We start from the raw sequence: 1,031,425 nt of genomic DNA, 5'->3' as shown, positions 1-1,031,425 counted from the left end.
CGCTGGGGCCACCGCCGGTCTAATATCCCGCTTCGTAGTCGCGCCCCTCGACGTCGTCAAGATCCGACTGCAACTACAATCGCACTCCCTCTCCGACCCGCTGTCCCAAGTCGACCTGCGCGGATCGCCCATCTACAAAGGCACGATCGGAACGTTCCGCCACATCGTAGCCAACGAGGGCGTCGCCGCGCTCTGGAAGGGCAATGTTCCCGCCGAGCTGATGTACGTCGCGTACGCGTCGATCCAGTTCACGACATACCGATCCATGACCCTGCTCCTCCACCGGGTCTTCGCGAAAGACGGGAGTGGAGGGAATAGCACACAGAGCAGGCTCCCCAAATCCGTCGAGTCGTTCATCAGCGGAGCCTCCGCCGGCGCCACGGCCACCGCGGCTACGTACCCGCTGGACCTGCTGCGCACGCGGTTCGCCGCGCAGGGCAACGACCGCGTGTACGCGTCGCTACGGCACGCCATCGCGGACATAAACCGGGACGAGGGGATCCGGGGGTTCTTCCGCGGACTCAGTCCTGCGCTAGCGCAGATCGTGCCGTTCATGGGGCTTTTCTTCGCCGTGTACGAGGGCGCGCGGCTGCCGCTCGGAAAAATGGATTTGCCTTGGGGCACGGGCGACGCGACGGCGGGTATAATCGCAAGTGTCGTCGCGAAGACGGGCGTGTTCCCGCTCGATCTCGTGCGCAAGCGGATACAGGTCCAGGGCCCGACGCGGAGCCGCTATGTTCATAAGAACATACCCGAGTACGTGGGTACGGTGAGCACGGTACGCCAGGTATTGCATCGTGAGGGGGTTAGGGGGTTGTATAGGGGGTTAACGGTGAGCTTGATAAAGGCGGCTCCAGCGAGTGCGGTTACGATGTGGACGTATGAGCGGGTGTTGAATTTGCTTATTAGTCGGAGCGAGAAGGCTGGGACGGCGCAATGAGCATCGGGGTCGGGAAAATATCCATGGCGTTTGGCATATGCATATAGACCTAGGTGCATAGGTACATATATATATTTCCATAGACGTTGATGCGTATAGTTTGCATAGTATACGTTGGCTTTGGCTTAATCGGCTGTAGCCTAGGTATGGATATAATGGCTTAAGACGTTCAATTTGATGAATGAACTACGCACGTGTCTCTACGATTTACGTTTGAAAAATGCGAAGTCAACTACGTCTATAATTACAAAACCTGTCTGATGTTTCTGTTTCAAAATTCAAATATGCTCTCACTTTTATTTGACATCAATTACATAGGTATCTCCCACAAAACCTCGAACCAAGCAAAGTTTGTCTATTATGCATTGATCTATAGTACAAGGAAGCGTTCGTTCCACCGAACACCATCCTCTCTATTCCTCTTCCCCATTCATTTACCCTTCCTAACCCATCCCTCGACGATATCCCGGGCATCGCTAACCTTGTCATCCACATAGTTCTTGCCCACGTCAACATGGACCCTGGCGAAACGCCACGCATCCTGAACACCCTGCTTCGTCTTCAGGTGCGCGTCGGCTAGAGCAGGGAACCGTCGCTCGTATGTCCATAGTAGGTCGGATACGTTGGTCATGGTGACGGGAATTAAGAGCCAGCCAGCGCCGATGCCGAAGGCTAGAGGGATGGAGGCTCGTAGGAATATGTTCCGGTTTCGGCTTGCGATGCTGCCGGCCATCGACGCTACGAGCACGTACACAAGTCCTGGCATTAGCTTCTCGCCGCTCTCGCGGGAGGGCGCGAGGGAGGCTACGGTCTCGGTGAAGGATCGCTCGAGTCCGAAGGCTGCATCGATGGTATTGTTGACGGCATCTTCGGTCACGGTAGCGTACCTGTATAGGAATAGCCGCGCCTTGCCTATCTGGACTGCTAGCCTGTCCGTAGGCGTTGGGCTGTGCTGTTTGGGCTCGGGGAGGAGGAGCGAGTCTGGTGATGAGGCGGGTGGTATGGTGTCTGAGGCCGGGGAGGGGACGGGGGTTTTGCTGGATTTTGGAGGGAGGAAGGTCTCGAAGTCGTCGTAGATAGGCTTTTTATTGTTGAACTGTTGATTTGTGGTGTCAATAACGGGCTCGTTGATTCATAAGTAGAGGGAATTAGGCCGTACGTAGTCGTGTGATGGTGCTTCAGCCAGCGCAACCGAGGGAAATAAAGCTCCTCCGACCAGAGTTGCGGCCATGAAAGGCGCGGCGACACGCTGCATTTTTTATTTTGTCAGCATATAATTAGTTGTATATCATCCTTAGAAGAATATCTCACCCGTCGCAGCAGCACTCTCGCAGCCATGTTGCGCTCAATTGACGTTGGCTGTTGTCGAGGTATTAAAAGTATTAAATATTGAATTTAGAGCTTGAGGATTAATTTGGGTAGGACCAGACTGCAACGATGATGTACGTACTCTGTACCGTTACTAAAATTCCGGTACCTTTTTTTTCGCGGCGATTCCCGGACCGGTGGCCCCTCGGCCAAACTTTATCGTTGTACCTGACGTAGATGGTAGACCGGCAACTTGCAATTTCCAATCAATTTCAATGGATGAGGGTTAAGTTTCTTAAAAATGCTCCTAAGCAATAAATCGCCTTTATAGATTTTACAACTTTTTTTCGTCTTGTAATATTAATTGGCGACTTTGCTTGGTTATACACCTAGCTAGGTCCCTAATAATGTTCTATACGTCATGATAAAGACAGTGCGATCAGGTCTTTGGACCTGCTCAAGATGTCTCCGACAAACCCCTCGACTCCGGGTCCGAGATCAAAGACGATGGCTCTCTTCCGCGCCTGGTGCTGCTACTCAAGTCGATACACCACATATACCGATCGACCATTCTACCGATCTAAAGCATGACGACTCTCTGTTGCGCCAGATATTCGACTCCCCGCCAACGTTCAAAGACTTTACGAAACCTATCCTCAAGGTTATGAGCCGCGAAAACGTAGGGTTGTTCAGGAATAAATATTTAACAACGCCTCAAGGGTTTCTTATATTTGCTGATGTCACGGTGAGGAGAGCGCAAAAGGTGGTTGATAAAGTACTTAATGCATCAACTCTAGAGGATTATAAGGCCATCGTTCGGGACCTGGATAGACTGAGCGATCTTCTCTGCCGTGTTTTAGATGTATCCGACTTTGTACGAGTTACCCATCCCGATTCGAAGATACAAGACGCCGCATCCGAAGCGTGGTCGTTGGTTTATCAATATATGAATCAATTGAACACTGAGACGGGCCTTAGCAATCAGCTAGGAGTGGCTCTCGCCAACCCGGAAGTAATGGCCAGCTGGAATGAAGAGGAACGGACGGTCGCGAAATTGTTGCAACAGGATTTTATGAAGTCGGCAATACATCTTCCCAAACAGTTACGAGATCGGTTCGTCGACCTATCGCAGCATATCAGTGAACTGGGCTCAGCTTTTGTCGAGTACATGCACCCTGAACAGACGGTCATCGAGTTCCCAAGTAGCAAGGTATATGGTTTGGACCCCCAAATAGCCCGCTTACGCACCCGCGGGGGTTTGGTTCGCCTGCAGACGATGGCGCCCGAAGCCACGGTGGCGCTCAGAAATGTCCACGATGAGGATACGAGGAAAGCGATTTACTATGCAACTCGAACTGCGTCTGGCAAATCTATTCAATTGCTGGAAGCCATGTTAAAGTCACGCGCTGAACTAGCGAAGCTTTCTGGCTTTGAAAGTTATGGGCAAATGGCACTTCATGATAAGATGATGGCGAAAACTCCGGAGTCCGTTCATCAGTTCCTTTTAGCCCTGTCTAAGCGCAACGAGCCACTTGTCGAAGAAGAGATCGCGGTTCTACTCCAGGAGAAGAGAAAAAAGCTGCAATCTGCGGTAACAGATCTTCAACCGTGGGATAGGGATTATTATATGACGAATATACGTTTAGCTATGAGATCACGACGAAAAAATGACGATTTCCTGTCGGCTTATTTCTCACTAGGGACTGTAATGCAGGGGTTGTCAAGATTATTTACACGTTTATATGGAATCAGGCTGGTTCCTCGGGATACGCTAGCGGGGGAGACATGGCATCCGGATGTGAGACGCCTAGATGTTGTGTCTGATACCGATGGACACGTTGCTGTCCTCTACTGCGATCTCTTTTACCGGCCTGATAAGTCCCCTAATCCGGCCCATTTCACCGTGCGTTGCTCTAGAGAGATTTCGGAAGCCGAAATTCGGGAAGCAGCAGAACGAAAAGATGATTATGCGGAGGAGCTCCCTCAATTCGATTCACCTATCGACGCTGCGAATGACGGGATGCATGTGTCACAATCATCAGGCACAATTAAACAGCTACCAACAATTGCACTTGTGTGCGACTTTGAGGAGAATAAAGGTCGGAATAAACCTGCTCTCTTAGACTATTATCAGATGGAAACGCTTTTCCACGAGATGGGACACGCTATCCATTCTGTTCTAGCACGGACCTCTTTACAAAATGTGGCGGGAACTCGATGCGCAACTGATTTCGCGGAGCTGCCTTCGACATTGATGGAACATTTCTGCGCCGACCCGTCTGTTCTCGGCTTATTTGCGCGACATTATATCACTGACGAACCGTTGCCATATGAAATGGTGGTAGATAAACTACATATTGCGAGAAGATTCGAGGCTTCAGATAGAGAGAATCAAATCATACTCGCTATGCTAGATCAACAATACCATTCATCCTTGCCAAATGAAAAAAGTTTCGACTCGACGGAGATCTATCTCGACCTTCAGAGGAATTTCGGCAAACTTCCGCCTGACCCACAAGGGACTAGATGGCAAGGATTCTTTGGTCATCTATTCGGTTATGGTAGCACTTATTATAGTTACCTCTTCGACCAGGTGCTCTCGAAACGCGTGTGGGACGTCGTATTTTCGGCAGGCCAAAACGGCGCTGCTCTCGACCGGGCTAACGGCGAGAGACTGAAAGAGAACCTTCTCAAGTGGGGAGGTAGTCGTGATCCGTGGAGATGCCTCTCAGATGCCCTACAAGATGAACGTCTAGTTAATGGCGACGAGAAAGCTATGAGATTAGTGGGGAGCTGGGTTGATAGAGATGAACATGCCAAGTAGCTATTACATAGATGTCTAGGTACGGATGATTGTCTTGTATAAAAACTCACGTATATAGGTAGAGGTAGATTAGTGTTTATACGATTGTCCAGCTGTCATTTGACATAATAGATCCCTTTACTGTTGGCATATATTATAATTAACAAGAGGCAGCTTCATCCCTTATCTATAAATGGAATTCAGGGGTAGGTTGTCAATATCCCGAGAGGCTCCTGCCTCCTTTGCGAAATTCACATGTAAATTAGGTAGGTAGGTGTAAATGTTATGTCGGGGAATGTGCTACTCAATATTATGAAGTTATCTTCACCCATATAGACCCGTCGTTGCTTCTCACAGCTCTCTACGGCCCCATTTACTTATATACACGCCCGCTTCCTGCCATACACCATTTATCAATTGGCAGGAGCAAATCGGCGAAGGAAGCTGTACGTTCATTTCTCCTCTTCGGATGTCTGCGTTTTTTTTCCATCCTCTCGTTCACAACAAACGTTACTATTCTAGAATTCGATTACGTTGCTATCATCATTGCTGTTATTATCACAATTTTGCTTCAAAGCTTCGTTATATCGTGAGCATTCATACTAGGGCTCCAATAATCAATAATTTCTCGTCTCAAGGTTTCTCTCTAAAGATACGCTGCTCTAAAAGTCAACATATCCATCCATCCAGCTTCTAGTAGCTCAGACAAGACGATAGTCCCCCATCGCCTCAAGGATCTCCAAGAGGCAAGGTAGAATATACAACGACTCCTAATCCATCTGTATATTTGACACCCCCCTAAGAACAATGGCACCACACGCATTTTCTACTGGCACTCTCAGCCTCCTTACGCTGCTCGCCAGCAGCCCCCTCTCCTCTTGCCAGGGCAACTCATTCCCACCACCAGACCTAACCGAATCAGGAGTCGTCCCAACACTAACCCCCGTGCCTGGGAACAACAGCCGTGATGGCACCCGAGAAGGGCCCAACGGCCTCCGCATTATTGACGATGATGCGAAGTACCGCTACGCGGGCTGTTGGTCCGAGACTACCGAGCTCACACCCCACACCCGGGCTCTAGACGGCGTGTACCTGACCGTGGTCGGCCAGATGCAAGTGAGCCCATGCATCAACTATTGTGCCCACTCATACAACCACAATCACCCTGAGAAGAAGGGCTGGCAGTACGCCGGCCTCGAGTACGCCCGCGAGTGCTGGTGCGGTGATAACCTGTCGTTGAGGAGTATGCACCTCGCGGAAAGTGCTTGTGACACACCTGTACGTATATCTCCGCAACCCTTACCCCTTACAATTAATCCTCTTTTTTCAAAGCTAGACGTGTGAAGAAAGTGGAATAATCGACTAATCCATGTTCTAGTGCGACGGTGCCAATTCAACAGTGTGCGGAGGACATCTCGCCATCACGCTGTACAATGCCACATCCCCGGACAGCAACAAGCCAGGAAGTGGCAATCCCGGAACCGTTGAGCCACCGAAGACGAGCGGAGCACCTGTAGTATCAGGAGGATCGAAAACACCTGTAATTTCAGGAGGATCAAAAACAAGTGGTGCGCCCGTAATATCGGGAGGATCAAAGACGAGTGATGCTGAAAAACCGGCGCCGGTGGGCGAGGCTGTTGCACAGGCTGTGGGCGTAGGCCTCGTGGTTGTGGCGGTCACTTTTGTTCTCGGCATGGGATGCTTGTGAGTGGGGGTAGATGTGAGGAAAGAGGTGGTTTCTGCTGTTTGTTTCTTTTGTTGAGATCCTATGGATTTGTTCGAGTCGGCATTGAAGTCTTAATAACCTCGGTGGACGTTGGTGTTATAGAGTCGTTCCTTTAAGAGCTAGTTGTCGTGAAGAAACCTACCTACATATGAGACTCGGGGCGGAGGAGCCCGTTGCATGGAGTTAGAGGGAGGTGTTGAATAATGGATATGGAGGGAGCATCCATCCGCGTTATCCTAAATTGCCTGAATACAACGCTATCAATATTAGAAGACCCAGTCTCATCATTATGCTATTTCATCTCTCGTCGTCTCGATCGTGATAATACTATGCTTAGCCTCAAGTTGTTGAATAAACCACTTAGTTATTTGCAATAAAATAAATACCTTCATATATCTAGTGGACCCAACCCCCTCGACTTCACCGCATTCTGCACTTCCTGCCTAATATGTCCCACGACCTCTCGCCAGGCTTCTTTCCCACTGTACTCCAGCTCGTCGCTGCTGTCTTCTACTAGATAATCGAGCCACTTGACTAGTTTCGATGCTTTATCCATATCCTTCTCTTCCACCACGACACGGACTAGGTACTTTTCTAACATATCCACGTCTCGTTTATGCGGGCCTACGTCTCGGGTCTCGCGGTGCCATACGTTTAACATATCCCTTATTTCAGGCAAGGTCGTTAGTCCGTTCGTCGTAAACGCTATCTTCACAGGCTTGGGTCCGAAATGGAGGCGTGTCTGTCCGCCGGGTAAGGCGGCGTTGTCGTCTGCGTCTGCGTCTGGCTTTTTGTTGTTGTTGTGGGAATGTTTGGATGGTAGGTCTAGGCCTGATCGTTGTGCGCGCAAGCGACGGTGGTCTGCGATTACTTCCCGACGGACTTCTTCCGGTAGTTCGGCTAGGAAGGTCGGGTCTAGGTCACCGATCTCCGGGGGTTCGGGCTGGTGCTTGATGGTGGTTTGGACGATCCTCGCACTGGCATCGGCTTGGCGCTCGCGAACGCGGGCGAATAAGCCGGCTACGCGGCGTTTGGTTGGGGTCCTTTGCTTGGGCAGTTGGATGGCCCGGTCTCTGCGCGGGGATTGAGGGGCGAGGGGCGGGTTTTGCTGCCTGCTTCGGGGTCTGTATTGTTCTAGGACTTCTGCTTTCATGTCATCTGGTAGGGCGTTGAACACTTCGGGGTCAATCTCTGGTGGGATCTCGCTTGCAGGGATTGGGCTTTGGTCCCGGGATTTGGCTGTTGGTGTTTGTGCTTCGTCGCGGGCTCTGCTACCTTGTCCCATAAGCCGGCTTCTGATATCTGGTGGGAGTTCTGCAAGTACGGCGGGATCTGGGTTGGATGGCATAATAAATTGAGTCCCCGCGATATTTAAGGGGGTATTTGCCCTGACGTCATTCTCGCTTGCTCGAGATATCGTGAATGCTGGATGGCGAGCGTCTGGCTTTGGTTTACGCGGCGTTAAGGGTCCATCGGTGATAGGATCTTGCGAATCACGTCGATTCTGTTTCGAACTCGCCTCTTCTTCGCCGATGCCATCTTGGATTGGCTCTAAGGCCGGTTTCTTTGCTGAACCAGGAGTACGAAAGGCTCCAAAATTCAATTTCTTCTGGCTTCCATCGAGACCAGATAATGAAGACTTGATTGGCTCTAATTTGGTCAATTGTACGCCTAGACCGCGCAGGTCGCCGGGGGTAAACTTGTAAGAACGGAGGATTGAAACAGCCTCCTTTCCTAGCACCTTGTAGTCGTGAGTCGCAACACCAAACATAACACTCTTGTTGAAAGTGTCACATTTGCCATGACCTAAATGTTTCGGCGGATCAAGAGGTGCATCAAATGAGCGTCGCATGATTTTCATCGTGAGCTGCTTGCCTTTGACCTGCTCATTGAGCAGTCGTTTTTCCAACTCTTTGCATAAGTTGAGCACAAATTCCTCGGCTTCCTCTTGGTTAATAAACCGTATACCCCAATTGACTTCAGCAGAAACCGACTTTCGTATTGGTTGTTCGCCAACTTCCGTTCGGTCTATTCCACGAGCGTATTCCCAGAGCTTCTCGCCAGTTTTCGGTCCTAGAGTGTTGATAAGGCGCTCTTTAGAAGTCTGTCGAACATCGGTTACGAGCTTCACCCCAATCTCCTCTAGCTTGCCGGCTATGCTATAAGCAATTCCGGGCAAACTATCGACCTTTAACTCCCCAAGAAAGTCCAGTACTTCTTCTGGTTTGATTTGGTATTGACCTGCTGGTTTTGCTTTTCGAAGTGCGACCTTTGCCAAAAGGATATTACCGCCTATTCCAACGGAAACTGCACATCCTGTTTTTTCTTTGACTTGATCTCGTAAAGCTAAGGCCATCTGGTTTGCTTTCTCCTGTTCTCTCCATATACTACCTTCATCGACTCCAACGCCGTCGGAACCGACCGCAGATAGTATAATTGAGGTGATATCCACAAGAGCTTCATCAATACTGACGCTCTGCACGATACCACCGACTTCTAAGATGCATTCATAGAATGATTTGCTGGCTTCTTCGTACGCTGGAAAATCGTACGGGAGCACCTTGAGCTCAGGACATAGCTCTTTAGCTCGCTTCATCCACATGCCATTTTTGACACCGTACTTTCTCGCCGGGTAATTGCAGCTGGCAATCTCCGAACCCGCTCCCGTTCCGTGTGCGACAACAGCGGGCTTGTCAATAAAATCCGGTGCGCTTTTCAGCGAGACCGCACAGAAAAAGCTGTCAAAATCTACATGCATCACGTATCGCCTTGCGCCTGCTTTTCTTTTTATTGGCTTTCCCTGAGCGCCCTTCTCAGCAGCAAGCTTTTGCATTCTTGATTTTAACTCAGCTTTCCATGTTGACAAATGGTGAAGTCTACTTTCCGAGTAATACTGCTGTATAAAATCTGGATTTGCAGTCGATGACTTCCTCATTCGAGGATCTTGTAGTAACATGGCGTTATGTTCCTCGGAAGTCATTGCCTTTTGTTTTTCGATTGATCGTCCAGTTTGAACCTCATTTTCCATATCATCTTTGCTCTGGTGACCTGGCCTTTTATTGGAAGTATCAGGTGTAGAATCTGGAAAATCAACCATCATCACCGTGTCCTCATCCGACTGATCGGATATTCCTGGCGAGCCTCGCGACTCCTGAAGTAATCCCTCCGGTGTCATAGGCTCGCTAGACATAACCCTCTGAGCTATTTTGTCAACCGGCCCTGGTCGACTAGGTGTAATATCCCCAAGATGCTTCCCATTGATAGACTGCGCAATATCCTTCAGCTGACTTGTGTAGAAACTTGATTCGGTTTGTTCTCGATATCCTGCCAGCGGAGATGGGCTTGACTGAGTAGATATACCACTGCCATTTACTTTCAATGTCTTCTGTCTGGGGGTCTCCTCTATCACTCGGTAATCGGACCATGGTAGAAGTTTTCCGGCTTTGATAGAATCAATTACCCAAGCAGGTTTTACTATCCTGTACTTGCCAAAATCAACCATCTTTTTCGGTGGTAGTTTCGACGCTATGATATGAGTCGCCATAGTCTTGGAATCCAAATACTGTAGAAACCCGGCTCCATGTTGTACTAAATCATGGTGGAGAACCTGGAGCGATGGTTGTGTATAACCCATTACATGTGCGACTACTCCTTTGAAGATCTGAGGTTTATCGGTCGATGAGGTTCGTAGTTCGGAATCAAGATTTTGCAACTTGATCTTCTTGCGACGAAAGTAATCCCCAAACCCTCCGAAGGCGCTGGGTTCGTACTCGTCGCCCCCTTCATCTGAGAAAGTGTGATTCTCTATGCGCTTTCGCACAGAATTCGAGTTATTTTCTAGGCGACTCCCCATCTTGACAAGATTTTGCCGTCAGCATCAAAGAATATGATCTCTTATTTTAAAAATAACTTCTACTCGATTGCCTGTGGCGATCTTTCGATGGGAGGTCATCTTGGAAATAATACAATCGTGGTGATAATGACCATTAGTTAGAATATGATCTTGGGTTCTCCGGTGAATCCGAAAGAGATAGATGCAAAAAATTACGAATATTAGCTAGGATGGTCTCGAGCGGTAAACGCGTTGTAGAATGATGCTGATTAAAGAAGACGCGGACAGCGCGGGTAATGTCACGTCATCCCGTGACTAATTTCAATTAAACCTAATACAGTTAGCGTATCACCCCAGAACTCCTAGTGGGTCCGGGAAGCCATGTCCGTTATCTTATCACTTCTCTTACATAAGCAGAAAGCACGAAGGCTTCCAAGTTCGGACTTTAGCAAGCCTCTATTACGTACCTAAGTACCTATCTAGACCTTATTTTATTTCAATCGTTTTAGCCTTGCACATTGACGACAGAGTCGCGCGACGGAACTATCTGTCCTTTCGTATCCGTTCCATCTAGTATTCACCGAAAGAGTACAACAATGAACAACGAACAGTTTCGTCGCCTTGTCGGTGCCAACACCCCCAAGCCTTCCGCGGATCGCAATGGCGCGTCTCCAGGTGCAGCCACTCCGCGCGGAGTATCACTTGGTTCTAGGCAGAAATCAAGTATACCCATGACACCGTAAGTCTAGTACTAATCATATTTAGTTACGTACATTATTAACTAATGTAGGCGTTCAGTTGGCTTCCATAAACCCGATTTCGCGCGACAGTTATCAGACCAAAACAAGGGTCAGAAGCAACCTAAAAAATTTAAGTCGTATGATCCGAAAGGCAGCAAACTAGCAGAAGGGTACGTCGATCGTTCTCGAAATAGGGCCGCGGAAGAAGAAGATGAGCGAGCAGCGCGAATAAAGGCACTAGAAGAGTCTTTGAAGAAGGAAGAGATTGATCAAGAAACCTTCGACAAGCTCCGGAGTCAGATTGCTGGCGGAGATCTTTCCAGCACGCATTTGATAAAAGGCCTCGACTTTAAACTACTTGAGCGAATACGAAAGGGGGAAGATGTCTATGGCGACGGTGGAGAAGGCGCGAAAGAGGAATCTTCCGAGGAAGAAGCCGACTTTGACGAAGAGCTAGACAAACTAGGAGAAGAAGAGGTCACCACAGTCACGAAGGAGAAAACTAAAAAGAAGGGTCAATTATCAACCGCTCCGCTAAATCCATCGAAGAAGCGAACGAGAGACCAAATTTTAGCCGAGATGAAGGTTGCGAGGGAAGCTGCGAAAGCAAAAGAAGATACCGGTCTGGGCTCAAAGTTCAAGAGGATTGGCGCGAAGACTCCCGGAACGAGAATAGAGAGAGACAACAAAGGTAGAGAGGTATTAATCGTGGTGGATGAGGACGGCAACGAGAAGCGTAAAATACGAAAGACTCAACCTGCGATCGAGGAAACACCGAAAGCTGCGGATATGATGCCTGATAAAAATGCCAAACCACTCGGTATGGAAGTTCCGGAGCAGTATAGGAAACAGGCCGAAGAACCAGAAGATGAGGATGTTAATATTTTTGATGATGTCGGTGATGACTACGATCCTCTTGCGGGACTGGAAGAGGAGGATTCCGAGGACGAAGAAGCCGGCGAGAAGAAAACACAACCGCCTGAAGTTGGCAAAGAAGACAATATTGCTATGCCTCCTCCACCTCGTCCAACCACGACAGAACCGCGGAACTATTTCAAGGACTCTAAGACGGGATTGATATCATCAGAAACACTCAAGGCGCCTTCTATGTCTGATCCGGCAATACAAGCTGCTTTCAAGAGGGCCGCATCTCTCAAACAAATTCCCAAGCCAACCGACGAGGAGGATGAAGAAGCTAGGGCTAAGGCGGAGCGCCTGAAGAAATTATTGCAGTCGGACGACCGCGACGCGGAGGATATGGATATGGGCTTCGGTACGAGTAGGTTCGAAGACGAAGAGGACTTCGAAGATAAAACAGTTAAGCTATCAGAATGGGGACGTGAAGACGACGAGGATGGTCGCGGTGGGGGAGGTGGCCCTAAGCGCAAGAGAGCTCCCAAAAAGCGGAAGGGAGACGGTAATAATGCTGCGGACGTGTTACGAGTGATTGAGAAACGCCGAGCTGCGGAATAATTCTACACTTAGTCAGATCATAGATAATAACAATTGTAAATTGGCCATTCTCTCTGATTTACATTATTCCACATGTATCCATGGATGTGATGTGCTAATTTATTAGGTCGTAGGCTTGTTAATCCCCTCCATGGAAAAGGGGCTATGCGCCAACTTTCCCAGCCAAGTCCCACAAAGAAAAGCATATCGCATATCACTGCCCGCTGTTGCCCACCGCTGACTTGTCCAACTATTTTCCACTTTTAAGTTCTCGTAAACAACTTTCACTTTTAAATAAATCTCAACATCAATTGATTTCTCTAAGAAGCTAGTCCTAAAATATTGGTAGACGTCTTTACCCAATATCTTATCATTGCATTAAATTATCGCGTTAGAATAGACCTAGGCATCATATCAATATGTCGGAGCCCGTCCCACTTTGGCTAGACTGCGATCCAGGTCACGATGTGAGTTTGAATTCACCCATTACTTTTTCCCAACCAATCAACCATGAAATATCCCAAACAAGATGCCATGGTACTCCTTACGTCGGGGCCGCCGCCGCAATGTAGCATCCTGGCGGATCCATCCCGTGTTTCTGGCTTAGGCCGGCTTCGGCTCCGCGTCACGTTGCTACCCAGACGCCGCCGGCACGGCAACCCCGGAAACCCCCACGGAGTTCACCTCCTACACTACATCCTCCCATATCATATCACACAAGATCATATACCACAACCTTAAACACCACACTTACACGCACGAAAACAACTAACCAACCCCCCAGGACGCCTTCGCAATCCTCCTAGCAGCCCACCACCCCGGCATCAAGCTGCTCGGGATAAGCACCGTCCACGGCAACGCCTCCCTCGACAAAACAACGCGCAACGCGCTCTCCGTGCTCGCCGCAATCGGCAAACACGACTCTATCGCCGTGTACCCCGGCGCCGCGCGCGGACTCGTCCGCCCCGCCGTCCACGCCACCGAAATCCACGGGGCCTCCGGGCTCGACGGCACAACGCTGCTCCCCCCTCCTCCGCCGGACCGGCTCGCGACATGTACTTCCCCCACGCACCCCAGCGCGATCACCGCCATGGCTTCCGCGCTGCGCGACGCCGCGCCTGGGACAGTGTGGATCGCGGCGACTGGGGCGCTGACGAATGTCGCGGCTCTGTTCGCCGAGAACCCGGATTTAGTCGCGAAAGTAAAGGGGTTGACGGTGATGGGGGGCAGTGTGGGAGACGGGTTCACGGACGCGGTGATGGGCGTTGTGGATGGGAAGCCGCGGATCGGGAATTACACCCAGTGGGCGGAGTTCAATGTCCTAATTGACCCCGAGGCGGCGGCAGCGGTTTTCCATAACCCCGTGTTGGCGGCGAAGACGACGCTGATTCCCCTGGATTTAACGCATTTGGTTCTTGCTACGAAGGAGGTGCAGGAGTTGTTGCTGTATGGACCGCCGACTGAGAGGGGCAGGGAGGGCAGGCCGAGGGAGGGGAGGGGCAGGTCGGATTTGAGGGTTATGTTGGTTGAGTTGTTGAATTTCTTTGCGGGGACTTATCGGTGAGTTAGAATCCCCCATTTTGCGTGTGTGGGTTGGTGAAGACTGAGAATTGTGGGCGTTTAGGGATAAGTTTGGTATTACGGAAGGCCCGCCGCTACATGATCCGTTGACGGTGGCGGCGATACTCACGGGCACGGAATATGAGATCCCGTTCTACGACTACGATGCTAGGAAACCTGAGGGTGCTGATCGGAAAGAGCGCTTTTCGGTTGAAGTCGTGACAGAGGGTACACTTGAGGATGCTCAGGAACGCGGTACCCAGACGGGTCGCACTATTGTCAAGCTGTTGCCCCCCGGAAGTGAGGGTGTTCGCATACCCCGCGGCTTAGATATTCCGCTTTTCTGGAAGGTTATCGAGGAGTGCTGTGAGAGTGCTGATCAGGTTAACAAGAAGATACTGTCTAAGCCCGCGAATTGATGGGCAAATGATTACGGCTTACGACTCATGAGGATGAGACCTCAAGATAGGTAGAGAAAAGAAAGTGAGTACCTTGCTGATAGAATGATGACGAGTATATGAATTTGAATAGACTTATATTACACTCGGACAGTCTAAATTGGTAGTATTCGTACCGAAAGACATTCTATATGACCTATATTCCAGCGATTATAATGTCTATCCCACGAGTCTAATTAGTAGCTCATTTTCCAAACGTACTCCGGGTCGACAAAACTAAAAAATTACCTAGTATTCGAATAGCAACGCCAAAGATACAAAATCATCCAATACCATTCTATGTACCACCTAGTTCTAATATCATTTCTTCACCGGTCGTTCGCCAAGAAATAAAAGATCATCATCATCTCGCTCGCGTTTCAGCCCAGCGCCCGCAGACGCCTCCCCATTCTGACCGAGCTTCGGTCCCGAGCTCCAAGCCAAGTTCTGATGGAATGACGCAAGAGGCGGTCGCCCCGGCGGAAATTGGGAGTGCGGTATTTGGCCCTGTTGGTTCATCTGAACCATTCTGCCCTGCTCATGAACCGAGCCCAGTGTGGGTATTTGGGCCGGCACACCCGGATGGGCCGCGGGAGGTGGCATACCCGAACGCCATGCATTGATAACCGGGGGTTGCTGTGGTAGTCCGTGATTTGCTAGAGAGCATGATGGTTGGTCTTCGAAAATCGGTATTTGTGAAGTCTCTGTCATAGAAGGGAGACCATCGTGAACAAGAGGCTGTAGATCTTGATGTGATGATGTGCCCCCACGAAGATTGCCGGGTGGTAGCAATGCAGCTTGAGACATGGCTTCTGAATGTCCTGGTGTACGAGCCAATGGAGGCGCCTGCGCAGTCGTCGAGGGCGCAACCATCGTGGCGTTTATCTGCGGAGTTTTAAAACAGGATGGATCATTCCCAGTAATACAGAAATAATCGGCTTCATTTCCCAACACTTGTAACAGCTTCCTCTGATTGAATTTGGCTAGTTGCGCCCTGAAACTAGCCATCCGGTTATCCCACTCGGATTTGGCCTTGTCGTATTCCGTAGGAACCTTTCTGATGTACCAGGTCATAACCCCTTTTCCATTGGTTTGGCTAGTAAAGGAAATGTGAGACCGTGAACAGCAGTTTGCAATCACCATCCCAATATGTCTCTGGGCCATCTTTTCGCTTTCCTTGATTACCCAATTGTCCAGCTTGGGGTTGTGAAGGTTATCTTTCATCAACGTACAAACCCGACAGCCACAGGGATCTAAGTATACCTTGCAGCGTGGTCCTCTCCAAATCGGCTGTCCTGGGAGAGCGTATTGGTTCCAAAATACCACAACAATTGTTCTAACTAGTGATGATAGTACAGGATCTAAGGGAGATACTGATCGGTTTTCTAGGACGTCCATAAGACCGCCGGCGAAGGGAATATAGAGGTTGAGGAGCTCAAATGGAACGATTCTTCCACTTTGGTTGGTGAGCTTCCTCGCCAGATCACGAAGATCTTCTTCCATGTTCAGGTCCAATAACAATATACACAAATTGATGAGTGTCTGGCTAGTTACTGGCGGCGGCGGTGGCGGTGGAATTATGTTCCCATCTTTTCCCCCGTGAGCAGCTTGGTTCTGTTGCCAACAGCGAAAACCACCCACGCTCACAAGATGGTTTACATCAAGTCGCACAACCAGGGATTTGACGATAGTTTTGAGCCAGGCGAATGAATCAGGAACTCTCAGTTCATTTCGAGTAGCTTTAACATAAAACTCCCAACAGAATCCCAAAGTAAATGCAGCGTTCTCGCAGTTTTTATACATGAGAGGGCCAAGACTAGGTAGGTATCGAATGTCAGATTTTCATGAGAAATAAGTGATAACTATAAGACAACTTACGTTTTCAACAGCCAGTCGTAATCCCGACGACAAGCAATCCAGACAAGAACTTGTCCATCTTTCTCGCATAGTGAAGACGTGTAACAGAGACTGACCATTTTGTCGAAAAGACCGAGAACGTGCGCTTCTAATTCGTTTGGTAGTCTGCCACTAAGATCATTCAACCCCATGATGAAGCTGTATTGCTCGTCAAGGGTTTTTAGAGCGAAAATAGACCGATCGAGACTATCATAGTTAGTATTAATCAACCCAGTTTGTAATGTTAGGTTACTAACGCGGAGATCAATGTAGTAAAGGGTAGCATCGAAGACCCTCTTAACCTAGCCAATACCCACAAGAAGAACTTAGGTGAAAGGTTGGCTTCGTTATTGTTACAGATTAGATCGAACAGATATTGGCTTTGACATATTATCGCAGCGTCGAGAATTTTGACGATACTAGGCTCGGGAATATCCATCCTGCTATTCGACTTCACGCCCTTCGGGGGGAAGAATAACTTGCATAGACTAGTCAGTGTGTTTAAAAACCCGTCGTCGCCTCCGGACCTAGCACATTTTGATGAAAAGTATTCAAGCAAGTCGGCTGCTGTATAGTCGTCACGGGCTTTTGAGTTCTGTGTAAAATAGGTGACGGTCGTAGCTTGAGGGACCATTAGCAAGGCCTTGAAGAATTCAACGTTAGTCAATGTCTCAAGCCAATCCATTTTCCGATGATACTAACTGATGATTTATAATATCGTGCAAATTGATACATCTGGGTGAGTTAGCGAAATTACGTATGAGCCTGAGAATTGTTAGGACGGACATCCTCGTATTCATCACCCCCATAACTTCTATAAACGCGTTCGTCTTCGTCGGGATCATAGCCCTCGAAGACGTTGCCTTCTATCATAGCGTGGGGATCCACACCCAAGTTATATGGCTTTCTAAGGGGGGTTCCGTCAAACAGCGCTATTCGTAGAGTCCAATCTAGGTCATCAATTTCAATTATGTTGCCTGGGTCTGAGTCAATATCATCTTCATCCTCACTTTCATCACGTTCAAAGCACGCATGTGCGCAGTCCCCATAAATGGTTACTAATTCTTTCTTCTCCAATTGGACAATGAAGACATTAAAACGGCATCGAGACTCAAGACTCTGTAAGTAGCGGAACCGCGCCAAATCAGCCTCTATTAAACCCTCGGCGGAAAGGTCCGTGTTCGAAGACTTATTGAGCAAATAGAGAAATTCGCCAGTATGAGTCGGTACGTCTCGGGCGCTGGAAGTCCATTTCCGGACTAGATCTTCGAAGTCTTCGCGCCTGCTAGACAAGTCCTCAGTTCGTGATGGAAGTTTTTTGATCGCTTCGAGCAGCTCCGTCTTAGAATTCCTAAGGATAATGTCGTCGTTAGACGGTGCCATGACATCGATGGCGCTCAGCGGTTAGGTGGCTGCACTACTCTAACTTTACAAGTGTAGAAAAGAGTCAATGTAGTTTCCACATCCATTTAGTCAACATCATTAGAAGTCATCAATTTTATGATCGCGTATAGAGGTGGAACATTAGGTGACAGGGATTCTCGTGAATACCTAGCAGTCGGGGATCAGTCAAATACCCACAACTGAACAATTCCCGGACCCAATTTGGCCAATCGATAGAGCAGAATATGACATATCATTTACAAAAAGGAGAGTCCCTCAAGTGAGGCTGAAAACGCGTCAATAGCGTGTCGTCGGTGTGTCAAATTTGTCCAGGGTTTAAAAAATTGTTGATTTTTTAACCCAAACCGCTAACACCCCGTAAAATAAATAGGTATTGTATACTTGAATAATTCCAATATGAAAAATCTAATTTCTAAAGTTGTGAAGATTGTCAGAATGATCACCAGTAGATTCTTCACTGCAAAATTCTCTTGTCTCAATTGCAGTCACGTGAGCGAATAAATATTGAAGATATTCCCAACACACGGACCACCCCAGCTACAAAGGCTTGGTCCAGGCACGTGATGAGGGAAATGTAGTCAGATGTTAAAATTTATATTAGCGTTATGACACGGTAACATATTCTCACTTGATGTCTAGTTCCAAGATGTATATCATGAGCTGTTCGTCATTTAATCGAAGAAACTAATTTTTGAGTCCGTTCAGAGCATACCAAAGTGATGTACAGAATAGAAATATTTGGCTTACGACTCGGATGTCTCATCTGCCATTTACTAGATCGGATCCAAAGACTTTCCAGGCCAGCAATGAGAGCTTGGAGTTCTTTTTATAATATATAGGTATTTATCGTATTTATATGGAAGAATCAATTGACATTCAAGAGTACAGGTGCTTATACACTTTAACGTAATGCATTGAGCATGAGATTGGATTGCTGAAGAATGATTCTCAAACTCATTCATTCTGATCTCATCAAAGTTTACCCGCCCGCTCTCCGAATATCCCCCTGTTTCCAAGATCCAACTGCATACAACATAGGATGGATCCGTTATTTAGGTATGTGCCGATTGGTGTACATCGTAACGTCACTCGGACTTCGTCCTGTTGCAACTATCCACTCCATCCGCGTAACCCTAGGCTGACGGGGTGCCCCTTTTCTTACCTTATGGCCCCACTATCCCCATTATCACCGTCGGCATTAAGTCTAACTGAATGTTCGCTCCATAGTAAAGTCATCACTTTCAAGGTCTTAATTGGATGACCTTCGCAAGTTACTAGTAGCACTAACGCGCATCTTAGGCTTATATCCCTTCCGTTCTCGGGACATGGTCCATTGCACACTACTCTCTTGGCACTATTATCCTAGAACGCTTGAGGAGGTATTTAAGGAAACTCGACTTAGAATGTATATATTATCTTTTTAGATAGTATAAAGATATAAATTTAGACTTCCAATTACTTATAGATCAGTATGGCTTCCGACAGGTCCCAATCTAAGCTTTTCCAACCGCTAGCCATCGCCGATGGCAAGATCACTCTAAAGCACCGTGTTGTCCATGCCCCGCTGACTAGAAATCGTGGTACACCATACTCTGAGTCGACTCCGGAAAAGCCGAATCGGATATGGGTGCCAAATGATCTTATGGTTGAGTACTATTCTCAGAGGGCTACAGAAGGAGGACTCATCATATCAGAGGCCATCCCTCCTTCACTTGAAGTAAAGCAAAACAATCCTTAGATATACCTAGGTACTTTTCAAATCATTTCTAATGGATGTTTTAGGGAAATGGTATGCCTGGAGTGCCCGGTCTGTTCATCCCCGAACACGCAGACGGGTGGAAAAAGGTCGTTGACGCCGTCCACGCCAAGGGTGGCTATATCTATGCGCAGATATGGCATTCTGGGAGAGCAAATATTCCTCAGCTTACAGGTCCGCCACTTTTCAGGCTATCTCACCTCCGCACCTTCATGTGCAACTTGAAATGTCACTGTTAGCTTATCATATATGTCTGACGTCTGGTGTGACAGGTACCCCAATCTTGTGTCCCTCGAGTACGCCGTGGGATGACCCAAATGATTTTTATGGTAAGAATATCTAGAACATATTATCATAGTTCATATACCGCATACACCTATCAAAGAGATTGTGTAGAGTAGCAATGGTTCTGAACTCAACCTCAAATGGAAAACTCTTCTAAACCCCTAAGCCCCTAACTCCTAATCCCATGAAAACAACATTTACTAACTTCAGATCACAGCATACCCTCCGCCCCACAGTACTCAACAAGTCAAACTTGTGGATTACCCTCCAATCGAGATGACAATCCCCAAAATCAAAAGCACAATCCAAGACTACTGCAACGCCGCAAGACTAGCCCAGAAGGCCGGCTTCGACGGCGTCGAGATCCACGGAGCCAACGGGTATCTACCCGAGCAGTTCCTCAGCTCCAACATAAACCGTCGTACAGACGAGTACGGCGGAACGCCCGAGAAGCGCTGCAAGTTCGTGCTAGAACTGATGGACGAGCTCTCCCAGGTCGTCGGGCAGGAGAACCTGTCGATCCGGCTATCGCCATTCGGCCTCTTCAACCAAGCGCGGGGGACGCAGCGTCTAGAGACATGGAGCCATCTATGTAAGGAGATCAAAGCCAACCACCCCAAGCTCTCCTACATCAGCTTCATCGAGCCGCGCTTCGAGCAGATATACACGGCGGAGGAGAAGCAGAAGTTCCTCGACTCCTGGGACCTACCGGACATTAGCCTCGAGCCTTTCCGAAAGATACTCGGCGATACCCCCTTTTTCTCCGGAGGAGGGTGGAACGATAAAAATGCCTGGGGGGTTCTGGAGAGAGGGGATTACGATGCCTTGGTTATCGGACGATACTTTCTTAGTAACCCCGATCTGGTCGAGAGACTCCGCCGCGGCTTGCCGCTTTCGAAGTATGATCGCTCTACTTTCTATGGACCGCTGGAGAAGAGTAGTGTTGGGTACACAGACTATCCAACTTACGAGAAAACGGTACCGAACTGAGCATGACCGTTTGCTGCAGGGGGGTTGGAGGTATAGCAGGTGATCTAGTATCCATACAGGTTATGCATACTCCTTAGATATGTCTGGTCCTATATAGTCAACCCAAGAATAAATGCTAGTCCCACCATAGGTGGCCCAGAAAGATCTCTTTATGACAGCCATAGCAGTTCCAAAAAAAAGATTATGATCTCGCCCAGGCTCGAACTGGGGACCTTCTGTGTTCCGCGCACGAAGTTCGTGATGTTAGACAGATGCCCTGTGGGGAAGATATTAGCTTGACTGGATTTTTTATATGAGATCCACTTAGTGAGGGAAGACGTTTACTTACATGACCAACTAGACCACGAGACCTGTTAGAAGACTTCGATAATATTTGATATATAGTATCACGCTAGTAACGAGAAGAAGAAATTTGAGTCAAAAAGTTTGGCTTGTTAGAGCGCTAGCTGGTGAAGGTCTGTACACGAAGCTTGCAAAATTTCCACGATACACAGTTCGGGTTTCCTCTATAAGAGAAACATATTAGAACGTTCTAGCCTCATATACATAATTACATAGGCTATTTCAGTATTGCTATGTAGACTTATATACGGTTGTGGTGGTAATGGTGGTTGTGGTAGTTTAAATCGCAGGGTTTTGGGTGTGGTTACGCTGACTATTGGATGCGATGTCACTCGCCAATCTCTGACTATCGCGTTTTAAGCATGTATTATAACCACTTCCCTGACAAGTCTCTTTTGTTGAAATTGACTAGCTTCAGTTTGCGTACATGGGCTAGATTAAACGTTATACTAGGTAGGTAGCCTGCCTATACGATACACGCATATGCTCGGGGATAAGCCTTATTCGCGGCTCAAGATGAATAGGACCCTGATACATACCGGAAGTTTTGTCTATCTCCATCCATTACTTGGAGATTACTTAGAGCTTATCCCGGTGGTCATTATATCGAACCGGACATAAGCTTATTACTTATATAATAGGTCTAGTCCGAGTCTTTGTAAACTTCCCGGGATAGTCTATCATTAGCATGGAAGTTTTCATTGGGTGCCTCGGAACTGCTTATCGATTCTATAGCTCGGCCGAAAATAGGCTTAGACAAGGATTTCGTCGAGCTGGTCGAGATGGAGGTGATGTATGTATGGCATATATAAGGTATGATGGGCAAGGCGATGTTCTTGGAGTTCGTCGTCACATATTCATACATACGTCGACTTCCAACCTAACAAAACCATCATCATGGCTTCCGTCATGGAGTCTGCTATCTCTAGCCTGAAGGAGGCCGGCCTGGAGGACGTACTATACACGCCTGGCCACCCGGCATACGAGGCACGAGTCGGGTCATACTGGTCATTGACATCTCGTCAGCAACCCTGGGCTATCGTGCAGCCTCGAAACACGGAAGAGGTCTCCAAGATCGTGAAGGCTCTAGTAGGAATTGCCGGTTGCAAGTTTGCTATCCGCAGGTTAGTCCCAAGCTGCCCATGTCTAGTAGTCTTGCATATTGCTAATAGGTAATTACGTGCGTAGTGGCGGCCACATGCCACATATAGGAGCTGGTAATGCTATCGAAGAGGGCGTCACCATCGATCTTGGGCTTATGACGGAAACAACTTATCATCCGAAGACAAGGCTTGCGTCAATACTCCCTGGTGCCAAATGGAGGAATGTCTATGCAGATATGGAAAAGCGTAGGTAACATACTTGAAACAGGCGGGATGTGAATTTGTTGACAATTGATGTTACAGACGGAATGATGGTTGCTGGTGGCCGTGAAGGCTTGGTCGGAGTTGGGGGCCTCTTGACTGGTGGCGGATTGACTTTTTATAATTGTCGCTATGGGTGGGGCTGTGGTAAGTGATACCCTTTTTGTGTTGTGAGAATAGGACTGGATACTTACCTACTTTCCAATGCAGACCAAGTTGTCAACTACGAAGTCGTTCTGGGCGACGGAAGCGTAATCGAGGCCAATAAGACGATGAATTCGGATCTATTCCGTGTTCTAAAAGGAGGCCATAACAACTTCGGCATAGTCACGCGATTTGACATGCAAACCTTCAAGGCACACGACATCTGGGACGGGAGTTCAATCATCTCGCCAACTTATACGGACGAGGCCATTGACGCTTATGTCGACTTCTCGAAGAAACTTGCTAAAAACGCCAATAGCCATGCCACCATGATGTTTGCTTTCGTACCTTATGCACAAGAGCACATCATAAACGTTGTCTTTACTAGTCTCGACGGGGTTGAGAACCCAGAGACTTTCCAGAATTTTCTGAGGATCCCGGGTCAACAGGAAAAAAAGATGACAACAGTGGCCACGAAAGTAGCAGAATTCCTTCTTCCTTCAGGGAGGTAGTAAGTCAAACGTTCTTTGATTTTAATGTACGATACAGCGGATCCCCTTAGCTAACTTACTCGGTCAGTGACTTCTGGATGACCATCACTTTCAAGCTCGACAGTCGAGTCATTCGTAAAGCAATCGACGCGTACGAGGCCTTATTAGCAGACCTCAAAAAGGCCATCCCCGATAGTAACTTCAGCGTCAACATGGTCTTCCAACCACTGCTGGCATCCTGGACACAACATTCCGTGGATCAGGGCAGCAACATATTTGGTCTCGAACATGTAACGGAGGATTGCGTCGTGCTAGTAATTGCAGTCGAAGTCGCAACGTCCGAGTTGTCTAAGAAAGTTAGCGAACCTGCAACAAGAACAATGTTTAGTAAGGTTGAATCGTACGCTACGCTGCTTGACAAAAACGTTGGATTTCTGTATCTCAATTACTGTGATGGATCTCAAGACCCTCTTAAGAGTTACGGCGAGGAGAATATTAAAAGGATGAAAGAGGCATCGGCGAAGTATGATCCAGCCGGAGTGTTCCAGGAACGGGTTCCGGGCGGGTTTAAGATTTCCAAGGTGGAATGAAGGCACCTTGAATGAAGGTATCACGAAATCGAACAGATGATAGATGCAATGTGAAGCCAATGCTATGACCCAAATATTCGTTGCTTGTTATATCTAAGTAGGACGTGTCACCGTTGACGACGAGGCTCGCATCGAATACCTGGACAGGCTGTGTCGAATGTCCCTTAGTATGAGGCACCGTTTCGGTTAGAATCGAGGCGCTTATCAACCGAGCTCGTCGTCAAATAGTGTACTGTTGTTAGCAACTAGAATTCCATGCGATCTCCGACGGCCTCTTCCCGAAGCTTCCGCCCTAATTCATCCTTCTCCTGGATCTCCTCCTTAATCCGCTGCTCTACCTCGTCCCTGATAGGTCCGAGATCAGGTGGTATAATAGAGAATTGCACGCTGGGTGCGGACTCGACGAATCGTAGCTGCTCGCCGACGTGCTCTATAATATCATCGAGCTTCTTCTTAGTATTCTTGTTTTGGCGCGGCTCGCCCAAGATCTGTTGTAATGTGGGCAGGAGCGTGTCTTGGCGGAATCGCTCGCGCCACGGAGTGTGGAAGGGGATCTCCGTAGGGATAGTCTCTTTGTGTCCGATAGCCACAGCTGTCTCATACGCCCAGGCACGGGCAACGTTCCGTGGTGTGTAACCACCCCCACCAAACATGAGTAGAGGGATATTGAGGCTTTTACAGTACTCCACACATGACGCATGGCCCTGAACGAGCAGATTGAATTTACCTAATCTGTCTCCCGCTAGGGAGTCCGCGCCGCACTGTAAAGCAATTGCACCGGGCCTGAACTTCTCGATACATCGTGAGATAATGCTCTTGAAAAGCCACTCGTATTGCTCATCGGTAATCCCATCATTTAAAGGCACATTGATGGCATGATGGGCTCCTGGATTATGCTCGCTTTTAGGGCCGTTGTCGTCTAGGCCGCCCGTACCGGGAAAAAAGACCATGGGGTCGTACTTGTGGAAGGAGACCGTCATGACACGATCGGTAGAGAAGAATGCCTCTTCCACACCGTCGCCGTGATGTACGTCGATATCGATGTAAAGAACTCGAGGGTGGACGCGCAGCAATTGTAGTATACCAAGGACAATATCATTGATATAACAGAATCCTGAAGCCTCCGATTTCTTGGCGTGATGTAGTCCACCACCCCAGGATATGGCGATGTCAGATTGTCCCGAACATAATTTTCTCGCCGCATCTAGAGAACCACCAGCGGACATTGAACAATAGTCATATAATCCCTCAAAAAGTGGACAGTCACTACCTCCCAGATTGTACTTAAGATCTGGACTAGAGTTGTCGACGTCAAGTGGAAGTGGCTGAGGCTCAACCATGGCGAGAAAGTTGACGTATTCTTCCGTATGGAAACCTGTGAGCTCTTCGTATGTGGCCGCGCGAGCAGTGTAGTTATCCATTGCGAAATTCATACCGTATGATGACACCAGACTCTTGGTGAGAGTTAAGCGCCAAGGCTTCATGGGATGTGTCTGGCCGAAGTGATGTCTCTCCATTTCAGGGTTATAGTGAAATGAGACGGTGTAGCCCTTAGGTTTCGTGATGCCATACTCATGAGCGAAACGTTTGACTTTGTTGAGATAGGCGGCATTTTCTAGGTCGCTTGGGCGATCTAAAGGTTTGTAGAACTTCTTAACCACTGGCTGATCCACATTGACCTTGTGAGGCAGGTAGTTGGGTTTTGGTATCCGTAACGAATAATGATTTGCCGGGTCTACTTCCATCGTGAAAGCTTGCAGATGTACTGCTGCTGATTAAATAATTTGAATATTCAAACTGTAAAAAGTAATAGTGTTGTGTCTGTGATGGTTCGCCCGCGCGACAATCGCGACAATATTTATTGCTCTGGATGATAATTTTCAAAGGTTGAGTAAGATGGATGAGGGAGACGTTAAAAATCGATGGTAGTAGTGAGCGCGTCGCCTATCGGCAGTCAAGATTTCTCGTAACTCATTAGATGAAGAAAATTAAATGGCGTCCCTTATAACATAAAAATTAAGTAGTTTATCACTTGGAAGGATGTCTTTTCGAATGGCGATGAAATTGTTGTTAATTGTGACGAAGTTTGAAGATGGATGAAGGCGACTTTCAGCCGTACCACTACCAAAGCGCGGTAGTTACCGGCTAGTCCCACTGTAACGCACTAACGATATGCAAAATTAAAGACGCTAATCCCAATTGGTAACGAATTAGATCTGTGTCAGATATAGGTGTGGCTTCCTCCGCAGCTCCGGCGCTATGTGACCCACTCGGGCTGCCGGGTACCTTGAGAACTCGATACCCGCCAGACAAAGCCCAGTTTAAACTTTGGCGGCTCTCCATGGCGCATCTATAAGACATTGTTCTGGCTGGGGTAATTTCCCCATCTTCATTCAAATACAGGACTACCTCTTAACCGGTATTGTTTCAAACTCTAACCCGAGGACTTACACTATCATCTTCTATTGCTCTGTGTTCCTTTCAGGAGACTGTCAACAGCCTCACCACCTACGCCCTAGGCTGTCAAGTTAAGATGACAAACGAACAAAAGACATCCCCTGCAATGAATTTAGATATGGAAGCCGTTTCCAGCCATCAACTCACCGTCACCGTTCATAAGACATATATCAACATAATATCCTTCCTTTTCTAATGATCAAGGCATTTGAATTTTGATGTAGATCGACTGATGCATTAAAGTAATTACTGTAATGTTTTGTATGGCAGACCTGCCTCTTATGTAGATATGGTATAGTACCTATTACATACCTATATAAGAGTTTACTGCACCGGCATCATTCTTAAGTATGAATTTCAATTGGGATTAGGTACCTACCTACCTGATAAATATTCAGATAATGAGACCTATTAGTTAAAAAAGAGAAGAGAAGAATGCATAGATCTGTACCTGTTCAAACTTCAAATTACCTACAAATATCGCTTACTAATATGGCCACGTGACCGATTACTAAACAGGTCTCTGGATCTAACGCTTCAATTAGTGTATTATGCTGGATATAGTACTCTTCAATTTAAGGATTATACACTGATAGACCGGTATATGATGACGAGCCGAATTACGTAATTTATTGGTTTACATCCTAATTTTTGGCTCAGCAGTTTTCTTCCTTTCTATCATTCACTTTCATAATTTCATCCACTCGAAAACGACACCCCACATTGGCACTGGGGACTAGGACCACTACTCCTGTTTGCGCCTCCCGTGGCAAGCCATTTCGTACCTAGCGAATGCCTAAAGAAGCCATAATTTATTCCTTCTTTACGTATTCATAGTGGCGTCCTCATAAATTTGTATCGCGTCGTTCTTGACTTGAGAGAACACATTTTTGAGATCAATTCTTGGAACTGGTTAGGAAGGTGAGCCACAGCTCGAATTCACAACCGTTATTACAGAAAAAAAAAATCAATATGCATGTGATTGCCAACTTGCAACCATCTCTCAACCTTTTTCAATCTTCAACCCTCATGCCATTATTGTCACATTCCCTATGATCCCCAGCAAATATTGCGCACTGTTTCTGGGACGAGGTTACAAGCAACAATTGCGCAATCAAAAACAAACTTTAGAATCAATTAAAACACAGTACAAACTCAAGTACGGCAGAAAAAAACAATATCAACAAAACAAAACGACATTGCAACCTATTTCAGAGCAATTTCGTCTCAGCCTTTATTTCCCCCTTCTTCAGATCTCCCCTTGCACTTAAACAATCATGCGCATGTGTCGTTCACCTCATTAAACACTCCTCATCATCACTTCAAGCGCGCCTCCGCTTAGAGGGCCAGGTTAACAACCATGCCTAGAGACGACCTCTCTATAGACTTTGTGAAGAAGATGGCGCCCTCCGCCGAGGCCCAAGATCCGGCCGCCATCCTCGAAGACTTTATCTACCGAACGTCCAACCTACCCGAGGAACTACGCTTCTACCAAGACGAGATAGCATACAAAGACCGTTTATTCAACGACCATATCAAGATTATCGAAGACTGCGACGCTAAGATCCAACGCTGGATTCGAACGAACGGTAGCCATGCGCCCTTCCCTCGAGAGCAGGCATTGCGCGAAACCATCCGTAATAACTATGAGAAAGCCGATAAGCTTGCGGAGGAGAAGATTGCTCTGGCACATAAGGCTAAGGTCCTTATTGATAAGCATCTTCGACATCTCGACATGCAGATCAAACAGCTAGGTGATCGAGGAGAGCCCGGCTTCACCGACCCTGATGAACTTCCCTCCACGGTACGACCTAGCGCCGCGAACAACAACAACCCCAGTCTTCGAGGGCTATCCGTGACAACGTCTAACATCACGCCACTCAATCCTATCTCGACCAACGCAACTCCAACGACTTCGCGAGCCGCTAACCCCCAAATCCGAACAACCCAATCGCAAACCCACATCTCCAATTCCGCACCTACGTCCCCCGCCGCAAGTATGATCATGAGTAACCGTAACCAGCGCGAGTCCTCTGCTGGACCGTGAGTAACCTTACAATCATTATGTGTCCCCAACTACTGCACCATTTCAATACTTTTTGGGAGCCCCCGTCCCATTGTTGCAGTAGTCTCTGCTTATGATCCAAGGCACATTACCAATACTCATACCGATGATTCACAGAACTATACATAAGTTATAAGTACTAACAAACCATTGTAGTGGAAGTGGTGTCCCCAAGAGAGGGCCACGGGTGAGTTCTGGCCTAGGCAGTCTGCCTACGGCATCGAGTGGGTTGGCTCGGCATTCTTCTCTCGGGCCAGGGACACCCAAGGCGGGAACACCAGGAGCAACCGTTAGGGCTGGGAGCGCAGGACCCCGAGCCAGTTCTAAAGCAGGAAGTATAGGTGCCGGGAGAAGAGGCACGCCATCAGCAGGAGTTAGTCGTAAGAAACCACCAAATTCGAAATCGACACTGTCACGTGTGAGACGTGCTGGGATATCAAAGGGATCCCCGGCATCGACAGCAGATAGCGAGCTTTCCGACGCTGAATCCGTTCGATCGTCACGCGCCGGGTCTCGAGCCGGGAGCGGAACGCCTGTTCCCCGCCCTCACCTACATCATAAACACCGTCGTACTCACAGTAAAGTAGAAGGAGATGAAGAGATGCCAGACAGGGGGTCCGCGTCAGCAGGCTCTGGGGCATCGGATGACGAGGAAGACGAAGAAGGAAAGAAATATTGTCTGTGCCAGCACGTATCATACGGCGACATGGTAGCCTGCGACAACAACGCGTGTCCCTTCGAGTGGTTCCACTGGACATGCGTGGGCCTCAAATCAGAACCTGAGGGCCGCTGGTACTGCCCTTCTTGTACCGAGGCTATGAAGAAGAAGGGGAAGTGAAGTTGGTTCTTGAACTACCTAATAAGCTGTTGTTGGTATTTTAGGAATAATAATACCTAATGATTGGAGGGTGATGATGAGATTACCGTCAGATGAGGCATAAAGCTCACTACCGAATTCTCACAACCCTTACTAAGTACGCCACCCAGATGCGCTACTGGGATTTTCAACTAGTTTCGGGTAGTTATTCAATATACTCGGCGACCATGAAACTCAAAATCGCCACGATACAGTCAGACCCTTAGGAGAAATTTGTCTTGACCGACATGAATTTCCATTTTGGAAAACGGGAAGGGGCGTGAGGCGATTCAAGAAGGGAAATTCCGGGAGGCGAGCAATATGGGGGCGTATGGGATGAGCAGCGCGATGATGGGTGATGGCAAGTCTTAGTCTTTCTAGTAAAATAGGAAGACTTACACACCCAACCACTATATACTAGGTGTCCCAAAGGATATAGAGCCGTGAAAGGATCAGGACCATGTAAGACACTCAACCCTCACAATTATCTAGGTAGTCACATCGCATATCATGACTGGGAGCTCTCAACATCAATGAAGTCTCCGATTTTCTTGAAGGGTCAAATCTTCTTACATACCTACTAGGTACCTTGGTATGTATGCATTGATTGAAGTGAAGTAATCGTAGAATGCAAAACTCGTATACGATTAGATGATTTAGGTAACCGCCTCACTCCTCCTTGTGCAAGTAATCATCAGCAGTCATCATCACACAGCATCATACAAATCACTCAACGAATGAAGACTCGGCAGAATTATACCACATGTATACCTTTTTATTGCATCGCATTATCTTCCTGGCGTTTTTGCTCCAACACGCGCCCCATGTGCATAACATCAATCATTATCTCCCACATCCGTCCCATGATACCTTTACTACGGCTAGCTATCTCTATAAAAACCCCAAATCGCTAATCCCTTTTAAGGAATAGGAAAGAGGGAATGAAGTTTGCGGACAAACATTTGGGTCGGAACAAACGCTGAACAGAATGTACGGGAGTACTGCAACAACGATAAGAGTGAGAGAATATCGGAGATTAATGCTCCAACAGACGCAAGCTACCCTCGACAACCACGTTCTCCAAGATCGATCCGGGTGGGATGTCGATCGTCGAGCCTTCTGTCGCGACGATAATGACGGTTCCCTTTAGTTCCACTCCGCGATGCAGATTGACATTACCAGTGATCGTTAGGTGGTCCAGTTCGATGATCTTGGGGATTGACGGGATACGCTTCTGGAAGTCCGATACCTTCTTGAAGTCGCTGCCAAGCTTAATAAGCGGCGCGCCACCAAATCGGCTCGGGTTCAGTTGTAATTGGCCGTGCTTCACAGTGTACAGGTCAGATTTGACCAACATCAAATCTGAGCAGGTCTTAACCGGCAAGAATCGGCGACGTGGGACATTAACACCGTGGGCGTTCTTGAAGTGGCGAATGGCAGCACCAACTGCAGTCTCGAGCTGGAGAATAGAAATGTCTGACTCGCCCTTCTTGTCGCCAGCGATGGTCTTACCGTTCGGGATGATCTCCATCTCGAGCTCGTTGTTCTCAACAACGCGCTTGATGGCCTTGGTGTTCATCCAGATGTTGTTGGTGTTGAAGTACTTGAACTTCTTAATCGACTTGAACTCGTTGGTGTGTTCCTTGGGGACCTGGGCAATTTCTAGTAGGCGGACAGATCCCTCGTAGTCGATGATGGTACCACCCTTGACGTCAGCCTTGGTCTTGTTAGTCAACTCCATGATGTATTCAGAATTTGTCTCGACCATATGTTGTAGGATACGTAGGTCCACCACAGCGCCTAGGTTGTCGACGTTCGATAGGAAGATAATCTCGATACCGCGGTCGATGAGCTTATCAAGGAGGCCGGAGTTGTATAGAGACTCAAACACGTCACCGTGTCCGGGGGGATACCACTCGTTGATCGGTGAGTCGATGCTCTTGGGAACTGGCAATAGCGAGTCCTTGTAGATCCTAGGGAATCTCGATTGGTTGAAGGTAAGGATGTCGACATTGTGTCCCTCATACTTCTTAATGATGGCGGCAGTATCGTCGTGGGTGTTAAACGAGTTCATTAGGATGAAGGGAACATTGGTGTTGTACGTTCGGTTCAAGTACTCGACTTGTCGTACGGACATATCAAGGAAAGACATGCCATCGCGAACTTCGATAACGGACTTAGGACCGACGCAACCCATAGATGTACCCAAACCACCGTTCAACTTCAGGACGGCGAGCTTGTTGAGGAATCCTACGGACTCGGAATTTGCTAGGTCTTCGTAGTCGACGACCTGACCCTGCGCGGGAGGGGCAATACGGTCCCAATCACTACCGATCCAGTATTAGCACTCGTCCTTCTGTAACTCAGGTGCTACTTTGTTAAGAGTTATACATACACAGCATTGCCCTTAGCTTTGTCATTCAGGTATCGGCGGAAGAGGGTGAAGAAGTTGTCCATTTCAGTTTCGAACAACTTCTTCTGCTCCGGATCCTTGACAGTCTCCGCAAGCTCGGTTAAAGAGTTGCGCATTTGCGCCGCAGCAACATTAGTCGAAGCATTCTCAAAGGCCTTACAATCGTTAGCTACTAAAGGAGGCATTGTACTTGTTCTACCACCTCCAAAATAATATAAATTTAAGGGTAAAGGGAAGGCGAAAGATGAAAGATGAAGAGATAAATCGGCAGAAACATTTAGCAGATAGGATATGTGAATGTTTATAAGATGACCGTAGAGCTTCCTAGGCTTTTATAGAATCCAGACCTAGTGAATGATGATAGGGGAATGGGGAGGTGATTCAGAGTATTGAGTGTTCCACGGTCGTGTTAAGTGGTACATGATTTGCCTGATGTTGGAAGGATTCAAACTTCAGGTAGCGAGAGAAAAGAGAAACTTTATCTGAGGTATGTAATCGTAAGATGCGAAGCTCTGAGGCGGATACAAGTCAAATGCTTAGGTTGCTTCGTCATCGAGATAGGCGGAAAAACAAAGAAATAAGCTGTAAATAGTCTGTAGCTCCATTGTTCTCTGAGGGGTTAAGGGGTTCGAGGCATGAAAATCCAAGTGACTATCGATTTGACCCAAATGCTTGTAGATGATAGAGAAGTCATAACAGGATGTGGAGTTATACATACCATATGTGATCGAGTTTTGCCATGATGTCTTCCAGCAAACTCAGCATCCGCGTCCCTCCCGCCGGGCTTCAGATGGGAAGGCAACGCACTCTTAATTGCTTGAGCCATCGCGTGTGAATTGTGAGTCGGAGACAGGTAGGTACAGAGTAGTCACTCAGGAAGACGAGCACCCTCAAATTCGAAGGGTGCTTTGTTAATACGAAGTTTATAAGGAAGAAAAGGAGGTCAAGATTTAATTTTGTACTTTAGAAGGTAAAGGTTGGGATGATGATTGTTCCTTCTAAACTTTCGACCTTTTGGCTTTTGGACTTCGTAGTTTTGGGTAGAATGGCGGGGTAAATTTGGTTGGCGTCGGAGCTTTGGCAGCTACGGTAATTTTCTATAGGTACCTAAAAAAGGGGGGGTGGAAATGTTAGCTTGTTAGCTCACTTTGTATCGTAGAATGCACCATTGACGTAATGCAGTCTAATTTAGAGCAAGTCTCTTCCCTGCTTGTGCTTGCCAGCTGCATTTTGCCTTCGACCCTGTGCAGCCTTCCCCAGCCAATAAAACAAATTTCGTTCATCTCCATTTGCCTCATCAGTTTCTCAAATGAAACTAATGACAAAACGGCCGCACTCGCTAGCATCAATATTGTATAAGCTTCAAGCCGATTGAAGTTATACAAATCTTAATGTTATAATCCAATATAACATTGTCTAGCAATGTCTTGAACGCCACAAAATGTTTCTGTATCGTACTCTTTTTTTCGCCATTTCGCCATCTTGCCATCAACCCACCATGGCTTGTTCCTCTCTTTTTTTCGTGCGGCGTTCAATCACATGCAAAGACCAGGGCGGGGAACAAGCAAAAAACATGCGACGCATAACAGCTCAAATTATAGTAAGAGAAGATCATGAACGTACCTGGAGATAATCTTACACCCAATCTGGCCAAATCAGGAGTCTACGGAGAGAAAAGGAAGGTATAAGCAAATATCAAAAGCGAGCATCTTCTACCCTTTTATTTAGTTTCGTCCTAACTGCCCTGGACCCCCTGGATAGTTGAAAGTTGATGGTTGCTCCAGGAAATTATCGGTCGCCCCATTCTACGATCAAGCGGAGGTATTTTCTCGATATGCGGTGTATAAGTATTCTCCTTGTACCTGATCTTGACCGCGGAATTTCACTCATAAACGGATCATATTCCCAAAAATACCCCTTAAAACAAGGATAGGCTAGTACTTTTACGGCATTTGTTGGCATCGGCTAGACCCTGCTAAGTTAAGCGGTTAAAGCCCCTCCACCATACAGGTATGTATTTGATGCGGCATCCTAGCCCACGATATCGGATATCTACGCATAGTATCTCAAGCTTGACCATTCCAAGGTCTTTGACCTGGGCGATTCAAGCGCTTCAAGGCTGAAAAGCTGCTACGTTTCAAAGAGACCTATCACATTTTGTCTGGCACCCATGGTGTGTGGGACAACGGTTTAGGCTTGTATCCGTTGTTAAATCTAGCCTGACCGGACTTCAAGTGGGTGGGTAGTATTTCCAACCACTTTCGGCGCCATGTTGACAATACAAGCCACCACGATACTCTTTACCTAGCCATTTTCTATGCAATCCAGACACTTCTATGCAAGTGCCTTCATCAAGACTATCTGCCGCTTCGAGTAAACGACGCCTAAGTCCTGCGAGTCTTCGTTGGGCAAATTCGCATATTCGCCATATTTGATCTCGCAAGAGCTAGTGCAAGTATTTCTCTCCACCACGAACAGCTAGCTCACCCAATACATTGTTTTAATTCTAATCTAGCGGGAACTAGATGGGAGTTGGGTTCTGGAGCAATCCACTTGGTATGTGATTAATAAAACTCTTATAACAGTTGAGATTTCTATATTTAACTAGGTAAGGTAGCTTTGAGTATTGAAGTCATGTAGGACTTTGCAGTGACGGTAGAAAAGGGGTGTTCACAAAAGATTCCTACCAAATCATACATCGACAAAATGTGGAAATTATTCTTGCGGTAGATATGAAATTACCATTTATAATGATCAGATTCGTGAGTCTATGATGACGGAATCAGCCACGTCGGTTTGTAGCAAATAGATAGACGCGAGGATTCCACGTGGGGGTAGCAGCAAAAGCCAGTCAATCATGTATAAGCTGGGCTTAACGTCAATCTCGGAACTCGTGCTTATGTTGACTTGACATCTCATACGTAACCTTTCATCTTGGGTGAGATCGACACCTTCACGACTAAGATAAGAGCCGCATCTAGCTAACTTTAATAACCGGCCGAAGCTTGAGATGAAAAATCCCGAAGTCTTGGAATAAAGCCACAGTTGAAGATGCTGCCCAGTGCTCTTAAGTAGATAGGTACCAAGGTACTGGGTACACATAAGAAATATCGGTTTTCATGGTACCAACAAAACAAAAAATGAATATAAATCCCGAGACTTAAATTTCACAATACGAGCTCTTGTACCAAGATATTTCCTCATTTTGATACTTCTCCGAGAAACTTGCACAACTCACAATTTTCGGATGGTGCCGTGATGCCGCGATGGCGTCTGTAGCGTCTGTGGCGTTTACAGGCGCGAACCGCATCCACAAGCTGCGGCTTGACCGCCTGTCAGCTCAGCAGTCAACCACTGGGCAGTTACCCCTGAAACTTTCTTTATTGAACTCGAACGTGGAAACATCCACTAAGCTCTAGACTTCGTCGAACACCAATATTATCAATAAGTCCTCGGTCCGATCAATCTTTAACTTAGGTAACCTTCTTATCAATCGAGTCTAGACAGGCGAACTCGCTTCCAGAAATTCTTGTCAGCACTTACTAGGTACCAACCTACCGTTACGAACCGCCTTAGGTAATCGACTAGATCCCGAGTCATCTCTACCTATCAGATACTTCACATCCAACCGTAAAGGAAAGATGGGAAGTGTCAGTGACTTGCCTTTCTGGCAAGTCAACATTCCCGAAAACGAGAGGACAGAGGAATGCCCTGAATTTCTCAACCAACTGAGCCCTAAGGATATCGGCATCATCGGCACGCCCGACTTCCTCTACCACAGATCCACGTGGTCCGAAGTGCAGAGCATCGTGGCAGAGAACCGGCTAGATGCGTTCCGCCGGGTGCCATCCGACCTGAGGCGCTATCTTGAGTACACCTGGACTCTAAAGCGGGACCACGGAAGCGTCATGAATTTCGTCTTAAGTCAGCGGCTGCACTGGGAGGCTCCCGTGGCGCCCCGGGGCAACCCGTTTGAATTTGACGACGACGTGAAGATACTCTGGAATGATTGGCCGTATGGTATCGATGAAAGGATAGTGCATCTCGTGGTCTGGACCAAGTTCGATCTAGCTGAAGATCCCGTCACGACGGACCTTACAGACGAGGCGAGGGCCGCGATTGATGGGTACGTGCAGAAGAAATTTGGGTCTAGGGTGGCGAGGGATCGCGTAAGTGATATTGCAGCCTCATTCCCTCCGTAGTTGATTACACTAAGACGCCACTGTAGTACATCTGGTTCAAGAATTGGAGATCGTTGAAATCCGTCCATGCCGTAGAGCATTTCCACGTCATGCTTTTCGACCCGGATCCTAAATTCATTGATGAGATCACTAACGGTGACATTCCATCTTGTCGCAAGGTTTGACCTGTCATTATGATAGAATTAGACGATGCATGGCCACGAGTATGTGTACGTATAGTATACATTCATCGGATTCAATATGAGACTGTAACCACGAGGCATGACAATAATGAAAGAATACAGGCATAGAACAAGATGTTTCGTAGTGGAAAAATAGGTACAAATAAAATTTTGTTTGCTATTTGCATTATTCTCGTTTCAATTAAAGCGGCCGCGTCATTCATACAATTGAGGGATCTAAAGGCAAACTACCTACCTAGTAGGTAATGAACTTATTGGCAATGCACCTCACCGCTTTACGGCATCTCCAAGGTCGGCAACCTAAGCCCGCTCATCTTCCTGCACTCCGCCGTCTCGCTTCGCTTACTCTGAAAACATTTCAATACTGTCATAATCGACGCGGGAATCGTCTTCGCCAAATAAGGGTGTGCTATAATATCTCTATGCAACTTTCATGTTGTTTCAATTGAACCGAGTGTACCAATTATGCGAACAATGAAATAAATCCATATGCCTAGGCCAATATGCGTACTCCAGTCACTACCGCAACCCTCAACCTTTAGGTTACAATTTTGTATAGATATCGTGAGCCCCTTATATACTTAATGTGAACATTCTTTTCATTTCTCTTTACCTAGGAATTTTATGTAAAATGGCGAAGACTGAAGTTTGCGAGATTCACCAATACGGTGGTGTTGTTTCTCGCAATTGCCTTACATTTAGGGGCACCCAGAAGAGTAGCCGCAGATAGTTGTATGAGGGCATACATCCCCTCGCTCGACATAAGATCTTCTATCTCATAATGGAAGAGCAATATGTGTTGAACAGCTTCTTAAAGTTAGAATAGGAGGAACCCGATAAAAGATATTGCTCGAACTTACCCCGAGTGATCCTTGTCCATCATCGACAATGATACCAATTCATATATCATGAATATTGCCATCTCACTAAAAGGGGGGCATTATCCCATAGTCACTTCCACAGAAGGACACTCCGCAAAAGGCACAGCAATCGGCTTCTCGAGACAGACCTTGACCTTCCATCCTCGCTCTTTCATGGGCGCCGGGTTATCGCCTATTCTGAAATCTGATAGTATCCTATTCGCCACATGTGATGCCAGGGCTTCGAGCGTCTTGAATGACGAAGTCTCTATCGTCTGTACGAAAATGTCAGCGATTCCCAGCAATTTTTTCGATAGGTTGTTAAACTCAAATGCTCACCTCCACGATAATCTTCTCGAGATCACTATGGACATCCTCCACAACATCATACCGATCAATCTCAACATCCGCAACAACCATCTGCTTCGCCTCACGCTCATTCGGGTTAACGCCAATCAGCGTCGGGACATGCAGCCCCTGGATCCTCAGACATCTCGAGTACGACTGTAAGGGGTTCTTACTAGCCACCTTCTCCTTCTCCTCGCCCTTTCCCGCAAACTCCCCCCTAAACCCCGCCGTAACCGTCAAACTAACCCCAGCCCCCAGCAACGACGCCTTCGGCAACCCAATAGTCAACACTAACGAGCGCAGCGTCGCCGCATCCAAGAACGGCACCTGGTCCAACGGCAGCGCAACCGAACTCCCATCAACCACACGCCCCGTCATCCTCACCCACAACAACTCCAACACATCCGCCGTCCTAGGTGCTCCTCCCTCTCCCACACCCCCTACCACCTTCGTCCCCACACTTCCCGGCTTGCCACCCAACCTCAAAACCTCCAGCCCCGCCAACAGCGTCTTGCTCAAGCTCCCATAATGCACCGTCCCAGCATCCAGTAAATCCGTGTCGCCCGACGCCGAAACCCGCTCATCCCCCGCATCAGCGTTCCCAGAAAACGGGCGCGCGAACGAGACTTCCGAGGAAAGCAAAATAGGCTGCGCGAGCCCGGCACGGCCCCAGGCGTCGCGACCGACGGGGATCGAAGCCTGCAGGTTGCGGACGCGGACAACAGCGACGGGCTCGCCTGCATCTGCGCGCGCTTGCCACGAGCTGACGAGGGGGGCTGGGGGGTCGGTTGTGTCGTTTGTTGGGGGGCCGCCGGGCATTTTCGCGGGGGGGTTCCAGAGGGATGATAGCATTGTTGCTAGGCTACTAAGGGTAGGGTAGGGTAGGATAAGGTGGTTGGGGAGTTATGTATTGCTTTTTAGCGGACGGACGGGGCGGCGTAGAGGAACCCGCCTTTAATGACGCAAGGTGGGCTGTGGCTTAGTGGGGGTTGTTAGTGGAGGATAGCTAATGGGATAGGGGCTTTGACTTTCTGCGGAATGGTAGATGGGAATCTTGGATTTTAATATCTGAAAAGTCTTGATGTTTCTGTCTCTGTTCATTTGACACAAAATACTTAAATGCAAGATAAAGGTGAGATGAGATCCATGAGTGCTCAGGTAAGATCCGAGTGAGATGATGTATCCGGACATTTCTAGGCTCCACTCGGAGATGTACATATGTGTTGTCCTCGTACAACTCAACTCATTATGTTCAAAACTACATCTGATCTCTCATATTTATTCGTTGACTTGAAATATGTCTTTCTTGCGCCGACATCAATCTAAAGACTAGGTATTAGACGGATCACACATCATCGCCCAAATACAGTGCGTCTCCATAGCTCCCCATTTGCTTAAGTCGGTGGATAGGCATTCGATGTCATGGAAGCCACATCTCTTGTACATTTCATGGCCCGCCGGGGAAGATTGGAGGTAGGCAACCAGACCAAGCCTACGGGCCTCGTCTATAACTTGCCGTACTAGCATCCTTCCCGCACCGCGGCCTTGCTGTTTTGGATCGGTGTGGAGGAGTGCCATATCTTTACTTACTATTAGTGTTCTCATACAACATTTCAAAAAGCCACATAGCGACATCTTTCTCCTCTCCTATTTGTATGAATAGTATAGTCTCGAATGAAACATGGGGTACTTACAGACATGTGGCCTATCTCCCCAGAGACGCGCCCTCTGCTTCATAGTGCCACCGAACACCAATTCACACGCCTCAGCGTTGGATCCGGGACCGAACTCACGAAGAGGCGTCGGCTTTGGCGGCTCGGCGTGGATATGCCATTTAGAAAAGGCGATCATCTGCTCGCCTTCAGGCAAGTCGGTATCAACAACCTTGGACCATCGCACCGTAGCATCGTTATGTAACTCGGCAACTAGCCCTTTTGCTCTCCCATCAAATGCATCCGGCGGAGGAGGCCCTGGAAACAAAATTTCGCTGAACGAGTTTGAGGCGTACGCCACCCCTTCAATCTCTGCTGATCGGCGCGCGTCGGCTTCAGTGGCTGGCTGTAGTTCTAGAGACATCCTAGCTGATTGCTTTATGCAGTAACGATTGCCTGTACATATAAGCGAGTTGGTAAAACGAAGGCCTATGGATCGACGTCTGTACGGAAGCCTGCTTGACCACTAGCTTGATATATGTGGACAGAGAAGTAGAAGCTGCACTGTTTTCAGACAAACATTGAAGTGGCTTCTTAATATTGGATTCCTGACCACGCCTCATACCGGATGCCTACCTCATCACATAATCTTTGTGCCTATGACTCTCCAAATCCGTAGCTAAAATATTATATCTGTACACGCTATGCGATACGGGTAGTGACTCATTGGTCAAGTGGGGGTTGAATGTCGCTATGTTAGGTACTTAATTTTATGTAGGATTCGTTTGCCGGAGACTTTCGGCGAGTGTGATTGATAGATGCTTACCGGATGCTTGAGTATCGCCCTATGAAATATTTGATTTCCTCATGGTGCAGAAAACTCCAAACTGCAGTCATTGAAGAGAAGAAAGTAAGATTCATGTTGGTGGTGATCTAGATAACAGGTATACATAGACCCACAGTTCCAAACCCCCAGATCTTTCCGGGGAAATATTCTCCAACGGCCAGGCACATGTCCGAAACATACCGCTTTCCTTCCTATCATTCACCTTCTCACCTTCATCCTCACCTCTTTTTCACCTACACCGTGCCTGCATATATGACTAGGTTCATATTACATATTACATCATACGCCATTTGCCCCTTCTGCACGTATCTGAAAACCAAAAATCCACAGTCAAACGGGGGATACCAAACACCTTCCTGCCCATTCCCTACACCACCCATCTATAAAACCCCTGTACCTAGTCCCATCATACCAAATCCGGTCATACAACCAAGCCACCCCAGTCCCTCCATCCCATACCAACCCCCACCTTCAATCCAAAATGCTCACTCTCCCGGAAGGTCTAACCCTCCACCCCTCCACCCCGGAGCGCGGGCGCTCGGTCCGGACGACCCGAGCCATCAGCGCCGGCTCCACGATCGCAACATTCAGCGGCACCGGACCGCACTCCTCCCCCACCATCGCGATCCCAGACAGCTCCCGTCTCTCCGAAACCTGCAGCCACTGTCTGCGCGTGAGCGCCACCCTCCTCAACACATTAACCAGCGCCTCCAACGCCGTATTCTCCCGCACCGCCACCATCCCCAGCACCCCCCCAACCACCGTCCCGCGGGGGTCCGTCGCCGAAGTGCGTCTCTGCACCGGGTGCAAAGTGTCGCGGTACTGCAGCGTGGCGTGCCAAAAGGCGGACTGGGCGCTCGGGCACGGGAAGGGGGAGTGTAAAGCGTATAAACGGGCTCGCCTGGATGCGATGAAACAGGGGTTGCCGCAGGAGATGCCGACGCCGGTGCGTACGCTGATCCAGGTGTTGGTGCGTCCGGATATGCTGGACGCGGTGTATGAGACGGAGGGACACGAGGGGGAGCACCGGACGGCGCCTGGGACGCGGTTTTTCGAGATGATGTTGCAGGTGAAGGCGGCGTTGGAGTATCTTGGTCTTAAGGGTGAGGCGGACGATGTTAATATACCGAAGGGGTTGGATGTTACTTGTAAGGTGAGTGAGTGAATGTGTGGGTGGGTGGTTATGTTTGGGTGAAGGGTTACTTGATATAAGTACCTAACCTATGACGTTTTTTTGGTGTGCTTGTGGCATTGATACTTCGATTTGGATCTAACGACGACTAGCTACAAGTCAACTCGTTCAACCGGCTGGACTCAGACTTTGGACAGAGCGGCATCTACATGAACGCTGCGTTGGCAATGGTCAACCACTCTTGTATACCGAACGCCTATGTGTCATTCACGGGACGGGATGGTATCTTGCACGCGTATCAGGACATCAAAGAGGGCGAGGAGGTCACGATATCTTATTCAAGTGAGTTTCAAATCGATATATCTTCTACGAACACTACTAACAGTTGGCTTACGATAGACTGTGACATCCCTCGCTCGGAGCGCCGGCATTACTTGAAGACGCACTATTATTTTACTTGCAATTGTCGTCGGTGTCAGGACGATCTGGATATCTACCAAACCTGCCAGGTATATCCGAATCTGGAACTAAACTTGTCAGACCCGTTTAGTCTTGTCCGTGATATAGATGGGCTACGAAACCCTCCCATCAAACAATTCCTGAGCTTGAACAAATCTTTGCAAAACAATATTGCAGAGATACTTCCCATCTTCGAGACCAAACTGAAATTTTGGGACCCGGTCGCGATGCAACAACAAGTACGACACCGCTGGAAGCTGTGCGCGCAACTTCGAACAGCGGGATTGTATGCTTCAGATCCATTACTCCGGGTGCTTGGTGATGCTAGTCTCTGTTTCGCGAGAACAGGCAAACATGCCTACGCCTTCGCTATTGAATGCTTCGGCGCTCTGAACATTAGTCCAGTGATATCGCCTGCACCGTTCTTTGCATCGAGAGTAAAGAGCATGTTGATGCTCACCAGGGTGTTGAGCTTAGGTCCATTTTCTACACCGGCTAGAAGCAGGGAAGAATTTGCAACTAGGTTTGCCCAACATTTAAGTAAGGTAGACCAGGCCACTATGTGCCAGGCACTCTTAGTAGCGATCATACAGTATTGCCCTGCGGCCAAATCCGACGAATGGCAACTACGTTACCAAGCACAGGATCTATTAGATGACCTCAAATCCTTACCAGGCCGAGAAACCGAGAACGCGTTAGTCGATGCTTTCGCCAAGAATCCAAATGGCCCAGAAGAAAGGCGTTTCTACAACACCGTGGTTGTGGGGCCGATTCAAGAAGTAGCCGGGTTTGCCTTGAGGATAATGGAAGCCGAGTTTGGTGGATAAGTCTGGATACGTTGTATTCCGCACGAAAATCCGTTGCCGGGAGATGGGAATTCAGTCATTTGAGGCGGCATTCCGCAATGCGGCAAGCCTTGTGAGCCTCCTCGTGGTCCTTTTATCAACTGCACCTGATTTGGTGAGTCGTGGAGAATTGGGTGCCTGGGCACCTGATGTTTGGGCTCTAGTAGACGGCGAAGAAAATGAAGAATCACGGTTACTTGATGGGGAATCGGTCCACACCTTTCGCGTCGACTTTTTACTTGTCGAAGTAGTCGGAGACATAGGTAAGCCAGCAGCTCCCTTTAGTCGGGGACTGTGTTTCCTTTTCCGGCTGGGTGCTTCAGGTAGTGAATTAATGGAATGCCTATTTTGGTTCCCCACATCTGAAGCATCTTGATTATTAGATGTTGGCCCCTTATCCATCCTCTGAACTCGCTCTCTGAGTATTTCAAACTCCATCCGGAGAGCTTCAATCTGGTTTGCTCTTTGGCCAATCTTGGTGACATTTGTCGTAAGTATATCGATCTCTCGTGATGGAAACACGGTCTCTTTCGGCGCTGACTTTTGCGATCTTTCTTTAGCCAATTCTTCCTTGAGCTCCCTCAATTCGGCTTTAAGTGAAGCTATTTCCTTAGTATGGGCATTTTCTGTTAATATCGTTTTGTTCATTGTTTTCTTAGTTCCGTCTAAGTCATCCCGCAAAGCCCCCAAATTAAGTCGGGCAGTATCGAGGCCTGAATTTAATGTCTCGTGCTTTCGTTGTTGCTTTTTGGCCGATTTTTCTAGTTCGTCACTTAAAGATGTTCGGACGTCCGAAATCACCTTCTTGGCGGAGGCAAGTTCTTCGTCAAGACGGGTATATGCTGACTTGTTCTGAGACGTGTTTTTGACATCGTCGACGACGATTCGCAGTCGAGCAACGTCATCATCCATGCTATCAATCTTCATGAAATTGCCCCTCTGCTCTTCTTTTAAGTCAACCATGTCATCCCTCAACTTCTTGATTTCACCTTCAATGCGAAGCACAGCATTATCAAAAGAAGAGGCCATCTGAAACCCAGCTCGATTCAGTCTATGGGTTTCTTCCTTCTGTGCATCTAGTTGGGATTGAAGATGGTCAAGGAGATGACCTTGGATTTCTGAGGGACCGTCATGATCCATGAACATATTGGCACTACCCTCGGAGGCTGGAGGGGTGTCAGCAGCTGTGGATCCACCTTGTGAAGCCTCCTTAAGCTTCAGCGTTCTCTGAATCTTTATTTCAGCAAGTTTGCGAGTATTTGAGTTTATGAGTCGGATTGAAGAGAGCCGTAGAAACAATTGTCCACTGTGGTTATCAGCTAACTGCGCTTAAGCAACGAGATACATTTGAAATGCTTACTCGCGGAGAACGTGGTTAACTGGTGTGTCTAAACATTTGAGTCCAATGACTGCATCGCAGTTGCACGCCAAGTCTTGAAGATGGCTATAAGAGACCAATTGTTAGCCGAATTTGGCGTGTCATTGAATTCTGATAGGGTCCATACCAATTTTCTACCAGTGTTTGCTTATCCCCAAGTCGCACCGCGCCTGAGAGCGCGACAGACAATATTTGTTCGCTGTCTATAACGGGACTAATATAGCTTTTGCCAATCTTGATCCACTGATTAACGAAATCGCATAGGTATTCGTTGCAGTTTACGCAGCTGCAGATGACTTTCTCCATAGTAACTGAATGTCTGGCAAGTCAAGAGAAATGTTGAAGGATTCTGGAGGTATGGGCGTTGATGGATGCCCGTAGAGGAAGGCGGGTACCTGCATAAAATACGGGGTTGGTGGATTCAAATAGCGGGACATTATGATAAGAGATAAGGATTTGTCTACGCTCCCATATCTTCATATAGTGATCCATGGATGATAATTAAGAGGCAACAATAAATGTTATAGCTACCTATATCTAGATCTAGTTATAGAACCCTGAGACTACTGCATTGAAGCTTCCAACAGGTACACTCAATCCAAAAATGTGTAACTAGCAGCAGACGAGCCAATGACGCCAAAGTTGTTGATCAGATCAACTATCTTCTAATATATCAAGGATAGCACGTATCCATTGCAAAGAGTATGAAAATGGGGTATCTCTTAATCCCAATGCCAGACCGCACTCATGACTCGTATCTCATGCGCCTCACCTCCTAGACTTCCTTTCCACTACCTGCCTATACAAGCCAACAAAGACTGCCGCGATATACAACACCCCAAGACACAATTTACTTGACGCCGATGAACCCGATGCCATTCCGCGCAACGCTGACCGCCTTCTTCAAAGCCTGGTCCTCCCTATCCGTCCATTTGACGCTTAGGTTATCCCAACTACTGCCGGGCGCCGCGTACTCCTTCTTGAACTGAGCCTGCATAGCTTGTAGACGGCCCATCTCTCGGGGGTCGCCGGAGCCGCTGAACACGATAAATCCCGTACAGGGAGGTAGCATGTCGTATATGCGCTTGATACGCTGGGTGAGGTTCTGGACGCAAGTCTCAAGAGATATGTCCGACAGATCAGGAGGTGCAATATCGCTCTTGTTATTCCACCATCCTTGGCGCGCCTCTAATTCTCGAAATCGTGCGAAGATAAAATCGGCGCCGCCGAACGGTATCTCCTCAGCGACAGGGTCGCCTTTCACAGCGCGCATGACGCCCTCTTCTACCTCTTCATCGGACTTACATCCGATGGGGAACGTTGATGCTGCACCAGCACCCTTCATCGGGTCGCCCCAGTCGACCATAGCGCTTGTCTTGCCAACATGGACACCTCCCTTGGCTTCGACCCCACCATTCGCGCGATAAGCCTTGCCGGCGCGAGTTAATCGCCGGAAGAGATTCTCGCCTTGCGCTTCATGGTTGCCCCAAGATTTCCCCTTCTCGCACTTCTGTTTTACAAGATCCAGACATGCCTTGGCGTCTTCGATCGAATCATGACCGGCAACTCCTTTCTGAATCTCGCGCTTGAGAAATCGTTGGGTCAAAAACTTTAAACTATTCTTGAGCGGAGGCCCTCGGTTGTGAGGGAAGAGAATGGAGGTGTCGACGATGAAAGGGTGGGTAAGTCGTAAAGATTTTAGGTCGGCATCTAATGAGTGTCCTACAAGGATCGTTCGTGGATGGAGAATTTCGAGGAGCTTCGACTGTATATCTCCCAGTGTTGTGGTTACAGGGGCCAGCATTTCCTCTGTGATGCCGGAGAAACGGGTGACATAGTCGATTATTGGCTTGTCTGGTTTGACGAGTTCATCTAGGACCATAGTCCCGTCCCAACTCAATAAACTGATCCTCGTAAGAGAATATTCATCTGGGCCCGTAACACACATCTCACAATCGAGCGCGAGGATTTCTCGGCCAGCCGTGATACTTCCTTGTTGAATTTCTTCTTCTGGAACATCGCCATCCGCAAAATCCTCTACGTTGGTGTGAACCCAGCCAGGTAGATCTTCGAAGTGTTTGCGCCGCTCTGCTGGTATACAAGCAGGATGTAGGACATACCCATTTGCTTGAAAATCCTCCGGCATCGTCAAAAACTCTGTTATTCTTGTGCGTTGATCTTTCCAGCCCTTCGGCTCCTTCGCGGCCTGGACACCCTTACCCTTCTCTTCCTTAGCCTTCTCAACTGGCGCCGTGAGCATAGTACCTAATGGTGAACGTAAATGGCCAAACTTTTCGTTCCCCGGGGTCTTGACTGGCCAGAGATGGGGAAACATATCGGCGAAATCCTTCAAGATATCCGGAAGCTCGTCTTTCTTGAGTAGTCGTGGGTAGTAGTCATCCGGAGATGTCATTACTCGAGGTCTTTGATCAAGATCGAAAGGCTGGTCATTATATGTAGCGAAATCGACATCCTGCTTAAACATGGCTTCCTCCAGTCCCGGTACCATGATTGCGACAATCTTTCGGAATTGCGGCCGTTGGGAAATTGCGACCCATTGGGGCGCAGTTCCTTCAGAAAATATGTAAAGAATTAGATTCCGAAGAGAATCTAGTGCGATCTTAGATTGGAGTTTTGCGTTGTAGTTGAATGTGATAGAAGGGTAATTGGTCGATTGTGGGCTCGGAATCTTCTTCTCTTTCTTTTCCTTCTTTGACTTTTTGGAGAGACGATCTACAGTCTGCCACCCTTCGTCGGGTTCATCGTGCGGCTTTGAACGCTTAAGACTGCTAGACTCGCTATTGGCTGTGTCGGGTGACGCATCCTCAGGCAAGCCGGTGGGAATTGATGGAGGAGCTTCAATATCGATGTCAAAGGTATGCGAGGGTTCAGGATCGGGATCAGTGATAGACAATGGACCATCAATTATAGGAGTTTCAAGCGATTCATGCAGAAATCCTTCATCAGAGGGTGCGACGGGGTTATCCATTGTCGCGTTATAAATTCGCAATCAATTGTGTAGGAATCAATGCACATTTATAGTCAGAAACATGAAAGAATTGAGAAGTTGAAGTTTTGCAATTGCAGCGCGGCGTGCATGGCCAAGGGTCGACTATATTTTGGGCGGACCGGGTTGGATTGATTGAAGCCCCACCTGGAGCTTGCATGGATACCTAGGTATGTACCTGGGTACTTACTATGTGGGGGAGGCTGGGATTCGACAATCAGGGATCGTCTATTGACCCGCTTTAAAAGAAGCAAAGAGTTTGATTGGTTGGATCGTTAAGATATTGGCGAGTTCAAATCCCCCACCACTACTAGCAAAAAGTCCGAAGACTGCCGCCAAGTTCGTTTAAATAGAACATCTATATTGGTCCCTATTATATAACTTAGGAAGCAGAATAAATGATGAAAGTGGTAGAAAATCGAAGGTATCGGATGTTAGGTCGAGAGCACCCATAAATAAGTAGAATATAATGTAATTTTCTAGCATGAGCTGTAGTCTTCCTCCTACAAGAGACAAAACAGAAGATTTATAGATACGTGCGTAACTAAGAATATACAAGAAGCAAGAAGATCACTTTACTTTGTCTCGCCTAGCCTTGCTTCTCCTTGCCTACTCGTATATAGGAATGCCCATATGACCTAGACGAAGCTTGATTAATCCCCCCTTTTTTGAACGCCTGACAACGCAAACTTTATGTTTCTTCGGAACTTGGTCGTAATAGTCTCATAACTTGCTTTTGATCATTTCTGATTTCCCATCTTCAGATACCACGATTGCAATAACACAGATATCGTCGATCTTGCCGCCGTGCCAATTTTCCCGGGGGTAATATTTTTGGACTTCTTTCGCAAATGGCCCGTCGACTTCTTCGTTTACGCTGGCTAACTTGGCTGCCCCCGCGATCTCCACAGCTAATGCGCTCTGGAGTGTTAATGGAGGCCGTATCGAAGGGTCGTCTTGAGTATGCTTTATATCATCTGCAACTAGTATGCCACGCTTCTTACTTGGCACCCAAGCACCGAGGCGAACCATTAGTCGACTAACGATTCGGAGTATATCTTGGTTGAACAGATTATCCCATAGACCGTCACTGGCAAAGATGAGGATGTCCCCATGTTTGAGTGTATGTTGTGTGACGTCTGCATCTTTAGGGTAGTCACACAACTGGGCCCCACCGAACGCCGCGGCGCGTGCGAGCATGCTAGCTGGTACTATCGCCAGCTGAAAAGGCGTGTTGAATGCGTGAGTCTGCGGTTCTGAATAGTAATGCACCGCATTTAGACGGATGTGTACGAAACCCGAATCGCCTAAGTTAGCTACTTCGAGCTTCCCGTCTTCGTTTGCGATAGCAACAGAAGCCGTACTACCCCCCGCGTTTATAGAATTGTCTCTGCATACATCGTCATATCCTCTCTGCATAAGCGATTTTGCCGTCAGCAACGCTTCGCTCGAGACCGGCTTGTGCTCGTACGCCGCCGAAGCCATGTACTCGCAGAAACCGTGCGAAAAATCGGCTGGATCGACTCCGGCATCCTCCCAACCACCAACACCATCGGCAATACCGAATGCAACCGTATTCGTATCGCCTACCCGAGTTATGAAGAAAGCATCTTGGCCGCTAGCTGGACGCTTCGATTTGGGGCGTTTGTGGGTCTGGATTCGGTTGTAAGGGTTGAAATGGAAGACATGAGCATATGGGTCGAATCGTTTGAATTTTGTAGAAAAGGCAGCCGCAGCATGGTATACAAACCGACGTGTAGGTTCGGTTTGTGGTTGCGGGTCTTTCGATCGAAGGATAGACTGTACGGAGAAAGTCCGCATATGGTGATATAGTTGCGGCGAGGCAGGCGTAAGTCGCAGTGAGGATCTGAGTTGGGATTGAAAACACGGGATTAAATGTCTGAGTGGAACTCCATTATGTGTCTTCGAGAGCATCGTGGTTCAACTTGAGGATGTGGCTTTCCATGAGTGGCCACGAAGGATTATAAATTACCGTAAGCACCTCACCCTTTCCTCACTCTAATGTTATCCGTAAATAATAATCTACGGACTGAAAAAAAAGTAAAAAGTAGAAAGTAGAAAAGTGCTCTTGAGGCAAATTTGGACAGACGGCTGCCAGCTGCGAACTTAACCAATCCTGGAAATGGCATGATCTTGGCACGTGCTCACGCGTAAATCGTACCTGCGAATTCAGCTGTGGGCAGCCGCGCTAGCTGAGGTACAGTACAGCACTAGCAGCCTAGCAGCTCCAGGGCTGGTAGGTTAGAAGCCTTAGCTAAGGTGGTAGCTAACCCCCCGCGTTTCAATTAATGTTAGCTTGTGCAGTTCCTAGTTTCATTCCATTCAAACAACCTACAAAGCGAACGAATCCAAACATTTATTTTTCACATTTACTCACCTACTAAATGTAACATATCAAATCAATGCTCTTCGAACTTGATTACGCATCCGCACGTATCAGCGCCTACGATTCTAACGATGGCTCCCGCGAATTTGGGCGCAGTGCCCTTGGAGGTCCTCATCGAGATTACATCATATCTTGATACGCCGAGCTATTGTGCCCTTCGCCTGACCTGCAAAGGGATTGAAGCCGCGGTATTCAGAACATTTGCCCAAAAGTACTTCCGAAAGATCAGGTTCATGCGCACCGAATTCAGTCTCCAAGCCCTCGTCGATATATCGAAGTCTCGCCTTTCGACTTACCTTCAACACGTGATTATCTCGACGCGGCTTCTTTGCCCTAAGCGTAGCTTTAGCATAAAGCGACCCCCTATGGATGAGAGGGATAACGGACTAGTCAAATTTAACCAGCTATGCTCCGATCAACTAGCACTTCTAGAGACCAGCTACTATCAGGAGATGCTCGTCGAGGCATTCCGCAATCTCAATCTCCAGGTAGTCGAGGTCAGCGAACATACGCTTACCTTTTTTCCAAGCCGTATTCCTGTCGCCTATGGAGTGTCTCATATTTTAAGAGAGACTTCGGTCGACGTCAAACTTGATGATATTAGTAACCACTCCTTCCACCGGAAACTAAACACGAGTTGCGTACAGAACGTCCTATTTGCGTTAGGGAAAGCCGGTTCAAGGCCGAAAAGATTCGAAATTGAAATATACCATAACAAATTCGACGACGACACCCTTAATATCCCCAACTTCATGAGCAAGGCCGTCTCACCGGTCTTATCGAGTCTTGAAGCTATAGAAATCCGCGTTGGTCCTAAGACCATGGTATCGATCCCTAGCGGGCTGGTGGAGACCATATCGGACAAGCTCGACACGTATTACCTACGTAAATTTCTCTCGCAGTCCAACCAAATCAAGCACTTGCGCCTTGAGCAAATACGACATTTCGACGGGTTCTTCAAGTGGCTAACGGCTCCACGATTGAACGAGAGCTGTGGCAGGTTTCTCGGACCCGAACCAGCTCAACCTCCGATATTCGCAAACCTCCACGAGCTAGAGCTCGGCTGGTTCGAGGTCAATTTCCATGACATCTTGGTCGTTCTGAAGAGATTCTCCACAACTTTGCAGAAGTTGACCCTTCATGACATGACACTTATCTTACCTGACCCCTCTAAAACCGAGTTTGAAGAGTGGCCCAAAGCTATCGCCTCCTTGGCCCGAAATGGCCGTTGCCTTCAGAAGATACACCTTCACAGGATAGCTATAGGAGCAGGACGCGCACGCAGAGTAATGGTATTCGACGATGCGGACGATTTTTCCTACGCCGGCCCCAACATGGAAAAGGCCATAGGAAGCATGGTTGACATGTTACCAGAGGATGATGGACATGCATTCGGTGACTTAAGCGAGGATGGTGAGCATAGCAGATGTCTCGAGATTATGACTAGTACTAACAGATAGGTACAGACGATGAAGAACTTGATGCAAGCGATGATGACGACCTAGCAGACTTTGAAGAATATCTAGATTATGTCGATGAGTACGACGACCTCATTGACGGACTAGATGAGAGCCTTGCAGAGGACTTTATGTACCAAAGTAAGCAAACCCATGGCTCGTTCCTCTTCATTTATCATAGGATTATGCCCCTGTCCCATAAATCAACGCTATCCCCGATAAATTTAGTATCGATGGGTGCTAACTTTGATGGTACAGCCATCTACGGCATATAATCGTAAATCTCATGTCCAGATCTTGGGAAGATAATGTTCCAAGATTATCGAGATATCCGGATGGTAGGCGAATGGCGAGATATAAGGTTTCTGTATGTTTATGTCGTAAAAATGGGTGTTGCTTCTCCAATGCTGTCTGCTATCAATGATCTTGCAGATGTGGTAGGCCAAGGACTTAGCCAAGGAAGTATTGGGCGTCTGGCACGCGATCGCTATTCCAAGAGGAAATAATTGAGGGAAACGGCAAAGTAAAAGCAGGCTAGGTAGGGTATGATTAGAGGAAACGGGAACTAAGAGGGTAGATAAAATGGGTTTAGGTGCGATTCCTTTTCTACAGACCCCTCAATTACGAAAGCTTCATCTACCCAGGTAGCTATGCGATGGAGGTGTATGTTTTGGACCTCTAATAATCGATCACGAATAGTATCTTACGAAAGATGATATGATTTGTGACAAATGACTTGAATATTGAATCCATCATGCCCTCCGATCTGGCTCGTCCACTAACATTCTCATACATAAGAAAGAGCTTACTAGGTACATATTTGAATATACCTACCTAATACTAAAGGAAGTTCATATGTAGATCAATGATACATCTAAGGTTGTAGCTATTAGCTATACCTTTCTCAATGCTACATTCCTTTACCCCCCCTCTTTAGAGAGTTGGGGATAGGTACGCCCGCATGTAGGAAGATCCAAAATCAAATACGTCTTCCATTATTGGCTTGGTTAGGGTGGTGGATGTTCTCGGTGGCTTACTGAATGCACGACGCGATTCAGCGGGTTATTCAGCATATTATTTGATTGGTCGGTGTGGGGATTCTATTCGGACGGGTGGCACTGATGACGCTAAAGGCGGCAAGGGTCTTCATGTGGCAGCTGGTACGGAAGAAAAAACGGACCGCGTGAGTTGATTAATTGAAAGCATGTGATTGGCCGGAACTTTTGATGCCAATAGCCGAGGGCAAACCGGGTCGGGTGGGAAGTGGGAAGGAAAGTTCAATGATGAAGACATCCTTCCTTTTTTTGGCCACTAATTACTATTGAACAACCTTTACCAGAGGTTCGTTTCGGCCGTTGATTCCTTCTTTAACTTTTAATTCAATCACGCAAATACCTTAACATTAATCTCGTACACGCCACTCTACTTTATTCACCTATTTTGTTTTCTCCCGACGATAAGCATACCGAAGCAATTGATCGGTCCAATTATTCCCGATATTGCCCGCAATGACAGCTCTTCGCTCAACGTCGTCGCGACTGTTCGCGGCGGCTGCATCGCCGCGCCCAGCAGCACTGCCGTTGATGTTCGCGCGATCAATGGCATCAGTTGGTAGCGCTACCGTAGAAGCAGACCCAAAAAGCAGCACCGATTCGCGCCTAAAGACATTCCAAATCTACCGATGGAATCCTGACACTCCTGATGAGAAAGCGAGAATGCAAGAGTACACATTGGATCTGAATAAGACCGGGCCCATGGTTCTCGATGCTCTCGTCCGAATCAAGAACGAGTTAGACCCTACGTTGACGTTCCGTCGAAGTTGTAGAGAGGGTATCTGTGGTAGCTGCGCTATGAACATTAACGGCACAAACACATTAGCTTGCCTATGTAAGTTTTCCTAATATAACCGTTTGACAATTAACGGCGAAAAGGAAGCAATTAGATGGGTGGCTAACATGGCTTTCACATGGCAGGCCGAATTCCCACAGACACTAGCGCCCAGATGAAGATCTATCCACTACCCCACACCTACGTCGTTAAGGACCTTGTGCCCGACTTGACGCATTTCTACAAGCAGTACAAGTCAATCAAGCCTTACCTCCAGCGAGATACACCTTCACCTGATGTATGTAATGAATTCTCTCATAAGTCTCACAAATATGTTTACACAGCCAATACTGACTACCACATTCCAGAACAAGGAATACCGACAAAGCAAAGCGGATCGCAAGAAGCTAGACGGCTTGTACGAATGCATCTTGTGCGCATGCTGTTCGACGTCATGTCCTTCGTACTGGTGGAACTCCCAAGAGTACCTAGGACCTGCTATCCTGCTACAATCCTACCGATGGCTAGCTGATTCCCGCGACGAGCGCAAGGCGGAGCGCAAGGCCGCGCTTGACAACTCGATGAGCTTGTACCGATGCCACACCATTCTCAACTGCACGCGAACATGTCCCAAAGGTCTAAACCCCGGATTAGCGATTGCCGAGATCAAGAAGACAATGTCCTTCTAGGGGAAGGACTAATCCTCTTAGGTTAGGGTACACAGTAGTGAGAAAGGCGGACTTCAACGAATAAGTTGCGAGGGTGCGCAGTGAACAGAAATTGTGAGGATGAGCTATCAGCATGAGCTGTGAGCTGTGAGTCGGAAGATGAGTGGGGGGTGGAAGACAATTGTACAAAGTACGACGATGGAACATGTGTATGCTATATGGCTTGTTAGTCCAGCAGAGGTTGCATTTGGACGTTTTGAGCCGTGTCCTCTTTGTCTGCGAGCATGGTTGGAGTTGTGAGTCTTGAGATTCTTTACTATCCGACTGCGATAACAAAATACACAATTTTACAAATGATCGACAGGTCCCTTAGGTGCTTTTTCTAATGCCTCTTACGGCGATACTAACGCTAGACATGCATGTTCGGCCAATGAAATACAGGTACATGGGCGCTGAAGATTTATGGTTCAGCGAATTAACGGCCTAGATTACAGGCGACTTACAGGTGCGGCACAGCTATCTAGATCTCAACCAACTTCGGCTCCTCCTTTGGCGCCTCCGGTTTCCTCTGTTCTTGGCCTCCCGCTTTTCCCTCCACAACATCTTTCTTCAATTGCCTACTAGCTTCCGCTCTCCCACCAGCTTCAACCCCCCCTCCTCTTCCTCCTCCTCCCACTACTGCATTTCCCCTATTCCCATCCCCATCCCCCACCCTCCCCTTCCCCAACCCTTCCCTCTCCCCAATCTTCTCCTTCTCCTTCTCCTTCCCCTTCCCATCCCTCCCCTTCTTCCCCCCTCCCCCGTAATGCTTCCCACTTAACACCACATGATGCGGATGCGCGTGCGGATGTGGTGCCGGTGGCGGATACCACCCCCCGAACCCCCCGCTCCCGTACGCCATGTTGAACGCAGCCGTCCACCACGCCGGGTGGTGCGATAACCCTACCTCCCGCAGCCCCTCCGGCGTCGCCGGCATCGTGTGCGCGTATCGGCATTGTGCGCCCCAGCGGCAGGTGCCGCGGTGGCACCAGTGTTTGCAGTATATGCTGTTGCTGTTTCCGCTACTGTTGGTGGTGGAGTTGGGGCTTGGTTTCTGGCGCGTGGAGGAGGAGTTGGGGTTTGGCGGGTTGGGGGGGTTGGAGGTGCTGGTGGATTTGCGCGTGGGTGGGGTCCAGGAGTAGAGCATTCGGTCGGCGGGGTGGATTGGTGGTAGGGGTGCGGGAGGCGGGTAGGGCGCGTGTGGGTGGGATGGGGGATAGGGTGGTGCGTGGAGATGCGGGTAGGATGGGTGTAGGATTGGGTACGGGTTGGTGTTTGTTTGCGGCGTGCTGCCTGTTGCTGTGGGCGAGGGGAGGTGCTGGTGTATGCCTAGATTCATGGCGGGGGGTTGTTCGGGGGAGGTGTGGATGTTGGCGTTGTTGCCTCCTGCGGCTCTTTTGTCGGGATCGTTGGTGTGTGGTTGGTTGCCACTCGATACGGCTTTCGTGGCGGGATCCATGCGCGAGCTTAACGGAGATCCCGGCGTGGAGACTGTAGATGACGATATGGAAGGTGGACCAGATGTGGACATATCCGGAGGGACAAGTAGGACGCTGTTCCTATCCTCCCGATGCTCCCCTTGTCGCATCTGTATCTGTGTCCGCGGGAGCTGGCCATCTCGTCCGTAATCTTGGCTTTTACGACCTAGTGCGGGCTGCAAGTCGCTGTGCATGTACACGGTGTAGAACTCGGGGCTCCGGACAACGGTGCCCAGGTTGCTCAGTCCGACTGTCTGCTCGAGACTCAGCTCCCGCGGCACCCCGAATAGGTCTAGCCACTCTGGTAACTGGTCCACGGCGACGAGAGGCACGATAGGACCTGGGGTGGTAATTGTGCCTGACACTGTGTGCTTAGTTACGCCGGGACGCACGATGAAGTGCTGCGGTAAGTTGGTCTGGCCCTGACTCTGGATTTGGCTTCGATTTGGGCTTTCAGGGGATGAAGGAGCAGTGTTATTTGTCTGGCGAGTGGAGAGCGTAGATATAGAGGCAGTCCGTTGATGGCTTGTCGCTACTGCTGGTCCTCCGCTGCCGACGGTATTTTGATGGGCGTGAGTGGTGTTCATTGTCAAGCTTTTGTCGTCTTCTTAAGCGCCATAGACATGCTCTCAATTTTTTTATTTAGAAATAAGTTGGTATATCAGAGGAGAGAATAACAGCAAGTTAAGATTGAGCCTTAGGGTTGGCTACATGTGTCTAGTAGTTTGATTTTATGCTATTCATCTAAGATCGTATCGTTTGGGTATCTATTGCATCCGTTTGCTGTATCAGTGCTCGTTTGTATAGATATTCTAGTCAACCAATGAAAAATATGTTTGTCATATAGGCTAGAACGAAAAGCCGTACCTATGTATAGTAATTGTCTTGAAATACCTATACAGTTCTCATAATCAGAGATCGCCCATGTTGTTTTAAATTCCAGATAGCCTTCTATCTAAGATATTCATGACAACTCAAATGATTGTCTCTATAGACACAAACTGAGACTGGCCTGAGTCACCTAAACTCAACCCTGATTCTCGCCTCTAAGCCGTCAACGCAGAACCCAAGCTGCCGGGGCCCGTCTTGCAGCTCTACTTCCCGTTTGACCCACTTGCCAGGCTTACCGTCTGGTTGGGAGCTTTCCCCTAGATCGTCGACATCTCCCGCATCCCCCGCATCTATCTCTTCCCTCTTCTCCTCATCCTCTTCTTCGTCACTGTCTTCTACTTCGTCATCGAACCCAAAAACCGGGTCCCACTCCCCTGTTTCCCAGATCAAACGCAAGCCGAGCGGTTTCGCTCCAAACAGCTTGCCGACAATTCCCTTCACAGCATAGATGTCAAAGCTCTTTGGGATTCTGGTTGTTCGCTCTACAACCTTGTCCTCTTCGCCAGCTGGGTGGAAACTGAAGTGCACGGTAACTAGTCTAGCTTCTAAGAACGCCGGGTTGATCTCCTTCCGCCTATTGACTACCGGTGCTCCATATATCTCACACAGCTCGTCAAAGCGCTTGTGCTGCTTGATGACATCTGCCCCTTGGTCCTCCGAAACAGCGGCTAGATGCTTACCGATGCGGCCTAGGTAAAACATTTCTGCGTCCTGGCGGTCGGAGCTTGAGATTGTACCGAAGTTTAGAGTCTTGAGGTTTCCTAAACGACCAACTGTGAACATGTACGCTTCTTCTGTGACGCTCTTAGACTGGGTTGAGAATTCGGGATCGGGGTTGTCGTAAATAGGGTTGTGGGAGAAACGAAGGGATGCCAACCCTGGGAAGCAATGTGGTAGCATGTCGACGAAGGCCCATGATGACACTTTGTTGTATGATAAGTCTAGGTATTTCAAGCTTGTTGAAAATACCGGCAGGGTATGAGACGGGTCCTGTGTGGTAGTGGATATATGGTTGCCCTTGAGGTGTAGATTACGGAGAGATTTCAGTGAGGCTAAACTAGCGATATCGGTGAGGGTGGTGAAGTTATTAAACTCCAGGTTCAATGAGACGATAGTAGAGGCGAGTGTCGATAAAGCTAAGGGTGTCTCCGGTAAAAATGATAACCGATTCGCACTGGCTGAAAGTGTCGAAAGTGTTTGAAATTTCGATGCGACATGACATATTTCCTCCCAGCTCATGAATGTCTCCTCAAGAGCTAAATCTTTAATATCTTTCAGAGAATTCTGGGCCTGTTCTAGGTCATCATCGTTAAGTATGTCTTGGAATCGATTGCCACTAGCTTTGATTAGCGATCAAATACCCGGAGTTATAGTGAAAGGACTTACTTCAGTCGTAAACTCCGGAGGACAGGCAACTCGGAGCAAATATCAATAACTTTTCCAACTTTCTGAAATAGATTTCTACTGAGATCTAACTCAATTATCTTGGGGCAGACCTGACTAATAGGTTCGTCGCCTTCAGAATAGGCTGATGCGATACGGGCACCATCGACGATGACGATCTTCAGTTCAGCTAATTGGGCTTGCTTTCGCTGAATCTTTTCAAAGCCGACTTCCTCCGCAACTTTGTTCGAAAACTTGATCACGGCAGTCTTCGCTAGTTCACAGGCGTACTTCTGAGTTACCGCCGTCACGAAACTAAGTGGCTTTTCCGCAGGCCGTGTTGGCCGTACGAAGGATGCGGCATTTGGTGATTTGGATCGGCCTTCTTGTGTTTAGAATACGATAATTTTACCATAGATGGCTTATTTGGAAACTCACAGGTAAAATACCGCACGCCCTTATTAGAACCATCATGTTTTCCTCGTGCTGGATCATCCCATTCTACGCCAAGCCAACTGCCTGATGTGCCACTAACTTCGCCGATATACCGGACCGTGCAGACAGCTCCATCGTAGGATAATCGATCACCGACGTTTGGGTTAGAAGCCATGAGAGTCGAAAAAATATCATGAGATAGTTTATAAGATTTGCCTGCAGTGGCAGACAACTCAACTTTGCAGATATTGAGAAAATATAGTGGATGTAGACAGCAGGTAACATCAGGCAACAACTTAAGCGTTTATTTGGGGCTGCTACCGCGTTACAGAGGTGTTACTGGTTACAAAGTTTAGGTAACCCCTGAATTACTTGGTACCACTACATAGGTGGAGAGTTGGCGATAACGATAATAAACAGCTTCAATCATATTCGATAGCCAACTAATGCTAGATATTCGATTTCAAAATTCCATCTTACACACCGCTTCGAACTTTTAAACCCGCGAACTATTAAATACTACACTCAATTGTCCAATATTCTCACTTACAGCTTGCTCTTAGCTTCTCCTACAACCTTCATCAACGCTCTTCCGTTGCTCAGGCACACCTTTCCGCCCTCAACCTTCACCTCGAATCTAATCTCCTCCCATTCACCCTTCTTCTCGCCGGTTCTCCACACCGATGTAACAATCTTGTCGCCAGGTCTAACAGGGCTCGCAAACCGAGCCCCGAATTCCTTGATGTTGGCAGGGTCGCTGCCACCGAGCTTCTGCACCAAGGTGTGAGCAGCCGAGTTGAAAGAGTATAGGCCGTGGATGATGACGCCGCCGAAACCCATCTTCTTGCCCGGCTCCGGGTGTGCGTGCAGAGGGTTGTAATCGCCGTTGAGGCGGTATAGCAGGGGGGACTGCGGGGTCGTCTGATGCTCGGTTACGACGTCGGGCGTCTTGCCCTTAGGAGGAGGGAAGTTCTCGGTCGCGGGTCCCTTGGGACCGCCCCAGTTACCCTGGCCGACATAGAACGAGCTGCCGATGGCGCGCGAGTAGACCTCGCCCGTGCTGGCGTCGACTAGGTCCTGCTGGATCTCGACGACGGAGCCCGGGCGGCCCTTGTCGTAAACACCTAGGACCTTGGATCGGGACTCGAACTTTCTACCGGCAGACGACGTAGGGAGAGGCTTGAGGAATTGGACTAATCGCTGACCATCGACGACTCGTCGCGCATCGAATTCGGGAACGCTAGGGATTCGAATGGCCTTCTGCTCGGCGTAGAAGTCGATGACATCTTGCTGGTCCCTCTTGAAAGCTGCGCATTTGTTAGTTTAGTCGCGCACATGTCAACTAATTTGTGTCGTCTGCAAAGCGCTTACGGAGGATAACCGGGTAGGTCGGGAACACGGCGAATTTGGGGTCGAGCTCCTGCTAGGTTATTAGAATTTGATCCCATTGAAAATATGAGCATTTAAGAGGTAAGTCTAGTAGGATACTAACATATAAGAAGTGAAGCTCGTCGGATGTACAGCCTACTGTGTTGGCGAATAGCAAAACATCGCGCTTTGTCCACGATACCGGGACGGGAGGATATTCGAAACCAGCTCCTGGACCGCTCATTTTCGATTTATTTTAATTTAGTTTAATAGTTTAGAGTTCAAGAAATAAACGAGTATGGTGTATTAAGGTTTATACAACTTGGTGATCTATTACCTGATATGTGTCAATTGAAGCTCTCATGCAAAAGACAGCGTCCGGTCTTAGGAAGCCCCATCTTTACCCTTCCCAAGCCGAGGTTCATTGTTGTGGAGTATCGTGACTGTGCCTAAAGCGGTAAGATATGCAATCAGAGCTCCTGCCCTTGCGTCAACGGTACCTACCTTGGTACGACATACCGCCTACCTAAAAGATCTAATCGGCATATTGGTGGGGTCCTCCGGGCAGTTGCATCATTCTGCCAGAAACACGCCGCGGCAGCTACGTCGTAGATATTCGATATTATAAACCCACCCCACCAGTTTCTCCAACTTTTACTTTCATTCACACCTTCAAACATTCATTCATGAATTTCGTTTTGGTTGGTTTCTTTGGTCAATATTGGAAATATCTTGGAAACACCTTGGAAACATCCGATGTAAGTATGAAATTTCATCTTCCCTCTTTCCCAATCCAGATACTACTACCTCGTTCATTATCTCGTCCTCATATCGTGTTTTTATAGCGGCACGTCGCGAATAAGTACGATGACTTCAAATATTTCACATTATAGTTTATTACATGTCCTTCGACACGTCGACGCGTAGCCTTTTTTCACATTTACTTCATTGATACTCTTTTTATCCCATCCTAATTAATTGTCAACATCTCAACGAATTCATTCAAGAATCTTTGGAATATGTGATATCTGCTAACACTATCACTCAGTTAGTAATTGTTCATACCACGATTTTGGTATATTAGTTTAATCCAGGAAACATCTCAGACTATCCCCTGAATCATTTTCAGGCCTTTAAGTATGGGTTCCAGCAAGGACTTTCCTCCGGCACAGTCCGAGAGTGAGCATAAGAAGAAGACCAAGAAGATCGCGGACGAGATTTATCCGGATGGCACTTAGGAGTCCCCATCTGGATCAGTCTCACGCCCGAAAAACGAGGAAGATGACAACAGGGATGTCACCGTTAAGGAAGAAAACGAAGAGAAGTCGTTATCAAAGGTCCTCCCAAAGATAAACCGGAAGGAGGTGGATCAAAGGTGTCAGCAGTGGATAGCCAGTATCGAGGACCAAACTGGACGGACCTCGTCCTCTTCCCACATACCTCTTATTGAAAGCGACAGTGCCCGCTCTTCCGTAAGTTTCTTGTCACCCCCCTTGAACATCACACTTAAATAGCGACCGATTTGAATACTGACCTTACCCAGGGATATTCAGCACAGCGTTCCACTGCTGTACAGAACGATAACATGTTATATTTGCGTGAGCGAGCACGACGTGGATATCTTCCCAACCCGGATCCTTATCCTCAACCTCGCCTTCAACACCATAATCCTATACGTCATCCCATTTCCTCAAGACCTAGTATAAGGGAGTACCTTAGTGGTTTCAGAAACACGCCTCTTGATAGGGACAACAGTCGAGGTTATAACGATTCAACCCCGAGACCATAACCTAATCACGAATCGCCGATTCTATTTCATATACCTGCTTGCACACCTTTTACAGTTCATCCTCAACAGCACCTGGCTCCTTTACGTCCCCACACCACCCGCCAGCATGCTCCTCCTAGCATCACAGGACCTAGCAATGGAGATAGGGATCGAGCCATTCGGGATAACAGACAGTCTGCCGCTGAGAGGAACAACAATTCATAAGAACGAACGATGGAGGAATCTTGGGAATTGGAACTGTCGTATTTGACACAGCTACCTAATGTATAGGTGTTTCGCTAACGTCATATCTTGTATGGTAGATATGCGCTCCTTTGAGTATGATGGATATTTTGCTTTTTGTTGGGTTCTGCTTCTTTGTGTGCTCAATTCGGTCTGATAAGGCCTATGCCGAATTAGGATGATGTGAGGCTGACATTCTGAATGTGAATGTGGATAATGGTAATGGCCATAAAATCCGAATAGTATCAATTTTTAGAATGGTAAAATCGCCGTAATTATCCTAATTAGTGCTCTAGGATTAGTTTCTCATACACCTAGGTGTAAATAACAGGCAAGCTACCCCTTTATCTTTTCCACCAATAAAACCGACGTCTAAGCTCTCCAGACTTCGGCAAACTATCCAATAGGAATTACCTAATAGCTAATACCGGGTTTCATTCCCGTGGTAGTAGACTAGTACATCGCGGGGAGTTACTAAGTTGAGAAAGCCGATCGAGCTCCGGGTTGTAGCGGGTTAAATACAACCGAGAGCTCGAGAGCTTTCTCAATTCTATGATTTCTAACTTTTTATTTTTCAACAAAATAAAATTCATGTCTTTTAATTGTAAATGATAAGGCAGAGTATGTTATAGCCTAGCATGTTATGAAAATGTCGGATAAGCTCATCAGCGCAGAGGAAGGTAAGATATGAATCTGAATGATTCTTTCATCCAATCGATTTTCATAGGTTCGCTAACATTGCACGATCACTTAGTCGAGAAGCACACGAGTCGGGACAGTTGCTGGGTAATATTATACGGAAACGTCTACGACGTAACTGAGTTCCTCCCCGAACATCCGGGAGGCTCCAAAATCATCCTACAGCTCGCCGGCCGCGACGCAACGGAGGAATACGATCCTATACATCCCCCAGGGATCCTAGAGGAAACCCTAAAGCCCGAAGCTAAGCTAGGCCGCATCGATCCCCAGACCATAACTGCGGCCAGCGAGCCGGAAGCCAAAGAAGAGATGGAGGAGGAAGGCCCGCCGCCAATGGAGAGCTTGCTCAATTTGAACGAGATCGAGGAGGTCGCTACGAAACGCATGCCCGAGAAGGCGTGGGCGTACTACTACTCATCGAGCGACGACCAAATCTCAAAATCGTTTAACAACGCGGTGTACAAGGACATCCTACTCCGACCCCGCGTATTCGTCGACTGCACGAAATGCGACACCTCAACCTCCTTACTAGGCCACAAAGTCGACATACCGATCTTCGTCGCACCAGCCGCTATGGCGCGGCTCGGCCACCCCGACGGCGAAGCAGGCATCGCGCGCGCGTGCGGCAAGTTCGGCGCCATGCAGGTGATCTCGAACAACGCGAGCATGACGCCCGAGCAGATCGTCGCGGACGCCAAGCCCGGGCAGATATTCGGGTGGCAGCTCTACGTGCAGAACGACCGCGCGAAAAGCGAGGCCATGCTCGCGCGCATCAATAAAATGGACGATCGGTTCAAGTTCATCTGTCTTACGCTCGACGCCGCGGTCCCCGGGAAGCGGGAGTTGGACGAGAAGCAGAATTTCAAGAACGCGACGAGGGTCGCTTCCGGCGTGAAGACGGATGATGAGCCGAGTCGACCCGGGGGTGGGGGTGTTGGACAGCAGTTGTTTTTCGGCACGGCGTCGGATCTTACGTGGAAAGTCACCCTGCCGTGGTTGGCGAAACATACGCATCTCCCGATTGTGCTGAAGGGCCTGCAGACGCATGAGGATGCGTTCTTGGCGAGTCGGTATGCGCCCCAGGTTAGGGCTGTTATTCTGTCGAATCATGGTGGTAGGGCGCTGGATACGGCGCCCCCGGCTGTGCATACGTTGCTGGAGATCAGGAAGTATTGTCCTGATGTTTTTGAGAAGATTGAGGTTTGGGTTGATGGCGGGATTAAGAGGGGTACGGATGTGGTGAAGGCGTTGGCCCTCGGCGCGAAGGCGGTGGGGGTGGGACGGGCGGCGCTTTTTGGGCTTGGGGCTGGTGGGCAGGAGGGTGTGGAGAGGACTTTGGAGAGTAAGTTTATTTTGTTGCTGTGTTCATTGGGGTTCGGGTTACTGACATGAGGGAATAGTCCTGAAGGCCGAGACGGAGACGTGTATGAGGTTGCTAGGCGTCCAGAACGTGAGCGAGTTGGGTCCGAGACATGTGAGTATTATCTGCCTTTCCCCTTTCTACCTATACGTGATATCTGGGAGCTAATATAATGGGTTATAGATCAATTCAAGCAAGGTAGAAAGGGATATCTTCAACGGAGGAGCTGGTTTGGACACATTTGGCCTGTGGGATCAGGTCAAGTCTAAGCTATGAGTTACGACAGCCGTACGAGTTACAGACATGATAGATAGAGGTTTGGTATGTACGATCTAGCATTGGATATAACTAGAACAGCGAAATGATGATCTAAATTGGCTATTATATTTCAATGTCGGCTTTTAGCTGTGGTACTCTTATTGCACACGAGGCACTCGATTGAAATGATGGGTATCATATGGCACTCTTCGTGGTTCCAATATTCTATACGCACTTTGAACCTATCTAGAGCTAGAAGTACACTGTCCATCCTTTCAATATTACAATACACCGGATTTCCTTTTGGCAGTTACGAGATCGCACCATAAGCTCTTCGGCGTCCAAGAACTGTAGACGGCCCATTTCCCATTGTCAATAACAATGTCAAAGCACCATCCATGCCTGAAATAGGCTATTTTTCTCGCACCCTGACGATATATCCCTTTCCGCCTTTGGATCGTGTGCCAAATATCTCATACGATTACGGCGCCACCAGTCTTGCTGGCTTAAGGGTACGATGTAGTTGAGCCTAGTGTATATACTAGAAGCTAACATATAACTAATTGATTTATCAGTTATGTGCTCTCCGTCAGAAACCGTCGGCGTTTGACCCCCCGGGCGATTCGATGGGTACTGGAAAAGAGACGAGGATGGTACAACGGGATAATCAGGGTCTAATAATAATATAAACACGTTAACACATACTCATAACTTCCATCTCCGACGATACTATGTTAGTGAATACGTATAGGTAGGGGGTACATACTGCCTGGGATATAAAAGAAATACGACGGCTGGGTCAATATGCCATCAGGAGGAGTAATGATAGGCTTTCCGTTCTGCCCATTAGTCGGGGGATCAGTCGATAGATACCCATTCCACCGATACTTGACCATAAGACAGCAAGCAACACGCATTGTTTCATGGTGGAGGCCGTTGTTATCAACGGGTGGAACAGACATTAAAATGCGGTCCGACCGGGGATGATGAAATGTGATTTCATCCGCATATTCACCATTTTCCAAGTTAGAGTCTTCTGAGTATGAGTATTCTGAGTAAAAAAAAGTCTTCCGAGTTATAATCTTCCATTTCGTATTAGAATATTGATGACGATGACGATATTGCCACTATCGTGTATGAAGAATTTGGAATTGAGAGCGGTGCCTTGCTTGTGCTGTATTCATATAAAAAATTACCTCTTGGATTTCCAGCTTCAAACGGTTTGAAATTTGTGGCTTGAGATGCCTGCTGTAGAATGTGCCAGACATAACCTATCTGCAGGCACCCGAGACTACATACATCATCGCTTCGTTTGACTTCCAATACCTACACTGACTGCTTAAGAATCTCTCCATTATAATTTATCTCTTGCAGAAATACTAAGAATAGGTTAACATCATGGCCATCACTCGTTTGGTATGATGGACGTACCCGGACACCATCTTATTAGAAGACGTAGGTTGAGAATTGGTCAGGTTTCCTTCCCCAGGTTTTCTCCAGGTTCCCAGGTTTCGATGCGGAGGGAATTGCCTACAAGGATTACTTTCCAGGAAGGCGGACTTGACCCAATCAGCGTTTATATTCATGTTATACAAGACGCGCTCGACCTCAATACGTTGACAAGCAAACTTGGAAAGCTCGGAGTAGATGATTTTCATGTGCTCGTTCACCACGCCGAGGAAGAGAACGAACGCCATTATAAAATTTGCATGTCCCGACCTACTGCTCCTCTAATATCTCTGGGGTATTTAAGTTCGTGTTGCTTCGAAATAGGAAGGATCTCCTTTTCATTTTATCTTCTCATTGGTGGGCGTACTGTTGTGTAATGTGACTAACGCAGTATAGGGGTAAAGTTGGTAATTGTGTAACTGGGTCTAGTCAATTTCGCCGAACTAACAAGCCTCTTCTCGGGGGAAGCTGTGAAGGTAACTCTTACAGGTCGACGCCTACGGCAGTGGCAATCTTGACAATGTCTATCATAGGTAGGTACCTAGGCATGTAGTTATAGAAAGAAAGAAGGCAACAATATGCCGCTATGACCCTAACACATAGGACTTTCCAAATCCAAGATCATGGATTCGCAATGGTTGGTTGCTCATACACCCCTTACGAGACGCGGCTTTCCCTTTAAACATATGATAGTCCCTTTAGAAACTAAGTACTTCCACACCGGCTACCCTTCTTTTTATTGATTTCGCCGTAATTCGGTTCTAGCTTGTGGCTTATCGCCATCTCCCGAATGAGAAGAGCGCGCCTTGAGATTCGAAGAAAAAGAAAAAGGAGGCTTGAAACATGGCGGAAGCAAGTAACGCAAGAGGCGCAAATTCAGGAAACGGGACAAGCGGTAACAGTGCTAGTAAGAGCTCAAAGGGTCATTGCGGGAGATTTTGGTGGCTTTATGTGCTGGTAATACTCATCATCGCAGTGGTTGTCGTTGTGCCTTGCGTGTAAGTTCCACACATCGACCGAGTCCTACTAAGAACGCAATTAAAAATGTGTTCAGGATACTCGTAGCCGTCCCTAGGATGGCTCAAAAGAAGCTTGACGACGCCACGTTGACTATCGATGGCATCAGTGTCACTAACGTCCAGACCAATTCTCTAAACATGGCCATCAACTCGACAATCACTACGGACGGATCGACCCACGCCACCATAGATGGATTTGAGGGCACGATGTATTTAGCAGACGTCAACCCTCCCCTAGCGTTCGCCAAGATCAATTTTCCAGAGACGACGTCGGACGCCCATCAGACCGTTAATGTCAGTCAAGAAATCCAGATCTCAGACCAGAATGCGTTTACGACGTTCAATGAGCACCTAATCCAGCGCGAGTCCGTCTATGTGTTGGTAAAAGGGGACACAAATATCCATGTCCGTGGGATATCTCGCGCCTATAGTGCGACATTCAGCAAGACCGTTCCGCTTAAGGGACTTAACGGCTTCAAGGGCCTCACCGTCACGAATCCGCATGTGAGCCTTGCGCAATCCGACAATTTCAACGCTACCGCCCATATCCCCAACCCGTCGTCATTAACACTGGATGTCGTAAGTTTCCCTGTCTTCTTTTATATTAAAATTTCAAACACCAATCGCGCCAGGAAAGAAACTAATGTGCATTTCTAGGGCAATACTACTTTCCAAACATACTTGAACGGCAGCGACATCGGCACGTCGTACATTTTAAACCTAGTCCTACATCCAGGGGCGAATGAATTTTTCATTTGGGCCGACATTAACAACACGGCTGTCCTCAGTGCACTAACAAAACGACCAACGTGCGAGCGCAATGGCACCCTTACGTTCGAACTGTCCGGAAAGAATGTGACGAGCCTTGGTCAGCCCATACCGTACTTCGCCAATGCATTAGCTGCTAGCAATGTTAGCGTTGATATTCCGATCGGTCAGGCGATCAAGAGCGATATTGGTATTTCGGTCGGATGTATGGATTAGTGTGGATTTAATGTACTGTCTCTTGGTGTTTATATGTTTAAAACCAAGTAATATAAGCCGAGAAGTGGAATGGCAATGATAGCTCGCTGGCAATTGTGCTGCTGCTGAAAAGTTGTCTTTTCGATGCTGATGGAGTGAAGAGAGGCCGTTCACTTGTTACACCTTTCCCTAGGTAGAGAATTGAAGGTTATGACACCTCTTTCTTAACGAGTTGAACGCAATGACGCCGACTTTCCATATCGCCAATAGCACGTTAAGGATATAATCCAAGGAAAAATTACATTCGAAATCCTAAATAATTTAAATAAGAACAGTGAGACTAATTATCCCAAGAATCTAACATATGACAATCCATCTATTTCAATAAAGCTTTGTCTGCATCTACTCATAAACAGCCCCAATAATTTCCGTACGAGCAGAAAAAGGCTTATAGTCTTCGAAAGTTGGCGTATCGGCAAACAATCCCAGGGCATGAGAGGGCGGATATCGGGTACCATGGCACGACGCCGCGTCGACGAGCGACCTAATACGCGCAGTCTCGTCAGCGGTCAACGACACAGACGCAGCCGCGAAATTCTCCTCTAGGGCGGCGATCTTCGTAGTCCTAGAAACATAAATTGTTAGAATACGCAGTAGGTGTAGACAGATATCCACAAGATGGACATATACGTCTACTCACCCCGGAATCGGAAACACCTCGTCCCCCTGCGCCAACAACCACGCCAGCGTCAACTGCGCAGCCGTACACCCCTTCTCCCCCGCCATCCTGCGCAACTCCTCCACAACCGCCATATTCCTCGGGAAGTTCTCCGCCGAGAAGCGCGGGTAGTGCCGGCGCACGTCCTCTGCGCCGAAGTCGTCTGGTTTCGTTATTTGGCCTGTGAGCAAACCCCGGGAGAGAGGGCTGTAGGCTACGATCGCGACGCCGAGTTCGCGGCAGGTGGAGAGGAGAGAGGTGTCTGGCGACTCGATTTCCGTTGTGAATGGGCTGTATTCGATTTGCACGGCGGCGATGGGGTGGATTGCGTGTGCGCGCCGCAGGGTGCTGGCGGAGACTTCGCACAGGCCGAGGTGGTGGATTTTGCCTTGGCTTTAAGACTGGGTGTTAGTTTTACGTTCTGTGTGGTGGTGTAGGGGGGTTGAGACGCACTCTTTCAACTTGACCATCTCGGCGACGATTAGCTCGACGGGCGTGCTGCCGTCTAGTCGGTGCGGGTAGTATAGGTCGATGTAGTCGACGCCGAGACGCTTTAGGCTCTTCTCGCAGGCCTCGCTGACGTAGGCGGCGTCGCCCCGGAAACTGAATCGGCCGCCGTCTAGGACGACGGCGCCGAATTTGGTTGCGAGAAAGATGTCGGAGCGCTTGTTGGTCTTGGCGAACCATTTTGCTATTATGTCTTCGGAGTCGCCCTAGTATGGGGATTCGAGTATGTGTTAGTTTGGAAATGGAGGGTTGTAGTCGTTAGTATGGGGAAGAGGGCTCACGTAGAAGTCGCTGGTGTCCCAGAAGGTCGCGCCGATTTTATGGGCGTGGTCGAGGAGTTCGAGGCGCTGCTCGTCGGGCAAGGGCTTTCCATAGCTCATTGAGAGACCCATGGTACCGAAGCCGATTCGAGGGACTAGAGGGCCATTCTTGCCTAGTTGACGAGTTGGGACTGATGACATGGTTAATGATTTTGACTTGGGATTTAGGTGTATGGGTAGTGTCGATGGTATGAGAGTTGAGATAAGGGGGATCGATGACTTGAGAGGCGGTAGGTATTCACTATTTTCGATCTGAACTGGGCCAGAGGTATTTATATCACGATCATAAAGTGGCAATGCCAATTCCATCGTAAGGAGTTCGTTCTATATTATCCGTGTCTGTCATATGTAGTCCGCTCCGCGACTGCGGACTAGGAGTGGATCATCCTAGTTGCGGAGTTGCGGTAGGCTTCCCGTACGGAAGGAATACTTCTATTCTAGAAGTCTTCTGCTAGTCTCATAGCAAAACGTCTTCACTTCGTCCAAACCAAAAGACCTAAAAGACAAAAGTTAATCGCGAAAACTGTGATGATAATACGCAAATACTCACAATACCAAAAAGACCAAGGCAAGATCGTCTATGTCATCTCCTTTTCCAGTTCGCAGAAACTCGTCAAAGCAAAAGGCGTTTATAACCCACATAGGCTTTTCATTCCATGCTCTCCAGAAATCAAATGAGTTCTGAGCAGCCCATAGGTGCCTGGATAGAGTCCATCGGTGGATGTATTCCCAATTACCAAAGTCAGCTACGCTCATATGTCAGCTTCGGTATGGAAATACACAGATTAATATAATTACACTCATCGCCTTGGTCCCTTAATAGATCCCAGAATGTCCTGAGAGCTAGGCCAATGATATATGTCCTCCTAACACTTTCTGCAAACAACCAGCGCTAATAATGATTAGAATAACGTATTCTTTGGTGTAGAAGTTTCTTCATACGTACCTCCCACGACTCAGGCTGCTTTTTGCGGAGTTCAATCATATCTAATTCAAATACATCATTAAGGTTATCCCTTATTTTTCTTAGTTCTTCATTCCAGGCTTCCATGATGGGCATATCATTCTGGGCTTGCTGGTTAAGTGCGATGTCTCCATCAAACATACGAATAGTCTGGTAGGCCATAAGAGCGTGAACCCTTGCAAGTTTTTCTCGTGGTGTAAATGATGTACCACTAGCTGTGTGGATGAGGTTGTTGACGTTCTCCTGGAGAATCTTCAGGACAAAGCCACGAGTTGCAGCCGTCTGGCTCGTGTACAGAACGCACGTAGCAAAGGCCTGTAAGATCCATCGCGGTGGGTTTGATGCATACAACTGACCATGCATGTATATAGTTGACTTATACTGAGCGAAGGTAGTATGAAAATTTTTGAGGACATTTACTATATAGCAAATCCTAGTCGAAGGGTCCGTGAGTTGCCACGGTTCGAAGTCGTCCTACGATTAGGTATAAGCATCAACGTAGGGAAAGGTCTCTACACAGGGGTATATACTTACGCACACAGGTGCTATCTTGGAATAATCTATCCGTGATAGGGATTTACTTGTCGATGAAGGACCTGTTTGCGCATCTCGTCCTAGGAGGCCGGACAACTTGTCTGTATCATTGAATTGATTATCCGCCATTGAATTCAGTAAAGATTCTAAAGCCCCATCAAAATGTAGTGTCGCATCAGGAAAATCCAAGTCCATGTCGAATATGGCAGAGAACCCGTTATGCAATGCAGAACTACTTTCATAGACCGCTGGAGGACTAGCAACAGAGCCTGAACTAGAACCACTTGCGGAGTTTGAGTGGGATTGCATAGCCGATTTGCCTCCGTATGAGCAAGGGAATCTCCGCTTGAGACAGTTTCCGCAAGAAGGTATCTGTTTATCGCAACGTCGCTTGCTTTTTACGCAGGCATTGCAGCTCTTCTGCCTCGTCGAAATTCCGCCAGGAGCCATGGTTTCTGTTGCGGAGTAATGGTTAAAAAAACGAGACGATATACGGTATAAATAATGACAATAGGTAGCGCTAGATAATCTGCGTATAGAAGAAATCGAATTTATTTCTATGCTAATGAAATGAGAATGTGTTTTAATGAACAGGATAAAAGAAGGCATCTAGAGGCTGACGTTGGATGTCCGCAACTCCGCTGCCGAGTCAGGCCAACTCCGCAAGATCCACTCAAAGTCCGCAATCCTCTACACGTCAAAATCATGGGGTTAAACGACGACCTTATTTTAGTTGAAAACCTATATTTACTCTCTAAGCTAGTTTTTTTGTTGACATAGTACTCTTAATTACTTTTTTTCTTTGCAATATCATAGTAGGATTGAGTGAATGCTCCGGGAAATATTCAAGGGGTCTATGAAGAAAGCCTGCGCTTCTATTTAGTTCCAATACAACGACGACTTCGGTATATCTTGCGACGAGTTTTGCTAGTTAGAGCTGAAAATACGGTATCGCTCGGGGTATACTACCCATAAAACATTCGCAATATGGTATATATAGTGAGTACCTACCCATATTTACTACAAATTATAATATTCTCATATTTTGGAAGGGTTTACTAGGGACTGCTGATCAGAAACCCCTATTCTTCCTTACACAAGATACATGTGGTGCTATTAAGCACGATTGAGAATGGTGAATCGTAGCAATCGCCGATAAGATTCTTCCGTGTTCCCATACACTATACTACACACCCAGGTATGTTCTGTGTACTTAAGTTCGTTACGTACGACTTCATTATGCGGTCAGAATAACAATTAACCACAATGACGGGCACCAGGCTCGCTGCAGTTGCGCACATGTATACGATTCCACAGCGAGCGGTAGCTGATTACCTAGGTAGCTTGAATGTACTTCAAGTCACTTCATCATGCTCTGAAACTGTTACACCAGATCCCGAAAGCCACGGTGCTGGTGTTCCCAATGGCTTGACATCGTCGTGATTATAGCATGGCAACCGTTGTTTCAGCAGATGAAGAAGTTCAGCTTGTATATTGGTTCGCGAGGAGAAGCACGCTGGTATGAGACATTAGCCATGCTACGCGAGGGATGACTGATTGGAAGAATGCGATACTCCACAAGTTCACTGGCATGTGTGCTAAGAAAAAAAAAGAAAGACAGAGATTTTACTCGGAGGCCGTCTCAGAAATGACCCAGCTAGTCGGGACGCAAAAGGACAAGAGAAATTTAGGAGGCCGCTGGATCGCGAATTCCTGCCTATTCAAGATCTAGATTCGGCCGTCAAGCGGCATGGCGGGAAAGGCCTTGCAGACGGGACCCGGCAGCACTCAAGGCAAACCCGCCAGCTCCTTACAGGACGCGATACATCCGCGTCCGAGACATACGGGTCCCACGCTGCAGCAGCAGGCAGGTCGGACCATCGCATCCAGATCGCGCTACGTCGGGGTCTAGAAACGTGGTAGAGAAGGCACAGAATCCTCTGTCTGTGCCTCCTAAGTCCCATGTCTTACCTGCTACCCCGAAATTTTGGAAAAAAGGGGGAATTCCCATGGGATCCCGATTTCCTGGGGCAAAAACGTGAGGACAAAGATTCGTGCGAGGTGAAGGGAAGGGTTTAGTGGTCGGTCTCGCCAGCTTCTTCCCCTTAAGGAAAATAGGTGAAGCCATCGTGCCACGTAGGGCTTTTTGAGTCACACGAGATGAATTTTCGCGAGATAGCTGGGATGAATCAATGACGGTGAAGGCTGTTTAACAAGCTGAACATTGTCTTCATAGGGAGGTAAGTAGGTATGTATGTAGTCTAGGTAGATAGGTACCTATCTAAATATTCTGATATATGACCATGAAGCTTTAGTTATCCCCTAAGTTAAGAATTTAGCGAGACTTGACGGTGCTACTGTGTATTCTGGCACCGAAACTATTGGCCAGCTATGTGATAGAATGGTTGCGCTTCATACTAATCAATTGCCCCTGGCGTTAACTATTGACGAACGTCATCTCTCTGTGAGAAGCTGTATCTGATCATATATGCCGTATATCCGAGCAAGTCCTGTTTCTTCTAAACGTACGAAAGGTAGCATGGTTGGATTTGAGGGTATATGTTTGTTTGTTTGGCGATTTAGACCTCGAGTTAGAACATAAGACTAAGCGCCGAAGTTGTTCAAACCCCCAACACAATATCACTCTCACCACTCTCATCACTCCACCTTATTCACAAATGCGAAAAAAGGATTCAAGGTACCGCGGCTGTCTCCGAGCCTATTTATCCCCACGGCGGTCCCGTCTAGTGGGATGTTGAATAGTTGAATAGCGACATGGCTGACGCCAGGAACTAAGCGGCGGATTGTACAATACCTACATAAAAACCAGGGGTAATTCAAGCCGGGATTCGAATCATTCAGCTCGTGGTATGCTCGTCAGCATGCATCTGCACGATATTACATCACAGTCGTCGGTCAAGGCTTGCCCGGAGGATCAAATAATTCGCTTGTAGATTTAGCATCGTAAATAAGCATAGATCTAAGCGCAGGACATGGATAAACTGTCTGATAGTTAGCCTTTAAAGCTTGGCCCTTTACGCACGTAGAGCCTCCCACGTTGGCATCACAGACGGGATGGCCCCCCCGGCGGGAGTGGCGCGCGGATCCTATTCCTTCGGCGATACCTTACCAGACCGAGGTGTATCAAAAGGAAACTGGTAGAGGAGAAAGCAATTGATGATTCGGGTTCCGCAATGCCTTGATCTGTGCTCGGTATGTAGGTCTTAGAGAGCACGGGCTATAAAACGTACATATAAAAAGGCGTGGAAAATAATATAATCAAGTCAAGTAAGGGTTATTAGCTCTTAGTAACAATCAGCTGTGATGCAGTGGACCAGTGGTGATCCCGAGAGGAATCGGCTCGGATTAGGCGAAAGCGGAAGTTCCTCCATAAGGATCTTCCACGCAGCATCAAACTAACTATCGACTAATGAGGACATGGTATATATGCGTGCTTATTTTTGAATACCATTCGGGTGGAGGACGAATCGAGTTAAGGCGTTTGCTCATAACCTGTTACCTGTATGTAATACTGCATGTATGCCTAAGTCGGTAGGGTGTCCGTGGTAAACTCCATGAATTAGAGACGCTTCAGGGCTGTTGAAAGGCCGAGGTCTAAATTTGTTCATATTACAATACTGTGTAATGATCGAAGATGTGGCTTGATTCTATCACTTACCTCCCTAATACCTGATCACTTTCATCCGTCGGACACGGTTTAATTCCGCAGGGGGTCTGCAAGCGCTGTGTATCTCCCTCGGTAAGGCTAGATCTCTTAAACCCCCCACAACTCAGCACGTGTAAGACGAATAGTTTCAGTACAGTACCATGTAGGTACTAGTTCTAGTTCTCGTGGGAATAGTAAACTACGCACTACGCAGCAGCAACGCGAGGGAGACGTGTGCAGCGTGCATCGATCGTATTCATCATCTATCATACAGATATACATATGGTAGATCTCTGCCCCGTGCATTGAATCAAGTGCGGATATCAAAAGCAATGGCCGCACTCGGAAGTACCCATAATACCTGGTAGACCTAGTAGAGATCTCTTTAGGCGGAGAGCGGACGCCGTCTTTTCTTTTCTCGCATCCAATAGTTCAACGGTTCATTGAACAGACCCCAACCTTGCGCGAACCGCCGGTACGACGTGCATACGCGGATACCGGTTCGAAGGCAACCGTGAGAATATCGCCGAGGATAATCGAATCAGAGTAGGTAGCTTTTACATCGATTAATGTGCTGGTGAGGTATAGTATAGGTCCTAGCCCGAATAGATTGTAAAGCTGCCAAATAGCTTCACTTGCATTCTTACATCAGCTACACCTACATACCTGGTGTTGCACAGTCGCTATACTAATGTGTCCTATATCGTTTTACGAACACTACGCACTTAGGAATACGCGCGCTACTAATACATATTGGCTAGTCCGAAGTTGAAAGTTGCCATCTCTCGGTAGATGTTGCATGGTATCACACATTCGTAAAGGTGGCCGATCCTTGGGGAGCTGATCGTATCCTCTAAAATAAGCTTGGCACACTTATATCGCAGATACAAGATACAGTAAGCACAAAAGAGTTAATAAGCTACCTATATCGGTGTAGCGCGATGGAGTGCATGAGGCATTGTACGGGAGACCGGTTTAGCATTCTGTTCTGTAAGGAACAGAAGTGGTGGGCTTCCTAGACTCTTTTGATATTAGACCGAGAAGCATCCCATCGCGTACCTTTTCTAAGTAAAGAGGTGGGCGCGGTACAAATATCTTCAAACGAAAAAGGATGAAGTGAGCTAGCCCTGCTTCTCAAAAGCCCGGGGACGCGGCAAGGATGCTAACCACGGGCCAGCATGAGGCTTGACTTTTTAATATCAGATCTGAGTGCTATCGAATAATAGCTCGGCCAAAAAAAGATAGGGAACGGCCGAACCAGGACGAGGATCTCACTCCCGAAATGACGAGAATCACCGATTAACCCTGCTTCGTTGCTAGCCTTACTACTACGTAGGGACGATACCTGGTGAGCTTGGCACAGCACAGGGAATCAGGGATATGGCGGACGCGCTAGCGAAGGGAAAATTCCTTTTAAGTGTATGAGGAACGTGGCATGCCGCATGCCGCGCCCACACTCACACCAGGTTTGGGGGGGATAAAGGGATGGGGAAACTTGTGAGCCTGTAGGTCTGTGAGCCTAAACGGGGTCACGATGAAAAAATTTATGTAGGAGGAGGGAGGGGGAGGGGGGTGGGAACGATCACCGTTATCCGCCTTGCAGACATGGAACCCTGACCAGGTGATGATTGGTACCGATTTCTGTCTTTCCTGTAGGCTATCACATAGGCCAATTTACCTTACCTTTGCAGTACCGGCAGCCCCCAAAACCCTATGTGATGTTTCGACGATGATGTTATCTGATCTAATAAATCTTGATACGTAGGTACCTATTATACATATATGTATATATATACTGGGACTCGGAAGCTTCAAGTTGTGGTACTATTATCGGTATGTATAATTCTAGGCAGCTTATAAAGCCTTCGTAAGATGTCTTGTCTTAACTTGAGCCTAAAAGGGGTTATGAAGACACATTAAATAACATGTATGTATGTGACTCGAGTAATGTGGAAACGCCGTCAACCACGTGGAATTTCTTGACCTACATATTTTGAATCAGCGTGTACTCACTTTATACAATGCATTAAGCAAGCATTAATACTGTATAAAGCGGAGAAAAGTGGCTTGGTGAAGACATCCACACCCCCTTTTTCCTGCGCATGCAACATTTTACCTACGATGTGCCTCAAGTCGTACAAGCTTCTAAACTTCCAATTCGTCGATAGAGAAAGCCCTGGGTAAGGTCTCACCCAAGACTTGCATGAAAACCGCGGCAATTCTGCAAGACAAACAGAGATGTTCCCACCCTCTAATAGAGATACTATGTATGATGATAAAACGATATAGATCCGGACACTGTGCCCTCACTTGATGCCGTCCCTCTTGCCTCCCCGTCCTATCCCCATATCTCTTTACTCCGAGGAGAAGAAACTAGTAGGTAATATGTAAAACCCGGGCGGCACACCGAAAGTGAAATATGACAGATATCACACCGACCGATGGCAAGCGACAACCCGAAAAGTGCGTGTGGGCGTCCCGTCTATGTGTTTGCGTGCGACGCGTGTACGAGTCCTTGGCGAGACTCAGTGATAGGTCTCTTCGTCCCAAAAATGCAAGACGCTCGTGTTAAGTGGCGGCGGGAAGAGATAGAAGGTTCTTACTTACTTGCACACATCAGACTCTACTATCTACCTACCTACTTCAAAGGGAGTTGTCGAAGATGGGGATGTAACGCATATGTATATGGCACCGAATGATTTGTCAAACAACTACCGCCGTTGACGAAAACCATTACAGCGCATATCATATCTGACTAAGACCGATAAGTCTCCTTTTTCTCTTTCGTTGTCTCTGCAGGGAATCGACGATGATGGGGTGTAGTAGATGGATAGAAACTTGAGTCTTGAAAAGTCTCGTTTCTGAGGTCATTAAGTCGCACAGTAAGATGGGGTTGGCCTCATGATTGAGACGACTCCATAACCGAGCACATTAGTAGAACAAACCGGTCCGGTGCTTTAGGTCGCATGAGGGAGTTAACAAACCCGAGACAGCAGATCCGGGACCACATCTTTTTGGTCGACGCTTTCGCGCTTCCGTGATTCCACGGAGAAGAGAAGAGCAGAGCAACGTCGGCAAACTAGTTACACCTCGCCAGGGCTATGTAAGATGCCGTCGCTTGCTGTTGGATCGTGGTATACTGGCAGACTGGTGGTTCCCATCCTGTTTTTTTTTTGTACCGGCATCCCCACCGCTCACGACGTATGTAGGGGATGGACCCATACCTAATCCGGTGGAGAAAGGCTTCCAAGGTTGTCTCTTGCCGTAGATCTGAGAGATGGTGTGCCGTGAGGACGGCGGCATTAGAGATCCTGTCGTATATGTATGTATGTGTGAGGCATGTATGTATAATAGCCCTGCGAGTTACAAGATCATCCTTTGACAGGTTTGTCGGAAAGCTACCCGTTGGATACGCACCCCGCATAGTTGATGGGATATGGTGCATAACACTGTGCCGAACATCTCGTCAACCAACACAAGGTAGTAGGGGTAGTAGGGGTAGTATTAGGCTTAGTCTGGAGCTTAGCCAAGTTACTAAAAGGGTTTGTATGGTTAGTAGGTACCACCTCACGTGGCGGCGGGAGGATCGTAAGAAGCCAAGGTATCGTAAGATGGCTCTAGTAATAGGTCTGTAGGTAGTATGTAATTAGGTAGACTTCCGCTGCAGCGGATCCAAGCGAGCTTATTGACTTCTAGGTATGTAATAGTCTGCCAGTGTAGCCTGTGTAGGTAGGTGTAGGTACTATAGTAGGTAGGTAGGTACATCACTACTTCTATCCTTTCGGGCATTACTTCTTTTCAGGGACACCGACGGTAACGTACCCATACAGGATGCTTCACATCATCCTAGGCTAATTCACGAGCTCAATCCGAGCGGCGCTTGAGATTATAGAGGACTAGTCATGTACTTTAAGCCTATGCGTAGTAATGGTGAAGATATGGACACGCATAGTATTTTCGATATTTGTGTCTTACATACCTAGGTCCCAAGTCGATATGCTTGATTTGTGGTGCGATTTCAACCAGCTTTAATACAGAACAAACATAATAATAGCTATTATATCTGGGTACGCTGACTAGGGTACCTAGGTAGGGAGGTATGAACTGCCGGGAAACACGTTAATACGCTATAATGAGAGGTACTTACCTAGGTACATAGATTGTATCATGCGTACGGGTATTTTGTAACTGTTGGTCAGTCATTTCACATATTTAGGTAGTAGTAAATATATGACCATTTCGTGTTGGCGGAGACGGAAGTTCTCATACGTATTCCAATCACTTGATGCTTTAGGATTTAAAGCGATATCCATGCCTCGACGGTATGTCATCTATTTGTAAAACCCTACAAAGGGTTCCCCCCCTCGTTCCCCGTACAACGTACTGGGTAGCCTAGGTAGCACGACCCATGCTGGTACCAACCGCGCTGGTATCCGGTATTGGGTTCCAGCACGAGCCAGCAGACAACTCGTGCTTTTACAGGGCAGGGACATTGGGACGAGTTTGGCTTTTTGGGTCTCTTTCTTCCGTAGCCTGTCTGCCTGTATGGATGGATGTAGGTACCTTTTTAAGGTCGCTTGAATTGCTTGAGCTTCCAAGGTTGTCTAGCCCAGTCCGTCCTGTCAGTGTCCTTGACTCCTTGAACTTCCAGGCTCAAACAGACCACTATTTCCCTGGACCCGGGCGGGCGGCAAACTTAACTCGCCTCGATCCTATCCTGGCCTGGTCCGTTGACCATTGACACTTCCGTCGTTACTTCGTAGTAGAATACCTACAGAAATAGAAGGATGAGAATACTTCTACTTCTTATTCTTCTATTTCTTCTTCGTCTTCTTCCTTCGAAAGACCTCGCATTCCCTATCCATAAAAATGCCGATTTCTGTCCTCTCTTAGAATTCGGGACTTCCGATTCAAACGGAGAGTAGAAGGAGACGCCGTGGAGTAAAATACTTTTGGCCGTAGGAAAGCGAAAGTACAGCACTTGGTCTTTTGCTGACGCTCGATCCTATCCAGAGTTTGTTTTAATGCTGCTCCGATGCCATCCTAACCTCTTAACCAATACCTAATCGGGTACATCTTTCGTAGACATCCTACATACTTCTTTTAGTACTATTACCATAGTAGTTAGGTAGGTATTGTATGTGTATGTGTATGTGTATGTAGCATAGTGCTATGTAAAACCTCGACGGATTTTAGTTGGGGCCATCTATTGAAGCCAAGCCTCAGACATACATGTACTCAGGTACTTCTTTTCTGATGAAAGGAACGACATGAGATGATGTACCTTATTACTACCCTGCTACCTTGACTCGGCCACGGTGCCGCTCATGGACCTGCTCCACTTTACATGCACATGGACCGAGAACATCCCTGCTCAACCTTCCTCACGTGTGACCAGTACATCGCGCGCCACGAGGAAAAAGAAACAGCAAGCAATAACAAGCGGCGCATTAGTTACACGCTAGTCTAAAAGCGAGGATATCAAAAGTACAGAATACACATTCCTCAAGTATAGTCGCCAACAGTCTTCCTGGAAAAAGCCATGCGACAAATCCTTAGTCAGAGTAGTCGGAGTGTGTAATAGCCATGACCATCCGCGTGTATACAGCAATTGCAGCATCGCCAATGTCTTTATTATGTACATGTATATAGCCAGGTACTTTATACTTCATCTAACTAAATACATTCTACGTAGTATACTACATAGTCTGATAGTATACCGTAGTACATTCTGTACATTCTGCACTATAGTATATCCATATTATATGTAAGTACTTATGTACCTACTCTGTGTATGGAGACATGGAGACAGAAGGAATGGCCGTCCTCTCGGCTCTTTTTTTCACCTGCCATTTCTCTCTTGCAGTTCCTCCACGCGCGCAGGGCTCCATGGCTGCCTCCTTCGATCCAACAAGGGGGGGGGGGGGGGTGGTTGACATTTCTCTTTTCCAATTCTACATCTGCTTTTTACAATTCTAAGAGGCTTCCCCCCCCTAGTCAACCTAGTCAACCCAGCCAATTCTTCTCTCTTTAGGCCATTTCTCTTCTTTTTTAGAGAACATCGTCCATCATAAACCCCCTTGCGACCCTACCACCCTAGGTACCTACATACATAGCTGGATACAACGTACAAACCTGGAGTTACCTAGTACCTACGGGTCCCTTGTCCATCGAGCCTGTGCTGTAGTGTGCTGACTTGGAACTTTTGAGCTGGGGGGCTAAGATCTTTCCTTTGACATACAATTATTATTACAATTTCCTTTTTATTTTTATTTTTATTTTGCTCTTTTTAACTTTTGTTTCCCGCGCCCGAGCAATTAAGACCATAACCATCATTTTCAAGAGCGCAGCGCATCGTCGTTATGTCGTATGTTGCGTTCGGGTGCTGGTACCAAAATACGTTCCTAACGCTTTGTATCCTGCAGCTATCTTCCTTTCAGTTCTAGATTTTACCCATCGGCTTGTCCTCCAGCTACTTTATACAACATTACTACTCCCACTACCACTACCACCACTACCACTATCGTACTACTATACAACTACTAAACTACTACTTCTATACTACTACACTACTTCTCTACTACTACTCTACTACTACTACTACTACTAGCTCTAGTCTTGAGAGATCGTTTTCTTCTCCTCCTTCTTTTCCCCCACACAAACTTTGAAACTTTGGGACTTTGACGATCCAGTTGCGCGCCTGATTATAATTGGACGTTATTTAGTGTCAATGCTATTCTAACCCCGTTCGCCAATGTAAATCACCTTTGAACACCGCGTTCTAAGTTTTTCTATCGTCCTTTGACCCTCTCGAGGGCGGCTACTATCATACCACGAAGCTGTCTTACGCGATTATAACCTTTGTTGACTTCGATGACCATATCTTAACTCGACGCCCCTTCGAATTCTATCTTCTATTACACTACATCAATAGCTCTCTATCTTTCATTGCCTCCTTGCCTCCTATAAAGATCGCTGTTCCAATCTATTAAAATGGCGGCCGAACAATCTCGGCCTGCGTCGCAGAAACTCCCAGCCGGCCTGGCCACAGTCCTAAACGCCCCCGAGGAAAATCGGGACTCGGCGTATTACTCGAGTACAGATGCGTCCAGCAAGCGTATGTAGCTCGCTTACCACGTCACTTAAGCTGAGAATCGAGAAACTGGTTTGCTAACTATAGCCATATAGACACGTCCGCCGCGTCAGGCATGGGTCTCAATGTGTATCACTCTGCGCAAGACAAGACCCCTTCTCCTACAACAACAACTCTGGTTCCTCAGCCCCTAGTATCTCCCGCGAGCAATATGAGTGTGGCGGCGATGGTATCACCGACGACACCGGGTAGCGGACGTTTTGAAAGACCCCAATCGTTTGATTCTATACAGGGTACCACATCATTAAGTGCAGCAAGCATCGGACCGGATTCGCGACGGGAAAGCGTGGATAGTAGAATTAACCAGGGCTTTGGCGATTTACGGTTAGGCGGTTCCCCTTACGCGAGCCAGAATCAATCGACAACATCGATTCACGGGGCCTTAGCACAACAAAGAAACCCTCGTCCGGGCATAGAACATTTATCTGTACACAGGATATCTAATGGATACCAACCGAATATCGAGCGTACGCCTGATGGCCAACACCCTAAAGCGGCTCGAACGGCGCCTGCTATCACGGGCCCCGCTACAAGTACCATCGCTCGAGCCGCCGAACCAACCAAGGGTCAAGCCTGGGCCTTCCCCGAGGAGGAAATTCAGCGTCTACCATCCTCGATTGGTACATTTTACGATTCGAGGAGGAGTAGCATTGCGGAATCGATTGCAAGCAGCCAGTTCACGACTGAATCTCGGTTACCCCCTGGACAACGGCGACTCGATGATGGCCTTGGCCCGGACTTCCAGCAAACGATTCACCACCATACGCTTCAACATAAACAGCTCTCTGATCTTCATAGTGAGGAATCTAGTCCGCATAGCGGTAATCAACCGTATAGCCGGACGCCGGAGCTGCGTAAAAGTCATAAGCTTGCTGAACGGAAGAGGAGGACAGAGATGAAAGAATTATTCGAACAACTTCGCGAGCTCATGCCACAAGAGCGAGGATCCAAGGCTTCTAAATGGGAGATACTAACGAAAGGTATGCTGTTTCGAAAACCTGGCTCTTTTAATACATACTGACTTCTGTAGCTATCGCCGAACACCAGAAGCAGACGGACACTATAAAGTCTCTATCGGGACACTACCAAACTGCTGTTCAAGAGTCGGATATGTTACGTCGTGAATTGGACAGGTTGCGCATGGAAAATGCGCAGCTTCGTGGGAACGTGCCGCTTCCACCTGGACAGGGCGCACCGAATGCGCCCATACCATCTCAACCGCCTACGGAACACTATACTCAGGATCCATATGGGAGAGCCACGCGACCGGAGCTACCACCTCTACGTGCCTTAAACGCGCCCGAATCCATGACGGGTGTTCAGTACGAAGGTCAAAGACCCAATGGTTATCGACCAGACCGCTTCTAAAATAAACGCACCTACGATCATTCGTAATTTCTTTTGTTGTAAACGTGTCATATTTGGGAGGCGGCAGCCATAAAAAAACTAGAAACTTCCTGCGCATTTTATCGATACCCCGTGCAAGATTACGGTTGCCGTCCGGCTGAATTCTTTATGGCTGTCGACGAGCACCTCGGAACTTTATAGGCGCACTCGGACTTGGAACAGAGGATATTGTGTCGGGTTAAGGTTACAGTCTAGTGTTTTGCTACTTTGGCGTTGGTGAATTTGCGAGGCGGAAGATTCTTGGATCTCTTCTGGTCTGCCAGTGATTGCGAAGAATTCGATTGATGCAATACATATCTAATCATCTCGATCTGCAAATTGCGATCCCTTAGGAGATACTCGTCGCTTATCATATCCGAAGGGAGAGGGAGAGAGAGAGAGCTGCGCAATTTCTAATATGGGGGAACGGGCGACTAGCCGGATGCGCCATGGTAACGTTCAGCGGTCTCTTGTCTGAGGGCTAGCTTTGACGCATCACGGTCGTTTTCGTCTTCATTCCTATCCCAGCGTCGTTAGGTTTGTTGCAAGTGTATATATACATATACCCGCCGTTTTTTTAACAATTCGGCCACATTTGTGTTACGGTTATTGGACTGTTTGAGGATTACGAGCATTACTACCAATGGGGACATATTGGGATGGGCAAGGAGAGGGATATCGAGAAGGAAAAAAAGGCTTGGGAGTGGTGGGAATTGGGATAATGCGCTACCGAAACTCGGTCACCTGCCGAAGCTACGTGGATCGGATAGACCATGTCTCGGACAGTCAAGTTATGTGATATAGAGTATAGGAATTGTATTGATTCGGTACGAATTATCAAGAGGAAGTTGACGACTTGCGTGTGTATAGCAGATTAACTAGCCGCCGGCAGTATAAATGTTAGCGAGTCAATATTATTAAGAGTCGGAAGTCATGACTCGTGTCTATAATTCTTCCTACGTCTAGTCCGTTTTTCTAGTCCGTGACCCTGAAGACATTTTATATGTACATAGTAGGTATTTTCAGGGTTGATAGAGGTGTGCATCGGTTCACACCCGATAAGATGGAGAGGATAAGCGGATTTTATCGCGTGGGCAAAAACTAAAATGCTAGGCTAGGTACGGCCCACTTAATTCGCCAATTTTGTATTAGCGGGTGGATGTGCGGGAGGTTTGGTGGTTTCTTATCCTTTTTCTTATCCTTCCATTGATAAAAATCGAAATTTTTTTCTGTTAGAATTTCAAACCTTTTCAGTCAATTTACGACCGACGGTTTGATCTTACTACTCACGAATACAAAATTCAATTGATTGACGAAGTCTATCGACATTCCTACGAGAAGTATCCGATCAAAATGTATGAATTTACACTCCTCGGTCAGATTATCGAAATATGCTAATATTTTGATTTTTTTTTAACAGGCAGTCCATTCGTCGCGCAGCTGTGCGGGCAGCACGCTCTTCCGCCATTGTCGCTGTTCCTAGACAGCAGATTGCATCTTTCGCCATGCAAGTGAGCAAAGCCAACGCACGGCCTGCCATGATGCTGCCTCTCGCCCGTTTCTTCTCACAGACGTCGCGGGTTGCTCAAAATGAGAACTCTGGGGAGGGTGAAGAAGCTGATGGAGAGGTCACTGAAACTCCCGCTACCCCCGCATCCTCAGCTGAGGTTGTCCCGGGTACCACTGTCTTCGTTAGCAACATGACGTTCGATGCTACCGACATACATGTTCAAGAAGCATTCAGCAAGTATGGAGAGATCACCAATCTCAAGATTGCGCGAGATGGTCGAGGCTTAAGCAGAGGGTACGTGAGCGCATTAACCCACTTCGATTTTATGTTGGGGTTGTATAGCTTCATTTCCCCTATTGTAATTGAAATTTTCGTATACGTTTGAAATTGCTCACAAATTTGCAGGTTTGCCTTCGTCACGTTCCAGGACCAGGAAGCCGCCGATCGCGCCGTTGAGGAAGCCAACAACTCGTTCTGGCACGGCCGTCGCATCTATGTGAACTACAGAAAGTCAGAAGGATCCTCGACAGGAAATCGCAACGCGAACCCGCTGGAACCGACTGACTCATTGTATATCGGCAACATCCCGTATGAGACGTCTGATGCTGATCTGAACAAAATCTTCCGGGAATTGGACAATGTGACGGACGTGCGCGTGGCCGTAGACCGCAACACGGGCTGGCCTCGCGGCTTCGCCCACGCTGACTTCGCGGACGTCGAGAGCGCCATGAAGGCACACGAGAAGCTGCGCAATATTACCGTGGGAGACCGCACCCTCCGCGTCGACTTCGCCCAGAACAGGAAACCCAAGATTTAAGGAGTGCCAGTTCTGACATTTCTCGCGGCGAGCCTGGAGTTGTGTTCTCATTACTCATTACTCACGAAACGATATCGGTGGGATGATGAGGTTTGCGACGTGACCGAGAAGACATCATGATGGAAGGATGAAGAGGCATGATATCTATGAGGTCCTTGGCGGAAGTCCATTCAAAAGAGATAGAGGACTAGGCCACTGTATGTAACAACAACACATTCTATCTGTAGAACGGCCGTTTCTACGCAATAAGGCTCGGCGGTTGACACAAAATGAGTGGCATGGTGGCATGGTATCGATGAAATTAAATGTACAAAATCTCCCTTCTTCAAATGGCATGAATTATGATGTTTGTAGTTTTGACGATCTACCTCGTAATCGTAAAGTACTTCTACCTATATACCTACATGTGGTAGATAGAGTTCCCTTTATACTTACATGTAAGATAGGTAGGTACCTATCATGTCAGTCATACTTGCTCGATATTAGACGGCATGAGCATCAATGGATCTTTTTTAATGTTAGGGCTCAGGGTCCATGTACCTAAGATATTCGTGTAAATGGATTGGATGTGGCGTGTTTTAGCGCACCGACCACTATTTTTCTAAGCTAGGATGTCAAATGGTAGGTAACCACGAAGTTTTGGCGGGGGAGAGGGGGCAAACTTTGGACCCATTGACCTCGGCGGCAACTGAATGCACTTGGCTAGGTACTTGGTTACTTGGTGGAAATTATCACCGGACTTTCCTGCCCGTGGGGTTCCTCGGCAACTTTGGGCAGTGACCTCCCTCACATCAGAAAACGGCTTTGTAATAAAGAATAACGCCAAACCTAATCCACCACTGACTTATCTCTTACGTGAATCATTTTTATTTCCTGAGCTTTCTAAAGCTTCCGACGCTTCTAACACTTCACACGTCTTACATTCTTCATCCACAACCCACAGCGTCTTTGCTTCGTACACAGCGAGCTAGAGTTCCAATAAAACCTACCACCGCCGCCCGATAACGGCCTGATTTAAATATTTGAACGTAAACTATTCCGAGTGTCTACTATTATCTTCGACGACAACTAGACCTTGCACTGAAGCTGTGTCTATAGTTGTATTCATAAATATACCTACGAACTTTCGCATATCATATTCAATCCTCTAACTATGTCTTTCCTTGGCGGGCCTGAGTGCTCGACTGCGGGCAACCCACTCAGCCAGTTCACGAAGCATACCCAGGATGATAATACTTTACAAAGAGATCGCCTCAGAAATGGCACTCCCCAGGGTGGCATGGGCGGCTTTCGCACTGCTGCCCAGCATGGACCACAAGATGAGGTATGATGACGAGCAACTGTCGAGTATGAATTATTAAGCTGATGACATGTGCTCGCAGATGATGAATTCATTCCTACAACAAAATGGCCAGCTACCGAACATGCCTCTCGAGGGCATGAATCAGATACGATTAGATCACCCCGCACATGGCGTCCACCTCCGAGCGAACTCGACTTCACCGTCGTGGGCAAACGAGTTTCAACACAATCCACAAGCAGCGATGGAGTCAGCTTTTAAAGTTCCCCAGGGCACACAGTTTGGCCCCGAAGATTATGCCAAGTTCCAGCGGATGACCGGTCAAGCAAACTCGTCGCGAGCAAGCCCTATGCCCTCGGCCATGCAATATCAAAATCCAATGATGGGGATGGGAATGATGAACGGCATGAGCATGAACTACGGTATGGGAGGTATGGCGATGCATCCTATGGCCGCACGGCAACAATTTCAAGAGAGGACAAGCCAAGACAAAGGGAAGGGCAAGGAAAAGGTGGTGGAGCTTGATGACCAGCAATGGGAAGAGCAGTTCAAGCAGTTAGAGCTGCAAGAAAATGTGACCAAGGACGTTGACGAGGCCGCGGCACTGGAACCGGAATTGAATAAGTTGGATGAACAAATCCTGGAGTCGGAAACTAACGAATTCGGAGACTTCGAATCGATCTGGAGGGGTATCAGAGCAGAGGAAGCGGCCGGAAAGGAAATGCTCGACGAGGAAGAGTGGGTTGAGCAGGTAGCAGACCCTGCGGATTGGTCTGACCGTTTTGGGGATTGGAGTATGCCCGGCGCTAACAGCAGGTTGATGATGGATCCTGAAATAGAAAACTATCTCTTTGAAGAAGACAACCTGTTTAAAAACACAGGAAATCCATTCGAGGAGGGTATGCGGATCGTAGATGGAGGCGGTAACCTCTCTTTGGCCGCACTCGCTTTTGAAGCCGCCGCCCAGAAAGACCCCACACATGTAGAAGCGTGGGTCCAACTCGGCATGGCCCAGGCACAGAACGAGAAGGAAACAGCTGCGATTCGAGCTCTCGAGCAAGCGAAAAACCTTGACCCGAATAATGCCCCGGCGCTGATGACCCTAGCCGTCTCTTACACGAACGAAGGCTATGACAGTATTGCCTACCGGACGCTAGAGCGGTGGCTCTCTATCAGATATCCTTCTGTCATCGCACCAGGCGACCTCTCAAATCCGGCTGAGCTTGGCTTCACCGAACGCCAGCAGCTCCACGATCGAGTCACGAACCATTTCATCAAGGCAGCGCGGCTTAGCCCGGACGGCGAGCACATGGACCCGGACGTCCAGGTGGGATTGGGCGTGTTATTCTACGGAGCTGAAGAGTACGACAAGGCGGTGGATTGCTTCTCGGCAGCTCTAGCTTCGACGGAACTGGGGGCATCGAACCGACAAGGCCAAGTGCACCTCCTATGGAACCGATTAGGTGCAACGCTTGCCAACAGCGGCAAGAGCGAGGATGCCATCGCCGCTTATGAGAAGGCGTTAACTTTACGGCCCAACTTCGTTCGCGCGCGATACAATCTCGGAGTAAGCTGCATCAACATGGGATGTCATGCCGAAGCAGCCGGACACCTTCTGGCAGCTCTTGGCATGCACAAGACGGTCGAGAAGGAGGGAAGAGAGAAGGCACGGGAACTACTGGGAGGAGACGTTAGCGATGCACAGCTTGACGCCATGACAACGCAAAACCGGAGCACGAATCTCTACGATACGCTGCGCCGCGTGTTCACTCAGATGGGCAGACGCGACCTCGCGGAGAAGGTGTTGCCCGGTGTAGACCCGGAAGTCTTCAGGGGGGATATCGAGTTTTAGGTGAATGAGGGTTTGGCTTGGTATTGGGGTAGCAAAGGGGATCGGTGGATGTTGTAGGGATGGAGAAGATATTCTCTAAGCGAAACCTGAAGGCAAAGCGGGAGGAAATGGTCGTCTAAGCATTATTCAAATTTGTCACATTGAAGACGATGAATGACTTGTACGGCCACGGACAATGGAAATGCATGGTTCATTGGAGGAGGCTAGATTGGACTGGATGGGACTGTAAACCGAGTCTACGGATCAAATAGGGGGGCCGGCTTGGGGTCTACTACTTACCGTAGACACACTATACATCCATCTATTGCAATCACTCTGTTGTTACGCCGTATGACTGAATAAATGGGAATAGGAAATATGACAAGGATTTATGCTGCGATGACTTTGTGCTTGGCCGTGTGTGGTGACGGATATGATGTTGCTGTGTATTAGCTTTCTGTGTGAAGTGACTTGTTTAACTTAGATTCTGATAACACGCTCGCTTGGCCCTACGTACAGGTTGTCTATGTACGAGTAACATATCACGTAACAGTAACGGGAGACTAGAACGAGGTAATTCGCACTAGGCGTAGAACCTTTCCGTCTAGCTAGAGGACCATACCTTGCTGCCTTGGTATTTACAATAGCCAATTACGTGTTATGGAGGACCATAAACATACCTCCAATCCCGTATTCCCTTCAAGAAGCGCTTACATCCACGTAAGACCAGAGCGGTTGTATCCGTCCCGAGTCTCAACAGCCACCACAATCCTCGAGCCGTCGGCGCAGCACAAACCACTCATGTACACAGTCACTTACTACTGCTAGATACCAATAGCAAAAAAACGCTATCGATCGATCCTCGATTCCGGTACAGCTACGCGCACCCAGACGAGACACCCACCATCCATAACCACTCGTTATACCGCTACAACCAAGCCACGGTGACACAAGACGCGGCAATGCAGGCAGTGCATGCCGAATCTCCAAAAGCTGCACGTATCCGATGTCTCACCATCCCACCGTACCATACCGAGCCGTGCCGTGCCGTGCTGCGAACCGTAACATACCTAGGCATCCATGATCACCAAGACAGGCGGACTTCAAGGCTGTCACAGTACAAATATCAAGCACAGTATCCGTTCGCTGAGAAGATTATACATTTTACTCTGCGGGACAGACTTTTACGTATACAACAACAGGCGGCAGGATCCTGAAACCGCTATGGGGGGATTAGAAAAACATCCCCCTTTTAAACCAGCAGTAACGATTCCTCAATATCAAAGCGTTTCCTTTCCATTATACGTCCACTATCAAAAGTATGACATTGTACAAGCAGTGCGAGAAGCATATTTTATACAATGAAAAACCCCATCCCATCCCCTTAACGACGAAAGATCGTGCTGCTTCGGTCGAAGAATAGTCGGGTGCGCATCATGTTTAAATGAAGACGGCACCGACGGCGAGCAACATTGGTGCCACAAACGGAGCCATCGTCTGAGCAGCATTCGTGTTGGGCACGGCAGAAGCAGAGGTGGAGGAAGCAGCAGAAGTGCGAGACGCGGAAGAGGCTGTGTAATGTTAGCTACCTATTTCGTAACAACGTAAATACGTAATAATCTACTTACTGGAACTAGCAGATGTGGTGCTAGCAGAGGTGCTAGAACCGCTGGTGGTAGAGGCAGAGCTGCTGGTGGCAGAAGCGCTGCTTGAGGTGGTGCTGGAGACAGTGGTAGACGAGGCAGTTGAAGAAGAGGTGGAGCTGGCCTTGGAAGAGGTGCTGCTAGCAGAGCTGCTGCTGCTGCTGGCAGAGGTGCCACCAGTAATCTCGAACTGCTTGCTGTAGTTCACCTCGGTGCCATCGTTGATCTCCAAGGCGTAGGTGCCGGAGGCCAAGGTGGTGGAGGGAGTCCAGGTGTAGCTCTCGCCAGTTTGGCCGGCTGCGCGTTGTCAATAATGAGTACCATAAAATGATATAGTTCAGTCACGACTTACAGGTGATCTCGCCAACAGTCTGAAGGTTGTCAGAAGAGCCGTTCTTCAAGGTCAGGGTAACGGCGCCAGAAGCGTCGGTCCAGGTGATGTCGAAGGGCTTGCCGGCAGTGATACTATCAAAATTAGTGTTGGTGAATTGGACCGCCCAAGCCGGGAGAGCGGCGAGGAGGATAGTCGCGAAAATGTTCTTCATTTTGACTGTTGGTGATTCGTATTAAACCGTCTTGAACGAGTGATTAGAGAAGCTGTGAAAAGGAAGATAGATATTAGCAGGGTTCACCCGGTGAGAACTATGTAGAGCAGATGACAGCTGAGTGACGTTCTCCGAATATTAAGATATTAAGTGCTGAGTGGCGAAGGCATAACAAGTTAAACCGGGCGGGCTCAGCTGTGACTTCACGCTTGTCGATTTTAGGATTCATCAACCGTCGCAACGCCGCGGACAAGCAGGCAGAAGTGCGGAATATCTGATCCTTTGTCGACTTGCGCCGTAGACGTATATGAAAAATGAGTATAAGTCAACTTACCAATATTGATGACTGCTTTGGTATTAGAAAAAGTGTATGGGAGAAAGGCGGCGAGAAATGGATTTGGTAACGAACGTAATTTTGTGGGAAAAGAGTGGAAGTTGCTGAAATGAGCGGCTGATGTAAAAGGAAAGAAAAGACTGTGAAGGCTCATGTGCTACTCGGGTCGCCAGGTAGGTGCAGGAGAGGCCGCGTCCCGGGAAATTACCAAATGAAAATAACAAGATTTGCCTGGAATAGCTAAGAAGCTAGAATGCCCTACTACCATCCACTAGAATATGACCCACAGTCCACTTAATTGAGTTTTGTAGGGGGCAATTGGGGCAATTGGGGGCAATTCGCCTATAAACATGCTGTTATCCAGCATTCAAGCACATCATCTCTGTGGTTCTTTCCTTTTACAGAGATACAGACCTAGCTAATCTTGGTAGGGCCTAATGTAGTAGATCTTCTTCAGCCAATGAGACATTGCATCTATCTTCAGGGGTCCCATAGTTTGGTCTAGCTCAGGTCCAGCCAGTCGCGCACCTGGTACGCAATCACGGTGCTTGCCTGTTGGTGATAGCCTACTATGCCTGCTATGCGTACCGCCGGTGATACCCCATCCATTCCGAACAAACTTCGGTGAGGTACCTTCACCTTATGACAATAACTTCTATCCCCATCCTATCCATCTTATCCGCCGTATCCCTTGGCTTGACGATGACGAATTCAATCACCAATATTAGCCACATCCTTCGAAATCATAAACGCTGATACACGCATTTAAATTCCAAAATTCCGAGGATGACGTACGTCCACTGCCATTCTGTTAGGATGTCTCGGAACCGCAATCTTCATGCATTACATCTGAAAAGTCTCAGGAAGTCTTAGCACTTCAAGGCTGGATCACACGCACACGTTTGCATGGCGAAAAAGCAAAAGAGGTTTCATCCAGCAACCTCTAACCTACCAATCCTTCGGGACATAAGGCACATAACGTTCAAGCTCAACTTTATTTGGGTAATTGCTAACGACGCGCCGAAGCTTTGTGATACTACAAAGTACGTCTTCTATTATAATTATATTATAATTATAATTATATTATAATAATAATAAGTTCAGAATTCAGTCAAGAACCTATACAGTACATAGGTACCTAGAAATGGTTTGCTTCTCATATTATTACATATCACATATACATGTATGCAAGTAATAAGGAAAACCTGCAGCCACTAATAAGCAGGAATATGGAAAGTCCTTGTCCGGTTCGCGGCAGGATCTTTACTTGTCCTACTCCAAGCAGGTAAGCGGGGCCGAAGCAATTTCGCTAACAAACCACGCTATGTCAGGGTTCTCGGTCTTTGGTGATTGGTTCCTGCGTCGAGAACGCAATATGATCTAAACCATCAAGGGCGTTCCCTGGCAAATCCCACATGCAGCTTCCCCAGATATGTATCTCGATATGCAATCCAAGGGGGTTCCCCTCTTATACCCATCGAAGATCATCGCTGGTCTAGCCGGCCACGTTCCTTACTAGGTACGCGGTAAACTTTCTTTAGAGTTCGTAACTATAAGAATAGGCTAATGAAAGTTCTTGGAATCTCATTTCGTCCAGCAGATCTCATTCTTTTACGGTTGTTGCCAAATAATGTCGTTCGACAGATTCTCGACGCCCATTCGACTAGACATGCGGTGTGTTGATCTTCGACTGACACACTCAATTCCTCGGGTGGCCGAGGCAACCGAAGTGGGCTGATGCACCTTGACACGACAACCTCTGGACAAATTCTTTGAAACGTAAGAATGGAGTGAGAAGATCAGATACCGATGATCGAAAAACTGGATATCCACGTCTACATATGCTTCTATTTGTGAGCATCGCTCACAAGGTTGAAGTCGTAGTTTCGACTTCATCAAATCAATCAATTACGGTGGCATGGCTATGTAATTGTTTTCAAGCGCTAGCCTTATCATTCATCCACTCATTAATAGTAGGTAAAGCAAATTCATAGCTGCCGTGGAATGTGGAATGTGCTCAAGAGCTTCAGCTAAAGGTAATCTGGGTGAGAGAATGAATGATCTATGGGTCTTTTGTTGTCATAAGAAATGTCGACAACTTGGATTTACGTGGACCTCCGATCTCACCTTATGGATATGTGGATATTTTAAGGAAGGCTACAACGAACAACGCCACGTCGAACACCCTCTGTCTCCTCTCGAAGCTCTTCTACATCTGCACCTAATTCTCGGGCCTTGGCGACGAAGTCATCTAATGAGCCACCCACACCGAAGTAAAGCTTCTTGGCACCGACTAGAGCTTCTGCAGCGTTTCCTTGGTCTTTTTCCTGTTTTAGAAAGGAGAATACGGTTTGCGTGAAAGAGCTCAGCGCAAAGGGAGAATATATGGTCTCTGCACCAATAATGATAGTGCGTCGTTTGGCATCGTTTCTTGTTTTGAGAGTCTCCTTAGAACTCACAAGGTTGATGAACTCGGTTGACCAACCGCCGGAGAAGAAAGAAATAGAGATATTTCGAGCCGACAAGAACTCTTCAAAGGCCCCGATGACATCTGGTGTTAGGTCCAGTTCCCCCTCTAAAGAGAATGCATTCTCCAATAGCGGCAGCTCCCCTCGTTGGTGAAGAGCCCAACACAGGATAAAGTTGGGCAGTGTTACGAGTTGCAGAACCGTTGGATTATAGTCGGCCAAAACTATAGAGAGAGCGGAATTCCTTTGGGGTGCCTGAAGACTGAGGCTCCACTGAAAGAGGGCTAACGATGGGAGGGCCGTGCCACAGCCGAGCTACGGACATCTATTTAGTGTTCTATACGTCCTCGAAAGTTTCGGTACAATCGAAAAGACATACCTCGATAAGTGTCGGGAATACACTCTCATCAGCGAGGAAGTCCTTCGAGGGTGAAAGGACCTTCACAAGATCCACACTACTCTCCCAGGACTTAAATCCGCCTTCGTATACACCGGTTTTTACATCATGATTGCCCAAGCCAGGCTCGGTGTCACCTCCTTCATCCTCGGCCATAAGCTGGACTCGGACATCCCATAACTCTCGTCGGGGTAATTGGATGCTCCCATTGCCATCGAGATCTATATCCAATATGCTGTAAGCGACCTTTGACGGTAGCTGAGACAGCATGTGATGTAGGTCATGAGAAGCTGCAGGAAGCAAAGGTTTACTCGCCACGGGAAACGCACTGGCGGTCGGTCGCGGCTGCACAGATGCGCTGACGTTGGGGGCCGCGGGATTTAACTCGCCTTTGTCTTCTATGTCGTCACCAGAAAAGGAAAAGGAGAAGTTCCCGGACATATTAATAGGACGAGTGAGCCTAGTGCTCTACCTCGTTTCTTGATATTCGACGTTGTAGAGTTGCTGTATCAAGGTTTGTGACAAAGGTGCGTCTGCAGATCCTTAAAAAACTGATAGATCCATATGAATATGCAGAAATATGCAGAAATATGCACGCTACGTATTATCGTATTATACCTAAGCCTCTACTAGGGTTGCGTCGGTTGCGACCGGTGCGGGGGATCTTCGGGCTAAGTTGGCTGAGTTGGGAGCGCTTATTCATCAACTATGGGGGCATCGATTTATTTTTTCTATTTTCTTACAAAGAACTCTGACTGTATACTAAAAAAGCTTATCGCAACTTGATTGACCAACCAACGACGACGAACGACAATCCAAAACCCATCTTAGGTCACCGCTTCGGCATTACATGAATTGAGATCCTCTCATGAACTGTTGCCGCATTCGATTTCCATTTTGGCTGGTTACCACATGCACGCCTCGGTGGGACGAATGTCTATCATTTAAGTACTATGCGCACAATGCAGCACAGTTATGCAATGAGTGATGGATTTTGTGGAGTCAAGCTGTGGTTGGATAGAATACGATTCACTTCCAGCCCCATTCATGATAGCAAGCAAGACGACCTATCAGGCGGGGGACTCATCAATTCATGAGCTTCCTAGTTAAAATCCATCTTGCCGTTTTCTATACTAGGTGGCCAACTTCTCTTTCGACTCCTCGCATCTCGTCGTAGCCGTGAAGCTCCGTCACAATGGCACGATTTATCGATTTCTCATCCTTCTGCTGGCAGGGGGTGATTGTGGTAAATAAATATCACCCTCCCTTGTTTGGTGACTGGATACGAATGCGATGTAGATATAATCTGATCTGTTTGATGTGTTAGAGGGGCAAGAAATATATTGCAAACTGCCTCCCCCGTACGTAATCTATATGAGCAAGCGCTGTTTCGCTAACATAAGAGCCTACTACTTCAGCAGCTCCTTTCCTCTCTGCTGGTAGGCTGAGATACGTCCCTTCCCGTTACTCAATTAACTTACTTCTTCTCAAACTACACCTTTTGTAAGCCTATGGTTGGCCTTGCTTTTGAAACAGCTTTCAGCTGGAGCCTCCTCTCACGCCAGGGATACAGACTAGTGGTCTTCCGCCTATAAGGTACACCCATGTAATATCGGCCGAGCCTCAGCTTCAGATATAAAAGCCAGAGTCTCCTAACACGACAATATGGGAGAGTTTATAAGTTCAGAGCGTTGAGTCTCCCTATTTCAAGATATACCTATCTATCTACATATCCAACGAACATGACACGCCATAAAGTTCACCAAAGCTCGCGCCATGGCGGTAATAATAATGCCAACGGTACTAACATTCGTGGCCCCGTAGTGACAGCACCATATACGATTCGAGAAGAGCCTCTCGGAACTGCCAAACATGTCAGGATCGTAGGCATCGGCGCAGGAGCAAGTGGCATCAACATGATACGGACGCTCCGAAGAAATTTAACAAATTATGAACATGTCATCTACGAAAAGAATGAAAAGGTCGGGGGAACTTGGTTCGAAAACCGCTACCCCGGGTGTAGATGTGACGTACCAAGCCACAACTACCAATTCTCCTGGCGCCCAAATCATGAATGGACCAACTTCTTCGCACCCGCACCAGAAATCGAGCAATATTTGACTCGAATAGTCGAAGAAGAGCACATGAAAGACACTATTAAGATACGGCATAAGGTCGTTGGCGCATGGTGGGATGAAGATCGTGGAATCTGGGATCTAAATGTCCAGAATTTGGAGACTGGGGAGGAGTTCAGGGATGAGGCTAACTTTATCGTCGACGCCTCGGGCATTCTAAAGTAAGACACGACACCAATTATCAGATATATCTCCTATAGACTACACCGCTAACTACTAACCCCTAGTAACTGGAAATGGCCGAGTATTCCAAACATAAAGAGCTTCCGGGGAGAGTTAGTACATACAGCGAATTGGCCTAAGGATTTTGATTATACCAATAAAACTGTAGCTGTGATCGGAAATGGTTCGTCCGGCATTCAGCTGTTACCTACAATCCAGCCAGGTTGGTCGACCCCTATTCCCCTGATGTCTTCTCCACCTAATATTAGTAGATGTCAAAAAGCTTTACCACTTCGTCCGCACGCCCACGTGGGTCATTCCACCACGATTGGTGTCAATGAAGGTAATGGGCGGTCCCGCTAAAGATATAATCGGCGAAATAGAGCTCGATGAAAAGGAGAACTTCACTCAGCGGCAGATCGAAAAGTTCAAGGCGGATCCTGCTTTCTACCGAAAATTCATCAAGACAATCGAGCAGGACAGCAATGGAACCTTCGCCCTGGTATGTAATTCTTGCCGCATATACATACCTGCATCATCGCTAATCCGTTCGTCTACAGATCCAAAATAACAGCCCAATGCAAGCTTTCGCAACGAGCAAAGTAGTCCAATACATGACAGCAACTCTAGGTGGCGACGAGAAGCTCTGCAAGGCCCTAATCCCCCAATTTCCTCTCGGATGTCGCAGAATAACGCCGGCTCCGGGGTACTTAGAAGCCCTTCGGTCCTCGAACACGGAAGTGATAACAGAGGGAATCGCCGAGATCGTACCCGAGGGCATCCGACTCGAGTCAGGCGAGATCATCAAACTAGACGCCATCATCTGCGCTACTGGCTTCGACAACTCCTTCACCCCACGTTTCCCTCTCGTCGGCCGACACGGCAACGTCCAGGACGCGTTCAAGAACGATACTCCTAAAAGCTATATGTCGTGCGCATTCCCCGGTGTACCGAACTACTTCAGTAAGTCCCTTAATATAGCCAACCCTAAACGCCTACCTAGTTCTTTCAAGTAACCTAACCCACACACCCCAGCCTTCCTCGGCCCCAACGGCCCCATAGGCCACGGCAGCGTCTTCACACTAAGCGAGCACATCGCGCGGTACATCACGCGGCTGATCCTCAAATGCCAAACCGAAGGGATCCGCTCCGTGTCGCCTTCCGCCGCCGCAGTCGCCGACTACTCCGAGCACATCGCGGCGCTGATGCCGCGCACCGCATGGTCCGGGTCCTGCAAATCGTGGTTCAAGAACGGTGCCCGCGACGGTCCTGTGACCGCTCTACACCCCGGTAGTCGTGTGCATTTCTTCCATATGCTTGAGCGGTTGAGGGGCGAGGATTGGGAGTATACGTATGATAGCCCGGCTCGGAATCGGTTTTGGTACCTTGGGAATGGGTTCTCGCAGAGGGAGTTGGGTGGGGAGGGGGATCGGACTTGGTATTTGGAGGAGGATGCGGATCGGTTGTAGGTTTGGTGGGAATTGGGGGGTAGGTGGGTGTATTTAGGGAGAATAGGGGAGGGGAGTTTATAAGTGTCTGTATCTATCAATGAACAGGTTCGAGGACAATGGTTACCCTTTGGTCTATATACCTAGGTATGTTTTGATAGAGCACCGTATATACTGTTCCTTCATCCAATACCGGTTTCTTCGACTCGATATGTGAGCAATCCCGGATTTCCTAAGCCACGCTTGTTTTCGGTGAGTTTTTGTGATATTAATTTCGCATGCAGTGTCACGTCAATGGGAAAAGGAAAAGCCACTTATGCAGAGCGTGATGTACTGCGTACATGGTTAAGAGAAGACACCTACATATTATATCTCTTGTAGGTACATTGATGTATGTATGTACATCCCTAGGTACTCCTAGATGTATCCATACCTATACCTAAAGCGCTACACACAGCATGGTATAGGGTGGCGTATGATATTCTTCAATGTCTCGCGACTATCGACCAGGCTTTTACAATAATTCCAACGCCAATCGTTTCGATCAACTACAGAATAGAGACTATTTAGAAACTAACTGCTTGTCACTTACGCACGGTGTAAGCTGAGTTTACGAGTTCATTTGCACGAGGCATTCTCTGAGATCTTCGGGTTTCTAAACTTAGGTAGGTATCTATAACTACTTAACACCAACTCGCCAGGCTGCTCAGAAAGCCGTCGGGGTACACAGAATACCAGCCTATAGCGAATGAAGCGCTATATCTCAATCAGTAGCCTTACATATAATCCCATGAGTCTAACCTCTATTTACGTTCTTCTCTTTCACAACTTAAGTTCTTAGAACTTATTAGAAGATACCGTTTCGGTAAAAATAGCTCAGCAAAGATACATCGCGTCGAAAAACGATGGTACGCCGGATTGCTCCATACTAACAAGCAAGCGAACACAATGCGATCTTTAGACATCGATCTATCGTAGACTTACAGTGGGTATAAACATCAACGTCGTCCTTCATTCTATATACACCGACTTCCAGGGAAGGGGCAAGACATCATCTGCCTTCCATAATTTCAACAATCCAATCTGCTTGTATAGCGCTGACCCTCTTAGCATAACTCCTCTGCGTGAACACGTGCTCCAGAAACATGATCGCCTCCCTTTTCTGCCCATGCATCGCGCTCGACGGGTGAATAGATACAACATGTTTTCCTTGTATCGTGACATAACTAGAGTCCGGCGCTAGTAGGGCGCATTTTGTCCCGAACCCCTTCATGAAGCATTTCAGGAGCAAGGTTGCCCTCTCGGGAGACATCGGAACGAACGGTTGAGGATCCGGCGGTGGTGTATCCGTGAACATCTTTTCCTTCACGCATATGCCTCGAAGCTGTTTTCGGATATTGAGAGCCTGTTTCATATTCCGGATATTGATCTTCCGCTTCTTACACCACTCGATTCGATCCGCGTTTTCCGCCGCGTAGCGCTGCATGGTAGTCAGATAGGTGAGGATATCTCCTTCCCTGCGATATAATTCCTTGCGGTATTCTTCGACCTCTTCCCTTACTTCCTCTGATTGTAGCTGGTGAAATATGTTCTCTCCTGACGTAATGCAAGCTATGATGTCAATGACTTCAAGGAGGCAGCCATATTGGGGTTCACTTGCTGCAAGAAGTACTCTCCCGTATGGAGCGGAAACCGGGAAAAGAGCTAGCTTTCTCCCGATTTTTGTTATACTGCCATCATCTGCTAGTGCACCTAGGAAATGGAGATGTATTAATGCTTTTTCCACTGACTCGATATCGGGAAAGTCCATTAGCGGGAATGAGAGAATATCATTGATGCCGCGCGCTTTCATCGTTAAAACGGCGCCTAAGATATCATTGCGCAGAATTTCAGGTAAATCTGCGTCCTTGAGGGAATCGTACGTTTCCGAAGTATAAAGCCTGAAGCATTTGCCTGGGCCTTCACGTCCGGCTCGACCGGTCCGTTGTATAGCTGACGATTTCGATATCGCCTTAGCTAATAATGATTCCATCGCCAATTGTGACCGGAATTGCTTCACCTTAGCCTTCCCACAGTCGATCACGTAGCGGACGCCTGGAACGGTGACGGACGTCTCGGCGATATTTGTTGCCAAGACAACCTTCCGTGTGTAGCGATTCTTAGCAGGCTGAAATGCATCTTGTTGTGCCTGGATTGAGAGTTGGCCGTATAAAGGACAGGCCAATAACTTCGGCACATCCGAAGCTAATGTAGCGCTGTATTCTTCAATCATGCGTTGGGCAGCCTCGATTTCTTCTTGGCCAGTAAGAAAAGCTAATATGTCGCCGGGTAACGGCTCATGTAAATGGATGTCGAATATTTTCTTGAGAAGGGCTTCTTGGATATCTGGGACGGGTCTAGCCGTGTGTTTGATATCTACTGGATACTGTCTTCCTTTGATTCGGAGAAGTTGAACAGATGGACTTTGGTCTTGGGGCTTGAAGAAATCTTGGATCATTTCTACATCTGCTGTTGCGCTCATGATTATGACCTTTAAGGGGATGCCTCCCCGGCCGGCCCTGTCACTCAATAGGATTTGTTTTAGGAATCCAGCGATCAGATCAACGTCGACACTTCTCTCGTGAATTTCATCAACGATAATAGCACTATACTGTCGCAAATTCGGGTCTCGCAAGAGTTCTTGGAGAAGCATACCCTCCGTAAGAAACTTGATTTTAGTACCCTTTGGAACATTGTGGTCGAATCGAACTGAGTATCCAACAGACCCTTCACGGGACGATCCAAGAGGAGTTCCCATCTCACGAGAAACTCTGTTGGCTAGAGTCGTCGCGGCAACTCGTCGTGGTTGAGTGATAGCGATCATACCGCCAATATTCACCGTATCAGATTCGACCTGAACCTTCTTCTTTCGACACCATGGTTCGTCGCATAGGAACTGAGGGACTTGGGTACTTTTACCCGAACCGGTCTCACCGACGATGAGTAGCACGTTCTTATCACCCCGTAAACTTGCCCTGATTTCATTCTGATGAGCCCAAATAGGCAATGCCTTTCGAGATTTCAGCAGCGACGGATCTCCACTATTCGCAAGTCTTTTTGTCACATTTTTCTCAGGAGATGCTGGCTTGATTTCCTCTATAGGATTCTGTTGGGGTTCATTTGTTATGATGGGCTGCTGATTTATTGATGGCTGCTCTGGTGCTTTCTTTTGAGGATTTAGGTAAGCGCTTAAAGATATGATCTTGTCGCCGATTTTTACAACTGATGCATCATTTGTCGGCTTAGTTTTCCGTCTCTTGGGTTTATGCTCATCTTGAGCCATTTTGAGCTGTCGTCGGGGTGAATGAGGTTGATTTCTTCCAACCTTAGAATTGAAAAGTGAAAAGTTCAGTTGTAAGATCTAAGATAGTCCCACAATTAGATCTTGAATACCCCACACAGTGTGGCTTTACAGTTTCCATCAAGGCAGCCCAGCCCCTTCTACCGTCAGCCTAGGTACCTAGGTACATTTCATGTGATGGCAGGATACAAATGTAGATATCCTACGACGAACGAAATCGCCATGCACCACAATACTTATCTAACTACAATGACTCAAAATGTTCAGATATGTGGAGGGTCTCTTGCTCTGATTAAGATCTGTTAACAGGGTATTGAGAATCATTAAAATACCTAGGATGGCAATAGGGTATCGTAATGTCCTATCCTTATTCCTTGTTCCCATCTGCATGCCTCTTCCGTATGGCGTTCATGAGCTCATATAGTTGTCCTAGTTGTTGGTCTAGTGAACTCTTATTAGAAGATCGTTTGTATAGCAAGGTCAAGGTCAAACAAACCACTCATCTTCGCAACTTTCTCGGGATCTAATTTCTCACCAACCCATGAATCACCCTCGATCTTTTGAGCATAGAGTTGCCATTCCGTAAGGAATCCAATCTGTTGGCATTGTTAACAATTAAATTGAGTTAGATGGTAGGAAAGGGGTCTATACCAAATGTGCTGGGTTGTCAACATTTCTATGGGCGCGAAACTCAGCCCTGATATACTGGTCACCAAGCAGACGCATTTCGTGCGACAAATGTTTTCTGTGAGCTCTAAATAGGCGACGGTAAAGGGGAATCGGTGGCAATAATGCCATAGGCGCTGGCTTCAATCCGTTTCCAGCCGTCGCACTAGCTAATAATCTCCATGAAGGTTTCATGGTGAATGTAGATTGGTATCGGGTGCTGAACTTCGGATCTGATCTCGAGCTTCCACGGTTCGCAATAATTACTTCCTAGGTACAATACTAGGTACACTTGTACCTAGTAGCAGGCACCAAAATTTGATTTATACAGTGCATTCAAAGTATCACACCTAAGCGCATACTGTACATTTGCAATTCCCGAATCACTTATACCATCCATAGAACAACAAATGTTGGGAATATTGATAAATAGGACTTTCTAGGTTCCTGCATTAGGACTAAATAAATTGACATATTTTCACCGGTGGTTATTGATAGGGGTTCAGTAAGTACTCAGTAGGGGATGCAATGCCGTGCTATTATTATACGTTAGGGCTGTTGTGTCGTAAAAATACGTCATAGCTATAAAGCATGATGTATGTACGGTTTGGCCTCTCGGATGAAAAGCAAGAGACGTATTCAAGTGTCATCTGCTGATCTATTGCGACAACCCTTACTCTAGTTCCTCCCACGCATGGACTACTCAGAACTATAGATACCCAGGCCATCATGTAGAGTGTCAGTAATCCAAACGAAAAGTCTGTATTCAAACGTGCTTCCGTTGGATGGTAAATATGCACACACTCTCGGATCATCTATAACTCTCCGTTCATTTTCTTCAGTCTCAAGTTGGTCACTCTCAGTTGGTCATCAAGTGGCTCGGTCTATGATATAATTAGCTTAGCACCGGAGAATGGGGATATCATCAAGTTACATACCTTAGAACCAATTCTGTCGATAAGCTTGTTGCCCTGGTCGAGTTCGTCGCCCAAGGCTTTTGCAAGGCGGTTGAGCCTGAAAGTGCCATTCTGGAGTTCGTTCAGATTGTTCTCAATTTGGTCGTTGTCATTGTCCAAGTCACGCGCACCCTCCTCATCTGAATCATCTTCCAGGGTATACTTGTTCCTGTCGTTTCTGTTGGGTTTGGAGAACGACGAAGGTGCTTGTCCTCGGTTTAACTCGGCGAAGTTTGACTCCATGCGCGAATTCTGGGCAAACTTCTCTCTTCTGGTAGCCTCGCGAACCTCTCGATCGGCCTGGTTCTGAGCTATGACTCTCGTCTCTTCTTCTGCGGTCTTTCGCTTTTCTGTAAATGGGTTTTTTACATGGACAGCAAACATGCTTCGGTTTAACGTCTTGAGTTTCTTTGTTTGAGCATCAGCATGGCGTTGCTTCTCGATCGCGGAGTCTACGAGCTGCTCTGTGTTATAGAGTCGTTCGTTCTGAGCACCGAGTCGAGCCAGACTTTGCATGCCAACATCCAAACTTTGGTTCAGGGCTCTCATGGAGTTTTCGGTGGAGTTGACGCTGGCTTTAGTAGTCTCGTGGATCTCCTTCTTCAGATCCTTATATTCTTCGTACTCTTTCTCTTCCTCTGTGAGCTCACGTCGCTCTCCGTAACCACCGTATTTGGAGTCAGCGCCAGATGCGCCAGATGCGCCGGAAGCACCATAACCTCCATCCTGGTTGCCCTTTTGCTCGTATCGTTCCTGGGCACCAGAGAATAGCGCATCTCGGTTAGCATCTGTGCCGTTGCTATCGGTTCGACCGAGTCCGCCATATCCACCAGGACGTCCAGCTGAACCACCAGCGTTGTTCGAATTGTTGTATTTATTATTTCCATAACCCATAGACGAGCCATACTTGTTGTTGGCGTAGCCGCTAGGCGGCTGGTTGTTAGATTGCCCGTTAGGATAGGGGGGCGGGGCGGTGGCAGAGGAGGAATTGCTGGCGTTACGAGAAACAGGAGGGGGACCAAATCCGCTGCGAGGGCCAGGTCCGCTCGGGAGACCGACAGGTTGATTGTTCTGAAGGCCCGATCGAGCTTGTTGGTAGGGCGTCATATTGGCATACTTGTTGTTGTCGTTCATGTAGGGGTCATTTGCGGGTTGAGATTGGGCGTAGGGATTGTCCGACGGAGCTGGGGAGCCCTTCTTCCCAAAAAGGGCGGAGCGATTCGCATCGTCATCCCCATCGGATGTCTTCTTTCCGAGGAATCTCTTCATTATATTTGTAGTCGATTTGTATTGTTTGCACGTTCGATTGATTGATTGACTGGTTGATGAGTTTGTATTAATCCGACGAAATAGAGAAAAAGGAAGAATGTCGCAAGTTATAAGATGGCTTGAATTATGGAACTGAAGACACGGGACGTCTTAGGTTACGTTTCGAAAAGGAGGGGACCATAGGAACTAGGAAATGTGTAAATTGATTCGTCAGTTACTAGCCGCAGCACTGTATGTAGTGGGGTTCCCATATTTTATATAGGCGGTCAGGGGCGGTAAACCAGTCAGCCACTACATAGTATGGTGGCAACTACCATAGCTGACAACTTACAAGGGTGCGTATTCTAAGTTTGGCTCTTTTGAATCGTGCTAGTTGACCCGTACTATTGATGAAAATGCATCTTTCTTTGTACCTAAAAGTACATCAACCCAAATATCTTGACAAGCTCACCTTGAGTTAACTGACTCACTTCAACATGTGTATGAGGAATTGATAATCGAGTTGTCTTCACTTACAATCATTCTAATACAGTCCTAAAGGGTTTGAATACTATGTAACTGCTGCTTAGAAGTATGCAAATACACGGATCTACTTGCTAGTTTACCGAAACCTTCCCCTTGTTGCATGTACATTCTGAATGTATTCTGTTGGTTCTACGCTCTTGCCTGAGGCACCTATTATGACTGTTACGTCCATGGTACTTGTCAGCTTGTACACCTGGCATTAGATACATATAGGTACTTCTTCCCGTACCAAGTTCAAGACGTTCTGCTGATGCTTCGTAAATGAGTCCATCACCACTTCGTCTTGAAAAAAATATCATCAGCTGTAACTCGTCGTCTACAATGGCTGGTCTGACATTCTGTTAAACCTATTTTTTATACAAAACATATTAAAACTTCCTGTTCACATATTTGTGAGCTGTTAAGCTCCGGTTTATCGAAGATGATACTACAAATACATATATTTCATACACAGCGACTATCGCAAGATCATGCAACAAACCCAATACAAGAAGTCGTCATAGCGTCGAGTAGATATTAAATTAATTCAAGACAGCCATAAATCATAATACTTTTCAACAAGGGTCAATTTGTTCGAACTTACCTAAAACAACAGCCAACTGAATTTCATCCGATTTCCTCATTGGACACAGACTACTGAATACCATCATTTTCATGACCAAAGCCTACGATGGCTTCCATTTTCACTTTCGATCATGATCCTCCACGGGTGAATTCTCCTTGGCAAACTGCCCAAGAGTCGGGAAAGAGACCTCAGGTCGAGCGTTCTGTGACAACTGGAGCCATTGTTGAGTCAGACCAACTCTCTGATTCTCACCTAGAGAGACTTGAAGCTGAGCCACAGGACGGTCCAATCGAGTACAAACTACACTTATTGCTACGGCCTCGAAGGCGATATAATACTATGAGCACTGCGTTGAAAGTATCCGGGTCCCAGCAATCTAAACCAATGCGAGAAGCGAAACAACCGAAGCAAAGCGGTCTACCTCTCTCTTCTTCAAGCCAAACTACCAGGCAGAATCGTCTCCATCATTTAACTACTCAACTGCTTTGGAGACTGCAGCAGTCATCGCCAAATCATTCAACTGCGAGACGTGACCTCGTCATACCAAGATTACCGGAAGACATCGCTGATCTTACTGCTCTAGAGAAGCCAGGTCAACTGCTCCCAGGCCTCGAGGAATCCAATGGAGCGCTGTATGAAATAGGAGTAGCTGACGACGGAACCTTCATCGGCTTGACTAAAGACGAAATGGACGAGAGTATGACAACCCTCAAAGTTATGGCTGCTAGTCTGGGCTGCAGAGTTGAGGTGCAGCGCATGAAGGCCGTCGGGACCTGTGAATGGAATGACAGCACGTCGGAATCAGAAGGCGAGACTCGTGTAGCAGATCTTTGGGTTGCAGAAGCTCTCGTAATGCCAGTGTTGAATATCGAGGGTAACAGGAATGGTCAGCAAACAGACCAGTTGGATGCAACTCCTAGAAGAGGCGCTTCGATCACCGAACAACTCCGTGTTTCACTCATTGGGCCTACAACATCTGGTAAAACAACACTACTCGGAACACTTTCCAATGGCACATTGGACAATGGCCGGGGAAGAAGTAGGATCAACCTATTGAGGCACCGTCATGAGGTCGCATCCGGACAAACAAGCGGTATGTATTAAACCTTGTATCGAATAGTGATACTCATACTTTTAAGATGCCTAAATTTTGTGATATAGTGTAGCTAACGTCATAGCAGTGAGTGAAACAATTCTATACACCCGTCGCAGAAAACAACGCTTGGTATACCTTTGAAAGAATTTTAGACCGTCAAAATTGCTAACATATTATACTTCAATTCACTAGTCAATTGCGCAAGAACTTATCGGATATGAGGATCAAAGAATTTTCAATTACAACATCGATAATATCAATGAATGGCCAGATATTCACGATCGTGCAGAGAAAGGCCGTCTGGCCTTCTTGCTTGACTCCGCTGGACACCCGCGATATCAGCGAACCACCCTTCGGGCTCTCGTCGGCTGGGCTCCTCATTGGACCTTTCTGTGTATTCCAAATGAAGATGGTCCATCTACTTCTGGCGTCCATTCCCTTTCCGGAGTGGACGGGGCTCTGGGAGTTGGGATAGTTTCGATGGATTTAGCTATGGCTCACCTTGATCTGTGCCTAAAACTGGCCATACCTCTCGCCATCCTCATCACTAAATCCGAGCTAGGACAGATGGCAACCCTGAAGGAACATTTAGCTATAGTGTTCACTAAAGTCAAAGCTATGGGGAGGACACCAAAATTGTTGACTTCAGCCGCACGCGACGAGGATAATCTGACAGAAGTACCCGAAAACGACCTCCGCAAGATCCAGGATGAAGTCATTAGCCCTATTACCAAATCTGGTGACCCGCTGTCTATCGTCCCCGTGATTCTTACAAGTGCTGTTAAAGGTATAGGTATTGGGCTGACTCATGCTTTGCTAAGAAGTTTGCCGACTCCACCTATACCGACGGCAAGAGATTTCGTACCACTCGCCTTGAATCCAGAACAACCGGCTGCTCTCTTTCATATCGATGAGGTTTTTGACATGTCGTTGAGCCGCGCCCAGACTATTACGACCTCGGGGTCAGGGGAAAGCGCACCTGTGGTAACGGGTTATCTACGTTTTGGGAAGTTATCCATAGGTGATAAAGTCGTCTTAGGACCTTTCCCAGGAGATGACGAGGATGCTGGTGCTCTAGTTCCGAATGATCACCCTCCACCCGGATATGGTTTATCGATTCCTCATCCTTCATCTGCAGAATTTGCTCGACTTAGCTCTCGTCATACGTTATCAGCCTCCAAGGTGGAAGGCGAATGGCGCCAAGCTACGATCGTGAACATCCGCGATCTGAGGCTCCCTGTGCAAACTATCGAAGCGGGGCAGGCGGGCTCTATCCAGGTGGTCTTTAACGAGCCTAATGCGGAGATATCTGATTCTAATGCTACCCCTGGGAAACCGAAACTGTCTATTAATAGCCTCCGCAAGGGCCAGGTTCTCGCCGTGCCTAGTCAACATATGGTTGATACAGGGCTCTCCCTTCAAGCAGCTTCTAGTCTCATAGCTTCCTTCAAAACGTCGGACGTCAAGTCACTAACAGTGAATAGTCTGGTAAACGCTTACGTAGGAATGGTTCGTACCGCCGTTCGGGTATTGCGAGTGATACGTCAAAGGACCGAGCTTAATGCACAAAAGGATCCCACAGAAGATGACGAAGATATGTTTGGCATGAACGATCATATAGAGCTCGAACGTACTAGGTCAGAAGCGGACCTCGACGAATATCAAGCCGAATACCATGTCTCGCTGGAACTTCTGAATAATCGGGAATGGATCGAACTCGGTTCTCAAATAGTTCTGGTAGAAGGGGGATTTAGAGACAAGTCGGGGCTCGAAGGTTATGTCGGCAACGTCATCGAGATTGTAGAGTGAATAAAACTTCACCGTCATAGCGTTTCTATATAGCGTTTTTTTTTAGATATGGGAACATCAATAAGGACATACTGAAATTTCAAAATGATATTCGACATTGTTCAGGACTACTCTATCCATGCCCACGTGGTCTAGCCTAGCCGGTCATGAGTTCGTTGATGTATATCTGTTCTATTGCCAAACGCCTCGCAATCTTCCTAGATGAGAATAGGTAGTCCTATCAGGCTCTCACTAGACCGTAGAACAACGTCCACGTTAATATGTATCCCGCAAGTCCATTAAAAAGACCTCCTGTCCAGAACTCGTACTGCGTTCTAAAGTATCTGCTCGTATCGAAAATACCGTGGCCTGCCTTTAACGACGTGGGTGCAACGCGGATTGTGTAGAAGAGGACAGTGGTGAGGATGGTGAAGATAAAGTAGAAGAGGAATCCGCTGTAGGATTCGAGGCCTAAGATGCCAGCCGCAGCGCCGAATATGGAAGCAGTAAGGGTCTGGAGGTTGGATAGAGCCTAGCAGAGTAGAAAAAGAAGATGTCAATACCTGCAATACCTAAAGCAACGATGGATGTGTTGATAGAACTAACCTTTGAGTTGTGCATTACCGACTCCGGCACAATAGGAGATATCTGGAGCTCCCTTTCGGTCGGCATGGCTGCGCTCGTCTTTGTTTCTATTCTGATCTTTGTCCTTCAAATTTTAATATAGGCATCTGTGTCTCGAAATAAGACGGGGAATTTAAAAGCTTGACGTCTGTGGTATGTACATACGATGTACGTAATGTTTTAAGAGTAATGAACTATTGGACCATAAGCCGCAAGGCACTCGTTAGCGAATAGCGTGAAGCAACTAAAACCCCAGGATAGCGGTTCCGTTAGAAAGGTTATCTGACAGGTGGACCGCAAACGTCTGACTAAGTGACTAATTCGGCAAGCGGTGTGCGCAGCAGCCCTGTTAATCTGTTTAATCTGTACTACCAAACTACGCACATACTACGTATGTATGTACCTACATACGGCGCAGGTGCTCATGTGGTACGTTCCACGTTTCTAGTTTCCACTTTGCGTTCTTTCCACCTTTGGTTGTTTCTTTCGATTCTCTCGGGTTTTTCTATGGGGAAAGCTCCCCCTGCTCTCCCCTGCTTCAACGGGGGCTTCGGACATTACATAGACCTATACTTAGGGTAGGTACTTGCCTAATTAGAGAAGCATTATGCCAGGGTAATCTCGTACAATTTCGTACAATTCAAATGAACAAAGCGCTTGACTGGTAAACTTAACTTCCTTTCAATAACGGCAGCTTTCCTTTACAACAAACATTTCCTTTTACTAACTTTTGCTAACCCCCCCCTTTCTTCTCTATTTTCCTTACATGTTACATGTTTGATTGTCACTTTAACCAAATCGAACCGAGTCACTCCTAGTAAAGCTATTCGCACAACTGAGCGAATCACAAGCACTTTCGCGCCAGATGGACGCGATCCGTCGTGTGACACCTCAATTACATGGAGACTCACGTAGATGAGGGAACGCCTTTGAGCAACTACCTCGAGGGTATGTATATCTGTTTTATACACATGCAGTGCCTATATACCAGAGCTCCTAGTCCCCTTATTAAATAATATTCACAATATAATCGATATGTCTGAAGCTCTCAAATCCCTAACTGTACTTACTATAGGCACCGGAGAGAGAGACGAATCGCTGTGGCAGGAACTCGAAAATGATACCGACCACGACTTCTCACCGGAGTCAAGCCCACCACGAGATTTCGCTCCGAGAGGCTTAGCCAAGGTTCGGAAAAAGTTTCGGGAAAACTTGCCGAGACCCTTGTGTATTGATTCTAATACTTTCCCTTCCCGTATCAGCCTTGATGAGATTCACAACCACGCCTCACCTCTTTTCGATGTGCTACGACTCTTCGTCGAAGCAGTTACTTCATCTATCGACCATGCTAAATCGATCGGTTTCCTCGAGCGGCTGCGTCTTGCCATCATCCAGTCCCAGCTTCTAGATAACCCCTTGGTGCTAGGTTATCAACCGTCGATAGGATCCGACCCGTCGCAACCAGAAAATGAGCCAAATTTCCACGGTCTGACAGCTTCCGGTGCCGTCGCCGCAGCCGTATTCGGCTTCGGTGCGGCATCCCTAGCTCGGTGGTTCGTGCTTGGAGGATTTATGCCGACTTGGAAACGGCTCTTGGTTTCCACCGTAGTAACATCCCTAGCGCTCCTAGTCGCGAGGACATATGTGCGAAGGCAACTCCTGAGAAATATTCAGAAGCAGGGTCTGGTGGAGGCTTCAGCATTCTTTTCGCTTTCGCGGGAGTACGATTGTGCGAACAGCGCCGCCCTTAACTTCGTTATGGAGGTGGAATTGGTTGCTCGTGGATATCGACTGTAAGGTTCATTGTTCCTAAAAAGCCCCGATACAAACAGCTAATTTCAAACAGGAGCACGCCTATTCCCCCTATTAGTCGATTAGAGAATAATGGACAAAACGTCAAGTGCCTTCAATTAAGGAATGCTCTTCGAAACAGTCTTACAGAGGTTATCTCCAAGTACTACACAATAGCTTTCACAATTTGGGGATTTGCAGAACAGACCGAATTGATGCAGCTACAATCTCAATATCAGTTTACAGTTACCGATGTGGTGGAAAGATTTCAAGTGTTTTCCAGGGCCGATCCCCAGAATGCCGAGAAATTGCAACCCCTCAAAGATGCCGCATTCCTCTTCCATGATATCCGAAAGATGTTTTTAAGTGGTTTACTAGCTCTCCATAGCGCTGGCAATGACACCGACCGACTTCGTTTCTCGACGATATTAGAGGCGTTTAAGGAATTAAATGTTGCTACGAAGCAAGCGTACGTGCGAGTGAGAGATATATTGGCTGATAATGACTGTAAGTGAAGTATAGTTAGTAAGTATACTACGACTTTCTAATGATGAAACTTTAGTCCAAATCCCGAAGACACCACGGAGTCCCGAGACCCCTGGCCACGACCGATGGCGCCACCAAGTTCGTAGACTCAACTCGATGACTATGAACATCCGCAGTGTGCAGGCAAAGTTACACCTTCTACGCGAAGAGTCATCCAAAGCCTTGAACGAAGCGGACGATATCAGCGATCTTGGTCCATTATTTATGGCTCAGTATGATTCGATCGGGCAAGATCTTCGAGATTTGATGGAAGCATGGCAGACCGGCAAGGCCTCGCTGGCGTCTGGTATCGATAGAAACGAGAAGCGCCTGTCATCTATTGGCTCTACGCTTGTATCTCCTTTGAGTACGATGAGTGGACGAACGATTGTGGAAGAGGATGAGAGCAGCCTTGATGAGCATGATGGTGTTGCCGATGCATTAAAGAAGCTTACCGGAGACACTTCACCACCAGTCGAGATCGAACCTGAAGTTTTCGAGGCCATCTCGATCCCTCGGCCGAAGAGCTTACTTACGCGAGAAGAGAGGATTATCAGAATGAGAGAAGATCGTAAGAGCAGAGAGGTTGCCAAGGCAAAAGCCGAAGCGCAGAGGGGCATGATGCGAGAATTGCAAGGGGTACTGGACAGAAAACCCGGACGTGGCCGAGTCTCTCTTTAAGAAAATTTCCTTGGAATCTGTATCACTTCGACTAACAGCATTGACTGAGCCTGCGGCGTTGGTAACGATTAGATCATGAACTGGGCCATCATCGGTTGCAATACGGCGTATTTGGGATAGAGCGATTCGGCTTGAAGTTCTATTCACCACGGCGTGGTCTGGCTTGTTTACATAGGGTAAGGGGCGTATTCATAGAGAGCTGGTCATCCATACGATCTTTGCGCATAATGGTTTTTTTCTATGTCGCCGTATATATATGCACTATCAACACCTCCAACCTACCTATCTAGGTTTATATATAATAAAACTCATTGGAGAAGAAGGGATATCCCGAAATCTTCTCTTAATTATCTACCTAGACCCCTAGGCAGGTATCTATAGATAGTTAAATTTAAGGAATAATATGTATATTATGTACCTACTATTGATCGTACCTTGCAGAGTAAACCATAAATCTGGTAAGCGTCGACTGTCATTTTCAAGCAATAAAACTTATACAAAATATGGATAATTCTCCCACGGGCAAGAAGCACCCGTAATATTGTTTCCGGGGTCTCAATAGGGGGGGGAAGGTATACCCCTGCAACCCCAATATCTTATCTAAGGGAAGTGGGGCATTCGCGTTTGCCTTCAATTAAAGACGCGTCCAACCACTCAACGCGTATTTTCTCTAATGCATCCCACTATTTCTGAAATCGCCAGTACAGAAGAAATTACAACTCCCGACAACACTGTCAACTTTGAAGCAAAAATCTACCCACACAAAATCAATCTCGTTCTTCCCTCGCAATTTTACACCAAAAACCTATCGACGTGGAATTTTAACTTGAAATTTTCGTCATTTAATATTATCAAACCGTCATCATGTTGGAGGCACGATTAGAACAGGCCCAGATCCTGAAGAAGGTTCGTAACCTACAATACCCTTCCTATCTGCAAGCTTTGCTAACAAAATAGGTGGTGGATTCTATCAAGGATCTAGTACAGGACTGCAATTTCGATTGCAATGACTCCGGCATTGCACTTCAAGCTATGGACAACTCTCACGTCGCCCTTGTGTCCATGATGCTGAAGGCCGAGGGATTCTCTCCCTATCGATGCGATCGTAACATTGCCCTCGGCGTCAACTTAGTCTCCCTTACCAAAGTTCTACGTGCCGCACAGAATGAAGATATCTTAACTCTGAAGGCTGAAGACGCGCCCGACTCCCTCAACCTAGTCTTCGAGAGCAGCGAGAATGATCGTATTAGCGAGTACGATCTGAAGCTTATGGATATCGACCAGGAGCACCTTGGTATCCCCGAGACGGAGTACGCAGCCACAATTTCCATGCCTTCCTCAGAATTCAGACGCATCTGCACCGACTTGATGGCTATGTCTGAATCGGGTAAGTACACTAACCTTTTTCAAATATTATGTATGAATGGCATAACTAACATTTAAAAGTCACCATCGATGCAAGCAAGGATGGTGTCAAGTTCTCTTGCAATGGCGACATCGGCAACGGTGCTGTCACCCTCCGAAGCCACCAAAACGTTGACAAGCCCGAGCTCAACATCGACATTGAGCTCTCCGAACCGGTCGGCCTAACATTCTCTCTTAAATACTTGGTTAACTTCTGCAAGGCTCAAGCTCTGTCCAGCACCGTCAAGATCTGCTTGTCCAACGAAGTGCCTCTCTTGGTGGAGTATGGTCTGGCTGGTAGCAGTTTTCTGAGATTCTATCTCGCACCAAAGGTTTGTGACACCTCAGCCCTTAATAGTATACGTACCGAATTACTAACATTAGAACTACAGATTGGTGACGAGGAGTAATGGTTTAAAGCAACGGAACATAATGAATGTTATGATAATACCACATCGGCAGGAGAAAATAGCGGGTTAGTTATGAGACTTGCTTGCAGATTACTCGTGGCTATGAGATGGATACGAATGCATTCAGCACGGAAGACAATCAGGACAATGAGTCTACATTTACGGGCATATAGCCTTTTGACGTGCTAGGTGTTTATGCAGTACTACTCCTCGTATTTCGGGGTAATTAACACGAGATAATAATTTGTCTGCAGTTATAATTTACGTTTCTTTTTCCTGCCCCTCTTTATGTAGTCCCTAAATTGTAGTACTCGGGGTGAGATGTAAGAGGTGAACCTCGATGAGAGTGTTCCATGAGAGTATTGAAAATTTAAGTGGGTCTCTGCGGGGCTATCCGCGATGGCGGGGCACCTTGATAACCTTAGGTAAAGTTTCAATTGCAGATCTAGGATAGACCCTTCGAGAAAAGAGTCATGCGCCCTTCCATTACCGTATCGGCAATCGGCGGATGTGAATAATGATTAGGTACATGCATCTTCTAAGCTCTTTACCAATTTTTTGTCTTTCTTTTTTATGAACATACTTGAATGGCTTTGCGGTACATACCCAGTTCTTTTCTCTATAGACTGGTGTGACCTAGGATTCACATAGATATCACTATCACTTCCTTAGAATATACCCTGCATCAACCAAACCGTCCGCATGAGTACCGAACCTCCCGTTCCAGAGACGAGCGTCCTTGCCGTCGCCAGTCATGTAGGAAAACAATGTCTCTAGCAGTCAGTTTCCTCTTTTCTCACAGCTAATCCCTTACTTTGAAGGTTGTCTCAGGGTGAGATTCCTAGATTTTTACTCGTATATCGTCGTCGACCTATCCATTAACTCCAAATTTCCTGGGACAGGAACGTAGGAAACAAGATCGCCGTCTTCGTACTCCAGTCTATGGGCTGCGATGTATCCGCCTTAAATACGGTTCAATTCAGTACGTATAGACCCAGAGAAGAGTTCGCCTCTGAGTACGTTTTCAACGGTCGATTACTAAGTCACAACGGAAAGGCAATCATACCGGTTACAAACAATGGAAGGGCACACGGGTATCGGCGCAAGAGATCACAGACTTATGGGAGGGTCTTAAACAGTCGTACCTCGATGGCGTCGACATGATGCTCTCCGGCTACGTTCCCGGTGCAGAGGCTGTCACTGCCGTAGGTAATATCGGCAAGGAACTGAGACAGAAATCGGAGGAAGTCGGAAAGCCGGGAAACTTCTTCTGGGTCCTAGACCCTGTCATGGGCGACAATGGTCGTTTATACGTGGCGGAAACCGTTGTTCCCGCGTATAAGAGCCTGATACATTATGCAGACCTCATACTACCGAATCAGTTCGAAGCTGAGTAAGTCCCCTATGCTCAAGTAACCGTTTTGGGAAAGGGAAATGGCAAACCGGCATTCAACAATGACAACGATAATTGGTGGAGTCCGAGTTCACAAAATACTAATTAATAACTCCCATGTCTCAACAGGCTCCTCTCGGGCGTTAAGATCACCGACCGCGATTCCCTCGAACACGCCATCCGTGTCCTACACCAAGAATTCGGAGTTCCCCACGTCGTTATCACATCAGTGTCCATCCCACTCTTCAGCTCCTCCTCGGCCGCCACCCCGCAGACGCCACGCACGATGTCGGTTGTGGGCTCGTCGATGACGTCAGATCGGCAGCCACGCGTGTTCAGGATCTCGTTCCCGGTCTTCGAGGCTTACTTCAGCGGTACGGGGGATATGTTCGCGGCGCTCATGGTGGTGCGGATGCGCGAGGCCGTTGCGAACTACGATAAGCTGAGCAATGGGGTTGGGGAGGGGAAGGGGGCGTCATCCTCGAAGTTGGGCGAGAGGCGCTCGTGGCTTAGCGACGACACTATAGGCGTGCTGGATTTGCCGCTTGCGAGGGCCGCGGAGAAGGTCCTAGCTAGCATGCATGAGGTCCTCGATCGTACGTGTGAGAGTATGAATGCTCAAATGAGAGCGATTAGAGAACGGAGGGGCGACGACATAGACGAGACGACGTTGCATCTGCTTAAATCGCGGGCTGCGGAGTTGAGGCTGACGAGGAATTTGGGATGCTTGCGTGATCCGACGATAGAATATCGGGCGGAGAAGATGTAAAAAGCGATTGGATATTTCAGGGGATGAGGAAGATGAGAGGATGGTTGGGTCTCTTGTATAGAGGCGTAGATTACATAGACGATGCCTAAGATAGGTCGAGCTAACAGGATCATATAGAATAGAGAATAGAGACATGTGAACACATAGGTACCGTTAGTATCCAGTGAAGAGTAACGAGAAACGGTTGATGTTGCAATAGACTATGCGTTATATTGAGGGTAGCTCTTGGACAACTAGACTCATTCCCATTAGTAATCATCTAAACTCATGTGCTTTCTGAGATCTAGCCGTCCAAGATAGAAGCATGCGACCTAGCCATCCCCAATGCTCCGATCGTCTCAAGCAAGGGCAACTCCTCTAAACACCTCTATGCACCTCCCCTCTACCCGCCACACCCCATCTCTTCCCCCTCAACTATAGACATAAATAAGCCCAAGCATCTCCCCTTACTCATCCTCCTCAAAAAACCCCCTCAGTTCGTCCCCGTACTCCCAAACCCCCCAGCCCCACGCACACTCTCCTCCAGCTCCTGCACCTCCACCACCTCCGGCGTATAAATCCGTTCCACCACAAGCTGCGCCACACGGTCCCCCTCCGCGACCTCAAAGTCCGCGTCCGAGTGGTTAAACAGCAGCACCTTCACGGGACCCCGGTAGTCCGCGTCGATTACCCCCGCCCCCGTGTCGATGAAATGCTTCGCCGCGAGCCCGGACCGCGGCGCGATCCGTCCGTAGGTGTTTGCTGGCACGGCGATGCTGATGTCCGTGTCGACGAGGGCTTTGCCGCGCGCGGGGATGGTGGTGGGCGTTGAGGCGTACAGGTCGTAGCCGGCGGAGAAGGCGGAGCCGCGGGTTGGGAGTTTGGCTTTTGGGGAAAGCTTTTTTATGAGGAGGGGGGGAGAGGAGGGGATGGCGGTGGGGGTGTTGGTTGTGGACATGGTTGTTTCGGTGTCGGTTGTGGTGGTTTTGACTCGCTTTGCGGGCGGGGATGTTGGTGGTGAGGTTACGGAGGCGGAAGTGGTCATGGTATGTTTCTTTCGGATTTGGGCGTGTGGTGGTAGGAAGGGAAGTTGGGATGTGGAGTTGGGTTTTGGTGTTTGCGGTGTCGGCGGGATGTAATTGCGGTGAGGGAAGCGGCGAACGGGATGGTTTGCAGCGGAGGAAAGTGGGATATGGCGGTGGGACGCGCTGCGGGCTGCTGCGACGCGTTGAGGGGCGTGTTGGTTAGGGGTGCTAATTGGCCAATTATCACGGAGTGCTGCGCCAAGGGTTGTGCGATTTAAGCGTACGCAGGTACGAATACGTAGTGCTGGGTTCATGGTTGCATTTTTTGGTCACAGATAGATATGTCGTGCAGAGTAGATATTGCTGCACAGGTTATCTCGGATGCGAATGGTCATCTGGGTTTGGACTGCTAATCTGAGCTGATTGGTATTATATTCGGTATTAACAAAAGCAATTCTCGTGGTACAATGTGGCAGGTTGTTTCAGGTTTCAATATAAGAAGAATCGCCGATTCTTGGGCCAACAGATACGTATTTCTACCTTAGTCAATTTCCTTGTGCGACTAAAAACATCAGCATTGAGCTTTCTACCTATTGGATAAATACCCTAAGCTCCGAGCTCCGATATCATATCGGACTTTGAACAGAAAACGGGTCTAAGGGGTTAGTAACGAAAACGAGATAGAGTCTCCTGTTTGATTGACAGCCTCAACCTTGGTAGTGTTGTGCTTGGTAGCGTACGTATCATCATGTAATCGACTCATGACAAGGCTACCAATACGGTGGAATTAAACGTATTATTCGTCCAATTCTTTACCAAAGTCGATTAGTCGTAACTTTGTAGAGTCCCTAGGATGGAACTGCGCGACTTTAGATCGAACTAGGAATCTAGCCGCTGCTGACTCCCTGGGAAGCTGGACGTAGGCGGCTGAATTGTCGCCGTCTGATTGAGCGAGGCTGTTGAGCAATTCCTCCGTTAGATCCCGCATCTCCGCGCCAGCAGCCGCGGTCTCATCCCGGTTGTTACTATTTGCTTTCGCTGTCGGTTGATCACCTTCTCGTGTACCCCATATCTCGTCAATCCGCCGTTGTCTTTTATCTTGATCTGGGTTTTCCTTAGCCTTCTTCAGCTTGCCCTGAGAACTAAATCCGGCAGCAAGATCATCTCCGTCAATATCCATAATCTCGCCAACGACAGGACCGCCGAGTTCTTCAGCGGCAAGCATGCCTGCTAGATGCACGTCGATAAATCTTCTAAGCGCTTTGAGGAGCGTAGAAGTCTCTTTATCGTAGCGCTTCTTCTTTTGTTTCAACTCGTTGATACGCTCTGCTGCGATATCTTCCGGTCCCATCTCCATCCTGCTCTCCAGTCCATCCTGGAGTGATTGAATACGATTGCGTAAGCTCTGCGAGAGGGCCTTCTGGTCTTCAAGATTCGACTTTTCTACTTCAAGTCGCCGCTTAGTCTTTTCAACCGAGTCTTTATGGGATGCTAGGTAGGCTTTGGTCTCCTCTACTGTCTGATGGGTTTTCCTTAGGGCTAGGAGAGCCGGTAGTACAGAATCCGGGAACGGTAAAAATGGACTTTGTTCCGCCAGCTCATCGTAGGCTGTCTTCATAATATCCCATTGTGCCGTAGGAGGATGAGGTTGATCTGAGCGTAGTGCAGTTGGAGCACGGCGCAACTCTTTCAGCGTAGTCTCGCGAACCTTGACCTTCGCCTGGAGTTCTTGTAGTGTTTCTTTAAGATGAGATTCATGAGCTGAATCAGTATCGTTGCTCAGGCGCATAGTGGCGTCCATTGTGATCGAGGTATCATTCAAATTACCAATTGCCAAGAGAGGACGATTGATATGCTAGAAGACCTTCCTTGTAATGGGATAAAATGTGATGTGATGCCTTGCAGCTTGTGGTGGAGGCCTATCTTCCCATATTGCAGATAATATGCAGGAAGAAATGTCCGGCTAGGGGCATTGTCAAAAAGGTGCCAAGCACCGAGATGCTAGTAATGGAATTGCCGGTGGATCTGCGGTGCAAACAAACAGTTCAGGAGTATTTCTGATTAATTGGACCGAATTGTTAAATGATTCCTGAATATTCCTAATAAAGTTCAATATATAGAAAACAGAGTTGACAAGTACATAATCGGGCCATTCAACGTTGCTGCCGTTCACGCTTGGAATGACTTCAAATTGCATACATCGTGATTGAACGTTTAAGCTAAAGTTAATTACAAGATAAATATACGGAGAACACAAATAAATCAAAGTACATTCAAGGCTGACGAAGCGTTTTCAAGTATATTATTGCCTCACCGTATTATCCGAGTGGATCCAACCCGGAAGCGCACGGTGTTTATTGGACCAATTAGAAATCAATGACGCTTGGACGGTAGATTTTTTTCGTGTGGAGGAGACCCACCTTCTTTGCAACTGCAATGCCTGAGCCGGGTGCCCACATTTTACCTAGATCTTTCTTGCATCACCCTAAACCACGAACCTCCTTTCAACAACATCTGTCCCTTCATCCATCTTCTCGACCATCAAACCAGTCGCTTCTATCGTCTGCGTTTGGTTCCCCATAACCCTACGTCCGTTTCTATCCCCCGCAATTTATTTTATTCGATGGTGTAATATTCCCTCATTCTTTTCCCCCTTCTCCCTTGACCCTTTGATAAGTTTTTCCGAGCACATAGGTAGATTGGTGGATGACTACCTACTCACGAACCTTAACCTCCTAAAGAAGCTTACATCGCGCTGCATCTAACCGTGTTAAGAGCGATAACGATAGGAGACCAACTTCCTGCAACTGCTCGAACGCGTCAATTCGACTTGGTCAACTGCGAGGTTAAGGTACTACCTGCTAGGAAGGCTGCTCGCTAAGAGAAGAAGAAAAGTTGCGCTGTAATCAGGAAAGAGAGACCGTTGTCGATATCTCGTAACAGTTTCCCTTTGGCGGAAGAAAAAGGTTTGAGAACCAAATACGTCTCTAACTCCTGCCATCTGCCACCTGCCACCTTCCAACTTCCAAATCCTCAACTTCTACTTCGTTCATCTTTCCATCATAACTCTCCCGTCGACTCGGTCACTGCATCACCTGCTCTAGCTAAGCTAGCCAATCCTCTACTACCTCTACCAAGTTTCGTCCTCAACCATACCGTCAGGTCATTACCATCCTCGCCTCACTACGAACTCTTAAGTCCAACAAAGATCTCTCATATCACACTTCTCGTTATCCCTGTCGTCACATAGCCTGACGACCTCGATCTTTATCGTCCCATCCTCGGCCCTGCATCAACTCCGACCTCTCTTCCAGATCCCGCATACAAGATTACATCAACTTGAGGGTATTGCAACCACATCCGTCCCGAATCACTACACCTGCACGTTTTCCTTCGAAAACCCTCAAGGTGTAGATAAAACAAAGAACCCGATAATACAATCAATTCGACCGTATAAGGCACACGTAGCCCTTCTCAAGAGTGACCTGATAATAGAGCAAGATGTCTGCATCACCTTCTCACCCGACTAATCCGGCAAAGCGTCCCTTGGAGGATGCTTCGTCACCCTCTCGTGGTATTGACCAACCGGAGGCTAAACGACCAGCCCTCGACAAAGTTATGAACAATGGCAACGACAAGCACATTGATCTTCCGATCAACAGCATCGATGACATCCCGGTTCCAATTGGGGCCAACGGCACAGCTAAGGCTGAAGAAGCCACCAACGACAAGGTCGAAGTTAAGGATGACCAAGGAGATACTGTTGTTCCTGATATCGACGAGTCCAAGCTTGTCGTAGATACCGCCATCACCGGCCCTTCGGCTGCGACTGGTGCTCCTTCGACCAACACTCATGATGAGACCACATGGATTCACATTCGTGCAGTCATCTCCAGTCCCGAAGCTGCCACTATTATTGGCAAGGGCGGTGAGAATGTCTCCAACATCCGAAAACTGTCGAACGCCAAGTGTACCGTCAGTGATTACCAGAAAGGTGCCGTAGAAAGGATCCTAACCGTGAGTGGCGCGGTCGAGGCCGTAGCTAAGGTATTTGTCGTCTACCTATAACAAATAGAAGGATTTTAGCTAACACGTCTAGGCCTTCGGTTTAATTATCCGTACCTTGAATAATGAACCTCTAACAGAGAAGTCTAATTCCCAGTCCAAAACTTATCCTCTCCGGCTCCTTATCCCCCACGTCCTAATAGGATCAATCATTGGAAAGGGTGGTGCCCGAATTCGCGAGATTCAAGATGCCTCAGGAGCGAGGCTCAACGCCTCTGACTCTTGCCTACCACTATCAAGTGAACGTTCCCTTGTAGTCATGGGCGTAGCTGACGCTGTTCATATTGCTACTTATTATGTAGGCAGCACGCTCCTTCAGCAACTGAACGAGCGATTTGGTGGCCCTGCCGCTTCGGCTTATGCTACCCGCAGCGGCGGCCCTACGGGTGTTGTCCCCGGTGGTATGCAAGTCGTTCCATATTGTCCTCAACCTGCCGGCGGCAACTTCGGTCACCGAGAGAACTACGGACGACGACCTGATCCCCGACAACATCATATGCCACCTGCTCCATATGCGCAGCCCTACCCGCACACGGCTACTCCCCAACCTAACCCCAGTGTACCGATGCACTATGCGCCCCAGGCAGCTGGTTACGGCGCTGCTCCTCACATGCCGCCGCATCATGCTCCACATGTGAGCGGACCCCATCCTCACGGCGGACCTCCGGCTCAACCAATGCATGGTGGCGCTATTGCTGGAGCTCCAATGACCCAGCAAATCTACATCCCTAATGATATGGTCGGTGCCATCATCGGTAAGGGTGGACAAAAGATTAACGAGATCCGCCAAATCAGTGGTAGTGTGATTAAGATCAACGAGCCGCAAGACAATAGCAATGAGCGACTTGTCACGATCACAGGAACTGAGGAATGTAACAGAATGGCACTCTACATGCTCTATTCTCGACTGGGTGAGCAATCCAATAAGACGCAGCGAGGCTAACTCAGCCCGGCCGCCCCCCAAAGACACCCAGAGAACTAACCATACCTATGAAAAACAGAAAGCGAAAAACACCGAATCTAACGAGTTAGCACATACGACGGGTGTATTATACTACCGGCTCTCCCGATACCTTCGACTTTTCCGTAGCATAGGAGCTTCCTCAGGTTCTATACATGGCATTCGTTTTCATATTGGCCCCAGTGCCTCCTTGACGCATGATACTGGAAGGGAGGAGGGTCATGGTGGATGGCGGCGTTAGGTAGTTTTGTGAAATTTCAGGTAATTCATAACATGAAATTGATGGTGTTAAACCATAAGATGGTAGGCAGGGCACATCATGGAAAAGTGGAAAGGGGCTATACTACCTATTATACGCGTAGCTTTATTTGCCTTGCTATTAATCCACAGTTCTTCTCTTAACGAGTCTCGGTACTGCATCCTAGTGAATGGCGTTCGATTGCCCGAAAGATCATTGCTGCAAGGACTTAACAAACTTGACCTGGCCAGAGGTATGTATTGTACCGTAAACGCTAATGAGAAAAGGTATGTCTCTATCCACGTAGCAATGATTTCCCTCTCCTTAAGGCTATGTTCGAGGATATTGTAAGATCTCGCTAAGTCCAAATACTCTTGGGTAATAAGTATAGTTAAGTAAAGGCACGAGGTAAGTATGAGACGTAAGAAATAGGGTAATGGTAGAGACATGAAGAAATGATTCAACCATATAGCTACTGGTGCTCCTAGTATCAATGATCTTATAAACCCATTATCCTAGCACGGGAACCTCGAACTCACTCGCGGGAGTTGTTGTCTTTGATCGGAAGTTATGTAGGTATGGTAGTGTGACCTTACATGGTAGACATGTGAGATACTCAGGTTAGTCCACCTTGCGAATACTCTTTTAAAAATCCCTCCTTTACTAAATAGGACCATCATCATCGACGGTTAGCCTGGGTGTTGAACCGGGTAGCCTTCTTGTCGTTTCACCATCAGCTCCTTAAAGATTGAGTAAGTAGGTAAACTTAAAATTGAGGAAATGATTCTAGCAGGACTGTCATAAATAAAGGATAAGCTAGGACCAGTAGCCTATAATTGTAACTATATTGCCGTTCAAGATAGCCTACTGGCCGATCATGAAATGTTACAATACTCCATCGACCTGTCGATCTGTATAGGATTCGGCAGTTGCTTTTAGCAGCATGCTTAAACTTATCCTCGCTCAAATTAGCTAAACCACGGGTTGAACAAGCTCGTCTTGCCAGCAAACAGATATTATAATACGAATGGCGACACGAGCGAAACATCCAAGACAAGGCAAAGATCTGCAAGTTCCTAACAGAAGTGGTCGTATAATATATATCATTCTCGTCCGAGCACCTGGCTAAGGCAATGAGACGAAGCAGCCGTTGGAGTAGCACATGCTACGATGGGTTTAGTAATGTAGTATAGACGAGTTCAACCTTTCGTGAAACTTCATTCCCACGTACCTACCTACCTACCTAGGTACCTATGCCGCCCCTGCCCTTGCGTGCTCATATGACTTCCTCGATGTCCTTCCCTCACGTATTATTCTTCAGAGCACACGTTAGTGTAACTAGTATTCCCGCATCTGTAGAAGAGTAACCAAAATAGTATTATTCTGCATATAGCCTCGCACTTATTTTCTAAATCGGTGTGTTTGCAGTCTATAGCAGATATGTATGCGCTTCCAGCGTAAGGTAAGGCACCACCGCATCGCCTTAGCCTTCAGCCCTACGCCAACAACATGGCAGTGATATCTCTCCCTTCCCTTTCTCCCTCCTCTCTCGCCACACGCGACTAAACTAGGAAACTAGTTCGCTTACGACGAAAAAACTAACTAGGTCACTCCCTAATTCTTGAATAGGTAACAGGGGGAAGGGGGGTCAGCGCTACGACGAAAATACACGAACCATGCCTGTTTCGCTGGCTTTCTTTCGGCCGCGCAGGGGGGGAAGAGGGAAGGGGGACGGGATGGTCGGGCGCGCAAAACTTTAAAGGATTGCTTCTTTCTCTTGGCGTGTATGCAGGTTGGACTATGCAAGAGAAATCTGTGTAATACTCGCTTACGGGGGCGTTACACATATTCAGGCCAACGCCCAACAAACAAAACCCTTCCCGGGGAAGCCATCGTACTATTACCAAGTTTCTCATACGTCCGTTATTATTGCTTCCCCGGCATTACTCGCACAGGACCTCGAAGCTGGGGGGAGATGGGACGCGGGACGCGGGACGCATGATTTGGACGGCCATGGATGGGAAGCTTGGATAGGTACCTAGTAGATATCCCGAATCCTTCTAATCCGACAAGTTAAAAAAAGCTTGATAGGTCTATTATTACGATGATATAATAGGAGGTAAGTTAATAGGTATTAGAACGGAGCGCGTAGGTATGTTTAATCCGATAGTATGACATAGAATGCTACGCAGATATTACCTGCGTCACAAAAGCTTGATATGTACCTATGGTGAAGATGGATTGGGGAGGGTCTAATGCAGTCATTCCTCTCTCAGATGAGATAATTCTCACCCAGCCTTATGGTTGTGGGCAGTCTCGAGAGAGAGCACCACAATATAAAGAGATTATGGTTAGTGTGACCGTAAGCGGACAAATAAAATAGTCAAATGAGAAGGGGCTTGAGAGCGAGTCAGTCCACCTAATTCCCTGATGAATGATATTGCAGCTCTTGCAATTGTATGGTACCTGCTATGGTACCTGCATGTGTAAGCGGTAAAGGCGCAAACAGATCTGGCATGCTGAAAGTCGTGCTATTCAGCTACTGGATGCTAGACAGGGACTTTTTGCTGACTCACAGCACTTAATAGGCACTATAAACGCCGGGCGCCTTAAATCCCAGCACTACTGCAGGAAGGCTGTCTTTTGGACCTTCCAGACGAGTCGGGCAAGGCGCCAGGAATAAGGGCCTATGTTCCGCGCAGGTATCCGGGTCCTTTTGCGAAATAAGCATGTTTCGGGCATCGACGTTTCGACAGCCTTCTGCCTCCAGCCTCAATATAGGAGTCAGGAGTGAGTCTTCTACTTCTTGGTAAAGTAGGTAGGTAGATAATAATATGGAGTATGTAACATGTACGCTGTAACAAGGTGAATACTATTAGTCAGTGGTAACCAGATAGTAACCTTGAACCTAAACCCGAATCCGAGAATGGAGTTCAGTTCTCTCATTAATAATGGACATCTCTCAATAAATGCCCAGTAGAGAAACTAACGACTCATTTACGCCGTTGATCAGCACGCATGATATTAACTATGCGACCAAGACAGCAAGGTATTAAGTAAGTATTTTTAAGTGTTTCTCCACGCATCCACGCATCTTGACTGCGCGATAGATGAGCCGATGTCACGATCGAAAAGGCACAAGAAAGGCACCGGGTCGGCATGAAGAAAACAGGGTCACCCCTTTCGAAATGTAATGTTAACTTTCTGTTAGCTTTGCTAGCCTACATTGGTGGGTTCTGTAATTTACCTTTTTCAGGACCCATGAGATTGATCGTCCACTGATCAACCAGTGGAATGACGGAAAGCTGGACTTTAGACGCAGGTTAGTCTGCCTTAAAGTGGATACCCTTATACTTCTGAAGAATTCTTGGCGTGTATCTCTTGTCGATTGGAATGTATCTTTATAACGAATGGTTGGCGGGGAGGTACTTGTCGCATCTCGAGTGAGACAAACAAAAGATCTAGCCACAAAACCTGGCACGAACCAGCCTACCGCAACCTTGGACTGGACCTTGGAACTGGACCCCTGTCTAGGACTACCCAGTATGGGGAACAGAATGCAGTAGCGAAGTGAGAAGGTACCCGCGATGTAGGCTGTGCCACTCTTGGTCCTAAAGTAGTTCCAAGGTACCAGGGTGATTCTCACCAGTCCTGGGATCAGTCATACAATATCGTCGACCTATTTTTTCTCACATCTTTCCCTTTTCTTTTCTCCTCCTCTTCTACTCCATCCAGCCGCAACAATCCAAAGTCGCCTCCAGACTACCACGCTCTTTTCTAAACTCAGCCTCATCGGCCTATTACATTCTTTTTATTTAGTCACTCCTTCCCAGACTTTTAAGTCGACTTAATTCTCCCACCCCTTTAATTCCCATCCCACGGAAAAACACCAAACAAAATGCGTTCTACTACCGTTTTCGCCTCCGCCTTGGCCTTCGCCGCCTCGGCTTTCGCCCAGACTGCTGGCTACGCCGTCATGACTTCGCCTGCTGAGGGCACCAAGGTCGCCTCTGGCAAGGCCTTCACCATCAAGTGGGATGCTGGCAAGTACACCGGCCAGGCTACCGTCTCTCTCCTCGGAGGCGCTACCCCTTCCACTCTTACTCCCGGCCCCGTCCTGACCAGTATGTATACTCCTGTTGCTGAATGATATCTGGTATTTGGGTATTAACGCGATTTTAGCCGTCGACGTTACCGCTGGCACTTTCACCTGGGATGTTGACTGCTCTCTCGGCACTGACAAGACCTACGGTATCAAGATCGCCTCCGTCGCCGATGCCAGCATCTTCCAGTACTCTTTCCCGTTCTCCATTGAGGGACCCTCGTGCGGCACCGAGTCCACCAGCCGAAGCGCCTCTACCACCGCCGGTGGTTACCCTACTGCTGGCAGCAGCAGCTCTTCGGTCGTCTCCAGCTCCAAATCCAGCACTGCTGGATACCCCACCACTTCCGTCTCCAGCGCTCCCTCGTACCCTACCGCCACCTCCGTGAGCAGCGCGGTCACCAACAGCACCAGCAGCGCCGTTGTCCCTACGTACTCTGCCTCCACCATTGTCACCCCCTCAGGCAACCTCTCCGTCTCCGCTAGCTACCCGGCCACCACCATCGTGACCAGCGCTACTGGTGTCACCCCCAGCGCTACCGCCACCACCTCTGGCCCTGCGGTCGTCACCGGTGCCGCCGCTGCTAACGCAGCCGGCTCCTTCGCCCTCATTGGCGGTGTCGCTTTCGCCGTCCTCGCCATGTAAAGCAGTGGTTCGCGTTTTCTCTGGGACTAATGGAAAAATCGGGGGATAGGAATTAATGAACTTAATTGAACGGGCTCGTCTGACACGGACGACGGCTTAGGATTCAATTGTGCGCTAGGGATCCTAGGTAAAAACCTTCAGATGGATGCGATTTGGTAGTCGTATAATGCCCCGCACGTTTCTTGTCAATTATTTGATAGGCGCCCTGTCGCATCCTGAATATACCTTCTCAAAACTACTATTACTTTTTCTCCTCCCTCCCTTGCTTGACTTGTTTGCGTGTGATGTGTTTGTGTATGGCATGATTTTATCCCCCTTGATAGCTAGGTCGCTTTGATAGCTCTAGGTTATAAGAGGCATGTATATCGTACATATCGTTTCTTCGAGGCGAGTGAGGTGACATTGAGAGATGGTAAGATAGATAGATGGATAGGTGTATGTAGTTGAAATATACTTCGAAAGGAGAGACAACGTCGAATAAGTAACACATCAGACGTCCCTAAGGTTCAACTCAATGACTAAGACCCCATAAGTAAACTCGAATTAGGTTCAACCGTCTATCTTTAAATCTACCTAATCTATGGATGTCACTTCCACGTGGCCGCGCGTCCCCGACTGCTTGTGTAACTTCGTTAAGGTTATCTTTGCTTTATCTATCTGTTGATCTCCCCAATCATCGACGCCGGGAGCCCTTGAGACCGGGACAGATCGGGAAATCCGGAAGGACGATCGGAGGCGTTGCTTTTTAGGTTTGTCTGAGATGTGATATCTTAGATGGGTGGAGGATGCGGGAGCTACCTAGCTTGTTGCTGGGGATTTTTCTGGGGAAGAGAGACAGAGCTGTTTCTGGTTTGTTGCTTTCGGTATTATCTAACGAGCATAGCCTGCGGGAGATCATGTCTTGCTCTTGGGGTGCTGAATAGGTATATTACTCGCGCGGTTACTCGTTACGGATTTCTCCAATTGGTAGTCATTTATGAGCTATGACAATTCTCCGTACGGAAAGTCCGAGCTGCATAAGAATGAAGGGGCGCCCAATATTCAAAGCCACCGACGACAATTCGAATCAAATCAAGCAAATCAAGCAAATCAAGCAAATCAAGCAAATTAAACCACACCAAGGTAATCTAAACATATTATTGTTATCAAGATTTCATCTCCTAGTTTATATAGGAATCCTATTCCCAATACATTTGACAGTTATCTTATCCCATAACCCGACCCATTTCCAATTCCCATTCGATATAACATCCAATATCCATCTATCCAACCAACCAACCCCTAACGCCAACCAGGCTTTTTCCGTCTCGCACACAACAGAAACATCAAATAAAAGCCCGCCCAATTCAAACAGGTACCTATCCACCTAATGCCCACCAACCTGCCCCTTAGGAACAGGCTTAACCCAGCAGAGGCACAGATTAAGCACGATAGTCATAACCCCGATAACCCAAAACGCCCTCGCGTAATCGGTTCCATTATCCATGAAGCGGAAGATAACCGCGAAAATTACACCACCGAGATTACCCCCAGCGCCCGTCGTGCCGGCGACCATGCCGTTGGCATGGGGATGCACGTGTGGAACGAGAGCGAAGTTCGCGCCGTTGCCCGCCTCGAGGAAGATAGCCATTAGCGCAACGAGCCCGATCATGGTGGGCAGGTGATGCGGGTCGAGCATGCCGATGACGATGAGCATGGCGCCGGTAAGACAGCCGCATACGACGATCCAGACTTTCTTGGCCCAGAGGTTGCGGCCCGTGGCGTGGTACAGGACGTCGGAGATAACGCCGCCGAGGGGTCTAGTTATCAAGTTCATGAACCCGAACATGGCGGCCCATTCCGACGACACCGTCTGTCCGAGCCGCGGGAAGTTCTGCGCGTAGTAGGACCCGAGAATGGCGTTGATGGCTAGCTCGGCTCCGAACGAACAGATGTATGTGAGCACGTGGAATAGCGTCTGTGGCGAGGCGAGCACGCTCGCGATTATATCCCAGCCTGGCTTTTGGACTACTTCGCCTCGGGCCGTTTCCAGCATTTCTTCTTTCGAGAGCGCGGCTTCGTGGTCGTAGGGGATGGGCTTCCGGTCCTGCTCGAGTTCGTGGATACTCTTGTCACCTGCGGACTCCGCTTTGTCGGTGATGCTGCCTGGGATGTCGACGAGGCCGTTGGGTGGGGTGGAGAACAGACCGCTGCTGTGGGATGCGAGGTTTTGGTCTGCGTGGAGATGGCGTTCGGACCACTTGCCGGTAGGAGTGTCGGGACATAAGAGCAGCATAGATATGCCGGTCGCGATGGTTATGATGAGAGGGACGATGAAAGTGAGGCGCCATGCGACGCCATCCGAGTAACCGCGTCTTACGAAGGAGTCGAGGACGGCAGGCATGATGAAGTACGTGATTCCACCACCAGCATTACCCCATCCTCCTGTTAATGCATTGGCAGTGCCCACGACATTCTTATCGAAGAAACCGGTCGACCAAACCTGGCAAGGAACGAAGGAGCCACCGAGGATACCCATGAAGAAACGGCTGATATAGAGGCCTTGAGCGTCGTGGACGAGAGGAGCGAGACCGAGAGGAATTGATCCGATGAGAAGTGTACCAGCGAATACCCAGCGAGGTCCGAAATGGTCACAGGCAGGACCAGCCACAAACCGGATCAACAATCTCCGTCACGTTAGCTCAGGGAAACGGCCATTGCATAATGATGAATACATACGTTGCACATAACGAGACAATGTTGGAGTTGGCAACTTGAGCTGAGGTGAGATGAAGGTTGCTTTTGATGGTGTGCGTTAACTATAGGCAGTAGTGTCAGTCCCCTTTACCTATTCAGATGACATATGGTACCGAAGCAAGAAAAATGAGAAACTCACCAGAGGAGGGAATGTATACCAGCCCCAGAAGGCTACCATGAATCCCCACCAAGAAAAGAAGAAAACGCGCCCGTATACATTGAAGATATTTAGAAAAGGGACCGATCGGGCTTTGCGGTTGATCGGGTTGACCTCCGGAGCCACCCAAAGGTATGAAAACTTCATATTGAAATTTCTGAGTTGAGACCCCTGAGACCTCGCGATCAAGGATGTCTTTCTCTCAATTTTTATTATTATTAGGAGAGCGCTGCTTGACTAGATCCCAGACTCGACTTCTAGCGATCGTGGGCTATAGTCGTTTATACTCCTTTAAGTGCAACTTATACGCATATACTCTTTAGGCTTAGCGAGTATATTTGCTGTGCAATTGTGCATCTCCGGACAGGTCGTCTCGGCAGTGGGCCTTGAGTATCAACACCCGCACTAACGGCCGAATAATTGTTTTCCGCGGGAGACCCTCTGGTAGATAAGGCATGAAGGAGCGCCAGAATAGCGCACGGAAACGTTCGATTCGGATACAAACAAGATAATGAGTTGCGGTCGTCCAATTATTAAAGATGCAATTAAAAATAAGTGTTAGACGATGAAAAGACCCCTGACTAGATATCTATGTTATGAGACTGGCGGTGGATGAGGCTCAAGACCAACCTCGACTGGACTCGATAAATCGGAAGAGGGCTTCTGAAAGGCTATTATAGCAAGACTTTGTGTAAGATGCGCCGACCAGTCCAAGGCTCTGGCGGCCAAATGATTTGTTGCCCGAGAAATGTGCGAACGCAGCCGTATTGCTAGGTATGTGTGTATGTATGTTGGTAGGTATGATCGATTACTCAAGTTACACCAGGAGAGCGAATTTGGACAAAATGATTCCGTTCCACTGAATGGTAACCTGGCGGCAATGAGAGTTACAGTCCAAGGCCAACTTCGCATCTCCGGTGTTATAAACCCTCGTGAAACTGCGCGCGGGTGAATGCCTCTAGCAGTATATCAGCCATGATATAAGGGTAAGATTTGTTGCCGTTGGGGAATCGAATAAGAACGTAGGTAGATAACGAAACCCTGAAGTCTACAGCCAACCAATTTCAGATATCACGACGCAACTGTCCGGCGATGCACTAACAGTGATGTTGAAGATCCCTCTCCTTATCTCTGGGCGCCTGATCGATAATACATAACAAAATGAGTTGACTCTATTAAACGACAGCGATCCGCTTCGGTTCACCGGCTCAGAGATAAGAACAGGCGCTGTCAGTGGTCTAGTGTCCGAACTCGACTAGCCTAGTAAGATTTCTGCGGGAATGAGGCTTGCCTTAGCTCCACGCGTACCGTGTGCGTTAGGTGCTGGAACATCGATCTGAGGCAGGCAGGCAGGTTTCCCTGATCATGCAGGCTTCGGTTGTATTGGGGAGGTTTCCCGTGGCTGCTCGGGATCCGAGGGATTGGGCGAGTCCGGGGATAGACACATCCTTCGAAATGTCAGCTCGTCAAGATTCTTCGAGTTAGTAAAGGGGAAACGTCATTATAGGCGTTACACAAATTTTGTTTGGTACTACTCACTAGAATAGATGTGCGGCCTTTTGGATCGCTGAATGACTCGGGTATCCAATCCGAAAAGGACAATATCTAATTAACACGCTTGGGAGGACAGTGCGGATCTACCGACAATTTGTCGCTAGGCTTGTATGTACCTGGAAGGATTCCATAGATACCGGCAGCTCCACTAGATTGGACACCATAGATCCCTGTCCTATGCCCCCACGCACCTGGTTGGAGCTCTTGTACGATATCATGCGTAGGTATATATTCGCTTGGTCACCTACTGTGGTACCAATAGGATGGTAAAGGTGATATGTCATATATCAGCCTTATGATACACATGTGTTTTGGTGTGGTATAGCCAGACCCGAGTAACTTCATTTCGGCCATATGATTGGGAACATCTCGTGAATGGAGAGATGCTCTTCTCTTCATTGTTTCGGCGCATGTATGAAATGAGCCTAAAGGTCCTGGTAGCATATCGAACATGACAAATATTCACCTACCGTTCTACGAAGTAACATTCTCGAATACACTGTATACTGTCTCCAATCTCGACCGCAATTCGTTCTCATCGTCTAAGAACGCCATATATACACCTCGCCAGACGGGAATCTCGACTGGGCCTAAACATCGAAATACCGATTTCCTGGAGAATATCGCCCTTGAGGTCTTGAAACGAGACTGACTGCATTTCTTTCATAGAGTATATGTTGAAAGAGTGGCTGAGCGTTTTATATTGTTATACTATAGTTGTCGTGTTTCAAAGTATCCCATCGAAGCCGGAAGAGCTCAAAAGAAGCGTGATCAATTGCTAGATGGTCGACGAGGAACCGCAACTATTGGCTTCTCTTTTATGTTTGACGGTTTGGAGTCTTATTTGAGTTCACCGCTTGACTTGGTTTTCGTCGCTTGTCGGTGGAGTTGCGTTGCCGCCAGTAGAACTGAGTCACGGTTATCTAGTGATATAGGGATGACGATGCGGGATGAGATCCTAGAGTCGCAATCGGTTGCCTTCCTAGATGTTAGTTCAATGCGGAAAGGCTGAAAAAAGAAACCCGATTGCCTGGCATTCACTTTTTAATCGCTTCAAGCCTGCCGGTTAACCTCTATGTCAGCTGCTGCTGGAAATTGCCAAGCATTTGCTTTTGTATCGGCAGCTTTTCCGTAGGGCTCAACCGTACCGACTTGCAGGATCTTGGTTGTCAAAACCGCCACAATCATAGCTATTTTAACCTTAGTATGCCGGCAACGGCATAGGATTGTTGCCGTAACTTGATGTTAAGGGATGATAGATGCGGACCACGGATCTCGGGTATCCACTCGGTAGTCGGCACCTGGTATTTTGGCCTACGGGTAGTATTAAGTAAGAACCTAGATAGTAGGGTTCCGCAATGTATAATACAACTATACATTATGCGCATAATGTATTATACTTATACCGTATAATAGATTCATTATACGTATAACGGAACGGAAAAACCCTCCGGCCCCATATATCCACACATACAGGGGTTATTCATATAACACATACAATTTTATTTCAAAATAGCTTCAAATATTTCAATCAATCAAACTACCTAATTCTTCGAAAAATTACCTAACTTCGAAGAAATTAAATACAAATCTGAAACAACCCTATTCAATTCTTAAGTGATCTAGCAACTGTCCATAGCTTTCTTATTCCATGCGATCGATTAATTTGTCGGTAAAATTCAAGAGATTCAGAAGGCGCGTTTGTACGTACCTATACTACGAGAATTGACGTCAATAAACGCCAGCTTGTTAGTTTTGATCTAATCTAATCGATTCCTTATCTAGGTAGAGTCCTGTATATACCTAATTCTACGCCCAGAAAGCGCGTTCAGAAGGAATCGACTTAAAGATCGTACTTATAGATATCCTTTGATCAATTGAGGCATCGTATGTATTAGAAAAGGGAGAAAATCGTCGATAAGTGGAAGTTTTTGGCCTCTATACAACATTATACCGTCTATTATACAATTTTGTATGGGTATAATGGTATAATGGGGTATGTATAATGTAATACCGTATAGTGCCTCCATTATACGTATAATGCAGATCCCTACTAGATAGAACCTCCTTTGTTGAGGTCGGAATGGCACCTAAGACCAATAAATGGCTCCCGTTTCATTGGTCATGTTCCTCTTAGACATCTTATAATGTGGATACTCGCTGTGTAATGAGGATACCCTCATATGCCGTAAGACTGCTAAATGTGATGGGCGGTCCCAACGTAGCTTGGCAAGATGATACTGTTTCCCTATCTCTCCGATAAATCCCTGAAGTGCTATTATCTGCAACTGTTCCATCTTGTTGGCGTCGCGGTAGACAAAGAGGTTTGAAATAGGCTCTCGGGACGGCTCACTAGAGCCGTAACCCGGCAATCCTCTAAATCGGGCACGGATCTATCAGGTCGAGAAGTAATAGCGGTGTCGTTGCCAAGATCCATGAAAATCCATTAAAGCACCGGTTGAGGTTACGGTTCCCTTCGCCTTGCGGCGGTTGTCGGCTAACACGCCGGGGCAAGATACACTCACAACGGTATTCAGGTAATATTGGAGGAACGGCAAGTAATCAAATTTTCTTGACCGACTCCGGCTTCCAATATGCGAGTCGATTATCTGTCAAAGATTAATAAATTCAGTGTGATTCCCTTGACTTGTCACCCTTGCCGGGCTGTGACTCGCAACTTTCCCAGTTTGTGACATTCTTGCCCGAAGTTTGCTGATATTTAAACAATTTTGGTTGCTAGCCATCTAACCCTATCCAATTCTTGAATTTCAGAAAGCATGGCGGACCTAAGAGTCGATACTACCCAAGATCCTGAGCAAAAGAGATCGAATAGTATCCGGACAGCCGATTCCGACTCAGTTCTGTCGTCCGGTTCAAGCTCAATCATCTCGAGAGCATGGAATCACATGCTAGAGCCCGTTCGTCCATCTGGACTTGTTGAATCTGAACTATTAATTTTGACCTTGTAAGAGACTCCCCTGCCAAAATGAGATATTGAGCACAGGAGAAACTGGGTCAATGTTCATGATTGGTTCGTATGCTCGGATCGACTTGCTAATACTTGATTCATGTTAGCTGCATCGGTATCCAAGATGCCATCTCCTTCCCCGATTTCCACTGTTTCGCATCGAATCAGACAGGAAATACGGTTTTCCTCATGCTGGCGATCATACTGCCCCATTTCAACGGCGAGATGTTCATCACGGCAAACATTGGAGCAGCCCTCGGCTTCTTCTTATTGGGTAGCTGGATAACTGGTCAAATTGGCAATATCGTCGGTCCCCGGCTGCGGGTGTGGCTTGTATGCTGCAACTTCATCCAGTCGTGCCTAGTATTTGCCGCCGCGGCTATGCAGTACCTGCACGGTACGGATTTGGAAGGGTCAAATGCGTTAATTCCTATAGGACTACTGGCATTTGCATCTGGTAGCCAAGTCGTACAGTCCCGCGCCTTTCGGATGACTGAGATAAGCACGGCTATGGCTACAGCCGCTTGGGTTGACCTGGTAATCGACCCGGGTCTACTCAAATTAAAAAACCGACCACGCACAAGGCGTGCTATGTTCCTAACAACGCTTATCGCTGGATCGCTCGCAGGCGCGGGAATCTATCGGACTGCTGGATCTTGGGTGGCTATCTTGGTATCAGCTGCTGGGAAGATGCTCGTCACATGTATGTATTTGTTTAACAGCGCTGAGAAACCTAAGAATACCACGGGGGAAGATGCTTGTTAGATATCTAGGTAAAGATACGGGATAGGATGGGTAATATGAGGTATGAAGTATGAGATATGATAATATCAGGATACATAGACGGCGAATAAATAGGTAGACTTGATTTAAGGGCAGCCACATTTTATCTGGGTTGAATAGGTTACACTCAGCATACTGATCGAATCTTTCATGATGCCTCAATGATTCTTTTATGGAAAAATTTGATATTTTCGATTGGAGTAAAGTAAAGTTTAAGTTATTCTTAAACAAGATCATAAAATCAAGACTGAAGATGATTTAACATAGAACATGGCCTTGGTACTTAGTAAGAGTTATTCCTTCCTTTACGTTAATTGGTTGAAAGGTAGTATAAAAGCTAGGTACAGGGATTATATAATTACATAATCATATCCCAGATATGTACTAGCGCGGCATCGTTAATTGATTGTCACCTGGACGCGCGACTTAGTGTAACATGGCTCGAGCTTTTTGGGCGGGTCCATCGTAATTCCATATCGTGCGTAGTATCGATGCAGTACTGTCACATCGACACAAGAGGAGACAACCTACAATGCTTCTCATGGAAATCTCTTTCTACTAGGTACAGTTTCTCATGTCAATTGTTTCTAAAATTCCCATGGAGCTTAAGGGTTCCAATGCGTCTTCATGACTCGAAACAATCTTGGCGATCATTTACCTTGGCTTCTCGCGAATGTTGCTTTAAACGCGCTAAACGCGCCCGTTTTACCACCAGCTTTCAATCAATCATCCTCCGAACCCACATCTTCTCTTGATCGCTCTACGAATATACGTCCAGAAACGCGTACTCGACCTGTTACCGAATCACCTCTGTATCCAGTTCTTCCTGCTCCTCAGCCCGCCCAACCGGAGTCGACTAATGGGTCTACCAAACCGGCCGCGAAACCTCTCCAAGTACCCCGGGGGGAAACGGTAGCAGGAAGGGAGAAAGAAACGGAAAGCATGGGGCGTCTAACTTCAAAATCTGGTTCAAAGCGACCGACTCTCGTCTTACGCCAGGAACAATTACTTACTCCGACATCTACACGCGGAGGTGCGGGGTCCCTTGCGAAGGAATATACAGCCTTGCTAAAGAACTCAGGTCAGATTGCTCATATTTTGTTTTATTATTATTTATAAATATTGTGTGTGGCTAAATGAGAATAACAGGTACTGCAAGTTCAGCCAAGAAAAGAACCTCACCTCGACGCGAGTTCCCAACACCGGGTCCGACATTTGGGAGCGACCAGACCTTCGATACTGTCGATTTAACCGGAGATGATGAAATAACTTCACCTAATTCCGTTGCATTTGGAAATAATATTAGGCTATGGCGGGAGGACTTTGCTGCACGACCTGAACCGTTTCCTACTACGACTGAAAACTCCGTTGCATTTGGGACCGATATTGCGCTCTGGGAGGAAGAGCATGCTACGCGGGCGGAACCTATTCCTACGACCACAGAAAACTCGGTAGCGTTTGGGACCGATGTTATGGTATGGGAGGAGGAGCATGCTACAAGGCCAGTGCCACTGACGCCGAAGCGAGGTAAAAAAAGGAAAAGTGATCAAATTAGTCGACCGCCTGCTACCACTGTTGCTGACGCAGATGACTTCCCTGATATCTTCGAAGTTTTGTCCGAGGAAGAAGTTGCGTCTTCCCATCTAAAACGATCTCCAACAAAATCACCAGCAAAGTCGAAACTGAAGACAGAGGTTACTCGAACGCCATCGAAGCCCACAACTTCCCCAAAGAAAGAAACATCCCGTCGAGCTCGAAGAGGAACAGAAATCCCTGACGACTCGCCGTTCGACGCCGACTGCACTATAAAGCAGTCCCCACCAAGAACATCTCGGAAGAATAAAACTCTTCGTGATGTAACCCCTGCTGTTGAGAGCAAGGATACCATCCTTTCTAAGCATGAATCGTCTTCGGAGGCTCCCGAGACTCCTAGAGCACAGATGACTCATCAGCCACACAATCTAAAGAGTAAAGATCGAGTTATCGAGGATTCCGATGATGAACTCATGACTCCTCCTGCTTATAATGTACCAGGTAGTACGGCTCTTTCGAATAACCGCCCCAGAACATCTGTTCGGATATCTCAAGAAGACGATTTCGTCGTCGCCTATGACACGCCCTCGAAGCCAAAGCAACCGGCTATTAGCGAAAGACGTACACCATTCCGATCACCTCGGAAACATGAGCAAAGCTACTCTTCTAACCTTGATACAATAAAAGATGATGATCGCGATCTCCGAGCAGCTGGTCCCTCGCAAGGATCTGAAGTCCCGTATGAAACTTGTATTGAGATCGACGACGAAGAGAAAAACGCCATACTTGAATTATTCCTAGCTCAACCGTCAGCTATTGAGAGGAGAAGGAAATCCTTGGAAGACAGATTGCGGGAAAATAGGGAAGCTTACATGCAATCCTTAAAAAAGGGCGAACTCGCACCCAGAGGCCGTCTCAAGCGGGAGAAGGAACAGCTCGCACAGCAGCAAGCAGCCCTAGACGAGCTCTGTGGTGAGTATCGATCATATGAGGAAGTCCAACTCAAAAAAGAGGCTCTGATTGCGCGAATAACGGATGCCTACGATCAAGATTTGGATACACAGGACGACGAGGTTCGTCTCGAGGAATTGGAAAATTTGCTTAAGGGGCGGCAATTGTCCCTAAAGGATAGCATTGTGAAAGCGGGCATCGATAATCGAAATTTATTTGAGAGCGACCAGACTCACAATACCGAAGCGTACCAAACTAACCCTGTTGTGCAAGCAACTCAGCCAGCCAGAGTCGCTCAGCCGACGAGTTTGTCGCGAGAATCAACCCTTGTCCCACGAGGTGGCACGCAAGTTATCCTCCAAACACAGCTGCCTCGACAGATGGAACCTCCACCACTTCCTAAACACGACCATTTTGAATCCACATCACTTCTACAGAATTCAATGGGAAGACACCGTCGTCGGGTCCCTTCCCCTTCGCCCGATATCGATGCAATGATTGATGATCAGCCGCCTTTCACTATAGCTAGCAGCAGTAAGCTGTCAAAAACCCCAACCCGTCAGAAATCGACAATGTTTGTGGAGCCGGACCCCTACGGCTTCGACGATGACGATGACCTATTTGAGGAGCCGTTACCTCCACCTAGTCGTCGAACAGCAAAGAAAACGGCGGCCAATGTGCAACAGGCGAGCGTTAGAACACATAGGAGTCCAACCAAGGGAAAATCCAGCCGCCAGCAGGGATATCACAGTGATTATAGTGATGATGTTGACATGGTTCAGCTTGCAGAGGAATTTGACCTTCAAAATTCATCAGGGGAAAGCAGACAACATAGATCCCAGCGACCCGCGCTTTCAGAAACGTCGGGGAATGCGGGTGTACGACCCCAGAAGACAGCTGTCCAGAAGACCACAGATCCGACAAAACCAGGCCAGATTCCGCGAGAAATCAAGAATCGTCCATGGTTTAAAGACGTGAGAAGAGCACTGAAAGATAGATTTAGGATGACTGGTTTCAGGCATAATCAACTGGAGGCGATTGATGCTACTCTATCCGGCAAGGATGCGTTCGTCTTGATGCCTACGGGAGGTGGAAAATCTCTCTGTTACCAACTCCCGGCTGTCGTCACTTGCGGGAAGACGCACGGCGTCACAGTCGTCGTATCACCTCTTCTCAGTTTGATGCAAGATCAGGTGGACCACCTAGAAGCACTGAATATCGCGGCAGCTTCCTATAGTGGCGATAAGAAAGTAGGTGATCGTCTCAAGATTATGGGATACCTTCAGGAGCGGAACCCGGAACTTCATCTACAGCTTCTTTACGTCACTCCAGAAATGATAAATAATAGTAACCAATTCCAAGAGGGATTGAATGCGCTCTACCGAAATAAGAAGCTCGCTCGTCTTGTCATCGACGAGGCCCATTGTGTCAGCCAATGGGGCCACGACTTTCGCCCAGACTACAAAGAACTTGGGAGTTTCCGGGATAGGTTTCCCGGAGTGCCTATCATGGCCTTAACGGCTACCGCAACTCAAAACGTCATTCTGGATGTCAAACACAATTTGGGGATCGAGCAATGCGCTGAATTTACTCAAAGCTTCAATCGTCCGAATCTTTACTATGAGGTCTTAAAAAAGGAGAAGGACAGCGTTGAAAGTATTGCCGAATTGATCAATACAAAATATCCTGGGAAAACAGGCATAGTCTACACACTTTCTCGAAAGTCGGCGGAGAAGATCGCTGAGAAGTTACGAGGCCATGGCATAGCAGCTCAGCACTACCACGCCAGTATAAAAGTCCAGGAAAAGGTGGAAGTCCAACAAAAGTGGCAGGCCGGGCGGGTCAAGGTTGTTGTTGCAACCATCGCTTTTGGTATGGGAATTGATAAACCTGACGTCCGCTTTGTCATCCATCACTCAATCCCGAAGAGTCTCGAAGGATACTATCAGGAGACTGGCCGTGCCGGCCGAGACGGCTTGGCATCTGAATGCTACCTATACTTCAGTTATGGAGATGTCACCTCTATGAGGAGACTTATCACAGATGGCGACGGCAGCGAGGAGCAGAAGGAAAGACAGAGGAATATGTTGAACACCGTCACTGCCTTTTGCGACAACCAGAGTGATTGCCGCCGAGTTGAGATCCTCCGCTACTTTGGGGAGACTTTCGATAAGGAGTTATGTGGCAAAACCTGCGACAACTGCTTAAACAATGACGTGTTTGAGCAAAAGGACTTTAGTGAATATGCGATAGCCGTCCTAACGATCGTGAAGTCCCAAGGAAAACTCACGCTCAACCAATGTACGGATTTCCTGATGGGGAAGAGGAAGCTGTCAGATTATAAACCCGGGACCGAACACTACCGCGGAATAGCAAAGCAGATGCCTAAAAACGAGGTTCATCGCATCATTGATCGCCTCGCTGCTGAGGGTGCATTAAGCGAAGAGAACACTTTCAATCAAAAGGCTAGAATTGCTATTCAATACTTTAGAGTAAGTGTTCTCTCTGTATCTCTTATTCATTTCGCTAACCGTTTTACCATAGACTGCGTACGGGGCCCGTACATTCCTAAACGGCCAACGTAAACTTCTCCTGACTACCCGAGTTAAGAGCAAGGATAGTCAGGGAAGTACATCTAAAAGACAGACGCGGATCACTAAGCCGGCAGCAGCAGCAACAAAGCGCCTCGCCTCAGGCAATGTTCCATCTACTAATGTGTCATCGCCTATCCTAAGTAAGGATCGCAAAAAGAAGGGGAAAGCTGTCGCGATGCTAGACGACGACGACGACGAGAGCGACGAGGATTATTCTAGGTTTAGCAACGGATACGCTAAAGATGGATTTGTTGTGCCTGACGATACCGACGACGATTTTGAGACGATGTTCCCCCAATCTAAAGGTCGATCACAGCGAAAAGCCCTGGGTCCGCCGATATCACACGACATGCGGATGAATGACGCCGAATTATCTGACATTCACGATGATATCATCAGTAACTTTCTCAATGAAGCCAAGGAGTTAGAAGAAAACTTGCGGAATTCCAAGAATCTACGCACTCCTATTTTCACCGAGCAACAACTCCGCGAGATGGCTATACGATGGACTATAACGCTAGATAAAATGCGCGCGATCCCCGGTATCAACGGTGATAAAGTGGGTAGATATGGCAACAATTTCGTACCCTTAATCCGACAATACCATATCCGGTATGAAGAGATCATAGGGGCCGCCACTCCCGCATCTGGCTCCCGCAACGTAGTGGACCTCGTATCAAGCGACGAGGAAATGGAAGACATTGACTACGACGATGGAGATATGAACGATCAAAGCGCAATATCGTCCTACTTTGCAGGCCCAGACCCGGGTCCAGGTCCAACTGCGCGTACGGGGCGAGGTGCTTCCGCCACTGCCACAGCGTCTCGCGCACGCTCAACCTCGTCGGCGCCAAGGGCAAGCAAAGCGACTGCATGGCGCGGAAGCAAAAAACCATTCCAGCGTAGATCATCGGGTGCTTCTAGTAGGGGCAACAAGGCGTACGGGGGCGTCAAGAAGAAGGCCACGGCAGGAAGCCGGAAGACTACCGCCGGTACTTCCTCCACATCATTCGGCGGACCATCAAGGTCGACGGCGAAGCCGAGCAGAGGAGGCAGATCGCAAGGCGGGGGTGCGAGCCATAGCGGTATCGGGCTCATGGAGTATTAACGAATCGAGTTAAGGTGTTCGAAACAAGTGCGCGTTTTTACATACCCTTTCTTACTTTTTACGCTACCTACATTATCACGCCTCTTTATTTTTCACGGCTCGGACGAACGAACTAACTGCATGGTACGGACTATGGCTATGGCAATGGTGATGGCGAAGGGCGAACTGAGGGCATCGGGGATAGGCGGTTTGATATTTATATATGACATACAGTACGTACCTAGGTGCATACAGATATTACATGTTTGATTTGATTTTTTTTCCGTCGTCGTGATGTTTGTGAGTGCGTTGTTGTCGAACTATCCCATGCTACGTTGTGCTACCACTGCCGAGGTACCTAGATTGAGGCGAATAGAAAACACGCAGAGTTCTTAAAAGAAGCAGGATACTCATATTAACGAATGGTAATATAAATAGGAAGAAATAGTCAATTTCTACATTCCCAAGGTTTAGGGTTAGGCACCTAGGCAGGTAAAGATGATGCTCGATCCGTCATTCGTAGATCCATATCCATCGAACAAATCCCGCCTAAGGCCTCACGGCTACTTGGCGAGCTCCTATTCCACATACCCCCTCTCTCTATTTTAATACATCCCAAGAATCCAATAGGTAGTTTTCAATCGTCATTCTAAAAACATTACCGTCTAACACGTCACTTAACCAACTAAAACTCGTCACATGTCAAACAAAACACTATGGGGAATGTATGTAGGACCTAGGTAGTACCTTTCGACTTCAGCTCTCGAGTGGGATGGTTTCGATACCAATTCTCAAATTTATGGACTACATCTCCGTCTCCGTCTCCGTCTTCCTACTCTCGCTCAGACCTTCCAAAAATGCATCTTTCCTATCTCGACCTTCTTTCTTTCCTACGTTACTGCTTGCCACGGGCCTTCCCAAAAAGAAAAAACGGCCGATGGGTGGATTATGCAGGTAGGTAGAAGACGTTCATATCATACAACACAGCACCTCGCCTCGCCTATGTCAGGGTCTCCGACTGTCCGTCTTCATACGAGGGTAGAAGACAGAAGCAGATTCCCTGACATCCTCTCGCGCTTTCTCCCAGCCCTCCCCGCCTCTCCCTTTCTCGGCATGCTCAATCTATCCGCTCGTGTTATAAGGCGCTAGTTCGCTAGGTCGCTTGCTACGCTTCCTCGAAACGCTCGCGATTAAACATAGTAGGCATCTCGACGACGACGATGATAAAAAGACATAAAATAAGAGGTATCACTGTGAGAGTTGGGTCCATTTCCATGACGACCCCCCGTGTTGCTGGAAAAAAGATAATAAAAAAACACCCCGCAGACGATGACAAAAAAAGAATATCCTCAAGAACGCCTGGCCTGACCTCCACAAGTTTCGCCATGCTGCATTTCGCCCTTCGTTTCCGCGTCACGGGGTTATGGGCGGGAATGAACAATGGAGACGTGTGATAAATAATCCAACCGCAAGGAAAGAATCCATGTCTGCCATGCGTAAAATTTGCTTGCTCTGCTGTTAAACGAGATTATTGTCGGCTGCAAAGCTCGTTATGCAACCTAGGTTCCAGTACTTTCGAAAAGCAGTCCTTCGTGGTATCATTGGAGTAGAATCGAACACAAGGAGACGAAGTCCGTCTAGCGAACCTCTAACAAATAGGAGAGTTATAAGGGGTATGGCAAAATCCCCTTCTGCCGCGTTGCTCTTGGTGAGCTACAAATCGGATCGGAAAATAAAGCGAGCGTGTGCTACTCAAAAGTGCCAACGAGGTTTATTATCCCTCGGCTGTTTCGACTCCGTCATACTATTACCCTTTCGCATAGCGGCGCGAGCGGCAGCTGTGGCGTGCGGGCTATGGCGACCAGTTTCATCATCCGCCCTTGACTTAGGTTGAGGGAGTAAACTGCTGCGACGATTGGTTGTAGCCAGGGAACTAGCCGGCCGCTGCCTTAGGTCACCAAAATTGCCATTGATACTACTGCCCGGCCTTGGAGGTTGGAGTGAAGATCTCCGACTATCAAAAGAAGAATTAGATAGTTGTGTCACGAATCGAGGCTTAGCAGGAGATTGTCCGGAGGCAGCAGCATGGATGCGATCGCGAAACGAAAGTCGAGAAGTACTTTTCCTAGGAGGCGTATCCTCGGGGATCGGTGACGACGAAGTTGCCCTCCCCAATGGACTGCGGAGGGGGAGTTTAGAAACTCCGGAGGTTGGGGTTATCGATGAAGATGAGGTGGGGGTCTTTCTAGCGTACGGGCTGGGGGTAGTAAGGCTGAGTGGCTTGAAGTTGTGTCCAACGTCTGAATCGTTGGTGTTTGTGGACGCATTCCATCGAGGGCGGTTGTCAGCAACATTAGAAGTAGATCTTGGAAGTCGAGTCGCCATAGGTGTCGCGCTGCCGCTTCGGGGCGGCGTCGTCATCAAGCTGGAGGTGCTTGGTTGATAGGTGGAATATCGAGATCCGAGGGGGCGTCGAGAAGGTGGGGGGGCTAAACTTGAACTACTTCTGCGGGCGGTGGAAGGCTGAGGTAGGTGGCTACCGCCACTGGTGGCACGTCTCTTATTCTTTGATGACGGGGTAATCGGGTCCAAGCCTAGGCTGGACATAACGACGGACGATGGAGGCGAACTTCCCGGAGTATCGTTGCCACTAGCAACGGTAGACCTGTCGATGGACAGCATACTTGAAATCGAATCTCGCAGCTGTTGATTCTGCTTGTAGGATTGAATCTCATCCAAGACGACACTCATTGTTGCCATCGACTCTCTAACTTCTGCCCACTTCGACTGTAACTCGTTATGGAGCCTCAGAACTTCACCGTTCACGGTAAGCCTATCCTTAACACCTTTATCGATAATGGATAACACGCGCTCAATTGCTGGCCCGTAATGCATCTTTTTCGCCTCGTAGCTTTCGATCTTCTTGCTCATCGCCGCAGGGCTTGAGAGTTGCAACCCCTGGTCCACAGACTCGCGCAGTTTACCCATGCTTCGATCTACAGACTCGATCATCTTTTGGGCTTGCCTACCGGCACCACGGAATACCAAAACCCACTTGTCTTCCCCTAGCTCCTTTCTCAGGGACTCGGCGTCCTTCTCGAGCTTCACATAGCTAGCCTCCAAGCCTTCTCTTCTCATTTCTAGCTCCTCACAGGCTGTTGGGAAGGCACCAGAGGCTCTCGCCTCAAATACTGACAGCCTCATAGGTAAAAAGTCCAAGGATGCCCTTAAAGGCTGCATCCTTGCAAATAATGCAAGTAAACTCGAGTCGTCCTGGGTAAGAGTAGGAGTTCCTGGAGAGCTGGGGCTAAGTGGAAACGATGGAACGCTGTATCTGTTGTTGCGCATAACGGCCGGCGGAGTCTCCTCGACGATAGTCTCCAAGTCGCCAATGTCAACTCCATCCCCATTAGAAACCGCCATTATAGACTTGTGGCGTCGTTCTTCCATTTCAAATATTAATCGACTCAACTCATCCATTTCATTTTGGATGTCGCCGAGAACCATGTTCCATAGTTCCTCCCATTCCATGGCTGTCTCGACTTGGCCTTTGACGTTGTTTAAAGTAGAGCGGATTTTACTCCATTCGCTCATAATAGCTTCCATCTGTGTTACCGCCTTTTGTAAGTCATCGCTAGATACGTTGGCGATATCTCGCCGATTTTGGAGCTCTTCGATTGCGGTGACGTAGACGTTGATAAGTCCTTCAAATCTCGTGATGGCATTCTCCACTTCTTCATACCCCTCTCGACCACCGGCCGCCGCCCACTCCACATCATCGTCACTATCGAGACCTCCGATGACCTCGGAGGCCTTCGAGATCCAGCTCCGTATCTGTTCGGCGGCACCTAGCAAGGCCTTATTTGCAGCCTGGGCGGTAGGGATGGCGGCAACCTTGCTTGACAATAATTCAGCATCAGGCAGCTGTAGTGCGGTAAGTTGAGCTAGTTGGTTGGCAAAAGAGGCGCGAGATATTGTGTAAATAGACCCGGGCCGTTGAAGCCCAAGCGGGTTAAAATAAGAAGGTAGGTCGGATGTAAATTCGGCAGAGGCTGTCCCTCCAGGCGGTGTGTCCTTAGCTGGCACGGGAGGTGGTGTTTGGGGATCTTCGACTTCTAAGGTAGGGATAGGGATATCTCGCTCGAGATGTTCCCTACGCGTATCCAGCTGCGCTTTGGTGCCATTTCCATTCGTGTGGTCGGGCAATCGGTATTTGTTAGTGTCCATATCCAAGGGCGGTGCTTCAGTTATCTCAGGTAGAAGCTCAGGCTTGGAAGTTGATTCGGCCTGAACTGATAGAGGCGGTGATGGCTTCTCGTCCTCGCTCGCGGCGCTCTTCCTCCGAAACGAGTCGCGACTAGATTTAGATCTCAATAGCTGGAGAGGGGCACCGGCACCCTTCCAAGGACGACCGCGTCGTTCGATGACTGTCTCGGTTGAATTGGCTTGGTGCTTCCGATCAAGAAAGCGTAGTTGATCCTCTGGTAGGCGGCCGACGTGTTCGTGATTCGGTGTCAAGGCAGAAGGCGATGATTGTCTCTGAGTACCGAAGCCTAGGGCCTTAAGACGGGCAGCCAATCCAGGAGAAGGTTTACGAGGCTGATGATTTTTAGCTTTGATGGTAGAAGAATTATTGATGCTGTCGGCGGTGATGGCGTAATTGTCGGCGGGGATAGGTTTGAGCTGGACTAGATCGGACGGTAGGTCAGAAAATGCTAAAAGTTGGATCGATGGGTCGGCGGCATTGTGTTGTTGAATGTTAGTCAATCCTAGCTCCGAAAAAGCGGAGGCTGTCGGTATGGGAGATTGGCGAGAAGAGTCGGATGTAGGTCGGGTGATATGATGTTGGTTTTGGTTTTGGCTTTGGTTCTGGGTTTGACCTTGGTCTTGGTCGTTCGGTGATGAAGAAGAAGCTGGCGCCGTCGCTGCCGCTGCTGCATCTGGTGGTGCTGTTGCAGCTGGACCGGCTCCAGATGGGCCTGTCATTTACCCAAAATAGGTGATAGATATCTTGTGGTATATATCACTTTTTTTTCTTTTTTCCCCCCCTTCCTTTCTATCTTTATTTTCTTAATCCTGGAATCCCTCGCTCGCTTTTTTTCAGATGAAGCAACTGTCTGTGTTGTTGCCCACTTCTTACTGCACTGCACAGACACAGGCGATGGGCTCCTTGTTTCTCTATGCAGCCACAGTGGATGATCTCCTATTTTTCTGGGAATGGAATTAATGGAATTACACGTATGTGGTCGGAGACAGAGAGGAATTGGCGTGTCGGACGAGACGTGCAGGTTTGATTGGTGCCTTGATTGGTGGGGGGACGCGAATTTACATACCTAGGTACCCAAGTACTATCAGTACCGGTCACGTATCGAGTACCGGATGTACAGTACTTGTACGCCTATGGATGGATGGATTTGCTTCGACCCGTCCGTCGCAATTCCTTCGTTCGCTCCTACCTACACCTATACTTTCCCTCTCTTCTGTACACCGGGCAGCTAAGGATCACAGTACCTCCGAATGTTCCACTTGCACTGAACCTTATGCAATGGATGCAGCCAATAACTTTTTCGCTCTAATTCGTTTTTAATGAAATTTCAGGTAGGTACCCAAGGTAACACCTCCCCTTTTAGTATGCAGTAGCACCGGCAAGGGACATGCCAAAAGCTTCCACCATTTGACTTTATGAGGGACGGAGTGGGTCGAACCAAATTTGGAGCTGCGTTAGATCTTTAGACCTTGTCGTTTTTTAACATCCGTACTTTAAATCGAATATATCGAAATTCTTCGATATTTCAGTCCGAATCCTATTCCTCCCACTCTCTTTTTTCGGGCTCTCGACCAAGAGCAAATAATCGACCTTAACGTGTAATATATGGCACGAACTTGGCGAGTTTAAGATTCGTCTCGTTGTTGCAAGTCAGGAGCCGGCACTCGTTAGAGTTGGGTTGTAGCGAACGAACTGGCAAAAGGAACAGACTCGATGCTGGTTCAATACAAGAGTCTCTCCTCTAACAATTCATGAAAATGAAGGTAAAGAGCAACAAGATAACTCAAATTCGGCAGGGGTTTGTCGATATCCAACCGGCTTTCTTCCAAGCTTCGTTTAATGGTCTCGGACTGTTACAATCGGCCAGAATCAACCAAAAAGCAACAATTTGTGCGTTCGTCACAATCCGGTCAAATCGGTGTTGACGTATGTACAGATGATACGACACAATGCAATACATAAGTAACATCAGTAAAGGGAGACGAAAATGAAGGGGAAGAAAACGAGATAACACGGTTCAGTACAGATGCGCCTGTTATTGTTTAATTAAATAACCAGGCAAGCCAATTCTAGAATCAAGAGTATCCTCTCTCCGGGGTGATGACCATTCATTCATCAAGACCCAGTTTCTGGTAATCTCAATTCATTAGCAGCTCGGTTTCTTCGAGAAATATCCCCGGCAGCCCAGGCACTCAGCTAGCGCCTCATAATAAGAAAATTCGGCGTGGGGACGGCACGTCAGGTTAGCACTGCTACTACATATGTATGCAGCATACCGGCTGCCAGCCAAGTCATTGTACTATGACAACCCCATCCGATTTACGTCGCACTGCTTTCCCGAACAAGCGTAAAATTCATCGACTCTGTCGCCTTTGGATGAAGTTAAAGATTTCACTCCTTATTCCATGTAACCATTATGACAGCAAATATTAAGGAACTACGCCTGAGAGCGACTCGTGCGCGGGAGACCCCAAGCATGCCACATGGGTTAGATCAAGGCTTCTCCGAACCGTTGGTTAAGACTACTAGGACCAGGCTATTAACATATCATATCCAAGCCAGTCTTGACGACCAGGGTCGGGGAGGACGCAAAATGAATAGTGCAACGCCGCAGATTTTCATGACATGGCGATATAATTCTACAGACTAAATACGTGTCTACCTAGGTAGATATCTGGTATATCTGTTCATAAGTATATACCCTGCACGTATGTGCGGTCTTGGTAAGCTTATGTCTTAGGATAGCAGTCTTCTTACAAGACCTCAAAATAGAGGTCGCCTCTCGCTTTACGTCACCATAAAATTGAGGGTACTCGATTTAACTATCTAGGTAATCTACCTACAAGGTATGTAGGTAGTATCCAAAGACAATACCCAAGGCGTGCTACAAGCTAAACTAAAGCTTCTAGAAACACCCTCACATGCATTATACGTTACCATCCTGCAGCAAGTATGCAGTTGCAATCAGGTCGGAATCAGCTATGTCAGTACCTATAAGGTAGGTATGTACTAATAAAAGACTTGCTATCACTTGCAGGACTGACAACTGTCTGTGCTATTTGCGGGGTGATTGGGCAATGGGTTGTTACCTGGGTCTACTGTGCATAGTACAGTCAAGTATTGATACTTGCATTCTACCCAACATACAAGTTGGTAAGACGTAAATGGATACAAAATCATAGGTCCTCGATTTCGCAACATTCGACCATCTCGATGAACGAAGAAATCAAGGTACATACATAAATGGGATATCATGATGAACGGAAAAGGAGGAATCCATAAATACTATCAAAGACTTATGAAAAGAGGAATGTCGACGGATCTCGTTGCCCAGTCAGCGCCTTTAATTAGCTTCAATACCTCAACTTCTTACATATGCCTACGCCCGTATAACTCAAGCATTGGTGTCGAAAATCATCGGATCCTCTTCCTTCAACGTTATCCGTCTTTGGCTTCTTTGGCTGCATTGAATATGCAAAACATAAGATATAAATACCTGGGCATTTCAAGGCCATTGAATCCATGATTCAACAGAGAGTCTGCCGATACCAAGAAGAAAAAAAGGGGCAACGGGCAACTGGGAGAACGACGATTGGCTGATATCTCAGCTGTTTCGTTTTACGCGTCTCCACTAAGCCGAGGACCGATTTGACGCGATAGAAGGTGCGTTGAACGACCAATGTATTAATTTCTATAGCCCCTGGTCCCTTCTCCATCTGAAGTCCCACTCATGCTCACAGATACATTTACGCTAGGCACGAAGTGGTAAAATATCCCCCCATCGATCTCATAATCGAAATAGAGGAAGCGGCCACCTCTGTGTGTGACTATTCGTCCCTCCGACACAGAATTCGATACCAACTTGTTTCACATTATTTACATGCATCTTCATAGCGCTCGTTGACCCGACAAATATCTCACGGCGATTTAGATAACGCTGTTGTTTGCCATTTACATATATGTAATTCGAAAGCTGTTGAACAGCCCCGAGACACACTTTAGTTAACCACTCGTGCTCGTGCTCTTCCGCCCTTCCATTATCGATCCGAGAGTCGCTCTTGCGACTCGACCAACAACGAATATCCCAAAATTATATCGCGTCCTCCCTGTATAGAACCACCGAGACTCCTAGCTCTAAGAGCATCAAGCTATGTCAACCAATCAAGAGGAGCGGCCAACATTTCGCCGTGATTCCCCCTCGCCAGAAACAACGCCCAGTGTAGCCCGAGGCCCTAATAGGGCAAACTCGGAACGATGCCTTTCGACAAATTCGTCCATTTCCCGCACTTCGAGTGCCGATAGCTCATATAGAAATTCGCTAGGTGGTGATGCATTCTCCAGGATGTCTTCTGCAAGCTATCAGTCCCGAAGGTCAGATATCAGTATTGCCTCTTCGCGCATGTCGACCGGAAGCATGGACAGACCTCTAAAACGGCGTGGATATACAAAGCCTCAAGGGACAGATTTCGCATCAAGTGCAAGGCATCGAGAAAGCGTCCTGAGTTTAGGAAGCATTTCTCACCTTCAGTACTATTTTGCTAGAACTGGACTGTTGGACGGGAAAGGGGGTCAACTAGCAAGAAAACGGCACCCCCGGGCCACCTTGGACCTATCGCAATTGAATAGTCCCACATTGTTAAGTCCAAGACTCAGTCCAGCTGATGACTCCCCATACGCCTCTATGGGCAGCAGCCCAGAGCTCGGGGCCCAGAACTTTATTGGTGGTCTCATGGTCGAATCCCCCACCGAGGATCACGACGGGTTTTACTCGGACGAGTTTGAGGATCCAGATCCAGACGTTTTACCGCCAACAACAAGCACTTACAACCATCGAGAAAAGCATATCCCCAAACCTCCCACCATTGAAGAGATGAAGGCAGACTTGACAAAGGCGCTAGATTCTGCTTCGACAGTATTGGTAGCGTCTACACCGTTATCTGCCAGAGCAGCTGCGGTTCAGCCACCCAGAACACAGACATGGTACGAAGTTCAAGGAGTGCAGTTGCTTGACGTGATGACACTCGCCATACGCGCTGCGAAGATCTACTATACAGCACATGAGCATCCGGATCGTTTGGATTCTATCAAATCCGAAAAGGAGATTCGCTCAGAGCTGCTGTCCGTCATGGAGGTCTTGAAGCATATGGCAACTAGGAGTTTTGCCGGCGGTCCTCGTGGTGATGAGCACAAAACAATGACATCCTGGATTGAAAGCATACGCACCATGCTTAGGAAAGAGGAAGAAATCGAGAAAGCCGAGCGCGACGAGAGAGCCAGTTGGACATGGTGGAAGGGAGACTGGTCTGGGAGGGAAATTGAGCGCGAGATTGCTTTCTTAAGCTCGATCGATAACGAAGCTGAGCCATTGCCACCATGGACGCCAATTGATAAAGCATCACAGCTACCAACGCCATTCCTAGAGAGTATGCAAAACGGACTAAGGCTTGTCAAGCTTCATAATGCCGCGGTTAGGAAGTCTCGGCGACGCTTCGGTGCCATTGGGTCATTCCACACAGACACGCAGAAGCCTTACAGGTGTGCGGACAATCTCCGGTACTGGATTAAAGCAGCCGAACTACGGTTCGAAGTTATGTTGAAGGTAGACGTGATGGGCGTGGTCTACAATACCGAACCCCAAGTATGGGTAGACTTCGAGGCAGCAATCTGGAAATGGTGTCAGAAAGTCAGAGAAGAGATCACCGCCGAATGGGAAAGTCAAGAATAAACAAAATTCGAGATATTGTACGGGTTCACGCTTATGATGTTTCATCCGCGGATGTCAGAAGTTCTGTAGATGGAGCTTCATAGTGCTTGGCGAGCGGACAGTAACATATCGACGGTTAGCGACCGCCCTTGGAGCACACTATTGCATCACGATTTACAACATATACCCCAAAGCATAGCGTTGATGTTGACGTATTCTTTCAACGCTTTTTTTGAAAGATTCATACCTACCTACTTCAAGGATACCTAGTCATTAAACAATGAATTTTCATATTTTCAATCCAATTCCACCATAGCCTATACGAAGGTATTCTTAGTTTGTTTAGCTACGTATGTAGGATTCGAGATACATACCTGTTTCTTACCTCTTGAAGGAATGTCTAGGGAGATTCCAAGCTGTATATACAGATATTCCCTTTGTGACATGTGATATTTATATATATTATACGTCTTCATCTTCTTCGTTTTCGAAACAATTGCATGTGATTAATATCATTTCTTACGACCCCGATACCTAGTAGTGACTTCCAAGGTGAAAGATAAGTACCGAAGTATCTAAGTACTTCGATAAGCGGCAGAAGTTCGGCTCATAAAGTGGGTCCGAGCTTAGAATGTCCGACCAGGCAAGCGGAAGCTTCATCAGCTACTTACGGCAGTAGCAACCGCCTCGTCGGAAGCTCCATCATAATCTTGAACCTTTTTATTGACTTTCGCAAATAACCACTTCGATTATTCATACATCACATTTAATTTACAGCCTAGTCGATACCCAACCTTCCACAAGAATCCAGTCAACATTTCTATTCCGGTCCGGTCTCTCAATACTCCCTTCAACTCTCATCAACACAAACTATGGCGTCAGACCAAGAACGAGATCATGCGCTTCAAGCGCTCCGTGCCAAACTCATCGAGTCACGGGAGTGGGAATCCAAGTTAAAGGCATTGCGCGTAGGAATCAAGGAGTTAGAGAAGGATTTTAACCAGACCGAAGAGAACATCAAGGCTCTACAAAGTGTCGGACAAATCATTGGCGAAGTCTTGAAACAATTGGATGAGGAAAGATGTACGTCGTTACCACTGCTAGCAGCATATAAGGAGATAACATACTGATCCAAATCCATTTTCATAGTTATCGTCAAAGCCTCCTCGGGGCCCCGCTACGTCGTCGGCTGTAGATCCAAGGTGGACAAGGCGAAGTTGAAGCAGGGAACCCGAGTTGCGCTGGATATGACTACACTTACCATTATGCGAATGCTTCCTCGAGAAGTCGATCCTCTCGTCTACAATATGTCACTAGAAGACCCCGGTCAAGTCAGTTTTGCAGGTATCGGTGGCCTGAACGACCAAATCCGAGAGTTGCGTGAAGTCATCGAACTACCGCTCAAGAACCCAGAGCTCTTCGTAAGAGTAGGCATCAAACCACCCAAGGGTGTGCTATTATATGGGCCTCCGGGTACGGGAAAGACTCTCCTGGCGAGAGCTGTTGCTAGTAGTTTAGAGACGAATTTCTTGAAGGGTATGTAGGAGGTCTAATCCCTATACTACACAGCTACTACTAGATTCAGCGCTTTTACTCACATTTTTGTTTCTATAGTCGTCTCATCAGCCATTGTCGACAAGTATATTGGAGAGTCTGCGCGACTAATAAGAGAGATGTTTGGCTATGCGAAGGAACACGAGCCATGCATTATCTTCATGGACGAAATTGATGCCATCGGTGGACGACGGTTCTCGGAGGGAACTAGCGCAGACCGAGAGATCCAACGAACACTAATGGAACTACTCAACCAGCTCGACGGTTTCGACTACTTGGGCAAGACCAAGATCATCATGGCCACAAACCGACCCGATACTTTGGACCCCGCACTGCTACGAGCCGGTCGTCTAGACAGAAAGATTGAGATCCCGCTACCGAACGAGGTCGGACGTCTCGAGATTCTCAAGATTCACTCCCAGAGCGTAGTTACCGAGGGCGAAATCGACTTTGAGAGCGTGGTCAAGATGAGTGACGGTTTGAACGGAGCAGATTTAAGAAACGTGGTTACCGAGGCGTAAGTTCTTACATCCTGTCTACGAAACCTTAAGTGAAATACTAATATTGGTGTATAGCGGTCTTTTCGCCATCAAGGCCTACCGAGACGCCGTCAACCAAGACGACTTCAACAAGGCGGTGCGAAAGCTGGCGGAGGCCAAGAAGTTAGAAGGCAAGCTCGAGTACCAGAAACTATAAGACAAGCACAGCGGACATGATAGTAAGGGATAAGGAGCTCTAGTCATTAAGCTTTTTGATGCTCCCTTTCGAGGCACATGGGGTATACCAACCAAAGGGGGCATCACGAAAGAATTGCCATTGGTACTACATGCACCTAGCACAGAAATAGGGGGGTAATCAAACCAACTACATAGACTAAGTCCTCCGTGTAAAATTATGTGTAGAACCCAGGCGAGGCTTTTCATCAGTCTCACCTGTAATACGAATGATGGATTCTAGATCCTATACGTGGTCGTATGTTCTCGTTGCGCTTGCTTGACCTCTTTCTAAGATATAAAGAGTGCTTCGTGAAGCATACATTGTGCTTATCATGCTTAGGTATTGGTGGCTAGGTGCCTCCCCATATTCTCCTAGTGGAGCTAATATGGTTGGAAACCGATCTATACATAGTAGCCACGACGTTTAACATCTATGTTCAAGTATATTTCGTCTCGTCCCAGCTAATCTTGATGGTAAACATGGTATGGTATCCCTTGTCGACTGATTCACCAAAGTTCTTTGAGATGAATTTGGTAGGTATTCTTCGAATAGAAGTGACAGCACTTGGAAGGGTATTTGGCCATTCTAGAGGACAACGAGGTCCCGGTTCATCTCTTCACTGCCGTTGATCGTAATTGGGTTCTCAAAATGCGAGAATACACCCATTACCTTTTATGTCGTCTCGGTTTTAGATATTTTTTTCCTTTTTTTCCTCTCTAGAATAAACGGTCTGCCCCTTTTTGAAACAAAGTAGGGTGTGCTGGTATAAACACTTAATCGGACAGTTGTAGGCTCATAATGAAGAACTCAAGTGAGAGGCTCTTGTTCTAGACTCTTGGATTGACTACACTTACCTATATAGATCTAGGCTACGTAAAAGGTAGCATATGAAAGAAACGATGTAAGTAGCTAGAGCTGCGTGTTCTACGCTGTATCATGGTATTATAACGCATTCAGCATAAAGTTACAGACAGCCTACAAGTGAGGCATCTTCATCCTATCTGATGGTGTTGGTAAGACAGAATAGTTCGCCAAAGAATACCACATACAACCTAGCTTCTGTCTGATCATGAGACCTTAGTCGAAGTGTTACAGCATCATATATGGCACTATACAAGCGGCAGGAAGATGTCTCTCCTTTCTGCCTCAGCTGGATTTAGATAGGTACCTAGGCTGAGATCACCGTTATACACTCTGAAAGCTAGGTAGGTGGTTTACATGAGCCGCAGGCTGTCTGCCTAGGTATCAAGCGGCCCCCGATAGGTTATATGCACAAGTCCTGCAAATCCCCGCGGATTAGTATCATCACCTACCTAGTAAAGGACTGCATATTTAGGTAGGTGTAAATCTTTAGTCTCATAAGCTGACAGCTGCTAAATCGTTCATTGGCCAAAACATACGCACCTTTTCACCCTACCTATGAATTGTACATGGTCTAGGGGATATATAGAAGCATAAGGCTGAATTGGGAAATACAGGGAATCATTGGTATACCGTGGACTGGCTACTTCAGCTGCTGACTCTTATATGCTTGCATACTTGAGCTAGTCGATGGCTAACAACTTGCGCCAACGTGTACTATGCGTAGGTAGGTTGGGACCCGAAGATCATCCAAACTCGTTTGATGACATACCTAGGTCCTACATACCTATAGAGGTCAAAATCTCTGAATCGAGCCAAGCTTTATAGAGTATATTTTAATAACAAAGCAATGAACATACATATAGTCTACTGGGATGAACTGTTTCGCTTTAACTAGAGTTGTGGAGTAAAACTAGGGTATGACGGCTTCTTCTACTCTTTAGGCATAGAGTAATGATAGCTGGTCAGCTACTGTGACGGAGTCTATCCCAGTCAGTACGTTTGAGTATCCAAGTCGTCAAGGAGGCGAAAATACAAGCAATACTCGGCCATTCATACGGATAGCTCTGGTATTTTACTAGAGCTTTTCGTGATGTAATTCCAGAAATGCCCTCATGTTAGCTAGCTAACTAGCTGGCTAAAATATTCGCTAAAAAGCTCCTGAAAACTAAAGGGAGACGGTTGAACTCATTTTCCCCGTGTGGCGATCCCATTGGAGCTACGCGCATGAATCGTAAAAAAGCAAACGAGTAGCTTTGTAGATTGTAAAGTGACATTTACAACTGGTTATTCTCTGTTAACGAGAATTGGGTCGTATTGAGGTGTTGGAAATTTATCGCTACTCACGGTGAGACTCCTTAACTTGTCGTATCCCTCATATCGAGTGATATGCGATATTCCCACGTATGGTATGTGATGAATTACATACGATGCAAAAGACACGTTCCGACATCCACGAAATGCAGGCCTCCGGAATAAAGGACATGCAGGACTTTCCCTGTCAGTCTGACATCAGTGTGGTGGGCTGCCGGCAATGTTACATGGATTGCAACCGGTGCTCAGTTGTGAGCCTCGCAGGGATCACGATTGGGTGGGCCATGTCGCTTGCTATTCTTAGCTAACCTTGCCAGGCGCGCAAGGCGTGAGTCGACTAGCTAGACGACCGGCGCGGGTTGGTGATAGATATTAGCGATGCCAAGTTGGTTGGTGGCCCAGTAACGATACCCAAGCTATGGTACGGATGAAATGAAGGCAATTCATTAATCGAACACATTGGTGGATAGGGCGAAGAAAACAAAAAAGTCGACGTTGGTGTACTTAGTCATGACATTCATTGCCGAAGATCCTCACCGACCACCTGAAACTTAGAGTGAGATGAGAAAACACGGATGGACCTCGAATACGATAGTTAGTAAGATATTTCCCGATGAGCATTCCACAACGGTAACAAAAAGAAGAGCTGGCGGTAGTAAGTTATAAATGTCTTGATATTCTCAAGGATCGATAATTAAACATCAAGATCTAGTTGCTTGACGATGAACGTTCCATTAGATGAGAATAAAGCTTAGCCACTTGGTTAACACGATTGGCTGATATCACCAAGGATGATGGCGACATTCCTTGCAACGCAACTGGTCGGACTTCGATCAAGACTCTGACTAAACTTTGGAATGAATCCAATGGATACTCTGAAAAGATAGGAAAAATTCAACTATGCTCATATGATATAAATATTTATTTAATTGCCGCGGCAACTGTATGGCGAGTAAGAAACGAAATAAGCCGCGTCATTGTCATCACGCTCTGGTGACCCCTTTTCGACATGTCGTCAGAAGAGGTCGTGTTCGGATTGCTTGCTTTGTTTCTGATATCGGGACTTCCAACAAACTAGCAAGGAGTAGTAGGGAGTTTGGGGGACAGCTTGTGGTGGAGGGTAGCATTTTGGCCGACTCGGGCCAAGCCTCAACAGGAGGCCAAGCAAATTTGAGCTCAGGTACAGCCCCAAACAAGGGGCCGCGGCCAGGATGATGATCCGGCGGACGGCCAGCTAGCACTGCAGCTTAGAACTCGATCTTCATTGAACACGAAGAAACCAATGAATGGCGTTGACACCCCATCGGGTGGTGGCGCAGACATCTGGTTAGTATCTGTTTGATATTTAGTGAAGTTTTCAGATAATAATTTGTCTTTACGAAAAGAAGAATACGTATGAGATGCTACGTATGCCTTCTCCATGTACCCATATCATAGGTAACGTTGAAAGATTTGCATGTTGAATCCTTTTCTGGTTCTCGGGATCGGATCAGATGAGGAGAGAAGAAGAGAGCGGCTCAATTGGACAAAGTGTTGCTTCTGTAAGACAACCAATTATCGTCGTATCAGCAAGCTGAATATTGCCTAGACGATGAAAGGGTCGGCACGCTGCATAGACTTTGACCAACGATTGGCTGTAATAAATAAGAGAGGATATTAGGAGCACAAAGACTAAAATGCTAAAAGACAGGCAACGCAATGCAAAAAAACAACTAAAAAACATTTAATTGTAAAACAAGGGCTGACAAGCTGGATCCTGCTATTTGTCCATCTGCCCATCTGTCCATTTGCAATAAATAGAATGACGAAATTGGGAACCAGGAACTGGGAATTAGGAAACTTAAACCCTATATCCGTTGGTCGGTATTGCCTATATTGATAAGAGTCTGGAATAGAAAGAAGGAAATACTGGGAAGGAGTGAACATCGAAAATGCCAAAATAAGAGAGGATACATTAAATTGGTCGAATGGATTCTAGATGCGGAGAAGGTACGTATGTGTCTTCCTTAGCTGTACAACGGGCGCAACGGACGCGGGATGAAGCCAAAAAGCAAAAAATACATCAGAGGTTAATACTTCTAAATAATACGTAACTTGAATCGGGCAATCGAGGTATGAGGACCTCAGAGGCGGTAGACAAGGTAAGAGAGGTAGGTACGGTGTGGTGTCATTGATACGCTGCAACTGCATGAGGTAGGGTTATTGTTTAGGGTCTAGCCTTCGATAAGTACTACCCAAGTCACTTCGATGGCTGATAGGCGAAAGATAGGTAAATGATAGGCAATTAGATACTTGTCCCATACATTGCACGAGTAAGGCATGAATTCGATCGTAAGAAAAAACATAGGTACATCCCATTACCCCCCTGACAACCCCTCCTACCTCTGAGGTCCATCGTAGCCCACTAGTGGATTGACTATGGTAGCTACATCCTCGTACATGCTTGCCTCACCACCTGGTAACAGCCAAGTTCTAAAGGCCTAAGAAAGCACCAGTCAGGTTCAAGTCACCAAGTCACCAAGTCACCAGCATTCTTTTTCTAAAGGAGGAAAAAAAGCCATCCTTAAAAAAGCCAAACAATCCAGTTAAGCCAGACAAGCCATCCACTGCCTTAGCTCCCCTTTACCTTTAAAAGTCCAAGCCTGTGCCCTCCCAATTCCTCTCCGACCAAGTTCTGGAAACTCTATCCTTTCTTCTTCACTTAATCCCTTCCCCCCTCAACGCTCACCGCCATTGACTTTCGTTTTATCATTGATACCATTGATACCCCCCTCCAGAAGAATCCCTTTACCGTAGCTACAAAGGAAGACGGCAAAGTAGTCTAAGCCAGAGAAACACACCCCGTAGCCATTCTTGCTTTGCAACACCGAAACTAGAGGCAATATGTGGTATGTAAGACCCGCGCAACATCCAACGATCCGTATTCCTACGCCATCGAAAGACTAGATGGAAACTATGTTTCTGTCGAGTTACCCCAGCCCAACAACCCCCTGGTTTCGACTATTTCAATGCGGCTACGGTTACGGCCACAGCTCCTCAGATTTTGTGGCAAAGTCAGGGACAAAAGAGCTTATAGAGGAAGAAACAAAAGTTCATGTAATTAGGATCAATTCAATTTGCTAATTTGAACTTTTATTATAGTGGAATTTTCGGCTACATTAACTACCTGGTCGAGAAGGATAGGAAGTTTATCCTCGACACCCTCGTAAACGGTGAGACATGACAACCTGCCGTAACCCGTTTCTCAACGTCCAACCCGCATTTTACAACCTCGACGATTTATAGAAAGAAGCAATCACAAAATAATATTATAGGGAATTCAAAGCTGATGTCTGGTTCTTTTCGTTATATAGGTCTTTCCCGGTTAGAGTATCGTGGATATGATTCGGCCGGTCTAGCTGTCGACGGCGACAAGAAGAACGAAGTTCTCGCTTTCAAAGAAGTCGGCAAGGTTGCCAAGCTCAAGCAACTCATTGATGAGTCCAAACCAGATCTCACTAAGATTTTCGACTCACATGCCGGTATCGCCCATACTCGATGGGCTACTCACGGCCCTCCCTCTCGGCTGAACTGCCATCCCCACCGGTAAATACTCTTTATACCAGCAGAGCTTACGAGTCCCCTTGCTAATATAGCTATCGCTTTTTTCAGATCCGACCCCACATGGGAATTCTCAGTCGTCCACAATGGCATCATCACCAATTACAAGGAATTGAAGACCCTCCTTTCTGCAAAGGGCTTTAAGTTTGAGACCGAGACCGACACTGAGTGCATTGCGAAACTCGCAAAGTACCTGTACGACCAACACCCCCAAATTGACTTTGTCGATCTAGCGAAGGCTGTTATTACTGAGCTCGAGGGTGCTTACGGTTTGCTGATCAAGTCTGTACACTACCCCCATGAGGTCATTGCCGCTCGCAAGGGTTCGCCCCTTGTCATTGGTGTGAAGACCCAGAGGCGCATGAAGGTCGACTTTGTCGATGTCGAATACTCGGAGGAGAATGGCGTTCTACCAGCCGAGGCTGCCTCCCAGAACGTTGCCTTGAAGAAGCAAACTGGCAACTTCCTGGCCCCCAACGCTCTGCTTGGTGCCGCTGACAAGTCTCTCCTACACCGCTCACAATCCCGCGCTTTCATGACCGACGATGGCTTGCCCATGCCCGCCGAATTCTTCCTCTCGTCCGACCCATCTGCCATCGTAGAGCACACTAAGAAGGTCATGTATCTGGAGGATGACGACATCGCTCACATTCATGAGGGTTCGCTGAACATTCACCGTCTCAAGAAGGCTGATGGTAGCTCCAATGTCCGAAATATCCAGACCCTCGAGCTCGAGCTCCAGGAGATCATGAAGGGCAAGTTCGACCACTTCATGCAGAAGGAAATCTTCGAGCAGCCCGAATCCGTCGTCAACACCATGAGAGGTCGTCTCGACATCGAACACAAGTCTGTCACTCTCGGTGGCTTGAGATCATACATCGCAACCATTCGCCGATGCAGACGTATTATTTTCATTGCTTGTGGAACGAGTTACCACTCTTGCATGGCTGTTCGAGGTATCTTTGAGGAGCTCGCTGAGATTCCAATCGCCGTCGAGCTCGCTTCCGATTTCCTTGACAGAGAAGCGCCGGTTTTCCGTGACGACACATGTGTGTTCGTTTCGCAATCCGGTGAGACGGCCGACTCGCTGATGGCTCTCCGATACTGCTTGGAGCGTGGCGCTCTTACCGTTGGTATCGTTAACGTCGTCGGTTCTTCTATCTCGCTCCTAACTCACTGCGGTGTCCACGTCAATGCTGGTCCTGAAATCGGTGTTGCCTCAACCAAGGCTTACACGTCTCAATTCATTGCCATGGTCATGTTTGCTCTGTCACTTAGTGAGGACCGAGCATCCAAGCAGAAGAGGCGGGAGGAGATTATTGAAGGTCTGTCCAACATCTCTGCGCAAATCAAGGATATCTTGACGCAAGACCAATCGATCAAGGAGCTTTGCTCGAAGACGTTCAAGAACCAGAAGTCACTACTGCTCCTAGGACGTGGTAGCCAATACTCGACTGCTCTCGAAGGTGCCCTTAAGATCAAGGAAATTTCCTACCTGCACTGCGAAGCTGTTATGTCTGGTGAATTGAAGCACGGCGTGCTGGCTCTGGTTGACGAAAACCTCCCTATCATCATGATTCTGACCCGTGATAACCTCTTCACGAAGTCACTCAACGCTTACCAACAAGGTACGTCATGAATTTTCTAGCTTTGCGAATATGTTTCGAATTATACTAACGAGTTCATAGTTGCTGCCCGTGGTGGAAAACCCATCGTCATCTGCAACCCCAGCGATGAAGAATTCCAAGCCAGCCAAGCGCAGAAGATCGAGGTACCCAAGACCGTCGACTGTCTGCAAGGAATCCTCAATGTCATCCCTCTGCAGCTGATTGCCTACTGGTTAGCTGTTATGGAGGGTCTTAACGTCGACTTCCCACGTAACCTGGCCAAGTCGGTCACGGTCGAATAAGCATGGTTGCGTACCTATATGATTAGCCTCATTCTTGACGAGTTTGCGATATGATATGGGAGTTGACTATGAACCGATTTCACGGCGGGAGGATGGATTTGGGTCGCAATTAAGCGCGTGGTGGTTTTATACATGGATGGCAGCGGGATTGGGAGATGATAAGAGGGTTGCGAAGAGAAGGCGGTTACTATCTCTCCTGCAACCCCCATGATGCATAATGCCCCCACGCCAATTCTGGTGTGACACATGTACTGCAAAGGAAGTAGATAGATGACGATCTGTAAATCGGCTAGGACGATCTAGACGAGGATACCGAGGAATAAAGTAAAAAGTTGACAACCACAAAAAGATTGGGTCTAACATGATTGAGAGACCTTTTGTCTAATGATTTGGGCTGGTTCTTAGCTAGGAATATCATTCTTTCATAACTCGGAGATGACCACGTCTTTCAGCACTGATCAATCGACGTTGAATCTCTAGTAAAGTCGACGTGAATCATGAATGCCATCTAGACACGAGGCATTGTGCGCGCGAAAACATAGTATTATTCTTGTTCACATGTCTTGATTTTGCCGTTACAAGAGTTCCTTGCCTACCTACTCTACCTATGCTGCTCTTCTCTACAGACGACCGGGAAGCATCGTGACTTTATGGTGATGTAGTAATATACGTAATATCCTTCCCTCCCCCATCAAACTCCCTAGGCAAGCGTGATCTCGTATCCCGTCCCGTCGAGAATACTTTCTTTCTCTCCCGAACTACCCAGCCTAGTCTAGTCAACCATCCAAATCCATCATGTCGTCATGTTCGCCCACACGGAACCTGATGTCGATGGAGAGGCGACGGAAAGAACGCTCGATGGCTCCGGCGGAAGCAGGGTCTGCTCTCTACACGGTCTGCGTGCCGTAGCCCTTGATGCGGTCGGCGAAGGCCCAGCTCTGGTTCTCGAGCTTCTCGTTCTCGGACAGCGTGATGCCGTCCTTGGTCACGACGGCAATCGAGTACGAGTCTAGCGACCGCGCGTCGCGGTAGAACAGCACTTTCATGCATTCTTTGATCACCTCGATCGCTTGCTCTTTCGTCACGTTGGCGACGGAGGCTTCGTCCGGTACGTACTTGCGCATGATGGGCTGCGCGAGCATGCTCCCGTACCCGGTGGCGAGGGACGGCGAGGTGAAGGTTGTGCCGAGGAGGTCGGCGGCTGCGAGGAAGGGCGCGCCTTCTTCGTCGAGACCGGCGACTAGGAGGTGGTTCCACAACGGGTCGAACTTGGAGCGGCGGTGGTAGAGGAGCTTGGAGAGGTACTTGTGTAGAGAGCGGGCGTTCAGGGTGTGGGCTGACTCCTGATATGCCTCGTCGATGTTGAGCCCCGTTAGGTGTCGGTCCAGGTACTGCATGTCGGAGACGTCGCCGCCGAAGCCGACGAGGGAGGTCTCGGCGAAGGTGCGGAGTCGCTTTACGTCGGTGAAGCGCGCTAGGGAGCCGTAGGATGCTGGATGGGGAGGTGGTGTTAGCTATGGTGTACTATGGGGGGGTTGAGTTGTAGGGAGATATTAGGAAAGGTGGATATATTGAGGTAGCGATGGACTTATGTGCATACCCAAGTTATCGGCGGCCATGACTACGCCATCCTTGAATTTCATCGCTACTACCGACGTTCCCGTTACGACGGGGGATTGGGTGTGCTGGTTCGGACCGTTTGTTTGCATGTATGAGGCATCGTAGGCACCGTAGACATCGTCTCTAGGCTATCGATTGTTAGTTGACGGTGCCCTCAGTTCTTGGGGAACAAGCTACTTACACGGCCCCAAGCTTGTGGTCGGTGATCCATATTGAAATTTGGTGGGTATTGGTTTGGGAATTGGGTCGGGTAGCGAGAACTCGGATTAATGGCGGCGTGGTGAAATGTCGTTTTCGGAATATCGAGTTGTGAAGTTGTAAGGCTGATGGAGGGAAGCTGCCGTTTGGGAGTTGACCTTGACCTACAAGCTTGGAGCTGCGCGTCAGTTCTGCCTTCCCAGACAGGCCAATGAAGTACGTACCTGCCTACCATTACACATGTGGACAGCTGCTTGACAACTGAAAATTGCCTTGTGGTCCACTTTAAATCCGGGAGGCGCTAGGATACCTTGATCATGTACCTCGACTTGCGACGAAGAAACTCTTACTTCAATTATATGAACATGTGATTTAATGCAACAATTCGATTGCATTTTGACGAGATCTATTGAGCCCAAATTAAGTGAAGCTCAATTAGAATTGATATAAATCATTGAAAATGTCAGGCCTTGTAAGCTACGAGAGCAGCGATGAGGAGGAGGTCGAGCAACAGCCAGAACCAAAGGTATGAATGAGAACACGAGATGACATACAATATGACACCGGTAGGCATTGGACAGCACTGATTCAACTGAGGCCAGCCACTGAAACAAACTCAAGATACTACCGGGGGCACCAATGAGAAATCAAGTAAGTATTTATCTTAAGCCTTGGTTCCTACCTATTCAAGATATGTTTTCCTAACAAACGGTCAGAGCCTCTAATAGCAGAGCCCGCCACCGCGCTGCAAAAACCAGTCGAGAAAGCAGAAGCCATCATCGGGCCACAAATAGGCCCAGCTCCAGCTCCAGCTGCAGGACCCAGCTTCCCTCCACTAGAAGAAGCACCACTAGAGGACGACGAAGCAGACGCCGGACCAGGCCTCCCTCCCGGATCTCCGTACACAGCAACCCGCGCACTACTGCGGGACCTCACGCTCCCCCCAATTCCCAACACGGACATGCCGGCATCTCCGCCTGGATCACCCCCACCCGCAACTAGCGCCAAGTTCGAACGTTTCCTCGAGCTGAAGAAGCAGGGCGTGCATTTCAACTCCAAAGTCGCGCAGAATCCATCCTTACGCAACCCCGCACTAACGGAAAAGCTCCTAGCCTTCGTCGAGCTCGGCGGCGCCGCGGACCAGTATCAGACTACGCTGCCGGCTGATATATGGGACCCGGCTGCGTTCCCGAGGTGGGCTTACAAGGAACAGCTTAAGCAGAGCCAGGCCGATATGGAGAAGGCAAGGGCGAGGGGGAAGGGGGCTCCTGTTGAATTTGTGGCAGCGACAGCGTCTTCGGTCGAGGATGGACAGGGGGGTGGGTTGAAGACGAATACTGGGAAGCGGAAGACGAGATTTGATGCTTGAGAGTTCTGGGTTATTGGAAAATGTTACGAGTTAGATATGGCCTTAGAATAATTTGCAACTACGGGTCGTTTGCCTGGTACTCGATGAGTATATGAATCTGATACCCTTTTCACTTATCTACGGCGGATTCTTACTAGATACTGTAGGTAATTGGTTTATTGACATATGGAATTTAAGCGGGACTAGTGAGTCCGATAGCTACCTAGGATATCGCGACGATCAAGGTACAATGAGTGTGGTTCCTAGGTGTAAAGACAATACTACCATTCTGGCAATCTGACATGGATATCCCCTCCCAAACAAAACAACCGTACGCCTTCATAATTCATTTGTCAACAAGCAAGCGTTCAGAACTTTCCACGGGAGCGATCGCACTCCTCTAAGAACTTGTATATGCCCTCAAGGCCTTCGAAGTCCTCTGAGCAGTGTTCACCCGAGCTGATCGGTGGTGACATGCTCTCGTAGCCTTCCGGGTCAGCTGGCAGGGATAGCCATGGGTTATCTTCTAGATCGCTGAAGCCCTCTTCGAAGAGCTCTTCCTCCGCTCGGAAGAAGCTGTCCTGCGATCTGAGCGAACCACCAGGCGAGGTGAGCGTCTTCGTGTCGTGGCTAGCATCAGGAGCAAAAGGGAACTTCAGCGCCATGGTAACCCCGGTCTCGGCAGCGAAGTCGGGATCCTCCATAACGATGCCCCTCTTCACCCCGAGATCATCACACAGCGACTCGACGGTCTCCCTATCGACGCCTGGGAAGCGGACCCGAAGAGTATGTCCTTTCACGAGGTGTACCGGAAGGTCGCCCAGCGAAGAAAGCCTCTTCATATCAGCCAAAGTCGTAGTCAAGTCCTTCAAGGCACGAGCGAAGTCACCAGACAGCACATCGAGGAAGCCGTCAGTGTTAAGAGTCGTAGCGTCGAGAGCAGGGGCCTTGAAGCCAGCGGGCTGGTACGGGAACGCAGCCGCGAGGGGGCTGAGAGCAGTAACGGTCGGGTTGAGTCTGAAGTCGACGTACGAGCCCGGGACATCGCGCGGCAGCGCAGCCAGCTTGCGGGTCGTCTCCTCCTGCAACGCAGACACGGAGCGGTATTTCCTTTCCCCTCGGGCAGTCAGCCCGTCGAACTGTGCCTTTTGTCCTGATATCCAGAACGCGCGCACGGCGGCGGATACGTTCTGGATGACTTGGGCTTGGGCCACGGGCGTGTGGGAGAAGTAGCGGGCGCCGCCTACGCGGCCGGAACCGAGCCCGTACCCGCCTGCGGTACGGGGCAAGGCACCGCCTGTGAGGTTAGGGCGCAGGGTGCTCGCGAACGGCGCGCGGCCCGTGAACTGGGCGATAGCGCGGCCGGTCTGAGTGCCTGCGAACTTGACCCGGTCGATCCGAGGAGCGCCGGAGCCAGTGCCGGTGCTCATGAAGCGGCGGACGGCGGTATTGAAGTTTTGGTACGTGGAGTGCCATCGGCGGTTCTTAGACTGGCGGAGGAAAGCGGCGGGGTGGACGGGTTGACGGGGAGCGTTTCGCGCGAGAACGGGCTCGAGGACGGCGTTGTTGGCTGGACGGGCGGCGGCGGCGATCTTGGCCCGGATCAGCTTGCTCGCCTTGTAGGCGGCGGTACGGACGACCCGCAGCGCGGCGGGCGCCCATATGCCACCTATGGGAGCGGTCATCTTGTTTTGGTTTCCTGTTCGTCGCGATGAGGCGGCGAACGTTAAGGAGAGGGTTGGTCTGGGGAGGGAAGGAGGGAGGGAAGGTTTAGGTAGCGGTGGGCAATGACGAGGGTTATCTACACCGATAAGGTGGGTTAGGTAAGCAGGTGTGGCGCAGCGGTTGCCACAGTTTGGGAGGTTGCCGACGCTAACAGCCAGCGAATCTCCGATTCTTGAAACTGGACTAGTGGGGAAAAAACTCCACTACAATTTTTATTTTCTTCTTTTCGTTCGCAATTAGTTCTTTTGCTTCTTCACCACATTTTCCTTTCGTCCTTCGAAGCTTTTTGCACTCCTGTGCTCGTACTTATTGAGCTCTTTTCTTCCTTCAATTGTTTCCGTTGACGCTTGACGAGCTTCTAACCTGCTTATGATGTGAGTCATGACAATTGTTTGGTCTTGTTTCCTTGCTGTGACGAAGAAAAAATTGAACAATCCAAATCTTACAACACAATGGGGATCCTAGACTCTAGAATTACCCTGAGCAAATCTCATTGGCATATAGTCTTTTCGCGTACACGAGAAGACAAGGTGGCTAACTAAGTTCGCAATAGGTTCTTGCTATTTTTGCTGGTGTAGTGGCTATTACCCGTCCACCTTCGAATTTTTTATAACAAAAGGTATGCATTTTTTTTCTCTTTCTTTCGAGACCAGCACTTTATCCAACCCCACCGAGGAGTGATGAAGAAATCGACAAACCTAGGGAATTCCTCATTCAGAATATACTATGTAGATTTGTTTAGTTTCAGCCTTGTCTGACCTCAATACCTATTCCTTCATTTATTAGACAATATTTACTTGTATTCACAACTAACTCGTCTATTTGAATAGGTACATATGCTCCCAATTATACATCTATCATATTCACATGAGGATATCTTGAACGAACGGGCGGACATAAACGAACCCTCGTACCTTCTTCGTCAAACACAAGACTTTACAAACCTTGTGGGAGGAGGACCATGAGGGATTCTTGTTGAGAATTCGTCAACTGATTGTGTCTTGTTACCTCGAACATTGTATTGTCGTTGTGTCTAGGCTATAGCTAACAATCCTCAACAGGTACTATTCCATTTTTTCCTCAAATTACTATCAATGCATATGATGAACATTATTCACACTGTTTGATCCTGTCCAATGGGCATGGAAATGAACATTTAAACAAATCTGATTTAATGAGGTATGCTCTCCTGAGACTCACTATGTGTTCGAAGCTAACATGATCAGCCTGATAGCTTTCCATTATACCTTGGTTGTTCTGCAGCTGAGTTGACGTCGCTAACTCGGATGTTATGATAGGTAACAATATATTATGCGCAACTTAGCTATTACTATCTCCCTTAAAAGGTTAGTCAGTTTTCGCTAGTCTAGTCGAAGCCTCGCGGATGATACTTTTCCTGCATGATATCGGAGTTCTTCGTGACGAGACTTTTCCTTTCACCTTGGAGAACTGAAGAGGCTATGGAATATTATTCCTAGTTAGCGTTGCTTGATATAGCAAGAAGGCTGACATTTCTAAATTAGGTACCGTAACGTCGCTTCATGGTATGCGTTTGCGGTGTTGCAACAGTCCCCCCGTCTTTGATCATCTAGATCGTGCGACGTGTACTATCTATAAGTAGTTATTCGATATATGAGACAGGGATCTATTTGGTGGATATTTTCAGCCTTACCAGAATAATACAATGACTTTCAATAGTCTCCCGATCTACCTGTATCCTTACCAGATGTGTATTAACATCCGCGTGATTTCGTCCAGTGAAGGCTTACAAATTACCAATGACTCGGAGAAGCACTCAAGAGCGAAGCGATTAGGGACTAGGCAGTTAGGTAGGATTTTCTGGGGAAAGTGGGTCACGCTACCAATAGCCGGGCCTGGAACTTGTCTCCCCGTTGCATCATCGACCCCACCTCGCCGACTACTATCAACTCCGATCAACTCCAATTCTTACCATTGCAACTGCCACGCTTCATGCGTACGATAGGAAGCTGGCATCTTAAATGAATTGGGTCGTTCGACTTGGGTATGACTCGACTGATCTTGGTTCGAGATGAGTTTATCTCAATAACTAGGAACGAATGTTCATCTGGTCAACCCTTCAGGCACGGAGACCCCACTCTCCTCCCCCATCGCATCTATTTCAAGGAAGATCCATTCTGCGAAGAAGATGGTGGTATCATCCTCGTGCCACTTATTAAGGCAGCGGCAAGTGTCGATCGGAACACTCTGATTCGATCATTTAATCATCAATATAAGCCTCCACGATCTCCTTGTCTTATTCTTTTGCGGGGTAAAGACGGAATGTGCACATCTCTCTCCTATCACAGCAAGGATGGAGCTATACTTCGCCTATGACGTTGCTTCATTCCGCTCGCAGAAGTACCCTGCACCGCGTCATGTATTGACAACTTGAACCGACCTCTCCGGCCTGTACTTTCTTTGTCACCATTAATCATTGAAACGGCCGAGTACATTGCCTATCAGACTAGGGGACGCGCTACTCGTACGATTCAAACGGAAAGCTTTCCCCCAACGTTACCCCGATGGACTACCTCATTGGTGAAGTCATCAAGGGGAGCTTTCCCCGATTCTTAGAGCCTGGCTCGTTGATCAATCAGTCCCAAACGTTTGCTTCGGACAATTGAAAGTTGCAGTAGCGTTGGCTGTATCTAACGATATTGCTTATCTTTTATACATTGAGTAACCAGCTAGTTCTATGTGGGATTCTGCCGCCGTATGATTCGAAAGGTCGTGTGGTCCATTGGGCACATGTCGAATCTACATAAAGAGAATCCTACTCACCCTCCTTTCTCCTCCCACCTCCTATTCTCATATTATCCATTGCCTTGACATACTACAATCATCCTAAGTACTATTTCGTGAAACCGTATCAATATTACGTAGAGCATCATTAGTAACAAGCTACATATCTGGAAAATAAATACGCCACACAGATCAATATGGACAGCGCCAAGACAAACAATCAAACACCTACCAGCCCGACTCGACGAAGGGTACGTATCCCAAAGTACATAACTTCCATCTACCGATAACTAATACGTCGAATATAGGGCTCCGGACCTACCTTCGATGGTCTCATGAACCAGAAGCGTGGCAGCGACAGCACTTCCATGGCTAGACGAGCCAGTCTTCACGACCAGAAGCCCCAGGCAGGCTTCCTCGGACAGATGTGGCATAGGTGAGCGTTCCCGACTTGACAGGTTACATTAAGGTATAATATACTGATCTGTGAATTATTCAGTTTCACACGCGGTTCCTCAAGCCCTACGAAATAAGCCTATCCGTACACCAAGTACTTAAGACACGATTCAACGAATCGACAAACGAGGTATGCGCTTGAAGTTATCGGCGTACCGTGAGATTGCGGAATAGGGTCAATGGAGTTCCCGTGCTGTATGAAGAAGACTAGACGTCTATAGATTGTGCGAAAGAGGCATGTTGACGTCTATGTTGTCGGACCAGGAAACAAGACGGCCGGCGTCTGGTTGGTGTATTACTATTATGAACAGACACAGAATAAAACCATAAGAAATTTTGATACCTAAGTTTATGTCTTGATATTTTGTTTTATGTGTAAATTCGATGACGTCTCTTTTATCCTATCAGTGCCTGAGTACCTAGTAGTTACGATATCTCCTCCCACAACATGCCAAGTATTACAACAAAACAAATACTCGCCTTAGTCCTGGAGCACTTCAGCTTATGGTAGATAATCAATCTGTGTTGCCAATGTTAGGCATCTTAACTAAGGCAATCTTAAGTCGTCGACATAGTCTGACCCGAAGGTATCACCATCGCGATCAACCTCAACACACACAAGCAAATCACAGCACGAAAGGCAACCAAAAAATTGGGGGCAAGGCCTAGCTTGAATCTACGACATCCAGCTATTTACATTAGGAATCCCAACAGCATCCCACATGGACAGAGACCCCGCACCAGTTGCCCCCTTGACAGATTTTATCTTTTTTTTTTTTTAATAATGATTACCGATTTTTCTTTAAGAATTTTTGTCGGAGATGTTAGGAACCTGCCCGATTCCCGACCGCGACTTCGCGTCACGAACGGTCGCTTTACGTTGTGCCCGGATATGGCTTATTTGCAGTCGAGCTGGGGGCCTTTAGGACAGTGCGGGCGAACCCGCGAACCTGTCCGCAGAGAGACGCGACCAGCCCAGCCCCAAGTCACACAGTAGCGCAAAGTACATGCAATGAAATGCGTTGCATCCCCTTGCGCACGCTGTAGACCTCTTATCATCCTTCCAAAGCTCGCTCCCACGCCTCCGAGGGCTTCACACGGGCCCGACAGGCACAGGCACCATTGTGAAAGAGGCAGATTGTCAGCGTGGGAAGGGTTCTCCTCGGCCTAGTCCGAGACGCTGGCTCCAGAGCAAAGTAGCTTCTGCCGCGGTTCGCAAAAGGATTGAATAATTGATTCCCGGTGGGAAGAATCCTTTTTGATCCGGCATATTGCCCTTACTATCGCGCTTATCTCTTTCAGAAAGAACCCAAGCATATGGAGGTACACGCGATCCAGGCAGGAGGCTTCGGTGAACGGGGCGTGGTTCATGTACGCCACTCAGGTATGTTCCGGCCCCCCGATACACCAAAGCCTCATGGGGATCGCCACAAGATGCCGAAGTACAGACTGCCGACGCATCTTGGTCGTATCGATCAGCTCGACTGCGGAAAACTTCGAACAAAGAGGTACTCCGGATTCCGTTTCCCATTTGATCCCAACAAAGAAAAAAAATCCCAGAGCTGTTAATTGAACTAGCTAACTGGGTCGTGACATCGACTGGTACAGGTATACGAGGTCATATCATAACCGCCACCAACCACGATCGCAAGATCCGAGGCGCCTGGCGATTCGCGAGCATCATGTCGTGACCGGATACCAAGAAATAGTATAGGCCATGAAACTCAAGCAACAGAAACCACGATGTCAAGGAATTGACGAACAGGTCATGTCGTCGTTACCGGGCGACCAGCAACTCTAGGATTTGCACAGGAAAACAGTGAGTTAAAGCTTCGGTGTTTTGCGCGACAAGTCCGAGTAGGCGGTCAACTCGCCCGGTAAAACGTGGAGTAAGGCTCCCTCACACCACGTATCCTCTGGGGAAAAACGAGCCAGAGTTAAAAATAGAGCAGGCTCCCTGACTCTATTGAACTTCTCTAGAAAGTAGTGTCTAGAGAAGTGACTCCGGATGAATATATCCGGAGTACGCGAGGCCGTTTATCGTCATGCCTAGGACGAGACTCGTGGAGACTTACTTCTTGCTGCGGATGGTATTAGCGAGCACCGATTATTATTGAATTCATTGGTTGAGACTTACGCAGCACGGGCATCTGAAATTGCACCCAAAATTTAAAAAAACGCCTCAAATGCTTGCTTGGATGAGGAATTAAGTTGCCGTGCCGTGACTATTCCCATACAAGTATCTCCATTGATGCCAAGGTATTGTATCGTTAGCGTCGTGCGTACCGAATTGAACTTGACCGAACGTAGAAGTCCTCTAGATCGTATACCTATTCGTAGCGACTTGTAAGCCGACGCCTCGCCACATCAAGTGTATAGGGAGAGAAGGGACAAATGCTTACCCAACATGACGAAGAACGCCATCTACCTTCTATAATGCCGGAAACTCAAGAATCGTAGAAAAAATTCGTTATGTTCATACATCCCGTAGTAACCGTACATGCGTGGCTTTGTCCATTGATGCAACGCCGCCTCGCCAAGTCAGGCCTTTTACGGGTCGTGCCTAGGACCAACCGTGACGCCACTATCAAATAGAATCTCGTGGCTACTAGAAGGCCTTTTAAACTTCGTCATGCCTAGGACCGTCAGTGTCTGGAGTTATCCTTGTGCTCCACGACCATTTGGGGCCTTTTATCGTCTTGCCCAGGACGAAACGTCGTCGGGTCGAGGATAATGATGGACGTCAAGTCATTTTCCGATACTCATTATTGGAATGGGATATCGGAAGAATCCGGGATAGTCGTGCCCATTAGATAGGTAGATGTTGGAAATATCAGGAGGGGTCGGAGACGCCCTTTGATAGATAGACAATTACTTGTATCCTCTAGCTTGAATCTTGAACATCATGGTAAAAGACATCACCGATGGAGGTGAAGGTGGTACGAAAATCATGTTGGCCAATGACTGTTTCTTTGGCTTTGATTGGAAAATGGCGATATGCGTAGAAGTCCGAGTACCTAATAATTGTTGGGAAGATGAAAAGTAGAAGATAGAGAATCGAGGTCAAGATGCAGCTGCCCGAGTTAGGTACATGTATGTACCCGTGACCTCTGCCTAAGTTATGGAGCTCATTACGTAATTGTATGAGGTCTGGCTTGGCTTGTGGGAAATACATTTATCCGATTTCCAATAACTCCGATCCACTAAGGCTGAGGCTTAAATGACATGTGATCACCTCCTGACGTCTGCCAGTAAATTTACAATTCAGGACAATTCAGCATTTATGGTTCCGATAGAATACGCGTGTAGCATGTCGTATTAATCATAGACTGTCCTACCGAAAACCACCCATGACTACTAGCTATAAGCTAGTGTGTAACATGAAGTCCTCCCTCGAGATCGACGTCATCTCAGTGACCAGGTTTGCGTTCCTGGTATTGTCCCATACGCGTGTAACCTCTCCTGAGAAACTCGGCTGAGGTGGTGGGAAAGGTGCTTCCGTCTCGCATGGTCGCTTCGATGAGCTCACATGTTACCTCTACAGAATCTGGCGGGACGTTTCTGGAAACGGGGTAGAGATGAATGTGTATCGCTCCCCCAATCCATCTCTCTTGAGGAGCAAAACCCGCGTGCAACTCTTGCCATAACTTATCTATCCATTCATCCTGCTTCTCTCGTCGACCCGGCCGTTGATCAACAGCACCCGCGTAAATTGGCGAACTTGGCTTAAACAAGACAACTTGGTAGCTTGGATCTGCGTTGGGTTCTCTGATCTTGTTGATACGCAGCATCATTCCAGCTCGAAAGCAACCTCTCTCCCAGGAAATTGGTATGGCTCTGCCTCGTTTCTCTGCATCTGCCACAATCTCGTTCTTCTCAAAGAACCAAGGTGTAAGGAGGCCCATCACATGGTGCTTTGAGTTTGCTCCAACCTTCTCGAACTCGGCGCGAGCATAATCGATGAACTCACTGACAGTGGCGTAGAAACGAGATTTGTGTCCCGTGATCCTGTACCAGTCCTCACGCTCTTGGTGGGCAAGAAATGCGACAGGGGCAAGAAAAAGTGATGTCTTGGAAAGAGGTTTTGTCTCAACCAAAGACAGCCAGCAAAGGAATTTTCGGGCAACGAGAGGTTGATCCTGGTCATTTGGATACAGCGGTGCATCCTTTTCATTCAGTGGGTGGTTGTTATTTACACCATAAAGTGCTTTACGAGTTGCGGTCTCTGCTATGATCGCAATATCAAGTGGGCTAAAACGACTAGGAGGCCAGGCGTAACTGCATTTGGTGCCTTGAGGAGCCTTTAGGCCAGGGGGGCGTCTTGCAGATAGTGTACTGTCGATATTGTCGATGATTGAGATTGCTCGATCGACAACAAACGCCAGGTCTAAGGCGGCCTCGCTAGCTTCCATGGGTTGGTTCTTTACCAGGTAGCGGCGACGAGCGGCAACAAACAGGCCCACGAGCTGCTCGATACGAGCAGGGGGAAAGGGTGCAGCTGCGTGTGCCGAGTTCCAGTTTGCGAGCACTGTATGGATAAGCGTTGATTAGCAATCTCTTCATAGGGATATTAAGTCAGAATATCAAAAGTTTCTTTCAATCACGTTTGAATTAAATAGCTACGATAAGGAAATATCGCTACTAGGAAAAGGTATAGGTAGAACTATGGGGCGATTGATGTACGTACTTAGATAATAGAAGGCTTTATCGCCTCGGAGATGACGGTACACATCTTCGTCTTGAACGTAGATGAGAAAGGCGAGTCTGACCTGGATGACGAGTCTCTCCTGGGCTTCCTCTGGGGTGACCGCAATACCTTCGACATCAGTCTTAACAAAGGGCCTTAGAATGCTGTCTGGCGCCGTGCATAGCTCGTCGATTTGTTGGAACACAAAACCGTCTAAGCTACGGATGGCTTCCTCCAGAATCTTCGAGGTTTTCATTGTGCATGGCCTAAAATCAACGGTTAGAATGGTTGAATCATTGGAATAACATCTGAAGTAATTTAGACGACAAGATGGCAGTGTAAGGATTGACCCAATAGATTGTTCTTACCCTTCGTGGATGTTGGTGATGGAAAGGGTGCAATGATACAGCAATCGTGATTTTTTCTGTGATAAAATGAAGCAAAGAACATCACCAAAAGGGCAGATATAGGGAAGTGACGAGAGTGTGAAGATGCAAATATATTGTGGGTAGAATGGAAGGGACGGTGATGGGAAGAAAGGTCATCAGTGACAAATGGAGTGTCCGACAGCACAAGTTCTTGTTGACATGTCAGTGGATGTCACTAGAATAGTTTCATTGTGCATGCCCGTGATGACGGTCGATAGGGAGGCTAGTAAATTTATTAGGCATTGCCTAACATCCATGTACGGTACTCGTTACCTGCCTTTCTAATCAAAATGTAAAGGAACTTAACGAATGAATCATCTCTAGCTCAAAGTAATTCCCTTCGACAAGATATCGATTCAAATTTGATACCCCTGTATTTCTAACTGTCGAGTCAAGGTGGTGGAAGTTCAATAGAACTTGTGATCTACGACTTACCTGGTATCTGCTTCACTTAATAGGTACTCAGCTGCAAGAAACGTTAGAATGATTTTTTAAAAAAGATAATGACTGGCATTTCAAGCGGTTCTGGCAATCCAGAGTGGGCATTGGATCCATCAATATAAATAACGGCAGACCGTATTTGGAACTTGGCCTGGCTCTTGACCAGTACATACTCATATGATATATAACCCACTTGAAGGTATCATAGCTCTTAATTAAGGCTGTGCGAATGTAAACAAACTACGATGATGACTAGTGGATAGATATTAGATCACCTGAAAACAATGGAAGGGCCGTCGACATGAATAAATGGCTAACCATGATTAATATTTTGACTATATTTAGATTTCTTAAACAGGATCCACGAGTACTTTATCTCCCACTGAAATGGTAGGAAATTGGGTCTCCTTGGTACTAGTATTTGGTGAAGGTAGGTGACACATATGTGTCCCGAAGAATACCTTCCCATCGAACCTTCTCGTCTTGGACAAGGTGACGAACGGCTCCTCGTTTTTTTCTGCTGTTTCTTGATCTATACATATCATGTGGCACCTCCGACATGAACCTAGCATCTTGAAGTCTTGTTGTCCGATCCGCAGACTAGACCAGTGGTCTTCTGAATAAGCAAATCGCTGTGACCCCGCAGTCAATGGACCAACGACAATATTGGCCCGAAATACTTCTGGGGAGACTGCTTTACCTCCCTGTTCGGTAAGCAGGCGGTTTAGCGCCTCGAGACTGGACAAGTTGATAGCGAGAATGGGGCTCTCATTCGATAAGAGGATGCGCTGTCGCTCGGATTCGGAATCTGAGTCTGGAGGCGTGTCCATACCCGGGAACTGACACGGTATCATGCACTGCGACCTTCTATTGACTTTCTGATGTTTTTGAAGGTGAGCTTTGGCGTGTCGCATACTATTACCTAGGCCGCCGGGTGGAAAGCGGGCTAGTGCGCATGGTACTCCAAGAGCAGCTGTGAAGAAGTCATTGACCTCGCGGGAAGTGTATATCTGTGCTGATATTTCTTCACCACAAACCCTGGACGCCATCGGATTGGATGTCATACTTGCTTGAAAGAGACTTGGGTTTGCTGATAAGGGAACAGCTACTTCAGGCAGGATCTTCTGTAGAAGAGGTCCAAAGTAAGACACTCGCAATTGTCCCTTAGAAAAATCAATTACAGGCCGAATGAGAGCCATGCGAGGGTGGCGTTTTTGGCTCAAAGCTTGGCCGGTCCCTCGATGAACCAAACACCATTCTCGATCCCACGCAAGCCCTTCTGCTCTTACTTCCCACGCCACTCCGGTAGGGATGTGAAATCCCCCACAACTCTTGATAGGAAATACTGTAATGCCCTTCACAGACATATTCGGTAGGCTTGGAGGATCTGGTACTAAGGCTGGTGAGATGAATTCGGGTATATTTTCGGTGAGGTAAAACTCGATGATGAAAGCAATGAATCGATCTACGTCTGAAATTGTACTCATGCCACCCAAGCTCACTCGAATAACTCCTGTTGGTTTCCCACTCATGATATCATTATCAGTTCCGCATCTAAATCCAGCCGAGAAATTTCGTTTCATTTCCCAAGGTGCGAGATTAAGGGCATTTGCGATTCCACCGGGATTGCAAAGCCCTCCAGTGCGGACATGAAACTTCTTTAACACCGCAAGTTTCTCAAATTCAACCAAGCTGATCCACCCTCCAAGGTGATTTTGGAGATTGAAGGATACGACTGGTCCATTCCCTAAGGGAGTCCCTACTTGCTTTGATGTCAAGGACGGCTGCGAGTAAATGAGGCATACAGGTTGGCCATTGCTATGTTTCAAGGTAGCCAGACCGTCATATAACCTTTGACTTAGAAAGGATGTATGAGACGAGACATCTTTCATGGAAATGAACAATCGACGATGAACATCGAGGGCCGAGTCTAGAGCGATGATGCTATGTATCGGCAACGTCCCGTCTTCTAGCGACTCATGTAAAGCCTGTGATTTGGGAGCATGCCACTGCTCTCTGAGACAAACTACCATGTCGACTGTACCACCACCGAAATATTTCCGGGAGCGGAAGATTGGAGCCGCTTGACGTCTCACAATAAGTCCACCTAAATCCGGGAATCCAAACATCTTGTAAAAACTTAATACGGTAAAGTCTGGCGCCGTCTCTGAGTTGCTTAGATCTAGAGGGGATGTTGCGACGAATGCTGCGGCATCTAACAGCGTAAAGGTTGGCCGGTGTGACGCCGCTTGGCTTCTGCGAAACTGGTCGGCCCACTCAAGGGGAAACCGGGAGCCGTCCATGTTGGACTGTGCCGGATACGCGACAAGGAGTGGACTATCGTGATGACTTAGATCGGTAAACGGGTTGGTTCCTCCCAGCCAACTATCCACACCAGCGTTGTCGAGACAGTGATTATGCGTGGCTTCTTCTCGAACGCCTATCAAGCTGGTATGGCATGCTTGGTGGTACAGATAATCAAAGCCAAGGGCGTGACCTCGAAATGCCTCGGTTACAAGCTTGATACCTGCAGTGGCATTGGAAACAAAGACGAGGTCGAACTCGGATGGGTCGGCATTGAAGAATTGTAGGACTCGAAGCCGGACATCTTCGATACGCGAAGTGGAGGTTTGGGATGAAAAAGAAGCAGAATGCGGATTTCCAAATAGATTCGATGTCATATCCGCGGCAAATTTGTCTACAAGAGACTTCGCATATAACGTGGTCCCGGCATGATCAAGGTAGACCTCATCTACTCAGCTTATTAATTAAACGTATCTTGAAGAGAGAAAGTGAGGGCCGGGAGAAGCTTGCCTCGTAGCATAGGAAACTCATTTTGTCGGAAGCCTTCGATGCGGCTATTGTATGCCATATTACCGCCATCACCCGTCATATCGATGGTGTTAGAGCCGGAAGGAACCAAGACATTGAAGCCGTCCTACCCACCAAATATTTGACTAGTTCAAACTTCATTGACGAGGCTAGAAAATAAAACAGGCCAAGTCATGATTTGTGTTGCCCAAGAGTGGGATTCATGCTTAGGACCTTAGGTCTCCGACGGTAATGTGGCGATAGCGATAAATACCATAGATACCTGAGGCATGCGATTGCTAACAGCAGTATCAGGGCGTACCCAATAATGCGTGCCAATGATAAAGCAACTATCCGTAATTCACTAAGAAATAAGGAGCATTCCAGCGATTCTTTCAATTCGGAGTTCGCCATGCTCCAAAAATTGGTGGGTCATGTGATTATATAAGCATGCTTTTCCTACGTCAAAGGTGGGGGAGGCTAAGAATGAGCTCGCGCCTCACTACCAGCCCCATCGCCCCACATAGCATCATTTAGGTACCTAAGTACTATGTATCTCGCGCGCTGTAGCGTCAAAGCGGGACGCGTCGAAATCACTTTACGCGACTTCTTCGCGTATTATAGACCCGCATCATTTCCCCTTGCCGTTGCCAAGTCAATTCAACCTTAAAACATCTTCCCTTGTCTCCTTCTCATACGGTGCTTCGTACTTCTGTACACCTACACCTTCACATTCTATGTACCTTCCAGTTCATCAACTTGGAAACTTCAATATTTCGAACTTCATAGTTTTCTCAGTTACACCAGCAGTAACGATTGAACATGGTGCGATCCACGCTCGGAAAGAGAACTAGAAGTTCACAAAATACTGGTAGGGACAATCGCATTGTTTTTGATGCATTGTAACTGACACCGAATTTAGAGGTCGTAGATGTGCCTGCAAAAAGAACAAGAAGACAGACTCGCAACTCCGCCCACAACGATGAGAACATAGACCCGAAAGAAGCTGCTACAGATAATGAACTCGATTGCGGCATTGACGCGATAAATATCAAGTCATCTCCTTCCAAGCAAATCCGCGACGTAGAGATTCCTAAGCAAGGTAAGATTAGATTCATGATAAACTAGCTAACAAGGAAACATCATCTAATTAATTCTGTAGTAGAATACACACCGCTCACACCTTCTACGCCTCGCTTTCGAGATGCTCTTTCCAAAGTACCCGTCACACCTCGTCATCGGGTGATGTCTGCCGGGAGAGTCTCCAAGCGACTCTTTCCCACGACACCACTCACGCCTACCGCAGTACAGACTGTCTATCACCACGCTCGCCAACTCTTCTCCCGAAGTGCCGATCCTGGCCAATTAATTGGACGAGACAACGAACGTGCACAACTTAAGGAGTTCTTGCAACGATGTTCGAAGCCCGACCCCAGCGGATGCATCTACGTCAGCGGCCCCCCAGGAACGGGAAAGAGTGCGATGGTGAACGAAGTCACCCAAGAGCTGGTCGAGCAGGGAACTGTGAAGAAAGTGTACATCAACTGCATGAGCATAAAATCATCGAAGGATCTCTACGGCACTTTGTTGGATCAAATCTGTGACGAGTCTGATATTCCCGAAGGCGACGCGGCGACAATTGTCCAGAAGCTATTCATGCCACGCAAGAAATCAACAGATACCTATATGGTTGTTCTGGACGAGATTGATCACATCCTTACATTGGACTTGGAAAGTCTATATCAGCTATTTGAATGGTCTATGCAGAAGTCATCTCGTTTAGTCCTACTAGGCATTGCGAACGCGCTCGATCTAACGGATCGATTTCTCCCACGCCTGAAGTCTCGGAACCTGAAACCAGAGCTCCTGCCGTTTCTACCATACTCGGCCGCGCAGATCAAGACAATCATCACGGGTCGCCTGAAGAGCCTTGTACCCGAGGGTAGCCCTCTACCGTTTATTCACCCTGCCGCCATTGAGCTTTGTTCGAGAAAGGTATCCAGCCAGACGGGTGATTTGCGCAAGGCGTTCGAGATATGTCGGCGGGCCATCGACCTTGTGGAGATGGAAACGAAACAGAAGCATGAGGCCGAGATCAACGAGAAGATACTCCTCGCCACGCCATCGAAGAAACCTCTTGGAGAAAACGTGCACTTGTCGCCTAAGAAGTCGAACAGGGGCCCATCGGCAATGCTAGCCGAATCTCTGAGAAGCTTGACGGTGGAGACGGCACCGCGCGTGAGCATAGCCCATCTCAACAAGATCACCGCCGCGGCTTTCAGCAACGGGACGAATCAGCGACTCAAGACTTTGAACTTGCAACAGAAGGCCGCGTTATGTTCTCTGATGGCTTTGGAGAAGCGGAATAGAGCTGCCCGGACTATGGCTGTCCCATCTACACCGTCTAAGTCGCAGACTATTGCTCCTAGTGTCAAGTTGCTATACGAGACATACTGTCTACTATGCACTCGAGAGTCGGTTCTGCACCCGTTATCCAGTTCGGAGTTCCGCGAGGTCATAGGCAGTCTCGAGACCTTATCATTGGTCTCTGCCGTGGATGGGAAGACGGGTTCTCTTGCGTTGTTGCATACACCAAGCAGACGGGGAAAGAAGGGCGGATTCGCATCTGGTATCGGATTGGCGGACGAGAAGAGAGTGGCGAGCTGTGTGGGCGAGAAGGAACTGGAGCAGGCTGTGGAAGGACTCGGTGTTGATATTCTGAAGAGCATTCTGAGCGGAGAGGCGTTGGATTAAATGGATGGATGGATGGGTATGGGCTTGTATTAACATGGCGTTGAATTGCATTGCTGGCGTTTACGAAAAGCATTGCATAAATATTACTAGATAGATATGGACGGGCACCTGGATGAGGCCGCATCAAATGATAATGTGTATAGAACCCTATGATTGTTTTTTTGTGTAACTTGGTGATGTGTGATATGGTTTTTTTCTATTTTCTGAAGTTGAAAGATAGCACACCTCTGTTCCAAGTTGTTATAACTGGTTTGATTTGAATGTTCGAAGTATATAACTTAACTGCCTACGAATCAATTTTGGGGGTTTTCATATGGGAAGGGAGTCGCGTTCTGGTTTAGGTGCGGCGGATGAATAAAATAGGGGCAGCGTATATGTTCCCCGTTCGTTATAACTAGCTGATAGTTGTATATATCATTCTGCTTGAGTTGATCTCAGATTTGAATCATAAAAACTTCGAATAATAGTCCGACTGAAAGATAATTAAGTAGTAAATCTCAACCCGTCCGTCACGTTGCCCCATCGAGTGGTTGCCTCGTCAAGCAAACCGTAGATTCTTGGCTTCCAAGGTCCCTTTGTTCCATATCTGGGTAGAACGGGAGCGGCTCGCAAGGAATACGTCGAGTCTAGGCTCCATAGTCTCCGTGTCTCGAGAATACCTTCCTCTGGGAGTTGTGGGGTTATGGATTTGAGCCCCTTAGACCTCATCAGCTTCATTAGCCGAAGAAGAGTACGCGCGGTGTTGTCGGCACCCAAAGTCCACGCGAAATTCGTGTACGAGAAGAGGAAAACCATGTTGGGAATACCATCGAGCATGCAGCCGTTCCATATGAGTTTGTCTTCCCACTTCATCTTCTTTCCGTCAACCGATATATCGATATGTCCACCGAGTCTCATGGTGATTCCCGTGGCTGTTACGATGGTATCTACATTGATGACAGTACCATCTTGCATCTTAATCGCGTTCTCCGTAACCCTATCGATATGCCCTGTGACAATGCCGGTATTTGGTTTATGTAGCGTCTTAAAGAAGTCGCCGTCGGGGCATATGCAGAGACGTTGCTTCCAAGGATCGTACAGGGGTTTGAAATGAATATCGTGATCGCACCCCTTTGGTAGCTGTGGGATCGTCAACTTCCGAAGAAACCCTCTCGATTGCACAGGGAAAAAGGCGCAGATCAGTGCAATCATCTGATACAAGAACGTGACCCATAATCTTTCACAGCGATGTTGTATGGACAAAGGGACATGTAGGAATTCTAGCAGGGGCGACAAAAGCAGTCCTAGATGCGAGGTAGAAATTACGTAGGAAGGACTTCGTTGCACTATGGTTACTTGTGCCGCTGATTCTGCCAATGCTGGGAACAGACTGATACAGGTAGCCCCGCTTCCAATGATGGCTATCTTCTTGTCTCGATGTTCGTAGTTGGCCGGCCAAAACTGGGGGTTGATGACTGTTCCCCTGAAGTCTTCCAGTCCGGGGATCACCGTCTGGAGTGGAGTGTAGTAGTCGTAATAACCTGAGCCTAGGACAAGAAAGCTTGCTGAGATGTCCATGAGTAAATCATCATGATTGACGACCAATGACCACTTCTGGACATCCTGTGACCAATCTGCACTCAATACTTTGTGTTGTAACCGGATATGTTGGCTCACTCCATGCTGAGAGGCACAGTCCTTCAAGTATTGTTTTATGAGCCGGCCTTCGGCAACGGGCTGTGGAAAGGGCCAAGGGTGCCATGTGAAACCGTATGAATAGAGACTAGCGAAGGAGATAGTCAGTAAGTAGTTGTCTTTTTAGCCGTCTTTTATTCTACTAGGATACTAGAGGCAGAGCTAGGGGACGTACTCAGAATCTGATCTGACCCCTGGATATTTGAACAAATCCCAAGTCCCGCCAATATCTCCACGAGCTTCGAGAATTGTGAGTTTTATATCAGGGAACTCTTTTAGAAGCCAGTATGCAGTGTTTATGCCTGATACTCCGGCACCGACGATAACCACATCCACGGCCTCAGGGGTACGGCCCGTTTCTTTCATTGACGGCGGCATGGTGTGATTTTGATACGATAGTCTCTAGGTCAAGAGTTTAGGAGGGCTCATTGCAATGAATTTATTGTCACTCCGCCCTACTATCACTACCTCGGTACGTAGATAACTAACTTAAACCCGATCGACTGCATATAGCTGTCGTATATCACAGTATCCATCGGGGATTCATCCGTCGCGATATACTCATGATCGATGGCACCCTATGGGTTGCAACCCCCACAATCATGGGATATATGCACACATTCTCTCGGTCGAAGTAACACAAGCTTGTTATGCTCGCAAGAACACACCAGATATCGCAATATCGAGCACACGGCACAATTATGCGTGCTAGCTAAACGGGACGTAGACACCTAAAATAGCGAGAATGGTATCGTACCCAACTATCTTGCCGCGGAAGTAGAGAGTAGGTATACATGTTTATCGCGAAGAGGATCGTACGGGCGTCGATGATATGCATACAAATTAATAGCTGCTACGGCAGGCATGCTAGCGATACGGTCAGGGGAGTCGAATTCGAGCTTGGTGTCGCGTGCGCCAAAAAGGGATCACATCTCACCACCAAAGTCAAGACAGCTGCGGCGAGTACTGCGGCAGTGTGGTGCTCAGGTAGAGTCCCGAGGACTTCGGGAAGATCTAGTTGTCTTCCGTACCGATGGAAAACAAACAATACGACAATTCCACTTTCCGACTGCTTTGTAGGAACACCCGATAGGGTGAGTCTCTAGAAAGCTGAATAGGGTATGCGTTGTTCCGAGCGCCACATTGGACACTAAGGACGCCTCCAGTTCTGAAGGCTTGCATGAAAGACATTCATGATGTAGTAGCTCAATGGCACCGTGATGATGGCCAATCGATCAAGACTTTGTAATTGGAAACAACGGTATACCATGTTACTCTGTACGAAGCCGTGATCCGCTCCATCTGCCGATATGCGCTGAAGGTGTCGGAAAGCGGTCCATGAAAATGAAGGGAGATTCACTCCACCATATGTGGACTTTCATCAACGACGTCGAACTCAGTCAGATTTTGATATATCTGTTAGGACACTTGTTAGGCCTACTACTAAGCTTCTCCACAACCTCGGCAACGATCCCATCGTAATACTAACCAGGAGATTATGGAGGCGATAGTAAGGTCCACGATAGGAAAGAGGTTACGATGATAACAAGTCCAAAGAGGGTAGTATGCATGTACTAGGTACCTACTATAGGCAATTGAGTGGGGTTCCGTCTTTCACAGGTTTCTCGGAAAGCGGTCGAGGCCAAGCCTCAGGCGAATCAGGTTTTCGTCGAAATATACTCCATATGCGGCGTTGTCGTAATGTCTTGTCTCCTACATAAATGCAAGTTTTAGTTTACGGAAACAATATGCCAGCCCCCTCCTTTCCCCCCTCTTTTCTCACACATAATAGATCTCATACATACCTCCTAGGCTACTCATTCTATACCTACCCAACTCAAGTTGGTGTGTCATTGAAGGGTATAAAAGCTTGTGCTTCCCTCAAGACTTTGTGCTTAGATTAGAAGGAACCTTGCAAATGTAATTGACCCGGACTTAAGGTCGAGTTTCGTCCCTTTCTAATGCTGAATTTTGTGTCGGGAATGGATACATACCGAAAGACCGAGCATCTGCAGAATGGAGCTGCTGTTTTGGGGGCTTCTGCATCTTGGCGCAAGCCACACACAGCTTTACGATGTCTATATATGATAGGTAGGATATACGATATCTTTGGAGGGCCATAATTACGACTTAGGTTCATGATTACTTATTCACCTCTTTCTCAAAACTTCTCGTGAAATGATACGACATTATTTAGACCTTAAATATCAAGATTATGTAATTACCTACCAACCATGGTACATATTTAATTGGTTGATCCAGCAGACCTTTTCTTACTTGATGCGTGTCCATTGCCTACCTAGTACCTAGGTATTCGATGATATTTACGACAAACGTAAGTGGCACAGGACAAAAGAAAAGAGGATCATTTTTGTGGGTGCTCAGCTAGCCACTTTGACGCCTCCTATTCATAGATATACGACCAATCAACTGAACGAACACTTCGAAGTGATAACTTGGGTAGCTCTCGGGTACATGGTTTGTATTGTCTATAATATTGAATACACTTCATTGTATACTAGGTACCTAGTATCCGCGATAGTATTACTGAGTGACGTGTATTCTATTCATCGAACCCTATACGCGACATATATCATGACCGCCGTCTACAGGCAAGGCAATTCCTGTGATGAAACTCGATCTTGTACCACACAGAAAGAGGATTGCGTCGGATACCTCCTTTGCCGTGCATAACCGATTCATCGGGATGCCGCTCAAGGCTGTCTCTCTGTCGAGCCCGGGAATCACCTTGACAGACCTGTCAAACAATGGCGTGTCTACCCAGGTTGGGCATACGCAATTTACTCGAATTCCCGATCCTGCGTGGTCGATAGCTGTAACATAAATATTAGAAAGTGATTCCACAAAAACGAGATCGAAGCCAGTCATGCTACTTGCCTGCAGTCCTAGAAATTCCCAAGACGGCATGTTTCGACGCAATGTATGGAACGAAACCGGGTGCCGCCCAAGTAGCGAGTACGGAACCCAAATTGACAACTGATCCACGGGTACCTCCAAGATATGGGGTAGCTGTGTCTACTGGCTTTAACTCTTGTGTCTTCATGACCGCCAAGATGTGACTGTTGACAAGAAAAGTTCCATGAACGTGGTTTGTGACGAGAGTCTGGAACTCAGAGAAGCTAGCCTCAGCCATGGGTGTAGCGCTTTGTACAGTGATCTTAGTAGAAGTTTTAGCAATCATCCAAGATAGGTATCTGGGGTTTGCCAGCACTTGATACGTAATGACCAATGGCTAATGGCTAGGTATTCTGGAATTTAGAACTCACCCCTGCGCAGTGTACACAGTAGTCAATGCGCTCAAAGGACTGAACCATGTGTGCAACAGCTTTCTTCACCGACTCTTCGACTGAAACATCGATTCCAAATGCCTCGGCTCGGAAGCTGGGATTAGAGGCAATGGCGATAGCTTCGGCGGCTGTTGCTTCGGCAGCTTTCACATTGATATCTACTACGAGGATTCCACTAGCACCCTCTTTAGCTAAAGCCAAACAAGCAGCCTTGCCAATGCCGCTTCCTAGATATATCAAATTAGAGTCTATGGATTCGTGAGCTGTGGTCTAAAGTAGGTACTCACCTCCCCCGGTGACGAATGCATTCCCAGTAACGTCCATGTTGCTGTTTTTTTTTTGGATAGTTCGATGTCAAGGCCTGTCCCTCAACTTCAGGTTGTATGCGTTTCAAAGGTAATATCGAATGTATTGACACCTGAGCTTCTTCTAAATTCAAAGGGGGTGGAAGCTTCCTTTTATAGCCCCTGGGAGCCTAACGGTGCCCCACAAGGGTACTCCTAAGTCGCTTCTATGCAGCAGCAGCTGACACTCAGGGGAGTCGCGTTGGAGCATGTGTTACACAAGGGACACTCCGGTCGTGCGGCGTACGATGAGAAAAGCTAAAAGCTATACCTGACTGAGCTATCCATGCCATCTCCATTCATTTTACAAGGTACCTACTATCAAATACTTGAAAATGCTCAGGGGTTAGTCCGCTAGCATGCCCTTTTCGATAACTACCTATTCCTACACCCTGAAAACTATAATCAACTCTGGTAAAGTTGATTCCATCTAATTCGAAGGATTAGGCACCCATGGCAACTTACGAAGAATGTGTGAAGCACACTACTACGCCAAGGTAGGATTCGGAGATTATTCCATGCCTTGGTGAACCACATTTGACGATCTTCGATATCACTTTTACTTGAAATTTTCCCAATATTTTCCTAGTGATTGACCTACCTGGTACTTGGCGCAATACTGTGCCCCTTACCCAGTAAAGACACAAAAATAGCCCACTCCTTGTTGTTATCTTAGTTTTCAAGGGTTCACACCGTAGCTCTCTACTTAAATCACAGTATAGCCTCTTATACTTAATAAAAACCGATATTCCGATACCTACATACCTGTTGGTATATACTACTTTTTATGAATACTTCTAAACATCATTTGCGGAGCAAATGAAACTATCGTCAACCTTCTTGCTGCCTTTAATACCAATTACGTAATGTTCGGGACGTCCAAGTTCCTAGACAGTGCACTATTTATCAGGACTACCTGCGGTTAATTCAGATGACGATAAGCTTTTTTACGTCTAGATAGGACGTATATACAATGCAATTGCATAAACATCAACTTAAACGCACGTTAGCGTATAGGACGTCTAGAGCACCCTTTTTAGAGGGGCAGAACTAGAGTTCTATGTGAAGAAGAAAAGGGTGATCAATCCAATGCCTGCCCCCTTAACAGGTAAAGGGAAGAACCTTCTTTTATTTTCGTAAAAAGTGGCAGATAGGACATTACACAGGTGTTTACCTCTTTCAACTCCTGAGGGCAACGTTCTCTTTATATACCCTTATGCTTTGCTATAGCCTCATAGGGGCTACACAAAGGCTAAGCTAGTCTACCAAAACTAAAGACTCTTCACCCCTTTAGCCTAGCAAATATTTACTCTGCTAAGTAGGTAACTCTCATTGGAGAATTTTTGTCTGGGGAGAAGCCCGTAGTTGGAGACTGTGTCATAGAGCAGGTGATAATAGTAAGTAGCTCGTTATAGGTTTATAATAGGTTTTTGGAATAGTAATGATTAGGTTCAATGAATGACTACCTAACGTCTACCATCTTTCCTCTTTCATTCGATGAATAGAAGGCCCCTATTCGTCCGCGCATATTTTATATGATATATAGGTACCCAGTGAGGTAATACGCTGTTACCTTGTTTCTCCTTCCAAGCCCCTGACAGCGAAAAATGAAGTCAATTACATTAGGAACATGCTTAGCTTCTAGAGATTTGCGTTAAGTAGACTATGCTGACACTTGCCTTTACCTCCCATTATAACTCTTGGTGGATGGTAGAAGCTGTAGAATTAATCTCTTGGATTGCACCGTGCAAGATAAATTGTATAGGAGAAGAAAACAACGTTCCATATGTTGAAAAATGCCGAGGCAAAGCATTCTTTGTCGTGATATTTTTTCTGTCTCTAAGTGTCTTCAAAACTGGGCTATAAGCCGACGTATGTCACTCCTTGTTTTCTAATAGCTATTAGTTTTAAGGGCTACATGTTGGTAGAATCTAGGTAGGTTAGTTAACTTTATTTGGAACGACATCAAATAGGATTGGTGAACATACGAACTTTTCTAATTGGGTTATTCATATAATAAAATGACCCAGCTTAGAACTTACTAATCACACGCTCACCTCCTAGGTAGCATGTGGTTAAAATTCGAAGTTTGACAAGAGATGGCTAATTAATGTTATATCTACCTACTTACCTCTACTACCTAGTAGATACCTAGGTAAGGGAATCTGGGTATTGTGAACTTTGGACGTGAGTGAAGGAGCATGCATTTTCGTAGTTTACAGGGACGTCACACCTAATACAAACATATCTGCCACCCTTGCAGCGTATAAACCTACTGGAACAATGCCTCGTGGTAGTGTTGTACAGCCGACAATACGGCAAGGTATTTCTGGCTAGGGAGGGTTGGAACTTGCGTGTTTGAATAAAATGGGCAGTGACGTGAAACAATCATGTTTCCCTTGATGAAATACCTGCCTTCTTTCTGCCAAGTTATTTACTGGGTACTTTATTATAGGGCCACCCAGGAAAATATATTAAGTTTCCCTCAATAGGTACTTTTCACCAATAGAACGATTAGGTAGCTGTTTCGATAAATGTTGGAACACATTTTGAAGTACCTAGTATATTATCTACACCGACCCCGCGATGATATTTTTGTATCATTGTAAGCGGACCACCCGTTGAACGAAGTCCAATCCCCTCAAAGCTCAGGTGATCTCTAGAGTGCAGACGACGAAGCACAAACCGGTGAAAGGTCCAACGCATACATAAACGAATGATTGTCGATTGGTCATCAACTCGTGCCCATTATAAATGCCGAGAACACTTGAGTTGATCACAAACAACGCCTCGTTTCATTGACAGGTTGATTTTTGTTCTTGGGTATGTGTTTCCCCAATGCTCTTCTCAAGCCTCCACCTGGATTAAATTGATTAAATACCATATATGTTTCGTACCTAGTATGGTCGCATCTTAATGTCAAGCTTGCCCTTGGAATATCTTTAGGGCTGTGGTACCTTTCCTAGACGGACTGAAATATATTGAAAAGGAGTTTGCCGTGGTGTTAGAAATCACGTGGTAAACATAACCGATTGTGTGTGTAGGTAGGTATCTGGTTACTTACCTAGGTATACATCGAAAGGTGTATTTCAATGCTGCTTTTAGTTTTTATAATGATAATCTATTTATTAAGTAATTTCGAGATATTCCCATGGGAGACTTGAATATGATTGTGGTACAGCGCTAAATACATTGAGATACATTTGTAATTGACAATTAACTTTCCGGGGTCTAGACCTCGGCGACGTTACGGGGGAGCTAAGGGGACCCTAGATACCTAGTCATGCACAGATCCAATACTTTTCGGCTAGCTGCCGAAGGACTAAGCCCTATTTGGATGAGAAAGCTTGTCGATTAGCCTTTCAACATTTCCACTTAAGCTTTTGGAGTTAAGACTGGGCTGATTAGATTTAATCTGAGTCCACACTTGATCGCTTTGGTTTCTCGTGTTTACCTAGTTGGTATGAATTTGCAAAAGTGACGACAATGTTGGGGTTGAAGTATAGCCCGGGCTATTACCAGACCTTCAACTTCAAGACGGGAGTGTCATTGGAGTCTGAGACGCTGTGACGAGTTTCGACAACGTTAGTAGTATGCGCGGAGTCGGTGATCCTGGCCGGTTGGAGGATGGAACTGCACGACGTCAAATTTTACTACGCGCGTACATTTGGTATCAATGAGCGCGCACGCTCGAGGTAGATCTTGAGAATTCTTCTCTACATCCTTAACTCCGGTTGGTAGAGTTGACGATGGATAAGTTGCTTGGTTGCTGTGCCTTTACCTTCTTACGCGGCTTACTGAATATGGATTCTTATCTTCCAACGCCACCGAAGCACGTCCGTGGCAAGGTGGCGCATTCTGAGACCTTTCCATATGGATGCAATTGGATAACCTACCAGCCTACCTATGTAGGTACCTACATAGCTGATAGGTAGGCATCCAACTGAAGGAGATCATTTCTTCCTTGATGGTACCGAGTGCGCGTCTCTCATCTGAATAGCTCGTACATTGTACTATGCTGTAATTGGTGTCGCCTATTACTATTACTATTACTAGTTGGCATTAGTCGTCAGTAGCACAGCGAAAAGTATCTCGAAACCGAACTACCAGTGCTCATCCGATGTTACCCAATCGCAGAAGAAGACCTTTTTCTTCCGCGAAAACGTTTCATTTCGAGCGTCATGCATTCGTAAAAGATGCACAGCACGCGCTAGTTCCGAGTCTTGAGTCCTGAGTCTTTCCCCCTCCAGTTTCGCTAGCAGCTACCTGCTTACCTACCTATGTATTGTAGGTACATTATACTACCTACATACATAGAGCTGATGATACCGATCGGTACAGGGTACGTAAGTGGCTCGATGCCTACTACTAGGTAGACTGACTGTCTATCAGTTTACTTTCCGAGGCGTATAAATAAATCTAGCCGGGCAGCTGCCGGGAATGATGTCGACTCAAGCAATACCAAGATCTTGGACGCGAGAAGACTTACATATGTGCCTGCAAGTACCCGTCGATTCGTGACACAAGATGCCTTCCATGGATATCGTAAGTACCTACCTACATAGTACTAGGCATGTACCTACCTACTTCACAATGCGCTAGCGTGCCCCATACAATTGAGTTTCGAGAGGGATAATTCCCGGAAACTGTCCTCCAGGGCTGTCTTGTCCTACAACAATTGATTACATAAAGCATTATTAGGTTAGCCGTTAGAGACATATTAAACGTTGGGGTTGCTCCTTACCGTTGGGCTTTTTTTTCATACTTCCTAAGGTTATGGTTCAATCTGGCATGCCACGCCTACCAAAACGTTAAACCGTTAAACCATCTAACAGTTCCGGACTATCAATTTAAGGGCCGGTCTAAGCTCTTACGTATGCTGCACAAGTCCCCGACGCTACCTATTAATAATAATAAAAGCAAGAGGACCATCTCTTGGCAATCGCTCCTAAACCCAAGTCCTTTTTTTACCAAGCCTCTCCCACAGCTTGGCACATGCAACACCCAAGATCTTGGTGAACCCTCCCGAAAGCCAATTCTAACGAGCCTATTTCAAGACTCCTTAGTCTTTCCTCCCCTCTACATTAACAGATCTTTGGGTTGTCTTACGACGCCATAGGACTCCTATTGGGGTTTTTTAACCTCACCGTTGTTCTGTCGCCGATTGCGGCCCGACCGTTGCAACGGCTTTTCCTACTAATAACCTCCTGAATCACGCGGATCCCGAAACCTTCGTGTCCCCCCGCGTGCTCTTTGGCCTCTTCCCTTCCCATCTGCCCAACTTCTAATAACGGTCGATCGGAAATTGATGACGGGTTTCGTGTGGTGTCATGCCTGGCACTCACGCCGTTGTCAATTGAGACAAATCGAATAGATGGGTTCCGACGCCGACAAAGCGCATAACGTGTCGCTCGACGACTCGCCATCGAAACCATCCTTCTTTTCGCGTCTGACATCTCCCTTACGCTCTCGGACACGTAACCTAGCCGACTTCCACATCCGCCTTCATGAACCTCACCGACAATATTCCGCCGGCGAACATGTTAGAGGCCATGTCATTCTTTCCGTCGTTAAACCCATTCGCATAACGCACTTAACCGTCGCTTTACATGGATTCGTTCGTGTTTACAAGCATGCCGGCGCTGGTGCGCAGCTTAGTCCCGTCAATCCCGCCGTAATATCCCACGATAAGAACCGGAATGTTAGATACTTTGGCAACGGGCTGGCGTCTCTTTTCCAAGATGAGCAAGTTCTCTGCGGTGAAGGGAGGTTGAAGCCTACGAGATTCGAGTTCGAGTTCGACCTCATCTTTCCCTCAAAGGGACTCCCGAGTAGTATTGATGTATGGCCCGTGTGCTTAGTGATTATCCTGCTGGTGAACTGTACTGATATTGGGCATCTATAGTTTGAGAGGGGAACGATATCCTATATGATTACTGCCACCTTAACAAGACCAACGTCCATAGCTGCGACTTCTAGCTGCGAAACAAAAGTAGCGCTCGTCGAGAAGGTGGACATAGGCTTACTCGTCCCCCCGCGCGAACGAAAGGTGTGCATGCAGACGCTACGTAGACGACCCAAGAAGAAGAAGAAACCAATGCCGGCGGTCGCATCGACGGTCAGACAGGGCTCATTATCGACAGAAGCGCAGGAACCAGCATCGGACTTGGACTCCACAAGGGTGAACGAAAATTCAAATGGAAGTAGCGCAAGTCTCGGTGAGATAGCGGCGGTTGGACTAAGCGGAAGTAATCTACCCCGAAGTCCATTACGAAGCGATATAATTCCGGGCGACCTACAAAGCGAGATTAGTGGCGAGAGTGCCCTGAGTAACAACAGTGGCTCCAATAGTGCCAGAGGCGCCGATGCTAGTGGCGAATCTGTCGCTGCAAGTAGACTGTCGGGGAGTGATGACAGGGAGATCAACGCTACGGTTGAATTGTTAAAAGGAGGTTGTCTTGCCGGGGATATGCTAACGGTGAAAATTAAGGTTGAACATAATCGCCGTATGAAGAGCATGCACGGCGTCATTGTCACGCTCTATCGGCAGGGTCGTGTTGATTATTCACCACCGATATCGTTATTTACTGCAGATTTATCTCAGGAGGAGGCTAAACGACTAGAGCGCGAAGATTATTATCCAAGATCAAGAACCGGCCTTGGAGGGTTGTCGCTATCCTCTGCCGGCTCATGTAGTGTTTTCCGAAAAGACCTCTCACAAGCGGTTGCACCATTGATAATTGATCCCGCTACACTCACAGCGAATATAACAACATCTATAAGGGTCCCGGAGGACGTCTTTCCAAGCATAAAAAACGTTCCAGGAGGTCTAATCAGCTTCAAATATCATATCGAGGTCGTTCTTGATCTCGGAGGGAAGCTTGCTGGTCAATCGTCCGGGACTTCACAACAAACGAGTCGGATAGGCTCTTTAGGAGTTCCGGGGGGAAACCCTGCTTCAACAGCTGGGGCATATGATATAAAGCGACTTGCTAATTGGAATGGTACAATAGTAGACACCGATCACCTACGACGTGAGAAAGGAGTCATATCGGTATCATTTGAGGTTGTGGTTGGGACTATGGACTCTACTCGGTCACAGGGCAAATCTGTTATACGCCCAGCGCTGACAGTAGACCCGCCTCCGACTGAGAACGCCAATGGTGAGAATGGCGAATCGAATTATACTTGGCATAATGAATATGACAATGAGAACAATTATCATGGAGAGTACCCAGCTGGACAGCTTGAGCCATCACCACAGAGCTATTTTCCGCCAGGCGCATCTCCCCAGACCTCTTACTACGATTTCCAAGATCGAGAGGCCCATGCTCCGATTTATATACCACCGCCAGAGTTGCCCAATGAAAATGGGCTTACAGAAAAAGAGCGTGCTCGCCAGGCAGAGCAAAGATTATTGCCTAGCCAACCCCCCCAACTACCTTCTGAATCAGGAGCTGGTCCTTCGCAGCCATCCGCGCCAAGTAATATTTCCACCTTCCCGACAAATATCATTCAACCTCCCAATAGCTTACCAGCACTGGAAGAAGATATTAGGGAAGGACCATCAGCACCTTCGTTCGCAGATCTAACTCCAACTGGTCCCCCGAGGTCTCATGCCGACGATAAACAGGAACTTGAGCGGCAACGGCTGCTCCTGGAGGCTAGCTCACCTCCAGAGGTTCCGGATGATTATGATGGCGGGGGCCCGTCAGCGCCCCCCTTAAGCCAGCCAGGTGTTTTAGAGCCGACAGCTCCAGTGCTTAATGACAATCACGATTACGGTGCCCGAGATCCTTATCATGATATTGCTGGGCCTTCGAATCAAACCGCGGGTCATGAACCGTTACCGAGATACGAGCGCTAATTTAAAAATGCGAGATAGGTTGATTATTGATGGATAAGACGACATTAAGTGCAAATTCTGTGTCTTGTGCCGGATGGATGAGAACGACGTTCTACTCTGTCAAATATACAAGACTAATACCCAGTTTGCGCCTCACTCCGAGTGTTGTATGATAGAGCAACTTCGCATCTGATATGATGAACGACTTGCATAAAAAGAGCGCTTGAATTTCTGTCGCATTTACCACTATTTACATATACTTTGCGAGGATGTCGCGGAGGAGTTCCGGATATAAGAATTATATATGAGCCGCGGAAAGAAAAAAAGGCTTATCAAATGAGAAAATTTTATCGACCTAACCAAGAATCCAACCATTGAATTGGGTGAAACCTAGGACGTGAGGATATGAATGAAGTACATTGTGCGAACCGAATTTGGGGCTACAAACCCTCGATATCTATCGTCGAATTACCAAGTTAACAGAATACAGTATATTAGCACCCTACGGTCTCGTCTGATAGGTACCTAGTATCTAATTGCTATAAATAACCATTGCCGCCTGCTTAATTGGTTCTTACAAAACATGCCATTACCCCAGAACCCCGTACTCAATAGACCATCGTCTGTTCTTCGAGCAATATCTTTTTAATATGAATAGATTAGCCCCACGAAGCAAATCACGATGACGGACTGGCGGACATAGTTGAATCAAACAGGGACTTCCCAGGTACGTCATGCACGATCCCGACCCACATAAACGAGTCCAGAACGCCACGCATCGCGGACCAGGAGCGCACGCCGCACAGATCTAGATTAACGCGTAGCCAGGGCTTCAGCCACCTGTCGCCGTCGGAGGAATCGAATATAGATATGCGACCGATGGTAAGCAGCCACAGAAGGAGCTGAGATGACCATAATGGAGGCGGGTTGCTAACATCGCTACTATCATCGGATATGGTTGGGATACTAAGAGAAAGATCTAGGGACTTGAGATTTAGGTTGACGAGACAATCCCGATACGCTGCGGGGAAATGCGTATACGGCAACCGTACGCCGGCCCATTGAAGAAAGATGTTGGACACGAAGACTAGTATGCCTAGACGCATGGCTTCGTCGAGGGAACTCCGTGGGAAAAGCGAGGATTTGTGTAATAGCCGGTAGGCGACGGAGGCCATGGTGTCTAGAAGGTAATCCTGCGGAAGTTTGCTCCGTGTGTCGGCGGCGTGGTTTAGTAGTGTACTGAACCGTTTCGTCACTCGCCACGCGGTTGCTATCTCGCCGTCGAGGATTCCGAGGAATGGTTCGTCTTCTACAGCGTTGAGTAGGGGCCAAGCGGGGTCACATGCATGGGCCGCGAAATCCGGGTATGGCCAGTACGGTTCCCGTTCGAGGTCCGAGAAGAAAACGGGTCGGGTGCCGCTGTGTAAGGCCATACCGATGTCGCACCTACGGAGGAGTTGATTTTAGGACATGTCCGTGGTGTGGCACCCTTCACATGCTGGGAAAATGGCACACAAGCTTACCTAAGAACCTCTACTATGGCCTTTGCGTTATGTTTCAAGACTCCGAATCCCCCAGACAAGTCAACAATCCGACGTAACCCGTTAATATGGTGTCTAGCCGCGTAGTAATCGCCCGTCAGATGTGCGTGGAACGCGAGACAGAGCACTATCGCAGCCGTTTTGGCTAGGAACTGCATCATGTCTCCATGATCCACTGTCTCAAGTCTCTCGCGTAGTAGCCTAAGTGTCTTAACGACGTGAGGGTCTGTTAACGCGCTACTCGTCGAAGGCGCGCGGCCGCGTCGTAGATCGAAGTAGCCTTGTGCTGAGAAAGCCATGGCGTGGAGGTACGCGGCGTCTTTTGTGAGATCTTCCATCCATTCTCGTTTCTTGGGGCCGAAGTCGATGCATGATTCCAGGGGAAATAGGGCTTTCTTCGCGATGGTGGAGACTAGATGGGTGAATATCGAGTTAAGCATTAGCTGGCTAACTAAGAAAGGGAGTAGAAGGATGAGATAGGGTTCCTTACACTCTATTATGGTATTAACAGTAGGCTCGTCTATTTCATCCGCGAACCGTATGAGCGATAAGTCCGAACCGATATTTCTAGGAATGGCAGGGAGATATTCTGGGACTACTAAGCTCCAAGAACCCCCATTATCTAGCTTGGGGATATTTCCGTCCGGGTCTACTATGACTTCCAGCTCTACGGCTTTCTGATAGTTAGGACGGAGTATTCTTCCGCGGTTCTTGCCTTTCATAACGTGGCTCCTAATCATCTTCCGCAGCTCGGGGTCGGGCTTCTTTGTCCCTGTTGACATTATGAAAGGCATTGCCCCTACGTAATACGCCACGTGAGTTTTGGGTGCGCTATAGATGTGTACCTATGCATGATGATCGTCGTGTGTCTCACCTGAGCTTTTGGTGGTCGGCGCCATGTCGCCAAAATCAATAGGACTACCAAGATAGGTAGATAGCCGAAGATTAGGGATTGAGAATGGCAAGATTCCGAACCCGACCGGCTTAATTACCGCCGGCTGCAGCCCCTTAGTTTCCGTGAGCTGAGTATCGGTTGAGAAGTCTATGTATGTAGGCTGCCGCACCAGTCGCACGCCACAGCTCGGGATAGATCCTCGCCCCGAACCGGAGTTAGGTAACTTTTGAGCTATCTAGCTCAACGAATATGATAGCGCAATGCAATCAACATTGGCAGCCCAGATAGGAAATCAATCTGTGCATGAGTAGTAGGAAATGACAGGAATCTGATGGCTACTAGGTATTTATTCAAGTGATGACTTATAATCTTGACTTTACGTAGTCTTCATATGGACCACGCTAAACTCCGCGAGATCCACCTTATGCAGACATTGGTTGCCTCTTTAGGTATAGTGCTGAAGATCGAATAGGATGCATGCTATTTTGAGACAGCATCGAGCTTTCATTGGTTGGAATTAGATGGGCTATCCTTGTACCATCCTTGTATTATCGTCATGTACTTGTCTGTAGAATTTCTGTGCAAACAACCACGAACTTATCGAGTCAGAACATCGTAGAATCGCTTCCGCGGATAGAATAATCAAAGAGATATCATCGCCGCAATGAATTTTCTTTATATAATGGACCCAGTCTCACATTTTTTCATATATGATACGAATTTGATACAATACAAGGTCGCATCATCTCGGGTTTCTTACACAGCTGGCTAAAGTAAAAAACACCATAGCGTTACACAACTCTTACCAAACCCCTCACTCGCGATGGCTTCATCTAAAGACTTACCACCATGGGATATCCCTTTTTTTCCTAATATCTTCTTCAAGAACCAATTCTGTACCAAACCTGAAAGGCCGGCGAAAACAACGGATCTCACCGGGAAAGTAGCGATCATTACAGGGTCTAATACCGGTCTGGGATTTGAAGCCGCCAAACAGATGCTAGAGCTCCGTTTATCACACCTGATTATCGCGGTACGAAGCAGCGCTAAAGGAGAAGCAGCCGCCGCCAAGCTCCGAACTCAATTCCCGAAAGCAACCATCGAAGTCATGTTAGTGGATATGGGCCGGTACGACTCCATACAGGATTTCGTCCGGCGCATAGAAAGCCAAGTGCCCCGTCTCGACATCGCGATCCTCAACGCCGGTATAATGCACATGACTTACAATGTCGCACAAAGTACAGGCCACGAAGAGATCGTCCAAATCAACTACTTATCGACAATACTACTCGCCACCCTTCTGCTCCCCATCCTCAAGAGCAGATCCCCGGCCGGCACACCGGGTCGATTGACAATCACCAACGCGGCGCTAGGTCTAACCGCACCGCTGCCGACGACCAAAGGTCACAAATCCCTCTTAGATGCTCTCGACGACCCCAAGCTTTTCCCTAGCTACAGCGACAAGCAGTACAACGTCTCCAAGGTACTTGCCCATATGTGGGCTTACAAGATGATCGACTACGTCTCTGCAAACGACGTAATCGTGAATCTAGTCTGTCCGGGCTTCGTCAAGGGCACCCAGTTGGGCCGCGACGCGAGTTTCTGGATCAAGCCCCTGGCGGCCTTGTTCGCTGCCTCTGCTGCTAGAAACATAGGTGATGGTGCTTCGACGTACTTGGACGCGGCTTTGGTTCAGGGGAAGGAGTCGCATGGGTCGTTTATCATGAGTTGGAAGATTTCGCCGTAAGTGATGATCGACATGATGGCTTAACCCCTTTTTTGCTTGGTTTATCTGCTAATGTGGTGGCTTTGGCTTGGTTAGGTATAATACCTTCCTTTATACCCCTGAAGGAAGGGAAGCTGCGGATAAATTGTGGCAGGAGACTATGGATGAGTTTGAGTTTGCTGGTGCTAGGGGGATTATGGAGTCGATGAGGAAGCCGTGAGTCTATGAATCTGGACGTTAGCTTTTTAGGCCTAGGTATATATAGAATAGGGAGAACGGCATTTTGGTACTTTTTGTTGGCGTAAATGTTGGCTGTTGTTCACATGAAGGTCTGGGTAGGTACCTTTTCACATTTACACATTATCAAGGGTCATTGCAGGTGTAATATGAAGTATTTATTTTTAAACAAATTTAAACAAGCTAAATAAAATATATAATTAATTAATACCAATGGCCCAAATGACTTACCATAGCCGTAAAAGCTTTTCCATATCCTTGAGTTGTATCTTTTAGGGGGGGGTGAGTTCGACATGATAGTTGTGTAAAGGATTTGGGAACTGACTTCCCTTCGGGTATCAAACCAGATGGGGATAATATCAGTTCCACTGGGACAATTTCCAAGTAAGAAAAATGCCAATAGACAAAATATAAACCCAATTTTTAAGTTAATAATGCATGTACCTACTCTTCTCGCCATCTTAACCATATCAATTTAACAAAAATTATCATCTCTTACCAATGATCAAAGGCATCTTCTGCGTGATAGAATGCACTAAGCATATTAGATCGTATGATGCCTCTCAGCTCACTAAAGTCGCTAGGACCGAAACTCCTTGGGCTAAAGAACGCGCTCTCGGGAACATCTTTAGGGTACACTACTTGTGCCATTTGATGTGCTAGATCTTTGACATAGTCAACTCGGCACCATCTACAATAAGCAGGTACACAACCCCCCTCTGGTATAGTAAGAGGGAGCTGGCCTGGGCGGCGGAAGCGCGGATCATGATGCCTTAACTTTACCTCATGGCCACAGTATTCATAAAGTAGGGGGAATCGGCATACAGGGCAGTCGGAGCACCTGTCTTCGTCGCGGCATGTTGAGATCCATTTCTCTATACAATAAGCGCCAAAAAAGTGACCACATGGGAGAACACATAAAGGCTCCGTTTTAGCATCTTCTTCAGGAGTCCGTGGCGGGCTGACACACGTAGGCATCTCGAGCTTATTCCCGCAACATATGACACATGTAAGGTCACACATGATATGATTTCCATGCATATCATACCCCGACTCTAAATATTCGGCTAGATCGCCAAATAAAGATATGTCAGAGTTGTCGAGAATAACTGACCGGCCCCTCCGTTCTCTTAAGTACTCAATCTCGCTTATAGCCTTAGGCATTGTGGCGCGTATAAGTCCGGGAGGTGGGTAATTTGCATTCCCGCTCCACTGATAATCTCTGTCTAATCCGGGGGGAAGAGGAATTGAGGACTGTTGATACGCGTCCTCGTGTTGAGTCGTTCTATAATGAGGGTTGTCGACTCTTCTCCACGGAGGTAATGACATATTGGCGGTTACGTAAATTTGGCGGGGCGCAAGAGTTAAATACTGTGCCGACTCAAGGAAGGCAAAGCTTCGAAGAGACTAAGCCGCATTATTGTCGCATTAGCGGGTTTTTGGCTATTGTATAGATAAATCCGAGCGAAACAATGCACTAACAAAGACTCCACAAACAAAGGGAACAAGGAATGAGACCCGTCACATAAGCATTGAATGGGTATTGTTATCTAAGGAGAGGGGAGTTTAAAATCAGTCTGTATAAGGACAATATGAAAGTTTATCGCCCTGATATGCCTTGCCTTAACTTATGGTGCGGGAAAGGGGTATCACGTGACCGATTCTTAGTTTTGTGAAAAGGGATCACTCGAACAAAATAACATCTTCAACTCGCTCCTTCCTGTGACGATTTCCTAGTATCTATGTATTCAGGCACATAATAACTTCAAGACAGCCGACAAGAAGATCACGAGTACCCTTTTACTTGCTAGGTGTCAGTTGAACCAACGTACATGATCTATCATTTACAAGTGATTAGGTTACTTAGGTTAATTTTCCTACCTACAGCGTGGGGATAGAAAGACCGGATTAAGCGAACAAAGGTTGAAAAGCACGTCTACCCTGCTGGTCAGAGTGCGCATTAGAGACGGGATGCCGAGAGCCAAGTAAAGCACGAAGCTCCAAGGCTCGTATGAAAACACTAGCCAAGTCCAAGGTTCGCCTATCTCCTGTGCATGCAAAATGTATTTAATATATGCTCTTATAGGAATTACAATTTCGAATGTACATATAATAATGATTCATGTATTGCTGTCAAATTCTGGTTTAATATATATGACCTCGGAGTGTTATCAGTGATTATGTAAGCCATGGAAAAGGGGGAGAGTTCTTGGCAAAATGTGGACCACTATTGGCGACCCCTTTTCTTTTTCCTATCTACAAATGTGACACCTTTGGTAGTGTGATAGAAAACCCCCAAGAAATTTACTGGCCGAAGTTCTGGATAACCCAAACTATTGTTTGATTATAGAAATTTACTTTTTTTAACCGTAAACATTCCAGATTTTAATAATGTAAATGCATTTTTGATTCTAGGCGTGGCAACAAAACCATTCATGGAACACATGTACATAAGTTGAAGCTGAGATCCTCTTGTATTGATTTTCAACCAGCTTGTGATGTGTGGACCCATAGGTGCGGGGCATGGAACTTTTTCTTAGGCCACTTACCCAGTGCGTAATTAGATACTAGGTATCCAGAAGGTTAAAACCGAGATCTGATAGTGATTAATCCGCTAACTTCTAGTGGATAACCGCTACAGATCAAGCCTCCTTGGGAAGCTTAGCCACTAAAGAAAAGCGTTATATGGTGAGAGGGTATTTCAATTTACATGGTAAGTCATCAGTACCCGCAGCGTAATTTTTCCTACGACATCCACCAAAGTTGACCATCTTGAATCGCCTATAAACCGTGACGCTTCTCAAAAACTCGAAAATCGCATTGCTCATGAATCTCTTATCATTACAACATTCATTAGCCATCACGATCTAGTGGCGTCACATTCTTCCTGACGATCCTTACTTTGTCATGGACTTGAACCAACAATATTAGGTATAAATAACAGTGCACATTTCAGCCATAGGCACAACTTTGTCAACCCGACCAACTTGATTCTCCTTCATTCATAACATACTTATCACTGTATATAGAATCATTGCGTCGGCATATTAAATATCCTACGACAGTTTCATAGGCGATCCTATCGACGATGCTCTCGATTAGAGCAAGGACATACTTCGCACACCTCATTCAATCAAACACTTGAGCAAAAGATACCAGCACGCAACTAATCGCCATCATCAATCCCTCGAAGTCCAATATTACAATGACGTGTTCATAATCATCGCCTATCTAAAAGGCAAGTACTAATTCAATACGCCCCAGCACGAAGCATCCTAATGTACAACACCGGAGTTAATTGTCCGCCTATTATTCACCCAACCTCGCCCACAAGCAAGGAGTCGACGCCCACCGATCAATAGCAATTCAGCCACCCAGCCACAAACTCGGAAACCAGCCGCCAAGCCCATATTTCTTTTTGACAGCCCCTCACAGTGTCACTATCCGGACTTACTGAGCGCCACCGTTAGAAGGACTCCACGGCCTACTGTTCGGGTCCGAGTTCTGCGGAAAATCAGCCATGGACATCCAATCGACGATGAAATCATCCCGGGACTCGTGCGTGGCGTTGTCAGACTGCTGCTGCTGTTGAGGTTGCAGAGTAGTAGGGTCTACGGGACCGTTACCCGCAAGCGTCTGCGTAGACCCGAGGCCGAATTCGAGACCACCCTGAGTCTGCGCGCCATTCATCACAGGCGCGGGGTTCTGCGGCGTCGGGGCCTGCAGGAACTGCTGGGGCTGCTGGACCCCCGGCGTCACGGCAGGTGTCTGGTTCTGGTTGACCAGAGCCGCGTGGGGGTTGCGGACGGGCTGCGCCTGGATCTGCTGCTCGAGGAGTGTGACGCGCTGGCGCAGGATCTCGTTCTGGTTCTGCAGATGCATGTTCTCGTTCGAGATCTGCTGGATCGCGGCCTCGAGCCCCGCCACGTGGCTCTGCAGTCGCGCGTTCTCGTCCTCTAGATCCTCGACTTGCGTGCGCGTTCGCTCGAGTAGCTCGACTTTCTTCTGTCGGCTCTTCTGCGCCGAGACCCGGTTCTGCTCCCGTGTGTGCGCTTTCTTGGCTTCCGAGTACTTGTAGTTCCAGTCGCTCGCTTCCTTCTTCTCTTCTGGCGTCATATCGTCTGTGATCTTGCGCTCTTTCATGCCGGGCCTCCATCGGAATGGCGCCTTGTCTCGAGGCTTCGAGGATCGTCGGTTTTCGTTCGTGTTCGAGTCAGAGCTGTCCCTGGAGCCCTGAGCTCCGACGTGCCGGGTTGGGGATGAGGCTCCGTTGAAGTCCGACGACACCCCGTTATGACCCATAGAAATGTCAGGGTCGCCCAGATTTTCCATACCCTGCGACGGTGAAAACGGAGCTGGATAGCTGGTGTATTGACTAGCCGAACCGATTTGGTTCTGTTGGGTCGGGTCGGAGTTTGCTAGATTCGTGGATCCGAAGCTCTGAGATGCGTATACGCCGGGGTTTGCATCGTTCTGCTGGGCCGGCCACTCATTAAGCTGAGAGGTTGATGCGTTTCCCATCATGTTGTCTTTGAAGGTTAGTCTATATGCATCTTTCAGTTGTCCCGGGACGGTACTTACTGTTTTGCTGATGATGACTGTATGCGAACGTTGGATTCATCGATGTTGAGGTACTCGGAAGCCCCATATTGTTGGACAAACCATAGTTCGGGTATAGGTGAGCCATAGAAGTAAATGTTGAAGGCCCAGGAACCGATGTGGGGTATCGTGGATTCGAAGTAAGTGGCGCTGAACCATACGCGGACGACGTCGTTGTTAATTGAGGAGCTATCGACGTCGAGGTAGGGTTCGCTCCGTAACCGTTGGCAGCCTGTTCGCTAGATTGATTTGTGGGAGGTTGCATAGATGAAGTTGTCGAGGGTACCACGAAGGACTGAAGCTGTTCCCTTTCCTCCTGCGTAAGAGCATGCCTTGGCATGTTGGGGATCCTGTACTGTGTTAACTCTTGGAAATAAATACCAGGAAGCTTAACTAACTTGTCGCCCGGCCAAGGATTCTGGTTTTGACTCATGGTGATATGGTGCGTTCTAAACCTCGTTGTCAATGATGAGGGTAAATAGAGGTTAAAGTTGTGGAGATACTGATCAGCACTGGTGGTATGAAGGATTGTAAGTTCAAGAAAGGGTTAGGTTTCGAGATGAATATATACGAATGGAAAATGAATTCGAGGCAATGGGCAAGGAGAGTCACGCTTCCCTTTAACCAAACATTACTTCCAGGAAAGATGCAAGTGACTCCGATTAGGGCACATGAGCTTCCGCCATAATTCGGATGATGAGCATAAAAGGCATTGTAATACTTAAAGTCGTTAATTGCAACTATATATGTTACGAGTAATATTCTTCGACACTGAGATAACCATAAGTTTACAACAAACAGCACAGACCATGATGGGTAGGTTGTCCGAATCGGCACGAATCGGGAGGTCCTAGATAACCTAGATGAAGCAATGAGACTATCTGCGTTATACATGACGATATCTTCACTCAGAGCACGCCTTCAGTTAAAATGGGGAATGTTGGTTCTTCCTTAGAGATGTGTAGTAGCACCCATACTAATCCGTGTGAGTAGTGTATGAAGATAGAACAGCCTCTATCAACATATGGCTGTGTAGCTTCTAACCATCCCATCAGCAAAGACACGTGAAGAAGACAGCTAACTAAACATTACCAACGCCATAACTTTCTCCTTAGTCACTAAGAATCTTTTTTTAACTCCAAGAGTCGCGCGGGGCTGAGTATATCATATATTTGATGGCTAAGGTGCACATGTAGTTCGATGTATTAGTCATTTAGGAGTCAAGCGTGAATCCGGTGGCCATATTTGCCTACTTTGGTGAATAATTGCCAACTCCAGGAATTTGCCCCTAGGAACGTAGTACTGTAATACCTTGTTGGTCTGAGAGGGAGTATCGGAGAACCTTATTCTGCCAAATAGGTCAAATATGACCCCTCGTGATGCAATGACGCCTCTACGTGTCCAGGGACAACAACTTCGGACGATGTTTGCTTATCTACTGGCCCGTCACCGAACGCTAGATACCCCGAAGAAAAGGTGACGTCCTACACCTATCAGAGATAGTAGAACTTGTTTGATCAGTAGTCAAATTAACTTGATCTTGCATCTGATAAGATCGTCACGTTATGCTTAACCGATTTTCTATGTTTATAGGTAAACATGTTGATTTTTTAGATAACACCCTGTTGTTAGTGAAGGGTGAGCGCCGAATTCGGGTACATCCATCTCTTTACAACGGTTGGGTATGATTTATTGTGGAAACGCATGTGGTGCCTCTTTGTTTATGACTTAATTTAGGTAGTAGGGAAGAAATAAAAGACAGAATAAATTCAATATTTTGCAGAAGTTTTCTGCTTAAAGCAACCGCAGCTCCACTATTACGGGGGTTTTGATGCCTTGTAGATGCTCTAGAGCTCTAATAGAGACACGACATTATCGAAATAAAGTAGATATTCAATAGAATGTCCTACGGTCCTTTTAGAGAAGTATGGCCATTTGGGATTTGCGAGATCCGATCATATAATATTAGGGTCGAGGAGCAAGGATTTGACGTATCGGACATCTTGAGGTTATAAATTATTGAAAAGAACCACAAAAGTAGTATCATAGGTAGTCTAGGCCATGTTCAAACTTTGGAAGCATGCTTGGGTAGGTGGTGGCGGTTTAGGTGCAAAGTCCTTGAAAATTAATTTTCAAGTGCGATGAGACTCGACGTAGAGGCTCACATGAGCATTTTAGTGACTTATATGTGCATACCTACTTGCTCATAGGTAGTAAGTAGAGATAGGTGAAGGCGTTTGAGGAGATCGGATCTATGTGGACCCGGAATATCAGAATGTGCCCAGTGCCCAGTGCTTTGTTCCCTGGATGACTCATCACAGTGTTGTCAACATCACTAGATACCTTATATATCTAAACTACAAGCCCACCCTCCAAGAAGTCACTCGATGGTGCAGTGTAGTGCAATGGTCTGATGTGTGGACTTGAACTGGGGGCTCGGGGTTCGAGTGGCGCTCAGGGCAATAAAAGTCAGATCCATTGTACTGCAATTCCCACGACCATAATTACAGTGGGATTCTGACGAATGTCAGGCAGTTCTTACGCCTAGTAAGGCATTTCTTACGACTAGTAAGGCAGTTCTTACGCCTAGTAAGACAGTCTATACGCCTAGTATAGAAACCACACATTGCTCACTTTTTGATTTTTTTTATTCTCAATAATTTTACCATTATCTCTCATATGCTGAGATCTCCGTGGCCCATATTTTCCCACTTCATGAAGGATACTATTTGGATTTGATTAATATCAATGTTTCTAGTAGGTAGGTACCTCGTAGGCATATTCAAGCCGAGGTGACCACTAATTGAATTTATTTTTGCCTACTATGGAGGCATCGTTGACAAGTTTACTCTTCCAATCTTACCACTACTGGGTATTCCCCAAATCACGCATAATTATTGTTATTTAGTCAAACTCATTTTCTTGTAATCAATTTATAATATCCATTATGAGAAAGCACAGCAAAGTTATCGGGTCAAGCTATCGACAGCAACTTCTCCCTAAAGCTGCACCTTTCTTGCAAGAAACCCCATAACCATCATTGTCCCTAAGAAGTACGATTCTTCTTCTCATCGTGCCGCATAAGTTTGTAGCATCTCCAACAAGCGTGGAGACCACATCTTTTGCACTGTATGATGTACGAGGATACAGAGCGTTGGCATCGTGGGCATGCCACGATGTGCTCTACTCGCTCTTTCTTGGAATGGTGATTACAGCCATTCTCGGGTTGATTATCCCGTCGGGAGGGAGGAGGTAACTCGCTGGTCGTGGCAGGAGGGTTCGAGCCAGGAGGGGCCACATCAGCTGGAGCTGGATTGAGGGCAGCCGGATCGAGGGCAGCCGCTTCGGGAGCAGCTATGTCGGGAGGGGCCATTTCGGGAGGGGCTGCACCGCCTTCACCATCCTCCTGTACGCCATGGGCGGGGGGGCCGTTGTCCTTCTTACAAGTGCATTCCTCGATGTCCTTGGAGCACTTGTAGCAAACCTTTACGCCACAGGTACATCTATAGAGAGGCAAATGTTAGATTTAGTTGTCTTATGAAAGTGATGAGAAAGTGATGAGAAAGTGATGATAAGGAAAAGTAGAGGGATGGGAAATAAACTTACGCGATGCGATCGCAGCCATCAACCTTCTCGATGATATTGCCACATTTATAGCATTGTAGCCATCCTTCCTTCTTGGCGAGCTCTCTTAGCTCGGCCAATGGGTCGTGGGGATTACAATCCCCATCGTGGCATGGAGCTTTACACTCCATGCAGGTTAAGGATTTGCATTCGCTGCAAATGGCGAATCCAGTGAATCTGTATTCATCCTGGATGAAGGATCCGCAGTCGGCATTGCTGCAGTAAATGCGCGTGTCGGTCTTGGACTCCTTGCGCTTCGCAATGTATACGGACCAGATTTCTTCGCCAAGGGCGGTAACCAATCGCGGCGTGAGGTCGACTGGTTCGTTGCAGCAGCGAGGTGGAAAGCTTCCATCGCTCTGGAAGGACAGCCGAAACAACATGCGCGCGCAGTCGGCGCAATAAGAATGCAAACAGGGAAGCGTATGCATCTCTGTTGCGGGAAGGGAGTCGAGGCAAGATGCGCACTGCGCAGTGCGATCGCCCTCGGGGGTGGGAGCCGTCTGTTCAGACATGATTGATTGTAGGCGAGAAGAAGATAAAGTGAATGTAGGATAATTAAATTGGAACTCTAGGAGTACCTTGAAGTTGAGAGTCCAATTTTTTTTTCCTTGGAAAAAAAAAAGAAGAGAGGAAGGAAAAGGTGTAAGAAATTTGAGGTCGGTGACGAGATAACCTTGGGAGGTAGAGGAAGAGTGGGAAGAATAAATGTACGAAAATGCAGGTGCTCACTTACCTGCCTCGTACCTTCCCAGAAACAAAATCGTCACAGTGGAATCTGGCTGTTAAAGGTTGATTCTCATTTTACGTGGTCGTACTTGACGACAATATTGTATGTGAGTCATGTGTTTTTTCTCGAAAACATATCTAACCCCCCCAAAATTGTTAGCATATGGATATGAACATCAATAAGGCAGGAACACTGCAACTTACTAAATATCTTTCGACATCGTATACCTCAAGAAAGTATTTCTTCCCTTTCCACTCCTTTCTGCCTTATTCCCCCCTACTCCCTCGTATTTGGAATATTCCAAATTACATGGATCCTTTAAGTTAAACAAATGTCAGAACTTTATTTCAACCTTCTGAGTGAGGTCAATAGAAATGTATTCAACTCTTCCATGATCTTTGCCTATTCTTGATGAGGTACGCTGACATGTTGAATAGGGGCTAGGGGCACAAAGGGGGGTCACGTGCAGATAGGAGGTTCACCTTAAATCAACTGCAAATCCAGCTAAGATATGGATCTATTACTTACAAAAAACATATCCTACAGCTACACATACTCCATGTGCTTTAAGCTTCCCCAGATCTCCATCATGTGGGGGACCAGATGGCAGAGTGGACCCAATTAAGAAATATCCCGTCCACGACATCGACACTCCACCTCGGCCCGTCACCGAAGCAGATACAAGTTTCGTGAAGCTTGCACTCGATATTTTCGAAGAAATATCGTAAAGCGGGATCCCCTTCGCCTTTCGCAGCCGCCTCCAGACGTGCGAAGGCCTCATCACCGATCATAGCCCTAACCCGTTTTTCAATCCCCAAGGTGGATAGCCATTGGTTTGGATCCTTTCCTTGAGCGTAGTATTCTGCGGTAATTCGATCGCGCACCATCGTTCCCAAATCGCGTTCCGCGGCCGATGCGTACTGCGGACTTATCGACCCCGTCCGCCTGTACTCCTGCCTCGCCTCGACCATGGCTTGGATGTAGCTAACCGCCCAGTCTTCGGTAACTTTTGAGTGGCCCAAACCTCTCCGGATAGCAGTGGCATCGTCTGAGTGTGGACGCTTGCATTTATTTTGAGTGTGGTCCATCAAATCCCAGAAAAGAATCCCGGCAAGGGTCTTAGATCGCGGCCCTAGAAACGGTAGGATATCGTCGGGTGGTATGGATATGCGCATGTAATGTTGGTGGTCTAGCCATATACCACATCGAAGTCGTTGCGATGAAAATGAGGGTGATGTCGTCGACGGGTTGAAGTTAGCGTATCCCTGGTCGTCCTCTTGAGGAGCAATATCCCTTGTCGTAGGATCGATGGTTATGTCAACTTCCCCGCCAGCGTCAGACGCGGAAGGCTGTCTATTCCTGTATTTCGCGTGTTTAGGCCAACGCTGGACGTTTTCGCCGTCTGTAGGTCTTCGAGCATCAATGCCAGCAGCTTCGGCTACTTCGAATATGGTGTTGAGCAATTCTGGATGCTCGTCGCCACGGGTTGTGTTGATCAATTTTTCAATCGCGGCTTTCAGCTGGCGATTTTGATCTCGCATATGCTGATTCGACTCTGCTTGGCGTTTTCGGAAGCCAGCTTGGGATCGACGACCCCGTTCGCGTCGACGCTACGGTCGGATTAGTTCGGCGTTTGGTGGAGATATTTCTTAAACATCCGGCTTACCCGAAGTGCATCATCTGCGTCCCCTTTCGCCGCCATTTCTGCCTGTTGGCCGTTGGCAGCGGTCGACATGCTAAATAACTAAGTAATTCACGAGCAAGATTGAACCGATTACCTCAGCGGTTATGTGATTGTGGAATTGCAAAGATATCGGACTTACACTTGATTTTACATGCTTATTGTTCCGTTGGCGTTGAGGGGCACAGAAGGCGTAATTATGGAGGCTGGAAACCGGCTTGGCGCGGCACAATTCCGTCCGATCACGTAACCGTTCGCGGATGTTGAATCTTTCCGAAACCACCTTCTAACTAGATGGCAGTTACGTGAGTCCATCTCAATATGAATCATCATCACTTTGTGGCAGTGCTGCGCCGTTGTTGCGCTTCATTCTCAAGTGTAATAGGAGTAGGTATTATCTATAAGTATAAGTAGGATGGGTTTTGGAAAGAAAAGCAACTATGTCGGAGGAAATAGCCTCAACAACTTCAGCCCATTCGCAACAATTCTCAACAAATAATACCTAGTACTCATAATTACCGGTCATAATTACTGATCAAAATGGTCAAGGTGGCAATCGCGGCTGCTTCAAGCCGTAAGTGACTTATGTGGCGTTCTACCGCTAAACATACCCTCCTCCCCCTCTCTTCTACGTAAAGATCCCTACTAACATTGTGCGACAGAGCTAGCAAAGGAAGTCATCGACAAGCTTGTTGAGGCTAAAAAGCATGAGATAATTGGCTTAGTCCGAAAGGTGCCATTCCAATTTTTCCCATTTCCGATACGCAATTGAAGTTAATATAGACTCAGGATCCCGCCCAATATCCACCTATTGCTGGAGTTAAATATGTGCAAACGAAATATGACAAAAAGGAGCTTGTCGACATTCTCAAAGGCGTAGAAACAGTTTTGTGCTTCTTACCTGTTCATTCCGACCCGGGAAGTGTAATACAGAAGCGACTTATCGATGCCTCCATTGAATCCGGTGTCAAGCGCATCGCTCCATCTGAATGGGCAACGTAAGTATTCATTCTTCCAAAACAACCGATGACTTGGATTATAGAGAAACGGTCTTATTATTCATTTACTAACTGAAAGCCAGTGGCGTGAAGTTGGAGGACTCGCTTGATGTGATCCCGTGGTATGCGGGCAAGGTTGATGTCGCTCGCTATCTAGAGGAAGTCAACAAGGAGAAGAAGGTGATTGAATACACCAGATTCCAAGTTGGCTCTTTCATGAACTACCTCAGCCACCCACAGGGGGGCACGAAACATGTCTCCACGCTACCCTTCTTGTTCTTGTTCGAGAAACAACAAGCTTCCGCGATTGAAGGAGCTCTTGACGATGCCGTTTCCTGGATAACCGTTCAAGATATCGCCGGGGTGGTTGCCCGCGCGGTTGAGTATGAAGGCGAATGGCCAGCCATCGGCGGTATGGTCGGAACCCGAGTCACTGTTGCGGAAATGCTTAAACTAGGAGAGTCCATTGGTAAGTCTACGCCCATACCGTGTGTTATCTCGATTGAACCCGGCGCTAAGAACCCTCGCAGGGAGACCATTCACGGTCAAATGGCTCAAACTAGAAGACCTTGAAGCCAAGGCCAAAGGAGTGCCGCCGGCTATGAATGAGAGTTTCGACATCCACAATTCTGCGCCGGAGGATGTTGAGGCGTTCTTGGAATATGCGACCGAGAGCCTTCTGCAGGGGATCCATCGTGGCGCATACGATGTAACGGACGAGTGGAATAAGCTCCTGCCGGACTACAAGTTTACGCAGGTGGGGGATTACATTAAGAAATATTGGGGGCCAAAGTGACAGCTCGCATTACACTACATATACATGCACAAGAGGATTTTCGGGTGTCGTCTCTAGCTGCCTAGGTAGGTAGATTTGAATTGAAGGAATTACTGCCTAGGTACCTAACTACTAGCCTATTAGGTAGTAGGAGCTGCGCATGGGGGCCAAAAATAAGGAGGAGAGCTGAGAGCTGAGGTATATCTTGTTTAAGAATGTGACAGGTATTCAAGTTTATATAACATTATTTTGCCCATCCTTTCGCTACAGTAATTTGTTTTTGCGTCCCCCCTCCCTCATTCTATCGAACTCTGTATCTCAAAGATCCCATCATACTTGTTGAACATAGGGCAACCGAAATGGAAAGCCTTCGACACCAGGCGCGTGATTTATTTCTCCGCAGAGTATCTACCGTTTCAACACCAGATTGGAATGTAATCGAGATATCGGGTTCGGGGAATGATATTGTTTATTCGAAAAAATCCATGGCTACGAGTGAAGTACGGAATTATCTCCGAGCCGATTCCACTCAACCAACTTTCAGGTTGATCCGGTTTAAAACTCAGGTATGGTCTAAGTTTAGAAAAGAATGCGTGGATCTCGCTTGGGTCCTAGATATGCTTACAGAGCTGGATATTGAGATATACGGGCTTTTATCATTCCTTCGTATGATACCTGAATTTCATACGACGGAGCGGAATTTAGCAAAAGGGGAAGAGGTGCTTAATATAGTGAGCTACCTCTGTGAGAATGGCATTGCGGGTAAGCATCATGGGGAAAAAAGGGTAATAGTAGTGGCTCGTCTCCCATACATTACCTAATCTCCCTTGTGACTTGACCGTCTTCAGCTAATCGAAGCCCTGGCAGCGTCATACAACAAATCAACTAGATCTACAACATGCTTCTTTTTTGAACGCAACACACCAGCCGGGGGAACCAGATCACGGGAAATCTCGAAATGTCTGGAGCAGAACGCAAGGCTGTATAGGAACATTCATTTTTTGCCGTTCATCTTCATGAGCGTGTCAATGAAGTCCATTATCATCCACTTACCTGGATACACAAATGTGAATTATGAGGCTATCAACGTGGACAATCTTCTCGATTGGGGAAGTGCCCGTTTCAGGCTACGAAGGGCTCACGGAGAACTACATCTTGTTCTGGATATTGTCAAATATGTTCTAGATATGAGTGCTAGGCAGGAGAGTTCGGATACGCTACCCCAAGACATCGCCGATGATTATCAAGATATCAAAAACGCGGCAGAAATGATCGGATCACGCATTCCTCGGACTCAGTATCACATAGAATGGCAACTGCAGAAGAATCAAGATCACTTGGATCGAGTAAGGCATTACCCCTATCCAGGAACGTCTTAGAATACCCAATTAACATAAATGTGGCTTTAGATCTCGCGAGGGTTAATGCGAGAAGATACTATAGCTAGCATCGAACTAGCTAAGTCGAGTGTTGAGCTCACCAAGGCAGCAAAGATAGACAGTTCGTCGATGAAGGTGATCGCGGTAATGACGATGGTATTTTTACCCGGAACTTTCTTTGCTACGTTATTTGCAGTGCCGTCTCTGAAATGGGACCAAGACGACGTCGTTGGAAAGGACTTCTGGATGTATTGGGCCTTCACAATTCCTTTTACCGTTTTAGTGATCATCTTGTGGCTTGTCATCACCCAGCGCAGGCAGATGCGGAGTGTGTTTGATAAGTCCAGGGAACAGTGGCTGGCCAGGGCGGACGCGCTTAGAAACCGAGTGCGTAAGAGGAATGCTGTGGATGAAGAAGAAGAAGTAGAACTGGAAGATGTCTAAATGCGCCCTTGAGGTTATGGACGATGGCGTTGCGGAATATGGCGAACATGGAAATACGAGGGGCAGGAGGGGTCACTTCTTGAGACTTGGGTACAAGACCTACCTAGTATGTACCATGTACCATGTACCAAGGGTATATGGATGTCACGTGATTCCGGGTTTCTGCTTCAATTGTGAGACTTACCTTCGGGATTTTCATCGAAACCAACCTTCCCTTTTTTAAACCTTTCATAACGTTGTATAACTAACATCTTTTAAAACATGAGTTCCGAATCCCACAGAAAGACAATGATGCATTGTCTTTGTTTATTTGCAGTTTATTCTCATCCAATGTCTTAGTTCTCATTGATTAGTTTTCATTAATACCTTCAATATTTTAATAGGGGATCCGTCCCGAATTACCCCAGTTTGTTTGGTCATCTGTCATCCTTCATTCGTTCGACAGGGTACGACCCTCAATGTGACCTTCGATGAGAGACGAGTCAGCGTGTGTCCTATCAGCAAAGCCAAGCACTTGAGGCAGCTCCAGAGTAGCCTCAAAGGACCCTAGTTGCATAACATCAATATCTACAAGACTACAACATTTCCATTCCATTCAACCCTTCATATTGTTGCACTTCTGCTTTTGATTGTGATTGTGATTGACGATACCGACTTAGGTCTATGTAATACCGCATAAGACGACATAACTACTATTTCAATATCACATCATCTCCATCATCTCAATCATCTCTATTATATAGGTACCTAGGTATTTACCTACTTACATCTCTTTTGCTTTCGAGAAGGAGCATGACGATCCAGACCCGCACTCCAAACCTCGAGCGTCGAAGTCATTCATTCTAGCACCTCCAGGGATCCCCCCAGTACTTACCATCGAAATTCCGAGTCATTCCTTACAGGTACCTAGGTTCTAAGTCTTAAGATACCTAGTCTGCTGTTGAAATATCCCCGATAATCCATTTCAACACTTCCCACTTTATTTTGGCTTGGTCTTCTACATACCTAGCCATCATCCACCATGTCTTCTCTCGAGGCCAAGATAGTCGTCCTCGGGGCCCAAGGCGTCGGCAAGACATCTCTCGTCACGCGGTATTGTAAGGGAGCCTTCAATCCCGCACAAACCACATCCACCGTCGGAGCGAGTTTCATGACCAAGAGGGTCATCGACGGCGATACCGATACCGTAGTCCGTCTACAGATATGGGACACAGGTAATTCTCACTCTCTTTACTCCCTCCCACTCTCTCTATTCCTCTCCTCCCCTCCATTACCTTATCACCCAGCACCCCAAAGCAAAACCAATACTAACTCTGCCCTGCAACCTAGCCGGCCAAGAACGATTCCGCTCGATATCACGCCTATACTACCGTGGCGCCAACGCCTGCATCCTCTGCTACTCGATCACAGACGCACAGTCCTTCGCCGAGATGGGCATGTGGCTAACCGAGCTCCGCCGCAACCTCCCACCAGACATCGTCCTGCACGTCGTCGGCACCAAAGCCGACATCGTCGCGCGCGACCCCACCCGCCGCGAAGTGCCCTTCGAACGATGCATAGCCTACGTAGCAGAGAATCTAGCCCCAGGACTAGGCTCGACCCCGCCTCCAACCGCAACACAAAGCGGACTAACGAGTCTCCCGCCGGGGCCGGGGGTAAGCCAGTCGAGCGTAGCAGCAGCAGCGACCACGCCCGCGGCGTCGAGCGCCCAGGAGCCGCGCAGCCCGAGTAGCAAGCGAAGCAGCGGGTTCTGGGGGCAGGAGGTCGGGTGGGACGCGTGCCACGAGATCAGCGCGGAGAGCGGGGAGGGCGTGGAAGAGGTCTTCCGCGTCGTGACGCGCAAGCTCGTCGAGCAGAACCGCAAGATCCAGCAGGCTATCCTCGCCGCCACCGCCACCCCCGGGACGCCCGGCTACGACGGCACCGGTGCGGACGGCTTGCCTGTCGGTGCGGGGCCCGGCGGCAGCTACTTCGATGGCGCGAACCCGCGTGGTAGTTTTCGCGTGGGTAGGGATCGTCGGAGTTGGTTGTTTTCGCCAAACTTTTCGCCCGCTGTTACGGTTGAGAACCCTGCTAATGGGGGTGCGGAACAGCGGCGGGTGGGTGAGGACGGGGGGAGGAAGGGGCGGAGGTGTTGTTGATGTCGATGACCAGACAACACATGAATGTCTGATTGGCTACCGGTGGTACCCCTCCTACGGACCTTACGGGAGATAATTTGAAATCGCGAAGCTGGACAAGGTCGAAGACGTGGTATTACGGCATAACGACCGGATAAGGGATACGGAATGGGCGGTCATGGTCAATTTTACTAAGTACGGCGTTTGGACAGGCATATTTTCGAATCGGCATTCATCGGGTTCTGGTCTCATAGTATATGCATGGCGTGGTATGTGTAATCGGCATGGCCCTTGGGGGTAATGAGTAATGAGACGAAAGAACGAACGTGTCGACGATTCGCGCTGGGTCGGGTCGTGGTTTAATTGCATGGTCATAATCGAGTATAGTCTGGGTTTCTCTCACGAGATATGAATGCATTATGATGGATGTTCCTTTTTCTCATTCATTATTGAGATTGATTTTCGTGTTGTGACTGCTTATTGGCTTGCATTTAAAAACCCCAATACATACCTAGTATATATGCCTTCGCAGCTACAGCATGATATTCGCGGGTCGTATTCATCATTTATTCATGGATATCCTCATTCCTCATCTCAATCCAAAATTTGTCCTATAACTTAATCACGCCGCACTACCCTGCCCCTGCCCCTGCCCCTGTTCCCTCTGCTTCCCCTTCCCCTTAGACTTATCCACATCATCATCCACCGTCGGCAACGCCGGTATCTCTACGCCCATGACCCGATACTCCAAACCGATATACGCATCACTCAAGACTAAGACGTCGACCTTTCTCGCACCACCTCCCCTATCCGGCTCAGGCAACTTAAGCACCGTCTTAGCCGTCGGTCTCGAACCAACTTGAACACCCGCATTTTGCTGGGCGTTGTTGGATTTATTGGAATTGGGCCCCTTTTGGCTCCAAGATACGCGCTTGACGCCGATTACTTCGTCCTTAGCGACATCGCACACGACGACGAACCAGCCCTCGTTTTGGGGCTTGGGGTATCTGGGTGCGTAAACGCGAGCCTCCCGCTCGGTAATTGGATTCAGACGTTTCATGGAAACGACGAGAGACTGCGCTTTCACGTCCTCGATTCGGACGCTGACGTTAGGAAGGATAGCGGCCGCGCGTGTGAAGCGGGCCTGTTGGGAGCTTGGGACGTTTAGCTTGCGGGCTAGATCGTCGACTTGTGGTTTCGGGAGGGCGCTCAATTTCTGAAGTGTTGTCTGGTTGTCTTTGAGGCTGTCGGGATTGGTTCCAGGAAGGATAGATAGGGGCGCGTCTTGAGGCCAACGAGCGGATTTGATGCATTGGAGGAGTTTGATCATTTCGAGGCAGCTAGACAAGTAGCCTAATTCGGTGAGAACGTCAATGGATGCTTGAATGATACGGATAGCTTGGTCTAAGACGCTGGTCTGGTCGCCGACGTAATCCGTGATGGGAAGATCAATGCGTGCCATGTGCGCCTGGAGTAGGAGGAAGGCCTTGACGTGGGGGTCCCACATCGGCAATCCAAATGCATTGCCATCGAATGGGAGGTTTTTCGACAGTTCTGCGTTGATGAGATCCTCGTTGTGCCGGACGGGAAGTTCGTCGTATTCTATTGCACGAGACATCCAGGATAGGACGTCTAAGAAAGTTGCTTGTGGCTTTGCATGCTTGACAAGATGACGGATCGTCTTGTGTGAGAGATAGTAATAACTCATGATCTTGCCTAGGGGAGTTGGGTCCACATCACCATTAGGATAGATCTCGACACACTTCGAAGTATCAAGTTCGTCCAAGGATTTGTTTACCATGTCGATCATAAAATCATTCGCAAGTTGCTGAGCAGCCATTGTGTTATGCTCTTCAGCGGAGACCTCAAGTCCATAGTACGAAGGGTTCTTGTGTAGTCGGCGGAAGAAGAAAGTCCAGGTCAAGTAGTCAAGAGCATCTTGCTTAGTCGTAATTGTTTCCGCCGATACTTCTGCACACAAATGGTTGTCGAGAACTGTATGTAGAGACGATTCAACAGGGAAACCAGTATGTAGGAAATGTTTATAGAAATCCTTCTTTGCGTCCTGAGTGAAGATGCGTGCAACACCAGAGTTGTCGAATTGTGGACGACCAGCCCGACCCAGCATTTGCAGGACATCTGTTAAATCCATGTCTTTGTACCCTTCAATCTTTGCATCATAAAACTGTGTACCCTTGACAACCACCAGGTGAGCCGGAAGATTAACACCCCAAGCCAATGTACTTGTTGCAATCAGAATCTGGATCTTGTTGTGCAGGAATAGCTCTTCGGCTAGTTGACGATCGGATTCGACAAGACCAGCATGGTGAAGTCCGATACCGAAATTTATCGCTTCTTTAAGTGCATCATCTTTAACCCTGGCAAGATTAAGCTGGAGATCATCTTCTGACATGTTGACAAAGCGCCTAGGATTGTCTTCCATGCCACAATAGTTGATCAAATCTTTCGCGGTCAGTCTAGTCTGTCGTCGCGATGGTACGAAGACGATCACAGGCTTGTCGGGACTATGGGTTTTGACGGCTAGAAAAGTTGGTCGGTTCATGGATTGCATCAATGGGCAGAATCCCCTCACTTCCGGAAATCCGTCGATGTACAGTTCCAATGGTACAGGTCGTACGGAGTGTCGGAAGTTGAATAGACCCTCCTTGACTCCAAGCCAATTGCCAAGATCTGTCGCATTTGCGCAGGCAGTAGACATCCCGAGAAGTCTGACAGATTTCTCGGTTGATTGAGCAATGTAGTTCATACGGGACACAATGATTTCAAGAATCGGACCTCGATCTCCGGCAAGCAAATGGATTTCATCAATGATGACAAGTGCAACTTGACGAACATATCCTCTAGTTTGCCAACTACGGGAGATACCGTCCCACTTCTCGGGTGTTGTAATGATGATATCGGCGTCCTTGATAGTCCTGGTGTCTGGCGTATTGTCGCCTGTCAACTCAACCAGCTTAAGGCCCAGGGGCCCAGAAAGTCGAGCGCCCCAATCTTTAACTCGCTCACGAACCAAAGCTTTCATTGGGGCAATATATACCACTTTAGAACCCGGTCGCTCTCGGAATGCCCACCACATAGCCAATTCTGCAGCGACGGTTTTCCCACTACCAGTGGGTGATCCTAGAAGGACATTGGCTGGCGTATGGTAAAGCGTATGGAAGATCTGCGTTTGCATAGGATTAAAGAACTGGAATCTCTTCGCATAAACTTCTTCCAGTCCGGGATTTTTGAGAGCACTGATGGGCAGAGGTTGCAGATTGAGTAAGTCTGTATAGACGCTCTCTGTATCTGGTCGAATGAGATGCTGGAAAGAAACGGGATTGACGGTCTCTGCCCCCAACCACTTATCCGACACGGCCCTGACGTAGATTTGGTTGGGCAGGGGGTCTGATAGGGGGATCGTGAGGTTGAGTTCGTGGTCGTCGTAGAGCTTCCTTCGGTTAAGGATGAAAAATTCATGATGATAAATTTCAGAAGTTTCGGAATTTTCAACCCAGACATAGAACGACTCAGATGTGCCATGCATTTGGTCGTTCCACCTGAAGTCCGGCGTGATATAAAGCTTAATCCTCAATACATCTCGATTCAAAGGAGCTATCTCCGCGTCGATAGATACGGTTGGGAAATTCTCGATAATCCTAGCTATCTTCTTACCAGCATTGTCGTTGTGCACCAAGCTACCGATTTCGGCTGTATCCATATCGCGTAGAACCTCAATGGTTAGAGTTTCTTTCGCATCAATCTGATTGAGCACTGACTTAGGTAGCTCAAATTGATGGAGCGGGTGTTGAAAAGGCCAAATGCGCCTCTCGATGGACTTTGAGAGGGTAAGCAAGACCAAGCATTGGTGACCCCATCGTCTGTTTAGCGCAATCATAAAAAGTGCACGACAAATCCGGCCAGATTGCTGGGCCACGTAGTTAAGATCATTCCCGAGCGTAAAGTCCTCAGGTTGAGCCCGAGAGATATAAGTTTGCAAGAGAATATTGGTCTTTCCCTGGGGGGTATCAATTCCACTGCCAATATCACAAAAAGTGACTTCATCCCTTAGCCTAGTTAATTCTTTAGCTTCATTTTCTCGAGATTGGATGTTATCGAACTCTCCGCTCTCGCTGATCATCTTCAATATATCTGCTTCCGTTGAGTGGGGTCGCATCCTCTTGTTGAATATCTGTATGCTTGTCTGCTGGATGTAATACTGACTAGCAATGCGACCGATATCCTTGCTTCTTAGCTCCTCGGTTGTCTCGTTGAATATGACCATTTGGCTTAGTTGCAAAGTCTTGGCTGCCTGAATAGCAAGTTGTCGTCGCCTTTGAACAAGTGTTGGGTCATCTCGAATCTCGGCCCATTCGATTCCGTAAGATATGGGGTTTCTCTGCATACGAACAAATAGGTAGGAATATCCGATCCATTGCACGGCTTCCGGGATAGAAGTCACGGTGCCTAGCGCAATCTCGGCATTCAAATTGTCAACTAATTTCGAAGAGAATTTGGACTCGATGGGTTGCTGTGAAGTAACTGATTGCAGGTAATGTGGTAACCTGTCGATAGTTGTGCAGATCATGCCAATACCCACATCCTCGAACTGTGGTCGTCCAGCACGACCAAAGATTTGAAGCACATCAAGAATACCTAGGTCCACGAATTTACCCTCTTGGGCATTGTAAACCTGTGTTCCCTTGATAATGACCGCAGCAGCTGGTAAATTGACACCCCATGCAAGGGTTGCTGTACAGCAGAGTACCTTGATAACGCCCTTGGCGAACAGATTTTCCATGAGATTTCTATCCGAGCGAGTCAATCCAGCATGATGTATGCCCAGTCCCTTTGGCAGGAGGTCTCTAAGCTCGCGTGCCCTCGAAGACTTCATGTCTCTAATGGCCTGCTCATAGTATGGATGTCCTGCTGGGTCGAAGAGGTCCGTCGCCGCTTGATCAGAAGCTTTCTGATAAAGCATCTTGGCGGTAAGAAGCGTGTCTCTTCTCGAGTGAACGAACACCATTATTTGATGATCTTCCTCTAGCATGTCTTGAACCTTTTCAAAGGCTACCGTGTCAAGATTCTCTCTAGATATTTTTGAACCGGGTTTACCCTTGACTCCAACGAAATGTTGCTCAAGAGGGACTGGGCGAAAGGAGGCATCAAAGTAGAAAAGCCCGGCATATCTGTTAACTTTGAGGAAGTCGGCGACATCGACGTAATTTGGGAGGGTGGCACTGAGTCCGACAATACGGATCAGGGACTGTGTGCTCTCAACCTGCCGTTCCGTTCGTGCCACCAAAGACTCCAACACCGCACCTCGCTCATCGTGAAGCATATGGACTTCATCAATAATGAGCAGCCTAACTTTCTGCACAAGCTCAGTATCTCCAGTACCCTTCCTTGTAACAACATCCCATTTTTCGGGCGTGGTAACAATTATCTGCGTTTGCACGATTTCGGATTTGGTGAGATGCATATCTCCCGTATACTCGCGACATTGAATGCCAAGCCAGGCGAGACGCTTCCCTAACTTTCCGGTGATTTCGGCAGCCAAGGCCTTCATCGGAGCAACGTACACGATTTTGAAGTCCTGGGTATCGACGCCAAAATCCGTCGCCTCCATATTTTCGATCGGATTGGGTGTGACATATTGACCAATTGTTTGCAAAATTGTCAACATAGCTGCATCTGTCTTACCCGCACCGGTAGGGGCGCAGATTAACATGTTCTCGCTAGTCTTGTATGCTACTGGATAGACCAGACTTTGCATCCTGTTCAATGATTTGTACCCCTTGAATGTTCTTCGACAAAGTCCATCCATGTCGGCGATATTGATAAGCTTATGACCAGGGAGAAGTTTACCGGTTTTCCCTGCTGGGACAACAAACTCCTCGTATTTCTCCTTCTCCTTTCTTTCTGTGCCAACTGGCATACCATACTGGGCCCCTGTGTGGCTCAACGTATTTCCAGCATTGTACGCCTTGTATACGTGAGGATATTGTATCTCTTTATGCATGCTAGGAGCCAGAGTAGCACTCTTATGTTCCAGATCCTTTTGTCGAAGAGCCTCATCTCTCTCAGCTTTAGTTAGAAGTCGGCCAGTCGGCCTAATTGTTTCCTGAGCAGCGAAACTTGAGGTAATTTCATGCCTATGAGATAGTAATTCAATGATAAATTCGAAATCATCGAACCCGACGATATCGGCAAGTTGAGACTGTAATTCGTCCTCGGATCGTTGAGAGTTCAATACCTCCAAGACTTGGGTTTGAAATGCGTCGGGGGATAATCCGTTCTTCTTAGAGGCAATAACAGAGCACTGTTCTGAAAACCAAGTTGGCCCATATTGACCGTCACCGGGTTGTCCATTGGCTTCTTCGATGAAATCGCTGCTATATAAATCTTCTTCGCTGTCATCTATGAAATCCCAGACATCGTCGCCGCTATTTCCAGAAGTGAAATCCTCATCGTCTAGGTCGAAGTCTAGATTAAGCTCAGATTCGATAGACCGATTCTTTCCTGGAAGTTTTAAGTCTGCTAGGGCAGCCTTCATAGTAGCAAACTGTTCCCGCCATTGTGCTTCCGCCTCGCTCATAGATGAAGACATTTTGGTGATCAATTGACGAGGGCAAATAAATGAGACAATTTGTTGATTTATAGGTACCTACCTTGGTAGATTAAAGATAAAAGAATAGACTTATAGCGCTCAGAATTTCCTAACGATAGATAATTTGTCGTTAAATTTTATATGAGCCCGACATAATCACAAATTTGTGAAAAAAGATGGATGAGTCTTGAATCTTGATGACTATTACGCCGGGGGGCTAGGTACCGTAACTGCCCTCCAGGGCTGTCAGTGAGCACTGCAGGCAGTTGCGTACCGATATTTTAGCGCACTGATTGATTCCCCAGAATTCCAAGTCCCGCTATTGGGAGGTACTACGGCCACCACGGCCCCACTAAGTCATGTACTTACGCCTAAAGAGGAGCGTTGAGTACATGTGACAAAGGCTGTGACCGCTGACCTCACCTCCGGGGCTCCTGCTTGTTATCCATCCATGGATGTATCCTTGAATCCCTAACTTTCTTGGTTTCGAGGTTATGCTACTATCTCCTGAATTTTATGCTCCAAAGTCAACACCGAATAAACATCAACATATTCAGAATTGACCATTTCCGTCCTATCCATCCCTTCGAGTCGTAGTCTCCTCTATCTAGCTATCTGTCAACATGAAGCTGCATTACATTGGAGTATGTATACCTACATATCTACACCCCGGTCGCCAATCTCGAGCGTCGACAACGGAATTGCCTAGAAGACATACATACAAATCTACACATAGCCGTACCTATATGACAGTTAACTAACATGGCATTTTCATACAATTAGATCATCAAGAACGACAGCAAGCCAGGCATTGAAATATGCGCTGAGAAAGAGCTAAGCGCCTACTCGCGCTTCACCCGTGCAAAGTACGACCCGGCCCACCGCCTCCGAATACAGTATGAAGAGATAGGGCTAACCCGAATATCAACATAGCTATGGCGAATTCATGACCATGTTCGCGAAGACCGTAGCGGAGCGGACGAGACCGGGACAGAGACAGGATGTTGAGGAGCAAGGTGCGACCGCCAATCCGAAATCATCCCAGACAACACAATAAAGACGAACAGAAGAACTGATTGGCATTACCTCGCCGGAACACAGACTACACATTCCACGCATACGGACGAACGGAAGGCGTCTGCGGGATCATGATCTCCGACCACCAATACCCAGCCCTAGTAGCGCACCAGCTGCTATCGAAGGTGATGGATGAGTTCCTCGCAGCGCACCCAAAAACATCGTGGGCGTCAGGGCAAACCGTAACCATGCCAGAGCTGCAAGACTACCTGGTGAAGTACCAGGACCCGCACCAAGCCGACAGCATCCTCAAGATCCAGCGCGAGCTCGACGAGACCAAGATCACCCTACACAAGACCATCGAGAGCGTTCTCCAACGCGGCGAGAAGATCGACGACCTCGTCGCCAAGAGCGACGGCCTGAGCAACCAGAGCAAGATGTTCTACCGTACGTTTGATATCCCCCCCTCCTTACCCATTACCCCCCACCCAACATCTTATCTCTTTTCCCTCTTTTCCCTCTTACCCATATCCCCACTCTTTCTCCCCTTTCGAGGGTGATGCTGACTTTCCCCGTCACAGAACAAGCAAAAAAGCAGAACACCTGCTGTGTTCTCATGTAAACGTAACGCCATTATTGTAGCTAGCACTGGCATTGGCACCGGATGGATGAAGTGAACGGCATCAGTGTCTCATTTTAGCATAGCAACGAGACACGCAGTTTGGTGAACGGTTATGTGGATGGCCATTTTATTTCGTCTATCTATATCCGCGGGCGCTATTCCGCCCGAGCACTTATAGGGGAAGCGGTGGTGGGCAGAGTCATTCGTTGGCAAGTCAGGGAAAGAGGCAAGAGGACATTACCGCCAAGGTGTAGAGAGGCAGAGAGAATGAATGAGTTAAAGATTACGCAGACATGGCTACATAGAGAGCATCCCGACAGTCAAAGCGGGCAGGCATAATATGAAATGGTCACACATGATTACGTCGTTACGAAACTTATATATATTGGGGTGAAGGTGGTGTTTATTCAACCGCATAGGACCAGATTAGATCTAACTATCGCGAACCCGACCCCATCCCAATTACTCTCATCATATCTGCCCCAAGACAATCAGTCTAGTCATTCTTCTCCAATCCCATCTCTCCGTTCGACCTCCTCGGACTACCCAGGGTATCAAACGATTACCATCAAGGCACATCGTGCATTTCTCTCATTTCCCTCCGCGCTCTCGACAAAGTAAAAACGTATGGCATAAACGATGCGAGTCGCAGACTCTTTCCCAGATTCTATTATCCTCCGAAGGGTATATTCCCAGACACAAAGTAAACAAAAGCCCACCCCTCTTTTCCAAGGGAGAAGAAGAGGAAGAAAAAAAATAACAATAAACCCCCGAGCCGTTTTCTATAAATGCAAAATTCCTAGTGGGAGGCGCTACCGACGCCTAGAAGTCAAATGTAAATCGCGAGCAGATATGCAATGAAAAAAAAGTCGATGTGAAGATGTAGTAATTAGATATGGACCGAGCAATCTCATGCTCGTTCCAATACGACGCGCTCGCTCTTCCGATGCGCCGCCAGGTTAGAGTTGCTGGTTGTCTCTTCAGGCGTAATTAGAATCGGCGTCTTAGTAGTCGTTTCAGCGAGTCTCTCGTTCTGGCCTATAGCGATTTTAGGGACGGGGATTGGTTTAGAAGGGCTCCTCTGTGTCCTCGTAGCCGTTTGTAAGGGTCTCAGCATTTTTCGCTGCTGTCGAGATATCGAGATCTGCCGGGCGATCGATAACTCTACGGGGTTCATGTTAGAGCTATTCTCCAACAAGTCGTCCTCATCTTTCGAGTCCTGGCTTGTCTTCGAGGTTACGGATGTCGCCGGCGAAGAAGGCGGAGGCTTCCTATCGCTTGCCAAAGACGAGTTTGCGGTAGAGGGCGTTTGTTGTTGTGGTGTTATCATCTGCCACTTGGGCTCCTGTATGTACGAGGCTCTCGGACGTATAGACCCCGGCTTGACTACTTCAAATTCAGGAGACGACATCTCCGTTGGAGATTCCAGCACTAAATTCGACGAGTCGGGACTAAATTGGTATTCCTTAGGAGCATTGTTTTGCTCCCTTGCTCTAGCTAGAGTTGCAATAGTAAGCTTTCCCTTTGGATAGGGGCGACCAGAAGATTCTTTGAGATGATTATGCCTGGGCGCGTCATGAGATTGTATGTGATTATTAGGTGCAGTGTGATCGAAGGCCGCCTTTAAAGGCGATCGAAGCATTGCAGGAGAAGTATTAGATCGTGAAAGTGGTGATGGGTTAGAGGGTGGTGTTTGTGCTATTCTCTGAGGAGGAAATAAAGCAAATGCCGGCGACCCCGTCGCAGGTGATGTTACTCTCCTCGGACTCTTTAAAACTTCATGATGCATATCATGATGCTTTTCGCGATATTTTTCCTCCTATAGAATGAATTAGTACACGAATAATAGTAGAGTCTTGGATTTCTTACCTCTTCTCTTTCTACAGCATCTTCAATGCTCTTAAGCTTTTGAACCGTGGCTTGCCGTCTAGTTAACAGTGAAGGTTGTGACTGCAGTACGCTTCCAAACATGACGCTGTATCTTTCCATGGTGATATCCGGAATCTCAACATTCAGCAAGGGACTTGACAAACACTGATTAGTGTCCAATGCTATCGGGATTCTTCCAAAAGTCTCTTCGGTCTTCTTCCCGCTTGACCTAGATGTTGATCTTGGCACTTGTGGTGGGCTGTCATCATGAGGCAGTGTTTGAGACCTAATTACAATCGGTTTATGTTTTGGTGGTTTACGTGTACCAACAGTATTGCTCCTTTGCACATTTGAGTCGTACCAAGGCTGGGAAGTCATGTCTTGTGTCTGTTCTGGTTTAGACAAAACTCTCAGTTCGTTCGGTACCGGTCCTGCGAGAGATTGCTCTGATGGTTTCCTTCCAAATCTACCAAACAACTTCCACTTCGTCGACTGCTTCCTAGGTAAGGAGCCAGTAGAACTAATCCCAGATGCGGCAGGCGATACCAAAGATGGTGTCGGGATCGGCGGGGCGCGAAGAGTCGTTTGAGGTGCCCGTGAGCCACCGCTCACCGGGACGCTTGTAGGACTTCCAAGTGCCATGCCTATCTCCGAAGAACTAGTGTCGTTGAGAGACTCGGGGGTAGGCATCCTAACAGTTGGGACGGATATTTTGCGCGGAGGTGATGTCCGTGGGCTTATTTCTGGTGTAGGTAGTTGTCCCCGTGCAAAATTGTTGTATGATTTAAATCCAGCCCCGACCGCTGTTCGAGAGTTGATGAAAGAGTCGTCCCTAGATATCCTCTTGTCATACTTAAAACTGTTGTTGGCTGAACTATTGGAACTGAGGCCCCTCGATGAACTCGGTCTCACTGACATGTTGACTTCGGACGGCGGCGAAGGAGACTGAGTACGAGAGCAACACAGATTTGCACTTGCAAGAACACCCAGGTAAGGCGCACCACAATGATTATAAAACGGCTGTGGTAGGGCGGGATCTGATACACAACCTGGTTCCCAACCTAGTCCTCTAGGACGGGGTAGTCGGGGACGTGCGTCACGAACGCATCCGGACCTGCATGGCCCTCCATCGGCTGTCTGGCAACGGCACTAGCTAGGTACATACATACTCGGCTCAAATTGCAACCCCTACTTTGTACTACGTGTATAGTAAGTAGAGGAGTCAAATATGGACCTTGATAGATAGACTATTTGAGTTGTGGGTGCTGAGAGGTTAAACGTGTACTGATTCGTGGTCTTTACATATGAGGTAATTTCTATGATCATGCTCAATAAATTGGCCGTTCGCTGTTCGAACTAGGGGCAAGGGAAAGGAAGATACAAGCTTATTGGTAAGTGATGGACGATTGGCTTTAGTCCGAGGATTGTCAACGAATTCTTACCAGACGTCTGTTCGGATCATCGATTGCTTACCACCCACCATGAACCATCGGCCATGACGGTTGTGGCTGCTTGGGGGATTCCATTTCACTAAGATATGCAAGGTCAGAAAGGTGACAACGCTGAAGATTGTTTGAGGTTGATGGATCATGGGATGGTTATTTTGGAGGGGAGATCAACACGTAGGGTTCAGCTCCAGAATGCATTGTAGAAGACGTCAAGGGTGACCCATGTCTGCGTGGGTTCTTTACTCTGGAACCGGGGTGTTTGTTGGAATGATGTGAACGGAATCCCAGGGGGGATCGCGGGATTAGTGATGGTGTGGTGTATCAAGGCTAGCAATGAGCATTGATGGGGGATCTCCAGCTTGGTAGTTCGTTTGTATCTGGCCAACTTGACTTGGAAAGCTGATACAATACGCCCCTAAGAAACCGATCGAGCGAGAACAGACAGCTGCAATGTACTGTAAATAGTAGGAAATTGTTCGAGAAGCTTTTCGATACGGGGTCGCATTGCTCTCTGTACTACCAAGGGATGCCCTGAAGCAATGGTTGCTTGGCAGTTTGCCCCCGTGTTTTTTAAAATGGCCCGATGACCAAGGAAAGTCGACAGAGTCTCGGACGAGTGAGAAGCTCGGAGTTCTACCGAAGCCCATTAATGGTCGAGGTATGCGCTGTAATCTTGAAAATAAGAGCAAGGCTAGGAAATGAGAGGGGAGCCTCCTTTCATCTAGCTTGCAGCAGCGGTGTATAGAACTCGCATGGCATATTTTATATTACTCTCTTGTATTCTTCCATCTGATAGGATGGGAAACATGTTTGGCCAATAGCAAATTGTCAAATCTTGGTCGAACAAAAAGTTCAAAGATCCCTTGCAGTCGCTTCTTCCAATGGGATCGTCCATAGGAGAATTATCCCCGGAATTTTGTTTACTCATTTTAGAAGATGTCCCAATCAAATAAATGAATCGATTCTTGGGTTGTACGAGTTGACGGGCAGTATGTTTGAGCAGCTCTCGTATGGCTTGAGCCATCTTGCACATGCCGAGGCATAACTAGGTAAGCTCTCGTAAATAACTTGGAAGTTGATATCCCGTTATCAAATAGGTAGTTCGGCATTATGTCACGTAGCATTCCAGTAGCTTGTATGAATTATTATCCGCGTTAAAGTTCACCACCCGGTCCGGTTGAGATGACTTGGTAACTAAATATCGTTAGGACTGAAGAGTGACAGAGGGGTTGAGATCCTTGCTGGTGGTTTCGAAACTTGAGCTATACCCCTTTAGACGCTGTGAAACATGGAAGATTGCGAAATATGTACGTATCCTAGACTCCGAGAATGGTCTGTGCTCGGAGCTAATCGAGCTTGAAATCTTCAAATGTTCTTGAAGAAGGCACGCTAGGAAATATATTCCGACGAACAAATACTTGGGTACCTAGTAGGTATGGCAATTCGGGTGTTTTATCATCTTCGACGCGCGGCATCTTGTTTTTTTTTTTGTTGTTAGATCGGACTTACCAAGGTTATCTCAAACACGAGGATATCTTCCCAAGATAGAATTCACCTAGTATTTAAGCCTGATTCACATCAAACAACAATCTTCCGCAACTCCTTGTGATCAGTCCCGTCAAAATGGTATGAAAATGGTCCCAGGCGATCTAGCTCAGATCATTAGCGATTGACATACTAGCGATCGACATACTAGATCGCCCAAGACGATCTAACTTATGTACATCGTCGCCCATTCGAACCTTTAAATGGTTGAGGCGGCTACGCAAGGTTATGCTTAACGCCAATCGTCATGGATATAACGTATGTAGGTTATACTTAGTCCTTGTGGCTTTCCATCATCTCATGAAAACGATGCCGTACAATGTGTGGATAGCTCGGTCATGACTGGTGAAAGATCAGTATTTGACACATAAATTTCCGAATGGCTGAAGGGGACTATAAAAAGCATCCGGGTCTAAATTGACGAGATGAAATCCACCTGCTAAGTACGTACATACCTTGGTATAATTGTTAAGGTCGTCGTTAGGAATGTCGTATGGCGGGGTATTATATCATTGACACAAACATCATGATAGCTAATAGCCTCATGCTTAAGCACGTTGGCGGAATTTGAACCTTGTGGCGCCGATCTTACTATATGTATGCCTACATAATCCACATTCAAGCTCATCACTTCCTGGATGCTTACGAGGTATAACTTGCGAGGTTGAACCCTCCTCCGTGCTCCAAAAACCAATTGTTTTTATTAACATGATACCTATTACCACTACTCATAACTTGATGCTCTGTTCCCCACTAAGAGAATATCATATAGATAATGTTTGTTACTAATGATAGATAGGCTTGTGACTATCCAATGATGCCTTGACGATTTAGTAAGACGTTACCGAGGACCGTTACATATTGTATAATCGATGGTCCAAACACCAAGAGCTTTTCTTCTTACTTTATTACCTAGGTATGTCACGTTGAGTCGAAGACTTGAGATACTAACACTTAGAAGGCATCATCCTGGAAGATTGGTACGAAGTCCGAGGCTAGAATTCGGGTTACTACATACGTACATATGTATAACTTCGGACCTGTATTGTGCCTGACAATCACATCCTATTTAGGTCATCGGACTAGCTTTATCTTATTTAGGTCTTCGTCCCGAGTTTATTTTGACCCGCCGACAACCCGCTGGAGATATAGGTTCGACGCAAGGGTGAAAAGTATAATGCGAAGTTTATAACCTATAACCATGACTTTGCTTGAATCGGTCGTGGGGTAGAGCCATGATTACCTAAGTTCCAAGAGGTTGCCAATGCCGCCAATGATGCAATACCAAGTCAGCAATGATGGCGGTGAGTTGGTGGTGGAAGACATATCGTCAAACGGAGGATGTAGGATCGTCTTCATGCAGAATATTGGTATGGGGGCGGACAACGCGTTGCTAATAATTAGTAAACCATCCTCTCGAGGTTAGGACAAGCACAAATGGAGATGCCTGGTGGGAAATAATATTCGCCTATAGTGTTTTATGGTTTATAATGGAAATGTTGGTGCCTGATGTTAGTGTTCTTGGTAAGTATATTCTGTCTTGTCTGTGTGGATTGTGGATTACAATTCAAGATAGGCATCTTCGGGATCCGTTCAGTTACCATACTGCCACTGAGACAATCCATTGTCTCACATAAACAATTAAATAATCAAAATGTATAATTAATTTGCATGAATCATGTGGTTTCGAGTAGTACATGATCGTGAAGGGGAAAAAAAGCAAGTCGGCTTTACGTATGTGATGGTCGTACTAAGTAGGTAGAGATAATGGATATGATGGATACATAAATTGATGACTTCAACTTTTCATTGTTGTCTTTTTTATTTGGTCTTTCTAACCACTGGGCATGTTCCTTAGTAACCCGGTAATTGGAACTGACGTATGACGGCGGGGCGATGATGAGAGGATGATTTGTTGATTTGTGGCTGATAAATTGTGAGCTGCAAATATTGTTAGAAAATTGTTGGACTTTCCTTTCCCCCTTCTACCCCTGAGATGACGGAAAGCCACATAGTCTATTAATAATGCGCCACAATGTGGGCGGGCGGGCAGCAATCAAAAGTCGGTACCTGTAGGTACCTAGTAATCTAAACCCGAAAACAGCCCCTCCTTCAGGTCGTGCCCAGAGTGGTCACATCACCTAATCAGAACTGCGCATCCGTTTTTTTCTCTCATTGACATCTGAAGGCTCGTGCCAATTCTTCCCCCTAAACACGCCAACTTCCAGTAAACAACACATCGTCTCTTCTTCTTTCCCTCTTGCTCTTCCGCCAGCTACTCATCTCGAGATATACGCAAATCACCAACTCTAGCAACCATGTCGTGGCAAGGTAAATAGAACATTCCCCCCCTTTTGATATCTAGTAACCCCACCTTTGTTAAGGTGACAGGGCTGACCTTCGTCATAGCCTACGTTGATACCAGGTAATTATCACCATCGTCACCGTAACACGACGGCGTTATGCGTCAAACATATCCATACCGGTCTGCTAACCATTCCTGTCTAATGATAGCCTTGTTGGTACTGGCCATCTTGATAAGGGCGTCATCATTAGCGCTGCTGGTGACAGCGTCTGGGCCACCACTGCTGGGTTTACGGTATTTGATGATCCCTATTCTTTATCCTTCCTAACTTTTTCGACGAGATATATTGGGATAGGGAACAAATGCACACTTCGTTAAGTGTTATCGCGTGCGAAGGTTCCTGTGGCTGACTTATTTGGACTGATAGATTCAACCCGATGAGATGAAGAACTTGGTTAACATTCTAGCCAAAACTGGAGATGCCGAAGACAAAGCCTGGTCGGCCGGCATCCATGTTGCAGGCGAACGATACGTAATGACTCGATCAGAGGACCGAAGCGTCTATGCACGACAGGTGGGTTCATATAATAAACATCTTACTTTGATCAAATAGTTGACCGGAGTACGCAAAATCATAGGGCCGGACGGGTATTGTCATCGTCAAGACGAAGCAAGCGATCCTGATCGGCCACTACGGCGAGGCTCAACAAGTCGGAAACGCGACCCAGACCACCGAAGCACTCGCGGACTACCTTATTAAGGTCGGATACTAGACGTGGTATTCATTGGGGATAGCTCGTATCGTGTCGAGGGTTGTAGACGGGCGTGGCGTGTGGATAGCGCCAGAGTGGGATAGGATTAATGCCTGCTGTTCTGGGACTGCAGAGCAAGGGGGATGAGTTTAGCAAGAATTTTCTGTTGTTGATGTCATACAACGCCGAATGGCGGCGGCGAAGGTGGCCTTGACTGTTTCGTCGTCCCTTTTTCTCCGAGACTATCATCGCATCATCTGCCGGTTCCCCTAGACTCTGCATAGGCAAATGACAAGTGGCCTTCTTTCTTCTTCTCGCACCGTTTTTCTTTTCACATGTAAAAAGTTACACAGGCGCCTTCTTAGCTCATGGCGAAAAAATGATCTTCACAGGCCTTGCGGGCTCAAATGTTCTAGTTTGCTTCTGGGTATCCCCGAACCTAGTTTGGCACTCCCGAAAGAAATCCTCTATACCGTCATATACAATATCATACAGACCTATCCTACTTCCTCATTAACGTTTCCGCGTTGAAGCTGTGTGACATAAAGGCATCGCGGCTCGGCCTCGTGAATAACCATTTCAGGTAGTGTAAAAGGGGTAGGCGGGCGGGTTATGTAGCTAGCTACAGCTATAGAATAATCCATACTTGTGGTCGTTCGGTCTATACGGGTAACTCGGCGTTTCGCCGCCCGCCAAAACCAGGTATACGATCGATCAACATGCCGATATAGGGTCCAACAACGGGTGCGTTACGAGCGAAACTCGCTATTGTGCCGAGGAAGTCGCCAAACAAAACCATAATACCGTACAACTCGACGCAAAAGCCGATTAGAGGCCACCGCATCAAGATTAGTAGGAGTCCGAGGAAGAAAGCAGCAGTTCCCTTAGCCTTCTGCTTCCGTGCGAAAAAGAGAAGCGTTTTTTGCGGGCCAATAATTATCGTGAGTCCGATCAGGAAAAGGATCTAGGCTGACGGTTAGGGGGAGAAAATTCGTAGTCTTGATATTCGAGTATGGCCGAGAAATAAGTCAGGGGAAAGGAGAGGGTGGCGTACATTGCCCATCGCAAGCCTATGTGCGTGTAAAGAAACGCTGTTAGAATAGCAGTCGAAGCAAACGTGCCAAATTGAAGTTTAAGGAGATATCCCTAGATAGGCACCTACATAGCTCGATCAAAGAATAGCATAACACCTCCGATTAGGAAGAAGCCTCCTATGGAACACGGATAACACCCCGCATCAGCGCCGCCGTAAAATACATGCATGCATGTGCGCGCGAGGTATCCCTTAGAGGACACGCGAGCACAGCTACATTTCGAATATCACGTACCGCCAGAGCAGAAAGCAACCCCAATCTCTATACGCGGTGTTAATATTTAGTCCGTGCTAATCCTAGCCTCTTAAGGACCCGAGACTCTCATATTTTGGTATTTCTTACTTTGGGTATCTGATAACCACATTGTAGGCATTTTGAATCGGTCGGATCTAGGTGGAAAAGAGGGAGATGTAGAGAAGAGGACGGTGGTCCTACTACATAGAGGTCGTCGCAACAGGCGTACACGAAATAGGAGGCTTATCGGCGAAGAGATGGGCGCAATTGGTCAATTTGCCGAAGCTTTGGGACTCGGGAACTTGTAATCGTCGTAAATTTCGAAATATTCAATAAGCTTGCGTCAGGGGACATTTTAGTTGAATAGAACACGAATCGCGGAATGAAACCTGACCCTTAAACGCGACAGCCGTGGATGGTGTGAAACAGCTGGTGGCAGCTGCTAATGGCTAGCGTACTTAAACCTAGTACTTCCTAGCAGAATTTTAGCTTCTACTATCTTCTTCCACAATAGACACCTTTTATTAGAAACACTGTCTATCGCTTCTACGCATGTCTCTTGGAGTTAATATTCACGACATTTTTGGTTTGCCAAAAGCTCTTGTCTATACACACATACTTCAATGTTCTGTTCGAATGAATATGGGCTTGAGCTTCATATCACTGGAGCTTAATAGATTAGAATGATGGTAAGAGTTGAGAGTTTGGAGTTGATATATGTTTTTATTAACTGAACGCTGTCGAACTGGCCTTCCGAAGAAGGCCAATTGGCAATTGCTATGATATCCTGCCGCGGCGTCCTTAGCTCTCGAGCTATGGTCACTGAGATTGATCATCCCCATTCATTCTCGGTACCCGTCAGTTACAGGCGGAGAACAAACCCATTTTCCTGATCACGATTAAGCCGGAGCGTAACCTTACATCGGTTGTCGAGAGGTGACCGATGCGTAGGATAGGCTTGACTTTGTTGGTCGAACATATGTATATGTGCCGTTGTTCCTTTGGCCAATTGGCCTCTAATTCCCCAAATAATAGATATGCCTCTAAACCCTCTAAAGATTAAAGGACATTGCACATGGTGTTTGTCTTTGTAAATCCTGTAGCCGAGGTGGAAATGACAAGGCAGAATTAAGTAGAACCATAATGCTTGATAAAACCGCTTGCATACATCTCGAATCGCCGAATTCTCTTCATTTCAAGACCGTGTGTGCACCTCTGGCCTCCAGGTACTGCTCGGCTACGCCCTGTGGTAGAGTGCGGATAAAGCCGAAGACTTCCCTGCTGTTGTATCGTAGTCGACTTTTGGGATCTAAGTAAGGAGCAGGGAGACCAGTAACGTCGCAATACCGCTTCGTGTGTGCGAGTGAAGGTGCCGACTCGATGTTCGTGTACGTCGCGCTTGGTGCCGCCGAGACCGTCGCTCCTCCACTCCCACCAGTTCCACCCGGTCGCAAGCTCTTTTCAAGAACTAGCTTCGACAAACTACGTGAAGCCTGGGCAAGATTCGGCTGCAAGTTCGAGTTGTTGTTTGCACTAGTAGCAGACTGCTGCGCGGGCGTCGAAGAACCGCTAGTTGAGAGCCCGTCGTCAGCAGGAGTGGGAGTAACGGCACCGCTATTATCCTGAGGAGTAGCGACGATAGATGTAGCCTCCTTGCGAGAGGCATCGCCAAGGATGGTCTTAATGTTCTTGTTGCGCCGCTGATTAGGTCGCCAGTGAGGATTCCGGAAGCTCTTGTGGATGGAATGGATGTCGAGCTGGTCGATGAGCTCCTGATGCGCAATCTGTGCTTCAGTCGGGGCTGCCATTTTGGTCGATTGAAGGGAAATGTTGTTTTGGAATGATGTTTATCGAGGCTGAGATTCGTTTATGAAGGAGGTATGTTGAAGTTTGTTGTTAGATATAGTATGGTTCTTATTAGATATGATCGATGACGCCCTAGTCACAACTATTTAGGTACCTGGTATGCAGCTAAAGGTGCTAAAAGAGCTTGGAAAGAACCACGCAAATTCGATCGTCTTAGGCCACCGCTTATCTAAATGACCCATGCAACTGCGCTATTCCAGATTGTTAGTACCTACACCTGAACTCTTCCACATCCCACCAAAGAACAAGTCAACAATAAAGTATAAGCAAAAGAGTCAACTTGAAAAGATGGTATTTCTTTCCTATTTTATTGACATAATAATGAATTAAAATGAGCTGACCATGCATATAGGAGAGCCCTCACGAGCATCAACAGAACCTGCTCCTCTCGCGTATCATCACCAATGTTGTAAGTGATATATCATGGCTCTCAACCCCACTACAAGTCCAGACAGCTTATAGCATATAAAGGAGAAACTCAACGAAGCAATCGTCGTTATGAACAAAAGTCTTCAGGAAATCAACGTTCAGAACATGAATATCGAGCTTGTAGCCCAGATGTTCAAGAATTATCAATCCAACGTGCTCTTCCACTTAGAAGGTGAGTCGCATTTTACCTAATTGACCAGCAAATTCCAAGCTTGTAATTTGTTCTAAACTTCTCAAACAGCCACCGACAACTTGAAAGAGCCCATATAAGTTAGCTCAATACCGAGGGAGAATTTGGGTATACAAACTCTTCGACAATTAGGAGACAGTCCTAGGTGTTCTGTACGAAACTCGAGACAGCTATAATAAGCCTCGGTCTAGTAGACACTCGACCTTAAGTCTATAGGAACTCATGAAGTTTAGGAGTTTCTGTCTATAGTTAATGCTTTTGCAGTAGATCCTCGATGATTCCCGAATAATAAGAATCAACCAATCAAGCACAAATATTAAAAGGGCCACCTTCTACTCTGTGCCTACTAGTAGTATGTAGTATATTCGCGATCTTTAATGTGAATATTCGACTCCCTAGCCTAATGGACGCGATGCTTATACATAAAGTTTTCTTAATAAATAGTACCTATGTACAGCACCTAACCTTGTAGTACAATCTTAGTGGATCCCACTGAATATAGCTGCCAATGGGGATCTTTTACAGTGTCCCGACATCCGACAGTAGCAAGGGCAAGCTCTACCAAGGTTTGTCTGTTCGTCAGCCTTGCATCGACAAACGGTTCAGAGAAAGGAAGGAACTCGAAAAAAAAGTTCACCATTCATGTAACAGCATAGATTACGCACATAGATCGCATAATTTGTTATCAATTGATAAAGCAACTAATACAAGGTCAATCATAGTCCCATTTTTGAAAACCTCCAACTTGCCACCTACAACAACTTGAACTCAACTCAGCCATGCAACAATACTGCCAACTTCCTTAACTATCACGACCGCGTATCCCAATAATATGGCGCCCTCCGCGATCGATATTCCTGCGCTTCCCGTGCGCCAGGAAAAGACATATCCGCCCGCCCGAATCTACGATGCGAAGGAAACCAAGTTTGAGAAACCAACTCCTGCTCAGCCTGATGGTCTCGAAGAGGCTCTGGCAAAGCCTGCCGGTACCGTCGCTATCGTCATCGACAATGGGTCGTCTGCCGTTAGAGCTGGGTGGTCATTCGAATCGAAGCCACGATTGAGCATCCCTCCTATTATGGCCAAGTATCGAGATCGAAAACTTGGTAAGACCTATTCCTTCGCAGGCTTCGATTGTTACGCCGACACGACTGCCCGTGGACACATCAGAAATGCCTTTGAAGCTGGGACAGGCATTGTCAGCAACTGGGACGTGGAAGAGCACATTCTAGATTGGACGTTTCTGAAGCTAGGAATGAACAACAACGACGGTTCTATTGACTTGCCTATTGTCATGACTGAGGCCGTGGCCAACCTACCTTATTCACGAAAATGTAAGTTCTCAAAAACCCGTTTGCCTCAATCTACCTAACGTCTCATATAGCTATGAATGAAATCATATTCGAATGCTACCAGGCCCCGTCATTTGCAACCGGCATCGATTCTCTTTTCTCCTACCGTTACAACAAGGGTTCTACCGGACTAGTAGTCTCTTCCTCATATAGCTCTACCCATGTCATTCCCGTGTTCGATTCGAAGGCTATGCTAGCACAGGCTATCCGATTAAATTGGGGAGGATGGCATGCTGCGGAATACCTCCTGAAGCTCATCCGTCTCAAGTACCCGTCGTTCCCAGGAAAACTCAACGCCTCTCAGGCCGAGCATATGATCAGAGATCATTGTTATATATCCCAGTCATATGATGACGAGCTACGATCTTATTTAGACTGGACTGGGCTAGAAGACCGCGATGTCGTAATCCAATATCCCTTCACAGAAGAAGTGATAATCCAAAAGAGCGAAGAAGAACTCGCTAAGATAGCCGAGCGAAAGAAAGAGAGTGGGCGACGACTACAAGAGCAAGCGGCTAAGATGCGCTTAGAAAAGCTAATGAGGAAAGAGCAAGAGTTGGAGTATTACAGAAAATTACAAATAAAGATAAATGATGCGAACAAGAAGGACACGAAACGCCTTCTTGACGCAGAGGAGATGAAGGATGAGGCGCATCTTGAGCGTACAATTAAAGAGCTAGACAAGTCCATCAAGCGAGCCCGTACGAAGGACGTGGGTGGCGATCCAGAAGAGGAGCAGGAGGAACCCGACTTCAGCCTCCTTGAGGTGCCTGATGACCAATTAGACGAAGCTAGTCTGAAGCAAAAGCGGCATCAGCGACTTTTAAAATCAAATCATGAGGCACGAGCACGTGCTAAAGCCGAGAAGGAAGCCGAGAAAGCGCGTGCTGCAGAAGAGGAACGGTTGGACATGGAGCGACGGGTGAATGATCTAGAGGGCTGGCTCGACGAAAAACGAGTGGCGCGTAACCTTACGCTACAGAAAATTAAGGAGAGAGATCGCCTAAAGGCAGATCTCGGAAACCGAAAGTCGCTAGCTTCACAAATTCGCATGAAGTCTATCGCGAATCTCGCGTCGGATAACCCGAGAGGCAAACGCCGTCGCGGCGGAGACGACGATAACTTCGGCGCAAACGACGACGACTGGGGTGTGTACAGGCAGATCCAAGTAGGCGAAGGTAGTGACGACGAAGAAGGCGAGGAAGATCTCGAGGTAACCCTTAAGACGCTCGAGGAAGACCTACTTCGTTATGATGAGGGATTCACACACGAACATACGTGGGAGGCACAAAACGACTGGAACAAAAGCCTCCTACACGCATTTCTGCGTGGGCCCCGACCCTTCGACCCGTCTTCCCAAGCAGAAACCCATCAGATCCACCTTAATGTCGAACGCATACGGGTGCCGGAGGTCCTCTTTCAGCCTTCAATTGCAGGCGTCGATCAGGCGGGCCTTGTGGAGATTGCTGGCGACATCCTTACGCAACGGCTCGTGGGCATCACAGGACTAAACCGTGATGACTTCTTGAAGGATATCTTCCTAACGGGCGGTAATACGATCTTCGATAGTTTCGACAACCGCCTCCGCCAGGGTCTCACACCGCTCCTACCTATAGATGCGCCGCTTAACATTCGTCGCGCCGGCGACCCGTTGCTAGATGCGTGGCGCGGCGCCGCTCAGTGGGTTGGCACGCCAGCCTGGAAGACGGCTACAGTGACCAAGGCAGAGTATCAGGAGAAGGGACATGACTACTTGAAGGTATGTTTTTTATTGTTTGTTTTATTATTTTCTCTGTTGTACGGCGCCCGTATAATGCGTAAATTATCCAGCCGAAGATCTACGGCAACGTTGGTTGAAAAATAATCGCGACTCTTCTGTTTCGACAATACTCGATTTTGAGAACTTCGTCGACAGACGATCTATCCACACGCTCGCCGTAGATCTAGCAGCCCTTGTTCCATCCCACAAACAAAAATCCAACTCCCAATCCTATGTTTTCTTCAAGGACAGAAGACAAAAATAAACTTCGTTGTACAAGCTAGCTTGTTTGTTGTTTGACACTTGAACTAATTCCTGATTTAAATATAGGAACATGATATGGGTAACTCCTATCCCTAGAACCCACGCTTTCGGCAACGACCATCCGTTAGTCCTGCCCGATTCGGACCCACGACAGATCACGAAGGGTAAGGGTTTCTTCTGCTTAGGTTACGTCGAATCTCCGCTCGGAGAAACGAAGGACGGGGGGGAGGAGGAGGCGATGGAGGAATGACAAGGGGACAAGGGGAGGACAACGCAAAAAACGGAATGTGGATTTTTTACTTACATACTGCTATGTACCCTTCAAACGTCGCCTGCCTATCTACCTGCCTGCCTGCGCGCGCGCGGATCGTCGTTCGGAATCATGTATTTTAAATGGTTTTACCAGAGCAAAGCAGGCTGAGGATCGGGAAGTTGCCCGCTAGGCGGATCTGTCACCGCAGTCTTGGCGGGGATGGGACGATCCTTCGGACTAGGTAGGCTACATCGCACCATCTCGTCGCAGCGGTGTAAGCAAGGATAATATAGGTACCTATCTTATTACCTCTTATAGCTGGCGCGGATGCGATCGATTAATGAGGGAAGACAAATTTCCACGATATCTATAGCAAGCTCCTCGTCCTAGATAACGATAAATAATGAAATAAAGGCAATAGGGAAATCTCCATACTTATATAAGTACTTATACTGGTAAATTTTGATTTTACGACAAGAATGGAAAAGGACGTTTTACACAAGCAAGGAAGGTCTGCTTAGCAAATATACTTACGATGATTTATATCACGTAATTTACAAATCGCAACATTGCTCTCACATCGAGACCACGATAATATAGCACATAGAAATATCTCTCCAGGCGAATGCATATACCATTCAGAACGAAACTTAATTCGTTAAATTCCGTGGTACTCACTAAAGATCTCGCGAGCGTCGCCCGCTAAGAATGCTCGGCAATTAAAGGCCCATCTCTTCCTCCTCCAAATCTCGAATATCAGAACCACAACGTATTCGCATAGGCGGACGAGCTCAGCTCGCACCATAATACGTAGCCGACGCTCGATTCCCTGCCGAATAGTAGGTAACTCTCCTATCGTACCGCCTTTGTTGCCCCGTGGTCGTGCCGGGGATGCAGTAATAACCATCTATAGCCATTGCGAAACATCCGTCCGCCTCGGCACGGCCGTCGCAACCTGAGGTATGATGCTCTCAAACGCCTTAACCCCTCCAATTGTTCGAGAAAAATAAAACCATGCGAGCCTTTAACGCCACGTTATGACAGGTATAAGATTAGGCTCATAGCCGGGATCGAGATCTCCTGTTTTGTTCTCCCATCCGCCTTTCCTTCTTCGTCCCCACCAAGTTCCCACGATGGGCTCTAGATCCCATAAAAGCTGCCACTACCGGAACCATTTCTATCGAAAGGAACTCCTCGGAAATCGTTCAGTCCGGAATAAGTGTACTGCTGCTGATGATAATTGTCTTCTATACGCTGGTTTCCTAAACCGTAGGTGGCCTGTTCCCCCGTCTGAGATGACTAGGCTCGCAGTGACGAGGGAGCCGGTAACCCGTCTTGCGATAGCTGTCTGCGGATTTCTTCAGCAGTTTGCGTGTCTTCGTTAGCCTCTGCCTTATAGGCCGGTTTCGAGTACAACCCATCCGCTGAAGGTTCTCGAGCTCTTAGCCCCGTCACGGCTGCGGCGACATCCGCTAGAGTTCCGGCATTACTATTGCTGGAGCTCGGTTCAGGGGCGGTGCTTGCGTGTGCGCCGCGAGTGCTAGTAGATGCCGCGGTAGGAGGCGTAATGTTCATATTAGGCGGCGGCTGAGGTAATTCGACCTGCAATTCCAAGAGGCGAGACTGTAATTGTATTACATACTCGCGTAGCGCATAGTTGTCGTTCTGGATCGCCTTGAAGCTTTGCTCCATCTCTGAGAAATCACGGACTTGCTGTTCCAACTTCTTAATGTAATGCTCCTTTCTTTGTCGAAAGGCACGCTAAAAAAACAGGTTAGTTACGTAATGACACGCACTACTATGTAATGAGTCTCGACACGGTGGAGCCAAGCTAGTATGCACTAGCCGTGTACACCGAACAAGTAAATAAGATGCTCGGCTCTCTAACCGTATTGAATACGGCGCGGCTCCAGCTTGCAAATCATTGAAAAATAAGGGAAGAGGTCCCACTCACCTGAGCTGCTCTGTTTTGGGCGGCTCTCTTCGACTGAGATAATTCGCGCTTGGCCTTTCGCCCGTCGGTCACAGAATCATCAGGGTCGTGCCCTAGGAGGCCTTGGGCAGTCATACCGGACACGGGAGATCCAGAGACTGGACCGCCGTCGTCGGACGGAGGTGATACTCCTCTTTGCATCATATCAGATGCCGACACGTCCACAGAAGACGTTCTAAATCGAGGGTGAATATGCGACTGTACCTCTACACCAGAACCGCCGTGACCATGCGCTTTTGTTAATGGTTGTTGTATGGATTTCAGGGCGGAACAAGCAGTAGCGACAGTGGATAATGAAGGTGGCGCCGACGCGGATGGTGAGCTAGCTGAATAATTTGCGTCCTGATCGAGCTTTGCGCGCAATTCAGAATCGTCTGAAACAATTATGTTATGTCAGTAAAAAAATGAAGATCAGTGAGGAGCCGGGTATATGTCTAAAAATGGGAATAAGAGACATAAAAAAAGGTATCAGAGTTTAAGCCACGAAGCGAATGAGGCGGACTACAGACCGAATATGTATGTAAGTGTAGGTAGGGAAAGCTTGTCAAGGGTGTTGGCGGGTATTTCGTAATGGATGTGATATGGGGCACCGGAAAAGCAAGTGGATCAATCCCAGATTGACCTTGCAACGCGACCCCGAAGCCGTCAAAAGTAACAACAGAGAGAAAACTCCTGGCGCCAGCATATGAGGTATGTCTGATTACATGTTCGCAGCGAAGAGGTGACCTCAAGTGACTTAAAGCGACTTAGACGGTCAGGGCAGAAGCTGGGGGGTGATCCAAGGGTGTGTGCCTTGCGCAGTAATGCGGCGTCACGGTGGAGGGGTGGCTATAATGGTACAAGGGGTGTGGGGGTGTTCAGGTTTCGATGATGATGATGGTTGGAAAATCTAGTGTAGCGCCAGACAAAAGGACTAAAAAATGAGCGGCAACTTACCAGTTTGGCCGATGTTATTCTGCATCTTGGGTGTCTGAGTCAGCATCAAGATTACGATACTTTCTGTGTGTGGTGACGACTTGTGAGACCGTTTTACTGCAAGCGAAATACGCAGGGAAATACGGGGTCGCGGCAGGGACGGAAACGGTTCCGTCCAAAACGCCAAAACGTAGAGAGGAGCGCGCGCGACAGCTCCGCTCGGAGTAAGGACGGCGTTTATCGTCCAGGGGTGGAAAAGGTAAATTGAACACCGAGTACTAGGTACCCTATGTATGTGGTGCGTCCACCCTAGGATGTGTTTTATCGCACACCAAGGTTTGAGACGAACGTTGTGGCTGGAGTGAAGAAGGGGTCACGATAGTACCTGGGAATGTTTCTGGGTGTTTCTGGGTGCTGAACTGACCAACAACGAATAGTCCAGGTAGTAAGTAGTAATAAGTAGCGACGTCCTAAGGCGTACTTTGTCAAATACGGACGAGGCGACAGTATTATGGTTTTAATGTCTTAATAATTGCACGCGCCCGCAACTATGGATATCAATATCCGCCGATAGGTAAAATGTTCCGTACGTTCCAAAGGTTGAATGCGCCTAGCGGGGTGGCTGCCGAAGTTGATGAGTCAAGGTAGTAGTGTCGATAGTCAATAGAGGGAAGCTCGATATTTGCTGAGTACCCTGACAACCTTAGCACCGAAGGTATGTATTCCCGTATGTATCCCTAGTGAAATTCTGCGAGTAGGTAGCAGGACGATTAGACCAATGCGAGGCCCCGGATTTCCTAGTCGTATAGCCTACCCAATCTGGCGTCGGCAGAATTGAAAGTGACCTCACTGCGTCAAGGACCCAAGGACCCAGTGATACCCGTTGCTCCACGTGACCGATCTATGGTAGTAACAGATTATTCATCGATGTTTAATAAGTCAGGTTGGTTAATAAGTTCGGAATGGTGAAGTAGATAAACAAGTGTATGTAAGGATAGAACACTTCGAAAGGAAAAATAAGAAGGGACTGAACGTAAATGTGAAATGCTCGGTCCCGTGGCTGGTGCGCAGAAACTAAACAGTGCCACACAGTGTTTAGCTTAAAACCCGAGCTATTACCAATAAAGAAAAAAGTTAGTAAGGTGCTAAGTAAGTGGATATCGAACTGCTTGTGTTGGTTAATACCTACTTAGTACAGTACAGTATGCGGATTATGGATGACCGAAATGTCCGAAGGGGAAAAAGAAGGAGGCACCTACGCGCTAGGGTGAATGATCAGAAAGTGAAGTCAATGTGGTTTGTCAGCGCATGCAGCTGCTAATTGTGCCACTGACACCACTGGTACCCGTACGTAGCTTCCGTAGCTTCCTCCCACGGACTACTACCAGCCAAGCAATCAACAGAACGAATGGAAATTGAAATTATAAGGTATTATGTGGATATTGTGGATTTGATAGCTGACCGAATCCGAATATTTTACTAATTAACATGTGCATGTATGTATGTATGTACGTGTGTGTAGGTAAAAAATCTCAATTATCCATTTCATAGGATCCTAAAGATAGCTGGAGAAGTTTGCGTAACGAGAGTTTTCTAAGAGGTAGTTAGGTAGGTAGTTAGGTAAGTAAGTACCAGTGATTGAACTGCCGGAGGGAGAATTTGATTTTCTCTTTGAACTGGATGATGCGCGTTGGTGGTGTTGGGGTGTACACAATTGGAATGATGTGTGAATGAGTGGTAGGTGTTGTTTCTTCGTAATCAATGTTGGTTTGTCATTTGTGTAACCTGACTAATAGCAATATAACCACAACAATGAGGAAGTTGCAAATTGATACCCGAAACAGATGGTAATCACAGGTTAAAATCTCCTGTCTACTTACTTACTTCATGCTACTGTACATCACGAAGGCTGCTATGCAGCATAGCAGCTTCCTTCCCATCAATGATACCTCGCAAAACTCGGTTTCCGCGCTGTCGGCCGAGGCAACTTCTTTCAGTTCAAGTTCACTGCTATTGTCATGACTACGCTTGTACTTGATCCGTACCTGCCCCGTCTTTCATCCATCTGCCGTCGCACATAACTATGAGTCCCCCTTCCATTCTGAGTAATTCTTCTCACTCCACATTTACGTCCGTATGTACATGTACTTTCTTAGTACGAAACCACAACAACCCCCCAATATATTTGGAAGTACATAGCACCTTTGCTTCAATGTTTCGCGTCACATAAACAACCCTCGAGCAACCTTAAAAGTAAGCATCCATTCAGTGTACGCAGATTAAATACGCGTGGTATAAGAATGGATAAACATCTACCACACACGAAGTGAAATATTAGGTAAAGTATTTGTTTCCAAGTCGTGCTACTGAGGCTGAGTTGATGAAAAGACTAGTAATTAATAAAGATCGGACTTTTTTTGCCTTTTCTTTTTCGTCCCTTTGTGTGCTTTTTCGGGTTTGGGAGTTCGGTTGCAATTTTCCCAACTATGCGCACACCCCTGGCGTTAACTTAATACAGTTTTCGATGTTGATGTTCCCCTACACCTTGGTTTTTCTTGCTTGCAGGTCTTAGAAAGCTTCGCATCTTCTCATCCTTCTTGGTGCTCGCTTCGTTTACGTAAGGCGTGTTACGCGAAGTCAAATAAATCAAGGTCTCAAGATACATATGTGCTCGCACTCCTACATTCCTATTAAAGGACATACATAGGTATATATGTTCATCAACATATCATGATTTGGTACTTACCGCCTACCTGCGTGTTTTCCCACTATCTATCGTCGATTCAGCTCGAGGAGATAAAAAAAAAGTCAAAGCAAAAGTTCCAAACGTGTACTTACGTAATGCATCAGGCTAAAGATGCCCTCGCACCTCGTTCGAGTGCACGGTTTATTAGTAATAAACCATAAACCACATACATCCCTGTTCTCTTGGCGGCCTAGTATCGAGATGTACAACTTTTTATGTGCAGGGTCCCTTGCGACGCCCAGCTGATTGGGCAATGAAACGACGGGAGTTCGGCGGACTAGGTGGAAAAAGGGAATATCCAAGGGTGTTTTCCGTAACACGATCTGATTGATTTTCCACCGTACCGTATAGAAACGGTTAAGAACAAATGATCAGGGATTATGAATTATTTCCGGGCAGACTAGTGAATTTCACGAATCAAAAGTCTTGGAATTTAGTTGCCTCAATCAATGTTAGCGTATATCCACAATACTTATTAGGTACCTAGCGCGCGGCGCACCGCATAGTATTAGTAATAATGATCGCGTGGAAATCCGTAAATTATGTAATCTTCGCGCACTGCTGCTTTAGGTAATCTTCGAATGTCGATGAGATTAAAGTCCGGAGCCTCAAAAGCTTTTGAAACCTTGGAAGTGTTATTGATTTCCTTTTTAGGCAATATACGCCGTAAATAAGAATAAAACGCGAATATCGACTATTATCGACTAAGGATTGTCCCCATACGCCGTAATCAACAATGGACGATATCTTTTTGATGACATATTACATACTTAAGTAGGTACCTACTTCCATACTTCCTACCTAGTACCTATCTACCTACCTAATACCTACCTACAACATACCTACATACAATAATATGGATGTATAGAAGCATGTGTGTAGCATGGCATATAGTCCATGTATCTATGTATGTAGGTAGTTAGAGGTAGTCAGGTAGTTAGTTAGGTAGTATGCGGTATGTGGTATGTGGTATGTTGGATCTCGCATAGCACCGTCCAATCCCAAACAACCTACAAGAATCGAGATTGATTCGCAGGACAATATATTCCCGCACCTCCCCAGGAGCCTTGGCATTCTGCGGCGGTCGTCGGCAACAAGGACTTCCTCGTTTTCTTCTATGCTCCAGCTCAAGAACTTCTCTTGTCGCTCACCATATCTGGTTTTTTTAATTGCGCGTCTCCTACAGCTCGCTTACTCTATTCGCTGCCAAGAAAGCAGAGACATTATGGCGTCTACATACGTTACTAGGTAGACAACCCTAAGGCGGAAAGCCGGTTCTATCGCGTTGTTTCTTTAGTAATCCTGTCGATCTATCCCCTCCGCCATCCGCACCTACCAGATATTAAGAAGTTGTGTCACTTTATCAGCCATTTTTGCCTGATGTATTGGCGTCGTTAGGAAAATGCCATATTTTGGTAGGGAATCGTCCGGCTCTTAAACCGTCCCGTCCCGCCATGATCAACATAACCAGAACCAGAGCCAGGTCCAGAAGGATTCGCACAGTTACAATGCAAGAAAGGCATTGTTGGCTGATATTGCCTATGTAGGTACCTACTCACTTGTTTTCTCACTTGCTTTCTCACTTATCATTCTGTGTAACAGTTCTCTCATGTGTTGCTTTCGTGGATGACAAGACAATTGAGTTGCTACTAGGTATTCCCGTATAATCCTTCTTGGTTGCACAGTACTATGAATCTGCAACTTGACAGTGAGTAGTATTGTAGTATTGATGCCTGAAAATGGTTTGTTGAACTTTTGTTTATGCAGAAAACCTCCAGTCTCCGTGCCGCACGACCGCCCATTGCTTGAAATTGGAGAAGAATCCGGTGATGGAACTCCGCCAAATTCTCTTAACCCCGTCGCCGTTAGCTAGCGGTGTCCTATCATCTCTCATACCATTCAGTAGTTTACCCACACGCGCTTGCGAATTGAATACTAGCCCAATCTGATTTTGAACATGTCGGCTCAATTATAGGTACTAGTTTACTTATAACTAGAGTTGGAGATTATTAACTACTTTCGACGCTCGACGCTACTTCACGTCATGCCAGCATCACCAGACACATTAGACGAAGAGTTGATCCTGGATAGTGACAAGACGGACCATCCGATCAGCATAGGATTAGTAATCATCGTGTCCTATACTGACAACCAAGTCTTGTGTTGCAATTTGAATGCAGAAACGTGTCGCCCTCGGCCCGGAAATGCTGTACCACTGGGCGGCAATGACCAACACGCCAACACTGTTACGTCTCACGAACCAACGTTAAATTCAAATTTATACATAGCAACATAACATAAGCGAGATCAGCTCAAGACATCGAGCCTTACACTTTGAACGAAGTTTGAATAGGCTTTCCCAAACAATAGATATTCGGTGAGTGGACGGGAAGAGTCAGTACATCTTTACGGTTTGCTCTAGCATAGGGATTCCACCTTTTCAAGAGATCCATCTTAGCCACCCCGGAGATAATACTAACCCGCTTTCTTAGTATTGCCCGTTTAGGTCCTTGGTGGCTAGCTATGCCAATTACACAGAATGACTAATGAGCTCAGGACAAGTCATCTCTTAAATCCAGCCAGTCACGATCCGTTAGACTGTGAAAGGGACCGATTAGGAATGCGGAACGTAAGTTTATCAAAGTAGTATGGGCAACGTTGGTGCTGACATTGCATATTATATGTGTGTGATCTACGCACACCCGTGCTGGGGTTAGCTGTAATACCTATGTCACTATAGGGGTAATTTAAATATTACTGTGACTTAGCACCGGTTATGGCAACTTGTACGGCTTTTCTCTCTATTCGCGATACGGCAGCGTCTTTCATATGACTGAAAGTAACCGCATTCATCACACTTTGACCTACTCTTAACTACCCAGCCCAAGAAGCTAAGAATCTAGGTTGTGTGGCTGGAATATCAGAAGTCTGCGGAGTCAGCTTCAAAGGTGATAACGGACTAAATCACTTCTCGATAGAATAATGAAGCTCCGGTGGCGTCCTCGCTAGAGAATCACTTATCGTGGGCTGTCCATTCTGATACAAAACTTCCGATCGAGCGTTTAGCTTTGGGCCAGGATTATAGTTCCATTTAGTCGAGGACTTTGTTTTCTTAAATTTCCACCGAATTTGGAGTCTGGGGCTTTAGGAGACGGCGAGGCGATGGCTAGATTTTAGGGTTAAGTCGAAAATGCCGTCTCTCTCCTTTCACTAACTCAGTAGCCTCTTTTGCTATCCAACCTAGCAGCATAATAATCACACCCGCCGGTTTCCACAGCTTGTTGATATTCTATTAAACGTCTTCAAGGTGATTTCTTATATCTAAGATACACCTATAGAGGATAGTCCCGGTGCATCCCACCACTGAGTCGACCCCGGGATGGGAGTGAAGGATCCACGAGTCTGGAAAGCAAATCTGGGAATTGTGAACTACGCCAGCAGGTTTTTACTCAGAATCAAGGAGAAACTCAAGTGACATCGGAGTGCTTGTCGGGGATCAGAAGAGCCGCCGATTTGGAAGGAACAGACAACTTGATACTCTAACGTAACCATGTCGAATTAGGAGAGGCCTTGTTAGTCATGTGGTACATACAAATAACCTACATTAAGTATGTAAGACCCGTTGAGAAAGAGGTTGTTAACCCGCATTAGACCTCTGGAGCTTACGAACTATGCCTATGGGGGCTTGCATCGCTTGCCAACGGTTTAAATATCAGGATGAAGAAGCCTTACTGAGTTTCCAACTTAGGCGCTTTATGCTTCGAGAAGGCATTCGCTAGAGGAGCCGGGGCGCAAGGCTGGAAGCACAATCTAGTTATTTGAAACTCCGAGAATGGGATACCCTAGCGGAGGCTGAATCTTCGGAGTTTAGAAACCAGAAATACGATTTTGGACCCTCCGAAATTTGTCCCTTTTAAGGCAGCCAGACCGCTAGATCCCAAGAGTGAAGATGGGTAACCCTTCTAGCCTTCGGGCTTCTATCGACGTGAAGTCGACAGGATGCAATATTGTCACACCCGATAAGGGAACAACTCCGAAAATTGTCCAATACATTAGATATTAGATATTGGTGTCCCTGATTTTGATGGACAGCCTTGGATCCGGGAATGAACAGGTCAATCCCCCATACCGTTACGTGTGGCGTCTATCATCTCGACGGGAATGCCATACCTGCAGCGGGATAAGAGGAGACGCCCACGTGGGAGGGCTGGGTTGCTGGACCGGAATCCACCGAGTCGCATGTAAGCTGAAAACCACATATGATCACCTGGGTACATATGTATTGCGAAATTGATATGGAGGTATGTTTGCCGCCGTTAGAAACTGTAGTGTGAGGTCTCATCTCAATGCTCGTCTATTCAGGCGGTCAGTACGACACCAACAACCTGCCACCGCCGTCTGCTGACAGATCCGGACGAATACGGGTTTAGGAAGGCTGGAAAGAGATAGCTTACATAGCGCTGAATGGGGTATGATAACGCGACCCTATATTCCATGAAGCGGATGATCATACCTAGTACCTACTAGGTATGCAGCTGTTCGGTATCAATTGCTGGAGATTTAAAAGTAAAAGGGGAACCAAAACCTGTTATATACATATATATACATGTAGGTACTAGATATCGCCTTGGCAGCCTGTTAGGTGGTTTGTCATCAATTTAACACAGGCTGCACAGGGCATTAATGGAAAGGAAAGAGGGATCTCCAGTCACACAAGTGCTACTGCTACCACTACCTATAAACTGAGCACTGAGCAGGTAACACAGCGCTAAGCACAGGCCACTTTAGAGTAACTTGTATTGTAACTTAAATCATTCCAATTGGAATCTACAGTCTGATATCGAACTTCGCTTATCCAAACATAATCTATCTGCCTTATATCCCCACACGATCCCAACGGAAGCAAACCAGGATAGTTCGCAATTTGCTTCCTCGTCCCGACGTGCAACATACGAGCGGAGTTTGCATGTTACACCAAAAGCTGTCTGGTATCTAATAATAGCTACATCGCGCCTAATGCCCAACCGATACGCGCGCCCTCTGCTTCGCTGTGCCAGGGCAGCTGCCTCAAGCAAGATCTACGGGACGGCACGCATTTGTGTGCAGGGCGTCTCATACCAGAGCCTGCGAAATTTCTCTGGCTCAGCGGTCATGGCGATATCCCCGCAATCCAATGCTCCCCGCTTCTCCGCTGGCGTCGATGAGCCGGCCTTGATGCGGACCCTGGATCCTCTGCTGGCATCAGCAAGTCGCGGCGGCCGGTGGAGTCTAATTCCCGGCGGCGAGGGTATCGAAAGGAGCTTCAGATTCAAGACATTTGCGAAGACATGGGTAAGTCAGCCATCGGGTCCCGTCTCTCTCGTCGCCCCATTTTTCTAGAAACGGCATTGGATACTGTATTTGTTCTGTTCGACCGCAATTACCCCTGAAGTTCTCATTGGAGAAGCCATTGCGCCATGTCTCTCCTTACCTTACCCCTATACATATGATGGTGGGATGGGCTATGAGACTAGGCTGGACGAGGATGAGAACTGCCGGTGGGTTAAACATGCAAATTCTATATTGTTACCTTGTCGCTGGATCTGGCTCTCTTTGGTCGTTAGTTCGCATGATCGGTCAACCTTCAGCGTGTTGATGACGGAAGACCGTGATTAGAATCCCGCAGGGTGTTGCACTTCACGAGGATCCAATTTTCAAATCTTCAATCAGGAAAAATGCGCCGTGGTTTACCTACCACCATGTAACGCCATCACTGATCATGAGAGAGAAATCAATGGTCTCCTGCTGACGCCAACGAAACCCTATTCGCCGGTGTCGGTCTTCAGATTCTAATATCATTGATATAGCCGCCTGCTAGATGAATTGGCATCACTAAGGCCCCGGGGTAGTCTATCCCGAGCATTATTTGACGCCCGAAAAGTCTATATTATCTCCATAGCCGCATCACCACCAAAGCCGTTCCAATACCGCACCATGATCCATCTTAGGAGACCGAGCTTGAAGACGGGATTTGCTAATCAATATTGACCTACTAGGACTTCATGACCGCAGTCTCACTGCAATGCAAACTAAAAAATCATCACCCTGAATGGTCTAACGTAAGGCGTCCTCCGCTACCCCCATCTCTATAACAGAAGAGAGTTGCATCTCTCACATGTGCTACTTGATATCGATCTAGCATAAGTTCTAGAACACGCGGGTCAGCCTCAAGCTACGAATCGCCGCCGCCTTCCCGCACAGAAGTGGAGAGAGCAGCTGTTAGTGTTGTCACTCACGCTTCATCGATGATCTACTGGACGGATATAAAATCACATGGTTGTCCTCATCTTGCTTACCGATGGTATACAACTGCTGACTCATCTACTTCGTCATCAACGCACAGGTGTATAATACGACATATATCCGGTGGACAACCCATAACCCGAAAGGCCTTTCTACCAAGGACGTCGAGCTGGCTGCTATCTGCGATGGTCTTGCGAAAGACTTCGGTGAGATTATTGAGGAAGCTAGTGGCGGTGATGACAATGCTGTACTAAAGCAAGTGGCTGACCGCGCAGTTACTGATGCTGGCGCCTGCTGCACACCCAAAAAATAGAGGGCTCGAGAAGTAATACACGTTGAAACATCAGGCCATATCGAATACAAATTCGATGCTTATTCCAAATTTCAACCTATATGATATTCAACCTAAGGCTGACAACCGAACATATATGTAATACTACATATGTACTTACTCAAATACACTACTTATTTACGACCAAGACCATAAGTGTATATTCATAAAAACGGGTCAAGACAGTATCGTGAACTTTGCTTTGGCTCCATTGAAGGACGCCTAGCTTGATATTAATCTATGGTAGCTTTCTCTTCTCTTCGTTATTTATTAATTACAAGATGTATTAGGGCAGCCAGTCCGAGTCTATAGTATTAACGATCGACGCAAATCGTAGAATGGCTTTTTAGTTCCCGTGCCGCGTCTGCGCAACTTGATCGACTTGTCCTCCGTCAGTGGCCAGCAATTTCTGATAACCAGGAGCAAGTGTCCTCATGGGACTGGCGTAAAGTCATCACTAGTTGACCCGCCTCATATCCCAATTCGTGTATTCCATTGCGAGGCTATTATTGAGCCTTTTACTGCGTCTTCTTGCCCTTCTTGGCCAACATCCTCTCCCTGCGGCGCTTGGCAGCCTCGGGGCCGGACTCGGTGTCGAGCATCCAGTCCCACCATGTGAAGCTGGAAGCGTAGTTTCCGATGAACTTCTCATGGTGAACGTCGTGGTGGAAGGCACCGGCCCAGAAGGGGAAGAAATGCCTTAAGCTCCAGGGGAAGTCGTATCCGCTGTGCGAGTCAATGGCCTGGAAGAGACGGCCAGTGATCCACATGTACATGGTGAATAGGTGAAGTTCGCCGGTGATAGAAACCCATAGGATGGGGCTTCCGACTGTTCCGAGCGCAAGAAGCATAGTCTCAATTGGCGAGGCGTACTCAGCGGCGAGACCGAAAGGTGCGGAGTAAGTGTGGTGGAGCTTGTGAATCATCTTGTATAGAGGACCGTAGTGTAGAGCCCGGTGAAACCAGTAGTGCCACGCATCCTCCATGACAAAGAAGACTGCGATTTGTAGGGCCATGGTCTGGATCTTAGGGAAAGGGACGCCATAGTCCATACCGAAGTAGGTGGCGATAGGGTGGAAGAGCCAGATCTGAGGAAGTTCGACGGTAACGTGGCTAAGAAGAACTAGGGCTGCGCATTCCCATTGTTCCTTCCATGTCGGAATCTTCTGGTTCTGAATCTTGAATCGGTTGCAATAGGGAATACAATCGAGAACCATATAGGGTATACACCTTCCGAAGTAGATGATCTCGTGCATTAAGAAGCTCATGATTCCCGTCGCTAGCGTGTCATTCTGCATCCACAAGTACCAAGCCTAGTATACCGAGTCAGTTTCTCTATCGTGCCTGGCAGGGTGGTGCTTAGGGTGTTTAGGGGGAAGACTAACCGCCCACAGGCGCTCTACGATGTTGAGCTGGACATTGTACTTAGAAACCTCCTCGAAAACGCCCATATACGTGTCGTAATTGGTGAATGCACCGACGATGGTAGCATTGCTGTAAAAGCGCGTAGTTAGTATTTGATTGAAACGCGAACGAAGAACGAATAGGGAACTCGACTTACACTGTAGCCATTGTGGACTAATTATGCGGATATCAACGTCTTCAAAGGACCCTTCCCTCACTTCAAGACTGTCCCAAGTTGCCAAGGTACTTAGGTTGTTAGGATGATGTTCTGGAAGGAATGGGAAAAAAAAGTCGAGCAGACGACGGATATTTGTTGTAGTTCAAGAAATTAGGGGCGGTGGAAAGCGATAAGGAGTAGATTAGAGGTTTCGACTTTTAGGGACCCCTGACTATTACTAGACGTACGACCAATCAGTAGGATGCTGCCACAATGAGACCACCTGGAATTCGCTCTTCCCGTTCCGCTAAGTACTTTGTGGGGAAGATTTACTAGGGGACGCGCATTTGTCACACCTGAGTGGCTGTCGTATTCGTATTTGAAAATTGTTAGTATGCTGGTGAACTGGAGGTAATTTCCTATGTACCTAAGTATTGGAGACCTGATCAGATAACTTTATCGGATAATCAACGGCAATCCCCTCGCGCATGCCGACACATCATTCTTAGTCACCTGACCGGAACGCATCCTTTCCGATCAGCTCAGTATGTGCACTGTTAATTTACTGTACATACTACTGTGCAGTCCCTTGCTCTTACCTGACCCAAATTACCGTGCCTCTTACCCAATTAAGTCTAGAGATTCACTCACACTAAAGCTTTTAGCCTTGTAAATGGCGAATCGATAGCTTAGATTTTCCCCTTCCAAGATTTTACATATGACCTCATCCGACAGAGACGGAATCTTCGAAGTAAACATCGACTGACGAACGTTCGACCTGTGGGAAATATTCCACTTTCACACACCGCAATCTCATCTATCGTTTGATCCTAGCCTCGTCTCTCGAATACCTTACCAAGAATCGTCCAGACAGAGAGAAGAAATTTGCAAATTGGCGTTCCTATTGGATCGAAACAAATTTCCAAACCCTGCCCTAATTGTGGGAGGTTTTCCTTTTGGGTATCTACCGAGACAACGGAATACCGAAGAGAGCTCCTGGTCCCTGCCCGCCCTGCCTGCCATGACATGAACCAGAGAACCAGTTATGTCCGACCGTACCTCCGAGCATAGATCCATATAACTCTTTTAGAAAACCGCCGTCCCAGCTAACAAAGCGGAAAATGTCCCTAGTGGCAGAGTAAGTTCTGCACATCCCAACCCATTTCCATTAACCATGAAAATGAGGCTTAACGTTACTTAGCCAAGTCCGACGGTTGGACGCGCAGCTAGATCGTGTTCCTCTCAGCCACTTAACAAGCTATGACGCCACCCGAGCTGCCATAAATTTGGATAGTCCTCGCGTCAAAGACTTGTTGAAAATCATCAAATCATTATCGGCAGGCTCTGGATCGCAAAGTGTTCTCCCCGCACGGCAGGTCCAGTCTCTCCTATCTCAATCCAGCTTATTATCAGAACATGGTGAGGAGATATCAACAACCCAATATGAGGCAGAGCTCGAATGGATATTGGTCAGCAAGGCCACTGTTCAAACGTACGGTATCATTTTAGATACACTGCTAGATCAAATTATCCCATTGAGTGACCATATCTGGTATTGGGACGATATAGTATCATCCCCGACATACAGCAGTTTCTACTTGGTGCAAACTTCTCCTATCCGTCTTTGGGCTTGGTCTAGGGACATCTATCACGACAGCAAGATCAGATTCCAGCAATTCGCTAGTGGCGATGCTTCAATTAGGGAGTTCGAAGCTGGATCACACGCAGAAGCTATCCATGATAGCATTACCCAGCGATGGAGACAATTCTACGGCATCGTGAGAGAGACCATACGAGAGAAGTCGCTTCTCAACATACAACGAACGATTATGTCACCCGTTGCTCTTTGTCGTTCCGAGGCCCGCAACAAACAAGTTAAGTTGAAGAGGCTTAGAGAAATGACATCCAGTGGTCTAGGTGTTTTAATCGACGAAGGTCTTGTGTTCAATAGCAACGGAAGTGATGACGGAAAGAGCGATATGATCCTCTCGGCAAATCAAGAGTGGAAAGGAGTTGTGGAACGAAGTGTAGCTTTAATGGACATGGTACTCAAGGATGTCTTAACGCTGAACGTTGGGGTTGCCGACTTTGAAGATAGGGTCTTTGCTGGTGTTGAAGAAGATCCGGAGTTGTCAATCCAAGCCGAGGAGGACGGAATTACTCGTCCCGCCATAGTAGCCAAAAGGATCCAAGACTTGTTGGAGACCCATTTACCGGGACACCTCTCTGCAGCAGAAAAACTAGTGGCAGAGAACGGACGACCATCGAGACTTGTGAGGTATTGGCTGCCTGCCACAGTACTTCTCTTCTCTTCGACAACGATCCTTCGAATACTTGTCAACAAGAACCAAGAGATCATACATTGGATTAGAGATCTCGGGGTTACTGTGCGAGACTTTTGGTTCAACTGGATTATTGACCCTATTCGTAAGGTTATTGGTACTATTCGTCACGACGCGAATAGCGAAATTGCTATTATGAGCCGTGATAGCCTTCAGGCGGACAAGGAAAGCTTAGAGCGTATGGTAGTCGACTTCGCTCTTGACAAACCAAGTGCCGCAACCGGTGCGTCATCGTTGTCGGAATCGCAAGTTGCTGAGATCAGAGCCAAGGTTCGAGAGGGAGATGTGACTCCGATTCTTCGCGCGTACGAAAAAGACCTGCGCAGCCCTCTCAAGGGCACCGTCCGAGGCGACCTGGTCCGAACTTTACTTATCCAAGTGCAGAAGACGAAAGTCGACATTGAAGTTGCCTTAAGCGGTATTGATGCTCTCCTGAAGAGTCAGGAACTTGTTTTTGGCTTCGTGGGACTCACTCCCGGTATTCTTGTGTCCGTCGGAGTGATGCAGTACCTCCGTGGGGTTCTAGGAAGCAAACGTGGATTCCGTGAGACCCGAAAAGCTGGCAAGTGCGTCCGGGTCCTTCGCAACATTGACCGCATCTTATCCGAAGCAACACCTACACCAAACAACCTGTTGTCATACAAGGATCATGGTCTCCTTGTATGCGAGGTGCATGTCCTACGACGCCTCGCACAAAACCTCATTCCGGCCGACATTGAGAAGGATTTCCTGGAAGACTTGGATGACCTTGCTAATCTCAAAGGCATCCAGTCACAATTGCGGGCCTTGGATAGGATACGTTGGGCGTATTCTAAGTGGCTGAGATGAACATAGCAGTCTTGGTAGTTATGACCGTCTATTGAACTGAATGACAAAAGATTATTGACCAGTAGCGTACTAATCCAATGTTGGTGACAATATGTATTAAAAGTAGGTACTCTGTAGGTAGGTTACGCGTACTATTTGTCATTTGAACATTTTGAGTTGATACTCAATGCGGATCCCCCTTTGTCAGCTTAGTGGTTACTTATCTCTTGGTACTTGTACCGTAGCCCCTGACTGTATCAAATAACTTGTTGAGCAATGGCTTAACTATGAGTTATGTCTTATAGTCATCTTAGGACTCGGGTTAAAAAGAATTGCCTACTTCATACATACTATGCAACTATAAAATGGAATTCTAACATTGAATAAGCCCCTTTTTTACGTATCTCGATGAGGCAGCTACATACACTATCAAGGTAGGCCTAGTAAACTCAACCACCAGGTCCATCGCATCGGTATTGGTAAACGCATTAAAAGGTCCACCCCAAACTTGGAGGTATACCTTACATAAGCCCAGTACGTAGAGTGCAGCCAGGTGTATCCTAGCACGAACTAAAACCTTTTTAAGGTTCTAGACAATCATCTACAACTTGGAAGTAGGAGTCACCCAGAAATAGGGTCTAGAGCACAGACGGTGACTTCTCTTTAGATGCAAAGAAAATAATATGAGTATTAGATTGTTCGAAAGTTTGAGGCTACCTCGATTGGTTCATTAATTCATTTAAGTCTTCGCATTGTAGAGATGCACACCGTTTTTCGTCCGACTTAATGCATAAGGTCCACACTTTTAATCCATTTCCATCTCAATGTTCCACTAACATTTTGCGAACTTGAGCCCTTTCAAGGTTCCATCTTCCGAAAGTGCAGAAACTTGCACCAAGTACACCAAGCAACGCAAAGTGCTAGTACCAAAGAGAGTTAGACAGTTCGATTACTGCGCCAAGACCCAGAGCAACCAAGGGTACAACTAGGTACAATTAAATGTACCACTGCTGGCTACCAATTAACGCTACCGCTACCGCTACCTACGCTACATACGCTACCACTGCCACGGACGCTACTATTACCTACTGCTACTGCCACATCTGACGACACGTCTTAGGTTGTTTGTTCTAGAGTAGCGAAGAAATATCCTGAAACTCATCATTGCCTCCCTTAACAACCAGGACGAACGAGCGAATACCCCGTAAAGCATTCTCTGCCGTCTAAGACGAGCGACTCTGCCAAAATGTCGGGCAATCGAAACTATGACTTCTTAGTATGTTCACTCTTCGCCTTCTTCGCCCTTCACCCTTCACCATCTCTTCCTTCGAACTACCCGCCAAGATCAAGATAGATAGGGTATCTATGTCTAATATGGCTCTTCAAACATCATTCTACGTCATGTGTGATCTTCGAAACAAACTAGCATTTACTGACGATGCCCGATTGATATAGATTAAACTCCTTCTAATCGGCGACTCTGGAGTCGGTAAATCCTGCTGCCTGCTGCGATTCAGCGAAGATTCGTTCACGCCGTCATTCATCACGACCATCGGCATCGATTTCAAGATCCGTACGATCGAGCTAGATGGCAAGCGCGTCAAGTTGCAGATTTGGGATACAGCTGGTCAGGAGCGATTCCGTACCATCACGACGGCCTATTATCGCGGCGCGATGGGCATCCTCTTGGTTTACGACGTTACAGATCAAAGATCTTTCGAGAGTAAGAGCCGCCATACATGTCTCAACCTATTTCAACACTCTTGTCTACACAAGGCTAGCCTGGTGATTCAAGAGGGGCTCGAATGAGCTATGGGCACCAGGACGTGCTTATGTTCTATGTATAGCAACATTCAAGGGTCTCCAGACGCTGACGTAATGTACAGATATCCGGACATGGTTTGCCAACGTAGAGCAGCACGCCACCGAAGGCGTCAACAAGATCCTCATCGGCAACAAGTGTGATTGGGAGGAAAAGCGTGTCATCTCTACAGAACAGGGCGAGGCGTTAGCTAAGGAGCTGGGCATCCCCTTCCTCGAGGTCTCCGCCAAGAGCAACATTAACATCGACGAGGCCTTCTACAGCCTCGCTGCTGACATTAAGAAGCGCATCATAGTCACCTCCAAGACGGACGCTCCATCGTCAGGCGGCGTTAACGTCGCTCAGGGAGAGGGCAACGGCGGTCTAGGGAAATGCTGCTAAAGCAGGTCGCTGTCTAAGCAGGTTAAGAGATACTATTTCGAAACGAGAGACGGCAATTGTCAATGTGTAAAGGCGAGGCGAGGCGCTAAGCTAGGCTGATTTGAAGGACTGGCAAGTTTCTTGTTATCAAGCGAAGTTTGCAGTAGACCGAGGCATATGATTTATGGAGAGACCAAGAGCAACCCCTGATGGACACCGATGGAGACGAAAGGAAAGTGTATCACACCTGAGAACGAAAGAGGGAACGGAGTAAAGTCAGAAAGAGAAAGCAAGGCAGAGACTTTGCTTGGTACTTCATGATAGACATTCACACACAACACACAAACGCACACACATACGCGCAATAGGAAGAATGAGGCTGGGGGCTAGTGATGGCGAAACTATATTGGCGGAGTTTGGTTGATATGGGTCTAATACATTTTCCAGTCGTCACGCGGTCGTCTCTGTTTTGATTCCCCGTCCTTGCGAAGAGTCTTGATACCGATACCTGCATTTGATCGTCCCTTTTCTCGTCTTCAACTAAGAATAGCATGTCATTTCTGAATTCCGAAAGTCCTTGCCCCTTGCCTTGGACTGTTCGTTTAAACTGTGCTATGATGTAAAAATGATAATGAACTTCGATTGATTCAAGTACAAGGTTTTTTAGCTAGTATACTATATTTCTCGATATTTCACCACAGCACCGAGGTGTTCAGTGTCCTAGTCTCATCCCACCATATCTGTTCCTGATCCTCCCCTTCGACACTCGAGCGTATATAGAACTGCCTCCGGTGCCAACCCCGAACGAAACGATGTGCCTCTGCGCTATCCATGAAAGGCACGATGAAACGTGGATATCGTCTATACTCCCTATCATCCACGACCTCCCGCTCCCCCTCCTCACCCACCTGATCCAAAGCAGCCTTATCCGCCTTCTTCAAAACACTCTTCCCAAACGGCAAGATCCCATGCTCCAGATCCGTCACCCGCCACGGCAGATTCCTCTCCACCCCATCCTCCTCAATCGCCGTCCTCAGCGTCTCAACGGGTATCCGGCCCCCGTCCACCGTAACCAGAACCAAGTGTCTCGTGCCCGCCCGCTGCGCCAGCCGATCCACAAACGACATGTCCCGGACATCCAAATCCGCGATCCGCTCCCTCCCCGCCCCGGTCGCCGGCCACAGTCGGTACATCTGGCTCCAAGGCACGAGCGTAAACCCCTTGATCTGCGCCGCGACATCCATGCCCAGCTCATCCTTTAATAGTCCAAGCGGCACGGGTACTCTATTCCACCGTTTCCCCCGAGCGGTCGAGTGCGCGTGCTTCTTCGCTAGTTCCCACAGCCGCGCGACTTCGGCTTGGTAGGCGAGCGCGGCGGCGTCGCTGTCGAATAGGATGAAGTAGTGCCCGAGCCCGCGGAGGGTGTCGGGGTCGCGCGCTTGGATTACCCGTGACATCCCGTTGACCCAGCCTTCGACGTGGCGCCCTTGTGGTCCTAGGCGGAGGAAGTCGGGTTCCGAGAGGGTGCTGCTGGCGGCGCTGAGGATGAGCATTGATTTGGCGCGGAGGGGGACGTCGGATGAGGGGGTCGCGGGTGTGGTGGTGGTTTCGCTGGTGTCGCTGGTGTCGCTGGAATCGGAGGTGGTGGGGATGGTGGGAGGTGTTTGGGGGAACGAGGGGAAGAGAGGCGACGACCATGGGTTCGAGGCGAGGCGGGCTTGCCTTGCTTCGGCTGGGAAGAACTTTTCGAAGAGGGATGGGGTCGGGGATGGAGGTGGGTTTATGGGTTGCTCTTCGTCATCTTTGTCGGTCTTCGGTTCGGACTCGTTGGGTGACGAGGGTGTGGAAGGTTTGGATTCTTGTCGGCGGCTGCTACCGTGAAGCGGTGCGATGGCTATGAGTGTTGGTCGCCATGCTGCTAAAGCGACTACCGATCGTGGAGATGGTCGCTGGAGCTGTCGTAAGAGCATGAGGCGACGAGGTGTGATACCCAACGCATTGCAATGCAGATGTTGGAATTTGAATTGGTAGAAAAAGTTGGAGCTAAATTGAGTTTGGGATTTGGATAAGATAGTTGGGAGGGGTTTACCAATCCGCACGGTCTTACAGCTGGGATAGCGATCAAGGCTTACTTCTTAGGGCTATTAAGATGATTTCTATTGGTCATATCAATTGCTATAATACCCCGCACTGTACGTTTAATCCCACCATGCAGCATTTTAGTCACTTCACTCATGAGAAGTTTAACATTCTACTATAGACAGACATTGACTCTTGAGAGGAATTATCATTCTCGATATCTATAATGAGAGCAAGTCATAGCTACAAGAGTCACATTTTTAATAACGAGCCTCCTGGATACTAATGGCAATGATCAAATTTGCATAGGTATATCCAAATCGAAACACGCCAAAAAGTCAACCAGACTTATAAGCAATTATGGGAAAAGACGATTTTAAAATACGGCTTCAGCCACAGGACGTCGCAAACCAAAAGAACCCTACGCATAAAAACGCTGCAAAAATATTCATCCATCCAACCACCTTCGCTCAGGGGGGCTTTACCACAGCACATCTCTGCAATGTCCAGACAGATGGGGCCGTTCGATTAGAAGCAGTTGCTTGGCCGGCTCCAGATAAGAATGTTGCCAACAACATCATCTCTATTAGTCGAGTCTTTCAAAAGCTAGCTAGTGTAGAACTTGGTCAAATAGCTAGAGTGACTCCTGGTAATGGACCCGTTCCCGATGCTGCCGTCGTTGTTATGAGAGAGATAACACCTGATGCTGTCCCGTTACCTTCTTCAGAACAGACAAGATGGCAATATCATCTAGAAAGTCGGCTAGGTAAGTTGCAATATCGTTGTCTCTTACGTTCGTAATTTCGAGTAACAATGTCATTGCTTTTTATTCACAACAACTACCCCGAAGCTACGTGGGGTGAAAAGTAAATGTTTTTGTTAACTTATAAATATTTTCTTCTCATAACTTTTATCATAATTCTACTATCTACTATTCAATCTAACAGCATATATAGAAATAGCGGAGTTCATCTTACCTGAAATATCATTTGATGAAATCGTCTTAAATGGATCGAGACGTTCATTCGTAGTTACATCTGTAAACGGAAGAACGGATTGCGTTGCGAAATATGCACCAGGAACTACAATTGTCGAGTTTTCCAATGAAGATGCAAAGAGTACGGGGGGTAAGTTAGAAGTCAACTTACTCCCAGCTATGCGGCATCAAGTAAACGAACTTAACGAATTCTTCGACGACTTTGACGTTGAATTCGAAGGATATACGATACCGACTTATTCATGTGGCATCATAATCCATGGAAGCCATGGGACGGGAAAATCGATGCTACTTGACCAAATTGCAGCTACAAACTGGGGTAGAGTTATACGGCTCACTTATAATGAAAAGCCGTCCACCATTCAGAGTTATTTTAAAACAGCGCTCGAGCAGCGTAGTCCAACCATTATCTTAATCGACGATATAACGAAGTTAATAGGAAAGGATCAATCAAATCGCCAGGTCATGGTCGAGACTATTGGTGAGGCGCTTGATGCTTTAGCGAATAAGGCACGTCAACAAAATAGGAGACCACATGTCTTAGTTGTTGCTACCTGTCTCGATTATCTAAATGATATTCCCCATACTCTCCAACGCCCTGGTCGATTTGAGGAGCATATAGCCCTCCCCGTTCCAGACGCACAAGGTCGGAAAGAGATTATCAAGCATCTTAAGCCAACCTTTTCTCCTGATGTCTTCGATCAATATATTTCAGACCTTGGTGATCGCACACACGCGTATACTGGTGCGGATTTACGCAAAGTCCTATATAGGGCCACCAAGGCATGGAGGAAGCGAGTAGGAAGCCCCTCCAAGACACACCCCTTAACGTGGGATGATGCTGTGAAGGGACTTCAAGAAGTACGACCTACCGCTATGCATGACATAAATCTCAAGCCACCCACCGTGCGCTGGAGCGACATTGGCGGGTACGAAGAGGTCAAAGTTGCGCTCCAGAGAGTGCTTCGACATCCTACGGTACGTTTCCTATCTTAAAATAGGGTATTAACACTAATCTAAAACTCAGGGTTCTCGTGCGCGAATGTCAAAACCGCCAAAAGGCGTGCTACTCTACGGTCCTCCCGGCTGCTCTAAGACCATGACAGCGCAAGCCATGGCTACAGAATCAGACTTCAACTTCTTTGCCGTTAAAGGAGGCGAGCTACTCAACATGTACGTGGGTGAGACCGAGCGCTCCATCCGCAACCTGTTCAAGCGCGCCCGCGAAGCCAGCCCCAGCATCATATTCTTCGATGAATTCGACTCAATCGCCGGGTCGCGGTCGGGTCCTAGCGGTAGCGGTAGTAGTGGTGGCGTCCAAGCCCTCACGACACTACTAACTGAAATGGACGGGTTCGAGCGTATTGGCGAAGTCTTCGTCCTCGCAGCTACTAATAAACCTGAGCTCCTGGACTCGGCGCTGCGAAGGCCCGGCCGGTTTGATGAACTCATCTACGTCCCGCTACCAGATGCCAAGGCAAGACAAGCTATCTTTACGGCTAAGGCTAAAGAGCTCGAGTTCCCAACAGATATAGACGTTGCAGAGCTGGCGAGCCGCACAGAGGGATACTCCGGCGCGGAGGTTGCAAGGATATGCGATAAGGCGTTTTGGGATGCGGAGGATGAGACGATGCCCGCGATGGAGGTTCTGATTAAGGCGATTGAGAAGACGCCGAGGTTGGTCACCGGGGATATGTTAGAGCATTATAGGGAGTGGGGAGAGAGGTTTAGGTCGTAGGTATGAAGTATAAAGAGAATAACCTTAGAAGTCACCTACGTATAGTTGCTAAAACTAATTCCGATATTCAACATTTACCTATATATGTGGTATCACTCATCCGTTGATCTAACGACAACAACGCTTATGATAATGATCACAGCCAATTTGAATAGGTTGGGGTTAGTAACTGTGCAGACAAGGGCTATGTAACCAATCCCACAACCACAAAAAATAGTTCTTAAGGTTCAAGTTGCCGGAGGATAACGAAATAGAAAACAATTATAGAGAACAAAAATACAAAAAGATGATTTCGTCCAGGCTCGAACTGGAGACCTTCAGTGTGTTAGACTGACGTGATAACCAACTACACCACGAAACCAGGTGAGTATTCAATTCTCTTATGGATATTGTAACGGGTTCTAAAATGGCATTAAGTCGCTTGGAAACAACCTTGCATAAGTGGTGGCATAGCTAGTGGCTCCACTCCAACAAACCGGAGAAAGAAACTCAGCAAGCAGACCGGCAAATTCCTGCGGAAATAAAATACAATTTCAGCAACTCCTATCTACAACTCGGATTCTCCTTTGTATTACGTGTGCAATCTATTATTCTTTCCCTCTTCAGTGGAAAGAGACATGGCTTTGACATATTGACATTTCATGCCATTCTTACGCCCTCCGAGGTGGAAGCCGCTACCCACGGGATGGGACTCGCTAGGCGGTTTATGTAAGAAACCGTCGTTCGATTTATCGCGTGCTACGTACCTAGATACGTACAAATCGGTACATTTGCGGAAGGTGGAGCGGAGTCGTAGATCTGTAAAGAGCGAAGGTTTACCGACTTGTATCAGAATAGAAATAGCCAAAAAGTATATATATAAAGAGACGATATTCTAATTCTAACTCACAATTGTCGACTTCTGAATTATCTCATTGACATACGTTTGCATGTCTCAGATAATTGTCGTTTTATGAAAGATTCGCCTTCAATAGCTACTTGAAAGTAAGGCTTGATTAGAGTGAATTGGCCGCTATGGACTCCAAACAATTCCGAGAAGCGGCCATCTCGTCCATCGACGACAGCAAGTTTCACCCCTCCTAAAACCTCACTCAACCACCATAATTCTAACTTACCACAGTCGTCAAATACTACGACACAATTGAGGAGCGAAGAGTAGTCTCCAATGTCGAACCAGGCTACCTCCGAAAACTCCTACCGGAAGAGGCACCCGAGCACGGGGAAGCCTGGGCCGACATCCAGAAAGATCTCGAGTCGAAAATCGTGCCGGGTCTAACACACTGGTCTCACCCCTTCCCTCCCCCCCATGACAAAGCAAAGCTTGAAAGTAACTAACACTCCCTAGGCAATCACCCAACTTCCTAGCCTGGTTCCCCTCATCGAGCAGTTTCCCCGCGATGCTGGGGGAGATGTACTCGACGGCCTTCACAGGCGCAGCATTCAACTGGATCTGCAGCCCGGCGGTAACGGAGTTGGAGACCGTAGTGCTAGACTGGATGGCGAAAGCGTTCGGGCTGCCGGCATGCTACCTCTCGAATGGCCCGACCAACGGCGGCGGCGTCATCCACGGCACCGCCTCCGAGGCCATCGCCACGGTCCTCGTCGCCGCTAGGGACAAGTACCTGCGCGAGGCGACGTCACATATTACTGACGAGGAGGAGCGCGAGGACGCGATCGCGATCCGTCGTAGTAAGCTTGTGGCCCTGGGGAGCGCGGCCACGCACAGCGCGACGAAGAAAGCGGCGCAAATCGCCGGCGTGCGGTTCCGCGCCGTCCCAGTGCACGCTGAGGACGGGTACCGGATGACAGGCGCGGAGCTCGGGCGCGTTGTCCGCGAGCTGCGCGCCAAGGGTCTCGAGCCATTCTACCTAACAGCGACGCTCGGAACGACAGACACCTGCGCCGTCGACGACATGGACGGGATCGCGTCCGTCCTCGCCGAGCTCGCGCCCCCGGGAAAGGGGGAGATCTGGGTGCACGTCGACGCGGCGTATGCGGGCGCCGCGCTGATATGCCCGGAGTACCAGCACCTCGCGAAGCAGTTCGACAAGTTCCACAGCTACAACACGAACCTGCATAAATGGCTCCTCGTCAACTTCGACTGCAGCGCCGTCTGGGTGCGCGACAGGAAACATCTGACCGATGCGCTGAGCGTGTCGCTTGCGATTCTCAAGAACCAGCATACTGACTCCGGCCTCGTTACCGATTACCGCGACTGGCAGATCCCGTTTGGTCGACGCTTCCGTTCTCTAAAGGTCTGGTTCGTCGTGCGCAGCTACGGCATCGAGGGGTTGCGGAAGCATGTTAGGAAGCATATCGGTCTAGCGGAGACGTTTGGGGAGCTACTTAAAGGCAGGCCGGATCTATTTGAGATCGTGACGGGTCCGCGGTTCGCGCTGACAGTGTTCAAGGTCGTGGGGAAGAAAGGGGAAAGCACGTTGGAGGAACAGAATGAGTTGACGAAGAAGGTGTATGATCGTGTGGTAGAGGACGGTCGCATCTTCTTGTCGAGCACTGTTGTCGGTGGTGTGTTTGCTATTAGACATAATCCCGCCACGCCGCTGGTGGAAGAACACCATGTTAAGAAGCATTTCGAGATACTAGCTGAAGCGGCTGAGAAAGTGCTTGCTGAGGTATAGATATAGATGAGCATGTATTAGATAATGAGATATGTTCTATGAGTCATAGTATCCATGCCCGTTAAAGTCTAAATCTGGTATATTGATTCATTATTCATAAGATCGTAGAGTATAAATAGCACAATTATCCCGTGATAACACCGTTGCCGTCAATGAAGAAGTATTGGGGTCGCTGCTAAATGGCCATACTCCCGTTGTTAAATGTTGCCGTACTCCCTGCTTAATCCAATGTCTTAAACTATTTCATGCTTTTTGCTATGCACCGTCTTATCTGATATACTGTTCCTAATGAGGTATGCCCAATGCAAAAGGGGCGGATCGTATTCGATATAAGTGGTAACGAGGGTATGTCGTATCTTCAGAATGGGTATTAACAAGTATCAACTACCACGAATCGCGACGACTTCTTCCGCCGTGGTCGTAGTAGTCTTGGTATTTTTGACTGTCATCATATCCCCTATCGTACCTCGATTGTTCGTAGTACAGGTCGTCCTCGATATACCTCGGGTCCTCTCTTCGGTCCACCGACCGACCACGATCGCGGCGACTTCTTCTCCCCTTTTCGAGGTCTACCGTGTCTTTCGCCACGCTTCGATCGCTCCCTCGATCACTCCTACCGGCATGGCTGCTCCGTCTATCTCTGCTGCTCTGGCTATAGCTATCGTTGTCCTGGGCGTCAGGGTCGAAGGTGCCGTTGCGGATCTGCTGTTCTCTCCTGCGGCGGCGACGCTCATCCTTCTCGTTGCTTTCTTGCCCTTCCCTCTCCTTGCGCTCTTCGCGCTTCTTGACCTGCTTCTCGATATCCCAGGCTAGTCCGATGCCGATCATGCCTAGGACCAGCGGCCCGGTCCAGTCGAACGGATGCTCCTTTTCGAGCTCCTTGCGCGCAGAGCGGTGCTCTGGATGTGCCCGTGAGGGGAGGTAGGCGCGTGGGTTGGCAGTAGAAAGTTTTCCCATATTTTATTTATAGATGTGTTGACGTTGTTTTGTGTAGTAGATTTATAGGATGATTGTAATCACTTAAAATTGACTACTCCAAAAGATATAAATAGGATAATATAGATATATATGTGGCGATTTAGTTATATATTTGGCCTAACATGGCGTAAATATAATTGCAGGTTCACGGACTTGCCCTATATTATATACTTGGATACCTAGGTATCTATATGAACTGGAGATGGGATCGGGATACAAGCGAGTGTAAGGGGTGTAACTGATACACGCAGAGCACTACAAAAGCCTAAGTAAGCCTCATTGGCGTGGGTAGGTCGCCCCAAGGGGTGATGTACGTGGACATTGCGGGATGCCATCATCGAAATCGAATCAGAAAGATGCGGCGCTTTTCGATGAGGGAATTGGACGGGACTTCGCGAAAGCGAAGGATCAGGGGTCGAGACGATTACCGTGGCTGGGAGTATGATGTCATTCCCGACGTCCGGAAACACAGAAAAAGCCATGGTTAGGGATGTCCTAATCTCGATTCGGTTTGGCGTATTGATTTGGCGTCTGCCGTCACTCAAAATCGGACCCGTCCGGACTTTCATTCATCGAAACTCAACTTATGACGATGGCAACCTTTTAGTAAGAGAGACATCCCCAACCAACAACAGATTGATTCCCTGTCGTCATGTAGTAACCCACGAACAACGGATACCTGTCAACCACATGACATATCGTTGCTGCCACCCCGGGCAGCCCGGAGCATTATATCCATGTAGCCATGTTGGTGAGCGAAAATCATGCGAAGTAATCCAAACACAGCATCCGGAGCTGTAATTTTTGAGGCTAGATAGAGCCTTAGAAGCAACTATCCGTCTGAATGTCTTAGACTCATAGTTAGCTGAATGTCGCTGCATATACGCGAAACACGTACAATGTTACTCAGCATCTTGATCCCATTAGCGAATGGAGATATCCGATTAATTCCACTCTTGCAAAAGAATGATAGCCCGTTTAACTGCTGAAGCCACTAATGTTGTTCTATGCTACCAGGCGATGTCGATTTGAGTTTGACCGCCTAGTTACTCTCGAAATTCGAGGCATCAAGGTGATGTCTTGTGCAATCTTCCGAATTGTCGAACTTGATCATTAGTGGAATCTCGCCCGACAACATGTAGCCTGGTACATGACATCCGATACGAAGGGTTGGTGGTAGTTCCTCCATGTCTGTGGTTTACTTTTGTATTTATTTGGAGGAAGTTATTTTCTTTCTGAGTGCCAATCTTGTTCTTCACATTTATTGTGTCGAAGAGGTTGAGAGTTTTTGAAACAATTCTACAACCTTCGATGTGGTACAGACGAGAGGTATTTAACAGGACATTGGAATCCACGACATCATGATGATGAAGGTGTAGTTTCCTCTCTCCCATCGTCGTACGGTGATTTGAAATATACGCACAAACTTGGTCATTGTATCGTCATTCGCTAGCGCCCTCCAATTACAGAGCTTCACAAGGAAATCACAACCTTCGCCCCATCGCAAGTGCGAAACTATAAATGAGGTACTAGACATTTATCAAGTTGAACATTTCCTTAGCGAGGAGTACAATATTCGCCCTTTACACTGCTATCCCGACAAGTCCGAGCATGATACTCTGCGTGAAGGTCACCAACCCCCTACCTTGGGGGGTTTCCCGGGGAATTTTAACCGTATATGTACAGTATATATACGGCTCCAAATATGAACCGCTCAATTACTTTTATGGAACGTTGCGCGCAAAATTTTAGCTTCGGCTCCAGCCAATAATACGACTCAGAAAAGTTCAAACGTCACTAAATTAGACTAGCTCAAAATATTTAAACGTTTTAATATTCGAACGCTCCAATTAGAATGAGCCGTAGATATACCCCATTGAGCGGTTTGATTTATTGAACCGTTCAGATTTTTGAGCCGCTAAGCAGTTAAGCGGTTCAAACGCCCCACCACCTGAATAAAAGAAAAAAGGCATTTCCAAGTACTACTCTCATACTATTTGTATGGGAGTAATACTTGGATCATTTGGATTATTCAGGTTACACAGTTTAATTGCACAGTTTTTGGATATACTCACACTCGAACCATGGGTTTTACTGATTTTAATTGGATGGATGAGCTACGGTCGCTTTGCCACTTGACTAAGGACTACAAGGTTCACATGCGAATACTACGCGTAAGTGAATAAGGTTCTGTTTTAGTATATGACCAACCTAGAAAGCGGGGGCTTTTAACCTAAAATGGCCCGGTGCACGTGCTGATATTGCATTAGCGGTTCGAAATTCGAGCGCTCGAATAGTTTAAGCGGTTCAAATTGATTGAGCGGTTCAATCCAAGTTTGAACTGTATATATACGATTCAATTGGCTGAACGAGGAAATAACGATTCAATTAGGTTAGCGTTGCCAAATTCATGAGCGTTTTAGGAAAGAGCCGTATAAATTTAGCTCAAAGGTTGAGCCAATCAAATTTCGAACGTTCGAATAAGGAGCTGTTCATTGCATTAAGCCGCATAGATACGGTAGATATTTAATGAACGGAAAGGTAACGGTAAAGATAACCCCCCCCAAGACGGTAAGGTAGAGTCCTAGAAGTGGCGCCTAGGTAGCCACTACCATCAATCGGCCTCAAAACCCGGGTTTTGACCCGTACTACACAAAGTTGAGCAGTTTGATGAAACGGGTAATCTACATAGCGAACATGCCCTCTCATACTACACGTTTACGGTAAAGATATTGCGCTTCTATTAGCTATTCGGTTCATCACTAGCGGAAGACAATGCCTAAAGAAACTTATGATGGTCATAAAAAGAAACTGAATTGATGATAAAGGCTTCATAAAGAAGCAGTACAATAAACTTATGCTTTTAAACTCCAAATAAATCAATCTCCTTTTTGTTCCTCCATACTTTTACACTCAGAGTCAATCTCCCCTTTCCCCCCTATTCCCTATTATTAGGAAACCTCACCACCCCCTTTTAAAATGATAGGATTGTATTTAGGTAAGGATAATAATATTAATAGGTGCTCTGAGCATCCTCATTATCATCCTCCCCCAAAGCCGGCGACTCCTTGGTCTCGGCAACGGGAGCATCGGCTCCCATGGCAGGCGTGTTAGCCTTGTCATCAGGAGTCTTACTCCTTGCAGAAAGCCTCGAGGCAGCCCTCTGCTGGATCCTCCTCTCTATCCTGTCCGCGATACAGTACTCGCACTTGGTAAAGAAGTGACCAGGCAGAGCCTCGGTTATCTTACCACACTTCCCGAAGCCGATAGGTTTGGCTTTGGGGCATGTGTACTGGCGCACGACCGTAGGCTCGCCTACCTCGTGCTGACCAAGCGTACAGAAATAGACGTTGAAGCCTTGCTTGCACATTGTCGCGGTTTATTAGCTTATGCTTTTGAGTAGTGTTAGTAGTGTTGGTAAGGTAGGGTTGGGTATGAGAGTAGGGTAGAGTGGTGATCTGGCTACTAAAATTCTTAGATGCACGATGCTTTCCCCGAATATATAGACTATAGAATAGCTCTAAACGACGGCGTTGTTGAGTAATAAGGAGGTTGTTCAGGAAAGATGAGGATGTTTGCTAACGCCGATCAAGTATCTACGAGAGTGGTTGAAGAACATATATGACTGTCCCGAAACAGTTATCGGCCTGCTGTCTACTCTATTACTTTACACTATTGAGTCTATGGGAGTCTAGATGGTTTTCGAAACTCCTGTTCTAGCCACATTGAATCCACGCTTTCGCGAATGTCATTCACTCAATCCAGCGTCGTTCCATTACCAGTAGCATTCGAATTGATAATCCACCTTAACAGAGGACTCAGACCACCAACTATCTTCTTCTCGCCATCATCATTGGGGTAAATGCCATCTTTCAAGAATGTATTCGGAAACGGGTATATGTCGTTGACGTAAATAGGCGACTCAGTCTTATTCTGCTCCTGAGCCCAGTCCGGGATCATACTGTTGAGATTGTTCACTGGCTCCATGTTGGTTGGCAACGGAACTATGGTGTTTACCTGGAAGCATACTGTTCAGTGGCCAATAAAAGGGCTAAAATGAAAATGACAGGATATATCTTACGATGATTTTCATATACTCGTTGTGCTGCCTCATTGTCTTCACCATATTCGTATAAGCCTCTACAACATCCTCCAACCGTCGTCCTCGAGCGATGTCATCTGTACCTAGCATGAATGTCACGATGTCCGGCTTAGTCTCGTTAATCCAGTTTTCGATATGATCGTATGCGATATCAATGGCAAGATATCCCGAATGACCCTCGTGATGCTGTTTGGCAAAATCTTCGCCCGCCGTATCGCACCCCTGGGTGTTATTCACTGATCCAACAAACTCAACTCTATCCGTCATATTATTCGCCTTCAGGTCGTCCCATAGTTTTGCTCGCCAACAGGTAAGCTCGGTCAGGTTATCTCCCAGTGGCACTTTAGGACTGTGTGTTAGAATCGAGCCAGGAAGAGATACTATAGATTAAAACTCACTAATTTTTAATCTTGTTTGAGAAGATACAGTGGCTACCATGCAAGTCCCTGCCAAGAACCATCTCAACTTCATTGTTGCGACGCTTCACTCTAGGAATATCGTGCTAAATGTAGAAGGAAATGCGATATAGTGATAGGAGGAGACACCAGTTTCTAAACTTCGAATAAATAATAGATAGCCAAGAATCTCAATTATTTATTTCTATAGGAACTCTGACAGATGGCTTAATGGCACCTTGGTGATCCTCTAGACCTGTAACGGCCTTCTACAGCACTGAAGGCTCCGAACATCGAAACTGGCAATGATATTCGACTTCTATCCTTCTCTGGAATCCTAACTTGTCTGTTGATGGGTTGAGAGCAAGCGGGGTAGGGCAGGTATTCATATGACGGTAACTAAGAGTGATTGCTACGAGGATTTATTCATATAGCCTGAAAGAGAACGTGGTCACTGGAAGACACGACGTAATGTAACTATAAGGATATTCCAAGATTCTTCCGAATATTGTACCTTGCTCACCCTTTTTTTATCTGATATATGACACAGCACTCGGTATCCCCTACCAGCATGGTTGTTCTCTTTTCACTTATGTGTCACACGGTAGGGAATGCAATAGTATCATGTGATCTTAATGTGATGCGCCGACGTGTCATCGACAATATTATTACCAATTACCCTTACTATTAATGCTTATATACTTGCACGACGTGGTGCCATCGTTCTTCTCAATGCCTTCTTCGCTTCCGTCTCCTCAACTAACGGAAGCACGCCTTCTTCTTTGAGCCGGTCTAGGAACTCTTTGCCATACTTGTAGCCCAGCCCATAAATCTCATCAAACTTCCCGAAGTCTAGAGTCCCGTATTCATCAATTGGGGGACGCATGTAAATGCATCCTGGGGTCATTTTCGCCCGTTCCAGGGCGTCTACACTGGACACGTAGGCCAACCGAGCTTGGATCTCGGCCAGAGTAGGAGGATTAGGAATGCTTGAGAAGGGGTTCCACCTGTTGAAGAATGCCCAAACACCCGAAAGAGAGTCTCCGTAGCCTTGAGGTGTGTCATCGTCCAGAGATCCTACATCGATGGCAAAAATGACGGATGCACCGAGAGACTTCATGTGAGAGACGGTGAGATTGTCGATGTATCCGCCATCTAAAAGCATGCTGCCCTCATCGCACAACGGCGGAAGTAGACCGGCTAATGACATGGATGCTCGTACATATCGCCAGGCATATCCGCTGGTGTGGATTTCAGGTCGGCTCTTGCTGATATTCGTAGTGTTGCAATAGTATTCTAGCCAAAAATCTTCGATCTGGTGCTTACCAAAGGTCTTGAAGATTCCGCGGTTGAACTCGTGGCCGGTAGTGTAGGAGGCGGACGGATATGTCAAATCTAGTGCGAAGCGCCACATGCTCGCCATCCTTCCGGCGAACTTCTTAGCTAGACCAAACATAGGTACTATATCAGCATGGCGCGCATAGAGGGCGCCGATGAATGATCCGATTGACGTGCCGCCAACGATATCGATGGGAATACCAGCCTCTTCCAAGGCTTTGATTATACCAACTTGTGCAATGCCCCGGGCGCCACCCCCTCCAAGGACAAGACCAATCGACTTGCCACATAGTCTCCTTGCAAGTCTCTGGAAGTCTCCCTTATAGGGGGCGTCAGGCGAGTAATATGGCCTTTGCCGTATCTTCTGGACTGTATACTTCTGTATCTCAGCCTGCAGAATTTGTACACGCTCTTTCAGAGTCGGTCCACCCTTTCGTGCCGGCGGATGTGAGGAAACAGTGTTCGCTTCGAAGGCCATCTGTAGATGATAATGACCGCCATTAATCCAAACACGATTTCTCAACCAAGCTCTTGTTAACCCGGGCGGAGAGTATCGATCGGCGTGAAGGAGAACCAATGTTTTACGCGCGGTTGATTTCATACCAAGCATAAATCGTTCGTATTCGCCTATTTCGGGAGATCCTTCGGCTAGGCCTACAAGAAGAATACAGTCGGCTTGCGTGATACATGTCTGGGTCCAAGGTGAGGTCACACTCGTGTCTAGAAATTCAGGTTAGAATTGCACATGACTAGAAGCTTGACTTGAGATAGTATAAATGTGCAGTAGGGTCAGGAAAAAATTAGAGTTTAATGCCTTCATAGACGGCGCTCTGGATATAATTTGTTCATCATACCAAGGGGGAGGGATGCGATTAAGAGAAAGACCACTTACCGGCAACATAAACAACCAACCCGTATTTCTCTTCCAAATCGGCAAGGTAATGGGATAATTTCAAATTCCCCATTTTGTTGAACGCATGTTTACCGAGGTGGCTGAGAATTGCGGCTTGGTTGAGGGACGTGGCGCCATTTGGCGTACCAACTTGCGTCAGAGCATTCATCAAGCGGTTTCCGAAATCAACTACAGGTATGCCAGCTCTGACTGGAAGAATGGCCACGGTCCTAATATTGAGTGTCGACGAAATCTTGTTAATTGATGTACCAGCAGTAGCCTCTTTTCCCATGAGGTTAGATGGATCATCGACAAGTAGTCGCATTCGTGCTGCTATTATCTTTGATATTTTGATCGTGATATTAGGGTGTTCCTGAGCAAGGCTGTTGAATAGGGTACGAGGAAACTTGACGAGCTCTGTAGCACGGATGGCGTGTAGAGTTCCCGAACGAGTGGACTCGGTCATAACTTCCAGTTCACCAACACTGTCGCCTTGACCAAATTCTGCGCGGACATTCATTCCGCCATCCCTCCGGTCTTCTACTAGCCGTAATCTCCCGTTGAGGACGAGATAGATAGCCTCACTCTCTTCGTCTTTGTGGAACAGAACTTGTCCAGCATTGACTTGTACCCATTCAAGGGCAAAGTCGATGTGAAGAATAAGTTTTGGAAGTAGGCTGGTCAGTCGTTTTGCCATTGTCAAAAGCACAATGGGATATCTCTCCACGATCTTCTCTAGGGTTGCCCGAGGAATGAAGCCAACGTATACATCCGTCTTTGCAACTACATCAATGAATGACCTATATGACGAGACGGTACCGACGTAACCTGCAAGACCACCTGGTTTCACGAGTCCTACACGGCGACGATCCGGTCTGGTACTTTGTTTGCCGTTAGGGGTGCGATTAGAATCTTTGACTGGCCCGAGGGGTGACGACCTCCGAGCTTCCTGGGATTCCGCCCTGTGCATTGCGGTCGTTGATGTCCTGCTCGAAGAACTTAGGATATTACTACCCGAATCCTCTAGCGGAACACAGATATCAAGGAATCCATCAATGACATAGTAAAGCCCTGGGCTTCGCTCGCCCTGTTCGACTAATACAGATCCTTGTCGAAAGAATACAATTTCGACATCATGTTTCATCTCCGAGGCAAGAAATTGTACGTTCGGGGTACTCATAGAAATGCCCCCAGAAGTCATCGATTCAGCGTCCCAGTCTGTCGCGCCGTCAAAAGGATCCATAAACCCAAACGCATTGCTACTAAAAACCGCCTTCTGCCTTCGTTGATCGTAAGAGACAAGCCTTGGAGACCCTTCTGTGGATCCCGGGCCTCTGGACGATGACCCTCCACTGCTCATGCCTAAAGCCTTGAAAACGCATTCTAGTACGGATACTCGGAATAAATTGTCTTCGTCTACAGATTCGCGAGGGTCAATTGATAAACGAGCCCGCTTCTGTGTCGCGAAAGGGTTGAAAGCACGTTGACCTAGAGGACTCGCGTCGGCTTTCCGAAAAATATCGGGTATCTCTAAGTTGCCAGACGATCCCCCACCGCGGGCGATCTGGACATTAGCCAGTAGATCGCCTGGACTAGGAGAATGAATCGAAAGACGATCTTGTGGGGGTACGATTATAGAAGCCACCACAGACTGAGGACGAGCACGACTCATTGCTTGCAACGCGGCTTCCTTTCGTAGACTTGTCGACGAACTACGACGGCGAGCAGTCGCCGAAGCGTTGTGCAGAGCAATTCCTTTGCCACTTTCCTCTTCACCAGCCCTCTCCCTCTCCTGCTTGAATTTTTCCTTTAAACGTTCCAAGGCATCACCTCGGAGTATGTTTGGTAGCTGACAAGTTGTGTAATGAATCATATTCTTCTCTGTGTGAAGAACTTCGTTGGTTAAGCCGAGATAGTTATATGCAGTCGCCAGAGTGACGCGCTGAAATCTAGACAAGATCACATGAACTATATGAGCTGTGGCTTTGGGATATACTCGAATTAACCGGCGAAATGCACTTGCAGGTATTATCGCAATCGTTGTATCGACTGTTGCCCTAGCGATGATATCGGGATGAACAGATGTGGCGGTCCGTTTTGGAATAGGACGATTGGCCTTCCGAGGCATTGGTGAATCGTCTAAGGAAATGGGAGGGATTTTCGGTAGGGTGGGTTGGCTAGGAGAAGAGGGAGCAGTAACCTCGGACTCGTAGGCTACTGCCGACCCCCTATGAGCCCGGTCAAGATCCGTAGCCCCAGTTAAGAAAACTGGCATGTCGTTTTCATGAGTAAAAGTAGCACTAGATAAACGCTGATGGGTAGAATGTTCATCGTTGCCGCCAGGTTCTAGAGCATCTTCCGATGGTAGCTTGAGCTTGACATCTTCTGTGAACAGTGACATTATTGAAAAAAGAGATGACATAGGATTTCCATTTCGGACTTCGGTCAGGAGCTGATATCGTTGTTGACCAGGGACAGACTGTTCGTCGTCAGAGAAGGAAGAGGGCATCGAACTTCCATGAGGTGCAGCATATCGAGATGAATGATCGGGGTTAGAGGACTTGACAAAAATCTCCACAAGCCCATCTACGACGAGACAGAACCCCTTTTCCTCCTCCAGGTTTAGCGTCTCTCCAGCAATTAACTTTCTGGTCTGCATACTCCTAGTCAACTCGTGAAATACAGGACGCTCTAGGTATCCAAAAATCTTGATGGCACTTAGAAATTCGTCTAAGTAATTAGTGAGACCTGGTTTAGCTCCTTCATCGTGGCCTTCTGGGAAGAGATCTAGTTCGGGTTCTTTGCGCTGTGGCTCTGGAGGGAGGCGGGAGTACATGTTCAAGTAGCGATATCTCACAACCCAGGTGACTGCAGAGGCCATGAGTAACAATATCAGAGCCCTATCTTGAATGTTAGCATATCGAAGCTAGACAGGTTGAGGAGATCCTTACAATGTTGTAGCGTTCATCGTCACTGTCCAGGTAGTAGAAAACAGTGTGAAAAGCAACGTTGGCACAGATATTGTGGTAAGCTTGAGGCTCCAGTACAATATTGATGAGAGGATATGCAGTATGAAAAGAACTAATCGAGCAATGAGCCCGAGCCACGAAGAGGAACCCTGAGAACGAGCGACATCGTCTACCCTTGTCACAGCAGCTGCGACAGCGACCGAAGAGCTGTTTGCGATGGTCGAGACGGCCTGAGAGATGGCCATTTCGACCTTGGTGGTGGTGGAATGGTCCATGACCGTAGACTGTAAGGCAAGATATACGATCTATTCAGCTGACATTCAATACTTGTAGTACATCATAACTGAAGAAATCATCCTTCTGAACGATAGAAAAGCCAAGTACCGGCTTTGTCTACCGACTTGCTGAAGCTGGAAAAGTGTTTCCAGTGTATGTGAGGCGCCAGAGACATTTGGGCTGGTTCGAGGAGTAGATATAAAATTATTGAAGGAGAGAAAACTCCGAGACATGTGCAGCTGGTGGAGTGTTCGTCGAATTTGAAGGTACCCCCCCGGCCAAGTGGATCTTTTTAATTATTGGTCTATTGATTACGGCGGATGAATTCTTCCGTATATTCTAGCCACATATACTTAGGTACCTACTGGTTCTTCTAGTTAACTTTCGTCTTTTCTAGGTAGATCGTGGCTAATAATGTGGCTTTGAAATCTCATAGTACCTTGTAACCCCGCCAAACCTAGGAGAACTTTGGGTACCACACCCCACGCTCAGGTCATAAAGATTTCGATCATTGGCAAATTTGTGACTCCCGCCTTGCACAGCAAGAAAATAATTTATCAAGCAGCCTGGTTTACTACGGCGACGCGCACGATATTCGCAACACCACTAGACGAACTGATTTTCCAGATTCATCAATCAGACAAGAACGACTACTGGATTTACGACCTACAGAGAAATTTCAAACCCGCCTAAGCGCGCGATCTTGGGCCAACAATCGACTTTCTCTAATCAATCATATCAAGGTCGCCCATTATTATTCTCGCCCAAGATGTCTTTAACAAACTGTCGCTTTTACGAGGAGAAGTATCCGGAGATCGATAGCTTCGTCATGGTGAATGTCAAGCAGGTTCGTGGGCTAGCGCCGTACATAATATTTCAAGTTTGCCTAACACAATCTATCGTTTAGATTGCCGATATGGGTGCATATGTCAAACTGCTCGAATACGATAACATCGACGGCATGATCTTGCTTTCCGAACTCTCCAGACGTCGTATCCGAAGTATCCAAAAGTTGATTCGCGTCGGTCGTAACGAGGTGGTGGTCGTACTCCGAGTCGATAAGGAGAAGGGTATGTGCAGCAAGCGAGGATATAATGGCGCATGGCCGCAATGCTAATTGCAATTAGGATATATCGATCTCTCGAAGCGTCGTGTTTCTCCCGAGGACATCGTTAAGTGCGAAGAACGATACAACAAGAGCAAGATGGTCCACTCTATTATGCGCCATGTGGCCGAAAAGACTCTTGTTCCTATCGAGACTCTATACGAGAGCATAGGCTGGCCCCTAAACAAGAAGTACGGTCACTCCATCGACGCATTCAAGCTCTCTATAACGTAAGTAGTAGTTCTTTTGCTGTAATTCAATCATCGCGTGCTGTGGCTTTCTCGTGGCTTACATATATACGTAGGAACCCCGACGTGTGGAGCGATATCACATTCCCAAGCGAAGCGGTAGCGGAGGAGCTGAAGTCCTACATCGGAAAGCGCCTGACACCCCAACCCACGAAAGTTCGTGCCGATATCGAAGTCACCTGCTTTGAATATGACGGAATCGACGCCGTTAAGGCGGCTCTGAGGACAGCTGAGGCTCAAAATACAGCGGAAATCCAAGTGAAAGTACGACTCGTATCTCCACCTCTCTACGTTTTAACTAGCACGTGCCTGGACAAGAGCATCGGTATTCAGCGACTGGAGGAGGCCATTGTGGATATTCGCAGCAGTATTACGAGCGCGGGTGGTCAACTGGTCGTCAAGATGGAACCGAAGGCAGTCACAGATTCGGATGACGCAGAATTGCAGGCATTGATGGAGAAACGAGAACGTGAGAACGCGGAAGTTAGTGGAGACGAGAGCGTCAGCGAGAGCGATGACAACATTCCCGAGACCGTGTAAGTTGTCGTTGGGTACAGATAGGGGCATTTCAATTAGTTCTACAGTTCCACCGCATGGGATATAGGGCTAGGTCAGGGGTACCTACCTGGAGGTCTTGACTTTTACGGGACATAAAAGTACCTAGCATGCGAATAGAGCATCGTGATTTCGGAATGAAATAAAATTGGCGAAAATTCTACTTGTACGGTCTGAAGCTTGACATGTGGTAATTAGATGAATCCTTAATGGATATTTCACTGCCAGGGTATGGTAGGTATGTACCTGAAGTATCTTGTTGTTTAAAAACATATATATTATTATCCGAAGTTGATATCATGATGTGTAGCTAAGAAGGTATCCACTTCCAGCTAAATTTCACTGGTGGGGTTTCAAGTATTCGATTATCAAAGTTCTTAGCTTCAATACACTTCAACGTCTTGTTTAAGAGTTTAGATCTTATTCCAGATCAAACCTCCAATTAACTTGCGCCCGATGGCATTTCGGCCGGTATGGTCAAAGATCAAACGTGAACGGGGACGTTATGGTAGAATCGGATATCATTTATTCGCATTCGCAACATGGATTCCAATGATCTCCATGTTCCACCACTACATTGGCGAATTCGCATGGATTAACGGTCCCTCGATGTATCCGTTTTTAAACGCGGAAAAAGACCAGACAACGCGGAAAGACATAGTGATCAACTACAAACTCAATGCGCAATACGGGTTAGAGCGAGGCATGATCGTTACTTTCTGGTGTGTAACTCATAGTTTCTCTAAAACATGCCTGTGATTTTTCCTATTTGCTAACCATAGCTCGCTCCCAGGAATCCTACTGATCCGGAGCTCATTGCCGTTAAAAGAATTGTTGGGCTTGAGGGCGATATCATAAACACACGAAGTCCTTACCCGTCTAGTACTGTCCGAGTGCCTATGGGACATGTATGGGTTGAGGGAGACGGAGGCGAGCGCTTGAGTAGGGATAGTAATAGCTATGGACCAATTTCGACAAATCTGATAATTGGTAAGGTCACGCACGTCGTGTGGCCGTGGCATAGAGCCGGTAAAGTACGGTGGTGGGAATTCCCTAGGGACATTAGGAATTGAGCAATATAACAATTGTCTTATCGCTATTGTTGGTTCTCCCAATCCCTCTCCATTTTATACATACGGTCCTACTGTAGCTACATGGGCATGACGGCGTAAATCCACCATGACGAGAGTGCTGCTTCGACACAGATGCATATATCCATGAAGAGAACTACCTTGATAAATGCTTATCTATCACCGATAAGAGATAAGAATCGGATATGCGGATTTCGCGGGACCGTTGTAAACCGCGCGTAAACCGATCCCGATATCACCGATATCACTAGTTTTCTAAAGATTAAAATAATACGTCGAAAATTTCCCAACGCCTTCCCTCGTTTAGAATTTCAACATTCGCTAGGTGATCGCTCTCGGGCGCGGTCGCCTCGTACAATATACCATTTAAAAGGAATTTGAGAAACTGTGGAATGTCTTTTGGCGATTATATTACGGCCGTCTGCTTCAGTCATCAGTCCGGCTGAACAACCCGATTCTTCTGCAGGTTTTGGTTATAACGATGGACCTTAGGAGAACAAATCTTTGTTGTCAGATATCAAGTTTGCGACTAAGGCGCATGGTCATAAGATGACCCCCAACGATGGGGAATTGGAGGGACGCCCACCTTATATCCACGTAGGTGCTACCTACTGTCGCATAGAAATACGTTTTCTTAAGACTAACTCCTGTTCTCAGTCCATGATCGCTGGAGGGCTTGGTGGGACTACTGGTGATATGCTGATGCACTCGCTCGATACCGTCAAAACTCGACAGCAAGGCGATCCTCACTTTCCGCCTAAATATACCTCATTAGGATCATCATACTATACAATATGGCGACAGGAAGGGATTCGACGTGGGTTATATGGGGGTTGGCTCCCAGCCATGATGGGCTCGTTTCCCGGCACCGTTCTTTTCTTCGGGACATATGAATGGAGCAAGCGGCATATGTTAGACTACGGCATTCAGTCCCATGTCTCCTATTTAATAGCTGGTACGCACTGGAATTACCCTTAGTGGAACCTGTATTTTTTACTAAATTGTACCTAGGCTTTATCGGTGACTTCGCTGCATCGATAGTCTATGTCCCTTCTGAGGTTTTGAAGACCCGCCTTCAACTTCAGGGACGATATAACAACCCTCATTTCAAATCCGGATATAACTACCGTGGAACATTTGATGCCGCGAGGACTATAATTAGAACGGAGGGGTTTGCAGAGCTATTCTCCGGATATAAGGCAACTCTATATCGAGACTTACCATTTTCCGCTTTGCAATTCATGTTCTATGAGCAATTTCAGAGCTGGGCCCGACAGTATAAGAATAGCCGAGATCTCGGAGTTCGATTAGAACTTCTCACGGGAGCTGCCGGCGGAGGACTTGCTGGTGTTCTCACTTGTCCCCTTGACGTAGTAAAGACTCGATTGCAGACACAGATCGACCCAGTTCCAGTTGTAGGGAAACCGAAAGATCGCTCGGCTAAAGAGACTATGTCGGGACCTAAAGATACAACAGCGAAAGAAACCCAATCTTTGCCTCCACGGAAACAGCAGCAACGTCCTATATCAACCTCTTCGCCTTCAACACATACGCCGCGGCCGGGCGCCATTCCATTAGACGAGGACTCGATATTTAGGGGTCTCAGATTAATCTACAAGACAGAAGGTTTTGGAGGATGGTTTAGGGGAGTTGGGCCACGATTCGTCTGGACTAGTGTACAAAGCGGTTGCATGTTGTTCTTATACCAGACCATCTTGCGAAAATTAGAAGTATGGCTTCCGATAGAGAGATCTGATATCTCAGGTTAGATCACTTGAAAGGGTCTTTTCAAGCTGGAGTCCGTGAAAGGGGAAAGGGGGGTTATGAAGAATTGTAACAACTCAACACATCTGCACGGCGTTTAAGGATGATAGGTGGGTTCAAGGAGGGCGACAAAAGAATAGATATTACGATGAATAGAAATCTCCGGCTGTTTAATAGATATAAAATATGGGGTATCTGAACTACGGTATTACACATAGAGGATTTTTTACGATTTTGATTGTATTTATAATACCTCCAGGGGTATGGAATAAAGAAATTGGTAGCGACGATGAAGTTATTGTAGAGAGCGATATCGCGCTAAGTGGGGGTTTTAAAGTTCTTGATAATGTTAGGTAAGCTAATCCGCGCTGCCCGCTACAAGCTACAATAATCCATAGATCCAATTAGATTTGAACGATCAAATTGATGGTACGATTCAGACATCAGACATCAGACATTAAATATTGGATGAAAGCTCTTCAACTACCAGGTACCTACTAGGTATATTCTTGACCTCATTTTGATCGCACATTTAGACAGACAGTGTCGGTACTGTCTTCTCATAATTCTTCGTTTCAATCCGACTATGGAATAAGATAATGTCCAATTCTTCTTCGATATGGCGAAGCACATCCTAAAGCCATGCCGCCCCCCGTACCTGTGCCGTCGAAGGCTGCGATCCATGCCCTCCGAGGTATTGCTTTTGGTACTTCATGCGCCATTGGCGTGATAGTAGAAGATCGAAGACGGCGGATTAGCATATTGAGAACCGCCGTTTCGAATGGAGAAAAAATAAAAGCAGCAAAGCGCTACCATGGAGTATCCGCCGTCGCAACACCACACGAAGAACCCTCTTTCTTAGAAGGAGATGATTCACACCGACCCCCACAAAGCGATAGACCTAGAAGATACATGGACTTTACTTCACTCGAAGAGGAGCCCCAAGAGAATTCCACGCAATCGCCAACTTCGAGCATAGTGTCCGATACATCTTCAGAAATGCGAAATACTTTCGAACGAAAATCGAATATAAAACTCAGTATACCATCCAAATTTATTCATGAATCTTCGCGAATGGACCTCGCTCCAGCCAAGAAAGTTCGCATAAGAAATGAATTTGCCGACGCTGTCAAAGTGCTCCTGAAAAACAAGGAAGAGGATGGGTTAGACCGAGCCCTTACGAAATTCTTCGATGTGTCTCGATTATACTATTCCTTTCGAGACTTTGACGAGGACTGGCTTACCATTTCTGCTGAGCTTTCGCGGGCGTGCCAGGCAAAATCTAGATTAGACGACGCAGCCAAAGTCCTCACTACCACCATTGATGCTGGACCGCTCGACGAAGACCAATTTTATGCCCACGATCCTTTGCCTATCCTAAATTTTTATCTACATGAAAAACATGGGGATGGACGTTGTCCTCCGGAAACTATCGCCGCAGCTACACATATATTTCTGGCCAGGTTCAAAGACCAGCCCCGCTTGCACACCCCGGAAATGGATTGCATCGGACGGGAATTATTTACTTATACTATCTCGATGAATCAGCCGACCGTCCTCCATGACATATATTGGAGAATCTTTGGATCTGCCGTTTCTTCGACCGACTTCACAGGATGGGTCATCCGGGAGTTTTACCAATACAAAGACTATAGGAGTGTCATTAGATATTTCCTGCTCAATTACTCCAAGATGAGTCCGACGAAGGAGTGCTACGACCAGACAGTTGATTGCGTCATATCCTCCGTGGAGAACTTAAAAGCCTTGAAAGCTAGGCAGGTAATTGAAGCCCTTGGACGGATGGAACCTCCACCTACAGTGCGTTTGCATACTCGTTGGGTTATGAAATCACTACATGCCTTCTGGAGGCGTGACGAAGACTTTACAGCAACCAAAGAATTTTTCGATGACATTGTGTCCTGGGGTGTGATGGATAAAATATCCCACCCTCAAGGTGTATATTGTGCAATGGTCGAGATCTCCGTCAGAGCCAAACAGGATGAGATAGCAAGGTCCTACTCCGAGGTGCTTATTCACAAATTCCCTCGGATGTTTTACGATATTCGTCTAAGAGGTCTCATAGCCCTAGCGGCAGCTAATGCCGGGAATTGGGATGCTGTGTTTGAGACCTTTACTGAGATGCAAGCTCTCAAGGCGAAGCGGGACAAGGAGTATAGCATGGCTTTTATCATGGTACTCAAAGTTTTTGCGCAGACCCATCCCGCCGCCGAGGTTCGAGATTTCGTATCGAGTTATACCACCGATTTAGGTGTGCGCCTGCATCGTTATGCTGTCACGCTCGTTGCAAACAAATTCGGAGAATGTCGCGATATGACAGGCTTCATATCATGGCTCGCATACTGCTGCAAAGTTGGGTTTGCTTTGGACTCGGGTATCTGCAACTCGATTCTTTATAATTGTTGGTCCGTTTTCAAGCTTTCTTATCCCGAACTTTTGGAACTTTATTCGAAACTTCGACAGCTTGGTCCATCTCTCACTGATGACGTCACACGGAGAATTTTGAGCCAAGCGAGTAACACCGCCAGCAAAGGTGGCAGGCGAATAAGTCGGAGCCGGGGATTGCATTTAAGGACTGCAATGATGAACGAACTGGCATACAGAGGGAAGGCGATAGATCCGCGAGACGTTTTCGAAGCTATGAATCGGGAACTCCAATTAGAAAGACCAGCAACGGCAATGAGGATTTATAAGCAAGCCCTGAGTTCTGGGATGCCCTCATGCGAGCACTGTCTTCGCTTAGCTGTAGTAGCTTCCTCAAAAAGCCCCAAGCATGGGTTTGACTGTGCGATGGCCCTCATCCGGACTGCGTACAGTAAAGGTACTGACATTACCTCGGCAGTGGCAATGTTCATCAAGCTTCGTCTTGAACAACTCCAAGCCAACGCGCACGACCTCCAGATTCACATGCGGAATTTAATCGGTCAATTCGAAGCAGCGAACATTATCATCCAACCAGGGGTTATAATAAAAATGGCGATTATGGTTATAGATGTAGGCCAATTCGAGAAGGGGCTTTCATTGTGCACTTTCGCGATGAATCAACATGGATTCAAGAATTTCGCTTTCTCGAGACAATGCATCAGAGCCATGCTGATTGTCTACCTGAGGCTGCGAGATGTGCAAGGGATGAAGAAGCTCTGCCGTGATATTCTCGAAAGCGAATATGCTACAGACAAATCCGTGCTATCATATCTAAGATCTACCAGAAGACTCGCTGTCAAATATAAAGACGCTTCAGGAAATGCTATACTGGATATCCTAGAGGGTACCATCGGCGGGGCGACGAAGCAGCGGGCAGAAACCAGGGCAGCAGGTGCAAAGATTGCCCAAGAGACTCTACGGATCATGCAAGACGCAGTTTCAAGTATGCAAGAAGGCTTGAAGCCGAATACGTCAAATGATCCTATACACTAATCGCAAATCGCGACTGTCGGGCGTGTGGAAATAAGGATACATGCAGAGGCGAGCTCTCCTGGATTATCAGGCGCTCCTAACTGCTTTTACTGAGTTCTTGAACATACCTACATACATACTAGGGTCAGCGCTTTCATCAGATCAGTCAGGTCAGTCGAAGCCATTCAACTGACCTGATTGATTAGTCAGCAAGTAGTGAACTGATCTGATCAGATCAGTTAGTCGGATTGATCAGATAACTAATAAAAGTGGGTACGCACTAAGCTCTTTATACTTATTAAAATATTTATTTTGAAAAGGTACTTAGGTACTTCTTCTGTTTTATTTTAGCTAATTAGAACGCGTATATAAGTGGGACTATAACAAAACACCAAACTAACGCTACTAACAGTCGAAAAAAATAACGATTTAAACTGATCAGTCGAAAAAAAAAGGCAATCTGGACTGGTATTGACTTAGTCTGACTAAATCAGGTCAAATTTCGGACTGATTTGGTGGGAGCGCTGACTAGGGTACCTAGGTAGTTACCTACATATAGATATTCATCTTGTATATAACTGATGTGAATACATAAGTACATACCAACATAGGTGTATGGTGAAAAATACATACATACATATTACATACCATATAAATATTCGTCACGTTGTTCTGTATGAACTCGATCGCATTTCAGGGGCGTTCACATGTCTTTTGCGTGTAACGTGTTTAACATGTTTAGGGTTCAATAAACGTCTCTTGATTGGATGAAGGAATGTGGGGATAAATGGAGATTTACTTATGTAATACCGCCCGGCGGTATCCAGCAATTTGGCGTCGGGCTTGGCATAACATGTGCCTGCAAGGAACATGAAAAAATAACGTTTAGTCTAATAGAAGGTTAGGAATTGGTCGTGTCGAACCCTGACAAGCCTGATAAGGGGCAGAAAATGAATATCACTACATATGGAACGATGAGTCGAACCATCATGATCTGAGAGATCGCTTTTTTTCTAGCTTCATTTTCCCAACCCAGACCTTATTCGCCTTACGCCTTTACGTGAGGAGGGCCCCTAATTACAGTCGAAGCTCTAATAAATATTCACATTTGCCAACTCATTAGCTTAATTTTTACTCTTCAATTCCCTCTTCCGTCCCGTAGATCGCCCCGTCGAATCCTAAAGTCATAATCACGATTACCATTATCACGAGCGGGTTCCTAGACTTAGCTAATACGATATAATTACCTATTCACCGTTACCGTCACATTTACCTTAATCCGATCCAACTACATCCGCGAAGCCCGCACCCGACCACTTCCAAGCAATTCCTATGAGCGAAACTCTCATCGTCTTAGACTCGCTTGCCGAGCGGAGGTCTAAATATCACGAGGCCGATGTCGTAGTTGTCGGTGCCGGCGTCTTCGGATGCGCCATAGCGTATGCCCTGGCCGGGCAGGGAAGGAGCGTAATTCTACTCGAACGATGGATGAAGGAACCTAACCGCATCGTCGGCGAGCTCATGCAGCCAGGCGGTGTGAATTCGTTAAGAAAACTGGGGCTAGGACACTGCATCGAGGACATCGACGCCGTAACATGCAACGGATTCAATGTCTTCTTCTACGGAGAGAACGTCCGCATGCCCTACCCCCAAATACAAGGACTGCTCGGGATGGACGGCGGAAAGGCGAAAAAGACTGGTAAAGACAAGGAAGACGGGCCCCGACCCCAAGGCAAGAGCTTCCACCACGGCCGATTCATCACGCAGCTGAGGAAGTCGTGCCTTGAGCACCCCAACATCAGCGTGTTCGAGACCGAAGTCGTGAGCACGATCAAGGGCGACCACAACCCCGAGATCCTCGGCGTCGAGACGCGGACGACGAACGCGACGACCGGCGAGAAGGAGAAGGACTGCTTCTTCGGCCAGCTGACCGTCGTCGCCGACGGCTACGCCTCCCGCTTCCGTAAGCAGTTCATCCCCGAAACCGTCCCCGTCGTCCGCTCCAAATTCTACGCCCTCGAGCTTATCGACTGCCAATTGCCCTCCCCCGGCTTCGGCCACGTCATCATCGGCGCTTCGAGTCCCGTCCTCCTATACCAGATCGGCTCCCGCGAGACCAGAGTCCTAGTCGACGTCCCCGAGAAGCTCCCTGAAGCATCCCCAGCTAACGGCGGCGTAAGGGGCTACATGAAAAACGTAGTCCTACCAGCACTCCCCGAGAGCGTGCGCCCATCATTCAAAGCCGCGCTCGAGAAAGACACCAAGATCCCGCAGAGCATGCCGAACAGCTGGCTCCCGCCGACCCGACAATCAGTCCCAGGCGCCGTAGTCCTCGGCGACGCGTTCAACATGCGACACCCGCTTACCGGTGGCGGCATGACAGTCGCGCTGAACGACGTCGTGCTCCTCCGGGACCTGCTCGCCCCGCAGAACATCCCCGACCTCGCAGACACGCTCGCGGTCCGCCGCGCCATGAACGACTTCCACTGGCAGCGCAAGCGCCTCACGGCCATCATCAACGTGCTCGCCATGGCGCTATACAGCCTCTTCTCCGCGCGCAACGAGGAGCTTGCCAAACTCCAACGCGGGTGTTTCCATTACTTTAAAAAGGGCGTCACCCGCGATCCCATGGGCATGATCGGTGGGCTTATCCCCGATCCCCTGGTCCTCGCGTATCACTTCTTTTCGGTGGCTTTTGTGGCGATTTGGCTGGATTGGAGGACGACGGGGCTCTGGAAGGTCCCGGTCTTGTTCTGGAATGCGTTTTGGATCCTGTGGACGGCTAGTGTGGTGTTCTTGCCGGTTATGTACCGCGAGTTGCTTATCTAGCTTGTCTGGGGTGAGGTGAGGTTGGAGTTGGGAGGGGGGAGGAATTAATTGCCCTGAAGCCTACGATACATGTGCCATACTTCATCTACGAGCGCGTATTTCTCGACCCTGGTGAAAAGGGACGGGGTATGGGGAGTGGGGATGAGTTCCGATGCTAAACACATACATACATACACGCATGTCTTCTCTGCTCGATTGTCAGATCAGATAGCCTTGGGAAAATAGGTAGACATGTCCGGCGTGGCGTGGGACGAAGAATGATTAGAAGATAGATTTACGGGTTGATGTATATAGCCGAATACTTAATTTTAATGATTCAGAAGTACTGAGGTTGGCCTTTATTGTTGATTTGATAATCGTGCCCTCTTATATGATGTATTGTTGTCTCGATATTATGTCGAGGGATGGGCGGCGTTGTGAAGCTGAGCCCTTTAGCAGAGATATCCATAACGTTGTGATGGGATATTGTAATCAACTACCCATATCTTCTATTTCGTTCATCCCCAACTTACGAGTGCCATATTCATAATCTCCAATAGTACCTAATCTCATGTCAATTGCTAGGACTTCCAATTTCATCTTAAGTTACGAAGGACTCAGAATCAGATCACGACACTGGCAATACAGATCCTTAACAGACCAGAAAACTTAACGGAATTTATATCATTCATTCCATCTGTATAGTGTATGTAAAAGCCTACGCCGCGCATAACCCATGCCGCCTTCCATCATAAAAAAGGCAGTTCAGCCAGTCATCTAGCCCATATAAACCCATCCATCCCCCAACCCATCCCCCTACGTCAACCGTCGTCGATAAACCCCCATCATCCAACTAGCCCTCAGCACTGCAAGGCCAATAGCCATCTTGACACTGTCCTGGATGACATTAAGCTTGCTCCCGCCGACCTCGTGCCAATCGATGGGCACCTCGGCGACCTTAATACCAGGGCTGCTACCAATAACAGCACCGTCATGGCCGAGCACCGGGACCGCTGGCGCCGACTCCGCCAGCATCAGCATCTCGATGTCGAAGATCCAGCCCTCGGCGTGCATGTACGGGACGATGTGTGGTAGTGCCGCGCGCGAGAAGAGCTTGAACCCGCACTGGGTGTCGCGGATGCGCGAGGTTGCGGGCGGAGTGAGGATCATGAGGACCAGGTGGAAGGAACGCATGAGGAAGTTCCGCAACGCGGATCGCTTGACTACGGCTTCGCTGCCGACGAGGTGGCCTCGCGATCCGATTGCCACGCCCCGGTTCGCGCCGTCGACGACCTCCTCGCACCCTTCCAAAAGCTTACCTAGGTCCCCGAACTTCGACGCCCCGTCCGCGTCTGCGAAGAGCGCGTACTCCCCGCGCACATGTCGTAGACCGTGCGTTACGCCCCCGCCTTTCCCACGGTTGCGCTCTAGTGTTATTACTCTCAAGATATCGTGGAGCCCGTGCTCACGCGCGAATTCTAGCGCGACCTGCGCGGTGCGGTCTTTGCTGCCGTCGTTAACGACCAGGATCTCGTAGCCGGAAAGGTCGTCTTGCGGCGTATTCTGTATATGTCGTCTTGGGGAGCGCGCGCGCGAGGGCTGGGCATGGCGTAGATGTGGGTGCGGGTCGCGGCCGAAGGTTTTGTCGAGGTACTCGACGGCTTCCTTGAGCGTGGGTAGGATGCGGTCTTCTTCGTTGTAGGCGGGGAAGACTACGCTCATGCGTACTTCGGCGGGGTCGATGGATCCCGTGTCTGCGATGTCGAGCTGTGTCGGGTCGTCGTTTTGGGCGCGGATCTCGCTGGCTTGACGGTCGGCGAGCCAGCGGTCGTGCCAGCATGGTAGCTGTCGCGTTGCGGTGCCGTTCGGGGTTGTGGTTATGTAGCTCTTTTCGGATGGGAGTGCGGGTCGGGGTTTGGGTGCGATGAGATGGAGGATGGCGTAGAGCTGCAATTGAGTTAGCTTGGGTTGTGTGTAAGAAGCTTATATTGATTATGGGATGCATACACTATAGAAGGCGAAAATAACCAATGCTACAAAGGCCGCGAGTAGGGTATGAAGAGGTGTCTCGCTCAGGGTCGAGATAAGTAAATCCATGATTGCGATCGCAAAATGCGACGAGATGTTTAACTGCTGGCAAAGAACGTTTACATTGGGAGTATGTTGTCAAACAATACTCGTCTTGTCTCACCACGGTTCCTCACTAAGGAGGGACGTAGTTACGTAGACAATTGGTAAATTGTTGCATCTGTCACGACTGAAATGAATTGAACGTTGAAATGTTTAAGTTTGTTCCTTGCAACGCAGAATTGGTAACAGGTACTGCGTCGGGAGCTTAAGCTTAACACAGTAGCAGCTGACGACGCGGATGAAGAAGCCACGTCTCTAGGGCTAACCAATCACGGTTGCCGGGTACTTCAGCACTGATGTTAGGGGTCAATCACCTATCCCTGTTGAGGTTAGCGACCGGTAGACCCCTAGGGATCGACGTAATCTCCCCGCAATTACACAGAGGCTCTGTCGTAGCTACGTAATCCTAGCTCTCAGCCTCAGTTCTTTATGCCTTATGCCTTCCAAGAATGTTTCGTGGCATTGGCAAATGAAGTTGCGATTTCCTCTATACGAGCAGAGTGTTATTGCTTACATTATGTACCTCTAGTTGGCTGGCTACATGACTTACTACTGGAGATAAACTTAATCCGATCAACCATTCAGGTGCTTATGTAAACGTTCTATCTAGGATATCTTTGATTCTTTATCTTTATTTATTTGGGACATTTAGTTGAATTTGTCAGAGACGGTGTTGCGGGGTTTCATATATTCATTTACTTAACCACACCCCGATTTACCTACGCTGCTATGACTAGGTATGTAGCATGTGAAGAAGGGTTGAATGCTCATCTGTTTCCATATACTATCTCATTAGTACACTAGGAACATCTCTCTACAACTCGATGGCTTATCACCGGTGATCTACTGCCCAGGTTTCAGTTTACTAATATTTCAACGAAGGTACCTAGGTAGGTAGGTATCCAAAATGACTTGCAACACTTAGGTATATATCAAGAAAGCCGATGGCTAAGTATATCTCATTTGCCAGCAGCCAAGGATTTCCCCAACCTATCGGACGACTCCATCTTGTTGTTTCTTTTCCCATGCAATATTTGCCATTATTGATGGAGGCGTCCTATCATATATCATCGATCAAGCCCCGTCTCTGGTTACCACCGTGTGGCTTCACAACATGTACATGCAAAATCGGACACCACTACAACCCCAAAATATATCGTTTAATATGTTGTTGAGTTTCAGGTGATGTGGTCACTGACGAGGCGTGCTACCACCGTCGTAGTGAAGATACGTTGATCAAATGACTGGCTATCACCGATCTTGGACAGATCGTGCCCCGTGATAGGTTTATTTCGGCATTGAGAAATACTCTTCATTGGACAAGACTTTGACGTTGTATACAATATCTTGGAAGTTATTTATGTGTGTTGCAATCGTGGTAGTATGAGTCTTATGACGTGATTGATAGAATCTCAAAGACTTGAACACCTACTTTTATATATACGCCATTGAGATTAGTGGCGCACGATACCAACCTCTTCAACCCAGGATGTTCAACCCGGTTTCAAACGTGTGTATGCTGAATTAGGAAGGCCTTCGAAATGAAATGTAATAGGTCAGATGTAGTTATTTCTTATTAGTCTTCTGACTGCTTCTGAGTAACCACCCTTCGTTTTCAACAACTACAGGAACAGCCGTGTGGCCGCCGGACTCGTATTCGCGATTGGCACTTACAAGTCAGAGCAGACGAAGACTACCTAGGTAAATTTGTTTATTTTCCATCTGCCAGTTCTGTTGCCACGTGGAACGGTTGATAAGGCAAGGACACCTACCTAGTAGTGAAGAATGCAATCTACCTAGTAGAGATAGATTTCTTTGAAGATAATTATCCTGAAGTACCTAAGTCCTAGTATGTTTCGGTGCGTTGGCGTTGGTCATTCAGCAACGCCACATATCGGCCGAGAAGAAAAAAAGCCCCCAAGTAGTAGCGTTGGCGTCAGCCCCTAAAACTATCGACTGCAGGCTTTAATAGCGAATATAGGTGCCTACAGTAGCGAAGATGCGGCTGGTATTTGCAGCCAGCTAGGTCTATCATTGCAGTTAAGTTCCCTAACGAATCCCCTGTAGACCCCCACGGCTTTATCGTGGCTCTCCAATCGCGTTCGTTAGCGCTTCGGGTCTCCTCGAAGCGAAGCGAGATCGCCTCAGGGATCGATATGCGTGCGAACAGCGCTAAATAAGCAAGTTAAATATCGGTCCCGGATATAGGGAACTATAGGTCAGGTTGCACAGATAAGACGCCGGACAGAGGTATTTAATGGAAGAGATAGATACGTGCTTTCAGCTGCGGCCGTGTTGGCCGGAATTGTTCTGGAATGGGAGTATATTAAGCGAGGCTTTAAAAGGTGCTGCGCATGATACTTCGTGGTGTTGCATTCAGGGCTGATGCGCCGAAGTCTGCTTGCTTCAGGTAAACAGTAGCTCGCAGAATCGCTTGGCGGTACTTGGCATACCGGTCAATAGGATGTCCGACATTATGCTTCGTGGCATTCCCTCTGTCGTCAATGGCTAGAAAGATATTTTGGAAATTCGGGGCTATTGAAGCTTAGAAGCAGGAAATATGGGTTATGTATGTAGTCTGGAGATAAGACTCTTATGTATGTGGATTTTTCGAACACGGACTTGCGCCGGGTTGAGTGCTTTTGTCCGCTGACTGTACATATCGTCGGTTGCTTCTCGGCGTCTTGGATAGAATATGTTTGTTTTGAGGGAGGGAAAATTCGATAGATCAGTTTCGGAGCTTACAACGCAATATAGCTCGAACCACAAGCTGAGCTAAGATTACGTAGAACGAGTGAGATTCTAGATCTCATATGGCCCTTAGTTCGAAAATCAGGTCCGACCTATAGCAGCCGACCTCAATCCTCTTAGAGATCTTAGCGCGCACGGTTTCCATGATAGGTGTGTGTACATTCGGGACGACCCGATCCTCCCCTGATTTCAGTGTCACGGTTTCAGGATAAACATCCTCTCGATTTCACAAGGAACTATGATCAAATCCTGGCGTCCATCTCCCAGTTAAAATGTTTTAGCTGATAAAATGTCTCATCGGGAATCACAAAAACAATGGTCGTAATATGCGAGATTAACATGGTAGGTATGGATGGTCAGATTTATGTTAAATATGAAAAGATATAGACAAGGAGAGATATGGAGCCACGTATGTCATGGCATGTACATAAGATAGGCAATCTAAGCTATTCAACAAGTGAAGATGTTATCCAAGTCATAATGGTCGTTCCCCAATTTGCGAACCTGGTAGCTAGGTAGCTATCTAATATCTATCCGTATTAACCCGTTAGCTCAAGAACTGAGATTCCTTTTCTTGCACCCGCATGATTTTGGGCGGCGGCTAGGTATAATATGACAAAACATATGGAAATATAGGCTGTCGTGATATACATGATTATAAAGCATCTCATGCTGCTCTTTATAAAAAAAGGTTCATGATAAAGATGCTCATAGATGATATCGCGGTTTATAGTGTCGGATTTTAATATTATTCGTAAATATTGAAGGATGGATGGATCTTATTGTCATCCATGACTTCGTGTACTATTAGTGGTCCTTGTTTATTATTAGTGTGCAGTGATCGTAGGTGTTTTGCTGTTAGGTCGGAGCGAAAACCATCCTTTCCGACTCGGTTTAGTCTCTTTTATCTCCGGGCTCTTGCTCAATTTACCGTGAGACTTCCGCACGGATCCGGAAGTTGTCACAACTGTAATCTCTTCGACCTTTTGTTGAATAGTATTGTCGACCTTATCGAAATTACTCGCCGTGGGAGTAATAGCACTTAGACTAGGCCTGGCAGGACGTACGGTTTCGGCAGACATCCTGATGGCGTCGCTATTTGGAGGCTTCGATTTAGATAGTCTACGTCTCCTTCTCTGAGTTGGTGGCGTCTCGGGAGTAATAGTTTGTTTGCTGGTCTTGGTTATGGAGACATCTGTGGAGGATTGTATTTGTCCCGTTGAACTTCGTCGTGCTGACTGGGTATGAGATTCGTCTATAGTAGTGGTTTTTTTGGACTTTCGTTCAGGGGATATGCGATCTTTTGTGGTGGGTGGCGTCGATAGGGGTTCAATATCGCTAGGAGAAAAGGGAGATGCAATGGCGAGGCCGATGGAAGCGGTCGATGAAGCGGTGGAAAAATGACCAGAAACCGTCGATGAAGAAGCCGTCGAGTTAGAACGTTCGGTGACAGAGGCAGGCGGGACAGGCACCTCTGCGACGGGAACCCGTCTGCTTAAAGGACGAGGTGCTGAAAAATATGTGCTATGAGACCGGGGTGGATAGTATCTATCGACCTTTGCTGCCGGCTCATTACCCGTCCCTGCACTAGTGAGAGGTGTACGGTAGGATTTCTCGCTGGAGGAAGTGCTCTGCTGGGAAGCGCTAGAATGATAAGCGATACTCTGGGGCCGTCGATTAATAACGATCCTGGTCTTCATCTCTAGATCATCTTCAGAGCCACTAAGATTTCCCGTGCTACTATCTTGGGAGACATCTATATAAGAGTCAGCTGGGGTGTATAGATCTCGAGCATATGGTTGTTACCTTTGCTTGATACGGTACTGGAATGCCTTGGGGATCGTCTCGGGGCTGGTCCGATCGATCCGGGGGTCCGTACGTGATCGAGTCCCTTCCCTTTGGTACTTCCTCCGTTTACAGGCTGTGTGAAGTAGTCAGGACCTTCGTGGAAATTTGCTAATTGATCACGCCAGGACGTAGGCACGTTATTGTAGCTGTAGTTCCTAGGAAGAGGTACGACAGGAGTACCATAGACGGACGCGTATGAAACATATGATAGCGAGCTTCCTACACGTGGTAGTCCCGTCGTGTTGGGATCTTTAGCCATTATGGCAGTCCTTCGTTTATTCTGCTCCATGATTCTAGGTCTGTCGGCATGTTTCCAGCTTGAAGGAGCTCCTGATAAGGCATCACTGGCAGCATGCGAAACTACATGCCTGTAAGGTAATTTAACGGCCTCTTCCTTGGCTCTCTCAGCCTGCTTTGCGTTGTGCTCTTTGGCTTGGGCGCGGCCTCGCTTTATTAACGAGAAGACCGACATGGCGAATTTCGGCTCAGTGGGAGGTTACAGAGCCGAAGCAAACTCCGGGCTCTGGAACGAAGGCTTGGAGTGCGTATGTAATGCCCAAAGTCGCAAGTCGATCTCAAGTCGAATACAGGATCCGTCGGTGATTACACCGTCGATTGAACCTCGAAGGGAAAGGCGCCGACGGTACTCCAAGATGTATAGGTAAGCTTATAAGCTTGTGACTAGGTAAAAGGCAATATAAAAACTAAGGGAAGGGCGGATTCGTAACGAAAACTTGAAAATCCTAAAAACATGAAACGAGGCTTGGTATTCGCCCTACTCGTGGAATAGGGACAAGAGGGAGTAAGACTAATGATGGTCGCGTTACATCAAAATCCCAGTATGTGAGTGCCTAGAGAAAAAGAGCATGAACAGGTAGCTAACTGAGTGGCGGGTACGAGGCGCTTAACAAGAAAGCACGGCCAGTACTGGAGTTATTTCGAAAACTAAAACCTAAGACTAGACCTCGAAACTTCGAGTAGGGCACGGCTATCTTATGTGAACAGGCTCGAGGATACATAGACTGGAGCTAATGTACCCTGATATAAACTCTGGTGGCACTCGTTAGGATACTCGATCGGGGCTGGAATTTTAAGATTGGCGTAAATGGTTGGATCTGGCGTGATTCTTTTTTGGCCAAATACTTATTAGATGGATGGCTGACTCTCCGAGTAAGGGGCACACAGGACACTCGTTGTTACCCCAACGAGGCAAGGTCTGTTCTGCTTATCGTGTACGATGCAGGGTCGTATCGCTATTTCATCCCACGCCCGGGCGATAGGTTCAGCGTAAGCACCGCACCTCCAGTTATACGACGCAATGCCTAGGACCCGTACACACTATTATGGGTAGGTACCTAGGCATTACCTAGGCATGTAAGTAACTAAACTCATAAGCGAATTCAAAAGACAATAGCAGCACGGGGGAGGCGAATGAGAAATGAATAATTGACCCATGTATCCCACGAACAGAATTGGTTTGCATATGCAGAGATAGATGCATAGGCAATCCCAAAGTCTCGTATTCCGGCCAGATCCTTAAGCAGAGCCTTAGTTCGACCAAACAGTGGCACCATGCGCCTAGCTTCAATTCAGCTCATGTACTGCGTAGCTTCTCGGATCTGAAAGTCTAAGAAAGATAGCTGCTAGGTGGGAATCCAGACCCTTGGGTTCGCACGATACAGCTGCTACGTTGGCACATTAGCGACCCATATTCGGGCATGTTGTTGTTCGCTATCGAATATTGATGATGACTAGACCCCGACCGCTGTTCTGGCTGTTTTAGATATCAGTACGTTAATGCCACATCGAATCTCACGAAACAAAAGCATTGATGCTGAGATCGTCGTCTTTCCGAGATTAAGTGAGAGCATGACGATATACTGTAAATTATTCTGCGATTCAGTTTAGCTAAGATAAGGGTAAATACTTAAATATTGACTATTATTATTTTTATTTGCTCCTTGATAGGGAAGTAAAATGGGATGAAAAGGTTTAAATCGGAAGAACCCCACACAATAAGCTCATAATCAACAATATTTGCTTACCTAAGTGCTACTTCGAGGTCAAACCATACGTCAGGAACCACATTTAATGGCAATTAAGTTTCTAGAAAAAGATATTCTTTTGGTGATATGACAAGGAATTTCGAAATTCCGATTACTTATTAATACCATCATCTCCCACCTTTGCCATTTTTGCAGTCTTATTAGAGCAGCGCGGTGGTTATGAGAAATCAAGTTTCTCATAATCATTACAGCCTGCTTTTCTCCGTAAGACTTAACGACCTAGGCCATCAGACAAGGCTTAAATGAAGTCATTGGCAAAGTTGGATGAGATAGTATTCCAATTGCTTTGGATGTTGGACTTGGCAGAGATTGAGCAGGTTCTCTGTATATTTTACCAGAAATTGACGCGTCTATCAAATTGGAATATGTGTTTAGGAGAGTCACGACGACATGAGTAGCTGGTTGTAAGTTCTAGTAAATTCTTGATACCCGAGACTATTTCTCCCACGCGATCCGTCGAACCAATTCATATCAAGGAAGTGTAGGAGGTTATATTAATAACTTAGCGTGCTAGGTAAATACAATAGATAGATAGAACGTGAATTTGACTTGGAGCGATGGCAGATTTCTGAGGAATTGAGGCAAGTGGTAGCTTACTACCAGGCCTGAAATAGTAGAGATGTTGAACACATGAGTGGAGTTTATGAAACGTCTTAGTTAACTTTTATCGTGATTGAAAGTTCGCTCACCATGTTCGGATGATTATCTCGTTTTGTTTTTTTATTCGAGCATAAAAAACAATTCTATCTGGTTACGATTTCCTTTGTAAATAGGTAGATATCCCCTAAAGCATGCTGTTTCTTGTAACACGTGGGTTGCGCTTGGCACATCGTGGTAGAAATCCATGATCTGTACATCGTTCAAGTAGCTACTGCCGGCACTAATAAGCAAGGGTGATAAGTTAGTTCGCATCAGGTGCTGATCAAGCGGCTATAAATATTTGCTCAGGTTTTGAAGAGGATCGTATATGAACAACGACACATATGGATACGTTTTGTTTAATATTTCACAGATTGTTCCTACTAAGGTAACGTATGTAGTATGACTATGTTACAAAGTCGTTAGATATAAATATTTCTAATGAAATATCACAAAATTCACCTAGGTACGTAGATGATATAAATAGGAGGTATGACCAAATCCCCCTCTGCCAAGACCTTCAATGTTTCCAAGCAGATACCGAGTACATGTCACTACATGTGAACCTAGTATTTAACATAGATGTTATGTGTCTGTGCGGATCTCCTCAAGTACCTTTTAAGTATATGCTAGATTGGTAGGGACCCATCTTTGTAGCTGCCCCATCAATCGAAAGCACGGACCATAAGTCCGCCCATCTTAGCAATCCGAGGGTGTCCAAAAAATCCCGACAAGTCGAAAACTTACCAATTTAATCCTAGCCAACCTCTCCTTTGGTAGGCAAATATTCGTCGTCGTCGTAACTTTGGAGGAGTTCATGTTTCTCATGAGAAATGCATGCATTATCTAATTGAAGTCGACGATTATAGGATTATTTTTCTATCCATACCAGGTGTCGCCACCGCCATCTTCAATCCGTTGGTACCTATCTTACGTCTTTTCGCGCTTCGCTTAAAATACGTCACAACCCGATCTGAGCACGACCCCCAATGTGAACCGTACTCTTTGAACCCCCCTAGCCATACAACCATACTGCCATATCAATCAGACCAGTCAGAATTAGTTAAGGCAGTCTCCAGACAAAATCCAATCTAGACCCTGTCGCACGGAAGGACAATCCTGCCCTGGCTGCCTTGCCTAGCCCGACTTCTCGACATTTACATCTCACGTCGCCTCACTCATCCCAAACCGCAATCCCGCAATCCCATCATCCACACACCACGAGCCACAGAGCCCCATCTCTGTCTGTCCGTAATCAACCACACGCTACACCTTGTCTTTCTCTCGGCCCGCTCGTGCCTTTTTTTATTTGATAGTCATCATCCTCGTCTTCCACCCCTCAACCTATCCTTTTGTCGCGTGCGCGCCCGTCAATTAGCGCGCCAATATCGGGAAAAAGTGGCTGCGCTCACTCTTCTCAGCCAGGCCGATACCGAATTATCTCTTCAACAACATCTGGCTCTTGCACCGGACCTCCTGCAATACAATCGACTGGCCGCCGACACCGAATCTGATACACCGTTGACGATGGCGGCACAGCCTGTGCCTCATCTGTCGACGGACAAGAAACGAGTGAAGGTTTACGAGTTGCGCAACAATGACTGGTTTGATCGTGGAACCGGCTTCTGTACAGCCGCCTTCAATATTGTAAGTGCTTCTATTATCGCGACGCGCCTCGCGCAAACGATAGTCCCCCGTCGCAGTTTTTTCTATTTATTTTTATATAAATACTCTTCCCAACATAGGTATAGCCACTAACGCGACCAATGCTCGTAGTCCGAAGATGGCCAGCAACGAGAACCGCGAGTAATCGTAGAGTCCGAGGACCACCCTGATCGTGTACTATTAGAGACGAGAATTTGTAAAGAAGATGGCTTCCATAAACAGCAAGGTACGTTAAGGATTCAACAAAACCCCGTTGTGCTGCCTGGTCATTAACTATTTTCTCCAGAAACGTTGATCGTCTGGACCGAACCAACTAGTGGCGTGGATATGGCCCTTAGTTTTCAGGAAGCTGAGGGCTGCGCCATAATATGGTACGATTCACCTCAATCCCCGACTGGTCGCCGAAGATGTCTGTAAGGGAAAAAAAGTTGCTAACTATGTTGCAGGAAGTTCATCAATAGTATTCAGCAGCAATGCCATTCCATGAATGCGCCAGGTATATATCCATTAGCCCCCATTGACGTGGAAAGTTGCTAATCTAGTTGTATCAGAAGACAGCCTATCTGAAGATCTCGCTATGGAAATGCCAAATCCTGTCTCCCTCCCACACGCTTCGATGGCTAACCTTGCCGAGATCGAGTCGCAAATGCGCGGGTTTAGCGGAACTGCTAATGGTCGCGATGCCCTCACCAAATACGTACTAACCGAGAACTTTATCGGCAAGCTGATTCCACTAGTTTCTGATGCGGAGGACCTCGAAAGCCTGAACGACCTACATCGTCTTTGTAACATTATGAAGATCGTCATCCTTCTCAACGATACGAGTATCATAGAACATGCGGTATCGGACGAGTGCGTGATTGGCGTCGTAGGCGCTTTGGAATACGATCCGGATTTTCCTAGCCACAAAGCTAACCATCGCCAATGGCTCGAGGGCGAAGGGAGATATAAGGAGGTCGTGCGTATCGAAGATTCCCAGATATTAAAGAAGATCCACCAAACATATCGACTCCAATACCTAAAGGATGTCGTGTTGGCACGCATTCTAGACGATAATACTTTCTCCGTCTTGAACTCGCTCATCTTCTTCAACCAGGTCGATATCGTACAACATCTGCAGTCCAATGCGACATTCTTGGCCGAGCTATTCAACATATTCAAGTCTCCTCTACCCACCGATCCGAAGCGTAAGAAGGAGGCGGTGCTTTTTATCCAGCAATGTTGCGCAATTGCCAAAAACCTTCAACCTCCCGCTCGCCAGACTCTGTATAACAACTTTCTCGCCAATGGCCTTCTTCAAGTCATTAACTTTGGCTTGCGACACGGCGATGTGGCTGTCCGAGTTGGCGCTACCGACATATTGGTGTCCATGATTGACCATGATCCACAGATGATTCGAGCCATGATATACCGGCAACTTCAAGACAAACAGCCGCCTCTGACGGACTCACTAATCGACCTACTTTTGGTAGAGGTTGATCTGGGTGTTAAATCGCAAATATCTGATGCGTTAAAGGTGCTTCTTGATCAGGGCCCGCCACCTCAACAGGAAACATATACAAAAGCGAATGGTGAATATGGTGTCAGGAATGTGTCCAGGATACCACCGACCGCAGACCCACAACAGGATAATTTCCTGAACTGTTTCTATGAATTTTCGGCAAGCAGGCTATTTCAACCCTTGATTAACCTGCAAGATAGAACCAGCATGGAATTTACAGTCCAGCAAGCGTCTATGTTCACGTATCTGATTGAGATTCTCTGCTTCTTCATCCGCCAACATCAACACCGCAGCAAATTCTTCGTTTTAAATAACGATATTGTCGTGCGCATTAGCCAACTTCTAGGCTGCCCCGAGAAATTTCTGAAACTTAGTATGTTTTTCGTGGATGCCAGTTCTAGTTTAAAGCTAACTTCTCTACAGTTGCTATCCGATTCCTTCGTCAGTTAATTAGCCTGCAAGATGAGTTTTATATCAGACACGTGTCAGAGAAGAAGGTCATTGGCCCAATCCTTGACGTTCTCATCAAAACCATGCCGAGAGACAACTTACTCAGCTCCGCATGTTTGGAGTTCTTTGAATTCATCAGGAAAGAAAATATCAAGGATCTTGTTAAGCACATCGTCGAGAACTATCGCGAGAAAGTACAAGCGCTTGCCTACTTGGATCTATTTAGGACTATGTTGATCCGGTATGATCAGACCGGAGGTTTTAGCGTCAACATGGACTATTATATAGAGGTGGATGACGAACCTAGGAAACGGCAAAACATCATCAACCCAAAGACGGGGGCTTTAATGGAACACCTTGTCATGGACCAGGCCGAGGAGGAATATTGGAACACATCGGACGAGGAAGACGATGTGCAGGGAAGACCTGGGGGGCGGGCACCCATGAATGGAGGGTCACCAAACGCGAAACCGCTAGTTGACTATGCATCAGATGAAGAGGGAGACGAAAATTTAGAAGCTGGAGCACTTTCAGCGGATGAAGATAGACAAGATGATGGGCCAAGGAAGACGAGCCAAAGTTCGAGGAATGTCGCCCCTCCACTGGAGCGTTTGTCTGAAAAACGACGACGTGAAGAGGACGAGGAGGACGATCTCAGTAAAATGGTACAGCACAAACGTCGAAATAGCACTTCAGCTAGCTCTAATTCCTCCGCTGTGTCTGGTATCCTGAGGAAGAAAAAGAGTATGTCCAGTGCTCGAGATGCCGGAGGTGGCCCAAGAAAGATCGCCATTAGTCTTTCTCCAAACATAAAGAGCGGCAACGTACAGAGCCACGGTCGATCGGATGGCGAGGCGTGAAGAGGGCCAGAATCGACTAATTTCAATACCTCCTTAACGCTCTGGCATGATCGGGGTTCGGTATATCTATAATGATAGGGAAAGGGGCCGGCGTTTGGCGAGAGGATCCTTTTTTTCGAGCCCGCGTGTCTGACATGGATAAAGCCCAGGTGCTAAGGAAGGCAATGGAGGCGAGTGGTTATCCCGGGTCAAGACCAGTTTCGTACGTTTAACCAATCTACATATCGAGGTTGGTGCTGTCGAGGAAGTTTAGTTAACAAAGTGTGTGGCCTACTGTGTAACCTGGGTTCCGCAGGCTATGGAAATGTCTCGTCAGTGTACTATTAGGTATTGTTATGAGTTACCCCTGGCGAATAGCCTGGGGTCTGGTGATACGCGATCCGGGCAGAGATTGATAGGCGAGGTAACATAAACAAAATCAGAAATGCAAAGATAGTTCGGTGATCCATTTTTGGTCTCGATTTGGGTTAATTCTTCATGCTATGCGTCTAGTTTTATTGATTCGTTGCGAAATAATTGTCTAGTCAAATGCCATCTAAAGTTTTGCCTCCGCCTCGTCACCAGGTGAGGATATCTCGATGACAAGCTTACCGAATTGTTTCCCATTTTTCATGTCATCAAATAAACTGTCGATCGCCTCAATGTTATCCAACCCCTTTACAACACGACTAACGACCGGTCTTATCTTGTGCTCCCGCACAAACGCAACCATATCCCGGAACTCGACCCGCGACCCCATCGTGCTGCCCCGGAGATCGATGTTCTTCATCACGGCCTGCATCGTCCAATCCATCTTCGGACCCATCGTCATCCCATACACCGAGATCACGCCACCCGGACGCACCAGCTTCACGGTCTTGGACACTATATCCCCGCCCGCGCCGTCAACCACGGCGTCGAGATAGGGCCGCGAAGCGGGTAGCTGCGCCAAGAGCTGCTTCTCCCAACCCGCCTCCTTATACGATACTCCGCCAGCGGCGCCCAGCGCCTTCGCACTCTCGAGTTTCGCGGGCGAGCTGGAAGTCACGTAGACATTACACCCCAGCGCGACGCCGAACTGCAGCGCGGCTAGGGCCACGCCGCCCCCGATCCCGGTTATCAGGACATTCTTGCCCGCCGCGGACGCCGCGTCCCCGTTTAATCCCTTCGTCAACAGCGCCCGCCACGCCGTTAGTCCGACTAGTGGTAATGCGGCTGCTTCGTGGGACGTCAGGTGGTCCGGCGCGAGCTCGACTTCGTCTTCGGGCACGACGACGTAGTCCTGGCCTGCGCCGGCGTAGAGCACCGATCCGCCGATCACGCTGAACCGCGTTATGTCTTCCGGCCCGTCGGGTGTTGAGCCCCAGCCTCGCGAGGGGGTTATGAGGACCCGTTTTCCGATGAGGGATGGTGATGAGGGTGCTTCTACTACGCTCCCGGTGCCGTCGGCGAATAGGGGCGAGGTGAATGAGATACCCGGGTATAGCGCTTGCCGGATGAACAGGTCGCGGTGGTTTAGCGCTGCGGCGTGGATCCGGATGAGAAGTTCCTTGGGTCCGGGGACGGGCTTGGGGATTTGGTTTATTTGGAGGCTGTGGGATGTGAGTCTTGGTGGGTTGGAAGGTTATGGGGGGGAGGGAGCTTACGGATAGTAAACCTGACCGGGCTTGCCGTCGATTTTCTTGATGGTTAGGGCTTGTGGCATCTTGGACGATGTTTGAGGTTGATTAGTTCATGTGATCACGATATTATCAAAAAATATAACTGGAAATGTCTTGTCTAGATAGTTGAAAGTCTCACTTATACCCCTTTACGATGTGAAGGACTACTCGATGGAGTTTACGGAGTTCCACTTATGATGCTTTCATTTGTCAGCTAGCGGACGTCACACAATGTTTCTGGGGTAATTTTCTCCCCGCAATATTATACAACCTCGGTACTTCTAATCTTGGTATAACGTTCACAATTGTACAAGTTTACGATGAGTATCTATGAAGTACTTTTTGTCAAGTACATCCATTGATGTGTACCGTACCTAGTACATATTCACAACTTAGGTGCACCTACTATAAATATTTGAAACTTGCGGGAAAGTATGGGGATCGAAGACACTGTTCTACCTAGTAGTTTCCTACGAATAAGAGTGCCCTGTTCGAAGATTGCTTCTTACAACTACCATTCTTCCGTACCTAGTAATAATCGATGGTCTAACTCAGTGAGCTTATTTTTCTAAAGAAAAAATATTGCTAATTCATTTCCTTAATTACGAATTCAAGACAAAGGCTGCGGCACTAATTCCGTGAAAGCCACATGTCTTTGCTTGAGTTCGGCTATGGGACCGAAAAATGACGATAGGCAGTCCGAATCCTACTACCACTCTGAAAAAGAAGGGTGGCATCTAAGAACTAACCAAATTTATTTTCCGATACGTCTCCCGCGGACGACCATCATGTGGCACCACATCGAATTCAGCCACGGCAGTGATCGTCGATTCAATGGTGACATCTCACTAATGAGTAACTAGCCGTTGAAGTAAGGGCAGAATCTGGCTCTACCGAATACCTAGAGTGATAGGCAATTCGAGCTATTTTAGCACGTGTACCCTGTGGTATCGACCATCGCAGCATGGTTCCAGGCCTTTGGGACATTATTTAGCATTATTTCCACAGCTCATAGTGGCTGCATAATGCCTGTGCCAATAGTATAAGAAATCTGAGACCGATCCAAAAGGAATCCTGTCAGCCACCAACGTGGGTGAATGACGATCCTATGGACGCTGGAAACATATTTACTTCTAAATCCATCAAGATTTTATGCCACAGGAAAAGCAGACAAAGACGAGCTATGGATAATTTCCAAGCTTTAAAAATGGGAGATTATATGACTCGGTTGAACGTCAAAGACCCATAATATCGCCACGAGGTCCCCACGTAGTTCGGCGAGGCGCACGGATAAGATTCATGCGAGATCCCCGAAGCGAAGCCCTGTAGTTTCTTTGATCGCCGTCTACTCGTCAGCCTTAAGGAAATTTCCGAGCAGGATCTGGGGCTTGAACCATCATGTTTCACAATAACGCTCGAGAGATGTGACGATGTTCGAGAATTAGGGTTCGCTGCATGCAGGCCTTCGAAGTTGTATAGAAGCTCTGCTCGTGCAACCAATCCGCTCTTCCTTTGAAGTCTAGCGTAGCATACTCGATCCAAAATGGAATACGGGACAGTCGGGACTTGCCAACGAAGGTATCTACATAGGGAGATGGCGATCCGATCACAATGCTCTTAGGCAGGGAAGAGAAACAGGATATCAACTTGGCGTGACCCGGCCTAGCATGGCATAATGGTATGGACGCTGCCTCACTAGCTTCGCCGACCGTTAAGATCGCTTTAGAACCCACGCCGGCAGACAAGACGTGGATCTTAGCAATTTCCCAAAAATTCCACCTGTTTGGCACCTGTCTATATTAGAGTTACGGGTCTCTTCCTACCTAGTATAACTGACTCAAGCAGGGGAACTACCTAGTGAAGGCGATCACTTAGGTGGATTTATCGGCGACTGGCAACTATAAGATGACTAAATTATGATATCCTACCATCAAGATTCAGAAACTTGAACTCCTTTTCCAACGATCCCTCAATATTTTTCGATCACATTCTCTCTTTTATCGAATTCACAGTATTATCACGTCGATATCTAAGAAAATGCTTAGACCTTATGTGTCTGGAGCTGCCTTCGGTGCTGCCCTAGCAGCCGCTGGCATTTATCAACCAGATGTAATCGTCGAACAGATGGGTCTCCAGAACTGGCACATGGTCACCACGTTCTTGACTGCCTCTGGAACTAGCACGTAAGACAAAAATCTCCTCATGTTGCCAGATAATTATCATTTAAAAGAAAGTCGTTGACCCCTGAGACAGTCTCCTCGTCACTATCTTCCAACGACTCGGTTATCTCAAACTAAGTCCCCGTAATTATTCGACACTCAACATATTCGGATCCCTCGACGGAAACATAATAGGAGGCTTACTCATAGGCACCGGCTTGGCTGTCTCCGGCTCCTGCCCGGGGACTGTCTTTGCACAAGTCGGGGCTGGAGTTCGATCTGGTTTCTTTACACTAGGCGGAGCAATGCTTGGGGGTGTGATATGGTCAGGTCTCCTGCGGCCAGCTCTCCGTAGCCGGGAAAAGCCGGCTCCGGAGGCAAGTAATATCAAAGCTCGTTGCCTGACCATAGGCGAGTTGACGGGAACAAGCCAAACGAGCGCCCTCATCGCCGTCGAAGCTCTGTTCACAGGCATCGTCGCAGCACTAGTCTATCTTGCGTCACCGAAGTCTAGTGGCTTGGTAGGACCAGTGACAGGAGGCTTCTTGGTTGCCGGGGCTCAACTAGTCTCTATCCTGACACGGAGATCTCTCATTGGCACTTCAGGTTGTTTTGAAGAGGTCGGCGACTTTTTCTTGTGGGCAATAGGGCGAGGAATAAGGCCGAAGTCGTACAACGCCATTGTTCTTACTGCAGGCATGGCTACTGGGGCTCTAGCCGTTTCTTTGGCGTCACCATCTACGCAGAAAATACCCGAAATTACTATCGAACCCGCTAGAGCTGTCCTCGGCGGCGTGTTCCTAGCACTCGGATCTAGGATGGCGGGTGGCTGCACATCCGGCCACGGAATTAGCGGAATCTCTCTTCTTTCCGTCTCCAGCTTCGTTACAGTGGCCGCAATGTTTGCTGGAGGGATGGCCGTTGGTATGATCATAGGATAGTCTATATGTCGGTGAAAAGGGATAGGCATTTTGATGGGTGCATCTCCTTATCCCAACCGCCAAAAGGAGAACACCGAAAAAGAACTCACCTCTGTATATCCGGATAATAGTAACGATAGATCATTCGATCTATTGCAGTTTTGTTTTATTACCTAGGAATTCCTCTACTCACAGAAGAAACGAACAAGTTAGTCTATCGAGATCCGTACTTCAGCTCGGGAGAAACCCGAAGAGAGCAACATTGCGACACGTACTTGCCGAATCGATATCGATTTTTAGAAAGGTCAGCCGGATGCACATTTACGGAATATACTTGTTTTGATAAGCAAGGATTCATCGAATGCCGGAAAGGATCAGCGATTCTCGCAAGGTGGACATGTGAAGTCGGGCAATAATACGCATATGGCCAAAGTCACGATCCGGAGTCGCCGATCGAATATATTTATATGCCCCCTTTGCGGGCGTAGCTATCGATGTACCATCTGCGTCCGCCGTGCAACGTCGGCCTCCGGCATCGCGACCAATAGAGAACTTCCTGGGTAGCATCACGCGAATGGAAGAGCGGGGGACAGTCAGCGTATGAGCGTGCTGTCTCGGCCACTCACGAGGGGATACCTAACCCATACATCTCCCCTTTTCATCTTTTTATCAGAGATGCCCGCATAGAGTATATGTCATGCAGATTTCATATATATATTGGACAGTTATACATACATTATCATAGATCAATACCCGTATGAGTGTCACACAACCTTAGCAAAGTGTATATTTGATTTATCGTCTGCTACCGGCCATCACCAACCCGCGAACGCTTAGAAGCCCGCAATATCCCGGCGATTCACACATTACCCATCTCATTTACCGTATATAGCTCCCCCTTATATAACTCTAACTAGCGCACGTGCGTGCCTACATCCGCATATCCGGGACCCTCCGCTCGCCGATAACTGAGACAGCAGAGCAGAGTTCGTTCGCCGTCGAAGGCGGCTGTACACCGCCATACCGCTATATCACTCTAGGCTGCGTCCCATGCACCACCACAGCGATCCGTCGCTGCGCCCGCGTTGCGTTGCGTTGTCAGCGCCAAGATCATCCCCTTTCCTTTCCGCGACCTCTGCATGAACTATTGTACCTATCTATCCCCCATCAACCCCTATATTACGTATGATAACGACATCGAGAGGATCGCCGACTTATCTATACCTACCTACCTACCTATGTAAGCCTATCCTTAAGGAGACACACGTAAGTAGGACTAGGCGATACTAGTATGTAAAAGGGGAACCCTCGGACCCGAAGGAGACCATGTGGATTCGGAGACCCCGTTACATCGCCGTAGTCGATATTCCGTAGCTCAATATGCATGCATGTCGTGCCCGTTCTATCGGTCGAACTATGTAACTCTAGGTATGTAGGTAGTTAGGGAAGATTAATAAACAGGATAACTATAGGATGTCGTATACGTCTAACTTAAGTAGGAAAAGTCTTTGCTAGGTATCACTTGGTAAGAGGAGGCGGGATTTGAGTGAGGTGAAAAAGTCATGAGAATTCAAATTCCATTAAAGCCATGTTTTTGGTATGTAATGTACAAACACAAGTGACCAGTCGTCAAAAACCAGAGGACTAGGAGGGCAACTGCCTAGAGCCTGTAGGAATTGAGACTTTCGAAAGTGCGTTAAATAGCAAGAGCAAATGCAATGTGGTGATATGGTACAGTCGCAATATCCGTCTCATGACCCGTGCGTCTTGACCTAGCGACCTGAGTATGTCAAGCCATTACCTTGCATATCAATTTCCGTGGTATGAAGAGATCCAATGCCCATAAGCGTAGCGGTATGATTTCCCGGGTGATTTGAAGTGTTCATTGCCCAAGGCCTAGTAGTTTAGCTCACCGCCACCACCTCCCGCAACGTGGTCCAAATCTTCATAGCTTTTCAGGCTACGACCCTGAACCGCTTCACGGGGGCCGACTGCCGCTCCGCCAGCAGCTCCGTCGCCCCATCGACCAGCACCTCCTCGTCCGCGTCCGGCGCCCTGGCCATCCTGACCCCAACGTCCCTGTTGTTGGCGACGGTCGTAGGGTCCGGTACGGTTTTGGAATCGCCCAGCATTGGCGCCACCACGGCGAATGGGGCCAGTTCCACGTTCTTCACCCCCGGCGTTCCAGCCGGCAGCTTGGACACCGTGACCACCGGCGAAGAGTGTAGGCATGGGCGGGATACCCGGGAAACCGGGGAACGGCGGTACCATGTTGTTCATGGTAAAGTTCTGAAGGTTAAATCCACGCGGAGTGCCTTGCTGAGTCTGGCCATTAGAAGGTGGGAAATGACCATTGCTGTTAGCATCGGTTCGAGACGGCGCGATATGTGCAGGGTCTAGAACGTATGCGTTGATGAGATCGAACTATGTTCGTCGTTAGCTAAATTCACAAATCGTTAGGTAGTATTCAATTACCTCTTGCTTCATACCGTCCAACCAATCCGTGTGGCGTTTTTCGACATGTTTCTTCCAGAAGTGGTCCTCTTTGAAGAGTTTCGTGCACTCGGGAACCTTGCATCTCCACTTGTGCTCATCTTCCTGCTTCACAAACTTGGATAACTCGTCATTGAGGGCGTCCTCAGTTGATTTGCCGCCAAGCTTTCGGACATCTACTGATTCAGGCTCGAGGATTTGCATTATCTTATCCTCAAAAGTCCGAACCCATTTGTAGGCTCGTTCGAGTTGTTGTTCGGATTTGGGAGCATTGCGAAATTTGCGGTCCGGCTCAGTTGCTTCTCCTTCCTCCTCATCTTTAATCTCCTTCGGCTTCTTTGCTGGGAAAGCATCTCCACTAGCACTGGCACGGGCAACATTCTTAGCAGCAGACGAAAGTGTACTGCGAGGTCGGCGTAGATGACCTCCAGGACACTTCCTCGTCAACTCGTGAATAGAGTCGCTCTCAAAAACGCAGAAGAAGCAAAAGTTGAAGACGCGGCGAAGATACTCTATCATAAGATCGAGCTGTTTCTTCTTCACCAGTAACTCTTCGTCGTCAACTTCATCATCCACAGCGCCCTCTTCGTCAGACTCGCCCATTTCACCTTCTTCTCCTTCATCCATCGTATCGTCAAAGTCAAGGTTTCGATCCTTCTTGGACTTTTTGGTTGTTGTCGGCGTTGTTGCGGAGATCGCCGGCTGGAGACTTCCGACACTTCGTAGTGTCTCCACCCTTTCCTCAATTTTCAAAGTAGCATTGAAATCAGAACCGAAATCTTCTTCGAACTTATTGACGAGTCGCTGAGCGAAACTGAGGTCTTTTTCGATTCTCTCGGGTGCGGAGAAAAGATCCCACAATGCCTTCTTACGAGGGTTGCTAGGGGGATTATGAACACCGACATGACATACGAAGTCACCTCGCACTTCGTCTTTCACAGTCTTTCCATTGATAGCTTCAAGAGCTTTATCGGCGGTAGATGTTGCGACGGGAGACTCAATCTTGGCATCATCCATGTCATCATCGTCCTTCGGATCTGCACGTTCAACAGGTGCCGATGTCTCGGATGAAGGATGTAGCATAACCCATCCCATGCGGTGATACCTCTTGCTCGGGTTGGGGTCGCTCAGTGATAGCCATTTGAAGCCACCCTCTTCCTCGCCGAGATGTTCCTTACAGAAAGATTCCAAATTATGGCGACTGACGTGTGGCGCGATGGTTTTGATCAAAAGTGTAGGCTGATACAAATTCTCATCCCGAAGGTCACTACCGTTTGCAGGAACTAGGTCGCCAACTCCTAGGACTTCATTGGCCGCTGTAGCCTCACCTTCTTCCTTTTCGACTACACCACCAAGGCCATTACTTTCGCTTTTGGGAATCCCTTCAAGAGAAAATTCGTCAAATGTGCCAGATTCTAGATCCTGTTCCCATTGGCTGTATGCACCACGGCGGAATTCATTCATCTGCTTACGCAGAGCATCCCGGACTTCGGGAACATAACGTTCACGAAACCATTGCTCCTTCTTATGTTCGGCGACGAAGGTTCTCGCCATCTTTGCTTGAAGTTCTTCCTTGTAAGCATCATATGCAGCTTGGATCTTTGCCTTTTCCTTGTCACGATCTTCTTGAGTATCCCTACCACGTGGTCGCTCAGGTTCACGTCTTCGGCCGGTACGTACGCGCTCTTTCTCCTCCTTAATCTTCTCGTTGGTTCTCCACCACTCGCCAAAGTACGAAAACCCAACCTGAAAAGGCAACTTGACCGGATCGGTCAAGGGGTTAACAGTAGGTTGGGGTGCTTGGGCGGCGGCGCCGCCTTGGCCAGGAACATAACGATCAATATTCGCTGGAGGAGAAGTGATACGTCGTCGATCGTCTCGATCGCGAGTGCCAGCATACTCATCTCTACCACGACCTCTCGGTTCATATCTATCTACTGGTGGAGGCGAACGCGATCGATTACGTCGGGGTCGGTCATGGCCTATCATGGTTAGTTGTTTATATGTAAGTTAGATGAAATAAAATCGCCATGATAGGGGGTGAACATAGAATGAAAGAAGGGGAACCCAGAAAGGGTTCATCTGACATGAAAATAGCATAAAGAGCAAGATTTGAAAGAGACGGTAGGAGACGCACCAGGTGAGCGGCCGCGATAAAAGCTTTCGCCACGAGATTCATCTTTGACACGGTCATCTCGGCCGCCCCAACCACGATCGGGAGGGGAGCGCCCGGAGGCATCGCGATACGAGTATGAGTCCATATTGCCCAGGTACCTATTTATGATGATGCGGTGCGCATGGGATGCGTTGATCGGTCGGCTTTCTCCGTCACACAACTTCGGTCTTTGTAAGATCTACTGGCTGTAGAATATATGGGCTCGTTGTTGTGTATATGTACCTAGGTAGGGATCGAAAGCGGCGAGTGACGCGCCGTAGTAGGTATTGCCGATTGCTTGGGAATAAATTCGTTGCCTATTGTTTGACAAGGCGATTGCTGTTAGAGAAGCCATCTTGATAATGTTTGGAAAGAGCAATGAGAAGATGAATAGAAGGTATGTCTAGTAAGAGTGAGGGTTGATGTGGTGTAATTGGCAAGCCAAATTGAGAAGCTGAGCATGGGCAAGAGCGTGAGCTCTGCAATAAGCAAACCGAAAGTGAAAGTGGCAAGGAAGATATAAGAAGTTTGTCATTGTCACGGCTTTGTGGCTTTGGTGATACTAGGTAGGGGACTATTGATATGAAAAGCGGGAGATTGATAAATGATAGGTATATGTTCATGTATAGGTTGAGGTATAGGTTCAGGTATATGGAGATGAGATCGGTGAGGATCTGGAAGATCTGGAAGGGAGCGGTCGTGAAGAGGAGAGATGGGGGAATACAGGGGCTAGAAAGGCCATTGAAAATAAGGAATATAAGGAATTGTTTGGAAAAATAGGATTGACGAACTGGAAAGATGATGGCAGATGCTCCTAGAGGGCGCGATGTCCCAATGCAATATCCAGGATATCCACTGTTGGTGTTTTGTAGGAGTGATGAGAAAGATGGAAGAGAGTAAGTTTCGGCTACAAAGTACATACCAGCCTGCAATTAGAACAGTGGCTGATTCACTCGGCATCTATGATTCCGAATTTGTCACTGGTTCCACACGGGTCCTAGGGTGGTTGGAACGCGTTTGTAGTGCGACCTACTAGCTACGTTTGGCCTGGGTTGAGCTTAGTTAGTGGAGCCGTGACTCTAATCTGTTGGAGTCTGTACAAACTCTATCACCTCGTTACTTCACTTTCAAGACTCTAGGTACCTAGGTATGTACGGTGATATTTACTTCGTGTTAAGTGTAATACTCAATTTCTCAATTTTAAAGATATTACAATACTTGAATGTCATAATATTACATGTCAAACAGAGACATGTATAAGTTACCACCTGATACAAATTTCAGTTGCAAAATGAACCATAGCGGGCTTGAAAAATACAGAGTACCTATAATATAAGCACAGTAAAACCTGAGTACTGGGCTATGTGTTTATAAACAATTCGTACAAGCGGAAGTGCCAATACAAAATAACACCTATACTGTGCTATATAAGATTATCTAATATTTGCTATACGGGCAGTTGTAAAGAGATAGCAACATCTAAGGGGTAACTGATGGCGAAATCTAAACTTCAGCTCTAGATCGCCCCACAGTTGATTAAACGAATTGACCTACGTCACCAAGTCAAGTCAACTGAATATTCCAGTCTTAAGTTTTTAATAAATATTGGATAGGTAGTACTTCAAATCATGAAAATATTCTTTGAAATCATAGCATCTTGAATCAAAGTCCTCGAAGTTCAAATGCGTTATCACCACAGGTAGCTCATCCCTGAAAATGACCACCTCTATCCCTTCTCTTATTTCAATCCCGTATAATGTCTTCGCAAGCCCAGCAGCCTCGATCTTGTTACCTATCGCACTAGGTACAACGACAGGCCTTGGTTCTGGAGGTATGTCTGCTTTTAATTCCCAGATCTTTCACTCAGAATCGATTTCTAACGGTGTAACAGTCAAACAGTCGCAGACTGCGTACCATGCGATGAAACAGCCGCCTTTAAGCCCACCAGCCCAAGTCTTCGGTCCCGCCTGGACGCTTCTATATGGATTGATGGGTTACGCATCCCACCGGGCTATCACAATGTCACCGCCTTCCTCCGCCTCGACAGACAAGATGGGGGCTCTATATACTATCCAACTTGGCGTGAATATATTATGGATGCCTCTGTTTTTTGGGATGCGCCGAGTGGATCTTGCAGCGGCTGATATCGTGTTACTCGCTGGTCTAAATGGGTACCTAACGTATCTGTACTTTTCAGTCGACAACCTGGCGGGCTGGTGTCAAGTGCCACACCTGGCCTGGCTTGCGTTTGCGACGTATTTGACCGGCGGAGTGGGTTATCTGAATAATTGGGATATTTCCAAAGCCAAGCTAGGAAAGAGGGTATGAGTAAACATTTCGTTTAACTCGCTTTCAGTGTGTTGAGTTCCTGGCTTAATTTATGAGTCAAAAGTTGAGACTGCCGCAGGAACGGAAATCTGACCATGCTCATAAAATTGTCCCTACTCACTCAGCCAGACAATCGCACATATGATACCAGAGTCATAACTCCGTAGATCTATAATAAATCAAGTATAAATGACAAAGACAGATGAGATGTCGAACGCCAGTACCTCGCTTAATATATTCATTCCCCTCTATCCCAAATCAATGCATTTTTGGTATCTCATCCAAAGGTCATCATGAGCAGTACCGTCTACATCGGTAGGTATCGTTTTAGGCTGTCAAAAACGATAAAAATGAAGGCCGAGCTGGGCGCCGATCGTAACACCGTGATCCCACATCCACGATATAGTCCCTTTAGTCCATGCTGGTTCCATAGAGCCTTGCCTTCTTGCCAAAAAGTGCTGTTTTGACCAGAGCCACCAACAGGCGAAGTCTGCATGCGAGATTTGATGGTATCGGCCGGGAAGAATAAGAAGTTGTACGACATGCCAGCAGAGGCGCCAGCTACGGCTTGCTGCCATATTGGCAAGGCTTCTGTTGCCAATGCATCCTTTTCTAGTTGCGACTTGGCATTCTTTTCATTGAGAAGATAAAACATCTTGGTTACCGTCTCTTTAGAGCCAAACCAAGCTGCGCAGCCACCAGATTCCCGGAAGAATGTACCCAGCTGTCCGCGCCAGAAACCCTTTACGCCTTCGTGCTTATATACCTCTCGGATGACAGATGTTACAGTCGGAGGTTTTGGCGTCGATCCATCGGTAGTTGCGGGTACTTGGATCTTACATTTTACGAGTTCGATGGGGGTGAGGACGACGGAGGTAAAGGCTCCAGCGAATGCGCCTGTAAACCACAGCGCCGAAAGTGGGAGTATTCGGTCTCGCGAATAATATCCAGATGCATAAACCGCCTCCCGGCCTATGCGCTCAAAGAAGAAAAGGCTGCTTGTCTCGGCCGCCGCTCCGAAGAGCGGCGCGCTTATTCCACGATAGAGTCCCAGAAACCCATCGGCCCTAAAGGATTGTCGAAAGCAATCGAGCGGCCCGGTATAGCGGAGGGGGAGGTGGTCAGGTTGAGATTGTAATCTGACCTTGACGGTGTCGAAAGGATATTCGATATATTTACCCACGATACCGGCAATCTAAACTTGTTAGAACGCGCTAGAAACTTTTTTTGTGAATGAACTCACAGATCCATAAAGAATATCCTCTACAGATTGCATTATAGCTGATTTCTCCCGAATGGGAGTTTGTGAGGGTTTCGTCGCCATGGTCTCTACTCCCGTGGTTGCCATGTTCGCAGGTTAGATGTCCAAGAGGGTAGATAGATAGAAAGTGTGACTGTGTATTATGGCCTAGAACTCGAAAATCTGGCTTCTAGAACTGATTAGAGATGTTCGAGAGTTGACAATCACACACGACAGTAGTAAATAATCGCGACGAAACCCAGGTTGGACTACTGCTAGAACATGTCGATACTGTCATAAGTGAACTTGATGCTGAGGAGTGGAGCTAGTTCGCGGTATTTTTTTCTTATACGGAACGCGGCCGAGAGTCACTAACGGCCCCTAAGTGGATGCAAATGCCAATATAAAGGCTTCGTATATCGGACCATCTCGCAGGGAAAAGGGCGAAAAAGAAAAAAGTGGGTGAAATCAAATTCAATTGCCTAATTGAAAGCTATGTAGCATGTGCGACGTGTGGAGGTTCCGAGAAGTCTTCGGTCGGTGGAAAACTAACAAGGTCGTATGCAGTGGGTAGTTGGTAGTTTTGTAGTTGTAAAAGGTTCACGATGAGATGAAGATTTCCCGCTCACCTGAAAGTCAAACTACTTCCTGATAAGCGAAACTTCCAACAAGGTTCGTTAATGCGCTGCTGGTGTTACTCCAAGGCTCCATGGTGGCTTTTGGGGTCGAAATTGCCCTATGAAAACTGCCCGGGATGACTGGATGCACCACATTTAAGTTCCAAAGCTCGAAAATTGCTCTCCAGATAGGGAAATAGATCTCTTTAGTGCGGGGGAGGGGCTGACAGCTGTTCCCACTCGTTAAAAGTTCCACTGGGTATATCAACTCTTTCATACTTTAATAAATAACATTGCGATATATTAAGGATACCCTACCCTCGATGTCTCAGACAGGACCGTAAGACTGTTGACTGTATCATGGCGAAAGAAAAGAAGGGGAAGTCAGACGCTAAAAAGGCTAAACTTGCTGAGAAGAAGCAAAAGCAAGAGAAGAAGGCCCAGAAAAAAGAAAAGGCCAAAGCCTCGAAACTCGATGGGAGCGATGTCGAAGACGTCGATCTAGATGCGGTGCTTGCCGAGTATAAGAAAGCTCAGGAAGAGTTCGTCAAGATCACAGAGACTGTCTCTGAAGAACCCCCTAAACCTCGGTCATCCGCTACTTTCCTAGCCTCTCCTTCGAATAGTAACCAACTTTTGTTGTTTGGTGGGGAAACTTGGAACGGAGCCCTTGCCAATTTCTACAATGACCTTAATATCTATTATACGGATAGAGATGAATGGCACTGCGTGACCTCACCAAATGCTCCCCTTCCACGATCTGGTCATGCTTGGTGTAGAGGGGGAAACCAGAAAGATTCTGTCTTTTTATTTGGTGGCGAATTTAGCAGGTTGGTGATATAAACTCATATTATAATACCAATGGTAGTTATATGTCTGGTACTAACTCTTCACTCTTCATCCCCTATATAGCCCTAAGCAAGGCACATTCTACCATTATAATGACTTCTGGAGACTCGAGCCTAGTTCTCGGGAATGGACACGAGTAGAAACAAAGGGCAAGAGCCCGCCGGCGAGGAGTGGTCATCGTATGACTTATTATAAGAATTACATAATCCTCTTTGGTGGTACGTAATACCATCCATATTAACAGACTCCTATACATCAAACTAATATTGAATGAAAAGGTTTTCAAGATACTTCGAATCAAACGAAATATCTAAACGATCTTTGGTTATATGATACCCAGGTAAATAAGTGCTCTTCATAACTTATAGTTGCCAATTTATATTAATAAAATCATGCAGAACTTCTTGTGGCACAGTCCCACACTTCCACCAGCACAACTGAAACCGGACGCTAGGTCGTCTTTCACATTTCTTCCTCATGATCAGGGCGCCGTGCTATTTGGTGGCTATTCGAGAGTGAAGAAAACTGTATCAGCAAATAAATCAGCTAAAGGTGCATCTCAAGGTCAAAGGAACATTATGAAACCTTTGGTACACGAGGACTGTTTTTTCTTGCGGATAACACAACCTCCCGCAGACTCTCCGCCAAACACGCCACCAAACGTCAGATGGGAGAAGCGAAAGAAACCTGCGAATACCCCTAGCCCTTCTCGTGCTGGAGCGACTATGGCCTACCACAAAGGCCGTGGTCTTCTCTTTGGTGGAGTGCATGATGTCGAGCAGACTGAGGAGGGCATGGATAGTGAGTTCTTCAATCAACTTTACGCATGGAACATAGAGAGGAATCGATTCTTCCCATTGGCACTTCGTAAAGCGAGGGTTCAAAAGAAAGCCCCACAACAGGACCAAAGAGTTGGGCGACGAGGAAGAGCTCAAGCAAATGAAGAGGAATTATTGAAGCAGCTCGCAGCTCTTCAGGCCGGATCGTCTTTAGAGGACGCTGATACCATGGACATCGACCTCAAAACCGGGCAAGACCCTGAAGAACCGGTCAACCCGGTTCGAGAGATGCCAGTTTCTATGGAATTCCCACACCCACGATTTAATGCTCAAATAACGGTGCAGGACGATGTATTATATATATACGGCGGCACATATGAAGCCAAAGACCGAGAATATACGTTTGACGACTTATATGCGATTGATCTTGGGAAGATGGATGGCTGTAAGCAGATATTCAAGAGGGAGGACGATACTTGGGTTGTAAGTGTTCCATATTTGCATTCTTTCATTGATAGCAGAATAATTTTGGTTATTTTGATTCTTACATTGCTACAGGGCTCCGACGACGAAGATGAAGAAGATGAAGACGAGGATGATGATGACGACGAGGAAGACGAAGAAGGCGATCTTGATATGGATTATGAAGAGCTAGAAACTCCGGTATCTCCTAGCAAACGCAAGAAGAAGCAGATAGACGAGGTGTCGATAGCTGACACCATATCTACCGCGGAGTCCTCTACATGGGATGCCGAGTCAGAAGCTGATACAGTTGCTACTACTGTCGATGATGGGCTACCACATCCACGAGTATGTTATTCTAGTTCTGGTTTATTATGTACCTCGCTGCTAACTTATTGCAGCCTTTCGAGTCCAGAAGAGACTTTTTCACTCGTACCTCAAATGAGTGGCAAGAAATCCTGATGACAAATTTAAGATGGAAGAACATTCCACCTGAAAGCCTTGCAATCAAGGAGATTAAGACGAAGGCATTTGAACTTAGCGAAGAGAAATGGTGGGATTGCCGCGAGGAGATTACTGCCCTCGAGGATGAGCAGGAAGCTGCTGGTATTGGTGAAGTCGTCTCTCTAGCTGACAAAGGTGATTCGGGAGCTGGTGGTGTCGGCCGAAGGAGATGATGAAATATCGTCGCTAATCTAGCATATGATGGTGATATATGGAGTTATCTATTTGTAGATAAAATTCATTTTATCATATGCATAGCTGAAGCATATAGGTATATTGGCACCTGGATATAAATATAAGAAGGTAAATAAAGGGGTAAATGAAAATGTTCTAGGGCTGGGTCGGGGCTGTACTTGATAGTGAATTAGCGGGGTTTACAGCATGACCGCCCCCTAGCACCGATAACAAGCCCGCTGTAATTCTAGGCCTGAACAACTTCTTAAATCTCATCGTCACAGATCTTAACAAATCGTCTCAATCCATCTTCATAATCGTGGATTGAATTTTCATCGCCAACAATTAACCCTAGCGGAGGAAATCGTTGTATTGCAACTTATAGGGATACCCGACATAATTTGACATCGCATCTCTTCATTTTGCCACTTGCATTTATTACGTCTGAGAACGAACCATCACCTGGGCTGTGGTCCCTAACCTGATCGGAAAGCTACGATGCCTCTCGGTTTCGAGCGAATAAATGCAAGAAAGTCGCAGCCAAACGAGCGCATCGTATTCATCAAACCGCTTGCAGGACCTGACCAAGAAATTGCGCAGAAATACTTGGAACTAATCGCGGCGCAATGTTGTAAGCAATCCCAATGGACACTGATTACCGATCCTAGAACTCATCCACTAACTTCTATTAGTACCGGTAATGAGAGAAAACCATATACTGGTCACGTCATTAGAGGAATATGAACCAAATAGAGAGTTTGTTGGCCGTAACTTCAACGCAGGCGAAGTCATACAGCTAGTGCTAAAGTCGCTGTCAACAAAGCAATGGCTACCGTTCACCTATGTCCAGATGGTTATGATGCACGAGTATGTCTACAGAAGCACCCCTATATTTATATACTAACAAGTTCAACAAGACTAGCACACTGCAAGCAGATGAACCATTCCAAGGCCTTCTGGACGGTTAGAAATAATTATGCGGATCAAATGAGAGTTCTATGGTCACGCGGCTACACCGGAGAAGGCTTATGGGGGAAAGGCACAAGTTTAGAAACTGGTGAGTTTATAAAGAACACTGTGCTGTCAGACAAGGATCTTCCGGAGCACCTATGTGGAGGGACCTATCGCTCTAGAGGACGAAAGCGGCGGGCCAAGCCACAGCCATCTTATAAAGAGAGAAAAGAACGCCGAATATTGAAGAAATTCGGTGCTAATGGGGTTGCTCTCGGCGAGGACGAAGAGATAAAAACCGAACTGGAGAAGGGGAAGAAAACTCAGGGCAAGCCTCGCGTGGCGGGAAGCAAGCGCGGTCGAGAACTTAGAGCTGCTGCAGCCCTCGCACGATTTGACCAACATAAGAAAGAAGAGGAAACAAAAGAGGAGGCTGATATCAAGACAGAAGATGACAGCGGGTTTGAGACTTTTAGCGATACCGAGGACGAAGCCGCCACAGATATTAATGGTCGACGACTTATCGACAACAAGGGCCAAGGCATGGTCAAGGTGTGCGAGGATGAGAATATCAAAGATGAAGATGCACGGAATGAGCTGAAGGAGCTTTTCCAAACCACCATTAAATGGAAACCTGATGGGTCTAAAAAGCATGGTTCTACATCAGTGGCAAATGAACCTCAAGCGCTAAAGCCGGTTGGCCAGAGGGGTACTAAAACTGATTCGAAAGGTGACACAAAGGGAGCTTCGAAGGGAAGTGCTGAGAAAACAAATTCAGCAGGACCGAGCAATGGCAAGAATCTGGCCCGTGATAACAAGACGACACATTCAACTATGGGAGTTTGCGTTATGTGCTCGTTCGACAATGGCCCGGAAGCTCATATCTGTTGCGTCTGTTCCCATGTCCTGGATCCAAGCAAGGTGCCGGATACCTGGAAGTGCACAAGTCCAACTTGTCGAGATACTGTGTATTTAAATGCCGGCGATTCGGCGCTTTGCGGAGTTTGCGGCGGCCGCAAAGCCGCGTAGCCCCCGAAGATGTATAACAACTTTACATGCTCGTATCCAAGGACATGCTCTTTAATGTCTGTAAAACAACCATACTGTATGTATTTCATTGGACATTATGAAAGAGCTAGGTCCGTTACCCCATGGTAACTCGGCCTTACTCCGCATTTTCAGCCTCCATCGTCTAATCTTGTTCTAGTTACTTGCACTGCACACTACCTATGGTGTCGTCAGCCACGCGTGCAGGAGGTTACGAATATAGTGGTGATGGGTTGCTCCGGATCGTCACCCGTTACCAACCAATGTGATTTTCCGAAAGGGGTAAACGAACCCCGAACCTATCGGAGCTCAAGGGCCTTTGAAACATTGAAACAAACTCGGGCGTGGTCCGATCTCTGGCTTACTTAGGACAAGTTGTTATGGCCAAACCCCCTGTATTGAGAGGCGCTACCGTTTCACATCCCAGGGGCGCCCCCACTACCATCGTGGACTTTCGCATCTTTCCTCGTGGAACGACGCAGGGAAGTCGCTCATATGATCGCCAGAACTTACCAAATGTAGTTCGAGAGAAGAGATCTCCCGCTTCTATTTCTCTATCGAGATAGAGAAAATAACTAATCCGACCATCGTGTCGCTGTTTAATTCTATGCGTTCGCAGACCTCCAAATCATGCCGTTTACAAATTGCGCCTAGTTAAGTGAACTAGGTCGTTTGAACATGTCTTAAGTCGCTCGGTTAGTAAAGACAGGTAAGTAAAGCGTAGTTTCGCACCATTTTGCTCCTGCGATACGATTGGTTACCCATCGTACCTCTATTTCGAAAACGGCCAATGTTTGGAAGTTAGACCCCAGATGTAAGGTCCCAAGGGAAGGCCGTCACAGATGGATCGACAAAGCCAGTAACTCGGCCTAGATGCCGGGGTCAAGGGTTCTCCGTCCTGTGCACCCTCGGCCGCCTAGCAAGGATCCTTCGTCATGCTAGGATTCGAGATTCAAGACGTTACGCATCAGTAACTTTAACCGCACGGCAAGAATTCCTGAAAAACACGGCAGCTTCCTAATTGAGCTTAGTAAATAACTGCCACACAACACCTAATTTAGCAGTGTTTTTGTCGCACACCCGGTTGAAGTCAAACAAGTCTTTTTCAAAGTTGAAATAACTTAATAAAATTATAATTTCAACTTGATATATACTACTTAACGAGAAAAGTCGATTAATCGAGGTTACACTTTGATCCGACGTATAAACGTTGAGATATTAATAAATAAAGTTTAAGTAGATTGAGTGGATGAGTAAGCATATGTGTTGCCTCCGAGGGGTATCACGTGCAGTAAGAAAATATGACCTACTCACTTTCAACCTTCATAACATGTTCAATTTTGGCTGCATCAAAGCGAAACGTATATCAATCTACTCTTTAGAAAAATGGCTTCATAATGATATGTTTTATGTTATTCTTGATATCATATAAAAGAAGTTATTTGAAACTATATATTAGTAAGCGAATCATGAGATACCCTTCTTCAACAACACCCGCGGTGCGCGTTGAGCGGCTTACATAAAGTCAAAATGCTTATGTAATCACTAAATGTGGAGATTCGCTAGGTAGTTGAACCAATAATATTATTAGTTTATAAGTAAAAAAAAGACTAGTGTTATGTAATAATAAAAGTGGATATAACTGCTTAATAATAAAAGAGTTTTTGACGTTTTTACTAAAGGAGGTGTAGTGTCCGAGCTTTGAACTAGTCCAAATTAGGAAGCTGCCGTGTTTTTCAGGAATTCTTGCCGTGTGGTTAAAGTTACTGGTTACGCATGGACGGGTATCCATCGAGGCCGGAAGATCATGTTCATCTTTCGTCCCATCCCCTTTTAAGTCCTCCTATCCCAATTCTTTTTTGCATCTTCGATTCTATTTCTATTTCTAGCTTACGCCTCGATTTACTTTTACCTACGGCCGATCCCTTCGATTTTTCTGTGCAGGACACTTTCATTTCAAAAACTCCAGACCTAGTCGTCTATTTCAACGTTCTTTAAAGACTCCCGAGTCTCCTTTTTTCACCAGTTCCCTTCTTTCCGGTAGACCCGAGTCTTCAAACGTCAAAATGCATTCGTCCGCTTTCCTCCAGTCTTTCCTTCTCGCGAGTGCAAGTCTCTCCTTAGCTGGTCCAGTCTGGCCTCGTTTCTCGGTAGACAACACGCACTTGGAAGTCCTAGCACTACGAGCCTCGACGTCTGTGAACCCAGCCGCGGTGTCAGGTGTGACGTGTATCGACAAGAACGTGTAGGTACCCTTTAGACCCTGTGTCTCTCGTATATAACTAAACAATTTATAGCAATATCGTCTTCCACGACCAAAATGTCGCCGAGCTAGGTATCTGCGGTGGCATTGCAGGCACGATTCAAAAGTGTGGCGGGTCTCCTCAGACCACCACAGGCACATCCGGCACCGCTAAATTCACGCTGAAGGCCGCAACATCCGGCGCCACGATCAACATCTCCAAGGGCCGATGGGAGCAGTGCGTGCGCGCAGCCAGAGCCGTGTGTCCGACAGGCAGCCTAAGCGGGACATGCGCGGGCGGTGCATCGACAGGAAACGTGGATTTCACTCTCGCCTCGCCGTAGTGACACCCTCACTCTCTCAGCCACGAGCCAACCAAATCTCCTTCCAACCTAGAGATGTAAAAACGGGATAAAAAATAGAAAGAATGACAGGAAACGTCGGCGCGCGTCATGTATGAAGGGTCTCATACCCTAGCGGACTCCGGGCACGGGGCGTTCGGCGGATTCGAAAGGATCCATGGACGTCGGTTTGACGAAAATTTTGTATAAAAAAACCAATGGCCTTTTGGCTGAACCTTGAGCTTTGGTAGAATAGCGCAATCGAAGCTGTATATATCTTCCAACCCGAACATGACTATCCATCACGGGTGCTGCTTCTACCTCTATTGTGACTGGGTATCTTTCTCGATGATAACGACTTTTCCTTAAATATGTGCTTCCCTAAACCAGACTCCGTAAACTCCCACAGCCCTTTTAATTTTTCTTATGATAACCTTTACCCCTAGCTAGGCAAAGAGTAATACCACATCTCAAATCCCATACCGCGAAACACACTCCTCGCGATGCGTCTCCAAGCACTCCAGCGCACAAGCCCGCGCCCCGCACTTCATACACCGCACGCGGCCCCAATACCCACACACCTCGCAGAACGCGCGCGCAGGGTACCTCCGATCGTCCTCGGTCCAGCGCCCCCGCGCCTCCGCGTACGTCAACGGCGGAGCCTTCATTAAAGCCCGTAGCTCCGCGTCGGTGGGGAGGGGAGGCACGCGAGACATGATAAGCGGATCGGAATCGAGGGGGTGTGTTGGCGGGAGGCCGTTCGGGGGGAGGGGGGTTAGGATCGTGCTGCTGGGGGCGGCGTCGAGCATTTCGATGTCCGGGTTGTCTTCTTGCTTTACAGGCGCGGCAGCGGCGGGAGGTGGCTTCGACACTGATGCGGAGCGGGATATCGATTTCCCCCCGCGTTTCCCCTTCCCCTTCTCTCCGGCCACCGCCCCTTTCTTCCCCGCTCCCTGCGCTGCCGTTGCCGTAGCCGGGGCCACGATCCCCATCGCAGCGGCTTTATCCGCAGCGCTCAGCGCGTCGAAGTCATCGAGGTAGTTCGCGAATGTTTTCTGCGACTGCAGGATCTTGCGGACGTTAGGCGTGTGTTTCTTCGCGCTCAGCTTACCGCTGCCACCTTTCGCCGCGATCGGGATCGTCACGTCGCGCCCGTAGTTATCCCGATCTAAAGCTTCGATCTCCCGGCGCAGCTTCGCTTCCTGCCGCGCGTCGGCGTCGGCGTATAGAGCGCTGGTGCTAGCCGTGTTCTGGTTGCGGGCGGCGCGTTTGCGGTGCCCGGGCTGGATTGCTGCTGCGGACAGGCTGGGGGCCGTGTCTGGCACGTAGGCCCAGCCCGGGGCGTGTGTTGTTTTTGCGGTCGCGAGCTCGATCACGCCGAAGTTGTTCATTTTGTCGGATTGAGTTTGGGGTTGGGAGGGTGAGAGCTTCGGGAGGTCTATGCATTATGACGATCATTGGATTTTATGATGGGGCATTTACTTAGTAAGCTGGGGCTTTTGTTATATAAGCAGCGTGACTTTCTTAAATCCGATAACCCCGATTTCCCCTGACTAAAGTTTTACCTAATCATGGATTATCTAATATTCACTGGCAAAGTCTACGGTTTAATCAGGAGTCTGATGGTGCTCATAACACTTAAAAACAGCGGAAAATGATTTAAGTAGACTTTTTACTATAGGTTTTACCCTAATTGCCGAAAAATGCGCGAGTCCATCAAGGATCTGCTGCAATGCCATCGACCTGAGCTGTAAGCTCGTAGTCGAACACTCCCCTCCGTCACCATCCAGCTCAAGCAAAGCAAAGCAACTAGCCATGATCGTCTCGTGGACTCATATGCAACATGCCGTGCTACGCAAAACGCCTTGGCCATGTCCTAGAATAAGTAGGGTACTAAGCTTTTTCTTCCTCCTCTCCCAGCTTTTCCGCCTCCTTCTCCCAGTCTTCAACTTCCTCCTCGACAGGTTTATTCTCCTTCTTCGGTGTCTTCTTCTTGAGAGCGACGAAGGTGTTGCGTATCGGTAGTGTCTTAGAAGCCGGGGCGGCACTTGCGTTATGGCGAGAAGAACGGCGAATAACGGCACTCCAGCCCTTATCGTCAGTGCGTTGACTCTCCTTTTCCCCTTTCTCGTTTCGTAATACGTTCAGGTTATTGTCGACATGACAGAGTGACACGCTTTCGGCGTATTTGAGACTAGTGACCGTGTTTAATACGTCGGGTTTAAGTGCCGACATAGTGGACTCTAGATCTTGTGGTCTCCATGAACCGAACCCCTTGATGATGACTGTGTCGGATAGAAAAGCTGCCTCGAACTTGATATTCGGATAGGCAGCATACTGTTTCTTAAGCGCAGATTCCAACTCTTCAATAGTCAATCCGAATTTTGGTGCAGATAAGAGCAGCGCATTGAAGGGCTGCTTCCCTGGAAGACCCTCTCCACCCCATGCTGACTGTTCTACGGATGAACTTGTTTGTGCAGCTCTAATCTTCACGCACTGTGCTACCGTCTTCATTGGAGCTGATACAAATCTGGGGGTCTTGAAGAGGCAGACGTGTCGATTGGGTTCCGGATCGGCGCTTTGGCTGTCAAATCCGAAATCTTCGGCTAATGAATGGAGAAAGGCGCGTTGATGTGACTTCATTGGTTTGAGTCTGAGTAATTTCTCCCCTGGAGCAGCAGCGAAGACTCGAAATTCTCGTTCGTATGTCTGCGCAAATTGGGTGTATTCACTATAGAACTTGAGGGTGGTCTCGGAATAGGGAACATGGTCATCGGTGTGACTCTGCGGGTCGATATTGAGCGCGTTAGCTAAGAGAACATTCCGCTTCAAGCGGAGACACTCGTCATCGCATGGAAGTGTTCCACGGTCGGGTGATGGGTTTCTCTTAGTTCCCAAACACTTTACCTCCTGCTTCTTACGTTGGCACTCGCAAGTTATGAATGTCTTTGCCTGGCAAGGTTTGTCCTCCTTGCATGGGTATGGGGCATGGCACCGTTCGACATCAGAATGGCCACACGTCCGAATTTTCCCGCAAGGCTGGCTACATCGCGACCCGGCATCTTCGCATTCACCTAGACGATGGCATGTTTTCTCGCAGGTGTGGGCACCACACTTGAGTTTTCGGCCACAGGGTAAACCACAACGTGGCTCTTCAAACCAGCAAGGCTGGTTTTTAAGGGGTTTCTTCCCACAGACGCACCATTTCTCGACAAGAAATGGGCATTTTGGACATAACTCTTCATCAAGGTGGCAGTTATGTGATATCTGAGGGTGGCCACACGGTCGAGGCCTGGTACAGTCGAATCGGCAGGGTGGGGGTTGAGTACCACAGGGGAGCGGCGGCTGGAGGACAGTTCGACCACAATGACACCTAATCTCGTCGAATATAGCCTCGGGGCAAGAAGGACATGAGCCTTTGTGACATAATTGCTCACATAGATGTTTGCCGCATTTCAGTGGTCGCCCACAGGTGCGAAGACAAATATGTTCCGGTTCCACCTCGTCGTTCATGTAGTTGCCGTGTCTACTACTTTTCTTCCTCAACGCTGCTCGTTCCGCCGCTTTCTTTTCTGCAGGACAGCAATGCTCGCTATGCTCGTGTCTTCCACAGTTCAGCTGCGCGTGGCAAACTCTCATGCATTCGGGCTTTTCGAGTTTGCCTTGATGGCACACAGATCTCGTCGTTGTCCGGCCGCAGTTACAAGCAATATCTATCTTCTGTGTGCACGGCGTACAAGGACCTGTATGACATGCATCCTCGCAAAGATGCTCGCATGATAGTGGCTTGTTGCATCGTTTCCCGCAGCTGGGGATCAGGTCATCGCAATTCGTCCTGGGTTGGCTTATAAAGTCCGCTAGTGGTGTTTTGCCGCATGGGCAGCAGGTGATGATATCAGGGGATAGTGGACAATGTGCTTCGGAGGCATCTTGAGGGTGACATCCCTTTTCGCAATAGTGCTTTCCGCAATCGAATGCTCTGCCACAGATAGAATCGCACTCAAAACAGCCCAAATACCAACCGTCGGATAAGTCGTTGTTAGTCGAGGGACTCTCTTTGAGCTGCCCATAATTGTAAGACGGCTTTTTGTCAGTACGTTGGCCGCAAGGAATCACCTTTGACTCTCGGCCGCAGAAGCAGAGAGAAAGTACGGGAGCCGTGCAATTCCCGCAGTAATCCGAGTGGCATTCCTGTTGACATTCGTGCTCTCCGCAGGCAAGAGGCTCCCCACAGATCTCGTGGCAAGACCAAGTACTCTCGTAATCCGTATCACTACACGGTCTCGTAGATTTATGTCTGCCACAACGGCACGGCTGAGTCGGTCCCATAGCTACGCACGGTGGACAGGGTCCAGCATGACATGGGAGGTGACAAGGATGCAAGCAACCTTTCCTAGTCTTCAAGCACGGCTGGCCACAGCTATGGGGATTAAATCCGGGTATCGACTTGGGATTGGGCTCTTTGCCACACCAACAATTATACTCGGGCGAGTCGTCTAAGGTCGAGTTGCACCCTGGGCATCTCCAGTTGATTTGCTGCTGTTGTTGTCCGTCGGGAGGTTTGGGTCTATTGGCGAACCACTTCTTAACGCAGACTAAATGGGCTACAGTCCAACAGATAGTGCAAGACCAGATGTTCGAATTCGGGAGAACCTCGTTAGTGCATATCACGCATTCATATTGGCCATTGTTAATGTCTTCGTGAATTCTTGTAGAAAGGGCATCGGCAGTAGATTTTTGAGCTTTTCGGGAAGCAAAACTCTTAGATTGCTTCTTGTAAGCGGGATCTTGGTTGGTGGTGTTGTTGCTCTGTGTATTTTCGGGTATCGGTTGGCCTGGTACGAATTCCGGTGCAGCGATATTTAACCCTGTTGGGTTTGCAGGGCTGGATTCTTCTGACTCCATGTTGGTGGTTAAATGGCCACCAAATGATCGTGGTGTAGCTAGTGTTGTTCGTCGGGCATTCGAACTGCCTCCTCTCCTTGAACCTCTAGGGCCTCTCTGGCCTCTTCCACCTCGGGTGTTCTGACTTGAAGGTATGGTGGATGAAGAAGGTGGTGTGTTTGGTGGTGGTATCTCATTTGTTGTGGGGAGTTGTTGTGCACGCTGAGGTCTGCTATGGCGACCTCCACGACGCCCAGGGCCCCGAGATGATCTGCCCCCCCTTGACCGACTTCCCGGGCCCCCCGTTGATGAATCTGGTGGTAATTCCGAGCCTTGTGGACCAGCCATGGTCGTCCGTCTGATATGCAAATGCTAAGATATAATACGTGTGACGGGAACAAGGTACGTAAGAGCTATTCGTGAGAATTTTTATGGTTGCTATGTGAGTAATAATTATATTGTTTATATTGCGCTTTTTGAAATACAGCGACTTTAGACGATATAGGAGCTATGAGGTGGTGGATGAACGATTTGAATGTTTGAGCTTCGGTGATATTGAAGGAAAATGGAACGGAAGTGAGACGAAATGAGTGAAGTGAAGTAGAAAAAAAAAGGTAAATAAAGGGGAATTTCACGCGACTACTATTATATAGTAGTGGCACGATTTTTTAGTAGCAGCAAAGACCACGCTTTGGGATGACTTCACGAAATTGTTATGTGGCGATGAGAAGGTAAAAGATATACTCATGCAAGGCTACGAGAATTTCCTTATGAGTCAACTTGAGTCAAAATGACAATGTCGTCAGTGCTATTAACAGGGGTTAAGACCCTGTAACCACTGAGCACAGGGCTGTTGATCCGCTATCCGTTATTAGCTAGCGGATTCCGGAGAATTGGATCCCGGAACGAACCTTGCCGTCTCCCGTTACAGGGACCTAGACTTTGCCTAATTCGCTAACAACTTGGAAACTTAAACCTGAGCTGTCTCCCTCCAAAGTTTCAAACCACGAATTCCAACTTCATCATCTTTATATTCTGAGTACACTGAGCGTCCTTTTCTTCTTCTAACTAATCACCAAACTCTCGATTGCAAATGAAACAAAAGGGGTTACTCTTGTCTATTAAATCCTTGATAAATCTTCATTGCATATTACCCTAGGACTAGTATCTAAATTTACATTAACATTTATCAATCTCTCAGGAAAAGGAAGTTGACTTACTAAACGACAATTAAAACCCCTAATCTACCTCTTTTATCGATCAAGTTGAGAAATTAAGACCGGCTTACTTAGGTATCTACCTAGTACTTACATGCGTATAATACTTACTACTAGGTAGATTTCAGGTCCAATGGGGGTTTCCTACTTGGATTTGATGATTTCTTATTATCGGAATTATTGATGGTATGTATAGCATTAAACTGGCGGGTTTATCAAGACTGCATTTTACTATTCTATACAGCGGACTTGGACATAGACCCCATTAGATATGGGCGACCGGTTGTGAGTGGTTACCTAATGCAAGCCAGCTCTTAGAGCTGAAATCTTGCAAGGTTTTCGGCCCTTCTCAACAGAAACGGCATTTCTTCGACTGTCAGCTGTCGCCTACCTCAACACCTCCTTAAACATTCTAGTCATCGGATCTCACCCACTTAGCACCTAAACATCCATTCATATGCTCGGCTACTTTGACCTCAGTTGACCTGCATGCATTCGAAAGGCAGTTCTTATGCGGCCTCAAACACCAGGAATATATCTGGTGGCGCTAGGGATCTCGACTAATCCACTTGGTCATCATATATCACTGGAACCACATGGTCTCGAGGCATAGGTGGCGCGATACAATGCACACTGGGATCAAAGGGGCCAACGGCTAAGAAAGGTATCGGATGCTATAGCAGATTCGAATATATTCCTACACCTCCAATTATCAATACGTTGTTACAATACTGGTTAAGGAGGGTGTTCTCTTTACCAAGACGACCGCCCTAAAAATTAAGCGCGGGGTCTCCAATCATAAATGGATTATTTCATTACTACTACTGTGCTCGGCGGCTAACCTACACGAAATCTACCCGATTCTCTAAAAGATTTCTATCGGGAGCGGGAACTCATTATCATAGGGTGTAGGCTAGTTCAGAGCTGAGGTCGGTTGATCGTCAGGTTCACCTGCTGAAAAGGGGAGCTAAAGACAAGCTAACCATGCAGATAGTCGCGTATCTGCAAGAGTAAATAGTTGCCGCTAGCTTGCTAGTAGCAGCGGCGTCTGTCCTCGCCCCGTTACGCCTTTTGAGAATCTTTCTCGTCACCGTCTCTGCATAGCTCTCACCACATGCCCTATCTGTCCCGAATCGTACTGGCTTCGGCGTCGAAGCATAGGTATCAAGCAGCGTTTAGCGATCAATGAATGCGTTGGCCTTTCAAGGTTAAAATTAGTAGTAGAAAGCAACCATACGAGTTAATGATGCTACGGTTATAGTTATTAGACGGCGTAGGTTCCCTTGGCCCTACTTGTAATCTATATCGCGATTGGTTCAAATGGGATTGGGAAGAGATTTTACGGTCAAGGGACATGCAGCGGACCTCGTATGCACGTCTGACTGAAATCATTCGCCCAAAATGCAGCAAAATCCGACATAAACCGCATGAAACATCACCAACCTCTTAAGATTGTTTGTCGGATTAACGGTCATTATTAGGTACCTATCTCTACCTAGGTAATAGGTATCTTGGAGGCATGTACCTAGGTCCCAGGTATGTTGTGCTTCTAGATTTGGACGCTTGGCATTTTAACGCGAGATACCGGTATCTAGCATCGTATCTCTCCACCATACGGTGACAACAAATTTTATTGCTGACATACAGTATCAACTTTACTAGCTAAATCTAGAAAACCCACTAACGCTATCGAAATATCAGTCGAGTGATAGTGCCTCGAAAACAAGTGTTTCGGGATGCCTTCAATGTGACGATGCTGTCATTTACGCATGAAGTACGCATATTATATTAAGTGGCTGGCTTGGCTCGCTGAGGCTGATGTAGCCTATGTCATTAATGGCTTGCCCACTGACGGACGACGTAACGCGCTGTTAAAAAACAAATTTCATTTAAATTATCACCGAACTGGCTCTTAAATTCTTACATCTCGAGTTCTCCTAAACATCTCTTCTTTTTGTTTACCATCACAACGGTACAACTATCCCTATATAAAGCCTTGCAGCTGCAGGTAGTACATACACTGTCACCCTTGATCGGTCAGGGGTATACACATGGGAAGGCAATTGGAAGCCGGCGCTCTTCTAAGGGCTATATCTAAGGGTATATTATCCTAAGACTTGCCTATAAGATAACCCACCTTACCCTTGTTTGCCATGCGGGATCCCACACTTTTCTATGCCTCCCCTGAACTTCGTATCGATGATCCTGCCCCCACTATCGGTTAGTGCCCGTGAGTTTGATGGTTAATCGAGCCTCTCAGTGACTGGCTAGTATAAACGATGTCACTTTCTAGATTAGGGCTTCTCGTCAGCAGAGTTAGACCGGGAGACGAACAACGAAGATAGGAAAACAGAAAAGTCTTCCCCACGGTCTAGATCTTAACGAACCTCTAGCAGGTTTTCTTCATGTTAACTACTGGTTTACTACATGCCTTTCTATCTGCCTTCTCTTGTCTGTTCAAGGATTCGGACAAGGTATCTCCTATTTAAGCGAATCTTGATATGGCTCATACGTATGCGATAATCATATGAGAGAATACTATCAAGTGATAGTATGATTGCGGCTGTTGACCCCGGTATCCATCCTGATTGGGCTGGCCCATGTTGTTCTGCACAGTTACAATGAGGTCCAGCCTGATCTATCATGAAGTAGGATGGATGTTAGTATTTTTTTTATTGCGGTAGGTATTATTTATACCCTTGCCTGTCGTATTGAAAACATTGGGAAAGTATACAATACCTATCCCGAAGCTCGACAGCTTTCTATCGAGTCCGTAGGTAGCGTTGAAAGCCGTTGAAGGGGAAGCTTTCCATCATGTGGTCTATTCAGCGCTTCTCAAATCTATCTCTCCTTTTGTTTATCGCCTTTGTGCATATTTCTTCCGCTCAATTATTGGTTCCGAATCCCAGCCAGCTCAATGGAACATGGCAATACAGCGGCTGTTATGTGTTGGTGGCATACCATCTTTGGAAGTATGGGCTTGATACTAATTAATCCATTAGGGATATTGGTCGGACGATAAATGCGGCCTCCACCACGTCAGATAACATGACATTAGAAGCATGTATTGAGTTCTGCGATAACAAGGGATTTGCCTATGCTGGAGCTGAATACCATAACGAATGTTGTAAGTATATCCCTGATCCCTGATAGGCTCAAGACAACAACAACATTACATATCGACATGTTAACGAGGATCAGACTGTGGTAATGAACTCGCCACAGGGGCCGAAGAGGCGGCAGACTCGACAGAATGCTCGACAAGTTGCTCAGGCAATACCACAGAGGCTTGTGGTGGCCCTAATCGGTTGACAATGTTCTTCAACCCGTATATCACAGGGCCCCAGCCAAATATTGGTATCGCGAACTGGACACACATTGGTTGTTACTCGTAAGTCTTCCCATTATTAGCCACTAGTGTGACTTGTGATCTCGCAAGGTTTCATAAAAAGTAGCATTGAAGTTACTATATGCCGTGCATAATCTAAAAAGGGCTTTAGTGAAGGAACTACCGGTCGAGGTTTAACGTATGGCGCTTCCGTCCCCAGTGCGCAGATGAACGCGGAAAATTGCACAGCCGCTTGTCAAGTAGCGGGTTACATACTCGCCGGCACAGAGTATGGGGATGAATGCTGTAAGCCTCCATTCGTATATGTATTCACGTCGTATTGTTACATCCGCTTACGTTGGAATAGATTGCGGGAACTCAATCTTAAATGGCGCTGCACCGGCCGAGGATGGCTGCGATATGACTTGTAATGTACGGCTTACTTTTTTTTTCTTTTTTCTTTCCTTTTCAGATCTTCATAGCGATGACACCCTCGGCCTCCTCCGTAAGCAAGTAGCTTGCCCACAGAAGATGTTATATATCAACTAGTCTCACCCGTCTTTCGCAATAAACGTCGCTAACCGCCACCATAGGGAAACAAGTCAGAAGTATGCGGTGGTTCTAATCGCTTGAATGTATATGATTTCAACATGAAGTATACTCTTCCTAAGAGTAGTAGCTCTAGCTCCATCGCCGTTATAATATCGTCTACTATTAGCTTAACGTCGGCTGCTACCTCTTCCATACCCAGCACAACCGTCGTCTCCTCCGCCGCTGCGACTCCAACCGCACCGTTACAACCTTCGACCGTTGGTACTTATAATTGGTATGGCTGTCAGACGGAAGCTACTAATGTACGGGCCCTGAGCCTATTCACTTACGCCGACGATGCGATGACGTTAGATACCTGCGAAGCTTTTTGCAGTGGTAAATCTACGACATACTTCGGCGTCGAATATGCTCGCGAATGTTATTGCGGTAATGAATTCGGTACAGGTTCAACCAGTGCTCCCGCGAGCGACTGCAGCATGCTCTGCGCTGGAAATCAGTTAGAATATTGCGGAGCTGGCAATCGACTGTCTGTCTACATCAAGAATGGGACTTCTATTTCGACATCGAGTAGTACGTCTAGTGGTGCAGGCCCGACAGGGACCGATCCACCGACACCCGATGCCACAGGATTTCCCGACGGTTGGACTGATCAGGGCTGCTGGCAGGATGGACCGAATGGTCGTATCATGCCTACCTACCAAGCCCCCGACGACGCAGCGTTAACACGGCAGAAATGTGCGCAAGTCTGCTCTAGTAAAGGGTATAATGTATCCGGTACTGAGTACTACACGCAGTGCTTCTGCAGTAATGCTATTTACAATGGTGGAGTGCCGGATAATGATACGACGAAATGCTCGACCCCTTGTGGAGGTGATAGCAGTGCTATGTGCGGTGGTCCCGGATACTTGAGCATTTACGCAAACGGCAAGCCGCCCACCTACGCTGACCCTGCCCCAAAAACCAATATCGCCAATTGGACGTACCAGGGTTGCTATGAGGATAACGTCAACAATGCGCGAACTCTCTTCTGGGCGCTTACATTTGCCAACACTATGACCCCTGAACAATGTTTATCGAAATGTGCCTCCTTTGGCTATGCTGCTGCCGGCTTGGAATATGGCGATGAATGCTACTGTGGTGACCCGATGGACGTCGACGCTTCAGGTTCTACGAAGAGGCCGGAAACCGAATGTAATGTCCTTTGTGTCGGAGACGCGTCTTCGATTTGCGGAGGCGGTGCTCGTCTTTCGATATACTATTGGACTGACACAGACAATCCTCTCTACATATTCAACTACCCAGAGGGTAATGACGCGGGCACGTACTCCAACTTGGTCGGTGGTGTAGTCACACCTTTAATGACCATGCAGTCTATTACCGGCAAGGTCACTTTTCTGGAGAAATGGGGAACCGGTGCGGCAAACAGTACTGGCGCCTACGAACTTGACCTTAGCCAGCTTGGTAATTTCGATGCTGCTTGGAGGACTATGCACTTGAAGACTGACGTCTTCTGCTCCGCGGGTGTCATTCTTCCTGACAAGGCTGGGCGGCAGCTCACTGTGGGTGGTTGGTCTCTTGACTCGACTTACGGTGTGCGCCTATATGCCCCTGATGGATCCGACGGCGTTAAAGGAACTAATGATTGGGAGGAAAATGTTAACACACTCAAACTCCAGAGAGGACGATGGTATCCGAGCGCGATGGTCATGACCAATGGATCCATTTTAGTTGTGGGTGGCGAGATCGGTTCCAATGATAAGCCCGAACCTACTCTTGAGATTCTTCCTCAAGTTGGCCCCTACCTTCACATGGACTGGCTTGAGCGCACCGATCCAAACAACTTGTACCCGTTCCTAGCAGTACTTCCAGGCGGTGGTATTTTCGTTTCGTACTGGAACGAAGCTAGGATCTTAGACGCAGGGACCTTCGCCACAATAAAGACCCTGCCTAATCTTCCTGGTGCCGTCAACGACGATCTAGGCGGTCGAACCTACCCCCTCGAGGGCACATCCGTCTTACTTCCCCAGTATGCTCCTTACACCGATCCCTTAGGGGTTCTCATATGTGGCGGTTCAACCACTGGCCATTCCGCCATAGACAACTGCGTAACGACGTTCCCTGAAGTCGCCAACCCGACATGGACGCTCGAGCGCATGCCCTCCAAGCGCGTGCTTACCTGCATGGCTCCCTTACCAGACGGCACTTATCTCATCGCCAACGGCGCACATGAGGGTATCGCCGGTTTCGGTCTTGCCGACGATCCCAACTACAACGCCGTCCTATACGACCCCAAAAAGCCAGTCGGATCCCGCATGTCCATCATGGCCAACACGACCGTCGCACGACTATACCACAGCGAAGCCATCACCCTCCTCGACGGCCGCGTCCTAATCTCCGGCTCCGACCCGCAAGACGGAAAACACCCACAAGAAATCCGCGTCGAGGTATTCACCCCGCCGTATCTTCTCAACGGGATATCCCGCCCCTCCTTCACCATCGCAAATAAGGACTGGGGCTACGGCGACACCGTCGCCTTCGACCTCGAAGGAAACCCCACCGGAACCCTCCAAGTCTCCCTCCTCGGCGCAGTCTCCAGCACCCACGGAAACTCGATGGGCGCGCGCACCCTGTTCCCCGCTTTCAAGTGCGACGGCACCGTGTGCACCGTCACCGCCCCGCCGAACGTCAACATCGCGCCTCCCGGCTGGTACCAGATGTACGTTCTTGAGAACGGCGTCCCTGCCGTCGGCACGTATGTCAGGATCGGCGGGGACCCTGGTCAGCTTGGGAATTGGCCGCCTGGGGATGACTTTACGAGGCCGGGGGTTTAGATGTGGGGTTGGATAGGGAGATTACCCATGCTTGGATGGATGTGTTTGGTATTCTAGTGTTTGGGTAAGGTTGGTTACGGGTTACGTATTTGGTGTTGGAAAGTAATTCCGGTTTTGGCAAGGGAACGTTCCTGAGGGACGGGCTTTGTAATGGTGAAAAGGGGAGAGAGGGTGAGTTGATTAGTTAGGTAGGGTGGTAGTTGGTATTCCACTTTTGTGGGTTTTATGAAGAATCGATTTTTATAATGATTATTAGGTACCTATCTATTCTTTTTAAGTTGTGTGTGTATACCTAATGAATAGGTGGCTTATCGGTCTTGACGAAAAGAGGCGTTTGATGCCTTGGATTTACACCGGATTGAGCGGTGCTGGCAGACGGTACGGCTTGCACTTGTCAGATAGGCACGTAGGTTATTAGAAGGCGTTTGCGCCTTTCAATATATAGGTACCTATATATATTTAATGACACATATTTGTCTTAAGACGTCTTCTAGTCTTATATGCTGTCATCACGCCTCTTCCCACCAGCGCATACCTGCCTAGGTAGTTGGTAGGGTACTTACTAAGAGGGAGGAAGGTGTAACAAAACGTACCGAAATCATCGATGGTAAGTCCAGCCACAACGTAGGCTTCATGAATTGCTGCCTTAAATTAATATATATGATGTGGCTTTTGGTACATATTGTTTAAGTAGTATCAAGAGAACTAAGCTGAATATTTCCAGGTTTATCTTGGCTGGGCCTTTCTGGTCATGGCGTAGCGGCCACAGCTGAAATGACCAAATAGGTGTGTAAACGTACCTAGATAGGTACCTAGATACTATGCATCCACTGTATATTCGTCCTCTGTAAGACGCACAGAGGAACTCTCGTAACTTTTAGGATAACGGTACCTACCTACCTAGGTACGTATCTAATGCGCAGACCCTTTTGCCATAGCGACTAGATATGTGCTGCGCTAGATAGAGGTAAGGAAAAGACGGGAAATAGTGTTTTTAAGAATGAGGTCAGCCGACAATACATTATATACACCTACCTGCCTAGTAGGTAGTAAAGCATTGAATAGCAATAACCCTATTATAAGAAATAGTTAGGAGGTCTGTCATCTATATCCACCAGTCCGAGCTCCTCTTGGGGGCCAGCTGATCGAAAAATTAACTCCGGTTCCTGGCAGGTAAGTCATTGCGAATCACCGTGCGGGTAGTGCCGTTCTGTGGTCTGTAAGACCCTAAATTAAACTGCTGATGCTGGGACGAGCTTGCTGACACCACACCTCAGCTAGCCATCGGACTATTTTCTGAGATTTCGATATCAATATTTGGGAATAGTGGCAATAATGGCGAATGCCGTCAGGCTACATATTCGGTCGTCGGTAACCTATCCACAGCGCATTTCCGGAGGGGGGTGTTGAGCTTTAGTACCTCTTTTCTTTTATAGCCACATGTCTCAGTCGTCGGTGAAAGACTGCGGAACTAAATAATAGCGTCAGCATCCCGAACGGGGTCCCGGACGGCTCCCCATTTGTTCCTCTCAGCGCTATTGCTCACGCCACCAAAATATTAAATCATTTGACATGTTTCGATAATTTAAAGGGCTACCAGCCGCCTCGGAAAACGTCGGCGAGATTATCGATGGTAGTCCGAAGATGTACATATCGCCCCCGCTGCCGCGACGTCTTGACGGATCGGTGGGCGCTTCCGTAGGTTATGTACGAAATAGGGGAGTGGCCGGCCAGTGGGCAGTCATTTTTATTTCCAGGGGTCGAATGCCACATTCACGATGTACGTAAGTTCCCCTTACCCGAAACGTGTATACCACGTTACCACGTGCTCAGTAAGCTGCGGCGAGGACTTTCTATTGGGACGCAGTTGCTCTTGGCAAACTACCGGTAGCTTGAAGACCGTTTAGTGTGGAAATAAAATATGCAGGAACCCGTGGCCACCTTGGAGCACGCCCAACATTTTTGTTCTTCAATGCATATCTACGCGAATGGATAGGTTGGCGGGAATTGGACGTAGACCGGCCCCGAGACCGGCCTACCTTGGTGTGCCGGATGGTCGTTGACGCACATGAACTTCACACCGGTGACTATGCGTGTATCAGGTGAGCCACATCTTGTATATGAAGCCTCTTTCTAACGTATTGCCGCGACGACAAATGAACGAGAAATGAATAGGGGGTTGTCGGATACCCACTATTCAGATCAATACTAGGCAGGCAGATATTTGGCCTACTAGATGATATAAGCCCTTGTGCACAAAGCCGTGTATACTTGCGGCACTGCAAATCGTGAGATATTGCTGACGGTGAGCTGACAGGAAATCAAGGTGGCTACCTAGATAGTCTACCTACATTATGGTTAGCTGACTTTTCACAAAAGAGGATTGATTCCCTTGGTGTAGCGATGATTTATGTAAGTACTCGAGTTGGTGGTGTAGAAGACAGCTTCTTAATTTGTCTCGTCTATCTCAGCACTCACTTAAAGATGAAATGTAGCAGAATGTCATCCTATAATCCTGTTACGTTAGTGATTCCAAAAGTGTAAGCAATCACGAATACTTTCTTGGACCAATTAGCTTTCAACAATCGAGAGTCCGGGGCGCAGCGATTGATGGCCGAAAATCGGTATTTGTGTGCTAAAAGGCATACGATTGCCAAGGTAGAAGATATTTTTTCTTTTCTATGCTTGTTCCAATATCTGATCCAATTGAGATATTGCAGGCGCAAGAAAAAGCAGCAATGAGGACGGTGCAGCTCGTCGAAAATTGCCAACTTTGTCTTTGGATTCTGACCTTACGTAGCTAGCTCAGCTGGGAAGCAGTAGCTAGTAAATTCGGTAGCAGCCCCGAGTGGTCTGTAAGCCTCAGATCTGTTACACCTAACAATAGACTTGGCATAGCCACCCTAAAGCAGACCCTGCAAGTAGTAGGGAATCCTATTCCATGCCCTTTGGGAGCTTCTAGCTTCTTGTGATTGGGTTGGCAATTCCCTGTACCCCCCATAAGAGCGATACTCGCCTGATTTACTTGCGCCTCTAGTGATTTTGGGGGCATCGGCTTATAGCGGGCGTCGTCAGTAGGGTTTAGTCTAGATCGGGATCCTTAGCAATTGCCCGATGTTGCAGTAGGATTTCAGTTCTAGGCGTAAACGGTGATGTTTCGGATAAAAGGGCAGCTTCCAAACCCAGCTCCTCATGGTTTATAATGGTTGCAACGTTGGTCTTTTGGGAGGCTCCTTGATATAGACTCATCCGGCCGTGCTACCCCCTTGAGGCTAAGTAGATCATAAGCGATCTATCCAACCTAGATTCCCAACCGTACCTGGAATCCATCTACTAAATATTAATATACCCGTGTCGTCACCTTTCCCTCCCCTCTTAGGTGTGCACTTGATGCTTGTCATTTTTCGTCGTACGCTACTCTCTGTATAGCCTAAGACGTTTACCATATGGGTATCCGACAGACGTAATCTCATTCACGATGAGATCGATTGCTTCGTGCAATTTCGAGACTTGTCCGGTTGCAGCATCTCCGTATGGCTACCCGCCGAGCGCTGCCGCAGAAGTAATATTCTTGTTCATTCATATCGGGTCCATCCTCGCCTGTCTGCTCTACACATTTTATATAGCCGAGAGAAATAAATGGCTGGAGTTCAGCATCCCAGTCTCGATAGCTTCTCTTTTTGAAGCCATTGGTTATGCCGTTAGACTCGGAAGTTCGATCGACCCTTGGGACGTAGGCTTCTATGCTGGCTCAACTGCATTCCTACTAGTCGCGCCGGCCTTCATCTCCGCAGCGTAAGTTGAATAGCTCCTTTTTATATCCGATATCATGTTTGAGAAACGTGCTGACTAGTCTAAAGCATTTACCTTACTATACCCGAAGCTATCAAAATAATTGGCGTCGAACATTCGTTAATAAACGTCGCACATTATCCTCGTCTGATCTGGATCGATGTTATTGGCTTCGTCTTCCAGCTTATCGGAATAATTGTTTCCTTCTCAGACCTCTCCGTCGATACAGGCCTCGGCCATAATGCTAAGATCGGCAGTCCCATCATGGCTGCCGGCACCGCTATACAAGCTCTCTCCTTAATCATTTTCATATTTCTGTTCGTCAATGTATTGTTGCGAGCCGCCATAGCGAACAGCCAATTCGGATATACAACATTCCATCCGGTACACGGTTTCGTCCCCATGGCGTATAGATTCAAATTTTTCGTGGCAATGTTGTTAATATCCGCCATATGCTTGTTTGGAAGGGATCTCTACCAGGTAATAATACTGGCTGATGGATTAGAAAGTTGGAACGCAAAGAACCAGGCTCTCTTTGCGGGCCTCGACAGTCTTCTAGTGGCTGAGGCTGTTGCTGGTTTAGTTGTTGCACATCCCGTGAGGTTTCTCCAGGACGGGCTGGAAAAGAGAGTGCGAAGCAGAAATGCAAGTTCAATGATGGAGGAACCGAGAGTGAGCCGGTTTTACCTTCTGGGAAATACACCAACTCCCCCGACTCGCCCGAATCGGTCATATCAGCGAGATCATACTCCACGGAGTAGTACCTCATATTTTGAAGCATAAATTAAAAAGTTTACGAAATTCGTTCCATATTTTGAATGACCCATTGGAACCACGGTTTAGTGGTGCTTGTGAATGTTATGTCTCCATGCGAATGTCTTCATCCTTGGCGGCAGGTATGTATGCAACCAATGCCTTACTGGCGCCTTCGACGCAATACTGGACAACTTCGATCTTTGTTCCATCGGGAATCAGTTTGGCGACTTGTCTAAGATCGCTTGTACGTGGGAGGTAAAGCGCGTGATCCATGGTTCTGTAAGCTTCATGCAGCGTGGCCAAGTTATAGGGTTCCATCGTGCTTAGATCGAATATCTCGTCGGTCCTATAGCCTGGTCCGCCCCATGGTGGAGATGCAAACAAGGCCGTGGCAGCCACGTTTACCTGCAAGTCATTCTCGAGCTTTTCTGGGGAGCCTAGAAGAGTCTCTAAGAACTTGAAGCTATCACCTAGGACCCAAATGATATCATCAGCCACACCATGCAGAGACGCATTATGTTGCGCACAGGCGAGCGTGGCTGGGTCTAACTCGATAGCGATCACCTTTTCCCAGCGAGGTGTTGTGCCGTCTGGGGTTGTGGCAAGGGCAAGGCTGATTGCATTTGCCCCAACTCCAGCAAATAGATCGATGACCGTGGTCTTTGATGAACTAATTATAGAACCATGTTCATGTGCGATTTGGCTAGAACCTTGTTAACTCGTGTCTAAGTAAGGATGCTGCGCGAGAAGGATCGAGAGTCTAAGATGGATTCGAAATGTGGAACTCACTTTGCAACTGGTTCAGGGGTAACGCCGTACCAAGCAGCTTCGGTCATATAGATCCCCTCATTGTAGTAAGGGAAGATAGTGTACCTTTGTTGCCAATACCTAAAGGATTTGATCACATAAGTAAACTGGTTATTGTTGGCAGGTGGAATTGTGGACTAACTTACTTCTGTAAGTCCCACGGGACTTCACCTAGACGAGTCCAGTGATGGCATTCGTCTGTTAGAGGAAGCTTCTTAACTTGTTTCATCCTGACAGAGGTGGATTGGCATGCATGAGTTGCCTAATGAAATCAATTAAAAATAATAAAACCAAATTTCATTAACTCTTGGGTTTTTTTTGCAAACCAACAAGAAGTATGATCGTAAAGAGACTGAAATGGTGAAAATGTTGAAGAGACAAGATTTGCGTTTTACAAGACTCTTCAGGTTGTACTATTAGGAAGCTCCAGGGCTAACAATAGCTGGGGCTACAGGGGGCAGGCGCAATGGAAATCCGGTAGATCCACATCAGATAGCCCCGAAAGAAGCTTGGACCACGTGTATTCGATAAGGCTGAGCTGGAAACCTTAATGACAGCTTTCCAGTTGAATCCAGACACTCTTGATAGGCGGTACCTAGTGCCTTAGCTGCTTAGCCCGCATGTAGATCAAGAAATCACATTAATACTACCTACCTACAGATGCACGAGGCAGTTCACAGATCATGTTCAACGCACTAAACCGGTACCTATCGCGCCTCGACGGCGACGCGCGACCGCAGCAGCAGAGGGACGGCCCCGGATTCGGCTTCCAGGTCCTGCGCAACACGAACCTCGAGCTAGGGATAGAGCCGTGGTTCGACTTCATCGTCGGGATCAACGGCCGCGTCATTGTACGGTTTCAATCCCTAGAACCGCACATATATACACACTCCTAGTTTGAAATTCTAAGCAGCCTATAACTAACCCCCGTCTCCCCGCAGGACAACCCCGACCCCCGCCTCTTCGCCCAAGAAGTCCGCAACTGCGCCGGCGCCAGCGTCGCCCTCGGGCTCTGGAGCGCCAAGGGGCAACGGACCCGAGTCCTGCACGTGCCCGTGCCCGGCGACACCCGCTCGCTCGGGCTCTCTCTGCAATGGACGCCCCTGGCCGTCGCCTCCAACGTCTGGCACGTGCTAGACGTCCCCGCGAACTCGCCCGCCGACAACGCGGGGCTGTTACCGTATAGCGACTACGTGCTCGGAACACCAGACGGCACGCTGCATGGCGAGAGCGGGTTAGGCGAGCTGGTTGATGATTATATCGGTCGTCCGTTGAAGCTGTGGGTTTATAATAATGAGTACAATGTCACGAGGGAGGTGGAGATCGTGCCGAGTCGCGATTGGGGCGGCGAGGGCGCACTGGGTTGTGTGCTTGGGTACGGCGCGCTGCACCGGTTGCCGCCACCGCTCGACGAGCCGGTGAATGCGCCGGGGGAGATGTTGTTTGACGTGGACAACGGCGGTAATGTCGGCGCGGGCGCGGACCAGTTCACGACGCTGGCTCCACCGAGTGATGCCTCTACGTTCGTCCCCGCTGCTGCGCCGGACTTTTTGGTTCCCGCGCAGGTTGTCTCGCCGCCTTCCCCGGCACCGGGAAGCGTGCCGCCGCGGAGTAAGAAGAAAGATAGGCATGGACATGCTCCAAAGAGGATGATGGACGATTACTTCGCGGAAGAGGAAAAGAAGAGTAGGGAGCTAGATGGGAATATAGCTGCGAGCAAGACGCCACCCCCGCCGCCTCCTAAGGCGGCCGGCGGTCCTCCGAGAGGGCCCCCTAAGGCTGAGGAGTCGAAAGGGAGTGATGGGGATGGTGGGGTGGATTAGACATAGTATCACAACTACGGAGCACGCATGGCAGGAACAATATATCAAGGACCCTATGAGGAAAATGCAATGTTTTATCTTCCTTTTACTTTATTTACCCAGTTGTGACCCATTTTTGGTTTTAATACAGCGATTGCCCATCCCATTGCCGGGTCCAACGAAAACTCAGTTTCCACACTCTTGCCATCCTTGGTGTACGCCATGCGCCGTTGCTTAGTTTATGAAGTTGACACAGAAGAAGTGGAGGATCAAGCTTCCGACCACATAGTCTGCGAATGCTCTGCGAGAAAATGTTAGTCTTGTATAGATGTGAGAGTCGGGATGGAAGAGCACGTACCTCTCTGGTGACACCGAAGGGAATTCGGATTTGTTTCCTTGTGCGGTTTGGATACGTAGAGATGCTGTTTGTATGATTAATGTGTATTCCTTCACGCCTTTTGTTATTTCCGTGTAGAGTATAGACAAAACATACCAGTAAGGACGAATTGGCCGACGGTCGCAGAGAAGCCTGAGAGGAAAGCGTTGAAGGGCTGTGATCGTTGAAATATTTGGTTAGCTGCCAGGCGCATTCTCTCAATGAACAAGACGTGAATACGTACGTAGTTGCCCGCCAACACACAATACGCGAATTGTAAGATGCCCACGACCACCAGAAATCCCATGAACACATCGATCAGCTTCGTTCGTTGCGGCGTATTCGCCTTATAGTAGTCCCAAAGAGTCCACCAGACTGCTTTGTCCTCACTCTTAGTGGTCTTGGCGGTAGTGGTGTTAGCTGTGGTAACGGTCATCGATGCTGGAGTGACAGGTGCTGCCACGGTAGGAGCAGCAGCTGATTTCTTTGGCGCCATTATGGTTGCAATATTGCTTATGCCGTTGTGAATTGAAGTAGGAGGGTTACGTTATCGTTGAATAAGTTGATCGCAAGATGTCCAAGTTTAATGGGTCCCCGAATTGCGTGTAAGGGACACGAAAGCTTCAAAAAGTTCCAAGGTACCCCGGTCAATCTCGACAATGAAACAGCCAATGATAAGCCGTAGACTAGTCTGCCGTATGCATGCTGGGGTAAGGTGTGGCTGACAGAACTGAGAGCTTCAGCCACATCACGGCACGAAATAAATCACAGATGCGATGTGATGTCCCCACTTTTCTATCTAGGGATTGCTAAGGACCTAAGGTAGCACAAACCCCTCGGCGATTCGCGTGTAAGAGAGCATCGGGGGTCCGCGGGCTTTCAAGGCTTTGAGGCAGGAACCTCCCTCTGGCTACATTACAAATCAGAATTCCAACGACGTAATTGTGAAAATTAGTGACAATTAGTATCATTTCCATCTATCAATTCATCACCCCAAACGATAAGAAACTCTTGCAAGAAAAATGGTGAGTTGAATTAGCATATTTGATGATCAACTAAAGCTAACTAGCTCTGGCAAAGGCTCTAGAGACTATCGCATTTATCCTCGGAGCTCTGACCGCAGGCGGCGGTACGATGGGCTATGTTAAGACGGGCTCCCTACCTTCGGTTGCAGCTGGCTGGACCGTTGGAATATTGTGTAAGTCAACAGCTATTTTATTAGGTACCTATAGGTAGCTTGCGATTTGCATTAGGCTGACACAAATTCGAAATTAGACGGCCTCGGAGGATATCGCCTACAATCGCGCCAGTCCTACGGTATCGAGTTTGCCCTCCTAGCATCCATTGTTCTTGGAGGCGCATCTATCCCTCGAGCTCTCCGAAGCGGAAAGCCGGTCCCGACTGTGCTGAGCTTGATCTCCATATTCGGTCTATTGGTCTTTGGTAATGCTTATAGAAAGACTCTATAAGGGAGGAGCTGGTTGATGGGACCTTCGGACGTAGGCAAAACGACGATATCGGTTTGATGGTGGATAGCGTATTAAAATCGTTCCAAATAGCACAATTGTTAAACGAACAATCACTCTCCCACACGATTCCTAAAAACGTAATCCATTTGAGGAGAGAATGTCGCTTAATTATCTCCTGTAAAAGCCCTGCCTATATGAGCCACGCCAAACCTTATATGCCTTTTTAAACGCCATGCTATGCAATACAAGCGCCACGGCCATCAGCTTTGCTTTCGTATTATACAGACGATAGTCGGGATTTCTCATTGTGCGCGCGCTATGAGTTCTCGTCGATGTCGTCCCATAACCTTTTCACTTCGTCGCGTTTAGATCTGGCTATTCCTCGATTGTTTGCAGTGCGCTTTACTCGTTCGGCTCTTAGACATAACGTGAGTTTATCTTTGGTATCGGAACACATGCCCAATGATTTCCAGAGAAAGCCTTTGGCGTGGCATTCTTCAAGGGCATTCATAATGTCCTCGCAAGCTGTTGAAAACGCGGATGCTATTAGTCACTCCCTAGTATATAATAGGAATCAAGAAAACCTACCAGTGTTGTCTTTTGTGTGTAAGTGAGGATGCATCTTTGATTAGTTCCAAAACTGCTCTGGTGATGTTGTAGGAAAGATAGGAAGTGGGTTGAATTCTCACTGGCCACTCTCCGTCGCAAACCGAAAAATCCGTGGTGATGGAACCTTCCAATGGGCAAAAAAGCATGGACCACACAATTATAGGCTCCACATACCCCACTAGCCCCTCCAATGAACTATATTTCCAGGGCTCAACACAACATCCATTGATTTCAAAGGCTGCCAAATACAACTGATTTCATTTGAAAATAGTGTATTTTCTCATATCAACTTTATTCAACTTAAAAAGTCCATTTTGTTGCATCGGCAATCCTCACTCACCATGGCTACTAAGGCTATATCGGCCAAAAAGCAGCAAGGTACGCGACTATGAAAATCACTTTATTTACATGGGAACTAAGAGTCCCCCTCTAACTGTATACGACAGAGCTACAAACAACATATTCAAACTACAAGAATACGTTACAGCAACTAGCCCAGAAAATTGGCGACGTTGAACAGGAAGCCGAAGAACATAAGTTCGTGAACCTTTCTTCCGCTGTCCATATATTTTTCATCTCATTCCTGACATCATGGAACCACTTTCGTGAGCTCCCTGGAGTAGCAATGAGAGCTCGCATGACCTCAGCCCTACTAGGGTTTTTACCTCTAGCGCATAGGCTAGATCTTTCATGAACCTCACCGCTTCGCTTCACGAACTCACCGCTCATCCATTAACAATTCGTCTTACTAGGCTTGTTCTCGATACCTTGGAACCGCTCCCGGGGGACCGCAAATGCTTCCGCATGATCAACGGCGTGCTGGTGGAGCGAACAGTCAAGGACGTGATCCCCGCTTTGAGGACTAACGCCGAAGGATTGGAGAAGGTGCTTGATGATCTAGTCAAGCAATACAAGATCAAGCAGGATGATCTAGAAAAGTGGAAGGTAAATTGTCTCCGCAAACCCGGAAAGATGAATCTCGTGACCCCCACCCTTTATCGACTTGCGAAGTTGCCGACTTACACAACCGTTCGTACAGAAAAAGAACAACATCCAGGTTGTCCAGTCGTGAGCCAACCTCAACGTTACGCATGGCGGGAGTGGATGCGGAAATTGGCGTTAGGGCTACGGTTTCCATGGGGTTACGTCCTCGAAGGCGTATATGCGAGGTTCTTCGTAGACGGCTTGAGGCAGCCAAGCTAATGGATGGCTACCAAGTCAGAGAACATCTCAGAGCATCGATGCCTCAGAAGTGTTGGCATTCGGACATCATGACTGCTGTTTGATATGCGTGATCGGGATCGAGCTAAACTGAATTGTTGCACGGCGTTGAGTTGGATGAGATGGTGCCATATGCCCTCGCTTTCAGCCGTCTCGAAGCCCTGCGATATCTCGAAAGATGGTGTTGATGCGTTGTACAATCGTAGCTTGCAGGAGGTGGAGCCTAGCGTCAAGGGCGTCTCAGTGCCCAACGACAGGCTTTTGTCAAGGCTGCCATGATCAACGGTTCGCAAGCAGTAATGATTGGAGGGTAGGCCGCGTTCAGGAGTGGCTGTCTTGACTGGCCGTAAATGATCTGACAAGTTAGGGCGGCTTACGCTGACCCTGCATCTTCGAGGCACACTGATATAGTCCGTCATCGAAGCAACATCCTCACACCGTGTTAGAAATAAATAAAATAGGGCTAAAACATATTATGAATTATCATCTACCTCGTTAATCGGCAGATGATCCGAGGGCGGGGTGCTTAGCCTGCATTTTCAAGCTCCACATGCCACATGACAACTCCATGGAGCGCCGGCGGTGGTCCGGGTTAAGTGCCAGCGTGTCGTTGATGGCAGTTTGCGATCTGCCTGGCTGAAACAAGAGTGTCGGCCGTCTTTCTAGACTAAGTAAATGGTAAGTTACCCAACTAAGACCTGCAGGCTATAAGTTATAGCCAGATACCTAGGTATGTATAAATTCGTGGAGGGGAGTGACGATAACGACTACTACGATCCCAATTACAAACTCGGCCCAACTTCTTCTGGCTATCTGCAACTGCTGGGGTAGCCTCAATGTGATACGGAACTGACGGGCAGGCTGGCGGAAACGGAAGTTATGTATGCGCTTCGATCGAATACCTAAGGGTAAATTTGGAATTGGCCTGAATAGGGAATTACATACGAGTACTTTGTGAACTTCGCACGGCTGCACCTCTGCCCAAATGTCAGCAGGGTGATGATCCGGAGGGGAAGATGGGGGAAAATAATCCCACGTCCTTTTCCGAACCGGGCGGAAGAGCTTCGGGGATGTCAACGGACACCGCTATACACACCTAGCATAGTACCTACCTGGTACTAGGTATGAGGTCAGTAGTAGGTAAGTTGCCAATGAGTTGCTTTCCCAGCACACCGGTTCCTCCTATTTTAGTATATCTTAGAGCGAATTCCAGATACATTACTCCCAGGATACGCTTACATATGTATATAAATCTAATATCTTCCCCAATTGTAATAGATGAAATGGTTACAGGGTTATTCTTGCTTCCGACGATTGGGCATCCACGGGATCGTACGTATGTATGTAGGTTCGTGGGACACAGTTAGGCCGCATACGACGTGCAGGTCGGTAGCGTAGCAATGCGGGTTTCGTTAGAGAAAGCTCAATCGTACAGGTTAGGATTGTGCTTATACAATTGTGTGTTGCAGCAGCCTTTACAGGGCTGGCTGGCCAAGACAGCACTCCATCTTATGGGTTACCGGGATTGAGCGATTGATGACGGTAATTATACGCCAGAGCCTGGGAGGCCTTCAAAGCCTATCATTCCCTTCTCCACATTCCGGGAGAGGAAGATGTCCTGAACTAGAATTGAGCTTTTACTTCCAATCAAAAACTCAACCCGTTACCGAATATTACAATTGGTTGATATGGTGAATTAATGCGAACCCCTAGGTCCTCTTCATCTTGAATTGATTTAACTGTCGTCCAAACAAGTGCCCTGGCCCCCAAGATCGAAGAACCGCAAACCAGGCTGTGCTTCCTGTTCCTGTCGGGTAGGCACATATGTCGGACAACTATTTACCTAGTAGGTATTCGAGAGATTGTCAAATCAGCAATAGACCTCACCCTCCACTCTTTGTCCCGTCTCTCTGGTGAGGGCGCTGGGTAACACATAGATCACAACCGCAGGTATGGAGCAAGTAACGGTAGAGTTTTCAAATGTAGCTAATGGAAGGCCGATAATAGGAGGACAATGTAGGCTGTGATTTTTTGAACATCATATGTTCAATTTTCATCCCGTCTGTGGCAACTTATCTTCACACCGCCTCATGTATGAAATACATGGGTCGGTCGGCTCGACTCTGAGGTAAATATGCCACTTGTTGGTTCGGCGGATATGGTGACATACATCTTGGAGACGTAGAGCACTGCGTTCGATGGAACACGTACAGCGATTAGGAATAGGAAGATCCGCGGGGTTAATATGGCTCCGCATTGTTGTAGAAGATGTTAAATACATGAAATATTTGGACTTGTGTTGTAAATACGTAAAAGGTAAAAAGAACTTTGAAGCTTGTGTGACGAAGGTACCTCAGGGCGGCACTAAAGGGCGCTTCTAAGATTACTAGGTACAGTTTAACTTCCCGTCTCTAATAATGGAACACCTCCATAGTACTTTCTTTCTTGATTTTCTTATTTTCCATGTGGCAAGACCTATCAGGTTTATTATCTTCTTTGGTCTTTCGATATTTATTTCCGTTAATCTTATTCTCTTCCGTATACAACTAGCCACCTGTTCAGAAACATCAGTTTTTGATTAAGAATCTATTCTTAACATCCAATCCTTTTCGGACCTGTTCAACGTTCATAATAGTCTTCATTAAGGGGTTTCCTGCATGTACCCCACGTAATTGTAGCTACCTTACATACAGCAGGTATACAACTTTCCATCGTTTACGTACATGTCCATCTTTCTGCGGGTGTCCGCTTTTGACTTTTGACCTAACTTACCTACGTAGGTACCTAGGCAGTCTTGGGGACCCTGCATCTAACCTCGAAATACACCCAACTGTATTCTGTACATATTATGTAGGTAGTTGTAGTTAGTAGTTAGTAGATACTTAGGTATATCCCATCAACAAAGATCACGCAGTTGAGAGAAGAACTGAGAAAGGTTCCGGCTCTATTATTGAAGTGCCTACATAGGTACCTACGTAATCGTAACAAGCAAGTATGGGAATAATGAGAATACATACATCGTCCAACTTACATGCCGTGCTGATAACGCGTTATGCAGCCGGCCAGAAATCCACTCTCGTGCATCCAACATTGAACTGAGACTTTTCCAGAAAACTGCCCCTAGCCCGTTTCCGCCCCCGCCGTTATTAGTCGAGCCGAACCTCTCTGCTAAGTCGTAAATATTAAGCCACTGGAAGCAACTCAGGACTATCCGGTCCGTAGGTGTAACATATACACACTTTTGGAAGGTCCATCTTTGATATTAGGTACATATAGAAAGTACTGCTAAGTAGCAGGTTAATAATAATCAAGGAGGTAGGAACGAAGTAAGCTGAGAAAGCTGCTGGCAACAAACTAGGGCAGCCGCATTTGTCCATTGGTGGCCAAAAACACAGCATCGACATCTCATACCTTAAATACAACGTCTATTGACAATATCGTAACCTCATGTGTCGAATGTATAGTACTTAAATATGCACATATATACCTAGGCACACATACTGTACACTTATCTGAAATGCAGCAAGGCGATCTTGCTTTAGTCTGGATAGCCGCCGCCCAGCGCTAAGGAAGCAAACATAGGGTAAACATCCAGAAGCTACAGTAGAAGGAAATAAGACGATTGCACGGATGTAAAAGGAAACAGCGGGTCTCCTAAGTAACGCAACCCTCGGCGTCTACTAAAGAGAGTAATTGACCCACAAAAGGCACCCCGCTCGTCCCAATCCAAGCCCGGACCCAGTAAAGTGCGTAGAGTGCGCAGAGTGCGTAAAGTGCGGAAAGTACGTACCTAGGTAGGTACTCTCGTAACCCAGATCGCATGCTGCCCATTCCTTTCCTACATCCACAATCTCCATCAAATCAATCCACACAAAAGTCACGTCTGCCTTTGTACCGTACACCAAACACCACCACACTACAACACACTACACACACGCACACTCACACACTGCACACACTACACACTACACGAGACGCTACGGTATAGTACAGTATACCAAGACCAGGCTCTTTGCATACGCATCCTTACATCCAATCCATATTATATCACATCAAATATATTCCTTAACCGTTTCTGCCAACTGCAGATTCCGTCATAGCCCGAAAAAGTTCGCGAGAGACAGGGCTTACCAAACGCGGAACACGGGACACGGGAACAAGTAAATAGCTCTAGGCCATAATTCTGGGGACCCGCGACAGGGCAGGATTGACGCATTTCGTCTGCAGCTAAGCCGCTCTTCAGAGTTGCAAGCCCTACCTTTGCAACGTGTCAGAGGCAGGGACACATCATCTCTACCTTGTAACCAGCTGTGTGCGAGCTGGCAGTCCAAGAAAATTTTACAAAAGCTACCACCCGCTGCAGGTAGCCAAATATGTCGGACTCCCCTCAATCGCCTCCAAAGGATGTCGAGCCAGGTGTACAATCACCCGACGATGAAGCACAGATGAACGACCCTCAGGACCCACACGGCTCTGGCCTCGCCTATGAGTTCGAGGTAAAAGAGCAGGACAGGTGGTTGCCCATAGCCAATGGTGAGTTAAGACCCTCCGACGACTCTTGTCTCTGATTTGGTGCGCCCAAGTCGACCGTCTGCAAGCAAAGAAGCTCGTCGCTGAAGCGGAGCTCTGACCGCGGCGCGTCCGTCAATTGGTGCTTTATGGCCCCTTAGTTCGAGACAGCCGCGCATCAGCAGAAGGGTGTCCATGTCTCACGATTCGTCGTCTAAGTCGCCGGAAGCGCCTCGCGCCTCTAAAGCTGACAGATATGATATCTACGATGCTAACATACGAAACTTTGCTCCAGTTGCCCGTATCATGAAGACTGCCTTGCCCGAGAACGCCAAGATCGCTAAGGAGGCAAAGGAATGCATGCAAGAGTGCGTGAGCGAGTTCATCTCCTTCATCACGAGCGAAGGTAAGTTCTATTTTCTTGATCCTATCTTTATATATATTCATCTGGTCTATGTGACCGATGCTATCCCCCATCTGATATACCTAGTAAGCAAAGACTGACACCGTACGCAGCATCGGAGAAGTGCCATCAGGAGAAGAGGAAAACTGTCAACGGCGAAGATATCCTCTTTGCCATGACCTCTCTCGGCTTCGAGAACTATGCGGAAGCACTGAAGATTTACCTGTCAAAATACCGAGAAGTACTGTTTCCCCTGCCATCCCTTGCTTCGAGGCCTACGCATGCTGTGCGTCAGACCTCGCGTACGAACAGCGCTAACCAATGACCAGCAGTCTCAGTCAAACCGAGGTGAAAACCAACAGAACAGGCCGAACAGCCAGGGTTACGGAGCAGGTGCCCCCAGCGGATCTGGTGCTGCGGGAGGCTCTGGTTTTCAGGGAGGTGATGGGACCGGCGGTATCGGTGAATCGGGCGAAGGCTACATCTACACCCAGCCTAGTCACAACGGCGCGGCCGGCGAGACCTATTAAGTCTCGCGCTTAGCGTCCGTAGATGGCATAGGCATGGGTAGGTTAATATCGCCAACCTGATCTCGATGATGGATCTTGGGGTTTTCATGAGGCGATTTATGCCCCCTTCGAGTGTGTATAACTATTGGGATTTTGAGGGCTCCAGCACACTACTCTCGGGATAGGGATCTTCTGCCCCTGTATATGATGGGCTCATTATGGATAGGTAGTGATGGATGAGGCTGCGCGTAAAAAGGGTTACTGGTTCTGCACTTCTTCTCTTCGATAGATTCCCCGAGGCGTTCATCCCCCGTATTCGGTTCTCTGCGTTTCTCGGGATCAGTCTTGAGATTCTGCTTCAGCTTTAGTTCGACAGATATTCCAGCTTCCCGAGCATCGGAGAACGGCCCGATGCTTGGAGCATTACAAGCTATATAGCACCGTTTCGTTTTATTCACTTATGAACCAAATGAAAGAAGTAAAAAATATCTTTGCCAGACTAACTTATGGATCGTAACTGTGTATACCGAACATTTGGACGAAAAGGGATGAATGATACTGTTCGGTACTTTATTTTTAGGGGATTTGATTTCCATTGTTTATCGAGTTTAATCGTTGTCCATAATGATAGCCATTGTTTTAATTTTGGGAGTATAAATGAAGATGGTTAGAAACCTGAAGTTAATAGTGAAGATTGGAGTTCGTAGGTACCCGACTTACTTAAGTTTACTTAAGTACGCCCCAAAGCTAGGCGTCGATTGGCAGAAGGCAAAGTAGGAAAGCACAGACCAGGTCTTAGTGGAACGCACTGCCCCTCCTGTCCCCAAAGACCCCTGCCTTTTCCTGTGAGTGTTTGTGCGTTGCAATCCAAATTTTGTCATCTTCAAATCTTAGCTTGCTTTTTCTTAAGATTTTTTTTTCTTACTGCAGCCTCGTCGATAATTGATCGTATCAATATCGCGACATTCGCAACGTAAAATACTAAATTAGCTTAGGCTATCAGTATGCCGGAATACCGCATAATAGAATCTTCGACTACTTGCATACGGCATACCTCCTAATGAGATCGCAGACCTAAAGAGACCTATGTTTTCACTATCTAGATTCTCATGCTTCAACCCGCTATGACGAGCGCCACCCCGCAACTTGCTCGGGCTGCCGTGAAGGCTGCCATACCGCTCAAACCCATTCTCAAATCATCGTCAACCTTACTCGGCACTAGAAGGACAAGCGATGATGCGGGGCTTGACGACGATACTATGGACTCCCCGCAAAGTCCCCGCAAGCGCCAGAGAGTCGAGTTCGACCTTAATAATATCGAGATTCACGAGATTGGAGCACGGTCAGTGGAGGAGATAAAACAAGAGATTAAGAAAGCTCTGGAGCGCCATGACCAAGGAGACGATGAAGACTACGATTTATTGAAAGATACCCTATCTGGAAAACAAACATCGTCGTATGATGATGACGAAGACGATGATGTTGACCCTACTCTCCCAGCTAAGCGACGCCAGGAACTTAAGGTCTACCTTGTCTCGCTCGCAAGTTTCTCTCCTCGCCTGGGAAGATCATGCGACGGTATTGTCAAGAGCGTTCTACAATGCCAATGGCTTGGACAAGATGAACAATTTGCCAAGATTTATGTCCAGTTCCTCGCCGCTCTGGTCAGCGCACAAGGTGCCCGTCTAACACAGGTGTTATCGTCCATCATTGAAAGATTTACCGACTCGCGACCCTCTGACTGGGCCATACCGAATTACCCAACCGTTAGTAGAGATGTCGCCATGGAGAGACTGCATGTCGCCATACGATATCTGCTTCAACTATTTCCTTCTACCAAACCTGTTCTAGAGCATCTTATAAGTTCCAAATATCCCTTCCACGACGAATCCAAGCGAATGCATATAGCATACGTCGATAATCTTCTGAAATTACGATCGTACTGCCCTGATCTTAGGGCGGAGATAATGGATTTGGTTGTCAGTCGGCTAGTCCAGATCGATGTAGAAATGCAGATGAATCTGGACGACATGGACGACAGACTCGCCGCAATGGTAGCCATGGCCCTCAAATCTTCTCGCGAGAATGGCAATCAGGACGAAGAAGACTCGGACGAGAGCGATGCCGAATCTGTAGATAGCGACGAATCTGAAGAGAACGAGTACACGCGCGTTAAGACAGCAAAAGAGAATATTGAGAAGATGGATTCTATACTTGACACCCTCTTCGAGCTTTATACGCCAAACTTCGCCGATCCCGATTCGGATGAGGCTTCGGAGGTATTCGAAGATCTTCTATCTGAATTCTCTAACATCATTCTACCTACTATTAAGTCTAGACATACTCAATTCTTGATCTTCCATTTCGGCCAAAAATCAGAGAGGCTCATAGACGCATTCTGCGGCACTTGCATCAATATCGCATTCGAGTCACAACGGCCACTCATCTTACAGCAAGCGGCATCTGCTTATTTGGCGAGCTTCGTCGCCCGTGGAGTTCATGTACCAGGTCATATCGTGGTCAAGATTTTTGAAGTTCTCGGTTACCATCTGGATCAGATGCGCGCGGTATACGAAACCTCGTGTCGCGGACCCGATGTCCGTCGATATGCACCCTTTTACGCATTAATGCAAGCTTTAATATATATCTACTGTTTCAGATGGCAAGACCTTATCAAGTCTGTACCTGACGAAGTCGATAAAGATGACCCTTCGACGTATTTGGACCAGGAGATTGAATGGGAGCCCGAGATTAAGGATATCATGAGGCGCAATATTTATTCAAAACTCAACCCTCTTAAGGTCTGCTCTCCAGTTATTGTCGAACAATTCGCGAAGCTAGCCCACCGATTCCGTTTCATGTACGTGTATCCACTTATCGAGTCGAACAAGCGCGTCCGTCTGTCACAATTCGCATCTGGAGCATACTCTAGCGGAGGCGCCCTACGAGATATGTCATTCGACATGAACGATGAGAGCTGGCAACAGCTAGGTTCTTTTTTCCCATTTGATCCGTACCAACTACCAGTGAGCAAGCGATGGGTCGAGCAGGACTATATACCGTGGCGAACTATCCCTGGCCTCAACCAAGACGAACGAGACGAGGATAGCGATGATGAGCAAGAGGAGGGGGACGATGATGTCGAGGAGGATACCGCGACGGATGATGAGATCGGCGAGGATGAGTAAATAATGGTTTCTGTATATTGTGACTGCATTTTAATCGGCGTCGGCATGGGGTAAGGCGGTCAAAAAGGAAGATACCTGTATTTACGGACGGCGTACTAGGAGGCCAGTGGAATTGACTGAATGATGTTTCCTAAGCACCCGTGCCAACCCCCTTATTACCCTTGAGGTTACCATGCTTTCTCGGCTACAACCTGCATACCATATGCGCCTAATTGAGCGGATTCTCTACGTAGATGAGAAAGACAAATGGGTTCATTTTACCTCTTTTTTCTTCCCATGAGACTTCGGGTTTGGTTTGAAATAACGTGGTTTGAAAAAAAGTCGTTCGAGTTGATGAAGTTTATTAAACAAAAGCTGACTTAGGCGAATCCAAAAAGGAGAGTCAGATTCCAAATCGTCGATCTCCACCCCCTGGAAACGGTTCGAGAGCCCCACGTTGCTTACATCCTTCGTCTCCGTCATCTCTAGCCGCACCACCAAAGACGAAACCCTTCCTACCTATCGCGTGCGTACCACTACCCCGGATACACCCATACTCTGCGTCGCGGGGGGTTCGCGGACACCTGCTTTCTTTGCCGTCACAGGAAAATGGTCAATTCGTCATTGGAGGAGTCAAACGATAACGGGAGCGCCGAGACTCGTGGTAGTGCTAAAAGCGGTAGCTCGAGACCGTCTTTTACCGACTATTGGAGACGCACTAAAGAGGCCGCGAGGTCTATCACCTTCGTCTCAAGCGGTCCCGAGGCACAGGCAGGTATGTCATGATGGAATATGTTGAAATGGCATTGAGATCAGCGTCGATTTTCCTTGGACCTGGCCACTTATAAATACCTGGACACCTATTCGCCTTTCTAGGCTGAAATTATTTGTCATAGGTAGGGCTGAGATGCCCGCCGCCAAGCCGTAGTATCGGTTGGCTACAGGAAACCGCATCACATAATTCCATTCATTCCGCCCACTTCGTTGCAGGTCAATGATGTAAAACGTTGCGGATATTAGGGGGGTGTCTATGAGGGTGAACGGCACCAACCAAGCGGTCGCCTCCTTGACCCTTATAGCACCCTAACCGACCCGTACTAATCTACATTCTTGGCTCTATTCACTCAGCTGGTTCATCTTATATCACCTGCATGATACGGCTAGGGAAAGCCTAGCGCCAACACATACTTACATACACACGCCTCTTAACCCTACATATTCTTAGATAATAGTTACATACAAAGATATCCCGATCGCCTCGCCGCCATGCAGGTCAAAGCTAACTCCTGGTTCTTCTATCTAGGACCTAGCAAAGATGACGGCCATCACGGCAACAACAATGGACGGGAGTCGGATCTGGGTAAGTCTAAGGCTAGAAGGGCGCAGGTCCGAAAGGCCCAGATCCAGCATCGAGAGCGCAAGGCAAATTACACGAAGCAGTTGGAGATGGATGTAGTCCGTCTACGCGATCTGATCGAGCAGACGGAGCATCAGAGCTCGGCCCTCAGGACCGAAAATGAGGCGATACGGCATCGTTTAAGTCTTGGCTCAGCCTCGGCTCTGGGGATGATCCCGTCTCTCGGTTTTTCGCTCTCGCAGCCGGAGTACACGGCCAGTCTTCTTGCTTCGTCCGAGTCTCTAAGTACACCGCTCTACCAGGTTCAACGGATCCCAACGCCGTCGTCATCATCATCGCCGCATAGTGCCGGTGGAGGGGATTTTGTAGACGTGGCTGGGATCCCGGGAATGGTTCTGGGGATGACGATGTCGCAGGAACAGGTCGATCACGCCATCAACTTTATCTTGGAGTACGTGGGCCCCCTTTTCTATTTCCTCGATTTTTGGTACCACCGTACTATAGCCAAAGAAAATAAGCACAAAAACGAGCAAAGAAGTACATTATATCGAGCTAATAAACTATCTATCAAAACAGGCTAGAACATATCTGCTGGAACCACTTCCACCCCTCGTACTACGACCACAACGACTACGACCCAGAGGGCAAAGAAAACGGACACATGCTAATGGCCAGCGCCCTCGCGCTCCGCAGCGCACCAGCCGGGGCATGGGAGCAGATCGGCGCCGAGAAAGAGCGTCGGAAGCAGGCCAATCCCAACGCCGGCAGTTGCACGGGCACCGGTCCCTCCTATGCCCCTGGATTCCCGAACCCAACCAGCAGCAACGATGAAAACTGTCTCAACCCTAACATCAACACCACCCTAACATCCTGGCAAATCCCTCCTCGCCCCAACAACAACCACACCCAAACCCACACCCACACCCACAACCCCCAAACCTTCCCCCCCTCACCTACCACCAACCCCCCAAACCCCAGCACCACCGAACCAGCCCTAACCCTCGAATCCCTCTTCCACCTCGCCTCAACGCTCAACCCAGCCTCCGGCCCCGAACTCGCGCCCGTGCAAGCCTGGTTCGAAGTCGCGCGACTGTACGGCGGCGGGGTGGTTCTGAATGTCGGACTCATGGACCGCGTGAAAGCCGCGCTGGCGCCGTCGGTGGAATGTTTGCATTTCGGGGCCGTGATGTCCCGCGGTGCGTTTGAGGAGGCTGTCGAGAGGGTTTTGGGACCGATTCCTGGGCCGGCGATTTAGGGGTTTGGGAAGGTTGGTTGGGTTTAGGGGGGAGAGGGGGGAAGGAGGAGGTACATAGGTGTGAAAAGATGGGATGGTTGAGATGGTGGGGTGGGTTTGTAGGTATTTGTATATATGTGTGCGACGACAGGAGATTGAAAATAAGGAAGGAGTATGGGATGGTTGATCGAGAATGTAGGAAATATTGATTTATAACCAAAAGACTTTGTACTTACCTAGGAATTAAAAGTTTGGGAAACATTATACTTTATGGAAATTTCTACTGCGTTGGTAGGATGCTGATAACGCGTATGTTTCTTACCATGTCAGCCAGCAAACTCTTTAAGCAGGTAGGGAATGTCACCATATACTGAAACATTTCGAAGAATCGTGATTCATGTTATTCCGCTATGCTCATCTAACACCAACCCCAACCCGAACGCAAAACTACCTAGTACAGTACTAACTTAGTACCCGCGCATGCGCTTTTTCCACTACAATATCCATCCTCTTCTATCCCGAGCCTTTGGACCGGCGTTCGCCCCGTATTCAATACACTTAAGACTACAACGCCTTAACAATCGTCCGCTCATCAAATAAATCCTTCAACAAGCCATCGACACACGTCTCGATGTCCATCACGCCCATGGCATATGTGGACTCGAAGGCGTAGATACTTAATTGTGCAAAGAACGGCCTTAGAATCTTTGCGACGAGCTCGTCTTTGCGGTCTACGGATAGCTCATCGTTGATGCCACCGGGGTGGCCGAGTAATGGCCTGCGGAGAGGTAGACCTGAGCCGCTATTTGTCGCCGCCATCGCTGCCGCCGATTCTGTTTGTAGTGCTGACATGGTGGTTCCGGTGTTACCTAATTCCTCCGATAATTCGTCTACAAGGGCGACTGGCTGATAGCTGGCGGAGCGGTAGATGGAGTCAATTGTGTCGGTGACGAAGAGCCACTCGTGGAGTTGGAAGTCATCGGGAGCCGCGGTGATTAGTAAATCTAGAAGTTTACAAGCCTGGAGTACAGACATATTACTAAAGGTATCAGATGAAGTGCTATTGTCTGGAGCGGCAACGGAGGATATGGCCGCATGAAGTTCGGCGTTGATAGTTGGCCATAAAGCCGCAAGGTGGATGGCGGATGTCCGGAGGACAAGGGCACGGACTACCATATATATGTCGGCACGTGTAGTTGAAGATGGCGAAGAAGTGGATGTTGCTGCGAGAAGCTCGACGATACGCTCGAGAATAGTCGGCAAGTCCGTGACAAAAGTGTCCGTGCCACAAGCGAGAACTAGGGTTGCGATGCGGCGTAGATTGAGCTGTGTTCTGCGGTCTGCTTCCAATCTTGCCGAGGTGGCGCCCACTCCAAAGACTATGCCGGCTGTCGTAGGTGGCGTTAAGCGACTCAGTATCTCCGTCATTCGGTCCTTGTCCGTAATTGTCCAAAGTTTTAATAACGGTAACCAATCACTTCGTACAAGATCAACGGAAGAGTTGAAGAATCTTGAGTCGTTGAAAGCATCTCCAATATCCTTCTTCCAAGTTTTCTGATTGCCAGGAAGCCTGGTGAGTTCCTGAAGTAGAGTTAAGGCGCTCTTAGAGATAGTATCAGGAAAAGTCTTCGAGCGGATAGACGGGCCAATCACGTTCGTGGAAATAGCCCCTGCTGCTGTTAATACACGATCTGATTCTACGAGAATCTTCGGTAAGTTAGGGACTATATTGGATAGAATGCCGACGAGATCATCTGCTCTATCCGTAGGTGTGAGGAAACGACTCTCGCTAGCTTTTGACTGATTTAGATTCGAGGTCGATAATCCGTCTGAAAATGATGCGGGTCTAGTAGTGAAAATAGCAGTGAGTAATCGGAGGAAGAGATCCTAATGTCATGTTAGCAATTAATTCAAGAGCCCCTAGAATTTATAGAAAACAAACCCCAAGTTCTCTTCGCATCTTCCTCTGCTCTCCGAAATTTGTATTGTCCACTTTTTCACCCAAAATTGCCGCGAATTCCAGTAAACTGGGCAGTGTTTGTCTATGTGGAAACGGATTGCCCAGCAAATCCTTAAGGAAGATCATACAGTCTTGCCAAATTTCATCCATCGTATCGTCTTCAAGGGACCTAGTATAATCGACCAAGAAAATGACCAGGTCCGTGTCCTGTAATTCAACAGTCAATGTCGATTTTCGAGATGTCTCCAATGCGCTGGGATTTGTTCGACTATATATGGCATTGAATATAGCGGGGATAGTATGCCTCGGCCGAGACCCATCCAGAGCAGGGAGTAGGTTGAATACTTCTGAGTGTTTCGTTGTATCAGGATCACTTAGTGAAGACCGCCAAATATCAACAACCGTCTCTAGGCATTCTAGTGCTTCGGCTGCAAATACATGTTCTAGAAGTCGCCTGGCCCGGTTTCGCATACGTAACGACGTATAATTGAATGAGGAGGCCGAATTCATGTCGATATTGCCAGCCTCGCTTCCTTGCCCCCATGACCAGATTTTAAAACACATCCGGACTGCATCTTGGAAAGCAAGTAAAACGGTTAGTCGGTCATTAGCAGTCGCACTTCGAGATTGTGGGGCATCTGAATTGAAAACTCCAGACACCATATTCCCAAAAAATCCCTGGGGCTGATCGGGACTCTTCACCACCTGGGCCCTAGCCTCGGCGGCCAGCAACTGATCATGAGCTTTGGCTAGTACTTGCTCAAGCGCATTGAGTAGCGATATTAGAGTTGATTCCGGAGCGCTGGTCATCTCAGATGGATTCCCGTTCCGCTTGAATGTTGTCTGTAGGCTACTAAATGTGCTAGAGACTTGTCCACAAAGAGTTTCTACTAGAGGTATGAGAACCTGGAAAATAGAATCTGAATACAAGGGCAAACACTCTGCAAGAAAGCCCACCCAACTGTCTAGTACTGGCCGACTGATAGGCGCACTAAGACCTGCCTTGATACAACCCAGTAGCGCGGCCGGAGGTGGCGTCTCTATATGTAGGTGTTCGGGGGGAGCTAGAGACAATCGCATGCTACCGGATGGATAGCTCATAGATCGCTTCTCCCCAATTGGCGAGGTCGGTAATTCTGCGGGTGTGGCATCTCGGAGCTTGAGAGAAGCGAAAATAACATCCAGTAGAAGTACTTGAATATAGGGATCAGGCCCCCCAAGAGATTGTGCAAGTCGATCAATCAGAACGTCTTCTATTTTGAGACGCGACAGGGTTTCTGCAAAGGGGTTGAGCAGTATCTGGTGAAGAAAAGTCAAGGCGCAGCGGTGAAGCTGAGCTACACGAAGCGGCATCTGGCTGGTGTCCGGGAATTGATTGCCGCCGATACATCTCATGCAGACACAAACGAAGAATTCTTGTAAAGACAGACTATTTTCGGTACCAGCTAGATTCCGTTAGCAAAATATCAACAATTTCGAATGAAGAAAACTCACTTAATTCTATTATGCTCTGGTTAGGTTCTTCGAGGACGCTTGTTGCGAGGACACCCCAGAATGCATCAGGGGCCCATCGGAATATGTTGGATATAGTACGAAGATAGTAGAGTGCGAGCTCAACGTCATCCTCGTCTTCAAATTTAACAAACTGGCCCGATGTGAATGCATTGGCCGTCTGGGGAAACTTTCGCAGGAATCGAAGTTGGGAGATCTTTGCGACGAATATCAGGAAGAGCCTAAAAATGTCAGCATTAGCCAATACACCTCTTTACGCGTCTTACGAGACTGAAACTTACTTGTCAATGCCAACCATAGTATTCAGCCAATTCTTTACCATCATAAATAGCTGGGTTCGTTCATCTAACAGACAATCAAGCATCAAGAAAAGAGGCCTTGTGAGCATGACATCGTAATGATCCATTCCGGCCAACCGTGTTGTTGGCCTCACCTCAGCCGTAGGGGCTTTTGAAACTCTCCGGTCAGAATGTGAAGGATTGTCTTGCAATGTATGTGACCAGAGAATGGTAAAACTTCGACCTGGGTCGGCCGGCCGTATCGAAAACATGCCAGTAGTACCATTTTCTAGGATAAGGTCAGCTATCACAGCTTCAATATCGCGATTTGAAGTTGTAAGGGCAGTCTGCAGCTGCCAAAGACATCTGACAGCCTCAACGTGGTACTTGGGTTCTGTTAGGGATAGGAAGCCCCATGCATGGCGGACCAATGGTTCAACTAGGTTTGAGAGATAGGCGGTTGGTAGCCGTTCACTGGTGTAAAGTTGTGTTGAGAGGAAGAGGATAGATTTGAAGGAGACAAAGGGGAGATTAGGTGTTGAGAGTCGTGCCTGCATGGCAGAGAGTAGTCTTTCGGTATCTATAGTATACTCGTAAGGGATTTTAGATAGAAGTAGTCCTAAGAGTCGGCTTCTAACAGCCATTGATATTTCTTGGTTGGGCGCAGCAAGACTATCACAGGTCAAGCTACAAGCCTTTTGGGCTAGGAGAGCGCCAACAGTCCGCGGCGCAAAAGGCATTGGCGTAGCCTCAAGATTACCTTGATCAGATACATAAAAATTTCTGATCTTCTTGAGCATTTCGCTGTTTGTCGTAGATGCTACTACGGGTCCCTCTATGGAACCAACCGAGTTTCGCTTTTCTGACCTAGTTGGAAAGGCTCGTTGTGGGATAAGCTCCACCATATTTCGTGCAATATCAAGTGCTTGAGATGAAAGGCTGGGGCCTTCACTTTCGCTGTTAGATCTGGATGGATGTTTGCGTTCCTTCATTTCCTCCAACATTGCTAAGATGGATAAAGCCGCCAGAGGAGCATGGAGAGAAATCATTTCCTCTTCCCGAACGTTGAAGTATGTCACGATGAATTGAACAAGTGCTAGCTTTTCATTACGCTCAGCGTTTGTGGCGTTCCCTGGACCGATGGCCTGTGCCATAAGTCCAATGATTTCGCCATATATGAGTCCGCTTTCAACGCCGTCGAAGAACACACTCGCGCTGCGCAAAACTTCATTGAATTCGGCCTTACTCGACGCCTTCGACTTAAAATCTTTGACGCTTTCTATCACCGGGAGAAATATTTCTGGCACAACCAGGCCGCCTATCTCCCACCTATCCATGAGGGAGAGACAAACTCGATAAGGCCGGGCCCTTTCTATCGGGTTGCTGCTAGATGCGGCGGAATTGATCATTGATAGTAATGCTCGAGTCAGGGGATGTAAGCCGTACTCTTCGAAGTATGTCGTTTTAGAATTAAAAAAACCATGATGGTCAACTGGTGAGCTAGGCGACTCCAGGCCACTCTCATGTTCTTGATTTGGGGGTTCGGGCCCTAAAAACCAGGCCCATAGTCGTCGATTAAGACTCATCTCCCTTCTAGTGACAACACCAGCAGCAGCACGGAGTAGAAGTTCCAGATCATCGCTCTTAACCCTTTTCTGCAACACTTTGGAGTGCAAAGGAAGATGGGTCACTAAAAGGTCTAGGAACCCTCGCTGGATAAGAAGTTGCTCATCTCCTAATCCGGAAGCAAAACATCTGAGAAGTAAGCCAGGCTCCGGTGAAGTCACTAGATTCGAAAGCTCTGACGACAATTCCTCGGCCTCATCTTCTTGGGCATTTTTTGACTGGGCTTCTTGGGCGAGGGGGTGTCCGAGAGTGGGTAATTTACGAACAAGGTAGGCAAGCGCACCAGGTCGTCGACTCTGGCTTGTGATTGTAGCTAAAAAGAAGCACTGCCAGAAAAAATCATCTCCTGACGAATCTGTTGTTGTAAGGTCTCGGCAATTCGGAGGGCGGATAGCAGCCTTGAAGCTTTCTAGGATTTTTAATGTTCGGTCAAAATCCTCACTAGTTTCATCTTCCAGTCCAGGTAAAAGTGCCAAAATAATACTCTTCATAGCTGGTCGTAGTGACTTTGGACCTACGTGAAGGACATGTTGTTCGAGGAGATCAAGGAACGGGGCCCTGGCAGTGAGGGACGCAAACGACAATGTCGGAGCTAAGCCGGGGAGGTACAGAGGTAGATCTCTTGACAACCCATCCTTTCCTATTATCGAGAACACATAACTGTAGACTTCTAATGCCTTTTGGTGTACACCGGAAGGTAGTGAAGGATTCAGGCACTGCGAAAGGCGCTTCGCGACTAGCGTTTTCGATGGGATATTCGTCGTGCTCGCTTGGCGTGCTTGTAGCGCCTACAAAAAAGGAACTTCTCAGCATGATTTCAAGATAGCCAGAGCTAGATGTTTAAGTGAAACAGTCTCTTACTTTAAGTAGTCTACTTAGGAATGAGATATAGTCTGCCCACTCTTCTAAAGCTGTATCAAACAGCGACAGGGCTCGCTCGACACCTGACGCATATTTTCGGTAATGCTTGTCTTTAATTGGAGTATCCTCTATATTTCATATAAGTCAGCATGATGAAGGATATCAAAATGCAACATCGGCCCGTGGGTGTTGGTGTTGAGTACCTGCGCCAAGTTGATTCCTCCATTGTCTTACTGTGGGCGTATTCGGGCCAGAGCTATCTGGAGAGAGAGAACGACGAGGGCCGGGTTCGAGGGCCATAGTTGGTATAGTTGATACTAAGGAGGAACTGGTCGTAGGACCATAGGGTCTCGGTCAAGAGTGGAGGAGTCGAAGCGCATATCTTTGCTGAGGCGCATTCGTTTACGAGAATCGTTGCTTCGTTTGGAGGAAGAGAAAACAGATACACAGATCGGATTACACGGCCGTGAAATTGAAGCGCATGGATTGAACCTTTTCGAATTACGTTGCAGGTACCCGCTAAAATTAGTACACTTACCTGCTGTGCAAAGGCAGTAGGTACCTTAAAATAAGGTAGCCTGAATGCGTTTCATGTGATCTGATTGGTTTAACCCCCTGTAGTTTCAGGGTGTTTCCCGCCAGCGCATGCTAAAGATATCCCGAAACAGCACAGTTGAGATGGATGTTCAAATGACGTCTAAGCGATAACGATAAGAAGCCCCACCATGTCCTCTAGACCCCAGACCTTATTATTACCTAGTACCAGCTCACCTTGCAGAAAGTGAGTTACGGTAAACTTAACTTAATTCAACTTTACTTCACCAACTTCCTTTCTTCATGGCAACTTATTGTTACAAAGCGGGTAAAAGTTGACACCAGGCACGGTTGTCTAACAAACAATTATAAAAAGGATGATACAGTGCAGCCGGTTGTCACGGAAATTGAGGAAAGATGGGCATGGAGAATGCTGGCTCATCAAGCACCGCTACCGCTCCAGGCCATGAAAATGCTCCTCCTCTACCTCCTAGGCCCGCTCAAACATCAGGAAATGACTCTACCGCGACCACGACCACGATAGAAGGATCTAATTTACAATCGAAACCTACTACAGCTATCTCTTCTATGAATATTCAAACTCTCTCATTTCCTGATGGATCACGCGGTACCTTCTCAACGACTAATGAGAATAATGCCGGAGATAGCGAACAACCTACGCCCGCAAATGTCGGTATGGCAAATATAGGGTTCAATCCTATTGCCGGTGACATAGATGAGTCTATGAGCGTGATGAGCATAGCCCCGACTCTGCGGCCACCAGGTGACTTGGAAAGTTTACTTGTTGGAGATGGGAGCAAGAAAAGTGCCGCGTGGACTCTCTTACGCTCGCAATATGCCGCTGTTCCGCCTTTTGAAAGTATCAAACTTGAAGAGGATACAACCCTCGCTAATTTTGCCGACGAATTCGATGATATACCGGATGAGTCCGAGAAGAACTGGAATGACGAGGACAGGGTGAAACTTTGGAAATCGAAATTGAAACACTTCATGATTTTATCATCTGCTGGAAAACCGATTTACAGTAGACACGGTGACCTAGGACTGATTAATTCGTCGATGGGGGTTGTACAAACTATCATCTCATTTTACGAGGGTGCAAAGAACCCTCTTCTAGGATTTACAGCCGGAAATACGCGGTTTGTTATCGCGACAGAGGGTCCTCTCTACTTTGTTGCCATAAGTAAGCTTGGAGAGAGTGATTCTCAGCTGAGGGCTCAACTCGATGCACTGTACATGCAGATCTTATCCACCTTGACTCTTCCCGCCCTGACCAACATTTTCGCTAATCGGCCATCCACTGATCTCCGAAAACCTCTGCAAGGAACAGAGTCCTTACTTTCGTCCCTAGCCGACAGCTTCACGAGAGGATCCCCATCCGCTTTGCTGGGAGCTTTAGAATGTCTAAGGCTCAGAAAGTCACACCGACATGCCATCAATAATGCATTCCTAAGAACAAGAACCGAAAAATTACTCTATGGTCTAATAGTTGCTGGCGGAAAACTTGTTAGTGTAATTCGACCACGCCGCCATTCCCTTCACCCCAGTGATCTTCAACTCATCTTCAATATGCTGTTCGAATCTGGGGGCGTAAAAGCTGGGGGAGGCGAAAATTGGATTCCACTCTGTTTACCAGCTTTCAACAACCGAGGATATCTCTATATGTACGTGAGTTTCCTAGATGCTGAGCCGGAATCCGAAAGGGACTTGACCGCTGCTGGTGAGGAAACTGCAGTTATCTTAATCAGTACGGATAAGGAGAGTTTCTTTGATCTTCAACAGATGCGAGATGATGTTGTGGTCGAATTAAAGAAAAAGGGCCACCTCGATATTATTAAAACGGCAGTGCAGCAAGGACGTGCAAAGATGAACGACATTGCGCCAGGAACACACATCAGCCACTTTTTATTCAAGTCAAGGGCTAATGTCCAGTTCTGCATGCCGTCTCTCCTACCAACCTTCAGCAGCCTAGTGTCACACAGAAGGCTCATGTCTCTTTATCATAATCTACATTCAACCCTTCATGCCAAACATACTCATGTAAAGGTACTGCATTGTGTCGGAGAAGATAGCACCTCGCTTGCTTGGATTACACCAATTTTCGAATTCTACTGCGTTGCGGGACCCAACGCATCTCGAGCCGTCATAACACAAGGAGCAAATAAGATCATTCAATGGGCGAAACGAGAAGAGGAACGGTTGTTTATAATAGGCGGAGGCGTCTTTTGAATTTAAATGACTATGCATTTCTAAGATACCCTTTTTCAGGAGAACAACTGCACAAATAATTTGCATTTACAATTCCAATTCAATCTCAATCCCATACTCCATACTCCATTCCCATCCCAGTTATCACCATTACCAGTGTTATACCTTCCCACCCATTATTTCACTTTTAATAATAGCGACTTTATAACGGCATATAACTAAACCGTCGCATTACGATGTTATAACTTGTCAGCGCTGTCGAATTAGTTCCGACTATGGCGTCGTTCAAACGAAGCGATAAGGGATTCCGAATCGGTGTCTTCGCGAGCGGTACGGCAGTTTTTCCTCGCACCCTCCGCTGATGTCTCTCCCTCCTCCTCACGGTACTCCAGCCGGGATCGTCGGGTATACGTCGCAGGTACAATTTTCACGAAATACCCATTCACGACATCTTCGATACCCTCTGCAGTTACTTCCATCTTGGGCGTTGGCGTAGGTTGTGTCGTCACCGTCTCACGCTCCTTACCCTTCTGAACATTGGTCTGGACCTGTGCTATTTCAGCCATCTCAAAGACTTGGCTGGCTGGCTCGTTCTTCTTAAATAGGTTCTTGATCTTGCGGAAGAACCGGGTCACGAGCTTGCGCCCCTTGCCCCCGTGCCCCGCGTTATTGAAGCTAGATTGGGGAGGCGACGGCTCGGTGGGGGTGGGCTGATGCCCTTGTGCCTGACATTCCTCCTTAGCCTTCTCTTTCTCCTTATCCTCGTTGCTTTCCTCCTTATCTTCCTTCTTTTCCGCTTCCTGGATCCCGTATACCTTGTCCGCGACTGCCTGAGCGGCCTGCTTGATCGCAGGATACTTCTCAAGCCATGCCGGTGTCGTGCACCCGTGCTCGAACTCGTACTTTCGGAACAGGTCGACGAGGTACCTCACGTACTCGTCGCGCGTCTTTGAGAATCTTGCGTTCTGGCCCGATATTTTAGGAATAACCGTGGCTGGGATCCCGACGATCTCCGCCTCCTGCGGGCTGGGCTGCTCTGGTGCTTGTTGTACCGGCCCGGGTTGGCCTCCAGGAACGACGCCTGGGACCACGATGGAGTGCTCCGATTGATGTTCCTGGACTATGTTATCTTCCTCGGTTTCATAGTCGTACACCGGTGTTTCGTCATCCTCCACCGTATTGCCATTGGTAAGAAGCAATGGCGCAGGGGTGGCGTCTTGATTCTTAGGGGAGTCTGGCTCGGGACTGTCGATAAGCGGGAACCGAACCTTCGCCGGCTTAACCGTCGGGCACGCAAAAGTGAATGGCATAGGTTCCGGCTCCTTCACTGATTCCAACGACGCGACTACCTTCGGCGGCTCTGGCGATCTAGGGAACAACGATAATCTGCTCATACTTGTAGGTCTGCTCTGCGTGTCGGGCGTCAACGAACTTGAGCTCTGCCCTGAACTACTGCTACCGATCAAAGGTGCCTGGCTGTAGGGGTTGGGTGCGCTGACTGTCCTGTTGGCACTGTGTAAGGGACTGGGTCGTGGGCGTTTGGCAGGACGTTGCGCGGTACTCCGGCTTTGGCTCCGGAATGGAATTGAGGTTGGGGCTGATACTAGATCTCTCCCTTCCATTGTGACCCGTCGGACACGGAGAGACTCGAAGATTGTTTGATATTGTTTTAATGCTTCGATCTTGTGTTCAGACGAGTATTACTATGAGTCGGTGACCGAGGCGTATTTTTGCGTGCTGGTGACTCACGCGTGCGTTGGTGTCGACTACAGTAAACAAGTTACTGCGACAACGTGCAGATAACTGCGTTCAACTGTGACTAGAGAAAAAGGACAGTTCAATTTTGCCACTTTTTCCCTCATATAGCCAAAGAAGAACAACAAGAATAAGAAGAAGAAGTGGATTTACTTGACGTTCTGCTTCGAATTTATCTCATAGGAATTTTGCGGTAGGGGAACGGGGAACGCACAGAGGAGAGAGAACGAGGGAACAGACGAAGACGCGGCAGCAGACCGCTAAGTTAAATGGACGAACTCCAGTCCAAACTCTGCGATATCAACCAGGCGACTGAGCGATCAGTGGTGAGAAAATAGATACGGGCGACTCAAAATATTACGACGAACTCTCGCTTGGACGAATATGTCCAGACTCTTTATCAATATCAACACAGGCTCGGGTTAGAAGAGGCGCGTGAGGATCTATCTGATAGCAACACTGAACGCCACTGAACTAAATATAGGTGGTTTTGGTATTCTCACGAGAGCTTCTAGTGGTTTAGGTTCAGTAAACCACTCGGTCACTACCTCGGTAGTAGATAACCATGTGCCGCAAACTTCACACCACGCTTAAAAAGACGTCAAATTGAACAGTTCGTACACCAACATCGCTATCTCGCCACAGCCATATCAGCGCATGAGCTACGTAATCAGACGTCCTTTGTACGCCTCTACTTCCTATTATATGATAGATACACCATCACAAACTATATTTCGAATTTGACTTCAGCCTCAAATCATCTATAATGTCAGCAATCGAAATCAGGGAGCTAGCACAGATTAGAGTACTTTCAATTATTTCATTCATCTTTTCCGCTTAGTGCCTTTACCAAATGTTCTTTGAGACTATCATACAGTTCATGGTTAAAAAAGGGGGTGGGAGGGGGTCACCTTAGGTACATGACACCCCCTGTATTCCCCAATCCTCCTGCCAAAGGTGACTTTACCCTACTTCGGCGAGCCGTCCAATCCACCGCGGCTTATACCAAGTTGGCTTCCACATTATTACAGACCTTGCTACAGAAACAGGCCTCAAAAAACATTCCGTCGTCCAAACTTAACAGCTAGCGAGTCCCAAAATTGCTCCAAAATGGGTCTGTTAAAACTTTCTTCTGGTGTAATCCAATGCATGCTGAAACTTCGATCGTGGGCACCCAGAATGAGATAAGTTGCATGTGCAAAGCGTCATGCCCTCTTTTATACACCATGATTCCTCTTTGCACATGCTCGCACTGCTGCCTTTGCGTCCTTTACCCACTTCAGAAGCTTCGATCGCACTCGTCGACCGAAAGCAGTCCGATTACTATATCCTTGCACTGACCGATCGTCGCCGGTTGTAAAGTGCTTATTAGCAAAATTAGCATTGGTAAGATAGGCACCTTGATCTAGTCTATTATGCCTCGTGGCTTCCGTGGCCGAATCCGATGGCGTTGGCACCGAATCTGATGTCCTCGCCAATAAGAAGCGAAGATTTGAGAAACGTCTCTTCAAGCCATGAGGATGTTTTGTAGCAGAATTTGTACTAGCTTCCATTGATCTTGAGTCATAAGACGGTTTTCTCGGCCGGCCCAGACGCATAGACGCCGTCCTTTTTTCAAGTTCAGGTTCTATTACCTTCGAATTGATCTTATCAAGTGAGCCACTAGAAGGAGGCTGGTCAATCCGCGTCGGTTCCAATCGCCCTCTACTCGCGTGGGGTGTCGATGTCAGACTGGGAGGATAGGTAAATAAATCTCGTGGCCGACGTCGTGTAATATCCAGAACAATGTCAGATGTTTCTGTGGCTGCATTCCGGCGAACCGTGGCAGGTGCGGGAGGACTAGAAGTACTACTTCTAGAAGATCTAAGCTTTAGCCTGTTCCGAGTGCGGACTCGGGGGATGAGGTCGCCTTCTTGGCCCTCGGGAATTGGATTAGGAGTCCTGGAAGGCCAGCGTTGGTTAACATCTGGTTCAAACAGTCTCGTATCAGAGGTGACCGTGGCTGCTGAGTCGTTAGACGCTTTAGCCTTCAATTTTAGTCTCGGAACGTGCTTCTGTAAGCCTGAGGTCCGATCACAATTGTACGTCGTTTCTACTTTTTTTACGCCTGTATCCAAAAGCTGAGGGGAAGAAGACCGATCAAACTTGAATGGCGAAAGGACTTCAGAAAAGTCTTCTTCATTGCTTGATGTGCTTAGTATGCTCGGCGTTGACGGAGGAATGTAATTTGGATCCCCAGGTAGAGGCGGTAATGCCTTCATAAGTTGAGGGATGCTATTCTTCAGCTTCAGTTGGCGGGCGGGAGAGATTGGTTTCGGCGATACGATAGGTGTCGTGGAACATGACGGGGTAATGTACGGAAAACCTTCGTTGTCCTCCCTAGGTAAGCTACTGGTGCTAATTCTAGGAACTGCCTGATTTCGCTTATGGCGCTGGAACCTCTGCCTCTGTACCTGGTTTGAAACCGAGATAGTGACACTTTCTCCAATATAGTTGTGATTAATATTGGAATTTTCCGTGTCGGCAGTGGGCGCATCGGCATCACTAACCTTATACCGGAAGCCGCTGACGCCATTGGGCGCTACCGACCCAGTCACACCATGCATGGCGCTCGTTTTGCTATAACGCGAACTAGTACGGTCCATCGTTACGAGCCCGTGTTTATTATTAGATTGTGCCTCATGCAGAATCGGATTCCCTAAATAGCCAGGAGCAGGTTCGGAACATGAACGACGTCCGATAGAATTGCCTTGCGGACTGGTCATGACTTTTTCCTCGACCAAATCAACATCGGCACTATCATCTAACCCTTCAGGTAGAGTCTCGTCCTGCGTATCATCTCTTAATATCACACCTTGCTCACTTCGAATTGTAGGAGCTCCACTGCCTTGAACCTGGACCTGCCTCTGCGGCGAATTTACGTTTGTCTTTGGTGTCGTAGTAGAGAGGTAATCCGTATACCTATACGTGGGTACGTCTTTTGACTCAAGATCAAGGTTCGGGTTGAATGTGTCCATAGATTCTCTGCCTGCCTGTGATGGCAAAAGATCAATATCACTTCCCCTCCCGAATTTTCCATCAATCTCAGAATTATCGAACGCGATCGATCGGGTTTCAGAGCGTATGGAGGCAGTGCGACAACGAGAGGGAGCTCGATCTATGATTGCCCTACAGCTCTCGACACGAGGCGTATTGGTGCCCCTCATGGATTCTGCCGTGCCTGCCCTATAAGGGCTCTGGCTTTCGAGTCCATAGAATGCAGAATCTCGCTGTTGATACGCAATTGCCAAGTTATCATCGGACTCCTGTAATACAAACGGTCGTTGATAATTTGATGCACGAGTGGGGACTGGTGCGAACGGTTGAACTGGAGTTAAGGTACGCGGCTGTCTAGGCTCAAACCCTTCAGTATAGTCATAATAGCGTGGCACGGGAGCGGGAAGGCCACTTGGTCCAACTCTGTGCGGCATACGGTGATACATGTTTCCAACCGAGGTGAGGCTCGATGCTCTAGACGAAGAACTATCTACTCTTTCATGGTATGGGGCGGCCCAAGACACCATCGAGGCAGCAGAATGCGTCCGCATTGATGGAGGCCTTAGAGGACCATGGCGACTAGGTGGACCCTGCGGCGGTAATGAAACTGAGGAAAGGCTGGCAGAAGCATGAAAACCTAAGGGAGGCGGCCTCCGCAGCATCGGAGGATAGGCGGGTCTGTAAGGGCCATGGACAGTCCTCTGTAGTCATTTAGTGATCAGGCGCTTGTTAAATCTACACATCATTTTGGCGACTCACATAAGAGGATCGGTCAATTTCCACCATCCGACTATAGTCAATTCGCCCATTTTCTGTAAGTGCTGGCGATGCTGGGCGAACTCCAGGTCTTTTCAGACGAGTGGGATAGGGGAAGGGTGATCGTGGACGTTGAAGCGGCCCTCCGCTAGCTTGACTTTGAAGCGTTGTAGTTGATCTATGATGAGAAAGATGGCGAGATCCACACGTGGTCATCGAATATGAACGGAGCCCAATCTCCTCCGAAGATGTTGGAGTTAACGTGCTGGTCGCTGATTTATGGCTCTCTGAACCATACATGGAAATTATCTCCGAGGTCGTATCCCTATAGGAAGGGAGATGTTTGCCGTTATTTCGACGATGTAATTCCTCGATAGAAGGACGTGGTGATAGGCGTTGTTGGCTTAGTTCGGACAACGTATCTCTCCGCTTTGGTGATGGAGGTACTGGTTTGATGCTGAAGATCCCGATATCTCCCGTTTCAGTTGTGGTTTTCAACATGCTCTCTAGGGCTCCAGGGGAAGGCAGCAAGACAGAATTCTCATTCACACTTCGAAGAGGTTTATGTAGTGGGCGACCAGGAGGAGGGCCATGAGGTGGTCTTCCTTGAGAATAGCTACTACGCAGAGTTCCATGGCTCGAACTGTGCCTAGGCAAGCGATAAGGATCCATCAGGAGAGTTGTAGCCTGAGGCACGAGAGTAGCACAACGATGGGGGAAGAGTTTAGATTATGAAATAAAATGTAATTGGGTTCGGCATTTAGTATAAAAGAAGACCTGATAACTAATCCTAGAACAACATCGAGCCTATGATTTCAGAGTTGGCGGCTTCGATGGTCTGGAAAAGTTACCAGATGAGGCCTGATGCCAAAGTGGGACAGATTATGAAGATGCCTGTTGTGTTGCGAACAAACTCATTTAATTCTGAAAAGCTAGAAGAATGATGTAAATAAGTTTGGTTCTCTATAATTTGTTTACGGGGTCGTTGCTGTTGAGGGGAAAAGTTAGAAGGGTCAAATGAAAAGAATAAGGGGGGATGAGATGGGTGATATGGCAAGCGCATGACTTTAGAATCTCCTTTCAATAACACCAAATGGAAGCCACATCCATGAAATCAGAACCTGAACCTAAATCTGATCCCATCATACTAACAACCCTCATTTGCTCTTTCCATAGATTTACTAACCTTCACCTCCTTGACACTATATGTGCTTCGTGTTTTTACAGCGCGTTTCGACATTGTCAGGAACTTGAGTCGATATGAGTCAGGTTGACGCTATATTCCACGTCAACTGATCTTACTCCGTCGTTGTCCTGTTGATACCAATGTACGCATGTATATATCTAAAGATGTCTTCATACACATGGTCGTCGATGCGGTGGACTTTAGCAGATACTGTAGTATGCTTTAGCGGTAGCTATGCCTAATCCAGCTCGTCTTGGGATGGTCGACGTCATTTTTATTTCCTTATGTATATTGACCTTCCAATCCACGATAGCGCTCTGGGAATATACCTAATAATTAGTAAGGCCTAGGTACCTAACGAATTCTATCCTGTCTTATATCCTATGGATATTAGTTGAATTCATTCTAATGCGTATTAGGTATATACCAGATATTCAAACGTCATGATAACATGTGCATAGATCCATTCACTATCTAGATCCGAGCAAGGCTTTTATCGATACTGCCGGAGTTGATTGCGACGCTCAGGGTCCCGGTGTTCTAGAGGGGTTCCATTTTGAGGCTCGCTGCAGGATCATTGCGATCTAATAAATCTGGCAGCGTGCATTATTACACATCCCTTATGTGCCTAGGAATACGGACCGTGTTGATACTGTACCACTTTATGCAGGGTGCCTTGTTCAACGGTTCCTCGGTTCCTTAGATCGTGACAGGACAATATCCGTAATAACGTGATGGCCTTAGATCAAATAATATGACTAATGCTCCGGTTGGAAAAGTTAACAACTGGCTTCATTGCTCAGGTGGAATGTTGGAAAGGATAAGCATCGTATTGAGTTTGTCGGGTTGGAGAACCGACTCTTCCGAGTATTGTATTCGTCCAAATTCTCGAGCCCCTTCCTTCCGAGTTTACTGATCTGGGTTATGATCTGAGCCAGCGTGCCAGGTAATTTGTATGGACAGTATGGAGAGAATTGAGCCTCGATGTGGGGCATAAAGGCGGAGCGAACTTCGCACTCGATTTAGTGGACACCATTGGATTTTTTTGTTGCAGGGGTTCCCCAAAAATATTTGTTAGTTCAACTTTGATCCATTTTTATGTAGTGGTGGCGGTGCGTCTTACCTTGGCGATATGAGGGGCCATGACAGAACCTTCCTTGAAAAGAGAACACTTGTCATTATCAATTGCTCATCCATGCACCTGGGCAGCTGCCACCGCTCTTATCAAATCGACAAGCGGTGGGATGACACTTTATGTCCCTGCATTTCTAATTAAGTGCGTAAGCCACAGCAATTGAGGGGAACCTAGGTACCTCTTAGTTAAACAGAATTGAACTATTTGATGATTCAGCTGAATTAAGACTGTGGCCAGATATTCGGAACTATTCAGCCTTTTAACCAACATTTGGTCTCCTCCAATCCTCTTCCCAATTCGAGCTCCCTTCTACTCTAAAGGGACACATATGCTACTGTAGAAGAATACAAAACGTCTTCCTCTACATCTTGCATTGACGGAATTGTTTTCTTCCACTTTTCATTATTTTCACCTTATCTAGCCGGTGTTATATCATAGGTACGATTTGCTATTTTAGTAAATTACATCACCTACCGCATTTCTATTGTGCCTCCGTTTAGCTAGTATTTGCGAACCGTCTTCTAGACGCAAATTGCACCCGTTAAAGTGCCTAGCTAATTGCATCCTCACTTAGGCCCTTCGCCATGTACTCGGCATTCTTTCTCGGCCTTCTCGCGGCCGCAGGCGTCTCTGCAGATGCTGCCTCAGACGTCACTCAACTAAACAAGGACACATTCACTGACTTCATTAAGGGAAATGACCTTGTCCTAGCAGAGTGTAAGTTACCCGTGACCTTAACTTCTGCTAGATTTCTATGTATATAAAATAGCTTTAACTAACACGGCACTTTAGTCTTCGCTCCCTGGTGCGGCCACTGCAAAGCTCTAGCACCCGAGTATGAGGAGGCTGCTACTACTTTGAAGGAGAAGTCCATCAAGTTAGCCAAGGTCGACTGCACAGAAGAGAGTGAGCTCTGCCAAACATATGGTGTCGAAGGTTACCCCACACTCAAGATTTTCCGCGGTCTTGAGAGCATCACCCCTTACACAGGCCAAAGGAAAGCTGGCGCGTGAGTACACTCCTCTTAGAATAATTCATATCCACCTATAATTGCTGACGGGGTTCACAGAATTACCTCCTACATGATCAAACAGTCCCTTCCCGCCGTTTCCCTCCTAACCTCTGAGACCCTCGAGGATTTCAAGACTGCCGACAAGGTTGTCCTAGTTGCTTACATCGACGCCTCTGACAAGGCATCCAACGAAACCTACACTAAGATTGCCGAGAAGTACAGGGATTCTTACCTCTTCGGTGCCACAAACGATGCTTCATTAGCTGAGGCCGAGGGTGTCAAATCTCCTGCTATCATCCTGTATAAGCAGTTTGATGAGGGCAAGGCCACCTTCACTGAGAAGTTCGAGGATGAGGCCATAGAGAAGTTTGCTAAGGTTGCCTCGACCCCCTTGATTGGTGAGGTCGGCCCTGACACCTACTCTGGTTACATGTCAGCCGGTCTTCCTCTTGCCTATATCTTCTCTGAGACTGCCGAGGAGCGCAAGACTCTTGGTGATGCATTAAAACCCATCGCCGAGAAGTACCGCGGCAAGATCAACTTCGCTACCATCGACGCCTCTTCCTTCGGCGCTCATGCCGGTAACCTCAACCTTAAGACTGACAAGTTCCCGTCTTTCGCGATCCAGGAAACTGTTAAGAACCAGAAGTTCCCCTTTGACCAGGAGAAGGAGATCACCCACGACACCATTAGCGCGTTCGTTGATGACTTCGCTTCCGGAAAGATGGAGCCCAGCCTTAAGTCCGAGGAGATCCCTGAGAAGCAAGAGGGTGCTGTCACCGTTGTTGTTGGCAAGTCGTACGAATCCATCGTCTTGGATGACACCAAGGACGTTCTGATTGAGTTCTACGCCCCATGGTGTGGTCACTGCAAGGCTCTTGCCCCTAAGTACGAAGACCTTGCCTCCCTTTACGCCAACAGCGAATTCAAGGACAAGGTTGTCATCGCCAAGGTCGATGCTACCGCCAACGACGTACCAGATGAGATCCAGGGTTTCCCTACCATCAAGCTGTACCCCGCCGGTTCCAAGAGCAAGCCGGTCAACTACAGCGGTTCCCGAACCGTCGAGGATCTGATCAAGTTCGTTAAGGAGAACGGCAAGTACAAGGCTAGTGTTTCGGAGAAGAAGGAAGAGGAGACCCCTGTTGCCCCTGCCGCAACTGAGTCTACTAGCAGCGAGGCTGCCCAAGAGACCCACGACGAATTGTAAACGTGGAGTATGAGAACAAGCCAAGAAAATTAGGTGTACAGTCAATTTCTTTCTAGTTATATCGACCGAGCAATTCTAATGAGCCGGCACACTGGGGCATCCTTGGGACTGGGATATATGTTGACTTCAGGTAGTTCAGCATAAGGTTCATGAATTTATTGTTTGTTTGATGAAATGTATTGTGTTGGTAATGAAGATGAAATTATATGAATTTACTAGTACACATGATGGATTCAGTAGTGTTGGTGAGGTATTTATGTATCTTTTGACGAACATCAAATGAATAAAGAATGGCCAACCATGACGATTAACTCTAAAAGCTATCCCGAGGTTACACGAAGTTAAAAGTGTTGCCGATAAATTTCCGCCGCATTTTAAAAGTCGCCAGACCCACATGTGTAGGAAGTTACTAAGAACCCCAACTTAATTGAGATATTGAAGCCCTTTGGCCACCCAACCTGAATGAAACACCTCAACCATAATTCCTAGCCAATTCTCTCTCATACGAACAGTTGGACGTAGCTGCTACCTCAATCATGGCTTCGAGAATATTACTCGGCGGAGCTCGAAGCGTCTCCGCGACTACCGCCCCTCTGCGCGTCGCTACCCGAAGCTTCCACGCGACACCACGATCACTAGCCGAAGCGACGGCCACTCCCTTACCAGTTCGCAAGCCCGTGGGCGCTTTTCGTGGAGGGTGAGTGCGGCGCATATATGCGCCCTAGGATTATTATTATGGGCGAGGCTAACCATAGTTTGCGAGCCATAGGCTCTTCGGCTTCCTCCTCGGTTCGACACTTGCTGGTGCCGGTGTTTACGGTTACGTCTTGTTAGTGCATTCCAAAGAACTCTAATAGGCTCTATCCCACGGCCTTCCATACTATTGCGCATTGGCTATACTAGAATGGCCAATGCCCAGTGCACGGATTTTGGTCAGGGGTATCCTACATGGGGAATGAGCGATTTGCTAATTGTGTGCTTGATAGACGAGAATACAAGGCCTCGAACGAGCTATTGACGGAGGATATCTATGTGCGTTTCTGCATTTGATTATTCCATGTCTTCTGCTGTTCATCATCGCGGTTTCGGGAGCAACACTTTGGCTGACCTGTGTTATTTCGGGAAAACAGGCTCTACAGGCTGCTTGCCAACGACTAAACACATACGTCCAACAACTGGAAGAGAAGATGGATGCGGTGGAACGAAAAAAGAAATGAGCGGGCGTTCGGCTGGTATGGAATACGGGTATGAATGAATGGATGGATTGTGATGATGTAGGAATAGGGTGCCGTATATGCATTTCTCGGCGAGCAAGCCAGCACGCAAGAGCTGGTCACATCAAAAAGAACTTGACATTTTTTTCTGCTAGCAGGGAGTTCAGTGACGGCAAGACTGTACAAAACATAAGCACACAAGTAATGGTTTCTGCAGGGCTTTGGAACGATGCATATCTCTCATGCCACTCAATTTCTCAATCCCAAAGATTGTACATTGTACATTACAAGGCGAAGCTACTTCCAAGTTCCTTTTTCCGAAAAGAGAGTATATATTCTTTCTACTGCAATACGCTACTTCCTAAGTTTGATCGTACCGGTCCGAAACTTAACCTTGGACTTCGGAAGTCCCACTTTCGACCGGGTCGGCCCGCACCTTCTACGGCCGGACTCTGTTTCGACATCTTCGACCGTGGGACGACTTGGACGGTAAACAGGCTAGTTAGGGATAATGACTAAGTTTCTCTATGGAGTTTTAGTTGGTAGGTTCGAGTACCTAGAGCCAGTCATACGTGCTTCTAGACGGCTAGGAAACTAATTTTGACTTAAAGGTCTTAGTACTTTCAGGTACAGTTGACTATAATCAAATCAACAAACATGTTCCTATACTATATTCATAACTTACTCGATCTCTAAGCAAGTAATAATTTCGCATCCACAACCTTGAATCCTTATGCTTAGAGTTGGCAATTACCCTATTGGCTGAACATCACTAAAGTTTGAAAAAGTCGATACCTAGGCTGCTGGGGCAACACGAGCTGCGCAAGCCACAAACCCGGATTATGAGATGTGATAACTCGTAACAATGTTTGCAAACACTAATAGGGTAGCCAAGGACGAACGTACATATGTGGCGCGGAGCCTGCTTCTGAATGAAAATAATATTGTCTCGGCAGCTCGGGTACATACTTCCAAGTTGCTGGGGTTAGTCAACTAGTCTCTACTGGAAGTCGGGAAGCAGATCAAGATCCATTGCGTGACTAGTCCAATCTGGTTGAATTTCGGTCTTCAGCCCTAGAAATACATATGAACCAGCGCAACCAACGATTCGCTCGTGTTCCTCACAAGGATCGTAAGACGAGCCTCCAATGCCGCGATGGAATTAGGAAGGATGGCGCAGCCTCTCGCACTCCAGCCGATCGAGGCTTATGTCATCCTCAAACACATGATTGTACTGAGAGACTTTATGCGATAGTCTTTGGAGATCCATTGATTGGCCTATAATATTCTATTATTGACGTAGCGCCTATGAATATTACAGGTTACTCTTTACGACGATCCATTTACATGTGGGCCATTCCCTGCAACAGGTAACACGTTTAGGTAAACCATTACACCAATTTTATATTATTATCGGGGAGTGGCTTTGGCTATGCCAATCAAGAGCAGGTAATATGTTCGCCAAGCGGGATCCAAAATCACACTGTACGTCACTAAGTTTTGAGAGTCGAAATTAAACCGACTACCAGAAACAGAAAAAGGAAAAGTGCCCCAGATAAGTTGAAGCAGCTAAGAATCCTTATCATGTAGAAGTCAAATAAAACTGATCTGAGGTGGTGCGGGATCTCGTCTCTTCCTTCAACATCGAACTATTCCCTCAGATAGCAATGTATCTCGATGGCATCAGCGGACTACCCCCATGGTTCCGAACCATACAGCACGCTCGAAGTGCGTAGCGTAGAGACATCGAACCCCCAAACTCTTGACGGCTCGAATAAGGAAGTGGTGTCGAACCCGGATCACAGCTATCCGCAGGTTGTTGACCCACAGACTCAGACGGCATGGGATGCTCCAAAACCAGAGTCCCCCTATGCGGATACAGAGGCGACAGCCGTCCAGGGACAGCCTAACCAGGCCACGAGGCGAACGATATGCGGGTTGTCACCGCGCATATTCTACGTCATTCTAGCCGGCGCGATACTGATTGTCATCGGTGCCATCGTCGGAGGCGTCGCCGGAGGTTTAGCCGGCAAGAAAAATTCATCTAACGCATCAAACTCGCCCGATTCGTCAACGCCGGGCTCAGGAACGACAGCCAATGTAAACGTCCTCGGCGAATCCAAGCTCGCAGCTTCGAATTGGACGGACCCGTCAGGCTACGTTCACAGAAGTGTGTTCTTCCAAGATCCGACCAACGCCATCATCGCCCGCCAATGGGACTCGCAGAACAAGACGTGGACGACGCGGAACGTCAGCCAGTTCATGCAATCGTCGACATCGGGGCCCATTAACCCTCTCCCAGGGACGTCCCTAGCGAGCGCGTCCTGTAGCAGCAGATGGGGCTCTTTGTACCAAGTCCTGGTCTGGTTTTCGGAAGCCGGGCAGAAGAACGATGTTATCAGCTGGGTGAACTCGAACAACCCCGTCAACAACCCGAACTTTTGGGTATACAACAACTCGGGCTTGCCGACGTGGAACGGCACGCAGTTGGCGGTGGCGTGGCAGCGCTGTCCGAATGATAAGTGTGTTGGGTCCTGGACGTTGGCGTATCAGGGCCGCGAGGGCTTTATTAGGGTTGCGAATGCATCGAATTGGGGGAATAATACGACTCCTGTTGTCAGGACCAACGCTGTCTCGGCTGGTGCATCACTCGCTTTGGCACCGGCGTTGCAGGGAGCTTATGTTGATGGGATGACACTGGCTACTCAAAGGCGGCCGGGGTCTATGGGCAGAACAACATTCCTGGGGGATTGGAACTGGAAAGAAGATGGTGAGAATCATATCACACCTACGCCATCACTGATATTCAAGCTAATTATAATTACAGACGGCACGATAATAGACGACGTCGACCCCCTAAAAACGCGGCAATTCGCCGCCACGACGATGAAGAACTTCACCCAATCCTTCTTCGTCTCGCTATCCACCGACGGCAGCATAACGGGGTCGCGATGGGACGGGAAGGCGTATAACGCCGTTCCGGAGATCACGTTTGCTCAGGGGCAGTCGACGAATTTCTCGGCCATCGCGATGACGGAGGATGCGATGTTCTACGGGATATCCGAGGACCAGATCTGGGAGTACTCCGTCGACACGACGGATCCGTCTACTTTTACACTTGCTGGCAAGGTATACCCTTAATAGATAAGCTATAATTAAAAATAAAATTTTAAACACCCGAGTTTGGAGTGCTTCTTAACACGTCCGCGCTCTAGAAGTTCGACCTCCAATGTTTTTTTAGGGGGGGATATAGTCATCCTCCTAAAACTCTGACAAGACATTTATATTAAGGTATCCACCTAGGTAGTATGATGAAATATTGGTATTATACTGGAGACGTTAAGTTGGACTGCGTTGATAGGTGCCTTCACTACCCGACGGAGGACTCTATCAATGAGTCCCGCGTCGGGTAGTAAGGGCACCTAGAAGCCTTAACGAACGTATAGTTCCCCTGGATATCGATCCTGGCGGACAGAAAAAGTCGCCATCCATTACATTTTGTGCTACCTCTGTGCAAGTGGCCTTTTTAACCAACTAAGTTACGCCGTCTGTTCTTGCAGTATCGTCTCATATGCCGTTGTAAGTTGTCACCGCGTCTTTTCATTCTCTTCCCACATTGTGGACATTGATCCCATATTCGCTCATGTACTGATTGGATATGGCGACGCAGATCTCTCGATTCTGAGAATCTTCTGTCACATTGCATGCAACGATGCTTTTTCTCGTGGCGGTGATTGTGTGAACTATACGATTTCACCGTAAGTATGTGGTATGTGACCAAGCTTTCTGCTGGGAGCGACTTACTTCAATCTACCTTGAGAGGAGAAAGATTTGCCGCATGTATTGCATGTTAAATGTGACAGCATGGAATTCTCTAGTGAAATGCGTCCAGGAGACGTATCAATCACTTGTATATCCTGCTCTTCGGGTAGCCATGAGAGGAATATCGAGTTCGGAGTGGCAAAATTCGGTGACGATAATAGACCTAAATCCCGGTCTATATTCAAACCTGAATCGGGATTATGTTGGTCAAGACGGGTAACTTCAGGTTCCCCAAGCTGATCAGGTGTTGAAATAGGCCCAGCATCACTGCGGGTGTTATTGAGCCTATCTGACAGCCAGTTAGAAATGGGGAATTGGCCAGACATTGGTACACCAAGCCATTCCTCCTCCGATTCTCCACGGGTCCGTATCTCAGGACCCTCGCTCCATCCATTTTCTCCTCCCAAGTAACCAAAAATATCGATTCCTTCGAGAAATCCGCCTGAGTTAGGAAGCCCTTCCAGTCCATCAAAAGAGCTCTCATGACTAACTTGAGGTAGGATACTGCCGAAGTCATTGCTTTCCTGATTACTGTTGCATCGTCTCGAAATAAGGGTCGAGGGAGGACGGTGTTAGTCCTCCCTCGGGAGTTGCTATGTAGTACTTATTGGACCAATGAAGAACTGCGACCTGGCGATATCGAATAATATTAGCTAAATCATCGACTCTATCATATTATCAAGGATACTCACCCTCACAGAAGCCACAGGTCACTCCTTAGGATTGTTCCCCAAGATATTTGGATACAAGAATGAAGATGCAATGATTGGAGATACCGAAGATCTTATGTAGGCAGTGATGTCAAGGTCCTAAGTGAGGCCACAGATCAAGGCTCTGAGGCCGGACGGAAATTATGCCGGTTCGATGTACTCTATGTCGTATTTATGCAAGATGAGGGTGTAAGGAGATGAAGGCAACCAATCGTGATGCGTTCTTGGTCCTGTGAGGCATTTGGAGTCCAAGGGGAGGCGAACCAATGAGATTTAGAATTACCACCGATCCCTAGATTGAGGCCCCCTCTTCGCATGGTCTTCAGACTCCGTACTCCGGCCAACATAAAAACCCTCGCCGATGCAGCGGTTACCTAGGCAGGCAAAGGAATCGGTATATGCCAAGTTATCACTATGAGCCCCCTAAAAGATATCTACTGCATAGTAGGTAGTAACTTAGGCAGCCTACCCTTTTTCAAACGATTGCCGACAACCCCAGGTCAGTATAATGAAAATGTAGTGGAAGATCAGCCACCTGCAAGTTTTCTTTTCCATGGCTGATCCGACTACCGCTTTTTCTATAGACCAGCCCCTGTCAGTTATGTATGTGATCTGCTGTCAGCTCAAAGTCGCCAGTTGGCAACTGTATAGCTAATTCACCACGCATCGGTCCACATAGTACTCTAATCAGTGTTTATACTTCCGTCATACTAGCTAGTCGACTTCGACTTTCTTAACAGGAGATGACCTTGATGTCGAGCTTGGTTAAGCGATCGCGGTAGAATTTAAACTTATCTATTTAGAGTCCCACGTTGTATCTCATACGCGCAATACCTATTCCCATCGACTCTACCAGCTGACCTATAAGGTCTCTCATATTTTGATTACCTAGTTACACAATGTATTGCAACCACCATGATGTCAGCATCAGAGCCGCAGCCCAAGTGCCGACATAGAAACCTACCTAAGTTTGTGTTTCTAATGTACATAATATCACAGTTCTGTTCGTCACAATAGCTATAGGATCTTCTTGAAACGACTGTAAATGCATCACATTTTCCTACCTGATCAAGTAGGATTCTTAGCCTATTAACATAGACAAGGTAACATACATCCCTATAACAGCCACTACTAACTCAAATTAGGATACATAAAACGATTCAATGTAACATATATCCACCAAGAAACGCGATATGTAAGTAAGTATATCACGGCAACAGGAAATATTGGCGTATCCGGCGGCACATTTACCATAGTACTCTCGCAGCGAACAGCCATATAGGCAGATAAATAAAAACAATTCATTTCTGATAATAGGGACGGCGCAACAAAATAGCAAGTTCACCCGTGAAGGAATCCATATTAAGTCAGTACAGTAATAGGGAAACATCGGTATAACTCTATAAAACATCATAGTATAATCCTTTCACAAATCCCACCGTTTCTTATTGAAGGAGTTATTGTAACAATCAAGTAATACCCAGGTAAATAGATAACTAGCTAGGTATGTAGATTTGCTTTTTATTCATATGCAGTCTATGTGTCCGAATCCAAAACGATCTGTGATCAGTTTTCAGCTCATGTAGTGATGTTACATAATTACCAAAGTAGGTGTATTCTCATGCAAGTTGACCTAATATATGAGACATTCATAGATAGATCGGGATCCTCCCACGTTCCCGTACCATGGTATTTGAATTGCATCAGATAACGCCTCCATCTGTTTGATCCAATAAACGTCGTCGGATGGCAGACCGGTTGAATAATGGCGAATAACATCTACTCTGTCGTTATTGATAATTATCTACGAGCCAATTTATCGCTGGACTGCTGAAGACCAGAAGGTACACGTATAGTGTTATCGCCGCTTTATCCCCCAAGAGAATCAAACTATCGTGGAGTAGGTATGACATACTAATGTCGTGGAACTGTTGCATCATGCGTGTAAGACCTGGATGGTGGCCAACCGCACAAGGGTACTTACAAGTATATAATATGTATAGTCCAAGACATCAGCATAGTATTACATCCCGGATATCCTGTTGTGTTACGCATGAACTTCTCCCTTTTCTGATTGCCCAAGATAGACCTTCTCCGTATAACGAAGTTACCAAGATATCCCGACACGATGTCCACCGAATACATCCAAGCCGGCATCTTGCCTTTTTCTTTACTGGTATGAATCATCTTCCAATTGTATAGTTACGACTAATCAAAAATATTGCTAGCTTATTGGCCTATGGACATCTCGGATAGTCTATAATCTCTACTTCCATCCACTGTCTAAGATTCCAGGTCCCTGGATAGCCGCCATTACTGATGTATGTTTCAACGCCACTCCCCAAGCGGTTCAATACTTATAAGCCATAGGTCCCCTACTGTTGGTGGCTTATCGGAGGCCGCCAGCCTTTCAAAATGCTTGAGTTGCATAATAAATATGGCTCGTCTATTCCACCTAACTACCAGGTACTAGGTATACAAGTCCGATTGAAGCTGACCCAACACAGGCCCTATTATCCGTATCGCCCCAAATGAGGTCGCTTTTAACACCGCACAGGCATGGAGGGATATCCATACCCATAGGTCTGGCCGTCAGGTATTCTGGAAGGGTAAATTCTACGATGGTGCTTGCTTCACGGCGCAGGAATTCAACCGCGGCCTCTCAACCATCGTCAGTGAAAGAAGGCCTGAAGTTCACAAGCAGATGCGAAGTTCCTGGGCTAGTGCCTTTTCCGAACGCGCGATTGTCGAGCAAGAGGGGCTCATTGCTACCTCCGCCGATAAATTCATTCGTCAGGTTGGCATCAGGGGTTCTAGAGAAGGGGGATTCGATTTAGCGCCCCTATTTGAGGCTATGACTTTTGACGTGATGGGTGACCTAGCATTCGGCAAAGCGTTCGGCGCATTGGACATGGGTCAGTATTGAGTCTTGTGAAGCTTCCTCAGTCAACAATCAATACTAAACTACGTTATAGAGACGAGACATCCATGGGTCGCTGCTGCCATCGGTTCGTTAATGATGGCTGTTCTTGTAGACGTTCTCAACCATTATCCAACTCTGGCTAGAGGCGTTGTTCTACTCTTGAATGGAAAGTTCAAGAAAGCATTGTCAGACATGAGGACGAATGAGAAGTTTGTTTACGAAACAGTAAAGAAGTAGGTAGATCATATCAACAATTGGTTCGTTAATGCTAACATCCATAAGACGGATAGAGACGAAAACAGATCGCAAGGACTTCTTGACTAGAATCGTCCAGGAACGAGACCCTAATGTGATATCAGACAGACAGATTTCTGCTCACTCTTCTGATATAGTAATTGCGGGAAGTGATACTACTGCTGCTGGTTTAAGCGCCATAGTATACTTCTTGCTTTCAAATCCGGCTTCTCTCGCAAAGCTCAAGGCTGAAATTCGAGATACGTTCGAGGATTACTCACAGATTACATATTCCTCTACGATATCGATGAAGTATCTCCGCGCGGTCATCCAGGAAGGGCTACGCATCTCCCCCCCAGTATCTTTCCCGTTACCTCGCGACGTGCCTAGCGGCGGAGAAACAGTCGACGGCCACTTTCTTCCTGGAGGGGTCAGTATTGCCTTATATATTTCTCAATATCAAAATTGAGATGAGAGAGCTGATCATTATCGTAGGTTCATGTAGCAGTTAACACTTTTGCAACTGCCCTATCCTCGGCAAACTTCCATGACCCATGGTCTTTCAAACCAGAAAGGTGGATTGATCCTAACAATAACGATGTTCTCGATAGTAGCCAGCCATTCTCACTTGGCCCAAGGGTTTGCATAGGTAGAAATGTGGCATGGTTAGAATTGCATGTTACTCTTGCTAAGCTATTCTGGGTTTATGACTTGGAACTAGTTGATCCAACACTTGATTGGCATAAGGAAATTCGGATGGTCTCTTTATGGAAGGTTCCAAAGTTGATGATTCGTGCTAGGAACCGAGGAGTTAATATTGCATGAGGGATAGTCGTAGATGTAAGGACTCACGAGATTGCACCGCTACTTAACCCCTATCACCCCTATCTACCTACCTAGGTACCTAGTAGTTAATTATCACAGAATGGTACCAAGAGCAACTGAATATAATCCGAATCAGAGGGATATTTACTATAATCTCAATACAACCAACTCATCGCTATGTCTTCAGCTCCATCCACACCAACCCCACACCCTCACCGTCCACTCAACCTCTCACCAACAGCACACCTCTCCTCCAAAACCTCATTAAACCACCTCGTCCGCTGATAAATCGGCGCATGTCCCAAGCCCTCCACAAGCAGCGCCTTCCCCGGCATCAAGTACTGCACCAGCGTCCTGCCATGATCCACGGGAATCATCGCATCCTCCACCCCATGCATAACCATAATCCTGCCTCTCCCAACCCGATCCGCCAGATCCCGCAACTGCTCCGGGCTCTTCCGATGAAACCCCGCCGCCACAGCCTGCAGCAAAACCCCGTTCTTCCCGCGCCCAACACAGATCTCCTGCGCCGCGAACCGCGCATAGTTACTCTCGAACCTCCCGTACCCTCCCTTCGGCACTTCACACCTCGGCGTAGCTGCGCTCGGAACCTCGGCCTCGTCCGCGCCTTCGAGCCACGACTGCGGGAAACACCCTTTCGCCGTGGCGCGGATCTCGCTTTCGAGACTGCGGGGGAACAGGGTCCCGAGCCGGCCCGTCATTTCCGTGAACGAGCCCGTGGCCTCGATCTTCGCGGCTGTGCTGTGCAGGTTTAGGCTGGCGATGCGTTGGGGGGCTAGGACCGCGAGTTCTTGGGCGATCATGCCGCCCACTGTGGTGCTGGTCAATGACTGCCTACCTCGGTACACTACCTATCTAGGTTTTGTTGAAAAGGGGGAGGGGGAAGGGGCTTACTACTACCGCCGGAGACATGAAGCTGGCGCTCTTCGGTCCAGCCGATATGATCCAGCACCTCGACCAAATCGCGCGCCATCTCCGACGTGCTGTACCGCAGCACCGGCTTATCGGAGGCGCCCGCGCCGCGGTTATCGAAGATCAGCACGGAGTACCTGTCCCCGCGCTCGTGGCCGAAGTACAGGGTCTGCGGTTGCCAGTCCGCTTTCGTGAGGCCGATGCCTCCTATGAGCTACACCTTTATTGTTAAGAGCGAATACTATTTGATGTCTACCTAGGTAGGTGCGCAGGGAGATAGGAGGTTAGGGAAGATGGAAATTCCTACGATAAGCTTGATAGGTCCATCGCCGTGGACTTCCCAGCTGATATTCAGGGGCCCGCCTCGACTAGCAGCGACGGGTAAGAGGCCACTTCGGTGCGGCTGGAGTTTCCAGATCGCTGTGGGGAATGCTGGGCTCTTGGATACTTCTTCTACTGATGGGAACGCCATTCTTGCTTGAATAATTCAATATCCCTATTACATTTATGCTTGGTTCGTATAATGGCGTTTTACGTACTCAGATGATTGATTCCGAGGGAAATGAACTCCGAATCAAAGTAACTCGAGATGTGAGACACTATTCGAGGAAGTGACTGTGAGACGATAGTGTCTTATACATATAAGTTATAAAATGATGAATCTGGTGGTTCTATTCGTATAAGCATCCTTCAGCTGAAGCCTATAGCCAATTCAGCTCTAGGTTGCTCGTACGTTTTGGAATTTTATAGTGCTAATGCAATCAGAAAGCAGCTTAATGGTAGCCTAGTCCGGGGTACCGGAATTTAACGGAAGAAGCCTACGAAACATCGGCGTTGTGTAAAACTTGGCTCTTCGTATTTAATCCTTAATACCCCAGGTATTGTTTAAGAGTGAGACGAATCCGCCAAGTGACAATGCTTAGTAACTAACGTATCTCCTAGGTTCTGAATGGTCAATACCTACTCTGGTAATATACACAGCGTCGAGAAATGAAAGTGGTAGAATATCCATCATTTGAATCCGAAAACCTACACCTACACCTTCAAGCTACGTGACGATCTCACTAATTATCTAGGCACACCCGGTGAGCTACATAACAAACTGAGCCGCATCGAAGTAAGGCTTTGAGTGGATTTTCTTGTACAGCTCACAATTGTCCTGTTAAGAATGAAATTTCGAAATAATGCTTGTGATGACTCATTGGTGCCCAGGACAATTATAGTCACTCATATCCTATGATCTGGATGAATTTGTGCGGGATGACGTGTTGCGGTTTTGGCGATAATAACGTATCAAATGTTAACCCAGGCACGAGAGTGCGAAGAATGCGAAGAATAAATAAGCATATCGCCACGTTTCCAATCGGGGCTTATGAAATTGGAAATCATTAGCTTAGAGCCTTCAGCTCATAGCCGAGAACATCGTGGCTCAACTATTCTTTCATAGAATTCGTGGAATTCATGGAATTCATGGAAGATGAGTTATTATTTGTTTTCACGGTGTGGCAATGCCATAAGACCCGGACACGTTATTCGGGCTAGATCTCGAAGTTAGGCTATGGTGAGACGAAAGCCTTCAGCCGCTCATCAGCACATCTCGGGCTTACCTAAGTACCTAGGTAAACATCTGACGAACCAAAAGCTTCGAACCCCACCTTGGGTAGCTCCGGAGCTCGATCCCGCTCACTAGGCGTAGCCCTAATACCTAAGGCTTGAGACCTGATAGATTCGGGGCTTATCCATAAGGGTAAAACCCTGGAAGATAGAAAGACATTGGGCGGTAGCGAGTAAATGTAATTTTCTCAACCCTAAATCACAGGTGACACGTATGTCTTTGCTGCCAGGAACCTGCATAGGCAAGCAGGCAAGGTAATCGTGATTCACACCAGATTCAACAAGCGCAGAGAGGAACTTTCAATATTTAGCCGCAGGGATCACTGCTGATATAATCCGACGACGAGCTTCGGCTCTCCTCAATCGGAGCCGAGCCTGAGCCTGAGTCTGAGCTGTAAGCTTACTTTTTGTCATATGTGATTCGGATGCAGATGCATTGTCGCGCCTATTTAATATTGATATTAGAGGAACGCCAATCACTTATATAGTAAGTGTACTACAAATATCAATATACTATATTTCATAGGTAAGACCTATCGCGTAATCTGACGCGAGGGTAGGGGGTATCTCAGGTAAAAGGGTGCAAAACCTAATAGGCGCGGCGCTCATTCTTAGCCGTCGCCATATTATGGACGTGTCTATCGTCGCTAGGAGGGTCATGACTTCTCATCTCCGGCAATGTTAGAAACAAAGTCGGATATCGCCTCAAAATATCCCTCTTCCAATACGCTTGAGTTGTGATCACCACCCGGTAGGGGCTTCCATATTTTGGTTGGTGTAGTAGCGACTTCGTATAGTCTTCTCATGTGAGCGGGTCTGTGAGACAAATGACGTTAGTCGACGAATCAGCTGAGCTTCTCCAACTGAGACATGCCGGGATTGTAGCAGAATATTTGATTATCAGGGAACAAAATTTAATCCGTGCTCAAAAGGGAGCTCATATTTTGTGGATGGTTGTCTTGAATCATCATATGATCGATATCTTACAAAGGGTGGAGTGTAAATAGAGTCAATAAAGTTAACTTACGGGACAATCTCATCTTGGAGACCACTGAGGAATAATATCGGAACTTCGGTGATGGATGGTAATATAGACTCGCTTGGCCAAACTTGGTGACACAGCATAGTCAAGTACTTGGCCGGTGGAATGACCGACGGAATTAGAGATCGCATAGAGAGAAATGTGTTTTCGAGGACCAAGCCAACGATATCTCCCTTATGCTGATTCTTAGATACTAGCTTGATACTGACGGCCCCTCCTAGACTCTGTCCGTAGACTACAAGCTTATGGTTACTCGTCTCCGCTCGATTTCGTAGGTATTCGAGGGCGGTCTGGGCATCGCGCATCAGACCTTTCTCGTCTGGTTCTCCAGTCGATAAGCCGTAGCCCCGATACTCGAGCATGAAGACGTTACAGCCGATATAGTTGATAAGCATGCGAGCTATTGGTAGTCGATGACCAATATTGCCGGCGTTTCCATGGAACATCAAAATAGTACAGTTCGAGTTCCGGCCGTCCCTGGGACCACGAATGTAGAATGCTGACAGCTTCTCGCCATCATTGGTAGGTATAACCAGCTCTTCAAAGTCTTTGATGCCAAATTGCGAAGGTCGAGGAACGTTAGTCCGAGCATTCGGGGGCATGTGAGATGGGTAGATCAGCGCTCTGTAACGTGGGGTTAGGATGATTAGCTCCCTACATCAGATGATAGGTTGTATCGAAGGGCTTGACGGAAAGGGGTGTAGCGTTGCTTACTTTTGCTTGAAGTACAATAGGGTGGTTAGGACGGCGGCAACACCCTGGGTTACGATAGTTAGCTCAGCTGCAGCTCGGCATTGTTTTGCAATAGCGACTTGTGTGTGCCGACAAGCTCGGGCAAAGATCGAGGAGGTGGACGAAGCTGAGGTTGAGGTCTGAAAGGAAGATGACGGTGAAGGCATACCGTGGAAGCCAAAGCTGGCAAACGCATGTAAGCGGCCACGGTGCTGAGGAGCGATATTATCTGCTCCGGATAGCTTAGATGTGACGATGAAGCTCCTGAAGGAGACATGGCCTAACTAAGCAAATGCCAGTTGGTAGAAGAGAAAGAAAAGAGGAGGAAAGAATTATGCGGTATGCGGTAATGCGGTAACCAGATACAACATGAAACACACACAAAAAAGGAGGACCTTTAGGAGGCTTGCATGCGTTGAGTGGATCTATGAAGTCTTCACTTTTGGTGGTCTGTGGATGATTTGGGATTGAGATTGGATTGGATTGGACTGGATTGGACTGGTTGACTGGGTTGGACTTGAACAAATCCTCGGTCCAGGGATTTTAGCTAAGCATTATTTGGGAAGGGAAAGACCGAACCACCAGTTGGAAAATTATTAAACACCTCCGATGAGCCACAATTGCCTAGTACCTAGTACCAACTAACTGTTTCTCGTCTAGTTACAGGTGGTTAGAACCTTCCAAGTTGAAGCTTTTGAGTTTTGTTACTAAGATAATTGACAATCAATGGAGAGATTTCAATGTTCCCGACAGCTTGTTACGGCCGGCGTCCTGTGTTAAAGGTTGTCTTTACACAACAGGTTTCCAAGGTTTACATGACATGGATTTCAATGTTGGTTAAACCCTTCCTCATCACATTGATAAAGGATGATAATCACCTGCACCCTCGTGTAAAGTATTTTATGTAACGACCTACCCTTTAAGTTAAGCAGATCATTTCTAACTTCCCTCATCGTGGTGATCAATAGTCGCATTATTTCCAAGATTCATATTGGGGCTGAATACTACCTACTATATACATGTCTATGTATCTAATTGCACATGTGTATCACCAGACCGAGGAACTGATGTTGAAAACAGAAACATTCAGTTTCGTGGTTAGCGGGTCTGTTTTGGATTGAAATAGAAAACGCTAAGCCCCCGGAACTCTTCGTGAAGTCTATCGTCGTCTTGTCCCCATTCTGTTTTAACTTTCTTTAGATAGGCTTGCCTAGGCACCTCTAGGCATTGCATTGTATTGTACACAGGTATGGATGTACAATTTATTTTTATGCCATCGTTATCCTAACAGCATGAATGTTCAACGTTGGTTTTCTGGTAAAAGAGCCCTTAAGAACCAATACATATGTACAACTAGGAGCATGGATTGAATCCACCTACCTTATTCGTATTGTTTCATGCACAATGAAGCCGATCATCGTAGATTTCACTCCGTAAAGGGTTGGATCTTTTCTAGAAGAATCATGCCCGGTTGTCGGCCAAACGAATCACCATGCTTGTTACATCCAATGTTGTCCAATGCTATCCAACGCTGACGACTTGATCGCCTTGGGGGTACGAAGCTGGCTGGCGGGACCTGGCTGGTCCTGGCTGGATGGGCAGGAGTTGGGAGTTGGGTGAGCTAAACTAGCACTAGCACTAACCTGCTAGCGCCCGTTGCCAGTTGCCAATTATCCGTTGCTATCCCAAAACAAACTTTTCACATCCCAATTGATAGAAAGGATAGAGCAAGCGCTCCCCATTGAGGATTCGCGCATAACGCAGCAGCGCCCAACGCGAAAAACTTCAATGCACCCAATTTCTAAAAGAGAAAGAAAATATTTTCACAAGATCTGTAGCCACCCATTGTCCAGTCACAGCACAGAACCATATAATTGAGATCCTTCACAGAAAATCGATCAACTTATCTTTTTCTATTCAATTCCTGGAAAGCTTCAATTCTACATTCTATCTACATTCTACATTCCACATTCTGAACTTCAAATTTGAAATTCTATTCTTAATCAACTCCGCCTCCAATTCCCTTGATTCCTACTCCATCGGCCTATAAAAATTCAGCCCGCAACAATTTACCCCAGACAAGATCGTTCTCTGTTCTAATAATAAAGAGTGCCCTGACTTCGGAAACCAACGAACGCTTGGATCTGCCCCTGTTTTGCACATTGGCGCTTGGGACGTAGGCCTTGCATCCATCTCTACCTAGGTAATCTTTATCTTCATCCGGTACCGCTGGAGAGGGTCATACCAGGTTTGTCCCATTGGGCTTCGTACTACAAGCAGGTATTCATGACGACGCATTTATGCTCAGTATTGAGACCAACTATCTAGAGGCGAAAAAGACCCTTCATTCCGAAGAGTTCGTAACCCCTTGGGAAGGAGAAGACTAGTAATCCTACCATACCAGCCAGGAACCGGCTGTCTATCATTACTATATTGTTCCCGTCTTGGGAATTCTAGGCTGTCTAGGCTGTCTTCTCTGCCCTATCAGCTTTGATCCCCTTCCCCGACTTCGCCTGTTGAGGGCTAGAATACCTGCACTGCCATCTGCTATCTACATAGCACGCATAGCACGCATAGTACCATCTGCAGCCCCCAAAGGAAAGACAAAAACAGAAAACAACAACAAATTTCTCTCTCGACCACTCACGACAAGAGACACACAAGAAATTTGTACAGCTGCGCGCCAATCAGCTTTTAACATACCCGACAGCACATCAGATTTAAACCAGTTAGAAACATGGTCTCCTTCTCGTGTGAGGTAATATCGCCAATTCCATAATTTAAACCCCAAAGCCCCAAAAGCCCCAAAGCGTGCCTGACATCACGGCCCTCTACCCATCACGCCCAACCCTCCCTCTTTCGGTATCCATCTGTTTCGAGCAACACACGACATTTCGCGTTGCGCTACCGTGGAACCCCCTTAAAGATCCCTCGCGCCATCCCAGCGATCACCATTACGCACCATTTCGCACCATTCGCACCATTCGCAATCTAATACACCAACCTAGCAACCTTAGCATTGACCATCCATCATCCTTCACACCCTACACACCCTTCACACCTTCACACCTTCACACCCCTGTTTATACCTACCCCATAATATTGGAACGTATTGGAACCCATTGCCTCCTGATCTCTCTCACCCCTCTGCCCCTCCAACCAGATAAAACACACGCCCCCCTGAAACCCAATTGCATTCTCCGTATCTCTCTTCGCATCTCTTTAACAACAGTCACTTGCATCATATTCTTTTTACCATCTAACTTATACTTATCTTTCATCCCCACAGGCTTGCGGTGACGTTTTGACCAAGAAGAAACTCGACCCACATAGAAACCGTTGCCGCGGCGCTACTTTCACCTGCATTGATTGCATGGTCCACTTCTACGGCACTGACTATCGCGCGCATAATGTAGGTCGCAAGTCTCGGTCTGTCAAGTCGATAAGACAATAACATCATCTAACATATTTTATCAGAGTTGTATGACAGAAGAGCAAAAATATCAAGGTGCACTATATAAACCGAAGCGACAAAAATCCAACAACGCCGAACCCTCTGGCAGGTCTGAAACTATGGCTCATAACGCATATGTCGAGGATGTGACGGAGGAGTTTGAAAATTACCGACAGTATCAGGTATACGAAGAAGATGGAAACGAAGAGGCAAACCTGCCTCCGGAGGCACCTACTCCTCCGCCGGCTGTTGACGATGACCCGAACGTGAACGTATTCGACTTTTTGGTCGACCAGACTCCTAATATATCCCAAGTCAACCTACAATATTTTAACAACATGGCGGAAACTAGTGGCAACAGTGGCGGTCGGCAACTAGTGCGATTTGACCAGGGTCTAGAAGAGGACTACGTAGACCCGACAGGATATATGATTGACGACGAAGCGATGGCTCAATACGGACCCGATGCTGGACCGCCTATCGAGTATCAAACACCGGCACCCAAGATTCATCGAAGGAAGTCGAAGGATAGCACAGGTGAACGTGAGGTGAAGAAGGACAAGAAGCGCAAGCGGCTCCACATTGAAACGCCTGGACCGTTGGCACTCACAAAGCATACCGGAGACGAAGTCATGACCGATGCACCTGTCCTTCATTCGGGGTTAACCGGAGGTCTTAACCGTCTCATGCGCCCGTCCCAATTTCCTCCATCGCCCGATTATTCCGGAGGCGACGGCGGAGAAAATTCTCCTGCAAGCCCTATCAAGAAGACAAAGCATTCCAAGTCTCACAAATCCAAGCCTAGTCGGACAGAGACTCTCAGTGGAGGACTCAAGGCCTTCATGTCAGGCACATCTAAATCGAAGATTTCTAAGAAGCGGAAGCATTCATCGGATAAGGATAAAAAGGATAAGAAGAAGACTCGGCGTCATTCAAGCTCTGATAAGATCCCGAAGTTGATCGAGTACCGACCCAAGTCAAAATCAGGAGACGAGAAAGAAGGAGAGTCCGGTCAGATGATCCTTTACAAGCCGAGATCCGATGTTTTCCTGAGCTTATGCAACAAGGGACCGGAGAGTGAACGGGGTTGCAGTGTAAACAAAGCCCTGAAGAAATATCACCGTGAACGATCTGAATCCGGTACTAGCCTGGGCAAGTCAGTGGAGGAGAAGGAGCTCTGGCGGTCGTTACGGATGCGTCGTAATGATCGTGGGGAGATCATTTTATTCTCGATCGAGCCCTAAGTGTATCGATTGGTCTTAAAAGGGAGAGGGTCGGCGTTTTAGTGGAGGCGGATGCTTTTCTGGGAACTAATGGATGTGATACCTGAGCATGGAATGCTTGAACAAGGTGGATGGCGGACGGTGGGCGGACGGCGGATGGTTTGGGATATGTACCGGTGTCCCGCATCAAAACAATTTTGCTTCTGAGCTGGTCTTGAAGCCTCATCATTGAGGAAGTCGCATCGACGTCGCAAAGTTGGCGGGGGAGGTTCACTGGCTTGTTTTACTACCTGTACACATTTTCTTGAATGTCCCTTTAAATGTTTTCGAATATTATGCCGAGGGCAATGCAGATAATGTGGTGGATAGGGAGGCTGAAGCCAACTAGAGAAGCGTTCTCGATCGCATTTGTAGCATTGTTATCTTCCATATCAATGGATGTTATAAAATATGTTCTTTTTCATATTGCTGATATCGTGATGCTTGCATGCTACTTAAGTACATATGGCATCCTTCCGTCTCTGATGTTCGTGATATGTGTGTTAGGATGTAATATGTAGAACTGCCCCCATCCCCTATCTTATTTTCCATTAGAACGACATTCAACCTATTCCTCTTACGTCTCATCTTCACATCACTAAGCCTACTCCACCGCTACATCTACAGCTCTTACTACTTCGATTACAACACCACACCCCTCTCCCTCCCCTCCCCCCTTCTCTTCTCCTTTCCCTTCGTTTAAACAGCCTGCAAAGGCAGTATATGCTGCACCAAAGCCTCCCGCCGACAAAGCGGACACTCGGGCTTCTCACGCACCCAGTCCCCGATGCAGGACCAGCAGAACACGTGTCCGCACTGCGTCGCTGCCGGGTCCTTCAGCTCCTCCAGACATAACGTGCATTTCCGCTGCTGCCCCCCCTTGATCCATCGCATGCTCTGCGCCTCGGCTAAATCGTACCGTGGCTGCCCCCCGCCCGGCGTGTGTGTTGCGGCTAAGACGTCGATGCGGGTTGTGGGCGAGGCGGAGACGCCCGGGAGGAGGGTGTTGTTTGAGGAGTACGCGTTTTCGTCGAGGGAGACGGTGAGAGCGCCTGTGCTGCGCGCGCGGTCGGTTGGGCTGTTGGTGCCTGGGGATAGAGCGAGGGGGGTGGTGGGGGTGAGTGTGGTTAGGGTCGATTGGATGTGCAGGTACCCCTGGACGGCCATCTGCACGACGAGCAGGACGCCGAGGACTTCGTACCCGGCTCGGTCGGAGGACTCGCCTATTTTCTGCGTGAAGATGTACCGTAGTCCGACGAGACGCTTTGCGAGCTCGTAGTACGACCCGCTGAAGTAGAAGAGGGCTAGACTGGCCGCGTGGACGGGGGCATCGGAGGTTATGGAGGTTAGGTTGGCGAGGAGGTAGGATTGCAGTTTGTGCGACCAGGACCGGGGTCCGTGGGGTTTGGCGGGCAGGCTGTCGTCGTTGGGGCCGAGGCCAAGGTTTTTTTGCAGACGGGCGCGTATCCGGGCGCGGATCTTGGGGAGGAGCCGGGAGACGCCGTAGGGGGCGAGGATGCTCCCTGCGATGTAGGCGGCGCGTTTGGAGAGTGCTGGCAGAGCGCCGGACACGGCTTCTACTTGCACTAGCCCGCAGTACTCTTCGCCTAGCGTGCGGTTGCCGAGGAGGGTGGTTAGGCAGAGGTAGAGCAGGTCGGCGAGGGTGCGCGACTCGGAGGCCCAGGCGTGGGCTGATCGGGCGCCGAGCAGGTGCCGGTGGAGGTCGGATATTTGGTTCGTGAGGAGGCCTTGGAAGTACGCGTCTTTCTGGTGGGCGCGGATTATGTCGGGGGCGAAGGCGAAGGGGTATGGTGAGGCTGATGGTGAGGATGGGAGTGTGCTCGACGTTGTGGTTGGTGGTGCCGAGGTTGATGGGGGAGAGGCGGTAGAGGGTGTTGATGTTGATGGGGAGGGACCGTTGGACGGTGGAGGTGGAGGATCGTTTGCCATTGTTGTTCTAGATTCGTTTGTGATGACTATATTTCAATTTTCATGTCTGTTGAAGGAGTTATTGGTTGGAACAAAGATCTAGATATCTCATTGTATGAGTTGAATTGCTATATGTGATAAAGTTTTTGGAGTTTTAGAGGTGAAGCTTCGAATATGTGGATATCACTACAGTTGCCGTACCTCGGCGATTTGGTCAGCCGTGATTGACTTCCACTAAACAAAGAGCCAGGGGTTTCCCTCTCTTCTGAAGGGCGCTAGCGCAGCAGGGATTCGCGGTACGTAGCCTCGCCAAGGTGACGTCGCCAATCCGCTAATTTCGATAAAATCATTATCTGGCATGTACATATTCATATACGAATATTTGAATATCTTTTATTTTTTATATTTCACAACTTTGAAGAATTATCGTAACTAACTAATTCCAATTCGGCGCTTATTCAATACCACTATTTGTGGTTTATTCTACATATCCCCGTATAAGAGATTGGGGGGAATAATTCTCGATGCTAGTTATACGGACTCAGATCTTCCCGGGCCATGGACGGTGATCCTGCAGTCGAGTCGGAGCTCGACTCCTTCAGCTTGACTTTCCCTTTGCCGTACCGCGTGGCCTTCATTATTGTGTTAGGTTAGTTTTTCTACCTCACTGACTAGCCATGGTTCGAATTGACTTTAGCTTACACCTTCTCTTACCTCTATAACAGCCGTTTGGGCATGGGGCATTAACCTACACTACCTCTACCTCATCGGCATCGATGTGCCTTCTCTGATCCGGTATCCGGGCCGGCCCTCGCCGCACCATCCAACGCACCACCTGTCTACCTACCGACTAGCCACCGTCCTCTCCTCGATCTTCGCCTTCGCCCTTCTCGTCTTCTGGGTCTTCACACACCGCAACCCCGATCTAGTCCTAGCATGGGACTGGCTACCCCTGATGTACCTCGCCGTCCTCCTCGGAATCCTCGTCTTCGCACCATTCTTCAAATCGCTATCGCACGGCGGGCGCACACGCCTACGCTCGACCCTCAAGCGCATCAGCGTAGGCGGGCTCGCCGAGACAAAGGACGGCCGGTTCGGCGACATCCTACTTGCCGATGTGTTAACGAGCTACGCCAAGGTCCTCGCAGACCTATACGTAGCACTATGCATGTTCTTCCGCAGCGAAGGAGGCGGCGCAACCGCGCGTCCCGACCGCAGCTGCGGCGGCACCGTCGTCGTTCCGCTGGTCATGGCGCTGCCCTCGCTGATCCGTCTTCGCCAGTGTCTAATCGAATACTCGCGCGTGCGCCGGGGCCGGCGAACAGAGGCCACGGGCTGGGGCGGCCAGCACCTCGCCAATGCGACGAAGTACTTCACCGCCTTCCCGGTTATCATATTCAGCGCCCTGCAGCGCAACTCGTCCGGTGGCCAGCCGCCTCCGCATCATTACTACCAAGCCTGGATCGTGGCCTGCGCTGTCAACTCGCTGTACAGCTTCTACTGGGACGTGGCTAAGGATTGGGACCTCCTGCTGTTCGACAGCCAGGCGCGGAACTCGCCCGAGCTGAAGGCGTTTGGTCTGCGACGCCGCCTGCATGTTGGGCCACCTGGCTTGTATTACGTAGTTATTGCGATGGACCTGTTTCTACGGTGTACATGGAGTTTGAAGCTAAGCCCGCATCTGGGCCGGATAGCCGATTGGGAAGGGTCGATTTTTGTAATTGAGCTGCTGGAGGTGTTCCGTCGATGGATATGGATCTTCTTCCGCGTCGAGACCGAGTGGATCCGGAATACGCCTGGTAATGGCAATGGTCTGGACGCCGACAACATCCTGCTCCCGGACTACCATAACAATAATATTCAGGGCCCGAAGTACGCGGACGACGACTAGAAGTCGCGGCTTAGTTGAGTGCGTTCTGTTGCTTTAGGGATTATAGAAATGGAAGGGATGGCAGGCAGGGTGAAGTAAGGGGGATGTGGAAATGATACTTCACACCGCGGGAAACGGGATGGAGCAGGTTGGTGAGCGACTGTTCTAAGTATAGGTATCTACGTGTCGGCGTCGCGGTTGCATTGCAGGCGTTTGTTAGAATAGGTACGGCTGTGGAGGTATGAGGTTGGTTACCGCCTCCAATATATGTATAGAGTTGGGATATCCCAACCAAGCATCTATTTAATCATCGAAACGTACATATACACATGCTCATAGATGCTTGAATTAAGTCCTAACAAAACATTATACATTAGACGAATCGTGCTATGCTTTGGCTGTACCTTGACATGCACGGGAATATATAAATTAGAGCAATGATGTCCAACATATGTTCCATTCCAGGCATTGCACATTAAATTTTATTTTGGCAATGAGCTTCTGGAAAATATCAAGTATTAACATGCTTCATCTTGTAACGCATGACTGGTATTTCTCTGTTCCAACCGGTCAGAAGCGCACACGCGATCATGCGATCATGCGAGATCCCCTATATCTATGAAGCAGCCGTTCCGTGGTATCCAGTTCCTCCTGTCCCCGTTTCCCATGCGATGGTGTTATATAAATACAAGTACGCCAGAAGCACCGCGAGCACCTAGGGCTATGCTCTTCCTGTTTATATGTCCAATGCGAGAAGAACCCAACGTAAATTGGTCAGGAGGGAATAACAACAGATGGAAACAACCAAAATGCCGATTATCCTATGCTATAGGAGCCACGTGAACCACGGCCGTTTTACAGTCGTAGGTTGCTTTAGTTTGTTCAAGCAGTAACCCCCGTAGTTACTTTGTACCCGCCCGTCGCATTCGCAGCGACACCCGATTCCGTTATCCATCTCTGGTGACCACGTCCCGCTCCCTAGCAACTGAGACTCGGGTAGCTGGCCACCCGGCGCATTGGCAGGGCATTGGTATAGGTGGTCATGTCGATATCCGAAGTCCTCGAAATGGTGTACTTTACGCGGATCTACGAGCATTGCGACGGCAAGGGAGTGTACCGCGGCGTCACCCCACTATATATGATTGTTAGAACAATTGTTTGTACGTAGTTTAGGTACGTGACCTAGATGGGTTAAAACTACTTACCCGCTCAAAGTAGAACCCGCCCTTCTTGTCTAAGTACTCGAAGAGATCCTGGTACGCCCTCGTTCGGAAAAAGTCCATGTCGGCAATCTCAAAGTTGCTCCAGTAATGGCATAAGCTCCATTCATCGCCATAGGCATCACGGTGCGGAAGCCAGCTCATGAATCGTCGAAATGGGAATGGCATCCACGAAGCCGATACCATAGCCTTCCAGAGGTTATTTGTAGGGATACCCATCATCTCCTTCCAATCCGCGACGGAGCGGAATAGGCCAGGACATGATTTCCCTATTTCCCACAACGCAATCGTAAAGCCATAGACCTTCTTGTGTCGTGCCATCTGAACAAAGGGGTCGTATGAGATCGCGCAGTTGAAATCGACATCGGGTTCGAGTCGCCAGTACCACTTATATTTCTTTAACGCATCGAGCAGGTAGAATTTTCTTCCACGCATGTTAGTTGAAGTTATTCTTCCTTATTGCAACCCTAGATCTGCGACATGCATTACGCAGCGCATACTTACCCCGAATAAAAGCGACACATGTGATGGTATCCTTCTTCACCCGCATGCGGAATCCCCATCTCGCCCTGCTCTTTTATATTCTGTTTCGCTGCATTCGCATCCACGCCCTCGGGAAATGTCCATGTTTCCTGCGGTATGACTTCGAAAGTTGCCAATCCTCGTGACGTCTTATTTAGTACCTCTATGAACTTAGGATCCCACTGGTTGTCATTGAGGAATAAGATAGGATAGTTGAACCACTTGTTGAATTGTCTTTCAATCGAAGTAATTGTTTTATTAGCCTTCTCGAGTTCGTGGTTTCGCGCAAGCATTACTAGGATCGCGTTCTCTCGTTTCGCACTAATGTCGGGCTCTTGACATGATGTAAAAAACGGTGTATCGAGCTCGCTCGCAGGCTTCGGCACGTTATACCGCCATAGATGTAAAATAACCTCGAAGACGAAAGGCGCGGCGACGGAGAGTAAAAGCCATATTGGTAGGCGTCGTGCGGGACGGATAATCCGTCGTAACATGGTAGGGCTGGTGTCCTCGTGCCCTTCTTAGATCATGGTCTGCATGTACGTATTTTGTTTCTTAAATCGAAGAAAAGGGCGGGAAAGGGATATCGATAGCGAGAAAGTTGTAGCGATTGGATTATCGGACTATTGGACTAGGGATTGGAAGATACAAGAGTGAAAAAAGCAAGCCGGTCTCCAATAATAAGACAGTAGTAAAATGCATACAGGCCTTACAAAGCCTGTAAAGGAGTGAATGATTGTTGGAGCCTAGGATGTTTTGTTCTAGTTGATCGTCAGGCTATAGAATCGGGGATAAGCAAGCCTCTGCGGCACGGCAATGAGGCTGAGCCGCAGCAGACTGAGCGGGATGCGACACAATGCGTGGAGAACGGAATTAAAATAGGAGAATCATTCATTTTAATGAACCATGGCCCTTGGCAAAGAACTTTGACACGAAAACACTAAATCCCAATTGTCGGTGAGCAATGACAAAATACGATATATCCATCGCGACGAAGTCGACAGTCTGGATGATAAAAAAATGTTGTTAAGAGGAAGTTCGAATTGAACTTCCCCTTATCTATCGATATCCGTACCCAGCAATTTGAATGCTTGGGTAGCACTTGACTATTAATTTGAAGCATGATCTATCGCGCTGGAGTACTACTGCTAGGTACTAGGTGCAGTAGGCGGTACACATACAGGCTGTAACTGACTTCCACCATAGGATTGGGGTAAACTTTAAAACAGGGACCTGGTAGGGCTGATTCACTCCTACTAGGTACCATATTGATCCAACTTGTCTTTATTAATACGTGCACTTCATAAACAAATATCTGTATGATAACTACATGTAACCTGTTTATATTCGGCCAAGTACCTACTTCCGAATGCATTTATGGTTCCTTGACTCGATGTTTCCAATGCGTAACAGAACTAGGTATTCGTTAAAGCCTAGAAATGATCGGACTAGTCCTACAGCACCTAGAACCATTGCCGGCACTTGTCAACTCATAACGAATGCTAAGCAACCCAAGTGCCGTAGATAGGGCACCTAGCATAATATTTGGGTAAGCATGTCCCTAGAAGAATCATCCTAAAAACAAGCACTATCAGAGCCTTATTTACCGGTAATTCGAAGACTAAGCACAAAGTCATATTATATAGCAATTAGTAGTAATTCGTATCTTATAAAAGTAAACTTCGGATAACACAAAATATTTAATAAGTAAGCTCAATTCCATAGTAAATATCAATTCAATTAGTATTAAAACTTGACTGGCAACACATGTACATATCTAGATACATTTTGACAGTCTAAAAATAAGCTGTAAAGCTTCAAGGATTGACAAGTAGGATTCGAAGCTTGGACCATCCAAAGTATACCCCGCCACGATTCGCTGACATGTACGAGCTCATCTTCCAACCTACAGATGTAACAGATGTAGGCCTTCTCTTACATCAACTCAACCTATTACCTAGTACCTACTACTTGTTATCAACGTCTTTTCTGAACATTAGATCTTGGCTTCGTGTTGGGTTACCATCCAGCCGAAAGAGAGAAATGGAATACGTAAACCAACGCGTAGCCCAGGAGGCTGCCAAAGCCTCCTCAGAGATATAGTATGTTCTCTTATCACCGTGTCACTGCAGTTCCGGCATGTCCGGTTAACATGAAGCTATCTCTAGCACTGGGCTCGTCACGCCTCTCAATGTCATTCTCGCAGTCATCACTCTCTACACGACATACTTGCTCTACAAGCCCTCTCCTCCCGCGACACTTCCGCGCGAACCGCCCGCCGTCGTCTTCCGGGTCTTCACCCCACGCACTCTACTACCTTATAACGGAGAAAACGGCATGCCAGTATTTCTGGCTGTGCGAGGTCGGATTTTCGACGTTACGAGCGGCCGCAACTTCTACGGGCCCGGTGGCCCCTACGAGAACTTTGCCGGTCGCGATGCTAGCCGTGGCCTAGCTTTCCACAGTTTCGCTGAGGATATGCTGACCAAGGACCTCGACGGACCTCTCGACAAGCTTGAAGGGCTCGGTTCTGAGGAGTTTGAGAGCTTGAAAGGTTGGGAAGAGAGGTTTTTGAGCAAGTACATGGTTGTAGGAAAATTGGTCGCACAAGGTGACGCTTAAACTGCGCCTCGACGAGTCTAGTTCAAGGTTTAAGATAGGTGAGACGAATAACGGTCATCTTCTAGAATGTTTGAGATATTGTCAGCATGGTTGGTGCCTTATGAACGATATGGTAAATATGGGATATACAATAGAAGGCATGCTCTTACCAACGTTTTCAACTACACTTCAACTCCTGTCTGATCGCCTTTCTCCCATTAAACCTCTTCGGCTATCGCATTTATAAGTGATTCATTTCAGAACATCCATATATCAGTTGCGATATTTCAAAATAGGTACCAAGTTACCCAATCCACAACAATACATCCATTATGCAATGATACTAATACTAAACACATATATATAGGTATATAAGCATGTTTATCATGATCATTGATCACATTCGCAGTAGAAAGTTCAGGAAGGCGTATTAGTAGAGTTAGTACGACATGCGCCTGTTTTATATCTTCAAGCGAGTTGCACCTGGCAACAGTCTTTATAATGTTCTCCCTCTCGAATCTACCTGCCTAACCCATCATTTCAACTGGTAGCACTTTATAAGTAGGAAGGTACTCATCATCGCTTTCTCATTTCAGGTAAAATGTTTCTTACGTTTGTTAATTCCTCGTCTTCTTTTCTTCAACTCTAATGCGACGCTTGCACTTGCGCGTATCACTAACAGAAATCATACAAACAATCGTCACTACTCAGATGATGCCGGCCACAATGCAATTCATTATTGTTATCTTTTTGTCACTGGTATCCCATATAGTCGCCTTCCAGGCAGAAGCTGCTGGTGTCGATTATTCGACTTCTGCGAACATATCTCAGTACAGTCAACTTATTCCCTTAGCAAATGGGACTACGTTCTCTAAGAACACAACTGGCGATGACCTCGTGAGTCAATCTTAACTCTAGTATATTTGCCTTGATTTCCTACTTACAGTTATCTATTAATACATAATATTGACTATGGAAATCACTAATGCGCAATCTCATAGTATCACGATAACTGGCAATACGAAGGAACCGACGAATGTAAATGGGCCTTAAATTATATCCCCTATGTCAGTTCCGAGTGTACGGAATACTGCGAAGCCGACACCTACGGTTGGGGCTATAGATTCCACCGCCTTAGATTTCACATGTAAGAGATATCAATACATTGATGTACCCCTTACTAATATTATCAACTAAATCAGAAAGCTCTCCGGGAATGGACAAGAACCTGCGAACTGGTGTGCGATGTTCAAGGCGAGAATGATGTACAACTGTGCCGTCGGGGCGCCTGACTTTTTCCATTGCAACTTTGGAAGAGCACCAGAGCTACCTTCTCTCCGCACTTGGGCTGCCGATAGCTCTACTGGCCAGGTTGTGCAGAAGGAGGGCCTCAATCTCAGATTTGACTTCAGTCCCGCATGGAATCCTCGAGATGCAGAGCACGATTGTGTTAGAACAGCTATTCGCGAGGCAACCTGTGGTGGGACCATATTCAGAAACGGTCTCCATTGCATCCCAACAATGTATCTGGCCCCGGATGGCGCTGTAAGTAGAGAACTCTAGTTTCAGGATGTGCCTGGATACCTAACCATTCGCACTATTTATAGACCGAATTTGACGAAGGTTATGTTCCACCGGCCTCGAGATGTCTATTCAACTCTGAAGTGCCCCCTGAAGCCACATAGACGATATCAACAGAATGACGAAATACAAGAGCTTTTATCTTATATCGAAGCAATCCCTTCGTTCCAGGACCGAGTTATATAGGCGCCTACAAGTTCTACCCAAGTATATATAAGTAGGTACCTACCTACCTTACACCAACCACCTACGCTGCCCGTCGTGGTCTGTACAACTATCTTTGAGTTAATAGGGGCTTATGAGTCCATCATTTTCTTACTGCTAATTATATCTAACCTTTTCAGTTTGGCATTTGTCTGTTAATCTCTTAACAGAGAGCAAATCGGTAATAGTTAATCCTAAACATTCTATTCAATGTCAAAGCCACATGCAAAGGTAGCGCTCTGTCAATCATACCAACAGATTATCTCACGCTGCATTCCTCCTTCGTACCTTCCAGGTTCTCGCATATGATAAGTTCACTAGGTGGGCGATTGATTCGAAAACCCGACCGTCAGGATATATTTGTCGGTCAGAATTGAAAATCGTCCATCGGAGTGAGGGTGTTTCTCATTCAATGTCAACTATGGGTATAATAATCTGCTTCCAGAGAATTCTGCCTCTCTTCCCGTCTTGACTGACGCGTTGAATGTAAAGTAGACTCTCTACAAAGTAGGACATCGTCAATGTACACTGACTATGGTAACACTTCATTAAAACTACTATATTTTATCTTCCGCTGGGGTTTTTACACGCTACTATAGTGGACGCTTAAAAGAAAACGGGTAACAAAAACACCTTGGAACAGCGAGTATGTGTTGGATAACTGAGGTCCATCTGGTTTTCTTTTCCTCCTTTACGGCATGCGGCCGTTGTGAATACGCTATGATACGGAATTATGAGATAAATACCTGCCCGCATAAGAATTTCGTACGTATATGATGGAAGGGAAGGGAAATACCCGATCTTGGCATCAGTTTAATTTACCCCTAGATTCTATTCATAAGGAGGTCCCCATCACATAAACATGGTTTTTCATTTACTTAAGTCAATATTTTTACAGGCAGACAATCAAATTTGACTCTATTAATAATTGTGTTGCTATTCTTGAAAATAACTGCTTTCAATATTGTACCGATTAGCAAGATATTGTGTTGGCCGGCAAAAGAATGCTACCTATTAATTGCCTCCATGGATAGCCCTTGAAAATGTGCAACATATTACTCAAAAAATCCATTGTTCTGAGTTGAATACCAAGCTCAAAGAAGTGAAGTCTAAATGATGTTGGAGTAGTAAAATTTAATGTGTAATGCCTCACCCATATTCCAATTGGAGAGGGCAATTAGAATTAGTTTGTTACTCTATCTGAATTCTAGATAGGTATATTAAGTGCCTATTGAGGCATTTAGGCATGCACTACATAACATTTAAACAAAACGTTGTAATTTCAAAGACTATGCTAGCAGCATATTCACGTAATGAATGATAAATTAAACAACAGCAAACAACAGCAAACATGAATAAAGAGAGGATGTGTTCGACTAGTATGTGAAATCAGTCAATCTGTATGTTGTAAAGGGGCATCTTGTCTCCAATGTCTTCACTCTGTACTATCCATCTCTACAGAACGCTTCAAATATAAATACTATATATATTCCTATTGTGCAAGCTTGAAAACTACAACACATACTGACTGACGACGGAGATAGAAAATTCTAACTCAACTATATCCAGTACGTTAACTACAGGTCAACTACCTATATATCAATCATGAAGGTCCTCGCCACAGCCCTCGCCTTGCTTCCATGGGGAATCTACGGGAAGGTCTCTCCCTATATCGACCAAAATGGAAAGGCGGCATGGGATGCCAATGCCAACAAGACGTTCTGTCTACCAGACCAAAACAGCTGCGATGTTAAATACACTTACTTTCTTGATCTCAACCAGTAAGTCAAAGTATACTCACAACCTACAGGCTACCTACCTAAGTTAGTAGGTATGTCTTTTTAAAGGAGAAAAAGCTGATGACTCGACTGATAGTTGCTTCATAAACACGGGCGGAATCATTTATCCAGCGAAGGAAGGGAATTTGGGTTGCAGAAACTGTAAAGATGGAGTGCAGGTATGCGTGTCAAGCCCCCATTCCCCCTCTTTTTAGCTCGTCTTGGGAGCCTAGGGCTCCTGCAACACCCCTTTAACGAAGAAATCGCTGACCCCCATCGTAGTGGGCATCGTTTGAATGTGACTGCGACATCTGGGCTTCCGGCACTAGGAAGTCTATGGGTTTCTTAGGTATAAATCCTATACAAGAAAAGATACTGGGTGCGTTGGCTAATATGTATGATATAGATCCGTCAGCGTCGGCGTTATCTCCGATCCGATGGGACTTCGACAATAAAACCAAAGCCATGGTCCCTAAATGTTATGACACTTTTGCTACTGTGTAAGAACCCATAGTTGTCCAATTATAACTTATCGACTCACATAAGATCTATAGCATCCCTATTACCCATTGATGATATTGCCGAGAGCATCAATGGTGGTTGATAAAATACTACACCTAAGTAGTAGAAAGTAGGAGAAGAGATTTCATTATGTATGGTAACACCAACTGGGTTGGAATTGTCTTGTTCTATCTCGGGCTCTAACGGCTCAGTCTTTAATTCTTAGGATCGTAGGTAGGATATGTAGGCGGTTCAGAATAAATATTGACAGGATCAAAGAATATGGTGTTTAGATAATTCACGTGATTATAATTTATAGATACCTCCTGCCACTTCTTCTTGGAAATAATTGACCAATGACGTCTCTAACCGATCACTTGCTTCGTTCGGCTACTAATCAGAAAGTCCAGTCCTGACGCGGTTAGTTGATAATTGGAACAGTAAGTGGAGCCTTTGACCCCTGTACCCCTGCTCTGATGCCCTGAGTTGTTCATTTCCTGCTAACCAGACTAACCAGACTTATACTCGTAGAAGGCGCACTTTTGATCTCTCCACTTCTCCTCATCTTTTAGCACTTTGCAACTTAATAATTATTATCAGAGGTCGAGATCAAGCACGTTGCTAAATTTCCTAGCTTCTTGATATGGCCACCGGCGAAAACCCCGGGCCAGCTACTGCTGTGGCGCCCACGACGACGTCACCAGAGCCGACAGATCCCACTAACCTGCCGCCAGGCGCGACAGAAGGGCCAATTGAAGCCGACCCTCAAGAAGTAAGCTTAGACAACATAATCTAGCCTAAGACAGTCATAGCTTGCCTATTGAGTTAACTAACGATCACTGGTAAGGAGGAGGAAGAAGAGTTCGACGACGCGGACTCTGCGCTTGGAGATGGCGATAAGTAAGAGATCAAATCATCCTTTGTACATGGGTTCTTATCTAATGAACGATAAAAAGCGCGAGCTCAACTGCATCCTTGACTGAGAGCATCTTGGAGTATCGCACGCTCAATGGCCGCACATTCCATAGCTCTAGGCTTGGATCTGATAATTATTGGGGTCCGAACGATGAACGACAAAATGAAGCTATGGACATGAAGTGAGCCGCAGTTATCCTTCATGAATTACAACCTTCAATTTCTCATACTTTCCTAGCCACCATTTCATGACCCTCTGCTTGGGAGGTAGACTTTTCATGTCGCCTTTAAAACCCGGCATACAAGTAAGCGCTCCAACTTTATGTATTTTTATCACGGATGTCATTAACTGAGAATTTGTAGAAAGTGCTCGATGTTGGTACTGGGACAGGTGATTTGAACTCCCTTTCGAAATCTGACATTATATTAATTGATTAACTAGGCTTATGGGCAATGTAATCTACCTTTTGAGTATTCCGTGGTATTTTGACGACGACTAATGAAGCTTGTAGTGATTTTGCGGATGAGTTCCCTGATTGCGAGGTTATCGGGACGGATCTGTCTCCTATTCAACCCTCATGGTGTCCGCCCAACGTAAAGTTCGAGATTGACGATGCACAACAGCCGTGGACATTTGCGCCTAGCAGCTTTGATTTTATACACCTACGTTATATCGTAGGCGGTATTGCAGATTGGACGGCTTTATTCAAGCAGGCCTATACTGCGCTCAAACCCGGAGGTTGGATTGAGAGCTTTGAACCCGAGGCCGACTATCGTAGCGATGATGGCACCCTGAAACCCGATTCGAACTTTCATATCTGGCGCGACCTATTCTCCGAGGGCGGTAAGAAGTTAGGCGTCTCTTTTACGCTTATTACGGACAACACATTACCGAAAGCTCTTGAAGAAGCCGGTTTCGTGAACATCACAGTTAGAGATATTAAGGTACGTTGTTTAAGTCTACTAGTTGAGGGGCACAATTTCTAACTTTCTTATAGGTCCCAGTGGTACGTATTGAATGCCGTATCGGAATTTTAGGAGTTACCTTTTCGACCGATCTCTGAATTTCCGTGACAAAGAAGAAAGCTGACTTTATGACAGTCGGGTTGGCCAGCCGACCCGAAGTTGAAGGAAATCGGACAATGGTTCCAGTATACCCTTGAGCAAGACCTAGAAGGTAAGCAGAAGCCATTTTTGTATTTGCCTGTCCCTCTTATTAGGCGCTCTAAGCACTGATGCGTAATTCTAGGCTATGTCATGTTCATGTGGACTAAAGTGCTAGGCCGAACACTGGAAGAAATGCACGTATTCCTCGCTGGCTTCCGCAGAGAAATGCGTAACAAATCGATTCATGTATACCTACCTCAGCGGTTAGTATACGCACAAAAGCCAGAAACCGCTTAAACTGGCCGGACTCTCTTGCATCATGATTTATGAAGTTACGTCTTACATTAGCATGCTGGGTATATATTTTGCATTCCCCAAAGGGCATACTGCATACAAACAATGTCTCATGAATTCTATTATCTAGGTACATAACATATAATGATACTTAATTCACTCACTGCATACCGAACATACAAGGCCTCATCTATTTTTACAGCACGACGGTCTCATAACATAACTTACCTTGTCCTTGCACTCAACCCGCAAAAAGCCAGTTCAGGCAAGTTTCACAAGATGGCTTGAGTCCAATTGGCTGAATTGAGCTTTAGAAGCATCAATCATGATCTGTTAAGAGCCATCGGTGGGGACTGCCTAAGAGGTCCCACCGGGGATCCATCAGCTAAAAAGGGGAGCATCGGCTCTAAGAGTCCTAGATACTACCTAGTGAGTGTCTTTTTACTCTCTTTCGATTCATGGCATAACTGAACTGAGGTTTCAATCTCCTTCGGTATCATCTTAAAGGGCACTCCCGAAATTAACCGCCTGACAAACTGCAAAATAGGCCGTATCCATTCCTATCTTCTACATCTCGCAATCTCGCAGATCAAACCTAGCGTTTGCTTTCTTCGAATCCGTCCAGATCAGTCTTACTTAAACCTCCATTCCATGTATCGTTCACAGCCCGAGTCGCCGGACGATAATAGAGTGGCAAACTCCTCCTTGGCCCCCTTTTGGTGCGGGCGTTTCTTCACCTTCAATGGCCACGCCTCGATTATCGTGGGTTTTCTTTTGAATTCCATGCCAGATAACTCGCAAAGCATGTCAAAATGATGGAGCTTCATGTACATGTCGAAGTACTTGTCTACGTCGCGGACCTGTTGAGTTGCGATATCGCTGACAATTATCCCGGCATCGTACGGTCCTGTAGGCGGCTTCGGGTCCATATACTTCCACACCTCCTGAATATCGCGCGAGATCGCCTTCCTTTTCTCGCTGTCGTCGAAAATCTCATCCACTGCGTTGAGGAATAGAGCGACCAGGGTAGCATGACGATTATCAGATGGCTGCTTTAATAGGGGTCCCATATAGAGCAGCGTTTGCCCCATACCTAAATACCCCGCGTCCGTAATATTCGCAACCTAACCACAGTGAAATATTAGTCAACGTTTTGATCTTTTTGATACATATTTGGCATACCTCTATACGGTCGAACATGACTTGTCCGGTGTAGTTTTGCAAGTCCTGCGCGTTGACATTCAGCAGATGGAACTGAATGTTCGAATTTTGAAGCCGACGGTGGAAACGGGTGATGAGATCCTTGAGGAGGAAACTGAGTTTCCCGTAGAGATCGTTCGCGGGAGCATCGCATGGGAATACTTTAATCTTGTCTAGGCGGTAACCGTTGATCGGGTCCGCATCGTCTTTCAGAGGCCAGGACTCCGTATCACGGAAGAGAGTTCTGGAGGGGTAAGCTAATGACATCAAGAGGGGGGGGAGAGAAAAAGGAGCACATGATAGAAGGAAAGGAGAAACCCACGGGTTTGGTATCGTAAACGAATTACGAGGGGCACCGAAGGGGACAAGTATACCGTGCTCTCGAAACTTCTCTGCACTGGCGCGGCCTCCGGGCGGTTGAGCAAAATATCGGCGATGTCTGAAATCCACTCTTTCAGGGGCTAAAGCAACACTTCGGCGAATATCTTGGGCCCTCTCCGCCGTCAGACCGCGAGGAACTTCCAAACTTGCGAGTAATTCGAGCCATTGATTCTTGGCCAACACCAGCCTAAGAGACCTCGAACCGAAAGTCCAAGTCTTCCCCAAGACTGTACCAGACGCTTTTCCCTCTATCTTCTTGCACACTTCTTGAACCAGCTGGCGAATCTTCCCGTTCAGCGTGTCGTAAAGGGACTGGGAAATGAAGGATGAGTACCAGAGATGGATAATGTTATCAGCTGCGACGTTAGCATCGTCTTCTATCAGGGCGAGGAGAAGTATGATGGCGTTCCGACCCACGACGTCGGCGTCTCGATCGTTCAGGAAAACCTTCATATGACTTTTGCATCCGTCAGGGATAGAGGCAAGAGTCATGACGCAATTCCTAATGTCACCAGAAGCTGCAATGTTGCAATGAGTTAACGTACTACTCTCCACAGGTATCGCAATGCTGCAGGGCCTTACCGGCAAAGAGAAGATTAAGATCTCTATTATAGTTGGCGCCCTCATTCCCTGCAAGGTTGAGGACGTCGAATGCGGGCATGTTTCCCCACGGATACTTCTTTTTGAAGTTGAAATGCTGGAGCCGAGGGCCTCCCATGAAAGCGGGCTCGCGATTCTCCGTCTCCCACGCAGGTCGCCAGTTTGGATCTAGTAGCGGGTTCTTTCGACAATCACGTATATGTGTCTTCCAGTGCGCCTTCTGGCAATTCTTGCCGCAGTACTGTGTATATTGTCAGAAACCGTAACTTTTTATCAAATAAATAGGGGATTACTTGCCTTGACCAAATGGCAATAATTGCACTCGAACTTCCCGGCTTGGGTGCATGTAGAACCATCATGACCTGAGTTCGCACATATCAAACTCCCATCTAGCAGCATCGTCGCCATTCTGATTTTCTAACGCAAGTGCATCAATACCTAGATAGCAACCTTGAAATGTCCTGTTGTTTGAATAAGGTATTCGGATGAATAAGATTGATATAAGACCGAAGCAAGAGTTCTATCAGGCAGCAAGTGCTACTACCGCGCGAGGGTTACAGTGCACACATGCCGTGTAACTCTTACGAGGGATGTGGGCATCCATTGATATATTCCCTAGAATGGTAGTCATTGTATGATCTGACAGCTGTGATCAATGCGTGGCAGTCTCGTCCCCGTTTGTCTGACTCGTAGGGGACCTTTTAATTTCCAGTCATTTGTAGAAGCCTCGCGGGAAAAGTGATATATATGCAGAGGGCCGTACCCCCTAAGCCTATCGGGGGACTTTATGATACGTCAAATTTCAATTACCACCTTCGTGACTCACCAGTCGCCTGAAACCGACCACTCGGCAGTCTTTGGGTTAGACAACTTGGCGCTACCAGCCCACAGGTACCCTATTCTTCAATTGTATTTTCGACTGGACTCATGTGAAAGAAACCTTGAAATGGCCACCGATTTATTCAATTAAATCAGCATCGATCAAAAAATTTCACTTACCTGAGAAACGCGAATATGTACCTCCATATAGCTGTGCGATAAAGGTTACAAGCTCTACCAAGTCAACCCAACACCCCTTATTCGCCACGACTATCTAGTACTCTTTACCCCAAGCGAGCCGCCAATTATCCAAACATTTCTGCAAGATCCCGCTTCCGACAATAGCAAAGCCTTGGCCAATAGTCTCGGAATACCTCGCAGTCGTCTGAGTTTCAAAGACAAGACCACTTCGCCCTGCTGAGTCGTTATCGTATTTCTGCTCGAAGAAGTGGAGAAGTTTGATAGGGGGGTTCTTTTGGGGATCTGGCTCGCTTTCGCGTAATCGCCGCACCCACTCGCGCTGAGAGACCGTCTCGAATTCCAGCCCTGCGTCTCGTAGTGCGGGAAGCAGGTCTTCGCTCCAGGAGAAGAGAGACGGGTTTAATACGTGGTAGACTGTTTCGCTACTTTCTGACATGTTGTCTTTTGCGCTGGGGCTGAGCCCGGATAGTTCCAGAATGGCTGCAGCACATTTGTCTACTGGTAACCATGAAGGAGTCTTCGTGAATTCATGTTAGAGAGGTTTTTGAGCAAGTAGACAGGGCGGGAATCTTACCTCATCAAGCGTTGGGAGTGCTCCTACGGTGGTCGCACTTTGAATCATGAGGGGTATCGCCTCAGTTGGGTTCCAGAGAGCCTTATGCGAATCTCCCATCAGTTGACCCGTCCTCAATATTCTTGCATTTATGCCAGTTCTCTTCGCTGCTGCTCGAATGATATATTCTGTCACTAGCTTAGACCTAGCATATCCCATGTTCTGAGCATAGTGTAGATCATTGATGTGCGCTTCGCGGATTACAGCGGGAATAGGGGTGCCCGCAGCGGCAGATATCGACGATACGAAGAAGAAATTTGCCGGTTTCTGGAATGGAACACTTAAACATAGTTTGATTATGTTGTGCACGCCGGCGATATGCGATCGCTCGAAGCTGCTAAGACAAACATTGAAGTTTACCATCCATGCGCTGTGTATAACAGTGGTTAGGCTAGACCGAAGAGTGTCAAGGGTGGAAGAGTCAAGCCCCAGTGACTCCTGGCTGAAATCGCTAGGTAGGCAGACAACTTTCTCCATGATAACTTGGGAGGAGAGACCGCGAGACTCGAGACTCGACGAAACACGAGAGAGGGCATCTTTAGACGTCTTCGCTCGAACTAAACAGTAGACCTTTTTAACCCCGGGTATAGACGCGACTTGGGATAGGATATGCGCTCCCAATGAGCCTGTCGCTCCAGTGAGGAGCTAAAGACAATATATTAGTCAATATGTCCTACAGAGTTGGAATCATGCTAAACTTACTATGACCTCCCCATCAGGCTGTCGCTTTCCAGGGATAAAGAGAGGAAAGTCCGAGTACTTTTCTATGAGATTGGACATCAAAGCTATTTCGTCGGTGTCGGGTAGTTCTTCGCCTATCCTAAGCGAGTAAAGATGCGATGCAAGTTTTCTGGGTGACGGATACTCGAAACAAACATTATTAGACAATATATGATCGCCGATATCAATTTCGCGAATTATTTTCGCTCTCGCGGTTACGGCTTGAAGGCTGTCAGCCCCACATTCGAAGAAGTCCGTCTCTTCAGTTAACCCCTTTACGCCAATCGTACGGGTAAATAGGTCCAACAAGTATGCGACAAGCTCGGGCTGATCTAAAGCTTTTCGCGCTCCATCTCTGGCATCGTCATGTGTCTCAAACCGTGAATACACAGCTTCAATTACCCCCTCGAAGGCTTTGTACGCCGCTGCCCGAATAATAGTTCCCTTGTCTGTACGAGGATAGAGGGTATCACATGGGAGAATCTCTACCATGTCAATTGAAATCTGCCCGAATTTCTCCGCGGCCTCATTTCCAGCGTCGATTACTGGCCGAAGCGTATTTAGAAGATCTTCCTTCCTAACTTGCCTAGCTTTTTCGCTTGGGAATATGAGTAATCCTGGAAATGCCTTGTCCACCCCAAAGATGAGTGCTTCCTCGACAAGTTCATGCTGTCGGAGTCGATGTTCAAAGGGAATCGGCAACACCTTTTCGCCATTGACTAGTGTGACTCTGTCATCAAGGCGCGACATATACTTGAACGCTAGTGGAATCGTGGGATGACGTATGAATATGTCCCTCGTATGGAATGAATTTGGTGGGTCATCTGAATTGGAACTGAGCTTCGTTGGTAAGCCATCAAGGACAACACACTCATATAATCCTTCGCCGAGAGGTTCGAAATGAAGATAAGGCGCAACTTTTGGGAATGGTCGCACATAGTTCCATGCCTTGTCCTCCTTATCTCGGAACGATGTCATAAGTTGGCCCACTTCAGTTCTAACGCCTATTCATTAACATTCGTGCCCTGTCGCATAGGATTAGGTATGCTCACGCTCCGTAATGGCCTACGAGGTAGACTCCGGAATTGACCACTTTGTCTCCTAAATCATCGGGACAGCTGCTTCCGCCGAACAGTACTAATTTACACCGTCCCATTAACTCGATACCATGATCGCTCTCAGAGAGGACCTTAAGTGAGTATGGTACACAGTGAAAGCTCTCTGGATCAAACTGTTCCATGGCGCTAATCAAATTGTCATGGGTCATTGGGAGGCTCGCATCAAAGAGTGCCGTCGTAACGGAGTAGGTAATGCCGCGGAAAAGAGTGCACAGACCATGATTGTGGAATAGGGGTAAAGTTATGAAGGCTCTCATTCCACTGCCAACAGAGTAGTTCGTGAGGCAAGACCGGTGGGTTTGGTATATAGGCTTTGGAAGGCCAGTAGAACCAGAAGAGTGTAGAATAAAGGCGATTTTCTGCGCTTCATTTTCAATTTTGACTGGCCGTTGGAATCGAGGCTTGGCTGGGTCCGCTCTTCCATATATATCCTCTGTTAAAATAGAGAACCGGGTAGCTTCATATCCTTTAGCTATTTTGCTGGTAGTTTCTGCGTAATTTGGTGCGGCGACGATATTGTGACAGTTTGTCTTGTCGAGTAGAGCTATGTATGCTTGTACAGATAACCGTGTTGATAGGAATAGGATGCCAAACCCGATGCGTGTCAAAGCCAATATCGAGATAATGTAATCAAGATTTGACACACCAATGAGCGCCACAATTTCCGACTCATCTTTACCGTTCTATTAACATCGTTAGGGATATTTGACTGGGAGTCCACGGGATGACGTACCTTGGGGACTAAGCCCAATCCCACATACCGTTTTGCCGCTTCATCCGCGAATCCATCTAACTCATTTGCTGTGTAGTAGACGTATTTACCATCTTTCGCAGGATAAGCAAGAAGGGGTTTGAAAGGGAAGGTAGCTGCTCGGTTGACGATCAGATCATTGATGCAATCAATTGCTTCGCTGTCGATTCCGGGACTAAGATCCTGGTTAGAGGTATCTGGTTGAACATGTGTTGTTGCTGCGAGAGACATGGTAAGATACTAGGTTTCCCACGATCGCAGTTATACCAATCTCAAACATAGGCGAATACAAGGCGTAATAATAGGTAAGTTTCCGGAGGGAATGGGTTATATTTTACTCCAGGCGTCTCATGTCGACAGCCTTCTATCATCCTCGGCATATTTGATATCGGGTCGTCCGGACTATGACGACCTTCATGCATACGACGTTAGGGATCTAGATACCGAAGATAGTCTCTGTCCCCACCTCCGCATCGGAGAACTTTACGTCGAGAAACTGGTTTCCCCATTGGAGGCGTTGGGTGGAATCGTAATGCTTCGTTTGTGATCGTAGACCCATGTAGTTTTCGTTGGCCCCTACTGCTTTCCTCTTTCTCTAATACGGATCGAATGGAATTCGTTTTCTCTATCGCAAACAGGTCTAAAGTCACTACTTTATATCCTTTAGTATTTACCTCTCTATAAGAATGGGATTTTGAAGAAAATAGGATAACTAATAAGAATTAAATATGCTTACTGGATACGACCTCTGGAATCTCCACAAATTTCCCCACGGGGAGGGAAATGGGGCAAGACAGCGTTGGTAATTCAATCTTGACGCGAAAACCAACTCCAACTTACGAAGACCAAATTCATTTGTTTATATAATAAATTTTCAACAGAAAAAGCATTTATTGATGGCGTTTCTATCATGGCGTAATTAGGTAATCTTCAAAGTTCTCGATTATGTCAGCCTTTAGATTCAAGTCATAGATTAGCTTAGCTAAGCGTGGGTTCTGAGTAAGTTTTGCTCCCTTTCAGCATACCCTTTGATATTTGGCACCCATTAACTTAGCAGCTGATAATGATGTGAATTCCTAGAATAGGTATTTCACGGAATACAGTTCGAAAGATGTTAACATTACAGTGATAGACTTGACGCTTGAATGTTCCTGTTCCGCTTATATAAGCAACTCATAGTGGCGCCTGCCCAGTGGCAGTTCAAGTTTATGTAATACGTAGGATAGATTGTATTACTAAGTCCGTTCAATCTCAAATTCTGCCTTCTATTTTGCACAGAAGGCATTGGAACAGTGCAATGACTCAGCACATGGGCTGACTAAACTTCCCTTTGATATGCTTATATAAGCATACCTATTCAGGGGTTGAGGATAGAAATATTAAGACAGCATAACTGTACATATATATACAGGTACCTATGATTCAGACATCGCTTTCATGACACTTGTCCATTCCTCCCATGCACCCTCAGGAATCTTCCCTCTCAGTGGCGCTCGTCCTCCTTCTAGGTTGCCTAGGCCAGCAACGCGGTAAATGCCTTCCCGAATTCCCAAGATACCCCATCGGCCGATGAAGTCTTCGGCTCGACTTACCCGATATTGGAGAACCCTAGCTTCTTTAATTGCAGCATCATCGATTGGTCGCTTACTGACAAGCTCAAATAATCGCACCACGGTTTTGGGGAAAAACGAAGCCAGTCCATCGATAACTCCGGCGGCGTTGAAAACAACAATAGGACCAAGCTGTTGGCCGAAACCGCTAAAGACTTGAAACTTCTCGTGATCGATTACTGGCGACGTTGATACCTGAACGTGGTATGATACATTTCCGTGAGACCTGTCTTGTTAATGAAATTCTTTGACTGTTTAGTATGGCTTACTTACATCTTGCATCCAACTATGTTTGGGTGGCTGGCTAGTTTTTCGTATGTTTCAGGGGTTACCGTAAGCCCATTTGTCACTCCCGGATAGTTATAACTAGCGTTGACATTAGCGAGTGCCATAAGCGATAAACCCAAGTAATCAACAAAACTTACATTAAGATGGGAATTGGGCTCTTGTCGGCAACTGTAGTGTACCATTCTATGAGTCCCTGCTGCGAAGCTGCGCCACCAAAATATCCTGGTGCCAGAACCAGACCCCATTGGCACCCAACATCTTTCGAATCCTGCAGCCATTCTAGAGCTTCGTCGACAGCATTTACGAGCACTCCAGCCATTATGGGGTAATCGGGAAACCCGGCATCGTCAAGCCCCTTACGGACCCCGCCGAGTAGACCTCGCCGTTCCGCCCGGCTTAGGTGCACAGCTTCGCCTGTAGATCCGAGAAGAACCAATCCGTGGACTCCATTTTTGGCCAAAAATACGCTGTGTTCCGCTTGTGTCGCGACATCAACCTCGGCCTGATGTGCGCCCGAGATAAGAGGTTTGAAAAACGTCGGCGACGGAACGTAGACGCCAGGGGGTGGGATTCGGGCCATATTGTCTATTTTTTCTGATTTCTATTTTTCCAAAAATATCAAGATATTACTACTAGGAACTAGGAAATACTACACAAAGCCGTTGGATATAAGGAACTACATATCGTTCGGATAGTCTCATCATGAGACCGAGCTCGGGGTCCTAATGAGGGGGGCCGTTAGCTTAGGTGGGGATCGCGACATCGAAGACTGACAACTATACCCCGAGGTTGGGGTAAGTGGGGTCCCGGTCGGTAAATATACCCGAATATTATGGGATTCTTTGGTTTACAAGTTTAGTTACCTCCTAGTATTAAACTAGCTGGCTTCGTAGGAAGGCCAATGTCAAACGTTTACCAAGCATGAGACCTCGCGATAGTAGTGGCTAAGCGCCCTAATCTGTAGCAGTTAACCACTAACTTATAACGGGGACATCCAACTATAAGGCCTAGGGCCTTTACCTACGTATTGTACCAATCAATTGATAACCCCCCTAATCACGCCCCAGGCAATGTCGCGAAAGATGGGCGAAACTTTGACTTTTGTAGGTTTTGGATGAAACATCACGAAGTTCCAAGTTGATGGTTCTTTCCATAGCCGATACAATGAAAATATGTCACATTACAGAAAGGAAGAAGCACCTAGGCAGGTTACCACGGCAGCTACCCGGTTGATATATCCAATCCGATCCAGCGCTGATCGATTAGGAAGTGCCCCATTGTGGGCAAATCTTCCATTGGATAGTGACTCGGCAATTACCCCTAACTCCCTATAGAACCCCTCCCTCCACTATAATGCCTGTGATGTACACAAGCGAGGTTCATAAATGTCAATTTAAGTTTGTTTTCATAGCCAAGTACCAATTTTATTAACTATTTAGTACTCAAACGTTCCTCGGTAGTATCATGGGTAAAATTTCGAAGATAGAATATTTTCGTGTGCCGCCACGATGGTTATTCGTAAAGATCACGGACGAAGAAAACCGTGTCGGTTGGGGAGAAGCCAGTCTTGAAGGACACACTCAAGCCGTGGAAGGATGTCTAGATGCGTGGGCGGAAAAATATGTAGGATTCGAAGCTGAGTGAGTTAATGCATGTGTTTGTATGCGATTCAATCGCTAATAACAATTGAAAGCGATATCGAACATATTTGGCAGCTATCGTATCGCGGGGGCTTTTACAGAGGGGGGCCAGTGCTCATGAGTGCTTTGAGCGGGATTGATATCGCCTTATGGGATTTAAAAGGCACGATGAACTTAAATTTGTTCAGAAAACTCGAAGGGCTAACGTGAATTTAGCTAGGAAACTGAATGTTCCGATCTACCAGCTTTTGGGCGGGAAAGTCCGGGATAAGCTGCGAGTGTACGCATGGATAGGGGGTGACCGCCCAAGCGACGTTGAAGCACAAGCGTATGTATTTCCGACCCTGGATGCTTCAGAATGTCAATTGAGATAAGATAATAGGAACGCCCGTAAGGCACAAGGATTCAATGCGGTCAAGATGAATGCGACCGAGGACCTGGGGTGGCTCGACTCACCTCGAAAGCTTGACGAGTGCGTGGAACGAGTGAAGACGGTGAAGGCATTAGGACTCGATGCGGGAGTAGACTTCCACGGGCGAGTGCACAAGCCGATGGCAAAACAATTAGTTGCCAAGCTGGAACCTCATGATCCTCTCTTCATCGAAGAGCCCTTGTTAAGCGAGAATATCGACGGCATCAAGGATATCGCTGCTCGCACGCATTTGCCAATCGCTCTTGGTGAGCGCCTCCATAGTAGGTGGGATGTACGTCCTTTCCTGGAATCCGGATGTGTGGATATCTTGCAACCAGATATCAGCCATGTCGGAGGCATATCTGAGATGCGCAAGATTTCTTCAGCTTGTGAGACCTACGATGTTGCACTGGCGCCGCATTGCCCATTAGGTCCGATTGCATTGGCAGCAAACGTGCAAGTTTGTGCGGTCAGTTCGAATTTCGTGATCCAGGAGATGAGTCTTGGCATTCATTACAATGTCGGCGGCCAAGACCTGACGAGTTACACGACCAATCCGGAAGTCTGGAAAGTTACAGATGGGTATATCGACTTAATGGGCGGGCCTGGCCTAGGGATCGAAATTGACGAGGCGCAAGTCCGGACTTTATCAAAAGATGCGAAGGCGTGGGTGAGCCCGAATTTCTTCGGCCCGGGGAACGAATTAAGAGAGTGGTAGTCTCAATAACTGTTGTGCGCTGAATCTGCTCAGAAACAGATAGCCTCGGGGATGGTGGCAATCATGGATAGATGTGCAATAAGGCATGTAAGCTACTAGGTACCTACCTACCTAGTATCTTTGACCACCTGGGCAAGGAGATGGGAATCTCGTTAAAGCACTTGAAAGATATGTACCGATACCTACTAGGTCGTTACCTACATGACCGCCCGTACCTTATCTTCTTGTTTAGATTTCTACCTGTCTCTCATGATCTCCTCAACCAGAGTTCACGAATGCGTGCATTGCCTCCGCCTTGTGAGCTTCCATGTCTAATCCGAGAATGAAGCTATACCTAGAAGCAAAGATTTCTCTCAGCTTGTCGGGATCTAGGCCGGCCCCAGGGTTTCTTCCGCAGTATACTCCCGCCATCTCTCGGCTCGAGTCAATGACTCTCTGACATCTAGGTCTTCTTATCTCATCATATGCTTTGAACGCTGCCGGTACGTCTCTGGAAGAAGTGACCTTGCTGAATAGAGTACCTAGGACCATGGCATCCTCGATAGCTAGACCAGCGCCAGCCCCTTGCCACTATATTATAAGAGTCAAAGGCTGCGCATCAAGATATAGCCTTCGGGGGTATGAGGCGTGTTGCAGAGCAGGAGCTATTTGAGCATGTGGAAAATATTGAAAAGGGGGCGATGATGAATTTCTGGTAACTTACAGGGGTTGTTGCATGAGCTGCGTCTCCGACAACACATACATAGCCATTGGCGTATGTTTTAGTCGACCTATGCTCCCATTGAGAGTATCCTTGCGGATTATCTTGGTCAAGCATGAGCTAGGATTCCATCAGTACATCGAAAACTAGAAGTAGGACCACGCAAAGCGATCTTTGAGAGGAGTTACCTCTATCATTCCCTTTGCAATTGGTCCATCGAACCATCTATCCAATGTTTGGTCCAGGAACTCCTTGGTAAGTGGTCTTTTTCGATCTTTAGGGGGCTCAGGTTCAATGGCAGAGATAATCACCTGAACCATAGCTCCGTTCTCAAGAACATTATGCAACAAAAAGGCGCCATCTCCTACCCAAGACCATTGCCGATCGGTTTCGAAATATTTCTCACCAAGAACCTTTTTTGCTTTCTCGAATGGTACTAAGTTTCTACTATCCCAATATCCAGCAGGAGACGGGGCGCATTCTTCCGCAGCATCCTGTAGTACGTGATGGCGAACGATACTAAATATTCCATCCGCGCCGATGACAGCGTCGAAACACTCGATAGTCCCATCCTCGAACCCCAACTCGACTCTTCCATCTCTATTTGGATTTATCGATTTTAGTTTCTTGTTGGCGTGGAGAATCTCTTTAGGCAAGAGATGTAAGAGCTCGCGTAGGAGCGAAGCACGATGGAGCACGACACCGAGACCCGAGCTTGCTGCGATGTCGTAGATAATTGTACCCGCCGCCGGTCCCGAACCCTAAGGGCGGATCTCAGAATCGCACCAAAGAAACACGAATGACCGAAGCAAACTTACTAGCGCAGTCCGAGTAGAGTTCATGTCTACAGCTCCGGCTTTCGCTAAGAATTCTCTTATGGATGGGATTATCTGACGAAGGGCATTTTGCGCATTCACGGATAACCCAACAGCTGCACCCCGCTCCGAGAACTCGTGAGAAGCTTCGAATAGTTCGATGTCGAGATGGGAATGGACGATGAGGGCGTTTGCTAGTGTCGCACCGGCCAATCCACCTCCGACGATACCCACGCGAATTCGGTCCGGCGGTTTGTTTGCCATGGTGATACTTAAAGAACAACAATTGTACGAGTCTGTATCCCGCAATTTACAAGACAAACTAGAACAATCTTAAGTTCTTTGATCAGAGACAAGATTCGTTGATATTGGAGCTTACCACGGGAATTATTTAAAAACATCGCAACGAAGGAAGAGGGGAGTTTAAACGAGCACACCAATCATCTCACGTGGCATGGAGGCATAGTTACACATCCATGGATACTGTACCATTCGATTCCTAGGTAGGTAGGTAGCCAATGCCAACTTGAATCTGCGGGTTCGATTCTATCTTCCTCTAACCCCACTGCCCCCCAGATATCTACATAACATAAGTAGAAATGAGTTTCGAACGGCAACGTCCATAAACACCACGGGAAAGAGGTAGAATACCATCTATGAAACCCTTGTATCCTTGTAAGGAACACTACAGCACACATCTTCACAGGGTTATTGGAAGAGACTGATGTGGGGTATCATGACTTCTTTAGTCACCAGGTAATATATTCTAACTTTAGGAAGTTTTGGTATGAATGCGAATAAGTTACAAGAAATCTTAATATAATCCCGAACCATTGAGGTGGGATCTCCTACAGACGAATATATATCTAAGTAGGTAATGATCTAGACTGGCGGATCCCAGTTCAACTCGTGGGTATGGTCAGTCACACAGAATGGCAGTATCACTGATATTCTAATCAACTCATGCATAGAAGACTAAATGGATGCTAGCGTAGAATATGCTGTACCTAGGTAGGTATGCAGTTGTTCTTGCACACCACTTGTGACGAGGAGTAGTCATTCAGTAGAGGCCACACAAACATGATCACCGAGAAAGATCTCTACGATCGGTCGCGCCGGCTAGTATGTCTTCGGATAACCGCAGCGAAACGTGTGCACTACCTCGCTAAGTACCTGCCAATGATCAGAAATACATACCGCGCTCACCTTCTTATCGACGAGCTCGTCTCTCATTTAAACATCCAAAGAGCCATGACTCTTCAAAATGCCATTTCCAGATACCATTCCTCCGGCCGCAGAGGTAACTTTACAAAGCTATGTCGATCACATTGAAATATTACTGCAGGCCTATATATATTATTTCTGCTGGCGTTATCCTGTCACTTTTGGACATCATCTCAGTGTTACTTCGGGTTTGGACTCGGAAAAAGCAGCGGCAACGTTTACTAGCTGACGATTGGCTTATGATACCTGCTTCGGTACCTATTCGTTCCCTGTAATTTTTTGATACAGTTAAGCTGACAGATACCTTAGCTGCTCACAACCATAATTGGTGGCTGTTTAGTTTACGGTGTCTCGCAAGAGGCCTTCGGATACCCTACGAAGATCGATCAAAACTTGACTGGGAACCCCCTTGAAATTAGTAGCGAGCAGCTTTCCACGGCCTTCAAGGTAGGTACGCGCTGAAAGAAGGTATCTTTAGGGGGTTAAAGACGGCTAACGACATTGTTCCTATGGTATTAGATCGAGTTTCTTGTCATTTGCATGATTCCGCTAACCTTGGGATGTACTAAGGCATCCTTCCTACTGTTTTATAGGAGAATATTCTCGATCGATCAAACAGTCGATAGGTTCCTTATCTGGTTTATTGTGTTGGTAAGCCTATGGACGGTAGGGTTTTTGTTCACGACGGTGTTCGAGTGCGGCCTAGACTTCTGGGTCCTTTGGGGCACCAATTCGAGCGCTAAGAACATAACATCACACTGTGTAAACACCCAGTATATGTCTCTTATATTCGGAGTGACAGACTTCATCACGGACGTTGTTATAATTGGTATCCCTATTCCCTTAGTAAGTTTTAAGGCACTCGATTGAGACTTACCACGATACGTGTTAATACAAACACCTAGATTTGGCGTTTGAGCTTGTCAGTGAGCAAGAAGATCGCAATTATTAGTGTATTCCTCTTAGGGGGGGTGTAAGTCAACCCTTTGGGTATTGATATAACTACCACTAATATGCGGCAGGACAATTGGAGCATCGTTGGCACGCCTCCTTGTGATAACTAGGGATGTTCACGCAGACGTGACATATAATCCTTACGAAGATCAAATTTGTAAGTTCTCTCGTACTCACGCAATAGTTATGCGTTGCTAATTTTCCTGTTTTAGTGGTGATAACGGAGTATCTCTACTGGGGGATGATTGAATGCAGCATTGGGGTATTCGCCGCCTGCTTGCCAACTTTACGGTACTTGGTTCATAAATTGTCAATACGAACGGTCATCGACAGCACCAGGAGCCTATTCGGCTCGTTTCCATCAGCGCTGCATTACGGTAACAACAGCCAGGAAAATATTTATGCGAATCATTCAGGTAATAGCTCCAGCTATACAAAAACACAAAACAGGCAGAGATTTGCCAACTTACGTACCTATACACGGGCAAATGATGCTTCAGGGGTAACACCCTTACCTAGAACCGAGAGTCATCCTTTGAGATATTATCAAAAGGGGGAAATATAAATAAATCATCTTTTTATTATGACATGGAAACGGGTAATGGTAATATTTAATGACTCAATACCAAAGAATTCTTTGTTATTGAGTCCGAAAGAGAGGGAGGAGGGGGTAGGCCGGGTAGGCTTATTAGAAAATACCAGTTAAATACATAAATAATAAATATTCTTATAGGAGGGTTTAATTCTAACCTCTTTTTTCCTTATCAATGTCTTATCAGCTAATGCCCATGTACATTACTCCTAGAAAACTCTCAACCCGTTTAGCTGAACTGTTGAACAATACTACCACACTCAGCCAAGCACGGCTCTTTCATAATTACCAGCCTACCGGCGCAAGCGTCATCCACTCGAAAATTGGAACGAACGGACACGATTGGGTATATGGTAGACCGTGTTTATACATGGCTTGATGACACTTCTGGATTCTACGGGTTACTCCTTGAGGAAATTTCGAGAAGAAGATACCAAGAACCGGACAAAAAATCAATACGCTTTCTCACGACATGCAATTGGAAGGCCAGCGGGTGCACGAGTCGAATAAGAGAATCAGTTATCGAAATACTGGAATATAAGGTCAATTACACTGTGGGGAAGTTACGGCCCAATCCGTCGAATATAAAAGAGGATCCATGGCTACAGGAAAAATATCAGGAAACTTGGAGGAAGAAACTGCAGCAGAGAAAGGGCGTGGTTCAACCATATAATCGTAACAGCTTCGGGTCAACACGATATAATTTCGAACTGCTCAATAACACGAAACTGCATCGATCGATAGGCCTGCTGCTGGAAGCCGAGCGCCTAAAGATATGGAAGCACACGTTGAAAGCACAGGATCTTTACAATTGGGTAAGTAATACTCCTACACCCAAATCAACATTAGAAAATAATCCACGAGATTCCAGATCAAACATAGGGCAAACCTGTATAGATGGAGTGTGATCGACACGAAGGGCTATCCAAAGACCGCATTCAACCCTTCGAAGTCCACATCCCAACCTTCGACCAGGTCGAGTATACTTAAGCCTTCGTGTACGTCTTGGTCAACGCCTATGAATACACCCAGAGTCCCGTTCGTCACGGTCACCCACCGGTCCGATAAACCCTACAAGCTCAAACCCTACAAGCCTGTAATACCAATGCCCCCTACGCCGCACGAATAATTAGTGTGTGTACTTCTTCTATAACCATCACCACTTCGCCGTCACTCAATATCAAGGGTGGGTTGGTTGATATAATGCATTGTTTAACATTGTATCTCTCCTGGCCGTATTCATGTGCTGTTAGTGTCTAATTTATTTGCCATGCAACCTCTTACATCTTGATAGGGTGAGATACCAATCTTTCCTACCTAGATGATGATTCCACAAGCCTTCGATATGTCCCATAATCTCGGGAGTGGGTGGGAGTCACTCGTTGCCTAGATAAGCTAATGGGAACCTTGAAGAGTTATCATGATCATTATAAAGCTTCGCAAAGATCATTTATGTATTAGAGATCTGCTGAGTTATTACCTGGGCATTTAACGTTGATATGGATACCTTGAATATGACGTTCAAAAGGTTTCTAACTCATTGAGGCTCAAGTCAGATTTGAGGTGTGGAGACTAAGCAATATTTGGCTAGCCTGGCGGTTACATGTTGTGAAATCCGTTAATTACCTAGTAGACGCTGTATAGATGAGAGCAGTTAAAAATACGAAAACAACACTCCCAAACAACCAACCAAGATACATACTTTGACTGTTACGTATTAGACGATAATGTGTTTTGAAGTGCAACGCTGGAAGTTGTGGGTGAGTGGTGAGGGTAATTGAGGTAATTGAAGTAATTGAGAGAAATAATTGTGCCCGCCATATTAAAAGTTCAAGGTTGAACGGAAAAAGCATTGACCAGGCCGATTGGATCTTGGTCGTCGGAACCTTTCGGGGTTAGCTTAGATACCTGGTCCGTGCACGTTTTTCCTTCTTCCCCTTCGCTTTCCGGGCGCCTCAGCACTCCTCTCGAAAAAGTCTCCATTTTCAAACCACATCAAAATACCCATTCCTCCTCCTCAATCTCCTCTCCTCCCAATTGCAATTTTTAATTGCAATTGATTTTCCTTTTACCTCTGGAGGATTAGATATCCCTCTCTAATAATGTTTCGCAACGCCCTCAGACAGTCCACGCGCGCCGTGAGCGCAATTTCTGCCTCGGGCAGAGTCGTTGCGGTACGTTTTAACCTTGATACTCCGATTTCATCCCAATTCCATCGGCGAGGGTGTGCGATCGGTGTTGAAGTATTTTCGAGGCATTTATAAAGCTCAATTGAAGCTTTTTATCCTGATTTAAAGAGAATCTTGAAGCTTGCAGAGCTTGGATGGTAGAGCTGCGGCTACTTGGTCACTTACCGTTGACAATTTCGGACTATCGGCTAACTGGGGTTTTTTTTCTTAGACACGAAATGCCGCACCCGCCGTCTTCAACGTCCAGGCCCGATCCTACGCCGAAGCGAAAGCCACACCCACCGAGGTCTCTTCCATTCTTGAGCAGAGAATTCGTGGTGTATCGGAAGAATCCAGCTTAGCTGAGACTGGCCGTGTTCTTTCTGTCGGGTATGTGTGGAGCCAAGAAAGCGAGATTTTTCAAAATGCAGCCATCTATTCCTACGACACAATTTGTTGTTCGGTCTCTTGCAAACGTGAACAATTCCTCGGAATTTCATTTCTACCGCAAATATCGCATTCATATAATAAATCTCCAGACAATTGAATTACTTTTACTAATTTTAAATCTGTAGTGATGGTATCGCGCGTGTGCACGGTATGGCCAACGTCCAGGCCGAAGAGCTCGTCGAGTAGGTGCATAAATCTCCACAAGCTGCGGAGTACGTCATTAATCGCGATGCAGGTTCGCTTCCGGTGTGAAGGGAATGTGCATGAACTTGGAAGCTGGACAAGTTGGTGTTGTGCTGTTCGGTTCTGACCGTTTGGTCAAGGAGGGCGAGACCGTTAAGCGTACCGGAGAAATCGTGAGTTTGGGTTTACTCTAATATTTAAGCTTAAACCGATCAGCGCCACTAATCATTGTTAGGTCGATGTCCCCGTCGGCCCTGAACTGCTCGGCCGTGTTATCGATGCTCTTGGTAACCCCATCGACGGCAAGGGTCCTATCAACGCCAAGGAGAAGCGCCGAGCTCAGCTTAAGGCTCCTGGTATCTTGCCCCGACAATCCGTCAGAGAGCCCGTGCAGACCGGTCTCAAGTCCGTCGACGCTATGGTTCCCATCGGTCGTGGCCAGCGTGAGTTGATCATCGGCGATCGTCAGACCGGAAAGACTGCCGTCGCTCTCGATGCCATGCTTAACCAAAAACGATGGAATGACGGCAAGGACGAGTCCAAGAAGCTATACTGCATTTACGTTGCTGTTGGTCAGAAGCGATCTACCGTCGCCCAGCTCGTCAAGACTCTCGAGGAGAACGACGCCATGAAATACTCCATCGTTGTTGCTGCCACCGCGTCCGAGGCCGCCCCTATGCAGTACATCGCTCCCTTTACCGGTAAGTCTTCTACTCCCTTTTACTTTGCCCTCTACATTTGCCATTCTTTCCCTCCTTCTACATGTCCGCATACATGTGGCATCATATCCGGGACCTGTTTTCTCTTCTAGACATGGGCAGGTCACACCTGTTATAGATGCGATATACAGACTCGCGTACTTGTTCTCGGGAACCTCCCCGGACATATACCGGACCTCTTTTTTATTTGTCATTTCGCTTCACAACTTCAAGATTTTCCTTCGTACATACTGATCATACGATGATTATAGCGAGTTCCGCGGGTGAATATTTCCGTGACAACGGAAAGCACGCCCTTGTGATCTTCGACGATCTCTCGAAGCAAGCTGTCGCTTACCGTCAAATGTCCCTTCTTTTGCGTCGTCCCCCCGGACGTGAGGCTTACCCCGGTGATGTTTTCTACCTCCACTCTCGTCTGTTGGAGCGTGCTGCGAAGATGAACAACAAGCTCGGCGGTGGTTCCATGACTGCCCTGCCCATCATCGAGACCCAGGGTGGTGATGTGTCTGCTTACATTCCTACCAACGTCATTTCCATTACCGACGGCCAAATCTTCTTGGAGGCTGAACTATTCTACAAGGGTATTCGACCTGCCATCAACGTCGGTCTTTCCGTGTCTCGTGTCGGTTCCGCTGCTCAGCTTAAGGCCATGAAGCAAGTCGCTGGTTCGCTCAAGCTTTTCTTGGCCCAGTACCGTGAAGTTGCCGCTTTCGCCCAGTTCGGTTCCGATTTGGATGCCGCCACCAAGCAGACCCTCAACCGTGGTGAACGCGTAAGTATTGACTCGTTCGGTTGAATATGAATATGTACTAAATAAGCTATCTACAGTTGACCGAGCTTCTCAAGCAGAAGCAATACTCTCCTATGGCTGTCAACGAGATGGTTCCCCTAATCTTCGCCGGTGTCAACGGTTTCCTCGACCAAGTCCCCGTCAACAAGATTCTGCAATGGGAGTCAGACTTCCTAGCTCACCTGAAGACGAACGAGTCTGATCTGCTCGCTACGATCGACAAGGAGGGTGCGCTCAGCAAGGATCTTGAGCAAAGGTTGCGGGATATTGTCTCCAACTTCACCAAGAGCTTCATCTCCTAAACGCATCACAAAAGGCATCAAACGGGGGGACTGTTTATACCTTAAGGGCCTATGATGGTAGATCATATTTTGTTTAGAGAGGTACATGGCGGTAAGGGTGCTGATTAGTGAGGAGAACGACGGGTTTGAGACGGAAGCACTCCAATTCTGACCCTTGTAAAATAGAGCCCAAAACTCAAGAGCACTCGATTCTTTTTGTCCATATTGTGTAGTAGCTCCGTCTTATCGTGTAAATGCGTGCCGTAATTTTACCATGAGGTAGGATTAAGATTTGAAGGAGCAATCGGCTACGTTATTGGATGTGTGTTTTTGATGACATCATATTCAATATATCGAACGACTTTCAACAATTCTCCAACCTATATCCAAATCAACCATAAACGTACTACCTTTCAACTTCTTGTCGTTTAAGCTACCTCCTAGATATCCAATTTCAATCCTCAATCATAACCATTAATTCTTACTGTCCCTGTGTGAATTGTCATAGCTCCATCCCACCTCATTATTCGCTTCCGTTACCCCGCGATCTGACCGGGATCTCGCATAATTCCGATCTTCGAGTAGTTTTTTTTTCACCCTACGAAAGAGGGGAGACATGAGCTCCGACGTCGCCGACATGTTGTCGCCGGCTACGAGGGAAATACTGGGTAAGGTACGGCAGATCGTGCCGCCTATGCTGGAGAAGTTTCATAAAGGTGCGTCTTTTTCTTTGCCCTTTCTCTAGATTCCACGCAGGTCGAGATAGTAGTGGGAGCTAGGTCGAGCCCGGGAGCTTTAGGGAACAGGCAAGAGGCTGATTGAATACGACATTCCAGGTCAATTGGGCCGCGTGGCTGTTATCGGAGGCAGCGAGGACTACACTGGCGCCCCGTACTTCTCGGCGATGGCGAGCGCGCGGCTGGGCTGCGATATGGTGCGTTGTCCATGCCTACCTGCAAATACCCAGTTCCACTACGCGATGTCCAACTAGCTAGCTCTATCACGAGCTATGCGTTCTACTCAACTCTACCTAGTACCCTCCACATCCAGTCATAAGCTACTGGACATCAAGCAATAACAAGACTAACACTCGCTCTACCCTCACAGTCCCACGTAATCTGCACCCCCGCCGCCGCCGCGGTCATCAAGACCTACAGCCCGAACCTCATGGTGCACCCACTAATGCGGCAATCGCCCTCGCCGCACCACCAACATTCCTCACCTAATTCCCCATACGACTCCGACCCCGTGCATATATCCGGGAAGATCATTGATTTACTCCCTCGTCTGCACGTCCTTGTCGTCGGACCGGGCCTCGGTCGCGATCCGCTGATGCAGGAGACCTGCGCACGGGTTCTGGCCGCGGCGCGCGAGCGGAAGATGCCTGTGGTTCTGGACGCGGATGCGCTGGCGCTGGTGACGAAGGCGCCGGAGCTGGTGCATGGGTGGCGGGAGGTCGTGCTCACGCCGAACGTAGTCGAGTTTGCGCGGCTGTGGAAGGGGGTTAAGGGCTCAGGAGACGACGGTTCCGAGGGCTCGGACCCCTCGCATAAAGTGCAGGCTTTGTCGCGGGCGTTGGGCGGGGTGACGATTGTGCAGAAGGGCGGGAGGGATCTGGTATCGAATGGGGAGGTGACGATGACGGTGGATGTGGAGGGTGGGCTGAAGAGGAGCGGCGGACAGGGCGATACCCTGACGGGGAGTATTGCGACGATGTTGGCGTGGCGGAAGGCTTACCTGGATGAGATCTGGGACCACGACGGGAAGCTCGGGGAGGAGGAGACGCTGGGGTTGGCGGCGTTTGGGGGTGCGGCTATTACGAGGGTGAGTTCGATGGGAGATGTAAGGGCGCGCTTGCTAACCCGTGTTATAGGAGTGTTCGCGCCTCGCGTTTGAGAAGAGGGGGAGGAGTTTGCAGGCTAGTGATCTTACGGACGAGGTCTATACCGCGTTTTTGAACTTGATAGGCGAAGTTACTGGGAAGCAAGGGTGAGTATGTTCCGATTGTACGTGGTAAGGTTTGTGATGTATCATAGTATTGACGAGCTACAGTTAATAGAGCGGGTTTTAGTCACAGTATAGCGACCCACCCTAAGTTGTGAGGGAAAATCCAGTGTGGGCGGGTTCATAATTACGAGGTCATTCTACAGAGTACTCGATTGAGTCTACATGATTATCTGTTATTTAGCTGCTATGGCTTCATGAGCTCATTTAATGAGGCGCACGAGAAATCAACTTGTACCTGAATTTTTCTCAGCTGAAAAACCAATGACGAGAGGCGATTATGAATTCAATAGTCTTTGCTTGCCGTGCAGATCGGCGACGAGTCGTACACGTTAAAGAATGCCGTGTAATCTCACATGCATCATAGCGGATTATCAATAGAACGATTCGCAAAACGGCGTTGCAGAATTGGAATTCTCCAATACGCGAGCGTGAAATCGAAAGACAACCAAATGCTTAATCTAAGTTAGAGGCGACAGCGAAATATGTGCATAGCCATGGCGTATATCGTTACCTTAATTGGGGCCTCTGTGACCTTCCTCATGAGTGTGTGTTGTTAAATAGATGAATGTTTATTAATGAGACTGGTGCTCGCCGCTCGTAGCACTAGATTCAGAAGGTCGAGTTGAGCCATGTAGAGTCATGCCGTGTAATACAGGCTGCTGTGCTTGCGTACAGTTGTGACGGCTTCAAGTTTCGGAGATTGGTTGATTTCCACACGTTCCTGCTGTGAGTTGAGAAAACAACCCTATTCGGAGGAATTTCCACAAGCGTTGTGTTCTCTCTCGATTCGACAAATACTGCATAGAGATTGAGAAGTGGTTCGCTAGAGCAGAGTGGGCTTTGCGGAGAATTGACCCCTTTACGTGATCCGGGTTATTCGGATAGAATCTGGGGTATGAGGGTTCGATAATGGGTCGATCTCAAGGCTAAAGGAGGAACATCCGAGATCAAAGCCATCAAAACCAGAACGGTGCCGTCCAATCGATGTCGAAGATCGAGCACCTCGGCACCACTGTCACGGAATATTGCATTGGCGGCGAAAGCAGCCGAACAGGGGCACGTCAGAGCTAGAAATCTCTCGGATCTGAACCTTTCGGGCGCAACCGTAAAAGAGTTCAGTGGCCGGGCCCTGTCGCTTCTATTCGAGACTCATTGGTCCTCGAGAAGCAGGCTACCGTGCACCGAGACATATAACCCGGAGGTGTACGACGCGAGCTGGCGAGGAAGATATGAGCCTCTTTCCCTTCAAGCGTGATGCCATATCCGCCACGGCATATTTAGGAAAGCCGCCTCAGCACTAGTCAACGCCGCCCCTCTCATACGAGCCACGAAGTCAGCCGGTTTATTTAACTATCTGAGAGAGGTGAGATCTAATTGGGGCAATTTAGTTCACGGCAAAGCCCTTTAACTTAAATAGACTGGATGCAACCCACCGAAGCAATATGTAGAACGCCAGGGCGTTCAGAAACGGTGCCGAAGCTCACGGAGGCTGATGGACGCGTCGCAATATGCAGGATGGGCTAGATCTGTAGCGTCGACGGAGGAGAATGGAGATCTGGAAAGTTATGAATAGCAGGCCTCCGGACACAGGATGACGCACTCCGCCGAAGACAATATGCTAACTCTCATGAACTAGAAGGATCCGTCCAAATAAGCAATTCTAGTAGTTCATGCGGTAATGCAAATCTTCGTAATCAGATTATGCGGCTAGTCCTCAGAGACAGCGATATCCATTCCCGATGAGGCAGTAGACCCTAGGCTATTGTGAACTTGCCTTAGTGCATGCAGTTTGGTAGAGGGTCGTAGCAAGACTGGGCGTAATTGGGCAATATAGACCCCTATAAAATTATAGCTGACAGATCATAAACATCAGCTCATATAGACCCGATAGACTGGGACGTATATATGCCAAGATCAGATCTTGACAAATCTCGAGGGGTGACGGATGCTATGCTATTGCAGAGTGACATGTTATTGCAGATTACCTCGTTTAGGTATATCGTGTCCCGATAGGATATGATAGGATATCGGGGGAAGGGGGGACGCCTAGAATGGCGTCTGTATCCTTCCGACCCAAGGCTCGGGGCTTAATTGCTCTTCCTATAGTTTGCGTCGTCTTTGTGATGGAAGCGGCATATTGCGGTGCTGGGAAGCACGACCTATCCGCCTACGCATACGCGGTATTTACTTACTAGGCTGGCAGGATATCATAGATGTCCTTCAGAGTCTCTTTGCCCTCTGACATACCTACCTACCTAGGTACTCAGCTAGGCGTATTCGACTAGAAGTATTTTTGTTTTTTTCTTTTCAGGCCAATGGAAATACAACTCGCGAACTCCGAAGCGAAGCTGAATTTGAAAAAGAACAAAAAAGAAAAGAGGAGGGGCATGTCGATATCCGAAGGCTGTAGATCGGGAGAGAGACGAGGAAGTGGATCTTCATTATTGAGACAGTAACTTGAAAATGGACGTTTTACTCCGAAGAGTTACAAATAATGTTTCCACAGCTCAATTAGCACAATAGATAACTCAATATTTGATGTCCAAAGGAAGATAGAAGTGTGAGGATTCGTTCAACGTTGGAATTGCAATTCTTCGTGATACTTGAAGAGAGTAAAAGTTGATTACCTACATCGGTAGCACCTGTAAATTGCAAATTTGTAGCTCATGTTGAATGTTACTGCCGTCGAAAATGTACCTAGTCAATTGCACTAATGATTGAACTAGGTTTAGCGTGTTTCAACGCCAAGATTGGGGGTTTCCACCAGCCCAAATAGGGACATTGTATTGTACCTGTATTTGTCCAACTTCAACCCCACGCTTTAAGGAGACAATCATCTATTGCTTTTACACAACCGACGACGTTGTAAGCTCCCTTGCGCCCCTTACGCCAGTAGACCTACCGACATTTCCGCCCGATACCCCTAAACCATCGAGAGGGAGTGATCTTACTTCTCAAGTGGGACGACGGGAGCAGCCACCGCTTGTAATACGCTACAGCAGCCGAGGCTTTGTAGCTTCGATATGGCATTCTCGGTAGCGTACCGAGCTTCGAGTCTTTCATTTTTCAAATAAGGGATAAGAGGCCGGTCGGTTTCTTAGCTTCTACAGTAGTATCCATCTGGCTATTGTTCCTATCGTATCCATTGTGTCTTACACAACCTACTATGCTAATGCTGCTGTGGGGAAGGTTAAAAGACTTTCCAATGGCCAAAGTCAATAGAGGCCAAAAGCCGTTGTGGGCGATCCAAACCCCAATCCTGGGACTCGGGTACCGTAACTGCCGCATCGCACCCAGCAGACCCAGTTAGAAAGCGCTATGTGCCCAATAGACCTGTTCTATTTCGAAGGCAAGCTACATTAAGAGCAGATAGTCAGGTACTATGCATATGCGCATATATCGTACTTGCATGATGGATAGGAAGCACACCAGATCTCGAAATTTGAACGCTGATACTGAGTACAAGATTATTGTACACGGAGGAGGCGGAGGACTCGAGGTGCTCGGGTCTTATCCGTTTCTTCAAGGTTCCCCTCCTATCCCATACATGTATTTTCCGATTTGTTCTCAGAAAGGAAGACTGTCTCGAATTGAGTATATCACCGTGCTTGGCTGTGACTGCCCTCTTGAAGAATGTATCTAAGTATCTTCTCTAACTAAGAAGTGTGAGATGGTATGGGGTGGCAAGTTCGATTGCGGATTCTGCTGGAAGGTACGGAATCCCAGCCAACCAGCCTACATTCCTAAACTGGTGGTATACCAGCCATGTTGGCCAATGGGGTCGGATGGTTGGATCGCGACTGCTTTGATACAAAGTACCTAGGTATTAAACGACTAGCCCCGAATCCTCTCTCTCATCCCATCACAACCCTTCTTCATCATCACTTTACAGTACTCGACATTTCGAAACTTCGGATGAACTGAGACTTGAGAGCCTGTTTCCTGTATCATTTGCCACTCTGGAGCTAGCTAGATGGCTAGGTGACTCGATTGCTCACCAAGCTAACATGACGCACAGTATTACACATACAAGCCCACTGCCACTCGCTCTTCTACAAATCTGATATTTCCTGAGATCGAACGATCCTCATATCGAGTCGTAAGTCTGCATACCAAACATTTCTTCACTCAGAGTTATCTTCCTTGTTTGTTTAACCCCAAACACCATAAACCGCTTCGGCATACCAGTCACTAGTAATATCTACTAATCAAATCCCGCATCAATCTATTCGACATCGTGCCCTGTCACTCTTCTTTCTAATATTATCACTTGCTTTATTCAAGAACTACGCCCTCACTTGTACCCAAGCTAATGTTTCCCAGCATTGAACTGCCCCAGACGCCACCGTGATCTAGTCTTAGTTTTCAAGACCCATCCCTGTGTCCAGCACCCCGGCCGCGGTTGAGACATTGCGACCTCCTTTCTGGGCCATCTACCGTCTCATAGGTGAAAAATCGTACAGGTGTTAAGAAGAAGTACTCAGCACTAGGGGCATTGGCAACACAGCATCTGCTTGTGACATCTTCTTCCTCTTATCTCTGACCCTCGAATTTATTCGGTGCCCCTCGAACCTGCCCGCTGTACTCTCTAACACCGCAAATCTGTCTGTCGGCTGTGCGATGCCACTATATCAAACCTCGCGATATTTACTTTATCGTCTACGGCTCGACTCGTAACACCTACAGGTCCTTCTCGTCTACACTTCAGCGTGTCGCGAATTGGTCTTTAATATTACTCATTTGAGTTCCCTAGTCAGCGACTAGGAGTCAGGGAGACTCACAAATTGGTCTGGTGTACGAATCTTTCCCGGCTCACGGTCTTTCGACATTGTTCCGGGGAAGCCCCGCTGGCAAAAAAATACGATTGCTATATTATAAGCTGTTCTTATCCTAACTACGCACCAGGTAAGCCTTTTCATACCATTAATCCACAATGTAGTAGTGTTTATCGATTGACAAAATGGCAAAGGAACAACCAAGAAATTTAAATCTAGCAGCAAAAATGGTTAACAGATTGGAGAAGCTGGAAAGATTCTTCGGTGGTTCTAGGAAACGGGATAAAGACAGAGAGGCAAAAAACAGGGAACTTTCAGTTGTGTCGACCCTTGATAATCAACATTTTCCATCACCATCGTTTATGAATCCGACGTCGATACACATGAAGCCTCGGGAGGAACCCATCTCATGGTCTAGAGAAGCTAAAGAACGCTCTCATAGCTTGCCCGGCCCGCATGGAAATCGGAAAAGACGTTCTTCAATCGGCTCTATCGGTGATATCTTGAATCACCGATACCACCCTAGCGACCCGATACATTCGCTCTCGCCATCTGCTATGAAGGTCGGCAGTCCTCTTGGGACCCCGAGGCTATCCCGATTCAGGTTCCCAGAGGCCCTTACCATGGACGAAAAGGGAATTACAGCCAGAGAACGTACCGCCAAAGATTCTCAAGAAGAGAGTATATTGAATTGGTATCCTCAACGCGTATCTTCACTGTTTAACAATCTAGGTCTGGATACCTCTATTGACGATCGCATCGCCAAGTTACCCGCAACCAACGGGGGGCTATCAGTTTCTAAGCCACCATCGCCAACCTTGTCTACGCCACCCTCACCCCGAACGAGGATCGACACGACCGATGTACCACCCAGACAGTCTTCTCGGAAACCAAGCAAAGCATTGGTTAATGAATTCTCTTTACCACCCAGGACTCCTCCGCCGCCATTTCCAGTCCCCATTCCTGACTCTCCACCGGCTTCAGACAGCGAGGATGAATGTTCGCATGCTTTACACGACCGGTTAGTGCCAGTTAAAGCTCTTGCCTCGCCTATTCGGATTACACCACAGCCATCACTTGACTTCAATTCTCGACACAGTTCGGAAATATCACGCCCCACCAGGGAATCGTGGGGCGCTAGGTCGCAAGATCCCGTGCCTTTGGCCAACACCACGTTTGATGAAAGCGCATTTATGATTCGATCACGGTTCGTGCGAAAAACCGGGAGTTTGGACTCGCTATCGACCATTACTAAATATAGACCGATCGAACGCGATCTTAAGGAGCCTACGCTTGATGACTTCTATCACCTCGACGATGATGATGTTTTAGAGCGCCGACCTGCCACGCCTAAATCAGAAAGCGAAGTTGAAATACCACCAACACCACCTCCTAAAGATTCCCCAAAAACTCCAATCGGCAGAAGTCGCTCTACTCGACATATGCCAATTGCGCCCACATTTGCGATCAATTCCTCGTCCGGAGAGCTCACTCCGCCTCGTACACCAACCGATTCGCAGTTCCTTACGTTGGCTTATTCGCCCACTAACGCCTCTGGTGCATTAGGCGCAATGTGGGCAGCTAGCATTGCCAGTACCTACAACTTTGACTTGGTTTACATTATCAGTCTCTGGCCAAAGGCAGAGGGAGACAGCTCGGATCCATCACGGCGATCAACATCTACCGATCGCCGACCCCAGTCTCAGGATAGAGATCATGCTGCAGCCAGATGCTCTATTGTCGCGAATCCAAAGTCTGAAGTAACTGGTCGGATACTTGCCGCGTATGGTCTGAATCAATTCGGGTCGCCTTTTCGAATCCACGCCCAGTTCCATAAAAAGATGCTTGGGTTCAAGGGTTGGAAAGAGTACCGTGATGAGCTTGCATCCCCAGGAATGATATCACGAGGGTGGACATGCTCTTTCTACAGTGATCATATCACGACAGCACCGAACGAGATAGGCGACAGCCATATAATACAAAATGGGATTGCGAATCGAGGAATAGTGTTCGCCGCCTATACTAGAAAGACGACCAAGTCGGCGATTCCTGTGATATCAACGCCGAAACAGACGGCAATACTCGGAAAGCTGTTCTACGATGCACAGACGCTTGTTGACGCTCTAGTCCATGGCGCCTAGTCTTGAAGCATCATTACAAAGTTCTTACATGAATATTACATATCAACTGGGGGAACACAACGAGCTAGCATAGGTCTCACTTTGAAGAGGACAGCATATTGTTAAGCATGTACCAAATGAGTTGCGATGAGTTACGATGATGGCAGAGCATGGCATTCGTTACTATTTGATACCCCGAAACTTGTTCATGGCGGCCACGGTCATTTAAACAAAAGTGTACCCATTGGGTTGAGACACCTCAACAAACGGGTTATTTCTACAAATGAAATGTATCATAAGTTATTTTAAGTACCGAAACCAATATCACAAATACCTGATGACATTTAGCGATCTTGGCCATTTGAAATCACATGTCGTCCATGAATCGTATTTCCAACGTTGTAATTTCCTAGGTATTTAATGATGTTCACCGGGTTATACGGCAACCTCTCCCGCTGTGCAAAAGCCCCTCGTATTCCCCCCTTTTGAAGGGATGCGATCCTTCCCTTTCCTATGATCCACCCCCAAACTGACTTAATACTAGGTAGACTCTCAACATGATTCATTATTACAATTCCCGTCCAATAACTCCGCCATAATGCTAGATACCTAGGGTCGTCAATTGGGTATATCCTTCCATAAACATAACTTTTTCCCCATGAACATCCAAAAACCGAAAAAATCACCTCGGCAGATCCCTCCAATTCCCACGAACAGACATCGCACCAAACCACCCATAATCATCACCTCTCCGCTGCCTCGAATTCAACAACTTCATCACAACCTCCATCGCCTCCTCCTGTTTCCGCGCCTTCTCCTCCTCCAACTTCCTCATCTTCTTCTCTCGCGCCTTCGCCGCTTTCTCCGCTTTCTCCCGCGCCTTTCCCTGCGAGTTCCGGATCTGCCGCAGTCGGTACCGCATCTCGACTCGCTCGATCCGGGAGAACAGGCGTATGGACCGCAGCATTGAGCCTTGGGTCTCGTTTAGTCGCTGGTGCTTTGCGAGCACGAGTTTGGCCACGAGGAGTTGTTGCCAGAGGTCCCGCTCGCCGTCGCATGTCCAGTAGTGTGTGTTGCGGCTTGCGTATCGGCATTCTTCGTCGGTTTGTTTCAGGAGCGCGGGGATCTGGCTTGGGGAGGGGATCGTGGTAAGGTCTGTTGGCCCTTGTTGACCCGGTTGCGATGGGGCTTGCCGGTTGCTGCGCGCGGCGTGCGTGCGCTGGAACTCTGCGCCATGCGCTGGGTTTGGCGGTTTGCGGTCAAGGGACTGGCGGGGGGTTGTGGTGGGACCACTGTTCACCTTCTTGGTGTTGTGGCTTAGGTTTAGCTGGGCCATGGCTTCGTTCATCCCTTTCTTGTGGGATGTAGACCCGAAGATAGGAGGTTTGGCGGGAGGCTTGGCGGAGGAGCGACTGGCATCTGCTTGCGGAGTGTCGTTGCCGCGCCGCGCCGGTGGACGAGATATAGAACGGGGAATTTTGGGGTTTCCATGTTGGAACATCTCCTCCTCAGTCATTATACGGCCGTTGAGCATAAGTATCGGTATAGTTTGGGTTGGTCTAGTGCTCGTCCCCGTCGCTGGCCGCGACAGCGACGTTCTTGATACTGCTGAGTCTCGCGACATTATGCAAAGATGTGATAAGGCCAAGCAGTTGATATAAACACGCCGTAGTTCTAATGTATGTACACCTTGTTGGAAAGCGACTAGGGGTGGATTTCTCTGCTAGCTGAAGTCGAGATATTCGTAGAGGTAAAGATGAAAGATGAAAAAGACGTAATTTGAATAGAAAATTATGATTAAGGATTTGCTGTTGCTAGGAAAATTTACTCGTGTCTGTATTTATGTGGGCGGTCAACGTTCCTGCGAGGAGCGCACTTTATAAATTGTATTGCACCTGAATGTGTGCCATTGCTGAGGCGTACCGATATGGATATTATATCTCACACTATTTTCCCGACTAGCGAGATATGTTTAAGCATGTAAAGCTTCATAGTTAATTCTTTATAAAAGATGCCAGAGATGTGTATTCCAATCTACAAGGTTTCCTAGATGTTTACGGATAAAGTAAGCGCGTAAGATTGTTGAAGATGTGTAAACGAGACGAATATAAGATACGATAGATTATATATAAATACTAGTTACTGGTACATACGTCATCGAGAGTTACTGTCCTAGTATTGACGGGATAATAAGTAGCAAAGTTGCGCAGTAATAAAACTCAACGCCATGGCGCATACTAAACCCTGCCGTGTCTCCTGGGGCTACTGTGCGACTATGCTACGCCTTGTAAGAACTACTTAAAGCCTAGTGGGGGCTATTTAGGTCCGAGCAAGTTAGATACTATGTAAATATTCTATGACTTCCTACTACTAGAAAGTCAGTGAAAAGAAACTAAATGAAGATTGGGATTATGGAGCATAAATATGATAGAATTATAATTCGCTAGGTAACTTAGTAGTTTGCATTACACAACTTAACCTTCGCAAATAGTAACATAGATATATTAGTGTATTACATAGTATGTAGTATAATATAAGCAGGTTTGACATCAGATGTATATATGCCAAACTTTGGGATATCTTAGGCAAAGTGATAAAAATACATACATTAATCAGATCCCTTTTCCATAGCGCCCCTCCCGAGATCCGCATGCGTTGATTACACAATACATACCCGTCCTATCTATCGTTATCCTTCATCTTCGTGTTTTGAATCGTGGTGATCGTGATGGTGTCCTAACTTGTCTACAGCTCTGTGCATCTGCGCAGACGCTGCCGATCTCATCTCTCCTATCGCTGTCCTATGCGTCTCGTTCGCATCTCTGACTGCTTGTCTTCCCGTATGCTCTATCCTATCCTTACTATCCAGCACCTCATTTTTTCCTTGGTCGACTGCCCGTGCCGCTTGTGCGCGGCGCTCTCGGGCTTCTCGATCTAGATACGCCGCGCTCTCTTCAACTTGGCCTTTCGCAGTCTCTCCTACTCCACGTATATCCTCTTGTACCCCTCTTCCATGCTCATGTATACGGTCCCGAACATGCTGTGCCTTGTCTTCGATACCGGCAGTTAGGCCATTGAGTCGAGTTGCTAGGCCTTCGAGTTTCGTAACGTCGACCTTCTCATGACTGCCATTCCTAAACCGCAAGCCACTCGTTACTGAGGTATAGCTGTCAGGGGTATTCATCTCAATTTCTTGTTTAGTGTTATTGTACATTCGGTCGACAGCCGCAACTACCTCGTAGACGTCTAGGGTACAGTTGGTGCGAGAGAAGTCACGTTCTCGTTGCTCGATGAATTCTCGTATCTTCCTCCATTCGTTGCCGTAGTACTTCAAACGTGAGGGCAGCCCGCTGCCCTTGAGGAATGTGAGAAGCCCTGCGATGATGGTGTTGATGGCGCCGAAAGCTGTTACTGCGCCGTGGCTGACCCCCGCAGCTCCCATGGCCGTGATAGATGCCGCGACCACTATTTGCAGGAAGTAGCAGACGTTGATAAGGATTGAGAAAACTTTGTAGCGATCCTTGGACTTTTGTTCAGAATACACCACTCGGGCGTATATGCCGATATTAGCCGCTGGGCGTGTTCCTATAGGGCTCGATTCACTGTAGCCTAGGTATGGTGAGGTAGTAATCCCAACCATAAGGCGAAATAGCCTTAACCGGTCATCTTCAGGGACGAGGTAGCTTCGGGGACTGTGAGGAAGCACATTCGAAGCACCTTCTAACGTTGAAGCGAAGGTGGTCGAGCCGAAGCCCACATGAGAGCCGGCATGATGAGCTCCCTGCTCCTCGTGGATGCGGCCTTCCTCTATGCGTCCTTCTTGTGGCTTCCTTTTAAAGATTAACCGCAATAATGCGCGAGCGAACGAAGCCATATCGCGTGGCCCTCCGCTATGCTAAGCTGTCTGAACAGACACTAGCAGACGATGCAGAAACGAGAACCACGCATGTTAAAAAGGAACGCGGAGTAAATAGATAGAAAAGTCGCTAGCTCATAGGGCTCGTTAAAAGCCACTATGCCGATCTACCAAACTATGGTTTATGTGCATGCTGATAGTTCAGCTGGCCTCGAGAAAGTAATATTTCCTAAAACGTATAAAAATCGCCCAGGGCGGCAACGATCTGCGTCGTCGGGAGTTTAATATCGCGGAACTGGCCAATCGCGATCCCACGGAGAGTAAGAAGGATGTCTGCGAGCTTATGCGCCAAGTGATGGGGATTAAGAGACTGGCGAATCGAGGTAGTCGACGTTCGACGGGACGTCCCGACATCATAGACAGCCTACATGACTACGTAGTACTCTTTGATTTGGTATGCATCGTAGATCTGTGATAGTGGCAATCATCTGCATAACAGAATTTAATCGGGTCGCCGAATACAACGGTTCAGAGGGTCAAAGATGCCCGAGATCCTGGTAGAGCAATATCCGATTTCAGCTCGCTTACCAGCATCTTGGGAAAATGCGACGGCATTAGTTGAATCTGACAAAAGAAAAATATGATATAGGTAGAGAGCCGTGTTTACTCATCAAGTTGTGAAAGCAAACGGTGCCTACGAGGCAGCACCACCCGCGTCTCGTTTTCGCCTCTGGAAAATTCCACGTAGAATAGGGGGCAGACCAACGTTGACCTATAAACAGCCACCACATAGTGATGCCCAGCTCATCAGGTATCTCAGGGGGCCGGCTGAGTGATTGAAGGGAAAATTTCCGACTCTGAGGTTAGAAACGGAAAAGAATATTCTGGACAAATCAAGCTTTGCTGGCGGCTCAAGTAGGCTTTCATACTACCAGGCTCTAGCATGGGTTGTAGGTTTGTAGGCACATATCTGCCTAATAGCGTGAGCAAATCACAGGCGTAGAACGGCGGGTCCACATTCCTTTTTCGGAAGATCGTTCAACGCACCATCCTATCGGGACAAGGGAATTACTTATATGTAGATCTGGCAGTCTAGCTATTCCGACCGCGCCGAAGTTCATCTTGCATAGACCTTAGCGCAATCGTCGTTGAGGTGAGGGGGTTAGGGAGTGGAGTAGTCTAATAAGACATTGCCGCCACAACCTGATGAGCGTTATCGTCATCGTCTCCATCATAGAGGGGCAGAGGGGACATACGAGGAGACAGATATTCGTATAGCATCTATACACGCTGGCTATGGACGTTGGGTATAAGCCCAAAGAATGGTGCGATTGATCGTCTGTGGATACCGTCTATAAATATGAAAACACCGAGTTCGTTTTATCGGTTTTGGTGCATGGCAAAGATAATAAGCATTTCGCCGCCGATCGCATGACGGCATGTGTTTCCCTTACGTTGCCTATCGGGGAGCAGGGCAACCATCCCTTGGATTGAAGTACAAGACAATTACACCCCGATCAGCGGGGCTCCAAGACATCAACGATCATCTTTCGAACAACTTCAATTGATCTGTCTACCTAGACACGAACATGATTTTGGTTTTTGACACCCCTTAAACCTGCCAGCTCTATGATCAATACTAATCTACAAAAAAGTACAGCAAAGAATAAACATACGAATACTTCTATGAAGACATCCTTAACTGTTAGGGCCGTCACTAAAGCTGGCAGGGCAATATGGTATTCACAGATACATAGAAGTACCGCAAAGCTTTTCAAGGAAAGTCGAGTCTGTATTTTATTACCTATCTTCGGCACAAAGTATGAGGTCTAGATGGTGAGGTTCAAACAACTTGAACACTTGATAAGTGGGTGCGCCGAGGGCTCTAGGGTTGGCGATATTTCGGATCGAATGAACAGTAGGCATAACGTCTAGATGTGTCGCGCAGCTATTCATTATACGAACAGGAAAAAGAATGATAAAATATAGGGGCTGCATATTGAAGATATCCATGCTAATGATGGATTAATCAGTCATTTAGAGACAAAAAGAATGAAAAGAGTACCTGATCAGAAAAGGACAAAAGAGTCAAGAGGGGAGAGTTTATATTAACTAATGATTGGTATCACAGCAGAAAGTGGCTGTAAAGATGCTATCGGGATGCTTGTGCGATATTTTATGAAGTTGGGGGTCGGTACTCCTAGAACAACGACGCTAATCTATTATCTTAGGTAAGAAGGTATCCATCTCGTAGTTTAGATACCTAGCAACTTCTTAATTGATGAATTGTTGATATAACTCAGCAATATGACAAGCGTTGCTTCTCATGGTTTCTCAGATTTAAGTCTAGAATTTATTCCCCAACGCTCTCAATAGTTGTCTCTGTTGCCGCTATTCTGATATTTCCTCGCTAAGCTATTAGTTAGTAGGTACTTTACTATACTTTTTGATAGACCGGAGATCCGATGTATGTAGAAAATTGTCTTTCCTAATTAATAAGAGGGCTTGAAAGATAGGGGAATAGGTGGGTCTGGCATTTGCTCTTTGTACGATTCTGCATAAATACATATCGATACTTCATGCATTAAAGCCAACTGACGTAAGTCTTTCTCTGAAATGCTCAGCCCGCCCTCGAGATAGATGCCTCATCATATCAAAAAATCGCAGCAATCCTCAAGATTTTATCTCTCTCAAAGCGAAATTCCTAATCTACCGAGTATATATATATATACATTTATGTGAAAATCCTTGGAATGACGAGACTTGGCTTGGTTGAATGAACTATTTGGAGTTTCCCAAAACCCCCATAATTCAAACTCTTCATTTAGATAACGAAAGTTGTCGCGATTGTGGAATGATGGAAAGTCAACCTGATGATATAGAGCTGGGGCGCACGGAGAACGAGCAAGTCGATAAACTTCAACAAGCTTACACTCTAATCCGACTTATCCGCAACTCAATTCAACCTCCCTACTCTCCCTATGCCCCTCTTTCAAACGCTCCTAGCATCCCTAGGACTTCTCCGGAACGTCTCGCGCTGGCATCCCCCGATTCACCCGACGAATCCTCCTCCTTGACCGTCCTATACCTAGCCTATGGCGCCAACCTCTCCAAATCCACCTTCGACCGACTTGACGTCAAACCGATAAGCCAGATCAACGTATCCGCACCAGCTTTCGATCTGGCCTTCGACTTACCCGGTATTCCCTACTGGGAACCACGCTTCTCCAACATCACGCCGCGCAAGATCCCTAAGCCTCCTCTCGATCCTCCAAAACCTCCATTTGATCCACCAAAGCCTCCGTTCGACCCCCCGCACCTAAGCTCAGCGAAATATCCGGGATTTCTACTACCTTCACTCCCGCCAGGCTTCCCCTCGTGGGATAAGGGCTTGTACGGCGTAGTGTATGAAGTAACGCGCGATGACTACCGGAAGATAATCCAAGCGGAGGGCGGCGGGTCCGCGTACCAGGACATCCTGGCGCCGGTCCTCGCGCTCCCCCCACCCCTCAACATCCCCGAGAAGCCTCCCATACCCGAGCTGCCGAAGCCGTTCATAGCGCACACGCTCTATGCTCCACGACTACCTTCGCTCAAACCCCCGGGCGACGGTGACGATAACGATGGACATGATAACGATGGCGATGACGATGATGATCCGAGAGATAAAAAGTGGTGGCAGAAGTTATTATTGCCAGTCCGCCGACCCGATAGCTATGGCCAGCCGAGCGCGCGTTACCTGCAGCTGATCCGCGACGGGGCGCTAGAGCACTATCTCCCGGACGACTACCTGCTATATCTCGCGAAGCTACAAGCCTACAAGATCACGACTTGCCGACAGGAGGTGGGGCGTTGGCTATTCCTACTAATTTGGCTGCCGTGGTTCGCGTTGATACTACTCCTCGGCTTTTTCTTCGCCGATAAAAAGGACGGCAAGATACCCGCATGGTTGGGTGCCACATCCACTGTTCTGGCAAATCTAATGTGGAAAACATACGATGTGGTGTTCAAACCAGTGTTCGGGTCTGGGGAGCGGACAATAGAAGAGGAGGAGGATGACTCCCATTCCAGAAGAATGAGGAATCGGGGTGCGATAAGAAATACATCTATATGGGGAAGTGAGAAAAATGCGTTACTTGGAGACTGGTAGCATGACGTCGCACGATGATGATAGTAATCAATCAATACACGATGGAATTCAAAAGAGTCTCTTTGTTTCTGGTCCGGGATACCATGCTTTGAAGCCCGTCTAGCCTATTGTCTACCGCAACCAATGATGAGTACCTAACGCACCCCTAAACCGATTTGATCGTTATCATATTCAAAACAGCCATCCATCCTCATTACCCCTCTACCATCTTCCAATTTCCCCAAGCATTCCATTACCGCCTCACACGATGAAATCATCATACCGTAGACCTAAGTCCTCGACACAAGATCCGGGATATCATCAACCGTATTCCTGCCCTCCAAAATATCATGAACAGCCGTGAAAAGGGGATACTCCTGCTCCAGCCCCCGCCTCTTCAAAAACGAATTAACCTCCGCCGCCGTGCTCGTCCCCTGCAGCTTCTGCCCATTCAGCTCGTCCCGCTCGACCTCCTGGACCGAAATCCCCTTCTCCACAGCCTTCCTCGCGCATCGGAAATTCCTGCCCCCGCTACAACTCGTAATGAGATCCGCCACACCGGCACTTTCCTCCGTGAAGGTCCCGGTCGAAATCGTCTCCCCAAAGAACTCGTGCCCGAACTTCACCATCTCGAGCAAACCGACCCGCATTATCGCCGCCTTCGCGTTGTCGCCCCACCCCCGGCCGTCGACGAAGCCGGCTGCTAACGCAACTATGTTCTTCAGCGCGCCGCCGAGAGATACGCCGGCGACGTCGGAGACCATGCGTACGTGGAAGTAGGGGCGGTGGAAGAGCGTCTTGAAGGTGTCGTGGTCGAGGGGCGGGTACTCCGGCGGCACGGGCGTGAGCTTGGTCTTGCTGATACGCCCGCGCACGTCGCGGTGCTGGGTTTCGGCCAGCGGCGTGATGCTCAGCTCGGAGGCGCGCGGGGAGCCGCGGTTCGGCGTTGCGGAGCGAGGCGTTGGGTTGCGGGATGGGTTGCGCGAGTTGTCCATTGGCGGCGGGTCGTACGCAATGGTGGTCTCGGACCATTTCTCCGCCGCGATCTCGGATGCGATGTTTGCGCCGGATAGCGCGCCGCAGTAGATGCCGAGGCCTTCGCCGATCCACTCGGAGAAGAGAGAGATGCCTTCGTCGGTCACGTTTACGCCTTTGATGCAGGAGATGCCGCGGGCGAAGGGGAGGATCTTGCCTTTGAGCTGCGAGCAGATCCGGTGGATGAACTGGTGCGGCAGGTTGAAGATTAGGATGGAGGAGTCGGTCACGGCGTCTTCGAGGGAGGGGTTTGCGATTATGTTGGTCGGGAGCGTGATTCCGGGCAGGTACTTGATGTTCTCGTGGTGCGTGTTGATGATGGTCGTGAGCTTTTGTGGCTGCCCTTCGTATGTTACTTCTTCCTCGTACACCCACATCTGCACATCCTCTTCGAAGAGTTCCGGGTGTTCCTTGGTGTTCTGGGCGATGATCTTGGAGATCGTTGAACCCCTAGGTTATGTCGTCATTAGCGTCCGGAGCTTGGAGGGGCGGGAGAGACATGCATACCAGTTACCGGAACCAATGACGGTGACCTTGTGCTTGTGGGTGCCGTTGGCACTTAGGAGTCCCGGAGCCATAGTGGAGAATCGGGAAAATTGGAACTGGGAATAGGAGAAGCGTGCGGTATTAGAAGAGAATACGAATGAAGGTTTCTGTGAAACTCGGGCGTAGTGGGCGTAGGTGGGGAATCTGAAAAATGCAGCAACGGGGTATCTCAACGGATAGAATATTTTCATAAGAGCTAAGAATTGGATGTCCACAAAGTCCAAGGACGCAGATCAGTTTTTAAATAGTTCTCGACGAACGACTCTTACAGGTTCATGTGACAGCGAGGAAGTAGAATATCCTATAGATCGAATCGGATAGACCGAGGCGCCTGAGGGGAGCAAAAATCCGTGGCACCTGCCCAAGGAACAGTGACGCACGAGATGCTCACCGCCTGCCCTTTTTGTGCAAGGTGACCCATATCTAATCGAGAAACGGTTAGATCGGATCCAGCCAACTGGATCAGCAATTAAAGTTGCACTAATACATACAAGTGAAGACTTCCTGAGCTGCGAACTTTGGAGAACTCTGAATGAAGTAATTGGTTACACACTCCAATGATGTATCCGAGGCAGAAACTTACAGGTTTTTAAATATTTATAACGAGGTTGCTAAAGAAACCGAGTTAATCTATCAATATCCTATCAGATTTCATTTTCAACATGCGGCATAGACGAGATGGTAAGGCGGGTTGCTTCGTTACATTGTAACAGTAAAGAAGCCTCGGCAGCGCCACTTTAAAGAGACATTAAACAGACAAACCGAGGACTCCGATAATAAAATGGGCTCCTCGTGCTTGAACACAGCGACCTGAAAGCCCTCACTTACATCATTCAAGCAGTGAAGGCGGGCTGATCTTCAATCCCGTCCCCGAAAGTCATCTCATCTTGCTTAGATACCTATGGATAGTATCGCATGTAGATACTGGGTAGGTAAATATGAAATATCCATGGATTTATGTACCTACCCCCCCAACTAGCGTTATTAGAACGCGTGGGGCAGAGCTTAGCATGAAATAATTGATCGGAGACTCACAGATTGGTAATTATTCCCTAGCGAAGACAGTCGTTTGTTTGAGGCCAACGAAAGTGTATAATCGGCCTACTTCCCCTTTTCTTATGTTTAATTTTATACTCATTAACCTTCCAAGGTTACTTCATTCCCGATTTCTACAGATACCATCTTCATCCTGAAATCACGTATCTTATGTACCCTATCGCCATTTTTTCATACGGTCTTCTAAAAGCTGAGATTCACGATAGCTTTGTTTTCCCTATTTTCTAAATGCCATGCCCCCCTCTCATTTATCTTACTTATACCGCAAGTTTACCACTCGCGATATCTTCTTGAGATTGCAAGGTTAGGTTAACAATCTCAACCACCATATGTCTCCGCTCTTGATCTAAATGATCATCGCTAACGCCATCCTGGTACCAAACAGTAGAGTACACCTCGAAACCATCGAACGATTGGCCATAGTCCTTTCCGCTAACCGGCCGAACAGAGATATGCAACACACCAAACCTCGTTCCATCGCGTAAGTTCTTGTCGCCGGCTTGTTGGATAGGAAACTCTGGTAGAGGCCGTAGGAAAGGGTCCTTGTTACGGTCTGGCGCGCCAAAGTTGGGGATGGTGAAGTTGGTGGTCACGCCACCCCATCCCTCAAGAATCTTCGAAGAAAGCTCGCTTCCATTCGCGACGGTATCTTTTGCGTAGTGCTCGGGCTCGGCCGCTAAGTTGGCCGCATCGGCATTCGCAGACGCATACCATTGAGCAAATTGAAGATACGTCACATTGGGCAGGAAAGCAACACCCCGCGCATCCGCTGATACCCACGAATTGTTGTGAGACTTGTCAATTGCCGAGTTCCAGAATTCGTCGGCCTCGTCCATATCTGGCTCCAACATTTTCTTCAGCTTCTCGGTGCCAAGGGTCTGTTTAAGCTTGAGCACCGCCTCCACGTTGTCTGATGGGAGGTCGGGAAGTGGCTCGGAGCCTAGTCGCTTCTTGAGCAAAGTAAAGGCAGTATTCGCAGCGTCGTGTTCATATTGACTCTTTGATAGATCCACATTAGGACCGGATAAGAAGTACTTATAGCCGTTGATGGTTTCATTCAACGCCGTTGCCCCAAGGGCGAATGTAGAGAGGAAGAAGATCTTCTTAAACATGATTTCTCGAAAAGAACCACGACAACTTGTTCAACTTGTCGCAATGAGCATTCGAATGAACAAGTTTTAGGGCTATCCGTAGCTCTTTTAAATACTTAGGTTGAGACATTCTCTCTTGTATTTGCACGTGCCGCCGGCTGTGCCGTAGGATGCCAAAGTCATTCTAAATTGCCAGGTACACATCGTGACATCGAACCACATCCCCGGATAATGCCATGTCGTTGGTAACAATGAGTAAGAGGAAGATGGCACAGTTCAGGGAAGCCTCTTTGCCGCTCGTGTATCATTTACGTGAGCCGGGATCCACCCTAGCAAACTCCCCGTATATCGACGAATAGTCAACCATTAGCAGGATCAAACGGGATTCGCACGTAACCGAATTGTTACCAGATCTTGATTATAACCTAACTAACTTCGCCAAGAGCAATAACGACTCCATTTAAGCCTCAATTAGTCAATTCTTGAACTTTTAACAACAGTTTCGTTTTGAAGGATTACCTACACCGAAGTCATTTTCAACTCCCTGTTATACGCTAAGCCAACCGCCTTTAAGCATTCCGAAAGCGATATTTTGGATTGCTAAGAAGGGCGAATCTACCTACTGCAATGGCATGAATCACAACATTGGTGTTTGCTTCGCCAATTCAACTGCTTAGCTCTCTCCTTCCATATCAAGTCATTATTTCGGATATACTCAACGTAAAACCTCCTGAAAACCTCCTATGACATTGCATGAAGCCCTTGCGTCGTGGCAGTGAAGGCCTTCTGAGGAGGAAAAATATCTAAAAGATAATAAAAAGTTAATTACCCAGTGGTTAGCGTGAAACCTTTGGCTGACTGTATACTACAGCTCCCGTCATATCAGCGTACTTCAATCGTCTAGAATTGGCCATTAAACGGAGTCGTGTAACAGGGTGTGCGATATATTTCAGACACGGCATGCCCATTGCCTCCTCGTACGTAATCAAATTTAAACCTGACCCTTCTTATATCAGTGTGTTTGTTTAGGACAAAGAGGATATATCACATATGAGACGGAAAGGTAGAATATTGACCAACGAAAAGATGAGGACATGATCAACCCTTACATCACTTATGATACCTTGAGGTTCAAGGTTACAAAGTTTCCGTTACGTTTCCTCCCCGCTACCACCAACATACCTCAGACTCATGGAGGGTCTCAAATACATCGGAACAAGTATGCGTGGATCGAGGATTGATCTCCGAGAGACTCCCCTCCGCGAAGTTGGAGCATCTCGGAGAACCATGCCGGCCGTAGTATTAAACTCTTTAGGTAATTTGATTTCAGGTATTTTAGCTCCTAAGTTGGTTACCCGAGACCCTAACCCGGTCTCCGATATCAACGTCCGAAAGTCCTATGCCGAGGGGCAAGCACTGAAGGTCTCTGTTTGGTGATTAGATCCTGAATAGTCGAATTCGCCAGAGAGGAGTTATGGGTGAGTGTATCGACGCGGGTTCTACTGCTGCTGGTATCATTTCGTCAATGATATGTGTAGAGCGTGTGGTGCTTCTCAAATAAACACCAAAACTACTAGGAGGTAGTGTTGGTCGTTACCCGGTTGCTTTGACATTCTTTGCGCACGTAGTCATTGCATACGCATATGCAGGCTAGAACACCCGCACCCCTCCTTAGGCGGGAGTAAGAAGTAATCTGCCGAGTAGAAGCGGGAATTGAGGAGAGCAAGTGCAACCTTGTTCGGAGCAATGCGAGCGGAAGTTCTGGGATCTCCGGATCTTGATCTCCACAATGACCCGCGCCTTGAGTAGGGCGGGGTATCTTCGCATTCGTTACACAACGCCTATCACAATGCCTATCGCGCATGAATCTACGTTATTAATGGTGTTGTATTTAGGCGAATTTTTGGAATGACTTGCGTTTATAACACGATATTCTAAAGATCGATGTTCGTAGGGAGGTACAATGTATGTTAGCTCGCTCAAGGTGAATTTAATAAGCATTGTAACAATCGAGAATTCAGGTTATCAAGTACGTCTCCGTATCCATAATCGATTTCGCTGTGCTGTAGTGAAAAGTGCGAGCAATACCTGGGCCCTACCGTAGCGGCTTGAATAATTGATGGGTGCTGATAGGGCTCATATTACCTGTACTGGTACCTACCATCATATCTGAGGTAGCACAAGATGTGGTTTTATTAACTAAATTAATTCTACCTTACTTCTTTTCACTGAATACAGACTTGGACTTGCCTGCTTTTCGCCGCAGTCAACAAACCTGATCGACAAATGCCTACTACACCACATCTCTGTTCCGAAACCAAACCCTTAGAACGGCGCTCCTCATATACATATCAGACGTTTCCGAACACTACCTAAGCATCTTGCTTCTCAGTGACAAAAGTTTACCATAAGGTTAATTACACATAGTGAAACTATCAATCTACGACACACATCTTGTTCGGCCATTGCTACAAGACTCTAGGTAGATAGGGCCGTTGCCTTTATCAGTTTACTCACATACACAGCTTACTCTTTGAAGTTAAGTTCCTTATTGATGCTACTAGCCATCGTGGAGCAGCATTCTGTTATTGCGCAGGTTACGCTGGGGTCGCCGTAGCTCTCCTGGCGCCGTAGCCGACTCTATACTCCAGTGGGACCTAGAAGAGACCGCACCGGATGGCCCATTTTGGTTCATAGCCATCTCCAACATCTTTACCAACCACACGTACACGAACATGACAGCCGTCCCCACACATTTAAAACGGTCGAGTCTCTATTAGAGTCGGGAAGAAATCTCCAGGTGATTTGCGATATGAGCCTGAACCAGAACAACCTAGACGATCCCGTTCCCATTTATAAGGACTACAGCCCCTCCCTAGGCATACTCTACTAGTATTCGTTGAGGGTAATGATCCGGAGTTGATAGCTGTTAGTATTGATCATCTTTCGGCTTTAATGGCACATGAAGCCAGCGACGGATTTCGAAGCTGCTATTACCATCTCTCTTAACATCGGATCACCGCGAGAAGGAGTATAGACTCGGCCTGAACAGGTTTATAGAGAATGTTGCAGGGATGCGATGTCAGAAAATTGATGGTTAAGTGGGTAGGTACCTGGGTAAGAAGCTAGATGACATCAGGGGGAATAAATCACACAGTCGGTATAATATATACTAGCGAAGTTTCAGTCAAAATATAGGTGGATGGCTTACTGAGATTGACCACCCGTAATAGGCATGTTTAACCATGATTATCTCCGCTGCATAGTATTGAGTCAGCATAGTCACGTTCATGGAAGAAAATAGGAAAATGCTAGGCATCAACTGAAGTAACCAAATCGCGCATATGCCGAAAAGCCCGAGACTTGTCTTAGGAGGATGTCGGTCTGTCGGTGTTTGGGTGGATGCTGACGAGGCTTCATGCGCCCTTGGGGGTTGTCATCCAGTACATTTACACTCGGATTGACTCACTCAACATATTTCTCTGTAAGAAGAGATTCCATCAGTAATTATTTCGATAGAAAAGAGTAGCCGTTGCACATGTCGAGGTTCAAGGTTGAGGGGATCCATCTATTAGTAACCTAGAAAAGTGGACTACCTACTAGTGGACACGATTAATCATTACATAATACAATCTTTTAGATAATCATATTTATGTATCGAAAAGACCTCGGACTTAGATCCACTTAAATTTCAATCCGTTATCTTTTTCCCGCTTTCCGATCATTCTATTCGTCATTATCTGTTGATCTCCTGCATCTATTCGACAAGCGTGCAACCATCGACGAAGGCTTCCGTCGAGTGAGGACGCCGTTGGTTGTAAGTAAACACCTCTCTATCGTATAGGATGACCTCATCGTCACAGCTACGGATTTTAACTTCTTATCTTATAGTCGAAGATAGAGTCGAGTTACCCACGCCAAGATTTGCTGGAACCAATAGACACAACGCCATTATCATTCATTACTAGGAGGTACCTATACCTATAATTGCCTAGGCAGGTAACTATCAAGTATACATGTATGGAATTTCTGGAATCTCTCAATGAAAACCCTCCTTTATACATACCTACATACGCCTACATACTCCCACATACTCCTACATACATACTCTGCCACCAATACCGAGATCGATAGCCTTTTGAGGCTTTATTGGTCAATCTCATCGACCCAAACTGCCGGATAACCTTGCGCCACTTCGCCGCCATCCCCCGGAAAGATTATCGCTGTCACATCCATGTCCATCATTGCCTAGCTTGCATGTGCCCTGAAAAGTCCACTCTTTTCTATTACGTTTCTCCTCTCTCTATCAACGTCCAAACTGCCAAAACTCTCTAAACTCCGTTTCACATAATCTAATCTGCAGCCGTGAAACAAGATTATGGACAGTCCCGATATATCGGGTTTAAGACCACAGACCTCTTTGACTTCTGGTCTTCCATTACAAGATTCTAATCCTCCCTCGGCTAAGAAGAAGTCGAGGAGGGGCGGGAACCCGTCCATCCAAAAACGTCGATGCGTCAGCACGTACGTCTTGCCTTAACTCCTTCATAGTAGTCCCTATTGACCATGTGTCAGCGCCTGTATAGCTTGCCGACGGCGAAAATCGAAATGCGACGGCGCACTCCCAAGCTGCGCCGCGTGCGCAAGTGTGTACGGCACCGAATGCATTTACGACCCCAACTCGGACCATCGTCGCAAAGGAGTGTATAGAGAGAAGGTCGATAGCATGAAGGCTCAGAATTCTACCCTCCAGATCCTGATCGAAGCCATACTCAACGCAGAGGAAGACGATGTTCCCGAAATAGTTAAGAGAATACGAACCTGTGACAGCTTAGATACCGTGGCCGAATCGATACTCAAACATGAAGATTTTGGTCGTGGGGGAGTAGTGGAAGAAGAAGAAGAGTTGGAAGAAGATTATAGCACAGAAATACCCATCGAGGGTGAAAGAGACCTCGCTCGCAAAATGGGGGAACTAAGAGTAGAAAACGGATCGACACGTTTTATCGGCGGCACATCCCATCTAATACACTGGGACATTCACGGCGCACCCAATCCGGAATATGAATATCGTAATGCCAACGCGGCTGATGTAGACCCTATTACTAGTTGGTCCGATGTCACCAAAGATCCAGACGTCGTCAACCATCTCCTCAACATGTACTTCAATTGGCACTACCCTTACTTTACCACGCTTTCACGATCCCTGTTCTATCGGGACTTTTTAAAAGGAAGATCGAATATCTCACCCAATAAGACGGCTTACTGCTCGCCTTTGTTAATCAATGCGATGCTTGCTTTGGGATGCCATTTCACGGACGCGGCCTGTGCCTACGCTACCGCCGGGGATAGCTGGACTAAAGGAGATCATTTTTTTGCTGAAGCTAAGAGACTGATTGTTGACCACGACGAGTACGAAAAGCCTCGCTTAACAACGGTTCAAGCTTTAGCTATGATGTCAGTCAGAGAAGCTGGCTGTGGACGAGAAGCCAAGGGATGGGTTTATAGCGGCATGAGCTTCCGAATGGCACAGGATTTAGGTCTCAACCTGGATATCGGAGGTCTCAAGAACGACAACGAAAACTTAAACGAACGCGAGATCGACGCACGAAGAGTCACTTTTTGGGGCTGTTTCTTATTCGACAAATGCTGGTCGAATTATCTAGGTCGACTTCCACAACTACCCAAAAATTCCTTCAGTGTACCTAAATATGACGTTTTCCCGGACGAGGATGCTGAGTCCTGGTGCCCATATACCGATTCTGGATTCGATGAACTTGCGAAGCAGCCATCACGAACACGCACAGTTGGCCTACAGCTATCGAAATTGTGCGAAATCAGTAGTGACCTATTGTTATTTTTCTACCATCCTAATCACATAGGACGATCAAGCGGCAAGTCAGTCGAGCTAAAGAAACTTAGCGAACTACATCGACGACTTGAGGACTGGCGCAAAGAGTTGCCTAAGGAGCTCGAACCTAAGGAGGGTCAGCTGCCTAATGTCATACTGATGCAGTAAGCCAACTTCTACAGCTACAACATTGAGAGTATACATTGACCAATTAAATCCAGCATGTTCTTCCACCTCCAATATATCCACCTCTTCCGACCTTTTCTCAAATACGCTCCCGCCACTTCTCCTTTACCACTTCATGTTTCTCCGCGGAGAATATGTACAGCAAATGCAGGTGCCATCTCCAAGCTGATGCGCTTATACAAAAAGCTTTACAATTTACGCCAAATATGTAACATCGCAGTGTATATGTTACATTCTGCTTGTACTATCCACATACTCAACCTCCCCGAGAAGACTGCGAGGAGGGATATTATTCATGGCGTTAAGCACCTCGAAGAGATTGCCGAGGATTGGCTTTGCGGACGTCGTACGCTCAGCATAATCAGCGTTCTTGCTCGTAAATGGAACGTTGAACTTCCCGAAGAAGCTTCTCACGTTCTGCAACGTACAGACGAAAAATGGGGTACTTTCAAGACATCTGACGTGCCTTCACCGCGATCGCATATGGCGATATCCCCCTCATCCACGACTGCCCATACTACATCGCCAAAACTGGAGCATAGCCCTACGTCTCATCACACGCCAACTTCGTCGCCGTCCCCAAATGTCAACTTAGGATCAGGTGTATCACCGGAGATCATGAATACTCTAACGTCATCACCAGCCAGCTTCCAACCCGATGGCCAACTACCACAGATAATAGATAGCGTTTCTATCATGGGTAATTCAGTACCCTTAGATACCGAAGGGCTAGATAACCCGAGTTGGCAGCAACCTCCAGCGGCGCAGCCTGTTTCTAACTACCCGCAGGCTTTCCCCCCAATTCCAAATAATGCTAGGCCGAACCAGGCGTCTCAAAGCACGAGACGAAATCAATTTCTAAACTCTATGTATGCAGTAGATGGACAAGATTGGTATCTTAAAGACGGTGTGAATTGGCAATCCGGTTTCGATACATGGAACATGGGGAACGGACCTTCTGGATCCAACGTGTCAGATCCATCAATGTTCATATTCGCGTCGAATTCACCAGCCAACAACTCCGGTCGGTCTCTTACCCCCATGGAATTCAACTTCGAAAGCCTTACCTCCATGGATGGATGGGATCTCGCGAATGCGGAGGAATAGGGTGGATTTGGATGACTATTGGTTTGCGGTAACTGAAGATTGGCTTATGTACCTGTACCATAGAGGTCCGGAATCTGGTAATGGTTATCTCAAATGTATACCTATTGTTGGGTATTAGAGGGTTGATTAGGTTAGCGTGTTAAGGTCTGCTATGTATTTGGGGCTATGCAATGGGTTCGGATTAAAAGGGGGTGTTAGTAGAGTTCGACGGTACCATGACGACACGCTGTATATAATGATTTTATGCCTCCTATCAGTCTTGCTCTCCCTTGATGTGATGATGAATATGAAGGTCTAAAGAGTTTTTTTTTTTCGGATAACCCACTAGGACAAGACAATGCGATTTTGAAATCCTCTGATTGACACTAGGTATTTAATTATAATAGTCATGATATGGCATCAATCAATGTTCTTACGATTTAGCACTTATCTTCACCAACTCCTAGTCTGGGACAAAGACAGGTACTATATTTTCATCATAGCGATTTGTCCAGCGACAACGTCTGTATTTCTCATTTGTTAGGCGAAATTCAAGATCACCAGATTTTGGTGTGTAATTCAACATCTCTGATAGGAAGCGATACCAAGGGACCAAGAAGCCTAAGAGATACACTAGGAGAACCAAGGCGATCTAAAAGATCGACCCCAGATTTTCTGTCGTCGATCAGAAAATGGGCCTCGGTGGACCTCTCAACCCCTATGCACAGAAGAAAAGCTTTTTTAGACGTGCTTGGACAACTTGTTATTGATGTTTCGATGTATAGGTAGAATGTTCACACTTGGTTCTACTGATTCAGAGATATGCTAGGTCTAGATCCGACGATCTACTACATCGTCGACCCCTTTACTATCCAGAAGACTCCGGTAGTAGGGCGATCTCGATAATGCAAGTTGCCCAATGGAAGAAAGATCGTCCGCTCAGGTACCATTGAGGAATGACACCGGCGCGGACTTAGGTGGCGATGGTAGGATAGTTTATTAGCATCGTTAATCTAGAGCACGATTCATTTATTTACGACGTCCTGTTGATAGTTCCGATGTTTTTGGGCAACGATGAACAACGAGGGAAACTCGGGATGAAAAATCTTCACAGGATATACTCGGACTGGGTACGTGGACCTGGCATGTTAATCGTTCGAGGGGGAAATTGGGGTGATTGTATAAGTCACGAGCGGCATAGTGAGTAAGGTAATCGGGTTGAAGTTAGAACGGTTCATAGGCGATTCTTATGACCTAACTTTGGGTTTTAATTAGACGACTTCCGTTGTTTGATGATGTATAAGACGAAAATGATGACAAGAATAGGTGACGCGTACCGATTCTTAGGGATGATCTAAGCGTCATAATAAGAAAGACGAAAAGGGTCCCGGCGCTCACATGACCGCAAACGTCAGTCTCCTCGAGCAGGGGGAGGGAGCAGCTCCATTGCCGCTCTCGCTTAAGTATACAACCTCGGTAAGATACCGTCCCCGCTGGCACGTCTCAAGGCAGTCGAGGTTTTGCTGGCGAACGTTATCCGATGATATGAAGACGGCATGGCCGGCGCTTTCTTTGGGTCGAGGATCTAGATGACTCCGAGTAAGCCAAATAAGGGCGGCCAAGACCTCTGCTCGTACCGGGGTACAACCACGCAGCGCAAATCCTTGCTTGAAGAGGAGGTATCGTCGGCAGCGTCGGAACGTCTCACGACACGCCCGTGGCTATCTCGTATCGGAGCCAGCGCGACTCCGGGTAGAGGAGTGGAGGATCCCTCCGGATCAGCGATGACGGTTCGCTAGCTGCTGGCGCCTAGATCTGCAAGGAACTCGGACGTCTGGATCTAGTTGTGTACGGGCCACTGGCATATTGACCTGCAGATCTATATGCCTGCAGCTTCTACCCCAGATCGTGGTTTGTCGAATGGTAACCTAAGAACCATCTCGGAGGGACTGTCTAGATTGGGGGGTGGGCTCGCCATTTCTGGGGTAACATTCCGCCTGAAGATCGACTTTTGAAAGGTGTTGGACTAGCTCTAAAAATTTCCGCCGCCCCAATACCGGACGGAACATCGGGAGCTTTAAGCCTTATGGGTGCTTGCAAGCATACCATGTCTTTCCCTGCACGATCTAGGACGTCTTTTGACATGACATGTCAAACAGCTTGGACTGCTGCAGGCACCAATGTTGACTACCTAAGTCTGGTTAGTTCTGATAAAACGTCTCTACTATGATAATTTCTTAGCTATATCATAAAAGGGTCTAATAAGTCCCATAGGCTTGAATCTTACTGTTTCACCACATCGACGTAGTATAAGATGCGGTAGCAGGGGTGAACAACACGTATCACTGAAACGTATAAGACGTCTATCTTTAATATAATAGACTACTCAGGGGTCGTCTATCATTTCCTGTACTAGATTTCAGGTGGTAGGTGAAGCTCCGGGCCTGTAGATCTCTGGGTTCAGTTGTCCGATTATTTGGAGAAAGTCGAATAGAGAGGAAGCCGGCAAGACACGCCGCTGAGAGTCGACCGCGGCCTCGCCAGGCGCCCCAATGATGGATCGGTTCTTGTTGAGATGCAGCTGTCATTCAAATAGACTGCATAAATGCGCCCTGTAACACGACTACATAATGGGAGAGGTGCATGCCCCAACCAACCCCAAAAGGAGTGCGGCACGTGGAATCAATCTACTTTCCTCCTTTCTCCCGGTCTATTCGCCACGGGATAGAAACCGCAGTGCTAACAGATGAGGTGACATTTACTGAGTTCAGGACCGCCGTCTGGTTATGTGATGCCTTGAGATTCGAGATAATCTAAACTTACCATTAGTATCGCGTCAGCAGCCTCAAAAAACCTGGTTGTGTATGCTATATCAGGCTGGGTACTCAGGGACAATGTATATTACGCGTAACCCAGTTCACATCTCACCTTTTCCGGCATCCCGTCGTCCATTCAGCCCTGCATTGTCCGGCTGTTCAGGAACCAGAGGCCAGGCTGACGTATACTCGAAGCTCGTGGGAAAATAGCCTAGATCCTGGACCTGCAGATATGGCGCTTGGGAAGCGCGGTGAGTTGATTTATTGTACGATTCGCGTAGCATGCGGCGTCAAATATTCGTCGAATAAAATAGGCGCGGAAAGTGATTACCTTAGTAGGTAACATCGAAATGATGGGAAAACCTGGAGAAGATACCTAATGCCATTTCGCCTCAATGACGGAATGTAAGGCCCATTCTATTCTTGAACTATCTTGTAATATGAGAGAGTGCTGTGTTCGAGCTCAGTGGAAAGTCGGACCTCATTCCGTTTTCAATTCCAGCATCTCATATTGCAGTGTCCGTTGGATCGCACCCTGGATATCTTGGCACGGGAATACTTACAATTATTTCCCAGCTGGGGAGCACGGACTTTATGTAAGGCAGGGAAATATTTCAACTACCGATCGGTGGATCTGCCCAACCTCTCAGTGCTCCATGATCGTAGGTCAATGTCGTACCATGTAGTTGGACGAGTCCTTCCTCGTCAGAGCCGCCCAAGGTTTCGTAGTCGCAGTTGCAACTGTAAGTGAAGTTCCTACAGTAGTCTATGACTCTCTTGGATTACATCCCCATCAAAAACAACCAGTCGGATATTTTCCCTTAGCTCCGATACCATTACCATACACTTTTGACAGGTACTGAATGGCCTAAAAATGAACTGTGATGTTTGTGTCTGTACGCTGGTTTCGCTCAATAGGATATGCTCGCGCCCGGGGGGAGGTGGTATGAGAGGGGTTTTCTTGTCGATTAATATCGTATAGCGCTAGGGGCGATGGCGTCCAGCCGAGACATGTGCTTAGATTATTATTCGTCGTCTAGCTTACTTACAACACTAGATGATTTGGGGGCCTTGAGAAATCATGTCAGAAACCTAGGTATGACGTGAAGTGCAGCTTTCTCTGTATCGATAATCTCATCATATCCTGATCGGAGATAGGCTCGCGTCGTATTCTGTTTCCTGGTGGTATATGTTCATTTATTATAATATTTTTGGGTGCGTAGAGCTAAACCCCCTCTACATAAGGGTTTCTTAGAAGGGCTATAGCTTCGGTTGGTTCGTGGAATTAATAGATGGCATTAATGTCTATTGAGTGTCAGTAAAAAGCCACCAATAGGAGTCTTTTGCGATAATTTCGTGCAGTTTGATGGTGCTAGTGGGAAATTCGGACCGGCCACCGTTAAAGATTAGGGGTGGGCCGAGTTCCGGTTCGACAACCCAGTCAACCACTAGGTACTAATAGGACGACCTGCCATGATGCGACTCGGAATACGCCAAACCATGTCAAACGCCTTGGCCGTTAAATGCTGATTTTGATGCTTTTTGAGTCGTGATATAGTCCAGTTACGTGCTCTTTGAAACATGCCCTGATTCAAAATTGTTGACGAAAAAGTCTTACGAGGAAAGACTAGAGACGTAAAATCTATTGCCCATAGGGTGTACTGTGCTTCCCTAGGTTGTGCATAAGCTGAGAGTCTCTATCATCTCTAGAGTCTGGACGCATGGTACACTGCGCTGCACCGCATGGGTAAGCGAAAGCAGTAGTTATGACGTGCCAAGCACATCCACTATGTAGAGAAGACTGGTAGAATAATTAAACAAGCTCTGGTGCTATGCTCGCCTGTCCAACCAGCTTTAGATTAGGGGGTATCGTATCTCGACCAGGTGAGGTACCTGGATGTTCGATCGTGGGACATCGAGTATTTTAAGTGCCGGTAGGAGTACTCAGTGAGCCGCGGTCTATTCGGCACCGGAGTCTTCATCGTTCGTTCCAATAGGTTACTTATGTAAGACACAACGACATGCGCATCTATCAAAGTAGACTGCAACCTTAACTTAAGACCTCATCGATAGACATCTGTTTCGATAGATCAAAATGGGGTCATGTCAAGTACTCGATGTTGCAATCTGCGCCTAGGAGCGCATCTTGGCAAACCATTCCAGCGTGGTATCTTCCTGGAGTGGTCAGGAGCTTCATTAAAATGAACTGTAAAAGTCTTGGGAGACAGGGCTATTTGTTGTTTAACGCATAGCGTTAGACAAGACTAATACAGAACGGACTTAGCTGATGTTGGGGAAAATTGAAGAGGTGTTTTGTTTCTTGGGCGTAGGGCACAATATAACGAGCTTGCCTTCATAAAAACTCGTCTTTATTTCGGCCTATAACGCTCGTCGACTAAGAATGATGTACGGAACAGGCCCGTACTGCCCAAGTGATAGGGACTCATTATAATGGGGTTAAAGTAAGAAATTGTAGTCTAACCTGGACGATGCACTTGTAATAATGTGCTGAAGATTAAAATTGGGTTGCGGGAAGTCCCTGGCTCCAGGGTATCACTGGCGTTTGCGATTTTTGTTCTTTGGTGGCTTGAATAAGAAGTTGTACAGATCATGGATCTGTACAATAACTCCTATTACTAAAGAGTAGGGATCTCCGTTGGAGATGAGCTGGCACTGATAATCTGGCAATCTGACAATGGTTGACGAAACCGTAGCTGCGTAGTAATAAAAGAAAAGATCATGTGAGGATGAAGTTTCACTTTTACTTCAAAGAATCAGATTCGAAAATACAGTGTGAGAAGATACGAGATAAGCTACCTAGTAGTACCTGATAAAACTTCTTCTTTAGCGAGTTTATGTACCTAATGTAATAAGGAGGTGCTGGAAAGATCGCTTAGTTCATTTGTTACAGTGACGACCCCGCCGCTCTTTCCACAGTTTATTTGGGTTCTATAATACTGTTTGCGTTGACCAACAAGCTGACAACCTAAAACCTACCACACTTTTCAGCCACCATTCCATTTTGTACTTTTCAACTTAAGCTCATGACACTTTTAGGAACATTCATCAACGAACGGCTACGTCGAGACACGATCGGCATAAACTGCAATGAATATCTTTCACTGCAACCCTACATTATTCTAACAACGAGGTCAGAGGTCCCTGGACCTTAAAGCATCACTACCATGTTACCATGGACCCCTAATTCAGTATTGAAGGTTGGCCACCAGCTACTTATTACGGCCCTATGTGTGTATAGTGGGCCACTATATATTCTAAGACACTTACACACCGAGGTCTATCATACCGTTTCGCCGCACGATCTTCTGTCGTAATTAGAGAGATCGTGGGGAAATATCATAACCACCGATTGATCTGTTAGGTTATCATCTTGATCCACAATTCCGGATATTTTACACACAAGATGAAAGCCCTAAGTAAAACTCGTACAGACTATAAACTGCTGTCTGTTCCGAAGCCACTGCGATCTAGGATATGACCTCAAGAAGATGGCGATGAACCTAGCAAAGATGGAAATTTTGGCAGGGTATCATCGCAGGCACAGGTACAGGGCAACATACATACCTACCTAGGTAATTGACTTACCGGCCGGCTTTGGACGCCGCCACAATGGACATGGCCACCGGCACCTGTGAAGCGAGAAAGAACAAAAAGGGAACCAAAGAAATAAAAATATCGAGCATTAGAAGATGTACCTGTCTAATTATTAGCGAGACTATGCTAAAAATTGATAGGAACTCTTCGGCGACACCCTACCCGAATATGAAGCTGCTTTCCGTCCGACTTGGGGAAATTCGCGGGACCCCATGCTTGCCAAGGATCGTACCAACTGGGCAGCTGGGGTATCAGGGATGGCACAGTCCAGTCATGACACACCCTTGGCTACCACTTGCGCTTCATCCCCTCCACCCTCCTCCGATACTCTAGTGCAGACGGCCCTAATAGACGATGGGGAACGAGCTACTTTTTATGTCTACTTTCCACAAGCGAGGAACCCCTCTGCAAGCGTGAGGGCTGTATGAGGATGAGGCTGCAACACAGCAATATGTCGCTACCTACATCTTGTCACTATGTATTGTACCCAACAACACACCCTAGCCTACTCACCTAGCTGATATACGTGACAAGCTTGGAACTGACCGATATACCCTACTATATTGGTGCTGTCAGCCCGTTTGAAGATATAGAAAAAAAGGTCGTCTGATTTCAAGGATTCACACCGATGTGGGCCTCACTGAATTAGTGTGTCTTATTCTCGGTCGTTATTCCTGACTCGAACCCTTTCCCATCTACAAGCCTGTAGACTAGTCGGTCCTAGTCACCTAGTCGTCCGAATTTGCGTGTCTTTCCTGCGAGAGGTACCATCACCTGTATACCATTATGAACCCCTGTATGCTTTTCCCACAACCCAGCCAGCCCCATGCCGTTCGCTCGAGTGAGAAAGCGGGTCATATAGCAGAATAACCCGAGGGGAAATTCCTCTGGGGAAGGTTGCTACTACTATGTAGAATGACCAGAAGTCACATATCACATCCCCATCTTGTCGCTCTATTAGCTTGAACCTGTTCCGCCGTTGTATATTGCATCGTCAATCTACCTGCGCCTGTCGATATTGCACCGATGAGAAGGTGTGCCTATTCTCCAATTGAATCCACAGAGGCAAGCAGGAACCTTTCTTTACCTGCATGCCAAGGACGCAGACTTTATTTGCCCTCGTCCAGGACTGCACTCCAGTCTTGAAGAAAGATTATCTTGGTTAGACCAGACCTCTTCTATACTTCCTTTGGTCCACCGTCCTTCCGAATTTTCTGGTGGTCCCTTACTTAAGAGTACTACTATTGCTAGGGGCCTTGTATAGAGTTACAGAGATTCAAATTCACTGCGCTGCTGTGGAACACGCCCGTATCCCGTATCTTGTATGTTCACCTTCACCCTCCCTACCCCCTGTTCTCGACCCGTTGTCGACTCGCTACTCTTGTTACTCTCCAACCCCGCCACATGCCATTGCCATCCGTGCTGTGCAAACGAGTGCCGTTTGTTATACTACCGTGGCGATCATTTTGACTACCTATTTTGGATTGCTTCATGCTGTTGATTATACTGTCATACTCATGTCTCTAGGTCCCCACAGTGAAAAGGTTTTCGGTCCGTCCAAGTGCCGCTGTCTAGAAGGGCTACGCTTCGCCAAGAGCTGCAAGATACAACCGCTCTTCGACAAGCATATAGCTTTAGCCATCTCGCACCTCCCGATACAAGACGGGCTTCCTGCAGTTTAAACATATTCGCGCTTCGCCCAACTGCTTGCACTCGTTTGAAGTTGCCCGTCGTTCATGATACACAAGGTTAGACGAGATCGTCGACAGACTGTTATTTTCACCAAAGGCGTATCGAGTAACGTTCGCAGCCACGGATTACTCGAATATGTTGTCTAACCCACTCCAACGGTTTTCACCGTACCATGCACTGCCTTCTAACACATTACTCTCCAATTCCCATGTACCTGGGGGTCACCTTCACGCTGGTCTAGAGGCCTTCGGTCATGGATCGCAATATACTCTGCAACACCTTCAGCAGCACGTAGGAGTACACGCACCACATCTAGCCCGAGCACCACAGCCAAAGCATCGTCAGCATCCATACGGGGGTCCAAGCACAAGAGCCACAGGAGCAGCCGGCCCTATTCGAAGAAGAATAAGCAGGGCTTGCGACCAATGCAACCAGCTCAGGACCAAGTGTGATGGACAGCACCCTTGCGCTCATTGCATAGGTTGGTGATTATCTATACTGAGAGATCTTAGGGCTGAATCAGGGTACTAATAGAATCAGAATTTGGGCTTGGCTGTGAGTATATTCGCGAACGAAAGAAGCGAGGCAAAGCCTCCCGCAAGGACCTCGCCCAACAAGCTGCTGCCCAAGCCGCCGCTGCGGCAGCCACCCAGAACGGACACAAATCCCCAAATCAGAACGACGATAGCGAGCCATCTACGGAGCAACAAACAGATAGCACGTCATCTGTGAAGCCGGAACAATCGAATTCTAGCGACAAGGCGCTTAATGATATCAGTGAAGATGCTATACAGCGCAGTCAAAGGACAGGAAGCCTCGATAGCTTAGCAGAATTAAGTGCTCATCAGCCGCATTTGACAGGTCATCCAGGAGCCATGGAAAGAGATCAGCTTGATAGCCCTACATCGTTAGATCTCAATGGGTACGGGAATGTTCAGAACCCATACGACAGGCAAGGAATGGGACATTTGATGGGTGGATCTACACACAATGCGTATGGTTCCAACCAGGGCAATCTCTCTTCAAACTATCCTGAGATTCCCTACGCGCTGCAGGCTCAGAGTCCTACCAACTACTCAGCAAACGCTCAACCAACGTTTCGAATAGGTACCAGCCCTCTCAGCGCATATCCAATTGGTGGGGAGCCGACCTCTCCAGGTGGTTGGATGTCAATGTCTTCACCTCCCCCACAATTCCAATCTCATATTCCACAGAATAACTACCATCATCAGCTAAGATATCCAGTTCTCAATCCGCTAATACCTCATCTTGGGAATATCATTCCTGTCTCTCTTGCTTGCGATTTGATCGATTTATACTTCGCGAGCTCGTCTTCCGCTCACGCACATCCTATGTCACCTTATGTTCTTGGCTTCGTCTTTCGAAAACGATCATTTCTACATCCGAGTAAACCTCGACAATGCCAGCCAGCATTATTAGCAAGCATGCTCTGGGTGGCCGCACAGACAAGCGATGCTCCGTTTTTGACTGGCGTCCCATCCGCAAGAGGCAAGATCTGCCAAAAACTCCTCGAACTTACTGTCAGCTTGCTCAAGCCATTAATCCACACACCGTCTGGAGAAGCTTCGCCAGTTTCCAGCCCGGTTATAGATGGCGTTGCCTTAGGGGGATTAGGCGTTGCGCTCCCAGGCTCCATGAGTATGGAAAACTTGACGGGAGAATCAGGAGCTTTTGGTGCCGCAGGGACGCTTGATGATGTCGTCACTTATATTCATCTGGCCACAGTAGTTTCCGCAAGCGAGTACAAAGGTGCCAGCCTACGATGGTGGAATGCTGCGTGGTCCCTTGCAAGAGAATTGAAACTTGGCCGAGAATTACCACCGAGCGTGCCTTCGATGGTCCAAAATACCAATAGCAACGACGTCGATGCCGACGGAGAAACCGAAGATGGACTATGCAATAATGTTGCCCCTGGAACGGTCACCGAGGAGGAACGGGAAGAACGACGACGTATTTGGTGGCTTACGTACATCGTGGACCGTCACCTAGCTCTGTGCTACAATCGGCCCTTGTTCCTTCTAGATATTGAATGTGAGGGCCTTCTCCAACCTATGGATGATACCGAATGGCAAAATGGGAACTTCAACTCTCATACCACCGACCCAGCCTTATCAGAGCAATCAGGGACTGATGGTAACCGAGTACGCGGCCCACACTTCGAGTGCACCGGTCACAGCATCTTCGGCTACTTCTTACCTTTAATGACCATCTTGGGCGAGATTGTCGATCTTCATCACGCACGTAATCACCCGCGGTTCGGCATCGGGTTCCGCTCGGCCAGGGAATGGGACGACCAGCAGGCCGAGATTGTGCGTCACCTTGAAGCATATGAGCAAAGTTTAAAGAAGTTTGAACAGAGACATTTCAATTCTTCTGAGGAGAAAAACGAGCAGTCAGCAACTCTGGAGATGCCTTCGGAGCTAGATCAGATCGGCTCACCATCAGGGAGATCGGTACATACGAGCTCTTCTCGCATGACTGAATCCGATATTCAAACCCGCATCGTCATGTCATATGGCACGCATGTCATGCATGTACTACACATCCTCCTCACCGGAAAATGGGACCCCATCAATCTCCTTGACGACAATGACTTATGGATCTCATCACAAGGCTTCATCACAGCCACAGGTCACGCCGTGTCTGCCGCTGAGGCCATCAGCAACATCCTTGAGTACGACCCCGGCCTTGAGTTCATGCCTTTCTTTTTTGGGATCTATCTTTTGCAAGGCTCATTCCTACTACTACTTATTGCCGATAAATTACAACTTGAAGCTTCGGCCAGCGTCGTCCGCGCCTGTGAAACGATTATCCGTGCACACGAGGCATGTGTCGTTACGCTCAACACCGAGTACCAGGCAAGTAAAATATATACTCAACGTCACTGCATGAAATTTTGCTAACATTCTACTCAGCGCAATTTTAGTAAGGTGATGCGTAGTGCTCTAGCTCAAGTTCGCGGCCGCGTGCCCGAAGACCTCGGTGAGCAACACCAACGCCGCCGGGAGCTTCTTGCATTGTACAGATGGACCGGAGACGGCACCGGATTAGCTTTATAACCTCAATAACCTCAGTATATTTCCCTTGTCCTGTTGTATATACCGGGTGGGCGTCGGGCGTGTTTTTTTTTTACTTTTTCTCAAAGGTGTTACAAAACGGACTGGATTGTGTGGCTTACTTTTTAATCAATGGTTGACCAAAATGATTCCCCTGGATGGCAATAAATGAATCAGGTTTGGGCAAAAGGACAATATGTGTAAATGGGTACTTGTTTGAATAGCCGAGGGTGTCTGGAGGTGAGCAAGGCGTTCTGTTAGGAAGATACGGTACAGATACAAGAAAGAAATGGGTGGTATTATGATTATTCATGCTTTCACATGGGCTTCTTGTCAACTCCTCCTACGAAGCCCTAGAAGTTGCACCTACGTACCTATGAATATTTAGAAGCATGGAATTGGACTCCGCATAGTTATACGTACTGGACCAGTTAGAAAGATACTTCATTCAACCTTGCACTCCGTGCCAACATGGAAATTAAGGGATAGTAATTGGTTAAGGTCTAGACACAATGAATGCCTTGGTACTTGTGGTATTATGGTTCTGACATGTCTGCTACCTCAACAACGGGATGCAATGCTACGTGCCACAACATTAAGTGCCATCCACACTTACTATATCGGAGCCCAGTGATCAATTGCGATTATTCTAGGTCCAGCCACTGAAGAAACGTTCTGCAGCATTTAGGGTGTTCGGGAATCGTTGGGTTATGTTTCTGCCAAGCGAGTGCTAAGATCGAGGTCGAACCCCTTATGATGAGAGCTGCGTCTATCATTCTAGGGACTACCCCTTATTGCTATTATCCTACCTATCTAGTAGTAGGTAAGAGGCGTTTTGGAAGGACTTATGATAGTAAATTTTCAACCTAATTTTCTTTTTAATATTGATTGGGTAGGTACCTAGGTAGGTAGGTAATAAGCCACTTTCAACAATGTAAAGCGCCATTTCTGCACCGGAGTAACCAATCAATACCGTCATCGAGATCGATGATTTACCACTATTTCCTTGGCCATGAGCTTTTGAGTGATCCTCATTCCTTTGGTCCATATGATGATATCCATTTCCGTGGATAACTAGCTATAATACTAGCTCAACTTCCATGAAATACGAAAGATATGTATTTCTATAACTCAAATTTTCGCAAATCAACCAGTCTTCATAAATAAAATTAACTTAATTACCTATGTTTCTTCGATCATAGCACTTAGAAGTCATTAACCTAAAATGTAGATCGAAGATAAGTTTTATCAACTCTTAATCTGGTATCAGGTGGGTTGTTAATATTGGAAAGGATACTAATATCAATGCCTACAATCCTTATTACACATTTTTTTTCATTAAATGGGAAAATAATGAAACGAATAAACTGATTTATTTATCATTGAAATTTCACTAACATGTCAATATTGTGAAATATCCTCCATACCTTAGGTTGAATCATGTTTCATTCCTTGTCATCGTATGAATCTTTCAAGGTATTATGTAAAGTTAGATAGAGCTATATGTACTTATCAACGTATGATATGATTTCACTAATTTTTATCTATAGCAAGTCCATCTTTTCCTTAGACACGTACCATTCTGCCAGGAAGACTGCGAAAACCGAGAACGGGCCGACTGTTATAATGGAGCAGCATGTGAAGCCATTGAAGAGAATAAGCACCTAGACACCGAATGCCTTACTATTAACAAAGAATGTAAAATAATTGCCTAGATAGTTAAAACTTGAAACACATTTAGCATATGCCATTGATATTCGGGCTTTTAGAGAAAGACCCTTGTTGATATTCACAAATACACGTGTCCGGGCCGAAATCATCTCAACATGATCCGACGACCAAGCGACATGCCGCCGAGCTGTTTCATCACGGTGGGCTGTACCTCGTCACTAGCATGCGCGTCAACCTATTTCCTATTGTAACGATACCTACATACCAATACCCAGTCCGAACCTCTGAAGTTACATACCTAGGTGGATATGAATTTGCCCAGTGGCTACACCACTCTGGTAGGTATCGACCTAGGTACCTAGTACGTCAAGGTAAAAAACCAAACCAAGTACCTGGTATATAGTTAAAGAAGCAAGAAAAGAGCGCACAGGTCATATTTTTCATGTCCGAAATTGCTAGGGCTACGGGACTTAAGCTTTATATTTCTTGGACCGGATATTAATAGTGTTTAAGGCTTAGTCTCGTAGCCTCATGTAACGTGAGGTCAGTTGCGTGCTGGACAACAGAGTAGCGTTACATCATGGTTTTCTGAACACTTATTTCTTGATTAGTGTTCTGTCCCTCGAGGGTGACTTCAAACTTGTTCTTGATTCAAGGCAAGTTCCGAGTGGCTGGAAGTAAATAAATGACTACGTAGCTTAGGTCTCTTATACCCATGCTACTATACCACCGCGGTAGTATCCGGTCCAACCTAGGATTGATAGTAGGTTAGGGGTGTAAAGTAGCTGAGCTGGCGTCCCATATTCATTCGGATATATCGACCGGTAGGCTATCTCGATGACTTTTTATATATGCTTAAGTTAGTAGGTATAGTGAGACTCAAATTAATGATGTATGGATGGAAGTTGGTGGAATACGTACCTCTCGGATCCGAAGGGTTGCCTGTTTTAGGGGAGGCACGGCCCGCGGGGCTGGACCCGACCCATTTTCTTTCTGCACCTACCCGTTCATATCGACTGAGGGGTAGCTCCGATAAGAAACACGGCAGGAACAATCTAATGCCCAGCCTGCCAGGGTCATTCTATTTTAACATTTTCCAGACTTCTATGCGTAGACATTATTGACTTAGAATTTACAACTGCTGTCGAACATGACCCCAGAAGAATACAAACGTCGCGCTGAGGCGCTAGTTCCTAAATTTCACTTTGAACGTATATTGAATCAAGGTATGAGATAATCTTGATCAAGGTCTTCGATACTAGTCTCTAAAATAACACCTGACACGCAAGACAACATCTATTGATGCCGTTACATGAACAAATCATGGAATATAAAAGCTAATAGTATTCAAAAAGGCGCTGCCGGACGGGAAATTACACTATATGGACAAGTCGACTCACAACCCGCCCTCCTCATATTGGAACGCGCCCCTTTCCCCGACGCAGAAGAGTACCTCTCCGCCTTGCCTTCTAATCTACGAAGTATAACGAATTTGGGAAATAATGATATATATTCTTGGTCACTTGCGTCAGGTGGTCCGATTCTCGAGGACAACGAGAATGACAAATTCGCCGACTTCAAGATATCCATGATCTGTCCTTGCACAGACAAGCACATTAAGAAGCACAGCAGACAAGGCTTCCGCGTTGTCACGGAGACGCCAGAGATCTATCGTGACAAGGTGCGGCCGTACATGCAAGTAAATCGAGAGGAAGGAAGATTGAACTGGGTTTTCAATATTATCGAAGGGCGCAAAGAAACAGAAGATGTCATATACAGAACGCCGTTGGGGAGAGACGGGGACGAAGGTTTCCTAATGCTACCAAACCTCCACTGGGACCGAAAAACAATCGAAGCATTGTATTTACTGGGTATAGTCGAAAGACGCGATATCTGGAGCCTGCGAGACCTCAAAAAGAAACACATTCCGTGGCTTAGACACATGAAGGCCAAACTCATAGACGCCACGGTCAAGACATATCCTCAGATCGACACAGATCAGCTGAAGCTGTTCTGCCATTACCATCCAACGTACTACCATTTCCATATCCACGTTGTACACGTCATGCTAGAGGCGACTGCTACCCAATCAGTTGGGAAGGCGATTGGGCTAGACAGCATCATCGAACAGCTCGAATCCATGCAAGGGGATAGTGAAACTGGTATGGATAGTGTTTCGCTAAGTTACACGCTGGGCGAGGCATCGGATTTATGGATGGAAATATTCGAACCACTTAAGAGCGCTGGTAGAGCTTCTCAATCTCAATAACAAGGTCGTTCACGGCCGGCCCGTGATTGCAATCTGACCACTCTCCGCCATCTCTAATGCAATATACTTCCTCGTTTAGTCGGACTGTGCAGCTCTTTGTAACTCCCGCCTAGACAATTAGTTAGAAATCTCGTTTTTTAGGTTTTCATTTTGAGAAGGCTCGGTGAAACGTACGCTGGAACTCCTTGCTACGCTTTGTCTGAGCAATTCTACACCATATGCCCCGTTATCCTTAGTAGCGCATTCGTTCAATTTCTCAAAGTCAATAGCATGTTCCAGGGCGCAGTCCTCGACTAGCTCCCGTTGCGGAATCAGTTTGTATTCTTTTGTCAAGCACATGGTGAAGCCGAGGTAGATCTTGGGATCCGGGTATAGATGATGCGCGCATAATTCAATGATATTCCCCATGCATTCTCCAGGACCATGTTTGCAGTCTACACCGTCATTTTCCGTCGGCGCTCCGATGTACGATAAAGTAAAGTTGACTTTGTCGAACACGCGCATCATGGAGGGAAGAACAAGGTCCTTGAGACAATCCTTAGCGTCGGGACATTTGCTCATGATGTGTGCTTCGAGCGGAACAAGCTCTCGGTCTACCGATATAGGTCGGTCGGTTGTCGGAGATAGACGCGACTGGGCTGTCTCTGGAACGAAAAGAACGGCATACGACGATACGACTCGGAGATTACATGCTGCGTAGAGGACTGTCGCGATGAGGGTAAGCAGAAGAAATGGTCGGCATCGACGTCGAGCGCGGCATTGAACCGGCCGTTTCTCCTCCGTGATGGGAAGACTGATCTTAGCAGCCATGTTGGTCGTTTGATTGATAAATCAAGCTTGTGATGATAATGCGAGAACTATCAACGATTGCAACAACACATAGATATAATATGTACAAAAAAACAAAGAAGTATTCAAAAGCAATAGAACCAAGTGAATGGAGTTGGTGCACGAAGTATGGCGGTGGTGGTGGTGGTGGTGGTATGGTACAATAGTGATTAGTGATGCAAACATTGAAGAGTCGATCGTGATCAACGTTAGGCACGGGATTAGCCTAGATTGGAACCGTTTGAACGAGGGTCCCCTTTCCCTGGATGAGCCTCCTGCCGGCACTGGAGCTCATGTATGTAGCCCCCGTACCTGCCTACCTGCGAAGCTTGCTCAGTGCATGGTCAGCGCATACGCTAACGTGTACAGGAATGGTGTGACCACTGTAAATCGACCGAGTCAGGCGCCGTAGGCTTTAAGAAACAAGGAGGTACTTGGGGTACATGCCTGATTGTATCTAGAATCGTGGGGCGCAATGTGGCTGAAGATACGCGATACGAAGTACGGATTAGGGCCTAGGTACCTACTAGAGTACTGTACATAGGTACTGCATTCAATGATTCGATTGTACTGACGGATAGGACCAAGAAATGATTACGAGTTCCTCAGTGGGCATGAGACTTGAAATCTTGACATCTAGCCTCCAAACCTTGGTTAAATATGGTTCAACGTTACCAATCTCTTACTTATTTCGTGATGTCTTAGGGGGCAACTACCTGACGTTTCGATATTATTGCTTCAGCTAAATATATATACTTCGACTATACCTAAGTTCTTGCCAACATTACCAACATCCTTCATCCCTTCCGTGCCTACGGAACTACCCACCTATGTACCTACCCCGGTACCCAATGGAGATCCCTGCAACTGTAACGTTTCTAGAAATCTAGAGCCGCTGATTCGGCAGTTCGCTCTGACTCTTACTATTGATCCATTTCCATCTATGAATCGAATTCTTGAAACCACCGAACATATAATACATATATACCTATACGCATGTCTATCTCCTAAGAGGCAGTGTGCTGTATTTGCTGTATCTACTCGATCACGACGATTCGTTTTTCCCAAGTCACCTGTGCGATTTCGATTGCGACTGTGACTGACTACGACCACCTTTACGATAATAAATATTCTTCATATTCTTCTTCATCTTCGGCGCTTTACATAATACATATTACATACCATTAACTGAGGTACCTTGCCTATTCGATTTTAGCACGACATTCCGATTTCTACATACGTCTTATTGTAGACATGATACCGACGTCATCATCCGGTCCTTAAGCTATTGAACATATAATTCTATAATTCGCATTCATATTTCTCGACGACCTGCTCAGGTAGGATATAAAGAATATACGACGAACGTATCAAACGCAGCAATGAAGAGCGATATCGACCATTTTCTTACGCCTCTTTCCATTGATGAGGAAAAGGCACACGCGCTTGCGCATGAATTATGCCGATCTTTTCACCATTTATCCGCCGACTCATTGAACCAGTTTCTCCCAACTCCGATATCTGAGTCGATATTACGGCCTACGGCCGGGAGAGAAAAGGGGAGGTATGTTATTCTAGAATTCCTCATTGTCATTACTTCAAACCATTTCGCTTTGAAGTTCCAAGTCGGATCTTAACATGCTAACTCATATTAAAGATATTTAGCCATTGATATGTACGCGCCTAATCAATTGGAATAATTACTTGTGTAGTTTTCACTAATACCTAGCAGCGGTGGTACTAATTTGAGAGTCGGCTTTATCGAGTTATTAGGGAATGAGATTGGCGTGAATGGTTTCTGTAATGGCGTCAATGGTAGCCTAAAGAACTCGCATTCGGAATCATCCTCTAATATCCGTCGATTACTCGAGAAGTCATGGCCAATCCTAGATGTTCTCAAAAACGAAAATGCCGATTCACTGTTCAAGTGGATAGGGAGCTGTATTGCAGAAGTCGTGCGCGAGGGATGTGAGGAGTTCAATCTACCTCGCGATATCGAACTTCCTATGGGGGTTACATTCAGTTTTCCGATGGTACAGGATACTCTATCCGATGCGACGCTGATGGCTATGGGAAAGGGGTTCACTATCACATCACGACTGCATCTGGGAACTCACTTAATTAATGGGTACGAGAAGTCCAAGACCCCGGACTTACCTCCCATTAAAGTCGCGGCGATCTTGAATGATGCGGTTGCGACATTGGTATCCTTCATATATCAATCTAAGGAGGACAGCACCCATAAAGCAGCAATGGGACTGATCTGTGGCACCGGAAGCAATGCGACAATACCCCTGAAGAGAAGCACTCTCCATAAAGATAAGCAACTCGGAAAAGTCAAGGTCTTGAACGGAGATTCAACCGATGACATGAAGATCGCGGTGAATACCGAGTGGAGTATCAATGGAACTGCGCCACCTTTGCGGAAGTTTGGCTTGGTCAGCCAGTGGGATACGAGACTCGATTCCGAAGGCGAAGCACCCGGCTTTCAACCCCTCGAATATATGACATCGGGACGATACCTAGGCGAGCTTGGACGCCTAATGTTATTAGATTACCTTGAGCATCACATGAATATCCCGATACACACATTACCCCCACGACTCTTAACACGATTCGGCCTCACGACCACATTTCTCAGCCATTTCCGACCACCGAACGCCGTTGCATTGTTAGAGAAGCTCGAGGCCGAATTTCCGTCCTCGACTACGGATCCTTTTCAATGGACGGAGGAAATTGCGTTGGTTTTATATAATATATCCAAGGCCATTGAAGTCAGAGCAGCGGGGATCGTTGCCGCGGCTGTTATCGGACTGCTCATGTGCGCAGGGGATATCCCTCTACGAGAATCATCTCAAGATACTACGAACGGCCACACCAAGCTGGAACAACGGTCTAAGCTGAACCTGATTGTTGGTTACACGGGTGGTTGCATCGTTCATTTTCAAGATTATTTGGCAGATTGCCAAAAGTTTCTCGATGCTATCATTAAGGCCGAATTTGGCGAAGACGCCCCGGTCAGGGTTGTATTGAGTCCCTGTCATGATGGCGGAATAACTGGCGCTGGTGTGTTATGCGGCGCTTCCCAGGCAAAGTCTAAGGATGCTAGCGTTTAATGTCTTTATCACATAATAGACTGGGATATCCTGGAGTTGGGAGAGGCTATGTTCATACTATAGTAGAAGGGACATAGGTATCGGGTATCATGGTGACCACAGCATCTCATCATAGCAACAGAGGTGTTTTCGTATGGGAGGCATTGTTTTTACATGTACGCTGTAGCATCATGGATTGATTTTGGTGTTATCCACATTTATGTGCATTTTGGTAAGATCTATCTTAGCGCTTTGTATGCGGCTGATCGACTTAACCAACGCTTCCTAGCATGAGGCATTCTCATTCTACGGCATAGTAGTAAGTATAACAATAACTTGCGCCACATGCGCAGTTTTCATTCTCGTTTATTCAAGAAAAATCAAAGAAAAAAATATAGGCTGCCTCGGGAAGGATTGAAACCGCCTGTCGCGCGGTATGAGGCCTGTCAAAAGACCACAAGCACCGCCACTTTTTAGTGCTCGATCTCATCACCTCACCTACCCGGCTAGGTTGCCGGTATCCCCATACAGCCCTGGGGGTTGATGGTGAGGCTCAGACTAGAACTAACTAGGGCACAAAGGGTCCTGTATATCCAGGTATGTCCCCTATACCGGCGTACTCCAACGGATCATGAGGCACACCTTACTTACCGATCCTCGGCGCTAAGCGGCCCCCCGCATAATTCGGGATCGCCATACATTAACAAGCCGTAGAACCACGGTTGGTTTGCTAGCGGGCGCCTATCGTGTAGTATAACATCCCTATTCCAGTCCCATGCAGGTGCCACTGATGAGCTCTTTTCCTTTTTTTCGTCTCACCGACTTGCCCAAATCCTTTGTCCGACAACTTCGCTATTAATTGACTGTCACTGCTCTGTCACCTGTCTTACCTCCCGAGAAACCCGTCGTTTTTTTCTTTTCTTTTTTTCCCTTTTTTCCTCCGAGGCAAAACCACCACTTATATATCTATATTGAACCTCGATAGTTGCGCTGGGTTAGTGGTCATTGGATCTTGGGATCCCATACGAGCCCGGCGAAGCTAGTGAAGCTTGAGACAGCTTACTAGGCCTAAAGGATTCTGAGAGATCTCTTGGCGATCTCGCACACATCATGACACCTAAGAGGAATGGCGACGGCAACGCCCGATCGTACGGGCACGACTCCGAGCCTGCGTCTGAGTGGACGACGCTTTTGGGGGACTCGAGGACTAGGTATACCCAGGAACCCGGTCCAATCACGATTCCTCGGACGGGTAACGTGGACGATGACTACGGGAGCTCAGGCGACGACCTGGACCCGAACGAGGCGGACCTGTTGATCGCGCGCAGTTACACGTCTACTGGGTCGGGGCTCGCCCCAGAATCCTTCGAATCGGCGTTGCTTAGGGGGCGTCGACGATCGCGAAGTTCGGCACGGCGGGCGTCGACTAACCGGAGCATGGTATCGATATCCCCCAGACCTATACTCAATGTGCATCACCAGATCCATAGAGAACTACTCGATTCGCCGTCGTCGGATGGGAGCTTAGAGGACGATCTCGAGGCAGCACGCGTCGAGCACGATAAATCTCAACCTTCATTTCTCATCGACACGGATAGACGACGGTTTTGGATTGTGTTTTTAAGCATTATGCTTACGCATTTCATAGCATGCTTTGACGGTAAGGATTTTACTATGTTCACTTATCTTCCTCTCAAATGAAGGCAAAACGCGTTTAAAGAATTATATCCTTAAATTGTCCGATGTCTCAAGATTTTATTTCTAATATAAAACAGGCACCATCATGGCATCGTCTCACCCGGTCATCACAAGCTACTTCCATAGCTCTAATAGCGCTAGTTGGCTATCGACCGCGTTTCTACTCACCAGCACGGCGTTTCAGCCTGTCATTGGCCGACTGTCTGATACTGTAGGCCGCAAGCCGCCGTACCTCGCTATGACGGTCATATTCGCGCTTGCGACACTATGGTGCGCGCTGGCGCAGAGCATGACGAGTTTCATCCTCGCCAGAGCCGCCTGCGGACTTGGTGCTGGAGGCGTGTTGGGTATGGGGAGTATCATAATTAGCGATTTGGTGCCTATCGAGTAAGTTATCTAGATCAAGCTATTTTTCCGCGGTGGATAAAATTCGCTAACTAGCATAAAAAGACGTCGTGGCTCATACCAAAGCTATGTAAACATTGTCTACGGACTTGCCTCAGCTTTAGGCGCGGCTCTAGGCGGTCTGATGGCAGACAGTCTCGGCTGGCGTTGGGAATTTGGCATCCAGGTCTTTCCCATCGTCCTCTGCTTCATAATAGCTTCTCTCGGTATCCCTGGGGACCTTGGCCTGCAGAATAAGCACCAGACGTTCAAGGAGGCTATGAAGGCGTTTGATTTTAGGGGATCGATACTCCTGACTATTTCTACTACATTCTTGATATTAGGCTTGGTACGTTTTCTTCAGAGATATCCACCAATCGTAATAATTCTATATGCTAACAGAACATTCATAGAACCTCGGAGGCAACGTCCTGCCCTGTAAGTTTCTCCCCTCTTCCCCAACCAAATTCACCAGAATATAATAAACTAACATACCGCCAAGGGACCCATCCATTCGTCCTCTCCTCCCTCGCCATCTTCACCATCTGCTTCCCCGCCTGCCTCTACGCAGAATCAAAACACGAGCGCCCAATCATGCCCCTAATCCTGCTGCACAGCTCCCCCCGCGCCAACATAATCTTCTCCAACTTCATCGCCTCCTTCCTCCTCAACGCAATCCTCTTCAACACGCCCCTCTTCTTCCAAGCCGTCCTCCTAACCAGCGCCACAACCTCCGGCCTATACCTCGTCGTCCCCGTCGTCACCGCCAGCGCCGCCGGCACCCTCACCGGATTCCTAATCTCCTACACCCGCAGATTAAAATGGCCTCTAACCCTCGGCACCCTCTTCTACCTCTCCGGCACCATGCTCCTCTCCTCCATGCGTCGCGGGTGGCCTCTCTTCGCATACCTCCTGTGCCTCGTCCCCTCCAGCATCGGCCAAGGCTTCCAGTTCCCAGGGACCTTCATGGCCGTCCTCGCCGCCAGCGAGCACCGCGAACAAGCCGTCGTAACATCGACCCTTGTCCTCTGGCGCGCTCTCGGCTCCGTCCTCGGCGTCGCGTTTTCTTCCCTCGTGCTGCAGAACGCGCTGCTCCGCTTCTTGATGGAGTACGTCGTCCCGCCCGCGAGCGAGGCCGATCCGGTGGCTTGGAAAGCGGCGCTTGTGGAGCGGGTGCGTGAGAGCGTGCAGGCTGTTGCTGCGCTGCCGGATGGGGTGCTGAAGGACCAGGTCGTTGCGAGTTATGAGTCTGCTGTGCGTCTTACGTTCTTGTGTCTGGTGGGTTTCGCGGCGGTTAGCGCGTTGATGATTGTGCCGGTTAAGTTGCCGAGGTTGGGGGCTAGGAAATAGGGATTGTGATGGAGATGGAAAATATGACGACACGGGATAAAGAGCACGTATATCCTAGGTTTCTACTTATTTACTTACGGTGTTATGAGAAAATATGGTTAAAGGCTGGTTAGAAAATGAGACGGTACACAGGTCACGCATATTTCAGGTTACGGGTATGAGCACATTAGCAAATGATGATTTAGTCTTATTATTGATTTTCTCCCCCTTATTCATTGCAGGATACCGTGCCTCGGACGTTTTGGACTACAGTGCATGCAATGGTTCAAGCATTCTTTGTTGATGACTATGATAACCAGTCCCCTCGTCTCCCTCACTACTCTCATTGGAGTCGATCGTGAAGACATGCAAATCTGGAACCTTGCACCCAATGCTTTTCCTTCCTATTCTACAGCTCACCAAAGTCAATATACAGCTTCGTGTACCTGCGTCTCTTGATACCACTCTTTCTAGATCCGTTAGTGGGGGCGGCGGGCCGCCCAATAATGTAAATACAAGCCCGTGTTCGAATGATCCTTCAATTTGGCAGTCGTGAAATCAATGAAACCCATTAATACCGTTTGTGAAGGCGTCGAGTTCCTCTTTAGTTTGACGGTACGCCTCCTGAGCCTCGCGCTCTCGGCGTGTGATATGGCCGACCTCTTCTCTGAGAGCCTCCAATCGGCTCTTGGCCGCGATCTCCTCCGATACTGCTAGTGTCTTGAATGCGCTTAGGGCGAAATTGGCCTTTTGAAGCGCCTCATGTGCCTCGCCCATCTTCGACCGCAATGTCTTAGCTCGTTGCTGGTAACCTCCTAGATGGAGTGTCAATTTCTTCTCAAGCTTCGAGCACTTTTCCGCAGTCGCCATGGTGGACTCTTGTACTGACTATATGGATAAGTGTTAGTGAGGTTTACGAGATAAGTAGGGAATGTGATTAAAACTTACGTCAAGAGCTGCATTCATAGCTGCCACATGTTCTTCGTCGTCATCTTCATAGCAGCCCAAACCTAAAAGGAGCGCGTTGCTACCTTCTCGTTCCCAGCTTTCTTGGATTTCTTCCAGCTGGGCCTTTCCCTTGACCTCCATAAGAACTTGCAAGCGCGCTTCATCCAGCGAAACGTCGTCGATTTGTTGTAGACGGACAGGACCAACACTGGGTTTTGAGCCCGAGATGGGGAATTTTACGGCATCATTTGCAATAAGCAAGGCGGCTTCTTTAGCAATCTGCGCTTCAATGGGGTCTGAAATTGCAGATGCTTGTTGGACAAGGGCTTCCAGGTTGACAGATTTCGGTCGAGGAAGCTCTTTCTGCATGACTTGTGTGCGTCGCCTTCGCTCCAGTCGTTCTTCGGCTTCTCTGATAGCTCGCTCTCGTCGGTCCCGTACTTCGGCATCTTCCTCTGTCTCATCTACATCCATGACTTCTTGCTGATCTTCGGGGATCTCAAGTTCCCATTCTGTTTCTTTTGGCTTTGGTAAGGAAGCGAGGCCTTGCTTGAGCTGGTGCTTCACTGACAACTCCCGGAGTCGCATATCCTTAGCTGTACCTCCAACCATAGACATCTCCTCTTCTCCTGAATTAAGGGCAAAGCTGTCTCGGGGAGTACGAAGAGGGGTCTCTCCGGGCCTTCGGGGAGTGGTACCGGCGCCATTCATACCAGCTCGGAGAGGAGTAGCTAGAGGATTAGGGGTTGACATGACTTGCTTTCGAGGGGTAGCTCCTTCGAATCCCGTAGAGCCAGTACCTTCTTGAAGATCAGCGTTTTCACCCCCCAATAGTACAGACTGATTCTCGGTCAATGCTCGAATGTTCTTTATCTCGTTCGCAATTCGATCCTGCTGAGGGGGTGCCATAGGAGTACGGATAGGGGTTTGCGAGTTAAGAGTAGAGTACGTATTGACAAGTCCTCTAGTAGCATCATTCTCGCTAGTCTGAGCAAGCAGATTTGCCCGCTCGCCCATCATGCCCATCTTGACGATATCCTCAAGCTCGCCATCGCTTACTTGGGGAGTCGGCAGGACGAGAGCTCTTCTCTTGCTGCTCTGCTCAGCCTCTCGGACCTTTTGCATTTGCCCAGCTTTCAAGGCAGCCTGCATCGAGGCAGAAGGGGCATCCTTATCATTCTTCCGTCTCTTTCGATCAGATTCGTCATTTTCGTCCCCTTTTCTCTTGCTTGCTAGCTGTTGTTTGCGGGGGTCGAACGCAGCTCGCTGCTTTTCGTTTCGAGTCATCTCCTCTGTGGTATCGTAGAACCCTTGGGCGGGTGCCTTCTCGAATGGAATGTCGGCATTGTAGTCCATTTGTCCCTTCTTGCGCGTGACAACCTTAATGTTGATGCCAGCAGTCTTCAGTTCTCGCCGTTTCTGCAAGGCTGCAAGTCGGCGGGACTCCTCTTGTTGGCGTTCTCGAGCCTTTCGCTTAGCCTTTTTTCCTTGAGTGTTCGCCAAACGAGCACGCGCCTCGCTCAGCATTTCCTTCTCGTCTTCATCGAGATCGATTGTATCAGGCTTCGCAGGCTTGCTCTCCGGATCTGGGTCAACTTCTCCCGGTCGGAGTCGTCGTACATCATCGGCTGTGGGTGCTTGGGTTTCGCCGCCTTCGGGTCCGGTGAGGCCTAGGCCAGATGATTCTCGTTGTTCAGCCTCGTCAAGGAGTTTCTGGTAGCGTTCTAAGCACTGATTCGCGGTACGGCCAACGATAGGAGCGATAGTTCGCCATTGCGTGGGCATCAATTTAGCTAGATGCAATAGCTTCTCGTCCTCTTCTTTACTCCATTCGATCTTCTTAATGCTTGGATCAAGCCATTCGTTCCATCGCGCCTTGCACTGTTTTGGAGTCTTGCGTGGCAGCAACGATGAAACACGCGCCCATTGATTAAGACCATACTTGGAAACGGAAACCTTCAAAATTTCATCTTCGATGTTGGTCCACACTCCTCCTTTGACGACAGGCATCTTGGCTACGTGTGCGACCGCGTCGCAAGCATGGGAGTGGGTCGAAAAGTCGGCTGGTGTTTATTGGCAATCGGAAGTTGTAGGTGTAAAGGGTCGTGTATGATCGTAAATAACTCGCGAATGGTGCGAGATGTCGTAGAAATGGTAAAGGAGTGACAAAAATGAGATAGGATTACGATAGTGAAGTATCTAGAAGAATAAATTTGATCGCAAAATTGGTGATATCTTCCAAGTTGTATCTGCTACCACTTAGTACTAGGTAGCTACATAAATGCAAGGATGCGCGCTAAAGTAAAGTTTGTACTGAGGTGAAGTCCTTAGTAAGACGCTCAGTGATTATGTAAGGTTGGAAGTGACAAAATTTTTCTCAAAGAGAAATAGCGGGTCTTGAGAATAAATCACTTTGATATTGGCGTATTCGCATAGATTACAAATGATGCCTGATACGCGAATGACAGATATGGGTTACGTACATTTTATGTACTTATATAGATATATGCTCTTCAAGAGTCGTCACATTTACCTAATAAAGGAATCTCGGATCCCCAAGTGCTTTTAAACATGAGATTTTACATACATGACGGAATATTTTCAAATGCAACACCATCATTATGACGAGAGTACCTACTGAAGACACATATCCAAGTAAAAGTTGGTTATTTCCGCAATGAATAAAAGCAGTGTACGAAAGGTGCATCTTATTCATCAGCGGCTTTACCGGGTCTCTTAATTCCTAAAAAAAAAAAAAAAAATAAGCACGAGAATATCTCACAATGGTCTAAATAACAACACTTGTGCAATCAGGCAACAGGAGCCATATCTATGTACAGACTAGGTTAATGCTTCGCGAGCTTCTTCAAATGCATAACAGTATTGATCGACTTTGCCGATACATATGCATACGACACTCTTGCACAACTAGACATCCTACCAATACCGAGGTAATGGCCTCGGCCCACATCAGAGCAATCAATTGAAGGCAAAGGATACCCAGGGCATCGAAGCAATATAGAAAATATATGTACATTCTATGCTGAAACTAAGCGAAGAAATAGGTACGTCCTTACTAGTTGAGGAAAGTTGCTATCATTTTCCAACTCTCGAGGAATGATGTCGGTTCTAAACGAACCAAAAACAACCTTGAAGCTAATGAAATCCCGCTATATCATAAGTCATTTCTATACTCAAGACTTCGGCGTTTTTTTTATTTGATCACTCAAACACTCTTACTCAATTCGTTCATGTGTATGTTGGTTCCGAGATACTCATTGAGGCTAACTTGGAGAAGATGTAAAATGGATTGATCTCTTTAACTCAACTGATATCTACCTACACTCCCGCCCAACGACCAAGATACTTCTGTAAGCAGGCTCTCCTATTAGATTGTAGCTACTAAGCGTCCATTGAATATAGTGTCGTAAACACTCTTATAACTCGCTGTTAAATCAATAAATCAAGTTCATCACGACTGAGTTTGGTTAATAGTTAACCAGAGGTATATGAAATGATCGTGTGAATCAGAGAGCCTTGGGAACGACACTCGTGGGATCCCAGTAAAACACCAGGTAAGTAGGTAGGTAGCCGCGAATAACATTAGGAAAATACCCTGGACACGGCATCAGAACTTCAGTGGGTGAAGTCTCAATGACAATCAGGGAAAACGTCCGATAAATATGTAAGTGATATGTGAGTTCCAAATCCCGGCAAGGTCGATCCATAAGCCCGTTAAGACAACAATCCTAGGCCGGGTCATATGCGGAGTGTCGTACTGTTCCGAGAAGCATGGCTCATGGTCTAGACTCTGCTACCTAAGTGATCCGCAATGAACAGAGAATCAAAAATTCCCCCTTCGAGTAATGATCTCACTTAAGAAAATGCTGGGAACAAGTTACCCCTGCGAAGAAGGCTTCACCTACCTTCGGGAACGACGTGACTAGGGAGTAAGCACTATTTTCGGTTGCCGCCGAGCGCGGGATTGTGCAAAACGAACAGTATGCGAAGAATTCATAGCAGTGGGACCCAGGGAAATAGGATGCCTTCTAACTGATATGGGATGAATTTTCTGTGGAGGAAATGATGGTAATATGGTTCGGATCGGTCATATGCTAGACTTTCTGACTTAAGAGTTGCCAACTAGGGAATGTGTGACGGAACCCCGCTAGGTAGCATAATGTGGCCGCCAGGGCTGCCCGGTACTGGCCGGGGTTCGTCAAAGGGTCCTACGGCCAGACCAATTACAGCGAACTCACCGAGACCGTTGCTCGCTATCACCCTGGTCATGTTTAACGGTTGCAATACATCCGTCTTCTCGGCATACACATGTAGGGAAGAGGCGAGGGGTCCAGGATGAGGAATAATCCGGGTCTTAAAAGAGACTCGCATCCATAGTCGTCAGATCATCTCATCCCGAAGGTCGGTCCAGGGATTAAGTTGTAGGAAACGTCAACCGGTTCGGGCCACTAGGGTGAGGGGAAGTCCCGGGCCGGGACGCCAAGGAACCCAAGGCTTCCTTGACAAGAGCCCGAAAGGAAAGCGCGTTATGCGAATGAATTCCCCCCTTCCTTCCGTACAACCGCCTAATAAGGTCAGTGATTGTGATTCCTTAATATGGATCTAGAACCAAACCCAAATTAAAGAAATATTAAAGAAATATCAAGTTGTAAGTCTCTTTGAAGTTATTTCATGCTTACTTACCTACCTAAGTAAGTACTTAAGCGTTCATTATTCATGATTTTAACAAATCAAATTGCTCGAATTGCGAGATCCGGCACAGAAAGAGGGAGGGGGAGGGGACCTTGACTGCTTGATAAGGTGGGGGTACTCGGAAGTTTAAATTGTCCAGGGCTACTGTCATTATTTGATCGGAGATTCGGAGTTAGCCTTCCCTAGGGCTATTGAATTGTTTACATTGCATTTAGAAGGGTCTACTCACTTCAGATCTAGGCAGGTGCTGGCTTCAATAAGCTGCTCAGCCTCAATATTAGCTTTGACACAAAGTTAAGCTTATTTCAACTTTCTAAGTTCAATATAGTTAAATCGTTTTCGAGTATCCAACCCGTATATTTTCTAGCATTCATAAAAATTACATGCCTGCGTGGCTCCCCAGATCAAAAGCCAGAACTCTCAAACTACGGAAACACCATGCTATAAGCGACCAAAGAGAATTACCGGAATATCAACATATTATTAATACCTACACTACCGGGAGGGGGGGGTATTTGGACATGGTCACAACTAACGTTTCAGTATTTCGACCTGATCACCACCTTCTATAAGTCTTACTAGGGATCAACAGTATTACAGCTATAATTTCTGAATTGATATTATTGTATATCGATACAATTACTATATAATTGAAAGCGTTACAAGGTGGATACGATTGCTGCAATGGTTTAGAACCGAATTTATCTTCAGCCCTGGCAATAGTGTCAAAGCCTAGCAACAGTGTCAAGACCTGACACCATGTCAGATCAACGCATCTAAGATACGTATCCTTGATCTCCCTGAATAGGTTATATATCAAAGTTCGAAAAGACTGGGATTAGTAATCATGTAAACCGTAAACTGTGACTCTCGTAGTGTAATGGTAAATCTCGTAAATCAACAGTAGTTCAAGTGACTGTACCTGTAAAAAAAAAACCTGACTTTTCAAAGTAATATCTTATAATATAAATACACCTTGAAGCCCTAGGGAAATACCTAGCATTCAATTGGCCGCGATAGCTTCTTCTTTTTCCCTTTTTTTCTTAAAAAAATAGGTCTAGTAACGATTACTGGCGTGGTGACGATCACCAACCTGACATCTATTAGATCAACAACCATTGTAATAGAAGGTGAGGCTGTCTCCAAGGTGGCTATTTCCTTCGATATAACCCTTGTACGGAAGTTACGATTGCCCTCGGGGGTGATACTATCCAGCCAACAGCCAATCGGAGTAGTGACGGTGGGTTAATAATCACCAGTTGACATTATGTCTACACCTGGTGACTATCCCTGTGACTATGTCCAAACACCCCCCCAACCCGGTAGTGTACCTACCTACCTACCCAGGACCTAGGTACACGTACACATCAAATTCTCAAATTCTCAACTCTTAAATCCGGAGGTCTCTACTACACGCAACCCGGTAATCCATATTACATAACGATTTATTTTTGGAAGAAACCTCATAGGTAGTTAGGCATGAGGAACATGGTGGCGTCACATCGGTTCTCTCATACATAGAGGTGACCTACATGTACCTGGGTATCTACCTACCTACCTAACGTACATGACATCAGTGGCTGTTCACGGTGAAGGATTTACCAAGTTCAGAAGCCAAGCCCTTTACAGTTCGTGGTTCAACCTTTTACCTACCACGCTGTCGAACTGTCACTCCTTTCAAATTCTGCGAATTCCTCTTCCTCCGGGTTTATCCTTCTTCTATTGCTCTATTGCCCTATCCAACCCTTGTCCTCTAGGTCTACGGGTGTTTCCACATACCAGGGTGATAATCCACAGCGGGAGCTAGGGAAAATGCTCCACACCGAGACTTCCAAGGTTCTATCAATGTAGGTACACATTAGGACCCTCGACTCTTCAATACCCTAGCCATGACCACCGTTATCATTACGGGTAGCGATACTTGAACAGGCTTATCTATTGGTCACTAAGCGATCGTCATATAGGGTCTTCTGGCGAATAAGTTGAGAATCACCTGTTTCTCCAGATACGCAGCCTCTCTTGCAGAGGTAATGTCGCAATAGGATGATGACTGTTACAACTACAACTTGGAAGCACACATATTGTTCCTATCATACATCCCTTTAGGTAATCACCGAAATATATGGCACCTACTGGGTACCACCTCTTATGAAGAAGTTGTCTGGGAGTCGTATGGTGCGTAATCAAACTTCATTCAGAAAGTCCCCATGCCCATGAGATGCTATATCCGGATTTGAATCTGACGTTCATCGTAATCACAGACCACTTTATCGTCCATTGGCTTCTTGATTGGGCGTAATGGCCGCTTATCTAAACAATTCCCGGTTTTATCCAGGATTTCTCACGAGTAAGATGCAGATATTCACTCCGCTGAAAGCAAAGGGAAGGGCAATACCATCACCATAAACTAATGCCCCGGAGTAAAATTCGGGTTTACTATGGTTACGAGAGGATTGCCTTCGCTTGTTTAGCGTGATAATTCAGGCCCACAACCACTCTTGACGGCGAAAGAATCATTGTATAGCAACAGGCCTGGCCTTGCACGATCCACTCAGATATGCAAGTAATTCACCTTTCCCTTGAAAGTTCTGACAGCCTACAAGGGGCTAATAGGACATAGGTGGCTATCGGAGGGGAGAACTCCCAACTAACAAAAACTGGCGATATTTGACCTTCAGTTGTGTTGGCTTGGACCTTGTTGGTCGTTGGTGATCTAACCAAATGCCTCCATAGACCACCGGTGATTCGCAGAGGTCGTTTGATGATCTAATCGTCTATATGCCTTCCGATTACGCAGGGCATTCACTATTTACTAGAGTAGTTACCTACCTAAGTAAGTACTGTACACAACATTCTGAAGCTTTTGGTCATTGCCAGCCAGGGGTATACCTAGCATGCATCTGAGTCACGCAGATATACCCAAGCATGCCACTTCATGCAACTAGTCGTCAAACATACCTACTAGGTGGTTAGGTCTCGGACATGATTCCCTTCTACAAAATGGCTATAGCAGATCTCGCCGCGAGTAGCGATGCTGCGGTGGGTATAAAGACTACTTCAAGATCCCGCATTCTTCTAAGTCCATCCTAATCATACATCAATCATCTCATATATCTTTACATAATGCGGCCAATCACTTGTGCTTTTGATCCTGTTGGGATCTCGTTTGCCTCAGAAGGTAAACAGGAGAGCTTTGAATTTCTACGCGAGGCGGTTTCGCGTCCCGTATCCGGCCTCGAGAACTGCAATGTCATCGAACCGCTTTCTGTAGGGGTACCATGGCCAACATCCTTCCCTGCTGCAGCCCAGTGCAAATACTGGAGAGAGGCAGAGCATGCAGCAGCGGAGATGATGGATGAGATCGTTGCCGCAACGCCGGAGCAACAGGGGTCCTTGCCATCAGAGATGGCTAACGCAAATAAGAAAGCGGCGAAGAGGAAAGAACTTCTCGACACATCTGCTGCTGCTCCAATGAACATGTTCCCGGCGGCGAATGGCCCACGGGCAAGGATAATGGCTAAGGCAAACTTGCTTATTTTTATGCACGATGGTAAGATATACCCATCTACCCCAAATGATGACGCCATGATACTATTGGACATGTTTATTCATGGTTGCGTTCATACATCCGGGTGACGATGAATGCAAGAGGCTTAAGTTAAAAACGATTCCAAAATATACTAATAAGTTGATACAGATGTCATTGAATCCGAGACGGTTGAGGTATACTACAATGATACTATAACTACTACCATAGCATTGCACCATTAATTGCTAACTTCAAGGCTAGATCCCGACTATAATTGATTCCGCATTTGCTGATACTATTGCTCCAAATGGAACAAGTACGGATATATTGTGGAAAAATAAAATCTTCAAGGAGTTCTCAGACGAGTGCGTTAAAGAAGATCCGATTGTGGGACCAGTGTTCGTGCAGGGTATATTGCTATGGGTAGATCATACTCGCAAGCGACTGCCAGGTTCCATGACCTTCAAGTCGCTCGAAGAGTATATTGAATATCGTATCGGCGACTTCGCCGTTGAGTATGTCCCCCTTACGAGGGGAATGATAAGATCGCTAATCGTCAATAGATTCTGTGATGCAGCTCTGATGTTAACATGCGAGATCTTCCTGACCCCGGCAGACATGGAACCTCTCGATACTCTGCATCGACTCTACATGACTCACTTCTCATTAACAAACGACTTATACTCGTATAATAAGGAGCTCTATGCTTTCAACGAGAGCGGAGCTGCGCTCCTAAATTGTGTCCGAATCATAGAATTGCTCCTTAACACCACGCCTAGATCGGCGAAGGTCATTCTTCGGGCTTATCTGTGGGATCTCGAACTCCAGATCAATGACGAGCTCACTCGACTCCTGAAGACCGATCTCACGCCTAGCCAAAAGCGCTTCGCGCGTGGTATGGTAGAAGTGTGTGCAGGAAATATATTTTACTCTGCAACTTGTTTGCGATACGCCAAGCCAGGTTTACGAGGTGTTTAAGATGGACAAGGAATTTCAGAGGCAGGTTTACAATTGCTACGGCAAAGGAGCGCCATAATTATGGCCCTATGACTTTTATTCTGTATATCCATGGATGGATGTGGAGTTATGTTTTGGTACACGCAATATTTGGCTTAGTTCTCTCCTTTTTATTATCAACCCTCCTTATTGTATTAGTCAGAATATTAGACTATTCGCACACAAGTACGCCTACCCAGGTAGACAATACATTTCTATCAAGATTACCTAATAATTGAAGATTCCGTAAATGAAACTGATTGGTTAGAAAAAGCCCTTCTTGTTGCCAAAAGCAACCAGGTACTTACTTGAGTCACATCAACTTTACACCCCCTTTTTCATCATATAATAGGAGGCGATATCACTTTTCTCCCTGAACTTCGCTTTACTCTTCTTGATAAGATTCCCAAAACTTCAAGGATTATTTGTCAGAAGAAAGCTTCAAGCTCTATCGGGTAATGGGCGACATCTAAACTATAGTAAAATTGAAGTAGGTAAGTAGCTACCTCCTTACACTAAAATGTAGCATATTACTAACATTGAATATGCCTTAACTCCTGCCCCTCTTCCTAATTAAAGTGCAACACCGGAAGCACCGGGAGGCGTTACAAGCCAGGACTAGTACTTACAGCATAATGTATCAACCGGTCGTTTATCAAGAAGCCACGAGCTGAAAATAATGGCGTTTTGAGGCTGAGACTTCTGAGTCTTGGCGATAAACTTATAGTAGCACAAAGCCCTCCAGATCGGATGATAGACTCGTTATCCTATCTGTGAAGCCTCGATATATGACGTCGCGCGATACCAAGGGCTGATCGTTGATGATGGTGGCTTTCTGAATGATAAAAAGAAAGTAAATCATGAATGTTCTTGCTTTGGATGATAGCGGTAACATCCGCCTCTGATAAAAGCAAAATAATTCGGACGAAATGGCGGATGTTACCGCTATACCCACTCATGGCTTCTTATTGGTCCTATTGATCCCTGCTATCATTATAAAAATGGATCGGTACGAGATACCTTCGGATGCCCCACCAAACGCGTATCAAGACGCGCCTTCGCGTTTGTCATTTACAATTAATTAATATTAGTCTATCCAGTGACGAAGTGTCTTTCAATAACGAACTGCGTACAATTTCTTGTCTTTGAAGTATACCAATTCCAAATTCTTCAATTGACCTACCAAGGATGATCTCGCCTTCGTCTCCCGTGATCTATCCGGCCAGCTCTTCTCCGGTGGGAGCAGCCAAACGAGCGAAACCGCATCCCGATCCTCACCCTCGGCCCCGTGCCAAAGGCGGCTTTCTTATCGACGATGATTCCGACGATGAGGACCTTTTGCAGGAACCCGCCACCAAAAGGCGAATGCTTAGCAGTCCTAGCGAGCATGCGATCGCCGAGTACACTGAGCCTTCTTCACCCCCGCTTACACTTTCAAATCCTGGACTTACGGAGGCTAAATCTTCGTCACTAAAACCCACTCCACAGCCAACAGTCGATGACATTAGGAGTCAGCCTTCCACTACGAGCTCCTTATTCACCAACAATGTATCGTCTATTTTTGATCGGTTTGCTTCTCGCCAAGCAGCAAGTAACTTGAAGATCACGACCTGTTCAGGGAAGACAATCGATATCAAACAACGAAAACCGGTCACTGGCGTATCGTATGAGCAAATGGTTGCGTCGCGATCGAAGACGAAGGAAGGCCGAGCAAAGAAGAGTTATTACGGCATTGATATTCATGAATTAATAGAGTCTACGACCAAGGAACTTGCCAATAAACCTTCGACATCTAATCCTGCCCCCGATGAGCCGATGCCTTCCGTGGAACCCGTCAAGAAGCCGAAGAAGTCATTATTATGGACTGAGAAATATCGTGCTAGGAATTTTATGGATTTGGTTGGCGATGACCTGACAAATCGACAAGTTTTACGATGGTTGAAGAGATGGGACCCCCTCGTCTTCCCAGGGGCCGCGAAATCGAGACGCATTATACGACGACCCGGCGCGAAAGCAGAGGCAGAGGAGGAAAAGCCGCACCGAAAAATATTAATGCTCACGGGTCCCCCGGGACTGGGAAAGACTACGCTCGCCCATGTCTGTGCGAAGCAAGCTGGTTATGAAGTAATGGAGATCAATGCCAGTGACGACCGGAGCCGAGATGTCGTGAAGAACCGGATCCGCACGAGTTTAGGCACAGAGAACGTCAAAACCGTACAATTGAATAAGCTCCAGGATGCAAAACAGCAGAAGGTTGCACGCCCTGTGTGTGTAGTGGTCGACGAAGTTGATGGCGTTGTGACGGGTTCCGGTGCTTCTGGGGAAGGTGGATTCGTTAAGGCTCTGATTGATTTAATCACGACCGGAGAGAAGAATGCCTCGGGGCAAGACACGTCCGATCAATATTCAGGACGTCGCAAGAAGAAAGGCGACGATTTTCGTCAGATGCGCCCGCTCATTCTTATATGCAATGATGTCTATCATGCATCTCTGAGGCCTTTACGTCAATCGAATCTAGCAGAGATTATCCATGTTGGCAAGCCTACCATTGACGCTGTTGTAACTCGCCTTAAGACGGTTTTCGAGAAGGAAGGAATCCCGTGTGAAAAAGACGCTGCGCGAAAGTTATGTGAAGCGGCTTGGGGTATGAGCGGGGGTATTGACGCTAAGAAGGGTGCCGAGAGCACAGCTGAGGGAGATCTACGTGGCGTTATGGTTGTTGGCGAATGGGTCGCAGGCCGTATTAGGTCTGCGTCTCTCAAAGGCCCCCCGTCTTTAACACGACAGTGGGTTGAGCGGCACATCGTTCATGATTTATCTCATGGCGGTGGCGGAGCAAGAGGTGTAGGACGGGGTAGTGTCAAAGATATTGTTACTCGTGTCTTCCAAGACGGAGCTGGGTTTCCCAAGAGTAACGTACTTATCGCGGCTCCGGTGTCGAAATACCGCAGTGAGCAGCCGATAGCGCAGCTCGGGTTCTCGGAACAGCAGAAGAAGTATGGCATGGAACGCCTCAGAGAAATGATCGAGACGAGCGGCGATGTGGACAGGGTCATGACGGATGTATTTCTGGACTACCCCAACCACGAATTCAACGACGATTCGTTTCTAAGCAAGCCGGATTGTGCTTACGAATGGATGCATTTCCACGATACTTGTTCTTCTAGACTATTCGGAAACCAGGATTGGGAGTTGGCCCCCTACCTAAGCCAACCTATCCTTGCATGTCATCACTTATTCTCGGGTCCTATCCGGCGCGGCAATCTAGCCTATGAGCGAAAATGGGGCAATGGCGATGCTGATGATGCACCACCACTCCCCTTTTCAGGTACGAGAGCCGACTTTCTCGCACGCGAGGCCGAAAAGGAGAACCGTGCTATGCTCCAAGCCATGCAGGCTCAGCTACCGGCTACTCTCATGCGCTCCTTCCGAAGCGCTGAAGATATTGCGACAGATTTTCTTCCATATCTAGTCCGTCTAGTATCCCCAGACGTAAAACCCGTCGTCGTTGGGGGCAGTGGGGATCAAAAAGGCACAGCGAGTGTCCGCAAGGATACTGAGAAGGCCATGGTGAAACGGGCTGCAGAGACATTAGCAGAAGTTGGCATTGAGCTTCAGAGAGGCAAGATCGAGACTGAGTCCCCATTCAGCAGGGGGCCGCAATGGGTGTACCGAATGGAGCCGTAAGTACCCAATTCTCCAAGATTTTAGGTCTTTACCTAAGTCCGAGGACTAATTATATACAGCGATCTTGACATCCTATCAACGTTCGAAACATCAGCAGCCATAATACACGGCACGCAAGCCCCAACGCGCTATGCCGTCAGACAGGTGCTAGATCAGGAGCTACAAAAAGCGAAGTTAGAGCGCGAAAGGTTATCGCGACAAGCACGATTCACCGGTGGTAATCCAAATGGCGCAGCGCCTGAGGACATGCCACTGGTCTTTAACGATAAAGAAAATAAGGGTCCGAAAATAGCCGACCTACCCATTTTAGGGGTGAAGAAGGACTTCTTCGGGCGCATTATCCAAACCACAGAAGCTCGCGCGCTGAGGGAAACGGATGGCAATGGTAGACCTATTAGCAAAGGTGGAGATGGGTCCCTTAAAAAGGGGGAGACAAAGGTCTGGGTTACCTTCCACGAAGGCTTAAACAATGCTGTGCGGAAACCTATTTCGCTTGATGAGCTCCTGAGGGGGTTGTGACGATGGCTTATGTGTGGATTATTGGATGGGTTTAAATGCACATTAGGGGCTGGAGCATGGATTAGGGCGTTCGGGATACATGGTAATAGCATTGCGTTTATCAAGTGAGATCTACCTAGTACTGGTAGCATGTATTATGATATCCTTCATCCCCCTAATCTACTGTTCTAATCTATGGGGATGCCGACATCGATGTCGTTCCTAACCCTTATCAGTGGTGTTAAGTGCCGTTATGGATACCGTGTGGCTTATTTCTTTAGTGGCCAAACCCCTAAAGGTTAGCGGATGACCACTATATCTTAAGGCAGCTTTAGGGGAACAGATCGCTATTAAGTCCGATAAACCCATCACAGTATTCGGCGATTGCTTATTTGATTACGCACTGGGTAAGGAGCGTAGTCTATTTGAGAAGCTTTTGACCCAGGCCTTTGTACATTCAAGTATATTAAAGGGGTAGGTATTGCTTATTAAAGTCATTTCTCGGACTTGCCTTCCACCTCTTCCATCTGCTCCAAAACGCCACGAAACATATTCGCCTCGGCCACCATCTCCTCCGCTGATCGCGCGTGCCGCTCCGAATCCTCGATACTTTCGAACTCGCCGCCCGCCTCCGGCCGATCACCAAACTGCGGCCGGAAGTTTTTTAATTCTCGATCCCATCTTCTATCATTAGTACATATGGACGTTCTTTTCTTTTTTTTCATGTAAAATCCAATGAGATTTGAAACCGGGGGGAGGAAGAGAGAGAAAGGAGACTTACAAGGCCCCGCCAACATTACCCTCCTCCGCGGCCATCATCTTGTAGATCCGGTCACCAGGTCCATCTCCCTCTTTCGCGGTAGCACCCCGGATCCGTGGGATGACATGTACGTGAACATGCGGGACAGTCTGTCCGGCTTCAACGCCATCTTGGATTGCGATGTTGAAGGAGCCGGCTTCGGGTGTATCCTCTGACGGCGATGTAGATGAGAAGTAGTGCCGCGCGAGCATGTGCTGCACCCTCTGCACCGCTTGAAATAGGTCTGTCAGCTCTGGGGCGGCGAGGTCCGTTAGGCGTTTGTGTGGCTGCCGTGGACAGATCAGGACATGTCCTGGGAGAAGCGGTTTTAGATTTACGAGGGCGAAGGAATGGGGTGTTGTGAGAAAGACCTAGAGCTGATGGTTAGTTCTAATGGCGATTATGATGATTCTCTTTCAATTATGAGTTTTATTCATTTTCGTGGTTAACATCGAGGGTTATGTAGTGTTGTTAGGTATATATCTGTTTGTAAGCTTGACTCACCTGAGATGTGACTTCAAATGACCCGAAGAAAATGGGTCCCGCAGGCTGCGAACTCATATTTCGTTTCTGAAAAGCACTTGCGGAAATGAGATTAAATATCGTCGAACCGCCTCTGCGAAGCATATTATTGAACAATTACCTAGATGAAGGATATGGCATTTTATAAAACAAAGTATACAAGTGGTTATTTACATGAAACATCAAATCAAATCATATCAAAGTTATGTAACTAAGGTAAGTTTGACAAATATGAAATTGTTATAGTGAGGGTTGACGTTGCTGACAATTATGACGTAGTTCTTTAGCGTCCGGACTTTTCGTGCCTTCCTGATTTCGACACTGCTTCTTTCTATTTTTTTCTTATTTGTCGTGGAGTTTAAATGAACTTTGCATCTTAGTAATCTTAGTAATCTTGCCATGTGAAATTCAAGGTTACATATCTGCTTCCAGACAATTTTACAATTTCTAGAATGGTGACCCAAATTCGTTGGTATACCCCCACCACCGACAGTGGGGGTAAGTCGGCAGTCGAAATCCTCGGAACTTCTTGGCCAAGGGGAACCATGAATGCAAAGTTATGATATTGTCTGAGGTGCAAATCTTGACGGCCATCTCAAGGATATTCTATGATGGCATTGGAAGTTACCTACCTATACGATGATATCGTACGTTAGAATGGACCCTTACCAAGCCTCACCGCTAGCCTCGACATTGCGGTCTGAACAGTAAGGGGAATTGACAGAAGAGAAGTTTGCGACACTTCTAATGCTCAATAATATATTGCCTCCTTATGGAATATATAGGTGTAGCGTATCGGATTGTTTGCGCAAGTTCAATTGACGAATGATAGTCGATAATTGAGAAATATCTCGGTACCTATACACTATCTAGCGAGCTAACGTAGCAGCGTAGATCTCCGTCGGCCGTAGGACACAGAAAAATTGGGTAGTATTCTCAACCGCGGGACAACACCCTCTAATGACAAGACACTACGCTACGCCTTATGTATAACGACATCGGAGAGATGCGAAGGAATCAAGAAAAAGGCGGTGTTAGCAGCAACCTTCATAAAATTCCCAGAAACTATTATGTAAAATCATCCCATTTGTTGATTCCTATCGTACTATTACTAACTTAACTTATAGCGTAGAATCGTTATTTTCCCCAGATTTTTCGCCATGGGAAAGAAACTATTAAAACCCTTTTAGCCACCTTCAACTTTCAATGCCTTCTCACTTGAGAAATCACCATACTCAGGTATAGAGAGTAACACAAGACTAAGAGTATCTCAAAGAAAAAGCCTAGCGTTAGGAGTGACCAAAACCTCTCGAGTCACTCCGTCCTTTTACAACCTAATTACCTAGTTAGTAGCGGGGGTCTTCTATGACCCTCGCACCACAACGAAATGCAGATGACAGCTGCCTCATAAATCAAACTGTCCCGGCAGTGGCCCAGGGGGTCCTGGTGCCTATGCCGGAGCAACTTGACGAAAAGAGTCAACTCAACTCAAAACCCCAAACCAATCCTAGCCCCGGTGAAGAACATGAGAGCCAGGTTGAACATCCCCACCCCGTTGCAAATCTCGCCGTACAACCATCGTACGAAAGCGACGATGACGATGACGATGAGGACTTCCCGGAAGGTGGCCTGAGAGCCTGGCTTGTTGTCCTCGGCTCCTTCTGCTCCATGGTCTCGGTCTACGGTATCATCAACGTCGCCGCCGTCTTCGAATCGTACTTCTCGGCGAACCAGCTCGCCGGCTACAGTTCCTCGACCATCGGTTGGATCTTCAGCGTGTACCTATTCATCGTCTTCTTCTTTGGAATTCAAGTCGGTCCGATCTTTGACCGCTATGGACCTAGGTATCTGATCGCTATTGGTAGCGTAATGTGTGTTGCGAGCCAAATGCTGCTAGGGTTATGTCATGGTTAGTAGACCGCCCTACATAAATCCGTATATGCTAACAAGCCCGAAATAGAATACTACCAAATAATCCTAACCTACTCCGTCCTCGGCGGTCTCGGCGGCGCTCTGCTCAACGTACCCGCATACGGCGTAATCGCGCACTTCTTCAAGAAGCGGCGCGGCCTCGCGACCGGCATCGCCGCAACCTCCGGGTCCGTCGGCGGAATCGCCTTCCCGCTGTTCCTGCAAGCCGTGATCCCCAAGCTTGGGTTCGCCTGGGCGACGCGATTCATCGGGTTCATGCTGCTCTTCCTAGCCATCGTGTCGAACCTCCTAGTCCGCTCGCGCCTGCCCCCAAGCCCGCACCCCGTGCGCGTCATGCCCGACTGGTCTCTCTTCCGAGACCTCAAGTTCACGCTCTGCTGCGCGGGCGTGTGGTTCATGGAATGGGGCATCTTCACCCCGCTCACGTACATCGTCTCGTACGCGATCGCCCACGGCCAAGACTCGCGCGACGCATACACGCTCCTCGCGCTTCTCAGCGCCGGCTCGTTCTTCGGCCGCTTCCTCCCCGGGTTCTGGGCCGATCGGTTCGGTCGATTCAACGTGATCACGCTGACGAACGCGTTGTGCGTCGTCACCGTCCTCGCCTTCTGGCTACCCGCCGGTGGCTCGCGCCCGATGCTCATCGTGTTCGCGCTGACTTTCGGCTTCGCCTCCGGCAGCAATCTGGGCCTGTACCCTGTGTGCATCGGCCAGCTGTGCGAGGCTAGGGAGTACGGCCGCTTCTTCTCGACTGCCATGATGGTCGGCAGTTTTGGCACCTTGTCTAGTCTGCCTATCGCCGGCGCGCTGCTGGGTCTTGGAAGTAATGAGGAGCAGGGATGGCTGGCGGTGATCCTGTTCACTGCGCTGTCGTACGCTATTGCTATGAGCTGCTTCCTTGGCGCGAGGGTTTTGGCTGTTAGCTGGGGGGTTACAAAGGTGTATTGAAGAAGTACGTCTAAATGCAGGCGTTATTTGAAGACGGGGGTATGTGTTGTTGTGTTGCGTAAGTGAGGTGGGGGGAAGGATTCATGAGAGGAAGTATGTGAAGAAAGGTGTGTTGAGACATTAGTCGATTTTAACAGCGGTGTTGGTAGTTGAAGGATGGTGGTTCAAAATGAGTACATATTTTGAATGATACCTAACTTTGGAATATTGTATGAGATGGAAATCTCTTATCCTCAATGTAATGATGTTGTAAGCCAAATATAGCCTCTATATAATATCGATGTGAAATTCCCATCTTCTTGTTGTTGAAACACAAGGCTTCACTGAACTAAGAAGTTTCACGGAATACATAATTGATATCACCTAACGAACGCCCAACTGATATAATAATCAACGCTACACCAAAATTCAAGTATGTCTACGCAACCAGATTTGACACACTGCCGCCAACACCGATCAACTCTTTAACCCAAAATTCAACACAAATGTACATATATGTACGATTAAAATTTTATACGCTCTAAAGGAAAAGTTTATGTAGGGCAAGATACGATGAAAACGTGGCTCGTCATAATTCAACATATACAAACTCTTTATAAGCCTAAGACTTCTTCATCGGCAGTAATATCCGGGGTTCGAGCATCATTCGGAACTTGAGACGGGACTGCGACATAGCCGTCTTCCTTCATGTAAACTGTAGAGTGGTAAGTCAATTGCCTGACACGTTTAGGTGTGTGAGAACTTACTGTGTGGTCTCACGAAGAAACTCGCAAGAACCACCAGCCCGAATAGAGAAGCCAATAGGACGAAAAATGCCTGTGGGAATGTCTCGACTGTTCCAGCGTATAAGCCGTTGAAAAGCGCGGGCGCAAAGACCCGTCCGAGCGCATGCAGGAGCCCGATAGCCCCTAATAGGGAACCTACACGCTCCGCCGGGACGTGTTTTGTGATTGCGCTTTGGATGGTGGCGCTTGCTAAGCCGCCAAACGCCGTCGCTAGACCACACAAGATGAATAATTCCTCTCGGCGGACAAATATGTAGCCGAATGCGCCTATAGCATCGCTGAAAAGGGCAACCCGTAGAATCCATACGTCTAGGTTATCGGCGCCAGAGTTTTTCTCGACCATGACCGCATCTCCACTCTCGCGTTGTTGACGACGTAAGGGCCGGATGCGGAATATGTAGTTGATGACCGGGAGGATGCAGAGAAGGATGACTACGCGCACCATGCTCACAGCCGATACAAATCGCGAAGCTTGCAAGGTTCCCCAGTCAAACATGTACTCGGAGTAGAGTACGATGACAATATTCGCGCCCATTGACGAAGATAGAACCACTGAGTCGATAAGAGCGAGGAGAACCAGATTCCGCCGTAAGCGACTATTATCTCGTCCACTTGGAACGAGCATTTTCAGGGGTGCGAATGGGTTAGCGCTTAGAACTGCTGGTAGCCAAGTTCCCATGTGATCATCTAGATACGAAGCGACTCGTGGCCCAACAAAATTTCCGACTGAACTCGGAATTCCTGATCTCAGCTGCATAGCTGTAGCTTCGTTTTGAGCTCGATGCTTCTCCCTTGCGGCCGTCTGGCGCTTCTTAGATATCGAATCGGGTAAAAAGAACCAGAAGAACAGGATGACGAAAGCGTGGCAGCCGAGGACAACGTAGAATATTGACAATAATGACCCGGTCCATTCGACGAAGTAGCCGGCGAGGAGGGGACCAAATGCTAAACCAGTGAATAGACAAGCGTGGAGGTAACCGATATGCACTCCGCGTTTAGACGGCGGAGCGCAGTCGCTCGAGTATGAGTTCGCTAATATGCTGCCCGCCGTAAAGGAACCGGTAATTCCGTCAAAGAATGCGCCTAGGATCAACCAGTGGTAGCTAACGGTGTCGGGGAATTTCGCAGCTAGGATAGTGACGACTTCATTTACTAGACCACCACAGGATGCCATCACCATAAGGCGTTTTCGACCATATCGATCAGATAGCGAACCTAACTTTGGCGCCGTAAGTGCGCTTAAGGAACCTGTTAGAGCGCTGATCACGAGTGTGAAAGCAGCAACATTCTTCTGAACCCGGGGATCATTGCATTGAGGGTTGTCGCCGCCCATGACCACCGGCAAGAATGTAAAATTCGGGTCAAGCGTTTGGCGCTCGCTGAAATAATTGCGACATATTAAATCGACAATTCTGACGATGACGGTTTTTGTTAGAGACATCTATGCTGCTAGCCATATGCAAGGGTGGTGGTGCTGCACGACTTACAGGTTCAGCTTCGGTACAATGACGCCACCAAATGCAAGAGTAAATAAAAAGTATGGCCCGAGAAGCCAGTAAACCTGACTTCGAACTTAGTTCTAACATCTTTCAAAAGCTTTATGGATTTTGGTACATAACATACCGAAGGTCTCCGATACCACGGAAGGCCGATGAAATCTTCATAACCTATCCAGATCTCCTGTCTTTTTCGACCTCCGTTGTCTTCTGTCGCATCATTCCCATTGCTTGCGCCGACCAGCGGGCTTGTTTCTGTTGCCTCTTCTTGTCGTTCCTCTTCGTCTATGAGTACAATCGGCCTGTTGCCCTTTTGAACTTCTTGCGCATTGTTTGTCATTTTTATTATAAGCCTGTTGCGTGGCTGTATCTGATTTCTCGACGTATATCAAATGTCGTGAACAACCATGTGTGGTGTCTGTTTCCCACGTCTCAATTATAGATACCGGATGTTGCGGATGGTCCGTAATAACATAAATTGATTTGGCCTTGGCCGAAGGATTCCGGAATTCCTATCTTAAAGCTTGTTACGCTACATATAAGTCTTCGGTGGCTGGTGAGAGTGAAATCTCAAAGCGACACCTTTACTCGGGATCCGAGGACAGTCGATGGTTGACCTCAACAACTTGAAAGAGGGTTGGGAGAGAGAGTGAGTAAAGATATGTCCCATATCCAGAACCCTGATTATAATAATTCAAGATATCATTGGGCTACCTAAGTCGATGATGTGTACGGAAGACGCCAATGAAAGCTTGAATTGCTCAAGTTCGAACTGCCAGCGTCCGAAGTGTACTGACGCTAGGAGACTTGGAGAAAACGATGCGAAAGTTACGGGTGGGTGAGAGAAGCGCGAGGGTACCCATATCAATTTTGGGTCGAATTCCGTCTCTTTGGGATTGGGTGGTCCCGATTTAGTGCCTTCTAATTGTTCCATGTTCCATGCCACCAACGTAGTGCTACAACACGACTACATACGTGTATCAAGTCTTTAAGTTCCCGATAGCCTTTATTAACCGGGTACTTTACGTGAATAGGAAGGTTAATACTAGTACTTCACAAGTACACTAAAGAATAACCTACATTAGGCGCCTGCATTACGTTTAACTCGGAATCGGATGCCCGAGAAGCGATATAGGGAAGATCCTCTATCTACATAAGATACGTACCCACCTACCCCGGTTGATCTAATCAGGTTAATCTTGTTCCTGATAACTGGCGATTACCAATCCGATCTTTTCCCGAGTCGTCGGAACATTCCAAGTTGACATTGGACCCTTCAAGCACGAAGTACATACAACAGGTTTTTACATATGTAATTATGGCTATGGATTTATATAAGAAATCCGAAGCGTTGAAATAAAACACCGAGTCAATGCCATGAAAGAACACAAGCATATTCCATGCCTACCTATGTTACATACCTAGTACATAGATAAGACACAGCTTGCTGTAATCGTCGCCAGCACATCGATGACGCATCGTTCCGTACGATTCTGCAGTCCGGGGTGTAACCTAGAACCCTGAGGCATAATCGGGCATCTACAAAGTTCCTCTCCGGCCGTCGGCATGTTTTTATGTCCGGCAGAATACCACGTAATTAATAATACCTGCCTCAATGCTTAGTAATACTTCCAGGGAGGCACAAGAAAGATGTTTGAGTAGCTATGTATGTAGATAATAGATTTAAATATATAGTAGTCATCAATCCAATGCCGTACCCGCCCAATTCATATTTTCCTATCCGGTCGTCTAAATTGTACAATATTCTGCTAAAACAGAAAATAGCTAGTATGGGGGTAGAGTAGAATGCCTAGATATACGCACATAATAAGACAACTGCTTAAAACCGGAGTAGTGTTTGAACTCCTTGCAACTGCCAAAATAGAAGCGCGGTTCCAAACATGTGACAACTGTGCGCTCTACAATGATACTGAAGAAGTATTTTCCTGTGCTGCGAAAAACTTCTTTGACTCGGTACATCGTTCACTCTTACAGCCTGGACACCTGAGACCCATCTGATAGGAACAGGAGACCCCACTGTCTAAGTGTGTCTTTGCAAGGTCCGCAAGAGCATCGATGAAGATGGGGCTGCCGTTGAGACTTTCTATCCGCTTGACGGTGTCCTCGTGGCCGGATTCCCCAATTACCTCCTTGTCGAGCTCGAAGAGTGTTTCGATGTGGTCTGAGGTAAAAGCAATTGGGATAAGAATGAGATCTTTTTGCCCCTTTGCGATGTATTCCTCAACCGATGATTGAGTTTGAGGGCCTAGCCATGGTTGGGGACCAACCTGTGACTGCCAGCATAGCCTATAAGGATTAGAAAACTTCAGTCGCTGCATCACAGCATATACTGTGGCTGCAACTTCGGCGGGATACGGATCACCTAACTCATGTCAGTTGGGGTTACCTAGATTTGTTCTTCCAAGTCCTTACCTCGATTCACCACCGTCATTGGTAAACTGTGAGCGGAGAACAACAAGACGACTTGGCTTCGGCGATCTTCGGGGTATGACGCCAACGTTTTCTCAATATTGTGAGCAAAGGCTTCCACTAAGCCTGGATGTACCGGCCATCTGTCGATGACACTCCATTGAATCGTGCCTGGTCCAGATTTACCTTCTAATCGTTGCCGCCATTTCCACAGCTCATTAAGACTGCTTCCTGTCGTCGAGCAAGAATATTGGGGGTATTGTGTGAACGCCACAGCTCTTCCTCCTTTACCGTTTCCAAAGCCATCCGCCAGCAATTTATTATACATCTCCTCAGTTAGGGGATCTGCATAGCGGAACGCGACGTAGGGTTTATGCGGGGCTGTATGGGGCGATATCCGATCGAGAATCTTGCACATTTCTTCGTTTTGATATTCCGACCATTTTCGAATGGGCGAGCCACCTCCTATCTCTGCGTATTGTTTTTGGATCTTCGGTGTTCTTCGATGCGAGATGAGGGGTCCAATATAGTTTTGTAGTCGTCCTAATGGTATCAAATCACCGTCTGCCTACTCACAAATTAGAATTGCGCAGAGAGGCGTGGCAAGATATATAGATCACATACGAACAATCGGCTAAGAAAGTCTCCAACTTCATCTAGAGTCGAAGGACCGCCCATATTTAAGAATACCATGGCTGTTGGACCTTTCGATCCAGTTGAGTTTTGTGTGACAGGTGGCACCGGCGTTGCGAATGATCTCGTTTGTAGCGCACTATTCGATAATCGTAGGCTCAATGAAGAGCTAGCAGTACCAGCTGCTCTACGCGAGAGCTGTGCGACAGAATGGCGTGTAGCCATATTGCACGAACTTATTCCTCTGAAATCTTGACACTGTTACGAACTGAAAATAACAAATCTTAATAAAACATTAAATGTGTGTTTTAAAGGTGGACAATTCAACATAAATTAGTGGCGATTTGGATTTGCGGAATGTCACCAAGTCATCGACAGCAGAAGCTTGGGTCCAGCCATCCGTTGCGTCCGTTCTTACTAGGCAGGCTAGGGTAGGAGGGGCCAATGAAACATGCTTAATTGCCTAGCAGATTCATGACGTAATCTATCATTTAGAAGATTAGATGCCTTATTAGCATACTACTATCGTATATAGGTATAACTAACTACATTACAACATCTTGTTCAATTTCATCACTACTATAACTTGAACATAATACTTGTTCAAAAGAAATAATTACATTATTTCAACCAAGACAACAATTAATGATGATTATTGAACGCAGCTCATGTGCTGGAAACTCTTGACGTGTATGTACATAGGTACTTTCCATTATTAGATTATTCGAGCTCATCACTGGTATATCGGGGCGCTATACCGCGCTACGAAAGGCTATCCACAAAATAGATAAAAAAATAATGCGCTTAGGCAGGAACATCTCAGGAGCTTAGTAGAAGTCACCTGATACCGCGATTTACTTCATAGGAAACCACTTACATCATACGCGTTCAGTCGCGACATCTGCCTAAATCATTAAGCTCCATAACGAGAACCAGTCCCGTATAAATCAAATGGAAATAAGCCGATCATCGCGAACTTTCCTCACCTTCTAGAATATCTCTCTGAAGCTTGTCTCTCCTTTACCATCCTAGATTGACTGGAGAAAAGACATAAAAACCACTATGGCAGATCGCCATGAGAAAAGAGAAGAGGATGAGGAGGAGGATGAGATTGGCGAACAGGTATTCCATCGTGACTTAGTTCATAGAATTTCAAAAACTAAACATCGATTAGGATTATAAAGCGCAGAAAGATGCTCTCATTTTCGCTATCGATGTGAGCGAGTCAATGCTTCAGCCGCCTCCCGAGTCAAATGACAAGAAGGCAGATAAGGACCCCCCTGTGTATGCCGCTTTGAAGTGTGCCTACCAGGTGATGCAGCAACGAATTATATCTAACCCGAAAGATATGATGGGCATAATACTCTTCGGTACTGAAAAGACGAAGTACCGAGATGATCAAAATCTTCCCTATCCTCACTGTTATGTCTACACCGACCTTGACATCCCTGCGGCCGACGACGTAAAGAACTTAAAAGGTCTCGTCGAAGAAGGCGAGGACACGGATGAGATTTTAGTACCATCCAGTGAGGGAGTTCAGATGTCGAATTTGCTCTTTCTGGCAAATAATCTCCTCACCACCAAGGCTCCCAACTTTGGATCTCGAAGATTGTTCATCATCACAGATAATGACGACCCTCATAAGGACGACAGGAAAATTAAAGAAAATGCGGCATATCGTGCCAAGGACTTATATGATCTTGGAGTCACTATCGAACTCTTTGCAATCACTCGTGGGGATGAAAAGTTCGACTTTAGCAAGTTCTATGATGTAAATCCCACTTTAATGCTCGATCACTTATTATTCTTTTAACTAACAGACCCTAGGACATTATCTATCGAGATCCAACTGTCGATGAAGCGCATCCGGGAAAGGTCTCGACGTCAAAATCCGGCAACGGTCTGACGCTTATGAATTCATTGGTTTCCAATGTCAACTCCAGACAAACACCAAAGCGGGCATACTTCAGCAATATGCCGCTCGAGCTTGGCCCTGGACTTCAAATCTCAGTGAAGGGGTATAATATCATTCACCCACAGACTCCTGCGCGTAGTTGTTACGTCTGGCTAGATGGCGAGAAAGCGCAAATTGCCGTAGGCGAAACCGCCCATATTGCCGAGGACAGTGCCCGGACGGTTCAAACAGGCGAGGTGAAAAAGGCTTACAAGTTTGGAGGCGAATATGTTTATTTCGGCGAAGATGAGCAGAAGTCTATCAAGCAATTTGGAGGACCGATAATACGTATCATCGGCTTTAAGGATAGGTCAAGCCTAGGATTTTGGGCATCCATCAAGAAATCGATCTTCATCTTCCCGAGCGAAGAGGGCTATGTTGGTTCCTCGCGCGTCTTCACCGCATTGTGGCAAAAGCTACTTAAATCTAAGAAGATTGGCATTGCGTGGCATATTGCTCGGACAAATGGCAACCCTCAATTAGTTGCAATTATTCCCTCCAGGGCGCAGTCAGACAGCAAGACGGGAGCAGACTACATACCTGCTGGCCTGTGGCTTTATCCCATCCCGTATGCCGATGATTTACGCGACGGCCCCGACCATGTCAAATTAGTTCGAACCACAGATCAGTTGACTGATTGCATGAACAAGATCATCGGAAACCTACAACTCCCAATGGCTACGTACAACCCGTCGAAGTATCCGAATCCTGCTCTTCAATGGCACTACAAAATCCTACAAGCGCTTGCGCTAGAGGAAGAGGTTCCCGAGACGCCAAATGATGCTACTCTCCCGAAGTACAAGGCTATTCACAATCGGTGTGGTGAGTACATCCAGGACTGGTCGCGGACAGCCGATGATGTCCTGAGAATGGTTAGAGATGCGCAATCTATTAAGCGGGAGATGGAGAATGATGACGAAGACGATCGGTCCAAGCCTGCAAAGAAGGTGAGAACAACGGCATCGAGAGCCGGGCCTAGTAACACAGGGATGAGTAACGCCGAGCTAAAGAAGAGATATAATGACGGCACCCTGTCAAAATTGACAGTAGCTGAGTTGAAGCCAATACTCGGCGACCGTGGGCTTGACTCGAAGGGGTTGCTGAAGAAGGCTATGGTCGAGAGGCTTGAGGGGTGGATCGAAGAGAATGTGTAAATGTACAGGCATGTGTCGGCTAAGACAAAAGGAATCTAGATGTAGTCTACTCTGTGGCGTTTGTGATGACTACTCGGTTGGTATTCATTCAGATCTGCCAAGTACCTTGTTACTCAGTGTGTGCTATAGATACTGTAAAATATACTGATACCCTACTATTCTTTCTAAACTACATTAAAATCAAGTAGTCAGAATAGTGAAGAGCATAAAATTGGAAGTACAGGTGATGTATTTCGTATCTATATCATCTTGAATGTCACGGTTCGGGCAGTCGGGGTATTGAGGTATTACGTAATGCAAACCCTGCCAGCGTTTGTTCTGTTACCAACCACCTGGATAACCCCCACTCTACCACTCTCACTAGCCACTCTATTTAGCGTTCAGCCACGAATACCCCAGAACCACGGTTTGTCCTAATCTACGCGTTTGACTTCTTGCGCCTGCGTCCTGATTACATCTTAAACAGGTCTTTTCATTGCGCGATCCGAGCAGCGCCTATGGAGGAGAGCGTGGTCGAGTAATCTCCATACCGTTGCCGGAATGGATGCACTCTTGAATCTAGATTCGCCACGAGGCAACTACGTGTGCAGTTCCATTCAAGAGATACAAGACAAATTGCATCATAGCCTCATTTCGAAGTCTTCCGATACCCACGCAGAGCACACCTCCATCACCTTCGAATTCCGGCATAATACCCTCTTCAATATAAATGGAGATACCGACAATAATAGCCCCGATGGCTCCATCGATCCTACAAGTCAATCGCAGCAACCGCCTATTGCTAGAACTGTCAATGTTTCCGAGACAGTGCAGAACCAACCGGCCGACGACCCTGTGCTTCAACGTGCTGTCGCGAAACATATAGTTGGTGCGATGGGAGTGGTTGATGGTAGCTCGTGGGTAGTTCGGAAGGTTTCTAGGGGCGCGCAAGGCTGGACATTTACGTACATCTGCAAAGACTCGCTACAAGAGTGGAATCACGCAAACGGGAAGAATACCGACAAATTTATAATCGCTAGTTATAGTGGTCCAGGTAGTCTAGACCCAACTACTGCCTGTAAGGATAAACACTCAGCTATAATAGGGATAAACATTCTAACTTCATCGTAGCTCGTCCTGCTTTCGATTGTCGTGGGACTCTAAACATCGCCTTCTCCAAATCCACCAGAGGTATCATCGTCAAATATAACCACACGCCTATTCATAAAACTGTCCAACAGTTATTCGACCTTCTTACTCCCGATTTGCCGCCTCCGCCGGTGAATAAAGGCACCGCAGCCAACCAGCGAACACCAAAGGTTAAGCGACCCCCACCGACTGAAGGCGAAGAAGGAAGTCGTAGGAAGCGCCCAAGGAAGAAGGACAAGGCGCCAGAAGCACCGATGGGAGATGCAGCTAGTGGAAGTGGTCATGTTAGCCGCACTGGACCTGAATCGCAAAATACGGATCCGAGTGACGTCCATTATACCTCGGTTTTAAATGTACCTCCAGACGAGGCTGCTCGACGCCAACAGACAGCGATAGAACTCCTCACGGCGGAAGGAATCGATCCGGGAACCCTTTCCAGGGACCAGTTCGAAATATTTTCAAACCAGTCACCTGAGTTGCAGGCAGCTTCGTTGGAGATGCTGAAAATGTATGGCGCAGAGAAGTTGAGAATTGTCCACCCGCTTGATGTGGATGAACCCACACCTTCTACCTCTACCCCGGCTGAAGGGCAGTCCTCCAATGTAACTCCTGCAGCTAGCTCGGGACCAAAGTCTGCTCCTGCGACAAATGAGACGCCTACTAAGAGACGCGGTGGTCGGAAGAAAAAGTCTGACGTAGCAGTAGCTGAAGCGGGTGCAGTGGTTCCAGTGGAGCAAAATGGTGAGGTCGGGACGACGGCTTCCACTTTGAAGTTGACCGTTAAACCGAGGAAGACACGCGGTGCTTGTCAGACTTGCAAAGTCAGGAAAACTCAGGTGAGCATATATCTCCTGCATATTAGGCGATATCTCGATACTAACGAGGTCTAGTGTACGAAACAGCACCCCAGTTGTTCTATCTGCCTTAAGGCCGGCGTAGACTGTGTTTACTTACCTCCTAAGCCACGCCGAAGAAAATCGGGGAAGTCTGGCGAGGTCGTCGACAACGAGGACTCCGATATGCCGAGAGAAGATGAACAAGACGAAGCATCTAATGAAGGCCCTACAGAACTGCCAACATCAACAGTCCCAGTCCCGGAACAGCACCTGGAACAGCACCCGGAACAGTATTCGGAACAGTACTCGGAGCAGTACCCGGAACAACACCCGGAACAGTATTCAGAACAACATTCAGAACATTCAGGGCACTCAGGACACTCAGAACGACATCCAGTACATGAAGTTGTGTCACCACCCCCGGATCCCGACAATGAAGAATTCATACCGGACCCGAACATTTTGTCGGCCTCTATTGAGCATCAACCAACTACAGAACCCCCACCAACAGAGCCTCCTCCAACTCACTACTACTCAGGTGCCAGCTCTGGGTTTCCATTCTCTCAAGATCCACAGCCTTCATCTGGACATTTAACAATGCCTACATTGACATTTCCGGAATCTCAAACCCGTGGGACTCAATTCAAAACCTCTCCAAATTTAACATTCTCTTCAACTTCGCACCAGAATAATCATTCACCAACGCCAACCCATTCACAGGTGGCAAACCAGGAGAGGCAGAATAAGCCAAGGTCCGGTCGCCGTAGCCTTCCTACAAGTCAAAATAAACAAACACCAGTCCCAGTACCGATAATTCCACACCACACTCCTACTTGGAATGCCTCACCTACGCCAGAACAAGCTGTTAAATCATCACCAACGATGACTAAGAAACAGGCATCTAGGCGATCGAAACAACGTCATTCTAATATGGAAACAAATCAACAAACCTACGATGATAATAATATGCAACCAGAACCTGCGCTGTCGCAACCTGCGATACAGAAGCCGAACCAGCCGCCTTCAATGAGGGGTTCACCATACCAGACTGCAGCCCAAGTTATAACCCAAGCAAGATCTCAACAAGGTCAGAGGTCACGGACAAATACACCTGTCACATCTACGTCCCGCCCTCCTCCCCAAGCTCCCCAAGCTGCTATGAGCGTAGCCTATAGCACTGCTCCGTCAAGTTCGACGCCGAATTTTGACTCTTATGGACGTTATAACAATACGACTAATGCCCAGTATGATAATGTAAACAACGATGAGGGCTCATCTCGTATTGCCTATCAACCTGGCTCATATCATCCCAGAACAACCACCACGACGTCAACCTCATACCCATCGACGGCGGCATACGATTATTCACGGAGCACCGGATCGACCAATCCACTTTCCCGTGCACTAGATGCCTCAGCATATACCAGTACTAGTGGCCCTACAACTAGTCAATGGGCAACATCACAAAGCCGAAGTAGTACCCCGCACACTCAGTCACACACAAATACCACTTATGCTATGGCGTCAACTGCTGCTTCTACATCTCACAATTATGGAACAAGATCTACCGATCGACAAACCTCACATCAGAGCGTTCCTTACAGCCAAACCCAAACCCAAACACAATCGTATGGATCTTACTCGACGCAACAACCCAATACGAATCAGCAGACCCAGCAGAATTGGTACGGTATTACCCCTAACAATAGTAATAGCAGTGCAAACCAACACAGTTATAGTAGTAACCGGAACAGCGGTTATACCGCTACCGCCAGTTCAAGTCAAGCTGCATACAACAGCCATAGATCTGCCCCTCACAACTATTCCGGGCACGGCTATGGCTCTGGGGCAGATGATCAAGCTCTATATGATCTATTGCGGGCTGGCAACTCTGCACATTAGTTCAGTTTCACGTCTGTGTTGAAGGGGTGTCTTCTGTTTCTACCTGATAATACGTGGTTATCAAGACCATTCCAGGGTTCTAGGCGATGGGAATAGGATAGGAGTCGCAGTGATTTGATGATTTCAGACTTGCATACAGGTTACCTTACATTCTCACGTATAAAAATAAGGGGTTTGCGTATTTGCTTTGGGCGGATTAAAAATGGCAGTTGAGGTATTCACGGTTAGTCACGGTAATGGATTACGACCCGGCAACGGCGTAAATGGATTAAGGAGTACCCAGGTACAGGTACATAAGTGAGTACATAGCTTAGGTAATACCCACTACATCAAGGTATGTAGTAGACGGGTTAATATAAGTGAGTTTATAATAGTCGCCGGCCAGGCGGACTTACCAGTATCATGATTCTCTACATCTAAATCAACCCGATCTAAATCAACCAATTCGCAAAAGACGGTAGGGGCAAAGGGTATATACATACATCTATCTACCATGTGCTATAACATCATAAACAGACCTCAAATCCGGCATATCAACAACGCTTATCCAGTCATTTACACCGTCAACAAATCAATGCATCTATGCCCGCTCATGCACAAGCCGACCTCTAACCCATACTTTCTTCACGTTCCTGTCATCGCCATTATACACCCACTTCGCGACACGGTTCTCCCACCCTTCCCAGCCGAAGATATCCACGTTCCCGTGATCCGTCATATCGTCTTCTCCGGGCGTCTCGTCGACGAGACCTAGTCCGATGAGCTGCGCGTCCCATTCCATGCCTACTTCAAACCCGCCAATTTTATCGCTTAATCCGACGACTTCAGCGCTGCCCCGCGTAGCTAGGTGTAGGACTTCCTCAACGCTAAGCTTTGCGCGCTCGCGTTCGGCGGCTGGGACGTCGGCCCATTTCCCCAGAGGCATGGCTAGGTGGTTCGAGACGAGGGCGGCGTGGCGTGCGGCTAGGAGCATGCTGGGACTGTACCCGCCGCTGACATCGGTGCCGAGGCCCACGGCGATTCCCTTCTCGAGCAGCCAGCGCACCCGCGCCTCCCCACTTGTTAGAGCAGAGTTGCTAGTTGGGCAATGAGAGACCTTAGACCCGCGACTCGCAACTAAGTCCGCTTCTGCATCGGAAAGGTGGATGGCGTGGGCGAGGATCGTGTGTGCGCCTAGTAATCCATGGGCGTCGTATACATCGGCGTAGCTAGCAGCCTCAGGGAACGTGTCCCGCACGAGTTCAATCTCGTCCTTGTTCTCCGAGATATGCGTTTGGATCGGGATACCCGTCTCACGATGTAATTTCCCAAGAGCCGTCATCGCCTCCCGGGAGCAGGCAGGTGCGAAGCGGGGCGTCAGAATTGGGGACACGAGCGCGAAGGAAGCGTCGATACCTCGAATATGGTCGATCGTCTCGCGCGTTGCAGCAAGCGACTGTGCGGGAGACTCGTCGAGGTAGTAATCTGGCCCGATGTGGTCCATGCATACACGACCGACGAAGGCACGCTGGCCCATCGAGAGGCATAGGTCAGCCAGGAGGTTGGTGGACGGCACGTGGATCGTCGCGTAATAAACTGCTGTCGTAGTGCCGTGAGCGAGTGTCTGCCGTACACACCGTGTGTACACTCTACGGGCCTTGGGAAGCGAAGAGAGGGATGCTTCCATTGGAAACGTGTATGTATTCAGCCAGTCTAACAGCGTTGACTTTCCGAATATACCTGCGTTGGGGTATTGTGGTGCGTGGATGTGTGTGTCTATTATTCGTAATCAGTAAAGAGGAGGAACTAGAGTCAGGAATAAAATGAAAGGGGAATCATGTTAGCGTACCAATGAAGCCAGGAAAGAAGAATTGGCCATCTTTTGCTTTCGTGACTGCCACATCACTGGCACTCCAACCGAGCGTAGGATATAATTTCTCCTCGGCCTTCTTCTGGTCGTACTCGGATTCAACGGCAACTATCTTGCCAGACTTGTCCACACAGACTGCAGCATCACGCAGATATTGAAGTTCTCCGAGTTTGATGCTATGTATAAACAAACCCAGGAACAATTGGTTCTTCTCATTATTCAAAGGGGCCATGACGACTTTCTCTCCAACTCCACTGTTCCCGTATGTACGACGCCCCTAGGCCACCTTCCTCGACCCTGATATAGATCTGATATAGATCCGAGATCCGAAATTTAGGCCTATTACCAAAACGCTTGCAAACAGACCACCTGCTACGATCCAGGTTGCGCGCTGTGGTCAGGAGTAGGTAATGTGGTGAGATGTCACAGATCCTGTGAGACGGGATTCACCCAATCCAATTTCACGTTATCCTTCCTCAATTACACGGGATCCAACGTATTTCTTGACCCAGCCACGCAGTGACCTTTTACTCATAAGTGACAAATCTTAACATGAGCGAACGAATTTCCAAATTCAGAATAAATGCGTTGAAATGACGTAACTCGTAACAGAGATTCAAGATTAACAGAAAGATTTCAAGAAGGAGGAAAAAAGAATGAAAGGGAGAGGTTCTAGATCTTATAGATTTAGCGGCAGCAAGGGAAGTACTAAGCGACGTTTTAGAATACCCAGCTAGATAAGGCAATATTCTAGATTAGAGGAATATGGAAGTACCTAAGGGCGTTCCTGCATCTACTAAGGCCTTGCCGAACCTTACCCAGGACCCGATGTGGTGGCCCGTTCTAACAACGCAACGTGTATGGACATCTGTGACGGAAGTGTCCACCGGCGTACAGCATTTATGGTGACGTCCGATAAAAGCCGGTTGACGCCGGCACCCGAGCGAGCTTTCCTATTGGTGCCAATTATAGGTATCCGCTTTCCCAACCCCCACTAAGGCTTACTGGAGTTCAAGGTTATTAGTCGCTATCACTGCTATCGTCCTGTTTGTTTAGTCCTTGCACATGCTTCAATTCTCGTTTCTAGCTCAAAACTTCTCTTGATAAGTAGGTATTTTGTAATGGAAGACTCCTAGTAATCCGATTAATTTTCCCCTACACTCATTATTACCTTTTTTAAACTCATACTTGCCTCTTCTTAAAGAGTAGCACCACTCCTGAGTCATGTCTTAACTAACACGCCAAGTCTATTCTGTATTATCCTACCAAGCAACCATCACTTGTGGAACTGTTTGTCCCCCTTTCTTGATTGACCTAATTATTGTCTTCAAATAAGGAACAGGTATGTTTCCGTTGGAATATACTCTCAATCTCTTAGAATAGTCATATCTTGAATATGGATTATGGAGCCTCAAAATTCATCGCCCGAATTGCAGAGCTTCGCATTTTTACTAAGCAAAATTAGTCATCTAACTTTTCTTAAGTAATCTGTGAATAACGTAAGCCTCGAGGTCGATCCGAGATCATTAGGTAAATTCTTATTCAGCTTGACTTAGTAATTACTTAATAATTCCGAGGTCAATGTTACTTACTAAGGACTTACTAAGATGTATTCCTTTTTTGATTCTCCTTTCTCATTCAACAACTTTCAATCATGAGTTTAATCAAACAGTTATCGTAGACAAACTCACATATTCGCAACAAATACTATAAGCGGTGTGACTCGCGACAACGCTCACATCTCCCAATTGGCCTATATTGGGGCAAACCATACTACCGAACTCTGCGAACCGAGGGGTCGAGGGGTTCCGGTAAACCAGACGCCTAGGCCAAGTATATTATTAGAAAGAAAGGGGGGAGGGGCAGAAACTCCCCGGATCTAGTATCGACGCTGTCCAACCCCAAAAATCACCCGACCCCCGACCCCGAAATATAATTCGTCATCACAAGTCCGTTTGTCGCCTTTTGTCATTCGTCTCACCTATACAATCACTACCCGAACCCGAAACTCAAAACTCGAAACATCACAACAACACGGATGATCTCAACTAGTTTAGATTCGATACATACCCTGTTAATTTCATGCGCAATTGTCTATCATCTCTACTATCTCGCCCCAAACGCCTTCACCAACCAATCCCCTCACCCCCTAAACCTATCATCTCCCCCTCCCACCAAACCCAGTCCCAAAGCACCACCATGCCACCCCTCCGCATAGCCAACCTCGGCTCCTCCTTCGCCGCCGGCCCCAGCATCCCACCATGCGTAGACGAGGACGCCGGACGCTCAGGCGCCAACTTCGCATGTCTGATCCACCAGCGCATCCCCGGCTCCTCGCTAACGGACCTCACGGTCTCCGGCGCCATCCTGCCTAACCTGACCACCGAGCCCCAGGACCGAGGCGGCCGCATCTTCCCCCCGCAAATACAGGGGTTGCCCGAGGACTCGGACCTTGTGTTCGTGCTGGGCGGCGGCAACGATATCGGGTATATCGGCGGCTTGTTCGAGGACACGTTATCCGCGACTTGGCTCGGCACTTTCGTTATGAAAGTGCGTGGAACGGGCGGCGCACCTGTTTCGACTGTGGATCTTGATGTCGATGGGCTTGCGGCTAGGTACGCCGGCGTGCTGGACGAGATTCACGCTAAGGCGCCCAAAGCCCAGGTCTTGGTCGTGGAGTACCTGACGATGCTAGGCTCGCACGTGCAGCCCGGGAAGGACGTGCCGTTTGGCGAAGAGCGCGTCGCGCACCATAAGGCTGTAAGCGCGCGATTACTAGAGGCTACGACGAAGGCGGTTGAGGGCCGCGCGGAGTGGTGCCATGTCGTGTCCGTGGGCGAGCCCAGCGAGGACCACGCTATAGGGGCGCCGGACCCCTGGGTTTCCGGGTTCTCGTGGAAGCTGTTTTACGCGGGGGGCGCGTATCATCCCCGCGCTGAGGGCATGAAGGCTGTTGCTGATATCATTTATAAGAAACTTGTTGAGCTGAAGATAGTGGATGAGGGTGAGCTGTGATATGGTGGGTGACGTAGGTGGGTTATATGTGATTCGTTGGGTGTGGGTTTTAAGAATGCTAGATATGTGATGGAACTAGGTATGCATGAGGATGACGGAAGTAGAGGTTTTACATAAACCACCTGTATGCGTGGTTCGCATTGGATCCTTGAGATGGTAAAGATCTGAGGATCGAAGCATTATAAACTAGGTACATATGAGGCGTGCAATGTATAGGCAACGACATGAAAGAGTTATAGGTACTTAGGTACCTACATCGAGTTACGAAATTGTATTATTTAAAGAGTTCGTAGTTTACTGGCTTCTCCTAAGGCTATTGAATATCTTCATAATTGGCTGTTTGACTTCTCGCAATCTAACCAAAATAATAGGTGCTCAAGGGCTAAAACCGCGTGATATAAAATCTTGTAGCGCCTTTCTCCGGTGGCTGAGTCCCTAGAACTTAATCGATGCCCGCTGTATTTCAGTAAAGTTATAGGCGGATACATCACTAGTAAGCCTAAGTCTTAACGTCTTAACCTAGCCCAATTGCTGTATCCAACGATTACTCAGGTACCCATCCGATCATGCACTAAGCAAGGAAATTGAATTTTAATTACCTAGTACTTCAAAGTATAGCTTCAAGAGAAATGGTCACGTAAATATTACACGAAGAATCAACATAAAAGCATCGAATGTTCATTGTGTTGGAAGGTTTTGTCTAAACTTCCAAGTATATCTATGAGGACATAAAACCAACACCGAGTTTCCATCCGGACATCACCGACGTAATAGCACAGAATTAGAGAATACAACGAGTATAAAACACAATCCGCATAATGCTGTCCCGTCATCATCACATTCCCCCGCGCCGCTCTAAGGCGCTTTCATGTATGCCCCACGCAGGTCTAAAGTCCTTAGTGGCCATTCACCTGTATAGGTGCGCTCACACCATTAACACCATTTACTTCGTCCTGATAACTCTCCCAGTCCTGTAGGATCTGGGCGATCTTCGGTGACCCTGTTAGATCATACACGTTCTGGAAATATTCTTTCGTGAGCTCGAAGGGTCGTGCCGTTACGTTAGGAATGTACTTCCCAACTAATTTAGCGGGGTCGATGGAAGTTTTGTTGATCTTCTTGAGTAGGATATTTCTGAAAGGCTTGACACCTGATCGCAAGAACGTCGAATGGAATGGCACATCGATACCCTTGAGAGGGATCGTGGCGAATCCCCTCTCCAGCTCTATAGGCTGAGGCTTGGTTAAAGTCTGCTGGGCAGAGCCTTTGATAATGTCGACAAGGTGTGCCTTCACCTCTTCGATGCTCAGATCCTGGCGAAGTTGGTTGATGTCCACCTTCTGCGACTTCAAAAAGTTCAAGACTCCGGTGAGAGTATCCAAGGCGCGAAGATCACCAGCACAGACATACTGCATGTTGGCAATATTGTAGTTGACAATCTCCAATAGCCAACCCGTCTCCTCGGCAATATTACTAACCACATATCGGAGGGCGCTTTCACTGAACGTCTTTGAGATTCGGCTAGGGTTGACAGCGCACATGGAGTAGTTCGAACGACCTTGGGCATCTCGCTCCACGGCAACTTGCATAGTCAATCCACGATAGAAGACAACAGAGACCAAGGACTCAATAGGTAGCACATCTGCCAACGCGGCAAGAGCAGAATATTCGCCTAGAGAGTGGCCGGCGAAGGTGCTGTCTCGCGGTACAAGACCCTTGGCGTTCATGTCTTCAAAACTGGCTTTCTCCATAAGAGTGAGAGCGGGTTGTGTGAACTGAGTTGCTGATAGAAGACCAGTAGGAGAACGGTATGTGTATGATGTTGTCTTTTCATTGATCTCCTTGAAAATGCGTTCGGATTTGACAGAGCCGTCCGCAGCGATGGTTTCGAAGTTCATTTGCATGTAGTTTTCACGGATGGCTTTGCCTCGGGGACCACCGAAATGAATAGTTAGCTCCTTCGGGTTGTTCTTGACGATATTCAAGATCGAAAAGCCTGGAATGGGTTAGCGCATATTACACCATGTGGATGTGGGATTTTCAACTTACCATATGTGTCAAGGAGATACTTGTCGGCCCTATCCCATACCTCCTTAGCCACAGGGCTAGTATTGTACAAGTCCATACCCATACCCTGCTCCTGAGAGCCTTGCCCGGTGAATACGTATGCTGTAACGGGTTGTTCAACCTCGGCCTCTCCGAGAAGTACCTTTTCTTCGGTCTCCTCATTGCTCGCTTCAACCTTGATAATCTTGCGGCCACCAATCATTCCGACGTGCTGAAGCTTAACTTGAATATCGTCGTTGGGTAGTACCATACCGACAAGGGAAGCGTGGAAGCTGCGAACACGGCCTACGTTATTTTCCGCTGCCCAAGTTTCTACTAGACCTCGCACAGCAGCACTTGAGTACATCCCGTGGGTGATAGTACCAGGAAGATTGGCATAGCTGGAGAAGACACGAGAAACGTGAATCGGGTTGTAGTCGCCGGACACCTTGGCATACGTCTCATTGGAAGCGGGCGCCTTTAGCTGCAAGGGCGACTTGCCGCTAAGAGGGATGGGATTCTCGAAGTTGATTGGCTGCTCAATAGAAGAGCCGTGGCGTTCGAGGTAGTCAACAATTGGGTTGCCGTGAGACGCACCAGCTTCGTAGTCGACACTCGCGACTTGAATAATCTCCTTAGTAGGGAGCTCGAGTAGCACTTGACCACTCGTCTCAACACTGCTATAGACGGTCTTATTCTTGAACTTGTAGAAGCTCTGAAGACGGAATGTCAGCGTCTGACCAAGGAGTTCGATGTCGTTATTGTCGAATTGAATCCAGTCTTTTGACTTCAGGACCGCAACATCCTTCGAGGTGCCGAGATGGACTTGCATCGGTGTTTCCATCTTACGTTGGAAGGTGTTTTCGTAATCGGTGTAAACACCACGATACAAGAATTGTGACGTAACCTCCATAACAGGCTTACCATCTCTATAAATAGTGCCACAGACCTCAACCATCTTGCCAGACTCCTGATTAATTACGGCGTTGATTTGAGCAGTAGTCTTTACTTCGTCTCCCTTCTTTAGAGGGTCGGCACCGGGCATCATCCGGAAACCATTAGAAAGATGCACAAGCTTAAGAAGATCGCCATCGATGTTTCGAGGGAAGATAGGCTTTGTGATAGCCTTCCATCCGACAACGATGGCAAAGTCCATGGGAGCAAACATCTCCTTTCCAGGACGGTCAACAAATGCTTCACCGGTATTGCTAACGGCATGCACGAAATCATTGATGGCTTCTTTAGTGATAGTGGCCCTTCCTCCATCAAACTTGCTGGTGACGGGGGTATCGTGATCAAGGGTTTCATCTCCGAACCACGCACGCCAGTAAAATTCCTTGATGCGGTCATTTCGCCCTTCCATGACTTCATGGATCGGTGCATATCCGGCTTCAGGCTGGTACGTGAATTTAAGGGGTAATGATACCGGTTGGCCGAGAGCACTAGTGTCTTTTATCATGTTGACCATAATCTCGCGTTTGCCATTTAACTTGACTTCAATGACATCGACGTAATGATTGTGCCGTGGTTGTTCGCGCACGATAATTGATGTCTTGGTTGGGTCGTTGGGATACAAAATCTCCACGAAGAGACCACGAACCGGTGCGAAAATCCGCTTCATTGGATTTGTCTGGTACTTGTGGCCCTGTACCAGGACTTCAGAGGTAAAAAGGGCATGGCGCCAGTTGCGATTCGGGCCCGCTAGAAGTGCAAGCCAGCTATCAAGGGGAGGGAGAGCAGCACCGGGGGAAGATGATAGACGATATGTGTTTTTGTGCTGATCGTAAGATACTGTAAGACCTTCGATATCCAGAGGCATCTCAGTGTCAATGAGCTTGCCGCCGAAATACTCAATGACCGGGATGGACTCCGGTTTGCCTGCATATACATCTCTTGTCAAATTGGCGATGTGGGTGTTGTGGATGTTGTCTAGGATGTCTTTAATAGGCTCATCTATTACAGTCGAGTACTTGACAGCAGTAGGACCCTGCAAAATACAAGTACGTCCGACGTCTTGATCGATGACGGCCTCAAGATCCTCCGATTGCCATAGAGAGTCCTTCTTGAAGAAAAATTCGAAGTTTTCATCGAGAGATGGAACAAAAGTCACTGGTTTTTGGCCACGGCGTGAGCATAAGAGTAAGAAATGCTGAACATCCTGAGCATTTATAATCTGGGTTTCGGCCTCCGGATATTGGGCAAGAATTTTTTCCACGGCAGAAAACGGTTCGTTCAGTTGGGAATAGGTCTGTAGGTACGATGGGTGACCAGCGTTGAGAGTAAATCGTTCCTCAACACGATGGATAAAGTCACCTGTGAGCTTGGCGAAAGATGGGTCAATCCACCTCGACTCGTGCTTGACATAAAGGAGGTCTACCATTCGTCGCACAACCTCGCCGTAAGTCATATCTTCGAGGTCAACAGTTTGACCAGCCTTGTTTCGCCCAAACCAAACTTTCTGGAAGTCATCATTCAACTTCTTGATAATATATTCACGATGCTTTTTCAGCTCAGCAACCCGTTTTTCCTTTGGCAAGCTGAAAATTTTGTTGTCCATCTCTGCCCAGAACTTAACACCGCGGGTGGCGAGTTTGTGAATAGGTTCACCCATTTCTGATCGAACGGTGATGACACCACCGGCCGGACCCTTGTATGTCTGCTCCCATGAATCATCGTCAAGACCTGTGGCGTCTATGATGGCTTGTTTGGCGGCCTTGCTCGTATGGGCTTCCTTTGCAACCATCATACGGCTACCAAAGAGGCAGCCATCGTAAGGCATGGATGGGTAGCCGTACTTTTTAGACCATTCACCCGTGAGGTAGGGATATGTATCTTCAGCACCACCGAAACCACTGCCGGCAACAAGAATGATGTTGTCCGAACGTCGGATGCGGGCGTACATCTGTAAAATTGGTTGATGGAAATCCTCAAATGAATGGTGACCACCTCCACGTCCACCGGTCCACTGTAGGATGATGGGGAATGTCGGGTTTGCTCGGGCAATGTTGATTACTGCTTGAATCGCCTCCATAGAACCTGGCTTAAAAGCGATGTGCTTTAATCCGAGAGTCTCGATGTACTCCTGAGCAACTTCAATAGACGGCACACCTGCACCGATAGTCAAGCCCTCAATAGGGACACCCTCGGCCCTCAATCGTCCAATGAGAGGAATTTGCCAGCCCATAGCCCGGGGATTAACGTAGATCAAGTTAATGGTAACTCCTCGTCCAGCTGGAATGGCCTTTTCAATTTGTGACAGCGCCTCAGTCATCGTCTTGCCATTATAATAACCTCCGCCGGCCAATTCAATATGGTATCCGGCATTCATTGTCGCAGCAACGAAGTCCCACGGAACTGTAGCAGGCGTCATACCAGCAACCATAATTGGAGGGACACCGAGCAATCGACTCATTTTGGTGTCTACATAAGTGTGGCCGCTCGATGTTTTAACTAACCGAGGGCCATACTCTTTAACCCAGTCATTGGCATACACCACGGCATGTTCCTCATCGCGGTCGAAGAGTTCGGACTTGTAACCCACCTCTTGTGCAGCACCGTCGATAGTACCAGCGAGAATGACACGCACCCCTGTGCCTTCCTTGTTACGGCTCGTCAATATGCCAAGGCCAGAAATGCCACCAGGGCCAAAATCTAACACATGGGTCGCCTCTGGGAAGATAGTTGCTTTTTCCCAGTTCACGGGGTCTCGCGTGATCATGCGGATCAAGGAGGGCACAATATCACCCTCGACTTCATCCCTTAAATCAGCACCAGAGCACGTGTTGTAGACGGCGATTCCCAGGGAAGATGAATCAATGGTGATATCTTTAAGATCTTCGTCGATCAATTTTGTTGCATCGGAAAGATACTTGCTATGGAAGGGCGCAGTGATGGGTAAGAAACGGTTGACAAATCGAACTTTCCGCTGTGTATGAGGGATTCGAGTTTGGTCAAGGCCTGTGGGCGCCTTGACCTTTCGCAACTGGAGATTCAAACCATACAAAGAAATTGGTGGGCCAGTAACAACCATGTTTCTAGGACTGTTGATGAGAGATATGGCGATGTGGCGGTCTTCTGGAAGGTACTGGTTTGTGGCATCAATGTGCTTCTGCACTTCGCTCTGGGGAAGATCTCGGATGCTCAACATGGGCGTCGGGTCCCCTTCACCATTATCAATAGAATCCTGAAGCATAGCAGGAGTCAACGAAGTTCTAGGGAATACTTGTTGACTACGAGCACCGATCCAGAATAGGATTGTCAAGGCGTCCTTAGCTAATTTTTCATACGACTCCCATGAATCTGCGGCGGCAGTGGCAGCGGCAACAATGACGCCCTGAGAGTGACCAGTTGCGCCACGGATACGATCACGTAGTATTCCAGGATGTACACCAAGGCCTTTCCCGAGGACTTGATAGTGGCATAGTTGCACCAATCCGATTAACGGCAAGCTCACAGGGGCGGATATTAGGTATTGGGGGTCAGGGGTTGTGTCCGGAGAGCGAAGCCATTCCATCACATCAAGTCCTTTTGCGTACAACTTGTCTGTCCTAGGATCAAGAGCTAGGGTGTGCAGAAGGTCGGCGGATGTAGCAACTAGCTCACCCACGAATGACGGGTATGTCTCGTATACTTCACGAAGTTCGTCAAAGTATTCGATAATATTTCCTTGGCCACCGAAGATGCTGTAAATGCCGGCGCTTCCTTCGTCGGCAGCTCTGAGGAGCGCAGATTCATGCGGTCTGATCGCACGGTTCGCTACTGAGCGGGCTACATAGTAGCACCGCACTACAGTGATTTGCTTAGCAAGAATACCTGGTAGATTCTTTGCTAGCGTATGGACGTCGTTCCCCCGAAGGAACATGCGCTCAAATTCGTTAAGAACGAGCCTTAAGACCTCTTCATACGAACCCTGAGCATCGTCTTCCCCTTCTTCAACTTCGTGTGCAACAAACCCCATGTATCTTGCGACAAGCTCAGCTACGGATGAGGGCTCATCGTCCAAGGCCAATTCGTCTGTTGGCGCGGGGAGACCGGCTGTGAATCGGTCCTTGAGCTGCGATGCATGGAAATGAAGGTTGGTAGGTACGAGAAATGAAGCGTCGAGAGATCCATGAGAAAGAGTGAGGGGTCGAAGGGAGGAAGACGATCTAGGAGTAGAAACGCCCGTTTGAGGGCCTGTGCCCGTACCGGTTCCGTACATGGTTATGGGTATCGTGAAGTTGCTGGCGAGGCAGATGTCTAAACCGGTCTAAACTGGTGCCTTTAAGTCCCTATTAGCATCCGGAATATGTGAGATCTACATAATACAGAGAGCCTATCTTACTATTAAGATTACCTCCGTAAACTCAGTAAAGAGCAGGAGATATGAGGCTCTTGGGAAATTGAGGGGACAAAAAAAGTAAACAATTTGAAGAACTCTACTCCGCCAACTGTTGCTATTAGGCAAACAAGAGCTTCGCTGAAGAGAGATTGACTGGGCGAAGACTATTGCCTGTCGCGATAAGGAAGTATGAAGTTATCAAAAGTGTCAAGGAGGAGGCAGGATTAAAGTTGGGAAAGATGTGATTCAGCAGCTTCGATATGAAAGAAGAGGATCGTGATAGATACACCAGGTAGGAACTTCGGGAATCGGGAAACAAGTGGTCGATGGTTGTGGCACTAAACACCTGCAGTGCGCGGAAGGTCCCCTGTCTAATTGGTGGTCTCAACGTACCTAGCAGGTATTCTAAGAAATTTACCCGATAAACCGCCCACAGAGTACGTGAATAAGTTTAACGTTTCCGTTACAGGGACAGCTCCCTCGACAGAAAAAAATTTAAGTTCTTGTTGGGGATCCATATGGGTTAGGTGCCACACCTTTTTAGTCCCTAGCAACTATCCTAGCCTGCAGCTGCAGCCCTGGTCCACTGTCATTGTCACTACAACTTTAAAGTATCTGTACTTTTTCAACCACAGTCAACCTTTAATGATCAAATATCTTCAAGACAACCTTACAATTTAATCTGACAAAGGGACATCATATCATAGACAATTTTGTTTCACTTGCTGCTCAGCCCTCACCAAAGTTCTATATCTAGCTGTCACCCCAGAACTTAGTTTTGCTCTACAGGTAGTTACAAATTAAGAACATTATGTAGTTGTCACAGCCATATCGGACGAAAGCATAATCAAGCATCGGATTTATTGGGTCCTCGAGTCAGGTAAGAGCGTGGAGACTTATCATGCGTTCCTAATATGTGGTGATTGGCTGGTTTATTCTAAAGCCAGCGGTGACGAAGGAGGAAAGCAAGGAAAACAAATTCGGGCTGCAAAGGATTATTGAAAGTGAAGAAACAGATATCAACCAAATATCTTTCGGCTCAACGGATCTTTTTTTTCTCACAATCTCATGTTACCTGTGGCTGTCGTAGCTGACATCGAGGCTTGAAGTCTGGATAGCGATCGATTTTCTAATCAATAGATCCGTGCTTCAGTGAACCGAGGTCATCCTTGATGCGTGTCATTCAGATGCTGGCTGCAGTTTCAATTGCGGAGAGGGTAAGATGACGCAACGCCATGGTACCTAGTTATGGGTTTCTGTTCGATCATCAAGATGATAAGACGGCCAATGACAATCTATGATCTTCCACAAACATGCAGTGTCTTCGGATTCAATAATGTCAAAATACGAAACTATGCGACATGTGGTTGGTCGCCTTCGCTTCTTGTTTCTCAAATCTCTTTGGAGAGACCGGCGAAAGGAGTGGGATGAAATCAACCTTAAAATGACCTTGATAATGGATAAGGAAGTATCTATACTTCTGTCAAGGGCCAACCCCTGGCCCGTACCAGTTGGTCCACTGTAATGGTACGGCAGGCAAACGACGGCCAGGGCCAGTCAGACGCGGCCTCGCGTGGTGCCTGGTATTACGGAAGAGGATTCCCTGCAATACTACTCGTCCTAACTGAGAGAGTCTGCATGAGACTAAAGTTGAATGACGATTGACTATCGACCACCTTGCAGATAAAAATCGAGGATAAGGTCTTAAGACACGTCTTGAGTTTTTAAACCTGAACACGATCTGTACTTGGGAAGTTAATGATAAAAAGAAAAATGGTTCTTTCGTCCGAACGATTTCTGGCAACGGGATCAGAAAGCCGAGGAATGAGACGATATTGTTAACGAGGGAGGCAAAGAAGAAAAAATGTCTATCGATTAAATACTTCAACCCCAACTTTTGCGGGCTAGCAAGGCTAGGTCGTTGTGGAGAAAGGGTCTCTAGGGTGACTAGACCTTGATAGGAATAGAACCTAAGAGGTGGTTGAGGAATAGTGGAGTGGAATTGTTTTTCGGAACAAATCACGACAGAGAAATTTTAATACCTGTCAGAGCCCTGTTGCCTTCCAACCGCGCCTGAAGTACCTATGTGGTATCGCACAGCAGCTGTGGTGGCACGACAGGCTCGATGCATTAGAACGATGATTGCTGCAGCATGGGGAATGCTCTAGGTCGCTGGCAACTAATAATCACTACTAGGTCTAGGTAGGTACTTGTAGTCTAGCCATTGGCCCGGAATTGGGAAACAACGACCCTCTAGGATCCCGCCAAAATTTTCCATTAATGCAGTTCAACATTTGGGAAAGCTCGTTTCATTCCTGCCGCCTCTACTCCTGCCTGTACGACAGTTACCTAGGTACCTCTCTACATGTACTTACCTATCCGCGTTTAGTCTTTGTCATATGTACCTCCCCTGCTTGTTTTCCTTAGGTGCAGGCAAAAACAACTTTCGTCAAGGTGATCGCCAACCACACAACGGCAACACTTCATAATTTTCATACCGTACACACCTACTAATCAATTGAAGTGAAATTCTACCGATCACTAATTCATTCCCCATTTCTCATCCGTGCTTCACTACTTCCACCAAATAACCTCTCTTTCCTTCGTGCATGGTATACGCTCCTTTCTTATCCCTTCAAGCCTGCTTGTGCCGTACGATCAACCTTTGGCTTCTATTCCAGTCGAGGGGTTAGAATTATCAACGAAAAGGGACATAACTCAACACGAACGAGATAATCCCCTCACTTTGTGTCCCTATTCCTAGTCGACATAATATCAAACAAGTAGAGGTGCCATTTAGAGTTGTCGACACTCCATTCCTCCAGACTCTACTTACCTGCCGCTTATACCCCACACACCTCTACCCACCTATCTCGATCCTACCGCCGAAATGCGTCCCGAAGTTGAGCAGGAACTTGCTCACACGTTGCTTGTCGAGCTTCTTGCCTATCAGTTTGCCTCTCCTGTGAGATGGATCGAAACGCAAGATGTCTTCCTCGGCGAGAAGACGGCCGAGCGTATCGTTGAAGTCGGCCCGGCGGATACTCTAGGTGTAATGGCGAAGAGAACAATCGCATCCAAATATGAAGCATTCGATGCTGCGAAGTCTATCCAACGTCAGATCCTCTGCTACAACAAGGATGCAAAAGAGATTTACTACGATGTAGACCCAATCGAGGAGGAACCAGAACCCGCTGCTGCTCCTGCAGAGGGTTCGTCAAGTTCTGCGGCAGCACCTTCGGCAGCGGCGGCTCCTGTTGCGGCAGCTCCGGCGCCGAGCGCGGGTCCCGCTGCATCTATTGACGATGTGCCAGTGTCTGCTCTCGAGATTGTCAGAGCGTTGATCGCGCAAAAGCTGAAGAAGCCATTCTTAGACGTTCCCCTAAGCAAGGCGATCAAAGATTTAGTTGGAGGTTAGTACAGCTGTTTTGGAAACTCTATGAACTGGCACTAATGGTAATACAGGTAAATCAACTCTTCAGAATGAAATCCTCGGTGATCTAGGGAAGGAATTTGGGTCAACTCCAGAAAAGCCAGAAGATACTCCCATCGACGAATTATCAGGATTGATGCAGGCGACATTCAACGGCCAGCTCGGGAAGCAGTCACAATCACTCATTGCCCGCCTAATTTCATCGAAGATGCCGGGTGGTTTCAACATGACAGCAGCGCGCAAGTACCTAGAAACGAGGTGGGGTCTTGGTCCTGGGAGGCAGGACGGTGCTCTTGTATTGGCCATCACTATGGAACCAGCATCTCGTCTCGGTTCCGAAAACGATGCGAAAGCCTACCTCGACGATGTTACCCAAAAATATGCTGCCAACTCCGGCGTCAGCTTGTCTACAGCATCATCCGCCGGTCCCGCCGCTGGTGGGTCAGCAGGCATGATGATGGACCCCGCCGCCATCGATGCCCTTACCAAAGATCAGCGTGCCCTGTTCAAGCAACAGCTTGAGCTGCTGGCAAGGTACCTGAAAATGGATCTTCGGGCAGGCGACAAAGCTGCACAGACATCCCAAGAGTCGCAACAAGTACTACAGGCACAGCTAGATCTTTGGAGTGCTGAGCACGGTGACTTCTATGCGGCGGGTATTGAACCCGTCTTTAGTCCCTTGAAAGCACGTACCTATGATTCTTCTTGGAACTGGGCGCGACAGGATGCCCTAAGCATGTATTACGATGTTATCTTCGGCCGGCTACAAGCTGTCGACAGAGAAATCGTTAGTCAATGCATTCGCATCATGAGTAAATCAAACCCCCTACTTCTCGAATTCATGCAATACCACATCGACAACTGTCCAACGGACCGTGGAGAGACCTACAAGCTTGCTAAGGAGCTTGGGCAACAGTTAATCGAAAATTGCAAAGATGTCCTAGACGTCGCGCCCGCTTATAAAGACGTAGCTATTCCAACTGGACCGCATACCTCTATAGATGCTCGTGGTAATCTCAATTATGAAGAAATCCCTAGGCAAAGCTGCCGCAAGCTTGAACATTACGTCCAACAAATGGCGGAAGGCGGGAAAATATCCGAGTACGGCAATCGGACTAAGGTGCAAAATGACCTCGGGCGTCTCGTCAAGCTCATTAAGGAGCAACATAAGATGTCTAAGACCGCGAAGTTAGAATTCAAGAATCTCTATGGGAATGTTCTTCGTTCACTTGCCATGAATGAAAGTCAGATCTTACCTAAGGATGCTGGAAAGGCTAACGGTCCCCTTAAAAAGCCCACGTTGAAGCCCAATGGTCAAAGTGGAAAGGGCAAGATGGAAACTATTCCGTTCCTACACCTTAAGCGCCACAATCTACACGGTTGGGAATACAGCAAACGACTAACGGGTATTTACTTGGACTGCTTAGAGGAGGCTGCTAAGGCCGGCGTCACTTACCAGGATAAATACGTCCTCATGACCGGTGCTGGTGCCGGCTCGATCGGTGCCGAAGTTCTTCAAGGCTTGATTAGCGGGGGTGCCAGAGTCATCGTAACAACCAGTCGTTTTTCGCGACAGGTAACCGAGTATTACCAGGCGATGTATGCTAGGTTTGGTGCGCGTGGATCTCAACTAGTCGTTGTTCCGTTCAACCAGGGAAGTAAACAAGACGTTGAAGCACTAGTCAATTACATTTACGACCCCAAGGCCGGTCTAGGATGGGACCTGGATTACATTGTTCCATTTGCTGCCATTTCTGAAAATGGCCGACAGATTGACGGTGTCGACTCGAAGTCCGAGCTTGCCCACCGCATCATGTTAACGAACCTGATCCGTCTCCTAGGCTGTGTGAAAGCGCAGAAATTGGAGCGCGGCTTTGAAACTCGTCCTGCTCAAGTCGTACTTCCGTTGTCTCCCAACCACGGCACATTCGGCAGCGATGGTCTCTACTCCGAATCAAAGCTCGGCTTAGAGACGCTTTTCAACCGCTGGCATTCTGAGGATTGGGCCAACTATCTCACCATTTGCGGCGCTGTCATTGGTTGGACTCGTGGTACAGGTCTCATGTCCGGTAACAATATCGTAGCCGAAGGCGTTGAGCAGTTCGGCGTCCGCACTTTCTCCCAGCAGGAGATGGCTTTCAACCTTCTCGGACTTATGTCTCCCGCTATCGTAGACCTCTGCCAAAATGAGCCTGTGTTTGCAGATCTCAATGGTGGTCTCCAATTCATTCCCAACTTAAATGATACCATGACACGCTTACGTAAGGATATCATGGAGACTAGCGAAGTCCGCCGAGCAGTCACAAAAGAGACTGCGATTGAGAACAAGGTCATAAATGGTGAAAACTCGGAAGCCTTGTACAAGAAGAAAATCGTTGAGCCGCGTGCCAACATCAAATTTGATTTCCCAACTCTCCCTAACTGGGAGAAGGAAATCGCGCCACTCAATGATAGCCTGAAGGGTATGGTAGACTTGGAAAAGATCGTCGTTGTCACTGGTTTTGCTGAGATTGGACCCTGGGGTAATTCTCGCACTCGCTGGGAAATGGAAGCATATGGCCAATTTTCACTTGAAGGCTGCATCGAGATGGCATGGATCATGGGTCTCATCAAGAACTTCAATGGTTCCATTAAAGGACAGCCTTACTCAGGTTGGGTTGACGCCAAAACAAACGAACCAGTCGAAGATAAGGAGATCAAACAAAAGTACGAGAGTTACATTCTTGAGCATTCCGGTATCCGTCTCATTGAGCCGGAGCTCTTTGATGGGTACGATCCCAATAAGAAGATGATGTTACATGAAATCCAACTAGAAGAGGATCTAGAACCATTTGAGGGATCGAAGGAGACAGCCGAGGAATTCAAGAGGCAGCATGGCGACAAGTGCGAGATTTTCGAAATCACGGAGACTGGCGAGTACACTATTCGCTTGAGGAAGGGCGCTACTCTTTGGATTCCCAAGGCGCTCAAATTTGACCGTCTTGTTGCTGGTCAAATACCCACGGGCTGGGATGCCAAGAAATATGGTGTTCCCGACGACATTATTTCTCAAGTCGACCGCGTCACCTTGTATGTGCTTATTTCCGTTGCCGAAGCCCTCCTGGCTTCTGGTATCACCGACCCGTACGAGTTCTATAAGTACGTGCATGTGTCCGAAGTTGGCAACTGTATTGGTTCCGGCCAAGGTGGTATGAATGCTCTTAATGGGATGTATACCAAGCGAAAGATGGACCACGATATCCAGAAGGACATTTTACAGGAGTCATTCATCAATACTATGGCTGCATGGGTCAATATGCTGTTGCTGTCTTCCTCGGGTCCCATCAAAACCCCCGTTGGAGCTTGTGCTACAGCTGTGGAATCCGTCGATATCGGGTACGAAGCTATCATGGAGGGTAAAGCACGTATTTGTTTAGTCGGTGGTTTTGATGACTTCGGTGAAGAAGGTTCATATGAATTCGCCAACATGAAAGCAACAAGCAACAGTCTCGATGAATTTGCCCATGGGCGTACACCTCAGGAAATGTCACGTCCGACTACGACGACAAGGGGTGGGTTCATGGAATCTCAGGGATGTGGTATCCAAGTTATCATGACAGCGAAACTAGCACTTGATATGGGTGTGCCAATTCATGGTGTACTCGCCCTTACCACCACTGCAAGCGACAAAATTGGTCGTTCCGTTCCCGCGCCTGGACAAGGTTTGTTGACCACGGCCCGGGAAGCCCCCAGCAAGTTCCCATCGCCTCTATTAGATCTCAAGTACCGTCGCCGACAGATTGAACTCCGCAAGAGACAGATTCGTAACTGGAAAGAGTCTGAACTGGAATATCTTTACGAGGAAGCAGCTGCTATGCAGGCTCAAGGTCACAAGTTTGACGAGAAGGAATACACCCAAGCTCGAGCCGTTCACATCGAGAAGGAAGCTGCACGGCAAGAAAAGGAAGCCTTACGAAGCCTTGGAAACAACTTCTGGAAGCAAGATAACACCATTGCTCCTCTTCGGGGCGCCCTTGCTACTTGGGGTCTAACCATTGATGACTTGGATGTTGCATCTTTCCATGGCACATCAACCAAGGCCAATGACAAGAACGAGTCGTCGGTCATCTGCCAGCAATTGCGTCATCTCGGTCGCAAGAAGGGTAATGCCGTCCTTGGTGTCTTCCAGAAGTACCTTACCGGTCACCCCAAGGGTGCTGCCGGAGCTTGGATGTTCAACGGCTGCTTGCAAGTTCTGAACAGTGGCTTGGTTCCCGGTAACCGCAACGCTGACAACGTCGATAAAGACATGGAAAAGTTTGACCTGATTGTATACCCCAGCCGAAGCATCCAAACCGATGGTGTAAAGGCCTTCTCTCTCACCTCCTTCGGTTTCGGCCAGAAGGGTGCCCAAGCAGTTGGCGTTCACCCCAGGTACTTGTTTGCCACTCTAGATCAGGAGACGTATGCGGAGTATTCTGCCAAGGTCATAGCCCGCCAGAAGAAAGCTTATCGCTACATGCACAATGGTATCGTCAATAACGCCATCTTCCAAGCTAAGAATCACTCGCCGTACTCCGACGACCAGCTCACCGCCGTCCTTCTAAACCCCGACGCCAGGGTTACGGAGAATGTGAAGACAGCTGAGCTCGTCTATGCTGCCGACTTCGCCCAACAGGCTGCTCGACCCCACACTATCAAGGCGAAGAACACCAAGGAGGTGGTAGAGAGCCTAGCTCGAAGTCTCCAAACGGGGAAGAATAACAAGGTCGGTGTTGATGTAGAAGACATCACAGCCATCAACATTGAAAATCCTACATTTGTTGAGCGTAATTTCACGGAGAAGGAGATCGCGTACTGCAAGAAGATGCCAAGTCCACAAAGCTCCTTCGCGGGAAGGTGGAGCGCGAAGGAGGCTGTCTTCAAGAGTCTAGGTGTCCAAAGTAGAGGTGCCGGTGCGCCCCTGAAGGGCATTGAGATCCTTTCTAGTGAGAACGGCGCACCCGTCGTCTCTGTAAGTGAAATCCCACCGAAATATTTAAGCACAGGTTTGCTAACCAATCACAGCTTCATGGTGATGCTCAAGAAGCCGCAAAGAAGGCAGGTGTGAAGGAGATCAGCGTCTCCATTTCACATTCCGAGACGCAATCCATCGCGATTGCGGTCGCAACCTTTTAAACCTCGTTGGGGTTTTCGGTTTGTTTTCTGTACATTTGTGGTGCGGCGTGATGTTTTCCGTGTTTTGGGTTCTCGGCTTCACTGTATATCCCTCTGTAGACACTTAGAGATTGGAAGAGAGCCATTGCATTTGTTAGAGACGCTGTCAATGAGGAGGGTATGAATGGAAGAAATATCGATGACCAGCAAATATCATCTCGGACAGAAATAGCCCGAGAAGGAAATAATAATTGTTCAATAATACCTATATGACTAATTATACGTTAATGACGTGAATGTAAGCGACATGATAGATAGTTCCAGAGTCAAAGCACCATCTTCCAATTTTAACATGTGAAATCCTCGCTGCTGATACCATAGGTAGGTAGTAAGTCAATATTAACAACCCCAGAGCTACATGAAGCTCCAAAAAGATACAATGAACTTTGACTACCTATTTGTAGATTTTGCTTGAATCACTGAAAGATCTGTTCAATGTACCCCACAAAGATCTTCTACTCAGCACCTACTCAAGGATAGGTATTTTTAATTAGTTGCAGGTATCATGGAACTAAGATCCAGTTTGGCGGTAGAGGAACTATTCCGGATCGTATATAGTGCGCGGGTAATATTCACATGTTATTTCTTACGACTAGATTAAGTTGAAACTAGTGTGTACCTAGGTATAGGTAGTAAAAAGCGAGCAGTTCAATAATAAGTACTTGATAGGTATATACATATATATCTGAATACACATAACCCAAGTCAACAGCAGATCCAAATGCCACACTGAACAATACATGCCACATCGGTATCTCACACAAAAAGCAACGAAATTCTCTACACCCCTTTCTGCCCTGGCCCTCCTTATAGTTTCGACTTGGGGGCCTTAAACGCTGGTGTAGCAAGGGGATCGTAGACCTTATACCCAAGGTTATCCCTCGGCACGCCGGTGACATGGGCGCCTAGGTTCTGCACATCGACGAGTGAGGGGTTGAGCTGGTCGATGCTCGTGGCGCCAATGAGGCGCATGTTCATCTCCATTTCGTCGCGCAGGAGCTGCATGGCGCGATCGACACCCTCAAGTCCGTAGGCCGACATCGCGTAGAGGAAGGGGCGGCCAATACCGACGCCTTTGGCGCCCAGACACAGCGCCTTGATGATGTCGGTGGCGCGGCGCACGCCGCCATCCACGAAGATCTCGATCTTATTCTCGAGCCCGAGTCCCCGTAAGATTGGCATCGTCTCAGCTAAGACCTCGACCGCAGACCGCGCGAAGTCGAGCTGCCGACCGCCGTGGTTCGAGAGCACGACGCCCTGTACGCCGTGCTCGATCGCTTTGATCACGTCCTCGACCCGCTGCACGCCCTTGAGGATAATGGGCATTTTGGTGATAGATTGGAACCACGGGATGTCCTTCCAGGACAGGGCCGGGTCGATGAAAGATGAGATGGCGCGCGCGGCGCCCTGAGAGTTGTCCGTCTGTTGTCCTGATTGGACGTTGGAGCCCGAGTCGGTGAATTTAGATCGCATATCCTTCTCTCTTCGCCCTAATTGTGGGGCGTCAACTGTGATAAAAAGCCCCTTGCACCCTCGCTTCTCGGCGTGTCTGACAATGCGTTCGGTGATCGCGCGGTCCGAGTTGACGTAAAGCTGCAGCCACTGCACTTGGTCGCCTTCCGCCGCATCCATGATCTCGTCAAATGAGCATGATGCTAATGTGGGGATCATCTGTATGACGTTGTGCTTCTTTGCAGCCTTGGTTAATACAACCTCACCCTCTGGATGTCCCAACTTTCCTAGTGCCGTCGCGGTAACGTAGAAGGGCATGTCAACTTTAGTTCCGAGCATCGTAGTTGAAAAATCCACTTCCTTCACGTCGACCAAAATCCTAGGCCTGAACCATATCCTGTGAAAAGCTTCATGGTTTTCTCGCAATGTCTTGCCGATTTAATTAGCATAATTCCTCCCCAAGTTTCGATACAGCAAAACATACTATTTCATCATCCGCAGCACTGGAGTAATAACCCCAAGCACCCCTCTTCATGGTATTTTTGGCAACAGACTCGAAGTCCATTAGATTGTAGCATTGCGATAACAAGGGCTTATTTGAGATGCGCTCTTGCCGTCCAGCCTCTTCGGGATCCTCTTCTTCTTCCACCTTCGCAACAGTACTCAAATCGACGGGTCCTAAATGCTTCGATTTGTCCAGATACTTGTCTAGGGTATCCGGAGGATGTATAGGCTCAAATTCTTCGGTGGCGTCTTTCCCCGCATATTTCAAGATAATACGCATCCCACCCGGATGTTCTATTAGGTGAATTGGTTAATTTCTAAGCTTTGGATATCAGTGGTTATAGATAGGTTACCAACCAGGTAAGAATTCCGTGACATCATACGCTTTCCCCTGATCAATTGGGTCAGTAAGACTTTAGTAATTAAATGGGTGATTCATTTTCAAAAGTGGTAGGAAGCTCACATGAATTACCACCCAGCAAGACTCCTTGCTATCATGTTTGGAAACCTCAACTCCAGAAAGCGCCATCGCAAGCACTCGCTCTTATTACAGGTAGTACAATGACGTATTCGAATCGGGGGAATAGTAGCTTAGGTGTTTAACTGCTATCAAGACTTATATATATGCATAAAAAGAATTTCAAAGAAGAACAGCAAAAGTAAGTTGATAAATGTTTACATATGAAGTTGAATTGGCCACTGAGGCTCTCTTAGGATTAAATAATGCCGACGTTCGGTCTCATGGTTGGAAGTGGGCGACTAAGTCTAGCGTTGTAACGAGGGTCTAGCACTTGAGAGCTAGAGGTTGGAGAAAAGACTGGAGATGGTGGATCGAACTCGGCCATCGGGAGAAAATATAGCGGGGAAGCTGGGGCTGCTTTTGGAAATGTCTTCACCGTTATTCGCTGCTAGTGGATCCTGTTAACCGAAACTGTATCGTGCACTTCTTCTCCACGTGTAAACCTTGCCGGTTAAGGTTAGATCAATCATACTGTGCGAGCATACTCCGCAACTTGAACCCGAAACTCTAATCTACTAATACCTATTAGTTATCTCAACGTCTGGCAACCTAGCGAGCAACAAGCTAAATGAGTACTTAACCGTGCCGTCCATATTCTTATTCATCACTCCCCACCTCACTTCTTCTTCATGTGAATCTTCAATTCCCTTGGGGGAGGACAGGCTGCGCTAATAGTGAGAGCTGCCACTTACGTCCGGATACCTCCAACCAATTTTCATCAAACCTATGGCGATACCCGAAACGACCAATATTGTCAATAAGATGGCTGAGACAAACCATGACACAGAAAAGTAGCCGAGTGTAGAAAAATGTTGTCCAGCGATGTCATTCAATTTCGAGTTATCTAAGTACCGCGGGTATATGGCGTTCGCTCTACGCAGAAACTAAGTCTAAGACACAAATGTGTGATAGCATAAACACCAGCATCATGGGTAAACCCTCTATACAGAAGGGGAGTCCGAGGGAAATGGGCACGACGCTGTTTGGTTTCTTCGGATGGCTCACTGACTCGAAGACCTCGCTGCCAGGTTGAAAAGCTTCGGAATTTGAGGGCTGCAAACAATCGGGGCGTGCATGGATGACACTCCGTCACCACAGCCACAAAAGCAAATGGCTACCAGCCTTCCTAGCCTTACATTTCTCATCGTTTCATCTTAAATCCTAATACTTCTTACCTCACTAGACTTTCCGTGTCGTGAGTGCCCTAAAGATGTCAAGACCATTATCAGAGGACCGTGAAATAAATGTCTCTAAAAGCCGGTTTGGTCCAAGACTCTGCCGTCACTGTAACGAACTATTTTCCGTCCTAGAATTATCATCCAAAAAAGCCTCCGAGGAAATAGAGGCGAGAGTTAACCACCACCCAACACTATCTAGTCTGCACAATGCAGTCCGATCCGGTTGTCAGTTTTGCGTTATGCTCGAACCCGAAATTCGAGCCATGGAGCCAAACGTCGTTCATCCCCATTGGGATACGCTAACAGTCATGGCATATATGTATGGTGGCAAAACGATAACATTTGAGTTATACTTCGATTTGCCGTCTTATTTGCCACCTGACTTCCCCAGGAGCCCATCCATAGACACAGTGGGAGTTCTTGATTCCAGTCTTGCTTATCCAGGCACATCGTGTGAGCTTTATTGAACTAGCCTATATATATGACGGACGAAACGACTAACTTACTACGTGTTATTAGGTCGAGAAGAGGTGCTCAGAGAATTGGCATCAATCAAAGCATACCGCAACCCAAATTACGTACCTCCTATTTCAACAGATAGTATGTCAGCGTGGGAATTATGTCGCTCGTGGATAGATAATTGCACCAACAACCATGACATATGTAAAGGCTTTCGCGCGGAAGCGTGGTGGCCAACGAGGCTCCTATACATCGATAGTTCCAATAATGACGACCTCGGCTCCCTAAATTTTCAACTTCATTCAACACAAGACAAACAGCCTCGGGGATCTTACATGACACTTAGCCACCGTTGGGGAAATTCCGATGCAATGCTAAAACTCACAAGTGACACATACGATCACCGAATAAAGAATGGATTTTCGTACGCAGAGTTGCCTCAAACATTCCAGGATTTTGTTCGCTTATCTCGGTTTCTTCGCAACGATTATGTATGGATTGATTCCCTGTGTATAATCCAAGACTCGACGGATGATTGGATTCAAGAGAGCAAGACAATGGCTGAAGTTTATCGTCATTCGAAATGCAATATTGCAGCAACAGCATCTAAAGGGCCAACTGAATATTGCTTTCGTACTCGAGACCCAACCAGAATTCCCCCCTTAGAATTCACATTTCGCCGTGGGAAGAAATATTTATTCTTCGGCAGGAATTTATGGCGTGACAGTATCGAGGACGCGCCGTTGAACCAGCGATCCTGGGTTTTGCAGGAACGTGTATTGGCACCACGACAAATCCACTGCGGCCGAGAGCAGCTCTTTTGGGAATGTTATCAAACAACAGCATGCGAGACATTCCCATTTATGTTTGAGTTCCACGAGGAGTTCTGCATGGCCGATAGGACTCCATTAACTGTGGAGTTGACAGGTCTGGGTCTTACACTATTAGAAATGAGCAGGTTAAGAGTTCCCGGAGTAAAGTACAACTTGTATTTTAATCCGTCTCCAAAAAGCCATGTTCACCATTCTTATACCAGTATAGACACCCTTTGCCGACGTAGAAATGTGTCCCGATTCAAAGAGACGTCAAAATATCTTCAAGGGGCCATTCCAGATGAGAGACTCGCGCATATGAGATATAATGTTTATCAATATTGGACGAATCTCGTTGAGTGGTATTCATCTTGCGAATTATCACATAGAAGTGATAAGTTGGTGGCGATCTTGGGGATTGCAACTAGAATCCAAGATGTTTTGGAAGGTATAGACGGTTACGTCGCAGGCCTGTGGCGGTCGCAGCTCTCTTGGCAGCTTTCTTGGAGGCTGGACTCTTCCTATCGCTATCATGATGGCAGACCTCATCTCATGGCTCCCTCATACGACATTGCTCCCTCCTGGAGTTGGGCATGCCTTAACTCAAGGGTATCTTTCCTCCCCCCTATACCCAACACCGTGAGCCTCATAGATGTACTCGATATCCATGACGGACATCAAAGTAGCACTACAGGTGATGTCCGGGAATCTCCCTTAAAACTGCGATGCCACCTTTACAAGATCTATACCTCCGAGGAAGGACTCAACTACATTCAGCTAAATGTTGACGACGCGAAGTTCCAAATACCGGAAGACCGGAAGATTAAGGTTGATAAGGGGAAGATGATTATGGACAGCACAGAAAGCCGTCGTCTTTGGGATCAGGCATACATGCTGCCTCTTACAGATTTATATGGAAAACATGTGCGTGGAGTAGTTGTGAGCCCTTGCGAGGGAAGACTGGGGTTCTATAGGCGTATTGCTACATGGCATGAGTTTCCTTTCTATAATGTTAGGAACACATACCTAATCGCATACGCGTTTCGTATGGGCGAGGATAAAGTAACAATAACGCTCATTTAGACTTACCTTGTTAGGTACAAAAGCACATTCTTCTCAGTTCGTATACCTTGATGGTCTACTGGGAAGAAAGGGGATTAGGTAGGCAACAAACTTCAAATTTAGTAATAGTCGGTCTACCAATTGAGAGCAAATCTGATCATGGAGCATCACTACGGCCGAGAATCATGGGGAAAGCAAGCTGTGCCTTAACACTACATAATGCCGACCTCCACACCATTCCCGTATCACGTAGACAACCTCTGGGTTTCCCTCTAGTGATTGGCTCGTTTCTAGAATCCTTCTAGAACTGTTCCATGCTAGAACCCCGCATAGTCCGGCCAGCCCGGAAGGCCATCCGCTCCCCAAATACTAAATCTCATACAAACGAACTCTCGCCATAACAAGAGTGAATCAATAAAAAACAACACATCATGCCGTCTGGTCACGTCGAAGCAATCATAGACGGCACGGTGGTAGCCGAATCCGACACCTACGAGCTAGTCGAAGGGAACGTCTACTTCCCGCCATCTTCCGTAAAGTCCGAATTCTTCAGTAAGACGGATCTTCAAACGCACTGCGGATGGAAGGGAGATGCTAGCTACTATACGATCAAAGTTGGAGGTGTGTTGTTTCACAATATGCTGGGTAACAGCAGGCGACAAACGATTCCAGAGTTAGAGACTAACAGAAATATGTCCAGACAAGGAGTTGACAAATGCTGCGTGGTATTATCCCGAACCATTTGACAAGGCGAAGCATATCAAGGACTATGTCGCGTTCTGTGAGTATTCCTTTTCGTCAATACCTACTTAGACATATCCTCGAGATACTGGAGTTGGTACGGGTCTAATCCGACTTTAGATAAAACCAAGGTGGACGTGACGACCACATAAGCCTGGCTACGGCTCTAGTTATTGAATCCTATGAAGCTCTAACGACATAGAAGATGGGAGCAGGTAGCCTTTAGCAATAGATAAATACCAGTTTTAATCTGTGAGAGTCATAACTTGAAAGTACGTTGCTTAGACTGCGTGTGAATTGATGCCTTGAAAATCGACATGAAACCTTCGCTACTAGGTGATTGTGAGGAATTACACTGTGAGAAATGCTTGAAACCGCTAAACTGCTATAAAAAAAACCAACCCCTAGGCTTAAAATAGTACCTATATACGCTACCTAGGTAAGTTTTTGCCACTAAGCCCCCTATAGGGATAGGGGACTTGGCGCTTTTGGCGCTACAATCATAGAGGGCCTAGTGATTAATTATAGCGAGTGAATTCAGCTGATCAAATTGTAGGTACCTAGCTAGCCCTACTCCCTTTAACGATAGTTCAACGAAAGTTTAGAATGAAGTCTTATAAATAAACTAACTAATACCTAATACAGTTTATATACTGCAACATAGCTTGAATTGAAGCTGTTCAAATATACAATTTAACAATGTAAGTTATACTACCTCTTGTAAGTGGTACTTAGTACTAAGTATATAATCGAATTCCATAGCCGTTGTTGAGCCATTGCTAAGCTGTTGCTGAACCGTCGTCGGAAAGAGTGCGCTAAGCCCCTTATTCTTACAGGGGATTTAGTGCGTGTGCAGTATAAACGCCACTAATTGCACCCTATTTTCTAGCGGGTTAGCGGTTGTTTAGCGGTTTATAGTTCCAAGCATTGAGGCAAACACATCAGAACACGAAGATACCCTCCTAAGCAGTTTTATTCAAATATAAAAATATTCAAAACATGCGGCCAGCCGGAGTCTTCATGAGACAAAGACGCGAAAGTGATAAAAATATTTCCAACGATTGCACAGGGTATATAAATTATCTCTATATGATACAAAAACATAAGAACCGGGTGTGTTCGTATCAGTCAGTATACCGAATCAAGGCCCGCCGCGCTCGTAAAAAGGCCCACCAAATACGTTCCTCGACCTTCGTTACACGTTCTTCGCATACACAAAAACTTTTCCAAGAGGAAATAGTAAAATTATTATCCAAGAAGAAGGGGTGGTAGACCCAAAAATCATAGAGACTCAGCGGCATTCTTGTCGTTGCTGCTGCTGGATGGTACCGGCAGAGGCGCGGGTTGATCCTCGCCGGAAAGCTCTTCGAGGGTCTTGCGCTTGGTCTCCGGGATGCAAAGGGTGGTGAAGCAGCCGAGTAACATGAATAGGGCGTAGATCTCGAGAACGTGGTCCATCCAGGGGTTAGGGTTATTATGAGTAGCACCCCTCGTTCGCAGAGTGGAGATGGCACCCTGGCCGATGATGGAGCCAATCTTGCCGGAGGCAGCAGAGATACCGTGCGAGGTTGATCGGTAACGGGTCGGGAATACCTCGCCGGGGACGATGAAAGTGGTCATGTTGGGACCGAAGTTAAAGAAGAATTGGGCAAGCACGTAGATGGCCAATAATCCGTTGCTAGAAATATGGTTGTACGCGAAGCCCATGACGATGAAAAGAATGGTTAGGATGATGAAACCACCCATCTGGATGGTTTTTCGGCCTAGAGTGTCGAGAGTGGCGACCGACACCCAGTATCCGGGCACGGCGCCAGCAAGGACGATAATAAGGTTACCAATGGCAGTGTTGTACAGAACCTCATAGGTGCTTTTAGCGCCGCTGGTAGAGTAGCCAATGACGTTTAGGATGGTAGCATTGTTCAGGGACAGACCGTAGACTAGGATACAATGTTAGCTTTGTTGAACTAGCTAGATTTAGGTACAACTTACAGGCAACGTCGAGGCAGAACCACGAGCCAGCGGTACCGAATAGGAGCAGACCGTTCTTGGGGATGGCGTAGTGACGGCAGAAGTCGCTCCAGCTGGCCTTAGGAATTGTCATCTGCGTCTGAGCAGCCTCACGGGCCTGGATACGGGCAATATCGTCAGGCTGTCCCTCGGCCTTACCAGACATGTACGCCTTAACATCGTCGGCGGCCTTCTCAACATCGCGGCCGATATCGAAGGTGTAACGCTAAAAGTTGATGTCAGCTGTTGTGCTTCCATATACGGGCGGGGAACATATGGCTTACAGGAGTCTCGGGAATCGTCAATCGGTAGTAGAGGGCTATGCAAGCCGGAACAGCGCCGAAACCAATCAAAGTCCTCCACATCTTGTCGACAGCAACCGTGCAGTATCCCGTGCAGTCAGAAACCGCGGGCGATGCCTGAAGAGCCTCCTTAAAGCCAAGAGTAACGAACAACATGACGAATGCGCAAACCAACTGTCCAATACCCTGCATGGCAAAGACAGCACCCATCATGGCTCCTCTCCACTTAGTAGTCGCGAACTCGGAAGTGATAATACTGGAAAGAGGGTAATCTCCACCAATACCGACACCGAGGAGGACACGCCAGAAGATGATGAGACCGATGATGTTAACGGAGGGAGAACCGGAGCTTAGAGCCTGACCGAGGGTTGCGAAGATGATGATAATCAACTCAAGACCGTACATACGCTTTCGTCCGACGTGATCCGCAAGGTAACCGAAAGCCAACTGTCCAATAACGGTACCGGCGGAGGTCGACAACTTAATGGCATTGTCGGAAGAAGAAGGTAGGGAACCCTTGCCCGGGTAGTAGACAATTCCCAGCATGGTGTTTAACAAACTAACGGCGAAGATATCGTACGAATCTGTAAAGAAACCAATACCGGCAACTATACAAGCTCTATATTTCGCAAGTCAGCCTCGTGCAGTCACATCGCGACGTTGTGGAGAAATATCTTACCTGACGTGGTACCATCCGAAGGGAGCCTTGTCAATCTCGGCGAGCGCAAGACGACGGCGCTCATTAGGATCCGAGATGTGCACGAAGTCATTGTGGAAATTGTGGTATGCGTTGTTACCGCCTGAAGTCTTCTGGGCGAACGCCGTAGCGGGCGTAGCGGCAGCGTCGTCGGCCATAGCTACAGAAGGAGACGGTACGGTTGTCCGTGCCTTTTTTTAATGATCGAGTTGGAGTTGTACCTAAGTAAACCGAATGTCGGAAGGGAACGTATTGGCAATCCGCTTTCTATGCGCGAGGAAAGCAGCAAGCAATAGATGGAAGCAAGGGAGGCCTGTTACCCTTGGAGGGACTTGATGTCGATAAAAGCCAGAGGGGGGAAAGAATATAAGCCGATGGGACGTGCGATCCTTATGTAGGTCCCTTACCGATCTTCAGCTAGTCCTGGCCATGTGGTATATGGGTAGGCGGGCTACGATTAAGGGAGTTTTCTTTGTTGCAGGGGATCCCGAGTGATCCAACCAACAGCGTCTAGACGCGAGAGGGCAGAAAGATGTGGATCGCAACGCCTGAGACGGGACCCAGGCACTGTGATCCCACCACTCTGGGCGGTACCTCCGGGTTGGTATGCTTATTGGTAGTCTGTTTAACATGAGATAAACGCGGCCTGCATGGATCAGTGTCTAACCAGTCGGCCAGACGCATGGACTGGGTAGAGCTACCTTAATCTGTCACGTCGGTGTCCACAACCAGATTCAGCTATTACACATCACACATGTTAATATACGCATAGGGTGCAGGAGGTCCTAACAAGACCACCAAATATCTGAATTTCGTAACATTTTCATGCAACATTGATGGAGTGGCAGACTCGAATGCACCTGTAGTAAACATCCTCGATACAACTCTTTTTTTCAGCTTGAAACAGTGCAGATAGACACCTTTAGCTCGCGAACGTCATTCTTCCCATTCCACGGAGAAATAAAACGACGATACTACGCCTGCGCGTGTCTCGAGATATCAGGCGAGACTGGCGAGATTTGGTATAGACTATCGTCAGCTACGGAGCACCTAGTAGGGTTGGCTCCAGCGAAAATACTTTTAGATCGAGATGGGGATGTAGATGGTTACGTGCCTATAATTTCAAGGCACGATCCATCTCGGATCTCTGGGATCCAAAAGAACCCTCGTGCGGATTTGGCTATGAGTCGCTTGAACATGTCAACCAAGAACGCATAGAAGCTAAATGGAAGGGGAACGGAAGCCGACGATGTCGCTAATTTTTCACTAGTTGCTGCGCGCAATGAGGCTAGGCTGACGAAATTGTTCAGAGGTTGCGGGTTCGGGGAAGAGTGTTAGTGGCTTTGTAAGAAAGTAAAGAAGAAGTTGAAGGTTGTTGAAGACGAATTAGAGTTGTAGTTTAGAGCACATGTTGCGGCTCTCGACTTCTGATTCGTCCGGGAGCAAGAGCGACCTAGACAGCGCCGCAACTCGTAAATCAGTGGGGTTACAGCAGGGTGCTAGCAAGGATCCCCGAGCGTTTTCGTACTAGGAGCTACTACGCTGCTACCCATATTTAACCCTTGTTAATGTGGGGTCCCTCAGATGCGTGAAGGATGGATTGACTTTCTTGGTGGAACGAATCTAACAACCTGCAACTACCAACAACCTCGACATCGCCAAGATCTCTAGAGGTCCAAATAAGACTTCACCAAGAGCCTTAGACTCGACGACAAGACGGCAGACAGGATAAGGAATGCTTGTTCCTCTAGGGATTCCTCGTCATGTCAAGATAGTAACCCAAGAATAAATAAGCTTTTCGAATGCCGTCTCAGACTTGGCTTCATCAACTTCCAATACTTCTAACGGATACATCAACAAGTCACGCCGCTTCGAGAAAACCCATGCGACGAAACTCTTGGCTCCATAGTCTGATTTAAAACATCGCCCCTATTTGAAATTCATACGTAAAAGTATACACATACCTAGGTCCTACCATTCACGTATCCTCGAATTTCAATTCGCACCAGACCAGAATCCGCAAATGGGCAGACGACCGGGTTTGGCCGAGTTTGCTCCAAACCGCAGGTGGATCGTATAAGTATAGCTGTTAGCTAAAATAGCATCGCTCAGTAGTAAAATCAGTAATGAAAACTGTTTCGTGAGTTTAGTGTCCAATTACTCCTCGACCAATCAAACGTCAGAATTCGACCACGCTCCTGAACCTCGAATGCTCCGAGTTCTCTATGTTTGCCCGTACAAACATCAATAACCTGATTGACCTGATTCCTTCTTCGGCAGGTAGACGGCGGATTTTAACATTAGAATCGAAGCACTCGTTCAAGCTAATCGAGTCATTTCGACCAATTGCGAATTGGCATTTACTATGTACCTACATAGTTGATATTCATTGAATCCGGACCCTGGGTTTTTGGTGAGAGGCTAGTTGTTGTGTCTTTGTAAAATCAATCATAGACCAGCTTCGCTAGAGCTCTAGATGGTGGTGAGTAACTCAACGATTAAACGCTCTTAAATTCGGCATAATCGTTGGCTTTCTTCACGATTCTCGCTAGAAGGTAGATGACACGATCTTGTCACGCGCAGATCACTTTCACCAAAGGGTACTCGGTATCGTTTTTGGTATTATACCTATTCATGCTGAGAACCTGACGCAAGCTACTGCACCCACGCGGATAGTCTATTCGCTTTAGATGTTGGCATTTTCCAAGGATTCGGAACGGCTACTAGTCCCGCATAATCCGCCTTGGCTGATGCTACGAAGCTCTATACGCGTGAGAAGGGTTGTGGTACCCTTCAACCTGTCAGCCATAAGTCCCAATTTCAGGATTATCATGCCAGGGAAATGGTCTTGGCATGGTGACTATTATAATCCTATAGCAACGTGACCATCGAGAAAAGTCAAACTGTGGCGACTTGCTCTTAAAAAAGCCCGCGGTGTGTCCTTTCGCCTTGTCTTGCCGAAGCGGCTGAAGAAGTCTTCCAGGCTCCAACGGCTCTAAGCGAGCATGTGACGGTTTCACCAATAATATGCGAGCAAATTCGCACAAGTTATGGGATTTACACCTCGATAATTTGGTCATCGTCGTCTTCGTTGTCGTCCTGGCCGGCATTATCCCCCACTTTATCTGGATCTGCCTCGTCCCGCATCAGAACTTGGACTAATCTTTCGCAGGCATCTCGAACGCCCTCGTTATTTACGCGTAAGTGCGTTTCCCGAATAATCGGATAGACTTTGACCTCGCGCATCTGATCTCTACCTTCTCTGGTACTGGAGAAAAGCAATAGAGTCTCCACGTGTGTTTGAATGATGTTCGGGTCAGTATCGCGTTGCTTGTCAGGTGGGAGAAGTTGAAGATCGGGAAGCATCGACATCATCTCGTCCTCGTCGTACTCCTCGTTCCCCATAACCGGCAACAATATATACGGCAATATGTTAATATCATCTTCTGATAGGAATGACGGATGTGAAGGCACATCGAAAGCGACGTTTTTTATAGTAGACGCGACTCCCTTTCTCCTGACGTCCGACTTATACTCAGTGAAAACCTTCAGCTTCGAGATAGGTATCACTCCGTCGTACTCTTGCTTCCGTACAAAGTAATGGCGGATCTCGGGATGCTTTGTCAGATCGGCGAAGAGATAAGCCAAATGATCAAAATCTGCATCCTTATTGTACGTCCCGTCGGCGCCCTTGACGAACAGATCAACCAACTGGCTCAAGACCAAATCGGTTGATCCAAGTTCTTCTGGAGATGGCTGCTTCTTATGTAGAATCCTCTTCAGAGAGTCCCACTTTGCAAGATTTGCTAGGAGCATAGATAGAAGGTTTGCATTGGGCTCATTAGCGATCTGATATACAGATTAGCTGAGTTCCAACCGGCTAGTTGGGGTCCGGATCGAGAATTTACAATGATCTGTCTTAGCACTTCATCTACAAATTTATCGTCAGTAGCTAGACTTTCTAAGATTTCCCGGTCAGCCGCCAGATTGATGAGTATGGTTATAACATGCTCGGCAATTTTCTACCCCATAATTAGTTTCATTCATGAATTACATCCAGAAAGGATGGTGTAAGATATACTGGATGATCTTTTATTAAAAGTTTCAAGTTCTTGATAGGCTTGAAATTTTCAACCTTGAAGATACTAGGTTGAGATGTTGAATATGGCACTAGATGCTCTGTCGCAAGAGCTCGAATCTCTGGTTTTGGGTCAGCGATGAAGCCAACCAACTAATTCAACATCAGTAAGAGAAAAGGGTTGTTTGACGATGGGTTTATTGACCATACTTCCTCAAGTTCTGTAGGCATTTTGATAACGAACGCCTTGATAAAGTTTTCAAGAATCAAGGTTGGGTAATTTAACCGTTGGATATAACTTGAAGCGATAGATTGTTTACTATCACTATCAGATTAAGAATTTTGCGATGCGATAAAGTTCATTGGAGGGGCTATAAACTTTTGGAAGCTTTTCGTCGAGGGGCAATGACGTGAATTAACTTGCTTAGTGCATATCTGATTAGGAAATGCACTTAAAAGTGTATATATGCAATACTGATACACAGAATTCAGCCCAAGCCTCACGGAACTAATCACTTAGCGGAATAGTTCCGTCCCACCCCTCAGAATTTTTAATTTTCTTTAGAAATTCATTCACATTTCTCGTGCGCCCCACGCCGTGAAATCGTGAAACTTCAACCAATTCGCCCTCGACAGACACCATGCCGAAAGCGACGACACCGACCTCTTCTCGCCATCCTCGGCGACACAACCCCCTAGAAGACGACCTTGTAGCTACAGGACCTCTCCGTACGAAGGCTCCTAAAAGGAAGTCTAAGGGCGACGATGAGGATGAACAAGAAAATTACATAGACTCTAGAGCGTCTAAGAAGATTTTGCGAATTGGTCGCGAGTTAGCCGAAGAAGCCGATACAGCCCCTCCGAGACCTCCGCAAGAGTCCAATGCATTCGGCTTTGACTCGCGATTTGACGAGGATGGTGAAGATGACGAGGCTTTTGAGGACGAGGAAGTATGGGGCGACGAAGATGAGATCGTAGAGGAGATTGAGATTGAACCGGAGGACCTAGACACATTCAACAGATTCCTACCTACCGACGACGATCCTCTATTGACACAAGGCTGGGGAGGCAAAGCTGCTGCAGAAGAGCAGGGCTCGGGAACTAATCTTGCCGACCTGATCCTGGCGAGAATCGCACAACATGAAGCCGGTCAGGACAGAGAACAGGAGATGGGTCCCGCAGATGACGACTATGAATTATCTCCGAAGGTCGTAGAAGTTTACACTAAGTATGTTGCGCAAAACTGCGACACGCCATGAGATTCATGCTAACAATACACAGGATTGGTCTAATACTCTCGCGATACAAGTCAGGCAAACTACCGAAACCGTTCAAGATCCTCCCCACCGTACCGCACTGGGAAGACATCATCGAATTCACAAAGCCCGACCAGTGGACACCTAATGCCGTGTACGAGGCCACGAGAATCTTCGTGTCGAGCAAGCCAATCGTTGTCCGAAGATTTATGGAGATGATCCTCCTCGAGCGTGTACGAGAAGACATCTACGAGACGAAGAAGCTAAATGTGCATCTGTTCAATGCGCTAAAGAAGGCATTATACAAGCCTGCGGCATGGTTCAAGGGCTTCCTCTTCCCGCTTGTTGAGAGTGGTACCTGCACTCTCCGAGAGGCAGTAATCATCTCTGCCGTCCTAGCCAGGATCTCCGTACCAGTTCTTCATTCTGGAGCAGCTATCAAAGGATTGTGCGATATCGCAGCACGGGAAGCATCGGCAGGAACCGAGGGTGGAGGCGCCACGAACGTATTCATCAAGACCCTCCTAGAGAAGAAGTACGCGCTACCGTACCAAGTCATCGATTCTCTCGTCTTCCACTTCCTGCGCTTCCGAAGTGTGGACCCCGCATCCATCAAGGAAGGTGACGCCATTGACGTAAGCGCCGAGCGCGCAGCTGCGCAGGCCAAACTTCCCGTCATCTGGCATCAGTGCCTACTTGCCTTCGCGCAACGGTACCGAAACGAGATTACCGAGGACCAACGAGAGGCACTGCTAGACCTCCTACTGACCCATGGCCACCATAAGATCGGCCCGGAGATCCGAAGGGAACTGCTAGCTGGACGTGGACGGGGAGTTGCGATCGAGCAACCGGGCCCGGCGTTCGATGGAGATGACACGATGGTAATCGATGGATGAGGAGCCGTACAAAACGTGATACCAATGAGGACATGAAGGGGCATACTGGTGTTTCGGCGTTCTGTTCCCGTTCTTTATGCCGAAGTCGGAATAAATTACGATTCTGACATCACCGTCGCCTGGACTATTGCTTTGCATGGATACAAGGCATACATCTTGTGAAGCTTGGGGCCTAGGTTGCAATAAAAGTCTAGGTAGCATTGCAATGTTCTTGTTAGTCCCACAGTAAATGAGAAACCACCTGAACAAATTTGAATTCAACATAAAGCCGTGAGACTCCTAATGCGCTTTCGGACATTCGTGGGTATCGTAAAGGTTTCCGAAGACGACGGCTGATATAGTACATAAAATTGACTTTGCTCTATAGACTACTCCTCGCCCTTGGTCTTCCGCTTCTTCTTTTTCCTCTCGGCCACGTTTTCTTCCGGCGCAACAAAGTCTTGTTCTCGTTGGCGCTTCTTCTCTTCTTGTTTGACCTTCTGCTGTTCCATTCTCTCTTCGTGCGCGATGCGCTTCTTGGCTTCCTTGCCGATGTGATACTCGCCAGCCTCGATCTGCAGATCCACCTTGCTCTTCTCCTGTGCTGGTGGGAAGGGCGTGTAGACCTTCTTGCTCTTGTCCGTGACCTTGTGCGGCACCATTCTCTTGCTGAGACTCCTCTTCTTGTAGTTCGGAAGGAATCGTTCCCAGTTTTCGTTCGCTAACTCGGGATCTTTTGCCAATTCTCGCTTGATCATGAGCTCCTTGATCTGATATATCGGGTGGATGTTCGCCATGGTGTCTTGGACGATTCTTCGGACTTCCTTGAGACCTTTGTACGGACCGAGGACGCTGACGGTGTTACCTTGGACGAGTATATATGTCTGTGTGAGGAGCTCTAGCGCTTTCAGGGTCTGACCCTCGGGTCCGAGTATTCTTTGCCGTCGCTTTACGAACTTGTCCTTGTTGCGCACTAGGTTCCTTATCTTGATTACGTCGCATGCCATATCGTCCTGGAGAATCTTCAAGGCTTGAGGGGCGGGGACGCTGCGCGCTAGTAATTTGACAAGGTCGCGTGCCTTGAGAATGGCAGCGGGGTCGAACGTTTTTCTCGTCGTTTTAACTGTCATGCATCCTATAACAATACGCATTAGTTTTGTGTTGGTATAAGATGTAGGTGTCCAACTCTTACCTTCAACGAGATCTAGAGTACATGCGATGCCATGTTGCTGGAGCGCCTTCGTAACGAGAGGCCAGGCTTCTTTAAGGTAGACTTCCCGATATTTGGGGAAGAGGCTGGATATGAATTAGCAAAGTATTCTAACGCATTATGTCTTGGTTGAATTTCACTTACACTGCGAACGACGATTCTTCGGCAAACGTTCCACCTGCATTGTCGGAGGGTTTGAAAGGTTCAACTTTCCACTTATCTAGAACATGAAATTAATTAGATTTATGGTAATTTTAATTTCTGATATTGAGATTTTATAACTTGCCTATGTCATCAGTATCCCACGGCTTGTCTTTCTTGTGTGTAGACGGCATTGTGGCGGTGATTGATCAAGTGGTAATGTTTGAAATGTAAATGTAAATTCACGAGCGACCATCTGCAACTTTTTTCCTGAAGATGTCATTAGCCAGAACTTTTATGTGGATCTATCACTTAGCCACATATACATAGGTACTTACACACGAAGACCCCACCTTCGATAGTTGATTACATAACACAATTTGCGGCTTGACTCGAAATATCGAAACCAATAAAAGGATTTCAAAGTTTCAATCACAATAATGACTTGAACATAAAGGAGTTAACCTTGAAATAAAACGTATATAAAGTTACAGATATATTCTATACTCTTTTATAAACCTTAATGGTATTTGGTTAACTACTATGAGTAGTACTAGTTGCCCTAATCGCCCTGCGTGGTGCCTTTTAAGTTTTGGTAAAGTCAGAACCTTTTTAATAATGCTAGGCTAAATCAGACATGAATACAATTATATGGATGTGATAGGTATTTACTCAAGAATATATGAATTACAATAGGCTATCTCAGAACGGGTTGTTCATACCATGATATCCATGGATGGTATTTTAGTAAATCGCAAGGGACAGATGCGGTATTAAGATATCGAAATCTCAGGGGTAAAGTGTGAGGTCTCTCCTTCGCTTATCGGCGCATTCGGTACCCTTCAGCTTGCCTCACTTTAACACGATTAGCCTGCCTTATCGGTTATGTGCCAATTGAAAATCCATTGGCCTTCAAGCCAGGAATCGTATTGTACACCACGCATTGGCTACATACATGAACTACTATGTAGTTATGTATGAATGACACTGCCGGAGGGATGTAGGATAACGCCAATCATGTCCAAATTCCAATTCTTTATTGATTTAGGAATTACTTACATACCTACCTTAGACTAGCCGAAAATGTCAACCAGCAGAAGATCAACAACTCAACACGAATATTATCGGAACCCCCATTCTGGCGTAGGGCTGTGCCAATTGCTCCCTGTCACATTGATAATCTCCCATCATACTCCGCGAACAAGGGACATCAGCCAATCGAAGTTAAGATGATCTTAAAATTCTTAGCCTCTAGACAGAACCGGATTAGATACATGTGTCCCGTTGCCAAGCAAATAGGATCGAATATATGTATATAAACGTAAGGAAAAAGCATGTAGGGAGGAATATGTACCTTGTACTTTTCTGGGTAAGATCGATTGATAACAATAATAATTTTTCTGCAATTTCTACGTGTCTGTCCTACATCTGAATGCTCAGGGGAATCTAATTCTCTCGCACCGCGTGCTCTTCCTACATACCTTGTTTTCTCAACCTATCGTCTAGATCATTTTCTGCATGACTACTTGACGTTACCTACCCATACGTACGGGGCGAATTTCACGACTTACATCTTATAACCTTCAATCGTCAATCGTTCATTCTATTACCTGCTCCACTATCTAATTGCCAATCGGCTTATTTTGATTTCACGGTTCACGGTTCTATACGGCGGGTTCTAAAAAAAGCGAATTTACATACTTGGGTACATATCGCACATGTACATTATTCTTCCTTGAAATCGCGATCACGAAATATTTCCTCATACATCCTACTGTAAAATCATTGGCGATTTAAGGTGTAACTGATATCGATTAATACCCACCCTCGACCTCTCCCCACCACGATTGTTAGTTCCGAGTTTTCTCGGGACCTTGAAATTTATTCACCACGGCGTCCTCCACAGTAGCATCGTTGCAGGTCGAGAGCAATCTACCACCAATCACCTCACCTCTTCCGACACGTACAACATCATCACCGGCGCTACCGCCAATTCGATCAGTGATGGAGGAAGGTACAGCGGCGGCGCCGTTACCGGCAACCCTTGAACCGATATCACGTCCGAGTTCGACATCTTCCGTAACAGCATCGATAGCGCAACTCCCTGGAGTCTCAGCACTGGCAGCTGCAAGTTCGGCAACCAGTTCACCGCAATTAAGGTGAGTTTATATCTTAAGAAATACACATACACATACAATTGCAATACACCAAAATCATGTGTGAGGAATAAAATGTATCAGGTGGATATGAGGTACGGTGCGCTTTGTGTTGGAATAACTCGCGACTTCTCCGTGTACGTTGCTAAGGAGAAGGCAAGCTAAAGGCATTAGAGTTGGGGCGTTGGGGCGTACACACACTGAGCGACAGGTGCCATCCATCCACTGTAAAGAACCGCAAAAAAAAGGAAAAAAGGAGGACACCCGACACCTACAAACCTGGACATCCACTTCACTTGAAAGTTGAAAGTACCCATTTCAACAACCTTACCACAAGTACATTGATGTTCTTCACATAATCATTCACAAAATCCAGTCCTCGATCAAAATACTCGTACCCGATAGAACTCGACTAACGTTTATGGATGACCTATTTAGAGCAACAAGTACACCGGTGCCCTTCATGAATTCATCACCTGCGGCGCATGCGCCAACAGCCTCGGGTAACTTAGTAAGTCACCAATTTCACTTTATTTTCTATTTTATCCGTTTCAAGTTTCAAACCTTGAGGTAGCATGTAAGCATGTCGAGATATCTAAAAATTCCTCTTACTAAATAGAAAGAGTGGTGAGTATTCCATTATCAGTGGAACTGCTGAGCTACTAAGGTACCTAGATAGACTTGATAGTTTATCGTGGGTAATAGAAACCTTGGAAGTCACAGTACCGAAAAGCTAGCAGTGGACATGGAAGGTGGATTTTTTTTCTCCTCTTTCAATTCGTGCATTGGCTTTAGGAAATCGCTGGCACCCTGGCACGGTCAAGGCCCGTGCGAAACTTTGATTGGCTACGTTCTTATCAGCACCCACTTTCTGGAATTTCTTCAATCTTCCCGTCTATCAATTCTATCAATCTCTATCTATCAACTTATCCTTTCCCTATCGATATCCATCTCTCTCCCGTCTCCCATCGCCGCATTCTATCCATTGATACACCTACCACCCATTAAAAATCCCCAAACTCGAGATCAAGATGATGGCATCACACCCCACCGCAGCGGCCTCCGCTAATAATGAATCACCGTCTACACAGCCAACTTGCCAGAATTGCGGCACCTCGACCACTCCGCTATGGCGTCGCGACGAGACCGGATCCGTCCTATGCAATGCGTGCGGCCTATTCCTGAAGCTACACGGCCGTCCACGTCCGATATCGTTAAAGACCGATGTTATCAAGAGCCGTAATCGCGTTAAGACGATGCGCCCCGACATGCAAGTGAAGAAAAAGGTAAAAGAAACTCGCCCCTTTCATCAACCCCTCGCAATCTGCAATCTGCAATCTTTAATGCTACAATACTTACAATTCTTTGCAGCAGAGTCTCCCTGCTACGAACGGAAATGGGTACCAGAACCACGAGAATGCAACTGCTGCCGCCCTTGCTGCCGTTCGCGCGAGTCAACAGAAGGCGACAAACGGTCATGGTACAGATTCGCCCGTGTCGCGCACTGCGACCCCGTCTTTGTATGATCCACATCTGACTGCCTTCCAAGCTATGGATCATTTCCAATCGGATGGTATGCCGCAATACCAAATCCCCGGCGGTTCTCCTGGACACCAGTCTCCTATGAATGGCGATCAGCAACAGATGGAGGTTCCGCAAACCCACGAGCAGCTCATCGCCGCCAATTCCAGCCTGAAGACACGCGTCAGTGAGCTTGAGCTAGTCAACGAGCTCTACCGAGGACGATTACAGCAATTAGAGCAGGATATGCAGAACGCTGACAACTACCGACATTCTGCGGAGAGTTCGGCTAAGGAAGCCGTAACCGAGCGAATGCAACGAGAAGAGACTCAGCGACAGCTAGAAGATAGCCACAGACGAGAGAATATCCTTAAGAGGCGACTTGACGAGATGGAGCAGGAGAATCAGGATCTGAAGAGCAAGATAGACGAGTCGGAATCGGAACGTGCCGCGAAGAAGCCAAAACTCGACGATATGAAAGTTGAAGAGCCCGAGGTACCGACACCACCTTCTGCATCCTGAACATCGAGCAGTGACAGGAATTGGTCTTGATGGCCCTGGTTTTCTTTCTAACCGTATTCAACGATACCTTTCGGCTATTCAATTCATCCTTTCCTTACCTGTAACACTATTTAGTCACGATTTCCCTTATGCTCAGTTGGTGCTTTCTTTATTCGGAAGTCCAGGGGGAGGAGACAGCAAAGGCATTTCCGACTCGGACAGGTCCATGGCTTCTTTAATCATTAGTTGATGCGGGACGATTACTTGTTGCGGCGGCCTACGGATTGATATGGTCAAAATCTCGAGCAGCTTCGCGACGTGGGATAAACTCCATTATGACGAAATGGCTTGGTCTTCGTGGCTATCGACCCTGCGATAGCTTGCTGGGAGAAAATGGGGAATACGAAAGGAGTTTTATGGAGTCACCAAACTTGCCGGGATACCACCCACTTACCGGCTAATGGTCAATAAAAGTTGATTTGCATTCTTAATAATGATACTAGAGACCTCACTAGTTTATAATTCCCGAGGTTCTATTCATGCGAATAATATCGTGGCATAGATAAACTAGAAAATTAAGCTCAAAGCAACGTGTTTCCGCAAGGCGATCTGATGTGCTTAGCCAATTACCATGTGCTAGCTTTCGGAGTATGTGCAAAGTAATTACTTAATATATTCATGGCGAGATATTTGTGGAGTGACGATTCTGATGCCGTAGACACCCATTGTGCCGTTTTATGATATATACAATTTACAGGGAGAAAGTCTTTGGGGGTGACTTTCCAATCCAATGCTGCCCTACGTATTATCACTCGCCCCCGTTTTACCCTCTTCTATTTTCGACTTGTTAAATCCCATTATGTCGCCAATGACACCTCCCGGTTTCGGGACAGGGCATTCTCTTTCCTTCCTTGCCCCCATAGCAGCGCCGCGCCTCACAGCAGCAATTTTCTCAAAATCCTCATTAGAACTCTCGAATTGGACGATACCGCTTTTCACTTCGGTTGGCTCGGTAGGTTTCCTCCGTCGGCGTCGCCTGGTACCGTCTGCGGCTATTTCTGAATCGGCATATTTTACGCGAGGCACCGGACATGGGAGGATGTGTGGGAGAGCTACGACAAAGAAGCTTGCTGCTACAGTCGTGGCGAAGAGCGAAGATGTCATCCGCGATCGCGGGTGTAGGTGCGGCGGCATGGCGGATAGCGGGGGTCGTCGGAAGGCTAAGGTTGAGATGTTAATGCATCTTCTTTGAGATCGCCAATTGGTATAATTGCACTAGATTCTTACTTATAATAGACCACTATGTATCCGCCACATGTCGATTGGAGGGATGTGAGGCGCGTGAAGATGCGGTATCGCTACAGCGTCGTGGATGTCCAAGATAGCGCATAACAGAAATATCGACGATATTTTGTAGCTTTTGCCTTGGCTGGGTGCCAAATACCAAATCCAATCAACCTGATTTGACGCTTGTTATCAACCGAGGATTTACCAGAAAGGTGGGACAATGGAGCTGCCCGAATTCTCAGGCAATTCATGTTACCTCATAACCTTAGTCAGTTTAAGCCTCAAAGCTCGGGCCATGCATCTCTTTACAGGGGGGTACCACGACGGTTCTAAAACTGCAGCGACTACCTAGTAACTGCCAGGACCCACTGAAATGACTTCAGAAATTTAGTCCAATTCGCGCCTGGTTCAATGCTGGGACTTTTCTAATTTTGGACGAACAATTATCACATCCCAACGCGCACGACCGCGGGAGCAGCACGAGCCGTCTATCGCGACTTAACACATTCGGCATCCTCCATTCTATCAACTATCATTTATTGGAACTAGTTAATGCAGGTGATATGTTATAAAAAAACTATTATCCGAGTCGCAAGATCAATTATAGGCTCGGCGATAAGTTTCAACGACCATCTCCGATCTTTGCCCCAGCCGTATTTCAACACTCTCTAATCCCAGATATGAGCGACCTTGATAAGTATGTCTCCGTCCAGAATATCCATGCGTGTGAGCTTTTGCTGACATATATCGAATAGGGCGATTGCTCAGCTTCGAGCATGTCGTCCGATACCCGAGCCTCAAGTCAGGGAGCTTTGTCACAAAGCGAGGGAGTTGTTAATCGAAGAGGGCAATGTTGTCACAGTTACGGCTCCAGTAACAGTATGTCGATATAAGCGATAACGATATATATACGGATCTATCCTGACAAACGTGCGCAGATATGTGGCGATATCCACGGTCAATTCCACGACTTGATGGAACTCTTTCGGGTTGGCGGTGATCCGCCGGACACCAACTATCTTTTTATGGGTACGAACCTCAAGCGCATCATCATTTTCCTTTAATAATGCATCGCTAACTAGATTTATTCATACAGGCGACTTCGTCGACCGTGGATTCTACTCATTGGAGTCTTTTCTCTTACTTTTGTGCCTAAAAGTCCGGTACCCCGATCGCATGACCCTTATCAGGGGCAATCATGAATCACGTCAAATAACGACTGTATATGGTTTCTACGACGAATGTCTACGGAAGTATGGTAGTGCAAATGTTTGGAGGTATTGTTGTGACGTTTTTGATTACCTAGCCCTCGGAGCCATAGTCCTCAACGCATCGAACACCTTGTCGCCTCCCAACGAGATGACGCCAATTATAGAGTACACCGAGCAGGATATCGAGATCGAAGTCTGTAATGCGGATGGGGACATCATGAGTCGATTTATGAGACGGAACCGTGAGCGAAAGAGCCCCAATGGAGCTCAACCGAAGACAGGTCCACCTGGGTCGGGAGCTTCGGGCTCCAGTGGAGGCACCATCGGAAATCCGACGGGGGCAGTATTGTGCGTACATGGTGGCCTATCGCCGCTTATTGATACGGTGGATAAAATTCGCCTATTGGACCGCAAACAAGAAGTCCCCCACGAAGGCGCCATGTGCGACCTACTATGGTCGGATCCGGACGAGATCGACGGGTGGGGTCTATCACCGCGTGGTGCAGGCTTTCTCTTCGGGGCAGATATTGTCAAGGTCTTCAATCACAAGAACGACCTCTCACTCATTGCACGAGCACACCAGCTTGTAATGGAAGGTTTTAAAGAAATGTTTGACGCAAGTATTGTTACCGTCTGGTCCGCGCCCAACTACTGTTATCGTTGCGGTAACGTGGCCGCCGTTCTAGAGCTGTCTGAAGATCCCACAGGAGAGAGCTTCTTCGCGCGCAGCAACGGCGATGTAGGCAGGAGCGATGGCGGTGGAGTTGAGGGAGTTATGATGGAGAGTGAGAAGAGACTTAAGAGCGGTCCATCCAGAAGATACCGCGTTTTCCAGGCGGCGCCGCAGGACTCACGGGGTATGCCTGCTAAGAAGCCTGTAGCAGATTACTTCCTATGAGTAGGGAGAATTCACAGGCATGAGAGGGGCGTTGTATAAAAAATGAGCAAACTTAGGTGGTCGTCAACAGTGTTTTTGCTGTCTTCTGTGGTAATGATACCTGATGGAGTTCCGGGAATACGGGAAAGAGAAATGGAATTTTGTTTACGTTGTATTCTGAACTACATGCACGATTACCTGGTAGTCAAGTTTGCTTCGAGATGGGTTAGTTACGAAGACAAACAGTCATAGTCAAATGAGGATATTGTTCCCCTACCCCTTCCCGCTTTAGTTCACTACGGTGGGCGAGGGAAGTCCGGATCAACGATGTATGAAAACCTAAGAATGCCGTTTATTTTCGCCTACTACCTACACAAAAGAAATAATGAAAAGTCTACAGAAAAAAAAAGAATGAAGTACCCTCTACACAACGCTCCCACCATATGTCTCACTCCTCCACCCCCCTAACTAGTAAACTACACTAATCCATCCATTTCTCTCATCGTACAAATACATCTCTCAATTTCTTTATCACCACGTCCTCCCATATCCACCCCCACACTCCTTCTCACTCACACGTCAGCAATCTGTTGTCCAGCTATCATTGTCCAAACCGGCGCAGGGTACTTCTGCGACCCCGTCCCCGTGAGCGGCGGCGCCGCGTAGCCCAGGCTTCCAGGGGTTCGCTGTCCTAGGGCCTGCTCGGCCACCTTCGCACGCCAGTACCCGCGGATCAGGTACTTCAAATCAGGCCAGCCGTTCTTACCTGGAACCGGCACCATCTGCGCCGCGGTTAGCACACCCTTGTTTCCTGCCGGATCTGGGGCCGTCGTACCTGGAGCTGGACCCTTAGGCTGCGGCTTCGGGAAGAGGTCCCCCGAGAACGGGTTGAAGGTCGATTGCTCTAGCTTCTTTTCCAGGTCGTCGGGCCCCGCCGAGCCGGAGAACGGGTTGAATGGTTGGACGATTGGTGCCGGTTGGGGCGGCATGGGGGGCGGTGCCACGGGGTTCAGGGGCGATGGCTGGTATCCGGTCCCCGGAGGGTTTGGGGGGGGTACCGGGTTTGATTTGGGTGTCGGAGGGTTCCATGGCTCTTTGGGCTTCGGCGCCTTGGTGACAGGGGCGGGAGTCACTGGCTGGCGTCTGTTTACATCGGTCTTGGTGGTGGGTCGCGGGATACTTGGGGGAGGGTTGTGCTTGGCGCGGGTTTTGGGGGTTTTGGGTGTTTGGGGAGCTTTGGGTGTCTGGGTGGGCTTGGTAACCCTGTTTTGTTTTTGCTGGAACTGGGTTCCTCTCTTGCCCCAGGAACCGTTGCCCTGCTTCGTGGTTACCCCGGTGCCTGTAGTCTTGGGGGTAGGTTGGGGCTGGGGAGCGCCCCCGGTACCCTTAGCTCTAGTTGGGGCCGGAGTCGTCAAGTCAATATCCGGGACGCCACGGTTTCCGAACACCTCCCGGATCCTATCCTCGATGGGCCTCTGTTTAACCTCGGTGGACTTGGCCAAAAGGTTGAAATGCTTGAATAGGGTGTTGTCCCCGGGCCCAGGGGCGCCAGTAGTAACACGTTGGCGATTGTCTGGGACCGTAACCTGCTTATTTGACGTGGGGCCAGATTGCTGCGTGGAGGGATCCAGAGTTGGTTTCGCACTGTCAATTTCCTGTTTCAAATCATTGAACTGCTGCTTTTTCTCCTCGATCTGCTTGAATATCTCCATTAATTCTTGTCTTCTGGCGTCATCCTGCGTTGTTGGAGGTTGTTTTGGAGGACCGGGTGCGGCATCGCCGTTATTTCCCGTACTGCCTTGCGATGTTAGTAGCTTGAACAAGTTATCGAAATTCTCCTGAGGCCTAGGAGCGGGTGGAGCCGGAGTTGGGACTGGAGCCGGGACTGGAGCCGGGACTGGGAGGGGGGCCGGGCCCGGAGCCGGGCCTGGAGGTGGGCCTGGGAGGGGAGCTGGAACTGGGAGGGGGACCGGGGCTGGAGCTGGAGTTGGGTAGGGGGCCGGGGCCGGGCCTGGAGGTGGGCCTGGAGGTGGGCCTGGAGGTGGGATTGGGAGGGGAGCTGTAACTGGGAGGGGGGCCGGGGCTGGAGCTGGAGCTGGGTAGGGGGCTGGAGCTGGGTAGGGGGCCGGGGCCGGGCCTGGTCCTGGTCCTGGGCCTTGAGTGGAACCGGAAGCCGGATCTTCACGGTTCTTCCTCAACCACCTTTCAAGTGCCGCCTGTCTCCAGATATGAAAATATCGTTCGGGATAACCATGTCTAGCTCGCTCCTCTTGGGCTAGGGCCCCCATATATGTAGACCAGTTGTTACCGTTGTTTCGCCAATTAGGCCAAGACCACGTGCTGGGATGTCCCAGTTCGCCGATCCCCTGTTCGCCGGTTTCCTGTCCGCCGTCTCCCTGTCCGCCGTCTCCCTGTCCGCCGTCTCCCTGTCCGCCGTCTCCCTGTCCGCCGTTCCCCTGTTCGCCGTTTCCCTGTTCGCCGTTTCCCTGTCCGCCGGTCCCTTGTCCGCCGGTCCCTTGTCCGCCGGTCCCTTGTCCGCCGGTCCCTTGTCCGCCGTTCCCTTGTCTAGAAGGCTCCTGGGGGTCTTCCGGCTGTCCCTGGTCCTTTTTAGCACCTGTCTCTAACTCGGGGACATTGGGGTCTTCGGGCGCCTGACCTTGGTTCCTTAGCTCATAATCGAGTGCCCATTGCCTCCAATTTAAATACATATTTTCGGGATAGCCGGGCCTGGACCGTTCCCAGGCATGTAGTCTCGCGAGGTACTCAGACCATCTATTTCCTAGACGTTTCCACTCGTCCCAAGTCCACGTGCTAGGGTGGCTCCGGCTGATTTTGGCGGGAATAGTAATAGGGACGAGAACAGGACCAGGTTGAAAGTCTTCTTGGTTCTGTCCGTCTTCGGGAGCAGGTTGAGAGTCTTCCTGGTTCTGTCCGTCCTCAGGAGCAAGCTGAGAGTCTTCCTGGTTCTGTCCATCCTCGGGAGCAGGTTGATAGTCTTCCTGGTTCTGTCCTTCCTCAGGAGCGCCTGTTCCAGAAGCATCCTGGGTTCCTTCTGGCAAGACGTTCCTGATCCTCTTCAGGCTATCTTTGATAAGTACCCAATCCTGGCGAGCATTTAGTGCGTCCCTCCTCGCTTCCGCTGACAGTGTTTTCCAAAAATCCTCGAAGGTCGCGCTTTCGATGTCTTTCATGGTCCACTGGCGAACCCCACCGGCCTTAGATCCCGACCCCCAACCAGGCTGAGTTGGCTGGGATGGAGCGACTACGGTAGGTGCTACGATAGGTTTAGCTGGTGTAGTAGGTTGAGGCCGCACTTTAGGTTTAGGTTGTACGTTAGTTTTATGTGTGGTTGGTCGAGGTCGTACGAAGGGGCTAGGTAGCACGGTAGGTTGAGGTGCTACGATAGGTCTAACTGGTGTAGTAGTAGGTTGAGGTCGCACTTTAGGTTGAGGTGGTGCGGTAGGTTGAGGCCGCACGCCAGGTGGTTGAGGCCGCTCGCCAGGTAGAGGCCCCACGGTAGGTCCAGGCCTCACGGTAGGTTGAGGTCTCACGGTAGGTTGAGGTGGTGCGGTAGGTTGAGGTCGTACAATGGGGTTAGGTCCCACGGTTCTATTAATTTTTTGCGCGCTTCTCCTGATAACTCTATGCTTATCAATGGCTTCTCCTAGGTCTTTTCGCAGTATTTGTGGTAGCGTACGGATATAATCTTCCAAGGTCATCGATGCTATTTCCTGCATGCTCCAGTGGACAGGGTCTACCGATTTCACTTGCCGCACTTCAGTCGCCGGGTCGCGATACGGCTCTGTGAGCAGAGGGCCACCACTAACGAACCATCGCGCTACCGCCAGAAGGTATGCAGCTACGGGAGATCGCCGGCCAAGTGCGGGAGAATGGGGCCCCGACATACGTGCGATGGCACATCCAGACACCAAAACAGCCATCCAATTATTTAGACCGGACTCTTGAAGAAACCTGGCCTGGGCACTTGCAAGCGCGTCGTAGTAATGTGCTTGTGTTCTCCCCCGCCCTGGGCCCTGATCAAAGCGCACGAAATCCCGAGCGACGAAGTCTTCCATAGTCCACTCAGTCAATAAACGAATCGGCTGCATCCTGCTGTTGAAGCCGCGAAGGACCCATGCACGTGTGAAGACATCTGCCCACACCTGTAAAGAGGCAGTCTCGTTGTTCCGCGTTGCTTGCGGCATTAATCTATCGTAGCCTTGGAGATCCGCTAAGACTTGTCCTATTGTCCACACTTTATCACCTTGGGGCTGCGGCGCTGGGGGTTTAGGTGCAATTTTTACCGTCTCCTCGTTTGACTCGTCACCTGGAGAATCCGTCATTTGCTGATCCGGCTTGACAGGTTGTCTACCATGTTGAGATGGCTTCGTAACGCGTATATCAGTCGTGTCGTAGCCAGGTACCACGTTAATCTCAGGCAGTCTCTCGGCATAAGAAGGTTGATGTTCGCCCAGATTACCTGGGTCGCCGACGATTACTCTAGGTATACCTGGAAGCGGATGCTCGCCAGGCATAAGGCCTGGTCCTAGTGTCTTAATGTTGGTAGGGAGATCCCTATTCCCTCGAACCCTCTTGGTGTCTCTCCAATAATCATCAGCAGCCGGCATGGTAATTCGATGTTGAGCTCCGAAGCCTAGTTTTCCCTCTTGGAGCGGATCAAGGCTCTTCGCGTTTTCGAGCTCTACGTCAATCCCCCATATGATCGAGTTCTTGGTTGCGATGTCGGTGTTGTTCAATCGTATTTTCTGGTGGTCACCTACGTCTCCCTCCGAAAGCTGCTCGTTCTCGGCAATTGTCTTCTCGCGAGCATCGACGTATTGCTTCCGCATTCTTAAAAGGGCTTCCGTTAAATCTACGTTGGGAACGGCGCCTTCAACGATACGCGGAGAAGGTTTAGAGTCATCTTTATCGACCCCATCCGATTCGCGTTTAGGAACCCACTTCTTCGCTTCTACCCCGAAACGCTCGAGAAGTTCATCCCAGTACGCAATTAGTTCTGTTCGTAATTCGACACGCCTGCTGACGGCCGTCACCATGTCCGTGGTCTTAATCCAGTCCGAGAGACGAAAGTTATCATACTCTCGCCAGAGTTCTTCATTCAACTTCAAAGTTCTTAAGAGGTTCATCTCCGAATGCAATAGCTCGAATATTTCTGCTCCGCCTTTTCTGAATATCTCACGTACAGCTGCGGTGTGAATGATACGGAATGCTCTCAAACTGAAGCCAGCTGTCAGGACCCTCCGGAATTCGTCGTTGTCGGCAGCTCTGTTTTTTAATAAGAACCGATCCTTGCCCGTTTGCTTTCTATCTATCGTGCTTCTCAGGAACTTCGTCACCTTAAGTCTCTCTCCGTCGCTTCTTCTCGCCACATTATCACGGTGTCGTCTAAGGTCTGCTAGCGATGCCGTTTTGACGGCGTCGAACGTTGGGCCATGGGCCTGGATCACATCTAGGAATCCGCGAGAGAGCTTCCCGCGCACATCGGAACCCATGTCATTGGTGGAATACATTAGAGGCACCTTCTTCACAATGTCGGCGAATTTCTGAGGGACCGGTCCCTGTGGGATTTTTGCATCCTTCTTGAGTTGGTTCCATGCAGTACTCGTCTTCGTATACGGAAGATCGCCTGGTTCTTCATCTCCTATTTCATCCGTCTCGGTTTTTCTCTTCTGAGCAGCGCCGCCTCTCAATGTTCCACGGCCACCACCAGTGCCTGCGCCATTGCGGGCGTCGGCGATGGCTTTGTAGCCGCTATGGGTGGCGCAGATCTTATCTATGAAGGCCGCCCAGCCTTCGTTAGATACGTAACTGGCGGGGTCATCCTCATGGGATGTCTTTACGAAGCCTGGACAGAAAAGCTTTGGAGGGCTGCCATTAACCGTGCCACGGATCGAGCCTTTGCTGTCTAAAGCGCTGAGTCTGTTTCCGAATCCTAGCGCCTCAAGACCTCGTTTGAGATAGTTATATAAATCCTCGGTCTGTTTTCGCGATCCATCGAACCCCGCCGGAACCGCATTGTTATATTTATTTTGGCATTCCTGGACGATGTCAACAAAGTCCTGATTCACACCCAGCACCGGGTTTTCTTCATCTCCTGCGAAAATTCCTACCCCGGGACCCTGGTACTGATTGTCGTTCTGTGATGCTGGAGCTCCTTGACCAGTGGCAGCCATAGGATATTGGAACCCGTCATCTTCATCGTCGAACCCGGTATAATAAGGGTTCTTAACTGATCTAGGCCTACTCGATGACGGAAAGGGGGCGCTCCAGGTCGACCTAGGGGTTGCCCGTCTCGAGGTTCTAATTGGTCCCGGTACATTGGACCTAGACATCACCCGACTAGATGGAAATAAATGGTCTTTGGCCTCTTGAGGTATGTTAAACCAGCCATCATAATCCATATTGCTTCTCGTACTAGAGGTCTAGTGCAATTGTTCTGGGCGTCAGCCCGAGGATGAATCGAGGTAAGATAAATTCAAAATCTCTTTGGCTAAGGGGAGACAACGGAATAACCAGATGTGGTAAAATTGTAGTTTTCGTAATGACAGAAATTTGTATGTATATTCTTTTTGTAGGTTGTTTTTGGTGGTTATGTTTGTCGGTGCTTACACACAGACTTGGTAGTTGAAAAGTGAGAGTTGGTGAAAATGATACAGCTTCACTACTAAATAATAATTCATTAAGATATTTTTTTTAGTATCAGATCTACGACGATATCGAAATTCGCCAATCTCGTTAATAATAAGACACTGGACAAAGAATCGCTGTTTAGCTTTGTAACATTCAACCCTTCTCCCCTTGCCGAAAACAGCGATAACGACAAGAACCGGCACCCATGTTTGCTTGCACGCGATATTCGCTTGCAGACCTTTTTTCGCGGGAATTATAAGACAAAGGCCCATAGTTTCCTCAGGAGGTAGGTTGCCAAATGCGGTCGTTGGTAGCAGACAACAGTTCTGGAATGCGGCTTTGAATCCACACTGACAGTCTGCAATTGGATTGTTCACAATCTACAGGAATTTAGTCAACTGGCTCAGGCATTGAATGATGTGCTTACATTATCATTTCTATCCCCCCTCCTATGCCTCCTCAGGCAAGAATATCCACGTTAGGTATTATCTGAAGAGCATAAATAGACACTCATCACATTGGCTACGTCTTTATCGTATTCCCCAATTGATGAATAATCAGAATAGGTGTAATTTTGATAATGAAAGTCCTGGTACACGTTCTCAGGCGATATAGAGTAGCTGATATCTCTCTCTCGTGCTGGATATGAAGCCATCACAGGCTCGTCCGTCATATGCCATTTCTTTCCCGCTTCCTCTTCGTGTGAGGTGCAGTCTATATCTGTCATATATTGAATAGAGTCTAAGAGTTGAGACCCTCTGGGCTGATAAGTCAGGCCAGGTGGATGTTGCTGCGATCCAGCGATGGGATAACTGGGAGGAAGATCGGATGCCGAGTACTCCGGGAGGCCATGGCTTTCGAGTTGAAGAGCAATATTACTCGTCGCGCATGGACTATGTAGCTGTACATGCTCTCCTACCCCAGTAGTAAAAGCTTGGGTTGGCTCCTGACCGTTTATAAGAGCATATGTAACATCGCCACCAATGCTGCTTAGCTCAGAAGGAGAGCAGGCGGTGCTTGTAGGGGTATTATAATCGAATGTGGAAAGGTCAGTCTGTTGCAGGCGGAGATCTGGTGTTTGGCTCATGCTTTCTGGGTCGTGAAGAAATTTTGGGGTTGTGACATTACTGACATCGAGCTGGCCGGTTTGAAGAAAGTAACTTATCTTCTCGTTGTCAAATCCTAGGTTATTAAGAAGACCTGAAAGTCTCCTATTTTCTTGTACGACCTTTCGGGCCGCTTGTTGAATCTGTGAGTTGGCTTCGACGCCCTTCGTCTCGCACTGCCTTAGTCGCTCTTCAAGGTCTGCCACGTACTTCTTGTGTCGAGCCCGTGATCTCCTTTGGTTATTTCGTATTCTAACAAGATCTGGCTCGCTTAATTTTGCCATGTTAAATACCTAATACATAGGTATAAAAACGGAAATGGGCAACCCTAGAGTAGTGGGCGATAGAACATCCTTAGTATCGGTATGATTTGAACTACTTGACTTGTGGGATCCTCCGTTCTCACAAGATTCTTGATATGTATTGATATATGTATTGATAGGTTCGAATAAGTGTTGATTTCAAGTCATCATAGCCTTGTGGAATATTGTGAGGCCCGACGAGGTAACGACGAGTATCATGATGATGAGCGATTGTTTATATAACCGTATAGCCCATGGTTAGGTAAACAAACTAGGCTGGAAGTTGGTTGGATCTGAATAGGGAATACAAAAGAGAAAAGAGTTGAATTGTATTTTATATAAGCCACCGCCAAGGATGGCTGCCCGTCTGCTGCTAGAATAAGAGGGGATACGCTTGAATGTCTACTTACCTAGATATTTATACTTCAAGTTGACCATGAGAGGTTTCATTCAAATGGTTCCTAACATCGAACACACCTAGCCTGTTTCGTGCGATTGCCGACCACCTATCAGATCTGCTGGATGTCTAATAGGGAATCTTCATATGATCTAGAGCTGTCTTGATTCCTTTAACATTGAACGGACTTAGGTATGGTGACCAAATCAGTCTAATGGTGGGCTATAAGCCGCCTTTCTCCCCGAACCTCACCGTAGATACGGTAGAGCGGTTCGGCATTTGCACGAAACATCTTTTTCTTGATATGGTTGTATCTACTTATCGTTTGGTGGACATGATATATGACTACAGCGGATCAATTGTAGCCAGACGAGTGCCATTACAGGTAGATGTTTGCGACGAGATGCATTTAAGACCCGCAGGAGGCTTATATGTATGCAGGTTGAAGTTGAGTTAGAGACTTGGAGAATACCGCATGCAAGACGCCAGTGGCGTTAGAGCATTGAATTTGGTGGTTCATTTAGTGAACCCTGATGTCTATTTCTCGCTAATGAACGGGTCGGGATTTGGGTGCGTAATGATGCTATACAATTAGTCTCACTCGACGATGTAGATCCGTGTGCAGGTAGTTGATTTGTTAGTGGAACTTGGTGAAGTAATACAATATGTTCTTTGAACGCGTAAATACATCAGATATGCCCAAATATCAAACCTTCATGTTATGATCCGAGTCCTGAGGAGGAAGCACTCTACGAAATACTTCGCATTGTATCATGTATCTGATATTTCTCAGCGGGTCTTAGACATGTACCTAACTAACAATTTCCATAGGATTCTATCGCCACAGACATCATCTTCCAGATAGGTACACCTGCAACAACAGCCGTCTCTGCCCTGCACCCACAATTGGCTTAAAACCTCCTTATATGTATTAGCCCAGTCGATGATCGACGAGTAAGGAGCGAAGTCCGCATCGCGATCACTACACAGCTGGCCGTTAATACATCGATCACCATATCTATTGCCATAATTCAGAGAGCCTAAAGATTAGCAATTAGGACCCCCATGCGAATTAAAAGGGTTCATTGGGTGAAACAGGACTTTTCTAAAGAATATCCGCTACCGGACTTTGACGATGCCACAAGGCTGTGAGGCGTGGTAATAGTATGCATACTTTGATTAGGTATCTACCTAGGTAGGGTATTAATCATCTAGCTGTACTTCTAATTAGCTGGCTATCTGTCAAGGGGGGGAACCGGTGACGAAAGTGGGGGTCCGAAAGAGGCTTTGTGGGATATCGGAATTACGAAACGGCAAAAAGATAATGACTGCAACTGTCGATTGCAACATTCTTCCCGATTTTGGAATATAGCCACCTGCATCTTGAGGTTGAGAAGATCCACGCTAGATGGATCTGAGATACGCCGACGGCTTGTCATGGGCTAAGCCTTTCCAAGGCCCATTCCTGCACAGTTTCATCTGCGGATGCTTTCTTGTTGTAGACAAAACGATCATGCAATCGACTCTGCCGACCTTGCCAAAATTCCATAGACTCGGGTATTATTCTCAAGCCGCCCCAAAAGTCAGGGACTGGGATGTCCTGTTCGCCCTCGAATCGTTTTTCGGTCTCTTCGACCCACGCGTCAAGAACTTTTCGTCCGTCGTCTTCTTCGGCACCGGTGTCCCCTCGGATCGGCTTTAAGACCTGGCTTTGACGACTTGACCAGGCACCAATCCGGCTGCCACGAACCCTCGTGTCAAAATACTTTTGACTCTCTTCGCGGGTCAGCCTGCTTGCTCGACCCTCTACTCTCACCTGGCGTTCAAGGTCTTCCCACCAGAAAGTAAGGCTAGCCCAAGGGTTTGTGCAAAGGTCCTGAGCTTTCTTGCTTGTCCCAAAGTTACTGTAGATGACGAATCCCTGGGGATCAAGTTCTTTTAGGTAGACCATGCGTGATGACACACGGCCAGAGGGTAGCGATGCTGTGGCTAAGCAGCATGTTTCAGGATGGGCGACAAGACCAGACCTTTGGGCCGCTTCAAACCATATATGAAATTGACGGATGGGCGAGGCTTGATCCAGATCTGAGCGAGTTAATGCGCCTCTGGTGAATTGTTCTGCCTGCCCGTGATCCTCTTTGCCTGCGGGCGCAACTAATCTAGTGATAAGCCTCTAAACCTGTTATGTGGTTGGATGAAGCAGTGTTACATACAGATGAGCTTGCTACTTACACTTGCAGAATGCAATGCCATCCTGCTATTTTGAAGTGGAAATCGCGAGAGAACTGAGAACATGAAGATGCGAAAATACAAATCAGCAAAGTGTTGATGACGAGTGCGAAAATATTAAAAGGAACTCAGTCACGTTGTTCTCATACCACTTAAACACATGCATTTTAGCGCATATCATTTTAACTTTTATAGGGGAATCGAAAGTTTGTACGGTACGAATGCTGCCTTTATGTACCTAGTACATTAGGTCGGTACATACTAGATACATACCTGCCTAGTGAATAAAATACTAAAACTTGACAGTACCTTCTCTATTAGTGGAATGGTATTTAAAAACCTTACTGCCTTAATTCAGATTAGAAAAGCTTTGTATTCTTCGTTTAAAAAGAATAAGTTAGGAAGGCAGATGGGAGGGAATGGTAATTAAAAAGAGAGGTCTCCCTGGGAATCGAACCCAGATTGGCGGAATCAGAATCCGCAGTGCTAGCCATTACACCAGGAAACCGACAAGTATGTTTAATTCATCTTGCAGCCATATCAGACATTGTTAAAAGTTGCTGGATCTAAGGACTATAACGTTTTGTTGCAATGAGCTCTACTAGCCAATGAAATGAAAATTTATCAACCTTGGAATTGCCTAGCGGACGGCGATACTCGCGTCGTACAGGGATCCGAGGCTTGGGTCTGCTATGTAGCTAGGTACCTTCAGTGCGATAGAGGGGTCGCCTGCCTTATCGTAAAATAAAAATAAACTTACATACAGAAGTCATCGCTTGAAATTTCGCAAAGCTAAAAGATTTGGTATTTTTAAAGGCTCAGTCTTTTCATCGCACTATTCTCTTCAATTTCACGAACTTTAAACTGATATCTGACTTCGCTAGCCAATAAAATCTAGCTATCACATATTTACAGATCATGGCATCCGAAACAGATAATTCAGCAACTATCGCGAGCCTTCGCGAATCTCTCTGCTCCGAAGCTACCCCACTACCCATCCGATTCCGCGCCCTATTCTCCCTCAAACATTTAGCACGACACGAGACAGGCGACAGAGCCCTCGCCGCCTTAGATGCTATCGCCGCTGGTTTCGCCTCCCCATCTGCGCTTCTTAAACATGAGCTGGCTTACTGCCTAGGTCAGTCGGCTAACCTAGCTGCTGTTCCCTACCTCGAGAAAGTCTTGGCAGATTTGCAAGAAGATCCAATGTGCCGACATGAAGCGGCGGAGGCTCTAGGCGCTCTAGGCGATGCTGGAAACTTGGATATCTTGCGCAAGTTCCGCGATCGCGAGGGCGAAGATGTGGTTATCATTGAGACTTGCGAGATTGCTATTGACAGAATCGAGTGGGAAAACTCGGAACAACGGAAAGCTGAAAAGCTACGCCAAAGGTATGCATAACATCTACTTGCTTACGTATTGACTACATGTGTGAGGTTCACGAGGCCTAACTGCAAGGGAAAATAATAGCGATTTCGCCTCGGTCGACCCCGCTCCTCCGATGCCTAACTCCGAGCAGACGGTCCAAGACTTGGAAAAGACTTTGATGGACACGAATCTACCCCTCTTCCTTAGATACCGAGCCATGTTTGCGCTTCGCGATCTTGCATCGCCGCCGGACCTCCCAACCGCCGTGCCTGCCGTCCTTGCCTTAGCTAAGGGTTTCGCCGACTCCTCGGCCTTATTTCGCCACGAGATTGCTTTTGTCTTCGGCCAACTCTCTCATCCAGCCTCAATCCCAGCTCTCACCTCCGCTCTAAGCGATCTCAAGGAGGCTAGTATGGTTCGACATGAAGCGGCAGAGGCACTTGGAAGTCTTGGTGAAGAGGAGGGTGTCGAGGAAGTCTTGAAGAAATTTCTTCATGATGAAGAGAAGGTTGTGCGCGAGAGCGTCGTCGTTGCTCTAGACATGGTTGATTATGAACAATCAAACCAAGCTGAGTATGCGCTTATTCCAGAAGCTCCAAAGGCAGTGGCATAGGATAGGTAGGATTGGCGTTATATGGGGGGTTGGCTGAAGGATACCAAAAAAGAACGCGCATGCGCATGGCTTTATTTTACACGACTTGCGTTTGAGTTTATGGCAACTACTCGAGAAATTTACAGGGTGCTCTCTATTAGAAAAATCTCAATTGTTTGTGTTCCATCTATTTTTAAGATTCCTGGTTAGCTGCGCTCGATCGGCAATAGAGAATAAAACATACTTATGACCACATTCGCAAGTGAAAAAGATTGTACTGCCTTCATCAGCACCGCGTAGCTGCACTGCTGTATATCTAACTTCAGTGCGCCCGCATTTCTCACACGTCTCGTTTATGACAGCTTCTGTCTGGACATCGTGTCGCTTTACTGATTGTACAATTGAGAGTTTCTGTCGAAGCAAGGAGGGGAAGTCCGAGGGTTTGCTCTCTGTCACAGTCGTCTTCGCTGCCGTATCTGCCGATTAACAATATTAATAAGTGTAACTGGTTAACATTTAAAAAAAGGAGCGTACGATATTGGATGCGTTGATATGACTAACCTTGATTCTCAGCACCACAGCAATCGCAATTGAGAATATTTTTTTCGTTTCCTTTGGATACAGGGAGTAGGTTCCCGCAGTCGGTACAAAAGATCAAGGAGCCTATAGCTGCCATTGTCGTGATGGAAGCTTGCTGTTCTGGAGAAGATTTTTGTAACAGAAGAGAAAATGTCATCTTGATTATCGATAGGTTAGTACTTCGTACTACTGTAGATTCACTTTATCGATAATCTAAATACCCACAAAGCTAGTGCTGATTGGTACTAGACTAGCTACATGGATCCGCTTTATTATATACAGGTACTTGGTTACATACATATGTAGATGTACATAAAACAAAGGCTACATAAAGCTGTGCATGGAATGTGCACATGTGCAAGCCTGTTATCCAGGCAGTACCTAGTACTCACCAATAGGTCGCAATGCAATCCACATGCGCCTCAATGAAATTACCTAAAGCTTCCTGACTTGCGCAAGGCTGGACTAGGTATCAGGCTGTTCCCGTCTAGCATCTCAAGTTAAACTTTCCATTCTCATCTTCCGCAATACATCAACCTTCGAAGTCGTAATTAGACCTGACCAGCCCAACAATCCCGACAAGCCCGAAAAGCCCGACAAAACTAGACAAACAACACCCAACTGCTACGTATGGCACAATTCACGCTCCGGTTACACATCTTACCGCGACGGTGATTGCGATGAGGTAGGAAACATACCTACTTCAGCACGGCTGGAAACCAAATAGCTTGATTGTAGTGTATCGGAGGCTTGTATAAGAGGCTTGGATCACGATGGCAAACCCTCAATCAAGCAATCAGAATGGCATCGCGCCTCACTTTCATCAACAAGGCTATCCGCAGCCCGGTCCTGGTTCAGGCGTATATCAACCACAGCCGAATATTTCGAAACCCTTCACCTTAGGCGAAGCCCTTCCTTATACTCCCTTCACGTCGGTCTTTCCATTTGAACCAGGTGAGTCTTAAATCCTCTGGTCGCTCCTGCCTCTCCCCTTCCTCTCTGTCGTTGTTGCACTTTGCGCGATTAGACATTAGACACTAGACGTTAAGCACTTTTCCCGCGTGACCTTGAACCTAACGAGAAGTTTAAATCTCGAAAAGATATCATTAGAAATCCTACGATTGGTTCTGGTCCTCTCGCACCATCTCTCGCCGGCCTAGTCTCTAGGGAAGATTACGATGCCTTAAATAAAGAAGCTGAGATATCTAGCCACTCGAAGCGTGTTGAGGGAAGCCTTGAATTCGTGCAGCATCTCCTGAAGACGGACAAGATCACGCACTTGTGAGCATATCCATTGAACTCTTCCAATTTATGTGTCTTGTCATATATCATGCATGTATTGACAGAAATTGTAACAGCCAGTTCAAAACTTCGCCGATAGCTACATTACCACTTAACAAGCCAACCAAAAGTGTCGCCGATGGAATTTCACCCTTCGCTAAGCTGATTTATGACAATACCTCCATCTCTTTCCGTTATTCCAACACCGAGACCACAGATGCTTCTACACCGAATGGCCACGGTCACAGCTACGGCCAAGGTCACGGTCACGGCATGTCTCCTCGAATCTCGAAGAAGTCGTCTCCCAAGGCACGCAGACAAGAGCCACCTAAGGTAGTTAAACATAATCCTGCTACCTCAAATGCGCAAGCAGTTGCTCATAACAAGTCTCGCATTGAAATTCATCTGCCCACCAGAAAAGAGCTAAATACTGCCGCTGCCATCTACACTCCTCCCAGACCTCCCGCTCCATCATCACCTATAGCAGCCCAAATTCAAGCCCAGACAGTTTCACTTGCCGATCTGATGGTGACACCAAAGCCACCCACACTTCCGGTTTCACAACCCTCACAAGTGCTACCTTCACCAGCCCCGAAGGTAGAACCAGAAACCCCAACACCGCAGGCTATCATACCCAAGACCGAATTATCGGATGCTCCTCAGCAGTTGTCGCATGTGCCGGAGCAAGATCAACCTCCACCATCATCGGCGTCTTCTCTTAAGCATGTTGCCATTCAAATCGAACTACCAGCGGCTAGCTTTGATAAAAACGAATTCGCTGTAGTTCCCGATGCGCCTGAACTTCCGGCACACTTATCTGCGAAAAGGAAACGCGCCGCACAAGATGAGTTCGAAGATGCCCTTGGAGGAGAGCTCAACCAGCGCGAACTTGCTAATGCCGCTTTTGGGGACTTGCGCAGATGTTTCCAGGAGATATTTTCTGCCGATGACTACCTATCGAACGAGCGAGGTGCTACATCGCATCTAATTACGTTGACGAATGATCAGGAACCTACCATGACAATAGCTGCGCATGATAAAGCTCATAAGCAAATAAATAGGGTCATTAGCCTTGGATGTTTCCGCCAAGCGCCTCTACATGATCTACTTCGAATCCAGACCTTGAGCGAAGGCTCTTTGAAGCAAACAGAATCGCTCGATTTCAAGCTAGATGAGGCGTGGGGAGAAACCGACATCGGGTTTTGGGCACAACAGCTCAATGGCATCGAGATGGGCCTCAAAGCTGCGCGCACATCGTTCCGCATCATGTGCGGCGGTCGGGAAGAGAGACAGCTGTATTCTGAAGACCTAATCCAACAAGGTTTAAATCTCTTCAGAAATGTCATCAGTGACATTATCATCCCAACAGCCGAGTTGCGGAGCACCGGTCCCACCAGTAACATATTCCGCCTGTTAACGATACACAAGAAAGTCATCGGCACTCTTTTCACTACTTGCCAGAAGGTCTTCTCTCTGATGTCTGACTTGATAGTTAGCATTGACCTCTCTGAGACCGTTGTACACACTCTAGAGTTCGTGGCATCGCGTCTAATATTCGTGGAGAATGCTCACACAGAGAGGGATTCGGTCGTAGGTGTCCAGAAATTTGATGCCCTTCGTCTGGTCGCCATGAACGTATTGTCGCAAATATTCTTGATGAACCCTGCCCAGAGAGAGGGAATCTTTAATGAAATCCTAACTTCTCTAGAGAAGTTGCCTATAGGAAAGCAGAGCGCGAGGCAGTTCAAACTTTCGGAAGGCAAAAGTATCCAGCCCGTTTCAGCACTGATCATGCGACTCATCCAGGCAAGTGCTGGAAAGGTAGATGATCGCAAAGAAAAGCTTCGTGGTCGGATGATGCAGAGTCTGGCAGAAGATGATGGGAGCGGTGGCCACACATTATCCGATGGCGTCAACGGCAAAGCAGAACCCACCTACGCGATCAAAACGGAGACCAATGCTGCAGTCCAGCACTCAACGGCCATCCAAGAGTTACAGGCTCTTGCGAAGACGCTTGCGGACGGCGCTTATCGCAACGCCACGTATGTCGTTAACTTCATAGTGAAGCGAGCACTGAAATCCACCAAGTCCGGAGATACGCCGTATCGAAACCTATTAGACTTGTTCATCGAAGACTTCACTACCTGTTTAGACTCTCCAGATTGGCCTGCGGCAGAACTGTTGCTTCGGCTCACAATGTACATGATGTTCCAACAGGTGGATGGTGATAAAAATGCGGCACCCGCAAGAAATATGGCCCTGGAACTTCTCGGTGTTATGGCTGCGGCTATCTCGAGATTGCGATCTTATGTCCGGAAGACCGCTACTAATTTTGAGGGAAGCGACTCGGATGAACTCGGTCGGTGGTTAGCTGATCTGACTCTCAACGTTCTTGAAGGCAACATGTCAACGGAAAAGACCATTAGTTGGCTAGGACCATATCGCGTTGTCTTGGAACACCTGCAAGATCGCCTAGGTGACGACCCTTATCTCAAAGGTGCCATCTCCTACCTTATCACAGACTGGGGATCACAGGTTAGCCTTGGTTATGACTCCGTTGCGAATGAGGAGCCAGAGGAACGGGATTCCGAGCTCGGGAGAATTGCATTTCGCCTTCGCAACATGATCGACGACCCGAAATGGCTCTCGCGCGAATACAGCTTCAAATCGGTGGTTCCTAGCCACGCAAAGCTTTCTCATTCAACGATCCTCCTCCGGTCAAACTTTTGCGCCTCATTCAAAAATATCCTAAACATACTGATGGGATCAATGACTACGGATCAGGCAACTGTGCGTAGTCGTAGTCTTAAGAGTATCAATCTCGTGCTCGACACAGATCCGACCATCCTGGACGGCGATAGTGTGTTCATCCAGCTCATCCTTCAGTGTTCTAATGACTCCTCGCCCCAAGTACGAGACTCGGCCCTGGGTCTCATCGGGAAGTGCATGGCCATGCGCCCTAGGCTAGAGGAGAAGATGACGCCAACAGTCATCCAAAGATTCATCGATTCCGGAATAGGTGTGCGAAAAAGAGCGATGAAGTTGGCCAAAGACATTTACCTCGGTAACGAGAGCAAAGTAGTTCGAAGCACCATTGCAAACGGACTGCTACATCGTACACAAGATCCGGATGAGGGCGTACGGGAGCTTGCAAGACAGATGATAGAAGAAGTTTGGATCTCCCCTTTTTACAAGGAGGACGACTCAGTTGCTTTCAAACAGGCTCTCACCGACCATGTTGCTCTAATGGTCCAGACCGTCAAGCAGGGAAATACCGCGCTCGTCCTAGACAAGGTCTTTCAGACAATCCTCTCGCCCGACTATAAGCTTGCAGAAGCTAACTCTCGAGTTTGCACAAGACTTGTGGCCGACTTGGTCGACCTTATCGGCAATCCCGAATCGGACGACCCATCAATTCCTTCCAGCAGAGATGCTTTCCAAGTCTTGATGATTTTCGCAAAAGCCGATCCCAAGCTGTTCACTTTTGAGCAGATCCGGCAACTACAGCCTCATATTGCTAGCGTCAGCACTAGCGAAGACTTGACGGTCTCGAGAGCTGTAGTCGTCATATATCGTCGTGTGCTGCCCCAGGTGTCAAGTGTGCATTCGAACTTCCTCGTCGAGGTTCAAAGATCCCTCATGCCCGCAACCTCCAAAGTCACGAGGGCACTACTGGACGATGTTGTGGCATGTGTCTGGATCATTAGCGAACTCCTCGAGACGTTCAAGCCACCTACTCACCTGGTGCTATCATGCCTTAAGAATATCCAGTTGATGAGTGGCAAGGGACCGCTTGACCGGACAAAGATCAGACAGTTTGACCGATATTCCCTCATCGTTGGAATGATTGGCAAACATTGCAGCCTAGACAGCCAAGAAGAGCACTTCAAGTCCAAGCCCAATCTGCCAAAGTGGAAGGGTTCCGTATCAAAACTCATGGTGGATGTTCTCGTCCCTTTTGCAAACCCTTCCCGGCCAGTTGATGTGAGGCGGCCAGCACTGGATGCCATTGGGCTCATCTGCCAATCCAACCCTAGGAATTACGTGTCTGCCAATGTCTATACCACCTTCCAACAAGCTTTCGATGAGCGCATGCCGGTTTTGGAGTCAATGATCCTTCGATCTTTCAAGGAATTCCTATTGATAGAAGAGCAGCGTTCCGAGCAAGCGGCCGCAGGCAAAGAATCCGTTAAGAGGGATCTCAAAGTTATGGGCGGCACCAGTTTCGATGACGTTGCCAGTGCGACCACGCAGCGGTTCCTAAAAGACATCACTCGTATTACGCTTGCGACTCATGATGACCACGCCTTTCTCGCCATGGAGGTATTAGCAAGCATCAATAGGCAAGGTCTCGTGCATCCGAAAGAGACCGGGGTCACACTTATTACTCTTGAGACCTGCCCAGTGCCCAAGATCTCGGAATTGGCATATCATGAGCATAGGGCACTTCACGAGAAATATGAGAGCGTGCTCGAGCGGGAGTATGCAAAAGCGATACAATCAGCTTTTCAGTACCAACGTGATATTATCAAAGACCCACGAGGCGCGACCGAGCACCCTTTTATGTCAAAACTTCATCTTCTCACTGAAGTGTTGAAAATCAGCAAATCGAAAAACCGCGTTCGATTTCTCGAGAAACTTGTTGGGCAAATCGACTTCGACCTTTCGAAGCTTCCCGCAGGTCAGGCATTATCTTCACACGTACAATTTTCTCGGTTTATAATCGAGAATATCGCATTCTTTGAGTTCGTCACGATCGGCGAGCTGCAGACTACAGTTATTACCATGGAGAAAATGGTGACTGGAACGGGATCTAGTATCGCTCAAGCAATCGAGTCCGAGATCTTTCATGTACGAATGGATCCGATCTCTATCTCCCAGCAAATCGTTAGTGGCGAAGAACAGCCTATTGCTCCGGCGCCGCCTACTGTCGATCCCCAACGGCTCCATCAACTAGCAGCTGGTTCAGTGATCCTTCTTGCCCTTTGGGAGGTCCGTACGTACCTACGCCGTTTGTATGGGCTTAGCTCCAGCCGGCGCGAGAGCAAGGGAAAGAGTGCCCCGAAGGATCTCGCCAAGTCCCCGGTCAAGGTTCAGGGTGTCACCGGAGACAAATTCTGGGATGACGTATCCAGAATTATGTCTGCATTCGACACACCGGAACACATGATCGAACAATGCCGGGCATTTGTGGAGCTCTTGAACGTCGACAACGAAGTCAAAGTTCCCGAGGAAGAGGACGAGTTTGATCTCGACGGGGAGGCAGCTTCTCCAGATGGAGACGACGATGAAGACGCGGCCGATCATGATCCCCGCGGTCGCAAGAGGAAGGCAGGCAATGCACCCGGCGGACGAAAGAAGCGGGCACGGTCTAACTCGAAGCCAAGACCCCGAGGCCGACCTAAAAAGCAGAGTACAGAGGCGATGGAAGCCGGCGCCGACGTCGATATGGAATGGATTTGATTAAGATCATTGTCAACGTCCGGGAAATTTCCATTAACACCTATGGATCTGGCTTCATTTCCACGTTTATGTTCCCATTACCACGCATAGACTAGGCAACCATCTCATCATACACGTGACGCAGGAAGGGGGTCTGCATTGAACTAAACGGCGCAACAGAGACACTGACGAACATGGAAACCGGCGTTTAGAAAAGGAAAAGGGAGAGAGGAGTTGGTCAATTACCTGGAATTCACATGAGATGTCCGAATGCATGCCATTGCTACTGCTGCTTGGCATTTTGAAGGGGGAATGATACTTTCTGTTTTGCTTTTTCTGCAATGATTCCTCAATGTATTATGCTTGCTTTGTACACTACTTAAGATCGGCGGAGGGTGGTAATTGGTCGCTAGCTACCTAGCTACATGTAGCTCTTGATACCTACGGGTACATGCGTGATCCGAGGTAAAATAAAGATTCCGGCCATCTCATATTCAGATGAACTCGTCTATGTACTTTCACACTGTGACCGTATTACAAACGATACCAATATACGTACCTAATATTTTAAAAAAAGCCACAAATGACGTCAGAGGCGATCTCTTTCAATTCGGCCTACCTGGGATCGCCGGTTTTCTGTTGAGTTGAGCCCGACCCACCAAGCATCTCGTTTACAATCACCTTAGGGCCATAACACCAGACAATTGAAACAGTACCTATTATTGCCCGCTCAGGTACCTGACTAGGTACACTAGGTAGGTAGGGAATAATACGTAACCAAGTCGCCTAGGTAAATATCGCTCAGGGCGAATATATCCTCTAACCATCTCACACCTACTCTAGAAGGCTATTACAAACACAACCGAAGGTGGTTACTAATTAAGGAGTCGTAAAATCCAATGGGATATATCCTCACCCCTTAATACCAAGAAAACTCGCTTGCTAGATCATCCCATCATGGCTCATATCTCCCACAACATAAAAGCGCCAAGAACGAAAAGAATTCATGAAGCCGCCATGCTACCTAATCAACAACATAAGTACCCCGGATTTGCCTTGGATGATTGAGCTTAAGGTTCTTCGACCTGAGACCAAGCCTCATCGCTGATTTCGTCGCTATCGTCGAATTCGAACGCATCGTCGGTATCATCGTCCAGCTCGTTTACGTCATCCACCATGACGATAGAGGATGTAGACATAGTGTTTGTTCCTCCCATAGATACGCCATCGTTTATAGTAGTAGGCACTGCGTTAGAAGGCACAGCGGCCAGCGACCGTCCGGCTGTTAGGGTAACGGTGCTAGCTTGACTGGGCGTCTTGTCCGATTGGCAGATACTCGAGACATCCGTCGTCACCGTCTCACCGGTGCGATATGCTGGGCCGGGTCCGATGGGGCCAAGGTCGGCGTCCGGTACAGTAGGTTCGAAAACACCACCCGTGCCATCATCAAATCCACCAGCCCAAAGTGGGAGGTACTGGAACTCCTCGTCCGATAATGCTAGAAGCAAATGCCTCGATCGGGTCAGAGGGGCTTCCGAGTCCGGTTTCGTCCAGATGAACATTAAACGCTCTATAGCAGTATGAAGTTGGTCGCGGAACTTAGGTAGATCAAAATAGAAGTTGTCATACACCCTAATTCCAAACAAATCTCCGCTGGTAGGAGCAAGATAGCGAATATTATTGTTCAGCTTGGCGTTGAACGCATCTATGGTATCGCCTAAAAAGTGGTCCGGATAGGTTTCTCTGGTATACGCGTAGGGTATTGATGTCAGCTCCTCCCAGAAGGTTGGAGTTAGCAGATGCTGAGCATCAGTGAAGTTTTTGTAGATGAGGGCAGTGGGGTTCCATCTCGTAGCTGGGACATAGCATCGACGGTCGCGATCGTAGTCTCTTTGCAGGTCATTACCAGGCGAGGAATCCATTGCCTCGCACACGATCCGACCATTATATTCTAGTAATCTATTAAGAAGGGCCGTGTACCGTGTGGATAATTCGCATAGTTCTTCTGGCGGTGATTGTTCGGTATCGTGGCTCGTATTGGCAGAAAGAGCGCTGCGAATGAGATTGCCCGTCTGCACGAACTTCTGATATTCCGATATTCCGAGCAGATCGTAAAACTGATCAGATTTCAACTTTGCGAGGATCTGCTGGACACGGTCGACAAGCTTAAGTGTTGCATATTGAACGACCGTTTGCAAATCGTCGGAAAGGTCTACACGAGGACGACCGAATATTGTATACCGAGCTGCGTCCACACGAGGCTCAGCAGCTAGAGTATCAAGGGCCCTCTCAACTACGAGAACACGAAAGGCGGCTCGGGTGACGTTGGATAGTTCCAGTTTCCATGCCATCGTGAAGGCAGCCTCGGTGTTGATATCAACAAAGTCGGTGTTAGGCTCTACCATCAACCATGTGCACACCGAGTCCCGCTAAAACATCAAGTTAGTACCCTTCTTGTGATAGGCAATTAGTTCGGGGATCCGCTTACAATGGCATTGGTACAATCCAGTATTCTCGCAATGCCGGTGAGAGTATATGCCCGCGGTGCAGAGTTCAAGACTAAGTCGTGGCCCTGGATGGCTAAGACGAGGCGAATGATGTTAGCGCGATGCCGGATTGGACAATAATCAAGGATGGCCCTAGATTCCGACAATATGATATGGTCCAGATCAATTTTTGGGAGTACCTCTCTTCCCATGTCATGATCAATATACTCATCAGTCTTCTTGCAGTCGATAGGGACTTCATTATGAGCAGGGCAGTGGTCGTCGTGTCCCGAAACAAAATATTTCGATATTCCAAGCCTCTCTTTGGACATCCACCAGTCTCTCACGCCGAGAGGGAGAGATAGTTCCATAAGCTGAGCTGCCAACTCATCTCCTTCGACCGAAGGTGTAAGATCAAGAACATATTTCTGTGGGAGAGGTTCACCGATCCTCTTCCGGATACGGGCCTGTCCCTCGGGGGACAATAGCTGTGCGAACACTTTCGAACCAGTAGCAAGAAGATTTTCCGAATTGGCGTGGAATCGTTTCGAGGTCCACTACGACGCACCCTGAATCAGCTCTATATCGAGATGCCCATTTGATCATAGGGTATTCCCTATCTGTTGTGTAGATGGATGGGCTTTATGAAGACATAAGAAAATATATATATATATATTTATATAGGTATATGATATTTGAATGTCTGGAAATGCGCCTACCGTTTCCCGTTTACAATTCTTATAGCCTTGAGGGAAGTTAACTATGATTAATGTATCACCGGATTGACATTCAATTGAAACTTGATGGATCAAATTGATATCTCGATGTTCTCGATGATCGGAATCGTAGGTTCTGCTCCCTTGACTTGGGTGCTCTTTGAGCAATTGGCTGATAGCCGCATCAAGTAGGGAACCTTGGGGAGGGGGTTGGGTTGACGGAATAGGCGAAGTAGATGGTATAGGAGAATCCGATCTTTCTTGCATGTTCTGCTCCTGGCCCTGTCCCTCTGTATCTTGTGTGGACATGGTGAGTATAAGGATCGTCTAAAGCGACCAAAGTAAGACGACGACCTGGGTTTGCCAGAGTAATTGGTGATAAGTTGCGCGTATGGATATTACGGAGGGGTATCCAAGACTAAGGCTGGGCAAAATGGAAAAGTATACAGGAAATTAAAGAGATGGAAGAAGTATATTGTGAGGGAAGAGATGAGATTTAAAAAGGAATGAGAAATCAAATAGATGGCAAGGCTGTAGTAGTAGCTGCCTTTTGGCTGATGCCTCACGACTGCCTTACCTGTAAGCTTCCAGAGCTCTTGTCTCGATGTGTAGATACCCCTGTACCCTGCACGAAGTGGCAAACTTTACCCATGTTCATGTATAACGTAGGTACCTACCACATGCCGTTACTGCAGAAAAGTCCGCGCCGCTTCAGCCACTATAACGCACCTCTCTCGTACCATGATTGGTCAACATTGTCTCGAAATATGACTGCATTTTAACTGTGTATTTAACACGGTCACTCTTTCTAGCCCTATGGCACCGTGCTGGTGCACTTCAGACGGACTGTGCCTAGGTACTAGGAAGTATAGGTTTTTCAGAAGTGGCTTAGATATATCTAATGAAGTAGGTACCTGTGCCGCGTCAATCAGAGGCTGTGTTTGGTATATAGTATCATGGTTTGGTATAGAAACAGGTATACATGTAAGTCATGGACACTTACCTTTCTTGAATACATCCATGGATACCTACTAGGTAAGTATCTACTATGTAGGTAGTATGCTAAGGTGAGAATCATATTTGACTGCTTTTAAAGCTGCCTACTACAAATGCATTGAGGTGGCGATTGGCTGGAGGTAGACGTATCAGTAGACATATTGCGAACAGACTGACAGGGTAGATTTAAGAATTGATATGTCATTTTAAGAGATGATTAATTGTAGGCACCTACCTATATACTAGGTACCTAAGCTGTTAGGCAGCTAAGTCAACTGGTTTTATAAATGAATAGTAGAACTGGTTTCTAAAGTTTTTGCTTCAGCCTACCCCGCATCTCCAATGGTTTCCAAGCTTTAAACGTCGCAACCCGTCCTTACCCGATAATCCAATACCGAATCCAACTCTAAATTCCCCCGCTAATGCAAACTCATGAGGTTTAGTAAGTTTCCAGGATTTCTTCTCAGTGCACCCCATTCGCTCGCGTGCTCCTTGTCCCTTTTCGGTCAAAGTTTAGGGCACCCACAACCAGGTTCCCTTAACTTCCCTTATTTTTTTCGTTCCGCATCCGATCGCACCATTAGGACCTCACCAGTATCTGCCCACTCAACCGAGAATCTGGGGAATCTAGACCGACTACCCCTTGTATGACATAAATATGGAGAATATCTTATCGGTTTTTGATGGCAGGCAGCTAGGGTGGCCATCGTGGTACACGCACATAGCGGTCAACACCCTGGGATCTGAATACATAAACCTCTGTCACCTTGTCTGGGCAAGCTTCAAAGTTTCTCAAGCTTCTCTTTGTCTAGATAAAAGGGTACATTACATAATACAACCATTTATATTCCTTGCTTAACACACAAGGTAACTATTACATGGATCCCTGAGTCGTATTTATTGTATACCATATACAAAGAATCATAATTCAAGCTATCATAGCCATAACAACCAATCCTCTGAGAGTACCAGGTTCCTAGGGCAGCGTATCCTTAGGCTGAACTCAAACAAGCATAATAATTGCTATTTCTATCCAAACAGCCTTCACAGCCGATACAATCATGGATCGAACCGGAGCATCACGAATTGTCAGCGGAGGACGTCTCAACATGTAAGTCTAGGAGTTTCGTTCTCACCCCCGGTTTCGGATCCCCTCTTCCAACAATCAGCGTGCAGACAATGGGTCTTGTTTCTTATACTACCTATACACATCCACGTAGACATGCAAGAACTTGCCAAACTAACCTTTGGCTCTGTAGCGCTCGCCACCCTGGTCTCGCTCTCGCTGCCGTCGCTGCAACGGGTATCGTAGCTGCCGTGAGATACCAACAATCCGCCATGAACCGCAACGAGAAAGCCCAGAAGAGCTCTGCCGAGCACCCGAACTTCTACGTTAGCGTCGATAGGAGTGGTGGCGGGATCTAGATCAGGGGAATCCGAGAGTAAAATCCAGAATGAGATGGGATCTACGACATATTGAAATATATACATATGAAGGGCAACCATGAGAACCTTAAGGGTGGATATGTTCAGATTCAATCAAATATTTGATGAATTGAACCTGATGTCTTACCATAAATTGGTAGGTTCGGTTGGCTTCAAATTAGACGAATACGTGTACCCAGAGACGTACGGACTAAGAATGGTTGATGTTTTTCAATATCACGTTAGAGACCGAATAGATGAAAATAGTATAACACCAAAGACACCAATAAAGTAAAATAATTTTAAAGGCCTGTTGATCGTGTTCATTGTTGCGAATAACCATCAGCCTTAGCAAGCTGTTTTATACAACCCAGTTCCGGCTAATAGTACAACCTACCACACGGCATATCATGACCATATCAGATGCACAGATGGCGGGTATGCCCTCAAACTCCTTCATGACGGCACCGAACCGGAGCTTAAGCTCGTTCACACCTGCCACCTGAACCTCGAAGCAAGCAAACCAAAAACGCCAGAATGCATGACTTTTATAGAGTCAGCAACCCTCAACACACCCCATATACATGTACCCGGATCAATTAAAACGAACTTCCTCTTCTTCTTAAGACACTTTTGGCCGGCTCAGTCTCAGATCTCGCAACCTCCTTGCCCTTATCCTTTGAATCTCCACTCTTTAGAACAGTCATAGTTGGCGGAAAGTTTTGTTCCTTGGAACTTCCGGGCCGGCTCTTTCTACCCTTAACCGCTTTCTCGGATTTATTTTTATTACTGGATAGCATCTCGCTACTTGTACTTGTCTTCCAGCTATTGTCGTCGCCTGAGTTCTGTGCTGTTGGTACTGTACTTCTCAAGACTCTCATCTCTTTGGCGACGTCCGCGAGGCCCTCCTCAAGAGTCTTCATTCGAGCTAAAACTAGCCGACTCATTCTATCAGCGTCCTCGCGATCTTGATTGCCTCGATGCAGAGCTTTCAATTGGCCAGTAGCCATAGCCATTTGCGTAGCAAAGGATGATGCAACCGCCCCAAATTCATGATGTCCATCAAGCCCCATGTCAGAATTGATATCCACATCGATAGAAGAGAGTTGCCGATGTCTCGGGTCGAGGTTAAGGAGGGTGGAGCGGTTAGGCGCCGATTTTATTGGTATCGACCTTGGCCGGATCGTGGATCTGGGCTCATTTGGTATCTTTCGTGGTGAGCGTGTCCCACTTGGGTCGGCCGATTCTGCGGTCTTAGTTAATCGGCTCGTTCGCGGCCGAGAACGTGTCCCGGATGGTTCTTCAGATATCGAAGATGGGCTAAGTCCGTGGCGACTAGGCCCTTGTGGAGCATAGAGAATGGTATTGGTAGAGAGTGTGCGGCTATGTAGACCTTGGCGGTTAGGTTGGTTGCCAGCCCTCGGTGACACGAAGGACGGGCTCTGGAGGTGCGAGGAAGAGCTTCGAGAGGACGGTACAGTCGATCTACGTCGTACCGCTGGAGGGGTTGTAAAGTAATCATCCTGTTCGTCTTCGTCAGTTTTGCCATCACGGCGATTTGCAGCGACTGCTGCTTCATCCTCTTCATCCTCGTCGTTTGTTACGAATTCGTCATCGCCGTCAGCTTCTGTTTGATCCCTATACCGTTCCTGTTGTTCCACAATTTGGCCATTTAATTCTCTAATGTTGGAGACGGGAAAGGCGTTATTCGATATAAGGTCCGCCGGGTCACTTGCAGCCGATCGAATATCAGAGACGTGCCTAAACCTCTTAGGAAAATCACGACTCATGCTCATTCTTCGCTGCGATAAACTCGGGCGACTATCGATTGTAGGCCAATGTGATAAGCGTTCCCCAATCTCATCATTGTTATCCATCCAATTTCGGATAGCTGTCTGCGTTTTCCTCCTTTCCTGTCTCCTCTGACTTCGTAGTGTGCCAGCATCTGGGGGGCGACGGAAAACCTCCTCAAGAGCACGATCTTTTTGGAAACCAGCAATCGATTCTTCGCGAGTTCGCAAAGTTGGGCTAAACAGGGCTGGGCCCCTGATACTGGGATCGGCGAAAGATATTCCTCTGGTTGTATGACGCCCTGGATTCTCAACTAGATCTGTAGGTTCATATATGGAGGAGGCGAGAAAGTATTTCTCGTAAAGAAATATACAGAACAACAGAGGAAAATGAGTGAGTTTGATGATGGTACGATTCAGAATGACAAATTGTCTTATAGGCATAACGTATCGTAATGGCATCAAGATCCAAGCGAAGATATTCCCAGGAGCAACGTAGGAAAAGAGTGCATCATTCTTAACCATGGATATGGTATTGATCGCGAATAAGAACCTAGGCTGGTGTTAATATATAAATTTAGTGATGCAGTAATGAAAATACTTACTGATGCTCTTCATTGGCGTTCGACGCAATGCGCATAAATGAATTTGTCAGAACAGTAATCAGGATTGTCCTATTTCTTGTTAGGACAGTAAATTAATTGTTAGAGGTGAACTTACACGACGACGTAATGAGTAAGGAAAAGGAAGAACGCCAGTACTGCCCTGCCTAGATAAGAATATCCGGGCCACCTAAGAATCATAGTAATTAGCTAATATTCGGGAACCAATGGTACGTTAAACATACGCGTCCCACGCAGCTGGCGTGAATCCCATCAATATCTGAAAGATCTTAAAAGCCACATCGGAAGCGTCGTTGTGGACGCCGGAGAGCGTGAAGAACACGAAGAATCCGGAGCAACAAATTAGGATAAGAAAAAAGCAAGAGGCCATTTCAGATGACATATATCGGAAGCCAATCAGGAGCTGGGAAAAGTATTCATAGTGGTCTAAGACGCTGAAGATGCGTGGCAACAAGAGAATTGCGTTTGCTGCCAGGACATCGTATGCCATCTCATTCCAATGAAAGGGGTTGACGAGGAAGACACCATAAACCCTCATGCAGTAATAAATGATGAGAAGTAACAGAATACCAAGGTCGAATATGTTCCAGAAGCTCATGATATACAGAGAAAATCCCTGCTCGTTGAAGCCGACGACCTCATCAAGCATGAAACCCGCGCTCCAAAACCAGAAAATTAATTCTAGCTCAGTAATGCGATTAGACCTCCGTATCAAGACAGCAAGGAAGAGGCATATCAATATAAATAAAGAGCATGTTGATAGAAATTGTCTATATCGCGGGACACGAAGACGAGATAGCTTCAGGGGAGAGGCTTGGCGCGGGTCATATAAAGTGACAGCCCGTCGAAGAGGTGCCGCATGTAATGGAAGTTGGGACTGTTCTTTAGCAGGTTGATGGCTGAGAAGAGGTGTTCTAGCATTAATTTGGCCGTTGCGAGTATTTCCACCCGAACCTGCAGGCGTAGAAGGCATCCTATGGATATTATCCTGGGTTGAATAAAAACTGATTGCGCCGTTCCATATAGCCTCAAGTTGCTGAACCACTAGCGGGTGCGCTAGAAAGTGTTTGGCATTGCTTCGGATAGCTACCTCGAGCGTCGAAGATCGAGCTGCAGCCGGGCGAGCTTTGCTGTCGGATGCCTTCGCATTGGGGATATTCGGCGTGTCGGGAGCTCCTTGGAGTGGGTAAAAGTCATAGGACAAAGCGTCGATAAGCTCCCTCGTGGTGTACTCTTTCAACAGTTTCAAGGCCAGGAGCTCACAAACTCTCGCTCGCGTGATACTGGTACCTGCGTTACCCGGATACAGTTGCCCCTCCTTCGCAAATTGTAGACAGTTTGCCATGAGGGCGTACAACGTCACGCGGCTGAAATGCAGAGTCCGAATTTGTTGTTGCATAGGCTTGACAAGGAATTGGGAAACCTGCGGCGACCGAATTTGGTCCCATGTTAAAGTAGTCTCGGTTTTTGTTTGGACGATTATTCTGATGGCATGGACGACATTGTAGACTGGTATTGAATCTAATCCAATTATAAGCGCATGTTCTTAATAATATAGGCTCATCGCGAAGCAATTGTAAACTTACCGAGGTGGCTGGCGGAAAATAGAGGTATAAGGGAAGCCGAATTCCTGCGCGCATTGGTTTCTTGATATGGCCAAGTCACGCGGGGACCAGACGGCCTATCGTCAAGATCAAAGTCGTCTTCATCATCCTCGTCGTCATCGTCGCCCTCAGTAAAATCGGCAGTGGCATGTCGTTGTCGTCGTTCGCCATAATCGCGGCTCGCCTGACCAGGAGAAGGTGTGTTCGGATTTGATTCGAAAAGATGCGCCGAGTCGACGCGCCGAACGGGCTGTCTTGGTCGCAACAGCGAGGAAAGCATTTCCTTCGCAGGAGGAACCATCTTCAACTCCTGTTCCCCCTACCTCCGCGGCAGTGGCTAGGGGAGATATAGAAGCATTGGAGGGACCGAAAAAGGTCAAGTGCAGTAGATTCGCCGACGGCTCTAGCTCGTTCGCTCGTGTGCGCGTGACGCTACACAGGATGAGTTGACCGCGAAGCGCGGAAAGACAGAATATGGGATACAGAAAGAAGTAGACAGGTAGAGTGAAAAAGACGACGATAAGGACGTTGTGAAGATCTTGACTAGTAGCATTGACCTTTGACAAGGAAAGCAGCTACGAGCTCCCAAGCTATCCCACCGAAGTAAAGAGCCAACAATTACTACCTGGTAGACAGGGATACAAGGGCTTACCTAGAACTGCTGGAAGTAGTAGCTCAGGTGGAACAATCCACTATTTGCGCCTCCTGCGCTCGCTGATAGCTAGTCTGCTAGTGCACACCATCACCTATCACGATCACAAAATGACACACCCACCTCCAACCTCTACCGCGTACTGAGTCAAGTGTGACTAGTACTTGGTTAGATATATATCGGAGCGGGTTCTCTATCTGCATAGTATAGCGGCAGGGACTCCATGACGAAGTTAGTCCGCAGATCTGCGAGGAGACTTTCGGGGCTTTGAAAGGGAGAAGGAATTTTTTAGCATTGACAGGAACGGAAGAGATGAGAGACGAGCTGGACGAGTTAAATTGTTAATGCAAGTAGTAATTATCCTCGGGAGCCACAAAATAGGAACTAGCTACACCACATGCCCCGGACGCTAGCTAAAAATCTTCATGCACGTTCTTACCTTCCTTCCCTCCTCTGCTTTTTACTTGCAGGAAGCTGCAGCATGCATTGCAGATTGCAGCGCGCAGCAGGCTCGACGTTACATCATTGATAGGATGATGTTATGATGTACGTAGTAGTACGGTAGCACAACATACTGCTCACCCTTGAACTCGCCTAGGAAATTTCCGCATCAAGCATCCTACACCACCATATTCGTCCACAATTGGTCACTAGATGCAGTCATCGCAGAGGGTTGCCTCCTACAGCTCCCATAAACTTGTGCGTATTTGCTCACACCGCTCACCTCCAGCTCTAATAATCCTTCAATCATATGCCACACAACAACATTAATATAAGCTCATCTTCATCTAGTTCCACTCAGTATTTACACACTACTAAATACTAAAAGTTGATATAAGAGAATTAGACCAAGGACTTCGGAATATACCTTAGGTGTTTCTTACATCTACAAAACCTACCGGACTACACACGGAAAAGTCCGCTCATCGACCTACATAACGGTAATTACCCCCCAAATAATACAAGATTTCGTGCAGGTAGGTGAGGAACTAGGTACACCACGTTGATCGACAGAAATACATACTCATTGCCTACCAACTCGGCGCTACAGTAGCCTGCATCTCTCGGTCTAGAGATTACGCCACTCGTTTGTATCCAGTCACTCGTCACTTACACGAGAACGCCTCCTTCGCCCTCCCCGAATAAGCTGTGCTACTGTCGAGGCCTATTTGAGAACTATCAATTTCTACCTCAACCAACCATTCTAATTGGCTAGGAGAATACTCTCCAAAGAGTGCCACATGCTACATATGTCTAACATTTCCAAGCGATAGCGAAACACCCAAGTCCCGGAGATGATAGTTCTCTTTTCTTTTCTTTCCTATCGTTCTTTAAGTTGAGGTTAATTCACCGCTCCTTCAACCACCTTCGAGTCCAAGTTTCCTGATTAGTACGATTTTAAGGTTACATCCATCTAGTCTGAGGATAGCCGACGATGGCACATGATGAGCATGCTCCCTTGCATCTAGACCCTTAGGACATACCACACACAAAATAACTTTTTAACTCTAATCTTCTACCCCACGTTTCTTAAGCATTGGTGCCGGAGATATATGAATAGTAATGCATTCATACATGTGGATATAGCCATACGATATCATACTATTTAAAACGAGAGCATCATAAGTTGAGATCAATTCTATTCGTGATAATAGTTCAATTAAGTGACACTCATAAAACTTCATGTTCTGAAAAAAGCATTACCCTTAATACTGTAACTAGTAGTCTTCATTGGAGAGATAAGCTTAGTCATCTTATATGCCAACCTTTAAATCCTCTCGTCTCGTCTTAGCAACCTTGAAGTCAAAAGGGGGAGGGGAGGGGTAAAAAGATTATCGACTGTTAGCAATGAAATAATGCCAGGATCGAGCTTTACGACTACGGCCTAGCGGACTCTAATGGTGACCTTCACAAAGAACGGGGGCGTACGCTGTAGTGGGTGGCTTGCGCCTCGAATGTTGCGTGTATGTTTAAAACCTGAAATCAACAGCAGGGCTAGAAATCACCTTAGACGCAGCTTAAATATCTAAATGTCGGCATCCGCGGATGCCTATGTTCACATTTACGTACGTAGTACTCGTTTAAACAAAATCGTGCCATATCATGGAGTTTTAGTTTCCTTGGCCGACCTCAACTCTTGTTTCCTCACAACATATGTTATCATTTCCTAGCAATAGAAAGATGAATTTGCTGGTTATCAGGTCAGGAGGCCTTAGAAAGCCGCTTGTGGTTATAAGGGATATTACGCGCTTTCTTATGCGGAACCGGTAAAGTACTATACTTAGGTGGGTAGGTACTTGGGCGTGCGTTATATTGAATACCATGAGTTCTATCTCAGAGTATAGATTCTTAAGAAGCTTAAATCATATTAGGTAAATGGGAAACGTGAAGTGGTAATAACCTTATCTACTAGGTATATAACTTACGTTTCTATTGATCTTCACACGAACGTGTAGTTACCTTCCATATAGATAATTTCGATAGGCAACAAGTTTATAGGTAGGTACAAGCAAGCAACTAAGTATCAGGCCTATGATGAACAATGCTATTCCAATACGCGCAAAAGTCGTCAAGTAACTGGCAAATGTATGGCAAGTTATCAATCAGATGTAGGTAAGTACCTAGTTATTCTTGAGATGTAGGCGTATTGGGGATGAAATGGAAAACGAACTTCGAACGCAAAGTGTTGTTTTTGGCCTCACTATCATGGACACTAAATCCTGGAACTTTATAGAGGGTAGGTTGCTTTCACCACTTTTAACCCAGCCGCCCAGTCGACTCCTTTAGCGGCTTCCACCTAAGAATTCGAGAAGTACCTACGTCACAAAGAAGAGGCTCATCTACGCCATAATGCAAGGATCACTAATACCTACCATACTTCATCAATCTTCCAAACCACGTCCGTGACAAGATCATTAGAGTCCTACAGATATATTGTATCGCGAGAGCTAGTAGTGTCAGGGGTTGAGAGGAGGAATCGAGGTAGCGGCGTACTAGCTGTAAATTGTGTAACGTGTGTGGTGGAATATAAAAGGGACCGAAGGCTCTCTAGAAAGATTAGCGAGATCTATAGCGAGCTTATAGCGAGCTAACTGCTACCATAGCTCCCTCTTTCCAACTTCCCTGACAAGTAGTAACAGCGTTGAGCCAACGAATAGGTCAATGGTAACTACCTAGTTCCGTCTTTTGGTACTTATATAGCCATGGGCACCGTTGATAGCTTAATATCGTCAATATAAGCCAATGACTTGCTTAGTATAAAATATAGCGACTTTCATTGTCGCCCTGGTTTGCCGGGGAAGGGTGTTAAAGTGAAGAATGTGACGAGCCCAATTTCTATGCTATGACGTAAGCATGTACCTACTAGGTAGGTAGCCATATGCACTTCTAAATGTTTTTAAAAAGTATTTTGAATAATCAAATCCATAGCTAGATTTAAGAATTGAGATCTCTCACTTTTGATAACAGGTAATGAGCTTTCATATAATGCTTATTGGTCCGGTAATTGAGGCTCCTTCGACAATTCTGGCAATTGATCACATACCTCCTATTTTTTAAGTTCCCTCCAAAACAAAACTTCCAGTCCCACCTTAATAAGTTTGAATAAATGTTTGACATATAAATATGTAATACAAAGCCTCTAGGAGATGAAGATATATTGATTTTATATTTCGACTATTGATTTCTTTCTTCGAAAATGGATTAATTTGTGTGTTTTCTAAGGTTATAACCTAGGTCTTTTAAAAGAGAGGGGCTTTTGGAGCTTGGTGGGATGCTAACCTGGAGCCATGCGGGAGAGTTTATATTGTACCCCGCTAAGCCATCGGCGCTTCTACGTAGATCTAGATGTCAGTACTTTAGAAGTCTCATTGAAGTTTACGAACCTTCTATTATTGAAATATCTATATGGATATAATATTAGAAAGAATACAGCACCTCCATAGGTAGGTACCCAGGTACCCAATAGGTAGTGGACTCGAGAAATCTTTTATGGTATGACATAATTTATCGGATGACAAGAAAAAGGTAGGTCAAAGATCGAGTTTGGGTTATACGCGCGACCGTAAAAGGAAAGGCCCTGGTGAACTAATGCTTAATTCGAGATTCTCACTGCTGATTGGCCTTTGCAGGGGACCTCTTACGTCGTATTGCATTACAATTGGTAGCCCCGCAAGCCATTCAAAGCGGGAGCTTGTATGTAGCACGAAAATAGAAGGGACGAACTGAAAAAAAAAATGATGAAAATTTCTTGGTCAGAGCTAAAACTTTTTTCTCTTCAGTTTCGGAGTCGAATCTTGTAGGAAACATTCTCTTGCAATCGTCAATTGAGTTTTGCGACGACATGATATTCTGAACTGACTACTTCTTTGCGGCCTTAGAAAGCTCTACTTATGAGCTTCCTAGTTGCTGCTTCCAATTAACCCCTCTCATCGCACTGTTCTAAACATTCCCAGTCGACTTTAACACCAACGTCCCCCACCGGCTAATAGCCATTACGAGTCGAAATGGTTGATTCCGTACACTATGAGCCCGCCTCTGCGCGGATTGTGGGCTCCGAGGATGAAGGTCTTATGTGCCTTGATCTCGAGGATCACTCTTCCTACCAGGGGTACAGTTTTGGTGCCAAGAAGAGCATCGCTGGAGAGTTGGTTTTCCAGACAGGTATGGTAGGATACCCAGAGTCGGTAACAGACCCTTCGTATCGTGGACAGATTCTTGTAATCACATTCCCTCTCGTGGGGAACTACGGTGTCCCTTCTAGGGAGACGATGGACGAATTACTTCGTGACCGTCCCGCACATTTCGAGTCTTCTCAAATCCATATCGCCGGTCTCGTCGTGTCTTCCTACGCTGGCGAAGATTTCTCACACTTCCTCGCGACCTCCTCCCTGGGAACATGGTTAAAAGAGCAGGGTGTCCCTGCTATGTATGGCGTCGATACTAGGGCTCTGACAGAACGTATTCGACAAGAAGGTAGTATGCTAGGCAGAATGTTGTTGCAAAAGCAAGGCTTGACAAATGGAACAACCAACGGTGTCAATGGCACTGTGAATCATCAAATTAAGCAAGACTGGAAATCGCACTTCGATTCGATCGACTGGGTCAATCCTAACACGAAGAACCTTGTGGCTGAGGGTGAGTGCCCCCATAGACAAAGTATCCGTCTTCGTATACTCATAGATTTCCAGTCTCTATCAAACAGCCCCAGCTCTATAAGCCGGTTCCATCTTCCGCGCTCAAACATCCTTCAGGACGTCCTCTTCGCGTACTCTGCCTAGATGTTGGCATGAAAAATAACCAACTCAGGTGTTTCTTAAACAGAGGAATCGAAGTTCTCGTGTGTCCATGGAATCATGACTTTGCAAATGGCGCCGGAGAGGAGTATGACGGTCTTTTCATCTCGAACGGCCCAGGTGATCCGGCCGTCATGCACGAACCCGTAGAGCAGATTGCCAAGGCGATGAAGGCTAACCGTACGCCGGTATTTGGTATTTGTCTTGGACACCAACTACTTGCCCAAGCTGCCGGTGCGAAGACTGCCAAGATGAAGTTTGGCAACCGAGGACACAATATCCCCTGCACAAGCATGGTAACCGGAAAATGTCACATTACTTCTCAGAATCACGGTTTCGCGGTTGATGCCGGATCCCTCCCAGAAGAATGGAAGGAACTGTTTGTGAATGCCAACGATGGCAGCAATGAAGGTATCATGCATGTCAGCAAGCCGTACTTCAGTGTACAGTTTCACCCGGAAAGTACACCGGGTCCTCGCGATACAGAATTTCTATTCGACGTTTTTATCAATACTATCGTCAGTTGTGCCAAGAACCCAGAACTTCTTGAATCTCCGGTTAAGTTTCCTGGAGGCACTACTGAAGAAAATGAGAGGTTGCATCCTCGTGTCAGCGTCAAGAAGATTCTAGTCCTTGGAAGCGGTGGCCTGAGTATTGGACAGGCAGGCGAATTCGACTACTCAGGAAGCCAAGCCATCAAGGCTTTGAAGGAAGAAGGTATCTACACCGTCCTAATCAATCCTAACATTGCGACGATCCAAACCTCGAAGGGTCTCGCCGATAAAGTCTACTTCCTCCCCGTTACAGCCGAGTTTGTCCGCAAAGTCATCGTTCATGAGCGGCCGGACGCAATATATGTTACATTTGGCGGCCAAACTGCTCTGCAAGTTGGCATTCAACTTAAGGATGAGTTTGAAGACCTCGGCGTCAAGGTGCTAGGCACTCCTATTGACACGATTATTACAACGGAAGACCGAGAATTATTTGCCCGCAGCATGGACTCAATTGGCGAGAAGTGTGCCAAATCTGCCTCTGCTAGCAGCGTAGATGAAGCAATGCGAGTTGTGAAGGACATTGGCTTTCCTGTTATCGTCAGGGCTGCTTATGCTCTGGGTGGGCTGGGCAGCGGCTTTGCCAACAACGAAGCTGAACTCCTGGATCTCTGCAATAAGGCTCTAGCGGCAAGCCCGCAGGTTCTAATCGAACGAAGTATGAAAGGCTGGAAGGAAATCGAATATGAGGTTGTGCGGGATGCCCAAGATAATTGCATCACCGTCTGCAACATGGAGAACTTTGACCCTCTTGGTATTCACACAGGCGACTCGATCGTTGTCGCGCCATCGCAGACATTGTCTGATGAAGACTATAACATGCTACGGACGACAGCAGTCAATGTTATCCGTCATCTAGGTGTAGTTGGAGAGTGTAACATTCAGTATGCCCTAAACCCATTTTCAAAGGAGTATTGCATCATCGAAGTCAACGCAAGACTTTCAAGATCATCCGCTCTCGCATCTAAAGCAACCGGATACCCACTCGCCTTCACCGCTGCCAAGTTAGGACTAGGGATCCCGTTGAAGGAAATTAAGAACTCGGTCACGAAAGTAACATGTGCCTGCTTCGAGCCGTCATTGGATTACGTCGTCGTCAAGATGCCCCGATGGGATTTGAAGAAGTTCACAAGAGTATCTACACAACTTGGATCATCAATGAAAAGCGTTGGTGAGGTTATGAGCATTGGAAGGACATTCGAAGAAGCTATCCAAAAGGCAATCCGAGCCATCGATTTCCACAACCTTGGCTTTGGCGAAACGAAAGCTCTCATGTCAATCGACGACGAGCTGCAAACTCCATCTGACCAACGTCTCTTCGCTATTGCAAATGCTATGCACGCTGGATATTCAGTAGATAGGATCTGGGAACTCACTAAGATTGATAAATGGTTCCTGCACAAACTCATGGGTCTAAGCCAATTCAGCAAAGAAATGGCCAAGTACAATACAAGCCAAATCTCGCAGCATATCGATCTGCTTCTTCAAGCAAAACGCCTCGGATTCAGCGATCGTCAACTAGCAAAGTTCTGGGATTCCAACGAACTAGCAGTAAGACGTATGAGACTCGAAGCCGGAATCACGCCATACGTGAAACAAATCGATACAGTCGCCGCTGAATTCCCCGCCTATACCAACTACCTTTACCTCACATACAACTCCTCCACACACGATCTCGACTTCAACGACCACGGCGTAATGGTTCTCGGATCAGGAGTCTACCGCATTGGGTCGTCGGTGGAGTTCGATTGGTGCTCTGTCAGAGCCATCCGCACGCTTAGAGAGTCCGGATTCAAGACAATCATGGTTAACTTTAACCCCGAGACTGTCTCGACTGATTATGACGAAGCGGATAGATTGTATTTCGAGAACATAAATCTAGAGACGGTTCTTGATATTTATCAAATGGAATCGGCTAGTGGGGTTTTGGGTGCTATGGGTGGTCAAACACCTAATAACATTGCTTTACCACTACTTCGTTCGGGTGTGAAGGTTTTAGGAACCTCTCCGGAAATGATCGACAGGGCTGAGAATCGTTATAAGTTCTCTCGTATGCTTGATGAGATTGCTGTCGATCAGCCAACGTGGAAAGAACTTACTAGCTTTGAAGATGCTAAAAGTTTTTGTAGGAAGGTCTCGTACCCAGTCTTGGTTCGACCTTCGTACGTCCTGTCCGGTGCTGCTATGAATACGGTGTATTCAGAAGCGGATCTCGAGTTATATCTTGAGCAAGCTGTTGAGGTGTCACGTGAACACCCTGTGGTTATCACGAAGTATATCGAGAATGCTAAGGAGATTGAAATGGACGCCATCGCTAAGAACGGAACTGTGGTTGGACATGTCATTTCCGAACATGTCGAGAATGCTGGTGTTCATTCCGGGGATGCGACTCTTATACTACCGCCTCAAGATCTTGAACCGACCACGATCCAACGTATCGAAGAGGCTACGCGAAAGATTGGTGCTAAACTTAATGTCACGGGTCCGTTCAACATTCAATTCATTGCAAAGGACAACGACATCAAAGTCATCGAATGTAATGTTCGTGCTTCACGTTCATTCCCTTTCGTATCAAAGGTCATGGGGGTTGACCTAATTGAGATGGCAACCAAGGCCATCATGGGGATTCCCTTCACGGAATACCCACCAACCACTTTGCAGCCGGATTGTATCGGAGTGAAGGTTCCACAATTCAGTTTCTCGAGACTTTCCGGGGCCGACCCAGTGTTGGGCGTGGAGATGGCTTCGACTGGAGAGGTTGCTTGTTTCGGTATGGACAAGTATGAGGCGTATCTTAAAGCGCTGATGTCAACGGGCTTCAAGATCCCCAAGAGTAACATCCTGTTATCGATTGGCTCTTACAAAGACAAAAAGGAGATGCTTCCATCGGTTGAGAAATTGCAGAAAATGGGATATAAGCTATTCGCTACTGCAGGTACTGCTGATTTCCTTCAGGAACATGGTATTCCCGTCCAATTCCTGGAGGTCCTCAGCAACGAGGAAGACGACCAAAGATCCGAGTTCTCGCTCACGCAACATTTGGCAAAGAATATGATCAATCTCTATATTAACTTGCCATCTAACAATAAGTACCGTCGACCTGCCAATTATATGAGCAAGGGATACCAGACTCGACGAATGGCCGTGGATTACCAGATCCCGCTGGTCACAAATGTCAAGAACGCGAAGATCCTCATTGAGGCAATTGCAAGACATTTCGAGCTAGAAATTAGCAATCGCGATTATCAGACAAGTCATCGTACCATCGTCTTACCAGGATTGATCAATATCGCCGCTTTTGTACCTGGAATTGGTACTCAGGGTAGCCACGATCTACAGGCCGTTACCAGAGCTTCAATTGCCTCCGGTTTCAGCATGATAAGAATCATGCCCATGGGCGTTGAAGGTGCTATTACTGATGCGAGGACATTGAAGATTGCTCAACAAAGCAGCAAGCGCGGCGGTTATTGCGATTACAACTTTTCCGTCACAGCCACCTCCAACAACTCCGACCAGATCAGCCAGGTGACAGGCGAAGTCGGATCGCTCTTCATACCGTTCAATCATCTGTCAGATAATATCAGCAAGGTTACGGCGGTCACCGCGCACTTTGATTCATGGCCCATTCACAAGCCCATCTTGACCGATGCGAAAACAACAGACCTCGCCTCTATTTTGCTGCTTGCGAGTCTCCACAATAGGCGCATCCACGTTACAAGTGTTACGACCAAGGAAGACATCCGTCTTATTTCCCTAAGCAAGCAGAAAGGCTTAAACGTTACTTGCGATGTATCGGTTTATTCGTTGTACTTGTCGCGAAAGGATTTCCCTGAGTGCCAATGTCTTCCCGATCCTGAAGACCAAAAGGCACTCTGGGATCATCTCAGCACGATAGATGTGTTCTCCATTGGCAGCCTTCCTTACCAGCTTGCGCGCCACATGCAATCTGATGCAAATTCGGTAGACATCGCGGACCCCACAGTCGGTATCGCTGATGCTTTACCTCTTTTGTTGACCTCTGTCACAGAAGGCAGGTTGACAATTGACGACGTGAAGACACGTCTTTACGATAATCCGAAGGAGATATTCGAACTCCACGAGCAAGTTGGAACCTCTGTTGAAGTTGAAATTGACCGCCCATACACTGTACCGAGAACATCGTCCTGGTCGCCATTCGCTGGCAAGACCATGCGCGGGGCAGTTCAAAGGGTTACTTTTAACAACAAGACCGTCTGCCTCGATGGAGAAATCATTCCGATCAGCCCACTTGGGAATGATATGTCTACTCATGGCAGTCTGCCTACACCTTTGTCGCCGCCTATGAAGTCGATCCCTCAACCATCGCACCCGCTCGACGTTCTCCGTGCCCGACGCCTTTCAAGCCTTGGTAAGCCAGCGGGTATTCCGCGGCTAGCTGATAGCGAGGTAGATACGGTACGCCCTACCTCGCGAAGTGCGCCCGCCTTGGATGAGTTTGGTTTGCCAGGTCCTGCGCGAGCGCCTTTTGTTGATTCCCTGCATGACCTTCTCATGCAGCCTTCCGCATTTAAAAGTGCGCATGTTCTCTCTGTTAAGCAATACACAAGGTCCGATCTTCATTTACTGTTCACGGTGGCCCAAGAGATGCGCCTCGGCGTTGACAGGGAGGGCGTTCTCAATATTTTGCGTGGTCGCGTGCTTTGCACTATGTTTTATGAACCGTCGACGCGCACCTCGGCATCTTTCGACGCCGCTATGCAACGCCTAGGTGGCAGGACCATCGCAATAACACCGACACATTCATCTGTTCAGAAAGGAGAGACTCTTCAAGATACGCTCAGGACGCTCGAATGTTACGGAGACGCCATTGTACTGCGCCACCCTGAAGAGTCGTCGGTGGATGTAGCGAAGAAGTATAGCAAGGTTCCTATCATCAATGGTGGGAATGGAAGCAAGGAACATCCCACTCAAGCTTTCCTCGACCTTTTCACGATTCGTGAAGAGCTTGGTACTGTACAGGGCTTGACGATCACCTTCATAGGTGACCTTCTTTACGGACGGCCAGTGCATTCGTTGGTGTACTTATTGCGACATTATCAAGTCCAGGTTCAGCTTGTTGCGCCAAAATCATTGGCACTTCCGGCCGAGGTTCGCAGCCTGCTAAAAGAATCTGGGCAGCTGCTTTGTGAGTCCGAAGAGCTCACACCAGAGATTCTATCTAGGAGCGACGTGCTGTATTGCACGAGAGTGCAAAAAGAGCGCTTCCCAAGCGTCGAAGCCTATGAGAAAGTCAAGAACTCATACCGTATCGACAACGCAACCCTCAAATATGCAAAGCAGACGACACGTGTGCTACACCCTCTCCCTAGGAATGAGGAGGTTGCGGAGGAGGTTGATTACGATCAACGCGCAGCTTATTTCAGACAAGTGAGTGCTTACGGAAGACCCATCGTGACAATGAAAGACATGCTAACATAATTATAGATGAGGTATGGCCTTTACTGCCGCATGGCCTTGCTCGCTTTGGTCATGTCTGGTTGAAAATTAGACATACTTTCTATTGTAATGGCCAACTCGCGCCTTTACGTTCGTAGACAATCTTTCTTATAAGATTGTGATATAAGGGTTTGTTTTCGAGGAGCATAAAAGTTAGATAGTCATATCGTCTCCTTTCGTAAAGGTTTATCAAAAACTACTAGGTACCCGACGTATATTTGTAGGAACACTACACTAGACATTGATTAGGCTCACGCCGTTTATGAGTGAATGATTTACGTATAAGGTATAGGTAGGTAGGTAGGCATATTACGTACTAGGTATGTATGTTAGGGGTATAGGTATGTATTGTATGTATTATAGGTATGTATTATACGTATATATATATATATATGTGTGTGTGTGTATGTGTATACGTGTATACGTATATACCTACGTATGTTTAGTATATAGAATCATTTAATTATAGAATTATCTGAATTATTATTTTGTTCCGTTATGTCTTTTCGTGATGTGTGGTGGCTTAGCGTTTAGTGGTTTAATTCTACTAAGGTTAGATGGTGACGGTGCGCTATAAATACTACCTAGCCTAGAGGTATTGGAATGCTCGGGTAATGACGGCATAGGGCTACTTTTCAGTTTACTCTCGAAAAGTGCTAGAGCCCCTCTAGAGACGCTCCAATAGAAGTGTTTAATCATCGTTATTAGACATAGCCGCCTACCCTCCTACCTGACTAAATCCACTTCTCCAATATCACACCACCGCCTAAAGGGGGCGACCACTCGTTTTTTTCAAACTGATGCAGCGCTTCGTCCGCCGACTAAGTACTATCTCATCATCTTCACGGCTAGCACAGATCGCATTTCACCTGGCCTACGAACCTATCACCCGTCGCACAATGGCTACGGTATCTACTTTAGGCCCGGCGCCTTGGCGAAAGCTCTTTCTGGACCACGTACAGACAATGCCGTCTCCGGAATTCAGCCTCGCCACAGTCCGCAAAACTTCTTCCCTCACGGGCCTCGCGTACGCGCCGCGGACCCGTACGTGCGTCTTCCGCGGCTTGTTCGCGGACTTACCCGTGAACCCTAAGAACGAGGCCGAGCTCAACCCGGATATCTACGAAAGCGACTTCCTGACGCTGACTACGGACTGCCGCATGGATAAGATGGCAGAGCTATTCGACGTGGACGCCGATGACGGCGCGAACGAGGGGCTGCTTAGGGGATCGGGGGGCGGCGCGCCTGTTGAAGCTGTGTTCTGGGCGAGGGAGAAAGGCACGCAGTGGCGCGTCAGAGGGAAGGCGTGGGTCCTCGCCCCGGACATCGAGGGCTCGGCTGAGGGCAGACAGGTGATCACGAAACTCCGCGCGCGCATGCGGAGGAGGAAAAACGCCGGGTCGGAGCCTGCGGACGGCAGGCTGTGGAGTTTCGGCCGCGAGGTCACGGCGCATTTCGGAAACTTGAGTCCGCAGATGCGAGGGACGTTCCGGAACCCGCCGCCGGGAACGCCGGTCGCGCTGCCGGTTAAGGATGGAAGGTTGGGGCTTGGGCAGAAGGTGGGGGATTTGGAGGATGAGGTTGCGAGGGGGAATTTTAGAGTCGTGGTTATTGTCCCGGATGAGCTGGACCAGGCTGATTTGAGCGATCCGGAGGCTCCGAGGAGGTGGTTGTATACGTTTGTCGGGGGTGGGAAGACGGAGTCTACGACGCGGGGCGGGAGTATACGGGATGGGTGGGAGAAGGTTGAGGTGTGGCCGTAGTTGGGAGGGGGGATGAGGAAAGAAATACCTACGTTGAGATGGGGGAATAGGTAGGAAGTGAGGTCTAGCTGTCGCGATAAAATTTACCTACGTAGGTAACTGAATATAAATATATACCTTCTTGCTCTAATGGCCGCTCTATTGCTTACGCTGACGGCTCGGGAAATGGGTTCCTGCCCTTACATGCAGTATGTAGTACACTCGATAGTGATGATGACGGCGGTTCGCGTCGTGCCGGTGTGCTACCCCCAACTTACCTAGGTACAGGAACGGGAACGGAGACGGGAACTATTAGATGATGTCTTGGCGTTGCAAGATTGCCGCGCTCAATCTAACTCAGCCCGGTAATTCCCTCATGAGGCTCATCTGAGCGACCTGCCTAGCGCGTCAGGGCCGGCGCGTATATGTGTGTGCCTCGAGTGTGATACGATAGGATCTGGTGTGATGTGATAGAAAGGGACGTCCCTTGCCGAGCCGACCACATGGCAATCCTACCTATCTGCGGTCCGAATGCCGCAACCTCGAATTTAAACCCTCTGCCGATCTTGCTCCCGGAAGAAACTACGATATGATCCTGGCTTGCTCTGACACATTCGAAAATACTGACCGCGGATGGCTTAGGTAGGTGGTACATATGTATGTATATACGAGACTTTGGCAGGTAGTAAGCAGATCTCAACCGATTGCTTTTCCTTGTTTTCGGCTTTCTACCTTGTTACCTACTAGGTATGGATGTTACTACGCATTTCCACATTCAGGCATGTGACCTCGTGGAGCTCATAGTGGAAGAGTCAAAAAGGGGTGGAATGGGTTTCTCTTAAATTACTGAGCTCTGATCGTGAATTTGCCATAGTGCTACCTATTGAAACTTAACGGCTGAAACCCTGGGATGTGATTAACCACCACACGTGGGGGATCTTGGGGGCCATTGTGGTTGAGGCCGCCACAGACATGTGTTTTTTCGCTGCGCTTTGAATTATTCCAGTCTTCTTCGAACGTCCGAGTGGGTAGAATCTAATGTTTCGGAGATGTTGTGTGTATGCACAATGCACATGGTAGAATACTGTATGGATGAGAAACCCCCCTTACCTCCGTGACCTGATGCATGATCCTAATTACGAGCCGGACCCTTGAATGACGAGATTTCGGATCTTATCCATCTGATGATGTTTTAGTACTAGAGGTTGAAAGTGGGGGTAAAAGAAGAAAAAAGATGCTTCCATTTCGAAGGGGACTGGGAATCGAAGTTATTCAGGCTACCTAGTAGGGGTCAAGGGGCACCATCACGACTTTTCCACGTGTTCGAGGCCGGGGTCCGTCCGGAAGGGGGAGGTGGTGGAGAAGAAGAGGGGGGCAGTCAGGGCAGTTCAGTTCAGTTTTGACCGCTCTTGTCTAGTTTGAGCACTGTCCTGACAGTATGAATTTTTTACGCAGTACGACGAGGCTGGGCGTTGAAAAATAGGTCGCTCATCTCCGCTCGATCAACGTTAAAAAGTCTCCTCTAGCAATCGCGATCTGTTGTTGAAGAAGCGCCTACGGGGCTCAGATGAACTCCTTCGTGGGTCGTACAGCATTTGCAACCGCATCTGCAGCATCGAACGAGCTGGCTAAACTCGATTCGGGTGATGTCAGCAGGCAGGAGTTCTCAACGATCATAACCTGATGTTGACGACACTAGGACAAAATCTTACTGCACAGATGCTGTGCGAAGACTATTAGGGTTTTATCTGCATTCCGCATTCTGCATTTGTGGAACGCCAGCCCCTGTGTATGATATATCGTATTCTCTCCAATACATACGATCGGTGATAGGAGTAACTATTGTGGGTAGTGTTTGCATTGTTGAAGATCCACAAGCTGACATGCTCAAGCAGTCAAGCCGGAGGTCAACCCCATACAACTATCATAAATGATCTAGTTGCCTTCTCATATCCTATATTTGGTTGAAAAAGAATGGGGAATATACTAGGCATAATTATCTGTCTGCTGTCTGTGTTCTGTAAGTAAGCTAGAGTCTCCTCTATGGTGACAGGGTCCCTAGCTCTGTTCCTCCTTAACAACACACATATACGTACCTAGGTACTTCCATTGGTAGGCAGGTAATAAACTAAACACACGATCGTTAAGTCAAAGACACACATTCGAGCGTCGTAAGCAAACGTTGAATAATCATGGCAAAGTCTGGAATCCTCGGATTCGCGAGCGGGGTCTTCTTCAACTGCCAGGTGATGTTTCAGGCATAAGCCAATCTGATCAGAATATGAAAGAAGAGGAAAAGGATTGGATAAGTATGATATATGCTGCATATATTCACCGCTTTATTCATGTAGGTATATGCAATGCCCAGTGTCGACTATGCGCGTTCCAAAGTTGTTTGTAGAATCCATTGGACAATTGGGGGTGGCTAACACGTATGAGCCTATGAGAAGTCGAGTTTAGGTCTATGTACCGAATATAAGCGGATATCGACATTGATAATATAACGTTGAACCTTATAGGTGAACTTTGTATTACCTGAGGTACCAGTACTTCTGAATCTATTAGTTGCTTTAGTTTTAGTACCTACCACTGGACAACGTTAAACATCCATCCGATGTTGGACATTCAAACAAAGTTGAAGTCATCGTCAGCCTTTAACTCTATATATTTCACTTGCCGAGACATGTATACGGATAAGCATGATTGCTGATCAGTAACTACGTATTAACGATGCAAGCCAGCGCATTCCATCCACATCCAAATCAGGAGCTGCATCTCCGATCACCCTCCAACTTCCTCTAGATTTCATTCATACATACAGTACCTCCATACGTGCGCTGTAATGCTTTCAATGTTGAGTAGTAGGTACATCGTAGTGGATTGTACTATGGTGCACTGCTACACAAGGCTATTCCCGCTTTGCCCGCTGTCCGCTGCCCGCTTCGCATAGACCCCATCGCGCCCCCAGCTTTTAGCTTACTTCCAGCCACTCCCGCTATGGCTACAACCGCTAAAAGCGGTCCTACGCGAAGTGACATGCATCTTAGCTAAAACTCTGTTCATCGTTCGTCGATTGCCGCCAATGGGCATTGCATTTCCAGGCTTGCGTTTGCCCTGTTGGCCGTCAAGGCAAATGCGACCGGATTACATCTTCATGATATTGGTCATTTGGATCATTTGTCGTAGCATCAATAATCCGACCAGATCCGAATGTTTTTTTAATCGTAAGACTCTTCTGAAAAAGGCCTGACTCGTGTAGGCCAATGAACTTGCAAATGCCAATAGAAACATGTTTAGAGACGTTACCTTCAAGTGCTGTCAAATTCATGGATCCAGAATGGGAATCGCGTTACTTGATACCTTAGAAGGTAACTTTTCGGGCCGTGTTGACCACCCTCCCATTAAGTTTTCCTTCTGTAAAGATTGAAAGACAAAAAACAAATCATATAAATGTTCCCCTTTCAGACCGAAGACCGAACAAGGTGACAAAAGAACATCGCAGCTCGGCTCCTTCGTTGAGTTTTGTGTGTATGTGTGTGTGACCCGAGTAGATTGGTTTCTTCCATGCGAATCAATCTGTATCAATCTGATTATCCACCCGTGGAACCAGATCTCTAAAATAAGTTGAACATCCTTTCTTGCCCAGTCCTTCCAGTCCTCTTAGTCCTGCCACTCCTGCCACTCCTGCCAGTCTTGCCCAGGTGAGCAAGTTGCAAGGTCGTTTTTTTAATAAACCGCCACGGGAGCTTGTTTATTAGTCGCCGACCAAATCCGTTAAAAGAGTAGGTTTGTACCGCCGTACACTTGCACGCAGTCTACAAGGGTCTTCCTTACCGCTATCCCTGGTCTTAGATATATCTACGAGAGTACTTGGATACATCAGTACTCAAATAATCATATTTTAATAATTGTAGTGCCTGCCGCGGCCAGCTAACGCCCACTCTGCCACTCTAGCTACGTAGTACGTACCGAAGTTACGAAGCTACATCTAGGTAAATGTAACAGTGTACCGTAGCAGGACCAACCTTGAACAATGTCTAGTACCCCACAACCTTAGGCTTGGGCAATTCTCAATTCTCATAATCTTTCCTTTCTCGATATCATCTCTATTTCCACTCGATCCGATTCCTTCCCGTCTCACAGCCATTACAACCATTCTTTCTCCCCACCATATCCGCCTGAATCTGAAGAGCAATTGATCGAGCTCTTCTATTATCTATATTGTGCCGACAACCCGATTTATAATTGGCTAATACTTTGGATACTTCGTACGGATGAAATAGGCCTCTTAAGGCCCTAAATTGTAGTGTATCGTCGAGTTTACCGAGTAGCTGCCCGCGTCCGCGTCCGCGCTGCATACTTGGCTCAACTAAATGCCAACTACTTTTTGATTGATGCCTTTCTTGGAACATCCAATTTAACGGTTACCTAGCTATTTGCTTTTCTCACCTTCTCACCTGGTTCCTCAACCTTGAATAATAATCAGATGCCGGGATACGACCGACCACTCGGTTCTTCATAGCATCAATCGCAGACAAACGACCATCTTTCCATATCTAAAATGTCGGTAGACTCGTTAAAATCGTTAATCAACAATATCCCCGACTGGGTAAAACGTCTGGAGGAGCTTAATGGACAAATCGACCAACGCCAGCAGGATCTGGCTCTGTTGCCCGAGAACCGGCCGCGATCTTCCGCGAAGTCAGTGAGGAATCGGGGGTCCACCGAATCTTTGAAGCCGCGAGATGAATGTCCTCCCATCAATCCAGCTGATATTACACGCTCCACGACACCGCCCCCTCTGACGCGACCCAATGCTCAAAAACGAGACGGTACCGGTGCCGAGGTACCTTCGAGTCCCGTAAGCGAACCTCGTTCTAAGGTATCGATACAGCGCCAGGAAGTAATGGCAACTGCACAACGTCGAGCGCGCGCAACGGTCCGCAAGAAGCAGAAGACAGATTCTATGATCAGTAATGAGAATACCGTCCAAAAATACAGATCACGGAATATGATTATTGTCTATTATGACAGCTATGTGCAGTCGTTCTTTGAAGAGTTGGTTAAGTTCGTATCGATGCAAAGGAACGCTATGCGCAAGGCTAAGATGGCCGCCAAGGTTGCTCGTATCAGGCGTATGGCTGAGTTGGAGATGCCCGACGAAGAGGATGACGATGATGAAGGCAACGGCGGAGGTAACAACGATCTGAATCCTAGAGATAGCCTACTCGCCGCCGACATCAAGGCTGCGCCCCTTAGAGCTCAAGATGAGTCGGAAGAACCTAGATTGCGTTTCGTGAGCACTCGACAGATGGGATTACGAAACATGGCGCCTGGTAGAATGAACCTGCGAATGTCTAGACTTAACGGCGGACTAGGCTCGTTCCAAGACAAGGGTGATATCTGGGAAGACCTCGATAGGGGCCTCGAGTTTGTCCAAGGCATGTGTGAACATGGGGCACATCAATTCCTTCGAGATGGAGACTGCACCGATGAAGTCGAGAAGATCAAAGCGCGACTAGCACAGACGAAGGAGATGGCCGACAAAGAGATGGCACGCGTTCTCGCCGAAGGTCCCGACGACTCGTCCGAACCCACCAAGTCGCGCAGTTTTCGCCCAATGACGATGCGAAGGGGTGCGTCAACTTCTAAGAGCCCTTCCAAGCAGGACTCTAAGGGCCCCTCTAGGCAGAACGTTGTAGAGATGGAGGATGAAGGAGTTCAAGATATGGACGGTATCAAGCCGATCTCCAAGTCAACGGAGCAGCTGAACGGATCTACATCTTAGGTTGATGAAGTCTTAATCTTTTGCCATATATTTCGCTCATTTAAGTCCACCTACCTACCGACCGATAACGACCAGCATCATTTTACGCATATATAACTGCCACATATCACTCATACACTCATATTTGCTCGCATACTACATCGCGATGGAGTTAGTTGGCTTACACAAAGAATGACAAATTTAACGGGTGTCATCGCGAAAGGACTATTTCAATCCGGATTCGGAGATGGCATCTTTAAACCCATACTTATTTTGATCCTTACTCGATTTTGGAGTCTAGGCAGATAAAAAAAGCACGCATCAGCACATTTCACGATTTTGACACGTGCTTGGCGTTAAGGGGAAAGCCATTGGCATTGACATTACCGGTCCGTGGGGACCTGGATACAGTGTTGGAATCAACAACTATGGTGCCTGCACCATTTACGAGTTTATGGGAATTACGGCTTAGCAGTCGCTGTGTGTACATAATAACTACCTATATATCAATGCGCTCTTCAAGTTCGTCTGATGTGGGCGGTTCAAGTTCTGTTGGACTTAGTTGTTTGCAATTAAGCCAATGCCGTTTTAGAGAAACAGAGGCGACCTTGTAATCAAATTGCCAACACTGACACGGAATGATTGGATATCCTTCTAGGCGGATACAATAAGCGTAATGGCACATCTATCTAGGTACCTACTATTACCTACCTTCTACTTCAAACAAATTCATCGATATATTAGTTATAATAGTATTAATGCATAGCACTAAAAAGCCGTTCTATTCGAATCAACATGATTTCATCGAATTACGCTGCCGCCCAGTAGCAAGCGGAGATAGGTGATAAGTTCAGGCCTTCATCCAGCCCTATCATGTCATATTAAAAAGCAAACAAAAAAAAGCCCTAGCTAGCTAGGTACGTATTGCGTATGTATGTACGACTCCGGATGCGGAACTCCAGATCGGAAGGCAGAGGGGTAAGGACGCGGAATGGAGGACCCGTTCGTCGCAAAGTGCTTCCGCCCTAGAGGAAGCACAGTACCGATGTGCATGCGCGGGTCGTATGCGCTAGGCCTGGTTGGGTATATGTGTACCTATGTTTGTACATATGTACTGCATGGGTTTGTTCAAGGTTGTTGGTATGTATGTAGGGCAGAGATTGGGGATGGGGATGGGAGAACCAACAGGTATACGGGCTTGTTCCCCGTTTCACAGGCTTGGCTGGGAAGGGAATGGGAGAGGGGTGGATGGCCAATTGTGTTCGGTGCCGAGATTCGGTCCGTGTGGACGCGGGTTGAGATTCGGCTTCGGGGACGCGTAGTTTGTTTGTGTTCAGGGGAGGGGATTGATAGGTAAGGTTGATATGGTTGGTAAGACTTGTTTCGCGTTTCTGGGCGGAGGGGGTGGATCGTGGTTTTCATCACCGCTTTCTTGATGATTCGTCTTCTGATCGTGAGGGTATGGTTGTTGGCGGGTGTTTGTGATGCGGAAGTTTGTGCGGAACTTGGTTTACTCACGCATACCGGGGTAGGTAGGTGAGCTTCTCTCATGTGTACGGATACGCATGTATGCACATACATGTATGTGGGATGTAATGCGCGCGTCAAGTAATGGGCGTGTGTATGCGTGTTATATCTGGGTCGATGGCCCTCCAGCGTCGTATTGGCCTCTCCTCTCGCCTCACTTCTCACCTTGAGAACCCCCAATCCGGGGTAGCGGACTAGGTGGGATGGCCGTTCACGTGGTAGGAAGTATTGATTGTCTAAGTGTACTAGGAGATATGGATTCTCTTATAATTACTTAATCATAAGAAGAAGAGATGCGAATGAAACGGAGGAAAGAGAATGCGAAGATATGGTATGAGTAAGTAGGTGGATAGATCGAATTCGACTGAATGAAAAAACGCGCATACAAACACTGCAACGATTACGTACCTATATATACCTAGGTATATATCTCTATCTCGCGTCTCGTCCGATGAAACAGCTTTCCTATCGATCCATCGAACAGCGGTGCCTCTATCTCGTCTCATCTCACCTCACCCCCAACGGAGCGATCTCCTGCGGTTGGAAACCGGTTCCGCGGCTCCCCACCGGGAGACACTAGAAATTGCTACCTCGCACAACGCGAATTGTCGACTTAGACCGCATGAAAAGATACCTACTGCTCACTCGAACTCGTGTGAAAGAGGCGACTCGGTTGGTATCACGACAGTTATCTTAGTAATTGCGAGGCCGTTGGTAGTTTCCTTTTTGTCTTATTCGCCTTCTCGCTCTTTCCTTGTCCCTTTGATCTCTCCTTCTACACTTCGGCATTTCGCGGCACTGTCGGGTTTTAACCCGCGCCGAGAAAAGGGGTAAGTTGGCGGGTCTCCCGGCGGAAGGTACGACTGCTTGTTAATGCCTCAGACGTCCCGGCCGGGCCGGGTGGCGTGATGATTTGGAGGAGGCACAGCCAGCGAGTGTTCGGGTCCGAACCGCGCCTCGTTGAGGTAGGATTAGACAGAGAAACATGTTTGGTTGCGCACGTCAGACTTGGGCTGGTGTTTGTGGATGGGCGGGAGTGCGGGAGTCATGCAGTTAGTTAATTCTACAACGACATCATGGCTGTAGGTGGGTGGAGGTCGGTCGATTTCCTGTATCACCTTGGCGAGGGCCGTGTGTTACTATCAACTGAGATGTCGGCTTGGAGCTAGTTGCTGGGTAGGTAGGTATGTATCACAAGGCCGCTCTCACCCGCTATAGTCTCTAGTGGTTTGCCATTGCTTGTTGGCGCGCTGACTGCAAGCTCATGATGATCCCTAGTAATTAATCTAATGTAACTAAAAAGCACACGTAGATGATAGATATTACGCCATACGGATCGCCTAGTCCCGCATATTGGAAGCCGTAAGCACTATGTCGAGATACAAGAATAATACCAAGTCATGATAGTTAGTGGGATGGGGTTCTACTACTCCTTTGCGTGTATATATAGGTGCCTATACTAGGTAGGTTTGGTGGCAAGTAAATGCAACTCTCGGCTTAAAACCCGTCTGATTTTTTTTTCATTCCAATGGCTAACATGACATTAAATCAACTAACAACTTGACGCCGTGGAACCTATAGCGTTACACATAAACGTTTATGTTACCACCACCACCGCAGCTTCGATCCTTTTTTGAGTATGACACCCCTTTCGTCTTATAGATGCAAGTTTATTGTGTCAATGTCAAATCGCATCACCTGTCCTAGCCCCTTTTATCTACAGCGGAAATCACAAGCTTGACTTCATTCAAATTGACATGTCGCCAACATCCTCACGAGTCCTGTGTCTTCGGACGCAGTCATACACGCATTAAGTAAGACACAGCACTTCCACAGCAGTTGGTGAAACTATACCCCTAAAATAGGGATTCTCATTGTTGCCAATCGCCATCATTTATCAGTGCTAGTTCCAAGTCTCCGCCTTATAGAGAAAAGTAATGAGCTATCCTTCCACGTACGACCATAGGACCTGGAAAATTCGGGATCCCGTCCGCTCTCCCCTGGACAAGCCAGATACCGCCGGATCAGTAGTTGGGTCGGTGACGACCAGCGAATCCCTGGTGTTGTACGTTTTTCTTTTTGTCGTTTTGCTCTTTGTCCACTTATTCATATATTAGAATAATATGACTGCAGTGACTGTGGAATTCTCCAGATCCGATTATTGATTTGATCCATTGTCGCATTGTGAACCTTCTTCAATGTTAGTAGTGTTTATGAAGAGGGAAGTTTGAGCTTCGTGAAGACTTGCCACACCATTCGCTTTTAGACGAAATTAGTACCTAGATCCTAGCTAGAACCAGGCCAACCAAGTATAGAAAAAAACACATCAATGATATCTTATGCTAACCAGTATTTTAACACTGCAACTAATTACAAGCCCATCTCAGTTAACTCCAGCGCATATGTACCTAGAATATCATCAATGTACATATGAAGTTATGTACAAGCCCATTATCTAACAAGGTCTCGTAGATTATCGTAATTTACAGAAATTCGCTCAAGACAGCTACTCTTGTCCTAGCATCATCCGAGCCATATTCACCGTCAGCCATTATCTTCATAATTTGTACCATGCGAGCTATGAACTGTCAGCATTTAAGACATAAACACCGGAAGTCAAGAGTCAAACGTACTTATGTCCGCTTTCGCCCTTGCGAACAACGGATCTCTCAGAAATTGGTCCGCAGTAGCGGGATCTCTTCCGGCCTCCCGTAAAACGCCACCTATGCACAGCGCCTCTAAGAACGCCCTATGGTGGAAGACCCACCACACTCGTGCTTCCGTATCGAAAAGTGTAAAAAGCACGAAGAATGAAGTGATTGCCTCGTGTGCGGCTTCTAGTGTCGCTCTGACGTTAACGGGGACGTCTGGGCTTTCGGAAGCATGTACTAGCATAAGATTATGATAGTAGTTACTACTCAAAAATAGTGTTTGTCTAACGACACGTTTGTTGCTGCATGCGAGCTGTGCAATACTCTCTTGATCCCAAGACCGAAAGACATCGGGAAATGAACGGTACACTGCGCGAAAGTCGGCGACAAGTTTCGATTTCTGCCTTTGCGTAGAGCAGATGGGTACATCGAGAGACCGAGGACTAGAGATGGTTTCCTGAACCAGATTTGCTAACATCCAAGAACCTCGGATATATGCTATGTCAGTGGGACTTGCGTCGCCAAATCCAGCTGGATCGTCGTGGAAATCTTCCACTTTAACATCAGTATGCGTAGCGTTGGGAGGTAGAGATAATAGGACCGTCAGAAATGTATCCTGGACAAGCACGGCTTGCCAAAGCTTGCGCCGCTGCTGCTTTTCGAATTCGCTAGCATTTGGTGTGACTGACAGATTTTATCATCAGCTTAATTTCAACCCAAGATCAATTGCTTTTTCCTACCTATATTTGGGTCTCTGTGCAGGCCCATCGCATATGCTTGTCTCACTACAACACCAAAGAGTCAGCGATTCCCCATTTGTGGAAGTCTCCTGTATAAATCTTCGTGGAACGCTGACATGCTAAATGAGCATGTGGCTTCTCGGACGAAATATTACGAGGAACACTGTGCTACCAAATAGGGCCATAAAGGGACAATAGTCAAGTCTGGAATATACATACATAATAGGCCCGAAAACGCCCAGCCATCCGAGGCATGGTTATCGTTTATTAGAAAGTAGCCAACCAATACCATGGCTTGGACAGAATGCAAAGACGCAGTATTCAGATAGGAGAACATGCGTAAGGCTTGATTGCCTGCCGAGGCATAGAATTCGGATGTTTGTTTACGGTCTTTAGGGTTGGTAGTTGAAACGAATTGTGTTCCTAGGGCCATCATGGTGAAAAGCAGACCTACGAAGGCGGCGTCGGTCTTCTCCGAATCCCTGAGCGACCAAAAATGTTCGTACTCGAGGTAGAAAGTGCGCCGATCGATTATTGGATAGATGGGGTCAACGCATTCATAATATTGACTTAACAAAATGTCGGCTTGCAGCTTCTCAGGGAGTACCCCAATCACCTCCGGAAGCCCACCTTCGCAAGTCCAGTAGTTGGCAAATGGATGTTCTGAGCCTATCCCAAAGACATTTGATGCTGTTGGGTGGGATAAAGATACGTTAGAGAGGAGTCCTGTGGATAATGCTACGGACCCACGAGAAGCGATGCGACCGGTGAGAATACCTCTTTCTGCGATATTTGGAATCGAAGGCTTCATTCCGTTCATCGTCACCTTCTTCTTCGGCGGTTTCGTCATCCTGCGGCCATTGGTTGCCGACCGAGATGTCTCCCTGGTACTGTTTAGTCGCGCCTCAACGGAACCCCCTCCGGACTAGAGCGACTCACTCAAGGAGATTCGCAACGTGCGCATACTTGCATTCCGTCTGTCGTTTTATGCCTGGAAACGATTCATAAATATTTGATAATTAAGAGCTGAAACGGTGGCTTGACTTACATGCTAAACAATGAGGTCTACCTCTATCGCACTAAACTCGCAATTGTATGTGTTAGTAGTAGCTAATATACATAAGAAAACATTTTAAATCATGTTGCATTATTTCCAATTTGGTGGATAGATGATGTCGTTGGAACCCCCGTAACGCAAAGCGTTTCTTGATGTTGCTGTCGCTGTTGTACACGGGCCAAATTCTTAGAACAAACACTGTACCCAATTTGCCCATCACTTCCCGCTCTTCTCTTCCGAAACATGGCTAAGTGAGTCTAAAAAAAGGACTACCACGTTTTTTCTCCCGCTGTGCTACGTGATACTGACGCAACTGCAAATGATTAACAGATCTAGCGCTAGCTAGACACAATACCTAGTACTCGTTGTTGCCGAATTATGAAAGTGAAGATGAAAAGAAAATGGCATTATTAAGCATTCATGGGGTTTGCGCGCGCACTTGCCTTCGTCTTTCGCTCGACGCATTCATAGCATGACAGCGTTGGCTTGTTGCGTTTCTGTTTCTTCTTGAGCGGTTCGGCATAGGAAGGGATAGCGGTGACGCTCTCCCCGCTGCCGGCGCCGTCGCCATCTTCGGGTTCTGACTTGGCACCAAAGAAATGCTGGCCGTTTGCCGAATCGGGAGAGGCGTAAAGAGTACTCGCGGAAGTCGGGGTTAAGATGGCTATTGGCGACAATGCGGAATTGGATGAACTGCAATTAGAATTGACAGAATTGGCAGAATTCCCAGAACGTCCTCCGCTGCCGTACGACAAATCGGTCGGGCGCTGCGATGACGACATGCGCGTTGCTCGTGTCTCTCTATTTATACCGTATGCAAACCCGGCCGGAAGGATTCAATTGAGGCTGAACATAGAACTGCAGGTTGGCGCATCCGGGAATAAGGGCCGATCGTCCTTCTAGTCCTATTCAATTGGAACAAGGTCGGATGTGGAAAATGGGAATGGATGGATATAAAGAAACATAAAGTGACTGTTGGAGGGGAGAAGCCAAGACTTTTTTTTTCTCTTATCTCTTTCGAGGTAAAAGGGAAAAATTAATATGGGGAACGAGGATCGAGAGGAATTGGAAAAATGACGAACATTGAATGGCGAATGGCAAGTGCCAAATGTCAAGTGTCAAATGTTAAATTTCAGATGGGAAGGAATTAGTTACGAACCTTGAAAGTTACAAGTTACGTACTATGTAGTAGTCCTTGGAGTTTGGAGGAAGCACTCGAGCAAGAATAATAAGAAAGGCAAGGTATTTTAATGGCCAATGGATATGGGAAAGATCAGTTGACACCCCTAGTTACAATCCTTAACTTTTAGTACATATAGTATCGTAATGCTGTTGTATTGTACATATAATACATCCATATAATACCTACATACCAACCTACCACAGAGGGAAAATATGGTTTCCGAGAACGGTTATTTACTGCTGGATAACTGTTATCAAAAGGGAAATAACGGTTATTTTTAAAGAAATAATCGTTTTTAATTAAGCAACGTTTTTCTTTAGTTAACAACGTTTTTTTTAAGTTAATAACGCTTTTTTTTAATTAACGATGGTTTTTTTATTAACAACGTTTTTATCGATTTTATAATCGTTTAAATTATTTTTATAAAAAAATAAATTATTAAATAATATTATTAAAGTTTAAAAGTTATAATATAAAACTTAGAATTTTTTTTTTTAAAGTAATTAATTATTTTTTTTATATATAACTTTTATATATAACTTCTATATATATATATTATAATAAATTAATTTAATTTTATATTAACTTTAAAAATTAATTTAATTAAATCGCGTTAAATTAATTTAAGTTTTTTTTAATAAATTAAATTTAATAAAAAATAAATTAATTTAAATAATTTAACCTTAAAAATAAGTTTATTTAAATTAATAAATAAATATCGTAATAATAATATATAAAATTTAAAAATAATTATTAAACTGAAAAACGGTTAATTTATTAATAACGTTTTAATTAAAAAATAACCGTTTTTATTTTAATAATAATTTTTTAATTAATAACGTTTTTTTAATTAATAATGTTTTTTTATTTTAATAACGTTTTTTTATTTTAATAATACTTTTTTACTTTAATAACGTTTTTTTACTTTAATAACGATAATTTTATTTATTATTATATTTAAAATTTACATAATTATATTTATATAAAATAATTATTACGAATTAAAAAATAAATAAATAAATTAATTTAAATATTAATTTAACGTAATTAAATTATTAATTTATTTATTTACTTATTTACTTATTTATTAATTAATTTAAATAAATTTATTTTTAAAATTATTTAAATAAATTATTTAAATTAATTTATTTTATTTTTATTAAATTTAATTTATTAAAAATAAATATTTTATATAAGTAAATTTAAATTAATTTAATATAAAATTAAATTAATTTATTAAAATATAAGATTAAATTAACTTATTATAATATATATATATATATGAAAATTATATATAAGAAAAATAATTAATTACTTTAAAAAAAAAAATTCTAAATTTTATATAATTTTTAAATTTAATAATATTACTTAATAATTTATTTTTTTATAAAAATATTTAAATATTTATTTATTATTTATAATCGTTATAAAAATTTAAATAATTATAAAATTAATAAAAACGTTATTAACTTAAAAAAAACGTTATTAATTAAAGAAAAACGTTATTTAATTAAAAACGATTATTTTTTTAAAAATAACCGTTATTTCTTTTTTAATAATAATTATTTAATAATAAATAACCGTTTTCGAAAACTATATTTTCCTTTTATAATAAATAAATAAATAAATAAGTTAATAATTTAATCGCGTTAAATTAATATTTAAATTAATTTATTTATTTATTTATTTTTTAATTCGTAATAATTATTTTATATAAATATAATTATATAAACTTTAAATATAATAATAAATGAAATTATTATTATTAAAGTAAAAAAACGTTGTTGAAATAAAAAAGCGTTGTTAATTAAAAAAGCGTTATCGATTAAAAAACCATTGTCAGGGCAAAAACGGTTGTCCCCTAACTGAAACGTTATTAATGGGCCAGCCGTTTTTCGGTCTAAAAACCGTTCTTAGATTCCATATATTGCCACTGCGGTACCTACACAGCCATACATCCATGGCCCTACATGGCCTTACAAGTTCGAGGTTACGACATTGTAAGTTACAACACAGAAGATGCATACATATGTCCCCCCCTTAATCAGCCTACAGCTATCGTGGCTGCGTGCCTTCGCTCACTCACTTACCTTCAAAATACTGACTCACTCGTCGCTGCAGCTCTTCAGCATCACGTCACGACTGACCGGTGCATGCATGACATGGGAAAGTTGCTAATTCGTATATGATGTATCCACCTGGGTGCCTAGTAGGTATGCGTGAAAGCCAATATATTCACGTCCAGCAGGTAATAAGTTACATGTCCAAGTATCATTGAGGTAGGTTTATCTCGAGGGTTCCGCACCATGTCCACCAATGTGTCCAGTGTCCACCATGTCGGTGAATGTATTGTATGAAGTATTGAAGTATCGAGCTAATGAAAGTAACTTTCAGCGCTAGCTATTGTACTGTACGATCCAGCGATTGAGAGATACGCTGTATGCAGTCAACCCCCGCAAAGCGGTCCAACTAAGCTCTTTAAGTGCCGTAGCGTTGGCAGGGGTCACCCGCGGAGTAGGGAAGTGGGAAGTGGGAAGGATGGTAAGGAGGGCTAAGGAGGGCTAAGGAGGCGGCCAGGTGCGTAGTTGCTTTAGTTGCTCCAGTTGCCTACTGCCTACTGCCTAGTTCCAAGTTACTTTGATGGATTGGCAGTCGGACTACGGCATGAACCATGAACCATGCAAGCACGCGTGCTGTGATTATAAATGCCGAAAACGCGCGCTGACTGATGAAGATTAACATTCAATTTGCGCCGCCTCTCCGCCCGATCTTTTTTCATGTATGGTGTCTGTCAGTTTACGTACACCGCAGCTGCATGACTGATCAGATTATATTTGGTATCCCGAATTAAGTCAGGAGACCGATTATCATTCGTCGTCAATACTCATACTTGAATACATCGTCATTGTTGTCGAGTTGTCGAAATGTCTTCTCCAAGTCATGGAATCACTTAGAATATCCAACACCGCGAATAGGGACATAGCTCATTTAATTCATCTACGACCCCCTTATCAAGTTAGGTAACTCTAGGCGGACCCCAACTTACAATACATCCAACCCCCAGAATCCGACGACCCAATCCTTGGGGTCGATCACTGTCATCCATGCTGACCTTGTCTAGAACAACTTATTACGTCAAGCACTTTTACGGCGTCGTAATGTGAGAGGTGAGCCTTGGTTGGCTGGTTAGCTATTCAAGTTTACGACTTGAGTTCTGACCACTTATTAAGATGGTTAGTAAGACTCCTATAGCACGGCGTAGAGACATCCAACCACCGTGCTCATCTGACTTTCTCGGCCCCGTCTGCCGTTGAGATGAGCCACGAGGGAGTCTCCGTTGCGACGTTAAACATGTATGCATGTCATGAATATTCCCAGGCCTGCCAGGTCTGCCAGACCTACCAGACCGGCGGACACTTATGCGGGAACCGTTAGATCTGACAGGCACAGCCTAGTTTATTCTTTTCCAGAATTTCCTCGCGTGCTTCTTAGCAGACGGGTTTTGCTACCGATTGTCAGCTAAGTCAAACCCCGCCCAGTTTCTCGATTGTAGTAATGTTCTATGGCTTGGCTTGGCAGGTACTAAGCGCTAAAGGAACAAAAGACTTCGTCCCGAGGATCTGGTATAGGGACGGTAAGACGTCCCCATGGTAGGGCGCACATATAAGTGGTAATCCGGCATAAGCATGTCGCAGACAGACTGTCCATTCTGGCCTGTCATGGCACCGAACTATGCATTCTCATGTTTAGTCAACAGGGTCGTCTTGACGAATCAATATCATCCTTCCCGTTATTCAGCATTCTAAAAACAAAACACCAATGTTATGTTGCCGGACAACTTATCCATTGACTCTGATACAGTATCGACGCTCTTTAATTGATCGCATTATGTTACCATCGAGCACAACTTAACGTCACTTTCAATATAAAGCGGAGTTTCCAAGATTTAGTATTTGCCGTCGCGACATAACATAGTTGCATACAACTACTTGCCCAGCCCGGCCATCGCAATGAGCTACTCACCGTCCTTAAGGTCATCAATTTTAACTAATTCGCCGGGGCAGGTCCGCCGCCACGCGATCTCGTCTTAACGGAAGCTCGCGTTCGCAGGCTCGGTCTTTCGATGTCAGACAGCTGCCCACTCGCTAGTGCTGTACAGGTACCTATCCTGGTAGCCAGTTACGCCTTGCGAATGACTAGAAATGCGAAATTACGCCGTTGTGTAACCACGCTATGCTTCCCGTGATGCGTGATGTTACGACCTCAGTTCAGACCGCGCCCCCCCAGATATCTATCTTCCCTTACATCGACACTGTCTCTTTCTTAGCTATCTTCCTAGTTCGGAACACACTGATACCGGGCAAGTAGATGAGAAACGACTTGGGACACAACAGTATTTGCCACGATAGCGGTGAACAACTGGATTAGCAGCTGGAATTGCTAGCGTAAGGTCTTCAAAGGACATGTGGAAATTGCACATCTGGTACGGCTGATACCAGCGACTTCGGCGATTTGAGTTAAGCCCAGGTAGGGTTGAGTGGCGCCCAACTCAACAATCTTATTAACCCTATTTTATTCTCTAGTGTCTAGATTAACATTAAAATGGCCATCAACGCTACGCAGATACACCATCAAGAGGAACCATGCTGTAGGACTTTTCAAGGTTGTCAGCGAACCAAACAAGTTTATGTTCGATTTCTACATGATACATATGTATTTGATATGCGTCTCAAGTTTTGCAAACTTGCTACGAGAATCTAGGCCGGATTATCATAGGCCATCTACCCCTGAATTGTTCGACCCATTCGACATCGTAAACAATGCAGCCTAGAAGACGCCACAGATACCATCTCCAACGGATCGACCTTCGTTGCATATCATCCATACAAGACTAGAACCTTCCCGCAGCCGTATCCTCCACCTATGGCTTACGAGGACTTTGATGACAACCCTGTATATGAACTCAAGAGCGATCTATGCAGTCGTGGCCCAGAGCACCGGGCTGGACCCTAGTACCGAATAACGATAGCGCAATCTCACATCCTCAACCCTTGTTACTAAGGAAGCAAGACTCCGGCGTATGGTTCCATCGGTTTTCGGTACAGGAGGATTATTATGGTAGAAACACTAGAACCCAGCGCGTCGGATCCCTGTCATTAGTTTCCGACTAAAATATGACACGTACATTGCATTAAGCTCTCTTTTATCGGAAGCTAACTCGCGATCCATGCTCTAGGACATGCAAGTAAGACGGTGAACCTGTGAACGGGTAGAAGTCTATCATATCTGACGATCAAGGACTATTGTCGGCTGAAGAGAAAAGTACCGAGGTAGTAACTCAATATATGGGGTGTGAAATGCCTCGTTGGGCTGCAACCGTTGTTTCACGCGCGTCCGGGGTAGTCAGCCTGTAAACACCGCCGCCGATATCCGAAGACGGTTGAGCTTACCCACGATCGATCAACATCGAAAGATACCATTAGAGCTAGGAGATCTGGAGTTTATTTCTCATACATCTAATCTTCCCATGCTGACGTCAGTTACGTGCAGCCTTGGTCGCTCTGGAGTGGGGGAATTCGAAACCATCTCAGCCTCCACCCTTGTTTTCAACTATACGATTACGCAAGCAGTATCAAGAATTGTATCGATATCTTCCCACATAAGCCCGGGACAACCCTATCCTTTGATAGCTTCATGCATCTTCTTCTCACCTGCTCACGCTCGACCGACAGAAAACGGTTTGGTAATTAATGTTTACAAAGCAGCGTCATAAAGCAGCAATCCGGAGTTAGAATGTACCGTGAATGCCTGGCTCCTAGAGACTGTACGAGGCAGTCAGATTCAACGAGATATATCTCAAGGATTCCAGAGACTCCTCTAGATCTCCAAAAGGTAGCAATATCTCTCACCGGAAACATCCCACCGGCATGAGCTTACTAGGCCTCGTCCTCGTAATTCCTACCAATGCAAGTCTTGCCGGCGTCCCGAGATGTCGTCCGATTACACATCTGATGGAGATCCGGGTGAGACTACAAGACCGTGATTCATATTTATAGAAAATGGAATATCAAATCTTAGCCATATGTCGATGAATTACATAATGGCTTAATGTTGTCAGCACTTAACCCATCAATATTTGAGTTAAAGTTGCTTAAGGTTGCGCGGGTTTAGGGGTTAATTGCTTAACAAGCAATATAAGCTGTAGGTGCTTTGTACTAGACGCAGAGTATGAGAGATATATGTATGCCAAGTCAATAAGAAAGCTCAATAAAACATATGTCCAATATCAAGTCAATACAAGGTAGGGGTAAGGACCTTTCCCCGTAGCCATACCGTCTATGTAGGTCATCAAACGTCCTTACCCCTTTTCCCCTTCTTCCCTCTCCTAAAATATTATCAGTATCACGCTGTTTCACTTCGTATATGCGACAAAGAGTCTGGAAGGTTATCTCCGGTGGTCCTAGGTGCTGGATACACATAGTCAAGTAATATATCAGCTTAAGTTGAGTCGTATAAGTAGATACTTACTTTACGATACTCGTGCCAGAATCACACCTTGTGGGCTCTAGCTCAGTTTTGAATCTCGTTAGGTATGAACGTTGAATTGCCCGTATCTTTATAACTTGCTTTAAGATAACCTTGAAATTAATGAATTGCGGGCTCGCCATAGCTACTAGTCCGCTTAACGACTATCATGAAAGTTTTAGAGGAATTATTTCATCGGTACCTTGATAGGCAGGTAGGTGCCTAGATAAATGCAGTAGGATGTCTACTACGTCACGTAGTTAAACTTGTTCGTCTAGTTTGATATAGGCAGAATGCTGAGCCTCTTCTCTTTATGAAGTAGTTCATCTACTGTAAACTACTTAGTCTTTCAATACGTACGGATTAATATTTTTGTTCATAACAATATTATTAAGAAACAATAGAATTGTCTAACGAGATGTAAATATTTATACGACAAGTCAAGCATGTTATTGACGAAACACTGTAAACCAAATCCACAAATTCCGTGCATACCTACCTTACCAACACCTCCATCTTTGATAATACCATTCACCAAGAGACCATACAAGCCAAATCACTATCACAGCACCATTTACACAAGATGCCTTCTGTTCCAAACCAGTATGAGTCGTGGGCCCCCGTGGTCGGTAGCGAAACTTCCTACGTAGAAGCCCACAGAAATCCTCCCCCGGGTCCTTCTCCTGTTAAGAAGAAGGGCGGCGGGTATGGTGGAAGTACGAACGTTGAACGTAGTACCCCGATCAAGATTCCTGCGAAGCCTAAGAAGTAAAAAGCTTCGCCATTGAGACTCAAGCGCAGGTCGCTTCAAAGTTTCTCATGCGGGCTCTAAAGAGTCGCTTTTGAGCACTCCGAATAAACATTGCAGACAACGTATATTTCAATGTGAATGTTGATATCCCCTACTCAATTTCGTATAGATCACCCCGTGCATATGTTTCCCTTAAGTGAAGATTATACATTTCATATAGGAACGTAAAGCATGCTGATGAAAATTAGCAGATCTATCCCGTCGTCATCGCCGTTTCTCGCCCGGAGTAGCTCATCTTCCCAACAAATAGGGGCTGATATCCCATAGGCAGAAATTCTCCCAAGCTACCATCATCATATGGAGATTAGAGTCTCTGTTCGGCAACAATGGGATCTATATCTACACAACCATCGAGTTTCCAAACTACCCTATCCTCACTGTCCCCAAACAACCACCTTTCAAGCCCACTGTATCCAAAAACAGCACCCCCTTTCCAAAAAACAATCGTATAGTGCCTCAACACAACCTCATTGTATCCTCTTCCACTCAACTATAAAACCGCGACGACAACCCCCCCAATAATCATCTCTCTCGCTTTCTCTACCAGCATAGTACCAAACTATCCTTAGTTACCAACCCAATAACCACCAAACAACCTTATTATCACCTAGAACAACCGTACGTACTCCCAAACACCACATTACCCATCACCCTAAACCGCTAACATGGCCAGATCCCGACAATCCAACTCCCGCTCACGCACCCGCGCCTCCCACAGCGTCACCCGCGCAACCCGCGCCGCGCGCACCCTCGCGCACTTCTTCGGCCTCGACCGGCGACGCATCGCGCGCGAACGCGCCGCCGCACGACAAGCACGGCGTCTCGCGCGGCAACACCGGCGCGCCGAGCGGGACTTCGCGAACCAAGTGACCGCAGGTCGGGCACATGGACAAGCGGCCGTGATCCGGCAGCAATCGCGACACGCGCTTGAGCGGCGGGAGCGGTTGCCCGACGCGCAGATCTATTTACTCGCCGCGATTGAAGGCGCGCATATCGATCGCCCGGGGCATCGGAGACGGTTGGCCGAGGGGCTGGTGGTGCGGCTGATGATGTATAACGGGGCGTACTATTTCCTGTCGGGGGCGGGGTACTTTTATAAGAGCCCGCATCGGTACGGGGCTGGGAGTGAGTTGGATTTCGTGGTCGACACGTGGGTTCCCTTGACGGTGAGGATTTTTGCGCAGCCTTATCGGCAGCTGTGTCGGCGGTGAGTTAAGTGTGTGAGTTGATTTCCGGGCGTTGGGGTAGGTGAGTTACTCTTTGATCATGTTTTAAGCTGTTTAGTTCTGTTTACCCAGCTGTTTACTGGTAAGTTATGTTTATTAGTTTTGTTTCGGATACCTGTTGGTGGTTAGCAGTTACATTTGGACTACTACCTCTCAAGTTCCGTTTTAAATAGGAGTCGAGTATTAAATCTATTATATGCCTGTTAAATATATATTTAATAAGAAAACGTGAAAATATCAGTGAATGAGATAAACGAGTAAAAAGAGGTCAAGTAGGTACACAGGAGAGTGATAACTCCTCTACCCCCTATTACTCGCAAAAATGGGGCCTTTGTAGATTTCGACCCGTCCATAGGAGACTATCTTATATGTTGCTTCACATTGATAGTGTTCGTGACCGAAGAAAGAACTTGCTCGTATGACGTAAAGGGTCTCAATAAACTAAGGCCTTGTTCGTTATTTGAGCATGATACTTTTCATCATGTACCTGTGCATACGAACGATTTCTTTCAAACCTTGAATAGGCCACCACTGGCTTCTATTCAAACTAATGCCTATAGGAAATTAGCTACTGAGATAGCAGTATTGTCTTCCAATGACTCGTAGAAAGGAAGTAGCATACTTAGGTAAGTAGTCATTCAGGGCTGTGAGACTACATGGCTATTTCACGGTATACTACCAAAAGTCCAGAGCGAACATTCGTCAATCCATCGTAAGAGTTCATATTCATCAGGACATGGAGATCTATCAACCGCGAATTTCCTCAACTCCATTTTCAATACCTTGAGCTGTGTGGACAAGCTCATGTCGTTTTCTCCCCCTGCCCGTTGTATTCATCTCACAACTTCCAAATACGCTTTAACTATCCGTTTAATGTCAGGCGGTGAGGTATGCCTAGTTAAAAGATCATAGGTTGAATGGAGGTAGTGCCGTGATATAAGATCATGGTTCACCATAAATCCATAACCAATCCGTCAGACACGCCAATACCGTAAGTAAAGAGGGTGATTATGTGCGTAACAGAACCATGACATTATGATTCCGTTGACCTGAAGGTTTCCGTCAAATATGTGTTCTGTCACTTGATATGCCGCCGACTTTTAGTATGGCTACGTAGGCATAGTATAGGTCGATCGGGCTAGGTAAACCAGGGTAAGAATCACACTCATCAACGTCTGTCTCCTCGAAATTGGTCTCTAATCCAGTTAAAGGGACCGCCAGAAGAGCCTCTAGCATCACGGGCTCTGTCACTCTGCGCTGAACGACGACTAGGAGAAGGGCTTCTAGCTCTATTAGGTTGCGATGATCCCGAATACGTGGGAGGGGAGTTCGAGTCTCGTCGAGCTGATTGCTGCCGGCTAGAAAAAGTACTCAGGTCGGATCGCACACGACCCGGGGGTGTCGGTGCAGATCTTCTGTAATGAGATGGAATGCCGGATGGACCAGGCTGTGTAGGCGGGACAGCCTCGTTGGGACGACCAGCAGCCTCACCATCGATAGCTGCTCGACAGATAGGACAGGTATTGTGCTGTTTCAGCCATAAGGTGACGCATTGCTCGTGAAACCAATGCCTACATGGTAACACGACTGCCTCGTCGCCCACCGTCATCTCGTCGATACAGATCGTACATTCACCCTTTAACTCAGGCCCTAGCATTGCCTCATCCAGCTTTTTCCTCGGTAACCCTGCAATAGATTCATCTGAGGCAGGGGCTGGTGCATTTGACTGAGGATTTGAGTCCATTAAATTTGTAATAATACGATCCAGCGCCTCTTGCGAGTAAACAGCGTCACCATGGACCATTTGGGGGTTAATGAGACTTGCTATTAGTTGGCTCAAGGCTAAAGAGAAATCCGCCTGTGGGCGGACATTGCCATTACCATCACCATTCTGATTCGTAGAATTAGGATCATCGCGATCCACGGTTGGAGGACCCATGTCTCCCATAATGTCTCCAAAAACTCTGCATCCCATGTTAGTTATAGTTGGCAAAAAAGTCACAGGAAGAAAAAGAGTGAATCGTACCTTCGAAATGGATCATCGCGACCCATTATGCCTCCTTGGCCCGGATCAGCACGATTTCGCGCAGAAGTACTGCTGAAGGTAATGCTACTCATGCCACCTTGAAAGCCAGGACCAGATATCCTTTGAAAAGTGACTCGTTGAGGAGGGCTAGAGAATACGGTATCTGGGCCAGATCGCATGTTAGGTCCTCCTATATTTCCTAATAATTCGGTGAATGTACGGATTATCTGCTCGGTATTCTCGGGAGCTGCGCGCGATCCATTTCCTGTACTTTGGCGCTCAGGTGATCGGTATATAGTTCGATGGCTAAAAAAGCCACCAGGGCCATGTAATATGTTCTCCTCTAAGTCATCGTCATCTTCATCGTCGGAGTCGAGGGTGCGGTGATGGTGATGGCGAAGTCGAAGATGATCTAAATCTGGCAACGAACGGTCATCGTCCATAATTCGGGGGTCATGTTCGACTTCAACCTAATCAATAGTGAGTAAGTAATGATGATATAGTAAGAATAGTTTACAGCAAACAACGTACTATCTCTATAATATCACTCCGGCACCTAGGACAATCTAAAGCATCTGGGCGCTCATCCCGGTACCATTCATGTCGGCAGTTATGGCAAAATACTACTTCTCTCCCGACAGTCGCGTCGAGATGGGTGTTTCTAGACGCCATCTGGCCTTGCCTAGACTGTCGATAAGCGGCAAGGGCAGTGAGTCCTAGGCCAATAGCTAGGCCAGTTGCTCGAATTGCGCGGAAAGCCAGAGTGCGAATTCAATTATGAGACGAGGGGAACGACGGTCGGGCAAGTCGGGTTGTGTAAGGTGACCGTACTAAAGAAGCCGGATCGAGGCGGGTTGGCGCCTATGTGAACGGCAGCGAAAATGATGGATGGATGTGGTGAAGTTGATAAGGCTGACGCGGGGGTGATATCTGTGAGGTTAGAATGCATGCAGCCTTAATGTAGGGTTGGTCGAATATCCGGCAAGGCGGATTCCAGAAGTGGTGTAAAGAAGTAGGCTTGCGACAACTGGTATTATCAGTCAGCAGATTTATCATACGGAACAAACTACTGTGGGCGCACCTTGCAATACGGTGCTACGCTTAATTACGACGGTAGAACCCCGTACAAGCCGTATTGATAGGCTGGTTTGTAGTGATTTGAGGGTATGTTCGCCAAAAGGAAAGCTCGGCGAACTGGGCGAATGATTGCTGAGATCGGAATCCAATGGAAGTTCTGAGATCCGAAGTCCATGTGGAATACCTAAGCGTACCCAGCTTTATTGTCAAACTTCGAAGTGATTGGAGTTTTTAATTTTCGGGATGTAATCTTCAGGATGCTAAGAAAATATTAAATACTACATATATCGACGTAAAAAGGGTGGAAGGCTTCTTTGTAGTTTGGTGCGCATCTAAGCTTCTACATGTAGAGGCAGAGTTGCTTTCGTCATTTCCAGCATCGATGGAGTTGTAAGCTGGAGGTACTTAAGTAAGGTAAGGACAGGTGGGTCACCCTTACGCCGCGGGGCAATCTACGCTGTAGGTTCAAGGGTAGGTACCTGATGAACTCTGTTACATAATAATTTAGGTGCATCAGCTAGTGGACCAGGGTAGGCTCGGGCTCTGTAGGTGGGTTAAATTTCCACTAAGCGTAAATTCATCCGAACTTGAGTATGTGTTTAATAGGACCGGTAGGCACCTAGAGTTGCCCAGTATGAGTAACAGTGTTGGCTACACTAATACGAAGTAATACCATACAATCATGTTTTGTTTTGCCAGATCCATATGGATACCTCTATGAATACTACTAGTTAAGTATGTACAATATATGTCACTAAGTCACCCCTATCTCAGTTGATGAATTTCGTATTCCTACCTGACGTAGAATCGAGTGGCTTCTGTGTATTATTACATGGTATTCACGCCGAGACCTAACGCTGTAACCCATGATTCTAACCCAGTGCTTCTGTAGAACCGTTCCGATGTGCCAACCATCCCGGAATGCATCATCTACCCTCAAGACAAATGATAGATGTTCCTCCGATGTCAACCGGTGCAAGGCCATTGTTTTCATTCGACCTAGGCTCAGAAGCCTCCCACAGGAGTTTACCTAGCGCGTGGCTTCCTTTCTGGAAATTCATATCTCCTTTTCTACCGCTTCTTGCCTCGGAATAGAATCCCACCAACCACACCGGCAGCAATGGCGACACCACTTATGATCGCAACGCCCATCAGACCCTCTTTCGTTACTTTGTCATCGATCAATCTACGGAGGTCCATCGCCTGGTGATTGGCCGGTTCCTTATCCAACAACAAATCATTGTAGCGCCTTGCCTCTCCATAGTTCCCGAGCTTGTAGTTGGCTAATGCCAAATAGTAGAGACATTCACGGCGACGGTCAGGCGAGACTCGAAATATTTCTGAAAGTAGACGCACTCCTAGCTGTTGATCGCTTCGTTTGTTGGACTTGATTAGGCCCTGCAGCAGATGATGAGCATTTTGTCGATAACCATATTGTAATGCACATCTCCCGACGGATAGCGCAAACCGAACTCACCCATGCATAGTTGAATTTTGTCTGAATACCGGCCATATCACCCTCTTTATCATACTGCGTTCGCAAAGTTTCCAACTCCGCTTCCCTCAGCGATCTATTCGAAAAATGGTTAGTCGACATATCGGGGCGAAAGGTTTGCGGAGGAAGTCATACGTTTCCGCGTCCACGGCATCTAAAAGAAAGTAAATCAGAATGGTTAGTACGTCTTTGTTCATTATCCCCCGCGCTACTTAAAAGTGAGACCTGGACAAGTATACGTACAAGGCAGCGCCGTCATCTTGCCGATATTGACAAAAAATTTAATTACTCAAGCTTAGGTTCGTGGTATGCTCTATAGGTGAAGAAGTGCTGAGTGAACAGATTATATACTATTAGGTCGACAATTCGTCTGTAGGTCTCTTACCTCGCTAGGTAGACAGGCAGCGCTTAAGTAAAAGATAAGATGACCTCGGAATGTTCCAGCGACGATAGAGAGTTGGTGCGGGATCCGAATTGTGGCGGGAGCTCTCAAGTCGTCACCTGTTAGTCAGTGGTCCAAATGTGGCGCCGGATGACGCAGAACGCTTTAAATGTTTAACCTTGGTTGAATGTGGGTCTGCGGGTACGCCGTGTGCGCATGGCCATTTTAGGGCGGGCAGTCGCAAACCTCTCTATCTTATCAGTCGTCCTGGTGATACCCCGGTTTGTTTTGTTCACTACTCCATTTGGTCGCGAATCAATCGACAAATTACTTCACAAAAAACAAAGCATTTCGAATCACCCGAGTATCGACACACTGAGATTTATACAGTAGCATCAGATTATTGAATTATTTCGAAACTAATTTGATATATTCCCCATCACAATGCTGCTCGACGAGGATCCCGCTTCTGTATGGTATTCCTTTACATCCTTTCCTTCAATTGCTAACAACATTCAGCTCATCCACCACACAATCAACAACTTTAACATTGCACCCGACAAGCTTGCTGTCTCGCGCATTGGCGACTCGCTTTCTACCTTAAAGCAGGCACGAGAGTTGCGAGTCAGAGAAGCCGAATCTTCCCTAAAGAGTATGATATCGAATCGTGCCCAATTAAACCTTCCTAGTCTTCATTGACACGTGGAAATCTAGAGCTTGGCCGTTCCCTCAACACCCTTCACACACAACATGAAGAGCTTACGTCGACACATTCATCATCCGCTCATTCATCCGAGATCTCGCGCCTCGACACGCAGAAGTTCCGTATCGCCAAAGCAGTGTCTGACTTAGAGATGGAAGCCGAACGTCTATCTTCACAACAAGCTGATCTAGCCGCACGACTGCAAGAGCTAGAAATACAGGGGTTAGAAGGATCGCCGGACGATGCGGCTAATCGAAGAGATCCAGTCGACGATGAAGTTTTGTTACGCCTGAAAGTGTATCGAAGTCTAGGTATCGACCTAGAAAGAGACGAGAAGGACGGCGAGTTCTCTAGAGCCATTGTGCGTAACGATCGCAAGGGCGATGTTCATGTTATAAACATGGATAAGAAGTTCTCACGTTACTTCTATGCCAACTATTTCTGGCAAACACTCTAGGGCTAGAGCTATACCGAGGCTCACCTGGAATAGTATGAGATCAACGTTATCGAGATTACCGCACGGCGTTAGGCGTCTTTTGTTGTTAGAATACCACTGTTTCAAATTTCAGGATAACTATCTCCAGAAATCAACTTCATTGCCAAGATCATCTTAAATGCGATGTCAGTGTTTTGAACCCCTTAAACAAACCCAACCATTGTTCATAAGTTTTGACCTTGACCACACTCCTGAATCCGATATACGTACCCAAGAAACCTCGACGCTAACCCAATGATACACTGTCCTACAATCAAGTACCAACCAAATACTCCTTATCAGGCAACATAATGATCACAAAAAGCATTCTCCTGCATTTATTCGTTTTATCCTACACTCGACCATTCTTCATATATTTCCCTTCCAGCGTTGGGAAATACTCATCCCCATCAAGTTTCGTAAAGCCGCGTGGCCTGCTACTCGTTGGTGTCCTTGACCTCGAACTGTTAGGCGACGTGTATATTCTTGGTCCCTCTGAGTTGAAAGCTGCGCTCGTGTTGGGGCCTTTCACATAAAGACCTAGCCCATTTGTTCCTGACACAGCACCTCCACTTTGTGATCTGAAATGATGACGACGGTCCAATAGATCAAGTCGCGAGTTAAGATTGTACCATTGGCGATCGTCGGCAGCATCGGCGTCCACGTCCACGCTGTCTAATCTCCATCCACCTACTCCCTCGAAATCCCTCTCTACACCAATGGTGGGTGTTAGAGCAAATCCATCGAGACTATTAACGGGCGTGATAGAACCACTGCTAGTGCTACCCTGTGTCTTACGTCGACGACGATGCCGGGGCTCCGGCGAGGATGATAAAGAATGGTCTAGCGGGAGTGGCTGCGGGATCGAAGAAGCCTGTCGTGCTGTTACAGAACGGGTATGCGCGGCATGACCAACCAATATATAGCGCACGGTTTCTAGCCCAACATCAAAGTAAACGAGAAATAGACGCAGGAATAAGACCATAAAAGCTAGGATGGTCGTGAGCCCGGCGCATAGGGCGAGCGGAAGAGCGACGAGGAAGAGAAATGGAAATATGACGACTTGAAAAGGATTGAAGAGTGCCATCGGAAGTCCCCGAATTGTCCGTTAAGACAGTACTATTTGCATCACTCAAAGGCTGGTCAATGAATCGACAAGCTTGTCGGTTCACATGGTCATCGAATGTTTAGGACTACCTGATTGTCCCTATTACATTCGACTTTAGTGTTGAAGGGAAAGAAAATGATAGTTTTAAGTGCCGGCTGACGGTAACACGAGAAGAGGAGAGATTGGAGGCGGCGCGAAAGATATAATTGAGCACGAAGAAACTCGAAGCTAAGGCACTATATCCATGGCCTCGACGTTGAAAGGGTGTGTTGTAACAAACTCTGTCTCGACGTCTTCGATCCCGAAAGCTCCAATAGCACAGAATAGCTTTCACATGTCGAGACCTAGGCGGAATAATAGTATCGTAGTATTTTTAGCAGCCAGTATTATTCTGAGGGAATGAGGGGCTACCGGGTGGCGAGATCTTTGTTATCAGCCAAGCATGTCACAAATATGTAAATTCATTTTACCTAATATGAGGGAATTGGGAATGCCCAGTCATTGCGAAAAAAGTGCTCAGTGCTGATATTCTGATAAGGCGAAGAATGAAAACTAACAGCTCCTCAATTTACAGTTCCTAGCAATTACCTAGGCAATGGATCGGCACTAGTCCGTCCTACCTTCCCGTCGGAGCCGTTGTGCCCCGGCTCTACGGAGCTGTGGAGTATCGTATGGATCAATGCATTAATAGCTGGAATTATCCGGAGCACTTGAAGGGAAAGAGCAATTAAGGCGGCGGTAATCTCTGACGTCACTAGATTTAGGTAGGCTCTGTCTAATTTGAAACCACCAATCATTGTACCAACACCTAGTAGATAATTGAATCGACACATCGATTGGCGAAGACCATCGCAGAGTCAAGCTATTAGGAGACGTACATATGTACCCCAAAATTCGTATATTTAGGAGTATCCAGTTAGCCAATTAGCGGCTTACTACTGCAGTCTCCTCATGTGAGTCATAACTCCTTCAGCTCCTACTACCTTGTACATTATCTGTACATTGTAGTTCGATCAGATTCTATCATGAGTACCTAGATACTGACCCTCACATAGCCCTGCAATGCGCAGTATTCTATCGAAGGCAGATTTAGAGGTCTTCATAACTGACTCCAAATTTCGACGAGCGTCATTTCTCATAATTGCGTGCTCCGGAGACCAAAAATCTTGATCTGTTTCGGCATCGGTCTCAGCCGTCAGAATTCGCCGACTAATAGGGCAACTTTACGCGGACATATTCGTGTAGAGGCCCCCTGAATATCTTAAACCGATTGTTAAGTAATTATTCAAATTGATTGGACGCAATGTGTCAATATCATTCAGAGAAGCCAGAGCCCTCTGCTTCGAAGGCACCGGTATCTTATAGCAAACCAGGGGTTTCCCTCGAACCATTCCCTTGGGATGCTGGGGTCTTCGATGCTCACTGCCACCCTACCGATACAATGGCGTCAATAGCAAGTATACCACATATGAAAGCACGTGCTTTAACTGTGATGTCTACGAGATCCCAAGATCAGGACCTCGTATCTGATGTAGCTTCTCGCTACAAGGTTGAAGACGACGAAATAGCGGTTACACCGCGCTCTTCTGGCGAAACCCGCTTAATTCCTTGCTTTGGATGGCATCCTTGGTTCTCCTACCAGATCTATGACGACCTCTCTTCCGATTTAACATATGATGGAACCTCATCTGGTAAAATATCATACTATGATAAAATATTAGTCCCGTCACCTTCGTCAAAAGATGTGTCTTTCAGCGAAGGACTTCCAGATCCGCAGCCACTGTCTGAATTCCTACGTGAAACCAAGTCTCGGTTAGAGAAGCATCCCATATCTCTCGTTGGCGAAGTTGGTTTAGATAAAGCATTTCGACTTCCTCAAAGTTGGACTTCGACAAACAAGGCTCATCACAACGAAGGGCTTACACCTGGAGGCCGGGAGGGTAGGGCCTTAAGCCCTCATCGAGTACAAATGGCACACCAGGCCATGATCCTCCAAGCTCAACTACGGTTAGCAGGTGAGATGGGTCGTGCGGTTAGTGTTCACGGAGTCCAGGCGCACGGCGTGCTTTATGAAACAATCTCTCAGCTATGGAAAGGACACGAGAAACCGGTAATGTCAAGAAGAGATAAGAGAAGAATTGCTGAAGGAGCAGAGGACTTCTCTAGCTCATCTGAAGACGAGATCGATGAGGACTATACCGTTGAGCCCAGCACGAAGAAAGAGAAACCCAAGAAGGGACCGAAGCCTTACCCCCCACGAATCTGTGTGCATTCCTTTAGCGGTCCAGCTGAGGTTGTCAAACAGTATCTTCATCCCTCTGTACCGGCGAAGATCTTCTTCTCTTTCTCAATCGTGATAAATTGGGCAACAGGGGGCGGGGACAAGGCCGAGGAGGCGATCCGAGCTATACCCGATGATCGCATACTGGTAGAGAGCGACCTGCATACGGCAGGCGAAGAGATGGATCAGTACCTAGAAGATGTATGCAGGAAAATATGCGAGGTAAAAGGATGGGAGTTGCGTGATGGCGTTGAACAGCTGGGTAGGAATTGGAAGACATTTATATTTGGCTAGTGTCTAGACCCGAAAAGAAAGTTTACTATGTTTATCATTGGGGGAAGAATAAACGGCAATTTTGACAACCTTTGTACATGGGAGGGGACAATTAACTGCTTGGCTCTTACATAACCGTCTTACCATATTTTTCTGGTCGACTTGAGCAATATATATAAGTGACTTCAACATTGAACCGTCAATAAAACTGTCCATATCGAATTATATTGTCATCATCAACTCATGTAAGATGGAGTTGGAAAGTTGTAAGGCAGTAGTATGCGATTATATATTCGATATATTTTGGATGGTTTGAGTATGTATGTAATGTATCAGTGTATGTACTATCAAAATTGCGAAAGTCGAGGATAAAAGTGGAGGGAGCTAGGATATATACGGATAAGCATAATCGTGCCCCACAACCATGCCGCCTGCCACCAGTGTTAATTCCTCTTTCCAGTCTGCTAGTCTTTCCAATCTTAGGAGAGCGCCACCTGCAACCTTTCTAGAAGCTTTTCCCATTTGCTCTTAATCTTTCCCTGATTTCTCGCATATTTCCAAGTCTTCCAGTCACATACTCTAGCCTTTTAGACGCACCCACCAACCACCCCCGTATCCCCGATGCCCAGGTGGTAATTGATTGCTACCTCTAGATTACTTTACCTGAATGAACCTCGTTTTTCTGACGGGAACACAAGCATCCATCATTTTTGACGCATCCTCCATCCACGGACCACGGTGGCCTACCGTCCCACAGGGCGAATCCTTGCTACAACTGCATAGGGCCGTCCTGTCACAGTTTTCCAACCCCCCCTAACCGACCTTAGTAGTTCCTCTCTAGTCGCGGTTGGCCGGTGTCTTCAAGACCTGGCGTTTCGATACCTCGATACGCCTATACGTTTAGTGTACATACAGCGTACATACATACAGTACACGCACACGCACTCACACTCACACTCACACGCCTCTACAGCTGATGAGATTCGCAGATTGGCGAATTGCTATCATCCCATACGTTCCATACTACACCTTAGTACGCATACTACACACACCGTGGACCTGCTTCTTATATTAGCTACCTGACTACTTGACTCATCCTCATAACAAATCCTTGGTTCTCGTCCTAGACAAATACTACGTACGACGGACGACACCGAAGGTGTCTGTTCGAGAAAGGGACAAATCTTGGTGCCTACCTGGCATTAGCTCCTCCTACCACCTTACCGCCTACATACCTACATAGGTACTGGTACAGTTTGCTTTGGTACAATACGGTACAACAAGTACATCAAACTATTCGGGCCTACGTACGCCTATATATTTTATCTAGGTACCTTTTAATGTACCGTGTATGTGTTGTGCCGGTCTCTCCCTGATTAAGGTACGATACATAGACACATACACAGATACGTACATGAAATCGTGGCGTATCCCGTACAGCGATTTCTTTCGGATTAGGTAAATATACCTACTTCGGTACTAGGTCGACTAGCATTTGGCCATACCGATCGATTGGGAGAGAAAGGATCAGATTTTATATCCAAGGTTTAACGTTTAACGTTTAATAAAGTGACACCGAGGTCTCGCTGTTTGGCTCGGGAGAGGTTCTCGGGGGCGCATAGTTGGCATTTGATCGCCGTACCCCCTTGCTATTTTCGGACGCACCCCACACAAACGCGCGACACACCATATTCGCTTGTGTGGTGAACAAATCTGAGCCCCAACGAGTCCCGTCCCAGATCTGCTCTCACCCACGTCACGCCCACGCCCAGCCCTGCCAGCTGTGCCAGCGTGGTGCCAGCCTATCGTGAGCCATGTACGCAGGCAACTATGGCTTTTCCAATGCTGTTCCTCCTGCCGGATCACAATACAATGGTGGCGCCCCACATTCAGCTTCGCAGAACCCTCATTTGCAGCCCGGTCAAGGTCCTCCCAACCAGGCTTCGATGTACAATCCTCAGCAGTTTCCTATGGGCGCGCAACCCGGAGTTGGCTTCCCTGGTGCCCCAAACATGATGCCGGGTCCCAGTCCTGCAGGAATGATGCAAAATACCGGTATGCCGCACATGGCCGCCGCCAATGGCCCGAGTAAGCAGCTTTCCTTCCCGTCAGGCTTCTTTGTCTCCTTTGCCACACTACATACCCGTAATCTTTCCCATACTGCCGTTTAGAGCGGGTGTTGGCATGCCCACGCAGCATTCATATACCGTCCACGGCAACAGAGATACCGGCTTCTCACACAGTCTCTATCCTGTGGTTCCCACGTTCGTCTAATAGCCATAGGCACGACCATCGTTGCCTGTTTATCCTACCAATAATAATGTAATATACTAATGGAGTGATTTGCTACTTTAGTGCCTGGCTATCAACCACCGTATACGAACTCGCCGTATGGTGCTGGCGTTCCCAGTTCTGTCGCGCCGCAAATGAACGTCCCTACTAGCTATGCGATGGGAGGTGGTATGCCTATGTCTGGCTATCCGATGCATCCTGGGATGAATCCGCAACAGCAACAGCAGATGATGCAGCGCATGCAGCCAAATCCAAACGCGCCGGGAATGTCTGCTTCTACTCCTACGCCTCAGCGATCCTTTCAAAATCAACCTCCCCAGGGCACACCAACTCCTAATAACGCGTCGAATGCGCAACATCAACACCAACACCAACACCATCAACAACAACAACAGCAGCAGCAACAGCAACAGCAGCAGCAGCAACAGCATCCATTGTCGACACCACAAACTGCCCACGTTACACCCCAGAGCAAAACGCCGAATAACGCGCAACAGCAACCTCAAAACCAGCCGCCGCCCAACAATATCTCGACGCCTCAAACCCCGACTTTCCCTGCCTCAGTCCAGAATAACGGCCCCAACAATGCGTCATCTGGGTCAACACCCTTAAGTCCAGGCTCAGATTCTAGAGATAAGGAGAGAGTCGGCGTGATTTTGGAGATCAACAACGAATTATTACTAGAGGCTATGCAGATCCACTATACGCGGGATACACTCAAAAAGGAGAGGGCGTCGTCTAATGGCACCGATATTAATGCAAATGAGCCGGATAGGCCAACAGACGACGAAGAGATACTAGCTCAGGACTACCTACAGTAAGTCTAGTTGTTGACTATTAAACGAAGTGTACTAATCTATCATCATAGCTGCATGCGTAGACTGCAGTCAAACTTGTCATACTTGGCAGCATTGGCCGATAAGAAAGGCAATGTTCCGGCCGCGCCGTCTCCTACTTACCTGAGAGCCCCACCGCTAAACACCGGTGTTAAATTAAAGATGATGGTAAGCCCGGATGGCTCGGAGAGTCAGGAAGCTCCAGATCGGAATGAAACAGCCAAATATATCCAAGACTTATACAAAAAGCTCCAAGGTCTTTACCCAGGCATTGACCCCAACAAGGAGCCAACATTCCCAACTGTTGCTGGACGGCAAGGTACGCAAGCGGCAAACATGGCAAAGCCTGGATCGCGGACACCTGGTCAACCTAGTCCCATCCCCGGAAGGCAAATGACTCCCAAAATGATGACTTCGGCACCACCGTCTTCAGTAGGAAATATAACGACAGGATTGTAGAGGGATTTAAGACCACCTGGGAATATGTTGCTTTTGGTCTTAGATACCAAAGCGAAATTCGAACATAAGTTAATGTTGGTTGACGTATAATATGGTTTCGGGGGTTCTGGTTTGAAGGACTGGCTTCCTATTATGAGAAGGGCGCCTTGCGTTCTCGCGCCTTGTATAGAAAAATACCCCATCGAGGTCAAGGATATTTGGTGGTGACATTGAGGTCTTGAAGAGAGATGACTCGGCGTCGGCGTTAAAACTCGGAATAGGTAGCTGGTTTACTTCGTTAGATCACGTATATACCATCGTGAGGACATTGTATAGTTTGCTCATTATTAAAAGTACGGAAAAGTTCAGCTCCAATACGTATATCTTTCATATTCAGATATACTATTATCTTCAACTTGATTTTTAAGATCACCCTGCTTGCCACCTCATCTACATATGATATCCTTTCATGCCAAGCAACCAAAACTGTCAGAGCGTCAAGATAGGACACTGGCTAAATCGACCGGGAAGGAAAATGGAGTTTCGACTTGATGATGTGCAAGGAGATATACTATTTGGACATTTGTGGAATAGTATACATAGATATCTTATGATTGTATACCTGCCTACGTGCCGGTATCGTGTGATATTCGTTAGATCTTCTATATCGTGGAGACTCACTGCCCCTCATCTTTTCAAGTGGGATGCCAGTAAGTACTAAGTAGGTATGTATGTATATTGGCGGTGAGTCCTTGTCTGGTTGATATATATGGTTGTGAATTAAGAGAAGTAGGTGGTGGTGTTCATCCGAGGTGCTTTAGTTCTAAGAACTAGTTATGTGAACTATAAAATATCGATTCTATCGCGTAAGGTAGTGAGGTTCGGTAAGGCAGATGAAGATAGTTCGATTCGCTCGATTCGCCCGACTCTAAGTTTAGTGGGGAAATTTTATGCACTAGATGCAGCGGGACTATGCGACAAAGCGGCTCTTTCCCAATTCAATCTTGCAGGCGAGCGCAAAACAGGGACCACCCTCCATAAGTTCATGTATATAGGTACGTACCTACTTCACACCGCTATCATCCGGTGTCTTAGACATTTATTGCCTTACGAATCACAGCTAAATGGCCGTGCGATCTTATGTACCGTAGTGCGCGGGTGCTGTAAGACGTAGGTATGCTAATCGCCTCTTTTCAGGGAGGGCTATGAGGTCATGTTGGAATGGATGTGTTGATATATAAAAATTTGTATGATACGCGCTGGTGATTGAATGCCTATTTTACCTGAACCTCCCTAGATTCAACTAAGGAAATGGAATCATGGATGTCCAGTGGTTTGTATTCAGGGCCAAATAAAATGTTATGTCGGTAATGTTAGGTAACCGCTAATGCAGGGACGGGGTGTTAAGAGCCCATAAGCGGTCTTTCATCGAACCAATTAGAGAGGCGGGTTGGATAGGTTGGAATAGTAGGTGTAACTCATCTGCTCATTAAACCCGCGATATGGGATGGACCCATGCAACCTTACGTGATAGGGGAGTTCGTCCCGTCTAGCAAGACCTCCCCTCTTCCTTTTCCTGCGAATGCCCTCCTTTATTCGTAGATAGCTAATAACTTCCGATGGTTTTTTTGGTATCCACAAGAATTGTTTCTCATCCGTTCATTATCCCTACCTAGTCCTTTCAATAATCGAGAAAGCATTCGTAGTCGTTCTTTTGGTGGTTATTCGCTATGTTATTCACTCCTTAATGTCACACCAATTGTTTCCTTGATGCAGCATCCACTGCTTAGCCGACGTGCCCTTACCTATTTACTAGCAATTAGCATTGCATAATCCACAACCTTGGAGTACTAGGTACTAGGCTACGCATTTCCTTCTAGAGCCAACTCATTGTTAAGCGTTAAGCGTCGATTTCTACCCCTCGACGAAACAAAATAGGGAAACATAGAAGCCGATTGTCTCGCGAATCCCTGACGGAACCCACTTCTATCCAGCTCCCCCTGTTACTTCAGTACCTTGGCAGGCGACATCCAAGGACTGTGTAGACCGTGGTTGTGTGGACGAATCCGTCTTGGTCTCTGCCTTCGTGTTGAGTAAATAGGTACTGCTAACTGCTAGTACTACAACATTACACACAATCATCGAATCTCGAAGTTATTTGCTTGACTCTTCCGCTGTCGATGCACCACCTATCCGACGTCACACGAGACTAATTGAGGTTAGGCGGGTAAGGCTTAAGGCTTGAGGAGAGATCGGACATTCCAGCCTCTACCGGCCACTCTAAATCTCGACTTGAGTGCCTGCGCCGCGTGATGGAGCGGGACCCCGAAATTCAGAAGAAAAATGAAGACTCCCCGGTTAATACGGAATCGAGGGACCCAACGTTGGTGGAATCGAACGCAATGCAATCGCCTGTCGAGAAAGACGACCGAAGAATGCCGGAACACGATTCGATGGTGACGGTTCGGTTGTCAGAGCCGCCTTCCCTAACGGTGAATACGGACTTTCCGCCGAATACATTACCTTTTAGAAAGAGCATATGGGGACATGAATGTACACCCACAAGTGCAACTGCGCCAAGTGCGACACCTGCGATAGAGGAGGAAGTGACGACGGAGGAGATAGTTGAAACTGAGATTGAGTTGAAAACGCCGGCCGATCCTCCCAAAAATTTGCTACAAGAGCTTCAAGAAACAAACACGACAAGTCAGGAAGACGAGAAACCAACAGACGATATCGACCCCGACCCCGACTCAATGGACGAGTCAGATACGGAAGAGGTCGATTGGGACCAATTACAAAAGACGGAGGACGAACAAGTTAAAAACCAAGACGATAATGTAGGCTCCACGCTCTCTATTTTTATCCTCTAATCACGCAAAGCCGGCACAGTAGGCAAAGTAGGCCAGGCCGGTAAAGTCAGTAGAGTCAGCTAGTCAGCACTTTGCTGGCTGCCAGGAACTAAATTGACTCAGGCCAGATCTACGATGATGATGCTGACGGAACATCCCCCACAATTTAGTCTACAGCCTTATTACTGGCACGACTCGAACAAGAGAACAATAAAATAGCCACGAATCCGAAGAGCGTCAAAGTCAAGGTCGTCGAGCAAACACCAACCCGCCGACCGAGACCGCCATCAATGGCACAGATGCGAGATATGGTCAACGGGCCAACGCCCATGGCCTTACGATACTCTGTCCTCCCTCCCCCGCCTATGACCGATCTCGAATTTTACATGGCACTCGTCAAGGATTATCAACAGACCGCTGCTCGTCTACCTACCTTGTTGTCCAAGAAGATTCGAAAGGGAGTGCCGCCACCTTTGCGAGGCGTGGTTTGGCAGAGTATGGCTGGTGCCCGCGACAGCTATCTCCTCGAGCAATTCGATAGACTCTGCGGCGAATCGAGTCCTTATGAGGGAATCATCGGCAAAGATCTTGGTAGAAGCTTTCCAGGCGTGGATATGTTCCGAGACCCGGACGGCGACGGGCAGCGAATGCTTGGAAGAGTGCTGAAATGCTTCAGTCTCTACGATCAGAAGATTGGATATTGTCAAGGACTTGCATTCCTGGTTGGTCCTTTACTAATGCATATGCCAGATAGTCAAGCTTTCTGTGTTCTAGTGCGGTGAGTAATTTTGATTACTTTGGTCATATGACCATTTGACAATCCAACATCCATGATCTTGCAGGGTACTTGGGGTACAACTAGCTGACTAGTATATTCGATAACAGGTTGATGGAGTATTACGATCTACGATCATGCTTCTTGCCCGACCTGTCAGGTTTGCACGTTCGCATCTATCAATTCCGTGAGTTGCTTCGGCTGAATCTGCCCACTTTATCGAACCATCTCGACGAACTACAGGTCGACCCAGCCTATGTTTCGCAATGGTTCCTCTCATTCTTTGCCGTAACATGCCCCCTGCCAATGCTGTTTCGCATCTACGATGTCATTTTTGCCGAAGGTGCGTCGGAGACTATTATGCGGGTGGCCCTGTCGCTCATGCGCAAAAACGAGAGCCGCATCTTGGCCTGCACTGAGCTTGAAGATGTTATGCAACTCCTTTTATCTCGTGGATTGTGGGATTGTTATCATTACAATGCAGATGAATTTGTCGATGATTTCGTTAGCCTGTCTAGTGTCGTATCGCGAGAGAAATTAGCCCAGCTTGAGCAGGGGTATCGCGAGGAAAAGATCGCCAGTGCCAATGCCGCGCGAGCGGCCGATGTTACCACAGCTGCCTCCCGATTTTTGGGCCGTCTATGGACTACGAGCACCTCTTCCCCGAGATCAGGAACTCTTTCACCGGGACTCACCGCACCGTTGAGACCGTTAAGCATGCTGCGCCGAAGTGCTTCAAAACAGAGTCTGGCGTCCACGCTGAATTCTATGGAAGCCAGCTCCGCTAGTGTCCTTAGCACCGTATCCACCGACGCGACCACGCTATCGCGCGACTCGTCCAATGCCGACGATGCATCCTTCCGTGAGTCGACGCCAATTGTGACGAAGCAACAATCGAGTCGCGCCGCCGCCGACAAGAATCTTCATACCCAGATTGAGGACCTCCTCACCGCCCTCAGCGAACTGCAGCGAAATCATGCTTTGCTAGCTACACAACTCCAACAAGAAAGGGAAGAGAGGGACGAGGACAGAAAAGCGGTCAAGTCATTGCTGGCTGGATTGAAGAAGAAAGCTGGGAATGGGGAAACTAGTACGGCAGAGGATGAGAACGCCGCCGATGACAAGACAGAAGACAAAGCGGAGGAAGGAAATAAGTCCGATGAAGATCGCTTGTCTGTGTTGATGGAGGTGGTCGAGGGTCGTTTCCATGTCGATGAAGGACAGAAGCGCAGGTCATCCTCGTTGTTGACCAAGGCACAACTACGCGATGAATTGTCTAGGACAAAGGATCTATACAGAATTGAGATGTCCAAGACCCAAGGCTTCAATCGTCGCATCGAGGAACTTGGACAAGAAGCCAACACATTACGAGAACAGATTCGCGAGAGTCACGCCCACGTTCGAAACCTGCATCAGGACAAACAGCGTCTCGAGAGGCAGGTGCACACTATGCGCGTGCGAGCTTCGGCTGAAACGCCCGGATCGACAGCGGAACCCGGAGGCTGGTTCTCGTCGGGGGCTAATCTGACTGCTGACAGCGGTACTGTCAACGGTGGCAGGGCTAATAACGGCCTTCGGGAATTTAAGCTCGGACGTAGCAAGTCGACGCCAAACACATCGGCCTTCGCCTCTCGTTCCGGATCGCTAGTCAGGACGCAAACGGAGCCAGTCCCCTCGAGCGAGAATGACAGCCTCGTGATGGAACTCATACAGGCCAAGACAGCCGAGGCAGTGGCTCGCCAGGAGGCCGAAGAATACAAGCAGAAGCTTGAGAGTCTACGGAAAGCTTATGGGATTACTGGTGCAGAGTCGCCCAACGGTACATCTACGATGGGGATGATCAATCGATTTGCAACCTCAATTTCAGAAGCAAGCGGTGGCACTAAGAGTACCACCCCTTCTCACGCACCTACACCCTCTACTGCTACTAATGCTGGTGGCTTCTGGGGTTGGAGACGATAACTGCCGGGCACCACTCAATAGCTCAGATGGTCGCGCGAGCATAATACACGGCGTTGCGAAAAAGAAGCAACGCGGAACCGGATTAATTCATGTTTTGGAACGATCACGGTCGGGGAGGCAGGAATTCGAGCATTTCTACGGCGACTCGTGGTGACTTGCCATTGTCGGGACATTGTCAAGACAGGCTTCATTTGTTACGCTACGCATAAAAGCTTCATCTTACTTTATCGTAATCACATATCCTAGCCCCGTATATTTAGACAGGGGCTATTGGCTGGGCGCTTCTTTTCGCATTCGATATTCATCTAGCTAAAAGGGGTACCACATGAGAATCAAATACTTCCTTAGGCGCGCGCAGACAGAGAAAGGAGAGCAGAGAGGGGTAGCAGCTTTGGAAAGGCAAGATGCGGACTGATTTTGCTTCACGGCTCATAGCAAAGAAATGTTATTATGATATCCCCCAATACAACATGTCTTCCCAATCTTCCAGTCGTTGTCGTTCCCGAACGGGTTGCATGAGTTTTTTATTGTGTACATATGCATGTGTCTCGTACATGGCTTGGGCACTATTGGCACTATTGCTGAGCTTATGTAGCAATTCTCCAGTTATGTCCGCCGTGCAGAAAGAGATAAAGTTGGACCCTACCTACCGCAGTGGCAATATATGAAATCTAAGAACAGTTATTAAACCGAAAAACGGCTGGCCCATTAATAACGTTTCAGTTAAGGGATAATCGTTTTTACCCTAATAATGGTTTTCTAATCGATAACGCTTTTTACTTTAGTAACGCTTTTTTATTTTAATAACGTTTTTTTATTTTAATAACGATAATTTCACTTATTATTATATTTAAAGTTTATATAATTATATTTATATAAAATAGTTATTATAAATTAAAAAATAAATAAATAAATAAATTAATTTAAATATTAATTTAATGCGATTAAATTATTAATTTATTTACTTTTTATTTATTTATTTATTAATTAATTTAAATAAATTTATTTTTAAAATTATTTAAATAAATTATTTAAATTAATATATTTTATTTTTATTAAATTTAATTTATTAAAAATATTTTATATAATAAACTTAAATTAATTTAACGCGATTAAATTAAATTAATTTTTAAAGTTAATATAATTAAATTAACTTATTATATATAAAAGTTATATATAAAAAAAATAATTAATTACTTTAAAAAAAAAAATTTAAAATTTTATATTACGATTTTTAAATTTTAATAATATTATTTAATAATTTATTTTTTTATAAAAATACTTTTAAATAATTATAAAATCGATAAAAACGTTATTAATTAAAAAAACGTTGTTAATTAAAGAAAAGCGTTACCTAATCAAAAACGATTATTTCTTCAAAAATAACCGTTATTTCCCTTTTAAGAACAGTTTCATAGCAGTAAATAACCGTCCTTGGAAACCATATTTTCCCTCTGTGGTACCTATCTGGGTACACAAGTACACAGTTCATGCAGTACATTTTATATGAACAGTACATGGCTGAAGTATTTGGGGAACAGGTCCAATAGGCATCTGCTTGTCTGTAGTGATGACGAGGGCAAGGTGAGAAGGTAGCGTCATTCGGACTCCGTCGCACCTGAAGGAATGTCACTAGCAGCTTTTTGAAGTCGACTAGAATTTTTTTCGAAATGGTGGTGTCGTGTGCTCATAGCGGGTAATCACATGCAATAGACGGTACCTATCCTTAAGTGACGACATGCGGGCGGTTCGTGGTTTAGTTCTGCGAGGAGAGGGATGTTTCGGATTCGGATTGGAAATGAGTCGTACAAGATACGGCAGAAGCCATGGCAGCAACAATAGTACACAATCGTCGAAGGCGTAATATTGTCTAATATATAATATATATATGTAGTATGCACCTTGTATGAATATTCCGAAGTCCCAAGTGATACAGAGATAGAATGGTGACTTGATAGGATGACAACATGTGACGTTTGATCGGGTTAGGATTTGAGAACTGACGATTTTAGTTTGCGATTTTTGGACGCTATGATCCATCCACTATCAAGCTTTGGAAACGTTTCGAAGTATGGATGTATTGTAGGTACCGAGGTACATTCGCCAGATAGGGTCCACGACTCCACGTTTAGAAGGGTCCTTAGGGTCTTGAAGTGCTCGAGCTGCTGCCTCCCCAGGTGCCCAGGTGCCCTGTGCCCTGTACCCTATGCCCTGTGCCGCAAGGTGAGGAGTGTGAGGTGTGGCTGTTACTGTAGCAGCTGCACCTACTGATTAAGTGGTTGGTTGCAGGTGGTCAGTCAGGCAGGTGCATCATGCTGGCCCTGGCGTAGCGTCATAACACCATAGCACTAGCCACATTTAACAGTACGTAAAGACCTGGAAAAAAAAGGCCTGAAGCTTGATGAAATCACTTGTCACTCCTTTTTATTGCCTTGGCTTCAGATCGGTCAATCCGCTAACCTGCTAACTTGCTAAACCTTCCCCCCTACCAACTAACCTGAATTTCTTCCCTCCCGCACAAATACAAAGCACAAACAAGCGACAGAAAATCCAGACTGCGTTTCTGTTGCTTTGACCTTGTTCTTCTTCATACTATTGGCATAAAATCCCTATAACACCTAGTATATCTTACGAGTAAGTTTTGTTGTCCTCGCTCCTGTTGATACAACAAAGACGAATATTGGAGCTCACCCACAATTTTTTAGAAGGGATAGCACAAGCACCCGACACTCCGAACAGAACACCTAACACGCTCGATCTCTTTCGCTACCATCATATCCTGCAACAACAACAACAATCATTCGCGATGGCCGACTCTGCAACTGATCCAGCTGCCAATGGCAATTCTGTTAACTCTTTGAAAGGCAGTAAGGTATGTCTATTCGATCCAAAACGATCCTATCACCACCTCGTTTCATAGGGGGAAAAACATGTAGCTAACTCTAAATAGTGTTTATAGACTAATATGACTACACCCCCTCTACTCGTCTTCCTCACCGTTACCGTCACCATTACCATCGTGACAACTAACGTTTTTCAAACTAGATGCCCAAGCTGCTTTTAATCAACTCGCATCTGGTTTGTTTACGTTTACTATTTCCTACCTCGGTCCCCTATCGTTATCTTGGACTACATCATAGCTAACCACTATCTCACCATAGGCCCTGTTGCCCAAAATGTTAGAGATCAGGGTGCAAAGACAACTGCCGAATTCTCCAACCTAGCCAACGCCCGGCAAACACCTTCTCATCCTGCTGCCACTGGCCAGCCATTGACTCATTACCATTCGTTCTTCTCCGAGTTGCTATCGTGGAACAATCCCCGTAAGTCCATATTACTGCCCCCACCATAGAAATTAGAAATCCCATACTGATAAGCTATTTTAGGAGCATCCGCCATTGCCTATGCTTCCGTTGTTTCTTTGATATTTGTGGCTAGATACCTCGATGTCATCCGATACACCTTCAAGCTCACATATCTAGCCTTGGGCGTCACCGTCCTTGCCGAAGCTGCCGGAAAGGCCACCATTGGTACCGGTCTTGCTACTCAGCTACGGCCCCGCAAATATTACACCGTCCCTAGGGAAACACTCGACGCTTTAATTGGTGATGTCCATGAGCTCATTAACTTCTTCGTTATTGAATCTCAACGGGTATTCTTCGCCGAGAATGTCTCTGTGTCTGCTGTTGTGAGTACCCCTGTAAATGAGAGGATCGACATAGTTAGGAGATCTTACTAACAATAAGATTATAGGCTGCCTTTGGAGCATTTTTATCATACTACCTCGTCAAGATCGTCCCCTACTGGGGCCTTGCTCTAATCTCCACCACCCTCTTGTTCTTCGTACCCCTGATTTACAGCACCAACCAAGAGCTCATCGACCACTACCTTAAGCAGGCTTCCGATGTAGTGGAAAGTCAGACCGAACAGCTCCGCCAGGTCGCCAGCAAGCACACATCCCAGGCAACTGAACTCACCAAGCAGTACATGGGTGATTACACTGCCAAGGCCCAACAGATGCTTCGTGGTCGATCAGCCTCCCCCGAGGCTGCGTCGAAGCCAGCCCAGTCGAACCTCAAGGATTCCGACTTCCCGAGGGCTCCCAAGCAGGACCTAAAGGGTCAAGAGGAGGAGGAATCCTCTGAGGAAGAGTCCGAGGACGAGCCTTTGATCTCCGCCTAGGCGCGTGCTAGGCAGCTTGTCCGATAGCGATTCCCTCCTCAGTACATAATGTATATCCGCACCAATTCGCGAGACCCGTCTGGTATGGCACGGCAATTTATTACGACTCATGGCATAGAAAGATACGAGACATTGCGAAATTTCGAAGCTCCCTCGATGGGGGCCAAATATTTTTTTTTCGTCTACGACTTTCCTTAACAACGAGAATGAGCCACTAGGCGGAATTGGAACTTGGTTCTGGCGTGGGAGTAACGGTTTCACTACCTAAAGGAAACGTTTTCGACTTTTTTTTGGCGACGAATAACAAACACACACCTGTAGTTAGTAATCACGCGAGCTCGAGGTAGTAGTGGTGGTGGTGGCAATTCTGCATCGACCCCGGGAGGAATTAAATTGTCTCTGACGGCGTTGGAATGAAATGTTTGTGCGACGGGGTTTAAGACCACCGACAAGAGGGGGCGGAAGGGGGACTTTGGAGGAGTCGCGGGTTTTATTAGTGAATGAGAATGGCTTTTGCAGTAACAGTAGCACGATTTTTAGGGTCGTCGTCATCATGGATGTGAAGACGTTATGGGGAGGATGAGGATGAGGATGATTGCGCTTAGTAAGATAGTAATTTTCGATGCTTTCTCTTCTAGTAGTTGGGGTATATCCATGGATGAGTTGTGGGTATGTTGAATGTGATTTGTGTAGTGTTTCCGTGTTGCGAGGTGAGGTGGTGTAGTTGACGGTTGGTTGTATGGATGTTATTGACCTTACGTGCTTCGTAGATGGGTGATATTAGAAGATTTGAAGCTTGCTGCCCCTGAACAAGTCCTTTCATGAATTTAAATTAGGTATTTCGTCTGATTTTTATGATGTTCTGATCCTAGCGGTATGATTAAGACACCTTCCATCTGGTTTCGGATACGATATTAAGTCGAGAAACATGGATGACAGTGGCGTTCAGCATCAAAGAAACAGCATGAGCTGGCCATGTGGAGAAGATGCGCCATCGCTCATGTAAGACCCGACAAGTCACCACCAGCTGGCTTAGGAAAGGAACATATCACAAATGCAGATTATTTCATCGGAGGTGTCTTTTTTCCTATTTGGTGTACATGTACATATGAAGTATTAGGAGAGAAGCATAGCATCGATTAGCGGTCTCGCCCGACGAAAAATGCAAACGCCTCGTGGTTGATCATCAGACTCGACGATCACGCCCTCCCAAACCCATTTTCATCCCATTACAGCAAAGAATATAGCAACCGTGCTGCCTTCATTTCTCATCAAGCTCTAAGCTCTAAGCAAACCCATCCAACTCGTTACTTGCGAAAAGAATAAACCCTTCTCGATAATATCACCCAGCTAGACGACATCTGTGCGTCGAAGATTTACTCGCTATCGTCCATAGCAAAGTCGTCGGAGTCGTTGGCGGCTTGTGGAGCGTCTTCGAGTTCATCGTCATCGTCATCGTCGTCAATGACATAGACTGGTTTGGCCTTGGCTGCTGCTGCACGGCCAGGTCTGCCGCGGCCCGCAGGTCTCGGTGGCGGGGAATCAGGTTCAGCCATCTCGATATCGTCGTCTTCATCATCATCCATGTCGAAGACGTCCTTTGACTTCGCCTTCTTAGCAGCATAAGCCTTGGCAGCAGGCGACAATTGTACAGGCTTGGCCTTAGCCTTAGCCTTGGCTTTAGGAGCTGCCGCCTTCTTCGGGGGAGCGTCCTCCTTGTCTTTGCTCTTTGCCCCAGCAGGCCGGCCACGAGCTTTCTTGACTGCAGCTCCACCTGCGCTGCTGGCGGTGGCAGCCACCGACTTAGGCTTAGGATCTTCTGACAAGGTAGATTGGGCCTTAGTCCTTCTCACAACCTTGGAAACGGGAGGCAAATCGTCGTCGTCAGAGAGGAAGCTGTCCAACTCATCCCCACGAGCATTCTTATGAGGTGAGGACTTAGCTAACATCTCATAGTTCGTATCGTCATGATCGTCTAGGTCTAAGGGTTTCGAGGGCTTGCTTTTGACCTGCAAACCGGTGCTATTGCCGCTGCTGCTTTCCGGTCGTGACATGGAGAACAAACTAAGCCTACCAGTCTTATTCTCGGATGTGCCGCCGCTGCCGCCGCCGCTAGTGATGCCTTTGACCAAATCGCCAACATCACCGAGCATCTTGTCGTCATCGCTTTCTGAGTCATCGTCTACGATCCATGTTTTAGCTTTTGTAGCTGCAGCACGCTTGCTTCGAGGATTGGGCAGAATCGACTCGTCCTCGTCTTCGCTAACGGGCTTTTCCTTCTTGGCCGGATTCTTTTTTAACTTGGCAAAATCACCATCCGAGAACGAGTCGGAGTCAGAGTCCGCTGCATCAATGCTCTCCTTCTTTACTTTGGGCTGGCTGTTGAACATAGCAGCGAAACGTTGGACGGATTTCTCTTTTGGCGGTTCTTTCGGCTTCGCGGCTGCTTTAGGGCCTGGTTTTGACTTGGCGACTGGGGCATAGTCATCGTCACCCTTTGGCTTGCGACCGCGTCCGGTACCAACACCGGCACCGATCTTCTTTGATACACGGCGGCCCATTCTACGGATGCCCGTCGTTATTTCGGCGTCCAGGCGTATTTGGTTTTCCCACTCGGCCTCAAATTCATCAAGATCCTTGCACCATAGATCCAACTCACTCAGCGCCTTGAGGTGATCATACTCGGCCTTTTTCTTAGCGATTTGATCCTTAAGGCGATCAAGGCGTTCTTGGGTGAGCGACCAGATGGGCATCTATTCATTGTAAGCAGTATACTTTTGGTGGGTGTTCGCATAGTAACTTACGGAGAGAAGATAATCGTAAGCGTTTGCAGGGCCATCCACTTCTTCTTCATCACCTTCGTTTACGTTATCTTCATCATCCTCTGATTTCGTCTTTTTCTCTTGGCCTTTTGGAAACCCTTCGTACTTTCGCTCACGAAGCTCCTCGATGATAACAGTCTTCTTCTTGCGAGATACCACCAATTCGCCATCCATAATCTCTTTGATAAATCTAGCCTGATTCTTTAATTTGCGGAAGTCCGCGTCGTAGACACCAAGCCAATGAGCCTAAAATAGTTAGCACGATACCTGAATATAGTGGTGGTGGCGTTCACATACCTTACGGCTGACATAGAACTCCAGTCGGTACTGATAAAACTCCTCGAGAATATCCTCTACCTTTTCATATTTGCGGATCATGCCACGAGTGTCGAATGCAACTAAATTGGATGTTGCAACTTGCTTGACCAGTTTGAACTTCTCAAGTAGACCTTCCGTCAAGGCTGAATTCATATGTTTTTCGTCCATTTGAATCTCGAAATGGACGTTCTTGTGGTCATTGAATTCCTTGTAATCTTTGATAAAAGAGGGAGTCTTTTCACCTCGGATTATATCTTCGAGTTTCGCTTTGAAGTCATCAGTCCACATACGGATGGGCAATTCGGTAATGATGACCTCATTGGGCTTCTTTTCGTCTTGATACGCAATACCATTGAACTGGTAACGGTTGTTCTCAGCGACTTGTGGGTTACCCTTCCAACCTCGGAACCAAGGAGTCATTGTCTCAAAGGGTTTTTCTTCTGGGCCATCTAAACGGCCCATGCGCCGTTTCAGATTCCTGATAATATCTGCTGGGTGGTAATTTGGTATTGATGTGCTCCAACCTGTGCCGATACCGTCTGCACCGTTTACCAAAACCATAGGAATAACTGGTACATAGACTTTCGGCTCGATAGTCTTTCCATCTTCGACAAGACTATCTAAGATGGGTTCATCTAGGGGAGAGAAGACGCGCCGGGCGAATGGGGACAGACGTGTATGGATGTATCGAGCGCTGGCGGCATCTGAACCACCTGCAAGTCGGGAACCGAAATTTCCACTGGGTTCGAGACAATTGACGTTGTTAGAACCAACGAAATTCTGAGCTAGACCAATGATAGTCTGCTGCAAAGATACTTCGCCGTGATGGTAGGCCGTCTGTTCAGACACATAACCTGCCAATTCAATGACTTTCTTGTCCTTGACTAGGTTTCGCTTCAAGCAAGCGTAGATGACCTTTCGTTGACCGGGTTTGAGGCCATCAACAACCGAGGGAATGGATCGCATATTATCAGCCATACTAAACAAAATCAATTCTTTGTTGACGAAGTCGTCATATGTGACCTGCTTAGTTGAATGATCCAAGTAAGTTCCTGGCACAAAGTTACCAAGCCATTCCTTACGAGCATCCGCCTTCTTCTTGGAGAAAGCGAGCTCGAACAGCTCAGCTTCTGTTGGTTGCATGGTAGCGAATTGCTTCAGGTGATTGTCGAGATCATTAAAGTAAACCTGGGCATCTTCGTTCGAACTGGTACCCAGACCCTTGTAGTACTTTGACTCCCATCTTCTCAATTCGGCCTTGTGTGTCTCCTTCCATTCTTCGTATTGAGGTTGGGTAAAAAATGACTTCAACCTGAGTGGCTTCTTTGGATTCGATCCTTGCCAAACTTTCACAATAGGCGTGATGAATTCCTGGAAGAAGTCTGGAATCTTGAGAAGCGAAGGGTATTGAACTTGAAGGAAATTGATGAGAAGACCTTTGATATGGCTACCATCGTGATCTTGATCAGCCATGATCATCAGATGTCCATACCGAAGAGACTTGTTATCGGTGTAAACCTGCTTATGCTTCAATCCTAGGAATTGCTTGATGTTCTGGATTTCCTGGTTCTTGGTTATCTGATCAATCGAAGCATCGCGGACGTTCAACATCTTTCCTCGGAGGGGGAAAACACCAATGCGATCGGGATCCAGGATGGCACGGCCGGCGACGGCCAAACTCTTGGCGGAATCACCTTCAGTCAGGATCAAGGTACATTCATGGCCTTTCTTGGTACCAGCCAAGTTGGCATCGACAAGTTTGGCGTTGCTAATCCTTGATCGTTTGTTGCCGTCGCTCTTGGCAAGCATCTTATCAGCCTTTGCTTCCGCGAATTGAATGATGTTGTTGATTGCATCCGTCTGACCAATCTTCTTGAGGAATCCATCAGTTAAGGCACACTTGCTACCGAATTGGCTCGTCTTGGTAGTCATCTGCTCTTTCGTCTGTGAAGTGAATGCTGGGTTGTTGATTAAGCAGTTGATGAATATGAAAATGTGGTTACGGATGTGATTGGCCTTTAACGAATGGCCCTTCTTCTTCTTGTTCAGTGTTTTGAGAAGGGATTCGCAAATCTGGTCTGAGATGTAGTTGACATGAGTACCACCCGTGGTAGTAGCGATAGAGTTCACGAAGGAGACTTGCTGAAAGGAGCCGTCCGAGACGGCAAAACCAATCTCCCATCGACCACGATGAACCTTGTTATCCTCAAGAATAACCGTAGTGCTAGGTGATTCGGTACCCTCCTCGTCTCCTCGCTCACGAGAGATAGCCTTGGCGTACATCTCGCAGTACTTCTTGAAATCTAGCTTAATGTGGGTATCGTTAAGATAAACTTTGACGCCGCGAACTGTACCAGCCATGTCGTAGACTCGACGATAGAGTAGAGATTCAAGGTCATCGTCGATGCCTTCAGGCATGCCAAATCTTGCCCAGTCTGGCTTAAAGGTGACACGGACGAAGTCGCTAGTCTTGCTACTCGTGATCTTTGCCTTATCCATCTTGCCCATGTTATCTCTCCACGTCTGCTTATACCTCTTGCCGTTCTTGGAGTCCTGACACTCCAAAGTGAATTCGGTACTGAAGACGTTACAGAGCTTGGCACCATAACCGTTTCGACCACCCACGGTTTTCTTTTCGTCATCATCAAAGTTGGAACCAGCAAGGAGGTGGCCGAAAACCAATTCCGGAATATAAACCTTCTCCTTATCGTGGATCTCTACTGGGATACCCTTTCCGTTGTTCTCGACAGTAATCTGACCTTCTTGGCGGTTAATAGTCACCTTCATATACGTCATAGTTGTGTCGCGCTGTTTGTTGTCTGCAGCGTTGACGAGAATTTCGTCAAAAATCTTGTAGAGGCCAGGAACGAAGCCGACCTTGGGTCGTAGTTCCATCTGATTAGTTTCCTTGTTGAAAACCCACATCTGCTGCTCAGTGCGCTCGACGGAGCCGATGTAGGTGTCAGGTCGCTTGATGATATGTTCTAGTTGGGTCAACTTCTGGTATGTCTCGGTAGCGGTCTTCTTCTTGGCCGGCTTAGGGCTGTCTAGCATCATGCTATCATTCTCAATCTCGACCAAAGGCTCGCCAGCAGACTTCTTAGCGGCAGGAGCCTTCTTCGGCTTCTTTGCACTCGGAGGCGTGTTAGAGAAGCCCGAGACATCGTTGCCGTCTTCATCGTCGCTATCAGGCTTTGAGCGTTTCTTAGAAGCCGTTTTACTCGTCTTGAGGGTAGTCTGAACCATTTTCTTTGACGCAGCCTTGGCTGCAGGTTTTGATGCAGCTTTCTTGGGAGCAGCCTTGGCCTTAGGCTTCTGTGAGGGCTCAAGGTTAGCTTTAGCACTGCAATTATCCGATAGTAGAAGTGAGTAATTGTTATCTAATAGAAAAAATACAAACGAGGGTTGCTGCATACCACCTCGGGAGAGTAGCCATCTGAGTCATTGTTGGCGTCGTCGCCAAAGACCGAGTCGTCCATGATGTCGGAGTCCATGATGGACGTTGGAAGTTGTGCGGCGCGTTCACACACGACTTGGAAAAATACCTATTTAGATAGGTTGTTCTCGATGTACCAGTCGTTAACGGAGAAAAAGTAAATCGCAATTGGGAGGAACCCCACGTAAATTTCATGAAAGGTAAAGGTTTAGGGGTTGAAATTTACGATTTGGGAAATTAGATATGAAATTCCAATGTTTTGATCTTGCTATCTGATATCAAGGGAGGGGGTGTTACAGGGCGATGGTTCAATAGGGTAGGTAATAGCAGCCTCGTTGTTATGTTGTTGCACGTACTATGTAAACAATTTTGCATACTGTAACAGGGAGTCGCGTCCTGTTGTGGGGCTTCTTGCCAAAATAGGCGAGCTAGTGCTAACAGAGGTAAGCGCGAATGGAGCGGTTAAATATCGGAGCGAACGACGTGTTTGAAGATAATCCTTGTTGGGGAAAGTAAGCCACATTGAATCAGCCACATGCAATCATGACTTGGCGGTCTCGGTCACTCAACACTCTCACTGGGCAGTCATGATCGTTGCAGGTTACTTGGAGGTAGGCGAATGTGTCTCGTGATTGCCTCTTTCTATATACATGTAGGCAGGAGCTACTTTCGAACAAATTGAGTATTATAAAGATTATCTTCCTTCCCCTATTAAATTTTCCTACCCATTACTCACATAATAATTTACACTACTCCAACCTGGAAGTAATCTTTACATTCAACATGAATAAGCTTCTATTACATCTTATACCAATCACAATCTCGTCGCGACGCCGATTTCTTTAGACCTATTGAGATCAGGGAATAGCATGATACTAAATATACTCCTAATTTCGGCCATATGCAACCTTCAAGGTTAAGCCATCCATCTTTGAAGTTGGCATCTTATAATCCTTTTCACCTGAAGCCTACAACTCTTCGTCCTACCAAAAACACATGGTCTCAATGAGAGTCTTTCGCAAGCAATTGGTGCGTAATTCTCCGCATGTGCCGTGTGACCGTATTTGGCAACGTTTCCTAAAAAATGCAGAGACAAGAAATTTCCCGAAGTCGACTGTAAGTCCCCGTGGCTTTTGCTGCAAAGTCGCACCACGCATGGAAATTTCTCAAAGCCGTCTCCTGTCATTCTGCCATCCTACAATGTACGACAATAGACAGCATAACAATCAATCACCTGAAACCTTGGAACTTTCCATCTTACCCGATGTAGCCTTGCTGAGCCTCAAGCCAAGCTCCTTTAGGAAGCAAGAGAGGCGAGAGAACCGACGAGGCCGGATCGTTAAGTCCATGCCATCTGCCTTCCTTTGCCGCCGGTTCCTTCTTCCGCCTATACCTGTCAACTACATAGTACCTAATAGTAGGTATTCAAGGTGTGTGGGTATGTATTTGTGACATATCCAGGATACTCTATCCACTTTCCCGCCTATCGGAACGGGTGGGGCAATCTCTCCATAGCCTGGTCTTCTAACGGCTTGAGAGCTCAATGAAAGTGAATATGGAAGACGCTGGGTCTGATTTCGAGTCACTTCAGCTCTCTACGAGTGAATGAGTGAATGAGATATAACCTCTGTGCTTGACCTCTTCTCATCATCCATCCTGATGCATTATCTGCTTACCTACCGCCTCTGTTTGTCAGGCACTCATTTTCGATAATGCAATCCGCTTGGTATTGTAAACCTGGTAGCATATCGGAAGCCCGCAGGATTTAATGTAATTAGAACCGCAGCTTGCTAAGACATGCCCAAAGGGGGCCGATGACTCGAGCCTTAGTGTCCCACGAAAGCAGCCTGCCAGCCGCTCAGCTTCTACTGGAGCACTGAGGGGAGAATGTGAGGCGACAGACAACCCGTCCATCTAATATACTGTCGAGGTGGAAAACGAGGGAGATGGCCTTGAAGCTTATTCAAGTGATCTAGGTACGTCGTGGTATCCATTTCATCTATTGTTTTCCAACCTTGTCTATCTACCGAACCAACTATTACACTGGTAAGGCTCGTGACGTGCAGTACAGTTACGCAGGAAACCCCCACAGAAATGGATTGATCTCTCTAGGTGCCTGCTCAACGATGACCCATTACTGGCGTGGCCCACTTGTACTCTCATGAGTAATATTTCAAAGTTAGATACGGCTCCGCTTCTGTGTTTTCCGGGGAAGCATCCATCATTTGTTCGTACGCCGCTTGACTCCTAAGGAAAACATGGATTGGATGTTGTGACAGCTGCAATCTCCACAGTCACGACATTCGTTGCCGACGGGAAGCCCCTTAAGGTACTTTGAATGCTTCTCGAAATGTTCAGCGAATTCTTTCAATCCAGAGAAAGAGTTCCTACGTGGTCCCCGGATAGGCACAGAGCTCTCTCCACTAAGTGAGTCGCCTTTACGGCGGTCAAGCCCAAGACGATTGCTTCTCTCCCTGTCTTGAATGGGAGAACAACGAAGAACTGTGTGAGCGAAGGGTCCTAGAGAAACCTTCTGGACTCACCCCCTTACAAGATGACAGGCACTGGGTACACGTGTGTCGAGTCTAGCAATCGGTGTCTAGGATTCAATATGCTTATCACGGTCGTTTCTTTGTTCTACCTTCTTGAGAAACCAACTACCCTGGTAACTTGGACGGCACTATATGCAGCTTCCCGTGAGGTTGCTTTCTGTCAAAACTCCCCTTTCCATTTCCAAACAATCCTAGTCCCTGTTTGGGCTGCCCGTAGTAAAGTATTTGCTGTACCAAACTCATTTGTTGTCCAGCCATAGATCTGCTGCGTCATGCGGTCGCCTGTGATCACCCCTTTCGGGCCAGAGCCTGAACTGGTGAAATGTAATGAAACCGACCTTACCTCGATGCTGTCCTAGAATCCACGGATCGACGTGATACATCCAGCAGTGCTTGGGACCATCTCGTCGGCAAGGCTCCGGAATCGAGCGTATCGTTTGGCGATTTTTGGAGTATTCTGCTTCCGAAACTTCTCCGTCAGGTCCTTGCTCTGCCGGTAAGTAGTTGCCTTTCATTATTACCCCAGCCTTTCCAGAGCCGCCTTCACTCATCTGAGATAGATAACCTAGGGCTTCTTCGGCCATTTCTCTGTCTCCCTCTCTTAGCCTTCCCCCGTCACCTGTCACTTTGGTGGCTTTAAACTCGATCTTCTAAAAAGCGGTGGGCGTACACAAACGCGCTGCTCTACTCTCACAGGTCGATTCCAAGACAACTTTAACAAAGAAAGCTGCACCGAATACCACGATCAACAAGGCAGCACCGGACACCGCTCCAAGTGTTCTGCAGATAGCTGCATGACTGGGTGCAGTTAAGAAAGGAAGCAATCTCGGTCCCCTTGTACCAGCATGGGCTCGCCGTCTCGCGAGGGTGTGCCTCAATAGTTCGGCTGTTTGCCAAGTTCAAAAGGACTTGGTTTCCTCTCTCCTTTCTGACGTGCCGATGCAAGCACTGCCTGTCTTGAGTCTCCTTGCTCAATTCTCCTCCGGATCTTTCGTAGATAACCCATCCACAACTTTGCTTGCATCAGTGCTCCATCCATATTCGAGACATCTTGTCCCCACTACCTCTCACCGCTATGCTGTCACTGGCGTCTCTTCTTAATCCTGCCCCTCCGGGGCCACCAATCAACCGATTTCCTCCAAGCCCAGCCTCGTCGTCGTCCCCAACAGCTTCTCTACCGGACGAGTCGGGTCTTCTGGATGAGCCCATCATGGCCAGACAGAAGATACCGAAGGGCACAGCAACTCTACCTACGAGCAGGCCCAAGGGAACCATAAACTTCGCCGCATACCAGAGACTTGATGAGGCCTCGCTCCAGCAAGTTCGAAAATTCCAGGTTCATCCCTTTGGGAACATACAGGACCATTCCCGTCATATCCCTTATAATAGCACGAAGAAGGATTTCTTCGAGAAGACTAGTCGAGAAAGCTTCGAAGGTAAAAAAGAGAAAACCAGAACAAAAAAGAAAAATCCCCTTGAGATAGCATAGTCGGTTTGTTGACCCGAAAGCAGTCTTCCAATATGACTTCAAAGTCCCCGGAGACGAGGCCGAGTATACCGTAATGTGGGATTATAACGTCGGTCTCGTCCGCATGACCCCCTTTTTCAAATGCTGTAAATACCCCAAGGTCAGCCCATCTAATTCCCGGGAGATCAAGAAGAACCTCTTTTTTAAATACGGGGGCTAACGGGAGCTAAATATGTCTTTAGACAACCCCAGCTAAGATGCTGAACCTGAATCCCGGGCTGAAGGAAATCACGCACAGCATCACCGGAGGTTCTATTATGGCTCAAGGTGCGTGCTGTCTCTAAATTATGCTGCTCATCTACAGGGATTAACGGGTTTTCGTGCAAAGGCTATTGGATGCCATATTACTGTGCCAAAGCCGTCTGCGCAACCTTCTGTCACAATATTGCAGGGGCCTTAATTCCTATATTTGGCCCCGACTTCCCTTCGCGCTGCATACCTCCAGAGGCACCAGAATACAGTCGCATGATCATTGATCCAGCGATCGTAGTCCAGGCAACCAGGGACGCAGAGCGCTTCCGTCGGTTATATACCAACTCGATTACTTCCTCCGATAATGGCGGAGGTAGAGTCAGCCCTCCAAGAGATCGGCGGCCTTTGTTCCGAAGCCCTTATGACGACCCCAGGCAAAGTCATCAACACTATCGCCGCCATCTAGTACGAAAGCCTTTCGCAGTGCCCACCGGTTGCGACAGCCCATACGCTACGGACACAGATAGCGACATGTCCCCCGTAGCCCAGGAGCGGGGCGGAATGATCCATCGCGATCGCTTTCCATACTCGCCGATGGCGCCACCGCCGCCGCCACCACCATCTCTAGTAACTCCGTCATTCCGACCTACAAGCAGCGGTTGGACGCCTGCAAATGTAGTGCTACCGCACCATTACGAAGCGCCCGGACCCAGCCCCTGGCTAAGTGCTGTCCCGCGCTTCACAACAACGGCCCACCTACCCCCTTACCCATCTCCACACACACTCTCTCAACCTCATCCTCAACCCTGGCGAGGGGGAAGCAAACGATCAGCCGACCACGTCGAGACCGAATTCGAGTACGAAAATAATCGCGATCAAGGAAGAGCTAGTGAAAATAGCCGGACACCGACGACGACGAGTCCGCATAAGATATTAGCACCAACGAACCGCAACGACGATGGCTATGAGAAGAATAATAATAATAAGCTAGCAATAGATCCAACAGCAGTTCTCGGGGCGGACAAGAACGCGGCGTTGCTCCTGATGAACCTCAGTGTTAGGGACACGCGAGCCACCGGTGGCAGCGGCGCAGGCGTGACATCCGAGATGAGCTCTCCGTGCGGCGGGGAGTTTCCGAGGATCAAAAGGGTCAGGGCTAATTCGATGTAAGTATCTATTTATCAGAAGACGCGATTAGAAGCGGGGAGACAATACGTGTTCACGATGTCTTTCAATACTGGGGTCTAGATAGACGGATAGCTTCGTTTCGCAACGGATAGATGGGTTGGTCGGACCTAAAACTGGGAGGGCTCTGTTGATGACACGGATAGCTGGAGTTTGGATCTGTTGGCATCAAAATTGGGTAGGGTGGCAATCTACAAGCATCTAGATAGGCGGGCCATAGTCAGTTTACCCTACTGTTAGTCGATATCGCATGAATTTAAAAGAAAACTGAACAACCTGAATCGATTTCATCGCTTCGTACATGCCTAAATAGATATCTACCTAGATATCTAGGCAGTGAATTTTAAACGTCGAGAAGTATCTCTGGTTGTATTTCCATTTATCTACGTTGACATCTGTTCCTAACCACCCCCCTTCTCCGCCATTTTCTTTATCTTGAATTCCTGTATCCAAGCCGCCGCCTTCGCCTTCGGAAGCACAAAAAGCCTAACCACCTCATCCACAACCTCCACATTCCCAGACAGGGCCTTCAGCAGCGGTACTTTCTTCCCGACCTTAACCAACCCGCCAGTCAGCGTCTCCATGTAGCACTCCACGCCCGCAAGCGTATACTCCTGCGCCGTATCCCACGGCAATGGGAAAATATACGCCAGATGATCGGCCAGGGTATCCATCTCATTAAACGCCTTCACGAAATCCGACTGCAAATGCGCCGGGTACAGCAGCACCGTCGGGAAGCTCAGCGAGCTCCGCGGATCGTCCGGGTCCGGCACCAACTGTAACTTCGCGTCCTCCATCTCAGGCGGCTGCGCCGTAGTCCTGGTCTTGATAAACCGCGCCTGCAGAGACGCTTTCACGAGGGTTTCTCTCCTCTTCTCTTTCGCAAGCCTCTCGCTCTCCTTTTTCTGCTTCGCCGTGATTTCGCCGTGTTTCGTGACGATGTCCTGCGCTACTCCCTTCAACGGCTTATTCCCCTCATCAATCTCCAGCCCCCTCGCACACGCATCATCCGCCTCTTCGATCCGGCCAACAGCCAGGAACGCCCGTGCGGAGCGGTAATACGCTTTTACGTTCTTAGGGTTAAGACGCAGGGCCGCGGCGCCGTCGAGCCAGCAGCTGCGGTAGTTCCGCAGCTCGAGGTGGCACGCCGCGCGGTTGACGTACAGGGACTCGAGCACGCCTCTCTGCGCCTTGATATCGTCTTCCGTAACCACGACGTCGGGGTCCTGCGGCTCTCCCTTCGCGCGCTTGCGCTCCTCGGCCGCGAGCACCAGCACGCCTTTCGTGTAGAACTCCTTGGCGTCGGCCCACCGCTTTACGCGGAAGCATTCGTTCCCGCTTTCCTTGAATTCCGAGGCCACTTCGAAGGGGGTTCCCTCGTACGCGAGCGCTTTGAGGGCTTCGGTGTCGTCGTTTTCTTCGAGCTCCGTCATGAAGAATGGGGTCTTCTTTAGCTCGGCGACGACCTCGTCGACTGTTTTTCTTTCGGTCATGGCCCGGCCGGGTGAGAGTGCCGGGAACATGACTAGTGGTGCTATTGTTGGGGCATTTTGTGATGAAGGTTGTTGTGGTGTTCCTTCTTGAGACTGAGACTTGCTGTCCTCCCCTTCGGAGATTTTGAGGCGATCTGCGATCTCGTCTGAGATCTCTTCAACGGACATTTTAGTCCACTTTTTCTCGGCCCCGACTGTATAGGTCTCTTTACTCCTTTTTAAAATAGCTTACTAATGAGTTGAATATTGCGTTATTAGATGTTGGTCTAATAACGTCTTGGAATTTAGTATTGACCTTGAATCCTTGATGAATTTTAGAATTTCTAGTGAAAGGAGCCTAACTTCAAAAATTCAAAATGCACGATTACGTTGATATATGCACCTAATACGATATAGAGCCCATTTAATATTCATCTACGAAGGTATTTAGCTGAATATATGCAAGTAAACATCATGATACTTATCGCTTATTTCCTTTATATTTGAGCAATCATATTTCCGTTTGTCACACAACCTTTCAGGGCCTTTCATTTACAATATTTGTAAACTCATTCGTAGTATTCCATTTATGTATCTATAAACACACCTCTCCCATTTTCTATTTAGAACCTTTTTAAAAGCCATTCCCCTATCTAATTCAACCCAGAACACCGTTTGCCTGAGCTTCCTTCTTCGCCTCGTCCGCTGGTACTGCCGTCTTACCCCCATTAACTTCAGCAAGCGCCTGTTCTATAGCCTTTAGGAATCTCGTGACCTCTTCCTCTGTGCCAACCGTGATCCGTAAGCACCCAAGACATCCATGCTCCTTACCCCTGAACCTGACCACCACGCCCTTGTTCTCAGCCAGTGTCTCGTACACTGCCAGCGCGACCGTGTTATCCGGCTCGCCGCTCGCATTGAGCATTTCGAATAATAAAAAGTTACTCGCTACACCACCGCGTAGACGTCCTATTCCCTTGATCTTAGGTAGCTCCGCGACCATCCTATTCCGTTGTTGAACTAGTTTCTCCCTGTTCGCGCGCATAACCGCGAGTCCATCTCCAGTAACGACATAAGATGCAAGCGCACTAGTTGGGCTAGAGATATTGTACGGAGCCTTAAGGTTATTAAGAAGGCGCGCAATGGGCGGTGATGTAAAGGCAGCGCCAAGTCGGATACCCGCCATACCAAAAGCCTTAGAGAGCGTTTGCATGACGACCAGATTAGGCCATTCAGCGGCCCACTCCGCCAGCGACGATCCCTCTGGCGCAAAGTCGATGTAAGCCTCATCCAGAACCACAACACCGTTCCACGTCGGGTGTTCTAAGATCTGCCTTAAGTCCTCCTTGGCTATTATGGAGCCGGTGGGATTTCCAGGGGAGCATATGTAAACCATCTTGATGTTTTCCTCGGTTGACAGCGCCTCGTTCACCTTAGCGACGTCGAGCCCGAAGGTCGGCGCTGGTAGTAGAGGGACCTTGACCAGTCTGACATCGTTTACCTCTGCCGACACGGAATACATACCGTACGTCGGGGGGTTCACCACAATTCGGTCTTTGCCGGGGATGCAGAAACATCTTAGCAGCGCATCGATGATCTCATCGCTGCCCACGCCGACGAACAGGTTGTCCGGGGTGATGGCCTTATCAGTATGGTGGTGAGTGTTGCGCAAGTTGCACAGCAACTGTTTCAGATCCCGCTGATGGGGGTCCGGATACCTGTGCAAGCCCAGAAAGTCAATATCCACTCCAGATTTTGACGCCGCTGACACAGCGGCTGGAGTTAGCGACGGTCCACATGCATTCTCATTGGCGTCAAGGAGAATGTTTGTGCCGTCGTCCTTGTAGTCGCTATGATATGTATCAGTATACGATGAAATTAAAATTGGGTGGCTTGATACGGTGGAGCCTTACTCTCGTGCGCATCGATATGGCTCCAGGGCCAATATGTTAGGTCTCGCACATTTCTCGATGTTGAAAGGCGACATGATTAACCCAGATAACAGCCAGCAACGCCCAAGATGCTATGCTCCAGGAACCCGTTGCACTTAAATCTTACTTATACCCTAAGGTACCTCTCGTCCAATTATACGTATTTATAAGTTTATCTCGAACGTTTTAGTGAGTCACTGATCGAATCGCAAGGGTTTACTTTATCAGCGCCGTCATAGCATAAATGTCCGATCGGAGGGGTTTGAAATAAAACTTCAATTGACACTCTAGGTGGGGCTATGATACCGCTTAGGCACATATACTCGCTCTCTGATACCCCGCTTAGGCCTGTCAGCGCTATAGTAGAATACTAGGTAGTTGGTATTCTTATGTAATCTAAACTTCTGCAACTTCGAAGGCAACATGTTTTATTTAAGTCTAAACTCGCAACTTAGAACTTTACTTTCACTTTCGCAACTCTTACATACCATTAAGCTCCATCTATCCTCAGCTGACGAAGTCTATCAATATCGTACAGGATATCGTACTCGACTTAAACTTGAGTCAACTGACTCAACTCTCACCCCCTACGAGGCTATCTTACACTTGGGCGCATAAGCAATGAAAGCATATCCAAATAATATGGGGCTAAAACATCGACTTATAATATGTCTTTCCCAGGGTATAAGTATATTTTTGAAGAAAAAAGTTACATTTTCTCAAAGCTTGCTAAGTGAAATAGCTGGGAGTACGCCCTGCAGCTTATGGTGACTTCTTCCTTAGTACAAACGAAACGAAGCTGACTACATCTAAAGAATATTCATCAAGGTTCATATATTGACAGTGTTTTGCTTGCCTGCTAGGTAGTGGACAATAGTAAAGCTTTCTATCTCGATGGTTGCCGTTATGGCACCAAGCCACAGCGATAGAGTCCCCAATATATACCTATCCAGTGCCCATCACTGTTTTAAACATAAAAGCTCAGGGCGAGACTGTGAACAGTAATGGTTTTTAACTGATTTATCGTTAGGACAATCTGGTAGTCAGTTCAAATCTACTTCTAACACAAATTCGTTGGTACTTTTCTAGTAATTATCCGTCAACATGCGTTCCTCTTTTCGCCATGTCCGAAATTTCGTATTATGTCGTTTTCAAAACCAAACAGAAGTTCAGAACGACGAGAGAGAGAATGAATTTCGACCAAAGAGACTACGTAGGTTGCCAAGGATATCAGAGGAGGAATCCGGAATGGCCTCCACTCTGAAGGAACTAGAGAACACTATGGACCCCCTTATAGCTGCGCAAGTCTGGAACAACAAGCACAGTTTCCTCGCCAGATTACCAGAGGAACTTCTGGTTGAAATTTTCGGCTACGTGGGTACGAGAGACGCTGTCAGTATGTTCTGTCTTCGACGTACCTGTAGGACATTCCGGCGTATCATCTATGAGCCACGCTTCTGGAGAATCATATCGCCCAAGGACACCGCATCTGGATTCTACCACCAATTCGAGAACCATCTACACCTCGCTATGGAACAGGCTAATAGACTCAAACAACGCTTGCAAAGAGACGGAATGTGTGATGACTGCTCTATATATTGCGATGGTCCCGTCAGCGGAGTCTCTAGACGGATAGCTCATTATTGGTGCTCTGAACACAACCCTAATCGAGTATTTCAAACCCATTGCAAGTTCCAGCAGCCAGAAGGGGTACATATACACTGCAAATGCTGTGGTGAATATCATGATATTATATCGTTTTCAAGGGAGGAAGCGACTAGAAACACGCGGAAGTGTCTTGGCCGGGAAGGATCCGTACGACTGTGCGAGCACGTTGATATCACCTGGTCTCAGATCGAGGAGCACCTAACTAAATGGAATACTCATGCTCCTGGCCAGTGGAAAGATTGTTTCGATGCCTTCAATATACAGTGCGAACACCCGTCTCACGATACTCGCTGCATGTTTGAAGACATCCCGACCTGGCCCCGAGCCTGTCTCAAGACATCCTATTATGACCGACGGCGAGTGGTCCTTAGCCTAGAATGGGCACCTCACAGCGACACCGATTATTTCAAAATCAAGAATAATCAGGTGCCTGCTTCGCAATTGAGGGAGCTATTCAAGAAGTATCGGCTAGGGGCAGCCCGCATTTTCTTGCCTGCCTACGCTTCGAATCCGATACCCGAAATGAGCTGTTTTAACTCCGACAAATGCAACTGCGTCCGCTACGAGACGGGACAGCAAGATACGGGATCAAGCCCATCAAATCTCGAGACCCTCCAATGCATCGCCGGTCATCGCCTGCGCCGAAACTACGGATGGGGACACAACGGCCAACAAGTCGATCAGATATCACACCGCCCTCACGGGCTTAATCAACCACCGTGTCTGATAACCGAGTACAAACGGGACATTTTCATCTGCCGCGTGGACGGGAAACACAGCGCCTTCGGGCCAACCCACGAGTGGTTCCACGCCATGGACCCCGACACCTATCCTCCCCCAGAAAACCCGCGCGCCATCCCCCCATGCAAGAACGAGTTGTGCATGAACTACTACAGGAAGCCGCAGACGTACAGGTGTCTCAGCAGTCATCATTAGTGAGTAACCCCCACCAACCGCATTTCTACTAGGTAGTCCTCGGTGCTAAGAGTGTAGGGACAGTGCAAATACCCGCCCCGATCACGCGAGATTATTAGTAGGGGTTTTCGTCATTCTTTGGAGAATAATACTGCCTTTTATAATCCACCATTACATTATATCTGTTTTGATAAAGGCGTTTTTAAGTCCCGAGGAAGTTACGCGCCTACCACCGGAAGTGTACCAGAAACGTCTTGAGAGTTTGGCGGAGGCGTTTTTTCAGACGAAGTTGGGATATAATTCTACTGTGCACACTTTCATTATGTGAAGTGGGAATTGTTTTGAAATAAGGGTACAGATTGGACTTACGGGGGAGACACGCGAAGTATTCAGACATCTCATAGAAGAGATATTTTAATAATATATTGGTATATCTAATCGTAATTCTAAATATGGTATCCTATGAAGTCAAGTTAAGTAACCTAACTAACGACCTGCCCTTCCATTCCGGTAGCCAGAAGGGCAACCCAAACGCCAATTGCTATGTCAATTACCCCACCCTCATGCAAAATCAAATCATCCTATCATGCAAGTCCCAGAACCAAACCAGACCCTAAAAGTAGCAGTGTCGCCAATCTCCAATCAACAAACAAGCCGTCCGCAGCAGCCACCTTAATCGACGAAGTAGGCACAGCTGTAAGCAAAGGGGTAGTTGTCGGGGCCGTCGAAACCGGGGCCAAGACAGTCGATGTCATAGACACTGTCGTCGCCGCAGGCAACGACGATGATGACGATGTTGATGACGGGTTCACCACGCCCTTAATATGCTTGATCTGGCCAGCCTTGAAGGGCGCCACCACGTCCTGTGCGAGTAAACCCTGTACGGTCTCCAGCGCAGTCAACTGTTGCCCTAACCCCGTGACGCCGTCGAAACCGCCTACGTACCACTTCTGGCCACACACGGTACCGTTTTGGCCACCGGAGCACGCCTTCGCGGCCGCGATGGCGGAAGCGTTTAGTAGGGTCTGGACACGGGGTAGGGTCGAAGGCATCATGCGGGTAGTCGCCCACATGAAGCGGGACAGGTAGCCTTTGAAGGACTTCATGTCGTTGTTACACAATTCGTACGGTTCGCAGGCATGCTCGAACATGATGTCTGTCGCGTTGGGGAATGGATTGAAGTACGAGTCGGCCGCCTTCAGTAAGCCTGTCGTGCGGTCACCCCACGTCTGGTTGCCTCCCGTATAGTTGTATAGGACGGCTGCGCCATACAAGTAGATTCCCTGCGCGTACGAGAACGACAGTTTGTTGATAGCGGCGCAATTGTCCTTACTGTCAGCCCCGTCGTACACGTTGAAGTCGTTGTCCACAAAACCCACGGTCTCGGACCAGTCCCACACTTTCTGCGCCCACTCTAAGTACGTGTTGTTTCCCGTGGCCCGAGCTAGTCTTGCTGACATCTGAAAGAAGCCACCGTTGGAGACACTGTTCTTGTAGTTCATACCGTTGGGGTTGGACTCAAAGATCTGCCAAGGCAACCCACCACCGCAAGCCGTTGTGTTCCACCTTACAACCATAGAGTTCCAGATGTTCGTTGCGATGTCAAGCCAAGGGGGTATGGTGTCGTCGGGTTGTGGAAAGTTCCGCTCGGCAGCATTTAGAATGGCAAAAGACCAGAATGCTTGATCATCGTTTCCTTCCGATCCGTAATGTTCCGGTACCATAAAATCAAACTTAGGGCCAACTTGCGACAGCAATGCCTGCGAGATAACGTCGTCGTAGCTTGGATCACCCGTGTAATGCGAGTAATCCAACATAGCACCCCAAATAGCCCCAGCTTCCCACCAATCTGTGTCCATGGTTAGTAATGTTTCGTATTGTAAACAGGGAATATGGGCTGTCAAATATTACAGTATGGTTCAGGAAAGACAGCAATAGTCTGCGACACAACGAGTTAGCTTTAGCTTAAACAATATAATATTAGGAAATATGATATATCTTACCTTTGGGGTGTTAGTTACATTTCCAGAGTACCATGCCATCAGTTCAAAGGCAAGAGTGCTAGAAACGCTCCGTATAGATGAGGTTTCATTGATGTTGATGTCTTTCGGCAGTGTAACCGCCGCTGTTGCCGCCAGTGCAGCAGCACGAACAGATTTCATATGCATATTCGTTTCGATTGGTGAAAATGAAGGTATCGACCGCCCAGCGATTTCAATTTGTATAAATTCCCGGAAATTGCAGGTTTTATTTTGTGTTCTCGAGTTGTTTCTTGTACTTCGAGTCGAGTAGAACACCAGATGTTATGTAATGAACGCTCTAGAGAGATTGAAGAAGCGAATGAAATTTACAAATTGGTGTACCTAGTAGGGAACAGTAAAGGATATGACGTCTTCTAGGTTATAGGAAATGAAGGACAAAATTCTACAAGTGATGTGTGTCAAGTCGAACAACAGACAAGAGTGACAGTTTGTTCGAATTCACAATAAACTCACAGTAGGCCTAGAAAGGAACGAGTAGCGTGCAAGGAAAAGAAAGAGCAATCAACGCTGGTAAACAAAAAGAGACAGCAAAGAAAGTATGACTTATGACGTGGGTTTACTCATTCGCGTAGGTTTGTTGTAAGGTGTAAAAGGGAAACAATGACATTATATTCAAATCCCTAAACTGTCATGGGAACGCACAGAGCATGGTTGGATTCCTACCTACCAGCCCACATACATGGTGTATCGAGTTTATCGGTGCTCGGAGTAGGAAACTCGATATTCCCTGCCATATTAGACAGCCGCAAGTACCATAAGGCGATGGATGACTATGTGCCTTGGTTGGCTACCAAGATCAACTAAGAGACAATAACAGATATGGAGAAATGAGCAAGGAAGAGTTTGGAGTTTGCTTGGCAAACAATAAAGCCACAATTGAATCCATCAGTCAGGTAAAATAGCGTTAATTGTTTTCACGACAGCTCCTCAGGCTAGAACGTTGAAAATCGGTGGAAGACTTGTGGTGTCTTTTGGGAAGGACATGTCGTTGGTGAAAGCCCCGCGATGGTCCAGATGGTCGAATGGATTTTCAGGAGCGTCAGGGTACCCATGCCGATGATCTTTAGCTGCCACGGAATGGGGGAATGGTGGGATCTTATTGGCTATTAATTACAGTACTCTTTCTAGTGGGGCTTAGATTTTTGAAACTTGAAACAGCAACATAACAACTTCCAATTCTGTCAATAGACGCTTTCCATATGTCTTTGCCGCGCGACTGCTTGAAGTTTCGCTTGTCTTTCTGAATCTCTATTTTTATCTTTCAAGAATGCTATCGATTGCCTAGAACGATCTTGGAGTGGGAACCTAGCCGATTTAAACTTCTGCGCCGTTCTGAGCTTCGCTGTGCGACTTTCATCAAATCTATCAATATTGTCACTGACAATGAAACTCATACTTTACCAGATAGGCATCTCCTCGGTCACCACAACTACATCCTATTTAAATTTAATTCATTATTAGCTTGTCACGTCTAATCCTTCGCAACATCGTTCATAAAATAAGAGTGGCCTTTCACGTCGAGCTGGTCGCAGAATAGCCTGTTGAATTATCGAATCAATGCGAAGGTCACCTTAGATAAAATGGAATTATAAGAACTGTGTCGAACTTTTCTCAATTCCCTATAAGGTAATCATTCACCTGGTCAAAAACTCGACGAAAGCAATCCGCGAGTTAACAAACTCACCCTTTAACTGTTAAAATAATGAATAGGAAGCGCAGACTATTTCATTTATAAGTATCTAAGTCCTAAGTAGGTAGGTAGGTAGGTAGGTAACCAGCATCGCATCCTGGATGAACGGGCGTTTCATATCTTCGCTTACTATGCCTCGTACGAAGTCATACCTATCTCTCGTCCTAGTCGACGAGTAGGTATGAATTAGATTTCATTTTTTTGCGGTCAGAATTAGCGGTCTATCCGAATCTTTATTCTATGTCTAGGTACTTATGTGCTACTAGATTAGTATTGTAGCACTGAGGTATTAACTATGGTATCTTCAGTTAATCTGTTGTATGACAGACTAGCCCTGAATACCTACTACGAAATGCATCATGCCACAACCGGTCCATTTATAAGGTGTATTCATATACAGCATCCAGCGTACCAGCCTTAGAACCGCCCATGTACTTTCACAGAGAAACCATAAGTTGGTTAGAATGCATCTAGCAAACCTACAGTCTCTAGCAACGTCGTGTTACTTACCATACCTGTTGTGGCAGACAAGACCTGTCATCGCCCGGGTTGTAACGTAGCGGATGGTAACATACCAACTATTCAGTAACATTACTAAGATTAGGATATTGCAGGATGCTGTTGCATGGTGCCGCTATCGCCGTTGACGACAGCTTCAAGTGGAACTGCGCGTGACATTTACCAACATCATACAATTACACCTATCTCAGACGATTCACACGGTCAGGCAAGATGGTCCCTTTCAAAAATGTATTTTTCGAGTGCCATAAAATCGCCAGGGAAAGAGTGTTACAGAAATCCTAATGATGAAAGGTACGGGTTATCCATAAAAATTCTCTGAAAAAAGTATAGGAGTTTAAATAGGACTTAGCAAAATAGCAAAAAATCATGGTACAAGAGGAATTTAACCTCTAGCGATGGACTCGCGGGGAATCGAACCCCGGACCACTCCCAGGCGTCTGTAGAATTGCATCTAACGGTGCTAAGGGAGTATTATACCACTAAACCACAAGCCCTACACTGCTATCAGCAGTGCCAGACCACAACTCGAATGCTCAGAATGGTGGTTGGTTGATGAGGGGGCGCAAATTTTGTAACCTATAAAGTTTTAGCCAGATAGACAGTAAGAAGTGTGACTATTACGGTTCTTGCACTGTATTCAAGCCCCGCGCCGAAATGGCTGCAAGCTCCCGCCATGCATGGTTAGTGCTACAAGAACTGGCCACTAAGCGTCATCCAACCCCCACGAGATTGAGCGAAGCAAACGATGTGCGTAACGCTATTAACAGGATCGGGACCGAGGAGAATTGGGCGCGGAAAGTATTATCACCGTGGCCGATCGTTTCCAGTCCATTATCTGGTACCGACGTAAGTGATATACGAGAATAAAGGAGGACGGGATCCCGAAACCATAGAAGAGACTACCTATCTTAGCCGGTGCCTCGTATAGTATTAAGAAAGGTTGAAAAACACCGTCTCTTTACCAAAATGGATACGACAGGTGGGAGAAGGTGGATAGCTCATGTGCTTAGTTTCTAAGGAATTAGATCCGTATGAGGGAGAGTTTGAAAGATGTGGAACGGGCTTCAGTCGTAGCTGTATTCGTAGGTAGTAGGTAGACAGGTACCTACGAATGAGCCAGGAAAACTCGTGTTGTAGATTCATCCGTATTGTGAATCAGTGGAAACTTGGTTTGGGGGTGTGAACGACTAGAACTGGACGTTATTCGGTTGGGAGATCGTAGGAAACAATCTGAAAGCGTGTATTGTGATTATTCGCATAGAAGATTGAGCTCAGGGAGGCATATGCTAACCGAACCAGAGAATGTTATGTGTACTGAGTATGTTCACAAATATCTGAACTTGAACATGATTCTATGGGAAATAGAGATGAAAGAAATTTCTGGAAAGGAAGAAATGCATAGAGATTATCCCTTGCAGAAATCAGGTCATGACATTAACTGCTTACTCCTTCCCGAAGTCCTCGACATATCTTGATATTCGGAACTCTATCACTTGAGAAAGCGCGAGTTATGAGGTAGCTTATCTACAGACGCCTAGACTCTGGAGCTCTTTCTTTTTATTTGCTATGTCACAGTCTACCTACCTTATCCCTTATCCGCATGAGATTAATCGTCACAAATCTTCACCCGCGCTTGTTTTATCTCATTGACCTCATTTTTCAATTCATGGATTGCCGAGAATAGCTTTGCGTCGAGTATGTCAAATGTACCTGGCATCTAAAAAGCCATGCGATCTCAATTCAGAATCTACACGAACTCAACAAGAGGAAAATAACTTGTTACCATCTTGTGTTTACATGTGGTTCAATGAAACTACACTACGTCTCTTATTCTTAATCCTCGTTACATCACTTAGGAGGTGACGATTTCCCATGCTACTTCGAATTCGTAGATCATCGGAGTATTAAGAGCGAAGGGAGAAAATAAACTATTGAATTCCGCCACGATGGGGAAAACTCTGGCCATGGCTATGGACATTGCAGGTCAAGCAGATCATATGATTCTCAATTGGCCCGTATGAGAAACAAAAGGGGTAAACGATAAAATCCCCTATCTGAAAGTTGGACTAATTGAACCATGGCCTACCGTCGAAACAGACGTGCGTTCTGCTAGCACTGGGGATTGCCTAGTCATATGCTAACAGGTCAAAAGGTCATAGCAGCCTCTGTTCTTGCGGCGTGAACAACCCGTGTCCGCGTGGCGTAAGTCAACGGCGATTCTAATCTGTGCTTAAAACGCCGTGGCGGTTTCTTAGCTCCGAGAGCTATTCGGGGCTATGACCTATTACTAAAGATTTAGCAAGCTACTCCAGAAGATCTAGAGCCAATTGCATTGTTATGTGGTCCTTTCAAACAGACTGGACTGTATGTCAGTGCGAACTCGTCACATGGAGACTATCTTCCTAGCTTCATGTCAATATCATGAGGCATATGGACCACTGCTTGGATCGCGCCGGTGTGCCCCGATGTTGTGTCCGAATACCCTGATGATTTCCCGCCTCGCCGGGTTGAAAACCGTCTTTCGGGTTTCATAACGCTGAATTTGGCGCGATAAGTCTAAGATACACCTGGTCTAATCGTATAACCTGAGCCGGATTCTCCGGAGAACAAAATTCCATGATGGAATCTCGAAAGTTACAATGGAAACGTTCCACTCTATGTCAATTATTTGACATCAACTAGCTCCGGAGGTCATATTTCTCTGGGTGGATTACGGCATTATACAGCATCGTGAACCTTGATGAGAACTGACAGTCAACGGCTCCCAAACAGCTGCTTCACGATGAGTTCCCACGATAACTGGTTGTGTGGTTTCCATTCTATATAAGGAAGGGTATCCGAGGACCTATCTCCCATCGACAAGAGCATTCCCAAAGCAATAACTAAAGATCCAATACCTCTATATACCCAAAATCTCTCTTATCAACTCCAAGATGAAGTTCCTTGCGCTCATGGCATTTGTCACGATGGCCCTGGCCGGGGAGTACAACCAGACCGAGCCCAACAATGGCACCGCCATAGAAGAATTGGAGTGCACGCCCCCAGCGTACGCCTGCAAGTCCGACTTCTCGGGCTGGCTCGTCTGCAATGTTGATGGGTGGTATGTTGTAAGTAACATCGGCTGTATACTTACCATTTTCATCGCTAATAATGTACAGGATGGCGGTGATTGCGGCCCTGATGCATGGTGCGAGTACATCAACGATTTACCCTACTGCATCAGTTAGGGGTTGGAAAAACACGACTCAACGACAGGGCCACATGAAAGGTTGTAAGACTACGTCTGCCTTTCATATTTGTGGCTTCCTAGGACTATTTACGTCCTATAATTTCGTACGGCGAGGAACGTGGGCGAGGGGGAGAGTCATTCATTTAAGTTAATTAAGATGTAGGAGTTAGTACAAAATGGCACACATTCCTTTTTTAAACATCATCAAGTCCAATAATGCATGATGATCTAGAAGGTGGATTTTGAATGCTTATTTGGTTAAAATCCGTCGCCTAATATTATACTAGTATACATCGTACTAGCTTATGTGAAGTAATAGCTACCTACCCATCGAGTAGGTAAGGTTTAGAAGCATGTCTACAACGTCTTAGGACTCATTAGAATCGCAGCTCCCTTCAATTCTGGTAGACTTGGTCGGCTTTTTCTCTTTATCATCTGCGCGGTCCTTCTTATGCCACCGCTGCAAGATGCCAGCGAGATTCTTGCTGCCTACTACAACGCACCATTCGCCGCTGGCGCTCCAAGCTACTTGCCGCGCGACAAAATCCTTGGCGGAAATACCGCTTTGCGAATGTGATCGTATGGGTTCATCCACGTGTGTCATGTCATATTTCAGCTCCCAGGATTCTAACGTCTCCTGAGAATAGTTTGTATTAAGATCCAATTGCGTTTCGAGGTCGACGCTGCCGGTGCGCCCCGATACGACTGATTCCCTATCGCTAGCGGCATCCTTGAGCTTGCTGACAGCATCACCCTTATGTCTATGCTGGATCGGAGCAAGCCAACCTGGACGGTGAACTGGCTGGGTCTTGTCGCGGTCGGGATCCCGAACTTCGCTGATGAACTGGTGATAACCTCCTAGGCGTGCGAGATCCCAGAAGAAGATCGTGGCCTTCGCGTTACCGAATGCTAGCACTGGGTGTTTATCCTTGTCATGAAACAGCTTAAAACGAAGATAGAACTGGTGGCCACAATGCGGCGTCCAGAATTCCAATAGACGAGTATATTGAGGCGGGCATGCTGACGCTGTCGCAGGGGCAAATGCAGACCGGGTTAAACGTTCTGTATCACTCGTAGTAGGTGCCTCCGAGATCTCGGGTGGAGGGTCGCGGGATGAGAATCCTTCAATTCGCCACAGAACTATTATATCTTCATGACAAGCCCGCGACAGAACGAGGTCGCCAAAGAAAGCCACACTACAAGCTATTGTGAGAAATGTGTCCCACAGTTTATTGGACGGAATGTTAATTTACCAATCTACTATACCACTATGCACCTCTGATGTAAAGAAATGAGGATAATGGATTACGATAGGTTTCGAGGGGACTTTGCCATTGGATTGAGGTGGTAGGTCTGGGAGTGTCCACTATCATATGTTAATGAGCTGTGTAGAATGGGAGTTGGTTTCTTACCAAGCAGATAACATTGTCGTGGCCGGCCGATAGAATGTATCGCCCACCATTATGAAATGCCTTCGGACTATGAGCTAAGACCAATGAATTTGCAATATCAGTTAGGGATACATACGACAGTTAATAACCCCGACGAATGACCTTCTCCGGCAAGGAGGCAAACGCATGGTTGCTGAGAGTGTGCCGGATCGAGGCTCCATATTCGAACAGTAGTATCTTCTGATGCAGATGCGATCAAAAGGAAGTTGGTTGGGCACGTGGCAAGGTCATTGATTTCCTTCAAAGACTGTCAGCCCAGTATCTCGGACAGTCTACTTTGTCAAAACTCACTCCTCCATGACCCACAAGGACCTATGTCAAGTATTAGCCGCAATATTCACAGTTACCTAGTAGATGCTACTAATTGACTGACCTTTACTAACTTCCCCTGAACAACATCATATACCTTGATTTTAGCGTCCCTACCGGCCACGCATAGATAGGGGACTTCGGTCTCGGGATCTTTAGTCCAAGTACAACTGCAATTCAAGGCATCTTTCTACATCATTGTCAGTTAAGGCGTCTCTGATGCAGATAGTGGCAAACTCACGTCGTCATCCCTAAAAAGCTGGACAAGTTCGAAAGGGGGGTTTGCTTGATTGGAAAGGCGGTATATGACAACATGTTTCTTGCTCACTGCGGCAAAGATTGGATCGTGTGTGACGTCCGAGTAGGGATAGAATTTCACATCAAAAAATTCTTAACGGCAAAGGTTAGAGAAATTTCACTTAGTAATGCGTTATGAGATGCCTCACCGGTATCTTGATCATCGGATGCTAAGTTTTGGTAATCGTCCTAAGATACAGTGATCGGGTCAACGCGCGTTCTCAGCCACTGGAGGAGAGATCGGGGTGGTTAGCCTCACCTCGAAGACGATTGAGGCTTTCAAGCGCGGGAGATCCCACTCATCACTGCTGATCGCGGATGGCATCTTGAGTGTGTGTGTCTTGCATAATTACTTTTCAGCCCCCTAAAAGCCCCGTTTAAGTTGACAGGCTCGGTCTTAATGGCGGGGCAAAAGTAGGGAGAGTACTCCGTAGTATGACGAGAAATCGGGTACAAGGATCACTAGTGATAATGCGAAGTTGCGACGGACAAACCACCTGGGCAGCTGGGTCTTCTGGTATTCCAGGGCATTCAGGGGCTGTTCCTAAGCTCCCAGAGTGCAGATGGGGGTTCCGTGAGGCTGCAATTGTACTAGCTCGGATGTGATGTGCGATTCCTGGATGTCGGGATTCCAATGGTCAATTCTGAATAGTTTCGGAAACTTGATTTGGTGAATTTGGTTGATTTGATTGATGAGACTATTCGGGTACCGACCGTCGATGTTCAGTAATCAAATAAATCAAATCAATCCGCTGCGTCAGGGGTGTTCAAGTCGCCCTAGCAGCTTTAGTGGCCTTTGCGCCGCGATCAAGCCGCACGCTAACTGCTAGGTATGTACGTACAAGGTTGTGGCTGGAGCTATCATATTATTCTACTTGGTCTGCTTGATATCTTGTACCATGTACCTATCGGAACCATGCCAGGTGAACATTGAATATTACTAAAGCTTTCTAAGGTCCTTTTCACGATCCATCGTTTATAACTCTTATTAGTAAATATTACGTAGGTGAATATGTGCCGTTGATATGTAATGTGTAAAGATCAAATAGATAAGCACTTTAAAAGCATCTTTCATTCCACTTGGACGGGTATGGAAATAAAGATGGCTAAATGCAGATGCTCGCTATCGCACTTAAAGTTACATTTGAATGGATAACGGGTTTTATTACATGGAAAACCCATAAGTTGCTGACATGGATGGGCAATTCAAATGGTAAGCAACTGCGCACAGACATCCAACATCCAATAGACGCCAGAAAAGCAAGACAGAATTATCCAGGTAGGCTTAGAAGCCTTTCGAGAAATTGCTGAAAGATCCATTCTTACGGCCGTTCCAGTGACCCTAGAGCAAGATTGAAGCTTTAAGCTGTTAGTTTTGCCCGCATACAGCGTACCTATCTTCTACCAGTTGACCTACATGCTTGAGTATTATCATGTATTCATCTCCAACTTAATGTACCTAACTGTAACTATTCAACCCCTTCAGCTGTTATGTGTAACTTCGAAATGACGCCCGAGAGAAAGACATGGACTGAATATCCCAGAATTGCCCAACTTATTTGCCCGTAGTATTGGGAGGGACCCTGGCAAGAAGACCAAGCTCATTGACACACCCATGAATTAAAGCTCGACAAGTATAACACACTGCACTTACTGCACTTACTGCACTTTTGACATGTGCGATACTGCATGCACGACTCGATGTGACTGGACGGTGCTGTGCTAGCGAGACGCCGCGGACGCATCGCTCTTCAACCCCTCTACAGCGTGCCCCTTCCCCAAGGGGCTCCTAGTCTAGTATGATACATGGGGGTTTCGTCCGTATTCCGTATTCACATGCAACTAGCTTGATGGCGCAACCCGTAAGGCTTAGAATGATGTATGGAGTGCATAGAAATTGGTTGATTGAAATGCAGCTATTCCATTTCGTTGAATGCTATGACGATGTGATTCCAAACTTTTAGCTTGCTATGAGCTATCTTGTACGTAGGTACGTTAAGCATCGAGCATACGTGATGTTGAAGGGAGCAAAGAAGAATATTTACCCCAGAGATATATCTAGCTTCATCTGGATTTTGCCTTTATCGTGAGCTCTGATTGATAGACGCAATTGATTCTGATCATTATACTGTTTCTGGATTTTTCCGTCTTGGCATGGTCCTGTCCGAGTATTCCCACGATACCTTGGAGCTACCTGGTTAGCGTAGATCATGGATTTAAGCCGATTCCGATGTTGTTATTGTGAGAATCGGTTTTTAGTAAATTCATCTGTACAAAGTTTGCTCTATGTGGGTTCCTCTGTAAAATCGACCCCCCTGTCCCCCCTATGTACATAGTTACAGTTAAGCCGTTTCAATATGCTGCTGACCCTAGTCTGCCTGGGGAAAGCCTCCAATGTATTTCTATCCAATCAGAGCTCACCGATGAGTGCGGCTATTCAAGGGAGCTCAACATCGTGGGATATAATTAGTGTGAGCTTTGACCTTGACTATGTATATACCTTGCTAAAGATTATGACCTTGTTAAACTTGCCAATCTTTTCCTTTTTCTAAACGATGTTAACAAGTTGTATTCTCATGTACGGAAAAAAAAAAATCTCAGTATAATACCTAGTAGCATTATCTGTTATTATGAAACTTTTTAAGGACTGAACTTTTATTTGATATGATCATGAATCTTTTTTTTAAACAATTTACATGTATCAGCATCTGCATACATACATAAGTAAGTAGGTAATCATCATGGACTTGGCCAAGTTTTTACTATCGGAGCCGCTAGCTTCTAGTAAGCAATTCATCCTATCCCCAGGTACAAGGACCAAATATGATGGATAGAACCACGGTAGGAGTAAAAAGTGCCACGTGCGGAAACCGCAAAGTCCGAGTCCTTCCCCGGATTTCAACGCTTGTAAGAACTCACGATATCATTAAAATAAGAGTAGGTCATTAATTGAATAATATCGCCTTGTGTATTTAGGACCATACATATTACATATAAAACTACGCGAATATGCCATTTATTATAGGCATTGTATTTATGAGCTTACGTGTAAGCTGGGTGAATTGCCAGAAATAGTACGATACGATAAAATTCCAACTCTTAACATCGTCGCCATGCGTATACATATTTTCCCAGCACAGCGAGGCCGAGAAGCGTGGCTAGTACTAGGTTAAAACGAATCCCGGCAGCAGATCCTAGAGACCCAAGGACTTCCCAGGGCTGGATTTTCCGTCTGAATTAGGCTTGGATTTTGCTGCGTTTCCAAACAGACCAATCCATGCAACTCCTATCCGTCCTAAGCTGCAAACACCAAGACCTGCACGACGCGAAAGGATTCCCTCGACTTTGGAACTGGTTCATGATCTAACCCACGACATTGGCTCAGCCCTTGTTGCACGCACATACCCGAAAACTCAAAGGGTTATTAGCGCCGCCTAACCCTTGAGGCTAGCTTCTGCTTCGCAAGCAATTCCCAAATTGCATAACATCCTTGTTTGATCTGATATCTATCCTCGAGACCGGCACGGATATCACGATCAGTATTCATTCATTTGTGATTAACGCGTAGTAACACCTACGACTGGAATCCGGAGATATCTTGAGAAGTCCGAATTATTAAGAGAGGGTAAATTCCTCAAGATACTTCTTCATACTTGACAAATATTGTACATGTAAGATAATACGATGCTTAGGTATCTAGAAGTGTAGAGGTTGAACTTTAAGGTTAGCTGAACGTTTGCTAGTATGGAACGCGTTCCGAAAGAAAACTGACTAAAGCCGAAGTTAATGCATATCTTATTATACAACATCCATTGATCCAGGTAAAAACTATACATGGATAGAGTTAATGGATCCGAGAGAACAAACGTAAGCGCACGACGGGTCCAAACTTTCAAGGCTACAAAGGCCACATGCGCATGATTTTTCCCATTCTTTCATTATAAATCACCGTGCGAATCTTGAAGCTGATTAGCAAAAATACTTGCATACTTCAAATACTAGCACGGAGTAATAATCCAAGTACATGTGACGTTTAATGTTAAAGAGAGTTAAGGTTAAAAGTTCTAGCTGATAAACGGACACGCTACTACGAAGCTAAACTCTCCATGCATCTACATGTGGGACACAGGAAGATACCCAAGACACCATATTGCCTAAGGCGGCTAGTTTGCCATCCTTGCTCTCATCATGCTAAGCTGCATAGTAATATGACCCCAATAAATGTACTACATACAGTATGTAAGAGCGACCTACGGTAGGGTTTACAGACCCTCGTAAGAAAGCCCAGGCTTTAGCAGACTTTAGACAGGACGGCGGTATGGAGATAGGTGTGTATGAAGGCACGTAGGGAATACATTCCCCAGGGACTGAGGGGTTCATCCATAAATGGACCCCTGCGATTGGAAAGAAACTGGCATTAGGTAGAGAAGTTGGGCATTGGCAGACATGGCAGATTGGGAATTGGGTACGTACACCTGCGGAATTCGATGTACCTACTATTAGTATCCAGGTAGGGGAGGTATCATCCATAAACGGGATGGAAGCGACTATCCAAGGGTTGTATTTCAAGGCAGCTTAACACATTGCCGTTACGCTACCTGCATTACCGAAGCACTCGAGCTCTTCTTCCATGTACTGAATTGTACATCAACAGAATTATATTTTCAAGTTGTAGCTACCTTGTTACGACTTTCACACATTGTACCTTCCCGCATATATACTCTGCCGGTGGCATTGGCAAATGGGAAAGCGTGCTGCATATTTGGCGTAAGAGCCTTAAAGACAACACAGTGACCCTCGACTTCCATGTCCAATGTTAATTGTATTTTGACACTAACGTTCAACCTTCACTCGCTTTTACAACTTCCCATACACTTACTCCTCTTCCTCCACCACTAGGAAGGGCGGATTGAATACGTATCCCTTGGTCCAACTCGAATGTTTTCTTTCATTAATCAATTTCCCCCGAGCAAAAACGAGACCAACCATTAGGCCTCAATATCTTATCCCCGCTACCCACACCAAACTCCGCCGGACGTTCAGACTTCTTAATACTCGAATACACCCGGACCTCTTTCGCTATTAGCCCAGCCCTACCACACGACAGCCTGGTTGCCCTGGATATTTATTCTACTTGGTTCCCGTCGCCCACATCGTTCCCCGTAACCGGTATACTTACCCAGTGGCTACCATTGCTCTCTTGCATTGCGTATGCTGATCCATGTTCACCCACTGCAACGAGCCGAGTGATTATAGGCTCTTGTGACACCACCAGCGGCGACCCTCCTGGCTAGCTGGATGCTACGACAACGTGTGTAAGGAAAGGCCTGAACGGATTTTCAACCAGCTTCTCTCGCGCGCGAGACTACCATATTAATCTCGCCATCTCTCCCTGGACATTACACGAAACTTGTTCTGGGTTCAGCCTGTATGACTTTCTCACCTACCCGACGGTGACGGCGGGATCTGTGTCATACAATACTCGGTTATCCAGAGACACCTCGTTGGCTCGTCCGCCTGGGCTTTTCCCTAACTGTCCTGAACAGCCGACTCTTAATTCAGTCTCACGAAACACGAATTTCGGAACTTGCCATCCCATCAGACTCGCTTCTGGGGAGCCACCTTGGGACACTACATCTTGTTCGTCCTCGGGTTTTTGTTGGCGCCCTCCGAAACAAGCATTTAGCTGGTGCCGGTTGACTCTTGAAAAGTCTTGGCTTATGGGGGTGAAGTTCGATTTTCGTTGAACAGCAGTAGCATCTTCCAGGAGCCTGGATATCGAATCAAATGGAGCAGACTTTCATGACCATCCACAGTTAGTACCCTTGATGCTCAGACACGATGGAAGCACGGTGGTCCAGGGCAGCGCGCTCTATCTTGCGTGCCCAACCAGTCAAACGGCGACTAATAGTTGATATTTCACAGACCTGTCGCCCGACGCCAACATCCTCTTCGCATCTGAGTCGATTGCGGATATCTTAGGGTACCAACCGCAAGATGTGCAAGGAAAATCATGCTTCGAATTCTTCCACCCCGAAGAAGTGCCATTCGCGCGCTCCGTGCACAGTAGGGGCGTCCTCCTCGACAAGGCGGCAGTTTTACATTATGCCCGGATCATGTCGAGAGATGGACGGTGGATAAGTTGCGAATGCTGCTTTACAATAGTTCACGATGTCTTGGTAGCTTGCACGAGCATCTATCGACATGGTGAAAGGAGTAAGAGTGCGTTCCAGCTTCCCTGCCATATCGTGGTTCAGGTCATTCTAACTGCTAACGGTCAACTAGGACGGGCGTTAGAAGCACCCCATATCCGGCGAATATTCTCGTCTTCGCCAAGAGACCCTCGGTATCATATGCTTGAGCACCTATCACCTAAATTCAAAATGCAGCCAATGGAGAGGGAACCACGGGCAGCTCTTATTCTTAACCGATTTACGCGGACTCTGACTGTAATGTTTGCTACTAATGCTGTTTCTTCAATACTTGGTGTGAGGCCCGACCAGGTCCAAGATAAAAGTTTCTATGAATGCATTGCGGAGAACTGTTTGGCAGATGCTATTAAATGCTTAGAGAGCGCCAAAGCCAATGATTCGATCGCGTATCTTCGATTCTGGTACCGGGACCCCCGAAGGGAGGAGGATTTCGACGATGAGGACGAAGAGGAAGACGAGAACGACGAAGATGAGGAAACTGAGCAAGAGCAAGATAGCAAAGTGGCCGACGGCGATATTATAACCTCGGATGCCCATATCTATGCTGAGAATGCGATGGATGTTGATGTAGACGGAATTTGCGACCATAAGATAAAGGCCGAGGCTACCGTTAGTCCGGAGCTATCGAAAAGTATTGTCAGCAACGGGGATTCTCCGAACGGGCTCTTCACACCATCGTCATATCCGGAGAATAGGATATATCAACCGTCGGAAGATACTTGCCACCAAGATACAAATTCGACGAGACGAAGAAATAGGCGACTCCGTCGCCATCGGAATCCTATTCCCACGTTTGAGTTAGAAGCTGTCGTTTCTTGTACTTCGGACGGGCTAGTCGTAGTATTGAGAAAAGCCCGACCGCCGATTCCTTCTCTCCATCCGCCTCTACTTCCAGTCGACTTTGAGAATGGGCTTTTTGCTGCTCCATGGAGCGAGCAACCTATTCGGCCCTATTACCCTCCGGAGCATTTCTATACCTTTCGACCGCCTCTCCTCCCACAATATATGCCTTTACGGGAGCATGTCAAGACTGCGGGAGGACCACCGATTGATCAGCTTATGAAGTCAATCCGCGATGTAGCTGTTTTTGCTTGGGCAGTAGTAGGTATCAATGGCAATCTTGCTGCATATGGTCGCGGTGTGCCAAGAGAGAGTTCACAACCCCAGGACGGACTACCCGCCTGGGATCCAAAGGCACCGAAATCCACATATCACAGTATCGAGCCGCAACCACCACCTCAACAATGGGCAGCATCTTCATCGGAGAGTCATTCTGCCGAAGCAGCAGTGCCGGCTGATCCACGTTACGTGTCTAATTTTAATGTCGAGACGCCACAGGGGTGTTATGATACTACTACGACAGAACTTGGTGGCGGGAGTTCCAGCTACCCAAACTCATCTCCATGGACGCGTTCGAGGCCGTCTGCGCCTACATTTGAACCTTGGCGGCCATACACCCAGTTACCACCATCATCTCAACCCTCGTTGTCTGGATTTAACCAGCATCTAACAGAACCATGGGTAGAAGCATCAGTTTCGTATACCCAACAGAACACAAACAACTACGCGATTCCTACAACACAGGCTCACGGATTTAGAGACGGCCCTCGAACGTACAGAAACGTGTGGCAGTAGGAGTTTGGAGTTAGGGCTTTATTTTCATCAGGCTTGCATCATACCTTTGTACTAATGTTATGGTTATAATTAGCGAGGCCTGGATTCTCTTTTTGGCCTAGGCGTTTCGAGGGAATCATGGAGAAGCATCACTACCACGGCGCATGTTTATCTAGCGGGTTATCGGATTGTGCGTAACCCGGGTAATGCAGCCAAGGGACGATATCTGCATTTAGGGGACTTAAAACGGAGTAATATAGGAGGGAATTCATGAAGGTTACGCTCGACTTTGACAGATAGGATACGGCATAGCAGGAAGTAGGGAGATATAGGCACATCGAAGCGGACAACAGACGCTTCACAAATCGAGATACCCATACTAGATGTGGAGGTACAGAATATCAGAATATCAGAATATTGTCAGGTATTAGTTGGAAAGCATAATGCAGTGTTGAATGCAGTGTTGATGGATTTGCCTTCCCAAGTCGGATTGCCGTATGTGACTTTCCCGATGCAGCGGCCGCGCAGTCAAATGGCTGGATCGCGAAGAGGAGCTTCTTTCGGTCGAACGGGTCGAGGTCCGTTATTGTGATACCTCCTTCATCCATCTCTTTCTCTATTTTCCTTATTGTCATTGTTTCTTCCTGGCGGCAATGGCGGGCAGCATACGGCAGTGGCAGATTGGTTTGTGAAATGGATGGCGTGACGAATTTGTACATATATGCGTGTGACGTATGTACCTACAAGATACATGTAAGTACCTAGGTATATAGTACAATGCGGGTTCTCAGTGCTTGTAATAAATGAAGGCTCGTTAGAAGTAGCCAATCAGAAAGCCTTACAATGTTCCACACTGGTCCCATATTAATTGGGAGCTTGGACCATGTGAAGCTTACGTCTTTGAATTGACACGGTGGTGCTCCGTAATTCGTTGAAGCTTTTTGGAATCAAACAACATCAAAACTACGGCACTACAACATATGCACGACTAGGAGGGTTACTACCTCTTGGTCCTGATTGATGACGATCTGAGAGATTGTCGAAGGAGATATTTAGACGATTGCTGCACGACCTGCCAAGCAAAACCGCCACTTGCCCGAAATGGCTTCCTCTGCTAGCCACCACTACGAGAGCCCGCAGATAGAGGACGACGACTTGATCGATCCTGATGATGGTGAGTTATACCCACGTGGTGAAGGTGGTTAGCTTCACTTGGTGCTCCTAGCCGTCCCTTGCTTTACACCACATAGATACCTAGGTAGCTTGTGCTTTATCCCACTTCACAATAATGAACCGTACCATACCTAATAACTTACTTACACCACAACCCCCACAGCGGACCTCAACGACTTCGACGACCCTCTCTCGCACGCGGAATCCCAACGCGCGCCACTAACCGGCAACATCGGAGCCGGCTCCTCAGCAGCCCCCCGCTCCGTCGACGGCAACTACCTCACATCCCGCATCCCCGGCGAGGACCGGCGCGCGCCGCAAAACACGATCGACGAAAGCGTGTGGGAGACCGTCCGCCGCGACCTGCTCGCCGTGTGGTCCAAGATGCGCGAGGTCCTGTACCCGCGCTACCTCTTCGGCGGCACCATGTTCGAGAGCGCAGAGGGCCTGCGCGGCGCCTACGCCAATCTCCGCGGAGCCGGGCTCTCGGGTGCTCGTGAGGAGTTGACGAGTCTTGCTGGCAGAGTCATGGATCCGGAGAGTCTGCTTAATCAGAATAATATGAGCCCGGGGCTGAGAGATTGGGATATGTGGGGACCCCTGATTTTCTGTCTTCTGTTGGCCCTGTTTCTGAGCCTGAGGGGTAAGGACGAGCAGAAGGATATTGTGTTTAGTGGCGTTTTTGCGATCGTGTGGATTGGGGAGGCGGTGGTTACGTTGCAGATTAAACTGCTTGGTGGGAATATGTGAGTTTTGACCTCCCGGCTGTGAGGGGATGGTATGTGCTGACTGGTGTGATAGCTCGTTTGCGCAAAGCGTGTGTATTATCGGATACACGCTGTTCCCCCTGGTTCTCGCCTCGATCATGTCGGCCTTCGGATTACCTACGATCGCTCGAATCCCCGTTTACCTTGTGCTTGTGGGCTGGTCGCTAGCTGCAGGCGTTAGTATACTGGGTGGCAGTGGCGTTGTCAAGAATCGGGTCGGCATCGCCGTGTACCCCTTATTCGTGTTCTACCTTGGGCTGGGATGCCTATGTTTCATCAGCTAGGCTTTGCGACTGACGCTGGGTCGTGAAGGCAGATGTGTTAGATCAGTTAGGAGTCCGACAAGTCGGCTCCTGGTATGAGGTGAATTTGCATTGGACTGGCGCGCGGCACGTTATTATTGCGCGTTTATATTCTGGGATTGCTTGTACTCTAGATGCCATTGTACAATCAAGATATTCGAATTATGGCACGGTTATTGCCGTTCTACCTTTACCGCATAGATGTATTTCTCATGGCTATACATCACGTATAATGTGTTCATAAGATAGGGGAACGCACGAAAATTTTAGAAGTACTGTATTAAGACTCCAATGCAATAGGGTATCTATCATGTCCCGAGGTATATAAACACTCACCATCCATCCTCTATGCTAACATCCTGCTCCTCTTCCTCACCCGCATCTACAAACTTCAACGCCCAAGTATCCACCTCCCCTCCTCCATCCAATATCTTATGGAACAACGTCCTTGCCCGCTCCTGCTCCTCCTTCCGCCTATCCAGCGCACCTCGCTCCTCGACAGATTCAGCACGAGCCCGTAACTCATCCTCACTCTCCTCCGCACGATCTCCATCGAGCAGCCGCGACGGTATATACAAATCCCCAATAAACAGCGCCAAGTTCGCGCGCAGCCACAGGAGCCCGCGGTGCGTCGCAAACGGCGCATTCTCCATCATCGAATCCATCTGGCGCGCGATTCGTTCAGCCGCAACCTGCGTCTCCGAGCGCATCTCATCCCGCGCCGCCCACTCCATGCGCTTCCTACCGCCCCGATCACGTCCCCGCGCTGCAAAGGCTTCGTCTGGGTCTGCCATATCTACGTCTCTGTCTACATTCATCCCCATCCCCATCCCTGCGTTGTCGTCTATGTCGAAACCATCTTCTTCCATAAGACTATCCTCGTTTTCGTCGGAGAGAGATGCGTTTAGACGGGCTGTTGCGCGCCGGAATTCGGCGGATAGGTTGTAGATCTCGATGCCGAAGAGCGCGGGCCAGAAGTCCAGCGCGCTGGTTGAGTTGGGCCGGTGTTGGTCGTGCGGGTGTTGCTGGATCAGGTTCTCGAAGTAGGTCCGCACTTTTTCTATGTTGGCGGCTGAGCCCCAGCGACGCATACCTTCCTGCTCGTTGTCGTTTGGGGATGGTCTGTTTCGTTGCTCCTCTTCCTCGCCGTCCCGTATCAGTATTTCCGAGCCCACGGCCCAGAGCCCGCCGAGCCGAATATCGATGAATTTGCTCTGCACGAGCAGACCGAAAGCCCGCTTCGCGCGCGCGATGTCGCCGTCGCTGAGGCAGCGGTGCATGATGGCTGTCATGGTATTGATATGTCTCAGTCGTTCTGTGAGCTGCTTCACTGTAGTGTTCTTGTCTTGGGTCTTCGCTCCTCCTCTGTCGTCCTCGCTCTCAACACCGCTGACTGTGGATATGGTGCTATCATGGTGTGCTCCCTGTCTCCTCCCCTTCCCTATCGTTGGGAGCGGCTTGTGGGGAAATAAGGGGTGCAAATTTGATGGTACTTCCTCTGTGGGTGACAACCCAGCAACAGCAAATTGGCGGAGGGTGTCGGGCGGGTGACTGAGGGGATTTATGGAATCGGAAGGAAGATGGGATGGTATATCCCTTTCTGGTTCAGATAACCCATTTTCCTCTTCATTGCCTGCTTTCTTCCTATTCTCAGTGCGTGAGTGTATCCCTAGACGATAACTGGGCACCGGGAGTGCGAATGGTCCCATGGTTCCCTATCCCATCCGCCAAGTAGATGGACGCATTCAAATATATTGTTGTATTATAGTCCTACTAGGTATTAAGTAGTTATCCAAATAACAAGATAGCCATTAAAAACTAGAAATTTAGAAGAATGAGATGCTCAGTCAGTCTTTACGTTTTCAAGTTTTGTTGAAAATAGTGGTAATAGCGTTTGCGGGCCGAACCGTGCTTGCATTAGTGGCTGATTGCGCCCTATATTCTTCCTCTTCACCACTAACACTACCTATAACTACGGCTTATGGATTCAACATAGGTAACTGTACGGAAATGTCTTGATAAATATTTAGTGAAGTTTATGTGTCTTATGGCAAAAATTCTTCTTTTAATTAGATTACTAGGTAGTTATATATCAACATTATCATAGACAATGCTCATATTCTATAACACAATAACCAGAGGCATATAAACGCAATACACTATATTAGGAGGTATGTTGTATGATCCAAGACTATAAATATCTTGCAAACCTCACATTACAACTTATTAGTATGTTTATCAGTTAGGATCTATCCGCGAATTTCCGTGTGAATAATTAAGGGATAAGTTCGCTCTATCAGTCTTCCAGGGCACGAAGACTGTAGTGGCCTCATCTTCATATTTTCGAGTAGATTTGGATTTAAAAAGGCCACCGATGAAGGATTCGAAAACTTCAATCGCTCGAGAGGTTGGGGCGCCCGAAAGACGAAACGACTCATCTACATCTAAGATGACTGGCTCCAGCTCCAATTATTCCACGGCGCACCCGGTATGTGTTTAACAGCATTTCATAATCTAATTCGTAGTTCATATGTACAAGTTTCCTCGATTATATGTGCTCTGTAACGGCACATAGAAGCAAGTCCGCAGAATTTTGGAACCGTATTATATCGAGCGGTCGAATTCGTCTATTCGGTGGCATGTCGTTCGAAATACGTCCATTGACCCTCGACCGGCTTCTCCTCTAGGTCCTCCCATCTGTGTTATCTGTCAGTTATACCATCTCCCTAAAACTCCTATTTGTGGATAGTCAATGGGGCTCAGAACACTTACACCTTGTTCTCATACATGATATCCACGAGCTTGCACTCGTTCTCAGCCAACCTTACCACCTCCTCGATAAGACCGCTTCCTAGCTTGTTCTCGATCTCCTCAACCCTATCATCGTCACCGTTAGCAAGCGAAATCCCATAAACCAAACAAACCCAGTCAAAACACCAGGTATAAAAACAACGCAGGGCAACTAACTGATCAGCAGTCAACTGCGGCTCCGACACCCACGGCACGCCCTCATCCGGCATCTCCCTCGGCTCTCTAAAGATCTTCTCAAAATCGGCTCTATCCTCCTCGCCCTTCAGCCCCTCCGCCCCAGGTCCCTCATCCGCCTCGCCATCCCACTCCTCATACCTCTTATCGACCCTACGTCGACTAACCTCATGCAGGAACATCTCGCCATGGACCTCGTTCTTCAGAATGGTCGCGGGGCCCGCGGGGCCGCCCGAGGGCGGGCTCGTGCGCACGGGGAACTGGTCCGGGTGCGCTTCGACGATCTTGCGCGCGTTGGCTTCCCATTCCGCGTACCCCGGGGGCTCGACGGCTTTGACGACGGCGAGGCGGTGCCGCGTTAGCGCTTCGATTGATTGCCGGTACAGCGACGCTTCGGGGAACCGCTCTAGCTTCTCTAGTGTCTTTGAGTAGAAGAATAGCAGTGCTGACCGCGGCGCTATGTGTGTCCAGAGCCCCGTTAGGCCTGTCGGTACGCCCGGTTCGAGGTACCGCGCGCCTGGCTTCACGGCCGCGAGGAGTCGGAACGACGACCGCATGGCGTGTGTTTGCGTCTATAGGTGTGGCTTTCGTATATGGTTTCTCGTGTGCTGTGTGGTAGGTTGGGAGGCGCTGTTTCGGATAGGTGGTGGGATTGGAGAGAAGGCTGGTCGATTTCTTCGGTCCAATTGAGGGATTCCGATTTCTAAGTGAGCTTAGCTCCAGTGAGTGTTTAAAGCTCGAAAAAACGAACGTCACAGCCGGAGTCACGTGGAACTTTACATTGGTGGGGTTTATTGCATTGAGATGGATTAGATAAGTAACTATCCGGACGGAAACCCCACCTCGTCATATCCTATCTCTTTTATTCAAAACTGGAAGAGATACATGCTTTCTACCAATGATCATTATTTCCTTATGAACTCATAGGAAACACATGTTTCGATTCCAAAGACCCGTATGTCTGGGGGATAAGACAACAACATTCCACAGGTTAAAGTACTATTTGATAACTGAGTACTACATACCTAGTACTGCAAGGATGATCTGGTAACAAGAAACCAGTATATTCTGCATCGGGTAATCTAGTTCACAATATGGACGGTGTGACAGACAGTGCTTACGTACAATGTGCGTCTCTATTCCGTGCATACAAGCGAGTGGCTTTTGTGCTACCCAATTGCTACACAGTATCCGAGCATAAACCCCAGCCTCACGGTCTTGGCCATCTGACCGAAAAACGCCATTTCTTGGGGGCGGATAGGGGCTGGAATCGTCCTGTGATTATAACTGTCATGCCAAGTCGGTGTGATGGACTCCCCGGAAGTCTAGGACTTATATACTGTTATAATGTGGTGTAAAGATGCTTACCGCGGCAGACCTGCTGATCGGTGAGGTAGAGGTAAGCTTACAATATGAAGCTGTTAATCACAGTTAGCGTTTATTATATTGGTATAACCTGGAAGCTCCTGATACGATGTCATACGAACTCCAGACATGGCGTTGTCTAAAACGAAAAAAAGCAATGAGAAAAGCCTACTGTCCTATTCTACCCCCTGACATACTGCATAACTCGGCTACTGGCACCGCGGATCAAGGCGTGGATCGGAACGCTTCACTATACGCGTTCTTGAATCTAAATGGCCAGAGTAAATGGAATTTTACGTAGGTAGGTATACATAATTCGGCGACTTAGACAAACCTGCTTACCGCTGAAGATCTGAGAGGATTGCGAATACAAATAGTCGAGCTCAGCCCGCCTAACATATGTTACACCCCAAAGTTCATTTTGACGAATGTTCAGGTTATTAGGCTATTATATTTCAGTATATTGATAGGTATTGTCTCCAACATGTCCCACACAGGTCCTATCTTTGAAAGGTCGAAAAGCAGACTTGCAAGGCTTTCCGAGAAGTTACACGATCATGACGATGAGCTTGGTAACCAACTTCCGGGATTAGCAGACCTTCTCGACGACATCGTCTCTCCCGACGTAAACGTGCCCCGAGAGGATTCTATTCGCAGACTGCTGCGCGTCTTTTGGAAGTCTCAGTCGGATGGAACATATAGTAGCATCCTCGGACGTTATTCTGACCAGGAAAAGAGCTTGATACGAAGATTCGTCGAAGACGAGAAAGCAGCCGACGACCTCCCCGACGATTTCGATATTGGCCTATCTCTAGGCGCTCGCGATGAGTTACCGACCTTACCCGAGGAAGGTGATCACCCTTCAATTAAAGAAGAATTACGCTCTGCCTTCTCCAAGGTAGTCCATGGTAGGCATGACCATGTAACCCTTTATAACGATAAAAATAAAAAGGTGAAGATCGCTGTTCACGCCGAAGAGAAGTTTCAAAATTGGGGCCTTACCGTCAAGAACACACCGAGCCTCACCTATATCCCGAGCACGTCTTATGGCATTCAACAAATTGTTAAACATGCAAAGGCTCGTGGCCTAAGGGTCAGAGCGTCTGGATATCGTCATTCATGGTCCCCAGTCTTCAGCGACGACGGCCAGATCATCATCTCGACTCTAGGTTTATTTGAAGCTACAAAGCTTCCGAACATCGTATCGTTGCCAGGGTCACAATTCTTCGTCCGCGGTACAGAGCTCAACAGTATCGACTTTGTAGGAACGCCTCAAAAAGGGAAGAAGCGACTGGTTCGGGTTGGCACCGCAGTGACTAACCAGATATTCAGGAGGTGGTGCAATAAACAGAAGATGGATGCTGCTTCGACTCTCCCACTAAACGTTATAATGGTAGAGATTACTTTGGGAGGATCCAACGCCCCGATCTGCCACGGTGCTGGCCGAAAACATCCGACTCTTAGCGACTTGGTATACGCCATCGAGTACGTAGATGTGAACGGGAACCTACAAACCATCAGCAAAGACAAGGACCCTAGCTTCATGGCCGTAGCTAGTGGTTGTTTTGGACTGTTGGGAATCGTTACTCATATTACGCTTGAGCTTGATCCCATGTCATACGCAGCTATGGCCCCGGTACAAATTCCCGTTATGCAAGCTATCCCGCCACCTCCTGGGCTGGCGGATGAGGACATTCCCGAAGCCCTTCGGATCAAGATGTCGCCAGAGGAGCGTGCCCAGGCTCAAGCGGAATTTGAGAAGCACGCGGCCGACGACTTCTATGCGGAATGGTTTTGGTTCCCTTATACGAGCAAAGTCTGGGTCAATTGCTGGAACAACACGGATGACGGTGAAGGAGCGAAGGACTACCCGAGTAAGGCCGGCGTTCTTCTCCAGTGGGTCGAGACCGTCGCTATTCAGGTCATCCAAGACTCTGAGGCTTTCTTCAAGCTGCAGAAAATATTCCCATGGGCGCAAACTACGTTGCTATCCAAACTAGGTCTCTATGCTATGCCGAATATCACCGACCCGAAGGACACAATTAGAACGCAATTGCCAGATGCGCTGCACTTCCGGAGAGCCATCCAGAATGTCAGGGTTAGGGATACGGAGCTCGAGATACCACTACAGCCCAAAGTCGGTAGCTTGAAGGATGCAAAGCCCGACGCCGAAATCAACTGGTCTCTTGTGCAAAAAGCATGGTGGGATGCGATACTAGCTGCGTATAAGTATACCGATACATGTCCTCAGCGTATGCCCCTCGAAATGCGCATCACCGGTTCTTCCGAAGTGACTATGGCGCCGTTCCGTGGGCACAAGTTAGGTACCTGTTCAATCGAGGTCCTAACATTGCAGAATATGGATACCGAATGGACTCCATATGCGCAATACGTCATCGATCAATGGATGGAACTCAAGGACAACGAGGGGAAATATCTCGAAACACGGCCACACTGGGCTAAGGAATGGGCTAACATGACTGCTCGTGGACGGCCCATGGTCGAATACATGAAAGAATCGTACGGCGATGCCATCGTCGAGTTCCGAGACACGCTGGGTCAGATTGCGAAAAAGCAAGGATGGGATTTGGAGGAAGCTCGACAACGGTTTAGCAACGAACTTTTTGACAAGTTTTTCTTCACGTGAGAGGTAATATTTCAAGGCTCAAGGGGAAACTGCAATCAATAATTTAGAATCAGATAAATCGTAGCAACACTGCTCTTTCATTGAAATACCATCACTTGCAAACCGTTCCGGCATTGTACAAGAGACAATCGTGCTGTATTCACATCGGAGTCATTTGATTGGACGATCTACCATTCGTCACATGACCAATATTTTAGTTTCGCACCATGCATGAAAGGAAATTGCACAGTGCAGGCAGCCGCGCCTTTGAGATATTCTGCCGACTCACCGCCCTAGCGCGCCTCCAGGAAAGACATAAATACCTGGCCTTCCTCCCACCTTTTGACCTTTTCTTTCCTTTCTTCTTCATACTTACCTTGTTCAGGCAACCCTCGCTCAAGCATGAGGGTTGCCAAGGGGAGAGACCTGCATTGCACAGCGCGGAGTCGACCCTCTTCTATTATCCCTCGTGGATCGTAGTGAGCGCAATTTTTGATCTCATACTCTTTTCGTTGTGACCGATGCCTTGAGCTTCGGCATGAGGAAGACAGATTGACTGCATTCGTGTTCCATGCTATCGGACCATGATCATCTAATTCTAGTATTGTCTACACAAGGAGAATTATAATAATTGTAGACATGAATATTGGTCTACCAATCAATACTGTACACATTCCGTGTTCATCCTGTAGAAGTCATCGCTTCAACCTTGGAAATGGCACGTCTACGACTAATCTAATATATTTGTCGCCTTCCATGCTTCCATCCTTGTCCGTTACTCTGCTTTGAGCAGTAGTGTTTCAGAAAAGAGCTACCCTGAGCTCTTCTATTATTATTAGTAGTAGATTTAGAAGCCAATATCTTGTACTTACCCATGTCGACGAATCTAACGTCTTATGAGTCGCGAGCTACAACGGCTCTTTACCCTACCAAGATAGCAGAGATAGCATAGAATCTACAAGCTTAAAAATAGTCTATAAATATCCATGTAACAAGATATATTCCTTCTCACCGTATCACTACTACATTCACGCACACGCATAAAGTCAGAGTTCTAAAATAGCGCCAACCAATCGATCTCCAGGCGGAGGTGGAAAATGAAGCATTGAAAGTAACAAAATCCACTAGGGAAGTCCTTCAAGGACGTACTTCCCGTCTATATCACACTCGTTCCAACACGCAGCATGCCAGATCAGGTGGCAGGAAAAAGAAAAGAGAAGGGGATCCTGACAAATCTGCTACTGTCCCTGCAGGTCCTAACGATTCTCTGTAGTCCCGTCCTGTCGTAAAACATTACGAAAAGGGCACTTCGTCGCATTTAAGGGTATCGTGCGCAATAATCATCTACGAAGCGCTCTCGCGGCTCTTGCGGTAGTTGGCCTATAGCGACTTGTTAGATCTAGCGTAACTATACTATGATATATGGAGAATGGCTTTTAACTCACCTCCTGCTCAACCTGAAGGCCTTCGATGATGGGAGCAAGCTCGCTAAGAATCTCGGCAGACTTCTTGTGGTACTCGAGCTGGGCAGCAACAAGCTCTGCGAGGTTGCGAAGAGGTTCGGGGGTATCGAGAACCTATCGTATGATATTAGCCGATAGAGTATGGAGATAGGACGTTAGATTTGAATATGACTTACATTCTTCATGACACTCACGGCCTCTTCAGTCTGAGTGACGAATTCGTCCTCGGCCTTCTCGATCTCCTCCTGTGCCTCGGCGCTCAGCTCATCGGTGGGGTGATCTTCGCGGGGAGACGTGGGACCGATCTTCCAAGTGGTTCCCTTGGCGCGAGCTTTGACAGAGTCCAGCGTCAGACGCGCCTTCTCGACGTTCTTGCGCGCGCGGGTCGCGAACATCAAGTTGGTGTTCAACGTAGTATTCCACCCAGCTAGGTAGTGGCTCTGGATCTGAGCATCCTGCGCAAGGCGAGCCTCGCCTAGCCGTTCGCTAGCCAACGCATACTTCTCGAGCGCAGTCGCAAGTGGATCCTCGCCGGCGCCGGTGTGCTGCTGATGCAAAAGCTGAGAGCTTGTTAAGCTAGCACGTGCGATAGCATGGGAGAAGGTCTTGGGCTGCGGCTTCGCGGTGGGGGGTGCGGTCAAGGCAGCTTGGGCTTCTGCGGGGGTGGTGGCGGAGGAGAGAAGCTGAACCTTCTCGCTGACGGTGCGGCCGAGGTCCGAAAAGCTCTCCTTGATGTTGGCAGGGTAATCGTAGGCTTCGTGAGAGTATTGTGAACTATGAATGGCCCAAGGAATGTTAGCCAGAGGCAATCGCACATTGCAGTAGATGGACCCACGTCACTGCAAGCATCTTCTGATGGACTTGTTTGAGAGCATCGACACGTTTCTCGAGGTCGATATAATCAGGTGGAAGCTGGGTCTGTAGAGGTTTTATTATTAGCTAGTTTTCTAGCATTTGCCAGCATTTGAATCGTCAACTCCTACCTTGTCCTCGGCTTGGCCAAGTTGCTCCTTGGTGTACTGGAAAGTACGTGAAGCAAAAGGTGTAATCTGCGAGCCAATGTTGCTAGCATGATATCAGCGTCTGGCTTGCAAATGCAGGTACTCCAATGACAGCATTAAATGCTTAGCATACCTCAAACTACTGCCGAATGCCTTAAAATTATCCATGGTGGAAAATTGGGAATGCGAACGCGAAATGGTTGGATTTAAAGCTCGGATATAGATGAATTCGCTCGGGTTCGTTGGGTTCGATGGGTTCGTTGTATGCTGCTTTAGTGTGAAATAGACAGATAACCGTTTCGAGCGTTCAAGGTTCTAAGGTTCCAAGTTCAACTCCTAAAGACAGTAGAGTTTTGGCGTTGTCGACTGCCTAATCAATTCGTTCCATGCTGGCTCTGGCTTTGTCAGGGGGGGCACAGTGCAATAACCACCTAGCGTGATTGCTAACTGTTACTGTAGCAGTCGTACCTCCTCTGCTAGCCCTAGGTTTTAGCTAACACGTGAGTTTGCCATATTTATCCCCGGTTTAATGTGCAACATTCAGGACTGTCAGGAACTTATCGGGTGCAAACAGCTGGCATTCAAACATTACTATGACGTAGCTCGTATTGATTTGCATTGTCGTCTGAAGCATTTCATCTTAATATTTTCCCTCGGACATACATGAGGTTTCCTCACTTTCTTTGACAGAAAAATGAAATAATGACACATGAAGTTTTCTTTTTTTTAGGAGGCTCTATCTCCGCTATACAAGAATACGAGTCCGAGTTAGAATCCGGGTTAAGATAGCTTCTTAGACTCAGAAACACCATACTTTCCCACCTAAGTAAGCCAGATGTGTCACAGTATTGCCATATCAGAGATACTCAAGGAAGACTTTGAAAATAACTTATATTCTTCTGTGGGTATAATCATGTCTTGCAAGAGGAGATGATGATGATACAGCAACGTTTCATAAACGTTAAACTGTGTGGTATGTAATTAAGGGATGTCACCAAAACCCAACGTGTATGTAACCTGCTGTCCTGTACAGCGTCATAAATGCATTACTTTCCTTTACCCAACAAACGCCTTCTATAATGCAACTCCCGAAGTTACTAGGTACCTATTATGCAATACGCCAACAGAGGTAGGCTTTCTAAATGTAATTATTCGTCATCCCATCCACCCTTTTCATTTTGGGGTATTCGGTCTACGTGACCTCTTTCGACCCGAGTTTGACCTGTCTATCTCCGCTTCGTCAATGTCTGGGGCTGGCGCGTGGATCGGGCTGTTACGGCCAAGTGGACTCCTCCCTGTTCTATTCCGTTGATGATGGTGTCCCCTCGGTACACTGAGGCTCTGCCTTTGAGCCTGCGAAGTGTCCTGGTGGGCTAGTAGAGACGACCTAGGCCCAGGAGAGGGCGCACGGGAAGATAGCGAATCCGGACCGCTCTCGTTAGTGTCGTCTCTGTAAGTACGTTCGGTTCGGCCTTCACCCCCTTCCCAACCCCCTTTCGCGAGTTCCAGGTCGGTAAATTCGTACACTTGACCTCGTGGAGGAATTGCGTACTTCTTAGAATTTTCAACGAATTGGTTATACTGGTTGGCTTGTGCCATCTCGTATTTCTTCCGATCTTCGTCTCCCATGATGCTTTCTACCCGTCGGGGGAAATACACAGAATTATTTCCGGTGGTCAAGAAACTCTCCACCGAATCGCGGCTGTGGAGAGCATGGTGTGGAGTAGGACCACCGAAGAGCGAAGAATCGGCATCTGGTGTATAAAAACTGTACGTTGATTCTCCTGGATAGGCATAGAATCCGTTTGCCTTCTTCTCTGGGGCGGCAAATTTCCCTTCGATCTTTTCTGGAGGTAAGACCTTGCTCTTCGACCTCTGGACTCCGTTCGTCTCCTTTCCTTTACCCTTCTGTCTCAGTACTTCGGCGGCTGGGATGAACGTTTCCGGGACAACGTTGAGATCATCTCCCGCCTTCTCAGCTTTCTCGACTGCCTGCTGGGGCGTCGTATGCGCATCCGCGGTAGCAGCATCGGCACGCGGTCCACCCCAAGTTCGCTGGCCAGCAGTGAAGATTCCGTATACCATGTAGTACCAATTGAAGAAGGGATTCAGTATGAACATCATCGGGTAGAGCCAGACCTTAAACCGCTTCAGTTTAAGGCCGAAGTATATCATCATTAGCCAATTTAGGCCAAGAGAGATGGCGATGAATCCGACGGGTAGCTGGTCGACCCTCATGGTCGTCGTCATTATCGAGAGCATCATGATGAAGAAAAGCAAAGCTGTCGTTCGTATCGTGTTTTGCATAAACCGCACCACGAGTAAGATAGGGTATCGTTTCCAAAGGCGCCAGTCTGTTAACATGCAGACTTCGTTTGTGATAAACCCAAGAAACCATCTTCGCCGTTGCTTAATCAGCGACTGGACAGTCTGCACCGCTTCTGTCTTGCAAAATGCCGAAGTGCACATCTGAATCTGGTACCGTTTCTTCGCACCAATCATGAAAAGATGCGTTAGCCATCGATCTTCGCCTAAATGGCTCTTGGCGAAATCAAATAGATCTTCGCACTGCTCAGCCTTATCGGCAAAGTAATATTTGGCCATCCTTCGGAATGCGGAGAACCGAAGCATAGTCAGAGCTCCCGGCAAACAAGTGACGGCACCACATCCAGATTCCACGGTCCTCTCGAATAATTGACCATGAATATACTCCATATCTTGGAGTAGGGTAATAATGCTGTGCTTCCTGGTCGTCGAGGTGATGACGCCCGTCATGGCTAACATGTCTCTGCTGTTCCCGGGGCTCAACTCCATATCATAGACGAAATTCTGCAAACAGACTCTATCTAGAATGCAATCCGAGTCGATGAAGAGGATAAAGAGGTTGTCGTTCCGCTTAAGATACTCTTTGTAAACTTTGTCGATGAGTTTGAAGGTGGCCTTTTGGCAGTGGCGTTTTCCTCCGTGGGGAAACCGAGAGACCGTAATGCGAGCTGATCGGTATGTGACATCGATACTCTTAGGATACGATTCCAGAGTCAGAGGGACGCCGAGCTTCTCAATCGTGTTTAGATAAAGTTCATCCTCTTGGTCTCCATCGAATGAGAGAAATACGTGAATGCATGAAGGGGGGTAATCACAATCCACGACTGAGTTAATAGCAGTGACGAGGACCTCTGGTTCCTCCTTGTAGCAGGGCATCACGATAACAACTTTCGGTGCAGAAACCTCATCCAGGACCTCCTTAACACGTTTTGTTCTGCCAAGCTGATGGGTGACAAGTTGATAAACGCAAAAAAGCCACGGGATAGTTAAGAGTCCCGCAAAACTCCAGAAGGCGAACCATTGAAGAATATCGACCATATTAGCTGGCCAATATTGCGTGATTTCGCCTGGCAGAGGTAGGGTTACGACCATAATAGGTAAGAAGATAAATCTATTTTATTATTAGTGATGATCGAGTGGTGGACATAGTTGAAGAACATACCGGAACCCAGTGAAGAGAATAGCAATGATGATTGCTAATACTCTTATTGTCCAGTGCTCTGCTTTCTGGAAGACCTTGACTAGGCAGTATAGGAATGCGGCTAGCCATAGAAACCATTCAAGAAGGGCTGCTAGCATCACGACGCCTACGATGGCGGTGTAGATGATCTGTGAAGATGTGTCAATAACAAAAAAAGCCTTGAAGACATGAAATCTTATCTATATTGGGATTTCTTACCTCGTGGACCGGCCATGTTTTCGTGATATCTTGCGCCATCTTTGGGTTGGCCAGTTAGATTGTCGAATTGTTTTGACCGATGAATGAATGAATTTGGTGGGGAGGGGTTTCTTTCCGAGGTGAATGACTACTATTAAGTCCTTTTATCTCTGGCTCGGATACGGGCTGTTGGATGGCTCGTTTCTCATATAATCATCGTTATAACTCTTAGTTAAGAGGTAGACGATGACAGGCTATCTTGTTACACAATGATGCTTATTTACGGCTACGTGCAGCGTAAATGCAAGGGACCCCTCGTCTCGGACTTCGTGTGCTCGGAAAAGAAAGGAAATCGGTCCACGTTGAAGCCCTCCCACACAGCAAGGTATGTGTTAGGTAATGGTTGGTTTGTGGTGGTGATGTCCCGAATATATGGATGTGGAGGTGGCGTTGATGTTGCTGTGTTGATCTCGAAGGATAAGACGAGGTGCCACGACAATCCGTATAAGATAAAAATAAAAACGCCGTTATATGTAAACGATCGAACAGGCTGGTACCTTGTCCACTCGTTACTTATGACGTCCTATCGAGGTTGGAATTTGCTCTTCTGACCCTGAAGATGCTTCGGTAAGTCTACTATAGCAGGTCGATTGTTATGCTAAGAGAGGTCTCACCATATACGGGAGAGCGTTCATAGGTATCGTTCTAGGCGAGGGTTGAAATTTAGAACAAGGGTGCGCTTATGTACCCAAATGAATGAAGGACTGCTAGTAAACAAGGTGGCTGAATGAATGAATATAATCGACAACAGTCGCAGCCTTCGGCATCGGTGCCAAGTAAAACGGTGAAAGGTCTTGGCTGGTTAAGCAAGGGAGCCGGATAGCTGAATTTTGAGGTTAGTGAGCTCTTTCTATATCAGTCAGGCGATGCTTGGGATCTGGACTCGTCTCTTGGCGAGTATACATGTACCTGCTGGTCTGCGGGACCTGCAGGCGAGTCGCATCTATGGGAGCTAGACTTACATGGTATAAGATGGAAAATGATACCGGAGCCCAGAGAAACTGAAGCTGGCCAGAAGGCTCACTGCGTACGACGACTGTCTGGGCCAGTGTGCGGAAATGTGACGATAACTATCCGATGCTTGGGCTCCTGAAGCTAGCTAGATCGGATACATCCATTGCCAGGCCACGTCGGCCGTGATTAGGGGAGAAAGAAATCGGTGATGGAACGCGTCTAGAAAGCCGAGTTAGTTACAGGGATTTAGAAGGTTACCCAAATTCCCATGCACGGCAGATGAAGTTGAGTCTGGACTTATTTATTTCGAGCCACAATGATCAATCAGTTATTGTTTACCTCAACACGGAAAGAAGAAAATCCATATTTGATCAGACAGAAGATCGAAAGTCTCAACCTTGCTACAAGGTACACCTTGTTGGATAGGGTTTGGGTAGTTTGAGGGAAAGCATGGCTTAATTAGAACAAACTTTGTATAGATGTCCACATGTCCACCCGTGAACTTTTATGTACCGAACCTATTTGTATGTATCGGAAACTAGTACATGTAAGTTCTCATCTATACTTCAATCCACAAAGTAAATGGGTACTGGACGGGAATGACCATTAAGTTACGAAGCTACACGCCAGTCAAAGCCGCCACAACCTTACGTTCAGGCGGGGAAGGCTAAATGGAACTCCAGAAACGCCCTTGGGCTTGGTGGTAGGTAGTACCTATAAAAACATCGAGCTTGAAGTACAAACTTAATTGCAGCTGCTCAATGTACCTATAGATGGGTACCCAATCAGTTGATTCAGTTTAGCTGCGTGGCCTGTCTGGGTTGAGAGAATAGGTAGATGCACACGTTCACTTTAGCCAATACTCCTTCGATCCATCGATATGGCTTGGTACCGGGCCGTTTGGCAAACAATTAATGACTACAGGTTCCCTCTTTTCTTCTTCTTATGATGCTGTTAATAGATTATAAGGCGAGCTGACTTGTTCTTTTCATTTATATTATCCGATCGATGGGTTAGGGTGGATCGACACTCAAGGTACATACCAATGTACCTACATACCCAGTGGCATATTGTCGTATGTTGGTGACAAGATGAAAAATAAGTACTAGGTAGGTAGGAAAGTTCCTAGGTACCTATTGGATGTCCAATGTTATCAAATACAAATACGAGCGTGGTACAGGCAGACAGGGAAGGATACTGCGGGTAGTCTAAATCCCGAAATATCAAGCCACAGAGTGCATTGTATACTTACCACTCTAGGTAAGTCTCGATATGTACCTGCTGTGTGTATGTAGGTAACTTGCATTTACATACATGATCGATAGTCGTCAAACAGTTGAGCTGAATGGGAACATCTGGACTCAGATGTGTCAATAGTTGAAACTTAGCTAGAGAGATTAACCTTAGATTTTAGACCAAAGACCTTGGAGGAACCGTAAAAATGCTTAAATGCTTGATTGATTTGGAAATAGGCGTCGATCATGGCGCTAAATGGACATAGTGAAAACGTCACAGGCGGCTCAAAAAGAGACTTTAACTCAGTCTAGCAGCTTAGGCGAAAAAGAGGCGCGCTAAAAAGGGGGATCTAAGCGAGAGATCCAAAGTATTTCAATGTCTTGCTGCAAGGGTGGTGGAGTGTTACGCTTGCCACGTTACTTTGCCCACACCACCCCGCCAGGTACGAATGAAAAGTACAAACAGCTTCCCTGAAAACCTTATTAAGCGCTTTGGGATGGCAGATGGCAACAGGAAGTCTAGCGTTCGTTACTTCGCTTTCGGCATCGTGGAGCACGGCGAGACTTCCGATAGAGCAATATGCGACGGACCTTTTCTTCACTCCCGAAATCTTCGCATTTCGTTTCCCAGATATCTCTAATAGGGTATCATTAAGATCCATGGACACACACGTAAGCTCCAGAGCTGCAACAAGGCCTGCAACATGTTCTTTCCACGAGTGAAAAATATATTAATTTGCAGAGGGTAGCAGTCGCGAACAAAAAAATCTTGCCAATATAAAATTTTCTGGGGAGAAAATCGCGGAATCTTAATGGTTAATTGCGACCATCGTTGTTTGATCCTGCTAGGTATGTGTAGGCGGCACGAGGCAGGTATGTAGTTTCCACGAGCTGACATCAACCGGTTTAACCGCTATCCCGCTGGATCAACCGTAAGGCACGGTCCTGTCAAGTGTCAAATAAGTGACTAACGGAAACTACCTACTTCCATAAAGCAATATGGAACTACTATCTATACCCATCTATAACCTTCACAAGCGAGCGCTATTAAATAAAGCATACGTAGTACAGCTATTAGCAATTCCACGTAAGAAAGTTCGTGATCGCGCTATCCCGAGTGCGTGGACCCCCTTCCGACCGGGAGCTTCTCAATGTCTCAGTTTCGGCCATCTTCGCCTAGGACCTTGATACCTCATTGCGAAATGCAAAATGAAGACCTGGGTAGCAACAAAAAAGAAAGGAGGGACATTGCCAAGGGAATATGTAACATTTTACAGGAGATAGAAGTTGACTATGCAACATCAAACCGATTCTAAATCTCGGGTAAAGGTAAAAAGACTGCGATCGATAATGACCTAGGTGTCTTCTCATGACGTGCTATAGTGCATCTTTGTTGTTCAGTGGTTCTTATTTCTAGACCATTGATTCCGCATGCAAGAGCTGCATCGCCAAGGCTTTCAATACGAACCGCCACAATGACTAGATGGGGAAGGCTTCATGTTGTACAACTCCATATATGTATGAGATGGGGCTGAACCAGTAATGTTTTAGAATGGCCTCACGATATTTCTCGCTCGGCAATTTCAGGTGAGTCTAAAAAGAAAGGCATTAGACATGAGAAAATTAACTTAAAAGAGGATACGGGCTAACCCTACAAAATAAGGGGGGAACAATTATTACACTACCTACCTACTTAGGTAGTTATTCGCATCATAATTGAGACGAGGCGGTTTCATATGAATATATTTACCCCCTCAAGATAAAACATGTCATCACTTATGTTGATCAGTATATATGTTAGAATGTAACGAGCGAATTAGAATTAAACGAGGCACAAAGTGCCCTAAATACAGTCTGCAAATGAGGGATCGTTAGTCTGTCCATAGGCTTGTAAGATCGTCTTGCCGTAGTCAACTCTTAGACGAATTCAGGTATAGAGTCCTATACCGAAAGGGGTCATGCAGGAACCGCCAGGCAACCAGCAAAGCAACTACCACTTCTCTACTCTGTCTTGGCCCCGGATCCTTGACTTATCTCCACCTTCACTCGTCTTCCGCCCCCGAGAGCTTAGGCGTATTTACTTCACTAACGTCGACGGAGTCCTTAAGGTAGGTAGGTCCCATGTTTATGGGGTTAACATAGCTCGGGATTATCGAACCTCCGTCTCAATCTTCCTCGTGTCGGGAGATGTGTTATGCTCGCGCCGAAGGTTGAGGATCGTAGCTTCTATGTGTGGCATGGTGCGCAGTCGGGAGATATCGAAACTCCTTGTTGTAATGCTCAAATGAGTTAGGTGGGGTATTGTGCATTCCGGTCGATGAGAGGTGAATGTCAAGTCCTAAACTCGTGAAGATGGTCGCATTGGTTAGCGTCTGTTTTCAAACATCTCGGGCTTCAGCGTTTTCTACCGCCTCGTCGTGTGGGATGACGAGATCGAGAATCTGAGGGGACAACAAGACGCTTGTTTATACTACTTCCGCCCACTCGGTTCGAAGTAGCGTCACCCTCATCATACGCATGGTTGGCGGGCTGATCCTCGGGATTGGAGGCATCCTGTTTGGCCCTATTCTGATTTTGCTGGGATCTTTCATACCAATCAACATCACTGAGTTGTAATCTACGGACACGTTGTCCGCCACGTTCCTTGGTGGACTTATCGGGGCGATTAAGGTGATACGGAGATTTATCGTGACCTAGGTAAGCAGAGCTGTGAATATTTGTGTTTGGTAGGATCGGGGTCAAATGAGTATCACCATCTGTATCTTCATTCTCGCGAAGGTCATAGTTGAGCACCAGGTTTTTGATGCGCTGCTGCTCTTCTCGTTCCGCCTGTTGCTGTGTCTTCATAGCAACCGCAAAGGTCGAGTCTGATGGAAGTGCAACAGTTCGTGTCTGCCAACGTTAGTACCATGCTCAGAGATCACCTGTTCATTGGGTAGTCTTACCTGTTGACGATTGCCTTTCTTTGTCAGCAACGAGAAGGCCATTGTGCTAGGTGCACTTTCGCCATTTACATTATCGGCATCCGCCGTTGAAGAGACATCGCGAGTCTTGGGTCGAACGGGTAGTGGGACGTCGAAGAGTGGTTTACGATCGAATTTCCGGGATTCTAAACTCTCAGCCATCATCTTCGCATACTCACGTTCAAAATCTGCCTCATCCTCAGGATCGACTTCTTCAGCCTTTCTGGTAACTACGATCGATTCTTCCTCCGACTCGAAATCTCGAGGAGATTGTGGTTGGTTCTCGACATCCTGTCCGATCCAGAGCTGATTAATTATTGCTCCCGAATGAAAGTATGAAAAGAAATTGGTGGTGCATACTTCAGTATCCTCTTCTTCATCAGATTCTGAATCATCGTCTCCATCAGCTTCAGGAAGCACAATGTCTCCGTCACCATCACCACCATCGTCATCAGAGGAGGTACCACTAGAACCATCATCTGGATCGGCAGCTTTGTCTAAGCCGGCGTTTTTCTGGTCCTGGGCAACCGCAAGTTGGAAGGCTTTTGTGGCCTCCTCCAGAGTCGTCGCTAATTTCCACTGCGGTCTTGTAAGAGAAAAGGTGTCCTGGACAATGAATTCAATGTCCATTGGTAAAGGTTGCTTAGTATGAATATAATACTGCGAATTTGTTAATATGACCTTAATTCCGCACGTTTCAAGTTGGACGGACCTGGAGAAAAGAAAGAAAATAGTCGAGCTTCTTCCCTGCGGCGCCTCGGTTAAAGAACATGCCGCAGGTCTCAAGAATCGTGGCCACAAGACGAATCCTGAAATAGTCGTCTGGTAGATCGAAAGGATTCAGTCGACCGGGGATAGGTGCGCCACCTAAAAAACGATTAGTTTGCTGCAGATAAGGTATGTTCGAATATGTTGGAGCACTCACCGTAACCAAACGTCATGATCTTGTACATGGTGTCGAAGATCACAGGGTGCTCTAGCATCCGGTAATTATAGAGCTCGCCTAAATACTTGACTTCTGCAATACGCCTCTGGTTGAACTTGAAATCATTTTGCTCCAACCCAAAGACAACGGATTCAACAACGTTGTCGATTACCGTAACGGTGAAGCCTGGATGGTAACGGTAGATCGCACTAAGTAATATAGCCAAGATGTGGATACTGCCGTACTTGACCTTTGCAGGTCTTGAAAACACCTTAATAAGGATGTCTACTACCTATTATATAGATCAGCACCCAATTTCATAAACGGCGTTATGCTACTTACCTCCTGTTCCTCCCAGTGAAGTCGGCGGATCTGCTTAAGAACCTTCGTGTAGTTGCGTTTCGTCAAGTCGATATAGATGAGCCTACGAATGAACATCTCGATGGGTGTCCGCTCCTTCTGCTGGATCGACGCCCTTTCCGGCGGGTCCACGTAGTATACCGCATTCTCGATGAGCATACGCTCTGGCTGGCCAATATGGTGTACTGATTTCTTGCGCTGGATTGTTTCCAGGAATGTTGCCATGCGGCGTGACGTATCAGCATTACGGAGCAGATATCTCCCGCAATTCTCTAGCAAGTTGCAAATAATTTCGATGTTCATGCGAGAGAAATCGTCTGCGCTAATCTTCAACGAATGGAAAAGGACGTGTTCTGGGACCATGCCGAACTTGGTGAGCTCTGCAAGGTACCTGATATTGCTTAATCGTACTTGGCCAAGGAAGTCCTTCTCCTTGCGTCGCTGGAGACTGCGGAACTCCGCGTCGAGATAGTCCACAACACTTTTGGGGATGTCTGGCATATAGCGCCCGAGGGTAGCTACCAGGCGAGACCAGAATGGCAAGAGATCAGTACGACCCTTTGGAACCTCGGTAAGCGCTTTGATAAGTCGGTTTCTGGAGGCCTTGGAATTTAGATAGCAGAAGTCGATGGCAGCTTGATCGACTGCATCCTTGTGCGTAAGCTCAGGAAGCCGAGTCAAGAGCACATCTACCTGCGCTCCAATTGTCTTGTTGGCAATGGCGGTAGATTGGTCGTCATTCGCGTCCAAAGATCTAGGCCCCTCTATGCCATCGACAGGGTCGGCTCTTCTACCGACCTGCTCATCCGTGTCGGTTTTTTTCTTTTTGCCATCCTCGAGCAACATACCAGGGACTTTCCCCTTCAGGTCTACTAGATTTTCGTAAAAACGACGTTCCTCCTCGTCTTCCCAAATCCCCGCGCCCTCGCTCTGTCCGCGAAGGTACTCCCCGGTCTTGACTAAACCAATTGCGCCATTAGTGTTTGAAAATCCATCCTCAGTTTCTTTGAGGTCCGGCATCTCAGCACCAATTGCATCCGCTATGACCTGGGCATTCCCGACGAGACGTTCCTGAGCTTTCAGCTGCCGTTCAAAATTGGCCTGCCTATCCTCAAAGACTTCTCCGGACTTGACATATGCCTCGGAGTTCCTACCGCGTTGTGTGACAATATTCTTTTGGTCTCGTTCAAGGTGGGCTTTGACGTCCTCAAAATATCGTTTGAGAATATTCTTGAATCGCTCGCGTAGCTCGGAACTGGCAAAAGGAGGATCGTCGGAATCATAATCATTAGTTTCTTCTTGTCCATCAATTCGTCCAGAAGTCTCCCCCGAAGCCTTGGTAGCACCATCTTCTTCAACAGTCTTGCGGCCTTCCGATCCAACAGCCTTGACTCCTAGGATATCCCAACCGAACGATTTCACAAAAATGACCAGAAGGGGTAAATTCACATGTTCTCGGTCGTGGCCCAAGAGATCCTTAAGTACTTCAAGGGGGAACGGCTCGGCCCCGCCGCCTTTTGTAGAGTTAACCGACTTGATCTTTAGTTCGGCATTTTTCCCATTGACACCACGCGTCGCGTCATCTGCTTTTACGTCGTCGAGGGTGCGGAGAACTCCCACAAGCCAAAGCTCGGTTATTACTCTCAAAAGAGCTCGCTGTCGAATGAGACGTTCTTTCTCTTCCTTCTCGCGGACCTCGGGAGCCAAGGTCTTTAACAGACTCTTGTCCGGCGTAGCCATCCCCTTGCCAAGAAGCCATCCTAGATACTCTGTGAAATCTCCGGGTCCGAATCGCTGGTGTAAAGCACTGACAATCTCAATGGCTGCGTCGATTTCTCCGGTGGTCTTGAGTTTGCTCAATCCTTCGTAACATGCTGAGATTATCTCGGAGAGGTATTTGGATAAACTAAGGGTTCGTATATCTTGGAGAAACGTGTTTAAGGTCGCGGAATTGATGGTAGTTCGCAATCGCTTAATGAAGGCGGTGTTTTTCTTCAAAGAAGAGTCGAGGGACGAGCCAACAGGGAAAATGTCTACCTGCTTGTTAGTAGTCTGAGATAGGTCGAGATAGGGCGAGATAGGAGAAAGTCGTATACCTAGCTCTCCATTCCATGCGCGTTGGTTGAGCGACAACAACTCGCCTGAAATTTAAATGTTAGCAGAGTTTTTAGGAGTCAGCTTGATGAATCTTAACTTACGTTTTCGTGGGCGGTCCATGCCGGGCGACCCTTGCGATATGAAGATTACTTCTCGGCTCAATTGCTACATTCGCAACCGTGATAGCCCTGCTAAGGGAGAAATCGGCCCCAGTGGCGGGCGCGACACGGTGTATCGGGCTCGGTGGGCATCGGTAGATTCGTAATTCGAGTGACACTGCCCTGCGCCAAAAGAGCAATACAAGGACCAATGAGATTGTAATGTAGATCAACGAGTAGGCAATCGAAGGTTGGAACGAGAGGATTGTTGTACGACGGACGAGGAATTCTGATGGTGGGAGTTACGTAGGTAATGTAATTGTCATAAGATCTGTCGATGGTTTGAAAGACATGCAGATGTGAAAAAGAGAAAGTCAAACATCTACAGTCAAATGAAGGCGCATCTGTGAATGATGTCGTTTTAGATCATCCAATGAAAGAACGGGCAAGCAGCGCTTTCCTTATGTTCCGCGAAAATCTCGGGGAATCGTAAGCTGTTTTTGGCTTCTTTAAAGTTGAACAAGACAATTTGGCGGGGCACTAGTTAGCGGGGTGGGCCATCCAAGTTCAGCCTCGCAGCTGCCCAGTGCTAATAGTATGGAACCTCACAGAATACAGAGTCCTAAAATGCGCTAAGGCCACTTCCTCATTTTAGCTGATTAGGTGCACAAGCGTGACACAAGCAGGGACGCAGGAACACCTGAACAGTGACGTTGTTGCACATTTAGGGCTGTCTGTTACCCTAAACAATCCCCCAAAGATCCCCAAATCAATGCCTATCATTTGATACATACATGCCCTGCTACGGTGGGTACTTGTTCGTACATGCGTCTGCACGTCAATCACTAAGTACTATACCTACATAATATCTAAGATTAGATACATCTTCTCGAATATCTTAATTAATCCATTCGATCATATCCTTATTATAATTAGACGTTTACTAGCTTCAAGAGACAGGAAGGATGTAAGTGATTATGTCATCCATATTTAAGTATCAACTAGGTACATAGCCCCAACCCAAATCTATCCTGAGGCCAAGCCAAGGATACCATTATTTTATTCCTTTTCAAATACCTACCTGACGAGAATTTCAAGAAATCATCATACTTTAACAACTATATCAACTTGGCCCAAAACAACTGCCACTCTACTTCGAAAAAAAAGAGAATACACGATAGCATTTTGAATTACCATACAATGCTTACCTCCTTGTTTACCTGCTGGGTAGATGCCCAAGCAATACATATTAACTTGGAATACACACATTATTCTACAAGGTAGTCAAACATATTATTGAAGAACTAAATAAACCGGCATTTAAGAAATCATGTACTTCTTACTCGGCTTGCTTGTTATTCCTCCCGGAATAGTTATGAAGCTATTCACAATAGCCCATTTAAAAGTTGTACAAGCATAGCTCCGCGGAGACCAACGCTTTCATGATTCCGCTTTCTTACGTGCGAACGCAAGTAACAGCCGAGCCTCTCGAACTTCTTGTTGGATCTTAAGAAACGCGGGTCTTCGGTTCTCGATCCTACCTCGATACTACCTGTCTTATTGATCCCATTGGTTCTTGCTATCACTATGGCGTCAACGATACTAAACACCTCGTCGGTCTCGTGTCTTAACTTTAAGTACCTAACTCGGTATCTGAACTATAGTGGATATCGTATCCTGCGCTTTATTTTTAAAGCCTCCTATTTCATACAAGTCTTCGGTCGGTTTTAATGGGGCACGAAATGAAAAGCTAGGGACTAAACTGCCTAGTTCATCGGGTCCTGGGCGATTTTCGTATCTCCGCCAACTCTGAAGAATCTTATCACCAATCATAGTTCGCTGTCTTGTCCAACATTGCGAAGAAATGCCAATTGCTTCTGATAAGCCCTATACCCTGTTAGAAAATATTTGCTGGACACATCCGCGGGGATTTACTCAACTGACTGTTGCATCTCCGGGCTTCCAACGATGCCATAGCGGGTACCAGGCTTGTAACTAGATTGCTTCGAGGCTTCCCTACTCGCAATGCCGCGCAATTCATAGGCTCCATATAAATACCAGGAGGATATCATTACTATACATTTGTTGTCAAGGTTTCTACCCGGTTGGAGGATGAGGCGGATCTTTGCATATAAATGCATTGTAACAATAGGTCGGGATTTCTCTCTTGCAGCTTACATGTGGGTTGGAGACGAGAATGGTTGGGAGACTAACACAAGTCTTCCGGTGGACCTATCGTCAGGTACTTTCATCCGCTCCTTTGGACATTAGGTAGATCTTGGAATGGGGACGCATGGGGTTTTTGATCGAGCGTTATTACTTGGTATGACATTCCATGTCGTGTTTTTATATTCGTCTTCTAACATCACCATTTTCCATTTCGTCTACCTGCTTATCTCTTCTACGTTAGATCTTGCCTATTACCCCTTTATTAGGTCTTTCATATTCACGGCATGGATTTTATCATATATGAATGCTTGGCATACATGGTTACATATACTTCATAGTCGACGTCAGCTTATCCATACATCCGTCCCAACTCCAACTGTTCCTGTATCACATATTATGGAGGTTTCCAGTCAGCCTATCAGTCTCCAGCAGTCGTCTACCGCGCCTCTAAATTCGTACCCCCCTACTCCTCCCGCAACAGAGAGTGGCTCGAGGAGGGTATCAAGTACGAGTATTCATCTCGACGTCCAGACTCCACTCGATAACGATGAAACAAAATCTGGAGGTTCTCGGAAGTACCGGCTTCCACCGAGAAGTAGGACTGATAATAAGGTGCTGACGGAAGATCTTAAAACTCCAGACAAACATGTTATAAGAGACCCTCGGTTGATTCGCCTCACGGGCGTCCACCCTTTTAATGTCGAGGCACCGTTGACCGACCTTTACGATGAGGGCTTCTTAACAACAAAGGATCTACACTATGTTAGAAACCATGGAGCAGTGCCTAATGTAGAAGATCAAGAGATTATGGATTGGGAGTTCACAATAGAAGGCATGGTAGACAACCCCATCAAAATGAGCCTGGCGCAACTTCTTAGCAATTTCGAGCAAGTAACGTACCCAGTCACTCTTGTCTGTGCGGGCAATCGCAGGAAAGAACAAAACATCGTCAGGAAAACCAAAGGATTCTCTTGGGGAGCAGCAGGCTTATCGACAGCGCTATGGACCGGGGTCGTAATGGGTGATCTGCTGAAAGCGGCTCGACCGAAGCGAGGAGCAAAGTACGTGTGCTTCGAAGGTGCTGATAAGCTGCCTAACGGTTATTACGGAACATGCGTCAAGTTGAACTGGGCTATGGACCCTAACCGTGGAATCATGGTTGCTCATAGGATGAACGGCGAGGTGCTGCCTCCTGACCACGGGAAGCCCCTAAGAGTCATCGTGCCGGGTCAGATTGGCGGCCGAAGTGTGAAGTGGTTGAAGAAGCTGATTGTAACGGCGGCGCCGAGTGACAACTGGTACCATATTTACGACAACAGAGTATTGCCGACGATGATCACTCCCGATATGAGTGCCGACTTGCCCGATGTCTGGAGAGATGAACGCTATGCCATCTATGACCTTAACACGAATAGTGCTACTTGCTATCCAGCTCATGACGAAACGCTATCCTTGACTAAAGGTGTTCAGAGTTATCAAGTTCGCGGATATGCTTATGCTGGTGGGGGTAAGAGAATAACTAGGGTCGAAGTGACTCTGGACAAGGGAAAATCTTGGGTGCTCGCCAATATTTCGTACCCCGAAGACGAGTATCGAGTCGCACCCGATGGAGAAGAATTGTATGGTGGACGATTGGACTTATCTTGGAGGGAAAGCTGCTTTTGTTGGTGTTTTTGGGATTTGGATATTAAGATATCGGAACTGCAGGCAGCGGACGACATTATGGTACGAGCAATGGATGAGTCTCTGATGGTACAACCGCGAGATATGTACTGGAGTGTTTTGGGTATGATGAACAATCCCTGGTTCCGGGTTGTTATTCACAAGGAGGGTCATACACTGCGGTTTGAGCATCCGACACAGGCGGCGTTGATACCTGGTGGATGGATGGAACGCGTCAAGAAGGCTGGAGGAAACCTCTCTAATGGATATTGGGGCGAGAAGTTATCTGGCGAAGAAGGGGATGCTGTTGAAGAGGAACCGGCAAAGGAGATCTGCATGATTAACAAGGAGGTTGATCGTACAATCACCCTCGACGAATTAAAGAAACACGACGGTGAAATCGAGCCATGGTTTGTAGTTAATGGCCAAGTTTACGATGGCACAAAATTCTTGGAAGGGCATCCTGGTGGAGCGGCCTCGATTTTTGGCGCAGCCGGACAGGATGCTAGCGAAGAATTTCTCACCATTCGTAAGCCTCAAACTTCAATGGCCATTGTGGATCAATACTAACCCCGGAAGCAGATAGCGAGAATGCAAAGGCGATGTTAGTCGATTATCACATAGGCTCTCTCAACGAAGCCTCGCGAACTGCCTTAGCCAATGGAGAACCCGAAGATACGAAGAGTTCGACGCCGCGAGCGACTTTTCTCCAGTCGAAAGTGTGGACGAAAGCTATTCTATCGGCCAAGAAGAAAATCTCAGATGACACCAAAATCTTCACTTTTGATCTCGAACACGCTACACAGACCTCTGGACTCCCGATTGGGCAACACTTGATGATGCGGCTGCGCGATCCTGTAACCCGTGAAGCCATCATACGATCGTATACACCGCTCTCGGAAGTTACAGATAGAGGGAAGCTGGATGTTCTTATCAAGATCTATTATGACACACCTGAAAGGAAGGGTGGTAAGATGACCCAAGCATTAGACTCGATTCCTATCGGTCATTTCGTCGATTTCAAAGGCCCGGTGGGAAAATTCGAGTACTTGGGTCGAGGATCGTGTTCAATCTCGGGCCAACAACGAAAAGTCAAGCGCTTCGTCATGATATGTGGCGGATCCGGAATAACACCAATATTCCAGGTCCTCCGAGCCGTGTTAACAGACAGCAAAGACCCTACTTCGTGCCTAGTTATTGACGGCAACCGTGTTGAGCAGGATATTCTTTGTAAGGAAGATCTTGACAGAATGGCCATTGGGAATGGTCATAGATACCGCCTAATATATACGCTAAGTCAACCCGAACCATCGTGGACTGGCTTGAGAGGTCGGATGGACAAGGAGCTACTCGAAAAGGAAATCGGACCTTGTACGAATATCGGTGGTGAGAATTTAGTGCTAATTTGCGGACCTGAGCCGCTCGAGAAGAGCGTCCATTCTATATTAAAGGGCTTGGGCTGGAAGGATGACGATCTGCTCTTCTTCTAGGTATCCGACGCACAAATGGCTGGCAACCATAGCTAGGGGGATAGGTGCGTGTTTTAGGAAAAACTGCTATCTATATATACCTATCTAAGTATATAAGAGTTGCATCTTCAGAGTATATATAGATAGAACCCATCGCTTAGACGGGGTGCTCTTAGGTATATACCTAGGAAATCATGTTACTTAGCAAACACGTTTAGAGTAAGGTTGGATAGAAGAACTTGAGTGATTGTAAATATTACATAACTATTACCCGTAGGCAGTTTGATGTGTTTGCCTACATATTTTCCTTTGGGTTGTGAGTGCTCTTTACGAATACTGGTTAGGTCCTTGAGGTATATTAGGCCGACTCTCGCCAAGCTGATCGCCGACCTCAACAAGCTTGGATTAGTGAGATATTTACGTGTATGCTGATAATTTGAGAGCACCCAGGCGATAGACCGGTAGTTATCACCATCCATGGATGTCTTCAGTATTATCCTCCAGTGTGTTTGAGGCGCGTCAACTCACGTCAAGGTACGTGTCGCTTTAGAAACGCGAACTGCGCGTAGCAGAGGGACAAGATCTTTCATGGATGGGTTGAAGTCAAGAACACCTGAAGTTTGCTGGGTGGCAATTATGTACTAGGTAGGTATGTAGGCATCTTGTAATAATCATTGGCAATCATCTGCACAGAATGTGCGGCACGGAGGGTGGTTCTAATATTAGCGAGTTTAGATGCCAATATTCACATCTTGCATTACAGCAAAATGAAACCGGACATTGGGAATCCAATCAGATATTATGTACCTGGGTACCGATCGAAATTTCCATTTAATTTCCACCATCACCCCGCTTATATAATACGTACTACAAATCAAATGTTTGACCAATGTTTATCCGACCCCACAATTTAAACGTCAAGGTAGCAAAGTACCTTTGTACCTATGTACATATGTACCCTTGTATTTATGTACCTATGTACCATGTACTTAGGTACAGTGGACACAATCTACTAGACTATCTCGTCACAACGCGCAGCCTCAGCTTTCCTCGAAACTGACCCAGCTATATTTCACCACCTGCACTGTCGAGTTTCTTTTTCTTCAACCCTAGCAACCGTCAACCATTAATTGTCGACGCCCCACTGCAATAATTCTGCCGCTGGACTGACCGTCTTCACAATTCACTACTTAACTTTTTTTTCTTTTCTAGAGAAAGTTCACATCTAAACTTTTACACCAACCAATCTTTCTCTCAAACTAAGAACTACGCAACCAACTTTCTTGCACACAACCCAGCTTCTTTTCGCGTCTCGTCAATCAAATGGAGACCAGCAAACGCAGTCCTACTCCAGAGAATTACGTACCTGAAGATCCAGATACTGCAGCTGCACGCAAGGAATTAAGACAAACTGTCATTTCCGATAAATCTGACTTATCCGCCATGTCTGCTCCTCAATCAGACCCCGCGCCTAATGTCGCCGCAGGCGGTGATAAGGCATCTACAAAATCCTCAACGCCCGATCGCCGGTCGGTCGAACTACAGAACGACGACCTTAAAGATCAGATTTCCTCACCTAAGAAGAAGCGTGCGCACGATGAAGTTGACGCTAGAGATGCGACTTCAGATGCGAACGGCGACATCTCTCCCATCGGTTCTTACACCAGTGGTTCTCTGAGTCGTACCGACCGGTCGGAACCTGAGAAGAAGCGTCCTCGAGATGTCTCGAGCGAGTCTAAAGTGAGCTCGGACACTGCTACCGTAAGAACCTATCTACTTCACCCAAATCATTCCACCTACTAATTATTTCCAGGTCTCGTCCGAATCAAAACCAACCTCTAAGACAGACGAGCAGGCCGAGAAGCTGGCGGTAACCAATGATGGTTCCAATTCTGGGGAGAAAAAGACCACGACATCCGCCTCTGCCTTTAGCACCTCCGGAATCTCAGGATTCGCTTCGCAGGCATCGCCATTTCTCCAAGCTGGTTCGACGCCTTTGTCCTCCTTTGCCAGCCCCTCGTCTCAGTCTCCGTTTGGTGCTGCCGCCGCTACGAAGCCTGCTACATCAGTGTTTGGCAATAGCATGACCAATGGAACAACCTCTCCCTTCGGCCGAGTAGGAGTGACAACAACATTTGGGAGCACTTCTTTTGGCGGATCTTTCGCCAGCAAACTTGGGGGCCCCACCCTAGCTAGCTTCGGCAAACCCGGCGAGTCGTTTAAGAGCAACATGCCGGCCAAGCCATTCGGAGCACCCGTTAGTGACGGTGAAGACAATCATGAAGGGGACAACAACTCTGGCGATGAAGAGTCTGATGATGACGAGGAGCATGAAGCCACGGAGGAGAAGGCTGCAGTTGTTGATGATAAAAAGAAAACCAAGCTCCAGCGTGGTGAGTTAGAACACATCTATAACGATTTGACTTGATACTAATTGGTCTTATAGTGGTTATCGACGACGGCGAAGCTGGTGAAATCGCTATCTTACAAGTTCGCGCGAAGATATTCCACCTCGACAAGGCGAACTCAGCCTGGAAAGAGCGAGGCGCCGGAAACCTAAAAATCAACGTGCCTGATGGCTCCATCGCCTATGACAAAGGAACGGGAACGCCTGTCCCTGGAAGCTTCAAGGCCTCTGGTCTCAAGGATGCCCAGTCCAATGTTGTTCGTCTAGTCATGCGACAGGACTCGACTCATCGAGTAATTCTCAACACGGCCATCATTCCAGGCATGGAGTTCCAAGAGAAATCTGGGATCAAGGCAACCTGTGTGCTGTTTACAGCCCTTGAAGATGGCGGTGCCGTAAGCATCCAGCTCAAGGTTCGTCCACCTGCCTTATTAAGTGTGACATTATGCTAATTATTCTCTAGATGAACGCGGCAAATGCTAAGAACTTTGTCAATGAAGTCGGAAAGATTCAGCGCGAACTTCAGTCAGTCTAGAATGCTACTGAACCTGTTGCTGTCGTTACGGAAGTTGATGCGGTAAATAACGCACTCTCGGAAAAATCAACCGATTCTACCAACATCCCAAACACACCTAACACACCTGATGGCATCTCCGACAGCGCTCATAGCGATGCTTTAAATACGCCTGACGACAAGCCCAGCAATGTACCTGAGGCCAATGAGAAGGTTGACACCTTAGACGACTTACCAGACTACGAATATTACGAAGCTCTGGAAGCGGCATCCTGTACTGAGGCCACCAGCAACGAGAACCGCGACGCGTCCGACGGATCGCTCGACCACGCGTCCAACAGTGAGGTTCACACGACTTCTGGATCTGAGCAACAAGAATCCGCCCATCCTGATTCTGGCTCTCACTCTATTCACACCTCTGAGACTGAGACTGTGAAAGAATCTGTTCGCGATTCAAGTCCAGAGAAGAGAGCTTTGACAGAGTCTCCGATTAAGCGCAAGGCTATGGAGTTAGAGTCGAAGGGTCCTATGACTCGGGCTAAGAAGAGGAAGCTCATGGCATTGAAGGAGCAACCCGAGATGGATGCTTTTTCTTTAAGCAACATTTAATGTATGATGAACGGTTGGGGGTCTTGGCATTGAGCATTTTCAGGGAAGGCATTGGCTTGATTTCTACGGGTAGCGTTGGTCATTTGCGGGAGGCATTGGCGGATGGTAGCAATGGATATTTGCTAAAGGATATTTCATGTTGAGAGGGGAGGTCATTGTAGCCCGGACACCGAGAACTATTTCCCCTCTACCTTACCCCGAACACAGTTTATGGCATAAAGTGCCTAAACTGAATCATAAGCATAAATTGCCATGATTGTTCATTTCTAATAGTTCTCGGTCTCTAGTTAGCACCTCTTGTCTTTTGAGGACTCGCTCGTGGCCACCAGGTGTTTCTGTTACTGGCAGGCACCTAACCAATGTACACATTCCCCCTCCCAAACTATCTTGACATTGCAATGTAATCCGTGAATGAACTTAATGATCCATTTAATAATCCACGCTAAAGAGACATAATCTATGTAGCGTTATAAAGATTTCTAAATTGTAGTCGATTACCTGTACGCAATTCAGAGCCTGGGACAAAAAAAATACCAAACCCACAATAGGGATCATTATGTAATCAATGAGCGCCAGATCAACTAGTCACGTGCCTTCGTCTAGATCTCGCGCGCCACTAGAAGCGTAAACGAATCTACGTGGCGACCTCTATTCAAACTCCATTGTCTTTTATTAACAGCGAGGGCACTTTCCGTCCAAATGCCCTCGCACTGATGCATCTCGACTATAAGTGAGATGTCTACTCTTAAAGCTGTTACAGTTTCAAATAAGATCGTTAAGAGAAAGAGAAAGAGGCAGAACGCCGAAAGTACTGAAGATGCTGAAGGCGGTGATCTCCCGGAAGGGTTAGAAGGGGGTTCAGACGGCTTGAAATCTGTAAAACCAGGGAATCATGTGGCATCCCAGCGCCAGAAAAGAAAGAATCTGGAGGTTGAGTGTCTTATTGAATGGCCACAGGCGTTCAAGGATTTAGATAAGACCCATCGGGCCCTAAATCTGGTTTTTACATTCTGCTCTACACGGAAGCATCTGGCGACGACATTCGATACGATCCGCTCTGCAGTCGAGTCAAATACGAAGCGCGAGTTAACGATCGAGGACATCGCTGCCATCGTAGCGTTACGACCAGATGGTATAAACTTTAGCTACGTGGATGAACTTCAGTTGCAGACAGACATCAAGGGAGCTGAAAGAGATTCGACGTTTAAGTCTGGCAGATCAAAGGACATTACTGTCCAAGGCCCCGCTCCTGACGCCTCCGTCGGTGGTTATACTGGTTTGGATAAACTCGGTAGCCATCATCCCGATGACTTCCCTCCTGGCGGTAGCGAAGTTTTATACTTTGAGTTTGTCGACGGTGATCTTAAAAGACAAGTCCAGAACAAGAAAACTGGAGAGCTCAGTAATCCCAATAGGCGACTTCGAGATGAGGAGCTGAAGATGCCTGTTTACAGCCAGAAGCAACTGACAACTTTGATTGAAAAGCGTAACCAGAAATTCACGAATGCGGTGAGTTCCTTTATAAACCGCTGTGTAGATGAAAACTTAGACCCCGAAATAATACTTCGCCAAGAAGCGGTATCATACATCCCAATCCCTTCTCAATCCGAATCTACTACTCCTAAACCTGAACCGAGTACTATACCTAAATCAATACCAGAGGAGAGAAAGAGCATTCCCGAAATCATCCAGGAACTCAAAGGTAGCTCATGGTATACAAATCAGATAGTACCAGACGGGCATCGCGTATTCGAGGCGCAAGAACCTGTTTTCGGCGAGCTCGATTTTCTATTAAGCCAGGACATGGTGAATGCGCTATATAATGCAAAAGGAATCACTCAATTTTACGCCCACCAAACCGAAGCAATCAATAATCTCCAAGCCGGTCACCATGTCGTCGTTTCAACCTCTACGAGCTCTGGAAAATCTCTGATTTATCAATTACCTGTCCTACACGCGCTAGAACAGGACCCTCATACTCGAGCGATCTACATTTTCCCTACCAAGGCGCTAGCTCAAGACCAAAAGAAGAGCTTGAAGGATATGCTGGCATATTTCACGGGACTAGAAAATGTTCTCGTTGAGACCTTTGATGGCGATACTCCCATGCACGATAGAAATCAGATCCGCGACGAGGCTCGTGTCATATTCACAAATCCTGACATGCTTCATCTTACGATTCTCCCGCAGGAAGATAGGTGGCGGAGTTTTCTTCAGAACTTGCGCTATGTTGTCGGTATGTGGACTTCTTTCTCGATATACTCATTTACTAATTGATACTTGACTAGTTGACGAACTACACTATTATAACGGTTTGATGGGATCCCATGTCGCATTTATTATGAGACGGCTTCGACGTATATGTGCTGCCGTTGGAAACCGAAAAATCAGATTTATATCATGCTCTGCCACGGTGGCAAACCCACAGGAGCACTTCAAGACAATTTTTGGAATCGATGATGTGCATTTGGTCGATTTTGATGGATCTCCGTCCGGTCGAAAGGAGTTCTTGTGTTGGAACACACCTTATAAGGATCCTAGTGACCCGACAAGCGGCCGCGGAAATGCCATAGCTGAATGCGCTCGATTATTTTGCCAACTAATTCTCCGCGGCGTTCGTGTGATATCGTTCTGTCGTATAAGGAAACAGTGCGAAGAGCTTGTGACGGCTGCCAGATCCGAATTGGAATCATTAGGTCGTCCAGAATGCATGGCCCGTGTAATGGGATATCGAGGTGGATACACGGCGCAAGATCGTCGAAGGATTGAGAGCGAAATGTTCGAGGGCAAGCTTATGGGTATTATTGCGACTACCGCTCTAGAACTAGGTGTTGATATTGGCACCTTGGACTGCGTTATCACATTGGGATTTCCGTATACCATTGCGAATCTGAGGCAGCAGAGTGGGAGAGCTGGCAGAAGGAATAAAGACTCGCTATCCGTGCTTGTTGGAGATTGCTTTCCGACCGATCAGCATTATATGCAAAACCCGGACGAGCTCTTTACCAAGCCTAATTGCGAGCTTCAGGTCGACTTGAATAACATGCTGGCTCTGGAAGGTCACATTCAGTGCGCGGCATACGAAATGCCAATCAAGCCTGTTGAGGATGCTATTTATTTTGGCAATGACCTGTCAAAGATTGCGGAAGAACGCCTAATTAAGGATGACATGGGGTATTACCATTGTCACGATAGGTTCAGACCCATGCCATCCAAATTCGTGGCCATTAGAGATACGGAAGACGACCATTTCGCAATTGTTGATATATCCCACGGAAAAAACATTGTCCTTGAAGAATTAGAGGCGTCGAGAGCGTTTTTCACTATTTATGATGGCGCTATCTTTTTACATCAGGGCAATTCGTATTTAGTGCGCGACTTCCAACCTGAGAGGAAAATCGCGAAGGTTGAGAAGGTTACGGTGGAATGGACGACGCAACAACGAGACTTCACCGACGTAGATCCAGTGGAAACAGAAGCTATTCGTAAAATCCCAGGTTCTCTCTCACGCGCGTTCCACGGCTCGATCCGTATTACCCAGAACGTGTTCGGCTATTTCAAAGTCGACAGGAAACGTCGCATCCTCGATGCCGTTCAGGTCGATAATCCCCCGATAATTCGTCATAGTAAGGGTATGTGGCTCGATGTTCCGAAGCAGGCCCTCGAGATTCTCGTCGACCGTCGTCTCCACGTGGCCGGTGCCATACACGCCGCCGAACATGCGATTATTAGTATGATGCCCAACTTCGTCATAAGCTTACCCGACGACGTTCGGACGGAGTGTAAATCTGGGCTGAAGGAGTTCGCGCGAAAAGAAACTTCGAGAAAGAGACCTGCTAGGCTGACATTCTACGATGCGAAGGGCGGGGCGAATGGATCAGGTATTAGCACGAAGGCGTTCGAGTTCATCGACCTACTCCTTGTCCAAGCGCTGGAAAGAGTCCAGCACTGCCATTGCCAGACGGGCTGTCCGGAGTGCGTCTGCTCGGAATTCTGCAAGGAGGCTAACGAGGTGATGAGCAAAGCCGGAAGCGAAGTCATTATCAAAACTTTGCTAAATATGGAAATCGACGTTGATGCCCTCCCGATGGGGCCGGAGGATATGAGCCCAGCTCTTATTGAGACGGTGGTTCTGGCGAAGCCGGTGCCCTCGCGAGGGAATAGAGCCGGTGATGTTATTACAGTAGAGGATGAGGAAGAGGAGGGGGACCACGATGTTATTGTTGTCGATTAAACCGATGATCAACTGGTCCAAGCAAGAGCTAACCGCGTGTAGGATAAGAAGCTAAGAAATAAACTAATTACCTACTAAGATGAAACTTGGTATATATAAGGTTGGTATATATAGGGTGGTACGGCGACTCGATAGCACTTCCCCTTTATGTTCCTTGGATAAAGAGGTGCCTTCCGTCCCCTAGCCCTGGGATTTATTAATAACTAACTCATAATACCTCGTTTTCTTTTCTTTTCCCTTCAATATTTCCAATCCGGACGCATTCTTTGCGTCTAGGGTGGTGTAATTTCTCTGGACTTCTCATATATAGAAAATTATCCTTGTGTTGGAATCCGGCCATCAGAGGATTACCAAAATGAGACTATACATTGTCTTTGCCTTTCTCTTCTCCTATATCTTACCTGGGCTAAATTTCACCAATGCAACCGCTGTCCCGGAGGGCTCCTATGCCGAAGCTCTTAGTCGAGCTATGAATCTCTCTTCTCGAGGATTGGAGAAACGAAATGAAATCGACAAATGGAATCATGATCACCCCGCGAACCGTATCGCTGCCGTACGTATCTTCTACACCAAGCTCCCTATTGAAAATGTCTACTTCTAACTAGTATGATTCATCATAACAGCGGTACGTGTGTCCAAACCCGCGAGTCCTCTTCACGGTCTTCGACTCCATGGCAGTGTGGGAAGCCTTCAATCGTGGCGTGTGGTTCACACAGCACTCGAGCGAAAAACGGCCGCGCTGGAGCGGCATAGAGTATCCACACAGCATCACACTAGAAGCGTACCGCGCCCGAGTTGTGGATCTAGGGCGCACCGATGGCACTCTCTATTTGTTCCCCCTAAACCCCACCTCGTCAGGCGAATGGCCGGGCCAATCAGGAGACCCTGGGATTGGACCTCCTGGCGAGCATAGAGTGGTGTACTGCCAGCACGGCATATTTTCCGGCGTGTCAGTGCTGTTCACGGAGCCGGATGGAATTAGAATGGTCTGGTGTTATCCGATGCTTGATTCTGGCCCCAGAGATATGGGAGCCACGTCCGAGGGGAACACCGGCGTCGACGAGGCTTGGCGGGATTCGTATGATGGACACCACTATCTATACGCACCTGATCCGACTTCTGGATCACATCCACCGGGTCCTACCTAATTAATAGGGAGATGTGAAGTTTTCGGGCTCTACTTAGGCGCGAATATTTTATTGGAGACGATATAATGGGGATGGTAATGGTCTGGGGAAGATTACTAATGGTGATGTGGGCTTTTTTTGACGATTAATGTTTCAAGACGATTAATATCCTATGATGCTAACTGCCTACACTGGCATGCTAATGTTTAAATGTATTTATGAACATAATAAAAGATCCATCCAAATTATCAAAAACAAAGTGAGTACTACCCATGCCCCTCTAATGCTATGCAGATACGCCGCCAAAGACAATATGTACAACCAAATTACCAAAATCTATATACCCATTACCAAGAAGCACCATTCAACCACGATTAAGACCCCCACTGCTGCGTGGTCCATATCATCTCCGGTCCAGCAACGGCCTTCGTCTCGATATCATGAGCCTTAAGATCCTTAGCCGTCGTCAACACAGCCCACACGTGGCCGGACAAATTCGAGGGGACGGTAGTCGTTCCATCAGCAGCAACAGACGTGTACTGTAGACCACCCCACGGTCCAATCCACGCTACCCAATGATCACCAGTGCTTCCGCTCGGGATCTCAACCTTAATGGTCAACAGACGACCACTACTCGGCTCAACAGTCTTATTCGCCACGGAGAGCGCGGGGAATACCTTGCCGAAGGACTTGGCGCCGTCGCCACAGTTCGAAGCGTACTTGTTCGCGATGTACGAGTACGCTAACTGGTACGGCATCAGCGCCTCGCGCGGCGCCGTGGATGCGTAGTGGCTCTGCATCATGTTCAGCACGGCAGACATGCGCGCCTGTGCCCCGAGCTCTGTGGCTAGTGCTGGGATCATCCAGCTGTCGTTCGTGGCGGCTAGCGACATCACGTCGATCTTGGCGCCGATGGAGAGTGTGAGGATGGTTTGGACGTCTTGGAGCCAGGTATCGACGGAGCTGGAGGTCACGTTGTACTGGCATAGCGGGACGGTCGGCTTGCTGTAGTGCTGCAGAGAGTCCGAGTACGTCTTCCGATGAATTAGGGCTTGCGCTGTGAGAGACCCGAGCGTCTGCGTTATAGAGGTCGGGTATGCGCCTGTCCACGCGCCCTCGGCTAGTCGCACATACCCCGAGAACAGGAAGGATACCAGCGCGTTGCTGATGTATTCCAGCGCCTGTAGCAGCTCGACCGCCTCGTCGCTGATCGTAGGCGCCCACTGGTAGTCCGCGGGCTGATCACCGCCCGCCATGCCCCCGATATACGGCGCGTAGCTAGCGCCCGGAGGCGGCACGGTGCCGACAAGCGAGGGATCCAGCGTAGTGGTGTTAAGCACGTTTCCATTTACATTAGCGATTATCGTGCCATTCACCTTCAGCGTCCCGAGCAGCGGCGTGTTCGGCGGGATCGTGCTCGGCGGCGCCTTCGCTGCCAGTGCCGCGAACGCGGCGAATGTCTTGTCCCCTGTCGTGGCCGCGTTGATGCTTCCGACCATGCCGGCTTGACAGTGCGTTTTCGCGGTCTGGGCGCAGTAGAACCAGATCGGGTTGCTGTCTTCGACTGTCACTTCGAAGGTCACGCCTGAGGGCGTTTGCATTGTTGGGACGAAGGGCGCGGCGAAGCCGTTGGTGAGGGGTTGGCAGGGCTTGTCGAAGGAGGATTGGACTATGGAGTGGTTCTGTTGGGGGTTAGATGATGTAGTGGACAGGAGGGGAGAAGGGAGGGGGTGGGGCTTACTTGAGGGTTGTAGCTGAATTCGAAGACTGTGCCGACTAGCTCGGTTACGTTGTTCGGGTTGAATACTAGGTTCCCGTTGAAGCCGACGTCAATATGCAGTTTTCGTAGACCGCCGACGGGGAGGGTTCCTGCTGGGGGAGTGCTTGGGGTGGCGGCTTTCAGGGCGTTGGCTTTGTAGGCGTCGAATGTGTTGCCTGAGGCTGGTCTGGTGGGTGTTAGTATGGTAGTTGGAAGATGTGTCTGTGTGGACTTGACTTACGCGTTGATGGAGTGCACCATTCCGTTTTGACAGTGGTTTCCGTTTGTCTGGGGGCTGGAAAAGATGGTTAATAACTGGTATCTGTGTGTATTGATGAGTAGGAAGCTCACCAGTAGAACCATAACGGCTTTGTATCGTTGACGGTGATAGTGAAGGTTGTCGGAGCCTCTACGTCAGGAGAGCTGTTGGGAGTAAAGCCGGAGAATATGCCTTTATCTTGTAACTGGCATGGGGTAGCGAAGGCAGATTGCGCAACGGCATGATTCTAATGTCTTGCGTTAGCTAAGTGTTTAGGGTTATTAAGTGACAAGTGATGTAAACTTACCTTGGCGAAGAACTTGTAGGTAACTGTATCTCCAGCTTGTGCTGTTAATGTCTCTGGGTCGAATTTTAGTTGTCCTCCTTTACCAACTGTGACATCGTAATGTGCTGCATTGACAACAGCAGCAAGGGCTGTTAGGCCAAATGATATACTAGGAAATGACAACATCTTCTTGGCGGGATAGAAGATAATATGTTAGGAGTGAAGATGCTGGATTAAGGATGTACAAGGGATCTCAACAAGAGCGTGAGAAGGCTGTCTTATAAAAGATCCCGACATAATGGTAAAAATGAAGCCGCTGCATATTACACCAATCTAAGCACAGCGATTCTACTATGTTCGTCGACATAACAAGAATCCTAAATTGTATAACCCGGCTCGTAAACAGTGTAAGTTGATTGGACAAAGCTATCGCGATCTATTTCTGGAAAGGCCCAATCTCTAAAAATGAGATCAGCCAGCTAGCTGTGCATGGTCTTTGGGTTGCTACTCCAGTCTCCAGGTTCTGCCCGACGGTCGAGTGCCAGCACATGGCCGGGGCCTACCCGTCGGAAAGCGTTGGACCGTTGGAACAGCCACTCGGCGCGGGCACGGGATATCCAGAGGGTGCCCTATATTTCGCGATTGTATTGCTGAAGCGCGGGGAGCGTGGCGTTCTTGCAGTCGGCTACGATGCATCCGGTTGGCTGCGCCACTCTTTTGGCCTTTTGGCCAAGTCAGACTGCTCGGAACTGATTGTTTCCATAGTGGCGCCAGCAAGGTCTCACCTTCGATAGCGAGTGAGGGATGATGTTAGAATAGATAGCAAATCCCGATCTAAGACTTAAGTTGACTGTGGTGATGTTGTGACGAACTGAGCTCAGTAAGAGGTTGATGACAGGGGTCGATTCAGGGCATCCGGAATTCTAGAATGTCACGGCGCAGCAGCGCAATAAGCGCTTAGCCGCTCGTGGCATTGGTCCAGCTACCCCAACCCGCCTGGAAGTAACCTTTCCGGTTGGAAAATAGATCTGTGCATGGCATCGTAGCGATGTGGCCAATGGTAACCCCTGTTGATAGCTATAAGCATTTGATGCTATCAGATTCTTATAGAGCCCAACCAACTGGTTGGTAACCCTTTATTATGTCGACAATATTAGTATGTGAGAAGTTCGCTTACGGCGACTTACATGATATATCCGTTGTCTTTCCCTCAGAGCACCGAACTCTGCCCGAATTTTTTCATACCTACCATACTTGCAAGCCAAGACTCAACGCCATGTTGAAACGAAAACCCTCTAATGCCTATGGAGCCATCGCGCTTTTCTTCTCTCTCATATCTCTTCTTCTCACCCTGATCGTGGTCCTTTCCGGAGTGGGTGGACATGTATTGGCGGAATACTTAACGGTAAATTGATCGTTTACGGGACTTAAGCTCGTGCTAACTGGCCTAGATCAATACAGAAGACCTTAACGTCCCATCAAGACTAGGCACATCATCGCTCCTGAAAGACTTGTCGTCGATAGGAGGTCAAGACTGGATTGGATCAGACACAGATGCCAAATCATTAGGTCTTGCACCTAGCTACAGCCTTAACCTCTTAACGGCATGTTCTGAAGATGACGGATCGACTACATGCGAGACGCCTAAAATCGGGTTTAAATTCGACCCTAGCTCAGATCTTCGCTTAGAAGGCGTATCAACCTTCTCCTCGGCGTATTCCGACGAGCTTCAGTCATACGGGAAAACCTCAACGTTTCTTGGCGCTGGATACATCGTCGGTGCTCTCTTTACGGCCTTGACATGTCTCTCTATCATCGCATCGTGTTTCCTCCCCAGCGCAGTCATATTCGGCCTATTGACCTCGGGCTTGGCGTTTATCTTCCTCCTTGCATCGTCTATTGTGACCGCTACAAGCTCGAACAAGCTGAAATCCACATTCAACGACGCGCTCGGGGATTCTGGGGTTCACACTGAGACCAGCCCTAGGATGATAGGACTTGGATTCGGAGCCGCGTTTGCAGTCGTGGTCGCACTTGTCCTGATGTCCCTCCAGTTGAAAGCTTCGCGTTCTCAACGACAACAACAAGGTAGTTTCGAAGACAAGAACGGGTTTCCGGAGGACCTAGTACCGAATTCCGGCCTAATGAGAAGAGTAACCACCTGGAACCGCCACAAATACATGGAAGTCGAGAAACAGAAGCCCGTTCTCCACCGCGGCGCTTCCCCCGAAGACGACAGACGGGGCCTCATCGCGACTGTGGAAGATGACTTCTCACATGACTACCCTAGCGATCTCGCTACAGGGCCTGTGCAGAAGAAGTACAACCGCCATAGCAGAAACCCGAGCGCCGCTTACGATCCATTTGCGAGTACGGCGTACGGATCGCAAGTGAACACAACCTATGATCCGCATAAGCCTCCCGTATTCATCTGAGTAGGTCGGGTTGGGAGGGTGGTCAATGGCGCAATAGGATGGGTAGTTTGGAGTATCGGTTGGGTTTTAGCTCGATGCCGTATGGTTGATATTGGTGGTTATGTGTCTCGGATACAGCTCAGAAGTGTAGATTCAGAGGCGTCGATGTCTAAGGGAATGGATGGTTATTTCTATGTATTAGGTACTTGATATAAGTTGGGTTACAGTTATAGAACCAATATACGACGAGGGGGTGGGAATACTGCATAAATGTCTGGAATTGTGCGCGTCAGTGGCTTCTGGATAAATGCCCCCACGATTTCTAGCGAGATCCGGGGTTCCGATGGGGATTGAGGCGTCTGTGTTACCACTGAATATAATGGAATTAAATGGAATACAGTGGATAGATTGTGTACCACACCATCTATTCACACCGTGATCGTCGGTACCTACCAAGTAGTTTGGCGGGCTGGCGGGGTATCACGTTACCACCTACTTACCTATAACCACGACTACGAACATGTCACGATCCAATGATAGAAGAAAGACGAGTTACGTTATCTCAGAGGACTATTTGCATTCTATGCATGCCTACGTAGTCCTGTCCTAACCGGTAACTATCTGGTGGTACTTAAAGCCGCCCCAGAATAGCACTGCCAAACCCATCCTGCTTTCCTCACGTCACCTACGTACTCCGCGCACGAACGAGTATATCCCCGTCAGCAGCCTAGCACTCCAGAGTCTAGTCGCGCAGAAGATGCACCATGACCATAGCCATGAACGTGAATCCGAAGACAACCGAGCAGAGGAACATGGAGAACAGCACGGCCTCGCTGCGTGTGAAGCGGAACCAGAATCCGACGTGCTCCCGGCGACAAGCACCCTCCTCTCCGCCCTCGAGGTGCTGGTCCTGGGGACCCGCCGTGCCGTACGATCGGTGCTGTTGCGGTGCCGCCGCGTTGAGCATCGGCTGGCGTTCCACGTCCGTGGTCGAGAGCGAGGACAGCGAGGAACTGCTGTCGCTGGACTGGTTTGGGGTTAGTAACTCGTCTCTCACTGATACTGATGGACAGGGGTATGTAGAGGGAAAGGGTTCACGTACCGGAAGAACGACAACCGGCTGCATCATAGGCGGGTGAGCGCGGTGTCCGCTGCGGACACGACCCGAGCCGTTGGCGCGAATGGTTCCGTTCTCGTCCTCGGTGCCCGTGAGGCTGTTGTAGGACGATCGGGGCATCAGGGACGTGGCGGAGCTACTGAGAAGGCTGATGTCACGGATGCCGCGTTGGGCGCGGACGGTGCCAGTTCCGTTGTATTCCAGACGAGTAGCGCGGGGACGGCGGACGGTGCCGGTGCTGGGTCCGCGCTGGTGAGAAGGACCAGCTGATGTCTCGGGGAATACGACGGGCAGGGGAATGCCGTCGGTGGGGCTGGTGATCTCTACGACATGGTCGCCGCCACGGCCGCCGCAGGAACGAACGCTTGAGTGGTCACGGCTGCCGATGTCAGGGGTGACGATCTGTTCGCCAACTTCAGCCTGGGTGGACTCGTGGGCATCTGTCGAAGGAGTTGCGATGGTCGACGAGACGCGGGGACGAACCGGAGTAGGCATGGGGCTACGACCTAAGTAGCTGCCAGGCGACATGAGGCGTTCGAAAGTCGGGCTGACGCCGCGACGAGCCGCTATGGGAGTGGACAAGAGATCCTGAGCTGTACCAGCGACGCGACGAGGGCCCGTGCTAGGGGGGCGGCCCGGGGTGAGCTCATCGTTGAAACGGCTGCGGATAGGAGAAGTGTCAGCGTGACCGTTACCGTTACCACGAGCCGGAATGTCAATGGGCTCAGAGTGGATCAAGTTGCTCAATCGGCGGGCCGAAATGCCAGCGCGATGAGTGCCGCCATGAGCGGCAGGCAACTCGGTGTTAGCACCACCTCCGAGTAAAGCGGCAGAGGTCTCAATGTCAGGATTGTCATTGATCGAAGTGATAAAAGACTCGCGGTTAGGAGTGTTTCCAGCCGGAGTGGCACTAGCCTGAGAGCGGGCACCGATGGAGATTGGGGTGATTGAGCCGTGGCTAGTGGCGCCGTTCTCAGCTGAGCCGGAGCCCATAGGAGAAGAACCCATCTGGGAATTGTGAATGCGGCTCATGATTGAATCAAATTTTCAATAGAAGCGTTGCAAAATGAAAAAAGGCAAAGAAAGAAAACAAGCTTATGCTATAAGCAAGCTTGTCTTCGGGAAAGGGTGAGGGAAGGGGGTGGTTGAGAGGTTGAGAGGTGGAGGGTGTGAGGTGGGAAGCGTGAAGAAGGTGGGAAGAAAAAGAAAAAGGAAAGGAAATTTAGATCAGGGCAGGATTTAAATAAACACTCCCACCAGGGCAGAGTTACGCGGCTGATTCTGTTGAAATCGAGAGGAATATGATCGTTGGCCATGCCGTCGACTCAAAAAATGAGGATGTGCTCTGTACGTATCTCTATGTACGTTGTATAGGGGGTACATTGTGACAAACTGGACCGCAAATCATGAATCCTCGCCAATTATCACGTATACCTTACCACATTCGGCATATTTAGAGGACTTTTCATAAGGGACAAACCAGATACTTACTAGGTAATCACTTGTACCTTCTTATATTCGGGTCTTTGGTACTTTTTACCCCTATTTCTAGGGAGACAGTACTTCACGTTTTACGTGATTTTTACTTACATAGGTAACTTGACATCTCGAAAGTAGATGCTCTAGTACACCTAGTACTTTGTAATAGAATAAAAATTTATATTTACTATTTATTTTCTTGGGCAGTACTTAGGAGTTCATACAGTCTCTCAGGGGTAGGGGTATCTAGTGGCATTCTCATCATTAACTCTGGCCTATCATGGTTGACCTTTGTTTATTTCTGATGTGAAATCAGCCCAAGGAGACTAAGCTCACCTACTAGTTAAGTTTGGAAACTTTTGTTTGCCTTGAAAGTACCACGTACGGGATGTCATGACCCGGGTTCTGATATGTATTTCCATTTTCCGGTTTAGGATCGGCCGAGAAATGGATCCACACCCGGAGTGGACCCGGGAGAAGTGGATCAACCAGCTCGGCCGGTGAAGGCGGTAGTCGTGGACCGGAACCCGCGAAGTTAATGCGGTATCACCAAATCATGTAGTCTAACCCTTCAAATACATAAATGGTACCTAGTAATATACATTAGGTACACAAGTATCCATAATATCCTAGATGTATGACAAGATTTTGATTCTACCTAGTACTTTGATACCTCTAGAGGCTAATGAGCCTATCACACCAGTACATCCATACACGGCTCCGAACCAGATTTCTTAATTGACATAGCCTCAATGAATTATTTACTTTACGTTATCATACCCAGCCATATGTTCTAGTACACATTGGCCGAATTCATCCGGTCTCGATCATCGAGAAGTCTCATCACATTAGTCCAAGGAGAGGAGAAGCCACGAAAGCTATATATAACGATTGCGCCCTAACATGCCTCCACATCCAAGAGGATATCCATAAATTATTATAACGAAAGACCATCCAACCCCTGTCAGAACCCTAGCGATAAATCAACCTTGTCTCGAATCTGGTCTGTACGATGCGTCAGTATATATTTATATCCTCTTTTAGAAGGAGCGAGTGAATCGAATTACCTCTCATCCCACCCAAGGCTTCGAAAGCCGTCGCATAGTTCTCTAGCGTTACTAGTATAGATACTAGGCCTTGCTGAAGGCGATCACGGAGATTATCCACGAGGACCCCAGCTTCGCCATTCGCGGTCGGGTACATCGTTTCCGTTCTGTCCTTAACCATGAGCAACGCGTAGCTGCACTGCATCGCGCAACAAGCGAAAGACGGCATTGTCCGCGGTGTGATTAACGTAGAAGATGGCCCTAGGTAGCAAGGGGCGTCGCAAAGCAAGCCAGTAGGATTCGGGTAGGGCATGGAATCGAATGCCTGGGCGATATTCAAGGCGGACTTTAGACATATCTTCGATGAGTGGTGGGTGGTAAATGGGAATGGTTGGACTGGTGCAGGCTGCTGATAGGTGAAGCCACAACTATCCACGTTCGGTGTGGATCGGTTAGAAAGCGTAGGCGAGACGGATCCTCCGGACGGGCTCGAGTGTGAGGACGGTGAACTGCCCATAGACGGCGAATTTCCCATGGAAGTGCAGCACGCTTGTAATTGGGTTACACTTTCCGGGCTACCAACTACACTCTTCTCGTTCGTGCTCTTTAAATCGCAGTGCTTTCCCGAAAACACGGCGAGATCGAAGAAAGCACAGTACCGATGGACTTTGATTCGAGCACTACACGTAGACTCCAGTCAGTTTATGATAAGTTAAAATCTCAAGTGTGGGCAATACCTGTTCAACTTGATGCGCGAGATACACCGCAGCGATTGCGATAAGACGAGCTCCGTCCTATCGACTGGCTGTGTTAGTGGGCAATTTAATAGCCATGTTTCGGATTTGGTGATCAAAGGCTCCAACAGGCGCTCTAGCTCTCGCATTCTGTTGTATATGCGAGTCATATCCGCTTGCTCATTTCTGGCCTTATTGAAGTCAATAACGAACTGGGTGGCCGCGAGAATGGCTTGCTGGGCCTGAACGAACAAAGGCCATGCCTGTCTACGGTTAGATGAGAAGTCAAATATACAAGTCAAGAGTCATACATCTGGGTCGGCCTTAACGGTCGGATACTTGGCGTTAAAGCTAGATGAGAAGACGTCGAGCGTCGGAGCCTAGTGGATATTAGCGAAGTGTCAAACTGCTCCTTTAGAGAATAAAGAGGCGTACTGTGTTGCTAACGATTGACCCTTGGCAGACACAGATGTATGTCATCCACCATGTGCGACGTCGTGCTTCTGAATATTCATCTTCCACGTCGTTATTGATGTGAAGATTCAAGGACATGGCGGACATTAAGGCAGCGCCAACCCTGGCCCGCATCTTCTTCAAGTTCCCACGTTGCGCATATTCGTATACGCTGAGAAGGTCGAGAGCGATAACACTTTCTAGTTCTAGAGGAACTTGCGAGTGGAATTTCTCCCGAAAGATCTCCTCGTCGGAGTCATCTAGAGCTTTGGGTGGCTCGACAGAGGACTCAGGCCTTTCCGTCTCAGTTTCGATACTCTCTAGTGCTGCCTTGGCGTGGAATTGTGAGTATGCCCGCCTCCAGCGGATTGACTCTGGCTCCAGCGGGTTGGGATCCTGGGGGCATGGTATAAGGGCCAGGATCGCAGAGATGGCTAGAGCGATAGCTGAAGACGGTTCCTCGAATTTGGCCCTCTCATTTTCGTAGAGGGGCAAGACTTGATCAAGTACCGGCGCCGTCTCCGGGGGCGGTAAGATAGGGAAATAGGGATGGATCCAGATATAATAGGCATTTAGTCTAAGGATTGGTCAGTGGGGAGGTGGAATAGGTAGTTATCGAGACAACCTACATAGCCCGATCATTCCCTCCATAAGTCCTAACCATCGGTATCTTGATGTTAGGAGTAGTGGCATTAGCAGTGTCTACTAAAACATCTTGAAATAAGTTGTCATAGATAGCATCACTGTCTCTCCAGATATCAGCTAGAGGCTTAAGGCCAGCGCCGGGATCTATGTAGTTTTCGAGAAGGAGCGCTACCCCTTAATTAGCATCGAATATGCTTCGCGGTCGGATGGCAACATGTTGGCAACTGCAACTTACTGTCCTGGGGAATTTCTTCTTGGTTGGTAGGAAGCGATATGGCCAGATCTTGATAATCTGACATCGGTCGGGCCTTCTTCCGAATGCGAGGCCCTCCTCGTCTACTGGGTTTATAGACGCAGTCGCGATCTTTTGTCAAGCACTAGAATGATTGGACTAGTTAGAATACTTTCGCTCCACTCTTCCACGTTTTCTGTTATGTGCTTTTACTTTTTTCCCCTGACATAGTTATTTATTTTTAGACTGTAAGGAGATACGAACTAGGAAATAGCAACTAGGTTATGCGTACACTTGCGCATGGATTCTCGCCATTACATCTCGTCCTCGATGCGCGGCTTCAATAATGAGTTAGCCCATGATGTCTCGATAGTACACGATAGTATAGAATAATATAGTATAGTATAGTATAGTATAGTGCTTGTAGGCTAAAGGGGTGGAGGCGCATGTTGCGACGTACCAAGATAGACAGGCGTTTTTGACGGGAGGAATCGCAAATTTCTTCCTGGGGGCGGGCGCCTGACTGGTCAATCTCTGGGACCCATTCAGCCCATTCAAGCCATCTCCCTCAGACATCGTCATTGCGTCTTTTCTGGGTTTGGACCTAAACCTAGTTGATCTGTATTCAAAAAGGATCGGTAAGGCAGTTAGGTAATTGAATCTTTAAAGCAAGATTGAAATAGGGTATAGTAAAGCCGCGGGTGGCCTCTTTGGTAAAGAGTTGGTAGTGGAGATTGTCAAGGGAGGAAGTGAGCAGATCCGATTGACCGGATCATGCGGACTGGACTACCTATCCCTTCTTAATTCAGCTGAGAGAGCGGGGTAATGACAAGTCTACTTAAATGGTGCCAGGATGTCAGGATACCAGGATAAACCCATACTACATATAGATTCACTTCTGGCCGACGAGAAGAAAAAAGAAAATCTTCTAGTTTGGGTATGGATGCGGTTTGCGGTTCCGAGGGGGGGTTTTATGAAGGAGGGCGTCCGGGGCGTCGAATTGGTTGTTAGACAACTCAGCCAGTCCACTGGTCGACTGGGGTAATCATAGTCTATCATGAGACATTTGCATTGGCTACTAAAAGGTACATGGGCATGGGCAGTTGCCGATAAGATCTATCTTTTTTTTCTCTCTCTGGTATCAGTATGTAATATGTACATCCATATATCCATGGGTGTATGTACTGTATGGATGTATTTATGGATGTATTTTTTTTAAAAAGTTGGAGGGTAGCAGTGCCACCGTGGTGGCTCTTCAGTGCCCTGGTGGCCCTAAGGCATGTCTTGGTAGTTCTTTCTAATATTACTCAAAAGAAGGGTGCAAATGTGCAGATATGATTCGTTAGCGTCTTTATGATCCATCACACTGGTTCCCTAACCCTTGTTAACAAATATGCTAATGAAATGTGCTCGCAGGCTTGATAACAAATGCATCGAGGGCTGCGAGGGTTAAAGTCCGGCCCGTTCCGCTTAGGACCCAGTCGATTTTATAGCCACGCAATCAATTTCTTCATGTTGATCGCTGCTTAGATGTCAGGATGTATCGCTTGGATCGTATGGATCGTATGTACTGCATATGTAGTATCGTTGTATCCAGCCCCTTTCGCCGACCAACTTTTCCCGACTTCTCACTCGCTGCAGATACTATTTTTCACTCATTGCAGATACTATTTCCGGTTCTCTTCCGCATCCGAGAACCATCCCCTTTCCATACTACCGCCCCTGCGAGAAAAAAGCCATCATCCCCTTTTATTGGGTAATCGACAACACGTCATTTCTGACATTCTCGTATGTTTTGCGGATATAAAGAATCCATTCGAAAATTCAATGTAAGCGCGGCGACATGGGAGTCGACGATTTCCGCTGTGGCGTTCATACCCTTCATACATACCTACCTACCTAGTCATTGTCTGTTATCTCAATGCTCAATGATAGCCTGCCTACTAGGTAGCCCAAAGGGGACAATGGCAGAGCCAGTTAGAAGAATCGATAAATATTTGGAGAATATTGTGATTGAAGAATCTATTAATTGCGCCCTGATCGTTAGGAGCCTCGTCTCAACTCCTATTCATTCGTCTGTCTATTGGATATAATGAAACGCTGAAACAATATAGTGACCTTTCACCATGCTTCCCACCTATGCCCACCTAGGTAAGTTGAGGCTGCATGAGATGTACATGGTGTAATGCTTTTACTCTCATCAACATTCCTAGTACCAGAACGAAACGAAATCGACAGAGCCTTGCAGCGACGCAACTCCTCGAGACCCAAAATAACTATTGCCTGGCATAGGAGAACCCCCAAAACATTAATCGAGTTCCTGCTCTTACTGGCGACATCGGAACAATCGATATGACTCCGCGTCGGAGTGGGTAAATGAAAACTGACGATGAATCCTTCGAGTTACCTAATAGGCCGACTCAATGGCCAAGGACAGGCACAATGTTCATGCGCATGCCTACATTGCATCGCTTTTCATAATTTCCTCTAGAAGCCACTTCGGGCGTCTCCTCCCCTGACAGTCGACGTCGACCATGGGTCAATATTCGACAAAGGACTGACAGGCTCTAACGGGCCAATATAGTCCATGGAAACAGGGCTGACCCCTCTCGAAGTTTCTAGTGGTGGAAGTCCACCGGAGGCTATCGGCTTTCTTCTGAGGTGACTGTCCGTCCTCTCGATTGACCCAGCGTACGGCGTCGAATGCGTAGCCGACCTATGCGGAGTCGTAAGTGTTCGGGGTGCGGATGTTGAATTTCCCGCCCCCTGAGCTGCGAGGTAGTCCTGCAATTCAATGTCGGATAATGCAGGTCCTCTACGAGTCGGTTGCGGACATGCGATAGATGGAGTTGCAGAAGAAGAATATATATTAGTATTCGCGGGAATTGGGGCCGCGTTTGCGGCCCAACTTGGCTGCTTGCTGCCGGTTAGCTTCTCGTCGCCTAGCGTCAGGGACCATCTTACCCTCTCCTCAGATCTATCCATAGATCCGTGCGGTTCGATAACACCGCTGTTCTTTACTCCGAACAGTCGGGGTAGCATCTTGTGGAAGGCAGGCGTTATGGCCAACAAGAATGTCTGGATCCAAAGGACCATCGAGGCTTCAATAGCTATCAATCCCAACTGGAATGTTTCCCCTTTGGAATCCGGCGGCGAGGAGAGAGAGCTTGTGGCGAATAAGACGATCCAAGCTATAGTGAGCAGGATCTCGGGGATAACTAGCCATATCGTCCAGCGGTGTCTGAGATAGAGTGCGAGTATGCTAAAAAGACAGGAGAGAAAGCCCGCGATACCTGCTAGGAGAAGGAGCCATAATACAGGGGCTGACAATGTGAATACGTAAAGTATCAATGTCATGGCACTGGTGAAAAATTGGGACCAGCGGAGAATCGTAATGAGAGTATTGCTGTCGTAACCTGATGGGTTGCTTTTGCCATTAACGGTCGAGTCGATGGTCCATGCCGTGTCTCTCGGCCCTTTGAACCAACCGTCCTTGGATTTCAGGTCATAACAACAACTCCGCCGGTTCGTTTTCGGTGTTCGGTGGTGAAGAGGATCCATCGTAAATGGCGAGCAGTAACGATCAATTATTGCTAGTTGGTATGGAGGCGCATACTAAATGTCAATGATGCTAGGTAATAACTGGAAGTTTATGAAGTCTTCGTGGAAATCAATTCGAGACCTTTGGCTTTTATGACATTTTGATTCCTGTTTCTGAGTTGCAAACAAACACAGCTATACCCACGTGTTGTGGACAGTAACACAATTGTTTGATTCACTGGGTCACGGTATTGTGGAAGAATGTTAGATGTACGAAGTCGATGCCATGAATCATAGCTAGTAGGCAGGCAATAAGCTTACAAAAATCATAGGGCATATTAAACCTGTCGTGATTCACTAGGGTAGTCCTTTTGGTTTTGTTTCTATTATGACGTTCCAATCAGTCATATTTCATCGCGACTTTGGATGAGGTGTTACAGAGCACCTCTCATCTTGAAATATTTCCCTATAAACTTAGCTCTATCATATCACAACCTCACGACGGTACCCTGTTATGTATTCACGTCAAGTGAAACCTTTTCTATCATTTGGTGGCTTACAGAGGTATGGTTTTGGCTGTTATCTCGCCTTACCGATATAGACTTTACCATCGTACCGTCTCATTTCGCCTTACCTAGGTTAACATCAAACCTCCAAACTCTTCTGTATACTTTCCACCTTCTATTTACCATTAATAGAACCTAAACTTTCGTCAAGTAGGGATCTATTAAATGAGATATAGTGCACCTTCGGGACTTGTAGACGTACTGAGGTAAAGAGTAGGTAGGATTCTGTCAGGGGGCACATCTCGGCCACTTCTACACAGTAACTCCTGATGGTTTATAATATCGGCAATTTGGTATATCACTAACTCTAGAAGACAGTATTGTAGGTCTAGCCGTATTCAGGCGACTGGTTTGGTTAGGAATATTCTAGCCGTGCCCATATACGTTATAATTCTCATTTACCCCTATTTGTGACATCGCGAGTAACGAAAGGTTCTGTAAACTTACCTACGCAATTAGTATCAACTTGTGGTAAATACGTATGCTACCATATAGTAGTTAAAACGCTTCGTTTGTCATTCACATATGCTCTATTTCCAGGCTGAGATCATCTACATGGGAGAGCAAGAGAGAATACCCCTATTCGAAAGAAAGGAGCCCCTTTGTAGCTAGGTACTACCAACCGGACGAGGCTTTGCTTTGATAAGCGTACGCAACGAAACTCTATGGGCTATTTTCAAACGATCTTGAGTTTGTACGTATCAGGGTTAGGGTTTGAGAAGTTATCTGTAAATGCTTTCTGATAACCGGCGCCACTGACGTGGGTGGGACACAGGGCTTCTACTTCCAGCTATGAAGAGCCATTAGTCAGCGAACAACATCAATGTGATACGAAGAATGTTGCATTTATAGTCGGTACGTAAGATATATTCCTCCTGATCTAAATATAAATATGTAGGTGCTAGGAAGTAGTTAATTCATGTTCTAACAATGGACGATGAATTGATCGCTCCAGGGGTTAACAGTGAGCTTCAGGGGTGTTTAGAATCAAGCTTATTTCTACCCCCCTAGCCCGCCTTACCAACCACCGAGAAGCTCATGATGTATGTAAATACCTAAGAAGTTTAGGTATTCTAGGTATGTCTATGGATGGCTATTAGGTAGGTATGTAATTTATTACTATTTATTGAAGTTAGCCTTATGTTATTGTCCATGAAACAAATACTCGAAATTTTTGCTTGTGGGGTTTGGTACTGGCAGGCTGTAGGACCTACTACCCAGACATGCTAAGAATGTGAAATAAGCATGCAAATAATAATGGATCCATTACGAAATACTGGGAATATTCGAGTAAATTCATAAATAATTTATAGAATATAGAATGCTGAATATGAAGTGTTTATTAATAATTGAATGTGTAGGTAGGTAGGCCTTCCAAGGTTATCCATACTTGATGCTCTCGTGAATTAGTTGACCGCGGTGTTTGTTACCGGTAATAAGTCGCTGTACGGGAATTGAAGAAAGACCGCACTTAACCGGTCCCGTTTTTAGAAGGGACTGGCCTCGGTCAATCGCTACCGCCATCTTAAATGCGAGATTACTCCGGTCATTACCGTAAATCCCCTGACGCCATTGGCGCATATGCAAATATGTAAGCCATTGGGTCATTGGATCATTGCAAGAAGCGATTACTCTTCTTGTTGTGATGGTATTCATATAATATTAATCGCGACCATGTTACACATGCTATTTTGACATTAATGGACCTTTTTATATACATTATTGTCGTATGATGTACGAAGAACCTCCCTCTATATTGTCCTTTGCGAGAGGGACCAATTAACGAGAATGCGCCGTTATTTTCCTCACGCCCCTCTTGTGCGACCTATTTCCACGCGAACTATCGTGGGACTCGAGAGGAGGCACCACATATGTACACAATGTCTTTTATTGGCAAGGACCGTTGAGAAGCGACAAAATGTTCCTAGGTCTCCAATAGCAAGCCGTAGAACCTCATCTATCGTCTCGAGGCGACCCACTTTCTCATTAGGCGGATCTAGACAGTTGGCAACTGTTGCGACAGAAGGCACAAAGAAAGGTAAGCTTTCCAATATCGTTTTTTTTTTCTACGTGGTAACGTATCTGATTACCTTGGGAAACAGCCAACAGTCATGGCCCGATACAAGAATACGACCGTCGAGTCGAGGAAGGGCGCCTTCGAGAGGATCAGCACCAGCGCGGCATTATACGGAGTTTACAAAATCTGCACGACGATTTAGTCCATTATCGAGCGCGACCGGTTGTCCATCCGAATATCGAGACCTTAAAACCTACCAAGTCATTGTTTTCTTGGTTTGGACCGAAACCAGGCACTGGGGCCATACAAGAGATTCCGGATGATCTACCGCGGGGCTTGTACTTGTTCGGTGACGTGGGGAGTGGGAAGACCATGCTGATGGACCTGTTCTACGATACATTACCGAGTTCCGTCCGATCAAAAACGAGAATACATTTTCACAATTTCATGCAGGATATACACAAGAGATTACATCGGATGAAGATGGAGCATGGGAACGATATAGATGCGATCCCATTTGTAGCGGCAGATATCGCAGAGCAGGGAAATGTACTGTGTTTCGACGAGTTTCAATGCACTGACGTAGCTGATGCGATGATCCTACGGAGGCTTCTGGAATCCCTCATGTCTCACGGCGTTGTTCTTGTCACCACCTCGAACCGTCACCCAGACGAGCTCTACAAGAATGGAATTCAGCGCGAATCCTTTATTCCGGCGATTCACTTGCTTAAAGCGCGGCTGCATGTCATCAACCTTGACTCACCTACAGATTACCGCAAAATTCCAAGACCGCCATCTGGCGTATACCATACGCCGCTGGACAGCCATGCGGCTTCGCACATAGAAAAATGGCTTCGTTTTCTAGGCGACCCAGACAACCCAGAGCCTCGGCCGGAAACGCAGAAGGTATGGGGTCGCGACATACACGTGCCGAGAGTCAGCGGCCGCTGCGCGTGGTTCACTTTCCAAGAACTGATCGGCCGTGCGACGGGAGCTGCCGACTACCTCGAGCTAATGCGCTGCTACGACGCGTTTATAATCTCCGATATTCCCGGCATGACCTTTCGAGAACGCGATCTCGCAAGACGGTTCATTACATTTATAGATGCTGTCTACGAGTCACGTGCCAAGCTCGTCCTTACGACAGCCGTTCCCCTGACGGAGTTATTCATATCGCCATCTGAATTACGGGAATCCCTGAAAAGGGACGGAAAGCCTGTGGATGACGAGGATGACGAATCTACTAGTCATGCTATGCAGCATATGCTGGAAGACATGAACAGTAACATCGACCAGCTGAAAACCTCAAGCCTCTTTTCTGGTGATGAAGAGCGTTTCGCTTTCGCTCGAGCGCTTTCACGATTAACTGAGATGTCGAGTAAAGAATGGGTTGAGCGTGGTATGGGCCTAGAACAATCGGGAGGGAAGAAAGAAAGAGATGGTTGGGCAAAGGCCCGTAGTCGACAGATGGAAGATAGCATGTGAAGGAGCGCGAGGTTTTATAGTTGTCCTATGGTTCTACGATTGGCATGACTGGCGTTGTACTGTTCCGGGTTGATGAGTGAGATCAATATATACATATAGAGCGGTGGGAAGACCACGACTCTGTGGTTGGCATGTCTGATACGATAGAGATTAGCTAGGTATCTTGCACTACGTCATAAACAAGATTTTTGGATTAAACCAGGCCACGTTTTTGAACTTATTGGAGCTCGCGGGTTGTATGGAACGATGTTCCCTGAAATTGCGCGTAAAGCAGTACAAGATGCCACGAAGTTGAGCAAATCAAATATCGGCAGTAACGCTAAGTATTCACAAAGTTTTTATTAATCCTTTTGTTAGAGTTTAAGCGATCTCGAATGTCACTAGGTACCTTGAAGTTTGCTCGAGTTACACCGAAGATGTTGATTGCGCTGTGCAATCACGACCCCCTAAGCATGCAATGCAAGAGCCGTTGGTGTCGATTGTCCCAATTTGGCGGTATCACAGCCCGTAAGATCGGCCAATTCGGGCGAAATCCCCGCCTACCTAGTAGACTAGTCTCGGTGTCACGACATGGGAACCGCTGTAATGTAGAGTCAGGAATGCGGCCTAGACTCTTGTCATTTTTCTTCTAGCCTGGACGTGTAATTATACTGATTGCTAAGAATAGGAATCCACCCCATCTGAACTTTGATTCTTTATTCCAACGGTACCAGAAAGTTGGGTTCATTTGAAGGTACGATATTCAGAGCATATCCATATATCTGTGCTCGTGATTACATAAATGTAAAATTGCCCAGTCATGTCCATTACCAGCGTCGCACAGATTATCGGTCAGCAGAAGATACTATACTGCACCTATTAAGGAGTTCAGGTGTTGAGGGATAATTTGTAGCGTAGGATTCCGACCGGGCCAAATTCGATTGGAACAAGTTTAGCGACCATCCCTGCTAAATCCTTCAATTGGGGGCGGCGAACTTCAGCACTTCATCACGTCTTATCATGACTTGCATTTACTTGCCGTGATGACGATAATAACTGTATCTCTACAAGACCGTCGATAAGGTAAGCTGAATCAGATCATGTGCCGTTGGAAGTTTCCGTATAGTTGATCACACAGTCATCCAGCCGAAAGGAAGCGGTTCCTGTTTCTCGACACCAGATTGTCTTATTTCAACCATCGCTTGTGGGGGTGGCTTCGCCTTTTCCCGCTGCAGAGCCTCATGGAAAGGTGCTATTGCATTACAGGTAGTGTCTCGCTTATCTGTCATCTGACCAGGAACCGCGAATTTCTAAATCATGTTTTTAATGCATTAAAAGACAGTGATTCAGGTTACGCTTGCGAGTGTCGTCAAAGAATACATATGCCTATTACATAGTAGGTGAATTACCGTGGATTACCAAGCTTGAAAACCTGATGTAACTCACCTACCTTGCTGGGTACGTAAAGTTCATGTAATGTTGGATGCGATGCGTTGTGGTTGGTATACTCCTCCCGTCCAACCCGTCTTACATACAGTACCTATCTCCAGGGGCTGCATATGTAATGTAGGTGTAAGATATGCTACAGCAGAACACATGCAGGGATTCTGCAGCTATCGTGCACCTGATGGCCACCAGAATCGTGGATATCGATCCATATATCCAAACGTCGAACCAATCGTGGACTATAATTCCATATGTAGATAATCTGTGTACTAAAAGGAGGTAAAATCGGTCACAAGTTACCTCTAAAAGATGTTTTCGCGTTAGATGGATCTTTATCGTAAATGGCTAGAATGGCTAAAGAGCGACTTACTCCTTCAACGAATCAGGTCAAATAGGTTGAGAATTTAGATGCTCTAATTACGGATGAAGTATCGGCGTACCTTGCCGGGGCATTAGACGGAAGTAGCAGGAATTGGCCAAGGACCTAACCCACTACGTAGTAAAAGTTACCTTCCCATGTAGGCGCTGGTGGGCATGTGGGGTGCAATCATTTGAGAGAGGGCCGTTCCTCCCTTGAAGCTCGTTCCAGCCCACCAAATAGGAGATTCCGTCATTCTTTTTGGTGGAGTCCAATCAAGTATCCAGTTTTTTACTCATCTCGAGTCCTGGTAAATCACGACCCTCCACTTCTTCAAGTTTGTCTTGGCCTTTTCCAGGGCTTGCCTTCCTTTTTTTCAGCACTCCTTTCCTTTCCTTTCTTTCACTATCTCCTAAAAGCAGACGTTCGTTTCTTTTCTGCCAACCGTAGGACCGAACGGGATGCTGAGAAAAACAAACTTTCGAATCGCTTTAGGATTGTTTTGCGAAGGATAATTCACCTACGCGTTTCGGTCGTTTCCCCCATTTCTTTCCCATTTCCTACCGTCAGGATGGGTCCTTTCAAAAATCCCTTGTCGTTGATACCTTCTTTTCGTCTTCCAGGATCCGGATCCAAAGTCGTGTACGAGGAATTACCTTCTCATGATATGAGCCATGCCAGTTCTCCTCTTGACGAGTCGCCTATAATGCTAGATTCCCGGCGCAAAGGGACATCTACACCCCGTCGCCGATTAGGGTTATTCCGCACATCACCCAAGAGACTGGTTATCGCCACATTGGCATTTTTTGTCACGCTCGTTTTAATCGCTGGTGGAAGTTTACGAGCGAACCGCTACTATGCCGAGAAGGATAAAACTGAAGAGAGGATCCCTTATCATTGGGAAGCGTATGACCGGTAAGATATTATATCTATCTTATGTCTCAGAAATAAAACATGTGACGTTGGTGTCTCTAACGCGTGGCTTGTAGGTTGAATGGTTTTTATAACGGCGTCCGCACCCTTGTGAATTATACAGACTGGGTCCCGGAACAGCAAGCCGCGCCAAAAACAAAGATCAAGGTCAATAAGGCTCCTCCTTTCGATCCCGTTGTTGTCAACCCTTATCCTTTTGAGTCGGAGGAGTATCTGAAACTTCACCAATCCCCCAAGAGATGTTATTTGGATGAGAATGAGGAGCATGGTGCGCCCGATGTTTTCGCCTATCCTGGAATTCCTGCCGGCATGGCAGCCCCGTACTGGGGATCGTACGAGAGCATTAAAACTGCGCCGGATAGATGTTGGGAGCGGTTTGGTCGTTTTGGGCCATACGGTTATAGTTACAACCCCGCTGAGGGAGGACTTGGACTCTCGAACAACTCAGCGCATGTAGGAGCCGAGAAAGTCCAGGAGATGTTCACCAAAATCGACTACCGCGGTGTTAACTGGGGCAAAGCGCAGAAGAGATGTTTTAAAAAGAACCAGGAACGATTTGACCCCAGTTTAGTAAGCGCCGACGGAGCTTTGTTGCAACAAAAGGTCAAGAGATCCGCCTATGTATTGCGCACCTGGACGGGATACCAATACACCGACATCCAACTTTTGTCGCTGCGAGCCATGATTACCGAATTATCTTTGAAATCTGGTGGGGAGTATGACGTACACCTCCTGGTCCACGTCAAGGACGATTCGATACCAATTTGGGCATCAGAGGATATTTATAATCAGACACTCAGAGCCAATGTACCCGAGGAGTTCTGGGATATTACGACATTATGGTCGGAACAGTTGATGCGAACCTACTACCCTGGCCCATTCCGCGAGGAAGACAACGTCGAAAACCATTCAAAGGGCGATATTCATGGTGTATATCGAAGTGCACACTTCGCCTTGCAATGGTTTGCTCAGCAGCACCAGGAATATGATTTCTTTTGGAATTGGGAGATGGATTTGAGATATACTGGTCACTACTATGAATTCCACAATGGTATTTCGAACTGGGCAGCTGAGCAGCCACGAAAGCTCCTATGGGAGAGAAGTTCGCGATTTTGGATACCCGGCGCTCATGGTCCCTGGTCGAAGTTCTCCCAGCTCGTCGAGCAAGAGACGGCAGAAAGAAAAGAGCAACCAGTTTGGGGACCCGTGGAATTTCCAACTGGTGGTTACGGAAAGATACCGTCTCCCGAAAAGAATACGCCGCCGACGAAATTCGAGGATGACGATTATAAATGGGGGGTTGGTGAGGATGCAGATTTAATCGTGTTCGATCCCTTATTTGACCCGGCAAAGACAAATTGGGTATTTCGCAATGATGTATCGGGATATAATACGTCAGTTGAAACTCCGCCTCGACGAGTAGCAATCATCACTGTTGCGCGACTGTCGAGAGAATTGCTCAACACTATGCACGAGGAAACGTATCGCCTGCACCATACCATGTTCCCGGAGATGTGGCCGCCAACCGTTGCGCTACACCACGGATACAAAGCTGTCTACGCCCCGCATCCGGTCTATTTCGACCGAAAATGGCCGCTAGACACCATGGATAAGACCTTCAACTACCCTTCTGCGCCACACGAGAGCCCTTTCGGTTGGGGCGAACATAACATGCAAGGTGGTAGTTTCTACTACAACGCAGGCTTTAGTGGTGCTCTCTGGCGACGATGGTTAGGAGCCAAGGAGAACGGCGAGGGTGGCAAGAAGACCGAGCAGTCAAAATCAGACCGCATGTGCCTCAGAGGAATGTTATTCCATCCTATCAAGTCCGAAAGTGTCGAGTAAGGCGTCGTTGGTAATTGTCGTTGTCTGATTTTGGCGTATGTGGCGTTTAGGAGGGAGGGTGTCGAGCATGGGTGTCTGATTTTATGTGAAGGCATTTAGACATTTGCAGAGACGGCGTTTCGTTTTCTTCTATTCATAGCATCATCCGGCATTCGAGACCACGGTCTTCGCATCGTATTGCGGGTTTTTTGATACCCCTCCATCTGTGGACGACAACTTTTTCTATTCTTTTGCCCTAGTAATGAGATCAAATATACGCAGCCGCCAGGACTGCTGAGACAACCTAGGAAGGCATGCTGATGATGGAGAAACGAGGCTCACATGAAACGTTAGGTCAGTGAGTCAACGATAGGTTGCACTCTCATGTGTATAGTACAATAGGCCTGGACAACCAAATGTTTAATACCACAAAATAATGATGTCTCGATGTCTTCCAATGTGATTTAGCGGTGTGTTCCCCCCTGAATATGGTTTGTCGTTTATTCAATGGCTATGATGATACTCGTCGTCAGCGCTAAGGGCTCAGTATTTAATTATGTAAGCCAATTTTTATGTGGGTGCCTAGCTCTTACGTAATATAATACGGTAAAACTTTGGAACCTTGAAGTATGAGGCAGATACCTAGGTACATTGCGGATCCGTTCTCAGGTTAAATTACGTCATTTCAACCACTGATAACAGCGATGGTTGGGGGATGGCCTGTGCTAACAAGGATCCATGGATAGGTACCGCCAGGAGTGCATCAGCTTCCAGATTGGAGATTGGTCACCTGTCAGCTGTTGCTGTTCCAACTCCCGCATGACCATAGAGACATTCAGGAACATCTCCTGAAGCTACTAGCTATCCCTTTTTATCTTAAATCCCAAGAATCTATCTCATTTCAATATTCATCCATCAATCTAGTTATTATTCATAATCGTTAAAGTGCAGATTCGCCACCATGAAGGCGTCTCTTATCTCACTCCTACTGCCTGCGGCAGCTAGCGCTCGTTTCATCGAAGCGAATGAAGTCAACCGCATCCTCCCTTACACGGATGCGCTTCTAGAAAAAGTAGAAGCTCCAGAACGGTTCCTCATCGAGTTGTCTCCAGGTGAGACGGCGTGGGTAACCGAAGAGGAAAAATGGGAGCTACGTCGTGTAAGTGTCACTCCAATTTCTAATCCTGATGCGCTCTCCCGCATCCCAGAGCACGATGACTAATGTAGCTATTACAGGGAGGTTTGAACTTCATGGACATCACAGAAAATGGCGACCTCGGCGCGCTACGTACTGCTTCGAAATGGACACCGATTTTTCCCGAGAAAGTCCAACTCCAATCCGACATCCATCCCCTCTTGAAGAGTTTATCGAAGGACCTATTGCAGGAGCACCTCGAGAAGTTTTCAAGCTTCCACACGCGATACTACAAGTCGGACTACGGTCGCCAGTCTTCTGAGTGGCTACTAAAGACAGTACAAGATACAATCAAGGAGGCTGGCGCTGATAAATATGGAGTCAAGGCTGAGCACTTTAAGCACTCGTGGGGTCAGAACTCGATCATCGCGACGATTCCCGGTCAGTCAAACTCGACTGTCGTCATCGGCGCTCACCAAGATTCAATCAACCTTTGGCTGCCATCGGTTCTTCCGGCCCCCGGTGCTGATGATGATGGAAGCGGTACTGTTACGATTCTTGAGGCCTTCCGCGTTCTCCTATCCTCGGAGAGCGTCATCAAGGGCAATGCGTCGAACACGATTGAGTTCCACTGGTACAGCGCCGAGGAAGGTGGCCTCCTTGGTAGCCAGGCAATCTTTTCGGAATACGAAAAGAAAGGCCGTGATATCAAGGCCATGCTTCAGCAAGATATGACTGGCTACGTCCAGGGAACACTCGATGCTGGAAAGCCTGAGAGTGTTGGTGTGATCACAGACTTTGTTGACCCTCTATTGACAGCCTTCATCAAGAAGGTCATCGAGGAGTACTGCGAGATCCCATGGGTTGAGACCAAGTGCGGCTATGCTTGCTCCGATCATGCGTCCGCTTCCAAGGCTGGCTACCCTTCTGCTTTCGTGATTGAATCAACCTTTGGCGAATCGGACCAGCATATTCACAGCACCGACGATCTAATCAAGTACCTCTCTTTCGACCACATGCTTCAGCATGCACGCATGACTCTCGCACTCGTCTACGAGCTAGGGTTCACTGATTTCGAAGGATTGACGAAGGATAATGAAATGGGTGAACTATGAAGCATTTATGTTTCTTCAGACATGTTCGTACAGCATTAGTATTGCTTATCAAGAGCTGATGGGAATTGTCGGAGTTTTCAAGCAGTCGCTAGGCGCATTGGGATAATAGTAGATTGTGACTTCAATGTTATTTGTATACGGCTATCAGATGCCTAGATCGATCTACAGAATCAATAGGTAGAATTGAATTGAGTTGGCTTCGATTCAAGGTTGTTCCTTGCCCCTCCGAGGCTCAGACCTGGAAGGAACTCCACGAGACAGGTGCAAGGCAAGGGAGGCGGTACCTACCGCATCTTGCTCATCTCAGCTGCTTTCAGCACAAAGCCGATTATCCGAGCAGGATATGTCGGAAGAGTCGAGCTTGCGTCATTCTTTCCTCGAGCTTGCCTAGCTGCAGCTGCTATTAGTTACATTCTTCAACAGCCACATCACCCCTGATCGCACTAAATCTGAGTTATCTGACTTATCCCCAAGTCTTGGCATCATAGGTCTTTAAAGTCTTGTTTTAACTTCCAAGGATCATGTCACTTATACATACGTCTTCGTACCTACCTACCTACTTATATCTCATCTTGCCTGGCTCGAATGAATTAAAAGCCAGTGGAAGATGCTAATTCTCCCCAAATATTTCTGTGGCTTTAATGCTGAATACATTGAACCCGGATGATCCCGTTTTGTTGGTATTTCGTCACGCTTACATATCTCATATATTCCCGGTGGCAGGTTGCCACACTCAGTTATGTCCGAGATCCGAACTTCTGATGTGCCGACGGAATCTCCGTATAAGATCAGCGAGCACATTTATGAATTATGCTGTTCATCAGATAGCGTCTCGTCCATTCTAGCTCAAGATCCATGTTCGTCTCCAGGCGAGGCATGGAAGAAAGCATTTGGACATCATGGCCACACGCCTAAGAGTCCCAATGGGGACATTCGCGATATTGGAAAAGGCGTTATCGATCTCCAAGAAATAGAGAGAACTCGAAACTGTGGGAAATGGGGCACACAAGAACCCTGCGACTTGTTCGTCAGAGTCAGTTTCGCGATGTCCTCATAAATCAACCCACAACGAACTAATTACGTTGAAGATGTACCACGATGCTCTTTGCACACTTAACGATGACCTGGCGAGTGGTATGGTGAGCCCGTCTCTACTTGGTAGCAGCGGCACCATGCCATTGACAATCACTTCTGTGTGAGTTTACGAAATGACATATTTGCTTGTCATGAATGAATTCTGACTTTTCATCAAGTGTCCCTGACATTGTGAGGCATATGTCCAACCTTATTGTCCGTGCTGAAAAGGAAGTATTTCTCGCAACAAATTTTTGGCAAAATGGTGTGGCCTCCAAATACATCACGAATGCGATAAAGGAGTTGTCGCGTCGCGCAGGCGAGCGGGAGGTCAAGATCGTAATGAAGATCATCTACGACCGCGGTAGTCCAAAGCAGCTCTTAGAACCACATTACACAGTCCCTGAGAGCGAGTACACTGGCAAAGCCGTTGCGCTGCCTGCTTCGCATGAGATTCCCAACATCGATTTACAGGTCATCAACTACCATCGTCCGCTCCTAGGCACGTTTCATGCCAAGTACATGATTGTAGATCGGAAAATCGCTGTCTTGCAAAGCAACAATATCCAGGATAACGATAATCTAGAAATGATGGTGCAGCTTGAGGGCCCAATTGTCGACTCTATGTACGATATGGCGCTTATAAGTTGGCATAAAAAGCTTGAGCCGCCCCTACCATATCTCGATTGTCCTGCGGCCATGAGCGGAAGTGGGAGTTTCGATGCCAGTCATGCTGCCATATTCGGACCAGAAGGAGCCGTTAAAAGCCACGTCGCAGTTGTCGATCCAGATAAACTGCCTAAGAGAAATGGTGAAGGTTTGGAAGTCTTGGAGCGTAAGCAGTCATGGGAAGTAGTAAACCATAACGGAACAGCCGACCCATCTTCCTCGAACGGTGAAATCATCGAATCCAATGGCTCTCATGGTAGGGTTACCAGCGCAGACCACGACTCTGAGATAACCCATTCTGTCATATCGCCAGAGACGCTCCCAGAACACACTGCGGAGGACCCTCACTACGACGTCGACCTCGCAGGAGAGATTCAACGTGTGCAGGCCTCAATAAGCCTGAAACCAGGTGAGACTCCAATGCGAGCAGTAACGCGACATCTCAACCACACGGTAAATGAAGGATTCGAGGGAAATGCCCCTGATTGCGACCCGCGGGATGAGATGACCCCTTACGTGCCTCACCCGGCGCATGAACCTTTTCCGATGGCTCTTGTGTGCCGACCGCCCTATGGTCCACCGAATCACGCCTCTGTTTCAAACCCACAGAATGCGGCGTGGTTGTCGGCTTTAAGGAATGCGCAGAAAAACGTCTTTATCCAGTCGCCAACGCTAAATGCCGAGCCTCTGATTCCAGCTATTGTAGAGGCGTGTGAACGTGGTGTTGACGTATATTGCTACGTCTGCCTTGGATACAACGATTCAGTAAGTAGAACATGGTATTGCGCACTTGCCTCATAAACTGAGCTAACCCGCACTCTCCAGGGTGAAATGCTCCCCATGCAAGGCGGCCACAACGAATCCATCGCGCACAACCTCTACACCAAACTTCTCTCGCCTGACGCCAAGCCGCGTTTACACTGGTATTGGTACGTCGCGAAAGATCAAACCGCACCCATCACGGCGACGAAGAAACGCCGTAGCTGCCACATCAAGCTACTCATCGCGGACGAGCGCGTCGGCATCGTCGGCAACGGAAACCAGGATACACAGAGCTGGTTCCATTCTCAGGAGATCAACGTCATGATCGATAGTCCGCTGGTCTGTGGCGCGTGGATTGAGGCGCTGAGGCGGAACCAGAATACCCATTTGTACGGGAGGGTGGGTGAAGACGGAGTGTGGAGGGACAGTCAGGGGAAGGAGGCCGATGGCGCGACGGGAGTCGATGCGGGGAGATTTAGTTGGGCGAAGGGCTTACTCGGCGCTATTAAAAGGGTTCAGGGGACTGGTGGGTTTTAGAGGTGAGGTTGGGATATTGGGATAGTGGAAAGGAGTTAAATGGTCAAGGAAAGGGGGTCATGTTGTTGTGGATTTAGAATAGGGACGGTTGGGCTTGGATCTCAGGTATCATGCTTTGGGGATTGGGGGATTATAGGTATTCATATTGGTAGTGTCGCTAGGTAATGAGTAATATGACAGCCTCTCACCACCGTCTTCTTGTCTTTAAAATAACAATAACATACTAGGTAGGATGATATAAGCGACTCTTGATGGCATTGTAAACCGGCCCAAAATCAATCCTGAACACAGGCTTTTCCTTTGGCATTGAAGCAACATAAATGAGTATTAGAAAAATAATAACCATACCTACGCTCCACTTGATCTGAGATCTATGGGGGAAGACGTACAGGGATGTTAATGGACTTACAGGGGTGATAGTGGGGGATCCAAGCTGCTGGGACGCTAGTAAATTGCCAAGGAATCCTATCCATAATACGCTATCATACAGAACGCAACAGCCTAGCTTCAATTTCTATCTATCTAACTGGACTGATAAACCAACGAGGATATCTCAGATAAGTATAATGCCTTTTTAGATTAATCTTCAATATCAGGATCCTCAAATGTATTAGAATCATCTACTACATCAGCCTCGTCCGCATTACCTGTGTACTTATTAACCCAGGCAAAGACCTGCCGTTGATATTCGAGTTTATTCGCCGGTCCACCAACACTACCGTGACCTTCGCCTCGAAATAGGAGGAGCCTAGACGGTGTCCCTAATGCTTGGAGAGTATGGAAGGCGCATAATGCCTCTGACAACGGGCATCGATAGTCGTGAGTGCCGTGGACAACAAGCATGGGTGTCTTCCATTTACGAAGGAGATCTGGGCGTGCTGGGTTATACCGCTCGAGACCCTCAGCGTTCTCCCACAATAAGGGCGAACCATCGAAGTCGAATGTATTAAAAAGGATATCGCGCTGCAGCAAGTATGTTGGCAGGTCAAAGACACCGGAGCGAGAAATCATTGCTTTAAACTAAATGAGAGGAGGGATTAGCAGCCTTAATAACAAAATCAGACGGTTAAATCGAAAGCACTCACGCGTCGCCCAAGTGGATGGCCTTGGATCCAGTTCACCAGGTACCCACCATAACTACCACCCCAAATAACAGCGTTATTTATGTCAATGTTGGGAACTGTCTCTAGGTAATCCATGCATTTCACTAAATCGTCGTACGGTCGGCCGCCCCAGTTGTCTCGTATCGCTACTAAAGTTAGACAAGAGTCCTAAACCCATGATTTTCCACGTACCTTCTTGAAATTCCAAACCATAGCCAGTGCTGCCTGTGATATTGGGAGCTACAACGATATAACCTTTCTCGGCCCAGAGAAGAGGGTTTGCCTCCCAATTCCAAGCATCGTTCCACGCACTTCTTGGGCCGCCATGTACCAGGATAGCCAAAGGATATTGTCGGCTTTCGTCGAAATGGCTTGGCTTCATCATCCAAGCGTGAACAAGATAATCACCGCCGCCTTCGAAGTATATCTCCGAGATTTGCTTCGATGAGAGGCCGATTTTCGCGCCATGTTCCGTAACAGACGAAATTAATGTGGGGGTAGGATCTCCGTCGGTGTTGACAATGCGATAGATCGAGTTGTCCACAAAACTGGAACTGCTGACCAAGAGCTTTTCTTCGTTGTTTTCGACAAATGGGAAAAATGCTGCTACGGACCCATCGCGCAAAAGTGTCTTTGGATATGCGCCTGGCTGCAGATCGAGTTTATAAAGACCAACTCTACCGAGATCTTCGGCGGTCATGTATAAACTGCGGCCATCCCGGGCGAATTCAAACCCCATTGGTATTAGCGAACATCCTTTATCGGTCGCAGTACCAAAAACATCGGTCACATTTGGTGACCCAAGCCGATTGATACAAATCCGATTTGGAGAGCGATAGAATGCAATCTGGGATCCATCCGGGCTGAATTTCGGGCTATGATTCCAGTTGTACCCATGAGGCTCCTTGTCTTGTCCGCCTAATTTTTCGGGTTTATGGACGGTGGCTGTGGTAAACGAATCTACTTGAATGTAATAAATATTGGAAGAACAATATATCAGGGAAGTATCTTTCTCATCTAAATCTTTAGCAGCGAACGTGATCCCTCCTTGAGATATGTCCAGATCGAGGTTATTGAAAGGTTCTAGTTTCGTGCCGGCAAGAATGTTATGTAGAGGCTGCTTGATTTCCCAACCGTCAGGTCCGCTCCTAGACAAGGTCGAGTAGAATATTGAATATTTCTTGTCGGTGTATCTACTTATCTATAGGGAGCAATGTTAGACCTTGCCTAGAGTGTATATTAATATGTCAATAGATCCTTACCTCTTGTACTCGATAGCTGTCAAAGACCATTCCGTCATGTTCAGGCTTAACATCGCGAGGGTAACAAAAACGGCCTTCTGCGTCCGTGAAACCAAGCATAACTATGGCGATCGAACCGTCTTCGAGAGGCTTTAATCGGAAACTTTTTACGGATCCGCCGATACGGCATGAATTATATTCAGTCTGACAGTCGACGTTTTGAATTGTCATATAATCGTAGGTGCTATCGTAGTAGGCAATCCTGTTGGTCCCATCTCCAAGCCAGGTCGCTCCAACTTCCATGAAATTATTTCGAAGCGGATATGAGCCTCCAGTTGCGATGTTCATTATTCGAAGCTGGTAGATGGGGCCTCGGCGATCTTTACTAGAGGATATCTTTTCATATAAGGCCAACGTTCCGTCATGATTAGGTATAGCACCGTACCGATAAGGCATTGAGACGAGCAGGTTAGACGTGAACTTTTTGCTCGCCATGTTGTTTGATAGTTCCGAAGCGAGAGACGTTTAGCATAGTGTTCAATAAATGCAAGAAATATAGATTTAGATAGATATATATTAATTTCTAAATGAAGCGCGTAACTAGTCATTATCATACATTATAACATACAGATGTGAGTGGAAGACGAGTAGAGTTATGAAGTCTTCGTCAAGTTGAAGGTCACTGCCAAAAGCCTGGCTCATGTTGAGCAGTTGTTGACCTGAGAATGCCATGTTGTGTGATCCGTTAGGCAGGATTTACTTGTGTGATAACACATCGATCTCGAAATGTATCTCAATGGTCAATCGCCAGGTGAGGTGTATGAAGAATAAGCTGTGACGTGTATGGGGGAGGAATCGATAGTTTTGGAGTGAAGCTGTAGGTTAAAAGATTCTGGCTCACGTATTTAATATGGATCTTTGGAACCCACAACAAATTTAATTTCACGACTGTGCCAAGTACTCGCTTAGGTAATATCCACTAGGACCCGGGACGGACCTCGGATTCAAGGGAAACCTTGTCCGCCATGTTAGATCTCAGATCTCTTTCTTGGCATTATCTTCCCCGAATTTAGCTTGGCAGGGATTCTTTCAATCAAGACCTTTTGCCTATCAAATATCTCCGATTTCGGTGTAAAAGCTTAGAAAGCTGTTGCTTCTCAATGGACGAATATCATTTACTTGCATGCTGTGCAACAGACAATAAGCTGAACTATCAAGTTGCGCTAATACGCCCATTACAGATATTAGATATCTCTTTGTAACACCCCTTACGCGTAGGGGGGAGCGAATTAAAGGACTTAGTTAAGCCATCAATCTATAAGTTTATTAGTTGCCGGCACATACCTGATTATCTTGATACGCACAGATGCGAGGTCCCGATGTCTCCATCAACTTATTCCTCTTACTTTTCCTTTTCGTGAATCCTTGCCGGGGAAGATCTTTTGAGTGATTCGTGGGGAGACATCGAAGTGTTGGGGTAGCTGCGGTATTTAATAGATAAAGTCGGTCCTACCGTCGAGAAGCAGCTAGCCATGCCAGCATCGTCAACGTCCCTCATCCCGACTCCTAGAAAAAGCGCCATCGACATGCCATCACCGAAGCTCCACCAGCACCAGCAGCAACGGAACACGAAGAACCTGGGACTTCGGCTGGGCGCAGACTTGATGAGCGCTTCCTGTGCCGCGTCGATGGTCGCACCTCTAATAGCCGTGATTGATAGGTAAAGCGACCGCCTCCAACCCGACAAAGCCTTTCCTTCAACACCACCACTAACCACCTCCTCCACCACGTAAAGATCGATAATGGAAAACGCGTCCGGCCGAAGCACCGTCTCCAACAGCCTCAAATCCTCCTTCCGAACGCTTCTCCTACGCCCCCACGCTCTAATCTTCTCGAAGCCCGTCGCCCTGATCTTCATGGTATACGGGGGCACCTACCTAACCGCGAACACGCTTGACACAGCGACATCCACAGCCCGCAACCAGCCCGCGACCCACGTAACAACAGGAACTCCCAAATTCGCCGCCTCGAGCGCCGCCAACGTCGGGCTCTGTGTGTACAAGGACCAGTTCTTCGTCAAATTATTCGGTCCCAGTGGACCTCCACGCCCAGTCCCGCTGCCAAGCTACCTCCTCTTCACAATGCGCGACTGCCTGACCATCTTCGCCTCGTTCAACGTGCCGCCGCTGCTCGGGCCAATACTGACGGAGCGCATGAAGCCCGCGTGGCAGAAGACGGTAAGCGGGACTACGGTCGCACAGTTCGCCGCACCGGCCGCGGTGCAGATTCTCTCGACACCGGTACATCTACTCGGGTTGGATATGTTCAACCGGCCAGCGACGGGGGGTCGCGGGGTTCCTTGGGGCGATCGATGGACGCAGGTCTGGAAGAACTGGGCGGTGAGCACGGCGGCGAGGATATGTAGGATAGTCCCGGCGTTTGGGCTTGGTGGGACAGTTAATACGAAGGTGCGGAGGAATTTAATGGAGAGTTTGGTTTGAAAAGAAGATGTTGGTGGCTTGTTTGATGATATATGGTACAAGGTAACACCCGGTACGAAGTGGGTTTGGGACGGCGTTTCACGGATACTGGTTATACTGGGCGGATATCGAAAAGATATGGGATAGGTACGGCATGGATATGGTATATGTTGGTTTCTAAAATGGAAAAAAAATATTGGTTGGCTATATTAGATGGGTTGGGATATATAAGAGCAAAGCAATAAGCTCTAGGGTGGTTTACTTGGGTATTGGCAGAATTTGACGATATGATGACACACTATATAATAGAATTTCAGGCAAGCAGGAATACTTCATTGGACAAACAATTTGCATATCTGGGCATGATATATGGTGTTATCTAGAGTAGACCAGCCGAACTTAAGGCTTCGATGATCTTGTCTCCATCATTGCGCTGCCGCGACTTGTTACGATATTCCCCGGTATCGATGTAATTCTCCCAGAACTTAAGCCCTTCGATACCATCTTCGCGGCAGAGGACGCCTTTTTCCTCGGCCATCTCGAGCTCCTCTTCGGCAACACCAATGCTCCATCCAAATCGTTCGGCGGCGTCCTGCGCAGTAACGCCGCGACCGAACTCCTGCCAATCCCAGGTCACATCTCTATCTGGCGGGATATCATGTAGATCGCGAAGCCACGCCAGCAATGCCTTAATTGTAGTTCCGTCTGTCCGATCACGACTCTGGACGACCATCACTCCACTCTTGAAAGTGCGTAATCGAACTGGTAGTCTTAATTTCCCCCACATCCGAGCAGCCTTTTCGAAGTCGTTAGGACTAACAAGTTCAACGCCCCCGCGAGCACGATTAAACATAGCCCATAGATCAACCAAGCTAATAATTCCGCCAGCTTTCTTAAGTACACCTCTGGCGTCGTCTGTCAAGAACTCGGCAAGATTTCTAGACAATTCCGACAAATAAAGTGTTTCAGATCCTGAGCCGCCAACAATGTCCTTGGTAGTCACCAGCCCTAACTGGCTAGCAGACTCGGCGAGTAGGGCGCTTGCTTCAGACGTTGCCTTTTCGGTACCACCGTTGACTTGTCGAGAAAATGACTCTGCAAGCGCTACAATTTCTTTAGCGGAAGCCATCAGAGCTTCAAGGTCCTCGAATGCACTCCCAATGACCAGTTCGTTATTCTTGCGTCTGTCCAGACCCATCTTCTCAAGTCCTGCGATTCCGGCAGTCTTATTTCGACTAGTTCCTGGCCCAGACGTCGATAGCGAATCGGAGCGTACATCATTGGCACTCCCGCTGGGAACAGGCGGTGCTTCTTGCAAGAGCCATTTGCGCTGGGTCATGGAACTTTTCAGTCTCTCATAGAATATCTTGTCCCCTCCGCCCCGGAAAGACACCTTGACACTCTCGGGATTCTCTAGGCCGGCTACACTAGCCACATTCAGTGTAGGTCCCGGCGAGTCTGTTCTCGCATGATTAGGCACAGCCGCCATGGGGACATCGTGAGATATTAGAGGCGCGCCGCATATCTCGCAAGACAGAAGAGAAGGGTGGTTTAGGAAAGTGCAACGTGGACATTGAAAGCCATCTGTCGTTGTCGAACCAGTTCTTCTATCTGGTGGCGGAACACCTCCTTCCAGACCGCCTATATCATTGACTGCGAGACTGGTGCTCTGTGGTCGAGATGGAAGCGCAAATGGTGACTGGTGCGTAGGAGCAGAGGAAGTCACTTGTCTACTCGTAGCATTAGATATAGAAGCCTTCAGAATGTGTGTTAATGCTGGTTTGATACCACATGCTAGGCACGGTGGTAATGGAGTATGTGCATTTGCTGTTGTTGGATCGAAGTTGGATGGGACCGGGTTCGGGAAGCTGCAAATCGTACATATCCATGTCGCCAAGTTAGTCTGGGACGCGCCGTTAGAGGGAAGCCGAAACCCAGGATCGGGTGCCGGTGAAGGTGATGCTCCACCGTTTCGAGAAGCTGTAGATGTCGCTGCCGCCGCTCTAGATTGGAGAGAACCTCGTTTGGCTGGTTTTGGAATGAGAGTTACTTTCGGGGAAGACTTGAGAAACCCTGCCTGTTTAGATGTTAGTATAACTATAAAACTAATTTGTCAAGAATATAGATCGTACATAAAATTCGTATCTCTCCACATCTTTAAGATCTAGAGCAACGGAGTGCTTTCTAGGCTCCTGTTTATCGACATAGCATATTCGATGTGAAGTCAGATAGACTTGTCCATTTTGCTGGTTGGCTAATTTGTATTTTCTGTCGGTAAGAAAGTAATAACGACAATTAGTAACCTGAGTGATATTCAACGTCATCGAGAATCGCCCATAAATCAATAACAAACTCACCCCTCATAGAGTCCCACGTTGTCCTGGACGAAGAGTAGAACTTCGTCGGGTAGATAGGACGGCCTGAGGGCGGTAGTGAGGTCGATTTGTTTTAAAAACATTCGTCATATCGTTCAATCTGAAGGAAAAAGAGGCAGGATTACAGGAAGAGTTCCGGCTAGGCCGAATTATTATCTGTGAATCCGATTATATATAAGCAGACAGTAAAGGAATCTTGGGAGAATTTAATGTTGAATTGATGCAGGTTGAGATCATGTTCATATGGAAGGTACGTAACTCATTGACCTACCAAAGTACTTTGTACCTTCTTATCAATCTAGAGGGTCCACACTTTTATCTTGCATAACACCAATCAATTGAAATTCATGACCGGAAACTGATTTGTACGTTAACCTTCCACCTACTTCATAAAACTTCCACTTTTTTACTTTGGTGGTCCATCGACGAATCTTCATCAACGGATTCTCACATTTAACAGTTACAGTTAAATCCCACGCCTACCTACATATTGTCATCAACATTAACGGTCCTTGGATAAGAACCTGTAGGTTCATCCCACTCATTAAAATCCCAGCCATGTGAGTACTTACCTCCCAGTACCTAGCTACCTTAGTGGACTATCCTTACCCTATGCATCCATGTGTATCAGCAGACTTTTGCTAATATTAAGCACAGACCACGTATAGCGTACTAAACCCAATAGCCTCGACGCGACTAATTAACGTTTTTAGGTAAGTGAACTTTGCCAACACACAACCTGACTGCCCCAGGTTCTAATTACTTGCACCTGACCGCCAAAATTCCCGCGCTTCTCCCGTCTTTCCTCTTCCTATTCACAATATCCATCATCCATCCATCCAACCATCCATCTTTTGTTTCCACCACAAATTTCCATCTCAAAAACTGTTCTGACGTGACTGCCTTTGTTCACATAATTCCGAGTCAACAAGGCGATAACTACAGTTTTTTTCTATATCTCGCTTTTCTGAAGAGTCGTTTTTCGTACTAACCTTTTAATTTCACTGAAGCCACACTCCGTACCGAACACATAACCATTTAGACGACAATGTCTTGGGCATCACAAGCGGCGCCTGGCGTCCAAACAACGCCATACTCTTATCCGCAATCAATCAGTAAGTTGTTCGCTCTATAAATCTTGATCCTTTCTTTATCAATACTAACATACATACTCTCAACAGATACTGCGTATACTGCAGTTCCGGTTCGTACCGGCTTTGATCAACAAACATATACAGTCCAACCACAGTATCCTTATTCCGCCCCTGCTAATCCCCCGCAACCAACAACTACCATGGCTTCTCAAACGAACCAGCAACACCCTCAGCAACAGAAGTTCGACTGGCCAGATTCCGTCCGCAGCTACGTGCAACGATCCTTCCAGACGTGGAGCCAGGATTCCGGTGTATCCCGTGCCGAGATGGAAGCCAAGCTTAAGCAGACTATACGCTTCACTCAGGACAACGGAACGATGTACACCGCGGATTGGAACACTATGCCCTTGCCTCAAGATATCATTAAGTATGAACGTCAAGAAGCGTTGAAGGCACCAGTCATAGTATCGGCAACAGCTACCCCAGCTGTTGCAAACCCCAAGAAGAGGAAATCCTCGGATCTTAGCGGACCTGAGCCTACAGTGCCGTGGCGCGATGCTAAGGTACTTTCCCTCGAAGACCGAATTACTAAACCCGCTATGGACGGCCCCCTACCGGCTAAAAGTAAGTTTCAGAAAAATGTTGAGAAGCGGCAGCGCCGCGGTGATGGCGGTTACCAGTCTTCCTATCGATCTCCTAGCCCGCCGCCCCCTGCCGGACCCATCGTTGGTCTCAACGAGAATCTAGAAAAGAGATATCTTCGTCTGACTGCCGCCCCTAAAGCGACGGATGTTCGCCCTGAACGCATCCTACACCTAACGTTGGACTTACTTAAGAAGAAGTGGCGTAAGGACGGCAACTATAACTATATTTGTGACCAGTTCAAGTCGCTTCGCCAGGATCTGACCGTGCAGCGTGTCAGAAATGAGTTTACCGTTTCCGTTTATGAAATCCATGCTAGAATTGCGTTAGAGAAGGGGGATCTTGGTGAGTATAATCAGTGTCAGACCCAGCTACGTGCTCTCTACAAGGCTGGACTGAAGGGCAATTCTACCGAGTTCAAGGCGTATCGTATCTTGTATTTCATCCACACAGCGAACCGAACGGCGTTGAATGATGCCATTGCAGATCTAACCACAGCAGAGAAAGAAGAGCGACCCATCAAACACGCACTAGACGTACGTTCAGCGTTGGCTTTAGGCAACTACCACAAGTTCTTCCAGCTTTACATGGACGTCCCCAATATGGGGGCATATCTGATGGATATGTTCATTAAACGTGAGCGACTTTCTGCACTTGCGACCATGTGCAAATCGTGAGTACTCCCCCGAATCACTGCAGAGAGCTTAGCGCTAATTTGACAACAGATTTAAACAGGATCTTAAGTTACGGTACATTACTGAGGAGCTCGCGTTCGAGTCTGACGCTGAAGCTGCCCAATTCATTCTCGATTACAACGGTGGAGAGTTCCTCCAAGAACGGACAGAGCATATTATGTTTCTGACCGGAAAGGCTGGAACGCTCTTCGAGACGGCTCGGAGTGAAGCATTCCGTAGGGTCGACCTTAAGGGCCAGATTTGACCTATCTCACCTCTTCTCTTCTCTTTTCGTATCCCCTGCGTTTCTCTCCGACATAACATTCATCATTTCTGGCATCTGTGACTGCAGCAAGTCACTTTGCATCATTCCTTCGTAGACACCCTTTGCAACATTTCCGAACAACACCACTTCTTGAGTTTGACGATATGCGTACGAGATAGATGACTCTGGATATTGAAACTTGGCTCCGCCTGGGTTCGAATCTGTGGTTCGACTATTGATATCTCTTCGAGATCGATCTCTCGTGGTCTACTACGTCGGCTTTCGAAAGGCCCTTACATTGACTTTACATCACAGTAAACGGTAATGGTACGCATTGGCATAGGTGGTTGGGGGCCGAGGGGGGAAGTTTCGGTGGGGAGTGGAGGGGTTCATCTGATTTCGAGGCTGGCGTTTGACACAGGGGCAATGGGTGCTTACTGAGCACTGGTTGACCTCGGCATCTTGGTGTCTATCTAGCTGAAGTGTTTGGAGTTCGGCGTTTCTGGACCGAGTGGCCTAGTTGCTTTACCGATACCCTGTTGTTCATCAACCTATTCTATTAACTCGGAGTTTCATGGAAGGGCTCGACAAAAAGGATTGGTAGACACAACTAGATAGTTAAGTCGAGATAAAAGTTTCATAGTTTCGACAGTCAGACAGCATAGCTGATGCCGAACATAATTCATCTGCAGTCTTGAGTACCTTACTATCATCTCCTGCATCGTGACTGGGCAGTTTTATCTGATGCTGGATCGCCATTAATCTCTGCAGTTCAACATTATTTTTGTTCGACTTCACGACATATCTTGAAAGATGTCAAATTAGCATACCTAGTTTTAGACTTGGGTTGATAACTGTTGCACCAGGAAGCTCACTTGTCAAGACTGAGCTGGTTCATAGACAGAACGTAAGATGGTGAAGGCCACCGGACAGAAAATAGTCCTAGGGGCTTTTCTGGGTTGCCTGAATAAAATGCTTTCGTAAAAGCGAATTTACTATATTAAGAAGCTGATAGCTTAGGACCTCATGTATAAAATTGGTGTTTAAACGTAGGTAAATAAGTATTACGTGTTGAAAAATATACTATAATAATCTTAAACTCTTTTCCGCCCCTTTTCTTCACTTCTTTCACATGAACCTAGGTATTCTCCTTCGCACTGACTTTTTAATAAGAAACCAACAGCATTTGCGCCGCGAGGGAAAGCTGACGGAGAGTTTAGAAATTTAAGACATGCATCACCGTGCCTGTGTTCTCACGTCCCGCGCAACGCGATGCTGGCTATGTAACTTACCCGAGCGTATCTAGGCAGACAGATAGACAGATTACCCTACGCGCAGGCGGGATACGTCGCACGGCCTGGGGCAGAGAGATGCCGGGTGCGGATCAAGGGAATCTAGACGGTGGCCGCCGCTTTCTCTTCGCTTCTTCCCGTATCCTGTCAGATGCGCTCTATGTATGTGCCGCGAGACCCGCGCGACGGGAAGTCGCACAGACGATACGAGTACCTAGACGCAAAAAGCAGCAGGGCGAGGAAATTGGGTTGATTTGTGGCGCTAAGGCGTTTTTTTTTGGACTCCTGAGGGGAGCCCTGTCCTGCCCTGCCCTGCTGCAGCTCCTCTCCCTTATGACGGGAACATGTCGATATTTTTTTTCGGTTCCGGCTCTACTTGCCCGAGTCACAAAAGCCTGGCGAAAGGTGGTTGGGTGAGGTACGAGATCGTTCCCTTTTTTTTTTTTCCTGTCTGCCTGTGTGTCTCGATCAGACCCGACCCTTTTTTTCGGTGCGCGGGATGGGATGTCCTAAGGGGGCGGCCTAGACTGTGCTGGGTTGAGGCCTGATTCGGTGTGCGACGAGAGACACCCATATGACAGACGGTGGCTAAATGCTTGGGGGCTTTTGGTTATCACGGGGTCCGACTAGCCGACTTACGTGATGAATCAGATCTGAGTGAGGACCTCGAAGTGAACACTGAGGTGAGGAGAAAATGGAGAATTTGTCGATTCGGCTCCGCTGGCGAAGTAAATCAATCTCTTGGCGCAAGTCTCCCGGAGAGATCTGTGGTATCGTGTGGCCTGATTATCTACATCACATGCGAGATGCATCGAGAACTTAGGTCAAAGCGTTGAGGGGGGAGGGCAATCAAGGTCTTGTAGAGCACGGATTTGCATACAATGATCGGTTGCGGGGCCGGTGATAAACGATGTGCTCCCGTTCCCTCGATGAAAAATGTTCCTCTCGCAAATCCCAAAAGTTGGTAAGAGGACGGGCCGTCGACTTCTTTACGTCGTCACTACCCAGGTATGTTTCAGCGCTCCGCCCAGTTTCATGCTGCTTTGGAATCGCCGCCGGCAATGGTCGATCCGGTTCGTCTACGCATGAACCATTAAGCACACCAGATGTAGTTAGTTCGCGATCTGGACTCTCCTCCTCCGGCCTCCGATCTATTATCTTGGTAGCAGCGCATATGTAATAGATTCCTGTTACTTGTCGTCGAACGTGGCTGATGTGCCATGCAAAGGGCAATATTAGCGACCATTCTGGAAAAGCCCCCGGAATGCATTCCGGGCTTTACGGGCTGGCCGGGGCAGGTCCGGACAGGGGCTGTTACTTAGACGTTATGCATTACTTGCTGTGGCTGCAGTACGTAACGATACAACGTTAGGTCGATATATTGATATATGGTTGGCCAAGCACGTCATCTAGTAGGTTAATCATGGTTAATCATTGAAGCACCTACGTATTTATGAGGTCTGTGAGTAATTACGTAGGTAACGTTGGTAGTAACAATCCCCTTTAGTCCATGGCGACTCTTCAAAAATAGGTAAGGCTTCGTTTATCGAGGATCCAATAAGCTGGGTCTTGTAATTATAGTAACGCCTATAAAGCTTTGAGTTAAGTGTATAAGGTAATGGGGACCCGAAGATGCTTCAACAGTACTATGCGTACCTACGCTTAGGTACAGAGAAGTAATAAATTTCTGTGGTGTTTCAGGCTTTTGCCCTGCATGCTTCCTAGTTGCATTCGTTTACCTTTAGTGCCGCGTGTGTCTGGGTCTAGCCCATAGAAACGTTGCTTTTCCCCATAAACCTGATTGTCCTTAAGGAAGTTGACAAGCAGACAAGTCCATTAGGAGACACTGTAGCAATTAGAACTGTTATCATGTTAATTGTGCTTGTAGATGTGTTCGCATTTGTATGGACCAGCTACCGCGCATTTCCTAGTCATATATGGATGTTATGTTTGTCGTTGTTGGAGGGCATGACGAAACTGGACTGATTCCACCCGATCAGTCCCGATCTAGGAGCTCTTAGTTCATGTCGCTCTCCCTGTCTATGAAGACTCGAGTCACAAACGATGCTTAGTTTCCACCTAATGATGCATATGTAGTATGTAGGTCGCCATGCATGCTGCAAGGTACAATTTCAAAATGGATGAACAAGCTGACAAGTTCCCTGGGGCGTGGAGTATGCGCAAGGGGCGCCCCTTGAGGTTTAGGTGTCGAAGTTAAAGCATCTATTCTTATTTGTTCGATGTGAAGCACAACATCCCGGTTCCTGTTAGCTTCAAGTCCGACTTTTGCGTGGAAAATTTTTATATGCTCGTCAAAAGTCTAGGTAGTTTGAAGAAATGTTTCCGGATATTAGTATTTGAAATAAATTGTTCGGTCTTATTATGTATTTTCGATATGCGGATGCGTTGTCGTGACAGTTGTAGAGTAATGTTACCCAGGATATCCTAACCTTGAAACTGTGCGAAGCCTTATCAGACATCCGACAGGTTGGAAAGTTCGTAAAGAGTAGGCTTTAATTAAGCCTATCGGATTATTGTATTGGAGGTATCGAGAATATTGAATGTATTTTCTTTCAGCTGTTAATATTATTATCGGGTGGCTGTATTCTGAAGTCTTCGCCCATCAGTGATTTCAGGGGGACTGAATTCCGATCCTTGTGTGTTTGACGGGGAAACAACCAGAACAGAATGGATGAACGGGATGAATGGGATGAATGACTCAAAATATGTCAACTTGGCACGTAGATCGTGTTCGATAATGCACGATTTTCAGAAGAGTCAATGCGATCTCTTACATAGTAGACTCTTGTGTCAGTCAATCAATCAAATGATCATGAAAGTTCCAAGTTGACGAGCTGGAGATTTACATAATTACCTAGTACCTAGTCAGGGCTTTTTCGTTCATGATTAAGCACATAGGCAGGGACGGTAGGGGTGACCTTGGAAATCGATGTGACGGTGGCGGGGTGATATGTAGAAGGTGGAAAGTACACACATAGCCCTGAAGATGGTAGCTGGAAGGTGAGGGAGGGGCGGAGGGGTAGAGGGGCAAACAACCTGAAGTACCTAGCTACTACCAAGGTACCTAAACAACCCTACGGAGCTCTTCAATGTTAAGAATGATCCAGGGTGGATGCCCTGGGAAAGGGAACTAGTGCCTCAACTACGGATAGCTAAACTCTTATTGACCTATTGGAATGTCATGCCATCAACATTGAACTTTGGTAACCCTGGAACCTTGGAAGTTGTCAGTTCAATATTAGATACCTACCGCCTATTCAATATCCTATTCAATATCTTAACCGGAGTGTAGCCCTTACATGGAGGCTCCTCGTTCACTGGCTAATCACATTAATGATTATATCCCTTCTCCTCTATTGCCGTCATTAATTCCCTATCATACTAGTAGGTCGGCATAAGTCATATTATTTAAGACATCGATAATATTATCTTATTTCTTATTTCCTGCTTACGTAGTGAGATCATTTTATGATTTGATGAAACTGGATCAGGATGGATATTACTTCCACGTTCTAGGGGCACGTCAAATGCACTAAACTTCCAAACTTACAGGGCTAACATGTGCTAATGCTGCCTTGCTAGCAAGCCCCCGGCAGTTTATGTAGGTCTAATCGGATCTTTTCGAAGAAGACCCCGCTATCCCGTGGCCTAAGAGTCCAATGGGTCAAAGGGTACAGAGTACATATCCACAAATGTGTAAAAGGTACATGTGTACTTGTGTTTAGGTAGTAATAGAAGGTACGTACCGTGTGATCCATGCATGCTATCCGCCCATCTCAAGCATTTTTTTAGAGAAGGCATATCCACCGACCACCAACTTGCAACCCACAAACCCACAGTCGCACATACCTACGACTCAGCCTGCCCAATTATGCTAACGCCCGACTCAATTTACTCCACCTTTTTCGACGTTTCCACCCTCTTCTCTCAGCCAGTCAGTCAACCCCCATCCTGGTTAAGCGCAAAGCAGTCAAAGTAGTCACTGCAAAATCTAGCCAGTCCTGTTCCTCTCCCTCCTTCCTTTGTCCTCCTGACCTCCCCAATCCCTAATCTTTGAACAGACCCCGTCGACACTTTTTCTACATTCGACTATCGCAAATATAAGACGACGATTTTTATCGACGATCAACGACAAAAAGGACGATACGACTGCCAAGACGGGAATAAATCTGTTATTATACGTCTATGTACTGTGACGCATATTGGCATTTGCGAGACAATTGATACCCGACTAAACCGTATACCGTGGCTAAGTTGGGATTAAAGATAAAGAAGCAAACCCGAGAAAGAAAAGATTGGTGAAAGGGACAATTCAGGGTCGGCAATCGCTTATTGAGATTTTATCGACTGGGGAAAAAAGGAGTCGGGAAATTTCATTGCTCATTGCCTGCCTGTTCTTGTTTTTTTTTCCCTCTAGCCAATTATTAATCGTTCGACATCGATCGGGGTCGAGGAGCAGAATAAGGCCAAAGCTTTTGGGAAATTTCGTTATTTTCTTCTTTTGCGTTGCGAAAGGTCTCACCTTGACGCACCTCACTTCACCTATTCGATCTCACCGGCTGACCTTTTACGACGATTCGCTTCGCTCCTATTACACGTTGTCGCACTGATTCAGACCCGCTGTCGAACAGCACCGCGAGACTCCGCTGCCTTGGCGTAACAAGTGCCTGAGCCTCGGGAATAGTCCGTCCGCCATTTCTAGCCTGCGAGTTAACGAGTCTGCGCCCGTTCCTCTTTGGAATCCTACTTCGCGCCGCCTCCGCCTCCGCCTCCTGTCTCTGTCTATTACCAGACCCTTAACAATTCGCCATTCGCATTTTCGCATTTCGCAAACTTCCGAATTTGTACGACGATGAAGGTGCGCCATTAAACCTAGGACTCCCTTCCATTTGTTTTTGAGTCATTCCGCAATTACCCTTCCTTTCTGCCAGACATGCCTCTAAAAACGCATTTGCCTATCGGTCGCATTCATGTCGCGTTCCGATTCCCAACGCGATCTGATCGCTCTCGTTGACGCCATAGCTAACATAATGCGCTCTATTCAGGCTCTTAGGAGATCCATCAAAGGCGACAAGGACAAACCTCAGTTGTCCATCGCGCCGAAATCTGCAGTCGCTATTGTCCCCCCCAAAAAGGTCAGTCTTGTTCGTCTTTGCGTGTGTCCTTTCTTCCCACTGACGGTGACGGTGGATTGACCCGCTTTTTGTCACCTTCGACACGATGCTGATGCCCGAGACATTACAGGTCATTCGAGCTCTTTACGATTATGAAGCGACATCTACACAGGAGTTGAGCTTTTCCAGAGGTGATTTCTTCCATGTCATTGGCCGGGAGAATGATTCGGACTGGTACGAAGCATGCAACCCGGCTCTCCCTGATGCACGAGGTCTCGTCCCGGTATCATTCTTCCAAGCTCTTGGACGTACTGAGAGGGATAGTGGTCAATCCGATCCAGGTAATCCAGGTAACCCGCTGGGATTAAAGAAAGACGACCACGATTCCGGATTTTCCGAGACTAATACAAACGTACCTCCGACTCCTGCGCTTAGCCAGCGCAGCTCTAAGTCTGTCGTCAAGAACGGCGCCATGGTATACGGAATCGTCATGTACGACTTCCAGGCCGAAAGAGCAGATGAATTGGAGGCGAAAGCAGGCGAGGCGATTATAGTGATTGCGCAATCTAATCCGGAGTGGTTTGTCGCCAAGCCGATCGGACGTCTAGGAGGCCCCGGTCTCATTCCTGTTTCGTTTGTGGAAATTCGAGATATGTCTACGGACACTGCTGTTGCCAATCCCCAAGAGGCCGTAAAAAGAGCTGGAGTTCCGCGGGTTGAGGAATGGAAGAAGATGGCCGCCGATTACAAGAATAGCAGCATCACGTTAGGAAAGTTCGAGGCTGGTGGCCCGCCGGGCCTAGAGCAGGGCATGGAACGTATGAGCTTACAGCCAAGCCAAGGCGGAAATCGCCAGAGTCAACAACAGAATGCGTCATTCGTAAGTTATAATGAGCCACTACGTCCCTGTGCGGTGACGTGCTAACATAACTCTGTACCAGCAACAGCAGTATCAACAACAAGCTCAACAACAGCAACGAAACACTATGCAGCAAAGCCAGTTTGCTTCCAAATCTACCTCTCAACTGTATGCGCCTATATCCGCTCGGATACCGCGTTACTGTTTTGCCGAGGAGAAGTACTGGTTCGTCATTGAGGCTACTTTAGAGGACGGGCGGCACTGGGAGCTGTCGCGCTACTATGAAGATTTCTACGACTTCCAAATCGCCCTCCTTACCGAATTCCCTGCCGAAGCCGGAAACACCGGCACACAGAAGCGCACGCTGCCGTACATGCCTGGTCCTGTTAACTACGTGACCGACGCGATTACGGAAGGTCGATTACACAATCTAGACGCATATGTTAAGCATTTACTAGGACAACCGGCATATATTTCCAAATGCAACTTAGTAAAGCAATTCTTCGCGCCGAGAGAAGGTGATTACGAAATCGAACCCCCTTCGAACGGAGATGAATATAGACTCTCTGGTGGATCGCGTTCATCAGTCGATTCTCCCCGAGAGGGCAACTCTCGGCAATCCTCTAGGAATAATCTGAATGGAAACGGATACTCAGGATTATCAGCAGCTCCTAGGCAGATGCAGAATGGGCAGCCGCAGATGACTCGACAAGCGTCATCGCTCTCTCAGCCCTCCCAAACGTCATTATCTCCAGGAGTTACCCAAGGACAGGCGTCCTTAAAGGTTAAGCTACATTTCAACGACGACACATTTTTAATACGCGTGCCTTCTGATACCAACTTTCAACAACTGTATGAGAGAATTAAAGAACGTACCAAAGTAACCAACGGAGATCACATCCAACTCTTCTACCGAGACGAGCAAAGTGGTGACAAGCTCGATCTCCTAAGCAACAACGATCTAAACTATGCCTTAGAGCATAATGAAAAGTTGGTGGTTTTTGTTGAGCAGGTCTAGGGCATTACGGAACGGTTGATACCCCCAGAATATTTCCATCTTCAATATACCCAATACCCTTCATCCTATTAGCATTTACGCCGAAAGTTCAACAACTTTTTTTTCTCCGAACATGATGCATGAAGCATGAATCCTCTCGGCAAAGATTCAACCCGGTCCTACCACTTTGACAATGACCAACTTGGTCCTCAACATGCGAATACAAACTATTCATCGACCCGATATCATGCAGCAATTTCTCTGTGCACTGTAGTAACTGGTACAATGTTGTCTAGTGAAACGCAATTCACTTGGTAGTGCTTGAAGTAGTAGATATTACCGAATGGCTATTCGGAATGAGTTTACTTTGTCGCGACTTTTTAATGCTTCTTTTTTTTATTTAATTCTGCTATAGCCACTTATTCGCATTGTTTTCGTCTGCCCATCTTGAAAACCTTTTCAACATTTTGGGTCTGGTCGAAAATGGCATTCATAGGTCAGCCTTTTTTTCAAGTCGTTTATACGGTATACCTTACGGTCCGGCGCGAACATGGGTTGTTTTCCTCTGTCGGGACGGATTCCAATTCACTTTTTTTTCTTCTTCTATATTCAAATTCCCAACTTCTTTATCAGAGGTTTCTGAGGTTATCATCAACTATCCACCGGGCGACGAGTGTATGGACGAATGAACGATAAGGCGGTTTGATGGAACATACGATGCAGCAGGTGTCGGGTTGGCCAAGGGGCGTCCAGAGGAATTCGGAGTGAGGGGGGTATCCTGAGACCCAGCGGATGCTGCTCCGAGGCTTCGATCCTATTTGCGAGCGCAGGAGATCTCGAACAAGCATCCTTCGGTCAAGTGGATGGGGAGATCACGAATCAAGCTCGCAGGAGGTCGATAAAGGATGCTTCAGCAGCAATGTGCATGATTCACATGCTTTCTAGCGCCGAGATACCTTCCACTCCATAGCACTAGGGAATGAAATGGAAGGGAATGCTGAATGACATCTATCACTAGTTTATGATTCGTGATGGTAAATTGTATATAAATGATAAAGGGACATTTGCGCCTACCTAGTACTATTCGAGTATATTTCTTCTAAAATTTGACCCTTTTTTTTTCTTTTTTCTTGCTGCTTACTAGTATCTTGAATCCCAGCAGCATCGATGCTGATATGTGGTTACTAGATATGGGCTTAACCTGCGAATACCGGCAAATACTACCTTAGCCAGTGTATACAGATAGGAAGAATACCGCAAGACGAGAATAAATAGCAAATTTTTGAATCTTGCTTAGTTGCATCAAAGTTAGTACACGGATCTGAGGGTACAACATGTAATTCTTATATTCGTTTGTCAAGTTTATTCGTCGTATAGTTGCGCAATGAGCGTGTTCTAGTTCATAAAAGGATATTTAATACTGGATGTACTTACCTAATAGGTATAAAGTCGAATAAATATATTTGAATGGTGTAAAGAGATACTGTAGGTGGGAAAGAACGATATGCATTGCTACCTTAGGCTGCTTAGGCAAACATTGACGGCAACTTGCATAGGAAACGGCGGTGGACGGAGGGAGTTTGTGGAACTTTAACGCATAAAGCCGCTCAATGCAATGAGGGGCACAGACCACTGAAAGCTTATGCCTGTTAATTTCAGGAATCGGCGAGGGACCCGATTATCGATTGGCCGAGAAGGTACAGCGGCCCCTGCCCCCTCGACTTTTAGCTTGCACAAAAAACCTCTGAAGCCACAAAACCCGCTGACCCCGATTTCTCCTCCTTTCATTAAGCACAACCTCGCCCCCTTTACAACCAAAACCCGGGTTCGAGATCGTTTACACGATTAGACCGGCGAATTTCATTGAATCAATTGAGGATTCACATCTTTTTTTCCATCTAATCCGAAAAAGATTACCTCACTACCCGAACGGTAGCATAGCATCGCTATAGCTAGGTAATTCATCCTAACCATCCTAACCATCAATACAATGTCGGACGTTCCCGCAGCCCCCGACAGTCCCTCTGTCATCGGAACGCCCAAAGAGCGACACTCTCTTACCCTTGACCAACGTCGCGCTCTTCGTCGTTGGGCTCACAGTCAATCAAGCCGACCCTCTCACAAGGCATGTATTGAATGGTTTTACAGTCAATATGGTCAGAACATTAGTCAGTCAACCATTAGCCATTCACTTTCGCCTAAGTACGCACGCCTCGACAATGACAATCAATTCAGCGGTTCGCGTTTGCGCTTTGGTAACTGGCCCGACGTAGAGAAGCTCGTCCTACTTTGGCACGGTCAAGTTGTCGCTTCCGGTCGCAACCCTTCTAATGAGGAGCTGGCTGAGAAGGCCAAGTCTATTTTCCAGCAATTACCACGCTACAAGGACGAGTCACCGCCCGAATTCTCTCCAGGCTGGATTCATCGATTCAAAAAACGATATGGCCTATTAATTCGACGCCAACGTCGCCATGGCAGTGCCGGTAATCCTGCCGATGACATGCTTTACCTTATTAATACCGTCTCTTCAGTTATGAACATTAGCGCTAATACCAGCCCTGCCGCCATTCGCGATGCTATTCTTCGCGTTGTCGGCCTCGAAGCTAGTCTTGCTACCTGCGCCCAGGTTCGCGATGAAGTTGTTCGCCGAATAGAAAACCCTACTCCTGCAGCCCTCCCCACACTTGCCGGCGCGACTGTTAACCCCGCCGACTCCGCCAATGCATTCGCAGGCACCGAAGATCCTGAGGTTGTACTTCAGAATGCTTTGCGCCAGATGCAGCAGGACGAAGAAGATGCAGAGGCACATGCGGCAAGCATTCGTGAACAACGCGACAGACAGGATCAGGGAATTCCCCCCATTGCCCCCAACCTACAAACGCCTCAGCCTCAACAGCGCACGAGTGCTATATTCACTCCCGCTGCCAACGAAGACCCGTCTCTCACCCTAACGCCGATCTCCGGCGCTGCTGCCCTCAGCAGCGGTGCAGGTGCAGGTGCAGGTGCAGGTGCAGGCGCAGCAGCAGCAGCAGATCGACCCATCCGTTGTCCCTTCTGCGTCAATCAGCGAATGCTCCGCAGCATTAAGGAAGCTGTGGAACACATGAGCACCCACGTCGTCGTCTAAGAAGACGTACATATCATCATCATCCACGTATCTCATACTTCTCGAAGCAAATCTCTATTTCCTGCCAAAGGCCCGTCGTTTATGGTTACGTTCTATGGGGGGAGTTGGTGTTTGTATGATGGGTCAAGGTTATGGGACTGGGAGGTTTTACGAGGCGTTTGGAGTTCCGCCATCCACTATGCGCAGCATGGGATGCCCTTTTTTTACCACTACTTTATGCCCCTTCACACGGTGATGTGAGGGAGCTGTGCACAAAAACAAGGGGCCGGCTATGGAATTTTGGGCTTGTTTTTTTTCTTCCTTTTCCTACGTGTTTTCTTTCGGCTGCACAAAGGAGTGGTTTTGCCGCGCCCCTGGTGTTTATGGAATTCGGGAGGGGATTCTGCGCAGATTATGAAAAATGGCAATTTGACTTCGGTGTTCCATCATTGGTCCCTACGTACCAGATTCGTTAATTCTATGTGCTTTGCATTTTCCTCCATTGGATTGGTCTTTGGAGAGTAGTGATTGTATGCTTTGATTTGAATATTGGTGATTGACTTAGTGAACCCTCTGGCCTAGTAGGTTTGTTGAAGTGTGACATGATCGATCATCTGCTTATTCCCGAAGCAAAGTATGATGTGAGACAAGTATTTGCAATGGAGCTGCTTGTATTAATGGTTTGTATTTCCATATGCTATCTAGTCCATCGTAGACAACGTTCAACATGAGGCAGGCTTAAATGGCCTCTCTTCTCTTCCATGCTTCGAAGCTACTCTGGGTTCTTCAGAGCAACCTTAATAAAGGATGTATGTCGACGTTCAAAACGCCCCTAAATACATGTATGTTCATGATATATACCTCGTAGCGAGTAGCCGACCCAATCCCCCTTATACAATGCACCGTAATCTGTAACCAGAATCGCCGCCACCTGGTTTGTCCCAATAAACGCCGTGTCGAACCTGGATGCAAATCATCCAAAATCAAGGAGCCGTCCGTAATGCGCTTGCCTCATTTCTCTACCCAGCCGACGCCAATTATGCCCATGACCTCGTCTTTATAAGCATTTCCTCCCAATTATTAGATTATATCATGTCCATGTCGTCGTTTTATTTTATGTAAATCATCACCGTACCCCGTTTCTTAAAACCTATTATTATTCTGGTTCTGATCAACCCACATTAGATTCCTCCCCCGTTGCCTATTCTGCTGCCATAGGGGTCTATTTCCTGGCGTCGTGCTCCTTGGAGGACTGCTGCCTGGGGATGTCGCGCCTGAGCGTGGCGGACTGTCGTCCGGGTTGAGTACGGTGAGCGGCTGTCGATCGTAGTCTCGGGAGCCGATGCCGGCGCTAGAGTATGCGCGCGAAAAATCGTCGATCTCGGAAGAGCTTACGCCGCGGTCGTACTCGCTGCTATTGTTATTAAAGGTATTATGGGTGTAGTCGTATTCTTGGGGGCTCTCTTCTTCCGCCACAGGCGCTAGCCCAGTTCCCACACCCGCGGGGGGCACCATGCGGATGGTGGCGGGGTGATACCGCAAGGGCTGTGAGAACCCGCGATTATTTGCGTTCGCCCTTGCGGCGGCGGGCGCTGGGGCCGGGCCTGTCCTCCACGGCTCGGATGCTGGGTTGTAAGGCTGCTGCCCATTATTGGTGGCGTACTGGGTTAGTGGTTGCCTATCCTCCTCATCTTGCCATGATGGGAGAGGCGCAAATGCCGCGCCGTGAGATCGCATCGGGCTATGAAATTAATTAGTAACACCTACAACTAAGGGGCTTCGTGCGACGCTTACCTAATATACGACGTTGTTGGTGGTGCATCAGTCGGTAGAGGCCCAGGGCCTTCGCGACCATTGCCTCGTCGCTTCCGTAGGTAATAGAATATAATGGCAGCTAATACTGCTATTAGGACGGCAGCTCCACTGATAGATCCTCCGATTATGGCTCCTTTGTTAGTGGTTCCAGTTCCTGCTCCCGTCGCAGGCGCACTGGGATCAGTCGATGACTCTGCTGGATCACCATCTGATGATGCTGAACCTCCTGTAGCATTCGGTAGTCCAGTGGTGGAGGAAGATGTCGTAGTGGTGGATGACGAGGAAGATTTAGACGATGACGATGACGATGACGACGATGAAGATGATAAGGACGATGATAAAGTCGAAGACAATGTTGATTCGGTGTGAGAACCTGAGGGTGATGATGCGGACGAACCTGAAGGTAACGTCGCTTCTGAGGATGTTTGTGGTACCGTACCGGGTCCGCTAGAGGAAGGATTCCCGCCTGGATCCGCCGTGGCGCTTGAAGGAGGTTGGGATCCAATAGAAGTCGGTTCAGAAAGGGGAACCGGCAATGCCGTCAGGGGCACCGATGTCTCTTCAAATACTAGGCTCGACATACCCTCGGCAGACGTCTCGACAGTGGTGGCTAGTGATGATGCGGTCCCGCAGCCGTACTGGAAATATCCGCCAGCAAACTCATTCCTGTAACACAAATCTGACCCTTGGCACGTATACACGTAAGGGTTAATTTCGGTCTGCGGCGAGCTGTTCAGGTCGACGCATCCCGTAAATATACCCGTCGAACAAGTTCCGCCGTCCGGACAACAGCCCACCATCCTGTAGTTCTGTTCTAAAACACAATGGGAGCCCGCTAAGCATGTTGCAGGTAGGTTTGGATCCCCTCCGATATAGCCACAAACTGTGTTCTGCGCTTGTCTTCGTAGTAGGTCTGAAAGTAACATCGGAGCTTCTGTGGGCTGCGGAAAAGGAACAACATTCAACTCATGTAAATCAATGGTTTTCGTTTGCCTAGGTAGCGCATGGCCATTTGTTAAACCAAATGCTACACTGATGAGGAGAACAGCGGTGGAGGGGGGGAGTTGTAGAAAGCAGGTCTTGAATGTCGCTGAACAGGCCATGGTTCAAACCACGACTAGACGTCGTCCAGCCAGGTTAGGAATGTGGAAATAGAGGAAAAGGAAGTAAATTTTGACCCAAATCGGCATCAAGAACGAGAAGGAACAAGATTGAAGATTGGAACAGATCAGAAGGGTCTTTTAAAAAAAGAGGCGAGGGTAAGGTAGCAGTAGACTACTGCACATGCACGACCGGGGTGTTACACAACAAGGCTGAGACTTGCTCAAGTGTCGCTGCAAAAATCTAGAAATAGGTCTTGGATGCGAGTGTGTCTTACATCTGTCGCTATCCATAGCATGGTGCAGAAGCTATGAATATCGTTGAACAAATTTTGAAGGAAGAAAGCGTAGAATTACCTCGGGTTACCTCATATCTCGATGATAATATTCTCGAAAACCTTTGAAGGCGAAACATATTCGTGAACATCGAACATCGTGGCAGAAGCATTGCCACCGATGAAATCAGGTTCCCTTTCGCCAGCAGGAAATCCCAGCGATCGACACGCTACGCAAAGGCAGTCGGTCCAAGGGTTTTTCGCTAGAGGTTGCAGGGTCTGGTAAAATCCCAATTGCGAATGGCTGGAGGGAAAAGTTATGACGAATCACGAAGTGTATATTCGTTGGGAATTACTTTTTATAGACATTTCCGACCAATTAAGGTAGAATCGGTAAGAAATGCACAGCCACGGCGGGAAGTCGATGAAGGCTCTGGGGACTGGAGATTGTCAGGGATTTAGTCGCTAACCCCCTGTCGGCTCCCACAGTTCCAACCACTTCGGTAATGATCACTGTCCAGGTCTAGACTTTCCAGGCTCGAGGCTCGCAGGCTGGTAAGATTGTTAAAATAATGACATAGCGATTGTAACCTTGCGGAGAGCACCCCGCGATGCCGGCCATGAATTAAAGTGCTGGAAATTTGCATTTGCTCCAGTGACTGAAGACCAGGCAACCAGGTCAACGATACCGACAGAATGGTACCAACATTGAATATTAGCTCTCGGGTACGTACCTACTTACACTTCCCGATCTCGTGTTGGAATCGTCCCAGTTTCGAACGTTGGGATAGATCTGGGTTCTAGCTTAGCCAACTTAATAATCGCAGGCCCAGAAAACCGTTGAATGCCTCGATCAACTTTATCTGGTGCCAGCTGTCCGGGCGTAACGGTTGGCATCCCTTGAAGGACCGAATTACGTAGCTTGGTACATAGCTTGAGCCACCTGCCATTATGCAGGCGAATCGCGAAATAATTTTGTACCTGCATTAATCTAGTCGTACAGTCATGATGAAATGCAGCTAGAAAACCACTATTCCCAGACGTTGTCGCCCTATCCTTTCGCGTTTCGGGGGACATGGTACATATTACTCTGGATATAAGAGATGCTCGGACGACGATTACATCCCGCTTCCGAGATTGAAGAGAATTGACATCGTCTCGATGCGCTGGCTATCCACATAGCCAAACACTGCTACCGTAGAGTTTGAGCGCTCCGATGCATTTTTGATACGGTAGTGGGCCCTCCCGGATGTCCATTGGAGAAGAACAATATCAACCGTGCTCGGAATCACGAGTGGCCGGCGAGTCGCCTAGGCAAAATGCCCGAGAGGTTGGAGAGGATCAACGTGGGTAAACGCTAATGCGCGGTGCTAAACGGATGATGGATACGAGAAATGCCGAATCAAGGGACTCGAATATTGGTCTTATGTTAATGAATCTCGTAGTTAATGCTGGTGATTATTTGCTGCCATATTACACTTCCGCGGCAATAAGTTTATCATGAGCAGCATGAGGTAAATACTATGTAGAAAAGCAAGGAAGAAGAATCGAGGGAGGCCATTTATTGCATGGATGTAGTAGCACTGCCACAGATGAGTTGTGGCGTGAGCTAGGTAATCGTGGCGGATGCGGCAAGAAATAACCCCTCCGTCCCTCCTCTCTTTCCATTCCATCAACTGATTTCAAAACATGTTATTTCAAGAGTTACCTAACCATATTACTCGCCGGATTTTTACCGGAAAGGAATCCAAACAATTCGAGTATGATCCAATATGGCTTTGCACAGCTGTTACAATATAGCGTACAATATGTATAAAGAATCATATCGCCTCCTGGCTGCTCCTAGCATTCATTCCTTTTAGCGTGACCTCGTCTTCGGTCAACCGCCAGGTACTCCAACTAGAGGGTGAATAAGTCGGGGAAGTATGTCATGTAGATATGCTGGCTTTTGATTTCAGGATTCCGTCGGTGTCGTTGCCGCGGTGCCTAACCCGCAATTAACGGATTGGAGGTCGTTTATGCATGCGTCACTTAGGAAGGGCGAGTGCTCATAATGGGTTGCAACAACTTTGGGTATTACACCCGCCGTTAAACACAGGAAATCTTATAATGACCATGCCAAATCTTTTCATGCGAGAGGTAAATTCGGAATTGGTCCATTTCAATTATCTTACGAATTCAGTTACCTCTCGAGGCTTCTTCCGACTTGAAGACAAGTCGGTCAGGGCTAGGTCGTACATTTGATGTAGAGTCTAGTCTCTTTCAAGTTATGCCCCGAGATCTCGGTGCATGGATATTGGGGGTAATGTAGGCCAGACAGCTTGAAGTATATATAAAGTACATGATAAACATACGCGAGGAAGAGGAAATTATCGTGTATCCTCAATTGCCGGATCTATATTAAGGATGATATGGTATTTATATAGAAGTAGATTCCCTAATATCGCATTTATGCACTTAACTTATACCCCTATTATGCAAGGACACACCCGCTAGCTGGCAAGGATTGTGAAGCCATGTGGCTTACAAGGGTCTTTGTGTGGGGGTATTTAAGATCTATGGATACCTAATACCAGGCAGGTAGCTGGAAGGTATATTTTAACATTCGGTCAATGTCAACGTACACAAGGTAACATTTGTTCTGGACAATAATCCCGTCCTGAAGGATACCGTAAGGTCGAAGCCTATTGCACCTTCAGCCTCAGGTCATCCGCTTGCTTCCGTAGGACAAGGGTTCGGAATTTCTAAGTAACGTACAGAGTAGAGGACCGCGGGATCGACCGGCCAGACAGTGTATTATATTGTTAAGATGATCGGGGTTGAAATCTTTAATATGGTTGGTCTCGAGAAAAAAAAGTGTTGTCGGGCAATTTAGATATCCTCGTGAACCACATGTTCTTCAGTCGCAACACAATCTTTTCTCGCGGAATTATGAACTCGTTATTGCCTTTGGGAAGCTTCCATAACGGTATAATCAGACACACTGTGGCGAATATCTAGGTAGTGATCAACCAGCAAATCCGCTAAAACGCCTTAGACAGTGATAATCGAGACCCGTATGCCAGTACTTACGGGCGTCATTACGCCAGCTGACTATCTCACTAAATTTAGCCACTCTGGCGCATTGGATGCACTGCGGCCTGCGTTTTCGGGCTTCTCATTAGTGGTAGGCGAAAATAGCGGGAGCGAACTTCAAAACTCTATCCTGACAGGTAGATATGTTTAAAGATCGTGGTCGTGCGGGGGGTCACAACTAAACTATTATATGCTATGTCAATCGCGGCAGACAACATCGAGCCGCCCGAACAATTATTGGACTATGGTTTCGGCTGCATAATTGGATCACTAAGGATTCTGGCGCCAACGTAGCAGCTCATTTGAGATAGCGTGCGGGACGACGATCACGGCCATTGTGAGTTTGATGGTGGAGAAGACTGAGGTTGTAAAGAAGTAAACAGCTTCCTCATGGAGACCTATCTATATAGGTGAAGTTTCTGCGTGACTTCTATAGCAGAAAATAATCAAGATTCTGTCATTTCATTTCTTGATAAGGTGTCTGGGTGACAATAATTATATGAATACTTGGTGCTGTGATGTTCAGTTTAAGCGCAATGCATCTTGATATTTCGGTTAAGAGCCTTGAAATAGAGTGGAACCTTCTAAGTTACTAGTGGAAAGGGGGTTGAACGAAGCTAAATTTTAGTTGGAGTTAGCACGATTGCGAAAGTGCCCAGGTGATTAGAACATGACGTCGGGGTACAGACCCGCTGAAATTTAGCGGTATCTCCATATCAGATTAGTGGATATCATCCATGTGTGTAACGTCCGCATTTTACGGGACGAACCTTGGAACTTATTCCACAATTTCTTTAATCCTCCAACCTTCTCCGTTTCACATCTCTCTATATCGATCTTCCCCGGACATTTTGTGAACTCAAAGTTCTGCCGGAATGAAATTTACTTTCGCAGATATTACCGAGTCGGCAGAAGTATTCAATTAGGATGCCAATTCGCGTCAAGTCGCGTCGTCTACCGACGCCAGATCGTGGTCTATCGCCCATCTCGTCACACCCAGATGTCCAGCTCCCTGACATTGAACATGACGATGCCTTCCGTGATGTTGTTAAGAAGCTGTCTCAGTAAGTGCGGACTTGCCAACTAGCCCCGAAATTATACTTATTAGATCTATATAGATGTATCACCGATGTAGTTCATATGCCAAGTACATTTGAGCAGCTCCGGACCACAGCAGTCGGCGATGAATTACGCATCCTTGTCGAACATCTTAATACTCAGGTCACCAATCCTGCAATCGTAAATGCTTTACTGTGAGATACTTGAGTGATATTTTCTTAATTTACATTGCCCATCTATAATCAATTACCTAGTTATGTCTTTAGTATGGCATATTGAAATATCAGATAATTTAGCCTACAAGCTCTATATCCGTTACTAATATCGTAATAGGGCATTGCGGTGGCATTATGGCACGATTAATGATGGCCGAGGAATTAGTGAAGCCCGCGCGAACGCCTGCGAGATTGTCGCCTGGCGATTTTTGACCCGTTTGTCAGAGCGAGAAGCTGTAGAGTTTTGCCTACATGAGATTCCGGATCCATTAGAAGCAGAATGTTCCTCCGATGCCGATGAGCCTGCGGACGGCGGCGAAAGCAACGAAAGGACATCTTTGCTACGTCACACATCTGGATCCTCCTCACCGGACCACTACTCCGATTTTAATCGTTCGGGATCTTCGAGAAGAAATCTGCTATTTAAATCAATTTCTAAATTGACCATGAGTCGACATGCTAGTGATGTCGAAGAACTCGAAGAAGACCCCACGGCACCTTTCATACATCTCAATGCCCTGGAAATCGCGGCGATTGCAGATGCGAAAAGATTCCTTAGCCAGCACGTAGTGCAAAAGATTATCACAGGCATTTGGAATGGCGAGATTATCTTTTGGGACCGTCTTTCGGTTCATTCAGAGAAAAAGCCTCGATTCTACAATGCAGTTACAGCTGACCCCTTTTCTCGCCTCCGAGTCCCGAAATATCTGAAGGCTTATGAGGTCGCATTTTTTATCGGATTTTTAATGTTATACTATAGTGTCTTGATCGAACAAAACCGGTACACCATTACTCCTTTAGAGATACTGCTTTATATCTGGTTTGCCGCCTTCTTTTATGACGAAGTCAGCGAGTATATCGATGCTGGGTCGGTATTCTACGCTGCTGACGTCTGGAATTTATTTGATATGATCATGATAGCTATAGGAATCGTTTTTGCAGTCTTGAGTAAGCAACCCCCTACCGGCTTAACTAGATGTAAGCTAGTTCTAGCTAACTTTGAATCGCAGGATTTGTTGGCTTATACCAGGCAAACTACACTCTTGTAGATATTGCCTTTGACGTCTTATCGCTAGAAGCTCTATTCATGGTACCCAGAGTCTGTTCAATCCTCAGTCTATCACCATACTGGGGCACTTTGATCCCTTGTCTTAAGGAGATGGGGAAAGACTTTCTGAAATTTATGGTCTTGGTCATTATTGTATATGTTGGCTTCTTGACCACGTTTTCTCTTGTTGGGAGAGAGATGTATACATTCCCGCACATGGCTATGATCGTGACGAAGATCTTCTTTGGATCTAGTTATGTTGGATTCGATATAATGGAGGATATTGATCCAATTTTTGGTATATTTCCTTTTTTGAAAGCCTGGGTATGGTGACTCTTCTAATGACCACTCATAGGACCTCCTTTGATGCTTATATTCGTCACCCTGAGTTCTATATTGCTCATGGGTTCTTTAACGGGTATGCTAAGCAACAGTTTCTCTCGCGTTATCACACACGCCCGCGAGGAGTATCTATACGTGTATAGTGTATATGTGCTTGAAGCATCTACTAGTAATAGGCTCACGCACTTTTACCGTAAGTTCTAACTTACCTACTGCATTTATTTATTTATTCATTCGATACTGACCTAAGCTGTCAGCACCGTTCAATCTGCTCGCGCTAGGCATCTTCAGACCCTTACGTTTATTCCTACCCTCGGACGATAAATTTCGTCAAGGCCGTATCCTACTCCTCAGAGCAACCCACGCACCAATTGTCGGAGTGATCCAGGCCTATGAATGGCTCACAAAGAAAGTCAACCCGGATGGGTTCGACAATTTTCGCGGACCACGGACAACTTCGTTCAATAAAAGACAATCAGCTCCACCGCTCGACCGGCTTGACAACAGGATACGGTCAGGATTTCGGCCACGCATGCCAACATCACGGCGTACTAGTTCCGAAGTTATTAGCAGGCCAAAGCTCCGAGAAGAAGATGCAGAAGATTACGCCGGCGATGCACCTAGTGATATGGAGGTACAAATCTCGGAACTATCGGCTAAAATTGATCGACTTACTGCCTTGGTCGTGTCTCTCCAGTCCGGTGCTGGTCTTGACACTGTCCGCACATAAAATGAGTCCTTCTTAGAACACTAACTAGACATTCCGCCTAGATTAGTCCAATCCCCTAGGTCTATGGGCGGCATTACTGCTAATCTAGTCATCTAAGTTTTGTATTTTTAAGGGACACCATATTAACAGCACGATTCCCCGCAGGGTGTAACGAGCAACGTATGGTTTTTATGTACCTACTATTTGGGGGTTATTAGTAGGTATAGGTACCTAAGCTACCTGTCAACCTGCGTCAAAATTAGTGGGACCCTACGCCCTTAACTGATTTTGTCGGATATCGCCAGGTCGTCATCGTCATCTCCACACGCCTAAGTACCTAGCGCTTTCGCATGAGAGTCCGAAAATAGGAATCAACACTAATTTAAATGTGACTCGAACCGTCCATATCTTCATATATACCCTCTTACCTTTATAACCTGTGAAAAAAAAAAGAATTGACATTTTCAACCTACAGGTGTTCAAAATTTTAAAAGACCTAGCCAATATGGATCTCCAATTCGTGACACTCAATGTCTTTACATCTAAGCGACTTCAAGGTAACCCCTTGGCTGTGGTCACCGTGCCAGCGACGCTGAAGGACAAGCTCACGCAAGCGACGAAGCAAAAGATAGCTCAAGAGTTCAATCTCTCAGAGACTGTGTTCTTGCACGAGGTGGCGGAGCCGGACCAGGCACAGCAGAAGCAGCGCGACATCGACATTTTCACCATTGAGAGCGAGCTGCCTTACGCCGGCCATCCTACCATCGGCTCCGCCGTTCTCGTCAAGTACAATCTTCATCCGCACGTTGACACCCTCGTCACCAAGGCCGGTCCCATCGGCATCGTCCCACAGCCCGGTAACGCCATCCGCGCTAGGATCCCGCATAACGTGCGCCTGCATGCCAAGACACTGGTGGACGTGCTCGGCTCCGACGACGCCACGAAGCACCCGGGTCTATCTCCCGTGCCGCAGATCCGCGAGGCCGAGCTCAAGGCGCCCGTGTTTAGCGTGGTTAAAGGGATGACGTTTGTCCTGGTGAAACTGCCTTCGCTGGAGTTGCTGGCCCAGGTCAGCACTGCGTATAGAATCGACTTCGCCAATCTACCGAAACCGCTACTCGATGAGGGATGGCGGGATAGCTTCGTTAGTAGGTATTATTATGTGGATTTGGGCGAGGAGGAGGAGCAAAGGAGTATCCGCTCGCGTATGGTCGAGCTGGGCTTCGAGGACCCGGCGACGGGGAGCGCGGCTACGGCATTGGGATCCTATCTTACCCTTCATGAGGAAAAGAAAGGGAGGAAGTTTAAACTCACTCAGGGGGTGGAGATGGGCCGAACGAGCCACATTAATGTCGAGACTACGACGAAGGATCCTGGAGACGGCTCCGTGGCGTTGGAGGAGCTCTGGCTTGGTGGTACTGCGATTGTGGTTATGAAGGGGACTTTGACTGTTGATATTTGACAAGAATACTTGGGTGATTAATTCCATGATTGTGCTTAGGTTTCATGATTACTACTTGTTAACAGTCCATTTGGTTCACTTAACGATGATGGTGGGACTAATTCACCCACGTTAAATGCCCCTTCGAAATAATAGCGGAAACAAATCACAGTGAAACCAAGCTTAGTCAGCGAGAAGCAAGATATAATCGGACAGACAGCAGCGTCCTTTCTGCAATGTGCATTTGGGGTATATGAAGGGAATAATGAAGTATCAACCGGGTATCCCATTTCCAGACCAGCTCGAAGTGCCTTTGAAGGTCCAGAGCGACCATATTAAACAGCAACTTTGAGAATTGAAATACCCCCCACAACTCCAAATATTCCCTGAACCCCTAACCCCTTTCCTGGTGAGTCAGTTACTCCTTGATCAATTCACTCTTCGTGACTCGCATCTTGATCTCAGACATGAGGAAGAAACCGGAGTTCACGATCTTGACCGGATCTTGAGGAGTTACGACTGAGAAATCGAATCGGCGGAGTAACTAAAAGATGTGTTTGGTTAGTTCAATCTTCTTTGGGTAGGTAGTAGGAGATGAAAGAGAAAAGTGGGGTCTAGGAAAGGGGCATAGGAAAACATTTGTCCCTTGTTGTTGTCATAACTCACCTCAACAAACACCTTGTTCAACTCGACCTGGGCAATAGCTCGGCCAAGGCACTTGTATCGTCCGGATCCCCAGAGTGTCTCAAGAACACCTGTCATCATCTCGTAAGTCTCTTCATCGGCCTCGAGCCAGCGTTCCGGGCGGAAGACATCGGCATCCTTGCCCCAGTACTGCTCTGCTCGCATGATACCCATCACGTTGTGTCCGACCTCAGTGCCCTCGGGGACGAAATAACCGTTGATGAAATCTCCTCCCTTGGGTACCTTCTTGAAGAAGGTCGCGGTAACAACGGGGAATGCGCGTAGTCCCTCCTTGATGACAGCCTGAAGATACGGCAATTTACGAGACTCGGCATCCTTGATTGGCGAGCTAATCGTTCCCTTTGAGATGGCTTCAGAGATCTCTGACTTGAGCTTGCTATAGGCAGAGGGACTGGTGACGAGGAACAACATGGTCATTCGGATAGCAGTTGCTGTGGAATCCGTGCCGGCCACTCTAATACGTTGTTAGTGTCGTAAAAGATGTCTTTGAAGAGTAATTTAGGGGAAGACTTACACTTGCAACATCAGCTCGTTGATTGCCTCGTCCTTTGTGATGCCTTGCTCAATGAAGGATGAGAGTGTATCTCTCAGGCGACCCTGACCCTCGTCGTAACTCTTCTTCACGGCTTCTTGTGCAAGTCTGATTCTGAAGTTAGCTTATTGTATCCAATTAACTAGAATGTGGTAGGAACATACGCGATGTATTTGCCAACGCCGTCCTTGTCGAGAGCTGACGGATAAATCTTGTTGAAGGGATGCTTAAAGAAGATCTTTGTCAACCAATGGAAGTTCGAGATCAGGATCGCAATGTTGAAGAAATCCTCGTTCCACTTGACGAATTTGTGGACGTCTTCTCCCTCGTCGAGGCAGCCGAATGCTCGACCAAAGGACAGGTCACCAACACAATCCATCGCGAAGAAGAAGGAGACCTTAGTCAGATCCAAAGGCTTGTACTCTCCGGGGGTTGAGATAAACTTCTTCTCGATCAGATTCACGAGACGCGAGCACTGATTATCGACACATGATTCTACGAACTCGTTGCCAACGTAGCCAGGTCCAAGGCTGGTTCGAAGACGAGTATGCTCAACATCATCAATAAGAGAGAAAGAATTGTCCTGAGTAGGAATGAATCTGAACGTCTGATAGAACGGGGCACGAGTGTAAGACGACTTGGAATGGGCCATTCGTCGAATCACATCAACGTCAGTAGTCAGGAGTTGGTTAGGTCCGATGCGGACCAATTTTCCTTTATCGTGTTAATAAGAATTTTAGGAGAAATGGTGCTTAAATTGACGATAAAGGGAAAGAAAGGGAAAAGGGAGGAAAACATACCGTGTTTATCACCAAGCTTTCGTACTTCGAGGTACCAATTACCTCGCATCTGGGTGGCGATCTGCCAAAGCTTCGTGGATGAGATCCAGAATGATCCTGGGATGTGCTTGAGTCTGTACCAGTTGTAGAAGATTTGAATAGCCTTGACTCCGAAGAGCCAGATGGCCATCAAACACGCGATTAAGGACATCGTCGAGTCTTGGTTGTGAAGATTGTTTCAAATCGTGGCAGCATGTCAGGCATGCTGTTGGGGGTAATGAAATGTTTTAAAAGACCAGACGAATCTTGAGGGGGAGGAAAGTTAGATAGGTAGGGTTAGTGACGATAGAATCACCAACATCAAATATGGTTGTGGTTTGTACGGTCAAATTTACAAGGGTCAGTACCGAGTGGATATATGGATTTGTCATGGTTGGGATGGATGACTTGGTGGTTGCCCTGCTACTCCGATCATTTTGGAGCTACAGCAGAGTGCGCGTTAGGCACGTCCATCACTGTAGTCTTGAAATCTATATCTCATTAGGGCTGAGACATGAAGTAGGGGATATTCATAAGAATGGTCGGTGACGGTATAAACGGCCGTAATATCTCATTTTCACTATCGCCTGATTTAGCAGGTAGAGTGCACTTCAGTTCCCTTACTCCCTTTCCCAATTTTAAACGAGTGAAAATATATACCCGAGTATATGATGACAAACGAGCGAGTAGAGGACATGATTCACAGTTGTATCACATACTATCTCATCGCGTCTTTTCCGTCAGGGGTGGTTGAGAGCCGTTCTGTCTGTGACTCCGTACAACAAGAATACATGTGGTTATAACATCACAAAGAATTCCTTTGTCACTTACCCAGTACCTGGAAAACCAAATCATTACAATGGGAGCTCTTATATTTTATGTAGATCTCATACTAATCACTGGGATCTACGATTTCTCATTATATTTATAGCATTGTACCAATCATCCCCAACGCCAAGTCATTCTTGCGTAAGAATCACCAGATATATTGGATTCATGATTGGTGGCGTTTCCATCAAACATTTCCTCCTTGTTCTAGATTGTCCAAGGTAGGAATAATCTTCATGGCATCCTCCCCGGAATGAAAGACGAACTGTCTTTGCCGGGCCGTATATTTGCTACGTTGAGAGAAAGGAGGTGTGATAAGACCATGTCGTGTGCAGGCTTGTGCTTCGATGAACACAGAAACTATATAAACCTGACAAGGTTCATGGATATTTTAAGAGACACGGGCGCTCCCATCTGCGGATGTAATTCGTTACACTACACGAGGCCCATCCATAATACCTTAACACGCAGACGCCTCGTGGTTTGGTATCACGAAATAAAGCTGTCTAGGATAGGTCAGCAAGATAACCGCTTGGCTCAACGTCCATCCGCTGTGTCCCGATATCCCATCATTTGGGGTTGTAACGATAAACCGCATCTTTCTCACTACACAAAATGCTCTTGTTAGCCTGTAGGATCAGATAGAGACCAGTCGGAATCTGACCAAATGCGATTTGTATGTCGTTGTATAAGACAAGCAGAATATCAGGTTGCATCAAAACATATTGAGAGTAGGATCAAGCTTCTGGTAATCCAAATACTCGCTTGTCCCCGAAAAGTTGTTCGGGGACTAAAGGGGTTGCGTCATCCCACGATTGCGATTGGTTTTGCGTAGATGCGGGAAACCGACTTCTCTATCATAGTGCCATTTCCGAGGCTTCATGTAGCCAAGCCGGATTCACTACACAGCATCTTAATAAGTGTGGTATGGGAATTGTGCTATCTGTACGAATTAGCATCGGTCTTTGGGTCATGGAATCGCGGCCGCTTCGATTTGACCCACTACAACAATGCCTGATAAAGTACACAATTCAGAAGAGCAAATAAAATAAGATAAGGTGATGTATCTCAAATTACCATAGTGTCCTCCAAGCTAGTATATAATGATCATATGATGGCGGTGCGGCTCATGTGAGTTGAACCGTCCTCACTGCAAGGGGACAATGATTCAGGGGTAAACTCCCATCGATATCCCAACTGTTGAACATTTATCATTGCACCACGTACCATTACGAGGAACTCACACCGTAATTCCACCTCAAGCTTTACTTCGTAAAGCAGAAAGATTGTAATTAATATCGCCAATCGAGATCAGACATCTTTCGATGCTAGATTAAACTGGGACGTCCTACCTTCGCTGTGGTACCAGCACCGAGATCTGGGGAAATCCTTTACCCCCCCGCGTCTCCGAGATAGATCTAGATATTATTAATTCAACACGTCAGCCCGTTTTCTTCAAGATCCTGCAACGTTCCCGCTCAAGCTACTTCCCATAGGGCGAAGACACGATCCGAGCTGCACCTACCCGATTCGAACCGATACCGCAGACATAGAAAAACTTGTGTTGGATGTGATGGCATAACAACCTTAGAAGTAGAACTATTAAACATCAGTAATTGTAGAGCTTGCTGAAGAGCTCCTAGTGGATAGTTCAAGTAGCTCCTTAGAAGCTTAAGACACATACGAGGTCTCAGCGTGGACTTTGCTATAATAACTATTAACCGAGCAAACTAAACTCGGACATGTAGGTACTTAGGAGTGGTTTTTAGGTAAGAGGGAAATAGATGTTCGTTGAAATCGTTGAAATCCGAAAGTTGTAGGCTGCTGAGTGATTTTCAAACAGACCGTCATATCGTCAACCTTGTCGTCGCATCATGTCACGTGATACATAACTAATCTTACTAAGGATTGCTGGCTTGTATGTCTTTTCGTTTGTTACGAATATTGGACTGGGACTAGTTAGAGATGCGATATTTCCTTATACTTATGATAATGTATGAGAGGTATGGCATCATAGCCGACCATCCATGAACGTATGAATGGAATTCTTTCTTGTTATTGATGTATCGGTTCGGCCTATTTGACATACGAGGACCTCACGAGGTTGATGCCAGAAATCATTCAACTTTCCTCACTGTGCGATAGACGCCAAGCCATACGCATTACGGCGCGTAAGTCCTTCATCGAGTAAGATGGCGCGACTCGCAACACTGATTCTTCAATTTTGAGATCTCGAGGTTTGCGTGAATCCCGGGGATCTGAGTCCTCTTTCTCGTGTGAATTGCGAGGTTCTGGTTTGGTGGCACCGGCTCCCTGTTGGCTGCTGCTAGTTTTCGTGCCGCCGACGTCATCATTCTGGGATAGGCGTTTATTTTGGAAAATCTTGCTGACCGGAGTAGCCTTGGCGGTCTGAGGTGTAGTATGAGTTGACTCGATATGAGCGATCTTTTTCTCCAATTCCTCTATCTTCCATTCTTTGAACCTGCATACTACTTCGAAAGGAGGTCTGTATGCCGCAGAGTCACCCCGTTCGGAGGATGGTAGGATCTGCAGGCGCACGAACTCCATAAACTCCTCCCAGTGCTGGTGTCCTTGGCCGACCGTGTTGGGAAACTGTTGATGGAACTGTTGTCTTAATTGATCCAGGTAGGAAAGATGTAGAGAATTGAGCTGCTCGAGCTCGTCTTGGACGATCCTTCGGACCATGATTGACTATGTTGAATAATTAGTGAATTGGTATGTTTAATCGGTTTGGTTTTGAGTGGATTAGTATGTTTTTGAAGGGGGAAATCATGTGAAGCGATTGGTAAACGGCAGCTGTACGTGAATGAAACTAAGTTGAAGAAACCAGGGCGAGATAGAAAGAGCTAGGGCCCCATACAACTTATGAGAATGGAATTAACAACCGGTCCATCTATATTTGAAGTAAAGTAAGTTGGAGGTGGGCGTGCCATTTGTTATCATCTTCAATCTTCGTGGGGGCTACTGCATTTGAAGGTCTTTCTCAACATTAAATGTCGATCGCGATAGGATGAAATAATAGACACAAATGATTGAATGAGTTGACTGGATTGTATTATCGAAGATGAATTGTTGTGGGTTGGCTGCTTTAAACTAACCACTATCCGAGTTTACAAAGTCTTCGTCATCGTCATCTTCCGAAGACGTAACCCGTTTCCTTCGAGTTCGCCTTCGTGCAGTTTGCTTTGGTTTGGCTTTGGGGTTTGGAGCTGCCTTCTTAGGAGCTGTATGAACTGGGACTTCCTGTTCAGAGGGCGAACTAGGCAGGATATCGGCCTCCTCTTTCCCAAAGTCTACTTCGAAGGGATCGTTTCCGTCATCGGAATCGTCCTCTTCGTCATTTGCAACCGGAAAGAACCCTGAAGTTTGGCGACTATTCTCCTTATTCTCCTTTACTTTAGTCGTTTCCTCCTCTTCATATCCTTCAGGTAAGAACCCACCCGCCATATCCTCATCCCTCTGGCGCATAGCTTCGAAGTCCTTGTCGGTTCCAGTATCGTGCCCGAAGACTTCCACTGACTCGTCCAGATGACCGTAATCTTGCTTAAATCTGTCTGCAATTCTCAATCCCATCAAGAACTTCCGCCACATTGCCAGTACCTCTTTGCGACGTTTCTCGTCTTCCTTTCTCGCTCGCTCTGCCTCGTCTTTTTCGAGTTCTTCCATCACACGCTCATAAGTCTCCTCAGCTATGACCACACCTTGAATGACGGGAACGGCCATCCGATGACCAAATTCGAATCCGACTACAGCTTCCGCATAATCAACTTCAAGTCGTTTGCAGACGCGAACAACACCACGGTACGGAACGTGCACGGCACCTACATCTCCTTTAGCTAAGTAAAAATAGTGATGGTATACAACTTACCCTCTGGACACATATGTTCAACGAACATATCAATATTCCTATGTTGATGTTAGCCTTACCTGGAGACACTGGAGGCTGAAAATGAACGTACCCATATTCATTCTTTGGAATAACGCCGTTCTGGATAGGAGGAGGTATTATCCAATCCGTCTGTTCGAGGCTGTATAAGGGCTGCATCACCTTTCGGCCTGTTAGTGCTTCGGCCTCGGCAATTTCCCTTCGTCGGTTAGTCGTTGCCGCTCGGTACGGAGCATGTTTCAGCGGCTCAGCCCCATCCCTCGGAGCGCGTCCTTGCTTATGCCATGTTTCTGCGCTCTTCACTGCTACCACGTCTTTTCGAAGATATACATCTTCCTCTTCAACTTGAGACGCTTTCTTCTTAATTTGAAATACTTTGACGGGAGCCGCGTCAGGCAGCAGAGCCTCCTCTCGCTTGAGATGACGTCGTAGGACGTACTCCTTGGACGTCTTATAGTATTGGAGTGTCTCCTCTCCTTCTTTGACTTCTTTCTTCTCTGGTTTTGCTGGCTTAAGCTCAGTCGAGTCTTCTTCCTCGTCTACCTCTGTTATCGGGTGTTTCCTGTCGCCTCTGACATACCCTCGCATAACTGATTTAAACCAATCGAACTGGTCATATCTCTTAACCTTGCCGTGTTTGTTGTATATGGGTATCTTCTCTTCGGGCATCCTGAACCCCTTCGTTTTACCAGGGAAAATATTCTTCTTGAGGTACCGAACCGTAACATCTTTGGCAGTGCCATCTTCGGAGAATCCAATACAATAAGCCATAACCTGTTTCGCCTTTTCGGCTTTACCTCCCCGTGGTTCCAGAGATTCAATAAGGTCTCTACTAGTAGCTACAATTGCCTTAACAATGGGCTCTACCGGGAGGATTTTCTTCGTCACTGGCGACAAAACTTCGGTCCAGTAGTGGGGAAACTCAAGGTCCTTGTCATAGGCTTTCGATTCTGCTCGCTTCGGACGAGCAATATCCGTAATATCAACAATCGATGAGTTATCGCTCTCGTCTGTGAGAGGCTCTCCATACTCATCCGAATCGTCCAGTTCCATTCTTAGGGCATTACTGTCAGTCTTCCTCGTCCGACGGGTCGTTGGCTTTACAGGACTTTTCTTCTTCTTTCCATTTGGCTTCTTTGGTGTTGATTCGGTAGGCTTCTTGGGATCTGTTTGAGCTCCCGGAACACTATTTTCGTCCTCTGCTTCCTCAACCCTACTCCTCCCAAATCCGAGTGACTGAAGATTTGCTACCATCCGTGCTTCAAGTCCAAGACCACGTAATAGCGCCGTGAACAGTTGGGAGCCAAGATCGCGACTACCAGAGCAGTCCTGGGCACGTTGCCTGAACTCTTCAAGGTCTCTGATTCGTTCACCAAAACGTCCTGGATCATGATCTTCTGTCTCGAAGCTCGATCGTAACTTGCCTAGTCTTCTCGCGCTCATGTAACCCCATTTGCGCAAACCAGGGGCTATTATCCGAAACCTTTGCTTCCACCACGAGACGAGGCATTTCATAAGCCTGAATAAAGGATCACCGTGGCTCATGTCAGGAACTCCCTTTTCGAGTCGGTCTGCTGCATCACTCCAATTTCTCGTCGACGTCGAAGCGCGTTGTTTGCCTTTTCCCTTAGTATTTCCTTTACCCCTCGCGGGTTTCTTCTTCGGAACCTCCTCAGGGAGATCTAAACCACTATTTCGTCTCCAGCGATCTACCTCTTCCCAGAGCCTTGGCGGCAGGTGGGAAATCATGATAGCCTGAACCTCTTTATCGCATAGCCAGGAATTCCGGACTGCGTTATGCCAGAGTAGAAGTTGGACATGCATGCAGTGTGTTGTGATACGCATAGCCTTCTCTTTCTTTGAAGCACCCTTTTTTCCTAGTTCGCTGACTAATGGAACATAACCGGATTGGTGTAATGTCAACTCAAGATCACCTTCGAGCTCTATCTCGGGCTCGGGCTGCTCGGGTTCATGAGATGGAACATCTTCGAATTCCATGTCCTCGTCCTCTGATTCTTCCGAATCATGGTTTACCTTCTGTCGCTTGGCAGCTGGTACATCTTCAAAATCGACATCGGAGAGCGAACTGAGAGAGCTATCATCACTGTCATCATGCATTTGCTGCACTGCTGATTTAGTCTTCTCAGCTGAGCCTCTCTTAGAGCCAGAATCTAAATCGTCGAACAGCGTGGCCTTTCGAGTCCGTGAAGATACTACCGCCGTGGCTTTCCCTTTACCCTTATCGGGCTTCTTCGTAGCCTGACCATTATTCTCTGGTGACGGAGTGCGCACTCGTTTGCGCGGCACGTAAGGAGGCATCTTGGTTGTGGTGACAAATACATTAAGAAATTAAAATTAGTAAAGTAGAGCTGAACACGTTAATAGAAGGCAACAACTCCCGTCCCTAGTTACGCTGGATAAGCAATTCGTTGATGAAAGTTGATTGTCGTCATCGAAAACGCGAAACCTCGTGACTCCAAGTCCCATTGAGTTTCAATTAAGCCTTAATTTGGACTAGTTAGTGGAGTTGACGGGTCGATTACCCCTAAAATAGCCGCTAGGTTCAGCGCAATATTCAGCCCCAACTCACCTGTAGCCCCGCCACCATCGGGTCTTAACAACCCCCAAGGTCCGCTAGCTCCTTCCAGACTATTCCTCCATCACCTAATCATCAACGCCGCCATCCCCAAGGCTTACGAGTCCACCTCTGCCTACCATCACTTGTTTCTATTTCCAATCCAACTTACTCACTCGCTCGCTCACCTAAGTATAGCAATAAACACATATATAAGCCAAATCCAACCCCTCGAACCGCAGCAACCATGGCGTCCTCATCAACACCCGACTCCCACGACGACACAAGCTACGTCAAAATGGACAAAGACAGCAACAGCGGCGCGGACGCGACGCTAATCGGCAAGCACTGCCAACTCGAATACTGCAACCAGCTCGACTTCCTCCCCTTCTTCTGCCAATCCTGCAAAAAGACCTTCTGCCTCGACCACCGCAGCGAGACCGCCCACCGATGCACCGACGCCGGCGCCTGGGCCGCGCGCAAGCGCCAAGCGCAACTCGCGCGGCCATCCGCGGGTGAAGGAAAACGCATGCGCGATCTTGTGACACAGAAACCCTGCGCGGCGCACGACTGCAAGACCGTGGTCGGCACGTCCCTGGTCCCGGGCGTGCACTGCACCACCTGTAACCGCGACTACTGCCTCAAGCACCGGCTGCGCGAGGAGCACGACTGCGCGAACCTAATCCCGATCGGGGCGCGGCCCGCACAGTTCGACGTAGCAGAGCAAACACGATCCGCGTTCGCGCGACTGAAAGCGTGGGGGGCCGCGAAGCGGGAGACCGCGAGCCGGGCGCTGCCGAAGCCGAAGCCGAGCACGGCGTCGGCGCGGCTAGTGGCTGTGAATAAGCTGCGGAAGACGGCGAAGGGGGACGCGAAGCTGGCTGCGGAGAAGAGGGTGTACGTGTATGTGGAGGCGGAGGCGGAGACGACGACGGCGAAGAATTATAAGGGCGAGTTCTTCTACTCGAAGGATTGGGTTATTGGACGCGTGCTGGATGCGGCGGCGAAGAGCTTGCAGATCGAGAATGTGAATAACCAGTCTTCGGAGGAGAGGGATAAGTTGAGGGTGTTCCATGTGGAGGGCGGACGCGTGCTGGAGTTTAATGAGAAGGTCGGCTCGGCGCTGGTTAGTGGGAACACGATAGTGTTGCTGAGGGGCATAGGGCCGCCGCCGGATTTGATTGAGATGTGAGGGGGTTTTATGGGATATGACGGGCTGCATCATGGGACGGCGTTTTTTTACGAGCATTGCACTTTGGGGACGATATACCAGGCGATGACTGGAGGCAGCGTTTATTTACATTTAAGGGGTTGATATAGATGGAGCGTTGTTGCTCGACAGATACACCTCGCGATGCCAAATGTTTCTCTTCCATCCCTAGTCCAGGCTTCAGCGACATCAAACAAGATTGAACGAGAAGTAGAGACGATTCATTCCCATACGCCGTGAATATCACAATTCCACCCTTTATCCTGGTATCCATAACCTTACAATTCCTTTTCCTTGGTTTTCGGCTGTGGCCTGTGTGTCAAAGCCGCTTCTCGTCCTATTGCTGGGGAATCGCCAATATACTCCTTTCCGCCATATGCGGCGAAGCCTGTGTGGAACATCCATTCAACCGCATTCTCGACCGGCTTGTCGAACAACGTGGGCAAGAAAGGAACGACGGAGAGACCGAGACCTATAGGACCCCATACTCGGACCGTCTTGTTCTTCATGCCTTTCATGGCTTTGCTCGAGTACTTGACAACACTGTGGATTGTGAACGCGGGAAGTCCCATAGAGGCGATACTCTGGAATATGCCTCGCTGAACCATGACGGTTCGGTAATCCTCCAAGGGTGATACAACACCGGGTTGAGTGTCTAAAGATGCCGGGATAGATAACCCGGTAGCCTTCTGTGCCTTCGCGGAGAGCACCAGTTGTGGGTTTAATGTCCGCTGGTTTTGCCAGTAGGCTTTGTAGCCTTCGTACGAGACATCACCTAAGATGTACGCCCACGATATACCGTATGCGCTTCTTACTAGCCACGGATGTGCGACCGGTCGGAAAGATTCTCCTATGTCTGACGTATAAGCCACATAACGGTGGGCGGAAAGCATAACGGTTCGTAGTCTGTTTGCGTAGGCGGCATATCGAACGTTGGATTCGGTAGAGTCGGGCGCACTGAATAATAACGTGTTAGTCCATCTGGCTACGGCATGATGAGACAGGCCTCACGGAGAGACGCACTATCCCTCTACAAGCTCATCAAAGAAATTGTCATCCCTGTCTGACTTATCCACGATCGTCTGCAAGCTTCTCGGTAGCTCGCGTCGCTCTGGCAGCTTGTTGGGATCGAAGTGTGTAGCATCTTTACGGGGATCTGCCTTCGTTGCCGTGGCTGGCGGGGCTTCCGACTGCTTATCTTTCGAAGCTTCTGATTTGTCTGACCCTTTTCCCCACCACATCTTGATACAGTTCAGCTGTACTGTAGTAATTAATTGGAGTAACTAGGGAAATTAATGTAATGAGCGAGAGTGAGAAGTTAAGAACTTGAATATGGAAGAAGATTCAATATTTGCGCAAAAGGGGATATAATGGGCTTTAGTAAGAAACACAGAGTCAGAAGTATGCACCTAGGTAAATGCTAGCGTAGGTTGCGACGGCAGAAATTTGGTGACGTCGCCGTCGGCATTCGGACGATCCTCCCCTTGTCCGGTCAATAACCTTAAAAAGCCGAGATATTCTGACGGATAAACCCCGGTGTTAATGGATTGACTCTTTGCTAAATGCGATTACTCCTAAGCCATTTTGGGCTAGACCAAGATTGAAGATTGGGGATTTCAATTCGGAGCTTCTTTGAGTATTGAGCATTATTTCCACAGCTTCAAATACCCTTCAGACTCTTACGCCATCGTCGATTCGATATCAGCACCTATCATATCCATTCGCTCGGAGTCAATTCGTCCACACCGTCAAAATGGTTGCTATGTACAACGTCCTCGGCCGCCAGGTCGGCTCGCACTACGTGAGTAGTCTCGGCGAACTTCTGGCCTAATTCTAGTCGATATTGAGATACTAATTGTCTCTATTTTCCAGCTCGCAATGGGTGTTCTCGCCACTTTGTTCGGCGGCAGTTACCTTAGCTTAAGGGGCGGAAGCAAGAAGATTACTCAGACACCTCCCATCAACGCATCGACTCCCGACGAGGCCGACTTCATCCAGTGCGCATACCCGAATATCCCGCGTCAATGTAATATTGTAATACTGACATATCGTAGGAACTTCTTAAAGCAGGCTGATGCGGACGAAAAGGCGGCGAAGCATTAGAGTTGATTGAGCATCATATCGGCCTGGAATACCGGTCGACTGTACATATAGATATGGTCACAACGAGAGCAGCCAACCTGCGAAAGAGCATTGATATTTGCTCAGGATTCTAATCTGCGAGAAGTCTTTTGTGATATTTTGAGGACTTCATGTCCGCAAACGACATAGATGGAATAAACAATATCAACCATTCACCTGGGAGCTCACTGATATTCGTGTTCAAATTCTTATGAAGTATCTCCGTACGCCTCGGCTCCGACAATCTCATATAACCCAGACTCACCACTCCATGGCAGAGGAGCTATCATTGTTGACCAAAACTAGCTCAGCTAGTTTCACTATTATTCTCTATTTAGTAGCAGGCTCCTAGCCGTAGTACAGCAAGACATAACCGGGAATTTGAACTTCAGTCAGACAAGGAGGATGGGCATAGTGTTTGCCCTGATACGTACCTAGGTAGGTATCAATCCCGGCATGATGGCTTTGTCTTCTACATCAGTCTATATTGTTATGGCGCTGGTGCCTATTACTATTTACTTTTATGATCGACCTGCATGATGTGGTTTTCCTTTTCAAGCCAGGAGGGCCAATGGCGCACCTTGTGCTATGATATCTCGAGTCTTGGCACACTAAATGGCGACGGTTAAGTCATTTCAAAACACCAACCTGTCTGAAGAAAGCAAGCAGCTGGATTAGAGATGTTTATTCCATTTTATAAACAAAAGAATGAACCGGATTGTGTATAATGCAAATCAGATATATTGTTAACCTGAAGAGCACTTAAAGGTCGCACTAGCTGGGCGTTGTAACCCTAGTCTACCGGTACATACACCTACCACTTATCGGCCGACATTGCAAGTTCACCTTACAAATATAACGTCATTCCAGGAATCCGACACGCGGAAACTTCTAGAATGTCGTCCATAAAGAAGGCAGACATTAAGTCATGGGATTCACTGATTCAAGTATGTCACCGGTAAATTTCAAAGGATAACCCCACCTCATACTAAGCATCATTCTTAGGTTGTAGACTTTGATCCCGGAACGAGACCATACATGTTAGCGAATACTTGCAATCATTTCCGGGTTTCCTCTTGAGTGCTAAACTACTTACCAACAGGAAGTTGTTGCCAAATGCAAATAACATCATATTTAAACAATACCACACAGACTTCGAAACAGTCGCCGGCCGTGAGCCGCAGTCCAGGCCGGAGTGGTCTATTTTACTCTCTTCCGACGACTCGTCGAAAAACCCATTCTTTCACGGTGGTTGCGCATATATACCTGAAAAGGACGAACTCTATATCACGTCGGATCTTCTACAGTCCACTAGTAGCTCACTACTGCCAACAATTTTGATATCAAAGATAAATTTCCGTCGTGGCCCCGATAACGCCATCCAAGAAGTCGAATGGATGAAACTACGGCCGCCCTCGTCCATGACCATGCCGGCCGGTGCATGTCATTACGAGAACGGAGTCTTATACTGTTCTCAGGGCACTCAAGTTCCTGAATCTGGCGGCCTCTGGTATATGCCCGCAGGAAAGCCGCCTATACCTATTCTGACTAGCTACTTTCATAAGCCTTTCAACTCCATCCAAAACGTTGTCAGGGATATGGAGGGGGGCCTATGGTTTACAGATACATCGATCGGCTTCGAGAAAGAGATCAGGCCCTTACCGATGCTGCCGAATCAGGTGTACCACTTTGATCCCAGGACAAGAGATCTGTGTGTCGTTGCAGATGGGTTTATGAGACCTACGGGAATAGCAATAGATGTAATGAGTGCCGAAAACACCCTATACGTTACCGACACAGGAGCAGCTCATGCGAATGGAACGAACTATCCCCCGGGGTATACATGCTTCCCTCCATACATAATAGCAGGTATGTCAGGACTAATATACCTATCTATAGACCGGCGACTATCTACGCGTTCGACGTCATACGGAAACATGGCCGCCCGTTCGCAGCAAACAAACGCGTTTTTGCCTATGTCAAAGAAGGTGTGCCGACGGCGATAATATGTGACCACCAGGGGAATGTGTTTGCTGCGTGTGGGGATGGTGTTGAGGTTTGGAGTCCAGGAGGTTTGGCTCTTGGGCTGATTGAGGTACCTGGTGAGTGAAGACACATATCACCTTTTATACCTTTCATACCTAACCATTCGCTTCCCTTTACCATGATCGAATACTTGGTAATAGATTGGTGCTATCCATCCAAGCACTTTGCTGATACTGAGATAGGAGGCTGTACGGATCTATGTTTCGGAAAACCTGGGGAGATTTTCATCTGTGCTCAACAGCGACTTTGGCGAGTTCAACTAAAATGTGAGAGATTTTTTTTCTTCAAACTATCAAGACTCATATATAACCAATGCTAACTTTTCACAGATGGAGCATATTGAATGGTATGTGTATGCCCAAGTGTAAGCTTTCAATTAGGGAGACCAGTCGGGGAGAATCTCATATGATGGCAATCACGCGAGATCTTGCCGATCCCTAGACCCGACAGAGAACTGAGGGGAGTTGAGTTGGTAAACATATCCTATCCCATACCCTAATAGTTACGTCAACTCAAAATCTTGCATCCTGTATTGAACGTGTTCAAACAAAGCTCAGATAATGACTAGGTCATGATAAGCAACTTTCTGTCCATTTATCCCCAAACGTTCCGAGCAGCCTGGACTGCATCGGGGGGCGCCCAGCTACGGTGGAAGGTGTCCAGATAGTTGAAATTCTGACACGGGCCCTGATCTGTGCATATAGTTACAGCTCTAGAAAATCAATAAATGTTAGTTCGTTATAATTACATATGAAAATCAGATATGTCGAAGGAGGGGGTTATTACTGTTCTATGATCACGATGCTCCCGTTGTAGTTGCCAATTTGCGTCCTCTGGTATTCGACACACATAATCTAAGAGGTGTAAGCTTTAGCAAGATAGTTGTTTTGTAGTGGACATCTGCAACTTACACAGTGAGCTTGGTATCTGTTCCAACCCCATTGCTCCACATCACGCTCATGGTTATGACCTGGATTAATCACAGCTTGTTGACTCTCTGCCGCGAGGCCTAGAAGTAGAAGATTGAGGAGCTTCATCTTTGATAGGAACTGTGATATATAATATACGATATATGATATGTCTGCTCAAATTCCAGCATTCTGCGGAATTCTGGGGGTTGAACGGCAGTATTTTATATTGGAAATTCAGACTCCTCTGCTGTAGGTCTTGACTCGCATCTTTGTCGATCTTACATCAGTGTTCATCATGGTCTATATTTTCAGCTTGAATGTTAGGTTGAAAAATAAGCTTTCCCATCTCTCTGGTTCACATGTGCGTGCTAGCTTTTTGGTGTTTTATGAGCGCGAATAAATCTTTCATGGTTCCTCCTGGCAAATATGCTTCGTAACGTCTTCGTTATCCATGGCACTGGGTCTTGCTAGACTTTAGGATAAACTGTATTGTGTATTTCCGTTACAATACATGCCTCTAACATTCTAGAGCAAGTTGAAATATTGCTAATGTCGGGCTAATAGATCATAATGAGATAACGAGAGAGAGCTATTAGTGATGATGATGGTATAACCACTCACTAATGGAAATCTCGGCATGGCGATCATGTGCAGCACTTCTTTTCTAGTATTCCCGACGATTTTCTGTTAGTGTGCATTGTTGGAAATAAATATGGGTTTAATATGTACTTTATGAAAATCCGTGATAATAACTTGGCGACTTACGATAGCTACCTGAGAGGTAGGTAGCTTTAGGAAGTCACCTAGGACCTAGGCACCTAGCTATCTTAAGATTCAGTGGCAGATGTTATAGTGGACCTGAAGCTCTGGGGCTGCTTGCTGGATAGCACCTACCCAAACTTTGAAATACAAGGTACTTAATAGGTACTCTATATATACTAAGGATGAACCAGCATTGGCTCTTTCCTTGAAAAAAGAAACAAAGTATATTATATAGGTAATCAATTGTCTTTGGAAATATTGAATATTTTATTTACGTTCTTTTCAGAACGTGGTTTCCTTTTTCTGGAAGCTGTTATCCAAATGTCACATTCTGTTGCTGTTCTTGTTAGGAAGGAGCAGGGGAGAGATTCAGAGCTTTATCAGCTGTTGACCCGCCCTATAATCCCCGCGTTTTAGCTTATCGCCGGACCGTTGCATCATCTTTCAATACCTCCCACTCCCACCAACAAAATTCCCTTTCACTGAAGCTCCCTCTTTTTTTTTTTTTTTTTTTTTTTGTACAATTCTTGTCTACTATACCACGACAAGCTATATTGTAGTTCGCCCAAACCATGCGAAACCCACGAAATGGCTTACATAGCGCCTATCCACCGGCCTAACAGTGTCCGACATGCGCTGCGTGTTAACCTGTTTCCTGGAGAGGACGAATGCCTCATTCTTGCGTGGGTCCTCCTAAGCGCATGCACGACGTAATGATGAAGAAGGGCTAACTTCTTGCAGCAAAACCAACCGTTTGGAGATATGGAAGCTCGAGGAATCTGGTACACTGGTACATACCGACACAAAGGCTATTAACGGGACCATTTCTATCCTACAGAAGCTCCGACCTAGAGATGCCGAGACCGAGATAGTCTTCGTAGGAACCGACAGATTCCACTACTTCACATTCGGATGGAATTCCGTAGACGGAAAGTTAGAGACCATCGATTCATTTTTTGATATTCACGAAAAACATTTGCGAGATGCCCAAAGCCAGGATATGTGTGCTGTCGACCCGACAGGACGATTCATGGCTGTCCTTCTTTGGGAAGGAGTCATCAATGTCCTCCGCATGCACACAGTCAAGAGCAAGAGACAGAATTTGCATTGGATGGATCAAATACGGGTATCTGAGCTTTTTATAAAATGTGTAACTTTCCTACACGTCGAAACCGGCCACCCGAAGATTGCATTCCTATACCAGTCCCGAACCGATATACCAGACTCCCAACTCGTCACCTACCGTTTGACGTCAGATGATAAGAATACGGAAGTTTCGCGATTTGAAGTTCGCGATCAGGTTGATCGCATGGAGACCCCTGATCCCGGCGCTTCCATATTGATACCAGTTCGTAGGGGTGAAGGAGACCAAAAACGGTACATCATAAGAAACGCATCTACCGCGCGGGCCCAACTTGGCGGCGTAATTATTGTTGGCGAGACTCGCTTGCTTTACTATGACGATGCTGCCAAGAAGAAAGTTGAGGCAGTCCTACCAGAATCCTCCATATTCGTCGCCTGGGCCGAATACGACGTCTCGCGTTACTTTCTTGGGGATGATTACGGAGTCTTATGGTTACTAGAAATCCTCCTGGACGGAGCTGTGGTAACTGACTTGCAGATGACTAAGATCGGTATAACTCCAAGGGCCAATAGTCTCGTTTACATGGGAAACAACATTCTGTTTGTCGGATCTCACTATGGCGACTCGCAAGTCTTCCGTGTTAACCTCGGTGATTCGAACTCACTAGAGACGATACAAACCCTGAATAACATTGCTCCTATATTAGACCTCAACATTATGGATATGGGAAATCGCGAAGGAGAAGGACAGACTACTAATGAATACTCTTCCGGCCAAGCGAGGATTGTCACTGGGAGTGGCGTTTACAAGGATGGAAGCCTGCGGAGTGTGCGGAGTGGCGTTGGATTAGACGACGTCGGAGTTCTCGCTGACATGGAGAACGTCCGAGCATTATTCTCTCTCCAGTCGGACGGAACCTCTAAGATCGACACATTGGTGGTCTCATTCTTAACCGAAACTCGCGTATTCACATTTAGTCCCACAGGTGAAGTTGAAGAAATCGAAGAGTTTAAGGGCATGGTGTTTAGCGAACAGACTCTATTAGCCCAGAACCTACCCAATGGCCGGCTTCTTCAGATTACAACAACCAGCGCTTTACTCGTTGACATAGACAGCGGTGTCGTCGCATCGATATGGAGACCAGCCGAGGGACAAATTACCAATGTTTCGGCAAATAACGAATGGGTCCTCCTATCCGTTGATGGAAGAATAATCATATCACTACAAATACAACAGGACCTTGTTCGTGTAGTAGATAATGATCTCGAAGAGAAAGATCAAGTTGCCTGCATTCACTTGCCCCCCGAATTCCCGAGCATTGGCGTGGTTGGCTTTTGGAAATCAGGCACAATCTCTATCATCGATCTCAACACACTGCAATCTATTCATGGAGAGAACCTACGACGAAAGGACAATAACGCTTCTATACCCAGAGATATCGCTCTCGCACAAGTCCTGCCTACGCATTTAGCTGGCCCGACATTGTTTGTAGCTATGGAAGATGGCTATGTTATCACATTTAGTGTCTCCAAATCTGATTTTTCTCTGTCTGGCCGAAAGAGTGTCGTCCTAGGGACACGGCAAGCCAGACTACAGCTGCTTCCTCGGGAAGCCGGAATTTATAACGTGTTCGCAACTAGTGAACATCCTAGCTTGATATACGGAGCAGAAGGTAGAATAGTCTACTCCGCAGTCACAGCTGATGATGCGACCTGCGTTTGTTTGTTCGATTCCGAAGCCTTCCCAGGCTCTATTGTTGTCGCAACAGAGAAAGAAATCAAGATCTCCACAATCGACACAGAGCGCCGTACACATGTACAAACTTTACCCACAGGAGAAACTATCCGTCGCATAGCCTATTCTCGTAACGAACGGGCCTTTGGATTAGGTTGCTTCCATAGAGAAGTGAGGGACAATGAAGAGATTCTCACTAACTCCTTTAAGCTAGTCGATGAGGTCGTATTCAAGCAGCTCGGGAGCTTTGCTCTAGACAGCTCACCTAGAGTAGAAATGGTGGAAGCCGTGATCCGAGCCGAGCTTCCAGATTCTTATGGAGAGTTGGTTGAGAGGTTCCTGGTTGGCACCTCCTATCTAACTTACGCCGACGGTTCTGCACCGGATGATGCTATTCGAGGCCGGATATTAGTTCTCGGAGTCGACGGCGAGAGGAGTCCATATCTCATCACTAGCCGGAGGTTAAAAGGCGCTTGTAGGTGTCTTAACGTCCTAGGCGACAAGATTGTTGCGGCCTTGACTAAAACAGTGGTCATGTATTCATACATCGAAACGACTTCAACGACTGCAGAGATGAAAAAGATTGCATCTTATCGTCCGGCTACATACCCTGTGGATCTATCAATCAAGGATAACATCATCGCTGTCGCCGATGTAATGAAATCCATGACTTTGATTGAGTATGTCCCGCCTACAGATGGCCAAGGCGCAAAGCTTGTCGAAGTAGCAAGGCATTATCAATCCGTCTGGTCCACTGCTGTATGTCACATAGATCAAGAGTCGTGGCTAGAATCGGATACGCAAGGTAATTTATTAGTCTTGAGACAAAATCTAGCTGGTGTCACATTAGAGGACAAGCGTCGGATGGAGGTAACCAGTGAGATAAACTTGGGCGAGATGGTAAATAAGATACGAAAGGTCACCGTTGACGCAAGCGAAAGTGCTATCATCACACCACATGCATTTCTCGGCACGGTAAGTTCTTCTGTTTATTAACTCATATGAGATACACTGACTAACAATTGGAATAACAGGTCGAAGGTGGCGTGTATCTATTCGGTGTCATTGCACCCAATTACCAGGACCTCCTCATTCGCTTCCAAACCAAACTCGCTGAGTTTGTGGAGACTACCGGTAACATACTCTTCTCAAGATATCGTTCTTTTAGGAACGAGGAACGTGAATCGGAAGGGCCATTCCGGTTCATTGATGGTGAATTTCTTGAACGATTCTTAGATATCGATGAGAAGACTCAAGTAGAGATTTGCGCAGGGTTGGGTCCGGATGTTGAAGCTATACGGAACTTGGTGGAGGAGTTAAAACGGATGCACTAGATTACGGGTTGGTGTATTTGGGCTCTCATAGGGGCATGATGGAATGATTATGAACGAGGCGTTAGGCTAGCATCTATGGCATAAGCAAAACTTTGAAACCGAAAACATATTGAAAATAATTACTGGCGTATTGACCATGGTCAATTGAAGTACTATGCGCAGTATGCGTATAGTGCTGCGTATAATTTGAGCATATAATTATGTAATTATGTGTATGCGACGTCACAGGAAGATCCATTGATCACATGACACAAAAGCTTAGCTGACTCATCAAGATCGGGCTAACCCGAATAATTTTGGCCAATCACCGGACACCAATTTCAGAGCTCTTGTAATTTTTGGTGGGTTGGACCAATTACCTAACGTCCCATTGGCAATCGCAGTTTAGGTTAGCTCAGAAACCTTACCCGAAGTCTTTCGATATTCGTTCCCGAAAAAAAGTACCTCAACCTCAACCTACGCTCTCCTACCCGAAGACGAGTCCCAATTGATCCCGCACAACGCCATGGCGCCCCTTACGATCGCTTCCCGCGCCCTTGCGCGAGGAGTGTCGAAGTCCTGTACCCGCGTCGCCGCCGCACGCACCCTCACCACGACACCCCAGCGAAACGATGCCGCACATGGCGGATCCTACTCCAGCCCGTTCAAGGGCGAGCAGAGCTCGACTAAGATCCCGGACTTCGGTCACTACTTCAATAAGGGCAGCTCGAATACCAACCTGCTCTACCAGTACTTCATGGTCGGCACCCTAGGCGCCATCACGGCTGCCGGTGCTAAATCGACGGTGCAAGGTATGTTGCGCTCAAGGCTATCCAGACGGATGTGTTAGCTAGAGGCATCAATTGGATATATTGATCGGTTGCTTAAGCGCATATATCTAATACTCTGCGGATATACAGAATTCCTAAAGAACATGTCCGCGTCCGCCGACGTCTTGGCCATGGCCAAGGTCGAGGTCGACCTCAACGCGATCCCCGAGGGCAAGAACGTCATCATCAAGTGGAGAGGAAAGCCGGTTTTCATCCGACACCGTACCGAGGAGGAGATCGGCGAGGCGAACTCGGTCAATGTTGCTTCGTTAAGAGATCCTCAAGCTGACGAGGACCGTGTTCAGAAGCCGGAGTGGCTGGTCATGTTGGGTACGATTACCTTCCTTTCACCCGAAATATCTATCCATTGCTCCCAGATTCTCTCTGGTGATAGGTTATGGTGGTTATGAACGGAATAATAATACTAATATTCGATATTGTAGGTGTCTGCACACATCTAGGTTGTGTCCCCATCGGCGAGGCTGGAGATTTCGGCGGATGGTTCTGCCCGTGCCACGGTTCCCACTACGATATCTCTGGACGTATAAGGAAAGGACCGGCTCCGCTCAACCTCGAGATTCCCACATACGAGTTCCCCGAGGACGACAAGCTGGTCATCGGTTAAGCGAAGGTGGGGGATTGTGTGCATGTACAATTACATATCCAACCACTCCACCACCACCACTACTACTAGACTCGTGCCTCACCACCTACCACCATTTTTCACCGTCGAGCCGGGGGCAGGATATGATAGACATAATGGCAAAAAAGATCGTGAGGTTGCATGGCATTCTTTAGAAGTTTTCCCTTGGCGCTGCCATACTGTACAAAAACAAATCAAAACTTGTGAAGCTTAAAAATACCCGTGGTTCTCTTATGACTTGTTTACTTATTTGTGTTGGGTGATGATATCGAATATCTGGGCAAGTGTCATTGATAATCAAACAATGGAATATTGAGCTATTCCTTGTCTTGCTACGGGAGTTCCCAAAGCAGATCAATCTCTAATTATCTAAGATCTCGATCGAATCCAGTTTTTGATTATTGATGAGCGAGAATTATTAGATCACATCAAGTTATATGTGTGCTAAAGACGAGACGAGACTTGGAGAGCACCTCCGCTTTTCTGGCTCTGAGTAGGCTATAATTGGGTAGATTACCTAGGTAATATCTAACGACGATCATGGACAGGAATGGCTTCGTATGATACTCATATAAGGCAAGTATGTGTATTATGTAAAAACCAAAGTTCGGATGAGACTCCCAAGAGACGATCAATCGGTCTTGACGGATGGTCGGACGAGTTGTGTGTGTGTCGTCTACATGCTACATGTCAAAACATGTCAGAGTCTCATTATGTGGCATACCCAAAAATGGTCGGGGTGAGAAGGACTTCTTGTAGTTGTCAGAGCCAAGTCTATGGTTCTATGGATGGAGCCATATACGACATCATAAGATTTCCTAGGCACGGGAAGGCATCGTCTGCCGGTAGTTCTTTGACTTGGCATCGTCACAGGAGTATTTGTTTTCAATTTTATCTAAATGATTGAAATGTGAAGAGTAACTATGCGTAGACATTCGAGAAGCCGAGGTATCATGCATCTGATATTTCTAGAGGCCAATACCTAGTAACTTGAAGCAAGACCATCTCGGATTAATTTGACGATGAAAAAAGACTCTGCGACGATTCACGCGCTCATGTAACCCTGGCTTATGTTCCTGGGGGCCACGAGATCTTGAGTTGTGACAAGTGATACTCAATAGAATTGTTGTTGTTATTGTCTAAAGGTTGTTGTCGGCACCCGGCATATTGTTAACACAAAACACAGCTGAATTACTCGCATTTCCATGGTGGAGTTAAGCCTTAGGGCGATCCAGGTTGGGGCTAGGGGTGTCTCGCGTGTCATATTAACCTATCACAACCCCTGCTGCCCCCGGACGCGGCTCGATCATGATGAGACACTTAGGGTAGGATAGTCGGTCTCATCCCAACTTCATCAGTCTCGAAACTGAAAATGAGTGCTATTACACGCTCTCACAAGGGGCCGGAGCCCACCTCGTCCCAAGCAATACGGCAGCTTGACACAGACACCGTCAATTGACTACCCCAAACGGGAATTTTCTTTACGATCCTCAGCCAGAATTGATGAGCTGATGACAAGGCCATTGATCTGCTTTCATCAATAGCCGCGCTAAAAACCATGCGCGGCTCATCGGTCCTCGCGCCGAGTAGTGAAGATGATATCCTGGGTCTGATCTCTCTTCCATTGCCTCCCTGAAAGCGATTCATCTCATTCCTTGGCTTCCATTCCTCCTCCGGCTTCTACTCGAGCCGATATTGACCATCCTGGCTGTCTATCCTAGATTGGGACGACGATGTTTCTTCTCTAGCCCAAGATGAGATGTTGGGACGATTAGATCTACGAGGCTGGGGTTCAATGAAGGAAAAAACGGGGCCCGATATAACCTCTTCTGGTGCGACAGTTAGTTTAGATGGTTCTTGGCGGTAGGAGCGTGCCGCCCCCGGAATAGTCTGCCGGGCTCATACTACTCTGAAGCCTCGCCAACGCGTACACTCTAGCATGTACCGTCCACTTGGCGCTCGTTCGATCCTCAGCGTTTCAATGCTGTATATATAGAGATGGCTGTCCCCAGACGATACAGATACAGCTATTCTCTTCTTCCTTATCCGACGACAGCACATCTTTCCAACCCTGTTACGTTCTTTCTTTCTAGTTCTGGGAACTATCTTTCTTCTCGTTTCATTCTCACGTTCTTTTTCGCTTCGGCATTTCTATCATCGGGCAGGGCCTCTTTATACTTACGATCTCTACTTTTTACGAACGATCGTTAACTTCGAAATCCGACAATATGAAGGTTGAAACGAGTGCTGTTTTGTTGGCCATGATGGGTGTGGCTTCTGCCCGCCCTGATGCCGTCAGGTTGTTCCGAAAGAACCGCCATGACTCAGCCAAGGTCAGGCGCGAGGTTCCTCGTAGGTCACACTTTGGCTGGATTAATTGAATGGGGATGGGATACTAACACTCTTACAGAGGAGCACTCCCACAACAAGTTCCTCACTGGTGTTGGTGCCGCCTTGAACTTGAACAACGTTGACCAGGTCCAAGACCCCGTCTTCGCTCTACTAGGCAACGCCGCTGCTGCTCAGGGTGCCGGCAAAGTCACAAACTTGGACTGCCTGCAACAGCGTGTTGCTGACCAGGCTTTCACCAACGCCAAGGCAGCTAACGATGTCGAGGGCATGACCAACGCCCTCATCTTCCGTGCCCTTGTACGTATCGCATTCCGAGTGATCTCATTTTAGAGGAATCTAACAACAGATTAGGAGAGGAACACTGGTTCCGTCGGCCTTGCCTCCGTTCTTTGCACTGAAACTGCTAAGAACCCTGAGATCGCCGCTCTTCAACAGCACCAAGACCCCGCCTCAAACGGTGCTGCTGCTCTAAACAAGAAGATCACTCTTGAGCTAGCTTCTCAGCTCTCGGCGATCGGCGCCGATCCTCAACTCGCCTTACAATCCGGAACATTCGCACCTGGAAAGGTATGATTATCCCCAAAATCACTTAATTAGCCGGTCGTAACTAAATGATTATAGGTTGGCGACACAACCGGCGCTGGAAACACGTGCGATACCGAGGACGACGCAGAGGGTTGCATTTTCACCCAAAACCTCCTCGTCGAGGATGCCACTGCCGCCGAGATCACCGCTGCCGTCGCTTCCGCCGGTGGCAAGGCAAAGGCTGGCAACGCTAACTCTAACGTTGGAAACTCCACTGGTAACGCCGCCGCTGATGATGGTGAGTTGACCCGCTTTTCAAGTTGAAATACCTATGCTAACAACACCAGCATGCGAAGACGATGCCGCCAGCAACAATAACGCCGGCGCTGCTACCAACAACAATGCTGGCGCTGCTACCAATGCCGGTGCTGCCACTAAAGCAGGCAACGGAGCAACCGCTACTACCGGCAACAACGTCAACACCTTCACCGGCAGCGTCGGCTCCGCCCCCGTTCCCGTAGTCAGCTCCAACGCCGCGAAGCCCTTCTCCGTCAACGGCGCGCAATTCCTCAACCAAGGCGCAGCCATCCAGCGCGCCTGCGACGTACAAAAGAACGCCTGCGCGAACGCAGCCAACGGCGGCTCCGCCTCCATCACCGTCGCCGACTGCGACGCGCAGCAGAAGCAGTGCGTAGCCCAGAACAACGGAGCCAAGCGTCGCCAGGCCGCCGCCGACACCGGCGACTGCGGATCCCCCGCCATCTCCTTCGGCAAGCAGTCCGACCGCCCCAACGAGAACGCCTTCGCGCCTGTTGATAAGAAGGACTTCAACCATGGATCCGCGCTCAAGCCTGCTGTCATCACTAGCTTCATCTGCCAGCAGCTCGGCTCCAAGTGCGGTGCTAGTGCTGCTACTGTTGATGCTTGCAATGAGGGTGCCGATGCGGCGAACTCGCTTTCGGGCCAGGCTGCTGCTGATGCGTTCAATGCTGCGCTTGGTGTTTAGAGAGGGGATGGAAGGACTGTCTTTGCTCGCTCGGTTTTAGAGGGTGGGCTGGATGGGAAGTCATGATGAATGATCGAAAGTATGGGATTTTTGTAGATTTAAGAGTTAAGGGGTTTATAAGTTTAAATGTGACGTCTGCTTCGTGATGAAGGTTCTCTTGTCACTTCAATATGTGAGGAATGAATGTACGGAACGTTCGCGGTATCTCGACTTGACATACGTGAAATGTTGACTCATTGTGCTTAGGTAAAAGATTAGAATGATGAGATGCACACTGGGCAGTGTTCAGCCACCAAAGTCCGACTCGGGATGACTTAAAAATGACCAAGTAATTATGACTAATATATTAGTCAGCTAAATCAGATTAGTCAGATTAGTCATCGCTCCTGACATAAAGATGAATCGGGGTTCGGTCCTAAGATTTTGTATTATGAAATCTTAGTCAGCCGGACTTTTCCCCTGTCACCTCGCCGCAGAGAACATCAGATCTAAATAGCCTCATATCTGTTAACATCATTAATTGACGAAAATTCACCTTCAGCTTTGAAGAAATTATTCTAGTGAGGATTGTCCCAAATTCAAATCCAGTCCCACTGTCTTAAACATACTGTAAGGCCGTGTTGGTATCTCGAGAGCGGTCAACCCCACTCCCTCATAATCTTGAACTATCTCTAGGAGAGCAATGCCGAAGTTTGAGTTCGTAAATGTAGCATGCCCCGGCGACGTAAAACAACATTCCACTGCAATTCGCCGCCATGTCATGAAAGATATCGGTAAGGCACGCAGGAAACCGCGGACGAAGAAGGGCAAGGTCATCATGGGAGAGGGTAGCTCTTCTGCTACTACAGATCAGGATGAAGCGCAACCAAGTAGCCCATCTCGAGTTGTGAGACTACCAAGTCCAAGAATGGATGGTACTTTGCATACAATAGTATTTCCTATCAATATGGACCAGAAACGGCTAAATCTAATCCAATACGGTAAATACATCCCCACAACGCTACAACTGACTCGATATCTAATCGTGATAATAGTCGTCGATGAGGCCCGTAATACATATCGGCCGTTTCGGTTTCCATGGCTAACCATGGGCTTATCGGATATAGCTGCCTGGCACATCACCCTTGCGAACGCAGTAGTCTATCGCGGTATGAAGCCAGGGGAGAAGAAGAGTGAATTTACCAATCTTGAGGCTATGAAATGGTACACGTTATCCTTAGCCTCAATTACCAAGAGGCTTGCAGATCCAGCCGAAAGTGAAAGCGAGGGACTTATTATTGCTGTTACTGGTTTTGTCTGTCATGATGTACGTTTTATCCCTTATTGACCAGATATTTAGCCTCAGTAGACGGTGATACTGATAGTCCGTAAGGCTTCCATAGGCAATTTCGAACGCTTTGCTATCCATATAGAAGGACTTCAGCGCTTGATTAATAAAAAAGGGGGACTACATGCTTTGAGCAGTCCGTTCCTAAGATTGATGATATCTTGGTAAGTCGTTCATCCAAACATGTAACACAGGATACCAATCTCATAAAATTATAACAATAGGCTTGATCTAGCCGGGGCAACGTACTTTAATTCCAAACCACGTTTTCACATCCCAAGAGACTCCATCACGCAGATCGACACCAGCAATAATTCCCAGTATCTACGTCAATTGTTGCAATCCTGGGACGCGGATTGTCCCACGTTAGGTGATATCATGAGTGCCATGAATGCAACTGCGGCCGCTGCCGCCTATATTAATCAAAATCAAGACACTCCCAACTTTTGGATAGACGATGTGAAGATAGCGCGAGTTTTAAGCCCAGCTTTTCACGAGATCCTTACTCTCGAGGGAATCCCCCTTCCCGATGATCCATTAAATCCCGAGTATTCCGGTATCGCGGCTAGAGAGGCCTTTCGGCGAGCTGCACTCATATTCTTGGCCGCCATCAAGATCCGAATGGGTGCCGGGGCTTTGGAGATGGGGAAACACCTCGAGGCGTTCCGTCAAATCTCACAGCTACCCTTAGTAAACTGGGGCCTTGTGGCCGAGCTGAACCTGTGGGCTCATATAATAAGCGCTATGCAGGAAGAGAGCCCAAGCCGGGCTTGGCATGTGCTGACCATTGTTGGTATCATGGAAAACATAGGCTTGCAGACCGGAAACCAGGCCATGGATCTCGCCCGTGGCGTTATATGGGTAGATGCTATAGACGGGGGAAAGTCGGATTCACTCTGCCGCGAGATTGATAATTACTTGGAGGCAACGTTATCTCAACGACTAGAAAATATACCCGTGGATCCCAATTTCGACATGACGTCCGGAAATATCGAGAGCTGATGTAGACAAAACACAATTACCGATCTAATTGAACGCCAAATTGTAACTAATGGGAGCAGAATGAGGTATGACTAACGCTAAGAGCGGAGCGGAGACTGAATACATAAAAATGGATTATAATCCCCCTTTACTTCCGGCTCTTCAGGGCTCAGCAATTTCCAAGAATACCAGCATCTACAGCAATATACTTCGCAGTTAGCCAACGGCTCTTCTCTGACGCTATCAGTAGCACTACGTCAGCCATATGTTGTGGTTCCCCAATGCGATCGGAACCTCGCTGCTGGACGACCAGTTCCGAGGCCGTCTCCGGTGTCTTGTCGACTAGATCGGTGGCGATTGGGCCCGGTGCTACCGTGTTTACCGTGATCCCATGAGTACGGCCGAGCTGTCGACGCATGATTAGTACCTATAAACCCAAGGAATTTATGCACCTTGGTCTCTCCTCACCTCGCCAGCCCAAAGCACAGTTAGGATGTCCAAAGCTGATTTGGCCGCTGCATAGACGGGTAGGGCGACTGGAAATGTCCTCGAGCCTATACTTCCGATATTGATAATCCTGCCTCCTTTCGGCATCTTGCCCAGGCCAACCACCGCCTGGGTTAAGTACAGCGGGCCGTACACCAAGACAGAGAATTGCTTCTCAATATCTGCGACTGTGGCCTCCAGGAGTGGACCAGGACGTGTGAGTCCTGCGTTATTGACTAAAGAGAGCCCCTTGTTAAATAAAAATTCCAACAATTATATGCCTCAGGGAAGCTCAGCGACTCCTACATACCGAGAATGTCAATATGGTCCACCCCTAGCTGCTTCATCGTCTCCGCAACAATTCGTTGAGCGCCTTCCGGACTCGACACATCCTGATGGACTACAGCTACGCCGACCTTGTACTCGTCCCGGATCGACTGGGCTAAGTCTTCCGCCGGCTTAGCAGATCTCTCGGAGACGTAGTTGATGGTCACAGAAACACCATTGCGTGCTAGTGTTCTGGCGATTGCGGCTCCGATTCCGTTGGGCCGACCACTTCCCGTGACGATAGCAACTTTCCCGGCGAGATCGCTGAAGTCATCTCCAGGCATCTTGTTGAAGTGGACGAGTTGATCGTGTATATAGGTTAAACAACAGTTGTGACTTGGGTTGTTCTAGGAACTCGAGAGTGTCAGTCTTGAAGGTATCAGAGAGAGGGTAAACTGCGTAGTACTACCGCTGGGCTGATGGTTTACTAGATGAGCTGTCATGAGCAAGTTCGAGGGACCTTGAAGCTTCTTATATAATAAATGAAGACCGGAAGGCTCCAGCCTTGCTCACCTGATAACCAAATTATCACGCCTGATGAACAGCTGTCTCGTTTGTATGTTTCCTACGCCCTTCCCCTCTTTCGCATACTACTACCTACCATGTAAAATCGAGCATGGTGGCCTTATATTTTCCCTAGGTCCATTAACGCCGATCTGAAAGGGGGGTATAAGCAACCATATCACACTCGTGGGTTATTTTAGTCTTGGCTTCTGCAGCCATTGCTATAAATTTCCGCCTATCACTCACGACGGAGACTGTATTCCAATTTCCACCATATCTAGATATAACGCATTAGAAAGATGATATTCTCTATTGCTGGTATCACCTTACATGAGGCCGAAGATGCCGGCCGTGCCACTAGATTGCGTATGTGATGCTACTTGACCTACATGTGTTGGTTTTGATTAATTCCTCTGACATGTACTACTGGATACAGCATTCGCGGGGGACGACCAATTAACCTTTAGCTAGAGCCTGAACGAAGTCTCTTTTGAGAACATTTTGGGATTACTCAGCTCAAATTAAGTAAGTCACCAGATAGTTGCAGAACCGAAGCCTCCCGGAGGTACGGTTCTTTTACGACTCATCATGGGATCTCTCCGAGACAAATTCGGAGCAAGACGAATCGATAATTACCTGCAGAGAATTTCTGGAATCACAACCCACCAACCTTGAGTACTATAGCTAAAGCTTGATCTTATGTGATAATAAGGGGGTGACATTCTGATTAGTGAGACCCAATGGCGGAAATAATCCGTATAGCTTCGGAAGATAAATGCTTAAGTTAGCTTTATGTGCGCTTCAGCCTTACGGCTCCTTAGTTATTAGTTTTTTCAGGGCACAATTATTTTCTTACGTGTGGGAAGTGGTGTCAAGCAGCCAGTTATACATCAGTAGCTTTTCATTATTCCGAAAGCAGATCCACTATAATCTGCAACTGGAGAGTGCTGTGCCGCTCTCGCCTTTGATATCTTAGACGCCCGCCTGACCGACTCCAACGAAGATCTTCATAGCTACAAACGAGAAGGGGTACCCTTGCGATCTATAGCAATTGGTGACTCAGTAGCTTCGTCCGAACATGACGAATTTCTCAGCGAGTCGTTTGCATTCCGGGTTCAGGCATTTGGTCTCACCCTTGACCAAGCCTTCCGGCTGCTCGAAGGGAATACATAAACTCTTCATGCCCATCGATGGGGCTCTTTGAGCCTCTGGGGTATTAGGGTCCTCGTCCGTGCGTCCCGTTGTCAACTCCTTAATCTGTTCCTCGCACTTGCCGTCGAGACAGAAGGGGATAATAACGACATTCTTGGCATCTAAGGCAGGGACTACATCATCCCACTTCTTCACGATAACACGATGCTCTCTGTAGGCCTTCTCTGCCTTGCTGTACATATCGGCCTGGATAGTCTCGAGGAGTTCGGGGACCTTCGTACTTAGTTCTGCTAGAGGAATGGTGCCCTTCTCACCATTATCTCGGCGTGCGAAGCTGACGACTTCCTTGGCGGCGTCCTTCGGTCCAAACTCTAGACGCAATGGGACGCCCTTCAATTCCCAGTCGTTAAACTTCCAGGCCGGGGTATAGCCATCTCTTAAGTCATCCTCGACACGCACACCTGCCTTCTTCAAGGTCTGTTTGATATCTTCGAGTTTCTCGTAATGCTTTGTCTTGTCTTCAGGAGTAGTGCTCTTGGTGATACCAACGGGGATCAAGATCGTCTGGATTTTGGCAATCCTCGGGGGAAGGACTAATCCCTTGTCGTCACCATGAATCATAACCATCACACCAATAACACGAGTTGACAGACCCCAGGAATTCTGCCAAACATTGATGTGCTTTCCCTTCTCGTTCGGGTCTTCCACTGTGATATCGAACATTCGGCTGAAGTTTTGGCCCAAGCAATGTGAAGTAGCACCTTGGATGCCTCGTCCGTTAGAAGGAATGTAGCCCTCGACTGTAGTGGTGTAATATCCACCAGCGAACTTCTCATTTTCGGTCTTAGTGCCTCGTACAACAGGAACTGCCAAGAGTTGCTCGTAAACACCAGCGTAAAGTTCAAGAATTTGTAGGACCTCTTCTCCGGCAAGCTCTTCAGTTAGATGTGCGGTGTGACCTTCTTGCCACAAGAATTCTCTTGCTCTCAGGAATGGAGTGGTTTGCTTTGCTTCCCATCGAACGACTGAGTTCCATTGGTTCAATCTGAAGGGGAGATCTCTGTGGCTGCGAATCCACTTTGAGTAATACGGGTACATGACGGCTTCGGATGTGGGACGAACGGCGACTGGAACCTCGAGGTTCTTGTCACCACTATTAGAGAAATTAATATTAGTTACCATCCGATAGAGGGGCATATAATTGAGGTAGATAAGGAAAGGGGAATGGTATAACTAACGCCTTCGTCACCCATGCGAGTTCAGGAGCAAAGCCTTCGACGTGGTCTTTCTCCTTTTCTAGGGACTTTTGAGACAAGAACATAGGAAAGTTAGTTTCGTCAACGCCCATAGCCTCAATACGCTCAGTGAACCATTTTCGAATGACGTTCCAGATATGCATGGTTGCAGGGCGCATGATGTAAAATCCCGAAATTTCGGTGTAGTACTCGACCATTTCGGCCTTGAGCACGACCTCTTGGTACCATTGTGCAAAGTTGTCGGCTTTCGAAGAGGTGATTCCAATGATATCGTCCACCTTTTTTCCGCCAACAACAGGGAGAGAAGCTTGCTTTGCCGCCTTTGCAGCTTTCTCGGCAGCTTTCTTGGCCTCTTTTTCAGCCTTCTTCAACGCACTCTTCGACTGCTCAACTGGCTTGTTCTCCTCCATGATTGTCTCGTGATTTTCTGAGAATTGAATTGGAAGGAATATTTTGATTTGAGAGAGAATAAAGTTGAAAACAAGGGGAGCTGTTACCACAAACTTAAATGAATGTAGTAATGCCTGAATAAATCTGAGTCACTCCGATGAAAGTGCCGCTTGGGGAACAAATAAGGAGGAAGGTACACAACCGTATTTGGTAGCAATAACGCGGCCTGGGAAATTTCAATAACTGCCCCGCGATTGCCCAATCTTCCAATGGTAGGATGGTGGGGTTCAAGGATGAAGTCGAGGGGTCCAAATCTTTGATAAGAGGGGCTGGCTGGCTGATAACGTTAAAATGGGTCTGTGCACATACACTCCAACCCCTCTACCGGTTCGGGAATAACCATTGCTTCCGCAAAAAAGTTACGGTGGGAACCGCTTAGAAGCTTCACCTAAACAAAATATCGAAGCAGCAGCCTGGTAGCTCCGACTTAAACAGGCTTCCCCTCTTTCTCGACTACGCAAAACAGAAGACATCTATCTATTTTAAAGAATAAGGAGGCTCGTCAAAGATGACTTCTATTTTTGAGCAGTCCGGAAATGGGACTTTGTTCCTTGGTGGCCAGAAGATATCTGGATCAGATATCAGGGATCAAAATGGCAAGTAGCTCTCTATTCCTTAAAATTATGATATACAGCTAATCTTTTGTAAAGTTCTCGCTACCCAAGCTATTGCGAATGTCGTAAAGAGCTCCTTCGGCCCAAGTGGTCTAGATAAGATGATGGTAGATGATATTGGAGTAAGTGAACCTTCTCTGTACTTCTATGAATGGTTCATTCATGTAGCTAACCTATTGTAGGATGTCACAGTAACAAACGACGGTGCCACGATTCTTAGCCTACTAGATGTCGAACACCCTGCCGGAAAGATCCTTGTCGACCTAGCGCACCAGCAAGATAAGGAAGTCGGTGATGGTACCACCTCGGTTGTCCTGATTGCTGCCGAGCTTCTACGACGAGCAAACGAGCTTATGAAGAACCGAATACACCCAACTACTATCATCACAGGTTACAGACTCGCATTAAGAGAAGCTATCAAGTACATGAACGAGAATGTTAGCACTAAGGTCGAAAACCTTGGCCGTGAGTCGTTGCTCAGCATTGCTAAGACATCTATGTCCAGCAAAATTATTGGCTCCGATTCCGACTTCTTTGCCAATATGGTGGTTGATGCTATGCAAGCGGTTAAGTCGACAAATAACCGTAGCGAAGTTAAATACCCCGTCAAGGCTGTCAACATCCTGAAAGCACACGGAAAAGGCGCCCTAGAATCGGTTTTGGTAAAGGGTTATGCCTTGAACTGCACCGTTGCATCTCAGGCAATGAACACACGGATACAGGATGCTAAAATTGCGGTACTTGACATGAATCTGCAAAAAGAAAGGATGAAGCTAGGTGTACAGATCACAGTCGACGACCCTCAACAGCTTGAGCAGATCCGCGCACGAGAATCAGGAATGGTCATCGAGAGAGTAGAGATGATACTCAAGGCTGGAGCAAATGTCATTCTAACAACCAAGGGTATCGACGACATGTGCCTGAAGCTCTTCATCGAACGTGGTGCTATGGCCGTGAGACGATGCAAGAAGGAAGATCTACGACGAATTGCGAAAGCCACCGGCGCGACTTTGTTGAGCACACTCTCCGACCTCAACGGTGACGAGCGTTTCGAGCCTTCATACCTAGGCCAGGCCGAAGAAGTTGTCCAGGAACGAATCTCGGATGACGAATGCATCTTAGTCAAGGGAACTAAGTCGCACTCATCTGCTTCTATTCTCCTCCGAGGACCGAATGACTTCCAACTGGACGAAATGGAGCGGTCCGTTCATGACTCGCTATGTGCGGTTAAGCGAACTTTGGAGAGTGGTAGCATCGTACCTGGCGGTGGTGCAGTGGAGACGGCATTACATATCTACCTAGAGGAATTCGCCGGCACTGTCGGCTCTCGAGAGCAGCTAGCAATTGCGGAATTCGCGCAGTCGCTTCTTGTCATCCCCAAGACGTTGGCTGTCAATGCTGCCAAGGACGCCAGCGAGTTGGTAGCTCAATTACGATCTCGACACGCTCTATCGCAAAGAACACAGGAAGGAGAGGCTAACGAGGATGAGAAGACGGTTGCGAAAAAGAAGAACTACAAGAACTACGGTTTAGATCTGATGAAGGGAAAGGTGGTGGACGAGGTCAAGGCCGGTGTGCTAGAGCCCAGCGTGAGTAAGGTTCGGCAACTGAAGAGTGCGGTGGAGGCGTGTATCAGCATAATGCGAATCGATACCCTGATTAAGTTGGATCCGGAAGAAAGGGGAGAGCCCGACGATGGCCACGGTCACTGATAGAGAATAAAAGGAAAATCCGATAGTCGGTCGATGGTCGGGGCGAGGAATTCCTAATACGAAGACCAATTAAGACACAAGTCTAATTCAACGATCAAAATTCCGGTTCCGAAGTGACCATCCCACATGCTGGCATTAGCGTCCAGGGCCAACCCAGTACGTGCGGTGAGATGATATCGGTGACCTTCCAGCTTTGGTCAGCAGAAGTCGTGTAGTTGTATTTGAGGCGGGTTCTAAGGCGGGTTCCGTCGGCATGTAGATCTGTATTGTGGGTCTATTCAATACCAGCCCCAACCAGCCCTAGCCTAGCTGGAACTTACCGACCTATTAACCTATTACATGCCTTACAGCCGTCTTTGTTGCAACCTTGGAACCTTGTAAATTCTTCAACTTAATTCTATAACTTTTACTTGTTATCTACATGTAAATCATCCTCATATAGGTATGTATTCCCTATCTCATTGTCTAGTCGGTATCTACCTATACAATACCTGAATATACATCCATCAGGCTATCAGAAAAGGTCAATACTCCACTACCTAGTAATGCCTAGCCCGGTCGGTGTGTTTCTCTGACTAAGTGGTTCTACGAACACCGGACCAAGATAAGGAGAGCCGAAGCGGCTCAAGCAGGTGAGACCAAGCCGGTAACCAACCGGCTCTGTGGTCCGCCTATATTCTCTTACATAAAGTTGATCGAACTTGACCTATGTGGTACTAGGTCCTTTCGCCCCCCCTTTCCTGATAAACCCCGTGGAGCAGGGTAACGTACTATCCTCTCTTCGCGGGGATACATGCATATCAACTGGTCACCGGGTTTCATATTGGTGTCCTTGATTGCAAGGTTAATACGTCAAAGCGATCGCTGACGTGGTTATCATTTCTGATGCTTGCCGCGATCTGTTTGCTCTCTCTTATACATATATCTCTTTGTTCCAGTTTGGTCGTCCGACATTGGCATGTCTCTGAGACATCAAACTTTCTTTCACTTTCTGCTTGCGCTGGTCTAGTATTGCTAAGCCTCGCAGAAAATCAAACTGGCCAGCTTATATCGGATTTGTTGTCGACCTATGTTTCCGTTGCCAGCACCGGGTCGTGTCAGGAAGGGCAATTAGAAGATCAAAAACTCTGTGATAAGTCGATCGCTTCTGTCTTATTTTCTACCGGTACAAATACAGGACAATCGTAAACATGGGTTCAAATATTCAGGAAGATCCTTACACGCTACCCGACGCCACAGCTCCTTCGCTCGTTCTCACCCACCCAACCGAGGATGAGAAGCGCCGGACTTGGACTCTCAACCACAGAGAATGGGGTGGCGCCTTGAGTCTAGAAGATTACCTCAAGCGAGAGCCGTACCTAACGACTATTCCGTTAACTCGTGATGGCGGTATGACCCATTGGGTCCTCACAGACTCATCTTGGCCAGCGGAAAGTGGAGAGAATCGACCAATTCTTGCTTCCTGCGAGTCCATAAGCAAGCGTATACTAGTCGCCTCTCCCGGCGATACGGCAGTACGCGATGGCGTTGGACACGGCGTCGGGTCCGTTTTCACATATCCGGAGCACCGAGGGAATCGATACGCGGGACGTATGCTGAACGAATTGGGAACCGCTCTCCGGACATGGCAGTGCGAAAAGAAAGGCAGCGCAGACGTTGTATGTTCCGCTCTCTGGTCGGATATCGGAAAGACGTACTATGCCAAGAAAGGATGGGCCGTTTTCCCCAGTCTGCATATCGAGTTCCCCGTACCCGCCAACCAGACTCAAGGGAGTGTAGAAATAGGAAAGGGGAAGGGAAAGGTTTCGCCCATCACGTACGAGAACCTAGGCCAACTCTGCGAGACGGACGAGAAGCTCGTGCGCGAACAAGTGCTGCGCAAGGCACGGGAGACCAACCGGACGTGCGTGGCTTTCGCACCTGATCACGATACTATGCGGTGGCATCTGTATAGGGACGACTTCATCGCATCCATTCTGTTCAAATCATCTCCTGGGCCCACCAGCGTGCCGTCCTCGATCAAGGGTGTGATCGCCGGGACCCAGGAGGGACGTCGCGTGTGGGCGGTCTGGTCCCGTAACTACTACGGTGGCAGTGGTAAACCTACCGATAACGTAGAGAAGAACACTTTGTATATTCTTCGGCTGGTCATCGAGTCGGAGGCTTCCGAGGGAGAGAAACCGAGCGAGGACGTAGTCGAGGGTTTCACGGCTGTGTTGCGGACGGCCCTCCACGAGGCCGCCATCTGGAACTTAGGCAAAGTCGACCTGTGGAATCCCTCGCCTCTAGTAAAGACGTTGATCGAGCGCAGCGGGGTGCAGCACCGGCCCGTAGAAAGGGATGTCGACAGTATACCCAGCATGATGTGGTACGGGGACGAAAAAATCAGCGAGATCGAGTGGGTTGCGAATGAGAAATACTGCTGGTGTTAGATCTGGAGCATTGAGGGAAAAGGAGGTCAAGAATGTAGAAGTAGGCGGGAGTGCAGGTAGAAAGGGAAAACATACAGCGATATTTGCTTAAGATGGATGGGGGATTATATCGTCCCCTCATGGCTGACGGTATGTCTGGGGCATCTAGACTGGCTTTATACGGGCTTCTGGCTGAAGACGGAAAGATCATAGCGCTGTAGCATCGCTTTCTAAAGGGAATGGCATTACTATCATGGTTGCACGCATTTATGGTGTGATAAATTCCAAGGTTGTTGATGAAATGTTTATGAAGCGCTCATGACGGGAGAGCTGCATGGAGGTATATTGTAATCACTTGAATATCCCATTGCTATAATTTTACGTGAATATAATTTATGTGCGTTAGCCCTACCCCTCTTGTCTCAGCCACCAGCCTCCCTTCCTCTATACTATGATTCTATACCATTAGATAACACACATAAAAGTTCGTCAAATCAAGGTAATTACTTTGCAGAGCATCGGAAAGAAACGCGAATGTTATTAGCAAGCAAAAAGTCAGATCTCCTATCTAAGCTATAGGCAAAAGCGATTCATCGGAGCAGCCGGGACTCCTTGCGCCTTATGAATTCTGATATCGTAAAATCCTCTCGATGCACAAACGATTCTATCCTCTTATTAATATGGGTATCTGAGGACGAGTGAAACACCAACTCCGTTGGTTAGAAGAAAGCCCAGAATTGGTCCCCCATCACTAATTTTAGAGATTTCAAAAGGCCTTTCAGGTATATGTTCTTAAAGAACTAGAACTCCGTATGTACCGGTCCAGAGAATTGAGAGGCTGTCTTAATAATCCATGCTGACCACAGCCTGACCCTGCAACTTGTCCATTCTCCTTTAAACCCATAGTACTGGATTTATTCATTCGTTATTTAAACGACAAAAGCGGTCGTCTCAACCAATTTTTCGAAGTTTCATATGAGGGAAACGGTCGGCTGTTCTAAGCGGTCGCGCGGGTGCGGCTAGACCGCCTTCACGAGTGTTAAGAGCGTGAAAGAGTAGAGCTCCCGGTATAGGCGGGTTTCCTCCTCCTATGATAGGTCTAACTGGAGCACCTTCACCAGCGTCAGCGACGCGGGGGGCTACAGGATGAGGCAAACGTGGAGGTTCTAAGTTCCATCCTCTCTCACGTGCAGCCCGAGCACGTCTCTCTTCCAAATGTGCCCTAACTTGAGCATGCCTCTCTGCGAGGGCGATCCTAGCACGCATTAAGTCTGGACCATTGCCTTCAGGACGCCCTATAGGAGGAGGAATAGCCATTCCAGCTTGTGGAAGGCGTGCATTGATTTCCCAGGGATTAAACATGGCTCTTTGCCTATCAAGCCTTCGTTGCTCATGAGGTCTTAGAAGTCGTCGTTCTTCGTCTTTCTTAACTTCATCGGACACTTTAATACTTAAAGCATCGGCAGTCTGTACGCATCAGTATATTATATATGGGCTCTAGAGTAGTATATTCGACTTACCAATCCCGGGTGTTCCATCTCTACCTTCTTTCGGGTAGTTTCTTCAGCCTGTCTGATTTCCTCCTCGTGACGTTGTTCCGTCTTATCGTAAAGAGGACACTGGCCTTGGTGGCCGCCTCGTGAAGGGTCGTTGAAATGGTTATAACCAATAATGGTCTTTCGACAAACGTAACACTGCAATGTACGGCATCGCGTACATGTGATCTTGTTACATCCTTCAAGCTTCACATATGGATGTTGGCCTAGCCAAGGGGTCAGATACACCACAGGGAGAGCTAGGTGTCGGGGATAGCTTACAATTATTGCACTTTCGGATCAGCGCTTCACTCATCGCCTCCTCGAGGACGTGCCGAGCCGAGAGGCCGTGATCAGCAGCATTCTCTTCGCACGTCCTCGGTATATGGCTCTCTTTCCGGCAGAGCCGGCAGCTAATCTTCTCACATTCCGGGTTATCGCAGCGGAATTCTTTATTGACTTCAGGAGGCGGATATTCTGCTGCATAAGGGCAGAAAGGACATGTCTCAAGGTTTTCGAGGCCCGCCATGCGCAATGAAGCATCAATTTCGAGTCTATCCAATGCCATGAGGGTTTTTTTGTCGAGAAATAGTTTTCGTTGAGAACCCTCAAAGCCAGCCGAACATCCGTCCATGGACATACAAGTCAACTCGTATTTTGAAAGGCCGATGTTTGCATCTACTTGAGACTTCATACAGTCTCGGCAAAACCGGTGTGGATTTTCTCCATCACAATGGATCACTATAGCGATGAAAATTAGCAATTATGTCGTCATGAGTTGATCGAGAGGTATGGTTCCAGGTATAGGTAAGAGGATATAAGCATCTTCATATTACATACTTCGATTAATAGCGCACTCTTCGAAGCAGCAACCGCACTCTTCAGTTTTTCCTGTCAATTTGGCGTGACTGAAGTTATTCTCCTCCTCAATTCTCAGTTCGGTCTGCCCTTGCTTAAAATCTGCCAGATCTCTCGCAGCACGTAGTTCGGCAATCGCCAATTGCTCCGGTGCGGTATACTCGTTCATATTGAGATGACCAATGTGATCTTTCTCAAAAATGCGGATGCACGGCGTTAGGGTCTTCTTTTCAGGCCAAGGCGCTTCGCCGTCTTTCCGGCTATTCTCAATGTCCTTCATAGCTGTATATGTTTTGAAAAGAGAGCCAGAATTTTCCGTGAGGTAAGTTCTAATGAGGGACATGTGGACCTTAGGGAAACTAAAAGAAAAAAGATTAGTACTGGGGAGAAGATTCGAGTGATACCCACGGCAGATGGAATTTACTCAAAAGGTAAATCCAAATAATAAAGCAGGAGACGGCAAATTATGACATACTATGCGACTATTAGCTTCTACAAAATGGCTAGTGATCTAAGGTGTTAGAATGAGAATTCATTATTCCCAGACACGTACCTCGATAGATAAAAGCTTCGTAGCCAGCTTTTTATATGACGAATTCACGGTATCTTGATGGTACCCCGGTTGGGAAATCTTGGCCTTAATATCCTTGGTAATGTCGTCTTCGGTCTTGATATCGTTCATATCCGCGCCTCCATCGTCATCAATGCCATGGGCTCTCTTGCGCTTGAGAGGGTTATTGACTGGCTGTCTTGGGTATTCCTCGCCCTTCTCTTGAGAATCCAGTATCGCGTCAATAATGACATCAGAGTTGTTACCATATTCATTTGTGAGCCTCTCTAGGTAGTCCGGGCAGATATCCGGGAAAACAGCCCTGACGCTATCTCTGGGATTGATTTGCGGAGGAACGTTATTTGCGAGCGGCTGATCCATCCCGTTTTCAATAGCATTAAACCCATCGAAATAATCAACAACTCCCCTTGCAAAAATGTCGTCGTCCAGATCGATAAGCCCATCGCGTCCCAGAAATAAGCCCCTAGAGCCATCGATATCGCCGTTGCTGATATCGTCGTCATCATCATCTATTACGATGACCTCGTGATCTTGTGGAGGCGCCATTTCGGCTGTAGTAGACAGGTCTAATTCAAGAGGATTAGATTGTAGTAGGCTAGAAATTGTTTTCACTAATGACGAAAACGTTTGGGTTGAGCTTAAGTGGCGGAGTGGTTCGTTGAAGAACAGGATCTGTCCGGTGTAAATTAACGTCTGAATGCTGCGAAAAAAAAGAGTGAAAATTGTTATGTGAGTAAAAAAGATAAGTTGAACGTATGTAATGAAGTCCTAATACGTAGGAATACGGCTTGATATGCGACGTTTAGGAAACGTTGAGAAGGATTCATTTCGATTATAATCAAAACGGGAGAGAGGAGGAAAGAAGGAAATAGGAACCTAAGATCTTAGGTAGGCAAATACATACTTACCTAGATAATGTCAAAATGAACGGCAGGTGCCTGATGATCTACCTAGTAGAAACTGACGTCGTCCTATGTAATTGTAATAATGCGTGCGGTATTCGTAAATGCAATAGGGCAGGTACGGATTGCATTTATGCCGTGCCTAGGTAAGTAGATAACTTAGAATACGAGCACGAATGTTGGCTTAACCTAACTTTAGCGTTTGCCACGATAAAGTTGGTTAGGTATTTATGTGTGTGTGTTGGTAGAAACATATAAGACTTGAGAGGCTACTTACTAGGTAGTCTTTCACGCTCGGTACTTACCTAGGTCCTAAGATGTTGTGTGGTGGTCTGAGGAAGAAAATTAAAAAGGGCGGCCAAATGAAAGATACCACTTCAACGAATGACCAAGTGCGCACTAGGTGTGTCTGTGTTAAAGATTTCAAATGCAGAAAAGAAGAAGTCGTGTAAGAAAATATCAATTACTTACAGTGTCTACCCAGTACTAGGTAGGTGGAGTGTGCTTCAAATTTAGGGGACAAGTGAGTGTGGGATTAAATCCATGGATTAGATTGACCTTAGAATGAAACCCCGCTAATGAGGAAGCGGTGATAACCTTGGAAGAATCTACACATGTAGGTAGGTAGTAGTCGAAGAATCAAGTCTGACTGTCTGAGGTACGTAGTAGGTTGATGCAAGTGATAGGATAGCACCTGCCTACTACCTAGTAGGGGACCTGTAATCTTCGCAAACTTGCGGATACTATAGAGGAAGTCGCATTTCAAACCAAGGCATCAGGCGCATGATAGCTAGGCTAGTGCCTAGATGGTTCGTGGGGAAGGACCGTTAGGAGGTGAATGAATGAGGCTCAAATAAATTATCCGTGTGTAGTGCGCGTAGTGCGCGTACTAATTTACTACCTATTCATTCGGCTGTAAGTTCAGCCCAGCACATTGCTTTTGCATCCCGCTCTGGTCAATCCAATCTTGGAACCCCGAGTTCTACCCTTGTAATTATCGCTATCTTAGTCCATTAATGGTGACTGTCGATCGGACATTTCTAAACACCTAAACATGCACGATGTTGATTTCTGTAGGTACTTAGTAGTGTACACACTAATTACTTACTTACTATTTATGTAATTGTCAAGCAATAATAGATACCTACTATTAGCAGGTAGTTGAATATATCCATGTATATGTAGGATCTGTTTTTTTTGTAATTCAAGGTACGTACTTTTTCTTTTTCCGAGTTCCTGGACCTACCTAGCCCTGCTAACCCTAGTTGATCTAGTTGATATTAGCGTAGCGGAGAAACTTAAGCACGTGCTGGCAGGGTTGATCTGCAAGATTTGTAGATCTTCCAGTTTTCCAGCAATCTCAACCCAAGAACAGTTGACCTTGCCCTCATACTACAAAGCTGCCGCCTCGGTACAACTCCAGGGCTGTGAAAGTACTAGGTAGGATCCATGATAATTCCCGAAATTTTTCGTGCTACCCAGAATCAAGATGCCTACTCTTCCACTGCTTGAACGATCTAGGCCTATCTAGTATACTAAGGAATCTACAATGTTTTTAAATAGAAATTTAACTGTCAATGTAGAATAAAATGATTTTAGATGAAGTATTGTTTTGTGAATGATATTCTAGTTCGTTTGGATCTTCTAACAAAAGAGAACTGTCCTGGAAAGCTGCATTAATGTGTTCTCATTTCGAGTCTAAGCTATGATATCTATTAAATAACTCATTAGCCAAGGTGTGTGAAACTCTTAACGCCAGTCATTATCAAGATGATATGGCTTTGACTTCTTCTATTACATAGTTACTCTGAGTAGGATATAGAAATAGATTACCGAAACAAAACTCCTTACTGTTCATTCAATTAGCGCGTGTAATTGAACTCATTTGGTACGCGAGGCTTCCTTTAGCTCAATCATGTTCATGTCTATTTTTTTCTTTAAAATGACCAGATCTATCTCCCGCGAGCAAACCGTTCGTGCCATTTACCTCTCGCGACAGGAGCCGTTTCTCCCGTAGGTTCCGATGCAAGCTCGATTGTATCATGAACCGTTGCGATTGCCTTTAAACCTATCTCCGGGATTTGTGATAACGTCGTGTTCGTTTCGTTAGAGGGTTGAATCAAGATCAAGGCGTTCGACGTATTCTTCTGGCGAAGGCCCCAAGACTGTGTACCGCTCTTTAATATCGCCGAGTTCGTCGAAGATTCTATAGTTAAGCTGTGATTGAAGCTTGCATTAGTCATATGCCATTAGCGACGAATGGTTCAGGCATTTGATATAGGTACTAACATGGGTGCATTCTCCGACTCCAAAAGTGCAACCAACTCGGGCGGTAGCTCTAATAATTTATAACCGACTCCATTGTGGGCGTGGTTGAGTAGAATGCCAGTTTCTTGTTGACTAGACATTACCACTTAATATTTACTTTCTGAGCAGGTAAATGACTCTACTTTAGAGAATAGGGTAGGTAGTGAGAGATTGAGGGTTGAATCAGATACGATAGGTATGTACCTCCTATGGAGGAGTATAGATTATCCCCGCTTATCTGTAGATAATATAGGCGATTAGCTTGAGTATGTATCTACATGTACCCAGGTTAGGTACGTACCAATGTATAGGTGGGGTAAAAGAAACGCGGTGCGGTTTGTTTCAAGTCGCGTTGTGCAGTTTGTGTTACTATGTAAAATCCCCGATTTAGAATCAGACTCGGAAGGACCCATTTTAAAATGGAAAAAAATAACCCTACCCACCCCGGTCCTAATCCTAGTCAACTTCGGTCACCTTCCAGGTTGTTATTGACCGCAAATGACAACTTTAATACATACACAGCATTCTTCGTACAACTTCAAGATCTTCCTCTTTTTTTCTTCTCATTCTTCTTTGTATGCAGTTCTCGAGAATCGGGATTAAGCCTTTGGCGCTTTTAGTATATCTTGTCTTTTAGGTCGCATGGACTATCTTCGTAGCCGCAGTATTGTATTTTACTGATTTAGTGTGGTACAAATACTTTTTGGCCAAGTAAACAATCGGCTGCAGGTCTCGCTCGACGCGCACAAGGAACACCACAAACTTGTTTACTAAGATTGACGAGTCTTAGGACATCTCTCTTGTCATCGGGTCTTCTACTTGACCTCCTCTCTCCTCACACTCGTTTCCCCCAATCCGAAGTATGAGACGAAAGGCCCATTAAGGCGACCATGGTTCGCGTCACCGAGGAGCTGGCTCTATCGCCAGACCATCTCACTCTTTATCAAGCTACCGACCCTTTGCTCGGCCACCTTCCTCTGCTAATACTACACGGTCCGTCCACCACTGCGAATTACACATTAAACAGTTCGAGAGTGCAGGTCCACGTATATACCCCGGCTGGTTTCCAATCATTCCCCCGACTCACTATCTCTCCGAACTCGCCCTTCTACAATGTCGTTAATTACCTGCCTCGCGAGTTCCAAGGTGACGAGGTATATCGAGCGTTGGCTTTTGGTCTATTCAAGTATTTCCGCGAGCTACCTGAACATGTGAAGACCCATGTTAGAAATCAATACCCCTCTATGAGAAGTCGTCGACCGGGCTCGGCACCTACGCTTTTTGGCGAAGAACACGCTGCCGATATCGCTAAGTCGATGGTCAAGGCAGATAATACACCCGATACCATCCAAAGGCTCCAGATCGCCCTTCAGACGCAACATATAAGTAATATTGACATCGACCTTGTGTTGCCTCCTGGGTCAATTATTCCATTGCAACCTGCCGACTTTGAAGATGTACCGGAAGACGAGGATGATATTCTGGATCCAACACTGCGGCAATATGGAATGTATACCCCTCTTGTCAAGCTCTTTGGCGAACCTTTATTCCTACCAACCGCAAGACTACGACGAGCTCCTTCCAGACCGAGTGCGTTAAATAGAACAAAGTCATTTTCCAAGGATCAGAAGGCTGAATTACGGAGAACGATGAATGAATTGGTGGAGACAGAGGAACGCTACGTGGTGAAGGTAGACGAATTGGTGAATCATCTTGCGCCTGAATATAGACAAAAGGCGAAGGACCGCCAACCCGATAGCTTCAGTCCATCGGAGGAGGACGTCGAGAAACTGTTCCCTGGATCGGCGAGTGAAATTCTACAAATAAACTCAGGTTTTATGAATGCACTGCAACAAATAATGGAAGACACTGAAGGTGATGCGTTGAGAGATATGGAATCCGGTGCCGCGTCTTCGAGAGTTGGAATATCAGGAAGTGTGATGGGGAAGACAAAAGATGCAAGCGGAGCTTTGGCGATGGCAAAGATTATGTTGGAGTGGTTTCCGAAATTCACCGATTGTTATCAGGACTACATTCGAGCGAGCCAGAATTTCCCTCAGCTGATAACCTCCTTCATTAGTCAACAGTCTAGCTTTTCGCAAAGACTAGCCCTCACTGGAGAGCAACATCTTCGTTCCGCCGTCATCGAGCCCGTGCAGCGCTTGCCGCGATACAGCCTGGTGATTGATCAGATTGTTAGCTGTTTACCCATCACTCACCCTGCGCTTCAACCTATGTTAAAAGCCAGGGACATCATCGCAAACATCTGCTCTATGGATGACCCTCTCACCGACAAGCCTCATGTGAACACACGGCTGAAACACATGATTGAGAATTGGCCCGATGACCTCGAACCTCACGGCCGTCTAATTGTAGCTGCCGACTTCTCGGAGATACCTGCCCCATATCAAGTTGGTCTACCCGCGGAGCCTGTCTCAGACGACCAAGCGGGCATTTTCCTCCTTTTTTCAGACTGTATCGTGATCGTAAGAAAAATCTACGGCACAAATCCAACAGCTCGTGATTTGTTGCGAGAGATTGACAAACCATCTCCTGCAGGCCTTTTAGCCTCGATGACGAACATGGCGAGTGGTCAGGGTTCCTACGATCTTGCATTTGCCGGCTGGCATTCTCTAGCTGATGTCCGTTTTACGGAATCTTCCGATGGGCGTATGATCTGGATGACTTCGTCAAATGAGATGAAAGGCGCGCATGCAAGCGATTTTGTTTCAAACACGGCAGCCACTTCACGCTGCTTCGTACTACAGGAATCGTACGAAGGCAAAGCAGGAAAATGGAGCGAGGACGTCGTTAAAGCTAGGGTTGAGGGCCGGTTCGCAGAGAAGGAACGCGAAGACCCTTGCTGGACTTTAAGGTCTGCAAGGATGCCTGATACTGGATTAGGATTATTCGCTGCCGTCTTTCAAGAAGGGCTCGACCAACTAGTCGAAGGCCGAAAGGAACCGGCCCCTATCCGTATCGTTATAGACAACGAAAGAGGTACGAAAGGCGCACCCGTGGGTCACTACGGAGTAGAGATATGCTCAGAAGTAAAAACTGGAAGTATGAAGAAGGTGACCGTCATCACGATAGGGCTCAATGGGAAGAAGGCAGCCGATGAGATTGCGTTGGAGGATTTCCTCCCAACACTTGCTAGGAGGAGTAGGTCCCTTTTCCACGACATAATTATTGCAAAATTGCTAATTTAAATATAGTCATTCAGCTTCTCAGCACTCAATTCAATGTCGGAAATCCGAAGCTTACCGCTGCAATGGTATCGTTTCATACGAAGGTACTTAGAGGCCTAAGTGTCTCTAACAGAGCCGAGAAAACAAAGTCATTCTTGGCTTCATCGCCTGTCAAGTATCTCTCTAGTATCCTAGGCGGGGGCAGCACTTCAGATTTAACTAGTATCTCTAAACATCAACGTAGCTTGACAGCAGAAAGTCCAGGCCTTCCCGGTCAGCTGAGTCGTTCGAATAGCTCGAGAGATGCAGTCTCGCTATATGGCTCAGCTAAAAGTAGAGATGGCATTCGAATTGGCGGCATGGACGACGATAGACCGGAAAACCCATTAGTTCGGCTTGAGCAAACTTTTACAGGCTATATGGCTAGTCTTCAAGCACGCAAGGGTTGCTTCATCGGTCGTACCCTACTCAGCAGATCTAATGTTGACGAACTTTCTGTAAACGATCTATACAACAAACTCAACGAAAGCCCGTTCGATATCGAGGCATCAGCTGATCTTACCCCCGACGTCGTTTTTGCCGCCTTCGAGAAATTTGTGCGCATAGCGTGGAAGGAACAGATTGGGCCTATCATGTCATCCAAGGCTCTAGACGCCCTTCAAGAAAGAGCATCCAAAAAATTACCTGGGGATTTTGCGGATTTCGTCCATTATCTCTTCACAGATATGGCACCCCAGAATCGAAGGGCATTCACTGCTCTCATCAAACTTCTAGCTGATCTTCTCGATGGCTGTGGGAATGACAGTGACAGGGGAGCACTTACTCTAGCATTTTCCGAACTTTTAGTTGACGATGGGACCGCACATAATTATATTAACCTCCTCGATAGGCTTGTAGAGGACTGCGACCGCATATTCGAGGACGGTTCAGGCGGGTTTAACGCGGGTGTGAACAATATCGTTTCTGCCTTCGAATCGATGAATTCAACTACTCGTAGTGCGAAGTCGCATTCGGGGTCGTTGACATCGAACACATCCTCCTTAAGAAGAAAGCTTGGGTTCGGCGACTTCTTATCAAGACAAAATAGCAAGAATGAAGTGGATAGTCGATCATCGGTATGGCGTAGCTTGAGCAAGCATAACAGACACCCAGCTACCGGCGAGAGTCTAGGTTCAGTGAGATCCACCGTGGTCAGAACGAGATCTGTTGACGTTGGTGTTCCTTCGAGTCCGAACAAACTAAGACGGCCCGGGTCGCGGGAAAGACCTCCTATCGCCGGTGCTTTCGACGATAACTATTCACGGCCACCTAGCTCGCATAAGCTCGAAACAATCGGGGAGCCCGAGATCGAAGAGGCCGTTACTAAGGCTCCGAGGAAGAAACGTCGAAGTTCATTGTCGGACTTGAAGAGCCTCATGGCTGCAGCGAGCCTGGAAGATGAGCCTTTACAGCCTCTGTCTCATATGAAGCAGACTTCCGAGAAATTTAATTCGGGTCCGCGTGTCCCAGCTCCATCTAGGATCCCCACTAGCCCAGCCTCCCAAAACCTTTCCAACAACCTAACTCTCCGCTCATCCCGACAGAAAGAAAATGCCGACGATGCGTTCCAGGTTCCTACACCATTAAACGACCCTAAGAAGAGCCATGCTAAGATGCTATCAACTTCTAATATTCCGACTCTAAAGGCATCGAGAGATATTGGAAATACGGCAACCGAATCAAACCCTAGACCTACTTCTAGTCCAACTAAGTCGCCTGGGAAACTTCGATTGCAGTCGACACAGAAGCTCCGCGAGCGCCTACAGACCGAGAAAAAAGCCGTCGAGGACGTCGACGCCAATCTACAGTCAGAACTCTCCAAGATCACCGCAGACATGGCCAGGGTCAACTCGTCACTGCCCCGTAGTGCAACAGTCGATATTAAGAAGCTGTCGTCCAGCGTAAAGGCTCTAGAAGATCGCATACCACAGGTCATCTCCGACCTAAATGAGCGCCACGATCAACTCCAGAAAGAGCTAGAAGGTACGCTCAAGGCAACCGAGACTAAAGTCAAGACGATCGACCAGTTATTCAAAGAAGCTACGGCCGAGAACGAGATACTCTACGAAAAGTTCAATAGCGAGCTCGGCAAGATCGTCAAAGCGCTCAAAGGAAAAGGACGAGACGACAAAGAGGAAATCATGACGCGTATGCGCGACTACAGCGAGGAGACCGCACGCGTCAAGAGAGAAAACGCCAAACTGCGCCGCGAGATGGCCAGCCTGCGAACCCTAGTAAAGAGCAGCAACCATAGCAGCAGCAACAGCAACGCCACCAATACTGGCGACGCCTAGAAGGACGTCGCCCACGAGAAGACGAAGACGAACACACGAATGAAGAGAAGGAAAACGAGAGGCGATGACAATCGGGAAACAATAACTTCATTAGGACGAATGGTGTTCTGGAGGGTCATGACGAGATTTACGGACTTTGTGACGAGGGTGTTGCTGTCCATGTTGTATAGTGACAACAACAACCATAACCATAACCATAACCACATCCACAACGATGATGACGACGACCTCCGTCGAGCACAACGACTGCGCAGACGGTTGTACTTGTAACGAGATGAGAGCAATCCCTCGACATGGCTTGAATGTTGTTTTATTTTGGACAGCCTCTCTTCCTCTTCCTCTTCTTTTTTTTTTACACTACGACTCGTATAAGACTTGGGGAACATGGCTGGGCTCGTAAGGCTTTCTGGGCTGGCTGCATTGGCATGATCATTAATTGAATAGACCTTACGCTGACGATCGTAATTCCTGCTTAATACTTGTCTCTCATTGTGCTCTACATCGTAAACGCCTACCTAAGATATTGCACGAAGCAATTAGGTAATCATAGATTATGTCATCGAAATGTGTTACGTAAACTTATGTAATCTTATATTATGTCATTATTACTATTAGGTAAGTATTGCGTAAGCACGTGTTATGTCATCTTGTGTAACTTAGATAATCGATTAGCTCAGCAGACTTCAACGAGGGTATGTTACATAAGTTCACTAGGCACTGGGCATAGAGGTCACATAAAGGCCATCAATAAGTCATCATTAAAAAGACATGGATTTCTTGTTTATTTTACTCAAGGCATCTCAAACGTGGCCGTTCAACCCCAAATATCTACACTGACCAATCCAATAGACTGGTGTGGCATGGTTTGATGCTTGGTTACTGGATTCAAATCGCAGATAACCTCCCACCCTCTGCCCAACTGATATTCGCCATTAACAAGGCATTAACTCCTCGCAACTCCTGAAATGGAACTCTGGTGAGCTCCATCCGTCGAGGTGAGCGTATCTTAGCTATCCACCACGTAGTTGCTCAAATCACTCGCAATACCTCCCACGTTTCTCGCCCTATGATCCACGTATCTTGCGATTGCCTAGCTGTAAAATCGGGCAATTATTGCGTCGTGGATATCTCCTGTAGTTTCGATTTCTCGTTCTCAGACAGCTGGTTGAACCACTCTTGGAAGCCAGCAATGTTTTCGCGTGCCGCCAGGAGGAAGAACTCCGTTAGATAAGCTTGGGTCTCGTCATCCCGGGTACGCATGTTACTAGCTTCCAAGAATCCCATCAGGTCATTCTTAACGCTACCAAGGTTGAGATCAATGGTATCTGGGTCGTCCTCCCATCCATCATCGTCATTGTCGTCAGCGAACTCGGCAGCGGCCGCAGCTGCTGCGTTGGCAGCGCCACCTACTCCTGAAGCCGAAAGAAGTTCCTCAATAAGGACCTTAAGGATCTTGAGAGGGGCTGCAACAATGGTGTATTGGTCCGGAGCTGGCGCTTTTTTCATTAGTCATTGGGAGTAGAAGGTATTCAAGGGATAAAGGCTTACTTTGCTTAGACCGAGAGCGCGTCACTATTCTGTCGCTTGTCGGCATAATAAGATCACCTCGCACCAATGTCTGGATTACGCGAGCGTCATTCAAGCTGTATAGCTTCGAAAGTGCGATTACACTATTCGGATTAGTAAAGTCTGTCTAATTAGCAGCAGGGTGGTACTTACTTTTGTCTAATCTCATCGTACCCAGCAAAGTTGACCGAGTTTTCGAGCCACTTGCTTAGGACAACTTGCAAGCCACTCTCGCCATTAATCTGAATCGTGCTGAGGAACTCAACAACATCAGGAGCACCAACCAAAGAGAGTCGTGCAAAGACTAGAATCAGAGATTGGATGAACGGGGCGGCTTCAGCAGTAGCCAATCGATTGGCGACAGCCTGCAAGAGTTGTGGTAAGAACGGGCCAAGGCGTTCGTGTCCTGCCTTTTCAACTAATTCGGCAGCAAGGCCACCGACTTCAGAGGCAGCATTGTCCTCAATAGAAGGGCCAAGTAGACGGTCAATAATGTGAAGACAAACTTCTAGACCAGTTCTGTTGTTCTCGTCGTGGTAGTTGAGCACTTGCTCGTGATCATGCGCCAACAGATACTTGACTGATTCAGCACCAGGGCGGAGAATATCCCCTTCGTTGCTCTCCATGAGTAAACGGCTTAGCTTAGGCAACGTTGCCGCCACGAAGCCAGGGGGGAGAGGCTCTGAGGCATATTGAGTCAAAGAGGCCATCAACTCGGTGGCAAACTATTGTAAAACGATTAGTCTAGCTTCTGAGTTTCATATAGAACATACCAGACTTACCGTAACCAGTGGGTTGTCCGAAGTGATATCGGCAACGTTGAATGCGCCAGTCAATGAAGGAAGAACCTTCTGGCACAGAGCTTGGTATGATACCGGATCAGGAAGAGACTTAACAATGTCTTCAAACTCTTCGCATATCAGCATAGTAACCTAGACAGGGTTCACGGTTAGCACTATGTAGATATGGTATACAAATATGACGATCTATGAATAGGATTGGAATCGCTACATATACATACCTGCCAGTTAGTGGAACCATGCTTTGCTATGAGAAAGAGTAAATCCAAAGCGGGAAAGTCATTGACCACGGCGACGCGTTGGTCGATGTTGATCGCGGATCTAAGAGTTTCGGTAAGTGTGATCAACAAATCATCCGCTTCCTCGAGATCAGCCATATCTCTGGTTGACATCCATTGCTGAATGGCATTCACCACCTTGGTCTGGATCTGCTGGTTTCCAGCAGCGTTTCCATTGCGGAGAAATCCTTCGATTGCCTTTATGCACGCAACCTGTACAAGCTCGGATTCTTCTCCCGAAATAGCATCCATCGTCCTGTCCGTAAGGGTCGCAGCGGCATCGTTAAATTGGGCAAGTATGCCAGCAACAAGATAACCGCGTGCTCGCAACAGTGGTTCGTCGGGTCGGTTGACGGCATAGTTGATCAACTCCAGATAAGCTTGAGTGACTTCAATAGGTACTTCCTTGTTGCAATCAAGAAAGTCGTTCGAAACCTGGTTAAGCAAGAAGAGACAGGCTTCCTGTCTTCTCCATGCTCCTTCATCGGCAAATACCCCCTTGGTAAACCCATAAAGACCTCCCAGGATCTGGACGTTAAGCCATTCACCAAGCTTGATTATGATATCTCCACATGCAGTTCTAGGAGTGTAATTCGCGCTGACGGATGCTTCCTCTGCAAGATAGAGTGACACGTCGATGTCCCACAAATCTTGCTCCTCGCGAGTGATGCGAGCATAAGACGAAATTATCATCATCAAATCGATCACCCAAGGCGTTTCACCCGTCGAAGGGTGAGCGGCCAACTGAGCCTCAAGCTCCTTGCGTACCGGCGGCGCTCGTATGCATCCATTCAAGAAATCCAATTCCTCCAAAATGAGGAAATCCAGGGTGTAGGGGATTCCATCAGAGTCCTCGAGTCTACCCTGAGAATCATTCAAGATGTACATCTTCTCATGAGAAGGCGCGAGGAGTCTCAGCTCCTCCCAGACCACTTGGAAGAATTGAGGTGACTCAGGTAATAAGAGGCCCGGGAAGACCACCTTCAACTTCAGGAGACACTTGACTACTTGCAGCTTGAGCGCAATTATGCCATTCCAGGATTCTGGCTGCTCCGATACCTCGGAATCCAGGCCAGGAAGCTGCAACTTCATACTCTGATGGAAGAAGGGGAACCAACCCTTCATGGCTTCGTCGGCAAAACTCTGAACTTCCTTGAGGTGTTCCTCCTTGACAGTATCCATGAGATCGAAGCAACCTCGGAAAACAGAGACAGCGAGCGCGCGCAGAGCGGGCTTTCGGCCCTCGTTGATAGCAACATCGTAGACGACCTTCACGATGTCTTGAGCCATGGAGAAGAATTGATCATCGCTCAAACTCTCGTCGACTAGGTCGCGGAGGACGATCAAGGCTCCGTGGAGCTGGCTATCGGTGCCATTGGGGATAATTTCGAGGAGGGTGGGTAGAAGTGTAGTCCATTGGTCGGGAAAGTCAACATTGGCAATTTTGCCCACAGCATAGCTAAATAAAATTGTAAGTATGGATCTAAGTCTACAAAACTAGTGTACGGGATATTTTAAAATTGGTAATGGGAGAAAAAAATAAAATACCTAGCAGCAGTCTTGATCTTCTTGTCATCAGAGTTCAAGGCCAGGTCCAGAAGCATAGGTCGGATCTGTTCCTTTACAGAATCCGCGATAGGAATTACGGGGAAATCATCGCCCTCGCCGCTCCAGTTTCTCTCGATGAAAAGTCGCAGGGCGGATAAGGCAGATTGTCGTACATCGGTAGAGATAGAAGAATGTCGGGCAATGTTAGCGAGGGAAAGAGGGTAAGCTGGGTTACTAGCAGCGTGCTTGAGGTCAATTTCTGCCTGCTTTCGTGGACCCTCGGCGGGCAACTGGGTGTTGGCCAGGACCTGGACGAGCTGGTCCTCCATTGTCCGTCTCTGAATCGTAACACGATCCAGTCGAGTCAGATTGTTACCAAAATTACCTACAAAAGTTTAAGGAATTTCGTGGGTCTAAAAGCGAGGATTGAGATCTTGATCGAGATTGTCGCCTCGTCAAGGAATTGTTTGTGTTTGAATTAAAAGTGTAGTGTCTGAAAGCGGTCAATGGCGGGACGGTGGGACGGTAGGACACGGGTATCCAAGTAAGTTTGAAGGTTTGAGGTGGGGGTTGTTACTCGAACTGTCGAATTAATTTATGCATGCCCATAATCGAGGCACCTGCACGGTTTAAGGTACTCACCCCGCTAGAGTTAGCGCGTCGCGTTTTTGTTGTTGGCGTTGTCGATCACTAAAAAGGTGCCTAGATAGGTACAAAGTACTATGTCCATTTAAGAACTACTAGGTACATATGTACCTATGCGTGCGTAACGCGGGTACGTGGGTACCTATCTGTAGGTACTGACAGAACCTTGAAAATCACAAAGCTGCACTATAACTAATCCACTATCACCTCTCCATTTATTAATCTTGATAGAATCAATACTACAACATAGATCTTCTTGATCGGTTTATGACCTGCTAAATACAATGTAAAATCACGGCGAATTCTCTTTAACGAATTTCTACCTCTATCGCTACCCCACAACGCGTCACCTATCTCATTTCCAAGGGTAGGGGTTTTCGTGGCATAATTAAATACCTTGAAAAGATCCACGATGTCTCTCCAACCAGACGACCAGTTTCTCGAAGATCAACAATCCCTGCCATTGAGCCAAGCATCCCAGCTTCTAACTTCGTTCACACAATTCCTCACGATCTGTATTCACAATATCCTCTATTATCGCTCCATATATCCAACAGAGACGTTTCTCACCAGCCGGGCATATAATCTACCAGTCCACCAGTCCAGGCATCCGAAAGTGTGTTCCTGGATCCGAGATGCTGTTGATGCTGTAAAGGCCCAGCTCATACTTGGTGTTGTAGAGCGCATTGCTGTCGTGATCTATGACGGACAGGCAAGAGTAATGGAACGCTGGATGTTCGACGTCGCTAGCTTCCCCGCTTGGAAAGGCTTCACGGAGGCTAAAAACATAAGGATGGATGAAGAAGACGAGCTAGACGAAGAAATACTGGGCAATATCGAGAATGCTATGGAGGGGAAGGTTAACTGGGCAGATGTAGATGAGCAGTTACGTGCTACCGTCAGAAAGTTAGCCTACGCCGCTGAAAAGTTAAAACAACTTCCCAATGGATGCACCTTCACCATCGCGGTAGAGCTGCGTGATGAGGGCGAGGCCCCGATTGGCGTGAGTGTTGTCATCAAGGCCATTAGATTCATCGCGATAGAAGGGCTAATTAATATCAGCATCCTCAACCATGGATACCTACACAATCAAATCTACAGACTAAGTCCAAGAACAGAGAAACGGCTGGTCAAGATGTTGGAGGAGCTAAGACGACTACTCTTCGAGCTGTCGAAGCCGGTCCCCTATTCTTCGAATGTTGGGTGGAAGAAGGCGAAGCTAAAGAACAACACTCATCGAATACTTCCCGCGAATAAGGTACCTAGTATATATTCATATCAATTTCAGGCCTACTGCTATCGTAGTATATCATGGACATTGTCATATTAGTCATACCATAAGTATTAGGTCGGTAAGTTATGGTTCCTTTGTTTGAATTATACCCGTGTTGAGAGTGCTAGTAATGACAGTAAGGAGTTAAGGATACATAATCCAGTGTTACAATCTCCCTCCACGGATACTCATGTCCACATCGAATCACCTATTAGATGATATCACCTCCGCCGAATCCGCCGAATCCACCACCGAACCCGCCGCCAAATGGTCCGTTACCACCACCGGGCCTACGACCTCCTAGTCTCGGAACACCTCCCGGTCCTAAAGGATCGTAGCGAGCTCCAGGTGGCACTTGGGGCTCGTAGAAACCATCACCGCCACCTGTGCCTCCAAAAAGAGGATCGTCAAACGTCGGGTGCATACCTCGGCCTCCAGGTTGCGGTAGCCCCCCTCCGATACCCAATCCGGGACGTAGGGGATCATGTGGTCCCAGCCCAGGCGGGTTCAAATCATCGGCTCCAAGATTTCCAAACGGAGTTCGGCCGGGCTGTAATGGATTTCGCGCCGGACGGTTGATATCGTAAGGGTCTTCGAAGCCCGGAGGAGGGAAATCTCCCGCCGGGACGGGGTTGCGTGGAGGTGGGTTAAGTGGGTCGTTGAATGGGTACGGCTGAGCCGGCTGGGGTAGTGGATTTGGCATGACCGGTTGTCTCGGTGGTCTCCGACCGGCTTCGTCGGCATCGTCGCGCGCAGCTCGGTCGTCGGGAGATTCTTCGTAACCTTCCTTCTGTAGCGACGGCAAAAGCCTTTGAACAATGTTGATCTTAATGAGTTTGGCTAGATCCTCAATACGGCTCTCGGATATGAAAACATTCCGCAGTGATTGCGGTAGGTTAGAGCGGTCTTCTCCATCCTCATTAATAGTGATTCTGACGGGAAGGGCTGCGTTAGACACGAAGTCTTTAATTGTTACTTCCACGCGTGTGATGCGATCATGGTTAATGCCCAAACCGCGAATCTCGGCTTTGCCTCCCATGCGGTCAGTCCTAATGACAAAGCGAAGCGCAGATTGCTGATGCGCATACACAAATGCGTAGGTGTTGAAGGATGCATTCCAGTTTGGGGGTAGTCGTGGAGCTATCTCGTGACATAGCGGCTCTATATAGAGAACATTAGCATATTTAGTTAAAGAGCATAATACATAGTTAATTAAATACTAACCATCAAGTTTATCTTCGTCAAAGCCAAGGAGGCGAAATCCAAGCGATGTCATGCAGGCATGGGCGAATAGGGCCAATGCTTCGTGGGAGCTGCTCAAATCAGAAGTGGTGTCGCCCTGGGGATGAGTGGGTAGAGCATCGGCCATCTGCTGAAGGATGGCCGACGGACCTAAGGGATTTGTCGACATAGTCGTGATAAGATCGTCCAATATGCTCGATGAATTTAGGATATTCGGGATGAAATGGTCAGGTTTTGTTTAGCTTGGATTGAGATGTTGTAGGTAGTAGGTTTATTAAAGCGATCCTATGTAGAGTTGTTGAAATAAGGAGCTAGGGAGTAACTGCCGACATCAAACCACTGATATGTCGATTTGCCTCCTCCGTTTATGTCATCGCTTCGTTGCCTTCAGCCCTATGAGGTACGCAGCAGGTGTATTTAATAAAGCGGGGGGTAGGCGGGGTAGCTTAATCTTATCGGAGCTCCTGTGTCACATTGTAGCCAGTTCAAGGTTACTAGCCGAAACTCAACTGTCTCCTAACTCTTGTTTTTTCTTTCTTCTTATTCTAACATCATATTCTGCAGATACTGAACTGTTAAATTGTGAGAAACCACTACTTTGGTTGACAGTACATCTAGGGATATCTTTGCATTCTAACATGTAAGGAGAGCAAATGTTTATTTCACAAAAAGGTAAACCAAAGCTACATCATATCTCCCTTGGCTCAACTGAAATGAGGGAGGTTATTGCTAAATTGGAGCTCTAGGAAACAGTCAGACTCTGTAACCAATGCCAATCCACACAAAGAGCTACTCGCCCTACCAACTAAATAAGACTAGTCAGGGGTCAATCGATCAAAGCCAAGCTGTCGGTAGTACTGGAAGACTATTTACTGGCCAACATTGGCGCCATTTACGTCAATGTGCCTAGTAGTAATTTCCGCAAGTTACGCTTGTCAGCAGCTATGTGCCGTCACTTAGCAATTTTTTTGGTGTGCGAAGCCGTTGGCTGTAGCTTTCACCCACCCCGCATACGGCCTGGCCTAACAGTTCCTAACAAAATCCATCTTTCATCGAGACGCTTGCTTTAGAACCTTCAACTAGTCAACACAAATCGGATCAGTTTCAACTCACCATATTTGTGTTTGTAATACACTACCATTCACAGCAAAATAACATGTGGATTATCTAACGTGAATAATGAAGAGAATTGTATCTTTAGCTCCAATTCCAAAACAAAGAATCATCTATTCTCTTTCAGCTATAGGAACTTAACGGCTATCTTATAAGGTAAATACTATAACTAGTATTCAGTATTTCTATACTATTCAGTCAACCGCTCCCTAAAAGGGGTCTATAACACCGACATGCGGACATCCATATTTCACCCCCCTTAGTCAATTAAGGCCATCAGGTCTGTCCGTCTCGATTGGCCTAAGTGCATCCTAAGGGCCTAGAAAGGAATTGTTAACGTATAGACAATAAAACTCACGATATCTCGAAACGTAAAACAATAAAACATGTATATTCAGTCTGTCTGAGAGCTATAGGAAAGGGAATTGTTCGCAACCACTAATTATTACATCTAGGTGTCGTGTATAAGTATAGTCTGTTACTCACCTGTTCCAGATATCCCAAATCTTTTTTCTCAAAAGGTGTGAGCCAGCCAGCGCCCAGGGAGGAAGTCGTTTCTTCGCCTATGAATATCATATTAGTACCACCATCGAAGAAGCTCAGGTACCTTACTTAGTACCTAGATAAGCAGGATGGTTCTCGAGCTAGAGATCAAATGGAATTAGGGGGATAAGGTTGCTAAGGGGAGCGGGGGATGCGGTAAACGCGGACTAGGAAAACACGTACTTCAGCCTTAATTCGAGCTTCCTCCTGACGCAATCGAGCGCCGCCATCTTCATCATTATCGTCGTCGTCATCGTCAATATCGGTCTTCTCATCTCGCTCGCTCATCGAAGTAGTAACGCTGTACGTAGTGCCGCTAAAGCAGTCGGTTTCGTACTCTTCCTCATCGTCCTCCTCGTCGCTGGTGATCTCCTCCTTCCACTCATCCCACTCCTTCAACTGTTCCGCAGTGTACTCCTGAATCTCCTCGTATCCGTCTTCGTCGCTAGCGAAACAGTATCCAACCCTCTCCTCGCCTTTACCCTCTTCGCAGGTCAACGCATCGACCTTCTCGACCTCGCCTTTGATCTCGCAGAGCAGACACAACTCATCGATGACCTTGTTGAAGAACATGAACTCGATACCCGTGCGGCAACAGCCCCGCGTACCAGCTCGCTTCGCTTCGTGACATGTGTGGCCGGAGACGTTGACGTCCTTTGAGATCACCGTGCGGCAGCTGCGACAACGGTAGTCCCAGCCTATTCCGGTACACATAGTTGCTTGGCGTATACTTCGAGCTGTGGATATGTGTATGAGGTTCAAAGAGAGGAAGGAATGTGGATAGAGTAGGTATCTTATATGGGAGCGAAGCAAATTCGAAGACCTGCTTCGAAATTCCCACCTGCAAAGAAGCGTTGACAATGAATATTTCCCACTGAGTAGACTAGGAAAAGGGAGGATGAGGAGTTTGGGTTGGTGTTCCCCAAAATTTCCATAGTGGAAAAATAGCTTATATTATGTAGACCGCCCTCATCGCCATTGTTGTATGTTCAAAGAAGATTGTTTTTTTGCGGAAGACAATGGACTACAGAAGGGTGCTGGAACAGCCCTTACCATTCTGAGGGAACTAAGAATCAGAGAGCCATCATAGTCGGTGAGACGAAACAAAGAAGACAAGCACTGCACATGTGACCTTTGACACAAGCGGTGGTCAATTGCAGAGATGATTGCCCATCTTGACAAGTCAATTGTAATCCCTATTACGAAGCCATCAATCCATCACGTGGCTTTTGTCCGCCGTGCAAATTCCTATAAACGCCAAATACGACAATTGTTCCCATCCGTCAACTGTACAATATATTGATACAGCTCAATCATACCGCCCAAAATGATGCACCGAGCAACCGAACGCCTCTGGTTCTCCGCAAACACTCCTCGCCTGTCCAAGGTGCTTATAGAGAAAAGAAACCAAATACCCCCGCTGCCATTATCCTCCCGAGTTTCTTTCATTTTCATAAAAATAAACCCTCATCATATTTCGTGATCCCAAACGTAGTAGTCTTAACAATATCTCAGGAACACGAGTTCCGACACCGTCGTCCGGGGGGCTTCCTATCGCTCGTACTAATTTAAATACTAAATCAATCCATGCCCCAAAAGTTTTTATGTATAAACGTCTCCGAGAGATATCAGGATAGACGTTTCGTGCCTCTTCTAGGATGATGTAGTATATAGACATGAAGACATCTAGCTTCATAATCATGAAATCGCACAATCATATATACAATTCATTACCACCGACGCCTAAATTCTTAGTCAATGATGTAACTTGTAGAGATAAGATATCTGATTCAACTTACGAGTATGCTGCAGACATAGGCTGTCTGGGTTTACGTTTTGGCGTCACGTCGCTGAGCCGCTGCTTTGGCGAACCTCCTTCGATCTCACTACCACTAGCCGAAGGCTGGCCTATTCCTAATAATTCGCGGTCGATAGAATCGAGATCGGATCCTCCAGAATCGGAATTTTGGCTCCCTATCGAGGAACGTCGACTATGCGAGCTATTTTTGCGGAAGTTGGTCGAGCTGTTTCCGCTCGACGGTCTATCATATGGTGGGAAATTGTCTACCGAAAGCGCTAGTGGCACTGACAGATGTGTGTTGTTAGACTTTCTCTGATTATCCCCACGGTTTCGCAATTCATGACTTCTTGATGCATTGCTTCTACCATTAACACTCAGGTCTTGCGACGAAGTATCTTTGGTGCTCCCTGGCTCCCAACCCCATTCGTGGTTGTCTGTAATCGTTGTGGGTGCTTCGGGAGGTTCGTACGGGGGTTCTTGAGAGTCATCTTCGATAACCTCACCAGGTTCGGGTGATGCAGTCTTGAGTCTCTTATTAAGTGTATCATCATGCGGAAAATCGCGACGGCGCCTCTCCGTCCTATATTCGTCAGCTTCGCTGTGGAAATCATTCCATCTTCGCTTCCTTTGGTCCGGTTTATTCCGAATGTCCTGATTTTTCCCGTGCTGCCGCCCCGGTCCCTTTGATATACCGTGGCGATGTTTGCCAATCCCGTTAGAATTTCCAGAACGGTCTCGGTGGCTATATCGAACAGTATCTTTTTGGGTCGCTTCATAGTAATCAATCAGCTTCTCAAGGCATATTTGTTCTGGATCTAAAAATGCAGGATGATGTTGCATCACTTGCCAATCCCGAGTTTCGCGGACGCTTTGTGCAAAATCATCCACATTACGTGGCGTGATGAACCGAGACTTCAAGGCTTTGGCATCAAATGCGGGAGGGATCATGACATCCTCGGAATATTCGGTTGGTAGAGGTACTGCGATGGGATCTACTTTAATAGTAGAAAGGGGTTCCTGGAAGATGGTTCGTTCATCCCAGCTCAAATCTTCTTCATCCTTATCCGGGGCTGCGTTAAGAGTACTTTCCGGTTCACCGTGCTCTGACGCGGAGGCTGGCTCAGATACTATCTCGCCAGGCTCGCGCTCTTGGTCAGGTTTAATAGTGATTGATGCTTCTCTGTCAAGAGGGCTGCGCTCACGGCGCTCGCGAGGAGCTGCCTGACTTGGAGTTCTTATAGACTGTTGTCTACGACGGGGATTCCTATCCGATTTGTCCGAGTTCTTATATGGATGAGGACGATCGTAGTGATCTCGACGTCGCTCATCTCCAGATTTACCATGCCCCCATCTTCGGGCTGGTCGATCATCTCGATGCGGATGTTTACCATGCCAACCATCGCGATATTCGTCCCTATATGGTTTATCATTTGATGACGGAGTGTTATGCCATCCATCTTGAGCGTGCCAAGTTTCGGCCGGACGCCTATCATCGTAATGACGCTGCCGATCTCGGTCTCGGTCGCGCTGATAACGGTCTCTCTCGTCCCCATATGATTGACCGTAATGGTCGGGAGGCGAGTACTGATGATGATAGAGCGTAGGAGGGGGTTCCCGCTGTGGTTGGCTATATTCACCTTGAGCATATCCGGGAGGAGGGCCCTGATATCCAAATGGCGGTGGTGGACGACCAAAACTAGGAGGCGGTGGATATGGCGGTGGAGGACCAGAGGGATATTGTTGCTGTGAGGCATACGGTGGAGGACCTGGTGGGCCTGCAGGGAAATGATTAGGAGGAGGATATGGATCAGGTCGACCGGGAGGACCTGGAGGATAATCACTTGGATAATAGTGGCTTGGGCGCGCAGGAGGGGGGGCACGGTGGTGATCAAAAGGTACATGAATAGAACCCGGGGGACCGTATGCAGGAGGATAGGGGTTGTGGTAACCAGGCGGGTTTAATGGCTGAGAACTAAGCGGCGGTGGCGGCCCCGGAGGCCCCGGAGGTCTAAACCGATCATATGACGGATTTGGTGGAGGATAGCCTGGAACTGATCCGGATGGGTAAGGTTGAGATGGTGAATTATCAAAGCGAGGTAAAGGGGGCGGGTGATGAGAGGCAGCGGGGGGTGGAGGTGGGTAACGCGTAATTACCGGACCCTTGCTTCTCTTGTTAGGCGTGAAGCTGTCGTTATGAGGGCTGGTACTTGACTGATGTCGCGCCCAGGAAGCCTCCAACCCACTGTTGCCCTTTTTAGCCAATACCGTTCAAAGTGATGAAACAAAGACAAATAGGGCGATCTATAAAGATAAAAATAGAAATATGCTTAAAGTACTTACGCTGGCACTTTCCGAGGCTCCTCGGGACATGCATTAAACATGTGGCCTCTTATACCACAATTATAACAAGGACGGTCATTGCGGTCCGGTCCAAGACCCGGAGCTACTTGAGCCATCTTCAAAAAGAAAGAATATACTGAAAAATCGGAAGCTACCCCTAGCGAATCGGAGTGTACCTTTCGTATGGATAGGGGAAGGGCTGACGATGAGTGCTGACGAGACGAGGCGCGGAGCACCTAAGCGCAACGATCAGAAAGAACAAAGGTTATAGTAGTCGCGAAATGATCATCCAGATGAAATCTTGTATAGCGCGTATAGTGGACTCGATATAAAAAGACTTTCCGGAAGAAAGGCGCGACGTCGTGATAGGGTAGCTATCAACGCAACAGATGGCGGCGCGCAAAGAGACGAAGAAGTTGTCGGGCAACTTCCTACGCGCGGGGTTAGAGGAATTGACAATTGATCGTCTCATTGATTCCAAATCCAAGGAGAAGTATGACCAGACCAGACGATGAACATAGGAAAGAGACTATAGGATGAAATGATGGAGAGAAGTAGGTATAAGTCACCTTGTCGATGACTTACCGGATCAGCTCTTCACCGCGACAAAATGATGACCACCACCAACAACACAAATCCCTCCACTCCGTTGTCGCGAGATCCAATGCTGTGAATTCATCAAGAATGGTCTCTCTGTGTGATGGGAAGGCGAGCTGGGAGCAATTGGGGTCGATCTAACAATATGGGTGCTTGAAATTCCCAACATGGATTTATCAATTGCGATGGGCTGAAATTGAAGGCTTTGGTTTCACGGGTGAGATTCAAAAGTCCAGATTGAAAAGGTACCTCCGAGTGAGACTATCTTTTAGGTTCAAATAGCGTGGAGGTACATGGATTGAAGTACCGCATTAAACACCGCGTCAACGGTTAAACTTCGGTCCGTTACTCCAAACTACTTTGTTGGAGATAACCTTAATACGAATATAAAACAGTAATCAACACGATAGACGATAGACGAAGATATATACCTCTAGGTAATTCTACACACACGAGACATTGCAAGAGATGATATGGATATATTTCACTCTGTAGTATTGGAGAAGTAGATCTCTGAGAAGAAGAAATGAACTTGACGTAAGATGACATTAAGAGACGGATATTATGGTATAACCTCCATGTTGGAACCAGGTTCTGATAATATTAGTCATAATAAAAACCAGACATTGAAGCATATAATGTGTAAGACAACGTCTACTAAAAGACAAGTCTAGTTTGAGATAATGAATAAAAAAACCCGGATCCAGATAAATCAATGACATCTAAGGAAAGTGTTAGGCCAAAGGAGACCAGACCAACTCCGGGTATTCCATCCCTTCCTGCCACTTCAACATGTCGTAAGGTAAACTACCGACTCATGTTTAGTTGCGAAGTCAGATAAAGGCAGCCGAATACATGTAAGTACTCGAACGTCAACAAAATATGAAATAAAAGCCTCTGCAATGTTGAAAGCAACAGCTGGATCTAAGTTTCAAGCGAGAAGAAAAGAAAAAGAAATCGGTTGTTCTACTATGAACCGTCCGAAATCAAGTTACTGCGATGTGAGTTCCTAAAGAAATAAATGGTGCAGTATAATATACGCCAATCCGAGAACGACTGCTCCAAGGCTTTGAAGAACACCTTATGGGATGAAGTTGAAAAAGAAAGAAGTTGAAGTAGTAGAAAAGTCTGATCGGATGATTTTCATGCGCGGTAAAGTCGGGTAGCCGCCCGAGAGGAATTATATTGCATAACGAGTCCAGTGCCATAACGGTGTATCTTACTATTTAGGTAACGCTTTCCGTCGGATAAACCCTCCTAATTTCAGATAGATCTTGAAGAAATTTAGATATTTCGACAAGCTCAGTAAATTATATTAAATGACTCTTTTTCTAGATTTAATTAAGAATATCATGTTAGTTGAAGTTTCCTACTGCAACATGGAGACAATATTCATATGAGGTATGATACCGCCATAATGAGTAGTTTAACCCAAGGCAGCCTAGCGGCTCAACCTAGCGCAAGCGCGGCTCTTCCATCTGTGGCGCAAAAGTGATAAGAGATAAGAAAGTACCTAGCTTAGCAATTCCCAAAGTTCCTGACATCCAGCGCATCGGATCGTCTTCTACACCAAGTCATCGTCTCGAGCAGGTAAAAACGAACCGTTACTTTGTTCGCACTCGATTCGTCACCTACCCTCCAACTTTAATCCACCACCTGTCTCGACGCCGTACTTTATTCCGACACCCCCCATGCGAGGCGACAAGAATCCTTCCTCTTCCGAACATGTTTGCGGTTTCTGCTAGCTCCCCATACGACTTTGTATTCCCTCGGAGCAGAAAGAAGTCGACAACGATACCCCACAGTCTACCGCAGACAGCATCTTGAATCCGACTTGGGTAACCCTATACTTTTTTTATTACAATTTTTTTCGCGCATCGTCGCTGGCCGGCCAAGATGCCTGGCCTCCCAGGTTGGTCCACCCCCACATTCCGCATTAGATATCAGATGACGATGGTTATTTGTTCAGATGAAACTCACTAACAACCACCCTATAGCTTCGGTCGATCTTGATGAATGCATATCACGTTTGTATAAAAAGGAGCTTTTGGCCGAGTCGGTAATCGAGGCAATATGCGCAAAGACGAAAGAACTACTCATGCGAGAGAGTAATGTCGTCCACGTGCGGGCTCCTGTCACAGTGGTCGGCGACATCCACGGCCAATTCTACGATTTGATCGAGATATTTAAGATCGGCGGTTGGTGTCCGGACACGAATTACCTCTTTCTTGGTAAGCGCAGCCGATATATTATGATGAAGGAATCATTTCTGACTGGATCATTACAGGCGACTACGTGGATCGTGGCATGTTCAGTGTGGAGACTATTTCCCTCCTCGTGTGCCTTAAACTTAGATACCCTAACAGGGTTCATCTAATCCGCGGCAACCACGAATCACGCGGTGTCACGCAGTCCTACGGTTTCTACACGGAATGCTCGCGCAAGTATGGCAACGCTAACGTCTGGCATTACTTCACGGACATGTTCGACTTCTTAACCCTCTCCGTCGTCATCAACGACCAAATATTCTGCGTTCACGGCGGCCTATCCCCGTCGATTCATTCTATAGACCAGATCAAGATCATCGACCGCTTCCGGGAGATACCCCACGAGGGCCCAATGGCGGATTTAGTTTGGTCGGATCCAGATCCCGAGAGAGACGAATTCTCTCTATCGCCTCGAGGCGCAGGCTATACCTTTGGTGCGCGCGTAGTCAAGAAGTTCCTAGCCGTCAACGGGATGAATCATATCCTACGCGCACACCAGCTCTGCCAGGAGGGCTTCCAAGTCCTCTACGACGACCACCTCAGTACGGTATGGAGCGCGCCCAACTATTGCTACAGATGTGGTAACATGGCCAGTGTGCTAGAAGTTAGTGACGTAGGAGAGCGATTTTTTAATGTGTTCGCAGCCGCGCCAGAAAACGACCAGCACAAGGAGATACAGCAGGGGGCCGAGAAAACGGCCGACGGTAATGCACTGCCCGATTACTTCCTATGAGGGCATGACAGCCGAGCTGGATTCGGATTCATAAGTACATAGGATCATCACCACATTAAAAGGAAATATCAGGAAGATACCTGAATCAATGTAGCAGGGCATAAGTAGAAGAAGTAGGATCGAAATACCCAGTTGTGTTTTTGTTTTGTTTTTTGCATGCCTATTTAATTCAGACCTCCTTTCGTCGAATAAAACGAGGAGAGGGAAAAGTGCTATGCTGAGTGTCGTAAAGAATCAGAATAAGAAAGTGCAGAGAAGGTGATCAGCAGAGAGCTGGTCAACTTCCGGCAATGAACTATCTACACTCAAGAATCGACCCCCTATAGGCACAACGCAGCATCCTATCCCCTGGTCGCCTGAATCAACGGGCGGAAACCAAATTCTCCTGCCGATTTTTGGGGGAGGGATATCCATCCGTATACCCTCGACTTCTACCGTAAAACTGGAATGAAACTTTTCTCCGCAGAGCTCGACTTATCGAGCCGTCTACCAGTCCTTGGCAATGTCGAAGCTCCACTCGAATTGCAAATGAGTCTTCTTGTCATCATCGACAAAGCTAGATGTGGCGTTGTAGTGGCCACGGGCAAGCATGCCAGAAGGAGCCTCCTCCTCTTGGACTATGGAAAGGTTAGATGAAATATTTCAAGTTTGGATGGAGGGTTATTCATATACTTACAGCGCTTGCTGTACAGCGGCTGCTTGTCTGTGTTCGGAGCATAGCTTCCCTGCAGAAAAAGTTAGTTTATATAAAAAAGAAATACAAGTAGAAAGGGAGAAATGATTACTTACCAACATCTCAGAGTCCTTGCTGACCTTGATTCCCTTGCGCTTGACGACCTGGACGTACTGAAGGCCGCTAAGGATCTCGTGCTGAACCTTGAAGCTGGCGACCATGGTGAACTTGCAACCTTCCTTGATCTTGAAGGGGCGGTCCTTGAGGGTCTGCTCGCTTCCAGCCGCGGATAGGTCGATGGTGACGGGGGAACGGCCGGGAGATTCCATAGTTAGTGCATTGATAATACAGACCCGGGGGTCGTTGGGATCAGAGAGGTCCTTTCCGCCGCCAAGACCGAGGGATTGCTTGTATCGCTGAAGAGACTCGTCGTTCGCATCTGTATCAACGGAAGTCTTGTTAGAGGTATCTAGTCTAACCTTGGGGATTGTGATGCTAGGTTCATTCTGTGTGGGTGAGGTGGAATAAAAGGAGGAAGTGTAAAGAGAAGGGCTTGCTGAAGTGTTGATAGCAGTATTTTCCAGCTCGGGGTTGATCATGTGTGCCGGATTTCCAATACATGTCATGTAAGGATCAAGGCCACTGTCAGATGAAGATGAAGAAGGGCATCTTGTAATGGCTGATGATGCTCTCTCCTTGAGCCAGGTCAAGAACTCCATGCGTAAAGGTGGTCTCTTGTTAGAGCGGCGTACAGGCTCGCGAGTGACAGGCTTGGGCTTGGGCTTTGTGGTGCCAATGTGAAGATGATGCTTGAGAAAACCCTTCAAGGATTTTTTGGTGTGGACAGAATCATACTCTAAGCTGTTGACGAGTGTGATTTCTTGGTGTAGGCTAGGTCCCCGGGGTTCTTCTTCAATTTCCTGCAAAGTGCTGAGATCGACCTCTGATACTCGTTGAAGGGTTGGTCGAGGAGGCGTATTGTCGACACGAGCATGCATCATATGTGGCATCGAGACCATATGACGAGGAGTTCTACCATGTCCTGTGCCATCACTGGGGAACAGGTGTAGACGATGCTTGGGGACATCCATGGTGAAAAAATTGAGTAGAGTGATGCATTAAGGAATGTGATAATAGGTGTCGAAGATGAAGACGGGCAAAGATGGCGATGATGGCGTCGTAAAAAAAGGCCATCTCAGGATTGTTGAAGATGTGAGGAAGGGAGAATAACAGGATGAGTTGTAGGACGAAAAAGTCATCCTAATACTCATTGTCGATGACAAGAATTGGTTTTTTTTAAGGGTGTCGTGCACGACCTCAGTAGTCATCAGGTTCCAACCCAGACAACCATAGTCACCGTACCACTAGACAGCATTTTTTTAACCTCCATCCTGTGTAGGTATGGATGCCAGAATTGCGGTAGTAGCAGGCAGGAGCAAGTGGGGGTAGATGCACATTGCAACACCTGTCTTCACTATTCTCACTGTTGTCGTCGCCCTCATATTGTTTCGTTTCGTTTCGTTCCGTTCCCCCTTTTTTACCCAACTCTTTCCAACCTTCACCTACCCCCAAACACACACAGTCTTAAAGCCATCGTCCTAGAACCACATAGACATTTCCAACAAATGTAAAAGAATGATTTATTTTTGAATTTTGAGGTTATGAAAGTGAAGTGGAGAAGTATAGAAAAGTTGTTATGTATACGCACCCATATTCTGGTATTCAGCCAAGCTCTGCTTGGGCTGCGAGAGCTTGTAGCCTTGAGTCTCCTCAGGCAAATGATCGTTGTCGTCATGAGAAGCCATTTTTACGGATGACGAATGACAAAAAAGTCAAACTAGGTGAAAGTTAATTCAAGTGAACGGTGAGAAAGTGAATATAGGTTCTGGGTATTGTTTGGAAAGAAGTAAATAAAGGGACGATGTTGTCGTGTTGTCGTTCAGTGAAATAAGGTCAATAGGAGGGGTAGACTGGCGGTGATGGTGAAGTACTTGGCAAATGTGTAATTATGGCAGTGGGGCTCACTAAAAAGGTACTTTGAAGGTAAGTACCTAGAAATACTTCTACGCCGATCTAGTGTACAAAGAAAGTGGGATGGATACGATGTCACAGAATTGGGGACTTCTGGTCTTTTTTGTGGCTCTATTCCTCTTAAAAGATGCAGTTCAAGTGCGGCAATGTATGTATCTAGTAGCGGTGCGATGGTGCAGCGGGGCTAAGAAGAAGGGCGCCAGTGCTTCGAGGGGTCTCTGTTTCGTCCCGATTGTGTCTGATCGGCCTTCAGGCCTTTCTACCTAGTATTCTTTCCTATATTTGTGCTGCAATTGCAGTGTCAAGTTCGATGCTGTCAAGTTAAAGCCGCGCTTGCCTTGTACATGCGTGCTTACTCTTGTGCTGGTGATACTTGATGCTGCCTGACATGATAGCAAATCGGGACGAAGAGAGAGTTCCAAGGTTATGCATGATGAAAGTTGGGCGTGCTAGTTGTTCCGAACGTTAACACCGCAGCCTTTAGTGTTGCTTTAACGTCCTTGATGTTTTCATACATATGTATGTATGATAGGGGTTAACATATCCATGTATGTTTAGCAGCAGATAACAAAAAGATTCACTAATTTTGACTTGATGAAATATATTATGGAAACAGACATTAAATAACCAATACAATTCATAAAATAATGTGTGGTTAATAATACCGTTTATGATGCAAAAGAAATAAAGGGGCGATGTATATTAATAATAGCTGAGGTCTCATCGGTATACCCATTTTCTATTCTGTAGATATGAGCTGGAATTCAAGGTGCTTTTAAATTTGAGGTGGATATTGTTTATAAGTAAAGACATGATATATTCCGAAGAATGAGATCGAATCATATTGATCCAGATTGCTAAAAGTGAGTTTACAATATGAAGAATCGAAGTTGCCCTCATGCTTAAACTAAATTCCAGAAGATAACCTAGGTAGTACAGTGAATGACAGCCTTTAATACTGTATCATTATACTGTCCAACTGTACTGCGCAGTACTTCATCAACCGCCGATTCTTATTTGGTGTTAGCTGCAGTCGCGATGAACTGAGTACAACACGTGTGTTCCTGAAAAGGTTCTGGTCCGAGCTTTTATCGCTCTCTGCGAAGTAGGAGATTATACCCCCTGTAGCTTCCCTTCTCCTCGATTGGATTAACCATTAGTAAAAGCGGGGGAGGCTAAGCCCCTCGAGGTAATTCATCAATTTCTATTTCGCGACTGGTGCTGACACCTTGACTAGCAGGTAGCAGCACGCGAACGGGTCCTTCCCCCCAGCTTTCTTCCCAATTCTCTTCGCCTACCCTCCCTCAAGTGCTTCTCGACCTTGTCCCTTTCCTTGACATTCGCCTCAAAAAATCGTCTCGATTTCTTTGCGCCGGGTGTCACATCTGCATCGACCCCTTTCCTTCAGTACTATTTGTGATCAAAAGAATTCTCTTTTCATCTTCACTTATTACCCAAGACTGTCAACCTTGGTGTATAGCCTTTTTTATATACATAAAATAGTATTCTCTTCCTGACGAATTTCCACATAACGTGAGTCTGATCCATCCTGGCGACCCGCCTATTCGAGAGGGCGTAAGCTCGCGCGCTTCCACGGCGACCGGCGACATCGCATCGCATCGCATTTACGCGCGACTCCATGGCAAACAACTGCTAACCCGGCGACCAGCCCCAGTTCTTCTGATTCCTTTTAATTCTGGTCTTATTTGGCACTGATCGCCCGTCGCGAATTCAAATCAAATACGAAATCTTTCGCGCAAAAAAAGCCTTGATTCTCGGTCGCGTCTTAGAAACCTCGCAAAATGGCCACTCCGAGACATCTTCCCAACAAACATAACCCTCTGATGACGGATGATATCCCTCCTTGTACTGAAATCCTCACATCTACTAATTGTTAATTTGCATCGCTGACACGATTTTAGATCATGAGCTGGTTTCGCGCCGACGTCTGGGTCAGACCCAATTGACTGCGAAGATGGTTGCTGCAGGCACTGCTGGTGATATCGATCCATCAAGCCTAGGTGTTTTCGACTATGCGCACCTGCGAGCTCCTCTGCCGAAGGGCATCACTTCGGGCATCTTTAAGTCTTCTCCGAACTCGTACTTCCTTATGCGTCGTAGTCAAGACGGATACGTATCTGCGACCGGAATGTTCAAGGCGACTTTCCCTTATGCTGAAGCGGTCGAAGAGGAGATGGAGCGAAAGTTCATCAAGTCGTTGCCTACAACTAGCCACGAGGAGACGGCTGGGAATGTCTGGATCCCGCCTGAGCAAGCGTTGGCTCTCGCCGACGAGTATCGAGTCACTCCTTGGATTTCTGCTCTTTTAGACCCGGCCGACATCGCCATCACAAACTCTCCAGATAGCCCTCCTAAGAGAATCACGGCGCCACCCAAATTCGAGGCTTCACTGCCTGCACAGCCAGTCCTTGCACCGCCGACCCCGTCATCGCTCCCCCGCAGCACGCGAGCCCGCCGTTCAGCTAGCCCCGCAAAGAAACGAGCTATCGCGTCTCCACGGAAACGAACTGCTAAAGCTGCAGCACCTCAACCCTCCCCTACAGATATCCCACCTGTGAGGGAAGAAGTTGAGCCCGCGACGAATGGCACCAAGACGGACGAGGATGCTGCGTCTACCGCCGCTACTTCGGAGGTCGCCATCAAGACCATTGAGAAGGAACCTGCTGTTATCTTTGCACCAGCTGAGGAAGAGCCTAAGGTGCAAATCAAGGTTGGCCAGGAAGTCGAGTTCCACGGTGACGTTGAGACGACACAAACTGCTGTCGAATTAGAACTCCCTATTAGCGGAGAACCTAGCCATGAAGAAGCTGCTCGAATGATTGAGGAGGCGAAGGAAATGGTGAGAATCGCTGCTGCTGAAACCGCGGCATCGTCTGGCTCGAGTAGCAAGGGCAAGCGGAAGGTCGACGATATTGCTGCTGATGAAGAGGAAGAGGAGGTAGAAAATCCTGTCGAAGTTTCGGATGAACCACGATCTAAGAAGGCCAAGACTGAAAAGACGGAGGTACAGCTGAGAAAGGAACGTGTCAGAAACCGGGCATTGGTTGGTCTTAGTGCAACCCTTGCGGTTGGGTGAGTTTTGAATTCCTTCCATTGTGATTGTGGGAAGCTAACCGTTCGTTCTAGCGCTTTAATTCCGTACGTTATGGGCGTATTTTAGACCATCACGATGTTTCTTTTTCTTCTCAGTGTCTTCTTGATTGTTTAGCCAACTAGTCTCCATCCTGCCTCCATCATCACTCTGTTCCCCTCGTCATAATAAACCCAGGCATCTTCACAGGGGGTTTGAATTTGGTGGGGAGGCCCGGTCAATCGTCTGTTATATTTGCACATACCCCCAGTTGCTCAGAACCGGCTGTTCTGATTTCGCGAAGCTATATGGAATAGCTTATGTATACATCCATCCCCTTTCGGTGGCCTCTTCCCAGAAGCGAGGGCTCATCGTACTCTACAGATCCCGATAAATCCATAATGAAAAGAGAAAATTCACTCGTTAATCTGTATTTGTGATTTGTCAAGTTGAGAGAATCCTCGGTGATATCAAATTACGGATTACAATATCTGTGTAGAACAAGGAAGATATGTAAGTAGATATTTATCTTGATGAGAATACAAAGAAATTACGTGTCTATGGCGCTATCCCAAGTCCGTCCGAATGTCCCTCGTCGCCATACAGGAACAGAAACCATCATTATGAGAATAAATCCATATATCTTGTACTTAGGTAACGTTTGATGTTATAGTACATGCACATGTACGTAAGTCCAAGCGCCAACATGATGCGGCTCCTTTCTAGTTGGATCTGTGGATGTGACTTCCCCAGTCTCGAGTCATCAAGGGATAACGAACGGATAACAAACGGGTAGGGGTCCCACCAGTTCTAGCCCGGTGGCCCAAGCTTTAAATTTCCCAATACAAGGGTCGAAAATTTTTTCCCGATTTCATTTTATTTTTCTCGTTTTCCCAATTTAAATTTCAAATTTTCCCTCAACAAGAAACGCAATTTTGTCTTAACCAAACAATTCTTTGACGTCCGTGTCGAGATGCATTTGGAGACGTTTCCGAAGTCCTAATGGATTGAGATACCACTATGGTCTACCACAAATTCCACAATGTGTGTAGTGTGCGCAATGTGTACCTAGGTAGCTTGCAAATCCCTTGATCCATTGAAGGTCACTGGATCTCTGGGGCTCAAAGACACAGCTTAGAATCGGCAATGGTCGGTTCTGTGCTATGACTGCCCTCGGATCATCCCAGTACCCCGCGACTTTCCAGGGCTTTGGAGAGCTTGGAGAAGTCTCCAACTGACTTTTGATCTTCTCTCTCCCAATGTGTAACGACTCACAGCGTGTAACGACGCTTCGATTTGATCTTACCTATGTATTCTAGGTTCAGAATAATTGAAATTCGGCATTAAGAAGTATGAGAGTACATCTGGTTGCACGGAGTCTCTTTAGAGCTCAACAGCGAGCTTTCTCGACAACACCAAAACGGTTGGAGAGTTATGGTTTTGTCGGGTTAGGTCAAATGGTATGTCCCGAGCTTCATTTTCTCAATACCCGACAGCCAAAAATGCTAACGAATGCAAATTTAGGGTTACCAGATGGCCAAAAATCTCCAGTCGAAACTTTCTTCCAATGATTCTGTTAGCCTGTTCGATATCAACAATGATGCTACAAAACGTCTAGCTGAAGAGATGAAAGCTTCTCAAATTGGTGGCGCCGCTGTTGAAATTTCGCATAGTGCAAACGATGCTGCAAAAAATTCGGTAAGCTTCACTCTACCTCAATCCCGTGGTGTTTCTATGATGAGTCTGTTCTATCTATGATCTAAGTTGGGGTCGGTTCGCCGGCCTTCCTGTGATTATCAACCTACACTAAAGCCAATCCTCTGAAGAGTTTATTCATATCACTATTTGATTTATCGGAGCAATGTTAGATTTTCGAGACTAACCGACTCTTCGTAGGACATTGTAATAACAGTGCTACCTGAACCATCTCATGTGAAGAGTGTGTACCGAGAGATACTATCTCCAGATTTACCCAGGAAAGAAAGGGTATATATCGACTGCTCAACCATTGACCCTTCATCATCCCGAGAGGTTGCAAGGTGGGTTGCAGATGCGAACCAAGGGCAATTTGTGGATGCTCCTATGTCGGGTGGCGTTGTAGGTGCTGCTGCAGGCACGTTAACCTTTATGCTGGGTGCCCCTGATGCTCTAGTGCCAAGACTAGAACCATTACTGCTACGAATGGGAAAACGAGTATTGCATTGCGGCGCTCAGGGCAATGGGCTTAGCGCAAAGCTAGCCAACAATTATTTGCTGGCGATCAACAACATTGCAACGGCCGAAGCTATGAATCTCGGTATTAGATGGGGACTTGACCCTAAGACGTTGGCGAATATCATCAATGTTAGCACTGGTAAGTGCTGGCCTAGCGAGGTCAATAATCCGGTAAAAGGTGTAGTTGAAGGTGCGCCGGCCAGCCGTGACTATTCTGGTGGGTTCGGCATTAGTCTGATGAAGAAAGATTTAAAGCTCGCTATCGTGGCTGCTAACGAAGCTGGCGCAAAGCTAGAATTGGGCGACCGAGCAAGGGAAGTCTACGAGACGGCGGAACAAGTAGAGTCGTGCAAAGGTAGAGACTTTTCCGTCATTTATAGATTTCTTGATGGTAAGGAATGAGACATACATACTTAATTGAAAGATATTATAGATATCTGAGACCTCAATTCTCCGAACTGTCGATGAATACTACCTGACTACCTGATCACCTAGTACCTATAAATTATAGGCATCTTAACCAAACATAAAATGTTGATTATGAGAATAAGCACCCAATACGGGTACATGTTCCGGGTCAAAAGATCTGCGTGGCGCCGCCGTAGCGTCCCGGATGTGGCCTTATCCGCCTCTGGTTCGGATCGATCTCATATTTTAGGTCCTTTTCAACGATATAACAACAACCTTGAAGGTAACTAAAGACGCTTATTTAAATTACCGGAGAGATTATTCAGACCAGCAGGCCTAGGTAGGCAGGTAGTACAACCTTTTCAACCGAATCCTTTAGTAAAGAGACCAAGACCAATAGATGCAACCAAGGTATTTGAATGTCAAGACTTGGCAGCTGGAGGAAGATTCGATTCGATTGCTCGGTTGGCGTACCGAGCTGGGCACCGGGGGTTCTAGAAGCCCACATAAGGCCTGTCAGATCGGTTAAGCGACACATCTCTCGTCTTTACCGCATTTAGTAACCTACTCGCGGGCATTATTCGATCTCTTTCCGCACCGCATCCTTGCGCCATCCCCGTATTCGTGACTCGGTTCGAGATCGCACCCCCATCGATGATGCCGAGATATCAGATTATCCGTGGCACGATGGCCACCGATTCGCCTGAAATATCCCATAATCCTTGAGCCTCCCACGCTTCCTTATTAACTTACCATACTGCCGGATTTCTGCTTGCTAGGATCTCCCATCCTTCTATTCCTTTTCTTCGATCTGTCTATACCTACTTAGTACCTATGATACCCGTTGCTATGACTGCTCTTTGATAAAATTTATTTATAAATCAACTTATTTATACTCTTTTTATTGTCCTACCTATTTTACCTATTTACTCCTCTTGCTATGATATTAATATCCGTGCTTACTCACGCGAAGTCCTTATAAATACCTACGATAAGCACCTCCTCAAGTCGATACACATACGTTTAGACAGTCACCAAGATTCGAAAAAGGAAGAGGGAGAGAAACAGTTTGTGAGAAACGCTCCACAAGATGTCGAACGGCACGAACAGCACAGGTTCGCCGCAACGCATCTCCTTCCGCCTCTGCACGGAAGTGAGCCCCGTCTGCCCCGTCGAAGCAACGGTACTTGGCTACTATCCCAACCTCGGCGTCAACGCCTTCCTCGCCGCCGCCTTCGGCGCATGTATAATCGGCCTCGCCACAACCGGTATCTGGAAGCGGACCTGGGGATACTCCCTAGCCTTGACCGCGGGATGTATTCTCGAATTCGCAGGTACGTTCCCATCTCAGCCCATCACCACTATCCCCCTTAACACATACATACATACATACCATACACCATCCCATCCCTCCAACCCCCTTACTAACAACCCCCCCAGGCTACATCTCCCGCATCCTCCTGCACACCAACCCCTGGAACTCCAGCGCCTTCCAGACGCAAATCTGCGCCATCATCCTCGCGCCCACACTCATCTGCATCTCGATCTACCTGACCCTCAAACACATCACCCTCTCCCTCTCCCCCTCCCTCTCGCGTCTGCGTCCGCGTCTCTACCCCCTCATCTTCGTCCCCGCCGACGTCTCCTGTCTCATCCTCCAGGCCATCGGGGGGAGTCTCGCCGCTAGCGCGGGGTATACCCGTCCCGAGCTGCTGATCTCCGGGGACCGCGTGATTATCGCGGGAATCGCGCTGCAGTGCGCTGTGTTGGGAGGGTTCGGGGTTATGGTTGTGGATTACTATTTACGCGTCAAGAAGTGGGTGAGGGGTATGCACGGTGTTGAGAGCGCGGTGTTGGGGGACTCGGATCGCCGCGCGCTGGCGACGTGGAGGGATGGGAGGTTCCGCGCGTTCGTGTATGCTGTTGCGGGTGCGTATGTCGGGATTTTGGTGAGGTGTATTTACCGGTGAGTTTCTCTGCCTCTGCTGTTGAGGATATGAGTGCGCATGCTGACGGGTTGAAGAATCGCGGAGATGGCGGGAGGTTGGGGAAACCCTATCATGCAGGACGAGCCGTCGTTTGTGGTTCTCGAGGGCTTGTAAGTTCGCTTGAACCCCTTTCTCTTTTTAGTACCCCTTGTCGCGAAAGGGGGGAATACAATTGCTGAACCGATCTAACCATGTCTATAGCTGTATCGTCATCCCCGTGATCCTCCTCACCGCCTTTCCGCCAGGTTTCCTCTTCCCCGACATGGCTGAGCGCGAAGCCCAGCGCTTTAGGAGGACGGCCAAGTCCGAGAAGCCCGAAGAGCCCGTGATATCGGGTGACGAGGGGACGCTGGTGGAGCGGAAGACGGTGCCGGAGGAGGTCTCGAGCGTATAGGCGCGGACTTCGATGGTGTAGACAATTCATGTCGTTTGGGTTTACAGGGGAGCGATCTGTTTTTATGGATGGAAGATATAGCTAGATTTTATGCTTTTTTCGCATTAGATAGAACTGAGGCCCCTTGCTTACGGACGTGGATATGGATGCCATTGCTCTAAACGAGACCCCTTAAGTGATCTAACATGCACCTTAAACAGCCATCAAAACATTCCATCCCAATACTAAGTCTTATGCTTTAACGATTCTTCATTATCCATAAACAGGGCATGGTTTAATGCTCCAGTGATGCTCCAAATCTATGTAGCGAGTCCCAATGCACCCATAAGAGCTTCTATCCCACCACCCCAATTCCAAAAAATCCGTAAGAGCGTTCGGATTATAGGACGCGAAGAGAGTATAACGCTAACGATTAAGGAACCCTTCCAACTCAGCCTTCGCATCGTCCGATTCTTGATCGCTCTCTTCCTCTTCCTCTTCAGATTCTTCCTCCTCCGACTCTTCTTCCTCTTCTTCTTCTTCTTCTTCTTCTTCCTCCTCACTCTCCTCCTCCCCACCCTCATCTTCCCCATCATCCTCTTCATCCTCAGCAAGCCAATCATCCAAAGTCTTCGCACCCATCCCCGCTCCCGCCGCCGCCGCAGAGGATAACCCATTACTCCTCACCACCCCGCCGCGCGCATCCCCAAGCATCTGCGCAGCAGGCACGACCCTCTTCTCATCCGCATACTCATTTCTAGAGCCCTCCACACCTCTTAATTTCGGGTCCGGCTCGCGGCCCTCTGCGACCCAGTCGGGCAGGGCCTCGTAGCCACGAAGACCATGCACGCCGCCGCCACCCGCAAGGACTAGCGCTGAGGACCCCAACGCAAACCCTCTACGGGTCTCCGACGGGCTCGGGGCCTGCGGCGCCGGTTTAGGCGCTAGCAGCATGAGGGTCGCGAGCTGGGGCACGCTGAGCAGGGCTTTGTACAGGCGCGTGCGGTCGCGGAGGTCATACGAGGTGTCGTACCGGACGAGTAGCAGGACGTAATTCCACAGACGGGCTATGGGGTGGTCTTCTGAGTTAGGAGGAGGTTCCTTGCTCTCTTCCTCCGACTTCTGTGCTTCGGTAACTCGGTTGAGGTGATGCAGGTACACTTTTGCAGCGAGTAAGACGATCTGCCGCTTGGCGATTTCGGACTCGTCTGCGAATTCTTTTAGGAGTATACGTAGCACGTCGGCTGCGATGTTGTCCTCGCCGTTCAGACCGGCGAATTCGCCTACGAGCCAGACGATGGTTGCGCGCGCTTGTGGATCGGTTGCAGAATCTAGGTTTTTTGCTAAGCGCACGACAGTTCCTACGTGCGCTTGAGGGTCTTGCTGAATAAGGTGTCGGATCACTGTTAGAGACTCGGCAGCTAGTGTGCCATCTAAACTTGTTATTTGTCCGAGTAAAAGTCGCATGCATCGGGATGCGGTTGCTGGGTCTCCCTGCGCGCAACGGCCAATGGCTCGTACGGCCTCGCGAACAAGAGCTTTATTCGTCCCGCGAGAAAAGTGTTCGAGCTCATTGAGTATGAGGCTCTTCGTATGTAAGGGGCTATGAGGGAAGATTAATGTGAGAACCTCAAGCTTTAATTCCCACACCGGGGCTGTGTCAGTAGCGCGGACAAGAAAATGGGACGCATGTCTAACGAAAGACTCTGGGTGTGCTAGACAGACGGAAACTATGTTGTAGAGCGCAACCTGTTGAATATCTTGCGCTCCCCGCAAAAGAGCAACCAAGGGTCCAACGGCAGCTTTTGTGTATTCGGCTGTACCTATATCCACATAGCAACGGGCTACAGCCACCACCACTCCAGAGTTCCTACTTTGGAGAAGTGGCTTGATTTTGTTAAGCAATAGGACAAGATCTGGGTCAAGGACAATCACTTGCTCCCCTTCCGATATAGATTCCGATGAAGCATCCCCGTAGAAGTCCTGGAGATCTGCCGACTTGTCCTTTGCTTTTGCACTTCTAGTTCGCCTCGGAAAGCATTTCCGTGCGTAAACTGACATCATCCTTAGCATCGCATGCTGGCTCCATTCATCCATATCGACGACCTTGTTGACGAGACTCCTATAATGCTTGTGAATCAAATCCACTCTATCGGGACATATCTCGTTGAAAGAACTAACGGCAGCTCCAGCAACAAAGTACTGCTTGTCACCGAGGAGTGTCGTCAAGTTTTCTAACAATTGCGGCAGAGTACTCGGTTCGAGACGGTAACATTTCGGTATAGCAAGAGCAGCGGCTTTGCGCACATGGGGAGACATGTCGACCACACCTTTCTTGATAGCTAACGAGACGATCTGGCTGATGACTGGGACTCGAATACCGGACATGGTACGTAGGGCGAGGGCTCGTACTTGAGGGTTCGAATCTGACAAGGATTTCTGGATGGTATTGATGGATAGTAAAGCCATATCTGGTTCTTGTTCGGCATGGTGAATGAGGTATATGTATACAAGTTTCTTGATTTCTATGTTCGGCGATGCTACATTCTTGACGACAGAGGAGAAGAAGGGTAGGGTTTTCTGCTGGCGGTACATCATCTGGTTAAGTAGGATCGATCAGCTGGCGCACTCTAATGGTCGAGGAGAGAAGGGCTGAAGCGTACGGAGATGACGCGCCGAAGTCCATCGAGCACCTCACGATCATTTCGACTATCTAGGAGCTTTTTGAGTTGCGGTACAGGTAATGTTCGTGTGGTGCTTCGAGAACTCCGGGCGGCTTGGGCTGCGTCGAGGGTGAGCTCCCGAGCTACGGTGATAAATGTTAGCCCGCTTGAGTCGCGTAGTTCTTAGGAGGTAATCGTTCTTACCACTCTCTAGTAAGTTGGATATTCGAGAGATTGACTCCATGATGTATGAATAGGCGCGCGCATACAGCTCGTAAGCTGTTACGTCGATCGCGTTATTGTAGATGTTCTTAGGAGCGTGTGACGTCGGTGGAAGAAAGTTGAATGCTGAGCTTTTGGTGGGGACGGGGGTAGGGGGACCTTTCTAAGTCCGTTGTCCCGCCTTTTTGTGGAACCTTAATACACCATCGCAACTCCCTCCGTTTTTCGATCAACTCTATCCGGGACGGCGGATCCAACTTTGTATGGATACGACACTTTAAGAATAGGTACCTTGAGTTCAAATAGATATGCAGAACATTGGATAGCTTATCTTTGCATCTCCCTATTGAGATTATAGGATGGCCACTATGAAGTCACAATATCCATGTCTTCGGCATCTTTCCTCATCTTATCTCCAGCATTGCCCTCCGAACTTCTCACTTATATCCTAAATTGTCACGTTTACCCTACTACTCTTATAATATGTTCTTCTCGGCAGGAATTTCTTGCAAGCCTCGCCGACGATGTATACCAAGGTCCTGAGGAGCCAGTTCCTGTCGAGCAAGGGGCAGAAACTCCGCTGCCTGGCGTCACGCCGACTGTTCGCAGTGTTGATGAGGAGCAGGCCAGACAAAAGCAGAGACTTCTCTCATCTCCTCTTTACCAGGTTGCTACATCACGACATATTCGCGTGATATACATCCCTACTGTCACACATCTCCGCGCCTACCTGTCCGTCTTCTCACCAGATGATTCCAAAATCCCAGTTCCCCCGGCCAATTTCAACTCTACGGGGAGACACCCGCCACATATAATATTGTATGGGTTCCTAGAGATGCATCGCGACACTAGCGAATGGAGCGCGCAGGGTCTTGGAAATTCCGCTTCCACGCTAGTAGAGCTGGGTCATCGATTAGATTGGGAGACAGTCATCATCGAGCCCCGAAAGCACAACTCCGTACAGCCGTTTCAAGACATGCTGAAGGAAGTTGTCCCCTTTCTAAGCGGCGGTGGTCGGAGGCTGGGTCCCGACTCAGAAGAAGGGGGTTGGACCGGCCGGACTGTGGAGGTGGGAAGGGTTATGAAAAGATGGTTTCATTTCCAGCGTGGGGAATGGGATACGGGGGGCTCTGAAGATAAAGAACACCCTGATGCTGATATCAAGGGATGAAAAAGAAAAATATTTTGATGGATATTTTATCAATTGTCTGTGTTTTCGGATACTCGAAACGTTGATTATGAACTTCATGTCTACCTATATAGACTGTCTAAGCCTTGACCGGCCCTCAACACCCGAACGCCTGCCGTGGTATCCCCATCATGATCTCGTCACATATGCACCAAACAGATAAGGGATAGTAATCAAATAGCCTGTTCCATCTCTGTGATGTACAGTTTGATGTGCGACTCCATCTTCAGATACTCATCGTATGCCGCATGGACCTCACGTTCGATGTTCTCTTTGAGATCCAACATCTATTCCTATGTTAGCAATGTACTAAGGACTGAAAGTAAATGTGTAATGTAAATGAGATAAGCTTACCTTCTTCTCAGTTTGTTCGATCCGAACTCTCCTTTTTTCGATCTCATTACCTTTCGCCGTTCTCTCTTCCGTCAGTTTCTTGTGCAATGCTCGGAGCTCCTCCATCTTCTTCGTCGCTTCTTGGGCTTTTTCTCGACTCTGATCGCGTAGCTTCTCCGTGCGTTCATTCCACTTGCTTAACTGCCTTTGTAGCAACGCTTCTGTCCTCTCCACTTCTCTGACGTTATTGCCACGCTCTGATAATGTGTCTCGTTGCTTCGCGTTTCGAGCATTTTCCTCCTCCTCCTTTGTCAACTCGTTCGCGATATCGTCTAAGAGTTTGATACATGATGCCACATCTGTCGATACGACTCCAAAGGAATCAGTTGAGGTCTGCAATGCTCTTGCTCGTCGATCTAGGGAATCTATGTGCGACTTGTCTCCGTTGAGAGTATTGCTGAGCTCTGTCAAACTTGTCTGTAGTGCTTGGGGACTTTGTAGGGTGTATGGTCGCAGTTTGTTGCTTTCTTGCTTTAACAACATCTTCTCTGCTGTTTTTTGCTCTAATCTCTGGGCCAGGTCTGCCTTCTTCTGCTTAGCCCCATCTAGTCGATCCGCAACCCTCTCCTGGTTCCGTCGTAATTCTAGTAGAGTTTTCTTCAGCTCTTCGTTTCGCTCTGTTTTCTCGCGCACTTGAGCCTCCATTGCTCTTCGGTTATGTCGCATCTCGTCTAGTCTAGCCTCCATATCTTGGTTCTCGCCATACAGCGTCTCGATCCGCGCCTTAGTCTGTTCGGCCTTGTTGAAATGCTCATCAATGACATTTGTCTGGCTCTCACGGAATCGAACGAAGTTGATTAGGTAACTGAAGATCTTGACGAGGCGCGGGTGGGTGGGCTTGTACAAGTCGGAGAAGCTAAAGTCGGTGATGCCGCACTCGAGAAGTAGCTTGCGTAGTGAGACGTAGAAGCCTAGTAGGTTGCGCGTGTCGGGGGGCACGATATCGGTGAACTCTCCACAGACATCCTCGGCGGCAGCGCGCATAGCCGGCTCGACGGTCTCGCGTGTCGCATTCAACAACAATTCAGCGAACCATTCGAAGATCATCTGTACTTGGAGAGGATTCGGCTTCTGCAGGTCGGCAACGTTAAATGGGATCCCGATGTCTGTTATACATCCGACGATCTCCTTGTCCGGTAGTCTCATGAATGCATCGGCTTCTTCCTCCTTCTTGCGCGTGCGCGATTGGGTTTGCGCCGGCGGGATAATCGACATTCGTGGATTGTACGACATGATCGCGGTGTTGGGTACAGTATTTGCGATCGTCTCTTTGAAATTCTTGTGGAGTTTTCGTACGCCTTGTCTCCTATGAACTTAATTGCTATGACTCTAGCGTAGGATGTCGAAGCGGAATAAATATTTCGATAATTCGTTCCAGATTGTAAACGTTTAAGGTTATCGAATGGAATAGTCAATCGAAAAAGGTTTAGGGAGATGGATGTTTTGGTATGGTTGCTATGTGGGGGTGAGTAAACAATTGATTACTTAATACTAATTGATTAGGTCAGCTATGTTAATTGGTCCGATCTTGCACTAGAAACCGCTATGAAGCTTATCCTTATTCCTTCTCCACACAAATATTGATACAGAGTACTCCATACCTATGACACCATCGTGGAGTAGAATCAATTATAATTCAGCCAATTTTATATGGATTGCTTCTAAAATAACCGAAGATCTTGAGAATGAAATGAAGTTGACAATATAAGTAAGTAACTGTTAAGAAGACTAAGATTTATTATGCCAAGGACTATTTATATCGCCTAACTCAGTGACTCGAAAAAGGGGGGAAATGCAAAGATGTCGACACAGGAGAGATTTATCGTCTAGTATGAAGAAACGCATTTTAACATTATTTAGCAGAATAAATATTACTCTCCGATTGATAGAACTATTCGTACATATTGAACAGTCCCGAGCACCTAGGTTAGCTTATTATCGAATGACGATCCAATGTCGTCTCAATTCAGCTCTGTCATTGATCACTACAGCGTACTTCAACTCCGATATCACATACATATTATTGGCTATCACACTGGACTTTGCAGAAATACTACTACTATATCCGTCTGTGGGGTGTATATTCCCTATTAGTCTCACTATCGTCGAACTAGCCTGCTAGCCAAGCTTCAAGTCTGTGCGTGGAAGAGCCGTTATGGGTCCTACCGATTTCGAATTACAAAACGTATTTGTGAAATAAATCAGCTCTGAATTCATCTATATAATAATCTTCAGGATGACGATGTTATGAAGGCTTCATCGATGGATTGGCACTGTTGACGGTGCCCAGAAGACAGGTACCAAGTCAGCGTCGTATTGTGGCTAGTTTTCTATGTGGCTATGATAGCGAATCTGACGATGACTGGATCTTACGACCGGCTGAGGATCTGAGACGTCGGATAACCCTGGACCGAAACCTGGTAGACCCTTAGGCGCCTGCGACTCTGCCTCCGCTAGAAAGGATTAATTCAGATCCTTCCTCTCATGTAGGTTCTAATCTCACTCTTCTATTCTCTTCTCGTGAGTTGATCTCTCTGCCTATTAACCTTCGCTTCAACATCGCTTCGTTCGTTTTTTATCCGTATCCATATACAATAATACAGTGCTCCGTGGCAGGCCACAGCATCCGACGATCAGTAATAATTTGCCTCTTGCTTAAACCCCTTAACGACAAGATGCCTTCCACCATGTTCCGAACATCGTTCAAGTTCCTCGTGCTCCTATTGTCTATCTGCAACATCGCAGTAGCCCAAGCCGAAGTCTTGGATGCTTTAGTACCCCGACAAAGCCCAAGCGCAGCCGCCGCAGCTTCGCCCATCTGCCAGAACTATGCGAGAGTAGCCAACCTTTCTACCGTCGGATTGAACTCAACCTATCGCGCCGCCTTCTTGCGCTCTTCCAACCTAGGAACCTTCGACGCTCGCGCTATCCTAGATGTCGAATCACCGAAGTTGATGGGAATGATGATGGACGTACAGCTAAACCAACAATGTGGAAACCTTTCGCAGATTGCTATGGACGGAGCTGCCGCCAACCTTACCGCCGGCACTGTTCTTGGCCTACCGATCGCAGATGCTCCCGGCATTGCCGTCGACGCTGTTGCTATGCCCATCGTTCAGGTCTCCATCTTCTTGATCTTCTGCGGAACGTGGTTATCTTTGTAAACGGACAAGACGTGGGGTTTTGGCGAGAGAAGACATCTCGCTTATTGAGGAATAGAAGTGGCTTGAAGAGCCCTCACTACCTAGTTGGTTATAGCCTATGACTAGGGGCGGGATGTTCAACTTGGTGGGAGGATGGGCTTTGGAGCAAGCGTCGCCATAGACGTCATTTGGAGGATACCATACTTTTCAACTGCATTGGTAGCATAACTCTCGGACAAGACAATTATTACATAGCGATGGAAATGTGCTAAAGTATCTTTTCAGATGGTTGGCACTCAAGGCTGGATATACTTAGCACATTTCTTAATACAAGATCTTTCATACTCCAAAATGTGGCATCACTTACCTATTATGAAGCAATTAATATGAATTTTAGCAATGTGAATGGGAAGGGATACGAATAAGTAAGTGGCGCCGGGTGTTACTAATCCATCTAAAACCTCGGAGGTACCTATGGATGGCCAGTGCATCAGTTCACGATACAAAGTGCGGGTGGCTTGAGATGCGTACTAGGTACCATATCCATGGATCTGAAATTCACGTTAACGAGATCCAGCCCAGAACCAAAAGACCTGGACTGGGAGGCTGTAGTGTAGTGTAGCCGTTTATTTTTACATGCTCCAACCTGGTTCATCTTGAATTTCAGATTCAGCTCTGTACCTAAATACAGATCCTACCTAGCAGAATAGCGTCAGAATAAGTGAGCCATGTGCGAGCCATGTATTAATACTACTGTAATACACTGTAAGTTTACTATCCCCTAGACTCTTTAATGCTGTGGTAAAGCTGACAATTTCCTAGTTAGATAAGATAGGGGATAGATCAAAACACAGTGTAATACAGTACCATTTCGGGTGGTTCACACATGGCCCATTTATTCTGACGCTATTCTGCCTAGGTACATACAGCCACAATCAGGATTTACTGTGATACAACAGTCTAGTAAGTGCTTTTCTTCGCTGAGGCTTAATGCTATCAGGTAATTGTGTGACCAATCAACTCCCCCAAACGTTGAATCTTCTAATTGGTAATTTAGGTTCTCGTGTGCGAGTTATCTTATGTTATAGATTGCTATGACTGTTATAAAACAATCATACCCAATCATTGAGAGTCGTATACGATAGATAGCACGCGTTCAACAAGCCGTGTCTAGCTTTTCTCAAGCATCATTGCAGATATGTAACAAGCTAAGCTATAGCGAGAAGCCACGACAAAATTCTGATCGAAGCCAAGCATCCAATCATCAGAATATATCTCATTCGAAGCGAGGTCAAAAGCAAACTGACCATTCTGAGCTTGATCGTCTAGCTAGAAAGACATGATAAAGACTTAGACAGGACCTTATCTTAATGCAAGTTTGGGCTCGATCGTCCATTAAGCTTCTCAGGAACCGTTCTCTCGCATGCGGGCGCAGGGGAGATGCGTGTGTCAAGCGCACAACTTTCTACGTGTCAGTCTCTGAAGGCGCAACTAGCATGTTTGAGTTACCACACACAACCCCCGCATCATGCGGGAGGCATAGATCCAGATTCCCAATGAGAGCCGGACAGACTATCACTAATATCGACTTGCATTTGCAACTTTTGCTTACTCGCTGGAAGGTTGGCAGGCTGGCGGGGGATAAGACAACCAGACGGCCAGACAACTAACCCAGCAGCCCAGAAAATTTCGGCATCTTTTCAAGGGTGACGAGAGAGGAAAGATTGACCGCCCTACGGCCGTCCTAGAGGGTCCTGTAAAGCCCGGAATGCATATCATTACCATTTCTGAACCTGCCTACCCGAAGCTTTACCCTATATGATCATCGTTAACAAACTCTACCACTTACACACACACTTCTATGACGATATTGTATGTAGGTCTGCTAAACTTCCTAGGTTATCTATGCTCAAGAGTCTCCTGATGGTGGTAGGATGCTTATTTCGTGCAGTACAAACACCGAGAACTAGAGAGTTAACTGCTTGGTACTGTAGTTACATGAGTCCTTGTTACCTCGTGACCGAAGTCCTTGGCGTGGTCTTGAATACGAGCCTTTTTTAAGTTGAGAGCATTCGGCCGCCGATTTTTTCGCCGGTAACACATCCATATAATATGTACCTACCTATTTCTTTTTAACGGAGCAACCCGCCTAGCGTACGGTGCTGGATACATACACTAGCAGTGGACGAACGCGGTGCCAGTGGGCGTTTAGCGTTCATTCGGGAGCGGCGTAACAGGCACAGAATCCATTGGCTTGGCATAGGTTGTTGAACGGTATTTGCCCCTTATATTCTTCAACAATTTAGGGGGCACGTGTGCTGATGGAACCAATTTGACGTGATTTCCATGATTCTATCAAATGAACAAGGGGAAGGTTGCTGCAAAACACTGTTTATCTCACGACGATCCAAGAATTTCTTGATTAAGCGATCAATAAAAGGTTTGTCCATATGCGGCCTGTCGAAGTAATCTCCATAACGGAGGTATACATAGATGTTACCCGCCATCAATGATCAATGATCATAAGTTGGCATAGGCTGGTACGCTGTAGAGGCATGGCAACATGGTAGCATGGGTCAAACGGCAAACCGTGCCGCCACACGATCTGCTAGTGGTGCCGCCGTCTGGGGGTTCCCGCTGTGCTTGGGCATTGGAGAGACTCTTAGCAGTCTAGTGCCCTTAACCCTCTTGCCCTACAGGTGTAGGTATTGCCCTCTTCACGATAAGCGACATATTATTAAAAAAGGGGTCTCTTAATAGACTCTCAAGGAAACATTACACATTAATAATAATCCACTATTACATAGGATGAATTTACAAGTTTCGGACAACCCGCTAGCATATTAACAGACTAGCAGACTAGCAATCTTTTTCATGGTTGAGGTTATGCAGTAGTCATGTGTCGTATGGGTACCTTGCTGCTCTCCCTTGTTCCTGACATCACCGGACTGATCGGGTTGGAGCTAAGCTGTCTAGGTAATAAAGACCCGGCTTTTCTCTCAAGTGCCGCTATACTACCTGCGCTATACCATGCCTTGCTATCTAGCGTGCACTATGCCAATGTTATCTTCCGATGTCATACTAATGATATTAAGAGAAGCCATACAAGAGTAGACTTAAGGATTTTAGTGTTGACATCGAAAGACAAGGTAGGCATAGTGTTTCCTAAAAGGGGGTTACTAAAAGAGGTAGAAGGAGGACGTACGAAGTAGGTAATAGGACGGTAGGCATGTAATAGGCAATCCCTACGTAGCTGCGTAGTTGCTGACGACTTGTTTCATTGGTTACGATCCATACTAAGAGTGAATTGGATTAGTCCTTGACTTTTGATAATGCCTTGCATTCTTAGCACATACCCTACTGTTATGCTATTGTAAGTCAATCTTGACTCCTTGAATACATATTTCAGACTTCAAACCTCATATTGAAAATCAATTGAGGGGCTCGAGACCGGAAATATTCTCCATCTTAAATTTTAAACTTATTCGACAACTTCGTGCCCCGAGAGTTCGCCAAATCTACCTAAATTATTCTTCTCTCATCGACCCGCTCCTTTTTCGAAAGCACTGTACCTAATAGGATCAACTTGGGCTGCTTGGGGCGGGTTGGTAGCGATTCGGATGTTACATGCATGATGTAGGTACAGGTAGACAACTAGGATAGATACTTCCTGTAAGTAAATTGGAAGTATTGTTAGACTTGTAAAGGTGTGACAGAATAGCTTGCGACTAGGGTTTTACGATGTATATAGTACTAACATGCTACGTAGCATGGTGAAAAATCTACATCAGCTAAGGACCCACCAAAAGTGATTGTCCACAGTACCCGTCAACCCGTTAAACATCAGCCCAAGTCCCCCCTTGGTGTGACTTCATTTCGCAATGCCCATTTAATCGCCCTTTCCCTGCCACTCGCACCTGGGCACTGCCTGAAAATAGCAGTTATCTAGGGTAGTCGCCAACGACGCCTCCCTCCCCCGTTTTTATTTTTTTCCAAGGTTTCCTTTCCCCGTTCTGCCCGTTGTGAGTTCTACGTTCTAATCCCCACTGCCGACCGCCACAGTCCCTCTCTATCATTTCTTTCCCACTACACTACCCACCACTGCCCACACCCACAACCCACTGGAGATTGAACCACCTTCGAACCACAACCACCAGCTCTGGGTCCCAAATCTAAAACTCGCAGCCCGCAACATTCCAACACGAACAAAATTCCATCTACATACCTGCGCTGGAAACGCATTGAAACAATTCGCGTCGACGCATCGCTATCAACATCAGCTCCCTTTTTTCGGTTGTTGTTAATTGGTGTTCGACTCAAGTATAGAGGGACACCAATATACCTATCCAGCGTTCTTTAACACCAAAAGTCAACGCCAACGCCAACGCCGACTCAACCGATTGCTGCAGTGCGACAGCCGTTTTCGAAATTCTATCAATTCGAATACGATAATACAGATTGATCTGCGATATATTTCGACGATCCGAATCGACTGTAAACGTTCAGCCCGATCTTTAATTAATTGATTATATGCATAGCTCAAGTTAATCCGCGCCCATGGCGATAATCATTCCGCAGCGATCGTCACCCAGCATCGTCCATAGGAACCCGCAATCGCGCGCCACGATATAGCCTCGCCAATATTTCCAAAAACCAGAGCCCGACTATCGGACTCCGGAAATATGGCCTTGTGGCCTTTCCGCCGCAAGGGCTCGCGCAAGCGGTCGAGAACGCAAGCCCTCGATTCCGATGCCGACGCCTCAGGTCGTGGTCGTCAATATCAAACCCCGTCGCGAAGTCAGACTGAACCCATTAATACCCCTGAGCCTCCTAGGGGAAAGCGAGATGGTCCAAATAAATTACAGCGGCGGCCTCGTACGTACAGTTTCTCGCCAGGGCGTCGAGACTCTATCCGTGTTCCCAAATCCAAGAAGGGTAAAGTTGCATCAATGCCTCCCCTTCCCGTCAATGATGAAGCACACGGAAGCCAGAGGATTGCTTCGGGGTCCAGCGGGGACTTCGCAACTCGAGTTCCCACCTTGCACCATGACAATTCTGGAAACAAGCGACGAGGGCAACCTTTACCTCGAAAGAAGTCGAGTAAGAGACGAAAGGAGGATCATGTCAGAGAAGCCGAGATAAAGGCGATGAGCCAGTTCATGCCAGCGCGTCCTACCGCGGACGCTTGGACAGGTGGCCGTCCGTCGAAAAAGGACAGCAAACGGATCAGGACTGGCCTAAACAGAAGTTGGGACGAACCCTCTTCTGATATGTCCCTACCCATTCCTGGTTCTATCCATTCAGCTATGTCGTCTGATTCGGAACAACTCTCGTGGAAAGTTTCAACTTTCGAAGCGCTTGCGCCTCGCCCGACTCTGCGATGTGCTACAAATCCCGTTTACGGCCCCTCAGTTAGCGCCGCACTGACCCGATCTCAGTCGACAAAGCGGAAACTCGCCGATAGAGGCGCAATTCCCGAAGCTACGCTCAGAGCTCACAAGAGAATTGACGACTTGGCAGACGATTTGGATGCAGCAGATCTACGAGAGTTGATGGAGCGAGATAAACGGAGAAGAGAAAGAAAGAAAGAAAAGGAGCGCGAGAGATTAGAAAGACGCCTCACGAGGAAGGCAGAAAAGCAACGAGCAGAAGTAGCTGAAGCTCGTAAAAGTGGCACCCCGCCGCCACAAAATTTAGAGAGAGGCGTTTTCGGCCGTGAAATGGATAGCGAAGGATGCGACCCAGCTTCAGTGGTCATCACGTCGTCAAGAAGGAGACGGTCGCTCGACTCGACTAAGAGAGAAAGTAGGGAACGGGAAGACTTAGAGAACCGTGATGAGTCTCTGAAGCCGTTAAACGAATTCCATCGAACGGACAGCATCCCTCTAGAGCCGTCTACCCCAGCCAGGATTCCCGAAGCCGAGCATGTGCCAGAGTCTACTCCGGAGAAGCCGCCGTCTTCGCGCTCTTCAAGCCCAAGAATCTTAAGTTTCATCCGATCGAGGACATCGCGCTCAAAGTCACCGAAGAATTCCGTCAAGGCGAGAACCGATGTCGATTTACCGTCACCTGCTCCTACCAAGCCTGAGTACGCTGAATCAGGTGGAAGAGTATCGGATAGCGGCTCCTCGAGACCATGGAGATCGTTCTTCAAATGGGGCAAGAACCGACGTAGTTCTGGCCCTTCATCTTTCTCGAACACCTCGCGGGATTCGATGCAGGGAGGTCCACCTCCGTCTCATGCGAACTTCGTTCCACGCAAAATTAACCCTAACATGCCCAAGCGAACAATGTCTCGCTTCCGGGAAGACCTCCCCGAATTACCGCTCTCTCCACCGGACTCGCGTGTGGCATCACCGGAAGCCGAACCTATGCCTACCGAGCCTCTTCCCGTAATCCCCGACGATGTCCCAATGCGTTACGATACCCCTACCTCTGGTCACCACGAAGCCATGTGGGCGACTCCCATCTCATGGCACCGAGACGAAATACAAGCTTCGCCGGCACCTCAGTCCATGTCGCTTGCTTCTATCGATTCGGAAGCGTCTTGGCTTTCTGGTCGCATGAACAGGAAGCGAGCCTCATCAGGCATGAGAAATTCTCTTCAACAATACGCCCAAGCCCCATTCTCAGGTGAATCAGAAGGACGTCCTTCATACGACGGCAACATCGTCGAAGATGAGTACATGAACAGCGTCGTTCCTAGTGGATTACATCGCAAGTCCACAGGCGAGGCTCGTCCCAGCAGTGACGGGGAAGATGACGAACAGGAAGCTAAGTGGGGCGCAGTCGGCCAGACCCCGATTGTGACGCATCACCGAGACACAATGCGAAGCCGAGAAGGTCTTCTCCAGTCCTTTGAGGACGACGACAAATATGCCGAGAGATATAGTGACGATGAAGAGGAGGGTCACAGTCCTGTTCAACCGCAGAGGGCAACTAGTGTCAATCTCGACAAGGGGCACGCTCGAAACTTTAGCGCAGGCAGCGCCAAGCTGCTTGAGATCTCACCCCGTGCATCCGGTGAGATTCGGAGAAGCATGATGGAACACGGCACTCAGTAAATCTGCGGGTTGACTGGAACCGATTGGTTCGGATGTTTGACAGCCACGATTAGCACCGGGTAGGTGCACGATCTAAGCCAGGAGAGACGATTTAACAACCATCATTTACCTTTTTCCTTCCATTTTTACAGGCAGATATTAAGCCCTGTTTACATCACATTCATTTGATATTTTTTTTACACTCTCAAGCACCGACCTTATTCGCTCATTACGATATTTCTTAACCTGTTTCAACGAATAAAACAGAAAAAAACGTGGAAAATATCATAAACCACCTGGTCTCTCTCCTGGCCTACTTATTGATCGAATTATTCGCACCACCCACGAAGTCGCCCAAGTCATCACATCAACACCAATGCGCTACCAGACTCACTATTTATGTAGCCAATTTCTACTTGCTCTCATCGAGTATAGCGACTCATTATGTCACAGGGGTGATACATGAGGCGACCTTATCGAATTTACCGGTTTAACCGAAGACATGAAGGAGGAGTGAATTGTGAACTGTTTTATTTTTCTATTCTTGATATACTGCGATACCACAGGGATTTATGTTTTTATGCGAGGCGGGTTTCCTGTTTTTGATACCACTTACATCCTCTGCCATGGTGCAGAGGTTTCCCGGGCGCCGAGAGGAGTGCCTACAAAGTTGCATGGAATGTCTTCTTTTACATACACTGGCCGACCTAAATGTTGATAGCACATACTACTGTCTATTCAGTTAGCTCCGTGTCTCGGGCAGGATTGTCATGATCTGAGATTCACGCACGCTAGGCCGCCTACAGCATCGGATCTGAAGCATACCCATTTCGAAATTGCGTAGGCTTCCGCTCTCACATCGCCGTGCGAGAACACCAAGGGTTGTGAGTTGATCTGTCGCGATTTGATTTCCAAGGGGGTTTTTTTCGAATAGATATGGCTTCGGCGAGCGAGCCCGAGTCGGCAAGCAGGCAGGCCGGCGAACTAGGTGTTCGGGGATAGGGAAAAAAATTACTGGAAGTGCAAATCAAACTTAGAGGTGTTGGGAAATCCGCGAGGCCGACCTGGGTTGGGCCGTTTTTATGTATACCCTTACCTCGCCCGTAATATTGGAGCTTTAGGTTGGTCATGTTGTATGTACAATGTATGAAGTATTACAGCTTGTAGAGTTGTGAGAAAAAGAGAAAAAGGGGGCTTGTTTCCAATGAAATGAATATTTTAGTACAGTGATTTTGTTAGGGTGTTTGTGAAGGCGTGATACAGACGGCGAAAATGGTGATGGGGACTAAAAAAGGAGTTGATGGTTGTTACTATTTTCTATCGATGTTACTTGTCGATTTCGGGATCTTCGAAAATTTCGACTCGAGCACGAGATTAGTGTCAGATTATTTTTAAACCTGTTAGTTAATTGTTGTAGTCGAGTACTATCTCTTAGTAAGAGACTACGTCAGGCAAAGGAATTATTTGGAAGACTCTATGTTACTATGTTTCAAATCCCGAATATTCGTGTCAAACCTACGGTTATTACTAATGTTAAAATACCTAGATCTAACAATGTCAAAGTCCATAATTATTTGGAATCTTTCTTATACGTATGGAATCGGGGAATTGTTTGACAATGTTTGTCATATGAGGTAGGTACGGGTAGGAAGCCGAAAAGAGGCTGAACGCCACAGACCTACCCGATAACCTTGTGTTACCACATGTGCATCCCGATAGCCTAGAAGAGAATCGGCTTGGCTCGGATCACGTCATTGGACAAACTGACAAATCAAGAATTTACATCATTGCTCAATGCGAAGAAAGCAGATATCACTACGCCTAAGTTAACCATTAACTAATCCTGTATGACACCGAGAGCTGAATTACCTAGAGTAACCTTGGCATAGCCTTACTTCCTTCCCGTTCCTGACAGAGAAACTAAATTATACATAAATCCACCGGCACCCCGCGCTATTTTTTTTCTTCTTCTCCATGTCAACGAACTTCTTCCGAACAGTCCAGTCTTCACTCAGACATTCCGTATATAGACCGTCGCATATCACACCTATTCGTCAATTCCACACTACATTGCCCAGAATGACTGTCCACAACATCCTCACGTACGTGTCTCAGGCTGGTCGGCCTTATCTACCCCGCCCCAACAGCTTCTTCACCTTTTACACTTTACCCCTCCAAAGCTCCGTCTTCGCTCCCATGATCTGAGAACTCTAGCTAACATCGCGCAAAGCGCCGACGCCTTCCACACGGCCGTCAAGGAGAACAAGGTCGTCCTCCTAGACTGCTTCGCGACCTGGTGCGGTCCCTGCAAGGCCATCGCGCCTCTCCTAGCGAAGTAAGTTTCTGCTACCTACGTCCCCGAAATCCCTCATACTTGTCTAGGTACAGGTATAGGGAGAGCGCGGGTCGCTAACGGCGGGTTTTGATAACAGCCACTCGAACGACGAGCAGTTCAAGGACATCTTCTTCGCCAAGATCGACGTCGACGAGCTTCCTGAGCTGAGCCAAGAACTCGGCATCACATCCATGCCAACGTTCATGATCTTCAAGGATGGCGAGCAGCAGGATAAGCTCATCGGCGCCAACCCCGGCGCCCTCGTCGCTCTGCTGAAGAAGTCCATCGCGGCTTAATTGACCTGCGCGAATTGGTTGGGACGGAAGATTACCTAGGTACTTGCCTTGCTGTTAGAGCGCCATGCGATCGTGGCTGGTGGTTGAGAGGATATCCCAGAGTCGGCGTGTTTGAGTAAGGGGTTTTCATGATGCTCTTGCGAACGAACATTCACTATCCTACGAATAGACACGGGCTTCCGATAGCCCCCCAATAAATTAAAAAAAAAGACATTGCCTAAACAAATTCCTGGTTCTTTTTTCCTGTTGTTGATGTGAGGCTCGGTATAAGTCGCTGCACATGGTATCTGTTCCTACTGGTGGGGTCAAACTAATTCACCAATGAACGAGACTACATAAGCTATCTTAGAGGACAGAACGACGATCGAATAATATATATACTGCCCAGAATTGTAAGTTGAATGGTTGAGAATGTATTTATTATTTTTAATGTTTATTGGCAACACAATCGTTTTGAATCTCTCAAACCCTTTACACGCAAGCTTATTGGACAGCTCGGTGGATAAAATCTCCTGGTGCCTCGAAGGTTGGATATTCCTGCAATATTGGGGCTTGTAATTGAGGCATGGCAGAGGCTGTAATAGTATAGCATTCGCATCTGCCTTTTTCCCAATGACATTTCATCTGACACATACCGGACAACATGCTACAAATCCAGGTCCGAGAATATGGAGGATTCTAGCTTCCTTCATCTAGGACACCAAAAATGCTTTGCTACCTTCTAGGTAGGTAAGTAAGGATGACGACACCTAACTCTTTGCGTGAAAAATAAGGATTAACATATTCTAAATGGAATGAAAAAGATCAAAGCATGGCAGGAGGGGGATTCGAACGCCCCGCCTCCGGAGAGACCAGACTCGGAAATCTATTCTATCACTATCCCTTTAGGGGGTGACAGAACTAGGATTCGAACCCGCGTGAGTTGAACCCAACAGATACCGAATCTGGCGCCATAACCACTCGGCCATCCTGCCTTAGCTTATTGTTGATTTTGGGCGGCATTATCTTGCTATCTACCTTAGCAGTCGATTATCAAGAGCGGTAGAAAGAGCTGCCTTCCTTAGATACAGGGGAAGGTGCGAAAGGCTCGTTGAATTTAGACCGATGGCTCTAGCATGAGACATCTATCTGTGTAACTCGCTCAACGCTAGCGAGCCAAGTAGGAACAAGATAAAGCATAAACGCGAAGCTGATACTTTTAGGGGATGATAGTAGTGATCGCCTAGGGACTCCCCTTGCTCTCTACCTTTCACTCGAGATACCCCTAACCTCATTTCCTAAAACATACCATTCATTTATACGACCCGGAGCGCCGCAAGTGTATTTTCTCCTATATCCTAATCTCAAATCGACCAAGTTTATCCCTATCCGCGTCATCTGTTACACGGGAATTGCTACTAGAAGTTGCAACTTCATGGATAGATACCCAGCTGAGACTTGCTATCAGAGCTAGCAATTGATCACGTTTCCTCGTTCATCTCCTTACCCTCATAAGGGCACAAAATCATCTAATATTAACCAGATAATCCGATTCCACTTCCCTTTTCGCGCGACGTTCCTGTTGTTTTTGCTCTCGTTGAGCTTCCTGCTTTGCTCGTCTGGCTTCGCGAAGCTGCTCTGGCGTCGGATGCGATATCTGGGGGTCGTAGTCTGTGACGGCGATCCACGTCTCTCCTTTGAACTCGTGGCCATGAAGGTCATTAATGAACCGATTTAGATCTTCTGCTGTTGATAGGCATATCCAACCGCAATTGCCATTCCGGGCCATCCCTACTGCTGACGGTCGATAGCTGGAAAACATACCGAGTAGATGCGGTAAATGTGGGACAAAAGACTTTAAACGCTTGCCCTCGAGAAGAATCATAGCTGTGAAAGGATAAAGTTCCCTTGGGCCTGGTTGACTCCTCGACCAAATTCTTCGTAACGTATTCTCGTCTTTAAGCTGTTTGATCGGTTGAATATGAATAGTGTTGCCCTTACTTAGATTTAGCAGGTTGACGAGGATAGCCAGTTCGTGAACTGCATCATTTCCAGCACTATGATCCCATTTACCGCGGGTAGTCAAGTCTTTTGAAAAGAATCCGAAAGTAAGAAGCGAAGCTTTCATACCTGGACTCTTTGTGTTAGAGATTTCCGTCATGATTTCTTGTAAATCAATCCAGGATGTGAAATATTGGGTGATCTGGGAGAGATGTGATGCAATCGTCTTGAATTCAAAGACGAGATCGAACCCAACAAGAACCAAGGGATTCTTGGACCGGTGTCGAATCGATTGTAATAAACTGACCAGTGTATCCTCGGCCTGCTCAGCTTCAATTTCTTGGACTGGGCCAAAACGGTATCGGTCTCGATATTTCTTCTTTCGCTCCCTTCCCTTGATTTGGATCGAATAGCTTTCGATTGCGTTTTGTTTAAAGAAGATTTCTGGTGCTTGACCTTGATATCTAAGATCATCTGGACTTATGGTGCTGGTAGCGGCAGAAGGGGTTAGGACAGCGAGTCCGATCTCAGTAATACCGATAGGCTCATCCTTGGTGATCCGCCCCTCAAAATCTATAGCTACGAAAGTATATTGACATCTTTCTTTCAACGCGTTAAGGTCTGGGATATTACTTTGCCATAGGGTCTCCCAGTGCTTGTTCTTGAAGAGTCTGCAGGCTTGATGGTAGCGCATTTTGGTTTCGCCGGCCTTGACGTAGCTAAGATAATCGTATTGAGATGTGTTGATTGTACACGGGAGAGACTAGCTATTAATAGCTTAAGTGGAACGCATTCCCGTCGCCGTCGTTGGACATAAAGTTTGAACCTTATTTTAGCCTGACCTTTATTAGAAGTAAAAGTTTATTTTATGTTTTTTATATGTTGTAAGTGGCTAATAATTTCAGCAACTCTTCTACTGGGTTTAGACCGAATGGGCATGATGCTGGGTGGTATGCGACGAAAAGCTGAAGACGAACCGTCAGGGTAATACCTACTAAACAAAAACAAGGTTATAGCGGCAAATAACTGTCGGCCCTGTCGAGTCTGAGTTCATAACCCCCTTCGGCGCCATCATTTGAAACAAGGCGTTAGGAGGCATCGGCCGGGTTCGACGGCAACAAATGTATTCGTGGACGTGAAGCATCAAAGTATTCCAAGAGGAGCGACCGGAAGTAATTGGTGTCCAGCCTTTTGTGTCCCAATTCAGAACCAGTGTGTGCGAGAATAGAGGCATAGTATAGGGCCGCCTCTAGAGTCAAAGGCTGAGAGCGAGGCATTCTGATCCTAACGCCGGTCTCGGTTGCACCTACAACTTCATGTATAATGATAGTGCAAAGAGACGGACATTCCTTCGCCAGACGCATGCAAAGTCTAGCGAGTTCATCGAACGTGTCCCACAGAAGAGCGACATGTTTGAACCTAGACAAATCATCACTCCGAAAGCCGTCTAGAACTGATACAGCAGCAGTACGATTGCCAAGGTAAATGACTGTTTGGTCCATGTTGACCCAGTGAACACCGGCGTTTGGCCCCCGAGAAAACATTACGTGTGTTTGCTTCAGTACTCGCCGGGCCTCCTTGCAAGACAGCCCAGCTAAATACGGCGCCGGGCCAACATAAGCCATGATGATCGGCGCATGGTCGCCGGCGGGATTGCGAGTTACAGCGCAGACGGTTCGAACTGAGAGCGCTTCAGCCCAAACCTGAAGACGAAGTTCAGGGGGCAGGGCAGAGAATTTCATGAAGCGGTCTGAGGCCGACATGTTTGGTCGAAAGAGGAGATCATGCTTCGAGATATCACCTCTGTTTTTAATAACTATTTTGTGAGGTGCGTAGGCAGCAGAGAATGGTGGCAGGAAAAAGCTCCATGTGTTAATCTCACTGTATTCTACTGTGGGCCTGAGTATCCCTTGCTTCGCTTCTATAGGTATCTTACACATTATATTATGGGTATTGAATGCAGGTTGTACTGCAAGGGGATAGATTGGCTCATAGTACAGCATGGGCGGTTCTTTTCAACTACATTCAATAGGTATAGTGCTATTTCCAACCAACAACTTTGTACCACCTAAATATGTAGACTCATACATCACTACTAGCGCTTCATTTCTTCCCTTTATTTCATTCAACATAGACATACTGCTGTTTTGTCTATAATGGCGGTCCAGATCCTTTCAGACTTACATCTAGAGACCCCAAAAGCTTACGATATCTTCAGTATTGCGCCTAAAGCACCTTACCTAGCACTGCTTGGCGATATTGGCAATGTCGCGTTACACAAGGACGAATGCCTTGCTTTTTTAAGCCGACAGCTGAAGAATTTTCGCGCTGTGCTCTTCGTCCCAGGCAACCACGAAGCTTATCATTCAAACTGGCCGGAAACCCTCGATGTTCTTCGTGCTTTCGAAAGGGATGTTCGTAACGATAACTCGATCGGAGACTTTGTCCTTCTTGATCGCGTCTGCTATCAAATACCAGACACCAACGTCGTCATTTTAGGATGCAGCCTGTTCTCGTATATTCCAGCTGAAAGTCGTATGGCCGTTAGTTTTGGGCTTAATGATTTTTACACTATCGAAGACTGGGATGTCGACTTGCACAACGAAGCGCATGAGCGAGACCTTGCCTGGCTTGACACGCAGGTCGCTGAACTCGAGCAGTCCGACGTGCGTATTATGATATTTACACACTGGAGCCCATCGAAGGACGATCGTACGGTTGATCCAAAGCATGCTACTAGTTCGATCACGAGCGCCTTCTCGACCGACTTGTCCGAAAAGAAATGCTGGACGAGTAGCAAAGTCGTATTGTGGGCATCCGGGCATACGCATTATAACTGCGACTTTACCGTTGAGCGGAACGACGGTGCCGGCCCATTGAGGCTGCTTGCGAACCAGAGGGGATATTTCTTTGCTCAAGCCGACGGATTTGATGAAGAGAAGGTAATCGAAATATAGCGAATTTGTCAAGAGTTGGCCTCGAGATTAAACGATTGGCACCTGAAAACTTTGGTCGGATGAGAGGAGACGGATCGGAGATGAAAGTAGATGGTGGCCGATTTAAGAGGCGACTGCAACCTTGGATGTCTGCAGTGAGCACTGTAAAAAGAAACGATCACAAGAATAAAAAAAGGTTACATAGAAATAGCAGTGTAATGTTGTAAGAGGCTATAGAGAAATACGAGCTTCTGTGTAAAGGTCCGGAGAATATCAATGGAATTTTCAGGTCGGCTTGAGAGAAGCTGACGTTGGCGGGTGAGGTGCTACATTCTGCGCCCATAGAAAAAGTTCGATAGGATAGGGGAGGAAACAGGAGTGCCATGAATATCATTAGTCAAAAAGTCTCAGGTAACCAAGGCGATTCTACCTGCGGCCGCCGTGTACAAACAGGTTTCTTGGCTGTTTTCTTGTTTACGAATATTGGAAGAAGCCAACATCGTGACCAATTTCTGCAGACCCTACGAATCCTTAATTGGTCGGACCGAATGATACGTCGAGAGGAAGAAGGAATGGAATTCATAACGTTGTTGCAAAGATGTCTCAGATGTTACGAATTCTAGATCGCTGTAACATTGAGAGGATCTACAGAAGTTGATCTATTGGTGGTTATGAGGTGGATATACGATGTGCGGCTCTGAGGAGTTCCTCATAAGAATAAAAGACTAAAATAATTACCTAGGGCACCCAAGGACGAAATAGGGACCAAATAAAAACCGTGGGGTATGAGAGCTAATTATCTGCAGGCCGCGTACCACTGGCAGGGTTACGTAACAGTCACACAGATCAGCCCCTGAATCAGGGTACATATGTATCTGTAATTCTACACACATGAGACTTGTGACATACAAATTGGTAACCTTGAAGTCTTCACAAGCTAGAAAATTTCGATGTTTCGACATCGATTAGAAGCAGAGGTCAAACATTTTATCGTCTGAAAAAAAGAAAGAAAGAGGTTTTCGAAATCCCAACCATACATCGTTCGCCACTACCGACTACCGGTCACTACGGGTCCGGCATATTTTCCTAGCGCCGCACCCGACGTTGAGATGATTAGTAAATGATACCTTAACAATACCGGGGACCTGGTAAACACATGTCTCGGAAGCTTCCAAGTGGGACTAATACACATGTTTATATGGGACTCCAAATGGATCTTAATAAAAAGTGACAGCCATATTCGTTTAACACCAACACCAATGATTGTTGAGATATTGGTCAGGGAAGGGGATATCAAGCTTTATGTTACCCAGGACTTGGGTAAGTGAAGTAACTATCGGGTGAAATGTATAAAAGATATGTGTACATGGAGTTGTTCGGAGAGTTACTCGAAGCCTTGAACTCCTATCTTAACTATACAATGTCTTTAAACTGCCTACTTAATACGTATAAAGTAGGTAACTAATAGTAATATAACATTTTTGTAGTATCTACGGGTAACTAACTGTCTTTTCAAGCGTCTCCCGTAAGCTCCTGTTACACAACATCAACACCAAACTGTCATTCTCGTTCGGATGGCATCGATTACGAATTTGGGTAACATTTATCATAAAAGGTTCGGATGAACGCATGCATAGGATCTACTCAAGGAAATAGATAGCGAGTGATTGGCCAAGATCGCGGCTGAAATTGAGGCTTCTTTCGCGCACGAGCCGTTCTATGACCATGACGAAATGGGATGCCGAATGTCTCACATTAGGCAATCAGATCGTTAAGGGGAGTTGTGGACCGGGCTCAGATAGCGTCCAAGACCTAAACCATACGAGGCTAGACCTTTTATTTCCCCCAGCATCTCGAGTTCAGGATCAAGAGTGTCAGGAGTCCATACAAACACCTGAAACATTGTTTTGAACAGACTTCTTTATACATGGCTCTTTTGAACATGCCAAGGATGGTTCGTGACTAACAAAGAACTAACAAAGAATTCCCTCGAGTCAGATCAATGAATGTCTTGTACGCCACTTTAACGGTGACATAAGTGGCTTGCTGTCTAAGCAGCCAAGGTCCGTGGACTATGGCTGTATGGTCCCATAATGGGTTCATTATATGCATGCTAACACTTACCCTTAGGTATACTATAGCACGGCGACCTAAGACACGTAATTTTACTTATTAGCGAAATTCATGAGGCGGTCCGTTAGCGGAAAAGTTCCCGTAGCTTAAATCCACCTCCTAACTTTGAGTGCGTGCTGTGCAGCTGTCATGTCATATGAAGGGGATTACCTAGCAGCCTAGATAGGTACCTAGGTAGGTAGGTAAGAGAGAATTATCACCTCGGCAGACTACCTACATAGTACTGACACGGAGATAGAGTGATGACGAATGCTTCAAGATAAGAAACGGGAAAGGATTCACCTAATAGCGTTTAATTCCTCACTACTACCGGACCTCGATCGCAAAACATGGTGTTTGTAACAACAGCGGCCGTCGATCCCCTTACGAACTATCAAAATAGCATCTAGAAAAAGTATTTTCCTTTCCGCCTTAGCACGCACCACCCCTGCTCATATTCAAGGAGTTGCGGTCGCGATAGGAATGGGACTAGACTCCTCGTCGTGTAAGTGCTCACTGCCCAGGTGCTCATTAAATTTAACCTCTAGATTTCTGTGCCGTAACCGGGGTCAAGTTACATCGAGCTGCATCTAACTTGCATCTACATATTTTCCTATCGACAAAAAGCGTTATCGATAGGCCGTGTCCCTCCTTTTTCTTCGAATGATCAGGCGAATATTGTTTCATAAACACGCGTCCAATGTCCACCGTTAAGAGGGGCCGGCAATTGTGAGCTGGGGTCCAGCTAGGTCAATGTGACGATCCCTGCCAACTCCAGTTTACTCCAGCTCTGCTGTAACATTGATGCTGGAGGCTCTTCTGAACCCTTGCCCCTTGTTGACTTACCATGGCCTGTCTGGCCTGTCTAGACTCTCTGCCCTGCGTGCCTTGTCAAGTGTTAGAAACACTTCTCCCTACATAGTACGTCGAAAACGGGAAAAAGAAAGTCTAAGCGCGCGCGACAAACAACGGTGTTTGTCGTCGTAAGCACGTTGTATCGGCAGCAACGTTCAGATGCTCAGCTCCAGCAAATGTTTACATCCGCGCCATTGGTTCCCCGGCGCTGGGATCGATGGTTCCGCAACTTCGCGCCAAGTACGCACCAAGATCTCTGTTACCTGTAGCTGTTACCCGTGTATTCGTATCATAGGCCGGAGATTTTCTCCCTGCATACCCTTTTCACCATGGTGACAGAACCCACGATCTCCCCTGGGATCGGTTTGATCACTTACGAACATGTAGCAGCATGTGCTCTAAACATAAAAAATTTTACATCGTGCGATTTAGCTAGGTCCACTCGTCGAACATCTCCAAGGCTGTTTCTCTGTATTGACTAATCTGAAGGAAACATAGGTACTAGGTAGTTTGCGCCGTTAAACGAGGGTATTGAGGAGGTTATCTTTCATGTTCCTCCTCGTATATTCCGTGATAGTAACACAGACAGGGATAAAATGCTGCAAAAACAACTCACCAAGTTGTCCGCAGAAAAAAACATGAGCCGGATCTCGTTTAGCATCTCGGTTGGCGTCCTTGCAACCGTCTGCGTGGCTCCATCTCGGTCTGGGCGTTATTCAACCATTCGCTGATGCGTCCTAGGGGACCACCCTCGGGGGGACCAAGCGAAGATAACCATGTACGCCATGCAGGGTCTTCCAACGAGAGCCCAACAACTCCAGGGGAGAGGTATCACAGCTTCTATTAGGGGCCTATCGGTTTAGGAGTAAACATTTTTTTGATATATAAGTGTGAGGGGAAACTACACCCTCAACTTTTGCTGAGGCCGACAACATCTCATCAGCTTTCACTCTCCTATTCCCAATCATACCTCTACTCCTGAGCAGGTTACTTGCGAGTTACTTTCGATCGTTACCGATATCTATCACTCTACAGCTATCCCAAACATACTACGTCATCCCGTTTACATATTCATTGTATCACTCGACAGCAACTCCTACAAAATGCACTCATTCAGACCTACGGTTCTCCTCACGGCTCTCGCAGCCAGTTGCGGTCTTGTGCAAGCCCAATGCCCTTCAGTCTGGACTGACGTCGCTGCGGAATTGAAGACAACCTTCATAGACAGCAGCGGCAACTGCAACGACGACGCCCGTGCGGCTATCAGACTTGCCTTCCACGACTGCTTCCCCGGTGCATGTGATGGGTCCGTAATCTTGGCAGACGAGTGCACCGACCGCGGCGAGAACACTCAGATGATTGGCATATGCTCGACCTTAGGGACCATGGCATCGAACTTCACTGTTGGTACCGCTGACCTGATCCAATTCGCTGCCGGTAAGTTCCCTAATACGAGTCTTTCCATATTTGGATTCCCTTGGCTTACACATATCCCCAGCATTCGGAATAGCCTCCTGCCCAGGCCTCCCCTCCATCGCCGTCAAAGTCGGCAGGACAGACTCCTCGACCGCGAACGCGGCGGGTCAGATGCCCGGGGCCAACGACAACGCGACCTCGATCGTCGCCGCGTTCGCAGCCAAGGGGTTCACGTCCACGGAACTAGTCGCCCTCGTGGGAGCCCACAGCGCCGCCAAGGATCTAAATGGAAATGGCCTGGACTCGACGATCGACGACCTCGACACGAACTTCTACACGGAGACCGCGGCCGGCACCGCACCCGCGAGTCTTAATAGCGATATCTCCATGAGCAACTCGTCCGAGACGAAAGCCGATTGGAATACCTTCGGCGCGGACGCTTCGTCTTGGGCTGATGCATTTGTACCAGCGTGAGTTTCCTATCCGACACTCGTAATTCGATGTATCAAGTTACTAACTCTTCATATAGGATGGAGAAGTTAAGCCTCCTCGGCAACGACGCGTCCAGCTTGACAGACTGCACAAGCGTCATCACAGCCGCATTCGCATAACCACCATTAATCATTTATTGTTCATAATTTTTATTACATACATACATATGTCCCTGAGCTGATAATCGACTCACGTCGATCGCGCTGCGCAATTAGTACCTGTATAATATAGCGGCGCCAGGGCTTGTATATGATGGTATGGAGTGGAGGGCGTTCAGGCGAATACGGTACACGAAAAGATAATTTCGTTGAGGCTATGGCGAAAAGGGGGGTTGCATGGGTGGTTGGTTGGTTGGTTATAATAGGGGTTTTATTTGGTCCTTGTGACTCACTTTTTCGTACATGTTTAAGTGGTTTAATTGATTTACTGAAAATACTTAACGTCGCTAATGTCCATAATCATGAATTACACTTATAAATGTGTTCACTCGGGAATTTTATGCCTATATTTGAAAGAGGATTTATTGGTATGATATACAATTTAGATATGGTAAGAGTCTTGGTGTTAGTAACGCTCCTGGGCGTATTTAGGATACGAACCTAATAGGCACCTGCTTAAATAATTGGAAGTAATGCAGATGTACCTCGTACGCAACGATCGAGAAATCTCAACTTACGCTCTAGAGCCTCCTCGCCCCGCTCCTCTTCTCCCACCCAGCGGGCTGCGCACGGAATTCCTTCCTGAACGCGGTGTGTCTTGCCTAGGGGACGCAGTATTCGGGCTGGACCTACCGGATTGTGCCGGATTGGGCGTTGGAGTCTTCAGCCCGCGTGATAACGCTGGCTGTGGAGTCCGAACTCCCGCGGGAGCGGAAGTAGCCGGCCTTCTAGCGTCATTGCGGTTGACTGCGGCTAACTTGGCATTGGTCGCCTCTTGACCCTTTTCAAGAGTCTGGATCGACGTGATCAAGTCTCTCTTCAATGGGCTCACCATGACAAACATGAGAGTCTTGGAATCGTGGGCCAGAACAGGTCTCAATGCTTTCGTTAGCACAGTATCGTAAGCTACGTGTGTACCCTTTCCTAAAGCTGTGATCACCAGATTCAAGCTCATTAACGACTCGTTGATCTTGATACCTTCTTGTAGCTGTGCTCCATTCAATCCGCTTGCCGCGGATCTCTCGGAACCCGCGAGATCCACGAGATACAGAAATCCGTGCTGGGCTGGTCCCCCTTCGAGGTTTTCTCGAGTAATCTGGAAGGTCAAGATGAGATGTGAGCGAGAAGACGTTTCATTCCTGTTCGTGGAGCTCGACACGCGAAGTCGTGATGCTTCCTCGATCATAGTTTCCGCCGATTCTAGAGATTCTAATGGCAGAAACTTAGCTTCTTCAATGCGCGTTTGGACTTTCTCACCGTCAATGGGCTCCTGTAGGTCAAAGATGCTGTTGATATAAATTTCCAAGATGGACAGGGAAATCGAGAACTTGTTCCTCGTTGATGATTCAGCGATCTTGAACATTGAAGCTACTGTTCGGGGAATAATACCGTCTTCTAAACCACCCTCGGGACCTTTGTGGCTAAGAGTGTAAGTCTTACCCGACCCGGTCTGCCCGTACGCAAAAATTCCAACTTTATCACCTTGAAGTGCGCATTCTACGAGATCGCTGATCTCGTTAAATACGTCATTGTTCGACTCCTCTGGGCCGAAGATGCGCTCGAAGTCGAATGGCCGCTTACTGGTAACTATATTACCAATAACGTTCTTGCGTTCTACAGGGAGTTCCATATGCCCCCATGAATTTGAAAACTCACCCTTCTCTCGCGGTCCAAAGTCGACAAGTTCATCCACTGGTGTATCCGCCGAAGCAGGGCGGATACGACACATGACACGGATATTCCCCTTCATTTCCTGTAGCTTTTGGAAAAGGGCGCGACTTCTCTTTTTCTCTTCCTCGAATTTCTCTAGCCATGTCATTTCCAATTCTTCTTGCGCTTCGCGTGACTCGTCATACTCGGCTTTCCAACGCTCGAAAGTCGCACGAAGATCGTCGTATTCAGACTGAAGCATATTACGCTCCTCTTCTGTTCTTTCTAATCGAATCTCGAGCTCCTTGATCATGTTTGACGCTGTCGGGTCCGAGCCTTGGTTTGGTCCTGTGACTGAGGGTGCGCCAGAGCTTGAGGGTGTGTCAGCAGACTTAGTACCAGACATCATCTTAGACTTGAGTAATTCCACCTCTAATTCCAAGCCCTTAAAGCGCTCCTCCATTATATCCACCTTACTTTGATAAGTTGATGGATCCATCTTGAGATGGGTATATAAGGGTTGTTTACAAAAGCGCGAAGAAAAAATTAGTTAGTTTTTTTCCCCTGAGCCACGTGAGACTCAGTTTGGCGTTTGATTTGAGAAATAATTCCGGTGACTGTAAATCTTCTTGGCCGTTTAAATATGTATCGAGAACTATAATTTATCTATAATCAATGAACTTGTGTTGTTCCTTTAAGTTTGTTGACCGAAACAATGGGCTTGTTCCATGAGACATTGTTGTTTTCAACTTACGGAAACAATAACCCAGTTTTAATCTTGCTTCTTTCATATGGGTTCTTTAGCCATTGGAAAAAACAATGGCCTAAGAAAATGGTAGCTTTTCCCAGGAACGATCTAGTGGGGTAGATTGTAGATATCCATTTCAAGATGCAAATTGTTCAAACGTGAATTGCTATGTTTTTAATGATATAAGTTGGTATGCAACATATTGGATATCTTCTTTCATCAGTGACAAATATCGCTATTGGTTGGTGCCTGTACGCATAAAGATGTTAGATGGCCTGTCTCGCGGCAAAAACTCGCTATCAACATGATATTCGATATCCGGTCCTTCAGCATGAAAACCTAGGCGTTTGTATACATGGCGACCCACTGCAGCGACAAGTCAGTTCATAATATGGGGGATGGGGTATTTCAAAGGAGACTCACTGCTAGATGCCTCTGTAGTTGCCTCTAAACCACCACGACGCTGCGCTTCATCGAGTCCCCATTGGACTAATTTCGAGGCAATGCCTTTGCGTTGGTGAGCAGGATCTACAACACATAATTCGAGATGCAACAACGATGGCGGTTGGGATGTCTCTTTTTCCCTGATGACTTCGCCGCGACGTTTCATAAATGAGCGGAAAACTTGGCGCAGGTAGCGTTGCTCGCTTTCATCGTCCGGATAGAGCTTTTCTAGACCTAGAGATTCACTTGGGTCGTCTGAAGGCCGAACACCACGGCCCTCTACCATGGAGAATTGTGTCCAAATGGCCATTCCTACCACGACTCGATGACTTCCTTCAGGAAGAGTGGCCTTAAGGTAGATAGTGTTCGAATTACCAGCATTGTCGAAAGTGATTTGACGCCACCGATCAACCATTCGTGCAGCAGCACGGGTTCGGCCTTCAGGGCCGTCCTGGTCCCATTCTGGATTCGTAGCTATCCAAACTGCATCGCGGGTTTGTTTGCCGAATGTATTTGCAGCACAATCGAAACCTGCGATAATATCTTCGGGCTGGTTAATGACCTCAATCCACAGCTCCTCCTCCGTTGGTTTAGTGGATGTAGTTTGTTGACTCATTTCTGTTGCCGGAATACATCAGTTCCAGGTTCCAGGTTATGGTAACGCGGGGAAGTTACTTACAGACATGTACATAGAGAGACATATGCATACATCGGGGCTGCATGATACAGCCTATAAATGAATGCCATGCATCGCACTTGCATAAACTGGTACTTTCTTTTAATAATTCATTTCTGTAAAGTCGTACCTGGAAATAACTCAAGAACCTACCACTTAATTCATTCCCATCCCCATATGACATATATTCTTCTTAACAATCGATTACCTGCATGTTTGGAAGAAACATTTTCTTCTTCGCTAACGTCTCCGGGTTCTTCATCTGTTAATGCGTCTGCTAATCCTGTTTTAAGATCAACGGATTGAGGTGGTCTAACCCATGGGTCTCGCCTAGCCCAGATCCTATGCCCAGAATATATCAAGATGAACACGGGGATACCAATATACGAGGTAAGAAAACCAGATGCCGTAAAATGTCCTGGAAAGAAGACCGAAAATCCGTTCAGCAACCCAAAAAGACAAAACGCCACAAGTGCGATCCAAGAGGCCCACGGTTGCGTGATGCTCGAGTACGGTAAGTGAGATCTAGTAATGCCCTGAACGGCGCATGCCTTCCTAAAGCGAAAATATATAAGACAGCAACAAGCCCAGCTGATGAATGCCGCCGTGTTGATAATACTGACGAACCAGTTGAACACAATGCCACTGACTGTGCCGATATTTAGGAACGCGAATAGGGATAATAAGCTCGACGCAATCACGGCGTAAACGGGTACGCCGTGCTTGTTGCAACGAAGAAATATCTGGGGTGCGTTCCCTGCTACGGCAAGTGAGTATAGAGAGCGGCTGGACATGTATAACACCGAGTTTCCACTCGACCAGGCCGAAGTAATAATGACAGCATTGATGACACTGTCTAGTCCATGGATCCCGGCCTTTTCGATAGCTATAACCCAAGGGGATGAAGCAGCGCCTGTACCGCCATTTGTAAGCGCAGGCTCGTCACTTCGACATATGACGCTAATAGCAAGGGCCCCGAGAACATAAAACACTGCCAGCCGCCAAACGAAGTGTAATGCGGCCCTCGGAAGATTTTTACGGGGAGATTTCATCTCGCCCGCCGCGATAATAATCAACTCGGGACTGAAGTTGAAACTAAAGCACGAGTAGATGAGGGTGAACAAAAAGGCGCAGAAACGCCCACCAGCGCCATCCACAAGGTACTCCTTAGTCGCTCCAGGGTTTTGCCAATACCAAAAACCTAAGCGCGTGTGATCTGGTCCGCCGCCAAAGAACAAGACCACGGATAGGATCAAGAGGCCAATGATTGCGAAGACCTTGATCGAAGCAAACCAGAACTCCGATTCCCCATAGACTTTCACGGGGAAGAAATTCAGGGCCACGATGACGACTAGCATGATGGTAATCCATACCGCGACCGGTACCGTGTTAGGCCAGTAGTTGATGACGACAGCGGCGGCGGTGATCTCGTAGGCGACGCTTAAGCCCCAAATGTACCAATACATCCACCCCAACGCAAACCCAAGGCTAGGGCTTACAATTCGGTTCCCATAGTACGCCACAGACATACCTTGTGCCGGTAGGTAGGCGCCAACCTCGGCCATGGCTGTGACGATGCCGTGGACGAGGAAGCAGATCACTATGTAAGAGACGAAGAGAAAAGCAGGGCCTGAAATCGCCAATGCCTGTCCCGTGCCTACGAAGAGACCGGTGCCAATAGTACCGCCTATCACAAGCATCTGCGCCTGGCGCGATTTGATGCCTCGCTTCGTGCCGCGCAGCACGACCTCCGTGTCTTCGCTCATGACGGGCTCCTCTTGATGGACTGTCGGGTAAGGTATATCGGTACCTTTTAGTTCCTCTTGATGTGTAACCGTGTTGAGATATTGCTAATGGCTGTAGCAACTAAAAGAGAAAGGTATTTAAGTAATTAGGTGGGTGTGAAGCGGAATTCATGTTGCGCTTACTCATGGACTTTTCGTAAGATTCGAGTCCGCCCTGTCAATCCTCTCTTATCATATAGTTACATCAGATTACGAGCAGCCCAGTGGTAACCCATTTTCTCGTGTAAAAGCTTGCTACACATCCATGGGTGAATTTCCTTATTGCATTTTCTTTGTAAGAGCGATTGATAGCCTATTTACTTAGAGGGATTAACAATGTTAAGTGTCAGAAGCTGGACGTTTATCATGTTTCGGTCATTATTAGCTAGTCCTTAGAATAAGTGCGTTAGACGCACTATTACACCCCGTAGCGGGAACCCCTGGATCGCGAGAATGATTCTATGAAGCTTAGAATGACTCTATTAAGTCTAGAATATTTCTATTAAATGGATAACTCTAATATAAAGAATAGTTTCTCCCAATTTCCATCAATCTTATGCATGTAATGCTTCTATGAGGTTTAGAATCATTCTCGCGATCTAAGGGTTCTCGCTACGGTAATAATACTATAATGTCCTACGGACGGATAATACAGCCCCGAAGGGAAACTTAGTAGGTCCCTGTCATTAAATTTTAGGGGTAATAGAGGTTTTTAGCCACTGTACTACAGTGACTAAAAACTTGGCTATAGTGACCACGACTAATTGAACAACTAAACTAAGGGGATTTCATCAAGCATACTGATCCCGAAAAGGCGTCCGCAACTTTAGAAAGGCATTTTCTTTATTATTATGGCAATGCCTCGCTTTGTTCATCTTGCCTTTAGGAAAATTATCTTTCAAAAGTACCTCACCTAAAGCTGTTGCTCGCCCCAAACGCCATCATCATACCTTCTCTGTTGTAACAATGTGGTAACTTGGGAGCTGGTGTATGCTGTCTCGCCTTCTTTAGGAGCTTAAAACCCATTCTCTAATGATTGCCCGACCTAGGGCTCAGGGCGATTTAGCGCATCACTATTGAGCCTGGCAGCGCTATTTTGATTTGCGGGGCGTTCGCCTGTCGTGTAAATTTAGCGAGCTGCCCGTAGGTGTTTCGGAAAAGGGTGTTCGGTCTCGTCGCTAGCGATCGTATAACACACTTCCATTCGAAGGGCTATAAACCACTGTACTTTATCTCAAAGAGGTACCTAATCTGTAGGTTGTCAGTGGGACTCGCCCTGTCGCGGTTAACTGCCTCCCTGGAACTCAGGTACGTGCTCGGGCAGTCGGAACAACTCCCAAGTACGAATCGTCCGTGGCTTGCAGGCGCGTAGGTATCATCCAATAGAGAGGTTTCGATGCTGGTTTGTAATCAGTAACCGGTCGGCATCATGATGTAGGTACCATTTTGGGTATATGCGGCGACAGCTATGATACGAGGCTTATCTTTAAATAAACGCTTTCGTCGCTGAGACGCCAGGACCTGCTTCCCTTCACTTTACCCATTGAGCATCGTATACCACCATTTCGTTTCTTCTCGTCTTTGTAATTGAGATCGCGCGAATAGCGAATAGAGACACTATGACTTTCATACTTATCAAGCCCGGTATCATGCGTTTCCTACTATCCGGCGCTCTTCTGCTTTTCGGGGGGCTGGTGGTGCGCTTTTTATACATAGGAATGATGTTGCGCATAAGATTTCGCAGAATGAAAGCCCAAGGAATTGTGAGCACTAAGCTTCCTTAGACTTAAACCATTGGCTAATACCTGTCTCAATAGCCTATCGCTGAATCCCATTCTCTCCTTTTCGGCCACCTCCTACTACTCAGACAGCTCAACGAAGGCTATCCAAGCGACATACACTCAGACTATACATTCAAAAAGCTTATTCAGAACTGGCCCAAATACTTTCCGAACGAATCGAAATGTCCGCCTTTAATATATCTAGACCTATGGCCTTTCATGCCAGAACCGGTTATTTGCGTCGTCTCTCCTGAACTTTGTCACCAGTTCACCCAGGAGAAACCACAACCTAGACACGTCATGTTTAAATGGGCTCTCACGCCAGTGACGGGTGGTATCGACCTTATATCTATGGATATGGCCGATCACCGCATTTGGCGCGCGAAGCTCAATCCGGCATTTTCGTCTAAAAACTTATTCGCAAACGTGCCTGATATAGTAGGAGAGGTGGAGGTTTTCGTCCGGCTATTGAGAGAGATGGCCGGTAGTGGTGGTGATTGGGGCCCGATGTTTCCACTCTACGATCGAACTTGTAATCTCACGTTTGATGTGATCATAACCCTTGTGCTGTAAGTGCGGATAACACCAACCAGACTTCTGAGTGTGTGGGTTTTTCTAACCAGTATCAGCGGATTTCGTGCCCAAGAGCAGACCAACGGTCCGAGCCCGCTCTTAGAGGCCTTTAGGAACCTCATCGGATATTCGAAGACTCGAAATCTGAAGAATATGTTAGAGCGGCTACTACCGTCATATAGACGGAAAGTCGCGCGCAATTCCAAGGTCATACGCGATATCCTGATGCCGAAAATATTGAACGACCTCAATCCCTCGAAGGTTGGACACCAGAAGAGAGTTATCGACTTTGCTATGCAAAACGTAATCAATGGAAAGGAACCGTTCACCTCTCAATTCATAGATGTATTAGTATCGAATATCAAAGTCTTTTTATTCGCTGGCCATGATACAACAGCGCAAACAATGTAAGCATCTCATCAAATTATCGTGATACTCCACGGATCTCTACTGATCGCAGTCTTAGTTGCTGGCTTCTCTGGGAAGTCAACAAGATTCCCGAGCTATGGCCAAGACTCCGCGCCGAGCACGACGAAGTTCTAGGACCAGACCCTAGCCAGGCCGGGGAGACTCTTCGGCAGAATCCTCATAAGATCAATGAGCTTCGCTATACTGCGGCCGTCGTCAAAGAGACTCTTCGATTGCGCGGTATAGGGTCCACATTCCGGCAGGCTAGCAATCAATTCAGTTTCGTATGGGAAGGCAGACAATACCCAGCGTACGATGCCGTCATTCAGACCGCACCGTCAGCAATGTCGCTTCATCCTGAGTTATGGCCGCGTGTGAACGAGTTTCTGCCTGAGAGGTACCTGGTGCCCGAGGGCCACCCCCTACGTCCGGTAGAGAATGCGTGGCGGCCATTTGAGATGGGCAACATGCGATGCATTGGCGAAGGACTGGCAATGATCGAGTTGACATTGGTCTTGGTACTGACTGCACGTGTACTCGACTTTGACTTCAATTACTCGGAGTGGGATAGGTTGATGAATAGGGACACGACTAAGCCACCGACCGAAGTTGATGGTGAGCGTGCTTACAAATGCGGCGAGGGCCTAGGTTGTGTCAAAGATGAATTGCCTACGAGGGTTAGAATGCGATCTGCTTAGTTTTCACTGGCCTGATAAAACCTTGTGGTCCCAAGATGTAGGGATTTATTCACAGTCAATTGATGAGGTTTATTTCAGGTTTACGAAGTTTAGTTACGGATGAGTCCCAAGGTTTATGCTAACTTCACTTAGCTTAGGGCGACCCCGCATATTCCCACAGCGTTACCCCACACCCGTCCAGGTGAAAAGAATCCCCTAACACTGCCCAGATGGCGCTATCCATATTCGCTACTACCCGCTGTCCGGGCATTTTTAATCAGGGGGTAGCGCCGTAATTATAGGGCACGTAGCTCTACAATCCAGGTTTCAGGCAATCAAAGAGAACTTGAAAGAAGCAACCATGAAGACGACCCATGCGTGGGAAGTTGCATAAAGACCTTTGATGTGTATATTAATCAAATTCACAAGTTTCTAGATTAATACCGCCGAGAATCTGCGCAGTCTGAGATCCCGGTGGGAGAGTGCCTTTTAGAACCGGTGGGATTGCCTTAGGCCGAGACAATGCAGATATCTCCAGACAAATCTACTCAGTTCCCGGGATAATATTCTACAGTCCGTTTAATGTTACATGTAGGAACTAAAACTTGAAGGTCTAGTTTAGCATTTCGTTTGTCACATTCTCTCAATCACAATGACAAAAACTGATCGCTTTAGGCAAGAACGTAATTGTCTTGTTTCCTAGGGCAAACTCCCGCTATGACGTGCACTACTTGAACATCACGAAAGTTCGCCGTCCCCTAGCCCCTTCCCTCCCCTATTATAATGCTCCACGTAATAACATTAGAGAAATTTAACCAGAGTAGACAGCCGGGCCAGGGATCTTGTATTCGGTAAAACCGTTACCCCAGATGTCGACTTTGATGCCAGGGTCGCTAGCGCTGTACGCGCCAGGAAATTTAACACCAGCTGGGTTCGCGGATCCTCCTCCAGTAACCGTGAGTTGCTATTTAATTTGATTAGCATGCGAATTTTGAATTAGAGAAATATCTACATACGTAGCAGCTCATATAAAACTGGGCACCGTTTGCCTGGGATGCGGTGTGTAGAGCGATTGTTTCAGCTCGCAAGAGGTAGTCGCCAGCGGCAATGTCGGCGGGGATCTTGACTTCTTGCTTGCCGCAGTTCTTGTTCAGTAGGTCGTTGCCCCAGGTCTTGGTGGAGGAGTCGTATCCGAGCTCGAAGATCTTGAACCATGATGACGATCCGTCGGCCGAGGCGGCATCTTCGACTTTGCTCATGTATACTATAACGGGGCCGAAGTGGTTGCCACCTAGTGCTTCTTTCGACTTTGCCACGGGTAGGAGAGTTAGCAATAATTACTCTAGGCTGGGGGTTCGGAGCTCGTAGAATGCTCTAGGGGTAACTTTTCCCAAGTGTAGAGCTATGATTCTGGTGATTGGCTAAAAGGGGTGGGATTCAGTTCACATACGCAGTCTCTGTCGCCGGGTTGTTGATGCATTTCCACCGTAACGGAATCACCAGCTAGATATATGTTAGAGAAGCTGCGAAGACATTGATACGATAGTCGGTATTCTCACCAGCTACGCTGCATTTGGCGCCAGCAGCTTTAGTGCCGCCGGCATTGCAGCGAATATCAGTTGACGTTACACTAGTAACCGGGTTGTTGTTCGTCTTGTCAGGAGTCAGCCTTCGACCAGCATAATAAATCCCAGGTTCAACATACGGGGAGCCTAGCGCAGGTAGACACCTCATCTTTCGAACCAACCCATAGTTCTTGGAATGTAGCGTGGCTAGCAGCTGTAGCTGCCAACGCAAGTGCGGCGACGGCGGTTCTCATTCTGGAAGAGTTCGACGAGTTTACGGAGTTTGAAGAATGAGATTGGTTCTACTCTGATCAACAGAACGCGAGGCAGGCTCGAGAGACTATATAGAACTCGACCAAGAATAGTTATTATTGTGAATACCGGGGATATTGGTCACCAGATATTAATATATGCAGTATATGCCGATCCCCTGAACTTCTATACGATTTGAATATTGTCCCGTGGTTCAAGTACAGGGCGGTTAGGCATGTTGCGTTCAAGCATCAATGACATAGGAGTCAACTAGTCTCCATGGGGTAATTTGCCTAAATTGCATGTCCCGTCCCAGATTTGAGTAGATGATGGTCGATCTTACCTATAAAAGGTCCCCACGACGCGGATGAGAAGTTTATAAATTGATATATGGGTCTAAAGACGCCGAAGAGAATAGTGGAGTATTCCCTCTTCCAGACATTCCTCTGGTGTCTATTGGTCTATCTTTGTGAATAACCCCTTTTCATCGGGTTCCGGCTAAGCTATCCGTTTGGCACTTACCTAAGAACATCGAATTGACTTGTTAAGCCCTTATTATAGACTATCAGATCTGTTTATGCAAGTAAGTAGGGCTCTTGGAAACCTGGTAACTATTCACCTGCCTAAATAGGCAACGGTAGATACCTTTCCGGGTTCCACTCGCTCCGGCAACCTTCCGGTTTCTAGTGGGGCCGGAGGACCGGTTTGTTTCTCGATGGACTGAACGGAGCATTTTAATGACCCGGGCTATTTTCTTAAGCATTATAAACGAGTTTCAACGTCTAAATCTCGTTTCTATATTTATAGTCTTGCAGTATGGAGTTTACACAAGTACAAGTGGTAGTAAGGGGTTCCTACGAAATAGTTACCTCTGAGTCCATTCAATCCAAATTCAGGTTGGCTGCGAAGCAACAAGTAAATTCTTAAGCCGCCAGTTTCCGCAGTGATATTATCTTGCTATCTAGATTATGCTATGGGTTTGTTGATATTTGATTTTATGGTGGATACGGGGGGGGATGGTCGAGCCAGAGAGGCGCTTGTTTGAATACATCTGTTAACGCTTAAGGTATCGGTTTAGGTATCGAAAAGCAACCGCAGTAACGTCGGTAAGGCCATACCAGGATCTGCCTGGACAGGTGCTCAGATGCCTAAGCATAAAGACTATGAAGTGGCAAATAGTCTTTCTTCTTGGAACTTGTACCAAAGCCCCTGATCTATCATATTCTACTAGTTACTACCATAAACATTATATCTAACATGTTTATTTGATCTACCCTAAACTTTACATCAGCCCTTACGACTCTGACGAACTATCACGATACATCCCAGATAGACAGGTGGAAGCATGGATGACGCAAGTAAGCTACATACAGGTACCTTATGAGATACGACCAGTACGTCGTTTGAAACTAATCATAATAGAAATGATTGAAATTCGCCGGCTACAGCCTGATGGCGGTGAAGCAGTGTTCGCGGCCATGGATATCCGCCGAGGTACGCGGTTTGCTGCCGAGATTCCTCTACTAACAATACCACCCGTATCCTACAAGGACGAAATATCCGAGTTTTACAAGGCTGCCGACAACATGCCACAAGAAAAATCGGCGGAGATGGCGAAACTATTTAGCCAGCCTCTGGTTACAGAGAGTATCAAGAAAAACCAACACGTCCGCCGCGAAGCTTGGAGCTTCTACAAGATTAAGAAATGGAGAGATAATGAGGGAAATCACATTCAAGGCAAGAAGCTGAATCGGGCGGTGAAGAGGATTACCAACCTCTGCGCCGTCTATCTCACCCACAACGTCGAGCTAGGCCCGGGAGGAAAATACGGATCGGGCGTGTTCTCCTTACACAGCCGGATCAGCCATAGCTGCGTCCCCAATGCCTATAGTTCGTGGAACCCGACTTTGGAACGGTTGACTATACATGCAATTCATGACCTCAAGGCCGGCGACAAAGTATTTATAAACTATACCGGTAAAGTTTGCCGAACTCGTCAACAGCGTGCGTTCTCTCTCTCCACGACGTGGGGGATAGTTTGCAATTGTGTGGCCTGTACCGAACCAGCAATCGATCAAATGCGACGTCGTATGCTGGTAATCGACCAAGCTTTGGCAGCATACGCATGCGGTGCGTCTCGGGAATTGAATTTCAGTGCTATCTACGGCATTCCGCAAATATCGACAGCTAAGGAAGCCCTAGAAGCGGCAGAAGAGCTTTCACAGCTCTTTAAGAGACAGAGACTATGTAGCATGGAACTTTGTCAGGCGTAAGTGATACTTGTAAAGTCCAGGAATTATACCTCATGAATTATAATTAATGAAGAAAATAACAGGTTTCGCGATTGTTCAATGTATGCCCTCGACGCCGGGCTCTCCGATGTGGCCCTTGAGTATGCGGGCAAAGAGTTCGACCTTGAGAAGCTTCTGATCGGTACTGAAACTCCCCATCTTAAAGAGGATCTGAACGGGGCCAAATATTGGATCGAATACATACGAAATGAGATAGGCTGTATGCCATCCTAGGAGCGTACTAGGTGTCATGGTAGGGGTTCCGTTCGTGGACAGTTATGGAGAGATCGCTCAGTTATCATCATTGACGTCTGGATAGGTCTCTAGACATGTAGGTATTTCTGGACCTAGTAGTTACCTAGGTACCTAAATAAATGATGAATCCTTCTATGAAGTGAGTTTGCTTTTTCCGTTGACTGAAGTTTTCCGATTATGTAAGTTCTTGGATGACTCGGGACTCAGCTGTCGATTATTATTAGAAGAACTTTATTGAAGTTTGAGACGATCTTCCTGCTGCGAGCTGATGTGCTAGTGATTTTGGTAGCTTTGACCCGTTTATAAGACCCTCGCCTTACCCAAAGTGGATAAGTATATTACCTATCTAGGGAAAGACCCATGGATCTATCTAAACGCAATAAGCTTAAATCGTAGGCAGCAGTTTATTCTAGGACTATCGTCGCGACATAGAACCAATCGGCTCTAGACTTTTTCGTACTATCGTACTTATTCGCATTTCGCATTCGAACTGCGCCACGGTCTTGAACAGTTTTGTTTCAGCTTTCGACTGATCAATTGATCGTTCTATTTATCTTTTCACATGCGTATAATCTAGTAAACGTGGTCTCTTGTCTATTGAAGAGAGGGTAGAACTACAAAGCAGTATAATCGTTTTGGCTAAGTTATTTCGTTTATTTCGTTTATCGAAGTTACTCGTATATTCTTCTCCTAGTTGTTTCTTACCATATTTTACTGTGCCTTTCCATCTTTTGCGAAACTCGCTTTTAAGACTCCCAGAGAAAGAGCACTTAGTCATACCAGAAAGGCAACCGAGACCATCTTAGATTTTGGATTTCTAAAAAGGACCGATAGCCTCTTGGGAATGGATTCTCAACCATCCATTGTTGCCGAGAAGGCAAGCCTTACTAGAAGACCAGTTCCTCGCCCAGCAGATGAGGCTGGTCCTAGTAATCCATCCCCGGTAGCAGAACTTGCAGCCAATATTCCAGCAGGGCTTCCGGGGGGACTTCCGGCTGAGCTACCAGCCGATGACCTTACAGACAACGCCCAACATCATATGCCACCACCTTATTCAAGCCCTTCAGATAATACGTTAGATCCTCAATTACCAAGAGGCCCACAATACTATCCCGGCCTTCCTGTCCTAGACTATCGTCAGTACTCGCCGCCTATGTTTGAGCTATCGACAGATACCACAACTATCACCAGTAAGGCCAATTATCTTTCTGAAAACCCGAAAGCGTTGGCCTCACTGCTGCGGTCCCTGGCTACTGTGCCACCGAAACCCCAAGTCTTGATCCAAGGACAACATGACCGCAAAATCAACTTCAGTCTCAAATTGAATCTTATGAATTTAATGGTCTCGAACGATCCTAATAATCGTTTCGACTATCTCCGGTGCGTCGGCAAGGACGAGATGGCCCTACGCGGAGGAAACGAGCCAGGACTGAAACCCGATTTTGGTATGGATAATGGGTTGGAGGCGTGGTGCGATCGGTATGTGAAGGACTCAGCATCCATCAAAACATTCACACTCGAGCGCGTCGTAGCAAACCTCGACACGGCCTGGATAGAAGGCCAAATACGGAGCCTCGTTGCGTCCACGGATTATAAAGGCCAGGTCACAGTGCAGTTTCCCGTTTCACACGCTAAGGTCGTCATACAAAACCCGGATAAACACAACAAATTCTTAACGAGCGTCACGTCACTATTCTCCAGTAAAAGCAAGTACGAGGTCGTTAAGGCTGTGTGGCCGTTTGCTTCAGCCAGGAATGGCGAGCCTGGACGAAGATGCGTGGTACAGAATGAGAAGACATGGTGGGAAGAATGGCGCGATCCTATCAAATACGGTATTGCGACGAAACGTCAGGGCTGGGTTACGAATGAAGATAAACTGGAATGTATAATGGAAGGCAAAGCGAAAGGCATTTCCCTAGTGGACTGGGGTCCGAGTTTCTAGATATGAGTAATATAACTGGAGATATCCCTCCTGCTTAGAGGTAATTATGTAGGTAAAATACCTAATTGGTAATTGCAAGGTAGCAGCATGTTATTTAGAGTACAATTGTAGATTGAGCGTAACATCCTTTAAAGGCCAGGAACAACCTATCCAATTATCTTATTATATTTTATTTACTGAAGCTGTAGCTATATCTTGTGCACTACGACATCGTGTCGAACCTGAATAACAGTTGCAGAGAGATTTGGGTTAGAGCTAAGTCTCTTGCTACCCCCTTCTGTGCCGATTTCCGTGGTGACAGATGATTCCATCCAGTTATAATATTTGTGCGACGCCACACGGGCACAGGGCGGCGGGGTTGGTGAGGTTTGTTCGCGACCCGACAATTTTCTTTCATGTTCCTTCATATCTGAGAGGTCTTCTGAGCCATCCGCACTATTACTCGCATGCGCTTCTACACCAATACAGTAGAAAAGCTCCTCTTCACTCTTCATATCCAGGTTATTACTTGCGCCAGAGCCTAAACGCATGTGTCGACTTGCTTTCTGTACGGCGGCTCTACATGAATCGGAGTGTCTCTTGTAACTCTTCATTGGCTTATGGAGGCGATTTGAGAGAGAAGGTATCCATTTAGAGATAAGAGGTCGCAATGTTGGTAGGCATGCGCAAGTAACGCCCGAGCAAAGTTCAGTAGTGGACCAACTTGATCCCTCGACATTTTCATACGAGAAATCGCCTCCTTGCTTGAGAAACTTAACACGAATGACAGATATGGCGCAGGTGCTTAATAACAGATTAGCTCATTACTGCCGAAGAAATTGTCCATCCTTAAACTCACAAGAATCCGAGGCTAAAGATGCCGATAAGAACGAGCCGCTGAGCTCGAGGCATGTGTAGATGCCTCAGAATTGGTAGCGGCAACACGAAAATAACAATATCCGTTGTTATGTTTCCCGCAGCATTGACTACAACAGTGGAAATTAGTAATTACTCGAAAAAGAACATTCGGTGTTGCGTACTGTACCACTGAGGATAGTTGGGTATGCATTTAGAATCGGCTGATTGTTTCCAAAAACCATCAACTGGATCACAGATGAATATTGCGACGATGATTTGAGACAGCGACCAACAGCCAATTATAATCATGGCAGCAATGAAGGTCAACCGCATGTTTTTGAGAGAAAACACCCGGTAGTATTGTGTCAAGAAAGCCAGCTTGACGAACAAAAGTCCCGTGTTGTAGAGTATAATTGAGACATAGAAACCCTAGCATATACTTGTCAATAATGAGAATCTCTCGGAGGAAGAGCAAAATAGCGAACCTTCAGGTAATTCCTAAGCTCGACAACGCTACCTAGATCCCACACATGCCTACCTAACCCGTTGCGTGTATCTATCAAGTATAAGGAGTTGCCTCTATGGTCTCCAGCATATTCATCAACTGCTTACTCATAGATTGAGAAATCCCTGTTGCTAGGGCAAATGCCTTCAGATAAGTGTTCGGTCAGTTTTCAGGGGGAGATTCGAAATAGGTATGGCCAGCGTGACTAACCCATGCAATAAATATCAGATAATCATCGGCGCCAAGTTGCTTGAGAATACACGATCGAGTATAAAAACGTAGTCCTACGGAGACTGTAGCCACGGTGCATACAATACATACTACAGTAATAAGTGCATTAGCTCTCTCGTCATGAGCTAATTCCGAGGGGTTGGCGGACAAGTCCATACTGGTGGCCTGACATATGAAGGGAATCTACACCGAAACGCGGACTGAGAGGTACGTCGACCTCTGCCTTCACATCATTCTTATAGTTTTGGTTCGGCCCTTCAAGTATAACGTTGCCGGAAGTGAGTGTATACTCTCCCGTTTTGGGAAGTAGGATAGAGAGAGAACCGGACCATCTCCATCCATATGAAACCAGAACGGTCGGAGTTCGGAATATCTACCAGATAGGTGGAAAAAAGAACCAAGTTGTGAACGGATGAAGATCAGAGAAAATCAAGGTATGAGATTTAATATCGAGAGCTGTCGCTACCATTCAGCCACCCTGCTTAGCCGGCCAAATATAGCAGTGCGGGGAGTAAAAGCACATGGCAAAGTGCCGGATCATACACAGCGTCGTCACCGTATTGGAATTATCCACACATGTTCCCGAGTCTTGATTCATTCATCGAATACTTCCAAGAGATGCACTTCGCACACGTGGCAATATGTAGGTGACCCTTAGAAGGGAAGCTGAGATTTATATGATATTCATGGGTTGAAGAGAAGGAAAGGGTAGAAATAAAAGCACCAAGCATTAAATAATTTAAGACCCTGTAACCCCTCCACGATTAAATCGATCGGAGCTAAAAGGTTTAGGTTTACTTACTGCAATGCCCTACCCTGTACCGGACACAACCCCGCCATCCCGCACTACGGGTAGTGGGGTTAAGGTATAAAGTATTAAGTACCCAAGTACCTACCTACATACATCATAGCCCTAAAGATTTAAGGGTCTCAACCAAGCCCTAGAGTCCACTAATCTTCAGCGGGTCGGCACGCTTAGGGTGCCTAGTACGCTAAAAGGGCGATCCTAGTTGACTCACGCCGAGTCTAGTGGCGCAGCTCAAGTGCTAATGGATGACAGTTACGAAGAAGTTACGATGAGATGCAACTTCTACCTGGTAGGTATCAAAAACATAGCCCAAATCCGTGGCACCATATAAAGTATTAGATAACTCTATCTCATCTACTTATTATCTTCATCTCCAACAAAATAACTTCCACGTCCTGGCCAAATATATAATCACCTCATACAGTCATTAATTCAGAGCAGCGTTTCTCGACATATTTCACTATTTGATTCTACCTTGTAGTTAATATTATAACATACCTTGATTTTCCTATATTCGTCTAATACATATCACGAGATAAAGTGAGCTATGGCTTCCGATAATTCTGACAATAAGTCTCTTTCTCTCGACTGTTACGATACAGCCCTGTCTATCGTCCCACCAGAACGCCTGTGGACATCGGTAGACCACTTAAGATCGGTCTACGATCCATCATACAAGACATGGCCGCCGCACATTAATCTTATCTACCCATTTGTTCCAATCCATTCTCTCCAAGATGCTTCTGATTTAATCGTCTCTAAGCTTCAGAAGGCGAGCGCGCGTGGAACCGATGAGCTAGACTTCGACTTATCGGTACAGCTACAAACGACAGGCGTATTCGTCAATAAGAGGAAGAATCATGCAATATTTTTCAAATGGGACAATAATCCAGAACATGTGTCAGAGCTTAAGCGACTAAAGGAGTTCATTCTGGACTCTCTACAGCTAGAACAAGCCGCACGGGGGCCTCCGCATATGCCGGTTGGGCAAAGCAAAGAAGCAAACAACCATATGAACAAATACGTCGTGAAAAAGTTCGATCTTTTACCCTCACTTAAATGGACAATTGATAAACTTTATATTCTCATACGGGTTAAGGATGCAGCTCGCATCAACGAGGGCCTCTCTAGCCAGATGAAAATTTGGGGCGAGATTGATCTCTTGACCTTAACACTACTGACAGTAAAAACCCCCATCAGCTTTTATAAGGATGAATACGAGGGCGAAGACGAGACAGGCGGCCATGATACAAATGACACGCCTACTGATACTCCAGCAAGCCATCCACTGACTCGCCTTCCGTATACATTCTCTTCCACCAAATACAAATGGATACAGCCAGAGATGGATTTTACACCTCACCAGGTAGAGGCAACGCCAAAATCCTTAACTATCGCGAGCTACAACGTACACACAGAAGCCGGAGATCCCCCAACGCGGTCTCGATATTCTATCATCATCGAGAACCTCCTAAGCAAGGAGGCTCTAGCAGATGCAGTAGTCCTCGGACAAGTCACAGATGACTTCCTCTCGCAGATTTGCAAGGACAGAAATATTCGAGAAATCTATCCCTTTTTCTCAAGTGGACCTCCTGATCAAGATGACGTCGAGCCATTACCAGCCCATACTAACGTTGTAGTGCTGAGCAAATGGCCATTTACTTGGGATTCGATATCACTGCCAAGCGGTCAGAGCGGTTCAGTTATTGTACAATTTAGAGATATCGGGAAGCATAAAAACGGAGTTTTCCTACCAGTCATTTTATCTGCCGTCCATCTTACCCCTGGCCTCACAGACATTTCCATCGAGAATAAAAGAGATGAACTGATAGCTATTCTTGGGCATATGTCCAAGAGACACCCTCAAAATCCTTGGATACTTGCTGGAGATTTGAATATCCCTACCAGTTCATACATCATCGAAACAGCGGTCAGAAATAAAACCATCTCGGCACGTAGCCAGGGTATCTTATTTGAACTCGAATCGATGCTCGTTGATGCAGGCCTCGAGGATACTTGCATTTCTTCACGTGTTCAGTACGGTGAACCACCGAATATAAACCGAAACCAGCATGATGCCAACTCTTTAGGGGGTGAAGAGAGCGCTACTTTCGACCCGACAGCAAATGACCTTGCTGCAAACAGCGTTCTCGGCGATTTTGATAAGAGACCTCAGCGTTACGACAGGATATTGATCAACGGGGTGGATTTTACAGTAACGAACTTCAACCTCTTTGGCCAGAGCAAGGGGGCTCTACAGGCCGGTCCTGGTGTTAATACTATCAGTGATTGCTCCGGTGATGACTCCAAGGGACAACTTTCATATGGTAGCAATCGCTGGGGAATACGATGCTCGTTTGGTTATTCTACGGATATGTTGGATCAATTACCTGAAGCTGGAAAGGCTCTTCTACCAGTAGAGACGGACCCATCATGGCCTATAGAGGACATATTCGGACTGGCAACATGTCTTTCTAATCAACCGGAGTACCCTTCCGAAGTTGACATTTCAACAAGGGAGACTGCTCTGAACTTACTTAAGGAGATTATCATACAAGATGAGCCTAGTCGCGTCCGTGGTCTTCCGGCTTTTGTGATAGTACCTGTTGGGTCATACGGGCTCGGTGTGTGGACTACGGTCTCAGATATCAATTGCCTCTGCATCGGTCCTATCAGTTCGAATATTTTCTTCACCCTGGCTATTCAACGGCTTCGCAAAGCTGCGCCGAGGGGTGTGAAGATTCTCCGACGCGTCGACGCCCAGTTTGGTACGGTGCTCGAATTAGAAGTAGGGCATATCAAAATGGATTTGCAATACTGCTCAGCAACCACCATCGCCGAGACGTGGCCCCGTGCGTTGACATTACCTCCAACCGACCCCATCTTCAAATTGCCTTCAAATGTTTTGGCAAAATTGAAGCCATTGCGTGATCTTTGCCATCTCCAGAGGACAATTCCAGATCTAGCCGTCTTCAAGTTGGCGCACCGGTTTATCACATTCTGGGCAAAACGACGTGGGATCTATGCGGCCAAGTTTGGATATCTCGGTGGCATTCAGATATCAATATTGCTGTCGCGAATCTACAAGCTATTGTCGTGTCGTGGTAGATCCGTATCCGCCCCGACACTCTTAATGACTTTTTATGCCCACTACGCGGACTTCGACTGGGCCGAACAGATCGCTTTTGACAGCTTCTTCCACAAGACATTAAGATACAGGCGAACCGCACAGGAACCAATGTCGATCCTAGGTTTCTACGGCCCCAACCTGAATACTGTATATGCATCCATTCCTACTGTGCATGTCATCTCCAAAGAGTTTAAGAGGGCTCAGGAGCTATTATCACATTTTGTGGTTTTGTGGCCGAATTTCCTCGGTGAAGATACGGGCGCAGTGGAATTTCTGAGTACTTACAAGACATATATCAAAATCACTACTCAATTCTGGGGTGTGTCTTTGGCGAAGGGTAATAGCTTTGTGGAATGGCTAGAATCGAGATGCGTTTCTCTCCTAGCAGGTTAGTCCATTCTTACCTTATTATAAACTAGACGATATACTGATATAGGAGTAGATCTCAGCAAACAAGTACCCCATATGAACCCAAGAATTTGGCCAGCACGTTTCATAAATGAGGACGCCTCCGAAGAAGATACGGAGTACGAAGGACACTATCTCGTTGGTTTAGAAATGAAGAACCCTGAAAGCAGGCCGATGAATGAAGAGGATAAGAGAGCTGCCTTAGAACGCATACAAACGGCGTTGCACAAGTTTCAAAGTCAGGTCGTTAGCGATCCAAAGCACTTCGATCCCAAGTCATATTGGGTTGGCGCAGAAGTAGTCCCCAGGTCTAAGGTCAAGGAATTACGACTCGACAATCGAGAATGGGCAAAGTATACAGTTGAAGCCGAGGATGATGATATTGGGGATGCGGAATTTTGGTCCTCCATGGAAGCAGAAGAGCCTGGCAACCTACGAGCGAAGAAAGACGTAACAATTAACTTACCCATTAGGCCAGCTTACGAGGGGAAGTTTCGATCGGCTGGTGATGTTCTTAACAGGATACGGTGGGACCAAAGCATGGATAGCGGCGACTACATAGTTGGCTACGAAGACCGTTTCTCGGGGGCGATGGAAAGGCCTGTTGATTTGTGGAAGTCGGAGACAACGCACGAGGAATTCATACCGGAGCATCGCATCCTGTTTTTCAAGCGAAAAAGCGACGGGGCAACTGTCTGGAGCAAGGAGGAGAGGCGGGACGAGATTTTCGGTAGCGGGGTTACGAGTCTGGAACACAAGTCCAAGGGTTGATTTGATTCTACCTAGGTAACTATCGTATGTTTAGCTTTACCCCATGTTAGATACTCAGCGTTCGATGATGTAAATACCATTCATTTCCTAGCGGCTTAATAGACATTGTATAGGTAGTTATTGAGTCATCACAAAAATTCAACATCAACATCAACTCCACAATTATTCCAGTTACATCGCTCGAAGAAAAACGCTCGAAGAAAAAAAAATCTTCGTCTCACCGCTTCGATCCCGTAGTCAGACGGCGCTTATCTGAGTAGCAGCAGCGACGAGGCGAGCACCAATAGAACGGTAAGCTAGTGCCCGCAAGTCAGGTGACGTGCGGTTCATGCGCGTGAGGAGAAATGTCAAGCTTCGATGTTGCGCTCACGCGCGGTGACTGCGACTCTGTTCCCTGTCGCCACGCCCGTAAGTACCGTCCATTTGCCCGCTTTCCCTCTTCGAGTAATACTTTCCCTATCCCCCTCGCACGCACCCTGGCTTCCTTTTTTTGTGCCCCGGTCTCGGTGTCGCGGTTGGTTTTTGCTCGGTCGCGTAGTGGTCTTTTATTGGCGCTGTTGGGATCGGGGTGTCTGTGGCATTTGTTTGGGGCTGCGATGTCGCGGTGTTGGGTTTATTCGTTGGTTTTGAAGTTCTGCCTAAGATACTGCTGGGCACCTATGTAAGCGCCTGAATGGTGTGTTACGTAAGGATTTCGTATATCACCGTTTCGCGGATTGGAGGTTCGAGGTCGCGTATTCGTGTTTGGACCGTTGGAGGGGAGTCTTGTTGGAAGGACGGTTCAATTTGTTCGCTGTTTGTTAGAGGACCGAGATAGGCGGATAGGATAGGGGTATCAAAGTACTGGTATGTACTGTACTTCGCAGGTACCTTGTCCTCAATATCCAACGCCCCGGATAGTTTGGGTCGTTGAGGGGAACGGGGCTGAGACACGGAAGCTATGAAATTTGGATTTAGGAAGCCTACGATATGTCTCTGAAACTTGATTTTTCATATCTCATTCATTAGGTCAACCCCAAACCGAGTCTTTGCCCGTCGTGCTCTATTAACATGAAGTTCGTAAACGACAACTACATCGTAGTATGAATCTAATATTAAGGCTATGTACAGATAACATCTTATGTGTCCAAGCGCCACCTCCAAATATTTACTTTTTACAAACCAATATACCAATAAAAGGCACATCCATTAATGCGAAACATTGGTTGTCTAATGTATGTAATTTCCCGCCGGGCATAGACGTAGTTATCCCAACATTCTGCTCGTCCGTTTGCAAGAAGGTAGGGGCGGATTGGGCTGATTGATTTCCTTTCCTCCTGCCTACCTAGTAATCGCCTGCATGTCTCTAGATCCCAAATCCAACATCTAAATTTCTAGAATTCGACGTAGGTAGAGATAGAATAGATCTTCTCCTTCGCCCCTACCTACCACCTAACCTAAGTCATCCCCCCAGAAAGGTTCAAGTAACGATGTCTTGGAAATGCAGCGACTGCAACCGAACCTTCGCATCCTGGCACTCGCGCAGCCAACACAGCACCGCGCGAAACCACACCCCCCTCGACTTCGACTGCCGCTGCTGCAAGCGCCCCTACGCGAGCTCAACCTCGCGCAAAGAGCACGAGGCCAAAGAACACAACCACTGCGCGGACTGCAACCGGGGGTTCGACAACGCGAACAACCTGAGGATGGTGAGACGCTTACCATAGCCATTCATTCCCATGACCAGACACCCTATCCATCAAACAAGCACCCAGACTAACCCCCTCACCCCCAAAACCACAGCACCTGCACTCCCGCACGCACCGCGGCGCAAACCTGAAATGTCCGTTCTGCAAAACGGGCTTCGTCTCCGCCACGGGCCTCGCGCACCACTTAGAAGGCGGGAGATGCACCGCCGCGCCCCTGAACCGGGATATGGTGTACAAAGCGGTGCGATCGAAAGACCCGGACGGGGTGCTGACGAAGAAGCTGATCGGCTGGACCGGGTCGCCGACGTACGAGGTTAACGGGAATTCCTGGAACGGAGACGCTTGGGAGTGTTATCTGTGCCATCGCGATTTCGTTAGTAGGAATGGGTTGAATCAGCATTTGAACTCGGCTGCGCGTAAGTGCATCGGAAAGGGTTTCGAAGCCGGCTAGGGTGCTCGGTGCTTGAGTGTGAGACGCTGACTTGATGGTGTGTGTGTAGACCAGCAGGCGCTGTACCATTGCCCGAATCGCCTCCCTTGCGGTCGTGAATTCAAGACTTTGGCTGCTGTTAGTAAGTACTCCCTCATGCCTGACATTGTCGTCCCCTGTATCTTGATGTCTTCAGCCATCCCTATACCCAAACAGACCTATCTGCGTTTGTGGGATAGCTAGGTATCCAAGCCCCAGACGCCACCAAATGCAACCAGATATCCCTGAGAAGCAAGTAATAATAACCCCTGCGCTGCAGTGAACCACCTCGAGAGCGAGAGCTGCGGCTTCTCGCGATTCGAGGCCGTGCAGAACACCGTAGGGAACGTAATCAGCGGAGACCGACGCCTCACATTCGGTTAAAAAGAAGCCGATGCAAGAACGCGCCGCCGTGGTAATACAAATCCCAACCTACCTGTAAGACGTCTAATAACTGTAAATTATCTCTATCTACCTACCTAAGTACGACTGTATTTCTAGATCTACACTCTAGCTCACATACATAAAACCCACATTAGCAAGGACGGACGAATCTAAGATCCGACCCATAGCCACATGCGCGCATCTTTTAGACACTCCAACTTGGCTTGGCGCACGGTAGTTCTCCAAGTACCGAAAGGACGCAGAAGAGGAGCTAATCTTCGACGATACAATTTGGAGGACCGGAGCCATTTCCTATCTATGTTAATATCACCTGTTCCAAATAAGAGAAACAAACCTACACATAAACCCCCGTTTTCCTCGGGGTTTTCTAAAGACTCGCAGAGATTTTCACACAAAGTGAATTATGTCATAGAATTTCCGAAGACATCTCCGTTCTGCCTTGCCTCCTCGGTCTATCCAGCTCTGCTAATTATTCCCTTTACGGGCCGTGATAGAGGCGCTTTATTGCAGTGTGAGCGGTTTCACTAAGCGGGGTAAGCCCACTATCCACCACCTACGTCTTACGTGCATAACTCCGGATGTACACGCACACCCACCAACGGAGAGAGAGCGAGATATGTATGTGCAAGCGCCAGGCACACGTACGAGGGTGCTGGTATGGAGGTGATAACCTTATCTACCTAGTGATCTGTGATCTGTGATCTCTTACTATAGGGTCGACTTTTCCATTCCAACGTTGTACAGCTCTAGCGGGGCATGTACCGGTCTGTACTGTAGGTGGCGCCGAACATCGCGAAGCCGGATATCGTGGGGTAGTTCCGAATGTTACCGGGACACAAATGCAATCACATTCGTAACACCTGAGTCGTGGCGAAGCCAGTAAAAGCAATATGGGTTAAAAGAGGAAAATAGAAGGATGTCCCCGGTCGAAGGGTTCAATCGTCCGATTTCAAGGGAATATAACGGTCTTCGTTGCGCTTCGACCTGGACGACAGTAATACGTAGAAAGAGAGTCTTGAGACGCTAGAAGCACGTAGAAGTCACTGAGATGGCATTTGACAGTAAGTCAACAATCCCGCCTTCTTATTCCCTGCTGTTAGCCGCCTACATAGGCCCAGTCAATCACAAGCAAGCAAAGGGACGACAGCAAACCAGAAGTTAGATAGATTTGATGACATGACGTAGGGCTCGTCCGATTCATCCCACGTCGACAATTCGCCCGACCGTTGATCGGACAACCCGTCGATCGGCTTATCGACGTCGGCAAAGCTGTCTACGAAGGCAAGGCCGTCGAAGTACGGGCATTCAGCGGAACCTCTGTCTTGAATTCCGGTTCGCCGACAGATCAGATAGAGACCATCGATCGCATATTGTCGCCGCTATCCGCGGATGAGGTCGGAACGATCCGGTGTATTGGATTGAATGTGAGTTTTTCGTCGTCGTATATCTGTCGCAAAGCCAGGCCGCTCTAGAAGGAAGAAAGCGAAAGCTAATGAGGACGTTTAGTACGCGAACCATGCTAAAGAGGCAGATGGTAAGTAACCATTGCGTTGTTTATCTCCGTTCGCAGTCTCCAAAACCTACACAGACGAACGTAACCGCGTCGAGAAGCAGTATTCGGCTCCGAGACATCGCGACCTATCTCTCACCCTCCTCATTGCTCGTCGATAAGCAAACGGCTACTAACCCGAAACGTATAGTCGAAGTTCCTGACATACCTATGATGTTCATGTAAGATTCGGCATTCTAAACACTAACGCACGATGCACTTCGACGGCAGCTAAGGCAGTGTCTGACATGCATGCACCAGGAAGCCCGCTACGGCGCTAGCGGATCCCTGGCCGGTTCCCACCGTCATCCCGAAGCACACTCTGAGGGACGACTGCGCGGACTACGAAGCCGAGCTAGCCATCGTGATTGGGAAGCCATGCAAGAACGTGAGCGAGGCAGAGGCACCGGGCTACATCCTAGGCTACACAGCCGCCAACGACGTGTCAAGCAGGGCCTCGCAGTTTTCCCAGAGCCAGGTCTGCTACTCGAAAGGGTTCGATGGGTCCTGTCCCCTTGGCCCCATCCTCGTGTCTGCGGCGGTCATGCCCGACCCTGGCGCCTTCACCATTCGCGGCTTGAGAAACGGGGAGGAGATGCAGAATTCCGCTGTTAGGTAAGTCGCTGTGAATGATAAAAATAAAAATTTTGAGATGAGAAGGTGGCTAGCGTTGCGTCGCGATAAAAAAAGTTCTTGCATGAATAAAGGGGGTGCGTTGGCTGACCTGATTGCGCAGCGACATGATCTTCAACTGCGCGAAGCTTGTGAGCTTCCTATCCGAGGGCACCACGCTTCCTCCAGGGACAGTCATCATCACTGGCACGCCTGCCGGTGTAGGTCTCGGGAAGAAACCTCCAGCTTATCTTAAGGACAAGGACGAGTACGTGGTTGAATTGCTCCCGCACGTTGGAAGCCTCTACTCGGTATTCGAAGCCGAGAAATAGCGGTCTAGATGTCGGCTGCCATTTAGATTACGGGAGCAGGGATGACTTAGGAAGAAAAATGTCTGCATCACGATATTATTAGGCCATGAGGTCTATGCAAAGAATAGATGCGACGCTCAGACAATGTTGCCCGACCGAAGTAAGGGTGGGCCGTGGAATGCCACAGGCGCTCATCGGGAATTTTCGATGCATTTCGGGCTTCACCGGGTCTACTTCAGCCTCGTGAGGCAAAGCAAAATCTCTCCGAGTACGGAGCCGCGTTCAAAGCTGAAAACAGAAGTTGGTAATCTGAATTAGAGGATCGATTCCGTGCCGCACAAATTTTGCTTGCCGATATTCGGCAATCGTATATGGTGCTCAGTCGCGTGCGGTGAAAAGGGTCTCTGACTGGTTCGAGCTCATTCGACCGCGAACCGTAGGCTACTTGCGTAACATTACTAAGATTTAACGTCGAATCTGAGTCCGACAGGGTTCATATGCAATGGAACGTCCGGAAAAGCGGATTTGACTTGCCGTATGCAAAGAGAACCGCGAAATGGCAAAACAACTTTGACTTCGAGAAGGGTCAAAGAGCGGCATCCATCAACTCGGTCTTAGCCAAGCATCACGATGCACACACCACCATGAGGGATATATATTGGTTGATACCCCAATGCAGAGTCACCTTCGTGCCCTTACGTCCTGCATGACACCCATAAGTCACCGGCCAGTCTAATGAATCGGTCCCTTGACGTCGTGGAACAGAAACAGCTCGTTGACGATTGGCCGAGCGCGACTGTTCTGGAATATGCGGAAATTATGGATGATATCCAAATGGCCAGGGACTTTCATTAAGCTAATCGAGACTGACCTTTATTTTATCTTCGTTTTTTCTCTTTCTCTTTTGTGTAGAAACTCGTACGATTTAGTCGCCAAGTGCGTTGAGATGCCTGTCTCGTGAGATTCTAGACGGCCGGGACAATTTAGGAAGGCGGACGCGTACGATTTGATACGCAGAAAGTAAGCGTAAATCTGTGACATGGCGTATATGCAGAGCCTAACTAGAGAAGACGGCTACGGTAGGGCCAGCCAGTACTGTTTGAGGAATTTTTTGAAGCCGCATTAGCTGCGAGGCCAAATTGCTAAAAGGCAGGTCAGGCGGGGTTTCCTGGAAGTTGAATGGCTTCTATCCATTCATCGACGGAGGAAATCGGGGGATGGGCGGAGGATCGTCCCCAGCTTCGACTTCAACTGCGCAAGGCGTCGAACCTCGATGTTTGCTTAGTTCTCATGACAGTTTATTAGTGCCATAATCAAAGGCTGTACCTATCAGAGGCGGACACGCAATTAGTATGTCTAAGGTTATCCTCCATCGTATCTTTTAGCCTCATGTTTACATCTAGATGACGTAAGACCTTGCCATAGAAATGCTTCGAAAATACGTAGACGGTACGTTGCGTGATGTCTTTCTCAATCCAGCCTGCCTCGGTAGACGAGGTTAAAATTGAATGTCGAGATGTAATTTCTGAAGCGCTGGCCAACGTAGACTGGGATACAAGAGTAGAATGGACGTAGTGGATCGGGATTGGACGAAATGTTAAAGTAGCAAGGGCCTTGAAGATTCTTCTGCATATGGTTTCAAGAACCCTGGCCTGCAAGTACAGACGGTTCTACCCGCGATAAACCGGAGTGGAGCTGGGGCATATTTTCGCCAATTTGAACATTTCCGATAATTCGATTGTGATAGCGGTCTTTCGATGATGATGTCACAGCCCTGTAGATGTCCATGGAGGGGAAGTTGTTAGCGCCGAATACCTCCTTGGCGTCGTGGGATGGATTAATAGGTGCTATAGGTAGGGGAGGAGGAGGCAGGGCCGAGGATTCTAGAATATCGGAATTAGGTTAAGAGAAAGGATCATTGATGCTGTTACACTCGAGTCGTTCTCTAATATCCTAATATCCTAGTCCATAATCAAGCCGTTATTCGACGAGGGCCAATGGTTTGGCTATATGTACGTATAGTAGGACAAATGTAGGCGAGTTCCTTTAAGGCTATTCGTAAGACAAACACAAGATCATTAGTGGCATATCCGATCTTTCCGGGGAGAACTCGTTTTAGGTCTCGTAGAAGCCACCCTTCGCCAATGACTACGTTCAAGAACCAGGGCCAAGCCTTAGGAGCAAGAGGCTCTTGCAACTCTTTTATACTCGATATATTCGCAGGATATCAGATGGCGAATACCTGTGTTGGCATGGGAGCAACCAACTTATCCGTGTAGTATTTAGGCGTAGATTGTTCCATCTAGGATTCAGCGTAGAGCCTGAGGGTGGTGATAATTCACACCTGACGCTTAGGGCGTCTAACTGCGATCGCAACGGATACCTAGGTAGGTAGCTAGCCAGCATAATCTATCAAGATTCATTTCAGTATCGAGATTGGTCGGGACCGAGCCTCATGCGATTGATATTAATTGACCTTCTCCTATACAGAGATTGTAAAAGAGAAATTTTTGCCATTGGACATGGTGGTTGAAGTGTCAATCCTGCAGCTTGTCTCGGCAATCTCGCTAGCTGTCAAAAATCACTTGCCTAGCTAGGCAGGTAGGCTCTCGTATTTTTTTTTGGCTGAAGCTCACAGATGTCTGGTACGCAAGATGCTGTGTAGATCCGGGTGCAGACAGGTCGAGCCGACGAAGCACGATGCCTCATAACATGCACAGCCGCACAGCCGGACCTATAGCGATAGACGGACACGTACTCTGCGTCGATAAAATGTCCTAGGGATGCCGGGTTCATCCCACGATCCCACGATCGCATGAGCTTAGGGCTGTAGGTATTCAGTTTTCGCGGACGCTTGTTACGCCGATGCGGTAAGCAGGATATTAAAAAAGGTTACATAATTTAATATACCCAATGGTCCAATGGCCCAATGGCGCCACAAGAGCAGGATTGCTGAGAAAGATGATGGTAATAATAGCCACTTCAGACTATCGTTCGAGCCGGCGGCGGCAGCATCACCTAATGTAGATTGATCGACGTAGAATTACATGCATTCCTATGCACATCGTGCATGTATATGTAAGTGTGACGTTGGCAAAAACGTGGAGAGGCAGATAGACGATATCGAAATCTGCAATCAGGGTCGCCAATGGCGTTATTTTTCGAGACAGGATCACTGTAGGAGCCGGAGGACTGTCGGTGAATGTATAATGATAGGGATAGGAAAATAAATACCTTGGCAATATTAATTGACATGATAATGATAATATGTATCTAGATAATATGGGGAACCACGAGGTTTAATGTATTCTTTTAATAGGTGATATTATCTTATCCAGTACATCCATCCAGTATCTTGTCTGGCATCCATGTATCCCAGTTCAAGGTTTCCCCTAAGCAATTCTACGCTGTAAGGTTCCAAGGTTCCAAGGTTATCATTGCCCCTCCCCCCGAAACAGACATACATACATACAGCTGACCCGATCCAGCGGGCTGAGCCTGAGGCGCGGGGCGCCCCGGGCAGCTCTTTCCAAGATTCTGGCTGGGGTTTTAGGTTATGCATCCTTCCGTAGTACATATTGGGGATGGCATAGAGTTAGTACATCCAATGTATCGGATCATCGACGTGGATGTACCTAATGGCGTTATCAAGCGTCCAGTAGAGTTTATCTTTTCAGGGTATACAAGGCAACGACGTAGTGTAATAGGTGGTGCAATGGTGCAATGGTGTAATGGAGGGGAGCACGACGCTATATTTCTAATACCTGCTAGGTAGTACTTACCTTATCTAGGTAGGTATTCTTCTATCTTACCTTGTAGGTATATGATTTTCGTTATTGTGTATACCTATTGTTCATACTCGAAGTTTGCAGATATAACATGCGACAACATTTAAAGCCTTGTGGGATGTTTAACGTACACACGGACCCAGCGTCGCTGCAGAATCCAATCACATGTAATCGGGAACAACCTCAAGCACGTCGTCGATACCTAAGGAATCCAAGCTGGAAATCATGATCAGCGCACCCCCTCATGTTTGTGATTCAGGCTTCTCGGCATCCCTTCGCACGAGAGAAAAAAACGCCCGTCTCTCTCTTGTCGTTATTCTCGTTCACCGCCCAGGTGATGACGCTGTTACTGATCAGTCTCCTGATTTCGTCAAGTTGGTTAAAGACCGCTGATTGGAGGTTTGCTCCATTACCAAAGCGCTAACCGTGACGACTCCCATCATAGCGCCACGGCAAGCAAAATAGGCGTTCTAGGTTCTAGCCGGAGATGTGGATTCGGGTCTTCGGCTGCATCCATCCTCTCATCATACTCACGTACATGGCTACGTTAGGGTCAGTAGGTACAATACTTACCTACCTACTCGCGGCGACGAGGGCTGGACCTCTGCATATGCAGCAAGGCGAGAGTTGGAGATGTGATAGCTTCCGTGCTTTCCAAGTGCTTATGGCTGATACTTCTTTCATTTTTCCTACCCTCTGCTCTGAGACGGATCACTACTACGTACTTCTCCTTCGAGGCAGCCTCTCTCCCGATTAGACCGCAGGCTAGCCCATTACGTGTGAGCAAATTGCCTATTTTGGGGACCTATCGCGACTTTCCAGATGCGGAGGGGGGGCGAATAACCCGTTTTGCGCATTCGGACAAGACAAGACAAGGAGTTGATTGGATGCCGCTGAGATGGGATTTGAGCACCACTACATACTATCATACCTATCATACTATTGTACATATGATCATCGTCACCGTTACTCCTAAGCAAACGAACGTGTCTGGATGATTAGCTAGGGCATCTCCCATCAGATTCGAAGCGCCGTTCTTGTGGTTGTGGCTATAGTGAGTCGCATCCGACGGTGTAGAGGTCTATCCCCGCTTACTATCCTTACTATCCTCCAACCCTTCCGAACAATGTGGGTATGCGAAGGTTGGCGTAGCAAAGGAGATGGGAACGGCACGAATGGATACAACGTTGACTTTGGCAATGAGACTAACTTAGCAGCTATCACAATCGCGATCCCCTGGGCTTCATCGATGTGGGACCTGGGCAGGCTGGGTATTGCCAACCCCATCATCTCCATTATCCCCATTATCCCCATCGTCCAGCATCCTCCTTCGCACGAAAAGGCCGGAAGAGATCAAAACTCTCGAACCCACTTTCGCGTCGATCCTCAGGACAAACAGACGGGGGGCAAGACAAGCTTGATCGGCAACATCACCTATCGTAGTGCAACGCTGAAACAGCGCCCACTATCAAAATGGCAGAAGCGCAGTCGCACAGCGGGCCAGGAGGCGCATGTTGGGTAACTAATCAAGGCTTAAAGGGTAACAAACTACAAACTACAAGCTACAAACTAGAAACTACCTACAAATCTACGGTGCGCGCACGAATGCCGATGGAACCGAGGCCAAGCCACTACCAGAACAGGCCGGGGACAGAAATGCGATTGACGTAGATACTCCAAGGTAGGGCTTACCATCATCTGCAGTAGAGCGGCGCCAATGACCCCAAACTCGGTTTCGCTACCCACGTGCTCTGCTCACCTCGCATCTTCAACCTAGGTGCCTAGGTGCCTATGTGCCTAGGACCTATCTAGGTACTTAGTGAGATTGCGAAATCCCTTGCGAAATCCCCTGCGAAGTTCCTAAATCCTTACGAAGCGCACAACCTTGAAGCACAAGCGCACGGGATAAGATAAGCGTGAGGTACCATACCGAACTTCGGACGCGTCGGCCCGCATTCGATAGTCGTTGACGTTGGGGCAATGTTGAAAGGGGCAAAAAGGGTGATGGAAATGAAACGAAGCTGCTAGTATGACCGTATAAGGATCGTGGTAGTGAGTGATACTATACTATCAGCATATGATATGCCGAGATGACGTCCCCTTCGAAGGGGGGTGATGTCAGGCTGTCAGCTACCTACTAGGAAATCGGTGACCTTTTTCTGTCTTTTTTCTTTTTCGTTTTTAGACGAAACGAGGGGCACCGAGGGGCAATCGAGTAATCGAGCTGTCGAGTAATCGAGTCGAGGCTCCACGATGTCCGTGATCTTCCAATGGCCGCTTACTGCCAACTTATTATGCAAACAGCAAATCACTTAACTAATCAATCGCTAAGTGCAGCTCCTCGGGGTTGCCTTGTGGCCGTCTCTACAACGTCCAATTGGTCGTGCGCACATGCTGAGCCATGCTGAGTCCACAGGTACAGGCAATATACCGAATGGGAACTCAGCTAACCGGGGTCTGATGCGAGGTTGTCATGTTCGAACGTTCAAAGATTCCAGCACTTCGAGTCCCTGGATATGCGCAAAGACGTTTTTTTACATACCTACATGAAAGGCTTATCTCACTTATGACCTGTATACTCCGTCTGAGTCCGCGAAAGTGTAACGAACGTCGAAGGGTCTGGCTCTCTAAGCAACCTGAACAACCTGAACGACTTGAGCAACCTAAGCAACTAACGCCAAGGGCAATAAACCCTATGCATGCAGTCATCCCTTCAGTGTAGCATACGCCTCTGCATTTGGAAACTGTATACCTGTATACACCAGCCTGTATACACCAGTCTGTATACCTACCTGCATTACAATAATAAGCTATGCTGATAGCTGTTCTCTGCAGTCCGAGATCATACCCTCGACGTCCCAATGCCTCATGGGTCAACTTCGGGTTACGTATATGTCGTATAACTATTAACAGGCTATAAAGGTACCGGCGATATTGAAGCTAAGAATAGAATCGTGAATGCGTGAAATGTCGAAACCTACCTAACTTACATACCTACCTAGTACATACCTAGTCTACATCCCGTGGCGTTATCGACCGGTCCCGTAGAGCTGGGCTAGGCTTCGAGCTAGACCCTACCTGCTGCGAGCTTTTTGCTCGTATCGGTAGTCGAATTTTCGAAGCGTCATGCATACCTAGGTAGGTATTATCATGTAAGTGTGTATGTAGTCTTCTTAATCCTTCCTTTTCTTCCATCTTCGCTTCGCCGGTTTCCATAGCCTCGCTTCGTTTCCTTCCTTTTGCATGTCTAGGTACATACAGTACATACCTCGGCGCTCGCCTCCGCGGGTTCTGGTATTGTATCGTACCTAGCTTCTCATTTCCCTTCCGTCCAATCCCCTCACGAACCTGCGTCGGACGGGCATGTTGATAAGGTACCTTGCAGGAAATAAGGCTACAATTTAGGACCATCATACCTATAATTGACATGTCAGTCCGCGACTTAGTGCTGCAAGTCTTTTTTACCTTAGCACATTAGCACATTAGCACCTTAGCACCTTAGCAGCAGGCTTAATTAGCAGCTACCTTTTAGGGTATTACATTGTAAGTGGAAGCCTGTAAGGGTCTGTAAGGGCCTGCAAGAGCCGCATCGGGTTAGTCGTCTCCGTGCTGTGGTTCGCTAATCAAGTCGAGGGCACGATCCGGTCTGTTCGACGATAGGTACACAACCTCGATAAGTTAATGGAGATTTCTATATTGAGGATCCCGAGCTGTCCAATGGACGATCCTCGCAGAGATCAGCCATCAGGGTAGCCAAGTATCGTGGTAGTGATGTATCGGGGTTAAAGAAGGTAACAGGTCGGGATTTACAGGTACTTCATCATAGTGAATCTGTTTGCGGCACAAATTGCATCTGGGCAGTCAGCAAAAATATCCCGTTTCCCTAATAATCCCCAGTGCCTCGTGACCCTAAATCATGCCACACCGCTTGGATGCAACGGTATCTAGGTACCCATTTTCAGTTCCCTCTTAGCTCTACTTTATTTTTTTCCTTTCACTTTTAATTATTTTATTTTTTTTAATATTTTTGTATTTTTCGATTTCTTTTTTTTGTTTAACCCCCCTTTTTTTCCACCTCTACTACTATGTGTACTTACTCTTCTTTACTACTTCCCCTCTTTTAGTTTGAGGTTATGCAAAACCCACATATGTGATCTTGGGCTACCTTTGACGAGATTGGGCAGCTTTTCTTCCCTTTGTTTTCTTGTAACCTACCTACGTAGTACCTACGATGGTAAAGTGTGTATCGACTACCTATCTAATTTATCGATTATTATTATGTATTATTATTTTAGCTTCCTTTTTTTTCTTCGTTTTTTCTTTTTTCCTCCTTTCCTTCTTCGTAGGTCCCCTACCCCTGGCCCTAACCCCCGGACCCTGTGCCTTGACAGTTGAGTGGATGGCCTTGTCATTATCTTCCATCATCGAGAGAGAAAAAAAAACTGCTCGACTACCTTAGCTAGGCGTCCATGATGGGCACATATATAAAGTTGGTCCCATCCCAACTCAAATAGCCCACCCATCCATAAGAGATCAACAGTCTCACGGGCTCTAACCAAATATATAAAGGACTGCCTTCCCGCTCTATCATACTCTTGATATATCCACTTAGTTGAACCATCTCAAGATACTTATTGTTACTACTTCGCAACTCTAAACTCAAGTCTCACGCGCTCATACCAACTCTCGTATATCCTCATACTCATACTCATCCATATACATATACATATATCATAGCTAGAGACATCCATAGCTACCTACACATCATCATCCGTACCAAGTAGAACCTCGTCTACATAAACGTGACGCGGCTCATCTATTAAGACACACATTGTCACATACCAAGACAACTCAACCTAAGCCTCTTTCGGCCTCCTGTCCGTCACCATGTGCGTCAAGGAGGATCAACCTCTCGTCAACCACTGCTGCACGTTCTGCTGCAAGGCGGTCGATTTTGGCACCCACGACTACTGCGGCAACAACTACGCCTGCCCGCGGTGTCCCGATTAAGAACCCCCTATCCCATCTCCCGGGACGCAGCAAGCCACCGGGGAGCCGCCGCGAACACCGTCTGGCTGCTTCGTCTCCGGCTACTGTCTCTCCTGAATCAACACACAAAGACATACCTCTCTCTCTCTCCATCTACCCATTCTTCCTCAAATCCCCTCTATAACGACGACCACGACGAAATCATGACCATCATCACCACCGAGAGCCTTCCCTAACTCTTGTGTTGTTGTTTTTTCTTCTTTTTATATACCCCGGCACCACTCCTTTAGCTATTGCGTAGGCCCGGCGGGGGACAGGGAAACCCAAGCCCGCCCCGCGAAGGATAAGAACCGCCGACAACGACCCCGGCACCCGTATTCCGTCCCTACAGATAACATATACCGGTGCCGCGCGCGCGCCAATGCCTCGGTCCCGGTCTCCTGTCATTACCTACAGAGTTCCCTCCCCAAGAACTACTCTCACCTTGGTTCGCCCGCCCCGCATGCAAGGCTGAGAACGGACACGGCGTAGCGAGCGTATGTGCGTATGTGCGTATGTGTGTGTGTGTGTGACAACCCCAGGTCCAAAAATTACATACCTATCCATACCTCTCTCCAGGATCCGTTGTCCGTCGCCCATGGATAGCGGCCGGGGGAGGGGTGTGGTGGGTGTGGGTGTGGTGGTGAGCCAGCGTTGGTTGTATCACGTACGCTGCAGCAGCAGCAGCATGCAAACTGCACTGCAACTCCTCGTTACCACACGTTCGCTTCCCCTCCTCTCGCTCGCGGCCTTGTCCTCTACCATCGAATCGAAAAAAGCGAGAAAGAAAAAAAAGAAAAAAAAAGAAACACCACCAATTGTACCCTGATACCTACCTACATACACCCTCCTCCTCCTCTTCCTCTTGTACCACTCAGCTTTCTTTGCATAGCCATGCGTTGGTTGCACACCTCCGATTGTTCGTCGTTTTTTCCATCTACCTTTTGTCTATCACCTACCTACCTTATTTCTTACGCATCCTTCTTTGATGTTGGCTTGGGACGGGACCCCTGGGATGCGAACTGGAGTTCATATGGAGCAGCGCTTGTTTTTGCAAGGATTACGGGGTAGCTGGTACTTGTTTTTGTGTGACATTTGGGCGCTGCGAAGAGCAAGGAACTTGAACATCATCTTGGGGCGCTTTGGATCTACGGTTGCTTTTTTATTTTTATTTACCTATTTTACCTCGATTTTCTATTTTTTGTTATATTTTCTTTTTCTGTCCCTCATAGGTACCTACCCACAGCGTAACCTGGAGTTCTTTTTTGGGGGGCGCGATATAGGATTTTGGGATTTTGTTTTTTTTTCGTCTTTCTTACCCCCACCATCTTCCCTCTCCAACATCTCCTCAAAATAGCTGGCGGAGAGAGGATGGGACTCCACAATGCCTCGTTATAGCGCCCGGACGGTCCCGCTGTAACGGACGGGATTTCCCTTTGCTGCTATCGATATTATTCCCTGGTCAGGATCGTGGTGGCATATCACCCCCTAGCCGGATAAGCGAGGTAAATCATACAGACGACCGCGAGCTAGGAAAGCATCTAAGGGGAAGAGAGGGGCACCCGGAGCCTTGTTTGGGAACACCTAGGGCGTTAACCATGGTTTGGGTGCATGTCGGCGGAAGAATTCGACGGCCGCCAAGGGGGAAGAAATCGAACTACCACGCCCACCGGAATGTCCAGCTAAACATGGGAACATGGCAAAGTTTCTAGGAAGGGAAATTGATTACTTCTTTTAGGAGGAGGAAAATGGGTATTCCTGCGAATGATGGGAATGCTAGAAATGCTGGGAATGACTGGGGAACATGTGATTTCCATCTATTTGTTTTTCGGTTTCTTTTCTTATATTTGATACCTTGTCACGCGGCCAGTCTGGGATGATTTGTGCTTACTCTCGATGATACCAAAGCTATGCTATGAGAACCGAATCAATCAATGAATGCATAAATTATGATACACTCTATGATACCCCAGAAATCCCATGTCTTGCTATGTGTGTCTGCTATTATTGCTGTGGCTCCTGCTACTCTTCCGTGACCCACTCCCTGCTGCGATCCAAGCACCTAGGTAGAATCCCGGTCCGCTTGCATGTCCAAGGTCTCAAAACCCCCTCCAAATATAGTTACTGACGGCCCCCATCGACCATCGGCGCCGTGACACCTTCGGTTCATTCGGCCACCGTAAGGCGACGGCATAGGCGGACGAAATTCTGTCGGAGCCCATGGAGCCGAACATGGATAAATCATGATGTCGATGCTGATTACTTCTGTTACGGGTCCTGGGTCTGACATGCGTCTCGAGTTTAGTCGATGACTGCTACTCTCGATCCTGCTTACGGCCTACCCTATACGTGTGTGTAACGTGCTTACGCCGCATCTTTGCAAGGCCATATCTCAGCAGGTCTAAGCAGGCTAGTTGCCTTGGTAGATATCGGGCAATATTGCCCAGTGCCGCATTGTGCTTCCCTCTTTGGGATAAATATTTCGCGGTATTATACGGATTACGAGATGTGATGTCTCGCAATCGCATGGTATAATGGGCGAGCGTAGGGCCACGTAGCTCCTCTCACACGTAGAATCGCCATTCTACGTATACATCATCATCATACACATGAGCTATTAACCCATGAACCGGGATGGATCATGGGAGCAGCCAAAGCTACATCAGCTACCCATCGCTATTCTTGCCTCTCCCCATCGGCATAATGAAACAGAAAGAACTCGAAGGCTGCGCGGATGATGACAGGGGTGTCTACAGCAACATCGGTAGACGGACGAAAACAGACGGGTCTGATCCAAAATGCCATGTAGCTCCGTCAATCCCGGGGAATAAGTGAGTAGCATCGATGGGGTGCCCTGCTGGCCCCCCCTTTACTGCCACTCGCTGGGCGAACCCGTCACCCATCCACGACCGAGATCCAATCAACCCGAACGCGGAAGGGCGAACCCGACTCGATCGATTTTAGGGTCGGTGGGGAGGATATCGAATCATCGATGTGCATTCTGATATCTGATATACTCTTTACTTAACGGCGATGAAACCCCAGCGGGAACCATCGTCATCCAACAAGCTTCTGGGACGGACTACCTACATACGGTAAGGCGAGTAGGAGGAAGCCATGCCGCGTGTTCTCGTTATCATGGAAGCTTCGGATTCGACTGCTCTCCTCTCACAGATATGATATGGCGCCCCCCCCCCAAACTCCCTATTAACGTCGATATTATCGCAAGGTTTCCCCGTTCCGGGGAAGGATTGGCTGGCCGACGTATGAATGGCCTTACACATACATACATACGCCCATCCATTAGCAGGTACCTACATGGCGCGACCAGATTCCAACCAAGCCGCGTCCGCATCATCTAAGAGGAAAATAAGCAAGCGGGCTTCGAGAAGCGCTCCGCCAACCTGCAGCAGCTAGGTAGTCCCAGCCCTGTAGGAAGGGCGCTAGAGGGCGCTCTGCAGCATGCATCGCTGTAAAGCAGCAGACTTGGCGATGTCGCGTTGGAAGGGGGCGAAAGTGTTGCTGAACTTAGTGGAGCACGGGCGGACAGGGTGTGTGGTCAATGCAGCGTGAATCGTTCCTGTCCTGTCCGGTCCTGCATAGCGGGTTGCAGGAGAACACAATGTAGATTGTCTCTCATTCGCCGCAGCTGCGTTTTGTTCCTAGCTACCAGCGAACTGGCTGCAAGACCTAACTAGTAGGCTACGACCGGCCGAGCGAACTAGACTCTTGGGGAATGGGATTGACAGTCTGTGCTTCTATACCCTCTCTGCCCGCCTTCTGTCCGTGCAACAAGACGGTAACGGCAGGCACAATAATTCCAGCGCGCATGTAGATGCGCGTACGTAGGGTGTGGCCTACCATTCACCAAGAAAGGCTGGCCGGGGTAGTAGCGAAGCAGCCAGTTAGTTAGCTCGCAGAGGTCTCGTCAGTTCTCCCAAGTTGGAGGAATCGACGGATCTTGTGGAGCCATATAGAAGTTGAATTGGGCATCGCTGCGCTGCGCTGTGCTGTTGCCTGCTGCTGCTAGCTGCTGTGTAACCCGCAAATCATACAGGGTGTGGCAGAACTGACTGGCCGTGAGCTATTAGCCAGATATTCGTGCGCGGGTTATGTAGCATACCTAGGTCAAGATCGCAGAGGACCTCGAAAACGACGGATGCTTTAGACACAATACCTAAACTGGTACACCCTAGGAAAGAGGGGTACATTTCCAGGTTATTCAAGCACGCACGGAGGGTCTAGGGCCAGAGCCACATTGCTACTTGGTGGTCCACCTGGCTACATGGTATAGGAAGTGGAAGTGGAAGACGGATACGGCAATGGAGGGGATTAATCAATAGGTAATACCAAGGTGAGCCCGCCCCCCTTGGAACCCTTGGATCCCTCGAATGCCATCTGATGGGAATGGGAATGGACCGGACGCAGCAAATGCGAATCGTGACGGTTTCTGGCGGTCGCCGCTGCTCCCTTGCGCATCAACTTCAGAGCTAGACCCGAAATTCACCGACCTCACCTTGAGGGGCCAAGGCCCGGGCCCTGCTAGAAAAGCATCGATTCCTGCATGCAGGTCGACCGAGTAGGGAAGGAATTACTTAAGCAGCAAATGCCAAGCGATACGCAACGCAGATAGCCCCAGGCCCACAAGAATTCCCATGGTTTGGAATCTGTGGTGAAGGAGTTTCCGTAGACAAGGCGTTACTTTGGGGACGGGTTTCCCCATGACTCGACGTTCCCTCGATCGTCGATGCAGGCACGTATCTTTTTTGTCTAGCCCAGCAACAATTAGTCACATATCACATTTTGATATCTCATCTTCTCTGGGGATCCGGCCTAGTGGAGCTGCTCCCCACGACAGTAAATCGTCTTACGTCGGATACAGCTCATCAGACCACTCTCGATATAAGGATACTTCTTGAATACTGTATGACCGGGTCTGCCGGCGATCCTCCTGCAACACTACTCTCCCAAACTCCAGGGCGGTCCGAAAGGGTATACGGTATACTTCTAAACAAAAACAAAAGAGGAAGAACAAAAACAAGAGTCGCCCGTCGCTGCATGCATTTCCAAATCTTTGGTACCATAACGAGGCTTCGTTGGTGCATCCCTCCTCGATTCAGTCACCTTGGCCTTGTGACCCCCACTCGCAACCAAGCTTCGCTTTCAGGTTTTAGCTGCCGTGCATGTGAAGCATGTCCGGAAATAAATAGATATTAACTTACAACTCCAATCCTGGATTATACTGTAGCATATACCACGAAATCGTCTGATGATCGCCGCATATGAGGCTTTCGCAGGATTCGTCTGGGACATTTTCGTGACGCTCAAATGATTCAGATTGCTAATAGTCGCAGTCGCAGTCGCAGTTGCCGGCAGATGACTCGGTACCTCTTTAGTAGAGGCTGAGGAAGACGGCGGCAATAGAAGACTTGTCGTACTTGACGTACTTGCCCTTGCCTTTGTCTATCTCGTGGTAACGGTCCCAGAAGCGATTGTAGAGAGGTTCGAGCATCTGCTGTACGTCTTTCGCGAACATCTGCCTCACTTCCTTCTCCATGCTGAAAGTCTTGTGCCGAGCCACTAGTTCATCAAAGGTTGCGTTGAAAGTTTGGAACTTGGACTTGATATTGTCCTTGTCTTTGCTGCTCAGCCCTTTCAGGATCGACGTGGATTCGGATGAACCCGAAGCGGGTCGCTGAGACCGATTCGTGTGGATCGTGTCTAGCAGATGCATTGACACGTCCCGAGACGCGTCGGAGTAGTATGCCTTCGCCTTTTTGCGCCAACCTTCCAGACTGCTGAGTCTACCCTCTAGGAGCGGCTTTAGATCGGAATCCCGAACCATACGTTCGACGATGATTATGCTGTTGGCCAGAAAGACACCCCAGACCGATTTCCCTTTTAGTAATGCCCTCGCCTTCTGATCCAACGCCGACATCAAGACATCGATCGTATCGGTGCAATAATGCGCGAAAATATCCTTCCCGTCAGCGCCGATGTCGAACGATGCCAAACTAGGTATCCCGTCCATGCTAGTGTTCGCTGCTGCGGCCGACTTCCACCCGCCATCGCCTAGCGATATCATAATGCTTGATATTGGCCTGAGGAAGTCAACCATGGTTTGCAAGCGTTGCATCGTCTCAGAGATCACAGGGACTGGTGAGCCATCGGCGGGGAGAGTTTGCAGTGCCCCCACCCTTCGCTTCGTGTCCTCGAGCAGCTCGGCAAGTGAAGACTTGCCCGTCTCACGCACTGGTTTCAATGCGGCGGCCAAGGTAGCTTTGAGTTCGCCCGTGCGTTCCTCGATATTGTTGGACAGATTGGACATAATCTCGGTGACCTCATATGCGAGGTAACAGTCTGTGTTGAGATGGGCCTTAATGTGATTGTTTAGCTCGCGGATTGTTCTCGCCAATTCAGCCAGCGGGGCCTGACAGGTCATTTGAAAAGCCGGCCCCCAGTCCTGTCGCATAAATATGTTGCAGATGTTGTCGTATTCGGCAACAAATAAGCCTTCCATTGCTTGGGCGTACATGCCAATCCCATTGGTACCGGCCCGGTAGATAGCATCGGGGCTCTTCTTCTTGGCCGTATTGACGCTCGCGTATGCAAGGTTTATGAGAGTTTGTGATAGATATTGCGCCCTCACATCGGCATAGATTTTGATTAGTGGGTTTTCGGACAATGAGTTACCGGACACGTAAGAGTTCATAAGACTTAGGCGCGAAATCTTGTCTTGGGACAAGAGGGGGAATGGTGTATTTTTAGTCGTGTACTGCAGCGGCTCAATCGATCGCGGCGTCTCCCCCCGCAGCATCTTGTCGAACGAATTCTCCAGTTGGGTATTGCCAGATTTTATCAAACGTTGGAGGTCAGCAATCGTCTGCTGGTTTGCACGGAGGTTCGAGCTCTTCATATTTTCCAGCGCCTTATTCAACCGCTTGATCGAGTTTAGGTAGTTGGATAACCCGGCTTTTTCGGGACCTTGGCGAATGATGGCTTCCTCATCGCTCTTGGAATCGGCAGGCTGGCGAAGTCGTTCAATAGCTGCGATGACTGCCTCGATGTCTAAAGAATGGCAACAGTATCAGTATAAGGAAGTCTCCTGCGGAATAGTAGGGCAAGGTGAGGGGAAATGAACTGACTATTCCCTAAGACCTGCAGTTTCTTAGTCTCGCCAGTAAGGGGACCCGATACATCTCGCACGCTCTTCCCAGTAGCTTCTAATCTTCCTAGGCATGCTTGGATCTTCTTGGTTAATTGAGTCGTCTTCTCTAGTCGCGAATTGAGCACGTCGACCTCGGCACGAGCTTCCTCGTCAGCAGCATGGCGGCCGTTGGAAAGTCCTACTGCCATGATTCTGATTCTACTTCCGACTTCCTACTTTCTTCCTACTTTGCCAGAAGCAATGAAGACCCCGGGATCGAATGCGAAAGCGACAGATGGGAGCCAGAGTCCAGTTTCGTCGTAGTCGTTAGGATATTGATGTTAAGTTTAAGTTTACGACTTCTGGAACTGTCGCCGCATGAATTAGGAGTAGTAGTGACTTCCGTCAGAGTGACTGAATTGGGGGCGGGTTAGGTGTAGCTTCGGCTGGTGCCGACACGCTTAGGCCACTACTACCACCAGTACCGGGTACCTAGGCCAGTATATTTATGCGCCTGCCTTCACTAGGAAGCTGATAACGCTTCACCGGTTGGCTTCTAGGGGCTGTCACACCAATCAATCATGTAAGGCAAGTGCTCTCTTGACCGAAATGCATGAAACACATTCGAATCACTTTACGTAAATGATTTATAATTAATTAGATACAACTAGATCTAGATCTAAATATATGAATGTATAATAGAGCAAATTCAATAGCGATTCTCGACAAACTACTTAAATTTATAAGAAGGAACCTTGGAAACCTGCCCTGAAATACCTAATTGAAGCCTTTACAAGGTAATTAGTAGCTTAGGTACCTAACCACCTACATAGTGCTACTTAAATATCACAAGAATTATCCAAGTGTAGATAGATGCGTCGTCTCTAGTAGTATTTTGGCATACCTAAACGGACGATTTTAAAAACAATCAAAATGGTATCTTTGTCAAAGGTTTTCAAGACCCAATACATGATTCAAAGAATTACAAGGCAAGTGCAATGATGAAATTATTCCACCCGCACGGAGATAATCGGACGAAATAGCTTGCCATATCAAGGTTTAATCAAGTGGGACATCTGCAACCACTTAAACACGACACGCGAAAAACGCGGTCAGGGACGCGACATGGATTTTGATTCCCCTCTGCCCCTTTCCTAAACAACCAATTCCAGTCTAAGAATAACCTTGGAAATCTCCCCACTTGATTGCTATCTATGATCTATCCCACCGCAATTATCTGAAGAATAGATAATAGACGTCTTCAACTTAGTGATCTACCTAGTTTCTCTACAACTTTCGGTCACAACTACGGAAGATAATTAGGCATCATGGACAGTTTTATGCTTCGAGATGAAGCAGCCAAGGAGCGCATTCGCTTGGCTGAGGAGTTCCTCGATCCTCGTGAGTTCACCAACGGGCTATGTGTTAAGTATTGCGATACTGACGAGTATGTTCCTGGATAGATGATCCACGTGCGAGGAGTTACCGATCCGATATCATCCTAATGCTCCAGAAGAATCAAAAGCGTTTAGTAGTCAACCTAGACCACGTTCGCGATCACAATACCGAACTCGCAGACGGTCTACTATTCGACCCATTCGATTTTACCCTAGCATTCAACCATGCGCTCAAGGAAATTGTAAAGACCATTCCACAAGCTCGACCAGACCAGACTGATCAAGATGTCCTGTACTACTGTGCTTGGGCTGGCAGTTTCGGTCTCAACGCTTGCAATCCTAGAACCCTATCATCCAATAACCTAAATCATATGGTTTCGATCGAAGGTATTGTCACAAGATGTTCGCTGATTAGACCGAAAGTCGTCAAGAGTGTTCATTACAACGAGAAGAAGAATATTTTCCACTTCCGCGAATATCGCGACCAGACTATGACGAACGGTGTAACTACCTCAAGTGTCTATCCCCAAGAAGACGAAGAGGGGAACCCACTCCTAACAGAGTATGGATTCTGTACATACAGAGATCACCAGACTATCTCTATACAAGAAATGCCCGAGAGAGCCCCTGCCGGTCAACTACCTCGTGGCGTGGACGTCATTCTAGACGACGACCTCGTCGACAAAGTAAAACCAGGCGACAGAGTACAGCTCGTAGGCATATTCCGAACACTTGGAAACCGAAATACAAATCACAACAGCGCATTGTTCAAGACGATAATCCTAGCGAACAACATCGTACTTCTCTCATCTAAGGCTAGCGGAGGTGTAGCAACCGCCACCATCACCGACACCGATATTCGTAATATTAACAAAGTTTCAAAGAAGAAAAATCTCTTCGAACTTTTATCGCAGTCATTGGCACCGAGTATTTTTGGTCACGATTATATCAAGAAGGCTATCTTGCTCATGTTGTTGGGTGGTATGGAGAAGAATCTCGAGAATGGTACACATCTAAGAGGAGACATCAATATTCTCATGGTTGGTGATCCTTCGACGGCTAAATCTCAACTTTTACGCTTCGTGCTCAATACCGCCCCGTTGGCCATTGCCACCACTGGTCGTGGTTCTTCAGGCGTCGGTCTCACAGCTGCCGTCACGACCGATAAGGAGACGGGTGAGAGAAGACTAGAAGCCGGTGCTATGGTTATGGCAGACAGAGGAGTCGTCTGTATCGATGAGTTCGACAAAATGTCGGATATTGACCGTGTCGCTATCCACGAAGTTATGGAACAGCAAACAGTCACTATCGCTAAGGCAGGAATCCATACGTCACTCAATGCTCGCTGTAGTGTTATCGCAGCTGCCAACCCCATCTTTGGTCAATACGACACACACAAGGATCCTCACAAGAACATTGCTCTTCCAGATTCTCTACTATCTCGTTTTGATCTGCTGTTTGTCGTCACGGACGATATCGAAGATACCCGAGATCGCCAGGTCTCCGAACACGTCCTGCGCATGCACCGTTACCGACAGCCCGGCACCGACGAAGGCGCTCCGGTTCGCGAGAACGGACAACAAGCCCTCGGTGTCGCATTACAAAGCCAGGATGCCACCCAGACGGTCACCGAAGTCTACGAGAAATACGATGCTATGCTGCATGCCGGTGTCACTGTAACATCTGGTCGCGGCGCCAACAAGCGGAAGGAGGTTCTAAGTATCCCGTTCATGAAGAAGTACATCCAGTACGCGAAGAACAGGGTCCGGCCGGTATTAACCCAGGACGCGTCGGAGCGCATCGCGGAGATATACGTCGGCCTACGAAACGATGAGATGGAAGGAAACCAGAGGAGAACATCTCCCTTGACGGTCCGTACCCTAGAAACGCTCATCCGTTTGGCAACCGCACACGCCAAGTCTAGGCTCTCCAATCGGGTAGACGACCGGGATGCGCTAGCAGCTGAGGCAATCCTCCGTTTTGCCCTGTTCAAGGAGGTCGTCGCGGACGAGTCGAAGCGGAAGCGAAGACGGACCCAACGAGTCGAGTCGGACGGTGAGGATGATGACAGCGACGACGACGACGATGGCGATGGGGGTGATACCAGCTACAGAGGATCGACGGCTCGTGGTAGGGTCGCCCCTTCATCCAGGACGACTTCCCGCACGCAGCCATCAACCAACGGCAACCGTCGCGCGAACGGCCGCACCCCGGCCCGCTCCCCCGAAGTAAACGACGATGCAGAGGAGAACGATGACATATACAACGCTACACCGCAACGCCCCAACCGAAGCGGAGCTGCGTCCTCATCAAACGCACCCGCAACATCGCAGTTCTCCTTCGCCTCCTCGGTGCCCGCCTCGCAGCTCGAGACACAAGAGACAGAAACGCAAGACGCAGCCCTCGCGTCTAGCGCCGCGGACCTAAATATCGACACCCCGATCACTCCGGAGAGATTAGCCATGTTCCGCTCGGCGCTGGGCCAGCTCCTCAACGCAGACCTATTCGACGACGACGCGGCGGACGTGGAAGAGGTCATTGCCGCGGTGAACCGCCGCGTGGAGGGTCGCGGGGACGTGTTTTCTCGAGAAGAGGCGATTAAGGCGCTTAAGAAGATGGACGATGCGAATCAGATCATGTAAGTGTGGTTCTTGCCCAAATATGCTGGATACGTAGGAATCGATGCTAACGAGATATACAGGTACACGGATGGAAACTTGGTGTATAAGATCTAGATGTAGGTGATGCTATGTGAAGGTAGTGGGTTACGATGATATGGTAGACGATCCATGATCCATGAAGAGGGTAGGGGCGTTCCCGAGGGGTTGCGAATTTGTATGTGTGCTTATCTGACTGATCAGCATGTTTGGTTCTGGTCTGGCTTGTTGCTAGATAGAGTCGTAGGTTACTTAATGTCATGAGCTACGTTGGAACGTCGTGTGCTATGGTGCTAGGTTCATTATTCTGTGGACGTAGCAGTTTGGACTTCATATCCTTTCAATAATCACGGCCGACCGACATGAATGTCCACGCATTGGGGCCACAATACTGCAGCATGTTATAAAGCAGAAGCCAAGGGGTTGCAAATATCACATCCTCGGTTAAAAGATGTCTTCTTCTAGACAAGAGACATCTGTTCCATTATAGAAGCAGGTGATGCAAAAGCCTCAAATTTACTACAAAGACTAATCTGGTATCGAGAAACCGCCGAATCCTCTGGCCTTACTTAGGCCTAAGCAATAATTACCACTTCCATAGCCATAGACGTCCCATTTAACGCCCGGCCGTGAGAATATATGCCAGATCCCCTCCTTATACAAGTACAAAACCGACCGAAATCCCAATCTCAAGACGGTTAACTGAATCATCCTCGATGTATTAAGACCGAATTATGCGAGGGTGAGTGTGAGTGTGTAGAGATCCATTGCCACGTAACCTGATTCTCGCCTATAAACAAAAGCGTTCAGATATGAGAGAATTAGGCAGCTTCGTCGCCCTCCATCTTAGCAATCCACTTAGGCATTGTCGCATACTTCTCTTCGAACGTCTTTTGGAATTTCTCGCAGTTGAGCCACATCGGCGAGTCGTTTTTGTGATATGTATAGCAGTTGGTGAAGATCTGACGGACGTCGGCCTGAAACTCTTGCTCGTTATTATATTCTCGGCGATCCATCTTGCCTTTGATCGTGCTGAGATCCATAGGCTTCTTGACCTTCTCGAAATAATCCGGCACGCCATCATCATCAGGTCGGACAGGTTCACGGAAGGGACCGACTAAGCGAGTCCAGAAGCCTATTATCATGTTAGTATAAATATGAGGGTGTGGGATGAATGTGAATGGTTTTATAGTGAAGAGTAAGGATAAAGTTGAGAGAGCTTACCAGGGCCAGACAGCATTCTACTAAGAAGATCGGCGCAGAAGTTGAGTTTCTGATCTGATGAATATTGTTGGTCATCTACATGACCAAGGCTAGATCGTTTCTTAACGAGTTTCAGCGTAGGTAGCGACGCTCGTGGGACAGACTTCTTGGGTCCAACCTTGCGTTCGGTCTGGTGGTTCGAGCGAGCCTGGATAATATCCGAGTGACGCTGTTTCTGTACCTTATGGTGAGATTCACCATCGCTTTCCTCGGCCTCAAGGTAGTGTACGTTCTTGTTTCGAGGTTGATTGGTTGGGGATGGAAGAGGATTGACCTGTATGACAGGCGATGAGTTAAGATGGCTCATAGCAATTACAAGCTCGCTGAGGACTTCTTGTGGAAGCGACTTGGTGAACTCTTGACGAGATTCGGAGGATCTGATATATTCGGCGGCCCAGTTCAGAAGGAGTTTACGGATGGAAGAGCCCTCAGGAGCGTCTTTCCAGGCCTGCACAAGGAGGGGGGTGGCGGGGATATGATGGGTGATGCGTCTACACTCAGTCATAGCTTCAAGAGCTTCATCGCAGAGACCATCAATTCCCAGCTCGTGGCCAAGCTTCCAGGTAGATATCAGTACTTCATAACCAGGAAGTGACTCCACGTCAGTGAAGAGTCTACCAGTGTATAAGAAGTTCTGGACAAGTCCGAAGACCTCGGGGGTGGCTTGTGGCAGCTTGACGACGAGCTCAATCTTCTCGTTCTCGGTCTCTTCGTTACCTTGCTTATTGGCGAAGTGAGTACGATAGAACGTTGACTTAGCACAAAGGAAATCTAGCTGGATGCCGAAGGGTATCTCTTCTTCACCGACGAGGATGACGACGAAAATGACGTGAGGTTGTCTACAATTTTAAGTTAATATAGATCATAAGATTAGTGATAAAGTGATTAACTTACAGCCACGAGAAGCTAGCAGGCTCCATATTATCCATCCTGTCGCTCACAGCTTGCACCGTCTCTGCAGCTTCGGTCGCCATTATTCTGCGCCTGGCTAATGGAAATATGTTAGACGCGAAATTAACAGATATCGTAAGTAGGGTTGTATGAGTACTAGTGGGGGGTTATAGATGGTGAAGTATGAGACGGATTGAAATGGGAAAGATGGAAGAATGGTGTACGGAGGATGAAATATATTTATCGTGTTAATTGAGGGCGCGTCAGTTGTAGTATGTATTGCAATGAATGTGTTATGTTAAGATTAGGTACCTACCCCCTACCGTAGTAAGGTAGCTGGTTAGTGACGAGTATTGGGTAAAGACAAGATGATAGAAAATATGAAGTATCAAGTTGTGTAATTGGATTAACTGTAAATGACGCTCGATAGCAATACGTACCTACTTATCTCAGATAATAGCAGTATAATCAATCTGAATCGACTTCAATGAGTCACCTTGACTCGTATCGTTCACCTCATCAGATACTCGTCAAGACGGAGAAGTACCAAGCCAAGATCTCATAGCGGCGCTAGAGTATTGTTTGCAACGTTCGTTTTAATGATCAACGGATTTTGGTGATTAAATTTTCTAATTCACCGGTTCCGAATAGCCCAAGGTGAACTTGTTCGGTGAAAGTTTAATGCAAATTGAATGAGTTGGACGAATGCAATTGGGTGATCCTCGATAACATTGTTGAATTTAATGATGAAAAACGAAGCGATGAAAGCTTGTTGATGAATGAGTTTATCGTGAGGTTTCGTACCTGCCAATGAAAAAATGATGGAAAGCTCCAGTCAGGGGTGACAGGGTTATTTCTCCACAATGTCCTGATATCGTGCGTGCACGGCTACCTAAGAGGCCCGTGTACCAACAAATTGTCCATCCGCACATTCCCCAGATCACTCACGATAACTTCTAAAGTTCTTTCCATTTTCAAATTTATGAATTAGTTACAGTGCAAGAACGCGAGAAATAACTTTTAAATCTTCAGTCGATTCGTCAATTTTAATACGGAGTGTTTTCAAAGAGCCTTAGGTCATTTAATGCGATATATACCTCCTTCCAGTACATATAAACCGAAGCCTCAAATGATCTGAATAAATGCGTGACAAATCCGCACCACCTTTTCAATTTTCTATCAGTCTCATGAGATGATACGGTATCTACTATATACTGTACGATGAAGATTGTTAATGAGAAGGGGGAAAACACATATAGCGATTCATACCTAACCAAAGCAAGCAACAATGAATATTTCCGACCGAAGTCCATATCGCGAATACAGCTTTCTTCGATATAGATAAGTAGGTACCTACCTATCGTCACAAGTTTACAGCATCATCTCCAAGATATTCTCCATATCGGACCTCAATCCTAGCCTCGCGAGATTACCTAAGCAAATATCGTCTCTCCAATACTACGAATACCTTATAGAAAATGACTTCGTTAGACCTACACCACGATTGCTCTCGTCACATCTTTTCACGGAGTTGAATATCTCAACTACAATACTTAGTATTGACTATGGTTTCCAAGCACGTGGTTTGCTGTTATAGGTTGACAATCTCAGCTTGAAGCTTATCAAGAAACCACACCCATGGTTCATTGCTATATGACTAGATCCAGTACTATCTACAGAGCTTCAAGTAGCGACGAGATTTCTATGGAGTCCTGAGGATGGTTTTATAGCGGCACGAGCTATTGTTATCAGAAGTTCGGACATCACGGATGAATCGACCGCGTTAGCCTCTTGACCCAATATCGGCAAGCACCTTAGCTCTAGGCCCAGGCACATGTCAGTGGATGGTATCTCTGGTTGGACGATTCGATTCCAGTTTCATATTCTTCAAACCTCCGCTGCATCTGCCACGCGATTTCTGCACCTTCGGAGCCCGTTCCGGAGGTACGGGGTGGGAGTTGCGATGAACTATACCGAGGGAGCCAGCATCGAATCGTATGCACCTATAAAGCGGCCGCTACTAAATCATTAACGTACGACTTAGGACGTATATCCACTTCCGCGTAGATACCAGGTAATCATAGGCGCGCCTCCGTTCCTCTTGAAAGCTAGGTTAGGTGGTTATATAAAACTGTATTAAACGACTCTGCCAACCAATAACGGCATTCACTCTAAGCCGCAAGGGCATCCATATGTCCGCGAAGCATCCCCGACCTAAAGCCTCCCATCCGGCCCTATCGTCGTAACAACAGCGACCCCTAGGTAACCGCCGAAAACAAGGAACCGCCTATCGTTCCTGCTTCCCCGGACCCCTTGAAGCGATCTCAGATCGTAAGATTGCGGGTCCGGGTCGCTGTGAAACGAACACTACCGAAAAGGATCATATGTTGCACAAGTGAACTATCACTTTTACCTTGCTGGCGCCGCGAGGGGAGGGGAGACCGAGGCGTATCGACGGCGCATCCCGATAACGAAAGGGGATGCAACGGCCGTACCAGCAGTTGCACCGAGTCGCGTCTTAATAAAAAGAAATGCTTGCAGGTTGCATAGCTGCCGATACCTATCTGCCGCACTATATGTACCCAGAAGATATATACCTGCTAAACAGGCTTACTACGCAGCAGATATGAAGCCAAGTATCATCACGGCGTCATCTATGGAACGAACTGATCGGCCCTGTAGATCCCAGAGAGCCTCGCTAATGTCTTGGGAGCAAGATCCGCTTTAGAACGGTCTCGACGCTTCGATTCATGTCAAAACGCAACTCAAGCCGACCTAGAAGCCATTCCCAGCACGCGGCAGTCAATCTATATTAGGTACCATACATCCTATATCCCGAGTCTTAAGGTCATATATATACGCTGTAAATCTTGGAAATGCAGCTCCCTAACGGGTGTAATACGGAGGAACAGGTGGCCCGAAAGAGCTAAACAGGCAGGAGTGTTAGGGTCAACCTCGTACAACTCTCGCTAGCAGCATCGAGACTTGCACGGCTAGGTGATGAGTTTTTCTCGCTTGTGGCTAAGAGTTCCCCAGGAATCGCGGCACAGTCTTCCGAGGGGTAGTAGAAAGGCTTTCCCGAGTCCGTACACCGGTGAGCGCGAGGACAGGCCGGCCTGCAGGCAATGCATATCCGGTTGCATTCTTGCTGCAAGATATTCTTGTAGAACCAGGTTCTTCATAAGGTAAGCAGCGGTATGCTTGCCCAGTAGTCCTCTTTCTCCGCATTCAACCCCGACATTCAAAATCTTAGAGTCGAGCCAAGGCCCTCGAATGATCTACAAGCCTTGCCGAAAGTGAGGATATGGGGTCAGAAATGCAGTGCAGAGTCGATCCATGCGGTGTAGATTGCCTTCTTTGCGTTATCACACTTAGATTATCATTACAGTAGGGGTATTTGGGAATTCGATGGTGTGACGCAGGATGGCTCGACAGCTTAGGAGCCACAAAATGCATTTGTCGACGCGCGGATACACCATCTCTGCTAGCTAGTAGCCACCTCTCCAGGTGTAGACCGGCGATAGATCCCCTGCGGCTAAGCTCCGATCGCACTGTTACCCTCTAAAGAAAATGATACCATCGATCGGGTGGGTTGCAGTTATAAATCCACCATCGTACGGTAGGAAGCCAGGAATCCGGGAGTGATCTTAATGGCAATCAGGTTGAGTGGAAATGAGACGGTGACTGAGATAAGGGTGAGCCTCCGGTTAGAAGCAGGCGAATAGTCCAGGTCCTCGATATCTTCCTCCCAGGCAGTATAATGGAGCTCAGGGGTTATTCCACGGGACCCTTGGCGGCAGGATTGTATTTATTGAGTCGCAATGGTGCAATGCAACGGTTCCCGGTCGCAGTTCTGCAGCCAGGTGCCGCGACCGGTTAAAGAACCGACCAAGGAGGACCCTGAATGAAGTGGAATTTCGGCCATCGCCTTTCTGATTAGATGTTATTCTACATACCAGCTGTTTCATCTCGAACAAAGACGGCAAATAGGGTTGATTGGATGCCATTTATGATACTACAAGGTATCTGAGTACTAGCATCGACAGGTGTATCTCTATCATAAAGATGTTCTGCATTGATGTTAGATATCATTTATGTAAGTCTGTACAATCCTGTCAGTCCGGCGACCCACACTGGGGATGGATGTTCGTATGCGAAAATTTTATCACGGCAGCATTCTGTGTTATTTTCACCTTTTCTACTATAATATAGTAGCACGGCTGGTCCGAGACCGAATAAACTGACCTAAAGAATAGAATTGGGCCGTGAAAGACCGAGGTGTGGAGTGGCGGTGACCGACTTCTTAAAGCTAGAAGCATAAGTAGCCGACATTTGGCCGATTCTTCATGGAGTCCTACTATGCGTATGGTCCCTTGAGAATGTTGAGGATCCGGTGGAGCTGCATAAGTGCTGCTCGTAGAATTTTCAAATGGAACGTATTATCGTGAATGTGCGCGTCTCACATTCAAGACAGGCTGGACCAGGCTTTTCAAGACCCACAACCAACGTTGTCAACTAGGAGTCGTCTCCATCGCTCCCGGTACGACCCGATTTCAGGTCTGCCGTAGTCTCTTCCAGGTGTATGGATTGATCTAATGACTCTTCCTCCGTCTGAGCATCTTCTTCTTCAGCCTGTCCGAGGAGGATATCCTCACTACCTTGCCATTGGGGCGGCATGCCCGGCATTTCTAATTCGTCCTCATCCTCCCAACCGTAATCCTCACCCTCGCTATCGGCAACCTCAAAATCTGTTTGGCTCAATTTTCGCTTCAGATGCGGACTTGGTGATAGCGGCAAGGATGGTTGGTTCGCATCTAAGTCAACGCCGACAAGACCCTCCTATGCAGGTTAGCAGCCTAGGGTGGTTACGTATGAAGGGTTTACTTACAGCCTGAATATTGAAGGCGAAAACTTGACTGATGCCACCCGGAATTGACTTGCCATTTAGCTTCTGAACGCCGACAAAACGGATGTCGCGTACTATGTCGTTTTCTATTACCCAATCTCTAAAAAGAACGAGTCGCGTAGCGATCCCTTGCTCCCAGGTGCCAGCATTAATAGCAGGGATAAGCGTGGCACCGCGTTCGAATTGCATTCTCGTTGCGCACTGAGACAGAATGACAATACAAAGATCTCGCGTAGCGGCAAGCTTCTGGAGCGTCGAAATCAAGAACTGAAGAACCTGTAATCTTCTAGCCGAAGGTCCGGGACCTGCATGTGAAATCAGCAAATGGTTTGTGGCCGACTTGTGAAACGTTTGTGCTGTGTTACCTTTTTGGGATCGCCGGGTCTCGAAATTTCTCGGGTAAGCATGGTTGATTAGACTAGATAGAGTATCGATCACAATAAGTGAAGTATTGCTTGGGATCGCACTTGATGTGGGCTTGCAGAGGAGCCCGATGAGATGAGCCAGGGTTGGCGCTCGAAAATGGAGAAAGTTGTCCGTTTGATTATCTATTAAGGGGGTTGTAGTGGATGGTGATGACGGATAGTGAGTAGATACGATCACATCATACAATCTACGGGGGGATATCGGGTGGAACCCATCTGTGAAATAGGTCAACGATTTCGTGGCACGTGGAATAAAACATGCTGAACCGTAGTTGGGAACTGCACGGTGATAAATGAAGTAACACGAACCTACCCAGATAACCTTTTCACCTTGACGTAGGATATTCGCAGCGAGTTGAATCCTATAACCGGGTTTAGAATACGATATAGGTATAAGCGTAAGATTATGAGTATTCTTACCCAAAGGCAGTCTTTCCGGAACCTGGGGGTCCCCAGATTTCTACGACTTGACCCTTCTGCAAACCGCCGGGGCGAGGGGGAGCGTCGCTATCATCACTGATGACATCATTGAGATTTTGATCGAGGGATGCGAGGTTTGTAGATATAAAGCGTTGAGGGTTAGTCCCAAGATCCTTAAGTGCCTGAGCTGCCGAAACTGTAGGCAACCGATCTAAAGTATGTGAATTAGTAATGCGTCATATAGAATTAGATATTAATCCTCACGAGTCGAAGTCAAATCGAAGCTCGATATATCTTGACCATGAACAGATTCGTAATTCATGATGGATATCGAGAAGCAATTGAACTACATGAACAAATCATGAATTCTGGTATGAGATGATTTTGATTTTCGTTATTCCTCATATCGTTCGGACTTATACCGGTATCTCAGGCGAGCGGTGAGAGAAAATATTGGAGGTCGGAAATCGGAAGTCAGTTCTGTCAGCTGTTGGAGATTTGGGGTTGATTTCTCAATTTCAACAGGGTTGAGCCTCAATCCATGGATCTATTTAGCATAGCGGTTGCCTGCAGATCAGCGCTGATCGTCCCGAGTTCCTTGAAACACTGCCGGCAATCGATTACACGTGACGCGGGGTTCCCTAATCGTGCGTACCTAGGCGGGTAGTAGGTAGGTACCTTATTTTCCAGAACTTAGAACTTGAACTTAAGAATTTAGAAGTAAGAAATTAGAAATCATCTCCTTCTCTTCGATTAATAAGAAATGTTTCCAGTCTTCTCTCCCAATATTATGGACGAGAACGTACGCAAATAGTTTGTTGCATATTCGCGTCGATATCGGAGGCGGTTCGAAATATTCAACCGATTTCGCAGTACGAAACATACATTGATATTGCTATGTATCGATGTTCACAGTAACGGCACTTGTATCGTCTCCAACATTCATGTTGATACAATAAAATGCATTGCGTTTCGTCTAACAGTATACAAAATATGGCACTCTTCTTATCCATGGATCGAATAATTAGTTCCTATACAGATTAACAAGACCGCCTAAACTACCTAGGTATCCTTGGCCGCCTATTTTGCGCGTCGCAATTGTTCCCGTTTAGGGCGCTTTTAGTAAAATATTAACACACCTGGGCTCATATAGACCCAGTACATACAAGAAACGCTTTCAACAACCTCCCAACAACAAATATTAAGATGCAGAGATCAAGATAACTACTGCCTTCATATTTCGAAATGCCTTTCTTAGGCATGTTAGGAGCTGATAATCTAACACGATTTCGGAGCAGGCCATTTCGCTTTGGCCTTTTGGAGATGATGGCAGGGTCCAAAACTCGCGCAACCCAAATCCACTCAGCTACGTCGGTTATCCACGTGTATTAACGGTTATCTCCTGGGTTGGGGGAAGCTAGTACACAGGTCGATTAGTTCACTCGAGCAGTACGATCTATTAGAACTGGGGATATTAATGCGACGCGCATCGCGGAAGCTATCTCAATCTTGGTAGCTGTATTAAGAATCTCCTCCGACTGATTATGGCATTAACTCGTAAAGGATGGTCTTTGGTGAGCACGAGCTGAAAATAGGCACCCGGAACCTGCACCTCTCAGCGGCGCAATATTCTTATCATATCTTACGCCATCGCTCCAGACCCCTCCTGGGAAAGTCTTAAACTGGAATAGTCGGAGGGTCACCCCCACGGAGGTTAGTCGTCAGCAATATGAGAAAGTTGGCTACCATTGTTGTTTCTAAAAGGTGCTTGGATGCAATCGCGGAACAAACCGAGCCATGACGACTTGCGTCGCGATCAGCGATAGAGTGTCGAAGCACAAATTAATGCGGCGTATTAGTGCTGTTTAAGGGGAGCCTGAGACCAGAGACAGCTCATTTCAACGAATCAGTCTATTTCCACCAACGTATATCATACGTCCGTATCATCTGAAGATTAGCGATCAAGCATCCGGATAAGGTAGCCGTACCATGCCACTGGAAAGAAAGGGATACCTAGGGTAGTTATGGTACATCATGGATATGTTCACAAACCCATCGTTATCAGGAGGCTTTTCTACGCTGTGCGCATTGATGTAGCTGGTCGGCCTTCAATGCGGAGAGACGACAACGATTCCTCATTGGCTCGGCTACATGTCTTGGTGATGATGCTACGTATCTTCAGATCTCACGCAGGGGACTGCTGCAGGTACGTACGTCTCGTGTCGGGGAAAAGTTTCAACTCGGTCCGGTTCCTAGGGTCTGGACCTATTGACGCCACAGTCCGGGGGCCCCAGGAAGTTCAGCTTTCTCGGAAACATGGAACGGCAATCCTATCTCTTTGAATTATCCTCGGGCAAGAGCTTAACGTGGTAAATCCATCTAGATCTCCCCCAATGCGAGCAAAGTTAGGTAAACACATCATATTCCGTGTACATGTTGCAACCTTTTCTATGGCTATGTTTAGATCCATAGTTTCCGATGGACATGTAGCGCATTTTATGGGAAGTAAAATTCTTTTTTTTGTTAGAAACTACGAGTCGAGGGACTCATCTCGGCTTAATGGCAAGCGGAGCAAGCCGTCTACCACTGACCTGGGCAGTTAGCGAACCTCGGACAACTTCGGAGCTACCGAAATGCGTACTATCTAAAAAACCGGGGAACGATTCACCCGCGAGCAATCCAGGTTCTAAGGAGTGAACCCCCATTGAGTAACCCTGAGAAGCCTTATGCCAATTGTCCACTGCCGTTGCGGCTGCAATTATTCCGCAGCTCTGTTTCTGGTGAATGCTCGTCCGTGGATACCAGTACCAACTTGATACCTTAATCCTACCTAGATAGGTACTTGGAAACATTATCTAGCTGTCTAGTTTGATATCAATCCGCCAATGTGGAGGTTGAGTTCTTACTATGTAACCTCCTGTCGATTGTCCTGAAGATCAAGGATCAGGATCTTGGCTGATCTATTGATAGGAATTTGTGGGCGTCCGAATCCAAATCCAACGGAGTGATGGCCGGGATCTTGTTCGGTAATTCGGCTTACTTAATCGGTTTTGCGCTGAGGCACAGTGCGTTCCTTGTTCCTTGGATGCAACCAGGTATCCAGCCTATCCAGAGCCAACCTGACTCGTAGGGGACTCGCGGCTCGTACATAGGGGTAGCACCGTAGACTCTGGGGGTATTCAGAGCTCGACAGGCCAGCTTCTCTCGCTACGCGTGCTACTACAGTACGTACATAGTAGCTAAGGCCCGACTCAAACATCAGAGGATGGCCCGATTGACAGGAAGCTCGTTCGGTCGTTGCTAAATACCTAGTATTATAGCCTTGCCAAGATGTTCTTGGACCCTATGTGCGTTTGCTGGCCTTCACTTTATTTTCATTCTAGAATGAGCTCTAGAATATTGAATAGATTGAGCTGCGGAGAGAGCGTTTCTGCGGAGAAGCGCAACTCTCCGCCCATCTCCGCACTGCTGTAATACGAGTAGTTTTGAATATACACAGCTTCTAGAAGGTGTAGAAAAGGTTTTATTTGCCACCGTGTATTATTAGATCCTCGACAGAGTCCAAGACAGTTACAAATATGAGGCATTCTTATGTTATCATAGTGTGCATTAGACCATACAAATGCTGACTGATAGATATGACCCGGGATATATATTGCGTAGGTCAAGCCTACATCGGATAGTCGATCATAGTATTTATTTCTATAATTCTTACTGTAATCATCACATGAGCCGATATAGGTCGGAGAATATTCTCTTAGTGTAGTTGCATTATTTGATTATTAGTTGATCAACTTGAGATCCCACGGGTAACATCTTGCATTAAATGGTTAGAAAGAGCTTTTTTTTCTGCTAGTTTTATTTTTAATGCTACCTATTCCTTGTAATATATCTACCTACATCTAGTACCTACTGCACTTGGCAAGGTTGCTATTTACTAGGAATGTAGTGAATGAAGTAAGTAAATAAATTAATTAATAGTGGTTATAACTGTTTGCTAGGTAGCAATTATATAGTATGTTATCTCGTGATAGTGATAGCTGCCCCAGATTCCAAATTGACTTGGCAATATAACAAGGCTCGTTTGCGCAATTAAGACGGTCAAAGAGGTGCTTCTTCGGTATCCCTGATTGGGGAAATGAAGCCATCGTCTAAGTCCTGAAAAGGGGTTAAACCCAATAAGGTATCATATTTAGTTTATCTGTGGGACTATGACCCCGGATCAGTGGAAGGGAAGTTTAAGTGTTATCTTTGTGGGGAAGTTTTATGTAGCGGATTCCATGTACAGTGTGTACTTTTATTATGGACATTTATTGCATAGTACGATTCAAAAAGTTATGCCTTCAAACTTGGTTTGTCTTGTACGTGGCCTTTCGTATCCTCACAGAGGTAGTACTGCTCATCTCAAACGTCCCGCAATCCGGGGCCGAGGTCATATTAGTATCGAATCACCCAAGAATCGAGGCTATCCTCGAGGGAAGGATAAAGTGATTGGCTTCAAGGCTACTCCCGTTCTTCCCTGGACTTATCAAGTTTTCATCCCTTATGCTCATGTACGTACGATTAGTTAAAAATATATAACTTCAATGCTGTTGGCACTGCATCGACTCGGGATCTCCTTTCATTCATCTGTTGGCGCAATAATATCTTCGGGGCGCATCAAGTCAATCCCTTATTAGGTAGTATGGTATGAATATGACAGTGAGAAATTTTTATCAAAAGGTAACAATCGAATAAGGAGTTGATGTGAGCCTGCCCAAGACGCAAGGACAACATAATATAATTTGGCATCTTACGCCTGCAGTTCTTTAATTGTTATGTGCACACATGTGCTTACAAGGCAAGCTAATGGGTCTTATTTTGCAGGCGATAGGTATTCATGCCTATATTTTATGCCTCGTCTACATGCCTGCTTGCCTGACGTAGGATCGACTCGTAAGTTGCTCAAGCCTTGCTGTTTTCTGTCTTTGAGCGGACCCCCACGTCCTGAAAAAAGCTTGGCGTCAACGAGGTTCTTCGGTAAAGTAGTAGAACTCCAGCATCATTACATCAATGTCAAATCTTGACCGAGGAATGCCGTAGAAGAAAACATGCCTCTCTCGTGATATGTCTTATACACGCAGTACTCACCGAGGTTTGGAGATATTAATCGACTCGCGTTGACACTGTCGGTTACCGTCAGCATGTGTAAGACCTTATCGTCATTCACTCTTTCAAAAGCATGTGTCAAACGTGGATCCAGTGACCGAGCCAGATTGATTCCAATAACTCGAGCCACACTACCCAGTCCCCAGATACAGAATCAATCTTGAGAGAATATTGATCTCATAAGATGAGAGTGTAGCCGATAAGACGCTATGTTGACCCAGGGAAGCGAGTATCTGGAACAAGGCAAGGCTACCTGGGATCATAGTGTCGTATCATAGTATGAAATGCACCTTGCCTAGCATGAATCTCTCATGAGATATGCGTCGGTTGATAGTACCAGGCTAGAGAGATAACCTGTGGGGAGAAGCTCCAAGAACGTGATAGGCTCTATCATCCAAACTGAACCGTGGCGACATATTTTACCCCAGGTTTAAGACGAGCTAAGAACCCAGAGAAGGGAATAGATACGCGGGGATCAAAGCCCGAGTTTTCTATATTTGATTTTATGTCATCTCGTTTGGTGATATGAAAACGACGCTGTGCTATCGTCATCAGGCTTCGATCAGTTGGTTGGCCGGTTTACACTCAGGGGCTGAGCTGAGCTGAGCTTGTTTCCTCTGATAATTCAGTGTAGTATATCCCTTTCTTATGTCAGCATTGATTTCCGTTCACAATTCTAGTGTGCTCCATGGTCCACTTATCGGACTCCATCCGTCCCATTGTCTCTCTACAGTTTAGTGTAGTGCCGGTTCGACGATGGCGAAGATGGTCCTTATCTAACCTCCGTACTAAAAAATCGGATAGGCTGGATAGGCTTCGAATGCGGCCGAGCTCGGCCCCACGCTCCCCATATCTTTTTTTCATCGTGGGCCTTCACAATTTTTTTTTCTTTTAGAACTTCGGACGAGGTATTGTTATGAGTGGCTTTGATTTAGAAGACAAACGACACAACAAAATAGGTTAGATGATTTACCCAATGACGCAGACCTTTACCTGACCCCATAAACTAAATACTAGGTATAATTTTTTTTTCTATTTGCCTCTAGGAAATGGTTCGAACCGAGGCAGTATCCGCGGCGGGAGTGCATCGTCAAATCAACTAAGCGTTCCCTACAGCCGCTCTGTTATCCCCACACATCTCGGTCGTACTATGCCGCTACCCAGACCATTTTCAGGTGGATGACTTACATGAGGCTAGTAAGATGAGAATGAATAGTATGAGCTTGGTACGATGGTCTACTGATCCATTACTGATCCATTCAGATGGGTTCTTTTTGCTTGCGGCATATGCGCTTATATTAAGTAATCCGAATGGTGCAAACTGGCGTCTTTGTGTCGAGATTTCTCCTTAGGAGTTTGTAAAGACAGTGGGAACTAAAATAACAAAGAGGTTAACAAACAACTTCGAAGATGGGAAGTATAACAATAGAAAGAAAATATAGAGAAGCTTGATAGTAGTAATACCAATCATCTGGATATGGACATGCTCAGCCCATGATAATATACACCGCTGAAAGTAGAATAGTGAATAAAGGAAACAAGAACATGTGTTGTGTTCAGTGAGGACTATTCGTGGCTGATTGCTCCCTTTGTTAATCCCACCCCATCCAGCCCTAGTCTTAGCTGTGGGCTTTCCAGGCATATTTCTCTTTTCTCACACTCTTTTCTCCCTCGCCCCTACATAGTATGCTAGGAGTGTGTACATAGACCACGATGTAGTGGGAGTCCTAAGCACATGTCCACTTCACAATCCCCTGACCTCGACACGCGCAATAATCCCACACACCATTTCGCTTCTGCACACACCCCGTACTATGAAGGTCGACGTACATGGCAATGAGTACGATTGTGCAGTAGCGAGAAGAAAGTCGAGATTAGTAGCCGAAGATTAGAGTATCTGCAAGTTGATCTAGACCGCTTAAGTGCTAAGGAATGGTGACTTTTTTTAAGATCGGATATTGAAGCGATGTCCATAGGCGACTGACTCTCCGTTTAAGTCCAGATGTCCTTGCGCAAATCTTTTACAGTGATTAAGTGATTAAGTACAGTGTCAAAGTACCTATGTAGTTCAGTAGGTTCAGCGGCCTCCACGTTTCTTCCCCCCCTTCCCCTTCCCCAATTCTAGTTGTACGTACACGGGTACCTATGTACCTACTCATACCCAGGGATCCCCCTTCAAGGACTTGCCCAACCAACTAAAACCAAACTAACCAACCAAAAAATGGACCAACCAAAAGACGCATGTGCGCCTCCTTCAGAATGGGTCTCCAGGGTTCCAACTCCCCCAGGCCATTTTCGTCCGTCTACTGGATCCCCCCACACTAGGGGATTCTTGTAAGGCAGGGCCCCCGGGGGCAATTGTAGGCAATTGGAACATTGAAATGTTACAAGTCTTTAGGTACCTAACATTGCGCACATTGCACTGTACGATACCGTACTGTACCTAAGAACCTAAGAAACTAGGGAACCCTTCGTCACTCGTAGCACGTTTTGGCACTTTCCAATCCCAACTTAACTTTTCCGACCCGCCCGCTCTTACTGAACCTGGAGTTCATTTAAAATCGTACCAGTGCCCCCATCCCCCCCCAAACGGCTTTCCTCTCGAAATTCTACCCGCACTATTACACCTGCAACCGTTCCCCAGCTCTCGACTAAGAAAAAGTTGCACGGCTACGAAACAACAACAATAACACAACAGCATCAGCACTTAATAAATATCGCGGGATTATCGAGGAAGAAAAAAAAATAAAAGAGAAGAAAAAGGGATACCAAAATAATAACCACGGCAACTTCTCAACCATCGCAACGACCAGTTACTCGCCAACATAACTTGCCGCCGTTATTTCCCCCCCAAGAAATTATTCTAGCGAGGAAAAGGCGGTGCCCACTTGGCTGGCGACGATCACATGCAACGCTCACAGTCAGCGGTGGATTTTTCCAACCTGCTGAATCCTGAGCCTACCACAGCAATTAGCAACGACGGGAATTCGAACGGAGACGTCGATATGGCTACGGTTACCGTTATCCGGCCGAACGGCCCTCTCCCTGGTGGCCAGCCCGCCGAAAACACCAATGAATTACCCCGGCCGTATAAGTGCCCTCTCTGTGACAAGGCTTTCCACCGTCTAGAGCATCAGACAAGACACATCAGAACTCATACTGGTGAAAAGCCACATGCCTGCCAATTCCCTGGATGCAGTAAAAAGTTCTCTCGTTCAGATGAACTCACTCGTCACTCTAGAATACACAACAACCCGAACTCGAGAAGGGGAAACAAGGCTGGACAAGCCACGCATCACGGATTGGGCCACGCACTGTCGCCGGACTCGATGATGCCTCCCCCTTCTAACCCGAGGTCTATTAAATCGGCTCCTAATTCTACCCTTGTCTCACCGAACGTTTCACCACCTCACTCATATTCCCAATACGCTATTCCGCATCCAGGACCTCTACACCACTACGGGCGGAATATGAGCGGCAACAGCTCGCACCCTGGCCACAGCATGGATATTGGCATTTTGGCCAACGTCTCGAACCAACTTGAACGTGAGAATATGGGTGGTCATCACCACCAGGCCAGAGCTCACCCGTACTATGCCAACAGCCTCCACAACTCTCGAGGCCATCTTCCCTCTTTGTCAGCCTACCATATGACAAGGACACACTCAGATGATCACGACGACCACTATTCTCATGCTCTCCGCCATGTCAAAAGATCGCGACCAAATTCGCCCAACTCCACCGCACCATCATCTCCAACTTTCTCTCATGACTCTCTGTCTCCCACACCTGATCACACGCCACTTGCAACGCCCGCTCATTCCCCGCGTCTTCGGCCGTATGCTGGTATCGAACTCCCAACTTTACGGAACCTAACATTGGGTCATACTCCCGCACTAGCCCCGATGGAACCGCACCTCGAAGGGGTGGCATATCCACCGCCTACGCAAACAACCAACAACAACGGCCCTCGGCCCAGTGGCTTGTCTCTTACGGATATCATTAGCCGACCCGACAGTAGTAGGAAGTTACCTGTTCCTCAGGTGCCGAAGGTCGCAGTTCACGACCTCCTATCCAATGATGGCTACAACACCAGCGGTCGAAGCTCAGCAAGTGGTAGTCTAGCAGGTGGCGACCTAATGGACAGGATGTAGGCTCGAGAATCCAATGATGATTGATATATCCACTGCGACATGAATAACGACTTTAATTATAGAGGGTTACATAGACAAGAGGTGGCGTTCCAATGGCGAAGTTTTTCGAGAGCTGCAGCTACTTTACAGCTTGTTTAATAAGGCTACCTACGGTAGTATTCAAGCAATCACACCGTGAGGGGATGGGCGGTTTATTTGGGCATGCCGTATTATCTGGCAGAATTATGAATCTATAGACTTGAGACCCTCATCGGCGGCTAGATTTTGTGTTATAAGTGGGATTAGGAGTGAATTTTCTCTACTTTGGGTTTCTTTTCACCGAGCGGAATGGCCGGGAAAAATCGACGAGAACAAGATTACCGGTTACCATTTTACGTTTCTTCTCTTTTTATTATATATATATCAGTTCCACTCACAGCGTTGGCATATCGGGGTTGGTTTTGTTCTTCATAGACGGTGGAATCGGCGAGTATAGCGGGATGCGGGTTTAAGCATTGTGAAGCTTGGCCGGATCGGCAGTCAAAATTCTTGGGCGGCAAGCTATTCTACTTCCTCTCTTCTCAACTTCAAATGCCTATAGGGGGGCCTCTGATGAAGGGTCTGTTAAGTGCGTGCGTTTAGCTCAATATCGGGCCAATATCTTGGTACAGGCTTGGCGGTACTCTGGTCAAAAAGACAAGGCGATATGTTCACAGCTATTGGTACTAGGTAGTCGATAATGGTAAATGACATAAAGCATAGGCAAATGAAATTCGGTCTAGATCTCCGGAACCCCAAGAAACAAGTCTTCCACACCAGTTAGGTTCAGCTTACTTGGAATCCTTTTTTTTAATGTGATATGCTCATCGTGACAAATCTCCAAGTCGTCGGGTTCAAAAAATCTCCCGTGGCGCCTCAACCGACATGTCCCAACCCCAGATTATGGAAATAAAACCAACGTGTCGACCTCCGTGACGCCACAAACCTAAAAGAGGAATGTTCGGGTCTCGGGTGTTCTCTTGAGATACCATGATCGAACCTTACGGAGAAGCTGGAGAACACCATCACATCGTTACACAAACGGGAATTTACTGCAACTACCAGGTATGTATGTGTGTTTCTGAGAGATGGTTTCTAGGTACTGACTCGGTGACTAATAATACATCCCATCCCATCACCATATCGCGGATTACTACGCGCAGCGCAGTTCACCCCCCTTGCACGTAGTCTTCATTGGAACACCCCGCATATACCGAATGCGAACAAGGTACCTAGACGGGAGGGACGGGGGGATTGGAAGAACATGGAGAAATTAAGGGAGAGAGACAGCGAGAGGGATTCGGCTCGGAGCGGGCTACCCTGAGCCTTGCCAAGGTCTTTCTCCAGATCTCTTACATGGGTTACGACTTAGTGATAGGGCGGGATGGGATATTATGTAAACTTTCCAAGATGTAGGCTTCATACATCATGGATGTATGTAGGTAGTCGTAGTAATATTTCGATATGAAAAGGGTGCCCGCATACGATAAATGACACACCGACAAGCAAAGTATCATAAAAAATTTTCAACCTGTCTACTTTAATATTTTATGCTCACCGCCTACGGAGCGACGATAGGCAGAGGAGAAACAACAGTGCTAAAAGTAAGTATATGTAGGTATAATAGAACATGAGTAATGATAATAATAAAAAGCCGCCCCCACAAAACCCGGATGGCCCTATCGCCTTACTTTTCTTCTGCCCTCGTAACGAATGGGGTACATGGGGTTTCGTGCTTTGGAGGACGGGAATGACAGGCAGGAAGCACGGCGGCAGTGCGTCAGCCATCAGCCCTGCGAGGAGGGAAGCCAAGGGAGAAGAACCTTGGAAGGAGAGGAAGAAGAAATTGATTACCGGACGTCCCCGAAGAGCTGTCGTCCAATCCTGGGGTTGCGCTGAAGAAGCGGTGGGAAGAGGAGGCATCATCTCCTTATGCAACCTGCCAACGGTAGATGCGCGAGCCCCCAATGACGGTGACGGTTACGACGGAGTCTAATAAGGTAAGCAGTCTAGTGTCCAGTGTAGGTATGTAGACTGGTAAGTATACGCTGTAAGTGTTAGGTAGGTAAGTGTATGTAACAGCGTTTACGGTAGCCTTCTTCTTACCTGCCTGCTTAGCTTACCTATTTACGATCCTAATTACTTGGCTAGTAACCTTGGCCAGTTACTTGGCCCCTTGGTAGGTAGCAAGTGGATTAACGAGATGAGTCCGTAGGGGGCATTTTCGTACCTATTTTTTGCTCAGCCTCGATCCTGAGGCGACCTGAAAGGGCAAGATAATTCTAACCTCCGCTGACGTGATACGTATCCAAATCCCGCCTCGCTGCAAGGTAGGAGTCCGTCCTCTCCGTCTTACATATTGCGCCTTTACCTAACTTTTCGATACTAAACTTGTAACGAGGTGTTGGTACGGCTGAATGCAAATTGCGAGTAGTACCTAATGATCGTGAGGTAATAATCTCCATTTTTCAAGTGAGGCGCTAAACGTATCTTAGCATACCAAGACGGGTAGGTATTGAAACTATGACGTTAGAATATTGTCTATTGTTGAGTAATTAAAATCCCAAGGTTCCAAGGTTTGTGATGTTATCTGTCAATTGTAGAATATCATGTGAAGATGAATTAAACTCAGGAGATTGTGAGTTCACGGACATGTCACTGCCTAGTACTGTATGAGAAAGAACATTTGAGCACTGACTTTGGACCCCAGACTTCGTTTCATTACGCGTACAGGAAGTTTAAATCTTGCGGGGGCTCCAGATTTGCCATATTTGTCATTGGAAAGAACTGGAGACTTAAACTTTATCGCTACCTACTGCTTACGTACCGAGTACTAACCAGGCAGCTGCCATGCGCCAGGTACTGTATTGTACCTACTGTACATTCTAGGTACAATTGATACCTATCTCCTAAACTTAGAACAAATTAATCCTGTTGGTTCAATATTTCTGACAACGCCAACAATTCTTCGATTATGCACATATTCCTAAACTTCGGGCTCGCCCACGAAGACCCTCCGGAGCCCAATAAAACCGCACCTTTACTCCGGACTTTCGATGGAGGGAGCACGGTTAATATTAATGATTGGACCTTCTCCGCGCGCATAAATCGTCGCCAGCTTTAAGGGAGCCAATCTAAATTACGAGGAGAGCTTTTCATCCTTTTAGTACCGTCTCGTGTTTGCCTTCCCAAAGCAATGTATCAACGAGGCCTTTTCTTTGGCCCCTTAGACGGGGTTCCTCCATGCAGGCACGGACGATTACAGGAGACGGGGTTCGATACGTGCGAAGGATGGGATCCAAGCTGCAGCCCGTACATTACACAAGAACCGGCCGCCCGCCCAGTGTCCTGAAGCAATATTCCGCAAGCAGGTTTCTAACAACGATGGAACATTAGGCGGACGCCGATCAGCTGATTTGCGGCGTTATCATTGCCTGATGATGGTGAGAGAGCCACAGCGCATGCTAAACCGCTAAAACTCGAGGTCTCCATTAAAACCGGTCGCCGCCGAGTCTTCAAATTTTTTATCCTTTAACATTTCCGTCCGAATAAAGTCGGGAAATCAACGGGTACTGCGGAAACATGTGAAAGCGCGAAACGCGAATCGGATCGAATATGATCGACCGGCCGTGTTCCCCGTACCTGTCCACGCTTTTCGAGGGGTTGAGGGGTTGGAGGGGTTTAAAATTGGCGACGAAGGGGTCGCCCACTTTCCCCTTGGGGTTGCAATTGCGACGGTATCGCGAGCCTTGTGCTCGACCTCTCTCCTCACCGCAACTTCTGTGCGAAAGTGTGGGAATTCGCTATCTTAGACCATGGGGAAAGGCACAAAAAATGACTGAGCGAATAGTGTGCAGAAGTCGTGCTCTTGCGCAACCCAGCCTACTGATTGAGCGACGAATAACGGCTGGGTAGGTAAGGGTATGTACACTTCCCAATCCGGTCTGGGGATAGAGGCCACGGCGCCAAGCGACACCTTTCGAGTATGACGACTACAGTATATATGCGATGCTGCCCACTCTCATCTTTCAAGTGTGGAGGACAATGTGGGGTGCGGTCATGAGGATCCTTGCTCATTCCTCTGCTTGGTAAGTGTGAAGTTATTATTACTCTGAAACCCGGACTGGCCTTTGCCTGCGCCTCATGAGCTGTTTGCTTAGAATTTGGGTACTCGCCCCCTGATTCGATAAGGATAAGTGATAGATATTTTACGAGCCAAAATAACCCCAGCAGGGCGGACCCTTTTGCAGTTCAGCTAATAAGTGATGCTCGTGATAAGCGTTAAGCCGAAGCGAAGTTCAAAGTCGCTCATACGTTCCATTGGACACCAGGCAAGCGATAATACATACATAGCCATGTGTTACGGCGCCCTAAGAATGGGACTCTAAATCCAATAGTTGCTATTCCACGATACCAGCAAGTATGAGAAAGACGCGTGGGGTAAAGCAGATCCTTGCATTGGACCAACCGACCCAACTCAGCATCGCAAGTGAGACATACGGTTGGAATCGCGATCTGAGAGGTCCCTTCACACGACTGAGTTAAAGGAGCCAACCAAAATAGGGATGGTCATATGCCACGCATCAATAGTATTCTAATCTACATACGTTCCCACATACGGGAGACCACGTACATGGTAAGCCACCAAACAGTTCATCTCGTAATATTTACTATCTTCCTATTACCTTGCTCGTGACACACTACCATACTTACTCGACACGTTTAAATATACGATACGATCCGGTCGGCCGATTCTCGACTTACGAGCGCTCTCGTGGGCAGTGGGCACAGTCAGCCGTCGTCGAGATCGGGAATAAAAGGAGATATGCGTGGTAATGCTGTAGGACGGCGTCGTCAGGGAGTCATTTGTCCCGCGTTACACTTAGAGTCTTAGACTCACACTATGTCTTACCACCTGCCGGTACTAAAAGGCCTCTAAGTACCTAAACAGCAGGTACTGGACAGAGCTAGACTCCGTACGGACCTTTCATATCGAACGAGGCGTGGGGGTTTGCGCTTCGACCTGGTCCACTCCACGGGGTTGGATCCCTGTTTTCTCATGTACCCCAACTCCCCACAAATACCCTTTTCTCAACATCGAGTTCATACGGAGTACAAGAAATTCAAGAAATCCCTAGTTCGGGTTCTCTTTGGTATGTCTACCGATATTTTACCAGCGCCAGACCCACGGATAGTGGTACCGTCGCCAGGGGAAGAAAACCAAAATAAAAAGGGGTGAGGGGATCGTGATTCAAAGGTACAATACACCTAGCGCCCTTCTCGGTGTGCAAAGAGCCGAGTACAATTCCAGGTTGTACTCAATAGATGCGGTCGGACGGTAATTGACATAAGCACGGGTGCGAAATTGAACCTGCACTTCACATTTCAAACCCCCTTTTAATTGTCTCGGCTACAACTCTCAGAGCGACGAGACGATTTGTGGAATCGGGTACCAAAGGTCATAAGCACGAAACATTTCGCGTCAACCCAGAGCTACGGATAGGTATCACATCTCATCCTTTCATCACGATCATCCTCGTCGGCATTTTCGGGCTGCCGCCCCGGATCATCAGGCTTCAGACTTTGATAATCATCGACACCGGCTTGTCATTTTTATTTTTCATGTTTGCTCTCGATATTGTCGGCGTCGGCAGGATTAGATCCTATTGGCTCCCCGTGTTGTGGCGTCTGCAAGAGATCTATATAGGTGTTATGGAGATTGAATTTGTGACAGCCTTTGTCGACTATCTTTCTTTTTTTACAACTTGTTACAGAACCGACCTACCTAAGCGCGGGCTAGAGCTTCAGCCTTCAGTGCTGATACAAGGTATAATAGTAGTTCGCGCGGGTCGCAATTCTTTATGTGTGGGATAGATTGGCGAGGGTGATGAGATCCCTGCGATCTAGACTATTAGCGAGTCCCTTTCGCTGATCATTCTTCGATAGTAAGTAGGAAATCTGACGATTTCCCCAGGATGTAGATTCTATTTTGAGCACGGAGGTCGCCTGACCTCCACCGCCGCACAGTAAGGCCTACTACGCCGCGAACTTATCGGTGACTGTGCCTTAAGGATGTCGACGTAATAGGTGCGAGTTCATCCTATCTTGAATCTCGATGGTACATAAGCGAATGGGGGTCTATTGGGGGCGGAGATCTCGGCTAGCCTATTGATGAAGTTGTGGGGGAATTATGCGCCTTATCAATGGTTCGTCACAGACTTCAGATATTAATTGTTTGATTGACTACGCCATCCGGGGGGGTTGAGGACTTCCTACTAGTGCCGTCGGTGCACGATACGATATAGTATCAAAGCCCGGATGAAGCCGTACTTGCCATAATAAAGGAATAGTCCTAAGAAACTCCTGGAAGACGTGGACGCTCATATGGGGGGTATAGGCTATGAGAGAGATCTTATTCGGAACGGGAGAAGCGAGATTGCTCGAGTCGACACGGCGCGCAGCGTTCCTCTGAAGTCTGAACCTCCTATCGGAAAAAGAAGAGAAACTTGCGCATGTTCTCTTGACCCAAGACACGACTTATTCCGGCACTGACAATCCTGATCATCATCATCATCACTCTGACGAGATATTGGAGCTTAGCTAGATCCTGGTAGAGTAAATGTCTCGAGCGAGACGGACTCTTGGATACATCGTCAGATAAGGCATGGCCAACCGTAGTAGTCGGGGCTAAATAGCAATCATCTCCGCCGCTAGACGTGTTGGCGATCATGGCGCCATCCCCCTCCACCATTGGCCAATCCCTTAGGGTCAACATGACTACGGTCACTATCAGACGCGCGTATACCAAGCGTTAGAACATGATTCAGGCGCGCGGAAAGACCACTTCCTTGATAATAATAAGACCTTTGGGGTCTCGTTTTCTACTTTCATCGATTCACTAGATCAAATCCTTATCAGCGCAGCAGCGCCAAGTTGATCATAAGATCTTCGCCTAGGTGTTTAGCATCCTCGGACTCAGCTTAGTTAGCGAAAAAGGGGCTAGAGCGACAACTCGTCCTTGGCCTCGTTCCAAATGGAGGAGCTACTAAGGCTTTATGACATCAACGGTTCCAAAATCGTAGCCTTGTCGTCGAGCCAAGATATTCCATGTAAGGGAAAAATGTCCGCCGGCAATCAAGGAGATCCTGCAGGCAGAATCGGTTCGGAACAGGCACATCGAACGGATTTCCCAGGCTATCTAGCTGAGCCTGGTTCCTTGGGGTTCCTTGGCTGCATTGATTGGAATCTGGTTCGGTTTGAACCGTCCTTACCAACTTCCCTTTCCCTACCGGTCGGGTAGATGCACCGGGAATCGAAGAAGCCAGTGAGCTCTCTGTTCTTCGCTCGCTTGGGGTTAGGACGAGGTTGTTCAAATCCCAAGTTAAACAAGACTACATCGGCTTTACACGCTAGAGGCTGGATGAACAGCCCAATTCGTCGGCGTGCATCCGGTCAATGCAAAGGCTCTTTTATCAGATTATCTGCTTTCGCCTCCTCTACGACTCAATCCACTCACTCGACCCAACTTTGCTGCATCCGCATAGAGATTTATATACATACATAGAAGTAAGCCCGACACTGCAGCTGCTGAAAGCCACGATGGTGTGGACATACTATTCGCGGCGAGCCGCAATCTATCTCACATGTGAGCCCTGAGACAAGCAAGCCTACCAGAAGCCATCTCCGCAACGGCTGATTCGGGCGCCGTCGAGAGTTTCTGAGGGGAAGCCTGTCGATGTGGTATCCGTACCCCTTCAAATCTCCTCACCCCAGGTACGCTGGGGCGTGCTGGTAACCCTCGTTCGCCACCGGATGCTTGCCTATATAAATTTTGAGTCTCCTCTCTCTGTTGTGTAACCTCCACGCAATGTTGCGTCCCGTACACCCTGGTGTTTTCTCATGCTTTCGTGAGATCTGATCAGGGGCCGCATAATCATTTTGGTATTGAGTGAGTCTTTTTTTTTCTTACCTTCCCCTCGCTAAAGCGGACGACATGCCTAGCAATCCCGGATCGAGGGTGAGCGTAAGCAAGATAAAAATTATTACACCTTCCTGCTCGGGGAGGCCCTACGTCCTACTCCGATGTGCCCTAGATTAGATATCATCCGGGACGCGTCGACATTGCAGCTAAGCTAGATGACGAGTGGCGATTCTCAACCGGGGTGGATTGGCTTCTAATCCTTTAATCCACACATGCCCCTTCGGCGGCCGGAGTGCTTCGTCGCACGGCGTTGGGGGGGGAAGAGCCAGCAGCACCAGCACCAGCAGCGCATGCAGGTTATATGTGAGCTCGGCTGGCACCGAGCTGTGGCGCAAGCGGGACACCAATCCCATTGCTGGGATTACCAGCGGCATACCTGACCGAGGCATAATTATGCCCTCGCTTCAGCTGAGAATGAAAATTCCCCGTCATACACACGTCTGCGTCCACCGAAATGCTGTCCCGCCCTTTCTTTTCTCTTGGCTCGATTCAGCCACCGATGCACCGCTGGAACACCGGTCCGGTGGAAGAGCTCGAAGGCGTCGCCGAAAATAGTCTTGGGCTGCTCACCGTTGAAGAATTACTACGGTGTTCCTGCTTCTGTTTTTTTGCTTTTCTTTGCTTGTGCTGGTGCTGCATCGATTTGGTGGGATACGGCTATATCGTTGCGTAATCATTTTCTATTATCGGCCTGTGGCGACGAAGACGGATATGATTTTTCGTCCCGCCGGTTTGGTTTGCTGCTTCTGGCCGGCAATCGACCACCTCAGGGTTCCATTGGCTTTCATAACTGCCATACGAGCTGCGTATGCACGGCCTCGAAACGGGATATGAGGATAGGGGAAACGGCCAAGAGCGTTTGCTGGCGCGCATTGCGCCAGGCTAAGAGCACGTACGGCTCGGCTTAAGCAAGCACTCGAACCGTGAATGATGGGACGGGACGTCTCGACCGGAGATCTGAGGCTGCGTTGGGGATTTCGTGATGATGGCGATGTTTCTCGATGATGGGTTCTACTGTGCGAAAACTGATGGCTACTAAGTAGTCAATACAAACATGGGGTTCTAACAACCCTGATGAATTCATAGCATAATGCTATCATGGTATATCATTTCAAGGGGCATGGTAAGTGGTATGCACTGTTAGGCTAATGAACTGATCCCTCAAGGAAGAGATAGGTGGCTAGAGAAGTGGATGAGTGCGCCGGTCGAAAGGATTCTAGCTACGATAGATGGCTTCTTCTCTATCGGTGCCCCTAGCCTACTGGTAGACTCTCTTTACTGAGGTCTAAGGAGTCTATCCGATCCTCCATGGGTACAATAATTAACTCCTGGCGTGTAGGTAGTAAGTAGTCTACCGGCGCAGACATCATCCTAAAGCTTCTATCGGGAGGCATTAGAACTCGTAGCACCCATTTCCTAAGGCGGTAACAACAACCCACACAGGTACCTAGTGCCTTGATTGCTGACTTTGTAGTGGAATAAAGTCTCGCCTATTACTCCTGGCTACGTTTAGGAACGATAAGAGATGGCTACGTACCCATCCACTGCAAACCTCATATTCCCAAAACTTACCTTGGAAAGTAAGCTCCATGAGAAACATAACATGTATGGAACGTATTCCCACCCGTGGTGTTAAGTCGTAGCATAGGATTCTGGCTGGGATAGCCGAAATAGTAGCCTGCTTAAGCGACTTACTCTCAAAAACAACGGAATAACAGAATTCCACGTATCTACAATAATCATTCGCTTCCATTAGCATCTGGGCATATAGAACTGCGACTTACCCAGATATACCCCATTCCTCATAGTAACCCTGCAGTAGAAAATGGCCAATACCTACATGCTAGGCACATATATTCCACGAGACTGGCCCCTATGCTAGACAATAAGAATATTACCATACCTACCTAGGTAAATATATCCAAATTGGTATTGCTTCTTCGTATTTGGCGGAATCTCATACTAATAATTACTATGTATGGATTATGGATTATGGATTATGGATTATGGATTATGGATGAAAAAGAAAATCTTCGAATAAAATAGATGAACAAAAAGCCTAGTAAAAAGACGAGTGATTAGCTGCACCCAGGATTCGAACCTGGACCTCTAGTCGTGAAGTGCCTTTATTTTGAAACAGCCTACGAGATGTACTGATCGTTGGCTTCAAAAGGGCCAACTATACACTATGTGGTGGTAATATCAAATATTTAGATATATAAAGGAAACAACCCACTTACAAGCAGCCCCGTAACTGAACGACAGATGGGTCTTTGTCGAGATAGGGCGTCGTGAGGAATAATGACGAGTGATGTTCGCTTGTCGAAGATGCCGTGTCGAATCTCCTCAGGGCGTAAGCGGATCTTGCTGAGTCCTGATTTTTCTATGGCGCCGACGATATCTATGACATGTCCGTCGTGCTCATTATGTTGGTCAACTTCTATACTTCGTGATATGTTAGATATACTCTTGCTACGGACAAGTCAAAACTGAACTTATGTCCACAAAGACACGACGATGGAGATATAAAACATACACTCCATTTTCATCGACAAGTATATCCAATAATTTTGAAATATTCAGTATTACAAATATCTATATATGTGTATCAGGTTGCTTTATGCTTTTTGCCAGTATCAATGAGGCCGGTCCACGCCATCTCGAAAAAAGCCACCATGCGTGCTACTCCAAGTTGCTCTGCTAGAAATCTAAAATGCTGTACCCAAATGCCTATGCCCCTTTATCAAAATTACCTCTTTCCAAACTGTTAGCCCGCCCCCGTATTCCAACACCAGCTATTAACGGGCCTAACAGATCATTATATTCATCGGGGAACGGCTTCGCTCCCGCCTTCGTTTCCCGGCTTAGGGCTTGCGGGGCTTTGAGGGATCTTTGGACTCTTGACCCTCTTTCCAGCGCCCTTACCCACAATCTTCTCTGTCCAATTCCAGCTGGGGCTGCCAGCTCTTGGTGAATCATTACCCTTGCCACCCGATGTTGATTGGCTTTTGTGGTGTTTGCCATAGGCCATATCTATGTCCATCTCGCTGTCATCGCCACTGTCAAAAAAGTCTCGGTCACTCCAACCCGCAGAATCAAGTCCGTCGTAGGAGATACGGGGTGGCGAATCTCTTGAACTGTAAGGGGCTGATTGCTTCTCCCTGGCTGGTGATGGTAAATCCGATACTATGTCCGTAGCCTCAAGAGCCTCACTCCTAGTGTGTTTATGAGTCCTTGTTTCATCTTGTGAGTTCGTGCTTCCTCGTGGTTGGGCATCATCTTGTGTATATGTTTCAGCGCCGGTCTCGTTGGGTGCTTGATGAAGTGATTTCGCACGGTCAACGCCTCGCTCGGCTTCATCCTCCATACGAGCCGCTGCGCTGTCGCTGAAATGTGCGTCTACTAAGTGTTTCACCACAGGCCAACCAAACGCATTGGCGAACTTGCGACGCACAATGATATTGTTATGTGCATCTGGTTCTAATTTTACCAGGACTTTCCGCCAACTTAAGCCACGATGATATGCCCGCGCGATCTTCTCCTCGACTTTCATGCTGGAACTGTCGATAACATGTTCGGTATCTCTGTTAGGATCAGTGTGCATAAGGTCATCGTAGTCATGGGTTGAAAGTTCTGAGTCCGCATGCCCGACAGACGGATTTAGTGAGGGACTCTTTGCAGCTTCTACTTTGGGAGATGAGGTAGCACTAGGTGTATTTGATTTATTCCGGAATGTGAGTGATCTAGTCGTACGTTTCTTGAGTGGTGGTGGTGGAATATCGGATGGATGATAAACTCGATCATGGAATATAGTTCGTGGGCGTGTTGAAGGATCGATGAGATATTCAACCGTTGGTAACGTAGGGTTGAGAAGATCGCCTGCGGACTCGAAGAAAGTTGTTCTTGGAGGGGCAGATACTTCACCCATTGGATCTTCGCTAAGATCATGACCGGAAGATACCTTCGATCTACTTGACGATGCTGAATCTGTGGTCGTATCAACCTTTAGGGTCTGACTGCGCTTGTATATTTTATTTTCCCGAGGTGACGGGGGAGGCGTTTTACGAACTGCCGAGTCGCTGGATTTGAAGAAATTGAAAAATCCGGAAAATGGAAAGTCGTTATTTGTTTGGGAGTTTTGGCCTACGGTACCTGTTTCAGTTTGTGCTGCAAGGTTTAAACTGCGTCTGTCGTCTTCTAAGGTTGCATTCGTCGATGGTTGTGGCACCTCGTGAGAATCACTATGAGAAGACTCAGACTCAATGGCAGACGGTGAGAGTGATGGAGGCACCTCAGTTGTCGGCGACCAGGGACCTCTTCGTGACGTCGCGTTAGCGCCAGTCAACTCTGCCCACCCAAATCCAACAACCGTCTCAACCAAACCAGCTTCTCGTCGAGCCTTTTCCACTCGACCAAGTCCTTGCCAGTCTAGAAATAAGAGACAACTCGTCCGTAGTGGCACAATTCCATCATTGACCACATTGGAATAGACAGTTCGGTTGCGAAACTTTCTTAGGGCAGTATGTGCTGGACCAGTAGGTAGAATACGCAGAAGAGGTTTCGATTCTGGCTGTACCTCTCCCATCACCCTCTTATGAGCACTTTCTCCAAGAGTCCCAACTAATGCTCCCCAGCCGCTCCTGGCAAGGGTTGGTGCTCGCCAAGTAAGCCCCAGGTCCTGTCCGGTTCTTCCGACGAGGCCGAAATCGAGTGCAAACTTGACATACAATGGGTTCTCGTTGCTAAGACCCAGTAGGGGGGATGCAAGCGCAATGAAGTTGATTGGCTTGATTTGGTTGAAGAACTGAGGTGAGTGTTTTTGTATGTATGCGATGGCATAAACTTGAACGAGGCCTCCAAGAGAGTGTCCGATAAAACTGATGCTGGAAATTTGAAATTTGCGGTCATCGTTACGATGGTGACCTTTATGTATAGTGCTGTGTCGATGTGCGGGCTTTCCAGTTGCGTTGTCATTCCCATTGTCACCCTTGAAAGCATGCGCAATGCTCTCGGTTGCTGCTTTTTTAGTAGAGGGTAGAAATGGTTGGTCTGGATAGGTCATAGAGAGTACCCAACGAGCCAAACGTTTGCCTAGGAACTTAATGCCCCTTTCTGTCCGAGTAGCATTTCCTGAGAAGCCTCGTACTATAATATCTTCTTCATCGTCTTCATCATCATCGTCATCGGTGTGATTTTTCTCCTCAGATTGTTTCCCAGTGGCTCCTGTGTGATCGCCTTGTTCGCCGTCTTTCTTGGCCTTCGCCTGTGCTCTCCTTACTTTTGCATCGGCTTTAGCTTGTTTCGCAGCTGCGTCGATACTCTCCTTCACATATAGCATATCGGATCCTAGATTACTATGTAGGCCATGTGTCAAGATGACTAGGTGAACCTTCTTCAAAGGCCGTTGTTTTGTACTATGTTCTTCTGCGTCTGCTGGTGGTGCTGGTGGTTCTACGACACTGGTGGCTGCCTTTTCAAGACCTGCTGGTTTGGCTCGTCCATGGTCCCATTCGGTAATGCCGGGCAACGGTGGTGTGTTCCAAAGACTCGCAGTATCCTCGACCTTCAGGAAAACAGCTTTGGAGAAGACTCCTTTTAGCTGAGCGGGATGGTGACCATCCTTTGCACCCAAGCTTTGTTGGAAATCAGCTACCCTTCCGGGTTGCGGAACCTGGGCATGGCCACCTATAACCGGCACGCCACCTAAGTTGAGGCTCTTCTCATCTCTCGCAAGCAAGACCTCGTAGCCTACATCTGCACTGGTGGAGAAAATGACCTGGCTTGAAACCTCTATCACCCAACTTGCGCTCTTCGAACTTTCTTCACCTGTAGTATTATAGCTGAAATCGCCGTGCGCAGCACCTATTCCAGCACTCTCACGGATGTTATCGGGTACAATCAACTGGCATGACCACGTGCCTCCAGCCTTGAGCATAGGCTCAAATTCAGGGACACCGTAACGACGGGGATTCTCAAACTTGGTATTCGGATCATAATGGGCGGGATAGGCGGAAACGCTTATGGTATAAGGTCCATGGACAAAGGCGGCTCGAAGGGGAATAGGGGATGTGTTGCGGATACGTAAGTGTAGGACGTCGGGAGAAGGTAAGATTCGATCGTGCGATGGCGAATATGTTACGGTGTAACGGACGACTTCACCGATCTTGACACTGCCTATCTGGTACAAGAGAAGCATGTTCTAGAAGCGACCTCGTTATTGACGGTCGCAAGTATGCAAATATTGTTCATTGGGTTGGAGGTATTAGTTACGGCGCTGGTCGAGGAGATTGATCGATGGTCGGTTGTCAATGATTAACGGTCAACGGTCAACGGAATATGGTGAATTAGATCGTGAACAGGAGGATCGACAGCGGTATAGGGTATAATATATTATTCATAAAACAGGGGAGAGCTTCTAGACTAGGTACCAGGTAAATAGTATTGGTTGCATAGGTTATACGTGCTGTACTAGGTATGTAGGAAAAATAGGGAATATCGAAGTGACGAATTAAATTATTATTGTAGAATCCATAATATTCGGGTTGGTCGGAATTAGAAATCGGAATCTGCGTCGTTTAATTGAATGGAATTTAGTCAAGTAGCCCTGGAGCTAACATTGAAATTATTAATTTTCTATGATGTAAAGGTAAAGGTCGAGTTGAGGAAAGAAGCACGAGGACAACCTTTGAAAGTTTAACAAAGCTCTAGGGCTACAAAGCTCCCCAGGATCCGAAGTGTCGGGCAGAACCCGCGCTCACGCAGCCGCAGCCCGTTGCTGCCGATACTACGTAGGTACATACAGTGTCAGCCTAATGCACTGCCGACGTCACAATTTGAGCCCTAGAGCTTCTGGAAGGCACCCTGCACTAAAGTTTGGTCACTGCACCACCTAAAATACCTCTAAGATACTTAAAATAGCCCCGCCACGCCTTAGGTGTAGAACTCTTGTGCCACTCGCATTTCCCTTTTGGTACATATATCTCATCGGATATCTTGATAATAATCAACCTTACCGATGCGAAGTTCGGCTTCGTCGATTCAGCATATGAGACAGAATCTGCTACCTTAAACATTAAGGTTCATCTTATTTAATCCTTCATCAAAGAAGGAGGCGTTTGATTGATTGTTTCACCCCCAGCTATTACAATCCACTTTATTATCCTCCATCATCTATCCACAGAGTGCAGTTTCCTCCATTAACTGCTGATTACTAGATATCCATAAAGTTCAAGTTTCTTTAGTCTTGACATTTACTCTTTCCAAATCTCGTCATCCTTGACCGCTTTTGCTTGTTACTAGAAACCTCTAAAGTCGGCCTTCTTAATAAGATGGTATGATCTACTTGCTGAGTAGGTAGGTACCTAGTAGGTACCTAATAGGTATTAACTCTTACAACTAACTCTTAGGTACTCACAGGCGTGAATTAGTGGACTAACACTAGCATAAAAGCTACAACCTTTTGCTACGGCGAGGCTCATAAAACCATATCTACATCCCATTTACAAGGATCGATATTAGCTGAGAAGTCCAGCAGACACTAGAGCCACCTAGGAATAATAGATCTCACCCTAAAAGTTGCTTAGGCTTGAGCCAAGAAGTTGCCTTGGGTAGAAATTGACAACCTGCTTATCACCTTCACACATTCAAATCGGAATATCAACATAAGGCTTTGAGAGACACCATAGAAATTGCTGAACCGTTTCTCCTGTCTAGAATCGCTGATTACCTGCATTCTAGATATTTTCGTAAGTCGGTACTAATCTGGTTGACCGGCTTCGAGATACCGAAGCTGGGCAAACTTGGGAGGAAAACCGCAACAACTCAATTGGAGATGCATCGCGACCCTTGAGACATGGCATCTCCTCTACAGGGATCCATTCGGTAAAGATTCACGGGATGAATCACTAGGCTTGAGGCTGCAGGCAGCTGGTTGGGTCGAGAAGCTCTACATATGTAGTTGGAACTCGAAACTAGCCGTTGCACAACCGCAATCCTTCAGCTGCCTGATGTGGTAATATTGGGTGGTTAAATACCTAGGCAATACTGCAGTAGGCCATGTCTTACTTACATTTACTTACATTGGCAACCTTTACACAAGAAACGAAATAAAGAATCCCCTAAAAGAGGCCAGGCCAGTTGTGCAACCGAAAGCACCCTGACATCCTGACTGCCAGAGCACCTACATACATGGCAACATGGTAGGCAGCTAGGTACCACCGAGACCAAAGTTCAGGAACCGCGAAGATCATTAATATATAGGACAATGATCTATCGCAGAGCGCAGGTCTCTTGTGTAACTTCAACCTGCCGGCCTGCCTGATAACTGATCATCCAACCACCCCTTTTATCTGCATCTGAGGGAAGGTTTCGTCGGGAGAGGGCTGATGACGATCCATGAGGAGTCAGCATGCTCGTGACGGAGTATCGTCACCTTTTCAGTGGTATCTGGTATCTCTATTAGGTCACTTGATGGGTAACCTATCCGTCATAGGAAACGGACTTCTTTTCCAAGACCTTGACACGACCTACAGTATGTATGTGCGATTGGAGAGGTCAGACCTCTATTTGTTTTTTTCAACGTGACAAACGGATTAGACTGACATGTGAGGGGCATTCGGCCATCGAAGGGACCATTAAGATGCCAGGATTTAAGTCGCGCTTGTGCCGCCAGAATCACCGTCCGACTCTAGTTCAGCCAACCGTTAGTCGCCTTTCAGGGGTTCCCGACCACTTATATCCACTCTGGCATCCATACGGGGCATTCCCCAGGACCCCCCAGGTGAAGATCACAGGTGAGGGTCAGAGCAGCAGAGCAGGAAAAAGGGCAGGGGACAGCGAGCCGATTAGGGATCCTTACGTACCGGTATCTGTACCGTACGGAATATCAGGTATCAATCTGGAAGTAGCATCGTCTTTTTTCAGGTTCGAATTTTTTAAACCAGCTTACCACTTACTTACATGGTCCGACCCACACTGTTTCTGTTTCTCCTTGTCTCACCTCCATAGCTTTTCGTAACTTCGCGTCTCGTATCCCCTCTTTCACTCACTCAGAGGCCATCGGAGGAAAAGACGCGTTGCCAATTGTCATGTTGGATTCGAGAAAGAAATATCTCTTCTGTCAAGTGGTAAATTAGCTGCGATCACACATCATTGTCCTGCGACTTTGACGTCTATTTGGGAATGTTTTCGCCCGATACTGCCTGCACATCCCACTCCTAATGCAGACTGCAACCACCCAGCCCAATCAGCACCGAATTGAGTGCATGCAAGTAGCCATTCAGGAGTAACCAGCTGTTCATTTCCCACGATACCGGCGGACCTTCTGGACCAACAGAAAATAGTAAAGCAAAAGACGGCGTCTGCGAAACTCCTCCAAAGCTAACTAACCTACTACGGGGCTGACAACGACGGACGAATGGCACATTCTCAGCATGCGGCAGCCAAGCACCGGTCCAGACGTCGACACCAGTCACGCACACTCTCCCCATCTCGCCACCATGATTGGGACTCACGACATCCTCCCATGCCCCATTCGTTGCCTTACCGACCCCGACAACCTGAAATACGAAGGCCCGCCGGCTGGAGCACAAACTATTATTCTCCTCGAGGTGCACCACTATCCGAATCCGAATCCGACGACGACGACGACGAAGTAGACATTCCCGACCCAATGCCTCATCCGCAGCAGCAGCAACTAACCCGAGCCCGTCGCGCTTCCTCCCGGAACGGAAAGGGCCGGGCCGTATTTCTTGAAGTGGAAGAGGACGACGACGATGACGACGAACAGGACCGGATGATGTCGAGACTGAGATCTCGATCGAGACCTAGGACGCAGTCGAAAGTGAGGTCAAGGTCGAGGGCGCAATCAAAGGCTAGAAGCGACAGCAGCAGTGGAGATGACGAGACTTACGAACTTTCAACCCCGCCGAGATCTACTCCCGTATATCGATCAAGGCCAACCTCGAGACTTCCGTCGCCATCTTCTTCAAGAAGCTCGAGCGTAGACACGGATTCGTCGACATCTACCGAGGAAATGAGGATACAGCGACGAGCACGTAGTAAGAGACCGTCCGAAGTGCCGGTAACACCGCCCCCACCTGGTGTCGACCGGACCGATCGCCGACGACATCGGCATAGTAGACACCGGGACAGACCTGCTTACAGGGAAGAAAGCGACGATGACGAACCCGAATTCGACAACAGAATTCGTTTGCGAGCGAGGTCCAAGTCCGTACCACGGCAACCCACACGGAACATAGATTCTCGCAATTCTTCCATGAGACGCAGTTATCGACTTCGATCCCGAGATCGGTACGACGAAGGAGAGCCTAGTTCCTCATCTAAGAGGTTAGTAACTACGACTATGAAAAAATCTAGGTAGTGATTATCGGTTCTAATTATGAAACTCTGCCAGACCAAACCATCGGAGGAGGTATTATGAGTCTGATGCAGCATACGCCGAGAAGCCTTCGCTTCCTCGGGCGCATACCGCACCCAGTTCTCACGTAGCGTCGCAGAGTATGAGTTCCTCCTCGAGACGTTCTTCAACATTTCTGAATAGGCTCATGGGTTCAGGACTACAATCACCGCCCGATAAGCACTCGAAGACGTAAGTATACCTGTACAACCCAACCCCTCGAAAGAGAGGGGGAGGGAAAGGATGTAAAATTAATTTATCTTTTTTTCGTAGGCTGGAGTGCGTCGTATGTTTCGACGACGTCCCATCGAAGCAGATGGCCAAATTGAAGTGCGGGCACCGGATGTGCAAGTCGTGCCTCAAGCGCAGCTTCAAGCTCTCGGTCAAGGACCCATCACAGATGCCTCCTCGGTGCTGCACGTCGGACTGTATTCCGCTGAAGCACGTCAACGACCTATTCGACAACGACTTCAAGCAGACATGGAACCAGAAGTTCCGCGAGTTTTCCACCCAGAACCGCGTCTACTGTCCGGGCAAGAAGTGCGGGCAATGGATCACGCCCGACCAGATCCATCGACATGCAAACGGTCGGAATATGGGCAAGTGCGGCAACTGCAAGACCCGAGTCTGCTGCGACTGCAACAATAGATGGCACGGCTCCGGCCCGTGTCCCGTGGACGAAGAGATGAACCAATTCTTGCAGCAAGCCAAGGAGGAGGGATGGCAGCGCTGTTTTAGGTGCAAGAATATGGTTGAGTTAAAGGAAGGTTGTAACCACATGACTTGGTATGCCATTGTTTTCTTTTCATTATGATCCGTTTCCGTGTGTGTCTATCTAACAAGAACATCTAGCCGTTGTGGTGCCGAGTTTTGTATGATATGTGGGCTAAAATGGAAGACTTGTGAATGCCCCTGGTTTAACTACGACGGCGCAGAGATAGATCACCTCGACCATATGCAGATCCCGGAACCTGTTATAGACCGCGAGAGACTCAATCTCAGGAGTGCCCCGCCAATGGCACCAGGCATGGATGCTAGGCGACGCTCGCCTGGCAACGGATTACGAACACGACCGAGTCCCTTCGAGGATGAGAGGCTTCTCAGACGCTTTCAACAGGAACAACAGGACGAGGAGCTTGCACGACGACTTCAGTACGAGGATACGGAAGATGATTATATGGAACCGGAAGATATTGGAGGTCATCCAGGCCCCTTCGTACGTGATAAATACAGACGCCGAGCGCAAACCGTGGTGGCGCCACCAGCACCCGCTCCACCACCAGTAGCACCGTTCGATAGAGCAAATTCGGTAATTGGGGACTACGTTACAGGAGTAAATAGGGCACGCGGTGTCGGTCCTCGTGCTAACTCGATGGAACGCCGTCTCGCGGACCGGTTCGAACAGCGTCAAAACAACAGCCCAACTCATCATTCCTTTGGAATTTCTATACCTCCTCCCCCCGCTCCCCCGCGAGCCATGGGTCCGCCTCCTATCCCTCAAGTTCCCCTGGGGCAAACTCCAATGTTGTCTCGGAGACATACCGTAGACGATGATTTATACGATGGTCCACGAGCTAATCGAATCCCGGAACGGATGCTCCCGAGAAGAGCCTCGACCCGCGGTTATGTTGATGAGCCCGCTTTTTATGATTCAGCTCCCCGAGTGCGGCGACGAGATCGAGCGGCTTCGACATCGCCCAAAGATTCTGTCCTTGCCGGACTCACCGGTCCCGGACGCGGGATGCATCGTGTGTACGAGTGGGTGAATCACATCGACAGCACCGATCCCCTCGCTACATAAATTCAAATCACAATGTTAAGTACACCTTACAGATGAGTTTAATTATCTAACGCCTGAGCTCATATCGGAATCCCCACCTATGTTTTGACGATGTTCACGATGCGAATGACGCGGTTGACGAGGTTTTCATTCACGAAGAATCTTCCCCTTTTAACGCAAGTTGTATCACCATGAGCATGATCATCTACATTTACATCTACGATCTACAGCAATATCTACGTTTTATTCAGCCAGCAGCATTATTCGCGAGCCAAATTCTCGATCCGGCCGGCTTATTCGTTCGAGCAAATATTTACTGGATACGGTTCAAAGTCTCAGGACAAACAATGTATTTCATATTCGGCTTTTTTTTATTTTTATTTTTCGGGAACACACACACACACAAACACACATCTGGGAAACAGAAGGAGTTTTTACGGGATCCAAATCCATCGTTATTATTATCATCCCTATCCGAGGATTTCTACAGGCATTCTATAAGGGGAACAGAACTGTCGCTTTTTCTTTCTTCCTGTTCAGGTCATGTCATGTCCATCCAACATAGAAAAAAAAAACTTATTCTTCACAAAAAAAGAAATCCAGATCATCGATATTCCTCTTATCTCGCACGCTTTTAACCAATCAAAAGCCTTCCATCCATCCATCCTCTCTCCAACTTGAGTGACTGAGTGAAAATTTCGTAGTCCTTCTTCAGAGGAACATGTTCCGGGATATCTGCTCGCGAAGCCTTAGGAACTTGACCCCTTTCCCCCTTTCCTCCATCCCTCCATTCCTTCCTTCTGTCTACACCACGTAAACATAATACCTAGCTACAACCAAACCCTTCCCCCCCCTTCCTCCTCCACCCTAATCACACACCCTAATACCGCGGCATATGCTCCCCACTCCCATTAACAACCCCATACCTCGGCGCCATGTCCGCAGGCGGTAAATGGCACATCACCGGGTCCTCCTCCGGCTCAATCGGCACCTGTCCCATCTGATACGCCGACGCCTCCGGCTGCGGCTCCGACGACTGCAGCGCGGCGATCGCGTCGTACGCCGGTGGTTTCTCGTTTGGATACCGGTCCTCCTCATGCATATGTATCTGCTGTATCTGCTGCTGTTGTTGTGGGAGGTGCTGCGGTTGTGGGAGGTGCTGCGGCGAAGGCGGCGACGCCGCGGAACTCATCGAGGGCGAGTACGTCAGCGCCGGCGTCGGCAGCGCAAGCCCCGACATCGACGACCCCGTGTGCTGGGACGGCGCGCGCTGCGGGTACGGCGTCGGCGCCCAGCGGACGTGTTCGGACTGCGGTAAGCTGCGGTTCGAGATCGCGCCCACGGGAGGTGTCGTCCCTTGCTCTTGGTGGCTCGATGCCGGCGTCATCTCGTACCCGGACTCGAGATCGGCTTCTTTCGCGTACTGCGCTTTTTGGAGCTGCTGTCGCTGCTTCCGCCGGGGCCGGATCCGTAAGAAGTACCAGAGTAAGAGCGCGATGAGGATCGCTACTACGACGCCGATTACGGCGCCCGCTATCGTGCCGCCGGGAGGCCCCGGGGGGCCGTTGGAGTGTTTTGCGTTTTCGGCGTCTTGTTCGGCTTTTTCTTCTTGTAGCTCTTGGATGTGTTTTAGGTGGTCTTTGTAGTCTTCGTAGGGGTCGTCATCGCGTTTATGGAGTCCGGTGGGGGGGTTTGGGTTGGCGAGGGTTCGTGCTGTGATCGTGGTCGTGTCTTTGGGGGTGAGGGATGAGGAGAGTTCGCGCGAGAGTGGTTGCGCGATGGGCTCTGCTGTGGCTCCCGCTATGAGGGTGAGCAGTAGGTGAGAGCGCCGCATGGCGAGGTGCTGTGGTTGAGGGAGCCGCTTCGTGATCCGTGTTTCTTCTTCGAACTTATGACGACTTTCCGCTAAGGTTTACCGTAGGTTTATGATTTGGATTAATTCATTTATTTACCTCACCGCCTGTATTGGACTGTGTATTTCGAAAAAACGAGAGACGGGGTTTTGCTGTTTCGGTGGTGATAACGAGGGAAAGACTGGACTGGACTGGATTGGACTGGGGCGTCCTCGACGGACCCGACGGAGTTGTGCAACGACGAGAAGAAAGATGTAGTGTTGTGCCAAGATGTGCAGGTTCCAGCCACCAAGAAGAGCCAAGACTCAGATCCGCAAGGAGTTTGTGACTTTAGTTGGCCTCTCCCGTCATAGGGCTAGCGAAAGGTGCATGTAACCAATTATGGACCAACAGAGAGAGATCAACAGAGACTTGCACTGCCCCGACCTGCCCGACGCTGTAGCATGTAAAAGAGGTAAAAACGAGAGCGCCAGCACCAGCACCAGTTCGTTTTGAGCGACACGTCTTACACGGGGGTCCCACCCTCTGGAGATCGTAAGGGCTTATTGTTCCGAATATGTCTAGGAGGTACTTATTACCGTACCTAGCCCTAAGGATGGACTAATAGCGTCTGTAGAAATCCATGGTAGCGTGGGATCTTACTGTGTCTAATTAAGGATTTCCCCTCTATCATGCACTGTACAGCCGGATACGGGGCGGCGAAAGCGAATTATTCGAATATTCGTGCCGAGACTTTTTAAATCTCTTCGGAATTCGAAGAAATCCCTATTGGCAAGGAGATGGTCCTATGACTTATCTTCAGCAACATCATGGTCGATATCGTGTTCTACTATTCAAGAAAATGACGCTTCGTGTGTGATCTCTGTATACTCTATGCAAAGCAGCGGCACACCCTAGCCGAGTAAGAGAGAGGACGCGTCCGCACCGTGGCTGAGATCTGACACTGCAGTATCCGTACTCAGTTCTCATCCAACCCATCAATAAATATCTAATAAGCAGCCTCTTTTCCCTTGCACTCATACAAGACGAAACGAAATTCCCTCGGACAGTTAGTTGGAGCGATCGTGAGCGATCATAACTTCATAAGCGATCATGAACATGCAGGTACGGCAATTCAAGTTTATGAAAACATCTCGGGATTCCCATTTTCCTTGGCTTTCGTAGATCATTTTCGCTCGACTTCGATACATACCGGATACATCTCAAGCTGTCCTACCTACCTTTCCAACAACCCCCACGAAACAAAGGCCATGGGTAGGTCGAGAATAGCTGACCGGTTTCCACCTTTCTGTCTTGTATGTTTGTGATGTATGTATGCGCGAACACGTTCCAGGAATTCTCTCATTGCTCCTATGACGCTCGCCCGGTCTGTAACTCCGGTTGAGATTTTCTACTGGGCGCGGACCGTCGAATTAGGATTCCGGATGACTGTGTAACGGGTGCTGACAGCGCAACTAATTCAATAGTGTGCGTTGGGCACCCAGAAAAGAGAGGATAAGGAGTATTAGGCACGACGATTGGCAATGCAGTGATAGTGAAAAGCCTCTAGACTCCCCGAAACCGTTGATCTGTCTACCTGGATACTGGACAGACAGAGCCTAGCAGCTTGCTTCATGTGGTATTATTACTATATGATATATTAAGAGAGTTTCCTATTTATTAGAGCAATGAGGCAAGCTGCAGCAGTGATCAAACACGCCACTCGATGACGGGGACGGGAACGGGGATGGGGATGGGGGTATGAATCGACGCTTACTTCATCTACATATCCCCGAGCTGTTGGATTGGGTGAGATTAGAGTGATACGAACGACGGTGACCCATTTCATAAACCGTCAATTCAATTTATTTTATAACGTTCTTATGAAGGATTTATGCCCGGACTCTGGAGCGTTTGAAAATTTCTCTCAACACCAATCGTTTACCCCCGATAATCCCAGAATGAGACAAGATTCGGGAAACATCATATTACCCAAAGAGGATGATTTTCAGATCGAAGGCCGCAAAGTCCGATTATATAATACAGTGACCTCACATCCAACATCCGCGGACAGTTAAGAAGAACATTTTATATTATTATTTATATATAACAAGTTCCATTCACCATAAACTTACCTATCAGATACCTACCTAAGGCATCTAGAACAACCCGTTCACGTAGGCGTCGCCGTGACCACAGAAGAGCCAGCCCCATCACCAAGCCCAACACAGATATAAGTACCAAGCTGTCTACACAAACATTAACACAAAACTCAATTTACAATCACCAGAGTCACGAGATCTTACAATCCAGTACAGTCCGTATGGAGGTCAGGGTTCCAAGCATAGAGGGTATCCAACGGGACCCCCCAGCGGTTCGCGATGTCCAGACAGCCGTCATTTGCTAACGCGTCCGACGCCACTGGTCAGCTCATCCACACGATGCAAGTGTATACTTACCTAGGTAGTTAAGTGCGTAGTAGACACAGGGACAACATACCAACAACATAATAAAACCTCGCACACCCATCCACCATCCCACTCTGATGGGGCACAGGCGTCGGATTCGCATGTCCCGAAGTCGGGAACGGCGCCACCGTCTCCACCGGCAAGGAAGTATAATTACTCGTCGTCGCACCCCCCGAAGTCGTATTCACGACGGGAAATGTCCACGGGTCCGCCGTCGCGTACGTCGTAGCATAGCAGCTCGTGTCGGGGGCCTTGGTGCCGCCTACACATGGGTTGGTAGGCGAACCGCCGTACCCGGGGTACGTGGCGATGTCGCCGACGGCCTGGACGCAGTAGCTGTACCCGAGGAGAAGGTTGGCGCACGTCGTGCTGTTGACCTCCGGGTTGAGGAAGTAGAAGTCCGCCAGCGAGATCCCGGCGATTTGGGTTACGCTCTCGCAGATGTCGCCTGCGCGCACACGGTAGTACTTCCCGCACCGCGTGTTTGTGCCGTCGACGACGTCGGTTGGGATAGGGGCTAGGGTGGCTGTCGATGCGGGCGCCGTGGCGGTTATTTCTGGGATGGAGCCCGGGTAGCTTACGCAGATTTGGATGCCGCTGAGGAGTTCGAGGTTGTCGCAGCCCCTGCTGATGTCGATGTTCCATGATACTAGTTGTGATATCGTGAAAGAGTAGTCATGGGATTCGACTATGCCCCAGCATGTGTCATTGGGTTGGACGGTGTAGACTTCGCATGTGTGTGGCATGCATAGCGAAGTACCTGGTCCGGGGAAATCCGTGCACCCGGCTTGTAGATTGTTGAGATATAGCATCTCGCTTGTCGAAATGCCTTCCGTTTGACTAATCGAGTGACAGTCGTCTCCGTCCTGCACGGTATAAGTGCTAGCGCACGCTTTCGAAGCCGTTGGCGATGCTACAGTGGTTGTTGTTGGAGTGCCCGTCTCCGTGATGTAGTTTGGCGGCGGAGACGTCAACGGGTAGCCGGTAGCTTGGCATGATACCGTCAAGGAGGAAAAGGCGGACGCATGATTGTCATCATATCCCAAGAAATTGCTAAGCTGTACTTGGTAGACCCCGAGAATACAGTCCGAACACGAATCTTTCGACGTATCTCCATTGGCCCATGCATCAAATATAGGCGCACAGAAGTCTCCCGAGGTCGGGTCGCGACGGCAGGTGAAGTTATAGGTCCATAGTAAAGTATCCGTTGTGGTAGTCACATTATAGGTGAAGCCTGAAACGACCATCACATCTGCTGCACATGATTGCTCTTGAGTGCTGCGGAAAGACTCGAGCGATCGAAGACAGTCCAGGTTACATAGATTAGTCAAGTCATCATTGCTAGGGAAGTACCCTCCAGAGGCAATGACGGGGAGGTTCACGTCGCAGGTAACCTCAGACGCAAACGTCGAGCTAGAACTCCTTAGAATCATGGCTATCGCTTGATAGGGTGATGGGTACCTACTTGCAATTACCTGATATACCATCAGGCGGTTGTATCAAATATGGAAACTCGGTTTCTGAACGATTAGTCCCAACGAAAACCTGTCCATGTGTAGTCCCTAGAAGTAGACAACTGCTTGCGTAGAGGAAAGTTAGGGGCCGCGAAGACATGATGATCGATATTGAAGAGGATGGATTATACCGACGAGGTTATCATCAGGAAGTCCTCGGAAACTACTAACCAAACCCCTAGAAATAAGAAGGGCGGGGATTTAGTTACACATGTTACACAGTATCTATAGCTATACAGGATCATGCGATCGTAGATCCTGCAGGTGGGTGGTCAGCCGCAAAGGGCCAAGAGGTATGATTGATATCGCGAGAAAGTATCCCAAGAACTGGTTGGTCAGCGTAGTGGTATAGAAACCGTTGCTCAAGCCCGGTGTAGGATTTCATTGCTTCCATTGGGCAAAAATATATTAAGGCTTTGGTAAATGACCGCCACCAGAATAAGCGAGAGATACTCATCTTAAAATCAAGGTCTAGAATTGCCTGTAGCATGTAATCTTGACGCCCGGTAAGAGGGTGTTGGTCGATGCTGGATCACCTACAGTGTAGCCTGGTCAGATCATCAACGCCTCTTGTTCCTTACAAGTTTCTCCAACAACCCGACGCTCATGGGAATCAGCCGTCAGTTTGGTTCCAAGTCTTGCGCATTTTCAATCCTGGCTCTTGTATCAACTCAGACTTCCTTAACCCTTACCTTTCCATATGGCACTCCACGGCAAGGTCAGGTCAACCCTGATGATACTTTCACTCTCTGTCTTCTTGTACTACGTTATCCAAAAGAACTATATAAATGAGCACGACTTCGGTGAACCAAGAATCCTTACGAGGAGTGAGGTACTCGCCATCGACACAGAGGCCGAGGTAAACGCTTTGCGCAATGTGACTCAGATCGCGAAGAGAGACGGAGGCAACTATTCTTGTAAGAAAGGCACACCGTGCAAAACCTACGCATGCTGTGGCTCTTTCTTTGGCGGTGATACCGGCGTTTGCGGCTTTGGCCCAACATTTTGCGGAGATGATTGTGATTCCCAGTGTGATGCAAAACCCGAATGCGGGCAGTATGCCGATCCCCCAGGTGAGTTCACCTTTAACGGAATAACACTATATCCCTCGCTTAAACTTAAACCAGACAAGAAGTGCCCGTTGAATGTATGCTGTAGTGAATATGGGTTCTGTGGCAGTACACCCGAGTTCTGTCAAGAGGGCTGCCAGTCTAACTGCGTCGTGGATCCTCCTGTCCCACCCGGAGGGAGTGGAATCACTGTCCTAAACAACAGAATCATAGGATACTATGAAGCATGGTCCGCTAGAAGGGAGTGCCGAGAATTTCCGCCGAGTGCTATTCCAACAGAGGGCTTGACGCATGTGAATTTTGCATTCGCATAGTAAGAACCATCAGATCAGAGTCGATATTCCTCTTCTAACTTCCCTCTAGTATCGACCCAGACTCGCTTCAGGTCACTGCGATGGACTCTGAGACACCGGCGGGGCTGTTTGCGCAGACAACTGATATTAAGAATTTGAAATCTCGTAACTCGCAGCTTGAAGTCTTCGTCTCCATTGGCGGATGGACCTTCTCGGATAACGAGACTGCGACACAACCCCTATTCCCCGAAATCGCCGCCGACGCCAGTAAGCGTCAGAAGTTCGCTGATAACTTAGTCGGCTTTATGATACGCTATGGGTTTGATGGAGTTGATCTCGATTGGGAATATCCAGGTGCTCCAGACCGAGGTGGTTTAGAAGAAGATGATATCGCCAACTTCGTCAAGCTTCTCGAGACGCTTCGAAAGACTTTCCAAGCATCCGCGAGGGGAGACTATGGGTTAACCTTCACAATTCCAACATCATATTGGTATTTAAGATGGTATGTTTTAGGGAGTGTTTAAAGAGGAGAAATAACCGAGCATCGCTAACATTACGTGATGAAGGTTCGATGTTCCAGGTCTCCTTGAATATGCAGACTGGGCAAACATGATGTCCTACGACCTTCATGTAAGTGACGCCAAGAGATATGATGGTTATTGCTAATTTTTCCATAGGGAGTATGGGACGAGCACAATCCCATCGGGTCAATTGTGCAGAGCCATACAAATTTGACGGAGATTAAGCTGGCGGCAGACCTACTTTGGCGAAATAACGTACCTCCCGGGAAGGTCGTTCTTGGAATTGGGTTTTACGGCCGGTCTTTTCAGCTCAAGGACAGCAAATGCAGTACACCCGGCTGTCAGTTCAAGGGCCCAGCGGACGAGGGCTCATGCACCAAATCCGCAGGGACGCTCGCGTACTTCGAGATTCAGGATATCATCAGTGAACACAAACCCAAAGTCGTCTATGATGAAGATGCCGCAGCCAATTACATAGTATACGGCGACAAGAACGACCAATGGATCAGTTACGATGATGCTAAGACCCTCAAACAAAAGGTCGACTGGGCCAACGAGGTAGGTTTAGGTGGTGTCATGATCTGGAGTGTAGATCAAGACGATGACGAATTCTCCGCACTCGAGGGTTTGATCGGCGAGCCGCTTCCATCTTTCGCAGAAAATCTCAAGCGTACAGCAGTGTCAGACGGTGATCACTGGTCTTCGGTAAATGGGCAGGCTTGCAAAGTGAGCGACTGTGAAAACGAACCCTATAACCCGCCCAGCGGGTTTTCGACTGCCCCCAACGGCAAGTTCCCGGATACTTGCGGGGGTAAAAAATCCAAGTATATATTATGTCCAACAGATGCCATGCCCCAGCAGTGCGAATGGCGAGGATCTGGGTCGTGCCATGGCCAATGCCACGAAGGCGAGGTCACGCTTGCACACTCGCGCCACGGCAGTGAAAGCTGTTTAAGGCCTGGACAACAGGCTTTCTGTTGCGTGAGTAACACCTGGTCGAGCTACACCGACAAGTGTGGTTGGCTGGATGACTGTAGCGACTGTCCATCCGATCGGCAGTATTCTGTTAGCACGCGGAAGAAATATAGCTTTTTCTCAAGCTGTGATCAGCATTTCTGTTGCCCTTACCCATTCGAAAACTGTCATTGGGTTGGCAAGGGTACCTGCGACGATAACGAGTGCTCAGCGACGGACGTTGAGGTCGGCTTGGATGTTTTCGGGAAAGACCAATCGTCCTGCACCGGCGAGATTTTCAACCATCGCCAAAAGGTACTGTGCTGCAACACACCCAAAGATCTAAACCCTTTCCTCCCGGCATCTCTTGACAACTTATTTCCTACGTTGCCGCCGACCGGCTACCTGCCAGCATTCGATCAACAAAATCTCAATTACAATCCGTCACTAGTCGGTGAAAACCCGAATCCAAACGCTTTCTTCTTCGTCGTTATAGATGGACCGCCTTCGGCAGTGAACAGCCTAAACCGTCGTGATGGTTCACACGTGGAATTTATTAGCCGTGGAGTCCATGACGGCCAAGAGCCACAAGTGGCTCATTTCGTTTGCATGGTCGATTCTGTTGATAATAACTGTGATGCCATGCATGAGAACGGTATAAAGGGGACTATCCTTCGTATGCCAGATGATATGGGTTTCGCTCAATGGTCAGTTGCGCACTCAGTAAGAGAGTCCAATCTTACTATCCCAAGTCATCTCAGCAAGCGAGTCCCACCCAACGCTAAAGTCTGGGAGCTAGAATACAGTTACAACTTCTCGAATGTAAGGCGAGACGTGGGAGATATTTACTTTCGAGTTGACTATTCTGATAATCATAAATATTATCATGATGTCGTCCAAGCCGCACATCAGAAACGGGGTGTGGAACCCAGATTCTGGAGTAAAATCAGCTCTGTCTGGAAGACTATCCTTGATCAGATTCGAGGCCAATTCCCAGATACGCCGGCCAAACTGAATACAGATCACTTCAACACCCTTATCCTTGGAGATGATGGATCCGATAAGGGTTGTAACGGTCCGGATGGGTTCCTAAAGGTAAATCTTGCTGGGTCTATACGAAACACCATGAGATTTGGGTTTACTCTGGTGGGAACTATACAGCCTTTCGCTCTAGAGGAAGCTTACGGCTACTTTGATTCCGATATTTATATGTCCGGACAACTCGAGTTTGATGGCAAGGGTATCTTGGACATCAACAGCGGCGCCGGTGCTCAAAGAAACTTGTTCCCTAGCCCAATCACAAAGTTTCAAGCATCCCACCCCGGTATCGTGTCGTTCTCGCCGGAACTGAACCCGGAGATTTCTATCATCGGATCTGGTGAGATTGATGGTAAATTTGCGGTGAGCTTCGAAGCGGGTTCGTCGAAGACCATGAAAACACACGCACCGCCCGGCCTCGCCACATTCGACGGTGATATCCTCGGGGATACCATTAGCGATGCAGCCGACGGATTCGTTAAGACAGATACAGCGGACTTCAATACCGTCTTCGCGATAAACCTGAACGTAGAAACGACCATGAATATGAAGATATTCGGGTACCAGACCTCTCTCCAAGATGCCGGCGCTCGATTCACTTCTCGAACTCCGCATGCTATTCGTGTGATTGGCAATACGGGGACCGGAGAAGCTGGCATCCTTGACGCGCCCCAGCAAGGCTCTTCCGATGTAATTCAGGTCGGTACAGTAATGGACGGTTGGGATGATGGCGTTACTCACGGGATCGGAAGCCAGCCGAATCCGCGCGTCGTACTGTCTGGCGGAGACGAGCCATCGACCCGAGAAGTACCACATATCAGTGGCTACCCCGTATTTGGTATCAGTGACTTTATATCATGCTCTGGTGGTTCTTACACAGGCCAGCTTGTCTGTTTCTATAACATCAGTGCCAATGATACAAGCCTCGAAGAACCTAGTCCGCCGTTCAAATTCAAGCGCGAGTATCTAGAGCCACTGAGTGAGCGAGAGAAGCAAAAGTTTGCAAAAATAGAGCCACGCGCCGGTCCAAGTTCCGGAAGCTCAGAAACTTACCGTATTTATGAGTATCCAGAGAACCCGAATGGAAATACAAACGCGTTCGAATTCGTCACACCAACCTACCCAGCGGGAGATAATGGTGATGCACTAGATCATGAAACAGGTAATAATCAAGTTCCCTCTAACTCCAACTTTTTCTGATCCTCTTCTCTCTCCCATAATATGGTTCTTGCGGCTGATCGTATACAGGGCGGAACGAACGTTATTCTCTCCTGAATCCCGGCGACTGTGAAGACACGTCCATCACAGCGAATGGCGTTCAGGGTCTAAACTGGGACGGCATCGACTCTGATCATCCAGATGACCGGACCATTTTTCCGACCAATTTTGCCAACTTTGCCCAAAGTGGTAAGTTGTAAATGCTTTAGTAAATCTGGACATGATTCGAACTTGTTTTGCTGACATCTTCCCCCTCTTATTACTCAGGAGAGATTGATCTAGCCGATGGTCAAGGTGGCACGTATCGAACCCAACGGCCTCTGTTCGATTTCACCAACCTATTAAATTACTTTGCTGCCGATTATCGTACCTGGGTACCACAAAACGTTGAGCCAAATCCTCCACCAGGGTCGGCCGCCGGCGACGTAGCAGATGCGATGGGGTCTACTAATAACCCGTCGCCGATGGTCAATTTAGAAAGAAACTTGAATGTAAGCTGCTTTTCAATTCGAAATTGAGAAATCGGGGAATTTTATCCCAGAGATAATGTGGTATCTGATTCTGATATACCTGGATAGATCCTCAAGGGACGCATGTACACAACTCAAGGTCTCCCGACATCTGATGATCAGTGGGATGCATGGATGCGACTACCGAGCCAAGGGACAGCGCAGGCGGCATTCTCGGCGTTAAGAGCCGTCTTTGGCGTCATGAACTATCTTAGGGCCATCCAGTCAAATAGACAGCAGGTCTTTGATGGTAGACGGGAAGCTCTAGCACAGTTTGACGACTTATATGGTAGGGTACGTTTATGCACCTCATCCCGAATTCCCTAACTTTGATTGAATGGTTCTGATGTATGTGATTATGATAGACATTTCCAAATCGACCAGAACGGCTCGCAGATCTCATTGATGAGTTCCAACCGCAGTGGGAGATCCGAGTCACGAATTTCGTGCAGCGTTATGTAACCAGTCGGTTGAATAGCCTTGTGAACACTTACACGCCGCTAGCACAGAATGGCCATCCCAACCAACAATTAGCTCTCGACGTCTTAGCAGCTGTGGGGAGGATGAGAAACCGAATACAGAATGAGTTGCATTTTTAATGAACTTTCATACTGAGAGGCAATATTATATGTAGATAATATTGAAATATCGATGATATTTTATCATTCCGTATATTATGCCAAAACAGATGGAGGGGATAGAATGATCAAATGTTGTATTGTTGAAAAAGATCTAGATAAGCCCTGGTTTTCGGGGTGGTGGGGTTCCTGAATACCCCCACCATGTCCCTCGAACCTTCCCAACCTTCCCAGCAGTATTCGTACGCCATTCATGATTTCCTTGTGGCTCATTAGAACGTGATTTTTAATCTTAAGTTTGTACAGCACATTGTTGACAGCTTCATCGAATTAGTATTTCGTCAACGGCACCCATGGATATGATATCTGCTAGAACAAATAATAACTCATTTCGCCCATTTTTCATGGTCTCAAGCCACTCCCAATACTTCTATTACCAGTCCAGAGATCAGCCTCATCTTCTTTAACAGACACAAACGCCCTATTCTTACTTGTCGTAGCGGCTTTCCATAAGCTAGACAATGGCTGCTCCTCGGCGTGGAAATACCGTTGCTCAAAGAAGTTATTGACTAGCTGTTGAAGACGGACCCGCATATATCCCCTGAATTCTTCCTGAGCTCCCTCCTTCGTGGCATTTTCAAAGTCCGGATCTATAGCCCAAACCCACATGTCATCCACAAAGCCCGTATCCGACATGACAGTGTCGATTGATTCCCGGTCAATGACCAAGAATACATTATCAAGTATACCATCTTCCAGCCCGCCATTCCGCGTTTCCGTCTCGTGGCTGACTCTTTGCTTTTTGGGCGCACGATCGACAACGGACTTAAATGATTCCCTCAACGAATCGAATCTGGCCTCCAAAGCCTCAGTTGTCTCAGCCCTCTTCTTTCCGACGACAGGCCAATCCATTTTTTGCAGCTTCCATCTCGCACCCATCGTATCCCCACAGCAAATCGCTCCTCTGGCATGGAACAGCACCGCGTCTCTGCGGGAAAGGTAATCATCCATCTGCTCGTAGCCCGGCTCGACGAAGACGGGGTAACCCCACCTTCTCTGGGGCTCATCTTTTATCTCATCCCATAGCTTCCTCACCCATGGTCTCGCCTTAGCAAGTACGGCCTGTGCAGCATCTTGCGGCCCCATCGCGAATGCGATTAGCCGCTGCAAGGCTTGGTCCTCGGCGTTCGCGATAGCCTGGCCTTCATTCTCCTCGTACAGCGGTTCTCGCATCTTGCTTAGCCGTGATGTGATATCATCGAAGTGTGCCTGGGAGACGGCGACTAGTGCCGCTCCAGCCTTCGAACGAGCCCCCGATTCAGCCCGGCTGAGATCGAGCCAGTAGCGGTTCTTCAGTAGATCCACTTCGGCCTGGGTGAGAAGATCTGGCAATTCCGCCGCCTGCTGCAGCAGCGCCTTTTTCGATAGCGAGGTGGTGGCTGCGATGTTTGTGGCTTGCATCTCGGACTCCGGGAAGTCGAGGACACGTCGCTTGTCCTCATCTGTGATCGATGATGGGTTGGACAAGGCTAACGCCTCTAGGTCGGGAAACGATTTGCTGAGGTCCTCGACATTATCTATTTGACGCTGTACCCGTATGGATGATTTGATGAGATTTTCCATGATAAGATGGATAGTATGCGACAGCCGTTATCTAGAATGATAGGGAAGTTGTGAGGGTGAGATGCAGAATTAAACGATAATAATCTTCATAGAGACACGAACGAGTGTTCAATTTTCTATGTGTTATTATCTTGATTGAAACTGCATAAGCTACATATGTGGTTTGTACCTACACAATCGATGCAACAGATAATTGTAGACATAGGTCGAATACAAACTTCTCTAGCACTAGCCAGGTACCTGTCCCGACAACCCGGAGGCGGTTAGGGTCAACAACCCCACTACATCGGGTAGCCCCATTAACTAAACATCTAGCTCCCGATTTCAATTAGCCCTAAAATGGACACCCCTGTTCTACGTTTGTCGCTGGTTCTAATAGTCACTAATCCTTTATAAAGTCTTGCGTAAGAGAAAAGCAGCAGAACTTGAAATAATATTAAAATCCTAATGGATCAATAACTTGTGTTATCATCAGATTTTGACATGCGCATCGCATGATATCTCTAGTTGGATTAAGAGTTTGTTGTTTTATGTCTGATGTGCGTATCCGAAGTTTCACAACCAAGCGATCAAACGCGGGCAAAATTCATTCCTATCACTTAGCATGTTCAAACTATTTTAATACTCCCATGAGTTTGAATGCTAATAGAATGTTAGTAGGAAAGTCTAGCGATTATCAGAAATGAAAGTAAAAGTCACAAAAAGATGGAAGAAGACGCGAAGTAGTAGTTTAAGACCAATAGAATTATCCCAATGAGAGGTAAATTTGATAAGAATCATCTCCAGAAAACCCAATGAATCCCATTCTCATTCACTCTACCCGTTGCTATGCTTGTGTTCCCCCCTTCCACTCTGACCGAAGACCCGCAACCGGCTTAAAGCATCTGTAGGTAGAATTATCGAGACGAGCCCCAATGAATCCGAATTATTATCTGGCCGGCGAGGAAACAACGGCAGTCCATATAGAAATAAAAAATACAGGGATATGTCCCAATCTGCCCCTTTTCTCAATCATCCCCGTATTAAGTCGTGTCCTTGTGTGGTAGACATACTCACTCCATTAAACAGTAGCCTTGGAATGAAATGTGTGCCGGTAGATCATAGGATCGTTTATAGGACAACAGTGTTTATTTCTATGATGTGGGTTAGCTTCGGAGATGTTTCTGTGGATCAGTGGGATTACTCACGGGTCTGTTGGATGACAGTTTGAAGCTGAGGAACAAGGCTCTGTTGGATGAGAGAAGAGACATCGAAGCCGCCGATGCCGCCAAGGAGACCAAGGTCGAAAACGTTGAGCTGAAGAGCGCTGAGGTCGAAGTTGCCGAAGACACCGAGACCACCGAGCTGAGAGAGGAGAGCAATCTGCTGGAGCTGGAGAAGGGCGTTGATGTCGAAGTTGTTGCCGACGAACAGGTTCTGGAAGCCACCGATGTTGAGGTTGTTGAAGGCGGAAAGCTGGGCAAAGGCCTGGAGGTTGAAGCCGTTGATGGCGAGCAGGTACTGGAGGTCCTGGTTGTTGAAGCCGAAGTTGTTGAAAGAGCCAAGGTCAAGGTTGACACGCTTCTCAGGGATAGTGCTGGTAGGGGCAGCAGTGGCGAAAGCGGCAAGAGCGCTGACGAAGATGGTAGAGGCCTTCATTTTGAAAATTGGTGTAGAGAGAGTGGTAATTAATTAAAAGATTAGAATATAATATGAGCACAGCTATGTGAATCAGTTAGTGATGCTGTTGATGATGGTACTGGTTCGGGTCCAGTTGCCACTGTTCAGCTTACCTCGACAGTTCTAATGAGTGTATATATGTAAAGAGTGAAGCGAACAACGAGCACAGCTGTTTCAATGTTAGCTGAGATTGTCAGGTGAGGCTGTAGATAGAAGCCAGGAGCTTACCTCTGTAGAAATGAATGAAAGAATGGGTTGGAAGATCTGAAGATGTCTTTGGATTGGTGAGTGGAATGGTTAAAAAAAAGAGACATATTTGACGAAGTGAACCTCATCTTATATATCGAATGGCAAGACATATTGATCGGATGGCATGAGTCCTAGAAACAACGCCAAGATTTTCAGAGGACAATAATAATCCGGAACGTGGTTGAAGGAGAGATCCGGTGCGTGTCAGGAGGTAGGTACCATTAGGCGGATGTCTAGATGGTAAAACGAGCCGTGTCCAGGGGCATATCGGGAAGGGAGATGCTTAACCTCAGGCTGGAATATCTTGGCAGAGATATCCATGGCGACGACCTAGTGACTATGACCTCGCGCGGAGGCAAACGCCAATAGCTGAGGACCCCTGGATGCACCGCTGCACGGTAGAGTACCAAGAAAAGAGGCAAAGGGACCAAAAAGGCCCCATCGCGGCTCATCTCATGCCAGTCTCTGCCGTCCCTAGAACGGGGTAAGCTATCAGGGTGGCACTGATCACGCACGGAAGACCTTTGGCCCGAGGCCATAGCGGTGATCAAAAGCTCATCTCAAGGGTTGTAGTAGTCTAAATAACGTTAGTGGAACGGGATCTGACTATGCCAGAGCCTGGCATGTACTATATCTCAGGATATACCTTACTTGCTATGGGAGTTTCCATGGTACGTTATGTGCCTCTTTGGCTTTGTTACATCAGGCTAGTCTATCGACTCGCTTGATCGCCGTCCGGGGTTGCCATGCTGTTTTGTAGCGTTTATTCGTGCCACCAAACGGGATATGGCATAACCTAATGGCATAGGAAGAAGAAGAGACGTTTCCTATAATGACTAACATGATCTGACCTCCCAACCACGCCTACGCGGCACATTCTGAACATAGACTATAACTACCAGGTACACTTAGTATAGGCACTATCTAATTATGTCGCCATAGAGTTGAATTTGAGAGGTCTTTGTGGCCAAAGCGCCGTCTACCTCTTGGCAAAGTCTTAACTGTACAGGGGTCAAATGCAAGATATCAAGCCCCCGGAAGACGACGGCTAATCGGCAACGCCCATTACGTAGGTGGAAATGGGTTCGGGTTCTTGAATTCGACAGACCCGTAAACAAAGATTTTCTCCCATCTTTCAGCTCAATTATTAAGGATATTCAGGATCTCCTACACATCATCCGCTCAGATATTCGGAAGGGATATGATCTCAGCACGGCCCTTTCTGTCATCTCTACAATAGTGAATAGGCTAAGCAGCCAATCATGTCGTCTTATTCCTCATTTTGACGGCTTCCAATACTCAACCGGACCCCGGATCAACAAGGGTCTCTGTCACTTTTGAGAGATCTCCCAGCACGGCAACTAGCAAAGCCTAGACTGGATCCATCCGATTGCCAACCCGGGGTTTCGCATGTACCCCAAATTGCCGTTCCTAGATATCGGATGTGTTACAGATGCGACACACACAGACCTTGGGCATGACTATATTCCTTGATTGAGTATCGTCGATAAGCTTAAGTCGTCCCTACCTATAGTCACTCTGGAAGTCGATGCATCCGAGCGTGATATTCCAATAGAATCTGAGTTCGTCCGATCATATTCGGCTTAAACAAACTTGTTTGTTGGTCTCACTTGATCTGTTACTAGATGTGGCTATCCGAGTCATCATGCAGTGACCCTTATGGCGGTAAGAGAATGAGGTACTATGATTAACACTGCGGGTAGATGATTCACATCTGTAGGTAGGTAGGTAGGTAGGTAGGTAGGTAGGTAAGTTTGCGCGAAATAGACTCCATCGCAACTTGTTTCCTCTAGACTTAGAAACAAATCGATCTAACCTCATTACAGGTAACCCACAGGGCACGCAACTAGCATGCATCTCGCTTAGTCTAATAAGTGGAGGTATCTTAGAAGACGATGTAACTGTTAAGTCAATGTCATAGCTTCATCTCAACCTTAAGACCATCCTAACAAAGAGTCACATCGAGAAAGCACGGTCATTACATTATCCCAAAAGAGAAAATCATTTCAAGACTAGGTATTGTTGACAAGATGACCCGTTGATTTTTCTACCTGTGCTGCCCCCAGTGCGGAAGAGCTTTCATTGGTAGGTATGCCTAGATTACAATGACCAGCAGACTGCAAATTGCAGTCCTCGACAAACTCCTAATGATGACCTATTATCCCTGGAGTATATTCAACATATACTCGACATATACTACCCGACGATCCCTCACAATGATGAGTGTCTTGGACTCATGGTATCTTAGTTACCCTTGCCCTTGGCCTTGCACTCCCTCTTGGTCATGACAGTGCGCTTGTTCGCACGAGCGGCCTGCTTGATGGTTGCGCTGATGGTTCGCTTGAAGATGTCTAAGTAGATATCGTTAGTAAAACTCTTTAGTGAGAGAGCTCAGCGCCAAGGGGGTACTTACTGAGGTTGAACTGGCCGAGGAGAAGCTCCTGTTGCAGGAGTTGCTGAATGGAGAAAGAGTTGACGAGGCCGAGCTGCTGGAGTTGCTGGAGCTGTTGAAGTTGGAGGAGGAGCTGAATCTGGTTGCCAACACCGATGTTACCGATGCTACCGATGTTGAAGTTGCAGATACCGAGGCCGAGCATGAGGTTCCCAATGTTTTGTTGGAGACTGCCCTCTAGGTTGTTAGGGTCAATGTTGATTCCATTGAGGTTCTCGAGATTGCCGAGCTCCTGCTGGAGATCCTTGTTGTTGTTGTTTTTGTTGTTGTTCTGGTTCTCATTTTGTTTCTGCTCCTCCTCAGCCTTCTGTTGCTCCTCAGCCTTTTGTTGCTCCTCAGCATTCTGCTGCTCCTCGGCATTCTCGTCAACGTTCTCTCCATCCTTGTTCTCTTCGGCTTTACCGGCATCAGCGACCTCGGTACCGTTGGCAGCGGCGGTAGCATTGTTAGCCAACTCGCCACGCCTGAAGACGGCGATGGAGCGCTGGCTCGGGGCAAATCCTTCTGCAGCAAGGATGCTGGGAAGGTAGGCGGTCAACGCCAAAGTAGCGAAAAGGGGGCCTGACGTGAACTTCATCTTGACTTCGTAAATAAAATAGGTAAATTACAAAAAATGTACCGTTTCAAACGGGGATATTAATGAGAGAATGAGAATCAAAGGAGCGCAGCTCAAAAATTAAGTACGAAATAGTGAACGAGGGATGTCTAGCAATCTGCCTGGATGAGAAAGAGTGTATTGGATATTTTACCTGGGAAATGGGCACATTATATCTTCCTTCTGGGAGATGGCGATCACACCAATATCCTCCCAATCCTTATGGCATATCTTCTTTCTACCTAACAATGGCTTCATAATGGCTTCACCACTCTGACTCGATTATTGAAACCCCACACAGCTTGGCAGCCGGTACTCCGCTGCGAAAAGACGGCTAGCATGAGATGCCGCGTACGTCTGCAAAAGACGGAGCAACACCGAGCTGCTGAGGTGATAACGCCAAGCCTCCTGATCCTCTCGGATGCCGTGTTGGCGGCTCTGTCTCCAGACCATGCCGCTTGTACAAAAAGAAAGCAGACTTGGGATGGTGCCATCTGGGGTAACTGTCAAGAGACGAGCTTATCTTGTTAAATCTCTTGGGTATTGTTTCACACTGCTCCAATACGTAGCTTTATCATAGCAATATCTAGACTTGATGGGATGGCAGACAGGGGCTGCTATCACGCTAAGAAACCATTTCCGGCTGGGCATTGTGCTCTGACCGTTTGCCTCCTGAGCCTGGGTATTCTGACACTGCAAAACCGCAAGATCGCCATCCCGAAGCTTCGTCCAATGAAATCATCCTATACATTACCCATGTCAAAAGGTTAGACTATATTGTCGTGTCTTAATAACGAACCCCTCATAACATTCTTACTTTCTACAACTACTCCTAGCCAACCTGACCCCAGACCTTCGTTCTATCGTCGGAATATAGGGAGATCTTGAGGATCTTGATGTTCGCAAGCCTACTTTGCTCGCGATGTTAGCACATTTGCTTGAATTATGCCTTGGGATTGACAGAGGTGGCCTTGAGAAGATCAATGGATCAAAAACGATTGACGACTTATCGTTTCGATATTCACGAGTTCTATTTTCGGAATTGGATTCACGATGGTTCTGCTAGAATGATCGCTGTTGGTTATAGGATGAGGCAGTTTACAACTAACAACCTACTAGGTAGTACTTATGGAGTCACGACGTTTCCAGATCGTCTATATCGCCATGTGAAGGTTGTTGGTCACACGATCAAGCTAAATCGTAAATATTCACTTAATTAAAACATTAATTGATGAGCTTTTTAGAAATGATATCGATATGAGAACAATTAGGTTGTTGTTTTGAATATATAATCCTTTTGCGAAGTGATATGTATTTGCGTAGTATGAAAGAACCAATCCACGCCAAAGATCCTGCTAGGGGAAAAGCAGACCTTCACCAAGATATTATGTGAACACCTGCGTAAAGTCTAGAGTAAATCTATCCTTTTCGAGTATGTGCCCAGTAAGATGCGTTGTTTCACGGACGTGGATCAGTCATCGTGGTGTTACGAGTCATCAAAGAATTATAGGAGGTCTGACGGACTGTGTTAAGTTGTACTTAGGTAACAAAATATCAAGAGAGGCAAGTAAAAGAGGTTGTGAAGTCATGTCGGCGCAGCGGCTAAACAACCAATGTGATTCATTACCAACAGATTCCAGTTCCACCTCAAGCCATAATTTATTCAGCTGTTGTTATTCTCCCATAGTATAAGGTGTACCGTCTGGATGGGAACCGCCATTGCTTCGACATGGACGCAAGGGAGGCGGGAATAAGACATCTTGAGAAGAATTTAATCTAACTCGGACTGGTACAACGATTGAATGTCACTGTCTTGAAGTACTCGTCCATTCTTATTTTTGAAGGTCTTTGTTTAGGATATCAAAGAATAGGTATCCACCTCCCGGAAAGCTGCAGCGAAGCTAGAAACTTCACATCCTACTACCTTTAATACACCCGTCTGATCCGAGAAAATGGCAATAGCTCCTTGGGGTATACCCCCGAGAGAACAATCGTATATGCCACATACTTCTTCGCCTTTAAATCCGTCAAATCCCAAGGCATCGCTGAGACGACAGAAGCGGGATGAACAGAGCCGAACCGTAAAGCACGAGCAGAGTCCTACGCAGAGGTTGATGCGCCAGAAGGCTGCGCGCGCATGGAGGACGATGTCTTCTCGGGATTCCACCAGTGCAAGCCACGCCCGAACTACACATAACGATGGTGATAATATGATATCGAGAGAGCAAATAAATGGTTCTCATCCCGGTCACTCTCGTACAGAGTATCTCCCAGAGAGCAAATATCAGGACGACATACCAAGTATACGGCAAATCGATATGGAGAAGCAAGCATTTGCTGATGGGAGATATCGGGAAGAATGGCCACCAGAGAGGAATTACCCTTTCCATTCTTCAACGACAAAGCGTTTAATAATAATCATGGCGATTTTATGTATTGTTGGAACTGTATCGGCATTGCGTATAGTCGCAATCGGCAGAATTCAGGCTTGGCGGACATGATAATCATACCTCTTGTTTATGCGAATGGATAACTTTTTTTTCTGTTACTTACCTCCCCAGGTAAATTTCACCACAGAATGAAGAGTCAGGTCCGTTTATCTATCCCCAATACCAGGTCCATGTATCCCTTCTATATCCTCATGACCCCACCGTCGTTAAACACCGTCCTGTCATCACACATTACGAGTGGTCGTTTTTTTATTACCAATTCATCACTTCGTCTTGGTCGTATCTGGAGGTTTGGCCTTTTGTTCTCTTTCCTTTTGGATCGCATCCTCGACTTGCCATATCGCCCTCTCAAGCTCAACTTCGAGTTCCGGAATTTCTAGGGCCCTAACAAGCTGCCGCCCATTCTCCTGCGAAAGGAGTAGAGCCTCCTCATCGGAAATCTTCGATTTATTATCAGGTAGTGGCTTTGTTTCTCCTATATCTGCCGTCGACTCCTTTGAGGTGGTAGCGCGGTTGAAAAGTGGTGTATAGATTGAGTTGAGGGCTGGAGATGGTGACAAAGACAGGAGATTATTATCGCAGAGGAATCGAATGTGTTTTCCACCAGCAAGGGCGCGCCAATGAGACCATGCTCTGTACATGAGGTAGAAGAAAGGAAGGTTGGGTATTCTAGAGAACCGACTGTCAAAAGGATATACATATGGAATGCATACTTAGGGCAAATACACTTACACCGGGACAAGGGCGAACGGCGCACTGATAGGCATTCCAATAAGACACCATATTAATCTGGATCTATGCAGAGGCTCTCGGTCTGTGCCTAACGCTCGTAGTACATTTATAGCATGTTTCGTAGGGATGATATCCTCGGGGTAAATAAGGAGGTTCTTATCCTTTCCCAGTACTTCTTCTTCCCTTCGTTTAGTAGACAAGGGAGGCACCGATTTCAGACCCCATTCTTCGAAATGAATTCTTCTCAGTAGATAATTTCCATAGACGACAACTTTCTTTTGCCAGCCAGCTTCCTTCTTCTCCCAACCAGACCAGAGTTTTGCAGCACGAACGGCGGCCTTGTCGACTATAGTTTGCTTGTCTTTCGGTAAGACTTGGATCTTCTGGCAGTAAAGTAACGTTCGCCGGGTCGAGATAGGTAAGAGGAAGAACCTCATTATTGCGGTCGACGGCGAATATTAGATCGCGAGTGCGACAAGTTGAGCTAGGCTAGGGAAATTATGTCGTACTAAAGCTCCTGTTACTTCATCTCTCGATAATTTCAAGCGAAATCATTGTTGTTGTATGGTAGCAATGGATTAATTGTATGACGTTGAAATTGTAGCTTTTTTTTATACCCTTGTCGGAAGAGTATTCTTAGGGTAGCAAATGAAGATGCGCTGGTGACGCATGTGAACTAGGATCGTGCTGTGGCTTGCGCCTTCCAAGGTTGCGTATTTCGAACCTTATGGCCTGCTACTTAGGTACATCCTGCAAATACCCCGGGTTCGTACGTTTACATGTGGCGGTACCAGAACATGAACACTACCCACGTGGGTGAGTAGAGATAACGTTTACGATCGTTGTATAAGACATCCAATACCATGGATGGTGGATCACATAATAACAGTAAAAATATAGATAATTATAACAAATTCGAAGTTGTGAAGAACTTACTTTTTGTGGCTGAACAATAGCACAGTGGCCACCAATATTTGAATACTAGTTACAGATATACATTATTGACCCACATTTGAAACGAAACAAATTGATCCTTCCTAGCTTAGAAGCTATGACCATCTATCGACCATATGATCTTGATATGTACATATCCCTGCCAAGACGAACCTCTCCCCGGCCAACGCGCCCAATCTGCTGGAGTGCTGGGGCTGACTTAATTTAATTATCTTGCGCTTTTGTGATCACATAAAGTTTGTCATCCTTTCTCCAGCATACATAATTCGAACTTGCCATTCTCATCCTACCTATATGGTACGCTCGAAAAGCTCTCTGCGCCGTGTACTATATATCATTCGTATTTCTTTTCTCGTCTCCATAAGTTTCTCCATCTTCGTTGTTCCTGTCTTCCGGTCAAAACACGTCATGAGAGGGTCGTATTGTTCATATGACATTGTTTAAATAATCCTCCCACGCCTACTTGGACTTTTCTATGCCCTCGAATCGCTTTATTCCTTCTACAACCGATTAATAAGTAATAGTTTATATCTTCTTCTGCTTGACTACCTGGGTGGCTCTGCGCTTTGTTCTGTTACCTCCATATTTCCTATTCTGGTACGCGTTGGTATTTGGAAAGTTTGGTGAAAGTCGGCGCCAACGGGAACGCGCAAAGCACTACGTATCTCTTAGTGGCGATTTTCTATCAAACGCTATTCCCCCACCTCTTCCGAGTTCCGAACGACATAAAGCTCCTAGCTATATGAGAGGATGACTAGTAATCCAGTCTGTCCAATCGATGATCGTGGTCCTTTTTCAACTTTATCCTTACCAGAATCCCACATCCCTATGAATTTGTCGCTTCAAACATTGAGATGACCCGGAATCCTTTGAGGATTACTGTACCTGCTTGGGTAGAGCTATATGACGAAGATGCACACGGACCCAAGCAGGATAAACATCTTAAGCCTCCTAGACCAAGCGTCCACCCAGAGCAGAATAAGGGAAGCCGACCGTTAAGGAGGAGGGTATCGAAAGATGGCTATGTCGACTGGGTTGATGAAAAACATGACCGTGTATCCAAGCTCCCTGTATTCCTAAGGAAACGAGCCGACAGGCCAGGTCGACGATGGGATCATTTACGCACGGCAGAACCTGTGATTATGGGGCTTGGTTACCGAGCACCTAATGAAGACCCATATGAGAGATGGAGAGATTTCATCCAATCCTCTTCCTACGGCCGGCGTGCTGATGATGAATTCGAGGTGGTACCGTACGCGACTTTGGAACAGCAAATGCCGGGCCTCGACCAGCCAGTACGGAGTCCATTTCACCCATTGGATCTTAAGACTAAGGGGAGGTCGAGGAAACAAACATGGTTCATGCGAATTTCCAACTTCGTACTGAGACACCCGATTGCACCACTCATTTTCCGTCTAATAGTCCTCATCACTTCCATTGCGGCTCTTGCCCTTGCGTGTAATATCTTCCAGAGAAATCAGGATCCGGAAATTTCAGTCGAAAATATTCCGGAGACGTCACAGGCAACCGTTGCCATAGTCATCGATGTTGTCGCTATCCCTTATATTCTTTATATGACCTGGGACGAGTACACAGGGAAACCTTTAGGACTCCGAGCCCCGGCGCAAAAGATTTCGCTCACACTGCTAGACCTTGTTTTCATCGTGTTAAAGTCCTCTAGTACGGCGTTGGCGTTTGAAGCATTGGTGTATCATAGTGGCGATGGGTTATCAACAGATTCTAGTTGGGAGGGAATGGAGGATGCATCTCTACATTTGGCTAGGGGGCTCGCGGCGCTGACGCTAGTAGGGCTGATCGCCTGGATTCTGAATTTCACTATCAATGTGTTCAGACTTGCGGAGAAGCTCGGTGGGATAGATAATGTACATGAAAAATAATTCAGACGAGCAGATGAATAAATATTTCTTAAAACATATGATTATGGCATCTCGTCTCGTAAAAGATATATGCAGCAATGAAAATTGGAATATTTAGACATCAATGATTTTAGACACAGTATCAAAAGTACCCATGTATCTTTTGGAGGGGCAATCGCGTATTTAGGTACCTAAATGGTTGATTTTCGATGGTGGGGGCGGAGGCGGTAAAAAAGACACTAACCTTTTCAGGTGCTAGGATTATCAACTTGTGCCGTGCCGGATCAGTTTTGGAGTCTTGCTGCTCTTGTCACCAGGGCTGCCTTAACTCCCAGTCTTAACTCCTAGTAATTCATTGCGGCGACCTTGAAATCTAACTCCATTCACTCATTCACACCAGTGACCTCACATCAATTTTCGACGTCGCCCAAGTTTCATCATACATTTGCATTTCGTTGGTCGCGTCGCGTCTTTTCTTAGCTCATACTTTTATTTCGTTTTAGGTGTTTTCTAGAACCACGCCGTTTGACGGTTTAAGGACTGCGAATCTTCTTTTCGTTCTGGTCACGGGTCTGGAATATTCACACCAGGCTGCCAGGTTGGCAGACACCTGTAAGTTTCCGGCGGTCTTTCCTCATACTATTGCACCTGCCTTCCCTTCTCTTCACACTATCGGTTTGGAAACCATACAAGGAACATAACTTGCGCTTGCCTTCGCTTTTCTTCTTCTTTTCCTTTTTTTACATATTCTACATTACCTTGTCCCTTCACTTCCTGCGGTCTTTAATCGTTCACCCGCCTTTTCCCCTAATCATTTTTTCTACTCCGAACTAACTTGACTCTTGAGTACCAGTCTATCTAGAGAACTCATCACTCCCCATAACACTTTAAACATTAACGCCGACTTGACCATCATTTCTACCCGACGTCCTCTTCGGAGGAAAGCCCTTCCGATTCTCCCGCCATCATGTCTGTAACGGCGACTCGATCCATGCCGCCGGTGCCAAACCGGGAAGATATCGTACAAACATGGGAATACCTTCAGGCCGGTATTTCTAAGATTATGATTAATTTGCAAGATGGCATGGACATGACAACGGTATGCTTCCATAAGCCCCTCATAGTTATCTATTCCGCAGCTAACCTTTCATTCTAGTACATGGGCATCTACACGTGAGCCTACCACCCCCCTCAACTTCCTAGCTATAGACTGACAAAATAGTGCCGTCCATAACTTCTGCACGTCACAGAAAGCTGTTGGCCTGGGAAGCTCTAACGCCGTAGGTCAGGCTCATAGAGGAGGTATTGGCTTCAACTTCTCCCATTAATTCACTCTCGCTAACAATCCTACTATAGCTCATCTCCTCGGCGAAGATCTGTACAGGAAGCTCAAAGAATACTTGACCGACCATCTGAACGGCCTCTACGAACAATCCAAGGCGCATACCGACGAGGCGCTCCTCACCTTCTACATCAGAGAGTGGAACAGATACACCGTCGCCGCCAAGTATATCCATCATCTGTTCCGTTATCTTAATCGACACTGGGTTAAGAGGGAGATGGATGAAGGAAAGAAGAATACCTACGATGTGTATACATTGCATCTGTATCAATGGCGCACTGAGTTCTTCACCCTTGTGAACAAGAAAGTCATGGATGCTGTGCTCATGCTGGTCGAGAAACAGAGAAACGGCGAGACCATAGAGCACCGGCAAATCAAGCAGGTCGTCGACTCCTTCGTATCCCTCGGCCTCGATGAGCACGATGCCACCAAGTCGACTCTTGATACCTATCGCTTCCATTTCGAGAAGCCCTTCCTCGCTGCGACCGAGGAGTTCTACAAAGCCGAGTCCAAACAATTCGTTGCGGAGAATAGTGTTGTCGAGTACATGAAGAAGGCAGAGACTCGATTATCCGAAGAGGAGGAGCGTGTGCGCATGTACCTCCATAACGATATAGCATTGCCGCTCAAGAAGACATGCAACAAGGCGCTAATCGCTGACCATTCGGCAATGTTGCGAGACGAGTTTCAAGTTCTGCTAGACAATGACCGAGAAGAAGACATGGCCCGCATGTACAATCTCCTGTCTAGAATTCCAGACGGTTTGGAGCCTCTCCGGCAGAAGTTTGAGACTCATGTTCGTAACGCCGGCCTAAATGCGGTTGCCAAGGTGGCTTCGGACGCTGAGAAGCTCGAGCCCAAGGTCTACGTCGAAGCTTTACTCGAGACGCATACACGGTATCAAGGCTTGGTTAAGCGCGCATTTGCCGATGAACCGGAATTCACTCGATCGCTAGACAATGCTTGCAGAGAGTTCGTGAACCGCAACGATATTTGCAAAGCAGGAAGCAGCAAATCTCCCGAACTCTTGGCCAAGTACACTGATGTGCTTCTGCGCAAGAGCGGAACTGGTGTGGAGGAAGCCGAGCTTGACACTACTCTGACACAGATAATGACTGTCTTCAAGTATATCGAGGACAAGGACGTTTTCCAGAAGTTTTACTCGAGAATGTTAGCTCGACGCCTCGTACATAGCAGCTCTTCCTCAGATGATGCCGAGACCAGCATGATCAGCAAGCTCAAGGAGGCATGTGGTTTTGAGTACACGAACAAACTTCAACGCATGTTCCAGGACATGCAAATCTCCAAGGATCTCAATACTGGATTCAAAGAGCACACCAAGGGTCTCCAATTAGAGAAACCAGCCCTTGACTCCACGTACTCGATCTTAGGTACTAGCTTCTGGCCGCTGACACCTCCTAACACGACGTTCAGCCCACCGGCCGAAATCCATACGGATATCGACCGGTTCACTCTCTTTTACCGAAATAAGCACGAGGGTCGTAAGTTGACCTGGTTATGGCAACTCTGCAAAGGAGAACTTAAGACCGGGTACTGTAGATCCTCGAAGACACCTTTTACATTCCAAGTCAGCGTGTACCAGATGGCGGTTCTATTGATGTTTAACTCCAAAGACGCCCACTCGTACGAGGATATCGCATCGGTCACCCAACTAAGTAGCGAGGCACTAGATCCTGGTATCGGAATCCTTCTCAAAGCCAAGGTCCTACTTATGAAGCCCGACGGTGAGAAACCCGGTCCTGGAAAGATGTTCCATCTTAATTACGATTTCAAGAGTAAAAAGATCCGAGTCAACCTAAATGTTGCTACCAAGTCCGAGCAGAAGCAAGAAGAAGCAGATACCAACAAGACAATTGAGGAGGATCGACAATTAGTGTTACAAGTATGTTTACCTTCCAGTCCATTTTTCATTACAGTTTTCGGCTCTTAAAGGGTTGCTGTTACCTTTCGGTTTTCTTTCGTTGAGTCAGTATAGAGTGTAATACTAACCATGATTTAGTCTTCTATTGTCCGAATCATGAAGGCACGAAAGAAGTTGAAGCACGCTCAGCTTGTTGGTGATACAATCAACCAGATCAAGTCTCGTTTTGTCCCCAGAGTTAGTGATATCAAGAAGTGTATCGAGATTCTTCTTGACAAGGAGTATCTTGAACGATTGGAGGATGACGAGCTTGGTTATCTCGCATAAGCCCACTAGTCCGAATTTTCCCGCTCCGAGAAAAATTGCATTAATTCTGCGCATATATCCCCGATAATTCCCTCTTCCGGTATCAGTTTCCCGGCGGCAACTTGATACTCATCATCACACTTTCCGAGGGTGTAAAATCAAAACTTGGAGATTGGTTCCTTAAAAGAACTCGGACATGGCTGGTTGGTTGGAAGATTATTCGAGGCGGGCGACGTGGACGGTTCCTATTTTTTACGCATACGACGAGGCTCAGACAATTCTCGGGCTTCCCGATTTTCGGGTACTTGGAGGCAGATGATGGAATAATGGGACTGCTGCATACTAGGTGCGTTTGACGACGTGACGAAATTGGCAGCCCGGAAATCGGTGGCACGTATTCATGGAAGAGCCGCAGTCCCCCCTTTGATCATAGAACTCTATCTCCCACATTGATGAACGCAACGCTCTTCTTACCCACGTCACCATTGCTTCTAGTCTTGCCTACGAACCGAGTTCGCTCGGCGAGTGATCACAAGTCTAATGAAGCCAACCCACCTCTATATCTCTTGCTATGTGTCGATGAGTGCTATAGCAAACCCGCAAAATTCATAGACACGAATGAATAAATTCGCTAGATACATTTCAACATTTTCACCGTGAATACTTTCCCTTTTTACACACGTAAAACTACACAGTAGCTACATATGCCCACCCTTTCTGTTTTGTGGTGATGTGAGAATCGTGATCAACGTGAAAGTAGAGATTAATGACTGGAAATATCAAATCGTTAAGACGTTCTTAGTGCCTAGGATCAAGACTAACAGTCAGTCTAATCCATATCACAGCAAGTCACGTCAAGTCCTAGCACAAACAACTTTTCAGCGTTAATTATTTCATTGTGATCCATGATTCATAATTCGTCGAATTTCAAATCGTTTCGATTCATTTCATCCTACCTACTACGTAATTCGGCTGTGGGCCATCGTCATTCCCCTATCCCCATCCCCAAGGGTATCTAGGGAAGGAGGGAGACGTGTATAATATAAATCGGTACCTCCACATCCCTCATCTCATCCGCGTGTCTTGCACCCCCGTAGTCATCCCGTCAAATGCTCCTAGCCATAGCTATGCCAAGAAAGCCTCATCCAGGTCTAGCCGTACCGCTCTATTCGGCCCTTCATCCGTTGCTTCTTAAGCAAGCCTGCGTTCTTATCCAATCGATGCCTTGAGTACTTGTATCTCCTTTCCTACTATCATCCCTCGCGGTCATACCTTTATATGTAGGCATCGTATATATTTGCCGCTATGCGGTTGTCTCCACAGCTGCTTTCGGCTCCTCTATCTTCTCTTTACTTTCCTCCTCACTCTTTTCTTCGCTCTTCTTCTCCTCACCCTTCTTTTCCACAGCTGCCTCCGCAACTTCACTTTGCTCTTTTACTTCTTCTAACTTCGACCCATTGATCGTATCACCGCGTTCCGGGGCCGGGGTAGGCTTCCGGACACTAGCCGGACTAGAAGCTCCACTCTCGGTCGAACCCGCAGTATCAAGCAGACTCTCACCAAAACTATCTTGAGTAAGCGGCCTCCTATCGGTACCCTCGCTAGACCGGTGTTGCACATCCGACATTTGGATTTTTTCGGTAGAAGTAAATCCCGGGGACGAGAGTGCCGGACTGCTAAGGGGCGTGGCGTTCTTTTCGCTGCCCGAATCCATGTTAAACCCTCTCGACAACCGTTTACTACCAAATCCCCATCCGCCACTGCTAGCGCTTCCGCTTGATCGACCCCACCCTTGCTTCCGTTTCTGATCTGCCCATGAAGTCCAGCTACCGATATATGCGCCGGCTCTCGAGCTGACCGAACCCCCTGCTTGCTGCGTCTTGCCTGAGTCTGCATCATTTGTCGCGGAACCGTTCTTTTCTGCTGCCTGGGTCTCTTCGGCGCGTTTCCTTTGCGCTTCGCGGAGAGTTTCCATATCAGCATAAAACCTGTTAAACATAGTGCTTGCCTTATCGCGTCCTGCAGCTAGGTTCCTCCCCAGAACCTCCTTGCCAACTGCGAACCTTTCGTCCAGATGGAGGTCTTGAACCTGTTGCTGGATCCGTCGCTGAACATCGTCGACGGTAAGCCCCCCAGCACAGGGATGCTTCGGTTCAACGATGTCAAACAGGTGCGAATCTGTATGTGAACTCCACATGCGATAATTCTCCGTCCTCATCCAATATTCAACCCATTCGTTGCTGAAATCCACTGAAGGGTCCCCCTCGATGTGCGGAAGAAGCGCTTTGGGGTTGTGGGCGTTCTGGGTGAGATAATTATGATATTTGACTGAAGAGATGAGAGATAGGAGATATTCTTCAAATTGAAGCCGGATGAATTCTTCGCTGCCACGGTATCCCATTGTCTTCGGCCGACCTGGATTTGCTTCGTCCCATGTGTCATTCACTTCTTGCGTGATAACATCAATCCATCGTCTATCGGAATGGGAAAGTGCCAATGCGGTGCGTAGAGAGGTGGAGGTAATATTGATCGTGTTCTCGTCGAGGTTGATTAGTATATCGCTGTATCGGTCCCTTTGCTGTAATAGTAATGAATTCGTGCTGCCAACTATATATGATTTAGTGCCGAAGTCCGCCAGGACATCCAATTGTTGCAAGGGCGTGTATGGTCCGAACAAACTTCCCTATGTCTGATCAGCGCATGTTTCAGATGAAAGTAGTGGATCAACTCACCTTGCCGAATATTTGTAGTGGTAGTCCCATGTATGAAAGTAACGAATTTCGGTCACTAGACCTCAAGCTCGTCGGCCTACTCAGATTTTTCTCGTAGTTGTTCAAGTCGGGACCTGCACAGTCTTGAAGGCTTCTAAGCAAACCCGGTATTAAGGAGATGAGGGAGAACTGCATCATGCACAGGCGCTCGCATCGCGAGCCGAAAAAGAGCATCTAACGATTTGTAAGTTCTAAATCGGAACACAGCCGATTTATATCAAGCTACTCACCTTGGGCTGTAGAAGACAACATTTCAGCAACACTAGAGTTTGCCAACGGAACTCCCTTACCAGTTCTCGGAGGCTCATACCCAGGTATTGATCCCTATCCACATCTTCGTTCATCTGACCGCGTGTCTTTTCATCCGCAAGGCTCTCTTGAAATCGCCGCAATATTTCGGTATCACTGAACTCGCGTTGAGCAAACCAAGCATTGGTAACGATAGATAGCCGCTCCCTAAGCATGCCAAAGAATTGCGGGCTGTCCGCTATCACCACGACAGCCTTTTGAACAGTTGAACGCGTCACATCGGCAGGTCGAACCAGCAATTGCGAGGCGTCTAATTGTCTTGTACATGATATGCCGAAGAGAGATGTTGCGGGAGAATCGTCGGTAGCCGGCCGTAGAAGGGTAAAATACGAGAAGTCTTCCGTCGACCTATGCATTCAAATTGGCTTGAGTTAATACTAGATACCTAAGTAAACATGCTTTACTAAAATCTAACTTACGCGTGAGCCCCATCGCTCAGGGCCATGAATGGGAGCAACGTCCAGTCATAGTCGGCTGCTGGGTCTTGCCCTTCGGCTACGCCAAACCATCTCTCGACTTCGGGACCTCGATGGTGGTGGAAGTCTACAACCGTCACCAGCGGTATGAAGCCGGCCGCCTTACCCGTCTCTCCGCCCTCCCCAGTGCTGTTAGAACCCGGGGTGGCCATTACGAAGCTTCGCACGCCTCTAGACAGGCAATATTATAGATGGAGGATCGTGTACGTATAAACTCGAAAGTGGTACTGCTGTCGGCGGTAAATACGGAGGTGGATCGTAGACGATGCTGATGCTGAGTTGGTAACTACACACTCGTTCCCAACCGAAGGTGGAGTAAGAAACGGCAAAGCGGCAATCTATCCAACGGGATTGAAGATTTCCATATAGCTAATACCCGACCTAGTTTAGAAGCTCGGGCGGAGCGGGCAGAGGCGGTGAACTCTTGGTAACAATACAGAATCCCCGGGAGGCAGATCGAGGAGAAAGTACGCTAACCAACCAGACGATGGGATAGGACAAGACCCTGGCGCTTTAATAAAGAGGTCCACGAGTAATATAAAGATACCCGAACAACTAAAAGGCCATAGATGAGTTCAAGCCAAATCGAAGTCGAATCAGATCGCAAAGGAAAGATGTTGATGCCAATGGCCGTTATCCGGTCCAAGTGTAAGCCTGGTTCCGGGAATCTGACCCTGACAATTGTGGTTTTTCCCACCGACGACGGCCAAGAAACCTAACAGCCTAGCAGGAAAGTACTTCGTAGTTCCAGTAACAATGACAAGGAAAATAAGAGAAATAAGAGATCAGATAGATCAGAATAGTCGAGCTTAGCGTCACACAAGTGCCATTGGTGGAGTAATATACATGATCTTCAATGCCTCTTGCGGCATCGAGATATCGTCATGTAACAATCAGAGAAGTAGAGAGAGAAATATGTATATCGATGTCGATGGCTAGACGGGCAATGTTTATTATTGTTCATGGGAAATGGGAGAAATTCTTAAAAAGATTGGATAATATCGAATCTTTTTAGGTGGTCCCACGCAGCTTCCACGCCAATGAATTAGCGATGGTCAAGCGCTACCCTCAGTACCACCTAGGAGATCCATCCCACTTACCCTTTTGTTTAATCATCGGTGAATCATCGTCTCTGACGCCGACGGAATAGCAGTCCTACCTCTTACTTCATTTGTACTAGCCCAAGACAAAGCTACAGGAGCCTCCAATCACGTGTGGCCATTGGGACTTTAGCGACCAAGTTTCTTCAGCAATTAAATTATTTATCGATACTAGAACTTTGATAGAGGTCGGAATCGATCACTTTCTAGACTCGATATCGAGTTTAATTACTTCCAGAAACACTAACAACAAAAACAAAACCACAAACCCATTATCTTTATAATATCATTTCTCATTTCTCATATCAAAACAAAAGAAAAAGAATCTACCCTTAGTTTTCCCGCAACCGCGTTCTCCCCTCGTCTAAGCTGCCTAGGTCGGTTTAGAGTGCTACAAGATGTGGCGATATGCCATGCCAACTGTCTTGCATTGCATAAACGACCTCAACTTATCATAGTCCTTCCCGCATCGCGACATCGACTCGATTGCCAAGGCCCCAACTGTTCCTTTTCTTTCCTTCTTTTCCTTCTTTTTCTCTTCTAGTTCCCATTCTTTCTCCTCCGAAACCACCTACCGACCCTTGCAAGCTTGACGGAGAATCCCACTCGTTATGTATTCGTGTATATAGCTAAGTATGTTATATGCATGTTACTTACCACCCAGTAGGTATCACCGGCCGGCAATTTTAAAACACATACTTGTATATATGCAAGTATAGCCATCCCTATGAGTTTCGGCGAGTAGCTACTATAAAAGGCCGACCTGCATATTCGCTCATCCGTACCAATGGATAAGATCTGCATAGGCAACTTCTCCAAGTTCGACGATGTTTGCTAAACCCGATCCATGTGTCAAGGGACCTCTGTCTGCTTCCTATCACCATGCGGGCTGCCGAGACAAGTTCTAAGTGAACCCGAGGCCAACTTCGATCACGGGGGTTATAGTTCATTCGATTCTATCAACATGACCTCGAGCGTTAGTTTGTTGGTATCTAGTAGCAACTTAACCTTGCTTAATCCTTACGAGGCATCATTTTTAGACAATGCAGACGTAACTACGTCAAGCTTGTATCGAACTGATATCTGAATTTCCGACTCGATTAATCGGCGAACGCTTTAGAAACCTAGAGGCTTTAGCAAATATTTATCACATATTCCATCTAAGAATAACAGTCAAACAAAAACCTGATAGGCTACTAGTATTTCTAGACTTGCTATTTCGGTACTTTTCCCCTGGATAGTTAGTTGGCTTCCCATAGTCTAAGAGTATCATTGCTCGCATTTCCTTCATCAATGTCGTGACCCTTCTTCCTTCCCTATTTCCAAGCATTTAACCCCGCCCACGGATCACTTTGTGATTGTGACGACCGATGAGCCGAGTTTTGAGGTTGCCCATACGCATAGTCCTGCGGTTGCTGCGAGTAATGGATCGTCTGCTGCGGTCCTAAAGGCGGAGGTCCGGGTGGAGGTGGAGGTGGCACAAAGCCGGGAGGCATGTACTGTTGTGACGCTTGCGCTTGCGGGTTTCCGTAGGTACTATATTGATTCTGCGCGAAGGAAGTCTGGTTTGGTGGAGGTGAGGCAGGGCCTCTGCCACCTACACCAAGTCCAAAAGTACTCTGGTTCGGCGGCGGCGAGGCAGGACCAGGATTCCGGCCCCAACTACTAGGATTGTATGCTGCTTGACCATACTGTTGGTTGTTTTGTTGCGGATTGGGAGTGTATGATTGCTGCGGCGCCGATACGTAAGTAGTGTTTGGTGGTGGGTTAGAGAAACTAGGATAATTGGCCTGGTTCGGCGGCGGAGATGTTGGCATCTGATATTGACCAGCGAGAGTGGTTTGGGGATAACGGGGAGTGCTTGAAAAAGACAGCGGCGTCGGCACAGGCCGCGTCGAACCTGGTTTCGGGGGTGGTGATGCGCTAGGATCCATAGACATACGCTCCATAAGGCCACGAAGCCTTTCTCGCTCAACTTCAGCTTGCGAACTCTTGTTCGCAGCTATTTCTTGCTCGATCTGGTTAAGCAATTGGGCACCTTCAGACCTCCTATTGTTCACAAATGTCTCGACGTTCTTCTCGAGGCTGTCAACCGTCTCCTTCATCTCGGTGTACCAGTTCTTTGCGCCCTGTAAACCAGATTCAAGATCTAGAAATTCTTGATAGGCCCTCTTATACTTGTTGACCACCGAATTTCTTTGCCGTTGCAGTATTTCATACTTGCTTCGTTCTGAACGCACACGCTTGTCCTGAAGAAGATGGCTGAAAGTTGCTTGCAGCTCCTTCATAAGTGAGGCTTGCTTATGATTTGCCTGTAAAATCCGATCCTGGCGAGGACGGAACTTCTCTAGTTCGGATTGGAACAATTCTTTCTCGAAGTTTGGTATAGACTTCTTGTTTAGAATTAGAATTTGTGAGATATCGTCGTTGTGGACCTAGTTCGATTAGTCAACCAATGTTCAAATGCCCAGAGTTATCGCACTCACCTTTTCCTTGAGATCTTTTAATACTTGGGTTCGTTCTCTCTTGACCAATTCCAGTTTTTTAAGAATGCCCTCGACTCTAGCAATCTGTTCTGCGACGCTTGGGCTATCATCCTCAAAGTCAGCATCCAGTAAATTCGCCTCGCCACTTGCCGGACTTGTTGCGTTACTAGACTTTCCCCTGACTTTGTTAACGGCCATCTGGAATAATGAATCCACTTCGCCTGTTTGTGCAGCATTCCGCATCTCTTCAAAATCCACTTCATTTTGACGGAATTTGGCATACAGCTGGCCGTCGCTTTTTGCCGCCTCATCTAGAGCTTCCTTATAATTCCGGATATTTCCTCGCAGCGTAGTAGTAAGCCGCGAGCTAGGTTGTTGTGTCCACTCACTCTCATACTTCGACCTCATTTTCTCGCAAACGCTCTCTTCCATATCGAGTTGTTTCGAACACCTATCCAACACCGTCACTATCGCATCCTTGTCTATACGCAACGTATCGAATATCGAAATCGGATTTTCATGTCCTGCAACATCATCGCACCAAGTCTGGAATTCTGAATCCGGTCGGATATCCTGGTCAATACCCCCCCTTAATACGTTCAATGAGCCCGGAAGCTTGAGGTAATCCAAGCTCGTCGCCATTTCAACATCGGCCATATCGACTCTCTGTGCCTCAGCGCGCACCAGTTTTGCCTTTTCCTCATCGTACAAGCTAGCGGACTCAGTAACCGTAAATGGGACGATCTTCGAGAACAAATCCGGGCCGGTTATACGTTGAATGTCTTGACCAGCATAAAGCTCGTTCACCGGTATTGGCTTGGCAGCAGGCAGTTTTGGCACTGGGACTAGACTAGCCTCCGCGGGAACAGTCTGGTGGTAGATGTAATCGTTGTCTTTTATCAATTCCTTCAACTTCTCCTGGATTGTAGTCAAGTTCCTCTTTGTGATCTCTGCTAGCAAGGTTCCTGTATCGGCACTCAAGTTTGCGCTGGGCGGCATGGTGTTAGGGAAGCTAATAGCTATCTTATTAGCTTCCTTCGCATGAGTTTCGGCTGTCGTGAGTCTTGCGACGGCGACGCCGTATGAGTTAGCATCTTCATCAGCAAGCGCTTGATAATACTGAGCATTCGATGTCATTAAACTAGCTTTGATCTAGACAATGGTTAATAATGCACTCTACTCTTCCAAAGCTCGGGATGCCTACCTGGGTAAATAGGAGCCAGACTTTCTCAAAGATAGCCTTGGTGACGTTTTCCTGGACGCCTTCCAATGCTTGTTGGTATAGATACGCGGCCTGACTAGACAACTTCGCTAGTAGACCTACCTTCTTTTGGTCTGCGACTTGTTTCTCGAGAAAGATCTCTTGAGCTTGCGCAAGCATTATTTGGATCAAAGTCTTAACAGTCTCTCTGCTCAGGTCGGATGATGGGGCGTGCAAGAAATTCTCGTTGATGTAGGTGAACATGCCAGCAGAGGCTTGGAAGGAGTGATATGAGGTCTTGAGACCGGTCTCTTCGGATCGGGTTTGGTTGGCAGCATGGCAGGATAAAACAGCGGATATGTTGAAGATTATAGAAGCTTTCTCGAATGCAAGCGAGTATTGAGATGTGGACTTGTGGGTAAACGCATCGAACCTGTCATATCCAAGTTAGATTACCAGCTTCACATAACCTGTCCTTGCGACGATATGTTCTTACCAAGTGAATGGGATTTTGATGTGCTGCTCGTCTACCGGGAAACGAAGGTCCAGTAGCTCAAGCTGGCCGTAATATCTGTATAGCAAGTCCCTCCCTGCAGTGCTGTCTTTTCCAGCGCCTCTCATGTCTTGGCGCAAGCGGTTAAGCGTCGCGCATTCCTCCGCATATCTTTCAGGGTCATCACCGTAAGTATCTCTGATATATGTCTTCAGTGGGGTAATCCAGTCAATCTCGTTGGTAGCCTTTAGAGGCACCGAGAGCATAGGAGTCTGCGTCATGGTGGACAATGCAAACTGCGGTAGAGTATATCTACCCAGCAATTTTACCCTTTCTAAAAGTATCGAGCTGTGTTTCTCATATGGCTACGTACGATCGTCGAAGAGAGTCTAACGCTGCGGGCACGGGTGTAAAGAAGATGTGGGGTCAACGATGCTTGAAGCTTTGCTGATTACGATCGGTAATAGAAATTGTAGATTGAATAGAGTAGATTGGCCGCTAAAGTGTGTCGCAGGATTATCGGACTGTGTTAGTTCTTTAGAAACTGTTTCGTAGTGAAAGTCGATATACACGCCAACATGCTGTCGCTAAAGAACAATGTCGTAAACGGCCTAGTCGGACTTGGTGAGAGTAGCCCAATGATTCCGACGACGATAGTTGAGGGTTAAGAGTTGAGTAGATAGTCGATGTCAGTGTTGGGTTGGACAACTATGATGACGCATGAGTCAGGTAGCACGCGGCGCGTTTGTAGATGCAATGAGGCGCATAAAAGTGGCCATGCGAACATGCAAATAAAGGGCAAGCAATGTAAATTGAACGACAAAACGTTTGAAGTTGTCTGGAACTGGCGTCTAAAAGAATGATAGCCGCCGAGGAAGGTCTTAAGGCAGGTATCTTTCCACATACGGTACTCAAGTGGGGTCTAGTCTTTTAAGTGGATGCACCACTACTGGTAGCCGGGACGCTTTCCATAACCTACCTCCCGGCTATAGTGGGTCAGTTAGGTGTCGTCAGCAGCGGTCAACATTTTACTCTAAACTGTGGAAGTCTCTACGTACGAATATACTAGGTAGGCAGCTACGATACGATGAATAAATATGTAGGTAGGCACCTCTCATATAGTACCTAGTAGTTGCCTAGATTTACCTACTATAAAGTTAAGTGTTACCTGTCCATAGATAAAGCCAGGCAATCTCGTTCATAAATGCATTTAGTCGCTTACTTACAGAGTAATGTGTAACGTAACCCTTGATACGAGACGCATTAAGTTACTGTGCAGCCCATGCTGATGAGATCATAGGCTACAGCGATGCTGTATAACTTAACTGCCCCTAAACATTTAAACATCTTCCAGTCACCAATATTGAGTAAAAATTGATCGTATCTCTTTCGATCTCTTTCCCCTCTCCCGATACAGATCCGGATTGATCTCATAAGACAATCTCTCCGCTACATTAAACAATGGTCACCGCGATATAACACACTTATGCAGGTGACGAGAGCGTTAGGCAGGGCAAATAACCCCTCTGCCGTACGTCATTGGCTACAGCTAGTAATCCTCTTCAACTCCAACTTCGCTATGATTGGTTGTTATGGCGGTTAACTCTAAGACCTTGGTGAAGAAAACAAGGGTTATCAGCGCCTAGCGGGCCGCTGCTGCGACCTTAACTTAATAGGGCTGCTCTTCTCTCCTCACGGCTCATCCAACCGAGGCCAGTTCTGCAACCGCCTGTGAGATCCAACTCCATACATTATCCATAACTATATTATCATACTCCAGCTGTACACATCCTAGCACCTCACGTGCATGAAGAATGTAGTACGACCGTTAGGTGGATATGCAAATAATAAAGACATCGCAGGGCTTGACACAAACAAGATAAAATCATCCAGATCTCGATTCATCATGTACGTATCTTGAATTGAGGAGAGTGGCCTCGCATTATCTAATCATGAGTCCTGTACCTATTAGTAGTATACAGATTCAAATACATGCCTAGCAAATCTGCGAGTATGTCGTGGATATCAAGGCGCGCAAAGATGCTCTCACCGGTGAGTTGATTCCACTGAAGACGCCCAAGCATCATTAATCCATCATCAAACACCATCCATGCAATCCCAATCTCTCTATATCTATATTCCACGCGATCGTTTCTGTCACATCTCTTTCAATTGTGCGAGTATGGTACATGTTTTGGGAGTGGTTTACCACCCGGTCGTATGAGGACTGCGTCTAGGCAAGGCTGCGAGCTCAGCCAGAGTTGGAGCCCGAGTTTTTCTTAGATTCTTCGTTAGGCTTCTTCTGATCACCGGAATTTTGGTCTCCTGATTTTGGATGACCCGGGTTATTTGTTAGATTATGCCACATCGCCTTCAGGAACCCTTCATTTCTATGCGTGTCAGGGTCTTCACCCTTCGTTGCTTCTCTCCCAGGAGATCTATAATTTTAGCAGGTTAGATACATCCTCACATATGTGGATAGGAATAAAATTGTCTTACCCAGGCATCTTGATGTTCATAATCCGCTTGGCAGTCTTGTCGCCTAATTCCTCTGCTAGCATCTCTACGATCGTTCTCTGGTTGGCGGAGAGGTATTTTGGCATCGCAACTCGGAATTCCACCTTTAAGTCTCCTGAGTTGCTGCGGCGGGCACCTAGCTTCTTCATACCCAATCCAGCCAGCGTTAATTTGTCGCCAGTGCTTGTGCCTGTCGCAACCTTCACATTGACTTGGCCATCTAGTGTCGGGATCGCCACTTCACCACCTAATATCGCTGTAGTTAATGGTATGGATGCCGTGTATAGTATGTCAGATCCTGATCGCTTGAACTTCGGATCCGAAGCGACTCGTACACAAACGTAGAGATCTCCCCGGACCATCCTAGCACCGATGGGCGCCTCGCCACCCGTGACGGGTGCATCTCCCTCTCTATCTAATCGTAACCTCATACCATCCTCAACACCAGCCGGGATGTCCACAGTGATGGTCTTGCGCTCCCTGACAGCGCCGTTTCCAGAACAGTCACGACAGTCTGATCCTTTAGGGGACACTGTACCAGTTCCTTTGCAAGTGCCACAGGTAGAAGCCATCTGGAAACCACCCGTCATAAAATGTACCTGTGTGCCTGTCCCGCCGCAAGACCTGCACTCCGCCCGCTTGGTGCCTGGCTTTAAACCGCTTCCAGTGCAAGTTTTACACGTGACATACGGATGTATCGTAATTGATTGGGTTGTCCCTCTAGCCGCTTCCATAAACGAGATGCCTGTTTGTACCTCGATGTTCTCTCCAACGCAGACCTCTTCGTATTGGCTCCCCCTTCCACCAGCTTGCGGTCCTCCTGCAAAAGGGTTTCCTCCGGGGAAAGGGCTCCCTCGTTTACCAGTGAATGCAGAAAAGAGATCATCGAAGTTGAAGTTAGCACCGAAGCCTCCTTGTCCGCTAAAGCCGCTGAATGGATGTCCTCCACCGAAAGGATCACCCCCTGGTCCGGGTCCGGCATTGGGGTCAAAACCGGCCGCTCCGAATTGATCATATTGTTCCTTCTTTTTCGGATCGGAGAGAATCTCATACGCGGATTGGATTTCCCCAAATTTATCTTTTGCTGATGCATCCTTATTCGTATCCGGATGGTACTTCTTGGCTAATCCATAGTAAGCCTTCTTAATATCTGATGCCGAAGCTGACTTCCCCACGCCTAGAGTATTGTACGGGTCTTTGATAGCGAATGCACGAGGGGTGGCATGGAAGGACTGTATCAAAGATAATTAGTAGAGATATATAAGTCGAATTTAGGAGGGGTGACTAACTCGTCTGTATGATGCAGCTTGGCAAACTGGTCGCTTTACTGCATGGCTCGGTCTCTTCGATAACGAAGTGATGGTATTACTCTGTGTGCGCCTTCGTAAACTGTCTCGTAATCTTTGCCTCCGGTATATCTGAGCCGGAGAAAGTATGCGCGACGGTATCGCAGCTTTTGTGAATAGAGTGGAATTCATCTTTAAGTTCTCCTAATCGCACGTTAAAATCAAGCCTAGGTCTTGCAATTCCTCATGATATGTAGAGCTAACAAGCTATGGACAGAGCATATAGAACGACTTGAAAATAATATTTTCTAGGTAGGTGGGTAACAGTAAAAGTTGAAGCTGGTCGCAATGACGCTCGAACTTTTTTTTCTGCGCTAAAGACCTGGTGCCGAGCAAACGGGAAGATTCTCGATTCTCTTGAACCCCACTGGTTGAATTTTGACATGTGCGAAGCCACAACCAGCATAACACTAGCCACATTCTTATCTACGGTACTTAAGCACTTAGCTCTTTCAAATAACTTCTCCTAAATTTTAATGTACATACCTAGGTATGTTAAGTATATTACTCGGTTGCTCCTATATTCGTATCCTAAGATAATTCGCTTATGGGTTAATGACGAACATTGCCTCATTCTCTTTCTAGTAGGTTCCTACCTACTATGATTATAGTCGAGAACAATGTTTCGCCAAGTTCTCGTTCAGGAACGTTGGAAAAATAAGCTTAAGTCAATTGGTGCCAGCGTAAAAGGTGCCAAGGCATTTGTCATGTTCTCAAGACTCGGATCGCGTGGATTCATAAGGGGCATGGTGAGTTTCTCCAATTAGCTACCTCATTGTCTTAGATGCCGTACTTTTAAGACAGTCTTCACTAAACAGCTGATCTCTCTAAGGTGGAACTATAATGTATAACAGCATTTAACAACCTTATACAATCACCAAGAGTAATTATTCTTTTCTCATTGGCCTTATGCCGTACCTAAGTAAGTAATTTGGGTTTTCCATTTTTGTATGTATTACGGTCGTGATCGGAGTTTATTAAGCAGATGCGGTGCCGCACGAATGGCGCAGCCAATCCAAATCCATTAGTAAAAGGAAATTGGAGGCGCGTCCCGCATGAGGGGTTCGGCTTAACACTAATTTAGCAGAACCGCGAAACTCAAAAAAGTGGCAGTCCCGAACCAAAAAAAATCTACGAAACAGAAGCATTAAAGTAAATAAACAATAGTAAATGTAAGTATATAGTATTTAATATAATGCTAAATCTCATCATATAATACAATGTCAATATAAAACCGAAAACAGACCATATATACCTATGCCCTAGGAATTCTCATAATAGTGCCCCTATCGATTCGTTATAGTCGTCGGTCCTTGTTCCTCCGCAGTTAAGTCCCACCTAGCGCCGACCAGCGCTAAAACTCCCAGATAATGCAAAAATGCGAGGAACCCAAGTGAAGTGTGCAAAGGACTCGAAACAAAGTCTTGCGGCATGGTAATGTCTATAATAATGCAATAATGCCAAAATCCAGACGCGTTGCTATCCTTGCTTTCGGGGGTATCTTAAAATGAATCCAATTATGGTAATGGAGATGAATGTGGTAGATCTTTGTTTCTCCTTATTTTTACAACGCCCGGATTTCTGACCCTGTGAACAAAGTCGACGATGACATCGGTCTCTTGTACACCGAGCGCATTGAAGTGTTTTCGGACGACTTTTGTAAGTTCATCTTTGCTCTGGCGCCGGTATTCTTGTTTCCGTGCCATGGTGGGAGAGCGTAGGCCGATGCCTGGTCGCGAGAGCACCCAGTGATGGTATGGATTGGCGAAAGCGGTCGGGGTGTGGAGGAGGTATTTGCGACGGTAATCGTGTAAGACTTCTCGATCGAATGATGGCCACTGAAGCTATAAGAAATGGATTGTAAGCCGATTTGTAAATTGTAGCATATAGACTGGCTGACTGGTAGAGTCAGTCTTACCCCTTGAGCGTGAGCCGGCTGCGATGATGGCGTTGGTACAATCGACGAGTTTCCGTTGACGGCTGTTACGTCTCGCAATTGTGTACCGGTTGAACTAGCTACACGTCGAAGCTTTCCGTTCGATTGGTGATGGTTGGATCCGTGGCCATTTCGGTCCTTGACACCGGTGGTCTCCGACTTTGCATCGTCGTGGTTCACTTTCGACTTTGCCGGGGGCATTTCGATTTTTGGATCAAAGAACTGAAAGCAAGGAGGAGGATATGCTTGTACTCAAAAGGTTCATACCTGGGAATGCAGGTATATACGTGCGAAAAGGAGTAGAATAAAAATGAGAGAGCAAGTAGTAAAAACGAAATTGGTTTAATTCGTATCGACGCATCGGTGGTGTGAGAGAGGCAAGGAGAGGAGGAGACTGGAGAGCAGAGACCACTTCAGTAGACCGCCCACATAATTAGAATTGTCATATTTTTTTAGGGATCCCATGCTATTTTTCTTTCCCTCTAAGCTAGGCTCACGGGTCAGCCACCAATGACGACAGTGGATCCTAATCGAGCCACTTACCGAGCATCGGACCCTGCATTTGGGAAAGCTTTCCCGTAAAGTGGAGAAAACCAGGCACTAGGGACTCACAAGGTTCTGCAGGGTGGTCCATGCTTTATACTAAGAACGGCAATTCCATATGTTTAAAAGGTTTAAATGGGAAAGACAATTGGATGAGCAACTTCGATCAACAAAATCCGATGTACGAAATCACCAAAACAACTCAAACCACCAAAAGAGCATCCTGGAAACACTACTGGAAACACATTATCCTCCAGGATCTGCTCTGTTTTGCGCGAGCTTCCGATATTACTTATCTACACTTGCACATGTGCTTAGTTAAGGAATATTCATAATAACCCTATTAAGCTGTGAATCAGAGAGTATCAGCTCAGGTGAAGTGAGAGAAGTAGAGTGATTTCTCGAGATCTTAGGGATGCCGAATACTCACTACTCATAGCCTCTTCTAGAATGTACGAACTAGGATTCCGTACCAAAGCAATGTCGCGACCATTTACCCGAATTTACCATTGAGTTGTATCTCGGAGATAAGAAGCGCCATTGGGATGTTCCAAGACTAGACAAGAGATTTAGTGACTGTCACTTCGAAGTGAAATCGCAGGACTTGACAATTGGCCCTCTATCCAAGAGCGTTCATTCAATAAAACTTTTGAAGACATTCATGAACGAGAAGATAACGAGGTTGTCGCGTAGGAAACCCTAGACTACTCTAGCATATCTGCTACCTGCTTGGGTAGGTAGTCGGAGAATGTAGTATACATACAGGAACAGTCCCGAGCCCGATCCATGGATGTCTACTCTGCTCCAGGGTCAGCCGCTAATAAATCTCACAGATCTCACAAGCTGAATTCTGATCCTATTGGACTTCAATCAAACAAACAAACAAAGTTCAAGATCTACCTTCACAAATGCTTATTCATTCCGGCCCGGTTAACCTTAGGTTATAAATCAATAGCTATGGTGAGATCTTCATGTTGAGGAGGTGGCTATGTATTTTATAAGCACTCTCTCGAAGTACGATCTGAACCGAAATCTCATACATATATGTCTTGCAAATGACGCAGTGAGCGACTCTGAACCGACCTTATATCAAGCAATATCATGTCCAAAACGATGTATGATCGAATTGTCGTATCTGAAGGCAACCAAACAGGAGGTTTTCAACGTTGTGGTAAGAATTGGTCGTTGCCCCGATACCTGGGGGTAAACTACTAATCTTGGAATTCAACAAGGCGTCTACATCTTTTCGAGTTACTTCTTCTTTGCCGTCCTTAGAACGTCACTAGCTACTATCTGATTCAAAGCCATGAAACCGCTTACCTACCTGGAGAGTATGCTAATGGCCATGCGATTGTTTCCTTGTGGTTTGATACCCTCTACCAGGCGTCTGAAAAGCCAAAAACCACCAAACGTTGGGACAGTTTTGCTTCGGTTGCGCGTCGATACCTCTTCCGCCACAAGTTGGTATCATTAACTAGGCATGCGGTATATGCACTTGTGTATTGGCAGATATAAGTACTAGGGCAGTTTATATGGGTGGGTATCGGTTGCTCAACTCGAGATACAAAGGCAGTAACTGGCGGGTTATGAATCAAAACACCGAACCGGCAGCATATGGTATCAACCCGTGAAGGTAGAGTATCACCCGGGTGAACTCAAAAGCAGCAACTGTCATGACCGTCAAACGAGGCTGAATCCATCGAATCGTTTCCGATCTCTATTTTACAACCACGAATTCCATCGTTTTTGACATTGCTAAAACAGTAAACAAGCAGGTAGAGGACGTCATAGCTTTGGGATGACCATTAACTCATCTAAAGGATTATCTACTCTCGGGTTTACCTATTCACCAAGCCTTCGAGATGTGGTGCTTCGTCTTAAACTCACGACGAATCACACAAGTCTAACTGGCAGGCAGGCGTTCCCCAAATATAAGGTGTGTCAGATCTTAAAAGATGAACCGCCTCATAGACACCTACAGGAACTCTGGATAAAGGTGATCTGAAAGTAGCCGAGTGCAGTTTAGACAGGAGGGGATCCTATCCGGATAGTACCCAGAGAGGTATGAATTGCAAAACATCATTAGGTAGCATCTATGATAGTATCTTCTTCGGCTACTTTTCTATTACTGTCTACTTCTAGCAAGATTTACGGTCGCCTTTCAATGAGCTGGGTTCAGTTCAGTGCATCTTGAGTTTTCCTGTATGCTGGTGGATGTTCTGAAGCGGAATCAACATCATTTCTATCTATCTATTAGGTCGTCAACAGCAACATCTTTAGGGGACTCAAGCAAGATCAAGTTCACAATAGCAACAAGGCCAATACACTGCACGCTACTTCATACTCGGGTAACTAACGGGCGACATTGACCAAGATACCGTGGCCGCGGCAAGTTGTTTGGCGGAGGTGTTGCGTTAACTAACCCCGGAAGATATACGCATACAGATCAACACAAGTGGTCTCTCTATCGGCCGAAACGTAAGGAAGTAAGTATGTATGTAATTAACTAATTTGTTATCATTGTATAATCATTATCCGGTCTATTCTACACCATGCACATACCAATAGTCCCGGCGTTGCTTCCTTTCTGGCTTCTACAACTTCCCCAGTTCAACTACCAGTCTTGGCGCCCACTGTTAGTGCGGCGGTAGTGGATCAGTAAATGGCGCACCTAACTCCCATACAAAACTGACCCACAACCCATCATGGCCTTAACAACTGCCGAAAACCTGGCAAAACGCTGTCCTCTCGACAAGAGAATTCAACATCTGCATCGACGACAACGTCAAACGTACGAGGGGTAACGGGTGCATAAGCACCGGGAAGTCGTTACGAACGTACGGATGAACAGACAGTCTATCGCCAGCGCCACTGTCGCCAGAAGCGATTGTGTTAACCCAAAACACGGCGCGGTAGAGCCTCGCGCCGCGCTTTGAAGAATACAAACACCAACGTATGGAGCGCTCCGAATCACACCTACCAACAAACGCAAGGAGCTATCGAGGGACATGTTCAAACGGCCGGTGAATCGATGGCAACATCGAGAGGAGCTCGCGGTACAAAGAAGCGGCGGTGACACGTTTGGAGGTAAAGAGAGGGAAACCTATATGTTGGATATACCTTAAGAGCTGGGAACTACCCACAAACGGCGGTGAGGAGGATACAGCAGGAATCGCTACGGCGCGCGTCTACGGACATGAGTTGTTAGATGGGTTATGAGGATCTTGTATCTAAGTGTAAAATGTGAAGCCTAGCCTAGCACGCCCAATATGCCCCTAGGGAGGCTCTGGGATAGCTACATGAGTAGCGGTCCCCCGGCGTTAATATCAACTACTACTACTACTACTACTTTCTGGCTTCTAGGACGCCGTCAATCTCCTCGTGGCCTCCGTAGATATACATCACTATCTAGATGTTTGAGTCGGGTGATGTACTACTACACCTGGTTAGTATACGCTCGGTCACTAGAAGCAATCCAGGCATTGCGTATGCTTCTAGCCATGGTCATGTTCAGCCGCAAGACATGGTACACACATCGAGTCTAAGTAGTCCGAAGCTCGTTGTAGCGTACTTGACCGATAGGGGTCTCAAACAGAAACACGTGCTTCAAAAGGGCGGTCCGTATCATTGCAGAGAAGGTTATGTCCGCAATACCCACCGACTAGCATAGTAGCTAGATAATTCCAGAACAGCCATGCAGGTGTCATCCTAGCCTCCATAGACTTAGTCCCAACTACCTCCTGTAGCAGCAGGCTTGCGAAGACTAAGAGGAAGCTAAGCGATAGTGCAGTTGAAACACCTCGATTTCAATCCTCCATACTACCCCGATCTCGCCACCTGGGGGCCATATGCGAGTCTAGAGTCCGTGCCTGTTAGCGCGGTCGAAATATCGCCGATAGATCGCCTGTGAACCGCCTTGAACAACCTCACCAACGTTCCAGGTAGGGAGAAGTACCAGCTAACTCTTAGGGGTAAGGCTTGATTAGACACCCCTACTGCACCCCAATATTACAAAACCATTAATTCGGAATCATCCGTCACCTCGCGTCTTTTGTAGATATACAGCTAGCCCAATCGTCTACTGAGATATGTAACGCAGCTATCCGGCGTCAATATGTTCTAGATGCATCACATTTCGACGTCAACCTCGTCATTGCGATGAAGTAGCACCCAAAGCCAATTCAGGCACGGAAATAAACAAACGGTCTGAGGTTCTAGATAGGGGGAGGCACAACCAGTCCGGGAATCTACTCCGATAGGGCTATTCCTCAATACTACGTGGCGCGCAAGGGCAACGTTGTAACTACATGTAGGCAAGTTAAGTTTGGACGACGTTCCCTTGATACAGGAACCCGTCGTCATTTGATTCGGGTATCATATAATAAACCACTTACGCGTAACTTTTACCTAAGGTAGGTAGGACCTAATAGCTAGTACCCAAGGAATAGAAATAGATAGAACGCTAGGTACTTTCATAACTAGAAACGTTGCTCGTGAAGTCATGTTAGACATAATACACGTAGTAAACCGTGACCAAAGCAAGCCGTCGTAGAAAATGCAATCGCTAACCCACCACCGCTGACCCAAACCCACGATACACACCTACACCTTCACACCCCCATCCACCACAACCCTACCAGCCTACTAAGCCCAACCCATCTTCGCCAGAGTATCCTGTATCAACTGCGCAACCAGCGCCGGATCATCTCTCTGGATAAAATGACCACACCCAACCGCCGTAATCGGTCCCCTCGCCCTCAGCTGATCCGTCAAGTGCACAAGACCCTCATTATACCGGTTCCAAGCCGGGTTCACAAACCTGTTCGTCATATTCTTCGGCACGTGCAGCTTCCCGTGCAACCCCTCATCCGCAAAGGTATTCCAATCATGACCCACAACCGTAATCAACGGGCCCCTCACCTCCTCCCCCGGCTCCCCGGCTCCCACTAGCTTCGGCTTCCAGGACTCGGGCAGCAAGTCCGCGATGGAGCTGCGGTCGAGGTGTTCTGGATTCGCCACGGAGGGGTGGAAGAGCGAGCGATACCCCTCGCGGACACGCCGGAGTTCATCGACGGTTGTGCCGAAGGGGAGGACTCTCGGGTCGAAGGAGGGGGAGTCCGGGTCTGGGAAGAGGGAGACCTGATCGCTGTTCGCGATGTTGCTGTCGAGGAAGAGCAGAGCCTCGACGATGCCGGGATACTTGCTTGTGTACAGCCGTGCGATCACGCAGCCGATACTATTCCCCACGAGGATCAGGTTCGGCTCTGACTTCGGCTCCCTCCAGCCCGGACGCCGTCTTTGTTCCCAGATGACTCTTGTACGCCAGACCTCGAGTATGAGCTCGTGTAGGTCGCTGACGACTTCGGTGATGGTGTGCGTGCCATCGTTTGAAGCGTCCGATGGGTCCCGTGCTGAGGCACCTTGTCCGTAGCGGTCGTAGGTCAGTATCGCGGGGTGATTGTGAACGTTCCTCTTGGCCCATCGATTCTGGAGGCTGCGGATGGTGGGCCGCCAGTCGTCTTGCAACAAGATCAGGCCGTTGAGGAAGACGATTAGGTGGGTGCTGGATAGCCAACCCTTGCCTGGCCGAAATTGGTAGGACAGCGGGGCATCGGGTTTGTGGGGAAGACGGATGGTTGTGTCGGGCATTATTACTGTGGTATCCATGAATGTACTTTGTTGTATTGTGTGTGATGTTCTACTACTATGCACTAGGTTAGGAATATTAACGGATGTTCTAGATCATGGTTAGTTTATTTTTAGAGGTGGGTTCTAGGTACCTAGATATGCTGTAGGCAATATAGATGAGGCGGTTGATGTCGCACGTTGTTAAAGTGGTATAGTGGTATATGTAGGGAGCTGGAGGCATTTCGGATGATAAATGGGTTATGGACTTATTTTGATTGTGGTTTGTTTATTTTACAGCTGATTCCTTCCCTTTCTGACACTGGCAGCCTGGAAACTGCAACTGCCGTAGGTTTGCTTTCTGGTTTTACAACATAAGGTAGTTGCAGCTACCTGTTAGGTATTCGTATAGTGAAATTAGGTAATCCATGAAAATTTCTAAGGTTAGGTCCTCTTGGTTGTACCTACCTAGTTACAAGGTGATTCCCATCTATAACTCCCACGTGGTCTCGGTTTGCTTTCGTACGAAGTAGAACAATTACATCGTATGTATCTCATGTATCTTATGTATCCCACGTGTCGGAGTTTAGTAATTAGAGTACTATTAGATCCGACGCCGTCAATCACCTACATAATATGAATCGACATGCCAAGATGTTTTAAGCACACAGCACACAGCAACTGCCCATAATTTCTGATTGGTAGTAAATAGCGTCACTATTTACCTTCAACTAAGACTTGCGGCAAGACTTGATGACCCACTGTAAGATCTCTCTTGTCTTAGCTTGCTTATAGCTTATACCTTCCTAGTCAGCTAGTATCCATATGGATATACCTACCTACTAGGTTGTTCATGAACTAGTACATACGGCTGGAGTTGTTGCGACCACGGTCTCTTAGACCTTCCCTTTCGTTTGGCGAACATTCATGGGTTCTTATCTCATGAACGTACTTACCCTTGATGCGAGATCTATCGGCCCACTCCGAAGCAGCACACGATAGCATATGACTATGCCGTTGGAAGCAACTCAATAATAAGCTGCACATAATAGGTTGTGATAGTAATGAGAGTGAGTATAGTGCATGTTACGTTAAATTCTTGCTGAGTGGTCTCGAAAATCTGCGCCACATCTGATTTAGAGAATGCAAGGGGAGCTAGAGCAGCGTTTCATGACTGCTACCGTGGTATCGACGAGAGAGGGAGGGGGAACTGTTGATTGTACGCTGTATTTACACACTACAGCGTATATGTTAGGTGTCTGGGTGTATAGGTGGGATGTTGGTATGTATGGACATGGAGCCTTGACCGTATTTACATGTGAACTTATCAAGGTGAAGACGATAGGGTGAGACTGCACGACCCCTGAACAGTAGACCCAGACAATCTGTTAACGTGGGAGCCATCAGTGGGGAACCATGTTAGCCGGATGGCTCCGTTAAAGGATGGTCGTACTGGGTACTGTGCAGTCTGTGCCAGGTGCTTGAGTTGCAAGTCTGCAGAACAAACCTGCCTAGGCCAATGGATCGTCATTATGGTGGGATGGGTAATACCTAGAAGCCTGGTATTTACACTGTCCTGTCTCAAAACCAAGATGGAGGTTGAGATTCCGTCCACTCGGTCCACGGGAATGCGGGAACATTCGTCTCCAGGGCTTCCACCTAAAGTACCTAGAGATAATAAATAATATCCTAAGAACCGAGCCGAGCTTTGGAAGACCGACAAGGTTTCATCTGCTTTCGAATTCTGCCCTATCGTAATGAGAGCCTACGCAATTCCTACGCAACTCTCTCATTGAAGGATCAACTCACGTCGTACATCGAGCCTCATGGATGCATGAGAGCGATGTTGCGAGATTACATAGGTGCCTGTGCAAAAAGCACACCAATGGATCTCGCCAATGATTTCGTCAATGATTTCCCAAAGGACCGAAATGATGGGGTTGTCCGTACTATGCGTATTTGCGGTACACTACATTGCGAAAGTGAAAGCTTTGGTGGGGATTCTGGAGACCCGTCGATGTTTGCCGGTCTCGATTTGCTTGCTAATTATCGTAGTGAAGCGTTGCTCGGGCTGCTCGGATTGGTAAAACGGTACTTAGTACAGAATACAGAATGATTAGACTGTAAGTGAGATGGGGCTGCCAGAGCTCTTGGGTATTTTTTGATTCCCTGCCTGCATACTCCGTACAGGTGGCGATGATGATGATGATAATGATGACGGCTGAAACAAAGCTTCAGCCGCCTTTTCGGTAGGCAATTGGTCTCCATATATGTATGAAGTGAGGCTCTATTACAGCTGAGCGATCATGACCTGGTTGGCGAGTGAATTTTTATAAAATCTGCCTTGAAAAGAAAGGCCTCGGTTTGTCCCAGTCTTGGCATCTTGTTTTAATCTTCAGGGCGCTGGAGCCATGCAGGATACCCTGAAAGTCCACTGTACAGCTATCCAGGAGTCCTGGACCGTCAGCCCTGATGCCAAGAGCTGTCGTGTAGACTAAGGTATCACGTATGTGGTATGGCGCATACATTAGCTGCATGTCCGGGGTGAATATCCCACCGACTAGTTGGATTAGGTACATGGCTTTGGTTGGATAGAGCCTGAACTGCCCAGGTGGTTAGGTTAGATATCTAAGGTTACTGTACTAACTGGAAATGAGAACTGGAAAGTTTTTTCTTCTCTTTTTTAACGTGTCCTCAGGTAGGTATGTATTGTACCAACCTACTGAGTACTGTCACTTAGTACTGACAATGGCAATCTCCTCGTCGGGTTGCCAATCCCGAATATGCGGTCTCACAACAGCGAGCCATTGTTTGCGGCTTTCTCTCATACGTATTACAACAACTCGCATGACGTAGACAGAATCCCGCGTGCTATTCATGGTACATACATGCATATTAGGAGTATATTAGTTATACATAGTATATTTATATTATTCTAGTAATTAAAAGCCCGGGTCTTTATCAATCCCTATGCATGTCTCATCTCTCTACAGTGCATGTATGTAGGGAGTCTTTGGATCCATGAGTTTGAGGTAACGAGACGATGGTAACAAATCAGTCAGCAACGAAGCCTCCCTGAAGAAAACGATGACCTTTGATTCGTCCCAATACTATAGGATTCGGTGGAGATGCATTTGCCGATGGTGGGTTGACTCAGATCCATCGCGAACCCTTACTGCCCTACCTTACAGTACAGTTACCATAGCCAAGGTAGCAACCGTACAAGCCATAGTATCATGCCAATCTGTCTTCAATGCCTTCGATGCACCCTTAGGTATACACAACCTATACGCGGAATATACAGGACACGAAACTCATTTCCAGCCTGCCGGAATCGGCTGTGCATCAGTCGACAAACCGAACCTCGACTATTTGGATCTTACCCTTCTGGGATCTCATCTCAAAAAAAACAAAAACAACTTAACAAACCCTTGTTATGCTACGGGAGAGTACGGCCGAGGTAAAGACGTTCATCCCGCTCTTTACCCCAACCCGAAGAAACGGTCGTGTTACTAATAGGAGATGTGTACATATGGAGTAGGTGACACTGTCAACCTGAAGATCAATCGCAATTACACTACCTGCTAGGTTGACAGATTGAGCGATTTCGACTTATTAGAAGCTTAGGTGTAGGCATAGCACTATCTACCTAGTATGCAAGGTGGACATTGTATTATTACTATGTCGTAGTTCCATATAGCACCGCCCCATCGGCTGAATATAGCGTCTTTCTATAGTAGTCTTGTGCCTAACCACCTAGCAGCCTAGTACCCAAGTCTGCCTATGTCTGCCCGTTGAAGCGAAAGCCCCCTTTTTTGTCCCTTTTGCCTTTTCTTGAAAAGAAAAGTGTCATTAAACTCGACGGACCTACCAATCTGGATATCAAGGTCTCCTATCCAACTATGCTATTCCATTCGTCGTATTCCGTCGCAGTCAAGCCGGGAAAAGAGAGTTTAATTGTGATAGTGATCGTTGCAGGGGCCATCTAAGACATCAGATTCGCAGGTAGAAAATATACTAGGAATCCCTCGCCGTGGGTACTGGAGATAGGGAAGCGCTAAGGCGCCCGCCAGTGGAACGTGTGCATTGCCCCTGTCGGTGTCGACACCGTAAGCGGCGGAACCAATCAAAGCCTTGACAGACCCAATGACGCTAGACTTCGATAGCTAACGCGGGTATGGAGTTGTATGGAGTACAGAGGGTACCAGATACCCTGAGAGTCCACGCAAGCCAGGATCAGGACCTACTGTGTTCTGCATTGGCCCAAAAGACGCCACTCTTGACCCTCGTCGAACCCTTGGCCGTTCCGTTATGCCCCGGGGGGGGAACGTACTATGCTGCTATGTAGTATGCGTAGTATGCGTAGTATGTAAGCTATCGATGCACGCTGTAGCGAACTCGGGTTACCATTCCTACTGGCGTAGACTCTATCTAGTTCAGCCTTTCCGTGCCGTGGGGTCGAATTTCCGTTCTCATATTCCTCTTTCGTCTGTTTCTCTTCTTCCTTAACTTTCAATTTGGCCTAACTTGAACTATGCATTGCTGCATCCGCCATCGTTGCTACGAAACCTCGACATAAAACCTCCGAGAGGGCTGAGCCGCGAGAACTTCCATCCTGACTGGTTCTCAGCTCCACTCAATCCCTCAATCCTAGGTGTCAGACTAAAGAGCCTCTCGACTCTCTTAAGTTACCGGCCTCGACGGACAAATACCTAGACATCGCAGTGAATGTTAGGCGATTTTTAACAATTATTTATACCTACCTAACTTATGAGTCGCCATGGCGGACGAAGTCGAGCGACTCGCGATTGCGCCTTTTAGAGAGATCGTGGAGAAGGGCAATGTAGCGATCGGGAATGCGCCAAATGCCGACGAAGAAACGTCGCCGCTTATGCTTAGGGCAGCCCAGAACCTATTAAGAGAAGGAGAGCGGGCACTGAAGCGGATAGAGCCGCTATGCACTAAGAACTTCGAAGAATATGGTGTGAACTTTGTTGACGCGATTAAGGAAAACGGTAAGGCTCCCATTCATGACTCTATTGCGCCCGGTACCGTAAGCCGTGATCCTGCGGACAATCAAGAGTTGCAAGTTGACCATTTCATACCTATGCATTAGACGAAATCGCGCAATACCGATCCGAACTAGAAGACTTATTATGGGATTTTGACGATTATGTCGAACCTGACGAGTTCGATGCCAACAAGTTCGAGGAATTACAGAAGGCTTCGAGAAAAGCCGCGCCGAAGGTCGTGGATATCCTTAAGCGGATGAAGCTAGTTGCCCCTGCGCCAACGTCAGCGAGGTCATCATCAGGGGGTGCATCAGTCGTCCCTGATGTCAACTCTCATTATGAACAAATCCCAACAAGTATTGTCATCGACCCTCCGGCGTCCAATTCGACAGAAAAACTGATGGAAGAGACAGAGCTGCAGCTGAGCAGTATGATGGGAGCGGTGGCCGGACCCGACGAAGGTCTAGATGCGGACCTACCTCCACGATCAGTCAGCGACCTCGACCGAAGCAATTCGCACCGCTCTGTAGTTTCCGATGTCACCTCGGACCCTCCGCCAAGACCTCCCTCTACCGACCCATGGCAAGTCGGCTCGGCCCCGCCTGTCAGTCCGGTAGAGCAACCATCAGGGGAAGGAGACCGATGGGAGCGTCGTCCTCCAGTTCCGAATGACTCCCCGACTATTCCCCACGCACAACCGGTTAGTCCTCACGGAAGCCTTTCGAGCCCCTTACGACTTCGCCGCAGGACCGAAGACCCCTCCAACCTGTCCCAGAGAGACGACGAGGACCGACGAATGCGCGCGGCTTCGCGTAGCCTGGGGACGGCTAGTGATGGGTCACGGTCGCCTAGGAAGAGCAAACGTTGGACTAACTCGACGCAGGGCTCGACCCATAAATCATATAGCGGATTTTCATCTGCGAACCGCTCTCCTGCTAACGAAGGCTCCGGGTGGCCGGGCCAACTTCCCGATCCCACATCTAGTCGCTCACCTTCTGACACATCTTCTATTCTCGGACAGTCTATCCCCGAGAATAGCGCCGTTCATTCTACACAAGCCCCTAAAGGCAGTCTCCCTCCTATCCCTAACTTTCCCCCTAGAGGGCATTCCTTGGCGAGGCCCGGGGGCAGTCGTCGTTCAACTCGTCATCCATCAACTGAATCAATTAATAGTTCCGTTTTTGATATTGTGGAATGTATGAGCCCTACGGCCCCTGGTGCTCCTGCAGCCCCTCCAGTGGCAACACATAGAAGTTCCATTATGTCGGTGGAACCTCTTAGCCCGGGAGCACAACCTCCTGAGTATATGGGACATCCACCTGTGTATCAGCGTACACTGACGAACCCTAGCATATCTTCCGGCGTGGGAACGATTACCAATCATTCTTCGTCTACTTTAACAGCCCGTCCTAGTATAATCACAAGTCAACTACCAACGAGTATGGACGAGGGCTTGATTCCCGTCGACATGGAAAGTCCCAGATCGGATGGTCAAATGGTACCTTCGAGAATACCTGACTGCAGTATAGGACCTCACAGCTCTTTCTATAAACTTAAGGGGTTCTGCAAAGGGGCGGAAGAAGTAATGGCAGGCCGACTTGGATTCAAGAAAATCAAGCGACCCGTTGGTGTAAGTCAATGTGTCCCTATATACCTACCTATACTATCACATCTATGAATATCGTATCGACTCTAAGTTATTAACAGATACAGGGTTTCTCCATGGCGGTCGTAGCAAAGTGCAACCATTGTTTATTTGAAATCGACTTCAAGTCAGTCGAGCAGGATCTTAACAATGACTGTAAGAAAATCCCTTTCATCTATGTACGCCTTATTTGAATCTCACACATTATCTAGCATCTGGTAGTTTTACTTCTAACTCCATTGGGTTTCGACTACGTATACTCCAAAAGAGTCATTTGCAAATTAGACATGTTGAGGAGCAATTATATGGATGCTTGTTCTGTATCCAACAAGGAAAGACTGTCGAAGAAAGTGACGCTACAGTCTTCTTCAACCAGAGCCAATTATTTGCCCACATGGCCCGCCATCCCCGTCCACTCCCCCCCATCTCCGGCGTTACTGTAGTTGAAGGCGCGGAAATACCAGTGGCTTTCAAGGACAACTTTGACCTCCACTTCCCACATGCGCCGATGCAGTCCGTCATGACGGGCCTCTCGCGGGAACTCTCCAGACTACCATCGGCCGTTGCGACGGAGACGAGAAAGATACAAAATGGCGTCATGCGCTCACCCCCTGGCAGAGACCCGGTGCTACACTACGCCATAGGAGCCAAGATAATCGGCATCGAATTCCCCGCGAAATACGAAGGTAAATGGGGTATTGGCTGGCACGACGGAGTGCGCGCCGCATTCGAAATCGACTCTGTGCAGATCGACTCCCCGGCCAAACACGAGATCAAGATGCAGAATACGAGTAACGTCCAGGCCATGGCGCGATGGAAGTGGAATCAGAAGGGCGATGATAGATGGCTGAAATTTGACAAGGGAGACGTGATCAAAAACATTGCCTGTAAGTTATTCCTTCACCTACTTAGGTACCTATCCATACCGCGCCCTAGTGTTACAGACAAGAAGCTCACATGTTTTTTTCTAGGGGCCTATACCGACCACTGGTGCTGGTCAGGAACCACGTCCAAGGCGTGGGGGATATTCCCCCAGTCCCATCTGGACCCTAACACGATCAGGACAGTCCAACCCGGCGACACAGCTAGCGTGTCCAGCTGGGAGAAGAAGGGACCGCTGCGATTCCAGCTCTCGCTCCGAAAGAACTCGGACCGCAAGCTGACGCCGTTCAGCTCTGTGACTCCCGGGAACGAGACGCCGCCTCTCCCTCCTAGCAGAGCAGGCGTCTACTAGGGTCACCTGCACAACGACGATCACCAAAAAACCCATGCGCCCGCAAAAAAAAAACTTTGACCAAAAAACGAGAAAGCATTTCGAACCCCCCACGCGGGTTTCTTACGTAGGAAGAATGGCGCTTGGGTTGTTTTCGGTAGGTACCTCATGGCGCACCAATGCCGAAATAGGAAGCTAACTGTGCCAAAGCATAGGGTCGTGATAATACCTACCTAGGTACCAACCTACCAACCTACCTAGTACCTACATCGTGCGCCATATCGTCTCTCTTCTATTTTCTTCCCTCTCTTTCGAAAACAAAAATATTCGTATATTCTACGTGTGGATGGGCTGACACTTGAAATTAATGATGTTACGGTTGGCATGGGACGATCGATATATTACTTTGCATATACCCCCTTTGGCTTTTTATTTATTTATATTAGTGCCTTGTACGGATTTTTTTTTTTTTTGGGAGGAATATGGATGGGATGGGTTGTTCCTGAGTGGAAACCGGGGAGGATGGCGTTTCTTTTCCGCGAGAGCCGATTAGTGGGCTCGGTTTTGAGGTCTTGGTGTTTGGTAGATAGGTATTGAAACTAAGTCGACATGACTTGAGAAGTTTTGGGGGATGTTCCGTTGGAATATCCTGTAGGATAGGTGGGAAACTTGGGGTTGCAGGTATTTTTACGCTGCGAGCGTTGACCTTACCACCTACTAGGTATATAGGAGGTAGTTAGTGTCAGATTATTCGACAACTAATGTCACACACTATTCGTTAACTTGTGCCCTTTCTGATCTTAATGGAGTTTGTGATCTGAAATGTTCAGGGCTTAGGGCTAGTGTATAGGTAGAAAAACGACAAGTTTCAGAGCAAGACATGTGAGTTTTGAATCAAAGACATGATACGAATGCAACATGAACTGTCACTAGTCTTAAAATGCCCGGTTATACATATAACAGTGTGTTGAAACTCGCGATATATTAAGGGTCGACCTAACGCATATTCAAACTTGGAGTAGGTAGTAGAAAGATTCGTAATGCAATGAGTTGTTGAGTATACCAACCGATTTCAGGGGTATAGGCTTTTGCTAGCTAGATGATTGGTAGAAAATGCAATTGCGGTGAAGCTTCTTCCACACATTGCAGCGTGAGCTGTCTAAAACATCCTCAAAAAAGCTATACTCTGCCGTGTATGCATGCCGTAGAAGAAATACCCACATACTCACCTAGTACCTATACTTACCTACCTACCTACCTAGCCATTCTCAAGCCATACATATAGTTACCAACAATGAGCCAGACGGCTTCGTTCTCGGAGCCCGGAATGTCGACATTCACGTCGCCGCTATATCGGAATTCTGCAGTATGCTATAAGCTCGTTGGACGACAGCGCACAACTATAGCTGTACCTAATGCGATCAATTCCTGACCGCAAGTTGAAGCATGATCACGAGATCGAGATCGCACTCTCGCGCATGTCTTCCGAAAGAGCTATCAACCAATGACAACCTGCTAGACATAGGTAGAGGAGCGCATAGCGAGAAACCATGCACATCTCTTCCCTCTGCTATAGGCAATGCGCCGAAACCTATAGGTGACGTGTAGGCGAGGAACATCGCTTCTAGAATCCGCTTAGAAGCCCCTGATGACTAAGAGTATACTAGCGCTTTATCTAGAGACGCTGTCGCGCCTAATGGTAAAGCTGTTTCGCGTAGAGATGGCGATGTCTTGTCGTATATGGCGGTGAGAAGCGGGGCGCGGAAGCGAGCGCCGCAAGGCATGCCGCTCGTCGATTGAAAGAGGGGACACGAGTGGGACGCGTCAGAGAGATGGAGGAGCAACGAGGCTAGACTAGAAAGCGCAACAACGCGCGATGGTCCTAGGTAATCCGCGCATGGAGACGTCGTCGTTGGCGATGGCTCTACGGTGCGGAAATACGAGGCTGTCATGCAAGGGGAGGTCGTCCGTCGAGTCGGGTGTTACAATAGAAGACCTAGGTAGAGATCTAGTGGAGAGTGGTGAAAAAAAAATTGTAAGAAAAAAACGTCACCTCGTCATCACTTGTATCCACGTTTCCACCATATCGTCGACCACCTTTGTTTGCTCTTGGCTGTTGTTCTAGAAGATGACCCTAGAGGCAGGTATGTAAGGCTTCGCACACTGTATACGGAACTCACGATACCTATTATCGAACGTTTCCTATCGAGACCGGGTTTAGGTTGCTTGCTTTATATATATCCACTCGACGATCCCGATGTCGAAATTACGATCGTCCCGATATACCACCCGCATCGCGGATGCAAGACAAACTGCCGTGGAACGCGAGACGAGACTGACCGACTATTAAGAAGACGAGTTTTTACTATGAAAGAATTATGACGAAGACGAGGTTCGATGTGTATGTTAGTTGGTACTAAGTAGTATTTAATTTATGTTCGGAATAATAAATATGCAAGGAGGTATGTATTTACGGTAGTAGGCGGCATAAAAACGAGAACCCTTTAGATTTATCGGTAGGACAACCTTGCTTGGAAAGCATTATTATCTATATTGTCGTCCGAACTGTCTATATCACCAGCCAGAGAGATCAGGGTATTCGGAAGTGCTTCACCGATTACTAGGTCTTATGTAACATCATTAATGAAAGAGAATCGGCTTCAATTGGCCAACACGTGGCTTGCTCCAGGTTCCCTGCCTTGTCAAATGAAAGCACGGACGAGATAAATTGCCACGTGTGAAGCCTGCAGTTGGTTTGGTCCCTTTCATCAGCCGCAGGAATCCTTTCTTTCGCGGATGAAAATAAAACTCCAGCAGGGGGGTTTCTCCCAAGGTACAGTGGTACAGTACATACAAACAATCCGGTCTGCCCTAAATGATTCAATGTTGGGTCTAATAGGGCAAATGAATGCGAGAAACGAAAAGTAAGATCCCGGATGAAGCGGGTCAGCATTAGGAAGAGTCAAGAGTCAAGACCTTCTGGAAGGAATGGGGAATGGAGAACTCTCATTCAAGAATGTTCATGCCGCAGGGCTATGCTTGGATACTATTAGATGTATTACATGTGCTGTAGTGGTATCCAATGCGATACGATACAAACAAGAAACCCCCCTTTACCGGGAACCTGGCTCGATCTCACGAACTCTGAGGATGTATGAAACACAAGTTCGTCCGCAAGACATCAATGGTCCGCATTCCTGCCAATGGTGAGAAACATAGTTCTCTTTTTTTTCTCGCGTATCTCCGTTCCTTAGGACCCTTGGAACCTAGGGCGAGTAAGAGATGGGAACGGATGTGGCTCATGCACAGGCTCCCGTATCTGGTAATGCTAGGAGAGGGGAATGGAAGAATCTTAACTTTGATATTGGCGGAAGGCAACGCACGTTAGTGTACGTGCGAAGTCTCGCATGGTGAGGCACTAGGCAGAAAATAACGAAGTGATTCATTATCATGAATCGTTAAGATTAAGCATCTTAAATGTAGTAAGATAGTTACCCAGGCAAATACGTAAATCCTATGACTAAACTCACGTGTACATCAACCGACTTTAAATCCTCTAGTGATATATTTAGGTCCCGAAAGATGCAATAGAGGTCTGACGTTTTTAGCCGCGGGATTTGATGATGAGAGACGCCGACAGACCGAGTACAGATACCTCGAATACGCGTCTTACATACATCAAGGGGTCTCGTTCCGGCGCGCATCAAACACGTGGGCAATAACCGTCTGACGACGGGAACCAGTAATATGTAGTGCCATCTGCAAGAGTGAGGTGAGGAGAGGCGGTGGTGACATACTACCACATACTTATTACCTACTAGGTAGCGAGATAATCGGTACTATGTACAATACAGCGTACGCCTCCAACAGTCCAGTCCAGTCGAGTTCGAATATGCTGGGCCAGCTGAATAGTCTAAAGAGCTAAACGATTAGCTTACTCAGTTCACCAACCCCCTGAAACATTGGAATCTCGCAATTGGGCAGTCTTCGAACAGCATTTAAGAATAAATAGATGAGTAAGACTAATCAACCATTAAGGGTGAATAGTTGAGATTATTGGACGGCGTGAAACCCCGCCTTCGTCGAGGTTTAATCAATCACAATACTAGTATGTAGGCACGATTTTGCTTACCTGCGCTGCTGCATTACAGCTCCATACCAACTCCTAGGTAGGTACCTAGGTATGAGGAGTCAAGACTGTAACGGAATGAAGATAGTTGTGATAGTCAGGACTAGAGTCTGAAAAGGCAAACCTTCAGCTTATATTATCAAAGCAGTTAATAAGTTAATATGCTATTCTTGTAGTTATTCCTAGGCATAACCCACTTGGAGAGCGACATCTCGCTTTAGATTTGACTTACGATAACCGAATATAGCACTTCTGTCCGCTATAGAGGCTACCACTATAGCCAAAATAATAAAGCGTTGCAATGCTAATTATCCCCTGTTCGGAAAGCCGAAGCCACTAAATGGTCTTGGTCGGTCCCTCTAATTATAGAGTGGCGGATCATGCTGGGGCTACATGTAAGATGACGAAGGGGGTTGGCTATTAAGAAAGAGAAAAAAAGAGAAAAAAAAGGTAGATCGATAAGTCAAGATGGTGGCTTCATACTTAAAGCGCCTAGAGCTGCCTATATCTCCGTAGTCGAATTCGTAGTCTAATTCATGACAATAGACTGAAAAAGAAGTCGGACTTCGCCTCTCGCACCTCTTTCTCGACCGTCCTCCGGACTTAATACTGAATATGGCTTCCGGGACGCATGTGGCATAGTCAGATTTGAATAAGTTCGGAAAGTAGTAGCTGTCAACTTGGACCTACGATGCGACTGTAGATGCACTCAGTCTGCCTGCCTGTCTCTGTCTCCCTGCAGGTGCCAGGTGATGAGAAACACGATGTGAATGATAACCGGACCAATGATATCCCCAACGTCGGCCATTCTCAGTCACAAAACAACTGCCTCATTCGGGCAAGCTTAAATTTGAAGTTGTAGAAATGTTGAAGTTGTGAAGTTGTAAAGTTGTAAAGAATTTAATGTTGGTCAAGTCAAATACCAAATGCATGCACCACATAACCTTAAGTGCCTTTCCCGGGTTCCTGACTCGAAGTTCGTATCAATTGCGTTAGGTACCTAGGTACCTTCCCAGGTATGTTTGTTTGATGTTCTCAACTCGTGGCTTCCCGTGGAGATAACGGAGGAAGAATGATCCCTACCTGCCCCTACTTAACCCGCGATACAAGGTACATCACACCTTGTACAATCCTTGATAAATCCTTGAAGCTCTATTTTGAATGGTAGGGCCAATCCAATCTGCCAATGAAGCTTATGTGGGTCTATCTCCTAAGGCGATTCTGAGGAGGACATAGATGAGGACAACATACGCTAAAACCTCACCTCAACAACTAACTACATCAAGAAGGGATGCGCGCCAAGACACCAGGGGCAAAAAGGTCAGTTATTGGCTAGAACTTAAAGTCGCGCGACCCACTATGTTAATGTCAGCTATCGAGTCGTGTTAACATTTATATATTCGAAAAATATTAAAATTTATATATAATATTTTAAAAATATATAACTTTACGAATAATATATATATAATTATATATTTAAATATATAAAATTAAATAAAAAATAATTTTTTTTAAAAAAAATATAATAAATTAAAAATAATGTTATATATTATATATATTATATATATTTAATATATATAATATATATAATTAAATATATAAAAATATAATATATAAAATTATTTTTAATTTATTATATTTTTTTAAATATATATATTAATTATTTATAAATTTTATATATTATTATTTTAAATATAATATTAAATATATTTAAATTAAATTAATATTAAATAAAAAAATTATAAATTATATTATAAAATATTATATTATATTAATTTAATATTTAAATAATTAATATATATTAATAATTATTTACTTAATTTATTTATATAAAATTATATATATATTTCGTTAATTTTTTAATTTTATATTATATATATAATATTATAATTTAAAATATATTTTTATTATATTTTATATTATTTTAAATAAATATTTATAATTATATAAATATATTTATTAACGTTTTATTATAATTTAATATATATAATAATAATAAATAAAATTTAAATAAATTAATTTTAAAATTTATTAATATAAATAAAATATAATTTTATTTATAATTATTATAATTATAAATTTTTAAATAAAAATTTTAAATATATTTATTTTAAAATTTAATTTTTATTATATAATTTAAAATATTATTATTAAAATATAATATTATAATAACGTATATAATAATATATTTAATTTTTAATATATTTATTAATAATAATAATAATAATAATTTTAAACGTATAATTAAAAAAATATAATTTATTTATAAATTTAAAAATATAAAAATTAAATTTTTTATAACGAAAAATTATTAAATTTAAAAAATAATTATATAATTATTAAATATTTTAACGTAATAAATATTATTAAATAATTTAAAAAATAAATAAAAATTATAAAAAAGTTATAAAAATAAAAATAAAAATATTAAATTATATACTTATAAACGAAATTTAATTTTAATATTATTAATATTATAATAAATATTTATATATATATTAAATTAAAACGTGGTAATTTTTTATTATAAAAATATAAATTATAAATTATAAAATATTTAAATATGTTTTTTTAAATTTTAAAAATAAAATATTATTATAATAAATTATTAATTATAAATAATTATAAATATAAAAAATATATATAATAATATAAATATTAAAAAAAATAATAAAATTTAAAATGAAAAATTTTAACGAATTTTTATAAAAAGTTTATTAATAAATAATTAATTAATATAATAACGTAAAATTTATATTAAAAAAATAAAATATTATATTATAATTTAATATATACTTATTTATATTAAAAATTAAAATAAAATAAAAATTATTTTATTAAATAATTAATAATATAAATATAATTAATTATACGTATATTATAAAAAATTATAAATATTTTAAACGTAAAATTTAAATAATAAATATATATTAAAATAAAATATATTAAATTTAATATTTATATAATTTCGAAATTAAATAAAATTTTAAATAATATTATATCGTAATTTAATATAATTAATATATTTATAAAAATATTTAATATATTATAATATAATATTAAATAAAAATATATTTATATATAAATAAATAATTAATAAATATAATAATTTAATATTTATATTATAAATAAAAATATTAATATTATTTAAATTAAAAATAAAAAAATAAAAAAATATTTTTTATTATAATTAATTATAAATTAATTAATAATTAATTAATAATTAATTAATAATTAATTAAAAAATTAATTATATAATATAAAATTTTTAATAAATAACGTAATAAAATTAATTCGAAAAAATAAAAAAATTATTATATATTTATAAAAAATTAAATAATTAAATAATTATTATTTAATTTTAAAATTAATTATAAAAAATTTAATTAAAAAAATATTTATAATTTATATAATTATATATTCGTATTTTTTTAAAAAAAATAAAAAAAAATATAAAAAAAATATTATAATATATAAATATAATATATAAAAATAAATATTAATATTTTAATAATATTAATATATATATTATATTAAAAATTTAATTTTATATAATATAAATATAATTAAAATAATAATATATATAAAATTATAAAATTATAAATTAATATTTAAATATAAATTATATAAATATTTTATTAAATAATATTAAATTTTAATTAAATTATAAATAAAAAATTTAAAAAAATTAATAAAACGCGTATATAATATATAAAAACGTTTTAAATATATTTTATTATAATTAATTATAAATTAATTAAAAATTAATTAAAAATTAATTATTAATTAATTAATAATTATAAATAATATTATTTACGTTATATAATTTTCGTTAATTATCGCGTTATATTAAAAAAAAACTTAACGTAAATTTAAACGCGTTATTAATTATATTAAAATTTTACTTTATATTTAATTAATTTTAATTATTTTTAATTTTATTAATTTAACGTTTTAATTTTTATAATTAAGTTTAATCGAAAACGTTCGATTTAAATTATTTTTTATTTTATTTTTAAATTTTTAAATTTAAATTTAATTATAAAAATTAAATTTAAAAAAAATATTTATTTCGATCGATTCGAATTAATTTTAACTTTTTTTAATTTTAATCGTAAACTTTTAATTTAATTTAATTTTAATTATAATATAATTTAAATTATTCGAAAACGTTTTTCGAAAATAATTAAATAATAATAATTATTAAATTTTTCGATTTATTTTAATTACGAAATAATTAATTAAAAATTTAATATAACGAAAAAATATAAATATTAAAATAATTTAAATCGGGATATTTTAATTATTATTTAAATTATATAAAATAATATATATATTTTTTACCGGCGTTTTTCCGGGTTTATATAACGTAATAATTAACGTAAATTATATAACGTAAATAATATTACTCTTAATTATTAATTAATTTATAATTAATTATAATTTATTAAATATTTTTATAAAATAATATAATAAAAATTAAAATATATTTTTTAAAAATTTTATAAATTTATATTTATATTTTTATTATATAAAAATATTATATTAATATTTTTTATTTTTTATATAAAATTATTAATTTAATAATAATTAATTATAAATAATATTACCCGCGTAATATAAAAAGTAAATTTTTCCGCGTAATATTATATAATAATATCGAATATATTTTTCCCCGTATATAAATCGCGTATAAAATATTTATATTCGTAATAATTTAATTAATATAAAATAAAAACTTTATTTTACTTATACATTTTTAATTTCGATTTATTTTTTTTCGATAAAATAAATTAATAAAAATACGAAATTTTATTTAATCGAAAACGCGATTAATTATAATTTAATTAATATAAAATACACTTATTTTAATTACGAATTAAATAAAATATAAATAATTAAAATAAAAAAAATACTTCGATAATAAAGTTTAAAATAAATAAATTATTAAATTTATTATTAAAATATACGTTTTAATTTAATTTATTTTTTTATAATTAATTCGAATTAAATATTTTTATAATTAAATTTATATAAAAAACATTTAATAATTTAATCGATAAAAATTAATTATATATTTTTAATAATTTTATTTAATTAAATAATTAAACGAAAAATATATAATATATTTAATATTTAAAATTAAAACTTTCGATTAAAAATTTATTAAATAATTTATATATAATTTTAACTTTAACCATTTATATATTAATTAATTTTTAATTATTATAATTATATTTTATATTAATTAAATCGTTTTTAAAAACTTTTTTAATTAAAATTAATTTAAAAATTTTATTAATTTATTTTATCGAAAAAAAAATAAATTAAAATTAAAAATATATAAATATAATAAAATAAAATTAAAGTTTCGAAAATTATTAATTAAATTATCGTTAATATATATATTTATATTTAAATTTATATAAAAAAAAATACATTTAATGTTATTATATAATATTACGCATTAAAATCCGGTTTTTATATTACGCGAATAATATTACTTTTAATTATAATTAAATAAATTATTTTATATAAAAAATAAAAAGTTTAAAATTAAAATATTTATATTAAAATAAAATAATATAATAAAATAATATAATAAAATAATATAATAAAAATATATAAAATATTAAATTAAAATAAAATTATTTTATTTTATTAAATAATTTAAAATAAAAATATAAAAAATATACGTATATAATAAATTATTATAAATAATTAATTAAATAATTTAAACGTTAATTTTAATTAAAAAATATATTAAAATTAAATAAAATTTTAAATAATTAAAAAATATATAAAATATATAAAATTTAATTAATTATTTATTAATTAATAATTAATTTATAATTAATCGATAATTAATTTTTAATTAATTATAATTAAATAATTTTTTTATATAAATAAATATTATATTAATATAATATTTTAATATTATAAAAATTATTTAATTATAATTATTTAAAAATTAATTATTAATTAATTATAAATTAATTATTAATTAATTATAAATTAATTATTAATTAATAAATAATTAATTAAATTTATAATTAATTAATTATATTTTATTTTATATATAAATTTTTATATAATTATTTAATTAATATTAAAATTTATTTATTTTTATATTATTATTATTTTATAAAATAAATTAATAAAAATATATTAATATTTTAAATATAAAATAAATTAATATTAATTATATATTATTATATTTAATTTATATTTAATATATAAAAATTTTAATATTAATATTAAATTACGATATAATATTATATCTATATTTTTTAATTATTTAAATTTTTATTTAATTTTAAAATTATATATATATATAAATTCGATATATTTAATTTTAATATATATTCGTTATTTAAAATTAACGTTTATATTATTTAATTATATTTTCGTAATAATTTAATAATATACGTATTTTTTTATATTTTTATTTTAAATTATTTAATATAAATTTTTTTTAAATAATTTTTAAAAAATAAAATTATTTTATTTTAATTTAATATATTTAAAAAATATACGATTTTTTTATTTATAAATAATAATAATTATAATTATTATTATTAATAAATATTAATTAAAATTAAATATTTCGTTAAATATAAAATTATAAAATTATATATAAAATAATAATTATTATTAAATTATTTATTTTATTTTAAAATTATTATTATTATATTTTTATTAATTTAATATTAATTTAAATATTAAATCGTAATATAATATTTATAAATATTTATTTTAATTATTATTTATTTTAATATAATTAAAGTTTTTTAAATTATATTATAAATGTTAAAATTTTAATATTTATTTTTATATATTATATTTATATATTATAATGTTTTTTTTAATTTTTTTAATTTTTTAAAAAAATATAAATATATAATTATATAAATTATAAATATTTTTTTTTCGATTAAATTTTTTAAATTTAATTTTAAAATTAAATAATAATTATTTAATTATTTACGTTTTTATAATAAAATATTTATTAATTATTTAATTTATATAAAATAATATATATATATATATATATATATATATATATATTATTATTAAAAATAAAAAATTTATATTATATATTTAATAATATAAATATATTATATATATTATTTTAATTTTATATTATTATATTTATTTTTTTTATAAATTAATATTATTATTAAAATATTTTTTATTTAAATAAATTTATTTTAATATTTTTTAATAAATATTTTATCTTTATCTTTTTATATTTCACTCAAAAATATCGCGATATTAATGCACCTAGTATTATTCGATTGCGCGTTTTTAGAGCTATCGATTGATCCTAATTATCAATCTTTTGATGCAATATTGGCCGTGAAACAATTAATTAAACAGTAAAGATATTAATATTATTGAAAAACCTTTTACGCTTTTGCGTT

At 47.1% G+C, this 1,031,425-nt stretch overlaps 317 protein-coding genes, 3 non-coding genes and 1 pseudogene across 321 annotated transcripts in view; 168 read left to right on the top strand and 153 right to left on the bottom strand.

Moving 5' to 3' along the window:
• Positions 1–940, top strand: part of GGS22DRAFT_183876 (mitochondrial thiamine pyrophosphate carrier 1) — a gene marked incomplete at both ends in the record, with an annotated part of 1,096 nt that extends 156 nt beyond the window's left edge. Inside the window, one exon of the mRNA XM_047964138.1 lies at positions 1–940. This exon is cut by the window's left edge and continues 23 nt beyond it. Within this exon, the coding sequence (XP_047824366.1) occupies positions 1–940 (940 nt within the window).
• Positions 941–1,203: 263 nt separating this feature from the next.
• Positions 1,204–2,345, bottom strand: GGS22DRAFT_151130 (apolipo protein O-domain-containing protein). The gene is made up of 3 exons (XM_047959430.1): positions 2,252–2,345; positions 2,100–2,189; positions 1,204–2,036 (listed from the first exon to the last, which is right to left on the bottom strand). Exons 1-3 carry the CDS (start codon positions 2,276–2,278, stop codon positions 1,371–1,373), a joined length of 783 nt encoding a protein of 260 aa, XP_047824365.1. The 5' UTR covers positions 2,279–2,345; the 3' UTR covers positions 1,204–1,370.
• GGS22DRAFT_151128 (mitochondrial intermediate peptidase-like protein) lies at positions 2,346–5,201 on the top strand. Its single transcript, XM_047959429.1, has one exon. The coding sequence runs from the start codon at positions 2,670–2,672 to the stop codon at positions 5,070–5,072; it is 2,403 nt and encodes an 800-aa protein (XP_047824364.1). The 5' UTR covers positions 2,346–2,669; the 3' UTR covers positions 5,073–5,201.
• Positions 5,202–5,449: 248 nt separating this feature from the next.
• On the top strand, positions 5,450–7,084 carry GGS22DRAFT_151127 (uncharacterized protein). Its single transcript, XM_047959428.1, has 2 exons — positions 5,450–5,497; positions 5,690–7,084. Exon 2 carries the CDS (start codon positions 5,859–5,861, stop codon positions 6,393–6,395), a length of 537 nt encoding a protein of 178 aa, XP_047824363.1. The 5' UTR covers positions 5,450–5,497; positions 5,690–5,858; the 3' UTR covers positions 6,396–7,084.
• A 13-nt stretch (positions 7,085–7,097) lies between these two features.
• Positions 7,098–10,850, bottom strand: GGS22DRAFT_194536 (impB/mucB/samB family protein). The gene has a single exon (XM_047965516.1). It carries the CDS (start codon positions 10,628–10,630, stop codon positions 7,166–7,168), a length of 3,465 nt encoding a protein of 1,154 aa, XP_047824362.1. The 5' UTR covers positions 10,631–10,850; the 3' UTR covers positions 7,098–7,165.
• A 269-nt stretch (positions 10,851–11,119) lies between these two features.
• GGS22DRAFT_14699 (uncharacterized protein) lies at positions 11,120–12,869 on the top strand. The gene is made up of 2 exons (XM_047958923.1): positions 11,120–11,348; positions 11,400–12,869. Exons 1-2 carry the CDS (start codon positions 11,206–11,208, stop codon positions 12,820–12,822), a joined length of 1,566 nt encoding a protein of 521 aa, XP_047824361.1. The 5' UTR covers positions 11,120–11,205; the 3' UTR covers positions 12,823–12,869.
• A 192-nt stretch (positions 12,870–13,061) lies between these two features.
• On the top strand, positions 13,062–14,912 carry GGS22DRAFT_151120 (Inosine/uridine-preferring nucleoside hydrolase). The gene is made up of 3 exons (XM_047959427.1): positions 13,062–13,268; positions 13,586–14,361; positions 14,426–14,912. Exons 1-3 carry the CDS (start codon positions 13,221–13,223, stop codon positions 14,778–14,780), a joined length of 1,179 nt encoding a protein of 392 aa, XP_047824360.1. The 5' UTR covers positions 13,062–13,220; the 3' UTR covers positions 14,781–14,912.
• Positions 14,913–14,923: 11 nt separating this feature from the next.
• On the bottom strand, positions 14,924–17,810 carry GGS22DRAFT_14696 (uncharacterized protein). The gene is made up of 4 exons (XM_047958921.1): positions 17,397–17,810; positions 16,952–17,337; positions 16,677–16,901; positions 14,924–16,614 (listed from the first exon to the last, which is right to left on the bottom strand). Exons 1-4 carry the CDS (start codon positions 17,427–17,429, stop codon positions 15,120–15,122), a joined length of 2,139 nt encoding a protein of 712 aa, XP_047824359.1. The 5' UTR covers positions 17,430–17,810; the 3' UTR covers positions 14,924–15,119.
• Positions 17,390–18,317, bottom strand: GGS22DRAFT_14693 (uncharacterized protein). Its single transcript, XM_047958918.1, has one exon. It carries the CDS (start codon positions 18,075–18,077, stop codon positions 17,448–17,450), a length of 630 nt encoding a protein of 209 aa, XP_047824358.1. The 5' UTR covers positions 18,078–18,317; the 3' UTR covers positions 17,390–17,447.
• Positions 18,318–19,513: 1,196 nt separating this feature from the next.
• Positions 19,514–21,288, top strand: GGS22DRAFT_151112 (FMN-linked oxidoreductase). Its single transcript, XM_047959426.1, has 4 exons — positions 19,514–19,815; positions 19,881–20,028; positions 20,127–20,183; positions 20,357–21,288. Exons 1-4 carry the CDS (start codon positions 19,570–19,572, stop codon positions 21,127–21,129), a joined length of 1,224 nt encoding a protein of 407 aa, XP_047824357.1. The 5' UTR covers positions 19,514–19,569; the 3' UTR covers positions 21,130–21,288.
• A 1,080-nt stretch (positions 21,289–22,368) lies between these two features.
• On the top strand, positions 22,369–24,060 carry GGS22DRAFT_183867 (FAD-binding domain-containing protein; the record flags this gene model as incomplete). Its single annotated transcript, XM_047964137.1, has 5 exons — positions 22,369–22,595; positions 22,660–22,820; positions 22,878–22,982; positions 23,046–23,490; positions 23,559–24,060. 5 exons carry the CDS (start codon positions 22,369–22,371, stop codon positions 24,058–24,060), a joined length of 1,440 nt encoding a protein of 479 aa, XP_047824356.1.
• Positions 23,927–26,141, bottom strand: GGS22DRAFT_14668 (histone deacetylase phd1). Its single transcript, XM_047958906.1, has one exon. It carries the CDS (start codon positions 25,803–25,805, stop codon positions 24,306–24,308), a length of 1,500 nt encoding a protein of 499 aa, XP_047824355.1. The 5' UTR covers positions 25,806–26,141; the 3' UTR covers positions 23,927–24,305.
• A 1,051-nt stretch (positions 26,142–27,192) lies between these two features.
• GGS22DRAFT_151105 (uncharacterized protein) lies at positions 27,193–29,994 on the top strand. The gene is made up of 2 exons (XM_047959425.1): positions 27,193–28,560; positions 28,739–29,994. The coding sequence occupies exons 1-2, from the start codon at positions 27,878–27,880 to the stop codon at positions 29,418–29,420; spliced, it is 1,365 nt and encodes a 454-aa protein (XP_047824354.1). The 5' UTR covers positions 27,193–27,877; the 3' UTR covers positions 29,421–29,994.
• A 419-nt stretch (positions 29,995–30,413) lies between these two features.
• Positions 30,414–32,116, bottom strand: GGS22DRAFT_14635 (UTP-glucose-1-phosphate uridylyltransferase). The gene is made up of 2 exons (XM_047958893.1): positions 31,834–32,116; positions 30,414–31,765 (listed from the first exon to the last, which is right to left on the bottom strand). The coding sequence occupies exons 1-2, from the start codon at positions 32,034–32,036 to the stop codon at positions 30,475–30,477; spliced, it is 1,494 nt and encodes a 497-aa protein (XP_047824353.1). The 5' UTR covers positions 32,037–32,116; the 3' UTR covers positions 30,414–30,474.
• A 2,946-nt stretch (positions 32,117–35,062) lies between these two features.
• Positions 35,063–36,379, top strand: GGS22DRAFT_151100 (uncharacterized protein). The gene is made up of 2 exons (XM_047959424.1): positions 35,063–36,020; positions 36,080–36,379. Exons 1-2 carry the CDS (start codon positions 35,493–35,495, stop codon positions 36,215–36,217), a joined length of 666 nt encoding a protein of 221 aa, XP_047824352.1. The 5' UTR covers positions 35,063–35,492; the 3' UTR covers positions 36,218–36,379.
• A 524-nt stretch (positions 36,380–36,903) lies between these two features.
• Positions 36,904–38,692, bottom strand: GGS22DRAFT_14585 (Dihydroneopterin aldolase-domain-containing protein). The gene is made up of 3 exons (XM_047958881.1): positions 37,435–38,692; positions 37,096–37,370; positions 36,904–37,042 (listed from the first exon to the last, which is right to left on the bottom strand). The coding sequence occupies exons 1-2, from the start codon at positions 38,293–38,295 to the stop codon at positions 37,176–37,178; spliced, it is 1,056 nt and encodes a 351-aa protein (XP_047824351.1). The 5' UTR covers positions 38,296–38,692; the 3' UTR covers positions 36,904–37,042; positions 37,096–37,175.
• Positions 38,534–39,668, bottom strand: GGS22DRAFT_14572 (acyl-CoA N-acyltransferase). The gene is made up of 2 exons (XM_047958878.1): positions 39,138–39,668; positions 38,534–39,023 (listed from the first exon to the last, which is right to left on the bottom strand). The coding sequence occupies exons 1-2, from the start codon at positions 39,517–39,519 to the stop codon at positions 38,773–38,775; spliced, it is 633 nt and encodes a 210-aa protein (XP_047824350.1). The 5' UTR covers positions 39,520–39,668; the 3' UTR covers positions 38,534–38,772.
• Positions 39,669–40,282: 614 nt separating this feature from the next.
• GGS22DRAFT_14563 (uncharacterized protein) lies at positions 40,283–42,386 on the top strand. Its single transcript, XM_047958873.1, has 3 exons — positions 40,283–41,095; positions 41,227–41,416; positions 41,474–42,386. The coding sequence occupies exons 1-3, from the start codon at positions 40,424–40,426 to the stop codon at positions 42,358–42,360; spliced, it is 1,749 nt and encodes a 582-aa protein (XP_047824349.1). The 5' UTR covers positions 40,283–40,423; the 3' UTR covers positions 42,361–42,386.
• A 25-nt stretch (positions 42,387–42,411) lies between these two features.
• On the bottom strand, positions 42,412–44,062 carry GGS22DRAFT_183859 (uncharacterized protein; the record flags this gene model as incomplete). The annotated part of the gene is made up of 3 exons (XM_047964136.1): positions 42,412–43,684; positions 43,739–43,822; positions 43,884–44,062. The coding sequence occupies 3 exons, from the start codon at positions 44,060–44,062 to the stop codon at positions 42,412–42,414; spliced, it is 1,536 nt and encodes a 511-aa protein (XP_047824348.1).
• A 182-nt stretch (positions 44,063–44,244) lies between these two features.
• Positions 44,245–46,809, bottom strand: GGS22DRAFT_151087 (exonuclease). The gene has a single exon (XM_047959423.1). The coding sequence runs from the start codon at positions 46,743–46,745 to the stop codon at positions 44,607–44,609; it is 2,139 nt and encodes a 712-aa protein (XP_047824347.1). The 5' UTR covers positions 46,746–46,809; the 3' UTR covers positions 44,245–44,606.
• A 320-nt stretch (positions 46,810–47,129) lies between these two features.
• Positions 47,130–48,824, bottom strand: GGS22DRAFT_151085 (protein serine/threonine phosphatase 2C). The gene has a single exon (XM_047959422.1). The coding sequence runs from the start codon at positions 48,696–48,698 to the stop codon at positions 47,487–47,489; it is 1,212 nt and encodes a 403-aa protein (XP_047824346.1). The 5' UTR covers positions 48,699–48,824; the 3' UTR covers positions 47,130–47,486.
• Positions 48,825–49,116: 292 nt separating this feature from the next.
• On the top strand, positions 49,117–51,380 carry GGS22DRAFT_151073 (uncharacterized protein). The gene is made up of 3 exons (XM_047959421.1): positions 49,117–50,583; positions 50,637–50,768; positions 50,886–51,380. Exons 1-3 carry the CDS (start codon positions 49,242–49,244, stop codon positions 50,900–50,902), a joined length of 1,491 nt encoding a protein of 496 aa, XP_047824345.1. The 5' UTR covers positions 49,117–49,241; the 3' UTR covers positions 50,903–51,380.
• Positions 51,381–51,933: 553 nt separating this feature from the next.
• Positions 51,934–53,479, top strand: GGS22DRAFT_14511 (succinate dehydrogenase ubiquinone iron-sulfur protein-like protein). Its single transcript, XM_047958858.1, has 3 exons — positions 51,934–52,514; positions 52,601–52,752; positions 52,823–53,479. Exons 1-3 carry the CDS (start codon positions 52,136–52,138, stop codon positions 53,141–53,143), a joined length of 852 nt encoding a protein of 283 aa, XP_047824344.1. The 5' UTR covers positions 51,934–52,135; the 3' UTR covers positions 53,144–53,479.
• A 163-nt stretch (positions 53,480–53,642) lies between these two features.
• On the bottom strand, positions 53,643–55,392 carry GGS22DRAFT_194528 (uncharacterized protein; the record flags this gene model as incomplete). The annotated part of the gene is made up of 1 exon (XM_047965515.1): positions 53,643–55,392. Exon 1 carries the CDS (start codon positions 55,224–55,226, stop codon positions 53,643–53,645), a length of 1,584 nt encoding a protein of 527 aa, XP_047824343.1. The 5' UTR covers positions 55,227–55,392.
• Positions 55,393–55,501: 109 nt separating this feature from the next.
• GGS22DRAFT_14490 (RNI-like protein) lies at positions 55,502–57,747 on the bottom strand. Its single transcript, XM_047958849.1, has 3 exons — positions 57,352–57,747; positions 56,917–57,295; positions 55,502–56,866 (listed from the first exon to the last, which is right to left on the bottom strand). Exons 1-3 carry the CDS (start codon positions 57,521–57,523, stop codon positions 55,657–55,659), a joined length of 1,761 nt encoding a protein of 586 aa, XP_047824342.1. The 5' UTR covers positions 57,524–57,747; the 3' UTR covers positions 55,502–55,656.
• A 1-nt stretch (position 57,748) lies between these two features.
• Positions 57,749–59,160, bottom strand: GGS22DRAFT_14489 (Thioesterase/thiol ester dehydrase-isomerase). Its single transcript, XM_047958848.1, has 3 exons — positions 58,841–59,160; positions 58,720–58,768; positions 57,749–58,655 (listed from the first exon to the last, which is right to left on the bottom strand). The coding sequence occupies exons 1-3, from the start codon at positions 58,958–58,960 to the stop codon at positions 57,895–57,897; spliced, it is 930 nt and encodes a 309-aa protein (XP_047824341.1). The 5' UTR covers positions 58,961–59,160; the 3' UTR covers positions 57,749–57,894.
• A 2,128-nt stretch (positions 59,161–61,288) lies between these two features.
• GGS22DRAFT_14474 (FMN-dependent dehydrogenase-domain-containing protein) lies at positions 61,289–63,232 on the top strand. Its single transcript, XM_047958844.1, has 4 exons — positions 61,289–61,407; positions 61,482–62,768; positions 62,827–62,900; positions 62,970–63,232. Exons 1-4 carry the CDS (start codon positions 61,371–61,373, stop codon positions 63,060–63,062), a joined length of 1,491 nt encoding a protein of 496 aa, XP_047824340.1. The 5' UTR covers positions 61,289–61,370; the 3' UTR covers positions 63,063–63,232.
• A 2,039-nt stretch (positions 63,233–65,271) lies between these two features.
• GGS22DRAFT_151062 (uncharacterized protein) lies at positions 65,272–66,674 on the top strand. The gene is made up of 3 exons (XM_047959420.1): positions 65,272–65,491; positions 65,548–66,091; positions 66,170–66,674. The coding sequence occupies exons 1-3, from the start codon at positions 65,337–65,339 to the stop codon at positions 66,494–66,496; spliced, it is 1,026 nt and encodes a 341-aa protein (XP_047824339.1). The 5' UTR covers positions 65,272–65,336; the 3' UTR covers positions 66,497–66,674.
• A 203-nt stretch (positions 66,675–66,877) lies between these two features.
• Positions 66,878–68,161, bottom strand: GGS22DRAFT_183848 (Aldo/keto reductase; the record flags this gene model as incomplete). Its single annotated transcript, XM_047964135.1, has 4 exons — positions 66,878–67,100; positions 67,176–67,586; positions 67,647–67,906; positions 67,982–68,161. 4 exons carry the CDS (start codon positions 68,159–68,161, stop codon positions 66,878–66,880), a joined length of 1,074 nt encoding a protein of 357 aa, XP_047824338.1.
• A 42-nt stretch (positions 68,162–68,203) lies between these two features.
• On the bottom strand, positions 68,204–70,099 carry GGS22DRAFT_14452 (uncharacterized protein). Its single transcript, XM_047958840.1, has 5 exons — positions 69,519–70,099; positions 68,967–69,458; positions 68,819–68,912; positions 68,571–68,766; positions 68,204–68,516 (listed from the first exon to the last, which is right to left on the bottom strand). The coding sequence occupies exons 1-5, from the start codon at positions 69,966–69,968 to the stop codon at positions 68,453–68,455; spliced, it is 1,296 nt and encodes a 431-aa protein (XP_047824337.1). The 5' UTR covers positions 69,969–70,099; the 3' UTR covers positions 68,204–68,452.
• A 9,620-nt stretch (positions 70,100–79,719) lies between these two features.
• GGS22DRAFT_14421 (uncharacterized protein) lies at positions 79,720–81,821 on the top strand. Its single transcript, XM_047958830.1, has 3 exons — positions 79,720–80,302; positions 80,374–81,318; positions 81,369–81,821. Exons 1-3 carry the CDS (start codon positions 80,179–80,181, stop codon positions 81,704–81,706), a joined length of 1,407 nt encoding a protein of 468 aa, XP_047824336.1. The 5' UTR covers positions 79,720–80,178; the 3' UTR covers positions 81,707–81,821.
• A 1,103-nt stretch (positions 81,822–82,924) lies between these two features.
• Positions 82,925–84,397, top strand: GGS22DRAFT_151052 (RNA-binding domain-containing protein). Its single transcript, XM_047959419.1, has 3 exons — positions 82,925–83,079; positions 83,145–83,528; positions 83,640–84,397. Coding segments are annotated over exons 1-3 (798 nt in total). The 5' UTR covers positions 82,925–83,077; the 3' UTR covers positions 84,052–84,397.
• A 435-nt stretch (positions 84,398–84,832) lies between these two features.
• GGS22DRAFT_151051 (TPR-like protein) lies at positions 84,833–87,581 on the top strand. Its single transcript, XM_047959418.1, has 2 exons — positions 84,833–85,375; positions 85,434–87,581. The coding sequence occupies exons 1-2, from the start codon at positions 85,205–85,207 to the stop codon at positions 87,201–87,203; spliced, it is 1,941 nt and encodes a 646-aa protein (XP_047824334.1). The 5' UTR covers positions 84,833–85,204; the 3' UTR covers positions 87,204–87,581.
• A 1,041-nt stretch (positions 87,582–88,622) lies between these two features.
• On the bottom strand, positions 88,623–89,370 carry GGS22DRAFT_183843 (Ser-Thr-rich glycosyl-phosphatidyl-inositol-anchored membrane family-domain-containing protein; the record flags this gene model as incomplete). Its single annotated transcript, XM_047964134.1, has 3 exons — positions 88,623–88,753; positions 88,811–89,122; positions 89,178–89,370. 3 exons carry the CDS (start codon positions 89,368–89,370, stop codon positions 88,623–88,625), a joined length of 636 nt encoding a protein of 211 aa, XP_047824333.1.
• A 2,249-nt stretch (positions 89,371–91,619) lies between these two features.
• GGS22DRAFT_151048 (uncharacterized protein) lies at positions 91,620–93,143 on the bottom strand. The gene is made up of 2 exons (XM_047959417.1): positions 92,552–93,143; positions 91,620–92,487 (listed from the first exon to the last, which is right to left on the bottom strand). The coding sequence occupies exons 1-2, from the start codon at positions 93,008–93,010 to the stop codon at positions 91,852–91,854; spliced, it is 1,095 nt and encodes a 364-aa protein (XP_047824332.1). The 5' UTR covers positions 93,011–93,143; the 3' UTR covers positions 91,620–91,851.
• Positions 93,144–93,950: 807 nt separating this feature from the next.
• GGS22DRAFT_14350 (FAD/NAD(P)-binding domain-containing protein) lies at positions 93,951–96,416 on the top strand. The gene is made up of 6 exons (XM_047958797.1): positions 93,951–94,259; positions 94,394–94,865; positions 94,932–95,089; positions 95,139–95,368; positions 95,427–95,829; positions 95,902–96,416. The coding sequence occupies exons 1-6, from the start codon at positions 94,235–94,237 to the stop codon at positions 96,333–96,335; spliced, it is 1,722 nt and encodes a 573-aa protein (XP_047824331.1). The 5' UTR covers positions 93,951–94,234; the 3' UTR covers positions 96,336–96,416.
• A 549-nt stretch (positions 96,417–96,965) lies between these two features.
• Positions 96,966–99,668, bottom strand: GGS22DRAFT_151040 (P-loop containing nucleoside triphosphate hydrolase protein). The gene has a single exon (XM_047959416.1). It carries the CDS (start codon positions 99,634–99,636, stop codon positions 97,366–97,368), a length of 2,271 nt encoding a protein of 756 aa, XP_047824330.1. The 5' UTR covers positions 99,637–99,668; the 3' UTR covers positions 96,966–97,365.
• Positions 99,649–100,666, bottom strand: GGS22DRAFT_151038 (ACN9-domain-containing protein). Its single transcript, XM_047959414.1, has 3 exons — positions 100,306–100,666; positions 100,151–100,250; positions 99,649–100,095 (listed from the first exon to the last, which is right to left on the bottom strand). Exons 1-3 carry the CDS (start codon positions 100,513–100,515, stop codon positions 100,022–100,024), a joined length of 384 nt encoding a protein of 127 aa, XP_047824329.1. The 5' UTR covers positions 100,516–100,666; the 3' UTR covers positions 99,649–100,021.
• Positions 100,667–100,806: 140 nt separating this feature from the next.
• GGS22DRAFT_151036 (uncharacterized protein) lies at positions 100,807–102,688 on the bottom strand. Its single transcript, XM_047959413.1, has 2 exons — positions 101,259–102,688; positions 100,807–101,204 (listed from the first exon to the last, which is right to left on the bottom strand). Exons 1-2 carry the CDS (start codon positions 102,543–102,545, stop codon positions 101,136–101,138), a joined length of 1,356 nt encoding a protein of 451 aa, XP_047824328.1. The 5' UTR covers positions 102,546–102,688; the 3' UTR covers positions 100,807–101,135.
• A 653-nt stretch (positions 102,689–103,341) lies between these two features.
• On the top strand, positions 103,342–106,540 carry GGS22DRAFT_194523 (uncharacterized protein; the record flags this gene model as incomplete). The annotated part of the gene is made up of 3 exons (XM_047965514.1): positions 103,342–104,728; positions 104,817–104,860; positions 104,924–106,540. The coding sequence occupies exons 1-3, from the start codon at positions 103,741–103,743 to the stop codon at positions 106,538–106,540; spliced, it is 2,649 nt and encodes an 882-aa protein (XP_047824327.1). The 5' UTR covers positions 103,342–103,740.
• A 91-nt stretch (positions 106,541–106,631) lies between these two features.
• On the bottom strand, positions 106,632–107,366 carry GGS22DRAFT_151034 (Rab5-interacting protein-domain-containing protein). Its single transcript, XM_047959412.1, has 2 exons — positions 107,126–107,366; positions 106,632–107,051 (listed from the first exon to the last, which is right to left on the bottom strand). Exons 1-2 carry the CDS (start codon positions 107,189–107,191, stop codon positions 106,761–106,763), a joined length of 357 nt encoding a protein of 118 aa, XP_047824326.1. The 5' UTR covers positions 107,192–107,366; the 3' UTR covers positions 106,632–106,760.
• A 287-nt stretch (positions 107,367–107,653) lies between these two features.
• Positions 107,654–110,557, top strand: GGS22DRAFT_14312 (Mysoin-binding motif of peroxisomes-domain-containing protein). The gene is made up of 4 exons (XM_047958784.1): positions 107,654–108,091; positions 108,219–108,936; positions 108,990–109,441; positions 109,497–110,557. The coding sequence occupies exons 1-4, from the start codon at positions 108,043–108,045 to the stop codon at positions 110,138–110,140; spliced, it is 1,863 nt and encodes a 620-aa protein (XP_047824325.1). The 5' UTR covers positions 107,654–108,042; the 3' UTR covers positions 110,141–110,557.
• Positions 110,558–110,821: 264 nt separating this feature from the next.
• Positions 110,822–112,081, top strand: GGS22DRAFT_14307 (proliferating cell nuclear antigen). Its single transcript, XM_047958782.1, has 4 exons — positions 110,822–111,046; positions 111,098–111,527; positions 111,587–111,876; positions 111,937–112,081. The coding sequence occupies exons 1-4, from the start codon at positions 111,005–111,007 to the stop codon at positions 111,952–111,954; spliced, it is 780 nt and encodes a 259-aa protein (XP_047824324.1). The 5' UTR covers positions 110,822–111,004; the 3' UTR covers positions 111,955–112,081.
• A 358-nt stretch (positions 112,082–112,439) lies between these two features.
• On the top strand, positions 112,440–114,260 carry GGS22DRAFT_151030 (Ribokinase-like protein). The gene is made up of 5 exons (XM_047959411.1): positions 112,440–112,710; positions 112,776–112,786; positions 112,857–112,936; positions 113,011–113,347; positions 113,477–114,260. The coding sequence occupies exons 1-5, from the start codon at positions 112,657–112,659 to the stop codon at positions 114,114–114,116; spliced, it is 1,122 nt and encodes a 373-aa protein (XP_047824323.1). The 5' UTR covers positions 112,440–112,656; the 3' UTR covers positions 114,117–114,260.
• On the bottom strand, positions 114,261–115,588 carry GGS22DRAFT_151027 (dUTPase-like protein). The gene has a single exon (XM_047959410.1). The coding sequence runs from the start codon at positions 115,432–115,434 to the stop codon at positions 114,589–114,591; it is 846 nt and encodes a 281-aa protein (XP_047824322.1). The 5' UTR covers positions 115,435–115,588; the 3' UTR covers positions 114,261–114,588.
• GGS22DRAFT_151024 (uncharacterized protein) lies at positions 115,589–117,215 on the bottom strand. Its single transcript, XM_047959409.1, has one exon. It carries the CDS (start codon positions 116,919–116,921, stop codon positions 115,917–115,919), a length of 1,005 nt encoding a protein of 334 aa, XP_047824321.1. The 5' UTR covers positions 116,922–117,215; the 3' UTR covers positions 115,589–115,916.
• A 1,038-nt stretch (positions 117,216–118,253) lies between these two features.
• GGS22DRAFT_14244 (uncharacterized protein) lies at positions 118,254–120,251 on the top strand. The gene is made up of 2 exons (XM_047958764.1): positions 118,254–119,167; positions 119,220–120,251. The coding sequence occupies exons 1-2, from the start codon at positions 118,622–118,624 to the stop codon at positions 120,126–120,128; spliced, it is 1,455 nt and encodes a 484-aa protein (XP_047824320.1). The 5' UTR covers positions 118,254–118,621; the 3' UTR covers positions 120,129–120,251.
• Positions 120,252–124,282: 4,031 nt separating this feature from the next.
• GGS22DRAFT_194519 (Ser-Thr-rich glycosyl-phosphatidyl-inositol-anchored membrane family-domain-containing protein) lies at positions 124,283–125,653 on the top strand (the record flags this gene model as incomplete). The annotated part of the gene is made up of 2 exons (XM_047965513.1): positions 124,283–124,508; positions 124,567–125,653. 2 exons carry the CDS (start codon positions 124,283–124,285, stop codon positions 125,130–125,132), a joined length of 792 nt encoding a protein of 263 aa, XP_047824319.1. The 3' UTR covers positions 125,133–125,653.
• Positions 125,654–126,498: 845 nt separating this feature from the next.
• Positions 126,499–128,172, bottom strand: GGS22DRAFT_183828 (nitrate transporter; the record flags this gene model as incomplete). The annotated part of the gene is made up of 3 exons (XM_047964133.1): positions 126,499–127,798; positions 127,851–127,930; positions 128,008–128,172. 3 exons carry the CDS (start codon positions 128,170–128,172, stop codon positions 126,499–126,501), a joined length of 1,545 nt encoding a protein of 514 aa, XP_047824318.1.
• Positions 128,173–132,116: 3,944 nt separating this feature from the next.
• GGS22DRAFT_14146 (uncharacterized protein) lies at positions 132,117–133,564 on the top strand. Its single transcript, XM_047958741.1, has 2 exons — positions 132,117–132,544; positions 132,655–133,564. Exons 1-2 carry the CDS (start codon positions 132,357–132,359, stop codon positions 133,310–133,312), a joined length of 846 nt encoding a protein of 281 aa, XP_047824317.1. The 5' UTR covers positions 132,117–132,356; the 3' UTR covers positions 133,313–133,564.
• Positions 133,565–133,831: 267 nt separating this feature from the next.
• Positions 133,832–139,770, top strand: GGS22DRAFT_151013 (uncharacterized protein). The gene is made up of 3 exons (XM_047959408.1): positions 133,832–134,411; positions 134,480–138,306; positions 138,359–139,770. Exons 1-3 carry the CDS (start codon positions 133,958–133,960, stop codon positions 139,514–139,516), a joined length of 5,439 nt encoding a protein of 1,812 aa, XP_047824316.1. The 5' UTR covers positions 133,832–133,957; the 3' UTR covers positions 139,517–139,770.
• A 1,328-nt stretch (positions 139,771–141,098) lies between these two features.
• On the bottom strand, positions 141,099–144,699 carry GGS22DRAFT_14140 (KAR9-domain-containing protein). Its single transcript, XM_047958737.1, has one exon. The coding sequence runs from the start codon at positions 144,479–144,481 to the stop codon at positions 141,248–141,250; it is 3,234 nt and encodes a 1,077-aa protein (XP_047824315.1). The 5' UTR covers positions 144,482–144,699; the 3' UTR covers positions 141,099–141,247.
• Positions 144,700–147,393: 2,694 nt separating this feature from the next.
• Positions 147,394–149,941, top strand: GGS22DRAFT_151010 (uncharacterized protein). The gene is made up of 2 exons (XM_047959407.1): positions 147,394–147,443; positions 147,503–149,941. The coding sequence occupies exon 2, from the start codon at positions 147,913–147,915 to the stop codon at positions 149,485–149,487; it is 1,575 nt and encodes a 524-aa protein (XP_047824314.1). The 5' UTR covers positions 147,394–147,443; positions 147,503–147,912; the 3' UTR covers positions 149,488–149,941.
• Positions 149,942–150,119: 178 nt separating this feature from the next.
• GGS22DRAFT_151009 (ATPase Rpt4 of the 19S regulatory particle of the 26S proteasome) lies at positions 150,120–151,983 on the top strand. Its single transcript, XM_047959406.1, has 4 exons — positions 150,120–150,549; positions 150,616–151,002; positions 151,081–151,537; positions 151,596–151,983. Exons 1-4 carry the CDS (start codon positions 150,339–150,341, stop codon positions 151,714–151,716), a joined length of 1,176 nt encoding a protein of 391 aa, XP_047824313.1. The 5' UTR covers positions 150,120–150,338; the 3' UTR covers positions 151,717–151,983.
• A 4,331-nt stretch (positions 151,984–156,314) lies between these two features.
• Positions 156,315–159,872, top strand: GGS22DRAFT_151006 (glutamine:fructose-6-phosphate amidotransferase). The gene is made up of 5 exons (XM_047959405.1): positions 156,315–156,800; positions 157,054–157,124; positions 157,266–157,497; positions 157,564–159,140; positions 159,201–159,872. Exons 1-5 carry the CDS (start codon positions 156,796–156,798, stop codon positions 159,419–159,421), a joined length of 2,106 nt encoding a protein of 701 aa, XP_047824312.1. The 5' UTR covers positions 156,315–156,795; the 3' UTR covers positions 159,422–159,872.
• Positions 159,873–159,968: 96 nt separating this feature from the next.
• On the bottom strand, positions 159,969–161,403 carry GGS22DRAFT_151002 (proteasome endopeptidase complex, beta subunit). Its single transcript, XM_047959404.1, has 3 exons — positions 161,223–161,403; positions 161,022–161,169; positions 159,969–160,913 (listed from the first exon to the last, which is right to left on the bottom strand). The coding sequence occupies exons 1-3, from the start codon at positions 161,250–161,252 to the stop codon at positions 160,309–160,311; spliced, it is 783 nt and encodes a 260-aa protein (XP_047824311.1). The 5' UTR covers positions 161,253–161,403; the 3' UTR covers positions 159,969–160,308.
• Positions 161,404–161,699: 296 nt separating this feature from the next.
• Positions 161,700–162,608, top strand: GGS22DRAFT_183820 (HCNGP-like protein-domain-containing protein; the record flags this gene model as incomplete). Its single annotated transcript, XM_047964132.1, has 3 exons — positions 161,700–161,765; positions 161,842–161,890; positions 161,956–162,608. The coding sequence occupies 3 exons, from the start codon at positions 161,700–161,702 to the stop codon at positions 162,606–162,608; spliced, it is 768 nt and encodes a 255-aa protein (XP_047824310.1).
• Positions 162,609–162,955: 347 nt separating this feature from the next.
• On the bottom strand, positions 162,956–164,272 carry GGS22DRAFT_183819 (uncharacterized protein; the record flags this gene model as incomplete). The annotated part of the gene is made up of 1 exon (XM_047964131.1): positions 162,956–164,272. One exon carries the CDS (start codon positions 164,270–164,272, stop codon positions 162,956–162,958), a length of 1,317 nt encoding a protein of 438 aa, XP_047824309.1.
• Positions 164,273–166,813: 2,541 nt separating this feature from the next.
• On the top strand, positions 166,814–167,655 carry GGS22DRAFT_14054 (uncharacterized protein). Its single transcript, XM_047958720.1, has 3 exons — positions 166,814–167,326; positions 167,384–167,511; positions 167,575–167,655. Exons 1-3 carry the CDS (start codon positions 167,273–167,275, stop codon positions 167,606–167,608), a joined length of 216 nt encoding a protein of 71 aa, XP_047824308.1. The 5' UTR covers positions 166,814–167,272; the 3' UTR covers positions 167,609–167,655.
• Positions 167,656–170,777: 3,122 nt separating this feature from the next.
• On the bottom strand, positions 170,778–172,181 carry GGS22DRAFT_150992 (uncharacterized protein). Its single transcript, XM_047959403.1, has one exon. It carries the CDS (start codon positions 171,941–171,943, stop codon positions 170,942–170,944), a length of 1,002 nt encoding a protein of 333 aa, XP_047824307.1. The 5' UTR covers positions 171,944–172,181; the 3' UTR covers positions 170,778–170,941.
• A 1,208-nt stretch (positions 172,182–173,389) lies between these two features.
• GGS22DRAFT_13991 (PLP-dependent transferase) lies at positions 173,390–176,279 on the bottom strand. The gene is made up of 2 exons (XM_047958697.1): positions 175,902–176,279; positions 173,390–175,839 (listed from the first exon to the last, which is right to left on the bottom strand). Exons 1-2 carry the CDS (start codon positions 175,978–175,980, stop codon positions 173,438–173,440), a joined length of 2,481 nt encoding a protein of 826 aa, XP_047824306.1. The 5' UTR covers positions 175,981–176,279; the 3' UTR covers positions 173,390–173,437.
• A 251-nt stretch (positions 176,280–176,530) lies between these two features.
• On the top strand, positions 176,531–178,699 carry GGS22DRAFT_150990 (cell division control protein Cdc6). The gene is made up of 3 exons (XM_047959402.1): positions 176,531–176,769; positions 176,821–177,000; positions 177,061–178,699. The coding sequence occupies exons 1-3, from the start codon at positions 176,721–176,723 to the stop codon at positions 178,650–178,652; spliced, it is 1,821 nt and encodes a 606-aa protein (XP_047824305.1). The 5' UTR covers positions 176,531–176,720; the 3' UTR covers positions 178,653–178,699.
• A 199-nt stretch (positions 178,700–178,898) lies between these two features.
• Positions 178,899–180,739, bottom strand: GGS22DRAFT_150988 (FAD/NAD(P)-binding domain-containing protein). The gene is made up of 2 exons (XM_047959401.1): positions 180,502–180,739; positions 178,899–180,414 (listed from the first exon to the last, which is right to left on the bottom strand). Exons 1-2 carry the CDS (start codon positions 180,702–180,704, stop codon positions 179,136–179,138), a joined length of 1,482 nt encoding a protein of 493 aa, XP_047824304.1. The 5' UTR covers positions 180,705–180,739; the 3' UTR covers positions 178,899–179,135.
• A 2,043-nt stretch (positions 180,740–182,782) lies between these two features.
• Positions 182,783–184,053, bottom strand: GGS22DRAFT_150983 (NAD(P)-binding protein). The gene is made up of 4 exons (XM_047959400.1): positions 183,922–184,053; positions 183,614–183,861; positions 183,225–183,504; positions 182,783–183,160 (listed from the first exon to the last, which is right to left on the bottom strand). The coding sequence occupies exons 1-4, from the start codon at positions 183,956–183,958 to the stop codon at positions 182,904–182,906; spliced, it is 822 nt and encodes a 273-aa protein (XP_047824303.1). The 5' UTR covers positions 183,959–184,053; the 3' UTR covers positions 182,783–182,903.
• Positions 184,054–189,225: 5,172 nt separating this feature from the next.
• On the top strand, positions 189,226–192,544 carry GGS22DRAFT_13934 (uncharacterized protein). Its single transcript, XM_047958671.1, has 2 exons — positions 189,226–189,820; positions 189,884–192,544. Exons 1-2 carry the CDS (start codon positions 189,353–189,355, stop codon positions 191,843–191,845), a joined length of 2,430 nt encoding a protein of 809 aa, XP_047824302.1. The 5' UTR covers positions 189,226–189,352; the 3' UTR covers positions 191,846–192,544.
• On the bottom strand, positions 192,174–194,329 carry GGS22DRAFT_13939 (uncharacterized protein). Its single transcript, XM_047958674.1, has 3 exons — positions 193,856–194,329; positions 193,348–193,777; positions 192,174–193,270 (listed from the first exon to the last, which is right to left on the bottom strand). Exons 1-3 carry the CDS (start codon positions 194,157–194,159, stop codon positions 192,502–192,504), a joined length of 1,503 nt encoding a protein of 500 aa, XP_047824301.1. The 5' UTR covers positions 194,160–194,329; the 3' UTR covers positions 192,174–192,501.
• Positions 194,330–194,872: 543 nt separating this feature from the next.
• GGS22DRAFT_150974 (NAD(P)-binding protein) lies at positions 194,873–196,433 on the top strand. Its single transcript, XM_047959399.1, has 2 exons — positions 194,873–196,003; positions 196,083–196,433. The coding sequence occupies exons 1-2, from the start codon at positions 195,084–195,086 to the stop codon at positions 196,204–196,206; spliced, it is 1,044 nt and encodes a 347-aa protein (XP_047824300.1). The 5' UTR covers positions 194,873–195,083; the 3' UTR covers positions 196,207–196,433.
• Positions 196,434–196,718: 285 nt separating this feature from the next.
• Positions 196,719–197,552, bottom strand: GGS22DRAFT_183809 (uncharacterized protein; the record flags this gene model as incomplete). Its single annotated transcript, XM_047964130.1, has 1 exon — positions 196,719–197,552. The coding sequence occupies one exon, from the start codon at positions 197,550–197,552 to the stop codon at positions 196,719–196,721; it is 834 nt and encodes a 277-aa protein (XP_047824299.1).
• A 1,405-nt stretch (positions 197,553–198,957) lies between these two features.
• GGS22DRAFT_150972 (uncharacterized protein) lies at positions 198,958–201,268 on the bottom strand. Its single transcript, XM_047959398.1, has 2 exons — positions 199,253–201,268; positions 198,958–199,154 (listed from the first exon to the last, which is right to left on the bottom strand). Exon 1 carries the CDS (start codon positions 200,745–200,747, stop codon positions 199,674–199,676), a length of 1,074 nt encoding a protein of 357 aa, XP_047824298.1. The 5' UTR covers positions 200,748–201,268; the 3' UTR covers positions 198,958–199,154; positions 199,253–199,673.
• A 2,456-nt stretch (positions 201,269–203,724) lies between these two features.
• Positions 203,725–205,246, bottom strand: GGS22DRAFT_13902 (uncharacterized protein). The gene is made up of 2 exons (XM_047958668.1): positions 204,429–205,246; positions 203,725–204,325 (listed from the first exon to the last, which is right to left on the bottom strand). Exons 1-2 carry the CDS (start codon positions 204,959–204,961, stop codon positions 203,869–203,871), a joined length of 990 nt encoding a protein of 329 aa, XP_047824297.1. The 5' UTR covers positions 204,962–205,246; the 3' UTR covers positions 203,725–203,868.
• A 223-nt stretch (positions 205,247–205,469) lies between these two features.
• On the bottom strand, positions 205,470–207,276 carry GGS22DRAFT_150970 (uncharacterized protein). Its single transcript, XM_047959397.1, has 3 exons — positions 206,843–207,276; positions 205,659–206,786; positions 205,470–205,492 (listed from the first exon to the last, which is right to left on the bottom strand). Exons 1-2 carry the CDS (start codon positions 206,909–206,911, stop codon positions 205,764–205,766), a joined length of 1,092 nt encoding a protein of 363 aa, XP_047824296.1. The 5' UTR covers positions 206,912–207,276; the 3' UTR covers positions 205,470–205,492; positions 205,659–205,763.
• Positions 207,277–208,790, top strand: GGS22DRAFT_150968 (NAD(P)-binding protein). The gene is made up of 5 exons (XM_047959396.1): positions 207,277–207,431; positions 207,520–207,590; positions 207,647–207,855; positions 207,939–208,324; positions 208,386–208,790. The coding sequence occupies exons 1-5, from the start codon at positions 207,398–207,400 to the stop codon at positions 208,649–208,651; spliced, it is 966 nt and encodes a 321-aa protein (XP_047824295.1). The 5' UTR covers positions 207,277–207,397; the 3' UTR covers positions 208,652–208,790.
• An 86-nt stretch (positions 208,791–208,876) lies between these two features.
• Positions 208,877–210,964, top strand: GGS22DRAFT_13870 (uncharacterized protein). The gene is made up of 3 exons (XM_047958659.1): positions 208,877–209,392; positions 209,498–209,976; positions 210,040–210,964. The coding sequence occupies exons 1-3, from the start codon at positions 208,990–208,992 to the stop codon at positions 210,451–210,453; spliced, it is 1,296 nt and encodes a 431-aa protein (XP_047824294.1). The 5' UTR covers positions 208,877–208,989; the 3' UTR covers positions 210,454–210,964.
• On the top strand, positions 210,965–212,626 carry GGS22DRAFT_13871 (ras-domain-containing protein). The gene is made up of 2 exons (XM_047958660.1): positions 210,965–211,667; positions 211,783–212,626. Exons 1-2 carry the CDS (start codon positions 211,475–211,477, stop codon positions 212,592–212,594), a joined length of 1,005 nt encoding a protein of 334 aa, XP_047824293.1. The 5' UTR covers positions 210,965–211,474; the 3' UTR covers positions 212,595–212,626.
• Positions 212,627–213,071: 445 nt separating this feature from the next.
• GGS22DRAFT_194515 (Sec63-domain-containing protein) lies at positions 213,072–219,255 on the bottom strand. The gene has a single exon (XM_047965512.1). The coding sequence runs from the start codon at positions 219,181–219,183 to the stop codon at positions 213,196–213,198; it is 5,988 nt and encodes a 1,995-aa protein (XP_047824292.1). The 5' UTR covers positions 219,184–219,255; the 3' UTR covers positions 213,072–213,195.
• A 378-nt stretch (positions 219,256–219,633) lies between these two features.
• On the top strand, positions 219,634–221,188 carry GGS22DRAFT_150956 (putative snare protein). Its single transcript, XM_047959395.1, has 5 exons — positions 219,634–219,827; positions 219,967–220,049; positions 220,117–220,199; positions 220,285–220,647; positions 220,782–221,188. Exons 1-5 carry the CDS (start codon positions 219,807–219,809, stop codon positions 220,820–220,822), a joined length of 591 nt encoding a protein of 196 aa, XP_047824291.1. The 5' UTR covers positions 219,634–219,806; the 3' UTR covers positions 220,823–221,188.
• A 519-nt stretch (positions 221,189–221,707) lies between these two features.
• GGS22DRAFT_13850 (uncharacterized protein) lies at positions 221,708–224,164 on the bottom strand. The gene is made up of 2 exons (XM_047958654.1): positions 222,692–224,164; positions 221,708–222,641 (listed from the first exon to the last, which is right to left on the bottom strand). The coding sequence occupies exons 1-2, from the start codon at positions 223,607–223,609 to the stop codon at positions 221,733–221,735; spliced, it is 1,827 nt and encodes a 608-aa protein (XP_047824290.1). The 5' UTR covers positions 223,610–224,164; the 3' UTR covers positions 221,708–221,732.
• Positions 224,165–227,718: 3,554 nt separating this feature from the next.
• On the top strand, positions 227,719–228,896 carry GGS22DRAFT_13771 (profilin). Its single transcript, XM_047958639.1, has 5 exons — positions 227,719–228,015; positions 228,094–228,109; positions 228,199–228,283; positions 228,417–228,563; positions 228,628–228,896. The coding sequence occupies exons 1-5, from the start codon at positions 228,003–228,005 to the stop codon at positions 228,760–228,762; spliced, it is 396 nt and encodes a 131-aa protein (XP_047824289.1). The 5' UTR covers positions 227,719–228,002; the 3' UTR covers positions 228,763–228,896.
• A 316-nt stretch (positions 228,897–229,212) lies between these two features.
• Positions 229,213–230,421, bottom strand: GGS22DRAFT_13779 (Got1-domain-containing protein). The gene is made up of 5 exons (XM_047958642.1): positions 230,178–230,421; positions 230,070–230,096; positions 229,904–229,952; positions 229,796–229,811; positions 229,213–229,705 (listed from the first exon to the last, which is right to left on the bottom strand). Exons 1-5 carry the CDS (start codon positions 230,206–230,208, stop codon positions 229,403–229,405), a joined length of 426 nt encoding a protein of 141 aa, XP_047824288.1. The 5' UTR covers positions 230,209–230,421; the 3' UTR covers positions 229,213–229,402.
• A 353-nt stretch (positions 230,422–230,774) lies between these two features.
• On the bottom strand, positions 230,775–232,079 carry GGS22DRAFT_150939 (uncharacterized protein). Its single transcript, XM_047959394.1, has one exon. It carries the CDS (start codon positions 231,875–231,877, stop codon positions 231,260–231,262), a length of 618 nt encoding a protein of 205 aa, XP_047824287.1. The 5' UTR covers positions 231,878–232,079; the 3' UTR covers positions 230,775–231,259.
• Positions 232,080–232,177: 98 nt separating this feature from the next.
• On the top strand, positions 232,178–232,865 carry GGS22DRAFT_150938 (DASH complex subunit Dad4). Its single transcript, XM_047959393.1, has 4 exons — positions 232,178–232,226; positions 232,288–232,344; positions 232,407–232,536; positions 232,606–232,865. The coding sequence occupies exons 1-4, from the start codon at positions 232,224–232,226 to the stop codon at positions 232,632–232,634; spliced, it is 219 nt and encodes a 72-aa protein (XP_047824286.1). The 5' UTR covers positions 232,178–232,223; the 3' UTR covers positions 232,635–232,865.
• Positions 232,866–233,167: 302 nt separating this feature from the next.
• On the top strand, positions 233,168–236,610 carry GGS22DRAFT_150937 (putative chromatin remodeling complex subunit). The gene is made up of 3 exons (XM_047959392.1): positions 233,168–233,888; positions 233,939–235,665; positions 235,996–236,610. The coding sequence occupies exons 1-3, from the start codon at positions 233,387–233,389 to the stop codon at positions 236,023–236,025; spliced, it is 2,259 nt and encodes a 752-aa protein (XP_047824285.1). The 5' UTR covers positions 233,168–233,386; the 3' UTR covers positions 236,026–236,610.
• Positions 236,611–237,481: 871 nt separating this feature from the next.
• GGS22DRAFT_183794 (uncharacterized protein) lies at positions 237,482–239,136 on the bottom strand (the record flags this gene model as incomplete). The annotated part of the gene is made up of 3 exons (XM_047964129.1): positions 237,482–237,943; positions 238,137–238,549; positions 239,112–239,136. The coding sequence occupies 3 exons, from the start codon at positions 239,134–239,136 to the stop codon at positions 237,482–237,484; spliced, it is 900 nt and encodes a 299-aa protein (XP_047824284.1).
• Positions 239,137–241,455: 2,319 nt separating this feature from the next.
• On the top strand, positions 241,456–241,997 carry GGS22DRAFT_150930 (uncharacterized protein). Its single transcript, XM_047959391.1, has 2 exons — positions 241,456–241,828; positions 241,941–241,997. Exon 1 carries the CDS (start codon positions 241,471–241,473, stop codon positions 241,660–241,662), a length of 192 nt encoding a protein of 63 aa, XP_047824283.1. The 5' UTR covers positions 241,456–241,470; the 3' UTR covers positions 241,663–241,828; positions 241,941–241,997.
• A 4,634-nt stretch (positions 241,998–246,631) lies between these two features.
• GGS22DRAFT_150916 (transcriptional coactivator/pterin dehydratase) lies at positions 246,632–248,599 on the top strand. Its single transcript, XM_047959389.1, has 3 exons — positions 246,632–247,167; positions 247,872–247,934; positions 248,219–248,599. The coding sequence occupies exons 1-3, from the start codon at positions 246,853–246,855 to the stop codon at positions 248,429–248,431; spliced, it is 591 nt and encodes a 196-aa protein (XP_047824282.1). The 5' UTR covers positions 246,632–246,852; the 3' UTR covers positions 248,432–248,599.
• A 36-nt stretch (positions 248,600–248,635) lies between these two features.
• GGS22DRAFT_150914 (methylsterol monooxygenase) lies at positions 248,636–250,347 on the bottom strand. The gene is made up of 3 exons (XM_047959388.1): positions 250,011–250,347; positions 249,835–249,943; positions 248,636–249,762 (listed from the first exon to the last, which is right to left on the bottom strand). The coding sequence occupies exons 1-3, from the start codon at positions 250,019–250,021 to the stop codon at positions 248,968–248,970; spliced, it is 915 nt and encodes a 304-aa protein (XP_047824281.1). The 5' UTR covers positions 250,022–250,347; the 3' UTR covers positions 248,636–248,967.
• A 784-nt stretch (positions 250,348–251,131) lies between these two features.
• Positions 251,132–255,362, top strand: GGS22DRAFT_177310 (NCA2-domain-containing protein; the record flags this gene model as incomplete). The annotated part of the gene is made up of 4 exons (XM_047963507.1): positions 251,132–251,148; positions 251,212–253,167; positions 254,677–254,882; positions 255,046–255,362. The coding sequence occupies 4 exons, from the start codon at positions 251,132–251,134 to the stop codon at positions 255,360–255,362; spliced, it is 2,496 nt and encodes an 831-aa protein (XP_047824280.1).
• A 599-nt stretch (positions 255,363–255,961) lies between these two features.
• Positions 255,962–257,367, bottom strand: GGS22DRAFT_150910 (uncharacterized protein). Its single transcript, XM_047959387.1, has one exon. It carries the CDS (start codon positions 257,309–257,311, stop codon positions 256,034–256,036), a length of 1,278 nt encoding a protein of 425 aa, XP_047824279.1. The 5' UTR covers positions 257,312–257,367; the 3' UTR covers positions 255,962–256,033.
• A 413-nt stretch (positions 257,368–257,780) lies between these two features.
• GGS22DRAFT_183788 (AAA-domain-containing protein) lies at positions 257,781–260,155 on the top strand (the record flags this gene model as incomplete). The annotated part of the gene is made up of 3 exons (XM_047964128.1): positions 257,781–258,186; positions 258,377–259,395; positions 259,445–260,155. 3 exons carry the CDS (start codon positions 257,781–257,783, stop codon positions 260,153–260,155), a joined length of 2,136 nt encoding a protein of 711 aa, XP_047824278.1.
• Positions 260,156–260,442: 287 nt separating this feature from the next.
• GGS22DRAFT_t6 lies at positions 260,443–260,516 on the bottom strand. Its single transcript has one exon. It is a non-coding gene; the product is annotated as a tRNA-Val (tRNA).
• Positions 260,517–260,960: 444 nt separating this feature from the next.
• GGS22DRAFT_150908 (pyridoxal phosphate-dependent transferase) lies at positions 260,961–262,841 on the top strand. The gene is made up of 3 exons (XM_047959386.1): positions 260,961–261,218; positions 261,276–261,438; positions 261,501–262,841. Exons 1-3 carry the CDS (start codon positions 261,170–261,172, stop codon positions 262,792–262,794), a joined length of 1,506 nt encoding a protein of 501 aa, XP_047824277.1. The 5' UTR covers positions 260,961–261,169; the 3' UTR covers positions 262,795–262,841.
• A 6-nt stretch (positions 262,842–262,847) lies between these two features.
• GGS22DRAFT_13639 (uncharacterized protein) lies at positions 262,848–263,851 on the bottom strand. Its single transcript, XM_047958598.1, has one exon. The coding sequence runs from the start codon at positions 263,749–263,751 to the stop codon at positions 263,179–263,181; it is 573 nt and encodes a 190-aa protein (XP_047824276.1). The 5' UTR covers positions 263,752–263,851; the 3' UTR covers positions 262,848–263,178.
• A 3,621-nt stretch (positions 263,852–267,472) lies between these two features.
• Positions 267,473–268,345, bottom strand: GGS22DRAFT_194507 (carbohydrate esterase family 3 protein; the record flags this gene model as incomplete). The annotated part of the gene is made up of 3 exons (XM_047965511.1): positions 267,473–267,789; positions 267,854–268,215; positions 268,273–268,345. 3 exons carry the CDS (start codon positions 268,343–268,345, stop codon positions 267,529–267,531), a joined length of 696 nt encoding a protein of 231 aa, XP_047824275.1. The 3' UTR covers positions 267,473–267,528.
• A 551-nt stretch (positions 268,346–268,896) lies between these two features.
• GGS22DRAFT_150902 (lysophospholipase NTE1) lies at positions 268,897–273,978 on the bottom strand. The gene is made up of 3 exons (XM_047959385.1): positions 273,451–273,978; positions 270,500–273,399; positions 268,897–270,327 (listed from the first exon to the last, which is right to left on the bottom strand). Exons 1-3 carry the CDS (start codon positions 273,741–273,743, stop codon positions 268,964–268,966), a joined length of 4,557 nt encoding a protein of 1,518 aa, XP_047824274.1. The 5' UTR covers positions 273,744–273,978; the 3' UTR covers positions 268,897–268,963.
• Positions 273,979–274,242: 264 nt separating this feature from the next.
• On the top strand, positions 274,243–275,843 carry GGS22DRAFT_150900 (translation initiation factor 2, alpha subunit). Its single transcript, XM_047959384.1, has 4 exons — positions 274,243–274,591; positions 274,652–274,814; positions 274,872–275,079; positions 275,154–275,843. Exons 1-4 carry the CDS (start codon positions 274,514–274,516, stop codon positions 275,635–275,637), a joined length of 933 nt encoding a protein of 310 aa, XP_047824273.1. The 5' UTR covers positions 274,243–274,513; the 3' UTR covers positions 275,638–275,843.
• A 155-nt stretch (positions 275,844–275,998) lies between these two features.
• On the top strand, positions 275,999–276,727 carry GGS22DRAFT_150899 (LexA/Signal peptidase; the record flags this gene model as incomplete). Its single annotated transcript, XM_047959383.1, has 2 exons — positions 275,999–276,374; positions 276,446–276,727. Exons 1-2 carry the CDS (start codon positions 276,109–276,111, stop codon positions 276,723–276,725), a joined length of 546 nt encoding a protein of 181 aa, XP_047824272.1. The 5' UTR covers positions 275,999–276,108.
• Positions 276,728–276,979: 252 nt separating this feature from the next.
• GGS22DRAFT_13609 (mitochondrial carrier) lies at positions 276,980–278,737 on the top strand. The gene is made up of 3 exons (XM_047958592.1): positions 276,980–277,340; positions 277,401–277,698; positions 277,755–278,737. The coding sequence occupies exons 1-3, from the start codon at positions 277,293–277,295 to the stop codon at positions 278,510–278,512; spliced, it is 1,104 nt and encodes a 367-aa protein (XP_047824271.1). The 5' UTR covers positions 276,980–277,292; the 3' UTR covers positions 278,513–278,737.
• Positions 278,738–278,915: 178 nt separating this feature from the next.
• Positions 278,916–282,287, top strand: GGS22DRAFT_150896 (uncharacterized protein). Its single transcript, XM_047959382.1, has one exon. It carries the CDS (start codon positions 279,150–279,152, stop codon positions 281,940–281,942), a length of 2,793 nt encoding a protein of 930 aa, XP_047824270.1. The 5' UTR covers positions 278,916–279,149; the 3' UTR covers positions 281,943–282,287.
• Positions 282,288–282,792: 505 nt separating this feature from the next.
• GGS22DRAFT_150894 (SE-domain-containing protein) lies at positions 282,793–285,047 on the top strand. The gene has a single exon (XM_047959381.1). It carries the CDS (start codon positions 283,254–283,256, stop codon positions 284,748–284,750), a length of 1,497 nt encoding a protein of 498 aa, XP_047824269.1. The 5' UTR covers positions 282,793–283,253; the 3' UTR covers positions 284,751–285,047.
• A 266-nt stretch (positions 285,048–285,313) lies between these two features.
• On the bottom strand, positions 285,314–287,086 carry GGS22DRAFT_150893 (glycosyltransferase family 2 protein). Its single transcript, XM_047959380.1, has 2 exons — positions 286,737–287,086; positions 285,314–286,676 (listed from the first exon to the last, which is right to left on the bottom strand). Exons 1-2 carry the CDS (start codon positions 286,824–286,826, stop codon positions 285,546–285,548), a joined length of 1,221 nt encoding a protein of 406 aa, XP_047824268.1. The 5' UTR covers positions 286,827–287,086; the 3' UTR covers positions 285,314–285,545.
• Positions 287,087–289,935: 2,849 nt separating this feature from the next.
• GGS22DRAFT_13569 (uncharacterized protein) lies at positions 289,936–292,394 on the bottom strand. The gene is made up of 2 exons (XM_047958580.1): positions 291,417–292,394; positions 289,936–291,366 (listed from the first exon to the last, which is right to left on the bottom strand). The coding sequence occupies exons 1-2, from the start codon at positions 291,928–291,930 to the stop codon at positions 290,438–290,440; spliced, it is 1,443 nt and encodes a 480-aa protein (XP_047824267.1). The 5' UTR covers positions 291,931–292,394; the 3' UTR covers positions 289,936–290,437.
• Positions 292,395–295,442: 3,048 nt separating this feature from the next.
• GGS22DRAFT_13558 (DUF625-domain-containing protein) lies at positions 295,443–298,907 on the top strand. Its single transcript, XM_047958577.1, has 6 exons — positions 295,443–295,810; positions 295,940–296,054; positions 296,115–296,199; positions 296,275–296,324; positions 296,380–297,702; positions 297,753–298,907. The coding sequence occupies exons 1-6, from the start codon at positions 295,691–295,693 to the stop codon at positions 298,637–298,639; spliced, it is 2,580 nt and encodes an 859-aa protein (XP_047824266.1). The 5' UTR covers positions 295,443–295,690; the 3' UTR covers positions 298,640–298,907.
• Positions 298,908–299,110: 203 nt separating this feature from the next.
• Positions 299,111–300,447, bottom strand: GGS22DRAFT_150886 (oxidoreductase). Its single transcript, XM_047959379.1, has 2 exons — positions 300,265–300,447; positions 299,111–300,210 (listed from the first exon to the last, which is right to left on the bottom strand). The coding sequence occupies exons 1-2, from the start codon at positions 300,321–300,323 to the stop codon at positions 299,175–299,177; spliced, it is 1,095 nt and encodes a 364-aa protein (XP_047824265.1). The 5' UTR covers positions 300,324–300,447; the 3' UTR covers positions 299,111–299,174.
• A 1,392-nt stretch (positions 300,448–301,839) lies between these two features.
• GGS22DRAFT_13547 (uncharacterized protein) lies at positions 301,840–303,546 on the top strand. The gene is made up of 3 exons (XM_047958574.1): positions 301,840–301,957; positions 302,125–302,462; positions 302,533–303,546. Exons 2-3 carry the CDS (start codon positions 302,317–302,319, stop codon positions 303,377–303,379), a joined length of 993 nt encoding a protein of 330 aa, XP_047824264.1. The 5' UTR covers positions 301,840–301,957; positions 302,125–302,316; the 3' UTR covers positions 303,380–303,546.
• Positions 303,547–305,254: 1,708 nt separating this feature from the next.
• On the bottom strand, positions 305,255–308,112 carry GGS22DRAFT_177303 (uncharacterized protein; the record flags this gene model as incomplete). The annotated part of the gene is made up of 3 exons (XM_047963506.1): positions 305,255–305,782; positions 305,834–307,833; positions 307,989–308,112. The coding sequence occupies 3 exons, from the start codon at positions 308,110–308,112 to the stop codon at positions 305,255–305,257; spliced, it is 2,652 nt and encodes an 883-aa protein (XP_047824263.1).
• Positions 308,113–309,722: 1,610 nt separating this feature from the next.
• Positions 309,723–310,334, top strand: GGS22DRAFT_183771 (TspO/MBR-related protein; the record flags this gene model as incomplete). Its single annotated transcript, XM_047964127.1, has 2 exons — positions 309,723–309,837; positions 309,898–310,334. The coding sequence occupies 2 exons, from the start codon at positions 309,723–309,725 to the stop codon at positions 310,332–310,334; spliced, it is 552 nt and encodes a 183-aa protein (XP_047824262.1).
• A 153-nt stretch (positions 310,335–310,487) lies between these two features.
• GGS22DRAFT_13471 (mitochondrial carrier) lies at positions 310,488–311,946 on the bottom strand. Its single transcript, XM_047958548.1, has 2 exons — positions 311,578–311,946; positions 310,488–311,529 (listed from the first exon to the last, which is right to left on the bottom strand). The coding sequence occupies exons 1-2, from the start codon at positions 311,680–311,682 to the stop codon at positions 310,642–310,644; spliced, it is 993 nt and encodes a 330-aa protein (XP_047824261.1). The 5' UTR covers positions 311,683–311,946; the 3' UTR covers positions 310,488–310,641.
• A 547-nt stretch (positions 311,947–312,493) lies between these two features.
• Positions 312,494–315,097, top strand: GGS22DRAFT_150867 (galactose oxidase). The gene is made up of 6 exons (XM_047959378.1): positions 312,494–313,021; positions 313,104–313,258; positions 313,319–313,380; positions 313,439–314,302; positions 314,378–314,629; positions 314,683–315,097. The coding sequence occupies exons 1-6, from the start codon at positions 312,552–312,554 to the stop codon at positions 314,956–314,958; spliced, it is 2,079 nt and encodes a 692-aa protein (XP_047824260.1). The 5' UTR covers positions 312,494–312,551; the 3' UTR covers positions 314,959–315,097.
• A 180-nt stretch (positions 315,098–315,277) lies between these two features.
• Positions 315,278–317,632, top strand: GGS22DRAFT_13452 (WLM-domain-containing protein). The gene is made up of 4 exons (XM_047958544.1): positions 315,278–315,590; positions 315,652–315,826; positions 315,877–317,015; positions 317,118–317,632. Exons 1-3 carry the CDS (start codon positions 315,458–315,460, stop codon positions 316,937–316,939), a joined length of 1,371 nt encoding a protein of 456 aa, XP_047824259.1. The 5' UTR covers positions 315,278–315,457; the 3' UTR covers positions 316,940–317,015; positions 317,118–317,632.
• A 1,254-nt stretch (positions 317,633–318,886) lies between these two features.
• Positions 318,887–319,608, top strand: GGS22DRAFT_13433 (uncharacterized protein). The gene is made up of 2 exons (XM_047958541.1): positions 318,887–319,202; positions 319,255–319,608. The coding sequence occupies exons 1-2, from the start codon at positions 319,024–319,026 to the stop codon at positions 319,541–319,543; spliced, it is 468 nt and encodes a 155-aa protein (XP_047824258.1). The 5' UTR covers positions 318,887–319,023; the 3' UTR covers positions 319,544–319,608.
• A 318-nt stretch (positions 319,609–319,926) lies between these two features.
• GGS22DRAFT_13437 (uncharacterized protein) lies at positions 319,927–320,951 on the bottom strand. The gene has a single exon (XM_047958543.1). The coding sequence runs from the start codon at positions 320,929–320,931 to the stop codon at positions 320,011–320,013; it is 921 nt and encodes a 306-aa protein (XP_047824257.1). The 5' UTR covers positions 320,932–320,951; the 3' UTR covers positions 319,927–320,010.
• A 256-nt stretch (positions 320,952–321,207) lies between these two features.
• On the bottom strand, positions 321,208–325,147 carry GGS22DRAFT_194502 (uncharacterized protein). The gene has a single exon (XM_047965510.1). It carries the CDS (start codon positions 324,770–324,772, stop codon positions 321,434–321,436), a length of 3,339 nt encoding a protein of 1,112 aa, XP_047824256.1. The 5' UTR covers positions 324,773–325,147; the 3' UTR covers positions 321,208–321,433.
• A 2,757-nt stretch (positions 325,148–327,904) lies between these two features.
• On the top strand, positions 327,905–332,819 carry GGS22DRAFT_150857 (putative glyoxal oxidase). Its single transcript, XM_047959377.1, has 6 exons — positions 327,905–328,589; positions 328,644–328,768; positions 328,843–329,032; positions 329,142–329,275; positions 329,337–329,401; positions 329,563–332,819. The coding sequence occupies exons 1-6, from the start codon at positions 328,456–328,458 to the stop codon at positions 332,350–332,352; spliced, it is 3,438 nt and encodes a 1,145-aa protein (XP_047824255.1). The 5' UTR covers positions 327,905–328,455; the 3' UTR covers positions 332,353–332,819.
• A 2,798-nt stretch (positions 332,820–335,617) lies between these two features.
• GGS22DRAFT_13387 (RTA1 like protein-domain-containing protein) lies at positions 335,618–337,154 on the top strand. The gene is made up of 2 exons (XM_047958528.1): positions 335,618–336,147; positions 336,213–337,154. The coding sequence occupies exons 1-2, from the start codon at positions 335,831–335,833 to the stop codon at positions 336,925–336,927; spliced, it is 1,032 nt and encodes a 343-aa protein (XP_047824254.1). The 5' UTR covers positions 335,618–335,830; the 3' UTR covers positions 336,928–337,154.
• On the bottom strand, positions 336,965–338,060 carry GGS22DRAFT_13391 (RNA cap guanine-N2 methyltransferase-domain-containing protein). Its single transcript, XM_047958530.1, has 3 exons — positions 337,854–338,060; positions 337,690–337,788; positions 336,965–337,603 (listed from the first exon to the last, which is right to left on the bottom strand). Exons 1-3 carry the CDS (start codon positions 337,934–337,936, stop codon positions 337,003–337,005), a joined length of 783 nt encoding a protein of 260 aa, XP_047824253.1. The 5' UTR covers positions 337,937–338,060; the 3' UTR covers positions 336,965–337,002.
• Positions 338,061–338,390: 330 nt separating this feature from the next.
• Positions 338,391–339,530, top strand: GGS22DRAFT_183762 (GRASP55/65 PDZ-like domain-containing protein; the record flags this gene model as incomplete). The annotated part of the gene is made up of 2 exons (XM_047964126.1): positions 338,391–338,558; positions 338,649–339,530. 2 exons carry the CDS (start codon positions 338,391–338,393, stop codon positions 339,528–339,530), a joined length of 1,050 nt encoding a protein of 349 aa, XP_047824252.1.
• A 148-nt stretch (positions 339,531–339,678) lies between these two features.
• Positions 339,679–340,476, bottom strand: GGS22DRAFT_150848 (DAD family-domain-containing protein). Its single transcript, XM_047959376.1, has 3 exons — positions 340,130–340,476; positions 340,003–340,060; positions 339,679–339,931 (listed from the first exon to the last, which is right to left on the bottom strand). Exons 1-3 carry the CDS (start codon positions 340,379–340,381, stop codon positions 339,744–339,746), a joined length of 498 nt encoding a protein of 165 aa, XP_047824251.1. The 5' UTR covers positions 340,382–340,476; the 3' UTR covers positions 339,679–339,743.
• A 224-nt stretch (positions 340,477–340,700) lies between these two features.
• On the top strand, positions 340,701–342,055 carry GGS22DRAFT_150846 (TMEM14-domain-containing protein). Its single transcript, XM_047959375.1, has 4 exons — positions 340,701–340,910; positions 340,966–341,083; positions 341,161–341,879; positions 341,943–342,055. The coding sequence occupies exons 1-3, from the start codon at positions 340,908–340,910 to the stop codon at positions 341,352–341,354; spliced, it is 315 nt and encodes a 104-aa protein (XP_047824250.1). The 5' UTR covers positions 340,701–340,907; the 3' UTR covers positions 341,355–341,879; positions 341,943–342,055.
• Positions 341,626–342,055, bottom strand: GGS22DRAFT_13367 (cytochrome c oxidase biogenesis protein Cmc1-like protein). Its single transcript, XM_047958524.1, has 2 exons — positions 341,943–342,055; positions 341,626–341,879 (listed from the first exon to the last, which is right to left on the bottom strand). The coding sequence occupies exons 1-2, from the start codon at positions 341,974–341,976 to the stop codon at positions 341,671–341,673; spliced, it is 243 nt and encodes an 80-aa protein (XP_047824249.1). The 5' UTR covers positions 341,977–342,055; the 3' UTR covers positions 341,626–341,670.
• A 155-nt stretch (positions 342,056–342,210) lies between these two features.
• On the top strand, positions 342,211–343,099 carry GGS22DRAFT_13351 (Prefoldin beta-like protein). The gene is made up of 4 exons (XM_047958523.1): positions 342,211–342,341; positions 342,410–342,500; positions 342,716–342,908; positions 343,003–343,099. Exons 1-4 carry the CDS (start codon positions 342,305–342,307, stop codon positions 343,033–343,035), a joined length of 354 nt encoding a protein of 117 aa, XP_047824248.1. The 5' UTR covers positions 342,211–342,304; the 3' UTR covers positions 343,036–343,099.
• Positions 343,100–346,921: 3,822 nt separating this feature from the next.
• Positions 346,922–349,270, top strand: GGS22DRAFT_150838 (nuclear transcription factor Y subunit B-3). The gene is made up of 4 exons (XM_047959374.1): positions 346,922–347,717; positions 347,989–348,099; positions 348,210–348,337; positions 348,429–349,270. Exons 1-4 carry the CDS (start codon positions 347,558–347,560, stop codon positions 348,624–348,626), a joined length of 597 nt encoding a protein of 198 aa, XP_047824247.1. The 5' UTR covers positions 346,922–347,557; the 3' UTR covers positions 348,627–349,270.
• Positions 349,271–349,487: 217 nt separating this feature from the next.
• GGS22DRAFT_13300 (RNA polymerase I-specific transcription initiation factor RRN3) lies at positions 349,488–352,154 on the top strand. Its single transcript, XM_047958516.1, has one exon. It carries the CDS (start codon positions 349,715–349,717, stop codon positions 351,791–351,793), a length of 2,079 nt encoding a protein of 692 aa, XP_047824246.1. The 5' UTR covers positions 349,488–349,714; the 3' UTR covers positions 351,794–352,154.
• On the top strand, positions 352,129–354,695 carry GGS22DRAFT_150834 (uncharacterized protein). The gene is made up of 3 exons (XM_047959373.1): positions 352,129–352,547; positions 353,076–353,580; positions 353,706–354,695. Exons 1-3 carry the CDS (start codon positions 352,382–352,384, stop codon positions 354,382–354,384), a joined length of 1,350 nt encoding a protein of 449 aa, XP_047824245.1. The 5' UTR covers positions 352,129–352,381; the 3' UTR covers positions 354,385–354,695.
• A 46-nt stretch (positions 354,696–354,741) lies between these two features.
• Positions 354,742–361,041, bottom strand: GGS22DRAFT_13287 (putative regulator of reproduction dopa). Its single transcript, XM_047958512.1, has 6 exons — positions 360,804–361,041; positions 360,601–360,728; positions 358,117–360,527; positions 357,818–358,056; positions 356,306–357,768; positions 354,742–356,250 (listed from the first exon to the last, which is right to left on the bottom strand). The coding sequence occupies exons 1-6, from the start codon at positions 360,898–360,900 to the stop codon at positions 354,928–354,930; spliced, it is 5,661 nt and encodes a 1,886-aa protein (XP_047824244.1). The 5' UTR covers positions 360,901–361,041; the 3' UTR covers positions 354,742–354,927.
• A 365-nt stretch (positions 361,042–361,406) lies between these two features.
• GGS22DRAFT_13242 (vacuolar fusion protein MON1) lies at positions 361,407–363,505 on the top strand. Its single transcript, XM_047958503.1, has one exon. The coding sequence runs from the start codon at positions 361,552–361,554 to the stop codon at positions 363,382–363,384; it is 1,833 nt and encodes a 610-aa protein (XP_047824243.1). The 5' UTR covers positions 361,407–361,551; the 3' UTR covers positions 363,385–363,505.
• GGS22DRAFT_13281 (uncharacterized protein) lies at positions 363,506–365,624 on the bottom strand. The gene has a single exon (XM_047958511.1). It carries the CDS (start codon positions 364,983–364,985, stop codon positions 363,627–363,629), a length of 1,359 nt encoding a protein of 452 aa, XP_047824242.1. The 5' UTR covers positions 364,986–365,624; the 3' UTR covers positions 363,506–363,626.
• Positions 365,625–366,335: 711 nt separating this feature from the next.
• On the bottom strand, positions 366,336–369,582 carry GGS22DRAFT_183752 (uncharacterized protein; the record flags this gene model as incomplete). Its single annotated transcript, XM_047964125.1, has 2 exons — positions 366,336–368,855; positions 368,914–369,582. The coding sequence occupies 2 exons, from the start codon at positions 369,580–369,582 to the stop codon at positions 366,336–366,338; spliced, it is 3,189 nt and encodes a 1,062-aa protein (XP_047824241.1).
• Positions 369,583–371,242: 1,660 nt separating this feature from the next.
• On the top strand, positions 371,243–373,772 carry GGS22DRAFT_150822 (protein disulfide isomerase). The gene is made up of 3 exons (XM_047959372.1): positions 371,243–371,948; positions 372,024–372,240; positions 372,301–373,772. The coding sequence occupies exons 1-3, from the start codon at positions 371,816–371,818 to the stop codon at positions 373,451–373,453; spliced, it is 1,503 nt and encodes a 500-aa protein (XP_047824240.1). The 5' UTR covers positions 371,243–371,815; the 3' UTR covers positions 373,454–373,772.
• Positions 373,773–373,875: 103 nt separating this feature from the next.
• On the top strand, positions 373,876–375,048 carry GGS22DRAFT_150815 (uncharacterized protein). The gene is made up of 4 exons (XM_047959371.1): positions 373,876–374,150; positions 374,223–374,282; positions 374,440–374,485; positions 374,584–375,048. The coding sequence occupies exons 1-4, from the start codon at positions 373,990–373,992 to the stop codon at positions 374,668–374,670; spliced, it is 354 nt and encodes a 117-aa protein (XP_047824239.1). The 5' UTR covers positions 373,876–373,989; the 3' UTR covers positions 374,671–375,048.
• Positions 375,049–376,344: 1,296 nt separating this feature from the next.
• On the top strand, positions 376,345–377,808 carry GGS22DRAFT_183749 (uncharacterized protein; the record flags this gene model as incomplete). Its single annotated transcript, XM_047964124.1, has 2 exons — positions 376,345–377,437; positions 377,495–377,808. The coding sequence occupies 2 exons, from the start codon at positions 376,345–376,347 to the stop codon at positions 377,806–377,808; spliced, it is 1,407 nt and encodes a 468-aa protein (XP_047824238.1).
• A 192-nt stretch (positions 377,809–378,000) lies between these two features.
• On the bottom strand, positions 378,001–379,053 carry GGS22DRAFT_13139 (uncharacterized protein). The gene is made up of 2 exons (XM_047958482.1): positions 378,472–379,053; positions 378,001–378,410 (listed from the first exon to the last, which is right to left on the bottom strand). The coding sequence occupies exons 1-2, from the start codon at positions 378,813–378,815 to the stop codon at positions 378,194–378,196; spliced, it is 561 nt and encodes a 186-aa protein (XP_047824237.1). The 5' UTR covers positions 378,816–379,053; the 3' UTR covers positions 378,001–378,193.
• A 2,274-nt stretch (positions 379,054–381,327) lies between these two features.
• GGS22DRAFT_183748 (benzoate 4-monooxygenase cytochrome P450) lies at positions 381,328–383,181 on the top strand (the record flags this gene model as incomplete). The annotated part of the gene is made up of 7 exons (XM_047964123.1): positions 381,328–381,375; positions 381,428–381,520; positions 381,570–381,579; positions 381,707–382,114; positions 382,175–382,355; positions 382,405–382,786; positions 382,852–383,181. 7 exons carry the CDS (start codon positions 381,328–381,330, stop codon positions 383,179–383,181), a joined length of 1,452 nt encoding a protein of 483 aa, XP_047824236.1.
• Positions 383,110–385,197, bottom strand: GGS22DRAFT_13100 (alpha/beta-hydrolase). The gene is made up of 4 exons (XM_047958473.1): positions 384,654–385,197; positions 384,422–384,587; positions 384,097–384,328; positions 383,110–384,013 (listed from the first exon to the last, which is right to left on the bottom strand). The coding sequence occupies exons 2-4, from the start codon at positions 384,584–384,586 to the stop codon at positions 383,394–383,396; spliced, it is 1,017 nt and encodes a 338-aa protein (XP_047824235.1). The 5' UTR covers position 384,587; positions 384,654–385,197; the 3' UTR covers positions 383,110–383,393.
• Positions 385,198–386,176: 979 nt separating this feature from the next.
• On the bottom strand, positions 386,177–388,317 carry GGS22DRAFT_13057 (alpha/beta-hydrolase). The gene is made up of 4 exons (XM_047958461.1): positions 387,672–388,317; positions 387,485–387,528; positions 386,756–387,394; positions 386,177–386,544 (listed from the first exon to the last, which is right to left on the bottom strand). The coding sequence occupies exons 1-4, from the start codon at positions 387,777–387,779 to the stop codon at positions 386,385–386,387; spliced, it is 951 nt and encodes a 316-aa protein (XP_047824234.1). The 5' UTR covers positions 387,780–388,317; the 3' UTR covers positions 386,177–386,384.
• A 1,968-nt stretch (positions 388,318–390,285) lies between these two features.
• Positions 390,286–392,350, top strand: GGS22DRAFT_13006 (uncharacterized protein). Its single transcript, XM_047958444.1, has 2 exons — positions 390,286–390,914; positions 390,980–392,350. Exons 1-2 carry the CDS (start codon positions 390,876–390,878, stop codon positions 392,198–392,200), a joined length of 1,260 nt encoding a protein of 419 aa, XP_047824233.1. The 5' UTR covers positions 390,286–390,875; the 3' UTR covers positions 392,201–392,350.
• A 542-nt stretch (positions 392,351–392,892) lies between these two features.
• Positions 392,893–394,360, bottom strand: GGS22DRAFT_150788 (RING-1 like protein). Its single transcript, XM_047959369.1, has one exon. It carries the CDS (start codon positions 394,166–394,168, stop codon positions 392,918–392,920), a length of 1,251 nt encoding a protein of 416 aa, XP_047824232.1. The 5' UTR covers positions 394,169–394,360; the 3' UTR covers positions 392,893–392,917.
• Positions 394,361–394,502: 142 nt separating this feature from the next.
• On the top strand, positions 394,503–396,387 carry GGS22DRAFT_150787 (EXS-domain-containing protein). Its single transcript, XM_047959368.1, has 2 exons — positions 394,503–394,796; positions 394,873–396,387. Exons 1-2 carry the CDS (start codon positions 394,706–394,708, stop codon positions 396,036–396,038), a joined length of 1,257 nt encoding a protein of 418 aa, XP_047824231.1. The 5' UTR covers positions 394,503–394,705; the 3' UTR covers positions 396,039–396,387.
• Positions 396,388–396,789: 402 nt separating this feature from the next.
• Positions 396,790–398,476, bottom strand: GGS22DRAFT_12980 (glycosyltransferase family 15 protein). Its single transcript, XM_047958436.1, has 3 exons — positions 397,742–398,476; positions 397,223–397,661; positions 396,790–397,149 (listed from the first exon to the last, which is right to left on the bottom strand). The coding sequence occupies exons 1-3, from the start codon at positions 398,251–398,253 to the stop codon at positions 396,844–396,846; spliced, it is 1,257 nt and encodes a 418-aa protein (XP_047824230.1). The 5' UTR covers positions 398,254–398,476; the 3' UTR covers positions 396,790–396,843.
• Positions 398,477–399,802: 1,326 nt separating this feature from the next.
• Positions 399,803–400,381, top strand: GGS22DRAFT_183741 (cytochrome b5; the record flags this gene model as incomplete). The annotated part of the gene is made up of 2 exons (XM_047964122.1): positions 399,803–399,861; positions 399,928–400,381. The coding sequence occupies 2 exons, from the start codon at positions 399,803–399,805 to the stop codon at positions 400,379–400,381; spliced, it is 513 nt and encodes a 170-aa protein (XP_047824229.1).
• Positions 400,382–400,775: 394 nt separating this feature from the next.
• Positions 400,776–402,739, top strand: GGS22DRAFT_150784 (uncharacterized protein). Its single transcript, XM_047959367.1, has 4 exons — positions 400,776–401,257; positions 401,362–401,507; positions 401,563–401,905; positions 401,968–402,739. The coding sequence occupies exons 1-4, from the start codon at positions 401,009–401,011 to the stop codon at positions 402,043–402,045; spliced, it is 816 nt and encodes a 271-aa protein (XP_047824228.1). The 5' UTR covers positions 400,776–401,008; the 3' UTR covers positions 402,046–402,739.
• Positions 402,740–403,750: 1,011 nt separating this feature from the next.
• Positions 403,751–404,496, top strand: GGS22DRAFT_183739 (uncharacterized protein; the record flags this gene model as incomplete). Its single annotated transcript, XM_047964121.1, has 5 exons — positions 403,751–403,926; positions 404,021–404,102; positions 404,206–404,272; positions 404,330–404,423; positions 404,478–404,496. The coding sequence occupies 5 exons, from the start codon at positions 403,751–403,753 to the stop codon at positions 404,494–404,496; spliced, it is 438 nt and encodes a 145-aa protein (XP_047824227.1).
• A 448-nt stretch (positions 404,497–404,944) lies between these two features.
• GGS22DRAFT_12956 (S-adenosyl-L-methionine-dependent methyltransferase) lies at positions 404,945–406,911 on the top strand. Its single transcript, XM_047958432.1, has 10 exons — positions 404,945–405,196; positions 405,272–405,324; positions 405,381–405,521; positions 405,578–405,644; positions 405,703–405,730; positions 405,782–405,794; positions 405,852–406,284; positions 406,338–406,346; positions 406,441–406,516; positions 406,589–406,911. Exons 1-10 carry the CDS (start codon positions 405,068–405,070, stop codon positions 406,741–406,743), a joined length of 1,104 nt encoding a protein of 367 aa, XP_047824226.1. The 5' UTR covers positions 404,945–405,067; the 3' UTR covers positions 406,744–406,911.
• A 461-nt stretch (positions 406,912–407,372) lies between these two features.
• GGS22DRAFT_183737 (uncharacterized protein) lies at positions 407,373–409,329 on the bottom strand (the record flags this gene model as incomplete). The annotated part of the gene is made up of 5 exons (XM_047964120.1): positions 407,373–407,864; positions 407,923–408,184; positions 408,263–408,839; positions 408,904–409,162; positions 409,225–409,329. The coding sequence occupies 5 exons, from the start codon at positions 409,327–409,329 to the stop codon at positions 407,373–407,375; spliced, it is 1,695 nt and encodes a 564-aa protein (XP_047824225.1).
• Positions 409,330–409,494: 165 nt separating this feature from the next.
• Positions 409,495–413,472, bottom strand: GGS22DRAFT_194482 (L-aminoadipate-semialdehyde dehydrogenase). The gene is made up of 5 exons (XM_047965509.1): positions 413,126–413,472; positions 412,327–413,075; positions 411,257–412,271; positions 410,516–411,199; positions 409,495–410,458 (listed from the first exon to the last, which is right to left on the bottom strand). Exons 1-5 carry the CDS (start codon positions 413,372–413,374, stop codon positions 410,015–410,017), a joined length of 3,141 nt encoding a protein of 1,046 aa, XP_047824224.1. The 5' UTR covers positions 413,375–413,472; the 3' UTR covers positions 409,495–410,014.
• A 909-nt stretch (positions 413,473–414,381) lies between these two features.
• GGS22DRAFT_150766 (dihydrodipicolinate synthetase family protein) lies at positions 414,382–415,746 on the bottom strand. The gene is made up of 3 exons (XM_047959366.1): positions 415,179–415,746; positions 415,027–415,119; positions 414,382–414,979 (listed from the first exon to the last, which is right to left on the bottom strand). The coding sequence occupies exons 1-3, from the start codon at positions 415,619–415,621 to the stop codon at positions 414,559–414,561; spliced, it is 957 nt and encodes a 318-aa protein (XP_047824223.1). The 5' UTR covers positions 415,622–415,746; the 3' UTR covers positions 414,382–414,558.
• Positions 415,747–416,422: 676 nt separating this feature from the next.
• Positions 416,423–417,940, top strand: GGS22DRAFT_12906 (enolase C-terminal domain-like protein). Its single transcript, XM_047958417.1, has 4 exons — positions 416,423–416,681; positions 416,735–416,844; positions 416,898–417,009; positions 417,064–417,940. The coding sequence occupies exons 1-4, from the start codon at positions 416,506–416,508 to the stop codon at positions 417,809–417,811; spliced, it is 1,146 nt and encodes a 381-aa protein (XP_047824222.1). The 5' UTR covers positions 416,423–416,505; the 3' UTR covers positions 417,812–417,940.
• GGS22DRAFT_12903 (salicylate hydroxylase) lies at positions 417,941–419,705 on the bottom strand. Its single transcript, XM_047958414.1, has 4 exons — positions 419,330–419,705; positions 418,700–419,272; positions 418,515–418,631; positions 417,941–418,381 (listed from the first exon to the last, which is right to left on the bottom strand). The coding sequence occupies exons 1-4, from the start codon at positions 419,588–419,590 to the stop codon at positions 418,070–418,072; spliced, it is 1,263 nt and encodes a 420-aa protein (XP_047824221.1). The 5' UTR covers positions 419,591–419,705; the 3' UTR covers positions 417,941–418,069.
• Positions 419,706–420,560: 855 nt separating this feature from the next.
• GGS22DRAFT_150763 (uncharacterized protein) lies at positions 420,561–422,240 on the top strand. Its single transcript, XM_047959365.1, has 6 exons — positions 420,561–420,804; positions 420,860–420,997; positions 421,070–421,396; positions 421,456–421,523; positions 421,573–421,661; positions 421,717–422,240. The coding sequence occupies exons 1-6, from the start codon at positions 420,643–420,645 to the stop codon at positions 422,067–422,069; spliced, it is 1,137 nt and encodes a 378-aa protein (XP_047824220.1). The 5' UTR covers positions 420,561–420,642; the 3' UTR covers positions 422,070–422,240.
• A 130-nt stretch (positions 422,241–422,370) lies between these two features.
• Positions 422,371–423,472, top strand: GGS22DRAFT_12893 (uncharacterized protein). The gene is made up of 2 exons (XM_047958409.1): positions 422,371–422,911; positions 422,968–423,472. Exons 1-2 carry the CDS (start codon positions 422,447–422,449, stop codon positions 423,223–423,225), a joined length of 723 nt encoding a protein of 240 aa, XP_047824219.1. The 5' UTR covers positions 422,371–422,446; the 3' UTR covers positions 423,226–423,472.
• Positions 423,473–424,073: 601 nt separating this feature from the next.
• GGS22DRAFT_150753 (ATP synthase subunit alpha, mitochondrial) lies at positions 424,074–427,046 on the top strand. The gene is made up of 7 exons (XM_047959364.1): positions 424,074–424,270; positions 424,497–424,654; positions 424,840–424,896; positions 424,950–425,070; positions 425,133–425,598; positions 425,868–426,388; positions 426,445–427,046. Exons 1-7 carry the CDS (start codon positions 424,199–424,201, stop codon positions 426,706–426,708), a joined length of 1,659 nt encoding a protein of 552 aa, XP_047824218.1. The 5' UTR covers positions 424,074–424,198; the 3' UTR covers positions 426,709–427,046.
• Positions 427,047–427,303: 257 nt separating this feature from the next.
• GGS22DRAFT_183731 (Ribokinase-like protein) lies at positions 427,304–428,680 on the top strand (the record flags this gene model as incomplete). Its single annotated transcript, XM_047964119.1, has 4 exons — positions 427,304–427,403; positions 427,524–427,621; positions 427,795–428,511; positions 428,561–428,680. 4 exons carry the CDS (start codon positions 427,304–427,306, stop codon positions 428,678–428,680), a joined length of 1,035 nt encoding a protein of 344 aa, XP_047824217.1.
• A 4,627-nt stretch (positions 428,681–433,307) lies between these two features.
• Positions 433,308–435,903, top strand: GGS22DRAFT_12828 (uncharacterized protein). Its single transcript, XM_047958394.1, has 2 exons — positions 433,308–433,599; positions 433,664–435,903. The coding sequence occupies exon 2, from the start codon at positions 433,697–433,699 to the stop codon at positions 435,608–435,610; it is 1,914 nt and encodes a 637-aa protein (XP_047824216.1). The 5' UTR covers positions 433,308–433,599; positions 433,664–433,696; the 3' UTR covers positions 435,611–435,903.
• A 78-nt stretch (positions 435,904–435,981) lies between these two features.
• GGS22DRAFT_150736 (uncharacterized protein) lies at positions 435,982–437,389 on the bottom strand. Its single transcript, XM_047959363.1, has one exon. The coding sequence runs from the start codon at positions 437,211–437,213 to the stop codon at positions 436,272–436,274; it is 942 nt and encodes a 313-aa protein (XP_047824215.1). The 5' UTR covers positions 437,214–437,389; the 3' UTR covers positions 435,982–436,271.
• A 680-nt stretch (positions 437,390–438,069) lies between these two features.
• GGS22DRAFT_150735 (uncharacterized protein) lies at positions 438,070–439,530 on the bottom strand. Its single transcript, XM_047959362.1, has one exon. It carries the CDS (start codon positions 439,461–439,463, stop codon positions 438,279–438,281), a length of 1,185 nt encoding a protein of 394 aa, XP_047824214.1. The 5' UTR covers positions 439,464–439,530; the 3' UTR covers positions 438,070–438,278.
• A 2,772-nt stretch (positions 439,531–442,302) lies between these two features.
• On the top strand, positions 442,303–443,595 carry GGS22DRAFT_183727 (uncharacterized protein; the record flags this gene model as incomplete). The annotated part of the gene is made up of 1 exon (XM_047964118.1): positions 442,303–443,595. One exon carries the CDS (start codon positions 442,303–442,305, stop codon positions 443,593–443,595), a length of 1,293 nt encoding a protein of 430 aa, XP_047824213.1.
• A 269-nt stretch (positions 443,596–443,864) lies between these two features.
• GGS22DRAFT_177287 (glycerol-3-phosphate dehydrogenase [NAD+]) lies at positions 443,865–445,187 on the bottom strand (the record flags this gene model as incomplete). The annotated part of the gene is made up of 2 exons (XM_047963504.1): positions 443,865–445,059; positions 445,117–445,187. The coding sequence occupies 2 exons, from the start codon at positions 445,185–445,187 to the stop codon at positions 443,865–443,867; spliced, it is 1,266 nt and encodes a 421-aa protein (XP_047824212.1).
• A 1,076-nt stretch (positions 445,188–446,263) lies between these two features.
• GGS22DRAFT_150728 (uncharacterized protein) lies at positions 446,264–447,756 on the bottom strand. Its single transcript, XM_047959361.1, has one exon. The coding sequence runs from the start codon at positions 447,321–447,323 to the stop codon at positions 446,469–446,471; it is 855 nt and encodes a 284-aa protein (XP_047824211.1). The 5' UTR covers positions 447,324–447,756; the 3' UTR covers positions 446,264–446,468.
• A 3,849-nt stretch (positions 447,757–451,605) lies between these two features.
• On the top strand, positions 451,606–454,762 carry GGS22DRAFT_12762 (fungal-specific transcription factor domain-containing protein). Its single transcript, XM_047958381.1, has 3 exons — positions 451,606–451,826; positions 451,878–453,317; positions 453,375–454,762. Exons 1-3 carry the CDS (start codon positions 451,681–451,683, stop codon positions 454,444–454,446), a joined length of 2,658 nt encoding a protein of 885 aa, XP_047824210.1. The 5' UTR covers positions 451,606–451,680; the 3' UTR covers positions 454,447–454,762.
• A 7,758-nt stretch (positions 454,763–462,520) lies between these two features.
• On the top strand, positions 462,521–465,686 carry GGS22DRAFT_12710 (transcriptional activator xlnR). The gene is made up of 3 exons (XM_047958371.1): positions 462,521–463,029; positions 463,089–465,427; positions 465,485–465,686. The coding sequence occupies exons 1-3, from the start codon at positions 462,684–462,686 to the stop codon at positions 465,626–465,628; spliced, it is 2,829 nt and encodes a 942-aa protein (XP_047824209.1). The 5' UTR covers positions 462,521–462,683; the 3' UTR covers positions 465,629–465,686.
• Positions 465,687–468,193: 2,507 nt separating this feature from the next.
• Positions 468,194–469,624, top strand: GGS22DRAFT_12696 (scavenger mRNA decapping enzyme). Its single transcript, XM_047958367.1, has 2 exons — positions 468,194–468,522; positions 468,652–469,624. Exons 1-2 carry the CDS (start codon positions 468,447–468,449, stop codon positions 469,563–469,565), a joined length of 990 nt encoding a protein of 329 aa, XP_047824208.1. The 5' UTR covers positions 468,194–468,446; the 3' UTR covers positions 469,566–469,624.
• On the bottom strand, positions 469,624–471,023 carry GGS22DRAFT_12692 (uncharacterized protein). Its single transcript, XM_047958365.1, has 2 exons — positions 470,841–471,023; positions 469,624–470,776 (listed from the first exon to the last, which is right to left on the bottom strand). Exon 2 carries the CDS (start codon positions 470,373–470,375, stop codon positions 469,683–469,685), a length of 693 nt encoding a protein of 230 aa, XP_047824207.1. The 5' UTR covers positions 470,376–470,776; positions 470,841–471,023; the 3' UTR covers positions 469,624–469,682.
• Positions 471,024–471,042: 19 nt separating this feature from the next.
• GGS22DRAFT_150711 (hexokinase-7) lies at positions 471,043–473,874 on the top strand. The gene is made up of 4 exons (XM_047959360.1): positions 471,043–471,957; positions 472,051–472,068; positions 472,126–473,720; positions 473,778–473,874. Exons 1-3 carry the CDS (start codon positions 471,776–471,778, stop codon positions 473,507–473,509), a joined length of 1,584 nt encoding a protein of 527 aa, XP_047824206.1. The 5' UTR covers positions 471,043–471,775; the 3' UTR covers positions 473,510–473,720; positions 473,778–473,874.
• Positions 473,875–474,598: 724 nt separating this feature from the next.
• GGS22DRAFT_183718 (multidrug resistance protein fnx1) lies at positions 474,599–476,920 on the top strand (the record flags this gene model as incomplete). Its single annotated transcript, XM_047964117.1, has 5 exons — positions 474,599–475,148; positions 475,264–475,573; positions 475,637–475,919; positions 475,984–476,008; positions 476,073–476,920. 5 exons carry the CDS (start codon positions 474,599–474,601, stop codon positions 476,918–476,920), a joined length of 2,016 nt encoding a protein of 671 aa, XP_047824205.1.
• A 487-nt stretch (positions 476,921–477,407) lies between these two features.
• On the bottom strand, positions 477,408–480,083 carry GGS22DRAFT_12645 (pre-mRNA splicing factor component-domain-containing protein). Its single transcript, XM_047958352.1, has 2 exons — positions 477,848–480,083; positions 477,408–477,787 (listed from the first exon to the last, which is right to left on the bottom strand). The coding sequence occupies exons 1-2, from the start codon at positions 479,855–479,857 to the stop codon at positions 477,458–477,460; spliced, it is 2,340 nt and encodes a 779-aa protein (XP_047824204.1). The 5' UTR covers positions 479,858–480,083; the 3' UTR covers positions 477,408–477,457.
• A 5,600-nt stretch (positions 480,084–485,683) lies between these two features.
• On the top strand, positions 485,684–487,067 carry GGS22DRAFT_183716 (terpenoid synthase; the record flags this gene model as incomplete). The annotated part of the gene is made up of 4 exons (XM_047964116.1): positions 485,684–486,110; positions 486,258–486,283; positions 486,351–486,604; positions 486,653–487,067. 4 exons carry the CDS (start codon positions 485,684–485,686, stop codon positions 487,065–487,067), a joined length of 1,122 nt encoding a protein of 373 aa, XP_047824203.1.
• Positions 487,068–488,273: 1,206 nt separating this feature from the next.
• GGS22DRAFT_194466 (uncharacterized protein) lies at positions 488,274–491,396 on the top strand (the record flags this gene model as incomplete). The annotated part of the gene is made up of 2 exons (XM_047965507.1): positions 488,274–490,768; positions 490,832–491,396. The coding sequence occupies 2 exons, from the start codon at positions 488,274–488,276 to the stop codon at positions 491,289–491,291; spliced, it is 2,955 nt and encodes a 984-aa protein (XP_047824202.1). The 3' UTR covers positions 491,292–491,396.
• A 250-nt stretch (positions 491,397–491,646) lies between these two features.
• GGS22DRAFT_150696 (HIT-like protein) lies at positions 491,647–492,903 on the bottom strand. The gene is made up of 3 exons (XM_047959359.1): positions 492,574–492,903; positions 492,052–492,440; positions 491,647–491,951 (listed from the first exon to the last, which is right to left on the bottom strand). Exons 1-3 carry the CDS (start codon positions 492,694–492,696, stop codon positions 491,765–491,767), a joined length of 699 nt encoding a protein of 232 aa, XP_047824201.1. The 5' UTR covers positions 492,697–492,903; the 3' UTR covers positions 491,647–491,764.
• A 760-nt stretch (positions 492,904–493,663) lies between these two features.
• On the top strand, positions 493,664–495,653 carry GGS22DRAFT_12578 (MFS general substrate transporter). Its single transcript, XM_047958336.1, has 2 exons — positions 493,664–494,500; positions 494,552–495,653. Exons 1-2 carry the CDS (start codon positions 493,957–493,959, stop codon positions 495,469–495,471), a joined length of 1,464 nt encoding a protein of 487 aa, XP_047824200.1. The 5' UTR covers positions 493,664–493,956; the 3' UTR covers positions 495,472–495,653.
• A 1-nt stretch (position 495,654) lies between these two features.
• Positions 495,655–498,269, bottom strand: GGS22DRAFT_12564 (MFS general substrate transporter). Its single transcript, XM_047958329.1, has 4 exons — positions 497,880–498,269; positions 497,744–497,817; positions 496,218–497,668; positions 495,655–496,165 (listed from the first exon to the last, which is right to left on the bottom strand). The coding sequence occupies exons 1-4, from the start codon at positions 498,090–498,092 to the stop codon at positions 496,065–496,067; spliced, it is 1,839 nt and encodes a 612-aa protein (XP_047824199.1). The 5' UTR covers positions 498,093–498,269; the 3' UTR covers positions 495,655–496,064.
• Positions 498,270–499,403: 1,134 nt separating this feature from the next.
• Positions 499,404–501,213, bottom strand: GGS22DRAFT_150693 (ferrochelatase-domain-containing protein). The gene is made up of 3 exons (XM_047959358.1): positions 500,807–501,213; positions 500,186–500,750; positions 499,404–500,135 (listed from the first exon to the last, which is right to left on the bottom strand). The coding sequence occupies exons 1-3, from the start codon at positions 501,038–501,040 to the stop codon at positions 499,672–499,674; spliced, it is 1,263 nt and encodes a 420-aa protein (XP_047824198.1). The 5' UTR covers positions 501,041–501,213; the 3' UTR covers positions 499,404–499,671.
• A 642-nt stretch (positions 501,214–501,855) lies between these two features.
• Positions 501,856–504,086, top strand: GGS22DRAFT_150692 (ku70 protein). The gene is made up of 3 exons (XM_047959357.1): positions 501,856–501,937; positions 501,990–502,586; positions 502,643–504,086. Exons 1-3 carry the CDS (start codon positions 501,878–501,880, stop codon positions 503,921–503,923), a joined length of 1,938 nt encoding a protein of 645 aa, XP_047824197.1. The 5' UTR covers positions 501,856–501,877; the 3' UTR covers positions 503,924–504,086.
• Positions 504,087–504,356: 270 nt separating this feature from the next.
• GGS22DRAFT_150690 (uncharacterized protein) lies at positions 504,357–508,153 on the top strand. The gene is made up of 3 exons (XM_047959356.1): positions 504,357–504,980; positions 505,034–505,887; positions 505,942–508,153. Exons 1-3 carry the CDS (start codon positions 504,464–504,466, stop codon positions 507,787–507,789), a joined length of 3,219 nt encoding a protein of 1,072 aa, XP_047824196.1. The 5' UTR covers positions 504,357–504,463; the 3' UTR covers positions 507,790–508,153.
• A 43-nt stretch (positions 508,154–508,196) lies between these two features.
• GGS22DRAFT_150686 (guanine deaminase) lies at positions 508,197–510,482 on the bottom strand. The gene is made up of 2 exons (XM_047959355.1): positions 509,618–510,482; positions 508,197–509,544 (listed from the first exon to the last, which is right to left on the bottom strand). The coding sequence occupies exons 1-2, from the start codon at positions 509,868–509,870 to the stop codon at positions 508,370–508,372; spliced, it is 1,428 nt and encodes a 475-aa protein (XP_047824195.1). The 5' UTR covers positions 509,871–510,482; the 3' UTR covers positions 508,197–508,369.
• Positions 510,483–511,296: 814 nt separating this feature from the next.
• GGS22DRAFT_150680 (SGNH hydrolase) lies at positions 511,297–513,004 on the top strand. The gene has a single exon (XM_047959354.1). The coding sequence runs from the start codon at positions 511,721–511,723 to the stop codon at positions 512,651–512,653; it is 933 nt and encodes a 310-aa protein (XP_047824194.1). The 5' UTR covers positions 511,297–511,720; the 3' UTR covers positions 512,654–513,004.
• A 311-nt stretch (positions 513,005–513,315) lies between these two features.
• On the bottom strand, positions 513,316–520,556 carry GGS22DRAFT_150677 (beta subunit of fatty acid synthase). Its single transcript, XM_047959353.1, has 3 exons — positions 520,413–520,556; positions 514,703–519,959; positions 513,316–514,649 (listed from the first exon to the last, which is right to left on the bottom strand). Exons 2-3 carry the CDS (start codon positions 519,897–519,899, stop codon positions 513,550–513,552), a joined length of 6,297 nt encoding a protein of 2,098 aa, XP_047824193.1. The 5' UTR covers positions 519,900–519,959; positions 520,413–520,556; the 3' UTR covers positions 513,316–513,549.
• A 1,864-nt stretch (positions 520,557–522,420) lies between these two features.
• GGS22DRAFT_150676 (uncharacterized protein) lies at positions 522,421–528,856 on the top strand. The gene is made up of 3 exons (XM_047959352.1): positions 522,421–523,432; positions 523,485–528,445; positions 528,499–528,856. The coding sequence occupies exons 1-3, from the start codon at positions 522,910–522,912 to the stop codon at positions 528,607–528,609; spliced, it is 5,595 nt and encodes a 1,864-aa protein (XP_047824192.1). The 5' UTR covers positions 522,421–522,909; the 3' UTR covers positions 528,610–528,856.
• A 418-nt stretch (positions 528,857–529,274) lies between these two features.
• Positions 529,275–531,609, bottom strand: GGS22DRAFT_150674 (FMN-dependent dehydrogenase-domain-containing protein). Its single transcript, XM_047959351.1, has 4 exons — positions 531,068–531,609; positions 530,962–530,995; positions 530,585–530,898; positions 529,275–530,529 (listed from the first exon to the last, which is right to left on the bottom strand). The coding sequence occupies exons 1-4, from the start codon at positions 531,131–531,133 to the stop codon at positions 529,456–529,458; spliced, it is 1,488 nt and encodes a 495-aa protein (XP_047824191.1). The 5' UTR covers positions 531,134–531,609; the 3' UTR covers positions 529,275–529,455.
• Positions 531,610–532,295: 686 nt separating this feature from the next.
• GGS22DRAFT_12517 (heterokaryon incompatibility protein-domain-containing protein) lies at positions 532,296–534,813 on the top strand. Its single transcript, XM_047958319.1, has 2 exons — positions 532,296–532,755; positions 532,822–534,813. The coding sequence occupies exons 1-2, from the start codon at positions 532,335–532,337 to the stop codon at positions 534,654–534,656; spliced, it is 2,256 nt and encodes a 751-aa protein (XP_047824190.1). The 5' UTR covers positions 532,296–532,334; the 3' UTR covers positions 534,657–534,813.
• A 193-nt stretch (positions 534,814–535,006) lies between these two features.
• Positions 535,007–535,634, top strand: GGS22DRAFT_150672 (DUF427-domain-containing protein). Its single transcript, XM_047959350.1, has 3 exons — positions 535,007–535,256; positions 535,336–535,416; positions 535,497–535,634. Exons 1-3 carry the CDS (start codon positions 535,067–535,069, stop codon positions 535,526–535,528), a joined length of 303 nt encoding a protein of 100 aa, XP_047824189.1. The 5' UTR covers positions 535,007–535,066; the 3' UTR covers positions 535,529–535,634.
• A 1,023-nt stretch (positions 535,635–536,657) lies between these two features.
• Positions 536,658–538,540, bottom strand: GGS22DRAFT_183701 (phosphate permease; the record flags this gene model as incomplete). The annotated part of the gene is made up of 4 exons (XM_047964115.1): positions 536,658–537,313; positions 537,366–537,609; positions 537,668–538,304; positions 538,365–538,540. The coding sequence occupies 4 exons, from the start codon at positions 538,538–538,540 to the stop codon at positions 536,658–536,660; spliced, it is 1,713 nt and encodes a 570-aa protein (XP_047824188.1).
• A 2,624-nt stretch (positions 538,541–541,164) lies between these two features.
• Positions 541,165–542,794, bottom strand: GGS22DRAFT_150668 (DUF383-domain-containing protein). Its single transcript, XM_047959348.1, has 4 exons — positions 542,671–542,794; positions 542,464–542,613; positions 542,291–542,404; positions 541,165–542,231 (listed from the first exon to the last, which is right to left on the bottom strand). The coding sequence occupies exons 1-4, from the start codon at positions 542,689–542,691 to the stop codon at positions 541,440–541,442; spliced, it is 1,077 nt and encodes a 358-aa protein (XP_047824187.1). The 5' UTR covers positions 542,692–542,794; the 3' UTR covers positions 541,165–541,439.
• Positions 542,795–543,048: 254 nt separating this feature from the next.
• Positions 543,049–544,863, top strand: GGS22DRAFT_150667 (Bystin-domain-containing protein). The gene is made up of 2 exons (XM_047959347.1): positions 543,049–543,688; positions 543,742–544,863. Exons 1-2 carry the CDS (start codon positions 543,102–543,104, stop codon positions 544,610–544,612), a joined length of 1,458 nt encoding a protein of 485 aa, XP_047824186.1. The 5' UTR covers positions 543,049–543,101; the 3' UTR covers positions 544,613–544,863.
• On the bottom strand, positions 544,864–546,156 carry GGS22DRAFT_150665 (eukaryotic type KH-domain (KH-domain type I)). The gene is made up of 4 exons (XM_047959346.1): positions 546,088–546,156; positions 545,946–546,021; positions 545,784–545,887; positions 544,864–545,726 (listed from the first exon to the last, which is right to left on the bottom strand). Exons 1-4 carry the CDS (start codon positions 546,134–546,136, stop codon positions 544,981–544,983), a joined length of 975 nt encoding a protein of 324 aa, XP_047824185.1. The 5' UTR covers positions 546,137–546,156; the 3' UTR covers positions 544,864–544,980.
• A 1,172-nt stretch (positions 546,157–547,328) lies between these two features.
• GGS22DRAFT_150664 (uncharacterized protein) lies at positions 547,329–548,877 on the bottom strand. The gene is made up of 2 exons (XM_047959345.1): positions 548,537–548,877; positions 547,329–548,101 (listed from the first exon to the last, which is right to left on the bottom strand). Exons 1-2 carry the CDS (start codon positions 548,561–548,563, stop codon positions 547,793–547,795), a joined length of 336 nt encoding a protein of 111 aa, XP_047824184.1. The 5' UTR covers positions 548,564–548,877; the 3' UTR covers positions 547,329–547,792.
• Positions 548,878–548,985: 108 nt separating this feature from the next.
• Positions 548,986–550,723, top strand: GGS22DRAFT_150662 (uncharacterized protein). The gene is made up of 2 exons (XM_047959344.1): positions 548,986–549,384; positions 549,470–550,723. The coding sequence occupies exons 1-2, from the start codon at positions 549,130–549,132 to the stop codon at positions 550,139–550,141; spliced, it is 927 nt and encodes a 308-aa protein (XP_047824183.1). The 5' UTR covers positions 548,986–549,129; the 3' UTR covers positions 550,142–550,723.
• A 49-nt stretch (positions 550,724–550,772) lies between these two features.
• Positions 550,773–551,613, bottom strand: GGS22DRAFT_12450 (uncharacterized protein). Its single transcript, XM_047958305.1, has 2 exons — positions 551,408–551,613; positions 550,773–551,340 (listed from the first exon to the last, which is right to left on the bottom strand). Exon 2 carries the CDS (start codon positions 551,312–551,314, stop codon positions 550,919–550,921), a length of 396 nt encoding a protein of 131 aa, XP_047824182.1. The 5' UTR covers positions 551,315–551,340; positions 551,408–551,613; the 3' UTR covers positions 550,773–550,918.
• A 151-nt stretch (positions 551,614–551,764) lies between these two features.
• Positions 551,765–553,772, top strand: GGS22DRAFT_150659 (Metallo-dependent phosphatase). Its single transcript, XM_047959343.1, has 4 exons — positions 551,765–552,104; positions 552,163–552,286; positions 552,346–552,436; positions 552,504–553,772. Exons 1-4 carry the CDS (start codon positions 552,088–552,090, stop codon positions 553,514–553,516), a joined length of 1,245 nt encoding a protein of 414 aa, XP_047824181.1. The 5' UTR covers positions 551,765–552,087; the 3' UTR covers positions 553,517–553,772.
• Positions 553,773–553,786: 14 nt separating this feature from the next.
• On the bottom strand, positions 553,787–560,253 carry GGS22DRAFT_12434 (uncharacterized protein). Its single transcript, XM_047958300.1, has 2 exons — positions 554,331–560,253; positions 553,787–554,277 (listed from the first exon to the last, which is right to left on the bottom strand). Exons 1-2 carry the CDS (start codon positions 559,915–559,917, stop codon positions 554,258–554,260), a joined length of 5,607 nt encoding a protein of 1,868 aa, XP_047824180.1. The 5' UTR covers positions 559,918–560,253; the 3' UTR covers positions 553,787–554,257.
• Positions 560,254–560,624: 371 nt separating this feature from the next.
• Positions 560,625–561,958, bottom strand: GGS22DRAFT_194460 (uncharacterized protein; the record flags this gene model as incomplete). The annotated part of the gene is made up of 1 exon (XM_047965506.1): positions 560,625–561,958. The coding sequence occupies exon 1, from the start codon at positions 561,534–561,536 to the stop codon at positions 560,625–560,627; it is 912 nt and encodes a 303-aa protein (XP_047824179.1). The 5' UTR covers positions 561,537–561,958.
• A 1,428-nt stretch (positions 561,959–563,386) lies between these two features.
• GGS22DRAFT_183692 (pyridoxamine 5'-phosphate oxidase) lies at positions 563,387–564,204 on the bottom strand (the record flags this gene model as incomplete). The annotated part of the gene is made up of 2 exons (XM_047964114.1): positions 563,387–564,105; positions 564,165–564,204. The coding sequence occupies 2 exons, from the start codon at positions 564,202–564,204 to the stop codon at positions 563,387–563,389; spliced, it is 759 nt and encodes a 252-aa protein (XP_047824178.1).
• A 412-nt stretch (positions 564,205–564,616) lies between these two features.
• GGS22DRAFT_t5 lies at positions 564,617–564,688 on the bottom strand. The gene has a single exon. It is a non-coding gene; the product is annotated as a tRNA-Gln (tRNA).
• A 247-nt stretch (positions 564,689–564,935) lies between these two features.
• GGS22DRAFT_150649 (deoxyhypusine hydroxylase) lies at positions 564,936–566,854 on the top strand. The gene is made up of 4 exons (XM_047959342.1): positions 564,936–565,569; positions 565,649–566,327; positions 566,385–566,616; positions 566,702–566,854. The coding sequence occupies exons 1-2, from the start codon at positions 565,099–565,101 to the stop codon at positions 566,159–566,161; spliced, it is 984 nt and encodes a 327-aa protein (XP_047824177.1). The 5' UTR covers positions 564,936–565,098; the 3' UTR covers positions 566,162–566,327; positions 566,385–566,616; positions 566,702–566,854.
• A 246-nt stretch (positions 566,855–567,100) lies between these two features.
• GGS22DRAFT_150645 (ARM repeat-containing protein) lies at positions 567,101–573,939 on the top strand. Its single transcript, XM_047959341.1, has 3 exons — positions 567,101–567,673; positions 567,820–568,000; positions 568,078–573,939. Exons 1-3 carry the CDS (start codon positions 567,493–567,495, stop codon positions 573,461–573,463), a joined length of 5,748 nt encoding a protein of 1,915 aa, XP_047824176.1. The 5' UTR covers positions 567,101–567,492; the 3' UTR covers positions 573,464–573,939.
• Positions 573,940–574,146: 207 nt separating this feature from the next.
• GGS22DRAFT_150643 (uncharacterized protein) lies at positions 574,147–577,245 on the bottom strand. The gene is made up of 3 exons (XM_047959340.1): positions 576,648–577,245; positions 575,931–576,485; positions 574,147–575,871 (listed from the first exon to the last, which is right to left on the bottom strand). Exons 1-3 carry the CDS (start codon positions 576,951–576,953, stop codon positions 574,513–574,515), a joined length of 2,220 nt encoding a protein of 739 aa, XP_047824175.1. The 5' UTR covers positions 576,954–577,245; the 3' UTR covers positions 574,147–574,512.
• A 1,456-nt stretch (positions 577,246–578,701) lies between these two features.
• On the top strand, positions 578,702–579,065 carry GGS22DRAFT_183688 (uncharacterized protein; the record flags this gene model as incomplete). Its single annotated transcript, XM_047964113.1, has 2 exons — positions 578,702–578,751; positions 578,900–579,065. The coding sequence occupies 2 exons, from the start codon at positions 578,702–578,704 to the stop codon at positions 579,063–579,065; spliced, it is 216 nt and encodes a 71-aa protein (XP_047824174.1).
• Positions 579,066–579,334: 269 nt separating this feature from the next.
• Positions 579,335–584,049, bottom strand: GGS22DRAFT_150641 (uncharacterized protein). Its single transcript, XM_047959339.1, has 6 exons — positions 583,735–584,049; positions 583,065–583,514; positions 581,703–582,999; positions 581,576–581,647; positions 581,461–581,529; positions 579,335–581,408 (listed from the first exon to the last, which is right to left on the bottom strand). Exons 2-6 carry the CDS (start codon positions 583,381–583,383, stop codon positions 579,665–579,667), a joined length of 3,501 nt encoding a protein of 1,166 aa, XP_047824173.1. The 5' UTR covers positions 583,384–583,514; positions 583,735–584,049; the 3' UTR covers positions 579,335–579,664.
• Positions 584,050–588,015: 3,966 nt separating this feature from the next.
• On the top strand, positions 588,016–595,459 carry GGS22DRAFT_150638 (carbamoyl-phosphate synth). Its single transcript, XM_047959338.1, has 3 exons — positions 588,016–588,870; positions 588,924–594,985; positions 595,043–595,459. Exons 1-3 carry the CDS (start codon positions 588,240–588,242, stop codon positions 595,097–595,099), a joined length of 6,750 nt encoding a protein of 2,249 aa, XP_047824172.1. The 5' UTR covers positions 588,016–588,239; the 3' UTR covers positions 595,100–595,459.
• A 157-nt stretch (positions 595,460–595,616) lies between these two features.
• GGS22DRAFT_150637 (pyridoxamine 5'-phosphate oxidase-domain-containing protein) lies at positions 595,617–596,947 on the top strand. The gene has a single exon (XM_047959337.1). The coding sequence runs from the start codon at positions 595,855–595,857 to the stop codon at positions 596,815–596,817; it is 963 nt and encodes a 320-aa protein (XP_047824171.1). The 5' UTR covers positions 595,617–595,854; the 3' UTR covers positions 596,818–596,947.
• Positions 596,948–600,766: 3,819 nt separating this feature from the next.
• Positions 600,767–603,329, top strand: GGS22DRAFT_150635 (uncharacterized protein). Its single transcript, XM_047959336.1, has one exon. It carries the CDS (start codon positions 601,358–601,360, stop codon positions 602,582–602,584), a length of 1,227 nt encoding a protein of 408 aa, XP_047824170.1. The 5' UTR covers positions 600,767–601,357; the 3' UTR covers positions 602,585–603,329.
• Positions 603,330–605,978: 2,649 nt separating this feature from the next.
• Positions 605,979–609,814, bottom strand: GGS22DRAFT_150624 (fungal-specific transcription factor domain-containing protein). The gene is made up of 7 exons (XM_047959335.1): positions 608,982–609,814; positions 608,530–608,560; positions 608,421–608,472; positions 607,701–608,365; positions 607,482–607,526; positions 606,724–607,425; positions 605,979–606,668 (listed from the first exon to the last, which is right to left on the bottom strand). Exons 1-7 carry the CDS (start codon positions 609,318–609,320, stop codon positions 606,574–606,576), a joined length of 1,929 nt encoding a protein of 642 aa, XP_047824169.1. The 5' UTR covers positions 609,321–609,814; the 3' UTR covers positions 605,979–606,573.
• A 7,705-nt stretch (positions 609,815–617,519) lies between these two features.
• Positions 617,520–618,326, top strand: GGS22DRAFT_150617 (uncharacterized protein). The gene has a single exon (XM_047959334.1). It carries the CDS (start codon positions 617,723–617,725, stop codon positions 618,266–618,268), a length of 546 nt encoding a protein of 181 aa, XP_047824168.1. The 5' UTR covers positions 617,520–617,722; the 3' UTR covers positions 618,269–618,326.
• Positions 618,327–618,825: 499 nt separating this feature from the next.
• Positions 618,826–621,282, bottom strand: GGS22DRAFT_12153 (uncharacterized protein). The gene is made up of 4 exons (XM_047958243.1): positions 620,841–621,282; positions 620,310–620,779; positions 618,906–620,247; positions 618,826–618,837 (listed from the first exon to the last, which is right to left on the bottom strand). Exons 1-3 carry the CDS (start codon positions 620,979–620,981, stop codon positions 619,452–619,454), a joined length of 1,407 nt encoding a protein of 468 aa, XP_047824167.1. The 5' UTR covers positions 620,982–621,282; the 3' UTR covers positions 618,826–618,837; positions 618,906–619,451.
• An 853-nt stretch (positions 621,283–622,135) lies between these two features.
• GGS22DRAFT_150613 (mitochondrial fission 1 protein) lies at positions 622,136–623,399 on the bottom strand. The gene is made up of 5 exons (XM_047959333.1): positions 623,267–623,399; positions 623,125–623,194; positions 623,017–623,035; positions 622,864–622,957; positions 622,136–622,784 (listed from the first exon to the last, which is right to left on the bottom strand). The coding sequence occupies exons 2-5, from the start codon at positions 623,138–623,140 to the stop codon at positions 622,458–622,460; spliced, it is 456 nt and encodes a 151-aa protein (XP_047824166.1). The 5' UTR covers positions 623,141–623,194; positions 623,267–623,399; the 3' UTR covers positions 622,136–622,457.
• A 149-nt stretch (positions 623,400–623,548) lies between these two features.
• Positions 623,549–624,499, top strand: GGS22DRAFT_150611 (Spc24-domain-containing protein). Its single transcript, XM_047959332.1, has 3 exons — positions 623,549–623,734; positions 623,783–623,915; positions 623,978–624,499. The coding sequence occupies exons 1-3, from the start codon at positions 623,708–623,710 to the stop codon at positions 624,421–624,423; spliced, it is 606 nt and encodes a 201-aa protein (XP_047824165.1). The 5' UTR covers positions 623,549–623,707; the 3' UTR covers positions 624,424–624,499.
• On the bottom strand, positions 624,500–626,187 carry GGS22DRAFT_150608 (uncharacterized protein). Its single transcript, XM_047959331.1, has one exon. The coding sequence runs from the start codon at positions 625,526–625,528 to the stop codon at positions 624,794–624,796; it is 735 nt and encodes a 244-aa protein (XP_047824164.1). The 5' UTR covers positions 625,529–626,187; the 3' UTR covers positions 624,500–624,793.
• A 248-nt stretch (positions 626,188–626,435) lies between these two features.
• GGS22DRAFT_150607 (hydrolase) lies at positions 626,436–628,307 on the top strand. Its single transcript, XM_047959330.1, has one exon. It carries the CDS (start codon positions 626,853–626,855, stop codon positions 628,122–628,124), a length of 1,272 nt encoding a protein of 423 aa, XP_047824163.1. The 5' UTR covers positions 626,436–626,852; the 3' UTR covers positions 628,125–628,307.
• Positions 628,308–629,337: 1,030 nt separating this feature from the next.
• On the top strand, positions 629,338–632,047 carry GGS22DRAFT_12102 (uncharacterized protein). The gene is made up of 3 exons (XM_047958231.1): positions 629,338–630,191; positions 630,459–631,212; positions 631,264–632,047. Exons 1-3 carry the CDS (start codon positions 629,918–629,920, stop codon positions 631,688–631,690), a joined length of 1,455 nt encoding a protein of 484 aa, XP_047824162.1. The 5' UTR covers positions 629,338–629,917; the 3' UTR covers positions 631,691–632,047.
• A 1,188-nt stretch (positions 632,048–633,235) lies between these two features.
• GGS22DRAFT_12078 (rab-GTPase-TBC domain-containing protein) lies at positions 633,236–637,265 on the top strand. Its single transcript, XM_047958223.1, has 3 exons — positions 633,236–634,509; positions 634,692–635,299; positions 635,407–637,265. Exons 1-3 carry the CDS (start codon positions 633,982–633,984, stop codon positions 637,256–637,258), a joined length of 2,988 nt encoding a protein of 995 aa, XP_047824161.1. The 5' UTR covers positions 633,236–633,981; the 3' UTR covers positions 637,259–637,265.
• Positions 637,266–639,655: 2,390 nt separating this feature from the next.
• On the top strand, positions 639,656–641,601 carry GGS22DRAFT_12033 (Reticulon-domain-containing protein). Its single transcript, XM_047958206.1, has 6 exons — positions 639,656–639,892; positions 639,945–640,125; positions 640,304–640,336; positions 640,420–640,581; positions 640,645–640,946; positions 641,012–641,601. The coding sequence occupies exons 2-6, from the start codon at positions 640,065–640,067 to the stop codon at positions 641,438–641,440; spliced, it is 987 nt and encodes a 328-aa protein (XP_047824160.1). The 5' UTR covers positions 639,656–639,892; positions 639,945–640,064; the 3' UTR covers positions 641,441–641,601.
• Positions 641,602–642,486: 885 nt separating this feature from the next.
• On the bottom strand, positions 642,487–648,074 carry GGS22DRAFT_194456 (type II DNA topoisomerase; the record flags this gene model as incomplete). Its single annotated transcript, XM_047965505.1, has 4 exons — positions 642,487–644,193; positions 644,245–644,508; positions 644,560–647,895; positions 647,997–648,074. 4 exons carry the CDS (start codon positions 648,072–648,074, stop codon positions 642,817–642,819), a joined length of 5,055 nt encoding a protein of 1,684 aa, XP_047824159.1. The 3' UTR covers positions 642,487–642,816.
• Positions 648,075–651,398: 3,324 nt separating this feature from the next.
• GGS22DRAFT_11968 (uncharacterized protein) lies at positions 651,399–653,748 on the top strand. The gene is made up of 4 exons (XM_047958196.1): positions 651,399–652,004; positions 652,081–652,196; positions 652,279–652,363; positions 652,425–653,748. Exons 1-4 carry the CDS (start codon positions 651,644–651,646, stop codon positions 653,456–653,458), a joined length of 1,596 nt encoding a protein of 531 aa, XP_047824158.1. The 5' UTR covers positions 651,399–651,643; the 3' UTR covers positions 653,459–653,748.
• An 86-nt stretch (positions 653,749–653,834) lies between these two features.
• Positions 653,835–655,285, bottom strand: GGS22DRAFT_150578 (TPR-like protein). The gene has a single exon (XM_047959329.1). The coding sequence runs from the start codon at positions 655,132–655,134 to the stop codon at positions 653,875–653,877; it is 1,260 nt and encodes a 419-aa protein (XP_047824157.1). The 5' UTR covers positions 655,135–655,285; the 3' UTR covers positions 653,835–653,874.
• Positions 655,286–655,517: 232 nt separating this feature from the next.
• On the bottom strand, positions 655,518–657,103 carry GGS22DRAFT_150577 (histidinol-phosphate aminotransferase). Its single transcript, XM_047959328.1, has 2 exons — positions 656,859–657,103; positions 655,518–656,795 (listed from the first exon to the last, which is right to left on the bottom strand). Exons 1-2 carry the CDS (start codon positions 656,930–656,932, stop codon positions 655,604–655,606), a joined length of 1,266 nt encoding a protein of 421 aa, XP_047824156.1. The 5' UTR covers positions 656,933–657,103; the 3' UTR covers positions 655,518–655,603.
• A 1,284-nt stretch (positions 657,104–658,387) lies between these two features.
• Positions 658,388–659,887, top strand: GGS22DRAFT_150574 (uncharacterized protein). The gene is made up of 2 exons (XM_047959327.1): positions 658,388–659,480; positions 659,538–659,887. Exon 1 carries the CDS (start codon positions 658,407–658,409, stop codon positions 659,478–659,480), a length of 1,074 nt encoding a protein of 357 aa, XP_047824155.1. The 5' UTR covers positions 658,388–658,406; the 3' UTR covers positions 659,538–659,887.
• On the bottom strand, positions 659,859–661,879 carry GGS22DRAFT_11934 (glycoside hydrolase family 76 protein). The gene is made up of 3 exons (XM_047958183.1): positions 661,463–661,879; positions 661,371–661,398; positions 659,859–661,308 (listed from the first exon to the last, which is right to left on the bottom strand). The coding sequence occupies exons 1-3, from the start codon at positions 661,625–661,627 to the stop codon at positions 660,044–660,046; spliced, it is 1,458 nt and encodes a 485-aa protein (XP_047824154.1). The 5' UTR covers positions 661,628–661,879; the 3' UTR covers positions 659,859–660,043.
• Positions 661,880–664,109: 2,230 nt separating this feature from the next.
• Positions 664,110–664,207, bottom strand: GGS22DRAFT_t4. The gene has a single exon. It is a non-coding gene; the product is annotated as a tRNA-Ala (tRNA).
• A 2,223-nt stretch (positions 664,208–666,430) lies between these two features.
• On the top strand, positions 666,431–667,145 carry GGS22DRAFT_11917 (uncharacterized protein). Its single transcript, XM_047958179.1, has 2 exons — positions 666,431–666,820; positions 666,872–667,145. Exons 1-2 carry the CDS (start codon positions 666,647–666,649, stop codon positions 666,938–666,940), a joined length of 243 nt encoding a protein of 80 aa, XP_047824153.1. The 5' UTR covers positions 666,431–666,646; the 3' UTR covers positions 666,941–667,145.
• Positions 667,146–667,161: 16 nt separating this feature from the next.
• Positions 667,162–670,017, bottom strand: GGS22DRAFT_150567 (WD40 repeat-like protein). Its single transcript, XM_047959326.1, has 9 exons — positions 669,259–670,017; positions 669,149–669,188; positions 668,944–669,092; positions 668,767–668,892; positions 668,685–668,705; positions 668,470–668,631; positions 668,355–668,414; positions 668,196–668,308; positions 667,162–668,138 (listed from the first exon to the last, which is right to left on the bottom strand). Exons 1-9 carry the CDS (start codon positions 669,322–669,324, stop codon positions 667,310–667,312), a joined length of 1,566 nt encoding a protein of 521 aa, XP_047824152.1. The 5' UTR covers positions 669,325–670,017; the 3' UTR covers positions 667,162–667,309.
• Positions 670,018–674,303: 4,286 nt separating this feature from the next.
• Positions 674,304–677,036, top strand: GGS22DRAFT_11857 (uncharacterized protein). Its single transcript, XM_047958167.1, has 3 exons — positions 674,304–674,814; positions 674,925–675,221; positions 675,285–677,036. Exons 1-3 carry the CDS (start codon positions 674,787–674,789, stop codon positions 676,844–676,846), a joined length of 1,887 nt encoding a protein of 628 aa, XP_047824151.1. The 5' UTR covers positions 674,304–674,786; the 3' UTR covers positions 676,847–677,036.
• Positions 677,037–677,733: 697 nt separating this feature from the next.
• On the top strand, positions 677,734–679,337 carry GGS22DRAFT_150562 (Yip1-domain-containing protein). Its single transcript, XM_047959325.1, has 3 exons — positions 677,734–677,999; positions 678,162–678,744; positions 678,800–679,337. The coding sequence occupies exons 1-3, from the start codon at positions 677,927–677,929 to the stop codon at positions 679,047–679,049; spliced, it is 906 nt and encodes a 301-aa protein (XP_047824150.1). The 5' UTR covers positions 677,734–677,926; the 3' UTR covers positions 679,050–679,337.
• Positions 679,338–679,367: 30 nt separating this feature from the next.
• Positions 679,368–680,895, bottom strand: GGS22DRAFT_11840 (uncharacterized protein). The gene has a single exon (XM_047958158.1). It carries the CDS (start codon positions 680,774–680,776, stop codon positions 679,400–679,402), a length of 1,377 nt encoding a protein of 458 aa, XP_047824149.1. The 5' UTR covers positions 680,777–680,895; the 3' UTR covers positions 679,368–679,399.
• A 221-nt stretch (positions 680,896–681,116) lies between these two features.
• On the bottom strand, positions 681,117–682,906 carry GGS22DRAFT_150558 (ETC complex I subunit conserved region-domain-containing protein). Its single transcript, XM_047959324.1, has 3 exons — positions 682,035–682,906; positions 681,840–681,944; positions 681,117–681,764 (listed from the first exon to the last, which is right to left on the bottom strand). Exons 1-3 carry the CDS (start codon positions 682,607–682,609, stop codon positions 681,695–681,697), a joined length of 750 nt encoding a protein of 249 aa, XP_047824148.1. The 5' UTR covers positions 682,610–682,906; the 3' UTR covers positions 681,117–681,694.
• Positions 682,907–683,359: 453 nt separating this feature from the next.
• GGS22DRAFT_150556 (uncharacterized protein) lies at positions 683,360–686,158 on the top strand. Its single transcript, XM_047959323.1, has one exon. It carries the CDS (start codon positions 683,902–683,904, stop codon positions 686,062–686,064), a length of 2,163 nt encoding a protein of 720 aa, XP_047824147.1. The 5' UTR covers positions 683,360–683,901; the 3' UTR covers positions 686,065–686,158.
• Positions 686,159–686,958: 800 nt separating this feature from the next.
• GGS22DRAFT_150555 (BAR domain-containing protein) lies at positions 686,959–688,982 on the bottom strand. Its single transcript, XM_047959322.1, has 6 exons — positions 688,641–688,982; positions 688,490–688,571; positions 688,342–688,424; positions 687,683–688,280; positions 687,489–687,620; positions 686,959–687,423 (listed from the first exon to the last, which is right to left on the bottom strand). Exons 1-6 carry the CDS (start codon positions 688,673–688,675, stop codon positions 687,388–687,390), a joined length of 966 nt encoding a protein of 321 aa, XP_047824146.1. The 5' UTR covers positions 688,676–688,982; the 3' UTR covers positions 686,959–687,387.
• Positions 688,983–689,382: 400 nt separating this feature from the next.
• Positions 689,383–692,374, bottom strand: GGS22DRAFT_11784 (glycosyltransferase family 2 protein). Its single transcript, XM_047958143.1, has 3 exons — positions 692,232–692,374; positions 691,995–692,161; positions 689,383–691,943 (listed from the first exon to the last, which is right to left on the bottom strand). Exons 1-3 carry the CDS (start codon positions 692,268–692,270, stop codon positions 689,681–689,683), a joined length of 2,469 nt encoding a protein of 822 aa, XP_047824145.1. The 5' UTR covers positions 692,271–692,374; the 3' UTR covers positions 689,383–689,680.
• Positions 692,375–696,243: 3,869 nt separating this feature from the next.
• Positions 696,244–701,404, bottom strand: GGS22DRAFT_150543 (ARM repeat-containing protein). Its single transcript, XM_047959321.1, has 10 exons — positions 700,906–701,404; positions 700,804–700,848; positions 698,690–700,740; positions 698,348–698,639; positions 698,135–698,289; positions 697,783–698,082; positions 697,405–697,713; positions 697,213–697,351; positions 697,053–697,152; positions 696,244–696,797 (listed from the first exon to the last, which is right to left on the bottom strand). The coding sequence occupies exons 1-10, from the start codon at positions 700,922–700,924 to the stop codon at positions 696,791–696,793; spliced, it is 3,417 nt and encodes a 1,138-aa protein (XP_047824144.1). The 5' UTR covers positions 700,925–701,404; the 3' UTR covers positions 696,244–696,790.
• A 2,063-nt stretch (positions 701,405–703,467) lies between these two features.
• Positions 703,468–706,223, top strand: GGS22DRAFT_177260 (uncharacterized protein; the record flags this gene model as incomplete). Its single annotated transcript, XM_047963503.1, has 2 exons — positions 703,468–705,262; positions 705,316–706,223. The coding sequence occupies 2 exons, from the start codon at positions 703,468–703,470 to the stop codon at positions 706,221–706,223; spliced, it is 2,703 nt and encodes a 900-aa protein (XP_047824143.1).
• Positions 706,224–707,280: 1,057 nt separating this feature from the next.
• Positions 707,281–709,339, top strand: GGS22DRAFT_11719 (uncharacterized protein). Its single transcript, XM_047958126.1, has 4 exons — positions 707,281–707,963; positions 708,016–708,595; positions 708,649–709,022; positions 709,073–709,339. Exons 1-4 carry the CDS (start codon positions 707,526–707,528, stop codon positions 709,142–709,144), a joined length of 1,464 nt encoding a protein of 487 aa, XP_047824142.1. The 5' UTR covers positions 707,281–707,525; the 3' UTR covers positions 709,145–709,339.
• Positions 709,340–710,395: 1,056 nt separating this feature from the next.
• On the top strand, positions 710,396–714,052 carry GGS22DRAFT_194436 (P-loop containing nucleoside triphosphate hydrolase protein). The gene is made up of 2 exons (XM_047965504.1): positions 710,396–711,968; positions 712,021–714,052. The coding sequence occupies exons 1-2, from the start codon at positions 710,468–710,470 to the stop codon at positions 713,964–713,966; spliced, it is 3,447 nt and encodes a 1,148-aa protein (XP_047824141.1). The 5' UTR covers positions 710,396–710,467; the 3' UTR covers positions 713,967–714,052.
• A 269-nt stretch (positions 714,053–714,321) lies between these two features.
• Positions 714,322–715,114, top strand: GGS22DRAFT_183653 (uncharacterized protein; the record flags this gene model as incomplete). Its single annotated transcript, XM_047964112.1, has 2 exons — positions 714,322–714,519; positions 714,590–715,114. The coding sequence occupies 2 exons, from the start codon at positions 714,322–714,324 to the stop codon at positions 715,112–715,114; spliced, it is 723 nt and encodes a 240-aa protein (XP_047824140.1).
• A 122-nt stretch (positions 715,115–715,236) lies between these two features.
• GGS22DRAFT_11679 (uncharacterized protein) lies at positions 715,237–717,742 on the bottom strand. Its single transcript, XM_047958114.1, has 5 exons — positions 717,419–717,742; positions 717,204–717,358; positions 717,094–717,147; positions 716,835–717,039; positions 715,237–716,775 (listed from the first exon to the last, which is right to left on the bottom strand). The coding sequence occupies exons 1-5, from the start codon at positions 717,581–717,583 to the stop codon at positions 715,468–715,470; spliced, it is 1,887 nt and encodes a 628-aa protein (XP_047824139.1). The 5' UTR covers positions 717,584–717,742; the 3' UTR covers positions 715,237–715,467.
• Positions 717,743–718,673: 931 nt separating this feature from the next.
• GGS22DRAFT_183651 (uncharacterized protein) lies at positions 718,674–719,832 on the top strand (the record flags this gene model as incomplete). The annotated part of the gene is made up of 2 exons (XM_047964111.1): positions 718,674–718,802; positions 718,849–719,832. 2 exons carry the CDS (start codon positions 718,674–718,676, stop codon positions 719,830–719,832), a joined length of 1,113 nt encoding a protein of 370 aa, XP_047824138.1.
• Positions 719,833–720,262: 430 nt separating this feature from the next.
• Positions 720,263–722,055, bottom strand: GGS22DRAFT_150524 (uncharacterized protein). The gene has a single exon (XM_047959320.1). The coding sequence runs from the start codon at positions 721,958–721,960 to the stop codon at positions 720,554–720,556; it is 1,407 nt and encodes a 468-aa protein (XP_047824137.1). The 5' UTR covers positions 721,961–722,055; the 3' UTR covers positions 720,263–720,553.
• An 857-nt stretch (positions 722,056–722,912) lies between these two features.
• Positions 722,913–726,803, bottom strand: GGS22DRAFT_150519 (uncharacterized protein). The gene is made up of 9 exons (XM_047959319.1): positions 725,978–726,803; positions 725,810–725,855; positions 725,521–725,662; positions 725,270–725,453; positions 724,623–725,217; positions 724,499–724,567; positions 724,191–724,450; positions 723,475–724,133; positions 722,913–723,412 (listed from the first exon to the last, which is right to left on the bottom strand). Exons 1-9 carry the CDS (start codon positions 726,097–726,099, stop codon positions 723,372–723,374), a joined length of 2,118 nt encoding a protein of 705 aa, XP_047824136.1. The 5' UTR covers positions 726,100–726,803; the 3' UTR covers positions 722,913–723,371.
• Positions 726,804–727,316: 513 nt separating this feature from the next.
• GGS22DRAFT_150517 (uncharacterized protein) lies at positions 727,317–729,404 on the bottom strand. The gene has a single exon (XM_047959318.1). It carries the CDS (start codon positions 729,076–729,078, stop codon positions 728,005–728,007), a length of 1,074 nt encoding a protein of 357 aa, XP_047824135.1. The 5' UTR covers positions 729,079–729,404; the 3' UTR covers positions 727,317–728,004.
• Positions 729,405–731,267: 1,863 nt separating this feature from the next.
• On the top strand, positions 731,268–733,323 carry GGS22DRAFT_150516 (AFG1-like ATPase-domain-containing protein). Its single transcript, XM_047959317.1, has 2 exons — positions 731,268–731,661; positions 731,726–733,323. The coding sequence occupies exons 1-2, from the start codon at positions 731,412–731,414 to the stop codon at positions 733,123–733,125; spliced, it is 1,650 nt and encodes a 549-aa protein (XP_047824134.1). The 5' UTR covers positions 731,268–731,411; the 3' UTR covers positions 733,126–733,323.
• Positions 733,324–735,479: 2,156 nt separating this feature from the next.
• On the top strand, positions 735,480–737,686 carry GGS22DRAFT_177255 (uncharacterized protein; the record flags this gene model as incomplete). The annotated part of the gene is made up of 2 exons (XM_047963502.1): positions 735,480–735,823; positions 735,898–737,686. The coding sequence occupies 2 exons, from the start codon at positions 735,480–735,482 to the stop codon at positions 737,684–737,686; spliced, it is 2,133 nt and encodes a 710-aa protein (XP_047824133.1).
• A 775-nt stretch (positions 737,687–738,461) lies between these two features.
• GGS22DRAFT_11552 (Zn-dependent exopeptidase) lies at positions 738,462–740,285 on the top strand. Its single transcript, XM_047958084.1, has 2 exons — positions 738,462–738,824; positions 738,902–740,285. Exons 1-2 carry the CDS (start codon positions 738,627–738,629, stop codon positions 739,913–739,915), a joined length of 1,212 nt encoding a protein of 403 aa, XP_047824132.1. The 5' UTR covers positions 738,462–738,626; the 3' UTR covers positions 739,916–740,285.
• GGS22DRAFT_11553 (IQ calmodulin-binding motif protein) lies at positions 740,286–743,011 on the top strand. The gene is made up of 4 exons (XM_047958085.1): positions 740,286–740,948; positions 741,004–741,110; positions 741,169–742,423; positions 742,484–743,011. Exons 1-4 carry the CDS (start codon positions 740,655–740,657, stop codon positions 742,955–742,957), a joined length of 2,130 nt encoding a protein of 709 aa, XP_047824131.1. The 5' UTR covers positions 740,286–740,654; the 3' UTR covers positions 742,958–743,011.
• A 447-nt stretch (positions 743,012–743,458) lies between these two features.
• GGS22DRAFT_194426 (prolyl oligopeptidase) lies at positions 743,459–745,796 on the bottom strand (the record flags this gene model as incomplete). Its single annotated transcript, XM_047965503.1, has 4 exons — positions 743,459–743,977; positions 744,043–744,206; positions 744,253–745,261; positions 745,323–745,796. 4 exons carry the CDS (start codon positions 745,794–745,796, stop codon positions 743,537–743,539), a joined length of 2,088 nt encoding a protein of 695 aa, XP_047824130.1. The 3' UTR covers positions 743,459–743,536.
• Positions 745,797–746,498: 702 nt separating this feature from the next.
• GGS22DRAFT_150506 (uncharacterized protein) lies at positions 746,499–748,109 on the top strand. The gene is made up of 2 exons (XM_047959316.1): positions 746,499–747,021; positions 747,097–748,109. The coding sequence occupies exons 1-2, from the start codon at positions 746,834–746,836 to the stop codon at positions 747,800–747,802; spliced, it is 894 nt and encodes a 297-aa protein (XP_047824129.1). The 5' UTR covers positions 746,499–746,833; the 3' UTR covers positions 747,803–748,109.
• Positions 748,110–750,375, bottom strand: GGS22DRAFT_150504 (Vps36-domain-containing protein). The gene is made up of 3 exons (XM_047959315.1): positions 750,139–750,375; positions 749,914–750,049; positions 748,110–749,858 (listed from the first exon to the last, which is right to left on the bottom strand). The coding sequence occupies exons 1-3, from the start codon at positions 750,237–750,239 to the stop codon at positions 748,161–748,163; spliced, it is 1,935 nt and encodes a 644-aa protein (XP_047824128.1). The 5' UTR covers positions 750,240–750,375; the 3' UTR covers positions 748,110–748,160.
• A 550-nt stretch (positions 750,376–750,925) lies between these two features.
• GGS22DRAFT_150502 (SAC3/GANP/Nin1/mts3/eIF-3 p25 family-domain-containing protein) lies at positions 750,926–753,532 on the top strand. Its single transcript, XM_047959314.1, has 3 exons — positions 750,926–751,271; positions 751,338–752,565; positions 752,618–753,532. The coding sequence occupies exons 1-3, from the start codon at positions 751,205–751,207 to the stop codon at positions 752,829–752,831; spliced, it is 1,509 nt and encodes a 502-aa protein (XP_047824127.1). The 5' UTR covers positions 750,926–751,204; the 3' UTR covers positions 752,832–753,532.
• A 5,656-nt stretch (positions 753,533–759,188) lies between these two features.
• GGS22DRAFT_11466 (scd2/ral3) lies at positions 759,189–761,439 on the top strand. Its single transcript, XM_047958059.1, has 2 exons — positions 759,189–760,138; positions 760,200–761,439. Exons 1-2 carry the CDS (start codon positions 759,365–759,367, stop codon positions 761,133–761,135), a joined length of 1,710 nt encoding a protein of 569 aa, XP_047824126.1. The 5' UTR covers positions 759,189–759,364; the 3' UTR covers positions 761,136–761,439.
• A 3,452-nt stretch (positions 761,440–764,891) lies between these two features.
• On the bottom strand, positions 764,892–767,290 carry GGS22DRAFT_150495 (uncharacterized protein). The gene is made up of 2 exons (XM_047959313.1): positions 766,015–767,290; positions 764,892–765,961 (listed from the first exon to the last, which is right to left on the bottom strand). The coding sequence occupies exons 1-2, from the start codon at positions 767,136–767,138 to the stop codon at positions 765,364–765,366; spliced, it is 1,722 nt and encodes a 573-aa protein (XP_047824125.1). The 5' UTR covers positions 767,139–767,290; the 3' UTR covers positions 764,892–765,363.
• A 3,970-nt stretch (positions 767,291–771,260) lies between these two features.
• GGS22DRAFT_11431 (ion transporter) lies at positions 771,261–774,121 on the top strand. Its single transcript, XM_047958045.1, has 6 exons — positions 771,261–771,549; positions 771,604–771,738; positions 771,878–772,707; positions 772,770–773,105; positions 773,163–773,342; positions 773,407–774,121. The coding sequence occupies exons 1-6, from the start codon at positions 771,413–771,415 to the stop codon at positions 773,877–773,879; spliced, it is 2,091 nt and encodes a 696-aa protein (XP_047824124.1). The 5' UTR covers positions 771,261–771,412; the 3' UTR covers positions 773,880–774,121.
• Positions 774,122–775,428, top strand: GGS22DRAFT_11432 (Diaminopimelate epimerase-like protein). The gene has a single exon (XM_047958046.1). It carries the CDS (start codon positions 774,364–774,366, stop codon positions 775,318–775,320), a length of 957 nt encoding a protein of 318 aa, XP_047824123.1. The 5' UTR covers positions 774,122–774,363; the 3' UTR covers positions 775,321–775,428.
• A 289-nt stretch (positions 775,429–775,717) lies between these two features.
• On the bottom strand, positions 775,718–777,526 carry GGS22DRAFT_183635 (cytochrome P450; the record flags this gene model as incomplete). The annotated part of the gene is made up of 5 exons (XM_047964110.1): positions 775,718–775,843; positions 775,966–776,458; positions 776,519–776,644; positions 776,701–777,250; positions 777,337–777,526. 5 exons carry the CDS (start codon positions 777,524–777,526, stop codon positions 775,718–775,720), a joined length of 1,485 nt encoding a protein of 494 aa, XP_047824122.1.
• A 3,566-nt stretch (positions 777,527–781,092) lies between these two features.
• On the bottom strand, positions 781,093–784,521 carry GGS22DRAFT_194413 (Rad4-domain-containing protein). Its single transcript, XM_047965502.1, has 3 exons — positions 782,163–784,521; positions 782,072–782,109; positions 781,093–782,024 (listed from the first exon to the last, which is right to left on the bottom strand). The coding sequence occupies exons 1-3, from the start codon at positions 784,406–784,408 to the stop codon at positions 781,297–781,299; spliced, it is 3,012 nt and encodes a 1,003-aa protein (XP_047824121.1). The 5' UTR covers positions 784,409–784,521; the 3' UTR covers positions 781,093–781,296.
• Positions 784,522–784,600: 79 nt separating this feature from the next.
• Positions 784,601–786,004, top strand: GGS22DRAFT_11400 (AN1-type zinc finger protein). The gene has a single exon (XM_047958034.1). The coding sequence runs from the start codon at positions 784,912–784,914 to the stop codon at positions 785,854–785,856; it is 945 nt and encodes a 314-aa protein (XP_047824120.1). The 5' UTR covers positions 784,601–784,911; the 3' UTR covers positions 785,857–786,004.
• Positions 786,005–787,407, bottom strand: GGS22DRAFT_11404 (mitochondrial 18 KDa protein-domain-containing protein). The gene is made up of 2 exons (XM_047958036.1): positions 786,898–787,407; positions 786,005–786,831 (listed from the first exon to the last, which is right to left on the bottom strand). Exons 1-2 carry the CDS (start codon positions 787,113–787,115, stop codon positions 786,153–786,155), a joined length of 897 nt encoding a protein of 298 aa, XP_047824119.1. The 5' UTR covers positions 787,116–787,407; the 3' UTR covers positions 786,005–786,152.
• Positions 787,408–787,468: 61 nt separating this feature from the next.
• Positions 787,469–788,675, top strand: GGS22DRAFT_150480 (uncharacterized protein). The gene is made up of 3 exons (XM_047959312.1): positions 787,469–787,675; positions 787,747–787,871; positions 787,929–788,675. The coding sequence occupies exons 1-3, from the start codon at positions 787,628–787,630 to the stop codon at positions 787,975–787,977; spliced, it is 222 nt and encodes a 73-aa protein (XP_047824118.1). The 5' UTR covers positions 787,469–787,627; the 3' UTR covers positions 787,978–788,675.
• A 121-nt stretch (positions 788,676–788,796) lies between these two features.
• GGS22DRAFT_150479 (calcium-dependent phosphotriesterase) lies at positions 788,797–790,753 on the top strand. The gene is made up of 7 exons (XM_047959311.1): positions 788,797–788,942; positions 789,001–789,035; positions 789,098–789,832; positions 789,895–790,097; positions 790,224–790,307; positions 790,371–790,387; positions 790,610–790,753. Exons 1-6 carry the CDS (start codon positions 788,892–788,894, stop codon positions 790,382–790,384), a joined length of 1,122 nt encoding a protein of 373 aa, XP_047824117.1. The 5' UTR covers positions 788,797–788,891; the 3' UTR covers positions 790,385–790,387; positions 790,610–790,753.
• On the bottom strand, positions 790,523–791,664 carry GGS22DRAFT_11386 (uncharacterized protein). Its single transcript, XM_047958028.1, has 3 exons — positions 790,953–791,664; positions 790,828–790,895; positions 790,523–790,753 (listed from the first exon to the last, which is right to left on the bottom strand). The coding sequence occupies exons 1-3, from the start codon at positions 791,076–791,078 to the stop codon at positions 790,636–790,638; spliced, it is 312 nt and encodes a 103-aa protein (XP_047824116.1). The 5' UTR covers positions 791,079–791,664; the 3' UTR covers positions 790,523–790,635.
• A 585-nt stretch (positions 791,665–792,249) lies between these two features.
• On the top strand, positions 792,250–796,016 carry GGS22DRAFT_11380 (mono-functional DNA-alkylating methyl methanesulfonate N-term-domain-containing protein). Its single transcript, XM_047958025.1, has 3 exons — positions 792,250–792,397; positions 792,456–795,507; positions 795,567–796,016. Exons 1-3 carry the CDS (start codon positions 792,303–792,305, stop codon positions 795,864–795,866), a joined length of 3,447 nt encoding a protein of 1,148 aa, XP_047824115.1. The 5' UTR covers positions 792,250–792,302; the 3' UTR covers positions 795,867–796,016.
• A 247-nt stretch (positions 796,017–796,263) lies between these two features.
• On the top strand, positions 796,264–797,808 carry GGS22DRAFT_150473 (ubiquinol-cytochrome c reductase iron-sulfur subunit, mitochondrial). Its single transcript, XM_047959310.1, has 3 exons — positions 796,264–796,657; positions 796,766–797,005; positions 797,119–797,808. Exons 1-3 carry the CDS (start codon positions 796,372–796,374, stop codon positions 797,298–797,300), a joined length of 708 nt encoding a protein of 235 aa, XP_047824114.1. The 5' UTR covers positions 796,264–796,371; the 3' UTR covers positions 797,301–797,808.
• A 1,738-nt stretch (positions 797,809–799,546) lies between these two features.
• GGS22DRAFT_194405 (uncharacterized protein) lies at positions 799,547–801,462 on the top strand (the record flags this gene model as incomplete). Its single annotated transcript, XM_047965501.1, has 5 exons — positions 799,547–799,670; positions 799,729–799,967; positions 800,022–800,237; positions 800,292–800,493; positions 800,543–801,462. The coding sequence occupies 5 exons, from the start codon at positions 799,547–799,549 to the stop codon at positions 801,199–801,201; spliced, it is 1,440 nt and encodes a 479-aa protein (XP_047824113.1). The 3' UTR covers positions 801,202–801,462.
• Positions 801,463–801,654: 192 nt separating this feature from the next.
• GGS22DRAFT_11318 (uncharacterized protein) lies at positions 801,655–803,604 on the top strand. Its single transcript, XM_047958010.1, has 4 exons — positions 801,655–802,181; positions 802,236–802,507; positions 802,574–802,692; positions 802,753–803,604. The coding sequence occupies exons 1-4, from the start codon at positions 801,884–801,886 to the stop codon at positions 803,528–803,530; spliced, it is 1,467 nt and encodes a 488-aa protein (XP_047824112.1). The 5' UTR covers positions 801,655–801,883; the 3' UTR covers positions 803,531–803,604.
• Positions 803,605–805,097, bottom strand: GGS22DRAFT_11315 (putative short-chain dehydrogenase). The gene is made up of 4 exons (XM_047958009.1): positions 804,836–805,097; positions 804,306–804,669; positions 803,978–804,231; positions 803,605–803,915 (listed from the first exon to the last, which is right to left on the bottom strand). Exons 2-4 carry the CDS (start codon positions 804,604–804,606, stop codon positions 803,679–803,681), a joined length of 792 nt encoding a protein of 263 aa, XP_047824111.1. The 5' UTR covers positions 804,607–804,669; positions 804,836–805,097; the 3' UTR covers positions 803,605–803,678.
• Positions 805,098–805,462: 365 nt separating this feature from the next.
• On the bottom strand, positions 805,463–807,893 carry GGS22DRAFT_150463 (proline-tRNA ligase-like protein). The gene is made up of 2 exons (XM_047959309.1): positions 807,217–807,893; positions 805,463–807,131 (listed from the first exon to the last, which is right to left on the bottom strand). The coding sequence occupies exons 1-2, from the start codon at positions 807,642–807,644 to the stop codon at positions 805,886–805,888; spliced, it is 1,674 nt and encodes a 557-aa protein (XP_047824110.1). The 5' UTR covers positions 807,645–807,893; the 3' UTR covers positions 805,463–805,885.
• Positions 807,894–808,070: 177 nt separating this feature from the next.
• Positions 808,071–810,350, top strand: GGS22DRAFT_150462 (T-complex protein 1). Its single transcript, XM_047959308.1, has 3 exons — positions 808,071–808,280; positions 808,335–808,420; positions 808,481–810,350. Exons 1-3 carry the CDS (start codon positions 808,193–808,195, stop codon positions 810,008–810,010), a joined length of 1,704 nt encoding a protein of 567 aa, XP_047824109.1. The 5' UTR covers positions 808,071–808,192; the 3' UTR covers positions 810,011–810,350.
• Positions 810,351–810,605: 255 nt separating this feature from the next.
• On the top strand, positions 810,606–812,762 carry GGS22DRAFT_11304 (uncharacterized protein). The gene has a single exon (XM_047958006.1). The coding sequence runs from the start codon at positions 811,201–811,203 to the stop codon at positions 812,440–812,442; it is 1,242 nt and encodes a 413-aa protein (XP_047824108.1). The 5' UTR covers positions 810,606–811,200; the 3' UTR covers positions 812,443–812,762.
• Positions 812,763–812,946: 184 nt separating this feature from the next.
• Positions 812,947–816,614, bottom strand: GGS22DRAFT_150457 (uncharacterized protein). Its single transcript, XM_047959307.1, has 6 exons — positions 816,294–816,614; positions 815,369–816,057; positions 814,797–815,173; positions 814,239–814,697; positions 813,942–814,183; positions 812,947–813,888 (listed from the first exon to the last, which is right to left on the bottom strand). Exons 2-6 carry the CDS (start codon positions 815,929–815,931, stop codon positions 813,373–813,375), a joined length of 2,157 nt encoding a protein of 718 aa, XP_047824107.1. The 5' UTR covers positions 815,932–816,057; positions 816,294–816,614; the 3' UTR covers positions 812,947–813,372.
• A 1,503-nt stretch (positions 816,615–818,117) lies between these two features.
• Positions 818,118–818,747, bottom strand: GGS22DRAFT_150454 (uncharacterized protein). Its single transcript, XM_047959306.1, has 2 exons — positions 818,577–818,747; positions 818,118–818,504 (listed from the first exon to the last, which is right to left on the bottom strand). Exons 1-2 carry the CDS (start codon positions 818,693–818,695, stop codon positions 818,240–818,242), a joined length of 384 nt encoding a protein of 127 aa, XP_047824106.1. The 5' UTR covers positions 818,696–818,747; the 3' UTR covers positions 818,118–818,239.
• Positions 818,748–819,282: 535 nt separating this feature from the next.
• On the top strand, positions 819,283–824,222 carry GGS22DRAFT_11264 (uncharacterized protein). The gene is made up of 2 exons (XM_047957997.1): positions 819,283–821,756; positions 821,810–824,222. The coding sequence occupies exons 1-2, from the start codon at positions 819,485–819,487 to the stop codon at positions 824,113–824,115; spliced, it is 4,578 nt and encodes a 1,525-aa protein (XP_047824105.1). The 5' UTR covers positions 819,283–819,484; the 3' UTR covers positions 824,116–824,222.
• Positions 824,223–824,876: 654 nt separating this feature from the next.
• On the bottom strand, positions 824,877–828,843 carry GGS22DRAFT_150447 (ARM repeat-containing protein). The gene is made up of 6 exons (XM_047959305.1): positions 828,308–828,843; positions 826,703–828,218; positions 826,464–826,613; positions 825,835–826,406; positions 825,664–825,785; positions 824,877–825,605 (listed from the first exon to the last, which is right to left on the bottom strand). Exons 1-6 carry the CDS (start codon positions 828,634–828,636, stop codon positions 825,226–825,228), a joined length of 3,069 nt encoding a protein of 1,022 aa, XP_047824104.1. The 5' UTR covers positions 828,637–828,843; the 3' UTR covers positions 824,877–825,225.
• A 313-nt stretch (positions 828,844–829,156) lies between these two features.
• GGS22DRAFT_11242 (DNA-binding protein) lies at positions 829,157–830,294 on the top strand. The gene is made up of 2 exons (XM_047957991.1): positions 829,157–829,955; positions 830,015–830,294. Exons 1-2 carry the CDS (start codon positions 829,365–829,367, stop codon positions 830,207–830,209), a joined length of 786 nt encoding a protein of 261 aa, XP_047824103.1. The 5' UTR covers positions 829,157–829,364; the 3' UTR covers positions 830,210–830,294.
• A 16-nt stretch (positions 830,295–830,310) lies between these two features.
• GGS22DRAFT_150445 (PI31 proteasome regulator N-terminal-domain-containing protein) lies at positions 830,311–831,834 on the bottom strand. Its single transcript, XM_047959304.1, has 2 exons — positions 831,450–831,834; positions 830,311–831,386 (listed from the first exon to the last, which is right to left on the bottom strand). The coding sequence occupies exons 1-2, from the start codon at positions 831,634–831,636 to the stop codon at positions 830,437–830,439; spliced, it is 1,137 nt and encodes a 378-aa protein (XP_047824102.1). The 5' UTR covers positions 831,637–831,834; the 3' UTR covers positions 830,311–830,436.
• Positions 831,835–832,839: 1,005 nt separating this feature from the next.
• Positions 832,840–833,837, bottom strand: GGS22DRAFT_183613 (uncharacterized protein; the record flags this gene model as incomplete). Its single annotated transcript, XM_047964109.1, has 4 exons — positions 832,840–832,899; positions 833,067–833,143; positions 833,200–833,224; positions 833,307–833,837. 4 exons carry the CDS (start codon positions 833,835–833,837, stop codon positions 832,840–832,842), a joined length of 693 nt encoding a protein of 230 aa, XP_047824101.1.
• An 878-nt stretch (positions 833,838–834,715) lies between these two features.
• Positions 834,716–837,616, bottom strand: GGS22DRAFT_11228 (uncharacterized protein). Its single transcript, XM_047957989.1, has 3 exons — positions 837,265–837,616; positions 834,923–837,166; positions 834,716–834,866 (listed from the first exon to the last, which is right to left on the bottom strand). The coding sequence occupies exons 1-3, from the start codon at positions 837,378–837,380 to the stop codon at positions 834,854–834,856; spliced, it is 2,373 nt and encodes a 790-aa protein (XP_047824100.1). The 5' UTR covers positions 837,381–837,616; the 3' UTR covers positions 834,716–834,853.
• A 1,789-nt stretch (positions 837,617–839,405) lies between these two features.
• Positions 839,406–841,077, top strand: GGS22DRAFT_11203 (serine/threonine-protein phosphatase PP2A catalytic subunit). Its single transcript, XM_047957979.1, has 3 exons — positions 839,406–839,773; positions 839,859–840,092; positions 840,149–841,077. The coding sequence occupies exons 1-3, from the start codon at positions 839,758–839,760 to the stop codon at positions 840,859–840,861; spliced, it is 963 nt and encodes a 320-aa protein (XP_047824099.1). The 5' UTR covers positions 839,406–839,757; the 3' UTR covers positions 840,862–841,077.
• A 27-nt stretch (positions 841,078–841,104) lies between these two features.
• GGS22DRAFT_11199 (E set domain-containing protein) lies at positions 841,105–843,858 on the bottom strand. The gene is made up of 5 exons (XM_047957977.1): positions 843,560–843,858; positions 843,243–843,371; positions 841,651–841,973; positions 841,538–841,586; positions 841,105–841,478 (listed from the first exon to the last, which is right to left on the bottom strand). The coding sequence occupies exons 2-5, from the start codon at positions 843,337–843,339 to the stop codon at positions 841,348–841,350; spliced, it is 600 nt and encodes a 199-aa protein (XP_047824098.1). The 5' UTR covers positions 843,340–843,371; positions 843,560–843,858; the 3' UTR covers positions 841,105–841,347.
• Positions 843,859–844,647: 789 nt separating this feature from the next.
• GGS22DRAFT_150435 (DNA-binding domain of Mlu1-box binding protein MBP1) lies at positions 844,648–847,163 on the top strand. Its single transcript, XM_047959303.1, has 5 exons — positions 844,648–844,670; positions 844,732–844,754; positions 844,803–845,431; positions 845,488–846,658; positions 846,713–847,163. The coding sequence occupies exons 3-5, from the start codon at positions 845,368–845,370 to the stop codon at positions 846,744–846,746; spliced, it is 1,269 nt and encodes a 422-aa protein (XP_047824097.1). The 5' UTR covers positions 844,648–844,670; positions 844,732–844,754; positions 844,803–845,367; the 3' UTR covers positions 846,747–847,163.
• Positions 847,164–847,565: 402 nt separating this feature from the next.
• GGS22DRAFT_150432 (putative 3-hydroxyisobutyrate dehydrogenase G6G8.5) lies at positions 847,566–849,574 on the top strand. The gene is made up of 3 exons (XM_047959302.1): positions 847,566–848,116; positions 848,181–848,354; positions 848,553–849,574. The coding sequence occupies exons 1-3, from the start codon at positions 848,009–848,011 to the stop codon at positions 849,270–849,272; spliced, it is 1,002 nt and encodes a 333-aa protein (XP_047824096.1). The 5' UTR covers positions 847,566–848,008; the 3' UTR covers positions 849,273–849,574.
• A 518-nt stretch (positions 849,575–850,092) lies between these two features.
• GGS22DRAFT_11150 (RTA1-domain-containing protein) lies at positions 850,093–851,882 on the top strand. Its single transcript, XM_047957964.1, has 4 exons — positions 850,093–850,612; positions 850,719–851,244; positions 851,302–851,376; positions 851,468–851,882. Exons 1-4 carry the CDS (start codon positions 850,369–850,371, stop codon positions 851,658–851,660), a joined length of 1,038 nt encoding a protein of 345 aa, XP_047824095.1. The 5' UTR covers positions 850,093–850,368; the 3' UTR covers positions 851,661–851,882.
• A 1-nt stretch (position 851,883) lies between these two features.
• Positions 851,884–854,628, bottom strand: GGS22DRAFT_11171 (ARM repeat-containing protein). The gene is made up of 3 exons (XM_047957971.1): positions 854,507–854,628; positions 854,303–854,445; positions 851,884–854,237 (listed from the first exon to the last, which is right to left on the bottom strand). Exons 1-3 carry the CDS (start codon positions 854,544–854,546, stop codon positions 852,066–852,068), a joined length of 2,355 nt encoding a protein of 784 aa, XP_047824094.1. The 5' UTR covers positions 854,547–854,628; the 3' UTR covers positions 851,884–852,065.
• Positions 854,629–854,744: 116 nt separating this feature from the next.
• GGS22DRAFT_150428 (uncharacterized protein) lies at positions 854,745–856,360 on the top strand. Its single transcript, XM_047959301.1, has 2 exons — positions 854,745–856,000; positions 856,068–856,360. Exon 1 carries the CDS (start codon positions 854,910–854,912, stop codon positions 855,693–855,695), a length of 786 nt encoding a protein of 261 aa, XP_047824093.1. The 5' UTR covers positions 854,745–854,909; the 3' UTR covers positions 855,696–856,000; positions 856,068–856,360.
• GGS22DRAFT_11144 (Nuf2 family protein) lies at positions 855,791–857,533 on the bottom strand. The gene is made up of 2 exons (XM_047957962.1): positions 856,068–857,533; positions 855,791–856,000 (listed from the first exon to the last, which is right to left on the bottom strand). Exons 1-2 carry the CDS (start codon positions 857,337–857,339, stop codon positions 855,887–855,889), a joined length of 1,386 nt encoding a protein of 461 aa, XP_047824092.1. The 5' UTR covers positions 857,340–857,533; the 3' UTR covers positions 855,791–855,886.
• Positions 857,534–858,504: 971 nt separating this feature from the next.
• GGS22DRAFT_11121 (uncharacterized protein) lies at positions 858,505–859,363 on the top strand. Its single transcript, XM_047957953.1, has one exon. It carries the CDS (start codon positions 858,782–858,784, stop codon positions 859,268–859,270), a length of 489 nt encoding a protein of 162 aa, XP_047824091.1. The 5' UTR covers positions 858,505–858,781; the 3' UTR covers positions 859,271–859,363.
• A 4,348-nt stretch (positions 859,364–863,711) lies between these two features.
• Positions 863,712–866,589, top strand: GGS22DRAFT_11090 (uncharacterized protein). Its single transcript, XM_047957943.1, has one exon. The coding sequence runs from the start codon at positions 863,932–863,934 to the stop codon at positions 866,311–866,313; it is 2,382 nt and encodes a 793-aa protein (XP_047824090.1). The 5' UTR covers positions 863,712–863,931; the 3' UTR covers positions 866,314–866,589.
• Positions 866,590–868,065: 1,476 nt separating this feature from the next.
• GGS22DRAFT_150419 (thioredoxin-domain-containing protein) lies at positions 868,066–869,389 on the top strand. The gene is made up of 3 exons (XM_047959300.1): positions 868,066–868,394; positions 868,523–868,627; positions 868,725–869,389. Exons 1-3 carry the CDS (start codon positions 868,267–868,269, stop codon positions 868,921–868,923), a joined length of 432 nt encoding a protein of 143 aa, XP_047824089.1. The 5' UTR covers positions 868,066–868,266; the 3' UTR covers positions 868,924–869,389.
• Positions 869,390–869,815: 426 nt separating this feature from the next.
• Positions 869,816–869,897, bottom strand: GGS22DRAFT_t3 (annotated as a pseudogene). Its single transcript has one exon. The product of its transcript is annotated as a tRNA-OTHER (tRNA).
• Positions 869,898–870,427: 530 nt separating this feature from the next.
• On the bottom strand, positions 870,428–871,597 carry GGS22DRAFT_194397 (uncharacterized protein; the record flags this gene model as incomplete). Its single annotated transcript, XM_047965500.1, has 1 exon — positions 870,428–871,597. One exon carries the CDS (start codon positions 871,595–871,597, stop codon positions 870,428–870,430), a length of 1,170 nt encoding a protein of 389 aa, XP_047824088.1.
• Positions 871,598–871,915: 318 nt separating this feature from the next.
• Positions 871,916–872,666, bottom strand: GGS22DRAFT_194395 (uncharacterized protein; the record flags this gene model as incomplete). Its single annotated transcript, XM_047965499.1, has 1 exon — positions 871,916–872,666. The coding sequence occupies one exon, from the start codon at positions 872,664–872,666 to the stop codon at positions 871,992–871,994; it is 675 nt and encodes a 224-aa protein (XP_047824087.1). The 3' UTR covers positions 871,916–871,991.
• A 246-nt stretch (positions 872,667–872,912) lies between these two features.
• On the top strand, positions 872,913–874,555 carry GGS22DRAFT_150416 (Metallo-dependent phosphatase-like protein). The gene has a single exon (XM_047959299.1). The coding sequence runs from the start codon at positions 873,060–873,062 to the stop codon at positions 873,858–873,860; it is 801 nt and encodes a 266-aa protein (XP_047824086.1). The 5' UTR covers positions 872,913–873,059; the 3' UTR covers positions 873,861–874,555.
• A 2,869-nt stretch (positions 874,556–877,424) lies between these two features.
• On the top strand, positions 877,425–879,177 carry GGS22DRAFT_11056 (class II peroxidase). Its single transcript, XM_047957935.1, has 3 exons — positions 877,425–878,243; positions 878,305–878,692; positions 878,752–879,177. The coding sequence occupies exons 1-3, from the start codon at positions 877,910–877,912 to the stop codon at positions 878,831–878,833; spliced, it is 804 nt and encodes a 267-aa protein (XP_047824085.1). The 5' UTR covers positions 877,425–877,909; the 3' UTR covers positions 878,834–879,177.
• Positions 879,178–879,386: 209 nt separating this feature from the next.
• On the bottom strand, positions 879,387–881,021 carry GGS22DRAFT_194394 (P-loop containing nucleoside triphosphate hydrolase protein; the record flags this gene model as incomplete). The annotated part of the gene is made up of 1 exon (XM_047965498.1): positions 879,387–881,021. The coding sequence occupies one exon, from the start codon at positions 881,019–881,021 to the stop codon at positions 879,387–879,389; it is 1,635 nt and encodes a 544-aa protein (XP_047824084.1).
• A 484-nt stretch (positions 881,022–881,505) lies between these two features.
• On the bottom strand, positions 881,506–884,156 carry GGS22DRAFT_183595 (amino acid permease-domain-containing protein; the record flags this gene model as incomplete). Its single annotated transcript, XM_047964108.1, has 3 exons — positions 881,506–881,636; positions 881,694–882,332; positions 882,599–884,156. The coding sequence occupies 3 exons, from the start codon at positions 884,154–884,156 to the stop codon at positions 881,506–881,508; spliced, it is 2,328 nt and encodes a 775-aa protein (XP_047824083.1).
• Positions 884,157–885,491: 1,335 nt separating this feature from the next.
• On the top strand, positions 885,492–888,172 carry GGS22DRAFT_150410 (sterigmatocystin biosynthesis P450 monooxygenase StcS). Its single transcript, XM_047959298.1, has 4 exons — positions 885,492–885,937; positions 885,992–886,524; positions 886,585–886,935; positions 886,995–888,172. The coding sequence occupies exons 1-4, from the start codon at positions 885,794–885,796 to the stop codon at positions 887,632–887,634; spliced, it is 1,668 nt and encodes a 555-aa protein (XP_047824082.1). The 5' UTR covers positions 885,492–885,793; the 3' UTR covers positions 887,635–888,172.
• Positions 888,173–888,307: 135 nt separating this feature from the next.
• Positions 888,308–889,471, bottom strand: GGS22DRAFT_11017 (glycoside hydrolase family 61 protein). The gene is made up of 5 exons (XM_047957924.1): positions 889,319–889,471; positions 889,173–889,266; positions 889,064–889,116; positions 888,630–888,920; positions 888,308–888,577 (listed from the first exon to the last, which is right to left on the bottom strand). Exons 1-5 carry the CDS (start codon positions 889,430–889,432, stop codon positions 888,425–888,427), a joined length of 705 nt encoding a protein of 234 aa, XP_047824081.1. The 5' UTR covers positions 889,433–889,471; the 3' UTR covers positions 888,308–888,424.
• A 1,564-nt stretch (positions 889,472–891,035) lies between these two features.
• Positions 891,036–892,207, top strand: GGS22DRAFT_150406 (uncharacterized protein). Its single transcript, XM_047959297.1, has 2 exons — positions 891,036–891,699; positions 891,766–892,207. The coding sequence occupies exons 1-2, from the start codon at positions 891,041–891,043 to the stop codon at positions 891,953–891,955; spliced, it is 849 nt and encodes a 282-aa protein (XP_047824080.1). The 5' UTR covers positions 891,036–891,040; the 3' UTR covers positions 891,956–892,207.
• Positions 892,208–892,450: 243 nt separating this feature from the next.
• Positions 892,451–894,036, top strand: GGS22DRAFT_150404 (uncharacterized protein). The gene has a single exon (XM_047959296.1). The coding sequence runs from the start codon at positions 892,821–892,823 to the stop codon at positions 893,916–893,918; it is 1,098 nt and encodes a 365-aa protein (XP_047824079.1). The 5' UTR covers positions 892,451–892,820; the 3' UTR covers positions 893,919–894,036.
• GGS22DRAFT_150402 (uncharacterized protein) lies at positions 894,037–896,174 on the bottom strand. The gene is made up of 6 exons (XM_047959295.1): positions 895,471–896,174; positions 895,368–895,404; positions 895,241–895,311; positions 894,938–895,184; positions 894,757–894,883; positions 894,037–894,701 (listed from the first exon to the last, which is right to left on the bottom strand). The coding sequence occupies exons 1-6, from the start codon at positions 895,645–895,647 to the stop codon at positions 894,107–894,109; spliced, it is 1,254 nt and encodes a 417-aa protein (XP_047824078.1). The 5' UTR covers positions 895,648–896,174; the 3' UTR covers positions 894,037–894,106.
• A 1,086-nt stretch (positions 896,175–897,260) lies between these two features.
• GGS22DRAFT_150400 (uncharacterized protein) lies at positions 897,261–900,790 on the top strand. The gene is made up of 2 exons (XM_047959294.1): positions 897,261–899,817; positions 899,872–900,790. Exons 1-2 carry the CDS (start codon positions 897,276–897,278, stop codon positions 900,606–900,608), a joined length of 3,279 nt encoding a protein of 1,092 aa, XP_047824077.1. The 5' UTR covers positions 897,261–897,275; the 3' UTR covers positions 900,609–900,790.
• Positions 900,791–901,995: 1,205 nt separating this feature from the next.
• Positions 901,996–903,044, top strand: GGS22DRAFT_10905 (uncharacterized protein). Its single transcript, XM_047957885.1, has 2 exons — positions 901,996–902,296; positions 902,391–903,044. The coding sequence occupies exons 1-2, from the start codon at positions 902,078–902,080 to the stop codon at positions 902,745–902,747; spliced, it is 576 nt and encodes a 191-aa protein (XP_047824076.1). The 5' UTR covers positions 901,996–902,077; the 3' UTR covers positions 902,748–903,044.
• Positions 903,045–903,958: 914 nt separating this feature from the next.
• On the top strand, positions 903,959–905,901 carry GGS22DRAFT_10680 (uncharacterized protein). Its single transcript, XM_047957829.1, has 6 exons — positions 903,959–904,231; positions 904,356–904,594; positions 904,677–904,704; positions 904,871–904,901; positions 904,981–905,334; positions 905,456–905,901. Exons 1-6 carry the CDS (start codon positions 904,219–904,221, stop codon positions 905,661–905,663), a joined length of 873 nt encoding a protein of 290 aa, XP_047824075.1. The 5' UTR covers positions 903,959–904,218; the 3' UTR covers positions 905,664–905,901.
• A 13,779-nt stretch (positions 905,902–919,680) lies between these two features.
• On the bottom strand, positions 919,681–922,268 carry GGS22DRAFT_150348 (Cullin repeat-like-containing domain protein). The gene is made up of 3 exons (XM_047959293.1): positions 921,604–922,268; positions 920,043–921,526; positions 919,681–919,975 (listed from the first exon to the last, which is right to left on the bottom strand). Exons 1-3 carry the CDS (start codon positions 921,812–921,814, stop codon positions 919,922–919,924), a joined length of 1,749 nt encoding a protein of 582 aa, XP_047824074.1. The 5' UTR covers positions 921,815–922,268; the 3' UTR covers positions 919,681–919,921.
• A 534-nt stretch (positions 922,269–922,802) lies between these two features.
• On the top strand, positions 922,803–925,863 carry GGS22DRAFT_10501 (MCM-domain-containing protein). The gene is made up of 3 exons (XM_047957786.1): positions 922,803–923,006; positions 923,069–925,640; positions 925,704–925,863. Exons 1-3 carry the CDS (start codon positions 922,934–922,936, stop codon positions 925,735–925,737), a joined length of 2,679 nt encoding a protein of 892 aa, XP_047824073.1. The 5' UTR covers positions 922,803–922,933; the 3' UTR covers positions 925,738–925,863.
• A 493-nt stretch (positions 925,864–926,356) lies between these two features.
• On the bottom strand, positions 926,357–928,343 carry GGS22DRAFT_10485 (putative Bromodomain testis-specific protein). The gene is made up of 4 exons (XM_047957784.1): positions 928,254–928,343; positions 927,817–927,910; positions 926,884–927,761; positions 926,357–926,794 (listed from the first exon to the last, which is right to left on the bottom strand). Exons 2-4 carry the CDS (start codon positions 927,894–927,896, stop codon positions 926,481–926,483), a joined length of 1,272 nt encoding a protein of 423 aa, XP_047824072.1. The 5' UTR covers positions 927,897–927,910; positions 928,254–928,343; the 3' UTR covers positions 926,357–926,480.
• Positions 928,344–932,226: 3,883 nt separating this feature from the next.
• On the bottom strand, positions 932,227–934,133 carry GGS22DRAFT_10434 (P-loop containing nucleoside triphosphate hydrolase protein). Its single transcript, XM_047957767.1, has 5 exons — positions 933,829–934,133; positions 933,565–933,775; positions 933,454–933,506; positions 933,085–933,360; positions 932,227–933,024 (listed from the first exon to the last, which is right to left on the bottom strand). The coding sequence occupies exons 1-5, from the start codon at positions 933,884–933,886 to the stop codon at positions 932,633–932,635; spliced, it is 990 nt and encodes a 329-aa protein (XP_047824071.1). The 5' UTR covers positions 933,887–934,133; the 3' UTR covers positions 932,227–932,632.
• Positions 934,134–941,618: 7,485 nt separating this feature from the next.
• Positions 941,619–942,866, top strand: GGS22DRAFT_177221 (uncharacterized protein; the record flags this gene model as incomplete). The annotated part of the gene is made up of 1 exon (XM_047963500.1): positions 941,619–942,866. The coding sequence occupies one exon, from the start codon at positions 941,619–941,621 to the stop codon at positions 942,864–942,866; it is 1,248 nt and encodes a 415-aa protein (XP_047824070.1).
• Positions 942,867–953,430: 10,564 nt separating this feature from the next.
• On the bottom strand, positions 953,431–957,454 carry GGS22DRAFT_150319 (DUF676-domain-containing protein). The gene has a single exon (XM_047959292.1). The coding sequence runs from the start codon at positions 957,059–957,061 to the stop codon at positions 953,690–953,692; it is 3,372 nt and encodes a 1,123-aa protein (XP_047824069.1). The 5' UTR covers positions 957,062–957,454; the 3' UTR covers positions 953,431–953,689.
• A 2,410-nt stretch (positions 957,455–959,864) lies between these two features.
• GGS22DRAFT_10309 (uncharacterized protein) lies at positions 959,865–961,542 on the top strand. Its single transcript, XM_047957736.1, has one exon. The coding sequence runs from the start codon at positions 960,281–960,283 to the stop codon at positions 961,244–961,246; it is 966 nt and encodes a 321-aa protein (XP_047824068.1). The 5' UTR covers positions 959,865–960,280; the 3' UTR covers positions 961,247–961,542.
• Positions 961,441–963,635, top strand: GGS22DRAFT_150315 (uncharacterized protein). The gene is made up of 3 exons (XM_047959291.1): positions 961,441–961,474; positions 961,556–962,068; positions 962,135–963,635. Exons 2-3 carry the CDS (start codon positions 961,599–961,601, stop codon positions 963,081–963,083), a joined length of 1,419 nt encoding a protein of 472 aa, XP_047824067.1. The 5' UTR covers positions 961,441–961,474; positions 961,556–961,598; the 3' UTR covers positions 963,084–963,635.
• A 186-nt stretch (positions 963,636–963,821) lies between these two features.
• GGS22DRAFT_10305 (uncharacterized protein) lies at positions 963,822–965,336 on the bottom strand. Its single transcript, XM_047957734.1, has 2 exons — positions 965,015–965,336; positions 963,822–964,960 (listed from the first exon to the last, which is right to left on the bottom strand). The coding sequence occupies exon 2, from the start codon at positions 964,894–964,896 to the stop codon at positions 963,943–963,945; it is 954 nt and encodes a 317-aa protein (XP_047824066.1). The 5' UTR covers positions 964,897–964,960; positions 965,015–965,336; the 3' UTR covers positions 963,822–963,942.
• A 1,683-nt stretch (positions 965,337–967,019) lies between these two features.
• GGS22DRAFT_10196 (uncharacterized protein) lies at positions 967,020–969,257 on the bottom strand. The gene is made up of 4 exons (XM_047957701.1): positions 968,828–969,257; positions 967,394–968,775; positions 967,201–967,297; positions 967,020–967,143 (listed from the first exon to the last, which is right to left on the bottom strand). Exons 1-4 carry the CDS (start codon positions 968,974–968,976, stop codon positions 967,068–967,070), a joined length of 1,704 nt encoding a protein of 567 aa, XP_047824065.1. The 5' UTR covers positions 968,977–969,257; the 3' UTR covers positions 967,020–967,067.
• Positions 969,258–969,471: 214 nt separating this feature from the next.
• GGS22DRAFT_10212 (chitotriosidase-1) lies at positions 969,472–975,269 on the top strand. The gene is made up of 9 exons (XM_047957708.1): positions 969,472–969,949; positions 970,004–970,259; positions 970,310–970,741; positions 970,806–970,869; positions 970,917–973,914; positions 974,001–974,159; positions 974,238–974,461; positions 974,549–974,773; positions 974,845–975,269. The coding sequence occupies exons 1-9, from the start codon at positions 969,577–969,579 to the stop codon at positions 975,076–975,078; spliced, it is 4,965 nt and encodes a 1,654-aa protein (XP_047824064.1). The 5' UTR covers positions 969,472–969,576; the 3' UTR covers positions 975,079–975,269.
• GGS22DRAFT_150283 (uncharacterized protein) lies at positions 975,192–976,886 on the bottom strand. The gene has a single exon (XM_047959290.1). It carries the CDS (start codon positions 976,678–976,680, stop codon positions 975,460–975,462), a length of 1,221 nt encoding a protein of 406 aa, XP_047824063.1. The 5' UTR covers positions 976,681–976,886; the 3' UTR covers positions 975,192–975,459.
• A 904-nt stretch (positions 976,887–977,790) lies between these two features.
• Positions 977,791–978,318, bottom strand: GGS22DRAFT_183573 (uncharacterized protein; the record flags this gene model as incomplete). The annotated part of the gene is made up of 2 exons (XM_047964107.1): positions 977,791–977,813; positions 977,868–978,318. The coding sequence occupies 2 exons, from the start codon at positions 978,316–978,318 to the stop codon at positions 977,791–977,793; spliced, it is 474 nt and encodes a 157-aa protein (XP_047824062.1).
• A 2,310-nt stretch (positions 978,319–980,628) lies between these two features.
• On the bottom strand, positions 980,629–981,758 carry GGS22DRAFT_150278 (uncharacterized protein). The gene is made up of 2 exons (XM_047959289.1): positions 981,023–981,758; positions 980,629–980,960 (listed from the first exon to the last, which is right to left on the bottom strand). Exons 1-2 carry the CDS (start codon positions 981,636–981,638, stop codon positions 980,854–980,856), a joined length of 723 nt encoding a protein of 240 aa, XP_047824061.1. The 5' UTR covers positions 981,639–981,758; the 3' UTR covers positions 980,629–980,853.
• Positions 981,759–983,271: 1,513 nt separating this feature from the next.
• On the top strand, positions 983,272–984,263 carry GGS22DRAFT_10146 (uncharacterized protein). The gene has a single exon (XM_047957690.1). The coding sequence runs from the start codon at positions 983,609–983,611 to the stop codon at positions 984,155–984,157; it is 549 nt and encodes a 182-aa protein (XP_047824060.1). The 5' UTR covers positions 983,272–983,608; the 3' UTR covers positions 984,158–984,263.
• Positions 983,981–985,493, bottom strand: GGS22DRAFT_150275 (mitochondrial K+-H+ exchange-related-domain-containing protein). Its single transcript, XM_047959288.1, has 2 exons — positions 984,839–985,493; positions 983,981–984,775 (listed from the first exon to the last, which is right to left on the bottom strand). The coding sequence occupies exons 1-2, from the start codon at positions 985,273–985,275 to the stop codon at positions 984,370–984,372; spliced, it is 843 nt and encodes a 280-aa protein (XP_047824059.1). The 5' UTR covers positions 985,276–985,493; the 3' UTR covers positions 983,981–984,369.
• Positions 985,494–986,034: 541 nt separating this feature from the next.
• Positions 986,035–987,766, top strand: GGS22DRAFT_150273 (uncharacterized protein). Its single transcript, XM_047959287.1, has one exon. The coding sequence runs from the start codon at positions 986,647–986,649 to the stop codon at positions 987,688–987,690; it is 1,044 nt and encodes a 347-aa protein (XP_047824058.1). The 5' UTR covers positions 986,035–986,646; the 3' UTR covers positions 987,691–987,766.
• Positions 987,767–988,016: 250 nt separating this feature from the next.
• On the top strand, positions 988,017–991,839 carry GGS22DRAFT_150272 (Cullin-domain-containing protein). Its single transcript, XM_047959286.1, has 6 exons — positions 988,017–988,281; positions 988,517–988,768; positions 988,826–988,842; positions 988,892–988,971; positions 989,026–990,914; positions 991,032–991,839. Exons 2-6 carry the CDS (start codon positions 988,637–988,639, stop codon positions 991,218–991,220), a joined length of 2,307 nt encoding a protein of 768 aa, XP_047824057.1. The 5' UTR covers positions 988,017–988,281; positions 988,517–988,636; the 3' UTR covers positions 991,221–991,839.
• Positions 991,840–992,081: 242 nt separating this feature from the next.
• On the bottom strand, positions 992,082–995,257 carry GGS22DRAFT_10121 (transport protein Avl9-domain-containing protein). Its single transcript, XM_047957686.1, has 4 exons — positions 994,699–995,257; positions 994,201–994,627; positions 993,932–994,144; positions 992,082–993,882 (listed from the first exon to the last, which is right to left on the bottom strand). Exons 1-4 carry the CDS (start codon positions 994,905–994,907, stop codon positions 992,503–992,505), a joined length of 2,229 nt encoding a protein of 742 aa, XP_047824056.1. The 5' UTR covers positions 994,908–995,257; the 3' UTR covers positions 992,082–992,502.
• Positions 995,258–996,473: 1,216 nt separating this feature from the next.
• Positions 996,474–1,000,880, bottom strand: GGS22DRAFT_150269 (vacuolar protein-sorting protein BRO1). The gene is made up of 4 exons (XM_047959285.1): positions 1,000,039–1,000,880; positions 999,546–999,975; positions 998,342–999,493; positions 996,474–998,290 (listed from the first exon to the last, which is right to left on the bottom strand). Exons 1-4 carry the CDS (start codon positions 1,000,314–1,000,316, stop codon positions 997,172–997,174), a joined length of 2,979 nt encoding a protein of 992 aa, XP_047824055.1. The 5' UTR covers positions 1,000,317–1,000,880; the 3' UTR covers positions 996,474–997,171.
• Positions 1,000,881–1,001,773: 893 nt separating this feature from the next.
• GGS22DRAFT_10104 (uncharacterized protein) lies at positions 1,001,774–1,004,218 on the bottom strand. The gene is made up of 3 exons (XM_047957681.1): positions 1,003,842–1,004,218; positions 1,002,535–1,003,784; positions 1,001,774–1,002,473 (listed from the first exon to the last, which is right to left on the bottom strand). The coding sequence occupies exons 1-3, from the start codon at positions 1,004,028–1,004,030 to the stop codon at positions 1,002,287–1,002,289; spliced, it is 1,626 nt and encodes a 541-aa protein (XP_047824054.1). The 5' UTR covers positions 1,004,031–1,004,218; the 3' UTR covers positions 1,001,774–1,002,286.
• A 902-nt stretch (positions 1,004,219–1,005,120) lies between these two features.
• GGS22DRAFT_150261 (uncharacterized protein) lies at positions 1,005,121–1,006,251 on the bottom strand. The gene is made up of 2 exons (XM_047959284.1): positions 1,005,817–1,006,251; positions 1,005,121–1,005,742 (listed from the first exon to the last, which is right to left on the bottom strand). Exons 1-2 carry the CDS (start codon positions 1,006,033–1,006,035, stop codon positions 1,005,416–1,005,418), a joined length of 546 nt encoding a protein of 181 aa, XP_047824053.1. The 5' UTR covers positions 1,006,036–1,006,251; the 3' UTR covers positions 1,005,121–1,005,415.
• A 2,733-nt stretch (positions 1,006,252–1,008,984) lies between these two features.
• GGS22DRAFT_150258 (uncharacterized protein) lies at positions 1,008,985–1,009,734 on the bottom strand. The gene has a single exon (XM_047959283.1). It carries the CDS (start codon positions 1,009,385–1,009,387, stop codon positions 1,009,163–1,009,165), a length of 225 nt encoding a protein of 74 aa, XP_047824052.1. The 5' UTR covers positions 1,009,388–1,009,734; the 3' UTR covers positions 1,008,985–1,009,162.
• Positions 1,009,735–1,010,736: 1,002 nt separating this feature from the next.
• Positions 1,010,737–1,012,403, bottom strand: GGS22DRAFT_150256 (alpha/beta-hydrolase). The gene is made up of 2 exons (XM_047959282.1): positions 1,012,162–1,012,403; positions 1,010,737–1,012,092 (listed from the first exon to the last, which is right to left on the bottom strand). The coding sequence occupies exon 2, from the start codon at positions 1,012,042–1,012,044 to the stop codon at positions 1,011,022–1,011,024; it is 1,023 nt and encodes a 340-aa protein (XP_047824051.1). The 5' UTR covers positions 1,012,045–1,012,092; positions 1,012,162–1,012,403; the 3' UTR covers positions 1,010,737–1,011,021.
• Positions 1,012,404–1,016,782: 4,379 nt separating this feature from the next.
• GGS22DRAFT_177212 (uncharacterized protein) lies at positions 1,016,783–1,019,893 on the top strand (the record flags this gene model as incomplete). Its single annotated transcript, XM_047963499.1, has 5 exons — positions 1,016,783–1,017,017; positions 1,017,119–1,018,644; positions 1,018,728–1,018,815; positions 1,018,872–1,019,546; positions 1,019,631–1,019,893. The coding sequence occupies 5 exons, from the start codon at positions 1,016,783–1,016,785 to the stop codon at positions 1,019,891–1,019,893; spliced, it is 2,787 nt and encodes a 928-aa protein (XP_047824050.1).
• Positions 1,019,894–1,031,425: the final 11,532 nt, after the last annotated feature.

The sequence above is a fragment of the Annulohypoxylon maeteangense genome (genome assembly GCF_022496945.1).
Source record: "Annulohypoxylon maeteangense strain CBS 123835 unplaced genomic scaffold GGS22scaffold_1, whole genome shotgun sequence".
Lineage (NCBI taxonomy): Eukaryota > Fungi > Ascomycota > Sordariomycetes > Xylariales > Hypoxylaceae > Annulohypoxylon > Annulohypoxylon maeteangense.
This window is presented reverse-complemented; position numbering and strand designations above follow the sequence as displayed.

Excerpts from the sequence above, each read along its gene's own strand:
- GGS22DRAFT_11242 (XM_047957991.1), top strand. The coding sequence starts at position 829,365 with ATGTCTCTCCAACCAGACGACCAGTTTCTCGAAGATCAACAATCCCTG. Across the intron at positions 829,956-830,014 it reads AGGGCGAGGCCCCGATTGGC|CATCCTCAACCATGGATACC; the intron begins GTGAGTGTTGTC and ends AATTAATATCAG.
- GGS22DRAFT_150662 (XM_047959344.1), top strand. The coding sequence starts at position 549,130 with ATGATGGCATCACACCCCACCGCAGCGGCCTCCGCTAATAATGAATCA. Across the intron at positions 549,385-549,469 it reads ACATGCAAGTGAAGAAAAAG|CAGAGTCTCCCTGCTACGAA; the intron begins GTAAAAGAAACT and ends AATTCTTTGCAG.
- GGS22DRAFT_150558 (XM_047959324.1), bottom strand. The coding sequence starts at position 682,609 with ATGCGGTCGTCGTTCCGACTCCTCGCGGCCGTGAAGCCAGGCGCGCGG. Across the intron at positions 681,945-682,034 it reads CCGCAGTTGACTGCTGATCA|GGTTGAGGAGATCGAGAACA; the intron begins GTTAGTTGCCCT and ends TGACGATGATAG. Across the intron at positions 681,765-681,839 it reads ATCATGTATGAGAACAAGGT|ATGGGAGGACCTAGAGGAGA; the intron begins GTAAGTGTTCTG and ends CAGATAACACAG.
- GGS22DRAFT_13287 (XM_047958512.1), bottom strand. The coding sequence starts at position 360,900 with ATGGCCCTCGAACCCGGCCCTCGTCGTTCTCTCTCTCCAGATAGCTCT. Across the intron at positions 360,729-360,803 it reads GAGGAATCAACTTGGCGCAG|AGGATACTCCAATTAAAGAC; the intron begins GTACTCAACACC and ends TATGAAATATAG. Across the intron at positions 360,528-360,600 it reads TCCTAAGTAGACTACTTAAA|GCGCTACAAGCACGCCAAGC; the intron begins GTAAGAGACTGT and ends CCTTTTTTGTAG.
- GGS22DRAFT_11315 (XM_047958009.1), bottom strand. The coding sequence starts at position 804,606 with ATGCCTGGAGATGACTTCAGCGATCTCGCCGGGAAAGTTGCTATCGTC. Across the intron at positions 804,232-804,305 it reads GGACCATATTGACATTCTCG|TCAATAACGCAGGACTCACA; the intron begins GTATGTAGGAGT and ends GGCTCTCTTTAG. Across the intron at positions 803,916-803,977 it reads CTGTGCTTTGGGCTGGCGAG|CTCGGCCGTACTCATGGGAT; the intron begins GTGAGGAGAGAC and ends ATGCGTCGACAG.
- GGS22DRAFT_150506 (XM_047959316.1), top strand. The coding sequence starts at position 746,834 with ATGCCAGCATCGTCAACGTCCCTCATCCCGACTCCTAGAAAAAGCGCC. Across the intron at positions 747,022-747,096 it reads CTAATAGCCGTGATTGATAG|ATCGATAATGGAAAACGCGT; the intron begins GTAAAGCGACCG and ends CACCACGTAAAG.
- GGS22DRAFT_13100 (XM_047958473.1), bottom strand. The coding sequence starts at position 384,586 with ATGGCGTTCCCATCAGTAGAAGAAGTATCCAAGAGCCCAGCATTCCCC. Across the intron at positions 384,329-384,421 it reads ATGGACCTATCAAGCTTATC|CTCATAGGAGGCATCGGCCT; the intron begins GTAGGAATTTCC and ends ATAAAGGTGTAG. Across the intron at positions 384,014-384,096 it reads TCATGTCTCCGGCGGTAGTA|TGGGCGGCATGATCGCCCAA; the intron begins GTAAGCCCCTTC and ends CCAGCACCACAG.
- GGS22DRAFT_150788 (XM_047959369.1), bottom strand. The coding sequence starts at position 394,168 with ATGGCAAACGATCCTCCACCTCCACCGTCCAACGGTCCCTCCCCATCA.
- GGS22DRAFT_150435 (XM_047959303.1), top strand. The coding sequence starts at position 845,368 with ATGGCCACTCCGAGACATCTTCCCAACAAACATAACCCTCTGATGACG. Across the intron at positions 845,432-845,487 it reads GACGGATGATATCCCTCCTT|ATCATGAGCTGGTTTCGCGC; the intron begins GTACTGAAATCC and ends ACACGATTTTAG. Across the intron at positions 846,659-846,712 it reads AGTGCAACCCTTGCGGTTGG|CGCTTTAATTCCGTACGTTA; the intron begins GTGAGTTTTGAA and ends CGTTCGTTCTAG.
- GGS22DRAFT_11719 (XM_047958126.1), top strand. The coding sequence starts at position 707,526 with ATGGAGACCAGCAAACGCAGTCCTACTCCAGAGAATTACGTACCTGAA. Across the intron at positions 707,964-708,015 it reads TGAGCTCGGACACTGCTACC|GTCTCGTCCGAATCAAAACC; the intron begins GTAAGAACCTAT and ends AATTATTTCCAG. Across the intron at positions 709,023-709,072 it reads CCGTAAGCATCCAGCTCAAG|ATGAACGCGGCAAATGCTAA; the intron begins GTTCGTCCACCT and ends ATTATTCTCTAG.
- GGS22DRAFT_150275 (XM_047959288.1), bottom strand. The coding sequence starts at position 985,275 with ATGAGGTTCTTCCTCTTACCTATCTCGACCCGGCGAACGTTACTTTAC. Across the intron at positions 984,776-984,838 it reads CCGTTCGCCCTTGTCCCGGT|AATACCCAACCTTCCTTTCT; the intron begins GTAAGTGTATTT and ends TCGGTTCTCTAG.
- GGS22DRAFT_12153 (XM_047958243.1), bottom strand. The coding sequence starts at position 620,981 with ATGGCGTCTAGAAACACCCATCTCGACGCGACTGTCGGGAGAGAAGTA. Across the intron at positions 620,780-620,840 it reads GGAGTGATATTATAGAGATA|GTTGAAGTCGAACATGACCC; the intron begins GTACGTTGTTTG and ends ACTATTGATTAG. Across the intron at positions 620,248-620,309 it reads CGCGATGATCCATTTCGAAG|AGTTTTTGGAGACATTATGG; the intron begins GTACGATTCACT and ends CATGGGATGCAG.
- GGS22DRAFT_13902 (XM_047958668.1), bottom strand. The coding sequence starts at position 204,961 with ATGTCTGAACAGACGGCTCCCACCCCCGAGGGCGATCGCACTGCGCAG. Across the intron at positions 204,326-204,428 it reads GATGGCTGCGATCGCATCGC|ATGTACCTGTGGCGTAAAGG; the intron begins GTAAGTTTATTT and ends GCCTCTCTATAG.
- GGS22DRAFT_11121 (XM_047957953.1), top strand. The coding sequence starts at position 858,782 with ATGCCTTCCACCATGTTCCGAACATCGTTCAAGTTCCTCGTGCTCCTA.
- GGS22DRAFT_13433 (XM_047958541.1), top strand. The coding sequence starts at position 319,024 with ATGCATTCGTCCGCTTTCCTCCAGTCTTTCCTTCTCGCGAGTGCAAGT. Across the intron at positions 319,203-319,254 it reads ACGTGTATCGACAAGAACGT|CAATATCGTCTTCCACGACC; the intron begins GTAGGTACCCTT and ends AACAATTTATAG.
- GGS22DRAFT_13387 (XM_047958528.1), top strand. The coding sequence starts at position 335,831 with ATGAGATCGATTGCTTCGTGCAATTTCGAGACTTGTCCGGTTGCAGCA. Across the intron at positions 336,148-336,212 it reads CCGGCCTTCATCTCCGCAGC|CATTTACCTTACTATACCCG; the intron begins GTAAGTTGAATA and ends ACTAGTCTAAAG.
- GGS22DRAFT_151040 (XM_047959416.1), bottom strand. The coding sequence starts at position 99,636 with ATGGCTCAAGATGAGCATAAACCCAAGAGACGGAAAACTAAGCCGACA.
- GGS22DRAFT_10905 (XM_047957885.1), top strand. The coding sequence starts at position 902,078 with ATGTCTTGGAAATGCAGCGACTGCAACCGAACCTTCGCATCCTGGCAC. Across the intron at positions 902,297-902,390 it reads ACGCGAACAACCTGAGGATG|CACCTGCACTCCCGCACGCA; the intron begins GTGAGACGCTTA and ends CCAAAACCACAG.
- GGS22DRAFT_11144 (XM_047957962.1), bottom strand. The coding sequence starts at position 857,339 with ATGTCGTACAATCCACGAATGTCGATTATCCCGCCGGCGCAAACCCAA. Across the intron at positions 856,001-856,067 it reads TCGAACAAACTGAGAAGAAG|ATGTTGGATCTCAAAGAGAA; the intron begins GTAAGCTTATCT and ends ACATAGGAATAG.
- GGS22DRAFT_14563 (XM_047958873.1), top strand. The coding sequence starts at position 40,424 with ATGCTCACTCTCCCGGAAGGTCTAACCCTCCACCCCTCCACCCCGGAG. Across the intron at positions 41,096-41,226 it reads GGTTGGATGTTACTTGTAAG|CTACAAGTCAACTCGTTCAA; the intron begins GTGAGTGAGTGA and ends AACGACGACTAG. Across the intron at positions 41,417-41,473 it reads GGTCACGATATCTTATTCAA|ACTGTGACATCCCTCGCTCG; the intron begins GTGAGTTTCAAA and ends GGCTTACGATAG.
- GGS22DRAFT_150736 (XM_047959363.1), bottom strand. The coding sequence starts at position 437,213 with ATGTCGCGAGACTCAGCAGTATCAAGAACGTCGCTGTCGCGGCCAGCG.
- GGS22DRAFT_12906 (XM_047958417.1), top strand. The coding sequence starts at position 416,506 with ATGGGTAAAATTTCGAAGATAGAATATTTTCGTGTGCCGCCACGATGG. Across the intron at positions 416,682-416,734 it reads TATGTAGGATTCGAAGCTGA|CGATATCGAACATATTTGGC; the intron begins GTGAGTTAATGC and ends AACAATTGAAAG. Across the intron at positions 416,845-416,897 it reads CGCCTTATGGGATTTAAAAG|CTAGGAAACTGAATGTTCCG; the intron begins GCACGATGAACT and ends ACGTGAATTTAG.
- GGS22DRAFT_151013 (XM_047959408.1), top strand. The coding sequence starts at position 133,958 with ATGACTCGAAACAATCTTGGCGATCATTTACCTTGGCTTCTCGCGAAT. Across the intron at positions 134,412-134,479 it reads AGCCTTGCTAAAGAACTCAG|GTACTGCAAGTTCAGCCAAG; the intron begins GTCAGATTGCTC and ends TGAGAATAACAG. Across the intron at positions 138,307-138,358 it reads TTGCTATTCAATACTTTAGA|ACTGCGTACGGGGCCCGTAC; the intron begins GTAAGTGTTCTC and ends GTTTTACCATAG.
- GGS22DRAFT_150562 (XM_047959325.1), top strand. The coding sequence starts at position 677,927 with ATGGCTTCCTCTGCTAGCCACCACTACGAGAGCCCGCAGATAGAGGAC. Across the intron at positions 678,000-678,161 it reads CTTGATCGATCCTGATGATG|CGGACCTCAACGACTTCGAC; the intron begins GTGAGTTATACC and ends CAACCCCCACAG. Across the intron at positions 678,745-678,799 it reads AAACTGCTTGGTGGGAATAT|CTCGTTTGCGCAAAGCGTGT; the intron begins GTGAGTTTTGAC and ends CTGGTGTGATAG.
- GGS22DRAFT_150504 (XM_047959315.1), bottom strand. The coding sequence starts at position 750,239 with ATGTTTTTAAAACAAATCGACCTCACTACCGCCCTCAGGCCGTCCTAT. Across the intron at positions 750,050-750,138 it reads AACGTGGGACTCTATGAGGG|AAAATACAAATTAGCCAACC; the intron begins GTGAGTTTGTTA and ends TCTTACCGACAG. Across the intron at positions 749,859-749,913 it reads TGGAGAGATACGAATTTTAT|GCAGGGTTTCTCAAGTCTTC; the intron begins GTACGATCTATA and ends ACATCTAAACAG.
- GGS22DRAFT_11857 (XM_047958167.1), top strand. The coding sequence starts at position 674,787 with ATGGAGCAGACTTTCATGACCATCCACA. Across the intron at positions 674,815-674,924 it reads GACTTTCATGACCATCCACA|ACCTGTCGCCCGACGCCAAC; the intron begins GTTAGTACCCTT and ends GATATTTCACAG. Across the intron at positions 675,222-675,284 it reads ACATGGTGAAAGGAGTAAGA|GACGGGCGTTAGAAGCACCC; the intron begins GTGCGTTCCAGC and ends ACGGTCAACTAG.
- GGS22DRAFT_194515 (XM_047965512.1), bottom strand. The coding sequence starts at position 219,183 with ATGTCTTCATCTATGAGCGAGGCGGAAGCACAATGGCGGGAACAGTTT.
- GGS22DRAFT_150643 (XM_047959340.1), bottom strand. The coding sequence starts at position 576,953 with ATGTCCACACAAGATACAGAGGGACAGGGCCAGGAGCAGAACATGCAA. Across the intron at positions 576,486-576,647 it reads AGAATTGTAAACGGGAAACG|TGGACCTCGAAACGATTCCA; the intron begins GTAGGCGCATTT and ends GGTGCGTCGTAG. Across the intron at positions 575,872-575,930 it reads TGGATTGTACCAATGCCATT|CGGGACTCGGTGTGCACATG; the intron begins GTAAGCGGATCC and ends TTGATGTTTTAG.
- GGS22DRAFT_150574 (XM_047959327.1), top strand. The coding sequence starts at position 658,407 with ATGGAACAGGCTAATAGACTCAAACAACGCTTGCAAAGAGACGGAATG.
- GGS22DRAFT_150402 (XM_047959295.1), bottom strand. The coding sequence starts at position 895,647 with ATGGACTTGTCCGCCAACCCCTCGGAATTAGCTCATGACGAGAGAGCT. Across the intron at positions 895,312-895,367 it reads AGGGATTTCTCAATCTATGA|ATACACGCAACGGGTTAGGT; the intron begins GTAAGCAGTTGA and ends TATACTTGATAG. Across the intron at positions 895,185-895,240 it reads AGCTTAGGAATTACCTGAAG|GGTTTCTATGTCTCAATTAT; the intron begins GTTCGCTATTTT and ends AGTATATGCTAG.
- GGS22DRAFT_150677 (XM_047959353.1), bottom strand. The coding sequence starts at position 519,899 with ATGTACGGAACCGGTACGGGCACAGGCCCTCAAACGGGCGTTTCTACT. Across the intron at positions 514,650-514,702 it reads GTATCTCCTTGACACATATG|GCTTTTCGATCTTGAATATC; the intron begins GTAAGTTGAAAA and ends AACCCATTCCAG.
- GGS22DRAFT_150815 (XM_047959371.1), top strand. The coding sequence starts at position 373,990 with ATGGCTTCGAGAATATTACTCGGCGGAGCTCGAAGCGTCTCCGCGACT. Across the intron at positions 374,151-374,222 it reads GTGGGCGCTTTTCGTGGAGG|GCTCTTCGGCTTCCTCCTCG; the intron begins GTGAGTGCGGCG and ends TGCGAGCCATAG. Across the intron at positions 374,283-374,439 it reads GGTGTTTACGGTTACGTCTT|ACGAGAATACAAGGCCTCGA; the intron begins GTTAGTGCATTC and ends TGTGCTTGATAG.
- GGS22DRAFT_150910 (XM_047959387.1), bottom strand. The coding sequence starts at position 257,311 with ATGCTCTTACGACAGCTCCAGCGACCATCTCCACGATCGGTAGTCGCT.
- GGS22DRAFT_14490 (XM_047958849.1), bottom strand. The coding sequence starts at position 57,523 with ATGGCTTCTAACCCAAACGTCGGTGATCGATTATCCTACGATGGAGCT. Across the intron at positions 57,296-57,351 it reads GGGCGTGCGGTATTTTACCT|GCCGATCCAAATCACCAAAT; the intron begins GTGAGTTTCCAA and ends AAACACAAGAAG. Across the intron at positions 56,867-56,916 it reads CTCCGGAGTTTACGACTGAA|TGGCAATCGATTCCAAGACA; the intron begins GTAAGTCCTTTC and ends AATCAAAGCTAG.
- GGS22DRAFT_151024 (XM_047959409.1), bottom strand. The coding sequence starts at position 116,921 with ATGGACGCCACTATGCGCCTGAGCAACGATACTGATTCAGCTCATGAA.
- GGS22DRAFT_11090 (XM_047957943.1), top strand. The coding sequence starts at position 863,932 with ATGGCCTTGTGGCCTTTCCGCCGCAAGGGCTCGCGCAAGCGGTCGAGA.
- GGS22DRAFT_150419 (XM_047959300.1), top strand. The coding sequence starts at position 868,267 with ATGTCAACGAACTTCTTCCGAACAGTCCAGTCTTCACTCAGACATTCC. Across the intron at positions 868,395-868,522 it reads ACTGTCCACAACATCCTCAC|CGCCGACGCCTTCCACACGG; the intron begins GTACGTGTCTCA and ends CATCGCGCAAAG. Across the intron at positions 868,628-868,724 it reads ATCGCGCCTCTCCTAGCGAA|CCACTCGAACGACGAGCAGT; the intron begins GTAAGTTTCTGC and ends TTTTGATAACAG.
- GGS22DRAFT_14668 (XM_047958906.1), bottom strand. The coding sequence starts at position 25,805 with ATGGAAGTAGACCCGGCAAATCATTATTCGTTACGGATACCAAAACCC.
- GGS22DRAFT_151036 (XM_047959413.1), bottom strand. The coding sequence starts at position 102,545 with ATGAAGAGATTCCTCGGAAAGAAGACATCCGATGGGGATGACGATGCG. Across the intron at positions 101,205-101,258 it reads TCGACAGAATTGGTTCTAAG|ACCGAGCCACTTGATGACCA; the intron begins GTATGTAACTTG and ends ATTATATCATAG.
- GGS22DRAFT_150784 (XM_047959367.1), top strand. The coding sequence starts at position 401,009 with ATGCGACGCTTGCACTTGCGCGTATCACTAACAGAAATCATACAAACA. Across the intron at positions 401,258-401,361 it reads ACACAACTGGCGATGACCTC|TATCACGATAACTGGCAATA; the intron begins GTGAGTCAATCT and ends GCAATCTCATAG. Across the intron at positions 401,906-401,967 it reads ATCTGGCCCCGGATGGCGCT|ACCGAATTTGACGAAGGTTA; the intron begins GTAAGTAGAGAA and ends CACTATTTATAG.
- GGS22DRAFT_150728 (XM_047959361.1), bottom strand. The coding sequence starts at position 447,323 with ATGTTTAAGAAGATCTTCTTCCTCTCTACATTCGCCCTTGGGGCAACG.
- GGS22DRAFT_150261 (XM_047959284.1), bottom strand. The coding sequence starts at position 1,006,035 with ATGCCCCCGGCAAAGTCGAAAGTGAACCACGACGATGCAAAGTCGGAG. Across the intron at positions 1,005,743-1,005,816 it reads AGCCGGCTCACGCTCAAGGG|CTTCAGTGGCCATCATTCGA; the intron begins GTAAGACTGACT and ends CATTTCTTATAG.
- GGS22DRAFT_150711 (XM_047959360.1), top strand. The coding sequence starts at position 471,776 with ATGAAGAGCGATATCGACCATTTTCTTACGCCTCTTTCCATTGATGAG.
- GGS22DRAFT_150517 (XM_047959318.1), bottom strand. The coding sequence starts at position 729,078 with ATGGATCCTCTTCACCACCGAACACCGAAAACGAACCGGCGGAGTTGT.
- GGS22DRAFT_150857 (XM_047959377.1), top strand. The coding sequence starts at position 328,456 with ATGTGGTCTATTCAGCGCTTCTCAAATCTATCTCTCCTTTTGTTTATC. Across the intron at positions 328,590-328,643 it reads CAATACAGCGGCTGTTATGT|GGATATTGGTCGGACGATAA; the intron begins GTTGGTGGCATA and ends TTAATCCATTAG. Across the intron at positions 329,033-329,141 it reads ACACACATTGGTTGTTACTC|TGAAGGAACTACCGGTCGAG; the intron begins GTAAGTCTTCCC and ends AAAGGGCTTTAG.
- GGS22DRAFT_150970 (XM_047959397.1), bottom strand. The coding sequence starts at position 206,911 with ATGTCGACCGCTGCCAACGGCCAACAGGCAGAAATGGCGGCGAAAGGG. Across the intron at positions 206,787-206,842 it reads ACGCAGATGATGCACTTCGG|CGTCGACGCGAACGGGGTCG; the intron begins GTAAGCCGGATG and ends ATCCGACCGTAG.
- GGS22DRAFT_151006 (XM_047959405.1), top strand. Across the intron at positions 157,125-157,265 it reads CCTCGACACCCTCGTAAACG|GTCTTTCCCGGTTAGAGTAT; the intron begins GTGAGACATGAC and ends TTCGTTATATAG. Across the intron at positions 157,498-157,563 it reads CTGAACTGCCATCCCCACCG|ATCCGACCCCACATGGGAAT; the intron begins GTAAATACTCTT and ends CGCTTTTTTCAG.
- GGS22DRAFT_150674 (XM_047959351.1), bottom strand. The coding sequence starts at position 531,133 with ATGGCGCTTTCTGGAGTTGAGGTTTCCAAACATGATAGCAAGGAGTCT. Across the intron at positions 530,996-531,067 it reads CTTGCTGGGTGGTAATTCAT|GGGAAAGCGTATGATGTCAC; the intron begins GTGAGCTTCCTA and ends CCAATTGATCAG. Across the intron at positions 530,899-530,961 it reads TGTCACGGAATTCTTACCTG|AACATCCGGGTGGGATGCGT; the intron begins GTTGGTAACCTA and ends TTCACCTAATAG.
- GGS22DRAFT_12710 (XM_047958371.1), top strand. The coding sequence starts at position 462,684 with ATGTTGTCTAACCCACTCCAACGGTTTTCACCGTACCATGCACTGCCT. Across the intron at positions 463,030-463,088 it reads CCCTTGCGCTCATTGCATAG|AATTTGGGCTTGGCTGTGAG; the intron begins GTTGGTGATTAT and ends TAATAGAATCAG. Across the intron at positions 465,428-465,484 it reads CGCTCAACACCGAGTACCAG|CGCAATTTTAGTAAGGTGAT; the intron begins GCAAGTAAAATA and ends CATTCTACTCAG.
- GGS22DRAFT_10305 (XM_047957734.1), bottom strand. The coding sequence starts at position 964,896 with ATGCGGCGCTCTCACCTACTGCTCACCCTCATAGCGGGAGCCACAGCA.
- GGS22DRAFT_150690 (XM_047959356.1), top strand. The coding sequence starts at position 504,464 with ATGGATGCACTCTTGAATCTAGATTCGCCACGAGGCAACTACGTGTGC. Across the intron at positions 504,981-505,033 it reads TCTAGACCCAACTACTGCCT|CTCGTCCTGCTTTCGATTGT; the intron begins GTAAGGATAAAC and ends ACTTCATCGTAG. Across the intron at positions 505,888-505,941 it reads GCAAAGTCAGGAAAACTCAG|TGTACGAAACAGCACCCCAG; the intron begins GTGAGCATATAT and ends AACGAGGTCTAG.
- GGS22DRAFT_14489 (XM_047958848.1), bottom strand. The coding sequence starts at position 58,960 with ATGAGCGGTCCAGGAGCTGGTTTCGAATATCCTCCCGTCCCGGTATCG. Across the intron at positions 58,769-58,840 it reads ACGAGCTTCACTTCTTATAT|GAGCTCGACCCCAAATTCGC; the intron begins GTTAGTATCCTA and ends ATAACCTAGCAG. Across the intron at positions 58,656-58,719 it reads GACCTACCCGGTTATCCTCC|CTTTCAAGAGGGACCAGCAA; the intron begins GTAAGCGCTTTG and ends ACAAATGCGCAG.
- GGS22DRAFT_150577 (XM_047959328.1), bottom strand. The coding sequence starts at position 656,932 with ATGTCGCCTTTCAACATCGAGAAATGTGCGAGACCTAACATATTGGCC. Across the intron at positions 656,796-656,858 it reads CCATATCGATGCGCACGAGA|CGACTACAAGGACGACGGCA; the intron begins GTAAGGCTCCAC and ends TACATATCATAG.
- GGS22DRAFT_12102 (XM_047958231.1), top strand. The coding sequence starts at position 629,918 with ATGTACGCAGGCAACTATGGCTTTTCCAATGCTGTTCCTCCTGCCGGA. Across the intron at positions 630,192-630,458 it reads GGCCGCCGCCAATGGCCCGA|TGCCTGGCTATCAACCACCG; the intron begins GTAAGCAGCTTT and ends TTGCTACTTTAG. Across the intron at positions 631,213-631,263 it reads CTAGCTCAGGACTACCTACA|CTGCATGCGTAGACTGCAGT; the intron begins GTAAGTCTAGTT and ends CTATCATCATAG.
- GGS22DRAFT_150404 (XM_047959296.1), top strand. The coding sequence starts at position 892,821 with ATGGATTCTCAACCATCCATTGTTGCCGAGAAGGCAAGCCTTACTAGA.
- GGS22DRAFT_150278 (XM_047959289.1), bottom strand. The coding sequence starts at position 981,638 with ATGAAGTTCACGTCAGGCCCCCTTTTCGCTACTTTGGCGTTGACCGCC. Across the intron at positions 980,961-981,022 it reads CCTCGGCCAGTTCAACCTCA|ACATCTTCAAGCGAACCATC; the intron begins GTAAGTACCCCC and ends ATATCTACTTAG.
- GGS22DRAFT_150516 (XM_047959317.1), top strand. The coding sequence starts at position 731,412 with ATGCGCCGTTATTTTCCTCACGCCCCTCTTGTGCGACCTATTTCCACG. Across the intron at positions 731,662-731,725 it reads GACAGAAGGCACAAAGAAAG|CCAACAGTCATGGCCCGATA; the intron begins GTAAGCTTTCCA and ends CTTGGGAAACAG.
- GGS22DRAFT_10121 (XM_047957686.1), bottom strand. The coding sequence starts at position 994,907 with ATGGCCACCCCGGGTTCTAACAGCACTGGGGAGGGCGGAGAGACGGGT. Across the intron at positions 994,145-994,200 it reads GTTGTCTTCTACAGCCCAAG|ATGCTCTTTTTCGGCTCGCG; the intron begins GTGAGTAGCTTG and ends ACAAATCGTTAG. Across the intron at positions 993,883-993,931 it reads CACTACAAATATTCGGCAAG|GGAAGTTTGTTCGGACCATA; the intron begins GTGAGTTGATCC and ends GATCAGACATAG.
- GGS22DRAFT_13437 (XM_047958543.1), bottom strand. The coding sequence starts at position 320,931 with ATGAACAACTTCGGCGTGATCGAGCTCGCGACCGCAAAAACAACACAC.
- GGS22DRAFT_150315 (XM_047959291.1), top strand. The coding sequence starts at position 961,599 with ATGGCCAAATTGAAGTGCGGGCACCGGATGTGCAAGTCGTGCCTCAAG. Across the intron at positions 962,069-962,134 it reads GGTTGTAACCACATGACTTG|CCGTTGTGGTGCCGAGTTTT; the intron begins GTATGCCATTGT and ends AAGAACATCTAG.
- GGS22DRAFT_150348 (XM_047959293.1), bottom strand. The coding sequence starts at position 921,814 with ATGGCAGTAGGACTTTCCAACGGCCGCCATGCTGCTGACGAGGAAGCT. Across the intron at positions 921,527-921,603 it reads ACTGCAGGTCTTAGGGAATA|ACATCGAGGCAGTCATCGCA; the intron begins GTCAGTTCATTT and ends GCCATTCTTTAG. Across the intron at positions 919,976-920,042 it reads TCAACGCAACCTTTGATGAA|AGCAGATGCTCGAACCTCTC; the intron begins CTAGTGGCTCGG and ends CGAAAGACGTAC.
- GGS22DRAFT_13300 (XM_047958516.1), top strand. The coding sequence starts at position 349,715 with ATGCTTCAACCCGCTATGACGAGCGCCACCCCGCAACTTGCTCGGGCT.
- GGS22DRAFT_151085 (XM_047959422.1), bottom strand. The coding sequence starts at position 48,698 with ATGCTCTCGAAGACACATAATGGAGTTCCACTCAGACATTTAATCCCG.
- GGS22DRAFT_151002 (XM_047959404.1), bottom strand. The coding sequence starts at position 161,252 with ATGGATCACCGACCACAAGCTTGGGGCCGT. Across the intron at positions 161,170-161,222 it reads GACCACAAGCTTGGGGCCGT|CCTAGAGACGATGTCTACGG; the intron begins GTAAGTAGCTTG and ends AACAATCGATAG. Across the intron at positions 160,914-161,021 it reads CATGGCCGCCGATAACTTGG|CATCCTACGGCTCCCTAGCG; the intron begins GTATGCACATAA and ends CTCCCCATCCAG.
- GGS22DRAFT_150692 (XM_047959357.1), top strand. The coding sequence starts at position 501,878 with ATGGCAGATCGCCATGAGAAAAGAGAAGAGGATGAGGAGGAGGATGAG. Across the intron at positions 501,938-501,989 it reads AGGATGAGATTGGCGAACAG|GATTATAAAGCGCAGAAAGA; the intron begins GTATTCCATCGT and ends AACATCGATTAG. Across the intron at positions 502,587-502,642 it reads ACTTTAGCAAGTTCTATGAT|GACATTATCTATCGAGATCC; the intron begins GTAAATCCCACT and ends AACAGACCCTAG.
- GGS22DRAFT_13452 (XM_047958544.1), top strand. The coding sequence starts at position 315,458 with ATGCCTCTCGGTTTCGAGCGAATAAATGCAAGAAAGTCGCAGCCAAAC. Across the intron at positions 315,591-315,651 it reads ACTAATCGCGGCGCAATGTT|TACCGGTAATGAGAGAAAAC; the intron begins GTAAGCAATCCC and ends AACTTCTATTAG. Across the intron at positions 315,827-315,876 it reads CAGATGGTTATGATGCACGA|ACTAGCACACTGCAAGCAGA; the intron begins GTATGTCTACAG and ends AAGTTCAACAAG.
- GGS22DRAFT_150645 (XM_047959341.1), top strand. The coding sequence starts at position 567,493 with ATGGCAAACCCTCAATCAAGCAATCAGAATGGCATCGCGCCTCACTTT. Across the intron at positions 567,674-567,819 it reads GGTCTTTCCATTTGAACCAG|ATATCATTAGAAATCCTACG; the intron begins GTGAGTCTTAAA and ends AATCTCGAAAAG. Across the intron at positions 568,001-568,077 it reads ACGGACAAGATCACGCACTT|CCAGTTCAAAACTTCGCCGA; the intron begins GTGAGCATATCC and ends AAATTGTAACAG.
- GGS22DRAFT_12692 (XM_047958365.1), bottom strand. The coding sequence starts at position 470,375 with ATGGCTGCTAAGATCAGTCTTCCCATCACGGAGGAGAAACGGCCGGTT.
- GGS22DRAFT_13351 (XM_047958523.1), top strand. The coding sequence starts at position 342,305 with ATGGCTACTAAGGCTATATCGGCCAAAAAGCAGCAAG. Across the intron at positions 342,501-342,715 it reads CAGGAAGCCGAAGAACATAA|GCTTGTTCTCGATACCTTGG; the intron begins GTTCGTGAACCT and ends TCGTCTTACTAG. Across the intron at positions 342,909-343,002 it reads ATGATCTAGAAAAGTGGAAG|AAAAAGAACAACATCCAGGT; the intron begins GTAAATTGTCTC and ends CCGTTCGTACAG.
- GGS22DRAFT_11552 (XM_047958084.1), top strand. The coding sequence starts at position 738,627 with ATGAAGGCGTCTCTTATCTCACTCCTACTGCCTGCGGCAGCTAGCGCT. Across the intron at positions 738,825-738,901 it reads AAAAATGGGAGCTACGTCGT|GGAGGTTTGAACTTCATGGA; the intron begins GTAAGTGTCACT and ends TAGCTATTACAG.
- GGS22DRAFT_150400 (XM_047959294.1), top strand. The coding sequence starts at position 897,276 with ATGCCGGTTGGGCAAAGCAAAGAAGCAAACAACCATATGAACAAATAC. Across the intron at positions 899,818-899,871 it reads ATGCGTTTCTCTCCTAGCAG|ATCTCAGCAAACAAGTACCC; the intron begins GTTAGTCCATTC and ends ATATAGGAGTAG.
- GGS22DRAFT_151034 (XM_047959412.1), bottom strand. The coding sequence starts at position 107,191 with ATGCCGACCGAAAGGGAGCTCCAGATATCTCCTATTGTGCCGGAGTCG. Across the intron at positions 107,052-107,125 it reads CGGTAATGCACAACTCAAAG|GCTCTATCCAACCTCCAGAC; the intron begins GTTAGTTCTATC and ends CTACTCTGCTAG.
- GGS22DRAFT_150641 (XM_047959339.1), bottom strand. The coding sequence starts at position 583,383 with ATGGTTCCTCCTGCGAAGGAAATGCTTTCCTCGCTGTTGCGACCAAGA. Across the intron at positions 581,530-581,575 it reads CTTACTCATTACGTCGTCGT|GACAATCCTGATTACTGTTC; the intron begins GTAAGTTCACCT and ends AACAAGAAATAG. Across the intron at positions 581,409-581,460 it reads AACGCCAATGAAGAGCATCA|GTTCTTATTCGCGATCAATA; the intron begins GTAAGTATTTTC and ends ACACCAGCCTAG.
- GGS22DRAFT_150273 (XM_047959287.1), top strand. The coding sequence starts at position 986,647 with ATGACCCGGAATCCTTTGAGGATTACTGTACCTGCTTGGGTAGAGCTA.
- GGS22DRAFT_194436 (XM_047965504.1), top strand. The coding sequence starts at position 710,468 with ATGTCTACTCTTAAAGCTGTTACAGTTTCAAATAAGATCGTTAAGAGA. Across the intron at positions 711,969-712,020 it reads GAACTTGCGCTATGTTGTCG|TTGACGAACTACACTATTAT; the intron begins GTATGTGGACTT and ends ATACTTGACTAG.
- GGS22DRAFT_12956 (XM_047958432.1), top strand. The coding sequence starts at position 405,068 with ATGGCCACCGGCGAAAACCCCGGGCCAGCTACTGCTGTGGCGCCCACG. Across the intron at positions 405,325-405,380 it reads GCGCTTGGAGATGGCGATAA|CGCGAGCTCAACTGCATCCT; the intron begins GTAAGAGATCAA and ends AACGATAAAAAG. Across the intron at positions 405,522-405,577 it reads AATGAAGCTATGGACATGAA|CCACCATTTCATGACCCTCT; the intron begins GTGAGCCGCAGT and ends ATACTTTCCTAG.
- GGS22DRAFT_10680 (XM_047957829.1), top strand. Across the intron at positions 904,902-904,980 it reads GACATACCTATGATGTTCAT|GAAGCCCGCTACGGCGCTAG; the intron begins GTAAGATTCGGC and ends TGCATGCACCAG. Across the intron at positions 905,335-905,455 it reads ATGCAGAATTCCGCTGTTAG|CGACATGATCTTCAACTGCG; the intron begins GTAAGTCGCTGT and ends CTGATTGCGCAG.
- GGS22DRAFT_14140 (XM_047958737.1), bottom strand. The coding sequence starts at position 144,481 with ATGACAGGCCCATCTGGAGCCGGTCCAGCTGCAACAGCACCACCAGAT.
- GGS22DRAFT_10434 (XM_047957767.1), bottom strand. The coding sequence starts at position 933,886 with ATGAATTACGAATCTGTTCATGGTCAAGATATATCGAGCTTCGATTTG. Across the intron at positions 933,507-933,564 it reads TCCGGAAAGACTGCCTTTGG|GATTCAACTCGCTGCGAATA; the intron begins GTAAGAATACTC and ends ACCCGGTTATAG. Across the intron at positions 933,025-933,084 it reads GACCCGGCGATCCCAAAAAG|GTCCCGGACCTTCGGCTAGA; the intron begins GTAACACAGCAC and ends TTTCACATGCAG.
- GGS22DRAFT_14312 (XM_047958784.1), top strand. The coding sequence starts at position 108,043 with ATGGAGACTCACGTAGATGAGGGAACGCCTTTGAGCAACTACCTCGAG. Across the intron at positions 108,092-108,218 it reads TTTGAGCAACTACCTCGAGG|GCACCGGAGAGAGAGACGAA; the intron begins GTATGTATATCT and ends TACTTACTATAG. Across the intron at positions 108,937-108,989 it reads GTTGCTCGTGGATATCGACT|GAGCACGCCTATTCCCCCTA; the intron begins GTAAGGTTCATT and ends AATTTCAAACAG.
- GGS22DRAFT_11380 (XM_047958025.1), top strand. The coding sequence starts at position 792,303 with ATGGCTTACATAGCGCCTATCCACCGGCCTAACAGTGTCCGACATGCG. Across the intron at positions 792,398-792,455 it reads GACGAATGCCTCATTCTTGC|CAAAACCAACCGTTTGGAGA; the intron begins GTGGGTCCTCCT and ends AACTTCTTGCAG. Across the intron at positions 795,508-795,566 it reads CACATGCATTTCTCGGCACG|GTCGAAGGTGGCGTGTATCT; the intron begins GTAAGTTCTTCT and ends TTGGAATAACAG.
- GGS22DRAFT_150638 (XM_047959338.1), top strand. The coding sequence starts at position 588,240 with ATGGTTGATTCCGTACACTATGAGCCCGCCTCTGCGCGGATTGTGGGC. Across the intron at positions 588,871-588,923 it reads GAAGAACCTTGTGGCTGAGG|TCTCTATCAAACAGCCCCAG; the intron begins GTGAGTGCCCCC and ends ATAGATTTCCAG. Across the intron at positions 594,986-595,042 it reads GCGCAGCTTATTTCAGACAA|ATGAGGTATGGCCTTTACTG; the intron begins GTGAGTGCTTAC and ends ACATAATTATAG.
- GGS22DRAFT_150617 (XM_047959334.1), top strand. The coding sequence starts at position 617,723 with ATGGCCAGATCCCGACAATCCAACTCCCGCTCACGCACCCGCGCCTCC.
- GGS22DRAFT_151010 (XM_047959407.1), top strand. The coding sequence starts at position 147,913 with ATGTCAACCAATCAAGAGGAGCGGCCAACATTTCGCCGTGATTCCCCC.
- GGS22DRAFT_12078 (XM_047958223.1), top strand. The coding sequence starts at position 633,982 with ATGGAGCGGGACCCCGAAATTCAGAAGAAAAATGAAGACTCCCCGGTT. Across the intron at positions 634,510-634,691 it reads TTAAAAACCAAGACGATAAT|TCTACAGCCTTATTACTGGC; the intron begins GTAGGCTCCACG and ends CCCACAATTTAG. Across the intron at positions 635,300-635,406 it reads GCTTTCTGTGTTCTAGTGCG|GTTGATGGAGTATTACGATC; the intron begins GTGAGTAATTTT and ends ATTCGATAACAG.
- GGS22DRAFT_13939 (XM_047958674.1), bottom strand. The coding sequence starts at position 194,159 with ATGCCTTTCATAATGTCAACAGGGACAAAGAAGCCCGACCCCGAGCTG. Across the intron at positions 193,778-193,855 it reads TGTTAATACCATAATAGAGT|TCTCCACCATCGCGAAGAAA; the intron begins GTAAGGAACCCT and ends TCACCCATCTAG. Across the intron at positions 193,271-193,347 it reads GCCATAGTAGAGGTTCTTAG|GTGCGACATCGGTATGGCCT; the intron begins GTAAGCTTGTGT and ends ACTCCTCCGTAG.
- GGS22DRAFT_12450 (XM_047958305.1), bottom strand. The coding sequence starts at position 551,314 with ATGCCGCCGCACCTACACCCGCGATCGCGGATGACATCTTCGCTCTTC.
- GGS22DRAFT_150956 (XM_047959395.1), top strand. The coding sequence starts at position 219,807 with ATGAAGCTGCATTACATTGGA. Across the intron at positions 220,200-220,284 it reads ACAGGATGTTGAGGAGCAAG|ACTACACATTCCACGCATAC; the intron begins GTGCGACCGCCA and ends GCCGGAACACAG. Across the intron at positions 220,648-220,781 it reads CCAGAGCAAGATGTTCTACC|AACAAGCAAAAAAGCAGAAC; the intron begins GTACGTTTGATA and ends TCCCCGTCACAG.
- GGS22DRAFT_150735 (XM_047959362.1), bottom strand. The coding sequence starts at position 439,463 with ATGGCTTCGTTCGCTCGCGCATTATTGCGGTTAATCTTTAAAAGGAAG.
- GGS22DRAFT_150416 (XM_047959299.1), top strand. The coding sequence starts at position 873,060 with ATGGCGGTCCAGATCCTTTCAGACTTACATCTAGAGACCCCAAAAGCT.
- GGS22DRAFT_150454 (XM_047959306.1), bottom strand. The coding sequence starts at position 818,695 with ATGTCTAGTCAACAAGAAACTGGCATTCTACTCAACCACGCCCACAAT. Across the intron at positions 818,505-818,576 it reads GAGTCGGAGAATGCACCCAT|CTTAACTATAGAATCTTCGA; the intron begins GTTAGTACCTAT and ends CTTCAATCACAG.
- GGS22DRAFT_150867 (XM_047959378.1), top strand. The coding sequence starts at position 312,552 with ATGGCGAAAGAAAAGAAGGGGAAGTCAGACGCTAAAAAGGCTAAACTT. Across the intron at positions 313,381-313,438 it reads TTTGGTTATATGATACCCAG|AACTTCTTGTGGCACAGTCC; the intron begins GTAAATAAGTGC and ends AAAATCATGCAG. Across the intron at positions 314,630-314,682 it reads ATGGGCTACCACATCCACGA|CCTTTCGAGTCCAGAAGAGA; the intron begins GTATGTTATTCT and ends AACTTATTGCAG.
- GGS22DRAFT_150938 (XM_047959393.1), top strand. Across the intron at positions 232,345-232,406 it reads CGCGTATCATCACCAATGTT|GAGAAACTCAACGAAGCAAT; the intron begins GTAAGTGATATA and ends TAGCATATAAAG. Across the intron at positions 232,537-232,605 it reads CGTGCTCTTCCACTTAGAAG|CCACCGACAACTTGAAAGAG; the intron begins GTGAGTCGCATT and ends CTTCTCAAACAG.
- GGS22DRAFT_150693 (XM_047959358.1), bottom strand. The coding sequence starts at position 501,040 with ATGGCTACACGCCATTCTGTCGCACAGCTCTCGCGTAGAGCAGCTGGT. Across the intron at positions 500,751-500,806 it reads ACTTTCTTAGCCGATTGTTC|GCAGACGGTGATTTGATACC; the intron begins GTATGTGATCTA and ends ATTTGTGAGTAG. Across the intron at positions 500,136-500,185 it reads AATGACGGTGGTGAATCGAG|GTGATCCGTATCCCGCCGAA; the intron begins GTAAGGACTTGG and ends GACATGAGTTAG.
- GGS22DRAFT_12903 (XM_047958414.1), bottom strand. The coding sequence starts at position 419,590 with ATGGCAAACAAACCGCCGGACCGAATTCGCGTGGGTATCGTCGGAGGT. Across the intron at positions 419,273-419,329 it reads ACTCTACTCGGACTGCGCTA|GGTTCGGGACCGGCGGCGGG; the intron begins GTAAGTTTGCTT and ends ATCCGCCCTTAG. Across the intron at positions 418,382-418,514 it reads CAGCTCATGCAACAACCCCT|TGGCAAGGGGCTGGCGCTGG; the intron begins GTAAGTTACCAG and ends CTTATAATATAG.
- GGS22DRAFT_12564 (XM_047958329.1), bottom strand. The coding sequence starts at position 498,092 with ATGACAAACAATGCGCAAGAAGTTCAAAAGGGCAACAGGCCGATTGTA. Across the intron at positions 497,818-497,879 it reads CGTGGTATCGGAGACCTTCG|GTTTACTGGCTTCTCGGGCC; the intron begins GTATGTTATGTA and ends GTTCGAAGTCAG. Across the intron at positions 496,166-496,217 it reads TTTCTTCGTGAGACCACACA|TTTACATGAAGGAAGACGGC; the intron begins GTAAGTTCTCAC and ends ACCACTCTACAG.
- GGS22DRAFT_150676 (XM_047959352.1), top strand. The coding sequence starts at position 522,910 with ATGCGTCCCGAAGTTGAGCAGGAACTTGCTCACACGTTGCTTGTCGAG. Across the intron at positions 523,433-523,484 it reads GATCAAAGATTTAGTTGGAG|GTAAATCAACTCTTCAGAAT; the intron begins GTTAGTACAGCT and ends ATGGTAATACAG. Across the intron at positions 528,446-528,498 it reads ACGGCGCACCCGTCGTCTCT|CTTCATGGTGATGCTCAAGA; the intron begins GTAAGTGAAATC and ends AACCAATCACAG.
- GGS22DRAFT_14350 (XM_047958797.1), top strand. The coding sequence starts at position 94,235 with ATGGGAGAGTTTATAAGTTCAGAGC. Across the intron at positions 94,866-94,931 it reads GACGCCTCGGGCATTCTAAA|TAACTGGAAATGGCCGAGTA; the intron begins GTAAGACACGAC and ends ACTAACCCCTAG. Across the intron at positions 95,369-95,426 it reads GCAATGGAACCTTCGCCCTG|ATCCAAAATAACAGCCCAAT; the intron begins GTATGTAATTCT and ends GTTCGTCTACAG.
- GGS22DRAFT_151027 (XM_047959410.1), bottom strand. The coding sequence starts at position 115,434 with ATGAACCCAGCACTACGTATTCGTACCTGCGTACGCTTAAATCGCACA.
- GGS22DRAFT_10501 (XM_047957786.1), top strand. The coding sequence starts at position 922,934 with ATGGACAGTTTTATGCTTCGAGATGAAGCAGCCAAGGAGCGCATTCGC. Across the intron at positions 923,007-923,068 it reads TGAGGAGTTCCTCGATCCTC|ATGATCCACGTGCGAGGAGT; the intron begins GTGAGTTCACCA and ends GTTCCTGGATAG. Across the intron at positions 925,641-925,703 it reads GACGATGCGAATCAGATCAT|GTACACGGATGGAAACTTGG; the intron begins GTAAGTGTGGTT and ends CGAGATATACAG.
- GGS22DRAFT_150990 (XM_047959402.1), top strand. The coding sequence starts at position 176,721 with ATGGTGCGATCCACGCTCGGAAAGAGAACTAGAAGTTCACAAAATACT. Across the intron at positions 176,770-176,820 it reads TAGAAGTTCACAAAATACTG|AGGTCGTAGATGTGCCTGCA; the intron begins GTAGGGACAATC and ends CACCGAATTTAG. Across the intron at positions 177,001-177,060 it reads CGTAGAGATTCCTAAGCAAG|TAGAATACACACCGCTCACA; the intron begins GTAAGATTAGAT and ends TTAATTCTGTAG.
- GGS22DRAFT_11228 (XM_047957989.1), bottom strand. The coding sequence starts at position 837,380 with ATGGCTCAAGTAGCTCCGGGTCTTGGACCGGACCGCAATGACCGTCCT. Across the intron at positions 837,167-837,264 it reads GAGCCTCGGAAAGTGCCAGC|TGGGTTGGAGGCTTCCTGGG; the intron begins GTAAGTACTTTA and ends AAAGGGCAACAG.
- GGS22DRAFT_11199 (XM_047957977.1), bottom strand. The coding sequence starts at position 843,339 with ATGGCTTCTCATGACGACAACGATCATTTGCCTGAGGAGACTCAAGGC. Across the intron at positions 841,974-843,242 it reads GGCTGAATACCAGAATATGG|ATGCGAACGACGAGTCTCTT; the intron begins GTGCGTATACAT and ends CCGTTGATACAG. Across the intron at positions 841,479-841,537 it reads GCCGCTGTACAGCAAGCGCT|TCCAAGAGGAGGAGGCTCCT; the intron begins GTAAGTATATGA and ends ACCTTTCCATAG.
- GGS22DRAFT_14054 (XM_047958720.1), top strand. The coding sequence starts at position 167,273 with ATGGACAGCGCCAAGACAAACAATCAAACACCTACCAGCCCGACTCGA. Across the intron at positions 167,327-167,383 it reads CCAGCCCGACTCGACGAAGG|GGCTCCGGACCTACCTTCGA; the intron begins GTACGTATCCCA and ends CGTCGAATATAG. Across the intron at positions 167,512-167,574 it reads CTCGGACAGATGTGGCATAG|TTTCACACGCGGTTCCTCAA; the intron begins GTGAGCGTTCCC and ends TGAATTATTCAG.
- GGS22DRAFT_150902 (XM_047959385.1), bottom strand. The coding sequence starts at position 273,743 with ATGGACCATTCCACCACCACCAAGGTCGAAATGGCCATCTCTCAGGCC. Across the intron at positions 273,400-273,450 it reads ACGATGAACGCTACAACATT|GGCTCTGATATTGTTACTCA; the intron begins GTAAGGATCTCC and ends CATTCAAGATAG. Across the intron at positions 270,328-270,499 it reads GTTGGTTGTTTATGTTGCCG|ACACGAGTGTGACCTCACCT; the intron begins GTAAGTGGTCTT and ends CTGAATTTCTAG.
- GGS22DRAFT_150974 (XM_047959399.1), top strand. The coding sequence starts at position 195,084 with ATGGCTTCATCTAAAGACTTACCACCATGGGATATCCCTTTTTTTCCT. Across the intron at positions 196,004-196,082 it reads ATGAGTTGGAAGATTTCGCC|GTATAATACCTTCCTTTATA; the intron begins GTAAGTGATGAT and ends TGGCTTGGTTAG.
- GGS22DRAFT_150668 (XM_047959348.1), bottom strand. The coding sequence starts at position 542,691 with ATGCCTACAGAACTTGAGGAA. Across the intron at positions 542,614-542,670 it reads TGCCTACAGAACTTGAGGAA|TTGGTTGGCTTCATCGCTGA; the intron begins GTATGGTCAATA and ends ATGTTGAATTAG. Across the intron at positions 542,405-542,463 it reads TTTTAATAAAAGATCATCCA|AAAATTGCCGAGCATGTTAT; the intron begins GTATATCTTACA and ends ATTATGGGGTAG.
- GGS22DRAFT_150696 (XM_047959359.1), bottom strand. The coding sequence starts at position 492,696 with ATGCTTCGCAGAGGCGGTTCGACGATATTTAATCTCATTTCCGCAAGT. Across the intron at positions 492,441-492,573 it reads CATTTGAAGTCACATCTCAG|GTCTTTCTCACAACACCCCA; the intron begins GTGAGTCAAGCT and ends CATCAGCTCTAG. Across the intron at positions 491,952-492,051 it reads GGTAATGTTGGCGGGGCCTT|ATGGGATCGAGAATTAAAAA; the intron begins GTAAGTCTCCTT and ends TAATGATAGAAG.
- GGS22DRAFT_150667 (XM_047959347.1), top strand. The coding sequence starts at position 543,102 with ATGCCGAAAGCGACGACACCGACCTCTTCTCGCCATCCTCGGCGACAC. Across the intron at positions 543,689-543,741 it reads GTCGTAGAAGTTTACACTAA|GATTGGTCTAATACTCTCGC; the intron begins GTATGTTGCGCA and ends AACAATACACAG.
- GGS22DRAFT_150664 (XM_047959345.1), bottom strand. The coding sequence starts at position 548,563 with ATGAAGGGCACCGGTGTACTTGTTGCT. Across the intron at positions 548,102-548,536 it reads GCACCGGTGTACTTGTTGCT|CTTAATTGCGGTGAACTGGT; the intron begins CTAAATAGGTCA and ends ATATAAACTCAC.
- GGS22DRAFT_14146 (XM_047958741.1), top strand. The coding sequence starts at position 132,357 with ATGGCGGACCTAAGAGTCGATACTACCCAAGATCCTGAGCAAAAGAGA. Across the intron at positions 132,545-132,654 it reads GAACTATTAATTTTGACCTT|CTGCATCGGTATCCAAGATG; the intron begins GTAAGAGACTCC and ends GATTCATGTTAG.
- GGS22DRAFT_150519 (XM_047959319.1), bottom strand. The coding sequence starts at position 726,099 with ATGACGATGTCTGAGGGAGATGGCTTGAATGGGCTGAATGGGTCCCAG. Across the intron at positions 724,568-724,622 it reads GGTCAATCGTTAGCAACACA|GCTCCGACGCTCGACGTCTT; the intron begins GTACGCCTCTTT and ends AATATCCACTAG. Across the intron at positions 723,413-723,474 it reads AGCCTTGGGTGGGATGAGAG|ACCAGATTCGAGACAAGGTT; the intron begins GTAATTCGATTC and ends CGCATCGTACAG.
- GGS22DRAFT_10309 (XM_047957736.1), top strand. The coding sequence starts at position 960,281 with ATGGCACATTCTCAGCATGCGGCAGCCAAGCACCGGTCCAGACGTCGA.
- GGS22DRAFT_12828 (XM_047958394.1), top strand. The coding sequence starts at position 433,697 with ATGGTTAACAGATTGGAGAAGCTGGAAAGATTCTTCGGTGGTTCTAGG.
- GGS22DRAFT_151105 (XM_047959425.1), top strand. The coding sequence starts at position 27,878 with ATGCCTAGAGACGACCTCTCTATAGACTTTGTGAAGAAGATGGCGCCC. Across the intron at positions 28,561-28,738 it reads CGCGAGTCCTCTGCTGGACC|TGGAAGTGGTGTCCCCAAGA; the intron begins GTGAGTAACCTT and ends AAACCATTGTAG.
- GGS22DRAFT_14244 (XM_047958764.1), top strand. The coding sequence starts at position 118,622 with ATGTCTGCATCACCTTCTCACCCGACTAATCCGGCAAAGCGTCCCTTG. Across the intron at positions 119,168-119,219 it reads CGGTCGAGGCCGTAGCTAAG|GCCTTCGGTTTAATTATCCG; the intron begins GTATTTGTCGTC and ends TAACACGTCTAG.
- GGS22DRAFT_151130 (XM_047959430.1), bottom strand. The coding sequence starts at position 2,278 with ATGGCTGCGAGAGTGCTGCTGCGACGG. Across the intron at positions 2,190-2,251 it reads CGAGAGTGCTGCTGCGACGG|CGTGTCGCCGCGCCTTTCAT; the intron begins GTGAGATATTCT and ends TAAAAAATGCAG. Across the intron at positions 2,037-2,099 it reads AAGCACCATCACACGACTAC|TTCAACAATAAAAAGCCTAT; the intron begins GTACGGCCTAAT and ends ACAAATCAACAG.
- GGS22DRAFT_150495 (XM_047959313.1), bottom strand. The coding sequence starts at position 767,138 with ATGGCCTGTTCAGCGACATTCAAGACCTGCTTTCTACAACTCCCCCCC. Across the intron at positions 765,962-766,014 it reads CCAACAACGTCGTATATTAG|CCCGATGCGATCTCACGGCG; the intron begins GTAAGCGTCGCA and ends TTAATTTCATAG.
- GGS22DRAFT_150939 (XM_047959394.1), bottom strand. The coding sequence starts at position 231,877 with ATGGCAGCCCCGACTGAAGCACAGATTGCGCATCAGGAGCTCATCGAC.
- GGS22DRAFT_13609 (XM_047958592.1), top strand. The coding sequence starts at position 277,293 with ATGACCCCCAACGATGGGGAATTGGAGGGACGCCCACCTTATATCCAC. Across the intron at positions 277,341-277,400 it reads GACGCCCACCTTATATCCAC|TCCATGATCGCTGGAGGGCT; the intron begins GTAGGTGCTACC and ends TCCTGTTCTCAG. Across the intron at positions 277,699-277,754 it reads TGTCTCCTATTTAATAGCTG|GCTTTATCGGTGACTTCGCT; the intron begins GTACGCACTGGA and ends AATTGTACCTAG.
- GGS22DRAFT_150479 (XM_047959311.1), top strand. The coding sequence starts at position 788,892 with ATGTCGTCCATAAAGAAGGCAGACATTAAGTCATGGGATTCACTGATT. Across the intron at positions 788,943-789,000 it reads CATGGGATTCACTGATTCAA|GTTGTAGACTTTGATCCCGG; the intron begins GTATGTCACCGG and ends CATCATTCTTAG. Across the intron at positions 789,833-789,894 it reads GGAACGAACTATCCCCCGGG|ACCGGCGACTATCTACGCGT; the intron begins GTATACATGCTT and ends ACCTATCTATAG.
- GGS22DRAFT_10212 (XM_047957708.1), top strand. The coding sequence starts at position 969,577 with ATGGCACTCCACGGCAAGGTCAGGTCAACCCTGATGATACTTTCACTC. Across the intron at positions 973,915-974,000 it reads TGCACTAGATCATGAAACAG|GGCGGAACGAACGTTATTCT; the intron begins GTAATAATCAAG and ends GATCGTATACAG. Across the intron at positions 974,160-974,237 it reads TGCCAACTTTGCCCAAAGTG|GAGAGATTGATCTAGCCGAT; the intron begins GTAAGTTGTAAA and ends CTTATTACTCAG.
- GGS22DRAFT_151087 (XM_047959423.1), bottom strand. The coding sequence starts at position 46,745 with ATGGATAACCCCGTCGCACCCTCTGATGAAGGATTTCTGCATGAATCG.
- GGS22DRAFT_150886 (XM_047959379.1), bottom strand. The coding sequence starts at position 300,323 with ATGCCACAAGCCCTAACCATCAAGAAAATCGACGGCAAGCCCGGTCAG. Across the intron at positions 300,211-300,264 it reads CCCGGTCAGGTTTACTATCC|CCTCCAAATAAACCAAATCC; the intron begins GTAAGCTCCCTC and ends CACATCCCACAG.
- GGS22DRAFT_150272 (XM_047959286.1), top strand. The coding sequence starts at position 988,637 with ATGTCTGTAACGGCGACTCGATCCATGCCGCCGGTGCCAAACCGGGAA. Across the intron at positions 988,972-989,025 it reads AGGTCAGGCTCATAGAGGAG|CTCATCTCCTCGGCGAAGAT; the intron begins GTATTGGCTTCA and ends ATCCTACTATAG. Across the intron at positions 990,915-991,031 it reads ATCGACAATTAGTGTTACAA|TCTTCTATTGTCCGAATCAT; the intron begins GTATGTTTACCT and ends ACCATGATTTAG.
- GGS22DRAFT_150473 (XM_047959310.1), top strand. The coding sequence starts at position 796,372 with ATGGCGCCCCTTACGATCGCTTCCCGCGCCCTTGCGCGAGGAGTGTCG. Across the intron at positions 796,658-796,765 it reads TGCTAAATCGACGGTGCAAG|AATTCCTAAAGAACATGTCC; the intron begins GTATGTTGCGCT and ends GCGGATATACAG. Across the intron at positions 797,006-797,118 it reads GGAGTGGCTGGTCATGTTGG|GTGTCTGCACACATCTAGGT; the intron begins GTACGATTACCT and ends TCGATATTGTAG.
- GGS22DRAFT_151100 (XM_047959424.1), top strand. The coding sequence starts at position 35,493 with ATGGGAAGTGTCAGTGACTTGCCTTTCTGGCAAGTCAACATTCCCGAA. Across the intron at positions 36,021-36,079 it reads CTAGGGTGGCGAGGGATCGC|TACATCTGGTTCAAGAATTG; the intron begins GTAAGTGATATT and ends ACGCCACTGTAG.
- GGS22DRAFT_11431 (XM_047958045.1), top strand. The coding sequence starts at position 771,413 with ATGCCAATTCGCGTCAAGTCGCGTCGTCTACCGACGCCAGATCGTGGT. Across the intron at positions 771,550-771,603 it reads GTTGTTAAGAAGCTGTCTCA|ATGTATCACCGATGTAGTTC; the intron begins GTAAGTGCGGAC and ends AGATCTATATAG. Across the intron at positions 772,708-772,769 it reads AATCGTTTTTGCAGTCTTGA|GATTTGTTGGCTTATACCAG; the intron begins GTAAGCAACCCC and ends TTTGAATCGCAG.
- GGS22DRAFT_150432 (XM_047959302.1), top strand. The coding sequence starts at position 848,009 with ATGAGAGTACATCTGGTTGCACGGAGTCTCTTTAGAGCTCAACAGCGA. Across the intron at positions 848,117-848,180 it reads TTGTCGGGTTAGGTCAAATG|GGTTACCAGATGGCCAAAAA; the intron begins GTATGTCCCGAG and ends ATGCAAATTTAG. Across the intron at positions 848,355-848,552 it reads ACGATGCTGCAAAAAATTCG|GACATTGTAATAACAGTGCT; the intron begins GTAAGCTTCACT and ends GACTCTTCGTAG.
- GGS22DRAFT_10485 (XM_047957784.1), bottom strand. The coding sequence starts at position 927,896 with ATGGCGACCGAAGCTGCAGAGACGGTGCAAGCTGTGAGCGACAGGATG. Across the intron at positions 927,762-927,816 it reads CCTGCTAGCTTCTCGTGGCT|ACAACCTCACGTCATTTTCG; the intron begins GTAAGTTAATCA and ends TTAAAATTGTAG. Across the intron at positions 926,795-926,883 it reads TAGAATGCTGTCTGGCCCTG|GCTTCTGGACTCGCTTAGTC; the intron begins GTAAGCTCTCTC and ends ACATGATAATAG.
- GGS22DRAFT_14635 (XM_047958893.1), bottom strand. The coding sequence starts at position 32,036 with ATGCCTCCTTTAGTAGCTAACGATTGTAAGGCCTTTGAGAATGCTTCG. Across the intron at positions 31,766-31,833 it reads AAAGCTAAGGGCAATGCTGT|TGATTGGGACCGTATTGCCC; the intron begins GTATGTATAACT and ends CTGGATCGGTAG.
- GGS22DRAFT_150649 (XM_047959342.1), top strand. The coding sequence starts at position 565,099 with ATGGCATCCGAAACAGATAATTCAGCAACTATCGCGAGCCTTCGCGAA. Across the intron at positions 565,570-565,648 it reads AAGCTGAAAAGCTACGCCAA|AGCGATTTCGCCTCGGTCGA; the intron begins AGGTATGCATAA and ends AGGGAAAATAAT.
- GGS22DRAFT_150763 (XM_047959365.1), top strand. The coding sequence starts at position 420,643 with ATGTCGATCACATTGAAATATTACTGCAGGCCTATATATATTATTTCT. Across the intron at positions 420,805-420,859 it reads GGCTTATGATACCTGCTTCG|CTGCTCACAACCATAATTGG; the intron begins GTACCTATTCGT and ends CAGATACCTTAG. Across the intron at positions 421,662-421,716 it reads TCCTTACGAAGATCAAATTT|TGGTGATAACGGAGTATCTC; the intron begins GTAAGTTCTCTC and ends TTCCTGTTTTAG.
- GGS22DRAFT_150607 (XM_047959330.1), top strand. The coding sequence starts at position 626,853 with ATGTGTCAATATCATTCAGAGAAGCCAGAGCCCTCTGCTTCGAAGGCA.
- GGS22DRAFT_13934 (XM_047958671.1), top strand. The coding sequence starts at position 189,353 with ATGGGTTCCGACGCCGACAAAGCGCATAACGTGTCGCTCGACGACTCG. Across the intron at positions 189,821-189,883 it reads GACTCCCGAGTAGTATTGAT|TTTGAGAGGGGAACGATATC; the intron begins GTATGGCCCGTG and ends GGGCATCTATAG.
- GGS22DRAFT_13870 (XM_047958659.1), top strand. The coding sequence starts at position 208,990 with ATGGAAAGCCTTCGACACCAGGCGCGTGATTTATTTCTCCGCAGAGTA. Across the intron at positions 209,393-209,497 it reads CTGTGAGAATGGCATTGCGG|CGTCATACAACAAATCAACT; the intron begins GTAAGCATCATG and ends AAGCCCTGGCAG. Across the intron at positions 209,977-210,039 it reads ATCAAGATCACTTGGATCGA|ATCTCGCGAGGGTTAATGCG; the intron begins GTAAGGCATTAC and ends ATGTGGCTTTAG.
- GGS22DRAFT_150753 (XM_047959364.1), top strand. The coding sequence starts at position 424,199 with ATGTTTCGCAACGCCCTCAGACAGTCCACGCGCGCCGTGAGCGCAATT. Across the intron at positions 424,655-424,839 it reads GGCCGTGTTCTTTCTGTCGG|TGATGGTATCGCGCGTGTGC; the intron begins GTATGTGTGGAG and ends TTAAATCTGTAG. Across the intron at positions 426,389-426,444 it reads CCCTCAACCGTGGTGAACGC|TTGACCGAGCTTCTCAAGCA; the intron begins GTAAGTATTGAC and ends AGCTATCTACAG.
- GGS22DRAFT_150258 (XM_047959283.1), bottom strand. The coding sequence starts at position 1,009,387 with ATGTCCCTCGATAGCTCCTTGCGTTTGTTGGTAGGTGTGATTCGGAGC.
- GGS22DRAFT_150988 (XM_047959401.1), bottom strand. The coding sequence starts at position 180,704 with ATGCCGCCGTCAATGAAAGAAACGGGCCGTACCCCTGAGGCCGTGGAT. Across the intron at positions 180,415-180,501 it reads GGGGTCAGATCAGATTCTGA|TCTCTATTCATACGGTTTCA; the intron begins GTACGTCCCCTA and ends CTCCTTCGCTAG.
- GGS22DRAFT_150567 (XM_047959326.1), bottom strand. The coding sequence starts at position 669,324 with ATGCCATCCGCGATCAGCAGTGATGAGTGGGATCTCCCGCGCTTGAAA. Across the intron at positions 668,706-668,766 it reads TTCAGGGGAAGTTAGTAAAG|GTCCTTGTGGGTCATGGAGG; the intron begins GTCAGTCAATTA and ends TACTTGACATAG. Across the intron at positions 668,632-668,684 it reads TCCTTGTGGGTCATGGAGGA|GAAATCAATGACCTTGCCAC; the intron begins GTGAGTTTTGAC and ends CAGTCTTTGAAG.
- GGS22DRAFT_150846 (XM_047959375.1), top strand. Across the intron at positions 341,084-341,160 it reads CTGGACCGTTGGAATATTGT|ACGGCCTCGGAGGATATCGC; the intron begins GTAAGTCAACAG and ends ATTCGAAATTAG.
- GGS22DRAFT_151112 (XM_047959426.1), top strand. The coding sequence starts at position 19,570 with ATGGCTTCCGACAGGTCCCAATCTAAGCTTTTCCAACCGCTAGCCATC. Across the intron at positions 19,816-19,880 it reads CCATCCCTCCTTCACTTGAA|GGAAATGGTATGCCTGGAGT; the intron begins GTAAAGCAAAAC and ends TGGATGTTTTAG. Across the intron at positions 20,184-20,356 it reads TGACCCAAATGATTTTTATG|CATACCCTCCGCCCCACAGT; the intron begins GTAAGAATATCT and ends TTCAGATCACAG.
- GGS22DRAFT_150611 (XM_047959332.1), top strand. The coding sequence starts at position 623,708 with ATGCTGCTCGACGAGGATCCCGCTTCT. Across the intron at positions 623,735-623,782 it reads TCGACGAGGATCCCGCTTCT|CTCATCCACCACACAATCAA; the intron begins GTATGGTATTCC and ends AACAACATTCAG. Across the intron at positions 623,916-623,977 it reads AGCCGAATCTTCCCTAAAGA|AGCTTGGCCGTTCCCTCAAC; the intron begins GTATGATATCGA and ends GTGGAAATCTAG.
- GGS22DRAFT_12434 (XM_047958300.1), bottom strand. The coding sequence starts at position 559,917 with ATGGATTATGATGGCTGGTTTAACATACCTCAAGAGGCCAAAGACCAT. Across the intron at positions 554,278-554,330 it reads GCCTAAGGGTCCAGCTCCAG|ATGGTGCCGGTTCCAGGTAA; the intron begins GTACGACGGCCC and ends ACCGCGGCGCAG.
- GGS22DRAFT_150269 (XM_047959285.1), bottom strand. The coding sequence starts at position 1,000,316 with ATGACGCAGACTCCTATGCTCTCGGTGCCTCTAAAGGCTACCAACGAG. Across the intron at positions 999,976-1,000,038 it reads ATCAAAATCCCATTCACTTG|GTTCGATGCGTTTACCCACA; the intron begins GTAAGAACATAT and ends TGGATATGACAG. Across the intron at positions 998,291-998,341 it reads TAAAAGATCTCAAGGAAAAG|GTCCACAACGACGATATCTC; the intron begins GTGAGTGCGATA and ends TAATCGAACTAG.
- GGS22DRAFT_150406 (XM_047959297.1), top strand. The coding sequence starts at position 891,041 with ATGGCGAAACTATTTAGCCAGCCTCTGGTTACAGAGAGTATCAAGAAA. Across the intron at positions 891,700-891,765 it reads AGCATGGAACTTTGTCAGGC|GTTTCGCGATTGTTCAATGT; the intron begins GTAAGTGATACT and ends AGAAAATAACAG.
- GGS22DRAFT_11264 (XM_047957997.1), top strand. The coding sequence starts at position 819,485 with ATGGTTCGCGTCACCGAGGAGCTGGCTCTATCGCCAGACCATCTCACT. Across the intron at positions 821,757-821,809 it reads CCCAACACTTGCTAGGAGGA|TCATTCAGCTTCTCAGCACT; the intron begins GTAGGTCCCTTT and ends ATTTAAATATAG.
- GGS22DRAFT_10146 (XM_047957690.1), top strand. The coding sequence starts at position 983,609 with ATGGCAATAGCTCCTTGGGGTATACCCCCGAGAGAACAATCGTATATG.
- GGS22DRAFT_13771 (XM_047958639.1), top strand. Across the intron at positions 228,284-228,416 it reads CCACCACTGCTGGGTTTACG|ATTCAACCCGATGAGATGAA; the intron begins GTATTTGATGAT and ends TTGGACTGATAG. Across the intron at positions 228,564-228,627 it reads GAAGCGTCTATGCACGACAG|GGCCGGACGGGTATTGTCAT; the intron begins GTGGGTTCATAT and ends GCAAAATCATAG.
- GGS22DRAFT_11203 (XM_047957979.1), top strand. Across the intron at positions 840,093-840,148 it reads CACGAATTACCTCTTTCTTG|GCGACTACGTGGATCGTGGC; the intron begins GTAAGCGCAGCC and ends GGATCATTACAG.
- GGS22DRAFT_150900 (XM_047959384.1), top strand. The coding sequence starts at position 274,514 with ATGTCTTTAACAAACTGTCGCTTTTACGAGGAGAAGTATCCGGAGATC. Across the intron at positions 274,592-274,651 it reads TCATGGTGAATGTCAAGCAG|ATTGCCGATATGGGTGCATA; the intron begins GTTCGTGGGCTA and ends TCTATCGTTTAG. Across the intron at positions 274,815-274,871 it reads CCGAGTCGATAAGGAGAAGG|GATATATCGATCTCTCGAAG; the intron begins GTATGTGCAGCA and ends AATTGCAATTAG.
- GGS22DRAFT_150319 (XM_047959292.1), bottom strand. The coding sequence starts at position 957,061 with ATGCTTCTCTTGTACCAGATAGGCAGTGTCAAGATCGGTGAAGTCGTC.
- GGS22DRAFT_150914 (XM_047959388.1), bottom strand. Across the intron at positions 249,763-249,834 it reads TCGTAGAGCGCCTGTGGGCG|GCTTGGTACTTGTGGATGCA; the intron begins GTTAGTCTTCCC and ends TCGGTATACTAG.
- GGS22DRAFT_150686 (XM_047959355.1), bottom strand. The coding sequence starts at position 509,870 with ATGGCCCCTTTGAATAATGAGAAGAACCAATTGTTCCTGGGTTTGTTT. Across the intron at positions 509,545-509,617 it reads CTTCTTTCCTGGCTTCATTG|ACACACACATCCACGCACCA; the intron begins GTACGCTAACAT and ends TACGAATAATAG.
- GGS22DRAFT_150463 (XM_047959309.1), bottom strand. The coding sequence starts at position 807,644 with ATGGAGGAGAACAAGCCAGTTGAGCAGTCGAAGAGTGCGTTGAAGAAG. Across the intron at positions 807,132-807,216 it reads CTCGCATGGGTGACGAAGGC|TGGTGACAAGAACCTCGAGG; the intron begins GTTAGTTATACC and ends TTTCTCTAATAG.
- GGS22DRAFT_150410 (XM_047959298.1), top strand. The coding sequence starts at position 885,794 with ATGACTTTCATACTTATCAAGCCCGGTATCATGCGTTTCCTACTATCC. Across the intron at positions 886,525-886,584 it reads GTGATCATAACCCTTGTGCT|CGGATTTCGTGCCCAAGAGC; the intron begins GTAAGTGCGGAT and ends AACCAGTATCAG. Across the intron at positions 886,936-886,994 it reads GATACAACAGCGCAAACAAT|TTGCTGGCTTCTCTGGGAAG; the intron begins GTAAGCATCTCA and ends TCGCAGTCTTAG.
- GGS22DRAFT_13871 (XM_047958660.1), top strand. The coding sequence starts at position 211,475 with ATGTCTTCTCTCGAGGCCAAGATAGTCGTCCTCGGGGCCCAAGGCGTC. Across the intron at positions 211,668-211,782 it reads TCTACAGATATGGGACACAG|CCGGCCAAGAACGATTCCGC; the intron begins GTAATTCTCACT and ends CCTGCAACCTAG.
- GGS22DRAFT_194536 (XM_047965516.1), bottom strand. The coding sequence starts at position 10,630 with ATGGGGAGTCGCCTAGAAAATAACTCGAATTCTGTGCGAAAGCGCATA.
- GGS22DRAFT_151062 (XM_047959420.1), top strand. The coding sequence starts at position 65,337 with ATGGCGGAAGCAAGTAACGCAAGAGGCGCAAATTCAGGAAACGGGACA. Across the intron at positions 65,492-65,547 it reads GTTGTCGTTGTGCCTTGCGT|GATACTCGTAGCCGTCCCTA; the intron begins GTAAGTTCCACA and ends AAATGTGTTCAG. Across the intron at positions 66,092-66,169 it reads CGTCATTAACACTGGATGTC|GGCAATACTACTTTCCAAAC; the intron begins GTAAGTTTCCCT and ends GTGCATTTCTAG.
- GGS22DRAFT_150283 (XM_047959290.1), bottom strand. The coding sequence starts at position 976,680 with ATGGAAAATCTCATCAAATCATCCATACGGGTACAGCGTCAAATAGAT.
- GGS22DRAFT_11171 (XM_047957971.1), bottom strand. The coding sequence starts at position 854,546 with ATGGAGTCAATCTCTCGAATATCCAACTTACTAGAGAGTG. Across the intron at positions 854,446-854,506 it reads ATCCAACTTACTAGAGAGTG|CTCGGGAGCTCACCCTCGAC; the intron begins GTAAGAACGATT and ends TTATCACCGTAG. Across the intron at positions 854,238-854,302 it reads GACTTCGGCGCGTCATCTCC|ATGATGTACCGCCAGCAGAA; the intron begins GTACGCTTCAGC and ends CTACTTAACCAG.
- GGS22DRAFT_13569 (XM_047958580.1), bottom strand. The coding sequence starts at position 291,930 with ATGTCGGTCTTCTCGTTAATAAAGCGAGGCCGCGCCCAAGCCAAAGAG. Across the intron at positions 291,367-291,416 it reads CAGTACCGTATCAAGCAAAG|ATGTCTCCCAAGATAGTAGC; the intron begins GTAACAACCATA and ends ACTCTTATATAG.
- GGS22DRAFT_13547 (XM_047958574.1), top strand. The coding sequence starts at position 302,317 with ATGCTTAGACCTTATGTGTCTGGAGCTGCCTTCGGTGCTGCCCTAGCA. Across the intron at positions 302,463-302,532 it reads ACTGCCTCTGGAACTAGCAC|TCTCCTCGTCACTATCTTCC; the intron begins GTAAGACAAAAA and ends CCCCTGAGACAG.
- GGS22DRAFT_194413 (XM_047965502.1), bottom strand. The coding sequence starts at position 784,408 with ATGCCTCCTTACGTGCCGCGCAAACGAGTGCGCACTCCGTCACCAGAG. Across the intron at positions 782,110-782,162 it reads ATTCCAAAGAATGAATATGG|GAATATTGATATGTTCGTTG; the intron begins GTACGTTCATTT and ends ACATCAACATAG. Across the intron at positions 782,025-782,071 it reads TGAACATATGTGTCCAGAGG|GTGCCGTGCACGTTCCGTAC; the intron begins GTAAGTTGTATA and ends AAGGAGATGTAG.
- GGS22DRAFT_150893 (XM_047959380.1), bottom strand. The coding sequence starts at position 286,826 with ATGGATTTACTTATCTCGACCCTGAGCGAGACACCTCTTCATACCCTA. Across the intron at positions 286,677-286,736 it reads TTATTTTCGCCTTCTATAGT|CTCTACGCCATCCTCCATCT; the intron begins GTATGCATCCCA and ends ACTCAATTGCAG.
- GGS22DRAFT_14585 (XM_047958881.1), bottom strand. The coding sequence starts at position 38,295 with ATGCTATCATCCCTCTGGAACCCCCCCGCGAAAATGCCCGGCGGCCCC. Across the intron at positions 37,371-37,434 it reads TCGAGAAGATTATCGTGGAG|ACGATAGAGACTTCGTCATT; the intron begins GTGAGCATTTGA and ends ATTTTCGTACAG.
- GGS22DRAFT_150635 (XM_047959336.1), top strand. The coding sequence starts at position 601,358 with ATGTCGGTAGACTCGTTAAAATCGTTAATCAACAATATCCCCGACTGG.
- GGS22DRAFT_13242 (XM_047958503.1), top strand. The coding sequence starts at position 361,552 with ATGGGCATGGAGAATGCTGGCTCATCAAGCACCGCTACCGCTCCAGGC.
- GGS22DRAFT_150937 (XM_047959392.1), top strand. The coding sequence starts at position 233,387 with ATGGCGCCCTCCGCGATCGATATTCCTGCGCTTCCCGTGCGCCAGGAA. Across the intron at positions 233,889-233,938 it reads CCTACCTTATTCACGAAAAT|CTATGAATGAAATCATATTC; the intron begins GTAAGTTCTCAA and ends CGTCTCATATAG. Across the intron at positions 235,666-235,995 it reads AGGGACATGACTACTTGAAG|GAACATGATATGGGTAACTC; the intron begins GTATGTTTTTTA and ends ATTTAAATATAG.
- GGS22DRAFT_13779 (XM_047958642.1), bottom strand. The coding sequence starts at position 230,208 with ATGCCTACAATGTGGTTATCAGATACCCAAA. Across the intron at positions 230,097-230,177 it reads GTGGTTATCAGATACCCAAA|AGATTGGGGTTGCTTTCTGC; the intron begins GTAAGAAATACC and ends CACCGCGTATAG. Across the intron at positions 229,953-230,069 it reads GGTTGCTTTCTGCTCTGGCG|GAGGCTTCTTCCTAATCGGA; the intron begins GTACGTGATATT and ends CGTGTTCCATAG.
- GGS22DRAFT_194482 (XM_047965509.1), bottom strand. The coding sequence starts at position 413,374 with ATGTCTCTCGCAGCAACAACACATGTTCAACCAGATACCTCTAACCAG. Across the intron at positions 412,272-412,326 it reads CTCGTAGGCCATTACGGAGC|AACTGAAGTGGGCCAACTTA; the intron begins GTGAGCATACCT and ends AATAGGCGTTAG. Across the intron at positions 411,200-411,256 it reads AGCCTGATGGGGAGGTCATA|CTCCTCACTGGAGCGACAGG; the intron begins GTAAGTTTAGCA and ends TATTGTCTTTAG.
- GGS22DRAFT_11553 (XM_047958085.1), top strand. The coding sequence starts at position 740,655 with ATGTCCGAGATCCGAACTTCTGATGTGCCGACGGAATCTCCGTATAAG. Across the intron at positions 740,949-741,003 it reads CCTGCGACTTGTTCGTCAGA|ATGTACCACGATGCTCTTTG; the intron begins GTCAGTTTCGCG and ends ATTACGTTGAAG. Across the intron at positions 741,111-741,168 it reads CCATTGACAATCACTTCTGT|TGTCCCTGACATTGTGAGGC; the intron begins GTGAGTTTACGA and ends CTTTTCATCAAG.
- GGS22DRAFT_11400 (XM_047958034.1), top strand. The coding sequence starts at position 784,912 with ATGGCGTCCTCATCAACACCCGACTCCCACGACGACACAAGCTACGTC.
- GGS22DRAFT_14307 (XM_047958782.1), top strand. The coding sequence starts at position 111,005 with ATGTTGGAGGCACGATTAGAACAGGCCCAGATCCTGAAGAAG. Across the intron at positions 111,047-111,097 it reads AGGCCCAGATCCTGAAGAAG|GTGGTGGATTCTATCAAGGA; the intron begins GTTCGTAACCTA and ends CTAACAAAATAG. Across the intron at positions 111,528-111,586 it reads GATGGCTATGTCTGAATCGG|TCACCATCGATGCAAGCAAG; the intron begins GTAAGTACACTA and ends AACATTTAAAAG.
- GGS22DRAFT_150555 (XM_047959322.1), bottom strand. The coding sequence starts at position 688,675 with ATGGATAATTTTAAGGCATTCGGCAGTAGTTTGAG. Across the intron at positions 688,281-688,341 it reads CAGAAGATGCTTGCAGTGAC|TTCACAATACTCTCACGAAG; the intron begins GTGGGTCCATCT and ends GGCCATTCATAG. Across the intron at positions 687,621-687,682 it reads CCGTGAGTGTCATGAAGAAT|GTTCTCGATACCCCCGAACC; the intron begins GTAAGTCATATT and ends ATCATACGATAG.
- GGS22DRAFT_150624 (XM_047959335.1), bottom strand. The coding sequence starts at position 609,320 with ATGTCGTCATCGCAGCGCCCGACCGATTTGTCGTACGGCAGCGGAGGA. Across the intron at positions 607,527-607,700 it reads GGCGTTTTCGGGCCTATTAT|TGAGACAAGCATATGCGATG; the intron begins GTATGTATATTC and ends TTGGTGTTGTAG. Across the intron at positions 607,426-607,481 it reads GCACAGAGACCCAAATATAG|TCACACCAAATGCTAGCGAA; the intron begins GTAGGAAAAAGC and ends AAAATCTGTCAG.
- GGS22DRAFT_194502 (XM_047965510.1), bottom strand. The coding sequence starts at position 324,772 with ATGGCTGGTCCACAAGGCTCGGAATTACCACCAGATTCATCAACGGGG.
- GGS22DRAFT_150834 (XM_047959373.1), top strand. The coding sequence starts at position 352,382 with ATGGTCAATTCGTCATTGGAGGAGTCAAACGATAACGGGAGCGCCGAG. Across the intron at positions 352,548-353,075 it reads CGGTCCCGAGGCACAGGCAG|GACCTAGCAAAGATGACGGC; the intron begins GTATGTCATGAT and ends TCTTCTATCTAG. Across the intron at positions 353,581-353,705 it reads GCCATCAACTTTATCTTGGA|GCTAGAACATATCTGCTGGA; the intron begins GTACGTGGGCCC and ends CTATCAAAACAG.
- GGS22DRAFT_150894 (XM_047959381.1), top strand. The coding sequence starts at position 283,254 with ATGAGCGAAACTCTCATCGTCTTAGACTCGCTTGCCGAGCGGAGGTCT.
- GGS22DRAFT_14693 (XM_047958918.1), bottom strand. The coding sequence starts at position 18,077 with ATGGCACCGTCTAACGACGACATTATCCTTAGGAATTCTAAGACGGAG.
- GGS22DRAFT_150930 (XM_047959391.1), top strand. The coding sequence starts at position 241,471 with ATGAAAAGACTAGTAATTAATAAAGATCGGACTTTTTTTGCCTTTTCT.
- GGS22DRAFT_150480 (XM_047959312.1), top strand. The coding sequence starts at position 787,628 with ATGGTTGCTATGTACAACGTCCTCGGCCGCCAGGTCGGCTCGCACTAC. Across the intron at positions 787,676-787,746 it reads GCCAGGTCGGCTCGCACTAC|CTCGCAATGGGTGTTCTCGC; the intron begins GTGAGTAGTCTC and ends TCTATTTTCCAG. Across the intron at positions 787,872-787,928 it reads GACGAGGCCGACTTCATCCA|GAACTTCTTAAAGCAGGCTG; the intron begins GTGCGCATACCC and ends GACATATCGTAG.
- GGS22DRAFT_13471 (XM_047958548.1), bottom strand. The coding sequence starts at position 311,682 with ATGGCAACCACGGGAGTAGAGACCATGGCGACGAAACCCTCACAAACT. Across the intron at positions 311,530-311,577 it reads AGGATATTCTTTATGGATCT|ATTGCCGGTATCGTGGGTAA; the intron begins GTGAGTTCATTC and ends TAACAAGTTTAG.
- GGS22DRAFT_14452 (XM_047958840.1), bottom strand. The coding sequence starts at position 69,968 with ATGGCTCCTGGCGGAATTTCGACGAGGCAGAAGAGCTGCAATGCCTGC. Across the intron at positions 68,913-68,966 it reads AGCAGCCTGAGTCGTGGGAG|CGCTGGTTGTTTGCAGAAAG; the intron begins GTACGTATGAAG and ends AATCATTATTAG. Across the intron at positions 68,517-68,570 it reads GCCTTGGTCTTTTTGGTATT|GTCTTTTGGTTTGGACGAAG; the intron begins GTGAGTATTTGC and ends TTTGTCTTTTAG.
- GGS22DRAFT_10196 (XM_047957701.1), bottom strand. The coding sequence starts at position 968,976 with ATGTCTTCGCGGCCCCTAACTTTCCTCTACGCAAGCAGTTGTCTACTT. Across the intron at positions 967,298-967,393 it reads GAGGTTTTATTATGTTGTTG|CAAATGACGGCTGTCTGGAC; the intron begins GTATGTTGTCCC and ends CGGACGCGTTAG. Across the intron at positions 967,144-967,200 it reads CATACGGACTGTACTGGATT|ACAGCTTGGTACTTATATCT; the intron begins GTAAGATCTCGT and ends ATGTTTGTGTAG.
- GGS22DRAFT_13558 (XM_047958577.1), top strand. The coding sequence starts at position 295,691 with ATGGCGGCACAGCCTGTGCCTCATCTGTCGACGGACAAGAAACGAGTG. Across the intron at positions 296,200-296,274 it reads GAGGGCTGCGCCATAATATG|GAAGTTCATCAATAGTATTC; the intron begins GTACGATTCACC and ends ACTATGTTGCAG. Across the intron at positions 297,703-297,752 it reads CGAGAAATTTCTGAAACTTA|TTGCTATCCGATTCCTTCGT; the intron begins GTATGTTTTTCG and ends ACTTCTCTACAG.
- GGS22DRAFT_150637 (XM_047959337.1), top strand. The coding sequence starts at position 595,855 with ATGCAGCGCTTCGTCCGCCGACTAAGTACTATCTCATCATCTTCACGG.
- GGS22DRAFT_11386 (XM_047958028.1), bottom strand. The coding sequence starts at position 791,078 with ATGAAGCTCCTCAATCTTCTACTTCTAGGCCTCGCGGCAGAGAGTCAA. Across the intron at positions 790,896-790,952 it reads ACAGATACCAAGCTCACTGT|ATTATGTGTGTCGAATACCA; the intron begins GTAAGTTGCAGA and ends TACACCTCTTAG. Across the intron at positions 790,754-790,827 it reads AGCATCGTGATCATAGAACA|AGCTGTAACTATATGCACAG; the intron begins GTAATAACCCCC and ends TTGATTTTCTAG.
- GGS22DRAFT_11917 (XM_047958179.1), top strand. The coding sequence starts at position 666,647 with ATGAAGTTCCTTGCGCTCATGGCATTTGTCACGATGGCCCTGGCCGGG. Across the intron at positions 666,821-666,871 it reads ATGTTGATGGGTGGTATGTT|GATGGCGGTGATTGCGGCCC; the intron begins GTAAGTAACATC and ends AATAATGTACAG.
- GGS22DRAFT_13850 (XM_047958654.1), bottom strand. The coding sequence starts at position 223,609 with ATGTCAGTGAGACCGAGTTCATCGAGGGGCCTCAGTTCCAATAGTTCA. Across the intron at positions 222,642-222,691 it reads ATGCTGTAGAAAGAGAAGAG|GAGGAAAAATATCGCGAAAA; the intron begins GTAAGAAATCCA and ends TTCATTCTATAG.
- GGS22DRAFT_150502 (XM_047959314.1), top strand. The coding sequence starts at position 751,205 with ATGTCTTGGGCATCACAAGCGGCGCCTGGCGTCCAAACAACGCCATAC. Across the intron at positions 751,272-751,337 it reads CTCTTATCCGCAATCAATCA|ATACTGCGTATACTGCAGTT; the intron begins GTAAGTTGTTCG and ends TACTCTCAACAG. Across the intron at positions 752,566-752,617 it reads CTTGCGACCATGTGCAAATC|ATTTAAACAGGATCTTAAGT; the intron begins GTGAGTACTCCC and ends ATTTGACAACAG.
- GGS22DRAFT_13991 (XM_047958697.1), bottom strand. The coding sequence starts at position 175,980 with ATGACGGGTGATGGCGGTAATATGGCATACAATAGCCGCATCGAAGGC. Across the intron at positions 175,840-175,901 it reads TGAGTTTCCTATGCTACGAG|ATGAGGTCTACCTTGATCAT; the intron begins GCAAGCTTCTCC and ends TAAGCTGAGTAG.
- GGS22DRAFT_11404 (XM_047958036.1), bottom strand. The coding sequence starts at position 787,115 with ATGTGGTGGGGAAAAGGGTCAGACAAATCAGAAGCTTCGAAAGATAAG. Across the intron at positions 786,832-786,897 it reads GATGAGCTTGTAGAGGGATA|TGCGCCCGACTCTACCGAAT; the intron begins GTGCGTCTCTCC and ends GTTATTATTCAG.
- GGS22DRAFT_13367 (XM_047958524.1), bottom strand. The coding sequence starts at position 341,976 with ATGCATCCTCACTTACACACAAAAGACAACACTG. Across the intron at positions 341,880-341,942 it reads ACACACAAAAGACAACACTG|CTTGCGAGGACATTATGAAT; the intron begins GTAGGTTTTCTT and ends CGTTTTCAACAG.
- GGS22DRAFT_150968 (XM_047959396.1), top strand. The coding sequence starts at position 207,398 with ATGGTCAAGGTGGCAATCGCGGCTGCTTCAAGCC. Across the intron at positions 207,856-207,938 it reads GCTCCATCTGAATGGGCAAC|TGGCGTGAAGTTGGAGGACT; the intron begins GTAAGTATTCAT and ends ACTGAAAGCCAG. Across the intron at positions 208,325-208,385 it reads TAAACTAGGAGAGTCCATTG|GGAGACCATTCACGGTCAAA; the intron begins GTAAGTCTACGC and ends GAACCCTCGCAG.
- GGS22DRAFT_13281 (XM_047958511.1), bottom strand. The coding sequence starts at position 364,985 with ATGGAAGGGAGAGATCTAGTATCAGCCCCAACCTCAATTCCATTCCGG.
- GGS22DRAFT_150983 (XM_047959400.1), bottom strand. The coding sequence starts at position 183,958 with ATGGACGTTACTGGGAATGCATTCGTCACCGGGGGAG. Across the intron at positions 183,862-183,921 it reads TGCATTCGTCACCGGGGGAG|GAAGCGGCATTGGCAAGGCT; the intron begins GTGAGTACCTAC and ends TGATATATCTAG. Across the intron at positions 183,161-183,224 it reads GGGAATTTCTAGGACTGCAG|CTATCGACCACGCAGGATCG; the intron begins GCAAGTAGCATG and ends TTTATGTTACAG.
- GGS22DRAFT_150822 (XM_047959372.1), top strand. The coding sequence starts at position 371,816 with ATGTACTCGGCATTCTTTCTCGGCCTTCTCGCGGCCGCAGGCGTCTCT. Across the intron at positions 371,949-372,023 it reads TGACCTTGTCCTAGCAGAGT|TCTTCGCTCCCTGGTGCGGC; the intron begins GTAAGTTACCCG and ends ACGGCACTTTAG. Across the intron at positions 372,241-372,300 it reads GGCCAAAGGAAAGCTGGCGC|AATTACCTCCTACATGATCA; the intron begins GTGAGTACACTC and ends CGGGGTTCACAG.
- GGS22DRAFT_151038 (XM_047959414.1), bottom strand. The coding sequence starts at position 100,515 with ATGAAACCTTCATGGAGATTATTAGCTAGTGCGACGGCTGGAAACGGA. Across the intron at positions 100,251-100,305 it reads TTGACAACCCAGCACATTTG|ATTGGATTCCTTACGGAATG; the intron begins GTATAGACCCCT and ends CAATGCCAACAG. Across the intron at positions 100,096-100,150 it reads GAAAGTTGCGAAGATGAGTG|ACCAACAACTAGGACAACTA; the intron begins GTTTGTTTGACC and ends AGAGTTCACTAG.
- GGS22DRAFT_150447 (XM_047959305.1), bottom strand. The coding sequence starts at position 828,636 with ATGGAGGACCAGCTCGTCCAGGTCCTGGCCAACACCCAGTTGCCCGCC. Across the intron at positions 828,219-828,307 it reads AAGATCAAGACTGCTGCTAG|CTATGCTGTGGGCAAAATTG; the intron begins GTATTTTATTTT and ends AATTTTATTTAG. Across the intron at positions 826,614-826,702 it reads ATGGTTCCACTAACTGGCAG|GTTACTATGCTGATATGCGA; the intron begins GTATGTATATGT and ends AACCCTGTCTAG.
- GGS22DRAFT_151030 (XM_047959411.1), top strand. The coding sequence starts at position 112,657 with ATGAGTACCGAACCTCCCGTTCCAGAGACGAGCGTCCTTGCCGTCGCC. Across the intron at positions 112,937-113,010 it reads CTTAAATACGGTTCAATTCA|GCAATCATACCGGTTACAAA; the intron begins GTACGTATAGAC and ends CACAACGGAAAG. Across the intron at positions 113,348-113,476 it reads CCGAATCAGTTCGAAGCTGA|GCTCCTCTCGGGCGTTAAGA; the intron begins GTAAGTCCCCTA and ends ATGTCTCAACAG.
- GGS22DRAFT_14511 (XM_047958858.1), top strand. The coding sequence starts at position 52,136 with ATGACAGCTCTTCGCTCAACGTCGTCGCGACTGTTCGCGGCGGCTGCA. Across the intron at positions 52,515-52,600 it reads AAACACATTAGCTTGCCTAT|GCCGAATTCCCACAGACACT; the intron begins GTAAGTTTTCCT and ends TTCACATGGCAG. Across the intron at positions 52,753-52,822 it reads GAGATACACCTTCACCTGAT|AACAAGGAATACCGACAAAG; the intron begins GTATGTAATGAA and ends ACCACATTCCAG.
- GGS22DRAFT_151073 (XM_047959421.1), top strand. The coding sequence starts at position 49,242 with ATGGCTCCCGCGAATTTGGGCGCAGTGCCCTTGGAGGTCCTCATCGAG. Across the intron at positions 50,584-50,636 it reads CGGTGACTTAAGCGAGGATG|ACGATGAAGAACTTGATGCA; the intron begins GTGAGCATAGCA and ends AGATAGGTACAG.
- GGS22DRAFT_150428 (XM_047959301.1), top strand. The coding sequence starts at position 854,910 with ATGTCTTCGGCATCTTTCCTCATCTTATCTCCAGCATTGCCCTCCGAA.
- GGS22DRAFT_150256 (XM_047959282.1), bottom strand. The coding sequence starts at position 1,012,044 with ATGGATACCACAGTAATAATGCCCGACACAACCATCCGTCTTCCCCAC.
- GGS22DRAFT_12696 (XM_047958367.1), top strand. The coding sequence starts at position 468,447 with ATGACCCCAGAAGAATACAAACGTCGCGCTGAGGCGCTAGTTCCTAAA. Across the intron at positions 468,523-468,651 it reads TGAACGTATATTGAATCAAG|GCGCTGCCGGACGGGAAATT; the intron begins GTATGAGATAAT and ends GTATTCAAAAAG.
- GGS22DRAFT_11840 (XM_047958158.1), bottom strand. The coding sequence starts at position 680,776 with ATGGGACCATTCGCACTCCCGGTGCCCAGTTATCGTCTAGGGATACAC.
- GGS22DRAFT_13006 (XM_047958444.1), top strand. The coding sequence starts at position 390,876 with ATGGTCCACTTCTACGGCACTGACTATCGCGCGCATAAT. Across the intron at positions 390,915-390,979 it reads CTGACTATCGCGCGCATAAT|AGTTGTATGACAGAAGAGCA; the intron begins GTAGGTCGCAAG and ends ATATTTTATCAG.
- GGS22DRAFT_14421 (XM_047958830.1), top strand. The coding sequence starts at position 80,179 with ATGGCGGCCGAACAATCTCGGCCTGCGTCGCAGAAACTCCCAGCCGGC. Across the intron at positions 80,303-80,373 it reads TACAGATGCGTCCAGCAAGC|ACACGTCCGCCGCGTCAGGC; the intron begins GTATGTAGCTCG and ends ATAGCCATATAG. Across the intron at positions 81,319-81,368 it reads ATGGGAGATACTAACGAAAG|CTATCGCCGAACACCAGAAG; the intron begins GTATGCTGTTTC and ends TGACTTCTGTAG.
- GGS22DRAFT_151120 (XM_047959427.1), top strand. The coding sequence starts at position 13,221 with ATGTCGGAGCCCGTCCCACTTTGGCTAGACTGCGATCCAGGTCACGAT. Across the intron at positions 13,269-13,585 it reads ACTGCGATCCAGGTCACGAT|GACGCCTTCGCAATCCTCCT; the intron begins GTGAGTTTGAAT and ends CCAACCCCCCAG. Across the intron at positions 14,362-14,425 it reads TTCTTTGCGGGGACTTATCG|GGATAAGTTTGGTATTACGG; the intron begins GTGAGTTAGAAT and ends GTGGGCGTTTAG.
- GGS22DRAFT_13391 (XM_047958530.1), bottom strand. The coding sequence starts at position 337,936 with ATGAAACAAGTTAAGAAGCTTCCTCTAACAGACGAATGCCATCACTGG. Across the intron at positions 337,789-337,853 it reads GTCCCGTGGGACTTACAGAA|GTATTGGCAACAAAGGTACA; the intron begins GTAAGTTAGTCC and ends CAAATCCTTTAG. Across the intron at positions 337,604-337,689 it reads ACCCCTGAACCAGTTGCAAA|CCAAATCGCACATGAACATG; the intron begins GTGAGTTCCACA and ends ACAAGGTTCTAG.
- GGS22DRAFT_14572 (XM_047958878.1), bottom strand. The coding sequence starts at position 39,519 with ATGTCTCTAGAACTACAGCCAGCCACTGAAGCCGACGCGCGCCGATCA. Across the intron at positions 39,024-39,137 it reads GGGAGATAGGCCACATGTCT|ATATGGCACTCCTCCACACC; the intron begins GTAAGTACCCCA and ends TAGTAAGTAAAG.
- GGS22DRAFT_150680 (XM_047959354.1), top strand. The coding sequence starts at position 511,721 with ATGCGCAATTGTCTATCATCTCTACTATCTCGCCCCAAACGCCTTCAC.
- GGS22DRAFT_150896 (XM_047959382.1), top strand. The coding sequence starts at position 279,150 with ATGCCGCCCCCCGTACCTGTGCCGTCGAAGGCTGCGATCCATGCCCTC.
- GGS22DRAFT_11432 (XM_047958046.1), top strand. The coding sequence starts at position 774,364 with ATGGATCTCCAATTCGTGACACTCAATGTCTTTACATCTAAGCGACTT.
- GGS22DRAFT_11466 (XM_047958059.1), top strand. The coding sequence starts at position 759,365 with ATGCTGATGCCCGAGACATTACAGGTCATTCGAGCTCTTTACGATTAT. Across the intron at positions 760,139-760,199 it reads AACAACAGAATGCGTCATTC|CAACAGCAGTATCAACAACA; the intron begins GTAAGTTATAAT and ends ACTCTGTACCAG.
- GGS22DRAFT_151127 (XM_047959428.1), top strand. The coding sequence starts at position 5,859 with ATGGCACCACACGCATTTTCTACTGGCACTCTCAGCCTCCTTACGCTG.
- GGS22DRAFT_150659 (XM_047959343.1), top strand. Across the intron at positions 552,287-552,345 it reads CAGTTACGGCTCCAGTAACA|ATATGTGGCGATATCCACGG; the intron begins GTATGTCGATAT and ends AAACGTGCGCAG. Across the intron at positions 552,437-552,503 it reads CACCAACTATCTTTTTATGG|GCGACTTCGTCGACCGTGGA; the intron begins GTACGAACCTCA and ends TTATTCATACAG.
- GGS22DRAFT_12578 (XM_047958336.1), top strand. The coding sequence starts at position 493,957 with ATGACCCTCGCACCACAACGAAATGCAGATGACAGCTGCCTCATAAAT. Across the intron at positions 494,501-494,551 it reads GCTGCTAGGGTTATGTCATG|AATACTACCAAATAATCCTA; the intron begins GTTAGTAGACCG and ends AGCCCGAAATAG.
- GGS22DRAFT_151048 (XM_047959417.1), bottom strand. The coding sequence starts at position 93,010 with ATGTCCGGGAACTTCTCCTTTTCCTTTTCTGGTGACGACATAGAAGAC. Across the intron at positions 92,488-92,551 it reads TATTCCCGACACTTATCGAG|CTCGGCTGTGGCACGGCCCT; the intron begins GTATGTCTTTTC and ends AGATGTCCGTAG.
- GGS22DRAFT_150445 (XM_047959304.1), bottom strand. The coding sequence starts at position 831,636 with ATGTCGACAAATCCCTTAGGTCCGTCGGCCATCCTTCAGCAGATGGCC. Across the intron at positions 831,387-831,449 it reads TGACGAAGATAAACTTGATG|AGCCGCTATGTCACGAGATA; the intron begins GTTAGTATTTAA and ends TTCTCTATATAG.
- GGS22DRAFT_12893 (XM_047958409.1), top strand. The coding sequence starts at position 422,447 with ATGGTAGACCGTGTTTATACATGGCTTGATGACACTTCTGGATTCTAC. Across the intron at positions 422,912-422,967 it reads CACAGGATCTTTACAATTGG|ATCAAACATAGGGCAAACCT; the intron begins GTAAGTAATACT and ends ACGAGATTCCAG.
- GGS22DRAFT_12762 (XM_047958381.1), top strand. The coding sequence starts at position 451,681 with ATGGACAGTCCCGATATATCGGGTTTAAGACCACAGACCTCTTTGACT. Across the intron at positions 451,827-451,877 it reads AAACGTCGATGCGTCAGCAC|CGCCTGTATAGCTTGCCGAC; the intron begins GTACGTCTTGCC and ends ACCATGTGTCAG. Across the intron at positions 453,318-453,374 it reads CCTAATGTCATACTGATGCA|CATGTTCTTCCACCTCCAAT; the intron begins GTAAGCCAACTT and ends AATTAAATCCAG.
- GGS22DRAFT_150992 (XM_047959403.1), bottom strand. The coding sequence starts at position 171,943 with ATGGAAGCTAGCGAGGCCGCCTTAGACCTGGCGTTTGTTGTCGATCGA.
- GGS22DRAFT_11150 (XM_047957964.1), top strand. The coding sequence starts at position 850,369 with ATGTCGAACGGCACGAACAGCACAGGTTCGCCGCAACGCATCTCCTTC. Across the intron at positions 850,613-850,718 it reads ATGTATTCTCGAATTCGCAG|GCTACATCTCCCGCATCCTC; the intron begins GTACGTTCCCAT and ends CAACCCCCCCAG. Across the intron at positions 851,377-851,467 it reads TTTGTGGTTCTCGAGGGCTT|CTGTATCGTCATCCCCGTGA; the intron begins GTAAGTTCGCTT and ends CCATGTCTATAG.
- GGS22DRAFT_150787 (XM_047959368.1), top strand. The coding sequence starts at position 394,706 with ATGGACGGTGATCCTGCAGTCGAGTCGGAGCTCGACTCCTTCAGCTTG. Across the intron at positions 394,797-394,872 it reads GGCCTTCATTATTGTGTTAG|CCGTTTGGGCATGGGGCATT; the intron begins GTTAGTTTTTCT and ends CCTCTATAACAG.
- GGS22DRAFT_11784 (XM_047958143.1), bottom strand. The coding sequence starts at position 692,270 with ATGGCGCAAGATATCACGAAAACATGGCCGGTCCACGAG. Across the intron at positions 692,162-692,231 it reads AAACATGGCCGGTCCACGAG|ATCATCTACACCGCCATCGT; the intron begins GTAAGAAATCCC and ends ACATCTTCACAG. Across the intron at positions 691,944-691,994 it reads ATTCTCTTCACTGGGTTCCG|ATTTATCTTCTTACCTATTA; the intron begins GTATGTTCTTCA and ends ATAATAAAATAG.
- GGS22DRAFT_11934 (XM_047958183.1), bottom strand. The coding sequence starts at position 661,627 with ATGCATATGAAATCTGTTCGTGCTGCTGCACTGGCGGCAACAGCGGCG. Across the intron at positions 661,399-661,462 it reads ATGTAACTAACACCCCAAAG|ACTATTGCTGTCTTTCCTGA; the intron begins GTAAGATATATC and ends GTTGTGTCGCAG. Across the intron at positions 661,309-661,370 it reads TGTCTTTCCTGAACCATACT|ATTGGTGGGAAGCTGGGGCT; the intron begins GTAATATTTGAC and ends CCATGGACACAG.
- GGS22DRAFT_14696 (XM_047958921.1), bottom strand. The coding sequence starts at position 17,429 with ATGTATCAATTTGCACGATATTATAAATCATCA. Across the intron at positions 17,338-17,396 it reads CACGATATTATAAATCATCA|GCCTTGCTAATGGTCCCTCA; the intron begins GTTAGTATCATC and ends GAATTCTTCAAG. Across the intron at positions 16,615-16,676 it reads TACGACTGGCTGTTGAAAAC|TCTTGGCCCTCTCATGTATA; the intron begins GTAAGTTGTCTT and ends ATACCTACCTAG.
- GGS22DRAFT_11017 (XM_047957924.1), bottom strand. The coding sequence starts at position 889,432 with ATGAGAACCGCCGTCGCCGCACTTGCGTTGGCAGCTACAGCTGCTAGC. Across the intron at positions 888,921-889,063 it reads AACCCGGCGACAGAGACTGC|TCGAAAGAAGCACTAGGTGG; the intron begins GTATGTGAACTG and ends CCCGTGGCAAAG. Across the intron at positions 888,578-888,629 it reads AGTTTTATATGAGCTGCTAC|CAACTCACGGTTACTGGAGG; the intron begins GTATGTAGATAT and ends CAAATTAAATAG.
- GGS22DRAFT_150665 (XM_047959346.1), bottom strand. The coding sequence starts at position 546,136 with ATGCCGTCTACACACAAGAAAGACAAGCCGTGGGATACTGATGACATA. Across the intron at positions 546,022-546,087 it reads GTGGGATACTGATGACATAG|ATAAGTGGAAAGTTGAACCT; the intron begins GCAAGTTATAAA and ends TTCATGTTCTAG. Across the intron at positions 545,727-545,783 it reads TACTCTAGATCTCGTTGAAG|GATGCATGACAGTTAAAACG; the intron begins GTAAGAGTTGGA and ends GTATTGTTATAG.
- GGS22DRAFT_151052 (XM_047959419.1), top strand. Across the intron at positions 83,529-83,639 it reads GGTCGAGGCTTAAGCAGAGG|GTTTGCCTTCGTCACGTTCC; the intron begins GTACGTGAGCGC and ends ACAAATTTGCAG.
- GGS22DRAFT_151009 (XM_047959406.1), top strand. The coding sequence starts at position 150,339 with ATGGCGTCAGACCAAGAACGAGATCATGCGCTTCAAGCGCTCCGTGCC. Across the intron at positions 151,003-151,080 it reads AGAGACGAATTTCTTGAAGG|TCGTCTCATCAGCCATTGTC; the intron begins GTATGTAGGAGG and ends TTGTTTCTATAG. Across the intron at positions 151,538-151,595 it reads AGAAACGTGGTTACCGAGGC|CGGTCTTTTCGCCATCAAGG; the intron begins GTAAGTTCTTAC and ends ATTGGTGTATAG.
- GGS22DRAFT_11318 (XM_047958010.1), top strand. The coding sequence starts at position 801,884 with ATGCCGAAGTTTGAGTTCGTAAATGTAGCATGCCCCGGCGACGTAAAA. Across the intron at positions 802,182-802,235 it reads GCTAAATCTAATCCAATACG|TCGTCGATGAGGCCCGTAAT; the intron begins GTAAATACATCC and ends TCGTGATAATAG. Across the intron at positions 802,693-802,752 it reads CTAAGATTGATGATATCTTG|GCTTGATCTAGCCGGGGCAA; the intron begins GTAAGTCGTTCA and ends TTATAACAATAG.
- GGS22DRAFT_150457 (XM_047959307.1), bottom strand. The coding sequence starts at position 815,931 with ATGGCGCCTCCACAAGATCACGAGGTCATCGTAATAGATGATGATGAC. Across the intron at positions 814,698-814,796 it reads AGAGTGCGCTATTAATCGAA|TGATCCATTGTGATGGAGAA; the intron begins GTATGTAATATG and ends TCATCGCTATAG. Across the intron at positions 814,184-814,238 it reads GATCCGAAAGTGCAATAATT|GCCAACATCCATATGTGAAG; the intron begins GTAAGCTATCCC and ends CCCCTTGGCTAG.
- GGS22DRAFT_11056 (XM_047957935.1), top strand. The coding sequence starts at position 877,910 with ATGCACTCATTCAGACCTACGGTTCTCCTCACGGCTCTCGCAGCCAGT. Across the intron at positions 878,244-878,304 it reads CCTGATCCAATTCGCTGCCG|CATTCGGAATAGCCTCCTGC; the intron begins GTAAGTTCCCTA and ends ACATATCCCCAG. Across the intron at positions 878,693-878,751 it reads GCTGATGCATTTGTACCAGC|GATGGAGAAGTTAAGCCTCC; the intron begins GTGAGTTTCCTA and ends CTCTTCATATAG.
- GGS22DRAFT_12645 (XM_047958352.1), bottom strand. The coding sequence starts at position 479,857 with ATGCCTGTCGTCAAAGGAGGAGTGTGGACCAACATCGAAGATGAAATT. Across the intron at positions 477,788-477,847 it reads CTATGAATGCAGCTCTTGAC|TCAGTACAAGAGTCCACCAT; the intron begins GTAAGTTTTAAT and ends TTATCCATATAG.
- GGS22DRAFT_13139 (XM_047958482.1), bottom strand. The coding sequence starts at position 378,815 with ATGTCTGGCCAATTCCCCATTTCTAACTGGCTGTCAGATAGGCTCAAT. Across the intron at positions 378,411-378,471 it reads TCCTCTCAAGGTAGATTGAA|TTCACACAATCACCGCCACG; the intron begins GTAAGTCGCTCC and ends GAAATCGTATAG.
- GGS22DRAFT_150578 (XM_047959329.1), bottom strand. The coding sequence starts at position 655,134 with ATGTCCGTTGAAGAGATCTCAGACGAGATCGCAGATCGCCTCAAAATC.
- GGS22DRAFT_12033 (XM_047958206.1), top strand. The coding sequence starts at position 640,065 with ATGGCCGACTCTGCAACTGATCCAGCTGCCAATGGCAATTCTGTTAAC. Across the intron at positions 640,337-640,419 it reads TTTTAATCAACTCGCATCTG|GCCCTGTTGCCCAAAATGTT; the intron begins GTTTGTTTACGT and ends ATCTCACCATAG. Across the intron at positions 640,582-640,644 it reads GCTATCGTGGAACAATCCCC|GAGCATCCGCCATTGCCTAT; the intron begins GTAAGTCCATAT and ends AAGCTATTTTAG.
- GGS22DRAFT_150766 (XM_047959366.1), bottom strand. The coding sequence starts at position 415,621 with ATGGCCCGAATCCCACCCCCTGGCGTCTACGTTCCGTCGCCGACGTTT. Across the intron at positions 415,120-415,178 it reads AGCCCAATTCCCATCTTAAT|TTATAACTATCCGGGAGTGA; the intron begins GTAAGTTTTGTT and ends TGTCAACGCTAG. Across the intron at positions 414,980-415,026 it reads AACATAGTTGGATGCAAGAT|GTCTCACGGAAATGTATCAT; the intron begins GTAAGTAAGCCA and ends TTAACAAGACAG.
- GGS22DRAFT_150524 (XM_047959320.1), bottom strand. The coding sequence starts at position 721,960 with ATGAGCCGCATTCACAATTCCCAGATGGGTTCTTCTCCTATGGGCTCC.
- GGS22DRAFT_150543 (XM_047959321.1), bottom strand. Across the intron at positions 700,741-700,803 it reads CGCATGGAATGGAGAGCTAG|ACATTTTCCCTGTTGGCTCG; the intron begins GTATACGACTTT and ends ACAAGCAGGTAG. Across the intron at positions 698,290-698,347 it reads GATCATGACGTTTGGTTACG|GTGGCGCACCTATCCCCGGT; the intron begins GTGAGTGCTCCA and ends ATCGTTTTTTAG.
- GGS22DRAFT_150556 (XM_047959323.1), top strand. The coding sequence starts at position 683,902 with ATGTCCCACACAGGTCCTATCTTTGAAAGGTCGAAAAGCAGACTTGCA.
- GGS22DRAFT_150916 (XM_047959389.1), top strand. The coding sequence starts at position 246,853 with ATGCCCAACCGATACGCGCGCCCTCTGCTTCGCTGTGCCAGGGCAGCT. Across the intron at positions 247,168-247,871 it reads AGACATTTGCGAAGACATGG|GACTTCATGACCGCAGTCTC; the intron begins GTAAGTCAGCCA and ends TTGACCTACTAG. Across the intron at positions 247,935-248,218 it reads ATCACCCTGAATGGTCTAAC|GTGTATAATACGACATATAT; the intron begins GTAAGGCGTCCT and ends ATCAACGCACAG.
- GGS22DRAFT_13057 (XM_047958461.1), bottom strand. The coding sequence starts at position 387,779 with ATGTCTCCTTCAGGAGCTTCATCGTCACATCTAAGCTATCCGGAGCAG. Across the intron at positions 387,395-387,484 it reads CTATTGTACTTCAAGCAAAA|AGCGCTGATCTACCCATCTC; the intron begins GTAAGCAACGCT and ends CCCACGTTACAG. Across the intron at positions 386,545-386,755 it reads CTCCAAGATGAGATTGTCCC|ACCCGCTCACATGAGAAGAC; the intron begins GTAAGTTAACTT and ends TTTGTCTCACAG.
- GGS22DRAFT_150838 (XM_047959374.1), top strand. The coding sequence starts at position 347,558 with ATGTCGGACTCCCCTCAATCGCCTCCAAAGGATGTCGAGCCAGGTGTA. Across the intron at positions 347,718-347,988 it reads GTGGTTGCCCATAGCCAATG|TTGCCCGTATCATGAAGACT; the intron begins GTGAGTTAAGAC and ends ACTTTGCTCCAG. Across the intron at positions 348,338-348,428 it reads ACCTGTCAAAATACCGAGAA|TCTCAGTCAAACCGAGGTGA; the intron begins GTACTGTTTCCC and ends AATGACCAGCAG.
- GGS22DRAFT_11304 (XM_047958006.1), top strand. The coding sequence starts at position 811,201 with ATGGGTTCAAATATTCAGGAAGATCCTTACACGCTACCCGACGCCACA.
- GGS22DRAFT_150672 (XM_047959350.1), top strand. The coding sequence starts at position 535,067 with ATGCCGTCTGGTCACGTCGAAGCAATCATAGACGGCACGGTGGTAGCC. Across the intron at positions 535,257-535,335 it reads CTATACGATCAAAGTTGGAG|ACAAGGAGTTGACAAATGCT; the intron begins GTGTGTTGTTTC and ends AAATATGTCCAG. Across the intron at positions 535,417-535,496 it reads CAAGGACTATGTCGCGTTCT|ATAAAACCAAGGTGGACGTG; the intron begins GTGAGTATTCCT and ends ATCCGACTTTAG.
- GGS22DRAFT_12517 (XM_047958319.1), top strand. The coding sequence starts at position 532,335 with ATGTCAAGACCATTATCAGAGGACCGTGAAATAAATGTCTCTAAAAGC. Across the intron at positions 532,756-532,821 it reads TGCTTATCCAGGCACATCGT|GTCGAGAAGAGGTGCTCAGA; the intron begins GTGAGCTTTATT and ends ACGTGTTATTAG.
- GGS22DRAFT_151051 (XM_047959418.1), top strand. The coding sequence starts at position 85,205 with ATGTCTTTCCTTGGCGGGCCTGAGTGCTCGACTGCGGGCAACCCACTC. Across the intron at positions 85,376-85,433 it reads AGCATGGACCACAAGATGAG|ATGATGAATTCATTCCTACA; the intron begins GTATGATGACGA and ends ATGTGCTCGCAG.
- GGS22DRAFT_14474 (XM_047958844.1), top strand. The coding sequence starts at position 61,371 with ATGAAAATGTCGGATAAGCTCATCAGCGCAGAGGAAG. Across the intron at positions 62,769-62,826 it reads TGTGGAGAGGACTTTGGAGA|TCCTGAAGGCCGAGACGGAG; the intron begins GTAAGTTTATTT and ends ATGAGGGAATAG. Across the intron at positions 62,901-62,969 it reads GCGAGTTGGGTCCGAGACAT|ATCAATTCAAGCAAGGTAGA; the intron begins GTGAGTATTATC and ends AATGGGTTATAG.
- GGS22DRAFT_13639 (XM_047958598.1), bottom strand. The coding sequence starts at position 263,751 with ATGGGAAAACTTTCTACTGCCAACCCACGCGCCTACCTCCCCTCACGG.
- GGS22DRAFT_150908 (XM_047959386.1), top strand. The coding sequence starts at position 261,170 with ATGGACTCCAAACAATTCCGAGAAGCGGCCATCTCGTCCATCGACGAC. Across the intron at positions 261,219-261,275 it reads CATCTCGTCCATCGACGACA|TCGTCAAATACTACGACACA; the intron begins GCAAGTTTCACC and ends AACTTACCACAG. Across the intron at positions 261,439-261,500 it reads GTGCCGGGTCTAACACACTG|GCAATCACCCAACTTCCTAG; the intron begins GTCTCACCCCTT and ends AACACTCCCTAG.
- GGS22DRAFT_10104 (XM_047957681.1), bottom strand. The coding sequence starts at position 1,004,030 with ATGAATTCCACTCTATTCACAAAAGCTGCGATACCGTCGCGCATACTT. Across the intron at positions 1,003,785-1,003,841 it reads AAGCTGCATCATACAGACGA|TCCTTCCATGCCACCCCTCG; the intron begins GTTAGTCACCCC and ends TCTTTGATACAG. Across the intron at positions 1,002,474-1,002,534 it reads ATGAACATCAAGATGCCTGG|ATCTCCTGGGAGAGAAGCAA; the intron begins GTAAGACAATTT and ends CTAAAATTATAG.
- GGS22DRAFT_150462 (XM_047959308.1), top strand. The coding sequence starts at position 808,193 with ATGACTTCTATTTTTGAGCAGTCCGGAAATGGGACTTTGTTCCTTGGT. Across the intron at positions 808,281-808,334 it reads AGATATCAGGGATCAAAATG|TTCTCGCTACCCAAGCTATT; the intron begins GCAAGTAGCTCT and ends TCTTTTGTAAAG. Across the intron at positions 808,421-808,480 it reads TGATGGTAGATGATATTGGA|GATGTCACAGTAACAAACGA; the intron begins GTAAGTGAACCT and ends AACCTATTGTAG.
- GGS22DRAFT_151128 (XM_047959429.1), top strand. The coding sequence starts at position 2,670 with ATGATAAAGACAGTGCGATCAGGTCTTTGGACCTGCTCAAGATGTCTC.
- GGS22DRAFT_150608 (XM_047959331.1), bottom strand. The coding sequence starts at position 625,528 with ATGGCACTCTTCAATCCTTTTCAAGTCGTCATATTTCCATTTCTCTTC.
- GGS22DRAFT_12980 (XM_047958436.1), bottom strand. The coding sequence starts at position 398,253 with ATGTTACGACGGATTATCCGTCCCGCACGACGCCTACCAATATGGCTT. Across the intron at positions 397,662-397,741 it reads ATGTGTCGCTTTTATTCGGG|AAAATTCTACCTGCTCGATG; the intron begins GTAAGTATGCGC and ends CATGCGTGGAAG. Across the intron at positions 397,150-397,222 it reads GCGGGTTCTACTTTGAGCGG|TGGGGTGACGCCGCGGTACA; the intron begins GTAAGTAGTTTT and ends AATCATATATAG.
- GGS22DRAFT_150613 (XM_047959333.1), bottom strand. Across the intron at positions 622,785-622,863 it reads CAAAATTCAACTATGCATGG|GGCCTAATCAAGTCCAACAA; the intron begins GTGAGTTCGGTT and ends CATCTGCTGCAG.
- GGS22DRAFT_150972 (XM_047959398.1), bottom strand. The coding sequence starts at position 200,747 with ATGATGGGAAACGCATCAACCTCTCAGCTTAATGAGTGGCCGGCCCAG.
- GGS22DRAFT_11679 (XM_047958114.1), bottom strand. The coding sequence starts at position 717,583 with ATGTTGTCATTTCCTAGTATATCATTTGGCCTAACAGCCCTTGCTGCT. Across the intron at positions 717,148-717,203 it reads AAGCCGTTATGGTTCTACTG|CCCCCAGACAAACGGAAACC; the intron begins GTGAGCTTCCTA and ends CATCTTTTCCAG. Across the intron at positions 717,040-717,093 it reads ATGGTGCACTCCATCAACGC|ACCAGCCTCAGGCAACACAT; the intron begins GTAAGTCAAGTC and ends AACACCCACCAG.
- GGS22DRAFT_14699 (XM_047958923.1), top strand. The coding sequence starts at position 11,206 with ATGAACAACGAACAGTTTCGTCGCCTTGTCGGTGCCAACACCCCCAAG. Across the intron at positions 11,349-11,399 it reads TCAAGTATACCCATGACACC|GCGTTCAGTTGGCTTCCATA; the intron begins GTAAGTCTAGTA and ends TAACTAATGTAG.
- GGS22DRAFT_11968 (XM_047958196.1), top strand. The coding sequence starts at position 651,644 with ATGCTGTCACTGGCGTCTCTTCTTAATCCTGCCCCTCCGGGGCCACCA. Across the intron at positions 652,197-652,278 it reads AATGCTGTAAATACCCCAAG|ACAACCCCAGCTAAGATGCT; the intron begins GTCAGCCCATCT and ends ATATGTCTTTAG. Across the intron at positions 652,364-652,424 it reads AGGTTCTATTATGGCTCAAG|GCTATTGGATGCCATATTAC; the intron begins GTGCGTGCTGTC and ends TTTCGTGCAAAG.
- GGS22DRAFT_150848 (XM_047959376.1), bottom strand. The coding sequence starts at position 340,381 with ATGGCGCCAAAGAAATCAGCTGCTGCTCCTACCGTGGCAGCACCTGTC. Across the intron at positions 340,061-340,129 it reads GTGTGTTGGCGGGCAACTAC|CCCTTCAACGCTTTCCTCTC; the intron begins GTACGTATTCAC and ends CAACGATCACAG. Across the intron at positions 339,932-340,002 it reads CGGCCAATTCGTCCTTACTG|CATCTCTACGTATCCAAACC; the intron begins GTATGTTTTGTC and ends TCATACAAACAG.